Here is a 1,153,433-nt window from a genome sequence, read left to right as displayed (position 1 = left end):
AATTAAAAACAGTTTGCAAAGATAAATATGTTTACATCCATGTTTTATCTAAGGACAGGTTTTAAAAATGGAAGGAGCTGTGGTGAAAGTGCTACAGACACAGACATGAGGCAATAGGTACCCTACTGAAATTAGAAAAATGCAGTCAGAGCTTAGTATCCTCTCTTGACTGACAGAAAAAGGCTAAAGGTCTGTGAGGCTGAAAAGAGAAATTGCAGGTGTCTTTACCACAACAGCAAAAGTTATAGTCACTATATGGTGGAGCCCCTCATATGCTGCAACAGAAGACAACCCCTCCAAGCCCCAAAGAAGCAACTTGACTGTGTAATGCAACAGAAAACAGCGAGTTAGTACCACCCAAATAAAGACATAAATGTTTTGGGACTGTGAAGGAGTGATAATAAAGAAGTAAGATTTAATAGGCTGCCTATTTAACATGTTTTAAAAAGAAATAAAGAAATATTTATTGAAAGGTGTTGCATGCCTTATTTTCAAGTCAGGTTGTATTGTTCCACTTAGAGTTTCTTAATACTCAAAATTCAGTTAAAGATATGCTGTATTTTTTCATGAGCAAAACAGTTCCCTGTTTGTGTTGCAGAGACACCCAATACTGAAAAATGTATCAGAATACTTATTTAAGAAAAAAAAGTTGGCACTGTTGACATATACTATCATGCCTGTGTTAAAGGAAAAGGACGAAAAGGGGGTGGTATGCCATATTTAGATATTACCTCAAACCCTTAAAAAATGTCAATGGGAACCGGCATAAAATTAGGGGACATCCATCCATATATTACAGATTGGCAAGGGGAAAACTTCCATGAGTATATAAACACCAGGAACACCATCTAGGTGATTTTTATAGCATCAGAAAAGTCTGGCAAAAAAGTATATTCATAACACTGAGATTAACTGAAAATCAGCCTGCAGTAGGCCAAGAAAAGGGAAATGAACAGGAAGCCCAAAACCAACTAAACTAATCACAAGACAATGTCCACAATCCAAAAATTAAAAATATTGTATGAACATAAATTGATTCAAAACCAAAAAAAGACCCAAAGGACTGTAAACCTGACAAAAAGGGAAGTACGAAAGGGAACCAAAGAATATTACTGCAAGGAACTAATGACATAAGTTGGCTTTGGCCATTAAACATAGCCCTGAAGTAACTTCAGTCCTAATGAACTGAGGACTGTAAATTAATGTTCTTGTAATGAAAGAATGAAGAGCCAGATGGAAACAATGAGATAAATGTAAATGGTGTAAGGTATTGTTTTCTAAAAGCTGTTTCTGTTCCCTGAAGGAATACAGATAGTTTTTATTTTTTGTATAGAGAAAAAAAATTCTAAACCAACAAAACAGTAAAATTGTAAGAAGGAGCAGAAAACAATATAATGTAATTTTAAACCTATTTTCACACTTTCCAAAACAAATACAGATTAAATGTCAGCAATACAAATCATAATAAAATTTTCCAATAAAACTTTGAAATAGTCTTTAATCTTCTACCACTGTTGAATTTAGAGTAGATTTCCTTAATAATTTCATTTTATTTTGGCAGGTTTTTTATTGTCATACTTAGCCTAAAGAGTTATTAAGCTACAGCTTCTTCCAATTAAAACGAGATAAAAGATATGTTGTTTAAGAAAATAAGTATAGACTTTGTCTTTCAATTGTTACATATTTTTTTGTTTCTTCGTTTTGAACATTTTCATACCTATACAAAAGTCAGGAGAAATACTGGGGATTTTTCTTTACAGTGGGGGAAAAATATCCTATAAATCTACTTTTCTTCATACAAATTCAGAAAGCATGGCTTAAAACATGCATACATAACAAAAAAAAACAATTCAGTCACTATGCAAATGTCTGCAAATAAATCAAATAAATGTGTTTAATTTACTAAGGGGATTTTTTTTCAGTATAGCTCAGTAAAACACTATAAAACACATTTGCCGTACAGGGTTTTTAAATACATTTAAAACTGCTGAATAATGGAACATTATATATGTAAATAACTTGCAAAAGGAGGAAATCAATTACATTTCAATGTTTATTATTCAACAAAAGAGGTGACAAGGACATCTAATTAAATGTATACAGTATGACTCTAAAAGATTCTAAATAGTTGACTAAACTTCCTAATAAGCTGTTTCATGCCTATAATTGGTTTCCGTAGTCATCTACTAATATGAGTCTGCGGTATGCATATTTAATGTAATGAGTTTATCAAATTGATAGAGTTTGCACTCTTACGTTTTCTTTTATTTTTGTTAATAATATCTATTCTCTCATTATGTCATTTGTATTATGTGTAGAATGTTGGTATATATTTTAATACGGTATAGTACAGTACTCATTCAGTTTGCTGAGAAGTGTACTAATTCAGAATAAACTGAACTTTACTGAATTTAATTAATTCTGTAATAGTAATTTGTAATGTTTTCTGTTGTTGCACCCCAGAGCATGTACTGTATTTAAGTTCTGTTTTTTGGACTCTTGCATTAAACGGAGTGGCTAATCTGGTCCTCCAACTTTTCCTGGGGATTCCTCTGCTCATTTGAGCTATGACTTGTGTTTTTTATTTGGTATATTGTTCTTGATTAATTAAAACTTAAAAATATTCAATGTACATAAAACCAAATAAATATAAATATAATATAAAGACTGAAGTGGGCAGTCATCTAATCCAGGGAAGACTAACAGGGCAAGCTCAAGACATCCTGACCTAGTGCCAAAAAAAGAGAGATCAGGTAAATTTAATGGTTGTATACACATCACTTAAATAAAAAAAAAATAAAATAAATAAGCACAAAATAATAAAAGCAATAAAATAAATTAAATAAGCAACATTTTTCCAATGCAGAGAATCAGGATGAATATAATAAATCAAAAAATGTTCAGCAATGTGATTACTGAGAGAAGTAAATATATGTTTCAAGGATGTTTGACGTGCATATCTTATGAGATTATCTGCAAGCACTTTTGCTGCAGTAATGGATCAGCTCATCAATAGTTTCTCATGATAACTGCCTAAAGGGCAGATGTCAAGCTAGTGCCCTAATTGATTTTAGAGGTACTCCTTTCTAAACAAAAACGACTTTTGTTTTAATTATTATGATTTAGATACTTTATAGTTAGATTGAGAAAATTACTTATTGTGGGTTGCCGTATGGAAAGAACTTGATTAATCAGGCACATTAAACAGTAGCAGTAAATACTGTGAACAGAGTAAGAAGCTAAGCAGGTGAACAGTCTTTGTAAAATATTGTAAAATATTAAATGGACAATACAAACACAGAGTTTTTGTGCCATTATACATTATTCTGATGATACAAATTTTCTATATGTATATATAATTTGTATCCTTTCTCCACAATATTTAATAATGTAATTTGTAAAACAATGCTAATGATAATAGATTTGTTTGGAATGAATCTAATACATTATTTTTTGTTAAAAAAGAAAGTGATAATTACATACACAAATCATTACACAAGTATAAAAATGCATGCTTAGTGATTATTACTTATATTTATAAAAAATAAACCTGTTCACAGTATTTCCCATAGTCCAACTCCTTTTATTCTTCCCTTTAAAATTTGTACTTTTCAAATTCACGATATCATAAGCCACATACTATCTAAGTAGCAGTAAATAAGGCAAGACTACACTCAGTACAGTGCTTGTTATTTTTAGTGTACACTGCAACCAAGCTACCAACACAATATAGTAACTCTGAAATGTGTAGAGGCTAGCAAGTGTCATGTTATGTTTGTTGAGTGTGGGAGAAAACTGGAACCAGGAGGAAACCCAAAGAAATGTGAAAAACATAGAAGGCATGTGATGGAATGTCATAATCTCATCCAATTTATTCCTGCCCTTCCAAAATTGATCAGATCAGAATTCCCTAGCCTCAATAAATTACTACCTCTATAAATAAAAGAAGAAAACAGAAAAAGGTTTTGGGTAGCCACACTGTATACTTGAAGATTAGGTCAGTTAAAGAGAGCAAAAATCATCAATCAGTCTTTACAGAGTCCTAACAGAACTGATTCATGGCTAACAGAAAGTGTTTGTTAAAGTTAGATGGAGGAAATTTACATCATCTGGGGCTGGAACAGGAAGTTATGTCATTGGGTCCTGAACCGGAAGTGACGTTCATGGCCCTGGAACCGGAAGTACCATCATCAGGCCCAGAACTAGAAGTGATGTCGACAGTCCCAGGAGTAATTTACCTCGGGTGGTCTACTGGTGAAACAGAGAAAGGGTTAGTGCACACTGCCATCCCCTGGTCTGCCCTGGGATTACCATCATTTAAGCCCTTTAGCTGCATCCCATGCACACGTGGTTGACACCTCCTACTTGAAAATTCTTAAATATTTCCAAGCCAACTGGGGGAATCATACTTTTAGTAAATCTTGGTTATGCCGCTAAGTCTTTACTAAGTGATACACGTTTGGTATTCTAACGGTGGAGGTCACCCAGGATCAATTCCAAAATCATTCAAGTGGTTCCTGTCTTTCTGATGCAGCAGATCTACACTGAGTTCATTATAGTTTGTCTAGCTCCTCAACTTATCATAGAATGAACTAAACTCTACTTTCATGCAATTTCTGAAAGAAGAGAAAGATGCATTAGCATAAATATATTAACTCTGAAAATGAGTTTTATTATAATTTTTATTGTTATATGTAGATAAGTATACAGTACATCAAACTAATCTTAATATTTGAAAAAAATTACAATCACTACTAAAGATAATTCAGAATGAAATGACATTTATTTAATTTTTACCACAATTATTGTCTGATTTTTTCCAACAAACAGAAGTGGCAGATTAGTGGGATGTGTTGATTTCTACCATCTAAATAGTATAACACTAATAACCTCACATAAAAACAAGTAGAAGTGAATTCAGTAATGAAAATAGGGAGCATTTCTTTATAAAAATTATAAAAATATAAAAATACTGGGAATTTGGAAGAAACTGCCACAAAATGTTGTCAAATTACTTTGAGTAGTCTATTAAGGAAACACTGTGAAATAACTAGAGCTTAACTCTTAACATAACTCCTGAAACTGGTGGATTTTAGTGGCACTTTGACATAATGTGAATCAGCCATCTGTCTATGTTTTGCGGCATTATTGTTTATTTTTCTTATTCCTTTACATACCATATGTATTGGCCACAGTTGGAACAGGTTTAGCATAAATCCACATTCGAGTAGTCAGCAAGGTTATTATAGTTAACTAAAACTAAAATCAAAACTGAAACTATTATTAAAAAAACATTTTCGTAAACTGAAATAAAATAATTAACAAAACCGAAATGAAAAACTAAATATAAACGAAACTATTAAAGTAGCTGGAAAGACTAACTGAAATAAAATAATAATTTACTAAAATATTTTTAGTTTTCGTTTTTGAATGAATATTCTTGCCGTTAGTCTTTAACCCTTGTAAGTTTTAACTCTAAAACAGAAAGTCATCCACCACGAACCGCCCGCACTTATTCATCCAGTGAACGGTGGCTGGTGACGGAGGGCAGCTGTTCACACAGCATTTGCGGTGACAGAGCAAGCTTATGAGGGGCCAAACAGGCCAAAAATCATATATTTTTGTACGTAAAGTATTGGTTTACGCATGAACATTATTGGTTTATGGATGATTACTATCGGTTTGCGTGCATACTTAATTGGTTTGCATGCGAACAATACTGGTTTCATTCATATGAACCATATTGGTTCGTGTCCGTATATTATCGGTTTGTGCGTGAACTATATCCGTTTGTATATGCATAGCACTGGTTTGCATATGAACTATATTGAATTGAACTTTATTATACAACCAATAGAGTTCAAGCGTAAAACCGATATGTTACCCACATGAAACCAGTATAACACGTGCATGAAACCAATATAGTGCATACACAAATCCATCGTTAGACCGGCACAGAACGCAAGCCAATATAGTTCATACGCAAACCGATAACATACAACCGAAAACCAATGCAGTTCACTCACAAACCAATAACAAACGTACTGGAACCACTGATATACACACGCAAATCAATATAGTTCATATGCAAACCAGTGCTATGCATATACAAACGGATATAGTTCACGCACAAACCGATAATATACGGACACGAACCAATATAGTTCATATGAATGAAACCAGTATTATACGCACGCAAACCAATTAAGTATGCACGCAAACCGATAGTAAATATTCATAAACCAATAGTGTTGATACGTAAACCAATAGATTACACACAGAAATATATGATTTATGGCCTGTTTGGCCCCTCATACAAGCTGAGTGCGGGTGCATAAAGCGTGTGAAATAGAAAGCGATATGCGTGCCGCCTTTCTTTGTGCTTGTTGTATATCAAGATGTAATTCAAACGGCTGAAATCAGAATGTACTGGTCAACAAAATGTTTACCATATGGACAGAAAAATCACGAGTGAGTAACATTTCAGTTTATTTCTCAGGTGTTTGCTTTTTGTTGAGAGCGATTCACCTGCCTCTTCGCAAAGGAGAAATCGTTTTTACTTTCTCATATACGAAGTATAGAGAAAGTATAGTAATCATGAAAAAATTCGACCTCGATATTTTGATGAATCTTGACGTTATAGACTAACCAGTGTCCAACAATACTATTTTTTGGAATTGTGTGCGTACGCACGTGCGTGTGTGTGTTTGTGTGTGTGTCTGTGTGTGTGTAAACACGATAACTCAAAAATGCAACTAGATAGATGGATGAAATTCGGCATGTGGTTGTTACACCATAGATCTGTATTAACTTTTGGGCCAAATCCATCACCCGGAAGTGGTACTTTACCTGAACACATACTCGATTTTTTTTTTTTAATACAGCTGCAGAGTCCAATTTATTCAATTTTACTTTTATAATAATTGTGCAATATATTATTAATTTGATTTGTTGTTGATGGTTCCTTAATGTACATAATATAAAAATATAATCATTGTCTTGCGGTTTACTCCTCAAATATCCATCCCCATATCTGAGTATACAAGAAAGTCTTGAGGAGACCACTCCCGGTTGTTGAAAATAAAACAGCACTGATCGAGACTGACTAGGTCATCATACAAGATCAGCATATTGTTGCTGATCAATCACTTTTGCTTTAAAAACATCGTTTAACAACAAAGCGATACAAACAAAGGTAGAGAGTCTGACAAGTGATGAAAAACTAAACATACTAATGGGTTTTTGTATTTATTCCATATTTATTAATTTATCTTTTTTAGTTCATATTCACAACTCAAAATACCTGATATTGTGAAAGTAATCCATCAGCAGAATTTTAAAATATTTGTCTCCCTTTTTTCAACGTTTTTCTCCCCCTCTCTCAAAATAGATAGTTGAAATCATCATATTCTTTTTGTTCTTAACATCAGCCTTATCATACATATTGCATACCAGGGATTTTTCCTGCCTTGCATCCAAACCTGCTGTGGTAGACTCCAGGTTTCCTGTGATCCTGCTCTGGATAAACAGGTTTAGATAATGTATATGTTGTTCTTAATCTCAGACGCTGTCTCTGTTGTTTTATGCCTATCCGTACTCCTATTACCTGCTCTTGCTCTGCTCATTATGGGTTTACTGTCCTTTATGGTGGTCTATTCAAGACTCACTGCCCTTAACCTTCACACTATATGCTTGTTGTTCTTTGTTTCCCTCAATACAGCTAGGTGGGGTCAGCACACTCATTCAAGTCTAAGAGCCCTGTTCTTCCTAAGCCCCTGTGATTTTCATGAGAAAATATTTTAAAAAGTATAAAATTGTGTAAAATTGTTCATATTCAGTGTCTAGTTTTGATTATGCTTGTTTTTATCAGACAAAAGCAAGACCAGATAATAAACTATGTGGTGTAGTAAGCTTCCACTAACATTAAACTCATATCCAAATCTGTTAAGTGTACAGTTCTGTCTGATTGTGACACAAAACTAACTCTGTAGGCGCTCCATGTCATAATTACTAAAACTAAAACTGAAACTAATATATATAAAAATAAAATAGAAATGTCTTTGTGAAATAAAAACTAAACTAAAACTAAAAATACACGATGAAGGAAAACTAAAACTAAACTGAATTTCCAAGTAAGGTCAGAAAAAATATAGAAATAAAAACTAATATAAAAAGGCAAAACTATAATAACCTTGGTAGTCAGCAATGAAGACTTATTGCTAACATTTGCACTTTATGATTCTGTCTATTGAACACAGGCATAGGAAGAGAGATGGTGATAAAGTAGCAATGTTGAAGGAGTGTGCAGAGACCTGGAATCGTGCTGTCAACACAAAGAATGACCAACCTTTAATGCATTTTGGCCTCATGTCATTTTCAGGCAAGGTTCCCTGGGAAATAAAAAAAACTGTATTTCTGTATTCCTTCTTTTGATAGAACCTTGATGCACCAAGTAGCATAACTTTGAAAGTAAGGAACAGTGAAGTAAGAGAATAACAATTGTACCATGTGCATGGATGTAAATATTTTGAGCATGGTGATATGTCTGGTTTTGACTAAAAAATGTGTAGTAGAAGTCTTGACTAGAAGATCCTGTAGAACACAATGTGCTGCTTTAAATGTTACCGGGTCTACGTCATTTGTGAACATGAGGATATCAGTTCACCTTATTCCCACTCAAAAAACGCAAGTAAATGCACTGCTTTTACGATTTCCCCTTTCCTGTTTCTTTACCTGTTTCTCTAACCTGAGTTATGAAGAAACTGATTTTTTCAGCAGTTTGCCATATTCCTTTCTGAAACCCCAGTGCTCACTACTTGCATCTGTTAGGGTGTAGAATGGAAGGGTTTTAAAAACCCTCCATTTTGGGTTGGGTTTCTTCTTGATCAGCAAATCAGTGTGTTGTTTGTTTTCAAATACTCTGACCATTGTAAGACTTCTTGAGTATATTTTTATAATATAATTCCCTCCAATTTAATATGTGCTGCCCTTTTTTTTTTTTTTTTACCCAGATTGGATTTAAATACTTAAATAAGTTATTTTATCCAGGTGATTGTGTTTGTTTTGGGTCACTTGAATTCACTTTGAATCTATCGGTTTGAGTCTTCCCTTCTCCAAATCATCCTCTATCTGTTTTAGTCAAGATTCCTTTGGTACCACATGTCAGGGCACAACATCTGGAGCCTTTGGTAATCAAGACACTGTGGATCCATGTTGCAGACATGGATAAATCAATTCAGCCAACTTTTCTGAACCTTCTTCTCTATGGCTGTAGGTTTACTGTATATCCTCACCATCAACCAAATTCATCTTCTCAGGTCAGTAAGTTTATACTTTCCACAAAATGCTATCCGGTTTATATCTCCTCTTTTACTTATTATGTGTTTGTTTTCCTTCTTCTCTTACGAAATGCTAAAAAATATAAAAAAGATGATACATAAACTTTTTTTGTTTTGCTGCTGCTAGATTACGAGCAAAAGTGAAGAGACTGATTTGAGCCTGACAGGGCTGCCAACCAATTATAAGCTTAGTGATCATCTGATTGTAGCATGTTTGTGTTGAAAAAGGGTATAATTTAGTTTCTCTTTTATGAGGTGGCTATGTAAAGCTGAAATTGAAAGTAATGAGTGCCTATCGTAATAGATAAAAGTATGTTATTATTTTAAACTTAAACAATATGACAGCACAACTGTATACTCACTAAAACTATAGACACTTACCAAGGTTCAATATTGATAGTGAGTCATTTTTGTTACTGTTGTTACTGTATACAAATTGTTCAAGCTTTTAATTTATTTTTTATGAGGTTAATGCCTTAGTGTCATATACAAACATGGCTGCCAGTCATATATGGATGTGATCCATTACTATTACTTCAGTTCAGAATGATGGCAGGCCACTGCCAATCCCAGCATCAATTTAAGCAAGGGGCTGGCCCAGAGCCTAAATGGGTGATTTGTGAAAAATCTATAATTCCATAAACTCAGAATTGGCATTGCAAATCTATGGTGTCAGCAGTACTGAAATAGAGGGAGAGTGAGAGAGGTAAACGAATAACACAGGCAGTATGTTGCAAAGGAGAAATACTGTATATATATTAGAAAAGAAAAGTAAAAAATGGAAAATGGAGTGCAATGGAAGGAATTTATTATGTTATAGCCTAAGTTTCATTCCTGGCACAGGTTTTTTTTTTCTTTTTATTAAATCTTTTAGTTTTCTTTTGAGAATTATTTTGTAATGTTTGTTATTCAATACATTGTATATTCATTTTTGTTAATATTATTTTGTTAATTACTTTACATTATTGTGTTATCTTAATCATATACCTGCTTACTGTATGTCTTGTGTTCCTTTTATTTTGTGTATGGAGGCCAGGGTTATGTAGTTAGTATCCACCTCACAGCATCTTGATTGGATTCAGATCTGGGCTTTGACTTGGCCATTTCAAAACCCTCCATTTATTTTTTTTCAGCCATTCCTTGGTGAACTTAATGGTATGTTTAGGGTCATTGTCATTTGGAATGGTCCACTTTTGATTCAGCTGCAATCTTCTGACAGATGGTCTCACATACAATAAAGAAATCATAGTGGATGCTAGGATGTTGAGCCACCCAGGTCCTGATGCAACAAAGTAGCCCTAAAACATAACATTTCTTCCTACATAATTTATAATTGTTATCAGGTTCTTCTGGTAAACTGTTGTGTTTGGTTTTCCTCAAAATGTCTTCTGGTACGGTGGCCAGATAACTCTATCTTTTCCTTGTCTGTCCAGAGCACATCATTCCCGAAGTTCTGGTCTTTGCCCAGGTGTTCATGGACAAACTTTAGTCTTTGTCCTAATGTTGTGTACAACAAAGTTTTGCTCTAGGCACACCTTCCATATAGATCTGATTTGTGCAGCGTCTTTCTAATGATAGACTCATGCACATTGACATCAGCAGTGGAAAGAGCTTCTTGAAATTCTGGTATTCTCAGGGACTTCTCCTCTAGGGCGACCTGACCTAGTAGAATAGTTAATTTTGAATTACTTGAAGGTCTTGTTAAATCCATTTCCAGACTTATAGGCATTTATAAAACTCTTTTTGAAGAGCCCTTTCGATTTGTTAAGCTGATAACATACACTTCAACAACAAAGAGCAAACTGAACGTAATATCTGAGGTTTAAAATAAGACTGTTGCCTCCAAGATCCTTTGTAATGATGTTCCAATCATTTCCATCAGATCTGATGCTTGAGGTAGTGACAAATATTTGGGTTTATTTCTTTTCCACATGTAAAATTTGCAGTTATATTTGTTTAAATCATTCAATGGACTACAAAATGTAAATATGGCATCGTATTTCTTATATGACCTTTACCCACCAGATACTGTTTTAATGAAGATCAAATCATATATTCATATGTTATATAAGAAAACACATTTTGTTTAGGATGTACTTACATTTTCACATGACTGTATAACACATGAACATTTTTCAGGAAGAGGTTTATTGCTTGCATAAAATATACTTTGTACGTTGTTGAACCCTTCAAACTCAGCCCTATTGTTTTGCCTTAATATCATTAATTTCCTCATTGGAATAGTTAAGGTACAGTGTTTTTGATGTTAAAATTCTATATTGCATACCCTTATACCATGTTGTAGTGTTTTTCTTTCTCAGTGATAGCTGAATTAATGCATCACAGCAATAGTTGCCACCAACTACACCCCACATGGATTTCTGATTCAATTGCATACAATTTGATGGGCATACTATTACAGTATGTACTAAATGAGGGGGGTGTTTGAACTTTCAAATGATACTACATTCCACTTTCTATGTTTCCCACTTGCTATATTTCTAATTTTTTTTTTAATCTTACAATTATTAGTGTTGTACTTTCGGTAATTAGTATAATTTCTTTACCAACTACTATATACGCATTCTGTTAGAGTAAGATATGTCATTCAAAATAACTGAGCCTTCAATAACAGATGTGTACGTAGTGGATACGTATTTGAAAATAGTATAAGCAGAGAACGTGAATCCTCTTTTTTGTACTTGCTTCAAATCAGTAAAACTATACATATTTCATATCAATTTTCTTTCTTGGGTGTTTCTGGCAAATTTACTGACAGTTATAGAAGTGTTTGAAAGTTTATCCCAGCACATATGGTAATTAAAATAACCATTCAAACAAATTCTACAACTTATTCTGCTGTAATATGTGTACAACATAACTAATTCTCCAGGTGTAATGATTCTGAAAAGAGAGATGTCTGAAATTTAGCTTGAGGTGCTGAACATGAATATTCATTGAAGAATGATGACATTATAGCCAGTTAAATCAAAAATAGCCAAAAATGACGTGGAGTTTAAAGGATTAATTATAATTATTTCCTAAATGGTTATCATTCTTCAATATTTTGTGCAATATGTTTGCTTGAAAATGAAAACAAAGAATCTTTCAATGATTTCATCCAGAAAACAAAGCTTTGGCAAACCCTTAAATTATGACTATTTCCTTCATTAAGTAGAACAATATGCAGCCTTAGGTAATATACATTTTATTTTTATTTTTCATGGTGTCTGCATTTTCTGCCTTCAAAGACCACCGAAGTTTACCATCAATAAAATATTTGCTCGCTGAATATACCTGCAGAAATAATCACACATTAAACATTTATAGTGTCTTCTGTAAAGCAACACACATAGTGCTTTGCATTAATTAAATGTCTGCAGATAGAAGAGCAGGTTATGTCCCAAAGATTTTTTTTATTGTGAGCCTGAAAGATGGAACTAAACTGACATTGCCCTTCCCCCCTTGGCAACAAGATAGAAACAACCTAAAGTAATGTTTATTTTAAAGATAGCATCTCTAAAAGGCTCCTGTTCGTCTTCTTAGATTTATAAGCTTTTTTGTGTTGTCAGAATCCACTAATTGTGTAGATGTTGCAGTTTTAAAATCAGTGACAGCTCATTTCATATTGTATCCTAGAGATACTGGATATAGTTGTGATTTGCTGTAATGACGAATTTCTTCAAACTGTATTAGTGTCATTTTAAAAGATCATGATTTTTTAATCCTGCATGGTTACACATTGGTTAGAGCCGAGAGTTGGAGTTTGAGTCCTTTTCTGCCTTATAATTATGTGTGTGGAATGTGCATTTTTAATTTACAACTGTTTTTTTCTCTATTACTTTGGTTTCGTCCACGTGTGCCTGTGACAGATAGCGGTCACAACTGATTCCTGTATTGTGCAAGTGCTGCTGAGCTTAGGCTCTGCCTCCCTTTGACCCAGAAATGGAATAATAGATTTGAAAAAATAGATGGATTAGTGTTTTTATATTTATCCATCCATGTTTTTCTAGGCTGCTTACCTACTTCAGAGACATACAGAGTTGAAATTATTCCAGCAGCTGTGAACGGATGACTGGAACCAAGTCTGGATATCATACCAGTCCACTGAAGGGCCCAGTCATGCATACACTGAGATTTCCTCATAGTAAGTGGATCTGAATGTGGGAGGAAAATAAGACTACCTGAATGAAAAACCATATTGACATCCTAGAACATACTGTACAGGTAGTTTCAGGCTGAAATATGAACCATGGGCTTTGGAGCTGTGAACCGGCATCATTAATGACGTTGCCACTATGTTGTCCACATTTTATAATAATTTATTTTATAATAATTATATATGATATTGAAGGTAAACTTTTGTATCTTGGGGATGACTGACGAGGTATGACTTGTGAAATTCTGCAAAACATGCCACACTGTGGTCCTGCTATTTGTCATTGCTATAATTTCAATGCTTTATATGAAGACTTTTGTTATCAAGTTGTTAGGTTTTAAAAAACTGTAATAACATTTTTTTCCAAGTTAACAGTTTATTCTTACTAGAAGACAGCAAACATGCACTGTGCCTTTCATACAGTTTGCATGTTTAATCTAGTAAGCCTTATAAGCCATAAAAAGCATTATTACGCCATGCAGACATCTGTAAAACTATTAACTGTTGTATTATGATACAGATATTGGCTGCTGCTGCTCTTTATGTTAAACAAATGTCCATATGCAGTTTGATTCAATGCTTTGGTATGTTGCCATTGGCAGGAGTTTGATGCAGTTTAACAGTCCAGATTTTTCATTCCATTGTTGTGATGGTGATGCATAGCATATACATATCACGCACATTCCTCATGGTATGAGAAATGGAAAGCTAAACCACAGTACGTTTTAAAGCGTTATCTTGTGGTCAAAAGTCATGAACAAAAAATAGCATACTGAGCACAACACATCATGTTGGCAATACAGCTTTCTTCAATGTCTGCCTGGTTCTGAATGAGATTTGGAATGGTCATATTTCATATATTATTATTATTTCAGGGTTTTAGCTGAAAGACATTTCTCAAATATTTCAAAATTTCCTGCTGAAAGAACTCTAGTATATCATAGCAGTCTCTGCCTACCACTTCTGTTATTTTGTGATTTATAATTGGTAGCATAATTAAATATTCATAATGGCTTTTCAGTTTGTATTACCAGAACTTTCACAGAATTGTGTTTTCCAACATTCTCAAATTTTTCTTATTGTGAAATGATCTATCATTCTATACCTGTCATCACTGCAAAGACAACAGAAAGCAGAGGAAAAGCAATTAGTCAAAAGAATTGCAGTATGAGCATTGTGTACACCCACATGATTAGATTTTAAATTGAGTCCATCTACATGTTTGGTGAGATTAAATTGTGAGAACCAATATAACACTTTGAACTAGAGGTGCTAGAACAGAGATTCCAATCCCAGTCCTGGGCAGACCCCTGTGGCTTCAGTTTTTTGTTCCATCCAGCCAGTTTCATAATCAGTGAGTCATTTTACCTCCAGTTTATCTTATTGTTTAATTTACTGGTCTCTCCTTTTTCTTTCTGTTATTCTTCATTTACAAAAGAGCAGAAGTGTGAGGTTTGCATTCATAACAAATTTAGAAATATTCATATTTCTCTAAATGCTGACTGGCTGCAGCTACTTCAGTGTCAAACTAACTAGCTTGTTCATTCTGAAATAGTAGTTTAAATACTCAGAATGCCTGAAAAAGTGGAATAAAAATCAAAATGATGATGATGAAAATCTTTAAAAACAAGACACAAAACACTAAAATATATTCATGTAATATATATATTGTATATTGTATATATTGTGAAGTATAAAAAGACACAGAGAATCGATTAAGGGTTGTAGACCCTTCGTCGTATGCATACAAAATACACGTTAGACAGAGAAACAGTTTCCAGAGGGAGCTTTTATGGGGTGGAACCAGCAGAAATACAGTCGGAAGGGAAATGAGGGTGACGAAGGGCGTGGTGTGATGAAGGTGACGTCAGTATGGGAAGCCGGAAGGGAGGACATCAACGAGGGACCAGACATGAAGTCATCCCAGGGGATGGCTGCCCCTTACTTGCTCGTGTGTGACAATATATATATATATATATATATATATATATATATATATATATATATATATATATATATATATATATATATATATATATATATATATATATATATATATATATATATATATATATAGTCACACACGTGTACTAATGCTTCTCTCCTTTTTTTACTGAAAAACAGATGAATCCTGATACGTGAAGTCTCTGCTAGAAAATGAGCATGTACAAGGAAGACCTTCCACATTCCAGCCATCTCCACATGACGACTTCAACCCGGTTGCCCTCTGATGACATCATCTCCATCACATTCCGTCCACGTCATCTCACCTCTGCACCAATTTCCGGTCCGTCCGCCATAAAACCAGCCACCTTTCCAGTATCATTGCCGACTATATATGCTAATTCTTACAGTGCTGTGCAGAAAAAGCAAATATTCTGGTTCACCTACAGTATATGGGGACAGTTCCCCAACCTTTAATCTGTCTCTCTGGTCTCTTTTTCACAATATATATATTATATTATATTATTGGAATGTATATATTACATTCCAATAAAATTCAGCAAAATTAGCCTTTCCTCATTCTTTGTCTGTTTGGCCGTTTGTCTACCCCACTTAATTTCTTATTAATTTGAATCTCACACTACTGCTTTTTTAATTGCAGAATAAAAGAAGTAAAAAAGACCAACTAACTAAACATAAAGATCATTTAGATGAAAAATGACTCACTGATTGTGAAACTGGTCAAAACAAAAACTTGCAGTCACTGTTATCCCTAGGACTGGAACTGGAAACCATTATGCTAGAATTTTCATTGTCAAGTGAAAACCACAAAGAGGACTGGCTGCTCTATAATGAGGCACCCTTTTTTCACGGCACCCTCAGCACTCTGTTGCTGGTGTAGGCCTACACTCATTTAGCGGGCAGTTCCGTGGCATCACCTCTCTGTCATATTTGCATAGCTGAGTGTCACTGCTTTCTGCTGTGCGCAGCACTTGGCTTATATAATAAACACTTAAACAGTAAGAGACCATTCATTTTTAATTGAAGTGTGGTAAAAGCTAACTGCAAATGGAACAACTACCTATGAAAATAGCATGAGATGATTCTTTAAAAATGCATAAATGAGATACACACTTTAGCAAGGAAATACAGAATAATTTCTTTCTTATTGATAAACCTGCTCATAAGAAAAACTTTACAAGCCCATCTTTAAAGATTGTTATATACGAACTAGTCATTTAGCCCGTTACAATAACGGGCGCAGAACACTAGTGCATAAACATTAGTAGGAACAGTCTATATTAAATGGCAAGGGACTTTGACCTCATTCTTTTTGTTGGTCGTATTTTTCTTTGTCTTTCAGCCTTTCTTTTGTTGATGTTTACTTGCTGAGCTGACCGTTCTTTGTGGGCTGCCGCCGTGTATTGTGTGTCTTTAATTTTCTGTGACAGTAATACTGTCTTGTACATCCGCTGGCTTGTACGTCCGTAATATATCTTTAATTTTCTCTGGCGGTAATACGGGCGTGCACATCGGTAATATGCCTTTAATTTTCTCTGACAGTAATACTGGCTTGTATGTGGCTGTAATATGCGTCAATGTATTGTGTACCTTTAATTTCCTCTCGCAGTAATACTGGTTTGTATTTCCATAAAACGCCTGTAACTTTCTCTGACAGTAATATCGTGCATCGCACCATGCCCCGCGCATGCGCACTTCACCAGAAGACACACACACACGGCCACCTGGACGCACACAGGGATTTTATTAATGAGGATTATGTAGCAGTGCAATACTGTTCAATCAGTTAAAAATGCACATCTGTTTTGCTGTGGGTAGCATTACCTCCTCATGCATGCAGTGTCCAGCCGATGAATATTGTCTATGTGTAGTTTGCAAATTATCCTTTCGCACTCTGCTTTTGCTGCTACATTCACAGAGATGTGTAAGTTAGTGAGTCCTGTGATAGACTGAGTCACATTCTAGTGCTTTTTCCTGCCCTGTGTCCATGCACCCAGAATAGGCTCCAGCCCCCTGTGCACCTGAATTTAATTAAGTGGGTTTGAGAATTATGTATCTTTGAAGTACTAAATAGCTTGTTTCTTAATCCTCTTTGAATTTTTAATGTTTGGGTGCTTAACTTGGAGTGCATGTCAGTTATTTTTGCAAGAAGACCTACTATACATAAATTACATTACACTTGGAAAGATAATACAGTACTAATTCATGTTCATATAGTTTTCTACACAGTATATACACAAAACAGACAACTAGAGACAAAGCTATTAATTTGTAAAGGTCAAGCATTTCAAAGTACCAATATAAAATAACCCCCCACATGTTAAAGGTTTTGTGACAATAGAGACTTTCTTCATATGCAAAGAGAATATTTATTATAAAACCACATTTTACAAAAAATAAGTTTGAATTGTCTGAAGATGGGGTTTAATAGACTAAAGCAGATTGCCTCCATCTGGTTTCATTCAAATTACCGTCTGTCTTGAGAAGCTTTCTACTCTTTTCCTATGAAAAACATTTTCTTTAAGTGTTACTGCCAACACCAAGCTTCTGAGTAATAATGGTATTATGCGAGTGAAAAATTATATAGATTTAGAATTAGATGTACAATTCCACAGGTCCCCATCCAGGGTTGGTTACTGTTTTTGCATCTGATGTTGCCAGGATAATCCTTGTCTGCTAAGACCATGAAATGGAATGAACAGGTTCAGAAAATAGAATGAATGAATGTTGAGACACTTTGCATTTAGACTATTAATTTTGCCTCTATTGTCCATAAAACATTTGCCATATGTATGAGTGGCTGTAAACTTTTTATCCCATTTCACTTTTGTTGATATTGGCCACGTCTTTAAATTATTAGAGCCTTTTTTAATATACTGTATGTTCAGCTTCTGTCATTACATGGAACCTACTTAGATTTTTAGTGCTGTTTTTGTTGTAAGAAGGTGACTTTAAGATGGTAAAAGAAGCATCCAAAAAGCATCCAAAATAATGATAAAGCAGCCCAGCCCAGAAGAGACTCACCTCAAACCAACATGTCCCAGACAATTACCTACTGACTTTGGCCTGGCTAGGGCCAAAGTGTGGGAAACTGGTTTAACAGTTCAAAATATAAAGAAATGTCACAAAATAGGTCAAAATAGCTTGCAAAAGAAGTGATTACTGTAAACCCCTGGCTTATAGACAGAAGGACTACAGGAAAAAACTGAAAAACACAGCAAAAATGCTCAAAAGAGCAAAAAGGATGTGCCTAAAAAGGTAGTCTGAGTTAAACAAGTCCCAATACATAATCCAATAGCAGAAACAAAATTAATATGAAAAAAGAAACATGGCTGAATCTCTTGCTCTGGCCACAAAGTAAAGGGAAATGGTGTCCCTGTCTCCTTAGGTTGTACCCACAAAGCACATGGAATGGAGGCACATGTTCCTCTAAGGTTTTTAGGGAGTTTTTTTCTTGTTTTTATAGAAAGTCTACGGAGGGGCATTTGATATGTGATTTAGGACTATATCAAAGTGCATTGTTGTTGTTGTATATTTATTATATTTTTCTGCTTTGCTAGATGTGAAACACTTTGAGCTACAATCTCCTTGCATTAAAATGTGCTACATAAATAAATGTTATCCATCCATCCATTTTCTGACCCACTGAATCCGAACACAGGGTCACGGGGGTCTGCTGGAGCCAATCCCAGCCAACACTGGGCACAAGGCAGGAACCAATCCTGGGCAGGGTGCCAACCCACCGCAGGACAGACACAAACACACCCACACACCAAGCACACACTAGGGCCAATTTAGAATCGCCAATCCAACTAATCTGCATGTCTTTGGACTGTGGGAAGAAACTATTTGAAAATTATTCATTATCAAAATGACAGAAAATGCGTTGAATATGAATAATATCACAAACCAAAAAAAAAAAAAACACACACACAAATTCAAGTTGATATATAACACTTTTGTGTGCCTCAGGGGATTATCCGACCTACTGTATACTAATTTTTCCTGCTACTGTAGTATAGGAGGGTGACATAAAACAACTGTGACTGTTTGCAAAAGAAGTTATGTGTGGATTTATTTTCAAGGACAGTGAAGCTTCATTATCCAGTTCTAATGTATTCGTGAAAACAGGTCGTAAAATGAAAAATCATGTATAGAAAACTATTTTGCATTACTCTGTACTGATGCAGATTTATTACACATCCTTCGCATGACTTGTTTTGAAGCACTCACCAACACACGGCCTGACGTTACAATCAGGACAGTGGAAGCGCGTTTCTTTGCATGCTTTTGTTATAATATGTTTTCTGTTGCTTGCACATGAAAGGGTAAAATGTCAATTCCTGACCCACCCCAATCAACATTTCCATTGTGTTAATGTATGCCACAAGAGCATAAGGCTTTGTGACTTGAACATTTCCTCCGAAATGAACATTAACAGTTGCAGGAGTAGTGCTTATAGGGCTAAAGTCTTTCTTGTCCTTTTACTTGATCATATTCATTTCGGCTTTTTTGCTACAAAGCTACTTGCATCAATGGTTAAGCTTTTTGGAAACAACTGACCATGCATATCACAAAAGTTTAGTCATACAGTGTCGCATGCATCAGTTTCAGTATCTGTGTTCAATTCATATCATCATCACTATTGCTTGATTCAACTAATAGTCAAGTTTCAGTTTGTTCTAAAACTGACTTTGCAGCTTCTTGTTTACACATCATTGCTGTAGTTTACGATGGCAAAACCATTGAAATATTCAGGATTTTTTGCAGCATAGTGTTACTTCACCTAGCAGATAGTAGCAAAATACTGTCCTGAGAGTTATTCCAACTTTATACTGTAAAGCAGATCATTACTTGTTGTAACTATCACAATATAGAATTCCCAGCTTGAGTGAGGCACAGGCTTAACATCAAGGAGGTTAAAAGGAGTGTCATTTGCTTTAGTGTCACTCCTGTGGCCTGAAGTTGGATTAATCTTTATGTTAGAAAAGGCAACTACAGGTGTTTGGAGTCAAGAGTGGCATCTGGCTATAAAAAAATCCTGTTCTAATGTCCCCTAAATTTAGGGAGTAATGAGGCAACCTGGGTAAACTTAGAGAGAGAAAGAAATAAAGAAAGGGAAATAGTGAGAGAGAGAAATTTATGAGCTGTGGAACCAAGCAGTAGGTACAGTAAGTACTAGTTCACACAAAGCAAAGGAAGATGGCAGTCATATTACAGAAAGTTTATACACCTTATTTTTTTCTTCTTTAGAAATGTAGACTTAATAAAGGTGCTTGTCATAGTTATGTTCTTAAGGGTATTGATGCATGGACATATTTACTGTAGATAGGAGGAAAGAAGGGATGGAGTCACTGGAAATGTTAATACTGTGTCTGGTCTCTCCTCAATGAAAGCACAAATCATGAAGAACTAAACCTTCTCCAGTTATAAAACATTAAGGATAGAACTGGATTTTATGATCTGAGACAAAATGAGAGTGAGAATAAAATATGATTAAGGGAATAAGGACCACCTTGCTCCACTGGCATGTCTGTCTTGCAAAGAAGAGTTACTCTATTCACTTATAATTGTATTAAAAATATGGAGATCACTGTCTGTCCAATTCATTCCTTGTCTCTGAAAGCTTTCCAAATGATGCTGAAATAACAGCAACCAAAGATTGTTGAACATTTTTAAAATCTAAGTATACAGAAAAAAATGTCATTATGGGGCATAAGCAACTTTCTTTGTCCGATTCCAAAATTGGCACTGCCTCCCACTAAGCAAACTCAAAGGACAGGTAGATGACATATTTACAGGTATGTCCAGAACAAAGTGAAAGCTTAAGGCGCAGGTGCTTTAGCCTTTATAAGCAGGCCAAACTTGAAAATAAACTCACTGTCATATTAAAATATATCTTAGATAAATATTTTTCCTAACTTTTATAAACTTTTAACCAAAGTTCACCTATGAATGACTGCTAAGAGAATCAGTAATGGCAGTTAAATAAACATCTATTGGAAAAGGCATTTTAAGGTTTAGAGATATCATCATAAACTTAGTTTACAAAGAACAATCAGCCATGATCTTCAGAATGTGGACCTAAGCAAACACTAAATGATATTTGCTCAGGTTCTTTTTAACTAAGTGTGCTCAGTGATGCTTATGCTTTGTAGCTCTGCTCAAATCATTTTGCGTTAGAGGGCCTTCAGGAGTTTCAGATCATCTGCAGATGAGATGACACCTCAAGGTCAAGCAATATTTTTCTGAATTGGCTTTTGTTAACATTTGTGTGTCAATTATTTAGATGTGCAATAAGAAACATGCACATACAGTAAGTAGATAATCACCCACTGATATATGAAAATGCTTAATACATAGCACTGAGAGGGAAATTATAGAGAAGAGTTACACATCTTTTTTAAGTTAGTATTGTAATAAGAGTAAGAATTATAGCTGGAAGCTGGTTAGAAACTCCTACTCCTACTTTACGAAAGACTTCTGTCCGTTTCATTGATTCACTTTCTCAGCTCAGTTCATCTAAGTATTACTCTACTGACTTCTTGGGACTTCTCATGCACTACTAATAAAAAGTCACCCTACCTACTTGATTATACAGTAATCCCTCGCTATATCGCGCTTCGCCTTTCGCGGCTTCACTCCATCGCGGATTTTATATGTAAGCATATTTAAATATATATCGCGGATTTTTCGCTGCTTCGCGGGTTTCTGCGGACAATGGGTCTTTTAATTTCTGGTACATGCTTCCTCAGTTGGTTTGCCCAGTTGATTTCATACAAGGGACGCTATTGGCAGATGGCTGAGAAGCTACCACACTTACTTTCTCTCTCTCTCTCTCTCTCTCTCTCTTGCGCTGACGTAGGGGGGTGTGAGCAGGGGGGCTGTGTGCAGCTGCTTCCTGAAGGACATGCTGCACGGTGCTTCGCATACTTAAAAGCTCAAAGGGCACGTATTGATTTTTGACTTTGTTTTTCTGTGGCTCGCTCTCTCTCTCTTCCTGCTCCTGACAGACGGGGTGTGAGCTGCCGCCTTCAACAGCTTTGTACCGGCGGTGCTTCGCATACTTAAAAGCCAAAAAGCCCTATTGATTTTTTTTTTGACTGCTTGCTTTGCACTCCTTTGAAAAGGAAGATATGTTTGCATTCTTTTAATTGTGAGACAGAACTGTCATCTCTGTCTTGTCATGGAGCACAGTTTAAACTTTTGAAAAAGAGACAAATGTTTGTTTGCAGTGTTTGAATAACGTTCCTGTCTCTCTACAACCTCTTGTGTTTCTGCGCAAATCTGTGACCCAAGCATGGCATTCTAAAAATAACCATATAAACATATGGTTTCTACTTCGCGGATTTTCTTATTTCGCGGGTGGCTCTGGAACGTAACCCCCGCGATGGAGGAGGGATTACTGTATTGCAATTTTAAATAATCCTAAAACAGGCTAATAACAGAGAGATTTCTAGAGTGGTACTCCTTATTCAAAAAACACTAAACACTAGAGTCTATTTTTTTGTTTCTGAAATATAAAACTTTCTAAATTCAACATATTATATATGTACTGGATTTAAATTCTGGAACACCTTTCTTTAAATTGCTGAACTTTCTATAAAAAATTAAAGCAAAACAAAACCTTGTGGCTACCTCCTTTATAGAAACTTCTCAGTAGCAAGAGGGCCAATATCTGGGCCTTACTTCTTACTGAGAACTGCCAGGCTGTGCCTAATTGGAACATTTTATGAAAGCTGCTGACACTGATTCATAGTAGTATATTAAAATTGGACGTGTTTGGGTAGTAGATTGTAGCAATTGTTGGCATTAATGCCACATGGATATTGCTTTTTGGGTTCAGATTCCACAGCTGGTCAATGTCTGTTTAGTATTCATATGTTCTATTCATGTCTGAATGGGATGTTCTACTTCAGCCAAGAAGTGCATGTTAAAATATCTGGTAACTCTAAATTGGTCCAGTGTAAATATGAATAGGACTTTAATGAATCCTATGCTTGTCTGATCCTTGTACTTGATGCTGGTGGGATAGGCTCTTCCTCCAAAAACACCAAATTACATTAAGCAAGTTTTAAATTCATATTAAAAATACTGTTTTATTTTGCCTGTTATTTACAGTACTATATATTTTATGGCCACCATGGGACACTCCAGCTCCCCAAACACATGACAGACACAGGCTTGGAAACACATTGCAAGCACACTAAGGCTTTTTATTGTGGGAAACTCTTTCTGCAATTGTTTCCCACACCACAACCAAGTAGAATAAAGATTGCACACAGCAACTCTGTAGTCTCCTCCCAGCAAGCGTTGTCCTTTTCCGCCCACTCTGGTTCCCAGAGTTGTGGCAGGCTGCTCCTTTTATGTTATCCTTGGAAATACTTCCGGTGTCCCAAAGGCATGGACCGGGAGCATTTCCAGGTAAGGCTGAAGCCCCACAAAGTAGGGCTCATTTGTCCCCACAGCACCCACAGAACCCAACAGGGGTGAGGCAAAGAACTCTAGTTCATATGTGGGAATTTGGGATGCTGCCACAACCCACGGGGTCTGTCATCTAGTGATCCAGGGGAAACAAAGCCCTGTGCAGACCCACCCTTCCACATTGGGGCCATTCTATGACAGGCAAGGTTTTTGGCTGTATCTCACTATATATATATAGTAATAAACGAAAGAGAATATCAAAGATTTGTGGCAAAAAGAGATAAAGTTATCACAGCGCCACTCCCTGGACCAGTGCAGAATTACCATCTTCAAAGCCCTTAAATTATCTCCTATGTGCATGCACATGAATACATAAAAACTATATATATATATATATATATATATATATATATATATATATATATATATATATATATATCCATCCATCCATCCATTTTCCAACCCGCTGAATCCGAACACAGGGTCACGGGGGTCTGCTGGAGCCAATCCCAGCCAACACAGGGCACAAGGCAGGGAACCAATCCCGGGCAGGTTGCCAACCCACCGCAATATATATTTATATATATATATATATATATATATATATATATATATATATATATATATATATATACATATATATATATAGTTAAGGTGGTTGAATATATGGCACAGCTTCAACCACCTTAACTAGAGGGAAAACATTCTGTTAGACAGCTTTAATTTTGTTATTAGTGTATATTAGAAGTGACAACAGTATTGTACTGGATACACACTGAAATTTAAAGAAAGCACAAAATGAAAGTGTATAAAATTGTATAAATTAGTAAATACAAGTAATTATGAAAATTAAGCTTTAAGTTTAAGAGATCTTCTAAAAACATTTTTATTTCTAAATCACAGATATGGATAGGTAAGATTTTTAAGTTAGATTTGTTATTAACAGTACAGTAATCCCTCCTCCATCGCGGGGGTTGCGTTCCAGAGCCACCCGCGAAATAAGAAAATCCGCGAAGTAGAAACCATATGTTTATATGGTTATTTCTATATTGTCATGCTTGGGTCACAGATTTGCGCAGAAACACAGGAGGTTGTAGAGAGACAGGAGCGTTATTCAAACACTGCAAACAAACATTTGTCTCTTTTTCAAAAGTTTAAACTGTGCTCCATGACAAGACAGAGATGACAGTTCAGTCTCACAATTAAAAGAATGCAAACATATCTTCCTCTTCAAAGGAGCAAACAAATCAATAGGGCTGTTTGCTTTTAAGTATGCGAAGCACCGCCGGCACAAAGCTGTTGAAGGCGGCAGCTCACACCCCCTCCGTCAGGAGCAGAGAGAGAGAGAGAGAGAGAGAGAGAGAGACAGATAAAAAAATCAATATGTGCCCTTCGTGCTTTTAAGTATGCGACGCACTGTGCTGCATGTCGCTTCACGAAGCAGCTGCACAGAAGGTAGCCATCGTGAAGATAATCTTTCAGCATTTATAGACGAGCGTCCGTATCGTCTAGGTGTGCGAACAGCCCCCCTGCTCAATCCCCCTACGTCAGGATCAGAAAAAGTCAGCGCAAGAGAGAGAGAGAGAGAAAAGTAAGCTGGGTAGCTTCTCAGCCATCTGCCAATAGCGTCCCTTGTATGAAATCAACTGGGCAAACCAACTGAGGAAGCATGTACCAGAAATTAAAAGACCCATTGTCCGCAGAAATCCGCGAACCAGCGAAAAATCCGCGATATATATTTAAATATGCTTACATATAAAATCCGCGATAGAGTGAAGCCGCGAAAGGCGAAGCGCGATATAGCGAGGGATCACTGTATTAGTTTGGTGTGTAAATCTATTCTTGTTTATGTTGTGTTTACAGTTCCCCTGGTTCAATGGGCCATAGAACATATTTAACCATATTAACACTAGAATTACCATAGCCTATGAAAAAACTCGTAGATCCGTCCCACCTTATATCGCTACTCACCTCTCCGTCTCTGTCTTTTGTCCTGTAAATGTGTGGATAAGCAGCAAACAGCAAGCAGCCTGCTATCACATCCCCCCACCCCACACAGTTTTCTCAGCTCAAGTCTGTTTACCTGCGTGTCAGTTGCTTAGAGTTGTATAGAGTGAGAAGTCAAGCAAAATGGCACCTTTTACAAATACTATATCGTTATTTGGAACAGTTGCATTTCATGTGTGTTCCGTGTCTACAACGATCTATGTAAACACATCGTTAAAACAGAAACATTTTTCGTGTTTTAGTAATAATTGACAAAATGTAGACATGAAGTGTATAATGTGTGAAGCCTGAATTCCAAATATCAAAGAAACACTTTCACAAAAGGTACAAATATAACAGAACAAGTGTGCTTCTGTTCAAGAATATAACTGCAGAAAAACAACCCGCGTTATAGTGCAACATTGACACATATTTGCTATGATTGCTTTGGTGGCGCAACGGTATCAGCTGTTGACTGGTAAGCTAAACTTCACGGGTTCGATCTCGGACAAGTCCATTTTGAGACTTTATGGGTTCGATCCTGGACAAGTCCATTTTGAGAAGTGAGCTGCACGTATTCTTACTATTTTAGAACAAAAACATACATTTGATTCCAGTCTGTAACAGCCGGTGTAATTTATGATACTTGTAAAGGTTAGCTTTGTTTTTTTTTTTAAATTCAGTTTTATTCTCTTAGCCGCGTTCATGATCCCAACATCCGACCCACCCCACCTCCCCCCGCATTTGACACTGCTGTTTTCACATAAAGACGCGCTATAACAATAAGTAAATAAATTAAGGTAAATAGGTAAATAACATTCGATCTGGCTCTTACATACAAAGTACAGCGACAGTGTATGTGCCCCAAAAAAAAGTCTAACTGCATTCTCATACCATTGCTTGCGTACTAAAGTATCAGCAGCCACTTTTCGTGGCATTAGGCATATTTTTTGAGCATGCCCTCTGCACTCTACTTGCACTCTACTTGTGACTTTACGCTGTCGGGAGTAAGTAAATAACTCAAGGTAAATAACATTTGATCTGGCTCTTATGTGAGTAACATATAAATGTTAATGTTTTGTGCACATGCACCGTCCTGTAGAGTCGCTTGCATACTGAAGAGTCTATAGCTGCAGGTGGAAGCTGCTCTCGCTGTACTTTGTATGTAAGAGCCAGATCGAATGTTATTTGCCTATTTACCTTTATTTATTTACTTACATCCTACAGCGTAAAGTCACAAGTAGTGTGCAGAGCTTCCCATGTACATATACAAAGTACAGCAATGGCAAAAGTGCATTCTTGCTCCGATGTAGAACAGTCATCATGATCTGAGTTGACCTCTGTTATAGCGCATCTTTATGTTAAAACAGCAGTGTCAAATGTGTGTGGGGACGTGTTGGGATTTTGAACGCGGCTGAGAGAATAAAAGTGAATTAAAAAAAAAAACCAAAGCTAACCTTTACAAGTATCATAAATTATACCGACTGTTACAGACTGGACTCAAATGTATATTTTTGTTCTAAAATAGTAAGAGTACGTGCAACTCACTTCTCAAAACGGACTTGTCCAGGATCGAACCCATAAAGTTTAGCTTACCAGTCAACAGCTGATACTGTTGCGCCACCAAAGTGATCGTAGCAAATGCGTGTCAATGTCGCACTCTAACGCGGGTTGTTTTTCTGCAGTTATATTCTTGAATAGAAGCACACTTGTTCTGTTATATTTGTACCTTTTGTGAAAGTGTTTCTTTGATATTTGGAATTCAGGCTTCACACATTATACACTTCATGTCTACATTTTGTCAATTATTACTAAAACATGAAAAACGTTTGTGTTTTAACAATGTGTTTACATAGATCATTGTAGACATGGAACACACATGAAATGCAAGTGTTCCAAATAACGATATGGTATTTATAAAAGGTGTCATTTTGCTTGACTTCTCACTCTATACAACTCTAAGCAACTGACACGCAGGTAAACAGACTTGAGCTGAGAAAACTGTGTGGGGTGGGGGATATGATAGCAGGCTGCTTGCTGTTTGCTGCTTATGAACACATTTACAGGACAAAAGATGCTGATGGAGAAGTGCGAAGAGATTTAAGGTGGGATGGATCTACGAGTTTTTTTCGTAGGCTTTGGTACTTCTAGTGTTAAGTAAATACCTTTTCATTAAATACTAAACTAGATAATTATTCATTTTACCCTAGAAGCAATGGCATCTGGACCACTGAAGGTAGTTTTGCATTTATATGACAAAAGCCAGTAACTAGATACAATTGTAATGATAGGACAGGATTCTAGTTGTTCTATAAGATTAGATTAGATTGGGGAAATTCAGATTCCTAAATCAACAGATTTTGTGCTTAAGACGTTTACTATTTTAGTATTTAAAATGTGCTTGATGTTTTGCTATGGAAAGTGAAATACAGACCTGCAGGATGTATCCTGTAAAATAACTTAAAGGACCCCGGTAACAGGAACCAAACATAAGGTGCATGTTTAATTAATCAATTAATTAACACGTCAATTTAAAATTTCAACTTACTTCAACTGAGTTTGTATGCTTAAATAAGAAATCCATATGTACAATGTGTGTTTGCTAAAATAAGTAAGATACAGCAGTCAACAGTGCTCACTCCAACAACGTATAGCTCAAAATTAAAAAACTATGTATATAGTCAAAATCTGAATTCTTTGATATTATTTTTTTCTACTATAACCACATTATTTCTGAGGGAGTTCTATGGAATATGTTTAGGGATTAAAAGTGATCCTTCAGTTGAAGTGTGAGAAACTTTTATGGAAAGATAAAGCACATGCTCTTCAGGGGCCTCATGTATAAATGGTGCATAAACAGCTCAGGAATAGGGTGGGGCCATACTCACTCACACACCAGCCTCTGTTCAAGTCACTCTACCTCTTGTGGGAAATACTTAATAGATTTAGATTTTTTTTCTATAATTTGCTTGAACATTCTTGTTGGTTTTGCAATTTCTCTCATCACGCTATGTATCATAGTTTGGTTGCAGCACTGATTTATTCATGAAATTTCCAAGAGACAGGCTGTGGGCCGAGGGGATGGGGTGGCAGGACCTCAGGAGTAGGGAACTTGGCAGGGCTATTCTCACTCACCCACCAGCCTCCGTTCAAGTCTCTCTACCTCTCAGCACATGTTGGAGTGTACTTTGCCTGCGCTTAGTTAGTGATACCTGTTTGTTCAACAGATATTATCATCTAGAGATTGTTAAAGAGTAAGACGTTTTTGAGAGAAAGAGATCTCAGTTATGTGTGTTTTAGAGGGTAGCTGATAATTTGCATAGATATCACGGCCATGTGCTCTTCTTCCCACATGGAGAATTTTCTCCCATCAGAGCTGAACACGATCAGATACAGTGCCAACATTTGCCAATGTTTGATGTTGGAGCGTATCTACCTCCTACTTGGCCAGAGATACCTTGCCAACCTTTTACATTTTTGGCAAAGAAATCACCAGCTGCATTCTCGCCCCGATAGCAAAACCAATAATATTGTATATCAAGAGGCCCTTGGATACAAAAAATATCAATATAAATTCTTCTCAATACAAATTATTACATTTTGATTTTTAAAATTTGTCCCGTTTCACTAGTGTGGGGATGGAGCCACAACAGGCAACAACTAGTACACACACACACACACACACACTATATATATATATATATATATAGTGTGTGTGTGTTCAATTTTGCCATTCAATCAAACACTCAAATCTTTAGGATGTGGGAGGAAAATCTGAGTAACTGAAAAATGCTAACAACATAAAAACTGCAGACAAAGGCTAACCACTTTAATTCTCTGGCACACCATTTCATAAAGTGTTTAGCAAAATTTTTCATTTTTTTACATGTTCAATAGACTTGGTGCTTGATCTGTCTTGTCTGATTGATGTTGCTTTTGCTAAATAATACACCTTTGATTCAATGGCATTTTACTGAAATTGAAAGTTGCGTACGCCCATTTCCACGCACACATCACAATGTATAAAAACTAAACTTAGTGTAAAGCCGCACACATTTTCACTCCAGCTCAGTTCCTGCACCCAGCGTCAAAGCAATGCTATTGTTCCTGTGTGGCTTCCCTTTCTTTCTTAGATCCACATCCCTGAAACGGCCTTATAAAATACACTGAAATTAACTGCATATCGTTTATTAGTTTAAGGCATCTGATTGTAATTAACTATTAACAATATAATGGTCCACAGAATGGCCAAACTATTCCAAATACTATAGCTGCTTTAGTGTTGTTACTCTCACTGCACCACTCGGAGTATTTATCCCACTGCATCTGAGTGTGGAATCACAGCTCTACTGCAGCTGATTGGAAAGAGAATTATCGATATACAGCATCAAGCACACACTGCCTCAGCCATGCGCACAGTCAATTTGAACTGCTCGCGGTTCAGAAACAGTTTCATCCCAAAAACTATAAACACACTTAATTAGTCCATCAAGTACTCCTGGTAGAAATGTTTGTACTTATAAGTACAATTACCTCACTGTAAACTTGAGCTACAGTTATAATATTGCACAACCTGAGCCACTGTATAAAGCATATATTTACATATGAAAGTCATTTTAGATTTCCAAGCGCTATCTTCTTGGAGCTCTTGATATCATTTTTAAGATGAAATGCAGCAAAGATGTTTATTACATTATACAAATAAAATTTTAACATAATTTAAATAGTCTATATTGCTAATAATTAAACATGTGAGGACATGGTGGACAGCGGTAGTGATGAGCTGGCACCCAATTCAGAGATTGTTCCTGCCTCACACTGTATGCTTGTTGGGACTGGCACGACCCTGGATGGATAGTTGGATAGATTAATTAAACATGTACTATGAAGATATTTCAATGTGCCTTAAAAGTTTTGAAGAATCTGTGTTCTCAGCTTACAGATGGCTTTACATCTATCACAGAGCTGATTGTGTGGCGATAAGTTACTTGGAGAGTGAAAAGTGAGGACAGGAATTGGAGGTTAGTATGTTTGAAAGAGACAGTACTGCTGCAATAAATTATTCCATCCAATTTCTGGATGGGGTGCCAGTTCTTCACTATCACTGTGCCACCGTGTTCCCATGTTTAATATATGCTTTAATTCCTATCATCATGAAAATTATATCAAGTGTACATATTAGTATTTAAATTGTTCAGCGAGCTGTGATATCATGAATGTAATGGATTCTGTGTCCTGTCGGAGGAAGAGAAAGCCAGTTTAAAAAGCATGTAGTGATTCACACACATAGAGCACATAGAACAACACATACAAAACAAAGCATTTAACCTGCTACTTTAGTTACAATGGGATTTGAGAAAGTAGTAAATTAAACAATTTTAAGATGAAGTTAATGACGTTCTAGTTTAATGACAGAATAAGCTACGTGATTAAAGTGAAATTTTGAGATTAAAGCTGACACTTCGAGCTCTTTTTTCCCCACTGTGTCCCAATTTTTTTCTTTTCTCTGTACCCTAATATGCTTCTATATGACACTCAGACGGTGGGCTACTACTCGCCTTTTCACGGCAACTTCGATATCTGACAACTTTGACAATTGTGCAACTTTGTGAACTTGAGCTTTCGAGTTTCTCCGACACTCTATGCCTTTCGATCAACTTCCTTTTGTTGTTTATACCACTGTTTAAACCAACAAATAGTACGTTTTTTTCCTTGCCTCCACTTGGTATTCAGTGAAATTCCTCTATTTTCCCTCATGCTTTTGCCATTGTCTTTTCACAGAACGCTGAGCTTAAGGTCTATTTATATTGACTTGCATACTCAGAGATGCGTAATTCTGGGAGGAGATGGGGTAGGACGGCAGACACATGCACTTGCGTTACTTTTCACGCACACCGGGATTTATGTATCAGAAGAATGTGGAAGTTGGCGTACACGCAGATTTATGCATCTGGATTTTTTTGTGGGTACACACATTTCCGCTTTTGTCCATACGCCATGTTTTAGTGTGAATTCTACGCACGGCATTATGCACGAGGCCCCAGGTCAGGTCAGGTTGGGGAGCATGCTCTGGCACAGTGCATTGCCATACCCACCACACAACGAAACAGCTCGGAATCCTGATTGGTAACACCCCAGGCAGACACGCGGTCCTGTCCCACCCCACAGAAATCATCTTTCTGCCGCAGCCAGGTGTTATGTGGGCATCCCCTTGGCCTGGTCCAGCCGGATCACCCTTGTGGAATGACAACACATGGCAGTAGTGCCACAACTGACGCTCCCTCACAATGCAGATAATGTGCATCATTTGAGACACCACAGTACAAAAGTTAAACCAGTGGTACCCAAGAATTCTCTGAAGAGACACAGTAATGAGTGAGTCCAGTTTTCATCTCAGGTCATTGGATAGCGTCCTAATGGTAGGGATATATTCTCCAATAGATGGGGATGATGAGAAAGCTGTTTATTTCAGCTAATTTTCAAGAATGATTTTTCTCTATTAAAAGTAAAAGTAGTAAAACTGCAGCACAAGGCAGATTTAATGCACCCTAACAGAATATACAGTAGCATCAAGTAAAGCAGTACTTACCTTGTAAGTATTTATATCAGGCTTTGGCATATTTTTGTGAATAAAAACTCTACTAGTTCACACTATACAGAATGGCACAATTTAAACATATGCCAAACATACACTGCTTCGCTTTGAAATACAAAACAGTGCCTCACTACACCAATAGGTGTGCGCATATTAAACAATATCTTAAAAGTCTTTTCATGTTATACTTGAACAGAATGTGGTGCCAACATTTAAATTGCATGTATCCATTCATTGCCTTAACTATTAATTCATTATATAATAATGCAAACCACCAAAGACTCTGGCATTGCAATTATGAAACTGCAAATTAAAAATTGCAGTTTCTTATACTGTATTTCTTAATTTTACTCAATTTATTTTTATTTGCTATGGTAAACAAAACCTTCCAAAAAAAAAAAAAAGAAATAATCCTGAAAAATATTCTCATATTTAGAAGATGCCCAAGAATTTGACCATGACCACAATTTCTCTTCAGTTTCTGGTATGCATCTCTTAAAGAATGTCTCTCTATGGTGCATTCCTTTATCTCCTGAAATTCTATATTTAGCTATTCTCTTTTATTATTTGCTATCAAATTTAAATTTAAGTTTTTGATATATATTAAGTCAAAAACTAAAACTCATACTCATTGATCATCTTAGCATGTACTGCATAAGTACCATAATTGAGTCTGCAGTATTCAACTCAGAATAAATGGTTATAATTATAGAATTAATTATATTAATTACTATAGCCACAAGGAAGCAGTACAAATTTCTCTGTATACTATATTGCGCATCTAATATATTAAAATAAAGCAGCAGATGTGTTCTGAGAAAAAAAAAAATTACTTCTCAGGCCCCAATCAACCATGTTGTGAAGATACTGAAGTAGTATGAATTGAACAGTAAAAAATATATATATATATTGTAATGGGCAGCTGGGATTCATACCTGGCTGAGACACCTTTGTAACGGAAGGACCGGGGGAAGGAGCATGCATGGGGCAATACCTCCCCCAGGACAACAGAGGGTAGCCACCCTGGTGTGCTACAGTGCCACAGGTTTGGAGCATGGAAGCTCAACCCTGCTGGGGCCCATGGCTACCACCAGGGGGCGCATGGAGAACAGCTGAGCCCTCCTCTGCAGGGATGCTGCCACACCTGTAAGTGCAGCCAGAAGGAGATCATGGAACACCTGGAGCACTTCCCGGTGTTTTATAAAAGAGTCCAGCTGCCACAACTCGGGGTAGACAGAGTTGGGAGGAGGTGGATGAAGCTTGCTGGGAGAGGAGTGAAGGCGATAGAGGAGGCGAAGAAGAAGAGGGGACTGTGTTTGCTTATTGGTGCTGTATTGACTGTGCTGTGAGCTTGGGGAATTGGGGGTAAGCGTTGCCCAAAAAAGTGTGTGTGCTGGACAGTAATTGTGCCTGCTTGTCTGTGTCGGGTAAGGTGGCTGGTACGCCCCAAGTGGTATATATATACTGTATATATATATATATATATATATATATATATATATATATATATGTATATATATATATATATATATATATATATATATATATATGTATATAAATCATCATGAACTAGTAGGAATCATAATTCATCAGACTTGCTCCTCACCCATGGCAGTTTCACCTGTAACTCAGTATGGTTATCAGCTACCATACATTAATCAATGACAAGGTCAAGACACAATGCACAAACAGGAATTATTGCATTAATAGTAAAAATGACAAATTTTTGTTCTCCATTAAAAAAAAATAGCAGAGTTATTAATGTTTTTGTATCCCATCCTTTTACAATGTTACAAACACACACAATGTCAGCTGTCATGATGACGTAATGATACACTCTTTGAACTCTGAAAGACTATAAAAACTTCCTGGCCATGAAAAAAAAACAATATATTGACAACAGAGAAAAAAGTGTGCTTAATGGGCCACTGCACCTGATAATAAATAATTCACACTGCATGGTGTACCTTGAATAATACTTAACCTATTTCTTACATTTCATACTTGGATTGGAATCTGCAATGTCTTTAAATGTTCCCCATTTTAATGGAATAGTTGATGAATTTGAAGTATAATGTACTCAAAATGTCCTTTTAAAATATTTTTAATGAAAACAATATAGTATACACAGCTAAATAAATGTGTTAAATTAATACTTTGTCAGCATAACTCTGTTTTAATTTTGGTGATTTTGTTGTGTAGTAGCAGAAGTATTTAGTATATTTAACAACAAATTAATATGCTCTCTCTCTCTCTCTCTCTGTATATATATATATATATATATATACAGTAATCCCTCCTCCATCGCGGGGGTTGCGTTCCAGAGCCACCCGCGAAATAGGAAAATCCGCGAAGTAGAAACCATATGTTTATATGGTTATTTTTAGAATGTCATGCTTGGGTCACAGATTTGCGCAGAAACACAGGAGGTTGTAGAGAGACAGGAACGTTACTCAAACATTGCAAACAAACATTTGTCTCTTTTTCAAAAGTTTAAACTGTGCTCCATGACAAGACAGAGATGACAGTTCTGTCTCACAATTAAAAGAATGCAAACATATCTTCCTTTTCAAAGGAGTGCAAAGCAAGCAGTCAAAAAAAAAATCAATACGGCTTTTTGGCTTTTCAGTATGCGAAGCACCGCCGGTACAAAGCTGTTGAAGGCGGCAGCTCACACCCCCTCTGTCAGGAGCAGGAAGAGAGAGAGAGAGAGATAGCGAGAGACAGATAAAAAAAATCAATACGTGCCCTTTGAGCTTTTAAGTATGCGAAGCTCCGTGCAGCCTGTCCTTCAGGAAGCAGCTGCACACAGCCCCCCTGCTCACACCCCCCTACGTCAGCGCAAGAGAGAGAGAAAAAGTAAGCTGGATAGCTTCTCAGCCATCTGCCAATAGCGTCCCTTGTATGAAATCAACTGGGCAAACCAACTGAGGAAGCATGTACCAGAAATTAAAAGACCTATTGTCCGCAGAAACCCGCGAAGCAGCGAAAAATCCGCGATATATATTTAAATATGCTTACATATAAAATCCGCGATGGAGTGAAGCCGCGAAAGGCGAAGCGCGATATAGCGAGGGATCACTGTATATTTATATATATATATATATATATATATATATATATATATGTACATTGTGGGGTACAGCCCGGACACAGATAGGTAGACATGATGTTTTCACCACACACGTTTATTTTACACTATATACAATGATCAAAGTGAGCACAAACCCAGTGCCGCAGCACCAAGTCACCCCTTAAGTCCTGGGGCCTGTAGCAATATAATGGTCCAGGGAATAGCCATAATATTCCAAATACCATAACTGCTTTAGCGTTGTTACGCTCCCTGCATCTTCTTCTTCTTTCAGCTGCTCCCGTTAAGGGTTGCCACAGCGGATCATCTTTTTCCATATTACTCTCACTGCACCACTCGGAGTATTTATATCACTGTATCTGAGTGGGAAATCACAGCAGCAGCTGATCGGAAAGAGAATGATCGGTATACAGTTTGAAGCACACACTACCTCAACCACGGCAAAACGCATCAAAGCCATTCCTGTACGGACCTCGCGTTTCAGAAACAGTTTCATCCCAAGAACTATAAATGCACTCAATCAGTCCATCAAGTGCTCCTTGTAGAACTGTTTGTACTTATAAGTACAATTACCTCACTGTAAACTTGCACTACAGTTATAATATTGCACAACCTGCGCCACTTTATAAAGCGCGTATGATGACGATATAATTTTTAAGATGAAATGCAGCAAAATATGTTGCTTATACTATACAGATAAAACTTTAACTTTATTTAAATAATCTGTATTGTTAATAATTAAACATGTGAGGACACGGTGCCGCAGCGCTAGCTAGTTCACGGATAGCTCCTGCCTTGCGCTGTATTATTGCTGGTGCTGACGGAACACTGGAAGGATAGACAGATAGAGTAATTAAACATGTACTACGAAGATATTTCAATGTTCCTTAAAAGTTTTGAAGAATCGACGTTCTAAGCTTACAGATGGCTTAACGTCTATTACAGAGCTGAATGTGTGGCGATTGGGTATTTGGAGAAAGAAAAGTAAGGACAGGAATTGGAGGTTAGTACTTTTGAAAGAGACAGTACTTCTGTAATAAATTATTTCATCGAAGGTCGCACATGGCGCAGCAAGCCTCTTGCGTGAGATATGAACAATCTCTGTGCCACCGTGTTCCCATGTTTAATAACATGCTTTTATTGCTATCATCATGAAAAAGATATCACGTATACATCTCAGTATTGTAATTATACAGAGAGCTGTAATAAATATCATGAATGCAATGGATTCTGTGTCCTGTCGGAGAAAGAGAAAGAACGGAAGCACGTAGTGATTCATACACATAGAGCACATAGAAGATCAAATACAGAACAAAGCATTTAAAGTGCTACTTGAGAAACTAGTAAAATAAACGATTTTAAGATGAAGTTTATGATGTTCTACTTTAATGACAAAATGATTAAAGTGGAAATTTCGAGATTAAAGTTGACATATCGTGCTTTTTTCCCCACTGTGTGCCTATTTTTTTTCTCTGTAACCTAATAAGCTTTCATATGACACTGAGACGGTCCACTACGAGTCGCCTTTTCAGGGCGACTTTGATATGTGACTTCTTTTTTATTTCGGGCACTGTGTGACTTTGTGAACTTGAGCCTTCGAGTTTCTCCGACACTCTGTCACTCGATCAACTTCATTTTGTTGATTATACCACTGTTTAAACCAACAAATAGTATGTTTTTCCTTTGCCTCCACTTGGTATTTGCTGAAATTCTTATATTTTCCCCCGTGCTTTTCCCATTGTCTTTTCACAGAAGGCTATTTATATCGATTTGCATATTCAAAGAGGCGTAATTCTGGGAGGAGTTGGGGCGGGACAGAATGCGCGTGCACGTGCGTTACTTTTCATGCTGATCAGGATTTATGTAGTGGAAGAACGTGAAAGTTTGCGTGCGCACAAATTCCTGCATCTGGATTTTTCTGTGCGTACGCACATTTCCGCTTTTGTGCTTACGCTATGTTATAGTGTGAGTTCTACGCACGGCGTTATACATGAGGCCCCTGGTCTTTCACAATGCCTTTCACTGTCTCTGGTCTGCCTCCACTCCTCTCCTCCAAGCTCTGTCCTTTTCCACCTAACTCCAGCTCGAATGGAGGGAGGTGGCCCCTTTTATGCACACCCGGATGGGCTCCAGGTGCTTCCCGACACTCCTCCGCCGACACTCCCCTGTGTGGTGGAAGTGCCGGCTGTGCACCCAGAGGGACTCCGGGTGTCCTCAATCCTCTTCCCCCCAGTGGAAGTGCTGAGGTTCAGGGCTCCCAAGGCATCGGGGCGCCCCCTGGCGGTGACCACAGGCCCCTACAGGGTTGGGCTTCCAAGCCCTACAGCCGTGGTCCCCAACACAACCAGGGCGGTCGCCCCCTCGTGGTCTGGAGGAGGCCAAAGCCCTCCTCTGGTCCTCCTGGGCGTCCCGGCTGGGTACCACCCCCAGATTTTATTGTGGGAAACTCTGCTCTATAAGTGTTTCTCACCACCAACACAAGTACTGTTAAGCACAGTAAGCTAAACTAATGATTAAGAAATGGAAAAAGTATGGAAGAGCTGTAATTCTGCCTAGAGTAGCCATCCACAAAAACTAAGTGATCGTGCCAGAAGAAGACTAGTGAGGGAGACCACCAAGAGACCTATAACAACATTGAAGAGTTTTCAAGCTAGTGGGTAAGATTGAAGAGACATTGCATATGATAACTGTTAACTGGTTGATTCACCAGTCATAGCTTCACAGGACAGTGTTAAAGAGAAACCTACTGTTAAAAAACACACTTAACATCTCAACTAGAGTTTGCCAAAAGGCAAACAGGAGACTCAGCTGGAAAAAAGATTCTATGATCTAATGGAACCAAAACTAAATACCAAATGTGAACACTGCACATTATCAAAAATTAATCATCCCTAACATAAAGCATGGTGTTGCTAGTATCATGCTGTGGAAATGCTACTCTGCAGCAGGCAGTGGGGGGCTTGAAATAATGCAGCAAAAATAAAAGGAAATCCTGGAAGAAAACCTGATGTAGTCTGCAAGAAATCTGCCCCTTGGGAAAACATTTTTTTACAACAAGAAAATTATCTCAAGCATGAAGCCAAAGCTAAACAGACATGGCTTAAAAACAGCAATGTTAATATCCAGGGTTGGCCAGGTCTGAGCCCAGATCTCAATTTAACAGAATTTCTGAGTGGACTGGAAAAAGGCTCTTCACTCACAATCCTCCTTCAGCCTAACAGAACATGAATAGACTTGCAAAGAGAGATTGAGAAAACTTTTAGTGCACCAGATGTACAAAGCTGATAGAGACCTGGGAAGACAGACTCAAGGCTGAAATTATTACCAAAGGTGCATCTACTAAATACTGCCTGCATGGGGTTGAATACATATGCAGTCAGTTATTTTGTGTTTTATATTTGTAATTAATGTAGATCACTTTGCAGACATCTGGGGCCTCATGTATAACGCCGTGCGTAGAACTCACACTATAACATGGCGTAAGCACAAAAGCGGGATTGTGCGTACGCACAGAAAAATCCAGATGCAGGAATCTGTGCGCACGCATACTTTCACGTTCTTCCACTACATAAATCCCGATCAGCGTGAAAAGTAACGCACGTGCACGCGCCTTCTGTCCCGCCCCAACTCCTCCCAGAATTACGCCTCTTTGAATATGCAAATCAATATAAATAGCCTTCTGTGAAAAGACAATGGGAAAAGCACAGGGGAAAATATAAGAATTTCAGCGAATACCAAGTGGAGGCAAAGGAAAAACGTACTATTTGTTGGTTTAAACAGTGGTATAATCAACAAAAGAAAGTTGATCCATTGACAGAGTGTCGGAAAAACTCGAAAGATCAAATTCACAAAGTTGCACAGTGCCCAAAATAAAAAAGAAATCACATATCAAAGTCGCTGTGAAAAGGCGAGTCGTAGCCCACCGTCTGAGTGTCATATGAAAGCGTATTAAGGTACAAACAAAAAACATAGGCACACAGTGGGAAAAAAGCACGAAATGTCAACTTTAATCTCGAAATTTCCACTTTAATCACGTAGTTTATTTTGCCATTAAAGTAGAACATCATAAACTTCATCTTAAAATCGTTTATTTTACTAGTTTCTCAAGTAGCATGTTAAATGCTTTTTTCTGTGTTTGATCTTCTATGTGCTCTATGTGTGTGAATCACTACATGCTTCCGTTCTTTCTCTTTCTCCGACAGGACACAGAATGCATTACATTCGAGATATTACAGCTCTCTGAATAATTAAAATACTGAGATGTATACGTGATATCATTTTCATGATGATAGGAATGAAAGCATGTTATTAAACATGGGAACACGGTGGCGCAGTGATTGTTCATATCTCACGCAAGAGGCTTGCTGCACCATGTGCGACCTTCGATGAAATAATTTATTACAGAAGTACTGTCTCTTTCAAACGTACTAACCTCCAATTCCTGTCCATGCTTTTCTTTCTCCAATCGCCACACAATCAGCTCTGTAATAGACGTAAAGCCATTTGTAAGTTTAGAACGCCGATTCTTCAAAACTTTTAAGGAACATTGAAATATCTTCGTAGTACATGTTTAATTATTCTATTCGTCTGTCCTTCCAGTGTCGCGTCAGCACCAGCAAGAATACAGCGCAAGGCAGGAGCTATCCTTGAACTAGCTATATGCTGCGGCACCGTGTCCTCACATGTTTAATTATTAACAATACAGATTATTTAAATGAAGTTAAAGTTTTATGTGTATACTATAAGCAACATATTTTGCTGCATTTCATCTTAAAAATGATATTGTCATCATACGCACTTTATAAAGTAGCGCAGGTTGTGCAATATTATAACTGTAGTGCAAGTTTACAGTGAGGTGATTGTACTTATAAGTACAAACAGTTCTACAAGGAGCACTTGATGGACTGATTGAGTGCATTTATAGTTCTTGGGATGAAACTGTTTCTGAAACGCGAGGTCCGTACAGGAAAGGCTTTGACGCTTTTTGCCGTGGTTGAGGTAGTGTGTACTTGAAACTGTATACCGATAATTCTCTTTCCGATCATCTGCTGCTGTGATTCACACTCAAATACAGTGATATAAATACTCCGAGTGGTGCAGTGAGAGTAATATGGAAAAAGATGATCCGCAGTGGCAACCCTTAACGGGAACAGCAAAAAGAAGAACAAGATGCAGTGAGCGTAACAACGCTAAAGCAGTTATGGTATTTGGAATACTATGGCTATTCCCTGGCCCATTATATTGCAGCAGGTTAATTACAATCAGATGCATTACACTAATAAACAATATGCAGTTAATTTCAGTGTATTTATAAAGCCGCGTCAGGAATGTGGAGCTAAGAAAGAAAGGATGAGCACACAGGAACAGTAGTTTGACCATTCTGTGGACCATTATATTGTTACAGGTTAATTACAATCAGATGCATTAAATTTATGAACGATATGCGGTTAATTTCAGTGTATTTGATAAAGCCGCCGCCGTGGATGTGGATCTAAGAAAGAGTAACCACACAGGAACAGTAGCACTGCTTTGACGCTGGGTGCCGCCAGTCTGCAAAACCGAGCGGAAAAATTGAGTACGCCAAGGTATGAGTTACCGTGGAAATGTGGGTGGCTTTACACCAAGTTTAGGTTTTATACATCGCGATTTGAGCGTGGAAAGGTTCGTACGCAACATTTCTGTGCGTACGCACCGTTTATACATGAGGCCCCTGTTTTCACTTTGACATTAAAAACTCTTTTTCTGTTGATAAGAGTCAAAAAAGGCAAATTAAACCTATAGTGACAATGCTGAAAAATAATAAAATGTGAAAACGTTCACGGGTGGATACTTTCTATACTCAACTTATACAGTAAAACAAATATATTAATTATAAAGATGACTCTACTCAGGATGTCAAAGTTAGAGCTATGTCCATAAGATTGTCGCACTGCACAAGTCAACGTACCACAGACAATTTCCTTCTCTCACCTTCCTCCCATCCTTCCTCCCATCCTTCCTCCCACCCTTTCTTTCTTTCTTTCTTTCTTTCTTTCTTTCTTTCTTTCTTTCTTTCTTTCTTTCTTTCTTTCTTTCTTTCTTTCTTTCTTTCTTTCTTTTTTTTGTTTGGAACACATACAATACAGAATTTGTTAACTGAGCAATTTAATACAGACTTTCCACATTGTTCTAGAAAGTAATATAAAATGATATTTATTTTCAGAATTCAATGACCTTTCCTTATAATATGACACTTAAACTCTGTTCCCTTAAACAGTCTGAAAACATATGACGATTTAAAAGTAAAAAAATCAATTGCATCAGCCAAATTACTCCCACGGCTAGCAGATTTATATCAGATGGCAGATGCCAGCTGGAACATCTGTACTTGAACTGAAAATCAGCTGGTGATTATAAATGAAATGTTAGATAATTAAAAAGTCACCACTTTTGTTAAACTTGCAAAATACAGCTAAAGTTGTACAGCAGCACAAAGTCAGAATTATATTATGATAATAAATCTTATGTTTATAACAGACTCTTAACTTCTGAACACTGTGAATTACTTTCTCATTTTACATTAGCTCACTGTAATCATGAGTACCTATAAAGTGCCATGACTTCTATTTGTTGTCATAAAAAGGTTATATTGAATGAAGTGTGCTTTGGGAGAGAAGTGTATCTTGGCTTGAGGAACACACAGTTTACTACACAACATAATGAATTCTACTGCAATGGTCAAAACTGACTTTGATGGCTAACAGTTGCCCAACTTTATGTTGTTGGTGTAAGTAAGAGTGACAGATGGTGAATTAATTAGACAAAAAAAACATATTTGCAATACTTTATGCATTTAATAATGGATAAAGATTAGAAAGATGAGTCATTCAGTCTAAGACTAGTATTTTAAGATTTAATACCCCAAATTGTCTTATCTTTCATGGTGTCATGCGCTGATAGAATGCTGATTCTGGGAGATTTTAACATTCATGTTCGTTGTCCGACAAAACTGCTGGTTAATGGTTTTTTAAGACTTGTGGATTCTTTTAATTTCACTCAAGTGGTGTCAAGTCCCACACACCAGGGAGGACATACATTGGACTTAGGTCTAACACTTGGCATTTTGCAAATAACCTTGAGATCTCCAATGTCGGTATTTCTGATCATTTTGCAGATGTTTTTGAAATTAAGTTTTTGTGTCCACCCTTCAATTTCACTAAACCACAGCAATTTTCACAGTGTATAAAAGCTGGCACAGTGCGGAAATTCTATGATATTTTTTCTGACAATCATTTACCCTTGGTGTTAGAAGCCCTCTCTGTGTGTCAGGATATTACTGATATAGTTAAGCTTCTCGATCTCACTTGTACGGATACTCTGGTAGTGTAGTGGATCTGGTCGCACCCTTAAAGTTAAGGAGAGCTAAGGAAAAAGCCAGTGTTCAGCCCTGGCTAAATAAGGCCACTCAGACATGAATGCAGGCAGGCTGAACGGAGGTGGAAAAAGGACAAACTGCAGGTCTCTTATGAAATTCGTAGAACTCGCTGGAAGTCCTATCAAGAAGCTGTGAGATCAGCAGCATCACATTTTTTATTGTGTTTAATTGCGAATGCTACCTTGAGACCTAGGGTGCTGTTTAGCACCATTAACACTCTCTTAACCCCACCTGCCAGCAGATTCCCTGACAGTACGCCTGAGACCTGTGAGCTTTTCCTTAATTATTTTATAAATAAAATTCAAGCCATTCATTCCAGCATTATTCTTCCAAGTTTTGACAACTGTGGGAAGACACCAGTCACTCTAAGGCCAATGCACAGCCAGTTTACTTCCTTTCAACCTATTTGTTCTTCTCAGCTAGCTGATATAATCCTGCATATGAAACCTTTCAATTATCCGCTAGATATCTTTCCTGCACGCCTATTTAAAGATACTTTTAGAGTGTTTAGTCCAATTGTGTTGGCTATTATTAACAACTGTCTAAAATCCGGGATAATGCCAGACAACTTTAAATATGCAATTGTTCAGCCTTTGCTGAAGAAGCCCACACTTGATCGTACAGCTTTTTCAAACTATAGGCCTATTTCTAAGCTCCCATTTCTGTCCAAAATTATGGAGAAAGTGGTTTCTTTGCAGTTAATTTCATATCTGGAGGATAACGATGTATGTGATGTGTTTCAGTCAGGTTTTAAAAAACGTCATAGTACTGAATCGGCTCTGCTGAAGGCAACAAATGATATTCTATTAACTTTGGACTCTGGCTCTTTTGCAATCTTGGCCTTGCTGGATCTCAGTGCGGCATTTGGCACAGTGGACCATGGAGTTCTGTTAAAATGGCTTGAGGATGAAGTAGGCATTCAAGGCTGTGCACTGAAATGGTTCGTGTCCTACCTGAAAGGGAGATCTATGTCTGTTAACATAGATGGTAATTTCTCTCAGCCAGCTCCTCTCACACAAGGCGTCCCTCAAGGTTTTATCCTGGCTCCACTTCTATTTCCACTTTATCTGCTCCCCTTGAGGGCCATCTTTTACAAACATGATGTCGCGTATCATTGTTATGCTGATGATATGCAGCTGTACCTCAAAGTTAGTTCTGACATCACTTCATCTGTAAAAAAGCTGTTGATATGCTTTGAGGATATTAAATATTGGATGGCACAAAATTTCTTGCATTTAAACAAAAATAAAACAGAAGTCACTATTTTTGGTCCTACCACATCTGCAGTTGAAATCGGCATGCACTTAAGAACCTTTGGTAGCAATGATTCATAATGATGTCAGAAACCTAGGTATCATCTTTGAGTCATCTCTAAGTTTTGAGAAACAAATCTCCATGGCAGTAAAGTCCAGTTTTTACCAACTGAGGCAAATTTCTAAACTAAAAACCTTTCTATCACAGAAGGATTTGGAAACAGTCATTCATGCCTTTATTACATCTCGACTAGATTATATGTGGATCTGCCAAAATCTGCACTAATGTGCCTTCAGCTGGTTCAGAACGCGGCAGCTAGATTTTTGATTGGGTCAAGAAAAAGGGATCACATTTCCCCCATTTTAGCCTCTCTCCACTGGCTACTGGCGAGGTGTCACATTGATTTTAAAATCTTGTTTTTTGTTTTTAAAGCCTTGCATGGTCTTGCTCCCGAATATATCTGTGACCTTCTTCACCCCTTTGTGCCACCAAGAGCACTGAGGTCATCTGGACGACTGCTCCTTGTAGTGCCAAGATCTCAGATAAAGTCTAGGGGAGACAAAGCTTTTTCAGTTGTTGCTCCTAGGCTTTGGAATGACTTGTCTCTGCATATCAGGTCTTCATCCTCGATCGAGGTTTTTAAAAGTCATCTTAAGTCCTACTTGTTTTCTTCTGTCTTTCATTGTATATGATGGGATTGTGGTGGATGTTACAATTGGTTGTTTTATTAATCTGATTTTGCATGATTGTTTGTATTGTGTCTATTTTAATGCTTTTTTGTACATCACTTTGGCGCAACCTCTATTGTTTTAAATGTGCTTTTATAAATAAATAATCTAAATAATCTAATCTAAATCCATTTTTAGCAGGCATAATGGATACAGGACCTCAATTTAAACATTTTGTACCCAGAAGTAAAACTCAGTACAGCATATGTCACTGGTGACCCCCACACTGAATTTGATGGGAACCAAAGAGGTGACTGTGTGTTTAAGAGCAGGGACAAAAAGAACACCATTTGATCAGTGAAGACAGAGACCAGGTTAGAGAAATAGCATGATTTCAAAAGGGGATGATACTGTGATCATTGTGACTGCTTAAAAGGATTAGCAGCCCAGGGATAGTTTTTGCTACCTGATCCTTTAAACAATATCAGTGCTTAGAGGTCCAGGAAAAGCATCAAAGCCATCAGAAGGCATTCTTTTCCAGGGGTAACTTTTGACTGTTTGTGTATGTTTCCTCCTGTCTTAAGGCCAGTTTATACTTCACTCTCAGAACGTGTATGTGTCACGGCTGCCACACATTCCCAGCGCTCATTTGACGCATCATCTGAGCATGTCCTCAGAAATTAATGCGACACGTATGCAAGTTGTGGTACTAATAAAAAATAGGTGGGAGCAGTGTGATCAAGTCAGAACGTGACTTCAAAATCTCTGTTTACTATCAATATGTGACAGAAAGCAGATTCTACAGGATCGATGTGCATGCTTCAATGTTTGATGAATTGTTTGATGTGGTGAAGCAAAATGCTGACATACAAATGTATTTGTGATGCTTTTATATTCAAGCAACGCATATTCCCCATCGTAATGACACAATACATTTTAAAGGTCTCACTGCACTTACAATTTACAATACAATACAATTTATTTTTTGTATAGCCCAAAATCACACAAGAAGTGCCGCAATGGGCTTTAACAGGCCCTGCGTCTTGACAGCCCCCCAGCCTTAACTCTCTAAGAAGACAAGGAAAAACTCCCCAAAAAAAACCCTTGTAGGGAAAAAATGGAAGAAACCTTGGGAAAGGCAGTTCAAAAAGAGACCCCTTTCCCAGGTAGGTTGGGTGTGCAGTGGGTGTTAAAAAGAGGGGGTCAATACATTACAGTACAATACACAGAACAGAACAAATCCTCAATATAGTATAAAAATAAAAATTTTAGAAGTACGGAGTAGAATTGAACAGTATATATCACATAATATGATTTGGATTTATTTAGAGTCCTGGAGACCTGATTCATCAAGCTGCCTCCCCCATTTGGCCATTCCACAGCTGAAATAGCACTAATCCAATAAAAGGACCCCTCTTTCCCACGATTCCTGTGATCGTCCATCAGGGATGACTTTACCTTTGGCAGGCAAAACAATTTGGCAGGTGGGCCGTGGCACCAAGTGCCACATTTGAGTACCGAGAAGAGAAACAGAATAGGTGAGGGTTAGTATCAAATTAGAACTATCATGTTACTTATGTTTTAGTGCTAATGACTAACAACAGAGATGCAGTCTATACAGTAAATCAGCAGCTCTAGTCAGGATATGATAAACTGAAGTAGTGAGTCTTCAGCCGGGATTTAAAAGCTGAGACCGAAGGGGCATCTCTTATAGTAGCAGGCAGACCATTCCACAGTTTAGGGGCCCTGTAACTAAAAGCTCAACCTCCCACCGTTATTTTATTAATTCTTGGAATCATAAGCAGACCAGCATTTTGAGATCTTAATGTGCGCTCAGGTTTGTAAGTCATGATAAGTTCAGACAAGTAAACCGGACCTTGGCCATTTAATGCTTTATATGTTAAAAGAAGGATTTTGAAATCCGCCCTAAACTTAACCGGGAGCCAGTGTAAGGATTTAAGAACTGGAGTTATGTGTTCACATTTTTTTTGTTCTTGTAATAATTCTTGCAGCAGCATTTTGGATTAACTGGAGGCTGTATAAAGAACAGTTTGAACATCCAGTGAACACCGCATTGCAGTAGTCAATCCTACTAGAGATAAATGCATGAACACTTCACAACAGCATCAGAATGTATGACACTGTATTTGAGCCACAGAGAAAAAAATTAGGGAAACATTGAAAAGGTCTATTTTCAGCTTTAATCTCAAAATGATCATTTTAATCTTGTAGTTAATATTATCTTTAAAGTAGACCTTCATAAATGTTATCTTAAAACCGACCCAATTGTTAATCGCTAAGTGCTTCTGGGAATTCCTCCTGAACTGACAGCAACAGCAAGCAGCAACTGCCACACAAAACATATTAAATGTATAATATTCCAGCTCTCTGCACATTTAGAATCCTTAAATTTATATTACATTTTACAGATAAATTGTTAACTTCACTTAAATAATCCATCCATCCATCCATTTTCCAACCCGCTGAATCCGAACACAGGGTCACGGGGGTCCGCTGGAGCCAATCCCAGCCAACACAGGGCACAAGGCAGGGAACCAATCCTGGGCAGGGTGCCAACCCACCACAGGACACACACAAACACACCCACACACCAAGCACACACTAGGGCCAATTTAGAATCACCAATCCACCTAACCTGCATGTCTTTGGACTGTGGGAGGAAACCGGAGCACCCGGAGGAAACCCACGCAGACACGGGGAGAACATGCAAACTCCACGCAGGGTGGACCCGGGAAGCGAACCTGGGTCTCCTAACTGCGAGGCAGCAGCGCTACCACTGCGCCACCGTGCCACCATCACTTAAATAATGAATACTGTTAATAATTACACATGTGGGGGTGGCAGAGTGGCAGCGCTGCTGCTTCATAGGGAATCACGTTCCTGGCGTTCCCTGCCTGGAGTTTGCATGTTTTCTTGGTGGGTTTCCACAGTGTGCTCTGGTTTCCTTCCAAAGACATGAAGGTTTGGGGATTTGGTGATGCTAAAATGATGGTAATATATGTGTGCATTTGTATTCACCTTGCAATGACCTGTATTTACATTTTTGGCCAAGCGTAATCTCTCAGATTATTTCAGGGTTGTTTACATTCAATTTTCCAATTTGTTATAACACATGAATAGCCTCTATAGTTATTCTTAGTTTTGAGTCATCTAGTGTGCACCAAGATAGCAATTTATTTAAAACCATAATATGATAGTTTACTTTATGAAATGAAAATGTGTAGGCCAGGGCCACAGTGACTGAGGCATTTGGTTCCAACCCAATAGCTTAATTTGAAGTCAATTCTTAATAATAATAGAGCTTGTTGTTTAATTTTATGTTTTCACTCTCTTATGTCAGGTCATTCTTACGTTGTAGGTTTTCCTTTCCAAGTATATTATCAAATTTATTTTGGGCCAAACAGATTGGTAATTTCACAGTCTTACTTTTTTCACATTCATTTCTTTCCAGATGTTTTATGTAAAAAATGCTTAATAATGACAGGTGTTAATGGTACCAAGTCAGATGGAAATGCAAGTCACACGGGATTGACTTTCTGAATTTAAGATAAGACTACTCTAGACCAATGAATGAGGAGGAGAGGCAGACCCTCAGTTCAAGAAGTTCAATCCATTTCCTGTAAGTAATGTGTGCTGATATTTCCAAAAATATTAAGTTATTAATAATTTAGTAAAAAGTGCATGTGTTTTGCACATTTTGAGAATATGAAACTCAAGTAACATGACATTTTTTTTTCCATTAACGTTTGTCGCATCTTTTGCCGCAGTTCAGCATTCGCCACCATTGGCTTGTCTTATATCATACACTTTTTTTTTATCTCTGTTCTGCAAGAAAGATTAAAATTTTTTCTTGCCCATCACTACAAACTACATGGGGTAAGTAACATATGAAAAAAAGATATTTTTGGATGGAGAATTCCTTAAAGGGACATCATTATCGTCCAAACCAATTTCCTAATCAGAAATCAATTCTTGATGTTCATGAAACACAGCATTTAATTAAATTGCTTCTTATTGTTCTCAGTACATACCAGATAATTCCAAAACTGTTCTTTCTCTTTTTTCTAAGAGCACCATCTAATTGTTTTGTGGACCAGAGCAGATCGCAACTTCTCAGGTTTAGCTATTAGCTGACTCATTACTATTACTATTTGGCTGTTGGTTACTTTGTAGCTTTCCAAGTAAACCTTACCTAAAACTATACTTTTACTTGAATTTGACTTATGAAAAAAGACATGGTTGGAAGTGTTGTCAGATGGCAAGAAAAGAATAGGTCCCACCCAAGGAAAAGTGGAGGAAAAAGATTTGAGACCAAATGACCAATCTGTGAAAAACTGGGAAATGGTTGTTAAACCTGTGATGATAATGAGTGAAATGAAAATGTTGAAGGATACTGACACAGGTTAAGTGAAAGAAATATTGTTAAAGAAAGACATTTCATTTCTCCTGAGTAACTTGGATATACAGTACTGTGCAAAAGTTTTAGGCAGGTGTAAAAAAATGCTGTAAACAAAGAATGGTTTCAAAAATGGAAGTGTTAATCATTTATTTTCATCAATCCACAAAATGCAGTGAATGAACAAAAGAGAAATCTAAATCAAATCAACATTTGGTGTGACCACCCTTTGCCTTCAAAACAGCATCACTTCTTCTAGGTACACTTGCACACAGTTTTTGAAGGAACTCGGCTGGTAGGTTGTTCCAAACATCTTGGAGAACTAACCACAGATCTTCTGTGGATGTAGACTTCCTCACATCCTTCTGTCTTTTCATGTAATCCCAGACACACTCGATGATGTTGAGATCAGGGCTCTGTGGGGGCCATACCATCACTTCCAGGACTTCTTGTTCTTCTTTACGCTGAAGATAGTTATTAATGACTTTGGCTGTATGTTTGGGGTTGTTGTCCTGCTGCAGAATAAATTTGGGGCCAATCATATGCCTCCCTGATGGTATTGCATGATGGATAAATATCTGCCTGTATTTCTCAGCATTGAAAACTCCATTAATCCTGACCAAATCTCCAACTCCATTTGCAGAAATGCAGCCCCAAACGTTCAAGGAACCTCCACCATGCTTCACTGTTGCCTGCAGACACTCATTATTGTACCGCTTTCCAGCCCTTCGACGAACAAACTGCCTTCTGCTACAGCCAAATATTTCAAATTTTGACTCATCAGTCCAGAGCACCTGCTGCCATTTTTCTGCACCCCAGTTCCTATGTTTTTGTGCATACTTAAGTCGCTTGGCCTTGTTTCCACGTCGGAGGTATGGCTTTTTGGCTGCAACTCTTGCATGAAGACCACTTCTGGCCAGACTTCTCCGGACAGTAGATGGGTGTACCTGGGTCCCACTGGTTTCTGCCAGTTCTGAGGTGATGGCACTGCTGGACATCTTCCGATTTCGAAAGGTAATAAGCTTGATGTGTCTTTCATATTGCTGCACTAAGTTTCCTTGGCCGACCACTGCGTCTACGATCCTCAACGTTGCCCGTTTCTTTGTGCTTCTTCAAAAGAGCTTGAACAGCACATCTTGAAACCCCAGTCTGCTTTGAAATCTTTGTCTGGGAGAGACCTTGCTGATGCAGTATAACTACCTTGTGTCTTGTTGCTGTGCTAAATCTCGCCATGACATGAAACTGTCTTCCACAACCTCACCTTGGTAGTAGAGTTTGGCTGTTCCTCACCCAGTTTTAAGCCTCCTACACAGCTGTTTCTGTTTCAGTTAATGACTGTGTTTCAACCTACATGTGACATTGATTATCATTAGCACCTGTTTGGTAGAATTGGTTGATCACACACCTGACTATAATCCTACAATATCCCAGACTTTGTGCAAGTGTACCTATAAGAATTGATGCTGGTTTGAAAGCAAAAGGTAGTAACACCAAATATTGATTTGATTTAGATTTTTCTTTTGTTCGCTCACTTTGCATTTTGTAAATTGATAACAATAAACAATCATTATTTATATTTCGGAAAGCATTCTTTGTTTCCAGCATTTTTTCACACCTGCCTAAAACTTTTGCACAGTACTGTACATGAAAAGGAATATGTAAAAAATAACTTCAGCAGTGCACAATGGCATTTAATCATTTTGCGTTGCTTTACTATATACCAGCAACTTAGCTGACGGTATGTCAGAGCTTATATGTTTAGACAACATATTAACATTAATATTTAATGACTTTATCCAATCCCATTTTCTTCCTTCAGTCTTTTCAAGTTTGTCTTACTTTTTGTATACTTTGTATTGAAAACACTTCATCTAACATTCATCACTAAAACAATAAATATGTGTACAGTTTTAAAAGACATTTTTAAAAGCTCAGATGCAATTTAATAAGTTAATTTAAGCAAAGTATGTCCTCCAAGCTAAAACCTTCTGTGTGGCCCTTCTTTCAGACCAACATTCTGTCATCTTTCTTGTGATAAACCATTCTTCAAGCTTCTTTATCATTCAATTCTATGTATACCTTGGATAAAATACAATTAAAGAAAAGTAAATCATCATTAAGTCATATTTAACTGTTTTCTGCAAATGTAAAATAAATTTGACTCTGCTTGACATCATATATTATAGAACAAATGCTTCTTTGGGACCAAAAGAGCCAGTTGTGATGGTACAGGCATGTAGTTAAATGCTCTCTTACATGACTCCCATAGGGGGTTGATTGGCTTGGGAGCATCTTAGAATTCCTCAGGAGGGCCTTAAAAAATTTGCTGTGGACAGGAAAGCTTGTCTATATTATCATGTATTCCTATGACCTTCACTATAATGAATGGAATTAAATTGAAGAGAAATCAAAGAAGTTTTTTCCAGCACCCCCAGAAGGTGCCCTGTTCTCCCCACGTAATAGAAGCAATAAAACACAGGCAGGAGAAAGCGTTAATCAATCTTCTTTATTATCTAAGCCTTGCAAGTGGTTACCCTTACATGAGCACGAACACCTTATTTGCAAACGTTACAAAGGAGGAGTCGGCACTGCGCTCTGTTTATGCACTTCATTGATCAGATCACAATTCCAAGGAATTCATTACATAATCAGAAAACCTTTAACATGATTGGTTACACCCAGTTGTTAACATTACATACAGAACATTGATTACCTTAAATGGTCACAACTAACCTGGTCCACTAGTCTGATTGACAGTCCTGTTAACTTAGGAGTATGTGACGTTTTAGGGGTTTTAAAAGTATACTGCATGCATGGAATGCACATCCACTTCATTCTGAAACCTTTGCATCACCATATATTTTCTTCTTAATTCTGCCATGTCCATCATAACAATAGAGCAACCAGCACACTTTAAAAGATTCTTTTTTTCTTAAACTATAAAGTCTCACAATGGAACTGTAATTATCCCAACTGACTGGAAAATGGGACTTGTCCCTATTTGGAAAGGGAAGAGTGATCGCCTGGATTGCAGCAACTACAAGGGGATAACACTGTTCTCGTGCTGGGTAAGGTTCTTGCTAGGGTCGTCCTCAATAGAATCCGTTATCACTTGCTCAAGTACCAGTGACCGGAGCAGTCGGGTTCTACGCCTAAAAAGTCTACCATCAATCGCATCCTGGCCCTGAGAGTTCTCATGGAGCGAAAACGTGAATATTGGCTTTTGTAGATTTTCGTAAAGTGTTTGACTAAGTTGATAAAGCTGCCCTGTGGGACATCCTGAGACTTTGTGGGATCCCCTCAAGGTTGCTGGATATCATGGCCAGCCTGTACACTGGTACTATGAGTGCTGTGCAGAGTGGAGGTAGAACCTCTGTGTTTTTCCCAGTTGATTCTGGGTCAGAGGTGTGTTCTTGCTCCTACTCTGTTCAATGCTTGCATGGACTGGTTTGTGGGAAAGGTTGGTGGGTTCCAGCAGCTGTGGGGCATCTGTTAGTGAAGAAAGATTCACTGATCTTGACTGCTGACAATGCTGTGATCTTCATGATGTTAATGGAGGCTCTGATCAGGGCTCTCGAGAGACTGAGTGAAGAGTCTGAGTGTTTGGGTTTGCGAGTGTCTTGGGTAAAAACTAAGATCCAGGCCTTTAATGACCTCTTGGGCACAGCCATCAGTAGTGTGTCTGACTGCAGAGAGAATGTCGACCTTATTGAGAGGTATACTTACCTTGACAGTAACATTAATGTCTCTGGTGACTCTTCCTATGAAGTCAGTAGAAGAATTGGGAGAGCATGGGGGGTTGTGAGGTCACTTGATAGGGGTGTGTGTGGCGCTCCCGATATCTATGCAAAAGGACAAAGGTCCAAGTCCTTAGAGTCCTGGTGCTTCCTGTCTAGCTATATGGTTGCGAGACAACGACACCATCCAGTGACCTGAGATAAAGAATGACTCAGGCGCCACCCTGAGTGGCAGCAATTCCAGCAGCTCCGTGAAAGACTTTATCTTTCTACCTTTTCTCTATTTTTCTCTGTTTCACTGATTACTCCTACCACTTTCTTTTATGTGGACTCATTTCCTGGACACTTTTTACTACTTTTTACTACTTGTGAATTTCCCCTTGGGATTAATAAAGCATCTATCTATCTATCTATCTATCTATCTATCTATCTATCTATCTATCTATCTATCTATCTATCTATCTATCTATCTATCTATCTATCTATCTATCTATCTATCTATCTATCTATCTATCTAAAGACTGGACTCCTTTGGTTATGTGTCTCTTTGGAGAATCCTTGAGTGCCACTGGTTTGACTTTGTGTCAAGCAAGTGATTGCTCATGGAGTCCCGAATGAGGCACATTACCTGCATTGTAAGGGAGTGTCAGTTACTACAGTACAGCCATGTGGCGCGATTCCCCGACGGTGATCCGGCTTGCAGGATCCTAATTGTTGAGGATCCAAGTGGCTGGACCAGGGCAAGGGGATGCTCATGTAACACATGGCTGCGGCAGATAGGGGGTCATTTCCGGAGGGTGGGACTTGACTGTGCATCTGCATGGGGGGTTGCCGGCCAGGAACCCGGGCTGTTTCGTCTTGTGGTGGGTGTGGCAATGCGCTGTACCAGTTCATGCTCACCAACCTGACCTGACCTATAAAGTCACTTAAAATGCCTTTTGTTAATCATTCAAACTTTTGTCACAGTAAATATCAAAATAGCACCTTCAGCCTTTAAGCATAAGTTCAGAAGAATAAGATTTTCAACATAAACACAGTAAGAAATGTATCTGGTTTACTTTTAACAGTGCGCATTCCAAACCAGTGTTCAAATTCAACTTCTATAGTTGAAGCTTATTCTGGCATCACATGACATAACAGAGGAACAAATCCAGGATATGGCACCCGTGTGCACATTCTTACACTGATTAATTCAGAGTGGCTAATTGACCAATGAGGAAAACAAGAGAGCCCAAAGGAGGACTGAACAAGATATTGAGAGAAGGTTCAAACTTCACATAAACAGTGACTGTGCTGTGATTTAAAACCAGACACATGGCACTCCTCTTTTCAGGTTGATACACTTGCTCCCTGTAGCAGCACATATTAAGTTCACATCCTTGATGCTTGCCTGTAGGGTTGTTGGTGGGTCAGCGCCCTTGTATATGGAGACACTTGTGAGGTCCTACATTTTGTTCTTGCCTACCCAGTTCTGCTAGTGAACAGTGAACATCCCTTCATGGCATCAAATCTCAATACATACTCTTTTCAAGGAGAGCTCTGGGCTGGTGGAATGAATGTGTTTAAGAACCTTTTGAAATTGATTCTGTGAATATGTGACTAATTGATAATGGCTTTATTAGGTTCTCACAACTAAGGAGAAATTAACTAATTTTGTCCTCTATTTTGTTTGTGACGATAAATTTAGCAAACTTGGCCTATAACACTTGTGCCTAAACCAGTCCCCAGATGCTTACTTGATTATGTTGACCTCTTTTATAAAGCACTTTGGATGAAAGTGTCTACTAAGCAAATAAATGTCAATTCAAACATAATTTTTTTTTTAATTTTAGTGTTGCATATATTTATTATTTCATTAGCGGTTTAGCAAAAGAAATAGCTGTTAAAATTGTGACAAAACAACAACAACAACATTTATTTATATAGCACATTTTCATACAAACAATGTAGCTCAAAGTGCTTTACATGATGAAGAAAGAGAAAAAAGATAAAATAAATAATTAAAATTAGGGAACATTAATTAGCATAGAATAAAAGTAAGGTCCGATGGCCAGGGAGGACAGAAAAAACAAAAAAAAACTCCAGACGGCTGGAGAAAAAAAAAATCTGCAGGGGTTCCAGGCCACGAGACCACCCAGCCCCCTCTAGGCATTCTACCTAACATAAATGACCTCAATCAGTCCTCATTGTATTCAGGGTTCTCATGGAAGAATCTGATGATGATGGTCATGTGAACTTCTGGGCTTTAATCCATCAATGCAGGGACATCACGGTGCTTTGATTAGGTGGTAGTGGCGCAGATCACCACCACAGAAAACCGGAGAAAGAACAGAAGAGAAAGTAGGGGTTAGTACGAATTTTGGAGCCACCATGAATAATAATGATAATTAATTGAATATACAGAGATATCAGGATTTAAATAAGATGAAGCTATGAGAAAGTAATGTGTTTTCAGCAGTGTTTTAATGTGCTCCACAGCATTAGCCTGGCGAATTCCTATTGGCAAGCTATTCCAGATTTTAGGTGCATAACAGCAGAAGGCCGCCTCAACCCTTTTATTAAGTTTAACTCTTGGAATTCTAAGCAGACACTCATTTGAAGATCTAAGGTTATGATTTGGAGTGTAAGACATTCCGAAATATAAGATTGAGCGAGATTATTTAAGGCTTTGTAAACCATAAGCAGTATTTTAAAGTCAATTCTGTTCTATTCTCAGATTTTCTTTTCCGAGTTAAGAATCTAGCAGCTGCATTCTGCACTATTTGCAATCGATTTATGTCTTTTTTTGGTAGTCCTGACAGTGCATTACAGTAATCTAGCCGACTGAAAACAAAAGCGTGAACTAATTTTTCAGAATCTTGCAATGTTATAAGAGGTCTAACTTTTGCTATATTTCTTAAGTGAAAAAATGTTGTCCTAGTAATCTGATTAATATATGATTTAAAATTCAGTTCAGAGTCAATAGTCACCCCTAAATTCTTTACCTTCGTCTTGACTTTTAATCCTAATGCATCGTTTATTTCTAATAACCTCATTATATCCATTATTGCCAATCACTAAAATTTCTGTTTTCTCTTTATTTAGTTTGAGAAAATTACTACTCATCCAATTGGAAACACAACTGAGACATTGTGTCAGTGAATCAAGAGAGTCAGGGTTGTCAGGTGCTATTGATAAATACAGCTGTGTGTCATCGGAGTAGCTGTGGTAGCTCACGTTATGCCCCAAGATAATCTGACCTAACGGAAGCATGTAAATCGAAAAGAGCAGCAGACCCAGGATAGATCCTTGTGGAACACCATATAGCATATCATGTGTCGTTGAAGTACAATTACTACAACTAACAAAGAAAGACAAAATAATACATACATTTCTGTTTATTAATTGACAAAGGCATCTTTGGTCAGTGGCTAGTTGTATACATGCTGTAGCAACCACTTTAAGGTGTTTGACTGTCTTACTTGACTTTTGCAATGAAATTAATGGTAAGCCTTTCAGATTCTCCAAAGTAACGTGTGTTTCTTAGTGTTCACTAAAATCAGTTTGAAAAAGGTTTATGAAATTAGCTCCACAACAAAGAAAGAAGTATTAGTTCTTTCTTTCTCTTGTTCTTTTAGCTTTCTTTTTGAGATTCACTTCAGTTTCACCCTTCAGTTACACCTTTTGTGTAAAATAAGAAATATGGGTAATCCAGTTACATAACCATATAGTCATAACAAAGCAAATTATAAGGAGTATGTTGATACAATTTTCAGTTTAATTTATATTAGTATTTCTATTGCAATTTGTGAATATCTATTTGAAAAAATCAGAAGGACTAGATAAATATTACAGCAAGCATAAAGATTCAAGGAACACTGTCATTGATGATTATTAAAGTGCTGTCTTTACTAGAGCACATGAAGTGGTAGTGCTGCTGCATCACAGTAAGAAGCGCTGGGTTTGCGTCCCATGTCCTCCCTGAGTTTGCATGTTCTCCGTATGTCTATATGGGTTTCGTCCCATATTTCAAAGACATGCAGGTTAGGTGAATTGGTGATCCTAAATTGGCCCAAGTGTGCGCTTGGTGTGTGTGTGTGTGTTTGTGTGCCCTGTGATGGACAGCCCAGGGTTTGTTCCCTGCCTTGCACCCTATGCTAGCTGGTATGGGCTCCAGCAGACCCCTAAGAGCAAGTTCAGGACAAAGCAGGTTTGACAATGACTGACTGACTGATATCTTTACTACTAAACTTGAAGCATAATGTTGTTTATTAGTATATACTATAATGCTCCATTCTAATTAAATATACTGTATGACAGTGAAGAAATAATGGGACAATTAATGTGATATATAGTACATTGCAGAGATGATAGTTTTCTGTTTGATGTTGATTTTAGAGATTGCACTTTGTATAACGTCAGATATACAATAAACTTTTATAATAAGTTGCATATTAAACATACAGGGAAGATCATTTTAAATTTTCATTTTCAAGGTTGGCGCTCCGGTTTCCTCCCACAGTCCAAAGACATGCAGGTTAGGTGGATTGGCAATTCTAAATTGGCCCTAGTGTGTGCTTGGTGTGTGGGTGTGTTTGTGTGTGTCCTGCGGTGGGTTGGCACCCTGCCCGGGATTGGTTCCCTGCCTTGTGCCCTGTGTTGGCTGGGATTGGCTCCAGCAGACCCCCGTGACCCTGTGTTTGGATTCAGCGGGTTGGAAAATGGATGGATGGATGGATTTTCAAGGTTTTCAGTTTAAAATGAATTAAGAAAACCCCTTTTTCATTAGTAAAATAAATATTTTTTCAGAAGAAAAATCTTTGAGGTTACAAATAAAAATATCAGCTCTATTACATATATACATAGTCCCTAAGGGATATCTACACATTGTATTAAAACATTTTTTTTGATCAACCATTATTACAAGAAAAAAACATGCGTGTTTAGAGTGTGGGCTGGATGTAATAAGAAATCTACGGGTTTTTTTTTTTTTTTTTACATTTATTGCTTTACAAACCATATGCTGATTTTTTCTCTTGGGATGCTCTCCTTGTATCTATGCAAATAAACCTTGATATGCTGTAAGAGGCAAGTATTCCATAGGGCTTCACAGAACAAAAGCGGCTTGATTGAGCTGGTTTCAATAAATAAATAAATAGTGGTAGAGTGTAATCTTTAGTTTCTAAAATATTGTAGATACATGAGTAAACATCTATTAGTATACATATATGACCAAAATTGCTTAAACAATGCAAAAAAAATCTCATTACCTTTCATTTACATGGAAACAAAACTAGAGAAAATCAAACACTGAAGTTTATTTTTTCAGGGTATTTTGTATTTGAACTACCTGCATGCAAACATTTGCTACACATGAAAGTGACATAAAATCTATACTGTAATTTTAGTTTAATCAAAGGAGCCACATTTTCAATGTAATGAGTATCAAGACTCAGTCTTGTTTATTGTGTTTGACTATGGTGGCATAGCTTATAGCTTTGCTACCTCACCTTTCCAATAAAGTGGATCTGAATGTCTCTCACGGTGAAATTTGCTTTATTCCCCCAATGTTTGGCTGATTATTCTCAAGATACTCTCCTTCTCTCCCACATCCCAAAGACAGGCTGGTTCTTCTAAGTATAGATTGTAAGATAGACGAATATGAGTGAGTGTGGGTGCGTGCATTAGTGTGTCCTGTTGTTTGCTGCACTCAATACTTTGCAAACTTGTAATGGACTTGTACGTGTCTGATTGCTTTGTATCTATTGTATGAATTATTTCAGAATGTTAAAACTATACCTTTAGTATAATTATTTACAAAATGAAAACAATAGTTGTTTAGAAAACTCTCCTGTGAGGGAAACCAAATAGTTCCAACATGTGGAGGCTTCTCCTTCAAGTGAGATCCCCTCCTTTGGGAACATCTTGGATTTATAGCATCCCAGTCCACAGAGGTGAGACCTCTGGGACACTGTGGGTAGAGTTCAGTTGCCCTTATGGGGCAGTTTCTCAGTGCTGCAAAATCATGGTTAGTGACCGTGTCCCCTCTTGTCCCGGGTGGTAATACACACCTCAGTAGAGTGACAACTCGTAATTATTAATTTCTTTATCTTTCGTCATGTATTGCGCACTTAATCACAGATTAGGGTCAGAGTGACAGTTTCTATTTGCAGTGTCAGAAGCACACATATAATGCAGCAAAATAGAAAATAAAACTGAGTCTAAAATAGTATTTCATCCTACTTTTTAAGTTGTAGGAAGAGTTCTCATTTTGAAAGGGCCATGTGTCAAAAGCATTAATTGATCAACACCTATGGCAAATACAATATTGAATGTGACTATTTCACTGTTTAGTTAAACATCCATTTGGCTGAAAAATACATTCTTCAGTTTGTATGTAGAATTGAGCTGACCTTTAAGTATTTAAAAAGAGTCAGAGAAAGAGAGAATCACAAAGCCCACCTTATGCATGACAAGCTAAATGGAAAAATTACACTGAAAATCTGAACTTAGCCTGGCATCCCGACATCGACATTCATTTTATGCATAAAAGTGTTTAAAGTTATCTCTTCTAAGGCAGCTCTTAGTCTCACTTGGAGTAGATGCATCTCCATATATGATGGACCTTTTCTCAGGCATACTAGCTGTGTTTAGCTGTACTAATTGTGTTGCACAGCTTTGCTCAGGAAATTTCATAAGACGATGGCCCTCAGTTGTAATGCTGTTAATCGGAGGTATCAGAAGTACTTGGTAACTAAGTACTTTACTGTATACAATATTTGTAGGTTTTTTTTTTTTTTAACCAAAGTGAAATATTATTGGCAGGCAGTGTGGTGTAACGAATAAAGCTTTGAACCTTGGACTTCAAACCCTGAGGTGGTGGGTTCAAATCCTGCTACTGATGCTGTGTGGCCATGATGATGCATCACTTCACCTGCCCATACTCCAATAGGAAAATGAAAAGTGTATCTCAAATGTTCTATGTCACCTTGGACAAAGCCATCAGTGAAACAATAAGTAATAATATTATTAGGGCACTGGAGCAGCTTACTCTTGATGAGTAAAATATTCCTGCCATAGATCAATTCCTGCTTTTCCTAGTGACTTGGCTTTTGTTGATGGTCAATGCAAAATACAATTTTGCAGGAAAGTGTATTCCTTTAAGCTGAAATGGGTAGTCAGATAGGAATAATGTGAAATTTTAATACTTATTATTATTATCATCATGTGATTTTCATTTGTTTACATCATTCAGTCAAGTACAGTATTTGTTTTGTATGTGGTGCCTATTTAAGGTCTGTAGATACAAATGTATATACAAAGCAGTTTTTGAAATGGATATACATAAGTGCCAGACCCCATGTGTTACACTGATGTACAGTAAGAGGGTAAATCAAAAAGTAAAGGTGATTTGAAAATTATCAAGTAACCACAATGATTAGAAGCTGACACAATACAACATGTCCATGATGGCTTATGGTGTCAGGCATGGGTGTCTGAGGATCAAATGATGGACTCTGCTGATGCATGTGTAGCCACCCCAGATGAGACTGAGCACTGTCACTAATAGTATCTAACAGTATCATCTCGATTTTTCTCACCACAGTACTGAGAAGAGTTCCAGTGAGGGCAACTGAGACATGCCTACAATGTCCCAAGAAGCCCTGTCCCTTCCAGATGAACCTTCTAAATAGGGGCATCCCCAGAAGGAGCTTTCACAGTTGGGAGTGAAACCTGCTAAAATTCACTGAAGGATGTTGGCTAAGTATGGAATTGAGAATAACACGACTTAACGAAAAATTTATAAATGGATAGAAAGTTTTAAAGTGGGAAGAACAGAGTGAAACCAATGAAACTCGACTTTTAATGACCATCAACATTGTGCACACAAGCTCACATTGACATGATGAATGTCTTCACCGGAGAAGACCGATGGATCACATTGACTGCTGTTGCTGCAAATTTGGATATCAGCAATGGATCTGCACCTACTATAGTGTATAGCAACTTGGGTTACAGTAAAAGATGGATACCCAAACATCTTACTTATCTGCACAAACCAGAATACATCTTGCCTCGGTTGCCTTAGAGAGTTTTTGCTTCTTTGCATACTCCAGAGAAGGACTGTAAAGTTGCAAGGACCAGCTATTTGAATTTGCACAGAAATGAAATGTGAATGTCTGAAGCAAAGTGCAACACATGCCCAATAATTAGATGACAAAAATCAGCATGATATTATTGAAAATCAGATTGATGGAAACGTAAAAGACAGTTTTGCTTTGTCTTTGAACATCCCCTGATTTACTATTGGAGCTATTAATTTCTTTTCCAAACCCAGTTATTCAAAAAAAGGTTTATAAGGGAATAGGCCTATCCTGACAGCATAGGTTCAAGGAGGGAAAGGCCCACTGCTGGGAACAGTCGCTTAAATAAGGTATATGTATAGTCGCCAAGTAACCAAACCTATGAGGAGTTTACAATAAACATATGTGGGCATATAGTCCATTATGAAACGGTTACAAGACAAAATCCACTGCAAGAGAAAATCCATATGATTTGCTATATACCTTTCTTGCAAATAAACCTTTTAGAACTAATGCATGTAAGTGGAAAAAGATTTTCTATACAGATGAAAACAAAGATGGATCTTTTTGATGCAAGTGCAAAACAATAGGTTTGGCTTGGAGAGCAGATGATGAATATCAGCATGCTAAATTATTTTTGCTGCAATGTATGGTGGTAGTAAATTGTTTGGAGAAGTAAAAGAATGAAGGAAATGTGTAAAGAAAATGGGGTTGTGCCGAGGAAAGGCAGATCCTGGTGGAAAACCTATTTTAGTTGAGAATCTTATGTTTACTGTTCTTCCTAGGCCACACTCCCTTACTCTGCTAACAGCATTTCTATCTATTATGACATCAGCCGCAGTCTTTGCACATCAGTCAGTATTTTTATCCAAGCTTTATGTTAAAATGCGCAAGTAATCCATGTTGAAATTATTAACATCTTCTGAACTTGGGACCTTTCAATGGGGAAAAAGAGAATGAAAGATACGGAATGTGGCTTTTGCTAAGCCACTTATTATTAAACCAGTATTTATAATCTACTAGCAAAATACCCGCGCTTCGCAGCGGTGAAGTACTGCTTTAAAATTTTAAATAATAAACTGAGGGAAAATATACCAATAATTATTTGTTAAGGATCTCTTTGTATACCATGTTGTCAGTTCGCCCCTCCGGTTGTAATATGACCAAGCTGTGCGCTGAGCTTACTCTTGAGCATGCAACGTATAGTTGGCCATGTGACAAGCAAATCAAGAACGGCAAGACCGTGTCAGCTGCGGAGCTAAGCTCGGAGCGAAATGAAGTGAATGAAATGAGGTGAATGGGAGGGGAGATGATCACGTGTCTCCCCTACCCCCCCTTAACTCTCCATCACTCCACAAACAAACAAAGACAGTCTCTAGGATCCCAACTCTCCTTTCGCACACCGCATCTACTAAACACTAAGAAACACTAAGTAGAAACACTAAAGGAAAAAATACTATTCAGTAAGTAGCGTGTCTACTAAACAGTAAATCAGTAAAGGAGAAAGGACTAAACACTAAGGGAAAACAATGGCAAGACCGTGCCAGCAGCGGAGCTCAGCAGAGCTCAGCTCAGAGCGAAATGAAGTGAATGAAATGAGGTGAATGGGAGGGGAGATGATCACGTGACTCCAACACCTGCCTTAACTCTCCATCCCTCCACAAACACACAAACAGAGTCTCTCGGATCCCAACTCTCCTTTATATACTGTATACAGTGATCCCTCGCTATATCGCGCTTCGCCTTTCGCGGCTTCACTCTATCGCGGATTTTATATGTAAGCATATTTAAATATATATCGTGGATTTTTTGCTGGTTTGCGGATTTCTGAGGACAATGGGTCTTTTAATTTCTAGTACATGCTTCCTCAGTTGGTTTGCCCAGTTGATTTCATACAAAGGACGCTATTGGCAGATGGCTGAGAAGCTACCCAACGTACTTTTCTCTCTCTCTTGCGCTGACTTTCTCTGATCCTGACATAGGGGGTGTGAGCAGGGGGGCTGTTCGCACACCTAGACGATACGGACGCTCGTCTAAAAATGCTGAAAGATTATCTTCACGTTGTTACCTTCTGTGTGCAGCTGCTTCGTGAAGAGACATGCTGCATGGTGCTTCGCATACTTAAAAGCTCGAAGGGCATGTATTGATTTTTGACTGTTTGTTTTTCTCTGGCTCTCTCTCTCTCTCTCTCTCTCTCTCTCTCTCTCTCTCTCTCTCTCTCTCTCTCTCTGCTCCTGACGGAGGGGGTGTGAGCTGCCGCCTTCAACAGCTTTGTACCGGCGGTGCTTCGCATACTTAAAAGCCAAACAGCCCTATTGATTTGTTTGCTTTCCTCTGTCTTTCTGACAGACTCTGCTCCTGACACGCACTCCTTTGAAGAGGAAGATATGTTTGCATTCTTTTAATTGTGAGACAGAACTGTCATCTCTGTCTTGTCATGGAGCACAGTTTAAACTTTTGAAAAAGAGACAAATGTTTGTTTGCAGTGTTTGAATAACGTTCCTGTCTCTCTACAACCTCCTGTGTTTCTGCACAAATCTGTGACCCAAGCATGACAATATAAAAATAACCATATAAACATATGGTTTCTACTTCGCGGATTTTCTTATTTCGCGGGTGGCTCTGGAACGCAACCCCCGCGATGGAGGAGGGATTACTGTATAGATTAAAGGACAAAGCTGATGAGAAAAATGTCTGAAATTTTACATTTCTAATTTTTGTTAATGTATTTTTTATTGGAATTGCTAGGTAAATTAATGTATAAATGTACAAGAATGAGAAGAATTTTACAAGATATTGTACAGGTGAACACAATAATAAACAAAGTGTACTGCTGTATTTATATGACAGCACCCAACAAAATTTTGAAGTATCATTAGCTCTCTATATATAAAATCCAATGTCTGTCTGTCTGTATGTCTGTCCACTTTCACGAGAGAACTACTTAATGGATTTAGAACATTCTGGTTGATTTTGCGACTTCTCTCATCACGCTAAGAACCATAGTTCAATTGCAGGAGCGATATATTTGCGCTAATCCGAGACAGAAGCTGCGGGCCGAGGGGAGGGGGAAGTGTGACGTCAGGGGTGGGGAGCCAGATGTAAGCCTTCGTTCGAGTCGCTGTACCTATCGCCACATGTTGATGCGTACCTCCCCCCCATTAGCTAGCGTTACCTGTTTGTTCATTGACTTTTAAAGTTTGTCCTTTTTTACTGCTTCGCGGGTAGAGCCGCAGGGGATAGCTAGTGATAAAGAAAATATACTGCTGTATTGAAAAAAAAAACAACCACCAATAAAATTTTGGAGTAAATCAGAAGAATGTTGTGCTGTAGGTGGAAAGAACTTATTTAAGGAATGTTATTAAAAAGAGTTGTGCTGTGCTTTGGTTTCCATAGTTCTCATGGTTACTGAGAAATTGCTAACTGCCATGTGGTTTAAAATTTGTGAGAGCCATTCTTGTGACTTGGGCAGCACGGTGGTGCAGTGGGTAGTTGGCAGCAGTGGAAAATGTTGGTAGATGCAAAGTATGTAACAACAAAATTAAAATTAGTTTAAAATAAATAAAATTGGTGGCATGGTGGTGCAGTGGTAGTGCTGCTGCCTCACAGTTAGGAGACCCGGGTTCGCTTCCCAGGTCCTCCCTGCGTGGAGTTTGCATGTTCTCCCCGTGTCTGCGTGGGTTTCCTCCGGGTACTCCGGTTTCCTCCCACAGTCCAAAGACATGTAGGTTAGGTGCATTGGCGATCCTAAATTGTCCCTAGTGTGTGCTTGGTGTGTGTGTGTGTGTGTGCGCCCTGCAGTGGGCTGGCACCCTGCCCGGGGTTTGTTTCCTGCCTTGCGCCCTCTGTTGGCTGGGATTGGCTCCAGCAGACCTAGGTTAGGATACAGCGGATGGATGGATGGATGGATGGATGGATGGATGGATGGATGGATGGATTCTTGTGACTTTTGTCTAAATTTTGCTTTGCACCTTTTTAGAATTGAATTCTCTCAAGACCCAATAAATACAGATATTACTTTTGTTTTCTAGGCTTGATTTTACTGTCTATTTTGGATGTATTTAGTCTCCACTTTTCATGATTTTCCTAGAAAGACTTGTTTATAAATGATGTCAATCCTCTGACCAAATCACACTGTGATCTATAGTGTGCGCTGGAATGATCCACAGCTATGTGTGAAGTGGATAAGAATTAACACCCCAAAATCTAACATCATGATTTTCTTCAGCTAAAGCAGTGAGCAGCTATCCCAGTTCAAGGAGTTTATGTATGCCTGATCATGAGATTGATCAATGAATGAGTGCAGTGACATCAGTTTTGTGGATGATGGTGATGGTAAAGTGAGAGTTAAGTCTTTGTAAGAAAATTTAGATTTATCAGCCAGTTCATATCACCATTATATGGTCACAAGCTATATAATTGATGAAAAAAAATGAATATAATTGTTCAATATTAGGCACTTGTGCATGATTTATATAATCACTTTGCTGGATTGATAAATGAGGAGACAGTGGAGGTGATTTGGATATGTCCCTTTATGTCACCCAAGGAAGGTTTACAAGGTACAGACCCCTATGAGAAGACCCTGGAGGGCCTGGAAATGTCAAGGAATTCTCCAGGTGTTAGAAGGAGTTGCCAAGGAGAGGGTAACCTGGTTCTAGCAGTTCAGCATGTTGCTACCATGTGCCTCAACAGCATAAGCAGATTGAAATTTAAATAATAATGAATGATAGCGGGTTGGAAAATGGATGGATGGATGGATGAATGATATTAAGGTGATACCTGTGACCAATGACGTGTATTGCACCATAAAGAGTCTACAGCAGTGGTGGTTCCAAACCTTTTCTATGCCCCACATCCCTAGAAAAGTTTTGATTTATGTTCACACCCATCTAAAAAGTAATATTGCATTTGAAGATGAAAAATTCAAATTTCTAATTTTTGATCCACAAAGTGAATCACATTCAGTACTGCACGTGAACAAATTGAACTCAAAAATATAAGGATTTAATTTGCATAAATTTAAAACATAAATTGTTAGTATGTCCTTCTCATCTGTGTGAATGCATCCATTCACATCTGTGAAGAAGTGAGTTGGGCTGTTTAATGCTGAAACACAGCAGAGTAAGATGTATAAAGCTTATTAACCACAATGAAACCAATGCCATTGGAACAACCTGAATAACACATATTTTTGTAAGCATTACATATGTAGCAGAGCAGGTCTTTGGAGCAGTTGTTAGCATTGCTGCCCTATTTATACAGGGATATGATTTAAAATCCTTGTCCATACTATGCAGAGTGTGCGCCTTCTGTCTGCATCCATGCAGATATTAAGTTAATTGGTAAGTAATATTTGATCTTGTATGAATGTGTGCCAAGTTGTGATCTCCTTCCCAGGGTTGATTCCTTCCTTTGGCCCAAAGTTTGCTCTCATAGGCAGCTGTACCACACAATCCAGTAATGCAATAAAAATGCTGGAAAAAAATAAACTAGATTAATCAGGTTTGAAAATGTTATGTTATGATTTGTAAGATTTTGCAGCTTGGTAGGTTTCTATGGTCTAAAATAAAAACCATTATTATTTACGTAGGGCAGCACGGTGGCACAGTGGGTAGCGCTGCTGCCTCCCAGTTAGGAGACCTGGGTTCGCTTCCCGGGTCCTCCCTGCGTGGAGTTTGCATGTTCTCTCCGTGTCTGCGTGGGTTTCCTCTGGGTGCTCCGGTTTCCTCCCACAGTCCAAAGACACGTAGGTTAGGTGAATTGGGGATTCCAAATTATCCCTAGTGTGTGCTTGGTGTGTGTGTGTGTGTGTGTGTGTGCGCCCTGTGGTGGGCTGGCACCCTGCCCGGGGTTTGTTTCCTGCCTTGCGCCCTGTGTTGGCTGGGATTGGCTCCAGCAGACCCCCGTGACCCTGTAGTTAGGATATAGCGGGTTGGAAAATGGATGGATGGATGGATTATTTACATACAATTTTGGTAGTTGACAGAAGTAAAATGTATTACTGATGAAATGACAAATTTTTATTAAACATTTATCTTTAATTATAAGCAATCTATGTTGGTATAAAATCCACACTATTAGTTATACAGTATCTAGCAGTTTTACTGACATGACTACTAAATTAGACGTGGTTATTACAGAGCTAAAAAAGAAACACGTGTTATTGAAATGATATGTTTTGTGACAGTTTAATAAAAGCTGAAGCTGTCATCCTTTTAGCTGCACCAACACATTGAAACAACAAATTGCAATAGTTGCTTTTGTAGAACATAAACCATAAGTAATGTACAGCCATGAGTGAAGAAGATGAGTACAAGTTCCTCTGAGTCACTCAAATACAGAAAACACAAAAGACCCAATGCGTCCATCCATCTCCTAAGAATGATTTTCAGGAGTCACAAATGCAATAGCAAATAATTTATCACCATTCCAGGAAAGCTCACTAGATTACAAGATGTGAAATGATAAAGAATAAATAAGATTTTTTTAAAGGTATTTCCAGCAACTGTGCCCTAATACTTACATATACTAGTATGATTTTTTTCATAAGGCATAAATACATATTAACCCCTTATGATAATTATGCATATATACAGTAAATGCTTCATGAAACAATTTGGTAACTTTCTACAATGCCTCTGTGCATAATTATTAGGACAAAAACTTTACAAAAAACATCCAAAAATATAATAAAATAATTTTAGGCAATATTATGAAAATATCCATTAAAATTGCGTAAAATTGAATTTGCATTAGGTTTAATTCAAGATCAAGTGGTCTAGCAGTAAGAATCAATCAGTTTTATTTTAGTTTCATTCATTTTTATTGAACATTAGATAGATAGATAGATAGATAGATAGATAGATAGATAGATAGATAGATAGATAGATAGATAGATAGATAGATGTCTCCAGGGAGAAATTAGGCTTTTTACAGAAGCTCTTTAAATAAATAAATACATAAATGGAAATAGAAGATAATAAATAGAATAGAATAAATATATACATAGACAATATGGTATGAACACACGCCAGAATGGTTAAAGAGGAAGAACATTTAAAAAGAGAGAAAACTTCTGCCTTGAAAGTCACAGTCACAGTGAGATGCAAATGTATGCCTGTTGGTGTAAAGGATCCCCTGTAGTCACAGGCTTCTGCTGAATAATTTGTTGGCTGAAAGTCCTCAGTGTTAGTATGTTAGAGTGTTAGAGAGAGGATGTGCGGCATTGTTCATAATGGAACTCAGTTTTTCATTAATTCTGTCCTTTGCTACTAACTCCAGGGGTTCCAGAGTGTATCCCATAACTGAGCCTGCTCTTTCTTACATAGTTCCTATGTGTTATGAGACCAGTCCAACCTGTCATTGATGTGGACCCTCAAGTACTTGTATAAGTGCACCACCTCTACAGCCACTTCATGAATAGTGACTGGAAATAGAGGTTCTTTGGTGTAGTGAGTGTCAATAAACAGTTCCTTGTTTTTGTTAATGTTTAGTTTCAGACAATTCTGTCTACACCAAGAAACAAGGTTCTCAACCTGACTCCTATGTTCTGTCTCATCTGCCCCCTATTTATACACCCCATAAGTTGAGAATCATATGTGAGTTTCTGCAAGTGACATGACTTGGTGTTATATTTGTAGTTGGAGGTGTACAGAGTAAAGAGAAAAGGAGACAGGACTGTTCCTTATGGTGCTCCAGTGTTCCTCATATCCATGTCAGAAACACAATCCTTGAGTTTCATTAATTGTGGTCTGTCCGACAGATAGTCCATTTTGCAGGACACCATAGGCTCAAACACCTGCATATCTCTGAGCTTACCCCTTAACGGGAATGGCTGGATGGCATTAAAGGCACTGGAGAAATCAAAAAACATAATCCTCATAGTACTGCCAGCTTTGTCCAGCTGAGAATAAGGCTTGTGCAGTATATAGATAATTGCATCCTCCACTCTAGTCTTTGTCCAATAGGCACACTGCAGGGTGTCCAGGTGATCTACTACAAGAGGACTTGTTTTATCCAGAAGCAGACTCTCAAATGTCTTCATGATTTGAGATGTATGTGCCACTGGTCTGTGATCATTAAGTGAACAGGAGCAAAGCAGGATTTTTTTTCACAGCAGGGATACTCTCTGGAACCTTAGGGACAAACTGAACAGGTGAAACACTACAAAGTTGGTCAGCATAGGCCTAAGAACTTGAGGACTGATTCCATCTGGTCCCACAGCTTTCTTCTGTGTGTAGCTTCCACAGTTGTCTCCTTACTCTATCTTCAATTAGATGGTCTAAGATGAACTTGTCATTAGCCATTCCAGTTGACGGTATTAGAAGTTGTTGTTATAGAAGGGATGGTGTGGGGAGACTGGTCATTGGAAGAACATAACAGCGTGAAGGAAAATCTATTTAAAAAGCAGTTTAGGGTGTTAGCTTTTTCCACATTCCCTTCTAGCGCCTCAGCCATGGATTGCTTGAATGTATTAATTATGTCATTAACCACTATGTATACTCTTAACAAATTATACCTGAATCTCAAATAAATGTACAGTATGCAACAAACCACCATCAAAGAAAAATAATAAAATGTATAATAGGTGTAAGCTGAAAGAACTTATTCAAAGGAATTGTTGAAAAGAGTTGTGTCATGTTCTGCTATGTTTAGTTCTTTTGATTGCTACCCAATTCCTAACTGCCATGAGGTTGGTAACACAAAACAAACACACAGAGAAGCAACACAGTCATCTCTCAAATGTTTTAATTTAAAATATATCTGAAACTTGATTGCAGCTCTTATCTGACACCCATTTGTAAGGAAAGGAACTATTGTTCTACCATGTATTTTACAGATCACAGTACATTCACTGTCCCACACTTAGATAATTTTTCATATTCACAGTTGCTAATTACATTTGAAGTGTTAGAAGCAAAAAACCTTTCTTGCAATGGCACAATAATGTACTAGTCAGAATGAACAATTCAGTTGGATCACTTACTTCATGCACTTAGGGTAGCTATTCTTTTCCAGTTTGATATTAAATTACAGAAAATGGCAAATGCTTTATTCAGAGGCTCCAAAATTTGTACAATGGTTCTTGGTGTATTGATGTCACATTTACTTCCCAATGAATACTCTGCCATGTCCTAGGGAATGCATAACTGATCAATTTTATTTCAACAGCATTTCTTAATACAAACTGCATACCATCTTTCCATATGTTATCATAATGAGGGCAGTGAGGACTAGGGGGCCATCCTGACAGCATCTCTCATAATACAGGATTCAATCCTGTTTGGGGTGCTATAGACCCTCAAGGGGTGCACTCACATACATAAACTGAACAGTTTTAGAGTAGCTGATGAACCCAACACAAATCTTTAGAAAATGAGAGAAAATTTGAAGAACCTTGAGTAACATTTATGCAAGTACTGGAAAAGTATATAACGTGCTATGACAGATTTAAGGGTCCCCGTGACCCCTTGAACCCTCAGACCACACGTCAGACACCAGGTAAAAGTCCAAATATTATATTTATTTAGACAAAATGCGCACAAAGCACCCTCTTCTCCACAATACTCAAATAACTACACAGTAAACAAACAATAAATCAATAACAATAATCCTCCTCACTCCCAGACGTGTTGCCGCCCTTCCACTCAGCTCAGCATCTGGGATTTCCCATCGTCCTTTTATATTCCCTGACCCAGAAGTGGTTCCAACCCTACAGACCATGTGATTCCTTATCACTTCCGGGTCAGATAAAAAGTCCTTTTCTTCATCCCGGAAGCACGTCATTTCCTTTGTCGCCTTACTTATGACGTACTTCCGGGTTATAGGGCACAAACAACTCTCTGGGCCTCCGTGCAGCGTCATCTGTTGGCCCCTGTGGTATCCAGCAGGACTGTGAAGGAAAACTCCATTGTCCATGATTCCCTGCTGGTATTCGGGGCACTTCCATGCCACAGGGAGAGCAACATTTGGCGGCCTGGGGGTGTTGGCCGGGATGACAGGCCGGCCATATCCCACAGTGCACATAAACAATGCATGGGCCCAGACTTGAACTCATGATATTGAAGGTACGGTATTGGAAATATAGTGCTAACTATTAACGCTACCATGCCTCCCATGGCATATCATAACTGGCAAATTTGAATCGCACAGGTCAAAAAGGAAACTAGGATTTTATAATGCCATAACCAGCAATGCCAGATTGTGATGTCCACAACAGAGAGAGGATATAATTGAACTGCTGTCTTTTTATCACAATTGTGTGTGATATAAAATAACTGGTAGGTTTTAAAGTTATAGCTTAGACATTTAAATAGAAAATGAACATCAATGAAGAAAACCAAACTAGAAGAAGACAACAGAATATATAAACTAGACCAGATTTTGCAGTACGTATTACAGTACAACCCCATACCCGCTCATCTTACATTATTTCAATGCATTATGTTCTCATTTCCTTACTGTAATCACACTTGTAACCTCCACTTGCAAAACTAAGCATACAGGAAACCTAATGCTTTTCTTTTGGCTTTCAATACTGACATTCTTTTATTAATTGAGTTATAAATTTTGACATGGAGATGTCATTCAGTATGAGCAAGTATGCTCTTGTTAGCCCTTCACACTTAGCTTATTTTATTGTAGTTAGAAATGCATAGAAACTGAGTTTTCTAATAACTTGGACTACATTGCTATAAATTTAAATTATGCTGTGGCAAATCAATTTCAGGAGTTAATCTGGTCATGCAAATATATTAAATAGCCGAAAAGTCCCAGTATTGTTACTAAAAGCAGCATAATAAATATGGTGAGTGCCTTTAAAATGCTTACTATCTATATTTTGCATTGAAACACAAATATATGCTACCCCTACCATATGTTTTGAGGCTGTGAATAAGAAAACTAGACCACGTCAACAGGAGCTCAAAGTCTGATGTAGTCCTACATGGGATAACCATTAATAAAAATTCAAAAGGTGTGGTCCAGATATGCAGTTTACATTTTTTAATTGGACCTACAGTATGTTTAAAATATGGCCATTGCCAAGTATAAAGGAAAATGAAAAATGGTAATTCAGCTTAATACGTAACAAAAAATTTACTTCTGTATTTTGAGGTGTGGCATTATGTTTGAAGCCAAGAAAAACATCTGATTAGCGCAGCTTACCTGATGCTGAATTTGAAGCTAAACTTACTTTGGAAATTGAACTATTGTTGGAAGATATCATTCGTAATCCTTGCTTGCATCAGTGAAAGCTACATAGTCATAATATGAGCCCTTTGCTTATCTCTGTTTTATTGATAAGCCCCCTATGTCCTAAAGAGGACAGCAGGCTAATGGAGGAGTGGTCCACTAAAAAATGAGGGAGTTATGGAATAAGGCAGACCTGATGTTTTTGATAACCTTTAATTAACTAATTTACTAATTAGTAAATCATTAACTAATTTACTAATTAACTAAATTCAGTATTTTAAGTCTGAATAAAAGAAGACCAAGCAGAGGAGTTTCTAGCAGGAAATAAATTTTTTTGGATAAGGAAAGATTTTATATGTCTTTAGAATATCAACTTGTTTGAATAAAAATCGTACATGCATATGTCAAGCATCCATATCTAAAATGATTTGTGTCTGCCTTAATGCAAGTGGAAGAGTCTCCTAGGCTACTACACCCCAAAGCCTGAGCAAAAGGATTTGATAATGGATAGACACATGTAAGGGATCTAAAAAGTGCAGTGGAGTCACTGGGCAGCACAGAGGCAGCAATGGTTTAATTTAGAAATTTAGTGTTGCTGCCTGTCAGCCAGGCCCGCACCTAGGAAATTCTGGGCCCCAGGCAGCTGACAGAGTTCGGGCCCCTTTCGTGTTTCAAATATGTGCGTATATTTTAAAACGCCACTTAATTTCGAAAACCTGGTTTTTGACGAAGGGTTTTGAAAGTCAATGGTTAACTAGGAATAGTTTATTCTGAAAATCTCATTCTGAATATAAAATATCTCTCCATATTGTGTAAACATCATGGTAATCAGCAGTTACTGGCTGATGAGTTAATCCCTTAATGCTTTGCTGACCATTTTCTAATTTTAATATTTGAAAAATCATCAATGACTTTATCAAAGCTTATGTTATTTGCAAGTTCATGTTCAATGGATAACGTTGCGAGACCATTCAGCCTCTGCTGGGTCATAGTCAACCGCAAATGATTATTTATAATTGCAAGTTTGCTGAATGATCTTTCCCCTTGTGCCACAGAGACAGGGAGACAACAAAATATCCTCAATGCTACGCATAGTTCTGGATATATGCCTTCAAGTCCAAGCTCAAATATCGAGTTTAGTAAATCAAGACAACTGTTACCACAATCTTTGAAAGTCGCATCATACACATTTTTGATGTGAAGCAACTCTCCTTTCAAGTAAGTTTTTGTCCTTTAATTCTTCATCTTTTTTCTTCTGCTCTTTTTTTTCCTTTCGCTTTTGGCACCCAGATTTATGTTGGTAGGGCATACTGTACTTTTTACGATCTGGATCCTATATGTAAAATAACGATAAGCGATGGTGGTATTAGAAATATATTGTAAACAAAACACGCTAGTTCAATTTATATCATGTCCGTGTTACTGGACTGGTGAACTAAACAAAATTAAATTACAATGTATGTATTGTACAATAGCGCGCGTACCTGTCTCTGACTGCTGAGTGAGTCTGAGGACAACCGCTGTTAAGACCAAAAGTCCAAATACAAAATTAATGCAGATAGGCGCTTCTCTTCACTGTTCACATAATAATGAAATAATGCCAAATTATAAGCTTTTGTAAAGTCTAACTCTAAGCGTGCACGGAACAGTAGGCCCTAACTCTTAATACTCACACGACTGCGAGTGTGACTGTCCAGTATTGAATGAATAACTTCCGCGATTCGCAAAGGCAAAAGGTGGAGACTAAACATAAACATTGCCGCACTGCCACCGGCACTCATTCCGACTTGCATATGTTATCTTGATGATGGACACGGGACAGCCTTTATGAGAATTCCGCTGAAGCTCTTGGTCTTGCATTTTCCCACGGTTCGACGGATGACGGAAATGGAGTTCAAACTCAAAGCAGCTAGATCCGAGATCATACCCACCGGCGACCACTGTATGACGTCGATGCGCCCCTTCTTGATAATAAAGGACCTTTCGAGAAAAAAAAAAAACTCGAAAAAGGGCGGGTCCCTATCTATGACAAGTGTCATGGTTGTCCCCCCCTAGGTGCGGACCTGTGTCAGCTCCAGGACACTAGTATGGCAAGCCAAATTAACGTTCAGAGATATCTCAAAATGAATTTCAGATATCTTAAAATGTAATTCACTTTTTAAGCTCTCTGAAACTCATTTCTAGATAACTAAAAATATGTTCATTTACATTTTAACATATCTGCAATACATTTTTGAATATCTCAAATGTATTTCAGGATATCTCAAATACATTTTGATAAATCTCAAATTGACCTTGCATGCATTTTAAGGTATCTGAAATGCATTTTGAGATCTCTTGAAATCACTTCCTGTAAAATTTCTTATTCTTTCATTGGGACTTAAGGTCTGTTTTAAGATATTGAAATGGTTTTGAAACATCTGGGAATGAGCAGGAAGTTATTTTAAGTTATCTGGATACTTATCCCCCTTAGTGGATTACACTTACCTTCAGATTCCAATGATGTGCTGGCGCCCTCTCCAGATGCTGTTCATACCTTGCACATGATGCTTGCTAGGATAGGCTCCAGCTTCACTGAAAACCTGCCCTGGATAAGCAGGTTTAGAAAATGGATGGCTATATTCATACTGACTCACATTTTATATATGCAAAATTGTTTTTAGATATCTCAAATTCATTACATGATATCATAAAATGGGGCTCTACTCCATTTCAGACATCTAAAAATTTATTTCTAAACAAAGATATCTCAAACACATTCGTGCTCCCTTCCCAGGTTAAAAGAACAGATAGTCTTCTTGCATGAGAGAGAGGACAGAAAATGTGCAAGGCCAGGTCAGTGGCCGGTTTTAAATGTTCCCCGCACCAACCATTGGGTGAAAGACACATTACGTGGTGAGCCTGGAAACTTGCAGTCGAAACGACAGTAGACAGCCACCCCTGCCTGTTTTAACAGAGTGTCATGACACAGCACAGCTGGGGGGTTCTTGAGCGCCCATAGGGGGTTGCTAGGGGTGCTGGGATTTCACAATATATTAAAACTACATTTATTTTCAGATATCTGTAACTCATTTTAAGATGTCCTAAATGCAATTCCAGGTATCTTGCAATGTATTTTGAAAAATGTCTAAATAGTAATTCAACTTATCATACACTGATTTCAAACTCTGGTCCTATGGTCTTGATTCCACTATGTCAACATTTGATTTCCAGTATTAATTTCATATTCTAATGACATACAAATTACGTTAAAGGAATTTAAGTGTGACTGTGTGCTGATGCTCCATCCTGGACTATTTCCATCCTTGCGACTAATGCTGTCAAAATAGACTCTTAATGGATTCAAAAATGGATGGATGGATCAAGGTCACTGTGGCCAATACTCATAAATATGAAATGCCTTCATCCCATTTCTCTTTACACAGTTTCATTTCTAAAGTGCATCACTACTGAGGTCTTTTCATTCCAATACCCTTACATTGTAAAAAGAACATGAATCATGCAGATGTTTGTGTTTTTGAACATCCTCAATTTTTCTTGCTGGAGAAAATTAAAAAGCATCAGCTTTGCCATTTATTGTGCTCGACCTCAGCATGTGGCCTCAACTACTTTATCACTTTATGATTTCTGTGCATGTGCAGCATACAATGCGCTGTTTAAGGTTTGAGTCCTGGACTATGAATATACAGAGCACAAATCTGATCTCACTGGTTATAGGCTGGATTACAGCTTTGTTCAGATGCCTTGATTGGCATATTCATATCCTACATATAATGTCCTGAGCACCAAGAGACCTACATCAATCTATATTAATGAAATAACTTGGCAGTTGGGTGCCAATGTGTATTCCAGAATACACTGAGAAGTCACTGACACCACCCTGCCCTAAGCAATGCAAACATGGGAAAGAGAATGTATAAGAAAAAAAAATCTATTATTACTATTAATAATAATAACAGTCCTAACCCTTCACTACTAATCTTAAATTGACAAATGCCTTTAGCCACAAATTTATTCCCCTCATTTTGGATGTTCATCTACTAATTTATTTCAGTTTCCAGCATTGTATAAGTAATATTAAAATAAATAAATAATAATAAACATATCATTTAAAAATCTATAAGTAATTTTTTAAATAAATTACAAAAATACAGCACCATTTCAGCAATTACACTGAGATGTTAGTAATATATCATTGAGGAAGTTAACAATAATCAACTTTAGTATTTTTTTTCTCGTGACTTACCCTAGCAACCTTTTTCAGACTTAATGATGCAAGACGATGATTTTACACAGCCATTTTACATCATGGACACCTTCTTATTCTATGCTACCTATGTGCTCTAGTAAAGTACTAATTTATATTTACTTTAAGCAGAGACTGTGGTGTATATTCAGTTTAAATATATCAGGCCCAGAGAAGAAAAGAATAAGTAAATTAAAAAAAACAAAAAAACATCATATGGATAATGAAGCATAATGTGGTGGACAGTTAAGTGTTTCACTTGTTTTGTATTTTAGAGGATGTGACTCAATCTAGTTCCTGAATTTAGAATTTCAAGAAAATATTAAGCTTTACATTTTTACAAGTAAAATAATGTATGTTAAACTTAGATGATTCCTTTTCCCATAAATTATTTCCTTTGCATTGTAAAGGGACAAAAGGCACAAGATAAAGGGACTGGGGCACCCAAAGGCAAACCCTGTATATTGTAGTACACAAAAGGCATAAAATAAAATACGTGTTAGAGTGCAAAGATGAGACTTTATTAAATTTCAGATAGTCTGTCCAAGATGGCGTAGTTTCCTCTTACGTGGAATTTTGAGAGGAACAGGCAGATCCAGGTGGTCTGACCCTGGAAGTGATGTCATAGTGGGTGAGGTGTCAATCTTCTTTTCTGCAGAAAGGGAAGGAGAAAAGAAAATGTTATTAAACATTGACCCCTCATGTCTCTGTGATAAATTACACTCACCTAAGACTCTAGGTTGTTCCCCAAGCACATGCCTGCGACAGTAAAGCCCAGATCCGTCAAATCAGGCAACCCAAGCCATGAGGTCATGGGCAAGAGACAGTGCATCATCGATGGCGTGGAGAGAATTGTACCGATGTTGGACTTTAAACTGGAAAGTCTGCAGGTCAAGGAACCACCTGGTGAAGTGAGGGTTCAACTCCCTGTGCAGGGCCATCCACTCCATTACAAGAGTGAATTCACGGCCCAGAAGGTAATACATGATTTGGATAATAGCACATTTGATAGCAAGGGTTTCCCGCTCTACTGCTGCATACCTCATGTTCCAACCAATAATTTCTGACTAAACGTACACATGTTTTGGCCCAACATGGCACCCAAACCTGTGTCTGAAGCATTGGTCTGCAAAATAAGAGGCAATGAAAAATCAGGGATTATTAATACAGTTGTTGAAGTAAGGGCCTTTTTTAAGTCACAAAATGTATCATCTGACTTTTCATCCCACACCACCGAAATAGGAGCCCCTTTCCATGTCAAATTCATTAAAAGGGCGGTCCTCTCAGAGAACCAGGATACCCCGCTAAACCTAAGAAAGCCTAAATTTCCTCTTTTTGGATGGGGCTAGTTAAGTATGGCATTAACCTTGGAACATTGGGGATGTACAGTGCCTCTACCCACCAAGTAGCCCAAATATTTTGCCTTGGTTAAATCAAAGAAACTGTTTTTTGCATTAATTATCTGGCCGGTTGTTAGTAACACTACACATACTTGCTGTATATGGTCCTCCCATGTGCTGGAATAAATGACAATGTCATCCAGGTAGGTGGTGTTATAGGCCTGGTGGGGCCGGAGAAGTATGTCCATCAGATGCTGGAACGTTGCAAGTGCCCTGTGGAAACCAAATGGCGGATGCCAATAAAGGAATTTGCCAATATCCTTAAGTCATGTCATAATTGGTAAAGTATTGTGTCCCTCAAAGTTGCTCAAGAAATCTGTCCACTTGTGGCATGGGATAGGCATCAAATCTGGAGACTTCATTTAGATGACAGATGTTGTTGCAAAAGGAACAGCTCACATCCAGCTTTGAGACCAAAACAATGGGGCTAGACCAATGGCTGAAACTCTCCTCAATAACACCCAAATTGAGCATCTGTCTGACCTCAAGTTTGACATCCACTTGTTTGGCTTCCAGGAGGCAATATGGGTGTTCCCTGACAACAACTTCCAGTTCTGTCACAATGTCATGCTCAATGAGGGAGGTTCTTCTGGGTTGCTCATTCACCACTTCTAGGACTAATGAGATAACTGCTTTTTGAGGTCTCATTGTTGCTGGAGTGTCAGATTATTACTGAGATTTTTAGTCACTCAGAATATGGAACCAACTTAGAAAGCATTTTAAGATGGAAAATATTTTATCCGCGGCACCTCTGCAAGAGAACCACCTCTTTCAACCCTCGCAAACATATCCAGTTTTTAATACCTGGAAAAGTTTTGGGATTAAAATGCTCAGAGATCTTTATATAGACAACATATTTGCATCTTTTGAACAATTACGTTCCAAATTCAACCTCCCAGCTACACATTTCTTTCACTATCTTCAAATTAGAAATTTTGTTAAACAGAAACTGCCCGATTTTCCTCACCTCGTACCCTCCACCATGCTGGAAAAAATACTGCTCAATTTCAAGGAATTAAACACTATTTCCGCATTATATAAAATCTTGTTAGAGTCCCTACCTTTCAAAGACCCAAGAGGACATTGGGAAGAAGATCTCTTAATCAATATATCAGAAAAGGAGTGGAAGGTAGCAAAGCAGAGAATTCACTTGAGCTCCATATGCGCAAAGCATAGAATTATTCACCTAAAAATTATATATCGAGTTCATCTGTCTCGCTTAAAACTGTCCAAAATGTTTCCAGGGCAAGATCCAACCTGCGAACGCAGCAACCAAGCTCCTGCCTCACTGGGTCACATGTTTTGGGCCTGCACCAAACTAACATCATTTTGGACCAAAATTTTTAAGTGCCTTTCAGACAGCCTTGGGGTCACAATCCCTCCTAACCCATTAACAGTTGTGTTCGGTGTTCTTCCAGACGGACTTGAAGTGGAGGACAAGCAAACGGTGATTGCATTCAATACACTTTTGGCACGCAGACTTATTTTGTTAAATTGGAAGAATCCTAACTCTCCTCTGATAAGTCAGTGGGAAACCGATGTTTTATATTATTTGAAATTGGAAAAAATCAAATTCTCAGTTAGAGGATCTGTACAGAATTTTTTCAAAACCTGGCAGGATCTAATCAATATTATTTTAGAATAAGAGAAATAACTATTACCGCATTTATTTTCCTTCTCCATTTTTTATTTACCTATATATATTTCTTCCTTTCTTTTGTTTATTGTTGCCTTTTTAAAAAGCCCTAAGCAATTCTCCTTTGGCTAAGCTCTCCTTCTCAGGGGTGGGGTTTGATTTATCTTCAATTTTTTTTTTTTTTGTTATAAATTGATTTATTTGTATGGAATGATTACAATAAAATTAAATAAAAAAAAAAAAAAAAGATTATTACTGAGATTAAGTTGATGGAGTGTGAAGAAGGAGTGACGTTGGGAGGAGTTAGGGTCGGTTTCCCTCTCCCTCCACGGTTTTAATAAGTTCACATGATACACTCGCTCGGCCAGATACCTATTGGGTTGGTTAATCAAATAGTCAACCAAACTCTTCCAACTCCTTACTCTCATAAGGGTCTTGCCAATGGGACAATAATTTGGAGTGAGTAGTGGGAACGAGCACCATAACGTGGTCCTCAGGGTGAAACTCTCAAAGAGTCGCACCCTGGTTGTAATAATGAGCCTGAGCTGATTGAGCATGCTCAATATTCTCCTTTAGAATTGGTCTTATCTTGTCAAATCTATTGCGTAATTGCGTGATATGTTCCAAAACATTTGTGGAAGGATTGGCATCCTCTTCCCAACCTTCTTTTAGAATGTTCAAAAGACTGCTGGGTTGTTGTCCGTATAATGACTGAAATGGGAGAACCCTGTGGAGGCTTGAGGGACCTCCTGGTAGGCAAACAGAATGAGGGGGATTAACCGATCCCAGTTTCTCCAATCCTCGCTGACCACTTTACGCAGCATTTGTTTGAGTGTCTGGTTGAAGCATTCTACTAAACTGTCCATTTGGGTATGGCTCACGGAGGCTTTTACATGCTTAATATGGAGTAATTTGACAACATCCTTAAATGTTTCTGAGGTAAATGGCATTCCCTGGTTCATTAGGACTTCTTTCAGAATGCCAACCCGTACAAAGACCACAACAAGTTTCCATGCAATAAACATTCTGGACATGAAATGCAAAAGTAACAGTCCTCCTTTTTGATTCCTGGCCAATAGAATTGGAATTTAATCTACTCCAAGGTCTTTTCAGTGCCTCAGTGGGCACCTGTGTGCTAGTGGATGTGTGCTAGTTCACAGACTTGTCACCAGAAAGTCCATGGGACTAGCAGCAACATCCATACCACACCCTCATGGTTGGATACCCGATACAGTAAATTTTTTTTAGAACAAAGTGAGGTCCCTGAGGCATGGGATAATTTGTTTATTGGCCATCCATCAGGACAACTGCATTTAATGCAAACTTCAAGAAATCATCATTCCATTCTTCTCATTTGGTATCTGCCTAAATTGAAAATGTAATTGGGTAAGGGGATCACATGCCAGCTCAGTGGAGGAAGACACGCTCCCCTGCGCTGCATCCTCCGCCTGGTTTATGTCATCAGACATTGACAAAGGAACGTCACTCCCTTCCGACTGAGTGACAATGCCAACAGTTGGACGTGACTGTGGAGTGGGAATAACCTGGGACAGATATTCCCCTTCAATGGTAAGGCCCAGTACTTTCTTAGAGGTGGAAAAGATTTGTGGACCCGTACCACAGGGTTTTTCCATGGAGACAGGTCAGACTGGTTGATCCGTACTCCCATTGTCATGGTAATATGTATCAGTGAGCTACAAATAAATAAGTGCTGACACCTTAAGCCCGTTATCAACTACCACCTTATCTCTCAGAAAAGACAGAAGGTCCACAAAACAAGAATACCTGTATCCTTTAGCCCAACTACAGTCCATGGGCTTGCCGAAATGGGCACAGTTAGGAATGGCGTGGGCAAGCTGTCCCCAAGTGTAACAGCAGGGTGGTGTGGGCAGCTACACCTTTAGATTCATCTTAGGGTTGTTTTCATGTTGGGAGGGCTCTGAATCAGCAACTCATCCCTGCTGAGACTTGTTGTAGCTGCTCCCGAACGTTTTCTCCTGGTACAGATGAGACCATGCTCCGACTGATGTTTAAAGAGTATTTATTTGCTCTCTCTCTCTCTCTTTACAGCTTTCAAACACCGTGAAAAACTAAAATAAAATAAAGCTAGTAAATTAAACAATTAATGAATTATACAAGTGTAAGGATAACAAATTAAAACATACAGTGTGCACCTTCTGACCAGAAATTCAGGAGTCTCTATTACATTCTCTCTGATACTTCACTTCTTACTATCTTATTAAAACTAAACAGCTCAGCGTCCATTAAGTGTGTCACTATGTACATTTCTGCTCCACCAATGAACCTTATCATATGACCACTGCACCCTTCCGTTCAGACCAACTTTGCAAACTTATGTACAAATACATTGAGATTATAAAATAAATAAAATTACAATTAGAAAAGCAATTATTATCAACAATAAGATTGCAACACAACTATTATGATATACAATATAATTTACAAAATATATTTTACAAATTCAAACATCAAATTTACATATATATACACACACATATTTTGCGACAGCTATACTTGTGCTGCTCAGTGTGCCTTCCGCCCTCTCAACCTGAGAAACAGTGCAGTGTTGCTCAAGGGCTGAGATCAAGGCATCTATTGATTTATATTATTGTCGAGAATATAAATCAAATATAGCGTGAGATGTTCTGGAGGACTTTCATGAGGAAATGCCAACTCTGCAATGTCTTTTGAGGAGTTAGTCTCTGTTTTAACCATTGACCCACACGGCTCCAGATTTCGTACACCTTAGTGTGGGTAAGTTTTTCCAAGGTCGATGGTTCACTCATGACAAGCCCGTGCTTGTTGGTCCAGAGTGACAGCTTTGAGTTTCTCACAATCACTGGCTACCTCCTCGTCGAGATCATAATAGGCATGCTGTGTCGGTCCCTGCAGGAAAGGTGCTAATATGTGTGCCCAGTCTGTGTGGTCCCAGTGTGGCGGTACGCTCAAAAACTAAAAAATAAGTGTAAGGGTAGAAGTACTTGGGACGGTCCCTCCCCTAAGTTCCGTTGGAGAGCTGTGTGAGCTTGTTCACATACCTCTGCTTCAGCGATTTGGGTCTGTTGCTGCCCCACCAGGTGTTTTAATGTTTGGAGCTCCGCCATCATCCTCTGTATGAACTCTGCAACATCTTGTGCCTTGGATTTTCCTAAAGAAATCCTGCAGACTACGCCACTAAATAGAGAAAAAGGCAGAAGATAAAGGGACTGGGGCACCCAAAGGCAAACCCTGTATATTGTAGTACACAAAAGCCATAAAATAAAATATGCGTTAGAGCGCAAAGATGAGACTTCATTAAATTTCAATTAGCCTTCCCGAAGATGGTGTGGTGTTCTGTTATATGGAATAATTCTGTGAGGATGAGGCTGGTCCGGTTGGTCTGTCTCCAGAACTGATGTCAGAATGGAATATGTGTCAGTCTTCCTTTCTAAAGATGGGGAAGGAGAAGAGAAAATGTTATTAGACAGTGCCCCCTCATGTCTAGGCGATAAGTTACACCTAAGGCTTTATGTTTTTCCCCAAGCACATGCATGTGACATGGTATATAAGCATCATTTACTGAATAACAAAACAGTAAATTATGTAGTAATGAACTAGATTGAAAACCATTTTATGATCTACAATGGAAACACTACAGGAATTCGTATTGATTTTTTTCTGGTGATATAGAACAATCTGTTTGCAAATATGTGTGACAGTCTGGGTGAGAACGAGTGAATCCAATAACAACAACTGCAAATCTATGCAGAATTTCCTCACTGGATTTAAAACAGTATCATTATATTCTGGAATGTGTTAGCCTGTCCGTGCAATATGTGTTTGAGATTTATATGCTTATTTGCTTAAATCAAGTCTGCAAACAGAGAAACTGCATAAAACTGACATATGAAACACTGCCTATACTTATCTTAAGATGCAGAAAAACATTTTGCTTTAAGAATTACAAAATGTTACATTACATATTTTAACTTTTTAATTCTATAATTTGTTCCTTTAATAAATTCTTCTTTTTAAATTTAAATTCTAAGCATTATTTTATAGAAGGTTCCAAATGTGATGACAAAAGTAGTGCAATGGAAGCCTTCTTGGTCCATGGCCCAAAGATCAATACATCAAAAACATCATATGCTTATGTGTAGGATGGTGGATGCAGCTTTGTGAATTTGGAATCTATAATTCATATCCCCTACCTGGTTGTTGTCTAGAGTTTGTTTTTCCTACATTCCCAAAACCTTTCTGTCAACTGGTTATTCCAGTCTAGTGGATTTGCGTGTAAGTTGGCCCTTCAATGGTATAGCACACTCTCCAGAACATTTTCCTATCATGTCCACAGTACTGCATGAATTGCTCTTATGACCTGGAACTCTGAAGACACCTACAATAAATGCTGAATTACACATATACTGCGAGGTTTCTGAACTCTTTAAGGACCACCCCCTAATGGGACGGCACGCCGAAGCACAACTTCCGCGTCTGTGGAGGACTGCTTGTCCGGTGCCAAGGCAACCACAGGTTCACAGAGCAGCAGCAGAGTGTTGCGGAAACAACTACGAGCTGATCAAGATTGCGCTATACGCACCTGTCGCCAATGGGTGATTCAAGGGACATTAAAAATGCAGGGAACAGTATAACTAGCCCTGACTATGCCCATTTGCTGTGTCTGTGTATAGGAGAGTGTTAGCTCCCGCTGCAATAAATAACCCTGCTTTTACTGTTTCAAGTTGAATAAAGCTGGTTTTGCTAAAGTACTGAGACTCAGCCTTGTGTTTTGGGGTGCAAGACAGTGACTCACGCGTCACAATTTTTTTGTCAAAAATATTTTAGGCTAGGTTCCAATATATGCTTACATCTTTTTATTATGTATACATAAGTTGTCAGAACTTTCATCACCTCTTTGCAATCCCTATAAACTAGGTCTTTAATGAAAAACAAAGTTTAATGCATTTCCTTTTAAACTGGGGAAGAGAGAAGGACTTTACAAGTATAAATTCTGGAATCAATTACTCTGCACATATTTCACACACCCACAATCACTTGAATCAAACTGAATTTAGGGTCACCATCCAACCTGACCTACATGTGAGGCAGAGTATGCAGCAGGAAGGTTTATGCCAAAAGCTCTGTATTTGCTCTGTTTCCTTTATTTGACCTTACATTTACTATTGAAAGCATACTCACTCATGTCATGTGTTGATGTAAAAATTACTACATCATAGTGGTGACTGCTCAACAACATGGCAGTGCCCATGGGAAAAACAAAGACATAAAATAATTTTGGCCCTATCTAAAATTGATTCCAACCTTAAAATGAAATCCAGAAATGGATTCAATGCCTTCATGAAAATGTATTTACACATATAGATTTAGCATTAAAGGTTGGAAGACCATGAAAAAGACTAAAAACACAACTCAGTCATAACAATGGCCTGACCGTGATGTTTTCAATCTTGGGTCCTTGGAGGCCAGTATATCCTCTTTATAGCTGTTAATGGAATTTATTATTTATTTACATGATTTATTCTTGTCCTTATTTTTATACAATAATGAAGGCAAATGACCAGAATGTTTAATAGACTTGATGAGATTAACAATCCTCCTAGCATTCATTTTTATTTCCTAACTTATTTCGATTTAAAATTTTCTTTATTAAGTTATAGTGTCAGTTTGTCTGTTCTCTCAGTTACAGTATATGTCCTTAATTCAGAATTCTCAAGAGAAGTTCTAATATTTATGATACACTACCTCATGGAATGAAAAATTCAATGTATTTTTTATTACATGGCACATTTCAAACAATGCTGAATATGCCCAAAAGGGGGTAAACTGCTGTACAAGCAGGAAATCAGCTTATATTACATAACTAATATATATTAGAGGTGCCATCGTGGAGCTGCAATTAGATTAGATTATACTTTATTTTTCCCTAAGGGGAAATAAAACTTTTGCAGAAGCTCACTAAATAAATAAATAAATAAACAGAACTAACAACAAAACACACAAAATCTTCTGGCTTAGATAAAAGAAAGCTGCTGCTATCAGTAATAGGCATGTAAGTGGCAGCAATATGTGTTCAGATTGCATCAGATTGCACCACAGGTTTATATTTAAAGTCATATTTGGAGAGAGCAGGTCCAGCTTGTAGTGTCCACAAATGGAACATGCTTAATAGACACTCAGTTCCTTGTTTGAAGTCATGAGAATTAAGAATGATTCATCATTAACATATCAGTACAGAGTGAATCATTTCACGATGATGTGACTTACTTTGCTGTGACAGTGATATGAATGAATTCAGTCCACATTTCAATGTCTTGATTACACACTTTAGAGTTATATTGCGTTGTTCTCCCTTTTTCTCCATTGTGCATTCACAAAAATCTTCCGTCCCCTTCCATTTTTTTTCCACTGAGTCTGATGAAACCCATCCAGCATTAAAATTGCATCTGAAATAAGAGGTGTAAGATGCTCCTCCACGGTACTGAAAATATCACAGTACAGTGGAACCTCGGTTCACAAATGTCTCAGTACACATACAAATTGGTTTACGACCAAAAAGTTCGCCAAACTTTTGCCTCGGTTCACGACCACACACTCGGTATACGAACAAGCCAGTTTCCCTTTCGGTTTGTACATGTTCAGTCTCTCCCTGTGCATTTCTTGTGCAGCGAGCAAGAGAGAGAGCGAGAGAGCGCGTGACACACACACACATACACACAGGCAGCGCGAGAGAGAGAGCCGCGCACACACACACAGGCAGCACCAGAGAGAGAGAGCCGTGCACACACACAGGCAGCGCTAGAGAGAGAGCTGCGCACACACACACAGGCAGCGCCAGAGAGAGACAGACGCACACACACAGGCAGCGTGAGAGAGAGAGAGCCGCGCACACACACAGGCTTTCACTTCTGTTTACAGCGATCGGTTCATAGCGTGCATTGTTGCAATGTTACTTTTCTAGGTGGTTTATTAAATTACGGATTTTTTCAAATGTTCATTTTTTTTCCCTGTGCTTAAAACTCATTAAAAAAAGTGTTTTTTGCCAGCGGTTGGTAGCGCTATAGTGCGAACTATTGCAGTGTTAGTTTTCTCTGTTGTTCAAGGTTTTCTCAGTGTTATTCAATGTTTTTACATTTAGTTTACTATTACGCTGTGCATTCTATGGTTTAATTAACTATATTTGTGCTTAAAAACTTAAAAAAAAATATTTACATACAGTTCGTATGGTCTGGAATGGATTAATTTTATTTACATACAATCCTATGGGGGAAATTGCTTCGTTCACGACCAAATCGGTTTACGACCAGAGTTTTGGAACGAATTATGGTCGTGAACCGAGGTTCCACTGTACCTGAACTTGCCGTAACTTGCTATGAGATATAACAGTTCAAACAACCGATTCGAAACAATAGAATATTTATTATTATCCAAATTCAGCTAATTAAAGCTCCTGCCTTACACTTTCCAAGTCGTGGCATCTTATCCTGTTATGGGCATTTTCAGCCTTCTGAAATAAGCAAACAAAATGAAGGTAATGGTCAGTGACATAATTCAGAATTCAGTATCTACACTGACAGAGCTCCAGTACTGCCTGCAACTTTCAATAAAGATCACATAACTATAAAGAGTTATACATAATTTATTTTAATTATAGTAAGCTGGAGTTGGACGTTTTTGTTATATGTACACAGTACAACATGATTCTTCCATAGATTAGTGATGGTAATATAATATATAATGTACAGCATTAAGTGGATTTTTATAATAATTTTAACCCAGTTCTATGAATGGGACTTAATAAAATAAAGACTGACTGATAAATAGCCTTTGAGGAGTCAGTCTTGGAAGGTAATATACAAGAGAAGTGTATAAATGTTAAAGTTCTTTTAAAGTGAAGGTCACTTTCATCTGATCTGTACTGTAACTTATTCTATTACTTGTGTAGGAATGCTACAATTATGACAACGCACACGCCGGCATGTCAAGACTCATGACATTTTTAGAGCACAATCCATTTAATTACGGGAGCATGATAAACTGAAAGGCCTAGAAGGAGTTACAGTATCATACATAGTGCAGCAGACGGGCACACTCAGTTGGAGAGCCCATATTTGACACATCTTACCTCTTTAACAAATGATATTTCACACTACAGACATCAAGGTTTTGTGATAGCAGACTCAATGGCCTAGGAGAAGTTTAGTTTTTGACACCATTCCATAAGAACATGAATAATCTATTTCATTTTTTACCTTTCTCTGTAAAATTCCAGAGCAAGGAAGGATGTGAACAAACACATGTCACCTTTCTTCAGGAAATGTAGGTGTTTTGTAGAAGAAATACAAGAAATATGAAAAATAAAAATTAGTATAAATACAACAACATTTTCAAACAAAAAGTGGTGACATCTGGAACTGAGCTCCCAGGTTATCTCAGAAATCAGAATTATGTGGTTTATGCTGTTTATATCTTTAGAATGAAGGATTCATTTCCTTCACATTTACAAATATAAGTTGCTGGCTGAATTTGAAATCTGGATTTTTAAATATTTGGTTATTTTTTGTGAAAAGAAGACTATGTTTAAAAAGCCACCGCTTACCTTTTAGACAAAGGACACATTAAATAATTCTAAAATAACATATAAGAAAACAGAAGAACAATTACGTTTTTTAACAACAACTTGCACTTCTTCAAAGAGCAGAGAAAATGACTGTTAGATCTCTTTAATTTTATTGCAAGCAATACAGAGAATAATGTATGCCTAATAGACTCTTGTAAATTATTCATTTTCTCGAGTAATGAAAATATGCTAATTAAGGACTTGCTATTAAAAAGAATGCATATCACTCTTTGCCCAAAGTAATTAGAATAAGTAATTATTTAAACATTATTTTCTGAAGTTGAATGATTATTGTGAGTTAAATTTTGAATAAAGATAAAAAGGACAAATTATGGTTAATTGATGGAAATCATGATGTCTTATTCATGATGGGGGCTATTGTCTTAGAGTCAGAAAATCACTGGTCTTAAAAATGTTTTAAGAATATGCCAAATACAATGAAGACAGCCAATAGTAAATAAACTGTGCATAGCAAAGATGCCAGAAATATAAAGCCATATCATATCATTCTCAAACCCACTTACTGCAGTTTAGTGTCACGGGGGTCTGAGCATATTCCTACAGCACCGGGTGCAAACATCCCTAGACAGGGCATCAATCCATCTCAAACTTTTAAATTTTAACTTCAGTAAATGCAAGACCTGTAAGTAAGGTCTCCATTTTACTATATACTGTTCAATCAGCATTTATACCTTCCAAGTTTGCAACTTAGAATTTTAACAAATAATCAAAGAGTGAAAATGCAGTTCCATTTTTCTTAAAAGAGGGCAACATTTTATCAGCTGCAGATCAGAGAGGAAGGCAAGCTGGTTAAAACATGAGGCCTCACAAACAGGTTCAGACACATCACACAGAGCACCATTCTCAAAGTTTATCAACAGCTCCCTGTCAGCTTACATCTTTCTTTATGTCTGTTTTCACTCACGGAAAAGAGAGCTCAGTCTTTTTTGGATAAAATGGCACAATTCATCTTGCAGTGCATTAGAGATAAGGCTCAGTGTGAGACATCCCAGCTCTGATTACAAGCAAAGGATTCATGTTCCACATTCTTCTTTTTCCAAAAGCCTTCAATGGTAGTATTAGGCCATTTACACAGCATATAATAAGGGCCATCGCAAAAAAACTTACTTTTAAAGATGGGGTATTTGTATACAAGTGTTTTTGGTGAGGCATGATTTTACTGGAAACAAATTTATGGTAAGGGACAGCCATAATTCTAGACAGTTTATGATTCTGTGGGAAAATTGTATATAAGAAATATAGTAAACATATCTTGTATATACCATATCAAGAGCCTCATCTAAGGTAACAAAATATAATTTTAGTAAATGTCACCAGAAAATTGCCACAGGGAAGTAAGCAATGAATCTCAAATTTAACATGACTATTTACAAACAGACAATAAACGTATAATTTTTTTAAACCACTGTTGTGTCATAGGAATTAATGGTATGTTTAAAAAAAGTGTTTCCTTCAGCAACAAAGTTATGCTTTGTATACTCTCATACTTTTGACAACTACTTCCAAAACTCTTCATTTTGATGAATATCGAAACAGTGAGCTGTTCATAGTATTGTGAAGAGTGACACCAGGCTTGGCACTTTCTGTCTCACAGCTCCAGAGTCCGAGGTTCGGTTTTCTGAATTTGTGTAGCATGTATCTTCTGCTTCTCTCTGTGGGTTTTCTCCAGATATACCAGTTACTTTCTTCCCCTGAATTAGTTTGTCCCTTCAATTGTCTGGCATTATATCCAAGCTGATTCTTGTATTGCCTATTGCTGCCTTGATTTCCATTAAGATAAAAAAAAGCTTCAAACATAGATGCATGTGTTATGAAATAACACTGAAAAGCTCTTAATTTCAATATCTAAAGGTGTTTTATAGAAGATATCCAGCCCTTAAATGCCTTATCTAGGGCTGCTTTCCTGCCCTAAATATTGTGATATACTCCCATGACCATAAATTGGATTATTTTATGTCACAGTTGTATTCAGCGAAGCTATGAATTGACCAATAAGATCTAGTCATTCCTTTTCTAACTTGCTTATCCAGTTTAGGGTTGTGGTGAGATAGCTTCTTCTCTGGTGGAACTTGAGTGCAGGATGGGAACAAACTCTGAACGAAGTGCCAGTCCACTGTAGGGCATATTCATTCACACTTCCCAGTTTAGAGTTGATAGTTAACCTAACACATGTCTTTGGAATGTGGAAGGAAAACCAGAATATCAAATCCAACACTGGTGGTTCAAACACCACACAGTCCATGTCCCATTCCAGAACTGTGAGGTGCAGTGCCACGGTAGTATGAGTGAGGCTTTTTATTTTATAATTATAATACTAAATCACAAAACTCAGTGATAGAAAGGCAACATAGATAGTTTAAAATGAATTTTTTAACTATAAAATATATAATCATCGCTAGTGACATAAAAGTAATGCCAGAAGAAGCATTGGGAGAGGTGTTAAGTTCTTCATGAACATTTTCATTAGAATATGATCGATAACCATACTATAATAGAAGCCCTCAAGATTTTACTTTCTGATTTAAATCAATGTCTTTAATCTACAGCTTTTAAATGTTCCCTATTTTCATTATCCTACTGTAGACATTCAGATGATTAAAAACAAAATTGGATTAAGTTTGAATTTAGACTACATGGTATTTTGCAATGAAGTGAGAATTTAAATGGGACCCATGTCATAACTGATGCAACAGTATCTTTTGTGTTGGTCACACTATATCAAGTTAAGGTGCTACTTAAAATGAAATAAGAGGGTTATTTTCTCTTTTTCAAAATATCAGTATTTTATCTTTGCCTTTTTTTTGTAATACACTACAAATCAAAAAAAAAGAAAAAAAACAATAATTTGAGTGCTGGTTGAATTAAAAATAGCTCAATACTAAACTTAGAAAGGAAAAAAAATCTTTGTCATAATTATGCTTAGATTTTTTTTTTTTTTTTTTTTATTTCGTCTTATACGATTTCTCGTATTAGAAATTTGTTAGTTTTCGCATACCCCTTGGGGTTAGAGCGCAGGGTCAGCCATTGTACAGCGCCCCTGAAGCAATTACAGGTTAAGGGTCTTGCTCAAGGGCCCAGCAGAGTAGGATCTCTTTTGGCAGTGACGGGGATTTGAACCGGCAACCTTCAGGATACCAGCGCAGATCCTTAGCCTCAGAGCCACCACTCCGCCCCATAGATATATATTAGATGTAAATTGACATTAAGTACTCATAGTCAATGTGTTGAAAGCATAATGCATATGTGCAGGTGTAAAACTGACTTTGATTTGAGCAAATCCTTTTGGCCAGATGACTGGGTCAGAGCATTTTTGAAACTGCAGTTCTTGTAGGGTGTTTATTCTCAGTGGTCCAAGGAGGAAAAAACCATGACCTGCTGACAGAGTGTTGGGAGGCCAAGACTCATTGATGGAAGAGGTCAGGGCTACATGGGCACAAATCGTAGAAAATTTTAATGATGGTTATGGGAGTAACGTGTCATGACACTGAAAACACTGAGCCCCTCTATGTATGGGACTGCGTAACTACATGCCAGTCACAGTGCTCTTGCAAACCACTGTCCACCATCAAAAGTGCCTACAAAGGGCAAACTTGACCTAAGATTAATGAAAAATGATCACTTAGTCTGATGAATCCTATTTTCTGTTACATCGTGTGGATGGCCAGGCACTGAGGAAGAGAAAGCACCAGCATGCAGTGTAGGAATACAAGTTGGTGAAGGTACTGTTATGCTGTTGGCAATGCTCTGCTAGGAAACTCTGAATCTAGGCATACATGTGGACATTAATTTGATATGTGCCACCTACCAAAACAGCAGACCAGGTACACCACTTAATGGCAAGGGTGGCATGGGCCCTGCCACACTACATAAATTGTTTAGGATTGGTTTGAGGAACATGATTAAGGGTTCATAGTGTTGCTCCAAACTCCTCAGATCTAAATCCAGTAGAACACCTAGGGGATGAGTTTAAACAACATGAATAATCATTGGTGGCTCCACTTTAGCAGCAAATCCTCTATGTCTTGTTAATTATAAAGTTCTGGTGCCAGATACCGCAGAATATATTCAAAAGTCTTATAGAGTCCACACCTAGGAAGGTTGGAGCTGTTTTGGCAGTACAAGTAGGTTTAATAGTATATTAGGAAAGTGGTCATAAAAATATTTGCTCTCATCAGTCAGTGTAAGTACACCTGTATCTGGAAGGTCAAACTTATGGTGAGTCATTGTCATTGCTTAACCAGCACAAAAAAAACAATAGAACATCCTAAGCAACTCAGTGAAAAGGTTATTGGAAAGTAAACACCATGGGATGGATACAAGAAAATATCCAAATCACTGAATACCCTGTGAAGTTAAGTAAAATCAATAAATAAGAAACTGAAAGTGTATGCCACAGCTGTAAATCTATCTACAGCAGGTCATCCACAAAAACTGAATGTGTAAGATGAAGACTAGTGAGGCAGGCCACCAACAGACATAATAGAACTCTGAAGGATTTTCAGGCTACAGTGACTGGCATTGGAGTGACTGTGTATGCAACAACTTTTGCCTAGGTGCTTCACCAGTCATAGCTTTATCGGAGAGTGGAAGAGAGATAGCCACAAAAAAAAAGGCACATGAAATCTAGGCAAGAGTTTGCCTGGTGACACATGGTAGTCTGAAGTCAGCTGGAAGAAGGTTCTGTGGTCTGATGAGATCAAAATGAAGATCAGATTAAAACACCATGTTTGAACACTGCACATTATCAAAAAGGCAATCCCTGATTTTGAAGTATGGTTGTATTAGCATCATACTCTGTGCATGCTTCTCTGAAGCAGGTCCTAAAAGGCTTGTAAGGGTAGAAGACAAAATGAATGCCACAAAATACAGGGAAATCTTGTAGGAATACGTAATGCAGTCTACAAGAAGCCTGTGCCTTAGGAGAAGATTTGTTTCCCAAGCATGAAGCCAAAGCTAAACAGCAATGGCTTTAAAACAACAACGTAAATGCTCTTTAGTGGCAAAGTCAGAATTCAATTCTCATATTTATCAAGCAACTCAGAGTAGGAAAACAGTCCTAACTGGATCAAAAATCTCAAAATGATGCCAATATGGTTTTAGGAGTAGGAGTGATAGTATTTTATGATTTTTTTTTCAGTCTAGGTAATGATTTCTAACTTCATCAGGATTGCCGGGAGGCACGGTGGCGCAGTGGGTAGCGCTGCTGCCTCGCAGTTGGGAGACCTGGGGACCTGGGTTCGCTTCCCGGGTCCTCCCTGCGTGGAGTTTGCATGTTCTCCCCGTGTCTGCATGGGTTTCCTCCGGGCGCTCCGGTTTCCTCCCACAGTCCAAAGACATGCAGGTTAGGTGGATTGGCGATTCTAAATTGGCCCTAGTGTGTGCTTGGTGTGTGGGTGCGTTTGTGTGTGTCCTGCGGTGGGTTGGCACCCTGCACAGGATTGGTTCCTGCCTTGTGCCCTGTGTTGGCTGGGTTTGGCTCCAGCAGATCCCCGTGACCCTGTGTTCAGATTCAGCGGGTTGGAAAATGGATGGATGGATCAGGATTGCCAGGAGCTTCCAGAAAATGGTGTTCAGGAAGAGACTGGCATGCACATTCTGAGAAAAGCAGAATGTTTTGGAAGCAGTGGACAACAATGTACTTGTAAAAAGATTTCAATTTAATAAAGATGTAATAATATTTTAACAAAGCTTGTGTGTCACATGATCACTCTTATCTACATGAAGAGGCCATGTGCTGTCAGTCAAACTGAAAGTTTTGGTAACATCATCTTTTTATGGCCATGGGAAAAATGCCACTATGTAACAGTGGCAATTTAAGCATATCTCATCCAAACATTTCTCAAATTTTGCACCAATCTTTAAATTCCCTTAAAACATGTGAGGCAATACACAGATTTATACATTTCTCCACCACTCAACATGTTGTAATGTCAAAGCAAGCTGCATTCATGCAAATTTTTGGTTTTCCTGGAGTTGTTGGTGTGATTGATGGCACGCACATATAGATCATGGATGATCATGCATATGAGATATCACAGTATGAACATACAGATGCTCATGGATGCAAAATGTATTATCCTTGAAGTTGTTATGAAGTGGAAACAATTACATGCAGCGTAGCGCAATATCCCACTTTATGTTTTCCTTATTCTTCTTCTTAATTCTTTAAATATTATTATTATTATTATTATTATTATTATCATCATCGCCTGGTGATGCCACTTTAGTATTTGAACATACAAGAATCATGAAGATTTCCAAAGAAAACCAAAAAAACACCTTCATGGGTGTTATTTGGCAGCTCAGGATGGCATGAAATCGTGACATCATTCAGTCTCAAATGCAAAATCCTACTCTTCACTGGACACTTCAAAGCTGCTTCTCATGTCCAACCCTGGGATAGGACAAATTCTTATCCTAGTCAGACTTTTACTGCAATTCCTAGAAGTAATTTTGAGACGCTTGATAAATACAGACACAGATATCAAGTTAACTGAGAATTTGTGGCTGGATTTGCAAAAGGCTGTTCATGTACCATTCCCCATGCAACCTGACAAAACCTGAGCAGTTTTGCAAAGAAGAATAGGAAGAAGCTGTAGTGTCCGGGTGCGCAGTATCGAAAGCTACCTGTCGATACAGGCTTAAGGGGTAATGGCTGCCAAAGCTGCATCTACGTTTTGGTTTGGAAGTGGTAAATACTTATTAAATCAATTATTTTCACTTTTATATTTCTAATTAACTTAGAACACCTTGCAGAGATCTGTTTTCATTTTGAAGATTCTTTTTTTTGTTGATTAATGTAAAAAGGCCAAATTAAATCCACTGTGATTCAATGTTGTATAACAATAAAATGTGAAAACTTCCAAGGGGGAGAATACTTTGTATAGACACTGTATGCATGTGTATGGATGTGTATACAAGTGTGCCCAGCACTGAACATTAATCTAATATGCCACAATCTCAAGTTTTACTGTATTTTAAATTTTTAATCCAGTTACTTCTCCTAAAAACAATGGCATTTAGCTGTAGTCTTGAAATGATATTACAGCATATGGGAAATAGTTCTGTGTTAATGGCTTGTTCAGATGACATGTGGGTAACATTTTCAGGTTTTCCTATTACATCACTCATTATTATTTGTGTCTGCAAACTTTTTTAATTCCGTACTTATTTCTAAAAAGTTGTGTTTCATTAGTGAGGCCCAACTGCTCCAAAAAGTAACATGATTTTGTCTAAATTCCATTATACAAAATACCTCTAAGCTGTAAAATGTAATTCCTTGGATATCTATTGTTTAGACTGAGAGAACAAGCTGGCCAACCTGGGCTTTCTAACAATACACAAAATAAAGTGTCCAGGAAAATGTTCATACTTGTGGCTGTAACTTGTGAAGCGATGAAGCAGGTTTTGTTCTGGGATCAATCTAATTGATCAGGGTCATCTGCTCTGAGACCATGTTCACATTGCTAGGAAAAGTGACAGCCAGGAGATAAAGAGGTGAAAGTACCATAAGAGCCCATAAAAGTGATAGTCTTAGTTAACTTTAAGAGATCATACTGTGCAATAACACTACAACACAATGCACCAACACATCAGCATCTCTAGCAGTAGTAGGGTATGCTAAAATAGCAGATCTTTGTCATCCTTTACAATGTTCTGACTGACACAGCATCTCTCACATTTACTAGCAGATGATTCCAAGGTTTAGGGGCTGTTGTAACAAAAGGATTACAGTAATTTTTATTACCTAACTCAAAGTTAACACGCTACTAAAATCACATAAAACATTTCTTATTTTAAAATATACCAACGTGGAGTTCTTTGTGACTGAATAAAATCAGCTAATACCAACTTCTGTCATGAGGTGTCAAAGTGGATAGGTGCCATGAATTTTCTGTACCAGACATTTTTAACTTTTTAAATAATATTTAATGCACATTATTGAAATAGTGTAAAGAAAAAATATTGAAGATGGAGATTGCTATTTTTCTTCAGCAGTAGAGTTTTAAGTTTAAATCCTGTTTTAAGCACTGGCAAGAATAATGACATATTGTGATATCACCTGTAGGTTACTACAGATCAAACTGGCAGTAACTACTGACTAGAAAGCCCCTCCAATTATTTGTTCAGGTTGTCAGTGGCTGCCAAGGGGCAATGAATCCAGTCATTAAAAGAAATTGCTGAGAACACCACAATGAGGATAACAGAGTACTGACATAAGGCCAAAATAATTATCCCAGCATGCCAAAGGTCAACAGAGAGACCCAATCTAGCACTGAGAGAATCACGTTGTCTCTTGAAGAAGACAACTCAAAAACAATCAAAGTTGCCTGATATGTGAGAGTCAATGTAAATGTACTTCCGAGGTCTTTCAGAGGCTTTCAAATAAGGGCTGCAGTTATTTATGGAGCTGTTAAAGGGTGTACTAACTTATAGGCATCAGGCTTTTGGAGAGCATCCATGGAGAGATCAAACATTAATACAGTGACAACCCCAGGTTTTATCTCATCACAGATCTACATTTTGTTCCATGTTCCATGCAAGATCTCAATGATTATGGAGTTGGAAGGTAGTTTGAGAAAAAGACTTCTGTGGAATGCAGGTTATGTCACTAAATTTTATAACAAGAGAGTAAATTGCAAATTAAGAGTTAGTCCTAGAACACAGTATATTGTGCATGTTGGGAAAAAAAGGAGAGTAAGCTACCTTTTCTGCTTTGATGTAGTTGTTTCCAGTGTTTTGACTGCCAAAAACATGGGATAAACATTTAGAATCTTGGAGGGGACGAGAGAAGAGATGCCAGAAATAGCCAAAAGGTTGTAACTGAGAATCTGTCACATAGTTCGACAAAGCAAAAGTCAAAGACAATGCAAAAAACGTGATCTAAAGTACTAGCAATGAATAATTTTATTTAAGTTTTTCCACAAACTTGGATGGACTGCTGACCCTTTATCCTGCCATGGTGATCCATCAGCACCATGCAACTCCAAGCAACGGCATAAGAACCAATGCTCAAAATGGCGACAGTCAGAAAAATAAAGATGGCCTCAGAATGAGACTTAAGAAATCTGAAATCTGATGCCAAAAATATCTTCTATGACCTGAGATCCCCCCATTCCAATTTAAAATCTATCTAACAGAGCTCTGGGAGATGAGAAAATAATTTAAAATGAACCCTAATCATTAAATCCATGGGGAAGCAAGATATTACGTTGTGTTTTGTTTATATAATGACCTTATGAACCTACAATGCTTTATATATTATCTTTATTCTCACTTCCCTTTATTTTATAAAATGAATATATTTAGAATTTCAACCGTGCTGATTCTGAGTGCCATGCAGATATTCTTATCACACCAGATAAGGATATCTTTATATATCATACGCTACCGTGGCTGTTCATTTGTCTGTCCAGGATTTTAAGTCACCTGTAGCGCGTAAACCGTTTAATCAGTTGACCTGAAATTTGGTACACATATACTACGTGACGCCTACTATCCACATTCGGGGTGATGATTGACGTCCAAGGTTATTCATCTTTTTATTTTTATTTTATTGTATTGTAGAATCAACTCTTGGCAGCGGCCAGCAGGGTGGCCGTGCAGCGCATGCATCACTTCCCCTACCTCTTCATATCTTAAATCATTCTTGAGGCAGATTGAAGACTTAAGTGCCAGCTTAAGTGAAATATTAAAGAAAACTAATTAAGTAATAGAAACACAAACACTGACTTAATCACTTTTAATGTGAATAGATGCCAACGAAAGAAGAGAAGAAGCGGGCCGCTGGGGTGGAGAAAAGAAAAGCTGCTCAGGAAGCAGCAAGTGCATCAACCTCTGAGCAAATGAATGCTAAACGTACAGAGAAAGAGGATGAAAACTATGAATGCTCAAGTCAAGTGTATTCACTGCATATTATAGTGCAGTATGCCGTTACTGGTTTTATTATAATTCTTATTACATATACTATTTTTATTGAAAAATTTCAAAATTTGTGGTTGCAGTGCGCCTTAAAACCTGGAACAAAGAAATACCATGTAAGTGCATTGAGTTCCTACAGCCTATTCTTTTTTTTATTTGGCTTACAACAAAATTTTCCACCTAGAATGTTATGTGTCTGTAAAAGCCTGTCAACTCAGCACAGGCCTATAAATGGAACAATATAAAATCCAAGGTGATGTATAAAATGTAAATGCTGCTACATCAAAATTTCTCAAATTTGCAAAAAGTATAAGTGCTTAGTTTTCAACAGGACAGCCTTTTACTCTACATGTTTGACTACAGCACTTAAACACTGATTCATTTGCTTTTGACTGGGCATCCCCCTTTTAATTTCAGATGGCTAAAAAGGAACACAATAGAAGTGTAAAAAAATATTCAAAACTGGGACTATGCTGCCTGTGATAATACAGATAAAAACATTTTGGTCTTCGGGGTAAAATGATATGTGAATTACTATTAGGTGGAGTGTTTCTCTCACTCAATCAACAAAAAGCCCCAGAATAAACATCTATTCCTACTGATGAATTACAGCACTTCCAAGCTTTTGGCTATGATACTTTAACTGATAAAGCTCACTTAGTCATTATTTTCTTCCCATTAAATTCTCATTTGGAAGGCTTTAGGGGGATAATCGCAGGGTCAAGTATAACGTATAGTAACACATACTGTAGGTTGAGGATATTTTCTGAAAAATATTAAATTGTAACATGCTGTGGTTAAATCGGTGGAGCTATGATGTTGTTTTCAATCAGTTGTTATTATATATTTATAGATCTGAAAGGAGAACCATGTGCACACAAAAAATGTAAATAGCTTAATAGATTTTTTTACTTAAAACTATTTAAAAATGCAAAAATACTAAAACAAAAGAAAAGCCAAGTAAAAGAGGCCAAAATACAATTAGGTGGGAAGGGTCAAGTAATTGTAAAGACCAAAATATCAAAAATACAAAAGGCCAGCATATAAAATAAGCCAAACAATTTTCTTAGTGCAAGCAATACCAAATAGACCAAGCAATACTTAAAGGCCATGCAATAACAAAGTCCAATAAAAGGATCAAACCAATGCCAACAGCAATGCACTATTAAAGGCCATTAATACAAATACAGAACCAACAATACTTGACCTCCGTAGCATTACAATTTTTCTCAAAAAAAAAATGTAAAAATTGCTGCTTTTTTGTCATGAAAGATGACTTTTTTATTAAACATCATTTTTCTACTGTAAAACATGCGAACATTAGACGTACAAACTCAGAAGAGTAAAAACTATAATAATGATACAAATAAAATATGAAATGAATAATAATAATAATTATACCATAATAGTACCATATATACTGTCAAAACGTGCAAAACTCTAAAAAAACAAAATCACAAGTGTAAAAAATATAATAATGATACCAATAATAAAATGAAAAAAAGGTGGTACTGGTTTACTTGAAGCAGGATTAACAGAAACCCAAATGCGAGCGTCACTTTCAGATTCGGCAGAATCGATTTCAGCTTCACTATCTGTTTCAAGATTCACTTCTCAAAATTACTGCATTTATCGCTGTTAAGAACATGCAACACCTGGCCTGCTGAAAAATGTTTCTTACCAGACGCCATTATGCTATTATGGAGACAAGCTGGCATTATTGCCAAGATAATACTTGAACCTGACGCTTTTGTCAGAAACGCTTATATAGCTGTCCGCTCGGCACTAACTCTGTTAGTGCTTTTATACTCCATGTGTTATTTGACAGTAACACTTACATGAAACACATTTATACCTTTACCCCGAGTGAGCCTCAGTAATAATGTTTTTAGCACTATTTTTGCAGCCCAAGTTCTGAAGCTAAGAAGGTTAAATGCATATCAATACTAAAGGTCTAGCAAAAAAGGCAACTGATAGTTTCAAAAGAAGTTCACAAATACTGCCACGCTCAAAAGACAGTTTATCCTAAATTGGACCGTTCAAAAACGGACCACAAGATGACTTTAGGAAAGTACCAAAATAATCATCTAATGTCAGTTCTCAAAGGATATAGTTTCCATAACTAAATAAAAAGCAAGTGTCAAAGTACAAAAAAAAATGTGTAGGATTGTTGCTAGAGGCCAATAATGTAAGAATTCAAACAATAATTGCAAACAAAATGTTCAGGATTTATCAACTATTATGGTGAGAAAAATGTGGAATATAATCGAAAATAACCCAAAAAATAATAACAAAGAGAGCAAATGACACTGAGAGTGCAGTTTTGTATTGCCCTGAATAGCACTGAAAGGCCCCCTTGAGCATTGTGTCATGGTTTTTCTGGTGGTCCGTTCCTGCCTTGAGTTTTGTCCTTAATTGCCTGTTTGTGTTTTTAGGCATTTTGATCATTTTTTGTCTCCTGTTCTTAAGTATCTTTTGACCATGACTTAGTTTTTACACTTTCAAGCTTTTAACTTTTGGATTTTCATGCATTGTTTTCAAATTTAAGTACATGTTAGAGTTTCCTTTTAACACTTTTTGCCTGTTTTTTTGACTATTTGTTATTATCCGATTTTTTGATTTTGCCCTCTGTTTTGATTTTGTCAGCCTATGTATTTTCTTTTGGATTAAAATCTGTTCCACTAAATCCCTATGAATATGTTGTTTTAGAATTGCAGTTTATACTTTAAACCTCCACATATCCCTTCCAGATAACCACAGCAGAGGTATATAGTACAAAATAAAAGATATATTTAATCTGCTTTAAAAAAAGCTGCTTGCACTCCTAATATAAATTACAATATATATTATATTATATTATATTATATTATATTATATTATATTATATTATATTATATTATATTATATACATACATTCAGCCAAAGAGAAGGTATGAAACAATACAATTGTCTTACAGTCCTTCAGTGGAATCTTTGAAGACTGTATGTCCATCTTTGGAGGAGTGTGAGGCCTTTCTCTTAGTGACATACTTGATTAGATGACTTCTATCTTGTGCAGACTCCTGCCATAATGAGGTTCTACAATACTATATATGGATTAGGCTCTGTTCTACTAATTTAGCACATTCATTTGCATTTTCTGTTGATCAGTTCTATATGCGGATTATAGGACCAATACACCAAAATAGCCCATTCTTTAATTATTTGCTTCCTTTGTCTTCCTAAATGGAACAGAGCACCAGCATTAATCACTAAAATTCTTTAAGGTCCCTTTTTGCCATCCTCAGATTGTCGTAGCTACCTGAAAGATGTGTCTGCTTGTCTTCATTTACTAAATATATGCATGTATGCTGAACATAAGTATATTAAATGAAAACAACACTCATAAATTGCAAATCACAATTATTTTTTAACTCTGGTTACAATATATATATATATATATATATATATATATATATTTACTTTTAATGCATGCTTGAATATTGGCTTGCCATGACTTGCTGTTTTATTTTGATGTGTGCAGGCAGCCATGCTTTTCATAGTGATATGAGTTGTAGCAGTCCACCCAGCCTATCTGCTTGTTGGGAGTTAGAGGTTATGCTGTGTGCATTTTGTGCTCCTGTCCTTGAGGATGTCATGTACCAGTGTGCAACTGACAATATTCAGATAGAACAAAGTGTAAACCATTTGACTGTCCAATATTTTTCTTACATTCATTGCCAAAGTAGTTCAGACACATGCAGCAGTCCTTCCTGGCTGCAGTAGCTTGATATTTGACCTAATACATCATCCTGGTTGGACTACATCTGTAGCCTATGAAGGAGAAGAAGTGACTAAAGAAAACTCCCCTGCTTGGTGGATGTTATGATGGGGCTTTTATTAGAGGCAGTATTGTGGTTACCTCCTGCAGTCCACAAGTGACCTGATTTAAAGGTTCTTTAGGGGCATCAGATGCTTTGTTGTCTGGTAGATTTTCTTATTGTAAGACACTGATCTACAAATAAACAGAGCCATTTTCTGTTTGAATGGTCTTTCTGTAGTTTTAAGTATAAGGTCATAGACAGTAGTGTACTTATTTCTGTCAAAGAATTTATGCTCTTCCCTCTACTTTTTTCTTTATGAAAGCTAATATGTGCAAGTAATCTGTTCCATGTATCTTCAGTGCATGAACCACAAATTGTCTACAGCTGTTGTGTTGTCTTTATATTAGCCTTCAGATAAATTTTATTTTGGGTGCTGCTCCATGTATCCTGCTGCTTTGCCCAATTAATTTTTTATATTAAGAGCACAGCTGGTATATTCACTTCTTAATGACATTCTGAATTAGTTTACAACTATAGTTCAGCAATAGTTTAGTGGTTAGACTTGTGGAACCAGTGTCCTGGATTAAAATCCCAAGAATGACTATTGACTGAATCTGCACAATCCCTTCTTGCTTGTGTGGGATATCTTTCAGGGACTTTAACAATCCCAAAGATTTGATGATTAGGTTAAATGAAGACTCTAGATTGACCACAGTTTGAGTGATTGTGGGTGTGTGTGTCTGTGATGGACTGCATTGTGTCCTGGGTTGTTTCCTGTGTTTTTGCCAGTGCTGGTAAGATAGCCTGTCATGACTCTGAATTTTATTAAAAGAGTTTGGTAATATCTGTATGTATGTTATGTTATGTTGTAAAAAAAGAACACTAGATATGACAGAGATTTGGAGTCCCATGTTTATTGTATTACAAGTGCTGAGTGAAATGTAATGGAGAAAATGCTTACGGTACAGAGATCACAATCTTTAAACACAAGGTTGCCACAGAAATTCTCTTATAATATTCTCTTAAAAATGATTGAGGTCACCATTGCAATGAGCAGTCAACTGACATCCTTTATTATATTATTGGATCCAATGGAGCCTAGGTATCAACAGGTGCAGACCAAAGATTAATGAACACAATAAAGCTGCAGCGATCAGCATATAGATAAATGGTATGATCTATACCACACAGATTAAAAGTCTTTAGCAAACCTGATCATTCAATGGGAACTTCTTATATCTGAATTCTTATAGAGAACAAAATAAAAGGAATTATCATTATCTCTGTGAATCCATAGTAAATGTATTGGAAATAAATGGTACAGAATGCACTTCAAAAAATGCATATGCAAAAACTGGACAAAAACTTTAAATGGGAGTTGTTTTGCCAAAACAACAAAAATTGCCAAAGGGATAAACTAAATTTACTAGACAATATTTCTTAAAGTAACATAAATAATCATAAATGCAAATTTATGGATTACTCAATAATTCTTACAATAAGGAAAACTAGATCTTAATTTTATGATTTAAATACTTTTCATTTGGCTTAGATTTCATTTTTTGCAGTGTGTCTTAGTTTTATAGGCAGGCACAGGCAGAAATAATTCACAGACCCATATAGAAAGTTTTCCCTAACAAGGTCCAGTCATTAGATGCAGAAATGAAGGAGTGAGTGAATGTATATGTTCCCGCAGTAGTAAGTGCCTTGATCTAGAGTTTACTCCAAAGCAAAATATGGCGAGGCCTTTAACAGGAAGCTCGGAAGTAGGCCAGAAGCCTACCTAGTTTACACAGCAGAGGAAACCTTAAATCAGCCAGGTCCCAAGGTAACCTGTTGGATTCAACAGGAACAGGCCCAAAATGAGGAGCAGGCAAAACAGCTATAATAATCACAAAAATATCACAAAAGCCTACAAGTGGAAGGGTAACTGTGAACGTTTGGTTTATTATTAAATGGCAAAAAAGAATCTTTATAAATAAAAACATTTATTTTTCAAAAATATTCTTAACAAATAAGACCAAAAAAGTACCAAAAGCACAGACTGACCTAACTTTAACAATGTATCTTGTCTATAAAGACCCATTGCTCAATTTTGCCTTTTTTAAGCCAAACTTTCAAGTATACGGGGTGCCTGACCAAAACCTTTTTGTTGTGTCAAGTCGTATAATTTCAAAACATATAAAAAGCATTTTAAATTAATCAGATAACACGCAAAAGGATGCATAAACAAAAAATACAGAACCTGAACTGGTAGACACATAACAAGTAAGGGGCAGAGGTTAAGGTTACGACTGGGCATAGTTAGTTTTCTTCTTCCATGTCTAGGACTCCCAGTCTTCAGAAAAACAATGAAGCACATGACTTCCTGTGTACCTACAAAAAACACCTCCTGATGCAAGCTTTATTTTGACCCCCATAAGAACAGAAGAATAATTGCAGCTTGGATAATGTATATTAAATAATATTACAGGTGTATAATGTATATGTTTATATATTTACAATATTACTACTTAGACATAAGAGGATTTTGTAAATGAAGGCAACAACCGAAAATCGCTGGAAAAGTTCCATAGTATGAAATAGCCTTCACCTTCCATACACTTGATCTGCTAGAATTCATAGTGAAAACGACATGGATTGGAGTGTAATGGCAGTGAATCATTAATAATAATAATAATAATGCATTTTACTTATACAGTGCCTTTCATTACTAACAATCTCAAGTTAGATTATATTAGATTAATTATAAAAGCACATTTAAAACAACAGTCTTTGTGCCAAAGTGCTGTACAAAGAAGCATTAAAGTAAACATAATGAATACAATTATAACATCCACCACAATCCCATTATGCACAGTGAAAAGCAGAAGAAAACAAGTAGGTCTTAAACCGACTTTTAAAAACCTCGATAGAGGATGAAGACCTGATGTGAAAAGGCAAGTCATTCCAAAGCCTAGGAGCAATAACTGAGAAAGCTCTGTCTCCCCTTGACTTCACCCGAGATCTTGGCACTACAAGGAGAAGATGTCCAGATCACCTCAGTGCTCTTGGCGCCACATAGGGGTGAAGGAGGTCACAGATAAATTTTGGAGCGTGACCATGCAAGGCTTTAAAAACAAACAACAAGATTTTAAAATCAATGCAACACCTCACCGGTAGCCAAGTGACTCGAAACAAATACCCACACCTTCACATTCCCACAAAAATATATAATACCTTTGACATCTCCTGTCTGTCCCCAGATTATCTTCTTTTGAGCTATAGTATGTCAGGCTCATGGTGGACATCCCTACTACCCATAGTACCTCAACTGCCAACTGTGGATCTGGAGATCAGGTAATACTTTTCTCAAATTATTACATTAGTTTTGCTGTTAGAATGTATTGACCTTTTTCTGTGTGATTTTCTATTCATTCTGTTTACATTGTCTTTATTGTAAACTAGTAGTATTGGTTTTTTGGTAAACTTATGAATATGAACCTCATTATTTATAATGAAGTGGCTTATGTATGGTGACTATATGAAAAACAAGGTTTCATTTATCTAGAATTTCAAAATGCTATCATACAATTGGTTGGAAAGAATAACTAATTTAATTTCCCTGTAGTCTATTTATGTTCCCAGTATCCAATTTGGCCAGGATAGACTAAGTACTTATTATTGCTCCTGAGTTATTTTTTGGAAACTGTTTTAAAAATGCATGTTTTTTTGTTTTGTTTTGAAGAAACTATTTAAAATATTTTCTAATATTAAAATGTGTTGATATGATCACATAAAAATCCATATTTGGCTATTTCATAAAGGGGAATGCTTTTTAAAGAAAAAAAAAGAATGCAAGCAGCTGTTAAATGTTACCAAAACTGAAAAACAATGCAATATGTTGAACATAATAGATGTCTTCAATGTACTGTTAACAGGTTTATAAATATTAAAGAAATTGAGAAAATAAGCAGAAAAAGCAAAAAGGTGAATGTCTAGTATATTTAAGTAGTGTATTCAACCAAAATTGTAGCTCTAGCAAAAACAACCTACAAAACATATAAAATAAAGAATCAAGCTGAGGGTGAAGACTGTGAAGTAGGCAATGGAAAAAACAGTGTGTGTATACAGTGGCACACATATGCGACTGGGGATCACCTTCAGGGATTGATAGAGCTAAGCAATACCACACCCCTCTGAAGCAAAATATTGCTATGTGTCCTTTCCCTTCCACCTACAGTTCTGAGAAGCCACCCAGAAAAAGCCCTGGCATCTCCAGTCTGGTTGCCATATGAAGGGATGTGCACAGAAGGAGGCATCTCATTCCAGACCTGAGCCTTGTAGAGGACTGCATTATATATAGAGTTTCTGAATTATATGTTTGTTGCAGTTCTGTATTGGAGGCTGAAGTGCCCTGTTTTCCATTGTTCCCTTGTATACTAGAACCCCTTTTATTTTTGTTTCTATTAAATGGGGTGGACTGGCTGGCACCCCAACTGTTCCCTGTGGACTTCTTGCATTTTTCAGGTGATCACAACAGTGATATTGTGGACAGAAGGAGGAGACTCCCTGCATTGAATCTTCTGGGACAAAAGTGTAAAAACAATAAGGGACTATTTAAGCACTTTTTTTATGAGAGAATGACCAGTGGGGGCTAGGTGGTCATTTGGCCTTGGAACCGATGTAGATTTTTTTTCTCCATTATGTCACCAGCTGGAGTTTTTATTTTTCTGTTGTCTCTGACCATCTGACAATAGTATTTGACATATCATTTTTAATTATTAAATACTTAAAAATGAATTTAGCAATTTCATCTATAATTAAGAACTCAACTTTATCTGTTAATTGTTTATCTGAATTATTCTTAGTTACTATTTTTAGTATTTCACTTTTTCATTTATTTACTTATTTATTTCTAAGGTATTATTTTTTCTTTTTACTTGCAATTCTTCTTTAAAATGTTGTAAGGAACTTTGTACTACATCTTTTATACAAAATGTTGTTTAAGCTCTGCTGCTCCATTCATGCCTTGATCCGAATACTTTGTTCTACTTGATAGACAAGATAAAGTATGCTATGTAAATAGAAAATAAATTTACATAGCCATTGCCAGTGCGTGACTCTTTTGAACTGACGATATCTTGAATAGCCCGTTCCTTTTCTGTAGTTCTTCTTGTTACCTGCATTTAGTTTTATTGAATCAGCCCACAATCTAGACATTATCTTTGACAATAGAATGTCATTTAAAGCATACATTATCTAAAGCACATTTTATCCATCTTAAAAATGCTGGAAAATTGAGGCATTTTCTACTGAGAAATTAATTCATGCATTTATTTGTAGTGGAACTGACTACAGCAATGCAGTGTTCACTGGAAGTTCAAATCATTCTTTATGCAGCTTTCAGTTAATTCAAAATGCCACTGCAAGAATTACTACAAGAAGAAGAAAGTGCAAACACATATCTGAAATTAAGTCCTTGCACTTGTTCCCAATCAAGTTTAGGGCAGATTTTAAAATCCTTCTTTTAACATATAATGGCTAAGGCTCTGCTTTCTTATTTGAATTTATCATTAGTTACAAACCAGAGTTGCACATTAAGATCTCAAGGTGGCATCCTGCTTATGATTCCAAGGATTAACAAAATAACAGTGAGAGGTTCAGCTATTAGATGGAAGGCCCAAAAGATTTGGAATAGTCCATCTGCTACTATAAGAGATTCCCCTTCAGTCTCAGCTTTTAAATCCAGGCTGAAGACTCACTACTTCAGTTTAGTATACCCTGAATAGAGCTGCTAATTAGTTGTGAATGCTCCAATCTATTTTGTTAGTCATTAGTACTAAATACTGTATAAGTAGTAACCAACCCCCCCCTAAACCCCCCCCCTTCTATTTACTCTTATTCTCGGTATCCTCATGTGCTCTACTTCCAAGTTGTTTGCCTGCCTATGGAAAAATAATCTCAGATAAAGGAGCTCAGAAATGAGCAGGTCCTTTCATCAGACTCAGCTGTAGAATGGGCAATAGCGGGGAGGCGGCTTGTTGGCCGAGGTCTCCAGGACTCTGACTTGCCTAACGTCTTTTCTGCAATCTGGCATTGATTCTACAATTAACTGATGACCAGATATTGTTGTTTTTCATTTATGTTAACTAGATTCTACTTTGTTTTTGATGTATTTTATCAAATCTGTATCCTTATATATGACGGTTCTGTATTTAGTGAGTGATTTTGCTTATAGGCACTCAGTGAAGGGCATTGAACAATAACAAAGTACACTGCTCAAAAAAATTAAAGGGAACACTTAAATCACACATTGTATATTGATGAACGAAATATTCAAGTGGAAAATCTTTATTGAGTAATACTGTGTAATTCATTGAGAACAAACGGATGTAACAATGGTCAATGGAAACCAAAATCACCAACTCACTGTGGGCTGGATTCAACATCACATTGAAAATTAAAGTGAAAAATTGAAATCACAGGCATGAATTTCATCACGGCAACTTATAATGTGACTCAGTGGTGTGTATGCCCCCCACATGCCTCTATGCACTCCTAACATTATCTGGGCATATTCCTGATGAGACAGCAGATGGTGCCCTAGGGAATCTCCTCCCATACCTGGATCAAGGCATCAGTGAGCGCCTGGACAGTCTGTGGCGCTACTTGGTGGCTTTGGATGCAGTCCCAGAGGTTTTCAGTTGGATTCAGGTTTGGGGAATGTGTGAGCCAGTCAATGGCATCAATGCTTTCGTCATGCAGGAACTGCCCACACACTCTGGCCACATCATGCACAAGGAGGAACTACACCAGCATAAGCTCTGACAATGGCTCTGAGGATTTCATCCCAGTACCTGACTGCAGTCAGGGTATCATTGCCTAGCATGTGGAGGGCTCTGGGACCCTCAAAGGATATGCCTCCTCAGACCATCACTGACCCACCACCAAACTGGTCATGCTGGTGCTGATGTTGCAGGCTGCATAACATTCACCACGGTGTCACTAGACTCTTTCATGTCTGTCACACATTCTCAGTATGAACCTTCTCTTATCTATGAAGAGAATGGGGTGCCAATGGTGGAGCTGCTAATTGTGGTATTCTCTGGTGAATGCCAGTTGAGCTGCATGGTGATGGGCTGTGAGCACAGGTCCTACAAGAAGACATTGGGCTCTCATATCACCCTCTTGTAGTCTATTTGTGACAGTTTGGTCAGAAACCTGGACACCAGTATCCAGCTGGAGGTCATTTTGTAGGGCTCAGGCAGTGCTCCTCTTGTTCGTCCTCGCACAAAGGAGCAGATACTGGTTCTGCTGTTGAATTTATTTCCTTTTATGGCCCTGTTCAGCTCTCCTCGTGTAATGGCTTGTCTCCTGGTATATCCTCCATGCTCTTGAAAATGTGCTGAGAGAAACAGCAAACCTTCTTGCAACAGCACGTATGAATGTGCCATCCAGGAGGAGATGGACTACCTGTGCAACCTGACTTGGTGTACTACTGTGATGGTTAAGTGATCCCTTTATTTTTGAGAAGTTTTTTTCTTGTCTTCTTAGGAAGTCAAGTCTAGGGGCTGTCAAAAACAAGGTCTGTTAAAGCCCATTGAGGCATTCCTTGTGTGATTTTGGGCTATACAAGAAATAAAGTGTTGTTGTTGTTCTATCGTTTCACCGATTGCAAAATGTACACAATTCACAAATACCAGATATAATTAACAATTTCCTATACAACTAACCATGGATTAAGATTTTAAAAAAAGCCCCTGGACAGGATGCTTTAAAAAACTAGGTCTAATGTGACTTAATGCTCAATAAGATGGCTTCTAACTGACTGCTGAGTCTTACCCCATAAAGCAGCAGGAAAGGACAGAATAATAAATATATCACAATTTAGTTCTCATTTCAGATCAGGATAGCAGACTATAAAAGCTTCCCTATAATATGTGGAGGAGTTTACACATGTTAGTGCTTTAGAGGAGTATTTTTAAAGAAATAGGTATATTTTGATTAAGTAGGGTTATATATCATGTAGATTATTTTATTTTCCTTGGAGTTGCTATAACAGCAAGATACTTCAACATAGTAGTTCATTTTCAAAATTTCACATAGCCCTAAAAGAGCATAAAATAAGATCCCACAATGCACATGAAGGAAATCTATTTAACATATTTGTATTGCAACATGTTTGTGGCCTGCTGGGCAGTGGCTGAACCTTTTGTGGATATGAACCCATGACCTCTCTCTTTTCATGCCAGCCTCAAGCCATTGTAGCCTGCAGAGCTATGCTTATCAGTCAGGCTCTGGTCAGAAGGTGACAGGTATGGCATGCGTCTCAGATAGAGCTGGCTACTTTTTGAATACATACATAAAGTAAACTGGCAATAAATGATTCATATTAAAGTTTAAAAAAATCAAGCAATGTGAAAAAGTATATGTGCAATGGTTGAACTTGATCTTATTTACAATTTTTAATTTGTTAACATGTTAATCAGTCAAAAGTCCAGATTCTGCAGTACAGGTATGGGTTGTTTGGTAATAGTTGCTCTATATCTTGCCAGAAGATATTTCGTAAGGAGTGATGGAGCAACCAACACTCACCGTATACTTTGGGAACATATTTGAAATGATGAAAGATGATAAAACACATTGCAATCAAAAACAAAAATTGAAAGAATGCATTAAGATGAAGTTGAAAAGAAAACTGCTCAATGAAAATGTGTAGAATGTGTGCCTGCTGCACTAGTGTAGCAATGCTACTTTGGAAGCTGTGTGAAGTCTATGTATCCCAGCATAAAGCCACTTCTTTTGTCAGTCAGAGACTTTTAAAAATATAGTCAAACTGCACAGGACAAAGTTGAGAACACTTCCATTCTTCCACCAATATGAATTAATTGGGCTTCACACACTGTCCAATATACTGTCTGCCAAGGTCATTATTACAAAAAGGCAACATCCATTCATTTTCTGCACAGACTTATTGCATTACAGGGTCCTGTCTGGGTTGCCTCAGGCACAAAGCAGAAACCACTCCCGGATGGAATGCCAAAGTATTAAGGGTCTCATTTATAAAATTTTGTGTAGATTTGAATGTGAAAATATGCACACACCATTAAAGAGGAAAAAAATTGATTTATATAACCTAGTATATGTGAACGCACTACAAACTCTGTGCCATCCTGAAACAACCATATATGGACTGTGCTAACCAACCTCATACATAGGAGCAGATTTACCTGTAAGGTGAGGCAATGGTGACAACAGAAAAGAGAGGATAATAGCACAATCTTTGAAGAGTGCAAGACAAGTTCATGCCTTTATTTAAAGCATGGGTGTCATCAACAAGCACAAATGTACTGGTGCCACGAATGTAGTGACTGCTAATTGGCCACACTATGCCTGAAATAAAAAAAAAATGGTGTGATTTCAGGCAAAGAAATAGATCACCAGTACCAGCACTCATCACCAGCAGAGTGTCAATGCAAATGGAGGAGGAAAAAGCACATTTACACTCTCTGATTTCAATTACGAATTATATCTGTAATTAGATTCCTTATTATGCAGGATTATGCCAGAGCAGTCCTGACATTTGCCAATCTTGACTTGGCGTTACAGATGACTTGTATGTTAAGGGAATATAATTTTTTACACTTAACAAAAGCAGCCATATTAGAATATGAGTGTAGTCAGTTGCGTTAATAGCATTAGTGAAGCCGGACACTGCTGCAAGTTGTGTTTTTATGTTGGCATGTACAACCAAACTGTATGGAAACTGTATGTAGTGCCTTGTCAGTGTGGTGTAGCTGGGGCTGTGGCGATGTGCAATTTTAAATAAGTAATGAAACAGTGTGGCTCAAGCCATTGGTTCCAGTTGCCTCATTGACTTTCCATGGGTTGTAATTAGGGTGCCATGCCCAAAGAGGGATAAAAGAGTAGCCTAAGCAAGGAGCTGAGAAAAAGAAGAAAAAGATCAAGAAAGACAAACAAAACTGGAGGAAAGTGAAAGGAATGAAAAATCATGGAGGAGCCAGTGCCAACATGGAGTGGAAGCAGGCGGTTGGGAGGCGGACCTTGAAGGAAGCATATAGCTAATGCTTGAGGGTCATGGGTCACTTTTGTTGAGTAATCTAGAAGAAAAAGTGATCAGGCACTCTGAGTAAGTTCCCAAATAGGATGAAGAATTATTGGTAGGGAAAAGGAGCTAGGTACAGCATGGCACCATGCAGATGTTAAAGGACTGGTGGTTGGGACCCAAGCTTGTGTTTTAAGTGTTAACTATGCTGTTGGTGCATGTTTCCTATTGCTGCTGTGTCCCATCTGTGAGTAAGCAGAGAAGGTGTTAGTTTCAAGAAAGCAGCACTTTGGTTCCTGTTTTACGTTCCATACAATTAAGTCATACTTAACAAGACTAAATTCATTTCCACGCCCATCCAAGACAGGAAGGCCAAAAGCTAGAGTAAAACTTTAAGAGTAGACAAAACGGAAGAGAATAATTTTCCCCAATATAAATGCTTATTCTAAAATGTTATTGATTAGATCCTACCAGGTTTTAAAAAAGTTTTGTACAGATCCTCTAAGAGAGAATTAATTTTTTTCCAATTCTAAATAATATATAACATCTGTTACCCACTGACTTAAAAGGGATGGGCTAGGATTCTTCCAGTTGAGCAAGATAAGTCTATGTGGTGTCACACACATGTGCATGGGAAGCAGCTAAAGGGCACAAAAGAAGGTAATTCCCAGTTGCATCAGGGGGTGGCAGAGTGCACTGATTATTTCTCTTTCTTCCCCACAGACCAAATGTGGGAGATTCTGCCCTGGCCTATGACATCACTTCCAGTCCAAACCCCAGATGACATCACTTCTGGTCCCACCCCGGGTGACATCATTCTCCCCTTTCTGACTTTAAAACCACCTTATCTGTACCATAACCTCAGTTCTGTTTTGGACTCTTGTCTATAAAGACCTTTTCTCAACAAACCTTCAAATTGTCAGCCACTTTCCAATCATACAGGAGGCTGACCCAAAACCTTTTTACGTGTCAAGGCTTGATTACTACCACATTGGTAGTAGTGCAGTAAAGGCAATTACAGTTTTTTTGTCTTTCATTACTGTAAGCCCATTAGAGAGTACACCGAATACAGCTGTTAAGGGATTAGGAGTGATTGTGACACCAAGGCACTCTAATAGGCATTTAAAGATTTTTACCTGAATGATGTTAATTTGGTACACACCCAAAACATGGGCCTAGTGAAGCTGGAGCTTGATTGCAATGTTTGCAGGTTGGATCTTGCCCTGAAAACATTTTTGGACAATTTTAAACAAGATAGATGTGCTTGATAAAAGATTTCAAGTTGAATAATTGTATGCACATATGAAGCTAGAGTAATTTCTGTGCATGGCTGCCTTCCACTCCATTTCTGAAATATTGAGCAAGAGTTCCTTTTCCCACTGTACTCTGGAATCTTTAAAAGGAAGGGACATTCAAATGTTTTTATATTTATAGAAATGCTGTCTGAGTCTTCAAGACTGATCAGTATTTCTTCTGGAATAGAAATAGGTGGGAAGTGAGTAAAATTGGGCTGATTACATTTAGTAAAGTTTATGATTTGGAGATAATGGAAAAATTGTGTTGATGAAAAGCTAAATGTGACGTGTAATTGTTTGTTGGATGCAAACACATCATCTATATACAAATCTCTTAATGATTTAATCCTGTACATTTTTCTAACATTAAAAACTGTGTAAGTTAGAGGGGGTGGAGAATGGTGGTCATTGTATAGAAGTGTTTCCTATATTGGTTCCATATTCTGAGTGAATGCAGCACAATTGGGTTATTAATAAATTGATGATGACTTGTATTTACTGGGGTACAAAGCAAAGAATATAAAGTAGTACTGCAATATTTTATATCTATTGCGGACAAAGCCTGTGTGTGTTCATCTATTTGTGTCAATGTCCAGGTTTTTATAGCTTGTATATTTGCCACCCTGTAACAAAATTGAAAGTTACGTAAAGCTATCCCACCTTTTGCTTTAGGTCATTGTAGGGTTGCCCTTTGGATATGTGGATGTTTTGAAGTCCAAGTAAATGAATGTATGATTGAATCTAATTTCTTAAAAATTATTTGTTAATCTCTATGGGGTTGGTTTGAAATAGAAAAGAAGCTTAGGAAGGATATTCATCTTGACAGTGTTAATTCTCCATGTTAAAGTGAGATGGAGAGTAGACAGTCTGTGCACATCTTGTTTAAGCTTTTCCATGCAGACTGCAAAATTTTGTTGAAATAGAGTTTTATATTTTCTTCTGATGTTTACCCCTAGGTACTGAAACTAAATTGTGATGATAAAAGGGATGGTGTCCAATCTAATGCTGTGTACTAGTGTGTTCGCTGGAAAAATGCACACTTTTATTCAAATTCATTTTGAGGCCAGATATCTTTTGCAATTTTGCTAATGCTTTTAGGACTGCAGGCACAGCATTTTGTGGATCTGATATACAGTATATAGTACTATGTCATCTGCATATAGTGATATTTTCTGTTCAAGTCCTTCTCTGATAATTCCCTTTATCTCAGATACATTTCGAAAGTGAACAGCCAATGGTTCAACAGATATTGCAAATTGCAGTGGTGACAGGGGGCATCCTTGTCTAGTACCAGGTTTTAGTTTGAAGTAGTCTGAAGTAATGTTGTTAATACAAACTGAATCTTCTGGACTAGTATACAGTAGTTTTATCCATGCACATATGTTGAGACCAACCCCAGATTTGTGCAATGTAATGAATAGGTAGTCCCATTCAACCATATTAAATGTTTTTTCTGCATCCAAAAATAAGATCTCCAGAGTGGTAGACTTTATGGGTGAATATATTACATTAAACAGGCATTGAAGATTGGAATCTAAGTGTCTACCTTTATTAAATCTGGTTTGGTCTTGTGATATTACCGAAGGAAGCACTTTCTCAATTCTTCTAGTTAGAACTTTGGAGAGTATCTTAACTTATCTTGGAAAGTATTCAGAAGTGAGATTGGTCTGTATGATGCACATTGTAATAGGTCCTTATTTTTCTTTGGAAAGAAGATAATTAATACTTGGCAAAAAGTTTGAGGTAGAATTTTCTTGTCTGTGGCTTCTATAAATGTTGCTAATAAACAGTGGAGCTAACTTAACTGACTTTTTAAAATAAAATTCAGCAGGGTAGCGATCAAGGCCTGTGGTTCCTGTTTTTAATGGAAGGATACTTGTTATGGTTTTTAACCTTGTTTTAATAGATCTATTTAGCCTTTATGGATTTTATTTTATTATTGAAGATTGCACTGCAGTTTATTTTTGGAGCACTTTTTTGCTTAAAATAAAAGTGCTGCCACATTTGCACCATCTCTTGCCTGTTTTATGTTCTCATTTCATGGCTCATCTTCAGTCATGTTATAGATGTTTCTGGGTTCAGGAACTGACAAGGGTCTTGGAGCAGTCCCAAAACTGTCATAGTCAGTTGTTTATGTCTTCCAGAACAGAGAACATGATACAGGTGAAGTTTGGCTGAGCTATTCCTGATTTGTATCTTTGATATCCCACCTGGATATGATGAGATTTAGGTTTTCGGGAAGTCTGTTTTTCCAATGCCAGGTCCAAATAAGCACGCAGTTCCAAGAGAATCGCCCCTGAAACCTAAATCAACTCATAAGCCAGACATTATTATGGGCAAAAAAAAAAATCCTACCAGACCCTAAAAGCTTGTTCGTTTTGTATTTGACCATTGGCAATAGTCTTCAAGCTGAGCCAGACAAGCCGTGTTGTGTCAAAACATTAGGTTATGAATAGGCTGTACGGCATAATATTTATAGCTTTCTGTATTCAGGGAGTGAAATACACTTGTGTTTTTTTTTTAACGTCGTTATGCAAAAGAATTTGCATTGGTTCCTTGCCCTGAGAAGTAACAACAGGAAACAAAAGTAAACTGAAGAAAGCTCAAGTAAATTCTATAGTGCAAATATGCAGCATTGGCCCTCTTAAAAGACAATTACAATGGACTCTATACATCATATTCTATCTAATCAAATCTAATTTAATCTTAATCACTTTTGACGTTGAATATGTTTGTCACAACAACACAAATTATAATAACAGCTTGATTGAGGGTGTCGTCATTTCTCACTTTCTCTGAAATGTTGCGTCCAGATGAGGCAGAGTTGCCATAAATATATGCAAGTGGTCCCATCAGGTTTTCTTTAATAAAACCTGACCTTTCCGAATAAAGTTGTGTACGCACATTTTGGGCCTCTTTTTGTGTGTACATTGTTTTATAAATCGAACCCGATGAGAGCAAATTCACATTGTAACATTCACTCACTCATTCACACTGTATAGTATAGACTTACTAATTGATCTACAACACTTGTTAGGAAACTGGAATACTCAGAGGGAAAAAAATGAAAGAACATGCCAACTCCAAACAGTGAGTAAGCAGTGGTTTTGAAGCCTGGTCCTTGGATGTCTAAATCTATACTAACTACTGTACCATTGGGCCATGTTGCATTAACATCATATAGCATTATACCTAATCAATGCAATATGTATTTTCAAACAATGACATTCTTAACCAGTCTGTTTTGTCTACATCTTCACAAAGTGGAGAATCATGCAGCCTAACCCTCAAAAATACTATTTACATAATGCCCACATCAGAAAGAGAAGGCAAAAAAATCAAGATGTGACATGTTGGCCTCATCAGTTAAGCGTCAGAGATGTATTCAGCAAATGATGTGATGTTTGCCGAGCAGGTTTTTCAATTGTTATTTTTGAGTTTAATGATATAGTAACATTGTTTATGTTGATGACTAATGTTTACAAACTGTTTTGCTTGGTTTGACAACTTACTAAAATAATTTAATTTCTTTCCTGGCAGTCTTTAAACAGTTGCATTTTCTTTCAGGAAAGCAACACTCAGTACCCGTATATTCTGTAAAACTGTCAAAATTTTCTTTGCTTATCATGCAAAACAATTCAACCAATTTCATCCTTATGGTAGCTAGACGGACTGCAATATAAGCCAAAATTCATACTGCCAAGAAAAGTTTCAGCTTTACTGGAATTTGCAATTGTTAAATTATAGGTGTTGGTGCCAGCGTATTGAAAATCAGTTTCTGCATTTTAACAACACAATGGAATATGAGTGAACTCTGGATCAGCCATTGTGGATTAAAACCAAAATACAGTGTGACATTCAAAACAAACTGAAATTTAAAAAAAGTACTTTTAAAACATATGGTGTAAACGATATTTGCTAGAGTTTTAAGGTGACTTGTAAACTCTGCAGCTGCTCTGAATGTTGATAGAAATTTTATCTTTTGGTTTTCTTCTACCTTATTAAGGATTTTTTTTTTGTACTATAAGGAGGCATCGTGGCACAGTTGTTCATGCTGCTGCCTCACACATTCTGCCTTCCCAGGCTTAAATTCCAGGGATGCAGGGATGTCAAATTCAGATGCTGGATGGCCATTGCAGCTGCAGCTTTTAATTTTAGCCACTTTCCTACTTAGTAACCAATTTCTGCTGCCAATCAAATGTCCTTCTTTTGCCTTTATTTTAATTGACTTGGTTATTAAGAATCAGAACCCATCTTTTTTTTTTCTTTTTTGTTTCACCAGTGATGAGACACAGCATGGTTATGTGAAAGAGTAGTGGAAGCTAGGTTAAGAAGTGAGGTGATGATTAGTGAGCAGCAGTATGGTTTCATGCCAAGAACGAGCACCACAGATGCAATGTTTGCTCTGAGGATGTTGATGGAGAAGTTTAGAGAAGACCAGAAGGAGTTGCATTGCGTCTTTGTGGACCTGGAGAAAGCATATGACAGGGTGCCTCGAGAGGAGCTGTGGTGTTGTATGAGGAAGTCGGGAGTGGCAGAGACGTACGTAAGAGTTGTCAGGATATGTACGAGGGAAGTGTGACAGTGGTGAGGTCTGTTGTAGGAGTGACGGATGCATTCAAGTTGGAGGTGGGATTACATCAGGGATCGGCTCTGAGCCCTTTCTTATTTGCAGTGGTGATGGACAGGTTGACAGACGAGATTAGACAGGAGTCCCCGTGGACTATGATGTTTGCTGATGACATTGTGATCTGTAGGATAGTAGGGAGCAGGTTGAGGAGACCCTGGAGAGGTGGAGATATGCTCTAGAGAGGAGAGGAATGAAGGTCAGTAGGAACAAGACAGAATACATGTGTGTAAATGAGAGGGATGAGTTTAAATACTTGGGATCAACAGTACAGAGTAATGGGGATTGTGGAAGAGAGGTGAAAAGGAGAGTGCAGGCAGGGTGGAATGGGTGGAGAATAGTGTCAGGAGTAATTTGTGACAGACAGATATCAGCAAGAGTGAAAGGGAAGGTCTATAGGACGGTAGTGAGACCAGCTATGTTATATGGGTTGGAGACAGTGGCATTGACCAGAAAGCAGGAGACAGAGCTGGAGGTAGCAGAGTTAAAGATGCTAAAATTCGCACTGGGTGTGACGAGGATGGATAGGATTAGAAATGAGTACATTAGAGGGTCAGCTCAAATTGGACGGTTGGGAGTCAAAGTCAGAGAGGTGAGATCGCGTTGGTTTGGACATGTGCAGAGGAAAGATGCTGGATATATTGGGAGAAGGATGCTAAGAATAGAGCTGCCAGGGAAGAAGAAAAGAGGAAGGCCTAAGCGAAGGTTTATGGATGTGGTGAGAGAGGACATGCAGGTGATGGGTGTAACAGAACAAGATGCAGAGGACAGAAAGATATGGAAGAAGATGATCTGCTGTGGCAACCCCTAATGGGAGCAGCCAAAAGAAGAAGAAGAAGAAGAAGTAGTCAAACAACAGTGAGCAAGACAGTAGATGACAAACTAACTCAGGCGTCTCAAACTCAATTCTTGGAGAACCACCATTTTCATTCTAAGTTCTTTATTTAGAAGCCATTTCTTGATGGTAATGAAACACATTATTTAATAGTATGGGTTCCTAGAGCGCTCATGTTGCCACACCATTACCAGAATTGTTTGTTTTCTGTAAGCAGAAGAATATATCAGCATTTCTCCAGCCTTCACAGTTTTCTTTTCAAATATATTTTATTGAAACAGATATTGTATGATGGGCACACAGGTGCAAAAAGGGTCAAGTTATCTGGGGATCTGTTGGCTTGATTTGAATCTCAGTATTATTTAGATGCGTGACCCAACTAACATTTCTCAATCATAAAAAAGCAAATTATGTAACATTTAAGTAAAAGAAGTAGGTTCTATTAGCAACATTAACTGGTTACAAATTAATAAAATGGCTGGAAAGAAATCCCGCAAAAACTGCAGTCCTCCAGGAGATTGATATCTGTGTTGTAGAATTTGCACCTTCTCCACCATGTCTGCAAAGTTTTCCTTCCATATCTGAAAGATTTGTATCATATAGAATTAAGAACTCTAAATTGGCCCCTTCAGTGTCAGTGCACCCTGCTTGTCTAGGGTGTTTCCTTATCCAATGTTGCAGGATAGGCTTCAGTTTCCAGGACCCTATATTGGATTAAGTGGGTTTAAGAGGGTTATCATCTACACTGGATGCAATTAAAGCAAGAAACCTGAAAACTTTATCAGATGTGTGTACTTCATGATAACACCAAGTTATTTTCTTTGAACCGAAGTCAGCAAATCTACTTTTTAGGTTGTAGCAAAATTAGGGGAACACTCTCCTGCCCAGCAGTAAATCAGTAAATTACTTGGCATTTTTTTCAGACCTATTTTTGAACACCATTCTTTTTTCATGGGGAGAAGTTTAGGGCAGTGGTGGGCCGTCAGGGCCTGCAAGGCCTTCTCTGCTGGCCTAAAAAAATATCTGAATCACAAACTGATGTTAATTATATTTTGTCCATGAATACTTATTAAATAATTCCAAATAGTCTGTCCGCTTCCTTTCATAGCTTTTCCGATGGTTGTGCTGCTTCCAGACATGTATTTTCGTATTAAAGCATTTAACCAATCACATTTCAGCCATCATTTGTTGCCAGGCAGGGTCAAAGTCAGTGAAGTCTGCTCGGAGGCCTTCACAATCTGTTCTGCAGGCCCTCTAACACAAAATAAATGTCGATTAAACTGTTGCTTCAACCAATCAGATTTTGAGTTTGTGTCACTAGGGCCCTCTAGCAGGTGTACGGCAACGTCACCGTATTCAGACCCATTGATTGGATAGGATGGTGTAAGCATGCCATGGATGATTTTGTAGGAAAATCTCCCACTGATCTCCTTGACTTCCTTCATCAGAAAAATCTGAATGAGAGCATGGGGCAGCTGTACACATTGGTATGTTTGGCGGTGACCATTCCCGTGTCCACTGCTTCTGTCGAGCGGACATTTTCAGCCCTAAAGCGAATTAAAACTTATGCCAGAAATACGACACGGCAGGTTCGACTTTCAGCATTAGCTTTGATGGCGATAGAAAGGGACTTCGTGATGGAACTGAAGCGCACGGATAATCTGTACGACAGAGTAATTGAACTGTTTTTGAGGAAAGAGAGGAGAATGGATTTTGTTTACAAATAATCCGAATTTTTGGTGAGTAAAATGTTGCGATTTTCCTAAATAATATTGCAAGTTTATGAGTTATTATTGATGTTTTTTATGTGTGTCGCGGCTGTAGCTGCAGTAGAAAGGAACTTATTCACCTCTGGTTTGTCTATTCAATAAAGGCATTTATTGTGGCTACAGGAGTTATCTATCTGCGATGCAACGGCTCTTTATACAGTATTTCTGCATATTAAGATGTTTTTATAACCATAAATTAGTTTTTGAGGGGCGGGTTGATTCAGACGGAGCACTACTGAAGGCCTAGGTGTGAAATGCACGGTCCGCCACTGGTTTAGGGCATTCTCTTATCCTTACAACCTTTATTAGTGTATTTCATGATCAGAGTCCCTGAGTTACTAATATTTTTAGATGTAAGTTGCTATCAAATCTTAGCGATAGTGTGTACATTGCAATATATTCACATTTCTGAATCACTGTATCTATATATTATGTTTCCAAGTACAATGTTTGGTCTCTTTCAAAGGATAGATGTTTCATACAGTTTCAGATCTTCTCAATGAAACATGCATATTAACACTAGAATTACCAGAGTCTACGAAAAAACTTGTAGATCCGGCCCACCTTAAAACCGTTCTCACCTCTCTTTTGTCTTCTAAATGTGCCGATTAAGAGGAGCAGCGAGCAGCCGCCTATTCCATCCCCCACCGTCGCAGAACGTTCACTAAGTTTTCCCAGCTCATGGCTTGTTTGATTATCTGGGAGTGACTGAACTGCTGGAGTTTTAGAATGAAAATAATAGATCGCTATTTGGAATACATGCATTTCATGCGTGTTCCGTTTCTATAGTAATCTGTGTAAACACATTGCTAAAACAGAAACTTTTTCATATTTTAGTAATAAATGTTACAAAATGTAGGCATAAACTATAGAATCTGTGAAGCCTGAAGTCCAAACATCAAATAAACATTTTCACAAAAGGTTCAAGGATGATACAACAGCTTCCGTGGCTTAACGCTACGGTTTGCTGACTTGGGGCACAACAGCCCTGTTGTGCTACAGAGACGTGAGTTCGATTCTCAGCTTTGAAGGAAGTGGTTTTTTTTTTTTTTTCCTCAAACGGACATTGAATTTATAAATTGGTATGCACTGTAAATCGTTATCTTTAAAATGTCAATCGCGGTTATTTCTGTTGATTAATTCATGCTTTTTTACTTAGAGTCAGAACAGGAGCTTTTTCTGCTTATTCAGCTTCTGATCTGACTCAAACAGCGCCAGTATAACTTCACACCCGATCTGACGCTGTTCGTTTTCAAATAATATTGCATTACTTCGACGATGTTTTCTGATTGGTACTATTCGCGTCATAAAATGATTTCTTCAAAACGTCACATATATTTGTCTTTCTTTTTTTAAAATGTGCGTTGTAGCACGCAGCAACTGGCCACCTGCATGTTCTCGCGCACACTGAATAAGACAGCGCTATATGCAATCATCAGATTCAAATGTTAACAGTTATATTGCACAGAATGGAAATCAGCAGTTCTTAGCATTGCACCACGCAATCTGTCATATCAACCGCCTACTGTAACTTGCTTTCTTTTTTCTTCGGTTATAGTCTTGAATAAAAGTGCACTTGTTTTGTTATACTTTTACATCAACATATGTTCCTGTGTTTGAGCTACATGGGCATGCTCAAAAACTACACGTATAATGCCACGAAAAGTGCATGCAGACACTTCAGTTCGCAAGCATTGGTACGACAATGCAGTCACAAGTACACTGCAGAGCTTTAGCGCGTCTTTATGTGAAAACAGCAGTATCAGATGGGGAGTGTCTGATGATTGCATATAGCGCTGAAGTTACTGCTCTTTACTATGCTTTCCTCTGCATGTCCGGGAGTACAAAAGAAACAGCATACAGCAACACGTGGGGACTGGCAATATTGGGGGAAAAAAACACGTGGTCGTATGTATCGTGATACACTGCAGAACTATAGAGCGTCTTTATGTGAAAACAGCAGTGTCAGGTGGGGGGCGGTAGGGAAGTATCCTGAACGTGACTGAGACAATGAAAAGTGAATTTAAAAAAAAAATAAAGCTAACCTTTACAAATATCATAAATTACACCGGCTGTTACAGACTGAAATCAAATGTATCTTTTTATTCTAAAATAGTGAAAATAAGAACACTTCTCAAAATGGAGTTGTGCAGGATCGAACTCACGACCTTTGGATTCCCAGTTAGCAACTGATACTGTTGCGCCACGGAAGCTGTGATAGCTAGTGTGTGTCAAAGTCGCACACTAAGGCGGCTTTTTTTGGCGGTGGCTTTTTTTTGTACCTTTTGTGAAAGTGTTTCTTTGATATTTGGACTTCAGGCTTCATACATTATATAGTTTATGCCTACATTTTGTCATTTGCTACTAGAATATTGTAAACCGTTTCTGTTTTAACAATGTGTTTACACAGATTACTGTAGAAATGCAACACATATGAAATGCGTGTGTTCCAAATAACAATCTTATTATTTCTACTCTAAAACTCCACTTCACTCCCAGATAATCAATCAAGGCATGAGCTGGGAAAAGCTTGTTTACGTTCTAAGTCGTTGGGGGGATGGAATAGCCGGCTGCTGGCAGCTTGTCTTTATCAGTACATTTAGATGACAAAAGACGCTGGCGGAGAAGTGAGAAAGGTTTTAAGAAGTGATTTAAGGTGGGCCGGATCTACGAGTTTTTTCGTGGGCATATTGAATAATGTCCTAGTGGAATTGTATATCATGTTTTTATTATAGGTTATTATACAGTGTTAATTTATCACCAGGTGCTATATTATTCTTGGTATTTTGGTGCACTTTATTAATCCCTGAGGGAAAATTGTCATTTCGCATGACCTTTGAAGGTCAGAGCACAGGGTCAGCCATTGTACAGCGCCCCTGGATGTTAAGGTAAAAGGACTTGCTCAAGGGCCCAATGGAGTAGGATTCCTTCTGACAGTAACAGGGTTTGAAGGTCCTCACAGGTGGCGCTGTGGTAGTGCTGCTGCTTTGCAGTAAGGACACTGTGGAAGGTTGTGGGTTCGCTTCCTGGTTCCTCCCTGTGTGGATAGTGCTTTGAGTACTGAGAAAAGCGCTATATAAATGTAATGAATTATTATTATTACCTTCCAGATACAAGTGCAGATTCTTAGCATCAGAGCCACCAGTCCACCTTAAGCAAGAGGAAACACATTTTCTTAAAAGACTGATCTTCTATAATTATAGATATTACCCAGGGGAAAATAATATACTGTATAGCAAGTATATTAGACCATATAGATAATTACATAGATAGCTGACATAATATATAATGTAAATATATACAGTATATAGTGAAATTTTTGAGACCCTCAGAACCCCCCAACTGTGCTCTGTGCCTAAACTCTGTTAATGCAGGCAGGGTTTGGTTGTATGCCACCAGTGCAACTGCAAGATTGCAGGCTTACATCTTAACACATCTGTTGCCCGAAGGTTCATGTTGGGAACATTTGAAAGCAGCAACTGACCTGGCCCTTGCACTCACTTTCTGTCTCCTCTCTTGTGCAAGAAGGCTACCTGTTCCTTTGATCTGAGAAGGGAGTGAATGCAGGACAATGTCATCGTCACTGCTTGCATGCTGCGTGTGTTTAAGTGACAGCTCCCATTTGAATAAATACTTTGAGAATGTTCCTGTCTTCACAACAGTAAAGGTGGATCTTCTCTCTTCTGTAAGTCTGTGATCCACATATCACAAGATATAGATGCCACATCATTTGATGGAAATGAAAACAATCAACCTACAGAGGACTGAATTCAAAGACGCCCAGAAAATCAAAGTGAAATATGATGTGGTAGGCTAGTCCATTTTGCCAAAATGTCATTGCAGCAACTCAAAATCGTACTCAGTAATTTGTATGGCCCCCACGTGCTTGTATGCATGCCTGACAACGTTGGGGCATGCTCCTAATGAGACAATGGATGGTGTCCTGGGGGCTCTCCTGCCAGATCTTGACCAGGGCATCACTGAGCTTCTGGAGAGTCTGAGGTGCAATCTGGCGGTGTCGGATGGACCAAAACATAATGTCCCAGAGGTGTTCTATTGGATTTAGGTCAGGTGAGTGTGGGGGCCAGTCAATGGTATCAATTCCTTCATCCTCCATGAACTGCCTGCATACTCTTGTCACATGAGGCCAGGCATTGTCGTGCACCAGGAGGAACCCAGGACCCACTGCACCAGCATAGGGTCTGATAATGGGTCCAAGGATTTCATCCCAATGCCTAATGGCAATCAAGGTGCCGTTGTCTAGCCTGTAGAGGTCTGTGTGTTCTTCCATGGATATGCCTCCCCAGAACATCACTGAACCACCACCAAACCGGTCATGCTGAATGAAGTTACAGGCAGCATAACGTTCTTCATGGCTTCTCTAGACCCTTTCACATAAGTAACATATGCTCAGAGTGAACCTACTCTCATCTGTGAGAAGCACAGGGCACCAGTGGTGGACCTGTGAATTCTGGTATTCTATGGCAAATGCCAATTGAGCTCCATGGTGTCAGGCAGTGTGCACAGGGCCCACTAGAAGACGTCGGGCCCTTAGGTCACCTTCATGAAGTCTGTTTGATTGTTTTGTCAGAGACATTCACACCAGTGGCCTGCTGGAGGTCATTTTGTAGGGCTCTGGCAGTGCTCATCCTGTTCCTCCTTGCCCAAAGGAGCAGATATCAGTCCTGCTGATGGGATAAGAACCTTATACGGCCCTGTCCAGCTCTTCTACAGTAACTGCCTGTCTCCTGGAATCTCCTCCATGCCTTTAAGACTGTGCTGGGAAACACAGCAAACCCTCTGGCAATGGCACATATTGATGTGCCATCCTGGAGAAGTTGGTCTACCTGTGCAACCTCTGTAGGGTCCAGGTATCGCCTCATGCTACCAGTAATGACACTGACCATAGCCAAATGCAAAACTAGTGAAAAAACAGTCAGAAAAGATGAGGAGGGAAAAATATCAGTGGCCTCCACCTGTTAAACCATTCCTGTTTTGGGGGTCGTCTCATTGTTGCCCCTTTAGTGCACCTGTTGTTAATTTCATTAACACCAAAGCAGCTGAAACTGATTAACAACATTCTCTGCTGCTTAACTGACCAGATCAAAACCCAGAAGTTTCATTGACTTGATGCTATAATCTGATTAAAAACTGTTCCTTTATATTTTTGAACAGTATATATATATACTGTATATATATACAGTATATATATATATAAATATATATATACTGTATATATATATATATATATATATATATATATATATATATATATATATACATACAAAACCATTCCTTTTTTTTCTCTCCAGTGCACCTCTTGTTAGTTTCATTACTAAGTTTATTATTAACATTACTTTGCACCACAACAGGTGAAGTTGATTCACAATCGCCTATGCTTCCTAACTGGACAGATAGATATCCCTGAAGCTTAATTGACTTGGTGCTAGACTGTGATGATTAAGTGTTCCCTTAATTTTTGCGATTTATATATATATATATATATATATATATATATATATATATATATATATATATATATATAAAACTGAGGGCACCGTGGCGGATGTTAGCAGATTGCTGGCCAACCACAAGCGTTACCTGGTAGGTAACCACCCATACAATCAGATTGTGACACAGACTACGAATGGCGTGAATATATACTGTATATATATATATATATATATATATATATATATATATATATATATATATACACTAGGGGGCTCCACCCCCTGCTCGCTTCGCTCACCAACCAAAGTTTGGTTAACCGGATATACAATTTAAAGAGATTATTTTCATTTCATTCATTTTTTATTTCTTGATATTTGCCAGTAATAAAACTGTAGTGAATGAGTTATTCACCCTCCCCAGGGGGCGCGCTTGAAGCCAGCTGCCTCTTGTGCCGTACTACGTGATCTGCATGTCACACAGCACGTCTATCATTTAAAAGCCTGTACAGCAGCTGTCCTTTTGTTTCAATTCCTTGTCTTGCAGGACGTTAAAGTGTCTCCAAGAAATTGTTTGTAAGTAGGGCGTGACATGAAAAAATCACCATCTCACGGGTCTTGCTTCCTAAGGTAGTAATGTCTTGTCTTGGGTGACTTCAAAGTGTCTCTCCAAGATGATCACGTCTAGACCCAAAATTTTTTTATATAATAGAATATATATACATACACACACATATATTATACAGTATCTGCCAAATAATACAAAGAGCACACAACATGTTTCGCCCTTATTGGGGCTCGTCAGGTGTACGCACTTTTTCATCCCCTTGTGGATATCGAACCTCAGACGTCAGTGCCTGAGGCAAAGCCTCTGACATTGCACCACACCGGACAGTTCATTTATTTGAGAGGGTGAAGGCTGGAGTACAGTATTACACCCTTAGTTTGAGTCCAAGGTTCAGTCCCTGTAGGGGGAACTGCAGATCTACATGAAGAAATGTTGGGGCACCAACCCAGTTGCCCCCATTTAACTGAAGCAAACAAATAAACAAAAGGTGCACGCAAAGGTGTAAAACAAATGTAAAATCAGGGTCCTTGGTTCAGGAACTTTTCTTTATTGATAAAGCATGTTAAAGTCATGGTGAGAAGGAGTTATGTCATGTGGTGCATTCTCTTAATGCCTTCTCCTTCTGGGATCCGTGGTATATGTAGTGGTGGCACAGGAAGGGATGGAGTCAGTTAGCCTCACTGGGTGTCTTTTCTGCACCACAGAGGGAACAAAAGAGGAAAAGGTTAGCGCCAGCACCACCCCTCAACCTGTGGTGGAATTACATACCTTAGAAGAGCTTGAAGGAAAATCTACTGACCCACCTATGTGAGTATATAAATATTTATATATAAATATATATGTACATGTATAGATGTATATATATGTGTGTGTGTGCATGTGTATATATATATATATATATATATATATATATATATAGATGTACATGTACATTATTCTTCTTTAAAGATTAAACTACCAATTTATTTCCATATTGCAGTGTGAAGAGATTGACTGACATATTTCTGCTTTTCAAGTCATTTTCCCATTTTGTTACGAAAACATATTACAAAATGTCCTTGTCAGGACAGTGTCAGAAGTTATAATCCAAACATCGATTAAAGTGACAGACAATAAAAATATCAGTTTTATAAGAGCCATGTATTAGTGAGCTTAGGAGTGGCTTTGGGGAGTTCATTTTTATTTATATTAACATTACCATTTTAGGCCAGCCACTCAGCATTCTGGCTTAATTGAACTTTTTGATGCTCCCTTTGTAATTAAATACTTCTATCTCCAGAGGTTGACTGGATTTCTGCTTTGGCATATGAATCAAACTAATTTGTAGTATATTTTGTCCCAATTTTTCCAGGGAAAACCAGCCTATCACTCTTTCTACTTTATAGTCTAGTAGTGTGTTTATAACAAGAGGTGTCTAATCCAGTGTTGGACGAGTGGAGAGTGCCAGGGAGTTCAAGTTTTCATTGTAGCTTCCATGACAAGCAGAAGCTACTTAGAAACCCTCTAATCCATTTTCAAAGATTTTGACAGGGTGTGTTTTGAGTTTCTAAGGATAATAATCTAGATTTTCAATTTTTTAGACCAAAGGACTCAGTTTTAGTCTAGTCATTGATTTGCCATAAGGTAGGTCAGTTATGATACAAGAACAGCAGTCTGAAACAAATACTAATTAATCTTTTATCATTCACAATAGCATTTGTTTATTAGAAATCCACTGCTTTACAAGAGCCTTTTAAAAAGAAGTAGTGAAGATAGAAAAACAGGCTAATAATTTAAACAAGTAGATAAATGTGTTCAGATATTTGTTAGAGTAACCAGGTAAAAATGCCAGTAAATGAGGAGTCCATGTAAGCAAAGTGTTCATTTACAGGTGATCATCGGATTCTCTAAGTGACTACAATAACACCTTGCAGCCTGTGTGGTTCTCCAACACTGAATTTGCATGCTTGTGGTCAATGATATGAGACTGGTGTTTTCTTAAGGTACACACAAGAAATCGTCTGAAGACAAATGAGATCTTGATTTCATTACAATTTAAGCAACAAAGTACAAGGAACGAGAATAAATAAACATAAAAAATGTATTAAATTGTATTAAAGACAAGAATATGCATTATGGATTGTACTAAAGAAGAAAAAAATAAAGGATTTTGTCATACGCTGTTTATTTTGCATATAGAGCAGATTCTCTCCAGAATATGCATGTATCCCCATCCCACCCCCACCTCCTTTGTACATGCCTCAGTTGCTTGGTGACTTTAATTGCCGGGGAAGGCCAGCAGCAGACTGGCATTGTGCCCAGGGTCTAACGTTGCTTGGCTAGATTCCAACTCACCTTGGCCTTCCTTAGAATGAGGTCCATTTCATATCTGCAACTCTCTAAATATGCAACTCTCTTCACATTATTGGAGAGCTCAGAGCTTGGAGATTGGAGAGCTTCACATTATTGAAGAGCTAATTTGGTATATTAGTTTATTTAGTATATCTGGATAGTTGGAATCAGTTCTATGGTGTTCAAAATTTTTACTTCAGTCATAAAATATTCTCAGTGGTTTCTTTTTCAAAGTGCAACAATATTCTCTAGTATCATTTTCCCAATAAAATTTTGAATATCAGTAAGTGAGTTAATGAATCTGTTATTGGTTGTAGCACTGTTAACAAAATGTATTAACTGATTAGTGCAAAAAAAGAGCAAACAGAAAATATATAGAATTGGTAAATACAAAAAGAATAATAAAAAAATGGATGCACTTTTTTATAAAATATATCCATCCGTCCATACCTCATGTATCCTGCTTAGAAATGTAGGAAGCTGCTGCCTATGCATGCAGCCTTGAACACTAAGGAGAAATCAGACATGGCGAGGATACTAATCCATCACAGAGTATGCACACACACACACAATCACCCATACTAAGAAAATTTAAAGTTGTCAATTAATCTGATACTAATTTATTTGGAGGTAAAACTAGCCCTTTCAGAAAACTCGAGAACATGCAAACTCCACACAGAATGTGACCAGGCCAAAGATCTGAATAAGCTTAATAAAATTCAGACTCATAGGGGTCCAGAGTATATCCTGGCAGCACTGGGCAACAGGCAGCCAACAGCCGTGAATGGAGCATCAGTCTATCACGCACACACCCATACCCACACTCGGCCTTGCACCGAATTCCCAATTAACTTAATCTATCATATATATATAGGTGGAGGCTTTTAAAAGGGAAGACAGGAAGTGAGGTCAAAGGGGTCAGGCTCATAAGGGTCTTCAACCATAGGCTCGAGATGTGACATCACAGGGGCCGGAGCCAGCAAGGTCTTGTTTCATAGGCTCGGACCCGGAAGTGTCGTTGCCAGGTGGAATCTCCCGTGAATGGTCTGCAGGAAAGGGAGAAAAAGAGTCAGTGCACTCTGCCACATCCCGGTCTGATTCAGAATTGTCCTTACTCAAGCCCTTTAGCTGCCTCCCATGCGCACGTGTGTGACAATGTATATTTATATATATACAGTACTGTGCAAAAGTTTTAGGCAGGTGTGAAAAAATGCTGTAAACAAAGAATGCTTTCCGAAATATAAATAATGATTGTTTATTGTTATCAATTTACAAAATGCAAAGTGAGCGAACAAAAGAAAAATCTAAATCAAATCAATATTTGGTTTTACTACATTTTGCCTTCAAACCAGCATGAATTCTTATAGGTACACTTGCACAAAGTCAGGGATTTTGTAGGATTATAGTCAGGTGTATGATCAACCAATACTACCAAACAGGTGCTAATGATCATCAATGTCACATGTAGGTTGAAACACAGTCATTAACTGAAACAGAAACAGCTGTGTAAGACGCTTAAAACTGGGTGAGGAACAGCCAAACTCTGCTACCAAGGTGAAGACAGTTGTGGAAGACAGTTTCATGTCATGGCAAGAATGAGCACAGCAACAAGACACAAGGTAGTTATACTGCATCAGCAAGGTCTCTCCCAGACAAAGATTTCAAAGCAGACTGGGGTTTCAAGATGTGCTGTTCAAGCTCTTTTGAAGAAGCACAAAGAAACGGGCAACGTTGAGGATCGTAGACGCAGTGGTCGGCCAAGGAAACTTAGTGCAGCAGATGAAAGACACATCAAGCTTATTACCCTTCGAAACTGGAAGATGTCCAGCAGTGTCATCAGCTCAGAACTGGCAGACACCAGTGGGACCCAGGTACACCCATCTACTGTCCGGAGAAGTCTGGCCAGAAGTGGTCTTCATGGAAGAGTTGCAGCCAAAAAGCCATACCTCCGACGTGGAAACAAGGCCAAGCGACCCATGTATGCACGAAAACATAGGAACTGGGGTGCAGAAAAATGGCAACAGGTTCTCTGGACTGATGAGTCAAAATTTGAAATATTTGGCTGTAGCAGAAGGCAGTTTGTTTGTCGAAGGGCTGGAGAGCAGTACAATAATGAGTGTCTGCAGGCAACAGTGAAGCATGGTGGAGGTTCCTTGAATGTTTGGGGCTGAATTTCTGCAAATGGAGTTGGAGATTTGGTCAGGATTAATGGTGTTCTCAATGCTGAGAAATACAAGCAGATACTTATCCATCATGCAATACCATCAGGGCGGCGTATGATTGGCCCCAAATTTATTCTGCAGCAGGACAACGACCCCAAACATACAGCCAAAGTCATTAGAACAAGAAGTCCTGAAAGTGATGGTATGGCCCCCGCAGAGCCCTGATCTCAACATCATCGAGTGTGTCTGGGATTACATGAAGAGACAGAAGGATGTGAGGAAGCCTACATCCACAGAAGATCTGTGGTTAGTTCTCCAAGATGTTTGGAACAATCTACCAGCCAAGTTCCTTCAAAAACTGTGTGCAAGTGTACCTAGAAGAATTGATGCTGTTTTGAAGGCAAAGGGTGGTCACACCAAATATTGATTTCATTTAGATTTCTCTTTTGTTCATTCACTGCATTTTGTTGATTGATGAAAATAAATGATTAACACTTCCATTTTTGAATGCATTCTTTGTTTACAGCATTTTTTCACACCTGCCCAAAACCTTTGCACAGTACTGTATATATGAATGGAAGTGAAGGGCTGTGATACAGTTTGCATATTTGTAGCTAGGGATCCACAAAGGGAGAAAATTAGTCACATATCTTCAAATAGTTTTTTATTCGACAAACTACCAGGTGTCATCATCAGAGGAAAATGATTAGACATACAGGAATCAAAGGCAATATATAGCAGGGTGTTGTTAGAGGAATAAAAAATATTTTAAGATACATGACTCATTTCCTTTCTTTGTGGATCCCAAGCTACATACATATACTGTATATATATTTATATACACAATATACATAACATCTGAAATGGAATTTGAACCCAGAATGCTGGATCTATGAGGCAGCTTCAATTCAAAGTGACTTACAAAAGAGGTCAACATAACTGAGTAAACCTACAGTTTAAGAGCAAGTTTTACAGAACAATGATTCAAAATTATACAAAATTGATGATCACAAGTGAAGAGCTTGAAACAAAACACAAACTAGTTACGATTCCTAGGTTATAGGACATACCACCTAATAATAGTTAGACAGATGTTCACTAAGCAAGAGAGTTTTCAAATGTTTTACAAACTCATTGATCGAGTCAGAATTTCAAATGGAGTTGGGCAGATTACTACACCAGCTAGGAGATACATATTTAAAGAATGTGGGTTGAGATTCAATGCCACTGAGAGGTAGCATCACTAGATGCCGTTCTTCAGCAGAACTGAGTGATCGAGAAGTAGCATAGGACCTTACAATTGTCTCCATATGGATAGGTACATTTTTAGAAGAGGAGTTATCAGGGTCTGTTTAAAAAATACAGGAAAAGTGCCTCTGCCAAGTGAAGTGATGATGATATGTGCAATTGCAGGAATGAATGAGGAGATAACCTGGAGGAGATATGAGGGGATGGGTTAAGTGGACAAGTAGTGGGGTGACTAGGAACAATGCAAATGTCATTGGTGAAGAGAGGAGAGAAAGAGGAAATTGTTAGGGAGTGCTCAGGAGATACTAGATTGGCCACAAGGGGTGATGTGAATTGATTGCTGATGACAGGCACCTTCTCCTAAAAAAGCTATTAGTATCAGAAATGTTGCTAATTCTTTTTTGAAATGAAACTTATCTCAGCATTGGTAGTAACAGAAGAGAAGGATGATAGAAGAGATCAATATCTATCCAGCTTAGCCTGGGTCTTTGACATCTTCCATTTCCTTTCAGCTGTTAAAGTTCTGACCATAGATAGCTTCAGAAAACCATGAGCGGTAAGATCTTTCATGTGCAGGCCTAGAGGAGAGAGGACAGAGAACATCAAGGCCAGAGAACAAGAGGAGTTGAGTAACAGTGTAGCATCATTAGTGTTGAGAGAAGTGGTCAGGAGGCCGGAAAACATAGATGACTATCTATCCAATAATCCATTATCCAACCTGCTATATCCTAACTACCGAGTCATGGGGGTCTGCTGGAGCCAATCCAAGCTGACACAGGGCGCAAGGCAGGAAGCAAATCCAGGGCAGGACACCAGCCCACCTCAGGGCACACACACACACACACACACCAAGCACACAGTAGGGACAATTTAGAATCGCCAATGCACCTAACCTGCATGTCTTTGGACTGTGGGAGGAAACCGGAGCACCCGGAGGAAACCCACCCACACATGGGGAGAACGAACATGCAAACTCCATGCAGGGAGGACCTGGGAAGCGAACCCGGGTCTCCTAACTGCAAGGCAGCAGTGCTACCACTGTGCCATCATGCCGCCCACATAGATGACTAGGAAAGAGAAATAAATGGGTGGGAGAGGAGGTGGAAGGACACAGTGAGAGGACTGGCAGTGGAAAAGCAGAGAAGTAGTAGAGAGAAGTGAACAGAAAAGCAGTTTGATGTATGTAGAAGACTGATATTTGTGTTTGTGGGTATGCATTTCCATGCAAAAACAAGATCCAGTAGTTTGTGAGAAGAGACTATAAGAGAAAAGCAGCGAAAAGAAGTGACCAGGTGGAAGGTTCTGGTCTCCAAGGATTAGAAGTGGACTGCCTTCTTCTGGAATGAAGAAGAGAAGCACATCCAGCTAGTCGAGGAGGTTCTTTGACAGACCTGTAGGGTGGTAAAGAACAAAAATATTTATGGTAATAGGGTGCAAGAGAGTTATTACATGGCACTCAGAAATGGTGTAGTTGCATACAGTATCCAGTGGTATGAATCTCCAGTTCTTGGAGACTAGTGTACGTGTCCTTCCTCCTTTTCCAGTGGAATGACAGTTATGAGACAAGGGAAAGCTGGAGGAAAGTGTTGCTGGTATTGTTTCCTGAATGGATCCATTTCTTAGACTGTGCCACCACTTTGGGTGGAATATGTTGGAATAAAGTGTTCTTTGTTCACTGAAAACTTCTAGTTCCACAGAGTGAAAGCGAAAGGAGTCTCTAAAGGGAAGGCTTGTCAAAGCAGTCATAGATTTGTTGCATTACACCCTCTCCTGTTAGTTCGTTTGGTATTAATCACAAGAATGTTCTGGAAACACATGCTGATGAATAAGAGAGTAAAGAAATACAGTGGAACCTCGAGATACGATCACCTCTGTATACGAGAAATTCAAAATACGAGGAAAGTATGAGCGAAAAATTCAGATCTAAATACGAGCATTGGCTCACGTAACGAGCCACGAGCCAGGCTGTGGGTATAGCTCGTGGCTTAGCGAGGGGGCGTGGTAGCTGTAGCGAGCCGCAGGGCGATCTGCGGTGTCTGCGTTTCTCACCTAAGTGCACAGGTGGGAAACTGCCCACATCCATGATTTGTCCTGTGGCTGATGGGCTGGGCAGGGTTGCCACCCGTCCTTTAAAATACGGAATCGTCCCGTATTTGAGAATGAAATTGCGCGTCCCGTTTTGAATCAATACGTATGCGTCCCTTATTTTTTTGTATTAAAAGTGGTAACCCTAGCAGCTGCCATGTCTTCCCCGCATATATAGAGAAGCGCGAGCCGGTTAAGGGGGAGAAGAAGTAAAAGAAAAGAGAGGAGAGGAGAGAGAACGGAGGTTGCAGGTGGAGGCAGGAATCCGCAGCAGTAGGAAGTCGGTGCGAGAGAGCGAGCGAGTACAGGCTCGCGTGTAGCTGAACAGGCAAGCCAAACAGCTGAAGCAGGACGGTGTAGAGAAGGTCAGCTGCATTAAGTGTCTCGCCTGTTGCAGAGCCCGCATGGGAGAAGCAGGTGAGACACTAACAGAGAAGAAGCACCGGGGATTGTCATCTGTTTTTTGAAGACTGCTTCCTGTTGACGTTTTAACCTTGTGTTAAAAGATTGTTATTCTTATGTACTTTAAACCTCCACTTCACAACTGTTTTAAGGATTATTTATTTAAAGATTTATTGAATGCTCTACTGCACTTTGGACACCTGTTTTGATTCTTTTAATAATCAGTTATATTATTTACCAGTGTTATTTATTAAAGGTAGACTACAGTATATATAATTTATCAGTGTTTGTTAGGAAAATTGATTTTTATGTTAATATATTTGGGATGCGGAACGGATTAACTGGATTTCCATTATTTTCAATGGGGACGTTTGTTCTAGATACGAGAAATTCGCTATACAAGCTCAGTGCTGGAACGAATTAAACTCGTATCTAGAGGTTCCACTGTAGTATATTTGGTTGGATAAGAGTATCCACAGCCCTGATTTGTGTTTTTGCTCAGTGGAATTGTGTAGGTAGATTTGCAGTCTTTATACAAGTAGTTCTTAACAAGAGGAGACAACATTGAAGAGCTCTTAAGTATAGAGCAGCTGATTGAGCACAGTTATGTGTATGGAAGTTATCGGCAAACAAACCAATAGGGCAGTACTCATGATAAAAGCAGAATCTGGTCATCAAAGCAACAAAAGATGCAGATCGAAGAGTAGAGCAACCACAGAAATGTGAACTTAGGTACATACTAGAAGTAAAAACCTTAGCACAATGCAAAAAACACTACAGTATACACAAGTAAATACTCAAAAAGACCCCAAACTGAAAACACAGACACCCAAAACCCAGAAGTTACTTGATTCTAGTGACTGTGCTAACTAAAATAATTAATATAACACATACAAAATATTAATACAAGGCACTATTAAAACCTTTCAGAGTATTATGATGTAGCTGCATTACATTACGCACATTTTTAAAAGTAGACTACTTTAAAACTCTCAGCTTTTAAAGGTTTGTCTAATATATAAGAACAAGGTTTCACACTTTATACAGATACTATTATAAAGGCATTATGAGGTATATCACTGATGATTTTTCATTCTGAGTGATTTGGCTCAGATATTCAGTATACCAGAAATTAAATTAAAAATTATACAAACTGCTAAACCATGCAAATGAAGGCAGATATAGGATACAGATTTGTCTGTTCAAATGGTATGAAAGATGCCATTAACATTTATTATCATGACAAGAGACATGCATACTGCAGTAGTAATAGAGCAATTTAATTACCTAAATATTCTTTAAAACCCCCTACTTTTCTTTATAATAGTTCATTGTGATTTGCAAGTAGCCTCTGAAAGTCATCTTATCTTTTAGAAGTAGCCACAGAGGAAGGTTTGTTGTCCCATTGACCTTCCAATAGCAGAGGGGTAAATAACCTGCCCAGGCATCTGCAAAATGCATACACTCAACAAAGAGAGCATTCTGAAACTGGGAGAAGTTAATGAGTCAGCCATTGTAAAATGACAGACGTTATTAAGATAAGCCAGCAATCAGCCGAGTAGAGTAAATGCCGAGATAAACCTGATTACCCTCATTACCCCATCAATGCTTAGTTCAGGGCATTTCAGACTTCAGTTCATTATAATATTTCTATTTCAAACCTTTACAAGAAGGATTAATCAAATCATAGATTGCCATTCAGTGATACTATAGTAAATTATGTATAATATGTGCATTAGTGTGTTACATAGTTGAGTAATGTGTAACAGCAATAGAACCTAAATAGTAAAGTCCTTCATAATATTCAATAAAAATGTTTAGTGTAGGCTATTTCATATTATATTTATGTAGGCCATATGAATAAATACTGTTTTAATTAAAAAAAATAAATTTGTGAATAAATGAGGCTTCAGCAGATGACACAGTAATTTAAAATTACTGTATAAACCTGATTGCAAAGGTAATGTCATTTGAACAATCCACAGTATATCTATAGACACTATTCTTGGTGACAATACTGTGAAAGAGAACTGAGAGTCAGTGTATGTGCTTTATATGTAACTGTATATATGTAACTTTTCTCACAAGACTCATGATAAACAATGGTTAAAGGAGTAAAAAAAAGTTTGCCATAGGATGATGGTAGTATAGGAATTGTGCACCTCAGTTGTACAACTAAAATAAAGGCCTTTTTCAAGTCATATTAATCCCATAAAAAGTGTGATTTTATTGCACTGACCCTGCTCTGGATAAGCAGGTTTGAAAGAAGGATGGATTAATGGACTGCGGTGGGTTGGCACCCTGCCTGGGATTGGTTCCTGCCTTGTGCCCCTGTGTTGGCTGGGATTGGCTCCAGCAGACCCCCGTGACCCTGTGTTCGGATTCAACGTGTTGGAAAATGGATGGATGGATGGATGGATGAATGGATGGATGCTATGCATCAAAGAGCTTATGAGGAGCTCTCAGTCCATACTTGGTGAAGAGTGCTACAGAAAAATTAAGTCAATGTAATAGGTATCACTGAAAATGTCATAATGCATTTGAAACTCCTCAAATTAATGCACATCCATTCTCAAAAATTTTAAAAAATATGTAATTTAATAGTTAGACTGTATGCCATTTTCTTCACATTATTGGTTGGTACAGAGAGCAGAACAGACCACCAAATGAAATTCCATTGACTCCAGTCATTTAATATATTAGTATATTTTTTTCCACTCGTTCTCGTATTCATTGCCTAAAATTTTATCATTATTATGCAGTTTTTACACTTAATATTTTTATATACTGTACCATGTGGAAATACAGTAGTATTGTCAAAGGTGTCAAATAAAAATGGAAAATTTAGTCTTGAACCTTTGACTTTTCACATAGGCAGAAGGCATAATCATTTTTGCCATATCTAAATATTGTTAAATGTTGCTATATGTCAGTGTTTTCAGGTACTAAGTTGTGTTATTCATGTTTTGCTAGAAAAATAATGAAAAATTCTGACAACAGAATTATTTGCGAAAAAATGATTTGTGACTATTTATGATATAAATAACAAACAAAGACGTTTACCGAATTGAGTTTTACTTTTGATTTTGTTACCAAGCTGTTTAATTTAGTTAAAAAAGCCTTTAGGTGTATTGTTATAAAAATGTCTCACTAATATAATGCACATTACACAGATATATCAGGAATGGCAGTTTGATCAATGTCATCCCTTCAGTTGTAGCTGCAGGTATTAAAATGTATACATCTCTTTCAAACAGAATAAAGCAGGTAATGAAAAGAATTGAATCGGAAAAAGCATCACTTTTATTTTGTAATGTTGTCTCATGTTTTTGGTTGTCCAAATTATTTTTCTTAAGTAAATACACATATTTAAAATGAGCCTCTCTTATGCAAGACTACATTTAAGTGACTATCCATATCACAATCTCAAAATTTTATTGTGTTGTTAATTGCATAGTATAAAGTGGCAACATCTTTTTAATTCCTAACTAATTGGTATGTTTACTTATAAAATGGCTATGTTTAACATTAACACTGCAATATAATTAAAAGCTGTTAACTGTTTTAATTACTTAATAATGTGAATGGTTTGTACAGGTTCAACTTTTAATTTGAATTACTTGTATTAAAAACTTTATGTATTTAAAAACTGAATGGTGTTCAGATATTTTTAACATATGTGTGCTACTTTTTCATGTTTAGTAGGGTTAACTGGATGAAAGTTGCATTTTTTTAATTACCTGGATGGTTTTTTGTAGCCTCAGTCACAAGTGTCATCTTTATTATTGAAATTACCTATAGGCATTGTTATTAGGATATGTATAGTCACCTTTAAAATAACAACACCCACAATACAGTTTAAAACAAAACAATAGTTTAACCCGTAACTACTTTCACCATTTCGTATCTCATACTGTAAGCACTCGTGCGGTGTACTTTATGCACAAAATGGCTATCGTATATACTCACGTATAAAAATCGTTCAAAAATGCGACATTTAATTTTTTTTTTGACATCTTCTTGTTTACTCCAATCTCGCATCAGTTTCTCAGACACATCGAATTTTGTTGCATCAGCGCAGTTACCAATTTCTTTCGCAACTTCAATGATGTTTAATTTAAAACCAGCTTCATATTTCTTTCTGATCGAATGCTCCATCATAGATAAGGGATGCTTTTATGATAAAGGTGTATGAGGGCGTGAGATACAAAAAACACAAATCAGTGCAAAGGTTGCTTCAGAATAGTTTGGGTATTACTGTGTGGTCACATAGGCACAATATAATACTTTTGGGGGATTTCAATGTACTGCACATATGGATAATATCAATAACCCTATTACTAGAGACTTTACATCCTGCCTTGAGAGTTTTGGATTCCAGCAGCATACTGATGTTCCCACTCATTCCAAAGGACATATCATGGACTTGATTTGCTGTTCTGCAGTTACCCCGCTTGATTGTACTGTGGATGAACTCCCTATAACTGATCATTTTCTTATTTCATTCAATGTTAAACTTGCACTTTCCAACACTAAGCTTTCCCATCTCATGTCTTTCCATAATATTAAGAATATTAACTTAGACTCTCTTTCCTCTAGCATTGATTTCCTTATGGACATTCATAATTTATCCACTCCTGAAGAACTGGTCTCACACTATAACACTGGACTTAATGGTATTTTTAACTCTGTCGCTCCATTAAAAACTTGATCTGTTTCTTTCTCCTTTTCTGCTCCCTGGTTCACGCCTGAACTTCGGCTTTTGAAAGTCAAAGACCGGCAACTTGAACGGCTATATAAAAAAAACTGGATTCTTTCTTCACAAAGAGATGTACAAAAACCATATGCTTTATTACAAGGACTGTATTGGCCAAACTAAATCTAACTACAGTATTATACTCACATTATTTCTTCCAGTGAAGGCAACACCAAGTCATTGTTTTCACTACTTAATAATATCACACAACTCCTGGAATCTTTACCTTCTCACCTTTACTCAACTGATTTTTGCAATTCCCTTATGTCCTTTTTTAATGAAAAAATCCAGAAGATTCGTCAGTCTCTCTGTACAGATTCCTCCAGTATTTCATTTGAATTTCACCCACCAACTCATACATTTTCCTTTTTTCAGCTTCCTACTTTCTCAGAAATCTCAAATCTAGTCTGTAAGTCTAAGCCATCCACCTGTCAACCGGACCCCCTCCCTACAGTTCTGGTCAAAGCCTGCCTCCCCTCTCTGGTCCCTGTTATCTATGCTATAATCCACTCTTCTCTCACTACTGGTACTGTTCCTTCATCTTTTAAAACTGCTGCAATAAACCCAATACTGAAAAAACCTGGTGCCGATCCGACTAATTTCAGTAATTTTCGTCCTATGTCTAATCTACCCTTCATTTCCAGAATTCTTGAAAAAATAGTGGCTATTCAACTTCATTCTCATTTATCTCAAGATAATCTGTATGAACAGTTCCAGTCTGGTTTTTGTCCCCTCCACAGTACAGAAACAGCTCTTATAAAAATTACTAATGACCTCCTTATGGCAGCTGATTCTGGTTTAATTACTATTCTCATCCTCCTTGATCTGAGTGCAGCCTTTGACATTATTTGTCACACTACTCTTCTCAATAGATTATCTTCGATTGGCATTACCCACACTCCACTAGATTGGTTCAGATCCTACCTCTCAGGCCGCACTCAGTTTGTTCAGCTTAAAACTTTCACATCCCAACCCACCGCTGTTACTTCAGGTGGGCTCTGTTCTGGGGCCCCTCCTTTTCATTATTTACCTCCTTCCCTTTGGTAATATCTTTCGTAAATATAACATTAGCTTCCATTGTTAAGCTGATGACATCCAGCTCTATCTCACTAGCAAACCTACTGCTTCCTTTCCACCCTCCTCACTTATTGATTGTATAACATAAATCAAATCACGGTTTTCTTCAAATTTTCTTAAATTAAATAGTGACAAAACTGAGGTTCTCCTCATGGGTACAAAATCAACATTATCCAAAACTGATTATTTTTCATTTGTTATTGATAATTCCTCTATCTCCCCTTCCCCACAGATTAAGAGTCTGGGTGTCATCCTTGACAGTACTTTATCCTTTCAGTCCCACATCAATAACATCTCCCGGTCTGCATATTTCCACTTGCGTAACATTAATCGTATTCGCCCCTCCCTCACTCCCCACACCTCTATCTCTATCACTCCCCACACTTCTATCCTTGTTCATAGCCTTATCACTTCTCGTCTGGATTATTGCAATTCCCTTTTCTTTGGTCTTTCTTGCAAATCTCTTTATAAGCTTCAACTGGTCGATAATTCAGCTGCCCGCATCATTACTAGATCCCCCTCTATTCACCATATCACTCCCGTTTTGCAGCAGCTTCATTGGCTTCCAGTTCAGTTCCGAATTCAATTCAAAATTTTCCTTCTAACTTTTAAGGCTATCCACAACCTTGCCCCTCCATATCTGTCTGACCTCCTCCATGTTGCCATTCCCTCCCGTACCCTTAGATCCTCTTCCTCCATCCACTTGACTGTCCCCTTTGTTCGTTTTACCATTATGGGGAGCAGAGCATTCAGTTGCTCTGATCCCCACTTTTGGAACTCACTACAATCTGAGCTTAGAAATATTGAATCATTTTCACTTTTCAAATCTAAACTTAAAAATCATTTGTTTAAGACTGCTTTTTCTCTTTGATTACAATTGCTCTGTCTGATTTTAACTTTTGTATTTTACTTTTGTTTATAATCTGTGTTTTGTCGATTGTTTGGTGTTCTTGAGTGTTTAGAAAGGCACCTACAAATAAATAAAATGTATTATTATTATTATTATTATTATACATAGAAAAAAAAGGCAGTGTGCTCCGTGGTTACTCTCTCAGGTGGGCGTTAGCATATCATAATCTCTTGGACCAATAGAGTGAGTTTTCCGCATTCAACTTATACAACTGACATTATAAAATACCAGAAATTATACGGTAAAATCAACTCCCAACGTATCTGAGGGAGAAATTATCTGCTAGTATATATGGCATTTATATGCACGCTGTGATGTTGTAACATAAAATATTGCCATAATTTTAAATTGTACATGTTTTTAATGTAACTTAATACCATATTATTGAATAGTATGACACAATCTAGGACTATCTGAAAATAAACCTGATCCACTTCTCCAGTGCTCATTTGTCACTGGTCACACTTTCATCCACTGTAGGATTTGCACATGTATCACATTTTATTTCACTTGTTGAATGTACTTTGCAGACAAAGTCATTGCAAGAAGAACATCTCATTGTTGTCATACATACATAAGTACCCACGCGGTGTACCAAATGCACCATATGGGACTTGAGACTGTGCATCCACTCATAAAACCGGCTGGGGGCACACTGAAGGGAAACCATTGCGACGCTGTACTTGTAGTGAATCAATCTGAGAATAGATGACAGATACGGTCAGCAGGTTCAAGTAAAAGGACATTGGACAAAAATAACTGAAATTGGTGTACAAATACACCAGCATGAGTAGTTAGGGGTTAAAACATGTGCTTTTCTGTTCAGTCAATAAAGCAGACTTAAACCATTTTCACTACAGCTTTGAATTGTTCTAATTTTGGGAACTTCCAATGCAGCAGATGTATGTGAAGCTAATAGATATTAAAAAGTGCATATAAGATGTATTCACACCTACAGTTCTTAAATTTTACTCTATTAGAGCTTGGAGTTTTATTGTAGTGAACTGGGTTGTGCTGCCATTAGTTAAATGTTAATCAGAAAGCTCAATTCTAAAGGTCTTTCAAAATTATTCATCCATCCACTTATTTTCTAAACCTGATTAATTTATGTTTAGTGTTGAGGTAGTCCAGAGCTTCAGCAGCACTGTGTACAAGGTAAATATCAATAGTGAGTTATTGAGTCATCCCAAAACACACTCACAAAGAACCATTTACAGTCACACCAGGCAATTTGGAGTTATCATATACCTTATCACAGTTTTGGGATGTGGGTAGACAACTGGAATATCTGGACAGAGGACCATGCAGAAAATGTGCAAACCTGATGCAAGTAATTACCAGTCAGGAGCTGTGAAGCATCAGCGCTAAAAATTAGGCCACTGTGCTGCTCTTTCTAAATTATTTTATGAACGAAATCAGGCATAACAATTGTGCAGTTATGTGCAGTTCAGTTTTTATTTTTGTGCTCCTCTGTGGTAATTTACAGTAGATTGTTTTCATGATGCTATTTTTTATTGTCATGTTTATTTACATTTTGTTTATCATGGACACTGACATTTTGGTAAATTTTCAGGTGATGGCTTTGCTCTTGTTATCGACAAATTTCTGTTGCTACCATGTGATGGTCAAAAGTGGTGCAGTTTGAAGTCATCAGTAGAAAAGGATTTCACACATGCGTACTGTAAAATCAGTGCTGATCTGCTTCAGGTATATGTGATGTCACTACCCAATGAATATTCCAGCATTCCATCATGCATGTGTTTAAAAAAAATGAAAATATTTTTCATTTTAGGAGTACAGTAGCTAAACATAATGAGAATATTATAAGTACTACCACTAGATGTATAACACTGATCGCTGTGTGCTGGCAAGGCAGCTCCACATGGATAATTTGCACACATAATTTGCATAAACAATTAGCCATGTGCTGCAGCTACGATCCAAAACAAGCCTTTAAAGGAGCGCCCCAAGAAAGAATACACATGTGATCCTGTGAAATAATAATAATAACAAAAGATTTATTACTGTTTACAAGGTATTCCTATTTTCTTCATAGAAAAATAGAGTGCAAGGCATTTACACAAAAATCAGAAACAAAGAAGACATTCCAGGTAGAACTCTGTGAACGCAATGTATATATATATATATATATATATATATATATAGGGTAGTTTGTTGCCATTTGCTGTATTTTGTTTGTGGTTATCATTCTGTTTGCGTCTTATGTTGTTGCCTCACAGCTCAGATCACATTTTTGGTAAGCCCTTAGGGACAATTAAAACACCATTGCACCATTATAATCCACTCAGAACTAGTTAAGTTCCTCCATTCTCTTTGACTTCAATGCATTTCGCAAAGTTTGGCAAAGTTCACAAACATTTCTATGATTTCCATGAACCCACGCATAATGAACTCTGCAAAGTTTACTCATCACTAGTCCTGATCAAGGGAACACACTAACAGTTATTGTATGCAAAATCTCTAGCATCTCAGTCATGAAAATATGTGAATAATTTAGGGTTGCCTCGTGCCTCAAAATGTCTTAGCTGACGAGTGTTGTTATATCCCCAATACTCAGTTTTGATGGGTGTCCTGTTTTACACTGAATCACAGTTGTCCCATATTTCTTAACTTCTTTATAATGGATCTACATTGTTTTTCAGGATTTTTACTCTTTACTTATTCATACCTCTCCTCTGACTGATATATTTAAGTAACTTTATGCTCAGCTTAATACTTCACTTTCTTCAATAAGTTTTTATTAGTAGAGGTAGAACTTCATAAAGAGAAATTTTATTTAATCTGATCTCATAAAATGCACAGAGGTCGATATTACTCAACTAATTAACTGATTATTAAATGCAATTTTCTGCAGTAGAGTCAGTTGAATCATTTTATAGAAAACAGGTTTAAGACATCTGAATCAGTCAATTTTCTTCCTTTAATTACTCAATATAGAACAGTTTTACAATTTTGTTTTTTTTCTGACATATACAGGCCCCCAGTCGGCAATGACGGAAAAAATATCCAATTTACCATGTTAAGACTGCGGTACACATCAACAACCTGCCATTACAGGTTTTCCTTCAGTTTAAATCAATAACTGTGTAAACTTTTCAGTACCAATGTGTTCCTACATTAAAAGTATTTTGAGATGAAACATACAAATGCAGCTTGTAAACAGTCTGTCTGTCAGTACAAGTTCGTAGCTTCAGACATAATGTGTTTAGAAGTAAGGTTATGATTGGCCTCAGTAGCAGAGTTGTAATATAATTAAAAATCATATCCTCCCTCCAAGAATGTATTGTAAAAAATATATTACACTTTACTATTGAACAGAAGTTTTTTATTTTAAATCTATGGTGATATTTATGTGTGTATGTTTTTCATATGTTACAATGAACTTATAGTTATATTGTCCTTTATCTAGCTTCTGTGCTAGCTGTTAGTAGAAACAAAGTATAGTGAATCTGTGAAACCTCTATTGTAATTCAGTTAAAAAATTTTAAAAAATCAAAATGGTATTAAAATGTTACATACAGTACATATATACAGAAAGAAAATAAGTACTTATTTATATTTTTACTGTTTAATAGCTTTTCATATCACATATGCTAAATATAAATAATTCTCTGTTGATTCCCTGCTATAAGGTTTATTTCCCACTTTCATGCCATCCAGAAACTCCTTAGTATGAACATATCCAAAGGCTAAAATTGAAATCAAACTGTCAATATCCCAAGTGTGTGTCTTTCCCTCAAGCTCCATAAATTACTGTGTCAGCCACTGAGGAACCTTTCTGCCCTTCATTTTACATAATACAGAATAGCCACTGAGGGAATGAATGAGAATGCAAAGCTTAAGAAAAGCATCAGTACTGCATCTTGCAATGAATTAACCACATTCAATAACTGAGCTGAAGTACAACACTTCATTGTTAATAAGCTTTTAAAACATTCCTAATGAGAAGTTAACAAGGTTTTAGCTTAACATCTTACCATCTCACAAATGCCCAATGTGCTTATTCAACTTGAGTCTAGATACTAATGGAAAAAGTATTCACTAAATGATTGCCTCTGAGCATACCTCAGAGGGATAGTAGCTGTGCTCTGATTTTGTTGTTAAGAAAATGCACCGATTTCTCACTACAGTTAAGCACCTAATACAGTAATTTGTTTAATATATTTTACTATCAGAAGAATAGAAACAAAAAATACAGTTTACCATACCATTCTTGCAGTATTAGCATGTGCACACTCATTACATTGGCTAGTATTGCACAACATATGCTACAGACTATATAGACTATTGAGAATTTATAGAAATCACTTTTTAAGTCAATAAATGGTGCATCTTACTGTTTTGCCTGTGTGACTGCAAATTAACTGAAAATATTTTGACCAGCTTCTTAGTGAGAATGCCCATTTAAATACATAATGTATCACATACATGCTAGGGTCCTGCCTTGAGCCCAGTGGTGTAAGGATATTCATATCCATAAAAATTAGTCCTGGGAACAATTATGAATTATGAAGAAATAGCATGTTAGTATTCTTAGAAGGATGTACAGAAGTGTACATATAAGGAACAGTTGCATTTGTATTTTAAAGGAATACTTATTCCAAAAAAAATGTTTATGTTAATTACCACATTAATTTGTAGTGATGGCAAAGAAAAAAGAATTTAATATTTTTTAATACTGAATGGCAATAACAAAGTTTAATGATACTTTGTTTATAATAATCGTTTAATAATGCAGTGACCAATGCAGGACAGCAGCAAACAATATCAAAAGTTACTCATGTCACATTAATCCACATGTCAAGTCAACTCATCCAGGTGCATGATCACTGTGTCCAAAAAACACATGTATTTTTACTAAACTATTGCTACATAAAACCACTACCGAAAAACCCCGTCATGAACGAAAATGGAATGAGTCTACATGGGAATAAACATTTGAAGCTCAATGGCAAGATGCCTGCAGTTGTCTTCACATTCTAAACACATCCTTTATGGTAAATTAACATGAGCTACTGACACAGTTAATGTGTGTACAGAACATGTTCAATACATGATGAAATATTTATGTCTATTTTGTTTCTTGTCCTTTGCTAATTAAATAACTGCATATATATTTACTCATTACTTCTTTATGCTGTTCAAAATTGATCTGTAAAAAAACAAAATATCTCATCTATAATGCTTTTGTTATCTTTTCTTCACATCTAGAGAACTGAATTTGATGGACTTTTGCAGATGTATAGACATACAGTCTTCAACCTGCTTGATCCAATTCAGGATCATGGTGGGCCCGAGCTTATCCTGACAAAATTGTAACCAACCCTGAACAGGGCAACAGCCCATCACAGAGACCACTCTCACATGGCCATTTTAGAGCTGAAAGTTAACCTAATATAACTTTGAGGATGTTTGAGGGAAACAGGAGTACCTGGAGAATACAATACTTAGGCATGGGGATGTCATTTAAAATGTACACAGGCAGCAACTGGTCATGGGATTGGAACCCATGATATGAGAACTGTAAGGCAGCCCCATTAATCGCTGAGTCATCATACCACATGACTTTTTAAATTTACAGTTAAACCACAGTGAACAGTCCTGTCTCCTTTTCTCTTCACTTTGCGTTACTCAGACTATAAATGTAACTGTGGGTGATATCACATGCAGAAATTTTCAGATGACTCTGCTCTTATAGTGTGTATTGATAAGGGGAATGAGACAGAGCACAGGAGTCAAGTGGAGAACTTTGTTTCTTGGTGCAGTAAGTATTGTCTGCAACTTAACATTAACAAAACCAAGGAACTATCTATCTATAAATATGAAACAAAACATCATAATTTTTAACATAACTTACTGTCTTTTTCATTCGTCAAATGTAGCTATAAGCACAGTAAAAGTGGTAGACCCCTTGCTCTACAGATCCTTCTTTGTGGAATTGCAAAGTGCAGTGTACGTGGTGAGAGTGGAGAATTAAGCAGTCTGTTAGTCTTTCTTTAACTCAAAAAATTTAAAGACAAACTGACTGCCTGCCTTTTGTCCTTTTGCTCACCTTCTGCTTTTACTACCCATGAGAAAGGAGAACTGTCAGGTGGCATTCTGTCAGTTGTACAGCTTTTTCTATTAAGAAATGTACATAATGTACAAGAAATTGAATGAGAAGCTGACAGTCTTCACCTCTCTTTTCCTACCTACCTCCCATATACAAGAAGAGTGGGACTTGGGCAAAATGTCTGACAACACCACTGTTGGTAAAACTTCTAATAAGATCTCATATTAGGATCTTTTAAGGCAAGACACTGAATACTGGACTCGACACATCTGGTTACAAAGATTGCTGAATTTTGAAATATAACTGATAGTAATCCCAGAGGACTTTCTTGACAACATACAAAGCAGTAACAAGAATATACAATTTACTACATAAGATTTTAAAGTAAAAGATGAATTCAGGTGTCCCTTTTTCATTCTCATTTTTCGATACCAAAAATTGTACTTAAGGACTTAAAAGCATTACATAAATATAAGAATTATATCCATCCATCCATTTTCCAACCCGCTGAATCCGAACACAGGGTCACGGGGGTCTGCTGGAGCCAATCCCAGCCAACACAGGGCACAAGGCAGGAAACAATCCTGGGCAGGGTGCCAACCCACCGCAGGACACACACAAACACACCCACACACCAAGCACACACTAGGGCCAATTTAGAATCGCCAATCCACCTAACCTGCATGTCCTTGGACTGTGGGAGGAAACCGGAGCGCCCGGAGGAAACCCATGCAGACACGGGGAGAACATGCAAACTCCACACAGGGTGGACCCGGGAAGCAAACCCAGGTCCCCAGATCTCCCAACTGCGAGGCAGCAGCGCTACCCACTGCGCCACCGTGCCGCCCCTATAAGAATTATAGCCAAATAAAAATATCTTACAGTATCTACCACATTCTAAGTCACCCATATATTATTTTTGTAGGACCAGTAAGTTTTCTTCGTCTAAATACACAGGTTGCTGGATTATATTAAGTTAAAATTGCAGCATGGATATGTCATTTTTCTTTAGTGCACACTTCTTTTAATGAATGACAGCACTAAAAGGCCTGCACTTACACTGTCACTACCAAAGAGCTGCAATTAAATAATCCCTTAAACAGATGACAAGTGACGAAAAGAGAGTCAACAAAGGTCATGAGTATCCAGGAATCCTATTCCAACTAAACTCCACTGTACAATATGATGTGCCAGTACAGTATCTCAGGACAAATACCTTCCCACCAAAGATTTACAGTTCCCCAATACAGATATTATATTTCACTCTTTCTTCCAGTTTCAGGTGTTTTCTTTATCCTTCTTTTTCTTTCTAGGACATCAATTATATTATTTATGCTACAGGTGAGCATCATTATTAATCCAGTTTTTACCATTTGTACTTGTCAGCCCTTATTGTTCAAAAAAAATTATTTTCTTACACTGACTTGGCTGTACTTATAACATTTATCAGAAGGCGCTCAACATTATTTTTTTCTGACATTTTTGCATTTGCTCACATATTCATACTCATTGTTACTATGAGCACTGCAGTTTTTAAATATTTGCACTTTTTATTGCATGCTGCTCAAGTTTTCAGCTAAAATAAAATATTAGATAAAGGGCACCTGAATGAACAGTTTTTCTTTTTCCATATATCTAATGAATAAAGTTACAGTATACAAGACGAACTGATGGAGGTGCAACAAAATCATGAGGTAAAAAAGAGCCCCAACAAATATGCACAGACAAAAATAACAAAATTAGCACAGCTAGTAAAGGGTCACTGTATTGCTCAGTTTAGAGCACCACACAAACATTTATAAATCAAAACATGAAATATAAGGAGAAACACCATACACAAATGGAAAGACCGCACAAAACCATGTATGTTAGAGAAAAAACACTGAAATGATAACACCACATTATGTCTTTTGCAAAAAGTCTAAATGTGGCACTTGTCCTAATGTGAGTATTCACTGTTGCATGTGGTAGTTAAGCTGTAGCTAGACATATCTTTACTTGAAGGCTTCTGGTTACAGAGATTAAGCATTGAAAGTATTGTATTGTTAATATCACCAAGATGTGACAGAGACAGACAGACACCATGCAGTTTGAGCCCTCACACAAATGGGTGTGCGTATTGTTTTACTTCACAATTGAACATGCATATTGTTGAACGCTAGTGTGCTATGCAAACCTTACTTTGCTGTTAATGGATACGAGGAAATGCCACCAAAGCACAAAATTTGCATGTTGAAATTGGGACAAGTCACATTTCTCCTCCCTTCTCCCTTCTTCAGTATGATCACATACTGTACTTCATGGTGCGCTTTGACCACCTTGTTGTCATAATCTCTCTTGCACACAAATCATGAATCATGCTTCCAAGACCACTCCACTGCTAGCAGTCTCTCTTAACTCCTTCCAGATTTGCTGCTGCTCCTGAATCCTCACAGTAGTACTTAGGCTTCTCTGTCCACCTCCTGTTATTCACTGGAGGTGTGTTCAAGTAGTCTGCTCCTCAAACTCACCGCCTGTATGCTGCCAGACATTTATTTTATTACATTACATTTATTCTAGATCTCAATATGAAAAGGTAGTTCTGAGTTGTCACTGGTAGCAATTTTAAAGCAAATTTTTTACCATTACCAAATACCACTGCTAGTGCTGTCTCCTGTGTTATGAGATGTTACAGTAATCCCTGTGTATCCACAATTGCTATCTGCAGATACTGTTCCTGATGGGAATAACTGTAGTTGCCAACAGTCTGGGGACAGACATAAGAGTGAATATTCCCAGAGTGTCCAACCTGCCAAAATTATGCCAATTTGACAGCATTAAATCATCTAGTCATAAAAGATCCCAAACAAACATTTAAAGAACTGCATGTAATTATCCTGCCTTAGCAAAGATAACTGTTCATGACATCATAATCAGAAAGACTTGGCAAAAACTGGAGAGCAACAAGAGGGAAACCATTGGGAATCAAGAAGAATATAGATGCTCAACTCTTATTTGCCAGGAATCATCTTTTGTAATCCCCAAGTCTTTTGGGGGAATTTTCCATGAACCAATGAGACAAAAAAGAACCTTATCGACAACATGGGACCCACTATGTCTGATACAAAGTAAACACAACATTAAGCAGTAAGAATATAATTACAATAATCGAACATCGGCGTGGTGGTAATGTAATGTTGTAGGATGCTTTGCTGCCTTAAGATCTGGATCACTTGCCATAAGTGAAGGAACTATGTATTCTGTATTTCTGTGTTATAAATTTAAAAAGATGAACATCTGTTCATTGTTTTATGAGCTGAAGCTTAAATGTGCAAGGGTCTGACAGCAAGACAAATATTCAAAACACAAAAGCAATTAGACATCAGAATGGAAAAAGAAGCAAAAGTCCAGATCTAAACCCCATAGAAATGCAGTGGTAGAGACTTATATAAGCAGTCCATGCTCACAACCTATCATTACTTCTGAAATAAATCTGACTGATATAAGCTTAAGAAGTAAGCTAAAATTCCTTCATAGCAATATGAAAAACTGCTGTTACATTATAGGAAGAGAATGTTTGCAGCATAAGGTGTCACAATCAGCTATTAACTCTATAGGTGGCATTATTTTTTTCACACAATGTTGGTGATATTAGATAAGTTTGTTCATTCAAAAAATTACATACAAAAGTTTTATTTTTTCACTGGTGTATCTGTGCCCATGATATAACAGCAGATTTTGGATTTCACTTGAGTGTCAAAAATTTGTAATAACTGAGGAAATCAGGAAGAAGACAAATTCTTTTTTAATAGCACCCTGTTTAACAAGTAACTAAATTAATAACATGGCAATTAGCTTTTCGTTATTATATAGTCCTGTGCACTTGGTAAGGACGAGGCTTTAAAATTTGACTACAAACTTAACTCTTTCTTTGAAATGTCGGATTAACTGCAACTGCTTATATATATATATATATATATATATATATATATATATATATATATATATATATATATATATATATATATATATATACACTGCTCAAAAAAATTTGTGGCACTGTGGAGCTTGATTGTCAATTGCCAAAGAATACCAGAATTGGAAGGTCCACCACAATGAAATTTCAGCAAAATGGACTAGCCTGCCAAATCATTTTTTTCACTTTGACTTTTGGGGTGTCTTTGAATTCAGCCCTCTGTAGGTTGATAATTTTCATTTCCATCAAATGATATGGCATCCTTTCGTTCCTAACACATTATCCAGTCCATATCAGTATAGATATCCAGCAGGGTTTTTTTTCCCATTGAGATCTGATGTGTTTTCAAAGTGTTTCTTAATTTTTTTGAGCAGTTTATATATATATATATATATATATAAATACAGTATATTAGGGTTGCCAGATGTCCCTTATATATGGGACATGTCCCATATTTGATAATTTATAATTTTGTCTCCTATCCTGTACTGACCATTCAGGGACACCCAAATGTCCCGTATTTAGTTCATTTTCAAATTTCGTAATAAAAATATATTTTTACTACCTTCTTACGGTACTTAGTTGTAACTTTATAAGTAATTATACTTTCTTTTCTCAGATTCTCTTGATGAAAATAATCCAAATGTAACGAGGAAACTAGTGTTTGCTGCCTGTGTGCAACTTGTTCAGTTGCTATGGCTGGCTGAGGACAGCGACACTTTTACCGTTTTGCTCTTCAGCCACACTGCTGCACAGTTCTGTATCAGCATTGCAACATACAGGGTCAACAAAGTGTGTTGTTACTACTTGCCACGGCCCACTTTTTTTCTAACTGCCTGTATTAAATAATAATAATATTTCTCTGTTATCTGTATTAAATAAATATTTTCAAATGATTTCACTTTTACAGATTTTTTTTTAGCTTGTATTAAATCATTTTCAAATGATTTTACTTTTCTTTTCCTCATAACTCATTAAAATCCTTGCTTTATGTTTTTAACTTATGTCTCTACTTTTATATAATATATTGGTCTGGGTGTGTAGGGGGCATGTATAAATTTATATATATAGTAATACAGAGAGAGATTATAAGAGTGTCCCGTATTTCTAATTTTTTAATCTGGGGCCCTAATATATATATATATATATATATATATATATATATATATATATAGTGTGGCTGGGTGTAGGAATGACTGGTTGTCATATATAGTCACACACGTAAATCTGAAGACCTCCTTGCAGGCTCAGTCGAGTTATGTAATAATCCTGCAAGACAAGAGAAGGTGGTGCCACTAATGCTGCCATCCCCTTCTTTTCCCACAGTTCCTGATGAAGGCATTAAGCCCCACCCCTTGAAGTCCAGCTGCCATAAAATCTCCAGTATCTCAGAAGGAGACGTCATTACTAGCCAGCGCAACCCGCCAGACAGAGCTCCGCTAGAGTGAATGCATTCCAGAAAGCACTATTTTGTTTGTTTTCTGTCTATTTTGCTGTCTCCAGGAAAATGAAAGAGACAATCCGGGTGGTGCTCCAAAATTTCCTTGCTGCATCCTGATCTGTCATTCCCACACCAATCACTATATATATATTATATATACAGTATACTGTGTATATAATGTATATGCTCATGTGTATTTGATTACTTTGCTATAAAACTAATAACAATAATTAGAAGTATTTATGCCTTGTTATGTATTTACTGTTACACCATTAAGCACACTGCATAGTTTCACTTTAGTTAAAGAGGAAATCGCAAAGTAATTACTGTGAAGGTGCACCATACTTAAGACAATTAGCACATGATGCATCTGTAAAGAATTTACAACTTAAATACTGTAAGTAATTAGTAAAAAAATGTGAAATTTAAAAAGTATTATTCAAAGTGCTCCTAATGACAATAATGGGCTCTTTGCTGGTTCTTTAACAACATAATATTTTGTCTTTTGCATAATACAAATGTTGCATGAGCAAAGTCTTGTACTGAGGTTAATATACAGTATTACCAATAACCCACTCTGCATTAACTGTGGAATGTTTGCAATATATTTGAATATTATGTAAGCACCATTATTATATGCGTGCATATGAAGATTTCTATTTCTAGTGAGATGCACTGAGATCTTGAAAAGCCCAGATTACTTGATTTTGTCCTTTAAATATTAAGAATTTTAGCAGCATGCTTAGTATAAATATGTATATTGTAAAGGAAAGCACATTTTTTAAGCTGTGCTATGAGTTGAGTTGCTTTATGATCACCTGCCTCTTCTGCTAATTTTATATTATCACATCAGACCAGTTGCATTGATTTTTTAGAAAAGGGGTGCTAAGGTGGCCTTTACTTGTCATTTTCCTAGTGGTTGCTAGGCAACATTGTGACCCAACATGATGTAGTTGGGTCTTTTTATAACTAGATGCCCCCTAATAAAACATGAACATTCAAACAAAATGTTCAGTCAAACCTTCTCTCATGAATGAAACAGCTTAATTGTTTATTTCATCATGGTGAATCCCTTTTTTCATAAGAGCTGTTGTAGCAAAAAAAAAAACTGCCTTAGGACCATTAGAGACAGATTAAAAATATCTAACAAGAAGAAGACAAGAATAATATAAAGGGAGCCACTGCAACAGTAAGGTTGCACCATTTATTAATGATTTAAAAAAAAATGAATGCTGTGGAGCAGGGTTTCAGTTCCCCACCTCTTCCTGCAACTGACAAATCTGATTTTGGGAAGACTTTTATCTGTGAACTGGTGGGCAAGATCTAGATAATATCATTACGCATCTGAATATAAATAAACAGCCTAGGATCTCCCTGTATAAGATTTTCCCAATTGATTTTTTTCCTACTAGAGCTAGTTTGTGACCACACTAATGACAGTGTTAAAGGTTTATTATGAACAGTCTATTTTTATTGTTATCTGCATCTGTTGTTGAAAGCAGGTGTGACCAAAATTGGCTTCAACCAGCAAATACTTCCTTTCACATGCGTTATCTAACTCCAAGGCAATGAATAGCTCTTCATTAACTTGGCACCCATGAAAAGGATGTGGATCCCTCTCTATTCTTTGTCCCTTTGCTGCCTCACATTAACACATTTGAAAATAATGTTTGAAATACTCTTATTGTACTGATATTTTAAAGTTTACCCCTGTAACAAACTGTACCAGTTATGTGGCCTTTGAATGTCTGGCTAATAAAACTTGAATGCTTTCCTCTGATGCTGAAACTCAAAGTGTTCCAACGTAACTGCTTTATGAACCACATTGTTATAGTACATTAAAATGTAACAGCTGCTTCAAAATAATGAGGGAATGTTTTTAATTTGCTTAGCTGTATAAAGAGAAAATCATGCGTTTTGTTAAACTGGGGTCTAATATTCATATACTTTACAAGAAAATGCTGATTTTACAATGAGTCACCATGGCCTTAGAAGACAATAAGGCATCTCTATTTACTGAATATACAAAGGTTTTAAAATGCAGTTTTCTGGCACTATAATGAAATTAATTGTAAAAGACAGCTAGAATAATAAGAATTAGAATGATTATAATAGCGTAATTAGAAAAATTCTGCTAATGATCAAGTTAATGAGACGTCAGCCATTTGAAACACTTTTAACTGCTATTGACTGCTATTTCCACACCTTCCTTTATGACAATGACCTTTGTAGATACCAGTGATGTTTCTTAATATACAAGGTTATTTTGTTCATAGTTAACACTGCATGGGATAGAGATGAAATGAAAATGCAGAATTATACACCTCCATGTGTGAAGATAATGCGCTTAATTTAAAACAAGCAATGAAAGGACTGTTAAATATTGATATGCTCTATATCTCCAATACCGAGGAGCATAGGGAAAATCAGTGAATGGTCTTATTTTTACACCTCAGCCAAATTGATCCCCATTGTGAATTAACTGACAGCATCTATCGACCGGCTAAATCAGCAGTTGATTTGGAAGAATGGCCAGACTATTGAAAAAGTATAAAGGTAGCCTAGAAAAAAAGGCTTAACAATCAACTTAAGGAATTTACAAACTAGATGTGTTTTGAAACAAATTCTTATACATATTGAAACCAAATAACATTTTCATTTTTCCTCCTTCAGTCTAATGAGATATGTATTGAAATAATATTATCAAAAAAAGCTCTGACACTCAAGGAAAATTAATTACGTTAAACCAACAAACATTTTAGACATTTTAAAGGATTTACTCAGAGCTGCTATACTTATGCAAAAAAAGAAGAAACAAAAAAACACCTTCACAAATTTCCATTCTCCCCTTCACATTCAAGCCAACAACATGCTTTGAATCCAAATTGAAATATACATAATGTTATGTATGTAGATATACATTTTCTCACTTCTGCCTCTCCAAGGACCCAGCTGTGAATAAGATAATCTATTACAATCAAGAAAGCCATCAGCATAAGGAATGGATTAAACTTCTGGAACTCCATCCTTAAAAAAAGAAAGAAATCAGCACAAAAAAAGAGACAGACATCAGTCATTGCCTTCTCGCAGCACCCATTTTACACATTTTCATAACCTTGTGTTTCAAAAGTGTCCAGTAACATACAGTAAGCTTACTTTCTATTAATTTGGTAATACTATTTATACCAAACAGCTATTCTTCATTGAACTCCAATGTACAGATTCTCCGCACTCTCATCCTTTTTTAAAGGATAAGCTTCTAGGAAAGTGTTGCTGTTTATCGTAGTATTTATGGATATAATTGGCAATGCCATTATACTTTAAATGAATACAAAAACAGGTTAATATTAAAGTAAAAATAATAAAAGCTAAAGGTTATTTTGTATTAATACAAGCCCCATCTGAAGATGGCTTGAAACATAATGTGGAATATGTAATTAATTTTACTTAATGTTTTTAGGTAAATTACACTGAGGGTATGTCTAATCTCTGTAATAATGAAAACGTAATTTATGAGTCTAATCAAGAACGTGTTACATTTTAATGAGTGGTCCTCGGCTATGATGCTCTCAATGAATAAAAAGTAAACAATGTTTAAATTTAATGAGGGTTTACGCAAAGTTGTATTATTATCTATATTATTTTAATGACTATCCTTGCTATGTCCAGTTTGGAAATTAATGAGCACCTTGTCTCTAAGATTCAGAAGCTACAATTAAAACGAAGAGGTTAGTGAGCTATAAATGAAAGAGAAAACCCTCAAAACAATGACAGGGTACTTAAAGGGTTGCCATAAAGTATGCAATCAAACTGCAGAATCTAGAAACTTGTTTTGATAGAATTATGGAATTAAGGTATTTTGAAAAAGTTAAGGGCTGGCGTGGTGGCACAGTAGTAGCGCTGCTACCTTGCAGTTAGGAGACCAGGGTTTGCCTGTGTGAAGTTGGCATGTTCTCCCCATGCCTGCATTGGTTTCCTCCAGGTGGTCTGGTTTCCTCCAACAGTCCAAAATATATGCAGGTTAGGTGGATTGGCGGCAGTGAATTGGCCCTAGTGTTTGGTTACACCCCCAGCGACCCAGGTGAAGACTAAGCGGGTTAGAAAATGACAGACTGACTGAATAAGTTAAGAGTCAAACAAATTAAGTACATAAAATCTTTCTAACAATCTATCCTGCACACTCATAATCTATGTGCACTTTATGTGGCCATCAAAATACAACAAAATTATGCATCATATTAAGAAACAAGATAAAGTACACATTTTCGACAACAATTTGAATTAAGCCTCCCTAAAGAGGGATCTAGCAAGGCCACTTTTTTTTTCTTTTTTTTTTTTTATTAATTTTTATTGTAATCATTCCATACAAACAGATCAATTTATAACCAAACAAATTAAAAACAAATCAAACCCCACCCCTGAGAAGGAGAGCTTAGCTAAAGGAGAATTGCTTAGGGCTTTTTAATAAGACAACATTAAGCAAAGGAAAGGGAGAAATAAATATATATGTAAATAAGAGATAGAGAAGGGAGTTAAATGCAGTAATGGTTGTTTCTCTTATTCTAAAATAATATTGATCAGATCCTGCCAGGTTTTGAAAAAATTTTGTACAGATCCTCTAACTGAGAATTAGATTTTTTCCAATTTCAAATAATATAAAACATCGGTTTCCCACTGACTTATCAGAGGAGAGTTAGGATTCTTCCAATTTAACAGAATGAGTCTGCGTGCCAAAAGTGTAGTGAATGCAATCACCGTTTGCTTGTCCTTTTTCCACTTCAAGTCCGTCTGGAAGAACACCGAACACAACTGTTAGTGGGTTAGGAGGGATTGTGACCCCAAGGCTGTCTGAAAGGCACTTAAAAATTTTTGTCCAAAATGATGTTAATTTGGTGCAGACCCAGAACATGTGACCCAGTGAGGCAGGAGCTTGGTTGCAGCATTCACAGGTTGGATCTTGCCCTTGAAACATTTTGGACAGTTTTAAGCGAGACAGATGAACTCGATATATAATTTTTAGGTGAATAATTCTATGCTTTGCGCATATGGAGCTCGAGTGAATTCTCTGCTTTGCTACCTTCCCCTCCTTTTCTGATATATTGATTAAGAGATCTTCTTCCCAATGTCCTCTTGGATCTTTGAAAGGTAGGGACTCTAATAGGATTTTATATAATGCGGAAATGGTGTTTAATTCCTCGGCATTGAGCAGTATTTTTTCCAGCATTGTGGAGGGTGCAAGGTGGGGAAAATCGGGCAATTTCTGTTTAACAAAATTTCTAATTTGAAGATAGTGAAAGAAATGTGTAGCTGGGAGGTTGAATTTTGAACGTAATTGTTAAAAAGATGCAAATATGTTGTCTATATAAAGATCTCTGAGCATTTTAATCCCAAAACTTTTCCAGGTATTAAAAACTGGATATGTTTGCGAGGGTTGAAAGAGGTGGTTTTCTTGCAGAGGTGCCACAGATAAAAAATTTTCCATCTTAAAATGCTTTCTAATTTGGTTCCATATTCTAAGTGAGTAAAGCACAATTGGGTTATTAGTATATTTGCGATAACTTGTATTTATTTGAGAGCAGAGCAGGGAGTATAAAGAAGTACTACAGGAATTTATTTCTATTGCGGACCAAGCCTGTGTATGTTCATTTATTTGTGTCCAGGTTTTTATGGCTTGTATGTTTGCTGCCCAGTAATAAAACTGAAAATTAGGTAAAGCCATGCCACCTTCTGCCTGAGGTCTTTGTAGGGTCGCTCTTCGGATACGTGGGTGTTTTGAGTTCCAAATGAATGAGGTTATTGTTGAATCTAACTGTTTAAAAAATGATTTATTGATATATATTGGAATGTTTTGAAATAAAAAAAGAAGTTTAGGAAGGATATTCATCTTAACAGTGTTAATTCTTCTGGCTAGAGTGAGATGAAGGGTTGACCATCTATCTAGATCTTGCTTAATTTTTTCCATACAGACGGCAAAATTTTGTTGATAAAGAGCTTTATGTTTACTTGTGATAATTACCCCTAGGTATTTAAACTGATCTGCTATGGTAAAAGGTAGGGTGTCCAATCTGATATTATATGCTTGTGAATTCACTGGAAAGAGTATACTTTTATTCAGATTAATTTTAAGACCAGAAATCTTTTGAAATTCTGTTAGTGCTGTTAGAACTGCAGGGACAGTGTTTTCTGGGTCTGATATATATAAAACCATATCATCTGCATATAGAGAAATTTTCTGTTCCAGTCCTTCTCTGACAATCCCCTTTATCTGATAAGAATTTCGGCAGTGAACCGCCAGTGGTTCAATGGTGATTGCAAACAGCAGTGGTGACAAGGGACATCCTTGTCTGGTGCCACATTCTAGCTTAAAGTAGTCTGAGCAAATGTTATTAATACAAACTGAAGCTTCTGGATTGGTATGCAGTAGTTTGATCCATGCACAAATATTCGGGCCAAACCCAAATTTCTCCAATGCAGTGAAAAGGTAGTTCCATTCAATCATATCAAATGCTTTTTCTGCGTCTAATGATAGTAGTATCTCTGGGGTGTTTGATTTTGCTGGTGAATATATAACATTAAACAAGCGTCGGAGATTGGAAGATAGATGTCGGCCTTTAATAAATCCAGTTTGATCCTGTGATATTACGGAGGGCAGCACTTTCTCCATCCTTCTAGCTATGATTTTTGAGAGTATCTTAACATCATTATTCAGGAGTGAAATTGGTCTGTATGATGCACATTGTAACAAGTCCTTATTTTGTTTGGGAAAGACGGTGATTAATGCTTGTCGAAATGTTTGAGGTAGTATTTGGTTGTCTCTAGCTTCTGTAAATGTTGCCAATAAGAGGGGAGCTAGCTGAGTGGAGAATTTCTTATAAAATTCTACGGGGTAACCATCAGGGCCTGCTGATTTCCCACTTTGTAATGACTTTATAGCATCTAGTAATTCTGTTAGCGTTAGAGGTTTATCCAGTTCCTCAGCACTTAAAGCATCTATTTGTGGTGTCTGTAATGTATCCAGAAATGCATTAGATTGTGTGTTGTCTTCTTTGAGCTCAGTAGAATATAAGGATTTATAATAATCTCTAAATGTGTGCATTATATTTTTATGGTCTATAATTTCTTCTCCATTCGTGTTGGTAATTACTGGTATTGCATTACGAACTTCTTGTTTGTGAATTTGTTGAGCTAAAAGCTTATTAGCTTTTTCTCCGTGTTCAAAGTAATGATGTCTAGACTTATAAATAAGTTGTTCAGTTTCTTTAGTTGTTAAGATGTTAAGTTCTGTGTGCAGGGCCTGCCTTTTCTTGTGGAGACCTTTGCTTGGATGCCTGGCTTGTTCTTCATCTATTCTAGTAATTTCGCTTCTTAGCTCTGATATTTTCTTGGTTTCTAATTTAAATCTGTGGGAAACAAATGAAATAATCTGGCCACTTTTTATATACCATACCTGTGCAAAGTAGTTCTCAAGTTACATTTTGATATTTCCTGTATTTTTATTAACATGTCCTGTTGGTGTTTAATAGTTGGTCAGGACTCCAGTTCACATTTCTAGCACAATCTGACATGTTATTTCTCTTATTGACCATTATATAAACCAAAATAAAATAACTTAAACATAAAAAATATGTAGCCCAGTAGTATGGGCATGACCAAAACTTGGATGGCTCAGAGGCCCATCACAGGGTACACTCATGCTCACACTAACCTCTGGCCATTTTAGAATTGCCAATAAACTTAATACACATGTGTTTGGGATGTCAGAGGATTAACGCTAAAGCCATACAGTGATCCCACGCTATATCGCGGTTTAGTTATTTTACCCCTGCTACATCGCGGATTTATTAATACTATTATTATTACTAGGGGGCTCCGCCTCCTGCTCACTTTGCTTGCCCACCCCCGGGTTTGGTTTACCAGATAAACAATTTAAAGAGATTGTTATTTTCATGGGAATTGTTACATATGCATTATTTTCATTTTTTACTTTCAAACTTTTGAAAAAACAATATTCGTCCTTTATTTCCTGCCCCAGGCGTGGTTAAGTCTCTTTCTCGCGGCACTTAGAACGCTGCTCGTGTTGTGAAGGGGGGGTCTGAATGCACGCTAAAGAGATGCGATCGGTTCAGCCGGTGTCTTGCTGCTGGCCAGCTGTGTGTTGTGCTTGTCGCGCTTTGCATCAATCACTTAAAAGCCTGTACAGCAGCTGTCCTTTTGCCACTTCATGTCTCTGCCACTCGCTTTGTGAAAGGGGGGATCTAAACGCACGCTAAGCAGAAGTGGACTTTGCTCAAACTGCCCCACCACCTGGAGGCGCTCTACGCTCCTGCCACTTTGAGTTGTGAAGGGGGGGGGGCTGAATGCAAGCTAAGGAGAAGTGGACTTTGTGCTGGCTTTGTGCTGCTTCTGCCAAGATGTTTGTTCTGCTTGTCGCTCTGCGTGTCAATCATTTAAAAGCCTGTTCAGCAGCTGTCCTTCTGTCTTACTGCTTTGTCTTGCGTGACGTTAAAATGTTTGATAATAGAGAGATGTTACTCATATCCTTACCCCGTCATCCACATATCATATGTGTTTACAAAGTGTGTTTTAATAAGTTTACATGTGTTTAAAGCATGTGGGAGGGGTATTTTAAGGCTTAAACTAAAAAAAAAAATGTTCATTTATATGGTCTTTCTATATCGCAGATTTTCACCTATTGCAGGTGGGTCAGGAACGTAACTTCAGGAATAGGCGGCGGATCACTGTACTCCTATACAAAGGCCCACTCATCTGTAAGAAGCTCATATGGATATATTGGCTAAGGTTCAATCCCAGACTCCTAGATTGTTCAGGCAGCCATTAAGCTACAGTATCATGTCAGGCATCATGATCTGATAATAGAAATAAGGTCTTTGCAAACTTACCTTATTTTTAAAATAGTGTGAAAGTTCAACTGTGGGGTTACTTGATTTTTCTTAGCTTGCCTTAACATATTTTTGAAATTTTGAGATTTGCAGGATGCTGAACAAGAGATATCAAGAACCAGTAACAGTGCAATACACTTGACTTGAGCATTCATAGTTTTCATACTCTTTCTCTGTACGTTTATCGTTCATTTGCTCAGAGGTTGATGTGTTTGCTGCCTCCTGAGCAGCTCTTTTTTTCTCCACCCTAGCGGCCCGCTTCTGCTTTTCTTTCGTCGGCATTTTTTTGCATTATAACTGATTAAGTCAGTTTTTGTGTTTTTCACTTAAGCTGGCACTTAAGTCTTCAATCTGCCTCAAGAATGATTTAAGATATGAAGAAGTAGGGGAAGTGACGACGAAGGTGGTAGGGATGAAAATGGCGCTCATATGCGTGCACTGCACGGCCACACCGCTGGCCGCTGTAGAGAGTTGATTCTACATTAAAATAGAGGAATAACCTTGGTGGTCAATCATCACCCCGAAATCGGATAGCAGACGTCACGTACTATATGTGTACCAAATTTCAGGTCAATAGTTCAAACGGTTTGCAAGCTACAGGTGATTTAAAATCCTGGACAGACAAATGAACAGCCACGGAAGCGTATTATATATAAAGATAATTGAAATATTGACTTCCACTATTAGCTTGACTGCATGCCTACAGATTGAGAATGATGTGGTATTATTAAAAATAAGTAAAGAAAAAAAGTAGATTTACAATGTTTTACCAAAGTTGCTGGTATCATTTAAGGAATAATAGATGTGATTTTAATTATCTTTGAAGTCAAGGACAGGGAGCTTTTCTTAAATAAGATTGTGATAGAAGGATCATGTGATGCCCCATGCCAACCTAACCCTATCAGGAGAGTGGGACTTTGTGGATATTAGGAAGGGAAATAAGGACATGGGAAGAAGGAGGCGTTCAAATGTGGATAAGGTTTAAGGATTGGGAGGTATATGGATTAAAACAGAAAGCGCAGATTAAGCTGTTGAATAGGATGATGAGCGGAAATGGATGGTGGAAACGGGACGATTTGAGTGGAGAGTTGGATGTTTTGGACATGGGACAGGAACAGATTGAGAGACAGATAAATATGCTAATAGGACAATGCTTTGAGCGATGGAGCATGCAATATGAGCAGAGAGTACAGGTTGGAGGAGAGAGGCAGGAGTTAGGACGGAATGGTGAACAAATAATTCCAGTAGCGCTGACATATTCAACGAAGGCTTGTGAAGTGATAGGGATTTTGAGACGGAATTTTGAACAAATGCAATGTGAGGATACGGATTTGGAAAAGTGCAAGATAGTGGCCGCTTTTCGGAAAAAACAAAATTTGAAAGATTACATAGTAAGGGCGTCATGTACGATTAGGAAGCGTAATAAATGCGCGTGGCAAATTCCGTATAAAGCGAAAAAGATTATAGGAAACCCAAGGTCAGGGAAAGAAAGACCTATTTGGCAGGATTTGACCCTAACATCAAAGAATTGTATTTATGCGATACAATGCAAACAATGTAGTCTTTTATATATTGGAGAAACAAAAAATATAGTTAAGGCTAGATTTATTCAACATCTGCATTTAATGAAAAGTCAACAAAAGCAAACAATTTTGTATGCACATTTTGCACAACCGGATCATAGTCCAATTATGTATCCCATTGAACATCAATCATATTGGACTAAAACTTTACGTCTTAAAAAAGAAAATGAATGGATTGAGTTTTTAGAAACAAAATATCCGGGGGGACTAAATGAAAAATAAAATAATATTCGTATGCCATTGGGATAATGAAATAAGTTAAAATTAATCGGTATAATTCATGGGTCAGTGAACCAGTGTCTGTCAGCATGGCTGGCAATCCCCTATCCTAACGTCTAACCCTGGCATGACCATAGACCCTAGGTTTGCAAACTGAAACCGATAAGTGGTAGAGAGAGACTAAGACACAGATACAGAAGTAAAAATAAAAAAATTGTGAATTCATTATTTACTACATCTTTATCAAAAAATATATATATATATTCACAAAATGGAAAACAAAACAAATACTTTCTTCTTCCCTTTCTTGAACCCAACACCAAAAAAAATGAATATCACTATATTTAACAATAACAAGGTCACCAAAACAACACCACTAGCTGTTCTAGGGAGTTTGCTCTGCCTCACATGGCTCTCCCTTTTCACTGCTCCTTCTCTGTCATTCTCACTCGCTCTCCAGCTGGTCGGTAAAAAGAGAATTCAGTAATGAAACATTTAAGTCTCTTTAAACCATTGCTGGGCTATCTTAACCAATCCTCCCCCATTACCACTCTTGTTCCACCAATCACTGAACATGCAGTGATGCTGGTTTTGTGTGGACCTGCCTGCGCATTTAAGTGCCACACTACTTGTGTGCACATCGACACACAAGACTCTTCAAGCCCTTTCATCTGGTAAGCTTCTCAGATAAACCCAGGGCCCTCTATTATGGCATCCCATGGTGCTGACACACTCTTAACACTTTCATTTCACTCTGCAGATGCCTGCAACCACCTGCCACAAAGTGTACTTGCATCATGCAGTTTTTCATATACCCCTCTCATGTCTATTGGATGTGTTAATATTTGATGCCATAGTGCCGACGATTTATCTGCAATTTGCTCCCTTTTCATTCAAGGTTAGTGACACCAGTTCTACTTATTTACATACAGATAATTTAAGGCCATAAACAGCTTGAGCTTCTCTTTCTTGCGGTGAGTCCCATCACAGATCATGGTTACATACAGTATACTTTGGTTTTATGTATTGAGTTGTATTTCAGTAAATGTGTGAGGCAGCCCCAATGCAATATATTTCACAAAGAGAATGCCTAGCACTGAAAAAAAATATTTTTGTTATCTTTTTTTGTCAGTAAATTCACAGAAATATATGGTAGTTATGATATCTTTTCTTACAAATTTTGTTGGTTACATATTAAAATAGTTTATCATTCTGTTTTTAGGAAAAATGGATTTGGAGTTAAAAATGTGATGCAGCAAAGCAAATGATGATTGGATGGAAGGGTAAGGTCAAAATGGCCCTTTCATGACTGTTAAGGTACAGACTATGAATGTTATGCAGAGGTTAAATGCACTTACAAGCCCTTTGGTTCCGAGATGGTCCAGAGATGCATTTAGGTGCTTTCTTTTCACAGCTTCTAATGCAGATATATACTTTATGCAGCATGGTGACCTGGTTTGCCCACAGCACACCAGATGAGTTCTTATTAGTGCATTATATTCTCTAAGCATAACAGCCTCTGATTTATATTTAATAATATCCCATCTTAATCTGATATTTATTTTGGCTTTTTATTGCTTCTGCACATTGACAACACAATGAGAATGTTATGTCAGTATAAATCCCTAAATTCAATTCAAAAGTTGTAAGATAACATGTTTCATCTTTATTTTTTAATTAGTTTCCTTTGCCTGCGTGCAGTGCCTTCCTTATACTGTACTCTTTACATTAAAGTACATTTTCCAAGTATTTGTGCAGTTTTGAAGATAGTTTGTCTTAATCAATTTTTATTGCTGCCTCAGTATCTGGTAACCCTTTAATTTATAAATTTCGCAAGTTTACTAAGCACTTAATTAATTAAACTGATTGTTAATTTTGATGTCTTTAATGTTTTATTAAAACAATATTCATCATTGTATTTGTTAATTTAAGCATATTTGAATATATTGTATGCATTCTGATTTTGTTATTCGCCTTAAGCATCTTCATTAAGATGGAAAAGAATGTTTGTAATCAGTTGCTCTGTTGGTGTTTGGAACCCCAGCATGTCATATTAGTTATAAATTGAAAATCAAGTTGGAAAACAAAATTATTGACTTGTAATTACATTTTTTCTTTAACATTAAATGTGTTTTTGTACTTTTCAATTAACTATTTAATTTATAATTTAATAGAAATGTGAATGTTCAATCCAGATTATTCACATATTATGATGTCCAACATGTTAAATAATGTACATGTACAAAGACTTCATTAATATATCTTTAAATATGTGTTTACAATGAGAAATATGACAACAGTGCATAAATATGCAAACTTTTAGCATCTGTCTGCTACCATGCATAAAAAATGTATTTCATTGTGCCTGATCAATCCAAAATACTATAAGGTACTTTTAAGGGAATGAAAAAGCATAAAAGCCTAACTGTGGTCATGGGTTTTTCTGTATTTTTTTTTTCTGTATTTCTGGGTGCTGTGCAAACAACAGCCTTATTTCAGAAGATCTGTGTGTACTCTCTTGATTTATTTTTAAAACTTATTTTACTAATTAATAGTTTTAATTAATTTCAGGATTAGCCATGATCTGGTATCTTACTTGTCACTGAAACTAGCCACTAGAAATAATATACTGTAAATGGATTTTTATATTTACAACTGATCTGTTGCTGTCATCGCCAACCTGGAGTGCCAGCTCATCTCAACTGACAAGCTGCAAACTTTGGAGAAGTCACAAGGAGAGTGAAGTGAATCTGAAGGATACCTTATGCCTGCATCTCCTAAAAACTTAAGACATACAGATAAACTACAAGTAGGGTTTATTAAATATTCTTGTAATTAGCTGCTAGCACTATATTCCCTAACACTGTTTCACCTAACTGGAATAGCTGTTGTCTGCAGATGGATAGGGCAAAAAGCGAGTGTGAGAATAAAAATAAGACTGGAAGGATTCAGAACTGGCTTGCCATTTACTGTGTATTACAGAGAGGTAGCTTAAACCTAATATGACAGTATTTTAAGGCGGCCAGATTTCATCTGATAGGATCAGACAGAGATGTGGTTTAGTATGGCAAAAAAGTGAATTTGGAATGGTGTAAATGGGAGCATGTTACAATTAAAACTAAAATTTGTAATCCAGATTTTGAAATATTGGCTGTCGGAATTCATCCACATTATCTGCCTAGAGAGATAAATTACATTATCCTTATTAATGTTTATATTGCTCCTTCTGAAAACAGAGTCTGTGCAACAGAAATGATTCACTGTGTTACTAACACTAATTATGAACAATTCTGACTCTGCAGCTAAAATATGTGGTGACTTCAATCATGTGACTTTGGAGCAAACAATGGCAAACTTCTACCAGTATTTGTCATGTTTCACAACAAGCTGGACCTGCTTTATTGAAATGTTAAAGATTCATTTAAATGTAAGCCTGAAGTACCACTGGGCAGATCTGACCACAATCTGATCTGTCCTTCTCCCACCTACTAGCTTGTTATTAGACAGCAACCTGTTGCCACCAGGTTAGTGAGGAAGTGAATAGATTGGGAAAAGATATGCAAATCATCAGGAGGCAATATTAACACACTCAGTCATTGCATCACAGACTTTATTAACTTCTGTGTCTTTACTATTGAACCCTCAAAAACAGTGCACAGCTTTTCATATTACACATCCTGGTTTACTAAGGAACTAAAGTCTTGTGAATGAGGAAAAAAATAAATTTCAGCTTTACTGATAAAGATGTCCTGAACAGTATAGAAAAAAATCTGAACAAAAAGGTTACAGAGCTAAATGAAAAAAAAGTAAGTCATTTAGAATAGCATGAAAGATGATTGGATTGCACTCTGCATTAATACTGGACATAATGAGCTCAGGTAGAAGATGCCTCCCACTGCCACCTTCCTCCAATAATCAGTCCCTTGTATAGATGTTACCACATCAGCTTGTATGCTCTGTGACAAGTCCTCCTCTTAAATAATTGGGTTGGGCCTGTCCATTAATGATATCCTAGTGAAGAGATATCTGACTAGCCTACACAGAGGAAAAGCCTCTGGACCAGATAGAGGTAGTCCTCAAGTACTTAACACCTACACTGACCAAGTTTGTGATGTCCTCTGGTACTTTTTCATTCTGTCACTAAGGCTCCGGAAAGTGCTGCTGATGTGGAAATCATCCTGTATTGTTCCTTTTCCAAAGGCAGCTAATGACTATAGACCAGTGGCTGTAACTTCCCACATCATGACGACCTTTGATAAGGCTGGTCCTGGACTATATGAGTCCTCTTAGGAAAGACCAATTGTACCCATTGTAGCTAGTGTATTGGACAAAGATTGAAGTAGAAGATACAATTATCTGTCTCATCCACAATGACACACCACAAGGAATGAACATTTCCTATTTTCTGTTCACCCTGTACAACTTGGAGTATAAATATAACACCAAATCATATCACTTACAGAAATTCTCTAATGATTCTATGCTGACATGTGTAGTGACAAAGGAATGAGACTGAGTATATGAGTCAGTTGGAAAACTTTGTTTCTTGGTGTAAAGAGAATTGTGTGCAAATTAGAGATGCTTTGATCAGGTTTTTTAAGGCCAATACCTATCACCAATTTCATTTTACTTGATCGGCCGATTTTTTTTACTTTTGTCCCTTTAAAAAACTTTTTACACTAGGCTCCTGCATAACCAGATACATACAAGTGTTCTTTCCTATATTAAAGTGTTAACTTTGGTAATTATTTAATTACACTATAGACCACAATGTTCTTTTTTATTAACAAATAAATTCTGTAGGCTTATTGTTTAGTGACCATAAAAATAATAAAATAGATACAATTTCATTACAATGCATTCTTTATATAACAAAATATTTACCCATATGTTTGGCATAAAAGAAAATAAAATGCTTCTTATAAATACTAGGTGTCATATTGTTTATTTTTTTCTGTAATGTACTTACTGAAATAAAGCTTAGTTAAAAAAGTAGTTTTCACCCTTTCACTTCCAGTTCTGGGCCCATGGATGACATCACTTCCTGTCACTGCCTTTAAAGCCACCATATTTACAGCCTTTAAGTCAGTTCTGTTTTGGACAAAGACCTGTATGAATCACACTACAAATTACCTTTTTGCAGCCAGGGCACAATATATGGGTGGCTGCCCCAAACCTTTTTCAATGTGCTTGGACTATTCTTGTGACAAGAAAGTATATATATATATATATATATATATATATATATATATATATATATATATTTTGGACGCTATGGGTCACTGATACCCAATGAAACCCAACAGACAGACGTCCTGGACACACTTGTAAAAGTACCCAGAAGAATTCTTTAATAATTTCTTCAAATAAAGTGCACAAAGCACCACACTCACCACAATTCTCCAATAATAATATAATAATCAGTAATCACAATACAATAACACAATCCTCCACTCCCAGCAGCTCCTTTACACAGCTTCCCAACTCCGGCTCTCCTTGCTGGGTTTCCCATAGTCCTTTTTATATTCCTTGACCCGGAAGTGTTCCTTCTGTTTTCCGGGTCAAACTCTACATCCTCAGTCCTCAAGTAGCCTGGAAGTACTTCAGGTTTCTGTCCTTGTGATTCCGAAGTACTTCAGGGTTGTAGTAAGAATGGGAGTCCCCAGGTTCTTTGTGAGCTCCCCTTGGCGGCACCCATGGCACCCAACAGGGCTGAGGAAACAGACTCCATGTCCCAGGATGCCATGAGGGAATCCGGGGAACTGTTGCCGTCCATGGGAGCTGCCACCTAGCGTCCCGGGGGAGGCAGTGTCCTGAAAAGGCTGCTCTTCTCCCTTCTTCCCTTTCTACGACGTCCCTGCCGGACTGAACCACTGGCCGTCCATCATAATATATATTCTCACACAATTAATTGATATCGGCATTTAAACACTGCTTAACTGTATACATGAACTTATAGGTTTTAATTTTTGTAAGTCATTAATTGCACTATAGCTGTTTGCTGTAAATATATATAGTTACTACATTTACTGTATACAGGTGTGGCAGCTAGATATTCATAATTCTTGAAGTGTAGTTATAAATATAGATTACCATTTTAATTATATAGTACTTGTTTCTTACCAAAATATATGCTGTATGACACAAAGCAACAAATAAAAAACACAGTACAAATCTTTAGAAAAGCATATTGTTTACTAAGCAGCAATTTCAAATTCATCTTTATCTTTTCTTTTCTTAATTAAAAATATAAGCTACTGCACGTAAAACAAGCTTGCTGTCCAAACTGCTGTCCACTCTAATGTAAAGGACAAAATAAAAAGGTCTGAATTCACTAAAGTAGCTTTTCTTGCCCTTTGTCTAATTGCACATGACAACTTCTCAGATTCCTTTTTCTCAGTTTATTACTACCCTTTCTTTAACGAAAAGACTAATATGCCAATCGCCTTTCACAGGAAAATTAAGTTTAGAGTGGCAAAGTGGCAATTGGCAGAAGAAAAAGAGGTTAGGGTTGTCAAAAGAAAGACACAAGAGACACAAAGTGAGAAGAACAGTGTGTCTATGTACTTGGTTACCTGGCAGGAGGGTAAACCAAGCCACCAAATAAGCAGGAACTCAAGACCAGTTTTAGAAATACAAACAGTGGCATCAGGGGTCCTTGTGTTTTTTCTGACTTCATTTACATGTTTCATTTGTGTTCTCTCTGTCTTAGTGTCTCCTTTGATTATTTGGTTAATAAAGTAAGATTGACCTTAGTATTATTCGAGATATGCATGCTGCCAGCAAGGCCCTTACTATCACAAGGCTCAGGGAAATGTTGTCATTGGCTGGCACAATTTAACTACTAATAGAAATACAGATGCTGAAAGAGACAGAAATGGAGATGCGTTGGTGACACTGGTGGGAGGATAGAATGGGCAGCACAAGGCTTAACTGATAGTATGGGTGTTGCCACTCTAAGAGACGTTGTCATATTCCAGGCATGCAAATTATAATTATGACTTAAACAGGAACACAAATTTATTTCTTATTGTTCCTAAGAAATACTCAGGACCAAATCAGTCAAGTGCCTAAAAAAATTCTCCAGCTCAACACAAAATGAGTTAAATTATGAACACAGCACTTTTTTGTCTATTTGCTTTCTTTGGTTAAATATGAATTGAGAATGATAAATGTTGAAACCAAGAAACTACTTTTTAAAATGATGCATTACAAAACAATGTAACATATAGGATTTTCTTTTCATATATGATAACATCAAGACACAGATTTTAGTCAAACCAATTAATTAGATGGTCTCAGAGCTAAATTAATCAACAAACATGATATCCAATTTGGTTTATAAAGAAGCAAAGAATTTTAATGGACTATAAAAATATGACAGGAATTTGCCTCTATGTTGAGCAAAATTTCAAATCAATTTAGTTTACAATAGACAAAGGTGTTTAATTATTGAAGAGATCCATCCATCCATTCATCAATTATCACCCTTACCAAAATATTTACTACACTTGAAACATCCTGAATATCAACGGCATCTGGGGGGTATTTTTCGTACGTGGATTAGTCGTTTAGCCGGATGTAATTGTTGACGATTTGGCATGATCCTGGAATTGTCGGTTTTTCGAAACTCTTGCTGGAAGTGTTGTCATAGCAAGACATCCTAATCCTCAAACCTGCTCGGAGCAGGTTTGTTCTACGTAAACAAGGATTAGTTTACACACGTAATCAGTGACGGTGCTTGGAAGCCATCCAGTCATGGCTTCGCTGTTCATGAATGAGCGACCAATAGATATTGGTGCGCAAATTATACAAAGAGAATTTCATATAGAGAGGGTTTTGCGCGATCGGCAAGATCCTTTATTGCTCCTGGAGGAAATTCTTTTCGAAAGATATCGCTTTAGCCGAGGGGGAATATTGTACCTCAAAGATTTATTAGCACCTTATATTCGAAGTCAAACTAGGCGAAGTCAGGCTCTCACAACCACACAGACAGTATGCATTGCTTTGAGGTTTTTTACAAGCGGCACTTTTTTATATACTGTAGGCGATGCAGAAAATCTAACTAAAAGTGCAGTTTGCCAGGCAATTCGTAAAGTCTGTTTGGCTCTGAAATATTTCCTTCGGGTTTTCATAGTGTTTCCTGGACACCTGCGTGTGCCGACAATATAAGAGGCGTTTCATGCCATTGCAGGTAGGTAATACACAGGCAAAAACACCCACAATTCCATGAAGAATCTCACAATCAGCCTAACATTCTCATTACCAGGATTTCCAAATTTGATTGGGGCACATGGGACTGATCAGAGTGGAGTTTGATCAAACATTATTTGGAAAATGTACCTCTCCTCCTGATGAATAATCAGACACAGTGTCTTCATCAAATATTTGACCTTCGCCAATATCTCGTTGGTCAGACAAGTTCTAGGGATATGACATTCCCTGCAACTGACCCAACAAAAAAGAGGGCTATATGGAACATACCTGTGTCACACATGGAGGACAAATATATGCAATGACCATCCTTTACCTGAAATGAAGTGACCACTGCATCCTGGCACTGGTTCTGAGGAGGAGCTTCCCCCTGGAATGCCCTCAGAAACAGGGTGATGGGCATTTTGCTGGAGAGCCAACTCTTCTGCAAGAGTTAGGTCTGGACCGTGTGGACCTCCACCTGTTTTTTGCTTGTCTGCCTTCTTATTAGCTTTAAAATTAATGTTTTTAATATTATATATGATTATTTATGTCAACAATTCTTTAAATAGTTATACTGTATACCAATATTTACCAGTTTGAAGTATATTCTTGTACTTCACTTTAACCTGTTCCCATGTTCTCCTTGTGCTCACGTTTGATCTGGAATTATGACATATTAAATAATAATTAATCTGACACATAGGAAATGAAACGCTGCTTTCAGTAAGTACAATGCACACTACTTAGCGTTTAATTTGTCGGCCACTTTTTGCCAGCCGTCTTTTCTGGTCTGGGCTGCTTTTGCAGTGTTACCCCTTGTGCATATTAAATCTTGAAATTCTTCATGTCCTTCGAATAAAAGGTGTGTGAAAAAAAATGCGCCCGTTCTTTCTTCATTTTGTTACAGCCTATCAAAGACTTGCTGATCATGTTTTCTAGACTCAATATATATGGGCTTTTCACTCAGCGCGGGCACGCACATTCATCTCGTATGATTAGATCCAGCTAGACTAATCTAATACACGTCTGCGTTTGAAAAACTGACCTATCCCGGATGAGTGTCACCGGCATTAACTTATCCAAGATGAGGCACCTGATCTCGGATGATTTAAGCGACGTACGGAAATACCCCCCTGATCTCTGTCATAAGTCACATAATGAAAATGCTAAATACATTTTCCTTGTAAGAATCTTCTGTAGGCAGAACAGAAATGCTGATAATTTTGCTTATCTATGTTAGCTATCCACTAATATTTTCCCCTGGTTAATGGCTATATCAATTTGCTGTTGCAATTATATTGTTAAAAGTGTTTAAAACTGCATAAAAAGAAACAGCCTCAGAAGCTATGCAACAATGGCTAATCAATTTCTGGACACGAAAGCATTTCATACTGTGGTAATTATACCAGATATTCAAAATTTAGAATAAATTAACTCCCACAAGGGCACTTATAATGCTAGAACATGTTTCATTCTATATAGAAGCAGTTTTCACATTCCTGGAACAAACTATTCAATCATGTAGTCAAGTGAATACACTTTTTAACCTTTTAAAAATTATTTAAATATAAGGGTAATATAGCTAATACCTAACCATTTTCAGATGGATGAATGGTCTCCTTTTACTTGTAATATTTTAATATTCTTAAGATATTAATTGGAGCCGGTGTTTATTCTTCTCTCCAAAATTTTCTCTGTCTGTCTCTCTCTCTCCTTGTAACAAACCACTCTAAGAAAAACAAAACTGTATTTGTAGTAGGCCAATCTTTATACCAAAGAATCTTACATTTAGGCTGTGTTTGATTCAGTAAAGGTTATACCATGAATAAATAAAAAATTAGTTTGCTGACAGATTTCAACTAAAAATATCAAGTGTGTGTAACCATGTGTGCACTTTCACTATGGTAACAGATTACCCCAATTTTAAACATCCAAATTTGGAGCTGTCAATTATCTTTCCTCTGAACAAATTGAGGATGTTACAAAAGCTTGCTGAAATAGCTAGCTACATCTGAATGTAAAATACAGAGTAGAACTGTGAGCCATAACACTTATGTGTGAGTTGATTTACATTAGGTAAAGTCAATGTTGCAGAACTCAAGTACAGAAAACTGATTTTTTGAGATTTCTCTTATGAAAAGAAACATTTTATATTTAAATTAAAGCCTAAATCTTAGTCTCCTTCAAAATAGTCAATACATATAGTTGAATAAAACAGATCATTATAAATGTACAGAAGATATGAGAAGTGAATTCTGTGAATTAAGAAATAATTCACATGAAGTATTTGATTTTTAATACAGAACTCATGCTTCATATACAGTATGTACTCTTTGTTTAATTGGCATTAGAAATCTATAAGCATATTTGAAAATGGAAAGGTGCATCCTAATGAATGAATATTGAGCGGACAGAGGAGAAATCAAACATGAGAAAGAGTCAGAAAAGATAATATTTTTCAAACTTCATAAACATTTAAGTGTGCATTTGATTGTCCAGTAGCTGTTTTTATCTGTCTTTTAGACAATACTGTAATAAGGTTCTGCATCACTAAACTAAGGTGCAACAATAGGCATAACCAAGGATGGACTAGACTGACTGAGGACACAAACAACAAGTATGGTGCAAAGTGCATTTCTAACAAACAAAGCAAACAGTGTCCAAAATTGTGGCGCAGTTCATAATCTTCAGAATTAGTCCTCTGTCCAGGGATTTCCCCTCTCTCTCTCCTGCCACCCCTGCTCACACTCTGGGTTTTCATAGCAAGGCTGAGACTGTGCCCACCTCAAGTCAGTACCCGCTGGCACCCACCGAGTTGGGCTTCCTCTCAATGCCACCTCCTTTGGTTTCAGCAGAACCCCTGAGCCCAAGTTCTGCTCTCTTCCGCTCAGTTGGGTTGATCCACCCTGTGATGGTCTGTGTTGGCTCCATGCTCCCTGGTTGCTTCTGGGAGCATCTTGAACCAGGAACTGTCAATAATGTACCCAAGGATTAGCCGGGCAAATGAGTCACACACAGTCAGCAATGGGTTGGTGCAAAGTGTTCAGTGCTTTTATTAAAATCAAACAGTGTTCAAAGTTCACTGCATCTTCAAATAAATGATAATTCACAAAAAGAAAGTGTTCAGTGGAAGTTAAAAACAATCAATAAATAATTCTATTAAAAAGGAGGTTAAAGTCTCAGGCATATTAGTCTTTTAAAACTGTCACAAGCCCCAATGCCTCTCCCTAAAATCTGGTGTCTCCTCAGCTTATCTGAACAGGACCTTGCAGCTTGAGGAGACGCCTTCCATTAGGTACAATTGAACTCCTTACCTAAGCCTTCAGCCAGCCCGTCGGCGTCAACAGGGAGACGCTGCACTACTGGGCTGCTCTTAGTCCACTACGTTTCTCTAAGGAGCGCCCCTTCTCCAGCCCCATACTTGAGCACCAGCCTGCTGCTCACTTCCTCGGGGCTCACTCCCAACCACGTGTCTCGCATTACAAACCATCACTGACCATGCTACTTGGTAAATTATTCCTTGTGTCTACGGTTTGTTGCATGAAGAAAAACTTACAAACATTCATGCAAAAACTGCCTTTAACAAGTTTCCAACCATGTCCCCATGTTCTTGTTGAAGAATTTATTTTAATTCCTTTCTTAATCTTCAATACTTTGATCTTGTAACATTTTAATCCCTGTTTGCTAATTGCATGCTCATTACATGGCCTTTCCTAACTGGATACTGCTTATTACAAAGTCTCATTCCCTGACTGATAATAAGAAAATCATATTCTAACATGGCATACACAGAGGAGTTACCTTCCACAGTACTTGTTGTGTTGCCTATTTTTTGCTTTTCAAATTTGTAGTTGCTGTTCTTTATATGTAAATGCAAGCTGCAAATGAATGTCTAACATGGAGGACACTTCTTCATCCTTTCCGCTAATGCATATGTCATATGTTTTCGGTTGTTTCAGTGTGAGTGGAAATACTTTCGTTAATGATGTCAAAATGCTGCATGAATGGAGAATGCTTTTGTTTAAAAATGCTGTTTTTAATGAAAATGTAGTAATATGGGCGCAGACTTACTTCCACAGGTGCCCACACATGCATAGTCATTTATTTGCAGCTAAAATGGAGATGCTACTTAACCTAACATACATTCCTTTAGAGTTTAGGAAGAAAACCTGGGCACCTTTAGAAAAACCCATGTAAACACATGAGAAATGCGTAATCTCGACCGAGACAGTCATTGTGCAAAATAATAAGGGGGCCCCATTAGTACTTCAGTATTGGTTGAATGCTAAAATCTTATTTTCGTACTATGGAATATACAATAAATTAGCTATGGAGAATTCTCTCACAGATCTTAAGGATATTAATTGTTTAATACATGGATAAGCAGTCTGCACACAAAAGCCACACCACCTTCTACTCCTGTCCAGCATCACACAGTAGAGCTACTTGTCATGGCACAAATTTACTTCTGTGCAGGACAGAAGCTAACAACTCACTTGATGTAGCAGTACTGATTTGTCAGCTTCAGCAGAAGTACAACCTTCACTTTAAATTTCTTCATTTAGGATATTTTCATTTTTCTCTTTATTTTTTATTGTAAAAACATTTATAACCAAAGAACTATTTGTTCTTTTCTTTGTTTCAGAGTGGAGTTAGGCTAAGCAAAATGTCACAAGATAAAATGGCTATTTTATCATTCAAATTAAGGTAATTGCAAGCCATGAACCATTTTGTTATGGGGGCACCCTGCCCAGAGAACAGTGCTTCAGGGGTAAAACAGGCTGAAATAAAAGGAATTTACATTCAGAAACCACATCTTTTTTTATTTTTTTGAGGCTTTCAAGAAGTCCAAATGGTTAATTTAGGTCCCAGATCCTCTGTATTACACCTTAAAGATAGCGACTAGGAGTTGAGCTTAGTCTGATGGAACTGTGAGGTCGTATCCTTAAGCACTGTGCCATAGTGCTGCACCATTTTATATTCTGTTACTAGGACTGGTGCTTTATCTAATGGTGATGGCTGAGAGTTGTGTCTCAACTTCTATGCCAGTCATCACCCGAGGGGAGTCTAAATGTTTACTTTGGGTGGTTGCAACATTCAAAAATATCCTATAATTCTTCCTTTTAAATTATTTTATCATATGGATATGCTGGGTCAAGTGTTGATAGGAAATATGAAGCAGGGTTTGGGGGAACTTAGAATGAAAAGATTTTTTTCTTTTGTTTTGCCTTATATCTTAAAGAGTATATGACTTTGCTTAGCTTTCATGCATATGTGAAGCTGTGTCAAACACTTCCGCTGAATTTGATGCTGGGGATGACTGCCCTTTTAAATATGCATGCACCTGAAATTCAGTGGCATCTGGGATAAATCTATATACAGTATTAAAAATTAATTTAACAGCAAGCGTCAAATGCTAAGAAATAATATCTACAGGAGGTGACAAGCTGCTGGCCACAGGAAAATTGCTAGAACATTTATTTGCATACCAGTTGCAAAAAGAATAAAAAATGTGAGAAGGATTCATTGCTACATAAATAAATGTTGTTGTTGTTATTATTAATTTGTTCTAATGATTCGTACAAAGTTTGTCTACATTTATGATGATAAGAGTACAAAGCGAGTCTGGGGGTAGCTACATGTGGTAGGAAAAACTGTTTTGGATTCAGACAAAATGGTGAGCTGTTTGTGGACGTTAATAAGCATAAGGGGTGCACAGGACTGAAAGAAATTTGCTTTAGAATAATGTAGGTTAAGGTCACGCTGTTCATTGAGCTCATTGTAAGATAGAAGGGCCAAAGGTAATCCAGTGTTGGTGAGGAGCAGCCGGTTTTCTTTCAGTGGGCTTTATTATGTAGCCTAGTGCAGGGAGTGATGCCAATATGTCATGTTAAAATCAGAGGAGACACTACAGCTTGAAATAAACCTGGCAGATACTGGAATGGGACCAAGTTATATTTTTTTAGCTCTTGTAACTTTTTTTAAACATCTGAATATGGAGCACAGAATGCTGGAAGCATAAGTATCAAGGCCCAGCTATTGACAAGAGAAATGAAATGACATTTCATACACTATTCCCTTTCTCTGTACTTCCATCTACAGTAAATGAGCATACATTTTGTGTAACTTTCTGCATAATTAAAATGAAATAAGAACCACCAATCAAACTAAAACAACAAAGATATAAAAGTAACACATACATTTTTCACACCAAAGAATAAAGCACAACTGATGTATTCTGATAAGGTCAGTAAACTGCTCTTAGCAAATGTAATAATTTAATATAGGAGTGCATTAAAGAAAACTGTCAATGGGTTCCAAGATAGCAGTGCAAGTGTATTGCCTCTGTCTAAACAAATGACTGCCATAGGGTATAATACATTTCAGTCTGGATTTGTCCTATGGGTCTGGTACTGAAGAGGCCAAGATATGCATTGACACTATGATAAGGACACGACAGCATATGGAATGACCAATTGTTGCCTGTGCACTACAAGACAAAGTTCCCCATAACCTTCCTCTATTCTGATTTGTCTCCATTTTGAATGCAGCCTATGATGGAGGAGTCATCTGAAAATTTCTGTAGATGATTAGTGCAGGTGTTGTGCCGGAAATCTGTTGTGTAGAGGGGTAAACAGGAAGGGAGTCAGGTGCCGCTGTATTACACACCACTAATTCTGACACACAGTCCTTCAGCCTCACAAACTGCTGCCTATCGGCCAGGGAGTCTGTGATCCTGGAGATTGTAGGGGCATCTTTATTAATTTGAACCTGTTGAGCAAAAAGTGCAATTTTCAAAAAAATGAGAACAAAATTAAAATTTGAACACAGACTTGTTATAAACACACATTAATTAACAAAGTGATAATAAAGTAAAATTTTAACAATCCAACAAAATTACATGTGACGAAAAAATCACAAATAAAGCAGCGATTGTTAACTCACCACTGAATCCTATTAAAGCCATTGTTTTTGATTCTGTAGTGAGGGCTAAAGCTTATTAATCAATTATGTTGATTTGTGGTTTCTAGTAATTAAAATTGTTATGTGTTTTAATACATTTTTGTTTATCATGGCGCTGAAGACTGCTCGGACATGCAAGTTAGAATTTCCTTGTACTCTGTACATGTGACGTTGCTACTATATAATAAGCCTTTAATCTCTCAATTGAAGATCACACAGCCAATAGCATGCTGTTAGTGTCTGAGCGTTTGTGGTGCTTCCCAGCGCAGAGCTGAGAGTGTGCATATTCACAAGAAGATTCCTTTACTACTCTCTACTCCCCCATGTGCTTGTAGAAAATAGTGCCAGGTTTCTACACAAACAAAAAAAAAGCAATAAATGTAATGGTTTTGGAGTATCATTGTTAATTATTTAGTACAATATTTAGTTCACCCTATGGTTATTTCTCTGTAAAGTGATACCTTCCTGTTTTCCAAATGACACTTCCTGTGTTCCATCTTCATTTCTTAACCAACAGCTAAACCTAGATGTTGTTCTCGAGACCAGTAAGAATGCATAATATAACATTCTCAAAGTTACTTAATCCAATAAAGAGTAAGGAGTATAAGGCAGAAACCAACTCTGGATTGGGTGCCAGTCTATTGGCCTTCTCATGCACATATCCACACTGATGAACAATTAACTCTCATCTTTAAGTTTACAACCGGAAAATCACCTTACCGCCAAGGAACATACATTCAGACATAGAGAGTATATGCAAATTCCGCACAGACTCCAACCAGGCATGGTATTTAAATTATAGAATGCTGGATCCGTAAGAACAACAGCGCTAAACACAGAGTCACCATGCTGCTCATTATTAACAATTCTGCTAATTTAAATTAAACAAATATAAGACTGAAAGTTTGAAATCTTGGCTAATGCTGCTGTAGTAGAAAACATTTTTCCAATGACTTCATTAATTTACAGAAACTGGCACCAATAAAAACTACCAAAAGGTGGCATATGGAAAAAGGTAATTATACTCAAAATCCACCAGATGGTGCTTTGAGTGCATCAAGTTGAAACCAGATGCTTTCCTAGGCATATTTCTGGCCAGTATCATAGAAAACTAAAAACAATGGTACTAATGTAGCGGAGCATTGCCAATGATAAGATTTTTTCTAAGACTGAAAGTGGTGAGGATTGAATTGACAGCCTGTTGTTTAAAGCATGACCCCTTCACTCACTGATCCACTCTCAGCTTAATGCAAAAGAAGGAGAGGACGATAACACTTCTCTAGGCCTGGTAAAGGAAGATTAGCCTATTAAGTGCAAACTTTGAATCTGAAGATGAACCACCAAAATCAGCGAAGTGTATTGCTTGTTTAGCCACTTGGCCACACAACCTATGGGTTAGTAGTATTGGGACTCTTTGTTTAAATTTCATTACTTTCAAACCCAGCATGTAATATTATATATAATGCCAAAATAAATGTATTTCCATTTTGTGTGTTTGTATTTAGTGCATTAACAAGTTGCTTCACTTTTATTTTCATTACGGTATATTTTGTAATCATTTCATCAAAATGATAATGAGATGTATTCTGTTAGTGTATTGGTACCCGATGATGCGTTTCAGAGTTTCTCAAGATCATCAGCACAGCTCAGGCATAAAGATAAAAACATTAAACCTCACTAGTTTGAAAGATCCTACTCCTTTAATCAAATGCTAGCATCTCTTTTAGATCTGGCATCATTTTGATTCATTTTTTGCAGTTTTAATATTGTTCAGTTCTTTATGCAAGTCTAGTCAAAGCATAATAATCTGCTCTGAACTGAAGTTATTACAAAACACAACAAATCAGAGTCAGGAAGAGTAGTATTAATTCACTGTAGTGTAAGGGAAAAATGTGAAACTTGTAAACAGTTATTTACTTATTACTCTGAATAGTCAGGAACAAGTAGGTATGCTTGTTATGTTTAACTTTATTTTTTATGTTTTCAGAAGAGAAATTTAAATTGTAAATAAACCCACAAACAGATCAAGTCAATCTATACCATTTTAGATGATAAATCTTTCAAAACCTGAATTATTTCATTATTATTACGCGACCAAACAAAGAAAGTACTACATGTTTACTTTTTCTTTATTTTAAATGAATATTCATTATTTCCTCATAGCATAGTGTTATTTGGGACACAAATACAGTAGCTCTTTTACATTGCTTTTTAACTGTAGTAACTGATTTGTTACTGATAGTCATTCCCTTATTTGACTCTTCTCTATGATCGTGACTGTGGCCTTTGCCTTGCCTCAGAGTGAATATGTAGTTATAAATGATCAAACATCTTGCATTCAGCTGTAATTGTCATTGTTTGCTGGTGGAATGATGCATTTCAGAATACAGTCGACCTAGACAAGTGGCATGGGAACATGCTAATGTAATATGATGTTGTTGCATTTGTTTCATCATTATGTTTAGTGTTTCTATTGTGTCTTTTATTTGCAATTATTGCAAATTGTGCTGGACTCCTAAGTGCAAATGAGCTTAAAAAGAATGCACTAAATTGAACTGAATATGTACAATAACCTTTGCTGTTTTTTTCCTTCATTTCATGTTTTACACATGCAACTAGCATTGCTTATTACCGCTGTTTTATGATTTTTATTTAAGAGTACTGTTTGAATTACTTACACAATAATAAATATATAATGTGTGCATTCAATTATAAGAGATAAAGATTGCTTTTAGTAAGATATCCTTTCTAAAGTTATTAATGATATACTTATATACTGATATTTTTCTTCTTCGAAAAAGGTTTTGAACAGAAAGGATCTTATACAGGTTTGCCAAGTTTCATGCTAAATCAGATAACCACCCTTCACAGCTATAAATACCTGAACTAAGCTTCCGTGGAATTTGCCCCAATCCATCCAAAACTGAAAAAAATTACTTTCTTAGTAAGGGAGAATTAAAACCTTGTTTATATTAAAGCTGAACAGTTATAGAAGATATACAGCTCTGTACAGATGAACTTGTGATTAAATATAACTATTTTAAGAAATACTGTGCATAAATCATTTAGGATATTAAATAAAACTATTGAATTCTATATAAACAGACTCAAAAACAGTATGTGTTTATTTATATATCCAGAACTTTTAAGGAAAATATATTTGATTTATGAAAAAGAAAACAGAAGGCAAAATTCCATTAATATTCTCTCAGCTGCTTATTTCATGTTTTGATTATTAAGTTCCCTCCTACTGAACACAAAATTTGCCGCTCCTTTAAAGCACTGTGATTGCCTTGGGCCATACCTACATATCTGATCCACGTATAATGAAGCATGAAGCTGCCAATTGTAAGGAGCATCTGCAGTGTCACAGACTGATAGGCATTTCATTTACTCTGTTCTCATGGGTCCTCACACATCTGAGGACTCATGCAGTATTTATTCAGAGCTCTCACGTTTCTCATCTGTGAAGTTCACACCATATGTACAATCTGCTTCATGGTCTTTAATAGTCAGAAACATGCTAACTAATAGCAATGTGGGCTAAAAAAATGTTTGCTGGTTTAAATATATGGTTGAAACTTGTAGATTTAATTGATAGTGGTATACTGTATATTTAAATATATATGTATATATACACATACATAAAAATACATTTTAAATATATATATATATATATATATATATATATATATATATATATATATATATATATATATATATATATACAGAGAGAGAGAGAGAGCAAGATAGAATTATTTATTTATTTCTGTCCTGAATCCTTACAATGCAGGGCATATAAGCTGTGATAGGCCAGATCCTATTCTGGCAGCCCTGGGTGTAAAGCTGGATGAATCATCCTATCACACAGCTGTATGGAACCTATTTAGAAGTGCCAACTGGCTTAACCTGTATTTTTTTACAAGGAAAAGTTAGTGATTTAGACGGAGAAGACTTACGGTTAATACTTATGTTCTTTTTACTTTGTGGAACTTGGCCCGGACACAGACAGGTAGACATGTTTCAAAGCACCACCACACGTTTATTTACAGTTGCTATTTACAGTTGTGCACACAAACCCCGAAAACTCCCTCAAAGTCCAGGCCTCTTCACTATGCCTCACTCTCTTCAGGCCGCCTCTTCTCCTCTCCACCCAAGCTCTGTCCTGCTCCTCACCCAACTCCAGCCCTCGAATGGAGGGAGGCGGCCTCTTTTATAATCACCCGAATGTGCTCCAGGTGCCTCCCGACAATCCGCGGGCACTCCCCAGTGTGGCGGAAGTGCCGGCTGCACACCCGGAAGCACTCTGGGTGTCCCTGATCCTCGGTGACCACGAGCCCCTACAGGGCTGAGCTTCAAAGCTCTGTACCCGTGGTCCCCATAGCTACCAGAGCAGTCGCCCCCACGTGGTCTGGGGCAGGCATAAGCCCTCCTCCGGTCCTCTGGGGCATCCCGGCCGGGTCGCCCCCCAGCCACCTGTGACAACTTTAACATATGCAATCTGTTTATCATATACAGTGCCTCAAGCATTTTTAAAAATATTACATAGGTTTATAAGAAACATAACTTATGAAAAACCATAGCATATGCTGTAAATATCACAGCAATATATCTAATCATTTTTGACAAGATACATTTTCGCATCACATTAGATAACATATCATGTAATTGACTAATTTTTCATGTACACATCTTTTAGGTATTATAATGTAAGTTAATGATCTCTAATTGTTAAATTTAAGAATAAGAACAACCATTTTCTCAAATTGCATAATTAGTCCTAGTAAAATACACAACAGCATTTCCACATTGGAAAAGAGTGTACAGGGAGAATTGGTTCATGGCCAAATACAGTATGTTTTAATCAAAGATAGATAGATAGATAGATAGATAGATAGATAGATAGATAGATAGATAGATAGATAGATAGATAGATAGAGGGTGGCACCGTGGTCTAGTGGTAGAGCTGCTTCCTCGCAGTAAGGAGACCTGGGTTCGCTTCCCGGGTCCTCCCTGCGTGAAGTTTGCATGTTCTCCCCGTGTCTGCGTGGGTTTCCTCTGGGTGCTCCAGTTTCCTCCCACAGTCCAAAGTGTGTGTGTGTGTGTGTGTGTGTGCCCTGTGGTGGGCTGGCACCCTGCCCAGGGTTTGTTCCTGCCTTGCACCATGTGTTGGGTGGGATTGACTCCAGCAGACCTCTGTGACCCTGTGTTAGGATATAGCAGGTTGGATGATGGATGGATAGATATCTAGATAGATAGATACTATTTTATTAGCCCTAAGAAGAAAATTTTGCTTTAGATTATAATTAGCACACTAAGGCTGACATCGTCAATTTGAAAAATTTATAGTAACTTCTTAGAATTTTTATCTTCATTTGTAAAGCTACAAAATATGAACCTTTAAAAGTGTATCTCAATGATATAATTTAAGTGGGTATAACAGACTTTATAAAAAAAATATTTTAAAAGCAGAGGCTAAAAGACTTCTGGCCTTAAGTATTTTTAAGAAATAAACCTCATGTTCAAATAAATTTATTTGACCCGTATAATTTCACTCAGTGTTACAGTATGTCCCAGTCAGCTAATTGTAACCCAACAAATTAAAAACTCTTTGGAAAACCTATAACAAACACATTTTTCCTTCATGGAATACCAAACCACATACTCATTCTGTGTTTAAAAAATGTCAAACATCCACTCTTTGTAAATGTATTTTGTAAAGAAAATGCAAACTCCACAGCTTTCTGCAAGACGCAATACTGTGATCTTTCTGTTTCAGGTTTAAAACTATTATTCACTATGCAATTCTTCACTCTAAGAAAGAAAAACATTTTGGTTATGCTTTAAAGAAAATATAATAAACACATCTATTATTATTATTATCTTCACATAGGCTGAGCAGAATCTGTTTTAGGGCAATTTGAATAGTTGACCTATTTAAATTTTTTAATTGGACAATTAAAGTGGTCTTAACACTTTACACTTTACATTGCACAAAGAGAAAGGGACTGAGAGACAAATTTGGTGCAACAGAACAGGGCCTGCTGAAGATATATGGTAATTTAGGTGAGCTTGATGGATCTGAAGCTAGTTCAAAAATGAATTTTCTCCTGCATTCAGTATAGCCTGGTGGGCTGATGTTTAAATTATTCTGCCCAGCTCATTGCATGTTCATAAGCATGTTGCTCAAAATGAGGACTGCTTCCTGGTTTGCACTTGAAACCTCAAGGATAGGATCAGCTGACTGAATCACTATAACAGATTAAGGAGCTCTGTACTTGTAAAGCAGTCTGTGCTTGTGTTCACTACAAAAAGATTCTATATAAAGAAATAGATGGCTTTGAGTTTATAATATACAATAAACACCTGATGAAAGGTATGCAGTCACAATGTGTCTTTTACCTGTGTTTCATTTCAGCATGGAAATAACCTTTACCTTTTGTTCCTTTATAGTAAACTTTAACATACATACTCCGTGGACAGAAACAAATGTTTACACACATTTAGGGAAAAGCCAAGCAAAATGACACCTTTTATTGGCTAACTAGAAAGATTACAATATGCAAGCTTTCGAGGCAACTCAGGCCCCTTCTTCAGGCAAGATTACATCTTGCCTGAAGAAGGGGCCTGAGTTGCCTCGAAAGCTTGCATATTGTAATCTTTCTAGTTAGCCAATAAAAGGTGTCATTTTGCTTGGCTTTTCTCTACATTCATAATGGCTAACACGGTACAACACCCTAGTACTACACACATTTAGGTTAATTATTTGTGTCATGTTTTATACATATTAAACAAACTAAACTAACATGTTTAATCCTTACCAAGATGCAGAGTCCATATGTTATACATACTTTTAAAATTATTCTGATGACATTCAGTGCTTTCAAGCAGTTAATTGTCAAAGCAAAAAATCCCCTATTGCATCCATTCCAAACAATCCAGAATATTGTAATTTATTTTATTGACAATAATTAATGGAATTAGTTAATTAACTGAAACCAAATATTAGCCAAAGGGGAGGTAGTGTTTTACATGCATAGTAATATCTTGTGCATGGCTATGGTAAATTAAAGGAAAAAGCAGTGTTCAAGATAAAGTCAAAATTGAATAATAAAACTAGTCTGATTTTTTCTAAAAAAAAAATTAACCTTATTATTTTTTTTTCATATTTTTCTGCTCTGCTTCAGGTATTGTTGAAATGCCCAAAATGACTATTTATAAAGGTATGTATAAATCACATATGCCATTAAGTAAAGTAGGTTCATATATATACTTGTGTACGATAGCCATTTTTGTATCTATTTATGACATGTTAGTTTCATTTGTAGGAAGTGGGAGCAATAAGTGCCATCGAAATTACAGGCACTTAGTACAGCTTCTACACAGTGGAGTGCCAAACAAGTAGAGTGATTAATAATAGCTTTTTCAACTGCTTTGTACATAAGATTGACCTTTATTGAGTTGTTTGCTACAAAACTTTGATTGTGTCTGACCAAAAGCTGAGGCATACAATAAATGCCATATTGCAGAATGTTTCATAGAGCAGGTCAAATTACTCCTGTGGTTCTAATGATATGATACCCATGTTGAATTTATTATATAGAAAAAAGCTTTCATTTTAGGATTTAACATTTAGATTGGCTAACAGTTTTATAGTGAAGGGTCTGAGAAAAAAAAGCGAATTCCTATTAGTCTGTGCTTCATCTGGTTACTTAACATTCAAATGGATGTTAATCTTTCAGACACTATAACAACATTGATATACAGTATATACATATTCACAACATGTCCCTACTGAAAAAAGCTGTAGCAAAAAATATACTCAAAAATTAACCAAATCAGCATTTTTTACAAGTGGAATAATTTTTCACCTAATGTGCTGAGCTCATTTATTTTAAAAGGAGAGAAGCACATGTCTAAGAGGCAGTATAAAAGGTGTGATTCTTTAAAAATCACCAGATAATGTAATTCATGACCTTAACCCTGATGTCACATTTCTCTCCATCCTCTTCCCTCCTATGGCTTACTCTCTCTTTTCATTACCTGCATAAGGTACTAGACTTTGATTTAGAATATCCATTGTTCCAAAAAAGACAATTTTCAAAGCATGAAAAGTATGATGTAACACAGGTGTAGAGAGATATAATTAAACATCAGGGCATGTTCTGTTTTGTGGGAATACTATTCTACACTACTCTAACCAGAAACACCAAGGCAAGGAAAGATTAAAGACACTAATATAACATTTTCAAATAAAAGATACCACAAAACAAACACTGTTACCCCACTTAACCTTTTTAAGCAAGGCTGAGTGTCTTTGAAAAGTAGACATTGTTGGGTGACTTGGCCCGTTTCCCATCACAAAACTACAGCGATCAAATCGACCACTAACTCACCCGCCTCCCTTTTTTGGCTCTTCTCCTGTCCTTTCTCCCTGCCACTTCAGGCTTTGCGACAGTTCACTTTCAGTTTTTAGATTTAAAGATGGTCTAGCAGGGAGTTGCTTTTAAATCCGCAGCAAGAATTATCTCTTCGGTCAAGGGTGATTCTAGATCACTTACAACTGGGAATAGGAATTTGGTTGCTAACAATGAGTGGTTTCTTTGTTTATATTGAGCAGATTTGGGAGATACAGTTAGTGTTTTGCTAGTTCCCCAAAGCAGCGCTTTATCTCTGATGTCTTTGTGGCCCATCTACCCACAATTGCATTTGCTGTACATCCCCAATCACAAATGTAGCTTCTCTGAAAAGGAGCACATTGGGTCTGATCTGGTTTTCCCTTAACTCATTATAATCAGTAGAGATAATCTGAATAAACAAATAGCACACACAAAATTGTACTTTATCTCTCTATATATATATAAAATCCAACATCTGTCTGTCTGTCCACTTTTCACGAGAGAACTACTTAACAGATTTAGATTGGGTTTTTTTCTATAGTTTACTTTAACATTCTGGTTGATTTTGCGACTTCTCTCATTGCGCTAAGTAACGTAGTTCGGTTGCGGCATTGATTTATTCACGCAAATCTGAGAGACAGGCTGCAGGCCAAGGGGATGGGGAGGCAGGACCTCAGTAGGAAGCTGGGCGGGGCCATCCTCAGTTACACACCAGCCTCCATTCGAGTTGCTCTACCTCTCGCAACGTGTTGGGAGCGTACCTTGCCTAGCTAGCGATACCTGTTTGTTCAGCAGACATGATCATCTAGAGCTTGTTAAAGAGTAACGTTTGACGTTTTTGAGAGACAGATCTCAGCTATGTCTGTTTTAGAGGGTAGCTGCTGATTGGCAGAGATATCACGGCCACATGCTCTTCTCCCCACGTGGGGGACGCTCTCCCATCAGAGTTGAACACGATCAGATACAGTGCCAACGTTTGATGTTGGAGTGTACCTTCCTTCCACTTGGCCAGAGATACCTTGGCAACTTTTTACATCTTTGGAAAAGAGATCACAGCTACATTCTCACCCCTGATAGCAAAACCAAAAATATTATATATCAAGAGGCCCTTGGATACGAAACCTATTATTATATACTAGTCATTTAGCCCATTACAATAACGGGCGCTAGAACAGTAGTGCATAAACATTAGTAGGAACAGTCTATATTAAATGGCAAGGGACTTTGACCTCATTCTTTTTGTTGGTCGTAATTTTCTTTCTTTCAGTCTTTCTTTTGTTGATGTTTACTTGCTGAGCTGACTGTTCTTCGTGGGCTGCCGCTGTGTATTGTGTGTTTTTAATTTTCTGTGACAGTAATACTGTATTGTACATCCGCTGGCTTATACATCCGTAATATACCTTTCATTTTCTCTGACAGTAATACAGGCGTGCGCGTCGGTAATATGCCTTTAATCTCCTCTGACAGTAATACTGGCTTGTATGTGGCTGTAATATGAGTCACTGTATTGTGTACCTTTAATTTCCTCTCGTAGTAATACTGGTTTGTATTTCCGTAAAACGCCTCTAACTTTCTCTGACAGTAATATCGTGCATCACACCGTGCCCCGCGCATGCGCACTTCACCATAAGACACACACACACACGGACACCTGGGTGCACAAAGGGATTTTATTAAAGAGGATTCTTCTCAGATTATTATATTATTTTTTTTATTGAGTTTTAAAGTTTGTCCTGTTTCACTACTTCGCGGGCGGAGTTGTGGGGAACGGGTAGTATTTATTAAACATATTATTTAAACATTTAAAGTCACCTGACATTTTGTAGCTAGTGAAATCTCCTTGTCCAGAAATAAACTTAATCAAACACCTGTAGCTGCTGTACCTGTTCTTTCTGAATTTCTGTGAAGTGCTTTGAGCACGGGAAAGGTGCTATATAAATAAAATATATTATTATTATTATCTGCATGTTGGCTGGTGATTTTATCCTCACAGGTGCCGCAGTGGTAGTGCTGCTGCTTTGCAGTAAGGAGACTGTGGAAGATTGTGGGTTCGCTTCCTGGTTCCTCCCTGTGTGGATAGCGCTTTGAGTACTGAGAAAAGCGCTATATAAATGTAATGAATTATTATTATTATTATTGATTTTAACTTTCATTTTCACAACTGTAAATGTAAATTTGCTGCATTTGTACAGCTTTAGTAAATATGCATCAGCATAATGGTTTACCATACACTGCTCCACGTATTGTGGGGTAAGTTTGCTCTTCTGGATTTTCTTAAATAAATATTAAAACATGCAATCTAGCTAGGGTGTATCACCAAACTTCCACTTGCAGTCCCAAACAACAAACATATTATACCATTGTGAAAAATAAAATGTAATAAAGCTCCATTATCTTTCACTTTTAATAGAAGCTGCAAAAGATGAACATCACATTCCTTCATTCTCAGTTTAATTAGATAACAATTTTGTATATTTTAAAGTAAAATTGCAATCATTTTTGTATGGTTCCTCTAAAAAACCAAGAGATTAAGCTAACATTTTCGATATCTTGGTCCAGTAGTATGTGTTATTAAAGCTTATGTTTGTTATCCCAAACACCACAAGAGTAAGCCTAACCTTTGCAAAGGCCAGGTGCTACCTTCACTTGAATTCTAACCTTTGATTGGCAATCTTGCTGTGGTGCAGTTTTTAAAACTAGTATTTAAAATACTACAGAGTTTTGTTTCTGTTGTCAATAAAGATGTATATCAAGCCAATATTTACCCATTTATGTTTTCCACTAAGCACTAATTAACGTTACTTGAATTCTTTCAAGAAAGAATTACAATAGTCTGTAAAAAGTTATATTGTCTACAGCTTGATATTATAACATACAGCTGAACTTTACAAGTGTTCAGTTTTCTGTTTTAATGTTTCTTTTTATAAATAATCCATCTGTCTACATTATGTTTCAAATGACAATTTAAACTACATTCCAATTTTACGCTATTCATATACAATGGATTCAGAAAGTATTCAGACCCCTTTATTTTTCACATACTTTTTTGTGTTGCAGAATTAATTATAAATTGATAAATGTGCCTTTTTTTGCCCATCAATCTACACTCAATAACCCATGACAAAGTTAAAACACACTTTCAGAATGGCTTGCAAAGTCCCCCGGTTCTATAAGTGGCATCACATAGGCTCATTACGTTAAAGAAGGCGATTATTAAATGGAACACTTCCAGATAATGCTGATGGGCCACCTGAAGTGCTCCCAGGTGCAGTATAAAAGGGACAACCACACTTCACTTGGGTAGCCATAGTCGGGAGGAAGAGGACGAAGCTTGCCGGAGAAGGAGTATAGGCAGAAGGAGAGAGAAAACAGAGAGAGAAAACAGAGAGAAAAGAAGACACTTGAGTACTGAGTGCTGTTTTATTCACTGTGATTGTGCTTTATACCGTGTTGTGCAGGTGGGAAGCGAAGGGAAGTGTTTCCCACACCTAAGAATAATAGACTTGTGTCTGTTGTGTCAGGTGTAGGAAGCTGGTGCACCCCCTGGTGGCCACAAAGTAAGTCAAATTCATGTGCTAGAGGGCGATGCAGATTGAAGGTTTATATGCCTTTAAATGGCAAACTAACATCTTTTTATATTTTATAGTATTAATCTGTATCCTAAAAGAGATTCTAAAATGAAACATTACATCCTCAGTTCTTGAATCAGATGTACGATTGCTAATTTTATCATTCAAGTAAGAGTAATGTGAATTTTTTTTTCGGAATACTTTTTATTTTGAAACTTGTTTTTGTGTTTTGGCTTTTACTTTTTTGTGTTTTAACATTTCTTTGTATGACCAAGTCACATGCATCACTGTTGAAGAGTATTATCACACACACAATATTTAAAAGCAAGGCTTTAAGCACAAAAATCTTGCTGTTTTGTTGACACAATCCACAGATAATAGAAAATAAAGACTTTTTGTTATGATTTATTTGCAGGCTAAAGAAAGACAATTTTGTCTTATTTTTAGTGAGAGAGAATTTGTACTCTGGCCTAAGTAAGAGCAGCAGAAACAATCAGCTGTTTTGTGACTGTTTTCTATCTGCCTGCAGCTCCTCAGAGGTGATAACTTTGCAACCTGTAGTGCAACTCCTGTAACTGCTTTGTAAACTATTGTGAATTCTTGGTGCTCACCCAGCAGTCCTTTACCTTGATTTGAGATGTCTTGATTTTGGAAGGTACCCCTGCTTCTTGACCATTAACTCTCCAGACACTGAGTTGCGGTGGCTTTCCTAATTGATGTTTGGTGTGTCTGAAAGGGTTACTTATTATAGTCTCTGTTTAATTTTTGAAAACTTAGCCACTTCTATTATTTAGAGTTTAAGTAAATGAATTTTTAATAACCATTTAACAGGTATTTATTTAAAAATGAATGCATTTATGATTTTGTTTTGTCAAGCTAGATCTTGACCTTCATTGCTTGATTAACATGGAAATTTCAAAATCCAATACCATCCTTGATATCAAACTCGTGACAAGTTCTTTATTGATATTTTCAACAATATTTCTTATTTCTGACCTTTTATTTCTTTATAGGGTATTCATCCTGTTTAGAAAGCTATCCACTCTTATTAGTAATCTGACATGCCAAAATGAAGACTCCTCGGTGTTGCATTTTGGCCAAAATTGAATTCCTAACTTATTTGTATATTCTGAATAAAATCAAAATAGCTGCAATAGAAATTTTTTAATTACTGTCTAAAGCCTGACAGCTAAAACCTCTTTCAATGTAAACATCAACCTTGTTTCTTAAGAATATTTACTTAATAATTTCCAGTTATTGTTAAATTAATGTTAACCACTGAGGCTGACGGCTGGGGGCCATGCCCAGCTGGGACGCCTGGAAGGACCTGGAGAGGGACTATAACTCCGCCCTGGTTTGTATGAGGGCCACGGGAAGGGACCATAAAAGCTCAAAACTATTGGAGCTCGTGGTCACCACAGGGGGGCCCCCTCAGGATTGTGGAACCCTGGACTTCAGCACTTCTGCCACACTCGGAAGTGCCGCCGGAAGATTGTCAAGGAGCACCTGGAACACATCCAGGTGCTTATAAAAGAGGCCGCCTTTCTCCACTCGGGAGCCGGAGTCGGGAGGAGGAAGACGAAGCTTGGGAGGAGAGGAGTAAAGGTGGAAGGAAAAGGAAAGAAGGGACTGAGTTTGGGCGGATTGGAGCACTGTGTTGTGTGCATGACATTTCTGTAAATAAACAGTGTGTGTTTTTGCCCAGGGGCTGTCTTATCGCACCACTTAATGAGTAATAATAACAGACTAGTGAAACAACCTTAAATAAAATGCAAATAAAATCCAAGTTGGAGAACGAGCTATTGATACTACTTATGTTTTCTAAATAGTTACTTCTTTGAGTTCCTCTAGAAGTTATGTATTTTATTACTTCTTGTGGCTCATATACAGCAAACTGATTTTTTCTATTTTGGTTAAAAATACTTTTGTGTTTTCAACATTAAAAGATACAGCTTGACATTGATCACATTGCTAATGGAAACCCAGTGGTGGAGCAGAGTAAAGGGCGCTCCAGGAGTAGATTTGATCACTCCTGCTACACAGCAGAGAGCAGGAGCAATTGGGGCTCCTAGGGATACACGTGGATGCCAGGGTGATATGGATGATGGAGTCGGGCTTAGCGCATCACAGTAGACACTGAGGAATGGCAGTCAGGACGGGAGTCGGAGTACCACTGTCACCTGAGTATCAGCCCTGCTGAGCATGTTCAAAAAGGATGAGTGACAGACAGCACTGGACAGAGGATTTCAAAGGTGATTCTGGAGTTTTGCTTATACCCTTGATTTTACTGGATTATTTATTTGTGGATTTTACATTCCTCACATGCACTGTGTTTTTACTGGAATGTTTATTGACTGAAGAATTAGCACACCACTTTGTTTTGAGACACTTTATTGCTAGTAAAAAGAACTGAGCACCTTTGATGCCACTGCCATTGCTGTGTTATGTTTTCTTGTTTTCTTAGTCCATCTTGGTCTCATGACTATCATTGACACAGGTTCAAGGCAAGTATTCCAGCTGTGAGCAACAATAGGCTAAAGTAGTCCCACTGTTCTGTGGTCTTTGCACTCAGTCACATTCCACTACTCACTCATTCACAACCATTTCAAACTTGTCAGTCAATCTTGGACATCTGGACATCTTTAGGACGTGGGAAGAAGCCAGGAGAAAGCTAATAATGCTTTCAGAATAGTCTATGACTGCCTAGAAACTTGTACTGAAAAAAACTGCATCATAAAATGAAGAATGGATATTAAAACATATTCAAATATTTTTTGCCTACTGTAATAACATACTGTTGATATTTGATATTCTCTTTTTTAAAAATAATTGGAACATATAACTTGTTGGTTAACTTATCAAAATGATCAAATTTTTACCAGTTAAAAAAAAGTTTTGAAATACTTAGCTGCATCTGTAGGAAATACTGGAACCATGTATTTTAATGGTAGTATCATCTGCAGCTAAGATAGAGCTATTCAGCAAGGTTATCATAAACAATTTTGTAAATATATGTTGTTTAAACTTTAATACCACCAATAAACAAACAAGATGTGACTAGGAACAACACTGGATGCTCATAACTAGTGCTGTTTTTATTTGTTAGGTAAACAATATACTTTTTTTCTGATCACCTTAACCCTTAGACTGTGAATACCTTAATCAGGTTTCTCTCTACCTTCAGTAATGTTGTTTTAAAAGACTGTTGTCCTCATGCATATCCAGACCATAATTAGCACTAATTGCCTCTGGGCCCTTTATAAATGGCAATTAACAGACCACATATTGTGGCTTGATTAGGGTATCATGAAAGAACAGTTTATCAAGTCCGCAGAAAACATTTGATTTTCTGTGAATATTTAAATGTATATCCAAATATCAGTAATGACACTCATCTTAGTCTATTTACTAGTGCTTTCTAAATATGATTTTTTAATGTATTTAATAAATAAAAAAGAGTGAGTAGATGATTTATATATATATTTTTATACAGATTATGAGTAGGAAGACACTAGAACACATTGACACCTTACTGTGAAGAGTCAACCAAACTGCACCTCATTTTGGTTCTTTATGTGTCATCTGTAAAGTTAAGAGGATACTCTCTTTTGTTTTTGAAGCTGTTCTCTCCTGTATTGCTAATCTGATTTTACATCCCCATCATAAGGTTTAAAGTGTTATCTTCCAGAAAACTCTAGTCCTTCTTAAATAATTCAGTGTTGTTCTGCATGAAAAACTGTCATAACTCACTTCTTTCATCAATTATAGTTCTAGTCCTTGCACTTCCTTTCCATGAGTCTTGGTAACTATGCTGCCTTTTATTTGCAAATTTAATTTACTTAATTTTGTGCACAGTTACGCTGAAACGGTGTCCTATCCTACCTTAACTATTGAACTGTAAAAATGAAATTAGTTAGATTCATCATAGAAAAAACTTTTCTTCCTCTTCAAAGAAAGCAATCACAGAGTCCAGATGAGAATTCAGAACATTTCTTTATTTGCATAGATTTATGCACAAATGTCTCAGTCCATGGAGTGAGCAAAAAATTTAATAATTCATCTGCGTTGATACTTTTTCTGATTACTATTACCTCATCTAATACATCACGTCATCTGATTCTAAATATGCAGAACATTATTACCTCCTCCAATCAAATAACACCTCCAGTTATTACTGACTCATGTCGATTCTCCCATTATTCTGAACACTGCTTCTTTAAAATGGGTGTTTTGTGCATTGTCTTATTGACATTATCATTGTTTAATATGAGGGGTGTATGCGCTTTCCCATCAGTTTATCATCACTTTCTGGAGGGGTGTTTGTTACTCATTTACCTCATTCTAACCTTGGAAAATTATGTTGGTAACTTCTCTAAGATGAGGCAGAGACCTCTTCATGTCAACTTTAGTTAGATTTAGTTGAATTACATTTAATCTTTTTCCTTGTGTTTAATATTTTTTTCTGTTACGGCTATATATATATATACTGTATATATATACTGTATATGTTCACGAACATCTCGGAACACATACAAATCGGTTTACGACCAAAAAGTTCGCCAAACTTTTGCATCTGTTCACGACCACACACTCGGTATACGAACAAGCCAGTTTCCCTTTCGGTTTGTACGTATTCAGTCTCTCCCTGGGCATTTCCTGTGCAGCGAGCAAGAGCGAGAGAGAGACACATACACACACACACACACAGGCGCGCGAGAGAGAGACACACACACAAGCAGCACGAGAGAGAGACACACACACACACAGGCAGCACGAGAGAGAGAGCTGGATGCATAAGGTAGGAAGGCAGTTAAAGAATGCACTGGGCTTGTTTTTGTTTTCACTTCTGTTTATAGCGATCGGTTTGTAGCGTGCATTGTTGCAATGTTACTTTTCTTGGTGGTTTATTAAATTACAGATTTTTTCAAATGTTCATTTTTTTCCCTGTGCTTAAAACTCATTAAAAAAAAGTGTTTTTAGCCAGCGGTTGGAAGCGCTATAGCGCGAACTATTGCAGTGTTAAGTTTTCTCTGTTGTTCAAGGTTTTCTCAGTGTTATTCAATGTTTTTACATTTAGTTTACTATTACGCTGTGCATTCTATGGTTGAATTAACTATATTTGTGTTTAAAAACTTTAAAAAAATATATACATACAGTTCGTATGGTCTGGAATGGATTAATTGTATTTACATTCAATCCTATGGGGGAAATTACTTCGGTTCACGACCAAATCGGGTTACGACCAGAGTTTTGGAACGAATTATGGTCGTGAACCAAGGTTCCACTGTATATAATTATATATATATATATATATATATATATATATATATATATATATATTTATATATATATTGTACTTGTTATAAATTGTAACTTATTGTTATATATTAACTAAAAATTCCATAGCACTCACTGTGATACATTGAATGACATATGTGGATCCAAATGTGCATCCTAATTTAATAATTTGTATAGCTTTTACTATGACAATGGGTGCTATACAGAAATATTTGCCTGACTGCTTTGCATTTTTGATTTTATTTTAAGCATTTTTAAAATCTGCACTGGAGTATTACTACCTCTTCTATGCCAATAAACACACTAAAGAATGAGTAATTGTTACTGTATCTATAATAATCTTCCTAAAATTTGCCAAGTGAAATAAACATTTATTTTTTTATATTTTCTTTTTATTCATAGGAGTTTCTGTCATTTGTGATATTATTACATTTTGTCTTGTAAATTTCATAACAGTTTTCATTAACTAGACCTTCTAACTTTAATGGCATACAAAGATCCTAACCACATGTAAAGATGAAAACTTACAGGCAACAGATTAAGCAATGAATATAAATTTAAACTCATATTTATGTTTATAGAAAAAATACATTCTCAATGAAGAGATTACATTGCATTTTCAGTGCTGGTTTTGGCACCTTAACTGTTGGGTACTTTTCATTTGATCCATGAGCCTGATGTTAGATTCTGAATATGTCAGCTAGATTTTTTTCCACAAGTTTAATGGAGATGTGTGAAGGACTAACAGTGTTATACTCTGTGAAACCCTTATGTGAACATTAGCATTTAATTAAGTGAGCCTGCAAGTACTTTTTACATTAGTTCCCCAAACTACTAAAAATTGGGAATGAAACTGGAAGCAACAGTTTAAAGCAATTTAGAAAAATACCACTCTTACACCAGATATTTAAAAGAGAATTTTAAAAACTTTGCACATATTTTTACTCTCTTTTGAACAGGAACTTTCATAGGCTGGTTCAACAGGAAGGATAAACCTACAATAATGAAGTACAATTCCCCTCTAGTTTTATTAGCCTTTTTACTGGCTGAACATAAGTAGCCCCAGTAAGACAACCCTGGCCTCTGGCTGGGATATATTCCAAGACCAAAAGGGACTTCTGCCAAAATATTAAGCAAGTTTTAACTCCCTACCAATCAAATAAAATATTTAACTAAACCATTTCACATTCACAACAAGCATAAAAATGTCAAGTGACTTAAAAATCTAAAAGGCAAAAAAAAAGTGAGAATTTTATATGTCAGAGTATTTGATCATACAACCATAGTCTTTGAGTTTATTTATTACTTGATGGTTACTTAATACTTAAAGGACTTAATTTTCGTGTGGTGGACTTGAAGTTGGTTCTGTGCATGAGAGAGAAGAAAACTTTAAACAGCAATAATTTGAAAATCAGAGTTGTAATCTGTAGTTACTTATTTCCTCTCTTTGCACCTCCATCTACATAATGTAATGTAACATAACATATTATCCTTCGGTACATTTTCTAAACCCACTTATCCAGGTCAGGGTCATGGAGAAGATGGAGCCTGTTCAAGCAACATATGGTGCAAGGCAAGAACAATCCCTACCCTTTTCTAACCCAAGTTTAATTAAAATCAGGGTTGCAGAGGACCATAGCATATTCCAGTGGAAATACTTAGAAGATAAGAAACACTTTGTCACAGTGTCAGTCCATCAGAGGGCCCACTCAAATATGCATCCAAATTCACATTCACATGGGACCAATTTGTAATCACCATTCATAGCCTGAATAAAACTTTTAACCTCTTTATTGTCCATAGACAATGCCCTGTTTTTCAATAAAATCTCCTGTTGGTTGACTTACTCAGTTCACTAAGTTACCAATTTTCCAGGGAATATGTTTTTACTGTATATTACACTCTCATAATCCAATGCATTGAAATCACATCTATTGCAAATATTCAAAATTTCATACAGGGCTTATAAAAAAAACCAACAATGCACCTTATTGATTTAAAATGAAAAATTTAAAAAAATCAAAAACAAAAACCACATTTTAAAAATAAATACAGAAAATATAACAATAATCAGTAATGGTGTACTGCACAATAATGTGCAGAGAATACACTTGACTTATAGTTTTCATACTCTTTCTCTGTATGTTTAACATTCCTTTGCTCAGAGGTTGATGCGCTTGCTGCTCTTCTTTTCTCCACCGTAGAAATTCTTCTCTCCTTTTGTCAGCATCTTTTCATATTAAAACTGATTAAGTCAGTGTTTGTGTTGCAATTACTTAGTACTTTTTCTTTAATTTTTCACTTAAACTGGCACTCAAGTCTTCAATCTGCCTCAAGTATGATTTAAGATATGAAGAGGTAGCGGAAGTGACGGTGAAGGTGGTAGGGATGCTGCTGAGAGTTGATTCTACAATAAAATAAAAATAAAAAGAGGAATAACCTTGGAGGTAAATCATCACCCCAAAAGTGGAAAGTAAACCTCACGTGGTATATGTGTACCAAATTTCAGGTCAATAGGTGAAACGGTTTGCGAGCTACAGGTGATTTAAAATCCTGGACAGCCACAGTAGCGTATTATATATAAAGATTACAAACACACAATGTCCAAGTTAAGACAAGAATCAAACAAACCAGAACAACACATTGATGTCAGCATGTGCTCAGTGCTCTGTACATTCCCTCTGGTAGCCAAGGTGTCCCTGCTGTCTTCCACTCCCTTGTAGATGTCCCTCAATAAAATGAAGCAGGGTCCCACCTGTTACAGGACACAAGGTTTTGCTGCCAGCTATTGGTTTCAGAGATTTCTTCAAGCTTTCTGCCAGCAACTGATGACTTGTGTTTTATTTTTATTTTTTTTATTACCCAGTTCAAATCATTATCAGCTTTCTGCCACAATCATGCTTGGCTTAACTCTTTCGGCTCCTTATCAGCTGGGTTATTTACTGTATATAATAAAAAATAGCATCATGTGATTTTCATCTAAAAGTAACTAAAGTTCGGGACAAAACATAACCCTATAGTGTTCCACTGTAAAAATGTTGAATCTGTGCAAAATTTGACAGAGATAATAGGTTCAATAGTGTGGATTTGCATACTGGACAAATATGCATTCAGCTTTATATATCTGATATTTTTAGCTATTGCGGAAAAAAAATTGTTAAAATCTTTGGTTCAGTTCTAGTCCACATTTTGGAGAAGCTGTCATCTTGTCTCTTTTTATCAAAACTAGTTCATCAGTATACTGCTTTATCTTAAGAAAAAAAAAGGTTGCAATAATTAAATTTAATTCACTATACACCCAGGACGATGAAATAGCGTTCTCATGAGTGTAATTACATAAAAACAAACATTGACATTTTAGAAATGTTGCTTTTATTCCAAAATATGTAAAGAAATGTGCTATATGCAATTATTAATCTAAGGCACCACAATAAAAAAGACAGAAAATGGCATTTTTTTCATCATCTCCAGTCAAACGTATTCTGTAGGGAAGGTGTAGTTTTCAAATTTTCAGGTTTACCAAATTATGTTATTTAAATATATAAAAGTATATTACTACAGAAAACTTGAAAGTTTGTCAGCTTTTTCACAATGATTTAAACAATTACTCTGAATGCTGTTGTAGCAGTTATGATAAAGCCAGGCTTCAGTTCTTCTGGATTGATTGCTGTAGTCTAAGAAGACAGGATTTCAGGGCACCTTACATTTAGAATTTGGCAGGTGTCATAACTGAGAGATTTCTTACTTCCCACATATTAGGGAACTATTGACCCACTCTTCATCAAGATTTGCTATTGCAAAATTGCTTTCACAAGCTTGGTAACACATGAGGGGGCACCACTGCGACAGAAAATAGTCTGATTTATAATATGAACTGTATTTTGTCATACTTTATATAATCATTCATTGCTAAGGGCAGGGTTACCTCATCATGTGCAGAAGTTTGACAGTACCGATATTCACATTATATTAACTTTACATTTTGCTATGCAGCACACTAATGCTCAGTTTACAGTAAGCTGTGACATTTGTAAAAGAAATGGTATTAATAAAGTACAAGCTAATATATTAAATAATCTCACATGAAAACTAGGTTTAGTTTTATCCAAAATAACAAATATTCAATGAGAAAACCAAATATATATCCATATGAGTCCAGAACACAGTGGTTCTTACTGTTGACATACATGTAACCAGAATTACAGATAAAGGTCATTTCGTGATTGGCAAACGTAATAGTTTATAAATAATTTCACATGTACATAAAACATGCACCTTTGAAATCATCACTAAATTTGCCACTATAACAATGTCATTTCAAAGCAACAGAAAAATACAGGGGCACCATGAAGGCGCAGTGGTAGCGCTGCTGCCTCGCATTAAGGAGACCCAGGTTCGCTTCCCAGGACCTCCCTGCATGGAGTTTGCATGTTCTCCCCGTGTCTGCGAGGGTTTCCTCCGGGTACTCCGGTTTCCTCCCACAGACCAGAGACATGCAGGTTAGGTGCATTGGTGATTCTAAATTGTCCCTAGTGTGTGCTTGGTGTGTGGGTGTGTGTGCCCTGTGGTGGGCTGGCGTCCTGCCCGGGGTTTGTTCCTGCCTTGCATCCTGTTTTGGCTGGGATTGGCTCCAGCAGACCCCCGTGACCCTGTGTTAGGTTATAGCAGGTTGGACAATGACTGACTGACAGAAAAATATAACTTCAAAATAGTAGATTGTTTATATGTATTGATTCAGTGTTTTGCTTAAGTTTAAAGTCTCTGTGTTGATAAGGTCACAGTACATTTACTGCCCAAATGACAATTAAAAATTGCAAAAGAATGACTGTATATGTGAATTTTACTGTTGTGATATTTAATGCTATTAATCTGATCTCTTAGAGGCACATTGGTGCAGTGGATAGCACTGCTGCCTCACAGCGCAAGTCACATTTTGGCTACCGTAAGCAGTCCAGCATAGTTGCCAGACATTTCCCGAGCCCTCAGGGACACCTATAAGACCACTGCACCATTATAACTCTCTCAATACTAGTTCAGTACAGCCTTCCACATTGACTTTAATGTGTTTTCTGAGTTCAGGTAAGTTCCCAAACATTTATGCAATTTCATAACTCGAGACAAAGTGAATTCAGTGGGGTTTACTCATCACTACTCATTAGTTTGCATTCATTTTGCTTCATTGAATATCATTTATCTTACTCCTTAGCTACAACTTCTGAAGAAAAATTACTTTTCCCCTTACAAGAATTGTTCTACTCACATGTATTGAAGATGACATGTTAAGCAAATTACACCTTTTGAATCCAGTACAGAAAATCTAATACCAAGTACTGTGGTATGGATGCCATATTGTCATATAAGGAGTGTCACTCTATACTGTTGAAGGGGTTTGTGGGTTTGTCTTGTAGAAAGGCAGCCAGCAGTTTAGAGAAAACTTCACCCTGCACAAGTAAAGTGTAATTGATATCAAGATAAAGCTGGCACAAAAAATAAAATTGAAAAATTAGCAGCAGCAAGGAATCAAAGTAAAAGCATAAAGGAGCAAAATGTTAAAAATCAGACATCAAATAACAAACCATCAAAATTAATTAACTGTGACTAAGTGAATAAATATGTAACTGGTATAAAATGTAGTCCAAAGCATTAGAATGGAGAAATATTACTATTTTTAACAAGTATATTTTAATAATGTGTAAGTGATTACATTTTTATATGCATTAAAGCAGAATATAAAAATAAATATAGTCTATCACAGGAACTACAGTATTTATTTTACAGGGTTATAAAATGCTGATTATAATGAACCCTTAGCTAGTTTATCATGGAAATACTGAAGTAAAGAAATAAATACACATTGATGTAGGCATCCCAGGACAGCATTAGCACAATGACTATACTATCAATTAATTGAGAGCAATGCCTTTACAAGTCTGTCAACAGCTGTTCAATATTTGGAGCTAAGCTGGCATATTCCCCAGAATTTCACTAAATAACACAACCACATTTGAACATTAAACTATCTTTTCAATTTCTATTTTTACATGCATAAAAAACTATGACTGCATGATTATTGCTTTCAGAGCACAAGAGGACATTTCAATCAAAGCAAAAGAGAAAATGCTACTTCTGAGAAAAAAAAATTGTTTAAGTAGTTATATTCATTAAAGAGCAAAGTTTATTTTCAAAAATGTGTGCCTGCTTTTTTATTTGTATTATATTCCTGGTTTTGTAGTACATCTTGTGGTGTAGTTTGGACACATTGTCTGTAATGAACCTTGGGTCTCAGGGTGTTTCAGGTCTTTGCTCATCATTCACCACCACCTAGGTAACTAAGCAGGGTTATGGTCAAGGCCTGCTTGTGTCCAAGTAGCATACTATACCAATATTCAGTCTTTCTGATCTTAAACAACCCAGAAGGCATTTCAGCGGCTTCAAGAATGTTCTTGATGGTCCTTCGATTGTATAGTTCAAGTGAGCAAAGGAGTTTCAAGCAAAGCCCTTGCAGAATACTTCCATAGACTGACACCTGTCCTCCTGTCCCTTGCTCTGATACTCTGCCTCCATCCATTCACACTTGGTCTGCCTTCTTTCATGTGCTTCTTCAGTCCCCAGGGGACTGTGAGACCCAGCATAACCACCTGCTCAGTTGATTGACACGCAATGACCAAATCTGGCCTATGTGTGGTTGCCAAGGTGGTGTCAGAAAATTTCAATTGTCTATCTAGGTCAGGGGTCTCCAGCTTTGGTCCTGAAGTGCTACTGTGGCTGCAGGTTTTCATTCTAACCCTTTTTGTAATTAGTGACCAGTTTTTGCTGCTCCTCAACTCTGTTGTCTTAATTTTAATTGACTTACTATTCAAGACTCAGGCCCCTTAATTATTCTTTTGTTTCCATTAAGTAGAAGCCAAACAATAATAAGGCACAAAACCAGCTAACACGACCAGCAACCTGTGTCCACTGCACAACATATGGAAAAAAGGAAAGATCTGCTCAGGTTGAAAAAACATTTTCACAGTGTCCTTTGAAAAAAGAAAATCAGCAGTTTTAGAAATGTCTGCAGGATGCAGGGAATGTCAACGGGTTTAATTAACAACAAGAATTGGTTTCTAATTAAGAAACTGATTGGAGTGAAATTAACTTCTTATTAAGGTATGAATGAATGTTTGTAAAATATTACATATACCGAATGTATGTAGAATCATCTCCTCAAAACAAAAAAATGGTTGAGCTGGTAAGTTAAATATAAATATGGATTGACATTTACAGTATATCTCTTTAACACCCTTCGGCATTCACCAGCAAATATTTTGTTGTAGTGTTTGGGATGTATGGTGGAACTGTGTGGACATTAAGATTAATTTCCACTGTAAAACACATTACACATTTTTTCTCACTTTAGATTACATTTGGACATCCCATTATATTTTTTTAAAAAGGTGTAGTGGATTTTCTTCCAATGCATGTTTTAGGCTTAGAATCAGTTTCTACACTTCTTTAATATAGTGTGAGGAATTCTATCACACTTCAGAGCCTACACTATGTCAAAGATGTTGGCATCAATGAATCTGCCTGAATTTACCTTTTTAAGCTGCTTTCTCAACAAATGTTATTTCCAAGCCAGTTATTTTAGAAAATCCTGCATTGGTTAAACTTCACTGGACTATTTGTTTTCCCCATTAATGACCTCACTCTCCAAGGAAAGAAAGGCAAAATAAAAGAACACAAATGAGGGCAAATAAATAGTTGTTTAACATTAACAGTCATCACTTAAACAGATATGTGTATTTCAATCACTAGACCAGAATTTATTACTCCTCCTGCTGGACATTACCTTTTAAAATGTGCAACAGGGATGTACGACGCCTTCACTTTTGATGCTCATTTTAATGTATTCATATTAAGATGAAACAGTGGTTATAATGAAGAACACAGTATGCTATCACTGACTCTGACACACATATGTTCGGTTTTGTTTTCTGGTTTTAAAATTAAGAATTTGAGAATGAAATACATAAACTTTGCAGCAGAATGAGCAATATCACAAAAAATTAACTGTCAATAGGCACTTCTGTAAGCAACTGCTGGATTTTCAAATAACTAAAGACAGCATTGTGAGAATTTAAATATTAATGAAAAATATTAAAAGTACTCCACACTGACCGCAAACTCCATTCAAATGTGAATGAATTATATGTACTCTAGTTTCCTGGAGGACTTTTACACAACCATCTGGCTTTGGCATTAAAATATACATTCACTTATCCTTTCATCTTTTTGTACTGCATGGAACTTATAAAATACACTTTGATACAAATATTATTACAGGCATTATTAAAGCCAGTAGGTGACATCTTACAATAAAGAATAATGGCAGACTGATAATAAAAGAGGAAGTTATTCAGAATAAGCTTAATTGTATAGAGTCACTATTAAAATAACTGGATCCGAACAATAAGTACAATATATAAATGAAGATGAAAAGCTTATGTATTCCCTCTTTAATCATTTCTTAAAAACTTGCCCACAAACATTTTTGGCTAATTAGGATACAAATGGAAGTATAAAAAAATCAGGATTTGGTGGTCCTAATTACAGAACATATTTTCAGAGGTTGCACTATTTTGTGATATTTTTTGTTGTTGCTTGGTTTATTATTTTCATAATATTTTCAACATATTCAACACTTATTTGTAGATTTGTGTTGCCATGTCACTGTTGCCACACATGCACAACAATGATCATCATCTTATAAATGGAGGCAGAAAGCACTACACTGCAGTAATGAGTTGAGAAAATACCTGGCCCAACTTGTCCCAAATGAAAGTTACTTGTTACCTGTTTAGTCGGGCTAACAGTGTCAATATTTAGTTTCTCTGGCACTGCAAATATGTAAAAGCAGTTGTGGCTCAGACTTTTCAGGTGGTCCATTGTGATGCAGGATAAGCAGACTTGTATTAAGGATTAAGCTTCATAAAAAAAGTATGTTTTTCTTCTTCTCATACTATTGTGCAGAGCTTTGTAACCATTTTGTTTGTATGAAATTCATTTTTATTGGCTGTCTATTTTACATTTTAGTTACTTGCTTTCTGACGCAAGACAGAGACAAAGCAGCTGTCACTTACATGAAGGTTGGCAGCTGCAGTACAGACAGTATAGAAACACATTAGCAGGCTGAATAAATAAGAGACAGCCTAACTGGAAGAGTAGCTTAACATGAACCGAACTCAGCTTCCATTCTGCAAAAGATGGCTGGCTTAACAAGAATGGAAACCTGCTATTCAGGGCAATGCAGAGACTTTCACAGAATAAGAGTGTTGTGAGTTATTACTGAAAATGGGGACACAACCAAAAAAGACCTAGCCTATACAACACTTTTAATTATTAAATACTTTTTGATTTTGTAATCACCAAAGGGTAAAAAATTAAAAGTTTAAATACACAGTTATAAATTTAAAAAAAATTGAAAAGAAACAAAAACAATAAACAAGTTACCTATATAAGCCAAAATCCAAGATTCAAAATCCAACACCTATAAAGAAGTAAGTAACAAAAAAAGGTCTAAAGGTCAGAAAAACAAGAACAAAGCACAGATGTGCTGAACAACGTGTTATAAAACCAATGCCACAGCAAAGAAGCTGGAACAACACTATTTAAATTCCCACAAACCACACACCCCGGCATGAGTGCAGTACCTGAGGGGCTGTCCCCGAGTTAGTGGTTATGCCTCCTCATTTTTAAGATCATAATTACACAATTAATAGAAAAACAAAAAAGCCAACAATAATGAACATTTTTTAAAGATAAATTATTATTATTGATACAATTAATAGAGAACAGATTAGAAAAAAAGAGGAGAATAAAAGAAAGGTAATTATGACATTATGCAGCCAATGCTAACCAAGAAATGGATGGCTTTACAGGAATCTGATTTAGAAATTAACAAGAAACTATAAACAAACGAAGAAATTGTACGAAAAAATGACCCTGAAGCATAATGAGCTAAAATATGGTACAGTGGAACCTCGGGTCATGACCGTAATTCGTTCCAAAACTCTGGTCGTAACCCGATTTGGTTGTGACCTGAAGTAATTTCCCCCATAGGACTGTATGTAAATACAATTAATCTGTTCCAGACCGTACGAACTGTATGTAAATATTTTTTTTAAAGATTTTTAAGCACAAATATAGTTAATTATACCACAGAATACACAGCGTAATAGTAAACTAAATGTAAAAACATTGAATAACACTGAGAAAACCTTGAACAACAAAGAAAACTAACATCGCAAGGGTTCACGCTATAGCTCTACGAACCGCTCGCTAAAAACACACTTTTTAATGAGTTTTAAGCACAGGGAAAAAAATGAACATTTGAAAAATCCGTAATTTAATAAACAACCAAGAAAAGTAACATTGCAACAATGCACACTACGAACTGATTGCTGTAAACAGAAGTAAAGTGGAGATTAAAATCCAATAGAAAAAAGTCTTCATTAAATACAACGAGGTTAAAACAATTCTCGAATCAGTCTCTTTAAAAACAAGCCCGGTGCATTCTTTAACTGCCTTCTCGGTCTTATATGGCCAGCCCTCTCTCTCTCACTCACGCGCTGTCTTGCTCTCTCTCTCTCTCGCCTGCTGCACAGGGAGAGACTGAACACGTGTAGAAATCATCGGCGCGCACAAACCAAAAGGGAAACCGGCTTGTTCATATACCGAGTGTGTGGTTGTGAACAGATGAAAAATTTGGCGAACTTTTTGGTCATAACCTGATTTGTATGTGTTCAGAGACATTCGTGAACTGAGGTTCCACTGTATAAACCATAAACTGCAAGAGTACGTGTAAGGTGTGACAAGGAGACAAAGAAAATGGATCTGGCTGCTAGGAAACATAAAGGCCCTAGCATTATTATGGAAGAATGAGTAAAAGGAAAGTCCTTATAATTGCTTTGTTCACTTGGACCTACACAGAAAAAAGTGGCCAAATGTAAGTGCCTGCTCATACCAGCTGGCTCCTAATGAGCACAAAAACACCGTGACAATATGGTCATTCTGGGACAAAAAGAAAATGTGAAAAAAGTTGAAGAACCATTTCTGCGCTAGACTAATACCAATTTGTTTTGATGCAGTCACCAAATTCATGCACTATAATGGATTACTCTAGCCATTGTATGTTAAAAAATCCTTTCTATAGTGGTAATTCATAAGACACCTCTGAATGTGAAAGGCACATATGGAACTGAAGGTGTGTAAATGTAAAGGACTGAGACAAGGAAATGCCAGTAGAACTGCCAAGGCAAATTACTTATGCTGAATGGACAGAAATGCAAAGATCTACAACTGAAGGCATTGTTCCTGCACCTTAACAGGGGTTCTTAAGTTCAGTTCTAGAGGCCCCCGTAACTACAAGTTTTCAATACTACCAATTTCTTCTATTAATTGGAATCTTATGTTAATTAGCCAAGCTGTCACCTCCTAGTTTATGTTTTTTGTAATAAGCCAAGAAATTCCAAATTATGCTCAGTTTTTACCGGAAGAAGTATGGATTTATCTGTATAAGATTTTTTTTAGCATTTTGTTCCTTTTCATTTTCTGGATATTTATGCCATTATTTTCTAACAAGCACACAAGTGGGTAATACTAAAATAGCTTCCCTTTAGCAGTCAGTGTTGCTTACTCTGGCATCTGCTATGCTTGACATAAATTGTCAGTATTCAGATACAATTAAGAGAGCAACCGCTACAGAATAAAGTGACTTAAAAAGAAAATGGCAGAGTTAAGTATTTAAAGATATGAAAAAGAATACAAATATTTCTTATACTGTAAATATGTAAGCCTAACACTAATGCATGTTTCTGAATGCAAAATAAATGAATAACTAACAAGAATAGCTAATTGAACAATGACACCCATTAAAAGTAACAATGACTCATTAATCATGAAACTGGTAGGAACAAACATGTATAGCCACAGGTCCTACCCCAGGCTGAACTTTAGAACCACTGCTTAATAGGGCTAGATGTCTGAACATTTGAAAGAGAACTTAATTTTAATAGCCAGATGCTTTATACATATAAACTAAGGGCCCTGTGCTGGGCTTATTGATGTTAAAAAGATAACATTCTGTAGCAGGCATAATTTTATTAGTCACAGTTTGATAAAACTTTAATAATCTAATATGTGATATATGCAAGAAAACATGAAATGATAGGAATACATTAGCTTTTCACTACCCCCTACCCACCATTTGGCCCCTAGCCTTCCTGGCAAATTACATTTTGGCACTCTAGCATATAAACTTTGGGCACCTCTAGCCTAAACCATCAATCTGCTTTCCCATTCTTCCCCCCAGGATGGCGTTAAATAACAAAACATAAAAAAGTGACTTATTGAGTCAAACATATAATCAACGCTGGGAGCTAGGGGCTTTGCTTTTGGTGTTTTTTCTTTAGAAGTTAGTGTGAAATTGGCATCTGAGTAAATTTTGTTGTACCCTACCCTTCTGAAATTCAGGTATCAAATTTTAATTCTAACGCCATGACCTTCTCAAAGTTAATTGTACTGTCATTTATTAATACAAGTTGAAGTCCAAAGGAATAGATGTATTAACTATTTGTAAGCTACAGAAATTTTAAAGTTACTTGTACAAGGGCAGAGTAAGAATACTCAAGTACATAGTAGGATTTGGTTAGCAGAAGTTATTTTATCTATCAAAATGAAATGCAAAGTTGAAACAAAGAAACAAAATATAAACACCAGACTTCTGTTTTTGAAGACCTTGCTTGTTTGCTTGAATGCCATCTCTTTCAAAATTCTGCTTGTTGTAGCCAATGTCCAGACATCTGGTACACACAGCCTTCTTTTACAGCATTTTTAGAGCAGTGCTTTGCTACCAGAAATGTGCTGTGTGCAGGATTTAGGCAAAAGATCAACAAACTACAGCTTAGGGCCTAACAGTCTTAAGGTCTTTTAAAATTTCAGAATTTATTTCATTTGTTATTTTTATAATGCAGATAAGGCAACACTTTCCCCAGCTCTGCACAGTTTTACTATACATATTGGTGGCGTTTTTACCTTGTTTACTTGTTGCAGAGCCTTATTCTTTGTTAATTATTGCTAAATAGGCCTCTATAGCTTCCAACTGCTTATAGCCTCATCATGTCTAAATCCTGTGATGGTCGTATATAACATTACAAAATGGAAGTTCTGGCTATTCAAAACAAGCAATAAAAAATAATAGCAATAAAACGTATAAGAACAAAATGAAAATGTCAATATTTAAATGCCCATGCTATGATATAATAATAAATAACAACCATAGACATTAAAAGCACAACTCAACCACACATTCAAGAAAAACTGTCCACATCATGGCTTACCATCTAATCCTTAATAGCATCTACTTATACAGTTATCTTTTAAATAAGTATCTAAGCCATAAAAGATGACTTTTAGTATACAGTCTTATTGTGGGTGCATTCCTTTTACACATTTATCACTTATGTTCATTAAGCCATTATAATGATGGAGCGAATATTCAGGATACTTTTAACATGTTTATAATGGAGTTGCTATCATCAGTTATGTACAGCAACAAAAATTGTGAGTCAACTGTAAGAAACAGGATACAGATAACTAGGAAACTAAGGAAATGAAGGGGATATGTCCAAGCAAAGCACAGCTACAGCTGACCTCCTCAGCCCAGAATTTCTCTGGGTCACACTTAGTCTGTGGATAACAATGTACATGATATTATAGCAAGACTGGCTTCACAAAGGCACATCAGAAACTACTGTGTTTTCTGTTCCTTGAAAACATGACAATCTGCTTAGATGCAAGGATGCTGCATAACAGTTACATGTTTTTTTGTCTAGAACAATAGAACATTAGAAAGATTTAGACAAGAACAGGCCATTCACCCAAACAAAGCTCAGCAGTTCTATCCACTTAATCCCTCCAAAATAACATCAGGTCTGCTGTATGGACTGGACTGAGTCATTGGGTAAAAGCAAAGGAGTTGACATGGGCTTTATGGTAAACAACACATGGTGTGCTGATACTGAAATTACGTCACAAAACTACTCACCTAATCTGAAGCAATTAATAATGAAGTGATATCCATTTTATTCTTAGAGGGAACTCTCCAGTGTTTTTCTATCTACATTTTTCCACAAACTAACGCTAGCATTCTGATGAGAGATCTATACAACACTATTATGGAATAATAGTGAACAGTCACATTTTGAGGAATCATTTAATGTGGCTGGTGCTTCAAAGTAAATTTAAGGTATATTTACCCACATATCACCAGTATGTCATCTGTACCACCAAAGGTGCTAACACTGTGTTATGTTCCAATAAAAATTTCACCAACATCACCTTGGACAGTCAGATCAGTTGTATATTCTTGCTATCTGTTTGCAAGGTGAGACTGAAGCAGGAGAAGCCAGTGAAAAAAGTGGTTATTATTGTACGAAAGAGGTAGAGAAAAAAGTACAGTACTGTTTGTTTCAGTAAACTGGGATTTGTTTTCAGATTGCTCATCAGATCCAGAGGAGTATGCAGTCATTAACAATGTGTAGACAACTGTGTCCCACTGAAAAAAATGTGTATATTGCCTAATAAGAAATTGTAGATCAACAGTGCAATCCAAATATACTTAAGTCTTACAGAAATACATTTCAGTTCAGCAGTTTCAGTTATGGTGGCCCCCGCTTCTTGGGATTTCATCCACAGAAAGCAAGGAACACAGGCAAACATAAATATACAATATATTATGTAATAAAAAAGCAAAACATTATAAACAAAAATTAAAAATACATTGAAAAATAATAATACAAAAATAAAAATAACCATAAAAAGAAAAATAAACATTAGCAAGCAAACAATCCCTGGCTAAAAAATAAGTGGCTGCATAATATCCTGCTCAGGTCAGTAAGAACCATAAAGTACTGCAGAGGGTGGTAAAGTCAGTTTAAAATATTACACCAGCCACATTCTCTTCAGAATGTATCACACACTGCCTTTGAAAGACACGTTGTATTATTAAAGACTGCAGCCAACCTGCATAGTACATTTTCTACCTCCTCTGATCTGACTGTTCAGGAACACATCAGTAGATTTAGGCACAGTTTTTATCCACAGGACATAAGGTTATTCAAGCGCCACTTGTATTGACATGATTGTTTTGTGGTTATACTGTATGTACAGTATTGTATGTATTATATGTATTTCTTACATTTAATGCATGATGCTTTTTATTATCTTTTTCTGTCTGCTGCTTCTTTGTAAAATGTGCATGAATGTGAAAAATTTAAACATGAACTTTAATTTGAAGGCTGTAAAAAAGCCAGTCATATCTTGCAGTTAATTTGGTGCAATGATGATAACTTTTTAGATTACAGTAACCAAGTTAAATACTCTGTCTACCAACAATAGCACAATAAGGCAGCATGTACTGTGTCAACTGGGAAGGAAATAAGTTGCAAATTAAATTAATTAATTAAATTAAAACAGAGAGATACATACATTATTAATAATGGTACTGTATCAATTCGGTGAGGCTAGCGCTTGATGCTGAATCAAACTGATCAGGGTATCCAAATATCATCTTGTCTATATGCTACTTATAATGATGTCAGCCTTTTGGTCATAGTATAACAGGAATAAAAACAAAAATAATCAGAAAGTCCAACCAAGAAACAATGTGTGGTTTTATAAGCATTTCCTAACAAAGCACTATTAAGAATACTGTGTCACAATTTACCTGACATAAAAAATAATATATGTATTTTCTAGAGCCACAAAAATATATCCTTGAGTGAATAACAACAAAGAGATTGAAAAAGTAGAACAATAAATAAGGGTGGTAGTGCTGCTTCCTCACAACAAGAAGGCCAGGGTTCACATCCCAGGCCTTCCCTGCATGGAGTTTGAATGTTCTAACCAAATCCGCTTGGATTTCGTTCCACATTCCAAAAGCATACAGGTTAGGTGGATGGTTGATGATAAATCTGCCCTATAATACATGTGTGATGATAAATCTGACCTATAATACATATGTGTGTGTTCATCCTACAACAGACTGGTATCCTGTCCAAAAATTGTTCCTGCCTTACATATTATGCTTGCTGGGATTGGCTTCAGCTCCCCTGTGACCCCCTCAGGATGACGAGCATTAGAAAATAAATAGATAGATGGATGGATGGATAAAACAGTAAATAATGTTAAAGTCCCTGATACTAAAATGCAATAATAGCTGTTGTGGAGTTCTAAGACAGGCCAAAAAGGTTTGAGGCCTGCAAAATAAGCTCCAAAATCAGTTCAGGACCTTCACTGGCCAGCCCAGAATGCTTACTGCAAGTCAACCAAGCCCTAGAGTTGCTACCTCCAGGATTCAGCCTACACAGTTCCAAAAAAGGCAAGTCTTGTTTTAAAACCTTAAACAAATACATTCATGGTTCCCACTAAACACTAACAATATAACAGAAATTTAAACACAACAAAAGTTACAATAAAACAGAAAATAAACTTTAGCCAGCAAATAAACCTTGGCTGTGACACAGCAGTAATGGAGCTTAAAACGAAGGTTTTATGGTTGGGCTTCCGGGGGAAACACTTTGCTTACTTTGCTAACTTGATTTTTGTATTTAGCATGGGTGCCTAACCAAAACTAACTAGCTCCTAAGAGAAAAGAGTGAAAAAAAACTGGAAACTGAGAATAGTAAAAATGAAAATCAGAATTTAATGAAACAAGCAGGATCAGAAAAACATTACCAACATAATAAAAAGAAAAATAATCTGACAAATGTGAAAGTACAGATGGAAAAAGTAGTTCTAAATCTGAGCAAACTAAATGTCAAAATCAAAGAGTCTGGCACAGCTGACATATCTCCTTCAGACTTGTTTTCTTGGGGGTATCACAGTCACCAAAATGCTTTTAACCATTTGACACATCAGACATATTGTAATCGCCTTATGGATTGATAACAGTGATGCATGTGTACATTTGTTGGACAATACGCATGATAACACAACATATACCTGAAACACACTCTTATGATGTTATCAGTATGTGACAATATGAACATTAAAATACAAACAAACAAAAAAGACTGTCAAAATGGAATACATTACAGAAAAATTTTCCCAGAACCCCCCAGATACTGACTAAAAGGAACTAATAAATCCAGTCAGTGTTCAGCTTACATTTCATACAAAACAAATACATATCTCAACAGTTTAAAATAATCTCTAATCAATATCTGCACTGCATTTCTAAATATGTTTAAGTTTTGTGTTAAAAAAATGTGTTTATATTTGAACACGGGAGAAAGACTTTCTGAGACTCTTCAGTATGCGAGCGACTCTCCAAGCTAGTGTTTAGATGTGGACGGTGTATGTGCCCAAAAAAAGAAGTCTGACTGCATCCATTGCTCACGTACAGAAGTGTCAGCAGGCATTTTTCATGGCATTACATGTATAATTTGTGAGCATGCCCTTGTCGATCAAACAGAGGAAGCTCTGAAGTCTACTTGTGACTTTACGCTGTAGGAAGAAAAGTAAATATATTGAGGTAAATAACATTCAATCTGGCTTTTATATAAGTAACATATAAATGTTTCTTATGTAAAGACTATCACAAAACATAATCACAAACAGAAGTTTGCACGATACATTGGTGAACTCTATAAGCCGTTCTGTTTCTTTGAAGGACAGGTGTGGGGCAGACTGACTGGCAGAATGACACCGGACCTCATCCTGCATCGAAATAGTGCCATCTTTCGCCTTTATGCTTGGTGCAGCTGCGTTGTTCTTATATGTGAGTGGACCTTTCTTGGTCTCCTTCTCTGATCCAAGTTCACGTCTGTTATAGCTCATCTTTATTTGAAAACAGCAGCGTCAGATCAGGGCGAACGTGAATGCGACTGAAAAATAAAACTGAATAAAAAAAACGGTAACCTTTACAAGTACCATACATGTGCCAAGATATGCAGCTGGTTACAGACTCAAATCAAATGTATGTTTTTATTGTACAATAGTAACAATAAGAGCAGCTCACTACTCAAAATGATTATTTTGAGACATGTGAACACTCGAACCCAAGACCTTTTGAATAGGAGTCAGCAGCTCTTACCACTGTACTACCAAAGAAGTCACGACAACAAGCCACAGTAAAATGATTTCTTTTTCTTAGGTTATAGTCTAGAATAAAAGCGCACTTGTTCTGTTATACTTGTATCTTTTGTGAAAGTGCTTATTTGATATTTGGACTTCAGTCTTCACACATTATACACTTCATGTAAAAATTTTTTCGCTAGTACTAAAACATAGAAAAAGTTTGTCTTTTAGGTATGTGTTCAACATTTCTGTCATCCTACACTTACATAGACAGTAGATCTTTGTAGACACGGAACACACATGAAATGAAATGACTTCCAATACAACTCGGAGTCCTGCCACGTGCAAAGGTTCGCTGATGACACTGCTATCGTGGGCTGCATCAGGAATGGGCTGGAGGAGGAGTATAGGGACCTAATCAATGACTTTGTTAAATGGTGCGACTCAAACCACCTACAACTGAACACCAGCAAAACCAAGGAGCTGGTGGTGGATTTTAGGAGGCCCAGACCCCTCATGGACCCCGTGATCATCAGAGGTGACTGTGTACAGATGGTGCAGACCTATAAATATCTGGGAGTGCAGTTGGATGATAAATTAGACTGGACTGCCAATACTGATGCTTTGTGCAAGAAAGGACAGAGCCGACTATACTTGCTTAGAAGGCTGGCGTCCTTCAACATCTGCAATAAGATGCTGCAGATGTTCTATCAGACAGTTGTGGCGAGCGCCCTCTTCTACGCGGTGGTGTGCTGGGGAGGCAGTATTAAGAAGAAAGACGCCTCACACCTGGACAAACTGGTGAGGAAGGCAGGCTCTATTGTTGGCATGGAGCTGGACAGTTTAACATCTGTGGCAGAGCGAAGGGCACTCAACAGGCTCCTATCAATTATGGAGAATCCACTGCATCCACTAAATAGTATCATCTCCAGACAGAGGAGCAGCTTCAGCGACAGACTGCTGTCACTGTCCTGCTCCACTGACAGATTGAGAAGATCATTCCTCTCCCAAACTATGTGACTCTTCAATTCCACCCAGGGGGGTAAACGTTAACATTTAACATTATACAAAGTTATCATCTGTTTTTCACCTGCATTATTATTATTATCAATCTTTAATTTAATATTATTTATTGTATCAGTATGCTGCTGCTGGATAATGTGAATTTCCCATTGGGATTAATAAAGTATCTATCTATCTATCTATCTATCTATCTATCTATCTATCTATCTATCTATCTATCTATCTATCTATCTATCTATCTATCTATCTATCTATCTATCTATCTGATATATTGTTTAGCTTATACAGCTCTAGGTACCTGACTCCTTGATAAACAAGACGTCAGTTGGGAGAGGTTTTTGCTGTTTCTGCTGCGGTGGGGGGGATGGTCTAGCAGGCTGCTTGCTGCTTGGGCTTATCAACACATTTACAAGACAAAAGACGCTGACGGAGAGGTACGAGCTGATTTAAGGTGGGCCAGATTTACGAGTTTTTTCGTAAGCTTTGGTAATTCTAGTGTTAATGGACTGATTTGTATAAAGAACAGAAGTTTTCACATATGTCTAGACTTTGTGTTAAAAGTTTCTGGTGTTTGTATTGCTCTCTCTCTCTCTGTTAAAAAGTTTATTTCTGTTTTCCATTTAACGGCCTATCATATATTTTCAGATGATTACGGCCAGTCTTGCATGGTGCCAAGAGAAAAAAAAATATAAGCAAGGCTTTTCAAAAGATTTGCTACTTCATGTGGTATTTGATTAAAATATGTTCCTGGTATCTATATCTCTAAAATCTGTTGGGCTGTTGGTACAGACAAGACTGGGCAATATTTGTGGCTGTATGTATATTATTTTCATTATTATTGGTTTTCCTTAATTCTTGAAACGAATTAGCAGAAATAATAATTGCTGCTTCCAGAGCTTCTACATGTTATTTAAATCTGAGTTATGTTTTTGCCTAAGTATTTGAATCATGTTATTTTCACATTAGCATTTGCCAATACTAGTATGGCAGGATTTTGCTACTTTTTACTTTTGTCAGAGTTAAAACATTTTAAAACCAATAAGAGGATAATTATGTTTATGGTTTGCTTTATGAAAAAGTTTGGATTTCATTTGCTCACATCTTTTTTCCATACTATTTATAGTTGTATCCTAACAACAGTACTATCTAAGGTCTTTAGTTTAAGCCATCAGTACCTGCCAAGCCCCACCAAAAACCACCATCATATGCACTGTCATTCTCTAAAGATAGATTTAATATGTGGAAGTTTGGATGCTGAAATTCTACTGTGGCTCAAACTGCTTAGTCTGCACTGCTGGGTAATTTGCAAATAAAACTCTTAGTTCATTTACTAGGAAGAGGACATATTCATTGCATACTGTACAGTACATACACAGAGAATGTGTGTGTGCACATAAGATATGTCTGGCTTAAGTGGCTAATATGCCACCAGCTGTATATCTTGGCACAATATGTTTTGTATGAATTTTTCCACTTTTTAACTGAGCTGCTGAATTATGCTATTGTTTTAGACAATTACAAATTACATTAATTTAGACGACAGCCCCTACCAGAAAAAGCAGTTGAGAAGATGAGTTGATACTAATTTAGACAAATTAGTTTAAAACTGAAAATATATAAATATAAGTTACAGCCAAATCATTCATATATAGCAGTGTTTCTCAACCACTGGATTGCAACAAACCTTTGGCAGTGGGCTGCCACCAGTGGGTTGTGAGTTGCTGTTGTTCATTGCTTATTGTTTAGTGACAAATTGCCATTCTGTCAATTGAACTCGATCCCCACCTTCCCTCTAATGATCACAAAGGTGGACCCATCCCGTTCTAACAATCACATTTGATCTGCCACCAATCTGATATTGCTTGATTTACAAAGGGAGTACTCACAACTCTAAGAAATGTGAGAAAAAATTATATATGTTACACGAATCAAGACCCAAAAATTCCTGAAATTGTTGACAAAAAAATGTACTATTAAACTTACAACTATACCTTTTAACTCACTATCAAAATATTCCTGTGAGATGCAATATATTTGTCTGAGTGCTTCTTCCGTTCCATGTCCACAGCCTCCTGTAGTTTTTTTCCTAGATTTTCAACATGCTGGCAAATCATCTCCCTTTTAGTCTTAATTTTAATTTTGGGAACAAAACAAAAGTCACAGTGAGTAAGACCTGATGAATACAGGAGATGTGAAGCAACAACCAAATTGCTTTTGGTCAAAAGTTCTTTGAGCGTTGTGCAGGCGCCCTGTCATGTTGCACAATGCCGTTTTGCATGCATATTTTTTTCATGATGCTTTCCTTCTGATGCCTTCACAGTCAGGTATACGCACTTTTGCATCCTCTTACATACATGGCGTATGTTTGCATTTCAGATCTAAGAATTTAATACTCCGATCTTCAACCTGCCAAATAAGCAAACCAGCCACTGTGGCACAATGTCAAAGGGTTCGGCTTAGGCATTGACATCCAAAGTTTGAACCCCGTAAGGGGATGCAAAAGTGTATATACCTGACGAGCCTCAATAAGGGCGAAACATGTGTTGTGTACTTTTTGTATTATTTGGCAGAAACTGTATAATATATATTTATAGGTCTGAATCACAGTCTGATCACCCTGTCAAATAAGCGAACCAGACGTTGTAGCACAGCGTCAGAGGCTTCGCCGTAAGGGGTAACAAAGGTGCATATTCCTGATGAGGTCCCAATTAGGGTGAAATACATGTTGCGTACTTTTTGTATTATTTGGCAGGTACTGTATTACATATATATTATTATAATATACATACATATATATATATATATATATATATATATATATATAGTAAATCTCAAGGAATTTATCCCTTAATGATTATGATCTCAAGAAAGAAAGGGAAAGAGATCTTTCAATTAATGTCATAAGAAAAAAAATGGAATTCATCCACTCATAAAATAAATTCAAGTTCAATTTGTGCCAAGCATGGCAGAATTCAAGTAAAATATTTAATAAATAACAAATCTTATTTGAAATTGTTTAAAATGCACCCAGGGCAAAATCAAACTTGTGACCAATGTCTCCAAGTGCCCAAATTGCTAGGCAGCATGTTTTGAGAATGTCCTACACTCAAGCCATTTATGACAAAAAGCCTTTAAAGCACTGGTATAATATGAGATGTGGGTAAAACTGTGCTATGAAAAATCAGATGTAATTTCCTATACCACACCACTTGCACAGCAAATTATTTTGCTCAAGAAGAATCCCAATTCACTTTCTATAACTCAGTGGGAAAGCAATGTTCTATATTATCTCAAATTGAAAAAAAAATTATCTTTATAAGAATCTCTTCAAAACCTTTTTCAGAACTTTGCAACTTATTATTATAATTCTAAAGTAAATATGCTTGGCCAGTGCTTAACTCTTTTATTTGACATGTTGTTTTATCTTATTCAAAGAATTATTTTTGATGGGTCTATGTGTTTGCATTGATCTCTTTGATGGGTGAGGGTTGGATTCTGAGGTTTTTGAAGCATTTGTCTGATTGAGTTATGTTTTTTTTTTTCAAATAAAATACAAATAGATGACCAGCATCCTGACAGCTTGGGGTATTATTTCACAACACTAAATCGTACATGTTGAACAACTAAACTGTTCTCTGCTATTGCACAATACACTTTGTATAGGACAGATTATACAGTTGTAATTATCTTAGAAAGTGACATTTAATGTTTCAGTGTGCAATACATATACATACTACATATGTGCTGTATCATAGTGTAGGATTCAGTAAAAAGCACTGGTGTGTAAATATAATAGAATACTTGAAGCAGAGTCTAATGAATTAAAACCTCATTTTATGAGGGAGGCCTGAGAAAGTATACAGTAAGTAAGACAGTATACAGTAGATCATTGGAAACAATTAAGATAATAAAAGACATGAAACTAATTACTATTATTACTTTGTTGCTCATGAAGGAGAACAGGGCAGTTGCTAAGCCAATATTTCTAAAATAGGTTCAAAGTAATGAGAACAATACAATTAATGCCTTTGAAAACTATCTTAACTGAAATAGGCTGTTGGCTGGCAGGAGCCAAAAATTTGGGTGGAAGGTAGATTCACAGTCTGATTTTTGCTATATGACCAAGACAAGGCCTTCAGCTTTTTCTCAGATTTCCTGCCCCAACAATAAAAAAAAAACCCAAAGAGTAAGTGAATTGTGAGGGATGGCCGGCCTGTTACCCAGGCCAATTCCCCCAAGCCGCCAGATGGAGCTGTCCCTGTGGCATGGAAGTGCCCCGAATACCAGCAGGGAATCATGGACGATAGAGATTTCCTTTACAGCCCTGCTGGATACCACAGAGGCCAACAGATGACACTGCAGGGAGCCCCAGACAGTTGTTTGTGCCCTATAACCCGGAAGTACGTCGTAAGCAAGGCAACAAAGGAAATGACGTGCTTCCTGGATGAAGAAAAGGATTTTTATCTGACCCGGAAGTGATAGGAATCACATGGACTGTAGGGTTGGAACCACTTCCGGGTCAGGGAATATAAAAGGGTGGCAACGTGTCTGGTAGTGTGGAGGATTAATTTGATTATTGTTTATTAATTATACGAGTATTGTGGAGTGTGGGTGCTTTGTGCACTTCATTATTATAATAAATAGTCATCTTTGGACTTTTACCTGGTGTCTGACGTGTGGTCTGAGGGTTAAAGGGGTCACAGAGACCTTAAACTGTCACAGCATATGGGATTTAACCTTTCATTGATTTCACACAGAACATAAGACATTTTTTAAGTAAGAGAAGACTATTTAGTCTATCAAGCTTATTTAGTTAGTGAATAGCTATGGTGGCCCAATATCGTATCCAGAAATTGTCAATTTTTTGCTTCAACCACATAAAACATCTGATGTTTAAAATAAAAACACTTCATGGGTTCTGTCTTAAATGCACTCATGTTTAAATACCAACTGTGTTCTCACATATGTGATTGACTAACAAAAAGAGTTCTACAGGTTCAGTTTCATTCATATCTTTGGGAGGAAACTGGAGCACCCAGGAGAAAACCAAGCAGACACGGGGAGAACATGCAAACTCCATGCAGGGAGGTCCCAGGAAGCGAACCCGGGTCTCCTTACTGCAAAGCAGCAGCACTACCACTGTGCCACCGTGCCACCCAACACTGTAAACACAAAAAAGACAAGTACAAGCAACATGATTGAAACTCTCAGTTAGGGAAAAGTATGAGTCAAAACAAGTAGTTCAAAAACCAAACTAGTAGCAAGGACCAGGAGACAAGAGAGAAAATAAAGTCTAAATCAAAACCAGCATCAAAAGCCAGAAAGCATAAATAAAAATGAATTCCAAAGCTCAACACGTAATCCAGATTCAAAATCAATATAAACACTGAAAAAATCATGACTCTTAATAGTTTTCAATTAACTAATGCACAAGAATTTATTTTTTATTATCCAGAAGCTTGGACACTGAACATTGAGTGCCACCATCTTATATAGGCAATGGTCAATAACAAAGTATACCATGTGACAGGTAATAGTCATGCAAAACATGGCCATGCAAAAACACACAAAATGGTGGCACTTGTGAAAATAAATGAAAACATTAAATGGAAAAGCAAAAACATTATGAAAACAGCAGTAACAAATATTAATTAAATTGTGCATGGTAAAAAAATAAATAAGGACAGTGGGACACAAGGTTTCTGTTTTTAATTTGCAAAAATAGAAATTGATGCCTGGCTGTTATTTTTGGTGCTTATCCCATTTGACATTTATGATCATAGATTGCATAGTATTAATGGATCTAATTTAATAAAGTATTGCTTATTTATTATATAACCATCTTATGTATTATGTCTACTTTGTTGAAGTTTAACAGAATACATAATTTCAGAGTGTTAAATGTTTTTTCAGATTATTTTGCATGATATCTGGTCTTTTTTACTAAAATAAATCTTTCATTAAACTACCTTTTTCATTACATTCTGGTCAAGGAAAACATCTTATAATATTCCATAAATACTGCATATTGCTTACATTTCATTTTTCAGTAATCTGGTCCCAATGGTTATGATTATTTCTGTTTGAGTGACATGATTTAAGTAATGATTAATTCCATTTCTCTTGTTGTCAATAAATTGAATTGTTTTGGAAATCCTATCATTCTTTGTGCATCTCAACAAGTGGATAATTTTGCCTATCCATCTTCAATTCATGGAGGGTGATTAATAAATGTGATTGAGAAGCTGAGATGACAGTAGTTGAGGATGGTCAAAAGTAAGGGTGAAAGTTTTGACAGAAAGTAGCAAATTATCAATAAAGGAGTGATCATTTAATTGCTAACTATAACAAACTGCAGAGGAAAAATACTGGAGGAAAAAAAATCTGTGGGTCCAATTGTTTACGCTTCTAAAAAAAATGTAAAATTGTCATGGTTGTTTTAAAAAATTAGTGGGAGATTTGGTGACCTAAAGCAGTGTTTAATACACAGATGAAATCTCCAATAATTTTACAATTACACAAATAATGGAACAGATGATTAAGGGATTCATAAGCCTTTGTAATTTTTTGGAAATCTGAATATTGTGATATTTTTTCAAGAAATAAACTGTTGGATTTTGATGTTCAACTGGTTGAATGATATCTATCTCATAATTCTAGTCATTCAGCTTGAGCTGCTGTTTCATTTTTGAAGCAGATTACTGATAGAATGCCATGATTCAAGTTTAAGTAAAGGAAGTACTTCTAAGTCAGCAGAAAATATCACTGGGACCTTTCTACCCTCCCTTAGAGACATCTTAGTTAAGTACTGACTGCAAAGCCTACATCATACCATCCAAACCGGTGGGTTTCGCCAAGGTTCTATAATAGCTTCTACTCCTTGGCTGTCTGGACTCTGAACTTTGTCCTCCCTCCCTCCCCTCAGATATGCTCCCCTTTTATTTATGTATATATGCAGTTACTACTGTTGTTTTTATTATTTATTTATTTCTGTCTATTTTAATGTATTATTATCTGTTTATTACTTATTATAATACAGTATTAATGCAGTTCTTTACTTGTCTTGCACTTATCCTATGTTCATGTACATGTTGCATTGAGGTCCTGGAGAAAGTTAATTTGTACCACTGTATGCTGCAATACTATGTATAGGTTGGTGTGACAATAAAGCCACTTGGCATATTGAAGGAGATTACATGTAAGGTGGATAGAGTTTGATGTTACTTCTGAGTTGTGTAATTGATTGTGGCAGAATTTCTAATAGATGGGGACAAACCCTGTGTTGAAATGCGCACTGGGGTAAAAGGCTATTTTTCCAATTCTTTTTTAGTTTGCGTTATCCCATGTGTCACTATCGTGTGTGTGTTTGAGAGTATAATAATTATATAATTTTGGGAGAAACTCTGTGTTTTGAAAATGCTCTGGGTGTGGAAAGATGCCAGCTGGGTTTGTTCCTTTATTAACAGTGTTAATTTTAAATTCAAGCCAAGAAACCATTTTAGATGCGTTATCATCAAAAGTTTTATGTAGGGCTTACATTAATGAGACTCCCTTTAATCCATTCTGCCATGAATGTGATATATATGTTTAACATGAATCGAGAAGTCTTTACTGTTTTGATATATAGTGTTCTGCTCCGTTTGCTAAATTGCACACCACCAGTTGATTGTTATTTTTTAGGGGTTTTATTTTCTGTGCTACAGCATAGTTTTCTGCAGCTGTGTTGGCTTAAAGTATAGTTTGTGAAACCATAACTTAAATAGACAGTATATAATAGGCTTATTAAGTGATTGGTACTTGCAGATTTCTAAATATCTGAGTAAAAAATTTAATTTCACTGTTTAAAATAATATGTCTGAAGTACTTAATTAAAAAAAAAACTAATGTTCATCTTGTTAATGGTTTGAGTAATACAGTGCTCATAAATGCACTTGATTTGTTATAAAGTAGAAAAGTGAATTAAGATAAAAGTTTAGTGATTGTTCCTTTTTTGTACAACATACACAGACATTTATGTGAAATGTATCCTATGAAAAATCCATTGGTGAATGTAATAATATTTCCTGTCTATAAACATACATTGTAAATAAACACTTGAAAATTGTTGAAAAGGTCAATATGATATGGCTCAGAGCTGTAATTCACAAGTCCATTGATTAAATTAGTGCATATTAATTTTCACCTTGACTTCAGCTAAGTGAATCTATCAATGTAGCAAAATGTGAAAGGCAATGATATGCCATTCCATTACATAACATAACACTGTCTCTAGTCATCTGAAAAGCATGTCATTGGTCTGTTGGAAAAAACAAAAATAATTCAGGAAACCCACATGAACAGCAGAACATGCACCCGCAACTAGAGTTAAACTAAAGAGCATGTGCATGCAGTGAATGCTACCCAATGCACCAACATGATGATTAATTATGCATTACTAGTAGTGTTGATTTTCAGTAATAATAGTAAATAATTCTAAAGAATAAATGATCATACAGAAATAATCCGTGGCATCTATCCATTAAGGGGTGGCATGGTGGCGCAGTGGGTAGCGCTGCTGCCTCGCAGTTGGGAGATCTGGGGACCTGGGTTCGCTTCCCGGGTCCTCCCTGCGTGGAGTTTGCATGTTCTCCCCGTGTCTGCGTGGGTTTCCTCCGGGCGCTCCGGTTTCCTCCCACAGTCCAAAGACATGCTGGTTAGGTGGATTGGCGATTCTAATTTGGCCCTAGTGTATGCATGGTGTGTGGGTGTGTTTGTGTGTGTCCTGCGGTGGGTTGGCACCCTGCCCGGGATTGGTTCCTGCCTTGTGCCCTGTGTTGGCTGGGATTGGCTCCAGCAGACCCACGTGACCCTGTGTTCGGATTCAGCGGGTTGGAAAATGGATGGATGGATGGATCTATCCATTAAAGGGAAATTGGGCATTGCCCCATCATCCTCAGGCAGAGGTGCTGTTACAAAAAAAACCAAAAATGGCCTTGATGGCCTTGGAAATAAATGCAAATTATAGTTCAAGGGTACAAAATTATAAGTTCCCTCAAAATGACATTTTGTCTTGGTGACCCCAAGCATTTATAGATTGATCCTATAATTGAACCCTAGTTGAGGTGATAGGTCTCTTTCTCTTAGTGTATCAATACTTCTTCACACACACATTACCAGAAATTCCCAGGTTAACCATTCCAGGAATTTACTGCTACTCTCTCTTTAGTTATGCTAGGGCCACTCGCCATTTCCTCCAAGATGAATGCACTCACACATGAAATTCTCATTCCACTAAGGGGACCGTGACTCTAAAAGATGTGGAAACGACCAATAAAATTGAAAAATACAGTATATTTAAGACATAATACTATGAATGGGACACTGAAATAAAGCATAGCCAAATATGAAGTAACAAGGATCCAAGCACATATGCTAGCGCACTTTACAGTTCTGCACATATATACTCTTTTCCCTACAGCTTCACTGTTGCCAAAAAACACACTGCTAAGTTTGCAGGTGGGAAACACTAGCTGTAATGCATGGGGCCAGTGTCTCTGGTAGCTGGGCTAAATGGATTACTTGTTGGTGGTGATGGAGAGCAGATCCTTTATTTCAAAATCTGTCCAATTACCACCTTTTAGAAAAATTACCCTAAAAAAGTAATAAACTTCCACAAACTTCTTACTGGTTTGAGTCTGTTATGATACATTTACGCTTATAAACATCATCATGCAAATATGAGCACACTGTAACTTTTTCTGTGTTTTACCCGGTAATTTTGCTGATTTATTCACATATACACAAGGCTAATGAAATTCCAAGAAATTATACTGTCTTAGCCTTTGAAATTTCCACATCAACTTTTCAGAGTTTCTTGACCTACGGTAGTTTTGTTCACCCATATACTCAACCCAGAAATGTAATGGTGTGGTATAGCGGATCTGTGACTCAACAAAAAAAAGTCTGTTTTAATAAAACAATCAGTTTGCTGGCTTTTTCTCCATTAGCGCACTCATGCACCTGGGGGAGTTGGTGGAGTAATTGAGGCGAGTCACACCTACACATGAAGATATGTTTTTTCTTAAATTCTTCATCGACTTCCTGTGGTCCACGATTGAGATCCTGTGCCCATGGAGCCTTAAAAATGAGCCAGTGCAAAAGAAGGGAGGAGAGAAGAGACAGAGCAAAAGAGAGTGGACGTTAAAGGATGGAAAGAAAGGCAGGAGTGATGGTGAGCCGGTGCTTAGAGAGAAGCAGGGCGGATGGGAATGGTGCACCAGGAAGTAGCGTGTGGCCAGCGCTTAGGAGGGGGCACGAAGTTCACTCCTGTTTAACAACCAGGGAGCAGTAGTGATCGTTACGCTCCGGAGTGTCCTCTCGCTGGGTGGAGCCATCGATCGGCAGCTGTGGGAGGATGGTGTGCTTTCGGCAGGTGAAACTTGGAAAGGCAGTGGTGGGCGTGGATGTCGATCAGGCGGCGGGGACACAGGTCAGATTTGAAGGATGTCTGCGACTTTTGGTGGATGTCTTTCTGTGCTGCAAGGTCCAAGTAGGATAAGCCGTAGAGATGTCGGTTTTTAATGGGAAGCACCAGGTGTAGCTGCGTTTTCCCAAAGTTTCTAAAATTCTGCAGCTCAAACTCAAAAAATGGGATTCAGCAAAGGCCTGACGAGCGGAAATGATTCCACAGACAAAATATCTTCGTTTTTAAAAGTTTAGTTAAGTTTCAAAATAAAACAGTTCACACAAAAAAAAGAAAAATTAAAATAGCAAAAAAAGGAAAAAATTATAACAAGAAAAATGTAGTTCTGAGCTTAATCTTGTTACAACTTAAATCGTTATTAATTTCTTATAATTTCTGAACCATTTCAAAACGGTCAGAAAACTGTATGCTTATCCCATTTCTAAACTTAAAATGGGTTTATCAAGTCCCTCTTTACTGGGACCTGTTCTAAACACAACTGAGTTTATTATCACACTGTTTCTCAGTTATAGCAAGAAGATTCTATCTCTTACTACCTTATAGGGGGAAAAAGGGGAGATTTGTTAATTGTTTTTGCAAAAGCTATTCTAACGGGAAACTGTTGACGTTTTAATACGAATGGCATATCAAGATCTCCTTTGTTGTGTAATGTTATCCGCGGTAGATGTACTACATTACCTTTCTTGGATACATCCTTCTTCCTACAGTAATTCATGCGTTGGAAGACCGGATGGTGTTAACGGTTGTAGATATTCTTCAGGATATTGTAAGTTGATGTTTTCATGTTCCGCAACTGTTTCAGCATTGTCTTTTGATATGTATTTAACCAATTTGCCGTGTAATCGATTGACAATTTTGACGCTAATTCATTTGACTTAATTTCTTGGTGCTAGGATTGCCAGTGTACTCATTTTTTCCGTTGATAACCCTTTGTGATGAAATTCTTCAATAAGATTTGGAATAATACATCTTCTTTAATTGGGAACTTAAAATGAGGAAAACTTTAAAATTTATAAGAGCCGAGAGAGCAGGAACTGTGTCTGTCAAACACATTCACGTGAATGAGAGGACTGTGTGCGTGTTTGAATATGGTTGAGAGGAGGGTGTGACTTGTCTTGTTTCATCTCAGGATTTTTTTATATAATAGAGAGATTTATCGAATGACAATTTGGAGCATTGCACTTTGGACCCTATATGGATCTTTTTTTTTTTAATAAAAGCACTTCACTTTTCACCATCCCATTGCTTGGTGTATTTTGTCTTCATCTGCTATGCTCATCTCGGTTACGGTAATGATGGTGTTGGGTTCAAGAGGCTCCCATTATAGAAAAGGAAGTAAGGAGCTGACCCGCACTGTCACAAATGGTTAATTCCTGACATAACCCAAGAATTTAATGGTTCATTTCTGGCATAACTTGCTTGTAAGTTATGGGGTTACTAAGTCTGGAGTTGGATGTTGAATTTTTCAAAGGTTAAGTTCTATTTAAAAAGGCATGTCATGAGAATAAGAAAAAACAAGATGGATGTGAGAAGGAGTGTGGTTTTGTCATAGGGAAAGTTGGATTGCCATCTTAGTAAGACAATAGGTAAATTCTGTGTAATTCCTACTGCAGTTACTAGGTTATATTTATCATGCTTTCTTTGCAAATGTATGTTCTTCCTGTTATTATTTACTCCTTTTTTAATAATCCTCAAGTAAATGAACATGTATATCTGGATTCTGTTTATTAACTACAGTGTATCTCTGCAGTTAATACAGTTATAACTCTTCAGGTTTTTGGTAAACAGATAATGAGTATATTTTTGCATTATTGTCCCCTTGAACCCTCAGATCAGACGTCAGACACCAGATAAAAGTCCAAATAATGGTTTATTATAATAATAATTGTGCACAAAGCACCCTCCACTCCACAATACTCCAATAAATCACCAATAATCAATCAATAAACCAATCCTCCTCTCCCAGACGCGTTGCCACCCTTCCACCCAGCTCAACTCCACGTCTGTGATTTCCCATAGTCCTTTTATAGTCCTTGACCCGGAAGTGTTTCGCCCTCTCTGTCCACGTGACTAGGAACACTTCCGGGTCATAAAAAAACTCTTCTTTACCCTGGAGGCACGTCATTTCTTCCTGTCATGTGATCATGACGCACCTAAGGGCACGTAAGAGTCCAACAGCCTCCCTACAGCGACTCCTGGTAGCTCCCATGGTATCCAGCAGGGCTGTGCATATAAACTACAAAGTCCATGAGGCCCTGCTGGAATTCGGGGAACTTCCATGCTGTCGGGAGAGCTCCACCTGGCGGCCTGGGGGTGAGGGCCGGCATATTTAGCCGGCCATCCACCACAGTTCCCCACCCTTAGCGAAGCCAACTGGGGTGGATCGTCCAGCCCCGCGAGGGACGTCCTCCTCAAGGAGGACACGTCAGTCGGGCCTCGGCCGTGTTGTCTAGATCCCCCAGAGAACCTAGGGGGAACGGTGTATCGGCTGTTCCTCCGCTCTCCTGTCCTCTGAGGACAACTTCGCCAAACGTGGCCCGGCCGATGACAGTCGTAACAGATCCGTCTTCATCCCGGTTGTCTTTCTCCACGAGACCGGAAACACCTCGGGAATTTTGTCAGTTCCATCTCCGCCCCCTTCTCCGCCAAGGAAGGTTTTACGGCCGCCCCGCTGCTCTCTGCCCGTTTCTCCATCTTGTCGGGAGACCCGTGTTTTATTTTGGGGATCTCCTGTTTGCTCTGGGGCTTGCGCACAGCTTGGGTCTCTCTATTGGAAAAAAAGAGCCCCTTTGCTGTCTGCACACCCTTTGATTTAATTTGTACCGGCTTCAATGTCTTCAGGATCAGATTGTTCCCGGAGACAGCACCATCCAGCTGTTCCGGTTCGACCGACCCTTCCCCTAAGCCAACGGTTATCGTTTCCACCTCTCTTGTGGGGCTCGCAGTGGTTTGGCACCCGCTACTTATCAAATGCGGGCCCATTTCACACTGCGTCCCTATTTCATTATATACGGTACTGGCATTTCCTACCTGTACTGCCAAATTATATAACACGGGACGCTCACGACCCAGCCGCCGCAGGTATTCCTCCACCTTCTTTATCAGGGCTTCGGCCGACGCTCCCAAGTCTCCGACGATCCTCTTGATCTCAGTCAGCACCTGAAAAATACTTTGTATGGGCTCGATCAGTTTTTTGAGCTCCTGCACGTCTAGAAAGTTATTTAATTTGGCTGGAGGCAAGGTTATTTCCTCATTCTCCTTACCTGCCGGCCGGGAGCCAATGAGCACGTCCGCTGTCGGCATGTGCTCTGACGGGCTTCGCGGAGGCTTCTGGGAACTGGAGTCTTTAGAGGGACGGGTGGCCGCTCGTGACCAACTGAGATCTGCCTTTTCTAATTTAACGGCAGACCCTTCAGTCACGTCCCACTCCTCTTTACCTTGTTTTAACTCCGGCGCTGCTTCGTTCACCTCCCCCTTCCCCTCCAGGGAGTCTGGTTCCATCTGGGAACACACGACCTCACTAACGGACTGCCGTTGACCTTCCTCCCGACATCCTTCGGGCGAAAGCATGAAGCACGTGTCTGCCAATGAGCAGGTGTCTTCCTGGTCAGGTGACTCGTTGTTTTGGTGACGATATACCCAGCCTGCACCAAGATAGTCCACATGATCATCGTCGGCGAATAGACTTCTCCCTTTCAGACTCCTAGATAGGCGCGCCATCTCTCTGTCGCGGCCATCTTGCCTGAGTAGGAGATATGTGTCCGTCTTATAGTCCGTTTCATGTCGCTCAGCCTCTGCAAAATAAGAACATACAGCTCCTGGCGCATCGGGCGTTGTCCCGGCACATACCTTGGAACGTAGACGATCCAGTCTCAGTTCATTTGGGTAGTCCTCTGGAGTCTCAATCCAACAGCGTTCCAGCTGTTGCCCTGCTCGGGCTTGCTCGGCTTTAATCAGCTCTCGGTCTTCTGCACTCCCAGTCAGGTAGGTCCACACCTTCTCTGCCTCTGTAAGGTCCTACACCCAGTTGGTATTGCCCTTTTTTCCGGACTTCTTTCCCATCTCGAACCGATGTTGAATGATGCTTTCTATTAAGCAGCGCAGCCCACAGATTATGGTGGTTTTTCTTGAGTGTCCTGACGCTGTCTTCTTGGGGTTCTCAGTCCACAGAAATTTTTTAAATTTCAGGTCCTCTGCCAAAACTGAACGGCCAGAGAATCCTGCCAAAACTACGCCACTGTGAAAGATTAGAGGCACTGTCGTCCCCTTGAACTCTCAGATCAGACGTCAGACACCAGATAAAAGTCCAAATAATGGTTTATTATAATAATAATTGTGCACAAAGCACCCACCACTCCACAATACTCCAATAAATCACCAATAATCAATCAATAAACCAATGCTCCTCTCCCAGACGCGTTGCCACCCTTCCACCCAGCTCAGCTCTACGTCTGTGATTTCCCATAGTCCTTTTATAGTCCTTGACCCGGAAGTGTTTCGCCCTCTCTGTCCACGTGACTAGGAACACTTCCAGGTCATAAAAAACTCTTCTTTACCCCGGAGGCACGTCGTTTCTTTCTGTCATGTGATCATGACGCACCTCCGGGTTATAGGGCACGTAAGAGTCCGACAGCCTCCCTACAGCGACTCCTGGTGGCCCCCATGGTATCCAGCAGGGCTGTGCATATAAACTACAAAGTCCATGAGGCCCTGCTGGAATTCGGGGAACGTCCATGCTGTCGGGAGAGCTCCACCTGGCGGCCTGGGGGTGGGGGCCGGAATATTTAGCCGGCCATCCACCACACTGTGTATGATTGTTTTCAGTACTCTAACATGGGGGCTAGCCAGTTTATTATGATTGAGACACAAGTTTAGAGTGTCACAAGAAGAAAAGACCATTTGATGCTGGCTATTCTCCCTCACATTTATTATTCTCCTTTAATTTTAAAAATGGTTGGCTCAGTCAAGACAAGGACTACCAGATTTTATAAGTTCACATACAGTTGCCCTTTTAATATTCACAAATTTAATGTTTGTGGTTTCAGTTTTTCACAAGTTGACAATGAACAATTAAATGGGAATATTTTTGAAGCTTGCCAAAAGTCTGCTGAAACTCACAGACTATGCATAAGCCAAAAATATATAAATTATACTGAAAATGAATTATATCACATTATATCCTATATATAAATATGTATTATTTAATATTTTCTAGATAAGTGTATACTACATTATTAATACTAAAAGTTATTTTAGTAAAAAAAAGAACTGTGAGATCTACACTAGCTAAATTCCACCTTCACTGCCCCTTAGTTATTCAGCAGATTTAGACATCTCCTCCCAGCAAGGTTAACGCTTCATGCTCTTTCCCTCTTGCCTCTGCCTGAAACCAGCATAGAACTCTAGCCATCCTTCTCAACTCTCACCTTTGTCAAGCTAACTTCTCGATTTATTTTCTTCTGAATTATTTTTCTCTTTAATAATAATAATAGAGTCTTAGAAAAAAAAACAGCAGGGTATATGTAAAATTGGATATGTTTTCCTGAATAGAATAATGAAACAGATAACAAAACATTAAATAGAATAAAGAACAATAAACCAGAGTAAAATACTAAATTCAATACTAAAAGAAAAACTTAACAAACAACCTAATTTGTGTATAACATACACTGCACACACAAAGTATCCTGATCACCTGGACAGAGACGTAAACTGAAAGAAAGGGCAGAATGTTAAGTTAAATTAAAAGCCTTCCTAAATAGATGAATTTTAAGTTGTTATTTAAAAGAATGAATGGAGTCAGCTGATCTAATTAATTTTGGGATGTCATTCCAAAGTCTGGGTGCTATGGAGCTGAAGGGCCTGTCACCCATAGAGTGCAGGTTAGTGTGAGGCGCAACAAGATTACCAGAATCAGAGGACATGAGTAGGCGAACAGGAGCATAATAATTTAGAAGGTCACTGATGTAGTCCGGTGCAAGGCGATTTAAAGCTTTGTAGGTTATTAATAGAATTTTATATTCAATCCTGTAAGACACAGGTAGCCAGTGAAGGCGAAGCAGGATGGGTGTGATGTGCTCGCTGTTGCTGTTTAGAGTAAGGACTCTTGCAGCAGAGTTTTGAATCAACTGAAGCTGTGATATAAGATAACAAGGGACACCTGCCAGCAGCGAGTTACAATAATCGATGCGGGATGTGATAAAAGCATGTATATGTTTCTCAGCATTAGAAAAGTAGAGGAATGAGCGAACAAGAGATATGTTACAGAGGTAAAAGTAAGAAAGTTTCTTAATGTAGTTTATGTGGGCGGAATGAAAAAGGGAGGAATCAAAAATGACACCAAGATTCCTTGCATCAGAAGAAGGTCTGATGAGAGCGGCGTCAAGAGTGACTGAAAAGGAGCTCATTTTCTTAAGTAGCACTTTAGTGCCAATTTGCTGGAGTTCAGTTTTATTGCAATTTAATTTTAAAGAGTTCAGCTCCATCCAGGTTTTAATTTCACTGAGGCAAGTTATGAGCTGAGATACAGTAACTCTGATTAAGTTGCACTTTTGACATTGAAATAGAATTGAGTGTCATCTGCATAAAAATAATAACCCAGTCCATAGCCACAAATAATATGGCCAAGGGGAAGCTTATCAATACAGAAGAGAAGAGGGCTGAGGACAGAGCCCTGAGGAACTCCTTGTGTGACTGGCGCTGAGCTGGATCTGCTGTTGCCAAGACTAACAAACTCTTGCCTATCAGTCAGATAGGACTTAAACCACTGGAGAGCAGTGCCAGAGATACCCAGCATGTTCTCCATTCTGAACAGTAGAATGTCATGTCTGACAGTGTCAAATGCTGCACTGAGGTCTAACAGAATTAATATGCTGGTTTGTCCAGAGTCTGCTGCCATAAGCAAATCATTGGTTACCCGAAGATGAGAAGTTTCACAGCTGTACTGAACCATGAAACCAGACTGAAAGGGTTCCATCAAATTATTATTAAGTCATTGGTGAGCTGGGAGGCTACAACATGCTCAAGAAGTTTTGACAGAAAAGGTAAGTGGGAAATAGGCCGAAAATTATTAAGATAATCACCATCAAGACCAGGCTTTTTTAACATGGGTGTTACAGAAGCGATTTTAAAAGTGGCTGGCACAAACCCAGTGTTGAGGGATGTATTGATTATTGTCGTAACAGTCGGGATTATGGCATGAAGGCAGGATTTAAGAAGTGTGGTGGGGATGGGGTCCAGTTTACAAGTAGTTGGCCTCATCTCACAAAGCAGGTTGTTAACAAATGCCGATGTGAATGGTGAAAATTTAGAAAAAGAGCTGGATGAAGTGGGAAGACAGGGAAGGATATAAATGGATGATGGATTTATGTTAATTGAATTATTTAGATCTTTAATTTTATTGCGGAAAAAGTGAAGGAATTTTTCACAGACTTCAGTAGAGGAGGTAAATGGGCCAGATGCAGGTTGAAGTCATTTATTAACTACAGAGAACAAAACCCTTTGGTTTTCATGGCCACTTTCTATTATTCTGCCATAATGGGTGTTCTTGGCTGCTGTTAGTGCATCCCTGTAAGCCCTTTGATGGTCAGAGAAAGCCTGGATGTGAACAGTGAGGCCAGTCTTACGTGACATTCTCTCAAGGCGTCGGCCAGTTGCTTTCATAGATCGTAGCTCTGAATTATACCATAGAGCTGAATGCTTAAAGGAAACCTCCTTATGTTTTAAAGGAGCTGTTTTAGCTAGTGCTGAATGAAGGGCTGAGTTATAGTGGTCAACATGACTATCTAGTGTTGATGGAATAGGTGAAGACAGAAAAAGATCAGAAATGGATCCAGCAAGAACAGAGGGGCAGATATTTTTAACGTTTCGGAAAGAAATTTGACGTTTACAGGTAAGAGGAGGGAGAGGTGATGAGACAGTATTAAGCACTTCTTTATGGTCAGAGAGTCCCAAATCACTGCTATAAGTGTTGCTGACAGATAATCCAGATGTGCAGATTAGGTCCAGTATATGACCACCAGAGTGGATGGGAAAATCAACATGCTGCACCAAGTCAAAACAGTCCAGTAAGGATAGGAATTCATTTCTTAGTTTACATGTAGTAATGTCAATATCTTTTTATATCTTCCCCTCTCTACTGTATCTGTGTGGACAACACCTGCTGATACTGTGCACTCCCCAGGCCACTAAGTAGCAATCAATTCATTAAGGTGAGTGTATGTAAGTGCTGGCACCAGTTAACCAGTGGGGTTAAAAAAAAACAAAAAAAAACTAAAAGCAATTAACAAAGTAAACCATAAAAATATCCTGCTGAGACACAACCCTGCCACAGTTAGGAGTATTATTCATAAATTCTCACATTTGTCTTCCATCCCAACCTTTACAAATGTGAAGGGGTTATCTGTATCCACAAGCTGTGAGATGAATGAACTTAACAACTCACCCATAGGGGTAGTTTCCAATAGCTTTATGAATATTGAGCTATTTTGGCATGAGTTTCACTAAATCAAATTCCATGTAACTGACATTGTTATAGCAATAATGCCTTATTTTTATACTTTTACTTGTAGCAATGGCAACAATACAAATGAGGCTCTCACAAGTTGTGTAAGACTTGTTATACCTAGCTATTAAGTACACCATATTCCTTTCTTTAGATTTCCTGCTAGCTATGTAACTCACTTTTCTTAGGATGAAAAAAAAATTGTTGTTTTTTAGAATGTGTGCAATGCCTTGTTTCTATATGTCTCTTGAGTTTTACATTGGTGAAGAAATCGTAGCATAACATGCATTAGATAAGGGCTTACCTTCAATCAACAATCATGAAAATTAATACTGCTTTTTATTTTTCTTTTCTGATAATTGCCTGCACTTTACATTCATTATCATTTTCTTAAACATACTATTCCAATAGATCTATTAGATTTGCCACTAAAAATGACATGTAATCTTTTTCTTGATTTTCTTTTTATTGTTTGTTTAACATGAGCCATTATTCCATTCTGATTGCACAATACATATAAAAGGAATGTTGCAAAAATGAGTTCATTTGAAAAAAATAAATATCTATGATGTAACTGTTATGCACAGCATGCTGTTACATCCCACTACATCATTCACTTTTACAGAAATGTCTAGTTCAAGTGACCTCCAGAATTTCCCTCATGCCCTCCACTTTGAGAACCACTGTTTTAAAGTATACATTGTAAAAAAATGGTTCCACAATTTACAGTTTACTCCTCTTACTTGCTTAATCTGTTTCAGTCCAGACTACCTAATTGGATCCATGCACTTCTGTTATCAATGCAAATGCCCACCCTTGTATTACTGCTTTGTCTAGAGGATAAAAAAATCTGTTTTGTAGGAAATCCTTTGAAGCTACTGGTATTTGGATCCATGTTTCCTAAATGCAAAAGTGTATTAAGGTCAGAAACCATATCCATTAAAATAAATATTAGAATGCCAGGCTTTGCTCTGATCTGACTTTCACATTTACTGCATCATAGATACACCTGCTAGTACTTTTGTCAATGCATTTTGCCTTTATATGGTATTAAGCTATATATACAGTATATAAATATATATAATTGTGATACAAAAACAGTTCCACAACTAAGAAAAAGAGTTGGGGACCGTCCCTGTATAATGTCCAATGGACAATAAATGCAAAAAGGAAATATTTGTGATCAAAACTAATACAGTAGTTGATAATGGTAGATGACAAAAGATGGCGTTTTATACAATTGAAAAATGGCTGACGGAAATGAGTTGGCAGGAGATGACGTCCTAGCTGTCAGACAGAGGTGACATCATCATTGGGAGTCAGAAGTGAGATGAAGCCAGAAGTGACGTCATCGAGGTTGAGCCAGGAGTGACGTGATGTTGAAGGCACCGGAAGTGACATCATTATCGGGAGTCAGAAGCGGAAGTGATGATTGGAAGCCATTTTATAAGTATGGAACATAAATTATATTTCTTCTTTTTGTCTGGCGAAAGAAAGAGAGGCGTTGTACCGTATGTCAACCCCTTGTCTCACGATATTTCACTCTCCTCAGGGTTTGTTGACTACCTCCTAAGTGCACGTGTGTGACAACGTATATACTGTATATGCATAGGTCTGATCACGATATGATATTTGGGTGGTTACCTACCAGGTGACACTTGTGGTTGGTCAGCCAGCCAGCAGACATCTGCCCCATCCTCTCAGTTGCGAGAAGCAGATCATAGACATGTTATATAGTACCTGCCAAATAATACAAAGTGTACATGACACATGTGTCACCCTATTTTGAGTTCATCGGGTGTATGCACTTTTGCTTCCCCTTGCAGAGATCAAACCTTGGACATCAGCGAATGAGACGAAGCCTCCGACGTTGCGCCACGGCAGCTAGTTTACTTATTTGACAGGGTGTAGATCGGAGAATTACGTGCATAGGTCTGATCACAATCTGATATTTAGGTGGGTACCTACCAGGTAAGACTTGTGGTTGGTTGGCCAGCAGGCAGACATCTGTCACGTCCTCTCAGTTGCGAGAAGCAGATCATAGACATGTTATATAGTACCTGACAAATAATATAAAGAATATACAACATATGTTTTGTCTTATTTGGCCCTGTATATACTGTAGATGTACAGTATAAACATTTACAGAAATACCCTAGTTAAGTTATTAAAAAATGCAAGGTTTTAATGTTCTGTAATACTAGTCCACACTACAATATACACACTTGTATTTATTTTATTTGTATTTTACCCTTGTATTTTTTTTATTTGTATTTTAAATGTGCATGTATACAGTAATCCCTCCTCCATCGCGGGGGTTGCATTCCAGAGCCACCCGCGAAATAAGAAAATCCGCGAAGTAGAAACCATATGTTTATATGGTTATTTTTATATTGTCATGCTTGGGTCACAGATTTGCACAGAAACACAGGAGGTTGTAGAGAGACAGGAACGTTATTCAAACACTGCAAACAAACATTTGTCTCTTTTTCAAAAGTTTAAACTGTGCTCCATGACAAGACAGAGATGACAGTTCCGTCTCACAATTAAAAGAATGCAAACATATCTTCCTCTTCAAAGGAGTGCGCGTCAGGAGCAGTGACTGTCAGAGAGATAGAGAAAAGCAAACAAATCAATAGGGCTGTTTGGCTTTTAAGTATGCGAAGCACCGCGGCACAAAGCTGTTGAAGGCGGCAGCTCACACCCCCTCTGTCAGGAGCAGAGAAAGAGAGAGAGAGATAGAGAGAGACAGAGTTTGTTTTTCAATCAAAAATCAATACGTGAACTTCGAGCTTTTAAGTATGCGAAGCACTGTGCAGCATGTCGCTTCAGGAAGCAGCTGCACAGAAGGTAGCAACGTGAAGATAATCTTTCAGCATTTTTAGACAAGCGTCCGTATCGTCTAGGTGTGCAAACAGCCCCCCTGCTCAATCCCCCTACGTCAGGATCAGAGAAAGTCAGCGCAAGAGAGAGAGAAAAGTAAGTTGGGTAGCTTCTCAGCCATCTGTCAATAGTGTCCCTTGTATGAAATCAACTGGGCAAACCAACTGAGGAAGCATGTACCAGAAATTAAAAGACCCATTGTCCGCAGAAATCCGTGAACCACCAAAAAATCCGTGATATATATTTAAATATGCTTACATATAAAATCCGCGATGGAGTGAAGCCGCGAAAGGTGAAGCGCGATATAGCGAGGGATTACTGTAAATGTATGTTACAGATATTTCTATTTGTCTTGTTCTAATGTTGCTTATTTTGTGTCCACTGGGTGATCATAAAGTTGATCTAAACATAGTGCACCATCACAGAGAACTTGTCAAGATTGTTTATAATAGAGAGGGATCCCTATGTTGGATCTCCACCACCTCTGGCATTTAAACATGTAATTAACCTCAAACATTATGAGAGGTTTAATGAGAAGGCTATGTCTAGAGTTGAAGTATGCTGTCTGGGCATATGATAAATTCAAATTAATGGCACTATAGCCTTGTTATTCAAAATATATACATTTCTGCTGAACACATATATGTTTCTGTCACAAGAAGTCACAAGAATGCACGGTAAGTTGTAATTAAATACATTTATTTTCATTATTTCTAAAATTTCCTGTTATGGGTCATCACAAACGTATTACAGGAATTAAATAGAGGGCCTAATGCGTTAGTAAATATGAGACATTATAACAATGATTTTGTTGTTTTAGATCAAGTCTGATGCCAAAGTAATTTTTAATGAGTGTAATCATCATCTTATGGTTGTCTATGTGCTGCATGCACATTCTCCATATGCCCAAATGGATTTTTTTCTCTAGTAACTCTTTTTTTCCCCACATAACAAGCACTGTGTGTTAGGTTAATTGATAACTCTAAATGGGTCTGGGGCTGGTGTGAACATGACTATGCCCTGTGATGGACTGACATATTCCCCAGGGTTAGTTTTTGCCTACTGTCTTGTGCTGCTCAGTAGGCTAAACATCTGTCATTCTATAACAGGGTTATGCAGGTTTGAAAATGTGTCAATAGATGGAGGGATTGGTAGTTGCTTGGCGATGTTCCTATTACACACATCACATTAAATGATGAGTCGGTCCATCCCACCATTTTCTTTGATGAATGTTGGAGGTGAGGGCACTGCTCATTTTTGCCTTTTTTTCCTCTCCTCTCTTATTCTCTGTACTTACTCTCCAACTCATCCCTAAACACACAACAAATGAGGAACAAACCTTAAAATTCATCCTGTTTGTTAACATGAATTTGTTTTGATGCACAAATTTAAGATATGTTGGATATTTGTTTTTAATTTCTTTGAAAGAAAATGTAGTTGTCCCCCACATTTAACACAACATAATATGCCAAACTGATTTTAGATTACACTGGGTTGTTGTAATAACATATCAGATGTAAACTAGGGTAGAAGGTTATATGAAAGCTAGGAAGATTTTAAGTATAATCTGCTTGAATGTTAAATAAATATGAAATTAATATGAATAAATAGAGAACACATACTAATTAAAAGGTAAGATCAGAAATTAATTATGATGTTATACTGTTAGAAGGGTCTATGTGCATTAATAAGTTTGTTACACCAAAAATGCTGAAGTTAAAGCAGTCAATAAATTAAATGCATTTAGACAACAGCATTTGAAAAGCTTGTGCAAAATATTTCAATAAGCTTCCAGGAAGGGGAACATTGTTCAGACAGTTTATATTATTAAAAATTAACTACCACAAATATTGGTCAAGTGTGCTGAAGTCTGATAAAATGACCAGTAAGAGTTCATTTGAATATCCTATGAACACTCATATTTACATTTTTTTCTTTTCCATTTCAATAATAAATTTTAACAATGCTCATTCACTGCTGCTTCTCTCATGCTGTTATTATCACAGCCATACCACCTACAAGATAATGATATGAAAGCTCAATATTTACAATATTATTGTAAACACTTTAGGTACTGCAAAAATGCATGTACAGTATAACTTATCTACTCTTATATCACAAGACCTTAAAAATGGCTTCTGTTGGTCTTCATAACATTTATAAAACACCAGTAGATAAGTGTTTATTCATCTATGTACAGTGTGATATACTAGTAAAATGACTTCTGAACATGAAGGATTCACAGATCTTATACTGAAGTATGCAATATCAAGAAAAATATGTCTCATTTAAACCACTTGTAACTGTTCCAATCTGAAGTTATTTTAGTAGGCCGCATTGCACTAAAATCATGATTGTGAAGAAATAATTTTGACTTTAACAATAGGAGGGAGAGGGGATCTCTTATGATTTGATCACTTTAAAGATATATTTCTCTTTAGATACATTTTTCTTCTGGTTTGTGAAGTTGGTTTTGTGAAGTTTTGAAACATGCGAGGCCTTATTGTATGGACATGGTGGTTGGTCGCTAGTAGTGTGGCCTCAGAAATTGTGTAATGGCTCATCATTCATTCAATGGTATAAAAGTCAGCACCACACTAAGTGCCACATTTAACCATTGTGGATATTGCTAAAAGAAACTTCATGTCTCAAAGTAATTATTACAAAACTAGCCGACGCCCGCCGTAGCATATGGCAGTGTAAGAATAGGAACGGAAAACGGTGAGAAAGGAATTCAGAAATCAAGTAGAAATAAATACTTCTTGAAAGACGCAGTATGCATGTAAAATTTCCGACCAAGTAGGATTACATGTGAAAGTGATAAAATAAGGGAAAGGGAAATAAAAGAAAGGGAATAAAAGTGGGTAGACCACAGGATCGCAATTCATATTGAGCGTGGAAATCTGTTTACAGGAGTTGTGTATGGGGTAGAGGCAAATGTCCCTTTTGGCAGGCGTTTCACCATCTTCTCCGACGAAAATCGCTGCAATGTCGGGGCATTGTATCAGTAGCTTGCGCTGTGTCAAAAACATACAGCTGTCCATATCCTGGAGAGGTAGACGTGTTAGCATATAGTGGAGAGATTCGGTGATAAATTTGCCCATGCATTTTAAAATAGTATGGTCCGTGGCCCGGAGGTTGAGTTATCTATGCACCCATGGAAGCAAACGCTAGAGAAGAGTTGTATTCTCAAATGTGTTGACGATAATTTTTAGCTTCTGATGTTTGCTGTGTAAGAAGCTGTTGTAAAGACACAGGTGGCTTCCGCAAAGGTGGTAAAGCTACTTTACCGTTGTGGCAGCACCTCGAGTACTTGTTGGATGTATTACGCTCAGCAGGCCAGTATAGTGCATGACATGGAAGACGACGAATAGGAATTGAGAAATGCTGTGTCTGCTGTGTGTGGGCGGGACCGGTTTTGAAGTGGAAGCAGGACGAAGCAGAAGAGAAATATATATAAGAGATTCTTGATTTCTGATATTCTGCTTAGTTTTTGACATTTTTGTTTCTGATTAGCATTTTGGTTTAGTTGTTATTGCCTTTTCGCTTTTGAGTATCAACCCTTGCTTTCCGTTTTCACCATCTTTCTCTCTTGGCTCTTTTTAATTTTAACCTTAAATTTACCCTTATTTATGGCAGAACCCTAACAGGAATGACACATGTTGCTGTGACAGTAAAAGTACTATAATACTGGAAGCTGGTAGTACGTCCTTAATTCTGAGAAAACAACCCATAAATCGTTACTCTAGGAACACAGAGGTAAAATAATAGGCAATGGGTATATTTGAATAATGTAACAGAAGTCCTTCATTTTGGTAGGCAGCATCAAAGGGCTTATGTGCAGTTTGTTTGGTCTGCTTCTATAAGTTATGCTGGACAGGCTGCCTTGAGGTTGCCAAGCCCTTTGATCTGAGTCTCAGGACTGTAGAAACTCCTGGGACCAGTAAAGGGAAAGCCCCCCACCCCTTGTTCTAGGCAGCATTCCTGACATCTCCAAGTAGTTATGAACTTTCCAAGTAGCTCATGTAAAAACCTCATTGAGCTTGACGTCAGGAGGACAGTAGACATGGAGAGGATCAGAAATTTAGTGAAGAAAGTCTGATTGGCAAGTTGGTGGAAAGCTGAGTAGAGTACTGATGTGGGGAACTCACCAGCTAACCCATAACATATTGGGTGAGACAAAGAAGCACTAGGATTTGCTATTTTCCTTTTCCTTATTTTGTACATTTGCAATATTTGCCTTGCATTTTAATTGCTGCATTTGCTCATTAACAAGCAGCTAAACAATAATAAGATTATGTCTCAATAAAATATCTGAAAACAAGAAAGCGAAGGTCTGAGAAATAATGATCTGAATTCAGAAAGTCAGTTTTGGAAGTGACTGGTATAGCAGAATAAGAACACTCATAAGTCAATAAATTAAACAATGAGATTGATTAGCAGTTAATTATGTGTGCAGTCTCCAGACACAAATCAATACATGATAACACTTTTGGCTTGAAAAATTAACATACCTGTATTTAGCAAGTTTAAAGATAGTTTGTTTTCACACTTGGACACATGAACCTTTAACCTCCATTGTAAAATCTAAGACTAGGCTATGTACTTTTTAAATTTATTAAAATATTTCACTTTAGAATACAATTTTGTGTGGCAAATTAATATATGCCTTGATTGAGAAAAATACCTAAAGTATCTTTAAGCAGTAACACTGTATGTATGTAGAAATATTGTTGTGCTGCGCAGCTGATTCTTGATGGCGACCCAATGGAATCTTACTCTTTATATTGCTCTCTTAGGAAGCTCCTTAGAAGGAAGGCCCACTGTTGATGCCCACTGGGCAGAATTACCCATTTTATAGGGTCCTTTAAGGTTGGCTCCAATGCTGCACATTTGAATGATGGAATGCCTGCTCATACTGTTGGTGAGTCATCAGTGATGCCATCCCCAGGTTAATGCAACTTGTCAGTGTGGTTACAACTGATATATAGCTATAGATATACTATAGATAGATAGATAGATAGATAGATATACTGTGTAAATATTTTGTGTTTGTTTGTGTATTTTGGTATTATATCATTGCCACTGCTGTAGGAGATACAGTATGCAAACAAGTAAGGATTTCATTGTACAATGTACCCAATGTACACCTGACAATAAACTTAAATTTGAACTTGAAATCACATTACTATATTATATACTATAGACCTTTTGGAAAAGACCTTGAATTAGATGACACTAATCCTAATGAACTACATAGTGGATCCTGTTGCTGGCTAAAATATAAAAATATAAGAACAGTATCAATTATAGTTTAATATAAATTCAATTGTTTTTTTGAAACACAATATAGTCAGGCTATTATTTCTATGTTTAATTAAACCTATTTAAATGTAAGTTTAATTTAATCTTAAATCAAAAGCATTTTCTGTGAAGTGAGAGTCAAATGATGTATTACAAGCTTTACTTCATGATGTAATTTTGTAGAATGGCAGAACTGCAGTGTGCAATTTAGCTACAATCAGATTTAAGACATATAAGATAGCTTATATATGCTAATATATTTAAAAGCAATTTTGAACAACCTTTTCTTGACTTTAATGTAGAAAGCCCTAAACCATACTTTAACAGGAAAGATAATAAAGTGTGTTACAGGGAACAAATGGTTTCTTTGAGGTTCCAAAGAGTCTACACATTTCTGTTGTGATTTATTAAATGATATGCATCTCAATAAATTAGACTGTGCATCTTACAAGTCTGTAATGTAACATACCAAGTGTGCTTGAAAACGTTTCAAGATTTGTCAGAACTTTATTACTACTAATATATTAAAATCCCAAAAAAGAGCTGAGTTACAGTAATATATTTTAAATAAAAAACAGATCATGTCTTCACTTTTAGTAAAATATTTCTGATCTTAACATCAATTCAATAATTCATCCAGACCAAGAAATGGAGGGTTATCCTCTCCTTGAAGTTTTTTTTTTGTAAAAATGGCTAATTGTAAAAGAAATAGCATTGAAATAACCATAAAAACCAATTAAAAACTAGCATGATTTTTGTAATAGTACAAATTGTTCATATATAATTATCAGAAATTAGTTTATACCTCAAATTACATAGTCAGGGTTGACTTTCTTGGTGATTGAAATATGAAGTTAAGTTAGCCTGCTTGGCAAGTGAGAATGACAGCCAGTGTTTGAAGCCATGCTATAAGAAGAACAGGTGTCCAAGGTAAGTGGCACTCAGTTTATTCTGTGTTGCAGTCTAAAAGATAAAATGAAATAAGCCATTGCAGAGGACTTTTGTCAACATTTAGAAACGGCCTTCTACTCCCTGAAGTCAACTTTTGCTGACTCCCACCTTGAAAGAGTTAAGGTCTTGTGTGACTACTGGTCACATAATATGTCACTTCCTCACTCCTTCACAATATTTATTTCCTTTCTCTCCTGCCATCTGGTAAGCTGTGGCATTGAGATCACAACATTTTAGATATTGTTTAGCTAAGGTAGAAAGTCCTATAAATTTTTTTTTAAATGTTTGTGTGTGTGGCTTGCACCTCCAATTGCTTCCTCTTTTCCATGCGTCTCTGTTTTAAAGTTGTTGATTTTTTATAAATGTCTAATGGAACGATTAACACATTGTTTATCTATAGCATGATTTCTCACAAATAAGCTTTATATCACATTGTTTTCTTTTGTTGTGCAAGTTGTCTTAACATTTTATATTACTTTGTTTTGGGCAATGTAAAGTTCTCAAAATGAAAAAAATCCTGGAACTACTAAAAATGTAAAAAATGGAATAGGAGGTGTGCCATCCAATAGGTGATAGGGGAAGCTACTCACAAAGGAGAAAGTAAAGGTGAACATAAACTACGGGGTCAGAAAGTAACCTTGATGCTTACGGAGGTCTTCAGTGACACTACAATAGATAAGGTTAGATTTGTGAATATGCCAAAGGAATGCTTACCTCTGGTAATATTATCAGGTATCAATGTGAAATCTCACCAAAGTCTTGGAGACTCAGAAAATAAGTAGATGGGAAGGAGGTCAAAATAAGTGAAGACTGGCCGAGCTAACGGAAGAAAGGCATACAATTCATCGAGCTACAAGTTCAAGTGAAATTCAGTGTGTAGCTACCAAGGATTCTGAGAAACTGGCATACAGAAGGCAGTTATGTTTCAGAACAAATTGACAACTGTAAGAAACAAAGCTGGACATTGAGCCACACGACTGTTGGCGCGCACACACACGCATACACATACACACACGTAAACTCACACTAAAGTCAAGTTAAAGTCACTTGTTAACCTAACCTGCACTTCTTTGGGACGTGGGAAGGAAGCAGGATAACCTAGGGCAAAACCCAACGCAGATGTAATGAAAATGTGCCATCTCCACACAGAGGATGACTTTAGGTGCGTTATGATCTGTGCTTTTCAAAATTATATTCAGCAAATTATAGAAGAATTTCTGGTTAATTATACTACTCATAAAGTTTTGATGTCCACAGATTCCAAATCTCACAGCTGTTATTGTATTTTTTGCACGTTAACAAAATTTAAAGTTTATTTGCATTTTACCATGACATCATTTTAATCTTTCTCTTGGGTGCCACCATTTTATAAATCCTGTTGCCATGATGCATCCCCTGTTTGCTGGGGGCATGTTCACAAAGTCATGACCCTGAACTCGTTAGGCCAGCGATTAAGGCCCTGATTGAGTGCCTATGTTTTGTTTTATTTTTACTAATAAGTCTTGAATCACTGTATGAAACACTGTTCATTTATTTTTCCCTGTTAAGGAATTGTTACTCTTGCCTTTTTGACTTGAATTTTTATCGCATTTTGGTTTTCATGTAAGAAACTTTTTTGTCATCCCAGTTTATGATCTCCTGCTCACAGTTCCGACTTCTGATTCTTTGATTATGTTCCAGTTTGTTTGAAAGACAGGATTGACTTTCATTTATGACCTTCACTTAAATTTTGAATTCGCGTTTCACCCCATCCTTACATAAAAAATGTTACAATGTGGGGTACAAATGAATTATGCTGAATCTTTGTGGTAGCATTGCTAATCATTCTGCCACCTCACTACACTGTCAGAGTGACTGCAGCAGCTCAGTGTTTTGAAACAGCTGCTGTTCACCTTATTTAAGGTCACTTGTGTTACAGTGTTAGAATTAATTTCAACATATGTGGAATTACATTTTTCTAATTAGTAAATAAGTTGTTTAGAGTGGATAAATTGTGCTAGCTCCCCTGAAATCTACTTTTGCTGACTGTCTGCAAAAAAGGCTTTATACAAAATATTCTGTGCATATGTAAAATCAAATAATGCTTGAATATTAAATTCTTCATGAATGCTACTGGCCACGCGTTTTCAGAATGCTGAGTTAGTCTTAATATGACTTTCATGTAAACATGATGAATGAATGAATACTTCCCAGCTCCTCAAGGCAATGATCATCATGCATTTCAAACAGTTGCACAGAGTTATGTAATCTGGTTATAAAAGAAAGTACCCTTGAAGGTCACAGAACTTAAAATAATCTAACATTTTTTAAAAAACATAATCATGTTGATGTCATATAAATTAATAACATACTGCATTAACCAGAAAAGAAATACTGCATATTTTTAAACAAGGTTGGAAAATTTTGAATATTTTAATGTGTAGCTCCTGGTTGGTGGAATAAGCTACCCACCTCCATGTTAACTGCTCAATTCCATGATGTATTTAAGAAATGTTTGAGGATTCTTTTGTTTGGTGAATTTCTTTCTGATTTCAGCTGTTAGGTTTTGTAATCTAGGAATTATAACTAGCTTGTAAATTGTTTTGAGCCCTTCACTTGTAATGATGTAACCTTGTCCTCTAACACTTGTTCTCAAACAGTTCCCCAGACTAATGTTTACTCGATTCTGTTGACCTCCTTTATAAGTTGTTTTGGATAAAAGCTAAGGAAATAAATGTAAAAGCAAATTTTTAAATGTTATTCTGATGACATAATATGTTGTGCTTGTTCACTTACATAACTGTGTATGTAACAATCAAGAGGCTGAGCTCCAACTTGCTTACTAGAACCTCTTCAGAATTTTGTTTTTTTCGATACATACAAAAAATACATTCACCAAAGATTGTTTACTCAAATTACATATACTGCAAAATACCAACATTCATAATATTAGATAGATAGATATATAGATAGATACTTTATTAATCCCAAGGGGAAATTCAGACTACTAAAAAGTCAAAATTAAAATTACACTGTTAATTAAAACATAATTGTAAAAGTATAACTATATTTGTATATATAGGGATATTATAATTAATGATGTAGTTTACAAAATTAGAAATCTATGGGATTTTTAAATACTTCAATGTTATAGTTCCAATTGAAAAAAAAATGGAATGATTGTTTTAATGAAAGCTCGTATAAATAAGTTGCTATATGCATAATCGCCAATAAACACACAAAAGTCAAATACTGCAATAACTGAGAGGCCTCCTTCACTCTGTAATGTGATGATAAACTTCTGCTGCAAAAAATGTTTTAAAATGGCGACAGGGATATGCTATAAGTATTCACTTAATTTACCATATTGCTTTGCTTTGGGTGGAGTGGTGGCTCTGAGGCTAAGGATCTGCGCTGGTATCCAGAAGGTTGCCAGTTCGAATCCCTGTCACTGCCAAAAGAGATCCTACTCTGCTGGGCCCTTGAGCAAGGCCCTTAACCTGCAATTGTTCCAGGGGCGCTGTACAATGGCTGACCCTGTGCTCTGACCCCAAGGGGTATGCGAAAACTAACAAATTCCTAATACAAGAAATTGTATAAGGCGAAATAAAGAACAAAAAAAAATTGTGCTGCAAATAAAAACCCTTGTGGTAAACATTGAGGCTAAAGCCTTTTAATAGGACAGAAGTAAGAGATCTGTTAACTGTGGAAGGAGAGATGGGATGGAAGGAGGAAAAAAACACACACAACCCTTGCTGCTGCATAGATAATTTATTTTGAATTTTTCTTTTTATATGCGTAGGTACATCAGTTCTACATATCAAAATACTAAGTATATTTTTAATTTCCTAGCCTGCACTCATTTGGATTTGCAAGAGTCTCTCTAAAAATCACTACCAACAATAAGACTGTTAGGCATATTCAGATTACAGGTGAAGAATTACCTCATTTCTGTTGCTTTCAAAAACTGACATTTATATCCCTAATCTGACACTTCATTTTATGGTGTTGCATTGCCATTGCCTAAATTGCATTTTGCCTTTTTGATTAACAGTTCTGCTAGTTTCATTGTAGGTTTGATTTTTTATTTCTTTCTCACTAATTTCACTCAGTTGTTTCTTTATACTTAAAGTGTGTATTATTAATTGATGAATAAAGCCCCTTTGCATAATACTCACTATGAAGAAAGGTTAGCTGTTAATCATCTTAAATTATTACCAAGTTCAATTCAATTACTCCTAATGGGCAGGCATATTCTGCTTTCGCTAGTGAGAGGTGTTTTGGAGATCTTGCAGTTATGGCACTCCTGTAAAAAAAATTTGCCAGACACCTAGTCAAACTAAAAGTTTAATTTCTAGCTTGCTACACATTAATATTGACATGATTTATTTTGTCTATTGGGCTAAACTGTACCTAACACTGGCTGGCCCAATGTTACAATTTAATAAATTGTCTTTGTCCTTTTCTTCTCCTTCTCTGTTTTCTCCTGTTCCGCCAAAACCATGATAACATGTTCTGCTCAGGACTCAATGCATTCTCTCCATAATTTGCACATGGAGCAGGTATGAAATTTTTTATGTAAGCTTGCTAATGGTGAGAGGCTTTCTCTTAGGCTGCTTTTGTTTCCCAAAAGATATAATGACTTAGAGATAATATAGCTACACTGATAACATCATTTCCTCTGCCAGAAGGAATTCTGAAGCATTATCAAAAGAAGGGAGTTACTATACGGTAACTGAACTTTCTAATCCAGTGAAACTCAGATTAATATCAAAGTTGTCTGCATACAGTCAAAGCAGACTAATAGGAGTCAGAAAGTACTAATTAGAAGAATCACAGATTAATACTTCTGTTTTATACAATGTAAACTGATCAACCAGAAACCTGAAAAAGATCTTGTTTTGCATGTAATTTGTCTTCATTGGTATATTACAGAATAAAACCTATTTTTTGTTCTTGTTAAAGCTAATAATAATAATATTGCAACATTTAGAACAGCTTTTTGGTTACATGATTTTAACTGTCTTAACCATTATATATATCTTCTGCTTTAGCTGACCTTTAATGTACAGTAGCGTAAAAACAATACATACTATACATAACAGTATCAGACCTAATCAGATATTTCAGATTTGCAAAACATCAATAAAATTCCAATTTTAATAAATTGCTCCAATAATTAATACATTGGTATTAAAGGAAATTTGTGAATAGAAGCATAAAGTTACTTAAAATGATTTGTTATCTAATATTTAAATGATGTAGAAATGAATGTGAAGGAAAGCTGAGCATTCCAGTGATTCCATAGCAGAGCTGGAATGTAGGAGATTCCAGCCACAAATGTCGCTTCATCTGATTCACTGTGTGTGACCTTGAACAGATCTGTAAAATCTCTTGGTGTTTTGCCATTTAACATGAAACATGAAAAACAGTGGTATCCCATATTATACTGTAAGTCAGTGGTTCCGAAACTTTTTCGATTCTCTGCGCCCTTGCTGAATCCAGGTTTTCCCAATGCGACCCCCTTACGTCAAATTCTAACAAGTATACTTTGCAGAATAGCCAATATTTTTTTTTAAAATAAAGAGTTAGGTAAAAATAAATAAAAACATATTTAAGATCACAAAAAAATGTGATTGAACAAATACAACTAATCATAATTAGTGGGATGGGTGAGCCTGTTGATCACCGCACATTTTCTCAAATCTTGGAATCAAACTGGACACAGTCACCCTCATTTCCTTCTCCCCATTGATTTTCGTGCAATACTTAGTTTTTATCACAGCGACCACCGAAAACCCAGCTTTGCACAAATAAGAAGTCACAAATGGAATTAAAATTCTCTCAGCTTTACAACTCAGAAGGGGATATTCATCTTTTACGGATATCCAAAATTCATTTAATTAATAATAATAATAATAATAATAATACATTTTATTTATATAGCACCTTTCCCATGCTCAAGGCACTTACAGAATATAATAAAGAACGGCAGAATATACAGTATATAGCATTGTACAAACCAGATAAATAAATAAAGAAGATTAAGACAGTAAATTCTGAAAAAAACAGACAACATAATTGATGGTCTAGCCCACACATACAGGTTACATTGGCATCTTGACAGAGATGTAAACTGAGAGAAAGGTAATAAAGTCAAATAGAGCTAAAAGCCTTCCTGAACAGATGAGTTTTGAGTTGTTTTTTAAAGGAATTCATGGAGTCAGCTGACCTGATTAATTTTGGTAGGTCATTCCAGAGTCTGGGCGCTATACAGCTGAAGGCCCTGTCACCCATGGAGTGTAGATTAGTGAGGGGCACAACAAGATTACCAGAATCAGAGGACCTTAGTGGGCGGGCAGGCACATAGTGATGGAGGAGGTCACTGATGTAGTTTGGTGCAAGGTTATTTAAAGCTTTGTAGGTTATTAGTAGGATTTTATATTCGATTCTGTAGGACACAGGGAGCCAGTGAAGACGGAGCAGGATGGGTGTGATGTGCTCGCTGCTGCTGGTTCGAGTAAGGACTCTTGCAGCTGAGTTTTGAATAAGCTGGAGCTGTGATATAAGATTAGAAGGGGCACCTGCCAGTAGGGAATTACAATAATCGATGCGGGATGTGATAAAAGCATGGACAAGTTTCTCAGCATTAGAGAAGGAGAGGAAGGAGCGAACACGGGATATGTTACGGAGGTGAAAGTAAGAAAGTTTCTTAATGTGATTTATGTGGGTGGAATAAGTGAGGGAGGAATCAAAAATGACACCAAGATTTTTTACAGTAGAGGCAGGTCTGATGAGATCACTGCCAAGATGGACTGGGAAGGAGCTCATTTTATTAAGTTGCATTTTAGTCCCAATTTGCAGGAGTTCAGTTTTATTGCAATTTAATTTTAAAGAGTTCTGCTCCATCCAGGTTTTAATTTCACTAAGGCAGGTTGTGAGCTGAGAAAGCTCTGATGAAGTTCCACTTTTAACATTGAAGTAGAGCTGGGTATCATCTGCATAAAAATGATAACCCAATCCATAACTACGGATAATATGGCCAAGGGGAAGCATATAAATACAGAAAAGCAGAGGACCAAGGACAGAGCCCTGAGGGACTCCTTGTGTGACTGGCACGGAGTTGGATCTGCTGTTGCCAAGACTAACAAACTCTTGCCTATCACTCAGATAGGACTTGAACCACTGGAGGGCAGTGCCAGAGATACCCAGCATGTTCTCCATTCTGGACAGTAGGATGTCATGTCTGACTGTGTCAAATGCTGCACTGAGGTCTAACAGAATTAATATGCTAGTTTGTCCAGAGTCTGCTGCCATAAGCAAATCATTGGTTACCCGTAGCAGAGCAGTTTCACAGCTGTGCCGCGCCCTGAATCCAGACTGAAAGGGTTCCATCAAAATATTAGAGGTTAGGTAATTGGTGAGTTGGGAAGCTACAACACGCTCAAGAACTTTTGACAGGAAAGGTAAGTGGGAAATAGGCCGGAAATTGTTAAGATTGTCAGCATCAAGGCCAGACTTTTTTAACATTGGGGTTACAGAAGCAATTTTAAAAGTGAGTGGCACAGAGCCAGTGTCAAGGGATGAGTTTATTATTGTTGTAACAGTCGGGATTATGGCACGAAGGCAGGATTTAAGTAGTGTGGTGGGGATGGGGTCCAGTACACAAGTAGTCGGCCTCATCTTACAAAGCAGGTTATTAACAAACGCAGAGGTGACTGGTGAGAATTCCATGCTGCTAAATTTTGTTTTCAACGTATTGTTGAAAGACAGCTCAATAACATTTTCTTCTTCTGCAGCAGTACATTCAGATGGAGCACTGGCATTAAATTGATCTTGAATACATGCAAATTTATCAATATTATCATTTTGAAAATATTTCTTAAACCAGGTGACAAGCTGTGACAAGTCTTGAGCCTTCAAAAATGGATTTCATACCTTGAGAGAAATCAACTCCATTGGAGGTCAAAAACTGTTGCAACAAGGGGAAACATTCTTTGCCTCCGTCTTTATTCATTTGTCTTTTCCATAGTTTTAGTTTTTTTTTATAAAAGCTGACATTTTCTCAATCGATTTTTAAAGGTGCATGTTGCTTCCCTGCAGGGAGAGATTCAGAGCATTCAGCTTTTCAAAAATATCACCTAAGTATGTTAGTTTTACCAAAAAATCTTCATTCACAAAATTTTCAGTATACTTGTGGTCTTTCTCTTTAAGAAAAATATAAATTTCCTGTCGCAGTTCAAACATACGAGACAAAACATTACCATGAGAGAGACATCGCGAAGTGCTGTAGTACAACAAAGATGTGTGCTCGGATCCCATATTTTCACTATTCACATAGTTTTTTGAAAAACCTTGTCTTCAACGGCCAAGTTTTTATAAATTTTACTACATTCACAATATATTCTAAGACCTGGTTCAATGGGTCAAAAGTGCATCAGGGTCTTTGCTTCGAATAAGTGCATGCAATCCTCCATAACAGCTGGACATAGAACAAGCACCATCAGTACAGACACCAACGCACTTAGCCCACTCCAAATTATTTTCGGATATAAAAGTATCAAGGATCTCAAACAAGTCTTGAGCCTTAGAACCATCAGTGATACTTTTACAATATTATTACCATAGCAAATCAAGTAAGCATCATTATTATTATCTGTGGCTTCATCCAGCTGCAACCCAAATTCCTTCCCTTTTAATTTTTTAATTAATTGATCATTGAGGTCCTCCACTATGTGCTGTATTCTGCGACTGATGGTGTTGCCCAGAGGGGACTGGGCGGTCTCGTGGCCTGGAACCCCTTCAGATTTTATTTTTTTCTCCAGCCTTCTGGAGTTTTTTTTGTTTTTTTCTGTCCACCCTGGCCATTGGACCTTACTCCTTTTCTATGTTAACTAATGTTGTCTAATTTTAATTTTGTATTTTGTCTGTTATTTTTCTTTTCTTCATTATGTAAAGCACTTTGAGCTACTTTTTGTATGAAAATGTGCTATATAAATAAATGTTGTTGTTGTTGTTGTTGTTATTGGACAAAGGCACTTTTGAAAGCAGCTTCCCAGCAGACTGACCAATCATAATGTTCACCATTATGCAGCCAGTAGAATGAGTTCTTCTGCGATGGTATAAGGCTTCTTACATTTTACGATTCTATGTGCCAACTTGTAAGATGCTAGCAAAGCATTTCTTGGTATTGATGCCTGCTTATAAAAACTACCTTTTTGTTGATTTAACTCTTTTAACTTTCTGATCAAGTAGTCACGAGATTTACATAACCATGCTGGGATGATTGTTTTCTAAATGGCATTTCAACTTACTTGGCAGCATGCACTCTGGTGCCAAAACATTCATACACAGAACACACTGCAGCTTCTCTTCACCATTGACTTCTGTCAATGTAAAACCAAAGTCCAAATAACTGTCATCATATTTTCGATATTTGAGCTTCTTCACATTCTTGCCACTGGTTGACGGTGTGCCCTCTTTATTTTTACTCTTGCAATGCTTATTACTATTTAGTGAAAACCGATCCATTTTTAAAAATACATACGAGAAGAAATACTTCAAAAACTTCACTTGGCTTTATCACAACAATATTCAGTTGATACAATCTCCGAAAACTAATTCTGTACTAAGACTGCGCGAAACCGACAGCTATTTATATATGAACACAAAGTACTAAGAAAGTTAGACATATTACATAAAAAAGTTAAAAAACGGAATTATTATAGAGCGCCATCCCGTAACCATTTGTAGAGGCTTCCACAAACAGTTATTACTAAGAAAGTTACTGGTTTGCACCAGGGCCTCATGCATAACACCATGCATAGAATTCACACTAAAACATGTCATTCGGACAAAAGCGGAAATGTTCGTACGCACAAAAAAATCCAGATGCATAAATCTGTGCATTCACCAACTTCCACGTTCTTCCGCTACATAAATCCTGGTCAGCGTGAAAAGTAACAAACGTGCACGCACCTGCTGCCACTCCCCAATTCCTCCCAGAATTACATCTCTTTGAATATGTAAATCAATATAAATAGTCCTTAAGCTCAGCATTCTGTGAAAAGGCAATGGCAAAAACACAGGGGAAAATAGAAGATTTTCAGCGAATACCAAGTGGAGGCAAGGAAAAACGTACTATTTGTTGGTTTAAACAGTGGTATAAACAACAAAAGAAAGTTGATCGAGTGACTGAGTGTGTCGGAGAAACTCGAAAGATCAAGTTCACAAAGTTGCACAGTTCCCGAAATAAAAAAAGAAGTTGTCAGATATCAAAGTTGCCGTGAAAAGGCGAGTCGTAGCCCACTGTCTGAGTGTCATATGAAAGCTTATTAGAGTACAGAGAAAAGAAAAAAAAATAGGGACACAGTGGTAAAAAATCTCGAAATGTCAACTTTAATCTCGAAATTTCCACTTTAATCACGTAGTTTATTTTGCCATTAAAGTAGAACATCATAAACTTCATCTTAAAATCATTTAATTTACTACTTTCTCAAATCCCATCGTAACTAAAGTAGCACGTGAAATGCTTTGTTTTGTATGTGTTCTTCTATGCGCTCTATATGTGTGAATCACTACGTGCTTCTTAAACGGGCTTTCTCTTCCTCCAACAGGACACAGAATCTATTATATTTGTGATATGACCATTCTCTGAATAATTTAAATACTGAGATGTATACTTGATATCATTTCAGTATTCATATCATATCAATTAATGCATGTATTAAACATGGGAACATGGTGGCACAGTGATAGTGACGAACTGGCGCCCCATCCAGAGATTGTTCCTGCCTCACGCAAGATGCTTGCTGCGCCGTGCGCGACCTTCGATTAAATAATTTATTGCAGCAGTACTGTCTCTTTCAAATGTACTAACCTCCAATTCCTGTCCTTTCTTTTTTTCTCCAAGTACTCAATCGCCACACAATCAGCTCTGTAATAGACGTTAAGCCATCGGTAAGCTTAGAACTCTGATTCTTCAAAACTTTTAAGGAACATTGAAATATCTTCATAGTACATGTTTAATTATTCTATCCATCTATCCTTCCAGTGTTGCGCCAGCCTCAGCAAGAATACAGCGCGAGGCAGGAACAATCCCTGAACAGGGCGCCAGCTCCTTGCTAGCACTCCGAAACCGTGTCCTCACATGTTTAATTATTAAAAATATAGATTATTTAAAAGATGTTAACATTTCATCTGTATAATGTAATAAACATATTTTGCTGCATTTCATCTTAAAAATGATATCGTCATCATATGTAAATATGTGCTTTATAAAGTGGCTCAGGTTGTGCAATATTATAACTGTATCATTGTTTACAGTGAGGTAATTGTACTTATAAGTACAAACAGTTCTTCAAGGAGCACTTGATGGACTGATTGATTGTGTTTATAGGTCTTGGGATGAAACTGTTTCTGAACCGCGAGGTTCGTACAGGAAAGGCTCTGACATGTTTGCCGCGTGAGAGCAGTTCAATAGACAGCATGGCTGAAGCAGCGTGTGCTTGATGCTGTATACCGATAATTCTCTTTCCGATCAGCTGCTATAGAGCTGTGATTCCACACTCAGATACAGTGATATAAATACTCCGAATGGTGCAGTGAGAGTAATATGGAAAAAGATGATCCACTGTGGCAACCCCTAACAGGAGCAGCAGAAAGAGGAAGAAGAAGGTGCAATGAGAGCAACAACACTAAAGCAGCTATGTTATTTGGAATAGTTTGGCCATTCCGTGGAGCATTATTTTGTTACAGGTTAATTACAATCAGATGCCTTAAACTAATAAACAATATGCGGTTAATTTCAGTGTATTTGATAAAGCCGTGTCAGGGATGTGGATCTAAAAAAGAAAGGGCCACCACACTGGAACAAAAGCACTGCTTTGATGCTTGGTGCCGCCAATTTGCAAAACCGAGCGGAGAACTTGCATATGGCAAGCATTTAGCTTGCGTGAAAATGTGGTGGCTTTACGCCAAGTTTAGTTTTTATACATTGCGATATGAGCATGGAAACGGGCTTAATCAACATTTTTGTGCATACACACCATTTATACATGAGGCCCCAGGTCCGTGAGATGTTAACATTGAAATGAAAATGGAAATAAAATTATGAAAATTTTGTTATATTACGCGGTGGCCCTGTGAGGCACACTTTGGGAACCACTGCTGTAAGTGATTAGAAGCTTAGGTCTATATTGTAATATGTGTGATGAAAATTTGCATGCTATTTACAATGAAAGGAGATGTTGAAATGCAAAGAGTGAAATTAGACTGTGTGAAGGAAACCAGGGTGTCAACGGCCCAAACCCCCAATACGAACAAATTAAGAGTCCCAGGTTCAAATAAAGGATGGTTTTTATTCACCATAATACCTTCACTGTAACACAAGCACAGATTTTCTCTCTCCGCAATTCACCTCTCACCACCGCACTACCCTCCTCCAGTTGAAGTGTTGCTCTCCGTTCTCCCAGCTCCGACTTGGCTGGAAAAGGGAGTGTGGTCCCTTATACTACTGACCCAGGAGTACTGCTGGTGCCAGGGTGACTGCCCGATTGAAGTATTTCCGGGTCATGTCCATTATAATAGGGAGCTTGTCTCCCTGCAGCACCCTCTTGCAGCACCCAGTGACTTCAGCATGGCTGCTCTGTCAGACTACATTTCCCGACATGCCCTGCTGGCTTCCCACTGGGCCCTGATATCCAGGGCCAAATCTCCCAGTGACATCTTCTCTTTTTAGTGGGCTGTCTGTCCATCCCTTTTGGTCCTTCCTTCCAGGTCTGACCCTCCCCGGCCAGGATGCCTATCTGCCTGTTAGGAGCCTCCTGTCCAGGTAAGGAACCATCCACTCTTCTGACCAGGATGCCCATACAGCCCATGTGGCATCTACAACTATAAATACTGGAATAGCTCTCTATTATAATACAAAAAATCCTGGGATGAGACAAGACTTTTTAGCCTGGGACGAGATGTAACTTTTTCACAGAGATACTTTCACATCCCGCGAGATGAGACTTTGTGCCAAGAAATTTAACCACGTCCGGGGCCGGAAATAAAAGACAAACAGTAGATGACAAAGTAGAACATTGTAAAGAATTCAAAAATGTTGGTGCAATACACATGCAGAGCAGGTTAGAGATAATGAAAGTACTAAAATTAGAAAGTCTCAAAATCATGATAGTAAAGTTCGCATGAGTGCAAAAAATGGAAATTATTCCTCGGTGAAATAAAGAAACAGCCAAAAAAGATTGAATATATTGTTCGGATTTAAACTTTAAGTCAGAGACATGTAGATCATCTAATTCATGTTGCCATCAGGGAAAAGCAGTGTTTCTTCCAAATGAAGAGGCATATCCACGAGAATTAAAAGATTTGTTGTTTGGTGAAAGTGAAATCCACATACACGAGCGGCAAATACGCAAAGTGGCTGGTGCGTAGCGCAGTGCCGGGGGTGGTTGGCGAGCGAAAAGAGTAGTATATATAGTTACAGTAGATAGGCAGATAGTCATACATGTAGGAATGGTAAGTCTTTACCTATACTTTTCTAAGGTTAACAAAGGAATGTATTAAGGTGGTGGAATGTTTATATAGTTTGCGTTTTCTTTTCCGAATGGAGAAACATGAACCAGAACAAGAATAGTATCACTTCTTTCTCACCACCAGCTCTGCCTGTTTGGCCCAGTCACAATAAAGGATGGAGAACAAAGGTTACTGTCACTTGACCGGAAGAGCTTGAGACAGTTGGAAATCTTTGGCTATCCTTAATTGCCCCAGGGATGGCCCTAATTTGTTGTTTTTGTTTTCGTTTACCATCTTTTCATTTTCATATATGCGCATGATTGTACAGTGTGAGTAGGTATACAGCTGTGGGGAACAGCCCGGACACAGACAGGTAGACAAGATGGATTCACCACACACACGTTTATTATACATTATTTACAAGTTCTTAAGTGCACAATACCCAGTGCCGCAGCACCAATCACCCCTTAAGTCCTGGCCACACAACACAATGCCTTCTCAGTCTCTGGTCCGCCTCCACTCCTCTCCACCAAGCTTCGTCCTCTTCCACCCAACTCTTGCCAATGACTGGAGGGAGGCGGCCCCTTTTATACACCCCGGATGGACTCCAGGTGCTTCCCGAGGAGCCTCCGTTGACACACCCCTGTGTGGCGGAAGCTCTGGTTGTGTACCCGGAAGTCCTCCGGGTGTCCCCAATTCTCTTCCCCCCAGCACTTCTGGGTGTGGTGGAAGTGCTGAGGCCCAGGGCTCCCAAGGCATGGGGTGCCCCCTGGCGGTGACCACGGGCCCCTACAAAGTTGAGCTTCCAAGCTCTGTACCCGTGGCCCCCAAAGCAACCAGGGCGGTCGCCCCCTCGTGTTCTGGAGGAGGCACAAGCCCTCCTCCGGTCCTCCTGGGCATCCCAGCTTGGCATGAACCCCACCTGGGTGTCACATTGCCCCATCACCCGCGAAGACCCGTTGGTCTGAGCGACACAATCCATGAGGACGGTTCAACTTCGAAGTGGGTCCTACTTTTTGTCCAGGGTCCAATCCGGCACACTGGAACTCTCTTCTTCGGCACCCTCTCCGAGGTCTTCGAGCCCCTCTGTTCTGCGCCACTCACGCCTTCGTAGCCTCCACCGGTTGTGGGGCTGCCCCATCGCCAGCGAAGTGTCGTCCTGCCAGACGGTCCGTCCGATGAGGGCCGGTTTTCCATGAAGCAGGTCCTACTGCTCATCCCGGGTCCAGTCCTGTAACACACAGAAACAAGGGGGCACAGCCGCTGCCTGGACACCCTTCCCTGGCATCCCTCTGTGCCACGCACTGGCAACGCTTCCCCCTCTGACGGGGACCTCCGGAACTTGCCTGTTCGGCACTCCCTCCGTGAGTTCCGTGTCCCTCCAGGTGATGATACTGATGGGACCGCCTGCATTCCTTTTTTCTCCGCTGACTTTGGGGAGTGGCCCTTCTCTGGACGTGCGCACCCAGCTGCACGCCCCTTCCTATCGGAGGAATCGGCATTCACCCCTTGATTCCTCCTATCACTCTTGGACGCCACGACGGTTTCAGTCTGCACATGGCAAACACACAGACCCGTTCCTGTCTGCGTTCACCAAGACCGACGGGAGACTGTCACAGGCTCGGGGCTTCGGGCTCTAGGACCCAGGGCACTCGTCAGCCCCTGTCCTGTCTGCCCTCTCGCTGTTACTTCCCTCACCTCGCGAACAGCATGCACCGCCACGTCCGCTGTTGGAGACCCACCGACATGGTTCCGATCACGCATGTCACGGGTCCCTGCGGTGGGATCTCCCTTTTCCTTTACGGGGACGGTCTCACTTACCTTCCCTGCCGCGTCCCTCCGGCTGAAGACTCCAGATCCGTGCCAATCCGCCCACTGTCGCAGCATCTTCACGGACGCAGCCGCTTTCACCTCCAGCTCCTTCAATCCTCTACGGAGGACGTGTACCACCTGGAATAGCGACTCAGCGGGCTGGAGGCACTCCTCCAACTCACGCAGAGCCGCTAGCAAGCACAGATCGTCAGTCGGCGGTTGCCTTACCTTTTCGTCAGGCATATCCACCGGCTGCTCTCTGAGGGGCCTTCCCACAGGCCCCGTCGGGTCCTTCCTCGGCCTGGGATGGACATTCCTTGGGCCCGCCTCCATCCAATCATCGGCGGACATGCAAGACACACCGCCCAATCCTGAGCCTGTCCCGGGGAGGGACTTCCGGTCCGCGGCCATTTTGGCTCTGTTTCTTTTCCTCCTGGTGTGGCAACGTGCCTCCAAGAAGCCGAGCAGCTGCTGCGGCTTGTTGAGCTGCAGCGACTCCTTCCTCGTGACATCGCGTGCTGCCACCTCTGCGCCGACGACAGCCTGAGGATCGGCATGCCGTTGCCACTGACGCAGACCCGGGCAGTCCCTGTCTGCAACACAGAAGGTAAGTTTGCCCCTGCAGGGCCGATCGCCGTTGGGCAGGGCACTTACCTCCCGGTTCTCGTCTCTCTGTGGCGCCGTCCTCACCGTGCTGCCGTTCCAGACGTCCTCAGCGACAGTGTGCCTGCTGCGCTCCGGTAACGTCGTTGATCGTCTCCCCGCACCAGGGGAATATGGCCGTTTGGTGGACCGGTGGCGGTCCAGGACGTGATTCGCTCACGCGGGGTTGTGCCTGTGTGTGGGCGCGTGTGTGGGCTAACCTGCTGCTCCGGACTGCCCACAAAATTATTTTTTTGGGGTCCCTGCCTTGTAGCAGGCAGAGAGTCCCATCTGGGATGCCATTGTGGGGAACAGCCCGGACACAGACAGGTAGACAAGATGGATTCACCACACACACGTTTATTATACATTATTTACAAGTTCTTAAGTGCACAATACCCAGTGCCGCAGCACCAATCACCCCTTAAGTCCTGGCCACACAACACAATGCCTTCTCAGTTTCTGGTCTGCCTCCACTCCTCTCCACCAAGCTTCGTCCTCTTCCACCCAACTCTTGCCAATGACTGGAGGGAGGCGGCCCCTTTTATACACCCTGGATGGACTCCAGGTGCTTCCCGAGGAGCCTCCGTTGACACACCCCTGTGTGGCGGAAGCTCTGGTTGTGTACCCGGAAGTCCTCCGGCTGTCCCCAATCCTCTTCCCCCCAGAACTTCCGGGTGTGGCGGAAGTGCTAAGGTCCAGGTCTCCCAAGGCATCGGGGGGCCCCCTGGCGGTGACCACAGGCCCCTACAGGGTTGAGCTTCCAAACTCTGTACCCATGGCCCCCAAAGCAACCAGGGCGGTCGCCCCCTCGTGTTCTGGAGGAGGCACAAGCCCTCCTCCGGTCCTCCTGGGCATCCCGGCCGGGCATGAACCCCAGCCGGGTGCCACAACAGCATATAGGTTTAAAGGGTCATTATGGTTATATTTGCAGAGTGCGTCAAAATTTTCACTCGCATGTGATAATCAACATGCAACATGTTACCATTCTTCAGTACGATGATTAGTGAGTATAACAACTTTACCTGGAAAGTTTTGTCTTCCTTACCTGATAAATCTCACAACACATTTGTCATTAATGTGCACACAATTTCGAAATCTCTTGCAATCCTGGGCCCCTGATTTTTTTTCAACCAAATATTATGTTATTCCAAAAAAAAGGGTTTTATCTTGAGTTTTACAAAGGGATTTAGCAAACTAAATTTGGATAAATTTAAAAAAGATACACAGTATCAGATGAGTGGCACAGCGTTTGATGAAAGAAGTGTGATTGTGAATACTTTTCCTCCTTGTTCACAATCATTATCATCAGAGCTAGAGCTGGGGAGGTTGTCCAGGATCGACTGTGCTCCACCTTTGATGCTGCCTCTGTGATCGTCAAAGTGGTGTGGGTGGGGTTTCATCCTTTAACAGTTGTGGCCCACAAGTTGGGAAATGATGTCAGCAAGTTTCCCAGAGAGAAATATCTTAGCACTTAAGAATATCCAACAAGACTGGACTGCATGTGACATTCCAAACCTTCTGTGATATTTCGTGCATTGTTTTTCAGGAGACAACTTATGCAGCATATATGCATAGATTATTATGTATAGTAAATGCATATTAGCTGTCTGCTTCATTGCTTTCAGGGGAAATCTACTGTATAAAATCACTCATCACAGCAACTGAGCAAGCAGTCCTTTCCAGAACAGCAAGCTAAAACTCATAGAAAAGAAACTATTTGTAATCTGCTAATTTTGTGGTGTCGTGCCACTTTGGCAAATTATGCTGTGATGTTTAGGTGAGCTCAGCCCTGACTATTTTGGTTGTGGGAGTTACACATATCACAAAAAAAGATATATTGACAAGGCTTAGATCAAGTCAACACAATTCCGTATGCCAGACTGTTTTCTCTAGATTTTAATATTTAAATGGAATTTCCCATTCCTTAAAGCAGAAGGGACAATAGCAGAATTGACCTAGCTGGCTTTAGTGTGTGTTCTAAAAAAAGGTATATGATTGAAACTATCTAAAGACATTTATTAAGATTTACCAAAGACTATATCAATATCAGACTACTAGTACTTGTCATCTAATTCAGAGTTACAAAAGTTATTTTGCATTCAAATGTAAATTGATTCAGTCTCTTTTTATCCATCAACTCTACTACTTTAAAAAACATAGTGTCCTTGTGCTCTTTATCATTTATTTCAATCTTAGATATGCAGTGAGGAAAGCACATCCATTTATTGTGCCCTCAACATTGTGATGCTAATTTGTGATTGTATTTTCTTTTCTAATATAAACCTATACTATATTTGTTTTGTGATTTATTTTGTTTTCCAATATGGTCTATGGTTTTAGCACAAGCTTGGTAGGATTTATTGTATCATTAAGCTTCTCTAGGCTTATTAAATGGGAGAACCTTTTATAAGATAGCCTGTCCTTGGCCACGGTATAGACATATTTGAAACTGCCATTTCTTCAATTAATATTGTTGGGAGAAAATCATTTTGCCTCATCTGTATTATTTCAGTGTCTTTCTCTGTGCCAAGCAATTCTAGTACTTACTTTCCACAACGGTTTTGGTGTATGGCTGATTTCTTTGACTTTAATCTGCTCCTCAGATAAATGCACAACATTTTCATAGAGTAAAAGGATCTTTGTCTCGCCACATATTATGCATTCTAAATTTCCATTTTTTGATGAAGAGACATGGGTTACACTCCTCTCACCCACTGCTAGCTGGTGATAGGAGTCAACAGATCAGGCTGGGGTCACATAAGCATAAGCCCTGCCAAACAGAATCAAGAGGTTAAATGCCATCTGGACAAATAGCGTTAGCAGTATTTGTTTGTGTAATGTTAAAAGGGCTAGACAGAATAGTCAATTTAGTTTTTTTGTAAAACCAAATTAGCAAGGAACAACTCCTTGCTTTGTTTTAGTCATTCTTGTCACATGAGATTTTAAATATGACATCATCATCACATTAAAAAAGATAACACAAAATGCTACTTCTACTGTGGACCAAAAAAAAAAAAAAACTTAATGAAGAATGAGTCATTTGTTAATATTCTATTTATATATAAAAAGCACATTTCATTTTGTGATAGGGCATTCACCACCTCCTTCATCTTGACAGCCAATGCATTTGAACAGTACCTGAAATAGAAATGTAGCCTATACTCTTAAATTTATTTTTATTTTATTTAAGGTTTATTTTTAATTATTATAAATTATATAACTATATAAAATTTTAATTTCATGCAAGCTTATGTTTCATTCAAGAAGGCTGAGCTTGCATTTAACCCCTCTATTTCAGAATATTTTTAAATATACAGTGATTAGTTCTCAACATTGCCCAAGTGTACAGTGGTGCTGTCACATGGATCTAAAGAACTTTTACTGTCTGTGTGGATTTTGCATGTTGATTATTTTTCAGTTTTCACACCCCCTAGACAAATCTGTTACGTTAACTGGTGTTTCTAAACAGGACATTTGTGAGTGTGGATCTGTGTGAATAACATCTATGATTTACTACTAGCCTATCATAGACTGGAGTCTGCCTTTCACACTAAACTGGGCTAGATAATGTATGTGTGATGAAGCGAGGCACAATTTTGTCACCCTAACCCAGAAACAAAGCCTGGCATAGTCACAAAATATGGAAACAATGGTTTATTAGCCAATATGAGGCAAGATAAGAATGAACAAATATATCAACCAATCAAGCAAACAGGGCTGGATTTATATGAAAAGAGGCCCTAGGCTATTCCACTTATGTGGCCCTTTCACCTTCCATTTTTAAGTTTGTAAATTACATGAGAGATAATAAAATTTTGCTAACAATTTGAATGTAGGCCCCTCTTGATCTTGAGGCCCTAGGCTGAAGCCTAGTTAGCCTATAGGAAAATCCGGCCCTGCAAGCAAAGACAACACAAACAACTCTCAAGCAAACTCAAACTGCCCTACATGTCCTCTTTATATAGGTTCATGTGGTTTATCACCCACCATCCAAACCCACTTTGACTCCTTTACCAGGGTTTTCCAATCCCAGCCAGCACAGGGCGCAAGGCAGGAACAAATCCCGGGCAGGGTGCCAGCCCACCGCAGGACACACACACACACACACACACACTAGGGACAATTTAGGATCGCCAATGAACCTAAACTGCATGTCTTTGGATTGTGGGAGGAAACCCATGCAAACTCCACGCAGGGAGGACCCGAGAAGCAAACCCAGGTCTCCTTACTGCGAGGCAGCAGCGCTACCACTGCGCCACCGTGCTGCCTTCTTTAAACTGTTCACCATCCAAACAGACAAGAGGAACACCCTTCTGCAGCCTGTTATGGAGGAGGTACTTTGGGTTGTCTCAGTGTTTTGAATTGGAGTCTCAGTTTGGGTATGTTTTGGTCATCTTCCCATATCCAAGATGCATGGATGTTAATTTAATTATCAACTGTATGAATGAGTGTGGGGGAGCACCTAAATGTTCTAAGGGTTGGCTCCTGCATTGTGGGTGATGCTGTAAGAATAGGCTCCAGTTTCCAACAACCCTTAACCAGATTAAGCAAGTTTAATGGATAGATCGATGGATATGAATATGTGTTGCCTTTATATAGTATATATTTAAATATATATATGAATTTTATATATATATATATATATATATATATATATATATATATATAGTATATACTGTATATATATTAACAAATGTCAAAGCAATTTATCATGTGAATGAATGCATTTTGTAACTGATAAAAAATTAAAAACTTGAATCAAATTCAAGTATTTACATACATATTATAAAACTTGTCTTTACTTTTCATCCTTGTACTGAAAAGAATGCCTTCCCAGCATGGTACTTTTTATTTTTAATTGGGTTTAGCTCAAAATGGTGCTCCAGTGAGCCACACACAAATATTAATCCATGATACACCATGCGGTCAGTGTGCATCTGTTTGCTGTGATAAAAAGATTTCCAAATGGACAGAAAGTCTTTTATTGCACCTTTTTTTTATTTTCCTCCTTTTCTCTTTTTGGTAATTGCAGTCTTTTATTGGGAAGGCAGATTCTCCCAAAATGAAGAGTTAAGAATTAATTAAAGAATTAAGAATAATTTTAATTGTCTGCTCACTCAGACAGTACTTCTGCTTATGATAAGTACAATTACACAGCGAGTTTGATGCGAGGTGATAGACAAAACAGCAGGAGCTCATGAATATGGATGGCATGTCTTAGAAAATAAATTAACAGAGGCCATCCACTCCGTTGACCCACTTAGGCTGTCAATTACGAGTTTGACAGCGCTGTTCTGAAAGAACCAAACTCATATTAGAGAATTTTTCGATTAACTAATTTACCCATGCATTTAAGATTATTTTAAGCACTACAAGGCAGTCACATAATTAATCACCAAATCACCAGTGCTGACATTAAAGTACAAGCAATACATTATTGCTTATTATACCACTAAAGCTTCTAGTCCATAGGAGACAATGCGATGATAGGAATAATTGAGCATAATGAATGGAATAGCCTTGTAGGCAGACTTGCTATCCTTAATGGATCTGACTTCTTGTTCATTTTTAATAGATTTAGCTTTCTGGTTTTTTTTGTATATTCTGACCTTTTGTTGCAAAATACAGATGGTTGTCTACATTTGGAAAGAATTTTACATTCTTCACCCTATTTTTGTTCATAAAAGGCTATTCAGTACAAATGAATTATTCCACAGACTGCAATGTGAAATGACAACAATTTTGTGAACAGTTTTAAGGAAAAGAAATAGTCAAGCAAGGTCTGTCTTTGCAGATTAATGGATGTTGCTCCTATTTATTTATTTATTCTTCTACAATTCATATTATGCTGTTTTGGGTGTTTTGTCTTTTTTAAATGTATGCCAAGTGCTATGTTTATTTTCACTGACAGGTTTCACTAGTATGAATTGTAGATCCCAGATAGGAGAATTAGTCCTATAAAAACCTTAAAAGAGGGGTATTACCAAACTTTGCACTGTGACATTTCTATACTTCAGCACTGATGATTGTGTAGACTGAACTAATTTGCCATGTGCAGATGTTCTTCAACAAAGTCAGACAAAATGTAATATATACTTGCTTATTGTGCAACAGCTGGATGATTTATGTTCTCCACCAGCTTATTCAATTAAGATGCCTCACACTGTTCTTCTTATTACATTTAAATATTAAAGAGGTGATGAAGTGGAATTTGCATGAATACATAAGACATTGCATTACAAGTGAAGAAAAGGAGAGAAAATGCAGAAAGAAAGGACCAGATTAAAGAAATACATAAATCAGAAGGATTATGCTTTTTAACTAGTACAGAATTTCTTTTGATTTTAAAGCATTGCAAAATGTTAACCTTGAAAAAAAACACTGTTTTGACAGAGAGTTATGTGTTCATACCCTATACACAATAAAAAGGTGCTAAACTGAATATAGATTCCAACATCTCAGCTAAAAGCTGTAGCACTATGTGTCTTTGCTTGGTGATATATTTGCACATCTGCAAAAACTTAAATTAAGTATTAAAGATTATAAGTGCAAAAGAAAAAGCATAAAAGAACGAAGTGCAAAAACTGAAATAGAGTTTTAAAAAAATGAATATCCACCAGATTAAATTAGAAAAATAATGAAGCACACAGTGCTTTATTTAACTATAGCCAGCTCATATTTTAAATAAGTAGTTGCCATCCAGTGACTTAAATGTAATCAATTTAATAAATATGGATTCACAAGCTTCGTACAGATGGTAACTTACAGATTGTACCACTAAATCTCACAGGCAGCTTTTGGAAAACCGCAGATTCTTATGGAAATTGTTTTTGAGTTATGTGTGAACAGCAGCAGGTCGTGAAACACAGTGCAAGAAGATAAGGGCGAAAGAGGAGGGGTAGTAGTGCTCCCAGCAGAATTTGCCAAAATTTATCATACTGAAGTCAAAATCCAACCACTTTAAATTGCACCTTAAACATTTGGTGACTGCTTCTTTCACATGCAAATGCCTGAATTGTTGCACGGATACTGGAGCAGACTCCATAATTCAGCTGTCTGCTGCTTTATCACTGCTCTCAGTGGGTCTCTAATGAATATTTCGCTGTGCGTGTGTTTGTGCCTGATAATCAAGCTAAGAAATGGAGTACTAATCAGGACCCCTGATGCACAGAGTGGTGCCTGGCCCAGCTTGGTACAAGTCCAAGTAATTTAAAAATGAAAAGATATGCTTCTAAGGCAGGATTTCATAAACAAAGAGGATAAATATACAGAAATCTTAAAACAGGACCCTTCTCCTGTAGGCAAGATGGGACTTGCACAAATTTGGCTCTTTTTCTTTTTTTTAGATAAGCACTCGTTTAATTTATGCCCGTACACTCATTATTAATAGCAATTCTAGCATTATATTATTGCAAAGATATAATTTTTTCTCTTTTTGCAGGATTGGAACTTTGGATTCATTTTCAGTTTTTAACTGTAAAAAAGAAAAAAAATCTTTCCTAGAGGTCAAAGAAAAAATGATATCTGTAATATCTTAGGTAAAATAGTAATAGCACTGATACATTTAAAGAGAGAAGGAATTCGGTCTATGTGCCTGTCTGATGTTTTAAATATCATCTAAGATGATTTTTACGTAAAATATTTATATACAAATGGGATATGCTCCAGATTCCCAGCAACATTGCCCTGGATAAGTGGGTTAGGAAAATGGATGAATGAATGGATAGATGGATTTTTTAAAAAGTTTTTCGTTGTCCCATTTTTCTTGTCCTGTGAGGATAATTATGTGTTAATATGCTGTAAAATAATATAAATTCTGTGTAACAAACTGAGAAATATGATTTTAAATAATGCTATAGTTGAGAATTTCATCTCTTCACTAAATCACAGATGTTCTCCTTATTGCTTCTTTTCATTGAACCAAGCTTATTTATTTAGCACCTTTCATGTGAGGAACTTCCACAAAGCACTTTATGTAGATACATGTTATTTAATAGAAGTGTTTTAAATGCCAAGCATTAAACTGTAAACTGAATACAATATGTAAGAAATAGTCAATCTAACATTTAAGTGAAGAGCATTTATGTAACTGTCAAAAATCAGTTAATACCACATTTTAGGTAAAGCGCAAAGAAAGCTCGCAGTTTTACACCAGTTTCACTAAAACCAATAAACAAAATATATCTTGAAATATATTAACCATGAGGTATATTGCAAACTGCAACACTAAAATTAGCATTTTTTAACCATGACAGTGGCCTTGTATGCTTAACCAGGGAATATACCGTAAATGACTATAATATAGTCTAAGTATTTACTTAGAAAGAAAGAAAGAAAGAAAGAAAGAAAGAAAGAAAGAAAGAAAGATAGATTAATTTCCTTTGAGCATTTGAAAATGTGTTCTACTGGAAAGGTGTGGGTGTTGGAGGAAAAGGAAAGCTGGTGTGCTGTTTTGTCAGGGAAAAAAATCCTCAGTTCTCTCTCCAGAAAATGGGAGACTGAAAAAGCATTGTATTTGTGCCTTAAATTCTTAACGAAGAACAGGCAGTATCAAGGGACAGAAAACAGTACAGCTGTGCCAGCCCCACCCCCACCCCCTTCCCAGTGTGAGAGACATTCAGTGTGGGATTAGGGTTATAAACAGGGGGAAAGGCTTGTTTCATGCAAGGATTATCATGCTCTTATTTGGATGGTCTAGTTATTCATCATCTGCTTAGACATAGCATTTCCATAACGGAAACTACAGACTTAACCTGAATATTCCAAATATAGTTTATACTGTCTATGTGCTTTTACAGTATTATTATTATTAACAGAAATTTTATCATTTTACTTTTATTGGTGTGATGTAATTGTAATGTGGTTTATCTATAGTTTTGTTTTAAATTTTATTATACATGAATTCTCCAAACTTGATTTGTTGCCTTTTAAATTCTGTCCTTTTGAACCTTAAATCAAAAGAAGGTTAGTAGGCAAATGAGGTGACTATTGTGTGTGCCTAGTCAATAATGCTTTTCCTTCCTGAATAGACTGCAATTCATTAAAAACTCTACCACCAGAGTATTACCAGACAGAAAGATGACTCAGCACCTCTTTTCCTGTATTGAGTCTTCAGTGTCTGGCTCCCAGGATTGTTAGCTGAGGTTTAGATTTAGCTATGTATACATTTTACTGATGTATAATGTCTGATTTGCAATGATGTGTCTGTTTTTCTCAGAAATGTAAAACAGAAACAAATAGTAATTATATTATTATTCTTTATTTAGCAGACTCCTTTTTCTAAGACATCTTACAAAAGCATGCCATAATCCACACCATTTGAGCGATTACAAAGTACAAAGTTAACATGTAATAGAACAAACAAGAATTACAGCTCCACAGTTAGTTCTCATGCTAGACAAAAATATATATATATAAATATAGGTACTTTTTTAATTCGATTCAGCTTCAATTTTGTATTGTTCTAAGAGAGCTGTATAGCTTATTTTAAAGAAAGGCCACCACACCAAATTAAACAAAGAGAAATTAATAATGTCTGCGGTGGGCTGGCGCCCTGCCCAGGATTTGTTCCTGCCTTGCGCCCTGTGTTGGCTGGGATTGGCTCCAGCAGACCCCCATGACCCTGTGTTAGGATTCAGAGGGTTGGATAATGGATGGATGGATGAAAATTAATAATGTAATCATCAGACCATTTTAAAATATTCCTAATGCTGTACACGTAATTATATGATATAATGGCTTGTTTTATTATTTCTCTATTTTTCAATGGATTTTTCTTTTATATTTAACTGCCTAAATAATTTAAGCACATTAAGTTTATAAATACACTTCAGGTGGTGGCAAGCTACAATATCCGTCTTGGTAATTTAATCAATCAGTCAAACGTGTGAAAATGGATATTTTTGGTATAGGCTATATTCTTCATAATTGTTTAGGTAGTTGTTAATGCATGTGTACTGCACATATCCATCCATCCATACATTTTATGTATCTCTCTACCTAGTTCAGGTTTGCACAAACCTGTGCCTATCCAGCAATAAACCCTGTATAGGGTAGCAGTCCATCAAAGGGTATACTTATGTACATATTCGCATTCATTCACACCTGAACTGTCCAGAATTGCCAATCATCCTGACATCTTTGGACTAAAACCTGGAGTGCCTGGAGAAAAAAACCAATGCAGACATGGCATGAATATACATACTCCACACAGGTCAGGATCGAAACTCTGAATTCTGAAATTGTGCTGCAACATGTCACCCTATAAATAATTGATAGCACACTTCATTACTGTATATTCTGTTATTAGTCCATAGTGTTCATACTCAGCATATGAACAATAGTGAGAAAAAAAACCAAAACAGGTAAAACATTTGTGAAAAAAAAAATTGTAGAAAACTTCTGGTTGTATGTCAAAGCTGTCACTTGCAGGGAGGAACACAGAAAGATTTACAGTTGAAAAATGTGCTCTTACAGTGTGTTATGTCAGACTTCAATATGGAATGACACACTCTTCGTTTGCAATCAAAGAAGGGCAATGAGTAGTGATCCAGTTTTTACGTGCTGAAGGTATACGAGGGGCTGAAATCTTTCATCAGAATCATGGTACGGACTTGCTCAATGTTATCTTTGGTCATGGACGTAGACACTCCTACTTCATGGTTTTCATTTGTTCATCCATTTTTGAACTTGTAAATACATTTGTAAACACTGTCTCCATATTGGGCAGAAAGTCTTTTATGGAAGGCTTGCTGCTCTTCTTTGGTGCAAGTGCGGAGCTAGGCAGCCATGTTTATTTCTAGAAAGCAAAAGAAACTTGTTTCCACATGTAGTTGGGGACAGATTTACAACCAATCTTAAGAAAAATACCACAGAAGTGTGGACATTTATTAACTATCCTTTGTAAATTATTGGATTTATTACACTTTAAAAACTACTTCAGCAGAACCCAACAAGTAAAGACTTGTCAGTTCACCGGTAACACTGACATTGTCAGGAAAACTAGAACAGGTAAGCATAAGTATTGCTGCTGTTTCAGTATGGATGTAGAGTCCTGAGTTCAAATCAGGTGCCCGATCATCTGCATCCCCAAATATGTGCTGACTAGGGTAATTGGTGACTCTGCAGGTCCCCTCAGCACACAGACCCAGATTGGGGCCAATTTAATGGACCAGTACTCTGTCCAGGACTGTTTTCTGCCTTGTGTCCAGTGCTTTCAGGAAATGCTCTTGCCCCCATGTGATACTGAGTCGGATTAAGTGGGTTTGAAAATGACTGAATGATTAGATTAGGTAAGGCTTTGTTAAAAATACCTAGTATTATCCCAGGCAAACAGTTTACCTGCCTATAGTATTTACCTACCTAAAATTTATGCTTACGAAGATCCACTTGATAAACCTTTTTAGTGGTCACCATCCACCACTTGATTCCACTATTTATTTTATAGTATAAAGACTTCGTTTTAAATTAGCTGATGAACCAACCAGAGTTACATTTTATACAGTAATAGAGGATATATTTTAATTTACATATAAGACTTTTTGGAGCACTTTATGAAACTTTAAAGGCTAAGCAACATAAGTGCTTTCACTGATTGCTAATTATCTGAGATGTTCTATTAATCAGTTAACTTCATATTATCTGACTTTAGCTTCATAAATGTTCATACTTCCTTTTTATTATTGTAGACATCCCACATTAATCCAAAAAATGTTGAAGCTATTATACTACATGTGTAAGGCCACTGCTATTTGCAATATGAGTAATGCTAAATGTTTTATTTGAAGGCCACTATTAAATAGGAAGACGGTGCTTACTGTTTTTCCTTTTCATACAACACATTTATATTCTTCAATCACACTCCAGTTTATGAACTTGAACTCTCTATAATTTTCACTGAGATGTAACATATTTTTAAACTAAAAAGTACACATTATTAAAAAAAACAGAGAAAGGAAAAAAACAAAAGAAGTCCTTGAAATATAGTAGAGACATTAATGGTGATACCACAATATAGCTGTAAGTACACTGAGAATACTAGTGGTTGTAAAAGTAAAAAATATATATTATTTAAAATTTACATAAGTACAGAATGGCAGGTTCATTGAGTGAGAAATTACCTAAACAAAATAAATATGCCTCACTATGATTCCAGATCTTTACTTGTGAAATGTGTGTAGACATAAGTGGAATCTCCTGGAATTCTAGATTGCAGATTAAGGATGCATAATTTGATTTGGCCAATCCCGACACTTTCTACATTTGTGATGAACATGTCTGTTTTTCAAAAAAAAAAAAAAAAAAAAAGGCAAGACAGTAATGCTAATAAATGCTAAATATCACACGGAAAGTTTGAATTCATTATTGACTGAGTGAAAAAGCATGGAATCCAATTAAACACAAGAATGAGAACATTGAGAGATTATTTAGAATGGCAGCATGGCTTTAGTGCAAGTGTATATGGATATAACATGTAGGACTATTTATTTCCCCAACACACTAGATGGCAGCATCCCTGGGTTAGAATACCCAAATGGGCATGCTGGGAGCAGTAGTCCCATGAGGCAACCCTGTTGTTCCCTGGCTGCCTCCAGCGGGTGATGCAGGGATTAGCAATCCCTACTTTGTGAGACTTTCACATGACCCAGAAGTGCTTCCTGCAGACCATGTCCTAGCACTGGAAGTACTGCCGGGTCTTAGATAAAAGGAGTCAGACTGCCTATCCCAGGTGTTTTGGAGTCGGTTAGAAGAGGTACAAAGCTCACCTGGGAAGAGTAGGGGAAGAAAATGAGAGAAGAAGATAATCGTGTTTTTGTGCTATTATTGTTATTACAAAGATGCCAATTTGAGGTAATTTATTGTAATTAAAACATTGTATTTGTACCCGGGAATTGTACCTGTGCAGTTGTGTGTGGGGTTTGGGGTCCTGCAATGCCTCTTACAGGCTACAACATACACATTGCCAGTGAACTCTTTACACCACTCTGAAGCTGTTTTCAGTAAATAGCACTATACAAAAATAAGATGAATTGAATTGAATACAGTATGTCAAATAGAGAGGTGTAATCTAACCTGTTGAAAAACTATACTAGAGTATGAGCTGGATGAATCATGTGGGTATGTTGTTTGGTACATTTCATATCAGGTTCTAGAATATTTTTCATCCAAATAAAGCGTGAATGCAATCCTTAATCCAGAAATATCCACCAAGAGAGCACAGCAAACACTTAAATCTGCAAAATATTTTGTGTCTACTAAAGGTAAAGGCAAGATTAGAGATTTTCAAAATACAGTATGATAAAATGAAATGTTTTTAGGCTTAATCCACACTAACACACAAATAATTACAAAAATACTGCTTTCATTTTAAAAGTTTTCTATCCACACTAGAATTTTCAGGTTTTTTTCTAAAAGGTTGTCATACAGCAAAACATAGAATTTTTCTGATGCTTGTTTGCAGAATAAACACAAAGTAAATCTAAATGCCAAAGCGCAAGGAAAGCAGAAAGCACTTGCGGAAAACACCAACTGTTTTTACAGGTTACAAAGAAGTGTAAATAAGTATAAAATGGTGAAAGCCAAGGAAAACGTAGACTGGGGTTCCAACCAAAATAAATGTGATGAAATATCTACTGTATGTGAGAAGTTTGGAAAAGACTATCCCTACAGTAGAGATATCAAAAGGAATTTTCACACAGGAGCATCAATAGGGTGGTTGTATACCACTTAAAACCGTCAAAAGCAGACTTTGTTCATGTCTGTCCAGAGCAAGTTTACAAACCAACATAGTAGATATATAGATATATATATATATTGTGGAAAATCAGCCCTTACACAGACAGGCACAGTGACACACAATTCCCAAGCACACACGTTTATTTTTCTTTAATTTTCCTACTTATGTGGAGAGAGACATTTGACATCTGCACATGTAAAATGTACGACACAGACAGTAAGATGTGTACTGTGACCTAAAATGGAAAAATTAAATATCTCTTTATGTTGCTGTCTTATTTCTTGTAAAGGCTGGACAACCTTCAAGTTGTCTACGGATAATTCATCAGTGAACGCAAGGTACATTTGCATAATTAATCTATCCATCCATTTTCTTAACCAACTTTTCTAAGGCAGGATTGCAGGGCAGCTGGAGCCAATGCCAACAGTCATCAAGGGCAAGATAAGAACAATCCCTAGACAGGGTGCCAGTCCATCACAGGGCATAATTAATTCGTCCATCCATTTTCCAAACCCGTTTCATCCTGAGTAGGGTTGCATAACTAATATAAAACAAAATTTAGCAAAATATGTAATGACGTTGGCATTATGTATCAACAACCAAACAATTAAAACACTATTTAAAGTTGACAATTTCAATAAAAATCTTGTGGCCAAGGGAGAATCACATATTGGGAGAAGTGCCAATCCCAAAAGAGCACAGGGGTTGACTTACTCCTCTGTAACATACTCATGTTATACAGGTGTTTTCATGAGTACATATGGTAATTATATGTATAAAGCTGTGGAAGGTTACCCTTTTCATTTCAGCTTTGGACATAAAAAACATTAAAGTATTAAAATATGAAAGATACCCTATAGCAATGAAAAAATTGTCACCTTAAATTTTGATTATAAAAATCTAATTTAAATCCAATTTTGCACAAGAAGCAATATAGTTACCAGTTACTTGACTAAATTAGTTTTTTTAGAGTTCCTCTTGCATTAATATGGATATAAGGATATCACAATAATTCTTGAGTCCATAATATTCTAATACATATGCGGATTAGGATAAATTATTTTCTTTTTTATAGGAAACAAAATTACATTTCAAAATAAATTACCTCAAATCTACAGAAAGTAATTTTCAGAATTGTGCTTAAAACTGTAAAGTCATGGATCATTTATAAATTAGAATTTTGTCTTTCTAAGGGTGAAAAATGACGGATTTACTCTAGAAGGACCACTAAATGCTACCTGAAAAAGCCTAGCTGTGCTTGTATTTCAGCTCAAATATACAAATAAAACATGTTGCTTTCAGTCTTATTAGTTTCAACGAAAACAACATGCTCTTATTATGATTATAGCTGAACATACAACATCTATATAACGAAAATATAGAATTTTCACAATTAAAACCTACTCTGACTGACAGAACATTTAACTGATTTCATCAGTAAATAATTCTGTCCATTTGAAAATACAGTACAGTATTACCTCTCTTCATGGTGCTGACCCATTGTTTTTAAAATGAAATCAAACACTGTTTGAGCTGTCAAATATGATCGATTGAGGTGGCACTCAATTTAGAAACTGCCTCCACTGACCTCTCCAATAAAGTTACCAGGCAAACAAATACAAGTATATTTCAAAAATATCTGAAATTTCCTCTAAGAAGACCGTCCCGACACCAACACTAGCTACTACTGCTGCATGGCTGGTTGTCAGTAGTATATACAGTAAGTAGCTCACAGGTGTGAGGCTTTGAAGCCACAATAACTGCACACTTCTCTTTTTTGAAAGGGGGAGTGTCAACCTTTTGCAGAGGCAGTGCCCAGCATTCTGGTGACTTACACAAGCAAGTTGCTAAGTGCCACACTTGCATTGACCATGTTCATAATGGAGGGAAATCAATAGAGCACTAGGGAAATCCCTGCCTAGCTACAAACCTATAAGCCCCTGGGCAGCTGGATCCATTGCATCAGTTAAAAAAAAAAAAAAAAAAAAAAAAAAAAAAAGACAAATGGCAGTGTACCATGGAGTCTGCATCTTGGAACATTATGAATGTGCCGCATTCAAACCTAGGAAAGCATTGATTGGCTGCCAGTGGTAAATCATCACAGGAGCTGTGAATAATCAACACCCAGGGGAGTGAGACAGTAAGCTGTTTACCACAGAGCCATTGGAAGCAACATAAGCATTGTAATACCTCATGCCAGACAGTGCCTGGAGAGCTGATTTCTTAAAGAAAAAAAAAGGCTGTGGTTTGATGCAGTTTAAGCCAGAATCTACCTTGCCCTGTCTGTAACATACATTTTCAGAATTAAGTTTCCAAAAGAGGCAACGCATTTTCTTTTACTGCTTAGCAGACTGCGTTTTTAATCAGCCAGCTAATAACAGGATTATAATTTATTTTAAAGTACCTCATACAGAACTGAATATGAGGCATATTATTGTAAAGATCTTAACATAGTTAGTTCAAATAAAATGAATTTTCTGCCCAAACCTTTTAAGATAAATGAATATGAAAGCTGAAACATTTGCTTATTCTGACCTTACAAAACCTGTTGTGCTCTGGAGGTGTATTTTACTGTCTCTGATGAACTACGTTCTGACACATCTATAAAGTGGCATGACATATCAAAGAGGCAACTACTGGTGCTGTTTTTCATTTATCAGAGATCTATATTCAAATATTGGTTTCAGTTTAGTAAAACTGAAGTCAAATACTTTTGCCACCGAGCTTTCTTAATCTGTTGCTTATAAAACATGTTTTAGGCAGGGCATTATTCATATATGCAAATTTGAACAGACGCCACACACAGTGAAAATGGAAACCACTCCTTTTTCTTATACACAAGGGCCATGCTATTCCCTTAAGAGAGCAGATTGGCTTGGTTTTTAGCTGTATTGTGTGTGCCAAAAAGCATTTTGATCTTCATAATAATGAAATTTAAACTGCAGAAAGACTTTGCTAAACACAATAAATGGCTAACTAGCATCATTTAAATAAAAGCCCTTGGCTTTGGCTTCTTTAGTGTTATGTGTTAAGAAAGAAAATGCAAAACCCATACCGAAAGTATCTTCTTAAGCAAGCTACCTCACTGTTCTATTTCTATGGCCAAAATAAAAAAACACACACCCTCAGTGTGGCAAGAAGAGTACAACACCTTCACCAACCACCAGTGTAATTTCAATAGTAATTACAATATGAACATGTCCAGAATGGTGATTTTGCCAGTCCAATAGATATCAAGTTTTGTATTCAATATATTTCCAAAAAAAATTCTAATTGCCCCCCCATTAATGTAAATGGAAGGCTTCTATAGTTATACATCAACAGTGTAAATAGTATAGTATTTCAAGGTAATTTTCTACACCATTTTATACAAATAGGTACTAGGAATATAAATTATACACACATTAGCTGCTATAATGAGTGTTCAATCACATCACTGTGCGAAATTGCATAAAATACAAAACAAGGGTTTTTATTCTACAATAAATGTTTGCCTTTATTTTACTGTAATTAAGTTCCATTTCAACATGAGTCTCGCAAGATATGTTTCGTTTTTAACGATGTAATATATACACACATATTATTTGCATTTTTTATGCTGATTGTATCTGTTTATTTATTTTAAAACAAGTTGTACCTGTTTAATACTTCAAAAATTAGGCAAGTCACTATTTTATACTGTTTCTGAAGGGTTATTTTTGACATAATGCCTAAAGCAGAATAAACAAAAGCCTAGTAAAAAAATTGTTTTATGTTCTTGAACAAAACTAAGAATAGGCAATCCTCTGTAAGCAGCTTTTTACACTCCTCCTCCAAGAAGAAAAACTGTGAGTGACTTTCCAGCTGAAACATCTTATAACATAATACAATTGATAGTGGGCTTGAATCTCAGCCCAGGCACTGTTGGTGTGAAGTCTGCATGCTCTTTCCGTATCTGCAAGGGTTTGCCACTGGATGCTCCTCCAGTTTCCCACTTATTGAAGTATGTGTTTTGGATCAATTGCTGGTTCTGGATTGGGTGAATGTGGGTGCCATCTGTGATTGACTGGCACCAATCCACGGTTGCCATACAACTTGCATTGGACCCTGATCCCTATGTCTCAAAAACTGAGGTGGATTTAACAAGTGGATGTATTTATTTTAAAATCCTGAATGAATTACTACACTTATGAAATGGGTTATGGGCCACCAACGGCTTGTAGTCTTGATGCAGTATAGAATTTTAAACAAATATTTTTAATCAATACATGATCATTTGTACAATTTAATACAAGCATACGCTTAAATGAAGTTGTAACAGTCGAGTATTAAAAGCATAAGGAAAAGGACTGAAGGTAACTAAAGGGTTAACAAAATGCATCTAGAGGAGCCACCAAGATAGTTGCTAAGGTTGAAAGGAAGTAGATGTGTGATGAATACCCCCCTTAAAAAGTGAGAACAAACTAGTGAGAAAGCCCAAACACCCCTATTATGGAGTGGTGGTAAGATCAATGGGAAAACCCATAGGATACCCCTGTTAACGAAGCAATGTTCAAAATAATGGAAGAATGGACATGTATACAAAGTTACTTGTGGCTGTAGTCGAATGTCAAAGATAATAGAAAATTGCATATTAAGAGTCAGGTGATGTGTTTTATTAGATAAGGTAATGGTAATAGGAAAGTGTAATAAAGAATCACTCTGCAGTTTCATATGGTGTCCTCAAATGATTTATTTGAAAATAGACAAAAGTTTTTTTCCACCACAGCAGTTCAGTGATTTTCACCTCTTATATAAGTTTCGGCCTGCATTTTAACTTTCCCAAAAGTTGCACTTTTTAGTCAGTGCATTGAATTTTTACTCAATGTATTCTTGTCACACAATGGATAAGACAACTAATATTGTTGTAATGTACTTAAAAGGATATTTAAACCTCTATGCATTACAAGGAACCATATTGAACAATTATTATAAAAGTAAAGCTGAATAAATTGGACTCTGCAGCTGCATGAATAAAAGGTAGAGTACCACTACCAGTTAATGGAAATAGGCCAAAAATTGATAGAAATCTACGTTTTGTACTTAATACTTGTATGCAAAATTTGGTTGACCTAAGTGAAAGCATACTCAAGTTATCGTGTTTACATACACACACACACACACAAAGACATAATTCCAAAAATGGTATTTTCAGACTCATGGAGGTCTAAAACCTTGAGATTCATCAAAATCTCGAAAAGGAATTTTTGGAGGATTCCAATACTTTCACTATACTTCATATACAAGAAAGTCAGGGAGGTCTAAAACGTCAAGATTCATCAAAATCTCGACATCGAATCTTTGGATGATTACAATACTTTCCCTATACGAGAAAGTAAAAAGAAATTGTCTCTAGCTGCACTTGAGATGTTACTGAATATTCATTTGAAATCCCACCTATGATGTCGAGTACACAAGCATACGCATCATTTTTATCATTATCTGGGTTTACCAAGTTGGTCAGCTGCATCCCAAATTTTGTTCCTCCACTGTCTGTGGTTCTGATATCTTCTTGGGTGTGATCAATTCTCCTTATATCATTTTCCACCATGCCCAACCACATCTTCATCAGCCCCATTCCCACCACCTCCACTCTACTACAGTGTATCTCTTAACCAATTTGTCCTCTACCTTTCGCTCAGCATGCCCAAACCACCTTAGGCTGTTGCTCTTTAGCACATACCTAGCCTTTCTCTTAACTCTGCAGTCAGCCTTCCCTTAGTCCATGACACCTCATAAATCCACCTGATTACTACACATGCACAATGGGACAATACTACAAGAAAAATAATTAGACATTCACTATTTATGCAAGACAGCAGCACAATGTACAAAATTAAAAAGATATTTCTTCAGGAGCAGCACTTTTGTGCACAGCATGACATCATTGTCATTCAAAAGCTACATGCATACAGCACTTTACCACATAGGAATACAAAAAGGAACAAATGAAAAGCTTGTGTTATCTTTTATTCGGTGAGGAGGGAGTTCCAAAATCTCTGGCATGATGATCTACAAGTAACACTTAAGTATGTAGGAACCCTCTGAAATCAGCATACTATAGTTCTCCCTTGATTCTACTGGCTTTCCTCCAGGTGTCCCAGTTTTCATTTTTTTTTGGGTGTTACATTATTTGGTGACCATTACTGGGCCAGTGTATGCATTTGTGAATGATTGGTTCTATCCCCTATGACCCTGAACTGTGAAAAGCAGGTAGATCTTTTACACTTGAGTCTGAAGAACATTAAAAATTGCAATAGTATAATTTCAGCTTTATTTCTCCAAATTTTCCTTAATGTAAAGCTAAACCATATATTTTTAATTTAGCTATCTTTTGTAATTTCATTTGCAGTCTTTTGGTGTATCCCCTAAGTTGTAGTACATAAAAATGTTGTTTGTTGCTTAGAAATAGTGTTGGCTATGAATGATGCTAAAAAATAAAGATTCATTGATAGTCTGGTTTAATTCCCTTGTGATTGATTCTTCTTTTTTATTTAAATTCCAGTGAAAGCTGATTCCATGGATACAATATACTGTATTATCGGAATAGCAAATAAGCCTAGGCTGCTTTCAGATTTCTTTTTGTTTAGCAAAGGCTCTTTAGCCTTCAGGTATTATTAAAACATTTTAAAGCATTTCCAAAATTATAGTCAGCTTTCCAATATGAAAAGTTACAAATATATAAGTTTGGTGTATTACTGGTACTCATGTTGGAAATTTTCACTTCATTTGCTGTTATTTCAAGAGCTTGTTGCACCTACTTGTGAGAATTTCAAATAAGGCTTCTGCCAGGATTTTACCCATGTACAATCTGTGATGTTATCGGAACTATTCCCTTGTGACCTGATTGTTCAGGAGATAATCCATCCATTTTCTAACCCGCTGAATCCGAACACAGGGTCACGGGGGTCTGCTGGAGCCAATCCCAGCCAACACAGGGCACAAGGCAGGAAACAATCCTGGGCAGGGTGCCAACCCACCGCAGGGAGATAATCCTAAATTTAAAATATTCACTGCTGCGGAGGACTGAATTAGTTATGAAAAAGTAATTCAACACACACAGCTTTTTTTTTTTCTAGTCACTCATTTCAGTATTTTCAGAGGTTGTCACCAATATGATGGGATGAATGCTATGGCATTAGAGGGCATGTCTGAACTAGCCGGATGGTCATTATTACTTTATTTCATTTTGAGACAGAGCAATGTGCAGTTTATACTCATTTCAACAGGAATAAACTACTACTTTTTCAGCCAGTAAAATAATGGATTTTTCCCTTACTAAAGGTGCTGAAATATTTAAATATACAATCTAGGGCTCAGCAGAAAACTTGTCTGGACTATTCAAGTTTATTCTATTTGGATGCATGACACTGTGCAATAATCCATATAATTCTGCTTTCATTTGTTGAGCATATGGAAAAACAGGAATGGTCACATAAGTACTTAGACAGCTGAAGTGATAGAAATGCGCTTCTTTCTTATTCAGGATGGATTAGCCTGGTGGGGTCCATCATGCAGGTGCTGATCTGCATCTAATCAGACAGAACAATGCATGATTACACCCTATCTTATCCCACCCCCAACAAAATAGCAAAAAAAGTTTAAAATGCAGTATACTCTTACTGTAGTGTTCCACTGTTCTTTCTGCATTTACACTTCTCTATGCTTTTAATGTGACAAGAGTCCAAAACAAATGCTTTTAACATTTATGTTAACAACCCAAGCCTTCTGTCAGGCTGTAAAATGCAAAGACGCCTATTTCCTCAGCAGGACCACCACTCACAGCTTCAATTCAGACCATATCCACAGCAAGCAGCTCTGAACTGCCCTGCCAGCTATAAACACCCAGCAATTAGCCATTTAACACTCCCTGCTGACCCCTAAATGCATTCAAAAATGTTTTCTTCTATTACATCTCTGTACACATGTCACACATCTATTACCTGCTTTTGAATTCCATGTAGATACCCTCATGCAAGTTGTTTTCTGAGCAGCTGTCCCATAAGTGTGAAAGTATTGTCCTCTATAAGTGATCATTCTTTATTGTAACACAATGAGTGTGTGAGTGCTTGTGATAGTGGTTTGTTCTTAATATGAAGCTTGATTTTCAAATGATTGCATGTTCCCAAAGTAAATAAATAACATGAATATAATGAAAATTTGAACTAAAATAATCAATGTGGTGATTTCACTACATTTTTACAAACTAAACACAACAAGCGATTTTGCTTATTGTTAGCTGTAATCTGTTCTTGCTCATGAGTTGATTAATTACAAATAAAAGTCTTTGTACAAATATAATACAGCAGTAGTATAACCGCTTAATAGCTTACAAAGAAGAAACATTCATTAGTCCACTGGAGTCCGTCTATTATCTAAAAAGTAACTTCCCCCATAACTTCCCTGTTTACTTCTGAAATCATAAATTTGTTTTTTCTTTTGCTTGTGTGCTTAATTTAATGTACTATAGATAATATTCTCAAACTCGCTTAAACTAGTTCCAATCTCTGAGGGGTTGCAGCCTGTCCCAGTGGTAAGAAACTCTAGATGGGCCACTAGCCAATGAAGGCTGAACTCCTGCATGCACCTGTGTTCACATGGGCCAATTTGGAATTGCAGATCAACCTAACATACATGTATTTGGAACATGGTAGGACAACTGTGGTAACCAGAGAAAGGCATTTGCAGACATTGGGGGGGGGGGGGGCACAATTTCCCCATGGACAATGGCAAGGCACAACATTCAGACCCAAAATGATGGATCCATGTTGCAGCTGCACAAACCACTGTGCCACCATGCAGCTCTACAGGTACACTGCATATTTTTTGGAAGTTAATTTTCTTAGCAATTTGACACAATTGAAGCATTTGTGGAGAAAATCTATCAAGAAGAGATAAGGGTAGGTTCCTTTCAGCATTTAGTGATTTTTTTATGTTTTTATGTGTATTGTCAATATGATAACCATGCACTGTGTGTGTTGTTAATAGTGTGGCCATATAGAAACTAAAAATTTGTGTATCTAATTTTTATTTTAATATTTTAACATCAACATTAGGGAAATCTTTTGTGTCTTAATTAAAATTAAGCAAAATGGTCAAAGCATTTTTAAACGTCTTTCATCTTTTTCTTTTTGGTAGAGTCGTCAACTGTCAGAAAATGTGTTGCACTTAAAAGAGGGTTAAATGTGAATATACAGTGTGACGGGTGGCCACAGCCATTACCTGGCAGGGACATGAACTGCATGGAAGGCCATGGGGAAAGAGCATCAGTAAGGCAATACCTTCTCCGGGACACTAACTGTATGAAAGGACCAGGGGAGAGAGCATTGGCAAGGCAGTACCTCTGCTGGGATGCCAACTGTATGGAAGGACCAGGGGAGAAAGCAATATCTTCCCCGGGACACTAGAGGGTAGCCTCTACTGGGTGGCTGTGGTCCCAATGCTTGGAGTTGGAGTTTGGCACAGCCCTGTTGGGTTCCATGGGGGCCACCAGGAGGAGCTGCAGAGCCCTTCACTGGCCTCTCACCACACCTGGGAGTGATTCCAGGTCTGAATAATGAGCCACCTGGAACACTCCCGGGTCCATGATAAAATGAGCCGCCTCACTCCATTTAGGGAGCCAGATTTGGGAGGAGGTGGATGAAGCTTGCTGGGAGAGGAGTGGAGGTAGTGAAAAGAGAAAGAAAGAGAAGTAAAGGACTGGGCTTTGCTGTGCTTTCTGTACTGTGCAGTGGAGAGCAGAGAAGAGCGCTCCCCAGCTGTAAATAAACATGTGTGCTGGACTGGAACTTGTGTCTGCCTGTCTGTGTCGGGTTAGGGCGGCTGTATGTGCCCTTGAACACCTTGGACTATACAGTGCCAATGACATCTCTGGACACTTGTAGGAAGTACACATACCAAGGTTGGAGAATGCTGTTATCAGGTTACGAAGGTCAGATATCTATGGACATTTGGAGTCACTCTGCACCCATTTCGACAAGAACAAAGGGATAACTCGGTTATGTCTGTGGTACTAAAAGCCCATGTCATCTCCTAAGTGTATAAGAATTTTTCTTACCATATTGCTTGGGTTTGCCTAGGTGTTAATTTTATGCAGTGTTATATTCGATTTGCTTACACTCCACCAATTAATAGTAGCACTTAATAAATGCATAATATGTGTGCTGTTTACAATATGGAAAATAGGCTTAAATTAATACCTTTGTAATTGCATAATAAATTGATTTAACTAGTATTGTAGCTTAAAAAGACACTGACGTGCTAAATGTTATTTTATATGCCCCATACATTTCTACATTTAAATCAAACTATTATTAAATTGATTTCAATTATTACATTTATTTCCAAATTGATTTCTCAACTCATGTTTGTTCAGAATGAGAGCACATTAATCAGAATCAATTATGAATTTTTATGAAAAATTCCATTAATTTTATTATTTTATAGTGCCGTTCATCGAGTACAGGCTTTACGTGTTTATACACTTCAATAACCGAAGCAGTTAAACTACACATCACTGACTTACATATTTACATACATGCATAAACATTAGTTGCAGAGAAGAGGACAAGTTATGCAAGAGTTGTGTGACCACCACAGGTGGTTTAATAACACTCTAGCTGGGCCAGACATGATTCTCAAATTGGAATACATATCTGGGGACAACTTGTTAAAAAGTTTGTAGTGAACAGTGGTGAAATTCAAAGGCAACGACCACATTACTTCTCACAAAAACAATTTCTTCCAGTTCCTCTAGTCCATGATGTATAAATCTCCAGAGTTTCTGGGAGAGAGCAAAAGAAATTTAACAAAACACTTGACGCTGAAAGAAAGCAAAATAGTAAACCTGCTGTTCTCAGTTCAGGAACTCTGCAGCACAAGGTATCAGAAGTTTAATGATTAGTTTGTACATTGTAATGAGTGCTGTGACAGAAGATACAGACACACACTGCAGCAGCTCCATGTGTTTGGGAAGTGCTTCCATTTGTTACAATATCTTTCTGCCATTTTGACTATTGCATCTCTATAAGGTATAACAACAGAAAAGAGTGTAGATAAACACTGTAGTCTATGTATATACTATGTATTAAAGCACCGTGGCATTCGGCCATGGCATATTTGCACTTCCAAGTGACAGAAATGTTAAGTTACTTTAATCATTCATTTAGATGTGTATTCAGAAGGTTGAAGTTTTGCAGCTGTGTTTGTAGTTCTACAGGTGTCATTGGGCATGTTTTCTGATTTGAGTGTTTTGAGCCCAGAAATCTGAATCTCCTGTAGTTTTTCGTTATCAGCTCTCTTAACGGCATGTCTTTTCACGTTTTCTTTATGGGTTGTGATACATTATTTACTTAAAATGCATACAGTATCTTGCAATTCATATTTTCTCAAACATAGCTAGCAATTCTGTCAACCTTTAATCGCCTCTTATACTGTCGTCATAACTGAACAAGACACAGCACACACAACACCTGAGACATGTCATTTACTAGTTCTTTGATGCCTTTGAATGCCAATGTGTAATCTGATGTCCCTTGCAACACCTTATGTTTATTTGTAATACATGCAATGTGTTCTCTGCACACACAAGAAACATTTATATGTTTCAATGTTTTTTTAGGAGACTTTTTCATCTCAGAATCAGAAGCTTGCTCTCTTTCAGACCAGGACAATGACAGCACCTATGATCTTTGCAGTTCAAAATCCCTTTCCTACTTTGAGTACCATCTTCATGGGGCACTGGATTGATTTAGAATTGCACAACTTAATGAGACATTTGTTTGTCCCCACCCAGTTTTAAGCAAAATTCATTCATGGTTTTGCCCAGAAATATATATTATACATTTGGCTCGGTGAGGCTAGACTGATAGTAAATATTTTTCTGGGATATTTTTACTTTTCCTGGTAGGCATATGATGCTGATGGACAAAAGTATTTGCAAAGGGACATGCCTTGTTTTTTAAATAGCTAACTTTTCAAAACAATTGAACTTTTACAAAGTAATAGTGCTAGTTGTAGACGTTCATATATCTTTGAATGAAATTATAAGGATTAGTTCACTGTTGTCAAGGTCTTGCATTACTTGTGGACACTGTGAGCCTTGCATTATACAGGACTGCTCATAACATTGACAGTAGTTATAGGCCTTAGCCATTGTAGCTTGGATGTTTCCAAGTAGCTTGGATAACCCATCAACTTGGATGTTTCACTCAGTTGATATACTCACATATACCGATGACCTCCAGTAAACTTTGGGATAGCCACATGTGTGAAATGGACTGCTATTTATTCCACAATCATTATCATTGCTTTAAATGGATCAGGAGAGTGAATACAAGTTGCACGTTGATTAGACTACACAAACAAGAAATTCATTGTACTAAGTATACAAGGCTCTATAAATCTATAAACGTATTTTTTTTTTCTTTTGCAAATCAATGCAGTTTTTTTATGGAGTAAACTATCACTGTAGATAGTGTGACTCCCTCTCAGGTCCCGACTCCTTGATTCAAATGCTGGCTTGAGTCTTGCCTATTGTAAGTACGCACATTCCCCCAATGTCTGTGTTTGCTCTCCTTTAATATCCCAAAAATGTGAAGGTTATTTAATCGATAACTAAAATTTGCCCAGGTAAATGAGTATGGGTCTGTATAGGTTGCTTCCTGCCTTGTGCTTGGTGAGTCTGAATTAAGATGAAGCACCTAATTAAATAAACGGATTAGAAAGAGAATAGGTTCACATTTATATAAAGCTAACAAGAATCTTTAAATGTATTTTGTTAACATAAAATAATTACAATACTCCCATATTATTTTTGGCAAGCAGCAAATTTGTGATAAAAAGTGATGCACTTCACAGTTAAGCATTTATCTGACATCAACCACTAACGTTTAATAACTTATAATGCATTTCCGGTCAGTAAATGTAAAAAATAACCCAGATGGATATTTCTCATCATATACATTGGAAAGTAGGACTGCCCAAAAAGAATTGAAAAATAATTATAAAAATGTATAGAACTTAAAATGGAAAATGGGGCATTAAATTAAGTTCATACGATGTTCAAAAAACATGAATGTGGGGAAGTTTACTATTTATAGTATTTTTAACATTTTCCTTATATTCATCCATAAACCAGAACAATGAATAAGTGAAATAGGTTGCTACTACAATTTTAGTAAGCAGATGCAAAAATATTTTAATAAACAAGCTGCATATAATTGCTTGACAGTTATTATTCTAAGTGCTGCCAAAATTTTATTTTGTTCTATTTAATTGCTTTGGGTAGGTGCCAAAAAAGGGTGCCATGGTTTTTGGTGAGACATGCGGCATGTGTCATGTTTTAAACTGCCCACAGTGCCATGTAGTGCCAGGTGTGTATAGCATTTTAAGGATGAGCAGAATGTCAAGTACTAAACAGGGAACTAATTCATGCAGGAAGAGCAGGGAATAAACAGAAAACAACATTGGTGGCTCATGGAATAATCAGATAAAAGAGTATTTTTGTTTAGTATGGTATGCTGGATTTCTGAATTTCTATCAAATCAATAAATTGGCTTTCTTTTAACCAAATCATTTTTAGAATTCATTAGGTTTGGACTATTTGTGTGTGTGTTTTTTTTTACCTGCAAGCAATGTAATTCCTCATGGATATATTGGTAAACAAGAAGTCATCTCAGCTGGTAGCCTGCAGAGACCTATTCTTACTGCTTAGAATTTTGCTCCTGGAGATGTTGGATCTGAATTGGCTAAAAAAAGAAAATAAAATAGCCCCATGTTCCCCACACAGCTCATAAGACTGGTTCAAGTTACAAACACTGCTACATCATTTGCCAGCATTTGCTTTTATTCTGGCTTCAAACTGAAAACCACAGAGTGGCTTATCCTCTCGTTACACATTCCCCTTGGATTAATCTGCTATAGAGTCTGTTGGTGTCTTTTGTGCTGACAGAAGTATTTGGTTGCATTGCCTTTAAAAAGCCTCAGTAAATAATCTAAAAGTAAAATAGGCAACAGAAATGGCATTATTTTTTAATATTTAAGTTAAACTACACACCTTTCATAACTACTAAAGCAACATGCTTTAATTTAGTGCAAGTTGAAAAGAAAACTGCAAATTAACACCAAAAAGTTATTTGACCTGTGGCATCCAAAATATACAGTAAACTGATTTAGACAGCTAACAATGGAAAGCAGGTTGTGTGAAATGTTTGAAGTGTCGTATACAGGTCAGTTCACTATTTGAGTCAGTTACTGTATCTTTAATATTTTATAAAAAGAGCTTTTTAAAGTCTCTTCTTGATTCCTGTCTCTCTAGCATATTTATTTTACTGTAGATCATCTTGTCATCTTCTGCCTATAATGCTTTGTCAGCATCATACTACTTTCTCTCCTTGTGTCATATTTTTCTTTTTGTCCCACTGTGCACATTGTCCATTATTTTCCTTTCCACTTTACCCTTCACACTTAATGCTTATGAGGGCTAACACACTCTTTTTAGCAATAAATGTACAAATTTGCTTTTTACACTCCACTCATTCTTACGCAAGACATTTAAGCCTGGCCAACAGTTGTTGTACTACCAATCAATAATGATACATCCCACTCATTTTTGTAGTCTTACAAACGTAACATTTTCTTAAAGTGTAAATATGGATAATTGCATTTTCTCAAAATCAGCATTGTTTTATATCAAAGACAAAGGTACTATATGTTTTAGCACAGCTAAGTGACATTGTGTGCATGAATGAAACTGGTGATGGACTAGTAGCCTACACGTGGTTGTCTCCTGCTTTGTACCCAGTACTCCTTGGGTAGGATTATGCACCATCCAACTTATTGGAAAAAGTGAGTTCAAAAGTAGATGGATGTGTGGTTTTAATGCACTGGCACCGCCACCTGAACCCGACACAAACAAGCATGGGACACATGTTCAAGGCACACATATTTTAATTTTTTCTTTTTCCTTGTGGGAAACGCCTTCCCCGTTTCCCACAGGCACAACACAGTCCAAAGCACAAAACACAATACTTTCTTTTCTGTCTCTTTTTGTCTTTCTCTGGCTCCCCGAGTAGTGACTTCAGGCTCCTTTTATACTGAACCCAGAAGTGCTCCAGGTGCCTGATGACTCATTTCCAGCACTACTTCCAGGTGTGGCAGAAAAATTGCCCATAAGGGCTCAGCAGCTCCTACTGCAGCACCCCCTGGAGGCGCCTGCGGATTCCAACAGGGCTACACTAAACTCCAACTCCCATGAAGCCTTGCAGAAGTCTGAGGCACTGCTGCAACCCAGTGGGGTTGCCATCTAGCATCCCAAGAGAGGTAATGCTCTGACCTCGCTTGCTACCCCTTGCGTCCTTCCATCGTGGAGGTGTCCCAAGGGCCCAAGCTGCACGCTACATAAGACATATGCATTATGAAACATAAAACAAAATGGGAGTTAGTATAGTGCGGGCCCTTGGCTGTTCTCATCCAGGCAGTTTACACAAATAACAAAAACACAATGTAAAATTAACTTTAAGCACATTTAGGGGAATATTATGCTAAAGCCTAACTGTGTTATAATTTGTACATAGTAATAATATTTTTTTGAATATTTTTTAAATTTTAAGGGACTCATGTGGAGACTAAAGAATTTGATCCTTTTAGTAAAGGAAGATATCCTTGGTTAGGGTTATTCAAAAATGAACAGAAAAAGTACATTTAACAAGGGCACTAACAGGAATACTATTTTGGTGTTTTGAATTATTAATGCATGGAACAAAATTATAAGTAACATGAAGCATACTTTCAGTATTTAAAGATTAGTAGATTTCAACCTTAACAACCTTAGTTTGGCAGCAAATTGGTGAGCTATGAGGGGTTCAATACTTAATTCTTGGAATTTTGTTTTCATAGACTCTAATAACACGGAAAAAGTGTGCCCTTTATAACTTCGCATTTTTACGGCAAACAAAAAGCAAGTTCACTTTAAAATAATTCCAAAACCTTTAGAATAAAGGATAATGATGCCTTCTGACTTAATTACTAGAAAATGTCATGCTTAATTATATCAGTGTTGGCTATTAAATTTGCAGTGAAATGATTTCCATTTCTTTGGCTCAGTATTAATAGCTTTTCAGGCTTCTAGTTTGAATAAGGACCATTTACAAATTCTCAGTAAAGAACATCTCTTTGCATTCAAACATACTGCATCTCAGCTGATTTCTTTTCAGCTGCCATGTGTTGTTTTTAAACACTATGTGGCCATACAGCATCAATACAAAAAAGAGAGTATTCAGTGATATTTTCTACATTGGGAAAGGTCCTTTGGTTAAATAGAAATGAACAAGGAACATGGAAATCTACTTGACATTTTGTATATTATAAAGAAAAAAGTGTAGTAAATGAAGAAAGTATTCCTAGAAAATATGCTGCATAAAAAAAATCTAATTTATAATGAATTAATCTCATCTAGCCAATAGAAAATCATCCAGTGTTTTTGTATGAAGTATAAAAACATAATTAAGGTTGCTTTGAACTACAATTCCCAATAAATGTTATAAAGTTTACATAAATGTATTAAAAAATAAACCTGATCTATTTTAATTTAAATTAAACAATGGAAAATCATGCTTTAATTACACATTTTATAGTTTTGAACCATTGAAAATGACAAACATTTTAATTAATTTAGTCGCCAATCTTAAAACATGTCTAAAATCACAATAACAATCCGGAAGTGCATACATTTATAAAGGATACTGTAAAGTTTCAGATTTCAGACAGGCTGCTTTCTTCATTTTTTAACCTTGGCCTGTATATGTCCTTAAGAATTACACAAAACCATTATGGCACCCATACTAAGGTAGAATTGTGTGAACTACAATCAAAGGGGTCATCATTTGGACTATAGATAAAATGTAGGTCATATTCCAAATAGGTAATGATGTCTGGTGCACAGCAGATGAATCAATCTCCAGGAGTTCTTTGAAACTGGATTTGGGACTTTTGAACTTTTCTGTCTGTTCCAGAGAAGGAGGAGTCTTTGAAATCTTAAAGACAATCTGCTCACATATCCCACCCACCCCTACTTTTTTCTTTCCTATGTCCAATATCTTTACCATGAATTAAATATTCTGTACATTATTGTACTGCCAACAAATCGAAGTTAGACAAAAAAATATTTTCCCCATAGTTTGTTATCTCGTGTGCAATCTAAAGTGATACTTTTTATATGTGAAAAGGGCATTGTTGAAATCCTAAAGTTGTGCATGTCAGAAATGATTTCCGTATAACATATAACAACATTGCTGTCAAACAACTAACATAATAGTCCCATTACTTGTAATGAAGTTTGCTGCATCTTAACAGTTGAAAACACCACATTGGGAAGGACTGCCAGTAGTAAAGTTGGAGCAGACCATTATTTGCTGATTACACTTTTTCAGACTAACACACTTGTAACTTCAACAGATAATCAGCTCCTTTTATCTAACTTCTAATTTGGAGCATAGATGTTGCATGGAGTAATGCAGAAATCCTTTACAGCTGGCCATACATAAAAAGCAAATATGTGAAATTACAGTATATTAAAGCTGAGTTTTCTATGGAACATATTTGACTGATATTAAAAAATCTGAAATACTCAGATTAATATAAATTTGACATATAATTCTAAAAGATGTAACACTAATATTACCTCTTACATGTACAGACTGATATACTTTACAGATCCATACACCTACATATAATTCAGAAGTAGACAAATCACCTCCTTGTCAGTTTAAGATTAAGATCTTTAACACTATCACTTCCTAGCCTATAGTTAGATTCAAATCTTGGACATGGTCCTCGTGGACATTTCATGCTCTGCTTTTGTCTATGTTTTGTTTTTTTGGTACACAAGCAAGTAAGAATAATTGGCAAATGTCATTTGATTCATATGAGTGAACAGAGTTGATTAGGTGAGCCATCTCTGTACTGGACTGGTGTCCTGTTCAGGCAGGGTTAGGACCTGTTTGTGAATGGTACTACAAGATTCCACCCTGAAGAGTGTGGATTAAGTAGATTCAATGAAAGTTTGATGAATGGATGATAGCTTATTTTGCAGTAAATTACAGCTAACCGGCTCCCTGAAACCCTAGCCAGATTGTTATATTGGAAGTGGCTGACAGGAAGCAACACTTTGTACTGATCTCAGCTGGTATAGCATAACCCATGACCACAGACTAGTGTTTTTAGGTTTGCAGTGTAAAATGTAATAGATCTCAAATGTCACTTCTCTTCTGTTTGGCAAGAAGTGATAAAAGTTCACTAGCAACTGGACATATGGTCTGGGAGTAAGAGGGATTTTAATCTTTTTAGATGATAGTATAGGGTTACATGACTCTCCAGGAAGCAATGTGGTAGAGTTGGGATAGAGAAGTGTAGGTGGTTGAGTGGATAATAATGTTTTATACATACAATTATATATTTTTTCACATTTCCAGATTTTTTTGTAGCATATTGTTATTATTTTGTACTTCTATATATTCAATGAGGTCAGTACTTCTCACACAAATAAAGGAACCATAGAACTAGAAGGAAGTCCAACATGCATGTTAAACCAACAATGATAACAAAAAGAAGTGGATCACATCATGGGGCAGTAGCCACTAACAATAACTCTAAACTTCAAAATCAAAACCAGTTATCAATTTTATTGATACAACCATTGCAAGCTACACAATATTTTACAGAAACAGAGCTAAGAAATGTTCACCTTTAGCTACAGGTATCAAGTTTTTCTTGTCCAAGTACTGCATCTCTCACTTGAAGCAATCTTTTGCAAGGTGTATACATGGCTAAAGCAAGCTGTTAGGAGAGCAGCACATTAACATAGAACAAGCATATTATCCTCAGTCAGCAAGCTCCACAATCACATACCATCTGACTGGCTGCTTTTTTATCCTTTATTGAACATTAATTATGTTATTGATGATTAAACCCAATGTACCAATACAGTGTAATGTGTACATAAGTTATTTTATTGAGAAATTATTCACAGAGATCTATTGTATTAGAAAACCATATACTAAATGTAACATGTGGTCACCTCTGTTAACCCTACACAAATAAAAAGGAAAAATATTTAAAAATAGGATAGCTGCATGTAGATATTATGGCGTAAATCATTGTACTAAAATTACAAATTCTGGCATGAGCGTCAGTAGGCTTTGCATCCTAGGAACCAAGTTACCCAAACTATAACATTTCTATCACATTTCAGTAATTATTTGCTGCTCTGCTGTTGATCTTTCTGATTAAAAAATAGGTCATTATGTTAGCAACTGATGAGAAGAAATCATAGTTAATTCTAAAATAATGGTATTTGAGGGTTCCTCTAGAGTGCCTCTTTCTCTTGCACGATTTGGCTCAAAAACCTAATCAGGATATTGTCATCTTATAACAGGCTTAAGTTTCGAGTTTGGTATTTTTCTGTCCAGCCGTTAAAGCTCTAGATCGGCCCCGAGAAACTGTGCCACACAGACAGGCAAACACCCATTATCAAGACATCGATGTTTTCAGTATCAAGGACCCCTAAAAGGTTGAAATTAGTCGAAAATCGATGATCAACATTTTTGATGCCTCTAAAGCTTTCACTCCTCCCCCAAAGATGATAGGTTATGGTAGGGGAGGGTGCAAAGCAAAACAATCAATTGTTGTTGAAAATGCAGTCAAATCATGAATAAGTGAAAATAATGTACATTTTTTATAATAGCAATAATTGCCCATTTTGGAGCGGAGCTCTTCAAAATCAAACAAAAAGTCTATACCAGATTATGTGACTTGGCCCCATGTGATATATTTCTAAAGTTAAAAACTCATTGTTGCCTCAATTTGTGCTAACACCCCTTGTTATTTAGTAGATAAAAAGGGTCCATTTAGATCTGTTTGCTAATTAACCTAACCTTATGTCTTTGCACTGTGCAAAAAATCCAGAGCAAATCCATAGACTTATACACAGAACTTGTGAAAATGGTACCAGGCACTGGGAATGAAAATAAGGTCCAAATTATACAAGGCTGTAATTATACCTGCTCCCTTGTCATATAAATGCTTAATGCAAAAATTATGTATTAATATTTGAAAATCATAAAAATGACAAAACCCTTATCTTGGCAGGCATGAAATGAAAACTGAGTGAGAATGCAATACTAGTCTGCCACTTGACAATTATAGATCTTGTTGTAGTACATATGAATGCATAATGTTTGAATTTAAACTCTGCTTTGCCCAGACTAATATCTCAAATAACTTACAAATGATGGCTTAAAAAGAAATTAAGAACTTAATTCACATACATAAACACGTTACGGCAGCACAGTGAACTGAATGTTTAATTTTTTTTTGTTAAGTTGATAACTGAGCAAAAAAAAAGCAAAGGAAAATAAAATGGAGTGATCTGTTTTAGGTGAATTACCAATAGGATAACTGATGAGTGTGATCAAAAATAAAGAGGCCTGTCCCTTCAGTAAGAAAATGAGGTCTTAAAGTGAGTAGACAAAGCCTAGCTGTGTTAACAAATTTACATTCAAATGTCGAATGCAGAGCTACCAGTCAAGCTGTCACACTTGATGATATGATTTATTGTACCCTTGTGAGAATCAAAGCAAGCATATATGCACCTGCTCTCCATTCAAAGAAGTATATTTTAACAAGCATTGCTTTTTCTTACCAACAGATTAAAATATAATAAAAATTAATTCATTGCATTATTCTTTTAATTGCTGTTTATTGGAATCCCAATGCATCTCGTTTTAATCCTCTGTTTTAGTCACATTAACTACTGCAAACATTATGAAATATCTGCCAGCTTAGAGGAAAACCTTACCTCAGAGGCATAAATCAAAGATATTGTTATAAATGCAGAGAGGCTGAATGACAAATATGCGGCTATCAGACGGGGGGGAAAAAAGCCTAAGGATTGGCCCATATCCCAACACCACAGCCTACTGAAGCTAAGCCATCTGCCGCAGCTGCTGCTAGCTTTAACTGCCACTCTAATTGACAATGAACCCAAAGCCCTGTGATAATTGTGGCTGCTTGGTGACTTCAGCAGGTAATGCTTTCCTTTCAGGATTTATCAAGCTCCATCTGTGATTGTTGGTATCTGACAGACACCCTTTTCTCTGCATGCCAAGGCCTCCACTAGCCAAGCAAATATTAGGCTTTGTGAGGGATCCTTATTTTAAAGCTGCTCTGTGACCCTGAGGGTAACCACACCCACGAAAGAGGGGACTCCATGGCAAGAAATGTTTGTTCAATCATTAACTAAACTAAAAGACTTCATGTGGGCTCCTCCTCCTCCTCCCCCAACAAACTGAAAAGAAACGGGGTCGTGTGTCAAACGTGACATAAATAGGGGGAAAAAAAAGCCTCAGCTTTCTCTGAGGTCTCTCTATTTCTCTTTCTCTTATTTCTTTATAAAAGTGATATCTCGCTGCAGCACTGCTTAAACACACCAAGGACAAATTCACAAAACCTATATTCTTGCAAAGTTGCATTTGACGATTGATTTCCTTGTACATCTTGTCTGTCTTTGGGTCAGTAAACGGTCATGTGTCTGCTCTTCCATTTACAATGCTGTTTTCTCCTAACTTTTGTTTGGTTCATACAATTTGTGTGATTTACATTTGCTTGGAAAATGTCTGATTCATGCACTTTTGCTGCAAACCCCTGCATTACTAAAAGTGAAGGATACTCTTTTATCACATTTTCTTGAATATTTGCCAGGCATGTAAGGCTAGATTTAAGAGTGGGGGATGAAGGCTGGCTTCAGTTAACATGAACAGCGATAAAAGCCTTCTCTATGGCTTATAGAGATTTTTAGCAAAATGTGCTTCATTTTTAACTTTTTTTTGCATCTCAGTTAACATGCAGATAAAGATTATTCCTCACATACATTAGTTATTTTCTTGTCATCTACAGTATGCATACAAAGTACAGTATAATGTAATTAGTTCATACTACACAGTATATAGATGTATAAGTTAGGTAATATGTGTTAGCATAGTTTAGTTTAAGCCTTTTTTTTACTTTTTGAACTCTTCTCTAGTTCAGCCCGATATGATCTTAAACTTTACTGAAACCTTCACTTCAACATATTCATTCCTTAATATGCAATAAAACATTTTAAAATCTCACTTTAAAAAAATATGACAGCATAAAGAATTGTCCACTTTTACAATGCTCTCCCTTAATTTGAACAGATTGATTAGTTGTAGATATGATCACGTAAATTACTTTTTTATAAATATGTTTTTAAAGAAGGCACTTATTCTGCTGACTCTTCTTCAATTGATTTTTTTGAATCTACCATTTTTATGATGTTACTTTCCAGACTAGTGATGTTCGCCACGTGAACTTGGACATTAATAAACATGAATGTGCACATAGATATTTAGAAAGCAGCCTGTAAAGTTGCACTCAGAACTTCATTGCAAGTCTTTCAAAAGGTAAGAGTATCTTCAAGGTGGAATTAACAACCCTAATAAAGCATTGCAGCTATAGACTAGCTGTTTTTATAACAGAATGTTCATATACATTTCTTTTAGTCAGAAGAAAGCTTTGCCAACATTAAGGATTGACAGTATTGTGGCACATAGGCCCTCACCTTTAAAATCACTAAGATCTATGTCGGTAAAATTTTTTGTCTTATTGTATAGTCAGGTGTGGACTGATCTGGTCTAGAGATGGGCTTCATTTCTGACATTTATTAAATAGGAAAAGCTGTCTGAGTTTTAATGGGCTGAGGTGATTAAGACAGCCTGTTTCTTTTCATGTGCATTTCAGTCATAAATAGAATTTATTGACATTGCATTAGGGGTTGAAGAAACAGCTGGATTGTTGGGGCGGGGGGGAAGGGGGGGTTGAGAGCTTTGCAAGTTTCTTCTTTATTACAGACAACTTTAACCTTTTCTTATAAAAACATAGGAAGTTAATTATACATTCTGTGCTGATCTCCACTGAAATGTGCTATATAGAAAATAAATTGAGCTGAACTGACTGGAGAACAGCACATCAGATAGCTCTTTAGCTCTTAGATTTAATTTATAAGTGAAATTGAATTGAGGGTTCTCTTGGTTTATTAATAAATAATCGAGATCTCCAGTTTCTTACCACATGCCAAGGTATATTATGGTCAATGAAGACTCTAAAGGCTCTGTGCAAGTGTGAGTGTGAGCATGAGTGTGCCCAGTAATGGACTTACATCCTTACTGGGGCAGCTTGCTTCCAAGATAACTATAGCACCCCAAAAACACAATCCTGTAAAGGATTATGCATGTTGGAAAATGTTAAGAAGCCTCGATTTTAAACACTTACTTAACAGCTGGATAGCATATAGCTATTTATATTATGGTCCTTAAAATGTAAAACAGGTTTGAAAAAATATTAGTAACTTCTTTCTGAAATAATGGCAATGTTAGTTTCACAGAACCAATAATGTAAATACAGTTGCTGTCAGTGTTATTAATAGACACTTTATCAATAAAGCAGTCAGTAAAGATACACTGCATCTTAAAAAGCAGGTCATCATGCTGGTGCCTCATATTTATACAAAACGGAGTATCCATATCCACATATTCATTGTGGTTTCCGCCCACATACCAGGCTATAGGTGAACTAGTGGCTAAAACTAGTCCTCTGTATGTGTGGATGTGCACTATAATTTCTGGTATTTTATAATGTTGTATAAGTCAAGTCCGGAAAACTCACGCTGTTGGTCCAAGAGATTATGATAATGCTAACAACCACCTGAGAGAGTAACCACAGAGCACACTGCCTTTTTTTCTATGTATTGTGCCTATGTGACCACACAGTAATACCCAAACTATTCTGAAGCAACGTTTGCACTGATTTGTGTTTTTTTGTATCTCACACCCTCATACACCTTCATCGTTAAGAGCATCCCTTATCTACGATGGAGCATTCGATCAGAAGAAAATATGAAGCTGGCGAAAGAAATTGGTAACTGTGCTGCTTCAACAAAATTTGCTGTGTCTGAGAAACTGGTGCGAGATTGGAGGAAGCATGAAGATGTAAAAAAAATAATGATTATCATATTTTGAATGGGCGTATTATGATAGATTATTCCGGTTTCAAGACTCAATAGAGTACAAGAATACAAGAGTATATACAGTAAGTGAATTTGGAAAGTGGACTGAAGGCAAATCAATACAATCTATACAAGTATATAATTCAAAACAAGTGTATTGTAAAGGAATTCAAAAAGTGAGTAATAGATATTCAGAAAAGCTTGTAATAGTAAACACAGTACCTAGGAGTTGATTTATAATGAAACTTGATAAACACAACTGCACTATTAACTTAAGTAACATAAGATAATATTCTCCATCCATCCATCCTCTTCCACTTATCCGAGATTGGGTCGCGGGGGCAGCAGCTTGAGCAGAGATGCCCAGATTTCCCTCTCCCCGGCCACTTCTTCTAGCTCTTCCGGGAGAATCCCGAGGCGTTCCCAGGCCAGCCGGGAGACATAGTCCCTTCAGCGTGTCCTGGGTCTTTCCCGGGGCCTCCTCCCGGTTGGATGTGCCCGGAACACCTCACCAGGGAGGTGTCCAGGAGGCATCCTGATCAGATGCCTGAGCCACCTCATCTGACTCCTCTCGATGTGGAGGAGCAGCGGCTCTACTCTGAGCCCCTCCCGGATGACTGAGCTTCTCACCCAATCTTTAAGGGAGAGCCCAGACACCCTGCGGATGAAACTCATTTCAGCCGCTTGTTTTCACGATCTCATTCTTTCGGCCACTACCCATAGCTCATGACCATAGGTGAGGGTAGGAACATAGATCGACTGGTAAATTGAGAGCTTTGCCTTACGGCTCAGCTCCTTTTTCACCACGACAGACCGATGCAGAGCCCGCATCACTGCGGACACCGCACGAATCCGCCTGTCGATCTCACGCTCCATTCTTCCCTCACTTGTGAAAAAGACCCCGAGATACTTGAACTCCTCCACTTGAGGCAGGATCTCGCTCCCAACCCTGAGAGGGTGCTCCACCATGGTTTCGGATTTGAAGGTGCTGATTCCCATCCCAGCCGCTTCACACTCAGCTGCGAACCGATCCAGAGTGAGCTGAATATCACGGCCTGATGAAGCAAACAGGACAACATCATCTGCAAAAAGCAGTGACCCAATCCTGAGTCCACCAAACCGGACCCCCTCAACACCCTGGCTGTGCCTAGAAATTCTGTCCATAAAAGTTATGAACAGAATCGGTGACAAAGGGCAGCCCTGGCGGAGTCCAACTCTCACTGGAAACAGGTTCGACTTACTGCAATGCGGACCAAGCTCTTACACCGATTGTACAGGGACTGAATAGCCCTTATCAGGGGGTCCGGTACCCCGTACTCCCGGAGCACCCCTCACAGGATTCCCCGAGAGACACGGTTGAACGCCTTTTCCAAGTCCACAAAACACATGAAAACTGGTTGGGCGAACTCCCATGCACCCTCCAGGACTCTGCTAAGGGTGTAGAGCTGGTCCACTGTTCCGCGACCAGGATGAAAACCACACTGTTCCTCCTGAATCCGAGGTTCGACTATCTGACGGACCCTCCTCTCCAGAACCCCCTAATAGACTTTTCCAGGGAGGCTGAGGAGTGTGATCCCTCTGTAGTTGGAACACACCCTCCGGTCCCCCTTCTTAAAGAGGGGGACCACCACCCCGGTCTGCCAAACGAGAGGCACTGTCCCTGATGTCCATGCGATGTTGCAGAGATGTCTCAACCAAGACAGCCCTACAACATCCTGAGCCTTGAGGAACTCTGGGCGTATCTCATCCACCCCCGGGGTCCTGCCACCAAGGAGTTTTTTGACCACCTCGGTGACCTCAGTCCCAGAGATGGGGGAAGCCCACTTCCGAGTCTCCAGGCTCTGCTTCCTCACTGGAAGGTATGTTAGTGGGATTGAGGAGGTCTTCGAAGTACTCCCCCCACCGACCCACATTGTCCCGAGTCGAGGTCAGCAGCGCACCATCCCCACCATATTCAGTGTTTACACTGCACTGCATCCCCCTCCTTAGATGCCGGATGGTGGACCAGAATGTCTTCAAAGCTGTCCGAAAGTCGTTCTCCATGGCCTCCCCAAACTCCTCCCATGCCCGAGTTTTTGCCTCAGCAACCACCGTAGCTGCATTCTGCTTGGTCTGCCGATACCTATTAGCTGCCTCCAGAGTCCCACAGGACAAAAGGGTCCTGTAGGACTCCTTCTTCAGCTTGACAGCATCCCTCACCGCCGGTGTCCACCAACGGGTTCAGGGATGGCCGCCATGACAGGCACCGACCACCTTACGGCTCTGGTCAGCCGCCTCAACAATAGAGGCACGGAACATGGCCCATTCGGTTCAATGTCCCCCACCTCCCTCGGGACGTGGTCGAAGTTCTGCCGGAGGTGGGAGTTGAAGCTACTTCTGACAGGGGACTCTGCCAGACGTTCCCAGCAGACCCTCACAACACGTTTGGGCCTACCAGGCCTGACCGGCATCCTCCCCCACCATCGAAGCCCACTCACCACCAGGTGGCGATCAGTTGACAGCTCTACCCCTCTCTTCACCCGAGTGTCATAGACTTGTGGCCACAGGTCCGACGACACGACCACAAAGTCGATCATCGAACTGAGGCCTAGGGTGTCCTGGTGCCAAATGCACATATGAACACCCCTATGCTTGAACATGGTGTTTGTTGTGGACAATCCGTGACGAGCACAGAAGTCCAATAACAAAACACCGCTCGGGTTCAGATCGGGGAGGACATTCCTCCCAATCACGCCCTTCCAGGTCTCACTGTTATTGCCCACATGAGCATTGAAGTCTCCCAGCAGTACGAGGGAGTCTCCAGAAGGTATGCCCTCTACCACCCCCTCCAGGGACACCAAAAAGGCTGGGTACTCCAAACTGCTGTTAACAACAGTTAGGACCCATCCCCCCACCCGAAGACGGAGGGAGGCTACCCTCTCGTCCAACGGGGTAAACCCCAATGTACAGGCTCTAAGTCGGGGAGCAATAAGTATGCCCACACCCGCTTGGCGCCTCTCACCGGGGGCAACTCCAGAGTGGTAGAGAGTCCAGCCCCTCTCAAGGAGATTGGTTCCAGAGTCCAAGCTGTGCGTCGAGGTGAGCCCGACTATATCTAGCCGGAACCTCTTGACCTCGCGCATTAGCTCAGGCTCCTTCCCCTTCAGAGAGGTGACATTCCATGTCCCAAGAGCAAGCTTCTGTAGCCGAGGATTGGACTGCCAAGGTCCCCGCCTTCGGCCACCACCCAACTCACACTGCACCCGACCTCCTTGGCCCCTCTCATAGGTGGTGAGCCCATGGGAAGGATAATATTCTCAGACTTGCTTAATTAAATACAGGGTTCTAGGGTGCTGGAGCCTATCCCGCCAGCATTGGTTGTAGGAAAGGAGTCAGCCCTGCAGTGGATGCCAGTCCAGCATAGGGCCCATGGGATCACCCATTAACAAAGGACCAGTTTTGAATTGGATTAGCCTAACGTGTGTCTTTGGGATGGGGAGGAAATAAACATAAATGTGCAGAACAAAACAAATATAGATACAGAAGAAGCAGGCAGACTCCACACAGACAGGACACTCTGGATCTTCTTGACCATATACAGGAAAAAGTGCATTTAGAAATTAATAGGATAGATATGCTAAAAACAGGAATGACTAGAGAGTATACATTATTTACAGTGTAGCAGTACATTCACGTCTCAGAAAATATAAATGTACAGTGCATCCAGAAAGTACAGCGCATCACTTTTTCCACATTTCGTTATGTTACAGCCTTATTCCAAAATGGATTAAATTCATTTTTTTCCTCAGAATTCTACACACAACACCCCATAATGACAACGTGAAAAAAGTTTACTTGAGGTTTTTGCAAATTTATTAAAAATAAAAAAACTGAGAAATCCCATGTACATAAGTATTCACAGCCTTTGCTCAATACTTTGTCGATGCACCTTTGGCAGCAATTACAGCCTCAAGTCTTTTTGAATATGATGCCACAAGCTTGGCACAACTATCCTTGGCCAGTTTCGCCCATTTCTCTTTGCAGCACCTCTCAAGCTCCATCAGGTTGGATGGGAAGCGTCAGTGCACAGCCATTTTAAGATCTCTCCAGAGATGTTCAATCGGATTCAAGTCTGGGCTCTGGCTGGGCCACTCAAGGACATTCACAGAGTTGTCCTGAAGCCACTCCTTTGATATCTTGGCTGTGTGCTTAGGGTCGTTGTCCTTCTGAAAGATGAACCGTCACCCCAGTCTGAGGTCAAGAGCGCTCTGGAGCAGGTTTTCATCCAGGATGTCTCTGTACATTGCTGCAGTCATCTTTCCCTTTATCCTGACTAGTCTCCCAGTCCCTGCCGCTGAAAAACATCCCCACAGCATGATGCTGCCACCACCATGCTTCACTGTAGAGATGGTGACAGGTTTCCTCCAAACGTGACACCTGGTATGCACACCAAAGAGTTCAATCTTTGTCTCATCAGACCAGAGAATTTTCTTTCTCATGGTCTGAGTGTCCTTCAGGTGCCTTTTGGCAAACTCCAGGCGGGCTGCCATGTGCCTTTTACTAAGGAGTGGCTTCCGTCTGGCCACTCTACCATACAGGCCTGATTGGTGCATTGCTGCAGAGATGGTTGTCCTACTGGAAGGTTCTCCTCTCTCCAAAGAGGACCTCTGGAGCTCTGACAGAGTGACCATCGGGTTCTTGGTCACCTCCCTGATTACGGCCCTTCTCCCCGAATCGCTCAGTTTAGATGGCCAGCCAGCTCTAGGAAGAGTCCTGGTGGTTTCGAACTTCTTCCAGTTACGGATGATGGAGGCCACTGTGCTCATTGGGACCTTCAAAACAGCAGAAATTTTTATGTAACCTTCCCCAGATTTGTGCCTCGAGACAATCCTGTCTCGGATGTCTACAGACAATTCCTTTGACTTCATGCTTGGTTTGTGCTCTGACATGAACTGTCAACTGTGGGACCTTATATAGACAGGTGTGTGCCTTTCCAAATCATGTCCAATCAACTGAATTTACCACAGGTGGACTCCAATTAAGCTGCAGAAACATCTCAAGGATGATCAGGGGAAACAGGATGCACCTGAGCTCAATTTCGAGCTTCATGGCAAAGGCTGTGAATACTTATATACATGTGCTTTCTCAGTTTTTTTATTTTTAATAAATTTGGAGTAAGGCGGCCCCTTTATAATGCACCTGGATGTGCTCCAGGTGCTCCCTGATGACCTTCCTGCAGCACTTCCTGGTGTGGCAGAAGTGCTGCATAGGCACCCATAAGCTCTCCGGGTGTACCTGGTTCCTGTTTCGGCAGCACTTCCTGGTGTGGTGGAAGTGCTGCAGTCCATGGCTCTGGAACCATCCAGGCGCCCCGTGATGGTGGCCATGGGTCCCCACAAGGTTGAGCTTCCCAGCTCCATGGTTCCCATGTAATCCCGCAGGGCTGCCATCTTGCATCCCAGGGTAGGAATTGCCCATTGCAGGGTAGGAATTCCCCTGCTTCTCTAGGTCTCCCGGTGAGGAAAGGTCCCCAGGCATCTATCACACATGTTACATTGGTTCTATCGGATGAACCAATACTCTGTGCTGTAGGGCTCTGCTACAGTGTATGGCTAGGGTCTCATATACTTAACTGGGGTCTTTGACCCTTCTAGGTACTATGTGTAGCCTGGTGATTCTAGTAACAACAGTTAAAGCTGGCACTATGTGTTATGACTTTGATTTTTCTTGTAGTACCTGTTGTAGGTTCAATCAATCAATGTTACTTATGTGAAAAACAGATACTTTTTAATGGTTTTGATAAAGTAGACAAGGGTTAAAATAAAGGATGTTGACACCAGCACATTATGGCAAAGGATTTGATGCCAGTGGTGAATGGAATAAACTAGTCTCTAATTTATTTTAAAATCTTTGTTTTGTTAAAATTCCTTTAAAGTAAAATTTTGTTCTCAGGTCTTCCACAGATAAGAGTCCATGCACGCACTCATCAACATAGGACCGATTTTGAATTGGATTAGCCTAACATGCGCGTCTTTGGGATGGTGAGGAATAAGAATAAATACACAGAATAAAACAAATGTAGACATGGAAGTAACAGGCAGACTCCACACAGATAAAAAATACGCTTCAAAATAAAACCTAGGATACTACATCCACAAGGAAGCGTTTGGTAGGCTTTCAAGCATGTTTTGATTGCTAACGCCGACCCATGTTTTCAAAATGAACTTCTTCTTTTATCCCAATATATGAAAGATGAAAGTTGTAGTTCTGTAATAAACAGTAATGTGATTGTAACCTTCATTATTGTACTGTAGAGTCCACCCAGCATGTCCTTGATATTTAATTACAAGCAAGCAAGTTCTTTCTGAAAACCATAACTAATATATTTTATGAAACACAGTTATTTGAATGCAATCTTTGTAGATGTGTACCACAAGTAAACTTTTTCCTGTGTTCCTTTACATCTTTTCCCAATTTCTGACATCTTATACATTATACATTTAATGACCATTTAATATTAGAGTTTTGAAATTCTGGAGGAATTAGCCAGCTTTCAAAAATATGGTTTGCTATTTCTTTTAATGTTTCACATATGGCTGTCAAATTTAAAATATACCAAATTTATGATTAAAGCTTACAATAAGTTTATTGCAAAAAATATCCTTCTCAATCCTTCTCAGGCAAGGCAAGTCCCATTTTACTTTAAATATTTATTAATGTGCACTCAAGAATATGTCAAAAAAGTTATTGCATACATATTTGCATAAAGACATATGCTTAAATGGCAATCTGAATATATCAGAACAGAAAAAAAAAATGTAAATTTGCTATTTAAAAATAGGTGAATGTAGGACAAAAACAAATAGTATCCATCTGTCAAACATACAAAAATGGGATTGTGAATTAAATGCTAATGTTTTTATATGGTTACCATTTTAAAATCAGCGATACTACAAGAAAAAATAATTTATGTTAAAAGCAAATAACAAACAAGCAAATAAAAAAAATATCTGACTGCTGACAGTTATATCATTACAGTGATAACCAGACTATAATGAATATACATTTTGAAACTGTTCATCCCTAAAATTAAACTCAGACTGGTTCTTAAATGTGACTAGTACTTCATTTTCTGCATCCATAGGCCAACAGCAAGAATAGATTTGTGCATTACTATTGCTTGGACCCACTGCTAAAACCACTTCTAATGTAATGGGTGATTGACATTCATAAAAGCAGACTTGAAGCTAAGAAATCTATGTGCAGAAGCATCTTATATATAAATATAAATATATATATATATATATATTCTGCGGTGGGTTGGCGCCCTGCCCGGGATTGGTTCCTGCCTTGTGCCCTGTGTTGGCTGGGATTGGCTCCAGCAGACCCCCGTGACCCTGTGTTCGGATTCAGCGGGTTGGAGAATGGATGGATGGATGGATATATATATTTATTTTCATTTGCAACATTTTACAACAAATGTATTCACAACAATTATTGACAAGGGCATGTAAGTAACAGATAAAGGTCAACAATTTTCAAATGATTTGTTTTAAGGGGTCATTTAAAACAAAATATATTACAGTTGTTTAAAATAAGAAAAAACAATATAATGTAGCAGGCCTCCAGCTACAGCACTCCTTCCAGAAAGACCTCAGCAGCTTTCTGGGGACATTGTGATAATTGATACAATAAGAAGAATGCTGAAGAAGGGAGGAAGGAATGAGGATATGATATCGTGAGGAGATGGTCAAGTACTTTAGCAGAGTAGAGGAGGGCAAAGGACATTTTCATATGTTAAAGTCAATAGAATGAGATTCAGAAATCAGTGACTTGTCTGGTTTCAAAGTGTATATTTTTATTATTTTAGCAGCATTCCCCATAGCCCTAACAGGGGAGACGCCTACTTAGCAATAACAACTAAGAATTCCTGTAAAATTCAGGTGGTGCCACCACAACCAAATACTTTTTCATGTATGATAAATTGCCCTCGTTGAACCAGAGCTCTAGAGCAGCAAATGAGCTTATTACAATTCAAAGTCAAAACAATACAACCTGAAACTGCTTTTACACTTTGCTGAAATATGAGATACCAAACAGTAATGAGCAGGGTTGCCAGGTGCTGGAAATATTTCCAGCCCAATGACAGCTGAAAACTGTGACGGTGTGGGTCAGCTCCACACTACCGGATCCCATCGGGAGCCTCTGAACCCGACAACCGCCAACAGTCATGACTGGGGTGAGCGGAGCAAATGAGGACACCACACTCAAGGCAAGGGGATGGCGTAAAAGTGCTCTAGTGACTTTTTTAAAATAAACAAAGTGTTCAAAAATTGTTCAGTGCAAAGTTCAATAAATAAATAAATAATCCATAAAAGTGAAAGTGGAGGTTAAAATCAGCTGAACAATCTGAATAAATAAGATCATTAAAATAAGTTTAAAACAGAGGCAGAAAACTGTTTTTAAAAATCAAATCTGTGGTGACGTCTCCTCTGCTCATCCAATATGATGCCTCGCAGCGGACACAGCTGACCTTTCACGGGTCTGGGTCCTGGACATTCAATGGCTGCAGCAAGGCTCCTGCTCAGGACCTGGGGGTCAGGTCCCCAAAGGCCATGGCGAACACACAGACCAAACCTCTGACTCCCCTGCCTTCCTGGACTTCGTTCTAACTTTCCGTTCATCCTCCTCCTTTCTTGTGCTAACTCTCCTTATTTATCTTCAAGGGGTTCACGGCAGATAGCTGATGAGGCAATTGGGACAGACCGCACCCCCAAATGCAGGTGAGCCTCCCACAGCTGCGTGAGCAAGTACCCACAGAGAATGAGCTGGCTGTTTCACTATTTATTTATTAAAAACTTGAAATCCAGCTGCAAACCTACCTTTACTACTAAAACCCAGCTATTGACCCTGAGGACCAGCCCAATGAATTAGGCTGTTCATGACCCAGGAGGAAGGGAGGGGTTTTGTGGCTGTTGATGTCTGGATTGGGTTCTCCTTTAAGTTCTGCCAGTGTTGACGTCTTTCCCACTTGGTGTTTAGCCACTATTTAAGCTGGTTATGGTGGGGTGTCCCACCTAGGAGTTTTAAAATAGCTCAAAACTTGCACATTGCCAAATCAAAATTTGTGCCCTCAAAAATATCTCAATTTGGTATGAAAAAATGTGCATCTAGCAAACCTAGTAATGAGGAATATTAGGAATTTAGCCATGGTGATGCCCAGGTACGTACAGCTGCCTTAACCCCGACACAGACAGGCAGGACACAGGTTTAGTCCACACAGCACAAGGTTTTATTTACTCAGTTCAGCACTCCACAGCACAAGATAAAGCACAGTGCACTAATCAGGCTTTGTCCTCTTCCTCCCGACTCTGGCCATTGGATGCTGGTGACTGGTACCTAGAATAACTTCCAACAGAATTTCTGGGTGTGACAGCAGTGCTGCCAAATAGGGTCCCAAAAATGCCCATACGCCTCTTAGTTTTCACTGCCAAGGAGGCTTCCCTCTGTCGGTCATTCCATAATCAGGGTGTCCCTTCCACCACACAATATAATTAAGAACCAAGATTGCTAGATGAAATAATTACTAGATAATCAAATTAACTACTCCATACAGACTCCATACAGGTCTGCTGTCATTTTTAAATATTTTATGTTGGTGCATAACTGATGAAGTTACAACTCATGGAACAGAACAATCCTAATGGCAGAAAAAGAATGTCTGACAACAGCAGACTGTTAAAACTTTGCTTTATACAGCCAAAAATAGCTCTCATTACAATGGAAAGCAATACACAGACATTATATTTATAAATTTACATTTCAGTAGGTTGTCCCAGTACCATGGGCTCTAGGCTAGATTAAGAATGAATCTGAGTTTACCAGTTTTATTTGCAGACATCGGTTTGAGGATAAGCAAAGCTAATATTAAACATACTATTGGATGAATTTTGTGGCTTACAGGCAATCACCTCAGGCAACACTTTGGTCAGGGTGGTATATTCATACAAGTGTATTTTTTTAACATTATGAAATAATAATAAAACAAAATAATGAAAGTCAGGTATGAACTGTAAGAATTAGACACATATCAAATGCCTGACTTGCTATATATACCTCAAGTGTGAACCATAAGAGTTCCAATACATACTATACATATTAAGCAGCCATTTTATATACTTTCTTTAAGAATTGTAATAAATATTATAATTTTAACAGTTTTAAATATTTCAGAACTGTAATTAGCACCACTTCACCAAACTGCAGGCTTCTGTACATCAAAACAGTGCATGTGCAGGTCAGCACCTGATATTACTGTTCATTTCCCTGATCTTTCATATGCCATATTGTGTATACTGTACAGTATATTGACTGTCATTTTGTATAACTTGTTAAATTTCTGAATTTTATTCAGGTGTCAGACACAAGTGCAATGTCTGTTAAATGTTTTGTAAGTTTGCAACATGCCAGTTTAGCTAGAAAGGGCAGGCACCTTTTAGCTTGCAGGACAGTTTAAAACAGCAAAGGAACTTAGAGAAGTGTGCAGGATAAGTGCAATCGCAAAACTCAATAAAAATATAAAATAGAATGTGAAGAAGAATTTAAACATTTTCTATCATTTTTTAAATCTATTTTATGTGTTTTAATGATTTTAACTTACTTTGTTTCATATTTGTTTCCAAAAATAATGTCATTTATTTCATATTTTGGCAATTGTTCCAAAGATGCATGGTATTGAGGGAATATTTTATTATAATACCTGAACCTCAGTATGTACTGTATGTGGATTAAGTGTAGTGTATCAATTCATGCCTAGTAAGGATATATGGTGGTGTGGTGAACAGCAAAAATGTGCCTTGTTTCCCAAGTCAGCTCTGGCCACATGTATAAAACTTGTGTGAAACTGGAGGTTTAAAGTTGTGTTTAATGTTGGTCAAGGACAAAATGTTCCTATAAAAATATGTAGTTAGCTTATTTAAACTCTACCAATAACCAGTCAATTGTCAACTTATTTTCTCATTACATGAAATTCTGTGAGCTAATTGAGTTGCTTCTCATACAATCTCCACTAGAAATGGTTGTTTGAGCCTTGAGCACTAACTGATATTCTTAGTTGTCTTCACTGAGACAGTAGACTGTAGCATCCTTTTGTAAAGGTGCAATGAAAGAAATCAAAAATTGAACCCTAACCTTTTTGAGAGAGTATACTAAAAGCACAATCTTTGATATAAGGCATATTATCATAATGAAACAGACTCAAAGCTCTAAGGGAAGTTAAGAACAATATTAAAAACAGAGAAAGAAGAAAATGTAAAAGGTAAACGTGGGTTAAGTAATTACAATTTATTTAAATTCCATTTTCATCAGTTAAATGGCTGCTGAAAAGACCATAATTGAGTTCAAAATAGCACAGAGTATTATAATGTGGATATGCAATTATCAATGTAAAATAATAAAACAGTTTTTAGGCTCTTTTGGATAGCATCAAAATAAATACTTTCAATGAGAATTATTTGAGCAAACTGGACAGACACTATAGCATTAGTTTAAAGGTGTGAGTGTTTAATAAACAGGTTAATTCTGTGTCCCTCTTTTCTTTTTTGTTTCTCCTGTTTCTCCTTTTGTTTTTCTGTTTTTGTGTCTCCTAAGCTGCCCCCAGGAACTATCAAGGAATACACCAGCCTTAAATCAGCTAGTCCTTGTTGGTGTCCCTCTGCTATCAATATAGGATCATTTCTCCAATGTCCGTGTAAACCATGTATGACTGCAGTTTTCATTTCTTTTTGCAAGTGTATAGTTGATAAACGTCTGCTGATAAAAGTTTTGCTGTAGTGAGACATTCATTTACACCTCATTAAAAAATGCACTTAGAGTAAAACACCTTATCTGTATTTCTGTTGTAGCAATACAAGTGAATAAGTTACAACTGATTAAAAAAAATAGATTAAAATAACATTCCGACCCGAGCACCATCCCATAAAATTGGCAAGTGACAGGTAAAAGTTCCAATAAGAGCCATTTTAAGACAAGGGTGCCAGAAAGTGGCCTCAGAGGTATCAAACACGTGGGATTCTGCTGCCAGCACAGTGGACTCGTATCCAAGCATTTAGGTACATTTGACCCAGGGGTCAGTAGTAACCAATTGGAGCAAATGGCTCCAGAATTTTGCAGGGCATTTCTGACATTAGAAGTCAGTTCCATGGATGTTTACATTTTTATCTCTTCTACAGCTGCAATGATTCCAGAGGCAAGAGCTGAATTTGGTTCAAAATGTCAGCTTCAGAGAAGAGTAGAACATGTGGTGAAAAGGATAATGCATTAAGGTAGTCTGGAAGATTAAATGATAAAATGAACTTGGCTCGTTAAGAACTATCTATCCTATCGTGCATCCAGACTCAGTAAAGTTGGAAGACTTTATTTTGTATTCATTTCATACTTTGTTTTCTGCAAAGTGTCACTATGTGTCGCTGCACTACATAATTTTAACTGTTCAATTTGTCACATAATCGAGTGTTAAACCAGCTGAATGTTTTATATTTACAGCCACTAAGTTTTATGCTAATGAAAGACTTAATTCTCTGGACAGAATAGGATAGTAAATGAGCTGCAACATTTTTATGCAACACTGGGTCTTGCAACATTCAATTATCAGATTTGACAACGAAAGCTAAAGATCATGCATTACAAGGGACAAAATGATGAATGATAAAATCAAATTAAAACAAGAACAAGTTAAAGCATTTTTGGGAAATTGAGTAGAAATTTTAGCATGATCAAATAGTGCTAAGTTAAAGAAGAGGAATATCTATTTCAACCTTGTTATACATGAATTTAGAACAAAAGTTTTATTTGATCATTTATTTTAATGCTATTTTCAGGAATAGGAGGATAAACTATTTGATGAACAGCATGTCCAAACTCTGGAATGTTTCCAGCTATCAAGGCCTTCTGTGTAAAGTTTGCAAGTTCTTCTTATATCAGTGTGGGTTTTCTGAACTAACATTTGTGTCTTGTCATTTTACAGATTTTCAGCCATATACCTATCGTAGTGAGTCTGGTTGTGTGCATACACAACTTTCTAGATTCTGACTTTGCTACTAGAATAGACTAAGGCTACCCACATTTCTGCAGTAATTAGAGTTACTTCAGAAAACGGATAAATGCAAGGATGAAGTACAAAATTGGCTCAGACACAGGAAGTGGAGACTGACGTTAAGAGTGGTTTTCCACAGGGGTCTAGGGCTGCTGCTATTTTTAATATATATAAATGATTTAGATAGGATTATAAGTAACAAGCTGCTTGAGTTTGATACCAAGCTAGATGGACTTGCAGATAATCTAGAATCTGTTGAATCAATACAGAGGAACTTGGGCAGCATACAGGCTTGAGCAGATTTGTGGCAGATGAAATTTAATGTAAATACATGTAAAGTATTATAATTAGAGAGTACAAATGTTAGGATTGAATACAAAATGGGAGGTCTGAAAAGCAAAAGTACACCTTATGAGGAGGATTTAGGAGGTGTAGTGCCAGGCAGTGTTCAGAAGCCATTAAGAAGGCTAACAGAATATTAGATTATATAGAGTACATTGTAGAGTGCAAATCCAAGGAGGTTATGCTGAAGCTTTATAACGCATTTGCTAGGCCTGCCTTGGAGTACTGTGTGCAGCTTTGATCGGCAGGTTACAAAAAGGACATAGCAACTCTAGAAAAAGTCCAGAGAAGAGCAGCTAGGCTGATTCCAGGGCTACAGGGGAAATTATGAGGAAAGATTAAAAAAGCTGAGTCTTTTCAGTTACGCAAAAGAATATTAAGAGGTGACACGAATCAAGTGTTTAAAATTATGAAGGGAATTAGCACAGTGGATTGAGACTGTTATTTTAAAATGAGTTTATCAAGAACACAGGAACACAGTTGGAAGCTTGTTAAGGGTAAATTTCGCACAAACATTAGGAAGTTTTTTTTTTTACACAGAGAACACATAGACACTTAGAATAAGTTACCAAGTAGTGTGATAGACTGTAAGACTTTAGGGACTTTTAAAATTAGACCTGATGCTATTTTAGAACAATTAAGTGGATAGGACTGGCGAGATTTATTGGGCTGAATGGCCTGTTCCCATGTAGATTGTTCTAATGCCCTAATGTTATAATAAAGATAGACATGAAAAAAACCCACATCAGAGCACAAAGCACTAAGGATCTTAAGGTGCATTGACGCCTTAAGACTGTGGCTTGCTGTCCTCTTTGTAATGCAAACAACCAAGAAACTAAAGAGACTATATTTGCTACTGCTAACTGCTACTGATGTCCTATAAATTGTGCTTGTTAGGATTTGCTGCCAAAAAGCAAGTGATCTTTGCGGAGAAGCTGATAAAGCCTTTCACTTCCAGGATGCCACTAGCAGGTTTAAGGCCATACTCAGAAAAAAATATGAAGTGCACCGGCTGGAAAGTCAGTGTGCTTTTAGGAGGTTTGCAGCAAGAAAGAAAGAAAAAATCACCTAACAAACAATAGCTGAAGAAAGAGGGTGGTGATATCCCTATCTGAAGATGGCATTGCACCAAAATGATAGAGATGGCCAAGGTCAAAATGATAAACTTCAGTCAAATGGTAGATGGAGTAGGCCACAAAAATCTCTTGTGAGTAGGGGAGCACTGAAAGCCACCAACTGCAGTGCCAGGTTAATGGTATTAAGAAGATATATTATTACAAACCCTGAAATTTCCTTATGAATGGACTTTAGAGGAGTTAAGGATACTCAGTAACCAAGTGATTATTTTAATGGTGGAATAATTTTGCTTGGCTAAGTTTGAGACAGGTGTAATGTAACTTGAGATTTTCTTTTTCCTACAGTGTTAAGCAATAGTCTAAGGTGTCAAATAAAGCCTTTCGGCTTCTCCATCTCTGCATCAATTTCTGGACTGCTATAGTTTTTCATTTTTTATTTTTCTTTTTTTTTTGTGTGATTAGGTCAGAGAGGACTGCTTTCCTGGTTGGAAGCAGACTGCTTGTTAGTGGAGTGCTTCAAGTGCTGAGCTGTAAAAGTGACACAAGTGCAGCAGTAGCTTGACAGCAAATAAATGCCAGTTTGTCATTCTTTGTCTACAGTACAAAAATGTAAGGTGTACTAATTTAAGAATAATATTCGCACTATACTGTAAGTACACCAGGTAAATTTCAATATTTTTAAGTAAAAAATGCATGTATGAGAAACATACTAATAGTTATTCATTACAGTTGGATGCAAGGAATTTCTAATATTAAAATATACTGTGGGCACTTTAAAAAATATCATAGTTCTCTTAGTTTGTTACTTTTAATAACATAACATATTTTGTTCTTAATAACTAGTTGATTGATCGAATAAATGAGAAGCATCTGCTTAAAATCCCCAAGGGCCCAAGGTTGTCAACTTGTGGAGCTTGGCAAACACAAAGATCTTCTGTTATTTGCCTCAAAAAGTCACATTTTGAGAGAGCAGAGAATGGTGTCAACATGGGCTTTCAATGATTTTAGTTACTGCACAGTTTCAAAACAAACAAGCAGTGCAATCATATCATTTACAGTAATAGTGTCATAGAGAAAAATTTGTTCTCACCTGAAAATAAAACACCTCTTACCACAAGACAACCTTGATTTATACATTTTTTATTACGATCTGACTCCTAAGACACAACTCCCTCATCCTGTTGGTTTGCTTTTTTCACCAATATTTGTTTATACTCATTAGGCATTATAACTTTCTATCCATCTCTTGCCGCTATTATCTTGATTCGTAGGACACACTTTCCACTTGGCCCAGGAAGTGGCCATCACCCAATCACCTTTCCATATTCACTTAATTAGTTTTCATATTCCTAGCCATGCGCTGATAAATATTGGTGGCTGTCTAGTTATTTAGAACAATAAAAAAATACAGGCATGAACCATTAATAATGAACTCTTACATGACCTAAATCTTGCTATTACATGTTTTATTTTAATTTGATTGAGATTACATTGGTACATAGTTTACACAGCCATTTATAGATAATTGAAATCTAAATGGTAAGTACAACAACAACATTTATTTATATAGCACATTTTCATACAAAAAGTAGCTCAAAGTGCTTTGTAGTCAAAGTAGTGATGAGCAAAACAGATAAGTCTCAATTCTCGTATAGTTTTGTAAAACTCTGATGCTAAAATTGTTTTTTTCAGACAATTTCGTAATTGTGAAATGCAAAACTCACCAAACATTTTTTTTGGAGTTTTTAGTTTTTTTTTTCTTATTGGTAAACAAGGAAAACTAGTCTCCAAAGCCTCATTCACACTTCTGGGTTTGCCTGTGTTTATTTCTGCAGCTGCATAAAGCAAGTAATCTGTACCACACTGGTAAAATCAAGTCCATTTGTTCTTCTTGTTCCTAACTGTGGAGGGGTGCATTGCAATTTTTAAAAAGGGGACATGCTATTTTCTACACAAAGATATACTAAAATGCACTATCCATCCATCCATCCATTTTCCAACCCACTGAATCCGAACACAGGGTCACGGGGCTCTGCTGGAGCCAATCCCAGCCAACACAGGGCACAAGGCAGGAACCAATCCCGGGCAGGGTGCCAACCCACCGCAGTAAAATGCACTATCATGCACATTACTATGTTTTCTCTACATTAAATATCAGTACAAAGAAAGTAGTAGTCTCCTCCCCTCCTTCAGTATATGCGCACTTCTAGTGTTTTTTGTTTAATCATCACCAGAGATTTATCCATCCATCCATCCATTTTCCAACCCGCTGAATCCGAACACAGGGTCACGGGGGTCTGCTGGAGCCAATCCCAGCCAACACAGGGCACAAGGCAGGAACCAATCCTGGGCAGGGTGTCAACCCACCGCAGGACACACACAAACACACCCACACACCAAGCACACACTAGGGCCAATTTAGAATCGCCAATCCACCTAACTTGCATGTCTTTGGACTGTGGGAGGAAACCGGAGCACCCGGAGGAAACCCACGCAGACACGGGGAGAACATGCAAACTCCACGCAGGGAGGACCCGGGAAGCGAACCCAGGTCCCCAGGTCTCCCAACTGCGAGGCAGCAGCGCTACCCACTGTGCCACCGTGCCGCCCCCAGAGATTTACAGTATTTAAATACTAAATGAATGGGCAAATGCATGAAGAATAAATGCTGCATTCCATTTACCTCAGAAGTCAGATGTCGGAACTGGAAAAGATGTTACACCTGATTTGATTGCATTCCAGTAAAATACCTGTAAAATTAATATGGGCTTGTCCATTAACACAAGAATTCCTGAAGCCTACGAAAAAAGTTGTACTCCCGGTCCACCTTATATCCCTTCACACCTCTACCATCAGCGTCTTTTGTTTGCGTCGATCAGCGCACAGCTTGCTGTCCCATCCATAGATCTGAGCATGCATCAGCCACAGCACTGCTCTTGTGAAAAGAATGGAGATAAATGCCATCAACTCAAAGAGGGAGAGGCAAGTTTGTTGTACCATGTGAGCGTCACTGAGAGAATAAAACTGAATAATAAAAAAGCAAGCACTAACTTTTACAAGAAGCCAAAATTTACACCAGGTAAATTCAAATCTAAATTTATGTTTTTAAAAAAAATGTAGAAAAGACTCAAATCAAATGTATGTTTTTTATTATATTGTAGAAATAATAATAATAATAGCAGATCACTACTCAAAACATGGAGTGTCGCAGTCTCAAACCTGGGACCTTTGGGATATAAGGCAGCAGTTCTTACTTCTACACCATTCAAGAATACATGTAACCTCCCTGTCGATTGACATTTGAGCTTGAGTTTTTAACTCATTGACAGCCACATGTAAATCAAATGCTTTTTTTTTTCTTTGGTTATATTCTTGAATAAAAACGCACGTGTTTATTCGATATTTGGACTAAAGTCTTCACAAATGATACACTTCTCATCATTATTAGTATGACATGGAAAAAATTTCTGCTTTAGGTATGTGTTCAGCATTTCTTGCATTTCCTTTCATTTTACACTTACCCAGATCTTTGTAGACACCTCACACACAGATAAGGAACCTTGGCTTGAGCTGGGAGAACTTTTTGCCCGTGAGCTGAGCTCTGTTAAGGCGGGGGATGGGACAGCAGGCTGCTTGCTGCTTGTGCTGATCGACACATTTACAAAACAAAAGGCGCTGATGTAGAGGTGAGAAGAGATTCAAGGTTGGCTGTGATTACAAGTTTTTTTGTAGGCTTCAGGAATTCTAGTATTAAAACCTTTGTAGTGCTTGCTCCATCAGAATAAATAGCAGTTGATAACAACGCATTACACAGTATGTTGCATATCCAAATACTGTAGCAACATTTTCACAGATAGAAATTGGACAGTACTCTGTGTACAATGGATTTAATGGGACACAGACAGAAGTGCCAATAAACAGTATAACCCTACACCTTTCACTAAATCTTGCAGTTTACATTGCCATTTTGGACTAACGTCATGATCTGAAGTCAGAGAAACTCGGACTTGATAGACCAGCCCCAACTTTCCATGTTGGAAATCTGACTTAAAGGGGTGTTCCCCCTGAAAGCTGAAAATACTGACAAAGAACTTGGAAATTCCAACTTCACACTTGAAATGGAATGTAGCATAATTCATGAAAACACTTCCAGACAGGAACTAAATGCCTTTCTCCTTATGTGAATGGCAAAAATTTCATTGGAAGTGAATTTCACAAATTATTATTTGCAGTTGCAAATTTGTGATATTTCCAGTGAAAAGTCTTCCAGGGCCCCATCCCTCCCTCTTGATTTTAATGTCCTCACAAAATGAAACTGGTCACAAGCCCATAGCCTCTGAGTCATTAAGGATGAGCTTATCTAGTTGAGTTAAAGGGAAATAAAGCCAAGCAAGCCCGTGAACTTCTAATTCCTAAACTGAAACTGAGGGTTTCATGTTATTCACTACCATGTATTACAAGTGAACCAAAATGGAAAACAAAGCAGGTGATAAAGAACTCTTCCTTAATTCCAGACAGAGAGCTGATAATAAAACTTAGTAAAAAAGTAATTCTACTTTTTATAAAAGGAAACAGAAATGCATTTCTTCAATAAGAGCAAGGCATATATTTTTGTTTTATAAATAAACTAGCCAACCCGCGGCATAACATACGCCGCATAATTATTTATTGATGGGTCAACACTTCCTGAAAGACACAGTTGTCCAAATGTGGTGGGTTTGAGGATATGACTGTGAGTGAATGAAAAGATGGAACTCTGGAGAGAGCAACATACAATTGTCTGTGACTGAAAACTGGTTTTGGCAGATTCAGGCATATCTTTTTGAAAGTTTGGCCCTGTGCCTTATTAATTGTCATTGCAAAGGCCAATCTAACAGGAAATTGTCTGCGTGTAAAAGTAAAAGGCAAATTTGAATCTGATGGGGTCAGGGATATCTGGGGAATAAGGACAGTTTGTGAGGTAGGAGCTGTGATAGTGTTACACTCCAGTACATTGCGGTGAATGCTGGTAACAGTCAGTCTAGTGCCATTACAGAAACTTCTTGATGGCATGAGATTTCTGAGAAGCATGACGACTGAACCTAATTTAATTTTGAGTTTATGCGGAGGCATGCCAGTGGGAGTAAGACTGTTAAGAAATTCCTTGGGGAATGAAACTTGATCTGTGGGATCGTCTGTGACGATGGAGTCAACGCTGGTGAAAGTTACTTCGTCGGTAGGGATAAGTGTCAGTACTTGTTCATTAAGGTGTAGCGAGTCTTCGTTGGTGACGCTTAATATAGCTCGTGTACTGTGTTGTTCCGGAGTCACAGTTGAGAAGTCGATGTCGCCATATAGTTGTTGAACGGGATCAGAAATAAAAGGAAAACAATGTGAAGGTAATGGACGTGGGAGGAGGGTTAGAGTTGGCGGGCGGGGCTCTGTCGTGCGTATCCCATGACGCGGGAGGAGGGTTAGAGTTGGCGGGCTGGGCTCTGTTTTGCGTGCGTGCGTATCCCATGGTCGGGCAACTTGGTGGATTATATATAGAAAAGCAGCCAGAACTGAAAAGAACAATGAAAAGTCAACGTGGCTCAGAGGTGCATGTGGACTGTAGCAGAGATGAAAGTGACTGGGGCGGTGTTTGGTGAGGTGTTGCGTGCTGGCACATGAGCAGGCAGTGTGCATGCCTCAAGAGTGAGGGTGGACTCGAGAGGAGAGTTAGAGTTGGCGGGCGGGGCACTGTCGTGCGTATTCCATGACGCAGGAGGAGAGTTAGAGTTGGCGGGCGGGGCTCTGTCGTGCGTATCCCATGGTCTTAGAGTTGGTGGGCATGGCTCTGTGAGTTGGCATGCGTGGCTCTGTCGTGCGTATCCCATGGTCTCTGTCTTGCGTGCCATGGTCGGCTGCTTAATATATAGATAATTACAGGAAAGCTGCTCTTGGTGGAAATGTGTTGTAGTTGTTAATACTATCGCCACAGTGCTTGGCATCAAGGTCCCATCTCAGTCAATAGTTCAGTGATTCTGGCATGTTCTCCCCATGTTTGTGTGCTTGCCATCCTAATGACTTTCCTGTTGGGTTATTTGATGAGGCCATACAGTAATTGAGTATGTGTGTTTTCTTTAAAATAAAATTGTTACCTATAAAATAGACTGGTTTTCTAAGCAAAGTACAGTACCTTACTGTGTTGTGCCTGTTGTTAACAGGACACTTTGGATCTTCTTGACCCTATACAGGAAAAAGTGAATTGCGAAAATGGGTGGATGGACACACTAAGAACAGGAATGACTAGAGAAAGCATACTAGAGAAAGTATACATTATTTACAGTGTGTCAGTACATTCACTTTTCAGCAAATTTAGATGATGACATGCTCCTTTAACCATTGAGTAAACGTGACATGTTACAGTACATCGGTTCTATTGGATGAACGAATACTCTATGCTGTAGGACTCTGCTACCGTGTATGGCTGGGGTCTCATATACTGTACTGTTTGTAGCCTGGTGAAAAGTTAAAGCTGGGACTATGTGTTGTGACTCTGATTTTTCTTGTAGTAACTCTTGTAGATTTAATCATTATATGGTTTATGGTGTTACTCAGGTGAAAAATAGACTTTTTAATGGTTTTGACAAAGCAGACAAGGTTTAAAATACCCACAGATAAGATTACATTCCCAGTCACCATGTATAATATCACAAATAATGCACAGATGTGTGTTTAGACTGATACCTTAGCTACCTTTTATTTATTAATGCACTATAAACCGTATATTAAATTGATTTCTATTATTTGTAAAAATGATGAAATCCAAAAATCCATACATGTGTCCTTTTGCATGTTTTATTATATAGAGTATCTACAAAAACAAACAATAAATTAAGAAAATACACCACTTTAAAGAAATGTAAATGGGTAAATTACTGGGATCTCGGATCATTTATGACACATGTGAATAATTCAATAAAAACTGTATGTCACCTTTTAACTGTTACATTTCACATATTTAATTTTGTTTGAAGAAAGCAAAAGTTGCAATCCATAAGCAATAAAAGGGTTTATATAAAGTTGACAAGGAAAAGCTGCTCATTTAAAAATAATTTAAAAATTTAAAGACTTTATAATTATTTATTATTGTTATCCTCACTGCTATAGAAATAAAATGCACTTATACCCAAATGAAAATCAGAAAATCTAACACATATGGCTAAAACGTCAATAACTGATGTACTTCAAACAGTATGAAAGAAGGCATCATTGTGGGTGGAAGAATGAAAGAGAAAGTATGCTGTAAGCTTGTAATTAATCACAGCAAGGAGAAGCAAAAGAAGTAGGAAACAAAAAAATGATAAATCACATTTCTCCACTTTAATATTTTTCATCATTTTTTATATATATTATTAAACAGACTTTAATAATACTTTGATTAAACTTCAATTTTATTCAAGGTTTATTTATTCTTTGAAAAAAATATAAATAAAACATAGGAATGAGAACAGACTATTACTTTGCTATCAATATGTATGACTTGATATATGTATATACTGTATATATATATATATATATATATATATATATATATATATATATATATATTATTCAGGTCCTGTATAGGATGGAATGAAGTCAGTTTATATAGTCTTTTATGGACGCTGAGGAATAAGCTCTGATTACGTCAGACTAAAGGTTGGAAAAAGTTCTAGGGATCGTATATGAAATGTGGCCACCCATGGTAAAGGAACCCTTGGCAGAGATGCTCCAAGAAGAGAGCACAGTAATTGCCAGTTGATATCCTTGGGACTGCCATAGTGCAGTAAAGGGCAGTAGGAACCCCATGGGTTTGTTTAATGAAATTCCTTTCTAGAAACAAGTATGCAGAAGTTGTACTGTATTTGTGAGCAGCCTGTTTTTGATAAATATATTATTTTCTAGTAATACACTATAATAAGAATAGTTGGAGTACAAGATGTTAGAGTATACAATGGAGCATATTTTCTGATGGGTATTGTATTGTTTGGTTACATCATTATATTGTCCTTCACTGCTTGTACATATATGGTGAAATAATGTGCTCGCTGGAAGGAAGAGAAACAAAGAAAAACTGAAATAAAAAAGAAGAATGGTATTGAGCTTAAAGACCATATTACAATGTGTAAAATACAATATATTCAAAAATGCAATCAGTACAACATCTCAAAAGAAAAGAAAATTAAAATTCATGAAATCATAATCATTACTTAAAGCCACCATTACCAATTGTGGGGAAAGGGAATTCAGAAGTAAACATAGCCTATGGTCTTCAATGTACAAATGGGGAATCTGTGCAAAATATGGCAGAGACAGGTTCAGTCATGTGGAATTTCAAACCAATAAACATGCGTTCTGCTTTACATATTAGAAAAAAAGTGTGTAATTCTAAACGTGGAATTTTGATCTTCAGCTACTGTGAGATATCGAAATGAGAACAGTAATGTGTTTATATCTTGTTGGTACTTTATGGTGTTAAATTATTTTGAGCCTACAAGGTGTATTTTCAAAAGGGCAATTTTTGATAAATTTGCCAGTGTATTTATAAAGTACATTTTATTAACCTTCATATTAAGGAAAGCTAGAGTTCAAAGTACAGTGAATATTGTGGGCTAAACACATTCCTTCATTCACAATATTTTCTAACCTAGTTAATAGCAAGTATTTCTGCAGCTTGGTGAATGTTTTTGCTCATTATAATTGCCTGTTTTATTCCAGGTTCTTCCATGCTTATGTTTCTGAGTTTCTGAAAGTCGGGAGCATTAAAACGTCGAAGTGATAAAGCTGTTCCTCCTTCTGTGCATGCCTGTGTATCTCTGTGTAATTTACATCTTTACATCATCTTCCTCTTTAACTTTGTAAGCACCTTGGTGACCATCTTAACTGTTTAGATTGGGAGCAGGGATTATGAGAACTGGAACTCTCGGTATGCAGCAGTCCAACCATACAGCTATTCCTCCTTCAACTGAACAGCTTTCAAGTGTAATGTGTGAAAGAAAACATTTTGTCTTGCAGAATAAATACAGCATAAACAACATTCCTCTTGCTTGCTTTTTGCCATTAATAATTAAATATAAATTATTAAGTGAGTAGTAAACAGAAATGATACCATTCCCATAATACTGTGCATTTGAATTGAAGACAGGACTCTCAACCAATGAATGAGGGGGGAGGCAGCTCTTCAAGTCAAATGCACAGAATTATGGGAATGATATCTTCCCCCATTTACTATGAATGTCACCTTTCTAGGAAGTAACAATTAATAATATAAGTGGAAAATGGATATTTTGCATGTTTTGATGCTACAAATACATGTCAGACATGTGTATTATGAAACACATTTTTTTTTCTTTTATCCCATGGACATTTTCATATCATTTGCCATTGCCATTTCCCAGAATTAGTCATCGACTGGCACTGTATTCAAGATGTACTTTCTCTACTAAAACATGAGATTAATATTTTTTCTCTGCCACAACTAATAACATTTTAAAAAATATTGTTTTTGGGTTCCTTTAATGAGTTGCCAGTAAAGTATATCAAGGAAAAAAGATCAGGAAATCTGTGAAGTTGTTGCTGCAGCTACACCAGCGAGTGCAAAGAGTGTATGTTACTGTTGCAATACGGTACAGTAATATATATGTTTTTTACATATTTCTTTCATGTTTTATAAATATAACTGTACTGTATAGTTTAGAATTTGTTAAATAATTGACTGTATGTCATTGGTATGGCTTGTGGTCAACAGTACAGTATTAGAAGGTAAAGAGTTGAGCCAAAAATTATGCACCTGTAAACCCTGTGAACCTCAAGGGATAACTGTATTTTGAATTATTCTACTTTGGAAGATTTTGAGCGCTAGACATGTTTTCAGTTTTAAATTCATTTAAATATAAAGAATTATTTTTGGATTATTTTTGGTTTGATGCGCCCCTGTAACTTATTGTGATTTTATGCCATTTTTGAGAACTTAGCCCTAGTGTTAGATCTGAATCACAATACTTGCCATTTAGTAGGCCTCTTTGATTAATGTTTTATCAATAAAAATAGTGTCTTTGCCTGTATTGTCCATAGTGAATTAAGAGTGTCCATTCACTCCCATTAATATAAGGAGAGAAAACTAAATTCAAATACTGACTAATTCTGTTTCTAGTCCCAAAATATTTGAGGAAGGCTTCCACAGGTTAGTCCTCATTTGCAGTGGTTTCGATCCCAGTAGCTAGTTTGAGCTCCTGTGATTCCATTTGCCAGTTCTGCTTTCACATTGGCAGCAGCCTGGTGAGGATTCCTGTCTACTATTTCTAGAACTAATTGACTTCACGCAGTCCCCTCTGCACACAGTGTTCAGCCTTATAGTGACCTTTGTGCTTCAGTTCCAAGAGCATGCTCCAAATTTTCTGTGGCTGTTTAGCCTCATGTGGGACCTCATTTGCACTATCTTTTGCTATTGGCTAGACTTTATGCTCCTAAATTCTTCCAGGTATATAACTTGTGGCCACTAAAACTGCTCAGAATACTATTACACAAGGCTCTAAGGGTATGGTATACAGTAAATTCAGCCATGCTGGGTACATTTATTTAATGTGTTACAGGCCCAGGCTTAAGGATTTTACGTCATAGAGACCTAAACAGATTGTTTAATTTATTGGGTCCACATATCCACTACATTAGTCTTCATTCGATTGTATCAGTACTAGTGCTTTTTGTGAGGTGTACATAAGGCAAATTCAAAAGTATAACAAAGACAGTGAAATGCTTGCCTGGCTGGAAAGTATTACTGGAAGTAAACAATCTTGTAATAGACTGAGGTTGAAGTCTAATGAACTTAGAACAGATTAGAAATAGATAACACTAAAAAAGAGTGATATTGATACAGTAAAACCAGAGAAATGTGGATAATGGGTGAGTGCTCTTTTCTTTTCAGCCAAGTCAGAAGTTTTGTTTTGTTTTAGTTTTCTTTCTCTTTAGTTGTTTACGATGTGTTTATGAGAGGGAATTGTTCTATGTCATAATACTCATATTATAATATTTATATATTTATTTATTGAGCTAATGTAAAAAGCCAAATGTCCCCAGCCCTGGGAACAAGTTTATATATTTATTTATTTAAAGAGATTTTGTAAAAAGCTAAATTTCCCCCTGGGAACAAATATCTATCTATCTATCTCATTTTTGAGCCTTTTTTTCCTTTGCTTGTTCTTGTTTGTATTCATGAATTTTGGTAGTTTAGTTATTGTACATTGATAATTTCAAGTCTACTGCAAGTGATGCTCTGCCATTTATACAACATCAGGAGGACCACTGTGACAAATAAATTATTGTCTGTATGTACTTTTTTTTTTAATGAAAACTCTTATTACAAATAAAACAAAAAACAACAAAACAGCACAAATCCTTGTTCCATTTTGTTTACAACCCAGATTTTTGACTACTTTTGATTGCGATCTAAAAAAAATAATTTTAGGGCTCTCTTAGTTCTGTTTTTCCTGTACACTGCCCACTCCGTCTGCACAGTTGTCTCATAGTAAGCAGAAAGTCTCATTTTCCTCTTGGTTGTCCTGTTTCTGAACAAAATCCCATTTTACCCTGAATCACTGCTGTCAACTTTCTGTACAACCAGATGCCTATCACTGAATGGTGTTATTATTGGTGAGCAGCAGTAGCTGCCCTGTTCTTGTTCCAAGTGGCTGGTGTCCTAGAGTCTAGCGGTCTGCCTAATGTCATTTGATAACTAGCAAGCAGGTTGAGTTTAAAGGTAGATGTCCAGTCAGCCAGCTCACAAACCACACATTGTCTTGTATGTGATATAAAGGCCAATAAAAAGGAACAAATAAAAATAAATCAAAATTCAAAATTAAAAAGCAAAATTCTAATGCTACTAATGTGGTTGAAATATGTCTCTGGAACTTATTCCTACTCTGTATCATCCTGGTGGTGTCCTTGCTCCTAGCACCCTGTCAAAACCCTCAAAAATATTTGACTGTCAGCTTTCTTTGATAAAAGCTAAAAATGTTTATGTCACAGTAGAACATGCACGTCACTACTAAGATACAGTCGTATGCTCTTCTCTATGCAACATCTAGAGCTACTATGTCATTTCAAGTACTTGAGTGTTCAGTGGCAGATTAGCCCTTTTCACAGAATTCAAAAGTGATGCATCAGCAGGGAAAACTACCTCGGGTTAGTTAGCCAGCAATGGACAGTGCTTATGCTAGCTCTCTACTTTACAGATGTCAGTATATTGTAATACAGAATAAACAAGGTATGTTAGCTGCGGTCTTTTTAAATAACCATATTTGATCTATGTTTACCTGGTGACCATTTGTTGTTTCCCAAAGTTTTTTTCATGTTTCTTTCATGTGAGTTATTATGTGCCAGCCATGAAATGTGCAGACATACAACATTTAAACCTATCCTTCATATTGTCAGTCAGGAAAAAATATTTTAATCATATATTGGTAAATTGTAAATATTAACCAGGAGCTGGTGCCACTGCATAGTTGTGTTTTACTGAGAAGGGACCTGTTGTGCTCTTTTCCATCAGCGCAGACATTCACACGTTAACTCCAAAATAAGCATTTGCCCTTTCAAAAGCCGATTCCTATGACAGTATGACACCAAACTTGTTCCAGCTAAAAAAGTCACAGCATCAATCATAAGGCAGTACATAAACTTTATGTACTCATCAGATTTAAAGTGCTGGCTACAAATATAAAGGCTGCCATGGCATATAAAATTTTGTCCTTTATCTCTTTGATTGCTTTGATCCATTTTATTATCTATGTTTCTTCAGTGGGAAACTCAGAATATGATGTTTTTGTTTTGAATCTGAACACAGAAGGACAGTACAGAAGCTTTTCTTTTGTGATACAGCCCCAGTTTATGATAACCGGAAGAGAGTTTACCTGTCAATGATGCCTCATGGAAGAAAAATTATGTGTAAAAAGGACTAATTATCTGAGAATGATGTCCCCTTGTGTAAATCAAAATTTGCTTTACAATTTGATTTTTATTTCTGTTTTCATGTATTGGATAAATGACTTTAGGTCCCTAAACCCTATTTGGAACCAACTTCCTGAACTTTTGTTGCCCATTTACAGTTTCAATTATTTTGTCCACATGAAGTGCTTTGCATTTATCTGCGTTCAAATGCATTTCCAAGTATTTGCCAGTTTTGTTGTAGTTGTTAAGGTCTTTTGAAAAGTTTTGGTGCCTCCTCGGTAACTGTTATCACCATAATTTTAAATTCATTATAAATATCACTATCTACCTTATCTATGTATTTACAACTAATCATAAAGTATAATTTTATGTGGGGTTCATTTCAGCAGCTTTGACTATAAGGTATAAAGCAGTCCTGAATATAACATCTTCCCATTGCAGAGTACATTTATTCATAAACCAATGCTCATCAGTATAGAATGACCAGTTAACTTAACATGCATATCTCTATGATTGGAACAAAACTTTAGTAACCCCAAAAAATGGACACAGAAAAATATACAGATTCCCTACAGGTGGGGACCAGGTATGGAAATAAATCCAGATTACTATGTATACCAAGTAGCAGCATTTACAACTTTGCCACCATGCTATACTGTCACAAACTCAGCTATTTTTAATATTTTTGAAACATGAGGCATCAAATATTAAATAATGTAATAGAAATTAACCATTTTGTCCTTAATATGCATTGCAGATTACATAAGATTAATGAACTTGTTTTTTAAATTAGCAGTATTGAATAGTTTCCCATATTATACTGTATGTCCATATGTGTAGGTTGTTAAGGCGATAAACATGAGAAATCACTATCAGATTTGTACAGTGCATATTATATTTTTCATGTTCTTTCAGTTAAACAAGTGTTTCATCACAGATTATATCTTATTCATGCACTTGGGAACAGACTTATATTCTGAAGAGAATATTTTGCTGTATATAAAGTGCCTTTCTATTTATTTTCACCTATTAAACATAAGTGGCAGAAAAGAATGCATATATCCACACATTCTCTACCTAATGAATAACAAAATCAGCATATTTTCTTTGTTTATTGTGTTTATTTGACACTGCTTAGACATGGAATTACCATTATGCTGCTTGGCAAAATTTTACAAGTGACTTATAGTCAAGTAAATCCATCCATCCATAAGTTTTTCTAACTTACTTTGATGTAATCCAATTCTGGGTCATGAGAGGCTGAAGAATATTGCAACTCTAGGTGCAAGTGGAAATCAAATCTTTAAAGTCGCTGGTCCATTGCCGGGCATACTGTCCAACTAATTTCATCTACACACATCTTTGGGATATGGAGCATTGGAGAAATCTCCACACAGACATGGTGATAATAAGCAAACTCCACACGAACTATATATATTAAAGAAACAGCATCTTGTAAAAAAGCAACACTAAACATCATCCCACCATGCTGCCAAAGATGGACTGAACATATCAGAGAGCTGTATACAGATGTCAATATATCAGAAGTAGAAACAGCAAATCAGAAGATGAAAAACAACAAAGCCTGAGGAATTGATGAGATACCTGCAGAGCTAATTAAGGCAGGAGGACCTCAAATGGTGGAAAAAATATGGAGTTAAATGTGGGAGGTGACTAAATGGCCAAAAGAATGGTGTACTTACTGTATATCCTGGTGGCATTACCATAAAATGAAGATCTGATGAACTGCACAAATTACAAATGATAGAGCTGATTTCACTTCGGTGAAAAGTAGTCCTGAACTGTTTTCCATGAGAGATTAAGAGTTTCCAAGGAAAAAAACCTGTGTAAGTTACAATGAGACTTCAAAAAAGATAGAAGTACCATCCAGAAAATTCTGACTCTTCAATTAACTGCTGAAGAAATGCAAAGCAAATCAAGAAAAACATTAACAGTTTCATTGACTTTAAAAAGGAATTTGATTCTGTATGGCATGAAGGACTATGGTGCTCAATGGAAAGCATCGGGACCTTTGGAAAAGATGATTAGAGCAATAAAAGGTTTGTATGAAATGTCATACTGTCAAGACCAAGAAGGGACTAAGTGAATGGATAAGAAGGAAAATAGGCAGCAGAAAAGATTATCCTATGGCCCTAATAATATTTATAACAATTCTGAAATAAAATCATGGAAAGGTAATACAAAAACATGAAGGTGTGATCATACAGGGAACCATCATTAAAAATGTATGATTTACAGATGGCAGAAAAGAAGGACCAACTGCAAACTCAGTAACAGAAGTATATAAAGCTGGTGAAAAATTGGGAATATGTATCAACAGAAACAAGACAAAAGTGATGGTGATGGGCAACAACAATGCAGCACAAGCATACGTAAACAGTAAACAGAATGTGCAGGCTAGGAATCGGGTGTAGGTGTGAGCAAGCACTCTTCACTCCAGGGTTGATTGGGCTACTTGGATGATCGCACATACACGTGCGAATGTGAGCATCAGTCAAGTGCTTCGTTCACACCTCAGAGGTGGCGACACATCACACCCACACCAATTAGGCAAGATTAAAAGGAGCCTGCACAGGAGAAAGGGGAGGAAAACAGAAGAGTAACAAAAGACTGGAAAGAAAGAACGGAGGTTAAAGGAGATGAAAGAACAAGAAGAGAGACACTAAAGTGAGAGAACTGGCTGAAGCAGAACAGATGCAGGTGGTCGGGTATGAGCCTAAGGGCTGCAGGAGCCTGAGGCTGAGGAAGGGATGCTTCTACTGAGTGTCTGTCTGTGAGTAGGAGTGACCTGATGTGCAGCGTCTCCCACAGACACCGAGGGACTGGTGGCGGGAGATGTTTGCGGCCCAGCGTAGCACCCCAGGAATGCTGAAGGCCTGGCAATGGGGACCAGAGGCAGAAGTTGAAGGCTGACTGCACCTTTCAGTTGGACATCTCCTCGGTTGCCAGATCCAATGTGGGGTAAACAGAGTAGACAATAGCTTTTAGAACACAGAATCAGGGCTCATATTTTAGAACAGTCTGGAATTTAAACCTTGTTTTTAATGGATTATTTATTGTGGATTTTTTAACCTCTGCATTTTCATATGGATTTTTGATTGGATGCACTACACTATTTATTTGAACACTGTTTGTTTTGGGTTTGATTTTAAATAAAAGCACTTGAACACTTTTGCACCTAACCCTTGGCTGGATGTGTTTGTCATCTGCCCAGCTCATCTCGGTCTGTGACTATCGATGGTTCCAGGTTCAAGAGGATCACAGTGACAAAAAGGGAGCCGACCCTGAACATCACACTTCCTGGCAACTGAAACACAAAATGGCAATGCACATTCCAAAAAGCAAAATACTAAATGATAACCAATCAAATGTTACATACTAAATAAATAAAGTGTCATCAAATCAAAAATAATAAACTCCACAACATAAAGAATAAAGATTATGTAATAAATTAAACAACCATTAGAATATGTATTTAAAGAAGGAAAACAATTGCACACAAACTGAAGTCAACCTCCAGATTCATGACAATTGGGTGGGAAATTTATATAAATCCCAGCAGGTTTAACTAAAATACCATTGGTTTAAGAATGCTTTTTTCAGGATAGATGTTTTTGGACCACATGTTGCTTTCTTTGTTTTTGTCCCTCTGTTGCTGCTTTTAAAGCAAAAAGAAGCTCAATAGCATGTGGTTCTTTTTGTTCCTTTTGAGTCAAGATACAGTAAATGATTTACATTTGGTTAATATTTAGCATAATATGAGGTATTTTCTTTTTGCCAGAGAATATTCTCTTCAAAAAGGAAGGGGATGAAGAAATCTTGCTATCCTGGTTGTCCTAAGCCTGTTCCCTGGTGGAAATTAATTGAGGCGACAGATTTTTTTGTGAGTTCATTTACAGTGGTCCATACTCCTCCTGAGCCTGCCTTTAAAAGGAATAGTAATACCAGTTTTAAGATTATCAAATTCATTGTTGAGAAATTAAATGGGATTATCATGTAAACAATCAATTCATAAAGCAGAACTATTTTCTACTGAAGAAAAGTCGTTTCTGCAGGATTTCTAAGTGAGGAATTATTATTTTTATTATTGTTATTATTGTGGTCAGTACAGTATGTGCACAGTACTATCCTGTATGTGTTGCTTCTATGCTACACTCAGAAAAACTTAAAATATGACATCAGTGCAGAATGGCACCTTTTAGTTCTGGGGATTTATTTTAACATTTTACCCCTTTTGTCCTCCATTCTCCCTATAAAAGTGAGCATAAGTATTGATACAATTAAGCACCATGGCATTCTTCTTTGGCAGGTGTTTAATGTTCCACTGAATGTGTATTGTGGGATTTAACTTTTTCTTCTTTGGTTTTAGCCTTGGGATTCAGAGAAATAAATCTACTCAGATATTAAATGAATGTTGTCCCATATATGCACTTATGGGACACATTTGGGGTACTCACAACGAATTGACAGAGTATACTGCTACTAATACCTTCTTCCTTTCCATCTGCAATACTGAAGGATGATACCCAGAAGACGCTTGACTACACTTCCTTTCCAGATCCAACTAGAAGTGGCCATATATTTTTGGACCTGTGACTGAGGGAGATGGAGCTTTTGCTCAGCACCACCAGGGACTATATTCCTGAACCACAGCTATGCTGCTTGTTTTGTTTAGTAGTATATGCCTTTTCTGCCTATTAAATGGGGTCTACCGAGGTGCTACCCCAATATTCATATGAATAAAAATAAAGGAATTTCAATGGTGAAATAAAATAATAATTCAGCCTGAACCAATACACAAAAACAAGACATAGTAAATGAAAAATCTGAAATATCTTGAAAAGAAAAAAATCCACTGGTGTCCCTAGCAAAAAAAATGGCAAAATGGGCCAAGGCAAATAGCTGCATTTGAATATATAAAAAATAATTACAGCTTTGTTTGAACACTCTAAAAACTTGTCATGCAAAATGTCAATGGCCACCAAAGTTCAAATAAAACAGATAGCAAATACTTAAACAAAACACCTCAATGTGTAAATCTGTCATTACCATCAAAAACTGCATGGTCAGATTTAAACTTGTTAAAAATCTAGAAATGGACCAGCATAATTTTAAAATCAAGTATTAACAGAAATAAGAGAGACAGAGAGAGGTATATCTCCATCAAAATAATGGTCAGTGCTGTTGGTTTTATCAGTGAAACATGGAGGAGGTGGTGTCATACCTTAAACATGCAGGGCCACCTTTGAAACTGACACATTTATTGATTTTTAACAATTTAACGAATGCGTATGGTAACAGGATGATTTCAAAAATATACAGAAAATATCTTACCTGATGATATATTATATATCATAAAATGCCTCATTGCCTGGCACTTCATCAAGAAGGAAAAAAAATAACTAAAATACCCATTCAAAATAACCAAAGTGATTATTATTCATAGAGTGAAAAGTTACAGTTTTGATTTAAATCTGGTATAAAAGTTGATATTGACACCTCTAACACCCTAAGAAAACAAAAAGCTTTGGAAAATGGCTTAGTTCTTGGCAAAATATCCCAAAACAACAAATCCAAGAGCATAGGCTGATATACGTTTTTTTTTTAATTATTATTTATATTTTTATCAAATTGTTTTTTACAGGAAAACACTATTTTGACACTAGACAAGTACCTATGGCAGACTCCGTATAACCTGCCCCATTGGTATTCTAATGATGTTTAAATATTTTTTTGTTAATAATACAGATAAGGTGACCTTACATTTATTTTTGGTTTACTTGTAAGGGGTGGTGGGAAAATGTTCTTTATTTTTATTGGGAGCAGCAGATGGTTGTCTATTTGAAAAGTTCTAGAAGATTAAGGAGTCAGAGCAAGTGCATAAATAATTAAAAGGACTATAATTATGCTGCTTTTGGTAATCTTGGTAACACAGACAAAAGATGTCACTATTTCCTCTAACTGTGGTAAAATTACCAGTAAGGGAAAGAATATTCAGTATATTACATTAATTCTGTTAACTTGCATAACCAAATGTAAAGTTCTATGCAGACTCAGCCAGCAGAATGGCAGGCAAAGATCTGGATGAGGTGCCAGGCCATCATGGGGTAAATGCAAGCAGAGACCCACAATCACTCACATGGGGCTGGTTTAGAATTGCTAGGTAATGAAGTTTGCACATCATCTGACAGGATGTGTAACGCAGTGTTTTTCAACCTGTTTGGTGTTGTGACCCACTTTTTCCAATTTAAGTGTATTTGCAACCCTCCAAGGTATAAATCTGGGGGGTGTTGAATACAATCTTCAGAGTACATTCGATTGTCTGAATGGAGACTCGCCGCTACTCACAGCGTAACCCCCTTCACGACCCACTAACATTATAAAAAATAGCAACTTGTGTGCCACCAGTGAAATGCTAAAAGAATAAAGAACACAGGAGTATCCAGATGTTATCCATTTAGACACAGGAAGCTCATTTTTAATGAAAAATGGTAAATATCATGCTATTATAAATATTTAAATTGTCTGTTTTAAATAATATCAGCTTTGAATTTGAACTCTATTTTTGATGCATCATAGTTCTCTGTGTTTCTCCTCAAATATACCTTTATTTATTATAAGCTTGCTACCAACATATTGATCTACCTCCCCTATGCGATATAAGAATTGTGCATAACACATCAGAGTTTAGTAAAACCAAAAAAAAAATCCCAATGTATCATGTCATAGTATGAAAATGACTATGTAATTTTAATTTTATTTTATACATTTTTGAATGAAAGTCAACTGCTATTGTATTAGTTCCCAGAGTACAATTTAAACTGATGTGTTTCTTACAACATTTCCTGTGCAACAAAGGCACAGTTTCAAAATCTTTTTCATAATTTATTGAACTACTAAAAAACTAGACACAATTATATTTTTGATAGACACTGTTACACAAAATCTGTTCCATATTTAAAACAGAGTAACATTCACTGTAAAAAGCTTTAGGCTGAAATAAATGCAACAGACACAGTATATACTATAAAACCGAAAGGGCTAACCTTTCATTATATTTTTAAAAAATTGCTTTTTTTAAATATTTGTAGTCAGCTGAACCTAACTTAAAGGATAATAACATTACGAAAATAAGCACTTACGCTTCTGCTTATTATTCACCTCAGCATGTTTCAGGCATTGGTCTAAATAATGCTACAAGAATTAAATATTAAGTGAAGCTCTTTTTCTGCACTTTGAATGACAGCAGTTGGGTGATGCTTAAAGGCATTCAGTTCTGTAATTACTGGAGCAGGTCACTTACAAAAGAGGAAGGACTATTCAGCCATTTGTTTTGTCAATACCAAGCTGGACATCTGTTGTTAACCTGGCAGCAGACCTGAAAAGGACTACATACAGATGCAGAGTTGAGACTTTTGTTTCTATGGAAATTCTTAATTCCACCTTGGCTTATCATGTGTAGCTAATTGTTTAGAGCCTGTAAGGAGCTGGCCTTTGGATGTTTTACATTCAACAGCAAAGACAAAATGTGCACTATTAATTAGATCCTATTAAATTAATCCATTCAGAGCATTCCAGATTTACAGTGCATGCAAATGTGCCAGGAATTTAGGCTTTTCCTTTTTTCAAACTCAAAGCACACATTTATTTTAAAAGTTAGAATTTCCTTGTATATTAAAAATCTGTGTTTCTCACTTCTGTAAATTCTGTCATTTTTACAATTTCACAGGAACAGTTTTTTTTATACAGTCTTATGTTTTTTTTTTTTTATTAGGACAGTCCTTTTGAGCAACTGTATCAGCTACACTTTGAGGAGCTTCCAACATAACACTACAACAGTCAAGTATAATAAAAACTCATTTCCTCCTGTAGAGGTAGCAGCAAACAGTATAATACCTTACATGCACTTGCACACTAGCAATATCTACTGCTGTACTGTTATTGTTGTGTGAGTGTTTTTAGATCCTTCATATTAGTACTTTACATTCTTGGCTACTTAGTGAGTTTCTTATAACCTTAATGTTTTACATCTTAGAAATGCATACTGTACTTACACGGAAATGTATTCTTAGTGTTCTTCACCACCACTCAATAGTGAAAAATGTTACATACTGCATATGGTCCCAATAGACTTTGATTTGACATGTTTTATGTAAGTCATCAGCTAGTTAAATGTGACTGTTCTACTTTGATTGTGTATTTTTTCATACAGTTCCAATGACTCTAAAATGACAGTGTTTTTTTTTTTTTTTTGTTCGTTATTTCACCTTATACAATTTCTTGTATTAGGAATTTGTTAGTTTTCGCATACCCCTTGGGGTCAGAGCGCAGGGTCAGGCATTGTACAGCGCCCCTGGAGCAATTACAGGTTAAGGGTCTTGCTCAAGGGCCCAGCAGAGTAGGATCTCTTTTTGGCAGTGACGGGGATTTGAACCGGCAACCTTCGGGATACCAGCGCAGATCCTTAGCCTCAGAGCCACCACTCCACCAGTGATTGTAGGTGTGTGTACAAGTGTACCCTACATCAGATTCTCCTTCTGGGTTTGGTTCCTACATTAAGCTTAATGTTACAGGGATAGTTCATTGATGCTTTGTATATTTTCATGTTTATGTAAATTATAAGTTATTAATGGATGCAAAGAGTTAACCACTTTCTATAATAAAATGGATAGGAAGCATACAATGTGCAATGTGTGTGGATCTAAATTTGTTCTAACGCTGATCATATTAGAGGTAGGTAGAGAGGTTCAGATGTACACACTCAATCTGTCCAGTCAGGTACATGAAACATAGTATAAGTCACTCATATACAATATAACAAAACAAGTGGTGTAAGGCAGTACAAATACAGTGCAAGAAACCTACATCACTAGGCAACATACTGATGGATATATAATCAACTTCAAGCACTGAGAACACAGGCCTATGCCGGTGTGGTTCCCTATTTACCCGACGAGGTAAGAAGGTCGTATCATGGCAGCAGAGCCAGCGCTAAGCTAAAAGCCAAGAGGCTAGTGAGAAAGTGGCGATACAAGCCTTTGGTGCCTTCTGTGATCCTGGGAAATGTGAACTCGCTACCAAATAAGAGCGACGAACTGGCTGCGCTGGTGAAAAATGTCAGGACCTACAGAGAATGCAGTTTGTTGTGTTTTTGTGAAACGTGGCTCAACTAACATCCCAGATGCTAACATGGAGCTACCCGGGTTTAGCACAGTTAGAGCGGACAGAGACGCAAATACCTGCAGGAAGCGGGAAGGAGGAGGACTCGCTCTCTATGTGAATACAAGGTGGTGCAACTCTGGACATGTAAACATCAAAATCTCCACTTGCTGCAGGGACATCGAACTGTTGGCCGTAAGTCTGCGTCCCTATTACTTGCCCAGAGAGTTTGGACACGTCATTGTTTACATCCATCCTCTGGCGGACGTGGAGATAGCAGGTGACATCATCCATTCCGCTGTTGCTAAACTACAAACGCAGCACCCCGAGGCTCTTGTGCTAACCGCTGGAGACTTTAACCATGTGACGCTGGACAAAACATTACCTGCCTTCTCCCAGTATGTGGATTGTAACATCTGAGGAAATAGGACTATTGACCTACTGTATGCAAATGTTAAAGACGCATACAGCGCCACCCCGCTGCCTGCGCTTGGGAAAGCAGATCATAACCTGGTTCTATTTCAGCCTCACTACAAACCAAGAGTGAGGGAGCTACCTACAACCACACGCTCATTCAGGAAGTGGTCCCCTGAGGCAGAGAAGGCTCTGAGAGACTGCTTTGGAACTACGGACTGGGATATCCTGCAAGGATCATATAATGAGAACATTGAGGAGGTTGTTGCCTGCACTACTGACTACATCAACTTCTGTATGGACATTGTAGTTCCAGTAAGAACAGTACGCTGCTAGCCATGGATTACAAGTGACATCAAGGGCCTTTTGAACCAGAAGAAAAGGGCTTTTAAAGGCGGTGATCAGCATGAGCTCAAGAGCGTGCAGAAGGAACTCTGAGTCCAGCTCTGGGCGGCGAAGGAGCAGTACAGGAGAAAGCTGGAGTAGAAGTTGCAGAATAACAGCATGAAGGAAGTGTGGGATGGGATGAAGATCATCACTGGCTGCAGCTTGAAGCGGGGTGCCACAATCGAGAGAGACATGGAGAGAGCAAACCAGATGAACAACTTCTTTAATAACAGGTTTGACCACCCTAACCCACTCTCACCTCAGAGTACTGCACCCTCCATCCATCCTTCTGCTGATACCAGCATGGGAGAGAGTTTCCCCCCACCCACAATTACAGCAGCCCAGGTAAGCAGAGTGCTGAGGAGACTTCGTGCCAGCAAAGCAGTGGGTCCAGATGGAGTATCGCCATGACTGCTGAAGGCCTGTGCGTTGGAGCTGGGGAGTCCTCTACAGCACATCTTCAACCTGAGCCTGGAACAGGGGAGAGTCCCGAGGCTTTGGAAAACATCTTGCATCACCCCAGTCCCAAAGGTATCACTTCGTAGTGAGCTGAATGACTTCTGGCCTGTCACTCTGACGTCACATGTGATGAAGACCATGGAGCGACTGCTGCTTCACCACCTGAGGCCACAGGTCTGCCACGCCCTTGACCCTCTGCAGTTCGCATACCAAGAGAAGGTGGAAGCGGAGGATGCCATCATCTATATGCTACACTGATCCCTCTCCCACTTGGACAGAGGCAGTGGTGCTGTAAGAATTATGTTTTTAGACTTCTCTAGTGCCTTCAACACCATCCAACCTCTGCTGACAGAGATGGGAGTAGATTCATACCTGGTGGCATGGATCGTGGACTATCTTACAGACAGACCTCAGTATGTGCGTCTTGGGAACTGCAGATCTGACATTGTGGTCATTGTGTACTTTCTCCGGTCCTGTTCAGCCTATATACATCGGACTTACAATACAACAACGAATCCTGCCATGTGCAAAAGTTCGCTGATGACACTGTTATCGTGGGCTGCATCAGGAGTGGGCAGGAGGAGGAGTATAGGACCCTAATCAAGGACTTTGTTAAATGGTGCGACTCAAACCACCTACAACTGAACACCAGCAAAACCAAGGAGCTGGTGGTGGATTTTAGGAGGACCAGGCCCCTCATGGACCCCATGATCATCAGAGGTGACTGCATGCAGAGGGTGCAGACCTATAAATACCTGGGAGTGCAGCTGGATGATCAATTGGACTGGACTGGACATCAATACTGATGCTCTCTGCAAGAGTGGACAGAGCCAACTATACTTCCTTTGAAGGCTGGCATCTTTCAACATCTGCAATAAGATGCTGCAGATGTTCTATCAGACGGTTGTGGCAAGCGCCCTCTTCTATGCGGTGGTGTGCTGGGGCAGTTTGACATCCGTGGCAGAGCGACGGCTCCTGTCAATCATGGAGAATCCACTACATCCACTAAACAGTATCATCTCCAGACAGAGGAGCAGCTTCAGTGACACATTGTAAACGTTAACATTATACAAAGTTATTGTCTGTTATACCTGCATTTTTATCACTCTTTAATTTAATATTGTTTTTTTACAGTATGCTGCTGCTGGAGTATGTGAATTTCCCCTTGGGATTAAGTATCTATATATCTATTTACTGTATGCCATTGTACAGTTTTCTTTTTTACAGCTTTACTTTTACTTATTCTAGCTATGATGCACATTATTGAGAAGACATACTGCAGAGATATAAAAACTGTTCATGAACTGAGAGGTGTTAGCTTTGATAATAGCATACCTATGGCCTGAGCAGGGCCATGCAGAATCGCATCAGTCCTATTTTCAGTGTTTGGTGCAAATGGACTCTCTTCTGGTAAGAACAGAGCTGGTGATATTCTGTGCCTGCTTCACCACTTTTGTAGTGATCTCTTTTCCTGAGCTGTGGTGTTCCTAAACCGGATTGTGATCCATTCTATCAGTACACTCTCAACTGTGCTGCAGTAGATGCTCACCAGTATTTCCACATACCACACTTCCTCAACCATCTGATATTCCCAATATTTTGTTACTTATCAATATCGGCCTGATTAAGCCAAAGCCCATATATGTTCAAAGGTTTGTGCATGCTAATTGTACATTCTTAAAAAGCAACCTGAATGAGTAACATTCCTGTGTTTTGAGAGAACAAACTTTCAGTTGTTTTCCTGACACATTTGGAAATAGCTTAGCTCAGCTGCAGATATGCACATTTAAATGGAGCTTGCTATCTGCTGCTGTTTAATTGATGGGCACTTGGAAAACAGGCTCTTTCACTGGTAAGGAATCTTTCTTTACATTTTTCAATTAAGGATATATAATCTGTTACTAAAGTAAATCTAAGTAAATCTATAAAGCGATCAATCGCGCAGTCGTCCTTTATGGATGTGAATGCTGGCCATCAAATGTGAAACACAAGCAGCTCATCCACGCCATGGAAATGAAGATGCTTCAATGGTCGCTAGGGCTCACCAGACTTGACTGCATCATGAATAAGGACATCTAATGGATAATGAGCATTGCACCCATCGCTGGGAAGGTGCACAAGGCCAGGCTCTGATAGTATAGGGTACACTATGGGGTACAATATGGACAGTGAGACATGTAACAAGCTACAGGTAACAGCTATATAGGTGGTGCTCCACCACTAAGAAAAGAACCTAAGAGGTAACTTTGACTTTTTGTGTTTGAGGTGATCTGATAACATGATAAAACAGGTTGTAAAAGAAACCCTTGATCTTCTGTAATACAAACTTCAGTCCATTTGGTGTTCTACTTTTCACCTTATACAATTTATTGTATTAGGAATTTGTTAGTTTTCACATACCCCTTGAGCTCTGAGCATAGGGTCAGCCATTGTACAGCACCCCAGAGCAATTGCAAGTTAAGGAGCTTGCCCAAGGGCCCAGCAGAGTAGGATTTCTTTTGGCAATAACGGGGATATGAACTGGCTAACTTCCAGATACCACCGCAGATCCTTAGCTTCAGATCCACTGCTGCTATAGCACAAACTGTTATGATTCTACTTTTTTTTCAATACTTTATGGACTTACTGTATACAGTGGAACCTTGGTTCGCGAACGTCTCGGTACACGTACAAATCAGTTTACGACCAAATAGTGTGCCAAACTTTTGCCTCAGTTCACGACCACACACTCTGTGTACGAACAAGCCAGGTTCCCTTTCGGTTTGTACATGTTCAGTCTCTCCCTGTGCATTTCCTGTGCAGCAAGCAAGAGAGAGAGAGAGCGAGAGAGCGTGACACACACACACACACAGGCAGCGCGAGAGAGAGAGACAGATGCTAGAGAGACACACAGGCGCTCCAGGCTCACAAAAGAGAGACACACACACACACACAGGCAGCGCCAGAGAGAGAGACAGAGAGAGAGAGAGCCACTCACACACAGGCAGCGCGAGAGAGAGAGCCGCGCACACACACAGGCAGCGCGAGAGAGAGAGAGCCGCGCACACACACAGGCAGCGCGAGAGAGAGACAGACGCGCACACACACACAGGAGCATGCGGGAGAGAGGCGTGCACACACACACAGGAGCGTGCTAGAGAGACACACAGGTGCTCCAGGCTCGCAAAAGAGAGACACACGCACAGGCACACGAGAGAGAGAGAGCGAGCGAGCGAGGGAGGGAGGGATGCATAAGGTAGAAAAGGCTTGTTTTTGTTTTCAGTTCTGTTTACAGTGAATGGTTCGTAGCCTGCATTGTTGCAATGTTACTTTTCTTGGCGGTTTATTAAATTACGGATTTTTCAAATGTTCATTTTTTTCCCCTGTGCTTAATACTCATTAAAAAAGTGTTTTTAGCGAGTGGTTCCTAGCACTATAGCGCGAACTCTTGCAGTGTCAGTTTTCTCTGTTGTTCAAGGTTCTCAGTATTATTCAATGTTTTTACATTTAGTTTACTATTACGTTGTGCATTCTATGGTATAATTAACTATATTTGTGCTTAAAAATTAAAATATATATATTTACATACAGTTCGTACGGTCTGGAACGGATTAATTGTATTTACATACAATCCTATGGGGGAAATTGCTTCGGTTCACGACCAAATCGGTTTACGACCTGAGTTTTGGAACGAATTATGGTCGTGAACTGATGTTCCACTGTATATCATATATTTCATGTCCTTTGTCATTTTTTGGGTGGTTTTGGAATACAGAGAATTTTTACTTAAGGTTTATCGTGTTTTAATGATTTTATTTTGTTTCTTGTGGGTGCTGCCATTTTGGACTTAGCCTGTGTACAGTTGCTAGCCACGTTGCTAAGCAGAACATCTGAATGTCACAACCTGTGATGTCACTGAATAGAGGATATAAAGGTCAGGGATCATGCACTTCCAATTTATCTAAGATTTGTCAGAAACCTTAAAATTTTGAGAGTGTCTCTATTAGTTATAGTTTTTGTGCCTTCCGGTTTTGTGCAATGGTATTTTGACTATGTCTTTGTTTACTGATTTGACTGTGACAACAGTCAGGAAAAATTCAGACTTGCATTTCATCCCCCAATCTTTATTTAAAAAAATATCTGTCTTTTTCCTCTTAAGACTTTACACATCCAGTTAACCTTTATTTGAACTTGAAATAAATTTTGTTTTTCTCACCAAGTTCTGTACTTGTAACATAACAATGCTGAAAGCTACATACTTATTAGATAAAAAATATTTTAAAAATGATTCTGAATTTTAATGTTACTGTTAAATTTTACCATTGTGTTTAATATCCATTATTGATAGTCTGTGAAAAAGTGTATTGTTTATTCCTTAATGGTTAAAATTCAATGGTGTACTTTAGTGAAAAATTGTGGTTTTTGTCTTTTATGTCAGATTTATACTCATATCTACCTTTGCTTTCATAAATCATCCAGATGACTTAACACTAATTTTCTGGTTCTGCTTTATCATCTGATTTCTCTTAACTAATTCTTTTTGATCCTCTTTTGATTTATGTTGGATTTAATGTTTTACGTGTTCAATAAGGCTTTGTGTGCTGCATGTATTTACAGGTATATCTGATAACTTGCTTTTTACTTTATAACACGCAACTGAGACTTTTTTCTACTTTTTGCATAACACAATGTAAGAATTTAGACTTCAAATCCCTTGGGCTTATCTTCCACCCTGTTTAATTCTCTTTCCAGGACGTTATCACCCTCCCTTGCTATACTCTTACTGTAAAATGATGCAAAACTGTCCCTCCGCATACAAAATCTATCACTGACTTACAAAGAAAAGCTTAAGAATGCTTAAAGGTAAAAACACAACCAAAACACTTTGTATAATTTGAAACGAGACATGCAAATGTGCAGCAGCACCAGGAAATTAGGAAGATTACAAGCAATGCAAAAACCGAACACGTGTAGTATCTGTCAGGGGTTAGACAGATAGGGAAAACAAGAAACTATTAAACAGCAAGCACAGCTAATAATAACACATGAAAGTTGACAGCTCTTTCCAGTGATAAAGAAAAAGTCCAGTGTTCCTGTCACAGAGCTACACCAGTTTGACGTCTTATTTTGACAGTGGAAATATACTCCTGGCCCCGTGTTCCTATTGCTAACTTGTGTAATGCATTTTTTAGATCAAAAAGAGCTAGACTCTATTTTATCAGCATCGGGCGCTAAGCAGGAACTTATCCAGTGCAGGGTGGCAGGCGACCACTCAGAATGCTCATGAACTCATCCAAACTGACTTATACTGCGCCAATTTGGAATCACATACCAATATTACACACACTTCTCTTAGAAGTGGCAAGAAACTTACACACAGTGAAAACCAACATGCCAAAGGAGGAAATCAGCACAGGTAGTGAACAGGTTAGTATTTGAAGCCTGGAACTCTAGAATTGTAAGATGACAGTACTAATCACTGTGCCACTATAGCACCTATTTTATTTTACTATTTCAAACATATTTTTTCAGTGTTTATGACTGAAACTTCTCCCTATGGTTGAAATTAAGAAGATCAAAACTTTACATTGTCAGAAGAATGAGTCAGAGACATCACAAAGGTTTGGGGCAACCACCCATATAATATGCTCGGCTGCAAAATTGCTTGTTTTCTGTACAAGAAGTGAATGGTTCAGAGTTCAGAACAGAACTGACTTTACTGAGGCAAGATGGTAGTTTTAAAGGCCTGGAAAGGAAGTGACGTCATCGTAGCAGGAACTGGGAGTGGCGTCCTCCTGGTCGGAAGTGACGTCATCCTTGGGGCCAGCAAGAGGCGAGATTTCCCAGGAAAGGTCTGCAAGGGACTGAGAGAGATAGTCAGTACACTCCGCCGCCCCCTGGCCTGGCGTAGAACTACAAGTGACTAGGCCCTTCAGCTGGTCCCCATGCGCACGTGTGTGACAACATGTATGTGATTTACAAAAGCTTATTTTTTAGGCATTTAGATTTTTTTTCTTTAATTTTTATTTAAATAAGCTAGCTCAGTAATAGGGTCATCTGGTTCTATTATTGTGAAAGTCATCAAGCAGGTAGGATTTTAGGAATTTAATTCTTTAAGTGTTTGGAGAATATTTGCTGGTCCTTCAAAAAAAAAAATAAATAGAATAAAATTGATTGAAACATTGTGTTTTGCTGGCATGTTGAGAACTATGTTAGACTTGAAAAAACAAGCAGTGTAATGCAAAATTATGCAATAACTTTATTTTTTTTTATTAAACACATATATAAGCAACTAACATTTACCGTAGAAAGTTGTGGGTTCTGTTTATTTCATAGAACACACCCCTATTGTTTTTTTAGCCCCCAAAGGTTTGTGTGTATTATTCAAACACAACCTCACTACTTAAAGTATGGCATTCATTCTCTAAATGCTTGAAGGCAATGATTTCTAAAACCCCTGCCTATTTGAAGGCTGTCAAATTATGAGGATCGCCTGAAGGAACACTGTTTTAAACCTATGCCAGCTCCCAGACAAGTTAAATTTAAGCACTGTTCTCAGTCCTGTTCTTTGAATTTTAACATATATGTGACTCCAACATTACATATATGCCTGGTAGAAATTAACAGAAGAGGGTAAAATCACAGCCCAAACAAAAGTTAACACTGACTGCCACGTATGGTTCTCATTTATACCAGTGAAGTATCCACTTGCCTTGCTGCTATCATCATTGTGTTCAATCATAATTAGTTCCATCTTATCTCTTTGGCTCGACTTTTTTATATATATTTATCCATTATTCTGCGGAGATGATTTGTTCTCATATACCACAGAGATTTGTGTCTTATCAGGAAAGTAACCAAGGCCTAGAATTGTTCCACAGGTTTGAGTTTAATATACTGGGTTTCAAAGCAAAATACTTTTGTAAAGTCTAGTCACTTCAACATAGCAGCCAAATGTTTTTCTTTTTTAACCATGGAGTTACTGTTGTGTACATTTATTTCTAGAATTTTCCTTTATTTTTTATAATAACAATAATTCTTTACATTTGTATTGCGTTTTTCTCACTACTCAAAGTGCTACCACACAGGGAGGACTCAAGACATGAACCCATGATCTCTTATTCTACCACTACCACTGTGCCACTTGTGTGGTTTTGCCACATTATTCAGATTTATTAATATTTTTATTATTATTTTGGCACTATAGATTTGTTGCTATTTTAAAGTTCTTGTTTTTCACAGCCACTGTGATTTTTAAACTTTTGGATACTGCAGGTTGCTATGTCTGTGAGACACAAACTACATGGTGCAGTCATGTTATAAAAGATGGCTGCATCTATTAATCCAGACTTTAAGAAATAAAGGAATGACGTGGCAAGAGAGAAAGAGCAAACAAACTATTTAGAAACTGATTTTAATTTTGTTTTGTTGTTGTTCTTCTTATTATTGTTATCTTTGAGCTTTGAATTTTGGTGAAAAACCTAACATCTAGTGTATCAAGCTTTGTGATAACCTCAATTATTTTACTGAGCAAGGGCATACTTAGGGGAGAGTGAGGAAAACACAGAAAAGCTATTATGTAGTGTGAAAGCTGTTATATAAGTACTACACATCAAAAAGCAAATAGTGCAAGAGTATACAATTTTTATGGATACCGACAAAAAACATTGAAACAGCATCTGATGTTATAGACAGATGGAGAATATGTAATGTCACTGCTTAAAATTATACTTAATAGTCTTCAGCACACAGTATGCCATGTTAAATATTAAAAATAAAGGATGCTAATTGATCAACTTTGTATTGTGAGAGCTTGAGAAAACAGAGGGCGTGAAAATATTTAATAACTTGTTTCTGGCATCTAATTATTTTCAGAATATCTGGTATTTTTAGCTATTAAGGTAAAATTAGCTAAAAAAAAACTTGGATTCATAAGATAGCACTACATGATAAATAGTGTTGACCTCTTGTCAACATGTAATTTTAATTCTGACCATCATATGCAAGTAACGGAAGTTGTTACTAACAAAAAATGCACAAAATGGCAGTGCCAATGATCAAAAGAAAGAGCCAAAATGGCATCACAGAAGTGCAATAAAAATAAGAATAAAATTTAACTTAATTTTTAAGTCATTCAAAATGACTTGAACATCTTAGAACATGCTCAGAACTGTAGTACCATCTTTCATAACCTTACAATCCTAAAAATAAACAGTAAACCAGTAAAGCACAAAAGTCTTTATTCAAAGAGACAGGAAGTTGGTTTTTTTTGCGCAGATAAACTACAAAGACTTAAAAGAAAAAAAAAACAGATTGAATCAGTGACAGACTGACAATTAGGTACAGGAAAAACATTGTAAAAGGCCCCTGAAATTCATTTTCCTGGTGATTCTACTCAGTACAAAGTACCAGGTCCCTAATATTTAAAAGCAAAACAAAAACCATACTTCATTTTCAAATAGACATATTTTTAAAACCAAAATAATGGTGTTCTTTTTTCTCTTTTTGCCTCCAAAAAACATAAAATCAAATTTCCTTGTAATTTTTCAGATTTCCTTGTAATTTTTTAGAGGAGTTGCACTACTCCTGTGTTCTGGTACAGAGCACCAACAACAGTGGTGTGCTTGCCTTGAGAATTTACAACAGCTAAGCTCACAACATAATCAATGTCGGTGGCATGGCACCACATACTTTTAGTATATATTAGGAATGTCATCAGTGCTTAATGATTACAAACACAAAAACTGCTAAGAGCACAAAATAACAATAAAAAAAAAATGGCAAAAAAAAATCAACACATTTAACCTAAAAGACCTGAAACCCAGACATCTGAATGAATTCCAGTCTGTTATATGGTACATTCAATCATTCATCGACAAACACTAACATATATATCTTTAAGATCATTTTTAAAAAACTCAAGAGAACAAAGGAAGACTGTACAGACTGTAAAGACAATGATCTATGTGGAAACTGAACCCCAGTTCCTTTAGTGATGAAGTATGAGCAGTACCTTCTATGCCTCTGTGATATCCTTAGTCAAAATGTATATTAAAACCCTAAAATTAAAAAGACAAAATTATTGGCTCATTAAACTGATTACTTACATATGCTGCATTTGTGCTTAATGGAAAATATATAAGAAAAGAGAAAACAGATTTTCAAATGGCAAAAGAAAATAACCATTAACTTCAAGATTTGGTGTTGTGCCATGATAATGACTCTTAAGCAGCTGTTTGAAATAAAACTGCTTAGTGGAGTTAAACTTCCATTTAAAAGATTTAATAGAATTGAACTGACATTCAGAATCCAGAATTGAATACTACTGCTTTTTGTTTTTCTCTTTATTTTTTTTTTTGTTAGCCCACTTTTTTGTTTTCATTGTTTATGGTTTTAGGTATAAAGACTTAACAATTCCTATAGATAGTGAGATATTAACAAAGTGTTTTTACCTAGTAATGACATTACTCTCTTGTTTTTGAGACTATCAATCTCTCATACTTCTCTGAGTTTCAAGACACTTACGTTGGCATAACCAATCTGATGCATGGACATGTTACCTTTTTAAAATAAAGGATACACCAAAACAAGGCAAGCTTACTAGTTTTTATGAACTTATTAGGCACTAAGTACCAAAAGTCTGAGGTTGTTTTCCTTTTTTGCTCTTCTAAAGATTTTACTTTATTTATGTATTTTGCATACTTTTTGAGCACTATTTATTTGTGCTTTATTATTTATTTTTACATTACTGTGGTGTTATTCCTTGCTCACTATGATTTTGTATATATAGGTAGAGACTCAATTTTGACCTTTTCTATTCTAGTGCTGGGGTCATTATGATTTTGCAAAATTTGGTGGCACTTACTACCATTACAGATTTTAAAAATCTTTCTCTTCACATTAGTTTTGATTCTTACTGTTTGTTTTAATTATATTTGGAGTGTGTGGTGATGCATACTGATAATGCCGTCAATGCATATTTTGTGATTGTGCAATACCATGCTACATACTCTACTGTATGAAGTAATGCAGGTCATGTTATCAATGCCAGGCTGAGGCTCTAGTTCAGCTGGCCATAATGATTTTTTTTTTTTGTATTTCAATGGAGCCTCTTCTGTATTTGGGTTTCCTAAGGGTTGCCCATCTTCTGCAATGACAATTGAGCTTCTTCCACCCCAACTTTGGCATATGAATATGTGGCACATGTGAAAACATCCCCTCCAGAGTTCCAATTTTTTTCTTGTCTTAGCAGTCTTTTGTTCCTCTGTCAGCCAGCACCTAGTACATTCTCTGTTTCTATGAGAAAAAGATAAAGTCAACAATCACAATCACTAGTTGGTAGTGTAGCACATAATATATTTTGTGTTTCTATGAGAAATTATAACGTTAACATATAGGACTGGTTGGCAGTCTACTTTATTAGTTTCTTGTCAGCACAGCTGACTAACTCCACACCAGTTATCCACACCTGCCTTATCTTGTTAGTCTGTGTAGTTGCTGCTGCCTGCGTGTGTGCTTGCTCTGGCATCAACTGTAGATTGGTTTATGCAGCTCACTGATGCTAGGATTAGAGTTGTCTTGAGCAACTTTTTTGCTTTGTGACTCCTACTTTTCCTTATTTGTTTTTATGCATTTATGATCATTTATTGTATTTGTTTACATTTTGCTCCCTGGGACTTGTAAAAGATGTTCTTCTGCTGTATGCATCTGAATTTCCCCATGGGGTTAATAAAGTTTATCTAATCAAATCTAATATAATCTAAAATAACGTTAGATGTGCTTACAATATAGTGCACCATTGTTTTGACAAGCATGTTGATGTTTTGCTTGATCACAGTGATCATGAATGTGAAGGGAATTCTTGTTTACTGTCTGAATATTATTTCTCAAAAGAAAGCTTTGAAAATAAACCTAATACTATATAAAAACTCATGAATATCTAAAGAACAAATTCAGGAGTAGAATTTGCTTGTGAGGTTTTATTTGGTCCTTTTGTTTTGAAATTACTTTTTTTTTTTCAAATATGCACTAACGCCTCATCTCCTTCCTCTACAGATCACCAGAGGACAAGAAGACCTAAGTCCTAACCAGCTTCCTCATTCCTCTCTAGACCACACCCTCCTCCTGACCTCACTTCCACCTCTTCCCTCCTGGACCTGCCTCTTCCTCTCCACCACCTATAAAAACCCGACTTCTATCCTTCTGTTTCAGTCCCATTTTGGACACAGACTTGTGTGAATACTTGCTGGCATTATATTATATTATATTATATTATATTATATTATATTATATTATATTATATTATATTATATTATATTATATTTGGTGGAATCCCCAAATCTTTTCCTGTATTTGTGTTCTTGTATTTACAACAGCTATAATCCAATTAAAAATCAAATCAATTTCAGTGCTTCTCCTTTCACCGGTTCTGTGTAAATTCAGTTATGTTACCAAAAAGGCCATACCCATACCATACCATATTTATTTGTTAAGCGCTTAAAAACACAGCATTACAACTGACCAAAGCGCTGTATAGTTAAGACAAGTGAGACTAAGAGCAAAAAGTTAAAAACAAACATTAAGAGCGAATTAGAACAGAGAATACTAAAAACAGGTCGGGGGACCCAATAAAATAAAGAAATAGCGAAAAGTAAGTGGAAAATGAAACAGATTAAGAATTAAAAGCCAATGTGAAGAAGTGCGTTTTTAGGCGTGATTTGAAAGTGGCGACTGAAGCGGCTTGCCTAACCACTAAGGGTAGGGAGTTCCAGAGCCTGGGTGCAACGACAGAAAAAGCAATACAATACACATAATACAATACACATTAATATCTTATACATGAACAGATATATTAACTTAATAAAGAGTAGTTTGTTTATTTTAATACAACATTAATACATTCTTGCTAAAACCCTAAACAATCTTTCTACCAGTTCTCACAGAGAAAATGTTATCTTTTCTAATTTTAATAACAAACAAAATAACAAAAATAAAAACAATTAATGTAATTTTCCCCACTGAGATATGATTGGTAGAGAGGGGTTCTAGAAATTCAGTGAGATAAGAGATAGGGTACGTTGTTTTGTGTAAAATAACTCAACTGAGTCCCAATCTAGTGTTACTCCAAGAAATGCCATCTGCCTATGAAAGTCAGTCAGTCAGTCATTGTCCAACCTGCTATATCCTAACACAGGGTCACGGAGGTCTGCTGGAGCCAATCCCAGCCAGCACAGGGCGCAAGGCAGGAACAAACCCTGGGCAGGGCGCCAGCCCACCGCAGCTGTCTATGAAAGTTTTCTCCCCAATATGTTTTGAGTGAAGGGCACTCCCAAAGCATTTGACATATTAAGGCATCTAATTGATACCATTTATATATTCTTTGTTTGCCTTTTTATGGATACTCTAATAAAAATATGAGGACATACAAAGGTTATTCATTTTTATTAACAGTATTTTGTAAACAAAAGAACAATTCCAAGCAGTTGTTCAATGCATGAAAATTTGTTTATTTACTGAATGTATACACACTTCTTCATCCATATGCATACAACTATATGTGGGATAAAGTGAGTTTCAGCTATTAAAATAAAATTACTTTATACATTTAAAATTGCTTAACAAAAACATAAAATGCTGAGATTTTAATGAAAATATTGGAAGCATGATAGATCCCAACACTGGTTGGGACTGCTGAATAAAGAAGAAGTCTTATATCAGCCCATATCAAGAGTGGTGTTAAGCAGGAAATGAACTGCCTTTTATAAAATGTGGCCTTTTACCCAAAAGTTTGTTAATGATAATTAAGCATAAGTGACACAATACATAAACAGCAAGTAATAGTGCATGATGGATGTTAAATAACAGGAAGCAGCAAGGTTTAGATAGTCTTTGTAATGAAACTCAGTTTCTGGGATATGAAGAGAGAACAAGTTGTTTAAATTAAAATGACTGCTAAGTAATTTCTGAGACACAGAGAAAGGTAAAATAGACCTCATGGAGGAAATATAGCTGTCTGCTTGAAACATTGACTTTCAAAAAATGACATATCTTTATGTTCCTTTGACTTCAACAAGGTTGTGTCTAGATAGAAAGAATTATATGCTGCAGACTCAAAGAAGGTAGGAAAGGGGATTTATTTCATATGTAATAACATGTACTTTATTTACTTTTACATTAGTATAATGCTTTTAGATCTGATCAATTTATTTTTTTATTTAAATTAATATCACATTGTATCTCGATATTACATCCTACAATAAAAGACTGCATATTTTAGTATTTACATTAAAGCAATAAATAAATTAAATTAAAAAAATATACTAGACTTCTGACATTAGATGCTTTGGTGTCATGTTTTAAATAAAGAAAGAAATTAGCTACTAAAGCTATTTAGATATGACATTTCAATATTTTTTACACAAAACCAATACTATAAAACTCTGCAAATGATGTCAATGTAAACTGAATTATTACTTTTTATGGAAGTTAAAATGTTAACATGAATTTTAATTTAGAACTCTGTAAGTGTCTTTGACTTTTGTATTTTTGATATATTGTCATGTACCTTTCTTTTTGTACAAATCTTGATAAAATGTGTTATAAATGCACATTCCTATAAAAATGTTAAGGTATATTTTAAAAGTGATCCCTGTACACACTTTCTGAATTCTGTGCAAAAACAGATTCCACCTGTGGCAAGTGCCTTCCTTAGCTACAAGACTTGGCTTTCCCCTTGACAATATTATACTGTCGTAGAACTTCACAATTACATTATATCCTCTTCATCTTGCTGTTCACTTAGCTCCACATGGAACATCTACCAGTGATTATCAATATTTGCCTTTGTTACACTGATAGATCTCCAGATATTTTTATTCAAAAATTCTGCACCACCCTCTTTTCTACAACAAAATTGGAAAAAATACAAAAAATGCAATACACCAAATATGAATCAGCCCTGCTATTCTACAAAATAATTGCAGTGCTTCTCAGGCACAGCACTTTTTTCAGCTTTAAAAACAATCTTGGATCTTACAGTTTTTCTCTCTGCTCAAAGTTTTCTAATCTATTGTAGGGTATAAAAAGTGGGAAGTGATAATCTCGTAATAATAAAATAGTAATTTGGTGAGAATATTTTTCTTGGTGTGTGAGATTATGACAGTGTGCAGTGCTTTTCTCATAGTATATTATTAAAGACGTCTGACTGTGGAAGTTGTAAGTCCTGCACCTTATACTTAAGATGACAAGTGTCAGAATACATGCTTTGCATTTTAGATTTTCAATTGAAGTAATTTAATGTTTACGCTAACTTTCAGTTCATTTCTATGTGTCATCAAAATAAACATTAGAAGGTGAGACTTTGCATTAAGATGGATCATTTAAGGTCTTCACTGATTTTACTTCTATTAGTAAGTCTAATACTGTATTACATAATTTTACTGAACAAAATCCTACATGCAATTTATACGACCTCTTCCTTGCAAATACATTTAATACAAAAAAATATAATGTTATAAACCAGTATAATTGAGTTTAATGCATAATATACTGAAAGTGAACCAGAGGTCCCAGAAGAATACTTAGAACATAATAAAATAAATTTGAAAAACAAGAGAAGACCATTAAGTCCATCAAGCTCGTTTGTTAATCTGATAGCTAAACTGTCCCAACTTGACATCTTTAGAAAGAATGTTGCCTGTTTCAAGTGTAGTACTGTTTGGTGTAACATCTAAAGAACTCAACCCTAAAACACAACATTGCTGCTTCAACTCCCACTTCCAAAATAGTATTTTGATACCGAAGATTTTCAAAGCATCCATCTATCCATTTTCCAACCCGCTGAATCCGAACACAGGGTCACGGGGGTCTGCTGGAGCCAATCCCAGCTAACACAGGGCACAAGGCAGGAACCAATCCCGGGCAGGGTGCCAACCCACCGCAGGACACACACCCACACACCAGGGCCAATTTAGAATCACCAGTCCACCTAACCTGCATGTCTTTGGACTGTGGGAGGAAACCCACGTAGACACGGGGAGAACATGCAAACTCCACGCAGGGAGGACCCGGGAAGCGAACCCGGGTCTCCTAACTGCGAGGCAGCAGCGCTACCACTGTGCCACCGTGCCGCCCATTTTCAAAGCACTGACATGTAAAATAATTTAAGAGCAGGACTAAAAATAAATAGTCTTAAGCAAAAATAATCATACAGAAAGTTAATTTATTACAATAAATTAATAAACAACATTTATTTATTTATATAGCACATTCTCATACACATGATGTAGCTCAAAGTGCTTTACAGGATGAAGAAAGAGAAGAAAAAGACAAAATATAAGAATGATATTAGGCAATACTAAGTAACATAGAAAACGTAAGGTCCGATGGCCAGGGAGGACAGAAAAAAAGAAAAAAAAAACCTCCAGACGGCTGGAGGTAAAAAAAAAAACAAAATCTGCAGGGGTTCCAATGCCACGAGAACCACCCAGTCCCCCCTAGGCATTCTATCTACCATAAATGATCACAATCTCAAAATTAAGAATAATTTATTGTTATAAGTTAAAGACGGACACCTGTGCCCTTAAATTCTGGTAATGGTAGTGCAGCAGAACTGACACAACTCAGACTTATTTATTTAGCATTCCACTTGTGTAATTGCAAATATGTCACATAAGATTCTAATATAAAAAATAAATTGTATTTGTGTCAAATGTACTGTTTATATAAGTAAATGATTTTTTTTACATTTTTTAGATTGATCCAGTTATATTTTATTATATTTAATCATATGTTAATCACATAGAAATTTTAATTAATGATAATTACTAATATAATCTACTGTCTATTTAATATGATGAGTGTTACATACAGAGCTCATTCCAAAAACACAAAAAGATACTCCTTCTAGTGATATACTTACTGTAAGTGAGTAACTGCTGTTTAAAAACAAAGTCATGTATGCTTTCAAATACATACTGTATTCCTAACATTTTTCCTTAACTCAGCCTGCATATTTTCATTGTCCCATGACCATAATTGTTTTAGTTTTCAAGTAAAACCAAACCTAATTTGTGTGCTAAGAAGCAGAAATTCTTACAAAGCAGAACGGATAAACAGGATGGGAATGTTATCTTATTTTTTCAGAAAGCATACGTCATGAAATTGAAGAATGGATAATTCAGAAATTTAATTTGTACTGTTATTAGAGGTAAGATTGGTGCGATAAGTGTAATTGTAACTAGGATTCTTTTAGTGCCCTAAATTTAACAAAAGTGAAACTTTAAGTTAAAGATAAAGAAATAAATCATAATAGACACTTTTAAACAGAACATAATACTTTGACTCCAGTGTTTAAACAGTACAATGATTAGGAATATTATAGGGTGTGGGAAACTGGAGCTCCACTAATAGATATTTAATGTTTCTGTTCTAATGTTTATCACATTCACTTATCAGTCACATAAGAGTCTATCCTAGCTCCAAACAGCAAAAAAGCAGTCTAGATGTCTTTTCAGTTTGCCAAAAGCACAACTACACATTCTATCTATCTCACACCACAGCCATTGTAATACAATAGACAAATTAACATGTTCTCACAGAATGTCTAAGTATGAAGAAATTAAATTTATATACAAATTATTTAGAGAAAAACTGTTTTGGACAATGATAAGGCGTATATGCCAGAAGGATCCTGTAGGATATGTAATATGTATTTTCCAGATCATTCAGGCGGAAGGAAGCCTTTATTGTCATTGTATCAGTACAATGAAATTGTAAAAGCTACATCTGTAAATGGTGCAAGTACAACAAACAATGACAAGCAAATAATATAAAAAGCACACACCCTGTGACAAATAGATACATAAATAAATAAGGGGTGGAAGTTATTATTCACTAATCATCATACATACAGGGGAAAAAAATTCTAACAGTTCTTTCAGTTTTTAGAATTTTTATATTCTGATGGCCCATGGATAAAAACTATCTGCAAATCTTTTTGTTCTACTTTTAATGGTCTTGTACTGCCTGCCGGAGGGCAGTAGTAGTACCAGAAGCATGTAATTACTTATTTAGCTTTTACTACACAGTTTTAAGTGATGTAAACATTTCTGGTAGTATATTTGTACATTTTTTTGAGTGTGAGAAGGTACACATAACTATGTCAATTTATAAAATACCAGTAACGGCACACTGCACAAATATACTTCCCTTGAGCATTCATAGTTTTCATCCTCTTTCTCTGTACGTTTAGCATTTGTTTGCTCAGAGGTTGATGCGCTTGCTGCTTCCTGAGCAGCTCTTCTTTTCTCCATCCTAGTGGCCCTCTTCTTCTCTTCTTTTCGCGTTAACACTGATTAAGTCAGTGTTTGTGTTGCAATTACTTAGTACGTTTTCTTTAATTTTTCACTTAAGCTGGCTGTTAAGTCTTCAATCTGCCTCAAGAATGATTTAAGATATGAAGAGGTAGAGGAAGTGACGGCGAAGGTGGTAGGGATGAGAATGACGCCCATACACATGCACCGCATGGCCGCCCTCCTGGCCGCGGCCGAGAGTTGATTCTAAAATAAAAATAGGAATAACCTTGGAGGTCAATCATCACCCCAAAAGCATATAGCAGATGTCACGTAGTATATGTGTACGAAATTTCAGGTCAATTGTCATTGTCATCCTTTGTGTTTCAGCATATTAAAACAAGTATTGTATTGTCCCAAGCGTCAAAATGCACCATAATTGTGATGAATGTGTGAACGTGAAGTCAGCAAGGCATGCAGGACTTACTGCAGTACATGTTTTTCTTTTGACCCAGAGAAATCCAAGCCCTGCTTTGCCCCAAAGAAGAGTATGAAACTAACTCTATCCCTAATGGTATTGCCCCAGCATTCTTTAATGAAACTAGGGGACCAACAAACAGTCAGCTCAAACAGCTCAGTCTAAATATGCTTTCAGATCGTCGTAAGAACTACCATAAAAATATTCCTGAAGCTCTATGAAAGGACTTGAGGTAATATGCGCTCAGGTAGTTGGCAGTACCTCAGGCCAGGCACTTAGCTGTCCAAGCTGGGGTTTACATTCCCCATGTGAGTCACTGCAAGACACCAAGGATTTGTTCATGAGTTTTGTTATACTTCACAGGTGCATGCAGTGGAAATATTTTCCTAGTCCCCAGTAACATTAGTAAACAATATGCATTATAACAATGTTTAAACATCAAAATTACTTTCTTTAATATAGATTTTTTTTTCCCATGCTAATATTTTTACATCCACTTTTTGGTTTTCTTATTTCTTATAACCTCATACATTCAATGACATTAATGATTTATTATTATTTAGAGTCAGGTATTTGCTGCCAGCATTCTGGAGAGATTAAAAATAAATGATGAAATGAAAGCAAACTGAGTGTAATGAAAAATGTCAATAACACTAGAACATAATAAGGAAAAAATAAAGCATATGAAAAATGCACACTTCTTAAAGACCTTTTATTATGCTAAATGCTGGTTAATGTAATGATACAAAGCATAGTAAATTACTGAATTGGATTACTGGAAACAATACATTAAACACTGCTGACTTTATTTGAAACTCCCAAACAACAATTAAAAGGTCATGTCATTGATGGTTTTTACATGAATACCACCTACCTGCATTTGGAAGAAACAATCAAAGCTATGTATGCACTAAAAGGCTAAAATTGAGAGTCTTAATTTATTATGCTAATTTTGCTTTTTCACCCTTTATTCTTTGAAGCCAAATGCTCTAAAGGCATATAAAGAATATCTACAAATCTTTTCTGAGGGCCCTAGTGAACAAAAGAATTTTTGGAGTTTGGGTCTAAAGCAGCGTTATGAATATATACTAGCATTTTAAATACTTGAATAGCAATTAAATATCATTGTTTAACAGTTACTTTAATTTTCACATCAATGTGAGAAATAGCAAGCATAAATAGGAGGGTTGTCTATAGCAAACCAGTAGTAAGCTGACACATGTTAGTGAGCAGTTTGCAATATTTGGAATTGTCCTGAATGCATATACTAGGGATATTTAAAAAATAGACAGTGATGGAAATAATGATATCTAAACATCCTGTGTTGTAAATATTTGTCAAAATGAAAAACAATAAAGAAGAGACAGCATATTCAACAAAAGGATCTTTATTAATAAAGAAAAACTTGTAGGTTTTTAATCTGATGCGAGTTGCCTACTGTACTACCATGACAGGACTCGCATAATACATTTTTTTCTACTAACAAATGTCATTAAATTCTTGCTAAATCACAAGCTTGAAATGACCTTGATGTATTGTGTTTTCTTAATTCAAAGTAGATTTTCCAGCTTACCAGATCAAAATGGTTCATTCTGGGGTTAAATTGTTTTTTTTTCATGACAATATTTAACTGATTAAAACAACCTGACCAATAGATTCTGATATAAAGTTATGATGTCCATGCACACATATTTGTATTCTCTGTTTACACTGGGCAGCCTTGTGTGTATAAACTAAGCATAATGGCAAGGCATCTGACAGTGCTGGTTAAAATCAGTGCACATACTTTACTGCAACCATTTAGCAACAAGAAATGGTTTGTATATAATTTTTTATATTACAAAATCACACTCAGTCCAAAAAATCTGTAAGCTTTATTTTCTTATGATTCACAGTTGGTGCTGAGCCAGACAATTATATTTGTGATACAGGCAAGCACCATAAGCAATGAATCTGACCAGAGAAAGTGTGTGGCCCTCCGGAAGTGTATATATTGAATTGCTTCCATGTACAAGATTGTTTTCATAGTTCCATAGTTCTATACTTTGTTTTCTGATGTCATGTTTCGAAAAAATAAGAATGTCCGTGATTTCAAGTGAGATTGACTATATTTTTAAAGGATACTGATTAATGGTTGAAAACTAGTGTTACTTGAAGTGCCCCAGTAAGGTATTTTTAAAATGTATGAACACTGAGTCACATAATGTGTGCTCACAAAACCAGGACAGCAGATACCGTATGAGCTCTACCAGGAAGTTAGAGTTAACTCTATGTTAACTCTCTCTGACACACTAACACTGAGCACTTTCAGCTAATGAATTATTCAGCAGAAGTGTGTCAAGAAACGCTACTGGAGCTCCTTTACAGTATACCAACAGCAATATATCTGCATAAGGTCTCACTGTGACTGTGATTGGCAAGTCAGAAGTTTTTTTTCTTTTTAAATTTTTCTTCCTTTTCAGTCATTCTGATCTGTATTCAGACCATAGTGTGTATGCATATATTTTTATTTATCAATCTATTTATGCATTTATTTATTTAAAGAGCCTCTGTAAAAAGCCAAATTTCCCAATGGGGATCTGTCTGTCTGTCTGTCTAAGAGAATAAAGGACAAGAGGGGATGAAAGGAATACACAGTGCTTGATGATTGACTGATGGAAAGCTAAATGCACTAAGTAACATTTAGAGTACTACTGGGGGGAGATGCATAGTCTTCAAGTTGACTAAACAATATCCAAATATTAAATTCTTATTGTCCATACCTTGTTCTGTGGAACTACTGTATATAAAAAGTTCTTTGTATTTCAAACACCACCCCATCCAACCCAACAATGCGCCATTCGCGACCAGTAATGTGAGGAAATTACAGCAGGGTGATTCCAAAGGCCCCAAAAATGGGAGTAACGTATGACAAAGCCAAAACAGCACTCAAAACTGGTTACAAAAACCTAACAGCTATCAGTTAGCATTTCACTGCTAGTGGATATGTACATTTATAAAACATGGAATTTGTGGTTGACATTGTTCAGAGTCGTTACCATATGGAAAGAAACTCCATTGAGGGTAGGTGGTATATAACATTATAGATAACAATTTTAATAACTTTCTGTTTCAGCCCGGAACAGTACAGTGAGTCTGTGTTGGAAGGTAATAAGTCAAATATTTTAAAAGCAATGTGCAACACTCTTTCTTACTGCTACCCATCCTCAGCAGAGATACATTATGAATTAGCTATTTTTCGATTTTCATTTTATATAAGACTTCAGAAACTTTTCTGTTAGTAACTGACAGAAGGCAGAAAGCAACCCTGATAGGGTCACTGAATCACAGCATGCTCACTATAGATTGATGTTATAAAAATTCTCCCTTTGCAGATTAAGGCAATATTAAATAGGGATATAATTTATGTCCCATCTTGGCAGATGTACACACTGCCGATTACACTCGTTCCTCTTTGCAAGCTCGCTCAAGCTGGATGCTGTTTGCTGAGAAACAGTAATTTACAAATTGCCACATCTTTGTCAGTTTGAATCCAGACTTTGACTAGGATGCTCCAGAACTTTGGGCGGAGTGGTGGCTCTGAGGCTAAGAATCTGTGCTCGTATCCCAAAGGTTCCCGGTTCGAATCCCCATCACTGCCAAAAGAGATCCTACTCTGCTGGGCCCTTGAGCAAGACCCTTAACCTGTAATTGCTCCAGGGGCGCTGTACAATGGCTGACCCTGTGCTCTGACCCCAAGGGGTATGCGAAAACTAACAAATTCCTAACACAAGAAATTGTATAAGGTGAAATAAAGAACAAAAAAAAAACTTTTATTTTTATGTTTTAAGATGGCATGTTTGGCAGAATCCCGAATCCCAGATCTCTTGCAAACTTACAACTTTCCTCCAAGATTGTTTTGTATGTTGCAGCCACCGTCTACCTTTTTATTCTTCAGTGCTACATGTAATGAAACCATAACACAATGCTGTCTCAGTCACAACACTTGAATTGGCAAACAGTACTTGAAACCTGATGTTAGCTTTTTCAGCACTGCTTTTCTGTTTGCAGCTCTTCTGTGAAAACTCATTTTGTGAAGCACTTTTTTCAATTACTGGGTTCAGGTAACAAAAGCTTATCATGGTAGCACCTGGGGCAATGTAGGAATGCAATCTGACATCTGGAGAATATACAAAGTCTACATCATTAAGAGCCTTGTTGAAAAACTGAACCCAAGAGCAAGACTCCAGTTACATATTTCAGTACAACAAAATGTGGAAAACCGATATACCCACTGTAGCTTAAAATAACTACATGGGAATTGCTGTCTTTTTACTTTTACACACTCAACCAACCATGCACGCCTTTAAAATGACAGAAAACCTGGAGAAAAATCCATGAAGACATCAGTGGATTGTGCAAACTACATACAGACAACTGGTTCAACGATTCAAACCCAGGATGCTGGATCCGTGATTCATATTTTTGATATTTTACATGCAACACCCCTTGAAATGCCAACCCCAAACAGGTTCTTTAGCATGGAACCCTTTGAAGCCTTTTCAAATTAAGCAGATGTTTGTCTTTGAATGGTCTCCATAGTCAGACCAGTAAACAAATATTTTAGAGATGTCAGTATGTCACATCTTTTATTTCTAATAAGCTCCAAACCTCGTTTTCTCTTGCTTTGTACTTTTAGTCATAATTATATAATTAAAATGTACTTTTGAAACTGTACTACAATTAACATTAGTTGTTCACTTTCTGTACATTATCAGTCTCAAGCAGGTTTGTTTACTCCGCAGCTGTTGGGATTTGTACATTCACTTATTTGGTAATTGCTGTTTTAATTATCTTTTCTCTGAACTCCTTTGGTGTTTAATGTGTAGCTCAGTCACTCACTTGCACTGCATATATGTTAATTAATTTGTAAGCATTATATTGCATTATTAAAGTTAAAAAAATGCATGGCATACAAAATCATTGCATTTGAATTGTTCAGACAGCCCAAAATATTGCATTAGTGATTCCGTAGGAGCTGCATATTTGAAAATATTAAAATAAACGCACAGTAAACAAACGTACTACACCATCTTATTTCTGATTAACTTGTATAAGGGGAATTAGATACATTATTAATATGATGCCGGCATATTCATTTAATCTTGCATAAATCATTTTGGTCCATGTAACATTATTTATTTATTTTCTTAATTCCCCTTTACTTTTAAATAAATTTGTTTAGGAAAACACATAGTAACATGTACTTTTTTTCTTGAGTGTTAAGGAAATGAGAATGTAATTGGAGTCATGAACATTTGTTCCAGCATTGAAAAATCACAGTTAGCCGCAGCTAAATAATTCAGCAAATACAAATGTCTGAATGGTTAATATCCAAAACAGTAATATCTCTGACATCACATATGGTTACATTAGTTACCTTTTACAGAGAGAATAATGAATGGCTCTTAGGTTTGCATAATTCCTTTAATAAACAATTTAGATTAATCATTATCTTACAGATTGTGTTTTCAACACCCACTGCATTAATGAGTTACTTACTTTTAAAATTACTTTGTAATTTCTACTGCTGCCAAATCTTAACATAAGAGTAACAATAATTAATTGAAAAACAATCAGCAATTTTAATGTGGAACTGTTCAGTATTAAAATGTAAATTAAAATTTAAAACATAAATTTAATGCATCAAGTTACCTGTCTGATATACAGTAACTGTATTTGCTGTAATTTCCACTGTTTTCAGTTCTCTTACAAAATTGTAACCCAGAAATCAAGATCACATTTTGAATTAATGTCTAAGTATGTAGTGGGTTCTTATTATTTTCTGTCAAATGAAACACTTTTCTGTGTTATAGCTCAATGTCACCGCTTAAGCCGATGTCACATTATTCGACTTCTAGTTGTGAAGCATGTCAGATTCACCAAGCGTAGTTGCTGATTGAATTGCTGACTGAAAATCGCTGGTTATGTCTACTTTACTGAGCGAGTGCCAATCTTTTTAATTCACAGTCGTGCTCCTGATAGCCAGAAGCACTCCACCTGATGGAGTCTGTGCTATACGCCGTGTTAACAGCTACGGTGAATTCATCCTCAGTCTGGGTCCTCTTTTTTTCATGGTATGTAAAACATGAGACATCAGCCAATAAGCTTCTCTTCTGTTTTTGAGTTCCAAAGCCCCTGCATTCCTTATTCCTCATTGCTGCATTGTATGAATTGTAATTCTAAATGAGCATTCATTGGTTGTCAGCTCTCATGTACACAAAGCCCGCCTCTACAACTAAACCTATTTGATTTTATTGGAGTAAGTCATAGGCTAGATAGTTGATGGGCATGTCACATTGCATGACCAATTTTACATGAGCATGTCTCTAGCTCGTTTAAGATGATGTAAATGTATGCTATGACTTAAAATTATTGGAAAAGTTGCGTAATGTGACATAGCTTTTAGGAAAAAATAAATAAATATTCAGAAGACTTAAAAATGTGCCACCTGTTATGTATAGAGTTTGATTTAATTTTGTAAGGGTTTTCTTGAGCTGTAAAAATCACGTACGTGATATTTATGGGGATTTCATACTCAGGAATTTAGTTCGATGGTCATTTTCTTGATTATAGCCCTTGTTTCCAAGTTGAATTTAATTAACCATCTGTTCAGTCGCCATTTTGTTTTGACAATGGGTTCCTCCATTTTGTGGATTCAGTTACTCTGATGCAGGTCCTAGTGGTTAGAGGCATGAGCTCTAGGGTCACAACATCAAGGGCTAATTAATGAAAAGTTTAAAGGTCATCTCAAATATCCTTTTGCATCCAAGATTGGACAAAACTTAGTAACTTGCCACTCTTTTATATTTAATTAGTGGTTTTAGAAACTAGCTCTGCTTTTTGGCATCATTTTTGATTTTTTTTGTCAGAAGTCTTTCATTTCCAGTCTTGACCTTTGCTATGCCCTTGACTTTGTTCTTTCTCCTGATTCTCATTCTAAATGTTTTTAAGCGTCTGCTTTTTTTGCAGTCAGTACACCACCAATACAATCAGCAAAGAAAGAGGCCCACTATACAAGAAAACATGTGTTTAATATCTCTTGCAGGTGATGAAAGGAGCTAATTATGAATTGAATGAAGTTTATTTACTAGATTCTGAATTTTGTATCCTTAAGAATTAGTGCATATGCAGTTATGGCATATACAGTAATCCCTCGCTATATCGCGCTTCAACCTTCGCGGCTTCACTCTATATAAGTATATTTAAATATATATCGCGGATTTTTTGCTGGTTCGCAGATTTCTGCGGACAATGGGTCTTTTAATTTCTGGTACATGCTTCCTCAGTTGGTTTGCCCAGTTGATTTCATACAAGGGACGCTATTGGCAGATGGCTGAGAAGCTACCCAATCAGAGCATGTATTACGTATTAAATAAAACTCCTCAAATATATTGTGAGCACAGGGGCTGTTCGCATCCCTAGAAGATATGGCCGCTCCTCAAAAAACACTGAAAGATTACCTTCACATTGCTCTCTTCCTTGCTGGGCTTAAATGTGGCTGTTTTGTCAAGCGATATGCTTCCTGCATGGTGCTTCGCATACTTAAAAGCTCGAACGGCACGTATTGATTTGTAATTGTTTGTTTTTCTCTGGCTCTCTCTCACTCTCTCTGACATTCTGTGCTCCTGACGGAGGGGGTGTGAGCAGGGGGGCTGTTCGCACCACTAGACGATACAGACGCTCCTCTAAAAAAATGCTGAAAGGCTACCTTTACATTGCTCCCTTCCTAGCAGCTGCATTGTCCGGCGGTGCTTCGCATACTTAAAAGCTCGAAGGGCACGTATTGATTTCTGATTGTTTGCTTTTTTCTCTCTATCTCTCTGACATTATCTGCTCCTGACGCGCACTCCTTTGAAGAGGAAGATATGTTTGCATTCTTTTAATTGTGAGACAGAACTGTCATCTCTGTCTTGTCATGGAGCACAGTTTAAACTTTTGAAAAAGAGACAAATGTTTGTTTGCAGTGTTTGAATAATGTTCCTGTCTCTCTACAACCTCCTGTGTTTCTGTGCAAATCTGTGACCCAAGCATGACAATATAAAAATAACCATATAAACATATGGTGTCTACTTCGCGGATTTTCATGTTTCGCGGGGGGGTCTGGAACACAACCCCCGCAATAGAGGAGGGATTACTGTATTGTTTTTTTCTTTTTCTTAGTGTTTTCTTAGTTATTTTTATCACTGTGACAGTGACTTCATCACATTGGTGTTTCTTTTTATTTGCAATCAACACCATTTTATGTGGGCATGTGTCGGGTGCAACCATTTGTTTACCATTAAAGTTACTGTTGCCAGCCATGAAATTTGCATCATTGCATCACATTTTCATATATACGATTGCTGCGCCCAGCTCTCAGTGTTCTAGTTTTTACCAGAATTCATATGTATCAACTTTTCTACCATAGTTAAGAGTAAGAAAATCAAGTTACAATAAAAATTGTTGGAACATTACTTTGATTTTGGCTTCGAAATTCAGCTTTCTTTGATTCTCACTGTAGCTGCATCCTTTCCACGTTCCCAAAATCAAGCAGCTACTAAATTGGCAAGGTAGGATCCAGCGTAGGTCAGACGTGAAACAGAAGAAAATCCACAATCCAATCAATTTTTTTTCAAAAAACTTTAGTGAAAATGCAAAAAAAGTTTACAAAAATTAAGGAAATGTTTATCACAAATGCAAAATAAAAGGTATAAAAAAGGAAAAATTGTTTCTCTCTGCTTTTTCATTTTAGACTTCAGTTACATTGTATATTTAAAGTTATGTTACTTTTCTGTGCTGAATCTACATACACTTCAGAACAATCTGAAAATGTCTGCCCTGCATGCCTTCCCAAGGCAGAACATAGATTAAACTAGTCTGTACTCAGAATAACAAAAAATGATTTGGAAAATTACATTTTCAAGTTACTTTTGTAGGGGTTATAATAGAACCTTTCATCATCTATCTTAGAATATATAGCAAAACCTCTGAACATAACTATGTAAATACTTATGTCACTTTAACCTAACCTAACCTAAATAACTAAAAAATGCCTCTTACATGCTCATTTATGTAATAAATTGTTGTGATTTCCTTCAAATCAGTTATTTTCTGTTATAAAATTCTGTATATGCATTACCACTTGTTTAATATTGTGTGTTTTTTTTTTGTATGGTTGGTGACCTTTTTTGGCTGTCTTGTTTATAGTTACTATGGCCATTGCTGGTCACACGATGTGAAAATCACATGACATGTTGTCACTTCCAGTGGGGCCTCCAGTGCCAAATGCCGCAACATCAAATCTCCACAAAGCCAGTCTCAAAAATATATAATCATTTTTTAAACCAAAAAAAAAACAAAAAATTTCTTCATTTTTAGGTTAAACAAAACAGTGAGAAGCTGCTGTGTTGCTTCATGTGATGCTACAGGCAGCGGATGTGTTGAGGGGTGGGCACTGTGATACTTGAAATGTGCAAAGTTTAGCAGGTAGACAATGAAAAGGTGCATCATGATCAAAAACAGCAAGCAACTGAGACAACAAACCATTGCCAAATTACAGTAATCCCTCCTCGATCGCGGGGGTTACGTTCCAGAACCCCCCGCAAAAGGTGAAAATCCACGAAGTAGAAACCACCTGTTTATATGGTTATTTTTATATTGTCACGCTTGGGTCACAGAATTGCACAGAAACACAGGAGGTTGTAGAGAGACAGGAACTTTATTCAAACACTGCAAACAAACATTTGTCTCTTTTTCAAAAAGTTTAAACTGTGCTCCATGACAAGACAGAGATGACAGTTCCGTCTCACAATTAAAGAATGCAAACATATCTTCCTCTTCAAAGGAGTGCGTGTCAGGAGCAGAGAATGTCAGAGAGAGAGAGAGAAAAAAGCAAATAATCAAAAATCAATAGGGCTGTTTGGCTTTTAAGTATGCGAAGCACCAACGGACAAAGCAGCTGCAAGGATGTACAATGTAAAGGTAGTCTTTCAGCATTTTTTAGAGGAGTGTCCGTATCCTCTAGGCCAGTGTGCGAACAGCCCCTCTGCTCACACCCCCTCCGTCAGGAGCAGAGAATGTCAGAGAGAGAGAAAAACAAACAATCAAAAATCAATACGTGCCCTTCGAGCTCTTAAGTATGCGAAGCACCGTGCGGGAAGCATGTCGCTTGACAAAGCAGCTGCACAGAAGGGAGCAACGTGAAGGTAATCTTTCAGCATTTTTAGACGAGCGTCCGTATCGCCTAGGGGTGTGAACAGTCCCCTGCTCACACCCCCTCCGTCAGGAGCAGAGAATGTCAGAGCGAGAGAGAGAGAGAAAAGCGAACAATTAAAAATCAATACGTGCTGTTTGATCTTTTAAGTATGCGAAGCACCGTGCGGGAAGCATATCGCTTGACAAATCAGCCATATGTAAGCCAGCAAGGAAGAGAGCAATGTGAAGGTAATCTTTCAGCGTTTTTTGAGGAACGGCCGTATCCTCTAGGGGTGCGAACAGCCCCCGTGCTCACAATATATTTGAGGAGTTTTATTTAATACGTAATACGTATTAAATACGTATTATACGCTCTGGTTGGGTAGCTGCTCAGCCATCTGCCAATAGCATCTCTTGTATGAAATCAACTGGGCAAACCAACTGAGGAAGCATGTACCAGAAATTAAAAGACCCATTGTCCGCAGAAATCCGCGAACCAGCAAAAAATCCATGATATATATTTAAATATGCTTACATATAAAATCCGCGATAGAGTGAAGCCGCGAAAGTCGAAGCGCGATATAGCAAGGGATTACTGTATACCTAAGATAGCATCTATTCTTAAATTATCAGTGAAAGAGGGAATTGGGAAGAATGATAGCATTAAGTGTCATAAAAAGAAATTACTGTGCATCAGCCAAATCGAGCATTGTAGGAAGCTCAACACAAAAAAGCTTCTTCTCCTTGTTCTCATGCCCACCTCTTACCCAGATGATCATGAGCCTATTAATAAAGATGTGTAGAGAAACCTGACAGCCCCAGACCAGGTAGAAATAACAACATGCAATATTTTAACTGAAAGAAATCAATAATAAATTTGGGTTCTCAAAATGTTTCATATATTATCTCTACAGCAATTTTCCTCTGAATTGGAAGAACTGACCAGGCACAGCATGGATTTATTTTAATTTGATACCTGAAAAAACATTTGTTTAAATAATTACTAACTTCAGCGGAGAAGCAGGTGAGTTTGAAATACAATCGAACACCCATGTAGCGTTTTTCTAAGGACTGACAAAAAAAAGGTGTTAAATGCAGGAAATTATTAATAATTTATCACAATCCCATTAATACAGAACTGGATTCATAGTGTTTTTTTTATATGATTGATGGAATTAATATCATCATTTTTGTTGCTTCAGATTGTTATTTCTTTTCATGAATGACACCATGTTGTTGGTAGTTGCTGTATCATTGTTAAAACACTGTATGCAACCAATTGTGTTTGTTTTTTGAAACCAAAAAAAAAAACTCCATTCAAAATTCCATTCACACTGCAGCTCCATTCCTGTTTTTTCATTTAATATATCTCATATTTTGGAGAAGTGTGATTAGGAAAAAAAATGGATTAAAAATTTTACGGAAGGGGTTTCCATGAAGGGATGCACGGTGGCTCAATGGGTAGAGCTGCTGCCTCGCAGTTAGGAGACCCAGGTTTGATTCCCGGGTCCTCCCTGCGTGGAGTTTGCATGTTCTCCCCGTGTCTGCGCGGGTTTCCTCCCACAGTCCAAAGATATGCAGGTTAGGTGAATTGGCGATTCTAAATTGTCCCTAGTTTGTGCTGTGCGTGTGTCCTGTGGTGGGCTGGCGCCCTGCCCGGGGTTTGTTTCCTGCCTTGCGCCCTGTGTTGGCTGGGATTGGCTCCAGCAGACCCCCGTGACCCTGTAGTTAGGATATAGCGGGTTGGATAATGGATGGATGGATGGTTTCCATGAATGAGGGTGAGGGTGTCATGAATATTACACTATAGATTATTGAATAATTATTCATTATTCTTTTTTGCCTTTTTACAGTGTATCTAAGATTAGTTATAAATAAGGAACCATATAATTTATGCATGTCTTAAATGGCTTGTCAACATAGGCATGATATGGATGCAGGCTGTACTGCAGGCCTTTATATACATATGTATTTTTAGTTTTAGATCAATGCCTTTTATGCCTGTTCTGTTAATTCACCATGTATTTATAATAATTTGCTTCTAATCATTGAGTACTTGAAAATAATGCTGGAATTAGTTTCTTTTTGTAATATTAAACAGCATAAAATGACACAGGAAGAGCGAATTATTAACATATGTTTGGTGAGCCACTTTGTTCTAGATTGCAAGCAAGTCCAAATTAAATTTATGGGAAATATGGAATTCATATTATTTGCACAGTAACAAAATTCAAATAAATAAATAAATAAACAACATTTATTTTAAATGATAAATACACTAATTGTATTCACTCTTTTTTGTATTAGTGTTTGATTTTGTTCTCATGTAAACATGACCTACAGTATGTAGATTTCAAAGAGATCCTTCTGAATACAAAATTCATAAACATATAAATTCATTCAATGTATAATATAGTAAGACTCATATTGCAGTGGCACAGTGACATAGTGGTTAGAGCTTCTGCCTCACAGATACAGCAACGCTCACACCATTCACAGCTTCTGTGGAATTTGCTCTTTGGCCCTTTGTCTATGTAGGATTTTTCTCCAAAATCCCCAAAATACGGACACGTGTTTAATAGGAGAATCCAGTTTGGCCCCATATACATATTAGTATGGGTGTTTGATAGACTTGGAACCCCATTGAGAGTTAGTTTCTGTCTTGTAACCAGTGCTTACAGGATAGGCTCTGGCTCTCATTTTCATGATCCTGTACAAGAATGTTATGTTACAATCAGTGTTTCTTTCTTCTACTGTTAACATCAATGACTTTATGTTCCCATTAGCTTTTTCCATTCAGTTTTCCATCATATATCCATCCATCCATTATCCAACCCGCTATATCCTAACTACAGGGTCATGGGGGTCTGCTGGAGCCAATCCCAGCCAACACAGGGCGCAAGGCAGGGAAACAAACACTGGGCAGAGCGCCAGCCCACCTCAGGACACACACACACACACACACACCAAACACACATTAGGGACAATTTAGAATTGGCAATGCACCTAACCTGCATGTCTTTGGACTGTGGGAGGAAACCGGGGAGAACATGCAAACTCCACACAGGGAGGACCCAGGAAGCAAACCACCGTGCCGCCCTTTCCATCATATATTTTAAATAAAACATATTTAAAATCAGAACGGCTAATATCAGTTCAAGGTGAATAAAGCAAATTCTGGAATGATATGAAAATGCTGAAATTAGGGATCTTGTATATCTGATATGCAAACAATAGAAGAATATCAAGAAAAAAAACTATTCTCTGAATTAAAAAGCAGAATTCTGTTCTATTCTGTTCAATAAGCTTGCGATCAAAGGGAATTGTACAATTGCTTTTTGAATCGTATTTTGTGGTCTCTAGGCCAACTATTGGATTTTTCTTTAATAATAGCAGATGTTTTAGGGTTCTCTTTTCAACAGTTCTTTGCTGTCTCCAAGGCCACAACCTGTTTTGATTTTATCTCCACAAACTCCCTTTAATGCCTGTCTAATTCCCAATCCCAGCCTGTCTAGCAATAAATTAAATTTGATTGAATTATCACATGTGAAAAGAGGAACCTCCACAGCTAGCAACCATACTAAAATGGCCACACCATTATGACAGTCAGTATGACAAATATTGTGCACTGTAGCTGTTGGTTTTAGAATGATTTCTAAATTAGCCAAATTTAAGTCATGCCCACCTACGACCATGTTAAAATCAAACGGCATCAGGTCCAGCAAGACTATTTGGTCTGAATACAGCTGATTCTCTTTACCTGCAGTCACTATAGGTTTCCTGCATTATTCCTTCCTATCATAATGTCATTCATTAATTTTCCAGACAGTTGCATTGGATTGTGGGAGTGCCACAATATGCCAGAACAGAGTAGATGGGAAGGCAGGAGCCAGTCCTACATGGCATACAAGACCAGTGCATAGCAAACTCCCTCATATGTGGCCAGTTCCTCTCCCATTAGGTACATGTACTCTTTTCTTATGGTAAATTTTATTACACACTTTCCTTTTAATAGTGTGCATTGTATTTTTTTACCATTATTATATCCTTAGATTAAATCAAACTTTATTTTCTCTGAATATTTCACATGCGATATTATTGGTAAGCATTGATTGAAACATTTTCCTCTTTTTCACAGTCAACTTAATAAAGCTGATGCAAATCAATTTCTTCAGTAATAAAGCTTAATTCCATGACAATGGCTACAAAGGAGAAACTTAATTTTTGTGTTGTTTTGATTTTTATAAATTTCTATTCTATGCAGATGTAAAATGCTTTCATAATGTTTGGATTTTTACTTTATTTACAAAAAGAAAAAAGGGTGCAAGTGTATTTAGAGTAAAACCAAATGGTGAGTTAGTAAACGTTTAGTTTATGTGACCAGAGCTTCCTATCTACATGTTTAATTATCTGTATTTACTCTAAGCCTGCTTCACTACTCAGAAAAGAGACAACCACAAGTGTCAGGCAGAGGAGGAGAGTAATATGTTCCAGCTGTTCTTTATTAAACCCACTTAATTCAGGTCATAGTCATAGAGCTGTAGCCTTCCTTGCCAGCATTATGCAGGTGCCAATGCACAACTGAACACACACAACCACACTAATGCTTACACTGGGCAAATATAGTTGCCCCGGTAAACCTGATGTACATGTCTTTTGATTTGGGGGGATATTGTAAATACTTTGGAATCTGCATTCATTACAATACAATTTAGTTGTTTAAGTCACTGGATAATGTGGTGAAGGCAAAGACCTCAAGGCAAAAAGGTAACAAAAACCAATTAGTGATTACTAAAATGGAATGAACCTCCACCTTCATCATACGTAGGCACAGAAAAACAGCATCCCACATTGAGAACACACTATTAAGGGAATGAAAAGGACAAACAGAATATTAAAATGGCCAAATTCAATAGTAAATGAAAACATCTAAAAATTCTTAGGAAGCCCTAATGTAATATTTGTTGAGGTTGAGCTTGGGAGCATGCACTGATACAGACACCACCTCAAGATCCCAAATTAGGATCGGAGTGCAGCCATGCAAGCAATGGATGACACCTCAGCACAATGCTAGTTTAAATGGAATGGAACAATGTCAGGTTTTTTACAGTGGAAGGAGTGACAGTCCTGTCACCAACCACCAAGTTCTCCCTGCAAATTGGAGGACCTGCATAAAAACTGTAGTAGGGAAAATACTTGTAGTGTTACATGAAGCCTGTGACTCCTCCAGTGACTGTTGATGTTACTGCCACTGACCAAAAAATACATTTTGATTACTGTGATATTTAGCAATCTCAGGAGTCTATGACTTCACCCTCTACTCCACCAATGAAAATGAATCTGCACTACCATGTTCTTGTAACCCAAAACCTGATAAAACTGTAAGCAGAATGTACTACAAGCTTTTTATCTGGCATATCTTTTAACCTCTTCTCACAGTAGCTTTAGAATGCAGGTCCTTGTATCTTGAGACTTTTTTGTTTAAGAAGCAGGTACATGCTGACCAACAGTATGTCACAACAATATTATATGTGTTTTAGTCTTTACTAATTTGCCTGAAATCATTAAAGAAAATCATAAAGCTACATCAGAACCATATAAAGTTACGCACCAGTTAGAATCCATTGCTCTAAGTGTGCAGCAATTTCCTTCTTATCAATCAGTGTCAGAGACTTGACCAAAATATCTGGACATATTTAAAAAGAAATCCTTACACTAAGAAGTAAACAATGTAAGCCTGACTACCAGCACTACTGCAAATCTGAACCATATCAATGGATCCTCCTGAAACAGAACCAGTATGGCTGTTACAAATCACAGTTCCATTATTAGTTTTGCTGAAATGATGACTAAATTAATTGACTGGAGCCATATAGCAAAGGTTTATCTTTGTTTGAAGCAGAATTACCTCATTAGTCTCTGTGCTTCCATGGAAAAGTTAATCTACCACACTGTCCACTGTTATTGGCCCTACTATGAAAATTAAAGAGTTATAAATCCCAACATGAAATTGTACAAAAATGCTTGACAGCATGAGAAAGAGTTCTTATCCACTATAATAATGTTTCAATTGCATCCATAGAGTTTTGCTAATTATAAGGTGTGGGTTTTGCAAATTATTTTACTTTTGAAAGTCTGAATTTTAGAGTTTACAGTTGCATGCAGTGTGAGACTAGGCACACCATGTTAAGTTAATTTTGTGTTTTTCTCTTTTGGGTGTGGTGTGATGGTGTGGGTCCTGCTTTATGCTCCTTCTTCTCATTTGGGGAGCCTCTTGAACCCTACATCATCGATAGTCATGACCGGGATTAGCTGTACAAATGAGGACATCACATGAATCAAGAGAAAGGTGCAAAAGAGTTCAGTGCTTTTATTAAAAAACAATAAACAAAAAGGTGTTCAAAAGTGCAGTGCTCCAAAATTCAATAGTTTAATAAGTAAAATATCCATTGTAGCAGTAGAGGTTGTTATCAACCTCTTGAACCCTCAGGTACCACGCCAGACACCAAGTGAAAGTACAAGTACTATTCTTTTTATTATAAATACGTGCACTAAGCACCCTCCACTCCACACTACTCATACAAATACCAATTCTCTCTCTACACAATACACTCTATCCTCCTCTCCCAGACACTTAGCCACCCTTCCTCCCAGCTCAGCTCAGTGTCTGGGCTTTCCCACAGTCCTTTTATATCCCCTGACCCGGAAGTGGTTCCAGTCCAACAATCCACAAGTCCTCATTACTTCCGGGTCAGATTAAAAGTCTTTTTCTTCAACCCGGAAGCACGTCGTTCCTTCTGGTCATGTGATCATGACGCACTTCCGGGTTATAGGGCACGTAGCAGTCTGGAAGCCTTCCTACAGCGGCTCCCAGTGGTCCCCATGGTATCCAGCAGGGCTGTGTATACAAACTACAAGGTCCATAAGGCCCTGCTGGAATTCGGGGAACCTCATGCTGTTGGGAGGGCTCCACCTGGCGGTCTGGAGGTGTGGGCCGGAATATTTAGCCGGCCATCCATCACACCATGAAAACAAAGGTGAGGTGGAGGTTAAAACCAGAAAAAATACATCCATTAAAACAAGGTTAAAACCCGGTGCTTGATCTTTTAATTGGCGGCTCCTCTGCTTATCCCGTGTAGGCCTTGCAACAAAGGAATTACCCAAACACTATACGCAGCTAACCTTCCTCTGGTCCAGGTCCCTGCCCGTCCCATGGCTACAGAAAGGCTCCCTCTACAGACCTCGGCTTGGGCTCCCAACGGCCATGGTGTTCACACTGGGGCTCTCCTATCAAGCCTCCTCGACCTCCGCTGCCTTCCCAGTCTTCCATGGTGTGACTCCTGGTCACTCCCACTCCTCATTGTAGCTCAGCCGGAGTGACCCATTCCAACCACCCCCTGAATGTCAGCCTCACACTCTTCTTCGGGGCTCACTTTCCAGCTGCCTGCTTTCTCACCCTCGAGCCTGTTTTCCTCAGCTTGCTCACTACCGCACCGGCTCCTTCCACTTCCTGCCTTCTTCTTTCTTTAACCTCTGTTTATTCTCTCATTTTCCTTTCTCAATCCCCTCTCCTCGCACTCACGCTTCCACTTTTAAAATGGGGACATGGCACAGCTGTGACAATTAGCAGCTCCCAGTGCCAATTACAGTCATGGACGATCCCACACCTGTGTTCTTAGTGTAGGGCCATCCGCTCCTGCATTGCGCCCAGGAACTGCTCTCGACACTCTACTGTACTATGCCCCCTCCTACCAAAAGTGCGGTGATTATTTATTTAAAAAGATGCCGATCAGCCGCGGACCTCACTTTACCACACCACACGGGGGTTCTCCTAAAAAAGTTGCATGCTCAATTCAAACTCATGTCAGCAAGGTTCTCATACAGCAATGAAATACACTACTGTGTTTTATTCTCTTATGACTGCCTACCATGATGGGCAACCAGAAAAAGTGAAGCTGGATTTCACTAATCTTTAAACTTACAGTATCTCAAAAAACAGGGTAAACAAATGATAGGTCGCATAAGAAAGTGTGAGCAGGAACACCTTCAATGCTGGACGAATTCATGTTAGTTGCTTGCTTCTGTCCTGAACAGCGTCAAGTATGCAATGAAATGTGGCTGTGACTCTTTTGCGGTAAATTCTACAATCATTTTCCTTATCCTCATAAAAAAAAAGAAGCTATGTTATTGAGTGTCTTGATTTTATTTGAAAAATGCCCCAGTCAAGGGTATCTGAAAAGCAGTTCTGGGAAACAGGAAGGTATGAAGGAATGAGCTTTATTGACTCTTGCGCTTTTGACAGTTTCCTTGATATGTACATGATGGAACACTATTACTACTGAGCCTTGTAAAAAGGAAAGTAAAAAAAAAAACACCTTTAGTTTGTAGGTCCTTCATTGGAAACTCATTTGGAAGGAAACTATGAAAACTGACGCTACCAAAGGTAATCATTCTACTGGGAAATTAATTTTCATGATATAATATTTCGTAGTGGAGCAGTTTGTTTGGTATCCCATAAAAAGGTCTCAGGACATATGTATGTCTCAGGCTGTCTTGCAAAAATCTCTACTAACTCCCTGAGTTGTCACTGTGCAGCCGTTTCTTTCTTTATAGTAGAATCTCTCATTTCTTCTTTTATATTTAAGGTACAAAAGTACAGTTAGAAAGCATCTGAAAAAATAGTATGAGAGTCTTACATTGATATATTTTAAAGTAGACAGGATAAACTAGACAGATTCATTTATTATAAAACTCTGAGTAATAATACCACATAACATTGCAACAAATTTGCAGATCAAATATTCCATAGAGAGGGGCTATACTTTTTGTGGCAAATTTTTCAATTGTTTTTTATTACCATAGAAGTCTGTCTGTATCCCCTTTACATAGACATAAAGTCTTTCCAACTACGTATATCTCATGTCAGGTAATTTTAATACTGGAGCAGAACTAACATTGGTGTTGGCTCTTCAAAGTGCCATAGTGGGCAAAACATTAAAAAGGGAAAGGTGTACTGAATACCAATGTCCTAAAAGGGCAGTAGACTGGGGCAGCAGCAGAAATAAGAATGTTGTGGTTTGCAGTGTTACCCAGGATGCTAGAGTACAACCACGTATCTGTTCTTGGGTTGCCTGACATTCCGAGGGTAGAGACAGGCTCGGGAGACTCCCTTCAAACAACCAGGTATTAGCACAGTTTCCTGGGTCGTACAGTTTTAGCCATATGCTCAGTACTTTTTTATTTTTTTTACATTATTGCAATGAAAATTCTGGTGGGGCAATACCAGAATTATTCTATGTACGTGCAGACTTCTCTAACATAAACATTAATTTACTGAACTAATATTATCTGTACTCCTGCATCGCACTCGGGAACTGCTCTGCACTCTACCACTCCCCCTCCTACTAAGATGTGAGTGCGGCGATTATTCATTTAAAAAGATGACAATCCGCCATGGACCTCACTTTACCACACCACATGGGGGCTCTCCTAAAAAAGTTCTGTGCTCAATTCAAATTCATGTCAGCAGGGTTCTCATACAGCAACAACTACTGTAAAGTTTTTATTCTCTTATGACTGCTGTGGAAGATGACCCAGACACAGACAGGCAGACAGCGATGGTTCACCTAACACACTTTTATTTACAAAGTCCATTATATACAAAGTGACACACAGCCCAATTCTCCCCCAATGTCCAGGCCTCTTTCACCAAATGCCTCACTTTCTTCATGCCGCCTCCTTGCCTCTCCAAGACCTTGTCTATCTCCTCACCCGACTCCAGCCCCCGAACGGAGGGAGGCGGCCTCTTTTAAAATCACCCGGATGTGCTCCAGGTGCATTCGTTTGCTCAGAGGTTGACGTGCTTGCTGCTTCCTGAGCAGCTCTTCTTTACTCCACCCTAGCAGCCCGCTGCTTCTCTTTCGTTGGCATCTTTTTGCATTAAAACTGATTAAGTTAGTTTTTGTGTTGCAATTACTTAGTAAGTTTTCTTTAACCTTTCACTTAATCTAGCACTTAAGTCTTCAATCTGCCTCAAAGAATGATTAGAGAAGGTGGTAGGGAATGAGAACAGCGCAGTGCCGAGAGTTGACTCTACAATAAAATAAAATAAAGATAAAAAGAGTAATAAAATCATCACCCCGAAAGCAAATAGTAGACGTCACGTAGTATATGTGTACCAAATTTCAAGTCAATAGGTGAAATGGTTTGTGAGCTACAGGTGATTTAAAATCCTGGATAGACACGCGAACAGCCACGGTAGCGTATTATAGAAGAAGTTTTTTTCCCTTGCACTCAGTGAGCGAAGCCACTGGGTAATCAGCTAGTATACAGTATATATAAAATATGCACTACATATAAAGACTTATAAGTAATTGTGCATCATTATTGAAATATTTAGTTTTTCCTTTTGTATTTCTTTAAGTACTGACAAGAGGAGTTGCACTCATATAGTAGCTGGCTGCATCTTACTTTCAACACATTAAGCAAAAATGTCTTTAGTGTAAAAGTGGAATAGCTCAATAAATTTGACATAGACAAATTTGAAAAGTCATTGTTGACTGCAAATAAATATTTAATGGCTTGATTTGATGAAAAAAACAACACTTTTTCACTTTCTGTTACTATGGAACATATAGGCATCTATCACTCATAGTATATTCAGACTAGAAAACTGCTGCGTTTTATCGGCCTAGTCTGTGATGTCCCAGATTACACAGAATTAGATGATAACCTTGAGAAGGCTTGGTATTTTTGAGTTCTCTAAGGAGGAACAGGAGGATGATCCAGACATTAATGTAATTCCCAACATTATGGCCAAACAGCAAAAAAGACCTTTCTAAGTTTTTGAAGCTCGATTTCAAAGTGCATCACAAGTGGCTTTCAGACAGTGTCTCTTTGCAGTTATTAAAGAAAAGGATTCATCTTTACCTTACTTGATCATTGAAACACAGGTGTTGGTCGATGCCTCTGAGGAACCTCCAATGTTCATTTTCACAGCTGCAGAAGCTGCTGAGCCTGGAACTCAAACTGCAGTAGTCTATATATTAATGTCCCACATGGAGTACCGTTTTCTTAGCCAGCATTTACTGTATATGTACAGCCTTTTTATTTTCTTTGTTTTAAATTGTTTTGTGACAATACTCACTTCAATTAGAAATAAAGCTTGGTTGAAACCCAAGAGGCTCATACAGTTTATCATCCACACATAGATAGTCAGTTTCTTTTTAGTTGCCAAGACTCATTTTTTTTTTCTATTATGCTTCTTTTTTATTTGTGATTAGGGGCCAAAAGCATGGCAGAATGGGGTTTTGGCCTCCAAAAATAACCATAAGCAGGACAGGACCTTCTTTGGCCAGTCAAGATGAGATTCATCCCAGACCAATCTGCCCCATTAAACTACCTCTAGGATCCAACCTGGCTATACTCAAATTGGGACAAACTGGTTTAACAGTTCAAAATAAAGAAATGTCTCAAAATGAATCAAAATGCCATACAAGAGAAGAGATGACCACAAACACCTGGCTCATAGACCAAAGGGCAATGGAGAATATTTTTAAAAGAAGAACATTTATTATCAAAATAGTAAAATAGTAAAATGCTTAAAAGGGCAAGAAGGTGTTGCCTACAAGAAATGGCAACACGTTCCAACACACCATCCACAAGCAAAATCCAATAAAAGAAGTGAAAAAGTCCATACATTTGAAATTAGAAATACAGTAATCCCTCACCTATCGCGGGGGTTACGTTCCAGAGCCCCCCCGCGACAGGTGAAATCCGCGAAGTAGCGACCTATATTTATTTTATTATTTATACATATTTTAAGGCTTTATAAACCCTTCCCACACTCTTATAAACCTTTCTCACTCTCTTGTTAACCTTTCCCACGCTCTTATAAACACTTCCTATGATCTTAAACACTTTCTACATTCTTAAACACCTCAGACCAACACTGCACACTGCACGCAGCGATCAGACGTCAATGTGTCTGCACTCGCTTTGTGAAGGGGGGCAGCTGAACTCACGCTGAGCAGAAATGGACTTTGTGCTGCTTCTGCCAAAATGCCTGCTTGTCGCTCTGCTCGAGGAGTGTGTGTGTGTGGGTGTGTGAGAGCTGAACGCACCTTCGCTCAAACCCCCCCCTCCCCGGAAGCGCAATAGGCTCCTGCCACTTCGCATTGTCAAGGGGGTGGGGAGCTGAATGAACGCTAAGGAGAAGTGGACTTTGTGCTGGGTTTGTGCTGCTTGTCGCTCTGCGTGTCAATAATTTAAAAGCCTGTACAATCAGGCTTTTAGGTGTACATCACCAATTTTCCTGTCTCACTGTCTTGTCTTGCGTGAAGTTAAAATGTTTTATAATAGTGAGATGTTACTCATATCCTTAGCCCGACATCCACATATCATATGTGTTAACAAAGTGTGTTTTATAAGTTTACATGTGTTTAAAGCATGTGGGATGGGTATTTTAAGGCTTAAACTAAAAAAATGTTTATTTATATGGTCTTTCTATATCACGGATTTTCTCCTGTTGCTGATGGGTCTGGAACATAACTTCCGCGATAGGCGCGCAATCACTTGTATTTAAAAATCCGCGAAGTCGTGAATCCGCGAAAAGTGAACCGCGAAGTAGCGAGGGATTACTGTATATCAATACTCTGATAAAGGCCCCTAACAATCACAATGAACCACTAGCTTAAAAACCAGATAAAAGTAGAGGGAAGACCCAGCAGTTGTTGATGTCAGAGTGGCCCCACCCCCCTGGGACTCCACCCACAAAATACAAATCATAATTACAAAAAATAACAGAAAATGTATGAAAATGAAATAATAATTTAAAAATATCTGTTCTGGAGTGAAAACCCAAATAACTTCATGCTGGATCACAGAACACTCACAGCAGAAGCAAAACTTTGTGTCATATCGGCCATTTAAAACATATTCAATAGTGAGTAAAACTATGCTTTTCATTGAGTACCAATATTACGACTGTCACAGCTCAGTTTCAAGAAAATAATTCTAGTATAGTTGGTCTTTTCCTTAGCACCACTTAGTCATAATAACGAATGCATTGACTTTAAAGGGTCAGCCAAGATTGCACAATAGAAATAAAATAAATCATTTCCTGTGTGGCACTGCCTAGACTGGCAATTTTCCATTTTCTAATACTGTATCATATTACATTGCTTAAAAAATGTATTTAGTAGCAAAAAGTCACATAACAAAAGTAATGGATTTGATGCTGCATAATTTAAAAAATACCAACAAGTAAACAGATGCTAGGCTCTTCTTAATATCCGTTTACATATAGTAGCAAAATATGATGATCTGCTTGGCAACCCCTAATGGGAGCAGCCAAAAGAAAAAGATATAGTAGCAAAATAACATTTGTCATATATGGTTCCTGCTTTGAACCACTGTGCTGCAGGAATAGATGCCTGCTCCGCATGACCGTAAATTTGGAAGAAGTGGATATGAAAATAGATGGATAAATGAATATGTAATTCCACTACAAGTTGTTAGAGCCATATTAACAATATTTTCCCTTGCTCTAAATGAAGAAACAAGATTCTGATTGATGTTTCTGAAATTATAATAATGCTTCCAGCAGTTTCCTGTTTTCTTAAGCTATAACAAGAACTATTTTAAGGAGCACATACAATAGTATTATTATCTTAACCACATAACTATTATCTGATTTTCTTGTTTAGAGGAGTGTATAATTGTAGGTATACATTTACCTACAATTCATTATTGATGTAAACGTGGAGCAGGAATAATGTATTGACAAAAGGTCAACTTCAAACCCCATTACAGAGTAACATGTTTTAGACATCCCTAAGTAGAAGTTGACCCTATTAAATATGATTTGTGTGCGTTTGTATGTAAGTTGTAACTTTGAACTTGACTAAGCAGGTTCAGATATGCACATGTGTTAAGTCAATTACTTACATGCACAAAATGAGCCAGAAGCAGGGAGTAAACTGACTGAAATATTGTTTAATACTCACTAGCTTAACTACTATATCACACTAGCTGGGAAATAGCTAGAGGAGTGGAGGAGACAGCAGGGAGGTGTTTTTGCCCCTTTCCCCTCCCTATTTGAGAATTACATTATTACAGAATTCAGTTTTGAAGTTTAAAAAAGGCACATGTTGGTCATGTTGATCGTCTGGCGAAGAAAGCAACCACTCAAATAATGCAAAAAACAGTGCAATACATAGAGATGAAAACTATATTAACGAGAGAGAGATGAACATATAGCAAGTTGTGAAAAAGACATCAACAGTTGCCTATCACAATTTACCAGTGATAACTTAGCACTCTCATTCAAGATTAACACTCAAGAAAGTAACTCAGCAGATCCATACAGGTGTACAATCAGTTCCTGGTGGCATAACAGCTCTTACTGATCCTATGATAAAACTTTGGAATTTGCTTTTGTTGTGCCCTGGTGTGCATTAAGATGGTGGAGGGATACTCGAGGGGGCCGACTAATGAGCTTGTCCCCACAGTTTAAATGCCAATTTCAAAAAAAGGTGACATATTGTGAACACATTAGACTTTATACTTCTTGCTGACTGCTTTTTATAGATGTTCAAAAATATATTAATTTTTACTAGGAAGCATAGTAATTCTGCTAAGTATTCTTGCCACTGATAATGCATTTAACGATGACTAGAGATCATTACATGAAGATAAAGCTTCCCTGGAAGCAGAACATTTGCATACAGATTGATGTTAGTGACAGAAAACTCTCTAATGTAGATCACTGAGCATAAGAAAAGTTGTCATCTCTGTCAATGTACATTGGCCTACTTTGGAACAAACAACAACACTAACAAAATTGGGCTGTTTCCCTATAGAAGGAAATCTAGCATCAGTCGGATACTTGGCTGCTTCTGCCAGTCACTCAGATATCTGGTGAGAAGAGTCCATTATTTATTTATTAATATGGAATGCAATGAACATTTACTGTTCTGAACATAACATTAAAAACATCCATTAAAAAGCAAAGAACAAAGTTTAGTGACTGGAAGCAATTCAATATGACAACATACAAGAATGATTTCTGGTCCTTTAATTTATTGTTTCAATCCTGTGCAGTGTCTGATCACACACGAATGACTTGCAGCCAACTCTGCACATTTCAACAGTATTGTGCTATGGCAACCACTCTTGGAGACTTGAATATACTGCTGTCAAATTCTATTGTATGAAATCACATTTCCTGTTTTTTTTTCTCCTTTACAATGGAGAAATTTAATTTAATAAGTCTAATATTAATTACAACCTTGTAATATTTGAATTCAAAGGCACATAACAAGAAGAAAAACAAATGTGGATCTACATTCACTCACTCTGGCTACAATATCATATCCCCATTTGCAACTGCAAGTAATATGACCAGTGCATAAAAACTAATTACTACTACATTTCATTTAGATGGTTATACAAGTTTTCCCTATTGTCATTGCCTAATGACTGATTATGAGCAATGGATCCAAGACATCACAGAAGGACAAAGGAAATACACAGTGCAATAATCTTCATCATTGCCTGAACAACCCTGCATTTGCTTTACTAGTAATTCTTTAATGTTTGTTAATATAATATAATATAATGTAACCAGTAATGGCGCACTTGACTTGAACATTCATAGTTTTCCTACTTTTTCTCTGTACGTTTAGCATTCGCTTGCTCAGAGGTTGATGTGCTTGCTGCTTTCTAAGCAGCTCTTCTTTTCTCCACCCTAGCGGCCTGCTTCTTCTCTTCTTTCATCTGCATCTTTTTTGCGTTAAACTGATTAAGTCAGTGTTTGTGTTGCAATTAGTACATTTTCTTTAATTTTTCACTTAAGCTGGCACTTAAGTCTTCAATCTGCCTCAAGAATGATTTAAGATATGAAGATGTAGGGGAAGTGATGGCGAAGGTGGTAGGAAATGAGAACAGCGCCCATACACATGCACCTCATGGCTGCCCTGCTGGCCGCTGCCAAGGGCTGATTCTACAATAAAATAAAATAAAAATAAAAAGAGGAATTACCCTGGAGGTCAATCATCACCTTGAAAGCGGATGGTAGACATCATGTAGTATATGTGTACAAAATTTCAGGTCAATAGTTCAAACGGTTTGTGAGCTCCAGGTGATTTAAAATCCTGGACAGACAAACGAACAGCCACGGTAGAGCATTATATATAAAGATAATATAATATAAATTAATATAACCAGTAATGGAGCACTTCATGATAATGTGCAGTGAAAACATTTGACATGAGCATTCATAGTTTTCATCCTCTTTCTCTGTACGTTTAGCATTCATTTGCTCAGAGGTTGATGCGCTTGCTGCTTCCTGAGCAGCTCTTCTTTTCTCCACCCTAGCGGCCCTCTTCTTCTCTTCTTTCGTCGGCATCTTTTTGCGTTAAAACTGATTAAGTCAGTGTTTGTGTTGCAATTACTTAGTATGTTTTCTTTAATTTTTCACTTAAGCTGGCACATAAGTCTTCAATCTGCCTCAAGAATGATTTAAGATATGAAAAGGTAGGGGAAGTGACGGCGAAAGTGGTAGGGAATGAGAACGCCGCCCGTACACATGCGCCTCACGGCCGCTCTGCTGGCTGCTGCCGAGAGTTGATTCTACAATAAAATAAAAAATAAAAAGAGGAATAACCTTGGAGGGTCAATCATCACCCCAAAATCGGATAGTAGACGTCATGGCATCCTTTTCAGCAGCTCCGTGTACAACTTTATATTTCTAACTTTTTTCTCTTTTTTTATTATTTTTTATTGATCACTCCTATCACTTTCTTTTATGTGGATTTGTTCCCTGGACACTTTTACTTTTATGACGTGGACACCTGCATTTTTATTACTCTTTAATTTAATATTGTTTTTGTATCAGTATGCTGCTGCTGGAGTATGTGAATTTCCCCTTGGGATTAATAAAGTATCTATCTATCTATCTATCTATCTATCTATCTATCTATCTATCTATCTATCTATCTATCTATCTATCTATCTATGTAGTATATGTGTACAAAGGTTAAGGTCAATAGTTCAAACAGTTTGTTAGCTACAGGTGATTTAAAATCCTAGACAGACAAACAGCCACGGTAGCGTATTATATATAAAGAAATAATATATTGTACCCGTGACACTGTAAAAGAAGCAATGTATCTGAAAATGGGTAGATGGACAGTTGTTTATTTAATATTTACATTTTTTTAATAAACTGTTTTTAAGACTTTTGCTTATGGGGTCATTATTGTCACCTATACAGAGTATAGTGAAACTGCTGTGCTAATTAACTTGTAACATGTCTCAACTGTTTTTGTAGTTTAGGATACATGTATATGGATATATGTATATGTAGAACTTTATGAGGTAACAACAAAATTGTAGTATTGAGTGTATATAATATGCATTAAGTTTGTAAAAAATACCAAGTTAGTTGCATTTCTCTACTTTTACGGCTTGTGTTAATTCTGAGTTCAGTTGTTTGCCATTTACTATGACTACCATCCTGAAGCTAAAATTACTTTGCTACTAGTATAATTTGCAAAAGGTGACGGTTTGTGCATATTCTAATACAAGGATGCAACTGGATTCACCTTTCGTTTGTAACATAATTCTGTTTGTCTGTTAATAGAAAAATATGTGCGCTGTCATTTATAGAAAAACAACCTAAAAATATAGTAGGTCAGACTTAGTTCCCATGGGGTCATTTTAAGGAACACAGTTCAGCATCAAACATTCTGAGCGCTGTAAAATGTAGATTAGAATGACATCTTGTATAACTTAACATTGAGATACTGCATATATCAACATGGATTTATTTTTAAGATAATGAAATAAGAGTGTCAGGTAGTGCTTACCACTCTATATGAAAATTACATTCAATTCAATCTATATTTTTATAACTGTCTTCACTGAGTGCAGACTACAGCTATAATGCAAATATAATTCTTTCATTCCAATGCAGTTTATTTTTATATGTCATATTAAATAACTTGAAGCAAGTCAGACCTGTGGATAACAAGTTCCTTTTCATATGAAAGATTAACCTATGTTAATAAAAATTAGCAACTTGTAGCTTAAGACTTCTGGATTCAAATCCTAGCCTGGCATTGTCTGTGTGAAGCCTGTATGTTCTCCATGTGTCTCTGTTGCTTTCACATCCAAAAGATGTTTGAATTACACTTAATTGCTGACTCTGTACTGGCCCCATATTAGTGTGTGTATGAATGTTTCTTCCTTGCACTTGATGGTGCTGGGTTTGGCTCAAGCCCTCACGGGTTTAAACAAGGGATGGATGATATGGCAGCAAATAATACATTAAATTAAAATTTAGTGTTCATGCATTTTTATTGTATAAACACAAGAAAAAGACATTAATAAAAAAAGTAAATTTGCATTTAAAGTAAAACTGCAGAAATTCATCAAATATTCTTGAAAACACTGATCAACTGTGGGATTTGCTAATAAGAATTTTGATTAGTAATAATACAATAAAAGCTTCACTTCCACTGCTACAGATATGAATAGCTTGGAGTCACAGTGTCAAAAGGAGATTTTAATTATTCATATTTCTGATCTTACAGAAACATTCTAAAACTAGAAATGATAACATCTTCATTTTAACTGTCCACAATACTAATTATTTTTAGCTTATTGAGATCACAATATAAACAAAGAATTAACTTTGGCCTGACAGTTAAAGAAATACAATTTAAAAGTAAGCCAATTATAGAGATTTCTATTAAAGAAATATTAAACTTTTCAAGTCAAACTTTCTCTGTAAAATGTATGATTTTATACCTTTTATGGATGATCCTTTCCAGCTTTCCACACTTACCAGTAGTAACAGTCTCTTCCCAATTATTTCACTTGGTCCTCAATTGTGGTTCTCTGCACTTTAATACAGATTGCAAGATGACTGACAAAACAAGCACGATGGGGGAGTTGAGAGTTCCCAAACTGTAAAAATGGAAACTTTTTTACATTTTGATAACTTACCAGCCAGTCCGTTGATTTTATTCCCACAGCAAGGATTTTGTGGCGCCTTTTCCTTTTAGCTTTATCTACACTGAATGCTTTAAAGACAATATATGATTCACAGCTTTCTACAGATATGCTGTCAGTGTGGTGTTAAGGAGGGTTTCATTGTCTTTCTGTCAGTCTAAAATTTATTAGAACAATTAATTGCATTTCCCCATACACAGCTTAACACTATGTAGCAATAGGTGAAATTTTCTTGCAGTATCTACATAAAAGTAAGAAACAAAAATAATGTCTGCATTACACCAAATGCTACGGCATGCTTCTTTCTGATACAGCAATATATCACTTTCGTTTGTTGGTAAGGAAACAAAGTCATTACAATAAAATTAAAAGAGAACTATAGCAATAAAATTACGTTCGGTCCCTCCAGATTTGCAAATTTGATATTTCCAGTTTCAGTTGTGAGTTGCTCATGAACATTTTATATTTTTAGGGCTTGCCAAAAGATCACAGAAACTCAGAAGTCATATAAGCCAAAAATATGTAAACAATATTAAAATTATTTATGTCTCATTAAATCATATTATATATATCTATATATATATATATATATACATATATATATATATATATATATATATATATATATATATATAATATAACATTAGTGTTATTTAATTGTTGTTAGTAAAAGTGCATTCTATGTCATTAATATTAAATTATTTTTGGCACAAAAAAAAAATAACTGAGATCTGCACTAGCTTCCTTAGTTATTCTGCAAATCTGGAAATCTCCTCTCCTGGTTCACAGTCAGCCGTCTGCCTCCTCTATCAGAAACCCACATACACCTCTAGCCACCCTTTTGTTCTCAAGCTCACACTAACTTGCTTACTCGCTTACTTCTCGCCTGCCTCCCAATTTCTTTTTCTCCATTCTTATTTGTCCTGAGTCCTGGGTATGACGTTAAACTGCATCCAGCCCTGGAAGTAGTCCTCCAACTTGCAGGGAAATCATGGGGGTTGGTGGCAGGATCAACACTCCAGACACTGTAAAAAAATCCTCACACAGCTCCGAGACGACAGAAAAGACTCCTTTTTGCTCTCCGCGGGAGTAGCTCTGTTCTCGCATCATGAAAGGGATGGGGAAAGCCCTCAGGAGCCCCATCCTCGAAAGAGTCGAAACTGTTGGAGAGCCAATGGGGTCAGGTCTGTTGGGGATCGGGACTGGTGTGGTGCTGAGGCATCACCCACTGCAAGGTAGCACTCGGGTCCCAATTTGAGGTGGCGCATGGAACGTCTTGTCTCTCCGGCAAGATGATCATCTTCCTCTGCTGTCGGAGGAGCTGCGTAAACTCCGCATTTCAGTGGCGGCACTCTCCGAGGTGCGCAGACTGGGGACTGGCCAGATCTCTGTGGGTGGATACACCTTTTATTGGTCTGATCACTCTAATGGCTGTCATACTCGGGGAGTAGCTGTTGCTGTAGCGGATTGGCTTCTTCCGATGGTGTCCAATGTCACTCCTTTCAATGAGCGTATTATGAAACTCAGATTACGGCATTCCCTGGGTGCCTTGTCTGTTGTCTCGGTGTATGCTCTGACCACGGTGAGTGACGTCTCAGCAAGGGAGACAGTTTATTCGCAGCTTCGCTCGGTGGTTGATGGGTGCCCACGAGGTGACATTCCTCTGGTCATGGGTGACTTCAATGCAGGAGGATTGTCTCGGTCCCCATGGGTCTGGTGACCGTGGTGAAAGTGGCTCCATGTTCCTTGACTTTGCAAAAGGTCAGGGGCTGCAAATCGCTGGATCTTGGTTCCAGCACCCAGAACCGCATCGTTGGACTTGGTGCTCCAATACTGGTGGTGCAGGGAAGGAGATCGATCACATCCTCGTGGGCAGACGCTGGAGGCTCTTGCAAAACTGCAGGTTCTACAGAAGTGCCCAGTTTGTGAATTCTGACCACAGACTTGTTGTTGCTACTCTTAGAATTCACCTTAGGTCTAGTAGGTTACCACCTAATAGGGAAATTAGTCTGGCTTTGGCCAGACTCCAAGACCAGGCTGTTTCTAATGAGTTTGCACGCAGTTTGTGTGAGGAACTTGCAGATTTGGGTGCGACTGCTGATCCTAATGTGATGTGGGATACCTTCCATGACAAGCCCTTGAAGGTTGCTGAGGGTTTTGTTGGTGTTACTGGTGTTCCCAGAAGGAGGTGTTTCATCTGGCAGGGCACCCTGGATATCATTGAGAGGAGTCGCAGCGTACGGCTCAATGGCAGCTCTGGTCTGTACCGGGAACTGAGAAGGACGGCTTTGAGGGCAGATAAAGAGGCATTTGTTAGAGGAATCTGTAAGCAAGTGACACATCATCTGTGGTCTAGCGACCCACGTCCTGGTTACAGAGGAATCAAAGCATTACGCACATCCGAATCTGTTCCTCAGTGAGTCGCAGTCAGGGCGGCTGATGGAACGGTCCTTATGGATGACACTGCAGTTGTCACTGGGCTGGCTACTGTGAGCAGCTGTTCAAAGCTGATCCTCCAGCTAGGATGTTGGATATCTCTGGGTCCACGGTTCTTGAGGCTGATCCTCCAATTAGCTGTGAACTACCCAATCTCACTGAGATTGCACAGGTGGTGAACCAGCTGAGGGGAGGAAGGGCTGAAGGGATCTGTGGTATCCGGGGTGAACTTCTCCAGGCTGGTGGTAAGGCTGTCCTCCTGGCATTGCAAGCAATCTTTGCTTCCATTTGGGAGACTGGCATCATCCCAACTGACTGGAAAACGGGACTTGTCGTCCCTATCTGGAAAGGGAAGGGTGATCGCCTGGATTGCGGCAACTACAGGGGGATAACACTGCTCTCTGTGCCGGGTAATGTCCTTGCTAGGGTCATCCTCAATAGGATCCGTGATTACTTGCTCACCTATCAGCGACCAGAACAGTTTGGTTTTATGCCTAAGAAGTCTACTATCAACCGCATCCTGGCACTGAGGGTTCTCATGGAGCGCAAATGAGAATGTTGGCGGAGTTTCTTTGCAGCTTTTGTTGTTTTTCGTAAAGCGTTCGACTCCCTGTGGGACATCCTAAGGGTTCGCGGGATTCCCTTGAGGTTACTGGATATCATGGCCGGCCTATACACTGGTATTATGAGTGCTGCGCAGAGTGGAGGCAGAACCTCTGTGTTTTTCCCAGTTGATTCTGGGATTCGTCTGGGGTGTTTTCTTGCTCCTACTCTGTTCAATGCTTGTATGGACTAGGTGTTGGGCAAGGTTGTGGGGTCCAGTGTGTCTGTCTGCGGAAAGAATGTTGACCCTTGTTGAGAGATTTACTTACCTTGGCAGTGACATTCATGTCTCTGGTGACTCTTCCTGTGAACTCAGTAGATGGATTGGGAGAGCATGGGGGGGGTCAAGAGATTACTGGAAAGGGGTGTGTGGCACACCCAATATCTATGCAAAAGGACAAAGGTCCAAGTCTTTAGAGTCCTGATGCTTTCTGTCTTGCTATATGGTTGCGAGACATGGACGCTATCCAGTGACCTGAGATGAAGACTGGACTCCTTTTGTACTGTGTCTCTCCGGAAATTCTTTAGGTACCATTGGTTTGACTTTGTGTCGAATTAGTAGTTGCTCATGGAGTCCTGAATGAGGCACATTACCTGAATTGTGAGGGAGTGAAAGTTACGGTACTACGTCCATGTGGCGTGTTTCCCTAAGGGTGATCCAGCTCATAAGATCCTCATTGTTAGGGACCCGAGTGGCTGGATCAGGCTAAGGGGTCACCCACGTAACACCTGGCTGTGGCAGATAGAGGGTCATTTCCGGAGGTTGGGACTGGACCAGAGGCAAGAGGCGTTGCCAACCGGGATCCTGAGTATTTTTGTTGTGTAGTGGGTGCGGCAACGCACTGTACCAGTGCATGCTCCCCAACTTGACTTGACATTCTTATCTGACCCTCTCCTTTTTATCCATGCAACCAACCCCGAGTTGATGCCATGTAACTTTCCACTCATTAAAGTATGTGCATGTCAACGCTGGTTAACCAGAGGGGTAAGTAAAAAAAAAAAAAAAAAGTAATTAAATTGAAAAAAAAACCATCCAGCTATGAAACTCCCCCAAATTATTATTTGTAAATTTTCACAATCACATGGTCCTTCCATCCCTAACCCTTGTGAATGTGAAGGGTGACCTGCAAAATAATAAAAATGAAACAGGCCACATGTCATTAAGGTGGTAGGAAAAAAAATCTTGTTGCGGAAGTATTCTGCATATGATGAAATATCATGGGATATCCAGCAAGGAATATTTGGTTTCAAGTGGAAAATATGAAGAAATCAAAAATGCAATTGACAGCTCAAAGCCTTTTTTATTTTTTGCCAAATTTAGGGCACCACTGTCCTTCATTTTTGATAAACTATAATATAAGTGCAGTGAGAGAACAAGACAACATTACACAAAAGACAATTGAAGTAATTAGAGCCAAAATGTTCAGAACATTACCACCATTTACAAATTAACACAGATTTGAAGTATCTAGAATGCATGAAAGGCCATTCCTTTAGAGAAAATAAATCCATGGTAATCTGTGAGCATGGAGCTATATGCAGGGTTTTCTCTTGAAATCATTTCAACACTCAGGTACACTATGTCTATACTACTGTCTCAAGAGGTTGCTTCAGAAGAGCAGGATAGGCACCAAGTCAGCCAGGAAAGTCAGAAAAGACTGTAAGTACTGAAAACAAGCACTTTAATTGATGAATTGTTTTATGAAAATATTTACTATTTGAATTTATCAAATATTTGCAACCTCCATTGTATATAATGCTTTGGTGGCAAGCACAATGCTTTGCTCAAATCTGTGACAGAGATATTTTGTATATAGCAAAGTCAAGCATGTGATTTGATTAGTGAATTTCCAATTCCAATTCTTCAACCGTTAAATTTCAGGTTTAAACTAAAAATGATTATTTTGCAATTAAAGCAAGCAAACAATATCATACAGATTCCACTTTTACACTGTGCATCTATTTCATAAACAATACATTTATGTGAAATCATTAAATGTCAGGCCTTTGCATTTATCACCAAAGCCATTAGTAATTGCTGAACGGTTTAGATTCCACAAGAGAAATCAAGAGGAAGGGGAATCAGTGACGATGTTTGTGGCAGCACTAAGGAAATTATCTGAACATTGTGAATTCAACGAGGTGCTCAATGACACAATCTGTGATAGGCTGGTATGTGGACTAAAAAGTGAAGCAATACAAAAATGGCCTCTGACAAAAAGTGGCCTAACCTTTGCAAAGGCAATTGAAATAAGTGTGTCAATGGAAATAGCAGCTAAAGAGGCTCAGCAGTTAAGCATAACAGAGCAAATTCATAAATTAAATATAAACAGCAAGAATTCTGGTACAGGGCCTGGCTATCGATGTGGAATACAAGGTCATTTAGCTTCAGATTGCAGGTTTAAAGACCAAGACTGCAGGAATTGTGGAAAAAAGGTCACATCGTGAGAGTATACAAGAAAGCGACAGAGAGAAATTATAGACATGACAGTAAAAAGTGCTGTTAAAACAATTGAAAAACTGGAGGAATTCTTCTGTCATTATGGCTTCCCACAGCAACTTGTGAGTGATAACGGTCCTCAGTTTGTGTCACAGGAATTTGTCACTTTTCTACAAGTCAATGGAGTTCTTCACATTTGCTCTGCACCACACCTTCCTTCCACAAATGGGTTAGCAGAAAGGTTCATTCAGACAATGAAGCATTCACTGAAGGCTCTCTTCATACACATTTGAACTAGTTCTTACTGTCTTACCAGATCTGAGCACAGCACAACTAAAGCTTCACTTGCCATCCTAATGATGAAAAGACAACTTCATACAATTTTTGATTTGCTAAAGCCACCAGAAACAAAACAAGTAGTATGTCATCATCAACAAAAATAAGTTGAACATTGAGACGAGAAAGCAAAAGACAGAGTGTTTCATCCTGATGACACTGTATTGGCCTGAGTTTTTAACAACAAATCCAAATGGGTTCCTGCCACCGTAATCTGTGAGAGTGGATCTGTTTTTTACAATGACCCCACTGCTGATGGTACTGTTTGGCGAAGACATGTGTATCAACTGTTGCAGGCATCATCAGCATCCGCTGAGCCACCAGATGGGGATTGTCCTGAATTGAATTCTGACAGTACTGAAAATCGCAGTCCTGTTACCGTGGAAGAAGTACGTCCTATGGAGGTATCCAAAACTCCATCATCCCCACCTGTGAATGAGGAGGAGTCAGCTAGAAAATCTACGAAATCTCCCTAAACTATTTCACTTTCATCAGATGCTCACAATGAACATAGACATAGACAACCTCTTAAACGTCTAGATTTATATGACTCACCCTCAAGAATGGGACAGTAACTTACCCTCTCACTTAACAAAAAAAAGTGTTAGCTTGAATTTATTATTCTTGTGCTAAACAAAATGTGCACATTTCTTTTAAGCTTGGAGGAGTATGTTATGTATCTTGCCTTTGTTAAATAGCAATGTTAATACCCCAATTTACATAATTGTGTGCTTTGCCTTGTGGGAAAAAGGAAGTGTTGGTATCTCACATCCATTATTGAGTAAAAGTACATATTGAGTTAACCTAATTTGTTGGAATTGGAAGGAACACAACAGTTAGCGCCACTGACCCCTCTCAACCCGGGGTGGTAGTACAATCCTCAGATGAGTCCAGAGAATGATCCATAGACTCATATGCATGACAATTTTTAATAGCTTCTGTGCACCATGTGGAAGTCCACTGTGACTCCTAAGTCCTTCTCATAAGCAGTGGTGTGGTAGAGAGTAGCTCTTTAAGGACTTTTAAAACTCGATCTGATGTTATTTTGAAGGAATTAAGTGGATAGCATTGGTAAGCTTTATTTGATTTATTCTCGTCAAAAGTTTTCTAATGTTCACTCTACCACCAGATATCAAAGAATTGACCAAGGTCATGAATATTTTTTATTTGGAAAGTCACCAAATCAACCAGTGCTAAAGTTTCCAATTTCTGCTACAGTTGACAAGGCACACAGCTTTGTGAGTCATTGGTAAAACAGATTCATTATACTCGGGTCCCACCATGCATTATAAGATGAGATTTTTTTGCAATATATGCAAGAATTTTGTGGATGACCTAATTGCGGACAGATTCGCTCACAGCTTCAAGGACTAGAAGTATACAAATCATTTATTTGCCAATGAAGTAATTTTCCCTAATTTCCAATTTGTTATGGGGCTGTGCTTGTGTAAGCAAGGATTTATTACTGCATTATTGTGACTCTATAAGATAAACAGTTCATTATGTAAACCTCTGACTGAGGCCACAGAAGGAGCAGTAAACTATGTAACAAGCTGGACCTCAATTTGAATCTTATAGTTGATCATTTTCAGATTCAGTTTATTAAAAGGCCAACTTTCCCTTGATTTATTTTAAGTGTCGAGTTTTTTGGTTAAACAATCAAATATGTTTTCTTAACCTTATTTGGAATCTGATGCCAAAATTTAAAAAGTTGTGCTGTTGTCCATGTAAAACAGCCAAAACTCCACTAAAAAGGCAGACATTTAGAGCAGAGGATATTTTTACTCGTAGAGAGGTTACCCAATGAAAAGTGAATGTAGAAAACAAATAAGTTGTATATGTTACTGGCCAAACCCGATTTTAGGGCAAACTAGTTTAGACTAGGCCAAGCCAGTTTATCCGAAGCATGATAGGATGAATCAGTTTTGCCTACTCTGAACTAAATCATCCTGAATTCAATGCTGAGCTCCCAGGACAAACTGAATTGTACTAGTCTAAACTAGTTTGGACTGCAGTCACACTTTCCTCTACAGGATAAGCTAGTTTGGCCTAGTCAAAACTTACATTTCGTGCAGTCCCACTTTAATCTATAGGATATATAGGAGGCAGCTTAAGGGCTTTGGTGATTGTAATTACTAGGTGAACCAGGGGGCGGCATTGTGTTCTAATGCCTTCTCTCTTCCCCCCCGTTGCGGAATGGAAGATTGACGTCCATTCCACCACTGAGATCGCTTCCATTGTCTGCCCTTCTGGAACTGCTCCCTTCCTGCCTGGAACCCATATGACCGAACACTCAGCCATTTTGAATCAGTTCTATTTTGAGCTCTGGTCTGAAAAGACCCATCCGCAACTCGTTGTGTGTATTTTTGTGCTAACAACTTTTCAGTTATACGGGGTCACCAGGGTGGTGTCCCAACTCTTTGATGTTGTTTTGTCCTCTCTTTACAAGGGCTTACCTAATATATTACTGGGTGGGAGTGCAATTCTACTTTAATGTATTGTTTTTATAGATCTGTGTTTACTGTTTATAATGTTGTTGTGGTGTCATTTATTGTATATTGTGTTGTTTTTAATTCTGTAAACCTTGTTAGGTGTATGAATGCAACGCCAAAGGAATTTCCAAGCAACTGTGTTGCTTAGCAATAAAGTTCAAAGTTCAGTTCAGTTAAAACAAGGGGCCTAAACTTCCTTCAGCATCTCCCACCTTTCATAACCCTATACCCAAGGTGCTAGATTACCCATGGGCCAGCTGGTCATTTACTTAGAAGCATAAACTATTCACTTCCTGGTCCAGTCTTTTTTGGCTCTTAATCTACCACACAGAAGGTCTAGTGACTTTTTGCCAGTTGTTCCATGACCTTCACCACCCAAGCATCTATTTCCCTACAAGCAGAGGTTAAGACATGCCAAATCCTTGCTGTTTTACTTTCTTTCTAGCATTTTAATGCATTTGGTCTCATGTAGTCCCAGGCCAGTGCACCATTTTCTCACGTTGGTACCCCTGTGACACCCCCTACTATTACCAGATCAGCATGGAGGTTTCTGCTGTTGCCTGTGTTGATCTCTTTCCTGTGAATTTTAACTTAACAATGAATCATCTTGGTGGTGTTCCTGACCCTGGCAAACTCCTGCTAGCTAAACTTCCCTACATACCATACCATGCAAACTAAACTTTTCATACTTTTCTAAAATTCAAGGTATGTGGGTCAGAGCATCCCCTGGAAGATTTGGGTTCAAGGCAGGAATCAGCCTTGGACAGTGCATAAATCCAATTTAGGGCCATTATGCAACATACACATACATAAAGCATAAGCACTACACAAATACTGACCATTAGTTAAGAGTACAGTAATCCCTTGCTATATCGTGCTTCGACTTTCGCGGCTTCACTCTATCGCGGATTTTATATGTAAGCATATTTAAATATATATCGCGGATTTTTTGCTGGTTCGCGGATTTCTGAGGACAATGGGTCTTTTAATTTCTGGTACATGCTTCCTCAGTTGGTTTGCCCAGTTGATTTCATACAAGGGACACTATTGGCAGATGGCTGAGAAGCTACCCAACCAGAGCGCGTATTACCTATTAAATAAAACTCCTCAAATATATTGTGAGCACGGGGGCTGTTCACACCCCTAGAAGATACGGCCGCTCCTCAAAAAACACTGAAAGATTACCTTCACATTGCTCTCTTCCTTGCTGGGCTTGTGGCTGCTTTGTCAAGCGATATGCTTCCTGCACTGTGCTTTGCATACTGAAAAGATCAAACAGCACATATTGATTTTTGATTGTTTGCCTTTCTCTCTCTCTCTCTTGCTCTGACATTCTCTGCTCCTGACGGAGGGGGTGTGAGCAGGGGGGCTGTTCACACCCCTAGACAATACGGACGCTCATCTAAAAATGCTGAAAGATTATCTTCACGTTGCTCCCTTTCTTCGCAGCTGGTTTGTCAAGCGATGTGCTTCCTGCATGGTGCTTCGCATACTTAAAAGCTCGAACGGCACGTATTGATTTTTAATTGTTTGTTTTTCTCTGTCTCTCTCACTCTCTCTGACATTCTCTGCTCCTGACGGAGGGGGTGTGAGCAGGGGGGCTGTTCACACCACTAGACGATACGGACGCTCCTCTAAAAAAATGTTGAAAGACTACCTTTACATTGCTCCCTTCCTAGCAGCTGCGTTGTCCGGCGGTGCTTCGCATACTTAAAAGCCCAAACAGCCCTATTGATTTCTGATTGTTTGCTTTTATCTCTCTCTCTCTGACATTCTCTGCTCCTGACGCGCACTCCTTTGAAGAGGAAGATATGTTTGCATTCTTTTAATTGTGAGACGGAACTGTCATCTCTGTCTTGTTATGGAGCACAGTTTAAACTTTTGAAAAAGAGACAAATGTTTGTTTGCAGTGTTTGAATAAAGTTCCTGTCTCTCTACAACCTCCTGTGTTTCTGTGCAAATCTGTGACCCAAGCATGACAATATAAAAATAACCATATAAACATAACTTCGCAGATTTTCACCTTTCGCGGGGGTTTCTGGAATGCAACCCCCGCGATCGAGGAGAGATTACTGTAATGTAAACTTTACATTGTGGGTCATACACATTTTATCAAAGAAGGCCTTGTGTGATGGCTAGAAGAAGGAGATGGTGAAGAAAGATTAAAAGATCACTGCGACAAGGGACATATGGGTAAAAATTCCAGGTTTAAAATGCATTTCTAACTAAAATAGAAAACTACTAATGTTAAATCATTACAAGTTTATTGGATGCTTTCATCAGTACCTTGCTGTTTTTTTCAAATGACAATATTTTCAAGGAGGATAATGGAAACTGTATATAATTACATGATTACTCAAAAAGTGTTCAGTGATGATTTATTTGTTTATTTTCTTGATGATGTAAACTTTGTTTTTTTTTCCTTATTTGGATCAAGAAACATAATAGTATCATTTTCCCAAAAGAAAAAATACTATTCAGAAGCTGTTTCTGGTCTAAAGAAATTCCTTCCTTTTTTTTTCGGCAGATGCAATAATTTGTTGTTGCTGTGTTTTGTTATTCATATAATCTTCAGAATTGCATGTTTTTAATGTAACTATAATTGGGCTGAAAACATTATAGAAAGCCTTTCCCACTATATTTGCAGAAACATAAATAAGATACTCGAGTTATTAGTTTTCTTATGTAGGGTAAATGCATTAATTGCATTTGGCTATTTTAGAATTTAGAAGCAGATCAAAAGCATATGTTTTAATCCCTGATTAACCCTACATACCAAGAACATTAAAGCAATTAGAACAAACTGCTTTGTGTTTAGAATTCTTGTCAAATACAGTCTCAGATAGTCCATTTTTTTTCTGTTGCTAATCTTTATACTCTGTGTTGCAGTGCTTTCCAAAAACATATGCAATATGAAAGATCAATGCCATATGTGGAAATGTTTAGATAAATGGGATTTGTTTTGTAACTGAACAAATCCTATAGTGTGTCGTTATCGAGGATTTTAGAAAAAATAAGCTATAACATAAAGAAACAAGAATAATTATGTGCCTTTGTTATTTCCTTGCAAGTAATTATATTTATAATTTCCACAAAGATCATTACATTAATAGTAAGACTGAGATGATGGTAGGAGGAAAATAACTGCCAGTGAACGTTCCGTTTTACTGAATGATTTCATTATAATTTAACATTGCTGATTCACACATTTTCTGTTGTATAGTATTCAGAACACATTGTGGATGGCACTAGCTTTACAAATATAAATAGCTGCCTGCAATATTACATAGAATTTCTCTTCACAATTCACTTTTACTGTAACTGGACACTACAAAGAATGCTTATTCCGAGATTAATCACAGTGACACATCAACGAGAGGAAGAGGCACAAAGATTTATAACTTTACATTTTCCTCTAATATCCCTTTCAGTTAATGATACATTTTTTACAGCTATGATGGATTGCTGTAGACTGCATTTGCACATCTAATACAGAGTGACGGAGTTGTGCCTTTTTCAGATAATCATCTTCTGGATTGTTGTTTTGTTAGATGGTAAAGTTGACTGCAGGTTCATTCAGGGAGATGTTTTGTAGCTTCAACTCTGACATACTAAGGATTGTTGGGCTAAAATCATATAAAAGTATGGAATTACCAAGCTTGGTAAACAGGACATATAACATTTAAAATGCAAAGCTATATTGTATATAGTGACCAATAAATTCAGAGCATTTACAGTATAGGTTTCAGTTTGCAATTACAAATGTCCAAAAAAAACAAATATTGGAGCTGCTGCAAATCAACAGCCTCCTGGTTAAATTACTGAATTAAAGGAATTCATGTTAATATGACTACAATATTTATTCATTGTATAAGTAACAACTAAAACAATTAAAGCTATATATTAAAGTGGGTCTTGCTACATTACAGTTGAATGTTACTGCAATTTCAGACATGAGTATTTTAGGTAAAACCCCATTTGCTGACTACTTTATGCAATTGGGACACCTCTGCCAGTTTTTGGCTCTGAATAGCCCTGCTTGTTATTTTCTTTCACTGCAATTCAGAATATCTCTTATAAAGAAAATAGTTGACTGTCATGAATATACAATATATAGTGCTATTTCAATGAGAGCTGATTCAGTAATGTTCTTGCCAGTTTAGCTGTATAGCCACAAGAAGCTACTTACACCAGTGTAGACAGACTGGAGTCATGGCTAGGCCTCAGATTAATGTGTTCAGAGAAAAGGGACAGAAACAGTACTATGATGAAAAATGGATTATTTCTGTTATTTTTCATTCAGGGTTCCTCTGCTGGCTGCTTTTATGTCTGTTGTGATTTCTTTGATTAAGTTGCATTTGTTGGTTATTTAGTTTGTGTTTATCTGTGTATTTTGCCCTATGGACCATGTTTTTATGGAGAGTTCCCCAAGAGGCGAGGGCACCTGCACGTCACCATCAAGGGCCTGCCCTCAAACCTATAAATGTGAGAGCAACCCACATTCCCTTGCACCTCATTTTGTTGATTACTGTGCTTTTTATGACCCTATGTTCTGTTTTTGACTTTACCTTTGATTTTATATAAAGACTTAGTTTGCTTTGAATTGCCTATAAAGTTGCAAGCAATACCATTTACTTTTTTGTGCTCCATGAAGCTTATTTTTCTTCAAGAGCATATTTTGTGAGATTAAATCCTTCATGTATAAAGATTCTTTGCTGCGCTTTTGGTTTCTAGCTGGGGTTTGTCAGTAATCCCCCATGGAAATTCTTGAGTCATTGTTTGGGATTTTTGTGCTTTGGGACTCTCAAGTTCACTACAATTCTCGAGTTGTGCATGGGAGATTAATACAGAAGCTTACAAGAAGGTATGAAGCTGGCATCACATTACATGACTTCTAGTGCGAGGGGATGTCAAACTTGATAACAGCAGTTGCTGATCTCAGCACCTGTGGTTGTCAAATCACACAACTAGATATCACAGGGGATGACAAGTTGGAAGACTTCCTGAATATTTGTTTTCACATTATTAAAGTATTGCAAGATCATTGCATACTACAGTCAATAATGTGCTGCTTGAAATTTGCTGTATGGTACAGTGACCTCAGCCACAATCTCTTGCCATTTTTTATTTTTTCTATGATGTCTCAGAATTGTGGACACAAGGCGTCAGACAGACGAGCCTCTCTTCTGTTTGCAAGTCCACTGTCTCTTGGGATGTCAGACTACATGTAGGGAGATGAAGGAAGTGTGCTACGACTGCTTCTGACTCTGTAACTTTTATGTAAAGAAAGTCTGTGACAGAAAATCACTCAAAAAAGTGTGTAATGTGACAGAGCCTCAAGTATTTTTCTGTACGACAAAGGTAGGACACCTAAAGCAGAAGGTCCACAGATACACTTTAAATGAAAATTGAAGCAAGAATGATTTACAAAGCTCAAATACTCATTTTCTTATGTATCAGTAGTTGCACATAAAGACTCAGGACTCTGTAGTTTTATTTGAAAAGGCAGATCTAGAAATCAACAGATAGATGAGTTTAAAAATATATTTATATTATACAGACCAATCCTGGGACTGTAGCTATTGCACCTTGATATAAATTGATATTTATTAAATTCTTAATGTTTCGTGTGATGACTTTTTTAGAATATTTTAGGTTGCAAAGATGAGGTTCAAGGGATGATTCATCTTTGGCCAAGGTTGCCTGCTAGATCACTTTGTCAGCCTTGACTCTCATTTGAATTGCAAAAGCCTGTGTGTTAATTTGTATAATGCACTTTTTTATGTTTCATGTTTTATTGTTGATAATGCAATTGAAATATTACAATTATTGTTTTATATGTCTGCAGCTCATGATGAATTGGTATCCCATTAGTTGGTATCAGCCTAGTGTCCACTGTTGCCAGAATAGGTCTTATCATCTTACAACTCTGTAATAGAATATGAATATCCCACAAGTGAGTGGATATTCACAATATTTATTTAGAGAGAGGCTGTTCAAACTTTAAAGCACTTTTATTTTTGGTATGTGGACTTTAGGAAGGACACTCTTTTTATAATTGCTTTTGGACTGCTCTGATAGTTTTACAAGTTTAAATGAAAGCATATTTTTAAAGCATCATTTATAAAAAATTCCATCCTGTCCAGCTTGTGCCTTATACCAGATGCTATCTGAACTGGCCTCGACCCCTTGCAACTTTAAATATGGATTAAGCTGGTTTAATGAATGGACTGAAGCATCATAGAAAATGAACTGATAGGTCTTTATGATGAGACTCAGTGGCAGTCAATGTCATCTATATACTGTAGATTGAGGCTTATGTCCTAACTGTAATTCTGACTGTATGCAGGCGCACCTTTTTAAAATAAATGTGATATTTCTTTAATATATTTATAGATTAAGTGCTGCCATTTTGGCAGTATTTATTAATATTTGTCTACCAAACTGCATATAACCGCTTTAAGGGGTAGAAGCCATAAAGAAATTAAGGTCTTAACAATATAGTTTTTGACCCAAGCAACAATGGAAGTAACAACATTCATATAAAGGTCTGTGCGTTTGGACTTTTTTTACTTACAAATGTGCTACTTACAATTATATGTAATTGCTTTTCCATCACATTTTGAATAAGCGGCCCTCGAAATCTTTCTTCATAAAATTACATAAGATAATTAACCTCATTGTCAATTAAGGTAATGAAGATGGTAATTAAAGACCAATGTGTAAATCTGCGGTCTACAGAACAGCTAAAAGTTCAGCAGGAACAATGTTAAAAGAGATGTTAACAGCTTGTGAACAGCTGAAGTGACTATCGGACTTATGCTATTAAAGTGCCATAATAGGAGATGACATTTTCACATTTTTATGCAACTTTGGCTTATGGTCCCTGAAGAAGCCTTGAGGCAAAGTGCGAGCCGTAACCTCTATTTCCTATTTATTCAATTCAGTGGCTTAAAGTAGGGTGGTTAAATGATATCTAGAATATTTCAAATAACTATACTGTACAAAAATTATAATTCCATATTGTTAAATTCTCAATTTATATTGTAATATTAAACAATTTGCATGCTTTGATTTTATATCATGCAATGTAATAGCACATCAATTCATTTGGTTAGAAATATTCAAATTCAATATTAGCAGTCTGTGCTGTTGCTAATCACAGGCAAATACATTTTTTTAATGATAAGAATGCTGTATATGTTACTGCAAAAGAAAATCCGTACATAATTGATAGAAAAGTAATACTAAATAAAACTCTGCCTACCATAAAAAGTTCTCTAATTGCCATCAACACTGGTAATATTTATTTATAGTATGACAAATAATGCAACCACATTACCATTTAGTCACTACTGCATTACATGTATAAATTGATCTGGTATATCCCAAAACTTACCTGAAGTAATGGAACTGTCATTTTCAGAGTACATGTTTCTTTACACACTAGCTCTGAAGTACATATGCTGTCCTCATGAAATGCTCCAGGGCTCCATCAGACGAATCTTTTTCAACACATTTTAATACAAAGCAAGGCCTTGCTAGATGTGTTTGATAGAATCCTGAAGGAACATGATTGTTTTTTAACGTTATTTTGCATTATATTCTGTTTGCCACACTCATTTTGCTGTCTGTTTAGCTAAAAGACCATCATGTTCGGATTTAAACTCTCCAATGCCACTTATGAATACAATTGGTTTATATTTCCTGCATTATAGTTTATCAAATTTAAGTTTTATATTGGCAATAACAGTGAGGAAAAAGCTCAGTTTAAATGGTTTAATGACACTTATTCAGCTATCAAAATGTCGAGGTTGCTGCCTGTATAAGAACCATTTTTAATTGTAAATCAAAAGGACTCTTTGTATTCACACTGCAGTTTTTTTTCAGTCTTGTTTTATTCTCCTTAGAATTAAGGCAGGAGTGGAAGCACCTGCTACACAAAGATAAGCCATAACATTATTTTCTATGTTTCTTTAATGAGTAGAATACAAGCAAAATATAAATTGTTACTTCAGTTTTGTTGTGTAATAGTTTTGCATGTAATTTAGTTGCAGTTTTGTTAAACATATATAAACATGTTTTTGCATGGGAGATGTGATGCATTATTACATTCATATATATCTTTTTTTCACAGAAAAACACCTTTGACGAGCCTGAGTTCATAATTGTTACATGATAAAAGACTATATATCGTTTAAATAAAGAAAACAGTGCTAATATTATCCACGGTAATTTGTACTTTGTTGGTGCTCATTTTCTTGCCTAATTCTACTGTTTAGGTAACAGACATAAAACCAGATGGAAGGGCTCTGATTCTGTCTAACCTGTGCATCTTTTATTTATTAAATAGCACAATTCAATATTTCAGCATTGAGTGTTTATTTCTTATACAAACATTACATCTTACAGTAAGAGGTCTCATTTGTGATGCCTGAAATATTCATTCCATTTCCATTCCTTCTGCTAAAATCCATAAAATTTGATACTTTGTTAGCCTATTTTGCTCTAGAATATTGTCCCACATCCCAAAAATCTTTTTCCAGGACGAGTCATCCAGGTAATTGATATTTACTTCCGAAGATGCTCAGCTCCCTGGTCGTTTGTTGAGCATGATAATGAGCTCCTTTGAGTTGGTTTACAAGCCCCACTTGCTCCTTTCGTTTCACGTAACAACAATTTTATATGAAATCGTTCTATATCTTTTGGTGATACAATATTTAATTTAGCAAAACTTTTGCAATTCATTTTTCCTGGATGCCACACTCTTTTTTGTTTCTGCCATGTGTAATGTTGAGGAATTTGCGCATACGTATATGCTTTTGCATTTACGTCTGTTTTATTAAGTTCAAAATAAGCCAATAATTTTGTATTTCTATTTTTCATTACCCTTAAAGCTTCTGCTTCTTCGCCATCTTTAAATTGAATCATATTCTGATCTGGTAAATGAATTGGTAATAATTCAACAGAATGACTTTGACTGTGCATTGCACTGATGTACTAAGTATCTAAATATACTCGTTATACTTCGTCCTGAGCCTGTTCTTTCGATAAAGTTACGCATACTCTATTGTGCTCTTTATTACTGTAGGCTACTTGTAGATGTAATTAATACTCATAACCAACAGACAATATTTGACAATTATTATGACAATCAAATCGTTTGAGCAAATATGGGTTATGTAGTACAATCATTGAATTATCGAGCATCCCAATTTTACCATCTTTCTTTCCATGATAAGTGTGTTGTTCGTGACGATTATCTCTTCGGCGATAATCAGGAAAGCCAGCCTTAGTCATATCTGTTGTTTGAATGAATGCTTTTGGACATTTCTTTAAACACTTTTTTTCTTTTGAGTCCCAACATACTGAATCTTTTAAATGAGGTCCATGAGACATGTGTTTAATGACTTTGTATCATAATTCAGGATAGGTTACTCTGTTTAGAATTTCAGCACAGACAAAGCGATCTACATCATCAGCAGTTAATAAATTATTTTGCAAAGTAACCAATAAATGCATGTGGGCCAAACCCCGTTTTTTGAATTCAATCGTGTAACTGTATGCTCTGATTTGACCGAGCACTGTTTCGTGTTCATTCAATAAAAATAAGACTTTCTGATAAAACAATATACTTACGAAACTGGGAATATCCAGAGCCGATGTAGCCGGTTGCATTGTTCAAAAGAATCTGCGGATTTCTGGCTATTGTGGATTGCACGTCATTATAATAAATAAATCTGGCCGACCGATAGTTCGGGATATTGCCATTGCATCATGATATAACTGTTGCAATGCTCTTGGACTACCTTGATATAATGATGGTAATATTATTGCTTTACCTATTTTGAATTTGTCTGAACTAATGATATTTGAATTTTGTACGTAATCAATGACACCTTGCATATGTTCCATTCTAAGTTTTGCTTCATTAGATTTAATAAAGAAGAGACGATTAGCTTCGACTTTTACATACGCATTTATAATGTAACTGAGCGCTTAGATGACCATGTTCTTGTTTGAAAATGGTTGTAAGTAGGGTGTGCCAACAACTGAGAGGTTAGATGATCGTGAAAATGGTTGTAAGTAGGGCGTGCCAAGAACTCAAAGGTTAGATGACCGTGATCTTGTTTGAAAATGTTTGTAAGTACACTGTGAATTGCTTCCAAAGGATGTCAGTATGACATAACTTGACGGTGTCTCAGGACGTGAAAGTGTCACTCTGAAGTGTCTCTCTGACTGTCTCTCTTCTAATCTGTCTCCCTTCAAAAGATCATGTCTCGTTGCAAGTTTTTTTTTATAATAGATATATATATATCAATACACCTCATAGGTGCACACCCATCAGAGACATTTTACAAGTGATGTGACCTACTGTTATTTGCATTTTTGGGTACAAATTTATGCTTTTTTTTAATATGTTACATACTTTGGCAATTGGTTGCTATTAACTACATTAGGAAAGTAGTTATTGATTCATATGGCTGATTATTAACTTTTTAATATTACCTTTATTTTCCATTTGAACCTGTTTGAGCTTTGACCTCTTTTCAGTGCACAGTAATCACACTATGAAAGAGTTCTTCTTACAGAATAACTGTATTGTAAGAGCAGTAAACTGCTGTTATTTCAAATAAATACACTCCTACACTGACCTCAGAATCCATAAAAACACTCACTGAGATTTCCCAATACTTAGAACACTGCAAGTTTAGGTACACTTAATTATCCCTGAGAGAAATTTGTTTGCAGCAGGAAAGGACCAAAACAGAAGACATTGTTACAGTGATCCAATAGATAAACAAAGACACAACATTTGACAACCAATGTTATTGCATAAACACACATTCAAGATTAATACAGTACAAAGAAGAATAATTGCTTTCAATAGTACACAAAATAATAAAGCACAATTTAATATGTAGCAGCATCCTATCACATCCCTATCCCTAACACATTCATAATCTTGAAATGCCAAAAGATGGTCTTAGGCCACCTGGGTTGCATATTCTGACACTGGCAAACGAGTGATCAGTTTTGATAACTTCCCATTCGATTAAAAAAAAATTAGACAATGCAGTACACATAAACACCTCATCGCATAACATTAATGTTTTGAATGATAAACTAAACCACTTTAACCAGAAGTATGCATGCAGTTCTGTACTGAATGTGTGCCTTTGCACAGCTATAAGGGATTAGAGTATAATTCTGCCTTGGTCACTATCTTTGTTCTTTGTTGTCTGTGCATGTTTCCCCTGATTTACAAGTTAGGATATTTAATGGCTTTAACTGGCCCAGTGCAGTACAGTGATACAAACACTGCTGCCTGAAACCTCTAGAATCTTGAGTATAAGTCTGTAGGATTGGAGACATGCATGTTGAGTTCATTTTTGATGCTAAGTTGTTCCAGTATATATATGTGTGTGTGTGTGTGTGTGTGTGTGTATGTGTGTCCTTGTTTAGATTGGAGTACCATCCAGACAAAATTCCTTCCTTGAGCGTTATATTGACAGATGGGTTGCAGCCCCCTATGACCCTGCATTGGAATAAGCTGCTTTGGCAAATGAAGGAATGAATTAATTGGTGATGGGTTGGAGTTCTATACATTGTGAGTTTTTTGCCATTTTCCAAAATGGCATCATACTTGCCTATATATTTCTGCTGCAGAATACAGAAGCTAGAAAAACTAAAGTATGTCTTATATAATTAAAACACTGGCCTTTTTCTCATCTCTTTTACCCCAGGGTATTTTAAACAAACCTTACTCACAGAAACTGACCCATTCTTACAAACAACCCATAATAAATGGTCTTTCTCCACAAAGCAATATCCCTCCCAGCTGTCCACTGTGCCATGAAGAAGCATTTATTTACTACTTTGTCTTTAGTCAATGTGATTACTTATATCTATTTCACATTTTTGTATTGTAAGCCTGCAGGGGTTTATCAGCTTTCAGATGAGTGCACAATATACTTATCACTGCTTTTTGGTTGTAAATATTAATGCTTTTTTAATTGTACTTTGAAATTTTCAAGTTAAATGTGCAACACGACTACTCTTATACCCTCTACCAAGAACTCCATGTAAAATACATAAGACTTCCTGAAGAAAAAAAAAATGAATTACAGCAGCTGTGATTTTGATTGACAAGAAAGATTTTTGAGGGATGCTGAAAATGGAGAAATAAGTGGTGGGCCAGTTGCCCTAAAGATAAATTGATGCAGAGAAATTTGTCTCCTGGTCTAGTCATTGATCAAATGTCCTGTATGCTAAACATTGCAGAAGCTGATTGTCTCTGGGCGGACTGACTGGGACAGTTTGTCATTGGCTAATGTTCGAGCTGCTCTTTGTATTCCTGACAAAGGGACTGCTTGACTTGTTTGTTTTCTATATTGATATCTACAATTGTGTTATTCATTTTCCTACTGTCATGATTAGTTTGGTCTTCCATTGACTTAGTTTTCTCCTTATGGCAGAACAAAGTCACTTCTATAAAATTATGTGCATTTCCCTCTGAAGAAGAATCTATATATACTGTACATCTATTCAGTTTTGCAACCCACTTTATTTATTATGTTTTCACAGCACTGGAATCAGGGCATAGAACCAAACACAAGTGGGATGCCAATCCATTAGGAATCACACTGCCAACACCCTTACTCACATTATGCATGGGTTTTGTATGTGGTAGAATACTAGGACAGCCATTAAAAGCCAAGAAAGACCTGGAGAAATTGGTCTTGCTTCACACCAACAGTGTCCAAACCAGAATTTGAACCCAGGTATTTGAGCCGTGAGTTAGCAAAAAAAAAATACACTAGTTAGTTAAAAAATCTGAGATTTCAAATATTCCCTTACTCAATGAATATTGTAGATTCAAATATGCCATGTATCTGTGAAAAGACTAATTTGTTTTTGTGGCTCACTGTCACGTCTGCCGTGAAAACTCTGTAACCATTTTTAGAACCGCCTAAATACTCAGAGCAGGTAATTGCGTTTTCATTTAAAACTTTTTTTAGCCACATTAAATGTAGTTTAGATTATTTTTTAATTGTACATTGTTTGTTATTTTGTAAGCTTCAAATAATTTCCTGAATTAGATTTTTTGCTACATAAGATTTTAATTAGGTGATTATACCAATAAATTAAAAAGCACTGGGGGAGCAGATGTAAGTTTATATATGACTCATTTTTGCAGTCCTGTTGCCCACTGTAAGACATTTAAGGAATAAATACACTATAAAGTGATTAAATAGCCTTTTGTTCATGTATGAGAACACTCCTTTCAGGGGTGCTTAGAGCCAAGCATGCAGTGATGGTGTTAAATGGACTTGTAGTTTTGTTAATTGCCTATAAATATGTTCTCCATGGGGGATAGAAAGTATAGTATTAAAAACTAATTTTATTTTTAAGGTCAAAGCAATGGAGAGCTGAAACCTGCTATATACCCTTGTATAATATTTATAAATTCACATGCTATATGTTGGCTGAGTTGTCCTCAGCACTTATTTCTTTTACTGATTCTTTGCTCACAGTCACAGGTTCACAGCCACTTGTACTGTATAGTAGATTGTAATGCTCAGAAGCCATCCTATAATACAATGAAGATGCTACTTAATAACCTGTGTATACTATATTATATAAATATGCCATCTCAAATACATGGGCCGTCATCACTTTCTCATTTGGTTCCTACCTTCAGCACAGTCCTGCTGAGACAGGCTCAAGAAACTCCAAATGTCCCAGATTAGATTAAAGAGGTATGATGAATGTTTTCCTTTACATGTTGAAGTAGCTATTTACTAGTTTTTCTCTATATTTTGGTTAACAGATATAAAAATGTACAGTGTCTGACTATTTGTGAGCTATTATATAGAAACAGCATAAGTGTAAATTTCCTTATGATTTTTGAAATTGAAACAGTATTCTAAATGATTTAGTATGTTATAGAAGAGGGTGAAAGTGTTTACTCAGCAGTGAAAGAGACAAGCTTGCTTTTTAAATTTATAGTATGACTATTTTGTGGTCTTAAAGGTTAATAAACAGTGTATGACTGATTTACCATTACTATTCTAATAACGTCGCAACATTCGAAATTTAGGTTAGTGGAAAACACTGATGAAGTCGCTTTACTCTTATGTATACTCTTGTATTAGAGTTTCTTAAATGTTAATTATGAAAGAGGCGGTCATTCACTTTCTAACCTGCTTAGACCTGAACAGGGTAATCCAAGTAGCACAAGGCACAAAGCAGAAACAAACCCTGGACAGGGAACCAGTCCATTACATGGCACACATCCCCACCCCAACCACACACTGTGGGCAATTTAGTATCTTCAATCCACCTCACATGCATGTCTTTGGAGGAAACCGGAGCATCTGGAGGAAACCCATGCAGAAACATGGAGAACATGCAAACTCCACATAGGGAGGATCCAGGACACGAAATTTGGTCTCCTTACTGCAAGGCAACAGTGCTACCATTGCACCGCCCTATTATGAACCAGTTCTGCTTAATATTTTAAGTTGCCATGAAGTAACTACAACATACATAGTATTATTTCTATGTAAAACTGTAGGTTTTGTAATAGAAATAGCTATCTCAAACATTTTCATATAACATCAGTGGCAAAAAAACTATAATTAGTCAGTAAGCTAATTTATCAGTAAGTAGCATAAATGAGTGCTTTGATCATATAATTCCATATGTATAGTAAAAGGGTTGTAATATGACATATCAGCTGGATATAAATATAACATAAAAAGTAAGAATGTGGCAAACTGGTATTTTCATGTGTATGGCACTTATTATTCTAGATTGTCGTAATATATTGAAACATTTTCTAGAGCAAAGACATCATCTTTTATATTTTTTTTCTTTATGCCATGTTTTTAAACAAGAACAATGCATCGCTTATTTGCACATGAAAATCAATCTTGGCACCCTATTGATAACAAAAATACACAAAAAATGTAATAATTTGAAGCAATTTGCAGCATTGGGGTACAATGAGTGAAAATTAAGAGTGATGGACAGAGAAGGGCCCTAATCTTGAAGATGTAAGAGCTTTTGCTCTCTGTCAGGGCTTTTACTGCGAAATACACACAATTCAAGCTATAGTAAATCTCAGCGCATACTGCTGCCCTTGATTTTCTTACAATGGGGAATTATATGAAGTGCTGTCTCCCAACCAGCCATTGATAGTCTAAACTGTGCAATTTGAAGGTTTAAATTTGGACTTTTACATCCAGTGGCAAACACTACCTGAAATCAGTCAGTCTTTCACTCTGAATAGGACCTATTATTGCATCCGTACCTCATGAAGCTGATTATTGTAAATGAAATGGGACTGACAGATACAGAGCCAGCTGCCTCATTCAAACAAGCTAAATAGATCTCGTCTGAAGCAAGTAAAGCTATTAATATAAAATGTGGCGATTCAATAGTGAGGTTCTCTGAATAGCAAATAGCAATTTTACTGAAATTTCTCAAAATAAAGGTACAGTACCCAGACATGGCTTGACAGATACCACCAAAAAGCAGACCAGCTTTGTCATTAATTTTCTTGAGTTTCCTGAATAATAATACGATCTGCTTTTATTTAATAAACATGATTTGCCACATTCGTACATGTTCTTCAAAAAGCATCCTTAGTCATGTAAAAAGGAAAAAATGTATACTTTGGTAAAGATTTCATGAGGTTTTATTTTTTATTTCATGACAGAATGGGATTTTCTTATGTTATAGCCAGCCATAATCCATCTTCTCTTTTTCATATTAAGAAAAACATTGCCATATTTTTCCATTTTTGTTAAGATCCAAATTCAACTAATGGTAGGATTTCTGTCTGCTTGGAGTTGTAAATTTCTTACTTTTCTGAGAATCTGTTTTTTGGTTATCATGTTTGTTTAAGTCTGTTAAAGATATCATCCTATTACACAGGTGTATGTATTCCCTGAATGGGGCAGTAGTTAATTGGAATTGCACTTTTTTGATGTCATTGATAGAATAGCAATGCAAAAGTAAAAATAATAATAATAATAATAAATGGGTGTTGTATTTACTTTAGTTAGAATAAGCTAAAGTGTTTACTATACAAAAGCAATATACATACAATGGATGCATCCACAAAACAATAAATTTTAACTGTTGAAAGATTTTTTTTTTACATCAGGAGATTGGAGAGCTGACTTCAGTGTTCTTTCAAATTCTGGATGAGCAGGTATATCAACTGGGAGTTGTGCCATTTTAAGCATAACAGCGTCCTGACCTGTTAATTGTATATGTGTGGAACTGAATGTTCTCTCCATATCTGCATAAGTTTATCCCCAGGTATTCTGGTTTTACTCCCACATCACCAAAGACATGGATGTTTTTTATGATAATATGGCACCATATGAGTACACACAAATAGGCACTAGACTTGTGCTCTGCCCTGATTGTTTTGTTCCTTGTAATTCTAAACTGGATTAAGCAAATTTGAGAATATTATTGTAAATTAGAGAACATCTAACAAAAGCAGAGGTTAATTCAGGTGAGAGTTTTTCAATAAGTTCAGCTTTCAGTTTGTTATTTTCACTATAGATTGTCCTGCTACCAGTTAATGTAAAACAATTAGTTACAGTGTGATGTGTTTCTAGCAGTTACAGCAACTTCCCTACCTCAATAAGACTATAAAAGGCCCCTATTATCACAACATTCATCACTTACAGTGGGAGAACTACATGTAATTTTTCAGTTTTTTGTTAATTTATTTTTTGTTTTGTTCTTTAGGCACTTTATTATAGCATAAAAATCAGACTCCTAATTACTATGGGTTGGATATTATAAAAACATAGAAAGAGTGATTGTGCAATATTTACCAATTTATAAATTTATTCAATGGACTAAAATGGGACTGAGATATAATAATGCTGAAATGATGAAAAACAGAAATTTTAAATTAACAGATCTTCTTCAAAGACATAGATTCAATCCAATTAAAATAGCCAGTATATGTTGTGTTTTTGTAGGTTCTTTCGATCGTTGCTTTAGAGAAATAATATTTTTCTTGTCAACATGTAAACTGCAGGAGCAGCTTTTTAGCTGTGGGCAGGTAACACAGATAAGGACAAAGATGAAACACAGCTGCTAACCACTTCTATGTTGTTTCCCCTAGAGTGGAGGAAGACAATGCGGGCTAACAATGATGTCACTTCCACCCCTCAGATGAAAGCTTTACCCCTTGTGCCCTGCACCACCAGAAGTTACTATTCATTTTGGACCCTGATCCTACAGAAGACAGACTCACGATATATGGCAACAGAATGCCAAGTTATTGAAGGACTGGCGTTTCAACCACATTTTTGTTATATCTTCATGCAGAGGAACTTTTTTTTTCTAATTATTAAATGGTGTTTCAGCCTTGGCATCCCAATACCCTGACACTTTCTCTGATTTCATTATTAGAGCTTTACTATACAAATGTTCTTATTTTCACATTTTCTTAGTTTCAAAGCACAGGAAAAAGCTGAGGTATAATCTACAACATTCTAAATACAAAATATTAGTCAGGACTGGTTGGGGAGTATGCACTGGTAGAGCACATTGCCATATCCACCACACAACTAAACAGCTTGTGATCCTGGCTGGCAACCCCACAGGCAGACACGTGGTCTAGTCCCACCCTCTGGAAATGACTATCTATCTGCTGCAACCAGGTGTTACGTGAGCGTCCCCTTGGCCTGGTCCAGCCACTCGGGTCCTCAACAATTAGGATCCTGCGAGCTGGATCACCCTCAGGGAATAGCATAACAAAGCTGTAGTGCTGTCACTGACGCTCACTCACACTGCAGGTAATGTGCCTCATTCGGGACTCCGTGAATCAACCATTCATTCAACACAAAGTCAAACCAAATTCAACTTTATGCAGGTTTAGGGTGAAGCACAAAATAAAAAGAAAAAAATCCGAAAACCATAGAATTGGCATGGCATGCAGTTGTACACAGTTTGTATATTGTAATAAAGAACTTTTGTTCTCTCCCTCATGACTGTGGTGCGTGATGGCACCACTAAGTGGAAGATATGCTTCTTCCTCACTCTCACTCTCTCAAACTCACCTTGGCATCAGTGGTATGTAAACACCATGGCATGTGTGCCACTCATATTCTTGCTGTGTCACTCCCAGGGCAGTGCAAAAAGAAGCAAGATGCTCTACTCATTTATTCCAGTGTTATCTCCCCTACTGAAGAATGAGAAAAAGAAAGATATGTGCATCCTGTATTACAGATTTGTCTCACTCACTATATCAGATGGTGGTGCAAGAAAGTGTGAGACATATGCTTCACATGATCTTCTTATGTATTACTCATCTTGGTGGTATGGCAGAGGGAAATGTGTCCCTTCCATACTCCCACATTCTCTCACTCATCTTACCATATGGAGGTGTGAGAAAGACAGAAATGTGCTCCTCCTGAAATCTCACTTCATCTCATCCTCAGCAATATGAGGAGAGAAATGCACTCCTCTTTTACAGTCCCTGTGTACTCAGTCATGCGTAAATAGTATCTTCTCATGTGCTGATCTTGCTTGGCTAAGAAACTGCTCTTATTGATGTTCATTTGCATTTGAAAGTATTGATATATACACATCTATGCATAATACTTGGTATTGGCAAAACCTTCTTTGCTATATTTTAAGGGCAAATCACAACCCTGTGACGTTTGGCCAGGTGCAGTATCTTGGAACATATCCCTCACTCATCTAAAGGTTCTAATGTTACTGAAGAAAACATGACTTATCAGTATGGTGCTTAAATGTCCTTGTTGACTTGCACTTGCTTTAAATGGGAAAGGCCTAAGTTCCGGACAACTCTGTGCTGGATAAAAAGGATACAGGAAATGGGTATCGTATGATTTTGCAAATTTAAGGCCCTACTATTTGACCCAGTTAAATCTCAGACTTGAATCCTGTTGGTCTGTAGAAAAACCCAAAAACTGTTGTTCACTAAATCTCTTCATCCAGCTAGGAAGAGCTTCAGTAAATCAGGAAGCTGTGATGGGTAGAATTTGCTTCTTGTCGCTCAGTTGAGCCTCTCATCTGATGAACAGCAGAAGATGATCTTGTAGATTCTAGGTACACAATTAAGGGAAAGTAACATCCACTCCTACACAACAAATCAGTGTTCATGCATCCTCAATACTCAATGAATAATTTAAAATTTTGGTTAAAAATTTGTTTTTGGTTTTCATCTCGATGTGCTTTTGGTTTTGAATTTGTATCTGCATCTTAGGAAACACCATGGTTTGTCTCTCATGAGCAATTTTGCTAGTAGTTAGGAATCACATGGCAAAACATCAAAGTACATTTCCTTTTAAATTTCCACATTACTAGACTGTGACAGGCAGACTGTACAGGTAACACCTACAGGGTGCCACGTTCATGCTGAAGCATATAGTTAATGTGATATAAATCTTAATGAATTTAGTGTAAACAGTATAACAAATTGCCTTTTTATTTAAGGCAATTTTTTATCAAGTAACTGTATCTGTGAAAGACACAAAGAAGGAAACAAATTAATGCCACCTGATAAAAGCTCATAATCTAATTGTTCTATTAAACTTCTATTTATTTTTCAGAGTGGAATTAACTTTCAGCTATTCTGATCACCCACAAGCTTGGCATGAATCCAGTGTCTATGTGGGTACTTAACTTCCTTTGATATGTCTATGCTACGTGATGCACAATGAAATAAACCAATTTATTGGGTCACCAAATTAGGCACTTTTTCTTCTGTTTCATTTTTCAATATGCTGTAAAGACTAGTAAAGCTCTTACACATTCTTTTTGGACTATTGGGACTACAATACATAAAGATAACATGTCCTTTCATCAGCCATGCCTAAAAGAAATCCAACTTGTTCCATGAAGTTAGCATTCACTGTAATGTTCTTGAGTTGGTAAGAATTCATAGTTTTATTTATTATTAATTAAAACAGTTCATTCTGGATGCCCGTTATAAAACACTATACCTTTATGACACAACCCCGGAACTGCTTTATTGTATATTGCTACCATGCTGCAGATTAACTGTACATTTTGCAAGAAAATAGTGGTAATAAAGTAGGCTCAGCTAAAATGAGCAACAATCTAATGTATCTTTTCTTTGCTTATGTAAAAATAAAATTTAATGACTATGCTAAGCAACATTTAAAAATTTCTGACACTACTATTTCACTTTTGTTGTTGTTGTGTTCAATATGCAAATGATGCTGCCTGATTTGCCTTCAACAAGGTAAATTGCAAAAAAAGAAATCTCGTGGATATATGGAGCTTTTATGCTTCACAATTAAGGAACATTTCTGCAGTGTGTCAGAGATTCAAAAAGATGGCTTAAAATGTATTGTTATAAAATGACAGTGTATTTTACTTTATTTTATTTGTTTCTAACTATGTCAGGCTTTTCAGTTTTAACCATTATGTGCTTTTAATGTCCTGTTACTTTTTGGTCTTTTTATTTATTAAGTATTTCAATGATTCAAGGTACTGGATAGTAAGGCAGTATATTTTAAGAGTGATACGGATACTATCAAGTAGTAGTAAATCTAAGTCTTGCCTGTGAGTTTTTGATATTTACTTTGTTTCTAAACAAATCTGCAAAACTGCTGCTAATAATGGGTGCAGGAAATATATTTCACTATTTTAATTTCTTATCAGTCAAATTAGCTATTGTTCTAAAAGGAAACAGAAGGTTCTTTCTGTTTTCCTCTTTTGCAATAGAATTGTAACAGGTAATGTAGTGAGCTTTCCTCATTTTTAATGCTGCTATTCCAGTGTATAAACCGCTTATGACAAAATGTGACAAATTGATGAAATTGTGACAAATATGAAAATGTTATTTGCTGATGATAAACATGCATAGCATTATTATGACCTTATTTCACATGTATTAAAAACAAAAAAGAATGGATGTAATAGTTTTTAGAAAGGCATTCCAAGGAGACTGCATCTACCAGTGGTTTCATCTTCTGTAGCACATGGAGTTCAACATCAGGGAATCTGAGGATTATATTAGTATGTGGTATACTAGAGAACTGTCTGAAACTATCTTACTGAGACCGTTTGCACTCTAACTGACATTTGAGGGTAGATTCCAGCCATAAGAGGGTTAGGGAGGGATGTGTTGATCAGTTATAGAAGAACAAGCAGCCGGGGTCCACTGAAATCAACATATAAACAGATAGAAGTGCAGAATGTCTTTTTGGTTTCTGTTGAGCTAAACAGTGATACTGATACCTTTAGGTTTCTAGGCAGACTGTAGGTTCCCTAGTGGACTATCACTTAAAAAAAAAAGAAATAAAGCATAATAGGGGGCTCATTTAGTAATAGTAAGCAGGTTAACAGAAGCAAAAACCCTACCTTGCACAGCGTGTCACCTACTCAGTGTACAAGCTGACCTGAGTAGATTTATGGATAATCTGCTGGATGGAGCTGGGGTGAATAAAGCTGTCACTCCCCAGGCTTTACACATAAAACGACTAGCTTAAGCCTAACCGTGCTAACCTTGGTTTACACTTGCCAGTTTCGTTTAATAAAAACGAAATTGTTCATGGATTCAAAGATGTTAGCAGTTTTCTTTTGTTAAGATTGACTTTTTATTTTAAAAGAACGTTGTCAACACTTTTTATTTTCTCGGATACCCCAGCATTTTGTTTTAAGAGAGGTTTCTTTTGGAACCTGTTGATGAACATGATTTGTCCACCATAACAGTGAAAACTGCAAATGTAATGATAAAAAGGAAGACTAGCATTTGTCCACCTCAGTGTGGATGATAAACAAACATGGTAGCTCCATGCAACATTTTTATAAGAAACATGACTGGGCTGCAAGGCCACCTGCCCTTTGGACACAACACAAGACTCTAAACCCAGGCCTGTATCTAGGAGTGGATTCCTGTATCCATGTTTCATGAGAGGTTCTCTTTGATTTATTTGAGACTATAAAGAAAGCCATTTTTGTTTGTTCTTTGTCTTTTAGACCATTTTGTCAAGTTTATTCCTATCAGAAAAGTATTTCTTGAAACAGCATATTTTAATGGATCGATGAGGTAACCCCATTATGCCAAGGCCACAGTCCTGGAAGACTTTAAATGCCTACAAAGGCCTGTTAGGCTTACTCTCTGTGAAAGAGCGACAAGCTCAGCATTATGGGAAGAGCACAAAATAGAACTGTGGCTTCTCCATGTCTATACAGTACCGGCAAATTCAGGTGGTTCGAGCTTTAGTTTAAAAAGACCCTACAGCATGCGACTGACATTAGAGAAGTATATGGAACAGCCAGATGGGACGACACCTAAAAGCAGACCTATGACACGCTAGAAGGATTAAATGTTTCACATGGCCTGTGAGCACTTGGGCCACCCCAGTACATATTAGAAGAAGTAGCTGAGGATAGGGTAGGGTAGAGCTGTTACTCACTTCAGGATAGACAGTAACAATGGCCATACAATTTCTGTATGATTATGTTTAATTAATGCCAATAAGTCTTAACTTTTTTAATTGAGGTCAGAGCTACATTTATTAATTACTGTATAATGAATAAAGTCAAATGGAAATCTATGAGGCCAGGTATCGGGAATTAACTCTATTTAGGTGTCAGTCCTTTACAGGGTGTTTCAGAACAGGAATAATCTGGAATAGACCCGATACCCAGAAAAAACACCAGGGTAGTCCACATAAGTGTAAGGAAGTGTATTTATTAAATAGAATTAAAATATGCAATTCTCAAGAGTTTCTCTAGGACCCTAAGTAGAATTTTACTTCTGACAACTAGTGGAGTGGGGTATTATTGCTCCTGTAGAGTTCAACAACAGGCCAAATTCTATTGCTGTGGCAAACCGGCCAGGTAAGGCCTTCCCCAGTCCGAGATGTTTACTGGCCTTTCCATCATTCTCTCCATTCTCCTGCTTTCCCTTACAAGGGTATTAAACAAATTGTCTATTTAATTAAAAAACAAATATCTGCAAAGAAGTAATGGGCCGCAACAAAATATAATAAAAAGTACATTTCATGTTTTTTTAACTTAATTATTTGTTCAAAATTAATTTAATTACAATATATTTGTTAAACAAGGAGTAAAACATTGCCTTGTTCTTTAGGATTAGTAACGTGAATAGTTTTTTGGTTTCTTCCTCTTGTGAGAACCACATCTGCTGCCATGACTGCATGACTGCCATGTCAGGATTGGTAAAGCTCTCTCATTCTCTGAGCATTTTGAAAGCAACACTCTTTCCTTCTACTGTTTGATTTGTTCTTTATACCTTGTGTTTTTCTCTTATTATCTGAGCTTTGGACTTCCAAGATGATAGGCTGGAACATCTGCCTTGGCTCTAATCCTCTGGTACCATTATGTATTCCTTTGATGTCAGTATTACAGCTTTGAAGCTTTTATGTCATAAAATTTGTGAAAATCTTCCATCTCAAATAAGTAATACACAGATGGAACTGCACTGTTGAGATTTCTAATTAAGGTTGATATTACTTTATTTATTCATAACAAATTATGTATAGAGTAATGACTTTTATTAAAATAATAAAACAAACAATTAAGAAATTTAAGTTTTTTTTAAATTAATATCTCTCTGCCTTATAAACTATTTCAATCCTGAGATACAAATACTTTTTTATTATTTTGATGAGTGTGAATTCTTGTGGTTCTCCAGTACCTTTTCATGTTTTTATTTACAGATTTGTTAGATATTGTACATTGAACATTAAAAAGTAATGTTTTCAAGATTGTTTCATTACCTGGAATTTCTTGTTTCTCTTTGTGTACTGTAAAACATAACTGTGGTTTCAGATACATGACCATCATGTTTGTATTATTTAAAATGATATCTTCATTCAAAGCATTTGTTAAAGAAATCCTTCACTTAAAATGATATTTTTTATATGTTACTCACCCCAAGTAGTTTGTAGTGATGGCCAGGAAAAATGTTTAATGTCACATTATTATGCAAAACGGAGAAAAAAAAATCTGACTGAATAAAAGCCAACAGTGACTGATACTATACAATAGCAAATGTCCATGGAAAAAAGCAAAAAAAAAAAAATCACATTCTCGTGTCGCATAATCCAAATGTCAGTTATCCAGTTGTTTGCTCAAAATGTGCAAAACAGATGCTTTTTTGTTAAAACATTGTTAAAATATACTTCAAAAACAGCAGCACACATCATAAACAGGAATCTAAAGGCTCAGGTGACTGACGTTTCAAACTGAAGACTCTTGATCAACAATTGAGGCAGAGAGGTGGATCTTCAATTCAAAAAGTAAATACAAGGCATTCTAAGAATATAAGAATTATTTTTTTGTTACAGAAAGGAATGTTCTGTGCACATATTTCAATATTACTGTAGATCAATCTTAGATCTCAACAGACAGACTATAGAAATACATATACTGTATGTTGAATGAAAACATTCTGAATGTACAAGACAATAGTTTAGGCACTTTTCTTAGAACCAAGGCATGTGTTTTTTTTCCTATTTTTGTTGTTTCAGGTGTATCTTTGATTTCCAAATACAAAAGATCTGATATGGCTACCATTTATACTACTCAGATTAAATAATATGAACACATCTTAATTATTCAGCAGAGGCTTAATTTAACAGCATGAATCCATAAAAAAATGGATCAAAATAATTTTTTGCCCTTTTTGTTAAGTAGATTAAAAAAAAATAACTAAAAAGCAGATGTTATGAATATCCATCTTGATAAACGTTTAAGTTGTAAGTCTGTACAGTATATCCGTGTGTCCATCCTGTTGTTATGTCCCTGTCATTCCAAATGTAGTGCATCAGAAACATTTGTAATAATAAAATGCATTGTATTTGCCATTCCAACAGTTGGCACATCACAGACATTAACACTGCCTTTACGAATAGCATACCAAGTGGCATATAAAGGAGGCATAGTGTATGCATTGCAATTGTCATTTAAACAGATGGTACATCACAAAACATTTGTAGTAATGCATTTTATTACTACAAAAGTTTGTGATGGGCCATCGGTTGGAATGACATGCACTTTAATACTACATGCATTACAAAATGCATTCCAGTAGATGGTGCACTTCAAACAGTGATGTCTGCATTATTACTTAGCTTGCAACCCATCTTAGACAGCACAGCTAGTATAAAAAACAAAATGGCACACATTATAATTTTGACACAAAACGTTTGTGACCCTATCATGAAGTGTATGACCCCAGTAAGGAGTACAAAGCTGGGGCAAACTAAATGAAACATCATTTCACTTCAAGATGCATACAGTCGTATTACCAAATGCCCAGTTATGAGTTGCCAACCTCACATGCCCATCTTTGAACTCCTGAGAAAAACCCCATGTAGGGGAAACATACAAACTGCATATAGGCCATAATTTGTGAGAGAACTGAGAAATACTTCACTGCAACAGACTTCATGATACCCAAATGATAATTTAATTTATGAAATTGTTTTTGTGAAATAATGCAATCTACTGCCATAGAATTGCATATCTAAATGCTTACATTTTACATATTTAGCTCTTGTTACATGAGTGTGATATTTAAGGGAAAAAAAGGCCTGACAAAAACATAACTTCACCATGAAGGAATATTACTTGCAAGAACTTGGAACTAGAAACAAATACATTTTAATTAGCGTGTCTAAGTGAAAAAAAAAATCTACTCAGAGATCTTTCTTTAATTCTTGCTTCTTTTTTCCCTTTTTTCTTTTTTGTTTTTGAGACATCAGGTTCATGTAGCATGTGGCCATTTAGCTGCGGGCACAAAGGCCTGGCACAAAATGCATGTACATTGAGCAGTTTGATACATTTACAAAGCAGTGCAGTACAGCCACTGTCACCTGGGTCAACAGATGCACATTGTGTTCTGTGAAGCCCTGTAACAAGGCATTTGGGTAACATGGAGTGTGGTCAAATGAAGCACTCATTGAATGCAAAGCTTCAGCTGTCAACTGGGAAACTCTTCCAGTAACTGTTAGAGTACCCTGGAAAGCAGCCAACTGCTTAATTTCTGAACAACTAGACCTCAGCCATTCTGCATTTGATTTTTTTTACTACAATCATTCTGTCGTCATGACTTAAAACAAACTCAGGAAATATTCCTTGGGGCATTTTTAGAATCTCAAGGGTAACTTTGGACGCAAAAAGTTGTATTGTAGAGGTTATTGATGTAATTGAAAAGAAACCCTCCCAAAAAAGAATAATTTATTTAAATTGCTGTAGGTTTGATACTAAAGTATGAAAGAAATGGGTATCTGCTGATATTTTATATATGATGCATCACTGATCAAATGATCAACCTAATTGACAGGCTCTTCAGTTTAGTGGCTATCATAATTAGTCAAATTTTTTCTCCATACATAAGCTCAGAGCTCTGCATAAATAGTAGAAACCAAAATTCTCTAAACTAAACTGTGAGTTAGTAATATTCCTTCATTTATGTACTCTATACTCCTGAACAAATCTGACATGTTAAAGTCCGCACAAAAAAAGTGCAAAGCTGATTTTTTTGAAGAGTGAAATGAGCTTGGACATTTGAGGTGCAGATTGTTTTACTGAAATATATCATTTAAAGATTTTTAACTCTGTCATCTATTAACTACAAAAACCTAATGCCCTTTTTAAACTGACGAATGAAGAATGAAGACATGAACAATTGGCTAATTTGTGAGTGCTGCTGCCATAGAAGAGGTTGCCTTGCTCACTGAATAGTGGTGGAGGCCAACTTCAGAATACAGTGAATGATTTAAAGCCTGTGTATATGTTGTTCTAAAATAAGGCACAGCTGGTCATTTGAAAATATGCTTGTGCATTCCACTTTTCCTTCAGTTGACATAATCTGTTTCCAAGCAGTAACTTTAATATGTCTTGTTACTTAGTGATTAGAGTGCCAGCCTTTGTCTGCTTTTTTACTTTGGATGCCAGTAGCTTATTTTTCCCCTCAGAAAAATCTCTTTTGTTAGTTCTTTTTTTTTTAATGGTACTTTTCCATGTCCCTGATGCATTATCTACAAGGCTTTAAAGGCACAGTTTTTCTATCTGTATAAAAACAAAGATGGAATTTAGCAGGATATTTTCTCGCTATTCTACAATGAGAGCAGCTTGTTATTTTTTTTTCAATGTTGTGATTTTTTTTTTGTCTGATATAAAACTGTTTTTTTTCCCTTTAGTTTGTGAAGAATTAACTACTACAAAAAAAAATTAAAATTGATTTAATCTATGAAAAGAGTTTTGTTACACTCAAATTATAAAAGCATCACCAAAAAGTGTCATTCATAAGGTCAGTGCTATTTCAGCTGTGTTTAAATCATGTTGTTTATACCAGTCATTCTCAGACCCACTTAATATAATTCAGGGTCTCAAGGAGCCAGCGACAATACCAGCATCTTCAGGGACAAGGAAGTCTTGGATGGGATTCCAGCCTATGACAGGGGTCTATCAACTTGCACGCCACGAGACATGCAAGTAAGAATTTCACTGTACTTTGTACACATGACAATAATATTACAACGATTACTATTATAAGCACACTCTCACAAGGCTGGTTTAGATTTATTAATTAACTGAACATGCATATTTCTGATATGAAATGAAGAATAAAGTACCCAGTGAAAAACCCACACAAATACGGGGAGATTGTTCAAACTCAACACACAATACAGTTTTTGTATTTTGAGTGTACTGTACTTTTTATTCTATATTTTTCGTTCCCTATCTTTTCTGATAGTGTCAAAATCATGCACAAGTTTTCATGCTGTAGTGGTGTATTTACTTTTTATTAATTCTTACACTGCTGGGATTTGTAGAGATGTAAGGTAAGGCCGTGTTATTGGGTCAACAGTATGAATCTCTGCAGAAAAGGACATGGCATAGTAAGGAACTATATAATAAACATTGCCGTTCACATTTTCTCTCTACTGTTAAATTCACATATTAGTATTTAATGTATTACTAGGAAAAGGTTCAGGACAGAAGCACATGTAGTTTCTTGCTCTGTGGTCCTCAAAGTGTAGTCTGTATTTCTGATTTTTTTATACTGTCTAACACCAATATTAATAATATTAATATTATTAAAATTCAAGTGGGTCTTCAATTATGATTAATCCTTGAAGGTTATACTCACTAATGAATGACAAACAACATGTGCGACACAATACTGTGAAATGGGAAAGGCAGGAAAGCATTATTTAAATTGGTGGGTTCCATGGTTCAAAAATATGCTTAAAATGCTGTGATGCTACTCTCACTCTAGGAGTTTATTTAATTTAGAGGTGCTGATGAGCACCACCACATATCCAAGTGTAAAAATATATATAACCCACACTGTACTGAAAATTGTCAAGAGGAAATCTCCCCTGCCTGTCCGGAAACATGCATCCTTTGAGGAGCAGTACTGATTGTAATTGTGCATTGCTGCAGATGCCCCTCTGCAGGGGGTTTCACTGGCTGTCACCAGAAATGGGCTACAAGAGCTAAAAAGGTTAACAAAAAGCTGTTCTGCAGTGTATACATTTATCCACCAAATTCATAGTTGTAGGATGCTGGAGTTTCAGCCAGTAAGTATGAGTGTAAGACGAAAAACCTGCCATGGATGGCAGCTATGATTCTTACTATACTGTATGTTCTGGCTCCTCTGTGACTTTACCGCTGTAAGGGGGATTACAGTTGACTGACATAATGTGAGAATGACGTTACACAGATAATAATATTATATAGTAAAGTATGTATTTTATGAATTGGTGTTATATGCAGTATTTTACTGACAAAACCGCTGGATTTGTCCATTCTTTTGCTTGTTCAGTGTATTCATATTATGATGAAGTCACCCTTTATGATTTTAAGTAATTGCGGCTGCCTATTTACAGGTTCTAATTAACAAACATAAAAAAACTGCCAATTTATAATATAATTTGAGATTTTCCATGCTGTACATCCTGTTTTTATTTTTGTCTTATAAAGCCAAGGCATATTGCGTATTGAACACATGGCAAAAATCAATTCAGAATGCAGTGTCAATACATTTCACTCTCACACCCACGCTCACTCACTAGAGCCACCAATTAATGTATAAAGCACATCTTTAGGATGTTTGAAGTGAAATCCACAAAGACTGAGAAACCATGAAAAATCCAAACAGACACCAGTCAGACCAGCTGATCACTTTGAGGCTGTGCTTAAAACTGCTTGATTAAACAGTATGTAAATAAAATAATACCGACCCGTAGGTGATCAGAATCTAACTTCCTCTAAAACCTGCTTTAAACATCTGGGGACTTTGTTGTGACACACAACAAGGCCGATACTAAAACCTACTCTCATGTCAGTTTTCTTATGTTGTTGTCTATCAAGGGTTATCTTTTGCAAAATGTGAATATTTAGGAAAACAAATAGAAAAATGCAAAACATGCCAAAACAAAAACAAAACAATTTTCCCACTTCTAGTTGTTTAGTAACATGTACAGTGAAATGAACTTTTACCATCACACAGTGATGCATGTTGGTTCCACAAAAATGATTATGCAAATATAATATCCAGCTTAAAAATCACCCACATCAGTTATCAACATTTCTCCTTTTCTGAAGTTAGATGACTGGGAAATGGCACAATTTTCAGACATCTCCATTAAAACGTTTCTTAAGACTGAGCTGTACTGTACTATTCAGGCCATACAATTTATGATCAGACTGTCTAATGTTTGGCAATTGACATTTCAGATAAGTGCTACACCACCATGATTTTTTATCATTGCGTTTATCCAAAATTATATAACTTTGATCAAATTATCTATACTGCTTACACATAAGTATATGACTGGTTGCAAGTTCTTGGATTGGTTATAGTAAATGTACTACCAAGAAATCTGTGACACATAATCAGGTATATAACAGACTTTCCAAAAACTCATGTTGCATAAAGGGTGTGCATGTTATTTCTTCGAAGGGGGTGTGTTCCCATCTATATGAACAGCTCAAACGTTCATTCTAAACATGTTATATTTCCCCCTTTTGAAACCCCATTCCAACTTCACCTGTACTAGCAGGTAACTTACAGGTCACGGAAACAACAACAAAGTTCTCCCATTAGGTACAGCTTTAATCACTTTCTTATATCTTATAGCAGATTCCTATTATAAATAGATAGAAATAACTATCAATAATACCTTGCCTTTTACGTTATACAAATAAAACGAGGGAAAACATGCGACTTTGCAAAAATAAGCTGTGGTTCTATAGTATCTTTAACAAAGGAAAAGGCATACATCATGCTTTAATAAAGAGCTTGAATGTCCATTAAACAAAGATAAAATCCAGTACAACAGCAGTTAATATTTTGATCTCAGTCATGTAATATTTTAACATTACAGCATATTGTAGAGAGTTCCTACAGCAAAAGGCTAGCACAATCATCTGAATACAATTAACATACCTTAAACGTTCAAGCAAATTATATAACACATATTAGAAATAGCTGTCTGTAAAGTCAAAAAGTTATTTTTTGAAAAATGTATAATATACTTGAAATTTGTTTTGAAGCAAACAAGAAAAGTGACTGCAATATCAGAAAATACTGCAATTCTTTTGGTGACCTTAAAATGTTACACTGTTACTATTGACTATGGAAGCTAGTGAACATGTTCCTCATCTTAAAAAAATGCTTTTCATTGTAGAAAAATATACCACCACAGCAATCAATATTTGATGTTGGGCATAGACACAGAATTCAGGAGAAAACAGCTCTCTCTCTCGCCCTCCCTTTCAGGTCTGGAGGAGATGAAAAATAGATCACATTAATCCAGGACAGTGATTTACTACAATTATGTCATCTGTCAGAAGGCTCTGTTTGTGCTTCGCTGGGGTGGAAGTTGGAAACAGGGAGCAGGGGACTTATTTCAGGCCCTTCCTTTAAGAAAGATTTTAACACTAAACCCTGCAGGCAACAAATAAAAGAAGAAGTGCCAGGCAGTGTAAATTCAGTCAGTGCCTGAATGTATCCATCCACATTCTCCGTCTCTGCTCATTGCTCCATGACAACAAGGTGAGACGGCAGAGGTTACCCTGAACAGCTGCTTCCTGAGCTCGAAATTCCAGGCATTGAGGACCATCTGTCTATACATTCACTGATGTATATGGGGGCAATCTATCAGGCCGCAGCAGTGCAGCTGCCGCTCCGTCAGGCCTGCTGCCTTTTCGAGACGCTGAACAATGAGGGCTAGTTCTTCACTTTGTGTCACACAGAATGGCTGATTTGATTAAGTCCCGGGCTCTCATTATGCTAGGTAGGGGTGTAGAATTTCAATGATAATCCATAATGCATGACCAGTTTTGTTGCCTTGGCAACATAAATTCAAGGTTACTGGCTCAGACGCATAATTGGGTGTGCGCTGAGCACTGAAGAGGTGCTGTTAAAATTCTCCTCATGAAAGTGGAGCATCAATCATGCTGTCGCAGATTGCAAAGTACTTATAATCAGATAAAATGCCTCAGAGAGAAAATGTTAAGGCAAACTAGGTCTTCCTACAACGAAAGAGTGTGGTGCTCATCCTCTTTGACTTGAACTTGCTGGCTACAGTATAACAAGGGGTTAAAGAAGTTGCCACCTTTCTACTAAATCATTTATGTATCAATTGATGGAAAATGGAAGATGTTAAGTTTTGGTTTTGTAGTAATCTGTAAATATTCCTTGAGAAGTGGAGGAGTGTCCAGCATGGAAGTACCATCATGTCAAAGTAAACACCATCATGAAAAAAAACATTGTTTGCATTTCCAGATTTCTTTTTATCAACAACATACATATACAATTATTTCATTCCATTATTTTAGGTCCAATGGTAGTTTTTTCATTTTGTCTGAATAGAACTTGAAGGTTGGCATGAAATAAAGACAGTCCTTTGGAATAACGGAAATAGTGAGAAATCTTGGTTTTTACACATACAGTAACCCTGTAGGTAAATAAGAATTTTTTTTCACCTTGGGCATATGTATCATTCTCTCACACCCTTCTATGCTTTGACAAGGAGAAAGAAAATGACAGACAGTATCCTCAACATGCAAAGTGACTAAGTCCCACCTTTCAGAATCCACAGCAAACTCATCAAGACAGCCTGTATAATGGCATTCTATTCTTTCACTGAGTGTGGAGTATGGTAGCAGATATCAAAACAGGTTGTCTTATCAAAATGTCAGAAATAAATTAATCCAATCCAAATTAAATATGAAAATCAATCTAATATAAAATAAAATATAGGATTAATTCAGGTATCACAAATTCACACTCCTTTACTCCCGGTGCGCAATACAAAAATGAAATTTTGCGTGCTGAAAATGTTTCATTTAAATCTACAAATATCAATATTCCTAAGATAGTTACTATTTTAAGCAACATAAAATATCTCAATGAGAAAGAGCTGAAATGAGAAGTGCTGTTCCACCTTCTGGTTTGTGGCAGTAATGCATGGATTCAAAAAAGTAAGGAAGTGCGTATTAATAGGCCGTTGGCTGGCGTTAACTAGTCTATCGACATGCTCATTTATGGTGGATATACCATTCACAAATCTTGTAAGCACAAATTTTCTGAGATTTATGACCCATTAAGATGGCATTCATGTCTCTTAGCTACAGTGTGTTTGAGACATTAAGAAGTCAGGTGGAAGATTATAAAACCCTATATCTAGGCAATGTTAATCAGCTAATGTATGTTTTTAATTGTGTTTGCCCTCCTGTGTGATCTACATTTCCTCTTCCATCTTGAAGTAGGTTTTTTTTAAAATGTTTTTTGTCTTTTGAAGGAGCCGACCTTTACAGACAGTATCACCATAATTGGCTTTCACTGCAGCGTTATTTAAAGTGATCTACGTTCGGATGAACCTTTATACACATAAATAACGTTAATAGTAATTTTTATGTCCCATCCAGTTATCAGATTTAAAAAAAAATGAAAACTGGACAGAGTTTAATTTTTCTCAGGCATATTGTGAAAATATCCACATATTGTTACAGACATTTAGTTATTTTTGAGTACACTGATGTTTGTAAGTGTGCAAGGTATAGCATTTTGTAAAATGTGCCTCAAAAAATCAAACACACATACAGTATATATTTTTTTGCCCATTTTGTGTTGTCAAATTTATTTACTTCAGAAATCCTGTAAAGCATAAGGACTTTATTTTTTTATCTGTTATTTTAATCATAGTGCACAGAAAATGAATGTGATTTTTTGTTTCACACTAAGCAGGTCTGCTAGAGAACCACTGTCTTTAAGAATTGCTGTTTTCGATTATACTTTATATTTAATCTAGGCTTACCATCTAGAGTTATGAATATCTAACTTATATATTCATATAATTAGGAGAGGCAGAAACATATTATACTTTTTCTCATTATGGAAAAGAACACTTATTGCATCTCACATGTAAATGAAAAATTAAGACAACATTGGTGCCTATGGAAACACCAGATTTTTGTTGCTTCTTGTTACTTGCACTCCGTAATTTTAATTAAACTCTTAAAAAATAATTTTGCCATTTAAAAGTGAATGAAGTGATGTGCTTTACATGAATCTATTATTCGTTTTTGCCCTAGATCATGCCTCAATGCCTTTATTTTATAATTTGTGATTATCTTAAAAATGAAGAAATTAAAAAATAATAATCTTACTGGTCTTAGGAAAAAAAAATAAAATGTTATCCACCACGCACACGATAAATTAAATCACAGGGAAGATAAATGTTTAATAGAGACGGATTTCACTGTGTGTTAGTATGCAAGCTTACCTTTAATTAAGGTGCCTAGGTCAAATATTTGCATGTCATAGAATGGAGGAAGTGTCCTTTATGTGTTTTTCTAGGCAATGTGAATCTGCTATTGAGCTCTTATAATGAAATTCATTGAACATGTATTTAATGTTGAAAATGTACACTCTTGACCTTTCCTATATTTACATATGGATAGTTAAAATGTCACACAGGGCGCGTAAGAATCACTGAAGAAGCTCAGTTAGAAGTGATAAATAGATCTATGAGAGTTAATTACAATATCCTATGTACATCTGTAATGGTAGGCAGTTTTAACCTAAAGTTTAATGCTGAAAACTGATAAAATAATTGCTAAACACTAAGATCTGACCTTTAATTTTTGAGACAATGAAAGCACATAGAGGACAACAATTAAACCTCACATATACAGTATTTTCACGGGCTGGTGCCCTGTCCAGGGATTGTCCCTGCCCTGCACCCAATTGTTTGTTGGGATAGTGTCCAGCTTCCCCATGACCCTTCCCCTGGTTTAGAAGATGGATGGATGGAAACACAGTAGTTTAATTCAAACATAATATATTGTTTCTGGCATGCATTTCGCCTGGTGCTAGTTCTGTGTCAACACTGAAATACAAAATAACATCCTTTTGATATCTGCACTGTTACTGCTTGAGCATATTTATATTTTTCTCTATATCTACAGAACCACTGGAATTTTAGCACAGACCTTCTAAAATGCTGAATAAATTCATGCACAGTGTGTGACTGATGAATCCCATCACAATAGAGCTGCCTGTGTGCCTACAACTGGCAAATAAATGCATAAAATGAGGACCTCTTCATTGTTCCACCTTCAAGGTCAAGGTTGGAAGGTCACTTGAGACTTATTTAAATTGGCCTGGTCTTTCAATAATGGATTACTGACTCTGTGATGGCTCTACGCTTAATGTCACTTTATCAAAAAGAAATAACATTATGACACGAAGGATTTGTGGTGACAACAAAACATAGATATATATTTTTTGCCAATTGACATAATACTGGAATGTGAACAATATGTTCTGCTACAGATAAAAAAGAAGAAAAAATATTTGCTGTCTAAATGTATGTGATTGTAATTGTGTCTATCTGTGTGTGAATTTGACAGGTTTCTTTCAGCTTTTTTATACCATACATAGAGAGAGGGAGATAAACTGCTCAGAATTTGTAAGGGCAATAATAATTGTAGATATTTCTATATTGATATTAAATTAGTTTAGGAATTTAAGTGATATATTAAGAGAGATGACTGGCAGAAAAGTGTAATGTAGAAAACAGAGAAATATTATCACCACTCAGTAAACACATTTCTTTTGACAACTATGGGTAAAAACAAGCCTTTATTAAATTTATTTAAAAATAGTGTACTTCAAATGTTTTTGGGAAGTCTCTTAATAAAGTATCTATGTGTGTGCATAAGTGTGTGGAACACTATCCACTTTTGGGTTCTTGACTTACACCTAATACAGGCAAGATAGACTTTGGCTATTTCTGCGACTCTGAATTGGAATAAGTAAGTTCATTAAAATGGCTGAATGAATTACAGGAATACAAGATTGCAAGCAACTTTTAAAGGGACAACAGGGCATGATTCATTACTTACTACCATTCATTTCATAGTCGTTGTGGAAAAATCAGCCCTAGACACTGTGGCAGGCAGCCGAGGTCCATGCCCAGCTGGGACGCCCCTGCACACTATATTCAGGGGGAGCAACCTTGGACAATGCAATACCAAACCCTGGACGCTAGATGGCCGCCCCCCTGGGTTGGAGCGGTGCCTCGGTTTCTCGCATGGCTCTATGGGAATTGGATTTGGGTGCAGCCCTGTTGGGTCCCACAGGCACTACCAGGGGGTGCTGTATTTGGGACTCCTGGGCCTGTGTGGGCAGCATATTCGTCACACCCGTCAGCGATCAAGCACCTGGAGCACTTCTGGGTGGACTATAAAAGGAGCCAGCGACCACCACTCAGCGGCCAGAGTCGGGTGGAGGAGGACAAGGTTGCCTGGGAGGAGTGGTGGTAGGAGAGAAGAGTGTTTTGCTTTACTTGTGTGTTGTGATTGGGACTGTGTATTGCCTGTGGGGTTCACGGAAAAGATGTGCCCCACAGGTGAAGAAAAATAAATATTTGTTTTATTATATACGTGCCTCCCGTGTCAATCTGTGTTGGGTCGGGCGCAATATAGCGCCATTCTTACAACACACACAGGCACAGAGACACAAGTGCAGAATACACCCTTTTATTTTCTTTTAGCACACAATGCCTTCAATTATCACTTCCACTCTGTTTCTTTTTCTTCTTTTCTTTCTTCTTTCTCTCTCTCTTCTTTACTGCCTACACTCCTCCACACAAGCTCTGTCCTCCACCTCCCGACTCTGGCTCCTGGAGTGAGGTGGCGGAAATGCTGTAAGGGTGCCCGGAAGTACTCCACATGTTCCTGGATCCTGTTCCAGCAGCACTCCCGAGTGTGGCGGAAATGCTTTAAGGGTCCCCGGAAGTACTCCACATGTTCCCAGATCCTCCGGGTGTGGCAGAAGTGCTGCACTCCATGGCTCCGGGACTGTCCAGGTGCCCCGATGCAATCCAGGGAGGCTGCCCTCTCACCTCCCGGGGTAGGTATTGTTGTGGAGGCTTCCCGGCCGGGCAAGGGTCCCAGCCATCCACCACAACGTACATTTAAAATACATATGGTGTATGTAAATCATACACTTGGATTAACTGATCTTTACTTAGCTGCTTCACATTTAAAATTATTTGTGTTGTGATGAATGAAGTTGTGAAATTGTACACTATTAGTTATGATAGTGTTTTTTAGATTTCATAGTAAAGACACAATATAGGAAAATTGTGCAAAAACATCAGACAAACCATGTAATTAAACAAGTACCAGTAACACATTGGCTTTAATTAAGAAATATGTTAGAGTGGAGACCTGCCACTATTGCAGTTCCTAGGATCAAATTCCAGAACCAGTGGCAAAAGAGCAAGAAGCGACATGATAACTGGCACTTTGGAAATTCAGTCAGTGATGGTCGTATTTATGCATGTAAACAAACTAAAGTTGCTGGTTCACTGGACATCCACTCTCAGAACTGTCTTCAGGCTTCTGATGCAAATTAGGCTAATCACATGATATGACAGACAGTCTAATTAAGATTCTCTATGATGGGGATATTCATATTTGTAGTTAGTCTCAGCAGTTGTAAAGGAGGAAAAAAGACCAGCAACAAATTGAAACATGCCAAGTTCTTGGTGCAAACGACTAATTATTTCTATCTGGTGACTTATACATAACGCAACATTCATGTGTACTAACAATACAAAATCTATGCAGGACATTCAATAGAAAGAAAATAAAGAAGGGGGTTATTCTGAGGCATAAAACATCCCACTGTCAACTAATAAATGACTGCAAAAACAGAGCATTTTCCATTGCTTATAAGTAATAGTGAGGCAGTAGTTCTTGCCATGCACTACTATGCCATTGTTCAATGGTTTGTGATATATTAATTATTGACATTCAATTCTGCATGATAATATAAACTATTATTCCCTTTTTGTCAGTATATTTTGTCAGTTCCAAATTGCCCCTATGTGTTTCTGTGCATTGACTGGCACACTCTCTAGGGCTGTTTCCTGCCTTGTGCCAAAATGCTGACAGGTTTTGGCCCCTGCAGCCCTGGATTGTGGGGTAGGAAATTTTATATGGTTTTTGCAAGTCTTTTGATAATATATTCAGTCAGGGAGTAGCAAACAAAATACCATAAAAATAACTCTCAACATCTTCCTCATTTAGGCTCCATTTTAAATAGCTTTAATCACACCTCAGTGAATGAACGTTTTAAACTTTAGAATGTAAACGTTGAAAGAAACAGTACTTCAGGTAAAGGTTCACTTTAAAGTATTTACTACATGTTATGCTTTATGTATGAAAACTAAAACAAAGTGCAAAGTTCCTGTTGCTTTTATAGAGGAGCATAATGTTGATTCTTTGTAATATTTATTTTCCTGAAAGCTGCATTCGATTTGAAAGAAGCTTAATATGTCTCCTTTTGGTAGACAGTGTTGTAAACTGTGTTTTAAGATTTATCAGATAAAGAAGACAGTAGTTTCAAGGGAAGGTTGTTTTATTCACTAATCATGTTCTGTACCTGTGACAATAATATCAATAAACCTACTGTATAATACTATGGATGCATAATCAATTGTCTATAGTCAGATGAGTAATTTTCAATGTAAGAATGCTGAGGAAGCTCATGCCATTACAATGTCACCACGTTCACATTCTGTCTATTCATCTATTTTCTAACTTGCTTATTCTTTTAATTATTGCAGAGCCAGCAAAAGACAGAAACTTACAATGTACAAAGAATGATTTTAATCCTTTTTTTACTGCTCCTCGGCTGACTTCACATTTAAAAGCTTATCCTTGTTAGATTTTCTGCCATGTGCACAAAATTTGCCCTATCAAAGTTAAACTTAACAGTTTTTGTTTTTGAATATGGGTTGGACAATGTCTGACTGCCTGACTCTCCTAAATACTATGAGTTCTATCCTGATTATTACAAAATTCTCAATCTAGACAGGCTTCTCTTCTTGTTGGTGTTTGAAAATGCTGTGTTGAAAAACAGTCACTGGTTATGTCTATTAAATCCTGTTCTTGTGTTCCTCGGTTTCTAAGGTTATTCCACTTAGTATCTGGGTAATTGTAAAAATGGTAACCTGACACTGAATTTTGATAAAACAAAGGAAATCACTGTTGACTTCAGGAAGAACCACACCATCCATCTTCCCCTATCTATCAACAGTTCTGCTGTGGAGTCAGTCTGGACCTAGTCTCACAAGGCCAAATGTATAATATAAATATCTGAAGACAACCATGAGTGAATTTTGTTTAAAAATGGATGGGAACAGTTAAACAGCATACAGAGTGTCATATTCTGCACCAATCTAACTACTCATGAAGGTGGCACTCAAAGTAGGACTGGTGATTTTGAATTGCAAAGAGCAATGGTGCTCTCATTAACCTGATCAGACAGAGAGCAATCTGCTGATCTTAATATTCTGTCTACTGCCTACTTCTTCTTTCTGTTTATCTTCTTCCGTTTCTACGTGGTCCTGCACCTCTACCTCAGTCAAGCCCCTTTCCTTCAAATCTTCCTTTTTCATCCCCCTCCACTTAGGCCTCCCTGACTTTCTCTTCCCCTGAACATCCATTTCCATCACTCTCCTGTACTTTCTTAGATATCTTTCCTACTTTTGTTGTACCACTGATTGTCTCATTTCTTACTCTGTCCTTCTTTGCGACTCTATGCATCCATCTCAACGTTCTCTTGGTCTTTTATCCCATGACTCAACACACCCATAAGTAATTATTTAAAGAATATTCCTGATTCAGTCCTGTGTAACTGTGATCTTTCTCCATATATAATTCCCACAATCTTTAATATCACCCTTCTCCTCATAAATGGGTACAATGTCATTGTTCACACACTCCTCTGGTATACTAACCTGTTTACAGATCTTCCACATTAGATCCCACAACACATCTACTCCCTCTTCTCCTAGACTGTTCCCCTCTAGACTCCTTCCTGCTAGTATTACATCCTGTTCTGTTGCCATTCTTTTCAGTGCCTCCTATATTTCCTCCTTCCTTATTCTTGGTGAAAAGAAATAAGACCCCTATTAAAGATATAAATGTATGTTGTGTGTGCAGACAGTATATTGCACATGTTTAAAACAAAATATATTCTGTTGCAAGTGAAAAATCTTTTTGTAAAATCAGGTTATACATTGGCATTGAAAGATATCAATGGGCTAGTGGTAAAACTGAATGATACACTGCAGTAGGTGCTGTATGTGCTCTCTGTTGTTCGCAGTTATGACAATAGTCTAGGAGTTGATGTAAGGTTAAAAGACTTGGCAGTCAAATTTATGAAAATATGAAGTTGTGTTACACCATGTCAAAAAGACTACAGTTAGAGTTGCTGAAAACAAAGAGCCACAGGAGATGCAGATTTCAGTATTCAACATATCTGAATCAACAAACACCAGAAGAAGCACAAGGCTGCACAGCATCCACCTTCAGATTACGTAGTATAGGTACATAGTATAGAGTACATAGTAAAGGAATAACTAAAGGAAATTAGAATTACTGTCTAAGTGGAAATGCAAACACGCTATGCCAGGATACAGCCATAGCATTTTAGATGTATTACATCCATAGAGTGCAATGCTTATCTAAATTTGACTTGCTTTTGTTATGCCATATAGTGATACAATTGTCAAAATGACATAAAGACATCATAACAGACAAAGGAACTTGTCGAACGCATGGAGCCAAATAGCTGCAGTAGTCTACATGTGTGTGTGTCTATTTGCCCTTCTTCCCTCAGGCAAGCAGTACTGAAGTATACGGTGCACAACTGCCAGATTTCATAAATGTTTTGTATGGCAAGTCATTAGACTCTTAAATAATGAATGGATTGTTAATATAGTGTTGATCCATTAATAGAGTGCATATATAATTTATCTGTGCACTATTTATTTCTGTTTTTGGCTGTTAAGTTAAATTTATATGGGGTATTATGTTGTATTGTAGGGTAGGGATATCGCAAGTATGTATTCATGTTGGTGATTCTCTTGTCTATTTTCATGATTATTCTTGTTTATATTTGTGGGCTGTCATTCATATAGTTGGGCCAGGTGACACAATTTCGTTCTGCTGTGCATTGTGGTGTATTGTTTTGAATGACACATATAGTTAGCCATGAAGTTTCCCATGACTTAAAAATCCCCCTCTAAACTTGCTTTTTTAATTTTACTAAAACACATATCACAACTATTGTTTGCACTGATATGTGATCCATAATACACTCCTATTAACAGTCCTCTATCCCTGATATGTTTTGGTTGAATCCAGATATCTTCACTGAGATCTGATGCACCATGCATTTGAAGTAGACGTGCACTCAAATTCTCTTTTACATACAGTAAAAAACATCTACTTAACCTTTGCTATTTTGCCTGTCTTTACTAAATAATTTGCATTCATTTATGATATACAGTAATCCCTCGCTATATCGCGCTTCGACTTTCGCAACTTCAGTCTATCGCGGATTTTATATGTAAGCATATTTAAATATATATCGCAGATTTTTCGCTGGTTCGTGGGTTTCAGTGGACAATGGGTCTTTTAATTTCTGGTACATGCTTCCTCAGTTGGTTTGCCCAGTTGATTTCATACAAGGGACGCTATTGGCAGATGGCTGAGAAGCTACCCAATCAGAGCACATATTACGTATTAAATAAAACTCCTCAAATATATTGTGAGCAGGGGGGCTGTTCGCACCCTTAGAGGATATGGGCGCTCATCAAAAAATGCTGAAAGACTACCTTCACATTGCTCCCTTCCTTGCTGGGCTTACTTGTGGCTGCTTTGTTGCGCAATATGCTTCCTGCACGGTGCTTCACATACTTAAAAGCTCAAACAGCACCTATTGATTTTTGATTGTTTGCTTTTCTCTCGCTCTCTCTCTTGCTCTTACATTTTCTGCTCCTGACGGAGGGGATGTGAGCAGGGGGGCTGATCGCACCCCTAGAGGATACAGATGCTTGTCTAAAAAATGCTGAAAGACTACCTTCACATTGCTCCCTTCCTTGCTGGGATTACTTGAGGCTGCGTTGTCAAGTGATATGCTTCCCGCACGGTGCTTTGCATACTTAAAAGCTCGAACAGCACCAATCGGATTTTGATTGTTTGCTTTTCTCTCTCTCTCTCTCTCTCTCTCTCTCTCTCTCTCTAACATTCATACTTAAAAGCCCAAACAACACCTATTGATTTTTGATTGTTTACTTTTCTCTCTCTCTCTCTCTCTCTCTCTCTCTCTCTCTCTCTGACATTCATACTTAAAAGCCCAAACAGCACCTATTGATTTTTGATTGTTTACTTCTCTCTCTCTCTCTGACATTCTCTACTCCTGACGCGCAGTCCTTTGAAGAGGAAGATATGTTTGTATTCTTTTAATTGTGAGACGGAACTGTCATCTCTGTCTTGTCATGGAGCATGTTTAAACTTTTGAAAAAGAGACAAATGTTTGTTTGCAGTGTTTGAATGAAGTTCCTTTCTCTCTACAACCTCCTGTGTTTCTGTGCAAATCTGTGACCCAAGCGTGACAATATAAAAATAACCATATAAACATATGGTTTTTACTTTGTGGATTTTCACTTTTCGCGGGGGGGTTCTGGAACACAACCCCCGCGATGGAGGAGGGATCATTGTACTCATCCCCATCCCACAGACACTGTCATTGCTATAAGTTAATTTTTTTTGCAGCTACGTATGAATATTTACAGTTTTATTCTTGATGATATTGTGCTATAGCCAGGGTTTCATCCCTTGATCTTCTGTCTTTTCGCTTTACTTGTTTATTGTAGTGTTCTTTGTGTATTCATTTGTACCTTATGTTTCCAAAAATGTATTGCTCTTATTTTTTTCTATTTTATTATTCTTTAATAAGTATATTTTTGATTTTTTCTTTCAATATTTATTATGTATTTTCATTAGTTCATGTTTGCTATTCTCCTTTTTCCTTTGTGTGCAAAGTCCCAGACCAAAATATACTGGGATAAAAATCAGTACTAGTACTGCAGCTTTAGTTCTACTACTGCTGTTTAGATCTGTTTGTTTTGTTCTTAGCCTTGGGGTTCCTGTCCTTTTTTCTGACATTACATTTCAAGACATATAAGCCTTAACCCCCATTCTGGCCCATGTAGGTGTCAAGCCTGCTTCTGAAGTTTAAGGTAAGGCTCCCTTTGTGGATAGGCTTTACTAGGGCCTTTTTAGGGTGAAGCTCTTTTTGAGCTAGCAACTCATATATAACTAACATTAAGGCAGTTTTTAATGTATCACTCATGATTTCTGTGTTTGTTACTGCACAATTGAGGAAGATTTTTTTTCAAAGTGAAACTACTTCCACATAATAGAATGTTGGTCTCTAGGATTTTATTGCTAAAATTGTACATACAGAAGGTGTAGAGAATGACATTTTTTTTGTTCAGTAGAAATACAACTATTATTTATTATCACAGACAAATAATATTAATGTAGTGTGAATTTGTAAACTTGTACCTTAATTATATTTGCTGGCTTGGTAAAAAAAAATTATAAAGAACAAAATTGTTTACTCTTGAAGTCTGCTTATTCCTGCTGCCACCCAGGTCTAGGAAACCTGGTTTAATTTCCTGCCCTGTCATTGTTTTTTACTGCAAAAACAAATTATGAAAAGCTTAACAGTATGAATTAGAAGGATTAATTTTAAGTTAATTAATTCTTATCTCCAGGATATTTCTGTCCACTTACCATAAACTTTGGGGGGCATTACATCTCTGTTTACAAAAGGGAGTCTCATGTGCAATTTGTAAAACTTTGTGTAGACAGCAAAATGTACAGGTGTAAAAAATGCTTTCAAGAAATTATGTTGTTTTGAATTTATTCCTTCCTGCGTGTTGTTGCTTCTGAATACTGAGCAAAACTAGGACATCTTACCCCAGGACAGCTCATTTAATGCACAAAAACATTAATGCATGATTTTAAATTTCATCCAGGTGTGTAAAGAATGAGTGCTTGTCAGATGTTTTTGTAAATTCATCAAATGAGAAATCTATTCTTGTTATTCTTTAGTTACTTTATGTACCATCACACAGTGTGTAACTTTTCTCCCATTTTAACTTGCAAGCCAAAATAATATTCTTATTCAAATCTAGACTTTGATTCATTTATCACAGTTTGGAATAGTCTCCCTATCTTTAATTTTTTAATTGTCTTTGGTGGACTTTTATTTCTAAGGCACAATGGAAAGAACAAGATTTAGAAAGTAAGGTGCAAGACTCTCGACATGCAACACTTAACATTACCATTTTAAAGATTTCCTTACTCTTAAAAGATTTTTACATTATTTATTACACACTTAAACAATAGACACTTCCAGTACAGAATGTGTAATATGTTCTGTTGTTTGTCTTTTAAAACTGAAGATTATTATTGCAGGAATAATAGCATTTGTTGACCCTGCTTTCAAAGAAGCATTACTTTTATCTTTTCTAGATTTTTACTTGTGCCATAGATTAATCAAACAGATATCAAAGGTTTCACTTGTTCAGAATTAGGAATGGGCTATGTAACAAATATGACACTGAAACAAATAATTACAAAAAATGAGGTATTTGCTCTCTCTGTTGGTATGTATATCCACTAGCTGGAACAGAGCACACGCTTCAATAAATAACATTCAACTGCTTTCTGAAATTCAAGTATACAAAACTCACATATACAGTCATATGAAAAAGTTTGGGAACCCCTCTTAATTCTTTGAATTTTTATTTATCATTGGCTGATCTTTCAAAGTAGCAACTTCCTTTTAATATATGACATGCCTTATGGAAACAGTAGTATTTCAGCAGTGACATTAAGTTTATCGGATTAACAGAAAATATGCAGTATGCTTCATAACAAAATTAGACAGGTTCATAAATTTGGGCACCCCAACAGAGATATTACATCAATACTTAGTTGAGCCTCCTTTTGCAAATATAACAGCCTCTAGATGCCTCCTATGAGTGATGAGTGTCTGGATTCTGGATGGAGGTATTTTTGACCATTCTTCCATACAAAATCTCTCCAGTTCAGTTAAATTTGATGGCTGTCGAGCATGGACAGCCTGCTTCAAATCATCCCATAGATTTTCAATGATATTCAAGTCAGGGGACTGTGATGGCCATTCCAGAACACTGTACTTCTCCCTCCGCATGAATGTCTTTATAGATTTCGAATTGTGTTTTGGGTCAGTGTCTTGTTGGAATATCCAACCCCTGCGTAACTTCAACTTTGTGACTGATGGTTGAACATTATCCTGAAGAATTTGTTGATATTGGGTTGAATTCATCCGACCCTCGACTTTAACAAGGGCCCCTGTCCCTGAACTAGCCACACAGCCCCACAGCATGATGGAACCTCCACTAAATTTGACAGTAGGTAGCAGATGTTTTTCTTGGAATGCGGTGTTCTTCTTCCGCCATGCAAAGCGCTTTTTGTTATGACCAAATAACTCAATTTTTGTCTCATCAGTCCAAAGCACTTCATTCCAAAATGAATCTGGCTTGTCTTAATGAGCATTTGCATACAACAAGCGACCCTGTTTGTGGTGTGAGTGCAGAAAGGGCTTCTTTCTCATCACCCTGCCATACAGATGTTCTTTCTGCAAATTGCGCTGAATTGTGGAACGATGTACAGATACACCATCTGCAGCACGATGTTCTTGCAGGTCTTTGGAGGTGATCTGTCGGTTGTCTGTAACCATTCTCACAATCCTGTGCATATGCTGCTCCTGTATTTTTCTTGGCCTGCTAAACCTAAGTTTAACTGCAACTGTGCCTTTGGCCTTCCATTTCCTGATTACATTCCTTACAGTTGAAACTGACAGTTTAAACCTCTGAGATAGCTTTTTGTAGCCTTCCCCTAAACCATCATACTGAACAATCTTTGTTTTCAGATCTTTTGAGAGTTGCTTTGAGGATCCCATGCTGTCACTCTTCAGAGGTGAGTCAAAGGGAAACACAACTTGCAATTGACCACCCTAAATACCTTTTCTCATGATTGGACACAACTGTCTATGAAGTTCAAGGCTTAACGAGCTAATCCAACCAATTTGGTGTTGCAAGTAATCAGTATTGAGCAGTTACGTGCATTCAAATCAGCAAAATTACAAGGGGAACCACATTTTTGCACAGCCAATTTTTCACATTTGATTTAATTTCATACAACTAAATACGGCTTCACTAAAAATCTTTGTTTGGACAAACCCCCGCGTACTGCCCCCAAGCCCATCCCCCCGTACTCAGATGTTCCTAGGAAATGAAAGACATACTGTAGCACTGTAGCATTGCAGGCTGAGAGGGGTTCCCAAACTATGAAGAAAGCCTTCTAATACCCTTTCCTGCCTTGAAGAAAATAGTGACGCTCAATTTTTATATATTTATGATGACTGAGTCTGGGGCAGTTTTCATATTGCTGATGTTTACATGTTTAGTGCTCGGTGTTGTGTATATTGAGCACAACCAAAACAAAAGATCGTAATGAGAAAAAGTAAACCGCCTTTGTAAATGCAAATTATGAAAGGAAAATATCTTACTAGGATTTCTTTTGATGAGTAATGCTGATATTGGACTACTTTTGTATATTTTCATGTGTTTTAGTGTTGTTGGAGCAAAAATGGGGCCATGGAATGCTTACATTTTTTAATTTAAATTAATGGTAATTATGTGTTCATGTTGCAAATATCCACCTTCTGGAGGGATTTTCAGGATCAAATTGGATTTGCAATGTGGCAAAAGTCTGTATAGCTTTTTATATAGTGGGGGTTTTTAGAAGGATGTATATTCACTCAATCATTCAATCATGTTTTTCACCTTACGTTGTCCAATGCAGGGTAATTTCTGTTGGTTTAAATATTTATATGCAACTTTTTCAATACGCAGATACCTTAGTATGTAACAGAGAGTCTGACACAAACATGTATATAATCTGCCTATTTCCTATGGAGGAAATTGGCATCGACAAAGTCTCACCTCCCAGTTCACCTCTTTCAGTTCATCCAAGATAAAAGTGCACAACAAATGAAAACGATTGCCATTTAGAGACCAACTCACTCTCCACAGTTCCTGCCTCCTTATCCATTATAAAAGTGACAGCAACTTCTTTAAACTGGGTAGTCAGTGGCTCTCTAGTCCTTTTCACAACTTGGTGTCTTTTTATTCGTACAGTACAGTGTTCAAATATTATTACTACTGCTGCCTCAGAGATTGACGGTCTCTTCCCATATTCATAAAGGTTTTGTCAGTGGTCTACCCCAGTAAGAGTTAATGTCAAATTGTTAGAGAGAAAATAGACCAAAAAATGAAACAGAATCAAATGAACAAATTTTGTAACCAGTAAATCAAACAATCAAAGAGATATGGCCAGAACAAAAACCCAATTCGCAGAGGTTTAGAATAATTAGTCTAAAGCAAGGAACTCAAACAACAAAGCGAGTGCAAGAGAATCTTTTTAGAAATTCACAATCTTTAATTGCAGCATCATTTGAATTCTTCTTTTGGCCTTTGGCCACTGATTCCTTGTGAGTACTTTTGTATGTGCTTTGAGAATTCATTTACTGAAACTTCTGAAAAAGCAAGCATTGTAGTCATATAATCAGTTTGTCTCAATATTCATAACTCATAATGTCAGCAAAAACTGCTCTTTTCTAGCTTTAGTTAACACAAATAGCACCTGGTGCACACAGAATGATTTACCTGTGCGCTGAATAACTTAAATGGCAGAATAATACATCCTACTTTACTAATGATAAAAAAATTATGTCATATTAGTGAAACAGATTGTGATGTAGTGTCATTTTTTATCCTTTAAGAACTTCATCGTACATATTTAAAAGGAAATCCTATGTTAATATATAAACATAAATGAAAATTTCCTGTAACTGAAATTATGGGACACTTAAGGCACATATTTTTATAAAGTATAATACAGTTACAGGTCCAATTGGAGGTTGTTCAATGTATTATTCTGCACAAGATCAGTGGAATCTTCATGGTTTTTTTAAGCCTTTTTGTTACAAAAAACATCTATTCTGTTCTTGTGAAACTGAAAGAAGAATTTAAGGAAATACTATTACTGTTGATGATATTCTTGGCTTCTTAAACTGTGCTTGAAGCTGTAACATAATATCTTCAAAGAAGCTTACCATTGGCTTTCCTATTTTTGTAACTTTATAGTGATGGATAAAGGAACATTATATGCAATTAGTCTTAAAAGGTACCATAATAGAGGTAGCAGTGGAAGTATATAACAAAGGTTCAATCCAGCAATTTAGTGCATCACACAAAGGAGAGTAACGGAAATTAGAAAAATGATAAAAGTGAAAAGGTGAAAATTCAGCACTGAGTATATCTAAGGGTTTTAGAAACTCCCTTTGGCTATAAAGTTTTATTTAAAAATAAATTAGCAAAATAATATTATAGTAATTAAAATTGGTACTTTAAAAATTCTTATATCAATTTAAAAGAGGAAGTGGGCCATCATGTATTACATGCATAAACATTTCTTTAATTTACACTTGTGTACATTTAATTTTTTTTTTTTGGTATTTGGCAGACAGTATAATTCCTCAAGAGGAAACTGTCTTTTTGTATGACCTTTGGAGGTCATAGCACAGGGTCAGCCATTGTACTGTGCCCCTGGAGCACCTTTCAGGTTAAGGGCCCTGCTCAAGGGCCCAACGTATACTGTAGGATCTCTTCTGGCAGTAACGAGATAATATACAATAATAAATGGAAAAGTATTTCATATATGAAAGAAGTTTACAAATAGTTAAAAAATGTAACATTTCAGAACACAGTCAGAATTAGAAACATGGGATAAACTTATCCTGAAAAACATATCGATCTACCACTGGCATGCAGAAGGAGTAATTATAAGCAGTGTTAATTTTGTTGATAAAAACTAAGATGAACAATACTCGTCAACAACATTTTTTCTTAAAAATGTGCTTTTAATGACAAAAACTAAGACAAATGTTTTTAAAATTATATTTGATAAAAAATAAACAAAATGAATACTTTACAAACAGACAACTTGACAATGAGCAATTTGAAGCTTTTTCCTCATTTCTGTCAAGGATGACATGATCTGCCAATAAATAACAAGTATGAATGCAGTGGTGAAATTTAAAAATATATTAAAAAAACCTATACGCTTCTAATTGGATAACACTAGTTTTGGCACCATCTGGAAATCAGAAGTATGTGATGTATGACATCACAAGATCAATGGCATAAATGTTTACTTACTGGTTGCTGAAGTTTGTGGATACAACAAAGAAAAGACTAGTGTTCTCATTTGTGTTTGTCTGATTTTTGCCATCAAATTCTTTCATTAACTGACCATGACTTTCATCTTGCATTTTGGTTGGCTCTGGTTTTGGGACCCATTTTTTTTATTTTGGTGTCTGATTCCTCCTCCGTGTTCCTTAAATTGCCATTCTGGTTTTGTCTTACCCATATCAACCTTTACCTGTTAATTAAATGATGATCCACTCCATTCTTATACAAATACTGCCACTGCTCAGCAGAGTCAGTACTATATACCATTTCTGCAATATACGCACTACACCTTTGTTTTTTTTTCCCTTGTTGCTTGCCTGACTAAACAAACAATCTGCTATTATTTATATAGCATCTTTTATTTTCAAAAAAGGGAACTAAGCCTTACCATTTTAATAAAAGTAGTTCCGCCTGTATGCTTTTTGCTGTTAGTTCTGGCCAGAGCTTGCTTTATTCCTGCTGTAAGGGACCTTCTAAGGCCCTATGGCTATATGATTGGCCTTGAATAGGTTATTAAATGAATTGCTGCCTTGCTTTCATTGTAGGTACATAGTTATATATATATACAGGGAAATAAAGGTATCCATTTTAATTTCTGTTTCATAGACCATAGTCCCTCAAAAAATAGCTCCTTATGAAACAATAATTTTGAGTAATCCAAAAAATCTAAAATGAATAGGTCAAGGTAAAAGTTATACCTACATATTCGATTCAATTAAAGGTGGGCAGAAGCAATCTTGTTATACCTCAACATTTTGTCCTTTGGCTCTCATTACCAAAATAGACTGTAGAGTGCAGGAATCATATACTATTTCCCTTGATTTACAGTGGCAAATTCTGTTAAACCGTGTAAGACAACAGAGAAAAAGCACATTATTGAGCTTGTAGCTCGCTTGGAACTCTTGTACGAGTGGCAGGCTGTTATTGAGTAGAAAAGACACAAAGGTGTTCAATAAACATCCATTTTGTAACACTTAAAAGGAAGAACGTGACTTTACTGAAATATGGGAGCAAGGCTTCACAAATACATGAATATAGCACACTTAATTTCAATCCTGGCATTTCATTGTACAAATCAAATATCTACAGCAGAATAACCGCTGAAGAGATTACCAACTTTATTATCGTGTGTAGTGGTTAAAGGAGTTAAAAACTATTAATAATGAAATCTATACTAAGCTACTCACTCACCAACTTTAACCAATGTTTCTCACAGCATAAGCAAAGACCTTATGGTCATCTTATAGGTGTGACTATTGTGTCACTCCTCAGTTTTGGTTCTCAATAGCACTGATCAATGTGGCCATTAATTTTCTGATTTGCTTTTTTCTCTTGATAAAGTCATTGTTTTTTGTTTGCACAGTATTTAGTTTGAAATAGTAACATTTCCGTTAAATATATTCCAGCTTTGATTTAAATGAAACCTGGATAGAAAGTCATTTTTCCTCTTAAACTTGTGCAGGTTCTTTATTTTGATGTGCTAACTAAACTAAAGATAAAACACTCAAGCAGAAGTTTTCCTAGACTTCGATATTAAACATTTATGTCTGCAGAAATTATATATAGACAACTAAATTTTAAGTCTGAATATGTGTTCTGTGAAAGGATGCCTGGCATGCAAGATGTAAACCAGGCCTTCTCATCACAGAGATAACAAAGGACAAGGACATTTATGACAGAAAACACTCAAAATAAGCACCACACTGGCAAGGAAAAAAGCAGATTTGCATACAAGTGTGAGGGGACAATGACTTCTGGGTCAAAACTCTCTGTGTAAGATAGAGAGTGGCACTATGGGAGAATGCTTTGGAGATTAGAGGTATCTGACCTTCTACTTTGAGGCAAAGAAAAGAAATCAAGATATAGTCTGGAAAAAGACAAATACATCTCCTGACTTCAAAGTGTGAGGTCTGGGTAAGCTGGTAGAAGGCTGTTCTTTTACAGATCATGCCAGGCCACTGGAGAGTTACCAACAGCCCTGATTGGTAAAATTGGAATTAAGTTGCTCTTCTATGGTAATTGGAGACTTCCTGGAAGCTCTGAAATTTTAAGTGCTTCAAAGACTCAGAGATACAGTTACACATAGACTAGAGTTCGAATCATTAATGAGCAGTCACCTTTCAAGTTTTCAGCAGCCCCAGGATAGGAGCAGCATCACATGGACACAAAGGGAAGTGCCATACTTTCAACTAAACTGGTGCCACTGAACACTTGCAGCTATTTAATTTACACAATATGAACAATTCAAACCAACTCCAATCTGTAGGAAGGAATAAAAAACTGCAGCATTCATAGATATGGAACAGACTTACAAAGTAATTTCTCAAATTCATGTATCAGTGCTTACTGGTAATTTTATTTTTGTTTTTTGACTGAATTGTTTCATTTACAAAGTGAATTCAGCTTCATTTTACAACAGTTGTTGATACTCCATGTATAGAACGTTTACCCAGCATTAGCCTTATCTTTGCTGTAGCGATTCTGACCTGTAAGGAAATAGGCAGGTGAGAATCTGCAGGGGGGACATCACCATGGGTGCTGAGGGTGAGTAAAAACAAGAGTAGGTTAGACTGGAGAAGGTTAAGAAAATGGACGGCATGTTGAGGAGGCACCACAAAGATGGCAATTTCCCAGATCAGGAGGTTCAAGTATTTCACTGGGCATCTCTCAAGGTTCAACAGTTGGAGTTACTTTGGGTCTCCATCACAAAAAAAGCTACATTAACATGTATTTGCTTTGCAAATGCTTTTATCCAAAGTGACTTACAAAAGAGGTCAACATAATTGAGTAAACATCACTCTGGGCAATGGTTTCAGAGCCAGTGTTACAGGACAAGGTTATAAAATTGATCACCAAAAGTGAAAAGCTAAGAGCAAAATACAAGCTAGTTACAATTCCTAGATTACAAAACCTAACAGCTAATATCATTTAGAGTGAAATTAATCAAACAAAAGATTCTTCAAATGCTTTTTAAAGGCATTGAGGGAGTCAGAATTGTAAACAATGGTGGCAGCTCATTTCAATAGGCAGGAACTACACATGAAAAGAGTGTGGACATTTGATACCAAGCTGAGGTATATATATATAAAGTCCAACATCTATCTGTCTGTCTGTATGTAAGTCTGTCCTCTTTTCACAAGACAACTACTTAACGGATTTAGATAAGGTTTTTTGCTACAATTTGCGTGAACATTCCAGTTGATTTTGCGACTTCTCTCCTCGCGCTAATTATCATTGTTTGCTTGTGGTAACGATTTATTCACACGAATCCGAGAGAGAGTCTCTCGGCCGAGGGGGGGGGGGCAGGACCTCAGGCGTGGGGAGGCGGGCGGAGCCCTCCTCACTCACACGCTAGCCTCCGTTCGAGTCACTCTACCTCTCGCCACGTGTTGGAGTGTACCTTGTCTCCGCTTAGCTAGCAAAACTTTTTTGTTCAACATACATTATTATTACAGATTGTTAAGGAGTAACGTTTTATGTTTTTGAGAGAGAGATCAGAGCTACGTGTGTTTTAGAGGGTAGCTGCTGATTGCCAGACATATCACGGCCATGTGCTTTACTTCCTGTTTGGGGGACACTCCTGTCAGAGCTGAGCATGATCAGATACAGTGCCAGCGTTTGATGTTGGAGCATACCTTCCTTCTGCTTGGCCAGAATTATGTTTTTTTAATTGATTTTTAAAGTTTGTGCCACTGCATTTTGGATCATCTGCAGCAGCTAATAAATGATCCTTCCAAGAGCCATTAACCATTGTTTGTGTTGGTGTGTCAGTCCTTCCTCCACTACTCTTACGGATGTTTGAATACATTGAGTCTTTTAAAGAAAGTCAGTGTTGAAGGAATTCAGAGATACATCCATATTACTTTTTGTTTGATAAGAGGTTATTAATAGCATAGTGAAATATGAATGAAATATGAAAATCTGATTTTATAATACCAAATTTTATACACATTTTATAAACTAGTACAGATTATTAATTGTGACTTCATTGTTTATTGGTATTGAAAGTGAAATAATAGTTTTACTTGGGCATTTTGCCATGGTTCTGTTTCAACAGAAATATCACCAACCCCCAACCACTAACATCCTTCCAAATTTGAATGTTACTTCTCAGCTAACCAGTAATTGATTAGAGACAACAAGTGTGAATTTTCATGAGAAAAATATATGAATTTAAATGATTGGGTTGGCTCATAGGAAATAATATTAACACCAGGATAAATATGGTACAAGATATGCTTGACAATTCCTTATTTTGCATATACAGTATTTAGATCTTGAAGATTTGAGTTAATTTAAGGTGTGCAGCATTGAAATGAGAAGGAGATTGTATGAAACTGGCCAGGAATGAATGAGAAGGTGTACCTGTTAAAGTGTGCAGGGCCTTTGTACAAGAGGAGGTCGGTGGAATGGAAGTATGTTTGGCCCATCCTGGTCAAGATCAAAGAGCCTTTACTCCATGAGAACTTTGCTTAAGGTTAAATCTGTTCAGTGAACCCTGATCTAGAGGGAGATCTAGCCTGGGGCAGACCCATCCTTACCATAAAAGTAAATCCATGGGTTGACCTGGAATGAAATTAAGAATATAATTGGGAATAAAAGTACTATGACCACTTGATAATGCATGAAATAAGGCAAGGGTTAAGACATACAGTAGTTTAGAGGGATAGTCTTTGATGGTGCTTAGGGGTGGGCTAGTAGGCAAGTCACCCCACTGGGAAGACAGGGCAACTCCCTGTCAAAGTAGGCACAGTAAAGCAGCAGGGTTATTGTTTGGGTTATTTTCCTTTGTACCTTGTATTATCACTTGTATAAACCTCTCCTGTGTATTATAAGGCAAATGAAACACAGCCTTTTGACATACTTTTTGTCCTGGAATTAATTTAAGTGTGAATTGATGCCTGGAAAACATTTTCTTTTCATAGTTTTTAACAATTTCCAAAGAGCCCAATAAAAGTAACTTGTCTAATGTTCAAATATATTCATCGAAATTTCTTCACCTAGCCACACTTCAGGTTGTTGCAAGTAGGGTGCTGTAGCCTAGAGTTAATCGAGATAGGACAACAAAAAGCTCTAACCCTGAAGACACATACAAACTAATATAATTTATAAATGGCAGTCACCACATGTAAGAGTGTAATTTTAATATGTGTTGTTCACTAACTATTATATCTAAATTAGTTTTCCTTCAATACATTTTCATAGACAACTGTATTCTTCCTATAATTTGATCATTAAAACTGTTTTTTTTAATTGTGGCTTCACAATTGCACTATAAAGCATTGGTCTGTCTCCACTAATACTTTCAGTTGTTCATTACCTTCTCATTTCTTTAGCATTTCTCCAAACTGTCTACATGTTAATAAAGTGCATATTGGGGGAAAAAAAATCTCACAATTTAATTTTAAAATAGTGGTTCAGCAAGTTATTTTAAGAGAGATTTCTATGTTATTGTACAATGAATTGCCTCTGCCAATTTGGCAGCAACATGTATTCAAGATATAGTATGGTAAGGTGGAATAGCAATTACTGCAGGAATGGAGACTGTCCAGACATGCCAGCCAGATGGTCCTGGCAACCTGAAGCATGCAGGTGTAACAGTAATTATATTATTAGTGTCTGGGGTTACTGTAGCTCGGCATGTACCAGGCGGCCAACTGTTCTCTTGATCCCCTAGTAGTATGTAACTGAGATGGACCAGCAGCGAGTGCATAAAATAAATAAACGTTCAATAAACAATACGTAAAAGGAAATGTCACAAATAGTTAAAATCAGTTAAAAATCCTTAGCAGCATCTCTGTAAGTGTCTCTTCATTTATCCAGAGCACCAATTAAGCATACCCACAGTCACTGCAAAATCACAGATCAGGACAGCCACCATAACTTGTAACATATTTTATGTTTCATATAATGCAACACAATATAAATAAATAGAATGCAGATATGATCTGCCTTGTTAGTTGAAAAGTTTTTATCAGTATCACTTCATTTTCAAAACAAACTACACACGAGCAGCTATAATGAGTATGAGAGACATACAACGATACAAGCACATGATGTACAAGAACACACACGATTCAAACACTCGGATTCAGCTGACAGTTACAAATTTTATTCATAATGGTGGTATGCCAGACTGTCTACAAAAATTTAGTGAATCTCTTTAACTATATATACAATTTTTGATCAATCAGAGGAAATGCAGGATTCAGGACAGTCCTGCTCAGATTGTGACATCTGGCAACCGTGTACTATGGTCACCTCCCTCACAGACAGATACTTTTCTCATCTGATTTCTCTTCCTCTTTCCCCAAGACTTTTCCTTTACTGTTACTGTGGAACTGCTGGCCATCTTTAAGTACTTTTAAATCTTTCATTACTGCTTGTGCTATGCATCTTTATTTTGATTTCTTAGCTGGGATCCTGAGTTGGTTTGTCATGTGGTGGGTGCGGCAATGCACTGTATCAGCGCATGCTCCTAACCTCTCTCTCTCTCTCTCTCTCTCTCTCTTAGCTGTAACTGAAATATCTAATTTCACAAGTGAAAGTTAATAATAAACCCTTGGAGTTTTTAAGCACAAGGTTGGTTGGTTTGGTTTAGACAGCTGCTGGCTGGCATAGCACAATTTCTTATTGTCGGGTCAGCATGAACAACTTTTTACTGTATTTTAGGACAGTTACATGCTGACACACGTATATATAGAAATACAAAATAGCTGTGTTTAATGTAAATAGGTGCTTATCCATATCCCAAATGTATATTTCAATTAACAAAAAATTATTTAAAATACTTTTTATGGAGGCAGGAAGTGATGCAGAGGTATATGTACTTCATATCTTTCACATAGGCAGGATGTGCTGAAAATTTCTTTAATTCGTTTATATATATCCTTGAACAATGAAGTAATTGTTTTAAGATGTTACATAATTTATCTGTATATCAGTTTAAGATTTTTGTAAATCTCATGTCATTTTCTAACCTGCTTAATCAAGACCAAGGTCACCTTGGGTTGGCTGGAGCCTATCCCAGCTAGCATAGGGTGCAAGGCAGGAACAAATCCTTGACAGGGTGCCAGTACATCACAATGTAAGCACATATACACATCCCCACACCCCAAACACACAATAGGCCCAATTCAGTGTTGGATATTCACCTAACCTGTATGCCTTTGGACACTGGGTGGAAACCCAAACAGACATGGTTAGAAAATGCAAACTCCATGCAGGGAGGACCTGGGACAAAAACCCTGGTCTCCTTACTGCAAGGAAGCAGCACTACCACTATGCCTCCGTTTTTGAGAACCTCCTAATATATTTTGCATTTATTCTGCAGTTATTCAATTTTTTATTTATTTTAATGTCATGATGCCATTTTGTTATTATTATTATTATTTTACTTCATGGGTACCTCAGTAGTTCCAAGGAAGCATTAATATTGTTTATAGTAATGATGTCCATTGCTGGTCACATCATCGCTATAAAAGATGGTGGCGCATACGATGTGGTGTCCAAGCTATCTTGATATGGTGTCCAAGATTTTCTAGATATGACTTGTGAGTGTGGTGGGGTAAAGGATAAACACGTTTCGAATTTCTATTTTTTACTTTTTATTTTTGTTTGTTTTTTCATTGCTTGACTACTGTCTGTTTACTTATTCTTTCTTCTTGACCCTAAAACAGATGACTTTTTTACATAATATTTTTACCTAAAATGTTTTTAACATATTCTAATGATTTTAAGATTTGTATTTTTTTAACTTAACTGTATCAGTGCATAAATAGACATATGTTTAATTTAAGAACTTCATTGCAAAATGCCATATTTCAATTTTTAGAATTACAAGATTGACAATCAAAAGTCTCACAACATACTAAAATCATGTAGTCATGTGAAAATATAAATACACCCAATAGAATTTTTTGTTAATTTCGATTATGAGAATGAATACACTACGTCATTTTTATGTAACATTTGTTTAAGTATATCACCTTTACCTGTAGATGCTACTTGCATGAAGATGTAACATTTGCCTGACAGAGTTATACGAAGCTATAAACAACCTGCAGGCTGCTCACCCTGACGGGGCTTTTATCATCTTTGGCGAATTCAACCACATAAACCTTAAGGTTACTTATTCCTATGTTCTACCAACACATGAACTTTGCAACCAGGGGTTAAAATTGTTTAGACCATGTTTACACAAGCATTAAAGGCGCTTACCGAGCCAAGCCCCGTCCCCACATTGGCAAGTCCAACCACATCTCCTTAAAAATTATGCTAGCCTACAGTTCTCTGCTTAAATGCTCTAAACCAGGGGTCCCCAACCCCCGGTCCGCGACCCACTACCGGTCCGCAGCCATCTGACAGCCGGGCCGCGAGAGAACTGCCGGCAACGGCGACTCACTCAGACTTTTCAGAACGCTTGGGGGGCGGGGCTTTGCAGCGGTGCAGAGAGAGGAGAGAGACCGAGGTGAGAGACTATTACAACAAAGTATTTTTATGGTCCCGACAGTTTCCCCATATGACATGAGTCTATAGAAATCACGTTACTACGAAGTACATTCAACAGATGCTTTCATTACAACGAAGTGACCTTGAAATGCTTGAACGAATCATCCACAGAGCAGTTAGATCTGTGGTCGCAGCTCAGTTGTGCATGTTTGCACAACGATCCCCAAACAGAAACATTGTAAAAAAATCTCTATCTTCAAACTTTCCTCGTACTGTTTTTTTTTTTTTTGCTGTTTTTGTTGTCTGTGGTTTTCATTGATTCCTTTTGCACAAGCTAATCCATTGCAATTTAACTCATTGTCACCCTCCTATAGAAACGGCAGACACGAAAAAAAGATTGCAGTGTTAATGTTTGTGATGTGCAATCTGCTGGATTGGCAAATGTAAAGCATATGTCTTTGTTATATGCAAAAAAAGAAGAAAAATCTCAGATTGCAAATGTATGCGAACTGCTTAATAACTTTAATAATAATAGAAATGTTATGTAAATTGTGTATAAAACTGCCCCCCCACCCCCCGACCGGTCCGTGGAAAAATTTGCATCTAATAAAGTGGTCCTTGCTGTCAAAAAGGTTGGGGACCACTGCTCTATTGGGATTAATAAAGTATCTATCTATCTATCTATCTATCTATCTATCTATCTATCTATCTATCTATCTATCTATCTATCTATCTATCTATCTATCTATCTATCTATCTATCTATCTATCTATCTAAACCATTTCAGAGAGACATTAGGGTGTGGCCTGAGGTGGTTGTCTCAGCACTTCAGGAGTGTTTTGAGTGCACGGACTGGTCAGTGTTTAAAGAGGCCTCTACTCACAAGGGCTGCATTGAAGTGGAGGAATACATAACAGTTGTAACTAGCTAATTAGCAAATGCACTGCGGATATTACTGTCTCCAAGAGAGTAACCATAATAACCAACAAGGAATCCTGAATGTTTGCAGATGTCTGGTGGATGCTGAAAGCCTGGGATGCTGTCTTCAGGTCTGGAGGCAAGGCTACCCTCAAAACTGCACAAGCTAATCTGGCTAAGGCAATCAAAAAAGCAAAGTATGGATATGCTCAAAAAATCCAGGGGCATTTTCAGTACAGTAGTGATGCTTGGAGCATGTGGAAGGGTATTCAAATCATCACAGACTACAAACCGGCACCTTCTCAGTGACAGTGATGCCTCCCTTGGTGACACTTTGAATGCTTTCTGTGCATGGTTCAATGCACTAAACCCCTCTCCCAAATGAGCAGGTAATCTGTCTGACCACAGCTGCAATGAGACAAGCTCTAATCAGAGTAAACCCACATAAAGTTTCTAGTCCTGACAGCATACCTGGACGGGTGCTCAAGGAGTGTGCAGGCGTCCTCATGGTTGTGTTAAACATCTCCCTGAGACAGTCAATTGTTCCCATATGATTTAAAACCACCACAATCATCCCAGTTTCAAAGAAATCATCTGTGACCTGCCTGAATGACTATCATCCTGTGGCACTTACAGTACATCGGGCATCATGAAGTGCTTTGAGAGTTTTCTCATAAGCCACATCAAAGCCGCCCTCCTTCAGTTTGCTTACCACCCCAACCGATCTATCGATGACACCATATCCATGGCACTTCATCTGTCACTGACTCACCTAGACAAGAGAGACTCTCATGTAAGAATGTTGTTCATCGACTTCAGCTCAGCTTTCAACGTTATCATTCCACAGAGACTGTGCACTAAGATGAGCAAGCTGGGCCTCAACACCCCCCTTGTAAACTGAGTTTTAGACTTCCTAATGGAAAGGCCTCAGTCATTCCGCATTGGCACCAACACCTTCAGGACTATTACACTGAGCACAGGAGCACCACAGGCATGCATCCTTAGCCCTTTGCTTTTTATTGCTGACATATGACTGCTCAGTACAGTTCAATTCAAACCAAAACTTCAAGTTTGCAGAAGACTTGACAGTGGTGGGCTTCTTTAAGAACAATGATGTCTCAGCATACACAGAGGAGGTGGTGAGAGCAGCTTTCTGGCGTAAGTGTAACAATCTCTCTTTTAATGTTGAAAAGACAAAAGAGATGATAATAGACTTCAGGAAATCCAGCACTGCTCACCCACCTCTCACCATTGATGGCAGTTGTTGAGAGGGTCAAAAACACAAAGTTCTAGGGAGTCCACATCACGGATGACCTTACTTGGTCCCACAACAATGTCTCCATAGCCAAGAAAGCTAAGCAGCACCTGTACTTTTTGCGAAGACTAAAAAGAGCAAACCTCTCCCCACCAATCCTCACCACATTCTATAGGAGCACCAGTGAAAGTCTGCTCTCTAGCTGCATCACTGTCTGGTATGGGAACTGTAATGTTTCAAACTGCAACACACTACAGCGGATAGTGAAAGCAGCTGAGAAAGTTATCGGTGCACTTCTACCTCCCATTAAAGGACATTGACCAAAACAGCTGCTATACCGGAGACCAGTAACATTGTGAAAGACCATTCCCACCCGTTAAATGGACTCTTCTCTCTTCGACCATCTGGCAAGTGGTATCAAAGTTTCCGCTCTGTTTCTGTAAGAATGAATAACAGTTTCATACCACAGACAATCAGAATTCTAAACTCAGAAAAGTGTTTAGTTTCTGTCTAAACAGTGTCATTCCAATGTACAGTACTACCTCATTGTATGCTTTATAAGCTTATCATATTGCAGTTGGTCATTTTCAACAGCTCCTGTACTTTATATTTTATTTACTGTTTACTGTTAATACAGGCACATTTTACTTATCACACACTCAATGCAGTTCAATGTTGCAAATCGCCTCTTTTCAATATATTACTTATTGAACAATATTACTTTATTCTGTAAGGTTTAAATTCCTTTCACACTATACTGTTATGTAGTTGTATTGTCTATTTGTCTATTTATTTTCTTTTATTATACACTGTATTGTTTCTGCCTCACCTTGCACCTTCTTATATGCTGCACTGGGGCTCATGGAGATACATTGTCTATTCTCACTATGTGCCTGTACAGAACATTCTAAGTATGTACAGTTGTGTCCTAAACAGTCCCTCATAGTTTTTCCTGATCTTTTTGTGTAACTTTAGGTTGATTTTGGTCTTGTATGTGCCACCTGTTTGTTTTTTGCTTTCTATTTACGTAGTTACAGGTGTTCAAATACTGTATGTTATCTTATTTAATTATGTTTTAATTTAGTGGTATTTATTTTATTTCTTACATTTATTACCAGTGTTTATTGCATATGTAGATATTAAGGACTTTTTTGAAAAATGTAAATGTATGTTCTGGGTTTTGTTGAAGTCAAATTTTTTCCAAAAAAATTTAAATTTTTGGGTTTGTTTAAATTAAATATGTCACTGCAGTATATTGGAATAAAGTTAAACAAATTCATGTTGCTACTATTTTCCATCGCCTTTACTAAGAACATAAAAAATAACTTTCCTTACTTTGGGTAAAATGTATATATACAGTAGAATCTTGCTTTAAAATGTTCAATATTAGTTAAATATTTTAACACATCTTGTTAACATTTTGAGATAGCTCTAATGATAATTTGCTTTATCATAAAGAGGGTGCTGGGTATTTCTAGTAGGATTGACTACTGCAATGCTGTGTTCACTGGATACTCAAACTGTTCTTTATACAGCCTCCAGTTAATCCAAAATACTGCTGCAAGAATAATTAGATAGATAGATAGATAGATAGATAGATAGATAGATAGATAGATAGATAGATAGATAGATAGATAGATAGATAGATAGATAGATAGATAGATAGATAGATAGATAGATAGATAGATACTTTATTAATCCCAATGGGAAATTCACAATTTAATTACAAGAACAAGAAAGTACGAAACATAACTCCATGTCTTAAATCCTTACACTGGCTCCTGGTTAAGTTTAGGGCAAATTTCAAAATCCTCCTTTTAACATATAAAGCATTAAATGGCCAAGGTCTGGCTTACTTATCTGAACTTATCATGACTTCCAAACCGGAGTGCACATTAAGATCTCAAGATGCCGGTCTGCTTATGATTCCAAGGATTAATAAAATAACAGTGAGAGGTCGAGCTTTTAGTTACAGGGCCCCTAAACTGTGGAATGGTCTGCCTGCTACTATAAGAGATGCCCCTTCGGTCTCTGCTTTTAAATCCTGGCTGAAGACTCACTACTTCAGTTTAGCATATCCTGACTAGAGCTGCTGATTAACTGTACAGACTGCATCTCTGTTGTTAGTCATTAGCACTAAAACATAAGTAACATGATAGATAAATAATTTGTTACTAACCCCCACCTATTGTGTTTCTCTTCTCGGCACTCAAATGTGGCACTTGCTGCCACGGCCCACCTGCCAAGTTGTTTTGCCTGCCTAAGGTAAAGTCATCCCTGATGGAGGATCGCATGAATTGTGGGGTAGAGGGATCCTTTCATCAGATTGGCTGGCCAAGTGCTGTTTCAGCTGTGGAATGGTAGCTTGATGGCTGAGGTCTCCAGGACTCTAAACTAATCCAAATCATATTATGGGATATAATCTACTGTTAAATTCTGCTCTGTACTTGTAAATATTTTATTTTTATACTGAATTGAGGATTTGTTCTGCTCTGTGTACTGTATTGTATTGGCCCCCTTGTTTTTGACACCCACTGCACACCCAACCTACCTAGAAAGGGGTCTCTTTTTGAACTGCCTTTCCCAAGGTTTTTTCCATTTTTTTCCCTACAAGGGTTTTTTTGGGAGTTTTCCTTTGTCTTCTTAGAGAGTCGAGGCTGGAGAGCTGTCAAGAGGCAGGGCCTGTTAAAGCCCATTGTGGCACTTCTTGTGTGATTTTGGGCTATACAAATATAAATTGTATTGTATTATATTTCACACTACCTTGCTAAAGTGCCTAGAAGTGCTGAAAAAACTCCTTGCAATATGTTTAATTACAACGTCTATTTGTTTAAGGAACTTATAGCATTTATAGTTGTATTGATGGAGCAACTTACATAATTATATATTGCTTGCTTGAAAATGTAATTTTGTGGAACTGGCCTTGCATTTCCAGCTATTGTTATAAAATAGTTAATCTCTAAATTTGTTTCTGACTGGTTTAACTTTGGCTATAATTCTTCATAAATATCTCCATCAAGTCAAGAATGGCTTTGTGAGAACAGATTGTGTAGTGTTAATCAGGTGATATCTGTGCCACTAACTTAAAATCTTCTCTTTGCTATGTTTTGACAATGACTTTCAATAAAATGAGTGATGTCAAGTGCAGTAGTGAGCCAACAGTGTTCTGGTTTTTATGGCCAAGGTGAATTTAGTTTAAAACATATGAATGATTTTAAACTTAATTACATAAACATACTCTAAAACACGTATATCAGAAATGTAATATTACCAAACAAGGTGCCTCACAATACACTTCATCATTATTAAGTGAGTGCAGTACAGCAGTGCAGCACAGCCCATCCCTCATTCACCACACCTTTCAAAACCTATCAATCATTGACTGTCTGGTAATAAGCAAAATCAATCTTGATCCTTGAAAACTACAATGTTTGAAACGTGCACCATACATCACTGGACCTGATACCCAGCAGGCTTTTAAAATAGTCAGCTATGCCTGGCAAAATGCAAGGATTATTAGACAGCACCACACCATATGTTTTGATTTCTGGAGTGCCCCTAATATAAAAGAAGCATAACTGAACTGGAACTCTAACCTGGTGAACAGATATGACATTAATAATAAAACATGAGAATAAAGCCTTACAGTGAAATAAAAAGGCAGCCCAAGTTACAGTAGCACATGGTCTAACTATATACTTTTCAGAGCAGCTCTCTTTGTCATGACAATGTAAAAATGTACATGTATAATATAGTAAATCTCCAAGAAAAGGGCTAAAACCTTATACTGTATATTTTTGTGCATTGGATGTGTCTCATAATATGCACGATTTCAATTCACACAGACATTAACCTATGGAATTCTTTAAAAACAACAAATAGCTAAAGCAATCTCAAATTTTAATAATATTTCACATAAATATATATGTTCTCTTTAAAGTAAGATCGTCATTTCAATGCTGCAAAGGTTATAGACATCCTTAAACATTTATTATTTTATATAAGCACAAATTGCAAAGTTTTGTTTGCTGTTTGTAATATTGGATTTGTTCTTCACGTTTTTTAATGAATCAAGTTAAAAAAAATATTTTAAATAGGTAATGTATGTGAATAATGGACTCATTCACTCATCTGTCCTTTTTCCTTAACATACTTTTGCTTTTAGATGCTGACTTGTGGGGGGCACAGTCTGTCCTAGTAACACTGGCACAAGGTAATGAGAAGTCAAGCAAAATGACACCTTTTACTGGCTAACTAAAAAGATTACAACATGCAAGTTTTCGAGGCAACTTGCCTGAAGAAGGGGCCTGAGTTGCCTCGAAAGCTTGCATATTGTAATCTTTTTAGTTAGCCAATAAAAGGTGTCATTTTGCTACATTCACAATGGATACAACTCTGGATTGGGCATCAGCCCCTCTTAAGACACACTCCTATACACTTACATGGTGAGTTCTTATCAGACCAACTTAGACATAACAATTAAACATGTCTCAGATGCACCTAGACAAAACCTACACTATACAATGTAAAATACAATCCTGGACCACTTGATCTGGTGGACTGCATCACCAATCACCATGCCACTCACCCATGTTGTTAAGGTATATAGAAGCCTTATTATTAGATGCACCTCTCTGCCCAGAAGATGGCATAAAATGTGCAGACAGTTCTATTTAAAGCTGATATACATATACCAAATAACAAGCTGGCTCCTCATTTTCCCACTGACGATTCTGAATTAATCAAGGCTTAAACTCAACAATGTTTACTCATGCCCTTGAAGATTATGTTGGACCATTCAAAGGTTAAAACAAGTGACTGCCTGATGACTTTTCTTGGAAAATATTACATGGAAGTAATCTAAAAATAATATTTGCTGTTCATGGCACCAGAGAGTGGCAAAGTATCGGTTAAAAGGGATTTTCACTGTACACATGACAATAAATCTAGGCATGAACTTGAAAGTTGACCGACGACATGTCTGTTTTGACAGTTTGTAAAAAACAAGTGGCAAAGATTAATTAAGGTATATCTATTAAAGCTGTCTATTAATTAAAGATAAAGCTAAGCTCATAACATAATACACTTCACACACTTGTATTTGCCATTCTTCTCAAGGTATATCAGATCGGAATGGGGACTATCAGGTAAACAGCTATTCTCAGGTCTCTCCAGAAATGTTTGATTGGGTTCAAGTCCAGTCTCTGGTTGGGCCACTCAAGCACATTATCTATAAGCCACTCTTGTGTTGTGTTTGCTTTGTGCTTAGAGTCATTGTCCTGTTGGAATGTGAACATTTGGCCCAGTCTGAGGTCCAGAGTGCTCTGGAGAAGGTCCTAATTAACATATTTTTTTCTCTGTTCAACTTCTTCTTGATCCTGATGAGTCTCCCTCTCCCAGCCACTGAAATAAAGCCACATGACATAATGTTGCCACCACAATGCTTCACGGTTAGAACTGTATTGCATAGCCTTGTTTCTTCCAGATATGACACTTCACATTGAGGCCAGATACTTGAATCTCTTCTCTTCATCAGACAAAAGAGTCATGTTTCTCACTGAATAAAGTTTTTAGGTGCATTTTTTCAAACTCCAAGTGGGATTTTATGTGTCTTTGACTGAGAAGAGGCTTCTCTCTGGCAACTCTCCATTCAGTCCAGATTGATGGAGTGTTTCAGTGATGGTTGTCCTTTTGGAAGTTTCTCCCATCTCCACATAGGTTCTCTGGCTCTCAGCCAGAATGACCATTAGGTTCTTGGTTACCTCTCTTACTAAGGGCCTTCTCTTAGTTGTTAAAAACTCCAATTTAAAAATGATCGAGGCCACTGTACTCTTGGTAGCCATTCAATACTGCAGAAATATTTTGTAGCTTTACTCAGATCTGCCTGAATACAAACCTGTCTCTGAGCTCTATGGGCAATTCCTTTGATCTCATGGTTTGTTTTTTTTTTACTCTGAGACAACCGTAGGTCTTTCTACAGGTAGGTTTATGCCTTTCTCAATCATATGCAACCAACTGAATTGACCTCAAGTGGACTCCAAAGAAGTTGTGGAAACATCTCAACAATGCACCAGACCCAAATTTCAAGTGTCAAAGCAAAGGGTCTCAATACTTGTGTTCTCAAACTTTTGACCGGTTGTATATAAGTGTGAGTGTGTGTGTGTGTGTATATATATATATATATTTATTTTGTGGCAGATGGCTGGGCCCCTTACCCAGCCTATGTGATGGAAGGACCAGGGGAAAGGACATGTTCATGGAAATATCTCCCCCAGAACATGAGAGGGCAACCCCCCTGGATTGCATCGGGGCCACGGGCTGGGGACTTGCAAGCTTAACCCTGCTGGGACCCGTGGCTGCCACCAGGGGGCGCCTGGACTCTAGCACATTTGCCACACCCCGAAATGATGCCAGAAGAGGATCCAGGTGCACCTGTAGCATTTCCGGGTGCCCATGCAGCACTTCCGCCACACCCGGGAGTACTGCCGGAAGAGGATCACTGAGCACCTTTTGCACTTCCGGGTGCACTATAAAGGAGGCCGCCTCACTCCGTTTGAGGAGCCAGAGTCGCAAGGTGAAGAACAAAGCTTGCATGGAGAGGAGTGGCGGTGGCAGAGAAGACAGAGAGAGAGAGAGAGAGAGAGAGAGAGAGAGAGAAAGAAAGAAAGAAAGAAAGAAAGAAAGAAAGAAAGAAAGAAAGAAAGAAAGAAAGAAAGAAAGAAAAGGGTTTGAGCAGTATTGTGGGATTTTGTTGTACTTGTGGGGAGCGGGGAAGACGTTTCCCTCCAGGGGAAAGAAATAAACAGTGTGCTGCTTTTGCACTTGTGTGTCTCTGTGCCTGTCTGTGTTTATATATATATATATATATATATATATATATATATATATATATATATATATATATGTGGTGGGTTGGCACCCTGCCCGGGATTGGTTCCTGCCTTGTGCCCCAGCAGACCCCCGTGACCCTGTGTTTGGATTCAGCGGGTTGGAAAATGGATGGATGGATATATATATATATATATATATATATATATATATATATATATATATATATATATATATAAAGTATTTGGCTACTTATGCTGAAATGTTTAGGTGTACATTACTATATAGAGTTATACTGATAAAGGAAAGCTCAGACATATCCCCTACTAGCTAACATGTAAAAGGAACACTATTTCTTATTTTCTTGTCATTCTGAGTAGAGATTCAAATTATTCCTTGTTCTTTTTTGCAGTTGGCAAGGCATGGAGTGCAAATATTTTCACATCATAACTTGTACCCTATAACATGTACCAGATAACTATTACTAGAAAATAGCATAAATAAGTACAGAACATCATTCTAGGTTAAGATAAGAAACCTTAATATTGTAACGTTGATATTGTGATTCTGCGGTGGGTTGGCACCCTGCCCAGGATTGTTTCCTGCCTTGTGCCCTGTGTTGGCTGGGATTGGCTCCAGCAGACCCCCGTGACCCTGTGTTCGGATTCAGCGGGTTGGAAAATGGATGGATGGATGGCTGATATTGTGATTTGTTTTTGTTTGAAGTTTTAAAAACAAACTTTTTTGGCTTGTGGATTTTTTTTGTAAGCTGCTCTACTTTTGAATCTTGACTATGAAGCTGCTAAATATATATAACTATTGTATACCAGTATGTATTGTAAGTGAAATTAGTTTGTATTATATAGTGGACGTAAAAATTGCTGCCATACTCCATGACATTTACTAGTACTGAGATATTTTCTTATAGCTGATATCTGTAGGACATACTACAAGCCATGCAATTAATTAACTTATGTCAAATCTCCATTAAATGAAAACAATCAATTTCTTTACCCATTAATGAGTCATTGGTAGGAGCTGATTTTTTTACTACATGCAAAAGACAAAATGTCCAAAGCAGATTTTGAGCATGTAATTAAAATGACTGTGCAAAAACAAACTTGATTTTTTGTTTCCACATCAATAGGATTCAAAAATTACATTTTAAAATGCAAAATTTCAATGGCTATATGTTGTCTCTCTCCTCTCGGCCATTATGTTTTTTTGTGGCACAGATTCATATTCTGCCATGTATTTGTATTCTGGACTTTGTGTCAAGGTAACATGAATTATAGTGTATTATTTTCATTGCCATGTTGTTTCTTCTTGGGCGCTGCCCTCTTGTGCTGCTGTCTTCAAGTCACAATGATTGTTGCTGCTGAGCGTCGTCCTGGAGGTTGCGCAGTTAATATTGTCAGGGCGCCATTATTAAGTCTTTGTGTGTGTGTGTGTGTGTATTGTAGTGCTATGTAGACTTCCTGATTCCAGAATTTTTTACTTCTGTTTCTGTTTAACATCAAATCATACAGACCTACTGTAAAACAACTGCTTAAGCTAATATTTGATTTTCAGCATTTTAAATTCTGAGATGTAATGAAGATAAATTTAGGAAGTTTTCAAAGGCAGCATGGCTGCGCTCCAAGTTATATACAGCTTTCTAGTTTCTAGTTAAAGTATATTCGCTGACTGCATACAGCAGTTTATGAAGTATCTCCTGCACGCACATACTTGTATAGTGCATGTTTAAGTGTACATTGTGTGTTTTTTGGTTAAAGTCTCTTATTAGTGATGTTTACCTCTGATGATTTTCAGCTTATTTAGCACAGTATCACTGTATTACACACTTTGACTATGAACGCTTGTGCTACTGTACAGTAAAGTTAAATAATGAGTGAGGAGGTTAAAGACTGGAAATACAATGGCTATGGATGTACATCATAGTAAATATTCTAATTTATTTTTTGTAAGACAAACACGCTTTGGCATCGTTTGTACTAATGATGAGCTGAAAGAGTAATTCAGTTGAAAGAAAGGAATCTTTTGCTTATAATAGTGCAAAACTGCTATAAAAGAAACATCAGTATTCAGAAAAGAAAATGGATAGTTTTTTGCTATTAAAAATACAGTTTGACCGTTGTACCCTACAGTGACCCTAATTCTTAAAAGAACAGATTTTAGGATTTATTTTAAATCCTAAAAGCTGCTTTTGTGTAGCATTCATTTGATATCTGTCTTACATTGTATGCCATTTTCAGCAAATTTTCCTTAAGTGAAAAGCCATGAGATACCTGCAGTTTTGAGTAACATAGGAAAGCCGTAGTTAATGTAATAAAAATGTTCCCATATCTGGACTTTTGCCTTCAAGATACAATACAACAACAACCTACATGGCTAACAGGCTGCTCTCAGCCAAATTCAAATATCCAAAAGCAAGTGGTGCTCATAAAGACACATTCTTTAAAATAAAGGAAATTCATACTGCCGGTGTCCACAACCATGCCTTAAGCTTAGTGAAGGAACACCTCACCGTTTAAATCTTGTTAGTGTCTACTTCACTAAAGCTACTGTGAGCTCAATGGCATATGCATTTGACTTAGACGTAGAAAGGTTTGGGGTAGTGATGCAATGAGTTTCTGACAGTGTCAGGCATTGTTGAAACTTCAAATAGTGAGTGGTGTAGTCATACTGTAATAGGTTCCAAAAAATAGACAGCTAAAGTTTGGGTTTAACTTTTCCAAAGTAAATGACATCTCAACTTTTGACTCTCATCCAGTGGCTTAAGTAGATGAACTTGTGGAATGTCTAAGACCTGCAAAATAATACTTAACAATCTTAGGTTTCTGTTAGTGGTATTGGCAGGTACCATTAGATGAACTGTTGAGGCCTCTTATTGTCTTAAAAGGACTAGGTAGTGTCATTTTATTGCAATGCCTTTTGTATTAGCCCTGGTAGGAATCACCTGATTAACCGGAAGGATACTTTTAAGTGGATTAAAGCAACTGGCTTAGTGACTAACCTTGAGAAAAGTGTACTTGGGCAAAACAAGGGTCATCAAACTGGGAAAGGCAAACAGAGTGAATGGAAGTGATCAGGCAAGGAACCACTTACCAAGCTAGAAGTCAAAGCTAAGAAACTAGAATGGCTTTCATCTGATCAAAAATTATAAGCCAAGAACCAAAGTAAGAAGCAGAAGCCAAAGCGTCCAGAATCAGGAAATCCACATAGAATTACCATACACACACTCGCAAACAAAGGCTTAATAATGGCACTCTGACAACATTAACTGTGCAATCTCCAGGACCACGCTCAGCAGCAACAGTCATTGCGTCTTGATGATAGCGGCACAAAAGGGCAGCACCCAAGAAGAAACAATATGGCAATGAAAACAATCTTCTTATATAATACGCTACCGTGGCTGTTCGTTTGTCTGTCCAGGATTTTAAATCACCTCTAGCTGAACTATTGAACCTGAAATTTGGTACATATATACTACGTGACATCTACTATCTGCTTTCAGGGTGATGATTGACCTACAAGGTTATTTCTCTTTTTATTTTTATTCTTTTATTGTAGAATCAACTCTGGGCAGCGGCCAGCGTGGCGGGCATACGGGTGCCATTTTCACCTTCGCCGTCACTTCCCCTACCTCTTCATATCTTAAATCATTCTTGAGGCAGATTGAAGATTTAAGTGGCAGCTGAAGTGAAAAATTAAAGAAAACATACTAAGTAACTGCAACACAAACAATGACTTAATCAGTTTTAATGTGAAAAGATACCAACGAAAGAAGAGAAGAAGCAGGCCATTAGGGTGGAGAAAAGAAGAGCTGCTCAGGAAGCAGCAAGCGCATCACCCTCTGAGTAAACGAATGCTAAACGTACAGAGAAAGAGTAGGAAAACTATGAATGCTCAAGTCAAGTGTATTCACTGCACGCTATTGTGCAGTGCGTCGTTACTGGTTTACTATAATTCATATTACCTTGACACAAAATCCAGAATACAAATACATGGCAGAATATTCTGTTCTGTGTATTGAATTGTATTGACCCCCTTCCTTTTGACACCCACTGCAAGCCCAACCTACCTGGAAAGGGGTCTCTTTTTGAACTGCCTTTCCCAAGGTTTCCTCCATTTTTTTCCCTACAACGTTTTTTTTTGGGAGTTTTTCCTTGTCTTCTTAGAGACGCTTTAGGAAACATCTTGCATCACCCCAGTCCCAAAGGTATCACGTCCTAGTGAGCTGAATGACTTCCGGCCTGTTGCTCTGACATCACATGTGATGAAGACCATGGAGAGTCTGCTGCTTCACCACCTGAGGCCACAGGATCAACACGCCCTCGACCCTCTGCAGTTTGCATATCAGGAGAAGGTGGGAGTGGAGGATGCCATCATCTATATGCTACATCGATCCCTCTCCCACTTGGACAGAGGCAGTGGTGCTGTAAGAATTATGTTTCTAGACTTCTCTAGTGCCTTCAACACAATCCAACCTCTGCTCCTTAGGGACAAGCTGACAGAGATGGGAGTAGATTCATACCTGGTGGCATGGATCGTGGACTATCTTAAAGACAGACCTCAGTATGTGTGTCTTGGGAACTGCACGTCTGACATTGTGGTCAGCAACACAGGAGCGCCACAAGGGACTGTACTTTCTCCGGTCCTGTTCAGCCTATATACATCGGACTTCCAATACAACTCGGAGTCCTGCCATGTGCAAAAGTTCTCTGATGACATTGCTATCGTGGGCTGCATCAGGAGTGGGCAGGAGGAGGAGTATAGGGACCTAATCAATGACTTTGTTAAATGGTGCGACTCAAACCACCTACACCTGAACACCAGCAAAACCGAGGAGCTGGTGGTGGATTTTAGGAGGCCTAGACCCCTCATGGACCCCGTGATCATCAGAGGTGACTGTGTGCAGATGGTGCAGACCTATAAATACCTGGGAGTGCAGCTGGATGATAAATTAGACTGGACTGCCAATACTGATGCTCTGTGTAAGAAAGGACAGAGCCGGTTTTACTTCCTTAGAAGGCTGGCGTCCTTCAACATCTGCAATAAGATGCTGCAGATGTTCTATCAGACGGTTGTGGCGAGCGCCCTCTTCTACGTGGTGGTGTGCTGGGGAGGCAGCATTAAGAAGAAAGATGCCTCATGCCTGGACAAACTGGCGAGAAAGGCAGGCTCTATTGTTGGTATGGAGCTGGACAGTTTGACATCTGTGGCAGAATGACGGGCGCTCAGCAGGCTCCTATCAATTATGGAAAATCCACTGCATCCACTAAACAGTGTCATCTTCAGACAGAAGAGCAGCTTCAGCGACAGACTGCTGTCACTGTCCTGCTCCACTGACAGACTGAGAAGATCGTTCCTCCCCCAAACTATGCGACTCTTCAATTCCACCCGGGGGTGTAAACATTAACATTATACAAAGTTATTGTCTGTTTTTACCTGCATTATTATCAATCTTTAATTTAATATTGTTTTTTTGTATCAGTAAGGTGCTGCTGGAGTATGTGAATTTCCCCTTGGGATTAATAAAGTATCTATCTATCTATCTATCTATCTATCTATCTATCTATCTATCTATCTATCTATCTATCTATCTATCTATCTATCTAGAGAGTCAAGGCTGAGGGGCTGTCAAGAGGCAGGGCCTGTTAAAGCCCATTGCGGCACTTCTTGTGTGATTTTGTGCTATACAAAAATAAATTGTATTGTATTGTATTGTAATATGAATCTGTGCCACAAAAAAACATAATGGTACTTGAACATTGAGAGGAGAGGGACAACAGCATAAAAAAATCTTTAAACTACCTGAGTCATGACTGAGGTACACAAGCTGGGATATACCATTGGTGAGGGTATGATCAAATCCGGTAGAAAAAGTAGCTGCTATTCAGGATTAGTCTCACCCAATCGATAAAAAGAAGCCTTTAGGCCATTCTTTGCATCAACTGGGAAGGATTGACACACTAAACCCAGTGTTATCACCAAGGAAAACACACACAGAATGAAATCCATGAGCCTGCAGAATCAACCGTGCTTGACAGCCTACTGTATCATAATACCCAATTTCCATTTCCCTAGATAAGTCCTCTTTTCACAAATGATCTGAAGTCAAAGAATCCAGAGGAGCCAGTGGAATTGTTTCAAATGTACCCTTAAGGCCCTCCTAACCAAAGGCTATATTAATATACTGTAACTAATTCAAAGCACCTAACCATGAAACATTCCCACTGGCCTGGCATGATCTTTTTAAGTCAAAGTTCATTTAAAGGTTTACCACTTCTGATTTTTATTGACTGCCAGCAATGATAAAAATAAAAAATGTCAGTTCTTCATATACAATAACAGTTTATCATATAGGTTAAAAATCATGAAGTATACTTCTGTCACCTCCCTGCAGATAATTAATATTTGTGATATGGGTGGGAGTTTAGAGTCATTAGTACCATATGAGGATAACATCCATCGCGCCTAAAAAAACATAATATTCTCAAAACTGCTTAATCCAATTCAGAGTTTGTGTGAAGCACACCCAGTAGTATCAGATATGAATCACCCATTGACAGGGAGCCACTCCACCACAGGGAACACTCATATAGACACCAACATGAACATTCATATGGGAGCCAATTTAGAAACACCAATTAACCTAAGATGCACATCTTTTGGATATGGGAAGAAAACTGGTGTATCCAAGGTGTGGGATCTGAACTCAGACTGGTAAGTGCTAATCAGTTGGGGGAGGCAGCTTGATGGCTGAGGTCTCTAGGATTCTAAACAAATCCAAGTCATATTATGTGATATCATCTACAGTTAAATTCTGCTCTGTACTTGTAATATTTTTATTTTACTGTTATATTGTATTGAGGATTACTTGTGTTTTGTTCTGTGTATTGTATTGTATTGACCCCCTTCTCTTTGACACCCACTGCATGCCCAACCTACCTGGAAAGAGGTCTGTCTTTGAACTGCCTTTCCCAAGGTTTCTTCCATTTTTTGGTGGGGGGGGGGGGGGGTGGAGGTTTTCCTTGTCTTCTCAGAGAGTCAAGGTTGGGGGGCAGTCAGATGGCAGGGCCTATTAAAGCCCATTGCAACACTTCTTGTGTTATTTTGGGCTATACAAAAATTGTATTGTATTGTATAATCACTGCATGATAGTGGTACCTGTTAAGATGAACAAATAGTCTGAATTGATGAATGAAGTATAGATGCATTTTATCTCATTCTAATTTACATTTGCATTGAGTAGACCTCATTTACAGCACTAAGCCATGAATTTCTGAATCCAAAGCCTTGCCCTGGGTGTTGCAAGGAAGGAATTCCATTTTCCTAATAAGCTTTCAGTGATGGAAACTAGTTCATCTACATCGACCATTATCACCTCACTAACATCACATTTAGCACCAAACCATTTGCCTTGTTTCTTAATAAATCCACATGCAGCTCCAAATAACTATTTTTGGCTTAACCATACTAGGTCTAGTGCAAGGCTCCAAAGCTCCTGCTAATGAACATTACCCCTATGGCTGGCTCCTAAGTATGAACATATTCAGATCCGGTATACTCTTAACATTATTTGAACAGGAGTATAATGTATAATCACTAAAGAATTCTGTACTCGAATAAGATTAAGAGTCAGTGTCTGTGTGGGGCTGTTGCAAATTTGGTTTTATAGATTTTTTGTATTTTATACATAAACTCATGCCAATTTATTTCCTTAATGTTTTTGTTATTTATGTAAAGCTTTTCAGCTATTGTGAGGGCAATGAAAACTACTGTACAGAATAAAAGCATTTTTTTCATATCTACAAATGGGCTTGGAAAAGATACAGGCACCCGAAGATAATGAAGATAATTATCCCTATAATGCAGAACAACTACCTGGAATTTTTATTAGTATATGATTATGAACAATGAGTTTGTCATGTAGATTGATGAGAATATAAGTTATGACCTGGCGTGCGGTGTTATAAGTACTTCACTTAATCACTGGGTTTTGTTCACTGTGCATTACTTAAGTGGGTTATATTCATCAAATCACAGCAGTTGATTTGCTAGTAAAATGAAGACATTGTCCCATGGCAATTCATTCATTTAATACAAAAACATTTTTTTCTCTCATAACAAATTTTCTTTCCTTTCTATTCTTTACTGCCCTTCCCCACCAAAAAGTAATTCAATACATAAATCATAATTGGTTTTGCGGAATTATTAATGTTAATGAATATAAACAAATAAACAACACTTCTTTGAATTTAACAAAACAAGCAGTATTGCATTTTAGAGAATAAGGAAGTGTGATGCCGTGGCTGTGGCTCAGGACCTGAAAGCTCAACTTAACAAATGCAAATCTCACCATAAGTGTATCTGTCTGATTTTATTATAATTTTGTATTATTTAATGGATTCAAGTAAATACAAATTATATGTGTACATCAAAAACCTTTTAACTTCAGTTCTCCAAGTAATTGTACGTATATCACACACTAGTTAATAAATGGAAAAAAAAAATGTATTTCTACTCTGTTGGTTTAGTGGTTAGCACTGCCCCACATCCCTGGCACATGGTTCAAAGTCACGGTATGGAGTGCGCATGTTTTCCTTCTGTCTGACTGAATATCTCAAAAACTTTAAAGTAGGCTACTATGGCTGAGTGGCAGAATGTGTAAATCAGCCAGTTAATGAACTGAACAGTTGATGAACTGGTGTCCCATCCAAGGTTGCTTCCTAGGCTCCAGACACCACTGCCTTGAACTGAATTATGCAGGTTGATAAACCAATGGATGTATAAATAAGTTTAGAAAGAAAATGTCTTGAAAAGTTAAATGTAGAATACTGAAAATGCACTCTGATGTTTGAAAACAAATTTGTGTAAATAACAATGTAGCAAATAAAATCTTTCTCAAGGATCTCTACATCTTAAGGCAGTGTCACATTAGATAGCTTTTGCAGCAATTTTCAGTCGTAGCCTTCATTTGCATAATATAATGCAAGATGGAGGCAGTCGGTGGCACACTCCAGTGACCGCCACTCGTGTATTGTGACATACTCACTCAAGCTAGTCCGCGACTTGTTAGTTGAAGGGGTGTGCTCTGTGTGCATTAGCCGAAAAACAATGAATGCTAATCCGTAATAACAGTCCATATAATGCAGCAATGCGGAATCTCACGAACATAAGAGTCACCTATCTTTCTGGTGTCTGGTATTTTGTGTACCACAACAGGATAGAAAAAAGAAAAGAGGGCAGAAATATTGGCTAAACTCGAAGTACCTGTTAACCCTTCACTGGATCCTTCAGGAAGTACACTATTGGCTGTCAAAAAAAGAGGTCAACACAACTGTGCTGGAAGGTCGGCACATAGTCAGTAAATTGGACATCCCCAATGATTTTCAGTCATGCAAAATGACAAGATCCAGAAATGATATCGGTAATTGCAGTCTGAAATATCCTATGACTAGAAGTCACACAGTGCAACATTGGCTATATAAATATCAAACATCATTAAAATTATATTTTAAATTCTGAGTAGGATGGATTACAGGCAGATGTTGGTGAGTTTGTTTGTGTAAGATAGCATCCCTGGTAAGTTGCGTAAACAATCAACTTTTAGTAATGTCCATCCATCCATTTTCCAACCCGCTGAATCCAAACACAGGGTCACGGGGGTCTGCTGGAGCCAATCCCAGCCAACACAGGGTGCAAGGCAGGAACCAATCCCAGGCACGGCGCCAACCCACCGCAGGACACACACACACACACCTACGCACCAAGCACACACTAGGGCCAATTTAGAATCACCAATCCACCTAACCTGCATGTCTTTGGACTGTGGGAGGAAACCCACGCAGACACGGGGAGAACATATAAACACCATGAACATATAAACTCCACTGCACCACCGTGCCACCCCTTTTAATAATGTCTTTAACAAAATTCAGCATGCTGGGATCAAGTTGGTCATTGACTGATCATGATCGCTGTTGTAACACATCTCACATTAGCAGCTTTAGTATAGCTAATTAATTAAGGGAACACAAGAGTAATCATACAAATTATAATTGATTTTTATAAATGCACAGTAAATTAAAAGTTTGGTATGCCATTCTTCTACAAATCTAATAATTCAATTATTCATAAAAAGTTAAGTCCCTATAGCTAATAATATACTAAAGTAAAATCATTATGTAGTGACACCATGCTGAATTCATTGTAAACTGCTAGAGAAAAGCCAAGCAAAATGACACCTTTTATTGGCTAACTAAAAAGATTACAATATGCAAACTTTCGAGGCAACTCAGGCCCCTTCTTCAGGCAAGATTACATCTTGTGGACATCTTCTTGTGCATCAACCACATATAATAATAATGCACATTAATCAGCATTGACGTAAGAAGAACACAGGCAATTTAAAAAGTTTTTATAATAATGTTATAAAATCTGTAAACCAAAGTAGCAAAAGATACCATACCTGCATACTGTACAAACTAATCCTATTAACTCTATTCTGTTTGACTTCTTTTTCACAAAATGCTTTTACCTTTAATGGAAAGCTTATTATTATATTTATAGAATAACTTCTTACAGAGAAGCTGCTGAAGTATCATGTTCTGTTAGCTTTGTGTTAAAACATTACTTATTAATTTAAATATTGTTCTGCCATATAATTCTATCAAATGCTGTATTCATACCTTTTTGTAATATTGGTATGGTATATCAGTATCTAGATATGTGGGTGATTTAGAGATGCTAAATGGCCTGACAGGATGTCTTTGGGATGTTGAAACAAATGGAATTCCACTGGAAAAAGCACCACGGATCATCAGAGATTATGTTAGCTCCTCAGAGATGGCACAACATTAAACTAAACCCACGCCACCTACTGTGTTCATATCTAACCATTAATTCTTTCAATCTGAATTCTTCATTATATAGTCACAAGGGGCTTGTGCCTCTGCCAGCATAAATGAGCCAAAAATGGGATGCCAGTTCATTAGTGGGCACACTTACTTAGAATGGGCCAATTGAAATCTGACAGTCAATCTAACACCCACATTAAAGGGGCAGAGGAGGAAACAGCATTATCCTGAGAAAGCCCTGCAAAATAAGGATAGGGAGAACATGCAAGTTCTGCACAGCCTGGCTGGGATCTGAACTATGTTTCTAGAAAATGAGGGATAGCAGGACTAGTTATTGTGCCACCATGCCTTCCACTGCATCACAGTACATAATAATGCAGAAATCTTCCTAACTAGTAAAGAACATTCACAACATGCTGCAAATAATATATAAGCAATGCAGTATAAACCCTCCATCTTCTTAATTCAAAGCCTAATTATTAATCCTAGCTGATGTTATAAACCAAGTCTAGTGTGAAACATTAATGAGAATACTTTTGTTGACTAATAAATTGTCTTTGTATATTAAAGTTGTTTTATGATGTCAACTAATGGAAAAGAACGATGATAAATAAAATCTGATAGCCTAATTTTCCTGAACTATAAATGTCAGCAACAAATAAATTAACTCTTGTAAGCATTATGGGCACTGTATTATTGGAAGTAAAAAAAAAAGCGCAATAGAGATGTCAGAAATACAGTAGAAAAATACTTTTGTAACAAGGGTAGAACCATAATGAGGAATAAACTGACTGTCAGAAGATAAGATTGAGAATCTATAGGGTGCAGCATCATGCAGCCTCCCAGACTACATTTCCAGCTGTTTAAATGTAAATTACTTTATGATTTGCCTGTATTGAAAAGAAGAAAATATATATTCCTGTATTTTGTGTGGTAGAGCTCAATACATTTTTTTTTCTTTGCTATTGCTCACTGGATAAATACCATTACATACACTTAATTCACCTGTTTCTTGGTAAATTGCTGCATATTATTTGTTTCCTTCACTTTTTTTAGAAGGAATTTCAGTACATTTAAAATAAAGCAGTATATTAAATTTAAATCCAAGTTACTTCAGAGGCAATATCTTCCTTTTTATCTCATAAACATTAATGGTACAAGAAATATAGGAAGTCAAAATTCACTTTCCAGGAAAGCAAGCGAGGAATATATTTACTCAGGTATTATTAAATTTTTCCATGGGTCAGTATGCTCCTGTGCCCATTTTATTTACATCATTTGTGTGTTTTATGCAATAAACTCTATGGCTTTATTCTTTTCCCTTAAGCATCATCTCAACAATAAAAACAGCACACAAACCAAAACTATTGTGTTAATTTATTTGTAAGGGATAAAGTTCTATTTATCAAGTCCATTATAATATACTTTCAAGCTTTGTATACCATTTTATATTGAAAAAACTGAAGGAATATAAACCAGTAAAAGATAAAAACAAAATCCTCAACATCCAGCTACCACCTGCCATAATAAAAAGATAAGTAGTATAAAGTGAAAGCAATGCTTATCTTCTAAGTGCCATTATCAAAATGTTAAAGACATACTGTGACAGGAAGGCAACCGTCATGTCACTGTGGTTCTTGCATTAAGTGGTGCCATAGCCATTATTTTAACTGATCAAGTAAGATCATATCTTATAACAGAACCAGCCCTGGCAGAGCTTTATTTCTACTCAGCAACAGATGCAAGCTATTGTATGAGATTGCTCAAAGGAGCATATACTGTGCTTTCTAATGCACATTGAAGTCAAAGTACAGGCTACTATTTTTTAATTTCTGTTAGGAAGGTGAATTAAGAGTTTGTTTAATCTCACAATAAAATGTACACCTCAACTTTTATTTTATACAGTTGTGTTAATAGTAATCATTATCACAAAGCATTTTGCAGATTAAATAAGATTTCAGTACAGTATCAAACAGTCAGATTCACCAGTACAACACAATTCAGATAAGAAATACAAGAGAAAAATTGTAAGCAACATTGACACATACAGTACTTGGAAGAGCTTGAAAAGGACCTGGAACAAAAAAATAGAGAATAATGAACTAAAAAATCAATTGATTTAAATGTTATATCAGATGGTGCTCTGAAAGGAAGACCAAGGAAAGATTTACTGTATATACACAAAGCTAAAAAAAAACTATGCTGTGGCAAGACAATGGACAGCAAGAAGTCACCATGGGTAGTCAGCGTTGGCAGGTTTACTTGAACATTGGTGTTGTTGGGTTTTTATTTTAATAGCAGTTTTACTGATAATTCATTAGAAAAAAGCTACTGTAGTTTAGCCAGTTGAGATCTAATGTGATACCAGTGTCTCAACATTTTGCATTTTTTGTAGTCTTTTTATAATCAGAAAGATGTTTGTTGCCTAGAAAAACTAAAAATGTATGAATGTTGAGAATTGTAACCAATGTAGGTGTGAGCAGTGGCACAGCATGATGATTGTTTTGAAATATGGTGTAACTGCAGTGATTTCCATTTGAAACTAGGAGTGTAATTTGACAAAATAAATCAGCCAAGAAGTGTAAGCAGAAAGAAGTAATCAAACTAGAAGCAACTAGCAAAAGACCTTATGTTGTCATAACTGTTAACATCTTTATATATAATACGCTACGGATGTTCGTTTGTCTGTCCACTTTCAGGGTGATGATTGACCTCCAAGGTTATTAATCTTTTTATTTTTATTTTATTTTATTGTAGAATCAACTCTTGGCAGCAGCCAGCAGGGCGGCCGTGCAGCACATGTGTACGGGCGCCATTCTCATCCCCACAACCTCCGCTGTCACTTATCCTACCTCTTCATATCTTAAATCATTCTTGAGGCAGATTGAAGACTTAAGGACCAGCTTAAGTGAAAAATTAAGGAAAACGTACTAAGTAATTGCAACACAAACACTGACTTAACCAGTTTTAACATGAAAAGATGTCGACGAATGAAGAGAAGAAGCGGGCCACTAGGATGGAGAAAAGAAGAGCTGCTCAGAAAGCAGCAAGCGCATCAACGTCTGACCAAACAAATGCTAAACGTACAGAGAAAGAGTATGACCATTATGAATGCTCAAGGCAAGTGTATTCACTGCATGTTATCGTGCAGTGCGCCATTACTGGTCTTTTATTATTACACATGTTTTTATGTCGTTTTTTGTTTCTGTGGTGGCATTGCTATTGCTCACCCCATTTACTGTCTCTGTGCCATGCTGCAACAGTTCTTTACTGCTGTGAAACAAAAGACCAAAAAGTAGTAGGGTATTTGGTCACAGTTTAATATTTTTGCAATTAAGTTATGTACAAATTATGTAAAGCTAAACCATATTGAAAAGATTAAAGTTTATTGTTCCTGCAAAAAAGAAACAAAAATTGAAGACGATCAGCACCCTGTTTGTTCTGACTGACAGTCGATGATCTCATTCTGCCATGATAGACTGAGCCTCAGCACCCTCCATTATCTTTCTTCAGTACTCTTCATCCTGAGCATATATATGAGTTATTGCTTTCTTTCAAATTAAAAATAGTTTAAAAACAATTTAACACAAGTCCAACTAGAAAAAAGTATGGCAATTGTCACTTTTATTAAACAAATTTCCTTTAAGTATCTTGAAATTACAGCTGAAATACTGAGAGATATAATCAGTATAGATAGTCTAATGAAAACAATCAGGCATTTTGTTTCCATACCTCTTTGGACATGTTTTTGTTATGTTTAGTATGCCCATGAGTGTTCCCTATGGATTCTGAATTCCATACACAGCTGTTGTCTATCTGGAGTTTGCACATTCCACCTGTGTCAGTGTAGTTTTTCTCTATGTTCTCTTTTTTTCCTCTCACATTACAAAGAAAATATGTGTCTTAATTGCCTGGTAACTGTAAACTGTCCCCATGTGACTGTAAGCATGGATGTGTGTGTGACTGAGCCCCACTATGATGTGGCATGCCTGCCTCCTACCCAGTGCTTCTGGTAAAGGCTATGGCCCATGGGGACCCAGAAGTGGGTTAAGCAGGTCTGAGCAGGTTATCCACTGTTATCTTATAAATATCATGTGAATGATCCATTTTAGACATGAGCCCAAGAGGTAATTAGCTGAATAAAGTGAATCTGTTACTATTTTAAATTTTATCATTTGCTTTGCACTGCTTAGAAGAGATGTAAACCTTGGAGCTATGCCGATAAATAAAGTACTACCTCTTGCTCCATATAAAGTTACTAAGCACTTACTTGTCTTTAACAGGTAAATTTAATGCTAGTTAGCCCACTGCATGCTTATATTTTCATAAGCATTCAGTTCCTTGTTGTTGTGCTCTTAATAGCAACTGTAAACTGTTGCTATGCCACTTCCTTAGTTCCACCTGACCACCCATTGGTTGTGAGCCTTCAGCATATTCATGATTACTTCAAGATTAAAAAGGCATTTTTTTTGTTTATACCTGCATTGCACTTCTTCATCTTTCACAATATATTGTCATTTTAGTGATATACAGTATATATTGCACATACAGAATGTTCATTTTGTTTAGTCTGAGCAGTTTTTAAGAAGTTCATTGACAAAGAAATTTATGGACTAAGAAATCCAAAAATGTTCCTTCCAGGACAGATTTTGATACCTATTCTCACCAATAATTACATATATCTGCCCACATTAAGTCATGCCCTAGAGCTGCTGTATTAACGAAAAAAGAAGTAGGAAACTAAGAAGCTAGAAAGAAAGAGCAGCTAAGACACTGTGGATAGATAGATAGATAGATAGATAGATAGATAGATAGATAGATAGATAGATAGATAGATAGATAGATAGATAGATAGATAGATAGATAGATAGATAGATAGAATGTGAAAGAAATACTTTAAGAGAAGATGATTCATATACTTTATTTGAAGAGAAAAGCCAAGGCGCAACAGACTATGCAAGTACTGCATGCATGGGATGGGTAAGGCAAAACGTATTTGAGGAAAGGGATACTTGATTATTCCATCAAATCAAAATTTTTTTTTTGTAAATTGGATATTCATTTTCCATCTAGCCTCATTTTGTAAACAGATGTCTTCAAGTACTGTATTTTGTAAATTTTGCCCTGGATCTTAACTACATATGTCAACATTACCAGTCTTACAAGATGAGTACCATGTGTTGTAAATTTAATTTCTGATAGTAAGTAGTTCTGACTGCAAATGGCCTTCAGCCATTTATACAAAACTGACATATTTTGAACACTTGATGAAACGTGATGTGTTGGGAGGAGCGCACATTAATCATTTACTGTTGCTCTTCTGTGCTAAACACAGCTTTTAGACGGAAAAACAGGTTTGTAACTACAAACTGTTGAAAGTCTAGAGGCATGTGTAGTAGGTGGTGCTGGTGTTTATTGATTGGTTTTGGCTGAAGCTTCCTGGTATACTGCAATGTTTCCTCTGCTTTGTTTGGGAAATATGTGGGCTAAAAACAGTCTCTACTCAGTGAGACTGTCCAGGAATACTCCAGCAAAGATAGCTCCTGCAGTATTCCATGTGATATACAGTAGAGCTCCAGTTTATTTCTGTGATGACTTGTGTTTCTAAAAATAGGTGAGCAAGAAAAGATAGTTGCACAACAGTTGTGGCAGACAGATAAAGTAAAATAACATAACATAACCAACCATGGGACTCACTCGTACACATACCCACGCTTAGAATTGCAGGTTGTCAAAGCAAAATCTTCAGCTTTTATTTAAAAGGGAACAGAAAGTGCTCAGTTTTCTGTAAAACCACATATTGAAAAAATAAAAATGTGAAGACTACGAAAAAAAAAGATTTATATAATTTTCTTGAGGGGAATGAGTGAATTAAAGACTAAAAGCTGGGATGGTTACCATTACATGTGGACTGAAATGGTTTGAAATATCTACAGAGAAACAGCTGGTTGCTATACATCAAACTGCGTACTTCTGGCTTCCACTGGAGCCTCTACTGAGCCTGAGCTCATGTTTACAGTCCTTCATCCTTGACACTGGAAACTGCTTTTGGAAATGATTAAATAAATCAGATAAAAAAAAATAACAAAAAAAGCACTGTGTAAGGGAATTACAATTTCTCCAAATTTTGAGCTGGCAGCTTAAAAACTGATTGAACATACATTAGTTATTAAGCGTATAATAACTTAATAAATCAAGGTTTTTGTTGTACTAGCTAGAGTACCTGGCATTGCCATGGTATGTTTTTATAATGGGTTACTGTAAATTAAGAAAGCAAATGTGTTATTTAAATGTTGACAATTTTGTCATTGCTGGCTAAAATACTAATGTCCCCTACATCATTTACACTACATTTCTGATAAATATCAATTAGTCTGCTTCCATGAGTTAAAAACTGTAACTCCTTGCTGGGTTGGAACCATGAATGCTATTTCTATAGTTTATGGTTTATTGTGTTTCATGAATAGATGTTTAATCACACTTTAATAAACCAGATGGAGTGCTGAATAACTGAATCCTATGATCATGTAAAGCATCTACAGTAGGGGGGTGGGGGTCATGAGGAAATTAGAGTTCACAGGCATTGGTTAAGGTCTCTGTATTATTATAGAAGACAGCACCAGTCATGGTTTTCAATAATGTTATAAAGATGATTAAAAGATGATTCATTCAATGCTGATTTAAATTTGTCAAACAAGACACTGTATTGGCATCAAAGCCAACAATTATAATTGCCTCATCATAAAATGGACTTTAACAAATTCCTACCATCAAAAAATAGTAAAAGTTATTAATGCTATCCTTGGTCATTCTACGAGGTGAGACACAAAAATAACCGGATTGGTAAAAAAAAAAATTTATTGCTGAATCACAGCATTCTAAACATTGTCACCTTCTATATACTCCCCCTCCTGATCTCTGCACTGCTCCATACGTATCTTCCATTGATTGATACAATGCTGGTCTTCTTGCTTGAGGCTCTTCAACAGGCTTGCCGTTTCTGTCTTCACTTCATCCATTGAATAAAAATGTGTTTCCTTCAGGTCACTTGATTTTTGGGAACAAGTAAAAATCACAGGAAGCTAAATCAGGCGAATGGGGAGAATGATAGAGGACAGAAATGTTTTTGTCAGTCAAAAACTGCTTTACAGATAAAGCAGTACGATCATTTCAAACCATTTCAATGTTTTCATCTGTCCGGGGCGAGCGTGGGTGACCTGGGCATTGAACATCTTCCACATTTTCTTGTCCTTCCTTGAAATGTTTGTGCCATTCAAAAACTTGTGTGCGAGACACCATATCACTGTACACTATTTTTATCATTTCATAAGTTTCTGTGGCCGTTTTGTTCGATTTTGTGAGAAATTTAATGTTGATTCACTGTTCGATTTTTTCACCCGACATTATGGCGGCAACTCCTGTAGTGATTGTTGTGCAAATACTGACTGGGCTATTCACAGGATATACCTAGCCGGTTTGAGAGGGTGTGTAGTAGGGGATACAGTTCTATGATTCACATTCTTCTGACCTCCAGAAGGTTTTCTAGGAAAGCCCCAAGCCCAGTCTGGTTATTTTTGTGTCTCATCTCTTATCTTTCTACAGTATTCTGAAAGGTGACTTTCAATGTGCTAAAAAAAAAATTTATTTTTCCAAAATGTAAGTATATCTTTGATCAAAAAATATAGTGTCAGCAGTTCATTACAGAGTAATTGTTTCATGTACACAGTGCATTGAAACTCCTATGTGCACATTTTAACCAGCGCAGAGCAGGCTGCCACTGTCCTTGTCCAGAAGTCTAAATTTTGCTCCACTGTTTATGTATAATGTCCATTCATCCATTTTCTAAGTCTGCCTATAATATAACAATATGAAATAATAGGTAGTGATGAGCAAAATAGGTGAGTTTCCTTTTGCGTACATTTTCATGAAATTCACGTGCAATTTTGCAACCACTAAAAAGGGTGTTTTAGAGTTTTGGAGTGTTTCAAGAAAGGAGAATTGCTCCTTATGTGTTTGTAAACACCACGGACCCTATTTGGATGCATCATTTTTAGAAAAGGATCCAGAGGAAAACAAAAAACTGTTTTTTGGAAATAAGACATTGCTAAACACAACCCTAGAACACAAAAAAGGTACTCTTAGACAAAAGCTGTAATCTAGTGACACAATGAAATTGTTATCCAGATTAAACGCTGTACTTGATGAGATCCTGTTCTGGCCGGTACAAAATTCTGCGCACGCTGATAACAGTATCCTGCCATCAGACATAGTGCACTGTTGAGAACTGTACTCCTTGTGTTAACACTAATTTTAGGAGTCCCTTCATTACAACCACTCTCTCCGATACACCATATAGCCTGTATTTGGGCCAAGCACACTGACAAAATTTCATGAAAATCAGTTCAGGTGTTTTTGAATGATTGATGAACTAACAGACATAATAGCTTACAATTTTATTTATATAGATAAGACACCACAACAAGGTACAAAGAAAACAGAAGTATTATTATTGTTAACTCATTTACCTATCATAAAAAAGAAATGCACTTCTAAATACCTTTTCAAAGGAGTCGAGAAAAGGGTCTTAAGTTGTACATTTTCAATGGATGCTATTAAGGGCAGTACAGATTAAAAAGGCCAGGTTTTAGTGCTGGTCAGATAGTGGTAGCCTTGAGGATAAGGATTTGGTTTCAACACTGTCCGCTAAAGCCAAAACAGATATGGCCCGGTACAGAATATTGAAGTTTGAAGTGGAAGACATTTCCGGGTAATCAGTATTTAAAAAATGGAGTGTGATCCAGGTCAAATGACACATAGGTATGGATGTTCCTATCAGGAATCTGGATGTTTCTTCCTGGTGCTGGGTCATTCAGTCAATTAAACAGGCAGGTTATGGATTTTGATTTCATAAAAATGAATAATACTTATTAATAACAAGAGGAGGATGTGCTCCTCTCATCCTCTGGCAGTAATATTACAATAAAGCTAGCTGATTTAATTGTAATGTAAAATTTAAATGAATTTTTATTCAGGAATTAATATGTTTAAGTAATCAAAGTGGTATGTCTTCCTGTGTGTAATTTTTTGTTTTTATCTTTTAATTTTTGGGAATGATCACTTTTCATTTCTGTCTTGGGATAGCTGGCACTGCTGTAATTGTTAAATAGCAGAAGTACCAAGTGAATTTGAAAATGCAGTATTTCTCTTAGCCTTGAGGAAAGAATTAGCTAAAGATTTTGTAGCTAAAATATATTTATCAAGTTAAACATAGTTATCATGTTATTTTTTTATAAACTATCCTATCTGCCTTTACAATATATATATATATTTTTTTACTTTGAATCAACCAATATATAATTGTTTGAGAGAAAATCATGAATTCCTTAAGTCTGTTCACAAAATTTTTCATGTTGGGCCCTTATGCTTACTGTAGAATTCACCATAATTGGGAAATGCACACTTATAAATTTAAATGGAGTCGGTTGGTGAGATAGGTATCCAGCTAATAAAAACATTTTGTCCAGACTCTAGATAGTAAGGTGCATTGGTGCTAATAGGAGCGTCTTGCATAGATATTTAAATTCATCTTACTGTCTGCATCACTGAATCAATCAAAATTTACTTTTATGCAGTAGCGTAAGATAAGAAAGTAGTTTTAATATACAATATTTCAATTCCTATATAAATCACAAAGCATACATTATCTGCAGTGGGTTGACGCCCAGCCCGGGATTGGTCCCTGCCTTGCACCCACTGTTGGCTGGGATTGGCTCCAGCAGACTCCCGTAACCCTGTGTTCAGATTCAGCAGGTTGGAAAATGGATGGATGGAAAGCATACATTATATATGATACTTTGAGTATAGCATGCAAATTTTCTGCCATATAATCAGAATGTAAATCAAAGCTCAACACTTAATTGGCAATTGACTTTCGATTGACAAGTCTACCAATACGTCTTGTATATCCAACACACTTCTTTTGATAGTGCAGTACGTATTACTGTGTTACACATTTTGAGATAAAGTATGAGTAACAATAAATACAATACATAACTCAGATTGAATAAACGGCTTGCAGACACATTCTCGTGTTTAATTTATTTTTAGAAATTATCTGTCTAGAAACTTCACAAATTCCTGTATACTGTGGCAGTTTGTGACCAAGGTGGCTTTTTGTTTTACATCACAATAAGAGATGAATGTGCCAAATGTGAAAAGTATGAAATAAGACACTAAACTATTAGAAAGGCCCTCACTGAACACCTTCAGTGAAAATTACAATTTCAAAAACAATATATTTTAAAAGTTAAAGTAATAATATTTGGTTGGATTATTGTCTTTCCCTATGACAATGAACTACTAAAAGCAGTTTTTCAAACTTCTTTATACTTCTAATTTGCACAAAATATGTCTGTAAATACACAGAGTAAATATAAGCACAAGCATGTTTAAATAAACAACATTTAGAAATGTCATATTATCTAGAGTTAAGGGATAATTTCCCTACCTGTTCCTGATTCAGGCTAGCCCAGGTAGTTACTCCTTCCTGTTCCTTCAGGTGCCCTCATTACACCCAGCCGCTCCTTTATAGTGCCTTTTGGTAACGAAGGGTTTCATGAAGGAGCAGGGCCTTTCCTTCAGCAGGGTAAACCACAAAAAACATCTGTCATTTCATCAAAAGCAACCGTTTACAGCTTTGCTTGGCATACTACCTATTAGTGTGGTGTATTTCCTCACCCTGAAGTAATGGGACCTGGGACATACAGTCCCTTCCTTCCCGTGTACTGTATAAAGAATTCCTCATGTTATGATCATGATATAACTGCTGCTGAGTACATGTCTTTCTCCAGAGGTGGAACAAGAACCACAGCAACAAAGTTAGTCTCAAAGTTAGTATTGTTAACCACATTTGTTCCACACTAATAATGCTTTCTGCCCTCCCAAATTTAAAACACATCCATTCCTGCTCATATTCAAGCTGCCCCAGCTTTATGCATCCTCATACTGGTCAAATGGTCGAGTGTTTTAAAGACTGTAAAAAATCTTACAGTGCAAAATTGGCTTGGTTGCTACCCCAGACTCCCTCCTCCTTTCACAGATGAGCTAAGCCCTTCACCGTGTTTGTGACAGGTGCCTACCGTGCTGAGACCTTCTTTATCCTCATGAGCATTACAGCATGAAAAAAAGGACAAATCCTTCAATTATCTTTAAGATTAAAAGATGGTAAAATAATATAAGGCAATTAAGATTTAGCTGTCAGATTTACAATAGTGTGCCCAGAAAAATGTCCCAATAGAACACATGGGTTTCATTACCATTTTTATTCTGTTCAGACTAACAAAAATAAATAGCTATTAGGTTCAGACTCATAAAACAAGCCCCGCTGCCTTTTTGCTAAATGGAGGTTGAAGCAGTAGCCTTGTTTGTCACTATTTTGCATACCTTTTCTCTTTTAAGAAACTGTATAATGTTACTTTATCTCCTCTTGCCATGTTGCTTGCATTCGTTACAGCAGTTACAGCCCAAATGAATCCAAGCTATGCCATCTTTAGTTCTATAATTTAGATCATTCTTATCTGTATTATTACCATACATTGTAATGCAAGAGGCAACTCCAAAGCAGCCTTTTTAATGCAGCCATTACCGAGACAGCTAGATAGCTGTTGTTAGTGGGAGAAAAAGGCCAGTGTGGATGGGTCATCCAAGTATTTTACAAATGAATGCTCAATAGCCAGGAGCTCCCAAGGACTAATTCACACTTTCCCCCTGACATCATTTACTTCACTCAGTATTGGGTGTAGAGTGCAAGCTGCTACCCCTGCTGATAATTACAGCTATTACGACCACTGCTCGTGCAATTCAGGGTCCTTTTGTTTTGGGTTTTATCTCTTCAGGCCTCAAGAGTTTTCTATTCATGGCTGCATTAGAAAGACACAATGATTTTTTTTTCCTTTTGGCTTGGCAATTATTAGCTATATCCTATCTACGGGGAACTGAAAAAAATCTACTTGAAATAAAAAGCCTGTTTTTTTTCATCTGCAGTCAGAAACACTAAAAATACTAATAGATTAGTATTTTTTTTTTCAAAGATGGAAAATGGCATGGGTGTTATTAAAAGATTTATGAGGGTAGAAGCATCTTATCAGTCTCTGTGGCAATTCTATAATAAACATAATTATATGCAGTTGTTATTAGCAAGATAGCTTTAGTTTGCCTCTAATTTGCCAGCATAATCATGGGCTTATTTTCATTAAATAATAACTACAATTAATCAAGTTTATGTTTTATTAAATTCAGGAAAACATTTTTAAATTCTAATGTTTATGGAATGTTTTATGTTCTATTTTTGTAGAGGTACTGATAAACTTTCAGTAGAAGGGAAATTGTTTTCCTAGTGCTATTTTTTAGATGAAAAGTCTACCAATAATAAAGTGTTATCTACATTTTAAATGTTAAGATTTATGACATATATTATTGTTGAGTCGTAAATTATGTACATTATGTTTTGAAATGAATGAATGTAGCTTATTAGAATAGAATTATTATTTTCATCATCATACATTTTTGCATGGCAGTAGTGAGGCCTAAATTACATATTCAGTGTACAGAGGAGTTCAAATCCAGTTGCTGCCTGTGTTGAGTTTACAAATTCTCCCTGTGTTGTTTATGGATTTCCTTCTACTTCCCCAATGACATGTAATGTGAATTAAGGAAGTATTCAGAACCCTTCACTTCCTGCATATTTTATTGCATTTAGGTTTAATTTTAAATGGACAAACTTGCCATCTTTGCCCATTAATCTACACTTAATAACCCATTATTATAGAGTCAAAACATGTTTGCAGAATGGTTCAAATTTATTAAAAATCAAAAAGTGATGTCTCTCATTTGTATATGCATTTAGACCCTTAATTCAGTTCTTTGTAAAATCCTTTTTGGCAGCAGGTAGAGCTTTGAGTCTTCTTGGGTAAGTCTCTGCAAGCTTAGCACACAAACAGTTGTATAGTTTATCCCATTCTTCCTGGCCAATCCTCTCAAACTCTGTTAGATTGAATGGAAACAGACCATAAACTGCCATCTTCAGGTCTTTTTCTGAAATATTCTATGGAGTTTAATTCTAGGCTTTGGCTGCACCATTCAAGGACAATCAGAGGCTTGTACTGAAGCCAATTTAGTGGTGTCTTGGTTGTATGCTTTGGGTCATTGTTGTGCTGAAAGGTGAACCATCACCCCAATGTGAGATCAAGTGCACTCTGGTGCAGGTTTTCTTTAACACTAGAATTACCAGAGCCTAGGAGAAAACTCATAAATCCGGCCCACCTTAAATCCGTTCGCACTTTTCCGTCTGCGTCTTTTGTCCTGTAAATGTGCCGATTATGTTAAGCAGCAAGAAGCCAGCTATTCCACCCCCCCACCGTCACAGAAAGTTCACAAAGTTCTCCCAGCTCATGCCTTGTTTGATTTTCTGGGAGTGAACTGCTGGAGTTTTAGAGTGGAAATAATAGATCATAATTTGGAACACATGCATTTCATGTGTGTTCTGTTTCTACAGTAATCTGTGTAAACACATTTTTAAAACAGAAACTTTTTCATATTTTAGTAGTAAATGACAAAATGTAGGCATAAACTATACAATATGTGAAGCCTGAAGTCCAAAGATCAAATAAACACTTTCACAAGAGTTTCAAGGACAATACAACAGCTTCTGTGGTGTAGCGGAAAGATTTGAGGACATAATCAAGAGTTCCCAATTTGATCCTGACTGTCTCCTGTATTTACTGTTTTCAGTAGTGAGCTGCTCTTATTGTTAATATTATACAGTACACACATACATTTGGTTTGCGTCTGTAACAGACGGTTTGCATTTGTAGGACTTGTGAAAGTTACCTTTTTTTTTCACTTTTATTCTCTCAGTCACGATCACAATACATACTAAGGGGAGCTGACGCTGTTAGTTTTTATTTGAAACTGGGAGTAACTGTAGATGTGAGTGGTGTTTTGAGGCAATGGAACTAGACATTCTCTGATCTGGATGGATAAAAGCTGACACACAAACACTGGGGAATCTGCCTTCTTCGTATGTCACTGTCACTTTATTTTTTTTTATTCAGTTTTATTCATTGTTCCTGCTGCACTGAATATGCTCATGCCTCGTGCACGATGTCGATGCAGCACGGAGAAAAAAAAAAAAAAAGAAAGAGACAAATATATGGGACATTGGGTATAAATTTATGGTACTTGTAAAAGTTAGCTTTTTTCAGTTTTATTCTCTCAATCACGATCACAATCTAACCCCCCCCCCCGCCTCTCCTGATCTGACTCTAAGTAACAGCGCCAGCGTAAATTCACACCTGATCTGACGCTGTTTGTTTTCTGATGGAGAGGTGCGAACAGATTTAAGGTGGGCCGGGTTTACAAGTTTTCTCGTAGGCTCTGGTAATTCTAGTATTAAGGACCCCTCTGTATTTGGCTGCATTCATCCTTCCTATAATTCTGATCTGTCTCCCTGTCCCTGCCTCTGAAAAATCACCCTAATAGCATGATATTGTTACCATCTTGCTTCACTTTACATATGATAGTAGGCAGGTGTTGAGAACTTCCTGATCTTCGCCAGACATAGTGCTTGGAGTTCTGCCCAAAGAGTTCAATTTTTGTAATTTCAGACTAAAGTCCTTTAAATGCATTTGGAAATTTCCAAGGTGGGCTGGCATTTGCCAGATCTAGCCAATCTACCATAAATTCCTGATTGACTGACTCCTACTTGAGGTTGCCCCATTTCAGTAGAGGACTTTGGGAGGTCTGTTAGAGAGACCATTGGGTTCTTAGTCAAATCCTCGAACAAAGTCCTTCTTGACTATTTACTCTGTTTGGGTGGATATCTAATTCTAGCTCTCTAGAGTACAGTTTTTTCCAAACATCTTCCATTTCACAATTACTGAGGCCACTGTGGTCCTGGGAATACTCAAAGCTTTAAAAATGTTTTTTACCTTTGCCCCGATCTATGCCTCACTACAATTATATTGTGATGGTCTAGAGAGGGTTCCTTGGACTTCATGTCTTGTTTATTGTCCTGATATGCTGTGTGAGTTGTGTAGCCTGGCATACACAGATGTCTGCCATTTAAAACAATGTCCAGTCAATTCAATTTACCACACGTGAACTCCAATCAAGGTCCTAGGCACATCTCAAAATGAATTCTGGCAAACAGGTATAACATAGTAAAAGTTCTGCATACTTATATAAGGAATATGGAAGATTTCAGTTTTTGATTTTTAATAATTTGCAACCCTTTCTGACAAAATGTTTTCACTTTGTCATTATGGGTTAGCTTGATTGAGTGTAGTTGATGGGCAATGATGGCAAATGTATCCATTTAAAATTAAACTTAAAATACAATGCTTATAAAGTTTGAAGAAAGTGAAGGGGTCTGAATACTTTCTGAATCCACTGTATGTTAGGTTAAATGCCTGTTCCAGTTTGCCCTTCTGTCAGTGTGTGTGTGTGTGTGTGTGTGTGCGTGAGCAAGTGTTTCCTGTGATGAACAGGTTGAGTCCCTACTCCTGATGCTATCAAAATATGCTCTGAGATACTGAATTACGTTAGATAGGCTTAATACATTTTCTGATATTTTGTATTCATTATGGGACTATGGGGAACTGGAGATTGCCTAAGAAGGCCCCGGTGATGTACAGGATGCACCCACATTCTAAAACACCTGAATAATTTAGAGGCATGAGTTAAGATAACATTCACATCTTTTACTTATGACTAGTTCAGGAAGCAGACCTAATTTCCCTGGATATATGAAGCAGCAGCATTAATCACTTTGTCCTTGTGTCACCTAATGATCACAGTGTCAGTAATAGGAGCAGCTGCAAATATTGCTACTTTATACAGCTTGGTGCCATTTTTACATTAAGAGCTTTGAATGCTGGCTGGGATGCCCTTCCCATGTTTAGATGTGTTTCTCAGAGGATAACAGTTTTCCTTTGCAGTCTAAAGTTGATTAGATACATTAAAGTGAAAGGGAGAGAATGTGTGTGTGTGTGCGTGTGTGTGTGTGTGTGCGCTCAGTTAGGCACAGCCATCTCATCCAGAAAAGATTCCCAGCATAGCCAGAATACATTATGATATATAGCAGAATAATAGCAGGTATGAAAATGGATGAATGAACGCACATGTCTAGCAAGTGTCTAGTAAGTATATACATGCATCAGTTTCCTAATAATGCACTGTTATCCTATAATATTAATATCTAGGCTCTATAGCAATTTTTAGCACGATGAAATTTCTAATTTTATCTTTATTTTTCAATCCAGATTTAACTGACCTTTTTATTCACCAGACACGCTAACACAGACTTAATGTACATTGTTTCAGATCACTGTATAGATAGGCCTAGTTGTTCAAAAGAACAGCTTCAATAAAAATGTGTAATTTCCATAAGTATTCTGTCATTTTTGCTTTAAGAGGTTTAAAAAGGCTTTACATAATAATCTGTGCAGTATTATGTTTCATATTATCTTAATTAGACCTTTGGGGATGTAAATGTAATTTTTTAGTAGAAGTAGTTACTTTAGAAAAAATGGCAAAATGCCCATAATACATATAAGTGACTATAACAGAAAAGACACCATTATCAGACACAATAAAAAGTAATATGCGGCATGAAATAATAACAATCTAAAATTTAGCATTTATGAAAAAGTTAAGTATGTCAATTGATAAGACTAAACAGAAAGTTGTGTGCCAATACAATAACCAAGTAAAAAATAGCTACTAAACTATTAGAACATTAGAACAATCTAGGTGAGAACAGGCCATTCAGTCCAACAAAGATCTCCAGTGCATTCCACTTAATCTTGCCAAAATAACATCATGTTTGGTTTTGAAAGTCCCTAAAGTCCTACTGTCTACCATACTGGTTGGTCACTAACTTTATGGCTATGTCTATGTCTGTGGTTCCCTGTGTGATGAAAAACTTCCTAATGTCACCCTTAACAAGCTTCCAACTGTGTCCCTATGTTCTTGATGAACTAATTTTAAAGTAACAGTCTCAATCCACTGTACAAATTCCCTTCACAATTTGAAACATTTCAGTCACGTCTCTTCTTAGACTCCTTTTGTTTAAACTGAAAACGCTTAGCTCTTTCAAGCTTTCATCATAACTAATTCCCTGTAACCTTGGAATTAGCCTAGTCGCTCTTCTCTGGACTTTTTCCAGCGCATCTATGTCCTTTTTGCAGCCTGATCAGCAAAAATGCATGCAGCACTCCAGATGAGGTCTGTCCAGTGCATTATAAAACTTAAGCATAACCTCCTTAGACTTGTACTCCACACACCGTGCTATATAACCTAACATTCTGTTAGCCTTCTTAATGGCTTCTGAACACTGTCTGGCAATTTATAGTGTCTAGTCCACTACAATTCCTATATCCTTTTTATAAGATGTACTTTCAATTTTCAGACCTCTCCTTATGTGTTCACACCATCTGCAAACGTGTAGATAATTCATTGCAATGCCAGTCTGTGAAATATGCCACTGAAGAAAAACAAAATCACCTGTTTAGGATTCCACTCTGTCTATTTATTGAACCTGCTTTTACCAATTTAATGCTGCTGAGTGGTTGGAGTCTACCCTAGTATCTCTGGATGCAAGGCAGGACTCAGATGAGCCAGTCCATCGCAGGGGACACTCAGACAAACTCACTCGTATAGGGCCTCTTAAAAGTGACCAGTTTACCTAAATCAAGTCTTTGAGTTGTAAGAGGAAAACTGGACGAGTGAAAGCAAACATTGAGAAATGTGTAAACTCCACATAGACATTTGAATCATGCATTCTGGAGGTGTGATATACCAATGCGGATTACTGTACCACCATATTCAGACATAGTGGAATAGTGGCTAAGACACTGTGAATATGTGACCCTGAACAATTCATTTAATATGCCTGTACTCCTACTGCAAAAAAACACGTTTGTAAGCAAATATGCTAAAAACTGAACCTGTAAATTGCCTTTGGGATCACAGGAAGCCAGCGTTTACCTCAGTAGCATCAGGTATAAGGCACAAACCAATCTTGAACCGGTCACCAGTACATTGCACATCTAAGCCACACACCCATGATCAGAGCCATCTGCCCATCTATATATCCTAACACAGGGTCACAGGGGTCTGCTGGAGCCAATCCCAGCCAGCACAGGGCGCAAGGCAGGAATAAATCCCTGGGCAGGGAGCCAGCCCACCACAGGGCACACACACACACACACACCAAGCACACACTACGGACAATTTTAGGACCACCAATGCACATCTTTGGACTGTGGGAGGAAACCAGAGCACCCGAAGGAAACCCACCCAGACACGGGGAGAACATGCAAACTCCACGCAGGGAGAACCCGGGAAGCAAACCCAGGTATCCTTACTGTGAGGCAGCAGCACTAGTACTGCGCCACTCAATATTTATTGTTCATTATTTAATTAGATACTGGGTAAAAATGTGTAAAACCAATGTCTGAGAACTAAATGTATAAGGTAGGTTGAGATGGTAACCTATAAAGTAACCCACTAGAACAGAAACATTTTTATAAAAGGTCAATTTGTTTTCAGTTGATGTACCTGGATACAGTCCTTATATGTTCCACATATAGTTCTTTTCCGTTACAAGTTAATGTGTTTACATTCTTAGTGTATTTCAATTTTTAGGCTATAATGCTAAAGGAATTTTGCAAATGAATTACATTTTGGTATTATTTAAGTAGCATCTACAACATTAGTCATTTAACGTTTCTGTGATGTTGAAATGTTTTATTATAACAGGCTTAGCACAAACCTATCACAGTATGAGTGTTTATTTAAAAATGATTCATGATGAATTCAGACAGTTGATAGAGAGGTGAACAGAAATGAAATGGAGTTCTACACTTAGCCTTTTTGGTAGCCCAGAGTGAGAGTTATGCCAAGCAACTGTAGCACTTTATGGCAGTGAATGCTGAATGCACAGATCCCAGTACCCCATAGAACCTTTCCTTAGATTACTACCTTTCTTTGACAGCATCAGCATGCTAACACTAAGTGTCCGTCACACATATGCGCTCATTCTTTACCACAGCAGCTGGCTGAAAGCAATTGCTTCTCGGATAGCTAGAACAATTGAATTGCTTGAAAAACACTTCAAAACTCCCATCTGTTACTCTGAAAACAAAACTCTGTAAATGCACAGTTCCTCATAAGTCAATACAAAACCTTAGTTAATGGAGAAGTGGCTGAGTCAGACTTTATGCTGATGAAATTAAAAAGGACTCACTATGCAATACTTTCAAAATTTTAAACAGTGTTCTAATGTGAACATATTGCACTGTTCATATAGTAAGCACATTTGCATTTCCATTGAAGTACCTTTCAAGGGCTTTATTTCATAAGCTACAAAAGAGATGACTAGAGAACCTAAAGCTGTAGTCACTATGAGATACCCAGCAAACACTTGAAAAGCAAAAAAGAAAATGCTGTTTACAAAGAAGTCTGAGATATCTGACACAAAAACGTGCTAATGGTGTTTTTCTGAATTGCCATTTGAGAAAATATTTGTATAATTTTGTGTATAGGTGTTGCATTATACATAGCAATAGTTTTCTTGCTGTTGCATTGACAGGTATTGTCACACTTCAGCACCAAAACTGACACACATTTCTAAGAATTAAACAATTCTTACAATTTTGTTTCACTTATTAATTGATTGTATGCCCACAGTTTTATCATTCTGCTAAACAATAAATTTACATGTGAAAAGTTTCAGAAAAAAAGCAATGTACTTGATAAACTGTGCTAAAGGATCACAAACTTTGCAAGTTAGGTGAATAGGAATTGATGAGCGATGTTGTAGTGAATGGCCTGTTCTTGTCAATACGGTTCTTATTTTCTTCTTCTGTAAATACAGTGAAATGTAGAAGAAAGTAAACCTGAACAGTCTGAAAAGAACAGTGATGAAAGCAGGCCTAATATTATCTGTAAACCCATGCCAAACTTTTGGATTGGATGCGTTGAACTCTTTTTCTACCAGTAAACTAGTATTCTCAATAAGAACAGTGAGTTGATTTGAGACTGGCCATTTTCAGGACAAATTTAAAAAAAAATGTCAATGGTTGACATGAGGTGGAGTTCATCATTATCATTTTGAATGTTATGCTTGATCAGTCAGCAACGATTGTGACAGGATTGTCTATTAATATCATTTAGTCGTATCTGTACGTCATCGGTAAAGGCCATGTCTTATTACATGGCTTTCCCAGTGATTTTCAGTCACACACTTCATTAACATAATCTTAGTAGTGATGACCAAACTCCATGGTGTTTGCTTTGCCTTGAGTTTGGAGAAATCATGGAAGTGTTTGCGAACATTGCCAAACTCTGCAAAATGCAATAAAGTCAATGGAGAAGGACTAACTAAACTAGATTTGACTGGATTATAATGTTGCAATCATCTTTAAAGTGTCCCTGAGGGCTAGGGAAATGTTTTCCAACCATACTTGACTGATTATTGTGGCAAAAAGGCAACCTGAGCTCTGCAGGAGCAGTGCCAACCACAGCATACCATGCCTCTGTGAGATCAAAGAAGAAAGAATGCAATCATATATTTTGTCAAAACAATGTGGAAATGCCAAAATCGTTGTCAAAAGTCAGAGAAAATATGTAGGTGTTTTAAAGGCAGAAAATTCAAAGTGGTGTATCATGATTGAAGCCGCTGGCTTGTTCTATCTTTTGAAGCTGTGCTGAAGGCTCTCCAAACTGTTTGTTCTGGTGCTTTACATTTCCTCTTCTATCAAAAACATAGAAACATGTTGTAAATATTAATAAATCTTTCATTATCATTATTATATTTCATAGAGTCTCCTGTAATCGGGGGGGTCAGGATCCTTCTCTCCAAACTCTGTAATGCAAATGATCAGCATTATATATCCGGGGGGCAGTCCCATCCAATGTTGGCTGTTACAGCTCCAGGGGAAGTCACACTGGCCTCTCAAAGCATTATGGGACGCTGGGGAAGAAAGTTTCCCTAAACCAGCCGAATTATCATCTCGGAAGTACAATGCATATATGAGGACATCATCTATCCATCCATTTTCCAACCCACTGAATCCGAACACAGAGGTCACGGGGGTCTGCTGGAGCCAATCCCAGCCAACACAGGGCACAAGGAAGGAACCAATCCCAGGCAGGGTGCCAACCCACCGCAGAGGACATCATCTAATGTCTAAGTTCTACTGTTTTATATACCACAATAAAATGGACAAAAGAAGAAAAGGAGACATAGATTGTGGCTGAACTCATCATATCTGTAACACATTCATAAGTCACCGGTATCATCATGCAGCATGTTATTGGCTGTCAGAAAAATGGGTGAGCTATCAATGGGAAATTGTGCTGTTAAGTTATCACAGAGTCATATAATTTGGCATGCCCTCTGAGTTTCTAGTTGTCTAAACTGACATGGTCTGGCGATGAGATCATAAAATTCAGTTGCCAGTTTTTGATACCCCCTCCAACTAGAGGTCATGTAATGTGATATCAACATAAGAGAATGTACATTAATGATATTCATTAACGACTCATTAAGGTGTACCTAGTATCCTTATCCTACTGGGCAATTTGGTAGCTTTGGTAGCTTTATCATCAGTAATTTTACAAGTGCTAGGTATTATAACAGTTAAAACAGTGGGTTAACAGTTTTACATGAAATCTGTATTTCTTTGAGCATCACTTAACATCAGTATAAATAGCAAGGGAATACTTTTTTATTTTACTCATTAACTAACTGTACACTACAAACCATTAAAAATGTAATATTAATTACTCTGATTTACCTAAGGAAATTGAGTCATTCTTGTGCAACGGACTAAACAGCATGTTCAAATCTAACTGTTCGGCAAATGGTTTCTGGTGATTAATCTACTGAACTTGTTGGTAGGTTAAGTAGGTACCTACTGGTCAACTTCTACTGTATATGACTGATAAGAACCAAATGCACATTCTATTTCTGATTCCTGCACATACAGACTGGCAGGTTATGTGTCCACGGATGGTTCCTGACTTGTACCAAGATAGACTTTAGCCCTCATATGACCCTGTAATGATAATAAATGAATACACTTAAAGTACACACTCTGAGTGAATTTGTAGCAGTTCAATGCACCATTTTATTATGATGAAGCACATGTAACAAAACACAGATGGATAGTTTCCAACAGCACAGTGTTAACGATTGCTTACATCCTATACTTTGATCAAACACAAAGTAAATTAGTAAATAAAAATAGGATGCTGCATATGGCATCACTCACAGTTTAACTATTGATAAGACCAATTTTTCAGCCTCATCTAAATGCAAATAAAGATAACTTGGTCCAAAATGACAAAGTGAATTAACTTCCCAGTTTTCTAAATGTTGTATTTAAGTTTCCCTGCTAAAATAGGAAATTAAAAATGGACTGCATATTCTATGTGACTGTAAAACCTGATTATCAAAACAAGAAATGTTCAAGCATGGTGAATTCTCATTGACATAATAAACATTGTGATATGGTTGGCAAACATGGCCAGCTTAATAGCATCAGAGGGCACCTTTAAGAGACACTAAGCAAGTATGCTAATAAATTTGAAAAACACTTTGGTTCTTTAGTTAAGATTTAAAACCTTGGCTGAGTAACCTTACAAGTGAATTTATTAATCAGTCAGAAAAACAAGGTGCAGCCGAAAATGCCTTGCTGACTACTTGAGAGCTTCATAATTCAAAGCCATTATGTCAAAAGAAATTACACATCTCCCATCATCTACATTATTCTGAAAATTTAATGAGAAGGGAATACTTAAAGGCTAGGTGCAAAAGTCTCAGCTTGTGTCTGCATAGCAAACCATTACTGGAGATGCTGAACAAAATGTGATTTGTAACTTAAGAAAACAATGAAAATAATTTTTTCAAAGTAATTTCATCATTTAAAAACATAACATATCAACAATAAGTTAAGCCCACTTTCAGTTCACAATTTGTGTAAAATCGTTATCTAGCTTTATACTGATTTTCCATTACAAGAAAAGTATAGGTTTGAAACTATTCTTGATGTTCACAAACACTTTTAAAATAGTAATTTTACCCATTAAATGCAATGCCATGTTACTGACAACCTGCTGAAATCTTGGCCCAGCAGCCCTTGTTATAATTTCACACCATTCAAGCTGATTATGAGCCACTTTGCTGTACCTGGTTTCTAAATTACATATATTATCTTCTACAGCAGACTTGATTTAGCCTGGGACAAAGTGTAAAATAGTCAGTATGAATCAATCAAATGCAAAAACATTGCTTATAAGCAGAAAACCAATTGCAGATTTTAGGAACAAAAGCAACCAGATTTTGAATATACTGTAACCCACAGCTATCTGGAGTTTTAATGTCACAAAGGATTTTTTTGACTTTAGCATTCATAGTGAAAATTAGCCCTTATTGATTAAAAATTAACATGATTGGAAAATGGCTAAAGGGACAGCATTATGTATAATTTTTCTGACCCAGATGTCCTAGGGAATTTAACTGGCATTATTGGACATCATTGATTCATCATTTAAGATAAGGCAAAAGAGTGCATATCCAAAGAAAAATAACACTTCAAAGAACCATTGGCTTATAAATTTGGCTTTTACATATACAAAAGGGTTAGATTAAAGAACTTTAGGATTACCTACAATTAGGGTTATATCCAATTATCTATTTATTTGGTAAATATGCTTATATATGATTGGGGCTGCAGGGGGCTGAAGCCTATGCCTGCAGATGCAAAGCAGGAACAAATCCTGCATTGCTCCAGTCCATTACAGAAAAGAAGTTACATTGATAATGAAAAGAAAGCTTCTAGGAAATGTGGACTGGGTCATCTGAACTGATAACTACATATTTGCAACATTTCTAAAATCTGAAGAACACATATATCTGAAGCATAGTGGTTAGCACTGCTGTCTCACAGTTCCAAATTGCAGCCTGGGCTAAGTCTGGGGGTTTCTATATACCCTATATATCCATGTCGATTTTCTCTGATTATTTTTTTTCCTTCTACGTCCCAAATATTTTGAACTGATGTTGATTGGTGAGTTTATTTGGCCTAGGTGAGTTAGTGTGAACTACAAAGGAATGGCGTTCTGTTCATGACTGGTTTCTGACATGTAAAGAATCCAGCCATGCTGTACTGAAATAAGCAGGAATTATAGCAAGTAATTTTGTTGTTTTATCTTATAACCCATGTGTTCTGATAAATTTAGAGATATATAGTATAGATGAAAACATTCTGAATATATATTTGAGCCTTTACTCCAATTCAGGGTCATGGCACACCAAAGCTTTTCCTTGAGTCTTTGTAGTTTATTGTAGATTCAAAAATATCCGATAAGTAAATATCCTACATGATATGCCAAACTTTTACAGAGAAATACAAAATACACATCTAGGAAGCCAGCTAGTGTAGTATGTCTTTTGTTCATGTGTTTTTTATTAATAGAAATTAATTGACTAAAAATATTTTTTTCATTTCGTGACACTCAATTCTGTTGCCATGATAACAAGTTTCAAATGGAAGCAATACACAGTTAATAAAAATCTTGCTGCTATTGCAAGACACAAGGAGGTAAAATACAAATTTGATCCATCACCTCTCTATGTTCAGAACGCACTTTATACTGTTTCAGAGCTTGTTTCGGCAGTACTAGGCATTAGTCCTGGACAAGATGCAATTCCATCTCAGGGCCCTCATTTTGGTTCAGTTGAGAATAGACAGCATAACATACACATTGTTAAAATGTTCAAGGAAACTGGATTACTCAGAGAAATTCTCCATAAACAAGCTCAACAGCTGTAAACTCAGAAACATGAACAAGCAAGAGATCAAACTTTGGCCCCTGAAAATGTGAGAAAGCAGTGCTAATCACTGTCAGCCCATATAAATTCCACTATAACGCATTTAGACTACAGTTTAAGATATGTATCAGAATATACCAGCAGAATTGGATTTGATTGAGGAATGTTCCAAATTATGTTGGTAATTGTTTTAGAATTGAAAGAAATTTCTAACAGGAAGGTGTTTAAATTTCAATGATAAAGTATTTCAGCATACACTGAAAAAATTTTGATTTTGTTAGCCTTATCTACTCTAGGGGCGGCACTGTGGCGCAGTGGGTAGCGCTGCTGCCTCGCAGTTGGGAGACCTGGGGACCTGGGTTCGCATCCCGGATCCTCCCTGCGTGAAGTTTGCATGTTCTCCCCGTGTCTGCGTGGGTTTCCTCCCACAGTCCAAAGACATGCAGGTTAGGTGGATTGGCAATTCTACATTGGCCCTAGTGTGTGCTTGGTGTTGTGTGTGTCCTGCGGTGGGTTGGCACCCTGCCCAGGATTGGTTCCTGCCTTGTGCCCTGTGTTGGCTGGGATTGGCTCCAGCAGACCCCCGTGACCTGTTGGAAAATGGATGGATATCTACTCTATATATATATAAAATCCAACACCTACAAGTGCAACGATGACGTTTTTAATGTCACGTTGTTCGTCATGCTTTAAATCTGGCTTATTTTAAAATCTACATATATATGTTTGGTATAATTCTTTTCAGAATTTATCGAACTTTAAAGTGATGTTGTTAGATTTTCAGATTCTTATTCCGTTTTTAAATTATAAACTAAAAAATATCAAGAACTCATGTCTTGCGAGACGGGACTTTGTGCCAAAAGATTTAACCACGCCCGTGGCCGGAAATAAAACACAAAGAGTAGAACAGCTGCTGTAGAGGTTTGTAAATGTTCGAAGCGGCGTACGAGATGCAAATCACGTGGCACGGCAGCAGCAGCAATCTAGCAGCTGATTGAGCAAAGAGGAGGTAAAAAAACTGTATTTGTTTCCCATTGTATCACCGTTTAAGAGGGGGTTTCAGAGGAGTGACCGCGTCTCCTTGGGGTGCGTTCGGCCCCCCTCTTCACAACACGAGTGGCAGAGATGCAAAGTGGCTGGTGAGTGAAGCGAGCAGGGGGGAGCCCCCTAGTATGGACAATAAATGTTTAATGCAAGCGGTCACCCACTGTGCCACCACCAAAATGCAAAACAATTTTCAACACAATTTATTGTAATGAATCTAATACCAGTGCCACCCTTCATCATGATCATAGACTTTGCTCCATAACCTATAATGTCCATTCCACCCATATTCTAAAGTCCCCTAATCCAGTCTATCCCAGCTGCACTAGGTATAAATCAGAGACCAGCCCTGGACAGGATGGCAGCCCATCACAGGGTGCTGTTACTTACATACCTACACGCCCCACTCACACACTCACTATAATCACAAAATAACCTAACACACACATCTTTGAAAAATGGGTGACAAACTATGGTAGGCAAAGAAAAATACAGAGACACGAGGAAAAAATATAAAATCCACACACACAGACACCAGTACACAAGATTCTGATCAAGTCTACAGGATTTGTAAGGCACGAAAAATATCAGCCATATTACTAATAGCCTGTAACATTTTCTTTCAAAACATAAAGAATACAGAGAAAACTAGAAGCTCTACTTGCACAATGGACAAATTTAGATCTGATAAGTCTTTAATAACTCCTGGTGATTGTGTTTCACTATGTTATATTTTGTTTATTTTCTATGTGATAGATATTTTAAATTTTTCCTATTTGCTTTGTCTGTTCCAGGGCAAGTTCCTACCTTTTATCCTCTTCTGCAGGCATGAATAGAAGAACACTTTTTCCATTTGTCATGCAACAATTATTTATTCTAAAAGCATGTGTGTTGTTTTCTGATATTTTCCAAAACCTACCAAAAGCATTATCAGTCATTACTATAGTACTAGGGTGTTGTACCGTGTTAGTCATTATGGATGTAGTGAGAAGTTAAGCAAAATGACACCTTTTATTTGCTAACTGGAAAGATTACAATATGCAAGCTTTCAAAGCAACTCAGGCCCCTTCTTATTTGATTACATCTTGCCATTATGTTTGTAAGGTACATAGCTGAGAATGAAAGTTGAGTAATGTACTTGCAGTTCTTAACTTCATCTTCTATGAATTGTATTATAAATTTGAGTAGATAAACAGTTTACATGCGATAATCTGTTTGTGGGAACTAGTTTTAAAAAAGGACGTGTTATATCAATACACCCACACTGAAGAAAGAATATAGTTTCCTCCCAGTCTAAGAAAATATTCATTTAGCCTAGCAAGGTAATTAGCACATTTTCAACTCCAAAGGAAGGCTGAGAGTTTTAGGGTCACAGGTTCGTGCCTTGGAAGAGGGGATGACCCTCTGGTGGGAGAGGCTCACACTTGGTATCAGAAGTGGATTGCCCTGCTTTTCTTCCTGTGACAGAATCCTCCATATTCTTAAAAAAAAGTCTTATTATCTGTTTAGCTGCTTATAATCCCACTAAATCAGGTCAGAGTTGAGAGCAGAAGGTAGAAGATAGGACATCAGCAACACACAAACTGGAAAATGACGGTTTCAGTGCTCATTCTTGGAGCACATCTTTGGACTTTGGGAAGAAGCTGGAATGCACAGAGAAAACACACATTAACTGATTACTTCCCCTGTACATATCATCATGTTAGCTTTTTCATAAAAATGTCAGAAATCTAAATTGTAGTAGTGGTGTTACTCTTATGATGTAGATTCAAAACAATGGAAAAAGAAAAAGATTTTTTATAACTTACAAATTGAAAACGGTGTCAAATTGAGGTACAAAAGCTGTGTAATTCTAATGTAGATGCATTAAGTGATCAGTGACATATTATTGCTATACTAATAAACTTAAAGAAAATGAACTCAGGAATGAAATAGACAAAATCAGTTTGTACTGTCTGAAATATTTGCAAAGCCTTAAAGGAATGCAATTTTAAATGATATTCATAATATTGCCCATGGAGCATCACCATCAGGACAGTTGCTGCATAACTCTGTGACATCCACAGCACTCCATTAAGCACAGCAACCTTCATGTATTCTGTTTTCTTTATTAGTCTTCTTTACTTTATACACAGTTTTCAATATGGGTGAGAAATGAATAGCTGAAACAGTAAAAAACATTTTTATCCAAATGTGATGTATTTTGTTGGCTATTTTTGTTAAATGTACCCATTTATTTACTTTTGGAAATGATCCTGAGAAACATGTAAATACCAGTTAGGTCCATAAATAATTGGACAGAGACAACTTTTTTTCTAATTTTGTACATTAATCTGTACATTACCACAATGAATTTTAAATGAAACAACTCACGATTCTAAATTGGCCCTAGTGTGTGCTTGGTGTGTGGGTGTGTTTGTGTGTGTCCTGCGGTGGGTTGGCACCCTGCCCAGGATTGTTTCCTGCCTTGTGCCCTGTGTTGGCTGGGATTGGCTCCAGCAGACCCCCGTGACCCTGTGTTCGGATTCAGCGGGTTGGAAAATGGATGGATGGATGGATGGATGAAACAACTCAGATGCAGTTGAAGTGCAGACTTTCAGCTTTAATTCAATGGGGTGAACAAAACGATTGCATAAAAATGTGAGGCAACTAAAGCATTTTTTTAACACAATCCCTTCATTTCAGGGGCTCAGAAGTAATTGGACAATTGACTCAAAGGCTATTTCATGGGCAGGTGTGGGTAATTCCGTCGTTATGTAATTATCAATCCTGGAGTTGATTTGAGGTGTGGTGCTTGCATGTGGAAGATTTTGCTGTGAACAGACAACATGCGGTCAAAGGAGCTCTCCATGCAGGTGAAAGAAGCCATCCTTAAGCTGTGAAAACAGAAAAAAACCCATCCGAGAAATTGCTATAATATTACGAGTGGCAAAATCTACAGTTTGGTACATCGTGAGAAAGAAAGCAAGCACTGGTGAACTCAGCAACGCAAAAAGACCTGGACGTCCACGGAAGACAACAGTGGTGGATGATCACAGAATCATTTCCATGGTGAAGAGAAGCCCCTTCACAACAGCCAACCAAGTGAACAACACTGTCCAGGGGGGTAGGCATATCAATATCCAAGTCTACCATAAAGAGAAGACTGCATGAAAGTAAATACAGAGGGTGCACTGCAAGGTGCAAGCCACTCATAAGCCTCAAGAATAGAAAGGCTAGATTGGACTTTGCTAAAGAACATCTAAAAAAGCCAGCACAGTTCTGGAAAAACATTCTTTGGACAGATGAAACCAAGATCAACCTCTATCAGAATGATGGCAAGATAAAAGTATGGAGAAGGCGTGGAACAGCTCATTATCCAAAGCATACCACATCATCTGTAAAACACGGTGGAGGCAGTGTGATGGCTTGGGCATGCATGGCTGCCAGTGGCACTAGGACACTAGTGTTTATTGATGATGTGACACAGGACAGAAGTAGCAGAATGAATTCTGAGGTGTTCAGAGACATACTGTCTGCTCAAATCCAGCTAAATGCAGTCAAATTGATTGGGCGGTGTTTCATGATACAGATGGACAATGACCCAAAACATACAGCCAAAGCAACCCAGGAGTTTATTAAAGAAAAGAAGTGGAAAATTCTTGAATGGCCAAGTCAGTCACCTGATCTTAACCCAATTGAGCATGCATTTCCCTTGTTGAAGACTAAATTTCGGACAGAAAGGTCCACAAACAAACAGCAACTGAAAGCCGCTGCAGTAAAGGCCTGGCAGAGCATTAAAAAGGAGGAAACCCAGCATCTGGTGATGTCCATGAGTTCAAGACTTCAGGCTGTCATTGTCAGCAAAGGGTTTTCAACCAAGTATTAGAAATGAACATTTTATTTCCAGTTATTTAATTTGTCTAATTACTTTTGAGCCCCTGAAATGAAGGGATTGTGTTAAAAAAATGCTTTAGTTGCCTCACATTTTTATGCAATTGTTTTGTTCACCCCACTGAATTAAAGCTGAAAGTCTGCACTTCAACTGCATCTGAGTTGTTTCATTTTAATTCATTGTGGTAATGTACAGAACCAAAATTAGAAAAAAGTTGTCTCTGTCCAAATATTTATGGACCTAACTGTAGCTCAAATTTTGAAAAAATGACATATCTTAATTTTTCTACATAAAGAATCTTCTGTCAACATTTTGAATTTATTGTATTGAGTCCACAGAAATAATGCAAAATGTAAAACATGCATTGTTCTCCACCCAGAAGTTTGACAGTAATCTTTAATACAATGATAATCAAATAACTAACATATAGTTTTTGCCCAAAGCCATCGTTTTCCTTCCTGTCCAAGGTATGCATTGGCCCTCTCACCAGGGGCCTCATGTATAAACGGTGCGTACGTACAAAAATGTTGCGTAAGAACGTTTCCACATTCAAATCGCGATGTATAAAACCTAAACTTGGCGAAAAGCCACGCACATTTCCACAGTAGCTCATACCCTGGCGTATGCAAGTTCTCCACTCTTTTTTGCAGACTGGTGGCACCCAGTGTCAAAGCAGTGCTACTGTTCCAGTGTGGTTACCCTTTCTTTTTTTAGATCCACATCCCTGACGCAGCTTTATAAATACACTGAAATTAACCGGATATTGTTTATTAGTTTAATGCATCTGATTGTAATTAACTTGTAACAATATAATGGTCCACAGAATGGTCAAACTATTCTAAATACCATAGCTGCTTTAGCGTTGTTACTCTCACTGCACCTTCTTCTTCTTCTTTCAGCTGCTCCCGTTAGGTGTTGCCACAGCAGGTCATCTTTTTCCATATTACTCTCACTGCACCACTCGCAGTATTTATATCACTGTATCTGAGTGGGGAATCACAGCTGTACAGCAGCTGATCAGAAAGAGGATTATCGGTATACAGCATCAAGCACATGCTGCCTCAGCCATGCTGTCTATTGAACTGCTCTCATATGGCAAACGCTTCAGAGCCTTTCCTGTACTGAACTCGCGTTTCAGAAAAAGTTTCATCCCAAGAACTATAAACGCACTCAATCAGTCCATCAAGTGCTCCTTGTAGAACTGTTTGTACTTATAAGTACAATTATCTCACTGCAAAGTTACTGTTATAATACTGTTATAATATTGCACAACCCCAGCCACTTTATAAAGTGATACATATGATGACGAAAACATTTTTAAGATGAAATGCAACAAAATATGTTTATTATATTATACAGATAAAACTTTAACTTCATTTAAATAATCTATATTGTTAATAATTAAACATGTGAGGACACGGTGCCGCAGTGCTAGCAAGGCGCTGGCGCTCCGTTCACAGATTGTTCCTGCCTCGCGCTATATTCTTGCTGGTGCTGGAAGGATAGATGGATAGAATAATTAAACACATACTACGAAGATATTTCAATGTTCCTTAAAAGTTTTGAAGAATCCGCGTTCTAAGCTTAATGATGGCTTAACGTCTATTACAGAGCTGATTGTGTGGCAATTGGGTATTTGGAGAAAGAAAAGTAAGGACAGGAATTGGGAGTTAGTATGTTTGAAAGGGACAGTACTGCTACAATAAAGTATTTCATTAAAGGTTGTGCATGGCGCAGCAAGCATCTTGTGTGAGACATGAACAAGCACTGCACCACCATGTTCCCATGTTTAATAACATGCTTTAACTCCTATCATCATGAAAATGATATCATGTATACATCTCAGTATTTTAATTATTCAGAGAGCTATAATATTCCGAATTTAATGGATTCCGTGTCCTGTCAGAGGAAGAGAAAGCCTGGAAGCATGTAGTGATTCTCACACATAGAGCACATAGAAGATCAAATACAAAACAAAGCATTTAACATACTACTTTAGTTACGATGGGATTGGAGAAACCAAATATTAAACAATTTTAAGATGAAGTTTATGATGTTCTGCTTTAATGACAAAATAAACTACGTGATTAAAGTGGAAATTTAAAGATTAAACTTGACATTTTGTGCTTTTTTCCCCACTGTGTGCCTATTTTTTTTTTCTCTATACCCTAATAAGCTTTCATATGACACTCAGACGGTGGGCTACGACTTGCCTTTTCACGGTGGCTTTGATATCTGACAACTTTTTTATTTCGGGCACTGTGCGACTTTGTGAACTTGAACTTGCGAGTGTCTCCGACACGCTATGTCACTCGATCAACTTCCTTTTGTTGTTTATACCTCTGTTTAAACCAACAAATAATAAATTTTTCCTTGCCTCCACTTGGTATTCGCTGAAATCCTTCTATTTTCCCTCGTGCTTTTGCCATTGTCTTTTCACAGAAGGCTGATCTTAAGGGCTATTTATATTGATTTGCATATTCAAAGAGGCATAATTCTGAGAGGAGTTGGGGCGTGGCAGCAGGTGCGTGCACGTGCGTTACTTTGCACGCTGACCAGGATTTATGGAGCAGAAGAATATAGAAGTTGGCGTTCCCACAGATTTATGCATCTGGATTTTTTTGCGCTTTTGTGCTTACATCATGTTAAGTTCTTCCGCGGATAAGTCAGGACTTTATTTTACCGTATAATTTCTGCTATTTTATAATGTCGGATGTATAAGTGCCCACCCCAGCTCCCCCGTGGTCACGCCTCTGGCATGAGGCCCCAGGAATGGAATAAATTCCTAAAAGTCATCCATAGTAGTAGCCAGTCCCGAAATATAAATGAACAATGCCAGCTGTGTACTAACTCTGGTGCAGCTGCACAATTCATTTTTTAGGATTTCTACAGCAGTCTGTACACAATGTATAGTCTAAAATAAATGCAAACTTTTTGCCAAATTAGACTTATTTTCCATAAAGTGTTTATAATTGTTTTCTGCTTGAAATTACATAACATGATAATCAAAGCTGTAAGTACAAAAGAAAGCAAAAACCCAATTGGAAAACCAGCAAAACGTTTAATGAAAATGCAATATTGTATGTAGTCAATAACTTGTACTATTTTATTAAAATTATCTATTATTTTCTGTGCAAATGCTACAGATACTGTCTTGCAAATCATACAAAAAAGACCAAAACTAAACCAAATAAACACATGATACCAAAATGAAAATTAGCCAGTTTAAAGCACTACAGTGATCCCTCGCTATATCGCGCTTCGCCTTTCGCGGCTTCACTCTATCGCGGATTTTATATGTAAGCATATTTAAATATATATCGCGGATTTTTTGCTGGTTCGCGGATTTCTGAGGACAATGGGTCTTTTAATTTCTGGTACATGCTTCCTCAGTTGGTTTGCCCAGTTGATTTCATACAAGGGACGCTATTGGCAGATGGCTGAGAAGCTACCCAACTTACTTTCTCTCTCTCTCTCTTGCGCTGACTTTCTCTGATCCTGACGTAGGGGGTGTGAGCAGGGGGGCTGTTCGCACACCTAGATGATACGGACGCTCGTCTAAAAATGCTGAAAGATTATCTTCACGTTGCTACCTTCTGTGTGCAGCTGCTTCGTGAAGCGACATGCTGCACGGTGCTTCGCATACTTAAAAGCTCAAAGGGCACGTATTGATTTTTGACTTTGTTTTTCTCTCTCTCTCTCTCTCTCTCCCTGCTCCTGACGTAGGGGGTGTGAGCTGCCGCCTTCAACAGCTTTTGTACCGGCGGTGCTTCGCATACTTAAAAGCCAAACAGCCCTATTGATTTGTTTGCTTTCCTCTCTGTTTCCTTGAAGAGGAAGATATGTTTTGCATTCTTTTAATTGTGAGACAGAACTGTCATCTCTGTCTTGTCATGGAGCACAGTTTAAACTTTTGAAAAAGAGACAAATGTTTGTCTGCAGTGTTTGAATAACGTTCCTGTCTCTCTACAACCTCCTGTGTTTCTGCGCAAATCTGTGACCCAAGCATGACAATATAAAAATAACCCATATAAACATATGGTTTCTACTTCGCCGGATTTTCTTATTTCGCGGGTGGCTCTGGAACGCAACCCCCGCGATGGAGGAGGGATTACTGTATATACAAAAACACTTGTGTGGCAAATTGTCCTGTGTGCATACTGTGCAGTGGTTTAACAAAATTTTTCTGCTTAAATATTCTTATCTCTGAGTTAGATCAGGCCAGAGGTTTTCCTTAACTTCGCAGCCTATGTTGCCTCTTACCAGGGAAGATCTCGTGTGTTTTATTGTGCCGTGGTTGGACCTCTTCAGGTCTGGCATCTCAAGCCACTTCTGTGTCCTGGTTAAATTTTACTTACTAATAAGGATTCTACTGTGTACCTGGCATTGCTCTACTATGAAAAATTCCCATATGGGGTTAGGAATGGGCACTTTTTGAGAAGGTTAGTTTTAACAGAAATAAGCCATGGGACAAAAACAGCATGGTAGAAACTGAGATTACCTGACATTACAATCAAAATGCACTGCTGTGCTTTACCCTGGTGTTGAAATAGTGTCTTCTGGAGACTGTTATGAAATATTACTAGAAGAGCAGACTTATAGGGGGATGCTCCATGTGAGGTGATTATTACATACACTGTCATATTTGCCCCAATAACCCATAGTCTTCCTTTTCTATCCTGTTTTTAGACTGAATCCAGCCTCATGAAAGTAGATGTATTCTCTTAGTAATAAATCAGATCAAAATATTATCTAAAATATAATGGGTTCATTTCGAAAACATGTTTAAACCCATACCAATAATGTGTTTAATGATTATGTAAATTGCACATAATTAACAATTTTGATTTTCATTTGTCTTAATAAAACATTTATTCAAGTGATATTATGTATACTGATTTGCTAGTTGGGGTAGTTAAGAAGGTGTCTTGTATTTTATCTGCTGCTGGCTCAGTCTATTAAATACTTATTTCTAGAGAACACACAGTATGCAAGATCATTTCTGCTTCCACATCTAAGAATTCTGGCATTTGTTTCAGCTCATTTATTTATATTAAATCTAAGATGTACTTATATATCAACTTTTATCATTTTAAAGAAATGTTCATCTTTGTTTGCTTTTATGTCCTGTTTTAGAATTACTTAGAAATATGCTGCAGATTGCTATCTCTTCATCATCATTCTAGATTGACTGTTTTGCTAATTTTTTGAGATACAAATGTTCTAAAATCTTATTTCTACACTGAATTCTTTGAATGTTAATGGATTGAACTAAACCTGGATCAATTTTTGATTATTGCTGCCCTAAGTATTCCCCCACTGTTCTCTCCATCTTGATTCCTATAGATATACCCATATATACTCGCAGATAAGTTCTTCCGAGGATAAGTCAGCGACTTTATTTTACCGTATAATTTCTGCTATTTTATATTGTCGGATGTATAAGTCGAATGCAGAAGAGAGTCACTATTGGGTCCAAGAGATTAAGATATGCTAATGCCCACCTGAGTAACCACGGGGCACACTGCATTTTTTTTTACTATGTATTGTGCCTACATGACCACACGGTAATACCCAAACTATTCCGAAGCCATGTTTGCAATAATTTGTATTTTTTGTATCTCACACCCTCACCCTTTATCGTAAGGGCATCCCTTATCTACAATGGAGCATTTGATCAGAAGAAAATATGAGGCTGGTTTTAAATTAAACATCGTACAAGTAGTGAAAGAAATTGGTATCTGCGTTGCTGCAACAAAATTCAATGCGATGTGCGATTGGAGGAGGCAAGAAGATGTAAAAAAAAATAAATAAGTGTCACATTTTTGAACGGGTGTATAAGTCAGGGGTTGATTTTATGATCGATTTTTTAGGGTTTCAAGACCCGACTTATATGTGAGTATACACAGTATATTTTCCTGTATGCTACACACATATAATCTGAATAGAGTTGTCTACCATGACAATATGCTTATAAGAAGTTCTAGAAGAACATAGCTGTGCTTCCTGATCACCCACGTGGTACTGTCGTGACTATTGTAGGCTACTCTAGGTCATAGAATTAACACTAGCCTCTGTGCTGTCTAGGCACATTTCTGCAGCACATAATGGGGATTTACTTTCAGAAATCAATACACTAGAAATACTTCCCACAACACTCCATTTTTGTTAACTGAAGACTATCAGCATACTGATGGTATATTGTTCAGTATGACAATATAATATGGTTATTGATGTTTATTTACTGTACTGGTGACACCAATAATCCATTAATTATACAGGACTAACAGCAGTGCCCATACCCAGGATCTGAATATAAGACATTTTTTGTCAGAGTTTCAGTTTATCATTGCAGCCCTTGTTAGAAAACTAATTAATAACTATAAGATATCTTCCTGCCCCTTAGATGTCGTGCCCAGTTCAATTCTCAGTAAGATTGCACTCTTTCATATCTTTGCCAATATCCTTTTCAAGTTCCCATCCTCTGGAGCTGCTTCAGCTGATTTCAATACTGCATCCATCATGCTTATTTTAAAAGAAACTGACCTTGATCATCATTCATTGAGTAAATGCAGGCATACACCCAGTTTATGTACTAACTCTAAAGCACTCGGATATGTCCTTGTGTACCACATACAGGCTTACATGCCTACTTCTTTTTTATGTGAGTCTCTTCAGTCAGGTTTTCATGTAAAAAACAATTGCAAGGCAGCTTTGGTCAAGGTTGTGAATGACTTGCTTATATTCTATGATTCACTTTTTGAAGGCAAACCTGGCCTACTTGAACCTGGTGCAGCCTTTGATAAAGTTATTTGTAGCTGCTGAAACATATAAGGTGTCATCAGGCACGGGTAAGATGCGTGTCAAAAGAATTCTCAGAGTCCAAGAGTTCGTTTTAAAGGTATTTAGTGAATGGTAAAAGCGAATAGTCCACACAAGAATAAAAGAAAAAATAGTTACACACGTAGAATAAAAGGCAAAAAAAAAGGAAAAAAGTGTCTTCTTTAAACTTAGCTTTTCTTGAAAGACTTTAGTTATTTCTATACTTAAAGGTTCTTAATTTCTTCTGTACGCCTTGGCGTACGGTGCGGTACTTAAGTAAACAAGTTTTCTTTACTTGTTATTTCTCACATTCAAAGAGCCCGTAGGCCATCGAGCACTGTTACGTGTGGTCACGTTTCTTCTTCTCTACTTAAAGGTTAATTTCTTTTTCTCTACTTAAAGGTTCTTAGCTTCTTCTTCTGTACGCTTTATGTACGGCACAACACATAAATTAAGTGCTGTTAAGTCCATATTTGCTTCACACACTCAAAAGGCTCGTAAGCCGGTTGGCACAGTGCAAGTGCCCAGGCACGGTGACGTGCAATCACGGTTAAAAACCGTATGCCTCTACACCTTATACAAGGCAAGGCTATCACTAGCTGACTGACTAATAATGTTTACTCCAAGCTGTTAGAAATGGTAAGAATATACCACTGCGAATCTATTTACGGGGGTTATAGAAACTTCCCGTTATTTATGCATTGTCATCTAAGAAATATTCATGAATCTTATAGAACAAGGAAAATGACTCTTACATTATTCATTCATAGTTGTTGAAGTGTTTGCAGCCATCTATTCATTAATGTTGTTTTTACTTGGACTCAACATTTTTATCATTGCTTGATCACGGTCTTGACTTTGACTGTCTTGCACATTTCCTCAACCTGAGTTCTTCACTACAATGTGTAAAACAGGAAGCAGACACATAAAAAGGTTTGGGGCACATCTGTGATACCATATAATGAAAATAAATAAGAAAAGAATGATCTTTTGACAAGGACATTGATGGTGTCATTTTAGATGAGAGTCCGATATAGAATTGACTCAAAGATGGCTGATCTACTGGTCATATAGGTTCCAAGCAGGGAGGGGAGGGTCCAGGATTGTGAACAATGGAAATGATGTCAGAGGTGGAACAGCCATCAATCTTCCATTCTGCAGAGGGTGGAAAAAACAAGGCATTAGCAGACACTACACAAACCTCTGGTTCAGTGAGTAACTCCCATCATCAGAGCCCTACAGTTTCCTCCCAAGTGGATACACATGACAAATGTCATTGGGGCCAAAACCCATCCTTGCAGGGATTAGCTATGAGTTCTCTTTGGACACAACTGTTACACACATTTACATTCACTCATACAACGTCAATTTAGAATAACCAAATAACTAAACACTAATGTGTTTGGGATGTAAGAATACTGAAATACCCACAGAAAAATTCAAGTGAGCATATGGAAAATATTCCACATAGTTACTTATTTTCCCTGAAGCTGTGAGGCAGCAATACTAGAATTGTGCTTCAATGCCACTCTGTTCTACTTGTTCCAAAACCAAAAGGGTGAACACTTTTCCTGCCTCATCTGGTGAGGCTAAGCAGCAAAACACACAAGTCCTCACAAGACAGACAAATGCTTCTGAGAAGGCAACCTTAACGAAAGCAACTACAATGTCTGCTAACTTTGTTACACAGCTTCCATCTCCTAAAGTATCCATAAAGCTTAACTCAGTTAAAAGTTATGACTGAAAACAAAGTGAAACTGTGACAGACATTTCTGGACCTCCAGGCTCTAACAAAAAATGAATAAATAAATTTTTAAGAGATGCCTTATTTTTGGTTGAAGAGGGCTCTTCTTACTGGGATAATCTAAACTACTTAAATCAGCTGCCCAAAGAGAACACTCTGTGTGGTGAAGAGTCATTGTCAATTGTGATGTGTTAGCATCAGTTGAGGTTTTTCTAGCATTATAATCCCTATTTTGAGTTTGAAATAAAGAGTGTAGAAGTCTTTTATGCATCATAGCTCCCAGTGTAGCAACAATACATTATGCCATTTTACAGTGAAAAAAGGTTTGTACACATATGAAAAATATCACAGGAAATAATAACGCTCTCCAGTTTGCACTTTCAACCATACTCTTCTAGGCTTCAAAACACTGAACAATTTACAAAGGTGAAAACTGTTTAGGAAATGAAAAGATTGTTGACATTTCTTACAGAGCCATGGCAAAGCTATTTAAATCTTTAATAGGAACTCAAAATATACAATACTCTTTAAATGATCTATTCTTCTGAGCCGCCACAGTGCCTTTTAGATCCATATTGCTATTCCCAGTGTATATTGGCAATGATGAAAACCTGCTAGACAAAATACTCCAGAAAAAAATATTGTCAAACCGTATCATGGCTGGGCTCCACCAAAAAACAATGGTTTGTTTTTTTTCCGATTTAGCAGTACAGTATTTATCTGGCTAATAACAAAAATGTTGCAGGAATATATTGTTTTGAACATTAAATCTTTTATATATGAATTAAATATTTATAAGAATATAACAATAATGTATATGCTTCAGAGTTTTTTTAATAATTAAACATATGAGTAAGAAAGGAAAATGAATTTAAATAATATTTATGCAAAAATTCAAAATGAATGCAATTGCAATTTATTCATCTAATTAGTATTTTCAATTATCTTCATAATAGTATGTATACAACTTAAAAAAAATCAAAACACAATCAAAACATTAATTAGCAAAATAAACAAGACAATAATGGTGTCCTGGTGCAAAACTAATTATTTTTATCATACTGTACTTTACATAGACATGATAATTAACAGACCAAAATTATGATATAGCTGTTCGTGTAAAACGGATTGCTGGAACTGAAGTGCTACAGTATGTAAAGATCTACACTGCTGCCTCATTTTGTGGTTTTCATAAATGGAAGATAGCCAGACTAACATGGGTGGCACGCAATTCTGCCTTTAGCTACCAGGTGCTCTTAGGAAACCACAGAAACTGGCATTGACAACAAGACAACAAGAAAGTGTTTTTCTTATATTTTTCATGCTTAAACCAAGTTCAATGCATAGGTAACCTGAAGTGAGATTCAGTTAAAAATCATTCTGTTTTAATATTCTATTTATACTGTGCATATTTTGAATGTGCAGCAAATAATTTGTTGTGCACAATAAAACTAACTAGTTAAATTAGTTTCATTATTGCGTATATTTGTGGCAAACATGAATTTCCTTGTAGCCTAAACACATGCACTAAGATAAAAGACAATTGTGCTTAAAAGGAACGGATGTTCATCTACCCAACAAAAGACTCAATAGTTTTAACAGCAAGCTGCCTGGGCATGCCACATTTCAAAGGTATTTTCTCAAATTCAAGATCACATAATCAATGCAAATAAGAAAAGGTATCTAAATCAGTCCAGGAGGTGAGAGTAGAAATGTCAACCCACTGGACAGGTCATTGAGGTAACTTCACGCCCTTCATTCCTCCTTTTTTCCATCTCCAGTTCTAACATGCTGCTAAAAACATCAGGGCTACAGTGTCCCCTCCCCCACCATACCCTCAAAATTTTATCCAGAGTCCTTGGGTTCTTGCATCTGCCAACATGGAATATTCAAGTGACAAGGAGGCTCATGTATAATGCCATGCGTAGAATTCACTAAAACATGGCATACAGACAAAAACAGAAATGTGCATACGCACAAAAAAATCCAGATAAATAAAACTGTGCAAACTCCACGCACTTCCCCTTTATAAATCCCTTTGAACGTGAAATTTAACACACGTACACACGCCTACAGCACCATTCCAACTCCTCCCAGACTTTTGCATATTTTAATATGAAAATCAATACAAATATCACCTTCCATTCTGTGTTTGTTAAAAGACAATGGCAAAATCACAAGGAAATAAGAAGAATTTCAGCAAATGCCCAGTGGAGGCAAGGAAAAATGTACTATTTGTTGGCCTAAGCAGTAGTATAAGCAAGAAAAGGAAGTTATGGAGTGATACAGTGTGCCGGAGACACCTGAAAGGTCAAGTTCAGAAAGTAGCACAGTTCTGGAAATAAAAAAGAAGCAGTCAGATAACACAGCCCACTGTCTGTTTATTCTGTTTCAGACAATATTACAAACACTGAATCCTGTGCCAGTGACGCAACTCCATAGGTGATGGTGCTGCTGTGCCCAGCACATATTCAGATGCTGGCTGCGCACACACCTCTGCCTTGGGAATCACTGAATGACCATCTGGCTGTGTGCTGATGGACGCTCTTCTGGTGTCACAAAATGCAATAGTGGATGCTTTAAGAGATGTGGCCAATGAACTTAGGAATATAAAAGGCTGTATATTGATCACAATTTAATGAATTGGTTAAAAAAAAATGCTGCATCTGATTACCTGTTTTTACTTTCTGTTAATTATATTCAAACAAAGTTGTAACCCTGTTTGATTTGGCTGATCATTTGGTGGGTCAGGGTCAGGTTCATCATACCACATCTCTTCAGGTAAGGGCAAGCCATGATTGTGTGGTACATTATGCAGGATGCTACATGCCTGCAGAATGCGACAAACTTTCTGTGCACTATAGAGCAGCACATTAATGGATTGGAAATGCATTCTATTTTCATAAGCAAATTCATTCTCTGAAGACGCCTTTATAGTGTAGTGTCAGCGCTAAGCAACACAATGGATCAATTCTCTTCTCTTTACTTGGTTATTTGAGGTGACTCGCTATCTTTAAAAGAACTGCTTGCCTTTTGCCTCACTAGTTGGAAGAAGCAGCCACGACGGTATGGATCTGCCATGTTTATAGGTTCGCCAGCTATATATGATGTAATGCCAGCTCATTCTTTTGGTGATTCATTCCTGGCTGTTGTAATTTGTCCAGCGCCGTTGCAATAGCAATGTGCGTGTAGCTAATTACATTTGGAAAACTCGATGTTGCTGCGAATTTCACTTTGATGTTTCGCAGTTCAACCACAGTGTAAGGAAATCTTAAATATCTGGATGACAGGTGGATAATACGATTCTATACTGCTGGCATGGCGTGACTCAGTGATATTTGTGAAATACCCAATTGGTAAGCAAGTTCATATTAAAAAGCTGCTGCGGTTAAAAACTTGAGAGTGGACAGAACTTGCAAATGGGTGGGAAGAGTACAATTCATCAATGTCTGCCTTTGTAAAGCTAGCAGCAATTCAACACACAGCTCCAAGAGGATAGCTCTTGGACATTGAAATCAACTTAGAAGCCAGTCATCATTATCTATAAATACTCACTCTCTTCTAATTTTTCCATTTGCGATGTCTTCTAACAATGCTAAAGCAGCTATGGTAGTTGGAATAGTTTGGCCATTCCATGCACCATTATATTGTTACAAAATGATCACAATCAAGTGAGTTAAATTTGTAAACGATATGCAATTAATTTTGTTGTTTTTGATAAATCCCACGTCATTGATGCGAATATGAAAAAGAAAGGAAACGACACAGAAACAGTAGCACTGTTTTGATGCTGGGTGCAAAAACGTGTATACGTGTACGTGGCTTTACACCAAGTTTGGTTTTTATACATCTTAAAGTGGGCATGCGCAACATTATGCACCATTTATACATGAGCCCAAGGTGATTAACCCTTAAACCGCCGCGACCAGATATAGTCAGTTCCCAGTGCAATTTGCCAGCATGCCAGAGCTGAGTATATTTGGCGACATACATTCGTTGAACGCCGCAACCGGCTATAGTTGGTTCCCAGTGCAATTTGCCAGCACGCTGGAGCCAAGTATCTTTGGCGACGTACATTCATTGAATAATAGTATTACCTAGAGTGGAGTACAGTTGAGGCAAACAGAAAGAAGTGAAGAATCCATAGTCCTGGGCTTTTGCAAAAAGCAGTGACTGTGCCCTTGGTCATGCCTGGTTCCTCTGAAATGATTTAACAGACTCATCCACTGCACTGTTCAGTGGTGCTTATGCTGAATGATGGCTGAGCTCATGATTTCCGCTACTATCTCAACAATTCATCACAGTGCCACCGAAAGCGCCCTTTTCCCAGGTCTTTGGGGCAACTGCTAAGAATATGCTCCAGTGTCCCTCACTTGTAATATAAGAAGCACACTAGTGTCTCAGCTTTGTCTCACCTGTAGAGGTTAGATGGACAGGGAAGCACGTCGTACAGTGACTGGACCAGGAATTTTATGGGATGCAATCGGGTATGGCTATCCGCAGATATTTGGCGATCGAATGCCTGATCCCGTCTTGTCCATTCTCACCACTTTGCTGGCATGCAACTCTTCAGCCACAGATTTCACCTGTTGCTGAACCAACCTCTGCTTTATCCTACCTTGAGCCCTTTCGTATCAAACAGAGGAAAAGGTACCCAAACCTAGCTCGTCCAGTTGCCACTTGCTCCGCCAGCTCCTTGTCACACAGCTGTGATTCAGCCTGCTCTACAACCACTTTCTATTTGTCCTCACCTCAACCCCAGCTTGAGAGACTTTAGGGTCACTAGATATTGTATATATATATTACAGCACCTCCCTTGCATGGGTAATCATGAACTTCTCAGTCATGCTAATGATCAGGAAATTCTCTTGAAAGGTTCTCTACTTTGTTTCTGGACCATGAGCTGTAGTTTAAGCTGTAACTTCACTCATTTTGTAATCCAGTTTTTGAATTCCTAAACTCCTTGCCCATGTTCATGTTGTAGACTCCTGTGTGAATCCAAGTTAATGTTTTATTGTTTGGCCGCCAGGTTTATTAACATTGTATCCAGAAAATATAACAGAATTATAATCATCCTGGGCGGCACGGTGGTGCAGTGGTAGCGCTGCTGCCTCGCAGTTAGGAGACCCGGGTTCGCTTCCCGGGTCCTCCCTGCGTGGAGTTTGCATGTTCTCCCCCGTGTCTGCGTGGGTTTCCTCCGGGCACTCCGGTTTCCTCCCACAGTCAAAGACATGCAGGTTAGGTGGATTGGTGATTCTAAATTGGCCCTAGTGTGTGCTTGGTGTGTGGGTGTGTTTATGTGTGTCCTGCGGTGGGTTGGCACCCTGCCCAGGATTGGTTCCCTGCCTTGTGCCCTGTGTTGGCTGGGATTGGCTCCAGCAGACCCCCGTGACCCTGTGTTCGGATTCAGCGGGTTGGAAAAATGGATGGATGGATGGATAATCATCCTGTTTGTCAATCAAAAAAAAATCCAGTGGTCACAATAAAGTTTAGTTTTACTTGCAGAATTGTTAAAGGTGAAACAATTTTACTCCCCAGATATTTGTACTACATGGGTTTGCTGCCAGTATATTATGGCAGATAAATGTGGCCAGCACTACAGAGTATTCAGTCTTCCTTCCCACACAGGTGTTAACAGACTAATCACTACAAGCTGCAAACTAAAAATACTGGCAATGAAACCAGTATGCCAGTACATGAAAAAACATGATAAAAAGGGATCAACTCTAAGGCGCCTAGGATTTACATTATTTTGGTTTCAATTGTATATCCTCTCTCCAGTTTAAAAAACTCAGCATACAATGTATAGAAGAACCTTCTAGAATGCTGAAGGATGAAGCAGATTTATAAATGCTAGTCACTAGTCATGTGAGCTCCCTTTACTGATTGCTCCCTGGCAGAGGCCAAAAGAAAGTGTCAATATATTCATTCTATATATCCTGTATTTATCTGTTGGCCCTTTCTTACCTTGTGTATAGCCATACATGCCCTTTTTTATTTATTTTACATTTTTATTTTTTAGCTTGACCCTTCGTTGGGCCCATACTCCCTCTAGGGTTGTTTTCCAACTTACACTCAGTCCTGCCAGGTTAGACCCAGGCCCATATGACCCTGAATTGAATAAGTTGGTTTGACAGTATTATGTTATTCTCTAGCTAGAAAGTTCTATTTTTTGTGCCCTTTGCCTTGTTTTGTAATGATGGTCTTTTTGTCTTGCTCCCTTATCCTTGCTTTTGCTAGATCTGTGCTTTTGTTCACATTTGATTAGATTTTGCTGGTCTCCCTTTGTCCTGTTATGACATGATCTTTGCTTTCTGCCCATGTCTTTGTGTCCTCTGTTTATCTGCCTCACTAAACTGAAGTTTAATTTTAATTCTGTTCTCTTCTTCTCCATCTTGCCACTTTTAACATTCAGTGGGACGTACATTAAGGGATAGTGTTACAGTTATGAAAGTTATAGTTGTGTGAAAGCAATTAAATAAATAAAACAATAATTAGGCGTTTACCTTCTAAAAGTGTGTGCTAATTCATAAGCTGGATTATGATATAATAGAGAATACATAACTTGACTCCGTTACAAAAATTAAAACACATCATAAAAATACCCTCTTATTTATTTCCATTTAATAAATTCCACAGTACACCCTGAACACAGACTGAGAAAACTGCGTATCAGCCAGGCTGAGCTGTGAGCACTTAAAGTAGAAGAGTACAAATTACATTTGTACTAGAAGAGCTTTCAGTTGTGTAATGTGTTGAGATTTTATTTGAGATACCAGAATCCTGCTTTTTTATTGAAAACATAGTAAATTTAGTTTACACTAATTTCAGAACTGGATATTAAAAAAACACAATTCACTGTGGAATTTTATTACTAATCTGGAAAATTTTTCTAACGTTGGGATTTAACCTAATAAAGAGTTGTGAACTTTTTCTTATTCCATTTTTTTCCTGTTCAGCTGTATCTGTTTCTTTTAATGGAGAATGAAAAAGCTCACATTTCAGATCCCCTTGCTTAGAGAACATAGAGGTATGAATGTCAGTTAATTTTCTTCTATTGCAATGCTGCAGGAAAGAACTGCTTCTCAGGGGATACTGTTCTCAACTCTTGTCATTTCTACATAAAACTTGTAAAATGCCAGCTGCAGACATAACCTAAACAAAGATCTTCTTGTTTCCATTGAATGGTGAACAGTATTTGAGATCTGTTCCTTCAATAATATTTTAGTTTTATTAATACATTTTTAGTTTCAATACCACAGATCTAAATGTACTTTATTTATGATTCAGACATAACTAAACATTTAAGTAAATAACTTCTCTAATATTGCTAAGTAAAAAGCTTTTATTGCAGTACCACTTTCTAAAAAATTATATGTGCATTTAAAGTCAAAATATAAATTTTTACAAATCCCTTGATTTCAGAGATTATATAAAAGACACATACTGTGTCTTATACTTTTTTCCAGTCTTAAAATATCATTAAAAGTAATTGGCAGTAAGAAGAAGGTCTCATTTGAAGATACATCTTATGGTGAGCTTGAATCGATAATTCTGTATGGGTCCAATGCTGTTGGTTTTTCAAATCTGGAACCTTCATTCAGGTAATCAGGCCTCACCTTTTTCTCTAAGTAGCAGTAACTCATTAACAGTTGACATCCCTTAACCCTTAGGCTACGTCAACACTACTGTGTTTTTGTTTAAAAAGGCAGTCATCAGTCTTTGTTTTCACCTTTCCTGCACACTACCCCTGCATTTTTAACCCCAGAAAACTGAGGATTTTGAAAATTCTCACTCTCTATAAATACCTGCTCAGTGCTTCAATGTGAATGGGTGAAATTTATAATTTTAAAAATGCATATTCTTGTCCGTGCTTATTACATAGACTTTCCCTGATTGGATCCTGCTCATTAAAACATATCAGTCCATGATTGGTGACCCATATTCCATTTTCCAATGTAGTGCACAAAAGCCCTATTCAAATGGAATTAATTTTACACCAAGGAGTGGGGTAAAGTAATTATTACTGGGGAACCTCTGTCATTTTAGTCCTGTCCTGTTAAACTAGGCCCATGCAAATCGACATGTCAGTAAAACTTTGTGACTTGAGCATTTTGAGTGGAACTAAAATCACAAAGTTCCCCCAGTAATAATTACTTTACCCCATGGGCTACAGAGGAGTTACTTTCCATGGTGCTTGTTGTGTTGCTTAAATGTATGCATCTAAATAATGTTTTATACAGTTTCAATGCTGTATACATGTACAAAAGGCAAGTAATTTACCTGTCACTACAGTATTGCGATTAATCCCATGGTCAGTGGCATTACTATTCCTTCAGGGATGTTTCTGCCTATGCGCACATGCCCCGTGCAGATGAATATCTATGTCATATGTTTTCGGTGGTTTTAGTGTGTACAGAGATACTTATGTAAATGATGTGAAAACGCTTGTGTGGGCAGAGATTATGTTGTTTTCAAAACACTGTTTTTAAAAGAAAATGTAGTAGAGCAAATGTATATTAGACATATTAAAGTTATTTTCAACTATTCATAAGTTTAAGTATTTGTAATCTTTTTATTAACCCCACTTCTACTGACAAGAATTGAGATCTGGTATGCTAAAGCCCTGCATGTTCTTCATTTGAGTAGTGAGAAAAGAGCTATATAAATGCATAGAATTATTATTATTATTATTATTATTATTATATTAGTAGCAGCTCATCTTCTTAGGCATACAAATAACTTCCCAATACTGACTATGGCACTGACTTACCATACTTGGCCCTCTTCTTTTCTTTGGCATCCTTTAATTGTCTTACCCAGTCGATATTATGATCCAACAATACAAATTGGGTCATTATTTCTGACACCAGAAAAATATCTTGTTTGAATGTTCTCTTTGTCATGGTATATGAGAATCTGTACTAAACCCTTAGGACAATTTATAGCTACCAGTCCCCTGGTGATAAGCAGAGCTGTTGCTGTCTGGCATGTGGCAGTGGCTGCGTTTTGGCTCTCACAGATGTTACCATGTGCCTTACTGGGTGGAGGTCCTTACAGTCATACCTACCACTATAGACTGTATCATTTGCAACTTTTAGCCCCAGGTGACAGCAACATATATCATGAACTACTCCCAAAAGACAATCCGAAATAATTTTTACATTTTTTTGATTATTATTTTTTGTTTAGGTTCCAGAGATAAATGCAATATTTGTTAATGACTGTAACTAGGTTTCAGACAGATCATGCACAAATTACTTAATGTCAAATGGGCTCACAGACCTTATATACTGTATATGCAGTTTCCTTAATGGCTTTAATTGCCCAAACTGATATTGCTACCGGGATGCACAAGATTACCAGGTCACCACTTTGACAACAACGGTGATGGGATGTACATAATAATAATGAGTTAAATGTGTAGTGAGCAATACACATACTGTATTAGAGTGTAAAGAAAAAATAAATTCTTGAATAAAAATAAATAATAAATGCTTTACATTCCTTCATATGTGTTTCTTGTTGGCATACACAGTCGTGACACTTACACGTATACCACTCTCTGCCTGTAGCTACAGTATAGGCAGCTATCACAAGTTAATTTTTGTGACTATAAGTAAGCTAGAGCCTGAAAAAAATGTTCAAAGTTGAGACAAGATACACCGCATGTCACCTCTTCATTCAACAATGGTTGAATGAACTCATTTTCCTCCTATAAAAATCATCTCTGAAATCTTTATGATGGGAGGCCCTAAATGGACCCTATTAAGAACTTTGTCATTGGCCTGCAGGTACATGTTGCTTGCCATAGCAGTAACCCTGGAACCAGAACAAATATCACAAAAGAGAGGGAACCTTTTAAAATACATAAAGTCTCCATTAAATGTTAGAAAAAGGATCTCTAAAATGCATTTAAGTATGATTGAGCAAAATATGATGTAAGCTGAAATAGTGAATAAGGCGAAGGCCTTGGTTTCACAGATGTTTGTTGAGGTGACAGAGAATGACTTTTAAGCAGTCATACATTCTGGCAAAACATTTGACAACTCAGGGATGGTAAGTATGATATTGTCCATAATGACATCAGAAAGTTTAGGGAAATGGTGACCACGACTGGGGATATAGCCAAGAGAGTGAAGAAGCAATTTCACAAACTTTTAACCCTGGCTTACTCATCCTCCTTAAAGGAAATAATGGCAGAAACCACAACAGGGTATGAAAAGCTCTTTAAAATGAGGGTTTCAAGTGTAGGTATAATTCAGCCTAAAATGCTGAAGGCACTGGATATTTTTAGAGTGTATGTTATGAATGGCAGGTTAATGCAGTACCTCTGAAAAAGTTTTACTACTTTAAATTTAGGGGTGTTCTGAAAAGAAAACTGTGGACAATATAGTGTATAATAGTGCAAAATTCATATTTAAAAGTAGAAACAAATTATTTGATTGAGTTGATATATTTGGGAGGTTTGGGAATCCATGGATGTTTTTGTGAAAGTAGAGTAGAAGCTGAGATTTTGATTTTGAGGTCAGTCTGTTTTCTATAATGTACCAGTAGTTGTGTGCTTTTGGTAAAGAATGAGTGAGCGAGTGTCTAAAATGGGGTTCCTCCAAAAGGGCACACTTTCTGTGCTATGTTTAGGAGTACAACAGTCTTGGACGGTTTCCAAGATGATGTACTTTAGAAGTGGTTTAAACAGCTAAGTAGAATTCTTCCTGGTCATTTTCTACAAGAGCTTTAAGGAATGTGGCCTGGTGAGATGGGACAAACATTTTGGCTTTCCTAAGAGAGTTGTTTAATGGGAACTGAAGAACGCTCCCAAAGAAAGCAAAGTCTGGTCTACCTGGCTTACTCTGTTAATACATTAATTCTCACTATTGAGGTGCGAAAGCAGTGTATCTCGCTCCATATACAGTTTTATGAAATTGTCCCTAAAATTACTTTCACATGCAATTTTGTAATTCTAAAATCACTAAAATTAGGATTTTGTGGGGTTTTAAACACCAAAGGATTTTAGCAGTGGACAAATGCCTCCAAAGTGCTTGTAGATTGTCCCTCTCAAGCTGTTCCCACCTTTGTACAAAAGTAGTAAAGAAATGAAGTGAGGTGAAATATACTAGTAACATCCATCCATCCATCCATCCTCTTCTGCTTATCCGAGATCGGTCGTGGGGGCAGCAGCTTGAGCAGAGATGCCCAGACTTTCCTCTCCCTGGCCACTTCTTCTAGCACTTCTGGGAGAAACCCAAGGTGTTCCCAGGCCAGCCGAGAGACATAGTCCCTCCTGTGTGTCCTGGGTCTTCCCCGGGGCCTCCTCTTGGTTAGACATGCCCGGAACACCTCACCAGGGAGGCATCCTGATCAGATGCCCGAGCCACCTCATCTGACTCCTCTCGATGTGGATGAGCTCTACTCTGAACCCCTCCCGGATGACTGAGCTTCTCACCCTATCTTTAAGGGAAAGCCCAAACACCCTACGGAGGAAACTCATTTCAGCCACTTGTATTCGTGATCTCGTAACTGGTAACATGTATTATTTTATTTTTTTTAATTGTAGAATGAACTTGAAAATGGAATTTTGACCAAGCATTGTGCAGTTTAAGAAAACATTGTTACTGCAAAGATCATAAACTTACAACACAGATAGAAACAACACAAGTTCATAATATTTTCAATCTGGTAGCAGCATATACATTTATACCATGCTCATATTTGGTGTACATCTTGTCCAAGTATGCCATGATGGGCTTCTGCAACCTGTGAAGTTGAATTGAATTTAGTGGATAGGAGAATGTTATGTAATGCCAAGGGGTCTACTAGTATTTAGGATTGAATGCAATTTTAAAAGTTCTTAGTCACGTTGATTAATTGAAATAAAATAAAATAAATAAAAATTGTTCAGTGTTTATATGAATGCAGATTCATTATAATTCTGTATCTAAGGATCTGATGTGATCCCTGCCACTCAAAAATAACAAAATGGATAAAAAGCAAAAGACCACTACTAAAAGATTTGATCCTACTACAGGTCTGCTTCCAAAGAGCAAGGCTCTCCACCAGAGGCAGCCTAGTCCCAAAATCAAAATGCAGGCTTGTGCACTGCACGTAACTACACATTGGGCTAAGGCTTTAAAATTTAAAAGATGCCCTTTAGAAGGAGGCAAATGACAAACAGAACAAAGCTACTTTATATCTAAAAAAAATGCTTTTAAAAATTAAAAAAAAAACACAAGGAGCTTAGACAGGAACAAAAGCTGCAAATATAGATTTGCCTAAAAGGTAGCTTTGTGTTTTATAGAGATGGGCAGTCCTCCAGGTGGTCTTCTTGAGCTCCATATAAGGGAGAACAGGAAAGATAACAATAAACAATATATATATATATATATATATATATATATATATATATATTCTCAACATAACATAAAATAGCAACAAAAAAAAATTACAAAAAGACAAAACACAACCAAAACCAGAATTGATAACACAATATACAAAGTTACATCTGAAAAATTAATAAATAAAAAATAACATAACATAACAATTTTGATTTTAACATGTTTAGATAATGTCAAGACTTTTATTATGTGCTTTTGCCACCACAATGTAGAAAACAATTCTAAAAGTAAATTGAAGCCATTTGGTCTGTGTTCTTTTAGATGTTTGAGTTTAAGAATTTTGAGACTTGTTAAAAATCGATAAGACAGAAAATGAATGAATACAAAAGAGTGACATATTTAACAATGTATAGATGAAATAAAACAAATGTAATTATTGCTTGCAAGGAAATCAAAAAATGAATAAAATTATGGTATTTGTATCATATAATATGTTTTAATCATGTGAAACTGAAATTTTGGTTAGGAAATAGCTTTTAATATTTATTATTAAAAATAATAGATAAATATTGCCTAGCAGTTGAAGTCCCCATACAAAATAAGCTGAATTATCCATCCATCCATCCATTTTCCAACCCGCTGAATCCGAACACAGGGTCACGGGGGTCTGCTGGAGCCAATCCCAGCCAACACAGGGCACAAGGCAGGAACCAATCCCGGGCAGGGTGCCAACCCACCACAGTAAGCTGAATTATTTCTTATTATATTCCATGAAACACAAAAACCATCTATGAAAAGACGTTAACACTGCTTATGGATTAGACATTAATGTTAGTGTGGATAAAGTTTGCATCACATTCATTCCCTTGTGAAAGAGATAGTCATCATAACTTTGTTACAGTCCAGTTGGGTGAGCAGAAAAAGAAACAAAATAATAATTTGACATTAAACCCAGTGGATAAGTGATAGTCTAATTTTTAGTCACTGAAATACCTAAAAAAGTAAGTAAATGCTACACAAAACTGATGCCTGGAAACAAAGCAAGGATCATTAACCAGAAATACAAAGACGATGTTTATACTGTATGCTGATCAAAACCAGTAATTCTGAGAAGAAATAGTCCACCACTGCAAAATACAATATTGAAGAACTTTAACAGGCAGAATTTACTACGAGAAATGAAACAAGCAGATTGGAAGAAACAGCACATCTAACTGTAAGGTAGAAACAGAGAAGCTGCCAGCTGATTGAGTGTTGTCCAGCTATGCAGACCAAAAATGAGTACAGCAAGATAAACAAACACAAATCAGAACAATGTAAAGCACAAAAAGTGAAAGGACCACCTGGTCTTGCTCTTTCTCAGAGCTGGATGGCTGTTTTTACGATGCTTCCAACAGCATGGATGGTTCCTGTATCAGAACACAAGATCAAACCCCAGAAAAAAATGGAAAACATCATGAATGTCCAGAACAAAAAAAAAAGAAGAAGAAAATAACCAGGAGATGAAACAAGCAGGGGAAGAGGCAAACATCAAGTTTCCTGAACTGAAAAGAAACAAGCAATTTAACAGGCATTTAAAATATCCAAATACTTGAACACCTACAATGACATAACACCATGTTGTAGAACACCAACACTGTGACATCACACATCTTGAGTCAACTGACCAGTATTTGCCATGGCAACTGTAAACAAAATACTGGCATCCATGAGAAAATATTATTACATTGAATAAATATATTAATAACATTTAATTCCAAATTAGCTTCAGAGGATGAAGAAAAATCTGTTATGTTTAAACTTTGGTTTATGTTTATTTTGTTTAGTTGAATTCCACAGTCCAGAGACATGCAGGATAGGTGTATTGGCAATCCTAAATTGTCCCTAGTGTGTGCTTGGTGTGTGGGTGTATGCCCTGTGGTGAGCTGGTGCCCTGCCCGGGATTTGTTCCTGCCTTGCACCCTGTGTTGGCTGGGATTGGCTCCAGCAGACCCTCATTACCCTGTGTTAGGATATAGCGGATTGGAAGATGACTGACTGAATTTGAATGATTATTTTTAAGTATTTTTGTGATTACTGCTTTTTATGGTTCTGTAATAATGTGCTTAAATGTGTTCTTTGTGTTTGAGGCCCTAGATATGGTGCCACCCTGAGGTCACTGCTGCTGGGTCCTTCCTCTGGCTTGACAAGTAGCCCAGAGGAATGATTCAGCAGTGGGGGACTGAAGTTGTTTGGAGTTAATTGTTTAATATGTGGTTTTAGTGGTTTTTGTCTGAATATTGCTTGCGGATTATGTTTTGCAACTTTTTTGCATTTGACTACTTTTTTTCCCTCTTTTGAGCATTTTTATTATATTTTTCCTTTTTCAAATAAATATTTTCTTAATAAAGATTCTGCATTTCAAATTGTCGCTTCAAGCAGGAAGTTTCATGGTTTCTCCCCATTATAAGGAATGTTGATATTTCTTGAAGAACTTTTGCTATTTTGGGGCCTGAACCCAGTGCATAGTTGTCAGGGGGCAAGCTGGTCTGAAGTGAGCCTCTTCTGGGCTGGCCAGTGAAAATCCTGGCCTGCTTTTGTGGTCTTCGTGTGAGACTCCATCTCACAACAAAATCATAGTCAAAAGAATAGGTAGGGTCTTAACACCAAAAAATGAAAACCAAAATTGAAATTGAAAAAGTTAGGATGTTTTGAACTAGCCGGCTTATATAGTGTGCATCATCGCATTTGGGCGAGAAGTGATGACACAATATGTCACGTGACCCTCATGAACACAGTGGCTGTAAACAAAATGAACTGCAACTATTGTCCTCTCCCCTCAAAAACAGAGCACTTTATTTTAGTGCCCTGCTTGTTATGCTTAAGTATTAATATATTTATTTGTGAATATTTATGCTAAGATATATATGCAGTAAAGCTAGTGACGAGCAAAAGAGTGAAGTTTCTTTTATCATACAGTTTCGTGTAGTGCTCCAAAAATTCATTTTGCACGACATTTTTAAACACCAAACTTACTAATATGACTGTCAGGATGGTTTTTATGTTTCATAAGGTAAAAGAAAGCAATCATCCTCTTTTAGGATTACAGTAATCCCTCCTCCATCGCGGGGGTTACGTTCCAGAGCCACCCGCGAAATAAGAAAATCCGCGAAGTAGAAACCATATGTTTATATGGTTATTTTTATATGGTCATGCTTGGGTCACAGATTTGCGCAGAAACACAGGAGGTTGTAGAGAGACAGGAACGTTATTCAAACACTGCAAACAAACATTTGTCTCTTTTTCAAAAGTTTAAACTGTGCTCCATGACAAGACAGAGATGACAGTTCTGTCTCACAATTAAAAGAATGCAAACATATCTTCCTCTTCAAAGGAGTGCGTGTCAGGAGCAGAGACTGTCAGAAAGAGAGAGCAAAGCAAACAAATCAATAGGGCTGTTTGGCTTTTAAGTATGCGAAGCACCGCGGCACAAAGCTGTTGAAGGCGGCAGCTCACACCCCCTCGTCAGGAGCAGACAAAGAGAGAGAGAGAGAGATAGAGAGAGACAGAGTTTGTTTTTCAATCAAAAATCAATACGTGCCCTTCGAGCTTTTAAGTATGCGAAGCACCGTGCAGCATGTCGTTTCAGGAAGCAGCTGCACAAAAGATAGCAACGTGAAGATAATCTTTCAGCATTTTTAGACGAGCGTCCCGTATCGTCTAGGTGTGCGAACAGCCCCCCCTGCTCAATCCCCCTACGTCAGGATCAGAGAAAGTCAGCGCAAGAGAGAGAGAAAAGTAAGCTGGGTAGCTTCTCAGCCATCTGCCAATAGCGTCCCTTGTATGAAATCAACTGGGCAAACCAACTGAGGAAGCATGTACCAGAAATTAAAAGACCCATTGCCCGCAGAAATCCGCGAACCAGCAAAAAATCCGCGATATATATTTAAATATGCTTACATATAAAATCCGTGATGGAGTGAAGCCGCGAAAGGCGAAGCGCGATATAAAGAGGGATTACTGTATTCTTCACCCAGACCAGATTTTCTATGGCCCCTTTCCATGTAGTTCCACACACTCTTGTTTGCCTCAGGCACTGCCTTACCAGACACTCATGCCACTGGTTTTGCCTCACATCGCTCGTTTCGAGTGAGAGGTAACATGATCAGATGGCTAAAGATGAGATAAAAAATATATATGGTAATACTTAGAAACTTTTACGGCATAGTGTGAACGACAATCTGAATGTGCTACAGAGATACTCCCATTAAAGAGGATGATAGACCTTGCTGAGGAAAAAGACAGTTCAAAGAAAATTCAAGATTACATACAGTATTTTATAAACTTTCCCAAAATTCATTATACTTTTTTGTATATTTATTTTTTTATATAAAAAGTGTGATTTATAGTTGAAACCACACAAGACATTTACGTACAGTATGTTCAAAATAAATATAATACAGCATACGTTGTTTTGTCAGAATATTTTAGTTATTATTTACAAACCATTAGTTATTATTTAAAAACCGTTTCCTAAATCGATTATTTTGAGATACAGTAGCAATATTCATCCATACAATAATTTAATCAGGGGCCAATTTACACTTTTTAGTACGTAAGAACATTAGACCAATCTAGTTCTAGAGAACAGGCCATTCAGCCGAGTCCTAGCCACTTAATTCTTCCAAAATAACATCAAGTCTAGTTTTGAAAGTCCCTGAAGTACTGCAGTCTACCACACTACTTGGCAACTTATTCCATGTGTCTATAGTTCTCTGTCTGAAGAATAACTTCCGAATGTTTGTGTGAAATTTACCCTTAACAATGTCCTCGTGTTCTTGATGAACTCATTTTACAATAAGAATCTTACTAACTAAGTTTAATAATTTTGAGCTTGATTTAACATAAAAGATCTGATGTTGTTCCATGCTGTTGTTGTCTGGCAGCCCAAACACCACTGCACCATCAGCCTTTCATTTGTCTGCTTGCTCTTTAACATAAACATAATGAGTAAAAATAAAGCAGATTTGTAACAGTCCCCAGGCCCCTTGAAAAATACATTTTGTTATCCTAGAAAATAACTATCCAAATCTTGCAGTAAAATACTGCATTTCATTATGGAATTATGCAAAACTAAGTTGCAGTTTATTTTTTCCTTTTCTTCAAAGCGTTTGTTACCGATTGTTTTCACATAAAATGCTGAACTTATTTTGGATTAAGTAAAAATGTTCACAAATATTTGGAATGTCATTGTTTCTCAAATATTGAAAACTTATTATGTCTATTCTGCTCTGTTCTCACAAGACATAAATGTTCTGCACAAACTCACTCTGATTGATTTTGAACTTTAGTAGACATAAAGCCAATAGTCCAGTCATTGTTGATTTTATATCATTACAGGGCATGGATATTAACTTAGGGAATTTATGTATAGAAATAATTAGGTGATTAGCAGATAATAAAGTATTCATATTTTCATTCCAAATTATCTGCCTAAAGTTCTGCCAAAGTTTCTTTCTTTGTTTTATGTTTTACATTTCCAGCAGCTTATATTTTCAATCTGTTTTTTTTTGTTTAAATCGGGTGTCTGCCACTGAGACTTCACCTAGTTGAACGGTTTAGTATGCTTGTTATTTTGTAACCTCAAATCTAAAAAAGTACATACTGTGCAGTATAGCAATTTATCAGGAATTTTTCTAGTATCAATCCAAATTTCAAAGAAAAAACCTGCAAAAAAGGTTGGATGGCAAATTGATGCTATGTGTAATATGGTAGGAGAAAGTCGAAAAATATTACCTACACTACATACACATAACATGTTTTTCTTCAAATTTGCTTTTCTTAAAGTACTGTGAATTGTATTATAATTCTTGTGAAGCACTTTGTGCTGCATTATATATTATTATTGTTGTTATTGTTATTATTATGACACAAGAAAAGCACAGTTATAAAAAATCAGAAGTACTGTTATTTTCAAAATGACTACACCGTATGTTGCCTTATGCCATTAAGCAAAATACTTACTGAGTGAATTCCATTGAAAATAGTACCCAAGTATATAATACCTAAATAAAGTACATAATAAAGTATAATAGGAGGGCTGTTAAATTAGCTCTGTGTTTAAAGTAAATTCCTGATACGGACTTCTCAGTTTCCTTTGAAGCTAATGGTGTTTTCCTCAATTGGCATCCTGCCGTTTTTGCATGGCGATTTGATCTTGCCTTTGTAAAGAATGACTCACCCTGAAGTAATTCATTCCAATCAGGCTGGCAATATGGTTGAGTTGACACGTTTCCAAGAGACCTAGATTGCTGGGTCAAGAAAGCAGGTGTGTTAGTGTAATGCAGCAAACCAGCTTGTAAGAAGGTGTGCAAAATTATATTAAGATATTTCTTAACTGAAATGACACATTTTATTTAAACATGGAGTTAATAAGAGTACATGAAATTCATTGTATCACAGATCAAGAAAATTAAAGTATCTGGATAAAATGCTATGCACGTCAATGTTGCTTTACATTGTATGGATTTAAATTCCCATCTCTACTATCACTTTATCAGACAACACAGTAAAGGTATTGGTGTCTATGGATTTAAACCTGTATTGTTGTCTGAGTCCTACTGCTGAATTATGATTTTTTAATTAAAGGGATAGACGGATAACTGTAACGTATTACGTGAAACACGCATCAATGAAATTAGCTTACTTGTAATGAGTGCAAGATGTCAAAATCACTGATAATAGGACTGAATCTAACAATAATACTGCATTCACAGTAACTACTGTATATACTGTATTAGTTACCTGTTTATGAAAGAGGTTCCCCAACTCAACAAACCCACAAATTTATGACATATCTATAAGAAAATAATTGATACAGCTAGGTTAAACTTTGACAAATGCTGGAAGATCTGGAATTGCCCTTTTTCTACAAGGGCTTTAGGCAAGTCAGCTTGCTTGCTTATACATACTGTAATTTTTACCTCTCACTTAAGCAGGCCAGAGTTCCACACTGCTTTAAGATGGCCAATACAATACCTATGCTAAAATGGTGTGTTGCCCTATTGACTAGCAATTAGCTGTCTTGACCTTTGTCATAATAAAGGTATTTGATTTATACTATAGCCTAATTTACTTATAGGGTACACTTGGACCCATACTAATATGCCTAAGGAACAAATGGATCTGTGAAGAAAGCAGTGTTCGTGGGCCTTTCATGTACAACTATCTAAAATCTGAGATTGTATTCTGTGATTCTCTTTACTGACTATTACTCTACTAGATACATTTTCATCCCGCCGTAAGGTTTTAAATAAATGTATCTCTTTCTGACAGGAACAGGTAAGAATGCAATTTGCAAGCGACTCACTCTATGTGCAGATACTCTGCAATGTCCTGTCATATGACTGCTTCTCTACATGAATCTTTCCACACAAAAGTCAGGATTTATAAAATAAAACTGAACAGGAGAACCTGCTTATACTTACAGCATCGCTGAACCATCTTCCTACAGCATTTCAGAGAAAGTGGGAAACAACAACACCCTTTACCAAGGAGAGAAATGAAGCCAAACTAGCAAAATGACATAATACATGCATAATAATTGATATCACTGAGCTATTGTGCATTGATGAATGAATATGATGCATCGACTATTTTAGCTCCCTTTTAAGAGGGCCAATGCTGTGTTTTTGCACTGAACACCTTTTGTTTTTTCTTCAGTTTAGACTGCGTGTTGTCACTACTCAGGACTAGAAACAAAGTAAAAACCATAGGTGTGATTCACTCACTGCATAAAGAAAGCTCTAAATATCATACCCTACAGCCTACATGGCTTGTTTGGTACTGCTTGAAACAATTCAAATGGTGAAATACAAAAAGAACAAGCTTTTAGGATTATTTTTGCCCGAAGTAGGCTTCTAAGAGCCATTCAGTTTTCTTAATGTAATCAAAGCAATTGACAGCAATCACAGCAATAAGGGAAACTAGTGAGACCGATGCTGCTTTTGTTAACTGTAAAGCAGAGACACTGTATTAAAACACAGTATGATTCCCTGTACCTATATGTCCCCAGCATACCTTTGAACTCAGGGCATCTAGGAGATAGTGAAGTGGTGAAACGATCTGTGGTGATAAGGAATGAGACACACTTCCTTTAAAATTGAAAAATCAAATATTGCTCCTTTATATACAGTGAAATGTAACAAAAATAAGTATTCAGAAGCAAACATTTAAAACAAAGTTAGTGTAGTGTCATCACAAAATATTATCAGTCCTGATTGCACAAAGAGAGAATAAAAACAAAGAAGAAACGCAAAACAAATCTTCAAAAAAGGAATTCTTCTTTCTTCCAATCTTCAAAAGTAATCAAGAAATAAAGAATTCTCTGACCATGTCTACCTTGCAAATGTGAGCACTCTACCTAATCAGGCCCTCCTCTTTACTGCTCTTCCAGGAAGATCTACTTTTACAATCAAACACAACAGACTTTCTCCCATTAACTCTCAACCTCCTGGGTTTTGTTCAGTCTCAGGACTGCTGCACCCAACTCCTCTCAAAGCTATATCAGTCCTTTCCAATGGGGCACCACGTTGTGACGCTGGCCGCACACCACACTCCCAAACTCTCAAAAATTCCTGAATTACACGAGTCCCTTCACTTGCATATGTGCTCTCTGCCAGCAGATGGAAAAGTTAGTGTTCTCACTGTCTCATTAATTGGGCCTTTCTTCATGGTCTGTGATTGCACCCAACTCAAGTTGTTCTTCCACCGAGGCATTGCTCACACTGGTACTTCTCACCTTGTCTACTTGAGGCACATATGAAACATGTGGCAATCCACAATTCTGTGTTTATCTCATGCACAAGCACCCATGAAGCTGCACCTCACTGGAGATCTCTCTGTATTTTCTTCACTGCCAAAGTTAACCACAACTTTAATAACGTTTTAAACTAACAGAGATGGTTGAAAATGGTTATTTTTTTATACACAACTTAATCTTGGGGATGCACTCCATAACAGTTGCCTGCAATGCCAAAATGAAACTGACAAACGCTGTGGCTCAGTGGCCTGGGTCAACTTATGAATCATTTATTTCGAGGCAAAGTATCGTTGGAACACGACTTGCTTACAGTGCTGCGGTACATGATGGCTGACTTGTTGGTGAGGTGACGGGCTGAGCCTGCAGTATTTATTATGGACTGTACTATTTATTGTAACAGCAATCACGTCATAACATGTGCAAGGTGATAGTGACTACCAACTCAGACACTGATGTCTTATATGTCTTTCCTCGACACAGCGCTTTAATGCCATGGGGAGCGCACTGTAGAACTCTTCTGATTCAGGCAAGATGCAGGTGGCAGTAACTGAATGTCTCACGTGGGAGGCTTCTCTGCTAGACAATGAAGGTCTGTAGGATCGTGATTGCGTATGTATGAGGTTGATTAGCATAGTTCATATATGGCTGTTTCAGGGTGGCAGCTGGGTAGGGTTTGAGGCACTTTCACATCCGAACCTTTACAATATGATTGTGATTGTGCATTTTATAAATCAAAAACTTTTCTTGGCATATGCATTTTCATATTTTTTGTGGCACGCATATTTTCACGGTCAAATTCACTCACATTTTTATAAAAGATACCTCAGAACGATCTAGCCAATCATCACTGAACTTGTTTAATCGAGTATGTCAACAGCATAAGACAGGAACCAATGCTGGATTAGACAAATGTCCATCGAAGGGCTCAAACCAAGTCAGTTTAGAGTTGCCAAATAACATTTGGGATGTGGAAGATAAACACCTGCAGACATGGGGAGAATGTCTCTCTTCCACAAAGAATTCCTACACCAGGACTGGAACACAATACTCTGGAGCGGTGACACATTAGAAGTAGACATTGTGCTACCAGCTGGGCTGTTTTGCTCTGTATAACCACCTAGTTGTAATAAGACATGAAATGTAATAATATTGTTTATAACTAGTGTCTTATACTTCACACATCTGTGTTGCAAATTTGATAAATACGTGTGGGTGCTTGGTTCAGTTGTTTGGAGGTTATCTTTATGTTGTTTAATTGTTAAATTTTATTGTATGAGCTTCACTTAGTCAAGTACCTTGCAACTGGTGTTGTGTCAATAACCTAAAATAATCACATTCATAATCATAATCTAAAGTAAAATTGCTGAGTATTTCATTATAGCAGATTACATCAGTAAAAATACAAGAACTTTGCTTTTAGGAGGCTTTTAGTAGAGCGGATCTTACAAATCCTGATGTAGCCTGTAATCCAGATATTATATCAGTACAAATGTCTTAATTGTAACAGTAACTCATTTCAATTTCATCCCACCATTCAAAGACACAATATTAGGCTTTTATAATAGATTAAATGTGTGTCTATGTGTGAGCATGGCTGGTCAAGCAGGTAATGCAGCTAGTTGAACCTTACAGTATAATTTTTTGTGTGTTGTTCAAAGAACTATGACAAGGACAAATTAGTTGAATCAACCACAGCTTGGAAGCCACCTAATTCTTGCTTCACATGACTGTAGGAAGATTCACTTGTCTCATTAAGTAAAGGTATCCTGCTGAGAAGATACAGAATGTAGTAAGGAAATGCAGGAATGAGGGCCTGGTATTCACTTAATGAATGTATATCTTTGCAAGCATTAGCAGGGGCACACTGCAATATTCAAAGGAAAACCAATTCATTTTTGTTTCATGTAGGAAATTCATCAAGGCCATTTAGATAGTAAAGGGTGACCTCTGTCATCTTGTAAAGGCCAGAGACATTCTGCGTTTTCATTCATCTTTCTGTTTGAAGCAAACCACTCTGGACTTGTAAGGCAAATTATATCAAGTTGTTCTATTATTAGGAAGTTAAACATCCAGAATTAATACATTTTTAAACCATTAATAAAATATATCTTCTGTGGTAAAAGTATAATTTGTTTACTCTCTCAAATGAGAGCAATATTATATATTTATATTTTGTATTTTGAAAAAAAAAAACCATAGAGGTGCAAATAAATTATTGGTAATGGATGTCTGTGGCGATAGTGAATACAGAATAATATGTATGTAAACGTCTTGCTTGTTTTACTGAAAAAAAGTGTTTTTCACAAAGTAAAAAGCCAAATATATTAACTGTTAGTCGAACCAAAACTGAACAGATTTGTTTACATAGAGCAGCTATACATTTTCAAAGTTTCTGGCTGAAATTATTTTTGCTGTCAAAATAAACTTTCATAAAATACATACGCTTCTGAGAAAAGTATGTTCATAGATAAAATAGAAATATTGCACTCATAAACTGAACAGTAAATATCTAATTACATATTATATTAACATTATATTTGGATTCATACATCTTTTCTTGTTTTGATTGCAGGGAGGCAAGAAACATACAGTACTTAACTTACATTTCATTTTGGATTTGAGCCATGTCCCTGGAGCTCCGAGACATAAACACAAACCCTATGCCACTGTGCTACCCTGCATTCAGTTTTTTTGAGTCTATGAATGTAATTAAGCCCTTCTTGCTTGTTTCATACTTGGTTATACCAGTCAAAGAGTTATGTTACAGTATGTGTCCAGAAACACATTTTGAAGGGCAGGCAAATAGATACAAAAGAGAAACACCTCTATGACAAAATAACAAACAATTTATCCTTATCTTTCTTTTCTCATCATATGTTTTGCATGCTGAACACTTCAGTATTTTAGTGCTAGGTAATACCTGTAATCTACAATAATATAAAATTAAGATTTCGATAATATTTGTACTTTTGCAAAAAATGATTCAGAGTAAGTATAACAGAAATTATCCTTTCAGTTTAGATTTCTCTGCTTTTCCCATATCCGTTTTTAAATTACCTATGTTAAAGAAATGCTCTAACCCAAAATTTTAATTTTTATCTTTTACTTACCACATGTTGTTTGGAGTCATGGCTGAGAAAAAAATGTAATCTCATGTTCTAACGGACCATAGGGATAACAATGTTTCTGATGCAATAAGCCTTTATAATGACCAACACAGAATAAATAGCAAACAATATCAAAACATCCCGGAAAAAAAAAATCTCAATTTCCTTTTGTCGAATTATCTATATGTCAGATATCCAGCAGTATTCTCAGAATGTTTCAGACACGTGTATTTTGGCTGCAATATTGTTAAATAAGCCAAATGAGCTCTTAACTGGCACAACCAGTACCAAATACTGGCCTGTGCTGCATTTTATGTTGCCTTCTCTGGAGGTGTTTTTGATGGTGTTGGACAAAACATGACCACAGGTATTAAATAGTGAAGAGACTGATGTGGCAAGAAACTGTTGCTAAGTTCAGTCTAGTATTGTAAAGATTTTGTAACTTACTATAGTATCTTGGCAACACATTAAACTTTATACTATCAAAGTGAATAATAGACAGAAAGATAGATAGATAGATAGATAGATAGATAGATAGATAGATAGATAGATAGATAGATAGATAGATAGATAGATAGATAGATAGATAGATAGATAGATAGATAGATAGATAGATAGATAGATACTTTATTAATCCCAATGGGAAATTCACATAAGCACTCTTACAATCATTTATTTATAAAAGGTTTATATACCTGATCTTATTAGCACGTATGCTATATGCTTTGATTCACACAAAAATTTTTGATGAAATCAATTGCTTCTAGAAGACAAAACATTAGGGTGTCCCATGGTTGATTACAAAAGCTCTAAAAGCAATTATAATGCAAATCTAAGTGAATAAAATCATAATACCCTCTGTCTGTATTTTGAATTTTTTGGATTTGTTTGATGTTATTTAACCGTTTTGCACATTATGGGTCTTGTTTCCACCCTCAGATCACATTGTGTCTGTTTTTTTGCCAATCATGTAAAAATGGCTGAAACAATTTTCACAAAAGTGTACGGTACATGTAGGTGCGGTGGGCTGGTGGCCTGCCCGGGGTTTGTTTCCTGCCTTGCACCCTGTGTTGGCTGGGATTGGCTCCAGCAGACCCCCGTGACCCTGTAGTTAGGATATAGCGGGTTGGATGATGGATGGATAGATATACAGTACATGTAGGTTGGCCTTGGTCAAACCTAATATACAGGTAATATGATACTGTATTTAAAAAAATGTCCTCATGGAGAGGGTTGTAATGGGGGGCAACCCACAAACTGTGAATTACTCTAAATGGCTGAATTAATCTATATGAAATTTTGTAAGCTAAACCAACTTAAAATCCAGGCTACATGGCTATTCATACATTTCATTAGAAAGGGTGGTTGTAACCTGGCATCATTCTAAAATAGCTGAGTAAAACATCATGAAATTACTGTTGATATAACCTAAAATCTAGACTTTAAGGTCTTTCTAAAGTTACACAGAGAAACAATGTTGAAATGTGAGGGGGCACAAAACTTAAACTGTGCTATCACAAAAAACATTTCAGCCGACGGTAATGAATTTGGTATATTATTTAGGTTTGGTCCTACCTTCCTCAAAGGCTGCATTTCATGTGACTGATTCAGTGGAAAAAAGATGGTGGGGGGTCAGGAGTGGAGTGATGAGGGGACCAACACATTTAAAAATGGCTATGTCACAAACTTTTGCAATAAAATTATTGTTTATACAATCTAAAATAAAGTAGTATCAAGAATTACATGCATTTCTCCAAAACCACTGAGATGATTTCATGAAATTTTGCATATATATTACAGTTTACCCAGCTTTACATATACTGTTTAAGGAGTTACCTATATATAAGTTTCATTTGAATTAAGTTTCAATAGAGGGAACAACACAAACTTTAGCTGTTTTCCCTAGGTTACCTGCTGTATCAATGATTTAATTATTAAACAATCCATTCAGTGTATTACTGTCGAATTAAACCTCTATTCATGAAACCCAAGTAAACCAGTGAATACAAAGAAATATCACTTATGGTTGCAACCAGGCAAGGAGTTACTGCAACTATGGATCATACTCAGAAAGAACAAACTCTTATCTCATTAGAGCAGAAAAAATGATAGTAGAGGGTAGTGTAGATGACAAATCGGCATTTCAGGTACCAATGACAAAATGGTCAATTTTCAATAAACACATAAATATTTGCTTTCTTACCTTAACCCATCATAAAAGTACACCTGGGCAATGTCAGGAACTTTGGCTAGCTAGTCTGGCATGAAATTATTAAAAAGCACCTGTACGAGAAAGGAAATAATGAAATCATCCAAGGTACTGATGAAAACATGGCACCACAATGAATCTAAGTAGACTATAAAAACTTCCTAAAAAGGGAACATGGTGTCTCTCAAGCTGAGTTATAAAAAAAAACAAACTTGCATAATACAGTGAATGGAGACTTCCTTAGGCAAAATGTATTGTGAAAAAAAAAATAGTGTGGCGATTCTAAAACCAAGGAGAAGATCACATGACCCGATAAGACTATGATTAACTGCACATTTGTAATACCACACTTTTTCCTTAGAGCACTGTTCCTACCATAATGTATAGTTAGTGGCAGCATCATATTATGCAGATTTTCTCTGGAAAAAAGCCTAGGAAAGTTAAGAAGAAAGAAAACAAAATGGACACAAACAAAAAGCAGAAAAGGACAGAGGTTGTGGTACAAAATCAACTGGAGTATGGAAGAGACTTGGCAGGAGATTCAGAAAGACAATGGCCCAAGAAGCAAAGCCAATAAATAGTCAACTGGCTGGAGTGACCCTTTCAAACCTCTTACTTCAGCTGAATCAAGAGTATGTGACGAATTGAACAGTGCTTTTCACAAAGGACTTTCATCCATCTTGACAAATGTAAAGCAATTGTGTTAAAAGAATTTCCCAAAACTGTAGTATGCAGATGTGCAAAGCCAGCAGACATTGATCCTAAAACACTCATGACTGTCATTTCTGGCTCTAACATGTACTGAGTAAAGGTAGGGAGGGGTTCTGCATTTGTTTTGTTCTTTAACATTCTTCCTTTGACAGTCTTTTGATATGGAAATATATTCACATATATGCTTTGCGCTGTTTTTTTGAGTACAATGATTTAGAAGCACATACTTTATATAGAAAATATGTGTGTGTGTGTTTGTTGGGGTTATGATCTGTGCTTGAAATGCATGATGTGGTGTGCTTAATAATCCATGTCCCTTTCAAAATCTCTGCCTTCAATCCCTTTATAACTATGATGTAACCTCCTCCATTAAGTAACTCTGGTTTTAAAACATCTGCGGAATTATAATTTCATTTTAACATTAATGAGCTTTTTGTGTTGATCAGCTGCAAACAATCCAAATTAAATTTATTAGGATTTCATATTGGAACACAGTAAAATGTGGAAATGTCTAAGAGCAGTGAATGTTTTTAATAAGCAAAGTACAGTGCCTGTTGGTGTGTTCAGTTTTAAAACATTTAGCAATGTATAAAAAAATGAGAATTACACAAATACCATCCTTAGTCTTTTCAGTCTGAACTAAGGAAAAAATCCAAGTGAAACGCAGATAAATAGAAAGTTATCTAAATTGTGAACTACATTGTGAACTACATCATTAAAGGGGGCAGCGGTATGAAAATTGAATACTGCAGCTGTAGCACAGATGAAGCACAAATGGGATCCATTTTTGACCTTTCCCTAAATCAGGAATGTGACTCACATATCAAAGTAATTATTCTGCTCTGTATTTTCTGAAAGTCATTTGAAGACTTTTTCCACCTTATCATTCACAATTTGGCATGCATGATACAAACAATCAAAATGGCTTTTCCTGCATGCATCTGTAGCTGTTCTTGTAAAAGAGACTTACTTATAGTTTCTGTTTGGTCACCTTTGCCTCATTATCTTCCCGAGCTGTGTTTGCCCCCACTTGACTGAACCATTGATAGTGCCCCAGCCAGCTGCTAGCATCCATATTGCAAAACATGTAAGTTCCATTAGGACTGGCTGTACACATTCTTAACCCTGAAAACTCCTACTGAGAAATGATTTTGTATTGAACTGAAGCTACCTTAGAGACATAATAAACCACATAAATATTGTAACACTGAACATAGGGTTTACTAACGTGTGTTTTTAAACAATGCTGTTAGTTATATGTATGAATGTTCTAAAAAGAATGGATTTTCCACAAATAACATGATTCAATTTGTTATGCTCAAAATCAATATCTGTTTTTGGCACAGTCACAGTGCTTAGGTAACTTTATTACATCCTCTTCAAAAAAATGTGTGGTTGTTCATTGATGAATTTAGTTGAGGTACTATTTCTTTCTGTTCTTTTTTGGACAGCTCCTCTCATTGGTCAAACATAATTAAGTTTTTTGGTTCCCTGATATTTTCAACACTGCAAATTTATGAGGATGTCCATTGCCAAGGAGGTAACAGACAATGTTTTAACTGACCTTGCTGTCATATTGAAGAAAATGTTGATATTCAAGAAGCTGAAAAATTAACCATATGTGTTGATGGTTTACTTTTCTTCAAACAAATTTCATCACTATAGCATGTTATGTAAATACACAATATCAGAAGCATCCATCCATCCATCCATTTTCCAACCCGCTGAATCCGAACACAGGGTCACGGGGGTCTGCTGGAGCCAATCCCAGCCAACACAGGGCACAAGGCAGTAACCAATCCTGGCAGGGTGCCAACCCACTGCAGGACACACACAAACACACCCACACACCAAGCACACACTAGGGCCAATTTAGAATCGCCAATCCACCTAACCTGCATGTCTTTGGACTGTGGGAGGAAACCAGAGCACCTGGAGGAAACCCACGCAGACACGGGGAGAACATGCAAACTCCATGCAGGGAGGACCCGGGAAGCGAACCCAGGTGCCCAGGTCTCCCAACTGCGAGGCAGCAGCGCTACCCACTGCGCCACCGTGCCGCCCATATCAGAAGCATTTGAATTTTCATTTGTTATAAGACTAAACATAATGTATTTGCAAACAGCTATACAAGCCACGCATTCACTCATCGTGATTTTTCCTTATACAAATGCCGTACTCAGGCAGCAAAATGCTATTGCAGGTACTGTACATTTTCCATGATCTTTCTGCCATTTAACTTGTTTTAAGCAGAGGTCTATGGCAGTATTTCTTAACAGGGTTGGTCTCGGCAAGGTCACAGGAGAACGTTTTACACTTTAAAATGCTGTTAAGCTGCTGTTAAAATTCTTCCTGTGATTGGCTGTAAAAGTTTAAACGCCATTGACTTTGAAAGTAACAATCACCAAACTCTTCCTACCTCCACCAAATTATGCTCTGTTGGATATCTTTGTTTTAAACTGCGGATGACCATCACAGGGGATGAAAAGACATGCGCACATCTAAGTTAAAGCAGCAAGAAGGGAATTCAGTATGCAGAATTTCTGCTGTGAAGAGACTCCCTAGCCACTGGGGAATGCGTGTGCAAACTGTCATACCACTGGTGCTGGACTCCAGGCAGACAGTGAACTTCACTGACTTTAATGAGCTAGAATAAAAAGTTAAAAATTACAGAAAGCCACCCAAACAGTGAAGACAAGTGCAGCAAACTTTCCAGATATGTAAGTTTATCAGAGGAAGCAGATCTAAAGTATTACAGTGGTGAAAATGGAAATCTCAAAACTATGTCACTAGATTTACACTAAATGTGGTACAAATGATAATACTGTTACAAACAAATGAATAATTACATACTGTACATAAGGCTACTAGTTAGACTTTAAAATTTTATTACAAAAAAGTTTCCAACTGGTGTGTCCACTATTACATGAATGACATGCTTCAAGGAAATAAGGCATTGAGTCAGTCATAGCCTCTACACTTTACTGTGGGATGGCTGTTCAAGTGTGTTGTGCGCTTATTTGGTTTGCTTAGCCATATACACACCTAAATACACACCAGCATTTGCATGCACACGCATGCTTATGCCAGTGGCCACCTTATTAGATACTACATCTCAATAAAGCAAATCACCTGCACTTGCCCAAAGGTAATCCAATGGCTCATATTCAGTATATACAACATACAGTCCTGGTCAGTACATTTAATTGAGGCTTGACAAAGTATTAAAAGGACCAAGAGGTGTAATCAAAGGGATTTTGACCATGGTAGGATTTGTCATGGAAGACATGGCGGGTCCAGCATTTCATAAATGGATGCTGTTATGGGATTTCCATCACTTAAGAAAATGATCTAATAAACTTAAATCATTCAGTGGGTGCTGTTTTGGGTGGCAACAACACTTTACAAATGAGACAGATTAGAGTAGAATGTTCAGATTCATTTAAGCTGGCAAACAGTAATTGAGAAAATTAGGAGCACCTGTGCTCGTCCTTATCCATGAAGATATTTAACCAGCCAATCATGTGGCAACAGTGCAGTGCATAAAATCATGCAAATACAGGCTAGGAGCTTCAGTTAGTTTCCACGTGAAACACCAAAATGGTGTGAAAAAATGTGATCTCAGTGATTTGGACAATAGCATGATTGCTGGTACTAGTTGGGCTGATCCGAGTATTTCTAGAACTGCTGATCCTCCTGAGTTTTTCACCCACAACAATCTGTAGAGTTTACTCAGAATGGTGCAATAAACAAAAAAACATCAATTGGTCTTCACACTCTTCACTATCCATCCTGTCCAGGCCTTGCAAAATATCCTGGACAAGGTAGAACATAGCATAATGGAGAATATCAGTAGAAATGCAGCATTTGAAAGATATTTAGAAAGTCCTGAAAAAAAATACTTCTATGAGGCCCTTTATTCCTATGTCTTCCAGAAGTACAATATTCTTCATTAGGGGAAGTCTTCATTAGATCCAATGCCAACAAGAGATTCTTGGGGTTACTGTGCGAACTCATCTTTTACAGCCCTAAATTTAAATTCTATAGAAGGAAAATATTGAATATTGCCTGTAACACACACTCTAGAACTTATTCTCTTCTTAAATCTTACATGAATTAAGCTTGTGCCTGGCAATGAAATATAAAAAAGAAGAAAACAAAGAAAAAGAATGTAACCCTAAAAGCAATTCCGTGATAAGAAGACAAAAGGAGTTACAGCACAGATACCCACACATGAATTTGCGTTCTGGAAAATATGCCCTTAATATAAAAAAATCACTGGGTCTATTCAATTTAGTGCTATATGAAAACCTGGAGAAAAAGGAAAAATTTGAACATTGTGCAGAAATCACTCCCGTTAGGGGTTGCCACAGCAGATCATCTTCTTTCATTTCTTCCTGTCCTCTGCATCTTGCTGTGTCACACCCATCACCTGCATGTCCTCTCTCAGCACATCCATAAACCTTCTCTTAGGCGTTCCTCTTTTCCTCTTGCCTGGCACCTCTATATAAGAAACAATATAATAATAATTCTTAAATATTTTTTTCACTAAATGCTAATGTGATACACATGAGGAACAGAGCAGCAGTTACATTTCAGCAATCCCTTTACTCTTCCATACAACACCAGCAGCATTCCAAACAAAAATATCATGGTTTTCTATTAACAAAGCTCATATCAACCCCTTAAATTAATTAGTAAAATGGTGTTAGTAAGCTATATGGTTACTGCACCATTTTGCATCTGAGGTACATTGGATTCAGGAAGTACTCAGACCCCTTCACTTTCTGCACACTTCGTTTTTGTATTGATTTCATTTTAAATGGATAAATTTGCCTTTTTGCCTATATCTACCTATACTCATAATGACAAAGTGAAAATATGTTTTCAAAAAGGTTTATAAAAATCAAAAACTTTTAATTTTTTTATCAATATAAAATTGATTTAAATACCTCCACCCTTTATTCTGCCCTTTCTTTAGGCCATAGACCATGTCCTTTCCTCAACCCCTTTTTTGGTTCTGTCATTTTCTAGTTTTGCATGATGACAACAGTTTTGCACTCTCGATAGATTCAGGTCTAGAACTTAATTTGGGTTACTTTATCCTAATTTCTCCATTGGCCAGCAATTCAAACCTTGTGTCTTAAAAAAAAAAACAGACTCACAGGAAACAGCAACAGACACAAGCTAAGACCCAGCTCTAGATGCCTCTTGTAACAGGGCACATTATGGCATTCCTAACGCATATTCCATTCATTCTATTCATCTGTATTTCTAAACTACCTTTATAAGTTAGCTCCTCATTAAAAGATGAAGACACATATGAAAATTTACGGTATAGTTGACAATCAGCCTGACAACTTAAAACCGTGGAATGTAACCTACAAAAAACAGTATGACTTTGTTTTTATTTTCAAATATATTTTAAAAGAAAAGTGCAAGATATTCAGGGCATAACTGCACTGCAAGTATAAGTTTGTAATCCTGTTACAATGTACTAAGGCACAAATTTTATATTCCAAGTGTTATAAAAAATAACTGTCTCATGAAATTTAAGAATACAGAGTATATTAATACCATGGGAGAAGATAGGACCATACTTCCGTACTGTACCTTTACTGCTCCTTGTACTGTTGTATGCATCCATTACCTTTAGTACTTTGACTCTGCACACCAGGATGTGGGTAGTTTATCTAATTTTTCCTGTCAGATTCTCTCAGGCACCTTTAGATTGGATGGGAATTGTCTGTAAACTGCCATCTTTAGGTATCTCCACACATTTTATGGTGTTAAAGTATGAGTTTTGGATGGGCCACTCAAGCCAACCTTGTCTTGACTGTATGCTTCTGGTCATTGTTGTACTGAAAAGCGAACTGTTGCCCCATTTCAAGGTCACTTGCACTCTGGAGCAGGCTTTCTTCAAAGATCTCTCTGTATTTGACTGCATTCATCCTTACCTCAATTTTGACCAGTCTGTCTGTCCCCGGTATGGATAAGCACCCCTATAGCATGATTTTATCACCACCATCCTTCACTGTAGGTATGGTATTAGACAGGTGAAGAATAGCGCCAGGTCTTCCCCAGACATAGTGCTTTGTGTTCTCCACAAAGAGTTCAATTTTTGTCTCATCACATCGGAAGTGTCCGCGTATATCAAGTGCTGACACAGTGACTAGTCTCTAAGAAATCATCAAGGATTATACTGTATATTTTAAAAGGCCTATTAAACATGTTTTCCATATGCATTTTTAAAAGAAATGTTGAACTACTGTTACTTGAAATGTTGGAGAATAAATGAAAAGTGTAAACTGGGGCACGGATATATAAGCAATTTAGACATCTGTCTTTGGAGACTATAAGTGGTTTTTCATTACATTTTAGGGGCACTTTCTATTTCATATTTGAAATGAATGGCTGCCATATTTTAAACACTCATTTATTGTTTTATTTATTTTATTTCGGCACTTGGAAAACATTTAAGGCTGTCTTAAATGATATACAGTCTAATACTACAATATGTTTTCAAATCTTATTTCTATGAATGGATTATCTGTGGCATATTAACATGTAATGTTTACAAAGTATTTTTTTCTTTTAGAAAACAATTTTGTTAAACATTTCCATCAATTTATATAATTTGGTAATATGGCTATGTACTGCGGTTTTCAAGAATTACTGCTATTTATTAAGTGTTTTTGACTAAAGGGTGTTTATGAAGTACACACGGCCTTACTTCAAAAGGCAATATGTTTACTAAGTTTTAAAATACAGAGCTGAATAATAACATTTTTAAATATCAGTCTGGAAACGCCTACAGTATAGGCAAGCCTTTGATGGAACACATCTGTCTACATCTTAAAATATGTCTGAGCACCCACATTCAATTCACTAATTTTCCTTTTTTCAGGCTGGTTCAGCTAGTGGCTTGTCAGATCGTCTTAAGAGTTTTTCATTCCCATTTGGTTTTTATTTAAATGACTCCATACCAATAAAGAACTCAGTCAATTAAAATAGCCCAGCCATTTCACAGGCAAGAAATAGGCCAATTAAACAAGCTTTGGGTTGCACAAGGGTTACTGCTAAAATTCAAAGTTAACAGTGACTTCAGTAATGATATATTAATGCTTTTGAAAAAGAAGAAAAAATGTGTTGCAGGTGTTGAACAGTAAAGAATTATTGCATGTCATCTCTGGTGTTTAGCTCACTTGTTTATGTTATAATTTACATTTTGATCAGGAATTTAAATGAATTTCATTCAGTAAAATAACTGAAAATTTTACCTCACCTTCTCCAGAATGTTTCCTCACTTCATTTTCCATCCATTGTCTTTGTAATTATTGTGGTGGGACAGATCATGAAATCTCTGTAGCAACATAATACAAGAATTTTTGGGGTGCTTCCAGGTATTTCCAGTTCAGTCAACAGATTGTACCTCTCCATTTAGTTGTGCTTGGTACTCATCAAAACATCATGCTCAGACCAAATCAACCCGTCCTATATTTCTTAATTTTTTTTTGTCCTTTCAAAGAAAGTCAGCCCAGAAACTCTTCCCAGCAAAGATTTTTCAGTTTATGCTTGTGATAGAATTGTTTCAGTCATTACCAAGAACCTGTGGCCATAAATGTAGATTGACTGGTAAATTGAAACATTTGTTCTGCTTACCAATAGTACTAGGGTGTTGTACCATGTTAGCCATTATGAATGTAGAGAAAAGCCAAGCAAAATGACACCTTTTATTGGCTAACTAAAAAGATTACAATATGCAAGCTTTCGAGGCAACTCAGGCCCCTTCTGAGTTGCCTCGAAAGCTTGCATATTGTAATCTTTTTAGTTAGCCAATAAAAGGTGTCATTTTGCTTGGCTTTTTTCTGCTTACCAACACAGTCAGATACAATGTTGACCAATACTGCTGCCACTGCACTGATTTAATCATCACAAACAATGAGAATTGTTCCTTCCATTTGAATGATTATCTGTATAAAATGTGCTTGAGCCAAATATACCTTGTTATAACAATGCTGTGTTCTGCTCATTGGCTGCACGTTTAACCCTGCCTTGTGCCAAATAAATAACCATAACTATATAAGATCCATGCACTATTGCCAAACCTCATTCTGTCTGGTATAGACTGCTACCAACTGGACATGAAAACAGTTACTTCATCTATAAAATTATAAGAAAGTGGAGTGATTGGAAATGTATTGGATTCTGCCTTTTTACTCTATATACAGCTACAGTTTATCGTACCATGATTGTTGTATCTTCAGTTGTATCCCTCTAGCTACATTTATTGTCAGGCCAAAAGGTTTAAATGACTTTCTTTGTATCATGTTTCTACAGTACTGCATAATCAGGGTGACCTTGGTGTGCAACACCCAACTGTCCTTAGCTGTATTGTTTATATTACATTCCTGTTCCACCTGGCTACATGACTAAAGGATTTCTTTCACATATAAGAAAAACCCACAGATATGAGGATGAGGTTTCTGACATATCTAATATTTAAATGCTGTGCATGTCCTTGTCAGTCACAATCAGACACATTTTATCTGAGTTGTTCAGAACATGGATATTCCATTTACCTCATGCCTAACATTTGAAGCACAAATTTTGTTTCATTTTGATATAATTATGTTTCCATTTTATGTTCTTGCACTGCCTTTCTTAGATTTGTGACCCAATAGTAGCTGATCAAATTTAGTTTATAAAATTCAACTGTATCTATTCGGTTTATACTAAATGTCTCTATATAAATAGTCTATCAAAGGTGCTGGAGGAAAATGGATTCCAGAATGCATTTATTTTGGTAAAGATTTCACTAGGGAAAAACTTTATAAATGTGCCATATTGATGGAAGACGGAACACTCCATTAACATAGCTAGGCATACAGGGACTCATGGAATAAAAGTCTCACAACAAACAGTCAAGGAAATCTAAGTATAATCACAAAAGACATTTCAGTTTTCCCTTTTTAAACAAGAGAGGTGGTGGACCTTCATGTTTATCTTTAGGACATAGGCAAATTCAAAATGTCACTGAAAATATTATTACAAGGGGAGTCGCCAGTATTTATTCATGCAATGTATGCTATGGTAACCTACCTTAGATCTGAGTGCCGCATTTGACACCATTGATCATAATATTCTGAGAAATCGCCTTAGTCAATGGGTGGGCCTCTCTGGCAGCGTCTTAAATTGGTTTGAATCCTACCTGGCAGGGAGAAAATTCTTTGTTAGTTGTGGTAATTACAACTCAAAGACACGTGATATCCTATATGGTGTTCCACAAGGCTCTATCCTGGGTCTGCTGCTCTTCTCAATCTACATACTTCAATTAAGTCAGATTATCTCAGGGCACAACGTGAGCTACCACAGCTATGCTGATGACACACAGCTGTATTTATCAATTGCACCTGATGACCCAGATTCCCTTGATTCACTAACACAATGTCTAACTTGTATCTCAGAATGGATGAATAGTAACTTTCTCAAATTAAATAAAGAGAAAACTGAAATCTTAGTGATTGGCAATAATGGATACAATGAGGCTATTAGAAATAAACTGGATGCATTAGGATTAAAAGTCAAAATGGAGGTAAAAAGCTTAGGGGTAACTGTTGACTGTAATCTAAATTTTAAATCGCATATTAATCAGATCACTAGGACAGCATTTTTTCACTTAAGAAACATAGCAAAAGTTAGACCTCTTATATCATTGAAAGATGCTGAGAAATTAGTTCACACGCTTGTTTTCAGTCGACTAGATTAGATAGATAGATAGATAGATAGATAGATAGATAGATAGATAGATAGATAGATAGATAGATAGATAGATAGATAGATAGATAGATAGATAGATAGATAGATACTTTATTAATCCCAAGGGGAAATTCACAATTATAATAATACATATAATAATATAATTATATATTATAATAATAATTATATTATTAATTATAATAATACAGGTTACTGTAACGCACTCCTCTCAGGACTACCCATAAAAGACATAAATCGTTTGCAACTAGTGCAGAATGCAGCTGCTAGAATCCTAACCAGAAAAAGAAAATCCGAGCACATCTCTCCAGTTTTGATTTTACTACACTGGTTACCTGTGTCATTCAGGATTGACTTTAAAATTCTGCTTATGGTTTATAAAGCCTTAAATAATCTCGCCCCATCTTATATATCAGAATGTCTGACGTCTTATATTCCAAATCGCAACCTCAGATCCTCAACTGAGTGTCCCCTTAGAATTCCCAGAGCAAAACTTAAAAGAAGTGGTGAGGCGGCCTTCTGCTGTTATGCACCTAAAATCTGGAATAGCCTGCCAGTAGGAATTCGCCAGGCTAATACAGTGGAGCACTTTAAAAAACTGCTGAAAACACATTACTTTAACATGGCCTTCTCATAACTTCACTGTAATTTAAATCCTGATACTCTGTATACCCAATTCATTATAAAAACTATTCATGGTGGCTCTAAAATCTGTACTAACCCCTACTCTCTCTTCTGTTTCCTTTTCCGGTGTCCTTTTGGTGGTGGCTTGCGCCACCACCATCTACTCAAAGCACCATGATGTTCCAACAGTGATGGATGGATTAAATGCCAGAAGTCTGTATGACCATCAGCATCAAGTGACTCCGTAAGAACCCTAACTACAAAGAGGACTATTTCATTTATGTTAGGTAGAATGCCCAGAGGGGACTGGGTGGTCTTGTGGCCTGGAACCCCTACAGATTTTATTTTTTTCTCCAGCTTTCTGGAGTTTTTTTTTTTTTTTCTGTCCACCCTGGCCATCGGACCTTACTCCTTTTCTATGTTAACTAATGTTGTCTTATTTTAATTTCTTATTTTGTCTTTTATTTTTCTTTTCTTCATTATGTAAAGCACTTTGAGCTACTTTTTGTATGAAAATGTGCTATATAAATAAATGTTGTTGTATTTGCTCTGGGCATCAAATTATTTGTTTAGAAAAAGAACTTGGTCAAGATTCTATTTTGACCCAGAGACAGGCCTGACAATCAGTTAGTCTATTCGTCTATTCATACATCTGTTATTTAATTCTCCTTGTCCAAGAAAGAGCCATTGGGAGCATGTGCCTTCCATGGCAGCTCTGTAAATTAGGTTGGAGTGAACCCTTGGAAAGAACAGTGATAAATGCACTCACAGAAATACAAGTGGCAGTTTATAAATAGTAGTTGACGTAAAATTGTTAAATCTAGGACTTTGGCAGAAGATCGGATATTTAGAGAGAATACACGCAGACACAAACGTAGTGGCCAAAAGGAATTAAAACACCATGCAACCCATGTGTTGTATATAATAATTTAAACACCAAAATTAATTATGGTGCAAGTTACAAAGAGTTTAGGTCAAAAGAGGGTATTAAATGGGTCCACACAGCCCAATGCTAAAATAAAATTTATTTTATCTGAAATAATTTACATAAAAAGGTTTATATTAAAATGTAAGTAAGAAGTTAGTTAAACCTGCAGTCAACACCAGAGGAGATGCTATAGATGAAAGGCTCTAGACATTCATCACATCTAAGGAAACATGTGACAAAGTTAAAAGTACATAAATACGAGGTCTGACTCATAGAAAGTTAACAGTATTTGGCATAATTATATAGTTGGAGGTCAGGGCTACAAAGTATACCTTATGAGGAATTTATGAAAATCCCATTGAACTTGTTACTGTCCATAATCAGATAGTGTATAGAAGTATTTCAAAAACCTAAAAGGATGCTGGTTTGTACAATATGGTATTGGCTATAAGTCACTAAATGTTGTGTCTAATGTATATAATGCCCTTACGAACAGTTCAGTGCCCAAATTAGAAGAAAGACAAGATTAGTTTTTGACAAAATCCAGAGGAGCCCTAATACAAATATTCCTGGAATGAGGAGCATGAGCTGTGAGGAAAGACAAAGACAGCTGAATGTTTTCATCTTAAGCTAATGAAGTGTTAGGGGTGACATGTGTTTAAAATTTGATGGCAGTAAGTAAGATGAAGGTCCACTGTTATGAAAATGGGGTCACAGATGGAAGTTGGTTAAGTGTAAGTTTCATAGAAATGCCATCAGATATTCCTTGAAACTGATGACTTCAGAATAATGAAAAAGGTTATATAAGTGAAAGCAACACCTTGGAGACTTTGAGATCTCAAGTCCACAATATCATAGAAACAGTAGGTGAACAGGAATTGTTGAGTTGTGTTGTGTTATTCTGCTTCCATCAAAACTGTTCTTATTCAGTTCACTTTTATAAAACACTTGTCGCATTTGCAAGTTTCACAGCACCTTACATATTTTAAATATAGTTAAAACTTTAAATATCATTAAGTAAAAAAGTGCCATACTATTTCCATAAAATATGTATACACTTCATGCTATTCTTTTATTTAAATAACACAATTGTTAATACTGTAAGAAAATTGCAGTGCAAAAGCATATTAAGCAAAGTCAGCTGACAAACAATAACATGAAGCAAAGCAACAGTCTTTCTTAGGTTATATATAAATTAAACCACTGTTACCATGGTTATTCAAAAGCCTAGATGACCCAAGCCAACTGGTCTCCCAACTCACCCACTGTAATTCTAAAACATTCTATGGTACAGGTTAGGATCCATGATTTTGAGGAATAAAGGTTTGAAACTAGTCCATCAATACTGCTTCTCCTTTGACTCCTAATGCATTTGATATATTAGCGACAGGTAAGACTAATGCACCGGTGTGGTGTTGGAGTAATGAGGGCTACAAGAAACTCTTGTCTGAGACTAATTTTTGTGTTACTTTAATGGTCTTTCTTTATTCATACCATTCTTAATATAGACGTTTGTTGGGTGGAACAGTACTTCAAATTTATTGACTAATATAGAATCTTATGAGGGGTAGTAATGGATGAACCCTGAAGAGTTTGCTTCACTGTGAGTTTGGCAAAATTACTGAAATATTTGGGAACTTTGCTGAACTCCACAAAATACATGTCAATGGGGAAGGAGGAACTAAACTAGTTTTGAGTGGATTTTAATGGTGCAATGTGGTTTTAATTGTCCCTGAGGGCTAGGGACACATCCGTCAACTATGACAGACTGATTATTGTAGTCAAAAATGTGATTTGAGTGAGCTTTGAGTCAGCAGTGCTAACCAATACACTACCCTGCTGCAAATAACAAAAGTAGCAGATGGAACGATAGCCAAAAACAAGAAACACAACAACTGACAAAAAAGCAGTAAGTAAAAATATGTATCTATGTGCACACATTACCTGTGCTGTGAAGCAACGGCATGAGACAGGCTTGTTCCATTGTTTGAAGCTGCGTCTCTGTGCACAACGGGAATATCTTTTTTGTTTCCAATCTATGAGCAGATGTTTTGCACTTTTTTCCACTTTAATAAAAAGGATTAGTGCTTGTGTTTCTGTCATTTCAACAGATATTGCATCACAAACACTTGTAGTAATAAAATGCATTACAAAATATATTACAATAGATGGTGCACTGCAAATGTTAATGCTGAGGTCTACATTGATTAGATTTCAACCTGTCTTAGACAGATAGCACAGGTAGTCATCCATGATGATGATTGAAGCACCTTGTAATTAGTAATAAATCTTTCGTTATTGTATTATTTCACAGGGTCACATGTGTTTACTGTCTTGGAGAGGAGAAGGGTTCCTTTAAGGTTTGTTTTTAGATGTAGCTCCAGTACATAGCTAATTATGTATGTAAATTAGCTATGCAGAGCTGAAATGCCAACACACAGGGATCATTGTTATACTGTATATCCAATAGCAATGCTCATAATATTCTTATGATGGCTAGCTAATGTTCCTCTCAAAATTAATTTACTTTTTTTTTTTTTTTTTTTTTTTTTAACGCATGCAGGTTGGAAGGTTGGAGTACTGATCACATCGAGACATCACGCTTGTCTGAAGCATCTTGACAAGAATCTTATAGTATGCATGCAAGAAAGTTCTGTGCATGGCTACTACAATTCTGTGATGTCATGCTGGCCACTCAAAGCATCATGGGATGATGGGAAAATAACATGTTTATCTAAGCCAGCTATAAAGCAAATTTACAGGAAAATATTTAGTGAACAAGGTCACTGGTCAATACAACATATTTGCTGCAAAATTTGCTGGCGAATTTCACCGAACAGCACTGATGATGGACATGTAAGATTTGCTCTTTGAAAATATGTTTGTATTTCCATAGATCTGTGGTCATGTCACAAAAGATTAGTATGGATTTAGATTACAATATACCAAGTGTAGTTTATTTTTAATAAATAATCCAACAGACAACAAGCAATTATTAAACTGACTCAGCTGAAGGCATGTGGTTCTAACAGACCTGAGACTGACTGTTTACTTCTTCAACATTTACACATCACAAATCATTTGCTTTTACTGGTCATTACCAACACTTTTCATTTTTTTATTTTTATCCCGTTAGTTGCTGCAATGTGTCCTAGCGAGGAGAGTGTGTTGAGCAGATGGAAAGAGTACTTTGAGAGGCTGATGATGAAGAGAACGAGAGAGAAAAAAGGTTGGATGATGTGGAGATAGTGAATCAGGAAGTGCAACGGTTTAGCAAGGAAGTAAGGACAGCTATGAAGAGGATAAAGAATGGGAAGGCCGTTGGTCCAGATGACATACCTGTGGAAGCATGGAGGTGTTTAGGAGAGATGGCAGTGGAGTTTTTAACCAGATTGTTTAATGGAATCTTGAAAAGTGAGAGGATGCCTGAGGAGTGCAGAAGTGTACTGGTGCCGATATTTAAGAATAAGGGGGATGTGCAGGACTGTAGTAACTACAGGTGGATAAAATTGATGAGCCACAACATGAAGTTATGGGAAAGAGTAGTGGAAGCTAGGTTAAGAACTGAGGTGATGATTAGTGAGCAGCAGTATGGTTTCATGCCAAGAAAGAGCACTACAGATGCAATGTTTGCTCTGAGGATGTTGATGGAGAAGTATAGAGAAGGCCAGAAGGAGTTGCATTGCATCTTTCTGGACCTGGAGAAAGCATATGACAGGGTGCCTTGAGAGGAGTTGTGGTATTGTATGAGGAAGTCGGGAGTGGCAGAGAAGTATGTAAGAGTTGTACAGGATATGTACGAGGGAAGTGTGACAGTGGTAAGGTGTGCGGTAGGAGTGACGGATGCATTCAAGGTGGAGGTGAGATTACTTCAGGGATCGGCTCTGAGCCCTTTCTTATTTGCAATGGTAATGGACAGGTTGACAGACAAGATTAGACAGGAGTCCCTGTGGACTATGACATTGTGAGATGTACCGATAGTAGGGAGCAGGTTGAGGAGACCCTGTAGAGGTGGAGATATGCTCTAGAGAGGAGAGGAATGAAGGTCAGTAGGAACAAGACAGAATACATGTGTGTAAATGAGAGGGAGGTCAGTGGAATGGTGAGGATGCATGGAGTAGAGTTGACAAAGGTGGATGAGTTTAAATACTTGGGATCAACAGTACAGAGTAATGGGGATTGTGGAAGAGAGATTAAAAAGAGAGTGCAGGCAGGGTGGAAAGGGTGGAGAAGAGTGTCAGGAGTAATGTGACAGACGGATATCAGCAAGAGTGAAAGGGAAAGTCTACAGGATGGTAGTGAGACCAGCTATGTTATATGGGTTGGAGACGGTGGCACTGACCAGAAAGAAGGAGACAGAGCTGGAGGTAGCAGAGTTAAAGATGCTAAGATTTGCATTGGGTGTGATGAGGATGGATAGGATTAGAAATAAGTACATTAGAGGGTCAGCTCAAGTTGGACTGTTGGGAGACAAAGTCAGAGAGGTGAGATTGCATTGGTTTGGACATGTGCAGAGGAGAGATGCTGAGTATATTGGGAGAAAGATACTAAGGATAGAGCTGCAGGGAAGAAGAAAAGAGGAAGGCCTAAGAGAAGGTTTATGAATGTGGTGAGGAAGGAAATGCAGGTGATGGGTGTAACAGAACAAGATGCAGAAGACAGGAAGATATAGAAGAAGATGATCTGTTGTGGCAACCCCTAATGGAAGCAGCCGAAAGAAGAAGAAGTTGCTGCATTGAGTCCTAATGTACAATTGAAGCACACATATCATTAACAGTATTTGTACAACTTTAGAACAATTTGTCCATTCCATTCACCTAGATTCTCCAAATAACATCAAGTTGTGACTTGAAGGTCCTTAAAATCAGCCCTTAACAAGTTTTTACCTACGTCCCCATGTTCTTGTTGTAGAATGAATTTTAAAATAACGGCTGGGATCCACTGTGCTAAATCCCCACATAACTATAAGCGCTAATCATGTCACTTCTTAATCTTTGTTTGCCTAAACTGAAAAGGCTCAACTCCTTCAGCCTCTTCTCATAGCTTATACAGTACGTCTCAGTCCTGAAATCAGCCCAGTCTCTCCTCTGGACTTTCTTTAGTGCTGCAACAGTTACAGTACATCTGCCATGTACCACAATTGGCTTTTCCAAAAGTACCGTAAACCAATGCAAAGTTTTGACAAGAATTATTTACACCTTTGTTAAATATGGCCTGGCGAAGCTGGAAGTCCAAGATATCCACTTTAGGACTTAATATTTGTATAAGTGCAGTTTCACTGAAGATTTAATTTTATTTTAAAAAGATGTTTACTTAATACACCTTTTTTTGTCAATGTTATTAAATTTTGAGTTTGTTTTGGTAGTGTTAGTTAACATACCTTTTTAAAAAATGTATATGCCAAAGAGATTTAGAGATGAATATTGACTAGAGATGAAACTTGGAAACAGATTGCTCAATAATTGTGTTTTTTACTATAAAGGTGAGCCACCCTAATCCAAGTCAAACTGGAGGAACGGAATTGGAATGTGAGTAAAGAAAGAAGCAATGACTGTAAAAGAAGACCTTCAAAATCTTGAGAGCAGCAAGTGCGTGTTGAATGAGGCAGGGGGTTAATGACATATAATGGAAAAATAGACGAGAACACAGCAAGAGAGTGGGTGGAGTAGGAGGAAAGTCAAGGTGGGAAATAGGATATATGGGAATATGTTTAAAGAGCCTGTATTTGAAATAAAGAACTGGAAAAGAAGATAACATTTTTCCCTCTTGGTAGTTAAATGGTAAAAGGATTTTTACATGTAACATATGTAAGATATGTACTGTTGTGTGAGGAAGATAAAACAAATTCCTTAGTTCTGCTTTGCTTGGATAATATGAAACAGTTGTAACGATTAGCTGCTTGTACCAGACATTGCCTCCCTTCTTGATTTTGCTGCATGTTACAGTATAATACTTGAGGTATAATTGTATTTAACCAGTATTTAAGTTAAAGTATATGCCTAATTTGTAACATTTCCTACCCTTGCCCCTGACTTTAATAATATTTACAGTATAACAGGCAAATAATGTCTGGATTTGAATCTAAGAACTTACGATAACAAATCTACAAGGACTAATTTGGTCTTCTATCACCAGTCAGGGATTACAGAAATTTCTTCAGTGTAGCCAGGACAACATTTCATGTGAAGGTTTGTACACAAGGTTGATTATGGTAGTAACAGTTATTTTATATTTACCTTCTTTGCATTAATACTTTCCTTTAAAAAGTCACTACTTCACATTTGAAACAAAGCCTTAATCCACAACATTGTTACAGGTCACATCATTAATGAGTGTAATGCTGTTCAGCACACTAAACAAAATCCACTGCAACAAACATTTGGTTTTAGCTTCCAAAGGAAGCATGTTGTTAATGATGTTATCAAGCTGTAAATGAAATGTTTGCGTTAATGCATTGGTTTAGTGTATAAAATGTTCTTCCATCTGGTAGATATTAGACTCTAATGAATCTAAAGAAGAATAACAATAATTCACAGTTCATTAACGCTAAGATGATCATTTCACAAAGTTTCCCATGGAAGATTAAAGTACTAACTAAACTTAGAATAAAAGGCAGGATCACAAATTCTAAACTGGTTGCATAAAGGAAAATGGAACACTTGTAATCACTGATGTTTAAAATAGTATTACAATTCAAAAAATACAGTTACATATATTGTAGGCATTTAATCTATTGGATGTGTGAAGATTTTAACAAAGTATTACCAATTAATTAAATAAAATGACATATACAAATAATATTTTGTTAGTGTTATCTTCAGATAGAGCTAAATTAGATGGTGCATGCATATTGTAGTAAATTCTATGTAAATGAAAGCAAAGAACAGCACACTGGGTATTAAACCATTTTTTTTAACATTTAAAGTGCTTTACAAGAAGTTAAGGAAAAAATACAATTAAAAAGAAAAAAAAATAAAATACAAACATAAAAAGTATAAAGAATAAAAATAAGTTGAGACTTACACAATACACATAAACAAATAAGTAAAAGAATTGTGAATTAAATGACTACAAACTATACTCATTTTCAAGGCTCTAATGTTTATAATGGTAAGTCCAACATTGTGGTCAGATGACTATACAGGTGAGGAAAATAAAAATTCAGCCAGCAAGATGCTGGAGAAAGTTAACTTCCAGGCATTCCAAAATCAAAAGACCATTCACCCTCCACGCCTATTGCAGCACCAGCTTAATCCAATTCTAGGCAGTCATGGAGTTGCAACATCTGATAAACAACAAGAACCAATCCTCTATGGGACACCAGTCCATTGAAGAACTGTTAACGCATTAAAACATATAAGGAAAGCCATGGAAGGTAATGTTTAAAAAAGGTTAAAAGTAGTTAAATTTTATAAACTGCTCAAAATATTAAGTAACACTAAGTCAATAGAGCTTCAGTGATATCAATCTGTCCAGTTAGGAAGCGTAAGTGATTGTGAATCAACTTCACCTGCTTTGGCTCAAATGAAAACGACAAGAGGTGCACTGGAGAGGCAACAGCAAGACAGCCTCCAAAAAAGGGAATGACTATTTTTTCCTCTAGTTTTGCAATTTTCTAGTGTCCTTGTAACTACTAGTAGAATAAGGCGGTATCTGCAGCCGATTCAGGTTACATAGGTAGTCCAGCTCCTCCAAGATGGCACATCCATATGCCATTCCAAGAAGGTTTGCTGTATCTACCAGCACAGTTTCAAAAGCATGGAGGAGACACCAGGAGACGGGACATTACACAAGGAGAGCTGGACAGTGCCATAGAAGGGCATCAACCCAGCAGCAGAACCTGTACCTGCTCCTTTGTGTGAGAAGGAACAGGAGAAGCTCTGCCAGAGCCCTACAAAATGACTTCCAGCTGGCTATGGGTATGCATGTTTTTGTCCAAACTGTTAGAAACAGACACATGAGATGGGCATGAGGGCCTTACATCCTCTAGTGGAACCTGTACTCACAGCCCATCATCGTGCATCTCGATTGGCATTCGCCAGAGAATACCACAATTAGCTGGTCCGTCTCTGATACCTTGTTCTCTTCACAGATGAGAGAAGGTTCACACTGAGCACTTGTGACAGATGTAAAAGAATCTGGGAATGCTGTGGTGAACGATATGCAGCCTGCAACATCATCCAGCATAACCGGTTTGGCGGTTGGTCAGTCATGGTCTGGAGAGGTATATATGCTAGGCAATGGTACCCTGACTGCTGTTAGGTACTGGGATGAAATCCTCAGAGCCACTGTCAGACCTTAAGCGGGCTTAAAGAGGGCCCTGGGTTCCTCCTGGTGCAGGACAATATTCGGGCCTCATGTGGCCAGATTGTGTAGACAGTTCCTGGATGACAAAAGCATTGATGCAATTGACTGGCCTGCACATTCACCAAACCTAAATCCAGTTGAGAACCACCACCAATTGAGAAGCCACAAAGTAGTGCCACAGATTGTCCAGGAGCTCACTGATGCCCTGATCCAGGTCTGGTAGGAGATCACCCAGGATTCCATCCGCTTTCTCATCCAGAGCATGCCCAGACATTGCCAGAAGTGCATACAAGTACATGGGGAACATACACACAACTGAGTCGCATTCTGAGTTTCTGTGATGAAAGTCACGCAAGTTGGATTGGATTGATTTCAATTTTCGGCTTTGATTTTTGTAGCAATGTTGAATCCAGCCCTCAATGAGTTGGTTTGGTTTCCATTGACTGTTGTTACACAATTTTGTTCTAAACAAATTACGCAGTATTACTCAGTGAAGATTTTCCACTAGAATATTTCCAATGTATGATTTAAGTGTTCGCTTATTTTTTTGAGCAGTGTATTTAGTACATGCATAGATAACAAGGATGCCAAACAAGGGCAATTCATCTGCATTGTTCTTTAAACTTACATTTTCACTTTTAGTGTTTTATAATGTCATGATAGTGCAAATAAGGCAGTAAAGCATAAGCTGAGAACTAATGTAAGATGACATTATCCACCATCTATCTGCTATTGAAACAGGTACACACCATCGTATCAGTATGCTCTCCCATGATGTACATTCAGGACTGAATAAAATATGAACGAGATATTGAGGTTTTAGGTTGGAATTTCTTATTACTGAATACTCTTCAAAGACCTTTTCCCAAAAAGATACATATCTAGTTGATTGCTTAGACCTCCGGTCCTCAAATAAAAAGGGTTTTGAGAGGGTTGAAGTTCACCAATAAAAAGGTCAAGTTGATTATGAATTCTGAACATGTCATGAATGGCAAAGGGAAGGAACTACTGATACTGCATGAGTTCCTCCAGTCCTGAAATAAATTGAAATGGAAAAAATAGTCAGAGGTGGTGTAATGTGGAAATCCTAAGAAAAAGAAATACTTATTTGATAAAATGAATTGAACATGGAAAACACAAAGATGAACAAATACAAGAATGTGATGAAAAATTCAAGCAAAAGCATGAAGTGAGTGTTAAAACAGCATTGGTCTTGCTTGCTGAGGAAGTACTTTGTGAGCTGTGGAAGATGAATGGTGTTTGTCTGGAATGTGAATTTTTGTTGTTGGTCTACTTGCAATGCATGTGTAAAGGCTTCAGAGTAAGGTCTGGTAGGGAGAATGAAGTCTTATATTTGGCAAAGCAAAGCAGGAGAAATGTTTGTATTTTCAGGCTTTGGATGTGTTTGTTTAAGTGATTCATCTGAACATGTATGTAGAGTAAATGCTAAGTTATCGAAGCAGTCAGGAGTCAGCGTGCAATATCAGATTTTTTTTTGGCCCTCAACTTGTTTGATCATGAATGCACCTAATGGAGGTAAAACATGTGGAGCTGGTGATAGTGTGTATGTGTTCTAAATTGTTTATACTTGCAGTTCCCATTTAAGTTCAGGCTGAGCTGTCAAATTGGCATGTGTGGTAGTTTTTTACCGTGCCATTATGGATGACGCTGAAGCAAGCTAGAAGATCATGTTGTTTTTCGTGGTCAAATGATGTGTATGACTTTTTCTAGGAAGTAGAGTGAAAGTTTACAGAGGTTGCTGTCAGTGTTTGTAGCAACCGTTTTCTCTTTACTGAAGTGGACAACATTGTGTTATTGCCATGTGAAATGTGCTGCACTGTCAGTGGTGGATTCAGGTGTAGTTCATCTTGAACTTGAGCCGTGTCGCCATGCATTTGTAAGCATAAGTTTAATATGTCACTGTGCTCTGTGCAGATATCTCTATATATAATTCACTAAGCCGACAGGGCATGCAAGACAACAATGGGATACTCACGACATAGCCACGCCCGCCAACTCACAGAGACCCGCCCACCAACACTAAGACCATGGGTTACGACGACAACTCACAGAGCCACGCCCACCAACTCTAAGAATTCACTAAGTCCATGGCAAGCAAGATGCACGCAAGACAGAGCCATGCCTGCCAACTCACCACCCACCAACAATTCGAGCAAAAGCATTTGCTAAGAATGTTTTCATTAATCAAGAACGAAATCAATCATTAATCAAGAACAAAAGTTGGAGGTTCAAAGACGATCACATACCGTCGTAGTACCAGCCATAAACGATGACGACTGGCGATCCGGTGGCGTTATTCCCATGACCCGCCAGGCAGCCGACCTGAGTTCCGGGGGGAGTATGGTTGCAAAGCTGAAACTTAAAGGAATTGACGTAAGGGCATCACCAGGTGTGGAGCCTTTCGCTTCATTTGACTCAACACAGGAAACCTCACCCAGCCCAGACACGGAGAGGATTGACAGATTGATAGCTCTTTCTCCATTCTGTGGGTGGTGGTGCATGTCCGTTCTTAGTTGGTGGAGCGATTTGTCTGGTTAATTCCGATAACGAACGAAACTCCCTCCTGCTAAATAGTTACGCGACTCACAAGCGGTCTTTGTCCAACTTCTTAGAGGGACAAGTGGCGAGGAATTCCCAGTAAGTGCGGGTCATACGCTTGCACTGATTAAGTCCCTGCCCTTTGTACACACCCCCCGTCACTAATACCATGGTTGGGTGACTTGGTGGATTATATATAGAAAAGCAGCCGGAACCGCAAAGTACAATGAAACGTCAACGTGGCTCAGAGGTGCATGTGGACTGTACACAGACGAAAGTGACTCAGGTTAGGAGTTGGGGGCGGGCACATGAGCGACACCTCCCGTCGCTACTACCATGGTCGGGTGACTTGGTAGATTATACATAGAAAAGCAGCCGGAACCGCAAAGAACAATGAAACGTCAACGTGGCTCAGGGGTGCATGTGTACTGTAGCAGAGACGAAAGCGACTGAGGCGGTGTTTGGAAAATGAAACATCAACATGACTCACAGGTGTATGTGGACTGTACACAGATGACAGCAACTCAGGTGAGGAGTTGGGGTCGGGCACATGAGCAGGCAGTGCGTACTGAACGATCACTAAGAGATGACTAAGAAATCAGCAGACTAGAATGGCGGGGGGGCCGGGGTGGAGGGGGAGGAATGGGCATCCTTACCCTTTCCCCCTGTTCCGCCCTCCGCGCCCGAGCGCCGTCCAGCCCCGTACCTCGCTCTGGGAGGTGGAGGCGCGATGGAGGTCCTCCAGTTTTCATTCAAGGACAATTGTATGTTGCCCTCTCCAGAGTTCCATCTTTTCATTCACCTACAATCGTATCCTCAAACCCACCCCATTTGGACAACTGTGTCTTTCAGGAAGTGTTCACCCATCAATACATAATTATGCGGCGTATGCTACGCCACAGCTTGGCTAGTATCTTATAAATCTGCTTTTTTCTGCTCACATGCACAGCTGACACATACCAGATTAAGCACAGGGGTTCACCACATACAGTAGAACTGCTAGGCAAGCAGTATGACATAAGACAGATTAGAACAACGGGAAAGCGTGCAGTCAGACTATGAGATGCTGTGTGCTATTTCTGTCTGTTAAGTCAGCATGGAACCATATCCTTGTTTAAGCACCATTGCTTTGTTTGGAATTACATGTTTGCCTAAGGTGGGCCTGCACATGGAGAAAACAGTATAAAGCTTGGAACATTGCCAAGCTCACCTTTGAAGCCAACGGATAGATGGAAGATACTGTCAACTGTTCCTGAAAAATGCCTTCCACTGCACTGATGACATTGACAGACTCCACACCTCAGACCTCCACTTCCAGGCTGGATTTTGTCATTGGCGTCCTTCATCTGATATGCAGCATAAGCCGACATTAAACAAAGCTAAGTTATTTCTCCTGCATGCCATATCACCAGGGAGGGGTACTGCCTTTTATGTTATATCTATATAGATTTGGTTTAAGTAACACGCCGCAATAACGAAAGAACTCATTCCCAGGGAGCTAGCGCCCCCTGCTGGACACAACATTTCCTGAAGCAGCTTGTGCAATGTCTTGCACAGAGTTCTTTACATGCATTCGTAATTTGGATATTTAATTCTTTACTGGTGGTCCTAGCCCTCTAAGAGCCACTCTCAGAAAGTTTAAAAATGACACATTACAAACATAAGCATGTGGGTTATCATTTTAGACTATTACAGGGTCAGTGATTACAAATATGTTGTTATTTTTGATCCTTTACTAAAGATTTATCACTTGTTGGACCTCTATCAGGAGGTGAAAAAAGACAAATTTCTATCACGACTGAGAATATTTAGACAAAACATTTAAACTGAAGCACAGATCTTAATATTTTAAATATTTCATGAAACTGTTCTTGTTTATTATGTACTTCAGCATTATGAAGTAAACAGTTTCATTTCTTATGAGCACCCTGAATTAGGGTGGCTTATGCTAATGCAATGTCTTACGTAATACCTTAGAGACTGTTGATCCATGAGATAGTCACTGACTCCTGAGACCCTTAGTGACTGTACTTTGTCAAACACTAATTCCAATGATTTGGTAAATTCAATTAATATTTTCAGTGTTATGTTAGCTGTAGAGTTAAGTATTCACTTAGTCACTCATTCTCCACCTACTTACTCTGGTGAGGGTCATCATGATCCCAAAGATGTGCACGTAATGTCATTTGGTGACTGACTTGGTCTGCTGTCAGCAACCTTGGATGTGTGCAGGAGTAAGCCATTTGATGGAAAGTGTTGTACTCAAACAGGTTCTGCTTTGAAACCATTGCTATTAGGGTAAGATCCAGCCATCAGTGACCTAGAAATGGAATAAATGGGATCAGAAAATGGGTGAATTCTGTGAGTAGCTTTTTTAAATTTCTTCTTTATACAATACATTTATCCATCTAAAAATTCATAGTGTTCTGTCAGTGTTTTTAGTAACACACTTTAATAAGCAAACATTTTTGAAATCTTTGATTCTGTTTTTGAAACCTCAATTGAGAAAAATATTCTTCCAATGTTTTAACAGGACCTGGATGTGATTTTGTAGCCAGAGTGCACTCATGCTAGCATTCAATACCAGCATTATAAATGTAATGGCCAAGCCGGGAAGAGTAAAGAGGTCCTTTGTGCTTACTAGCTTTGTGAATTTCCCCTTGGGATTCTATCTATCTATCTATCTATCTATCTATCTATCTATCTATCTATCTATCTATCTATCTATCTATCTATCTATCTATCTATCTATCTATCTATCTATCTATCTATCTATCTATCTATCTATCTATCTATCTATCTAGCTGTATATGTCATTTTGAAAGGTTTCATTTAGTTGCCAAAACAAATATGCTATGAGCAGGGAAATATATATATAAATATCCATCCATCCATCATCCAACCCGCTGAATCCAAACACAGGGGTCTGCTGGAGCCAATCCCAACCAACACAGGGCACAAGGCAGGGAACCAATCCTGGGCAGGGTGCCAACCCACCGCAGGACACACACAAACACACCCACACACCAAGCACACACTAGGGCCAATTTAGAATCGCCAATCCACCTAACCTGCATGTCTTTGGACTGTGGGAGGAAACCGGAGCGCCCGGAGGAAACCCACGCAGACACGGGGAGAACATGCAAACTCCACGCAGGGAGGACCCGGGAAGCGAACCCAGGTGCCCAGGTCTCCCAACTGCGAGGCAGCAGTGCTACCCACTGCGCTACCGTGCCATCCTATATATAAATATGTATTATATAATTTCGAAACCTAAAAAGTGATCAGAAGCCCAAAAGTAGTTACAAATACACACTGTCATGTACATGCTGTCAAAAAACAAACCCACCAGCAAAATATAAAAAAGTCAAATAACACTGCACAACAATTTTTTTGAAAAGTCTTGCTCCCTGACAAGTTTTTACTGATTTTGACAGGTACCTACTGGGTTTGCACAAATATAGTTTTGGTTTTACTGCATCACGTAGGAACTCTGAGAAATAGACATTTATATGCTTACTGACAATAATGTATTTAGTCACGTTTATGTTTCGCATAAGCTATTAAATTCAACAGAATTAAAAGTGTTTTGCTCCTGATTTTCTTTTGTATTCAATATCTGGTGCATCACATTGCAATGTCCAACAGTGGTCAGCAAGCAATGACAGATTCCAGTTGCCCTGGTATCATTTCTCCATTGTAGCAATGTCCTGGTGAAACCTTTCACTGTGTTCGTCACTGACAGCACCAAGATTTGCAGGGAAGAAGTCCAAGTGTGAGGGGAGTAAATGAATCTTGAGTGACATGTTGCACTTCATTGTCTTGTATGCTTTGAGAAGTTTGTCTACCAGCTGAATGTAATTGCCCAGAAAATTGTCAACAACGTCTTTGAAGGCTTTCCAGGCAATTTGTTCTGGCCCAACTAACAGATCTTCAAACCAGTTGTCACTCATAACATGTCTGATTTGGGGGCCAACAAAAATGACCTGTTTGATGTTGGCGTCAGTTATTCTTGGGAACATCTGTCTTAAATAACGAAAACCTTCGCCTTCCTTGTTCAGTGCTTTCACAAAATTCTTCATGAGTCCCAGTTTTATGTGAAGAGGAAGCAAAAATATCTTTGCCGGGTCGACAAGCGATTCATGTGCCATATTCTGTCCTGGAACTAACTTTTTATGGAGTGACCAGTTCTGTCGAGAATAGTGCGACTCTTTGGCACGGCTGTCCCATTCACAGATGAAACAACAGTACTTTGTATAGCCGAGCTGAAGTCCTAGTAACAGAGCAGCGACTTTAAGATCTCCACAGATATTCCAGTTATACCTGCTATACTGGACGTGCTTCAGCAATAGTTCCATATTCTCATACGTTTCTTTCATGTGTGCTGCATAGCTAACAGGTACTGAAGGATAAACGTTGCCATTGTGTAGCAGAACAGCTTTCAGGCTTAACATTGACGAATCAATGAAGAGACGCCACTCTTCTGGGTTGTGATCACAACCCAAGGCCGAGAACAATCCTTCAATGTCACAACAGAAACAGAAACTGTCAACTTGTGCAAAAAATTTGGTTATATCATGATGTCGGCCTCGAAACACAGACATTTTCATACCTGGTGACAGCAAACCCCATTCCTGCAGTCTCAAACCCAGCAGCTCAGCTTTTGCTTTTGACAGACCCAAATCTCTGACCAAATCGTTCAATTTGGACTGTGTTATCAGATGTGGATCGCCTGATGAGCATGGTTCGAAATCAGAACCCTGCATTGCTGTTTCTTCATCTGGTTCATCTAAGGTCCAATCCTCTGGTGGTTTCAGAATTGGAAGACTGTCGTCATGTGGCACGGGTCTCATTGCTGAAGGCAAATTAGGATATTTAATTGACTTCTTGTTTTTGGCAGAGAAACCAGACACATTAGTCAAACAGAAGTAACAGTCCGTCATATGGTCTTTCTGTTCTCGCCTTATCATCGGATGGGTAAATTTTGATGTGATATTTGTGATCAGCACCCAAAAATCTATAAGAAACACCCAACAGTGTTCAAGAAGCAAAAACTTTGTTGTGCAGTGTAATCAGATATACTGTAGGAAACAAAAAAAAAAAAAACACATAAAGCTTTCACAATGGTGATAACTCATAAAGCTTGATCAGCTCCCTTTTAAAGCTTATCCTTCCCCAACCTGTGACATAAAAGCATTTCTGCATTGCAGCATTAAAAGAGGAGAACTGATGGATGAGGCCAACCCAGTTTGTACTTTCATCACTTATGCTATCACCTTGCGCAACCAGCTGAACTCTGTCTGCAAGATTACTCAACTAATTTTTCTGTTCAAATCCTTGTGTTAGTGTGTTTATTTAAGTTTTGTTACTCATTGAAAAGTTTCTGTTCCCTTCCATTAAATTACAGTAACATGATGTACAATTAGGACTAGTTTGTTATTGTCACAATCAACACTTTTCTCCCATAACGTTCCTTACTCGTATTGAAAACTTGATGTGCACTGCAATCTGTATTGCATTAGTTTTACAGAGAGCACTTAGCACATCCACCATTTTCTGTAAGTATCATGTCTCAGATCTTGAGTACTCCAGCATGTGCTGTATGTTGCAGCTATAAAATCTCCATTAACCATCAATGTATAACAATATAAAAACTTCATTTTATTTTTATACGCACTGTTAGAGACATATGAACTGTAAAGATTAAAATTTCTAATTTTGCATGGTTGATTAATTTACTAACCTAATTTATATAACATACTGCAAATATATCTACAGATTTATTATGCAACATCAGTTCCTCCCTTCCTTATTTTAAATGGTTGTACAAATATAATGTGAACTGTAGGATATTAGATCATGCACTCTGTGAAAAGGCACAGTGAGGAAATTTCAGTGGTCAAACTGATCATATCTCACTTATTACTTTAGCAGAATTCAATGTTGCCATGAATTATTTATTTTAATCACTAAAATTGTTTTTGTTTAACCTTTTATTTAACTTAACATGTGGTTATGTATGTAAACTTTGTATAGTTTAGTAATTTCTGTTATTGTACTATAATTGTAAATACACCTATGTGCTCTGAGAACGAATAGAGTGATCACAAGGAAAAACATAGTTAAAAATACAGATTGGTCGGCAAACACTATCACAAAATAAGTGCACCAGTGAAATATTCAGTGTATTCAGTGGAGAGAGATGTAGATGAATACTAAATTGATTGGAGTAAAATGCACTACACCAACACACAAGACTTTTTTGTTTGTCTTTTTATATTTTGCATTAAAGTGCTTAAGAAACGACTAACAGCATCTTTTACCATGTAAATAATGTCAAGGCAAAACCCTTTTTCATTATTTATTTTTGTCATGAAATGACACCAAATTAAACTGAAATAGTATTCAATTTTTTGATCTTTGACCTGTTAAATATTCATATGACACTCTCCACAGTTAGAAAGCAAAAAAAGTGTCTTGTAATGCAGCTACTAATAAAAATAGGGTTTGTTCATATGGCGAGGGTCTTTATTTTATTTATGTAAGCCCAGGCAATTATACCTTTATTATGCTTGTACATGAAGAGAGAGGGGACTTGATTTATTTTTTCCTGACTGGAAGTACAGACCCTTGTAATGAAGAGGTACAAAGACATTATGACTTAGAGGCTGTTAGCATTTCATTGTGATCGAAAGAGATACCAGTTCTGAAGATTTATTGGAAAGCATTGAAGGCAGCGTGGGATTCAAAGTTCTAATTGCAGTGTTTTTTGTAGTTGGATTAAAATTGGATGATTCTTTGAATATTTCTTAAGGATGCAATCTTTTTATTCTTCATTCAGTGCCCATTACTGTGTATTCTAAATCTTCAGATTAATTGCAAATTTATTTTAAAGCTCACCGTTCAACAATTTATAATTTAAAAATAAGATGCAGTCAGCCTTTCGTTATGCATGGGATGAGGAACGGTCAGGAAGTGCTCTTGAAGGACTAAAATGCTGCACATCTGGTATGATATTTGAAATTACAACATATAAAGTCACTATTCCCAAGTATGGTAGTAGGAAGATTGTTTTGGAAGTAAATAAGTACAAAATATAAAGCTCATGAATCTGTGTATAATCTGATTCACATAACATTACCTAATTTAATTGTTTTAATACAGTGGTGTCTTTTTATGCAGCAGATCTAGTGAAATATTCTCAGCATAACTGACTAGCATTTACAGATTTCTAAAATTATATCTGAGGATTCCATCCTATGCAGCAGCACTGCATTAAACATCAGAAGCTGCTCAATCCAAACTATCCCACATCAACAGAGGTTTATATTACCCACCTACTGTGCCAAGAGATAAAAAAGACAGATGTAAAAAATGGAAAGTTCCTTTCATTTCTTTTCTACATTTTCATAAGAAGAAAATGATTGAATTATTATTTGATGTTAAAGTTTGAAGCAAGACAAACTACCTAGTTTTCTCTTAGAGATGAATGTCAAATCTTTTTACTTTCTACTATAAACAGATTGAAATAAACAATGTCACATGCAGCATAGCTGCTGGGTCATTCGGGCTAATGGATGACATGTCAAAAACTGATCTGCTATAGTACAATCTGGCACATAACTTAAGGGTAACCTTTATTCACTGATTTTTACAGTAGCATTTCAAACTGAAATATATTGAAAATGCCCTATTATTTTAATGGATAGATGAAAATGAATATGTTTTAAGTAAATTTCATTGTTATATGAAAATGAATAAAAACATTTAGGCAGTGTGACTGAGCTATTAAGGAACACAAGACTGTAGGTTAAATCTGCAACAAAGATTGACTATGCAGTCCCGGGAATATCAATACATTTGTCTGAGCCAGTGTTATAGGAAAAAAATATAATAATTGACCTCTACATGTAAAATGCTTTCTTCTGGCATTCACATTGAAAGGTACCATGTTAAATATATATTTTTTTACAGCCAGATGGGGAAACATGAGTTCTTCTTTATAAGGACAAAGTAATCTCAGATACTCTGTTCTTTTTTTTTTCCAAAATCAGCACAGAACTAGGGATTTTACTTTTTCTGAATTACTACGTGTTTAAGAATATTCAATACCATTACATTATTTTGCCACTGTAAAAGCCTGTGATGTTCTGGGATTATCTCCTGGAGTGGTTTCTGCTTTCTGCACAATGCTGCCAGTATACAGTCTAGAAGCCCGTGACCCTTATTAGAATTAAAAAATTTGAGAATGTATGATTTTCTATTAATATCTAGAAATTATATCTGTTGTTCCATCTTTTTTGAACTCATCTTTTTAGTACAAAAGGAAGGCAGAGTTTATTACCCATGCATCAGGAACAAGGCAGGAACTGACACTGGACAGAATGCTGGCCCAGACAAGGAGGACACGCACACACATCCATATTTAATTATACTGGACCAGTTCATAGTAACTATCTTATGTAACAATGTTGGGAATTGTGAGGAAACCCACCAGTAAAAACCAGTGGCAGATGTTTAGGTTTTATAGCCAGTGATTAGGTTCTGAACATAACTCAGGTTACTGGAGCTATGAAGCATGAGTGTTAACCATTCAGCTAGTATGCCAGCTACCTATGACACCCTTTCAACCAGCACAGTTTTTTGTTAGGAAGAATTTTCTGTTTATAATTTGCATTAAATTTTCATTTAAACAAGGACCATTTAATTCTCGTCCAAAATATTAGTAATCATGTTAGGTAATTTTGTATTCATGCAGGTCAGAATTTATAGTAATGATAGGCATGTTTTCTAAATTTTACACTGATAGATCATTTGAGTTGTGTGTTATGGTGGTACAGTTGCCTCACATACCCAGTGTCCTTAGTTTGAAAAATTGCTTTTATCATGCCTGATGCCTAATCCCAATGGTACACACGTGAGAAATGCTTCTGACAAAAAGATTTGTGGCAACCAATCATTTTTTGAAGTTGCATAGCCAAGTCCACATGTATCAGTCAAAGAAGCGTGTGCTCTTTCACATCCAGTCATTACCTTCTGAGTTCAATTAGCAGTTTGAAAATTCATGTCACCCTACTATACAGTATATATCAGTAAACAATATTTTAAAAATTAGTGGAACTGAAATGCGCACTATGAGCTCTCTTAATAGTATCAAAAATAAAACACAGTAGGATATTTAATTGATATTCTCAATGCTGTAAATAGTACATCTGAGTTTGTGTGTTTATATTTTAATTTTTTATTGGCAGTATAATAGACAGCCACATTTTGAGAAATCAGAAAAATAATTTAAGTTTTAGGATTTTAACACAAACTTCACTACCAGACAGACAACATGCAGTCAACGTGAGATGTCATACTATCCCTTTTTTTCATTTTGTAAGTTATTTTTGAATGTGCAATGTCAAACCATTTTGAAACTGATTTATATAGAATATTAAGTGTTTTACTTTTTTTTTTAATAAAATGCAGTAATTCTACGTGTTACTCTATGAGGAAAGGGTTAGTTCTGGTTGTAGTCCTTTAAAAGATGTGGTTGTTCTGAAGTTCAGGCCTTCATGGAATTTTTTTCCCATTTAGTATGCTGTGAGAAGCCTTGATCAGAGGTAAGATAGTTCAAATACAAATATACAGCAGTGAAATATGTAAAACATTGTGGATCTAAAATAAATACAGATAAAGGGCTGGTTACATGATCTTAAATGTTTAAAGTTTCACTCATGCTTTTCTCACTAGCTTCTTACCACACTCTTTTGTCCATTTCTCAAAGGCTTGTGAGATGATCAGAGAGAAGAGAGAACCTCACAATAGTGATATAGAACCAACTTTCACTTTAAGAGTAAATCCTGTTCTACAAGCAAAGATTCAAGTCTTGTTGATTAGAGATTTAATCCTAATATACCTGTTGACATTAAGAGTAATCATACTGCACTTGGAAACTCACAAATTGTACACTGTATATTGTCAGTGTTAAATCAGATGTTGTAGCATTAAAGTAACACTGGAAAGTGAATTTATTAAAAAAGATAATCCATAGATACAATACACATAAAGTGTTCATTTAACACTAGTGATATTATTGTGTACTGTATCACAACCTCATTTGATTATCTGTGGGCCTTATTATATACTGTTGTACAAAGAGGGATTTGTTTGATGCAGGTTAGAGGCACAAAGGCAGAAAATCTACTCACTAGTTTATCATTGCTGCCGCAAGACTGACAAATTCCTTATTTAATTTTTTTGTCTCCTATGTTCTCTAGTAGCTCCTGCATCACAATACAAAAATGTAATTCTTTATTAACGTAAAATGACTGTAAAGGCACTGCACACACTGGTAATGGAATGACTTACTGAGGAAGTACTCATTAGTAGTGCATCTTCCATAAAGTTGTAAAATTAACTATTACCATGTTAGAGTAACCAGGACTTGCAATCCTGGCTTCAGGGCTCTCTACTGTCTTGTTTGCTATTAAGTGGAAGGTTGGAGTGTATATGTCCCTTTTTAAACAATACAGTACTTTTTACTATTTATGACTTAATCTGTACTTTCAGCATTTTGCCGTCTTTTATTCTCTGTTATGGTGTGCCTTTATCTCTGTTATAGAATATGTTAGTGTCTTAAGAAGTAAAATGGAAATTTTCTGTCTGTCAGCATGATGAGAACAATACAGACACAGTTATTGAAAAGCTTGTGGTGAGAAGTTACACCAATTCTCATGCATGTCACTCTTTTACAAGAAAACCAGTGAGAGTCTCACAAGTTTTTCCTAGCTGGTGAAACTTCTTTCAAGATACCAGCTCAAGCTGATAAATATTTTTTCTCAATATTCAGTTCAATGTTATCAGTTCTATAGGCAAATGTTTTATTCAACAATACAATTTAAGAAGTTGGCCTAAATGGTGATATAGAACAGAACCATATGTGAATGTATCCTGTACTGTAGATGTGATACAATTCTATTACATGGCAATGTGCCATGTCTGCTGCTTCAAAAATAGAAATCCCCATTAAAAACACAACAATATAATATTTGAAAAAGAAAATAAATTGAATAACTCCCAGATTCCAGACAAAAAAAGATGTCAAGCACATTCCTATGTAATTATAATAACAACTAGCTGTGTAAGCCCGTGCTGTAAAAAATCCAGGGTCCTAGAAACTATTGACATCATCAGAAAAAAAATTTGAAATGTAGAGATGTCAGTTAAATGAAAGGAACTACTCTGGGCAGCTCTCTCCTAGGAGGATTTGTTTTGCCGACATGCTCGCATCGCTTGCGCATTAGCGGCGGGAGGAAAAGTAAAAGGGATACCGTTTGCCAGTGTTAGCAGATAAGCGACTTTGTCTTTCTTCTGAGGTTTCGTTTTACTGACATGCTGGCCTTGCTTGTGTTATTAGCGGCTAAGTGAGTTTTCTGTTTCCTCGGAGATGGAGCCCTTACCCTGACTCCACCTCCACCTCTCACCTCTCACCGGACAGACACGCACATTTCCACGCGTAGACGTTTATATATAAAATAGTTTTACTTTGTATTAAGCAATATTATGTTTCATTATTGTAAGTTTGATTGGTGGCACAGGGAGAAGAAGTTAACACTGGTGATTTTTTTAGTGTAGTTGTTGAAGTTTAGCTGAGATGTCTTTAACTGGGTGAAACAGCCTATTGATTCTGTTGTAGTTTTAATTACATTTTTTTCTCCATCTCTGTTAAGATAGTTGGAGCTTCTGCCATCAAACTTATTAATTTAAGCTCATAAAAAGTTATTAAATAAAACATTGTTTTGCTAAATATATCTGTTCTGATTATTTGTGAATACATTTCCAGTTTTACCCTAAGCCATGAACAACTGGCACAATTCAGTACATTCAGATCAGGTTTGCTGAACTTGAGGTAAAGGTAGCTGCCAGTTGGTGGACTGGTATCTCTGTAATGAGACAATCTGCATACCAAGTCAGACATGAGAGGAGACTGCATTCTGGAGAGGTCAAGACATGTGGGCCAATACAGGATATAAGTGCAAGATGAAGAGGTATAGACTTCTCCATGTATTTGGCAGGTGGAAAAAAAACTTCTTGAAATACAGTTTTTTATATTTAACACTTTGGTTAATTTGCTAATCCTTCCACACAAAAAAAAAACATATATGTTGAAATAGAAGACACATAGACAAAACAGAATGAAACTTTGACAGACTTTCAAAGCAGATGAAACTTATTCAAACTCAAGACAAAGGTAACATACAGTATAAACAAAAAAATAAATTCTTGTCCAACTTTGAAAATGGGAAAACAGGCATCATTCTTTTCTATGGCTGATTTCTTGACTATTCAGCTGTGTCCAGGTAATTGGTTTGGAGGAAATACATTCAAAGAATGGACGGCTTGATAAATTCCAGGAGACAGCAGTCACGTGTTGAACATTGTGATTGACCAGAAAGAGAGCTCCAGCAGTGTGGATGTGTTTTTTTCAGATGCCATTTAATATTATTTTATGAAAGTCCATATATGGGGGTGCTGTTTTAATGAACATCTTTAACTTTTTTTTTTCAATAGAAAAACATATTATTATATCACTATAGCATTTTTGAAAAGAAGTGTGTCTGCTTTAAAAATGTTTTGACACTTTTACTTGGAAATGAATGGACTGTTTATTATGAAGTGTAATATAATGCATGCAATTACATCTTTGACATCATGTAAAGCACTGTGAGCTACATTGTGTTTTTAAAGTTCAAAGCCAATACCAACCATGACCAAATTACTGATCAGAAGTTCACAAAATTTGGGAATAGGACAGTAAAACAAACATTTTTGTGAATTTTCAGTTTACTCCAAAGCCTCTTTTGAGCTTTTACAGTTTACATTTTGAAACACATTAGTGGTATCACATCATGCATATGGTTTGGTAAATTCAAAGTGTATACTGTATTTATGTTTTGAGAAAGCCATGTCCTGGCCACAATTGATTTTCATATCATTCAGATACGTGATTGCTATAAATGTACAGTACATTGTTGTCCTTGCTTCTCTTTGTAACTAAGTAATTCTGGAAAATCTGAGTGAAGAATTGTTATTACAAAAATTATTCAAAAAATCTCATACCTGGCCTTTCACTTTGGTTTTCTTTTTTTGAAAAAAAAAAAGCTTTGTCTTAGAGTTCAAAGACCAGGGGCCTCATGTATAACACCGTGCGTAGAATTCACACTAAAATATGGTGTACAGACAAAACTGGAAATGTGCGTACACACAATAAAATCTAGATGCATAAAACTGTGCGTACACCAAGTTCCTTGCACTTCCCCTTTAAAAATCCCAATGAAAGTGAAATTTAATGCACATGCATATGCCAACAGCCCCACCCCGACTCTTCCCAGAAATATGCACATTTGAATATGCAAATCAATATAAATACCCCCCTTCTGTTCAGTGTTTTGTTAAAAGACAATGGCAAAAGCACATGGAAAAAATAAGAATTTCAATGAATGCAAAGTGGAGACAAGGAAAAACATACTATTTTGGGGCTTAAGCAGTGATATAAGTTATGGAGTAATACAGCGTGGCAGAAAGTAGCACAGTGCTCGAAATAAAATAAAAGTGTCAGATATAAAAATGTCGACATGAAAAAGTGAGTTGCAGCCCACCATTTGTTTTTTCTGTTTCAGACAATATTACAAAAGCTGACCCCGTGCCAAGTACACAACTCCCGGCAGTGATGGTGCTGCTGTGCCCAGCACATCTTTGGGCTCTGGCTGCACACACACCTCTGCCTTGGAAACGGCTGGCTGTGTGCTGACGGACGCTGTTCTGCAGCCACAAAATACAATAGTGGATGCTGTAAGAAACGTGGCCAATAAATTAAGGAATATAAGGGCTGTACTATGTGATATTGACCACAAATTATATGAATAGTAAAAAAAATAAATGCATCTGATTACCTGTTTTTACATTCTGCTAACTACATTCAAATGAAGTGTAACACTGACCAATTTGGCTGACCGTTTGCTGGGTCAGGTTCATCATACCGCATTTCTTCAGGTACGAACAAGCCGTGATTGTGTGCCACATTATGCAGCACCCTAGATGCTTGCACAATGCAATACACTTTCTGTGGACAATAGACAGCACATTAACAGAGTGGAAATGCTTTCTATTTAAATAAACAAATTCATTGTCTGAAGGCACCTTTATAGTGTAGAGTTGGAACCAAGTGCCACAAGGAGTTTCTCTGCTCTTTACACAGCTCTTTCAGGTGCCTTGCTGTCCTTAAAATGACTTCTTGTCTTTTGCCACACTTGGTGGAAAAAGCACCTGCAACTGTGTGGAGTTTCTGTTTTTATAGGCTCTCCTGCTATAGATGATGTAATGCCAGCTAATTCCTTTTACATCCCTGGCTGATGTAACTTGGCCAGCGCCATTACAATAGCAATTTACATTTGCTCTTTCCCGATTACATTTGGAAAACCAGACATTGCTGCAAATTGCACTTTGATGTTTCCCAGTTCAGCTACAGTGTAAGGAAAGTGTATATATCTGGATGGCAAGCAGATAGTACCATCCTATACAGCTGGCATGGTGCGACTTAGTGATGTTTGTGAAGTACCTGATTGGTCAGCAAGTTCACGCTGAAAAGCTCCTTTGGCTAAAAACCCGAGAGTGGACAGAACTTGCATTGGAGCAGGTAGAGCACAATTCCTCAAAGTCTGCCTTTGTAAAGCTGGCACCAGTTCAGCACACAGCTCCAAGAGGATACCTTGTGGAAATCGAAATCAGTTTAGAAGCCAGTCGTCATCATCATCATCATCATCTATAAATATACATTCTCTTTTGATTCTTCCATTTGCAATGTCTTCTAACAATGCTAAAGCAGCTATGATAGTTGGAATAGTTTGGCCATTCCATGCACCATTATATTGTTACAGAATGATTACAATCAAGTGAATTAAACTTGTAAATGGTATGCATTTAATTTTGGTGTATTTGAAAAGTAATGCGTCATTGATGTAAACCTAAAAAAGAAAGGGACACCACACAGAAACAGTAGCACTGCTCTGCCGCTGGATGCCCGCCCGTTTGCAAACTGAGCAGAAAATTGCATATGCATGGTGTGAGGCTGTTGTGAAAATGTATATGGCTTTACGCCAAGTTTACTTTTTATACATTTTGAAGTGAGCATGGAAAAGGGTGTACACATCATTTTTGTGCGCAAGGCACCATTTATACATGAGGCCCCAGATGATTAATCATTTTTATATAATGCTCATCTTTAAGTAAAATGCTTATTTTAGTTAAGATAAAATACTTTTGTTTGTATGTATAAATACAAGCTAAATGTACATTATCAGCCATTTAAAACATAAATCACAGTGACTATTTGATTATTTATTACTGCTTTATACAGCAACTTATGGAGATGAACTGTGACTTTGATACCTCTGGTGGAAAAGGTAGAAAGAAGAATGCATCACATCTAAACTCATTCCCTTTAGGAAGTAAAAGCAGCTAAGAAATGATGGGCAGCCTGTTTTCTGCACATGTTATTTGATATGTGGGTAAACTCCTGGCTGGAGCTGTGGTGGATTGTCATATTGTTGACAGCATAATAAATGTAAATGTTATAAGCAAGGTTGAGTTGGCCAGTTCCAAATCAAAAGAGCAAATGAAACACAGAGGTAGAAATGTGCAAAATTAGATTTTGATATCAGATAGTGTTGCTCAGGTTTATAGGATATTGGGGTACATTTTGCAACAGTCAAAGTCATAAAATATAATATGAAAGATATCAACTTACGAGAAATGTACTAAATACTGTCTTAAATGTAGAAAGTATTAAATTATGTAGCTTCACATAAATGTGATATTAAAACAGCTGTGGAATCTTGGCCAATCCTAGAAACTAATATCTGTACATGAATACACATTACTTATTAACACTTTGCAAAAGGTCAGGTAGCCAAATTTTAATGTAATTTGTTGTAGGGTGAGTCAAAAATTATCCGCACTCCGGCTGTAGAATTTATTTTAATCAACTTTCAGAAAACACAATTACATCATTTTTCAGCATAATCTCTCTCTGCTTTTCAATACACTTTGTCCATCTGTCAACAAGCGTTTATATTCCTTCATTAAAAAATGTTTCAGGATGAGCTGCAAGGCACAAATGCACCGCTGTCTTCACCTCTTCATCAGACGTGAATCTTCGTCCTCGTAGGGATTCTTTCGAAACCCAAGACTGTTGTGGATTATTACATAGACAGAGCCATGGCTGATTTGCAAATGATTTGCCACATCATCCACTGTCACACGTCTATTCAACAGAATCATTTCAAGTGCACTCTCAATGTTGTCATCAGCCGTGGACGTGCGTCCAGCTCTTTCTTCATGTCTGACACTTGTGTGACCTTCTTTGAATTTCTCTATCCATTCATAAACACTTCTCTGTGACAAAACACTTTCTCCATACTGTGCACAAAGTCTTTGATAAATATCGGCACCAGGCAAACCCTCAGAACACGAAACGAATCATGTCAAGTTGTGCTTGTTTTGTGCAAATCACAAGTGGGGCAGCCATTGTTTCTTACATGTTCACACCTGCACAACAGTGACTGGGGAGACAGGGACCTCGTACAGACAGCACTGATAATACAGTGTGACCAACAGAAGTTTTAATGTAACCAGAGTGCAGATAATTTTTGACTCACTCTTGTATATCCACCAAAAAGTACATATAAGCAGATTTACAATAATTTGAAAAAGCAAGTTTAGATGCAGAAACAATTATTAATATAAGCTTTGAGGGAGACAGCTGTTAGGACATGTATAGAGTTTATGGAGGAGCGGTTTGATACTCTTGAAATTTTCAGGTAAAGTACACTGAACTAGAGTATTCATGCATGGATATTTACACTATCTCCACTGAATCCTTAGCAGTATCTCTTGATAATTAACTTTTATTTCATTTAAATAACAGCATTATTTTTATTTCACATAGTCCACTGCAGTCAAAATTCAACAACAAATGCAAACATACCATTCAATGTATTTTCTCCTTTTTAAATCAGAATTAATTTTTTTAAAAAAAGGAAAAACATTACAAATGTATAGATTATATCTGAAAGTACTATTCTGATTTTTGCCTAGAACATCTCAGATGATGAGAGTTGATTAAAATAAAATACATTTGTCCTTTTTGCTTTTAAAATAGACATGGATCAGTATTATGCCGAAGGAAATTTAAGGACATATCCCATAGAAAAAAAAGTCTGTATGATCAAAAAAATGTGATGAAATGAAGTATACAGAACAATGCATGGTGAGCCTGGAAAGCGAGATTAGAGTAGAGCAGAGCCAAGTAACTTATTCATATCTGCCCTATTGTGTTCAAAATTCACTGTAACCTCCATAGCAAGCAATCTAAGAGGTAGCACCCTTTAAGTAACAATATGTCTGCTCTTTGATTACTTTAAAAATATCTACTTGCCATCATCCATTATACCCTACTTGCTGTTAAACTGATTAGTTGTTTTTTTTTTTTTAAGAAAATCCACTCTTTTTAGATGCAACAAGGCCTCCCAAAGGTATTACCCAAGATTTATTTTGCTCTGCAACTTTTCTAAGCATATATACTAATAGTCATAATAATAAACTAAATTTTCAGATTATGAATTCAAATAAAAGATTCTGAGAAACAGCAAAATCACACTTCCTTGAGCTAAGGTCACTGAATGCCTAACTGCATGTATTCTTATCTTCAAAGGTTCCATATGCAAGCAAAATTGAGCAAACTAAACTAGATATCAAATTCCTTTTAGAAAGGAAATCAAAGAGTTCTTATAATTAAAAAATTTCCATCACTGTTGTTTTACATTTATAGACATATGTAATTTGTGAACACTAATGAGCAATTTCAGCCAGTGCCTTCCATTTGTATCAAATGCCGTTTCCTTCCATTGAAGGAATTATTTCATTCACATGATTTAACTGTTAGACAAGACACATGTTCACATTTTGAAAAGTGTGTGCACACATTTGATGTAAATATAAAAGAAAAATATCCATACCTCATTTCAGGGATTGATTTCACATGTCTATTATGAGGAGGTACCTGGCTAAAAAGAGCTAGCTGGGGAAAAGGTACCACCAGGTTAGCACAGGGCCAGTTAGGTTCAGCAAACACCCTCCAAGAATAAGAGAGTCATAATGGAATGAGAGTAGGTCTTGCCAGGTATATGCCAGTGTAGCCAAATATTGGGCATTGAGTGTAGTGTGACTATGGTATAACCTGAAGGAGGGGGGAAGAGAAGGGGTGGGGGGGCAGCAACATATCATCATAATGGACAGCGCTGTTATGATAAATTCTCTTAAATAAAGAATTCGGTGATGGCAGGGGAGTTTTAAAATCTTTCATAGTCCAAACTGAAAGCCATTGCAGGGACACAAACTATATGGTTGTGCTTTCTAGTCCTCATCCAGGAATTGATTCTTGCAGAAGTATTTTGAATTAACAGAAAGCTAGGAAAAACACAATGTTGGTCCTTAGATTTAAATGTATACATCTTGTTGTAGTTGCAGAAAAGATGAATAATCCATGTGAGAATCCAATATGCAAACAAGAAAATGCAGAAGAAAATGACAGAAGGTCATTACAACTGTGTAAATAAGATCATAAATGAGTTAAATTGTACGGCTTTGAACTAGGTTTCGCTGTGGATGTTATTTTTCCTAGAGTGAAGCTGATACAATAAAATAAACTATCCATCCATCCATCCATTTTCCAACCCGCTGAATCCGAACACAGGGTCACGGGGGTCTGCTGGAGCCAATCCCAGCCAACACAGGGCACAAGGCAGGAAACAATCCTGGGCAGGGTGCCAACCCACCGCAGGACACACACAAACACACCCACACACCAAGCACACACTAGGGCCAATTTAGAATCGCCAATCCACCTAACCTGCATGTCTTTGGACTGTGGGAGGAAACCGGAGCGCCCGGAGGAAACCCACGCAGACACGGGGAGAACATGCAAACTCCACGCAGGGAGGACCCGGGAAGCGAACCTGAGTCCCCAGGTCTCCCAACTGCGAGGCAGCAGCGCTACCCACTGCGCCACCGTGCCGCCCAAAATAAACTAGCTCATTTATAATAATACAAATATAATTGAGCTACCCTTTTATTTAAGCAGGAGAACAAAACGATAATGGGTGCTTGAGTGTTTTCTACTTTTTATTTACTTATTTCTCTGTGTTTCTTTTACATCCTTTTAAATATGTAACATATAATTTTTGTTTCCATTGTGCTGCTTTCAGTTATCATGCTTCTTCCATTTTCAACTGCAAATAAATTGCACAGTTAACACAGAATACCAAGAGAGAAAACACAAGCAAGAAAACAACTGTAACAGACAAGAAACAAGTGAAGGAGAAGCCATGATGCATTCCAAAGTACAAAATACTGTTGGGAAAAACTTGAAAAGATTACAAGGCAGTAGCACTCTGAGGGGAGATGTTACACTCTTGTCATAAGTTATTCACTTATACTTCTGTTTCTAAAGCAGAGAAATCATGCTAACTGGATTTGCTTACAACTGTGCTGAAAAATGATTTTTATTATTTATTCAACTAGATATTCCCCAATAGTACTCTTAAGTGCTCATTAGTGATTTGACTTCATTTATTTGCAATATGTCTTTCAGTAAGTTTGTCCTTGTAATGTGCCGGTAAGGGGGGATTTGGAACAATTATTATCAAAGTGTCACCTTTCATTCCCTTTGTCTGTTGAGTGAAGTTTTTTTGCAAATTGGATGTTGCAAATGTATTAATTGTATATCTGAGAAATGTTCATCGAGGTAGATGAAAGTGTTTTTAATTATGACTTTCTTCTTTTTTAATATTTTAAATTTTAAATATGGCCATATTTATGTAGAATGCTTGACTGGCATGTAATACATGCTGGTCATCCTTTACTTCGGTTTAAAATTTAAGCAAAGGAAAAGTACAAAAATTTCACTTATCTGTAATATCTGAGAAAGTTCTGAAATAAATCGGTAAACATGGATAGTTTGTCTTAATAAAAATTATTCAAAAAACAAAAGAGTTATTAATGTATATTATTGGTTTGAATAATAATGATTATAAGCATTTCCATTTAATGTTGCTATTCATATTTAAACATCAAATTCCAAAGAGTTCTATGATACAGTGCCTGTGTTATAGAACTAATAAGCAACATGTGCAAGTACTGTATAAAAAAATTGCAGCCCTATTAAAAGGCAAGATGAGTAAACATACAAGGTTCTACGGATAATTTCAGTGTTACTAATTAAATGACCTTTTCTAGCAGCATTCTGAATTCATACATAAAGGTTTTCTTAAACCCACTTGAGCCAGTTCAAGGTCTCAGAGGGCCACAACCCAACCCAGCAGCACTGGAAGCAGGGCAGAAGACAACCCTGTACAATGCAACAGTTTATCACAGGACTCTCACATTCACACACATACACACATAAAAACACACTCTCCTCCAAGCTAGGGCCAATTTAAAGTCACCATTTCACTTGCAGTAAGTACTTGGAGAAACCCCATACTGACGCAAACAGTACATGCAACTTCATACACTCCACAACCAACCTCAGGATCTGCAAGATTGCAGCACTAACCATAGCACTCCCTTGCTAACTTTATCAATTCTTTTCATTTCGATTCATTCTCATAGAGTGCATAGAAGCTGAGAGGGCTGCAAGCTGTTACAAAACATAGTATGATTTAACAAAATTGAAAACAATGCAAAACAAACCACTGAACACAAAAAAGTACCCTGCCATATCTACACAAAATTATTTTTAAAAATTTCAATTGATTCTATTACATTTTTTGATTCTTGTCCCGAATAAATATTAATTGCTAAAAGTAATGTTATGAATAGAATAAGCAACGAAGTGTTCTTTCATGAGAAAATAGTAGTGGAAGTCAAATTGATCAGAAAATGAAAAGGAAACAAGCTCAAGGTCAGAATGGACAGTGGTCAAAAGTCAGAGGGTCAAACCAAATTAAATTCTATTAGGTTCACATTAAGTTCAAAGTCTTATTAATTCTATACACACACCAACTAGCATGACAAAAGTTTAGTAGCATGATTAGTGTGACTTGAAAACCGTGCACTGCCATCTTAAATACTTTTCTAGTGATTATGTCTTACCACACTGCTTCTGGGGATCATGTGGTAGCATCAGGAATGTGTCACTAATAACAGGAGAGCATCCTAACCTGAAAATCCAAACAAAGTGGTTGTGAAACAGTAGATAAATATGATGACAAATAATAGCATAATGAAAAAGATCGAAATTACCACAAATGAGTTCTTCAAAATGATTTCAGGCTTAAGTAAAATCTCTGCCACTGTCACAAGAAAGTTCACCATGCATACATACACAGAAAGGGGAGATGTGACTGAAACATAATGGAGGTTACTGTTGTCGTCTTTATAACAGCGTATTACTGCAACTCAGGAATGCTGGACAGGAATCTGTCAGATGCAGCAGGGTGAAAGAGAAGTCCTGAAGAACTGGAACAAAAGCAGGAGGTCAGAAGGCAGCAGAGAGACCAGAGGCCACAGTGGAGCTGTGTGAACCTGCTTATGTTAAACATGGGCAGGCTGTGCAGTAGCAGACATGGGTGCCTGGCCCTTTAAAAGCAGGTCAGAGCTCTGTGGTGAAATAGCATCAGCAAGTAATTCAAAAGAAATTCTAACATGCAGTTTAAAAGATCACTTCTTGCCAAGTGTTAACCGAGTCTAGTATCAGACAGTGAGTTAGGACACATGCTAAATTAGTGGTCACAAAGATCTGCAAGAGTGTAAAACAGACAAAGATAAAATGCAGAATGAGAATGAGAACTTCATGTGAGAATGGTATGTCAAAAGTAGGCTTACCCAGGCCCCTCATTACATGCTCTTTTTGCTCCTAACCCTGCTCATCTAGTTTTGTTACTTGACTGCATGAATTGCGCCACAGTCCCGTGGAATAGGAGGGTTAACACATAATGAGAATGGCTGTAACACTGTGCTTAATGGCCTTTTTTTGAAACTTTTTCTTTCCTAGTTTAGCTGTCTTTTGGATTTATGCCTCTGTTGCCTCCTAGTCTGTAATTGACCTTCTGTTCATTCGTGACATTGTAAGTATTGTTATTTTGCTGATTTCTGGCTTCTGACCTCTCTTCCATCATGGTTGCTCTCCCAGAGCTTACTCCTAGTGGCCACCTGAATTTAATGGTCACTTCTGTACATGACTCATGTGCCCAGCCAGGCTTACAGGAGGGGTTAGACCACCCACTAAGCAAAGTTCAGTAGAGGTTAATTTTGCAGTGTTGTGATGTGCAAGCTGCCCACCTTCAAAGCATAGCTAGCCTGCAAAAGCTTGAAATTGGGAGTTACAGTTATGTCAGTGAAGGGCAAAACTTTTATTAAACAGTTTCTGTGGATTTGTTTGTTAAGTTTGTGTTTTTGCATCATTTCACCATTTACTTGATTACCAAATTAATCATTTTTATTTATTTATTTAGCTAGTTTTTTGATGTTTTATCCAAACTGGAATAAAATCTACCATATTATGGACTTGGAATACATTTCTAAAGAATACGGTTATTCTGGTCAGGGTCACACATTGCAAGTATATTAGTCTAGAATATGGCAAGATCTTACACTTGCTTTCTGTATCACACATGTGGACAAGTGCTGTGGACAAGTGCTGTGTTCACTGACTATCCTTTATTTCAGTTTAGAACTTCAACAAAGATTATTCAATAATTTCTTTCCTTTAGTGAAAAATAAGAATAAATTTGGAGATTTGTTTTTGCTTGACTTCCAAAATTAAATACATATCCTGCTTCCTAACCATTTGTAACATTATCCAGTATATTTACATGTGCCTTATTACTTAATCTCATGAATGTAAGTTGTTCTGGGCTTCTGTAGTTTGTTGTATTACCCCATCTGGATATAATTTGGTTGGTTTATATTAAAAAATTCAGATAATAACTTTGAAATATTTAATTAACATCACAAGTAAATATATCTGAAGAAGCAGCTGTTTCATTGCTACAGGATTATCTATCCTGATGGATGCTAATTTTCAATTATAATAGAGACACACACAGACATTTCCTCTTCACGTAAAAGAATTTTACTTCTCTAAGCAACTTCCACAAGTAAATGAGTGATAGGTTGACGCAATGACTTGTACACTAAGTCTGCATTTAGAAGCATGAAATTCATTTTAATGCAGTTCATTTTCAGGTTGGAATAAAAAGTCTAAAGAACTATAAATAAAATGGGTTGATATGGAACAGTGATCATAAGAATATAAGACTCCTCAAGCTTCATTTCAAAAGCTGTTTGCCATTCATGGAGGAATAATCTGAATCTATATGTTTGCCTGATGTGTACATCAAACGTTTCTGTATCTTTTTAATCCAAAATGTTGCGAGACAGAGTTTCACACATAGCAGAAAAGGTTGGGATGCCTCATAAAAAAACATAAAAGCAGGTCGGAACCTAAACTAGCCATCTCAGAAAAGGCTCAACCCAATTCAACTAGTCCCATGACTACTACATGCTGACCCCAATATTAAGAGCTGATTTTGAAAGTTCAGAAAGACTTTAAAATTCCCAAAATATACAAAAATGCCTTACCAGAGAGAGAAAATGTCAAATACTGCTTAGTTGAAACAAGTCTGACAAATAATCTTTATATTGAAGAGATTTTTTTACAAAAGTTAGTACAATTAACAAAATACCGTATATACTCGCAGATAAGTTGGGACTTGATTTTACAGTATAATTTCTGGTATTTTATAATGTCAGTTGTATAAGCCGAATGCAGAAAACTCACACTATTGGTACAAGGAATTATGATATGCTAATGCACACCTGAGAGAGTAACCACGGAGCACATTGCCTTTTTTTTCTATGTGGGTGTGGCAATGTGCTGTATCAGCGTGCGCTCCTAACCTCTCTCTCTCTCTCTATTGTACCTATGTGACCACACGGTAATACCTGAACTACTCTGAAGCAACGTTTGCACTGATTTGTGTTTTTTGTATCTCACACCCTCATACACCTTTTTCGTAAGAGCATTCCTTATCTACGATGGAGCATTCGATCAGAAGAAAATATGAAGCTGGTTTTAAATTAAACATCCTTGAAGTAGCGAAAGTAATTGGCAACAAAATTCGATTCGTCTCAGAAACTAATGAGAGACTGGAGGAGGCAAGAAGATGTAAAAAAAAAATTAAGTGTCGCATTTTTGAACAGGCTTATAAATTGGGGTCTGATTTTATGATTGATTTTTCAGGTTTCAAGACCTGACTTATACGTGAGAATATATGGTATTCAAAAGAGCAAAAAGGGGCAAGCAAAGATTTGCCTAAAAGCCAATCCCAAGTAAACAAGTCCCAAAACACAATCACAAGAAAAAGAGCAAAATAGTCAGAAAAATTGACAATTCAAATGCAAAAAGCAATACTTTAAAGACTCCAAACACCTTTAATGCACCAGTACTAGATTTCTCTGGCTCTCAGCTTTTTAAAGCTAGAGCGTTCTCTTGGGGCTTCACACACAAACAACACTGAACATAAGAACATATAAAGGAACAGTACATGAATGATTTTAAATACAACAAAACAATAATTAAACATAAAATACACAAGAACTCAACATGACACATCACAAAGATATTGGTTTGGCTCCAAAGAGACAGCTTTTAGCTGCTTTAATCGATCAGCAGCGAACCTAGCCACATGACAAATCAGCTTCAAATGCCTTATTTAATTGTATACATGAAAATATTCTGCATAACATACTTTTCTGCATAGCACATTTTTGTTCCAAACATATATAATTAATTGGTTTATAACTTTTTACTACTTATTTAACTAACCAAACTGAAAAGCAAGTTATGATCATCTTTTTAATTCAAAATGTTGTAAGATGGAGTTTCACAAACGGCAAAAAGGGTGTGACGCCTCCTAAAAGACCCAGAAGCACAGGCTGGGACCTAAACTAGCCAGCTCAGCAGAGGCTCAGCTCAGTCCAGCTAGTCCCTCAACTACTGCATGCTGGCTACAATATTGGGAGCTGACTTTGAAAAGAAAGAAAGACTATAAAAGTCTCAAAACATAAAAAACTGACTTACTAGAGAGAGAGAGAAAAGGAAAGCATTTAAAAATAAAGAAAAATATAACAAAATGTTCAAAAGAACAAAAAAATGCAAAAAAAGTTACTGCCGAATTAGTTTCTGTTTCTTCTCTAAATCCCTTTCTAATTCCAACACCCTGCCAATAATTATAATGAGCAATAAAATGGAAATTGTACATAAAAATCCCTTCTCTTAAGTATTATATTCCTGGCCATTTTTTATGTGACTGTCAGTTTTTCTAGCATGCTGTGAGGCATTTTCTTTGGACGGTTACCTACAAAACAAGTTGCTGACCCCAGCCATCAAGATGTAAGGCAGCATTGGACAAACAGACCCAATTGGTCATGCTCTATAAATTCTCTCCCACATCCTCTTCCAGCAGTAGAGAAATTCTGAAAAATCAAAAAAAAAAAAAAATCACCTTGAACAACTGGCAAATCTTCCCCTTAGGAAGCAAAAGGATATTCAATGTCAGCAGCTGGAAGCATTTAGAATTGCTGTGTACAAGAATAAAGTACCAGCACGAGGTAACATTACAAACTGCTAGCTTGAAAAGAGATGAGCACTAATAAACTAAAGGTCACTTTTATAGGTGTAAATCGGCACGGAGATGGTTCTGAACCAGAATACTAAACAAGTATACTGAAGACTACACTACCACCATACGTGATTCATTATTATTTTGAGTTTAAACTAGAATCTAGAAAAAAGAATAACTTTCCATACTATATAAAAATTAGCTGCTACAAAACAATGATGCTTACAATTATAAGTAGATATTTAGTGTACAGTATGTACAGTATACTATATATAGACTGTTTTTATACTAAATATTTTTATTAGTATAACACAAAATTTTCATTTTTATTTTATTCACCTTAATAGTTTTAAGGAATATTTATACAGGGATACATAATCACTTAATCTATAATTAAAAATTGCAGATACATTCTCTTATCAATTTTTCGATGAAAAAACCATTAATGTGTTGTAACTAGAACTAGGCAAAGTAACATATTGTACAATATAATGTTTTTAAGGAGAAATTAGCATATTTTCTGTTTAAAATATTAATAATTATAATTGTAAGAGCATCAAAGCTGTTGCCAGTTAATTGTGTATTGACTGCTTCATTTTGTGTATGTGTTTGAATAGCTCTTTTATTTCTCTGGAGAGGTTCGATGTCATAGTTTCCTATTCCACTTGTGATAATCTCAACATTTTCCCATTTGTAATGCCCAGTGGAGCATGTGAATACAGATGTGAAATAAAACTAAGGTCTCTTGCATTTGTTGAAGTCATCACCAACCACCTTTCAGTGAAGGACTGAAGTGTAATTAATCTGGTATCCTGACTGAATCTTTTAAAATCATGGACAAAAGACCTGGCTTTTGTGAATGAAGGGCAGCAGTGTCTGACAACATCCTACTAAACATATTTTTTAATCAAAAGCCAGTACAGCTTCAAAGGTATATTCTTTTTCTATGTATGTCTGTAACACAAAATAATATTGTAGATCAGGTTGAGTCACGACATTATGTACAGATAAAAAAGTAGTTGGTAAATGCCACCATATGGATTTTTTCTTACTTAAAGAAGTGTGTATTTTTAAGAAAGATCATTCAGTCATTTAAAAAGTAATGGCTGAAAATTATGATACTTCATAGTGTATACATACTTAAAACATGTGTACATTTTTAATGTGACATGTTAGTAATGTGCAGCCATTGCCCAAATTATTAAAACAACGTCAAGTGGTCCAATACTACATTTTTTCTTTTAACTTCTTCAGAAGAATATACATATAGAATCAAAGGAAGCAGAAACAAGGCAAGTTGAAAATTAATTAAATAAAATCCGTGGCACTATGTATATCTGGTTCCTTATCTATCAATAAGGAGAGAATATCCCCAGAAGTATACTAAAACTTTTAATTTTCTTTCTCACCTCCATTCCTTTGCCCATACTTCCCATTGAAGATTTATTATCTCTGGAACAATAATAAAAAAATCAGCAATTTTCCTTACATGGAGGGACATGTCCTGTGATAACTAATGTGGGGAATACATGCCAAAAGGTCAACTAGTTCTTAATTTGTTAAAAGAATCTGGTAATTGCTAGTTCCAGTTGTTATTCTAATCCTAATACATTTTATTTATATAGTTGTATGTTCAATGTTTGTTCTGGTCCTTTCTGATTTGCAAGCCAGTAAGAACCTCACCCATGGGTCTTGGCTGTTTGATCTATTAATATGGAGCAGGTAGCGGAGTTTCTCCTTTTGCAGTTTGGACTTACAAAAGTGATCGCAACTTCCTAATAGCTTTCGAGCTTACTAGACTTGAAAATCACATTATTTTTATAACACCACTTCAGTACACCCTAAACAGTAGCTGAATAATCAATCATAAGAACAAATATTGTAACTTTATAAAGATTGAGTAAAAATAAATAATACAAATATTGTTTACATTGTATATAATTGTACATATGCATATGTTGTATGCTATGTATACTTTCTATTTATTTATTTATTTAATTCATTCATTAATCTTTATTTTTTCCATTTGATGTTTGTCAGCTGTTCTGAGGAGACATTTCATTGTACTATGAACACATGACAATAAACCTGACCTGACCTGACCTGTGCTGTCACACATATTGTCCTTTTCTCAACTAACTTTGCACATACAGCCTCTACAATACCCACCTACCATTATTTGCATCCTAAAACAATGTGATCTTTCACTGATAATAGTACTTTGTTCAAAGATCTTTAATTGTACTAAATGCAGATATTCACTCATCCATAAATACATTTTCTAAATACACTTTTGTCATTAGAGACCTTGAACAGTATTACTCATGTGGTAGGAACCCACCCTGAACACATTTATGCACACACTTAGTTGCCAATAAACCTAATATCATTGAAATGTGTAAAAAAGTGGAGTATCCAGGGAAGAATCAGGTGGATATGAGTGGAATGTACACACACACACACATATATATCTGTTTATTCATTTATTTAAAGAGCCCCCTGGGGACAAATTAAGTTTGTTCTATCTATCTATCTATCTATCTATCTATCTATCTATCTATCTATCTATCTATCTATCTATCTATCTATCTATCTATCTATCTATCTATCTATCTATCTATCTATCTATCTATCTATCTATCTATCTATCTATCTATCTATCTATCTATTGTACTGTTGTAGTGCTTTATAAATAAACTAGCTGTGCAAGCCTGTGCTGTAAAAAGCCCAGGGTCTTAGAAACTATTGAAATTGTCAAAAAAAAATTGAAATGTAAAGATGTCAGGTAATTGAAAGGAACTACTCTGGGCATCTCTCTTCTAGAAGGCTTCGTTTTGCCGACACGCTTGCCTCGCTTGTGTATTAATGGTGGGAGGAAAACTAAAAGGGATATCGTTTTGCCGATGTCAGCGGCTAAGCAATTTTGTCTTTCTTCTGAGGTTTCGTTTTACTGATGTGCTGACCTCGTTTGTGTTATTAGCGGCTAAGCGAGTTTTCTGTTTTCTCGGAGGCGGCACCATTACCCCGACTCCACCTCTCACTTCTGGGCTGGACAGACACACACACTTCCATGCGTAGACATTTATATATGAGATACAAAGTATTGGTTTTTGGAGACCTTCCCAAGTCTAAAATTGTAAAGGACTACTTTTTAAATCATTATTCAAAACCTTTGTGCTTTCAGCGCTTACAGAGTATTCCATTTCATGTTACCACTTTGCAATCATCTGACATGTAACTAAATACAATAGCATACATATAAAATAATTTTCACATTAAGAATCTATGTCTAAATGAAAAAATAAGCAGAATAAACTATAATCTTGCACTGCTGGTACCTTATATATTGACAATATCTCTCTTAGATGATGATGCTATTAAGAGTTTATATTAGGATGACGCTCACAAGTATCTGTTGATCAGTATTTTCTCATTTTATATTAACCTTATTATCTGGTAGCTCTTTTTTTGCATGTGTAATTTAATTACATCATTTGAGTCTAATAGATATATTGATTAACACTGTGGCCCTCCGTTACTCTCACGTGCTATCAGTATCTGAGGTTATTCAAGTGAATTTTCCATGTTGTTTTGAACATTTTTATGCTTGCTTTGTTCACTTTCCTGTTTGCTTTATGTGTTAATGATGCATGCATCATGGTTACAGTTGCTGTTGTTATGCATGTTGTGCAGGGAGGTCACTGGCATCGTTTTGTATAAGAATAAACTGTGTTTTTAATCTGTGTTGATCAGTGTAGGGAAAATTCTGTTAGAACAAAATAAGTATGTTACATAAAAAGAAAATACCAATGATCATTTTTTGTCTTTTTATTTAAATTATTTCTTTTGGTAATTTGACCCAACTCGTTTGGATGAATCAATTCCTTTTGTGACTATTGCTTAATTGTTGAATGTACCGTTTGTTATAACAATACTTAACTGCATTTTAATTTATCATTATCCTGGCAATGCCATTTTGTGGTGTTTTTGTATGGTGACCACCATTTTTTGTAACTGATTTTACATAATTGGGGTCATACTGTTTAAATTTACTTTTTGTTTCATCCAGTCCCACCTATGAAAGATGGTGTCACACAGCTTCTATCATTCAAGTATTAGATTCACTTAAAAAAATTGTCCTTTGTAGTGCTAGTTACTGGAAATTAATCAATGCACCTTTAGTATATTTGGGTGTTTTTCTTTTTTGACTTGTGTCTTTGATTTGGTCTTTTGGGTTCTCTCTACTGTTTCCTTTTTAACTTTTTGACCCCAACCTGTCCTGAGACTAATTTGTGCTTGCTTCTTAATTAATCTCCTTGTTGCCTAATTATTAAACTGCCTTGATGAATTTTCTCTATCATTTCAAGCTATAACAATGACCGATGTGGCTTTATATCCATCTCTGAGTGTCACAAAATAGCAGGGAATAATGAAAATATTTGTAGGTTCAATACAGAAGGTGAACAAGGATCAGCATCATAACAAAATGAGCAAAACAATTTATATATATATATATATATATATATATATATATATATATATATATATATATATATATATATATATATATATACTGTATATATATATATATATATATATATATATATATATATATAGTATATTCATTGCATTTGTAGTCTGAGTCTCGACGACCTGAATTGTGTGGGTGGTTACCTACCAGGTAACGCTTGTGGTTGGTCTGCCACGGTACCCTCTTTCAGTTGCGAGAAGCAGATCATGGAATGTTGCATACTTTACTGTCAAATAAAGCAAAGAGTACGCGACACGTGTTTCGCTCTCATTTGGGCTCATCAGGCGTACACACTCTACTGCTCCCCCCTTGGGGAATCAAACCTCGGATGTCAGAGACGAAGCCCTTTCACGCTGCGCCATGGCGTGTGGTTCGTTTATTTGACAGCCTGTAGGTCCGGAGTAATTACATTCATTGCATTCGTAGTCTGAGTCTCGATGACCTGAATTGTGTCGGTGGTTACCTACCAGGTAACGCTTGTGGTTGGTCTGCCATTCTGTAAACATCCGCCACGGTGCCCTCTTTCAGTTGCAACAAGCAGATCATGAAATGTTGCATAGTTTACTGTCAAATAAAGCAAAGAGTATGCAACATGTGTTTCGCCCTCATTTGGGCTCATCAGGCGTACACACTCGAGGTTTGATTCCCCGAGAGGGGAGCAGTAGAGCCTGATGAACCCAAATGAGAGCGAAACATGTGTTGCGTACTCTTCGCTTTGTTTGACAGTAAACTATGCAATATATGTATATATGGCATTTCTAAACCAATAACTCACTTTTGCAACATAAAGACTTTTTTAACATCATTCTTTATTTGTAAAAACAGTAGTACATCTTTAAGTAAGATAGCCACTGTTACATCACAACGTAGCATCAAGGAATCATTAATCAAGGATGAAAGACAGAAAAATGTAAATAAATAAATATTTAAAAAGACAACAAAATGTTACACTTTTCATTCAGATCCTGACAATTTCCTTGGATAGATGGCTGCTATTTGCTTTGGTTCTTCCTATAAGTGTCATTTGTCCCTTTTTGTAGTTTTTCATAAACACATTGTGCTTGAATGTGTGGCTGCAATTGTCACATAATATCCCTTTTTAGGTAGTTGACTTTGGTTCAGCTTCGGCTGCAGCTTTAATATAAAGACATATTTCTCTCATTTCCCTTGCTTTAAAGGTTTATGCAATGATCCAGCAGACTAAAACAGTTTTTATTTTATTTTTATTTTTACCTGCTTCAGCTGAATTGTGGCAATATTCCCCAGATATCCATGAACCTATAGCCATACCTTAGGAGATAAATGTATTTTTGTGTACTATTTTCTCAGATTATTTAAATAAGAAGGACATGTTCTGGAAGTTTCATTATTCCCCCTTACTTCTTGTCATAAATTAAACCTTGGGGCCTTGCTGATACAGTATTTGACCTAGGAGGTAAACATGTGACAACTCACTTAAATTTGACTCTTACTGTGCAAGAAATGTAGAATATAATGTATCTTTCAACCAACTGTTGATTTTATGGTTTCTGAAATATTCAGACAAATTGAAGTTCCTGTTCGCTTAATGTCTCTGCAGAAGATTACTATGCTACTCAGATAAAATCATGGAATCTTAGTACTTTTCAGTTGCTATAGATATTCTAAACAAGTGTTTAACCTTTTTCGTACTATGACATATCTTTGCGTGCCAAACCCTGGGTCTCCATAGGAATGTTTTACTTTATGATGTTTTACTGTGGCTTTGATTACGGTAGTTATGCTGGTCAGTTATGGAGCAAAAGGAAAACATACTGTTATGTACTGGATCTTAATAGCCTTTTATAAGTGACTCTGGCCTTCCTGAAATAACATTCCTACCCACAACTCCCACCAAGACAATACACCAATGCTTCATATTAGGATTTGACAAAAGTAATAACAACCATCAAATTGTATAAGGATTTGCACATTGCACGCAACAAATCATTAAATGTAAAACTGTTGGTAAATAAAGATAACTATATAAAAGTAGCAATTTACAAATATATATTAGACAAGAAAGGCTTAGCAGCAGTGGAGAAAAATGAGACAAAAACTCTTAATATTGCACAAATCCTGATGAAAAGCCATAAGCACTCACAGTTTTAAGTAAAGCAAATGTCCAAAAGACAAAAGCCATGATTTCTGAAGTGACAGAGCAGGTCCAGCTCTGTGCGTAGTCTAAATGAACATATTTTACCATCTTTTATGAGGTCTTTGATTATTTCCCTTGATTATTTGTAATTCTTCATTTGTTCATTTTCCTACTTAAATTCTCTAAATTTTGCATCTATTTAATACAGGTCTGATTTATAATTTATACCTATGGGAATATGGCATGCTATAGTATATAGATTTTTATTTTCACACATGTGTGTATATAAATATCATATATTTTCTGTGACTGTTTCCTTTTCTTATGCTCTCTGAGTCTGTCTTCTGACATGAGAGTTATGTTTTTTGTTTTTCAGACATCCCTTGCTACAATAATTCTGTCATATACGCTCATAGTCTGGTGTTTTTCTTCTACACACTGTATAGGTGAACCTTGATTTCTCTTGTTATATTCCACCCTCTTGCATCTGCTTAGACTTAAAAATATACTACATTTTACAAATACATTCCCAAACAACAAGGTCAGAATATGAAATAGCAAACTTTAACTGAACTACCTTTATAACAGTGATTGCATTGCACAATGATCTACCCTAATGTACTAAAAGTGTTAGACAGCCATTTAAGACTAACATGCTGAGTTTGAAAATAAAATGACAGATTCATGGCAAAATGCAGAGCTGTGTAGCATTGCTTGGCAACTGCTTGCTGTTTGTTTGCCTTTTTGACTGAAGAGATTTGGAATTGTTAGTCACAGAGATAATGTGACTCATACGCAGTATCACATGTCTTGAGTGCCACACATCTCCTTGCAAGACTGTCTGCAGCTTGAAATTTTGCTGGTTGGGATGGCTGGAGCTGATTGCAATCCATGTCTTCTGATGCCGTTGTGCCTTACAAAGACAGCCTGTGTAACATTCTTATGGTAATATCATGCTAAACGACTGGAGAAAACTGCAGGACAAGATAAGGTGTCAGAGTGAAAGGAATTAGCATGGAGACTTACTGAAAACATCTTGCAAAAGAAATAAACACAATATATGTAAAAAGAAGACACATGGACATCACTGGAGCTGCCTCATTGCTGACGGTATGAAGTAGCAGCAGTCTCATATGTGTATCATGATCAAACTAAATGAAAAAAAATTTTTTGGTTGGTTTAAAAAGAAAGGGGAAGAATGGAAAAATAGCTGTGGTAGGTACCGTCTTCCACATGCTGGGTACAAGTATGCTCGTGGCAGACCAAAACAATAGCCTCAGTGATGGAATAAACGAAAAGGTGCATAACGTGCAAAGCAGCTTGTCTGTGAATGATACAACACTGAAAGCAATGCCGAAGCAGAGACTGAGTATGATGCAAAGCTCACAGATTTGACAGAAACCATGCATAGAGGATGACCTTAGAAGTTACTTTCAGAGAAAGAGCAGAATTGGAGAAGTGAAAAGATGGCTTGTCACAAATGAACAACATCATTTTCAAAGGTGAGGTTATCATTGTTCATACATTTCTGAGCAGAGATGTTGTCAAATATTTTATCATCCTCTTTGAAACTACTACATCAGGTATTTTGAAATTGAACAGATTTCAGTTGTGACAGATAAATTTAAAGGCATTTTTACCAGACATGGCATAAATGCAACCAACAACTCAGAAAACAGCCCCCAAACTACATTACAAAATATTGAGACTACCTCTTATAACTGTAAATTTACCAACACTGCAAATGTTTGACAAATTATCTGGCAAGACTTGAACTCAAAACAAATAACCATTATATTCTAGAATTAAGATCTTTCCAAAATACATGCATTACTTCCTTAAAGTGACATAGAATGTGGAAGATAGGTACTGAAGTGGATTAAAGTTCTCTGGGCATCACAACAGTCTACCCAACATTTTTTAAAGAAAATATATTGTTACGCTGAAATTTTAAATAACTTGACCAGGGTCACACAATGAGTTAGAGGTGGCACTAAACATGCAGCTTTGTCATTCAACGTCTTGTTCTGTGTCCATTAAACCACACTGCCTGCCAGAGTAGATCAAAAGGATCCTTACTAAGATAATTTCAAGTCCCTAACATGTTGATGACCCATGTCTTATCTTACATTTTCAAATGTATCATCAAGCAGGTTTTATTCACCAAGTACAAAAAGAGAAACATAACTGACAAAACAGTGACTGTAGAATCAAAAGATTTACTATATCAGGCCAATCAAAGAACTTGGTAGCAGAATTTAGCAGCATTAACACATTTGATCATATGCTGGCATCCATCCAGCAAGCAACTATTGTATCATGCACAAACTGCCGTAGGACAGGTAGTGTACATCATAGAAAATATAACTTCTTGCTCAGTACAAAAAGAAGATTTCTGATGTGAGCTCTGATTGTATCCAAAGAGACACACTCAATCCAGGGCCTTAACCTATAATCACAAACCACAAGAATGCTCCGCTGTACCAAGTGGGTTATATATGAGCCCAGTCAAGAGATCCTATTATTTCATCACTTGGAAACTTGTAGACATGCATCTTATTTCTCATAAATTACCAGCTTGCCTTTCCTGTTCTTTTCCTATTTGTATTATTACATTTTCTTTGATTGGAATCATACCATGTGCTTTCCCTCTTTATGAACCCAACCCCCTCCACCTCCTCTTGTGGCAATTGCTTAGCCCAGGATAATCCAGATGACATTTCAACAGTACAATCAGTGCATTAATTATTCCTAATTATACTTCCTTCTCTGGTTTATTCCTTCCCCCACTTTATATCTCTGAAACTATGAAATAAATAAAAAAATAATGATTACAGAGACAATCTTTGGGCTCTGCAGCCTTTATCCGTGGAACACAGTATGTCCAAAATTTGGCCTCGCTAAGCTTTTTTCTATTTTTTACTGTATGGAGGTAATCTTTAAATATTTCTTCTTTTTGTAAATGTATTGCTGATATAGCTCTTCAGTTTGTAACCACATTTACAGTACAAGTACAATGCACTAAAAGTAAATTACTAAACCATACCATATTTACAGTGCATTCATAAAGACACATATTAAGTTAAACACACAGTAAAAGAGAAGCAATCACAAAATTTAACAAAAACAAATCACAATAATATACAGATGCTTAAATTAAGATAAGCATCTGATATAATTAAGATATTGAAAGTTAACAACAGAGGAGTGAAAAACAAAAATTACACTCCTGGAGAAAAGAGAAAAAAAAAACATAGTCGGTTATAAAGGACAAAAGTAAAATTCTGATTAATTAATTAATTAATTAATTCTGATTAATCATTAAGCCAACTGGCTGTCACCTCCACTTGCTATTCAACAGTAAGTGTGCTGGACAATAATACGTTTGTAATAAGAAGAAAAGAATCTTATAAGAGAAAGCAAAGAATCTAGTAATAACAAGAGGAAGACGGGGCCATTTTATAGTGGGTCCCAGTTTCTCTGGTGTCGTCTTCCATTAGTAGACAATGTAGACAATGACAATGTAGCAGTAGGATACCAAAAAGAGAAACAGAATGGATGAGGGTCAGTAATGGTTCATAATACTTGTCAAGCTTTCCTTTTGATTATCATGATGTAAACACATCAAAACTCTAATGGTTAAATGCTAAGAGCTAAGTGCTGTATGTCATTACAAAAATGTAATGAATGAAAACTACTGCTTTTTAGAATCGTTTTTATATTAAATATTTCATATAACCTTTTTTCAGTAAGGAGTATTCCTTTAAAATACTGTGTTTCTTTACCTATTATGCTGTAAATGCAATAATAAAATTACAGTGCTGTTGTTCATGCTTCTGTAAATTGTTCTCCCTTTTAATCCACATGAGCATTGTTATAAGTCATTAAACTGCTCGTAGTGAACCTTCTAAGCCTTTATTAAGCTAAGCAGTCACTCATTCATAAAGGACTGATAAAAATGATAATGTTCAGTCTGTTCTTCATAACAAACAGATGGTCTTTCAATTCAAAAGCCCCATCAGTCCTCAGTAAGTCACCTCTCAATCCTTCCCACACCATCATATTCATTATTTATTTGATTTTGATATTATTCTGTTCTCATTTTTTTACACAAAACATAAATATTTAGTAATTGCATTAATGCAGAGCTCTGCATTTGTCAAAGTCAGACCCACAATAATTTAACAGGTCAATGAGCTCTCTCAATTTTATTTATTACCTTGCCTTAAGATCAGCTACCAAAACAACACTAGAATCATTTTCTCAACAAGTTTAGCATACTTGCAGTTCTCATTATAGGGATATTTTATTATCAAGATGTACATCAATGTATCCAGTGTAGCCTGGTGTTTCTGAACATCTGTCAGCGCCATAAGTTTTAGTTATCACATCTGTCTCAATTATGAGTATCTTCATTACCCAAAAAATGTAGGTTTTATTCGTTCAACAGAGATTTCCCATTAATTTGCCTTTTCCTGACATCATTGAAGAATGTTTCCTTATTCAAACTTTTGTCAGCAGATTACAAATGTCTGATCTATTCATTAACATAAAAAATGCCACAGATTCCTGGTTGAGATCCTGTTCATTTTCTTGCCATACGAGGTGTAATGACATACATTTTCAGTCTGTTGGCCCTTTGTTTCATAACCCCTCTTCTAATAACATATGTTAATTAAAATAAACCATTTACATACCTGACAGTCTTACAGCACTCCTGGCAGTAAAATCTCCAGAGAAAAATTCTTCAAGACCTTGACATAACCGCAGCGGTGGCACCAGTTTAGTTTAATGTGTGTCAAACGTGGATTACTTCTCCTGTTTTCCTTTACGATTTGTAATTTTTGCCAAGAAACAGTGTGTGCCATTATAATGAAAATTAGTGGAGGAACCTTTTGGTATTTTTGTGTTTTTTATTCTTTTAGGAGTCATTTCACAGTTATACATGCTCTACAGAGCACAAAAATCTATTTTTATTTGTTTTTTTCTAATTTCTGATAAACAACTACTTGTCAAATAATGAGAAAGTGTATTATTCATATCACTTTTCTATCATTTTTGACTGAGAAATACTGAATTGAGGAGGCTCCATAGAGACTTAATTCAGATCTTAAGAATTCTTACAAAACTGACCCAGCAGAATTCTTTTAAAAATATTAAATATTTAATCATGTTTTTCAGGAAACCAGTATAAATTTACGGGAAGTGTATTGTATATAGTGACTGTGCTGGAAAACAAAAAAATTGAGAGAACCTAAATGATTTATTTTAATAATTAAGGCCAAAAGACTATGAGAGAGGAGAATAATCGAATATCAGGCAGAGGTCAGAGCAGTGGAGACTTTTGAAGCAAAATGGTAAAAAAAATACTGATATAATGAAGTAAAATCAAATAAAGAATCGTTTCCCTAACTAAACTTAATCACCTTGAAATCATGCTTTATATAGTAATTATCCAAACTATGATGCGTTTTGTGGTGAGCCACCATCCATCCATCCATTATCTAACCCGCTGAATCCGAACACAGGGTCACAGGGGTCTGCTGGAGCCAATCCCAGCCAACACAGGGCACAAGGCAGGAACCAATCCCGGGCAGGGTGCCAACCCACCGCAGGTGGTGAGCCACCATCTTTTATAATGTCTGCTTTACCAAAAGAAAACATTGCTGTCACAATAATAAAACTGAGAATAAATGATAACTAATAAATAATAAACAGAAACACAACCCATAAAAGCAAAAAGACCAAACATGATCACACTTTGGCAATTTAAACAGACTTCCAAGCAGTGAAGCTGAAGCATAAACATTAGCAACTTTTAAAATGTATATGAATGAAATTATGGGACAATTTAGCAATTACGGTAGTTAATTAAACAAGCCTGATAGACTAAATGGCTTTCTCTTTTCTGTAAACTTTTAAAAATGTTTTTTGTTACAAATATTTAGTCAACCAGCTAGTTCTCTTTGTATATTTAGAAGCAGGAGGTGGCTGCATATATCATCTATCTACATCCATCTTAATGACCATTTTAATTATCTCTATCATTTGATAATTAAAATTACAGTTGCAATGAACACCAGTCACCAACAAACAAAACCTGTTTATGGAGAGTATCAGAATAGTTGTTGGTAATTTCACACAGACGTTTCTTAGTTTCTGACCCTTAATTCTGTATGCTGTTTCAGTCAGACAGGCAATTCTTTATTGTTTCTGAAAGTACACAATAAAAATACACAAACCTTCAACAGTCCTAATCACTAGTAAAACTTTTAACACCCATTCATATTTTACCTCACATTTTACATTTGGTTTACCTCACATTTACATTTTCACATTTTACATTTGGTTATTTTTTTTCAATTTCTATTGTTAATCTACACGCAGTTGTTTCAGAATAAATATTTTATCTCTGGTGGCTTCAGTAAACAATTCTGACTGCAGTCTATGGCAATACATGCCTAATTATGTAAGCAGAGCAGTTTATGCATGTTAATTAGTGGAGTGTATCGTGGGATTAGGTGAGATACCAATCATAATTAATGAAAAAGTGGTGTGGTGACTGGCAGTCAGGGATCTTTTGTCAAGAGGGAGTGGTATGAGCATCATAAACCTCTATTTTGTGTACTCTTTCTTTGCACTACCCTCACTTTTATACAATACCAACACAGTTACTCCATTCTGTTTGCTTTTACAACTTAATAATACTCTTATTTCGTTTCAATAGCAATGCATATAGTTGTCAGGTTCAGTTAGGCTACTTTGATATTTTTTTTTTCAAATTGTGTTTTCCATGATAAAAAATAATAAACTAATTCCATTCCATTTCCTCTTTTGAACACTCTGCACCCCTTTAATTATAATTAAGGGCTTTTGACAGGAAAACACAGATTGGGGACTATTCTGTCAGTTCCATTCAGTTTCATTTATTCTTGCTAAACACAATTCTGTTGAGCTTACCATGTTATACAACAATTACAAAAAAAGTGCAACATAAAGATAATAAATGTGTATATTGTAACACAAGAACTTGAAAAATTAACACAGAAAGCTGTTGAAAGATTTGAGGAACCAGGGCCTGTTTAATGTTGATGTTGTTGGCTTCACTTAGGCATGTCAGTATTTTAATAGTTTGGCACAGTAAGAGCACCACTCTTTCTTCTCCTATCATTAGTCAAATGATATTCAGTGTTGTGTTACCGTTGCTGGCTTTGTATAATAATTTCTAATATAACATTGTGGATTTTCTGTGGATACTCCTGTTTCTTAAGTGATACATTTCAGTTGTTTATGTGTGTTTGATTGTGCCCTGTGACAGACAGACTCATCCAGGGTTGTTTCCTAGCCTGCTTAAAGTATCAATATTTCATTCCCCAATTATAAATTGGATTAAGGAAGTTTAAAATGCATTACTGTATAAGTGATGTGGATTTTCTATGGCTATTCCATTTTCTTCACACATTGAAATGATGTGTAATTTAAAAAACTTTCAGTTTTGAATTGCGTAGGTATATGCATGTGTTACACAAGGATTGCCAGCTGAAATAGAGATGAGTTTTTTTTTTTGTGGTAAATTGTTGCATTGTTTATTTACAAAACAAAGCACTTAAGGAATGATAGAGAAAAAGTTAAACCTGACATCAGTATTCAACAACAGTCCCCTCAAAATAGTATACAGTACCTGTATGCTTTTAAGACAAATATTCCAACTTCTAGTTTGAGCTTAACAAATCATGGTTAACTTACGTGAGCCTTTATTAATACTGTTACTGTTATTACAGCCCTTAACTATTAAATAATTACTTAAAATTTTACAATATCACATTGCATAACTTCGCGTGATATCAGATTCCTAGTAGTCTAAATGGTAACAATATCAGCAGACATACTTGAGCGTCTGCGGTGGGTTGGCACCCTGCCCGGGATTGGTTCCTGCCTTGTGCCCTGTGTTGGCTGGGATTGGCTCCAGCAGACCCCCGTGACCCTGTGTTCGGATTCAGCGGGTTGGAAAATAGATGGATGGATACTTGAGCGTTATACAACAACATTATGAGAATGCTTTATTCTTTTACTTTGAAAATGTGAAAGAAAGCATGATACACAGGTTAAAAAACAAACATTTTGTTGTTTCATAATCAATTATTTTAACAAAGCTTTAAAATACAACTATTCATCCCTTTTTATGTAGTCTTCTTTTGCTATTAAAGCAACCCACTAATGAACATGCTATTATAGACTAATAAATACATATGCCTTCAGACATCCCATGATAACTACCATTAAACATACAAAATTTTGAATAAACTGTTACCTTCTTTAAGGCATGTATAGGTTTAAATTCAAATATCAGTACTGAATTCAATGAATGAACTACCAGCGGTAAGCTAGTTTAATTTAGGGGCTTCTATGATAATGTGGGGTGTCCTGCAATGGACTGACATTCCGCCCAGGGCTAATGAAATGCCTTGTGTCAGTACAGATCAAAAAAAAAAATATTGAGCCTGAACTTCTCACATATGGTAAAGGGATTAGAAGGGACACTGAAAGAGCCAGATACTCTTCTAAGTAGCTTTTCTTAAATTTTTCCCAGGATAGAGGAATTTGTACTGAGCTCTGAAGAGTTTTGATCAGTTAACCAGAAGCTTCTTCTTGCAAAAGTCTAATATATATATATCTGAGCAGGAGACCAGTGATTTAGTTTGATGAACCTTAAGAGGCTTGAGTGGCAGAGCAAAATGAGGAAAGAGATAAATATTTGGTAAGTTGCTAACAAACAGGGCTTGAAAGGTCCAAGACCTCGTATTTTTTTTCCTCAGGTTTATCTGTGTCACTTTGCTCTGGCAATTACTCTGTTAAAAGCTACAATCTGTAATGAGTGTCTTTCGTAAAGCAAACAGAACTGTAGCCTATAGTGAGGGAAAGAGAGATTACCTGGGTTATTTAAATGAATCTAAAAATCTACGAGACAAAAGCTTCTAACAGTCAACTGATAATGGCATCAGCAATTTACTTTATATACTACATGTGCCAACCTTTCTTCAGTGTTTTAATGATATATTTTATTTTGATTAATGTTTATAGGTGATGAGTATTAAAATAAAACAATTCTTTCTCTTCAACTTGTTCACTTCTGTGTGGGGTCAATGTGCCTAATCAACCTTCTCCAAGCCACTTGGTCCTGCACCTTCTTGCAACTAAAGCCCTTTTTCCTTCAGATATTTTTTTTTACTTTATCCATCAACCTCTGCTTTGGCATTCCTCATTTTCTCTTCCCCTGTACTTCCATTCCCATCACTCTTTTGCCCACATGTTCACTTTCTGTCCTCATCACATATCTCCATACCACTTCAATCTCCTTTCCTGTACTTTCTTAGACATCTCTCCCACTTATTGCTTCATTTCCTATTCTGTCCTTTTTTATAACTGCACACATCCATCTCAACATTGTCATTTCTGCCACATGTAACTTCTTCTCCTGCACTCCCTTTACTGCCCATGTCTCAGCTACATACATCATTGCTGGTCATACCACTTCTATAAAAACCTTACCTTTAACCTTCACCTTAATTCTTCAATCACACAATACTCCTGATACCTTCTTCCAATTGTTCCATCCACACTGCACTCTGTGGTTTATCTCTGCATCTAGTTTTCCAGCTTGGGCTACCACTAATACTAGATGTTTAAAGGTATCCACTGTTTTCAACAGCTCTCCCTACAGTCCTCACTTCCTCCTACATACCCTGGATAATCCTCACATACTTCTCTGGTACCATTGGTACCATTTCTTCTTTGCCTTATTTTTAGCCTTTATGATCTCGTGCATCACTCTGTTTCTCCTTCATGTCTCTTTGTCCCCAGGTGGGCTCCTTCTTGTTGTCCTGACCAACACCTCTTCACCCACTCTTAATAAAACTTTTCTATTCTGCTCATTGACATAAAAGACTGATAGTCTTAGTTAAGGGGCAGTTGCAACTGTTTGGACAGATCTGGATTTAACAATTTGAGGGTTTCTGCAGTTACTGTGTACTGAACAACCAATTTATTATTTTTTCCATTGAGATATTTAGGGCTAAAGTTCCTTTTCTATTCATTTCACAAAATGCATGCAATAAAAAGAGACCCAGTCATTCATACAATTAACAGCCATAAAGCATAAAACTTGCATCTAAACACTAGCTGTTGTATTTTTCCAAACCTCACACTCCATCCTTCATATGATGATATCAAATGCACTGAGCTCTGTGTCTGGGTTTTGGGAGTAATTGTCATGTCTCTGTAGTTTCTTTATATCTTAATGAGCTGTGTTGGCAACTTCCTTTCCCTCGAGGATTAATATATCATCATATTGTTATCTGTTTATAGTACTCTTCTGAATAATTCATGAAAGGGTTACTGCAATCTAGAACAAATGTGGTTTTCTTAAAATGGGGAAACATATTTTACCCAAATTTGCACACTCCTTTAGACTGCTGCAACATTTCAGATGTTTTGTAGAAAGCAAATGAAAGAAACTAAGAAAACAGCACATTCCAGAGACATATGAGACACCCACCGGATACTTTTCATGCAAATGTTTAATGACTTCTGTAACAGGCTTCTAAGTTGGGCTGTGAAACCATGATATTGTGTTTCACTTTACTTAATAACTTGGGAGTCTGTATAATATTACTTCCTATTTTAACATATGCTTTAATTTTTTTTTTCCTATTCATCAATGTCATGGTTTTTGTAATATCGCTTCACCACAAATGACTTTTTGTGGTAAACCTGAATTAGCATGTTTTATTATAATTTTAAATCTAATAGTGACTTTCAGCTTTATATAACAAAACATTTAGCTGGGATTTTTGGTACTCAAAAATATTTAAATCTACCTATGCTATAACTAAAATAGCAAACCATTCTTACTCTATAGTTACTGCAATTGACAAAATTAATATTAGATTCACCTTCAAGGGTTCTTTGATTTTATAGAATCCAAATAATTTTGCAGATTTGCATATATCAAATATGGATGCAACATGCTGGCTTCTGAAGTATCTTAACCTTCTGACGTATCCTAAGAAACAATCATAAACATAACAAGAAAACACATCTTCAAAATGCAAAGTATATGTAAAAATTTAAATTTTCATTTTTGAATTATACAAAACAGCTAGGAAAATTCACTTCAGTGACACATTTAGGTTTTTATTTATATTTAAAAGAATGAAAAACATCTATGAAAATGAATACATGTGAAGTATGTTTTTGATTGTAACCCAGTGCACAGCTGATGGAATAAACAATCTATATATATAAAAGACCAAGTCGCCCGACCATGGGGTACGCATGCACGACAGAGCCCCGCCCGCCAACTCTAACCCTCCTCCTGCGTCATGGGATACGCACGACAGATCCCTGCCCGCCAACTCTAACCCTCCTCCTGCGTCCACCCTCGCTCTTGGGGCATGAGCAGGCAGTGCTCATGGGGTACGCACGACAGAGCCCCGCCCACCAACTGTAACCCTCCTCCCGCGTCCACCATCGCTCTCGAGGCATGCACACTGCCTGCTCATGTGCCCACCCCCAACTCCTCACCAAGCACTTCCTGAGTCGCTTTGCTCTGTGCTACAGTCCACATGCACCTCTGAGCCACGTTGACTGTTCATTTTCCTAACATGGCCACTGCTTCACATGTATTTCATGGAAACAACTCTTCTTTCAAGGTTATACAAATTCCTGCATCAAGTAACTGGTTCTTTCTATCAGTCGGATATTTCTGGAAAAATGTCATCGACGAAACTGTTGCTCTCGAACTTCGCAACATGGCGGTAACCTTTGTTTGCCAACATTGCGATAACTTCGGCGACGTGCTGTCCGTTGTCCTTAGTCAAGGAAGCATAGTCATACAGTCTGCTCAACAATACACTGACTACATGAATACTTCCAGAATTTATGGTGGCGAGGCAGAAATTGTGGCAATGTCCCAAATACTTCCAGCTACTATCCCATTCACTTCCGAGAATGTCCTTCATTCCCCGAAGAATTTCTTAGCAGTCTTACTCCCACTGGCATGCCTCCGCATAAACTCAAAATTAAAATTGGTTCATTCGTCATGCTTCTCAGAAACCTCATGCCAGCAAGAAGTCTCTGTAATGGCACTAGACTGACTGTTACCAGCATTCACCGCAATGTACTGGAGTGTAAAACTATCGCAGCTCCTACCTCACAAACTGTCCTTATTCCCTGGATTTCCCTGACCCCATCAGATTCAAATTTGCCTTTTACTTTTACATGCAGACAATTTCCTGTTAGATTAGCCTTTGCAATGACAATTAATAAGGCACAAGGCCAAACTTTCAAAAAGATATGCCTGTATCTGCCAAAACCAGTTTTCAGTCATGGACAATTGTATGTTGCTCTCTCCAGAGTTCCATCTTTTCATTCACTCACAGTCGTATCCTCAAACCCACCCCATTTGGACAACTGTGTCTTTCAGGAAGTGTTCACCCATCAATAAATAATTATGCGGCGTATACTACGCCGTGGGTCGGCTAGTTTTATATAAAGCATTCTTTTTTGTTTCTCACTAGTCATACTTAAAGAAAAAAAGAGCTTAGAAATTATCCAGAAATGCATATCAGAGCACAACAGTCTCTCCTCCCAAAAATCTAGACATGTCTTTCTTCAATAAGGTAATTTCTTTTAGGTAATCATGACAAATAATCTTTCATTTGGGTTGAGTTACTTCTTTGGATCATTAGCAGATGCTTTATCCAAAATGACTCACAAATAAGGTCAACATAATCGAGTAAACATTAGTTTGGGGTTTGGTTCAAAACAAGTGTAGCAAGACTAGGTTGCAAAATTGAGGAAAAACAAACGAGAGGTGCTATAAATCTTTTAAGTAAGTAACAAATAAACCAATCAAAAACAAAGCACTAGTTACCTCCACCTTAACACAAAAGAACCTGCCATCAAGAACCATTAGCAATTAGGAAAATGCCTCACGGAAACGTTTTCTCTCTATTAGACAATAATGACTCCATATACTTAATGCAAAATGTGTTTTGATTAGAATTTTCTCCATCCTGTTTTTGTTTTTTGCATATTTTATATAGTCAGTTGCATAGTTTACACATTCATTCAGAGAAAATATAATGTCACCATTTAAAAAAAAACTGTGCATATTTTAACATTTGGGTAAACCTGGAGTACCCACTTAGACTGGACTCAGGGTGGGCACAAGATTCTGAAAATGTAAGACAGTAGTTGCAAACCCCAACTTTAATATCTTATACAAGTTAAGCAAACCAGTTTTATTAAGGGATGTTTCCAAGTATTCCATTGACCTAGATTACATTAGAGGGTCCGCTTAGGTTGGATGGTTGGGAGACAAAGTCAGAGAGGCAAGATTGCTTTGGTTTGGACATGTGTAGAGGAGAGATGCTGGGTATATTAGGAAAAGTATGTTAACTATAGAGCTGCCAAGAAAGAGGAAAAGAGGAAGGCCTAAGAGGAGGTTTATGGATGTGGTGAGAGAGGACATGCAGGTGACGGGTGTGACAGAGCAAGATGTTGAGGACAAGAAGACATGGAAGAAGATGATCCGCTGTGGCAACCCCTAATGAGAGCAGCCAAAAGAAGAAGACTATACACTAGTCAGTTTTCTTTGTTTGGTGGTTAAGACTGGTCCTTGGCTTTGTTTTGTATGTACAGTATGTATGTGTGTTGGTGTTTATGTTAGTTATGACATACAGTAATTAGCTCCTATCACAAGTATCCACTGTGATTTCATGATGTCAGTGCCTAACAGATGTATGCAAATGCACTATAAGCATCAAGTTTTAAATGTTGAGGAGGAAGCATAGCACTCTAGCTCCAGGCGTTCTTGTCAAATTGACCCATCTAGGGGTACTTTTGCTTTGACTGCATCCCTTTTTTTGTTTTTTTATGCCCTGGAGGTTGTAGATTATCTCTGAAAAATTCAATTCTAGTTTATTATGCCAAGAGGGAAATATTGTTTGTCAGGTTTTACAAAGACATTAAGAACATATTAACAAAGATCTCAGTCATCTTACATAAATTTTGAACAGATAAAAAAATACAGCAGTTAAAACACTGTAATACTTACAGTATATACTGTACATGATCCGTCCATCCATCCATTATCCAACTCGATATATCCTAAGTACAGTGTCACGGGGGTCTGCTGGAGCCAATCCCAGCCAACACAGGGTGCAAGGCAGGAAACAAATCCCAGGCAGGGCGCCAGCCCACCACAGTATATACATGATACATATAAAAAATTAAACCAGTGCTAAAACCTGAGTAATAATTGATGGAAATGATAAATTAATTGCCTTGACGTAAGCCTGTGGATGTTTAATAAAGAAAAAGTTGAGAAAAAAACTATTATTTAAAAACTCTAAGTATAAGTAATGTTAAGTGCAAAAGAACTGGGCACACTCTTTCAGTATCAATAACAATCCTGGGCATTCATGCAGTACTGCACTGCCTATGTATTCTCTAAGTAAACTTTGTTTTTGGCCTTCACTTATTATGAACCAAAACATGTTATCCAAAGTAGAAGTGCAATTGAAGGTAAACCCAAAAGGTTTGCTCCCCCCAAATTCCATACTTTTTGCATGTGTCCCCGATGAAAGTAGTTGTTACAACTGGACTTAGATTAGAGTTCCATGGCACAGCAATCTCCAGGTAGCCAAGGCATGGATTTTCTTTTGGGAACAGCTATAATGTATAAAATAGTGATTAAATCATAATATCTAAATAGATGGTTCAACACTTCATTTTATCTGTTGTCCTAAATAGGAATGCTTTTGCTTACTTTTGTTTCTTTAGTTATTGGGGACTCAGTATGAGACAAATGGTAGATCATCACAAAGCAGATCATGATGCATGTGGCTTTGGACCACAGCACAAAGAGATGATTAGAGGAAGTTATTTGAGTGGGTTGGTGTAAGGAGGATAAGAGTTACCATATTTAATCTTTTACTCTCTGAAGCAGCTGTTTTAATAAAGCATCACTCTCTTACTAAGAAACCTAATTATTCACTTAAGACTGGATTTCAAAGGCTGTCTTTATCATATATTTACATAACTTTTTACCTCTAGTAATAAATCAGAGCCTGCTTGTGTTTTGTTAAAAGGTTAGTTGTATATTTGCAAGTGGAAATATCAGAGTGGAGAACCTTAAAAGTCTGAAGACCAGATGAAATGATGGCTTTGAAATGAATGTAATAGCAAACAGTGGAAAGAAATGTGATACTGAAGTCAGCAGGCTATTTGTGGAAACACAAGTATTGAGAACACATAAGTCGTTTTTGTCAAATTTTGAGCAAGGCACCACTGTAGCTAAAGTACATAAAATAATTTATTGGAAAATCAGGGTTTTCAGAACATTTTTTACTGCAATTATTGTTACCCTTGTAAATGTACTATTTTTCACACATTAAAGCTGGGAGAAAATATGAAAATGGTTAAAGAAAATCAATTTACACAGTAATGTGAGTAAATGGGGAGATCTGAAAGATATTAATCATGAAAAATTATTACTAAAAAATCTATTAGTGTTCTAAAAACAAAAGGTATGTGTTTCTCCATATGACATAGAGAATGTTAATAATCTTTAACTGAATATAGATATCAGAATACAAAGAAAGAAAAATGTGTATGTTCATATTGAATAATTTTAAAGAACATTTACATTTACTAAATGTAGGATATGCAGTAAGAGAACACCTCTTATTTCATGAAATATCCATCCATCCATTTTCCAACCAGCTGAATCCGAACACGGGGGTCTGCTGGAGCCAATCCCAGCCAACACAGGGCACAAGGCAGGAAACAATCCTGGGCAGGGTGCCAACCCACCGCAGGACACACACAAACACACACACACTAGGGCCAATTTAGAATTGCCAATCCACCTAACCTGCATGTCTTTGGAATGTGGGAGGAAACCGGAGCGCCCGGAGGAAACCCACGCAGACACGGGGAGAACATGCAAACTCCACGCAGGGAGGACCTGGGAATCGAACCCAGGTCCCCAGATCTCCCAACTGCGAGGCAGCAGCGCTACCCACTATGCCAAGGTGCCGCCCTTCATGAAATATGCAAACAATAATATTTAAAGCATGTATGCAGATACCAACATATCATGTCTGGATGGTTGCTCATAAGGAGAAAGTACAAGATTAATTAAATTTAAATGACTTTGAATGTAGCTCAAACAAGCTGCCTTTAACAGAAAACTTACTGGGGTTATTATACACAGCAAGTGGTTGCAGTAAGAACTAGTCACCACCTGAAAATATGAAACCAATGGCAGTCTTGTGATAAGAAACAAATGATTGATTAATTTTTCCAGTGGTGGTTGACAAAACTATGCAAAAAGACAGACAAATGCAGTCATGGTGCTGATGAAGGCATATCGAGATCCAAGACTCCTTACACTGTGTCATGAATGGCCAAAGGAAGCTGATGATCTACCTTAGATCCACTATCTCATTAGGAACTTACTACAAGACAGTGTACCTTAAAATCCAATTACTGTGTGATGCTTGTAGTGATAGAAAAATGGGTCACATCAATGTAACTCATTTATGCATCTTTTCAGACTTCTTAGAGAAAGTGGAGGTCAACTGACCATGTAGGGACACTGGGAGATTTCAAATCCATCACAGTAAAAAATAAGCCTTCTGTACCATTGAAGCAGAACAATCAGGTTTTGAAAATGCAAGAATGGTGGCTGAGGTGAAGGTCTATGTGTTACAGTAATTTGATGAGGCTATTGAAAACGATCTGGGAAATCATTTTGCTCAGGAACTGTGTGGTAGTGGTCCCACTAAAAAAAAGTGGACTCAATGGTGTGTTTTATGCTAGGGGATTGGATTAGAGACTCTGCCTAATAATTCAGCCCCTCATCCAGGATGAGGAATGCAGTTCCCATCGTGGGTATGGAAAAGTGGACTAACTATCTCTGCCCCCAGCAACACTATGTGATTACACTAAGATTATGTAAATGAGGGTTATGACTGAAAATCTATGAATGTGGTCATGAAGTGTGATGACAGACTAGATAAGGCAGAATATGACAGCTGTATTTTTTCTAGCTAGTATTCTATTGGCTGTTTTTCTTTAAACATGTTAACAAGTTTAATGTTATGAAAATGTAAATGCATGGTGGTGACATAGCACCAGTCAGACTGTAGAAAATCCGACGCCATGGCATAACAGGCTCACAACAGGTTATGTGAAAATTTACAGACAGCGAGAGCATTTTCTTGTAGCTGAGAGTGTGTGAATCCCATTAAGCTAACAGTCTGAAAGTTTTGTGCTTGATTGATATCCACACCACCATATACCATAGGAAACAACTTTTATGCTCCCATTACCTGTGGTTTATAACACGTTAAAATTTTTACATTTTTAGCAACAAGAGCATGATGAAACTTAAGCCTAGGGGGAACACCAATTATAGGATGAATGAAAACACAATGCAAGCAAAACCAATTTTTGTTGATGCAGCCTAAAATTGTAAACTGGAAAGTACGAAGAAAGTATAGACACCAGGACTAATTTACTGTACATTGAAAGCTTTTGAAGAACATGCACATTTCAAAGAGGAAGCATCACAATCTGCATTCTTACTACAGCTTTGCTATCCGTCATTTTTTTTTTTACAGTTCGTGGCCAGTCCTTACATATATGCTTTGAATATATAACTGGCATATAATCAGTCGAAGAAAACAGACAACGTATAGGAGCATAGTCATTGGTAATTATAAGCAGAACATTAAAAAGCCAATGACAGATTTCAGCAAGTAATTTCTGAACAAGAAAATTGAATGTCAAAGATGAAGGACAGCTTTTGAATGTAGCACACAAAATGTTGGTCTTCAATGTGGATTTTAATTTTGAAAACCAACATAGTCTCAATGAACACATATGGGGAAATCATTCTTTATAGTGGATGCAGCAGTATAATAGGCTAAAAAATAAGAAGAGCACTCACATGTAAAATGGTAAGAATGAAGACAAGTTTTTTCGAGTATACGACTCCAGGTCTTAAAAAGACAGCCTGCAACAACTGAGGATGATTCAGACACTAATTGGATAATGAAAAAATCCAAGAAGATGTGAGGTTACGCTCTTATGCTGTTTCCTTAGTTAACCCTGTATATGGATATTCATTACATTTAAGTAACTGAGGCAAGAGATGCAGTATTGTAACTAAGAAGGTATGCTGAAAGAATAATAATTAAATCACTAACATCAGATCTTTTGGCTTTTCTAGTAGTCTGAGTAGATACCTACATGCCTATTCATATGATTGATAAGGACAGATGCTCTGCATGCTGTCATTGATAACAAAGTGAGTGGATGAAAAGATCTGTATACATTAGCATTTGAGCTGTGTTTTTGACCTAGTCATGGTGAGGAATAAGTTGATTTTAGAAAATGATGAAAACACCTGTATAAAACCAAATTTTCTAAGTATACAGTAGAAGTTGCTCTTGAGATTTCACAAATTGAGGTTTGATTAATAAGCATCTGAGTATTATAAAAAGTTTCCCAAAGTTTATACACTGTTTTAATTGAGTCAGAAATAATTGGTCTGTGTTGCATCCAGGTATAATATTTAGATAGGGATTAGTTAATTCTAGTAATTCTGCAGAGGCATCCTTACTACTAAAAGCTCATTAAGTGAGGAGATGAGGCCTGATCTATGGTACTAGAGAGCATCTGCAAACATCTGTCTAATCGATTATGGCTTTGCTATTATATATGAACTAAGGAAAGATTGACTAGTCTTGCATTGTTCTAAAGCTCTTTACTTATAATGAACAATTTTGTTACCTTGTCCGGTAGCACTTCTTTCAAAGCATTCCCTCAGACTGATATTTACTCAATTATGTAGACCTCTTTTGTAAGTTATTTGGATAGCAGTATTTGTTAAGTGAATAAATGTAAATGGAGAAACACAGAGAAAGATAAGAGGTGGAATAGGGAGTGTGTTGTGTGGAACTTTTTACGTGGGCATCTGGGTGGGCAACCTCATTAGGTACATAGCTTTGCAAGCCTCTGCTGATAGGTCAAGTTTGGCAGCATGCATTGTTGTTTTCTATTTGCTTTGAAACTTTGTATTTCTTCTTTGGTTAATCCATCCCTTGTAGTTATTTTATAATTAAGCATAATTTTTCTACCTTTTTACTTCTCAGGCATCATTCTGGGTATGGAGAGCTGAGAGCTGTTTTATTGTCTTCTTACAGAGTCAAGGCTGGGGGCTATCAAATAACAGGGCCCGTTAAAGCCCATTGAGGCACTCCTTGTTTGATATTGGGATATACAAGTGTGGTATAGTGGTTTCGCGGCTTAAACCGAACAGCCAGTTTTTAAATAAATAATCGCCACACTCGTAGCTTAAGGAGGGGGCGTGGTAGTGCAGCCGAAGCGGTTCCCGGGTGTGGGCATTTCCACACTGAAATACACAGGTGCGGGATCGCCATGTCCTTAATTGAAGCCTGTGCCACGGGAAGAAAAAGAAAGAAGAGAGAGAGAGATGGATGGACAGACGGACGGACAGATGGATGGAGGTTAAGAAGGAGAGACGAAGGCAGGAAGCTGTAAGAGCCAGTGCGGGAGCGAGAGAGCAGGCTCGCTGATAAATGCAGGCAGCTGAGAGGAGAGCCCCTCAGGAGGATTGTTAGGCAAACACTTGGTGGGGGCAGTATGAAGCGGTCACTCCAGCTGAGCGATCTCAGGAGCTGGAGTGTCCCAGAAGGTGGTTGGCTCACCACGTAAGGCAGCGGGAGTCAGGGAGGCTTGGGAGAGTGAGCTCCAGTATGAGTGCCTTCATCACAGCAGAACCCGAGTCTTGGTCCAGCGGAAGTTGTTCTTAGCCAGGGGACGGAAGGGCACCAGACCAGGTGAAGGTCAGCTGCAGCTGCAGGTAGGGCGACTCCCCTGTTGCAAAGTCCGTTGGGAGAAGCAGGGGAGCCTCTAAGTAGAAGAAAGAAGGTTTTTAAAAAGGATTGTTTCCAGCCTGTTGTTTTTAACCTCGTTTAATGGATTTATTTATTTTATATTTTTAACCTCCACTTATCATTTTTATGGATTATTTATTTATTGAACTTTGAAGCACCACATTTTGGACACTGTTTTGGTTTTGTTTGCTTTGTTTTAATAAAAGCACTTGTTCACTTTTTGCACAATCCCTTTGCTCAGTTTGATTTGTCCCCATCTGCCAGTTCATCTGCTTACGTTACAGATAATGTTTTGTTCGAGAGGCTCCCGAAGAGAGAAGAGGGAGCATGAAGCTGGACCTGCACCGTCACAAAAAGAAATAAATTCTTGTTGGTCTTCAAAAGGAATGCATCTTACATTACAACATATATATGAATAGTATTTGATGTTTTGCTGTGTTGATGTTTTTATCATTGTATTTAAGTAGAGTCTGCATAGCCTGCTAATTTTACCAAACCAAGAAAAATAAAATGATTTTCTGAAGCTGCCCATCTCTAAGCTGATGTGCTGATTTATATTAAGCAGAGTAATCAATAATATGTTGCTGGTGACTGTTTTGATATTTTACATATACTAATTATTACAAAAATACTTGATCAAATCTTTGTTGGGCATTCAGGTGAAACAAGTTTACACTCATTAACATCAAATGATAGAATTTCTAATGTTAAGGAGTGTCAACACTTAATGTGTTAAAAATGAGTTAAAAGATTTAAATAGCAGGCACAAGCACTTTTAAAAGAAATAAACAAAAACAGAAAAAAATCTCTAGCAGCAGACAGCAGGACAGATTATGCCATGGATAATCTTCAGTTTCAACCTTAACACTTCCTGTATTGTTATTTAAATTTCCTTGCTGTTCTTCAAATCACTCCTGTGGGAGTCCTAGATTTTGAAAGTCTAAAACTAGATAATGACAGGAAAATGTTAGAGTGAAGTTCACTATATTTCTTCAAGATGTCAACATAAAGAAAGATCCTAGGCTTTTCAAGTGGGAGACAATATTTTCAATCAGTGTCTCATGTATTTCCTGCTTATATCCTCTACTTGCAAACACGGATTTGAATCTAATTAGAAACTTCCTTTCGTACCAAACTTAGCAGAATACATAACCTCCTCAACAAGAGTAGGCATTTGTCTTTAAGCTTCCTTAGTTTATTAAATAGGGTAAAAGGAATGTTACTGATTTAATTATGTCAGTGAGGATAAATGCTGGATAAACTAAGCCATTTTCAGATTTTGAATTGCTTCTGTTTTACAAACAAGAACTGGCAAACCATTATCATTAAAAAAAGCCATCAAAGAGAGAACCCTTCTGGAATCTATGAAACGTGTCTGTAATTCAGGGCTAAAATATCTATATTTCTTTAATTGGGATAAGAAATTTGAAAGACGTTTGCTTTATAGAGATCAAAAAATAACTATAACTGCCTAGTGATTATATAAAGTTGGATGTAGACCCCACATTACAGTATCAGAGATGGACATGGGTATGTACAAATGATCACTTTATCATTTCACAATAAACTGGGTGTATGACAGCATATAGGTTAATTCTATAAGCATTCCTTACTTCTTTTTAGTTCTCGGCAGACTAATGAAACTTAATTTATCTTTATCTGGTTGGGACTAATTCCTTTTCTGGAAAATAAAGTCACAACAGGAAAATGAGAGTTTACTTACTGTTGAACTCTCTGGACATTCCAAGGCACTATTCAGAAGTTGGATGGGCTAAACTGGAGTTCTTCTTTATCAGGCAAGAAGTCCTCCTAGATAAGAAGCTGCCAGAAGCAATGAAAATACTGATATTACCTTCAAGGTTTGTCAGAGTTTTTCCATGTTAGTTGAAGATGGCTTGCTGAAAGAAGCTAAAGTATCTGTAGATGCTGAGATGTAACTGGGATATTTGCTGTGTAATAGAAAGTTTTGTAATTGATTGAGGACACTGCTACTGTAAAGGGATAATGCAAGTAAACAGTATAAGTCGCTACCATCACCTGTACTAGGCCCACAACATGGACATGAGGAGCAAGCTTACCTTAAAGTCACCTTCGAAGATGTTTATAGACATCACAAACATAAAAAAAACATTTGTAGTCCGGTATTTGCCCATAGCAGCAGTTTTCACCTAATGCTGAGACATCCATCTTGAAGTGCACCAAAATTTTCAACTCTCATGCCAAGCAGAACGACTGGACATAATTAATAATATACTGTACATATGGCTTAAGAGATTTGTTGATGCTTTAAACATAAAATGTCTGATTTTCCTTGTAGTGGATCATGCCATAATATTTTCTTGTCAATTGCCTCAAATCCAGCATCATGACAATACAGTATCTCCATAAAGACTTACAGTCTGCATTCAAAGCGAGATGGCTAATGGCATCCTCATGTAAAGAACTATGGCATGACTCTGAATGTGGTGGCACATAAATGAGTGGCACTCCCCTTGAAAGGAGTGACTAAGGAGCCGGCTCTAAAAAAGAAATCTGATAATACGGTAATACTAATAATTGTTTACATTTACTGTATATAGCACTTTTCTCACTATTCAAAACACTTTAAATAGAAAGTGGGGAGCCACTTCAGCCACCACCGATCTACGACCACCTGAATGCTGCAATAATAGCCATTTTGCACCATTACACTCACTACAAATTAGCTATTAGTTGATTAAGGGGTGAGAAAGATAGCCAGTTAGATGCAGGGGATGATTAGGGGACCAAAATAACTAGGCCATGAAGGACAATTTAGCCTAGACATCAGGATACACCCTGCTCTTTACCAAAGATGCAAAGGGATCTTTAATGACCACAGGGAATCAGGATGTCATTTATATGTCACATCAGCAACATGGCACCATTTATATAGCACAGTGTTCCCATCAATGCACTGGGACTTTGAGATCCACACACAGACCATAGGGTAAGTACCCCTTGATGGCCTCTCCCAACACCTCTTCCAGCACCAACCAAAATCTGAAAGAAGAAAATATAAAGAAGAAAAAGAAGGCTGTGTGGATTTTCTCCAAGTAGGAGAGGTAGACAAATGCCAAACCAATATGTGAACAGTAGTACAGGGTTTATTATGTAGAGACACATAAACAGCTTTCACCATGGGTAAAACTAAACTCGTAGCTGGAACACCAGCTAAAGTCAAGTACCTGAAATTCTTCAAACATTGGGCTGCATTTCGTGTTAAAAAAGACAACATGAGCCTTGTATGTACATCAGTAACAAATCATACATGCTGTGGAGATGTCCAGAGCTTCTAGAATTATTAGAGAACAATTTGCAATAGCCTCGACTTGTTCTGCAATTTCACCTGTTTACTGTATCAACTCATCTGCAAAGTGGCTGTTCTGCGTGTGGCTGGTCAGAAGTACAAAGTGGAGTGTCTTTCACCTATAGATTGCATATTGACTATGTATGATGTGATTCAACTTTTTTAAATATTTATTAAAGCGTTCTTTATAATTAATTCTATATTCCACAGTACCAGAGTAAGACTTTAGTGTTTACCTAAAAATGTAGAAAGGGGTATTTCACACTCTGATTTGATATACACAGCATAGACTTTAAGAATAGTCCCAAGGTGTACATACCACAATATTCGACCTGGTCCAACATCCCCACAAATTATTACAGTCAGTTGATTTTTCTGGAAGATGCAAAGTTATATTGAGAAAATAAATATAAAGAAAGTGGCTAGACCATCCTTCATAATATATGCTTACTGTATATAATGCAAAGAGGCATAAACTTGTACATACACTAGTTGTTTTTCAGATGAATTAGAGCAATAATACAGAGGTAACAACATAGTAATTCACATCATACCAATTGAAGCAAAAATAAGATGAAAAATATTGGGGTGCAAATTTCATGGTCCAGCCTTTGCTAGCTCAGTTGTACCTATATTGCAAGTTGTGGTATTATAGTTCTTCAAGAAAATATAATGCATGAGCAAGTAAAAGGATTAAAATGTTCACTACAAATTTTACATTTAGAAAATTTCCTATCATATACAAAAACAATCAGTTTATAGCAATCAGAATTCACATAATTCAGTATATCAGAGTATACACAAAAGTGAATCACACTGATATCTACTTATCTTTGCTTCTCCTGGTTTGTTCATCTTACTGCTGCACATGTAATAAAATTTTCCTTACTCAAAAAACTTTTTAACACTTAAGCAGCTGATTAGCCCAAGGCTGACGATCATCCTTCTGCTGCTCTAAGCAAAACACAAGGGTGCAACCTGCTTTGAATTTGCAACATCACAAACATAAAAAAACATTTGTAGTCCGGTATTTGCCCATGCACATACAGAGTAAATAATATAATATTATGGCACTTTCATTTTCAACACTTGTCAATTGGGGTATATTGTATAAGTATACTTAATAATAATAATAATAATAATAATAATAATACATTTTATTTATATAGCACCTTTCCCATGCTCAAGGCACTTACTTGTCAATTGGGGCAGCAGATCCCTCTATGCTCATTATTGACTGCAGCAAAGAAATGTTTGTAGTGCAATATGTGACTTGATCATGCCAGATTATCATCCTTGGGAACTGAGTCTGAGGCAATGTATTTTAAGAATGAGCCTTTATTTTTTGAAACTCCTGCTTTTTTATAACTCATCATTTTAACATGCTGTACTCTGCTGTTGATTGAAATTGTCTCATGCTGCTAATAAGAACTTGTACCAGTGCTAGAGTACACACACCAAATGGGACTGACACATTCCTCAATATGGTACGATGATGTGCTGTGCCGTCAAGTTTCTAATAGGTTGCAAAATTGTTTAAAGTGGTACACTTAGGTGCCCTTGCTCAAGTGTCACTCTAGGCAATCGCCTTGCTCACCTGTATGGACAGGCCAGCCTTACTGTATGTCCACTACTTCAATCATGTTCAGGCTACGGATACCAGTAAAAATATATAATACAAAATGTAGAAATTAGCTGGATCAAACTTCAATGCCACAAAAATTCTAAGCACATAAACATTTAAACCTAAATCGAATAAAGATGTGCTTTGCACAGCACTAACAATGTAAAAGTACTTGTAGTTGAACCAGCCTGGATTTATTAGGCAAACACCTATAATAAAATGGATTTTTTTTTTGTTCTTTATTTCACCTTATACAATTTCTTGTATTAGGAATTTGTTAGTTTTCGCATACTCCTTGGTGTCAGACATTGCGCCCCTGGAACAATTGCAGGTTAAGGGTCTTGCTCAAGGGCCCAGCAGACTAGGATCTCTTTTGGCAGTGACAGGGATTTGAACCGGCAACCTTCTGGATACCAGCATAGATCCTTAGCCTCAGAGCCACCACTCCACCCAGTGAATTTATACTGTATATGTATTGATTATTTTGCAACCCTGTACCAAAAATTTAAACATACCAAACTTGCTGTTATAGCTAGTTTTTCAATGACCTTCCATCAATGTGGGGCCCAGGTACTGTATATATAGTCCAGGCACTGATGAACTATTCCTGGTTCCTGAGTCATTATTGTTCAATAGAAAATAAAGGCTGAAAGACTATACATACAATATACAGTAGAGAAGAAAAGAAGGTTCTAGAATAGTAGCACCAATTTTGGAGTAAAACGTTCTACTGAACGCTAAATAATAGATAGGGACAATAGGGACTAGAGTCTCCTGGAATAGAAAATGAAACAGAGTTACCCAGGTGGATTAGAAAGACAAAGGGAAGAAAGCAAAAAAAGTTTTTGGCCATGCCCCTTGAATGTACAGTAACTTCTTTTTCTTGAAATAAAATGCTGCTTGATGCTATAAGTTTTTTTGTGGGCCTATTAGTAATGTTGCAAATATTATAAAAATATCAAGAGAATAGAAAGCAATCAGATGATGTTCTTCGACTTGCAAATTATTAAACACTAAGTGATCTGGCCCATGATACAGGTGCAGATAGCCCACAGGCTACTAAATATTTCATATTCTAGTCGTCTTGAAGTGCTCTTAGATAGATGATGATGCAGACGGCTGGTGTATGCCTAGCAAGTTATTAAGTGGTGTCATTCAAAAAGTACCATACCATATCATTCTGAAAGCCGCCTAATCTTGACCAGGGTCACAGGAGGCTGGAGCCCCTAGGGCACAAGGCAGGAACAACATCTGGATAGGATGCCATGAGGAGAACATGCACACTCCACACAGGAATGACCCAGAATATAAATCCCGGTCAACTTTCTGTGAGGCAGCGGCTTTACCACTGTGCCACCATGCCAGCCCATCCAAAAAGTAATTAAATTAACAAACCATTTACTAAGTGAACAGGGACAGTCTGTAGAGGAGTGTGTGTGTTTTTTGTTGCTTGTTTGGTCGTTTTGAAAGAAAATGATTTACGCATGTTAATATCAACAGAGGATTTCATTGGGCATAGAACCCAAAACAGTAATTTTCTGTGTCATACTGGCTCTGTGCAAATTAAAGTAAAGTGTGCCACTTACAAAGGTGAAAGGAGGAGCTTAAAATGAGAAAAGTTTTCCAGAAGTCAAATCAAGTCATTTATTTTTATAAATTATTTTAAAAATAACAGGAGTTGACCCAAAGTGCTTTCCAGTTAGAAAGAATTAAATAATAAATACTACATATATAGCAAAAAAGTATAAATAAAATCACATAGTAGAATATAAAATATTTAAATAAAAAAACTGAAAACAAACATACAAGAATTAAGAGAAGAAAAAAAATTACACTAAATACAATAAATTTGCAAAAACCTCAAGTAAACTTTTTTCATGTTGTCATTATGGGATGTGGTGTGTAGAATTCTGAGGAAAAAAATGAATTTAATCCATTTTGGAATAAGGCTGTAACATAACAAAATGTGGAAAAAGTGATGCGCTGTGAATACTTTCCGGATACACTGTAAAATACAATAAACAAAAGATTAAGAAGAAGAGGGTAAGAGTTATTGAAATGAGATTAAAAGTAACATATTAGTGGACTAACAAAAACCGTAGAAGAACCTCAAACTGAAATGAAAGCAGGAGAAAAAAGATGGGTCTTTAATTTAGATTTTAACTCATCAACAGGGCTTAATGTTGAGCAGAAGACTATTCCAAAGTCTGGGGGCAACTACAGAGAAAGCCCAGTCGCCTTTAGTTTTGAATGAAGAACTGAGAGGAGCTGTTGTAAGGTGAGGATGACCTAAGTGACCGGGGGGCTGAATATGGAAATAGCTGACATGAGTGTTTAATCCATTAAATGCTTTAAAAACATATAACAAAAGTTTAAGATAAGCTCCGTATCTCACAGGTAACCAGTACAAATGAGCTAGAGCAGGAGCAATATGCTGTCTTTTCTTTGTTCCAGTTAAGAGTGTAGCAGCCGCATTCTGAATCATTTGAAGCCTAGAAAGTGTGGAACGGGACAGCCCTATTGACAGGGAATTACCGTAATCAAGCCAAGAGGTGATAAAAGCATGGATAACTATTTCCAGGTCCTTATGACATAAAATCGACTTTAATTTAGCTATAGTTCTGAGATGACAAAAGCTGCTCTTTATAACACTGCTTACTTGTTTATTAAAATTCAATGAAACATCCAAAAACACACCAAGGTTTTTAACCTCATTATGCAAATTTACAGATAGTGGACCAAGCGCACTGCTAAGGCTAGTGACAGAGTTTGGGGGGCTAAATATAATTACTTGAGTTTTGTTTTCATTTAGTTGAAGGAAGTTCCTTTCCATCCAGCATTTAATATCATCAGAGCAATTATAAAGATTCTTCAGAGAGCAGGTGCTATCAGTTGTAATTGGTAGGTTAAAAACTGAGTGTTATCTGCATAACAATAATACAAAAAATTGTACTTTACAAAAATACAGCCAAGGGGTAGCATGTATAGTGAGAATAAAATAGGCCCTAAAATCGAACCTTAGTGAATGCCACATTTAATGGGAGTGGAAGATGAGGAACAGATAGCTATTCTGACAAGAAGCTTCTTTATCTCAGGTAGGAGGTAAACCATTTTAACAAACCAACTTCCACCTGCAAGCATTTCAAAAGAATATCATGGTCGATTGTGTCAAAAGCTGTGCTAAGATCAGTAAGCAGTACTAAAACTGCACAAGAACCAGAATCAACAGTTAGAAGAATAACATTCTGTACCTTCAGCAGGGTCAATTCTTTGCTATGCAGAGCTCAAAAGCTAGACTGGAATTTGTAAAAGATGTTAAAGTTGTTCAAGTAGGAGGAGATCTTGGGAGAATACAACTTTTTACACATATCCTGAAAATAAATGGTAGCTTAGATATTGGCCTGTAGTTTTTATGGTCATTGGGGTCTAAACAAGGTTTCTTTAATAGAGGTTGCACAATTGCATGTTTAAAACTGGAAGATATGATTCCACTGGTTAATGAGTTATTTAACTATAGCCAAAATAAGGGGGCAAATTGTAATAAAAACTTCCTTAAAAAGATGTGAAGGTTTAATGTCTAACGGGCTGTAAGTGGCATTCATTTTTTATACCACCTCAGAGAGCTGGGCAAACGACACTGGCTGAAATTGCTGGAGGTAGCTGATTGGATGACGTGTCACTAAGGGATCTGTGTCTGGAGGTTTTGCATTGTTGACTTTGTCAATGGAGAAATTCAAAAACTTCTCACAGTTTTCAGTACTAGAAGCAAAGGTAACAGCAGCAGTAGCAGTAGAAGGATTTAAGATGGAGTTAATTGTGTTGAATAGTATTTTAGGTCTGTGAGCATTTTTATTGTTTAATTCAGTGTAATATTGTGCCTTAGCTGGTAAAGTTTTTAACAATCTCTAAAAATTTCATATGAGGCCTGAAGTTTGTCCCTTTTCCATTTATACTCTGCTTTTCTGCAATCTCAGATAAGAGAACGGGTGAAGTCTTTCAGCCATTGGGCGCCAACGTTCTTTACCTTGGGTTTTTTTAGTTTTAAAGGAGCTATACAATCCAAAGTGTGGGAGTAAGATGAGTTGAAAAGAGAGACTAATTTTTCATTATCAGTGCATGAGTGAAGGGTATCTGAGATATGAGGCAAGTCAGTGAGCATAAATGTATTAGTAAAATGAGTGGCTGTGGTAGAGTTTATTGATCAAACGGGGACATAGGCATGGGACTGGGAGAAGCTGGGAAGTGGACAAGATAATGTTGATTCAAAGATAGCTGTAAAATGGTCAGATACACCAGAATCAATAACTTCAAGTTTAGAGAAAGAGAAAGCAGACGATAACACAAGATCTACTGTATGATCCTTCTGATTTGCTGACTCCAATACTGATTGGTTAAGATTAAAAGAATCCACAAGGCATAAAAACTCATTCACCATTGGGTTTGATGGACAACAAATATGGATGTTAAAATCCCCTACAATAAACAGTATATCAGAGCAAGAACCCATAAATGACAGAAGATCCGAAAACTCTTGAATGCAATTATTGTTGTTTTTAGGTGATCTGTACACCAGTGCACAAAGGACAAGGGGCAGTGTCATTAATCATCATGAGTTGCACCTCAAAAGATAAATAAACACCAACAGACAAAAATCTACATTTAAAAATGGTGGCTAAGCCACCGCCACGACCAGTAGAAGAATGTAAGAAGCTGCAACAGAGAGGACAGAAATCATCAAGTAAGGTGAGGTCACCAACATTAAATCAGATCTCAGTTACAAATAAAAAATCTCAATGATGAGATGTAAAATGGCCATTTAAAATGATCGTCTTGCTTGATAGGGATTGAGTATTTATTAGGGCAAATGGGACTGGTGGAGACTCTTTTATTTTCTGTGCAATCTACATTTTAGTTCAGAATTTTAACATACAGAGATTTGTAGCATTTACTCCACCACTTGAAACATAAGATAATTTGGGAAATCTTTTACTGATGAAAACAGGGAGGGAATAATGTAGTGAGAGGGACCCGTTAAAGGTATGTAGAATGTTATTGAACATGTGCCTGACCTACTGGGATGAATCCCGTCATTTTTAAAAAACATGCTGCATGCTCAAAAAAGGTTAAAATTGTTGCTAAAACAAAACTGTATCATTTTTCCTTGCATCAGGAGCCATTTGTGCAAACTAAGAAGCCTACTAAAACAACTGTACCCACAACACAGCATGGGAATAAGACATGAAATAAAAATGTTTTTATCAATCATTTTCAAAACTTTTGGATTGACCAAAACGGTGAACTCATTCCATCCATCCATCCATTTTCCAACCCGCTGAATCCGAACACAGGGTCACGGGGGTCTGCTGGAGCCAATCCCAGCCAACACAGGGCACAAGGCAGGAAACAATCCCGGGCAGGGTGCCAACCCACCGCAGGACACACACAAACACACCCACACACCAAGCACACACTAGGGCCAATTTAGAATCGCCAGTCCACCTAACCTGCATGTCTTTGGACTGTGGGAGGAAACCGGAGCGCCCGGAGGAAACCCACGCAGACACGGGGAGAACATGCAAACTCCACGCAGGGAGGACCCGGGAATCGAACCCAGGTCCCCAGATCTCCCAACTGCGAGGCAGCAGCGCTACCCACTGCGCCACCGTGCCGCCCCTGAACTCATTCCCATTTTGTTATAGTGCTGTTACTATCCATTCATTTTAGCATTTTTAAGCATCTGTTTTGAGACAGAAGTGTAGACTTTGACACATATGAAGCTCAGGTTGCCATCCTTTGTGTTAAATTTGAAATTTGTTCTTAGGACTTTAGATGCCATGAGACAGAGTTTGCTGGGTTTTTTTTCATCTCCTTTTGCTGTTAATGTGGCAAAAGTATTTCAGCTGCAAGTAATTGAACTCCAGTGCAATAATGAAGTTAAAAACAAGATTACCAAAGTTTATTTGCTTGCTTTCAACAGACTGCACATTACCCGGGATTTGTTTCCAAGGCTTTGCAAGCCTACTGAGCTCATGGCATCATTATGTGGCATTAATTTCATTTGCCAGCAAATCTTTTAACAAGTGAAAATCTCTAAAAGCAAGTATAGGAACATAATAACACATACAAATCTTTGCAATAAATTAATTGTTGTGATGTCCAGCATAACAGCTGATATTAACCGCTTGTGTAAATTCAAGCAGTCTCTTTTTGGCATTTGAGCATTACTCTTGATAGCCTTTGGTAAAAAGTTTTATAATTAGACCATATCTTAGTGGAGCTATTTCTAATGTTTGTCATTAATACATTTGACATCTGCCTGGGATCACAGGCATATCTTGTTATACTATCCACTGCATGAGTCATTTTTGACAATTCAGTCAGCCACCATAAAAGTTTATCCTCTCCTTGTTTAAACTAATAAGTATAGAAGAGGGTGGAAAATCCAATCAATGAGGGCCATATTACTACCTTTGCTCATACAGTGCTACCAACTTGCCCCATCTTTACCAGTAGTCAGATTTTTTTTATTATATATCAATAGCCATCCATCCATCCATTATCCAACCCGCTGAATCCGAACACAGGATCACGGGGGTCTGCTGGAGCTAATCCCAGCCAACACAGGGCACAAGGCAGGAACCAATCCCTGGCAGGTTGCCAACCCACCGCAGGACACACACAAACACACCAAGCACACACTAGGGCCAATTTAGAATCGTCAATCCACCTAACCTGCATGTCTTTGGACTGTGGGAGGAAACCGGAGCGCCCGGAGGAAACCCACGCAGACATGGGGAGAACATGCAAACTCCACGCAGGGAGGACCCGGGAAGTGAACCCAGGTCCCCAGGTCTCCCAACTGCGAGGCAGAAGCGCTACCCACTGCACCACCGTGCTGCCCTATATCAATATTATATATATTAATATCCATCCATCCATTTTCCAACCCACTGAATCTGAACACAGGGTCACGGGGGTCTGCTGGAGCCAATCCCAGCCAACACAGGGCACAAGGCAGGAACCAATCCTGGGCAGGGTGCCAACCCACCGCAGGACACACACAAACACACACACACCAAGCACACACTAGGGCCAATTTAGAATTGCCAATCCACCTAACTTGCATGTCTTTGGACTGTGGGAGGAAACCGGAGCGCCCGAAGGAAACCCACGCAAACATGGGGAGAACATGCAAACTCCACGCAGGGAGGACCTGGGAAGCGAACCCGGGTCTCCTAACTGCGAGGCAGCAGTGCTACCACTGCGCCACCATGCCGCCCTATATATTAATATATATATATTATATATCAATCCATTGATTGGGATTGGGTTACTTTAATTGAATCACTTTTTAAGATTCTAAAAACTAACTTGCTTATTTTTTTCTAAACCAGCTGGCTGTTAACAAAAAATACTGAGCTGCCTGAGGTCATGGATGATATTCTTAAAAAAAAGAAAATAAACAAAATCTAAATTGTGTGATGAACCACAGTGAGTGCACTACTAAGCACTAAACCAGTGGTCTCAAACTCTGTATCTTGAGGGTACAATGGCTTCAGGTTACCACTGCAACACATTTTATAAATAGAAGCCAATTTTTTCTGTTAATAGTATATGTTACATTTTTTAATTATATGGTTATTCCATAAGAAGCACTAATTGTCTGCTAATTAAGAAAGTGGTTGGAATAAAAATCTGTAGCCACTGTGGCTCTTGAGGAAATTATCTGGCTTAAGTAAAAATACCAAAAAACCACATACATTACTCTCATTTTAATACATCAGAAATTACTGTACAAGCTCATTGTTTTATTATAGAAACACACAGGAATTAACGGAGTATGTTATCTCTTTTGATTATGAAGACACTCCCATTTTAATCTACCCACTTATCGTTTAATTTGAAATCAAAAACTGAAAAAAATCATGATGATTAATAGTTTTTTGTTAATTAAAATAAATCATTACAACAAAATAACACCACACACATAAAAAGTCAATTGCATATGAAAAGAAAAAAATACTCTTAATGTTACAATACATTGATACAGGGATGTTCATTGTTTAATACATTGGTATACAGTGACATGACTCAGGGAAAGATCGATTGGTGAGTGTCTGCTGTCACAACTAAATGATAAGTTTAAGTATGGAAAGGTAACATCATTAATCATTCTACATTTTACACAAAACTGTTGACAAGTAGAGGTCATAATGGTACTGTAATGCAACCACAAGTTTTAAGTAAAGCTTATTTATATATAAAGAGAAGGTTGAATAAAATGTTAAACTAATGTTGCCAAAAAATGTGAAATAAATGGTAATATAAACCAAGCAAAGAAAACTGACAGATATGGAATGTCTACAATTATAAAATACCAGTAACGGCACACTGCACAATAATGTGCAGTGAATACACTTGACTTTCATACTCTTTCTCCACACATGTAGCATTTGCTTGCTCAGAGTTTGATGTGCTTGCTACTTGCTGAGCAGCTCATCTTTTCTGCACCCTAGCAGTCCGCTTCTTCTCTTCTTTTGTTGACATCTTTTCATGTTAAAATTGATTAAGTCAGTGTTTGTGTTGCAATTACTTAGTATGTTTTCTTTAATATTGCACTTAACCTGGCACTTAAGTCTTCAATCTGCCTCAAGAATGATTTAAGATATGAAGAGGTAGGGGAAGTGACGGCAAAGGTGGTAGGGATGAGAGCATTGGAGGTCAATCTTCACCCCAAAAGCGGACAGTAGAGGTCACTTGGTATATGTGTACCAAATTTCAGGTCAATAGGTCAAACAGTTTGCGAGTTACAGGTGATTTAAAATCCTGGACAGACAAACGGACAGCCATGGTAGCGTATTATATAAGAAGAAAAGCTAGTTCAAAATATGCTGTGGTATAATGGTATTACTTAAAAATGCTCCTTACAATTTCAAAATTTGGAATGCAAGAAACATTAAATTAAAATATTAAATTATTTCGAACCTATTGTTGAAGATAGAGGCAGCACAAGGTATAAAATATCAAAAAAAGAAATGAACAGTGTCTCATGCTTGTTTGGGTCTTCCTACATAGGTCGTGTACTTTATGTGTTAGGTTGGGTGGCTTGCCTAATTTTTCCTATTTCTGTCAATCTCTGGCCCAACTTCCTCCACCAGTTGAGCACTTGCCATCTACAATCCCTCTAAATGAAAACTTACTTGAAAGTTTGCAAGGAAGGAATTTTTAAACTCAAGCCATGAACAACTTCCGGGCTGTACTCCTCAGTTACTTCTGTGGTCAGCCCTGTCCAACAAGAACTCAACCTGATGGTCAACCTTGCAAAGCATCATGGGGCACTGGGAAAAATGTTTGCTTCAGCTGGCTGCACAGCAAATGTTCAGGTCATCGATGAACACAGCAAAAAGGGCTTGTTCCAATTTGATTTTTTTAAATACTTTGCTCTTTTGTTTTACAAATTTTAGTGCACCAACTTAATTCTACTGTGATTGTAATATCAATCTCCCAAGAAGGAGTAAGATGTAAGTATATGTGTGACACACTCCATAAATAGGTTGGAAGTTTAAAATGAAGTATCTGTTTTCCATCACTTCATTTCTAGAATTTCTTCCCTCAAAGTGTCTGCTTGCAATTTGTGTTTGATTAACTGAAAATGAAATTACATCTTTTTTGTGATTATTCATTTACTCATAACCAAAATACAGCCAATAAAAAGAAAGAACAAGGAACAAAAAGGACCCACAGAGTCACTCCCATCCTGCCAACCTGAAATTCTCCACTTAAGCCAAACATCTGCATAGTGTAGGTCTATGTTTTCCTTCACCTCCGTCATGCACAATCTTACTTCTCAGGTTAACCATGGTCACTAGATGGTCCATACCAACTCAACCCTCTTCCAAATCAGAATTTTACATTATGTAAAGTTAAAAATCTGGAATAGTTTATAGTGACTTACAGCCCAGGGTGGAGTGCTAGAGTAAAGTAAATATTGTTTAGAAGTCTTGCTTTGCTATTAGTCACTTTTCATTTTGTACACACTATTTTATTCTCCACAAACAAGAACTATCACAACAACTGGTAAATAATATTTTGTGTTCAGAATTAAATGATTGATAATGACATTCAAATGAGCTGGTATTTTGGGAAATTACTTAACAAAATAGATTTTTTCATAAATTAACAAAGTTAGGGAGAAGAATTAGATATTTGCCACAAGAAAGAGTCTTCATTCTGATCAGAAATGTTGGTAGACAGCACAGTCCCTACTGATAAACAATAATAAAGGCTGAGAGGCCAAGACGATAATATGGGATTGGTTAATTGTGTTCCAAAAACATGAGGATGTAGTTGGAAATGTCATTGAAGTGAAGAACGGAAAGGCCATTTTTGGAGTAGTGAGAAATGCCTGGTATTATAAATTTAGAAAGCAACAATGTCAAATTAGAATATAGAAGGGGAAGAATATTAAGTGGTGAAAGAGGCAGATAGTGAGAATTTGTGTGAACTATTAAGTGTACAAATTCAAAATTCAGTTGAGGATGTGTATTCGTGCTAGCAATCATAATCTTAAAGTTTTTGTTAAGTGATTCCCTGTTTTCATCATAAATATCAGATGCCATTTTACATCATTCACAAGTTATTATTTTCACATTGTGGATAAGGATTTTTTATCAATAAAGAGTTAAAATTCTTTGTTCAGTGTGAATGTTCATTTTTACTGCGTAAAGGATTAGCTTGAGTGTAATCAGTTCCCACATCTGGACAAGCAACATGTACAGTCAACAGTTTAGGACAAGAATGAATGGAATGCAGCTACAACAAGAAGAGAAACAAAAAAGAAGAAAAAGAATCCGCGCAGTTTCATAGAGTCTGACGTCAAGCATACAATGATCCTGGCAGAAAGCAATATATGAGAAGATTGTGCTCAACTATATTTGACCTTTGCAGATAATCACTAACAGCCACTGCCATATCTAAATACGTAATTGCTTTTTTAGACTGAAAGTCAAAAAACAAAAGGGTCTTTGGTTTTAGGGTAGATCATAAAGTTGTTTGTCCACACAAAATAAGCATCCATCCTTTGTAGTCTGTATTTTTTATTACATAATCATGTTGATGCTTCATTCTTAAATTAACATCCATCTATCCATTACTTTTCTAACCTACTTGTGCAGTTCAGGGTGCTGGGTTCTTTAATTAACTTCTGTCTTGTAACTCATTACTGCAGTTATTCATTTTTCTATATCCAATGTATACCTCCTTGAATACCTGACATGAATCTGAGAAATTGCATACAATTTCAAATTAATTTTTTTCTTAATATTATAATTTTATCCAATTTTCAATTAAGCACCATGCATTATTATTTTGTCTCATAAACATATATACTGTATTGTTGCTAAATATTTGATATATCTTAAGAGCCTGATTAGTTTGATGTTCTTCCAATTCTAGATTGTACCTACTGTTCCTGAGGTGTTGGTTGCTTCCAAGACACTTGGCAATCAGAGGAAAAGAGAAGAAAAAAGAAGCAAGAACAATCAATTAATTCTCATTCATGCATTGAATATTCTGTACAGCTCAAATGAACTAGAATGGACATGACTTTATATGACATAAGGAAGTAAAACTTTCCAGTCATGCAACCCACTAAGTTTCCTAAGGAATACCTGTACAGTTTGCTGTGTCATAAAATTGCACCTCACCTTTAATGATTTCCAAGCAATCTGATAGAGTTTAAGCAAAGAAGAAAGGGAAAAAATGTCAATGTCCAGACGTGCAAAGCTGATAGAGACCTGTGCAGACAGACTCAAGGCTGGAATTGTACACAAATGTGCATCTATTAAATGGTTACTTGAAGAGGACGAATACTTACATGATCAAATATTTTGTGCTTTATATTTGTAATTAATTTACATTAGATCACTTTGTAGAGATCTGTTTCCATGTTAACTTTAAAGAGACTTTTTCTGTTGGTCAGTGTCAAAAAAGCTAAATTAAATCCACCGTGAATCAATTTTTACAGCATATAACAATAAAATGTAAAAAATTCCAGCGAGGTAAATGCTTTTTCTAGGCACTGCACATATAATGATAAATAGGAATAGGAAACATGCCTATAAACATTTTTTCCATACAATATCATAATGCTTTTTTCTACCCAGAGATATTGTATCTTCTAGTTGCTCCATGGCATGTTGTGAGTCTGTTTTCTTCTTCCTTTATGAGTTAAGTGACATGAAACTGAATGATTTGTGAATGTAATATGTGTTACACATATTATTAGGATTGTTAGTATTGAGAGTCATGTTATATACTAGTAATATCAGAAGAAGTACAGTTCCTAAAACGATTATATATTGGAACTGGGAATATCTGTATTTAACTTTTAGTGCATAGACATTGCCAGAATATTGTAATTTGTGTCGGAGAAGTGAACAAATTAGAATTTTGTCTTTTAAAAAACCTTAGTCTATACACACAAAAAGCCCAGTTAAGAAATTAATTATTGTAGGCTACAGCGTATGAAATATGAGAATATAAACTAGAAATGTCTAAAATAATGAGGGTGATAAGTAAGTGGATTCTAGGTGTTACTTTAAAATGCAATATATTAGTAAGAACAAGGTCTTCATAGTGGGAATAGTTAAGAGTACATTTTGCAAAAATTGTAGAAAATTTTTTTTTTTTTTTTGCAGTAAACAGAGCATATATGGAATAAGTTATATCCTTTGAAATATATTCTTTGCTGTAATTAAATTGTTCTAATGTTCTTAGCGAAATTGCTTGTATGAAGTATCAGTATTTCTAGTTGCCTTATATGCTTGGCCATCCACATTTGCTGTGTTTTACATCTAATTGTGAATTTCCCCTTGGGATTAATAAAATATCTATCTATCTATCTATCTATCTATCTATCTATCTATCTATCTATCTATCTATCTATCTATCTATCTATCTATCTATCTATCTATCTATCTATCTATCTATCTATCTATCTATCTATCTATCTATCTATCTATCTATCTATTTTCATGCAGCATTAACTTGGAATCTTCAAAAAGAATATACTGTAAATTCTGTATTTAGGATGTGGGACAAAAATGTACAATAGTGCCTGAAGAAAAACCCATTTAGAAAAGTAAAGTAGAGAATGTGCAAACTCCAAAAAGATGGTGAACAAGCACCTCATAGACTATATCATTGTCTGTTGGCATGATCCTCAGGTCATCCAGATCATATGAATGATGTGAGAAGCAGAATACTTGACAGACCATAGATTTGTCTGGTCCCTGTTCCATGCTGTATTCAGACCACCTACTTGAAAACAACCCCTCAAGACATATCTTAATGTCATATCCCTTGTGACCATTTACCCCAGAGATCTATTAACAACTCAGATTCTGATTGCAACCACGTATAATGACATTATGGTAACCAATCCTGATGTTGATAAACTCTGAACAACTTTGCTCACAGCCTTCTAGTCCCTATCCAAGAAAGCTCTTGGAATTCTCAAGAAGAGAACCCCAGGCTAGTTTGATGAGGCCACAGATGAATGAGATTCCCCCCTCTTGGAGATCAAGAAACCAACATTTCAAGTTCACTGTGCAAATCTGTCATCAGTTTCCCTAATGCAGAAGTGGAAAAAAAGATTGATTGCACAACATAGGCTACACAAAATCAAGAATGACTGATAGATCAACAAGGCTCCTGGGATCCCACCCTATGCAGATAAGAACAAGACCTATAATTTCTACAATGCCATCACATGAATTTGTGGTCCTTCTTGCTGCAATGTGGCTTTAGTCTGGTTTGCAATGTTGGACACCAGAAAGACATCAGTTTCACTTTCATTAGCAAATTCATTAGCTATTTAATGAGGTCAACTGTAATATACTTTGAGAAGTGCTCTGTAAGTTCATATGTCCAATGAGATTCCTCACCATGGTCCATCTCTTACATGATGAAATAAAAGTGAAGATCCTTATTGGTGGTTAATTTCTGCTCCTTTCAAAGTCTCATTGGTGATAAGTAAGGCTGCATCCTGGATCCAGTGCTTTTCAACATCTACCTCTCTTCTCTGGTTGGAACATAGATCATACGTATATTACTGACTGGATGGCAATATTTTCAACCACCGAAGATTGACAGCCCACTCGAAAATTGCAATAATCATGTATGAGCCCCAGTATTTTTTTTTGTTCTTTATTTCGCCTTATACAATTTCATGTATTAGGAATTTGTTCGTTTTCACATACCCCTTGGGGTCAGTCATTGTACAGCGCCGCTGGAGCAATTACAGGTTAATTGTCTTGCTCAAGGGCCCAGCAGAGTAGGATCTCTTTTGGCAGTGACAGGGATTCGAACTGGCAACCTTCTGGATACCAGCACAGATCCTTAGCCTCAGAGCCACCACTCCGCCCCATAGTATGCTGATGTTGCTGGTGTGGCTCGTCACCCAGACAGCCTTCAGAGGATCATTCCATCCTTACACTTGGTATATGGCTAGATGAATCAGAAAATCAGCACCTCCAAGGCACTGACCCAGCAGACTGCCTTCCAGCCCATAGTTCCTCTAATGGACATCAGGACTGACAGCACAACATGGAGGAACAAACAATCTTGGAAGTATAATCTCTTATGATATCTCCATTGCCATTGACATGCCTCCTTTGGTTTTGGCCACCTCCACAAAGATGTCTTATCAAACCAGAATCCCTGCACGGCCGCCAAAGTCATGGTCTGTCACATGGTGTGCATGTCAATGCTTCTGTTTGGATGTGAGTTCTTGACTCTCTATGCAAATCTGAATCCTAGGAGCATCCCACATTTGCTGCCTCCAGAAGATTCTGGGCATAGATTCTGGAATGTTGCTCATCAACCAGCATTAAGGAATGTTATCCGCATGGTTGGTCCTGAATGGTGAACTCACTAAAGGATCCCGTCCTCAGCACAGTCCGAAGAAAAGCTGCAAGGACCATTTGAAGTGTTCTCTCAAGGCCTGTTCCATTCCACATGGGTGGATCAAGACAATAGCTGGTGGTTGCACACTTCTGAGACAGATTGTCATCAAAGGAGTCTGTCAGTTTGAAGAAAAATGGACCCATCAACAAGAGGAAAAGAGAGCAGCAAGACATTTCTATCAAAATCAACTTACTGTGCCTGGGTGTCATTTCCCCTGCTCGCTCTGCCCCCAGATTTGCCTCTCACAAATTGGGCTACTCTCCTGCCAGCACATACACAGAAGGAGGAGTTACAGAGGTGGACGGACAGCATCATCATCAGACTGATGGACAGCCATAATAATGACAAGTGTCCTTTTTTCTGGAAGTAGTTTGTATGCTTGCACTCATAAAAGCCTATGCTTTATAAAAACTAATCTAATTATAAAATAAACTAGTTTTATAAAAACTAATCTTTATGCCTACATTCCTTAAGAATAATGTAATTACAAATATTTTAATCATATTCAAATTGCTACACCTTGTTCTATACTATTAACTACATTATAAGTATATTTTTCTCCTTATGTGTCTTCTTTAATCCAAAGTTTGGCAACCATGGCTTTCCAAGTCCCCTTTTTTCAGTCTTTCTTTTTAATTTTGTGAATTTTTAAATAGCTTTTAAATTATATTTAGAAAGACTAGGCTGTATTTTGAATTAGATGATATAGAGGATTTGCCAGAGATTACCACATTTATATTCTACACTAGGCTGTCAAATTTAAACCTAGTTTCTTTGACATCTATATATCTATATTCACATTGTGCTCTTAAAGACCTTAGATTACCTAGGGGATATGGTGAAGGTCATCAAGAAGCAAATCCATATAAGATATTGGGCAAAAATTGAAAAGTTAAAAAGAACTTTGACATGTAAAGGTGTGCATTAGCAATGTATGTGGGCACAATAATAAAATGTCTTTAAATCTCTTCCTTGGAACAGGAAAAAAATGCTATTGTAGTTATTCCGAAGTTACAAGTTAAAAGACATAAATAACAAAACCAAAGATTTGGCTAGTAGCCAATTTCATGAATGCTAAAGCAAAACAGAATATTTTCTTCATTCTGTGACAAAAGAATAGGTGATAAGTTGACTTTGAGTACTTATTTATGCACCTGGGCAGATTATTTTTTTTGTTACAAAAAAGTTAAAAAAATACTGCAATCACTACATACTCATGTACGAACAAAACTAGCCTTATACAAATTAGTAATATACTATATATATATATATATATATATATATATATATATATATATATATATATATATATATATATATATATATATATATATATGCAATACATTTTTCTCAGTCTCTGGAAGCGTTCCATGTACTCACCTCTTTTGTTGCCATGTTTAGAGCCTCCTTTGTATTTCCCTGCATTTCTAAGACAGTAGCAAAACTTCCATTCAGTCTCAGTTTTAATTTTGCGAACAAAAAAAGTCACAGGGAGCAAGATCTGGTGAATGCAGGGTGTGTAAGGGCAACATCCTCATTGTCCCTGATCACAAACTCTTTCTCTGACAACACATTATGTGCAGTGTACTGTCATGGTGCTAAATGCAGTTATGTGTGTGCCACGGCTCGGAACGTTTTTTTTTTCCTGATACTTTCATGTAGATGCCTCAACAGTTCGATGTAATGTTACTGATTAACAGTCTATCCACAGCGAACACACTCTTTATGAAAAAGTCCATTGATGTTGAAAAATGCAGTCCTCATTGTCTTCTGAAAATGTGCCCTGGTGGTGGGGAGTTAAAAATTTCCAAAGTCACGATTGTACAGAAATGCACACTTGATCAGCTTACCAAGATGCCACTTGGCAGACTGATTATTTATCATAGGCACACATTATATCCCAGCATAGTCGATCATTTTTTGGGTCCTCCCTTGTATACTGTATATTTACTTATTTAACTATTGTCTACCTTTCCTCTGAATGGAAATGCCATCAGCCTAATTGTTAGCACTGCCATATTGTAAATGTTACTATAATAAAGTCAAAAAAATGTTACAACAGCAAAAACAGTATATAGTGTAGAAGTAATTTCTTCTGTATCTACAGTACCATACGACAAAGTGGAAATCGATCCTTGGGACAAAGTGAGGCCTGCTGTTGTAGGTGCCTTCAGGTGTGTTAGTACAATCTTGGCATACTTTTTTGAAAAGAAGGGTGAGGGGGGTTTGTGGAGCAAGACAGACAGAGTTTATTAAATCAATTGATCTAAAAGAATGAAATCACCATCATGTTAACAGTGATGCTTTCACTACAATAGTGTTTGGAGCTCATAGTTTGAGCCATTTGTTATTAATTATTTGTTGTGTAATTTTGATAATCAGTTTCTGTCTGTCTTTTGTTATTAAGAAAATTGAATTGTAAAGTTTCAATCCCCATTTTGGGATTGTCACAAGCTTTGCTATCTTGAGGGGTATTTAATTGCATGCCAGTATAGTTTCGAAATTTGTGGCACATGATGTCACTAGTGCAATTGGATAAAAGGTCATCTCTCACATCTTATGTCTATCTGAGATTTCAGATATATTCCTTAAATAAGACAAACTTCTTTTTTTGTTCTTTCATATTTTTTTTCTGGCATTTTTACATTCTTTCAGCAATTATTTCAATTTTGGTTTTTGACTTATGTATTGGGTTTTGTTTAATCACTTTTTTGACCAGAGCTATGTTTTCCACTTATGTCTGAAATTCTCATCCTGAAAAACAGTAGCATATTTTTCCATCTTTGTAGTACATTATTGTTAATTACAAGATCTTTTTAAAAGGTTAAAAAGGTCTGACATGATTTTGACATAATGTCCATCTTTACAACTTTTAATTTGAACACCTCAAATATTAATAACGATGTGTAAACTTTTTAATGCTCAAAATACTTATCATAAGTAAATAATGGACAGAATAGGGCAGGCAGTGCAGTATAGTGGTTAAGACTTAGGACTTTGGATCTCAAATGTTATAAGTCACCTTGGATAAAGATGTCAGCCAAATAAATAAATTCTTAAAAAAATGAATATCGACAAAGGACTGGGGCACTATGAGCAACCAAGTTTAATGTTGATGTGTTCTGACAAATTATTCATTATGCTGTGCAACATGGAGTGCCTTTAAAATAATAACTTCTCCCCAGATGGAGAGTCTTTTATATGGGAGAGACTATAAAAGTTGAGAAGGAAGGCAGGGCTTGTGCTGACATTAAGGGTTCTCTGGTTGGTTGGCTTCTTCCAGGCTGAGGGTAGAAGAGGAAAGCAGTTAAGATTCTGGGCACTCTTTAAACCCATCTTGAGCATGTGGCAGAAAGTATATATATATATAAATATATATATATATATATATATATATATATATACATACATACAATATAGCTTCTCTTTATTCCGGTATTGGAGGAGGAAGGTGACTCAATTACTGGCAGGAAGAATTAATCTTCTCTTTGTAGAACTACTGAGGTAAAGGAGTAAACACAAGACGTCAGTAGAAATTATATGGAACTATGCCAATGCCTACATACTGTAAACCTGGCCTTTAAGCAGTAATGGAAGGCTCAGGTGTACAGGAAGACACAAGATGGCTTGAGGAAGTTCTAACCTAGTGCATCCTTCATGCTAGATGTGATTTTTAAGGTTCAGCCAATGTTTAAAATTGGCTCCAGAGCAGAGTTCAGTTTAGTGCAGAGTTGGGAGGACAGTTGACAAATACTCAACTGTCAGAAAGAAGAGCAGCAAAGGTCTGAAGAGAGAGAAAAGGAAAAAAAATGACAAGAAAAAGAGTGTGCTGTGTTGGTACTGTGATAGACAAATAGGCAAGGTACCTTACCAGACCGACAGGGGTCCAACACACGTTAACTCAGTAGGTAGGTATGGTTGTTTTCCTAATGATTATTTGTGCTTTGAATTACTCTTTTTTGTGCAATAAAAGATGCCTTAGTTTTGTATCATTTCCTACCTTGAGGGCCTCTCCTATTACTAAATACTGTATGTGTATAAACAGTATGCATATATGTATATGTTCATATGTACTGTTTATGTATATGTTGTTAATGCCACACAGGCTAGACAGGCATCCCAGCCAGAAGAGGGGATGGTTCCTTACCCGGACGGGAGGCTCCTAGCAAACAGACAGGCATCCCAGCTGGGGAGGAGAAGGGGATCAGACCTGGAAGAGAGAGCCAGAAAGGATGGCCGGACAAAGAGAAGAAGTCACTGGGGGTTTTTATTCCCCCCAGCACGCTAGAAGGCAGCTGCCTTGGATATCGGTGCCCAGTGGGAAGCCAGCAGGGGATGTAAAAGGGACTGTACTCCCTTACTCAGGTGAGTCGGAGCTGGGAGGAAGAAAAGCAACACTCAACTGGAGGAGGGCAGTGCGGTGGTAAGAATTGGAAGGAGAGAGAATTTTGTCTATTGGAGAGAGAAACCTGTCCTTTTGTGATACTTTGTGATACTGTAGAAGGAATAGGGTGAAATATACTATCCTTTATTTGCACCTGGGACTCCTGTTGTGTTCGTGTTGGGGGTTTGGGCCGTTGACTCCCTGGCTTTCTTCACAATATATATATATATATATATATTGTGAAGGCATTCACATATTATGGGCGGCACGGTGGTGCAGTGGGTAGCTGCTGCCTCGCAGTTAGGAGACCCGGGTTCGCTTCCCGGGTCCTCCCTGCGTGGAGTTTGCATGTTCTTCCTGTGTCTGCATGGGTTTCCTCCGGGTACTCCGGTTTCCTCCCACAGTCCAAAGACATGCAGGCTAGGTGCATTGGTGATTCTAAATTGTCCCTAGTGTGTGTGCTTGCTGTGTGGGTGTGTGTGTGCCCTGTGGTGGGCTGGTACCCTTCCCAGGGTTTGTTTCCTGCCTTGCGCCCTGTGTTGGCTGGGATTGGCTCCAGCAGACCCCCGTGACCCCGTAGTTAGGATATAGCAGGTTGAATAATGGATGGATGGATATATAATGTTTTTAATCTATTCGGTATATACTGTATATATAGTTTTGTATTTATTGCTGCATGTTTTGTGCATTATTTTAACTGTGTTATATATTTGAATGTGTGCTGCGCTGCTTTCCAGAATAGAAATGTACTGTGTCAAAATAAATTGAGTTGATCTAGTAATGTGTTATTTTAATACTTTTTTTATGTCCATAAGGCAAGAGAAAGGCACCTAACCAAGGTGATTGTGGTCCTTGCAATCTTGTGGTAGTGTGCTATATAAATATTGTTTATTTGGGTAAGGTTTTTTTCCAGTAATGGCATAATGGCATGCTTTCATCACTCTCTGTAATGTCTTCTGGATTTAAACCAGATTTGCAGTGTTATCTTTGCTGCTAGCCCTTCAAAGGGACAAATACTGTAATTTGAATGTTATATGTTTTTACTTTAATTAACATGCCATTGTGATAAACCAAAATGTGACATTTGAAGGTAGCTCCAGATGAATAATATTCACATTGATGTGCAGAGTTTTTACTATATATAGTATACTGAATACCACATGTTTTAAAAAGAGTTTCAATCATTACATTGCATAAAAGCATTAAAAGGGTGATGAAATTTGATGCAAGGCTTACTTGGCACAGTGGATTTAAAAGTAATTCTCAGTGTGTTAAATAAGACTAATGCCTAGCATGAAACAGTAAAATATTTTATCTGTAACTTTTACCTTAAACATTTATTATTTATTACTGCTGGGAGGCATTTTTAAGAACTTTATTTTGGCCTGCAGGTATTCTCGGTTGTAGCATCTGAAATCAAACAAGTCAGAAAAAATCAGATCAGTAGGGAATTTAAAAATATATGCAGAAAGTAGGAAGAACTCTGCACTGTTGAGGTAAGTCATCTCACTTTGGCTGAATACATGTAGAGCTTGCTGGTTGTGGTAGAGCATTACTAGAAGGGTAGCATCCTAGTGTACAAATAATTGAGGAATGTGTTGGCCTTTTGAGAAGTGTTATTAAAATAACAGTAAAATTTAGCACTTTGAATTTCCTAACAGGTCATTTACAAACACTACATTTTGATTGAAGAAGATGTGGCTCCAAAAGCGTATTCATGAAGACAGAGCCAGAGGCCATTCACCCTAAACAGAAGCTTTGTGTGCAGCAAAGACAGACAGCATCTTGATGTCAGGTTTTACTGTGTGCAGTTAGTTAGTCACTACTTACTGATAACAAACCTGTGAAGTCTAAAAAAATGAGGACCTTAAAAGTAGAAAAGAAACTTCTTATGTATGCAGAATTATTACATAATGAATGTGGAATTTCAAAGATGTTTTAATTAACTCATCTTCTGGATCTTATTATTTAAATAAAGACTCACAAGGAGTCAAAATCCACCCTGATGGTATCACAACAAGGCAGGAGCAAATTTTAGAACATGACACCAGTTTTTTGAAAGGTCACACTCGTTCACATGCTCTCATAGTCAAATTATTCCCATCAATCAACATAATGTGCACAAACTGAGATGTGTAGAAAAGCCACAAGAAAACGGGAAGAGTATGTAAACTTCACAAAAACAGCCATCAGGCTGGTTTTAAATCTGAGCTTCATGGAGCTGTGAAGCAGCAATATAAATTACTGTGATGCCTTATTTTGCAAATACCCATTTATTAAGGATATTGTATAGGACTACTTCAACCATTAACAATAAAAATGTTATTTTTTTTTCAGTGTGACACTTAATTTATTCCACTCCGCTCCCTGCCTCGGAGGCCTCTTGACAGATAAGATCATTGTGTTCAGAGAGTTCTCCTCAGCTTCTCAATATGAAACATGCCTAGAAGATGACACCAGTCCTTATGTTCATTGTTGTTTGTAGAATGTGATACATGGTTCATAAAGATATTTTCTCAGAAAGAAGACACAATGAAATGTAGTAATCTTGAAAGGAAAAAAAACAAATGTATCTACAGATCAGGAACAGGGTGATATGTACGGTACTGATTAGCTTCATATTTATTAGGCAGAAGAATAAAATGTAGAGGATGCATGTGCTCTGTGAGTTAATTCTAATGGCTTATGTCAAGGGAAACTCCAAGGCTGGAAAAAGAAAAAGAAGGCATTCACAAGAATCCTAATGTAACAAGTAATTTATATCCTTTAGCTGTCTGCTTCACTGACAGTAATGATTAGAAACCAGGATACTTTGACATCAAATTTTTACACATGTAAAATGTATTATAATGTCATCTATATTTTTCCCTCATAATATACTTTATTGTGTAGTAGAAAACGCATTATTTTACTGTTCATATTGCAAACCATATTATGGTTTGACCATTTGTTTTGTTAATTATCTTGGTCAAGGCTGCACAGTTAATAATCAAAGTCCACAAATGTAGAGTAATCCTTCATACAAAAACAAGAAAGTATAGCTAATAATAAAACAATTATACAGTAAATCTTAATTAGCAACTTAATATTACACAAAAGTAATGTTTTATAATTTCAACAGCAGGAATACATAAGCAGTGTAATGCTTTAAATAAAACATTATACAGTAATAAGTAATCGACATATAATTTAAATGCAAAGAGCAGGGCTGCAGGCTGCATTCCTTATTGCAAGCTGAAATCGTAGATTTAATCATGTTATGGCTACAGTGCCAAGTCATGTAAAAAGAACTTTCTAGACAATGTGTGAACCACTAATTACAGGCTCCAAAAAGTAAAGAAACCAAAGGTTAGGAAATGTAATGCCAAACACTGGCGCAGATCCAGAAGTTCTCTACCTGAGGCAGTGAACATGGTAATTAACTAAGGTAATGTCAACACTTTGGCAAAAGATTTTAATAATGGTGTCTTTTTATCTTAATGTTTGATGCTATCTCTCTGTTTTTTCCTTCCTTTGTTTTACATTTGCTCATAATTGATCATATCCTCTGCTCACCTTTTAACTAACATGCCCTTAGGTTGGGTAACCTGCATGCTTGAAGAAGTGCTTATGTTTCATGTAGCTGCAAGCAGTAAGTGCTGTATGGTGTTCCACATCTTAAGGAATAGGCCTTTATCTTTATTCTGACAAGATTTAAAACATTATTTGTTTAAATAAAAAAGCATTTGATCATACTTTCTATTATGAGTAATGTTAAGTTTCTCAGAACTGTGATCAAGTAGTACAAATTTGACAAATGCTGCATTTGCATTTTCTGTATTGACTTGTATCTTTCTAAATTAGACTGTTTAGCTGTCGTCAATGCATGATTTTCTAGAATAACTTAATTAGAGTACTTTCAGAGTAAGATCTATTATGAAATGCTTTACATACCAAATAAAAACATTTAAAAATATATTGATCATTTACAATAAACCACATTTAAAATCAGCAATGTGTTAACCAAAGTGCTGAACATACAAAACATAAAAGGCAAGGGAAAGGATAACAAGATTACAAGCCATATAACAATTAGCACAGATGCATTAAGACAAAAAAGCAAATAAAACCAAGTAAAACAACATGAATCTAGCTGCACTTGAAAGCAATTGAAAAAAAGTGTGTCTACATTTTAAAAAAGTAACAGAAGGAGCAGCTGTATTATTGAGGGGTAAGCTATTCCATAATCTTGGGGCAGGTACTGCGAAGGCACGATCCCCCATACATTTAAAGCAGGATCAATGCACATCTAATAACTGCTGATGTGAACATCTTAATGACTTGGCAGCGGAGTGTGGGCAGTGAAAGTCAACAATATAAGGTGAGGTGAAGCCATTAAAAGCTTTCAAAATGAAAAGTAGTAGCTTAAAATCAATCCTAAAATGAACTGGGAGCCAATGAAGGGAAGCTAAAACTGGAGTTACATGACCTCTTTTCTTAGTGCCACAACATCCTGTACCAGTGCAGACTGACTGACTCATATACAAAGAATTACAGTCATCTAAATGGGAGATATAAATGCATGGATCATTTTATGCAAATCAGAAAATAGTAAGATTTGCTTTGCCTTTGCAATCATTCTGATCTGGAGAAAGCTGCCCTCGACAGCCAAGTTTACTTTTTCTTTGATTTGCATGTTGGGCTTCATGGACTTCATGGACCAGAGTTCCAGGAAGCAGGTGCAGCCCAAATCACTTATACTGGGGTACTGGATGATGCCAAGGTGATTGTTGCACTTATAAATACATACCGTATATACTTGCATATAAGTTCTCCCGCAGATAAGTCGGGACTTGATTTTACAGTATAATTTCTGGTATTTTATAATATCGGTCGTATAAGTCGAATGCGGAAAGCTCACGCTATTGGTACAAGGGATTATGATATGCTAACACCCACCTGAGAGAGTAACCATGGAGCACACTGCCTTTTTTTTCTATATGGGTGCAGCAATGCACTGTATTAGCGCGTACTCCTAACCTCTCTCTCTCTCTATTGTGAGCGAACTTTTCCGAAGCAATGTTTGCACTATTTGTGTTTTTTGAATCTCACACCCACATACACCTTTATCGCAAGAGCATCCCTTATCTACGATGGAGCGTTCGATTAGAAGAAAATATGAAGCTGGTTTTAAATTAAAGGTCGTTGAAGTAGCGAAAGAAATTGGTAGCTGCACTGCTGCAACAAATTTCGATACATCTAAGAAACTGATGCGAGATTGGAGGAAGCAAGAAGATGTAAAACAAGAAAAAAATTAAGTGATGCATTTTTGAACGGGAGTATAAGTCAGGGTCTGATTTTATGATCGATTTTTCGGGTTTCAAGACCCGACTTATACGTGAGCATATATGGTAGTTGTGTACTGTTAATTTCCAGTTCACTCTTTATAAGTCACAGAAGAAAATTAATTTCAATTCTATTCACCCATTTAACCAAGCTTGCAAATTCTTACATTTTTGTTTTGAAGACTATAGATTTAATATAGCCATAAGGTCTGACTAAGAAAGACAGTCTAACAAATTTGTAAAATATAAGGAAAATGTAATTGAGATGTGACAATTTAATTCCCAGAACGGCCGTGTAGTGTCACCCATGGGCCTTGAATTTTGACAGATGAACAGAGACACCGGTGGATTGAAGTTGAGACTGATGTTTCTGCAAATTAATACATGTTTAATGGGGTTATTACAAGTGATGAAACATAGTATTCCAGCATGACCCAGAAACAAAATGGAAAAACATGCATTGGAAAACATGAGTGCCTGAAACAAATGCACAAGAATAGTCCTGAACAGTGAGCATAATGTGCTTGCTCTTTTCGATCATAGCGAGATCAATGAACAGAGACGGGGTGTTAAATAGATGGGCAAGATGGGATAATAAGAAGGTCCACCTTTGCCAGGTTGACCTGGAGATGGTGTTCCGTCATACAGCAGGCAATGTCAGTGAGACATACAGAGATTCTAGCTGATACCGTGTGGTGCACTGGAGAGAACAACAGGTACAGCTTTATATCATCAGCATAGCAGTGATAAGAAAAACTGTGGGACTCAATGTTATGACCTAAGGAGGAAGTGTATAGAGAAAAAAATCAAAAAAGGCTAAAGATAATTCAATGATGAGGTATCATACATTAAACATATCATAAAGACACAGCAGATCTCTTTAAAGGATTAGTTTGTATTAGTTACTCTATGAGTTGAAGTATTGTGGTTGAGAGTTTCAATTGTATACTTGCATTTTTGAACTGCAAGAAGAACCAAGCAGATCAAGTTTTGTAATTTGCTTGTGAAATAAGAAGAAATATGCTTTTATTAATTTAACCAAAAAAATTCAGTAAAAATGACTAGGGTGTTTGTCTTAGTCTTCTAAGTAACATTTTTTTTAAGTTATAATTTGCAAAACAAAAAAGGAACTGTTAAAAAGACAGTCTTAATCTTTAAATGAGATAACATAAATGTCCCTTAAGGGCAAGGGTCTTCAGAAGAGTTGTCAATCTGAAATGGCACATTATTGTTCTAAAAGCCTTGAGGCATTATAGAACAGTGAAGCATTAACACGCTGCAATGCAAAGCTTTATATATATTTTTTAAATGTAAATGCTTCAAAGCAGAAGAAAAACAAGAGTTTGATTACAGGAAAGTGAGTAGCATGGTAGCAGTTGAGCTAGTGGATGGATTATGTGGTCATAGCATTGAATTTCTGTTAAGAATTTCACAGCTGCATTTGAAGTTATTATTTATATGTGGGGTAAGGCATTGTGTTGAGGATTGGGGTAATCCAGCTATCAAACAGTAAGGTGTTAAAGTGCCTCACCAAAAACATAACCTTCGAAGAAGGGAAAAAAAAAGTCATAGTAACCTTTGCAGGCTTAATTACAGAAGTATAATGGAAGAAGATGCTGAAATATTAATAACAAAATGAAGCACTCAGATTCTTTAGACAAAATACATCCAGCTGTAATTTATTTATCTAATACCTAACCTAGTCCATCCAATGTAGTGCGGCCGAAAAAACAATTGATACATGGTAGGAATTTTCTCTAGCTGCAATATATAGGCACACACAAACACTCAAACTGGGGCCAACTAGAGACCAGTATCCATGAACTGAGAGTGGAAAATAAATTCCCTGAGAGAAAGCTTAACGAATATGCAAAGAACATGTAAAACATGCAAAGACATGTTGATCAACAAAAAATACTCATAATGACAAAGTAAAACAGGTCTCAAGAAATTGGTCTAAATTTATTATAAATATAAAAAACAAAATAATAGATTAATTAAGTATTCACCCCCCTCAAGTATGTATTTAGTAGATATACTTGATATTGCCATTTTTCCCCATTTGTCTTTACAAAACTACTTAAGCTTTGTCAGGTTGCTTACGGAGTGAGAATGTATAGCCTTTGTTAAATCCAGCAGGCAAATTTCAAATGGATTGAGATCTGGACTCTGACTTGGCCACTCCAGGAAGTTAAAATTGTTGTTTTTAAGTCATTCCTGTGTAGCTTTGGCTTTATGCTTAGGGTCATTGTCTTGGTGGAAAACAAATATTCTCCTAAGGCATAAATTTCTTGCAGACTGCATCAAGGATTTTCCTATATTTTACTGCATTCATTTTACCCTCTAACTTCACAAGCCTTCCCAGAACCTGCATCAGAGAAGATTCCCCACAGTTTGAGGTTGCCACCACCATGCTGGGGATGGTGTGTTTTAGGTAATGTGCAGTGTTTGGCTTACACTAAATATGGCATTCTGTCTGATGGCCAAAAAGCTCAACTTTATTCTCATCAGACAATAAAACCTTCTTTCAACTGACTTCTGAGTCTCCCATGTGCCTATGGCAAACTTCAAGCCAAGATGTAATGAGCGGTTTTTTTTATCAGTAGCTTTCTCTCTGCCACTCTCCCATAAAACTGTGACTGGTGAAGCACCTGCCTACAACTTATGCAATTATTTCACAGTTGAATATCATGGTGTCTTCCTTCTCTAGTCTTCCTCTTGCACAATCTCTCAGTTTTGTGGATGACCTGCACTAGGCAGATTTACAACTGTGGCATATACTTTCCATTTCTTAATGACTGACTTAACGGGACTATTCAGTGACTTGGATATTTTCTTGTATGCATTCACTGACTTGTGATTTCCAGCACTTTTTCATGGAGTTGCTCAGAATGTTCCTTTTGTCTTCTTGTATAGGTTAGTCTACAATAGTGATTCACCACAAGTTAGACCATACGGATAAAGGTGCATGTATACCTCAATCAATTGAGACCCCTTATTACAAAAGAGGTGACCTCCATTTAACTAAATATGTAACTTCTAAAACCAATTGGCTGTATCAATGATGATTTAGGTGTGCCATACTATTTACGTAATCTATTAGTTTGTGTTTATATTTGTATTTAATGTAGACCACCTTTCAAAGGTTTGTTTTCACTTTGAAATTGAAGACTCTTTTTCTGTTGAGAATTAAATGTCAGAAATTAAATCCATTGTGATTTGGTGTTATTGACTATATACTAAAACACAAAAGTTTGTGTGTCCAGTTCCTCTACGCGATCTGATTAGTCAGTTTGGCTTTGGTGTGATGATGAAAGAAGAAGTGCGGGTGTGAGACATACTAGGAGGAGAAACGGCCTGGGAGGCATACAGAGAGCCATATTCAAAGGCAGCAATTATAAAAGTAGACAGGATGTGTGAAAGCCACCCTGAAAATGAGGACAGTTTAATAACCAGTCTTTATGGGAACACATTCAAGAGAAGGAGAACCGGTGAAGTAATATTCACACACACATGAATAGCTGAACATACAACATAGCTGGAAGTGCATGTAGGGCAAGAGATATCAAATATTTTTGTAGGTAATTCTGTTAATTGTCTTCCAGTGGCTAGTATAACTAAAATGCGATAAATAAAATACTAAAACTGGGGTGAATACTTTTTATAGGCATTCTATCTATCTATCTATCTATCTATCTATCTATCTATCTATCTATCTATCTATCTATCTATCTATCTATCTATCTATCTATCTATCTATCTATCTATCTATCTATCTATCTACATTATATGGACAAATGTATTGGGATACCTGACTTTAATGACATTCCTTTCAAATACATAGACTTTAATATGGAGTTGGTCCCCCCTTTGCAGCTATAACAGCTTCCACTCTTCTTGGAAGACTTTCCATAAAATTTTGGATTGTTTCTGTGCAAATTTGTACCCATTCATTCTGTAGAGCATTTATGAGGTCGGGCACTGATGTTGAATGAGAAGGTCTGGCTCACAATCTCCGTTCATCCATAAAGGTGTTTGATTGGGTTGAGGTCAGGGCTGTATGTGGGCCAGTCAAGTTCTTCCATACTGAACTCATCTAACCATGTCTTTATGGACCTTGCTTTGTGCACTAAAGCACAGTTAAGCTGGAATAGAAAAGGGCCTTCCCCAAACTGTTTCCACAAAGGTGGAAGCATATCATTATCTAAAATGTGTTCATATGCTGAAGCATTAAGATTGCCATTCACTGAAAGTAAGAGGCCTAGCCCAAACCCTGAAAAACAGCCCCACATCATTATCCCTCCTCCACCAAACTTCACAGTTAGCACAATGCAGTCAGGCAGGCAATGTTCTCCCGGCATCCACTAAATTCAGACTCACCCATTTTGCTTTCAAACACAAAAGTGTGATTTGTCACTCCATGGAACATGTTTCCACTGCTTCACAGTCCAGTGGCAATGTGTTTTACACCACTTCATCCAACTCTTGGCATTGGACTTGGTGATGCTAGGCTTTGGAAACCAGTTCCATGAAGATCCTGCCACACAGTTAATGCCAGTGGAGGTTTGGAACTCTTCAACTATGGAACCGGCAAAGCATTGGCGACTTTTATGCACCATGCACCTTTACAGTCGGTGACCCCACTCTATGACTTTATGCAGTCTTCTGCTTCGTAGGTGAGTTGCTGTTGTTCATAAACGCTTCCACTTTCCAATAATACCACTTACTGTTGACTGTGGAATATAGGGGCAGGGGTAAAATTCCACAGACCGTTTTATTGCAAAGGTTGGCATCCTGTTGCACAATCATGCTTGAATCACTGAGCCCTTCAGAACATTCATTTTGTTTCACAAATGTTTGTAAATGGAGACTGCATGGCTAGGTGCTTGATTTTATACACCTGTGGCAACAGGTCTGATTGAAAAACCTGAATTCAATTATCTATCTATCTATCTATCTATCTATCTATCTATCTATCTATCTATCTATCTATCTATCTATCTATCTATCTATCTATCTATCTATCTATCTATCTATCTATCTATCTATCTATCTATCTATCTATCTATCTATCTATCTATCTATCTATCTATCTATCTATCTATCTATTGAAATGTTGCATTTCAGAAATTCATGCATCATGAAGAAAGATGACTCCTCTTGGTAACAACTAATTTTAAAAAAGAAGAAGTCTTAAATCAAATGGGTTGTTTTAAAGATATTAACTTCCATCATAAGACAAACATAAACATAGCCAAGCACATACTCATACCCAGGTAATTCACAGATGCCAATCAACTTGACAACTTTTCTGAGAAAAGGTGGCCAAGTGAAAAGGACGTGCATATGGAGACTTCACCTACAAGACATGCCAACCCTAAGTGAAGTCAAAGTGATGTTTGCAAGTAATACAGACCAGAAGTAATAATAATTCAATAAAAATATAACTGATTTCTTCAAGTGGATCATACACCTGAGTCTCTTGATTCATCTTTTCAGAATGATGCAGCTCCCTTAGCCCCTTCAAGGGTTTCCCTTTGGAGTTGCAGTACAAATACACACCTGAGCCCACTAATTATATCTAATAACCATGATGCACCACAGTGCAAAAATAAGCCAAATATAAATAATATTTAGAAAGGTTAATTTGAACCTTATTCAAGTTAAAAATCAATTGGTTATTCAATGGCATTTTGGCAAACATTCAATAGAAACTACATGCAACTTTGCATATTCTGTGAACTTTTGCCCCTATTTAAGTTTTTCTTACCCGAAATCCATGATTTGAGTGACAGGTAAAAAACTGACTATGCAAAGATGAAAGAACTGAGATGGTTTAGCAGGTAACATGAGACTCCAGTAATCCACTCAAACAGCCACTCCCATAATGAAAGACACACCCTCGATTCCTAAAGACAGCTTCACTACCATAAGAGATCTGGATGCTCTTTGACATTGAGAAGAGACTTGTTAAATAGTTTCATTGAGACGGTGTACTGAAGTGCAGCATGATGGCGCATTGTTTTGTGCTGCTTCCGCTAAGCTTCAGCGGCCCTGTTGAATTTCTGGTTTTGTCACTGACTAGGAGGACTTGTTCCATGTCCATGAGGAGTTTCTACTTGTACTCCAGTCTTCTCACACTCCCTAAATACACGTAACAGTTTTCTCTAACGTCCCCAGGTATGACAGAGCAGGATTGTATGTGAGTGTAATCCATCACAGCCTAGCATTCTCCCAAAAACTACTTTCTTCCTTTCCAATGTCATTGACCCAGTCATAACTTAAGCACCTTCAAAAAAAAACTGAAGGATTACTTAAAGAAAGCTATATATTCTTAAAAGAATCCATCATTCCAACTTTTAACCAAATCTGTGATGCAAATAATATATCTAAATTTAGCAATATTAACCCACACTTCAGTTAAACAGCTGTTTGTAATATGAGTAAATTAATTTGCTTGGATAGAAATAGTTAACACTGTCTGATAATCATTTTGTTCCTTTTTAAATCTGCTTGTTATAATGTAAGCCTTTTAAATGTATTTTATTTTGCAAGCAACACTAGTTGTTGTGCCCTAACAAGGAAAACTGGCAGAAATCCAAGTTGAAAAATTCACTTGGGGGTTGATTATATGGGGCCACTTCCAAAAGCACCTCTAGTATGAACAAAATAAATATTTCTTTCCATCAGATTGTTAACACATTATCAACAACAGCATTATAAAAGCCTTGAGAGTGTAAGCTGGCTGAGCTATAAAAGGCACGGAAGTTCACATTCTTCTTAATATGTTGCATACTCCAGTAAGCTTTACTTCTCAGCTCCAGCATGAAAGCAGTTACATTACAAAAGGCTGTTTTTAACATCAGAGAACAGTTACGTGACAGGATGAAGAAACGCTGTAACAAAACAACGTAAATCACAGAGTTCACTGTTGGGAGAGCTGATCTATCATAATATTAAGAAAAATGTCCATTAAAATAAAAAGTGTGGTTCAGCTGATTTTCATGTATGGAAACATACAGCTGTATAGCTTACAAAGTTGGACACACTGGGCTGGTCAGATTCCTGTCTGTGTTGACCCCATGGGTGCTTCATTTTCACAGCAGTCAGTGCTTGATGTAAAAAAAACAAGCAAAAACAGACAACACTGCAAATGAAGTTAGCAATGCATTGCAAATATATTTTACAAATGATGACTTCCTAATAAAATAGTGGGCAACGCTAGCTACGTGTTGCTATTCTCAGTGGTTTACACAGCAGAGCATTATCTCGCTCGCAGATCCAGAAAGTGACAAGACATCCATGTAGTTAACTCCAAGTTTATTAGTGTACACTGGGTGTATATGTTTTATTATCTCCTTTTACAGAGCAAGCTAATATCCTGAAATGTTCAAGGCAAGCACAGCTGTGCTGAATTGAACAACTAAACAGATGACATACAGCAGACAGAATCAGTTTCCATCCATTATTTACCACTCATTTTCACCCCACTTAATTCAAAGGCATGCCATTTTCTGGACAATGTGGGGGTAAGGTTAGGACCAGCTGTGAATGAGGTGTCAGCCCATCACTGAGCACACCCACGCATACATCTTCAGTCATCCCAATCCAATTTACACTCTTCAAAAACTGCAAAATCCACACAAGGAGAACTTGCAAAATTCTTATAAGAAGAAAATAACAAGGCCATGATTTGATCCTGTAGCTGTGAAGCTGCAGCAGTAGCTTCTTCATCATTTTTCCCCTTTGTTGGTTGCATAAAATTCTCCAATTTTCCTAATCCAATTCAAGAACACAGGGCATAGTTGCATCAGGTGCAAGGCAGGAATCCACTCTGGACTGAGCAAGGGCCCACACTTATACACCTTGCCCATTAACCTAACACAGATATGTTTGGGGATGTGAGGGAAAAATTTCAGTACACAGAGAAAAGCACACACGGACATGGGGAGAACATACAGACTCTACACAGACAACAACATGGTGCAGGATTCAAACCAAGAATACTGTAATGGATACATCAGAAAGCAGCGTTAACCACTTTAAAATCATGATACTCTACATTATACGTCTGAATATTGTCAGCAATTAGGCTTTTGCTTCACAGGTTAGTGTGCACATTCTCTCTTAATTGGTATTTTCAGCCATAGTTAAATTGTAGCTCCATTCACATTTTCTAATACAATTGCTACATGAATATTTTTATGATAGTTCTTTCAAGATGAGGCCTCTTCAATCAAAACAATGGAATAGGGTTTAGCTTAATTTAGGTTTAGGTAGCTTAGGTTATTCAGAATACTAATATGGTGTCATTGACTGTGGGTTTGAGTGTGATGATGTCACCACACCCAGTGGTGGCTCATGCCTTGCATCTAATGCTGGCAGGAAAGACTTCAACAACTAAGCAGTAACTATATTGAACTAATCAGATATAAGTAGTAGATACATATACAGTATATATTTTCTCCTTACTCAGAATAACACCAAGAGTACAAAAAATGTTGTAAATACACAAGGGGTGATAAACAAGAAGATCACAAGGTACCCAAAAATGATAAACATGAAAGAACTACAAGAAAAACTTCTAACCCTTGAGGCATTACTAAATAGGTCTGAATCTCCGCGTGTTGGTTGGGGTTGTCTCTGAAACTTTACACATTTTCACGTGTACAACAGAAAAAAGTCTGAATTAGCATAAGCTGCCCTAATTCAAGGTCATTGTCCAACCCGCTATATCCTAACACAGGGTCATGGGGGTCTGCTGGAACCAATCCCAGCCAACACAGGGTGCAAGGCAGGAACAAATCCCCGGGCAGGGCGCCAGCCCACCGCAGGGCACACGCACCCGGAGGAAACCCACACAGGCACGGGGAGAACATGCAAACTCCACGCAGGGAGGACCCGGGAAGTGAACCCAGGTCTCCTTACTGCGAGGCAGCAGCCGTCCTCCCTCCTAATTCAAGGTGTTTATAGGAAATGTAATGATTAACTCCCAGAGTTAGAAGTACATAATAAACAAGAATAGCTGCATCAACTCTAACTCTAACCCTATGTGCTTCAATTTAAACGTTTAAAAGACTAAATGTTTTTGATTGCAATAGAAAGTTGTAATTTTTCACCCCCTGATAGAGGTCCATAGAGCACTAGATCTCCAGTAAAGGATTAAAAATCAATAATAACATCATTTTCGCTGAAAACAATTATTGGTTTACTCTTTAGCCTAAGCGCGTAATTTCCTGCACAATACGTGGTCCAAAAATGGCCTAAGAATTAGGGTTTTTTTGGGTCTGGGGGCCAAAATTAGAAGGGGAAACCCACAAAGCTTGCCGTCTTGCTTGAGTAGACATGACAATACATCAAACAGTACATCGTATGTGAGGCACCTGACAATAAAAATGGTTGAAGTAATTTCAAAGCATTCCTAACACAAAACTTTGTCGCTGATGCTGGCCTCTTTTTTCCACCATTTTGCCCCAAACTCTCCCAACTCCATATTCAATCAGACCTGTCGCCTGTGTCAGGAATGGGCTGAGGCTCAGGCTCTTAGTCTTTCCTTTTATCTAGCCTTTGCCTTTAACTGGTGGCACATTACATGACTTTTAATCAGAGGGGCTGTTGGACTTAACAATTACAGTTGCTGAAGCTCTTCACCATTTGTATTTCTGTTTTTATGATTAGGAACTACGGGGGATAAAAAAATTACACGACTGGCGGCATTCAGACAGCCAATAACATGCTGCACTTTCATAATCGTGCCTATATGAAGGCTTTCCAGGCATGACAGTTTTAGTTGAAATCTCTGCCCCTGTATTTTCATTTTTTCAATTCTGTCAAGGTACAACAAACACAAGACCTGTCTGCTGTTTTCATGGTCCATAACACCTACAAACATCCTTCTTTCCCTGGACCACAATGTACAGTATGTATTGTACTTCTAGGTGAGTTCTTATTGGTTTGTTGGTTCATGAACACACACACACACACACACACACAAACACACACACAAGCCCACCCCATGACTTAACAGAAAATGAAACCATTTCAATTTATCAGAGCAAGTTGCAGACCAGTTTGACTGAGTCACTGGCGATGTCAAACTACAAGACTGTTGCTCAGTTTGTGATTCAAAGTTGCAGGTAAAATTGTGTAGCGTCTGTCATGTTTGTTATGTAAAAGTAATATGACTGAAAAATGGCATTCTGAAAAAATAGCTTGCTCACTAGCTTTTCCACAAGCCACTATCTGTTGTTTTTTAATTTTAATCTTTTTTTGTATTTTGAATTTTTTTTTACCTTTTACCTGCTATATGAGGATGTTATATGTGACTATCCTCATAAAATATCTGATCATTCTTTTGGATTAACAGATGCTATCATTTAAATGGCCTTAATTGCCAAACTTGGCTTGTCCTGATCTGACCATGGTAGTACCTAATGCAAATAGCTTGGCTTTTCCTGAAGAAAATTCAGTGCTGAGGCACTGTGCTGTCACATGCTTCTGATTCTGTGGTTGTGGTGAACCGATGCATGTCTGACAGCATGAGGTGACATTAAATCTTTTAACAGGTCAACTCCAGCCAACCCCAAGAATTATGTCAACTCCTGGTATTCCACCACTCTTAAGTTAAAGAACTGAGCCTCTTAAGCAAACAAACTCCATATTCCGTTAAAGGTATAACATAGTTTGTATATGTTGAGATCTGCATTCTGCCCCTTAGTGGTTAGGCAGGAATGTACTGGTGTTCTACAAGATCTCCATAACTTTGTGCCTTAATGAGCAAACTGGCTGCTGTTTCCTCAACCTTGCCAACCCCACCTGGCCCCTGTTTCTCTCCGTCCATCTCTCTCACCCTCTATTTGTTTCTCTAGGCCAAGGGTCATTCACTTTTTGTATGGGTCACCTACCCTCTAGCACTCTAGTATCTTAGGCGAACATCACATGTTTATCTCCTCTATGTAGGTGTTTAAATAAAATAAATGTACATAATTTGAGAGCCACCAAGAGGTTGTTATCCATAGTATATATGATGTAGCCTGCAAATAATTAAAATAAAACTCTGAACATTGGTTTTATAGAAAAGTATCAAATTACTGGTTCTACAAATTGTGCAGCATGGTGAAGAAACAGCCAAAGCATAGCATGTCTCTTGGATGAAAACTGTTATTATGGAACATGAGGTTACTGTGGGCAGCCTGACCAGGGCACGCTGAAGACCACACTGTTATATTTAGAATCCAATGGTGCAGATTTTTATTTTCTTTTTTCCCAAGTTGGTGCATTTGTGAATTTCTATTTTAGTGGCAGAACTGATTCATAAGAGTGAGAAGGCCAAGATAAGAAGTAAAGCTCAGTTTGCACTTCAAAACTAAATGGTTATCCAATTTCAGCCTTAATGTCATCTTAACGTGCTCACTGCAGGGATGGATGAGTTTACTCAGAGCCCCTTGAACCTTGACACTAGGTCATGCATTAAGGCCATTTGCTTTTTCTGTTGTCTGGTAAACACAAATTTCCCTCTCTTAGAGAGAAAATCTTGCTGAAAGAATCTCAAGTAATAATTATACATTATACATACATAGATGGATATATATAAATATATGTGTGGGTGTGTGTGTGTGTAAAACACTGGATGCGTTTTCTGCTTTTTAAGAAAAACAAAATAGAGAAACATATCAAGTTACCACTTTAAGCTTAAATAAACAATTTTAAAAAGTTTCTCTGTCAACAAGATTGGGCTTGTTTTTATGTAGGCTGAGTTCACTGAAAAACACTGAATATCTCTGTCATACAACTAGATTTCAGACAAATACAGGTTTATACTTTCATGTTAAACAGTTTATTATTGCTATTACTAAAAAATAAATTCATGTCGAAAGGACCTTCCCTCACATGCCTTCTGAGACACTAATGGGAAAAAGGACATTTATGAGGCACAGAGCCTGTAAAAGACCTGAGATGGGAAATATGACTGAGGCACTAGTGCAAGAATAATGCTCCCTCAAATTGCTGTGAATAGATCATAGAATTTGTCTCATCTTATACATACTGAGAGACTGGCATAAATCACTTTATGTTCTTCCTTTCTTTCCAATCACAACATGGGTACCCATTTAGACATCAGTAGAAACACTGACACCACAAGAGATTTCAGATGTTTTTAGCCCAGTAAATTAGGGTCAAGTCTCCATAACTGGTGGAGATATAAATGTGAGTTGCCATTGACTGATTTACCCATCAACAGATTACAAAATCATTATCTTAGAGTAAAAAAGAATTTTATGGGAACAAAAAGTGCCCTTTGTGGTGTGCAAGTGGATAAATCACACAATTTTAAAGATTAATTAGTAGAACATACACTATTCTAGAGTAGATTGTACACTTTTGCACTTTATGTACTGTCAAACATGTGCGATTAGGAGGCAGTCACAGAGCCTAAAGGTGAGTGAACTATCGCGAGATATGAGTTGGTCACGTGGTACTTACCTGGATCTCTTCTTTCCACAGAAAACCAGAAGAAAAATAATTGCCTCCACTTCCGGGTATAAAAATGGCCGCAACAATGTCACTTCCGGCCATCCTCAATGACATCACTTCCGGCTCTTCTAGATCACATTACTTCCGGCTCACCTCGATGACGTTTCTTCCGGTTCCTGTTCCTAACGCCAACCATTTCCTGTTCCCATAATCCTTTTTGTATAAATCCACCATTTTCCCAAAGTAAAACTGTCAAATGTTCTTGCAATTTAAAGACTTTGATCTCTTTTTTTTATATATTGTCTTAGGGCAATATACGGAGATGGTCCCCAAACCTTTTTCTTGGCTCACAAGTTGTTTTTCACAGGTTAAAAGCCCACAGTACGTTATGTTTAAAACTTTTGGAGCTTGAGGGGGTTATTTATTTTTATTTATATGCACGCCAAAAGAAAAGCTTCAGAAGTAGATTGCCATCAGATTAGATGATTGCATGGTAGTCAGGAAGGAACTCCGTCCTATGATGGGTTTGGTGCAAGACTGAACATCGCCTCCCATCAGCAGCAGGATTTATAGCTAGAGGACCGGAAGGGCTGGAGTCAGTTGCCCTCATTGGGTGTCTTCTCTGTGCTGTGGTCAGAACAAGCAAGAAGAGAGAATATGTTAACATCAGTGCCCCTTCTACAACCTAGCGTGATATTACATACCTCTGATGAGCCCAGAGAGTGATCCACAGATGTGCATGCGTGACATGCCATAATCAATTCATCCCCAAATAATTTTTGTATTTGTTTCTAAATGAAATCTCATTCTCTATAGGTTTAGCATATAAAACCAAAGCCTGCTTTAAAGCTGTCGAAAGTGGAGGACCAGTTGCAATATTTGCAGTTACACGTACCTCTATAGGATTTGCATTTAGATAGATAGATAGATAGATAGATAGATAGATAGATAGATAGATAGATAGATAGATAGATAGATAGATAGATAGATAGATAGATAGATAGATAGATAGATAGATAGATAGATAGATAGATAGATACTTTATTAATCCCAAGGTGAAATTCACATTCTTCAGCAGCAGCATACTGATACAATAAATAATATTAAATTAAAGAATGATAATAATGCAGGTGAAAAACAGACAATAACTATGTGTGATGTTGAATGTTAACGTTTACCCCCCCGGGTGGAATTAAAGAGTCGCATAGTTTGGGGGAGAAACGATCTCCTCAATCTGTCAGTGGAGCAGTACAGTGACAGCAGTCTGTCGCTGAAGCTGCTCTTCTGTCTGGAGATGATACTATTAAGTGGATGCAGTGGATTCTCCATAATTGATAGGAGCCTGCTGATTTGTTAAGAACTTACAATTTAAAATTGAGATACTACTTGTACTTACTCCTGGGGCCTCAGTGTGAGAGAACGGCCATAAAAGACTGTCTTCACACTTAATGGATGGGCCATCAGACAAATGATGAAATATTTGTAAATGTTAGGAATTTTCCTAACCTGCTAGCCATTTAAACACATTCAGTCATGCAGTAATAAAAATTCAGTACTATATGCTTATTTATCTTACACTTCCTGTATTAATATGTGCTGATCTGAAAACAAAAGATAGCTCTAATAATGCCGCAATACATGCAAAATGTCAAATTAACAATTTGAATGGTGAGACATGGCAAGTGTACATTATAGGTCATGGAGAGGAATTCCATTCCTGGCTCAGTCACTATTGGTAAGGAATTCCCACCTTTTCTTATTTTTGCATGGTTTCTCTGGATAGTCCTGTTTTCCTCCCACCTCCTAAAGACTTATGTGTGTGTGCGTGTGTGTGTGTGTGTGCGTGGGTGTGTGCGTGTGTGTGCGTGCGTGTGTGTGTGTGTGTATGTTAATTTGATTGATGATTCTAAATTGCCTGATATGACTCACTGTGGGTGTGTGTGCGTGTGAGAAATTGGTCTACAATGGCCTGATGCTTCATCCTGCCTTCTGCCTTGTACCCTATGCTGCTTTGAGAATGGGGAGATGCATAATTAGAAAAAAAAATCATTACTTTTAAAAAAAATATCATTGGCAAAGTAAATTACTTATTTGTTACACATTATCCAAATATTTATTTTGCAAATTAGGTAAATGCCAGGCCACAGCATCAAATCTTTAGAGACTGATCATATATTTTATTTTGTAATTCAGTCAAGAAGCCTTGAACAACATAACCCTTTTTTGTTTCTGTTCAAATTATTTCTACACCCATCTGCACATTTTGTCCTGTATACCTACATGCTGAAGATTAATAATTAGACGCTTGGGAGGTATCTTCTCAGAGGCTTTTTTAAAGTCTGTATCAACAATATCTCAAGGCCTACATTTATCAAATGTTTTGGAAGCTCTATTTTACAATCCATCAGATTCGTAAAGTAGTTTCTTGCCTGTCTAAACTAATTATCACTTTACCTTAAGACACCACTGCTGGTTGTTTATTTTCTTTAAGTATTTTTTACTTTTCTTTTTGTTTCAGTCTTTGAACAAGATTCATGACATTTTTTTATATTTAAATATTCTCAAACTACAGGCATAAAACTGACACAGTAAGGAAAACATTAAATTCTTTAGTCACTAAAGTACTTTCTATGTTTACTTCTTACTATTTAATTATTAAATTAAGAAAATAACTTTTTTGTATTACAATTAATATTTATACAGTTTCATTATCTGTTTTCATTTTTGCTTTACTTGTTCTCCTGATGGCATGGTATTTGGTTATTTGCAGTTGATACTTGCATTACATCGCTGCCATTATTAGATGAACATTAGCTTAGAGGTTCATCAATGTACTTTGATGATCAAAAAATTAATTTGCAAATGTACACTAACTTGATGGATACAAACTATACAAATCTGATAATTTAAAAAATGACTAGGCCACGTCCTTCTTGTGTTACCATCTTTAATACTGTAACAATAATGTGATGAGAGCACATTGAAATGCTAGGAAACACGGCACTGTAGCCATAAACAACATGGCCATTGCCATAAAACAGCAAGTAAAAATGATGACATCATGAAAATAATTTCATACAGTATTCCTATAAGAATAAGAAATCTATATATCTCTCTCTATATAAAATCCAATGCTGCTCTAAGTATCATAGTTTGCTTGTGGTGCTGATTTATTTGCGAGAATCCAAGTGACACGCAGCAGGGCAAGGGGAGGGGGTGGGGCCCACCAGCCTCGGGGGGCTCTGCTTAGCTAGCGAACGAGAGAACTACTTAATGGATTTAGATCGGGTTTTTGTCAGGAATTTGCTTGAACATTCTGGTTGATTTTGCGACTTCTTTCATCGCGTAAAGAATCATAGTTCACTTGCAGGAGCAAAATATTTGTGCTAATCTGAGACAGAGGCTACAGGCCAAATGGAGGGGGAAGCATGACGTCAGGAGTGGGGCAACGGGCAGGGCCCTCCTCACTCAACGTGCCAGCCTCCGTTCGAATCGCTCTATCTCTCGCCACATTTTGGAGTGTACCTTGCCTCCACTTAGCTAGTGATACCTGTTTGTTTATTGATTTTTAAAGTTTGTCCTGTTTCACTACTACACGGACGAAGCCGCGGGGGACGGCTAGTTGTACGTAAAATGATAAGGGTCATGTTTATCTGTCACGTCATTAGTTGCAAACCACTTGAGTTAGAATCTTAGTCTTAATCAATGGCTTATGAAGTAATACACGTTGGTGAAGCAAAAAATGTCACCAGCAGCAACCTAAACAAAGTTATCGGGGTTTGCGTCTTTCCTATAGCAAACTGCATAGGCAAACTGTAGTTTTGTAGGAAGATGACTTGGCAAAAAGCAAAAGAAGAATGGCAACATCTTCAGAGCATGAATCAAATTGCAGAAGTTGATTACATAATAAGAAAAAGAAGAATGACAGCTCTGGCATCTGCTAAGCATCAAGCACGTTCTGTTATTTGTGAACTACCCGAGCTAGAATCTTGATCTTACCAGGAGGTCCACATGCTTCTAATATGTAATAAATTAGACAAAACATGTCTAGAATGAATCTGAGCATTAAGAACCCTTGATTTAGAACATTTAGTTGGTGCACTTCAACCCTTCATGCTGTTCTGACTCAATGTAATACAGTACTTACCTCAGTCAATTTAATACAGCTGTATTAGAAGCAATAATTCTTAATGGATCATGTTCCATAATGGAAGACTTATCTGAAGCTTTCAACTTATCCAGGGAGTCATCAGGGGCCATATAGTCTCACTGAAGCAAGACATATAATATTTATCTCTGGAGACAATCATGAGTGAAGTTTTCTTAAAACTGGGTGGGAACAATTAGATGGCTCACTGAGTGTCACCTTTCTGAACCAATTCAACGCCTCATGAAGGCAGTACTCAAACTGGGGACAATGACTTTGAACTCCAAAGAGTAGCGGTGCTCCCATTAATCTGGTCCAACAGAGAGCAAGCTCATAATTACGATGAACTCTCTGCAGTTTAAAAGTCTCCTAAAAAAACTTTTAGACATATAAATGTGTGTCCCGTGTGCCGAAAACACATCACACATTTTAAAAATAAACATAACCTGATGCAAGGGAAAAACCTTTCTGAAGCATCAGATTATAAATTGGTATTCAATGGTATCAATGAACAAATGGTAAATGTGAACAATATGTTGTTGCAGGTGCTGTGCATGTTCTCTGTTGTTCAGCGTTATGATGATAGAGTAGGAGTCAATGTAAGCTTCAAAGAACTAGTAGCTATATTCGTGAAAATGTAAACTGCAAAATATGCGTTTGAAGCAAACGATGTGTCACACTCCGTAAAAAGGGCTGCCATTAAGAGAGCTGATAACGGAGACCCACAACAAATCTGCCTAATGACACCATGTTAAGATGAGGCTGCACAACATCCACCTTCTGAATGCATGTAGAATTTTAACATTACTGTCCAAATGCAAATGTGCCATGACAAAATAACCGCAGCAATTTAACACATATATATATCCATGTATCACAATGCTTATCTAAACGTATTTGCTGATGTTATGTTATATAGTGATGCAATAGCTAAAATGGCAGAGACATATCATGGCAGACAGAGACACTTCACAAACGTGTTAAGCCCAGTAGCTACAGTGTGTGTGTCTGTCTGTCTCCACTGTTGCAGCGCTCATTACAATGTGCAAATATATTATTAAGCTTCAGTTACTTTGTGCTTCTGAGCTTCTGAATGAATGACAGCAATTTTAGCTTTATATTTTCTCTCAGCATCAAGGTTTTTGTTCATTATCTTCTGCTCTCTCAATGAAAGGTTGGCGGTGTTTTAAAACGTACAAACTGGAGGAATTTGGGGTGGGTGTTTTATTGAAGAAGTCCTGTGGGTATAAGTTTAACAGCGCTGAATTTTGCTGCTATTCACTGCACACTTCTTAATGGGTTGTCTCCTGATGTGTATTCTCGCTTGAGAATCATGTCTGGTCCCATGATGCTAAGGCCTGTATAAAAAACATTAACTTGGATTCCTCTGTTTAGGATTCAATGAAAAATTCGCTGTTAGAAGAAACAATGATAAATGATAAAAAAACATGTTATAATCAGATTTCCCTGAATTCATATTTACAATGTACTGTATATGTTTATTTAGGGTTTTTAGAAGCTGAGGAGTCTGAATTTAACATTAGGTTTTTGGTTTAATGACAAATTGAAAAAGTTAAATGATTTTTGTTTTATTCTGTGATGTTAAAATGAAGCTGGCTGACCAGGACGACAGGCTGATAAAAAAATAATGATAACAGTATTAAATCATCCTGAAGGTGTTGAGAAAAGTGGTTTTGATCTCTGTTTTTGTGTTTTTTACTGTTGTCTCTGGATACATTTCATTGTTTTTTTTTGCCTGCAAAAGTTGGTATTTCTTCTGGTATCACAGGTCATAAATGCTATATGTTAAACTTGAAGTAATTCATGTTATTCAATTCTCACTGCAATTTGTGTGTAAGTCATTAAAGTTTTCATTTGAAACTTTAATAGTAGGATTTGCATCTCACTTTCTGTAGGTCATTGTAGAAATAAAGAAATTAGAGAGCTGGATTTAAAACAACAAAAACTTGTGGCATGCAAGACCCATCGTCTTTGTAATGATTACCAGATTGCTACCTCTTCTTTCTTTTTTTGTTTAAGGTTTTGTTCTGTTATCAATTTAATTTTAATTTTAATCCAAATTATCTCTCCACCCCCCTTATGCATTTCCCACCCTCTCTCAACCCTAATGCTAAACTGTTTTCTGCTATGGGCTCTTTAGTATGTAAATCATATTCTCAATCACTTCTGCTCCAAGAACCTGGAGTTACGAGCTCTTTTGTTTTTTGTTATGCCATTTCTGAAAAAAATTAACTCCGTCTCAAAAATCCCAATCACCAGTTTATTCAATTCCATTTAGTTCCTGAACTGAAACTATCCACTTGTAGACAATATACTGTATCATGTCAGTTGTAACTGGCCACTACTGTTTTTTGAACTTTCCTGAAGCACTTGGAACCTCCTTAAATATGTTTTGCTTTGGCCCTGCTCCGCCATGTGTCGCTTTTTCTCTTCAGTTCTGAATTTTTCCATTCTACTTTTTCCAGTGCTTTTATTTTACTAAATACATTTATGCTTTCTCATCTTCCCTTGACATAAGTCTTTTACGTTAGGTACAACTATAACCAGAGTTTTTTTTTTGTTGGTCAGTGAAAATTTCCTCAACTGGTTAACTCTCACTATTGGTTGACTTCTTTTCTGTAACCCGGTTGGCTTAGAATATTCCGGAACATGAATTAATCAAGCTGTGGCTGAAACTCTCAACATTTGGGAAAGTGTTGCTAGAATTTAATAAAGCCACGATAGTTAACTTACATTGAGATACAAACTTTGCATTTGGATAGAGGTTAACCAGAGGTCTACTCTACTCTTTCTTTTTTCTTTTCTTCTTTTTGTATGCTCTATTTATTTTTCGCTCACAGACCACATTAATGATTTTTGTTTTTGTCAATTTCCTTTTTTTACCCAGTATTTCATCCATGATGTTCTCTTGTTTACTTTATACACAACTCTTTGAGAGGCATATTAGTGAGTTACTTTTATTAGTTTTGGATGCTGATTTTGGAGTTGGCGATGTTGGCCGGTGGTGGGTTTAGGTATGGGCCACATAGGGAGCATCTTGCTGGAGGTAGTACAGGGTGTCCACATTGAAAAATTCAGAATGATGTTTACAATCTGCACTGGTCAATCCTTTGGGGCGGCATTTTTGAAGGCTAAGAGGGACATGCTTCAGACACAGAGAAGACTCAAAAGTTATTGAAGTCTAGTAATACTGTTTGGACTCCATTTATGAAAGGTATAAGGGCTGCGTGCTCCATAAATTCTGTGGTACGTACACGGAGTAGTGGCAGTTATATAACTGAAGGGACCCCCCAGTCATTGGAAATCCAATTTGGATTACTCGCTATGGGCACCAAAGGGTGCTGCCCCGAGGCACTGCTGTTAGTATTTTATTTTTTTGCTCTCTGTTTGCTTTCTTACTGCATATCTTGATCGAATATGATAACAGCTACTACTATCATTTTTACCTTTACATAGAACAGACTGATCACAAAACAAATTCCATAAAGCACAATAATATGAATTTAAAACCATCCATCCATCCATTGTCTCCCGCTTATCCGAGATCGGGTCGCGGGGGCAGCAGCTTGAGCAGAGATGCCCAGACTTCCCTCTCCCCAGCCACTTTTTCTAGCTCTTCCGGGAGAATCCCAAGGTGTTCCCAGGCCAGTCGAGAGACATAGTCCCTCCAGCGTGTCCTGGGTCTTCCCCGGGGCCTCCTCCCGGTCGGACGTGCCCGGAACACCTCACCAGGGAGGCGTCCAGGAGGCATCCTGATCAGATGCCCGAGCCACCTCATCTGACTCCTCTCGATGCGGAGCAGCAGCGGCTCTACTCTGAGCCCCTCCCGGATGACTGAGCTTCTCACCCTATCTTTAAGGGAAAGCCCAGACACCCTGCGGAGGAAACTCATTTCAGCCGCTTGTATTCGCGATCTCGTTCTTTCGGTCACTACCCATAGTTCATGACCATAGGTGAGGGTAGGAACATAGATCGACTGGTAAATTGAGAGCTTCGCCTTGCGGCTCAGCTCCCTTTTCACCACGACAGACCGATGCAACGCCCGCATTACTGCGGATGCCGCACCGATCCGCCTGTCGATCTCACGCTCCATTCTTCCCTCACTCGTGAACAAGACCCCGAGATACTTGAACTCCTCCACTTGGGGCAGGATCTCGCCACCAACCCTGAGAGGGCACTCCACCCTTTTCCGGCTGAGGACCATGGTCTCGGATTTGGAGGTGCTGATTCTCATCCCAGCCGCTTCACACTCGGCTGCGAACCGATCTAGAGAGAGCTGAAGATCACGGCCTGATGAAGCAAACAGGACAACATCATCTGCAAAAAGCAGTGACCCAATCCTGAGCCCACCAAACCGGACCCCCTCAACGCCCTGGCTGCGCCTAGAAATTCTGTCCATAAAAGTTATGAACAGAATTGGTGACAAAGGGCACCCCTGGCGGAGTCCAACTCTCACTGGAAACGGGTTCGACTTACTGCCGGCAATGCGGACCAAGCTCTGGCACCAATCGTACAGGGACCGAACAGCCCTTATCAGGGGGGCCGGTACCCCATACTTTCAGAGTACCCCCCACAGGATTCCCCGAGGGACACGGTCGAATGCCTTTTCCAAGTCCACAAAACACATGTAGACTGGTTGGGCAAACTCCCATGCACCCTCCAGGACCCTGCTAAGGGTATAGAGCTGGTCCACTGTTCCGCGACCAGGACGAAAACCTGTTCCTCCTGAATCCGAGGCTTGACTATCCGACGGACCCTCCTCTCCAGGACCCCTGAATAGACTTTTCCAGGGAGGCTGAGGAGTGTGATCCTTCTGTAGTTGGAACACACCCTCCGATCCCCCTTCTTAAAGAGGGGGACCACCACCCCAGTCTGCCAATCCAGAGGCACTGTCCCTGATGTCCATGCGATGTTGCAGAGGCTGTCAACCAAGACAGTCCTACAACATCCAGAGCCTTGAGGAACTCTGGGCGTATCTCATCCACCCCCGGGGCCCTGCCACCAAGGAGTTTTTTGACCACCTCGGTGACCTCAGTCCCAGAGATGGGGGAGCCCACTTCTGAGTCCCCAGGCTCTGCTTCCTCATTAGAAGGCATGTTAATGGGATTGAGGAGGTCTTCGAAGTACTCCCCCCACCGACCCACAACGTCCCGAGTTGAGGTCAGCAGCGCACCATCCCCACCATATACAGTGTTGACACTGCACTGCTTCCCCTTCCTGAGACGCCGGATGGTGGACCAGAATCTCCTCGAAGCCGTCCGAAAGTCATTCTCCATGGCCTCCCCAAACTCCTCCCACGCCCGAGTTTTTGCCTCAGCAACCACCAAAGCCGCATTCCGCTTGGCCTGCCGGTACCTATCAGCTGCCTCCAGGGTCCCACAGGACAAAAGGGTCCTGTAGGAATCCTTCTTCAGCTTGACGGCATACTTCACCGCCGGTGTCCACCAACGGGTTCGGGGATTGCCGCCACGACAGGCACCGACCACCTTATGGCCACAGCTCCGGTCAGCTGCCTCAACAATAGAGGCACGGAACATGGCCCATTCGGACTCAATGTCCCCCACCTCCCTCGGGATGTGGTCGAAGTTCTGCCGGAGGTGGGAGTTGAAGCTACTTCTGACAGGGAGCTCTGCCAGACGTTCCCAGCAGACCCTCACAACACGTTTGGGCCTACCACACCTGACCGGCATCCTCCCCCACCATCGAAGCCAACTCACCACCAGGTGGTGATCAGTTGACAGCTCCGCCCCTCTCTTCACCCGAGTGTCCAAGACATGTGGCCGCAAGTCCGACGACACGACCACAAAGTCGATCATCGAACTGAGGCCTAGGGTGTCCTGGTGCCAAGTGCACATATGAACACCCCTATGCTTGAACATGGTGTTCGTTATGGACAATCCGTGACGAGCACAGAAGTCGATTAACAAAACACCGCTCGGGTTCAGATCGGGGGGGCCATTCCTCCCAATCACGCCCTTCCAGGTCTCACTGTCATTGCCCACGTGAGCATTGAAGTCTCCCAGCAGAACGAGGGAGTCCCCAGAAGGTATGCCCTCTAGCACCCCCTCCAGGGACTCCAAAAAGGGTGGGTACTCCGAACTGCTGTTTGGTGCATACGCACAAACAACAGTTAGGACCCGTCCCCCCACCCGAAGGCGAAGGGAGGCTACCCTCTCATCCACCGGGGTAAACCCCAATGTACAGGCTCCAAGTCGGGGGGCAATAAGTATACCCACACCCGCTCGGCGCCTCTCACCTGGGGCAACTCCAGAGTGGTAGAGAGTCCAGCCCCTCTCAAGGAGATTGGTTCCAGAGTCCAAGCTGTGCATCGAGGTGAGTCCGACTATTTTTAGCCGGAACCTCTCAACTTCGCGCACTAGCTCAGGCTCCTTCCCCTTCAGAGAGGTGAAATTCCACATCTCAAGAGCCAGTTACTGTAGCCGAGGATCGGACCGCCAAGGTCCCCGCCTTCGGCCACCACCCAACTCACACTGCACCCGACCTCCTTGGCCCCTCCCATAGGTGGTGAGCCCATGGGAAGGGGGACCCACGTTGCCTCTTCGGGCTGTGCCCGGCCGAGCCCCATGGGTGCAGGCCCGGCCACCAGGCGCTCGCCATCGAGCCCCACCTCCAGGCCTGGCTCCAGAGTGGGGCCCCGGTGACCCGCGTCCGGGCAAGGGAAAACGCCGTCCAAAATTGTTTTTCATCATAGGAGGTTTGTTTAACCGCTCTTTGTCTCATCCCTCACCTAGGACCAGTTTGCCTTGGGTGGCCCTACCAGGGGCATAAAGCCCCGGACAACAGAGCTCCTAGGATCATTGGGACACGCAAATCCCTCCACCACGATAAGGTGGCGGTTAATTAAATACAAAGAACTGAATACAAAATTCAAGCATGCCTTCTATTGTCTCTCTTTAGCTCGACAATTTGAAACTTATAATTCCAAAACCAGAAAAAGAAAAAAGAAATTAGATGTCTATTAAAGTATAATACAAGTGTGAATGCATTCCTGCCCTAAGGATAAGACAATAATCAGCTGCCTTTATTCTTACACTGTTTATACTGTACATGTACTGCACCTGGTCATATTATACTGTACTGTCTTTTTGTACAGACATTTAAGTGCAGACATTTAAGTGATGTCTGAAGATCTTTTTTTCCTTAGTTCTACCCTGCACACATTTACACTGCTTCATTTTTGTCTTCTTGGCAAACTCTTATTAAAACTTTTATTTCTTACTTTGCACATGTGCCCCCACTGTATTGCACTAAACAGGTTTGTCTGTGCTCATTTAATTCAGTTACCTGGCTTCATTCCTATTTAAACAATGCATTTAATCTTTTGATAAATGTTCAATTCCATATACCCTCATAACTGATTTCAAATCATAAAATAGTTTTTTTATTAGAGATATGATTTGTGCAGAGACAACATTCTCCAAAATGTTTAAATCAAAGTTACTTTAATTATCACATGCTTGCAGAGTAATGTTGAGGGAAGACAATATCCAATTGTTATTTGACAAGGGAGAGATTAATTAAAGAAAAGCTGCTGCATCATGCATTGGCATTCATTCAGAGGTTTATCACAGGGAATCACAATGCCATTTACAGGTCGGAAAGATCTATTTTAGCCATTCAGTAAATTACTTATTTTAATTGATTTCAGTTTTGACATCAACTGTTGTGTTGAAAATTGTTGGATTGAAGTAAAAAGTAAAAAAAAACACTATTGCTGCGTCCATGTCACTTATTTGAAATTTTCCATCTCGCAGTGGGACGGTACTCAAACAGAATATGTTTTTCCACATGTGTGTGTTTTTCACATGATGAATGTGTGAATGCCCTCTGCCTTTTTTTAACTAAAAGATGTATTTTAGGCCTGTCAACACACAGAATTATAATTTAGGATAATCATTAGAAGGTCAGCTGAAGTTGGATGGTTGGGAGACAAAGTCAGAGAGGCGAGATTGCGTTGGTTTGGACATGAGCAGAGGAGAGATGCTGGGTATATTGGGAAAAGGATGCTAAGGATTGAGCTGCCAGGAAAGAGGAAGGCCTAAGAGAAGGTTTATGGATGTGGTGAGAGAGGACATGCAGGTGATGGGTGTAACAGAACAAGATGCAGAGGACAGAAAGATATAGAAGAAGATGATCCGCTGTGGCATCCCCTGACGGGAGCAGCTGAAAGAAGAAGAAGATATGTGGTAGTTTTCTCAAGTAACTATTGGATTACAAATTTGTATTAACAGTTACTCAAAACTTAATGGAATAAAAAAAATAGGCTGTGACAATGTGTTTATCAGAATCAGAATTAATTTTCTGAAGAATGAAGAGAGCACAGTATTTATTTGTTTGTTTTTTAAAGATAATTAGGTAAAATAAAATACTGGAATGCTTAAAAAGGAGGCTTCAAGACAGACTGCCCTAGAATTTCAGTCAATTTTTCAGCATTTCCAGTTAAAGAATGGCCTTAACTCATTCAATACTTTGCATCAGGATCAATACTAACTTAATAAAACAGGTAACCTATTACACATTTCAAGCATGAATTGTTAAGCAATTAGCACAAAAGCCCAAAACCATTAAAATGTGCCTAGAGTGCTACTCATAAATGAAGGCTAGACTGCCAGGGGAATAAACCTCCCTAGCATAAAATGTATGATGGAATACATGATCAGCCCAGGTGGCAGTGAAAATTATACTCAGACAACATAAGCAAACCACAGTGGAGGGGGCAAGACCGAGTTAAAAAATGTTTACACGATCTATTGTACAATTTGCTTAGCGCTGTTAGGTGGGGGTAAAATTCTACAATATTTTTAGAAACCTAATATGCTATCTAAACAAAATTTCTGATTAGTCATAGTCAAGCTTTTCAAGGGGTCCTTAGAGGTTATAGCTATCCAAACTCAGACAAACATTCTTCTGTCCAGAATAAAGAGTGTATGTTAGTGTTTAGTAATACAGCACTTTGCCAAATGGTTCAAAAAAGTAAAAGAAAACATTAATTTATTTAATTTATTAGAGATTTCTTTTTTTAGGGCAAAAAAAGCACCATATATTTTAAAATACAATCTTCACAAAGCATTTTCTCAAATCAAGTTACCATAGAAAGTACTATTTTATGTTATTAAATCTTTTAACACCATCTATTTTCTTCATGTTCTCATGTAGCTACTTATTAAAATATAGAAATTAAAAGAGGCCAATGCTTGGATCTTACCCGTAATTTAACAATTCCAGCACAAATATCTTTAGTGATTAAGTCAATGAGCAATACATTATCTTTTCTCCAGAGCAAAAAGCTTTTACCTAAAAGATTCTAGTGTGTTTGTGGTGAATCCCATAATTTTAAAACATTTTGCATTCATAGATTCTATACATTCTTTATGCTTAAATGTGCTTATGTGATTATCGCGTTATTTTTGTTAAAGTTCCAAGTAATTTAAAAGAAATATCAAGACTTCCATTTTTATAAATTGTGCTTCCATTTCACTGTTCAGAGGATTCCCACAGAACTGGCCACAAAGTTCCAATCCAACTCTGGGATGTCATTCCAAAGTAGGACACTCTCATGTGCCAATCTAAACTGGGGCAACTGAGTAGCCTGGCAAGTGTCCTTTGGAGACCGATTTAACATAAAAATAATTTTTTAATAATTTAAATATAATAAACTGAGGTTTAGCAATACTTTGAACAGTTTATTTTGATTACACTCTTTGAGAATCTAACTGATTCTTTATCCCCTTTTTGTCCTCTTTTGGTTTAAGCTAAATAAGTGGGAACTACCAGAGGTCAGCCGCGAACCAGCAGCACTTGGATTACAAAAGACCTCAGAAGCAGCTCCTTACAGCAATAGCTAATGGGAGAACTTCCGTACGCTTGCACGCAAGTATTGCCTGGCAGCACTGTCTGTCTTTCAGTTATCCCCCCACCTTTCTGCACAACACTTCCACTGCGACAAGTTACAAAAATTATGAATTGATTAATTTTAGCCCCTCTAAATGTATTCGGAAAAACAATTTATTTTCATTGAGCTGGGTCAGTCACAAGAACAGCTGTATCACTTAAAGGGGAAAAGTTGTTTGATTCTTGGGAATTTGAGTTCTAATACCAGCTCAATACTAGGCCAGTGATTGTACTGGTCCACTCTTTTCTGGCAGTTCAGACAAAAATGGCTACATCATTTCATACCATTTCACATCATTTTAAAGTTTTTCAGTTTTAAAACTTTCAAACATGTACAGTCTAACTGTTAGGAGTTTGCCAAAACTGCACAACTCTTTGGCTTAGAGTAAGCAGTGAGTTAGAAGACCTTACTTTTCACTATACTGTAGGTTCTATTTAATCTCTTAACTAATAAAACTCTTTCTGTCACTTTTTCACATTCTTCTTTTTTCTTTTCTTACTTAATCTCAAAATCTTTCTCATTGTAATGTTCTTTCAGCCATCTTTGAATTCTGGGCTGGTAAATGGACACTAGCAAGGGACTTTCTTATCATATTGACATTTATGACTTTTCTCATTTGCTTGTTCCTGGATTAATTTAAGATTAATAAGCATTAGTTTTTAATAAAAATAAATAGTCGGTGCACAGAATGACCACTTTGTTAGGTGCACTGCCGGTATTGAAGGCTGGTTGTTCATTTTAATGCAGAACTCCTAAATTCTTCAGGATATGCACTGCTTGACCTGTTTAAAGGGTGGCACAAGTATTCTGGCCTTTCTAGACTTTACACCTTACTTATTGAAAATTTGCTGCTTCAAATACCTGGCTCCATCCTATCCCACCGATAGTCAGTTGAATTGACTGGAAAGGCCACTGTGTTAAGTTAAATTCACCATAATGTTCCTGAAGCTATTACAAGACTTTTCTTAGCCAAATGTTGTGGACCTGTTCAAAAATCCCCAATCACTAATGAAAACAATTCATCTATATACATAAAAGCCAAATGCCACTAAGTCACTCATCACGAAATCTCCTGAACCATGAGGACTTGGGACTTGAAATTTGGAATGTAAGTTACCCTTGGCACATAGGTGTTCGCTAAGAACCGGTTTAAAAATTTTGTGGTCCAAGCGCATTCTGTCTGTATGTCTGTCCACTTTATGTCAGGCCGCTTTTCATGAGAGAATTACTTAATGGATTTAGATCTGGTTGTTTTATATAATTTGCTTGAACTTTCTGGTTGATTCTGAAACTTCTCTCATTGCACTAAGTACCATAGTTCACTTGCGGTACTGATGTATTTATGCAAATCCAACAGAGTGGCTGTGGGTTGAGAGCAGGGGCAGGGCCTTCCTCATTCACTCACCAGCCTCTGTTTCAGTTGGTCTACGTCTCGCCATGTGTTGGAGTGCACCTTGCCTCCGCTTAGCTAGCAATGTTTGTTTAACAGACATTGTCATCTACAGATTGTTAAGGAGTAACATTTGACGTTTTTGAGAGAGAGATCAGAGCTCCATGTGTTTTAGAGGGTAGCTGCTGATTGCCAGAGATATCATGGCCATGTACTTTTCTCCCCACGTGGGGAACGCTTTCCCATCAGAGCTGAACATGATCAGATACAATGGCAACGTCTATTGATTTTTAAGTTTGTCCTGTTTCGTTACTATGTGGGCAAAGTCACGGGGTACAGCTAGTTGACAAATATATCTGATCAACAATGATGTTCTAATATCTGTGCCATTCAGATGAATTGCATAACATGGGAATGGGAGGCAGTAACATGTACTCAAGGATAGGAGTAGTGCCTAACAAGGAAGGAAGAGATGATGTATATTATTACAGTAATAATATACATCATCTCTTCCTTCCTTCCTTTACTCTAGTGAAGATGGAAAGGAACAAGAAGGTGGATATACTGTATGCCTTGTATGGTTACAAAGAATGACCCGGCAGGGCTAAGATGAGTGAGATATAATGTTTGTGAAAGATGGTAGATGACAAATCAGTTGCCTGGAACACTTTAGTTTCCTTATAAAAAATCAATGATGTTGCAAAGTCCTAGTAATACAGATCCCCAGGCCAACAGAGGACAGTTCATGGCCCTCTTAAGCTATACAGTGCCCTTATGGGGGCAATGAATAACTTACCAAACTATATATTACACAATAGTAATTGGGGAGAATTCATCTATCAAGGATTTTTTAACTAGTTGGGTATATTGATATAGAAGAGCTAACTATGGCTTAAATACCTTTTCTCTTCAAAACTTTTACTATATTGCATAGCGGTAAATTGAAAATGAGCAGATAAATATCACAATAAAGCCAGCATTAGTTTAATAATTATGTAAATGTCAGAAAATTACATAATTATTGTTAGAACCATGCATGTATCCATTTTCTGAATCTCTTTTATTTTGAACTTATACTGGCCACTTCAGGTTCTAGGCACAAAACAGTCTGAATGTGACTCCCATCAGCTGCAGAGCTCACTCAAGCACACTGTAAAAATCCAGAGAAAAATATTATATTTAGGTACAATTTGAATGTTATCATTGAAAAATCCTTGCAAAGATTAAACTTAACAGTATTATTCCCATCACAACTGAGTATGTGAGTGTAGTAAAGAAATAATTGGTAAACAAGTACCTGGCTTAAACTCTGCAAATGTAGAGTGGAAATTAGATGGACCGCAATGCCTTGTCATTAACATCTTAAAACATTCCTCACTTATAACTTTAGCTTTGTGACAGCTGCGTGGAGTTTAACTATTACTGTTGACCCAAATGTGTCTTTTAAAATGTATATTGCCTCACATAGAAAGAAGAACATTTGGCTGTGCACAAAGGTGATTTGTTTTTATTCAGGATATAGGGTAACTAATTAATTCTTGCATGTCTGATGTAGCAGAACTGACTACTATAATGCTTTATTTTCAAAATATTTTCTCTCTCTCTCTCTCATCCTCGCATTACATATGAAAAGATCATAAGAAGTAGTAGGAAATAAAATTTCATAACCCCTGTCCTTGTGTTTCATTATTGGCTTGAGGAATGGTTTAGAACTTAGTTTAAAGCCCTCTTTGGGAGCTGTAAATCTAGTTCCATGGCACTTTTTTATACTTACTAAGATTTATAGAAAAAAAATGCCTGTGATTGACTAATGTCTTGACCAGTGTTGGTTCCTGCCTTGCACCACAGTTTGTCAGGATTGTTTCTAGCCTCCTTTGACCCAGTAGTGGATACTGCAGTTTCAGAAAATGAAAACATTGCTCGAAGGATCAAATAATGCAAAATATTCTGTGGTCACAGGGCATCCTCTAATTCAAAGGTTAAATCAAAAAACAATTAAAGGTGGGGCAGCGGAGAGATCCTGCAACTAATATAAAAGATGCTCCATTGGTCACAACAATTTAATGTGGGCTAAAGATCTTTTAATTTATTACTCCCACTAGAACTGCTGATGCAGCTGTTCATTCTACTTTATTATTTTTGAATGTGGCTGCCAGAAATACTGACCATTTACAGCCTGTTACCATTTTGTTCTTTCCTCGGTCTCTTGGGCACCACCCCAGCCTTCAGCCAAGGCAACCTCCACAAGTCACCAAACACAATTATCTAGCAGCTACGCGTTTCCTTAATGTATAATGCTAGATTCCCAGGACAGGGTTGGGTCGGCAGCCAGCCATAAACTTCTTTACTTTTTACTTTCTCTGGTGGGTCTCTGATCCCCAGAAATTTACATTTTTCAAAATTAACATCTCCCTTTCATTTTCTTGTGGCATTTAACATTGACCACAAGTTTGTAATATATTAATTTATATGTTTTTGAACTTTGATCATCTGTAAGATTTTCAAAAGTAGTCGGCTATGACCTTGTAAAAATAAATGAAATTGGAATTTGTACAGTTTTCTTTTCTGAAATTCTGTTATGGTATGCATACTCTGTTATAGTATGCATTACTTAAATGTTTGTTTACATTTACGTCACTTGAAAAGAGGTCATTTTGTCTGATAGTATCTCTCACTACAATCCCAAAACTAGTTTTTTACCACATACAAAAATAATTTATTTTCACACAAGCTGAAGGTGAATGAAGATAGGAAAACAATAGCAAACCTGCAGCTAACACTGCTTAGGAAGTTTCGTATACACAGGCCTGCATTGCCCTGTGGCTCTAGCATTATTCTTTGAAGGCATCTGTGCTGATGCTCTGCCCTGTGTAAATGGGTTCTTGTTTGGCATCATGCTCTGCTGCTTAAACAAGGGGGCCTGAAGTCACACACTAAAGCGTCTCATTGTTTGCTGTCCTTTCCACCTCTCACAGGTGGTCCATTCAAGAAGGAGGGACATAGTAGTTAAAAAAAAAGGCATAGGTGCTGAATGCACCAGAACATTAGGAGTTCCTGCAGCCCCTTGCGTCAAAAGTAAAATTTTATTTTACAAGCTATGCGCATCACAAGAGATTTTCTAACAAAACAAACAATGCATGATACAAGCGAGAACATGTTAGAAAAGAATTTTGGATCCTCTAAAAAATTAACAGCCAGCTCTGTAACTAATGAGGCATCTAGCTGGTGAGAACCACTCGCTAGTCTATCTGTAGCCACAGCTCTCTGCAGGAGGAGTGCAGACAGAGGAGCAAATAGGAAAACAATCTTCAGGATTTGATTCTTTAAAAGGTGTAAGCCGTTAAACTTTCTGACTTTCTTATAACAAATCCCTAAGATATTTACTATCTATTTCCATTCCTTATTCTATGTTATTGGTATATCCTCCCTATCTGTCTGGCTCCAGCCATCATAGTAGTCAGTAGTATTAAGATCACTTGTATTATTGCTATTCACTTTGGCAAATATTGCTGTTAATCACTGAAGAAGAAAATTTCTGTAAGAAGGACACTTGCTGAACTCCTTAAAACATATTATCAAACTTCCAATTGCAGCAATCATTTAATTACCCATATTACCCAGCTATCAGTGAAAGAATAAGTATTGCCACTTCTCATCAGTCTAATATATATAGACCAATATCTACCTACAGAGTAAACACATAGGTGTAGTATATTTATTGTCAGTGATATAACTGGTGATAACAATTCTACAGCTGATTATCAGTGAAATAGGAGTCTGTAGCAATATACAATAACAGCACTAAAATTCTGATTATTGCTGCTAAACTGACATCAACAATTTTCCATGTGAGCTGTGGTCATTGACATCAACACCGACCATACCACAACTCAAGTAAAGACAGACAATAAGAGAGAACTCTTTATTCCTTTTAGATTATCATCAACTGCAGGTAACTGCTAAAAGACGTGTGCTGCATTAGACTGCTAAAAATGAAACACTAATTGCTGTCATTTACAAAAGGGCATGGATTCACATTTGTGCATTCAATGAATAGCACTTTAATAAGTGCAAATTGTGGCAATCAAACCTCTTCATGTTATTTCTCATTAAATCTCTGATAATAAACCTACTAAAGCTACCTACCTAAGTCCATTTATAGAGGACTATGGAACATTGATAATGTTTTTTCAATGCATTGATAACTAACAGACTAGGTCAAAGCTAAAATTGATGTATGCTAACACATACCTAAGGATTCTTTTTCATTTTAAAGTATTCAAAAGCAGGGAGCATAGTAGTTAGAGCTGCTGCCTCATGCAAGCAGTGTTGTGGATTTGAAACCCTGTCCTAGTTGTTTGTGTGGAGTTTGCACATTCTCACATATTACAAAAATAAAATTGCAGATTCTAAAGCATATGGTTATGTATTTAATGTCATTTTTAACTATTATATAATAGTAATAGTAACAATTATTATTACATTGTATTTGTAACTTGCCTTTCTATAACTCAAAGGCATCTGAACAATAATCTGGAAAATATGATTGTATGCATGTATACTTTTGAAATAATGTTTTTGCATTTTTTTTATTTTGTCTGCTGAACCTCCAGGATTAATACAGTGTTCCAAATACCAAAAAATAAATAAATAAACAAAACATTAATATTCTATCACGTTATGTATATATATACAGTATGTACTGTACTGTATGTCAAATAAGACATAATGTGACTTCTGAATGGTGATTAATATCCAGTTTAATAAATGTATTTAATACTTTCTCACTTTTGGAAGACCTCAAAACCGTTTACCACTTGACTGCAAGTATAATTCACAGAGAACGGAGGGACACCTAACACTTAAAATTAGAAGCAGATATTGCATTTTTAATTATATAGCTCCAAAAATGAGAGAGAGAGAAGAAAATAACTTTATTCTTGACTTCTCATTTCTTTCATGTAAAGAAACGCACCTTTATTTAAAAAAAACAAACACCAGGTCACCCGTTCTTTTGCCTTACCTGTTCAGAGCTGCAGGAAGACCAAGTCTATTATAAGCAGAAATGGATGAATGCCCAATTACATGTATTGCAACTATAATACAAAACTAAAATATAAAACTTTATTAAATTACTTTAGGCTCATATTTGAGAAAATGCAATACTGAAAAAATAAATGTAAATGACGTACAGCTAAAATGTCTACAAAACATAGGCCAGACATCGCAGAATTTAATTTCTAGTTACCTAGAATATTGGACTTGAGTTTGCTTTATACTTCTGTTTCCCTTCACCTGCTTTAAAGTTAAATCTCTAAAAAGAACTACTGCCTTGTAACATATTCATCCTGTTATTCACCTCATAGCCCTTGAATTTCAGGAATATTAACCTTGTTGACCTGACAAGCCACTATTATGTTCTGGCCTGATGTCGGCGTGTAAGGCCACAGGTGAGTGCATTTACTGTACAGCCACTGGTGAAACAAAATGTCTGAAATATTGGACTTTGGAAAAAAGGAAAATTGTGAGTGGCAGTTAAAATTAAATTATGTCACTCAATATAAAGCCAGCCACTAAAATGTTTTGGATTAAGTGCATAAGAATGTGCCATCATATGGTATAAATTCAACAGTTTGACAGAGGATGAATATAATTGATCATTAAAATTACTCTTGATACTTCTAGTATCATCATAAAATGCTTCATTTGGCACCACTGCTGTTCTTGTTTGGTTTACTTAATTCAGTCTGTTACTCTACACAAAATCATGTCACTCTCAGAGCCTGGAACTGTTTTTGTTTTTTTGGGTGGCAGGCTGTTCTCAGTGCAACTTTTCATGCACGCATACAGTGCATCCAGAAAGTATTCACAGCACATCACTTTTTCCACCTTCTGTTATGTTACAGCCTTATTCCAAAATGGATTCAATTCATTTTATTCCTCAGAATTCTACACACAACACCCCATAATGACAACGTGAAAAAAGTTTACTTGAGGTTTTTGCAAATTTATTAAAAATAAAAAAATTGAGAAATCACATGTACATAAGTATTCACAGCCTTTGCTCAATACTTTGTCGATGCACCTTTGGCAGCAATTACAGCCTCAAGTCTTGTTGAATATGATGCCACAAGCTTGGCACACCTATCCTTGGCCAGTTTCGCCCATTCCTCTTTGCAGCACCTCTCAAGCTCCATCAGGTTGGATGGGAAGCGTCGGTGCACAGCCATTTTAAGATCTCTCCAGAGATGTTCAATCGAATTCAAGTCTGGGCTCTGGCTGGGCCACTCAAGGACATTCACAGAGTTGTCCTGAAGCCACTCCTTTGATATCTTGGCTGTGTGCTTAGGGTTGTTGTCCTGCTGAAAGATGAACCGCCGCCCCAGTCTGAGGTCAAGAGCGCTCTGGAACAGGTTTTCATCCAGGATGTCTCTGTACGTTGCTGCAGTCATCTTTCCCTTTATCCTGACTAGTCTCCCAGTCCCAGCCGCTGAAAAACATCCCCACAGCATGATGCTGCCACCACCATGCTTCACTGTAGGGATGCTGCCAGGTTTCCTCCAAACATGACGCCTGGCATTCACACCAAAGAGTTCAATCTTTGTCTCATCAGACCAGAGGATTTTCTTTCTCATGGTCTGAGAGTCCTTCAGGTGCCTTTTGGCAAACTCCAGGTGGGCTGCCATGTGCCTTTTACTAAGGAGTGGCTTTCGTCTGGCCACTCTACCATACAGGCCTGATTGGTGGATTGCTGCAGAGATGGATGTCCTTCTGGAAGGTTCTCCTCTCTCCACAGAGGACCTCTGGAGCTCTGACAGAGTGACCATCGGGTTCTTGGTCACCTCCCTGACTAAGGCCCTTCTCCCCTGATCGCTCAGTTTAGATGGCTGGCCAGCTGTAGGAAGAGTCCTGGTGGTTTGAAACTTCTTCCACTTACGGATGATGGAGGCTACTGTGCTCATTGGGACCTTCAAAGCAGCAGACATTTTTCTGTAACCTTCCCCAGATTTGTGCCTCGAGACAATCCTGTCTCGGAGGTCTACAGACAATTCCTTTGACTTCATGCTTGGTTTGTGCTCTGACATGAACTGTCAACTGTGGGACCTTATATAGACAGGTGTGTGCCTTTCCAAGTCATGTCCAGTCAACTGAATTTACCACAGGTGGACTCCAATGAAGCTGAAGAAACATCTCAAGGATGATCAGGGGAAACAGGATGCACCTGAGCTCAGTTTTGAGCTTCATGGCAAAGGCTGTGAATACTTATGTACATGTGCTTTCTCCATTTTTTTATTTTTAATAAATTTGCAAAAATCTCAAGTAAACTTTTTTCACATTGTCATTATGGGGTGTTGTGTGTAGAATTCTGAGGAAAAAAATGAATTTAATCCATTGTGGAATAAGGCTGAAACATAACAAAAAGTGGAAAAAGTGACGCGCTGTGAATACTTTCCGGATGCACTGTACATCCATAGAATTGCTGTTCCTGATACACTCAAGCCACAAAGTCTTAAAATCCAACTAACATTATATATCCAATGCCAAGAAAATCTTTTGCATTGCCAGTATCCCCCAGAACTGCACAGACATAAATAAGCTAGTACCAGACTTTCCACTGTGGTGAAGTGGAGAAAGTTAGAACCAAACAAGTCCATTGCAGATCACACTCATGCACATACCCACACTTACTCATACAGGACCAGATTACAGTTGCCAATTAGCTTAAAAGGAATGCCTTAATAGTATTTTCTGTAAATATCCAAATTCACATTAAACATTCAAATTATACTGTACCTGGTGCAATGAGACTTTGCATGATTCCCAAGTAAATCAGTTATGCTAATACACAGTTACAGTAAATAACATAATGACCATTACTGGGGGAGCACCTGTATCAGCAATTCACATTTGAATATTTTAGACTCAGATGAGGAGGTTCATCTTATGCACCAATAGCATGGAAGGGATACAAATTAGAGTAGCAGCTACAGGAGGTGGAGCCATTGAGACTCAAGTCATCCAATCAGGCAACAGCAAAAAACATCAGACTGCTCCATACAAATTCTGGTGCCAAAACGTTTGGGAGGGGTTTGGTGCCACTCCCAGAAAGCGTAAAACGAGACAGGGTCATTTGCTGGTGCTTAAGTGTGTGTGTGTGTGTGTGTGTGTGTGTGTGTGTGTGTGTGTGTGTGTGTGTGTGTGTGTGCGTGTGTGCGTGTGTGTGTGTGTGTGTAGGTGTGCTTGGAAGTATGAGCACGTGCGGATGGTTATGGTTGTCAAAGATGTAGGAGCATCTTTGAAAGACAATCTTGATTCAGAGGTGGTTGAATCCACAGTAGGTGCCAACAAGCTGTGAAAGGGCAGCAGTAGTGGTAAAGCACAGCACTGAAGAGACAGTCATGCAGGACAGTAGCAGGAAAACTGTTATCAGCAAGCTAAGTGAGTATCGGTGAGAGCTGTAACATTGGTCGGTTATGCATAGTGACTGGTAGTACCAATGGAAACCTAAAGGAGCTATTATAGGCTAGGAATGCAGATTGTCACATTCTGGGGCTAGAATGGAGCAGCATAATTTGGGGTCAGTAACACTGGAGTGGGTTAAAATGGTGATAGAGTTCTCTGAGGCCACAACACCAGTGCTTAGAGAACAGAATGTCTCCTATGGCCATAACAGCAAAAGAATGTATAGAACTCAACTGTATGTATTTCAAGCTCAAGAGGGTGTTAAACCTCATTATTGGTGTCGGTGCATGTGTTTGTGTTCCTTTCCTTTACTTGCTCCCAAGGGGTGGCTACAATAATAAACCTGGATATCTTGTAATGTTGATTGGTTCTAAAACAAAACAACAATCTACTGTTAACCCTTAAAGTTACTGTATATTCTCATTATCTATCTAGTTTTATCAATAGTTTATTTCTTTTTATAGAGTCAAGGAACACCAGAGGGTATCTCTGAAAAACTTGAATCCATTATAAGCCACACTCGGGTACACACAGAAATGAATTTAGATTAACCAATTTACCTTATGTGCATACCTTTGGGAGTGGAAGGAGAACAGAATACATATGCAAAAGATACACAGAGAATTTACAGATTTTGCGTATAGAACAGCCTGGTTGGAAGAACAGGATCCTGAAGCACAGAGGCAACTGTCCTGTTCTGGTAATGATAAAAAATAAATATGTCAATAAATAAATAAACAAATCATCAAATGAAACTGTGGCTTAATATATACCATATGAAGCTTCATCTATGAACACATCAAATTATTCTATAAAAATACAGCAGTGTTAAATATGAAAAAATTACTCTGTTAACAAATTGACTATAGTAATGTAGGGGTAAATGAATTCTTCTTGATTTATAATAAAGAAGAAATATATGCAATTATAGTATCAGACAATTTCATTAGTTGCACAACTCAAAACCAATTTATAGTATAACATGTAAAATATACTATCACATTTCAGTATAACCCTTATGGAAATAAAACAAAAAGTAGTAGCAATATATTTTCAAAAGCTGACTGTCCTCTTTTAAAATGCCTGTTTAAAAAATGCAGCAAAGCAATTTAAAATGAAAGCAAGTACGATTACTTGCCAATGTATATCAGAGCAATTTTCTGTGTAAAATGTTACTTGTCGGAAGATAAAATACTTCTATTCCATCTCTAATGCATTTAGTGGAATATTATTATACAGCTTTTTGAAGAAATATGCTATGTACTGAGCATGAACATTTGGGAGATTTGGGTCTTCATTTTCTTCTTTTGTGAAAAGGTCAGCTCCGTCAGTGGTGCTGAGATTGCATGTTCTTCTCGCACTGCTGGAATTTCCATCTTCAGGGGCCTTAGGCTCAGTGAACTTAAGAACTTGTTGAATGGCTCTGGTGAAATAATGATACACTGGGGAATATTTAATAGGATATTGTTAACATCATATACAGTACAAATGCTGACAATAAAAGAAAATCTCTTTGGTATGCAGCAAATGAAGCCTAATGCCACACACAAGAAACAGGATTTATCATTTACTTAAGCCTTTTCTCTGTGCACCCTTAGTTATACTAGATTAGAGAACTGTGAATATTATCTATGCAGTAAGTGGCAAGAAAAATTGTGCTGTGAGGTTATTTAGAGCAACATGCTTATTTTTAGCATCAGTTAAATACAATATTATTTAGACAGGGTTTTTGTATACAGCACTTCTAATTACCTTACATTAATATGCTATATTATACGTTCTACATTTGAATAAGTACATTTGGAAATTAAATGAATGAATGAAATCATATACTTTATTAAAAATCCTACATTACTGGTTATAAATCCTTCTCTTGAAAAACTTTACAGGCAGCTAACAGAGATCTAAGGTCTAAAAAGACAAGTTTGCATGCAGATGGCATTCCTTAGTTGTAAAAAGGGACCAAAGGTGAGCTATGTAATATACTGTTTTACAATGAGAAAATGGATTATATCCACACTGTTCTCCCAACAAAAAAAAATATACAATTGTGTGCTTGAATGATTGCTGGCCTATTGCACTCTACCTGATCGTTATGAAGTGCTTCAAGCAGTTGGTCATGGCATATATCAAGTGTAACATACCTGACACTGTGGACCTGCAGCTGTTTGCCTGCTGTGCAAAAAGAAATATGGAGGAAACAATTTCCATGTCCATCCACATAGCATTATTAAACCGTGACAAAGTAATACAAGACAAAAAGAACTGTGTTTTGGATTGCAGCAGTGTCTCACTTGTGCTTTTGTTTGTCTGTGTGCTTGTAATTTTCACTCGACTTTCTTTCCTTTAACCTGTTTTTTATTATGTTTGTAATTTTATGTCTAGTCCCCAACCCTAAATTGTCTGCAGGGCTGACTAGTGACATGTTGCATGTTGATTGGCATATGCAAGTAAAAATGTCACTGTTCTCTGTACAGGAGACAGTAATGACCCATATGTATTGTATAAACTCTGTGAACAGTATAATCTGTAACTGGGATTCTCTGGCATGTGCAGACATTAGTGTTGCAGTTCCCTGAGAGGACTATTTAAGGCCCTCAGTGGCTTTTCGTTTTTGTTAATTAGTTTATTATATGAGTAGTTTCTGTTATTTTCCCATACATTATTATAATATTAGGCTATTAATTAGTTCTTTTAGATGTCTTCTTTTGATTATTCATAATTATTAATTGTTCAAGTAAAATTTTTGGATACATTATTTAGTTTTAGCTAGTTCATTGATAAAATTAATTACATTTAGTATTAAATTTGAAGAAGGATGTTTGTCGTTTTGGCCTTCACTTTTGGGTAGATCATAATAGCTGTTCATTGACACTAGTCTGCCATTCAGCGCCATCGTCCCTCTATAGATGAGGGTACCTGGACTAAGCATCACCTTATGTAGCTGGATTCAGGACCTTAGGTTGTCAGATCAATTGTAAATATCGTACAGAGAACAGTAGGTCAGAGTAAAGAGTTCTGCCATTGTTTACTTACCTTCAACAGACTGTAACTGCTAATGTGTAGTGTAACAGAGTACCATAGTGGTGTAGATTATTCAGCTCTAGCTTTATTTGTTCATTGTTTTTATTAGTTCACTTTTTAATCTTTGTGTCATGACACAACTGTAATTTAAAAGAGCTTTTACAAATATTTTGTTTTAGTATTTTTTTTTTCTTCTGTTATTTTTAAGTATTGTTCAATAGCCTTAGTTGAGATCAGTTCTGTCAGTGTTGATGGACCCAGAGTTCTTTAATTCATAAAAAGAATAAATCAGTACAACTCAACTTCAATTGATATCATACTCATTAAGCACAAGTGTATTGCTTCAGGTAGAAGCTTTGGAGCAGATTTCTAGAGAGCTGGATGGATCAGGAGATGATACATAGCCAGTAAACTAGCGAAGGATTAATACCAAAAATCAGATCTTTTCACCTGGACCAATGCATGAAACAAACGCCAAAGACAAAAAACAAAAATTCTTGCTTTATTAACAGACAAACTTGTGAGAAAAGTTAAAGTTTACCAATTACTCATGTGTATATATCGTTTCGTTGATGATGTAACATTTCACCTAGCATGTGTAGTCACCCAACAGCAACCATGTGACAAAATGTCAACATGCAAAAGAAAACAAAATGCCATTGTGATAAAAAAAAAAAACAAACTGTAAATAAACAAGTCTAAACACACACAGTAAGTACTAAGGAAAAGTCAAAGTGAATTCTTCATATTAAAAAAACATCACCGAGCATCACAATATTAAAGAAAACAGAAACAAACCTAACTACAATGATCATCATAGTATCCTTTACTAGGCCAAATTCCTTCTTTTTTATTTGGTTTAGGTAGGTATGTTATCATTGTAACAGACGTCCAATGAAATGGTTACTTGTATTCTGTAAATTCTAAAATATGCTGAAAGATAAATAGTCAAAATAAAAAATAAAAATCAGAATAACTGTGCTTTAGTAGACCTATAATAATAACTACAATAAAAGTTAAGCAATTGTCATGAGGTCTGGTGGTGTAACTCTTTATACTCTTAAAGATTTACCAGAAGGAGCCATACAGAGTATGCAGTAGTAGATTATGATTAGTTCACATACTTTTTGTTAGGTGTGTTTTGCTGATGCTCTTTCTTTTTTCCAGAGATCCAAGATTGCTGCCATGCCATGACATCAGGAGGGTGCAGTAAGATGATCCCAGTAAAATTTTTATCTTCAGTTTGAAATAGGTCTTGAACAGGGCAGGCCAGCTCTTCTAATCTTTGGAAATTGACAGATTCTATTTTACTAATTTAGCTTCTGGAAATGTTGAAGCTCCTTTTCCATGTGTGCATGTTAAATCCACTCATTATTTTTTTTACATTTTGAGCCCCTTTTGTTTGTAAGGTATCACCCATCTTTTATGGTGGGATCCATGTTGGGAAGCCATTTTTAGTTTCCACTTTTTTAGGTTAGAGTTAGAACCTGTTGGAGGTTTATACTGTATGCCTCATGAATGTTGCCTCTCGATCAGTGCTAAAAAGGTGGCAACTTGGCAGCACATTTTGTAGTAATTCACAGTTTTCTTTTTTTCTTGTGATTGCTGCTCATGACACTATTGAGATGTTCTGGTTTAGTGCATATTCTATTAATAGTCTGAACTGTCGATCTCAGCTTCTGTCATGAATTGAATTTATAACTTGAGTAATTACATTACCATTTCATGTCTCTGTTCCATCTCTGCAAAAAGCAGTAATTCCTTAAAAAAACATGGATACTATAGTGTATTCTTAGTCTGAGAACAGAGATGTGTTAAGTCAATACTCTTTTACATTAAAATATTTAAATAATATCACAGAAATATTGTATTTATATGAGTCACTTTCAGCATTTAGCAACCACTACTAATAAGAATAAGGTTCCACAAAAAAAGAAGAGGCTAAGACTTTACTTATATTAATATATAAATGTATATGAAAACAGGTTAAAAATGCCCATTGAAACAAAACCATGAAACACTGTGTAAAAAGTGGTTTCCGATACATTGAAAGAAAATGTTCTTGCTTCGTTTTCATTTGTTGTGTTTTTTTGTGCTTCATATTTATTAGTGAGTAATATTACAAATAATCTGACTATACACTATACGTGTCTTTCCAAACTATTACATAGTACAAAAACACAAAAGTGACAGTTTTTTGCTTTATTGCATATATTAATTTAATTATTAATGCAAATAACAGTCTTAAAATAAACAAAAATGTGCAGACATGTTTTAATTACGTAGTATAACATATCCTAACCCACTTAACCCAATTCATAGTAATACAGGCCAGAGCCTACCCTGACAGGACTGGTCATAAAACAGGAAACAGGTCTGACAGGGCAGAAATCCATCACAATGCTCACTCATTCGTATACCCACACAAAGATCATTTTGAAGTCACCAGGATGTCTGACATATGCATCTTTGGGGATGTGGGTGGGAAAACCAGGGTGCCCTGAGGAAAACCCATACACACACAATGAGAATGTGAAAGGTCCACGTGTGCTACAGCTAGGTATGGAATTTGGACTATGAACACTGCATCTACAGTATGTAGAAGTAGCAATAACCACTATGTCACCATGCTGCTACATTTCATTTACACAGGATAAATCAGCTACAATGGGCCCGAAATGTTTTTCTCTGTTGTACCAATTTCTGCTTTCGTAGGCTCAATGCAAGCCTCAATGCAATTTGTGAATTTCACCTTGGGATTAATAAAGTATCTATCTATCTATCTATCTATCTATCTATCTATCTATCTATCTATCTATCTATCTATCTATCTATCTATCTATCTATCTATCTATCTATCTATCTATCTATCTATCTATCTATCTATCTATCTATCTATCTATCTATCTATCTATCTATCTATCTATCTATCTATCTATCTATCTATCTATCTATCTCACACTGAGAAGCATCAGTTATTTGAAATTAAAGTAAGAATAAAGCAGAAGTACCAGCACTCCACGGTATTGCTTGAGCAGGTTATGATAACATATTTCTAAATATAATAACAGAACACCCTGTAATTTACTGAAGGCTCACACTAATGCATTTCAGTTTGGTGACATAAAGTGCTGATTAAGGCAATTAAAGTTGCTGAAAGTCAATACCAGAATAAGCAGCAAAATGAATACAGCAACATTATGTTGCATGTTAGATATGGTAGGGCATACAGTTACATACGGAGTTCTAACTAAAGTCACATCCAATCACAACTACCCATTCTCTCCTTAATGACCAGCATTGATTGCAACAAAGTAACCTCAATACAATTCTTTTTCTGTTTTTGTTGGTAATATAAAGAGGATTTTCAAATGAGTTAAAGTCCATTAACCATCTGAACCAGATGAAGTTTCAGAGTATTTTTTTTAAAAAACTTGTACAGGGTAGGCTCCAGTGAGCCAATAGCTAGTGTTTTCAATGACATATTTTATGTCCCACTCAGAGAACCTGGGGTTCTCACCTGCTTCACAAGTACAAGAAAATAAGCTTTCTGAAGGATTACCAACCATTGATACTCTCTGACTTTAAATGCTTTAAGAGGATTGTGCTGGCACACTTTAAATATAATATTCCAGATAGTCTGCCTACAGTCTGCTTATTGTTACAACCAGTCCATGAAGAATGCCATATCCCTTTGCATTTCCCCTTCTTCATCATTATATATGCTGAAGTTATCACAGTCGTATAGACCTGATCATAAAAAAAAACAATAGAAATCCTTTGTAGAGAAAAAGTTTGTCTTCTGATACATTGATGACAGAAGACCAATGATCTGGTCATACACTTGAGGAAGCAGGAGGCTTACCACACTCCCGTCTATTTTGGCAAGAGAAGGTTTTAAATTTTTGAGAGTCACTGTTACAGATAGCTTAATATAGGCACAGCACATCTTGACATTTCTGAGGAATTCTTTTGCTTCCTCAGAAAAATGTAATGTATATATTGTGAACAAAATAGAGAAGAACAATTATAAAGGTTTATATTGTGCACCAAGTAGTCATAAATGATTGAGTCACCATTGACTAAACAAGAGGATTAACATTCTGGTTATATAGGAAGGAGACAGGAAGAGGTGGGATCACGGTCTTGCAGGAGGGTGTGGTATAGGTGGAGCTTAGGCAGGTTTTCCTTCTGATGGTCTGCAGAAGAGAGAGAGAAGGTATTAGTACTGATTATCAACCCAAGTCTCTGTGCCTTACCCCCAGTTATGCCCTTATATCAGTATTAATATATATATGAGATATAATCTAATATCCCTCCAAAATTTGAAACCAAGGTTATGATGCAAAAAGAGGGAAACTGATTTGTTCAGGCTGTGTTGACAATCTGAAATGCTCTGTCTTAGGCATCAAATACAATAAATACTGTATATAGTGGTGTGTCTTTAAGACAAAAGAGATAAGAGATGTCCCCTTGTGTGACACACTTTGTTCTACCAGTGCAAAATGTGTATTTATTGCATTCAACTATTTTAACTGCAAGATTAACAGAGGATACCCACAAGTATTCAGATTTTCAAATCTGTGCTCATAGTGTATTGGGGTACACTCCTAATAAATATACCTCTGGTGGAGCCCTTCCTCTCACAAGTTGGTGACCCACCATAATATATTAATTGTTCTAGTATAATAACTTACTTGATCTTAAGCTTTTATCATTCATCAAAGGAAAGATTTCCAAAAAACGAAGTCCATAATTATTTATAGTAACTAAAATGAGCAAGCTAAGTAGACATCTGAACATCACATAAAATGAGATTTAACCATGGTTTTAAAAGTGTAAATGTAACCGACTGCAATCCACCATTCCCTGCGTTGTGTAAATGATTGTCGCGTAGGCATGTTAGGTTATAACACAAGCTTTTATTTTCCTCTTCCAGAAAATCCCTACAGCGTCCACCACGCTTCTGGCGTTAGAGCCAAAAATGTGGTGCATGCAGGTTGTGAGGTGTAACGCTAATTAACGCTCGTACTACAACAGATTATATTGTTGGTATACTATTAACTATTTACAGGGATCAACTCTTTTGGGAAAGTTCATAACAAAAAAAAAAGTAAAATAAAATTATAATATAACATTTTACACTTTGCTACATATACATATAATATAAAAATTTTAAAAAGATGCTGTTTAAAAGAGAGTACAATATCAATTATTATAATAAAATCCTCACAAAATTATTTCATGATTGTACCTCAGAAATTAAATTATTTGCTGTATATTTTGAAACTTTAAAGAACCATTAACAGATGCATATTTATGTCTAACAGATTTTATACTTAATAATTAGAGTCTTGCCTCCCAGGTTCACATCAAACACATTGTGTTAAAGCAGCAGTGCTAAAATCAACACCCATTCTTCAAACACTTAGTTTTCAGTGACATTCTATCTATTGTAAATTGCAAATCTGTCAAATGCCAGTAGTACAGACATATCTATAAATATAATTTTGAAATTTGCATGTGAGAAGGAAAGAGGTACCTTTACTGCTTTACTAACATCTCAAAACAGATAATGTCCCGAAGAAATAATTTTAGCCTTGTGAGATAAGGCACATTTGCTGAAGCAGTAACTTATACCTGACTGAAGATTATAAAACCTTTTTACAATTAGACCTATGAATAGAGACAAATTGCTTAGTAGTTGATGCAATGACTTACTAAATTTACATATAAATTGACATTTTTGCTTTTCCATTCAGGGTGTTAGGATGTTTTGAAGCCATTTACTGTGCATTCACAACTGACATCATACCTCCCTGACCAAATGTTGTAAACTCACTACTTTTTGAAATAAACAAATAAATACATATGTTAATAAAATATTAAAATATGATGTCTTCAAGCTTTCTTAATCAACTTATTAAACATGCCACTTTTTTTTTCAAATTGTGAATGTGTTTTAGTTTTAAGTGATAGCATTTATATTAGTAATTACATCTCCATTTGAGGTCAAGCATATTAATTTCTTGGCAAATTAAATCACTTGTAGGCCCCAAGGGTTCAATTAAAGTAACAAAAGATAACAAAGAAGAATTGGTTTATTTTCAAACTTTTTGTTTATTAACACAAGATTTCTTGGGGTTATTCTTTGCTGAATCGCGTCTGTATATTATACCCAGACTATTTATTCAGCAGAGGCCTCAACAGGCAAAAAGTACCGTAATGCTGACTGCCATATTCAGGCTCTATTGTTCTTGTCACGTTCAAAAAAATGTAAGGCTCTGAGGTATTAACTAAAAACATTTGACACTGACCAGTTGAGGGTAGGGAAGAAAGTAACAAGGAAATTGGTTTAAAATGGTATTTATGCACAATACCTCAATCAGACACTGTTTAGTAAAGAGATTATTACATAGTGAGGCCGTTACAAGGACCTGGAAGTGCCAGTGCATTCTGCAACATTGTAAAGATGTGTTGTAGTTTCACTTGTGTCTTAGCAGTGCACTGTAGCCCAATTCAGAATCTGTTCTTGCTTGGTCCTGCCATCCAGTGCTGCCTGGATCATGCCCAACTCCTTGCAACCCAGCAATGGACTAAGAAGGTACAAATAATGGATGAATATATCAAAATTTTAAACTGGATAGCACATTCCAGTGACAGCTTTTCAGGGGGTTTTTTCCCCTTTTTTAACAGTTATAGCACAAGCAGGTTAAGTGACTTGGCCATGGTCACATGCTTGTTAAAACCATGACAGTCTTTTATTTTAAAGGTGAATGTCATGGTCACTATGACACAATGGTCACTTATAACTATAAGTTGTTACTGAAAATGGATGGATAAAATGAACGTATAACAAAAACCTCTTAACACCAGTTCATTATCCATTCAAATAGTAAAAGTTTAACAGAAGCCTATTAAGTTGTGCTTGGAGCAACAGTAAAACCTTCAATAAAAGCCGAGATAAAAGCCACGAGTCAATATCAACCAGTGCTTTCTCCTTGTATAACTTTATGCTGAACCAACCTAAAAGTGCCTTTAATCTCTCAGAGGCATTTTACAGCATCTTTTTGATATTCATCTCCTACCTGCCTTTTTTATAAGCTTTTGTGCTCATCTTGTGCTAGTGAAGAGACTGAATGGACCAACTCCTTCAGTGTTTAGGCCTATGTAGTTTTGGTACAAATAACTTACAAATGAGAATGGAAGAAAGAAATCTTTAGGAAAATATTAATTGTGAGAAGATTTCACCAGCAGGCACAAATATCCAACCTCCATCAACATTCTGCTCAAAAATGTGAGTTTAGGCATCAATTACTACAATCCTGGCAATAACTACAAAACAGTTAAAAATGATGCTTTACATTATTGCAAGAAATTAGAAGTCAAAGATACTCACAAAGATGCCTCTGTCAGACAAGCAAATAACAAGCATACAAACTAGATCAGGTAAATGCTGAACACTGTAAGAAAATGAAAATGAAAAAATGCGTTGGAAATGGTTTTAAAAAATTAATTAGGCATATGCAGCCTTTCTGTGTCATGGTCAGGTGTTCCAAATATACCAAAAGGGTGAGAGGGCCTTCAAATAAGTCACTAGAGCAGTCCAGGATCTCATCCCAAACTACCTAACCCCCAACTACTAGCTGCAGGCACCAGCCCAAGCAGGTCTTAAAGTAAGGAAACTGACTTTTAAAGTTACAGAGATATTTTAAAGTCCCAAAATATCACAAATACATAAGAAGAGGAGAAATCCATAATGATACCAGATTGAAGAGACAAACCAGAGTAATGAATCATTGTAAAAAGTGTATACTAAGCAAAATAGAATTTAAGAGCAAAAAATGCCATTAAGAGTGAAAAAGATACATCTAAAAAGACAGAAGCAAATAAATTTAATAACTAGGAAAATAAACACCAGTAATCAATACTTAATATATGCTCCGATCCTAACTTAGTATTCCTCTGCTGGATTCTCTTTCTGCCTGACTTATAAATCTAGAAGGAAGATTAACTGTTCCAGCTGTAACATCAGGGTAAACTTGTCTCCTCAGGTTCCACCTGCAAAATACATAGCATGGCTGCAAATTTATAGACATACTGTAGTAAATAGTACTAAAATAATATAAACATAATTAGTAGAAAAACTTTAAAAAATGACAAATAATAATTCAACACAATTTTTACAATTTTATTACAATTAAAAAAGAAAATAAACATAAGCCAGGGAATAAAACCTGGCTATAACATAGCATACTGAACCCTATAAACCTACCCCTTGCCAAAGCCTTTTGTAAGAAAATACAATCTTCTTCTTCCTTCGGCTGCTCCCGTTAGGGGTTGCCACAGCAGATCATCTTCTTCCATATCTTTCTGTCCTCTGCATCTTGCTCTGTTACACCCATCACCTGCATGTCCTCTCTCACCACATCCATAAACCTTCGCTTAGGCCTTCCTCTTTTCCTCTTCCCTGGCAGCTCTATTCTTAGCATCCTTCTCCCAATATACCCAACAACTCTCCTCTGCACATGTCTAAACCAGCGCAATCTCGCTTCTCTGACTTTGCCTCCCAACCGTCCAACTTGAGCTGACCCTCTAGTATACTCGTTTCTAATCCTATCCATCCTCGTCACACCCAATGCAAATCTTAGCATCTTTAATTCTGCTACCTCCAGCTCTGTCTCCTGCTTTCTGGTCAATGCCACCGTCTCCAACCCATATAACATAGTTGAAAATACAATATGACACTAGAAATAGGATACAGTTACAGCTGTGTGCATTTCATGTTGGCTGACACTCCTAAAAAAACAGCTGGAGGGAGCCCATGGAAAGATAGAATGTTGAAATGAAATTCTCTAATGATATTCTGGGTAAGAAGGATGCATTCTTGCAATTGTGCAAAATCTTCCATCCATCCATTTGTGAATTTCAGTTTTCATTGGAAAACTTCAGCTATTTTATACTCCTAAGACAATCCTTTTTAAATTGCACCAGTCATGATGCTTGCACGGCATGATGGTGCAGTGGTAGCACTGCTGCCTCGCAGTTAGGAGACCCGGGTTCACTCCCTGCATGGAGTTTGCTTGTTCTCTCCATGTCTTCGTGGGTGTACTCCGGTTTCCTCCCACAGTCCAAAGCCATGCAAGTTACAGTAGGTGCATTGGTGATTCTAAATTGTGCTTGGTGTATGTGTGTGCGTGGGCTAGCGCCCTGCCTGGGGTTTGTTTACTGCCTTGTGCCCTGTGTTGGCTGGGATTGGCTCCAGGAGACCCCTGTGACCCTGTAGTTAGGATATAGTGGGTTGAAGGATGGATGGATGATGCTTGCAGTTTTACAAATTTTTCCTGCAAATAATGCATTTTTCTTTGGGACTTTGTCAGTTTCAACTGAACTTTTGAAATATGTAGAATTCAGCTTTAACTTTGTTCTCTACTAGCGTTTTGATTTCCGAGTTATTTTATTTAATTTTTATGATTTGTAAATACCACAGCACCATGTTTTTTCGGATGTCTGTTGTCAGGATGAAACAACTTGTCATTAGGTGGTGCATTCTTAGAAGATGGAATTTAAGCAGGTGCCTTGTTTTTCTATCTGCCTTAGGTTGTGGATTCAGTCTAAAACCTTTGAATTACTTTAATGTTGCTCTTTCTGGTCATAACTAATTTTTGGCTAGGTTTTCTAAGACTTTGATTTTGGTTTGTAAATTGAGTTTTGTCAAACGATAGTTTGCCCTGGTTTTCACCCGTGCTTTTCCCTTGGTTTAGGTTGAATGCCTTTCTTTTCAGGGAAAACTTGCTCATCTTTGCATCCATACTGTACACATATTCAGATATAGGAGACTGGGCAAAGCTACTCAACCTAAAAATACCCAGAATAAGTAGTGTCTACTCATTATATTAATCTTACTTAACCCTGTCTGCCATTGGGATTAATAAAGTATCTATCTATCTATCTATCTATCTATCTATCTATCTATCTATCTATCTATCTATCTATCTATCTATCTATCTATCTATAATCAACATACTCAAAAAAAAAAAAACACGGTCAATCTGAGATTTAAAGGTTCTCAGTAAAAAACAGTAATAAATATGAATGTTCATTTTGAGTATTTTTAATATTTAGCTGCTAGTAGAAATGTCTACCAGTGTCTTTCAGTTTTTGGTAATTCAGTATATTGTGAGACTTCTGAATTCTTTTGAGACCCTCCTCAATGAGGGTTGCTTGTCAATCGCAGAGGCAACCACAGATTCACTGCCTCACAGACACAGCTACAAGCTGACCGCTGCCAGTCGCAAAGTGCCAGTCTCCCGATGGGTGATATAGGGAATGTTATAATTTGGCCACTGACCTGGCTCCGACCCTGCCTGTTTGCTGTGTCTGTGCATAGTAGAATGGTAGATCCTGCTACAATAAATAACTTTACTGTTCCTGTTTCGAATTGAGTAAAGCTGGTTTTGCTAAAGTACTGAGACTCAGCCTCATCTTTGGGGTGCCAAGACACCAACTCACATGTCACAATATAATGTGTAAAAAGTGTCATTAAACTGCCTACTTAGGTAGTTGTAAGATGTTATTCACCCACAGTCATGTCTGTTGTGACTGAATTAGGGTGTAAGATGAAAGAAAAGAAGTGTGAAAAATTTGTGACGCATGCAGTTAGGCTGTAATGTGTATACTTATGTGTCCTCTTCTACCTTTAATTAAAGCTTATCTTTATCTTGAGTTCATGCTATCAATTCATCACGCTATTATTAAATAGAATTACTTGCGATTTACACATGAATCTCTTAGTAACAAACAACTTAGTTGTGCTATTTTGACATGCTTCATGAAGAAATTGACAAGTTAGTCCAACCACAAAGATAATCACCCTCTCCAACCATGGATAAAGTCTATGTCCAATCATATTGAGTGCTGTGCTGTTGTGCAAGAGGAAATCCTGAGGTATAGTCATATAGTTGTTTTAAATTATATATTTCAATTATGGTTATATTGCACTGCGGTGGACTGGCGCCCTGCCCGGGGTTTGTTTCCTGCCTTGCGCCCTTTGTTGGCTGGGATTGGCTCCAGCAGACCCCCGTGGCCCTGCAGTTAGGATAAGGCCCTTAACCTGCAATTGCTGAGCGCTTTGAGTAGTGAGAAAAGCGCTATATAAATGCAAAGAATTATTAATTATTATTATTATTATTATAGCGCGTTGGATAATGGATGGATGGATTATGGTTATATGCCATTATGTTATCTAAACCACAACTTCACCTTTGTTCCTTATATATATGCTTTCACAATTAAAAAGTGGATCTCAGTTCTTCACCACATCTGTGGAATGCATAGGTGGAAGATGTGCAGGAGAGAAAATGCCCACATGCTGACTTCACCCCTGAGCAACAGAGAAGAAAGAAATGGCTGCAGGAAGATACTCCAGCCTTTAGATGCCCCTCAACTCCTGTCAATGATTAACAAGGACTCCTGACCAATCAATGAGGGGGAGATGAGTCTTCAAATTCTTGTTTTCAATTAATCATGTTCCAGATGTTATTCACAAAATCATTTTCAGAAAGTGGTTTATTTTAATAAAGTTTTAGGAAAAATACATACTGTATGTATAGGATGTTATTGGCATACGTCTGAATGACTTGACATGTAGATTATGCAACACATCTAACGTGAGATTCTTTTCATGAACATTTTTTAATACTGCTTCCATTTGCCCATTATTGGTCCCCAAATGATGCCTTTTCTGTCAGAAAATTTTCTATCTCTGTTCTCCATGAAGACATGAGATTACAGATTTTTCTCAGCCATCACTATAAACTACATGGGGTCTGTAATATACATAAAAATGTTATTTTTGGGTGGAGTATTCCTTTAAAGGGTTTGTGTTTAGACGCTGCTTACTATTGATTGCCTTCTAAACACAGCAGCAACATCTCTCGGTTTATGCTAACTACCTTCAGCTATCTTATGCTAGACTAGCTGATTAAACCTGGGGTTGCAATTGTCAAATAGATCAATCATATGACAAAACAATAAAGCAGCTACATCAGATAGTGAAGAACCTCTGATCTGAGTCATGTGAAACCCATGTGCATCTTCAAATAATTTACAAGAAGGAAGTATGAAAGTACAGAATTAAGGAATAAGTTGGGGAAGGCACACGTTTATAAAGGTATAGCAGAAATAAACTGGAATATACAAAGAATTTGAGGAGTTGAGGATTTGGAAATCTTTTAGGGGTGTTGTGACCTGGTGAAATTGATTGGCTACATCAGACAGTAATGGACTGGAAAATCTGTTTGGTCAGTGTAATAATTTATCTGCTTGTTTAACATTCATTTTCTATTTTTTATTTAATTTTAGTTGTTCCTCCACCACTCTTGGAAACAAGTTTAGATGACCCTGTGTGATACCAAGGGGCATGGCTATATGTAACTGTGACGTCATGATGGCCATCTTATCTAAGACTGCAGTGTACTCCTAATGCTCTTAAACATTGGCATCATTTGCTGCTGAGTTTGCTAAGCCCCCTTTAGTTTAGTCACTTCTTTCTTGTTCTTCCATTTATAGAATCTTGCTACTTTCTGATTTTTCTCCAATTTAATCTTTCTCTCAGTCACATTTTATAGGTCTTGTTCACTATCTACTTTTATTGAAATATATTTACAGTTCTGACAGCTAGGAACAGTAGACTAACATGTTTATGTCCTTCTTGCACTTATTCTTGTTGTTTTATTGCTTTTATAAAATGTTTATTTTCCCTATCAATTCATTTTGTATAAAGAGTGAGCCTGCTGAAGTTCTCACATGAGTGTTGTTGGTTTATTGTTTGGGCTATTTCCAAAAAAAAAAAAAAAAACATCCAGAACACCATTAAAAAGCCAACAGATACTGAAAAGACTTGTAGCCAACTTAAAAAGTCAGACACATTTGGGAGTGCAGTGGGGCCCACTCCTCCTCTGGGATTGTGTGTGGACACCTAATGAGCCGAAGATAAATAACCAGCCTCCTTGTCAGTGCTAAATTTAGAAGAGGGCAACATGTTCCCATTTCTTTTGTCCTGGGACCATAGGTTGCATTCTGTTTTCAAGGAGTTGCTCTACCATCCTGTTCACCCTTGCATGCCCCTTTCTCACCTTCAGAAGAGTGTCAAATATCTTTGGCATTTGCTGAGAGTGATCTACAAGCTTAGTAAATCTCATTAAAAACAGTGCATTTTATTGCTTTTTTATGTTAATATGAAGAGATTTGCTTCCTTTCAATTAAGTATGCATTAAAGATTTCATTTCAATTGCTAGTGAAAACATCTTTGAACTTTTGAGTATCTTTGAGTATCTTTGAACTTTGCATAACAGAAAATATATGCAAATTTGTTTCAGTTCCATTTTACCTAGCTAGTTGCTTTTTTTGTTGTTTACGTAGAAGATTTAACTGGAAAACCTACAGAGGGACCTGGTTATTTGTTAACACTGCAAGCCTGTTTAAAAATGCACTTTACATACTATCCCTGAAGCGTTTCAAGTCCCTCCAGAGAGAAACTTTTATTCAAGCCCTGCTTATAATCATCTTCAAAATATTTTCCACATAGACGCCTCTGTTGCAGAAACAGGTAAATGCTTCTATATGACAAGCTGGGGAAATTAGAAAGGTTGAAAAAGCACTGTGACAGTTAACAGTGTGTGATAGGACACAGAAAAAAAATGTAGTCCTTTCACCCTCTCCCTAATGTTGTGTATTTTTTTATTTAAATACATAAGCTAAACATTCTATAAATATTTCTAAACTTACATTTAGTAAGGTCACTAAATCAATTTTAAAAGGTCAAAAGTTTGAGAATCAATTGCTAACATTGGGGAAAGTTATGATTCCTTATTCATTCAGTACTGTACCTGCTGAGCAAATTGATGTCTGGTAATGCAACAAAAGGGAAATAATATTTCTGCTGATCAATCTACATAGTACCAAAATGTGCTTATTGATGGCAATTTATGAAACCATGCTTGACTTTCTGATAGGAGATGCTACAGTTTAGTAACAAACTTTATTCTATTGAAGACGATGCAAAGAATATAATCTACTAAGTGCAATTTATATAGTTTTTAAATATTACATTGTAGAATTTACTTTTATTTTTTATTGCCAAGTGCATCTTATATTTATTTGATTTTTTTAAACTTTTCTTTTATTTAGATTTTTAAAATGTACTTTATTCTATTAGTGTTTTTCTATACAATTGTTGTATTTATTGTGTATTTTTATTTAATGTTTTTAGAAAATTTTAAATAAAGGGTTTGTGTTTAATAAATCCTCTCTGTTGATGTTTATTAATTTACACTGTGCACTAAAATAATACATTTTACCTTTTTTGAGACTCGGGAGAAGGTGATTTGGAACGCTCCGTGGAGTTTTTCATCTTGGGCCCACAAAGTCCCTAGAATTTCCTCTGGTTCATGGGATATATAAGTAGAAGGGGAACATCAGGCAACAAAGAAAACCAAAACCCTGCAGTCTCACTGGGCCTTACCACACAAGTTATTCATTAGAAAATTAGAACAATTGTGACGAGAACAGGTCATTCAGCCCAACAAGCATGCCCATCTGATTCACCTAGATTGTCCAAAATAATATCAAGTCAAGATTTGAAAGTGCCAAAGTTACTACTGTTCAACACCCTATTATTTATTCCATCTTTCTGTGGTTCTTTGCATATAGAAGAACTTTCTAACACTAATACAAATCTGCATTTAACAAGTTTCCAACCATGTCCTTGTGTTCTTGTTGAAGAATCTCTCTCTATATATAAAATAGTAAGAGTTGCAAACCACTGGGCCTTGCAACTTGATCTTGGTCTCAGTTGAGAGTTTATGTAGTGACATGCGTAACACAACTTACATTGATTGTGTGGGGTATCTCAGTTATGAAATTCATCTTTAGGTCCTTCTCACGGCGGGCAGAGGTGCGGCGGCAAGCCTTGCCTGACAGGAAACAAATGGCAGCATGGGCACAGACACAGCAAGTGATGGTGCAGACATGTGTCCTAGCAAAAACTGCTACACAAACACACAGCAAAGACAGTTGATTGTGTTGCACATGGCGACAGATCACCAACTGTCATATATCCTGATTTCAAAACAATGTGCACATATCATATCACACACAAAACAAGCATCATAAATCTAAGTCATTTTTTCCAGTCACATCAGACAGTAATATATGACCAAAGAATTGGAGGCGCAGACTTTAGTTGACACCTTTTTTCCAGAAAAGCATGTCTGTCAGAAACAGATTGACATCAGCTCACAGTGAAGGACATTGCAGTAACATCAACTGAGTGACCTGGGGCATTGTGTTTTGAGGAAGGCACAACTTTGAGGACCACAGGTCCAAGTGTTCCTAATTTTTTAGAAAGTAAGAGCCTGAATCCATTATACTAATTCCTTTTATAATTTGAAACACTTCAGTCACGTCACTTCTCAGTCTCCATTTGCTTAAACTGACATTCAGCTCCTTCAGTCTCTCCTTATATCTCAGTCTCTGCCTACTCAGCAGGCTGACTGGGCTACTTTCTCACTACCCACAATACCATGCTTCAAGTACGAAATAATTATCCTGGTCACTTCCCAAATTCCCTCCTCGGAGCATATCTTACATCTGCTTAGCTAGCAAATGAGAGAATTACTTAACAGATTTAGATCAGGTTATTTTCTACAATTTACTTGAACATTCTGGTTGATTCTGTGACTTCTCTCATCGCACTAAGAATCATAGTTCATTTGCAGGAGTGATATATATTTGCGCTAATCCGAGACAGAGGCTGCAGGCCGAGGGGAGGGGAAAGTATACCTATTGTCATGTTCAACAAACCAGTTTGAGATGATCTGAGCCTTGTGACATGGCACATTATCCTGCTGGAAGTAGCCATCAGAAGATGAGTACACTGTGGTCATAAAGGGATGGACATGGTCAGCAACAATACTCAGGTAGGCTATGGCATTTAAACAATGCTCACTTAGTACTAAGGAGTCCAAAGTGCACCAAGAAAATATCCCCTACACCATTACACCACCACCACCAGCATGAACCATTAATGCAAGGCAGGATGGACCCATGCTTTCATGTTGTTGACACCAAATTCAAGGCAGGATGTTATCCATGCTTTCATGTTGTTGACAACAAATTCTTACCCTACCATCGGAATGTCACAGCAGAAATCAAGACTCATTGGAGCAGGCAACGTTTATCCAATCTTCTATTGTCCAATTTCAGTGAGCCAGTGCGAATTTTAATCTCAGCTGCCTGTTCGTGGCTCACAGGAGTGTCACTCGGTGTGGTCTCTTACTGATGTAGCTCATCTGCTTCAAGGCTCAACATGTTGTATGTTCAGAGATGCCCTTCTGCATACCCCGGTTGTAATGAGTGTTTTTTTGAGTTAGTGTTGCCTTTCTATCATCTCAAACCAGTCCGGCCATTCTCCTTTGACCTCTGGCATCAACAAAGCATTTTTGCTCAGAGAACTGCCACTCACTGGATATTTTCCCTTCTTTGGATCATTTTCTGTAAACCCTAGAGATGGTTGTATGTGAAAATCCCAGTAGATGAGCAGTTTCGGAAATACTAAGATGAGCCCGTCTGGCACCAACAACCATGCCACTTTCAAAGTCACTTAAATCACCTTTCTTCCCCATTCTGATGATTGGTTTGAACTTCAGCAGGTTGTCTTGACAATGTGTACTGGCCTAAATGCATTAAGTTGCTGCCATGTGTACGGCTATTTAGATATTTGTGTTAAGAATCAGTTGAACATGTGTACCTAATAAAGTGAGTATATACAGTATATATATATACTGTACATACAGTATAGGCCTATATATATATATATATATATATATATATATATATATATATATATATATATATATATATATATATATATATACTGTTTATATAATATACATTTTTAATGTGTTTAACTTTTAAAAATTATTTTCAAATGGGGTCATTTTTAATAAATATTATTCAATAATTTTCAATAATTGTATAAACATGACACTTTTCAATTAACTATCAGAAGATTTAATCAAGAAAATCATAGCTTTTTCTTCTTTTAGCAAATGCACACATATGTCACTGTCAGTCTACAGGTCCATTAATTTTGTTTTTCAGCCAGTCTCTGAGGCAGTCATATTTTTCATATTCCCTGAGGACAACACTCTACATTTCTTATTTAAGATATCACCTGAAAGTGAAAATAATCTTTTGCAAGATACTATTGCAGCAGCTGTTGCAAGGTAAAATTTGTACCAGATGTGCAAAGCTTTCATGAGTACCTTGTTCTGTAGCCCACCACTAGAGACTACATGCTTCCAACGGGGAGGATAGGATCCATTTTAACTGATTTAAAGAAGTGCACACAAACATTCATTTTCAATTTCCAAATTTACAGCCACAAACAGCAATGTTTTCCCTTGTATCTGACATAACCTCAGATATGCGGCAAAGTTCAGGAAAAAAACATTGAACATGAATTCTCCCCGAAAAACTTAGTTGTATGAATGTAGATTTCAAACAGATCATCTAGTTTGATGTTTGATGCATTACCATTGTTGTTAGCTATTCCGATGTAACATTCAAGCAATAGTCAGCACAGATGTCTGTAGGCAAATTCTGACTTATTTTAAAGAGCCTGCTTAAATACAATTAAATTAGTTAAAATGAGCCTCGGATGATGGTAGATTAATTGTTGTCAGGCAATCACAAGGTGGCATGGAAGAAAAGAGTGATGCATGACAGTGCCCATATCTTAATGTGTGACCTAGGAACATCTGGTTGATGTCAAAGAAGCAAATGACATGAATCATCTCCAACAAAGATAGAAACAGGGGAATTGAATGTAACAAAAAAATGAACTAGATTGATAGATTAATTTATGCCAATTTACAGACAAATTAAAGTAATTGTTTGAAGTATTACCAAGCAATGAATATGAACTCTCAAGTGTAGGCTGAAGGTGCTTGTTTAAAAGATTTAAATAGTAACTACACTGTAATGTAATATAACTCAAGAAGGGCAGTATCATCACTCGCAGACTGAAAAATTGATGCAGTCCCTGGAATCCAAAGAAGAACTGAGGAGCTGGTGTAATATAATATTGAAAGTAAGAATAACAATGAACAATAGGTGCAAGTGGCAAATCGTAATCTGAATGTACTCAAATAAGGATCCCAAAAAACTACAGGCCTACACAAGTAGCACATACAAAATGAAAACATGTTGTCGCAAAAACCAGACATAAGAGTCATAAAAAGGTTTGGGACAGTCACCCGTATATTGGTATACTGGCTGCAAAGTTGCAAAATGTATAACAGCACTGATGTGCACAAAACCGAGTCTAAAACAGAACTGAGGGAATAGGGAAAATGTGGAGGCTTTTAAAGGGGAAGACAGGAAGTGAAGTCAGATGGGCCGTGCTCATAAGGGTCTTCAGCCATAGGCTCGAGCCCGGACGTGACATCACAGGGGTCGGAGCTGACAAGGTCTTCCTCCATAGCTCGGACCTGGAAGTGATGTCAACAGGGCCAGGTGGAATCTCCCATGGATGGTCTGCAGGAAAGAGAGAAAAAGAATCAGTGCACTCTACCACATCCTGGACTGACTCGGAATTGCCCGTTACTCAAGCCCTTTAGCTGCCTCCCATGTGCACGTGTGTGACAATGTTTAATCCATTTGAGGATCATAGAGCCTTCCTGGCAGCATCACTTGCAAGGAAGGGTTCATAGATGAGTGGGGTGCAAATTCATTATGGGACATACATTTACACTATCTAGTATGGGCCAGCTTAGAGTTTTTAATGAGCATAACATGCATACCTTTCAGGTATGGAAAAAACAACATTCAGATTCTATAAACAAAGTGAATAGACTGGCATGTAAACTCAGGACACTTGCACTGTGAAGCAGCACCACTAAGTTCTAAAGTAGCTGCAGTTCTCAGGAACTTCAAAAAGGTCTTTGGAGGTATGGTCTGACACTGGGGAAATATTAATGTCAAAAGATGGACAGACAAATGAACTTACTATCAATCTTTCAACACCTAAGGCTTAGTAATGCTCTTAGTATTCTATAAAAAATTAATTCAGGACTAACAGCCCCATAAAATGGCAATATTTATGACAAAAAAGAAAAACATAAACCATCATCTCTAAGGCCATTACCATGTATAATGTTAAATAGTCTATAGTGAACAGTCCATAATCCATCACCATCGTCAGTCAATCCATTTGAGGTTACATGAGCCACAGCCTCTCACAGAATCATGAGGCAAGAAACTGTCCTTGATGGAGTTCTAGACCACTGCAGGGGAAACTCAGGCATACATTCATTATTACTCATGTCTGGCCAGTTATTTCACCAGTTAAATTAACATGCACATCTTTGGGATGTGTGAGAAAATAGGGAGTACCTGAAAAAAGGCACAACAAGTATTGGTTTAAGTTATATAATAACTGATCTTTATACCTGTGAGAGAACCAGCAGCCATAGCTACCGATTTCAAAATTACATTACTTTCTAGACTGAATAAATGATATTCTCTTTACACCATTATGTTTTACAGTATGAACAATGATTTGTGTCAACTTACTGTACTGTGAAGTATGCTAAAGAAAATAAACTTAAACTGAATTATTTGTGTAGTTTTTCTCTGTGAAGAGTTACAACTGGTAATAAGCTCTGGTGCCCCTGGATAAAGCATAATTTGCTGCTTACAATGCATCATACAAAGTTACTTTGAGATATGTGGAATGCATTTTATGATATTGGTAATTCACTATGAAATATCTGAGTATTTTCCATTTCATTCAAAGGTATATGCAATTATTTTATAGGCTTGTCAACTAAAGACACAAACTCCAATCTTAAAAGAGTTTTTTTTTTTAAAGTAAATACAGGAAATTTAGAATTGTACAGTTTTTTATTTTAATACATAATGGCTAGAAGTCGCCATGGAACTAAATTGCACGGTCAAAAAAACAAGTAAGAAGGGTAGAATGCAAAGAGATGACTTTTTTAAGAGGTGCACACTAGGAGTCCATGGAAGAAAAAGATTTACTGAACCCTAATCAAGGGAATCAAGAGTTTTTCTTTTCCTGCAGTCTCGACAATTAGCATTCTATCTCTTTGCTGTCTTAGCAGTGCCTGTCTGAAGGTGCACCTATTAAATGACATAGCGAAAAGCTCCCTATCCCTGAATCTGTAAGACCAACTTCCTCTAACACGACAACATGTTATTACTATTATTAATATTAGTATATTTGACTGACATCTTTACCCAAAATATGTTACAATCATTTAAATTAACTTCTACAATTGAAGTAGAGAAAGACTAACTGACTTGCTCAGGGTCTTATACTTCATTCTTGCAAACTATATTATTTATATACTATATTATTTTCATATTGAACAAATATTTAAATAACACTGCTAAAGAGTGAAATGAATGAAAGTGAAATCACTTTAAGAACACTGTATTCTTGTTCCTGGAACATTGCTTCCTAGTGACAATTTCTGGCTATCATATATAAGAAATAGTGAGTATGTTGTGCTTATTAACTCTTTGAGGGCTGAATATTTTTTCCAGAAAATGATGCTTTCACACAGAAATCAACATAAAACGTCTGTTGCTGCATGCCGTGGCTGCCAGTTTGCCAAGAATGAGCGGCAGGCTTGCTGCCAGGCTGTCTTCATTTGGCTGGGACAGCAGCAGGGGCGGTCACGGTCGCAGTGCATTACAATCTGGATTTTACCTCTTGTCATTGTCTGTGAAGATTCTCAGTCATCCAGGTGAAATTATTTGGTAGTTGAGTCATGGCAACTGGAATTCTTTCTTGTTAGGTAGATACGTTTCACTGTTCTTCGTCAGACTGATGAAGCTGCTTGGATGAGCAATGAAACGTATCTACCTAACAAGAAAGAAGTCCAGATGCCATGACTCAGCTACCAGATACCTCTTGTCATTGTTAAGTGGCAGTCCTCCCTGGCGGACATTGTCAGTGCCATGACTAGCAGGGGACCAATCAGCTGAAGCTGGAACCTAACATTTGTTTTCAATCACTTGTATCAAAATCTGAGTCCGACAAGTCATAGTCCAGTTCAGAGATGATAGGCAAGACATTGTCCACGGAGTATTTTGCTTTTTGCATTCGCTTTGATCTCTTACCAGTTGTCAGTGCCATTTTTGCCGTTGTATGCGCCTTGCTACTCACGTGAGCGCAGGGAATCTCTGTCAAACCAATGAATCTAACTTTCCTTCTAGCAACAAGAGTCTAACGTAACGGTTGGTTTTGTCACAGTTTACAGTTGATTACCATCGTCAACTCCTCCTTTTGACAAAAGTCGACATCAGCCCTGAAAGAGTTAAAATTCAAATGGGTACTTTTCAGTTCTTGAAAACACTGATGTGGACATAGGGATGCTGATGCACCTATAAATGATTGTGGCACATTTACAGAAACTAGTTCAAATGACTACTAGGAAAAATATCTGTAAATTTTACTATAGATTTCTAACTGCCTTATGCAGCAGTTGGTGGCAAAAGAAACCTAAAAGACAGAGATGCCAGTATTTAAAAAGAAATGCTAAGCAGATGCTAAGATAAGTGGTCAGGAAGATACTGATATATATACAGTATCTATGTATATATACATTCACTAAGCAAATTCTTACAAACGCCTTTACACCTGCTTATCCATGCAATTACCTAATCAGCCAATCATGTGGCAGCAGTGTAATGCATAAAATCATGCAGATACAGGTCAGGAGCTTCAGTCAATATTCACGTCAAACACCAGAATGGGGAAAAAGTGTGATCTCACTGATTTCAACTGTGGCATGATTTTTGGTGCTAGACGGGCTGGTTTGAGTATTTCTGTGCTAATTTCCTGGGATTTTCATGCAGAGCAGTCTCTAGAGTTTACTCAGAATAGTGTGAATGGCAAAAAAAACACCCAGTCAATGGCAATTTCTTTGCATGGAAGCACTTTGTTGATGAGAGAGATCAGAGGAAAATCCCAGAGTTCAAGCTGAAAGGCTATGGTAACTCAGATAACCCCCTGTACAATTATTGTGGCGAGCAGAAAACCATCTCAGAACACACAACACATTGAACCTTGAGGCACATTATCTACAATAGCAGAAGATCATGTTGGATCCTGTTCCAGTCAGCCAAGAACATAAAACTGAGTCTGCAGTGGGTGCAGAATCACCAAAACTGGACAGATGAAGACAGGAAAAATATAGCTTGGTCTGTTGAATCACAATTTCTGCTGAGGCACATATACTGTATGATACGGTTAGAATTTGGCACCAACAGCATGAATCCATGCGCCCAACCTGCCATGTCAGGCAGTGTAATAATTAATATAAATTATATTTAATGAAGCTATATAATGAGGGTAAAATGGAGACTGGATGCCAACAACAAGATGGAAGTAGACAACTCTCTTAATTGCACAAAATAGCTGGGTTTGTATTTAATTAGATTGGGTAAGAGATTTGTTTTTGACTATATTGCAGAAACAGCAAGTCCTTACTAGAGTTCGATGTTGTGTCAAGAGAGGAGCGTATTGACTATAGAGAAGAGTCTTTTACCTACATGTGGTAAATTCACCTAGTGAATCCAATGTTGCCTCTGCTATTGAAGGAAGCATATGGGATGGACAGGCATCCCGGCAGGAAGTCAGAAAGATCCCTCATCTGGACAGGAGGCTCCAAGAATACAGAGAGGCATCCTGTCCAAGAGAAGGAAGAAGGCTGCCCTAGGGGATGGATGGACATTCCATGGTTCCAGTACCTGGAATGGACAGGGAAAAACTGTCGCAGAGGGATATCTAGTTCTCCCAGGTGCTAGATGGCAGCAGCCCTGCATGGCAGCGCCCATTTGGGAACCAGCAAGGAATGTTGGGAGATGTAGTCTGACAACACAGCCCTGCTGGGGACCATGGGTGCCACAAAGGGGCACTGTAGGGAGATGTGCTCTCCAATTTATGTGACCTCTGTATGACCCAGAAGGACTTCCATCGGGCAGTGGCCCTGGCACCGAAAGTTCTTCCAGGTCCATAATAAAAGGGACTGCACTCCCTCATCCAGGCGAGTCAGAGCTGGGAGGTTGTGTAGCAACACTCGACTGGAGGAGGGCACTGTGGTGGTGAGAAGAATTAAGGAGAGAGAGAGAGAGAGAGAGAGAGATTATTTTTACTTGTGCTTGTGTTACATTTGAGGAATTGTTGTAATAAACACACCATTATTTGAACTTGAGACACTTTCTGTGTTTGGGGTGTGGGGCTTGCTGAGGTTCCCGGTTCCATCTTGTCTTTAGTGCTTTTTCCTGCACTGCTTTCTATAGGTGGCTTACCATTTTATCCTTATTTGTCTCATTATAGACTTGTCTCTGCTGTGTGTTGAACTTTCAGATACCTCTAGGCCTCAGCTTGACTTTGCCTGATGTGTGCTATAGCCGCTTTTCTTAAAAAGGTACTGTTCTTGATCCAGCACCTAAAGAAAAATTAAAATTGGTTCATAAAGTTTAAATAATTCTCTTTGTTTCTTGTTTCAAGAATAAATAAGAAATAAAACTGTCTAAAATCTCTGCAAATTCCCTTGTATGGCATAGATGGTGTGCATGTAAAGATCCAAAGAATAAGAAGAAAACCCACTCTGGCAAAGCTGCAAAAGACCCTGACAGGAATGAACTGAGGACCTCACAGAACAATACAATCACTGCTGGGGGAAAGACGAGAGGGGGATGAAGAGTGGGGGGTTGGAAGAGAATCATGAATTTGTACTGCTTACACCGGGGAGATGTTATAAATACCTAATAAATAAAAATACAACTTGAACCAGAACAAAATAAAGTAATTGTAAACACATTAGCTGAAACTGGTAATTGAATAAATTGTATTAATTAGAAATGACAAGCATGAAAACAACTACTGCACTCATCAGACAAATTCTAAGGTATTCAAATTGGTTCTGCAAAAAATTGCTCCAGTATCTGATTGCGGGTTACATATTATAGGAGGAGACACTACGAATATTGTGTTTCAGACTAATTTCACAGACAGAAAAAGAGCAGATAAATACTCAAGTTGTTTTTATGTAAATAAAAACTGATAAAATAATTTTGTAGTAGGAACCCATTTAAGATATACAGTATTACATTACTATTTATAACTATTTGTATATTTAATCCATCCTTTATCTTAATCCAGGGCAGGTCATGGGGAAAATGGAGCCTATCCAAGCAGTCATTGGGTGCAGTATTCTCTGGGCAAGGCAAAAATCCATCACCGGGTGAACACCCATAGAACAATTTAGAAATGCCAGTCCACATAGCCTGCATGTCTTTGGAAGGAAACTGCAGCACCCAGTGGACACCCACATTGACACAGGGAGAACATGAAAACTCCATGCTGAGAGCCTGCAGGGCCCAAACCCAGTGCTACCACTGTAAATTTCAATGCCTGCTTAAATGGAAGGAAGGCTTTCTTTAGAGATTGAGAAAAAAGCATAAATAACATAACATATTTCTCCACTTAATTAAAATCAGGGTTATGGGTGACAGGGTATATATCCTGGCAGCATCAGGCACAAGGCAAGAGCCATCCCTGGGCAGAGTGCCAGTCCACTGCAGGTTCCACTCATACACAGGGCGAATTTAGAGACACCAATGAACTTAACATACGTTTTTGAGGATGTGGGAGGAAAACCAAAGCACCTGAAGAAAAACCCATGTTAGAGAATGTGCTAACTCTACAAAGGTAATGACCAAACAAGGGATTAGAAGCCAGAACACAGACTTAATGAGGCAGTAATACTAACAAATGTGCTACCATACCAGCATTCTCTCATTCTCAGAGCTACAGACAAATACATAAAGCAGTGCATTTAAAAGTAGCAAGTTGAAGACTTACAGGTGTATTCCCAATATGGAAATGTATTAGAAATATTAAATGAATTGGAAATGATGACCTATTTTTAGAATAATTGGCCTCATCTTGTCCAGACATTTCCTAAGTTCCTCTTATAAGTTTATGTACCTCGTCACAAAGCACATTAAGACAATGAGCTATTCTGCAATCCTTTATGGTTCTATCTCTATACTCTTCTGTATAATTGCTTCCTATTTGTGCCGGAAATGTAATGCTTTACGCTTTGTCCCATCTCTGCTGCCTCTTTTTCCCTTTAGTTTTAAAGTCTCCTCTCCTTTCCTTTTCTTAATTTGCATTATCTGACCTTCCTTTCTGCTAGAGAACCATTACTTGCAGTTTCAAAATCATTCAGCTGTATCAAGAGGTGGCCGTTTAAATACTCTAGAGGTTCCAGTTCCAGGTCAGATTAAGTTTCTCATTTGCATTATAGAAAGGTGCAAATTGTTTTTCATTGTAGTGAAAATTAGTTTAAAATCAACTATCCATTCATCTATCCTTTTTTCCAGCTCACTTAGTTAGACCAAACTCACAGTCACAGACACTCAGAGACTATAGTGGCAGAACCAGATGCAAAGCAGAGTCTCCAGATTGTGTGCCAGTCCATTGCAGAGTCCACTCACATACATGCACTGCGTTCTTGTTCATACTTGACAGTTTAGAGTCACCAAATAAATAAATGCTAATATTTTTCAGACTTAAACCTCCTGTTTTATCTTATCCCGAACATGCTGTGTTGGATTGAGAGTTGGGACTACATTGGCAATGGGAGTAATGTCACTGTAATATTTTGTTACCAGTTTGTGATAATGTGTGCTTTGATACATGATGCATTGTTTTGCTGTATATATCTATGTAAAGAAGGGAATACTGTGGCAAAAAAGGGGAGGACAAAGACAGCAAAAATGTTTAGTTATGCTGTGCCTTTCAAATGAAACTCATTTCAAGGCCTAGTGTGTGCCAGAAAAACATTCCCTATGCCATCACACTACCACAACCACCAACCTGTACCTTTGAAATCCACAGATTGATTCAGTTTACACCAAATTCCGATCTGCCATTTGCATGTTGCAGCATAAATTGAGATTCATCAAAACGGGCAGCATCTTCTCCATCTTCATTTGTCTACTTTTGGTTATCTTATGCTCACTATAGTCTCATGTTCCAGTTCATAGATGACATGGGTGGAACCTAATATGGTCTTCTGCAGCTGTAGATAGATAGATAGATAGATAGATAGATAGATAGATAGATAGATAGATAGATAGATAGATAGATAGATAGATAGATAGATAGATAGATAGATACTTAGCCCATGTACTTCAAAATCTGACATATTCAGAGATGACCTTCTGCATACCACTGCTGTTATTTGAGCATCGGTGTCCTTTCTGTTAGCTTAAAGAAGTCTAGCCATTCTTTGGTGACTCCTCTAATTAACATGGTGTTTTTACCCACAGAACTGTTTCTCGCTGGCTGTTTTTTTGATTTGTTTTTTTTTATCACACCACTACTTGTAAACTTTACAGACTAAAATGTATGTAAATTCAAGGAAGCTGATGCTCCCAAGAAACCAAAATATCTAGCAGCAACAATTGTACCATGCTGTTTAGATCATGTGCCTGTCCCATTGCAATATTTGGTTGGGCAACATTTGAACTTCATTTTCTCATGACCATTCCTACATGCAATATACAGTACACTGAGTTGCAACCACACGGTTAATTGATTGTCTGCAGTAAAACACAGAGGTACCTAATAAAGTATACACTGAGTGTTTATGAACCAATGTAAAAGATATATATTCTGTGTATATACAGTAGTTCTGTCAAAACCAGATTGAAATAAACAATTTTAAAGCTCTAGCAGTAGTCCGCACAACAAGCTCTACCTACTTATTGTAACAGATGTCCAACAAGAATTCACCTACCCTGACTACAGTATATGTAATCCCTGAGGCCTAAGACTTTTATGAGGCATGTATCTTCTGCTGGTTGATTCATTTGACTTATTTTGGCTACATGTATAATGATGAAGACTTTTTTTGTTTATTTATTTTTAAATTAAATATTTATTTGCTTCAAATTTTCATAATGTCTTGTAATTTTCATTTGTAGCATGGTACTTCCTGCTAACATTTAGCTGCTTATTCAATTCAGAGTCTATGGGCAAACAACCATGGGTGAAGTGCCATTCCTTCACAAGGCACACATATGCACATACCTACATTCACTTACAGAGTGCCAGTTTAGGATCACTACAGATAATAAAATCTGAAAAAAAATATGAGGTCTCTGACATTGCTCTGTGTTCAATCATGGCCTTAGCAACCGTGGTATTTTGTTTTACTTTGTCTTTAGTAGGGTCACTGAAGGCAGTGAAGGGGAACTACCACAGAATCCAGGAATTTGGGTTGACCCTCTGCTCCTTAATCTTGACCTCTAGAAGAAGATATAAAAGCCCACTCAACTTTGGACAGTGGTCTTTTATACGTGCACAATAAAGGTATACTGGTCTTCTTGCAGATAGACAGAGCTTGCATGTGCTGGTAAGAAACAGAATATTAAGCTTTTAGACAGTTCTTCATGGCCTGAGGTTAATAGGGAAAGGGTTTAAGAGAAAATGCATGTCCTGGGTTTAAGCTATTGTACCTACTTTAAATATAAGAGTGTGGGAAGAATGAAAGCAAAATGGTAAATTTACCTTGAATCAAAAATAGTTTTGTGTAAAGTTCCAAGCAGCATGATATTGCCTCCTTGATGGTTTAAAAAGTTTATATCTGGCTGTTATTACGTGTTTTTCACTCATTCAGTGTCATAATAACTTCAAATATGACAGTGCATTGCAACATAAAAGAAACAGCAATCCAAGCAGTAAAAATAATTTCTTTATTTTAACACCATATTACTTACATATATAATGTCTTGATATAATGAATGTCAACTCAAGGCCCTTCACATTTATAGTTCCATGATACAATTATGAGGAGGAGGCAAGCTAAAGTTGGAAAATGGACTTTATTAGAAAACTGAATGAATCTTAACAAAACTGATAACGTCATTTCTCAATGTAGTCTCCACCCTTCTCAATGCACTTGTGCCACCCGCCTGGAATTGCCTGGATTCCAGCAGAATAAAAGGTTTTGTTTTATCCTTGCAACCACTCGTGTACCCAAGTTATTGTCAAACACTACATGCCGAGGGGTACTACAGTCACTAGTGCAAGTTACTGTGATTTGCTGGACACCAATGTGAAGCCTTCTATTCGATTCAAACGGCGGGAACTTCTGTCTCAAGGAGTCCCTTTGCTGCAAGACAATGCCTGCCTACACACTGCTAAGAACACCAAGACTTGTCTGGAGAAAGTGAAGTTTGAGGTATTGCCCACATCCTCCTTATTCACCAGATTTGGCACTGTGTGATTTCCACCTCTTTGGACCTCTAAAAAAACATCTAGGTGATCGTCGATTCAAGACAGATGACGACATGAAGAAAGTGGTGCATGATTGGTTACGAGGACAAGACAAAACCTTTTATTCTGCAGGAATCCAGGCACTTTCAGGTAGGTCACACAAGTACATTGAGAAGGTTGGAGACTACATTAAGAAATGACATTATCAGTGTTGTTAAAGTTCATTCCATTTTCTACTAAATCCAATTTTCTAACTTTAGCTTGACTCCCCCTTGTATTTAGCTCTAAACTCATGTCAGACAGATGGTTTAGACAGTTCACCTGATACATAGAAATACTGAAGACTGTAACACATACCTGTATACTAGGGAGGCACAAACCTCTAATATATTCTGTATTTGCAAATTTATAGGATGACTATAATATAATGTTCAGTTTTACTATAAGTAGCTAATCTCATAAACTGGCAAGATGTATAGTATCTTTGAGATCTCAATGCTGCATCCTTCTTGATTGCTAAAGACAGTCAAATGTTTTCTATAATCATTGTAACTAGGGGAGTTGCCTAGCTGAAATGCTCCAGGCATATAAATTTGCATCTCACTCTCCACAAAATTCAGTTGTGGTATACTTTTATTTATCCTGTAAACAGTAAATGTATACATTTGCATCTTAACTGGAATTATTCAAAGTTTTTTTGTAACAATACATAGTGTAATAAGGTCATAAAAAGATACTTGTTAATAGATTAGAGAATAGCTACTAACATGGATGTTCTGCAAAGGTATCTTTCATTGTGTAAATAGGGCCTACGGTGATGGGCTCGCACCACTAACCAGGGTTTCTGTCTGCCTTGTGTTCACAGTTGCCGGGAAAGACTCCAGCCCTGCACAACCCTGAAATGGATTATATGATAAGAGATGAGGGTGCTCTTGTGGTGTCTTTTCTCAACTAGAATAATATCAAGGAGCACACAAATAAACTATAATAGTGCATTTATTCTTACTAACAAATAACAATAATCCAAATAAATAAAATTAATAAACATACAAATAAATAATAATTAATTTGGTGAATGAGGAGGACACACGGCAACACTAATAGGCAAAGAATTACGTTTTTTTGTCCAAATGATCCTTCCTTTAGGAACTGGACCATTGTATACCACATGGAGTGGTTGCCTACATGTCTGCCTGCTAAACAACACAACATACTCCTTTTCTTAGCAACCTTCTCTATTTGATCTCTCGCTTTGTCATGATCCAGGTATGATGCCCCTACCAGTTAGCCTCTTCCTTAATGATCATTCAGAGTCTACACTCAAATGTCTTGGCACTATGTAGCTTATACTCCCTCTGAAAGTCACTTTTTGACTTCCATCGAACATCCCCATTCCCCTAACTATAAAAGAAATCCATAGTTTTTTTTAGAAAGGTATATTGGCTTCCTCACAGTTTTTCTTAATCTTGAATCTACAGTATATTAGGCACCTTTTACCTATATTCCGAGATAGTAATACTGCAATACCATCTGTCAGCCAGGAAGTCTTGTAGCCTTTTGGTAGCCTTCCATTTCCTTTCACTCTCTCTTGATAAGAGGGTCAGACACCCCTGGTAGCTGCTGGATCCCATACCTTCTAGTGTCCTGAGGGGGTATTAAACATTTAATTTCAGGTTACAACCCACCCCCATACATCACTTTCCCACACCCATGCCCACACAATCTCTCTCTCTCTCACTCTTGTCCTGGTGCCCTTGTCTGTTGAACTTCTAGGGCTGCATGTCTGACGAAGTTGACCAAATCCTAGTAGAAAAAGGATGGTACAGGGTGTGGAGAAAGTCCTTTATAAGTAAAACTGCAAACCCCAATGACACATAAACTGGCCAGGGCAGCCAAACATAGCAAATTGGCCATGAAAGGGGGCTCTGCCCTACAGTATGCCATTTTGGTGGTGCCTTTGCTTGTAGCAATCCCTTAACTAGACACGCCATTAAAGAGTATTACAAACATTCACACAGTTTCCTTCTTACTTATTTTGGTGTTATTTTACTTCACTGCATAGTGAATACCATATACTGTGTGCTTTTGCTGTTCTTTATTTCACTTGAGTAAGCAGGGGGAAATAAAAACTCCAAAATATTTCTGACATTCTGTACAAGTCTGTACAAAATTTATCACGTTATTGAAAGCCTATGCAGGACACAAAGTGTTAGGAGAATACCAGATCAAATGGAATAAACCTTGCTAGTGTCTGATAAGGTGTACTACTACTGGTGGTGTTAGTACACATCTCTCGAGTTGTGCCTTTTAGAATATTGTGTTATAGACAAACCAACAAACCTTTACTTTTCTATGAGTCTGCTTTTGAAACAAAATTTCCAGAGAATTGCTGCTCACCTTAAGGATTTTACACCTGGCACTCTGTAAAATAAAAAGAATATTTGATTCTTTTCTACTTTTCCTGATACAGGAAACAGATAACATTACATCTACTTTTAGTTAAAATTATAGTCACATGGGTGTGATTATCACATTTAGTTTTTTGATGATAAATACAATCAAACTGACAATGTCTATTAATAAAACACATTTACATATATTATTAGTATAGTATTTTGATGGTTTTGCTATATGTAAATCAGTATTAGTATAACATATGTTAAGAGGCAAAGGCAAATATCAAAACAGTTAAATAAGACTCAAAAGTGGCACTCTGATGCTCAAAAAATATATTTACATTTTTATGACAGGTTAAAAAGAATAACAAAAAAGGAAAGTGTAACTGACAATATTCATTTGAAAGGCATAGTATTTTTTTTTAATAGTGACCAAAGTGATAGCACACAGTAACAGCTTTTTGATCTACTACTGTTTATTCTGTAAAATTTGTAAAATTTCTCTAAATGAGAAGAAACATCTTCACATTTTTATCTTAATATGTACAGTATTTAGAAAATCTGAAGCCTACATGACAAAAAGGGTGCGATTCAGAAACCAATGTGAATTTGTCACCAGTTCATCAGGAAGAACACAAACACAGTAGCAGACATACAAACAATTTACTGTCAAGTGTTAAATCAGCTAACAACATGTTTATGGGATGTGCAAGGAGGATATTTACACAAACATGAGTAAAACAAGCAAACGCCATACACAAGGCATCCCTGTGCAGAATGTGACCTCTGTTTGGTAACTGTGAAGCACCAGTATTATGTTCTGTTTACTTGAGAGATACAAATAATTTGACATTCTTAAACCTGCATAATCCAATTTAGGGTAATAAGGGAGCAAAACCTAACCTAGCTGCATTTGATGTAGTGCAATTTACACAAATATATAACATAACATTTTCTAACTTACTTGATGTAATTTAAAGAGGCAATTATATTATATAATATGTATAGTATGTACAAAAAGGCAAGAGGCACTGGTGAGCACTGCTGCCTCAAATATGCTGCATCCTGGGTTTTAATCCTAAACCCACTGGTTGTCTGTGTGGCATTTGCATGTTCTCCCCATGTTTAAAGACATTTTCTTCAGATACTTCAGTTTTATTCCTATAACTCCAAAGACATGTATATTAAGTTACCTAGTAATTTTAAATTAACCTTGTGGTTGGGTCCGCAATGGACTGCTACGGTATACCATCCAGGACTTGTGCCCAATACTACTGGGGAAGGCTCTGTTTCTCCTTGACCCTTAATTAGATTAACAATTTTAGAGAATGTTATTTTATGTTATAATTTATAAAGCTGCAGAGTATGTTCATTTTTAAAATCAGAATATCATATACTGTGTATTTAAAATGTGTATGTATAATTTTATTTGTACAAATAAGATCTTACCTGTAAATAAAAACAATTAAAAAATCATTGCTTGTCATCATATTCAAATCCAAAATAAATATGATATAGACTAAGACAAAATACGAGCTGCAAAGCAGATATTCCATTTCTAGTGGTTTAGTAACTTTGTATTCTTTTACATTTTTTACAGCTAATTTTATGAGTCCTGATCATCATGACATTGGTCTGATGATCTACAGAGGAGGGATATAGCTATAATTCCCTTCTGAAATGACTTATGAGTCTTAATTGGGTGATAGTTGTGCTGGGTTTGTGTGAGTAGGTGGGGAAAATGTGTGTGCGCGAGTGTATGTCAGTGTGTGCATGAGAGGAGTGGGGGGTTGGGTAGTACTCAAATGAAGGTTAGTGATTGCCCTCTAGGGGACAACACACTAGAAAGTCTTCATACATAAGACTAACCTACAGCTGTCTGGTTGAAGCTCTTTAAGGTTAACTACAGACAGCACGGCTTTTTGCCTTGCAGCACGCAATATTAAATACATATTTAAATCATTATATGCAGAGCTGTGTAAATATACATGTGTATAGATTAGATTAGATAGATAGATAGATAGATAGATAGATAGATAGATAGATAGATAGATAGATAGATAGATAGATACTGTCTTTCTGTCTAACTATCTATATATTTGTGTGTGAGTGTATGTGTGAGAGATGATACTTTAAAAAATAGGACTTCAAACGATTGGCTAAACTGAGCATCGTTACTGTCTATGTCTCTCTTAAGAAGAAATGCTGCTTTTTTGCTGCTATATTTTTAAGTGTGACATTATTTACCGAGAAGCTTATTAAACAACCAGTTTTTTGTGATCCAAACTATGATTTATTGTGGTGTGAGAGGACGCAACATAAGAGGGATGTTTACAAACCGGCAGTCTGAATGAAGTCATTCTTAAATCTGGAGGAGAGGTGAGCAAAGCAGCCCCCACCACAGCATTCATACAGCCACATGTGCAAACACGATGAATATATTAAACAGTAAACCTATATTTGGGATATGCAGCCATGGCATTAGACAAAAATTGAAAGCTTTAAAAAAATTAACACGGACGCATAATCACTGCGATGATCTCAGTCGCTAACCCTAATCTGCCAATTTGTCTTCTCACATCCTACACCATACTTGATGTCTGTCAGACGGTGTACGTGACTGCTTTCATCAGTATGGGAAACGGAGATTTGTTTTAAAGATGCACGTCGTCTTCACAGGCGAGGTGTCAGTATCTGGAGGCGTGTCGTTTGATTAGCCGGTAGAGCCCAAGGCTGCATTACAGAAAAGGCGATGGGCGACCGGCAAAAAGGAAGAAAGTGTAGATAATGCCCGATCGCATATGTGAGTTACCCGTTAATTTTAAATATTCCTTTTTCCCTGGTAAATAAATTCCATCTGTGTGTACGGTTTCCTTATATCGCCGACAATACTGAAGCGCCACCTTCAGTTTGTTCTTCACCGGCACCTGATTATAGTAATTCACCAAGCATGGTTTGCATTTGCCACCGGGAATCTATACAGACAGTATGTATATACGTGTGTGTGTTTTCCACGAAGACTTATTAATTATTTTTGCTTGTTTGAAGCAGAACGTTTTAGGGTGGCTTCTACATTTTCATCTTCGCTTTCTGTAAAGGCACCGCTTAATTCCACACATACGCCTGGTTAAAAATGCAGGTTTCAATAAACCAGCTCCTGTTTCTCATGCAAAGCAAGGGGTGCGCCACGCCTACAAATCTCGCGTCCACTCAGAGGCTGTGGGCGTGAATTCAAAGCGTCTGGGGGGCGTGCAGCCGGCAGTTGGGCGGGATTGAAAGGAAGCCATTGGGTAATTGTGGGTGACGTAACCAATAAGAAAACGCTAATAACTAGTTAAGAAGGGGGCCAAGCAACTTTGCCAAGCGTGTGCAGAGAAAGAAAGACACTGTGGATGTGTTAGTAAATCAAGCTTCAGTTACAACAGTGACCTGAAAAAAAATCATCTGTAATTAAATATATGCATATAATTTAAACGTTTCTGGAGCACCGTAAACTAAGAAACGGGGGGAAAATGGTGCAGCAAACGGAGCACGGAGAAACAGAAAGCAGCATGTCCAGAGAGGCTACTGATACTGAAGAGAATGAATTTATAGCTTGCAGCCCTCTTCCTCTTAACCCCGACTGGTGCAAAACGGCCACCGGCCACATCAAGCGACCCATGAACGCTTTTATGGTGTGGTCGAAGATCGAGAGGAGAAAGATTATGGAGCAGTCGCCGGACATGCACAATGCCGAGATATCTAAACGACTGGGAAAGCGGTGGAAAATGTTAAAGGACAGCGAAAAAATTCCTTTTATCAGGGAAGCCGAAAGACTTCGCCTCAAGCACATGGCTGATTACCCCCGATTACAAGTACAGACCGAAGAAAAAGCCAAAGCTCGACAGTTCCTCCTCAAAGCCAAATGCACATTCACCGGAGAAAAGCAGCAGCAAAATTTTCTAAAACCTCCGGCAAAAAATGCAGCAAACTAAAGCCCAGCAAACCGGGTGTCAAATCGCAAGAGTATGGGGACGAGTATGTATTTGGGAACCTAAAAGGCAACAAGGACTGTTAAAAATATTCTCACCGACGAAGATGACGATGAGGATTACGATGACGACCTACAGATGCGCTTAAAACAAGAGGATGAGGAGCAGATGAGGGTTTACGGCGCAGCGAAAGTGCCGGCTAGTCCCACTCTCAGCTCGTCCGCCGAGTCGGAAGGCGCCAGCATGTACGAAGACGTGAGGAATGCTGCCCAGAACAGACTCTTTTACAATTTCAAAAACATCACCAAGCAGAGTGTTGCTTACCCGGCGTCTGTCTCGCCGGCATCCTCGCGATCTGTCTCCACGTCGTCTACTTCCAGCGAGGAGCCGGATGATTTGCTTTTTGACTTCAGCTTGAATTTCGCTCAGAGCTCCCAGGGATCGGAGCTGGGCAACACCAATTCAGGAAACCTGTGTCTGTCTCTGGTGGATAAGGATTTGGACTCGTTCAGTGAGGGGCAGTTTGGGCTCTCATTTTGAGTTTCCAGATTACTGTACCCCGGAGCTCAGCGAGATGATCGCGGGTGACTGGCTGGAGGCGAACTTTTCAGACTTGGTGTTCACGTACTAAGATGCGGGGGGAGGACCAGCAAGCGCAAAAAACACATGCAAGGAAAGTAATGACAAGGGGCAGGGGAAAATAAAAGTCGCGTCCAAGATTTTTTTTTCCATCCCCGCCTCTTTCCATGGTTTATCGCTTCTTTCAGACTGGAGGCGAAAATGAGACATGGAGAAGTTTTAAAGATGTGTATGAAGACGATTCGCTTACAGACGAAAAAAAAACCATCTGCAAAAAGCATTAACTACACGAGACTCTGGATTTTCTGCAGGTCTATAATATGAACTTTTTTTTTCTTCAGTTAAGCACCGGGACCACTAACAAGGGGAGATCTATGAACATTTCTATGCATCTTACCCGATAAAGTTGCAGGGAGCAGTAAAACCCAGACTGTGGACTTTGATTTGTAACAAATTGCAAACGATATGTGAACTTACGTTGTTCTGGATATGTTACTTAGGTACACTTGTTTTGTGATTTCTACATGCCGAAAACGTTTGTCTTTTTTTCCTTAAATTTGTAACTGGCTCCATTATACCTCCTGGTTTGGTTAAACAGCCCAGACCTCTGGCCAGCAGGTATGGGATAGGGAGTGGGCCGGGGGGGGGGGGGATAAGGAGGGGGGTTAAGACCGAAAAAACAATTTTGATACATAACAGACCTCATCTTTTTAGAAAATAAAAGATATTTTCAGGCATATTTTTGTACAGTTAAAAGGGAATGTTCTTACTGTGCTATGCCAGTGAGAGGTTCAGGCACTTCTTCCCTTTTTCATATATTTAGCATGCAAGCATATTGGTACGTCCTGGTTTAAGGATTAAAAGAAAAAAAAACCTTGCATCTAAATGCCTTGTGATTTTAAACTAGGTTTTGTACAGTTGTAGATCAGATTGTTGAATATTTGTAGGAGGAACATTCGATTTGGGGGGAGTATAGACCTCAGAGCTGTTCTTAGTTTCCAGACTGTATGTACTGTAATATAGTAAAGTTAGGAGTTTATGTATATCATACTCGTGATATGTGGAAGGGATCCCAAATCGCAGGTGTGAAACTGGATTTTTTTTTTTAATAAGGCACATAATGAGTTTTTTTTATTTCTTTTTTTGTGCAATATATAGCCTAAAATACAGACCATCTGCATTTTTTTCTTTTGTAGCAAATGATGGCAAACCAGATTTGTGCACTGTCAATATCATTACCTGTCTCGATGCTGGTCTGTATCTTGACGAAAAATAATAAATCAGCTGGAACTGATATAAAATATGGCCATGTGTTATGAATTACCAAATATGGACCTTGAACAATTATTTGATTTGCAGTATTTTATTTTTCACTTTGGATACCTCTATACCAAAATCACATCCGTAGGGTACAATGTGATAACTTTTTACATTTTCTAAAGTATTTATGCCAAAATGGCTTTTTTTTTAATGTTCTCCTTTATTTATATTTCTTTGGTCTGAGGGACAAAATTTATCATTGTTTGATTCAGTGCAGCGTTTTTGTCATCTATAGAACGTCATCCGATTATCGGTGTTTTATGAAAAAATGGAATGTTTTATGTATATATGTGTCTTGCACTTAATAAGCTGAACAGCTTTTCAGTTTCTAAGCCGAAACAATATGAAACACTGTAAAGATGATATTTAAGGCACCGCATAGATTTGGAATCGATGAGCGTACTTTGTCCGTTTGCAGCTGGATACTTTATACAGGGGATTATTCATAATTTATAGCAAATTGTGCAATTGCTTTGACCCATCTTTTAATAAATAATTGCTTACTAGATTCACCTGTTATTTTTTTTCCATTTTTGTGTACACTTTGGGGGTTAGGGATTTTTATTTTTCCTTTTCAGAGAGCTGTGTGATGTGATTTATTTATTCTGTTTTTAAAGCGCTGTATTTTATTCTCACACCTTAACGTCTCTCATCTGGACACTGGTGCACTTTCTTTTTCGAGTCTAATACATGACTGGCCGAAAAAATTAAGGCGATTAATGTGGTGGTCCGCGTGCAATTATTGGGGATTTTTTTTTTTTTTTTTTGATAAATTAGAGTAGAAAGCACATGTGCAGCTGCTCAATAGCGGCGAAATGAAATCCGGAGAGAGAGGCGGAGACAGGGCTGAGGGAAAGCGTGTCAGTTGGTTGATGCATTTCTTGCTTTTAATTTACACGCGGGGTGGGGGATTCGTTCGGCCTCTTTGGGGGAGGGGACAATATTTTATTCAACAAAAGCCTCCGTAAAGCGCATTTTTCAAATTTCCTTCTGCACACCAACATTTGCTTTGCCTTTCCTCCCAGTATATGTTAAAAAAATTCTTTCTTTTTAAGAATATGGGTGGAAAATATGGTATTTTTTTTTCTTTTACACAATTGTGCATTTTCTCATGGATTTTTTTTTTTTTTTTTTTTTTTTTAATTTCGTTTGCTTGACTACTTTTTTTTGTTTTTACTAATCTGTTTGATTTGATCCCAGAAAAAACGTAATCTGGATATTCCTACTGATACTATTGCACTTTTTTTTGTTTTTGTTTAACCCACCACTTTAAGAAGCCTATACATGTAATATTTTTTAACAACTTTGGTTAATGCCTGAACATTTTCATACTATGTTGCTGCTCATACAGTAAAAATTCTGACATGCAGTGTTTAATAACTTGTCCCCTACACACCTATACCTAGATCTTAAAGTCAGCATTTAAAATCGATCACAAATCCGTTTGTACACTAGGAACTGCACAATTAATTTCTTTTTGCACATTTATCTTTCTGTAATGTCTTTAACTCTGTCACTTTTTATGTTCACCCCTTCACTCATTTGCTTATAGTGTTCAATATACTTTTTCACCAAGGTTGCAGTGGTCACTTAAGTGAATCTTTTTTTTTTTTTTTTCCCCATCTGATACTACAAAAGTTCATTCAAAGAGAGCAGTGAAGAAGATGCACTGGTCCCTGGGTGCTTTGCTGAAATCCCTGAAATATATCCCCTCCAGCCACAGACTGCAGAGATGACAAAATTTCAAAGCAAAAAGATCAGTCCTCCCGATCTATGTAGGATTTTAAAGCATAATTCAGGATAGGTAACAGTGCTTTAATTTACAGATCCTTAGCAAGGATTGCATTTATTTTTTGTTGTTGCAGGTAACAGCAGGTTCTGCAGAGTTATAAAATATTATCTGATCATTTGTAATGAGTGACTTATCTGTTACCATCAATGTGTGAAATGAAAGTAACAGACATTTCGTGCTTTGCCTAAAAATGTCACACATTCTATAGATTTCCTAGGCACTCTGTACAATAGCTGCTTTTCACACATTGCTGCTAACATATCATAAGTCAATTTTTAATAACTTTTTATATTGCATCATTCAGTATTTTTTCTAGAGATTTTTAGTATCTTTGCTTTTGGGATTCATATGATAACAAGTAGTTACACTCCTTTACCATTAGCTTTTTATTTATTTATTTATTTATTAAAGCTATAACACTTGTATGTCATCTTACCATGGCTGAACTAAAATTATTGATCAAGTTCAGACCAAACAAAGTGATGAGTTGTTAAAGCTTGCACCTCTTTAAAATCTATAGAAGTAAAATATAGGCAACTCTCTGCTCTTTTTGCTTAAAGTATATTCAAGGACATGCTCAGGTGAGTGCTGTTCTGAGATTCATTTCTAGTCCAATTCAATTGGCCATATATTTGGTCTTCATTCACTCTCTTTGTGCCGTATGGTGTAACTTACTTGTCCCACGTCAGTTTGGATACTGCTATGTGGCTACTGTATGTCAGTAAGGCTAAACATTTTTTTTTTTTTTTTTATAAACAAAGTGCTATAATTTATTCTCTGCATAGCAGCTTTTAACATTTTAAGGAAAAATGAAATGGGTAAGTACTGTTTTCTGTAAATGTATGAAAATTTAGCACTCGATTGAAAGAGTTAGTGTAATATTTTACATTGTGGGAATGGGAGTGAAACATTTTATTACATTGGTTTGTAGGCAGGCTTATTAATTGGGATACAACTATAAAAACTAAAGATACTTTTATATTTCAGTTATTCAGCTTACACTCCATTTTCACAATTTTTTGGAGTGATAGTAATGGTAAATAGATCAATTGAGAGGGGAAAAATATGTTGATGAAAATGTTTAAATTGAACCTGAAATTAAAAAAAAAAAAAATCCTGTAATGTTCTTATTCTGTTTCTTTTATTATATAAGCATTCAGTATCATTCCAGTATATATGTGGCACAAATATTAATAAGCAAATAGATAAAATATTTTAAAAGCCATTGATGCCCAACACCAACAAGCACATTCTATTTTATGCAACACTTCAAAAGTGTTCATCATATGCATGCAAAAAAGAAAGTGGTTTTAACACTGTTACCTATAAAACTGCAAGTACTGAATCTAAGTTAAGTTGTCAATGTGTAGAGGTGGGAGTTGTTGCTGACTTCAAGTGCTACAGCAGAAAGCCACTCTGTGTTCTGCAGACCTTATTATCTTGGCTGTCAGGCAGTATTGTTCAATTGAAGGAACCCATTTTATTAAATATTAGGTTAAAAAATGATACAGTACAGCATAAATATACCACTTTTAGAGGCAACACTTTTTTTTGATATTTGTTTGATCAACGACATCCAAGAATTATCCTTCCATATGGTAAACTCCGTGCAAAGTGAAACTTTAAAATTGGTTATGTAATATTTGTGTAATCTTCACAGTTCTAAAAATCAACATTAATAGATATTTATGTCACTTAAAGTTATGATATGAAACTTGGAGTATTTTATCTAGCCCCCAGGAAATGAGAAGAGCTACAGATGTGGCAGCATTTTTTCATTCATCTTTTCTCAACAAGTTTCTTTCTGGAATAAATAAATAAAAAATTCCAATTTGACCGAAGTGTTACAGCATTATTTTAATTTTAAATGTCCCAGGTGTATTTGTTCTGAACGTCCTCGATTAATGTTTTCTTAGAGTGACTATTCAAAGCACAGCTAGCACAGGGCAGAAGGTCAGTGATGGATGTTTGGATGTCTCATTCTTCAGGTGCAGTGAAGGTTTCTAACCAGAGCCATTTGTACTCCTTTCTGGAGGTGCTGGAACTAATAGGAGTGCACAGAAAGTACTTGTAGTCCCTCTGTTTGATGGAGAACTTCAACTACCATTAGAGAATTAGGGACTGAAAATGTCATCCATAACCAAAGAAAACCAATTTCATTGCCGAAACGGCAGACGTTGAGAGGTCCTCCTTACCATGCTGGCCAGGATAAACTGATAATAAAATTAACGTTCATTATTTACAAGGAGTGTACAGGAGAGTGAATGAAAAATAAGCTGAGTTTTATTTTTCATACAATTTGAGTATGCTCAAGTCTTAATCCGAGTTTCAATGAATATATTATCCATCCATTAATTTATTTCCTTTTCCTGACTTTACTAGTAAAAGATACAGGATGCTGTGTGGATTCTTTGTTTTTGTTGTATTGATTACTGCTTACCTTTTGGTTTTAAATTTATGAGCAGTGATGGGGTTGTGAAATTAACAAAAGCGTATTCGTGAGGATTTTAAAAAGTTGTGGTACAGAACCGTATATTGTGGACCTTTCATGTGATGTAAAACAAAAAAGAATATTAAGGATAGGTGCCAAGTAAGTTAAGTAAGCTAGCTGATTCTTATCTAATTTGCAACCATTTGTGTAACCAGTCTGGAAAAATGTGGTCTTTTACTGAACACTTGGCAGTGATGAATTCTAATCTGATCCAAGTCTTCCCTGCAGGAAAAAAAAAGTACAGCTTGCAAAAGAAAAAACAAAAAAAATATGAGGCAGTTTTTTTTTTTTTTCTCTCCACACATTTCTTGAAAAACTTAAATGACCTAGTGCAGTCATTTTGGCCAAAAGGTATTGAAATAGCTGACACTTGTAGTATTGAATAAGTACTTTATGTTCATCAGATAGAAAGGCCTTATGGATTACTGTGAGTCTGTAAAATAGAAACCTACTTACAGTATATCTCAATGTGTACAGAACAGAAACAGAAGAACACTTGTGTTGGAAATTAAGAAGCTCGACGTCTTTACTCTATTAAGTTTCCTTTTGCGGAATATGTATTTAGTTACAGCGTTATCTTCAGCACTTCCACTATCTCCCACTGTTTCCAGAAGCTTTTAAAAGAAATCTTTAGGGTAAGCAAGTATGTGATAAATGCTAGGATTGTTATGGTCTGCTGGTTGTGGCAGTAGATCCATTGTATGCCCGAAGACTGCAGTTAAACCACTGTGCTAAGAACCTGTTCAGACCACCTACAACAATTCCATTGTCAACAGTCTTTTATTGTTTTCGCACCCTTCCCAACATTTAAATGTGAATAGACTGGCACCCACTAATGCTCTTGTGTCACAATATGCTTATTTTACCAAAACCTCTGGTTAAAATTGCCTTCGTCATCTATTCAAGAAAGACTGCATAGCATGGCTCATTTAAATGCTAACAGTGTTGCAGTTTTATTTTTTCTCACCACAAAATAGTTAATGGTGATACTTTGAATTATGAATAAAAAGCAACTGGTTTTATTAGTCCCTAACAACAAAAGTTGATGTGGCTTTGCTAGTCTTGCTTGTTTTTGGTGCAAGTTCAACCCAAAGTATGTAGCAGGACATTAAAGTTCTTTTGGGTGCTCATACAGTGCCTTGTCACATCTGTCCTAACATTTCTTATCATGCATAACTATTAAAAAATCGTATATTGTTCATAGTTAAATTTGTGTGTGTGTTCATAAAGTCTCCATGTGTGCTGCCATATAATGAATAATTCTTCTTGCATGACAAAGCCTGAAATGGTAGTTTTGTACAGTAAAACTTTAAAGAAGACAAGTAATATTTTTCTACAAATAATCTGGATTCCGAGGGTGACTAATTTACAATCTTCTTCACAATAATTCTGGGTACCTCATATTCGTCTCTCTTTCAAGTGCAGTCTCTCATAGATAATATCTGTCTATACTATACAGACAGTATATACATAGTGTAATAAAGTCACCCCTTCCAGGTTGGGCTTTGATGTTTTGTAATCCTCTAATGAAAAAAGAAGGTTCAGAAGAAGGAAGGGTGAGGTATACGTTGGAATTCAAGCTTTAGTGAACTATTATAATCTCTCTATAACCATTGATTTATTTTCTTATAGTATACTACCTTTATTAGTAGAAGCTAAAAGTCACTGGGAAAAGGGCCTATTTTGGCAACATGCAACGAGACAAGAAGCACGAATATAACAAAATTATAACATTCTCAAGCCTGTTTAATCACATTTAGGAGTGTGAGGGTTTGAGCCTATTCAGGGAGCAATTCAGGGATCAACTCTGCACAGAGCACCAGGTAATTACAAAGCACACACACACACACCAACATTCACTCACACTGTTTCCAGTTTACAGTCAATCTAACACACATCTTTTGACATGGAGAGAACAGATGTGATTCAAACTTAGGACACTGGATCTGTAAGGCAGTGGCGCTATCCACTGTACCATAATTCCATCCTTTATTATAAATTATAATATTTCTTAAATTATTTTTTTTTCAAATGATGGTTATGGGGGACATAGCCAGCTCTGGAAGCACTTGAAGGAAGACTGGAATCAGCCCTGGGCATTTCACCAGTCCATCTCAAAGTCCACTCGTGCACTAACCTGCATTCACACTTACACTGGGAGAATTTTAAATTGGAGAGTAACCTAATACAAATGTCTTTATCAATTTAGAAGTAAACCAGAAGAAACCCCAAGGAAACATCGATTGGGCATAGGTTTTAAACCCAGGATGCTGGATACGTGAGGCAGCAATCGTAACCACTGTTTCTCCATAGCATTTTAAATTATAGCATAGCATTCTGAAACACACTTTATCTGAATAAGGACCATGGAGGCTGGGGCCTATCCCATCAGCACTGAGTGCAAGGCTGGAACAAACACCGGCCTGGATGCCCAGTTATGCAGAGAATCTTTTTGGAATTACTAAGCAACTTTGGAAAGTGAGGGAGGAAATGCAGATTATCTGGAGCGAAACCTGCACAGACTTGAAAAAATAAATACCCTGCATAGATAATGACCAGCCATAGAATTTCAAGCTCTGAAGATAGGACCTTGAGGCATTACCATTAGCTGCTGGAAGACTGTGCTGCCCCTCATTATTATATTATATTATATTATATTATATTATATTATATTATATTATATTATATTATATTATATTATATTATATTATGTTATATTATATTATATCCATGTAGGAGAAAGTAGGGTGAAATGACACCTTTTATTGGCTATAGTTAACCAATAAAAGGTGTCATTTCACCCTACTTTCTCCTGTATCAGTCTATGGCAAACACGGTACAACACTCTACTGCTATGATTATATCCATGTGTGTATAGTAAATGTACAGTCTAAATAGGTCTAGTGTCATTATGTGTGCACTGCAAAAACTGAAATATAACTAAATGAATACCTTTTATATCAAGTAATTAAATGTTGTTTTCCTTATTGTAAGATTTATTGACTTGTCAGGACATATATGTTTAAGACTATCTACCTTACTTTAACAAATCTTGTTAAGTTAATTTTGCTTACACCATTGGTAGATTTATTTTTTTTTGCTAAATAAAAGCGAAATGACACCTATTTCAAGTTTTTTTGTCGTAGTTTTCGCATTGACATTTTTTGTGGTATGGGTAACTTCCTTCAATGGACTGGCACAACAGGATAGGCACTGACGCCCTGTGATTCTATAATTAAATGTTGCAGATTTGACATAAATGGCTTTTATTATAATATATACAGTTAAAAAACATCCATACATCCATCTGTTATTAGCACTTAATTCAATTCCATTTTTATGTGGAGCTATTGCTTATCACAGCAGGAATGAATGAGCTCATATACAGTATGGGAAGGGGGCGCCTGTTTGTTCTTCAGTACATTCATGCACACACCCACTCTTACTTATACTAGGCCACACGAGGCTTTCTAATAATCTTATATCCATTTCTTTGGGGCAAGGCAGGGAAAGCAGAAATCTTCAAAGCTTTGTCGTTTCCACAGTTGAAAAGATGTTTAAAGTGCAGCAGCTTTACACTGAGCTCTGTTAACACACATTTGCAACTAGACTACTGGTTTCCAATGGTCTAGTTTCAAATGGCTGCAGGCTTGGCTGCAGTTTTTTGTTTCAACCAGTTTCACAACCAGAGAGTCATTTTAGCTCTAATTGATGAAATGCTTTGATTCACTGCTTCTTTATTTTTCTTCTTCTTGCCTTCTGCATTTAGAAATGAGCTGTAGTATTTGCATTCGTAAGAAGTTTGTAGTACTAGGGTGATGTACCATGTTAGCCATTATGAATGTAGTGAGAAGTCAAGTAAAATGACACATTTTATTGGCTAACTAAAAAGATTACAATATGCAAGCTTTCGAGGCAACTTGCCTGAAGAAGGGGCCTGAGTTGCCTCGAAAGCTTGCATATTATAGTCTTTTTTAGTTAGCCAATATAAGGTGTCATTTTACTTGACTTCTCACTATAAGAAGTTTGGAAATATATACAGTATATATTTTAATTGTAGATTTAAGTTAACTTTGTTTTGTCATTTTCTTTTTATTTCACCTTTCTTTGTTGAGTTTTACCCCTAATGACAATTACCAATGGAAATGGTGACAAGTTACACTGAGTGCTGAAAGAATTGACACCAGACTGTGTTTGCTAAATTTTATTGGAATGCAGGAAGCATGCATGTATGTTACATAGAGGTAATTTAGTGTTTTGCTCATGATTTTGAAGATTTTCAACATTATGAATTTCATTTTATTTTTCCAGGTGTTCTTGTTATTTAGGGTCTTATTTAATAGTGATTAGACCAGGGGTGGCAAACTCCAGGCCTGGAGTGCCACAGTGGCTACAGGTTTTCATTCTAACCCTTTTCCTAATCAGTGACCAGTTTTCACTGCTAATTAACTTTTTCTCCATCACTTTAATAGCCTTGTTAGAAGAGTTCAGCCCTCTGAATTGATTCCTTTCTTCATTAAATGACAGCCAAGCAGAAATGAGATGTGAAACGAGCTAACAGATGACCAGCTAAACTGGGGCTTCAAATTCCAACCAATTTCACTCCAATCACTTTCTTAATGAGAAGCCAATTCTTGCTGTTAATTAAACCTGTTATTTAATTCCATGGCTTGTTGCTGCTCTCATTCTGCCACAGCACACATTTTGAAAACTGTTGTTTTTCTGTTCTTTCTAAGAGCACCGTAAAAATGTTTTGGTGACCTGAGAGATCAACCTTACCAAGACCATCACCTCTCTTTAATTTCAGATATTGTGTGATGGGCACAGGGGAGCTGGTCATGTGGTGGCTTGTTTTGTGTCTCATTATTGTTTGGCTGCTAATTAAAGAAAAAGAAACAACTATATTCATTAGTGTCCGAGGTTTGTGAGAAACATAATTAACAAGGTTTATTTGATAAACTGTTCAGTTTCAAAAAGTAGTTAAACATTTTAATGGTGAAAAATGAAAAAAATAAACACATTTGGGGAATATTACATTATTACAATCAGATCAAAAAAAGAAAAAACGACTTTCCTGGCTGTCCTTTTGTTTATTGTGTATTTATTTATTTTTATAATTGTTATCTTCAAATTCTATCACAGTTATGAAAACTTTGAAGGCATTCATGTGAAATTTCCCACTGAGAAAATTTTATTTCCTGTATCTCCCATAGCATGCAAATGCAGTATGTTTTGTAACAGCAGCAGATCCCCGAAAAGATACAATAGTGTTAACAGTTTATTTTGGATCCGTACAAAATTATTGTAAGTATTGTTGTAAGATAAAGGCCACAATCGTTTGAGTTGCCTTGAAATGATGCTGTAGTCTGAGGCTGGCATATATTATTGTTTAGACTTTGAGTTTTGTAGCTGGCTTTTTTTTTACATTACACTATGGTATTGGAAAGGAAAACCGTATCATCTGTTTCCCTTTTGTATTGAAAGCGATAAAAATAAAACAGGTTTTATTTATTTGTGTTAAGTACTGGAAAATATTTTAATATAATTTAATAATAATTAAATAATCACTTGAATCACACCATTAAAGTACTTAATATGAACAGGTTCATTATTTGTAAGACACTGCTTTTGGCAAAATTATGTTTAACAGGCTATCTTCTCTTTTTATGAGGGCCATCACCATGTTTTGTAGCTTTAAGTTGCTTTAAAGCCTGAAACATGGTTCATAAAACAATGGAGTTTGTTTTCCTGTATAGAAGCCATCAGGAAATGCACTGTGCACAGAAGACTTGCTCACCATGTTGTGCTCACGCTTATACTGCAGACTGACTTGAGAAGCTGTGTTGGTTATTTGTCAAACGCATGACTGAAAGGGGAGACCAGTTTGGAGAGCAGTTCCTCTTAAAGCTAGGAGAAAATTCCATATTAATGTTGTATTGACAATTCTGGTGTTATCTAATCCAGCTGTGTCATCTACAAAACATAACAAGTATAATATAACTGGTTTTGCTAAGTAATGGTTTAGCATGTAACACAGTGTTTTTCTTTCTTGTTTTTTTTAGCTGTTAATACATTTAGGTTACATATTTCCAAAATGTTATTTAGTACATTTTGTAGCCTAATGTTTAATAAAATTTGACTTACTTTGACTGCATAAGTCTGTTAGAGAAATTTTTTAATTTCTATATTTAATGGCTGAGGTCAGCACAAATGATTTTCTTGCATGACTTATCTCTTGCTAGTACAGAGCAGTAGATGTAGTAATTGTCCAGGAAAATCACAATTTATACAGCCGTGGATGCTGTGATAGATTACAGTTAGAGGCTGGTTCAAAACCTGAAAAATTTTCTTCATGCCCAAAGTATGAAGAAAATTATCTAAGAAAAGGGATATACATTTTAAGGTAATTCCCAGAGTTTATGACACTTTTCCCTTGGGGATTAACACAGTGCACCAAATAAAGTTTACCTTAATGGCAATCCATTATGCAATTTTATTGAATTAACCATGTAACCAATTTCATAATTATTTTATTTTTAGTGCACAATTTTGTAGCATTGATGCTTACATTCAAAAAAAGATTTATTCAGAAGGAAAAATCACAAGAAGAATGAATGTTTTTTTATTTGTAACTTCAGCTAGACCAGCCCAACTTTGTCTCCATGTCAAGTATGCTTTAGCCCTAACTACCTCACATCCTACACCCATTCACACATTCACAGGAAGAAACACATTAAGACATTGTTAGCAGTTTTTGGTTGATACCTTATACCTCACGTAATGTGGCATTTTAAAGGAAGCTAAACAACAGGAGACTGATGAGGCATGCTGATTGGAAGCTCATCGGTGTACTCGGGTAACAAGAGGAGAGTTTGTTGGAGGGCTAGAATAGTATGGAGGTGAGAATAAGAAGAAAAACTCAAGATTTTGCAGTAGACAGAGCAAGAGGGAGAATTGACTCACACCACAATCCACAAGAAATTATCATATTAGCCAAGCAATAAATCGTGATAAAGATACCTGTATTTTGTGTGAAAATCAGCTTACTCCATCCATCCATCCATTTTCCAACCCGCTGAATCTGAATACAGGGTCACGGGGGTCTGCTGGAGCCAATCCCAGCCAACACAGGGCACAAGGCAGGAACCAATCCTGGGCAAGGTGCCAACCCACCGCAGATCAGCTTACTCATTACTTGTAATACAAATGTTTATAGAATTCATGAAGTTTCTCTAAGATTCAACAATATGAATAAATGTTATCCATCATTCCATTTGTCTTTCTATTTTGTTAGCCTATTACTTCTATTACAGAATCACAGCAGCATTGGGTGCAAAGCAAGAACTGACCCGGAATGGAAGAGCAGCCCATCAAAGGGCAAATTCACCTACCTGTTTACACCCAAGTTCATTTAGTCATGACCAGTTTGACTTGTTGGCCTAACATACCCGTTGAAAATAGCAAAAGAAAAGCAGAAAAAGTGACAGGGTTATAACTGTTCTATTTAAGTACAGTATCCAAAATGTTCTGGTTTTGGAATTTACATATTCTTAACTGACAGGAAATTTTTTGCTGTTTGTAGACATACAAAAAAATGAAACAGTTTTCACTAATGGATCGATATCTTTGCCCTGAGTCCCAAAAAAATCCAAGCGTTAATTTATAATGAAAAACTTGGAGAAACCCAGAATAATATTTTCCATTTAATAACTAGAAAAGGCATTCTTCATGCTAATCTGTAACAGTTGCAGAAAAGTGCAGATGGTAGCAGATGCTGGGGACAAGTCAGCGGCATCTTGGTTTAAATCCAGTCTGCTTAGAATTTCAAGAGCTAAACTTAAAAGAAGTGGTGAGGCAGCCTTCTGCTGTTATGTACCTAAAATCTGGAATTAGTGTTGTCTTATTTTAATTCTTACTTACTTTTTTTCTCTTTTCTTCATCATGTAAAGCACTTTGAGCTACATTATTTGTATGAAAATGTGCTATATAAATAAGTGTTGTTGTATATATATATATATATATATATATATATATATATATATATATATATATATTTTGTATAAATATATATATATATATTTAGTTATTTTTTGATCATGTGACTAGATTCCAATAAATGCCAAGTTGCCTCATTTAATCTATAATAATAAAAGGCAAAGTCCTCACTGACTGACTGACTCACTCACTCACTGACTGACTCATCACTAATTCTCCAACTTCCCGTGTAGGTGGAAGGCTGAAATTTGGCAGGCTCATTCCTTACAGCTTACTTACAAAAGTTAGGCAGGTTTCATTTCGAAATTCAAAGCGTAATGGTCATAACTGGAACATATTTTTTGTCCATACACTGTAATGGAGGAGGCGGAGTCACGTATCGCGTCATCACGCCTCCTACGTAATCACGTGAACTAAAAACAAGGAAGACATTTACAGCACGAGTCACACGCGGGAACGAAGGTAAATGACGTTAATTTTTGACTGTCTTTTAATACTGTGTAAGCATACATATTAACACATGTGCAATTAAACGTGTGCATTTACGGGGTGATTTCTCAGGCTTAAAAGCTCACCTTTTATCAAACGCGGGAACAAAGGTAACTGACGTTGTTCACTGTCTTTTAATACTGTGCAACCATACATATTAACACATGTCCAATTAAACGTGTGCATTTACGCGGTGATTTCTCAGGCTTAAAAGCTCGCCTTTTACTAAAAAGGTAAATGCAAAACTATTTTCAATCAGTTTATTGAAACGCTCCCGTTAAGGATTGCAATAACATTCGCGAGATAAAACAACGAAGTAGGGGGAAATGGAGGAACAGCCGCAAACAGCGAAGACCAAAAAATTTATTAAACAATTGAGAACGGAGCGAGTTAAGCGTACAAGCATGTTCATAAGGGAAACAAAGCACGGTGTAAAACGTAAGTTTAAATTAACTTTATAGAAACGCTACCGCTGCGGATTGCAATAACATATTTGCGAGATAAAAGTTTAATGAGAAGACACGAGGTATAAACGAACCACACGCCGTGGCGCAACGTTAGGGGCAACAGTTTCAACCATTCTATGATCTGCTTCTCGCAACTGAAAGACGGCACATGGCGGATGTTAGCCGACTTGCTGACCGCAACGTTAGGGGCTTCAACTATGGCGCTGACGCCACATCTCAGTGCCAACACTTTGCAGACTGTACTTAAAAGACACGCCCTCCTCACTGGACAGTTAAAAACACCAATCAAACTAACGATGACATCAAGTATTACCCAATCAAAAGTAGGAAAGGAGGCATCTTCATAAAATGCGTGTGGGATGATTTGCATGAGACGCTGCTTTAAAAAAAAAATGATAAAAAAAATACGGGATAAATCCCGTCCAGTATTGATTCAAAACGGGACGCGCAATTTCATTCTCAAACGCGGCACGATTCCGTATTTTAAAGGACGGGTGGCAACCCTACAGTGCCAGGTAACCACCCATACAATCACATTGTGATTCAGACTAGGAATGCAATGAATGTAATTACCCCGATCTACATACAAGGCGAAAGTCTTGCAACATTCAAAGATGATGGTTTGGGATAAGTACACCATACAACATAAAAGAGCTTATGAAGCCTTGAACCGAAAAAAGCAAGATCTCAGAGATCGTAAAAAAAAAAATAGGAGGTAATGTCGTTTTACTCGCTGTAGATTTTAGTCAAACATTACCAGTTATTCCACGAGGGAGACCAGCAGATCAACTCAACGTGTGTTTAAAATCCATGCTTCTCCCACGCTCGGTTATATGTCGCGTGTTCTCGGGTAGGTGCACCAAAAAATGTATACATTTAAGCATGTAATGGGCAAACAAAAAATGAGGTATACCCGAAGGCACTGCAGTAGTACTTAATGTAACTTTACTTCTTAAATGTTAATGTTTTACTGTTTAATAATTTATACGCTTCTTATATGTTGTTCAAATTCTTTTATCAAAATACCACTGACAGCGCAATGCACGATAACATGGAGTGAATACACCATACGCATCCGCCCACGGCTGCCCTGCTGTGCGCAGATAGGAGTTGATTCTACAATAAAATAAAATAAACATAAAAAGAGTAAAACAATCATCACCCATAAAGCGGATAGTAGACGTGACGTACTATATGTGTACCACATTTCAAGTGTATAGGTGAAACGGTTTGCGAGCTACAGGTCATTTAAAATCCTGGACAGACACACAAATTGCCACGGTACCAAATTACACAAGAAGATTTTACTGTTTAATAATTTATATTTATATGAAATGTGCTTCTTATATATTACTTCATATTCTCATATGATAATGATGTTAATGTTTATATTGATTTCTGTGTTATTAAAACTGCATGTATGTGTGTATATGTATATATATATATATATATACTAGCAAAATACCCGCGCTTCGCAGCGGAGAAGTACTGTGTTAAAGAGGTTATGAAAAAAAAAGGAAACATTTTAAAAATAACATAACATGATTGTCAATGAAAGCCCGTTTCAGTCAGTAAGTCTTATGTGTGTGTTTATGTATGTGTGTGTATATATGTAGATGTGTATATGTAGATATGTATATATATGTATATGTATATAAATGTTTATGTGTGTGTGTATATTATATATATAATATATATATATATATATATATATATATATATATATATATATATATATATATATATATATATATAAAAGACAGCAACAGTTATAACAATGACAACACAATTACATTGACAATCATGTTACGTTATTTTTAAAATGTTTCCTTTTTTTTTCATAACCTCTTTAACACACTACTTCTCCGCTGCGAAGCGCGGGTATTTTGCTAGTTAATGGAATAACTTTAAACAGAACCAGCAAACAATGGTGCTCACAAGGCTGATCCAGAATTAGACACCACCTTCTGTGAGCACCTTGAATATATACTGTAGTCCTTTGAACAGAAAGGCCACAGTCAATTGCCCTCACTGGGAATCTTTTCCTGGCCGTTGGAACAGAAGGAGATGATACCATTATTGACAGTGCCCCCTGTCATCCTGGGGTGGGACTGCTTACCCAAGATAAGTCAGGAAGTGATTCTCATATGCATGAGTTGGAAGAAGAAAGAAGTATGAGGCTACAGCATGAAGCTGAAAGAAAGCGACTCCATCGGCAAAGTGAAACCGCCAAGGAAAGACAAATGAGACAGAAACTTGCTTAGCCGCTGATTGACAAGGGCGATAAGCACATCCACAAAACGAAACTGCCGACTGCAATTTTTTTCTGATGATTTCGAAAGCTTCTAGGAGCCTGGGCTTTTTACAACACTTGCTTACATCTAGTATATATATATATATATATATATATATATATATATATATATATATATATATATATATATATATATATATATATACTAGTCATTTAGCCCATTACAATGACGGGCACTAGAACAGTAGTGCATAAACATTAGTAGGAACAGTCTATATTAAATGGCAAGAGACTTTGACCTCATTCTTTTTGTTGGTCGTATTTTTCTTTCTATCAGCCTTTCTTTTGTTGATGTTTACTTGCTGAGCTGACAGTTCTTCGTGGGCTGCCACCATGTATTGTGTGTCTTTAATTTTTTGTGACAGTAATACTGTCTTGTACGGCTCTATTCAATAAGGGCGCGCACAAAAAGGCAAGCTTCAAAAGGGCGACCTCAATTGAGCGCGGCGAATAAAGGCATTCGTAGATAATTTAGTTCAAATGGCTCTGGAATGTGTAAAGAGCAACAAAGGTGCAGATCTTTATTTACACGCGCCTTTATTCGCTGCGCCCAATTGAGGTCGCCCTTTTGAGGCTCGCCTTTTTGTGCGCGCCCTTATTGAAGGATACCGTCTTGTACGTCCGCTGGCTTGTACGTCCGTAATATACCTTTAATTTTCTCTGGCGGTAATACAGGCGTGCACGTCGGTAATATGCCTTTAATCTCCTCTGACAGTAATACTGGCTTGTATGTGGCTGTAATATGCATCACTGTATTGTGTACCTTTAATTTCCTCTCGCAGTAATACTGGTTTGTATTTCCGTAAAATGCCTGTAACTTTCTCTGACAGTAATATCGCACCGTGCCCCGCGCATGCGCACTTCATCAGAAGACACCCACACACGGACACCTGGACGCACATAGGGATTTTATATATATAGATAAATATATATATATTATAAACAAAACTAAAATACAAAAATGACAATCAGACAGAGCAATTGTAATCAAAGAGAAAAAGCAGTCTTAAACAAATGAGTTTTAAGTTTAGATTTGAAAAGTGAAAATGATTCAATATTTCTAAGCTCGGATAGTAGTGAGTTCCAGAGCTGGGGAGCAGAGCAACTGAATGCTCTGCTCCCCATAGTGGTAAGACGAATGAAGGGGACAGTCAAGTGGATGGAGGAAGAGGATCTAAGGGTACGGGAGGGAATGGCAACATGGAATAGCCTGTCAATAGGAATTCGCCAAGCTAATACAGTGGAGCATTTTAAAAAACTGCTAAAAACACATTATTTTAACATGGCTTTCTCATAACTTCACTTTAATTTAATCCTTATACTCTGTATATCCAATTCATTATAATAACTATTCATGGTGGCTCTAAAATCCATACTAACCCCTACTTCCTCTTCTGTTTCTTTTTCCGGTTTCTTTGTGGTGGTGGCTTGCACCACCACCATCTACTCAAAGCACCGTGATGTTCCAACATTGATGGATTAAAAGCCAGAAGTCTGCATGACCATCATCATCAAGTCCTTCTGTGAGAACCTTAAATACAAAGAGGACTATTTCATTTTTGTTAGGTAGAATGCCCAGAGGGAACTGGGCAATCTCGTGGCCTGGAACCCCTGCAGATTTTATTTTTTTCTCCAGCCGTCTGGAGTTTTTTTTGTTTTTTCTGTCCTCCCTGGCCATCAGACCTTACTCTTATTCTGTGTTAACTAATGTTGTCTTATTTTAATTTCTTAGTTTGTCTTTTATTTTTCTTTTCTTCATTATGTAAAGCAGTTTGAGCTACTTTTTTGTATGAAAATGTGCTATATAAATAAATGTTGTTGTTGTTGTTGTTGTTGTTGGAGGAGGTCAGACAGATATGGAGGGGCAAGGTTGTGGAGAGCCTTAAAAGTTAACAGAAGAATTTTGAATTGAATGCAGAACTTAACTGGAAGCCAATGAAGCTGCTGCAAAACGGGAGTGATATGGTGAATAGAGGGGTTTCTAGTAATGATGCGGGCAACTGAATTCTGGACCAGTTGAAGCTTATAAAGAGATTTTCAAGAAAGACCAAAGAAAAAGGAATTGCAATAATCCAGACGATAAGTGACAAGGCTATGAACAAGGATAGCAGTGGTGTGGGGAGTGAGGGAGGGGCGAATATGATTAATGTTACACAAGTGGAAATATGCAGACCGGGAGATGATATTGATGTGGGACTGAAAGGATAAAGATCTGTCAAGGATGACACCCAGACTCTTAATCTGTGGGGAAAGGGAGACAGAGGAATTATCAATAACAAATGAAAAATTATCAGTTTTGATAATGTTGATTTTGTACCAATGAGGAGAACCTCAGTTTTGTCACTATTTAATTTAAGAAAATTTGAAGAAAACCAGGATTTGATTTCTGCTATGTAATCAATAAGGAGGGTGGAAAGGAAGCAGTAGGTTTGCTAGTGAGATAGAGCTGGGTGTCATCAGCATAACAGTGGAAGCTAATGTTATATTTACAAAAGATAATACCAAGGGGAAGGAGGTAAATAATGAAAAGGTGGGGCCCCAGAACAGAGCCCACCTTAAGTAACAGCGGTGGGTTGGGATGTGAAAGTTTTAAGATGAACAAACTGAGTGCGGCCTCAGAGGTAGGATCTGGAGTGGAGTGTGGGTAATGCCAATCAAAGATAATCTATTGACAAGAGTAGTGTGACAAATAATGTCAAAGGCTGCACTCAGATCAAGGAGGATGAGAATAGTAATTAAACCAGAATCAGCTGCCATAAGGAGGTCATTAGTAATTTTTATAAGTGCTGTTTCTGTACTGTGGAGGGGACGAAAACCAGACTGAAACTGTTCATACAGATTATTTTGAGATAAATGAGAATGAAGTTGAATAGCCACTATTTTTCAAGAATTTTGGAAATGAAGGGTAGATTAGAAATAGGACGAAAATTACTGAAATTAGTTGGATCGGCACCAGGTTTTTTCAGTATTGGGTTTATTGCAGCAGTTTTAAAAGATGAAGGAACAGTACCAGTAGTGAGAGAAGAGTGGATTATAGCAGAAATAAGAGGGACCAAAGAGGTCAGGCAGGCTTAGACCAGAACTGTAGGGAGGGGGTCCAGTTGACATGTGGATGGTTTAGACTTACAGACAAGATCTGAGATTTCTGAGAAGGTAGGAAGCTGAAAAGAGGAAATTTAGTGAGTTGGTGGGTGAAATTCAAATGAAGTACTGGAGGAATCCGTACAGAAAGACTGATGAATCTTCTGGATTTTTTCATTAACAAAGGACATACGGGAATTGCAAAAATTAGTTGAGTATAGGTGAAAAGGTAAAGAATCTGGAGGTTGTGTGATATTATTAAGTAATGAAAACAATGACTTGGTGTTGCCTTTATTGGAAGAAATAATGTGAGTATAATAGTTAGATTTAGTATGGGCAATACAGTCCTTGTAATAAAGTATATGGTTTTTGTACATCTCTTTGTGAACAAAGACTCCAGTTTTTATATGTACAGTTAGGTCCATAAATATTTGGACAGAGACAACTTTTTTTCTAATTTTGGTTCTGTACATTACCACAATGAATTTTAAATGAAACAATTCAGATGCAGTTGATGTGCAGACTTTCAGCTTTAATTCAGTGGGGTGAACAAAACGATTGCATAAAAATGTGAGGCAACTAAAGCATTTTTTAGCACAATTCCTTCATTTCAGGGGCTCAAAAGTAATTGGACAAATTAAATAACTGGAAATAAAATGTTCATTTCTAATACTTGGTTGAAAACCCTTTGTTGGCAATGACAGCCTGAAGTCTTGAACTCATGGACATCACCAGATGCTGGGTTTCCTCCTTTTTAATGCTCTGCCAGGCCTTTACTGCAGCGGCTTTCAGTTGCTGTTTGTTTGTCTGCCTTTCTGTCTGAAGTTTAGTCTTCAACAAGTGAAATGCATGCTCAATTGGGTTAAGATCAGGTGACTGACTTGGCCATTCAAGAATTTTCCACTTCTTTGCTTTAATAAACTCCTGGGTTTTTTTGGCTGTATGTTTTGGGTCATTGTCCATCTGTATCATGAAATGTCGCCCAATCAGTTTGACTGCATTTAGCTGGATTTGAGCAGACAGTATGTCTCTGAACACCTCAGAATTTATTCGGCTGCTTCTGTCCTGTGTCACATCATCAATAAACACTAGTGTCCCAGTGCCACTGGCAGCCATGCACGCCCAAGCCATTACACTGCCTCCACCGTGTTTTACAGATGATGTGGTATGCTTTGGATAATGAGCTGTTCCATGCCTTCTCCATACTTTTTTCTTGCCATCATTCTGGTAGAGGTTGATCTTGGTTTCATCTGTCCAAAGAATGTTTTTCTAGAACTGTGCTGGCTTTTTTAGATGTTCTTTAGCAAAGTCCAATCCAGCCTTTCTATTCTTGAGGCTTATGAGTGGCTTGCACTTTGCAGTGCACCCTCTGTATTTACTTTCATGCAGTCTTCTCTTTATGGTAGACTTGGATATCAATACGCCTACCCCCTGGAGAGTGTTGTTCACTTGGTTGGCTGTTGTGAAGGGGTTTCTCTTCACCATGGAAATGATTCTGCGATCATCCACCACTGTTGTCTTCCATGGACGTCCAGGTCTTTTTGCATTGCTGAGTTCACCAGTGTTTGCTTTCTTTCTCAGGATAGATAGATAGATAGATAGATAGATAGATAGATAGATAGATAGATAGATAGATAGATAGATAGATAGATAGATAGATAGATAGATAGATAGATAGATAGATAGATAGATAGATAGATAGATAGATAGATAGATAGATAGATAGATAGATACTTTATTAATCCCAAGGGGAAATTCACATACTCCAGCACCAGTATACTAACAAAGAAAATATTAAATTAAAGAGTGATAACAATGCAGGTATACAGACAGACAATAACTTTGAATAATGCTAACGTTTACCCCCCCACTAGGGTGGTATTGAAGAGATGCATAGTGTGGGGTAGGAACGATCTCATCACTCTGTCAGTGGAGCAGGACAGTGACAGCAGTCTGTCGCTGAAGCTGCTCCTCTGTCTGGAGATGATGCTATTCAGTGGATGCAGTGGATTCTCCATGATTGACAGGAGCCTGCTCAGTGCCCATCGCTCTGCCACAGATGTCAAACTGTTCAGCTCTATGCCTATAATAGAGCCTGCCTTCCTCACCAGTTTGTCCAGGCGTGAGGCATCCCTCTTCTTTATGCTGCCTCCCCAGCACACCACCACATAGAAGAGGGCGCTCGCTACAACCGTCTGATAGAACATCTGTAGCATCTTATTGCAGATGTTGAAGGACGCCAGCCTTCTAAGGATGTATCAAACTGTAGATTTTGCCACTTGTAATATTGTAGCAATTTCTGGGATGGTTTTTTTCTGTTTTCGCTGCTTAAGGATGGCTTCTTTCACCTGCATGGAGAGCTCCTTTGACCGCATATTGTCTGTTCACAGCAAAATCTTCCACATGCAAGCACCACACCTCAAATCAACTCCAGGCCTTTTATCTGCTTAATTGATAATGACATAATGACGGATTTGCACACACCTGCCCATGAAATAGCCTTTGAGTCAATTGTCCAATTACTTTTGAGCCCCTGAAATGAAGGGATTGTGTTAAAAAATGCTTTAGTTGCCTCACATTTTTATGCAATCGTTTTGTTCACCCCACTGAATTAAAGCTGAAAGTCTGCACTTCAACTGCATCTGAGTTATTTCATTTAAAATTCATTGTGGTAATTTACAGAACCAAAATTAGAAAAAAGTTGTCTCTGTCCAAATATTTATGGACCTAACTGTATATATATATATATATATATATATATATATATATATATAAAACCCCTGTGACAGCTGACAACCAGGGAATGCTCATCCATACATGCAATGTAAATAATGCAGTGACAAGTAGAGTGTGGTCTGTGACTTATTTGTGTTTTGGGACTGTGTTGGGCCTGTGGGACACGGGGAAGGCGTGCCCCACGGCTGAAGAAAAATAAAAGATTTCTGTTCCTTTGACACGTGCCTCTGTGTAAATTTGTACCGGGTTGGGCACTATAAAGCCCAATACCACTATATATATATATATATATATATATATATATATATATATATATATATATATATATATATATATATAAAACCCCTGTGACAGCTGACAACCAATGAATGCTCATCCATACATGCAATGTAAATAATGCAGTGACAAGTAATAAGGAATAGGGGTGTTTTAGACCTTGCAAACAGAGGAGAGTGTTGTCTGTTTGATGTCTAGTGTTTTGTATACCAAGACAGAATGGTAAAGTGAAAAAAGGGCAGAGACTGTCACTGAACTTGCTGCACCTGCAGATTCTTCATACAGCACTATTTCTGTGATTGTGCGGGTAGGCACCATGCTCCCTGTCACATTCGGGAATTTCTTGAACCCGCAACTGTTGACAGTCATAACTGAGATGAACCGGTCAAATGAGGACATATACATCTAGCTAAGGGGTTGGTGCAAAAGTAAACTAGTGCCTTTATTCAAACATTCCCTAAACAGTGTCCAAATAGTGAAGGGCATCAAATCTGTTACATACTAAATAATTCATAAAAAGGTGAAACGGGACGTTAAAACAACCCAAATAAATTTCCATATAAACGAGTTTAAAAATCCTATGGCAGAAGGCAATTCTTGAAAGCTCTGTCCTAGGTGCAGCTTTTCTAAAACTGACATCTCCTCTGCTTAAACCGCACGGGGCTTTGCAGCGGAGGAAATGCCCAACCGACAGGTACAGCCAACCTTCTTTATCCTGCTGCCTCTCCCCAGACATATGCGAGGTCAATCCAGCCACACTAAACTGCTCAGGTGGAGTGGCCCTCTTTAGTCCCTGAGCATTGGCCTCATGCTCCTCTAGTGGCTCTCCTCCCAACTGCCTGCGTTTTGTCTTCTGCATTGGCTCTCTCCCATTCTTGTCTTTCTTTCTATTTCTTAACCTCCATCTCTGTTTTCTATCTGTTCTCTTTTTGTATCTTCCTTTTTTGCCGGGCAGGCTCCTCTTATATTTGGCTTTACAAATTGGCTCGGTGTAATGCACTGCTCCCTCTGAGGCAATAATGAGGCACCTGCCTGATGCTCTCATTTGCATGTGCACATGCAATTAGCCAGGCACCCCAACTGTTCCTGGAGTGAAGTGCTTCATGCACACCCACGCCCAATTGATGCCTGCTCTTTATGGGGCACGATTATTTATTTAAAATTTTCTCAACACCACTGACCACTTTTCACAGGCAGCAGGTTATTAGCTGTAAGACAAAGGGGAGAACATGCAATTCTTTGGAAGTATGAAACTTTGCTGGAAAGTTGTTGAGCATTGGGATGATTTGACATCCCCAGCAATTTCTAGTCATATAAATTTACAACCTTAGTTTATGAGATAAGCAACTGTATCTGTGTAGGTTTTTCTACCTGATGAGTACTTTTAGTTTTTTCTGCTGCTTAGTAAAGTTATTCTGGTTTGGTTAGTTGGAGACTCTAAGCAGGCCTGCTTTTTGAGTGTCTGCTCTGCAATGGAGAGACACCCCATCCAGGTTTGGTTCCCACCTTGTCAGGATACTTGTCCATACTGTATGTTTAATATAATATTATTGTTCATTTAGAAGATTACTGAAGGAGGATTTATAGTTTATAAATTAGATCAGAATGAAATTAAGTATACATTTAAATATACATAAAAGATGGTGGTTTGTGGACCAGTCGTATCTGTCTGAAATGTAAATATAACTCTCATTTCTTAATAATTAGAAGTACCCACCAAAAGAAAATGAAATCTTTGAAGTATGTTGTATATATTGCCTTCTATTTTTCAACACTTAAAAAAGAACAAAATAGTCAGTGCTATTTTCTTCTGGGTTTGTCTTACTTCTAGAATTACCTAACCTATCCTGATTGGTTGCACTGCCTAAGTTACATCATCACTTTTGCCAGCTTAAAAGTCTAACATCCAGTAAATAATTGACTAATAAAACCCTCAGGGACACACTCTCGCAAAAAAATGGACCCAAGGCACTTCATGAGTTATTTTAATGCTACTATATAATTCACAGTTTCTTTAGAAAAGGTCAGTTGAATGTCTAACAATGCAGGGAATCATAGCTAACTCACTGAGTTGATGTAAAAGTGAAATGTGATATAAGCTTTTAGATTTGAATGATGAAAAACAAGAAATAATTAGTATTTGGAAATGATAAAATAATATTGAGTATAATAAGAATTTTTCTAAGGTTAAGTCTTCAAATTCTGTGAAAATAGGTTTTGAATCCTTTGCTAAGGATATAAAAATAATTAAAATAACTGAATAAATAATGCAGATGTACAAAATCATTAGAAAGAGAACATGAGGATCATGAAATGAATCCCATAATTAAAAATGAAATATCATCTAGACATGCAGTCTAACCAGAATGCAAAACCAATAAAAGCCTGAGACTCATGAAATGAATGTTGTAGGTGCCACTGATACATCCGTATATGCCATTAATTTGTGGGAGTCCAAAAACAGGACTGGTGAACTTGCAACCAAAATAATGGTCAGCATTCATGTAAAATGAAATTAATAAAAGTAAGTAGTCAATTGATATAAAAGGCTGCTTCTGTCACTCATCCATTCAAACACCAAAGCAGCTTAACTATTTGGTGATCATTCTGAAAGTCCAAATGCTAATTAATTTTCTTAATTACAGAAGGCACTCTGTAGAGCACAGATAATGGATGGGTTTGAAATTGTTTTGTTCTGATTGTGGTTGTTTACCCAACTATATAGATTATTGATTAGCAAAGCAAATAAAGTAAAAAAGAATCAAAATGTGTAAGGTTGATCAAAACGTCCCAAGAGACTGAAAAATTCACATCAGCAAAGGTCATGATTGGCTATTTAGTCTTCTTTTTATTTTCTTTTGTAATATCTTTATCGTGTTTTTGAAAAGCAGTAGAATGAAATAAACCAATATACTGTATATAATGTATCCCATATATTTAATTTTTTCTAGATATAACTTGTTTTTGTTTCTCTTAAATGTTTCTCTTACCTATGAATCATGCCCATTTTCTAAATCAGGATGCACAGAATCGAAGACAAGGTGTTGCAAAAGGAAAACTTTATCCGAGAATGAATGACATATTTTGCAGAACAGCCTGTTGTGAGCTGTAAATAGTATCCGTTTTACTTTCAGTTTCCTATATAGTAATGTACAGTATATATCCCAACTGTTACCTGTGGGTTAGGCACAGGATTATACCAGTTTAGTACTATATATTTGGTTGACTCCTTTATTCAAGGCGACTTACAACATTTTTTCAGCTATAATTGGTTACATTTCTTTTATTTGCCCAAGTGCAGCACAGGCAGGTGAAGAAACTTACTTGTGGTCATAGTTTCAGCAGTGAGATTTGAACCCTTAACTTCATGTCCATAGCCTTAAGTGCTATATCACACTGCCTGCCTAATTTAATAAAACCAAGCAACCATTTAATATCTATCTAACTACATTAGACTGATAATTGCAGAAGGTGATTTCATCAGGGTTAATTCCAAAGAATGAGAAAAGTTGACGAGAGTCTTCTGCTGCAAGCAATATATCTAAAATCATACTAAAAACGTCCAAGCTAGTGACTTAGACACCACCTTCTGTGAGAAGCTTGAAAATATACTGTAGTCCTCTGAACAGAAAGGCCGGAGCCCCCCCACCTCGCCGCCCACAACTACGTAATTTTTGCTATATATTGCCTTTGATTCTTGTAAGTCTAAGCAATATCCTCTGATGAAGGCCCCTGGTAGAAGCTGAAAGCTCAGGAATAAAAACTACTTTATGATACATGATTCATTTTCTCCCTTTGTGGATCTCCAGCTGCTAATATATATATATATATATATATATATATATATATATATATATATATATATATATATATATATATTGTGGTGGGCCGCTGGGTCCCCTGCCCGCCCGGGACGCCCCTCCTGCTTATGTTCTGGGGAGCAGCCATGGACTCCTCAGTACCTCCTCCGTGATGCTTGGTGGCAGCCTCCCTAGTTGACGATGATGCCTCAGTTTCCCGCAGGGTTTCATGGGAGATGGAGTTCTCTCCAACCCTGTGGGGACCTGGGATGGCCGCTAGTGGGCGTGGCAGAGATCGTTAAGCCCAGCTGGTCTAATCATCGGCCCCACCCGGGAGTGCGTTTGGGAACAGTGAGCAAGCACCAGGAGCACTTCCAGGAGGGCCATAAAAGGAGTCAGCAACCACCACTCAGGGCCAGAATCGGGAGGAAGAGGACGAGGTTACCTGGAAGGAGTGTTGGTGGTGCCAGAGGAAGAGTGTGGTCTGTGACTTATTTGTGTTTTGGGACTGTGTTGGGCCTGTGGGACACGGGGAAGGCGTGCCCCACGGCTGAAGAAAAATAAAAGATTTCCGTTCCTTTGACACGTGTCTCTATGTAAATCTGTGCCGGGTCAGGCACTATACAGCCCAATACCACTATATATATATATAAATATTTATATATGGGCGGCACGGTGGCGCAGTGGGTAGCGCTGTTGCCTCGCAGTTGGGAGATCTGGGGACCTGGGTTCGCTTCCCGGGTCCTCCCTACGTGGAGTTTGCATGTTTTCCCAGTGTCTGCGCGGGTTTCCTCCGGCCGCTCCGGTTTCCTCCCACAGTCCAAAGACATGCAGGTTAGGTGGATTGGCGATTCTAAATTGGCCCTAGTGTGTGCCCTGACAAGTTGCATGGGGATTGCAAGTGAACTGCCTTTTGCAAGTCTATGCATCAATTATTAATAAGATTGAAAGCTGGACTCTGTCCTAGCTATCCAAACATCCATGGCTTGAGGTCATTGTCTTGTTGGAAAACAAATCTTCACCCAAGATAAAGATGCAAGGAAGTATCTCCACAACATGATGTTGCTATTACCACGCTTCACAGTAGGGATGGTGTGTTTTATAAAATGTACAGTGTTCAAATGTAGAATTTACTGCGATACCAAAAAGCTTAATTTTGGTGTCATCAGACCACACAACCTTCTTCCAGCTGACTTCAGAGTCTCTTGTCTGCCTTCTGTGTGTTTTTTAATGGTGTCCACTCTGTCGTAATGCAACAGTTACTGTCTTCACAGTCTCGCAAGCGTCAGTCACTATAGCTTATAACTCCTTCGGAGTTAGCATAGGTCTCTTGGGGCTCTCCTCACTAGTCTTTTTGTAAAGTCACTCAGTTTTTGTGGATGGCCTACTCTAGGCCGATTTACAGCTGTGCCAACCCAACTAAATGAGACATTTACCATATATACAACACATAAAATTCCTTTTTTAAAATGTGTACTCCTTAATGTAAGAAACAGTAGAAATAAAAGACGTCAACTCAATTCAAAACCTTTGACTATGAACCTAAAATTGCAGGAATTACTAAATTATGAGTAAATAGAAGTCATGGAGAGGCATATTATAACTTTGGCAATGCATCCTTCAGGAAAGACAAAATATGAAATGAGGTGGAGCACACTTTATGTCAGAATAATGTTCAGTCTAAAAAGAAACACAGAAGACAGAAATGTTTCAGAATCAATATGTGATAAGTGAGTAAGGAAGGAAAAAAAACAGGATTGAGTGCACGGAATTTGCTGCAGACCACCACACTAACTGTAACATACCGTATTATTTAATCATAGGTGTGAAAGAAGACACAGCTTTCATGGGCATTTCAACTTCTTGAACAATGATTGACAAAAGATGGTTTCCTCACCCAGTTTGTCTAAAGCCCAACACAGGATAAGACTTGTATATATTTCTTCTAACAATAAATAAAGAATAAAAGGAACAGAAATGAATTATCTTTTGAGCAATGGTGATCGCAACATTGACAAGTCTGAAATTGTCTTTGAAAACTTGCAAATAAACAGCAGAGCAAAACTTATAATTTTGGCAAAGCAGACTTTTCAGGATGATGAAATATCTTGAAAATGCTGAGTGGGAAAATAAAAAGTTTGTAACTATACATAAAAATGGTGTCACTTCAGTAATGTTCTGATACTACTCCATAATAAATACATTATAGCAATGAAAGACGTTTATTTTTATAAAGCTTTACTAAACATATTTGAGCAACTGTTTTTCAAATGGGAACATCTGATATCTGGAACGATGCAAACATGACTCCAAATTACCAGAAGGGAGTTCAGATGGATCCCATTAATTATAGACCAGTAAGACCTACTTCTGTTTCGTGCAAAATTAGAAATGCATTAGGTGTTTACTTGTATAGTAATGATAAAGGCCAGCATTTGTATAAGGGAAGAAGATCCTGCTATGCAAGTTGGCTAAATGTTTTGAACAAGCAACTGAATCATTAGATGAAATCAAAGCAAAAAGAATAAATGACTTTGAATTAAAGAATTACACTATAATTAGAGGGTTTTATTAAGTTGGATTTAAATGTTGGGTAATCTACTGAAGAAGAAAGATTATGAAAGTAGAAAGATTATGAGGTTATTCACTGTATTATAAACATAGACCCTGACTTAACAAGTAAGCTTGTGAAATTTACAGGTGACACTAAAATGACAGGGATAGCAAACACTGAAGAGACCACAAAAATTGGAAGTTCAATACAAGAAGACCTGGACAGTCTTAGTAACATAGCAAACATTTGAAAAATGCTCTTAAATATAGACAAGTGTGAAGTTCTACACACAGGGTAAATTGTCTCATTAAATTGTGAAAACTGGAAAATGTGAAATCAAGGGAGATGTTACACTCAGACACTGTGATATACCACTTAGACCACAGAAACAGTATTGCCTGCAGTTCTGATCACTGTTCTGTAAAAAAAAAAGACCTGGTAGCTTTCAAAGCTCAATAAAATAAAGCAGTCAAGTTTGTTTCTAAACTAAAGGGATTGCCCTTTTCCCACAGGCCTTGAACAGAGGAGCCCATGAGGGGACATAATTCATGTCATCAAAATTTGGACGGCATAAATGAAATTAATCCATCAGAATTTCTTTAGTTAAATTGTGAATCACATACTTGAGAATACATATAAAAGGATGAGCGCATTTAAGACAGAAGCTAGGAACACCTCTTCACACAAGTGGTCAGTGGAATCTGGAACAATCTATAGAGTTATGTAGTTGAGGTGGAAAAATTGCCAACCTTTAAAGGGGGCAATGGTTAGCTAACCAGAAACACTTAATGGACTGAAATTGCTCCTCATATTTGTTAAACGTCTTATGTCCCAAAAACCCTGGATGGGACAGTCCATTGCCTGACACTGTATGTTACATTAATTCACCCACACCAGACCAAGCAAGAGTGTCTACTTAACCTAACACAAACTTATCTGGGATGTTGAAGGGAAAATGGAGGGAAAAAAGCTTGCAGATACAAATTGGATGTGAACCCAGCTTGCTGAAATTGCACCAGTCCTCTCCATAAAGGAATTAAAGAAAATTACTATAAGAAACAGGTGAAAGACTGACTAGTGAATGTCAGATGAAAGGGCATCAGGACTGTTGTAGATAGATAGATAGATAGATAGATAGATAGATAGATAGATAGATAGATAGATAGATAGATAGATAGATAGATAGATAGATAGATAGATAGATAGATAGATAGATAGATAGATAGATAGATAGATAGATAGATAGATAGATAGATCAAACTAACTACAGTATTGAAGGCAGGGGCAATTACTGGGCAATAAGCAGCAGAATCAGTCCAGGATAGACACAGGGAAAGAGAGAGAAAGCTGCAATTTGGGTAGAAATGTGGTCCAGCATGTCCTATGTTTTGAATTTGTTAGAAAGCAAGGACAAGGTTGAGTGGCAGCTAGTAGCAATACCTCCTGGCCAGCAGAGACTTTACCCTTTATGGGCAGGAAAGGCTCATTGGGGTGTAGAGATACCAGCTGCTTCTAGAGGGAATTTTAGCATGTCCATGTAGCAAAAGCAGAACAGTGATTCTAGGGTTTGACGAGAAGCAGTCCCAGTGGAGGGTTTAAGTCTGAAAGGTATAGTGAGTGTCTGGAAGTAGTCACTGTCAAGATAGAGAAATCAAGAAAGACGGTAGGTCTAGAAGTGTTTACTTGGTACTTTGGTGGTAGGTAAAAACCACCCCTCCATATTTTTGATTGGTCAGTTTTTCACTTTGCTTTCTGCATTATACGTTTTGTGTACTGCTTCCTTTCTGATTTGTGTTAATAAACAAATCTCCTTGGAATTACTCATGGTGTGAAAGATCACCCATAAGATCACCACCTTACTTTATGCTAAGATGGTTACTTAACACAAGATGTAGACTATACAAGACAAAGGCTGAATAAACTTCTCCTTCAGACCATATGAAAGCAAATCTGAAATAAAAAAAAAATATGAGTGTACACTCACTTGAATCCGGTGTATGTGTATTTATTTTCTTGCCATTCTTGGATACTTTCTTTTTTATTATATGTTCACTTTTGGGTATGAGTCTCTGAAACATTCAGTACAGGAAGAAAAGAGATAATTAGTTTTGATTAGCTACACTTGGGTGCTTAAGCTGTATGAATTAACCTTTACTTTTTTGGAGTTTCTTTTAGCGAAACTTATATAAAGTAAAAAATGTTCGACAAAAATATTTATACCATTGTTCAAAGAAAAAAAATTATCAATATACAAATCACTCAAGGTCCCCTTACCGTGTATTAAATATTTTATTTTTAGGAATGATGGTACAGTGATTCCTCGCTATATCGCGCTTCGCCTTTCGCGGCTTCACTCTATCACGGATTTTATATGTAAGCATATTTAAATATATATCGTGGATTTTTTGCTGGTTCGCAGATTTCTGCGGACAATGGGTCTTTTAATTTCTGGTACATGCCTCCTCAGTTGGTTTGCCCAGTTGATTTCATACAAGGGACGCTATTGGCAGATGGCTGAGAAGAAACCCAACTTACTTTTCTCTCTCTCTCTCTCTCTTGCGCTGACTTTCTCTGATCCTGACGTAGGGGGATTGAGCAGGGGGGCTGTTCGCACACCTAGACGATACTGACGCTCGTCTAAAAATGCTGAAAGATTATCTTCACGTTGCTACCTTCTGTGTAGCTGCTTCCTGAAGCGACATGCTGCACAGTGCTTCGCATACTTAAAAGCTCGAAGGGCACATATTGATTTTTGCTTGTTTGTTTTTCTCTGTCTCTCTCTCTCTCTTTGTCTGCTCCTGACGGAGGGGGTGTGAGTTGCCGCCTTCAACAGCTTTGTGCCGCACTGCTTCGCATACTTAAAAGCCAAACAGCCCTACTGATTTGTTTGCTTTCCTCTATCTCTCTGACATTCTGTGCTCCTGATGCGCACTCCTTTGAAGAGGAAGATATGTTTGCATTCTTTTAATTGTGAGACTGGAACTGTCATCTCTGTCTTGTCATGGAGCACAGTTTAAACTTTTGAAAAAGAGACAAATGTTTGTTTGCAGTGTTTGAATAATGTTCCTGTCTCTCTACAACCTCCTGTGTTTCTGCGCAAATCTGTGACCCAAGCGTGACAATATAAAAATAACCATATAAACATATGGTTTCTACTTTGCGGATTTTCTTATTTCGCGGGTGGCTCTGGAACGCAACCCCCGCAATGGAGGAGGGATTACTGTAATATATAATATTTCTTATAAAGGTGCTGTTGACAGTAGTGTCTCAGCATTTAAGTATCTCCTACACTGGTACCAAATATTCAATGGAATAGTGAAGATTCTCCTGATTTGTACTTTGAGGATGGTAAGTAATCATAACTGGTAAGCAGAAAAAAAACATACCAACTGTATTTTAGCCATATGATGTCCTCACCATGGGTGACCAATCAGATACATTTCTGTCTAATTGCAGCCATAATCTCTTTGTATGTTGTGATAACAGCAGATCTTGAGCCAAAAGAGGAGAAGAACCAGCGGGCCCCCGTTTTATTAAGAGAGACAATGAGAGAAAATTGTCCAAAATAAATTACACACAAGGGTGCTAAAATAAGAAAAGAAAGTTGTGCTTGTTAGTGTTCCGTCTCACTCACTTGTTGTCATCAAACTGACTGCCTCATTCCAGTCCCAGTTGATTTTGTAGCACTGAATCCCAGAAGGGATGGGTCCTAATGACGTGGGCCTGGAAATGGTGTCACTCGCCTTCAGTTCCCCTGAACTGCAGATGGACAGTGAGATTGTGTTAACAAGAGCACCCCTTCTCAGCCCAGGGTGGTAATGCCTACCTGTGTAGAGCCTTGAGCATACCTCCTAATCACACGTGCCTGACAATGTATATTCATAACCCAAATGTAGAAATTAAAATTGGGCAACACCATCTCTTCCTCGACTTTAGATCTCGGAAGAATTAACTTTTATCGGTGGTTTGGACATTTGAAGGAGTATGCTGAAAAACTGAAGAAAAGTATTTTATATCTACAGAAGTATTCTTTTCCAAAAGCAGGTATGGTTAAAGTGAAACATAAAGTTTATTATAAGGAAAGTCATTTTTGAGCACTCAACACCCAAGATACAGGACTGTGAAAGGACTTGTACTGTATAATGCTAAAGATACAACTATAAACAGCTACATTATTAATTCACAGATGTAATGACATTTATTCTTTTTCTTCATGTGTCACAATAGGTATACCCCAGATCAATTTATAGTTTATTAATACTATTTGACAAATTTGGCAGCATACAAAATGTGTTAGGTAAAAATGTTTCTCAGAATAAAGCCTTTATAATGTGTCAGATCATTTTAAAAAATCAGTTTATTGTGCACAACTGATTTAATGGTGTAGCAGTAGTACTGTTGCCACATAACTTTTGGGCCTCATACTTCATTATAAGATGTATATTTTTCCCTTGTTTACATGGATTTTCTGCAGGACTGTCTAGTTGATTAATTTCTCTTCTGGGAATAGATCAGTGTTTTAGTTTGTTCTGTAATAGAATGGTGTTCCTTCAGAAACAGTTCCTGGCTTGCACATCTTGTTTCTGCAGACTTCGTGTGACCATGAACTATTTAAGAATGTAAAAAGGAATGGGAAGAATAATGTAGAAATGTGTTCATATTCAGGGTTATCTACAATATTGCTGCTCCTCATATTACTTATTTAAAGGCACTAGAAGGTAAAGCAATCTTTTAGTTAGAGGTTGGCAAATACCCAAATTAGCTGGAGTAACTTGCTAATGATTAAAGATATTGACTTTGTGTAAAATGAAGTAAAGGAGACTTCTAGCTTACTCCATAATATGTCTTATGCGTCCCCAATTTTAAATAAATGCAATTCATTTTTGGAAAAAAAGGGCCAGGATCTAATGGTGTTGTCAAGTAAAAGCATGTCATGTAATGTTGGTGGCATTTGAATCCATGTTTCTGTTAATAACCACAGTTTCAGTTTTACAGACATTGCTTTATGCATATATTAAAAGCCAAGAAATGTGTCAACCTCTGGCTAACGATGCAATATAATATTAAGGAAGGTTTGCAAAAATATAAAAACAATGGTCTCCTGAAATAGGCATGCATATTAATGTAACGACTTTGAGGAGAATTAACTATTATAAAATGCGCAAAGGTTCCACATGCTGGATAAGGGCAGTAACAAATGAATATAGTTTTCTAAAACTTGTATTTTTGCATCACAGATAAGGCTAAAGTCAAATCCCTTGCCTCTGGCTGCCAACATGCTCATTTTGCCATTTAAACTGTACTTGGTGTTATCTGAATTGCTGTCTTATTTGAGCATCTGCTGCTTAGAACTCAAGGGAAGCCTTGAAAGAAAATATGCAAACAGCAAAAAGTTGCCTGAAACAAATTGCTACTCAACACTTTTTAGTGTTTTCAACAAATCAGCAAGGGCCTGAAGTAATTTTCGTGTTTAAATTCTGTACATGTTACATTTTATTCATGCTAAACATCTAATCAATTCCATGGTGTATTAACAAACTTGAAGAGGCTGTTTTAAAAAGCACTTTTATATTACAGCAATTCCAAGATTACTGCCTATACAGTATATGTACTGCATATATACATTTATCCTGCCCAGTTCCTTGGCTCCACTAAGAACACAAAAAAATTAGCAGATGACAAAGTATAGACAGTTCAGTTCAGTACACTGTATGTTTATACCACAAAAACACTTTACCATCCATTCATCCACATATTTTTAAGACTTTGTTGCTCTTACACAGTGTTAGGCATTCAAAGTCTGTCCTCATAGCACCAGGCCCAAACCACTTTCAGATGGGTCACCAGTCCTTCATAAACTCATACATTGCAAATTTCAAATGCAAATTAATGCCAGAGTATAGGAAAAACTACACGGTCACATTCAGACTCAATACAGCCAGGGATTGGGCCAGATTTTGAACCCAGATCTGTACAAATTAGGCAAAATAAAGAAAGTGATAAAAATATATATATAATGTCATAGGAATACTAAATACTACAAGTAGATTAAATTATCAAAGTTACTTGTTCCTCATAAGGGTTATAGGTTTAGTAAATACCACTGAAAAATCTAAAACAACATAATTTTTAATGAAATGCAGTAGTGCCAGCTAGTTTTGATATTTTGACATCAGACTATAGGAGCACAGGACACGAAAATCTGTTATTTTCCAAGCTTGGACCCGCAAGACTTTATAATAACAGCGATGGCAAAGTGGACATTGACAGGAGACTTTTGCCATTTGAACTGGAATGCTTATTTATATGGCCTTAAGAGAATTTGAGGAATGATTACCAATTTCCTTTTACCGCATTACTTTAAAATTATTTCCATAACCACATTTTGGTGAAGTGTTTTAATCTAAAGTTATTTCTCATTATATGATTTTGGAGCTCTTAAATTGCATCAAAGCTCCCCCAAACAGTAGTGTTTGTTAATTTCCAACTCCTAAAAAATTGTTTAATTTTAAATATACCCAATGTCTCTTTCATTAATCAAGTGCTTGCCATTTTTTCATGAACTAATGGCAACCATACTGTTTCTCTTTTTAAATTATGAGTATCTTAGCATAAAGTCCCCAAAACTATAACAAAAACTTCAACACACAAGAGGAAAGGTCTGTTAACCTTTGGCTTGTGTAACACAGGGAAAACAATGAATCTTTATAAAGAATATTTGTTACAAAAATGCTGTGAAAACAACAAAGCACAGATGAGCACAAAAGGCAAAGAAGGAGTTACCTGAAGTACATAATCCAGAAGCAAACAAGTCCCAATAGAAAATCCAAAAGAGTGGACAAAAACAGAATAAAAAGGACACAAAAGCACAGTAATAAACAAAAGAACTCACTAACATCATGAACCGCAAGGGACTGCTTATTTTCTTAGCTTGATTGAAATGGACAGGTGGTGCCACCCACAAAATACAAGGAACATAACAGAACAAGCACAGACACATACAAATTAATATAATGCACAATATTAATTTAAAAATACAGAATAATATAAATAATTAGCATAATTAACAATATTAACACAAACAAAAGAATCAAAAATAAAAAAAGACAAAAAGTTTGAACACCAGCCAGAGGAAGCTCAAATATAACAGTTTCATAATGGCATAAAAATTTTTGGTTGCCTTATTTCTAAATTGGGTTAACCTGCAAATGCTCCCCAAATTGCAGAAATATGTATCAGTCCATTTTTGCATCAAAAATTAACAAGATAGACAGAAATACAGACATCATTTTAAGATAACAAATTATTCATATTTATTAGGAATATTTTATAAGACATGTAAGGCCATGTAGCAAAGCATTAGAAAAAAACAAAAACTCTGGTGTTAGGCATACTGGAAAAAGATAAGTTCTGGTTGTTCATAGTGGAAAATAAAAATTGGCAGGCCTCAGCTCATTTGTTGTTCATAATTATACAGAGTGGATCTATTCAGTCAGTTGTCCAAGACTAATATAAGGACATTTGCAAAGTATCCCTGGAAAATTAATTTAACAGGATTGTCAGTCTGCAAGATCTTCACTTCTCTAATCAGTTATCAATTTGTGTGTTTTGGCGTAGAGAAGTCAAAATATTCAATATTAAAATTTTGTCAGGACAACCAACAGACTGAGTATAGTCTATATACTTATGTATTAGTGACATAGGTTCCAGTGTAGTTAGTAAACATGTGAAATTTGCAGAGTATACTAAAATTGGAGGAAAATTATACTAAAATTGGAGGAATAGCAGACACTAAGAATGCAGCAAAAATGAGACTTGGACAACCTTTAGAACTGAGCTAACACTTTTAAATGCAGTTTGATGTTGAAAAGTGTACTAAACATGGGCAAAAGCAGTATCAGTTATAAATACAAGATGAGAGACACTGTCTCCCACAGGAAGCAACCTCTGAAAAGGATTTAGGGGTTTATATTGACACAACATTTTCATCATCTGAGAAATTTGCAAAAGCTATTAAAAAGGCAAATAAAATGTAACGTTATTTCATAAAGGCTGTTGAATATAAATCAAGGGATGTTATGCTAAGACTATATAATGCACTATTGGGACTGCATCTGGAATATTGTGTGCAGTTCTGGCCACCACGCTACAAGAAAGAGATAGATAGATAGATAGATAGATAGATAGATAGATAGATAGATAGATAGATAGATAGATAGATAGATAGATAGATAGATAGATAGATAGATAGATAGATAGATAGATAGATAGATAGATAGATAGATACGTTATTAATCCCAAGGGGAAATTCACATACTCCAGCAGCAGTATAGCATCACTTGAAGTCGTACAGAAGAGAGCAACCAAGTGCATCCAACACGTCCTACTCTGACAGACTCAACAGAATTAGTTTAGTCTCGAGTTGAGGAGACTGTGCGGTGACAATAACCCACGTCTTCAAAATTCTCAATTCTCAAAGGCGTTGATTAAATAGATCCAGCAAAACACTTTCAATATAAGGTTGAATCATGTACACAAGGACACCAGTGCAAATGAAGAAGAAGAAGAACATTTATGACTGAAGCCATGAAGCACTTCTTTATGCAAAGAATTGTGGGAACATTCTACATACACATGTAGTTGAAGCAAAAACCTTGACAACCTTTAAGAAGTATCTGGATAAGATATTGGGACCAGGCCCGGTCTTAGGTATTATGGGGCCCTAGGCAAAAGGGGGGTCCAGGGGCCCCCCTGGAAGCTCTGTGAAATGCGTGAAAATTAGACCAACGACGCCGGAGCCCTAGGCGGTCGCCTACTTCGCCTATGCCTAAGGCCGGGCCTGTTGGGACAGCTTAGCTATAAGCTAAACAAACAAGCTTGATGGACTGAATTGTCTCATCTCGTTTGTCATATTTCTTATATGCAAGTCTGTTTAATCAATTCATTTTATTTATACACATTTTCTAATTCAAGCTTTCAAGAAGTCACTGCACCTAGTAGCAAACACAAAAGACAAATACCATTTCATATAGGATACCAGTTGATTGCTGTGCAGAAAAAATATTACCAGACATTCAAACAAAGCATTGTTTTCCACCTTTCAATATAGCAGTACGGTGGGAGGAAACATGAGGAAAGCCAGAAAACCACCTACAGAAAGCACAAGCTCCTCATTGTTGACAACCAAACTTGGAAACGGAACTGTGACACAAGAGGTGTGAGGCCACAATGCTACCCACTTCATCAATGTGCCACCTCTCATTCATTTATCTTTAGAACATTATGAAATCATAACTGTAGAGCTAGTTTGATTACACCAGCTACCTCTGTGCTCCAGAACATTCTACTAAATGCATCCATGAAAGAGGAAATGATGGAGTGCATCTGATCTACTGTGAAGGCAAACTTGGGGCATAAGTTCTGAATGTTAATGGGCCGTTTTTCAGTCTTTTTAATGAAACAAAAAAAACAAAGCTTGAGTCTTTTACACCTACCTAACTTTTCTTTTTTTACCAAAAACAATAACAGGTGACTGTTTTAATAGGCTGAAAAAATTGACAATCAAGTGCTCAAATTTAAAACTCCACTGATGGTTTCAGTCAAAGACAATACATTACCAGTGTCAACAATTCAAACATTAAAACTGCAAACTATTTTATGTGAATCCAGATATCAAAAGTGGCTTGTAATCTAATTTTAGTGAGGTTCTTTGTAAAGGGTAAAGAAATCCAGTTTGAAACAACTGCAGCAGCAGTGGTGCATGACTTCAAAGTTGCAGAAGAAAGAAGAAGAAGAAGAAGAAGAAGAAGAAGAAGAAGAAGAAGAAGAAGAAGAAGAAGAAGAAGAAGAAAAAAATTTCTAGAGGTATATTACATTTCAGAGGACAGCTGTAAACCTGCAAGCATACTGCCAGTAAGGATGTGGATATGTTTGTAATGAATGTGCCCCTATTGCTGGCTCTTTATACCTTGTGTTTCGTTTGTAAAAGCAGTATGTCACCTGTGATTAGGAATGTGCTAATTAAATGAAATGTGTTAAGCGGTCTGGACAAAAGGCTTTAAAGAGATGGGCTGCAACATGATAATGGGTGACAAGCAGATGGGCAATAACAAAAAAAAAAGACCTGGCATGGTCAGTAAAAAGAAGCGACAAGCATGGACCAGTATGCTTATATTTCATATTGAACACTGGATGAAGCTTGTTTATACACATTTGTATCCACTGCAGCAAGTCTCATTATTCACAAAGTTGTCTTTGCTATATTGGCTGCCTGCAGGCTTACTGCACTGAAAAAGATCTCTTTATTTTCTGTTTGCTATTTTTCATCTTATTTCATATTCCACCCAAAGAATAATACATAAGAGTACATGAATGCAATGCTCACCTGTGTTATGGTATGGCTAAGGACACTGATGTTTTTTCTTTTTTTTAGGGTAATATCCAACCGGAGTTTTTTTTTTTTTTTCATCACCTTGCTTCCACAGCCCAATACTCCACCCCTTATGTAATATTTAATTCTGACATTGTTACCTGGGGCCATGTTGACTGGGACTACAAGCTGAAAAGATTTATCCTCATATATTTATATGTAAATACATTGATGTTTTGTGACAGTCTAGCAATAACAAGTAGCACTGAGAAAAAATGAGAATTAACCCTAAAAAATGAGAATTTGCACTTTTGACATTTTAGACCTATCTTTTCCATTACAAAGTCATTGGGAAGTTGAGTTACTTTTGGTAGCATTAGGTACAAAGCAAGAACAAACACCAAACATTCATTGCAGGACACATAGACATACATATAGAAGAAGCAATCGTTTGGTCATTACTGAGTTACTGATTCAAATGTATAGGAGAGAAAACTAGGATAGGAAGTCCACATTTTTACTTCATCTAGTAAGTGAATATATACATTCAAACTACTGTCCACATTTAAACACTTTATTAAAATACAAATAAAGAGAGTTCTGTGCAGTTTGTTGTATAATAAAGAGAAATTATAGGAGTTTATTCGACCATTAGCCATATGAAGAACATCAAGATGGAATTCAATTTCCATCTATCCACTCCCTGTCTCCATGAACTTTTCATCCCACTTGTGAATAAATTAACATAAAAAGGCAGATCTTTTCAAGACATAGCCCTGACATTTTTCTGAGCATGCTTACTTGATTTTGATTAAATAAACCAGGATACACCCGGTGTCTGTCCTTGAGGAGAAGCCATTTTTAATTAGCATTTAATATACCACTCATTTAACCAAAACAGAGAAAAGGGTCAATCAACTAAAAAAAAAAAAAAATATATATATAGATATACAGTATATATATATATATATATATATATATATATATATATATATATATTCAGTATATATACACAGTATATACAGTATATATATATATATAAAGTTTTATGTAAAATGTATAAATCACATAAAGAACGGCACTCAGACTTCACTTTGCATATATTGGATTTGACCTCATATATTCAAAATTTCAAGTCTGACATTATAATTTTAGGGCACCAATTCCATTTAGTGAATATTAAATCTCATTCAAAGGATTCGTCATTCAGATTTTTAGTTAATTGACCTCTCAGGACAAATGAAAGCATTCTTTAGGTGTGTATTACTCTAACCTATGTACAGATCCCTACATGGCTATGCTAGGCACTACACTTTGGTCTTTCCATACACTCCTTTAAAGTATCTCCTTTCTACTTCAGTCTGATTTCTAACTATCTCTCTGACCAGATAAGCTACACTTTTATGCTTTTAATATTTCTGGAATTATGTTAACAAGACTATCCAAAATTGTTCTTGATCTACCGATATCAGGTACCACTTTTTTCACAGAACATCTTTGGAATGTTTAGAGTTTTAACTACTCTTCCACTCATGCATACATACAGGGAGCAGTCTAGCATCTTTAATTAAATTATGCAGTGTGACTTTGAGATATGAGAAGAAAACCAGGGTGCCACAAAGAAAAACCCATACTATGGGGAAAATTAACAAACCCTACACAGCCAGTGACCTAGCAAGAGTTACATATCTGACTTTTACATTTTAATTTCTTGCACAATATCTTGTATTGTGCTGTTGGACATGTAGTTCTTGTAAGTTTAATTTTCTCATATCTTTCATTTTATTTTGTAATTGTTGAGTGACCACATGACTTAATCCTCCTTATGGCTTTCAAGCAAAGTAAAACTCTACACCTAGTCATTTGGGCTTTATATGCTTACAATAATGTTGTAGTGCTCAATAGGGTTAGGAAGGTAGTTCTTTACAGGACCCAAAAATAAACACGTAAACACCCTAAGAAACACATATTAAATTCTAACTAAGCCTGGCAGGAAACCAATGTTAAAACCACAAGTACAGGCATATAGCTCAGCATACGAATGCCCAACCCCCCCTGGTGCCTTCGGCACCCAACCCCCAGTTGTGGCCAGAATATTAGTAAAATCTGTAAATGTACAAAAGAAAAATGATGATTTATTGGAGTCAATATCATGAAATTCTATAAATATGTAAAAGAAAATGTATTATTATTTAACGGAGTAAAAATCATGAAATAAGAATAAAATATATACTCTCTTACTGATTGGAGCATTCCCATTAAACTGAGGTCCATTATGCTTGATGAGTATTTATAAGAGACTAAATAAACAATCCATTTGTTTTAACTGACATTCTTATAGATAAAAAAACTTTTTTTAAAAAACAGGAAAAATCACGTGAAAACTAAAGTGGTATGCAATGGGTCATCATAACTCGACCTTTAGCTAACTAAATCAACTAAACACAAACATTGGTGTTATGAATAGATCATTTTTTTTAATAGTTTGCTCCTGTGAAAGAAAGTTTACTCGATTAAAAATAAAAAACACGACTTTCTTGATATCAAAAACCATGACTTTCTTGATATTTTAGTTTATAATTTAAAAACGGAATAAGAATCTGAATATCTAACAACATCACCTTAAAGGTCAATAAATTCTGAAAAGAATGATACCAAACATATATATGTAGGTTTTAAAATAAGCCCAATTTAAAGCGTGACAAAAAACATCACATAAAATCGTTGCACTTTTAGGCTTAGGATTTTATATACAGTATAGAGAGTAAATATAGGAGCCAACTGCTTAGCTGCATCCTGGAAAAAAAAGTTATTTAGAAGGCAAGTGGCACAAAATGTCTATATTTCATATAGCCAGTTTCACACATGAATATTTTACCACTTTCACACAACCTGGAATTTAGACTACTATTTTCAAGCTAAATACTGTATAAAATTATTACATAAATTGTTCTTATTGTTTTTTTTGATTACACTAAAAAGTAGTTTGTATCAGTATTACAACTGAAACATATTATATAAAATAACATTTACAGTTTGTACCCTAAATTGTAGAGTAGTGTGTTTATTTTTAAATCATCATATACAGTATTTTTGTGAAGGAAAAAATCTGAAACAAAAAGTATTTTTGGAATTAAATGCTTTTTTATTTTATAGTATCTTTTCTGATAAACACTAATGGATGAAGTTCTACATTTTCAGCATACAGTATATATATTTTACATAACAATAATTTTAACACAGGAAAACTGAAACTGCCCAGTTAGTTTCTGGATTTCAACTTGCAAACATGTGCTTTGCAATCTAACGCCTCAACCACAAGGACACCATATCTGCTCTGTGATGGAAGGCAAGCTATTTGTTTAAACATTCACAGCTTACAACTGTGGCATACATACAGTATACATGTATAACATTCAATCTTTTTTTTTTCTCTCCAGCACTTAAAGTTAAAAAAATGTTGTCAGCCACTTTCATTTCTATGAATCAAAAGTAAGTCATTGTCGTCTGTTACTTTTCCTGTAGATTGGCCACAGTCTTCACCCTGGGGTGCCACTTGCATTTCAGTTATATATGAAAACACTAGGACTCCAGCCCCAGCTGTGCAACTTGTTTTTCTCCTGCAATATACTGATAGCCCCGAGAGACAGTCGGAGGCATCCACTTTTCGGGTGCATATCTGAGTGGAAATAATTATTTTAATTATAAAAAACAAGGCTTGATATTTTATCTTTCCTTATCTCCTTCTCATTAGTCTTTTGCATTAACTTTAATGAAATGGTAATAGCAGCATTCAAGTAGTATACTCTACTAAGCAATTAAGGTAGAGAAAGTGTAATCTCTAGCAAAGTAGACTAACTATTCAAGCAGTAATGGACTTGTGGAATTCATTCAAAGTCAATTCCCAAGCAGAGGTACAATTTGTGTAATTGACTAGTCACAAGGATATTTACTAAATGAGTAGTGTTTATTTTGCCTTCTTAAAAACTTTTTCAATTAAAAAAATGGCAAACTGTACAGAGATGGGAAAATGCTACCAAAAATTCTTACCTAAAAATCAGAATTAAGCTTTAGGTTGGAGCTTGACTTCTTATTTGCAGTAAATCCATTTGCATGTATCCCTTCTCTTAATCTGTGTAATATTGCATTTCTTTATTCTGTTTCGCGAGATAATCATGGCATTGGAGAGTGCCAGTATTTTGCTTGTTGATTACCACTTGCAAGTAAGAATTACATTTTGTACAGAAAACAATATTCTATAAACACAGAAACCTATACTTTATTGGTACAATTTAAAGCATAAATACTAAATGTCACAGAAAAAAAGGAACAAACATGTATAAAAGAAAAACTGTGTTACTTCACTTAGTTTTCCATCCACGTTTTCTGGTGAGGGTTGAAAACAAAGCTACCCTGTGTTCAGCAATTTATTTCTGCTCTTCCTAAGGAATTATCAGAAATTCTAAAGATATTCAGAACATATAACCTCAACCAGAGCCCACTTCTGGTGCGAGGTGTGAGAGTGGTGCTTGCGAATGAAGCTGAACAAGCTGCATGCAGCTGCTCTTTGACTTCCCAACCTACGAGGTGAAAGGTGATACTGATCAGGTGACACTCAAGAGTGAAAAACTGTATTCACACAAAATGTGCATCTAAGAAGCATGTAACATTCAATTAAGAGATGTTCATGTGTCACAATGTTCTACACCCACCTATTTAATTTGTGAGCTACTCTGCTGAACATATTCAACTTGGTAAAGTTTTTCTTTATTCAGTTACTACCAATTAAGAGCTGTTATATTTTGTGGTCACTATTATATTTTAAATGAGTGTCTTTCATATTGTATTCTACATGGTAATTGAATATGTTAGCCTTTCTCTCACGATTATAGATTTTGCCACTCAAGCAGCCTATAGCCGGCATAGCTCTCAGAAATCATTCACATGTGTGAGTGCTCATAAGGAACCCACACTGCTGTAGTTCAGCATTTCTCACTTGTAAGGTTGTGATTTTTCTTTCAGTTTGCTGACGCCAAAGATTTTCACTTCTTATGTCTCTGATGTGACTTTATCAGGTTGCATTGTACATATGCTATTACCAGCAGAGATGACAGTAACTTGTGCGTGTCATCATAGACCACCTAAGCTGCACAGTGTGAGATCCGGGCATATGCTGGAATATACAATATTGTAACTTGTTCTGTCTTGTACAGAACCACATGTTTCTAATCTGGATCACAGTTTACATTTTCATTAAAACTCATTATCCTGGATACAGCACAAAATAATGGTGCACTGAAAGATGATTTTGTGATAAAATGTGACAAAATTGATAACAATATGCCTGGCTTAAGAGATGAAATTAAGTCTGTAAAATTCCTATAAGTTTAAAACTATTAATTATATAGCATTAGCAATGTGACACTTACAGTACTCTTGCTCTCACTAATTCCACATTTAAATGCAGCCATTAAAATCTTCCAAAGATTTTACAGCTAAATTGAGTTGGCATGTATGTATTATGCACATAAAACAGAACACAGTATGTTTAAAAAAGTTAACCAAGGATGATTTGCAGGTTGAGTGCAACATGACAAGTGTTTTCAGATTTTAGGGATTTTCCAAATTTATTTTCATTATTTTTTAATTTGGTGATTTCAAACAATTTTTCTCTACTTAGTAATACTACATCAGGAGGATAATTCCACTGATGTTCATAATATCTTAAATTATGACCATACAATAGTGTCTTAAATTTCAACTGTGAGTTGAGGTGAGGGAGGAGTTGCCCTACATTTGAGTTAGTCAAGATCGAGTTGAATTAGAATTTATCTACCAGAGCATTTTACAAACTAATGTTTAGAAATTCAGAGCTTGGGCTCCACTTAGTTAAATGAGCGATCAGTGATAGCTTTTAAAGTGAGGCTTTAGAAATAGGAAAGACAATTTTGAAGGACGTCACATATCTTTTTAAATAAACATCTTGCCTGAAGAAGGGGCCTGAGTTGCCTCGAAAGCTTGCATATTGTAATCTTTTTAGTTAGCCAATAAAAGGTGTCATTTTGCTTGGCTTTTCTCTACATTCATAATGGCTAACACGGTACAACACCCTAGTACTATAAATAAACTCATTAATCCTTAATTGTAATCATCCCCTCAGATTTTCTCTCTAGTAGAGATCTGTAGAGCAAGCACCATAGACTGGTTTTCTGTGTGGCACACTTTTTACAAATCCACAAATGGATATGAGCAGGAACTTACAAGATTTAATTAGATGAGACCTGAATACCTGGAAGTTGTTCTTTTTCTTGAACTATCCTCCTTAACTGTTATATTTACATGTTCTCCCTTTGTCCCTCTGTTCTCATAATTTTCTAAATATTCTTCAAAAGCATACTTTTGAGTAAATGTCACTAATGAAGAACCTGAGACTACGTGTGCAGGTGTTTTTGTTTATCCATTAAGAACACCAAACTGTTTTCAATATGAGTTGATGCTTTGTGTCTGTTTTTCCTGATTTAAGGTCCTTATTTTTCACAAGTGCTATTATAATGATATATTTTCCCTTGTTTGATTATTTACATTATAGTGTTTATTTCACATTGAATGTTGGCTTATATAAGTAAATAGAAAAGACACAGAGGTAAGAGAATTAATCAAGTTTTGTATTTGTTTAAGTTTGTTTGGTATGCGATACATTTAGCTGCATAAAATCTTTTGCCATGTTGAACTGCCTAAATATTTTGGTTGATAATCAGGCCTCATTTTTGCCTTATTTAGAGTTGTCCAATTTTAACTCAAATGAAACTAGACCATATCATAAGAGTGACAGTGTCAATATAAACTGCAAAGAAGGCTTTGGAAAAATGTGTGATGTAGTTAGTCTGCAAGGCTTGCAAAGTAATTTTTTAATTTTTGAGACACCACCAAAATGTCCACATGAACAAACTTGGATAGCCATCAATCCTTTGTTGTAATCTTCAGAGCAGCCTAGAAAAATATGTAGGGATATGCAGGCCTGTCTTGCCCAGGTTCACTTCAGTATTACATCATTACACCATTACAAAGACTTAAAGCAAAAGTGGAATCCAAGGCAGAAAAGCAAATTAGAACCATACCACATCATACCATTGTCTAAACCTTCTTAATCCTGAGCCTCTTTTCAATAATAATAAGATAGCAGGTAACAACTGAAGTTTGCCAAAATGTTCCTGTGTGATACTCAGGAGTTCTGCAACAGCATTCTGTGGATGAATCAGAAGAAAATTTCAAGAAATTATAAATCTACATTCCTGTAAGTAAGAGCCTTATGTCATGGTGGTAGTCATGTTGAGGTTTGGAATGCTTTTCTGCCTCAGGATCCGAACTTGCCATCACTGAATAATTCTAAATTCTACTCTGGATCATTGGATTTTTCTGGAGAATGCCAGACTATCCTTCCCTGTTTTAAAGGGAAAGCAGTAGCATCATTCAGTAAATTAAAGATCTGAAACACACAAGTAAATCTGCATCAAAGATACCGGAAAAGAAGGTGTTCACAGTTTTAAAATTGTTTTCTCAAATCCAGACCTAAATCCCATTAGATTATTGCAGCATGATCTAAAATTGGCAGTTATGGTAGGAAAATGCTAAATTACCACTGAGAAAAGAGTGCAGCTTCAGGTATTCAATGTTCGGGTAAGAACCCTGTTAGAATATTAGAACATAATTGTAGCTCCCCAAGCTGAGCAGGGGTGAAGGAATTGAGTTGTTCAGGTTAATAGAATTTTTTTCTTGGAATATAATGTTAACAATACTGTATTGATAGTATTTCTGACTGAACTGTGTTTTATTGTTTATACTTAATTTACTTAAAGATCCTGCATCCTGTCTCTAATTTGGAGTCTACTCATTCTCCATGATTAAACTATGATTAGAGTTTTTCTCCATGGATCCTGGTTTTCCCTCTCATCCTTAAAGACATGCATTTTAGATTTATTGACAACCACAGATTGCCTGTATGAGTGTTTGTATGACTGTGAATGTGCCCTGTGATGGATGCCATCTCTAGGACTGCTTCCAGACCTCTATGACTCTGAATTGGAATGAGTGTGTTTTTTAAAAGGTTATGTTATGTAACAGAATTGTGACAAAATTCCTCCACAGTGCTATATGTGCCTATTCAATCAATAACAAGAAACGTTTGTTAGTCATTACTGCTACTCTTTTTTCTTAGTAGACTGTGTTCCTTTAATGTGGCTAGTGAAATCCTTCACATATTCTACAACTGTGTAATGGCCAGTGTGATTCTCTACGCTCTGGGTTGCTGGGTTGGTTTGGGAAGTGGGAGGAAATTTTAAGGACCCAAAGAGAAATCCACATAGACATGAGAAAGCCATGCAATTTCCTTACAGGTAGTGACAGGTCCAGGACTTGTACATAGGCCTCCACTGTGCAACCCAAATTTGTCACCTCTTTACAATCTGTGTAACTTTTTTACCAGTAGGATGAGGACACAAAGATCATACTATTAGGTAGGCAGATGTACAACATATTTATTAAGACATTGGGCTATCTGTCCACCACAGTTTGGTTTTCCCTGTCATTTTTCTGAGAAAACATTTATTTTTATAGCACATTTTCATACAAACAATATAACTCAAAGTACTTTACAAGATGTCAAATAAAAAGTAACAAGAAAAGAAAAACAAATAAGATAAGGCAATAATATTAAAGAAAAACAACAAGTGAATCTGAACAATCTTAAAAACAGATATATATTAAGTAGAAGAGTAGGATCCTTATATACTCATATATATGAGTTTGTTGGTAAGGTCAAATGGCCAGGAGGACAGGAAAACCAAAAAACTCTAGTTAGGCTTAGAGAAAAAAAACAAAATCTGCAAGGGTTCGAATGCCAAAAAAACAGTAAATCCCCCACTGTGCATTCTACCTATCATAAATGTTCTTAATTCATTCCTCTTCGTTTTTAGGCTTCTTGAGATAGGATTTGATGAAGTTCGTCTCATGTAATTCGGGGTGACCGCTTTCACTCCATTATCACAGGCAGCAACAAGGATTGTTTAAAAGAGTTTAAAAAGTTTTCATTGTTGTGAGCTTGTGTTTCTATTTGTATCCTGTCCATCCAGAGCAGGGTGCAAGATACAATGTTTGCTTTGTAGTCGCCAATGGGGTACATCATACAGATGTGAGTAATAACATTTAAACTTTTCGTCCAGTTAGTTTTACATATTTTCAGACTCCTTAGCCTGAGTTTTAAATCTCAAAGAGTTTGAAAACCCCACAAAAGTGATATTTTATTCCTCCCACCTAAAATGTAATTGAATTTAAATAACAGTGTTACTGCAACTATTCTCATAAGGATTAAAAAAAAATTAAACATACACATTCACATTTTAGACTCTTCTTCAGGTTTAAAAATAATGTCAAGGAACCTCCAGGATCTACATGATTTACTTTTGCTGCAGTCTCACTACTTTTCCATGTGGTTTTCTTCCACTCTCTCAACACACTGAGTGATCTTTTTCTCTGTGTCCTTTTCAGTCCTCCAGGTCAAAATGTGCCATGCAGATGATTTTATTCAGCTATTGACATCGTCTTTGGGGACTGGTTTGAAATTCTTGTGGTGACCCCTTTCGCGCTGGGCAGATATAGGTCTGTTGGGGAAAGTGTACAGTCTCAGTAGAAACATCCATAGAAGAGAGAGCCCAACAATTTGCAGTGAGAAATTACCTCTGCTTGCCAGTGTGGGAAGATGGTGCCATAGATATGGAATGGCACAAAGCACGCTAGGAAGTTAAAGAGCCTCCTCCAGGACACTAGAGGACAGGCAACAAGTCAATATTTGTAGATGCCACATGGGCTGGATGGGCATTCCGGCTGAGAAAGAAACAGGAAGCAGACCTTGAAGGAACAGATGGATGGACAGCCCCTGTAAAAGAAGAGATATCACTGGGGAGTGTTTATTCCCCCAGCACGCTAGATGGCAGCAGTCCTGGAGATCCACGCCCAGTGGGAAGCCAGCAGGGCATGCCAGGAAATGTAGTCCTGCTGGCGTCACTGGGTGCCTCGATAAGGCGCTGCAGGGAAACATGCTCCCTACTGTGATAATGTACTTCTGTGTGATCCGGAAGTGCCTCGATTGGGCAATTGCCCTGGCACCGGATTTACTCCTGGGTCTGTAATAAAAGGGACTGCACTCCCTTATTCAGACGAGCTGGAGCTGGGTGGTAGAGAAGGCAACACTTGACTGGAGGAGGGCAAGTATGGTGGTGAGAGAGTTATTGGGAGGAGAAGGAAAACTTGTGGGTTGTGCTTTTTTGTACTGTGTTGAAGGTATTTGTGGTTAATAAATAACCATTATTTGAACCCAGGACTGTGATTCTGTGTTCATGTAAGGGTTTGGGCTGGCTGACACCCAGGGGTCCATCACAATTAGATGGTCAGAGAGAGAGAAAGGAAAGAGACACCGTGGGAATTTTCTATTTGCAAAGGCAGTCGATAAGAATGATAATATGGGTAAAAACCTATATAAAGTAAAAAAAAAAAAAGAACATCTTATAGTAATTTATTGATTAATATTATATAAAAGAAAATTGATATTGCAAAACAAAAATTTCCAGCAGTTTATTCCATTCTGTTGAATGTTCATGACTTGTGCTTTAAATTAGCAGTAACATTTGTGGCTCACATGTATGCAGAGCCACTGGAGTGCCTTTCAAATATAAGGGAAGAATGAAAGAATAAGATTCAAAAAACTCAATTTAATAACTTTAATTGTTAGTCCATACTGGTTTGGATACAACAGTACAGTTGACATAAGTGAATTATCTGTTCAATTTATTTAATTTATTTGGCTGTGAGCATTTTTTGTTTACGTGAACGTCTTTGTAACATTTCAGGAGATTGCTTTATTACAGTGACAGCAGTTGTCCACGAATCATAGTCAATCTTTTCTTTTTACATGACCAAAACACATCATTTAGATTGCTGGACTCCAACTTTGACAAATGAAACAGGCAGAATTACTGAGTGAATCAAATGAACAAATTATGCTGACAAAGCATTTTGAGTCAGGGAATGCAATATAAAAGTGCTGAGCATAAAGGTGTGACTGGTTTTGTAGTAATGGCTTTGGTAAATAATTTCTTTATTCATGGATGGAAAAAATATTTATTATTATTATTATTATTATTATTATTATTATTATTATTATTATTATTATTAATAGTAATAACAATAATAATAATAAGAGTAGTAGTAGTGTACTGCACAATTCCAAGGATGTGGTTCACATATAAAAAATATAAAAGCAAACAAAAATTAACCAGAGAACAAAAACAATAAAATAAATTACTATGAACCATGTGGGCATGTATTTTTTTTGAACAGGTAAAGAATATTCAGTAATTTATCCTCAGAAAGGTTTTAAATAAATTATTTATACAGTACTGTAACAGAGATTGAGAAAGCTATATTGTCCACTAAACATCACTGAACCTAAGAAGACACAAAATGACCCATCTGAGAAATACTGAGTTAGAAATGGGAAAAGGAAAAACTTTACAATTCAAAACTTTACACCTCAGAAGAGACAAGCAAATTAGCACTCATTGACTTGCTGAATATAGCTCTTCTACGCCAGCATGTGTCAGTTCTGCTCTTAAAAGTTGCAGTGGCTACAGAGTTTCTCTTTTATATAGCACTTTTCTCACTACTCAATGCTGCTCTCCATGCAGGGAAGACCCAGAAGCAAACCCACAGTCTCCTTACTGCGAAGCAGCAGCGTTACCACTGCGCCACATTTTGTTTTTTGGGGAAAATATGTTGTTTCAGGAGCTAAAAAGTAATATAAGTAATTTTTTTTCTATTTATTGCTCAATATTTTCAACACATAGCCATGTGAATAGTATACCACACAATTGATTGCCTTGTTATTTCTGAGGTGATAAATGACAAGAGGATAAAACACAGAAAATAATTAAAAAATGTATGAGTCTTACAAAATAAATTTAAAAAAAATAAAGCATAAGTATAAAAAACTGAAAATACTAACTTAAGATAAAGTAGTGGCATCAATCAGTTATGTTTGGGGCAGATTTCAAAATCCTCTTTTTAACATATAAAGCCTTCAATGGTCAAGGCCCTGCTTACTTATCTGAACTTATAATTACAAAACAGAGAGCACATTAAGATCTCAAGACAGCACGCCTGCTTAGAATTACCAAAATAACAGATTTTAGTTGCAGGGCCCTGAAGCTGCGGAAGTCTGCCTGCTAATATAAGTGATTTTCCTTCGTTGTCGCATTTTAAATCCAGACTGAAGACTCACTACTTCAGTTTAGCATACCCTGACTAGAGCTGGTGATTTACTGTGCATTATGCATTCTCTGTTGTTAATCATTAGTACTAAAATATAAGTAATACTCTTTTTATAAACTGTTACTAATCCTACCCTATTCTGTTTCAATTTTGATAACTTTATGTGGCAATTGGTGCCACTACTCTGCTGCTAAGTTGTTTGCCTGCCATGGAAGTCATTTCAGGTAAATGAGCACACTGGAATCATTGGGTAGAAGGGTCCTTTCATCAGACTGGCTTGCCCAGCACTGACTCAGTTATAGAATGACCAATAGGGAGGATGTGGCATGTTGGCCAAGGTCTCTAGAACTCTGACTGTGTCTGGCTTATCTGACATCTTTTCTATAATCTGGCAGTGGTTCTACAATTAAACTGATGGACAGATATTATTGGTTATTAATTTATGTTAATTAGTTTGTACTTTGTTTTTCATTTATTTGAACAAATCTGTATCCTTATATGTGATAAATCTGTATTTAGTGAGTGGTATAATCTATTCTTGTATTTTGCCTTGAGATCTGTCATGGTCCTCTGTGCCTGCACTTGGCAAGAAGTGCTATGCAAGAACAAAGTAGTTGGTACTATTATGTCTGAGGTGGCAATGATAGATTGGGTATCTAACTCTGTGAAGAGGATTATGTGTGTTCAGTTTCGAAGGGAGTCTGTCTCTGAATTGCCTTTCCCGAGATTTCTTCCATTGTTTTTTCCCTACATTTTTTTGGGAAGTTTTTCCTTGTCTTCTTAGGAGCTGTCAGAAAACAGGTTCTGTTAAAGCCCATTGAAGCATTCCTTGTGTAACTTTAGGCTATACAAGAAATAAATTGTTGTTGTTAAATTTCGAAGAGAAGTAAAAATCTCAGAATTATTCATTTTTGAGATTTCAAACCATCAGCTACTGTGAAACATTTGAGTAAGTGAGACATCCTGGAAGGACTGAGATGAAGAAAAGAAAATGGTTGGAGTGAAAATATTCAGAATCTGTAGCTTTCCTGGACCAGGACTGGACACCCCTGTTTTAAACCTTCTAGTAGGCTCAGTAGGTACTGATGAATATCAAGAAAGTCTATTCAACAGAATGATTAATAAATGATTGGGAGAAAAAGAATTCTGTAATGTAAGCAAAATTTCTTTGGTAACTGGTGCCATTTTAAACTCTACTATGTGAAAAAATACACCATCAACACATAGTCAGGTTACAATGACCTTTACTTCATCATTTCAAAAACAACACCATTTCTGTAAAGCCTCAGATACCCACAATTGCCCTTGCTCAGTTTATTATCATCTAAATAACAAATGTAAAGAATACAAAAGGAAAAAAATAATATGCAACGTGATCATTACAGAAATTAAAAAATATATATTAATAAACAATAATACTACCCTTTTTGTAGACTCACAGTTAAATTTGCCATATCTTATCAACAGAGAAGAGATTCGTTTCCTGGGGAAGCAATTTGCAAGCTGTGTAGCAAAGACAAATGTCTCTCCAGCAAGGGCACTGAACATTATTCTCCTTATTTTCCTTTGACCTTCAACTAAGAAGGGAAAATATCTCATTTTGTCCCAGTTACTGAAATTTCACTACCACAAGTTTCTTTGCTATGTTCTTCTCCCCCAGTGTAGGCTACACACCATAGTATTTTGTATTGTTTTGGTCTGAATAACATCAAGTCTACTCTGTGTAGCTATCCACTCAAACCCTGGTTGACTAGTTTCAGATTCAGACACTGTGTAAGATATGTAACGGACTAGTGTTGAGTACTGCATTTAGTTTTAGTCTCCAAAAAGAAAGTTCAGAGAAAACCGACTAAGCTGATTCCGGGACAAAGATGTATGAGCTATGAGGAGAGATTGAAGGAGTTGTACCTTTTCAGTTTAAGCTAAAAGAGGTTAGGAGGGAACATGATTGAATTGCTTAAAATTGTAGAAGGATTTAAAACAGTAGATCTCTACTATCACTTCAAAATGAATTCTGCAATGAGAACATAGTGACACAATTGAAATCTTGTTACAAGCAGATTTTCCACAAATGTTAGAAAGTTTTTCTTCATGCAAGTAGTGTGGTAGAGAGTAGAACATTAGGGTTCTTTAGATCTCAACTTGATGTTAATTTGAGCAATCTAGGTGAATAAAATGGTTGAGTATGTTGGGCTGCATCTCCTGTTCTCATCACAATTTTTGTAACGTTCTAATATATGAAAAAGTTATGTGAATAGGAGGCATATTCTTAATATATCCCTTACTGGTGGTGCTTCAGTGTAGTTCTATTGTCAACAGAAATTTTTGTACTGGTCAGTATTGTCTTTTCTTCAAGTAAAAATGATGCAAAATGATCAGATATGACCCCTGTAAAGAAAAAATAAGTGAAGATGTTTGAGTGTGAAGAAACCTCTGTTTACTAACTGAAAATAACAGCAAAACAATCATGCACAAAATTAACCTGATATTGTCAGATGCAGCAGAGTTCCTTCTCAGTGGAAGGTGGACCTTTGAGTGACAACCTACTTTTGGTTGCTGCTGTCATTTTATTCTGTCTGACTGAAAGGGGGCGGAGTTAGCATTAATTAGAGAGTGATATTATTGAAGCACCAGTGGTTTGATCTTCCATGCCAGGAAGGGAAAAGTGGATTATATTAGTGACTCCTGCAAAGCATCCACCAAGCCCAAATTTGTGAAACCCCCAGATTTCTGACTATCCCATATACTTGAACAGTTTAAAAAATCCAACTGCCTTATTGATTTTTTTTTCAGTGCCTTTGAAAATGGGATCTGTCAGATCTTTATTAGATTTTATTCATTAAGCCTAATGATCTTTCTTCATATTGAGTAATTACTTGTTTCAATTAATTAAAACATTGAATAAGTGATTGCTAATTAATCATATATTTCGAAATTTTATTAGTAAGTGTAAACTCTGCAGATAGTGACTGACTATCAGTATTTATTTCAGAGACTAATTATTATTTTTGCTAAATCTGTATGCAATTTTAAGTTTTATCTTGATTCACATTAATCATTTAATGCTCACATTTTAGTATTATCAAATTTCTGCTATTTCCATATGCCGACTATAGAAATTATTAGTTCATACATTTATTTAAAGTAGAATTGACTACTGCAATACTTTATTGCCAGGCTTTTTAAATCATTTTATCTTTCAGGCTGCAGATAATTCAGACTGCTAAATCATTAGTAAAACCATGAAATAAAGTAAACATAAATCCTGATTTTGCCTCTCTACATTGGCTTCCAGTTTCATTTAGAACTGTTTTCAAAATAAACTTTTTAAATCATAAAGCTTTGCATCTTTCATTTAGCAGAACGTATTAATATATACTTTGTGAAGCAAGCGTAGTATGTTCATAGATAAATAGATCTGTCATAGGAAGTAAAGCGTTAAGACACAGGACCCCTTTTTAAAACATAAAGCTTTGCATCTTTCACTTAGCAGAATGTATTAATATATACAATGTGAAGCAAGCATAGTATGTTCATAGATAAATAGATCTGTCATAGGAAGTAAAGCGTTAATACACAGGACCCCTAAGTTTGGGAAGACCTGCCTGCATGGGTAAGGGATGCAACCTTGGTCTGAACATGTAAATCCAGAATAAACAGTGCCTATTATAATATAGTTTACTCACCCTAGAGCTGATTTTAATTTAATTTTAGTTCATAATACTGCGAGGTGGCACAATGGCACAGTGGGTAACGCTGCTGCCTCGCAGTAAGGAGACCTGGGTTCACTTCCCGGGTCCTCCCTGCGTGGAGTTTGCATGTTCTCCCCATGTCTGCTTGGGTTTCCTCCGGGTGCTCCGGTTTCCTCCCACAGTCCAAAGACATGCAGGTTAGGTGCATTGGCGATCCTAAATTGCCCCTAATGTGTGCTTGGTGAGTGTGCATGTGTGCCCTGCGGTGGGCTGGCGCCCTGCCCGGGGTTTGTTTCCTGCCTTGCGCCCTGTGTTGGCTGGGATTGGCTCCAGCAGACCCCCGTGACCCTGTAGTTAGGATATAGCAGGTTGGATAATGGATGGATGGATGGATCATAATACTGCAATAACATTAGTACTTATTTATCTTAATCTGAATCATGTCAGTAGATACTAAAATCTGTTACCTTTTATTTCCTGTTCCTTTTTTCAGAGTATCAATTGAGTAATTGTGGCCACTGTCATCTTGTCTAAGCTGCTTCTCCTCAGCATGGAAGGAGACTTCAGAATATCTGGGAACCCTTTGCATCAACAGTGATAGATACAGCAACAGACTATCATATTTTACTACAATTATGGACTGTAGCATGTGCTGTATAATACTGTAGGTTGTTTAAGAAAAGGAGAGAAAGGTGTGTGCATGTTGGCTGCCTAGATTGTTTTTTTCTTTTGAATGGGAGCATAGCCACATATTCCAGAAAGAATTTCAATTTTACAAATTCAGCCTGGAAGACGTTTTAGAGATATTTCATAACTGGGGATAAAGCTATTGTTTTTGGACTGTGACCCAGAGCATAGTGATTCTCTAACACCAAAGAAATTCAAGGTCCAAAGCAATGCCTCAGTGATCATGTGTGCAAATTTTTACAGTGTTGAGGGAGTAGTTCTTATAGATTGCATGCCTAAAAGTTCCACATTCTTAGCCATTAGTATGCAGAATTCCATGGGTGTTTGTGTTAGTCAGTGAGGGAAAATTGGCTAAGAAAGCTGTCATCCATCTTCTGCTTTATGAAAAAGCTCCTGCTCCTGGTAGCAAAGGCTGTTCTGTGAAACTCTGAATTTGGAAAGATGTCATGCACACCCTGTTCCCTGGACATGGCCTTTGTGAGTATCACCCATTTACCCAATTAGATAGATCTATGTCTGTGGTGCATGCTTTTCCAGTGATGAAGATGTGAAGGCAAATGATGAAGAGTGTTTGCACAAACAAGAAAGGCAAAATGTTTTATTTGATTATTCCTTGTGGTTAAAGAAATAATAATAAGAGAAAAAATATGTCTCTAAATCTGTGAGGTGGTCGTGGAGCCCTCTCAGTTGCACTATGATATGTGTATACTTTTGCAGATAAAACCATATAAATCTTTTTATTATATTTATTAATAGCATAACCATAACTGATTTGGGGTAAATGGCATCTGTAGTAGGTACCTGCCCTGCTCGCCAGTTATAAAAGCTGTGTATTATGTATGTTTCAAACCTGCATGTGAACATTTACAGTATTCCAAGAAAAGACTTCCACATTCTTTTTAATATACTTGGGATGGCTTAAATATATCAGGTAAGTTCTCAAGTAAGTACATTTAAAAATTGAATTGTGAGTTTAATTACAAACATTTCAAAAGAGATCCGTACTTATCTACAAAGAGAGGAATGCTTTTAAGGGATACTTTTAAGTCTACATTCATCAGTCCATTGAAAAGGCAAACAAACTCAGAAATGCTGTTTGCTTTTTACATGCTTTTACCCAGTATTCTCTAAAAAAAGAAGAAAATCTTGATTGTTGTAACATTTAAAAATGTTATCGAAATCATTTCAACCCTACTATGTAAACATTTAGAAATAATGTGTTGTTGTCAGTGGTATATTTTATGTAGGCATTTTCATTTTCTAAATGTCTTTATAAATTATCTTATTACCAGAGACACTACCATAATGATATCCTTTACCGACTGACCTCACATACATAACGGTTAGCAATGTAACTAAATCGTTTGCTGTTGACAGAAATCAGTTTTCCTCTGGATGCTGATGACATTGAAAGTGCTGCAAGAAGATACACTGTTGGCGCCACTTGATAAGCTCCAGTACTGTCTTAGGAGAATCTGATTTGAAAGCAATATTTTTATATTCTTTTTGTTTTTTGTAATTTTTATTCTAAGGTGGCTTGCATGAAATAATGAACTGAAATGTGAAAAGCAGTCATATATAGTATTTTTGGAATGACTAGTCTGATCCAATTTTTTGTACATGGTGCTTCCCTCAAAGAGAGTGGATTTACAGGTGTAAAACAGAAACAAAAAATAGTACCGGTACATCATGCTCTTTAAGTTCATACATATAAAAATATGTACGTACACAGAATATGATAATTTAATAAATGTAAAAATGCTTAGAAAAATAAAACAAACAGAAAAAGAGATATAATAGTTTGCATTGTGAGAGAAGTACTGTACACCAAAAATTCTAGCTGACATGGACAAAATAAACCAACAGGCCCTTTAAATAAGCTACATCTGGCTGACCACATCCCTGCCACAGGCATTCTGCAATAGTCTGTATAACAATCTATTATTAATAATCAGTTTACTCCAATAAAAGTGTGCATGTTTTATTATGTGTGATGTTGTTCTCATTATTAATTGCACACGTTTACTCTTGAAAATAGAGATCATAAACTTGCTGTTTCCTGAAAATGGAGTGGTGCCTTATCCAGAGTTTGTTCCTCCTCTGTCTCTCATTGTGTAGGGATAGGCACTGGCTCCCTATGACAATATTTATAACTGGATAAGAGGCTTTAAAATGGTTAGGTGGACATATGATTTGGTGGACAGGCAGCATGAAATCATATTTTGTCTCTCTACTGCAAACTGAGCAGATAGTGGGGCTGAGTGAAAGTTAATTAGACTTAACATAAGTAGTAATAAGGTATGAATACTACATTAAGTGATTTTTCTTTTACTTTTTGTATAAAAAATCTATGTTTGATCTTTGGATAAGTAGAGTAAAATATTTTTTTTTTCCTGGCAACTTTTTTATGCAGCTAAGGGACTTCTAGCATTGCACCTTGAGACTTCAAAAAGTCTTAACTTTGCTTTGGTGCTTTACCATCTTTGATTGCATTTTATAATCTTCAGAATTACACACCACATATTTTCCTTTTTCAGATTTAATTGAACAAGTACATTTTTAAGTGGTAAGAAATCATTTTTTTATATAGATAATTAGATGCCAGCACAAATCTACATACGTTTGATCAAATATAGATAAATCATGCTGTGTTGTTCAAAATTACATTTAAATTGATTTTTAAAAAATATATTTTCCATAGTCCCCCCTGTTCCAGTCTTAGTTATCTGTGTCTAATCTGATTTTGTTATTTTAATATAATTAAAGTATACTAGGTATTCTGCATGTAATTACAAAATAATATATTTGTTTCAAATATTATGAACTGTAAGCTGCAACTTCATTTTTGCAAATCCATTTACATGCGTGAGCACTTTTCCCTGGTACTGTAATAACGTTATATTTTATTATAAATTGAATTGATAATGATGAGTGTAAAAAAACACCATATTAATAATTTAGAACTTATTTTCACTGAATATTTTTCAAACTTATTATTCAAAAAGAAACATTTTTTCTCTTCTTCTTATTTGTTTTCTATTTTGGAAGCAACTCATCCAAACATAAGAATCTAAAATTGATCCCTCTACACTCTGCAAAATGAATATTGATTAATAAAATAGATTAACAGTAAGTAGGCAGTGACTGCACATACATTTATGATCCAGACTGTATTAATCTCAAAATCTAATTTCAGACATTGAATTCCTGTTGACACAGCCATGATTGTATCATTTTCTCCCGTCTTCCAAATCTAACGTGAGGCTTAAGGATTGGATTTTAGTTTTACATGTCAGCAGCATATTTGCATGCTTGTGTACACTTTATTTTAGAAACATTTATAATGGCTCATGCAAAATAAATGTAACATTATTTTGCTGTGTTCTCATGGGTTTTTTTTTATTTTTTAGAAAACAATTAACTTTCTTATATTAGCAGATGTTACAATAGAAAGCAGCACATTTGGTGGAAAAAGGTATGAAAGATCACATGAGTAAGCTGAAAAGGAATGCTAGGCACCTCTCAGGTAGTACATACTAGTGGTATTTTAATGATCATATGTTTGAGGTTGGATGCTGTCTTGTGCCCACCACTGCTCAGTCAGGATGCTGTCCTCCACATGTATGTAAATGGATTAGGGGAGTTTGAAAATGGATGAAAGAATGGATATGTTTGAGGTTTGTGTGTACTTGCTCACAAATGTAGCCTGTCAAAAATACTTGACTCACACATTTTGTTGCACTAGAAAATACTGAAGGCATGGCTTAGCAATTATTTTTTCTTGAACTGAACCGTTGTATTACTTGACAATAGATACAATTGTATAATAAGTATTCCATGATGATGATACTCATAAACTTTGGGGCTTTCCATTTTCATTTTTTGCGCTTCGTGTGTTTTCAATTGTGAATCCAGTTTTATGAGATTCCCTGCAATCTGTAGTAAAATTATTTGCTGTGTCTATGAAGTATTCTCAGACTAACACAAATTATTGGAAAACCAGTAAAGTGCAGTGAATACACTTCACTTGAGCATTCATAGTTTTCATACTCTTTCTTTGTACATTTAGCATTCGCTTGCTCAGAGGTTGATGCGCTTGCTGATTCCTGAGCAGCTCTTCTTTTCTCCACCCTAGCAGGCCACTTCTTCTCTTCTTTCATCGGCATCTTTTCGCGTTAAAACTGATTAAGTCAGTGTTTGTGTTGCAATTACTTAATACATTTTCTTTAATTTTTCACTTAAACTGGCACTTAAGTCTTCACTCTGCCTCAAGAATGATTTAATATATGAAGGGGTAGAGGAAGTGACGGCGAAGGTTGTAGGGATGAGAACGACGCCCAAACGCATGTACCTCACGGCCTGCCCTGCTGGCCGCTGCTGAGAGTTGATTCTACAATAAAATAAAATAAAAATAAAAAGAGGAATAACCTTGGAGGTCAATCATCACCCCGAAAGTGGACAGTACATTCATGTAGTATATGTGTACCAAATTTCAGGTCAATAGGTCAAACAGTTTGTGAGCTACAGGTGATTTAAAATCCTGTACAGACAAACGAACAGCCATATATAAGATATATTATCTTACAAAGTCATTACAGAATTGTTTTGTTGACACAAATCTTCAGATTTTTTGCATCGTTCTAACAGGGTCTGTGCACAGTCTAAAGGAAAAAGTCTTTTGGAAACAAGAGGATTGGCAAATAGACACCAAGAAGATACCCAAGAAAAGTTTAGGAAGTAGGAATTAACTCATAATTGGCCATGAGGCATTGACGGATAGACCTGAGCAGATCGACCACCCAACCAGTTTGTTATTGTCAGTGTTTATCAGTCTCACAGGAGTCAGCCAATAGGTATCTATTGAACAGTTTATTACTAGTGATTAAATGAGTGATGATAGCAATGTTTGTATGTATTAACATCAAGAGCTTCAATTGATTACATGGACAAGTGTTAATACATTTTATTTTTTAAAGTTTTATACAAATACATGTTATAGCTGTTCCCATTCTCATTATGTAGATAATTAAGCTTAAAGTTCATATGGATCCATAAATTTTTATTTTTTTTTCACATTACAAATTGCACTCTAAAATAATCAAAATTACAGTACTCATACAATACCATAAAGGGAAAAAACTATATACCTTTTGTTTTGATAGCACCATTCTGAAGCGAATGTCTTTTCAAGATGCTGTACAAGCACAGATCTACACTGTTTGCCAACTTTATCAGATGAAGTGAATGTACTTAAGAGAGAACTGGTTTTCTGACAGTATAGCTTGCATTTATCAGGGCATGGGCACGATATGATTTTAAAAATGTGACTTTTTTGTGCTGATCATTGTCAATATCCCAAAGCTCTTCTAATTAACTGTTCGTGAGTCTTTTTAACTAAGTAAAATGGGACATACTTTTCTCTTTGCGTTATACCAGCTAGTTGGTTTAGATTTCTTCCAGTTGAGATAAGGTGATGAGCTAGAAGTTCATTGTAAGTTATCACAATATCATTAAGCAATAATGTTGCGTGGTGGTTTGCTCCAGCCAGAGCTGGCTGTTAGAGGTCTGTCTGATAAATGAGGTATAGTGTGTTTCGAATAAAGCAGGGGAAAGTGCCTGACAATATCTCACTAATTATATTTTGCACATATAGAGGAGGAGTGTAATTTATCTAGAGTTTATCTGAAAATCATTATCTAGATCTCAAGTCTGAAAAGCTCACTTTGCTGCCTGATTGAATCAATAGCCTGAGGCTAGAGACGCCAATGCATAAACTTGAATTCACTGTCATGGTCACAGAAGAATTCCAGAACTTTATTAGTCTTCAGGCACTGAGCACTATCCTGCTGAAAAAAACCATTCACAGATGAATACACTGCTGCAATGAAAGTATACTCCTGTTCAGCAATGTGGTTTAGATATCCAAATGCATTCAAAAGTTGTATCTATTGTATGTTAGTGATTCTCAGACTCAGAGTTCTGGAGAGCCCCTGTAGCTGATATTTTTTGTTCTAACTAGTTTCACAATCAGTGAGTTATTTTATCTCTAATTGGTCTCATTTAATTAGCTGACCTTTTTCCTCTCTTTATATACTCTGCATTCTGATAGGCACAACAGCTTGAGTTTTACAATTATAAGATATTTAGGAATATTTCTGTTTTTGATATAGCTTTAAATGCTTAACTATCTTTTGATGCTCTTGTATTAATTTGCCTTTTTATATAGTTTTCTCATTTAGTTGCATCCTAATAATGACAATTAACAACAAGCAGGGCAGACAGCCAGGCCAACAACACTGAATGCTGAAATGAAACCATTTCTGCGTCAGACCCACTAACATGATCATTTGTAATTAATGGATTAAATAGAAAGAACACCTGGAAAAGCATGATGATGATGATGATGATGAAAATCTGAAAATCCAATTTAAAATAAACAACACTAAGTTATCCCCATGCAACATACATAAATGCTTGGTACATTCTAATAAAAATTTACCAAACTTAGTTTTATAATGTCTACATTGACCTCAAAACACAGAGACTAAGAAATAACAGCTTGCTTAATTAGGTTAGAAGTCCAATTAAAAAAAGTAGTTGGTTGGAACAAAAACCAGCAGCCACAGTGGGTCTCCAGGACTAAGCTTGAAACTCACTGAACTATTTGTATCAAAGAATTTAAAGTGTACAATGGATGCTCATCCCATTAATTACTTTGAATACAACAGGCAGGATAGATTTTTTGAATTTTTTATTTGAAAGAATTGGCCAGAGCAGGGATTTGTGAGACCAGTGTGCATATCTAACAAGTGCCTTAGAGAAAAAAAATGATCCTAACTGGTTCAAAAATCTCAGACTGAATCAAATTTAGTCCTACTCTTACGAGTACAAATTAAAGCATTTAATCAGTTTTCCTAAATTAGGAAGCTATTCCTAACGTCACTAGAATTTAGTAGAGCTCAGAGCTGTCCTAACTAGCTAGGAGCTACCAGAAGATGGTGTTCAGGAAGAGATTAGTGTGCACATCATGTGAAAGACAGAATGTTTTGAAAATGCTGGACAAAAGTGAAATATATCAATTTGACAGAGATGGAATCATTTTTGTAACGTTCTGTTATTCTCGTACATTAAACAATTGATCCATCCACACAAAGAAGCTATATACTGTCTGTTAAAGTGTTGATAAGTGTTGGCCACAAGGAAGAGGCAGCTTTGCAATTGCGATGATTTGGGTATGTAACTACTAAGCATTTCTCAGGTAATATTAACACAAGGTACATTCATGTAGATTGGCACACACATAAAGATCATTGCTCCAAGTATGGATGAGCACACATATATGGCAATATTACGGTATCAATACACAGGTGGTAATGGATGCAAACTGTACTGTAGTAGCCAAGCATATTACCCTGAAAACAGGAAGTAGCTGGATGGGTGATTGATAGTAAAATATCACGCAGGTGTGTTAAGTTATGCATTCCATGAAACCCTAGAACATTTGTTTTACACCATTCAAGCCAAGAAGGTTCAATAAGGCAAGTGGAGACTGTCAGGGGTCAACATCCCTAAACAAAGCCTCTCAGAATATGAGAGGGGATGACAGAGAGGGGTGTCACATGCCACAGTGGATGACAATTGGGAACAATGGAAGAGTGAACATGACTTCGGAAACCACAGGAATAGCTATGGCTAGTTTAGGTTTAACTGTTACCTTATGTGACATTTCCTGTGGCCATAATAGCAGGAAGGTAGCTCTTTTGAAAGTACGGCTGTGGAGCATTCATTGTTAAATAAAGTGACTGTTATCAGGCTTAACTCTGTGTGTGTGTCTTTATATCTCGATGTTTGATGCAATTATTATTATGTTTTAAAGTGGCAACAATTACATGCAACTAAGCCTTATTATGTTTTCCTCATCCATCCATCCATCCTCTTCCGCTTATCCGAGGTTGGGTCGCAGGGGCAGCAGCTTGAGCAGAGATACACAGACTTCCCTCTCCCCGGCCACTTCTTCTAGCTCTTCCGGGAGAATCCCGAGGCGTTCCCAGGCCAGCCGGGAGACATAGTCCCTCCAGCATGTCCTGGGTCTTCCCCGGGGCCTCCTCCCAGTTGGACGTGCCCGAGCCACCTCATCTGACTCCTCTTGATGAGGAGGAGCAGTGGCTCTACTCTGAGCCCCTCCCAGATGACTGAGCTTCTCACCCTATCTTTAAGGGATAGCCCAGACACCCTGTGGAGGAAACTCATTTCAGCCGCTTGTATTCACGATCTTGTTCTTTCGGTCTCTACCCATAGCTCATGACCATAGGTGAGGGTAGGAACATAGATCGACTGGTAAATTGAGAGCTTTGCCTTACGGCTCAGCTCCTTTTTCACTACTGCGGACGCCGCACCAATCCGCCTGTCGATCTCACGCTCCATTCTTCCCTCACTTGTAAACAAGACCCCGAGATACTTGAACTCCACTTGAGGCAGGATCTCGCTCCCAACCCTGAGAGGGCACTCCACCCTTTTCCGGCTGAGGACCATGGTCTCGGATTTGGAGGTGCTGATTCCCATCCCAGCCGCTTCACACTCAGCTGCGAACCGATCCAGAGAGGGCTGAAGATCACGGCCTGATGAAGCAAACAGGACAACATCATCTGCAAAAAGCAGTGACACAATCCTGAGTCCACCAAACCGGACCCCCTCAACAACCTGGCTGCGCCTAGAAATTCTGTCCATAAAAGTTATGAACAGAATCGGTGACAAAGGGCAGCCCTGGCGGAGTCCAACTCTCACTGGAAACGGGTTCGACTTACTGCCGGCAATGCGGACCAAGCTCTGACACCGGTTGTACAGGGACCAAACAGCCCTTATCAGGGGGTCCGGTACCCCATACTCCCGGAGCACCCCCAACAGGATTCCCCGAGGGACATGGTCAAACGCCTTTTCCAAGTCCACAAAACACATGTAGACTGGTTGGGCGAACTCCCATGCACCCTCCAGGACTCTGCTAAGGGTGTAGAGCTGGTCCACTGTTCCGCGACCAGGATGAAAACCACACTGTTCCTCCTGAATCCGAGGTTCAACTATCCAACGGACCCTTCTCTCCAGAACCCCCGAATAGACTTTTCCAGGGAGGCTGAGGAGTGTGATCCCTCTGTAGTTGGAACACACCCTCCGGTCCCCCTTCTTAAAGAGGGGGACCACCACCCTGTCTGCCAATCCAGAGGCACTGTCCCTGATGTCCATGCGATGTTGCAGAGACGTGTCAACCAAGACAGCCTTACAACATCCAGAGCCTTGAGGAACTCCGGGCGTATCTCATCCACCCCCGGGGCCCTGCCACCAAGGAGTTTTTTGACCACCTCGGTGACCTCAGTCCCAGAGATGGGGGAGCCCACCTCCGAGTCCCCAGGCTCTGCTTCCTCATTGGAAGGCATGTTTGTGGGATTGAGGAGGTCTTCGAAGTACTCCCTCCACCGACCCACAACGTCCCGAGTCGAGGTCAGCAGCACACCATACCCACCATATACAGTGTTGACACTGCACTGCTTCCCCCTCCTGAGATGCCGGACGGTGGACCAGAATCTCCTCAAAGCCGTCCGAAAGTCGTTCTCCATGGCCTCCTCAAACACCTTCCATGCCCGAGTTTTTGCCTCAGCAACCACCGAAGCCGCATTCCGCTTGGCCTGCCGGTACCTATTAGCTGCCTCCAGAGTCCCACAGGACAAAAGGGACCGGTAGGACTCCTTCTTCAGCTTGACAGCATCCCTCACCGCCGGTGTCCACCAACGGGTTCAGGGATTGCCGCCACGACATCTTATCTTATTATTATTATTATTATTATTATTATTATTATTATTATTATTATTATTATTAATTAATTGATTAATAATTATTATCTTTTTAGTGAAGCTTCAGCATTAGTCATAGAAAACTGCAAAATGTCAATAAGTGTTAATTTGTGGGAAGGGGTATTGTAAAATCATAACATCATTCATTCTGAGATGTGGCCTAATACTCCTCACTGGGACTGGGAGTAGGATGCTGTGTAACTTCTTCTTATGGCCTACTCTGAGGCAGGACCAATTCGTATTCTAGCCAGACTTTTAGTGCATTTCCCAGGATCAATTCTGAGACCCTCGATAAATACTAGCCAAGATCATGAGTTTTTCCTGTCCTCAACTGTCCATGCCATTGCAATGCATGCCATTGCTCACTAAAAATGTACCTTCTTGTTTGTTACAGACAGGGCTGTTTTTCACTTACACCATGAACTGCATTGCGATATAGCTCTTTCTGTACCATCAGTGAGTTTACTGATTGTAACTCACATTTTGCTCAACACTAATTATGTCAGCATCTATTAGTCCTTTTCATCAAGGCCGTGTTTCTGAACACATGGTTTACATTACGTGGATGTTTTATGGCTGGTGGACATTCTAGACCCAAGTCACTGTCATGTATAAAAAGACCAAACAGGCCTGCTGTTCCTGACACATTTAAGCAAGCACATCTGGTTTTACTATAATGCCAAGTTCAAAACCACTTTAATCTTTAGCCTTTTGCATTCTCCCTTTCAATCACCAAACACACAATTTATATTCGTTAACGCCTACCTGCTTTGAAAGCAATTATCTGGACAAATACTATTGTCACTGTTTAAATAGTCATTTATATTAGAAGTGTATGCTAGCCTAAGACAGTGGGAGCTTAGTCTATAGTGAAATTCCTTGCAAACATTTTGTAACAATAATTAAAATCAAAGTACTTTTGTTTCATCTTTAATGAACACATACTACATTCACTCTGTATGCACTAGAAGCATTGTGATCATCCTTTAAATTTATTTTAATGAACCTCCTAAGCCTACTATAAGTAAGGATACATGAACATTAGTTGTATAATGTCACATTTTAATTATCATATGGTTAAGAATATGGCTCCAATTTAGCTTCTTCATTCTTTTCTTATATGTTATTTACTGCAGTTCCAGAATCAGCCTATTGGCTTTTCTCTGACCTTTCTGTAAAGTTGGTACATATTTGTGTAGCAGGGCTACTTAAATTGCCTATAATTCCCATCAGCCCTGGCAGTATTATCCCATTGGGCAGATTCAAAGGATGCAAGGGTTGCTGGTAAGAAAGATAATTAAGTGATCTCTTTAAAAAGGAGCCAAAAAGATGCCAAGGAGGTTGCGATCATCTGGCTGTATTTGTTTATACACATCACACACTACAACCACAGTGGATTACAGATTCTTTCTGGATGTATGCACAGTCCTGTGCCTGCTTGTCCAAGTAGTTTTTGTCTTTGTTGGATACGTCTTCGCCTGGTGTATCCCAATCATGCCAAATCTTGCTACAAATCATGCTACAAATGGAAACTGGTAGGACAAAATTTTACATTTCATTCAGAGGACTGTACTGGACTGTGCTTGGACTTTATCTTTAGCTTTAATTGTTTACTGAATAGTGTATGTTGTTTCATTCAGTTTCATGGATGTAGTGTATGTAAATAATTACCATTGGCAGGGAATTGTGGAGGACTTTTGCATATGCAATGTTTGTTTCTTGGCTTTTTATTTGTTAAATATATACTTTATTATCTTTATTATCCATCCACCCATCCATTTTCCAACCCGCTGAATCCGAACACAGGGTCACGGGGGTCTGCTGGAGCCAATCCCAGCCAACACAGGGCACAAGGCAGGAAACAATCCTGGGCAGGGTGCCGACCCACCGCAGTATCTTTATTATATTTTTATTATTTATTGACTTATTGAACCACTTATCAGCATCTCTGTGTGTGAATATGTGCATGCTGGATTAAGGCTGGATGTGTTCTCAGGGTCCCCGTAATGAAATATAGAAATCACTGTCTTCGGACAGTGTGAATCTTCGTGACTGCTGCATTTGTATTGTGGATCTCAAAACTGCGAAACTCAGCACCCTGTCATTGATTCCTCTAAGAATTCTAAATGCTTTGTTTTTTTATTTCTTTTCAGCTTTTTCATATTGTGGCGGATGACCCGAACTCTTGCCCGGCCAAGACGCCCCTGCGCTATATGTTCAGGGGGAGAAACCAGGATATGTGAAATACCTCCCCCTGGACGCTAGATGGCAGCCCCCCTGGGTTGGAGCGGTACCTCAGCTTCCCACAGGGCTCCATGGGAGATGGAGTTCTTCACAGCCCTGTTGGGATCTGGGGTGGCTGCCGGGGGCGCTGCATGGGTCCCTGAGCCTGGCTGGATGAGTCTTCATCCCACCCGGAAGTGCAACCGGAAACAGGTGATCAAGCACCTGGAGCACTTCCGGGTGGGCCATAAAAGGGGCCAGCAACCACCATTCAAGGGCCAGAGTCGGGAGGAGGAGGATGAAGCTTGACAGGAGGAGTGGTGGTGCCAGAAAGGAGTGTGTTTTTGTTTGTGCTTGTTGGGACTGTGTTGTTCCTGTGGAGTTCACAGGGAAGACGTGCCCCAAAGGTGAAGAAACAATAAAAGTCTTTGTTTTATTTTTACACGTGCCTCCGTGTCAGTCTGTGTCGGGTCGGGTGCAATATAGCATCTTACGTTACAATATACATTATATTACCATATACAGTAACTGCCATACCAGGACCTTTCTGGCCCCCTGTATTTATCAAATGTCTGGCTCAAAAATAGTGATGCAAATCTGGTCCTATGCTTAGGAGTAGGAGTAAAAGCATTTGATCAGTTTTCCTAATTTAGGAAACTATTTCAAACTTCACCAAGATTTATCAGAGCTTGTGAGCTGTCCTAATATGCTAGGCTGCCAGTGGATGGAATTCAAGGAGAGATTGGGAAAGGTGGAATGTTTTAGAAAAATTGGACAACAATGAACTTGTAAATGGATATCGATTTGACAGAGATGGGATAATATTCATAACAAATCCTGTAAATTATGTGATTGCTTCATCCATGAGGAGAAGCCATGCGTTGTTTGCTAAAATGAAAGTATTTGTAAAATTATGTGTAAAAGGCAGCTTGGTGAGAGCAATGTCACAACCAACCCTTTCTTAAATTTTGCATGAAACTTTGAAAGCCTTCACAACTCATGAGGTAATTTGCAGATTCATATATTTCCTTAGCCCACATGAGGTAATATTAAATCAAGCTGCATTCGTGCTCATGAAGATCATTGCCCCAAGTGTGGATAAGCACGCATATATAGATCACAAATGACATTACTGTATCAAGTCACAGATGGTCATGGGTGTAAACTATATTGTATAGCCCTGTAAATAAGAAGGGCAACATGGGTGAATAACAACAAAATGTCGCACATTTACACTGAGCTTTGTATTCCAAGAATCCCTGGACATTAGGGTTATAGTTTACACGCCTGGGGAAGTTCAAGAAAGCAAGTGCAGACTCACTGAAGATAAAGAGGATCACTGAGAGAGGCAAGGCACAACACCACTGTACACTGGAAGTGAGAACACAACTTGTAGCCGTGGCTAGTGTCAGTATAATTGTTAATTTATGAGGTGGTTCCCATTAATTCATTATTAAATAAACACGGCTGCTTTTGTACTTTACTTTCATTTGGTGTGTATGTCTCAGTTTTTCAATCTCAGTGCGTGTTACAATATTATTATGATGTTGTAGTGAAGAGGCATCAATTACAGTATGTGCAGCTTAGCATAATATCCCAATTTATTTCTTCAATTGTTATGATTATAATGATTATTTGTAGCCTTAGTATCAGAAAACTACAAAATGTTGCCATGATTTCCAAGGAAACTGCAAAACATTAGACTACTGTAAAACTGTGATGTCATTCATTCTCAGACGCAAATTCCTAACTGAAAATAAGAGAAGGTTGCTTCATAAATACTTATAATGTCCTACTCTACGGTTGGATTAATTCTTATACTAGTCCGACTTTTACTGAAATCCTAGGTGTAATTCTGAGACACTTGATGACTATGGGCCTCGATGAAGGCCATACAATCATTGAAAACAAACAGATCAGAGCAACAAGGATGATGACCAAGAAGACCAGATGTGTTTGGAAATCTCCAAAAAAATGGTAATTACAACCAAGAGTACAAAATGCACATTTTGCAAAATGGCTGACAGGAAGTCAGTCAACTATACAGAACATTAAACAAGAATTTACAGTCAAAAGGCAAACCTTTTCTAAAACATTTAGGCATGCTAAAGTTCATAATTCAAAATAAACCATAGAGTTTTTTTTTCTTTTTTGTCTTTCAGAATATCCAAAAATATGGACAATGGTAATAGCACAGAAATGCTGATGTCATATATCATGAGGGTGCAGAGTATATGACTTATTAATCAGGATTGTAACTAAAGACAACAGGTATGTAAACAATGCAGAAAATGGTGTTGCCTGTGGACAAAAAAAAATTATAAAATTATATCATGAAAGTAACATTTTTAATCAACTTTTAGAAAATATTACAATACTAATAATAAAAACAACAGAAAATAATATTTTAGGATCTCAAATGAATTATAACAATCCTGTTTTTTAAAAGTACTGATTTTTTTATTCTAATTTTTATATTTGCTCTTTTATGCAGCAATCCAACCATCCATTTTCTGTAGACACACACAAGCCAGTTCAGTGATGTTGAGGGCAAGTGTCATATTAACAGTGTAAATAGAAACCAACCTAAGATGGGTAGAGAGTTAATTCCAGAACAATATATAACACTTGCAAAGCATTTTTTAAATATATATTATGATATATATCTCTTTGAATAAAGACTACAGTATTTAAAGTCTACCTAATTTATTTCCCACCATTAGTCAAAGAACAGGGAACAATACTCCTCCTCTTTAATTTTTTATGGTTATTTTATTTATTTATTTTTTATCCACTCATTTGTCAGGGAGGCATTTTGAACAGCCTTGTGACAAGCATGCCTGTCTAGTAATATCAAATTAAGCTATAGGAAGTTCTGATGTGGCCAACTGTTTATGCCTATACAGGACCACAAGTGTTATAAGGTAAACCCATGAAGAAAGACAATATTTCAGCCCTAATTTATGTATTATGCTGTAACTAGGCTGCAAACACGGATTTCCTAAACAGACTGTACAAATATGGACTGCCAGTTGTTTACATGCACAAAATAATGTTGGCTTCTGAATACACTTATCACCAGTCCTAACAAACTGTCATGGCCTTCACATATTTTTTATGACATGCAAGAAATGTAATGAAATAATCTGAAGTGAAAATTAGAGTGGCACAATGGCAAAGTCATTAGATCTTCTGCCCGACAGCTCATGGCTTACTTTTGATTTCCAGTCTGTTTACAGTCTGTGTGAATCTGAACATTTGCACGTTTCCATGTAGATTTTATTTATTTGTTTATTTATTTGTGTTGTTTTTTGAAATCATGTTTCCTTCCGTATGCAGGATAGATGCAAATAAGTCCATTTATGGTTGTGTGTATGTTCTTAGATGCCTACTTTGGAGTGGCTTCCTGCCTTGAAAATAGGCAATGGCACCAGTTCAAAAAGTGGATGGACTGATTGAGTAGTACAACTGTCTGGAATAAAGAGGTTGGCTGCAATTAAAAATTTCTAAGATCACAATGAATATTCCTGCAATACAGGGTAGTCTGGAGGTTGAGTCTTGTCTAATCAACAACAAATGCACATTGCGAAAGATGCAAATATCTCGTAAGACACACAAATACAGTCACATGCATGCACTCAGAATAGGATAATTTTGTAGTAAGTATACTGTCCAACAGATTATGGATGAAACTCAGATACAGGAAGGATTCTACAAATACCTCACAAAAAAGTCAAGAAGAGGCTGAAGTAATCAGACAGAAGTCCAAGTATCCCAAGGTGCTAGCTTTACCATGATCTGATGAAACATCAATTTAAAATACCCTAACCTTTGTAACCTCTTCTAAAATACTTTAAAAAGTGGAATTCTTAGCATCAATGGTAGTAATCTCTTGTAACTCTTCTTGTTTTCTTAACAGGGTCAACAAGTTTATCATTATAAGGCTACTTTTGCAGTACATTGTGGCAGCTGTCATGCGAATATGCATGGTATTTCAGTAGCCATAGCATTATGGAAACAGTTGTCATGCCAGAATAAACTGGTGATGCATTTTACTTAGTTTTGACATTGTAGAACAACTATACTCCTAGATTATGATAGATCTGACACATTTTGCTCCTTTTTCCTGAGCTACTATTTTAGAGAAATTAAAGGACCCAAGAGACCTTTATTATACCTTCAACAGCTTAATGAATGATCAGCAAATGATGATTTATAACAATATCGCAAGCATTTGGAAATGTATTGATCCAGGAGCCACAGTTTGTTTTTTGAAAAAAAAAAATATTATCTGTCTAATGCCTCTCAGAATTAGTCTTTCTTTAGTTGTATTTTGCCAGTATTTGACACATTTTATCTCTGCCATATAAAAGAGAAATGTGCTTGCACACCCATTTGCTTAGAGTTTAAGATATGCACTGCTTATTATGCTGTGTTTCAATCAGCTTTAGTGTTCTTATATTTCACCAGCGTAAAGTGGTATGACATTTTCCTCAGTAGCTTTTTGAATGGCCTAATCAATAACTAGATGTTTACTATTAAGTGTGATGGGAAGAGGTCGAGTGGGAAGCAAAGCAAGGTCACATGCTGTCTGCTTTTTTTTTCTACTGTACTGTACTCTTCCTTCCATTAAATAGAAGAAAGCTTGTGAGATCAACTGCGTGGAATGTCTGTGCATGCAGAGCAACCCATCAGTGCAGATTTTAAATGAAATTAGCAGTAAGTAAAACAGATATTTCTTGGTGTATATTAAAAATATCCCAAATAAAATGTCACAGGAAAGGATTCCAGTAGTTGTAATCAAATAACAACCCATTGTGTTAAGCAAATACAAAAATCCATGCTTCAAAACGATTATTTAGAGTTACTGTATAAAGAGAGTTTAAAATTATTTAAAAACACACATATAAAAGAAGAAATAGCATATGTTCTATTTGCCATGCTCAATACTCTATCTAGGAAAAGCTATGGTTCAAGAGCAAGAACAGTAATATCTTCTGATGGTTATCTTCAAACACCATTATATGAAATGGAACTTTACAAAGAATTGATCATGCAGAAAATGTAGAAATGTGTGTTTTTTTATTTACACACATATCATTAAGAGATTGTTCTCCCTTTTGTTATGAATTTAAAACCACAACAGAGTCTGATTTGAAGTGACTTAACAAATAACTCCATTTTTCATCAGTAAACATACATTTGGTGATGCCATTGAGTACAGACTCACTTAAGACTGTGGATGATTCAACATAGCAAGTGTCTGTGTCTGAAAAGGTACATTATAATTTACCCTTAAATGTAAATATCATGAAGAAAATATTTTGAAGCAGTAGAAGCTAAAGCCATATCAAATGTAGTGTGACTGTCATTTCTTAATAGAACTTCAAGTCATGAGGACCAGCCTGCAGTGATGTGTGTTAGGGGTCCGTGACTGTGTGTGAAGTTTTAGTTAAAAACAATCTGCTTGGGCTTGCGGGTAGACAGGTGTGTGCAGAAGTGTAGCAACCCCAGGGTGTTGATGAGGAAATTGGCTGATTGCAAATTCATGTGAAGACATGGTCAGTTCAGTTTATTATTAAAGCACCTACACCCACATTAGTATAAAGGAGCCTGGGGAGAAAACAAGTGAAGGAGGACAAAAAAGGTAAGGGTCTGGATGTTAATAATAAAGGTAAAGAAAAGAAGAGCGACAGCACTGTGAGCCGGTGCTGCTGTGAGGAGACAAGCGCTTGGGTGCAATGTCCTGTAGGCAGAAGTGGCAAACCATAGGTGTGGTTGCTCCTGCTGATTACCCTGGGAGCTGAAGCAACCAACCACTCCTGCCCCTGAGGGACAATGATGTGAGAAGTGCACGGGTCTTGCAGATTTCCTGTGGATGCTGAGGGATGGCAGTGGGAACACAAGCCAGATAATGGTTAACTGTACTTGCCAGAAGACATCTCCCCTAGCTGAGCAGACCATAGAGGGTGAGCAGAGGAGATGATGTTTTTGGATGGATGCACTGGGGTTTGCAATTATTTTCAAAGACTGATCCTGATTGTATTTTAAACTTTGATTTTAACCTGTTTCTTGGATTATGTATTTATTGAATTTTAACCCCCACAAGGGTTAAATACTTGAATAATGTATTTATATATTAAAAAAGATTGTGCAGTTTATTGTATGCACATTACCTAGTTTGGAATAAAATGGCATAATACACTTCACAGCAACTGTTGTTGTTCTTTGTCCTCATTGGCCGTAGTCCATCTAGGTCTGTGACTTTCGATGTCAGGGGTCAAGAAGAGCAATGGCAGCTGCAGGCAACCCAGGCATCACAAAACTATATTTTGGAAAAATAGTGTAAAGTTACATTTTAAAGTAAAATGTATTCCATATACAATTAATATATATAATATACACATATAGCTATATGTATTTTTACAGCAACATTTTTGTATTCATTCACATTCAGTAAGACAGAACTGGAGTTCTTGCACAGATTTGCAAATATAAAACAGTAACAGAATACACAACATAAAACTGTTAATGAAAACTTACATATACAGTATAACTATTGGATATCTATGTAAATTTAACTAAATAAATGCATTTACATTTTAATTACTTGTTTTTAAATCCCCATAATTGAAAATTAAGGAACCGTAAATGAATCAGAGAGAACATAAAGGTAGGAAATGACAGGTAGGCAACATACAAAAAATAAACTTTGGGAAACCATGATCTTTTGGATTTTGGAACGTAAAAGTCCTTCTGACCGAACCCAGCAGGTCACCCAGACTTTTCTACGGCACTGTACCCTATGTTCCGGTACATGCCAGTGTCTGTCACTATGAGTTGTGTTGCAATTTGATGCCTGTTTGCTTGCCCCCAAGGAGTTTAATGCATCAACGTATTGGCAGCAGCAAACACTGTCTGAAGTGGATTTAATTCTCCAGTATTACCTCTTAACATGTTTATAGTGGACTGGAATATTAAAAATACATCATATAAGAAAAAAGATAATTGTCAGTTTATAAACTGGTAAGATTCATTTGATATATTTGGAGTTTCATTCTTCAAAGGTGACTTAAAGCTAATAGAATACATGTGAATGGTGTACATTTTATGGATGCATAACACTAAGTATAGGCTCGGGGCACTTACACAATTTATTATATATAATAAGACAATAGCAAAATATTAAGCCATATACCGTATGTACACGTAAACACATTTCAACAACTAAATGTAACAAAACCACACAGTACTGATGTAACGTGTGAGACATAGCTAGTTGGCAACTAAGGACAAGAGAAAAAATATAGCTGTTTACTGAAAGTCTGGAACAACTAAATGCAAATTTGGGAGGCAGGGTCCTTTCTCTTTATAACAAGCTTGGTTTTGATAACATAATCCTACTCTTGGCATTCTAAATTTTCATTAGTACATGCTGTAATCCAAAAATATATAAATTATAATCTGGTTTATAAATTAAAAACAAATTCCAAGTTTTCCCTTTATCTCAAATATCTCATTCCATGGCTTCATCAATGCACCCCAGCAAGATACAAAAAGAGAAAAAGAACTGAAAACAGTAGGGAACAGTTCGAAATGATGGCTAAGTGCTTATTTTTGATCAAATGACTAACAAACATAGTTGGAAATACAAGTCAAGAGAGGTTATGCCTAAATAATACAAAGCACTAGTAATGCCTCACCTGGAGTACTATGTACAGTTTTGCTCTCCATATTACAAAACCGATGTAGCAGAGGTAGAGAAAGTCCAGAGGAGAGCCAACTAGTCTAATCCTGGGTCTGACAGGTATGAGCTATGAAGAAATGTTGAAGGAGTTGAACCTTTTCTGTTTAAGCAAACAGAGATTAAAGAGGTGACAGGACTGACATGTTTAAAATTATGAAGGGAATTAGCACAATGGATCCCAGCTGTTACTTAAAATAAATTCTTTAACAAGAACACAAGAATATGGTTGGAACTTGTTAAGGGCTGATTATGCACACATTAGAAAGTTTTTCTTCATACAAAGAACCATAGATATGTTGGAATAGCTTAACCAGTAGTGCAGTGAAGAGTGGGACTTTAGTAACCTTCAAATATCGACTTGATGTTATTTTAGACAATCTAGGTGAATAGGATGGACAAGCTTGTTGGGCTGAATGACCTGTTCTCATTACAATTCTTCTAATGTTTTAATGCAATATAAACAGCATAATCAGCAGCTTAACTATGGATATGCTAGCCTAATGTAGTGAGTATTAACTTTAATTCTATTGTAGATTTTAAATATTGAGACTGATGAGTGTCCCTTCCACTATTAGGTAGCTGATTTTGAACCCTGACCTCACATAGTAATTCACCCTGCAATATTTAGAAGGCCAGCACCTTGCAGACTAAGCTCAAGCCTTTTAAAGTTGTATGTGTTAGAACTGATATTTCAAAATCAATCTTAGCATAACAGGAAGCCAAGAAAGAGAATTAAGAATAGTGAATGAACTTACTTGTTCTAATAATGGTTAATGCAGCAGCATTATGAATTAGCTGAGATCTACATCTTGCCTGAAGAAGATGCCTGAGTTGCTTCAAAAGCTTGCATATTGTAATCTTTTTAGTTAGCCTATGAAGGTGTCATTTTGCTTAACTTTTCATTACATCCATAATGGCTAAAACAATACAACACCCTAGTACTACTGAGACGTACAAAACAAACAATTTGAATATCCTGTGAATAACACATTGCAGCATTTCATTCTGGTTGAAATAAACACACACATTGACTCTCTGCCTTTTAAATGTTAAGAAATCAATGCAGTTTTAATGTAACTTCATATTATGTTACTTGCAATGAAAACACAACAAATCACCCACAAATGAAAATCCTTTTAAACAGGTATTAGAAATGTGTTTTTAAGGGGGAAAACACCTAAGTATGTCATTAGATATTGTTATGATTAAATTTTAAAACTGTTTAAATTCAATAGTATGCTAAAAAACAAAAAGATATTAAAAGTGTTTTGGCTGTTGTCAACCACCTGGCTTAGCCTTGAAATTTATTTTTAAAACTTACAAACTGAACACATTTTCACAATTTCTCCCATAGCTGTCATATTGGCACAAGCTATGACAGGCACTATATAATAATTATTTGCTTTATCATTGTGCTTACATTTTGTTATCATTTTAGTTGTCACCTTTATCAACCATCTTATTCATATACAGCATGGTTATAAATATTTTCAAAAGAAACAACATTTGTACTTTGTAAGTAAACTGACATTTTTAATTCCACCTCTTATTAAAACTGCTAAAGCTGTCAACTGCGCTCGTGTGATTTACTACCACACTACTGGTCTTTGTTTTCAGTGTTCATTTTCCATTGTAGCATTAGCTAAACACTGGGCAGATTTTGTAAGTACTTCAACAAGAGAATAATTCTGATTAGCATTGTTTCCAACAGTTACTGGAAGTAGGAAACACCAGAACTAACCAGCACAGTATACTGTACTATGCTATTTGAATTTCATGATATAATGAATAACTTTCCACTTTCCTGAGTTATGAAATACTCATACAGGTCATCTTATTAGTGCAAAATACGAACAAACAAAATCTGAATTGGAGTAAACTGGACTGAAAACATTCAGATGGATGGATGGATGGATGGATGAACAATGGGTATTTGGTGCTTTCTACATCACATAAATTTCCTGATAAGCTGATATATTTTTTCAAAATCTGTGTTTGCTTTTTTCTTTATAATTTTAAATTATTGCTGTGTATGATACAGGTAGTTAGAACTGTTTGCCCCTTTTAATCAGCTCATTCATTTTCTATGGTAAAAGACAGTCTTTTTGAATATTTGTACAAAGTGAAAATCTGCACTCAAGACATAATCTGTAATAATTGTTTTAATTGTTATTTTATGTTGAAAGGAAAGTTAGAGAAAAAATGTTATTAATTGATAACTCATACTACAGTATAGAATAGGCTGTGCGTCCTTCCTGGATATTCATGCTTTTTCCTTTATTTAATTCTAAGTTCCCAATCATTTAAAAGTGTTACATTATAACATCATTTTCTGGCTCTAATAGGCTCCCTTTTTAACAGAAGATTAATTTACATATTCTAGACACTTTATTTTATATGTTCTACTATTACTACCTACTAATACTTTTATTAACAGTTATCTTCTCCTTCCTCTTCATCTTTTCTCACTTCTATGTGGGGTCAATGTGTCTGTTCAACCCTCTACACACAGCTCAGCCCTGTACCTTCTCCCCAGTCAAACTCTTTTCCTTTAAATCTTCTTTCATTCTGTCCATTCACCACTACTTCATCCTCACCTGTGCTCTTTTCCTCTGTATTTCCATCACTCATTTGCCCCAATATTCATTGTATTTCCTCATCTCATGTCCATACCACATCAACCTGCTTTCCTTTACTTTCTTTGATTCCTCTCCCACTTTTGTTGTACCTCTGAATGTTTTGTTTATTTGTCTAATTATTTCTTATTCTGTTCTTCTTTGTAATTCCACACATCCATCTCAACATTCTCATTTCTGCCATATCGAACTTCTTCCCTTGTGCTCTCTTTACTGCCCATGCCTCATCTTCATACATCATTGCTGTTCTAACCCCTGTTTTAAAAAAAACTTACCTTTACCCTTCACCTTAATTCTTCAATTACACAATACTCCCGATACCTTCTTCCAATTGTTCCATCCACAATACATGCTGGGGTTATTTCTTCATCCATTCACCATCTTGGGCTACCACTACACAAAAACTAACAATTACTAATTACTGTTTTGCTCAAAACATTAATAGCATGTTAGGCAGCTTTTCTTTCCTACTTTCAACAGATAGTGTGAATCTTGTTATGTGTGATGAAATAAATACTTTTCTATGTAATTTAAGATCTGTTTTTGCTAATGTGTACTCTAACCACTGTATTTGTGATGTGATGATATTTATTCTTTAAATATATGTGATACAGAAAAATACATTTACATGGTACAGAGTATAGAGTATACATTTTGTTTTGAAAAATAATTGCCACAAGGATAACATTATTTATTGCCACTCATAAAACTTCTGTCCTTATAAATTACTGCAAACAATACAACTAGGCTAGTCTATGTTCATTTTTATAATTAACAAATTGTCTATCAAAAAATGTTAACGTCATACATATAGTCAGATATATATTTGAACAGCAAAAAAGTCCTTTAAATGGTTTTGTTTGAAACTGTATATCTATCATCATTTCTTTTTATGTTATACTTTGTCCTTCATTTTCACATTTCTATTCCACGGAATCCCAGCTTCCCAAGTATATGGCACTTACACTTTATCTACCTCAGATAAAAGTCTCTCTTATTGGATCTAATTAAGATAAGCATTTCTTCTCTGAGATAAAGACACTGAAGCCAAAATGCCTTGTCTATGGTTCAATTATAGTGTTTTTTATATTCTGTTAAGGTTTTTTTTTGTGTTGTTTGTATTACAAACTATTAGTTTTAACTTTTTTATATTTGGTCTAACACATTATACAGTTTACCTCTTTTTTCATTTTTAACAACTCATCACTCAATTAAGTTGAAGGTAACCGTATTGAAATGTAGTTTTGAGTACAAATGAGAACTGAATGAGAACTCCACCCAGAAAACTTGTAATTCTTCAGCGAACATCCTTTAACTAAATTGAAAAAAGTTCAAGAGGTCATGATTCGTTAAAAATACTGCAGTACACACAAACACAGTTTTTTTAGGTTCATCACCTTCCTGATCCCTAATAGAATTCAATGCCCGTGTCTAAGTAAATACGATGATTCCTTGATGAGCTCGGAAGGATGTGTATTTTTGCTTTTTTAAAATGCATCTCTTATGACTTTTAACCTTAACAGAAATGTTCCTCTGTTGTTGTCTGACTCATGTTTGGATTGATGAGATACGCTGGACATGAATAGTCACAGTTAAAATGTTAAAACGTTAAAAATTGAAAATAAAATTGAAATTAAATACATTAAAAAGGTTTCAGCACAAAATGCTACCATACATGAGTTTTAGCCAATTTGTGGAAATAAATACCTTTTTTGCTGAGGCCAGAGACAATGCAGAATACTGGCAATCAATGCTTTACAAGTTTATTAAATCTAAATCGAAAAATTCCATTTTTAAAAGTAAATCTAAAAATGTAATTTTTCATGAAAAGGTTACTTTCAAAGTTATTTGGCAGAATGCAATATGTCTGCATATGTAATAGGCAAAATTTAATTTAAAAATAAATGTAATAATTTAAAAGACTACAACTTATGCCTTTAAAAGAAAAACATGACATTACTGGAAGAGAAAAACAAATAGGGCACACTAGCAGGAGCAAAAATGCCTTAGAAACAGACAGCAAAGTAGGACTAGACAACATGAAGCAGCTCCTTGAAAAGATCAGGAAAAGCTGGCAGATCACCTACTGCTGCCTACTTCTCTTAAACCTCTAACACTGTTGACATAGTGAACACACACATTATGCAGCAGGAGTGACCTTCGAAGGTGACTGAAACAAACATAGGGGTCAGCAGACAAATGAAACTGAAAGACAGTGATTAACAACAAATAATTTTAAAAAGCAAACAAAGCACTCAGTTAATGATGCCAACATGTTAACCTTACACTGTTCTGTTGGAAGGTGATGATTACTTTAGCTGAAAGGATATAGCAGTTTATACCAAAAAAGGAATGGAGTTTATCACCTTTGGAAATGTTTTAATAGAGATGACAGTAAGACGTGCCCTGTTTTTTTCTGCATTTGATAATTAACCAAAAACTATTTACATTTTTCTAAAAAATTCAAATATGGCATTTGGAACATTTTGTAATGAAGGTTTCCTTTTTAGCCAGGTGGCAAACAGTGGCCTCAAGCTGTTGCCTCCTTCCAGTCACTACTAAACAGCCACTTCCTTAACTGTACCCTTTTATTTTTTAAGATCTAGAAGTCAACACACCACTGAAAACCAACATTACAGGCAGTCCCCGGGTTACATACGAGATAGGGACTGTAGGTTTGTACTTAAGTTGAATTTGTATGTAAGTCAGAACAGGTACATTACTTTAATAAATGTTATTGTTGACCGACTATAACCAAGTGGTCTGCCAGTGAATGATGGAGTTTCACCTCTCTCTGACCTTTTTATTATTTCTACTTTATTTTCAATGGTGATGGTTTTTCTCTTCTTTACTGTAGCACCAGCACTTGCATCAGATTTGTGTTTCAGAGACATTCTTGAAGGGTGAAGACAAAAGGTTAAGATGAGCTCTTCTGTACAGCACTGTACATGCTGTCACAGCAGATTAGGCACCAGTCATCAACACGTCTGATGTATAGGGTGGTCCAGATCTAATTATGCAATTTTCATTACACTATAACTTATTCAGTTTATTACATAGAAAATCACCTGAAAAATCCTGGACCATCGAGAAGTGTGCAAACTGACGACATGAAGAATCGTCTTCACGCTGAACTGGAATCGTCCCCGCATAAATCAAAGTCATCCAGACGATCTGGATCTGCAGAATTAGATCTGGACCATCCTGTACTGACAAAAGACAACTTCCTGCTATGTGCATAACAGTACAAGCAGGCTTGCTATTGACAATGAATGGGTTCATCACCAGCCCACATCACAGTCACCTCCACTACAGTATGCTGCCTGCAGTGTCCGCCGCACCACTGCCCCCATTCAACACGCAGCCATCCGAGGCACACTACAATGCTACCCCCTGCTTCCCCGTTCACCCTCAATAGCCTCCGTTCAGCCACAACAGGGTCACCACTTGCAGCATTACCAGCCGCCCACCTAGAACGAACAGGGCAGCCATGTGTGGTGGGCGGGCAGTGAAACCGCTTGCCGCCGGGAGCCACCCGACGGACACTACACTGTGCGAGCAGTGAAATCGACCACCTCCAGCCTCCGTCCAGCGGTAGTTACTGAGGCGCATGCGTCGCAGCTGTGGCCCCGTTCATATGTCGTAGGTCAGATGTCCGTAACCTGGGGACTATCTGTATTGTGGTATACAGATAGGGTGACCAACACTTTATCAGTCAATTTCAGGATATCGACCATAAAAATTGGGGCATGACTAAACAAAATCAGAATTTTTTCATTGGTACATCACAGTACACAATAACTTGTAATATAAACATATGTCCAGTACTCACATTTGAAGTGAAGACAGGACTCTTGACCTGTAAGTGAGGGGGAGAGGCAGATCTTCAATTCAGACACATTGCATTAAGGAAATGTGTCTTTTCTGTTTATCTTGTTCCCCAGAATTAATTATTAATGTTTTAAAAAAATGCATGCATTTTGCACATTTTGAGCATACAAATGCATAACAGAAATGTTGATTATGTGACATGAGTTGCATGTGATTTTTTTGTTTCCATGGACTTTTTTTCATATTACTTGCATTGGATAGAACTGGTGACCATTACGTTCCATTATATCATAAACTGTTTTCTGTCTTTCTGCATGAAAACATGACATTAAAATTAAGCTATTATTAAGCTTTGGGCAAAAATAAACCAAAAACCTCACAACTGTTGGATTTAAAGAAAGGACACTAGGTAGGTTTAGGACTTCTCAGTTTTTTTATTCAGTTTTGATTTTTGCTTTGTTATACCATTTTGATGTTCTGTTTTCTCCTTCTTATTTTTATATACATCCTATTCTTGATTACTGAATATTCTTCTAAAAGTTTTTTCATTCCCTGGTTAATTTGACCTGTTGTTCTAAGTCTTAGGACTTGCCAATTTTCACACAGGCCTCAATACACCCCTCTTAGTTTACTTTGTGCTTTTTCTGACACTTCTCTGATAACAAGTAGGTAACATTTTCACTTCATGCTGCTTGCACCCCACTTTAATTTACAGCTGGTCGTACTTTCTGCATGGAAATTGCATCTTCACATGCTAATGAAAATTTCTTCTGGAGACTGCTTAACTCCAACAAGCCAAAGACAAAATCTTGAGTTAATCCGTATTCGTAAAAGGTCTTATTCTTAATGGGAGAAAGAATTTTTTGTTTATATTTTTGCAAACAAGATATGTTCAAATAACATTTTAATGTGTATTGAAGAAAATGATTTAAGAAAATTGACATACTCCAAGATTTAATTTAAATGATCAGATTTAGATAATCATACTTGTTTTATACACCATAGTATTTTTTTCTGGATATAGGAGGGTGTAATATATATTTTCAGTTAAATGAGAAGTATTATATGAGCAATATCTACTAAAATGTATAGTCAATTATTTTATATTACATGAAAGTATAAATACTAGGTTTTTTTCATAATTTATGAAATAAATAAAATAAGGTAAGATACATCTCTCAAAATAATAATGATAAAAAAATGCTTTTTGGCTTAATTATGCCAGTCCTGTCAGTCATTATAATATATAACGATATTTTATATTTTAAATATACAGAGAAAAATCAAAGAATAAAAAACACAGGTTCTCTGAAACCACCATGACCTAGACAAGATGACAATAATGTACTAACAACATTAAATTATTTAAGAGGTGCAAGGCAGAATTCAGAGTTGTGTGAACTTGGGTTCCTAATAAATATGTCTCAGTTAACACCTATACCTCATTTGTATATAGACCTGTGTAGAAAAAGTGCTTAAATAATGAGACAGACAAGCTGATATGTATAAAATAATTAATATTCCCCAGGTTATAGCCCACCTTCCAGGATTTCAAAAATACCTTATCCGAGAGCTCACTTTACTTTATAAATTAGCAGCTGGATGGATAGTCAAGTTTTTAATTGCAGTCAGTTAGTCAAAGAAAGAGCAAGTAACACTTTAGTAACTTCTGAAAATATTTAAAACACTGAAACATTATAAAGTAACCGATCAGTCTTCATTTTAAATAGGACACGCCATAATAGCAAAACAAAAATGAAGGAGAGAAACTTTAGTATATGCTATTGTGTTAACAGAAAATGTAAACTGAAGAACATTTTATCCAGCACCCTTTGTCTCATTTTAGTAATCAAATTGTCTCTTATTATCAACTATTTCTCAGATTGCTAAATTCTTTATGTATGAATTTTTTATTTATTCATCATTATTGTATTGACCTGCTTTCAGTCTTTCTTTGGTCTGCCATCTGTGCTGACCTTAAACCCAATACATCACCTTTGAGCCACTGAATCTAGAGAGATAATACCATAGCAGAAATTAACAGGCTAATCTGTAGGAACGGAATAACATCCCATAACTGAAGATCCAGAGGCTCATTGGATTTATGTGCTAGAAGTGTCAAACAGTGGTGGCTACATGAAGTAGTCACAGAAAATCCTAAAACACCGCAATGTCTATTATTCTTATCATATTCTTATTCAGTCCAACAGCCTCAGTGAACTAAGTATTCTTCTTTATGTGTCTCTTCCTGTGGTGCAGAGCAAAGCTGGAAGGACCAGTTAATTTGGAACCATCTTCAGTTCCTCAGAAGAAAGAGAAGCACATACATATTTATATATACAACTAGCTGTGTAAGCTCATGCTGTAAAAAGAAATCATCAGAAAAGAAATTGAAATGTAGAGATGTCAGGTAATTGAAAGGAACTACTCTGGGCATCTCTCCTAGGAGGATTCGCTTTGCCAATGTGCTTGCATCGCTTGTGCATTAGTGGAGGAAGGAAAAGTCAAAGGGATACCGTTTTGCTGATGTCAGCAGCTAAGCGACTTTGTCTTTCTTCTGAGATTTCGTTTTGCTAACGTGCTCGCCTCGCTTGTGTTATTAGCAGTTAAGCAAGTTTTCTGTTTCTTCGGAGGCGAGGCCCTTACCCCGACTCCACCTCTCACCTCCAGGCCCGACAGACACACACACTTCCACACGTAGATGTTTATGTATAAGATGTATATATATATATATATATATATATATATATATATATATATATATATATATGTACTCAACAAGCAGGTATTGGGCCAGATGCAGACTCTATAAACTTTCACCTAAATCAAATATGTCATGACTATAGATTCTACAATCTTCAAGGCATTTCTTTTTGGCCTACAGAGCCCAACTTCATGTACCAAACACCATTCTTCTACTTATTTTTTATATACAGTATACACAATTAATTAGTACATTGTATCAGTTTTTTCTATACATTCTGAATATCCTTGCAGCTAGAGTTTTTTATAACACACAAAATATTATTCAAAAGGCAGTGTGGCAAGCTATGAAATGTATTGAGAAAAACAAAGCACAGGCATTAATTCTCCATAGAAACCAAATGAACTCATTGAAAATTTAACATCATAATCAGATTACAAAAAATATATTGTGACTGATGAGATTAGTGTAGGTTACAATTAAAATAAGAAGCTATCTAACAAACAAAATTCTCAGCATATGCTGTATAGTATTTAAAACTTGATACAGTAACTCTGTATGCATTAAGATTACTGACAAGCAAACCCTGCTGAATTTGCTTGTCCTCAAGTTCAGTTAAATGTTTAGGAACTTCAGTGAGCTCCGAGAAGTGCAATGAAGTCAATAGGGAAGGAGAATCTTCCCTATTGGAGTGGATTATGATGGTGTAGTGGTCTTTAAGTGTCCCTAACAGCTAGGGAGATGTCTGCCAACTATGGTGGACCAATTGCTGTGGCCAAAAATATGACCTGAACTGTGAGGCAGCAGTGTTAGCCACTGCACCACCATGCCATCCAGAGATACAAATTAATAAAATTAACTAATGAACAGAAAAATGTCTTACGGACAGGAATCATAGATTCATGTAGAGTTCACTAAGGCTTGCACCACAAAGATTTGATAGCAGGTACTCACCTCCCTTGAACCAAAAAGTACAGTTTGATTTTTGATTCCCTGATGCTTTTGCTCTCACTACCACTGCTACCAAATAAGCACAACACTGTCTGGGGGTAGGCTCAAAAATTACGTATAGGTCACATACCTAAAATGTTCATTCAAAAAAGATATTACCATTAAGACACGAATATACAGAGATAATTCCAGTTTCCTTCTGTGTACACATTTTGTGTTTAAATGTCCACAATTCTTTAGCCCACTACTATGATAAGAGTTATATACTTGGGAGGCTGTTCCTATCCAACATTAGTTGGCACAATTCTGTGATGTAACACTGGCCCCACAAAGCAAAATGAGCACTGGAAACGTTAATCTTAACCTGGCTACATGGAACATTTTGAGAAAACTATTTGGCGATTACAGCATATTCACTGTGAAAAATGCTTTGTCGAATTTCACAATTGAACACTAATTAAGGCATTTATAGCTTTATAAATAAGTATGTTTAATAGAGCACAGAGGGCACTATTATAAACTGTTCAACACAAAATATTTTTATTTTTATAAAATATATAGCGGGTTGGATAATGGATGGATGGATATTCATTTAAGTAGCTTCTTGTTGATCATACAGAGTATTTTCAGAAAAATGCATATTATCCATTATCCCTTTTCTGTGCCCACCTTATCCAGTTCAGAGTACTGGTGACTAGAGAAAGCATACAAAAATATCAGAAGCAAGGCAGGACCCAACTCTGAGCACAACATAGGATACACTAACTCAGTCGGGCCAATTTAGAGTCACCAATAATCCTAACATCTATGTCTTTGGGATGTGGGAAGAGAAACCAGGTTCTGAACTCAATTTTATGAAAGTAAAAGGCAGCAATGTAAGATATTGCACCACCTAGATATGAATTAGTGCATTTCAAACAGTTGTGTAGATTGTCACGTTAACAGCAGCTGGAAACCTAAACTTGTAAATGTTATGGGCAAAGTCAAAAACACAACACTAATAATTTCTAATTTCCACCCACAATCCAAGAACATGCTATCAAATACTTCCCATGGGCTCACCACCTATGGGAGGGGCCAAGGAGGTCGGGTGCAGTGTGAGTTGGGTGGTGGCCGAAGGCGGGGACCTTGGCGGTCCGATCCTCGGCTACAGAAACTGGCTCTTGGGACGTGGAATGTCACCTCTCTGAAGGGGAAGGAGCCTGAGCTAGTGCGCGAAGTTGAGAGGTTCCGGCTAGATATAGTTGGACTCACCTCGACGCACAGCTTGGATTCTGGAACCAATCTCCTTGAGAGGGGCTGGACTCTCTACCACTCTGGAGTTGCCCCCGGTGAGAGGCGCCGAGCAGGTGTGGGTATACTTATTGCCCCCCAACTTGGAGCCTGTACATTGGGGTTTACCCCGGTGGATGAGAGGGTAGCCTCCCTTCGCCTTCGGGTGGGGGGACGGGTCCTAACTGTTGTTTGTGCGTATGCACCGAACAGCAGTTCGGAGTACCCACCCTTTTTGGAGTCCCTGGAGGGGGTGCTAGAGGGCATACCTTCTGGGGACTCCCTCGTTCTGCTGGGAGACTTCAATGCTCACGTGGGCAATGACAGTGAGACCTGGAAGGGCGTGATTGGGAGGAATGGCCCCCCTGATCTGAACCCGAGCGGTGTTTCGTTATTGGACTTCTGTGCTCGTCACGGATTGTCCATAACGAACACCATGTTCAAGTATAGGGGTGTTCATATGTGCACTTGGCACCAGGACACCCTAGGCCTCAGTTCGATGATCGACTTTGTGGTCGTATCGTCGGACTTGCGGCCACATGTCTTGGACACTCGGGTGAAGAGAGGGGCGGAGCTGTCAACTGATCACCACCTGGTGGTGAGTTGGCTTCGATGGTGGGGGAGGATGCCGGTCAGGCGTGGTAGGCCCAAACGTGTTGTGAGGGTCTGCTGGGAACGTCTGGCAGAGCCCCCTGTCAGAAGTAGCTTCAACTCCCACCTCCGGCAGAACTTCGACCACATCCCGAGGGAGGTGGGGGACATTGAGTCCGAATGGGCCATGTTCCGTGCCTCTATTGTTGAGGCAGCTGACCGGAGCTGTGGCCGTAAGGTGGTCGGTGCCTGTCGTGGCGGCAATCCCCGAACCCGTTGGTGGACACCGGCGGTGAAGGATGCCGTCAAGCTGAAGAAGGAGTCCTACGGGACCCTTTTGTCCTGTGGGACCCCGGAGGCAGCTGATAGGTACCGGCAGGCCAAGCGGAATGCGGCTTTGGCGGTTGCTGAGGCAAAAACTCGGGCGTGGGAGGAGTTTGGGGAGGCCATGGAGAATGACTTTCGGACGGCTTCGAGGAGATTCTGGTCCACCATCCGGCGTCTCAGGAAGGGGAAGCAGTGCAGTGTCAACACTGTATATGGTGGGGATGGTGCGCTGCTGACCTCGACTCGGGATGTTGTGGGTCGGTGGGGGGAATACTTCGAAGACCTCCTCAATCCCATTAACATGCCTTCCAATGAGGAAGCAGAGCCTGGGGACTCAGAGGTGGGCTCCCCCATCTCTGGGACTGAGGTCACCGAGGTGGTCAAAAAACTCCTTGGTGGTAGGGCCCCGGGGGTGGATGAGATACGCCCGGAGTTCCTCAAGGCTCTGGATGTTGTAGGACTGTCTTGGCTGACACGCCTCTGCAACATCGCATGGACATCAGGGACAGTGCCTCTGGATTGGCAGACCGGGGTGGTGGTCCCCCTCTTTAAGAAGGGGGATCGGAGGGTGTGTTCCAACTACAGAGGGATCACACTCCTCAGCCTCCCTGGAAAAGTCTATTCAGGGGTCCTGGAGAGGAGGGTCCGTCGGATAGTCGAGCCTCAGATTCAGGAGGAACAGTGTGGTTTTCGTCCTGGTCGCGGAACAGTGGACCAGCTCTATACCCTTAGCAGGGTCCTGGAGGGTGCATGGGAGTTTGCCCAACCAGTCTACATGTGTTTTGTGGACTTAGAAAAGGCATTCGACCGTGTCCCTCGGGGAATCCTGTGGGGGGTACTCCGAGAGTATGGGGTACCGGCCCCCCTGATAAGGGCTGTTCAGTCCCTGTACAATCGTTGCCAGAGCTTGGTCCGCATTGCCGGCAGTAAGTTGAACCCGTTTCCAGTGAGAGTTGGACTCCGCCAGGGCTGCCCTTTGTCACCGATTCTGTTCATATCTTTTATGGACAGAATTTCTAGGCGCAGCCAGGGTGTTGAGAGGGTCCAGTTTGGTGGGCTCAGGATTGTGTCACTGCTTTTTGCAGATGATGTTGTCCTGTTTGCTTCATCAGGCCGTGATCTTCAGCTCTCTCTGGATCGGTTCGCAGCCGAGTGTGAAGCGGCTGGGATGAGAATCAGCACCTCCAAATCCGAGACCATGGTCCTCAGCCGGAAAAGGGTGGAGTGCCCTCTCAGGGTTGGTAGCGAGATCCTGCCCCAAGTGGAGGAGTTCAAGTATCTCGGGGTCTTGTTCACGAGTGAGGGAAGAATGGAGCGTGAGATCGACAGGCGGATCGGTGCGGCATCCGCAGTAATGCGGGCATTGCATCGGTCTGTCGTGGTGAAAAAGGAGATGAGCCGCAAGGCGAAGCTCTCAATTTACCAGTCGATCTATGTTCCTACCCTCACCTATGGTCATGAGCTATGGGTAGTGACCGAAAGAACGAGATCGCGAATACAAGCGGCTGAAATGAGTTTCCTCCGCAGGGTGTCTGGGCTTTCCCTTAAAGATAGGGTGAGAAGCTCAGTCATCCGGGAGGGGCTCAGAGTAGAGCCGCTGCTCCTCCGCATCGAGAGGAGTCAGATGAGGTGGCTCGGGCATCTGATCAGGATGCCTCCTGGACGCCTCCCTGGTGAGGTGTTCTGGGCACGTCCAACCGGGAGGAGGCCCCGGGGAAGACCCAGGACACGCTGGAGGGACTATGTCTCTCGACTGGCCTGGGAACGCCTTGGGATTCTCCCGGAAGAGCTAGAAGAAGTGGCCGGGGAGAGGGAAGTCTGGGCATCTCTGCTCAAGCTGCTGCCCCCGCGACCCGACCTCGGATAAGCGGGAGACAATGGATGGATGGATGGATGGATGGATGCTATCAAATAAAAAATGTAACAGGTTGCAATGCTGACTATTTCAAGTTGTTGTAATATGATATTCATTAGATAAGTTGCAAGGATTTTAAGTTGTTTTTCACTGTTTGATCATTAATGATGTATTTTTCAAGGATAGAAAAGACACTGCTAGTTTTTCTCCACATAGTAAAAAATGTAACATCTGAAAGAGATTGTTAAAAATATTATTTACTAATATCCTTTGGTGATATATTGTCCCAGATTTCTGCCAAATTTTTTTGTGTGTAAATATAATAGTTTAAGCTTGATTTAAGTTTCTCTCTGGTTCTGCTGATCTTTGGAAAAATGGTTGGTGGTGGTGTTGGGAGGAGGACTGTTGGGGTTTTCTTTTTGGCCACACTCCACTCCTACATTTTAAATCTGCCATGAGTGACTCAGTCAAGTTGAATAAGTTTCACAGTATCCAAGCCAAACAGAAACGAGCTAAGTGCTGTAAAACACAAATAGTGAACATCCATCTGTTAATTTTCTAAGTTCTACTAATCTAATTGTGGGATTTCAGAGAACAGGGGCTTATACTGGCAGCATCGGGCACAAGGCAACAACCAGCTGTGGACTAGGTACATAATGAAAATAAAACAATAAAGTTTGAACATTTAATGTACTTAGCATCAGGAATTTAGATGCCAAAGGTTAACATCTGCAAGGAAGGTTAGGTGAAAGGAAGCTGTAAATGTTGCCTATTATCAGATAACAACATCTTTCTGGTATCCTCATTTATTGGGCAAGAGTAGTGGAAAAACAACTTTCCAAAAGGTTTTCACACATTATTGTTTTCCTGTGTTTGATAATGGTTCATTGACCCTTGTTTACATAAGTCTACAGTTTAATGAAAGACACTGTCTAAGCATTTGGGTGACCACCCAAGAAAAAGTAATGGTGTGATACAATGATGGTAGTTCATTTTGATTTTGGAAATATATTTTAAATGTCCTTCAGATATTAAGTGGAAAACCTCCACCTTCTATATTGAACCCTAAAGATGTCTACTATAGCACCGTGTCATCCTTGAATTAAAGTATGACCAAAGCCCCTCCTGGTCATATCAGTGCAACATTGGCTATGACTCAGGACTGCTGACTACAGTTCTAAAGTAGAGTTAGGTGTGACATTTCACACTAGAGTTTATGATACAGGTTGACCCTATTTTCAGTGTGTTAACAACATTCTGTGTACTGTAGACTCCAAAAGACATATCACAACTCTCCTGACATAATGCACATTAGTCTGATTTTCTTTGCAAGGAATTAGCATTTTCTTCTACTTAACAAATATCTCTGATAACTACTCTATGTTAAGGAACGCAAACCATTAAAATGAAGATTGCAGGTAAAAAATGAACTATGGTTTATTAATAGATCCTGTTGATCAGATTTAAAAGCATTTTTTATAGCTCTACAGCTCTGCCAGAGAAGAGTATTACCTGCATTAAGTATAACGCAACATCAGTTATTGAATTAATGTATCCTAGAGAAGGGAATTCAATTAGCAACAAAACAGAATGCTCACCATACACTGAGTAAGCTTTCAGAATTTCCATTTGTTAGAGGATGTACCTATTTCAGTCTTAAATCTTCACTATACAATATGTTCGATGTCATTTTTTAATTTATGGTAACCCGTGATAAATCTGTCATTAATTCAGACTGAAATTATTATATTAAAGTTACAGGGCTAGCCAATGGATTGAAAAACCAAAGATCTAAAGTGCTCAGACTAATAATTGGTAATTTTGTGTGATTTTTTTGTTAGTACCTTCACTAGACTTGGACTTGCAGATCAGGTTGTTTGAAGGGAATGTATGGTGGGCATCTTCTACACCACACCATAGGTCCTACTTGTCTTGATGAGCTACTTCATTAATTCCATGTGGCTTGCAGAACAATATTTTCTGTAATATAATGTATATTGATTAAATATTACCTGCCACATGTGACTGATGTGCATAGATGTCAATCACAAGCTATAAACAGTCAACATTTTTAAAATGAGAAATATAGAAGTTACTAAATTGGCCATTTTGAATGTCAGGTTATCCCTAACTTTCAAATGCCTTGTTATGTCTTCTGACTCTGAGAATCTCTCACACTCTCAGTACATTTTCTGAATTAACATCTATAAAAATGCATCTTTGCAAGAGCAAACTTGGAAAAAAGAACAGCACATAATAGCACATAGTACAATTCAACACGTACGTTTTACTGCATCTTTTCTTAAACTTAGAAATTCATTGTCACCTGCCTAGCATCTCTAGAATTCCAGCAGAGGCATATTATTGCACAAGTTGAAATGGCTTTGTATTTCATTCACTACATGCAGGATGTTCCTTGGTGTACTCTACATTTAAGGCTTTTATATCTGAACAGCTATAAAAGACAAAAAATAACATCTTATTATATTTTTCACTGAATTGATTTACCTTTAAATGCTTTAAGGTTTGAAAGAATGGAAGTAAGAGATGGTTTGTGCACTTTCCATTTGATTCTTAAAATGTTTTGCAGTATATTATTCCTCTAATCATACTGTCAAATTATCATATTAAATGTCTTCTTCTTAGTTTGTGTGCTTCAAAATAAAAGTTTATTCTTCCAGTTTTAAACATGTTTTCCAACAGACTTATCTATATGAAGATACTCATAAAAAATATGAGGATCCTTTACTTCTAAATTTAACCGGTGCACCTTACATTTCAGGAACATCATGTAACCCAATGTCAGCAAACAGATTGCATTCATTATTAAGGAAACCAATGGTAAATTTAAAGGGCTTTCTTTGTTCTAAGAAACAAACAAAAACATATCTTAAAAGGCTCAAGAAGTTTGGAACAACAGCAACAACAGTAGTTTATTTTTTGTATACCCCAAAATGACACAAGGAGTACAACAGTGGGCTTTAACAGACCCTGTTTTTGACAGCACCCCAGCCTTTACTCCCTAAGAAGACAAGAAAAAACTGTCAAACAACCCTTGTAGGTTAAAAAAATGGAATAAATATTGGGAAAGACAATTCAAAGAGAGCCCTTTCCAGTGCAATGGGTGTCAAAAATGGGGTAAATACAATACAATAAAAAAACACACAAGTAATCCTCATCACAGATCTAGACTGTCAATTAATCATTGCTACCTCAGGAATACAATACAATAGTACAATAATAATCGCACAGCCTATAAAGCATTAATGCAAAAATAGATTTTATCACATATGAGGATTCAGATTTGTTCAGAGTCCTGGAGACCTTGGCCAACAAGCTGCCTCCCCACTACTAGCCATTCCACAGCTGAGTCAGTACTGGGCTGGACAATCTGATGAAAGGACCCTTCTGATTCCAGTGCTCCTTTATTAGAGATAACGTTTCCATAGACAGGCAAACAACTTGGCAGTAGAGCAGTAGCACCAAGTGCCACATGTGAGTACCGAGAAGAGAAATAGAGTAGGTGAGTGTTAGTAACAAATTATGAATGCCATATTACTTATGTGTTAGTATTAATGCCTAACAACAGAGATGCAGTATGCATAGTTAATCAGCAGCTCTAGTCAGGGTATGCAAAGTTGAAGTAGTGAGTCTTCAGTTGGGATTTTAAAGCTGAGACTGAAGGAGCACCTCTTATAGTAGCAGGCAGACCACTCACACAGCTTTGGGGCCCTGTAACTAAAAGCTTGTCCTCCCTCTGTTATTTTATTAATCCTTGGAATCATAGGCAGACTGGCTTCTTGAGATTTTAATGTGTGTTCTGGTTTGTAAATAATGATAAGTTGGGATAAGTAAGCCAGACTTTCACCATTTAAGGCCTTATATGTTAATAGGAGGATTTTGAAATCTGCCCTAAACTTACCCGGGAGCAAGTGTAAGAATTTAAGAACTGGAGTTAAGTGTTCATATTTTCTTGTTCTTGTAAAAATTCTTGCAGCAGCATTTTGAAATAACTGAAAACTGTATAAAGAACAATTTGAACATCCAGTGACCACCGCATTGCAGGAGCCAATCCTACTACAAATAAATACCTGAATTAATTTCTCAGTATTCCACATATTTAGAAAATGCCTTAATTACCCAACATTATTAAGATGGAAAAAAACAAGTTTTGGACAATTTTGTAATGTGCACGTTAAATGTCATGCTGGAGACATTAATAATGCCTAGATTGTTGGCTGATTCAGTAAAACTAATGATGATTCCAAGTGAGTTAAATAATGACAAAATATTGTGGTGATCAGCATTTTATATTTTTTAACACTCTCTGTTCACACAGTTTGAAAGACCTGCAGCTTTGTTGTTCTCCATCTAGGCTCCAGTTTTTGACACTCTAAGTTAAGAGCTCAAGTGCTCTTATTAAACCAGGTTGAGTTTCTATGTTTGGTCACTTTTGTTTTAAGGGGGGCCACTGCGACCAGAGCATCTCTTGGAGTATTATAATTTGATGTTAAGTCAGGTCAGGTTGGGGAGCATACACTGGTACGGAAAGTTGCCACACCCACCACAAGGCAAAACAGCTTGGGATGCCAGTTGGCAAACCCCCTGGCAGAAACGCGGTCCAGTGCCACCATCCCACCCTTCGGAAATGACCATCTGTCTGTCACAGCCAGGCATTACATGGGCGTCCCCTTGGCTTGGTCCAACAATGATGATTCTGCTAGCTGAATCACTCTCAGGGAAGCTAGCTACATTGTCAATTGAAGTTTTGTCCATTTTTCTACTTTCTGAATTAGTTTTTCTTTACAGCTTGACAGGATACTGGAGCTAATCACAGCAGAATCAGACAGAAGGCAGGAATCAACCTTGGATTGGTCACCCTTTGTATTTTCAAGCATGCATCTATGCAGTTTAAAAAATACCCAAACAGACACAGGGAGAATCTTTAAACAGAGCGAACAGACTGGGATTTGGACATATTTACCAGTAATTGCAAGACTGCAGAACTGACTACTGCAACATCCCAGAAATAATAGTTAAATTTAACTTGTATAATGCCATTTCCTGTGCACAGGTGCTTTGCTGTGTGGGAAATTAACTCTAGTCTCAGTAGCAGGGAGGCAATTTTTCCACTTATCTGCTTAAAAATAATAATCAATTCAAATGTTTTGAAAACTCTATCTAATTTTCATGTGTTAATATAGTAATTGTTTACTTATTTACCTTATTTTGCATTTTTAAACTAATTGTGAAGTTATATTTTACCATATTGTATAATGTAGAATGACTATTAAATGTGTCTACTCTGCAAAATGTTTATTTAAGAGGTGTATAGAATTAGAAAACATATGCATATTAATACAACCATCTGATTAAGCTCATGCATGGGAACAAGACAACAATGTGTTATTTCACAGGAGAATGAAGTTACTAAACTTAATTGCTAACTTGCATATTTTTATATTTAATTAATGAGACTCTTTGTAGGAACAATCACTCTTAATACTACTATGACTTTTAAATATATTGCCTAATATAACATTAGAGTCATCTTAGCTATTCCAAAATCCCAATTCTTATAAAGGCTGTTTTGCAACATACTTCACTAGTTTGTGTGATTTAAAATAAAACAGCAGAAATGTTTTTCAGAATTCTGAACTCTACACTTAGTTTAGTACAAATGTCACCCCAGGCTAAGTCAATTGAATTGTTTCTTGCCATGAGGTGACTCATCTCCAAAAGTTATTGTGATTGTATTTCTCTTTAAACTATTTGCAGTTAGTGATTTTTTTTTTTGTGAGAACCTAGTACAATTCTTATCATTATTTGTTGGTTTATTTTTTCTCTATATACTACAAGAAAGTATTCTCACCATTCAGTTTTTAAAAAACTATTAGTTGGTCAAATTATTACATTATTTTATAAAATATTACATTATTTTGCAAATGCATTATTTACTTGCAGTCAAAAGTATTACAGTGCACTTATCTCTTCTGAGGATAAATAGATAGAAATTCAGCAAGCATGAAAATTAGTCTATATATACTTTAACATTTTTGTAACAATTCAATGCAAAAACAGTTTACACAAAAATAAATAGAAAATGTGATAATACAAAAGAAAAGTTTTTTTATAAGATGTTTCTGTTCAAGGCTTGAATATCTTATGTTTTTTTGAGTTTCTCTTCTAAATTTTCTATATAACATACAGTCATATGTTCATATGTCTAACTTGCAGACGTGATACATGTACGTTCAGAAAACTGTATGCCATCGTTACCCCAGTGAAAAAAGGCAAACTTTTTCTAGCTAACCAAAGACTGACTAAAATTCTATTACTGGAGTTCAGATAAAGCTGAGCAATAAGGAAGTTCCATTACAAGTTAGTTTTAGGGGTTGAACAGAATCATCCATTATCTATGTAGTTATGAGAAACTCACAGCCTAAACAAATAAAGCAATAAGTCATGTGCATTTTAACATTAAGCATTCTAAGATTGGCTGTTAAAATGAGTATACATGACTGTGGTCAGTAATACCCATGCACATCTTCTAAACTTGATTCCTGTTCTAAGCCCCATGTACACATAAGCTCTGCATATTTTCTGAAAGGTTTTAGAGATCTAAATTTGCTTGTGTGCAATTACTTCTTCCCTATTGAAACACAGAGAAATAATTTCAGTATGTGTGTAGTAGTAAGGTGCACATAATCCACAGCCAAAATGCTCTTACCATCTAAATCATACATGTACTCTATAGACATGGCAATAGACCCTGTAAACCTATAAATCAGTACATGTGCTTTTTGCAGTAGTTTTACGAGTGGCAGAATGCTGAATCTGCACAGTCATTTTTTGGATTGAAGCAGCGCTATCATGCACAGAACAGTATGTGATGCAAAATGTGCTTGCACAAATGTATTGTATTTATAACATTAACAATATATTTAATAAACACCTATTTTACACAAATGCTTTGTAATGCTCCATGTCTACAGCTTATGGTCACCTTCCATTTTTCAGAACCTCTAGTATTTCGTAACCAAGGATGAAATAGGGCAAGTGAGGACACAACAACAAGTCTGAAGTGCAAAGTACACTGTGCATATTTATTAAAAGCAAAAACCTACAGTGTGAAAATTGTGATGCATTAAAAATTCCTTGATAAATAATAGTTCATAAATAATCAATGAAATATTGCAGTGAGGAAAGCAAAACCACTCCAAAACAAGACCCAGTAAATAAATAAAATCCAAGGGTTAAAATCAGTCTTAGTCTTACACTACCAGACTCATTCTCCAGTGTCTTCTTCTCTATGCGTCCCCTGCTCTCCTCAAAGGCACAGCCCACAGGCCAGAGACATAGGTGAACCTGGACCCTTCTTACTGTCTGTCCAGGCCACCTCCATTAGTACCCACTGGGTTCCCACAAGCCTGGCCCTCTCTTTCTACTACATCCTTCAGTAACTGTTCAGAAAACTCGCTGAATCCTTGAACACCCCTACTCCCTCTCACTCACCCCTGGAATGACATTCCACTCTCAGGTTCCTTTTCCTTTTCACACTGGATTACCTTGCCGATTCTTTCCCGTTTCATGTTTTTCCTCCCTCTCAGTGACCTATGCAAACCTTTATTTATATGTTACTGGTGTAGGTACTTCCTCAAACAATCCATGGGGCCGCTAATAAGGGAAGGCTACACTGATCTCTCTTGTGAATGTGAATGGCAATTCCTCCATTAAGCACTCCGTGGCCGTGCATCTTTTCCTACTGTCACAATTCTGAGCTGCACTATTTTATAGAAAGACTTGCATTTACCTTATCTACCATGGACCCCTGATATGCTGTGCCTCATGCATTACATATTGCTTCGCAAGCAGTTAAAACAAAATAGAACCAATATGAAGTCAAATTTAATTATATAACAAAATAAGAACATATCGTTTTAACACATATACAAATAAGCTTTAACAAAATCATGGAAAAGCCAAAAAATAAAATTAGGCTTTATTGGTAGGTTATGGAAACAAATTTCTATCTTCTTTTCATTTATTCACACAAGTCAACTTGTGGATTTAACAGTTCTTTAAAAGGAAACAATGATCATACAATTTTCTTGTTAAAATACAATTTGAGGTGTGGAAAATGGATGGATGGGTGAATAGATAGGTAACTGACAACAACAATCCCTGAAATACTAAGGAGCTAAAAGGTCTCCTAAATGAGGATAAGAAAGCATTCAAATCCAGTGACAAAGAGGCTCTCAAGGATGCACAGTGAGTGCTAAAGAAAAAGATGAGTGAAGGAAAGGAAAACAAACTCACTCTGAATAATGTGAAGGATGTCTGGAAATGACTGCACAAAATTGCTGGATTCAGATAATCCAGGGCTCAGGTGCTTGAAGGGGATGTGGACAATACTAATGTCCTGAATTAATTTGTAATAAGTTTTCACTCCCACTGACACTTTCTTCCAACGACCATAACAAATCCCAACTAAATCAGAAACTCCTGCCTGTTCAACTGGAATGGCCAGTGATGAGTCCACGTCTGGCCATCAGTATGAGCTATCTATGACTGAAGAGCAAGTGAGAGACACCTGAGCTGTGGGACCAGATGGAGTCAGTTCTAAAGTTCTTAAGGCCTGTACTGACCAACTTTATGGTATCCTCTGTCACCTGTTCAGTTTGTCCCTAAGGCTCCAGAATATACCACTACTGTGGAAATCATTCTTCATTGTTCGTGTTCATATTCTAAAGGAGGCAGGCAACTCTTTGCCTAATGACTACAGACCAGTGGCACTTATGTCTCAAATCATGAAGACCTTTGAGAGGCTGGTTCTGGACTATGTAACTCCTCTTGAGAAAGTCCCCCTGGACCCACTGCAGTTTGCCTCTTGGACAAATATTGGTGTGGAGGATGCAAATATCTGTCTGCTCCAAAAGGTTTATTCTCAAATGTACAAAGCTGGCAGCACTGTCAGGATGATGTTTTTTTAAATTCTCCAGTGCCTTCAGTACCATTCAACCATCCCTGTTAAGAGGTAAGCTAAGACAAATGAAGGTGGATGAGCCTATGGTGTCCTGAATAATGGACTATCTGTCAGGCAGATCGCAGTTTGTGAGGCTCAAGGACTGTATTTCTGACACAAATGTGAGTAACACTGGAGCACCACAAGGAAGAGTCCGGTTTCATTTTCTCTTTACTATGAACACCTTAGGCTATAAATATAACACCAGGTCAATTCACTTGCCGAAGTTCTGAGATGATTCTTGACTTGTGGGATGGGTCTCCAAACTATCCCCGTGGGCCAAAAACAGCCCTAAACTGTCACTTTGCCGGCCCTTTAAACAATAACCGCGATGTGTGTGGTCCAATTCCCAAACATATACCATGCTACCCAAAGTAAATGCAATTTGTGCACCTGAAGCCACCATAGAAACATTTTAAAAAATGCCCACATAACCTCCCATGATCGTTTCACCCTAACTCATTAGATGAATCCCAATCTAGCTGCGTTAAACAATGTCAAAGAAAAGAAAAATCGATTCTGAGTGCAGGATATTCAATCAGCATTGGACTATTTTTTGTTTAGTGCAAGGACAAAGCCATTTGTCTCATATGTCAAGAGCCTTTAGCTGTCTTCAAAGAATACAACTTGCGTCGGCACTATGAATCTCAACATAAAGAAAAATACGATTGTCTGATTGGGCACGTGAGGGCAGAAAATATCTTAAAATCAAAAAAATGAAATGACAATTCAGCAGAATGCATTTTTAAAACAAAAACAGATAAATATGTACTTTAACTGTTCGTGCCAGTTTTCAAGTAGCCAACCTAATAGCTACCAGAGGTAGACCATTCACCGACAGAGAGTTTGTGAGAAAATATCTGCTTCTGTTACTAAGGGGATGCTTTCCACACCAACAATTACATGTAGGATGGAAGAATGGGTGACAATTTGCTTATGCATTTGCAAAGGAAATCTAAAGATATGTGCTATTTTTCACTTTCACTTTATGAAAGCAATGATATTTACGATAGCTTTGGATTTTCATTTAGGAAACTAATGAGTCATTCGAAATCTCAGAAGAGCTTGCTGTACTGCAGAGAATCTACGGTATGACAATGGCAGAGGACATCTACAAAAAAGTCCATCAAACTCTGGACTCAACTGGTCTAACTTAATCAGCGTCAAAACTGACAGTGCCTTGAGCATGTACTCCATGTAATCCAGCTTTTCTCTCACATCCCAAAGACAGCTTATTCATTCATGCTAGGGTTGTGGAGCCCAGTGCTTATTGTGATAGCACTGGGTGAGAAGAGGGCCTGGACTTTTTCCCTTTTTGGTGTTTTCCAGTGTCATATCTCATAATTTCTTTGACTACCATCTATAATAGCATATTAATATAATCAAATTCCAATTTGTGAGTGCTCCACTAGATATACCTATTTGTCATTCCAAATTGTCATCTTTTAATCCTCTTCTCAGTTCTATCCCAGAAGAAGAAATAGTGAAACATCAAGTTAAGTATGTCTTAATAGTCAGTCTGATGACTCTGATGAGTCAAACAAGACAGCTATTGTCAAGTAATAGTCAGGTATCAAAATGAAAGAATGTGTCACCACTTAAATAAATATACGGTGTGTACATTCAATAAAGATGGTGTTGCAACCTCAGCATTGCTTTTGTTTTTTTTTTTTAACATTAGGCCCAGTTTTAACCATCTAAAATATATGTGTCTAACCTGCTGTCCCTGAGGCAAAGTCTATGATCAGGAAGCCTTGTTAATGTTTATTGAGAAGCCAAGTATCCTTGTGGTTTTGTATAACTTGAATTCTTTATGGCCTCAGTGTCATTAAATAAAGGGCTCATTGTGGATACTGACAGGCAGAGACGCATACAAGCCAAAATAAATAATTGGTGAAGATGGATGGTACTTTCAGCTTTTGGGCATCAATGTAAATATCTAAATGGATCAGGTTAGATTTGCTTTAAATTTTCAGTTGTTACCCATGCCTGTTGTTGTTGGGGGGCTAACTTAATACACTAAAATGACTGTACACATGGGACAATGTTCCCATATACTCTACCACCTACAGCACATTTCTTGCTGTACCCGGCTCTGTTGCCCCACTAGACAAATTGTTTTGCTAGATGGCTCAGTAAACTGGGGTGTAATTTCCCCCAGTTTTTGTGAATACAGCAACAGTTTTCATGGGTGGAAATGGTTGCCTGTTTTAGGATAGTATGGAAAGAGGTACTGAAAGACTGTTGGACAACTTAGATTTTATGGATAACTGAAACAAGCCATTTGTGTTTTATTTATGTTGAGAAATGTATGTTGTGGAAACTATTACATCCCTTATTATGCTTGCTTACTTTGCTGATGACAGGAGCAAAGAAGTATTTAGTTGTCCTTGTAACATAAAACGATAAAACAACAAATTAAACTAAATACCAATAATTTAATAACACCTCAGTGTAGTAAACACTAAAATATTTTCTACTTTGAAATGTTTAATCACTGAGAGAAAGAATTAGTAAAAATATATATAACATTTGCAAGAAATAGCTGGCAGGAAAAAGAAGAAAGTGTGAAAAACTTTTTTTAATTAATTTTGGAGACAAAGTAAAAAAAAAAATTTATTGTAATGTAGAGGTAATAGATATTGTGCTGAGGAGAAACAGAGTAAGATGGTTGAGGCATGTGGAGCAAAACGTTTCGAATAATTGTGTGCATCAAGATGGAGGTGGTAAGGGTGAGGCCCAGAGGGAGGCTAAAGAAGACATTGCTGGAAATGGTGTTACGATGACAAGAAAAGAATGGGTCTGACTTTAAAGTTTACTATGGAGAATGAAGTAAAAATATCAGACCCTGAAAATGGCTGTTAAACCAGTGAATTTATATACTGCCATGCACTTAACTCTATGGGTGTATTTTGGCTGCTGTTTTGAGTTAAACAACCAGGAGACCAAGAAACAGTCACTGTCACCTTTTCCTTCTTACTGTATGTTTTAGACACAATGAGGCATTCACTGAGAATCTCTGATGTCACATCTGCCTCACACCCAAAAGTCCTGCTCTTTCTGTCTGACCAGTCATATATATCCACAGCCAACTTGAAGAATGCATTCTTTCTCAGACCTGTGTCTACAGGCGGTACATTCGTGTCCTCCAGAAGCACTATGTAAAGCAGACTTGCTAACCACTGGTCGCTATGATCATTTACATTTTTTTCATTTTATATGTTTTCAAAACTTTCCTTCATTAAGCAGAGTTTCTGTCCCAGACTCCCAATGCTTTACATGCCTGTTTGTGCATGGGTTTCTGTTTGGTGTTGTTCCGTTCAAGTCATTGTTTGTTTCAGACTGAAATAAGTAACACAAAATTGTTTAGTGTACAATAATAGTACTAATAATACTAAATGACTAATTTAGGATTTAAACATGTTTTATCAGGCTGAAATTAAAGCTATTTTAACATGCTACTTAAAACACCCCATCAATTATTCTACTTCAGAAGACAATACTACTGTATTGTGCTCTTGAATAGCCCTGGGGCTAGACCAGGTGATATGTCACACAATGAACATTATGTTTGTCTCTGAAAAGCAGACATATTTTAAGTGGAGGGCTTGCCCTTAGGTGTGTGTTGTGGCTACATAGTATGTTTGGCTGAAAAGTAAAATTAAGCAAGAGAAAATCAAAAAGCAAGATGTTCAACATGGCATGTATGGGTCATTAACTGATGTCTCAAGACTATAAATTCTTCAACCAAGCATATGGATATTTTTCACTCATCACAACCTCTTTTCACTTCCAGCATACCCTAATTATCAGCTTAATAGAAGGTAGAGAGCCAGTTGCCAAAGAAAGCTAATTATCTCCAGTTAAAAGTGTAGTCAAAAAGAAAAGAGATTATCTTGTTAACCTTCTTACTATTCAAAACTTTTTTCAAAGCCTGCTTTGAACTGCTCTTAAAAGCATTTTAACAGGTTTACTAGTGCATAGTGAAAAGCCCATCAATCTTTAGTATAGTCTTCTAAACTCAGAGCAGTAACAGCAATTGAAGACATGTGATATTAAGGTGCTTCTCCTAGACAGGCATTTGATGACATATGAATACTACTTGTGTACTTTACAAGATATATAGCAAATTTATCACAATGATCTAATGTTCCAGTTAATTTTGTGCACATACAAACAATTAAACTATGCATTTTGTCTATTTACATTTTCTTTTGGCAGATAAATTACAGTTCCAAAATATTTTATTTTCTAAAAAATGGTTCACAAATATACCTACCATAAGGTTCAAGTAGTGAAGCAGCTTCAAATATTTAGGATATTTAAGAATAAGAGGGATGTGCAGGACTGTAGTAACTACAGGGAAGTAAAATTAGTGAGCCACAGCATGAAGTTATGGGAAAGAGTAGTGGAAGCTAGGTTAAGAAGTGAGGTGATGATTAGTGAGCAGCAGTATGGTTTCATGCCAAGAAAGAGCACCACAGACGCGATGTTTGCTCTGAGGATGTTGATGGAGAAGTATAGAGAAGGCCAGAAGGAGTTGCATTGCGTCTTTGTGGACCTGGAGAAAGCACATGACAGGGTGCCTCGAGAGGTAGCTGTGGTATTGTATGAGGCAGTCAAGAGTGGCAGAGAAGTATGTAAGAGTTGTACAGGATATGTACGAGGGAAGTGTGTCAGTGGTGAGGTCTGCGGTAGGAATGACAGATGCATTCAAGGTGGAGGTGGGATTACATCAGGGATCGGCTCTGAGACCTTTCTTATTTGCAATGATGATGGACAGGTTAACAGATGAGATTAGACAAGAGTCCTCATGGACTATGATGTTTGCTGATGACATTGTGATCTGTAGTGAGAGTAGGGAGCAGGTTGAGGAGACACTGGAGAGGTGGAGATATGCTCTGGAGAGGAGAGGAATGAAAGCCAGTAGGAACAAGACAGAATACATGTCTGTAAACGAGAGGGAGGTCAGTGGAATGGTGATGATGTAAGGAGTAGAGTTAGCAAAGGTGGATGAGTTTAAATACTTGGGATCAACAGTACAGATTAATGGGGATTGTGGAAGAGAGGTGAAAAAGAGAGTGCAGGCAGGATGGAATGGGAGGAGAAGAGTGTCAGGAGTCATTTTTGACAGACGGGTATCAGTAAGAGTGAAAGGATAGGTCTACAGGACGGTAGTAAGACCAGCTATGTTATATGGGTTGGAGACGGTGGCACTGACCAAAAAATAGGAGACAGAGCTGGAGGTAGCGGAGTTAAAGATGTTAAGATTTTCATTGGGTGTGACGAGGATGAATAGGATTAGAAATGAGTACATTAGAGGGTCAGCTCAAGTTGGACGTTTGGGAGACAAAGTCAGATAGGCGAGATTGCGTTGGTTTGGACATGTGCAGAGGAGAGATGCTGGGTATATTAGGCGAAGGATGTTAAGGATAGAGCTGCCAGGATAAAGAAAATGAAGAAGGCATAAGAGAAGATTTATGGATGTGGTGAGAGAGGACATGCAGGTGGTGGGTGTAACAGAGAAAGATGCAGAGGACAGAAGGATATGGAACAAGATGATCCGCTTTGGCAACCCCTAAGAGGAGCAGCCAAAAGAAGAAGAAGAAGTGAAGCAGCTTCAAAAGACTGGGCTCATGTTCCTATGAGGTTGCTGTCTTTGTAGAGTTTATATATTTTTTTGCTTCCATGTAGGAATATTTCCTTCATGCCAAAGATGGACAAGTTCAGTTACTTAGTAATTACTAGTTTTCCAGTCAAGGTATGCTTATATTCTGTATACAGAAAGTGTAGCTGTGATAGGCGGGAATTCTTTGAGAAGTTGATTCTTGTCATGCATCCACTGATCCTAGAATAGGCTTCAGCTTTGACTCCGGCTCTAACTCCCTGTGATCTTGAATTTAGATTAAACAGGTTAGAAAATAAATTGATAAATGGATGACTAAACTTCACCTTGGCTCCCCACAATCCTGAGTGTGAATAAACAGATGAATGACTTTTTTTCAGCAGATTGGACACAATCTGACACTTTTTGGAAGAAATAAAACTTGGAACACAGCATCTTTATATCATAAAGCCTATTTTATTAAAGATCTGTTTGTCATTTTACCTTGATGTTTATAGAAAATAAAAATCAATAAATGAAATAGTGATGGAGTATCAACTTTTTCCATTTTTACTTCCTTAAATTTAACAAGAGTTTTTTTTTTGTGTGCAAAACAGTAGACAATTTTATTACTTGTTCATCTTGAAATAAAATGTAAAATAATAAGATTACTTCATCTTGCAGTATCAAAATCACAAAAGCATGACTTCAGCAATATTTCCAGTGGCTCTGTTAGCTGACATAAAAATGTTATCTGATGTAGTAAAAATAACAATAATTTATTATCTGCTAACCTCCTTCTCCATAAATGTGTTCTAATAGGCTGTAATATTACTTAAATAATATGATGTGAGTTATGAAAGTTAGTATGCAGCATGTGTACAAGCTAACATCCAATAAAGCTGCTTTCAGTGCAGTTTTCTACAACTGAATGGGGCTGTTTTTGTTATTTAAAGGAAAGTTGTGTTTATGTAAGGAAGTCTCCAGTGACTAGTTAACTAACTGTCTAGCCAAGCCAGAAGCTAATGTCACTCAGGTCTAAACACTCTTTCCTGACAAAAGTAAAAAGGCAGGGTGTCATTGTGTAAATCAACATTTTCCTGGTATCCTGATTTTTTTTTTATATCTTCCACCATTATAATTGCGCAAGTACCAACCCAAAGAAAGATGACAGGTAATGAAATACAAAAATGAAATTGTGTGCAAAGAAATACTTTTATCATGGAATGAAACAAATAAAATAAATCAAATAATAGAAAATACATGTGCAAATGATTACCCTTAATGTTCCCAAATAAGCTTTAGGTACTATCTAGAGTAGATTTTAATGCCTGAATTTGTAAGGCAGCAGCACTAACCACTGCACCACCTAGGTGATAAACTTTTAATATTTTTATGCAAAATATTTTTTTATGCAAAACAAAAAGAGCTTACAGTAAAGCACACTGATATATTGATATTGATGTTGCTCGGAGTAAAATATGAGAAAAGTATTATATTCCTGACTTCTTTCTTGGCAGTGACTCTGAAAGATAGTAAAAGGAGGATAGTTTATTATCCATCCATCCATTTTCCAACCTGCTGAATCCGAACACAGGGTCACAGGGGTCTGCTGGAGCCAATCCCAGCCAACACAGGGCACAAGGCAGGAACCAATCCCGGGCAGGGTGCCAACCCACCACAGATAGTTTATTATTATTATATTTTTATTATTATTATAGTTTATTATGCTGTTACATAATATGGACATCTCAAAGGTGGGAGACCATTTGGGTTCAATAATATGTCCCAAAACCTTTCCACATAGACAACAAAGCATGCTTAGTTTATCTAAATTTTTGTCTGAAGTTCTTACCAAGTACAAATTTGTGTTTACCCAGTTTATCAGACACATTAGCCAAACATAATTAAATAAATTGGTAGATATACATTAATAATATAAAAAAAAATACAAAATTATTAAAACACTTAATCTAACTTTGTGTCACAGCCAGCCTACCATTGGAAGCATCAGACACAAGACAGGAATCATCCATCCATAGTTAGGGTGCCAGACCACTACAGTGCCCATTCGTGCTCACAGAAACATAGGGACATTTTAAAGTTGCCAGTTAACCTAACATGTGTGTCTTTGAGGAAAGCAGTAGTATCGTGTGCAGGTACAATCAGCACTGCCATTTCACATTGATGCTCCATTGGCCATTAGTGAAATCACCTAAATCCACGAGCAATAAAGGGGTTTGAGTAGGTCAAAAAGGAACAGAAAGATGGGTTGAGAAGACGAAAAGTAAAGAGAAAGGAAGTAAAATTGTTGAAAAGGGAGAGGACAGAATCGGGTGGGAGCCAGTGTGAAAGGAAGATGAAACCCCACAGAGCAGTACAGTGAGAGTCACTGCAGGAGAAGGTTGGGCCTCTCCTGTTGAAAATGAAAGCAGGAGGGATTGTGTGCTCCAGAGAAGAAGAGGGAGTCGGGCTCAGCGGCAGAAGGTGGCTGGGATGGGAGTCATGTGACTGTGTTCTTGGTGTCTCCATCCTGCTGGGAGATGAGTGAGCAAGAACGAGATAAAATACTGATTATGACCAAAGATTTTATCCTTGGTTTTATTGGATTATTTATTGCTTCAATGTGTTTGGATTTTAACCTCCTTACAGAACACTGTTTTTATGGATTATTTATTTATTGAGGACTTTCAACTGCTCTACACTTTGTTTAGGTCACTGTCTTTGATTATTAATAAATGAACTCTGCACTGTCCACTGGCATATTGTTGTTTGTGTCCTCATTGTCCTAGTCCATCTCAGTTCATGACTATCGATGTCCTGAGAAACGGAAAAATCCCAGGCTGTAGGCACCCGGGGCATCATGCCTATTTCTTCTCACATTCTGGACATTTGTGAACAACTGCACAATAGTAATGTTTTTTGGGTTGGTGTGCCCTGTAAAATGTGCAGTATAAAATATAATAAGGTTATAATAGTTAAATGCCATGACAAGCCATAAAGATATGTATGGGTCCTCTATATATACTATTCGGAATATATGAGGTTCTCCAAAAGTACTGTATGTTGCCTCAGGAATTCAACCAATGTTAAAACATTAAAATTTAAATGGCATTTTAACATACATTTTATGAATATATTATCTGATGCTACCGGGGCTGTTAGTTTCAAATTTATGTTTAACGCCAGTAGAGGTACTTGATGTTGCATGGTATTAAAGTAGATAAAAGATTTCTGAAAGCTCAGATATTAGTGGGGTGCATGATATACTGAAAAATTGCTGAAAGTTTCACAATAAATGTCCTCAGTTTGATCTTTCCTTATTATGAAAGGGATCAATTTCTTTATTCTCATTGCTGAAGTCTTGCCAAAAATTTGATGTTGTTAAAGAAATTTGGAATGCAGAGGCACACTTTTAGTGGTGTGTGTGTTTTTGGGAAAGTAACATACATATGACATACATATGACAACCATATTTCAGTTTCATAGTATTAGCTGCAATTATTTTTTGGTGCCCAAAGAAGTGCATGTTAGATTTATTAGCAACATTTCCTTGTGTTCTATGTGGACCGATCAGGACTTTTTTTTTGCATTGTGTCCATTGCATTATATCCTTTGCTCTGGCAATTAAATCTTTACAAAAATCATATTAAATTTGAAGATTTTCACATAGGGTGGCGTAGTGGTAGCACTGCTGCCTCACAGTTAGGAGACCCGGGTTCACTTCCCGGGTCCTTCCTGCGTGGAGTTTGCATGCTCTTCCTGTGTCTGCGTGGGTTCCCTCCAGGTGCTCCAGTTTCCTCCCACAGTCCAAAGACATGCAGGTTAGGTAGATTGTCGATTCTAAATTGGCCCTAGTGTGTGCTTAGTGTGTGTGTCCTGTGGTGGGTGGGTGCCCTGCCCGGGATTGGTTCCTGTCTTGCGCCCTGTGTTGGCTGGGATTGACTCCAGCAGACCCCCCGTGACCCTGTATTCGGATTCAGCGGGTTGGAAAATGGATGGATGGATGGATTTTCACATATATTTAGTATGATTTTTATTATATGAAATACTAATCTTGGGTCCCAGCAATTATAAGTATTTATAGTTTCTCAATCCTAAGAGTCATATTAATAACACAATTTGCTTATTTCTTTGTTTGCATCTGTGCACATGTAACAATAAAAACAAATGTTTCACCCATTACATGCAGGAAACTCTCAGTCTTGTTGAGTTACTGTTTCTTTATGTCACTGAATAAGCAAAGAACATCATTTCACAGAGAAGATACCATAAATTGAGTCTGGTGTAATCAAACTAAATAATTACAAAAGTACATTATTTGAAAGATAAAATCACATCCACTTAATAAGCATGAATAATTGACAGCAGTATTATGTTTGGTTTATCTTGTGGCAAAAAGCATTATTAGAGCTAGCACTGAAAAGTAAATCTGAAGCATATATAAATGTATCATTAAAACTTGTTTAATGCATAATGTCATTGAAAATATTTACCATATATAATGATTTATAAACCAGCTTTCTTTTACCTTATAAGCTATGTTGTATAAATCTTATGATTTGTCCTTATACTAGGCCAGCCTGTCATCGTTACATGATGTCATGGGATAAAAATATTTTAAAATATAAAAAAAGACAGGCTGTATATGTTGAAATCAAGGCTTTTGCACACTACCTGAAAGCACTGTCATTAGTGCAAAATACTATAGACTAGAGGGGAAAAAAAATCCCAGAACAAAGAATCAAATTGCAAACCCACGATTCCTGATTTAACCTGTTATTATTTTTGACACAAGCCATTTACAACAGCAATGAAGGTGGCAACAAAAATGTAATATTGATTGGAAGCCCTGGAGGCTTTTCTTTTTCAACTTTCAGCTCTGCTTTTGTGTGTCTTGCAAGATTAGAATTATTATGCAGACTGCATTAGTAAAGGTGCAAAGGTATTTCTTTTCTCAGAGAAATATTTTATGGTGTGAATTGTCACACATATCAATAAGTTTATATGATATGGTACAGTAAGAAGGTTGCTGTGTTTATTACTTTCAATTTTTAAATTGAATACACTGTCAGATACTAATAATTAAATTACAAGTTTTTTTTTTCTTTTTATCAACTATCTGTATACTTTTTCAATGCCTTTCTCATAAATTTATTTTTGAAAAGTGTATTGCTGATTTAAGTACTGAACATATTTACTAATTAAAATAAAACACAAACTAATATTCAATAAAAGATATACTCAGTGACATACTCATTATACTCGTTAGCACAATTAGTCTGCTCCTCCAAACACCCAATCATGTGGCTGCAACTCAATATATATAGCGTATATTGATGATCATGAGGTTAATTGTTGTTCAGGCAAATGTTAGTACCGGAAAGACTTAGTGATTATAAGTGATTTTAACCCTGGGAGGATTGCTGTTACTCCCCTGGGAATTTTACGCATGACATTCTCTAGAGTTTACAGAAAATGGTGCTATAAACAAAAAACATCCACTGAGTGGCAGTTCTGCAGGTAAAAACACCTTGCAAAGGAAAAATGAAAAGGTCAGAGGAAATTGGCTAGACTCATTCAAGATAATATAATGGCTGCAAATACTCAAATGACAGCTTGTTACAACAGTGGTGTTCAGAGAGGCATCAAAGCAGCAGAAGAATGTGGCAGGTTCCACTCTTGTCAGTTAAGAACAGGAAGATAAAACTACAAGTAGGTGCATGATCATCAAAACTGGATCAATAAAAACTGGAAAAAATATTACCTGATTTGACATTTCTTGATTTGTACAGCATCATGTAGGTGGCAGTCGAAATTTGATGCGAACATCCTGAACCAATGCCTTGAATCAAACATATAGGCTAGTGGTGGTAATGTAAAAAGCGTGCAGAGTGTTTTTTGATACTAACTAACCCTCTTAATACCAACTCGGCACCATTTGAGTACCTACGCTTTGCTGCTGACTATGCGGATAATATGCCATCACAAACTAAGCATCATCTCCAGTTTGCTTCCCAAACATCATAGTGACTTCTCTATACTCTATACAGTGACAAGCAGATCTAAATCCAATACCTTAGGGTTAAGGAGGAATGGGACGTTTGTAATATTAAATCCCCTGGTAATGTTTCCATCATTTTATTAAGGCATTTAGGCTGTTCTGGAGACAAAAGGGGGACCTATCAACTACTAAATAGGTTCCCTAATAAAATATCCCTTGAGAAAAAGACAAAACACACAAAAGCATCACATATTCAATAAATATTTGACTTTTAAGGCATTGGATATGGACAATTTTTCAACTATACTAACACTTATATTCTGTATACAATATATCACTACAAAACAGTAACTGTTACGGCAGGCTTCTAAACTTCTTGTTACAGATTTTGTTTTTAATTTATAAGCATCATACATCAATAGTTTATGAATATAAAGGACACAATGCTATTAGATTACTGAGAGACTGAAAGAAAATTAAATCATGCAGTTGGGAATAATGTGAGTTAAACAAAAAAGTCAAGAGGAGACATTTGTTATGCAGAGATAATTCTAATCCTCGAGTGAGTTATGATCAGATTTCAACCAAGATGCAATACAAAGTAGTACTTCATGTTTTTTATCCTTTGCACATTTTTCTGTTAAAATGTAATTACATCCAAATGATATTACAGTCTGACAGCTGAATAAAAATCAAATTAATGCTTTATGTGCCATATACTGTACATACAGTATATATATATATATATATATACTTGCTCCAAAACTCGAACGTTTGGGCTCTAGCCGGGTGATTGGGGTCAAATTTCCACTGCTGCCATTCCCTCGCCAGCTGGCCGGAGGTTACGCCGTAGCACCTGAATATTTCGGCCTTCATGAAGGTCATATTGGGCAGCTTCCTCCTTGGGAAGATCATGATAGGCCCACTGTGCCAGGCCCTTCAAATATGGTTCCAAGATGGATACCCACTCCGTCCTTGATCACTGATTCAGAGTTGCCGTCCACTCTAAGATGGACTAGTACAACTCGATGTCATCTGTCTCAGAGAGCTCTAGAGATGATAGGAGGTGGTGGAGGCCGTGCAGGCTCAGGCTTTACCGCTTCCACCGCCTCCAGCCGTCTCTTTGTTTCAGCGAGCTCCGTCTTCGTGACCGCCTGATCCATTTTGACGGCCTGGAGCTCAAACGCCAATGTGGTTAGGACTACATTAAGGTCCTGCCCTTCTGACATTCTTCGGGCTTTATCCTGCTGACTACACCACTGTAATAATGAGAAAACACAAGCATAAAGGTTTGGGGTGTTTAGCCCCATATACTGCAACAAAAAGGTCAGAATAATTCAACAAAATCATCAGACAAATAGGGATGGGTAGACGGACAACTTATAGTGTCGGACCAGAAATTAAACTGTGGAATGCTGGGAAAATTGTGGTGGCAGATTGGAGGTTGATGTCATCAAACAGGGACCAGAGGGTAGAAAGGGACCCGGAAGTGTTACAGCTCTTTTAGTCATCTGGGTGATATTATGGCAGTGGCACTTCGTTCTTTCTAGGGAAATAAGAAGAGAGAGGTTAGTATGCTGCCGTTGCCCCCCAGTAGTACTTGTCACGGTGCGTGTCGGGTCCTTAAGCTGCTCCCCATGCGCTCGTGCATGACAATATATCTCGAGCAGCGTTATACGTCTTGCGAGAAAGAGATGTAACCATGCACGGGGCCAGAAATAAAGGACAAGTATTGTTTTTACAAAAGTTTTTAACGTAAAAGTGAAAATAATGCATATGTAACAATTCCCATGAATATTACAATCTAATTAAATTGTAAATCCATAGCACGCACAGATCATGTGCTCTCATCACATATAAAGTGTATAAGGACAATATGTTCTAGATGAAACAACACAAAGAAGAAAGAGCAGCGCGGAGAAAAGAGACCCAAAAGCGTTGGAGAGAAAAAAAGGCAGATAAGAGATTATGAAAGCAGTGGGAGATTATGAATTTGAAAGGCTCAAACAAACGATGGCGCGATACACATGCAGAGAAAGGTACAGAATATGAAAGCAGTACAATTCGAAAGTATTGTTGCGTCCCAGCCAGGTTGAAGCCTTTTTTGTTTTAAATGACTGTTAGGTCCGATTGAGGGGGGTGGAGTACAGCACGGAAGACTGATAGCGGGGTACTGATTGATGCGGTAAGGTGGAGGCGAGACCCGGAGGAGGAGGAGTTGGAGAGGGTGCAAGACAGTTGTGTTTGGGGTTACGAAGTCGGTAATTGTTCAAGTAAAACTTTTGTGACACTTTATTACGTCAGTCGCTACAGTATCAAAAAAAAGTTAGTAAAGATTGCATTAGTGCAAACAAAAGGTAATTAATCATCAGAGCCCAATGTAATTGAAAAAAGAGCAGGACAAATCGAGGTCAGAAATAAAAGGCGAAGAGAAGAAAACAAAGTCTTTTCGCCCTTTGCATCATTCAATGCACAAAACATGGATTTACACAATAATGGACCATACGCTATGAGAATCTGTGGTCCCACAACAGTTAAAGCAACGACAAGTTTAATTTCAAAGAATACACAATTCGGTCAGGTGTTTATTTATGATGATGGAGAAGCGATGCAAATTTTAACAGGCGACAAGAAAGGTAATGTATATATTCCGCGAATAACATTAGACACCAAAGGAGATTGTGATATGCCATTCATATTAAAATGTTTACAGTTTTCCGTGAGAATAGCTTTTGCTATGACAATTAACAAATCACAGGGACAACCATTAGAAAAAGTCGGATTATTTATTAGAGAAACAGAAACAATATTCACTCACGGGCGGTTATACGTTGCGTTGTCACAATGTGTCTCCAAAAACGGATTCAAAATTCTATGCGATCTTGAAGAAAAGGTAATTCCAAATATTGTTTTTAATAAACCTTTAAAGTAAAAGTGCAACTAATGAAATTGAAACAATTCCAAAGAAAAAAAAAGCTTTTAAAATTGTATATCCGATTAACCAAACGGTGGCGCAGTAGGTAGCGCTGCTGCCTCACAGTTAGGAGACCTGAGTTCGCTTCCCGGGTCCTCCCTGTGTGGAGTTTTTATGTTCTCCCCGTGTCTGCGTGGCTTTCCTCTGGGTGCTCTGGGTTCTTCCCACAGTCCAACGGCATGCAGGTTGGGTGGATTGGCGATTCTAAATTGTCCCTAGTGTGTGCTTGGTGTGTGTGTGTGCACGCCCTGCGGTGGGCTGGCGCCCTGCCCAGGGTTTGTTTCCTACCTTGCGCCCTGTGTTGGCTGAGATTGGCTCCAGCAGACCCCCGGGACCCTGTAGTTAGGATATAGCAGGTTGGATAATGGATGGATCAACCAAACACAGGGGTTGGCGAGCGAAACGAGCATGGGGCAGAGCCCCCTAGTATATATATATATATATATATATATATATATATATCTACGGTATAAAGGCTCCAGGACTCCAGTTCCCAGCAAGCCCTCTGGGTGACCTAAATGGGTATTGGGTAAGATAATATTCACCATACAACATCTCCCTCGATCCTTCCATTACGCTGGCCTCCCTACTCAACCCCTGGTTAGGGTGCCAACCCATTTGTGCTATCCATTACTATATATCGTATATTGTCATAGAAGAAACAGGTTGACTGGCATCCAAGTGGTTTCTTACTTGGCTGGGAAGCCATGATAAAGGAAGAATGTGGATAAATGGGCATTCTGACCGGGTTGGGTAGTGGTACCTTTCTCAGTCAGGAGACCATTATGAGGGAAGAACAGAGAGTGACTGCCTCCTGGCTATATGTGTTCCCCGAGTACACCAGTTGGCAGTATCCCTCTAGTATGGCTCCCATTTGCACACCTGCAGGGCTGCATAGGAGTTGTAGTTTTGCTGAAAAACCCTGTATGGGTTTCCTAGTGCCACTAGGGGGAGCTGCTGAGTGCAGGCTCCCCTGTTACAGAGAGGTTCCACCTGTCCCAGAAGTGCTTCCAGGTGGCAATCCTATTGCATCAGAATTACTCTTTCACACTCCATCACAGGGTGTTTGGGATGTAAGTGCACCCCCTACAGGTCACTATATATTATAGTGTAATGCATCTTTAAATTGTGTCTCTATTTATGCTACTAGTTAATAGTTTTTTCAGCTCCAAAGTGCAGACACAGGCCCTACTGTCTTCTTTTGCTACAGAATACTACAGTAAGATTTTGTAGGTTGTTTGTACACCATTTTTCATTGGTTATTCTTAAAAGCCTACTGTAGTCTTCCATTTACTAGTTAAATGTAGCTGGTAGGCCTAATACATGCTACTGGCAATATTCACTTACAAAGTTTAAGTTGGTACTCCTATGCCCTAAAGAAAAAAAGATGGCAGAGGACACTTGCTTGCTGCTAAGGGCCACTTATAGTCAACAGTGATATACATCTAGTGTAGGTCTGTTTTGTTTCTCTTTTACTGTTTGCTGGTGATGATACTTTAGTTTGTGCACCATTAAGCTTGATTGAAGTTTTAAATTGAGACCTACACAAGAATGATCCATCTCCTCTTCAGTTGCAATGACATTTTGAAGTGCAATGTTCCACAATTAGCATTATTTTGTTTTTGCTAGTCAGAACATTTAGGTAGTTTAAAGGTTAAAAATCCATGAAGACATAACAAGACAGCTTGCTGTAGCTGAAACTGGGGCAAGGATTCAACTAAGACAGTGGAAAGGCTCACACAGCAATCCTCATTATTTCTGAATGCCTTAGCTGTCAAGGTAAATTCTCATTGGCATATGTTCCAAATTAGGGTCCCCCATACAACTGATCTTAACAGAAGTTTCTTCAAAACTAGGCTGCTGACTCATTCCTTCCCACTTGTAAAGATTTGTATGCAGTCTGGAAGAGACTATATTCATGTCAATTAATCCATCCATCCATATGTTTCCTAGATCATGGTTGGATAGACCTGGAGTTTACCTCTGTAGCATCACTCACCAGGAAAAAAAAACTTCAAACATTTTGCTACTCCATAGTGGGTACCCACACTTAACCATACTAGTCCTGACAAATTTTCTTAACAGACGTTAATTGGGAAAACCTCTCAAATGATGAATGGCATAATTACTGTACAAAAAGAAAAGTTTGTGGAGAATAGACCATTTTTATCTTGTGTCCATCTGTTTTTAAACCAAGTTATCTAGATCATGGTGATACGGGCACAGTTCCTATCCTAGTAGCATGCATGTTAAGGTCAGTCAGTCAGTCATTGTCCAATCTGCTATATCCTAACACAGGGTCATGGGGTCTGCTGGAGCCAATCCCAGCCAGCACAGGGCACAAGGCAGGAACAAATCCTGAGTAGGGTACCAGCCCACCGCAGGCATTTTAAGGTACAAACCCTAAATGAAGGAGACATCTCAGTGCACATTCATTCATAATGAGATGGAATATTAGAGGAAACATTGAGTAACTCAAAGAAAGCCACACATGCCTGGGAAGAAACTGAACGCTCTATGCAAGCAGTGCTCAGTCCTTGGAATTCAAATCCAGGAATCTGGGTGTATGAGGCTAGCTACTGTACCACCATGCCATTTTGCCATTTCATGTTTAGTCAATATGTTCTAAAACATACAAAGGATATTTTGTCTTAACTTAGCATAAATGTCTACCATCTTCACCCAGGATGCAGCATCTTTTTGAAACTAAATATGGAATGTTACTGACGTCCATTTCAGATACAGTCTCACTCTCAGTCAGTTGCATCATGATGGGCCACCCCCAGTTTCTTTCTCTTAGCAATACAGTCAGGTGTGGCACACTGTAATTCTCTTCTGCCAAACCTACACAAGATGTAAATGTGGAGGGTTTTTTTAGCGTCTGTAACCCCAGTCCACATGCTGACAAACTCTGCTGTTTTCTGTAGATTTTGTGATCAAAGCTAGTTTAGTTTGCTCTTAGGCTGAAATTTTTGCAAAGTCAATAACGGTCAGTGTCTTGAAATATAATTTCTGACTTGCAAAAAGTAACGTCTGCTTATTTAATTACATTCATAATACATTATGAATTTTATATAAATATTTTTTTTTATTTCAAAGCTGCCAAAATGTCTCCATCCGTCCATTTTCCAACCCGCTGAATCCGAACACAGGGTCACGGGGGTCTGCTGGAGCCAATCCCAGCCAACACAGGAACCAATCCCGGGCAGGGTGCCAACCCACCGCAGGACACACACAAACACACCCACACTAGGGCCAATTTAGAATCGCCAATCCACCTAACCTGCATGTCTTTGGACTGTGGGAGGAAACCCACGCAGACACAGGGAGAACGTGCAAACTCCACGCAGGGAGGACGCGGGAAGCGAACCCAGGTCCCCCAACTGTGAGGCAGCAGGACTACCCACTGCGCCACCGTGCCGCCCGCCAAAATGTTTCGCTTTGCAAAAATATCAGTCCACACAATTGATTTAATTCTGGTTGTAGAATCTAAATAACCTTTTAAATGTTTTCCTCATTGTAAGTATAGACTTTTTAGTGAATATATAATAATTTTTACTATCTAATAAAATAATATCCATACTGTAAATAAAGCTATAAATATGAATTATTAAACATAAGGATAAGGATTGAATGTAACTAAAGGGTTAATTAAATGTAGCTTAAAGCTTAGGCAAGTGAAGTTTTTGCTTCATCTTAGAGAAGCCACCAATGTAACTACCAAGGTTAAAATAGGGTAAATAAGTCACTAACATCCCTCTGGAAAGTGAGGATAAATTGATGGGAAAGCCCAAACACCCCTCAAATGAAGCAGTGATAAGATCAATGGGGGAATCAGCAGAACACACCTATTAAGGAGGCAGCATTCAAAATAATGGAAGAATCCACATATATCCAATATATATGTGGCTGTAGATGATTGGTAAAGGTGATAAAGTTCTGCATATTAACAGTCAGATAACATGATGAGGAAATGGTAGTAGAAAAGTACAAGAGGATGAATTGTTTAACTGATTGTTCTCTCCATGGACTGAGAACATTTGTGCACTAAACCATGCAAATAAAGAAAAGTTTCTACATTTTTATCTATGCTCCATGACTGCCTTCTTGAAGATAAAGGAAAGATCTTTTCCACAACAAAAGCAGTAAATATTTTTGGTAGGATGTGAAGTGAAAGATACCCAGTTGAATAATGAGAAGAAAAGAAAATTGATACATTCATTCTGTGAACCTCAATTTCTATTACAGGAATTTGAAACCTATGCAGGCTGCAGTGAGCCAAAGCAGGAGCAACCCTGGATAAGACACCAATCCTTCGATGGGCACAGTCATTTTTACATACCAGTGCAATTGAAAGTCATCACATAACCTATGCTTGGATGAAATAAGAGTAAACTCTACATGAATATTAGGAGTCAAACTTGAGACAGACAAAGATCTGCCTTGGTATTGAACCCAGGACTTTACAGATGTAAAATTCTGGTGTAAACTACTACTTCAGCATCCTTTATGTGAAATTAATATAACAAACAAAACATATAGCATTAGGTATAATCACAGAATTTCACAACTTCGGAATAATTAAATATTACAGAAGTCTTAGTGTTATTTAATGAAAACAAATGGGTATAAAAAAATCCACTTGATTTTCAGTATGCCATCAGATGGAAATATAAACTTAAATAAACAAACTCTGTGGAGTTTTGCAAAGCAGTAAAAGTTAATATCTTATATGGTTAATGGAAAACAATTATCGAAACAGTTCTATGTATATTCCAAATGAACATAATTTAGAATTTTGACTCTTTAGTTTAACATAAATATGATTTATTGTTTTTTTCATTAGTGCCTTTTTTATCTACTGTGAATGAAAATGAAACATCTGTGTAGTGTGCTTTATGTAGGAGTTTCTTTCTCATAACTATTTCAACTGTTCATTATCACATAAAACGTATTTTTCAAAAACTAATTAAACACTGACTACAGAAAAAGATCCAATTTTCACAGTTTTAAGGTGCTTAAACTTGAATTAGTCTAACAAGAAAATTCAATAGCAGTCTATACTGAAACAGGGTTTCAATATATGTATATGTGTAGGGTGTAACCAAGTGACATACCACCAGGAATCACCAGATGAGAGTTGGGGCACGAATCGTGAGAACCCCTTTTAGTACAGAATTAAAAAAAAAAAAAATAGGTGCACTGTGGCACAAATAAAAAGTTAGCTTCAATAGCCCAAAGCAGTGATTACAGTTTCATATTAGTGATTATAGGAGTTCCACCATACTCAGGTGCAAGGACCAAATGAGACAACACCTTCCCAGGGCCATCCTGTTATGTATAATTCTAGGACCATAAGGCCAGGGCTTATCTTGGACCTTCTGGGCAGGGCTAGACATCTTCACTGAGTGGCTTCTTGAAGCTACAAGTGATAAAGACAAGGCTGTGAGCATCCCTCTTTCATCCCAAGGTAGTATCACTTACCTATTTCAAGCCATGAAGGTGATCCCCAAGCGCGTATGTGTGTGAGAAGCGAAACCTAGAACTGGAAGTAGTTACAAATGAACTTGCAAAGTCAATTAAGAGTCTGTTGATTGCCAATTTGCAGTATTTGTCAGCAGTAAAAGAGGTCTTACAATCAGCCCTTTGATGTGTGAGTTTCAAATGCAACATGAGGCAACTAAAAGAGTTCCATAAAATGGAACAAATATTCAAATCCTGAATGGCAGGGGCATTTGTCACAAATATTGTGAAATTAATTTATGTGTTGTTGCACACGTGTTCATAAGAAGCAGTCAAGGGGCTTAATCGAACATACTGGACCGGATAAGGGATTGGCAAAATGTACCAATGACTTTTCCCCTCTCCCTAAAGAACAAAACCTGCCTAATCTGTTCTCCATTTCCTCCACTGGCAGTACTTCTGGTCACACTTCAGATCCTGACATCACTTCCTGCTTCCTTCCTCCCTGCTATAAAAACTTCTAAATTTTCAGACTCGGCAGACCCATCCTGGATTCACTCCTTTGTGATTACTGTGTTTCATTAATGTTTCTTTTGATTCTGACTCAACCTTTTTTCAAGTATATGGGAAGGATCTCCAAACCTTTCTCTTGTCTTTGTCTGTTTTTTTACAGTGTCAAGGGGAACGTTTTCAAAAGCAATGATAGCATATGCCAAACATTTACAGACTTTAATGGCAAAGAGTAACTGACAGGAATAGTAACATTTAGGATAGCTGCTCAATGCAACAAATTTACCACAGAATCTAATCAGCATCTCTGTGGCCCATCATCAACAAAAAAGGTATGTTGTGATCTTAAGAAAGCTGGAATTTATGACATGACTAACCTTTGGAAACCAAAGCTGTATATGCTAGTGTAAGGAACAAATTACCTGGATTCCTGATAAATGAAGAGAAGTAATATGGCTTGATGGAGTCATCTTTCATCCTGTTTCCTAGGTCTGAATGGGTTTAGGTTTGGAGAAAGCCAAAGGATGCTTTCAACCCACAATGTCTGTTGCCAACTGCTCAGTGTGGTGGGGGATTTACAATGGTATACAAAGCACTCTCTTAGGATTCATCGAGTCCAATGATTTTTCTGCATGGTCATATAATGGCAAAGGAATATAAGGTGATTTTTCAGGATCAAGTGCAACCAATGGTGAAAAATGTTCCCACACGATGTTCCCCAATTCCAGCATGATAATGCTCTTATATACACTGCTAAACTAATTCTTGAGAATTGTCAATTACCATCCATCCATCCATCCTCTTCCGCTTATCCGAGGTCGGGTTGTGGGGGCAGCAGCTTGAGCAGAGATGCACAGACTTCCCTCTCCCCGGCCACTTCTTCTAGCTCTTCCGGGAGAATCCCAAGGCGTTCCCAGGCCAGCCGAGAGACATAGTCCCTCCAGCGTGTCCTGGGTCTTCCCTGGGGCCTCCTCCCGGTTAGACGTGCCCGGAACACCTCACCAGGGAGGCATCCAGGAGGCATCCTGATCAGATGCCCAAGCCACCTCATCTGACTCCTCTCAATGCGGAGGAGCAGCGGCTCTACTCTGAGCTCCTCCCGGATGACTGAGCTTCTCACCCTATCTTTAAGGGAAAGCCCAGACATCCTGCGGAGGAAACTCATTTTAGCTGCTTGTATTCGTGATCTCGTTCTTTCGGTCACTACCCATAGCTCATGACCATAGGTGAGGGTAGGAACATAGATCAACTGGTAAATTGAGAGCTTCGCCTTGCAGCTCAGCTCCTTTTTCACCACGACAGACCGATGCAGAGCCCGCATGACTGCGGATGCCGCACCGATCTGCCTGTTGATCTCACGCTCCATTTTTCCCTCACTCGTGAACAAGACCCCAAGATAGTTGAACTCCTCCACTTGGGGCAGGATCTCGCTACCAACCCTGAGAGGGCACTCCACCCTTTTCCGGCTGAGGACCATGGTCTCGGATTTGGAGGTGCTGATTCCCATCCCAGCCGCTTCACACTCGGCTGCAAACCGATCCAGAGAGAGCTGAAGAGTTTGAATTCTTGAGAATTGTCAATTACATCATTCATTAATTTAAAATCCTTTCATTGCTTCCCTTCTCACCATATTTAAATATTATTGAACTTTTGTTGGATGTTCTGAAGTTATGTGTGTGAAGTAAATTTTCACCTCCTTCATCCCTCAAAGAGGCTATTCTTCTTAATGAATGGTGCAGTATCTCATTGCACACAATTCTGAAGGTGTATGACAGCATTCCAAGTGTTCTGAAGGCATGGTGGGGGGTGGGGGGGTCAATCTCCTTATTAGATCCTTATTATTAATATATTATTAAGTAGTTCTGTTATTATATTCAACCCCAGTAAGTTAAAATGTCATATTCTCTAGACTTAAGAAACACAGTGCAAAATCTTAGTGGGAAATTTGTAATTGGTCTAAAGTTTCACATAGGATAATCTGTTACTGCTACACAAGCATCTGTCAGTCCAAAGATAAACAAACAAGGAGAAGCTCTCCAGGAGTAAGAAAACAAATTGTGATTTTGCAAACAGTTAGGTGCCGAAGTATAAACCTTCAGGCTACAGGAGCCATACTTATTGTGTTGTTATTGAATGCCTGCTTGACAGCTTTTGTAACCTACAGCTATAGTTTGGACAGAAGCTCTCAAATCAAGTACTGCCACTACTCTATTTAGTTGAACTTAATGTGAAGTGTACTGAATATTCTTTAAATGCACAAAGTTTGGAGCTAAACATACTACTTTTACATAATTATGCTACTGCTGTAATTTACTGAACTGTATGATAAATGTTAATTTATTGTTATATTTCATTAGAGCAGAGAAAAATATATTTTTAATTTTCCATAGTGTAGTGTCTTTAGAATGTAGCATTATGATCTAGGCAATGTGCTTTGAACTTAATCTTCTGACAACTGTTTTTGTGACTAACAATAAGTATTTTTTTTTTTTTTTTTACAAAATATGTACAGTATATTAGGCAGTAAAATGGTGTAGTGGCTTGCGATATTCTATCACAGCTTCAGAGTCCTGAGTTCAGATACCAGTCTAGGCATTAAATGCATAGAGTTAGTACTTTCTTCATATGTCTGCATGAAGTTTTGTCTCTAGGTAATAAGGATTTCCTCCAACATCCCAGTGATGTGTGAAGGATTGTTAGTGATTGTAAATTGATCCTGTGTGAGTGAATATGAGTTTTGTGTGAGTAAGCCTCATATTGTACTGATGCCACAAACCAGATTTTGTTTCTTGCCTTGCAGACTATGTGGCCATCCCTATGTGAACCCCATCTAAAGTAAATGCATTAACAATGGATATATTTCATATTAAGATTACTAAGAAGTACTTATTATTTGCAACCACAAAACCTGAAACAGAAAGGTCCAAACTCCTTTCCACTGTTCTTGAAAAAACATTTAGTAGTACATGTGAAGGAGATGAAAAGTGTGTTTGAAACAAGTCATTCAGACAAGGCAACTTCTATCCTCTGTTTGTGTAAATGTTTCTCATCACTTGTGAAAATGGGGCAAAGGTGCTAACAAGCCTGTGTGCAAACAGTCTTTGCAGCAAGGCCACATGGTATTCCTAATTAGGGGGATTTGGAAAGGGGACAAAACTGATATCCTTTATGAAGAATACTGCATATACCAGAGAATAATTCAACAGAAGTGTGTTTAGAAACACTATTGGAGTTCCTTCACACTAATGACAATATGTTTTTATAATGCTTCACTATCTATCTATCTATCTATCTATCTATCTATCTATCTATCTATCTATCTATCTATCTATCTATCTATCTATCTATCTATCTATCTATCTATCTATCTATCTATCTATCTATCTATCTATCTATCTATCTATCTATCTATCTATCTATCTATCTATCTCATTTTTTCCCATACATGTTTGCAAGGAGTGAGAATCTATCTAGGCAGCATTGCTGACAAGGTAGGAGCCATCCTTGATCAGGACAGCAGGACAATGAAAGACACACACCAACATTCACACAAGACCAATTAAAATAGCATGTAGAATTTTGGAGAGCACACAAATTACTAGGAGAAAAAGAAGACCAAGGTCCTTTAAATTGTCACAGACAATGATGATGTACTCATAAAAGAGTAATGCCTGTTATATAGTGTGAGATATGGCTGGCCATTCATCCCAGCCAACACCTCCAGGCCACCAGATGGAGCCCTCCTTGCAGCATGGAGATGCCCCGAATGCCAGCAGGGAATTATGGACAGTGGACTTTTAATGCACAGCTCTGCTGGATACCATGGGGGCCACCAGGAGTCGCTGCAGGGAGGCCCAGGGACTATTATGTGCCCTATAACCCGGAAGTGCGTCTTAGTCACAAAGACAGAGGGAATGACATACTTCCGGGATGAAAAGAAGAGCTTTTGATCTGACCCGGAAGTGCTAGGAAGTCACATGGACTGAGGGTTCAGCAGCACTTCAGGGTCACAGACTATATTAAGGACTGTGGGAGATCCCAGAGCTGAGCTGAGCTGGGTGCAAGGGTGGCAATGTGTCTGGGAGTGTGGAGGATTGTTTATTGTAGTGATTTATTATTGTTTATGAGTATTGTGGAGAGGAGGGTGCTTTGTGCACGTATTTGTCCAAATAAATATTACTATTGGACATTTACCTGGTGTCTGGCGTCTGATCTGAGGGTTCAAGGGAGCGATAGCGCCCCCTATCTGTCACAATAGCTACTGTTTGAAAACTTGTGTCACCCATGCATTTAGCGGGCACCTTCTAGACTCTACTGAGGCAACCAATTACACTCAGGGAATTGTGACATGTCACTAATTACATCTTCCAGAAGCCCCACCCCTCCTTGGATGAGGGTTATATATTCAGTCACCAGAAGCAGGCGTTCATTAAAGAACATGCTTGAGAGAAAGATGGAACTCTCTACTCCATCTTATTTAAGAAACCAAGAGAACGTGGGTGTAGACATTAATTTTTATCCAATCATTCTTAATTTTTTTGCCGATATTAAATTTTTTTACAAGGCTGAAACCCCAACTCTTGAACTTGTGTCCATGCTATTGTGTACTCTTTTTTATTTACTCTTTTCTCACCTTTTTATATGCAATGAGAGGCCAGTTTATTAAGTCCACCCACCTATCAGATAAATTATGACTCAATTGCTCTCAAAGCAGTCTGAATTCAATTCAACGTGCAGAACAAGGAGGCTCTTCCTAGTCAATTTATATATTTTTTATGTTTATTGCACGTTAAGAAAGCCTCTGAATTTACTGCTGTGTTCCTCAAACATTTCTAAAGTATTCCAACATTTTCAGCCTGAATCATTATTCTGCTGAAAACACTAATTGGGTTCAAAACTGCTCCGATATCCTGTATCATTCAAATATTGTTCTCTCACAAATTTGTTGCAAAACCAGTGTTTGCTACAAAAACAAACCTAGCTCTTTTATATTATCGTCACTTTTTGGCAGGAATCATACATGGACTCATGGGGTGTTCTCCACTTTCCGACCTTATGAGCAGCATGATTGGTATGATTAGCAAGCAGAAAAACCTATGATTCATCCATCAATATTTTCCTAATCTTCTACTGTCCTTAATTAATGTTGCTTAGTCTATTGCAACTGTATACTTTTCCTGTTTGCTGATAGGGGTGAACCTTGCTTAAGAACATAGAATGATTTATACATTATGATAGACCTCTTTCAATAGAACTGTTACATTATCTGATATTTCACTGACTACAGTATAAAGCCTTCGTTCTTCTGCATGTTAGAATGTCTCAAGTGCCTTTTCCAGTGGTATGTTTAAACCCACAGGACCACCACTGGCTGGATGCCTTTTGGGTTGTGTAAACATCAGTAGCGTTTATAATTCTGACATACTATGCTGGCACTACTGTGATGAATTCAAATCCATTTAAAGCTTTAGTCTTGACTCATCTCCATTTGCATTTTATACATGTTATTTTTTGCAGTCTGCCTACCTGGTTTATATAGTTTGTCACACACGTACACCTTGGGGACAGGTTAAAGGCTCTGGTAGTGCTAATTCCTCGCCGATCTTCAGGGTGGCACTGTTTATTAACTGTTCTTCTCTTCCTCTCTCAGCAGACCATATAATTGACAGTCATACCACCTCTGACGTCAATTCCAGTGTCCATTCACCTGGACCAGCCTCTTCCTTGCTGACCTGTATTTAACCAGAAGTGTCACCATCATGGGCAGTCACATGATCAATATGTATATTTATTTGTTGAAAAGCATTTCATTGTTTTGTATTTACAATAAACAGGGTTGTGTGGTCACCCCAAGCCTTTATCTGTCTTTGTCCTCTTTTACAAGTGATATCTACATGTATGATGCTGTCACTGATTGATATATGCATAATAAAGTGGACACTCAGCGTATACTAGATTATTCATAAATTATGCTTTCACTTCATTGCTGTATTTATGAGTTCCTATGAGAAAATATCTTTAACAAGTAATTATTTTGTGTATTCTGTTGTTTTTTTATTCTCCTGTTATATCTCAAATATTAACTGTAATTTTCTTTAAATATTACCATTTTTTCCCAGGCTTCTGCATAAGTCTTATGAGCTGTCTGCTCAATTATCTATATGCAGACTGGATAATGACTCATAAAATATATTTAATACATTAGATTATTAACTAATGTATAATTTAAACACATATTTTCAGGATAGAGTTCTGTAGTCATTTTTTCATATGATGTGCAATATTTTTTTTGCATAATGGATATATAATATGGCTTATATGCAGAAGGACTCATGCTTAATATCTTTCTGAGAGATGCTTCATAAAGAACAGATTACACTGTAGAAACACTAAATCTGCTTGATGATTTACTGCATTACATTTGATAAACAAAAGTTGCTTTGTTTATTTCATCGAAACTGATCCAGTTTTATCATTTTTTGAAAAATGTCTATGAAATATTTCATCTGTGTAGACTAGCCTTATTTGGTCAGAATATAATTAGTCAACTCCTGAAATATGCAATAGTCTATTCTAATGAATTGCATTATATCAGGTACCTTGTACAACACTTTAATTAAGTCAGTATTAATTACACATGCGATGGTGTTGTTTCAGTCAGAAAAAGACAACAAAGCAGTCTGAACAATATACAGATGAAGTACATCATTTTTACACACAAAAAAACATTGTGGAATTCCACATATCTTCTTTATGCTAGATTTGTATTTGAATTACAAGGCACCCCCTTTATTTAGCAGTAAAGCACAGAATTCCCGGAGACAGCTTACAACAGGCCTTTTATACCTCAGCTCATCTGACAATAAATAATTACTCTATAGTAACTTTGAAGATTGCAATGTTCAAAAAGTTCAAAAGATATCCCATATAGAGAATACCTCTGACAACACAATATCTTCTTTGTACATACTGAGCCGTTATTCTTTAATTACTTATTTTCATAAAGGGTGCCCCATCTTCATCCTCTGAGAATGGTTTTTCCCTCTAAAATAGTATCCAGCTGGACGTTGAATATGGCAAAGTTAGCATGGAGTGAAAGATTCTATGAAATTTTGAAGTATTGAAGTATAACTGATTGTTACTATACCAACAGTAGAATGAAAAGTACTTTTAGTTGCTATTCCCACTAGTGCAGAAGCAAGCAGGAACAATACACTATATGGGAAAGACAATGCAGATGTAAATTACTAAACAAAACAAAGACATTTAAAAAGAAAAATCCGCTCCTTCTTCTTCTTTGCCTATGACTTTTCCCTTCTCTGGGACTGCCACAGTGACAGTGTATTCCATTTCCTTCTTTTTACAACTGTTTCTTTTATCACCATCTCTTCTACATAACTTTCATAACCACATTCTTCTATCTGATGGTCTTCTTCTTTCACCTAGTACCTTCATCTTTAAAACTCCACTTAGCACACTATAAATATGCAATCATTCAAAATTATAAAAAAATAAATATCAGATATAAACACGAAATATGTACAAAAGAAAGAATAATCAAGAAATACAATTAAATAACAGTCAGAAAAGTTAAGTCAGAAGTAAATGTGACAGTGGCTGTGATAGAATTTTGAAATTTCAGAATTTCTATTTTTTTAAAAAAACTTCATAGGCATTTTGTTAAAAATAAATTAAAAAAAAGAATGTGCCACAAACAAAAAACAGCATTTAAAACTGTAGTGGTATCATTATACCTGTTTTCTGGGCCATTCAACTATTATTTTATTTGGAAAGCTTTTATGACTGTATAGTATATAGTTTAATGGAATGACAGGACATGTCTGGGAGGACTGCTACGTATGTGTTTTAAGATGCTTAGCCTTACATATAAGTCTTTTAAAGAGTTCACATTGTGGTCTCTTACTTAATGTTAACAAGATATACCTGATTTTGTAAAATACAGTGTGAAAGTATATCTGACTTGGGTTAGCATCTGCTTTATTAGTAGCTGGAGCATGGACATGAAATGAGCTTGTTAAACTGTAACCAATTTGTGTTTAGTTTTTTAAAACATTAAAATTACATAAAGCTATCTTATTGGGAAAACATATTCAATAACAATAGTTAGCTTACATTTTAAACAAGTAACACCTTATTACACAGATTGTGTGTAGTGATTTTCTACTCTGTGGTGTGCTGGGGTGGTAATGTCACTTCAAGAAAAGCCCACCAAACCAACAAACTAATTAAAAGGGTAAGCTCAGTTACAGGATGCACTCTGGACCCCCTGGAGGTACTAGCAAGAGAGAGAATTAAAACAAAACCTAGTGCTATCATGAACTATTCTGCACATCCTTTCTCTGACACACTAGCACTGAGGACTTTCAGCCAATGAATTATTCAGTAGAAGTGTGTCAAGAAAAGCTACCAGGGTCCCTTTATACCAACAGCAATATGTGACTGTGACAGCCAAGTCAGGTTTTCTTACTTTTTAGTCACTCTGGTGTGTGGTGTGTGTTCAGACCATAATATATATATATATATATATATATATATATATATATATATATACATATATATATATATATATATATATATATATATATATATATATATATATATATATATATATATATATATACAGTGGAACCTCGGTTTGCGAGCATAATTCGTTCCGGAAACGTGCTCGTAGTCCAAAGCACTCGTATATCAAAGCGAATTTCCCCATAAGAAATAATGGAAACTCAGATGATTTCTTCCACAACCCAAAACTATTCATATAAAAATGATTAATACAAAATATAAAGTAAAAATACATAAAACAAATTAACTTGCACTTTACCTTTGAAAAGAATCATGGCTGGTATGAGTGAGTTTCTAAACTCTTGTGGGATTGCACCCAACGGGATGACACTCTGAAGAGCATCCCAAAGCAATCACAGTCTCCCAGCGCTGTAGCAGTTCTCCGTAAAAGCAAATCCGAAAAGATTGCGGACATGCTATAAGCGCCTGCCGTCAATGGGTGATACAAGGAACAAGGAACATTATAAATGTGCAGGGCCCTGCCTGACTGCTGTGTCTGTGTATAAATAACCGCGCTGTTGCTGTTTCAAGCTGAATAAAGCTTGTGTTGCTAAAGTACTGAGACTCAGCTTCTTGTTTTAGGGTGCAAGACGGGGACTCGCACATCACAGCACACACGCGCGTGCACGAGCACACATACACATACACACACGAGCGTGCGCGTGCACACACACACACACGCGCGCGCACACAGTCACAATGCTAATGCTGTAGTAAACACTATACACTCGTACGGATGTTGACTATATGAGTGAGGCACGCCGACTCAGACGGAGAATAGGAGATGATTGCCCACAATCCCGCAGTGAGAGAGAGAGAAGAACCATCAGCTCAGTTGTGATCACATGACGCTCAGCAGACAAACTACTCGTACTGCAAGACCACGCAAGTTTATCAAGTGAAAATTTATTAAAAATTTTTGCTCGACAGTAAAACTATTTCAACCATTTTATGATCTGCTTCTCGCAACTGAAAGAGGGCACCGTGGCGGATGTTAGCCGATTTGCTGACCAACCACAAGTGTTACCTGGTAGGTAACCACCCATACAATCAGATTGTGATTCAGACTACGAATGCTATATATATATATATATATATATAGTAAATGAATTAGTCTCAACACACAAAAAAGATTTGGGGCAGCCATCCGTATATTGTCCCTGGCTTCAAAAAGGAAACAAAATTGACAAGAAGTGTTCTTGTTGAGTGCCAGACTGTTTTATTAGTGGAAAAGATGGCGAATTTAAAGGCCAAAACTGGATGTGATGTCATTTAAGGCCAGAACCGGAAGTGACGATGATGCTGTTAAATCAGGTAGATTTTCTCGAATCTGGCCTGAAGAGACAACAGAAGTAGGTTTAGCGCATTCTGCCACCCCCTGGCCTGCCAGGTAATTACCTCCACTCTGTCCACTCAGCTTCCTCCTAATTGCACGTGTGTGAAAATAGATAGATAGATAGATAGATAGATAGATAGATAGATAGATAGATAGATAGATAGATAGATAGATAGATAGATAGATAGATAGATAGATAGATAGATAGATAGATAGATAGATAGATAGATAGATAGATAGATAGATAGATAGATAGATAGATAGATAGATAGATAGATAGATGTGCTTATAAGAGTTTCTGTAAAAGCCAAATTTCCCCCTCTGGACAAACAAAGGTCTATCTATCTGTCTAAAACACAATTGAAATACACTCCGTATTAAATCTAAATCACGCATTTACTCCATTACTGATACCCGACTCCAAAGCAGCAAAACTCCACATTAATTTTGAAGTTACTAATACATAGCAATTCTACCACATTAGAAAATTTAGAATAGCATCTTTAAAGAATGCATAAAATTTGAAAAAACAGATTTGTCAGGGTATGCACTGCATGGTCCTTATCTAAAGTCTGTCTTCTCAGTGGGTGGCACAGTGCTAAAGAGCTTAGCACACAGTTAGGAGACTGGTTTGAATCCTGGCACAGTCATGGTTTGTGTGGAGTTTACACATTTCCCCCTGCCTTAATGAGTTTCTCTCTAGGTATTTTGGTTTTCCTCCCTCATGTCAAACACGGGCAGATTAGACTAAGTTGCAAATGTAAGTTGATAAGTGGGAGTGTTTGTGTGTGTATGTGTCTTGGGAGGAAATGGCAGTCCTGTCTATTATTGGTTCCTGTCTTCTTTCCAATGCTTCTTGGATAGGTTTCATTTCTCTATGACACTGAATTGGATTAGGCAGTTTTAGGAAATGGATAGACAGATGTCTTCACCCTCAAAATAAAATTCCAGTTCCACCCTTTAGTCCAATAAGTTACCATCTATGTAACAGGTAAATTTCAGAAATTTCAAAAAATAGCTTTTGTAGCTTTAGGTTATTATAATAAACATTCCTTAGGTTCAGAAACATTACATGAAATAAATTAAATATTAGTTAATAGTTACAACCTAACTAAAGAATTTCTGAATTTTTATTAACTTTTATTTTTATGTGAAACATTACCCAGCTGGCTAATAGACTGATGGACAAGGGCACCACCAAGGTTGCAGAGTTAAGGAGTATGGAGAGTGACCACAACATTAGTGAGTGGAAATACTTACTCATTGCCATTGCTGATGATTCTTTTTCTTAGATGGCACATTTCATTTAGGTCTTGCCCTTTGCTTGCTTGGTTGTGAACTTGTCCCTGGTGATCCTGCAGCCAAATTCACTCTCATATTTCATTTCAACTAATTCAAGTATCAAAAGGAACTGCCAGCAGCTTCTTTTGTGCTAAATGTGCTGTAGGTATAGTACTTTTGTGCTGTTCATGAAAAGGAGTAAATTACTGAACCATCCAAATTCTTCAAAAAAATGTCTCAAAATACAATACCTTGGAAGTGTTTATTTTTGAGGAGATGGTTTAAGGATTACATTTCATGTCTCACTTAAATCTTCCTATCTGCAGTCAAGGTTTGGATCAGGACTGTTTGGAATGTGGCTTCAAAAGCAATCAGTTTAAAATGAGTGAATCACAGAGACCAAAATCTCTGCGCAAGCCACAAGTTCCCCTCCTGCTGTTTTTTTGTTGTCTTCTGCAGTTGTAGCTGAAACACTCTATTCAGAATAAAAGACTTGCGAATTCTACAAATGCTTATGTTTGTCTAAAAAGCTGAGCTATAAACATTTACCACTGCTGAGTTCTTCAAAAGGGTTTCTACAGCTGTAAGCAACACCAGTCCCTGGAGACATGAAGAGATTCTTTGTGTTTGCTAAAGAGGGACAGTCACTTAAATTCCAATGTGATTATTAGAGTCTTTCATGATTTTTTTTTCTTTACAGTTGCACCATTGCAAGTATTGCTTAGGGGTAGGGGTGCCTTTTATTGCATTGTCTTCAATAGTCTGCTAACAGTCAAATATTAGTCTGAGCTCCACTGAACAGAGCAGACTAGGAAAGAGAAGATGACACTAGAATGGAATTTAATCTTTTAGAAACTAAACAAAAAGGGCAAAAAAGAAAGTAAGTCAGAAAATATTATTTTTTATTTATAGGAAAGTGATATTTTGGAAATTAAAAAACAAAATCACTTTTGGTGTTTCTGATCACACTTTAACGAATAAAACTAAGACAATGTCCATTCAGTTTGTCTTTAGTACAGGCAATGACTAAGCCAAACTGTGCTTCACAATATAATACAGTATGTATGATAATAAACAATAGTCTGTGCCAAAAACAATGTTAGTTTATAGCACAAAAAATTAAAAGAAGATAAATATGAAGTTCAGGGATACTAATATTAACATTAGGCATACAACATTTTGCTTACACTGTCGAATGTGAGACCCTAAGCCTAACCCTAACTTGACAAGAGTTCTGAAGAAATGTTGAGGCACCAACTGGGCTGCCCCTTTTAATGTACAGAATAAAAATTGATTCAAACAACAGAAATCATCGAAACAACTGAAAAACATGCAATCGCATTGAAAACGCAGCCTGGAAACGGTTCTCTTGAAATGTAAGCTCAGGGTTTGGGGAGCTCCACATTGGTCATTGCTCTGGTCTAAAAACTGAAGTCTTTTTTTTTTTTGGGACGGCCACATTTTTTTATATGCTTAGGCTGGAAGTGGTGGGTCTTCCCTGCCTTAATTGCCCCTACTCTGTCTTAATTGCCTCCCTCTGCACTGTGATGGGAACAAAAAGTAGACAAGGCCATTAGCAACAGTGCCCCCTCTTATCCTGGTGAGGTATAGCATATCTCAGATGAGCCTGGAATGTGATCCTCTAACACACAGGCGTGACAACATTTATTAAATTTGATAACAGTTACAGTAAGTCTTGCTGGTAGTTTTCAAATGGCCATTATTAGTATTTACAAGACTATGTCTTTTAGAGAATTAGAAGGTGAAAACAGATTGCACTGTTCCAGGGCTGGGCAGGTAAAAACCGACCCATGGCATGAGTGCATATGGTTTGCAGTTACTTGTAGAAATCTATAATATCTTGGCCCTCATGAGGTGCTCTTAAAAGGATGATCCGACAATTAGTTGGTGTATGCACAGTTGCCATGTGGTGTCATCCAAAACTAATTAAACAAAATATACTTTTACCGTAGAAACAGGGACAGTCTGTATCACACCCACATAGAGTGATATTTTATCAGTGGTCTATGCACAAATCAGTATAAAGAGCACAGTTTACAAATGTGAAAGGAGGGGATTAAAAGGCAAAATTTTTTTGGCTTGACCAAAACGGATTATTCGTGTACTTCAACCCATATGTTTGGCAAGATGAGAAGTCAAGTGCATAACAGCATCCTGCCGCTTTCCTTGAACAGTTTGTCGTTTTTTATTCTTCAAATGCTATATTGCTTTTTGGTTCCCAGGTGAGCTCAGTTCAGTTTTGGCATAGAGCTGTTAATTTAGATTTTTGGCCATTATAGTCAACTGAAGCAAGAAGCAAGTCCAAAAGAAATGTTGGGAAGTCAACTGGGTTGCCTTGTTTAATTCAAATTTGTTGGCCAAAAAAAAGCAGGCACATGATGGTGTAGAAAAACAAAATAAAGAAGCTACCACCAAATCCATAGCCAGCAGATTGAAACACTGTGATCAGTATTGGTTTCTGCTCACATAAATATCTGCTTTCGGCATTTCCTCCAGTCATTTTGTCTAGGGCATGTGAAAGATAGAGACTTGTACAGTTAAAGGTTTGGCGTCCAGACTAGCCAGTCAACAATATGGCTTCCTCACACATTAAATGGTTGCTTACCATGGTAAGGATCTGTTCTTTCAGGTCAGAGGTCAAGCAATGAATGCTCACTTCTGGTCTGAATTCTTTTTACAAATAGAAGAACCAGAAGGGAAAGGGCTTCCAGTGTCTACATGGAAGTGATGTAAAGGTTAGGAAAGGAAAGGAAGTTAATGACTTGAATGACACCATCATTAATCCCACCATTTCTTTCTTGAACTAAACCTTCAGTGCACCCCCTTGGCTTCTGAAAAAAATTACACATTTGATCATATCCATAATTGGTAAGGGGCTTGATCTGCAATAGACACTTTGCTGGAAAAATTGCCCTTATACAAAGAATAAAGAGAGGTCCTGCAGCTAATTACTCCCTCATTTGAACCCGCTACAACAGTATATACAAAAGCCACTTGTAAATCTTATTTCACATAAATGTGTAATTAGACAAATAACATTTGTAAAGGTAAAAATTTCAGGGAAAATATTATCTATTCCCATATGACAGACTAGCATTCTAGAGGCTCTTGCCCCTCTAACTTTAAGAAGAGATTCCTATGTTAAGTGTATTAAATTCAAATATAAAATTACAGTAAAAATACAGTAAACAACTTGGGGCATCAGCTATATCCATGTTTAGCAAGTTAGTTAAGTGTTCAGTCGCTTACTATTGGGCAGAAATATTAATAGTGAAATATCCATCCATCAATCCATTATCCAACCCGCTGAATCCGAACACAGGGTCACGGGGGTCTGCTGGAGCCAATCCCAGCCAACACAGGGCACAAGGCAGGAACCAATCCCGGGCAGGGTGCCAACCCACCGCAGGACACACACAAACACACCAAGCACACACTAGGGCCAATTTAGAGTCGCCAATCCACCTAACCTGCATGTCTTTGGACGGAAACCCACGCAGACACGGGGAGAACATGCAAACTCCACGCAGGGAGGACCCGGGAAGCGAACCCAGGTCCCCAGGTCTCCCAACTGCGAGGCAGTAGCGCTACCCACTGCGCCACCGTGCCGCCATAGTGAAATATACTGATTTGTATTCCTATAAGTAAATTTAAGTGATTTTGTAAAACCACTCAGTACAGAAGTGGGTATCAGATAAGTTCATGGCCTACCCCAGCAGAAATTGGTATAATAAAAAAACACTTAGATAATGGCACGGATGAACAAAATCACACACTCAGTCATTCTGAATGATTTATTGTAAGGAACAAACCAATATTCTTGCAAATATATTCACTATAAATCTTCATCATTCTGACAAATAAAATTAGCCTTGCCTTACAAGCATACCAAATCCGTGAATTTGGCTCTATATATTGAATACCACAGAAGGGTGGTGCAGGGGTTCAAGATGAAGCATCACAGCTCTGGAGATCAACGTTCATTTTCTCAGACTGCCAATGTGTTTGAATGATTTTTTACATTCTCATTGTGTTTGGTCAATTTCCTACCATTTTCCTTCATTCCTTTCTAGTAACCCATTATGATGGGCGGGTTAACTGGATCCTTAAAAATTGGTCCCATAAGAGCTAGTGAGTGTTTATGTGAATAAGCGTGCCCTGTCATGGGCTGGCACATCATCTAAGATTGTTTGATGCCTTCCACTCAGTGATATTGAGGTGCAATGGCCCTGTGATAGAATTAGTGAGTACAGAATGTGAAGACTCCTATACTTGTTATGGAAGAAGGAAAACAATGACCAGACTTTAATTCAGATATTCTACTAAATTTTGTCCTATTCTTTGTTTTTTGGAATTTTGGATGTGAGAGTTAGGGGGGGCGGCATGGTGGCGCAGTGGGTAGCGCTGCTGCCTCGCAGTTGGGAGACCTGGGGACCTGGGTTCGCTTCCCGGGCCCTCCCTGCGTGGAGTTTGCATGTTCTCCCCGTGTCTGCGTGGGTTTCCTCCGGGCGCTCCGGTTTCCTCCCACAGTCCAAAGACATGCAGGTTAGGTGGATTGGCGATTCTAAATTGGCCCTAGTGTGTGCTTGGTGTGTGGGTGTGTTTGTGTGTGTCCTGCGGTGGGTTGGCACCCTGCCCAGGATTGGTTCCTGCCTTGTGCCCTGTGTTGGCTGGGATTGGCTCCAGCAGACCCCCATGGCCCTGTGTTCAGATTCAGCGGGTTAGAAAATGGATGGATGGATGGATGGAGAGTTAGGGGTATTTTACTTTTGAAATATTATGAGAAGTAATCTTCTCATTGAAAAAAGAGGTACGTTTTAAATGTGTTATCTTTGTCTGTTTGAGTCAGACTCCAGATATGGTCCAGTGTTTGACCTCACCTTGTAGCAATGAGTTATAACATTAGGATGTCTATGAACATTGACTTGCTAGAGACAAGAAAATATGACAGATGCAATACATTGTTTTCCAAATAAATTGGTTTATTTTTGGATTAAAGCCTCATCTTTGGAAAAAGTTTGTCTACTCCCTAATTAATTTTCAAAATTCTGATTGTATAAGTAAAGCTTTGTAGCCATAACATTGTCAGCTTTTTAATGAGAAAAGTGCAGTGAAATCAAAAACTTACCCAAGAGGTAAAGTGTTAAACAGGAAGAAATAATGTCTGTGCACTTAAGCAAAGTCTTGATAGTGCTTCCCAGGGATATATATCAGTGTTTACATTTATAATGTTTGACTAAACTGTATGATGGAATGTTAAATATGATAATAAATTGTCCCTTTTTCAACCATTAGCTGTCAGCAGTGCTGTTCTGACATCAGACTACATTATATAATGACCATCATCAAAGGGAGCTAAACCAATGCCGCTAATTAAGATGATGTCAGTCTTCAACAATAAAAATGTTATTTCTCATGGTAGACCCAAGTTTGAATTATGGTTAGAAATTTACAGACATATCTATCACTACTGCTGTTTAATTTGTTTAATTTCAGCATGCAAATAATATAAATCAGAACTCTCATAGGCCTGAACCCTAATTTGGTATTATTTCTTTTGGGTCAAATTTGTGTGTGTCCTCTTTAAGAACAGAACATTTTAATTTCTATCATTTTATAGAGATGGTATAGTATCCCAACTCCATTTATAGCAGCATCAAGTATAATGAAAGATAAATCAAATTAAATAAATCCTCAGTTTTCATATTTTAATGGACCACTAGAATTTACTATGGCAAACAGCCTCAGTGATTGACAGGTAATTCTTTGCAAGCTCTTGAAATTGTAAAGTACATAAAATGAATTACATGAAGTGAGTTTATACTGAACAATCTTATGCAAAGTCCTTTACTAAACATTTAAACTCTATTTCAACAACAGTTTTCTACCTACTTTAATTGTATGTGTCACTTACATCTGATTATATTTTCTTCATTGCTTAATTGCTTTGTATTCAGTGTGTTTTCTCATATGTTTAATAATGTATTTAACATATTCTAATTTAAACTAAAATATTTGTATAGGTTAATGGTGCATTGCCATGTTATGCTTTGGACACAACTCTTAGGTTAGTGCAGACCTTTGGGGCACACACTGAAATTTAATAGGATATAATTTTGACGTATTCTAAAAATCATCCTAAGATTTTTTTATAATATCATCCTACTATTTAGAATTCAAACCAAATTTCATAGTCTAATCAATAAATGAAATCAATTTGGTAGAAAATGAGTACACCACAATACTATCAATGAGGCAAAGACTGATTCCATAATCCACTCACTACTATATCATAGGTGTACTTTTTACATTTTGTTATCAGTTCAGGTTACTTTTTAGACAATTGCAAAACTAAAATAGTTTATAATTATTACATTTCTAAAAATGCCCAAGACTTTAGTTAAAGGGGTTTTAATACTTTAATAAGGTATTAATTTTGGTACATTAGTTCATAACAACATTTCTTTTCACATTGATTATTGTAGGTAATAAATTGTGGTTAGCACTCCTACTTTACACTTCCAAACACTAATCTTAGTCTTTTAGTTTTGCTGCTGTCTGTGTAGAGCTGACATTTTCTCATTGTTTCTCTATGAGGTTTCTCTGTGTACATTATTTCCCTCCTACATCTCAAAGACATTCATGTTATGTTAATTGGCAGCTTTGGAAATGGGCCAGTGCGGGTGGATCTGAAGGTTTTAGCAGTAAGTAACTGATGCTTTTTCCAGGTTGGTTTTTTGCCTTATGCCTGATGTAGCTAACATAGGTCCTGGATCTCACAATCCACTATTTGAATAAATGAAATTGAATGTGGATTGGTAGATGGTTGCATGAGATAAGATTATTAATAGATTGAGGGATTACTTATGATTTACATTCTTGTGCTCCATGGTGTTATGTAGAAGAGTATCAGTATTAAGTGTCACTTCATTTGACTGAATTTGTTAGACTCTGTTTAAAATGGGTATATGACTCTTGTTTTCGTTCCTATTCATGACTTCTATGGACAGCATTTCAGCACAGTCAAGGCATTTGCAGCATCTACTCTGGGGACCTCGAGAGCTTATATTGTCATCAATACTGTTTATTCTATACTAAAATGGGCTCCCAGCAGAAAAGTAAGATCATATAAGTCAGCAACACATACTTTGGGCAGTAAACCTTGTCCATCTCTAAGCTGTAAAAATGTTTAAGCGAGTTTAAGAAAACTGCATCAAAAACAGTATCACAAGAGTTACAGCTGGACAATAAAAGCTCATCGAGGGAAATGAACATATGCTCTGGAAAACACAAAATTCATGATCCGTTCGTCTCTTACCATGGAGATGCACTTGACAGATTACTTTACTTCAGATAGCATACGAAAATGGCAGGTGCAACCCAGACCAAAAACATTTGCTTAACATGAAGAACATTCTCTTGCCTTTTGTCCTTGTCCATTGCTTTAAGCTACTCAGTGGCAGAACACTTTTCTTTACCATGAAACAACTGACATGAAACAGAGAAAAATCCTAGTAACTACATGCCTTATGCTAGTAAAATTGCTTACAGTTCTAAGAAACAATCTATTAATCTGACACTGAGCACTCATAGGTGAGGCAGTGTCGAACAAAATATATTTTGGCAGCTTGTTGAATGTTGAAGAATTTCACTGTTCCCTGGACACAAGACAATACCACTATTGCTACTCAATCTTCCATTACCTAGAGACTGCCTGCCTTCTGATTAACCAATCAGTGTCTAAAGATAACTCAGCAAATACCCAATGGAAGCAGCAATAGGATGCTGATCTTCCACTAAAATTCCACCATAACAAACAACTAAATCACTTATGTCCTTAGCTTTACCTATCCAGGACACGAATGGTGCTTTTTAAGTTGCTTCCACACAGCCAGTAGACAATATGGTGGCAATCAGAACAGACAGGAATATAAAGACAGCCAAATGATGTCTTATACTATCTCCAAATGCTTGAATGATGATGGTCTTGATGTGCTACAGTTCACCTTATAGGGCCTGAAAGAGCAGCTACACACAATCAAGAGCATACAGTAAAGCATGAAAGACTGCACAAAAGTAAAATAATAGTACATGCCTGAAATGATTTAAGTTAGTTAAAGGAAAGTACTGTAAGTACTGTATATACAACTATTACACAATTCATCTTCTTAAGGAGAACTTGTATTCGTGTGAGAAAAATATAAATGATTATGCCAAGCCTTAAGGGGGTTTAAATAGACTTTTCACTCAGACCCGATACAACAGCTTAATATTTGGAAGAGTACACACTGGCTGATAGGTAGAGTTGAGATAAGCTTAAGGTGTGACAATGGTTTCTAGCAAATATTTTACAGTAGCATCAAGAATATTCAGTAGACACTCAAAAGGAAACAGAACAACTAGTTTTCTCCCTCAGGGGGAACCTCTGCTTTTTTTTTTTTTGCACTGTAAGACCCAATACTCCCACCTTACTTGTATTAAGCACACTTTCATATATGAACAATTCAACTTTTTATGTGATCTCTGGAAGTCTGTGCAGGATGTCATGGCTACCACACTAGAATTCAGAACAATTACAGAAGGCAGAAAGTAATGTAACTTTTCAGATTCCTCTTCTTTTAGGTATTTTTGTGTTGTATTATGCCGTGTGAAATGCCTGTGTTCCCACACATGCAGACAAATAAAAGTGGAAAAACTCTGCTGGGCCGGAGGAGTTCATCAGCAGAAGCCCCTTTGCACCCTGAAGAGCTCAGTAGGTTTGAAATTAGTTTTGATATCATTATGTAGTTGTGTGAGGGGCTGGTGTGTTTCTCAAAGGTTAAGCCAGAGATGGGAAGATTTACACTAAGCATGACAGCACAGGTTTTACTGGCAAGGCTAATTTTTGTGTTACTGCGGTCTCAGAGAGGAGGAAGTCATAAGAATTTCAAATGAAATTAAGCAGCTAGCAGGCTTGTTCATGTCAGAGAGGTTATTGGCCCTCTGATTTCACAGCTGCATAGCTTTTGCAGCATCTCCGTTAGAGCTGTCTGACATTGCTTGTCAATCATGTTTTCACACATGCAAATAAACTTAACTGCATATAACTTCCCAGTCATTGTTTACCTTTACAGTAAACATAGCTCCATATTGCTTTAAATGTATGCTACCTTAAAATGATGCATATTCTTGGAGCAGCAGCACATTGCTCAGTGTCATAGAGGGAGCCAGCCGTGGAATTTCAACATGAGTTTTATGTGGTTTCAAGTCTGATGTGACTCTGCTATGTTATCTGGCAATGTAACAGAGCATCATTTGTTGGAGGAGACTGGCTTCAGCCAAGCATTTAAAACATAATTCAAACAGTCACCTTGAGATGTAACAAATGAATAAATCACTTTTTCCATCACAGACAGATTATGCTTTTATCTTGTGAAAGGGGCAAAATATAATTCATGTTTTCCTTTCTTTCCAAAGAAAAGTCAAATTGGTCAATTTCCACTGAAGAGCTTCACACAGCTTTGGACACCCTTGGGAAGTAAAAGAAAGGAAACATAATTTTGAGGAATCCAAAGATGGGCATTGGTGCATAGTAACTATTTATTCTACTCTAATGGCTTGGATTGCTAGGTGCAGGTTTTCCATTGCTCTTATATTTTTTTTTATTTACTCTGCCAAGTTTCAAGATCTGTCTTGACTGTAGACACATGTTTTGTGAAAGTGGAGGTGAAGAGTTACATGGTTTGTTCAGCACATTATTTAATACATTTCACAATGCATTGAGAAACTTTGAAACATATTTTTAAAAAATTTTCCAAATTGCCTAACTTTTCAATCGGATAGTGCCCTTTTGAAACTGAATAATAGTTTGAAGGAAACCGTTGTAGACCAGCAATTTTGGAAAATGTCAAAACCCATTTCAACAGCATTTCCTTCTGAGGTATAGTTCCAGATGATCCAAAATGTTACAAGCATATGGAATGCATTAAGTTTTGCTATGTTTTTGAGGCTTGTGGAGGAAAGTACATGAGCCATATTCTGTTATGTGCATCCAGTATTGTGTATAAAGTGTGCTGGCTGTGGAATACAAAATACAGTTAAATTTAGCAAACTTGTGCTATGACAAATAATCAAGCATTCCCAAATATTTCATAGATTTATTTTATAGTTGCTTGCTAATCGAGCTCTTAAAATGGATATTTATATTTTAACTAAAATGTTTAGCCTAATAAAGATTTTAGACTTCTGTAAGCATACTTTATTTTGCTTACTTTGTAAGCTTACTTTATATAAACTGTTACATTTCTTCTTCAAAAGGTATGCCCATCTTTCGTTCAGTGCATTATACAATGTAGTCAGCCACTTCTTAAAAAAACATAGAAATTGGGGTTAACAAATATAAAATTATGTAATGTTGAAGACAAATGATACATTACTGTATTTCCATTTTGGATGTATTTTGTTTTGCATTGGAAATACAGCCTACATGAAATTTGACATTCAGGCATGGAGGAACAAACAAACCCAAAAAATAGTTGCATTTTTTAGAGTCAAAATCATACTTCTACATATTTACATCACATTTCAAGTCAAATATCATAAGTTGTTTGTAATACAAAGTTAAAAAAAATAAGTAAATCTAACTTCCTACAACATATTTAAAACATTGAAATTATGAAAAAATACACAGGAATATTAATGCTATTTAACTGATTGTAATTGTGACAAAATAAGCACTAATTTTTCGAACAAGTTAGAAAATATAGCCATGGTTGTAACATTTGGGTACATTCAGGGATACAGTGAACTATTTTAAAGTTGTAGAGTTGCTAATTTTTTATTCACTTCATCAAAGGTTAATTTTTCTTTATTAACTACTAGCTGTGTAAGTCTGTGCTGCAAAAAGCCCAGGGTCTTATAAACTATTAAAATCGTCAGAAAAATAATTGAAATTGTAGAGATGTCAGGTAATTGAAAGGAACTACTCTGGGCATCTCTCTCCTAGGATTCATTTTGCCGACGTGCATGCATCACTTGTGTATTAGCGGCGGGAAGGAAAAGTAAAAGGGATACTGTTTTGCCGATGTTAGTAGCTAAGTGACTTTGTGTTTCTTCTGAGGTTCGTTTTGCTGACGTGCTGGCCTCGCTTGTATTATTAGTGGCTAAGCAAGTTTTCTCACTGTTTCCTTGGAGGCAGAGCCCTTACCCCGACTCCACCTCTAACTTCTGGGCTGGACAGACACACACATTTCCACGCGTAGACATTTATATGTAAGATTATGTCACATGGGCATGTGTGACTAGTGACAGACATTTGCTCAGACTGCCATGTTGCTTTTACTGACTACCGAGGATCTGTTTGCTCACAGAAGGAACTATCAGACGTGTAAAAGACAAAAACTCTGTATTCACAAAGTTAAATTTGAAACAGTAAACAAATCTGCAAATAAAGGCATACTGAATGCTACTTTGTTGTTTTAAAGATAGGCAACATGCAAAAGAGAGGTACTTAATGTATGAATGTATTTATTTATTGTATTTGTTCATTATTAACATTTACATGTGATATGGCCTTACAAAATCATTTGAAGGATAAACACCTTTTATTTCAGATTTATTTTATTAACACATTGCATCTGTTAGGTTGGGCCTGCTATTAAGTTCACACATGAAATACAGTTGTGTAGTAAAAGTGTATTGAATCAGCATCATATTGTGTCCAACCTTTCTGGACTCAGCTTTCATATGTGTTTTAAATGGTGCCTCACTATTACATAAGTTATGCTTTTAACTAATTTTTGTGAATAAATAGCTAGAAGGAGAAATTAAGCTTTTTTAGGAAAACAAATTAATATTCTGTTATTTTTACACTGCCAAAGTAAATGTTCCAGCTTAAATAAAAATGAATAATTTGAATACAATTATACACTTATTTACTTAATGAGTTGAATGTGTCATCTTATCTTAGTCAATGTTTACTATTTTAAATAAAAATGTCTGTAGACTGCGGCAGGTCCTTTTCCATTCAGGCCATACATGGTTTTCTTATTTTAGCCCAATGGTGGTCCTGCCCTTCCCATTTGTATTTTTTGTATTAAGTATATTCAGTCTTTTCCATCTATTAATCAAATCAGTTTCCCCCCTCAGAGGATGTGTTGGCAGGCTAGGATCTTACATGAGATGCCAGAAGGCAATTAAACATTTAACTTATTAACCTAAAAGCATGTATTTGAATTAACAACAATATTATTCCGTTAAAAGATTAAATTCCAATTACCCAGCAGGTCTTGACAACTTGAAAATAGGAAGAATGCTATTTATATAATTCAAAATAGCCTTTTTCATTAGTGGAAATTAACTCAGTTAAATGACTATAAACATATTTGGTAAGAAAAGTATCGTTTGATTACTTGTTTGTCAAAATGGCTCAAAGAGTAAATAAAGACATTGAGCAGGCTCCTGTCAATAATGGAGAATCCACTGCATCCACTAAACAGTGTCATCTCCAGACAGAGGAGCAGCTTCAGCGACAGACTGCTGTCACTGTCCTGCTCCACTGACAGACTGAGAAGATCGTTCCTCCCCCAAACTATGCGACTCTTCAATTCCACCTTGGGGGGAGGTAAACGTTAAAATTATACAATGTTATTGTCTGTCTGTATACCTGCATTGTTATTGGCATTGTTATCACTCTTTAATTTAATATTGGTCTTTATCAGTATGCTGCTGCTGGAGTATGTGAATTTCCCCTTGGGATTAATAAAGTATCTATCTATCTATCTATCTATCTATCTATCTATCTATCTATCTATCTATCTATCTATCTATCTATCTATCTATCTATCTATCTATCTATCTATCTATCTATCTATCTATCTATCTATCTATCTATCTATCTATCTATCTATCTATCTATCTATCTATCTATCTCATATGAACAAACTGAAGTTACTAAGTGACAACTGACTTTTGTTAGAGAGAGATGTAGGAATGAAGGTGGTGTAAGAACAGTATTTTCAAGATGTAATCTTTTTCGGTAAAATAAATACAAATGACTTATTATCTTCCTAGGGCAATTTGAAATTGCTCTTTGTCATAAAAATATGACATGTAATAATGATGTCTATTAGCAGTGTGAAGAATGGTTTTAAATTAAAACAGAACACCAGCAGAACCTTCTTTTGAAGTTTAAGTATAAATATAAACCTTACTAAAATGAAGCAAATGATAACACATCAAACAATGATTGAATTACTTTTTTTCTAAAATTTTTGATCATCTGACATTAGGCAAGTACCAATCCTACAATGCAGCAATATCTGAAATAAAATTCTCGTAATTTGTTGGCAACCTCTAGTATGACAAGCATTTTTACTGTATTTGGTTTAACTGTATGCCCTGCAAAAGAAATGCTTTGCCATTTCAGACAAGTGTGCAGGATTTCACTTGCTCTCAAGTACATGGATCCGTTTTCTCTCAACTGGAACTAATGGATTTACTATGGTGTATCAAGCCAGTGGTTAGCTTTCTTTTTTTTGTTTTTTTTTAACGTGCACGTAGCCATAAATCTTCAGTTTTATAACAAGTGAGAATTTACTGTAGCATAAGTAAAAGTATATCAAATGAGGCTATGTATTGGTTGATTTGTATTGAGTTGTTTAGAGCGTATACAAGGGACATTCAAATTATTCACACTTTCTTTAAATGTATTTATTAAGAATTTTTAAAAAAATGTAATCACTTTTCTACATTGTCACCTTCCTTTGCGATGCAATTTTCCCAGCGTCATACCAACTTTTTTGATAATAATAATAATAATTAATTCATTACATTTATATAGCGCTTTTCTCAGTACTCAGGCACTATCCACACAGGGAGGAATCGGAAAGCGAACCCACAATCTTCCATAGTCTCCTTACTGCAAAGGAGCAGCACTACCACTGCGCCACCTGTGAGGACCACCATTGATCACAATATTCTTATAAATCGCCTTAGTCAGTGGGTGAGCATCTCTGGTAATGTCTTAAATTGATATGAGTCTTATTTAACAGGTAGAAAATTCTTTGTTAGTTGTGGTAATTATACGTCAAAGACACATGATATTCTATATGGTGTTCCACAAGGATCTATTCTGGGTCCACTGCTCTTTTCAATCTACATGCTTCCATTAGGTCTGATTATCTCAAAGCATAACGTGAGCTACCACAGCTTACTGACGACACACAACTGTATTTATCAATAGCGCCTGATGACCCCAACTCTCTTGGTTCACTGACCCAATTACTACTCCTCCCGCCTTCACTGTTTCCAACAAATATATGAAAGTTTGAAAACTTCCCTCATACTTTGACACATCAACATTGTTACACATTAAAATGCTTTTATCCTGAAAGATGTATAAAAACCCTTACTGAATTGCTGCTTAACTGATAACCTTGCACAGTGATTGGTAAAAAAAAGATCACTTACGGTTGATTAAAATCATGATGATTATTAATAATGTATTGGAAACTGCATGGTGGTAGCATTTTAAGTCCACTATGAAATCTTGTTAACTAATAACTGCAATTGCTGCAAGACATGATGTGTATGTTGATTTATGATAATTTAAACATTTTATACATGATTTGCTTCATAACTTGATGTGCAATTCACACTTAAGTATTAAAACCGCACACTTGAATCATACTCGACTATACTAGAATTTCACTAATATGTCAGAATTTTATGTGGAAGCCACCAAAGTATATAATATAGTATTTATTTTGATTTTCAGAAGGCATTTCATAATGTACCTCATTAAAGTTTAGCAATCAAACTAAAAGACAGGTGCAAAATTGGCTCCAACACAAGAAGCAAAAAGGTTATGGTGAACTGAACCTTTTCAGAAGTAGGTGATTTTAAAAGTGTTGTCCCTCAGGAATAACTGTTGGCGTGGCGCTCTTTACAGTAAACATAAACAAACTGGAAAAAAATATCATCGAAAGCCAGTTAAGTCTGCAGATGATACCAAACAAGGCAGAAGGGCAGATAATGTACAGCCAGTTAAATTGTTATAGAGGGATTTGGATAGCATATACAGTATGTTTGGGCAGATTTGTGGCAGATGAAATTTAATGTAAATAAATATAAAGTATTACATGCAGGAACTACAAATGTTAGATTTAAATACACAATGAGAAGTCTGAAACTTATAATTACACTTTATGAGAAGGGCCTAGGAGTCATAGTGGACTCATCATTAAATATTGTACACATGCAATCATGAATGGTAAAAGGATGTTAATGTATATATTACAATGCGTGGAATACAAGTAAAGAGAGGTTAGGCTTAAATTGTATAACTAACTAGTGAGGCCTCACCTGCTGTACTGTGTTCAGTTTTGGTCTCTATATTACAAAAAGTGGCATAGCAGTGATGGAGAAAGTTCAGAGAAGAGCAACTAGGCTGAATCTGGGACTAAGAGGTATGAGCTGTGAGGAGAGATTAAAGTTGCAAACAGAGATTAAAACGGGAGATGACCAAACTATTTATAATTATTAGTACAGTAGATCTCAGGTGTAAATGTTAAATAATTTGTGCAACAAAAAAAAACACAGATAAGGTTGGAAACTTGTCAAGGGCAATTTTGCATAAATGTTAGAAAGCTTTTCTTCACACAAAGAACCACTGATATATGGAATAAATTATCAAGTAGTGTTGTGAAGAGCAGGCCTTTACATCTCAAAATTATATTATTCTGGACAATCTAGGTGTATAGGATGGACAAGATTGTTGGGTTTGTTGGCCTGTTTTTGTCACAATTTTTCCAATGTTGTGTTGTTCTAATGTTTAATATAACTGCACAAGGAAAATGTTGCAACAAACGGGTGTAGACAGTAGTTAAAACTGTGTGCTGTGTTTTATGTTGCTCAGAGCAAAATGCCATGTGGTAAAAGGAGTTAGGGGTCCATGGCACTGCAGGTTTTTAACATAAAACCTACACTGCCATAGACTCCATGGTGTGTGCATGAAATGCAATGGCAATGTCATGCAGTCCTGGGGTGTTTGATGGAAAGATTGACTGGTTGTGCATTCATGTGTAAACACAATCACTTCTGCTGGTTTCCTCACTAACGCTCTATGGGTCGTAATCCAAACACCTTCACCCACAAAGTATAAACAGCCTGTAAAGGATTATGAGGGGAGACAAAAATCAAGAAAAAAGGTTTGAGAAGAAAGAGAGCATAAGCCTGTGCAGAGGACGGGAGGAATGGCGGTCAGGAGTTGGCCCTGTGAGAAGTGAGTGGACAGTGGTCCAGGGGCAGGTGGCTCCTGCTCAGTGTTTAGGGAGCCAGTCGAACAGCTTCAAGAGTCATTCTATAGGTATCGAAAGATGGTAGTGGGACAATGGATCCATGGTGACTGACTGAGGTGGCTGGGACCAAAGCCGTTTTAAAGGATGACTGCAAATGCTTAGGGTCTCGGCTGTCATGGAGCAAACCCATTGGGACAGCGAGGGTGATAATAAAAAATGACACTGAGGCTCATGTGAAAGAGAAGCCCCCAATTTTACTTATTGTGGAATCTATTTATCTGTTTATTGAGCACTGATTTTAACTCTCACAGAGCACTTGTTTTTATCAGAATACTTATTGGATTAGTTATTGTTTAAAGAAGAAACTGCACTGCACTTTTGTTTTGGACACTTTGTAATTTGGAAAATAAAAAGTACAATGCACTTATGCACCATCCTCTCTTGTTGTGTGTAGTAATTGCACTAGTCTATCTCAGTACATGACTGTGAATGTTGAGTGCTAGAAAAGACGATGCCAGCTGCAAGCAACCTGGCATTACAAGCCACTCTAAATTTTAAAATAGAAGTAAACACAAGCAAAGGACTGTACACAATTAAGAAAAAAATCATTGTTTGTTGCCTCCTCCACTGCAGCTTTTTTCCTGGACCTCCTCACAGCATATGCAGTTACTTCCAATTGTCGTTGACAAGTTTATTTTTAAATCATCTTTCTACAGAGCATATTTGCAGATCATTTGTGGAGACACTTTTCTAGGTAGAGGCTGTGCAGTCAGCAGCACATCAGATGAAAATTCAATAAATTATTACAGATAAAGACACAATATCACAGGATAAATTATGTTCACATGCTAATAGGTGCATATTTCATGTGAGTAGTCAATTCAAAGTTAACCATAAAAACAAATCAATATAGAAATAATATATTACCCACTAAATTCTTATTATATTAAATCATAAACAATTCCCATAATCATTTACATAATAGCAGCAGCACATCCATAAAGTGCCATCCATAGTTAAAACAAAAAGACTGCAATGCTGTCACTCGATGGATATACAGGTAGATTAAAGAACAAAGAGCTGATGAAATGTTTAGCTTATTCAGATCTTTTTTCCAAAAGAAAAATCCCTAAATATATATTTAGTGCTATACATATATAAGGCCCAGGGTTTTAGGCATATTTTAACATGCAGACAATGGCTAAAATTAAGCCAGTATTATTGAATGTACCACTTGTCAAAAATTTTAAAAAGAATACCATTTATTACAATTTTTGTTGCATGTTTGAGATGTGAAAAAATAAAATAAATTGTGATCAGTTAACAGAGTATGAAACAAAAAAGGCTGCTGCTTTTAAAATCTGTACAAAAGTGAAACAAGCCTATTAATAAAAATAAGCATCTTTTAAAACACTGAATACGACTGAACATCAACTGTTTGAATACTTAAAATATTGCATTGGTTTTTGAGTACGGTATTGTAATGATATATTTCTGCTCACTTAAAAATTACAAGATTGTACATTATTTCTTTAAATATTAAGTCCTTACACTCCATATCCAATGTGTTATATTCCAATTCAATCTACAATCTCTAAGAGGTGGAGGATGTGGAGGTGAGGCTGGAAATAAGAAATGAGAGAGGCTGAGTTTTCAAAATATTTGCAGCAAAATCAATGTTGGCAGGTCTGTGGTTTTCTCACCCAATTGGACTATTTTTGATTATTGCCCGTCATAAAAAATGGGCTTTCACCGGTTGCATTTTTTTAGCTACTTTTTTAAAAACAATATGGTATTTTGGTCTATTTTTCATTCCCCATGCAACAAATTTGTACCATGTTTTTCATTCATCTGGCACCCCATCCCCTGCTTATTCACACTTGCATATGTTGTGTGATGGTACAAACCCATTCTATCACTCTGAAATATCTCATATGGGACCATATTGTACCACTCACCGCCCAAACCTTGTTCACTCAGGCTTTGGTATTTAGTTAACCCCCTAGCTCTGACAACATCACCCCACTTCTTGTGTGTCATTTAGTCTACCTGAGGTATTGGGCCATTTTTTGAGCAAATTTGCTATCTTTAAGCAGTCATTGGGCTATAAATTGTTTAAGAACCTGACAACCCTGAAGTAATGAAAGACGCATGGAAGAGTCTGGTCAAAAAAAGCAGGTAATGTTCTAGAACAATGAATATAATGAACACTAAACTAAATACAAAGCCAAAAGCCCATGGTCAAAAACATGGGAAAGTAGAGACTACTAAAAGTGAACGTTAAAAAATGTAATAACTTACCCCAGAAATACAGAGATCTCCTTAAATGAAATAGAAGAGCAGCTTGCAACCTCAAAACTGGTTTCAGCTTACAGCTAAGTAACTGCAATCATTCAAAAATTGCAACTGGATGGTGAGATTGAGGACACTGGCAAAAGCAAGGCATAACAGTGCCTTCTCCTGAAAGCATGGCTACCGAAACTCCTGCCTTAGAACAGTTTGTAAAAGGATTGCAGATGTGACAGAGTTTACAAAACTCGAACAAATGTCACATGAGAGAATTCTCATAAAAGCCATCTTCTGCATCCGATTCTGATGGGATTGGCTCTTCATTCCAGTTCCTAAATTACAGTATGTAGGTTCAAGAATGATATGCTACATTATGTACAGAACATGAGTGGTTTGGTAATTGTTTTCCTCTTTTAATAAAAAGGAAATGGGATTATTATAAATTAAAGTAAAGCTGCCATAGACCCAGACTAGAGAATTTTACAGCTTTCACCAACAAAATATAGCAGGTGCTCTGACATTTTCATTAATCTTTTTTATTTAATTTTTTTTTTAGTTTGTTTTTTAGTGCTCACTTTCCCAGGGTTTGTTTATGTGTATGTGTTTGCAACACTGCACATCAATAATGTCACTGGGCACACTGCAGATGGCATGACTACTATGCCATAAGCAAAAGTATTATATTGTAGTGGAAATCCTGGTCAGGAGCAGATGTGTAAGCAGCTTAGGATGGAACGGGGCAAAGGCAGAGCAGTACAAAAACATGGTACAGCATATGCTAGTGATCACAACACAAGTTTTTTATACTATGTAGCAGCTTGTACAGTGCCTGGGGGAAATATGGTTTGTGAGCTTGTGGGATGCTCCAGAAAGATTACAGGTAGAGGCATCCATCAGTAAAGAAAAGAAAAGGATGTGTTTTATGCTGTGTTCCACCAGGGTGTCAAGGGGAACCTGGCACTGGAAGTGATTACTGTTTGGTATTACCTTAATGCATGAATTAGGTACAGTATTCTGAACTGAATCAGCCTCATACACGTGGCTTCTCAGACTATTCCAACATCTCTATTTTTATTCCTAACAACAACCCATAATAATCAAACTGCAGCATTACTTAAAGTAATATACACCTTCGTAGTAGATGTCCCTTACCTCCGTTACAAAGCTTAAACATCCATCACATTCAATTTGCCCCAACTTACTACTAATTTACCCATTCCCCAACTCAAATGCATACCTTTCTTTGAATCAAAAGTTTATCTAATTTTGTAAACAACTTCAATATTTAATTAACCTGGACACTACATAACAAAGCTAATTAACCACTTTCTTATTTAGATGAACTTATCATTCAATCACATAGTCTTTCAGTTAAGCATTACATAAAGTAACATACACTTTCATAGTATATGTTACCTGACCCTTTAATGAACAAACAGAATGGCTTAATAAGGCCTTCAGAGATACCAGGACCACAAGAAAAAGCTAATAGCTTTCTATCCCTAAAGCAAATGGAAGACATTTTTGGGGTAATGTCGAAAGTGGCCACTTTTGAGGAAAAACATTTATTTATCAGTCAGACAGCGTTGAATTTACAATTAATTCCTAATACTTTAACAGCTTTATTTAGTGTAAGATTATGTGCTGAAAAAAGTCTGCAGTGATATATTATACTGGTTGTGAAGTGACTTATCTTACTCAACTTGAAGAATCCTAGTCTACCTTCCATAAATACATGGCAAATGTGATTTTGTATATTATCTAAAACAACAACAAATATCAGATTTTCCTATGAGGAAAGCGTCTTCATTAATTTTGTTGTAAATTAAATATGCTGGACCTCTGCTTAACTCTTCTTTATTTTTTTTTTCTTTTGATGTTTCAGTGTACATGTGGCACTGCTTCATAATGAGCTCTTTGTTTATATAGCTCTATGAACTGGGCAGGGGAGGGATGTTGAGTGTTGAGTATGACTTAATGTAATTTGAAAAATAATGTTTGGAATGTTCTTCTGATTTTTTTGACCGAACCATGTTTTACCTATTGTAATGTGATCCTGTAATGATATTCACAGACTCCTCATAGCTAAAGACTAGTTGAATGTAGACCTGGCAAGTATTCAACTGGTGGGAGGAATAGCAAACTGAGACATTCAGAGAAAAAGAATGATGAACATGTGCTTTGGTATTTGAGGCATCGCTCCGAGAACACTGACAAGTAGACAAGTTAAACCAAGAGCAGTCAGGGACACAGAGCATGTTCTAGAAAGGCCCAAGGAAGCATTAGCAGTTTTTGTCCTTCTTAATGCTTGCCTGATTTCCCACCTTTCTGAATTCCTTAAAGTTGTTTTGTTATAAGTAAATCTGTTTTGATTTAATACTCTCGCCTCTTTGGTATTTTGTGACTGCACAGAGCTGTTTTGTTTATATGAATATAGAAAGTACAACTAGCTGTGAGATAACTGTTTGTTACATGATGAAACTCTGCCAGTCTGTTACATATTATTTTGGAAAAAAATAAGAAAAAGTGCATTACAAACAAAAAAAAATTAAACAAAAGGACCAGCCATTGGAATAATTTTGGTTCTTTCTCATTTTCTGGAAAACTCAACAGGCTGTACTTACATTGTTTTGAGAATAAAATCAAAAATTATTTTTAACAGGGAGATATACGAGGGGGGACCCAAAAATAACCGGAAATATTTTTAAAACGTGTTTAATTTAATTTTCTGTACAAACTACAATTAGTCTCCTTCAAAGTACTCTCCATTGGCGGAAATACACTTATCTAACCGTTTGTTCCATTGTTCGAAACATTTTTTAAATTCGTCTGAAGTAATGCCCATTAATGCTCTGGTCGTTTCTTGTTTTACCTCTTCGACGTCAGCAAAACGCCTTCCTTTCAAATCTTTTTTCATCCGAGGGAACAAAAAGAAATCACACGGAGCTAAATCCGGTGAGTAGGGTGGGTGGTTTAGGGTTGTCATACCGTTTCTTGCCAAAAATTGACAAATGCTGAGAGCAGTGTGAGATGGAGCATTGTCATGATGAAAGAACCAATCGCCCGACTCCTACAAATCAGGGCGTTTTCTTCTCACACGGTTGCGCAACCTACTTTTACAAAAAAATTCACTGAACACAAGCACAACCTTCCAGACTGATGGCACTTGGCAGACTGACTTGTGAGGAGTGTAACTAGATCGCCCTAGCGGCCCAACCACGTACTACAAGTACCAACCTAACAACAACAAAATTCCGGTTATTTTTGGGTCCCCCCTCGTACAGTACAGCAAAATATTACTGTTAATATCATGTTCTGTATGAATTATCAACACAGTTTTGCTATTGACACTATGCTACTTATATCAATATGAATATCAGAATGACAAAGCTATAGTGACAGTGAAACAGGAGGTCAATTGTTAGCGAAAGTATCTCTGAACGCTAGAAATTTCAGACAAAATGAAAGCCTCTACATCAGGGTTGGGCAAAGTCAATCCTGGAGGGCTGAAGTGGTTGCAGGTTTTTGTTCCAACCCAGTTGCTTAATTAGAAAACAATCCTTGCTAGTAATTTAATTTCATGGCTTGTTAGTGCTTTAACACTGCCATGTCAAGTCATTCTCATATCCTAGATTTTGTTTTCCTTTCTAAGGATATCATCCAAATGACTTGAAGTCTAAAACAGATGTTTAATTCTCAGTCCTTCACCTTTTTCTCTTCACTTTACTTCGAAGTATTTAATTAAACCAAATAGTGCTCAATAAATCCACATATTTGTAAATGGAAACAAGCTAGGGGCGGCACGGTGGCGCAGTGGTAGCGCTGCTGCTTCGCAGTAAGGAGACCTAGGTTTGCTTCCCGGATCCTCCCTGTGTGGAGTTTGCATGTTCTCCCCGTGTCTTTGTGGGTTTCCTCTGGGCGATCCAGTTTCCTCCCACAGTCCAAAGACATGCAGGTTAGGTGTATTGGCGTATCCTAAATTGTCCCTAATATGTGCTTGGTGTGTGGGTGTGGGTGTGTGTGTGTGCCCTGCGGTGGGATGACACCCTGTGTTGGCTGGGATTGGCTCCAGCAGACCCCCATGACCCTGTGGTTAGGATATAGTGGGTTGGATTATGGATGGATGGAAACAAGCTAAATGATTATGTTTGTCATTTGCATCTTATTGCTAATAAAGAAAATTAAAAACCAAGAATACAACTGTTTAAAACTAAAATAATCAATAAGGGTTCAAAATCTTAACAAGTGAGACAACTAAAATGAAGCAGAAGTGTTACTTGAGCAATAAGTGCTTCTTATTAAGCAATTGGGTTGGAACCAAAACCTGTAGCCACTGCATGCAGCCCTCCAGGAACGACTTTGCCCACCCCCTGCTCTACATTGTGCAGAGTGAAAAATTAGCAAAAAAAAACCATTTTCAATGCATCAGCTTGTGTGTAGCAAGCTTTTTCCATTGCATTGTTTCTTCAGTTAAATACTAAAATGATCAGTTTTACTCAAAGGTACAAGTACAAAGCAGCATCACAGTCCTTGCAGATGATAAGAAGACAAAGGCATGATTTACAATAAATTGATCAGATTTCAAAATCAGTCATCATAGTGATGGTAGCATATCAAATAAAAGAAGATTTATTCCTCAAAATACATGTAATTGTTATTTTAGGATTATTATTCACCATTATCAAATGAACAACAATACCTTATAACATAAGGAAAAATTGAAAATATTATATAACATTAACAAATGTCAGTAATAATATCACATGCAATTATACAGCATAGATTTGTAATTAATATAGTTGTGACCTACAATATAAAAATTATAAGAAAAAAACTGAAGTCTTGTCATCAAATTGTTAACATTGCTGCCTGCTTTTTGAGGAAAGTTTAGTCCTACTGTTTATCCATCTGCCACTACCACCACATTGACTATTGAAGACATTAGTTAGGCGAATTATGTAGCTATTGTCTCTTGGCAATAAAGTCAGTCAGTCATTGTCCAACCCGCTATATCCTAACACAGGGTCATGGGTGTCTGTTGGAGCCAATCCCAGCCAGCACAGGGCGCCCACCATGGCAATAATGTCTTATGGCTTAATCACAACCAGTGCCTGGTCATGATAAGTCTTGCAGTAGTTCCTGCAGGGTAAGGTTTGAGAGGTCCACACAGTCAGACTCAGCACAAGAGTAAAATATAAATATTGGCAGAGTCACAATAGTACTTTCTTGCCACTAAAGTTTCAACTGTAATATAAATTGACCAAAACATAAACAGGCTTTTATGTAATGCTAACCTATCGAGAGAAAGTAAAACTGAATTCCTAAGAAAGCCTGAAAGGGATTGTATCACTCTTATAGTTCTAAGAAATCAGTGCAAGAACCTACCTCTTTAATCGAACCCCTAATACAATGAGTCTTTGCAGAGTGATGCATATTTAAAACATGGTGTCTCACTGATGTGAAGTTCTGTTTCTGTTGTTGAGAGTGGGATTTAGGCAATGTTATTATAAGAGTTATAAACACTAGAGACATTTAAGATTAAAAAATACCAGATAGGAATTTTAACAGAGAAATTCGAAAGTAGGAAAAAGAAGAGAATCTGTTAACTATCTCTGAATCTCATGTTAAATAACTACTCATTGCTAGATTGCTTTTCAAATACTGATGGTAGGCTCTACTAGATTGTGCTAATCTCCTTCCTTTGTGTTTCTTACCCTACATGAAATCCACCTCTAACCTGATGTCTTCTTTTTAACATTTTGTATAAATCAGGTTTAACTCAAATCTCCAGTCATCCAACCATTTTCCAAAGAAAACCAACAATGTCAACAGTGAAACCAATTTGCAAGCATTTACCCATATAGTTTAGCCACTGGACCTCTGTAACTAACCAAACCTTTCCCGTCCATAATAAAACAACATAACAATATGAAAACGGTACTTTAGAATTCTGTGATAGTGTAGAACAGTTTCAATAGGCCAAAAAGCCCAATCCAACAGCTAGACAACCCTCCACCCTCTTAACTAAGTGGGTGCTGCACCAAAACAAGTTGATACCAACTGGCCACATCTGTTTCTTCTTCTTTCTGTTTGTTTTTTTTAATGTATATTTTATTTCCACATTTAGAAAAATTATATGGTAATGTGCACTTATTAATTAATTAATTAATTAATTAATTAATTAATTAATTTTTTTATTTATTTATGTTATACAGTATTTGATTATACCTCCTTTTACTATTGTCTGTTTCACTTATATATTTAAATCTTGTACACACTCTTCAGGACAGAATGCCATGTAAAAGTAAATGCAATTTAAAATGGAATTGAATTTAAGCCCCCTGCTAATTATTTAATTACCTTGCCAACACTTCCACTTCACCTTTAGGTTTCCCTGACATATTGAAATTAAACATTAAAGGAAATGAAAGTTCAAGCGTGACAAGCCCACTCCACATTTTCTTGTATTTCATCTTTTTCTCATGGGAGCAGTCTTTCAAATCAAATTTAAATACTGTCTGCTGGTTGATCTAGAAGTCCAACTAATCCCAATCCTGTGGGCATTATTTGGAATGGTTTTCTGAATTTGTTCATTTAACCTGCAAACTTTGCACGCAGTGCTTAATAGTAATGGTTTCCAGACACTCATTTTATATAGATGGGCAAGCTTCATGCCCTTGTTAAACTGTTTTATTCACAACTATATAGAGAACTTCAGGGAATTAAGTATGCTCTTAATATCACAGTGACTACCAAAGAATGTGTAGGCCACGGATTTGACATAGTTAGGTGTAATTGGTAGTGTGGTGTACTAATATTTTGTGTTTATAGCTGGCTTTATTCTTATCTGTTGCTCAGTTTCCACCCTAGAGCACAGTATATCCAGGTGTTGCTGAAGCTTCCGTTTTATGGATGACGAAAATACCAGGTTATCTGCTGACTAAAGACTTTTGACCTTATTGTCTACTATCCAAGTCCAGTGTCCTCTGAAGAGCAACTGATTCATGTATTCATATATTAAGTAGAGTGGAGATAAATGGGCAGCCTTCTCTTACTTGTCAACCTTAAAAGAAGGGCTTTGTCTTCTTATTTATCTTTCTGCTGACTGTGCTGTCTGTATACACTGATTTAATAATGTTGTATGCTGCTACAGATCTTTGTCCTGCCTCTGTTTGAAGGCCAGGAGGCACCTTCTCATAATATTACATAGCAGCTTCCCGAAGCGGATGTGTGGGCAAATCCCGGTTAAGGTGTTTTAGTTTAGTCAGGCATTTATTTTTGTAAATTAGGGTAATGAATTATTTCCTCCATGTGTGTGGGAAATAGACAGATCTCTGTATTACACTGAATGGCTTTGCAAGGACCTGCACGACTGTTTTAATGTATTTCAATATCTAATTCTGGATGATATCTTGGCTGTTTGTTCTCCTGAATTTGAGGTTTCGCAGTTTGTCTCTGATCTCCTGCAGAGAAACAGCAGTAGTGACTGGGTTTTTTTCTTCCTTTTTTTTGTTTGGTTCTTTTTTTATCTTCTTTAAAATTTGAGATTTAGGAAAATTTCATTTTGCTCTAGATTTAGATCTTTGTCTGGGATTGGTATTTCTAATTTTAAATAAAGATTTTCATTTGGCGTTATATTTTTTCTACTGTTTTCTTCCAACTATAAGAAATCTTTTGGGTGATGACTCCTGGTTATCACTCTTAGTATCTCAAAATATTCTCTATACTGAACATATAAATGACATGAAAGGTTTATAGAATGATGTTTTAAGGGAGTATCTCCTCATCTACATAAATTTAGTAGAGCTTTGAAATTTAACTAATTTATAGATAAATTCTTTAAAACATTTATATATATTATAAGCTCAAAAGCCCAAGCGCTTAATCCTAAAAAATTTTTTTGACCTCATTTAAGTAAGAAAAGCTTCCTTTTACCTGATCATTTGGCTTTCTGTGCTTTTGTAACTAGAACCCTCTATTTGTTTATTTTCATGTTTTACCTCTGATCATTGCAGTGGATGCTGCATATAAAGTTACTGTACATTAATATGTGACTTTTTAACACTCGATATTTAAGTGTGACCCAAATGTGAAATTTTCTAATGACTGAAGAAGTGAGAAGTCCACCTTAGTCAGAAGTAAAGAAAAACATACTGAAAGTGAAGCTATAAAGTTAACAGATAAATATTCTTGTTTAAAAGTCAGAAGCAAATAGCAGCAATATTCATTTGGATATGCACCTGCTTACACAATTACACAGATTTTTAATAATGACTTCTGTAATGTTCTCCTTTGAGCTGGCATTAACTGCCTTACTAGATGTTAACATCCATCCATCCATTCTCCAACCCGCTGAATCCGAACACAGGGTCACGGGGGTCTGCTGAAGCCAATACCAGCCAACACAGGGCACAAGGCAGGAACCAATCCCAGGCAGGGTGCCAACCCACCGCAGACTAGATGTTAACAGTAACTAAAAAAAAAGTAGCTGTGATACACTATGATAAAATATACTTCTGTGAAAGAAGCTTAGTACTTCAGTATTGATTTGCACAATGTAAGGATTATTTAAAGCTGTCATGGCAGGCAAAGCAGTACTTAAAACTGTCCCAAAGCAGTCTCTTCAAATAGTCCAACCGAAAGCAACACACGAAATATACTCAACCATTAGCTAATTACCAACTATGCAAACAAAATACTTTTCATAATTGTTTTATTGCTGCACCATTATAGCATACTGTTTTTTTATATCATCAAAAGTGAAGACAACAACAAATCTTTTCCCACTTCTATGTGAGGTCAGTGTGCTTGATCAACCTTCTCTAAATAGTCTGGTCCTGCACCTCTTCCCTTTTACTTTAAATCTTCTTTTACTTTATCTGTCCACCTTTAATTTGGCCTCCCTCTCATTCTCTTCCCCTGTACTTCCATTTACATCAGTATTTTGTCCACATACTCACTGTCTCTCCTGTCATATGTCCATACCAATTCACTCTTCTTTACTGTACTTTCTTACATAGCTCTCCCACATTTATTGTACCTCTGATTCTTATTTGTTATCCTGTTTTTTTTTTGTTGTAACTCCACACATCCATCTCAACATTCTGCTATATGTAGCTTCTTCTCCTGTGCTCCCTTTACTGCCCATGTCTCAGCTCCATACATCATTGCTGTTAAAAACCTTAAATTTAACTTCACCTTAATCTTATATATAAATGTCTACGCATGGAAGTGTGTCTGTCCAGCCCGGAAGTGAGAGGTGAAGTCAGGGTAAGGGCTCCACCTCTGAGGATAAGCAAGTGAGGCCAGCACATCGACAAAGCGAACTAGCGGCTAATACAGGAAGGCGAGCACATCAACAAACGGTATCCCTTTTACTTTTCCTCCCATCGCTAATACACAAGCAAGGCGAGCACACCGGCAAAATGAAACCTCTGAAGAAACTTTCAATTACCTGACATCTCGACATTTCAGTTTTTTTTCTGACGATTTCAATAGTTTCCAGGACCCTGTGCTTTTTACAGCACGGGCTTACACAGCTAGTTATTTGATATTACAAACAGCACTAAACATATTAACAGATTGTTTTCAACAGAAAACTACTAATGACAAGCACAGCACAATTAAATGATGACATCTTAAATCTCCTTCCTATTTGTCCTCACTGTATACTGCTTTGGAGATATTTTTTTTCTTATTTATTATGTAACATGATGAATATGAAATCATTTTCAATAATATTTATTCATTTGTTTTCCAGTATCAGTTAATCTAACTTCCACAAATTTAGGATACAAGACAGTATGGTATTCGAGAGAGTGGAGATTTGGCTTCCAGAATGGGGTTTGGAGTTTTCAATGTTGGCACTGTATTCTTGACGGATTTCTTCCTGAAATTACTTCTTTCCCAAATCCAAAGACATACAGTTAGCACAGCTTCTTAAACTTCTTCAAGTAATTTGTGGGTGCTATTTTTTGATGTTGACCCCAGAGCTTGAAATGGGCCAGTACTCAGCGGTACTGGAACGTCACAATTTTTTGCTGTTCAGTACCAACACTCTTTCTAGCATACCAGCTCTCGTTATGTTTTTCCATTATGCTCCATTGACCTCTAGCCCCCTGAAAACTCCAAGGGGACACCATCAACCACCCCCACCCATCATAAAAAATCCTGTAAAACCACTTTCCGTTGTCCTCACTCTTCACATTACTACATCAGTGTAACACATAGGATACTGATACTTATGTATATCCACTTCAAACACTGGTTGATCCGGCAATTCAATTTAGTCCCACAGTTTCTCTCTTAAGTCAATTGGTGCAAGTAAAGGATATAGATCCTGATGGGTTTTTAATTAAATAGTTATATAAAAAAAACAAAGACAGTTTTATAACTGGATGAAGTGAAACCAAGCATTAATCAATTTTCTAAACCCACTTACTCTTAAGCAAAGGAAGCAAGGCATGAATTAATCATCAAATAATACCAGTTTGTCCAACAACACACTTATGAAAAAGTCCACTCTCAGTCATTATCCAGGGAAAACTACTAGGACACTAGGAGAACACACAAAGTCCTGAAAGGCAGGGATGGGGCACAGCTTAAACCATGCAATCTTTAGTAGAAATGAATTATATGTTGCAGTAATATAGTAGAAAAATCTAATGTAGGTTACATACTCTACCTTCATGCATTTTAAACTGGGTGTTTTAACTATATTAGCATTTTATTTGAAACATAACATTTTTTAATACTATATATAGAAACTAAATTAAAAAAAAAGTTAAAAAAGTTCTGGCGTGTTTGAAAACAACACCTCAGCATAAACATGTTTCTTTTAATATTAAAGTCAGTCATTTTCTAATCTGCTTAGTAAAGAGTTTTATTTTTTGTGGGAAAGTACACCTGTGCATGTCGTAACTAATACTGAATTCTGTTTTAATTACAATGTATCATGTCTAGGAATTTATTAGAATTTCAGACATGTACACATAATTGACTTTGTATATAAGTAAGAATGCAAACTTGATATGCAGCTGTGTTGGAGCATAAAGAAATTAGAATATGAGCTCTTTACCTCGGTTGTTGAAAGTTTTGACACTTCTTAAGGGTTCACAGGTGATCATGAAGGGAGCTGTGTGAGTACATAAACTTTAATGTTAATTATTGTGAACCTCAGTGCAATTATGCCATGGCAACAGTATATCAAGTGTCATAGAATTAGCTGCCAGCTGGGGCCTAAGGGCAACAGAATAGTCCAGAAAAGGCACTGCAGAAAGAAATGATGAATTGACAAGAGGAAAGTGTCTCCAGAAGTCAGTATGGGTCACTGGTTACTGTGAGGATTGTCAATTCTTTTGTATATAATTGGTATTTTGGAGATCATGAATACCTCAAGGTTAAAGTAAGTGTTCTAGAGATCTGCCAAGAAGCTGGCACTTGTCTGTGCTTCTTTACGGCCACAAAACAGGCACCTGTGCAAATATACTAGGATCATGCTGGTGGAAGGATAAGGCAGTCAGCAGAAATGACTTCCTGGGAGGCTTACTATTAAATTGAGCTGGAGATATTCCTACTAGGAGGCAGCACTAAATGGTGGCTTTGGGGCTTTCATAGTAATTCATGGCCTGAATTCTTGAAACAGTCAGGCAGGAAGGAGCTCATCACATGACCCCATGGGGAGAAACAAAGCTTGTCACTTTGGCACTCTTAAGTTGGTTTTAGCTGTTAGGGCAGTGAGGGTAGTAATTCAACGGAAGAAAGTAACATAGTCAGAATGGTGCTTTTTTGTACATAGGTGCGAGCAATTATTTTCAAGTTTTGATTTTGGGTAGATAAACCAGTAAATAATTAGTCCCAGTGAGGAAATAGGGTTCAGTTTTTCAGTTTTTTTCTGGCAACTACTCATCCTTGTTTATTCCTCCTTTATTTGTGTGCTGTAAGCCTAATACAGATGATCTCATGCAATTTATTGGGTTCTACCTGTTTTCAATGTATTTAGGAGCTCGAAAGATGGCATGTCTAACATTCAAGCCTGGTCCAAAGGGAACCAGAGCATATCCCAATTGTCATAGTATCATGATGGGTAACCTATATAAAATTGATTTATTTACAATAAATTATGCAGCAATGTATTACAAATTCAGTACCCATGTACTTGGACCAATGTTACTTGGACCAATGTATAGCAAATTCTCATCAGTACAATTACTTCTTGGGGATACATTCTTATTTTAGAGATTTGAACCTGCTTCATTCCTGTGCCTACAACAAATTTCACCTCTTCAATCTTATAACTTGTAACAAGCACGAAGATGAGAAATTTTGACTCCATGGAAAACTTTACTGTAAGACCCATTTTACTTAGCTGTACTTTATTTATTAACTTATTTATGACATCCACCCTGCTGTCCAACCTCCAAGCTCCTAAATATATTTCCCTTTACTTAGGCCACATGGAATGCCTTTAAAACAACATCCACGGAGTACTCCATTTGTGTTTTTTATAGATGTTAACTTTTTTTTTAACTTGTTATTTGTCTCTCACACACGGACACATACTTTGTGCTGCCTCAGTCTCACAGTCTCCTTCCCAAACTGACATGGTACTGCACAGTACTCTCTTTTAAATACACTTTGAACTTAGCCTGGGCACCCATTTCAGGCAAAGGTAGTTTAATGATTCCATATACCAGAGGCTGCTTCTCCTGTTTTGATATTGTCAAATGAAACAAAATTACAATAAGGTCCTGGAGACAATAAATCAGGGGTGAGCATACAACAAGTTCCAAAGCAATAAAACAACCACAGCACTCCAAAGACCATCAATCTATGTAATCGTTGTAAAACCAGGTTAACTCAATAAGGGTCATGAGGGCTGGGATCTAAGCCAGCACCAATTTGTGCAAGGCAGGAACCAACGTGGGATGGTGTACAACTTCATATCAGAGCCCACTTAATCACCCCCATACTTAAAATTAAGGTTTGAAAAGAATGCATAGGCTGTTGAGCCTTCATCAGATGTATTTTACTTAAGACCTAACCCAGTAAAGGCTCAATAGCTGAAACATTGAATATGTAAAATATGTATTCCTTTCATCATAACACTAACCATTTTCCTCATTTTTTCCAATTACTCTAAGTTGTCTTTACTAAATAATGACTCATAATTTTGACTGAATTCATGTAATTTAATTTTTTCACTAACTGTATTTATAAATAGTATGAATGTGCAGAATTATGCATTCTATTGTAATTTGTTATGACATCTCTTTTATAATTTTGCATATGTTGTGTTCTCCCATTACAGGATAACTGGTGAGTAGGCATCATCCTGATTAAGTATGAGAAGTTTCATTTGTTACACATCTGAAGTTTAAATGAAGAGTCCTTTCATTAAATGCCTTAAAAATGTCTGTGTATAAATATCCGCGCTGTTGCTGTTTCAAGCTGAATAAAGCTTATATTGCTAAAGTACTGAGACTCAGCTTCGTGTTTTAGGGTGCAAGACAGGGACTTACACGTCACAGCACACAAGTGCACGCGCGCGAGCACACATACACACACGAGCGCGCGCGTGCACACACACAAGTGCGCGCACACAGTCACAATGCAAATGCTGTAGTAAACACTATACGCTCGTATGGATGTTGACTATATGAGTGAGGCACGCCGACTCAGACGGAGAATAGGAGACGATTGCCCACAATCCCGCAGTGAGAGAGAGAGAAGAACCATCAGCTCAGTTGTGATCACATGATGCTCAGCAGACGAAGCGTATACAGTACATACTACTCGTACTGCAAGACCTCGCTCGTTTATCAAGTGAAAATTTATTAAAAATTTTTGCTCGTCTTGCAAACACTCGTAAACCAAGTTACTCGCAAACCGAGGTTCCACTATAAATACAAAGGGACATAAATGGTCATAGTGAAAAATTCAAGCATTAAGTTCTAAAACCACACAACTTAAATACAAGCTAAAATTTCTTGAAAATATACTAGATCACACAAAAAACAAAATACATTTAAAAACAAACGCTAATAGCCAAGACAAGACTGAAAGACTCAGTGTGATTATAATGAAGGATGATATCTAAACAGACAGAAACTTTTCAAGTAAGTTAAAATATGCAAAATGAGAGTGTTTACTGTTTATGTTGGAACATAGGCAATGAATAGGATCAGTTTTAAAAAATAAGGTTGAACTGAATGAGGGCTAATCAAAAGAGAAGTCAGAATACACACAAGAGTCTGTAAACAGGTAATCAAAAAGTTCAATCATGAACAAAATCATGAGTTGCTAATCATGAACCATTGTCAAAAATGTATTAAGACAAAGTTCAAAGCCAGACTAAAATTCACGAAGTGATATGTTTTGGACTAGTTATTTTATTCAAAACCTTAAATATATTGAGCTGCGAGCCACCATCTTAAATAGGAAACAGTCTGTGACACAAGGAGCAATGATGGCTTCTGCTCATGTTGTAACAATAGTTGTTGCTACCATAAACTAAATGAGCTTTGCAAATAAAAAAAAAATATATAAAAGAGAATACTGCAATGAATAAAATAATGCCAAAAATGTATATCATCAAAACATTGTAGAAATATAAAAAAATAATAATAAATCTATAAAATGAAAATGTAGATGTCCTAGACAGGGCTTAGAAAAGATGTAAATGTAAATATGAAATGATATTTTAATTATTAAGCATATTTGGGTATAGGTTTGATTTTTAATAGTGCTGACACACTCAGCAATTTAGAAACTGTGCCACTTATTAAAGATCTATTTATAATGATAATAAAGGGTGCTGTACTAATAGTGATTGAGTTTTCACTAATTTTGCTGTGACTGGTTTTAAAAGCCAGAATTTATTTTGGAAGTTCATGATGTCCTATTTTGTTTTGTCATTAAGTTAAAATGACTAAGGTGGCTATTCTGACAAAATAAAAATGAAAATAAATTGCAGGTACACTAGGGAGTTTTGTTTTTAACCAGGAGATAAATCGTTAGTTAAAACTTGCAGGTTCAAAGAATCATCAAAATCAGTGAAAATCTTTCTTTTTCTTTTGTAAAGAGGATGACATAGCTCAATGTAATCTCCGATGCCTCAACCCCTAGAAATTGCACCAGTAAATAGCAGTTTAAGCAAAAAGTAAAATGGAGTTGCAGGGATGTTCAAAATACAGCAAATAACAAAAATAGCAAAGTTTATAATGATATTACAAAATATAACTTCCACAGTGGATCATCTTTTTCCAGATCTTCCTGTCCTCTGAATCTTGCTCTGTCACACCCATCACCTGTACGTCCTCTCTCGCCACATCCATAAACCTTCTCTTAGGCCTTCCTCTTTTCCTCTTGCCTGGCAGCTCTATCCTTAACAAACTTCTCACAATATACCCAGCATCTCTCCTCTGCACATGTCCAAACCAATGCAATCTCACCTCCCTGACTTTGTCTCCCAACCATCCAACCTGAGCCAACCCTCTAATGTACTCGTTCCTAATCCTATCCATCCTCGTGACATCTACCATCTCCCGCTCTGTCTCCTGTTTTTTGATCAGTGCCATCGTCTCCAACCTCCGACCTTCCCTTTCACTTTTGCTAATACCCGTCTGTTACAAATTACTCCTGACACTCTTCTCCACCCATTCCACCCTGCCTGCACTCTCTTTTTCACCTCTCTTCCAATAACCCCCATTACTCTTTACTGTTGATCCCAAGTATTTAAACTCATCCACCTTCGCCAACTCTACTCCCTGCATCCTCACCATTCCACTGTCCTCCCTCTCATTTAACTATATATGTTAATTTCCTGAAATATAAATAAAAAATAATTCAGTAATAGAAAAATATATAATTAATAGAAAAAAAAACATCAACAAAGGTTCATACACCCTAACAACGGTCTGCAAAAACACACAAGATTGACACCTCAATAGGTTTGTGAGATGATTATAAAATCTAGAATCTTAGAAATCATAAAATCCTTGCTGCCAATGTTACTAGATATTTTTCTGAGGAGTTCAGATCTCCCATTGATCAAATTAGCAATTGCTTTACACAGTACACAAGAATTATTATTTTGGTGTGCAGAAATGGACAGAAACACAGTGTTTTTTTACACCGTCTAACACTGTGAATCACATGATAGGTGGCAATTGGTGTTGCCAAATTATACTTACAGACATAACTCTATAACTTGCCCACCTAAAAAGAAGCAGGTCTCCTCCATATCCAAGAAAATAACATTTTACAGTTGTTAACATTTTCTAAATTGTAGCTATAGTGAATTAAGTGTGTTGCTCAAGCTCACATGCTGGGTATATCCGGGATTGAACTGATAAGTTTGTTCTTTGCAGGTAGTGAGGTGTAGTGGCTAAAGCATTGGTTTTTAACTGTCAAGGTTATTGTTTTAATTTCCGTCACTGGCTAACTGCAAAACCTGGAGCAAATCATTTGATCTGTCTGTCCTAAATCTGTAAAAAAATATACGTTATCATTTGTAGAAAATCTCTGTACTTGGTGTTTCACCATATGAAATTGATATACTGTATATATATAGCCGACTATACTTCCTTAGAAGGCTGGCGTCATTCAACATCTGCAATAAGATGCTACAGATGTTCTATCAGTCGGTTGTGGCGAGCGCCCTCTTCTATGCGGTGGTGTGCTGGGGAGGCAGCATAATGAAGTGGGACGCCTCACGCCTGGACAAACTGGTGAGGAAGGCAGGCTTTATTGTAGGCATGGAGCTGGACAGTTTGACATCTGTGGCAGAGCGAAGGACTCTGAGCAGGCTCCTGTCAATCATGGAGAATCCACTGCATCCACTAAACAGTATCATCTCCAGAAAGAGGAGCAGCTTCAGCGACAGACTGCTGTTACTGTCCTGCTCCACTGACAGACTGAGGAGATCGTTCCTCCCCCACACTATGCGACTCTTCAATTCCACCCGGGGGGGGGTAAACGTTAACATTATTCAAAGTTATTGTCTGTCTGTATACCTGCATTGTTATCACTCTTTAATTTAATATTTTCTTTATCAGTATGCTGCTGCTGGAGTATGTGAATTTCCCCTTGGGATTAATAAAGTATCTATCTATCTATCTATCTATCTATCTATCTATCTATCTATCTATCTATCTATCTATCTATCTATCTATCTATCTATCTATCTATCTATCTATCTATCTATCTATCTATCTATCTATCTATCTATCTATCTATCTATCTATCTATCTATCTATCTATTTGTTTATCTGTTTTATGTCCAGTGCCTTAAACACTATCTCACACCATTTGTTAAGTAACTCCTTGTACTTCTATTACTACGACATAAGGTTTCATATTTCAAGAGTATCCTGGGGTGAGTAAACTACTGGTGACCTCATAATAGATACAATGTGGGTACTTCTCCAAATTCACAGCACCATCCAATTTTAAGTACAGTTGACCATATACAGTATACAAGGTTAGAATGTTCTTCTCCATACTGCTTAATGAGTGTTGTTGCCAACTTACCTCTATAGATGAAAGTTTAAATGTGGCCCCTTATTAGCTGACCACTAACACATTGTTACCAGCTTAGGTCATCGTTTGCACTTTTTGGGGGGTGGGGAGTGTTGAAAAATTTGTTAAATAACAGTGCCAACTCCAAAAGTAAGTTATAAACAAAATGAATGGAACAACATCAGTACATGTTTAAACAATATTCTCTGAAATTACAAAGGCTTTCCTTCTACTAATTATTTCAAGTGTCATGCTAAAGTGTCTAACTTCTGTTCTCGATACTTATTGCTTTTCAATTGCCAAGGCCCCTAAAGCAGGTCATAAATGATCATTTGTCTTATTTTAGCAATTAGCGTAATGTCACAGAGGTTATGGCAGCTGGTAACAGATATCATTGGAATTACTGGATAGAAGATGAGCAGCTGTAGCTTCTTCTTGGTCATATTTTTTAAAATTATTTTCCAGAGAACCAAAGACCCACCCTAAATGTTTGGATATCATATTTAATTATGAGCAAGCAGCTCTTCTGTTGCTTTGAGCTGCTTCCATAAGATCTTTTTCTCATTTAAAAGATTCATCTATTGGTTAAACACAGTTAATGCTGTTTTGTCACTTCAGTCATTTACTAATATTATTTTTCCTGTTTTACAATGTAACTGCCATGTAATGGCCTTATGAGTGGTGTGGACATGTGCATAATTGGCATGGTCAGTGGTTGGTGTGTGATGTCATGTCATGTGGCCTGACCACAAGCTTGCGCTGACTATTTTGACCAACTATGAAAGCAGTTCTAGAAGTATGATAAGATTCTCAGCACTGCTTATCTTGTTAGAATAACTATACCTTATTATTTTTCACATTAGTTGCTGCTGTTTTGCTTGTAACACCTCCACATTATCTTCCTTACATTTTAAGTGCCTCTCTGTTTGCTTTGTTATTTATATCCTTTTCTTTATGTACACTTTTATGTTTATATGCCCTCAGCAGGAGGGAGTCTGGGCTGATTGGTTAGAATCAGTGCAGAAATGCAAGTTGTTACTTTCTTGTCCTTTAAGCATATTTTTCTGGCATGTTAATACGCAGTTTCTTTCGTTTTGATCTCTGCCTGAATACAAGTGACTCAGCAATACATTTTGCCATAGAAATTTTTTTTTCCTCAAATGTCCGATGTTCTTCACATAAGTGACCTTTCACACCAGCAAATACATTACAGGAGTCATCCATCCATCCATTATCCAACCTGCTATATCACAACAAAGGGCACAAAGCAGGAAACAAACCCAGGGCAGGGCGCCAGCCCACCGCAGGGCACACACACCCACACACACACACCAAACACACATTAGGGACAATTTAGAATCGCCAATGCACCTAACTTCCATGTCTTTGGACTGTGGGAGGAAACCGGAGGTAACCCACGCAGACACGTGGAGAACATGCAAACTCCACGCAGGGAGGACACAGGAAGCGAACCCGGGTCTCCTAACTGCAAGGCAGCAGCGCTACCCACTGCGCCACCGTGCCGCCCTACAGTAATCATCTTAAGTTATTTTGCAACTGCAAACATCTGACACAACTGAAGGAGTTCTTTCTACTTTGGCTTAGTAGTCTATAACTTGGCATTCTGATTTGCTTTAGAATTTTCATACTGGATGCAAAGTGCGATATCATTATTATTATTATTATTAACTCCAGAAAAAACACAACTAAACACTGTAGAGTACTGAACATATTAAGTTTTCTATATGACTTCTGAAAAATGCAAAGTTCTGTAAGTGGCCATTACTCTTAATTTTATAATAGCTTGTATTAACTTTTTGCAATCTTTTGTGTTCCCTAAGCTCCCAAGGTACACACCCACACTCTCTTTCCAACGCACAGTTTTTCAAGACCTTTGTCTTAATGAATAGCATTTCCATTTATTATACTTATAACAATTCTCAGTGGTTTGTGTACTTGCAGGGGGCTCACTGAGGTAAATATGTCCAGTATAACAGTGCCTTCCAGTTGTTAATTTTCTGAGCCTGCATATTTTAACAGAAGCTCACAGAAATGTGGAGAATAATTTGTGAAGAATCAGACTCAGACAACAGCCACCTTTGGAAGTAGCATCACTTCTTTTGCTGGTAAAGTTTTGTCATGCTGAACCTATATTATTATTCTCAATTATTCTCAACATAAGAATGGAACAAAGGAATGTTATAATCTACAATTTATTGTAAATGGTAACTGTAGCCAAAAGTAGTCTAATAATATTTTATAATAATAGAAATGTAAAAGGGAGTCTGCTTACTTATTAATATATTTTCATTTGTTCAATTTGTATCACTTAATGGGTATAATATCCCATTGATTTACAAAAATCAAGTGACTAAAGAATGACGCCTACTGTATAGTTCTATAGTTTGAAGCAATGAAGTCAAAGAAACAGTCAAACCAATACACAACAGCAGTTAGCCAATAAAGAATCATGTTTGCTACGTAAAATAGTTCTTGTTGTTGAGTTAAAAAAAAGAAACCTTCATTAATTAGCATTTGAAATAAAATAAAACAGAAGACATTAGTAGCTAAATAAAGTAAGTAGTTCAAATAAGTGTGATTAAATATTTGGCTGAACACCACTTTATTATATCCTACTTGTAAATGGAAAAATAAAATAGGCAAAGCTTTGTTAATGCTTAAGCAAAAACTTAATCAGAAAATCAAGGTTAGAAAAATTGCCAGAAACTTTAAAGGGTTATAAAGGTGGACTGATTTGAAATTTAGATATTTAAACAAAAATCTGCAGGGAAAAATATTTATTTGAGTACTACATTAAATGAAATATAAATATCAAACACATAAAAACATCAGGGATTCAAACATGAATCTGTATTGTAACCATTATGTGCAACTTTTAATTCTAAATGTGTTTTTTAAAAAATTATAATATTTTTTCTGTAACTGTAGCTTTAGGAGGTAGAATAGTTTTTAAACAAATGAAATCGCTCTCCCTAAAATGACTTTTAACATCAAAAGAAAAAAGTATGTACTGTTAGTCATTCTAAAAATAATTATAAAATAAAGGCATCCTTCACACTTGCAAGTGACATTTACGTCAAATGAAATTCAAGACTCCTTCTAAGCTAATGAAATGTGGAGACGGTGACCCTTGGATAGTTCTGCCTTGACAACTACATTTAGATTTGGTTATTTTTCATAAACCCATTGCAAACATTAAGTTCTCCCTCCAAATTTTTAATTCTTCAAACTATTTCCAGCCACTAGCAGTGGCTAGTGAGAAATGAGAGGCACTTTGGATAATATTTAAATAAAGACAAATTCACAATGAATGAATGGTCACAATCGTTGTTTCACTAAGCATTTATGTCATACTAAAAATGTTATACAGTGTATAGTACTACTTTAGAAATATCTTACACCACCCAATAAAATTATTTTTAAAGCCATTTATGTGAGCAGTAAGTATTTCTTGTGGAAATGCTGTGCAACATTAGAAAAAAGCACACATAAACATTGATGCAATTATTTTTTTTTTTTATATACAAAAATAAGTCAGCATTTTGTGTGGCCTCCCATAGAATGAAAAACTAAAGCAAATCACGTTGAAACACATTTTATTCTATTTTGTTAACATGGTGAAAAATTGCGTTTTGCCAAAAAATACTGTTTGATTAACCAGAGTCCATTTGTATTTCTCACCAGTTGTCATTGTTTCCATTACTGTTGACCACATTTTTGGCTGAAATGCACACCCAGGATGTAACAGAGCCACCATTCTGCTTCACAGAAGGTTGCAGACAGGCATCAATGCACATCTCACCAACTAGTCTGCAAATAAAATCTTAAATGTAGAGTCTTTACTCCACAAGACTTTCTGCCGCTGGTTGTCTTTCATATTCTGCAGTCTGTTCTGCTTTCTACCTTTCCTCAACAGTGGTCTCTTAGCTATAACACACCCTAAAGAACCTACAGAATTGTTTACTTTTGTTCCAGATAACTCTGCCAGATGTTCAGCAAGAACTCCACTGGATGTCCTTCTGTCCCCTGAGAATGTGGGTTTTAAGTACTGTTCATCAGACACAGGCAGGTTGTTGAGTCTTCAATTGCATTTTGTCTTGAACTAGTTCACTTTCTTTACATTTCTTTACAGTTTGAACACCATGTCTTTAGTACTAGGGTGTTGTACCGTGTTAGCCACGGTTCGGTTCAGTACTTTACGCAGCAAACATGATTCTTTATTGGCTCACTGCTATTTACAAACTCCACATGTCAAATTTATGTTCAGTACCTGTACTACAAGGGTGTTGAACTGCGTTAGTCATTATGAATGTAGTGAGAAGTCAAGCAAAATGATAGCTTTTATTGGCTAAATAGAAAGATTACAATATGCAAACTTTCGAGGCAACTCAGGCCTTTTGCCAGAAAAAAGGGCCTGAGTAGCCTAGAAAGCTTGCATATTGTAATCTTTTTAGTTAGCCAATAAAAGGTGTCATTGTTCATTCCCTACTAAGCAATTGTTTTCATCTCAGGGCTTTTCTTTACAATTTCTAATACTGGGACCTAAAAAATCCATACAATGCTATTTTTTCATTTTGATTTCAAGTTATAATCACAGTCTAGCATTAAATACAAGCAGTAATTTCATCAGAAATTCATAATATTAATTAATTCTTTAGTTTTTTCATTCATTCATTCAGTTTTGAAGCCCGTGAAACCACCTAGAGTATTCCAATCAAGCAATGGGCTGGGGTGGACTTTTGTTTTACATAAACAAAAAGAAAAAAGAAAAAATCTGAATTTCACCTCACGTAGAAGACAAAATTAAATTATTTTAAAATGCCGATGTTGGATGTAATGAATAAACCATCGGTTATTTTTAATGAATGCCAAAAACGATGTTTCTTCCATGGAACTCAACATAACTACAATATATTGACCAAACTTTTAGTCAGTTATTTGAGAGAAAATGCACAAAGCTAAAAAAAAAAAAAACAACACTTTCCTGAGGTACATACAATCTGTCTTTACCAATTTTGAAAGTGAAGATGACTTCATTTGCTACTAATTTGATGTTTCTCAATCTTGTATATCTTAAATTTACAAGTTATGGTGATCTTCATAATTATTTTCATCATTTTGTAGTGTTTACTTTTCAAAACACTGTTCACTCTGATATTACTTTCTGTAAAGGTCAGAAGTTCAGCATTTACAATAATTTGTTGTAACATGAACTTGCCATTTAAAAATAGGCTAGATCAGTGCTATAGTGCACCCCAAACCCAGAAAACAACCAGAGAGATCCAGATAAGACTATTTCTTTAGCTAGGAAGTGACCAGGGGTATGTGAAACATGCAGAAGTCAAAATAATAATAACAAGAAGTAAGAAATATCAAAAGACTAGAGCCTCTCTGTGCCTACCTAATCTAATAGATGGTACCCTTCTTAGCCTGTGGGTTGGCTGATTGACTTCCTCTATGAATAACCATACAACTCCTGATTACTTCCGTCTCTTTCCTGCATAAAAACTCTGGCCATTCTTCTTCCCGCCAGGGATCCATCACTACTCCCTGAACTCCATGCACAGTGGATCTATGGCCAGTGAATCTGGAACTGCCTGCAAGGTCTCTTTCGGTCTCCTCTTGAGTATTTCCAGACAAACATAGCCCATAAAACCCCTGCTGTCTTCTGCCCAGAGCCCCCATTGGTGACCCAGTCATCCCTGCCAAATTGCTGACTCACTTTTGCTAAGAGGGCCATATACTCAACTCTGCATGGACACTCAGTAGCAGCCTCTTGCTGCTGTGTTACAAGGGTAGGAAAGTATAAACTTTTATTTGAAATGTTCAGCTGGCCTTCCATTATATAATTTTCCCTGGACTCTCTTGACTTAGTCCCTTTCTGGCATTGCTGTTGGGATAGGATAAGACTGGCCTCCCTTCCGAGATGTTATCCAGCACCTGTCTTCAAAATCCCTGACCATGACCACCTTTATACCGCTCATATCTGTTGACATGAGAATCAGAGACAAAGTCTCATACCCATGTATCTAGCCAAGCATTTTGAACACAATTTAAACCTACTAAAAGATCTGATCTTGGACTGCTATATATGTCTGCATACTGAAAGATCAGTGTTAAAATATTCAAATTTCAGTTTGATCCTTTTAACAGCATACAGCTCTTTATTTTCCTTATGTTCCAATACATTGAGAAAAATTGTGTCTGATTAAAGAAGCACATTTTAATATATCTGAGGCTGTTGATCTTTTTGCCTACCAAATTAGGATACTTAGCACTCTTGAACTGAGCTGATGCAGACTTGTGTTGAACATGGATCTCCACTTGGAGCTGTAGCTGTGTACAGTAGCTCCATAAATTAAACCACACTTCCACTCTGTATTAATTTCCAAAATTAAAATTTTAATTGTCTTGCCTGTTCAGTCATTCTGCATAACTAAGGGCAATAACTATTTCTTTACACTGATCTACAAGTAAGGGGTATTTTATATAACATCTTAGACTATATAATTTCTCTTTTTACTGAATTCTTCTACTATTCTATGTCCCAAGTAGAATGTCTAAATTTGCATGTTAAGTTTATAATTAATCCTTTAGTTTTATATCATTAGTAGCAGTTGGTACACTTTACCGGCACAAGCCCTGTTGTGGCATTCATTCATCTGAAATGCTCAGCTGGATCAGTAGCTATGACGAAAACATAAACATGCATTGAAAATGTTAAGGGCACAGCTGACACAAGCATACTGCAACACTCCCAGACAGGGTGTAGCAGAATTCCACGTAGCTGAAAGACTCCAATAAGTTTACAATATCATTTTACTAAGCCTGCGGTGGGTTGGCACCCTGCCCGGGATTGGTTCCTGCCTTGTGCCCTGTGTTGACTGGGATTGACTCCAGCAGACCCCCGTGACCCTGTGTTCGGATTCAGCGGGTTGGAAAATGGATGGATGGATGGATTTTACTAAGCTGAAACTCTTAATAGGACTGGACACAAGTAGCCACAGAGCTGCTGTGTGGTTTCCTTATCGTAACTGCAACTGTCATAAAAGTCTAATTGTAAAAAGACATATTTTAATCATCTCCTGAAATTCTCTTCAAATGTAAAGGTGTTTTCATTACTTATTATAAAAGTCAAGGAGAGAGCAGTGAAGATTTGCTGTTATTGTCACATTCACATCAACAAATACAGTACATCGTATGTTTCAACCAATCTTAATAAAGCTCACTACAGATATAATACTTTGATGCAGTCAATTTCGTCCCACTTTTTCATTTTCTTTCAAATCAGACTTAATCAAATCCCAATACACAATTATGATGATCAAATTGGGCAAAGTTCTGTGAAAAAAATATTTACTTAAAGTGTATACTTTGGTCTGCAGAGAATAAAAAACAGGTCAACTACAAACCTTCAAGGGATACAAATGAGACACAATGATTATCAGGTAAATCTTCATACATCTTTTTGAGCAATACAGCATCTAATTATACGGATTCAACGGTAGGAGCATGACCTTATAGAACTGGAATCATGCTTAGAATAATTTAGCATAAAAACAGGTTTTCAAACCTTAAGGGTATTTCATTTTAAAAACAACATACACTCTGGATACAATGTTGCCATCGATGAGCTGCTGTTTCATGCATTCCCTAAATATTAAACTAAAGAAATTATGCTATAAAAATGTGTGTATATATAAATATATATATATATATATATATATATATATATATATATATATATATATATATATATATATATACAATATTAGCGCAAGTATGATGATATGTAAATCAAGAAGCTAAATGTAATTTATGATTTCAGCTTAATAATGATCTGTGTTTTTGTTTTATTCAAAAGTGCCTTTGCATTAGGTGGCATAAAATATATGAGGTTTCTTGAAGGTTAGCATCCCTGTCTAGTTATTAATAATGCATGCATTATTGAATCTGAATTCAGTACATCCTAATTCCTCATAAAGAAATTCAAAAAAATCAGATCTTAGTCGCTGTAATGCATAACCTTTAAAACCTCTCATTTTTGTATACTGCATATTTCTATATATATATAATCATTTTAAAATGGTTTATATACACATTGGTTAATTTACATTTACATATATGTATATATAAAGTACTATATATATGTATAAATATTATCAACACCCTCAAACCCCAATTCATCAACTCCCACCGCCAACATCCATCTATCCTCCCCTCCTTATTTGCTATATATTTGCATTTGGTTCCTGTAAGTCAAATCATTTTCCTCTGATGATGATTCCTGGTAGGAACTGAAAGCTTAGGAATAAAAAATTATTTTACAATATATGATTCATTTGCTCCCTTTGTACATTTCCAGCTACAAATATGCCAACATTATCAATATCAAGGACCCATCCATCCATCCATTTTCCAACCCGCTGAATCCGAACACAGGGTCACGGGGGTCTGCTGGAGCCAATCCCAGCCAACACAGGGCACAAGGCAGGAAACAATCCTGGGCAGGGTGCCAACCCACCGCAGATCAAGGACCTTATATATATATATATATATATATATATATATATATATATATATATATATATATATATATATATATATATATATATATATATATAAATCAGAAATAACTCATTGATTAAATTCTTCCAAATAATAGTGTTAAAATCACTTGCCTAAGCATATTAAATTATTTAAGTTAATTTACTGAACAGTTTTATGTAACAGAAACACCACCCAGTGACCATCAAACACCCATCCACTAAGGAAGTTGCTATAATATTTTAGAAAAACAATATATATGGCTTGGACCTGCTATGTTGCAAGACAACATATCAAAAGCACTATCAATTACACAAACAACTAAATATTAATAAAACAGAAATAAGAAATCATTGGTCAGCTAACAATCAGCAACGTTGTAGCTCAGGTTGTGCTTATCTGAGTGATGCACACAAGTCAACTCTCCAGCTTTTACCTGAAGAGAAGTCATTATTCAGATTGAAAATGTGAATAGATTAGACTATTAAATATCAAAGAATAAACTGAAAAAAACTTCTACATGCAGCATGAATCTGATAGGGTTATTTATTTAGTTGTTTTAAATTGCACATTGTATCATTTATAAATTATAAAATAAGTCTAACTGTCTTAGCCATTAACTAGATGGATGAAAATACTGCATCAGCACTGATTATTGCCTAGTTTTGTTGGTTCCATTATAATTTAGGCTAATGTACATTGTAATGTAGGCTACAGTAGGTAATGTACAAACCTATGATATCTGCGCTGGGGGAAGTTTGAGGAGGAATAAGGAACTGAGCGATTCCTCTCTGTGTCATCTGCACTTTAGCTGTCCTGACATGGATAGCACCTGCACCGTGCCGTTTCAGGTCAGATATCTCTCCATGAGTGACCAAAAAAGCTCCATGATAAACATATTCATCACCAGGGACAGGGCTGATGCACAGACATTCTGTCTACCTCTCAGGCCTTCGACATCCTCTTACGTTTCACTGGTGGACTTGCATTAGCAGACATGAATATATGTAACGTCTTTTTTTAGCCATTCTGCTTTGCTGTGAGATGTAACTTTTTTTACCGTCAATATGTGAATGTAGCATAATGGCAAAGAATTAATCATCCATTCTGCAATATTAACGCAACACGTAAAACTTAATTTTAGCTTAATAACTTAATTTTAATTGTCATCATGCTATTCTCTGCACCTTGAATAGCTACTATATATATTGTATGAAGCAATATGAAACTCTGTGTATGTGTACTTTGTATATATAATCCTTTATTTGATTTCTGTCTGCGATTCTGACCATTTATTCTTGTTGCTCAACTTTTTGACTCTCCTGACGCTCCTACATCCTTGATTTCACTCATAGCATATCATCTTTGCAGTTCAACACAGCCAAAACTCCCTACTTGCATTTTCAATTTAGCCTTTTTTAGTTCACTTGATATACTGACAAAAATAAAAATTGCATCTTATTAGTCAGGCAATCAGCTTATCTCTACATGTTCTTCTTTGGTTTTCTTGGGTCTTTTTGAGTCTATAAACTCATTAGAATACTGTGACTCCTTAGGGACACTTGAAACAAACGCAAATACAAAATAATCTTTATGTGCAACATTCAGGAGCATGCAAATACTGTGATGCTTCCTTTATACAGTACATTCACCTTTCAAAGTCATTGCAAGCCTAGTTCTCTTTTTCCTCTTACCGAGGTGCTGCCTTGTTCTATATGCTTAAAAATATTCAGCATAACCATTTTGATCTTTTGTGGTTACTCTGTCTTTTGTTTAGTATTGACCGCTTGTCAACATTACTTGTAAATACGAGTATTTCAAGATGACACATAGTGTCCTGTTGTAGAAGCTAATTTATTTAAGAACGAATGAGACAATTTATGTTATGAAATAATTAGCTTATAATTATGCATCAGTTATATTGTGCTTGCTTTTTATCTAAGAACTCAAATAATATTCAAAACTAAATAGGAAGTAATGAGGCCACAGAACATATTTCACATGCCTTAAAATACAGAATTCTAATGTGTCTTAGAAAAATAAATGTATAATTAGCATCTTACATGAATTATCCTTTTGCCATTTATTGTGTAAGGAAATGTATAAGGAATTTGGAAAATTTCCCCAGATTCCAGATAATAATAATTTAAATGGGTGGATATAGTTGCTTTAATAGTTTATTTCTTCTATTCTACAGCTACAAAAACTTGCTACTTTCTTTGCAGCTGTTCTGACATGTTGCTAGTTTTCTTTGTCTGTGTGATAGTGAACTGTAAAATTACTGCTGCAAATGTCGTTATGTATGTGAATAACCCATGCTGTGAACATAGTAGGTTAGTTCTGTCACTGTACTTGAACATATGATCTTGAACCCATGAGCAACATGACCTGTCAAACTAAAAGTGCATTCCCATAACCTGCGGGAAGCTAGAGTTACTCATGTTTAGTGCAGGGTCATGACATCAGAGGCCTAGCAACTGAAAAATTGTAATTTCTTCACCTTTTTATGCCACATGATGACTAGTTAGAATTATAATGACATTATCCAATTGAGGCAATATTAGTAATTCAGATAGTTTACCAGTAACAGTGTTAGACAATTGCACAAAATAAAATAGTCTTTTACACAGATATTTATGACAAAACACATTTCATCTTTACTTTACATTTTTTTTTCATGTTTTATTGTTTCAGTTTAGACTGATGTTAGTATTTTGATTGCTCTATTCGGTTGTCCATCTATCTATCTATCTATCTATCTATCTATCTATCTATCTATCTATCTATCTATCTATCTATCTATCTATCTATCTATCTATCTATCTATCTATCTATCTATCTATCTATCTATCTACTGTATTTGTGACTATTTATTATTTGTTGTTTGCCTGTTTTTATTAATTAAGAGGAAAGCAAGATCACAAAAGAGTAAAGGTTTCATATATTTAGACTATTGAATGTATATATGCAGACTAAGCATTTAATATTGAGTTTTTCCACATAGACGTTATTTCTTTCAGAAATGTTACACTGAGGAGATCACATTTCCAGACCTGACAACCAGCAACAGAATCAGGTAAAATTATTCATTTACTCAATGAATAAAGGAGAAATCCATTAGGAATTATCTACGGATATCTTTTCAGAATGTAATCCTTTTAGAATTATTTTAAGATATTTTTTTTCAATTCGTTGGCTCCAACTATAATGAAGCCGATACGACAAAAATGAGTGAAAAGATTTATATTAAATTCATTGGCCTTTCCTGTTTGAAGTTACAATGGTGTAATAATTTGTATCAAAATAATCTTGCAGTTGTTCAAGGACACGATTTTAGCACTGCTTTTGAGTTTCATGCAAACTGAGTGATTGTCCTTGTAGGGTTTGCACATTCTAATTTTATCTACATGGCTTTTGTTCTGGCAACTACTGTTCCGGAGCTCCAGGCAACTGTATTTGAACCCTGGGTCTGATCATTGTCTGGATTGCACAATCACACAGTGTCTATGTAGGTTTTGAGAGATTTGCAAATGTAATTTGTTTGTGTGTATGGGTGTGTGTTTGTGTGCGTGTGTGCAAGTGTGGGTGTGTGTGTGCGTTTGTGTGTGTTTGTACATAATTCTGAAGAAACAGAAGCATTGGGAATGGAGGTAGCAGCTTCATCCTATAAAAGGTTTTATGCTATAAAAACCCGATCTTCAACTATTTCAATAGATCAAAAGAAACATCCATGAATGATGCATGAACATACAAATAGCCAAACCCACAACACAGGTATCTTGTAGACAACTCTTCTTTCGAGTAAGACAATTACAAGGACCAGTTTTTAATGTCAGAACTTTATGTGAGACAGGGAAACCATTAGAGGCTGTTATTGATAAATACAAGTCGGAGACGCTAGGGATGAGAGAAGTACACTGGACAACATCTAGTCATATAAGTTTGGTATCTGAATATCTCCAGCTATATCCTGACCTATGAAATTAAGATGATATACATATGGTGTAGAACTTATGGTAACCAAAAAACACTTGTAAATGCCAATTGGAATGGGAGCCAGTGTGTCAAGAAGACTGCACAACATGCATATCTGAAGTCTGATATATTCGTGCCCAGAATAACAAATAAAACAATATGTATTTATTATTGCATTCAGTAATATATTCCAAATACTGTACAGATCTAGAAGGCATATCCCTGGACAAGACATGGAAACAAATTACTACTGCATTCACCTTGACATCAAACATGGCAGTTTGCAAGAATTACTTCAGTAGCCGCACAACTTTGAAGAGCATAGAAATGTGAAATAGAGATTTACAACTAGGACCCAGAAACATCCATTTTAAAAGGAATATAAAAGAAAGTATATACGTTTTAAGGAAAACTAACAAATTGATAAAAGTGAATGAGTGGGAAATGTATTAATTAAGGAAGCAATAGGATATTCTAAACAGTGTACAGTAATCCCTCGCTGTATCGCGCTTCGCCTTTCGCAGCTTCACTCTATCGCGGATTTTATATGTAAGCATATTTAAATATATATCGCGGATTTTTTGCTGGTTCGCGGATTTCTGCGGACAATGGGTCTTTTAATTTCTTGTACATGCATCTCTGTCTTGTCATGGAGCACAGTTTAAACTTTTGAAAAAGAGACAAATGTTTGTTTGCAGTGTTTGAATAACGTTCCTGTCTCTCTACAACCTCCTGTGTTTCTGCGCAAATCTGTGACCCAAGCATGACAATATAAAAATAACCGTATACAGTAATCCCTCGCTACTTCGCGGTTCACTTTTCGCGGATTCACGACTTCGCGGGTTTTTAAATACAAGTGATTGCCCGCCTATCGCGGAAGTTATGTTCCAGACCCATCAGCAACAGGAGAAAATCCGCGATATAGAAAGACCATATAAATAAACATTTTTGTAGTTTAAGCCTTAAAATACCCATCCCACATGCTTTAAACACATGTAAACTTATAAAACACACTTTGTTAACACATATGATATGTGGATGTCGGGCTAAGGATATGAGTAACATCTCACTATTATAAAACATTTTAACTTCACGCAAGACAAGACAGTGAGACAGGAAAATTGGTGATGTACAGGCTTAAAATTATTGACACGCAGAGCGACAAGCAGCACAAAGCCAGCACAAAGTCCACTTCTCCTTAGCGTTCATTCAGCTCCCCACCCCCTTGACAATGCGAAGTGGCAGGAGCGTACTGCGCTTCCGGGGAGGGGGGGGTTTGAGCGAAGGTGCGTTCAGCTCTCACATACCCACACACACACACACACACACACACACACACACACACACTTCTCCTTCCGAACGCGCAGAGCGACAAGCAGGCATTTTGGCAGAAGCAGCAGAAAGTCCATTTCTGCTCAGCATGAGTTCAGCTGCCCCCCTTCACAAAGCGAGTGCAGACACATTGACGTCTGATCGCTGCGTGCAGTGTGCAGTGTTGGTCTGAGGTGTTTAAGAATGTAGAAAGTGTTTAAGAGCATAGGAAGTGTTTATAAGAGCGTGGGAAAGGTTAACAAGAGAGTGAGAAAGGTTTATAAGAGTGTGGGAAGGGTTTGTAAAGCCTTAAAATATGTATAAATAATAAAATAAATATAGGTCGCTACTTCGCGGATTTTCACCTATCGCGGGGGGCTCTGGAACGTAACCCCCGCGATAGGTGAGGGATTACTGTAAACATATGGTTTCTACTTTGCGGATTTTCTTATTTCGCAGGTGGCTCTGGAACGCAACCCCCGCGATGGAGGAGGGATTACTGTATATACAATAAACAGTCTCATCTTAGAACATCTCTATATATATAAAATCCAACTTTTGTCTGTGTGTGTGTATGTTTGTCTGCTTTTCATGTGAGAACTACTTAACAGATTTAGATTGGGTTTTTTTTCTATAATTTGCTTGAACATTCCGGTTGATTTTGCGACCTCTCTCATTGCACTAAGTATCATAGTTTGCTTGCGGTACCGACTTATTTGCGCAAATCCGAGAGAGACGCAGCCGGCCAAGGTGGGGGGGCCGAGGTTTTGGGGGCGGGCCCTCCTCACTCATGAGCCGGCCTCGGGGTGTATCTTACATCCACTTAGCTAGCGAACAAGAGAACTATTTAACGGAAGTAGATTGTTTTTTTCCTAGAATTTGCTTGAATATTCCAGTTGATTTTGTGACTTTTCTCATCGCGCTACGAATCATAGTTCACTTGCAGGAGCAAAATATTTGCGCTAATCCGAGACAGAGGCTGCTGGCCAAGGGGAGAGGGAAGTGTGATGTCAGGAGTTAGCTAGCAATACCTTTTTGTTTGTTGAATTTTAAAGTTTGTCCTGTTTCACTACTACATGGGCGGAGCTGCGGGGGACGGCTAGTTATACTGTATATAAGACTGTGAACACTAAAACTAATAAAATGAAAAATATATTATTATAATGCAAACAATTAACAATTAATCAGATGTCATGATCCCCCCTATTACAGTAAGTATGGATTGAAGAGAAAGTTCCACATGAGTGGAAGATATCATCAAACAAGTCAAAAAATGAAATCTAGATGACTGCCAAATCTGACGAGGAATAAACACTTTTTACTCTTCACCAGGATACTCTAGATACTAGACAAAATTAAAACTCCACTTGGTGCCAAACTAAGGAAAAATAAGTTGGCTTCCAGACTTAGGGGTAGGGTCCTGTATGGACCAGATTGCAATCCTCCACATTATGATTGAAACATTATGCTACCTTTATAGATTTGAAATAGCAATTAAAAGGTGGATAGGACAGCCTTGTGGAGATTTTTAGACACATTGGCAACTAACAGAAGACTACCTGCTTGGTCAAGAGCATGTAAGAAAGAACAACATCTAGAGTCATTCACAACTTTGATCTGTCACTGCCTGTTATAGTTAATACAGGGGGCAGACAAAGTTGCTGTTGGTTCCGTGAGATACTGCTATTGGTGATATGCTGGGTAAAGAAGACAGTTACACACCAGTCAAGATTAATTCCATAGACCCTCACCCAGAAAACTGAGGATGTGGACATTAATCATGAAATCTGCCTGCTGTCACAATCTCACCATTCCCAAGTTGAAGAAGCTCCACAAAGTTGCAAGTTTAACAGGTCTAGACATTAATGGCACAAAAATAATAGCATGATAATGAGCACCAAACATAATGAACCAAATACTGTCAAAGAACAGTTCTTGGATGAGGCCAACCACTTCACATAACTTGTCAGTATTGTCTGGAGGTTCAGATGAAGATATTAAAGCCAGGATCATTAATACATGCAATGTTTTCACTGCTGTATGTGAAAACAATTTGGGCATGTGACAACCTTACAAGATACACTTACATGTTAAGTCTGTATTACTATATGGATTGTAAACATGGCATCTTACCACAGACCTCACCCACAAACTGCAAATCTTCATCAGTAGTAGTCATTGACAAATGTTGTGAATCTCTAGCTAAATGCTTTGGAGAAGAAACATCAGGACTCAGTTATAAATACTATAACCTTCATAAAAGGATATGGATTGTACACTCCTTGTGTAGGAGAATGAATACAGTCCCATGCTACATGTTAGACTGGAACCCTCATGGAAGACATAAAAAGGAAGAGCAGCTATGAAATAGCACATTAAATTTAGAAAGTTTTCTGAATGTTTTGAGGAGAATCACAAAAAATTATAAAATATAACAACAATGAATTGGATCAAGAGGGTATGAATATGGTTAGTATTCTGGAAGGCGCACCTGAGCTGGCATCCCTGCCAGGATGTGATTCTCCCAGTACATTACCTGCCTGGGAGGCCAGGAGAAAGAAAAGGCAGGTGACTTCCTGTCATACACATGAAATTGGCAGGAGAAGCCAACAAATTGTATAGTGTGACAGCATCCCAGCAAGGGCGGATAAAGAACCCTTACCCAGCCAGGAAAACAACAAAATGGAGCAATTGGGGAGGACTCTGTACCCTAGATGGCAGCACCCCTGGGCCTCTGTACTGAAATGAACACCCCACAGGGCATGCTGGGAATTAAAGTGCTATGATGCAGCCCACTTGGGTTCCATGGGTGCCAGCAGTGGGTGCCACGGGGATTTATGCTCCATACTTTCAGACAGTTCCACTTCATCCAAAAGTACTTCCAACAGGATATGCCCTAGCACCAGAAGTTCTCCCATGTCCTGGCTGAAAGAAGCCACTCTGCCTCACCCAGGTGACTTAGAGTCTGGTGTGGAGGATTGACAAAACTCAACTGGGAGGAGTGGAGGAGAAGTAAGAAAGAAAGAGAGAAAATAATTGGAATTGTGATTGGGTTTATTAAAGAAGCCTTTTGTAAGGTAATTTATCATAATAAACCTCACATTTGCACCTGGGATTTGTGTCTGGGGTTTTTACTAGTCATAATGGATAGAGGGATATTTTGGCAGAGGTTAGCTAGTAACGAGAAAAGCCTAGCTAGACAGAAATGGTAATTTCCAGGTCATGTTTGTAATTATATTACATAAGTGTTCTAGGAATATATTCATATAATGTAATACTGAATCATATGCATTAAGACAAAACACATTCATTAAAAAAAGGCTTTTTTTTTATAAATTTAAATCCATAATTTGAGTGTGCTTTGGAAATGCGATCTTCAAACACATTGCTTTTTATTTATTTATTTTTTTTGCTAACAACTGGGTTGTATGTCTGAAGACATAGTTTGGGCTTGTCGTTCACCACCACTCGCCTGTACACACATGAATATGTTTCTCTTCTAAGCTTGTATGTTTACAGACTATGAGAGGAAGGAAATTGAAATCCCAAAAGAAAACTTATACACGTTACTTCCAAGTATATTCCTACATGTATCGCTTAGTAGATAAGTTGTGCACTTATCAAGGGTTTATTTGTACCCACTCCCACACTGTGGCTTTGTCCCGTTAGATCTGAGCTCCATGTGTGGTCTTGTGTGAAAGTATCTTAAACTCCTGATTTTAATCTTGTAATATGACTCATTGCCAGCTCTAGCCACTTCAGTCGAGCTGTTAAAAAGACTGAGAAATATGACACTTGTGCAGACGTATACTGTCATAAGATAAGTTCTTATAACTTTTGCTAGGAACACGAACACATGCATATGTCCTGGAAAAGGCCTCGTAATTTATGTGTAAAATGGGTTTAAGTTGTACCATAGAGTTGAAAGAGGCACAAGATAGATATGTTATCAAAACAGTGATGTGAACTGCCACAGTAACAGACACTGTGAAATAAATAAGTACAAATAATGTGTAATGTTTTATTATTAAATATATGACTGCATCTTCATATGCATCTACTACTTTAAAATTTATTTTATTCTTGTCCAATTTTGTTACTTGATTTGAGCAGAGTTAATATTTCCTGCACGTGTCTATACAATAACATAATATACAGTGATATACAATATAATAATATACAGTAACTTATACTGTTGCTCATCAATCAGGCATTTCTTTCCAAAGTTGACAGCACTGTGAGGAGATGCTGTAGGCTGTGCCCTCATTAAACATTAATTGAGAAAAGTGGGTTCAAATAATGAATGAATGTGAGAGGCGAGCAGAATAAACCAGTACTCCGGACAGTATAGCAGGTGGCTTTGTGTAAATGCAGCAACTAGAATCCATGCAGGATCAGATCTCAGGGAATAAGTGAAGAGAAGGTTTTTTTTTTATTGTGCCACCAGATTTCTTTCAGTAGATGACTATATGAAAAAATGAAACGCTTTGATTCTCTGCTGGGAATAGAAAGTGCTGAAATGCTGGCACCTTTAATTGTTATGTTTGGAAACTGAGGAAGTCCAAAGTTTGTGATTACCAAATATTTATAATATCTTTCAAAGAAGTATATTTATTATAGTTAGGGTCCCAAAGAATGTTTAGAGAAAAGCTTATTTGAACTTTGGTTTAAATAATGGGTAAGACATGAGAGTACTGCTGCTTCATTTTCATGTTTTCTTTACCTCCACATTTAAAAGCACCAAGATTGTCCAAATTTACTGTTTATGTCAGCTCTGCCCTAAGGCTTAAATACAAAGTTAGTTAATACAGTTTGTGTCTCGCAAATTAATCTCACACTTTTCGTGCTACTTTTCGTCTTCTTTTTGTGCTACAAATGTGACCATTTCCAAACTGAGATTTTGTAATTTCTAAGAAATTTCATGAAAAACAATTTGAATGTAGTTAGGATTTGATCTCTGTAAAGCGGTGCTTTCACATGGCCAATTTATTGTTGTGTTATGTTATGATAAAAAAAATCAGAAATAGACACCTTTTCATTACTGTATCACTTTGGAGTGATATTTCAAACAAAATTCAATAAATAAATAAATATATTATGAAATGTGAAGATATATACTCTAAAATAAAGAGAAGAAGGCTGATAAAGTGATGGCGTCCCTTGTTTGATACCCTAGATATCCAAAGGACAAGAAAAGAAATAATCATCAAAAAGATGCCACACACTGGTGATAAAGATGCCAGTTTCAAGTCAGAGCTTCTTCCTCTGTCCAGAGTGAACACTAACCTACTTGCCCTGCAGTGTTCTAGGTTTGCCCTTTGCTGTGTGTGTGTGTGTACACTTTCCAGCTCAGAGATGTTTTCTGATAGTGTCCATGGTTCTCTGCATTAAAAAGAAGACAATTTTTTTTTGTGCAATCATGTATTTTCACTTCTACTTCAAGCTTCTGCCTGTAAGCCAGCAACAAGGTACAAAACATCCAGTAGAGTTTACTTCCTTAAAGGTAAGCGCAGTAATTAGGAATACATTAAGCACAAGACCCTAAACTGTTCAGAAGGGAGCTAAGTGGCTCCTCGATCTTCACCTAACAACTGCCTAATAAATTTGAAAAGGCCACGAAGGAAGCCTTATATGTATTTCTTTTAATTCATAAAAACACAGCCAATAGTATGATGCCCCTGCTTCAAAGAAGACCAAAGCTCTGGTACTAAAAGAATAAGTATGTAGAAAATCATTTTTGTAATTGTTTGCAAATCCACCAGAATTTTCATATCAAAAAGCCACTGTTCCTTTGTCAGTGGTAGAAGCAAGAATAGACATATTATTTTTTTCTGTTTTCACTTCTTTAAGAAATGAATAGTGGCATTGTCTCTACTCTGCTCTTGCCTCTACTCTTGTTTAGTGGTCATATTCTGAAAGAGGACACTGTGCCACCTCAGTCAATTTTGCTTTTAAAATCACTGGGCACACATATACTCACTTATACATTAACAATTTAGATATGCCTGTCAACCTTATATGCACATCTCTGATATATGTGAGGAAACAGAAATAGAGGAAGAAAATGTGCAAACTCCAGTCTGGACAGTCTGGTAAGGAACTGAATCTGCATCATATATCAAGGTGCAGTTAAATGTATAAAAAAAGGTCTGAATTAATTTCATGACCTTTCTGAAGTCACAGTTTATATGTGTTTGTTACTTTTGTGGTGATTTTTGTACAAAAAAAAAATATGTGAAGTGCATTAACAATGTTTGGGAATGAGTAATATGGCACAATTCTAAAATGTTCTTTCAACATTTGCTTTAAAACATAAATTATCATCATTATTAGTCATTTACGAACACTTATTCATTGTTTTTAATCTCAAGGGCCATTAAAGGTTTGCAAATGGATTTTGTTTTTTGTTTAGCTTATAATTATGCCTTTTATCAAGACTCCCACTGACTCAGTTTTAATTTCATTTCCTTCTTTCACCTAGAAGCTAAATGCAGCAACATATCTGAACATAAGAAATCAACTCATTTTATACAATATATGTAAACAAAAATAGTTAAGAATGCCATTTATTCTATTTAGAGAGTATATATATTATAGAAAGCAAAAATACTTAAAATGAGTATATTAAAAACACTGTTAAAAAGTCCTTAAGTTGAACCTGTGCAGATGCCTTTCATACAGCTTATATCTTTTACCATACTAAGTATCAACTCCTATAAATGGTTTATTACAAGCCAGCTAGACAACAAGATGAGTATCGATTAAATAAAACTAAATTCAATATTCTCACTGAGCCATAAAACATGTCCAGAAAAATATCTGGCTGCAACAGCCACAAGAGTATTAATAATTACCCAGTGCTCTCTAAAAGGAAATAGAAATTTCCCCAGAGCGTTATTTAAAAATTTGGGAAATATCAAGTTTTGCAATACTTCAATGAGCAAACTCATACAAAATCAGGATTAAGAAAAGGGAAGAGGTAAGAGTTAGGGAATTTAAGGAATCAATGGAAAAAGGGAGCTTATTTTTGTTAGTAATCTATAATGTATAATTGCTAGCCAGAATCATGTCCTATAAGCATCTCCTTTTCTCTGAAAAGATACATTCTCACTACTTATGTCTTCACTTTCGGTTTCATTCTGCTTATGTTGTTGGGGGTCTCTGCAGCAAAATGCTAAACTGAATACACTAAACCACACTTTCCTTACCAACATCTTCCAAATCCTTCTGAAGAATTCAGTGAAAGACACTCTAAGACCAGCTGAGAGATATAGTTCCCCAAGCATGTCCTGGGTTTTCCCGCTAGGTCTTCTTTTAGAGGGCTGTGACTGGTATATCTCCAATGGGAGAGGCGTAGAGGGCATTCCAACTACAGGCCCAAACCACCTTAACAGATTCCTTGTGATCTGTAGAAGCAGCAGTTCAGGTCTTAGGTTAACCTATGCTGTTGAACACCTCACCCCATTATGGAGTGAGTCCAACAACCTTGCACAGATTCCTATATTTTAGCTGCTTACATTATATGTGCAATTTTGTTTAATTGGCCAAGAGCTTATGCCCTTATGATAATTTAGACTAAATGGTAGATCAAAAATTTCATTAAAGGTTTTTGCTCATCATCCACCGCTATAGTCCAGTACACTGCAAAAAATACACATGCAAAAACTAGACAATAAACTTTAAATGGAAGTTGTTTTGCTTTTATTTAGCAAAAAAATCTGCCAATGGGGTGAGCAAAATTTAATTGAAAAGATTATTTAAAGTAAGCTAAATAATCATAAATACAAATTTTTTGATAAGTCAATAATTCTTACAAAGAGGAAAACAAGATTTAATGTCATGATATAAATATTTTTCACTTGCTTAGATTTCATTTTCTGCAGTGTATACTACAGTATCAGCAATCATCGGCCATCTCATGTTCACCTATACCCTCATCTAGAACCGAGAGGTTATGGAAGAATTAATGGAACAAGCCACACATGCGATGCTGTCATTAGTTACAAGCATATGTAATAACAAGCTCTGATCACTTATGAGAGGTTTAGATTTCGAAAATTAAAGTATGCAGTGTGTGACATTTGAAATTTGAGTTAAATTGATGTGTGGATTAAATATTCCTTTTCTATAAGTATTATTAGCCAGCTGATGTCTAATCCATATGTACTCTCACAACAGCAGATATCTTTAATCTAAAAAAGTAAACTTCTGTCATACCTGATTTGGAAAATATATTGTTATAGAGTTTGTGTGGACCAAAATATTCAGATTTATTTTGACATTCCCCAATTCGTGAGGCAATGAGATAACAGTGTTTGAATTTTTTAGTATTTATTTTAAGATGTTGTCCCCAGCCTTGCCATACATTCAAGCTCCAAATTATATATTTTGCATAAATTCAAACTATTATAATTTCAACCTTTCTCATTTGTATTCCATATTAAACCACACTATTGTTAATACATTAAAAATATTTCATTTAAAAACATTTGTACAAATGAAAAATTAAAAGGCGCACCCATGAGTGCAAAACCTATACATACACCTTGTTAAAATTCCCCAAATACAGTATTTTCTGGAGTGACAAAAAAAACAACACAACAAAAACAACAACATTTATTTATATATCACATTTTCATATGAATGATGTAGCTTAATGTACTTAACAAGATGAACAAAGAAAATGAAAAATATTAAATTAAGATTAGGCAATACTAAGTAACAAAGAATAAAATAAAGTCCAATGGCCAGGAAGACAGAAAAAACAAACAAAAATAACTCCAGAAGGCTTGTTAAAAAAAACAAAATCTGCAGGGGTTTCGAGGCCATAAGACCACCCAGCCCCCACTAGGCATTCTACCTAACATAAATTATTTAAATCAGTCCTCATGGTTTTCCAGCTTCACATGGAAGAATTAGATGATGATGGTCATGTGGACCTGTGGCCTTCAATCCATCAATGTAGGAACTGCATGGTGCCTTGATCAGGTTGTGGTGGCGCACCACCACAGAAAACCGGAAAAAGAACAGCAGAGAAAGTAGGGGTTAGTATGGATTGCTGAGCCATGATAAAAATGATAATTAAATGCATATACAGTATATCAGGATTACACTAAAATTAAGCTATAAGAAAGCCATATTAAAATAATGGATTTTAGCAGTTTTTTAAAATGATCCACCATATTAGCCTGGCGAATTTCCATTGGTAAGCTATTCCAGATTATATAAGAATTATAAGCAGACACTCATCTGAAGATCTAAGGTTACGATTTGGAGTGTAAGGTCAGAGGCATTCCGAAATATAGGATGGAGTGAGATTATTTAAGGCTTTGTAAATCATAAGCAGTATTTTAAAGTCAATTCTAAATGGCACAGGTAACCAGTGTAGTGACATCAAACCTGAAGAGATGTGCTCGGATTTTTCCTAGTTGAGATTCTAGCAGCTGCATTCTGCACTAGTTGCAATCAACTGATGTCTTTTTTTTGGTAGTCCTGAGAGGAGTGTGTTACAGTAATCTAGTCAACTAAAAACAAAAAAAATGTGAACTAATTTTTCAGCATCTTGCAGAGTTATAATGGATCTAATTTTTGCTATATTTCTTAAGTGAAAAAATGCTGTCCTAGTGATCTGATTAATGTTGTGATTTAAAATTTAGGTCACAGTCAATAATTACCCCCAAATTCTTTACCTCTGTGTTGACTTTTAAGCCTTATGGATCAAATTTATTTCTAATATCCTCATTATATCAATTTTTGCCAGTCACTAAGATTTCTGTTTTCTCCTTATTTAGTTTAAGAAAATTACTACTCATTCACTCAGAAACACAAGTAAGACATTGGGTCAGTGAACCAAGAGAGTTGGGGTCATCAGGCGCTATTGATAAATACAGTTGTGTGTCATCAGTAAGCTGTGGTAGCTCATGTTATGCTTTGAGATAATCAGACTTAATGGAAGCATGTAGATTGAAAAGAGCAGTGGACCCAGTATAGATCCTTGTGGAACACCGTATAGAATATCATGTGTCTTTGACGTATAATTATCACAACTAACAAAGAATTTTCTACCTGTTAAATAAGACTCATACCAATTTAAGACATTACCAGAGATGCCCACCCACTGACTAAGGCGATTTATAAGAATATTGTGATCAATGGCAATCCTCACAGGTGGCGCAGTGGTAGTGCTGCTGCTTTGCAGTAAGGAGACTGTGGAAGATTGTGGGTTTGGTTCCTCCCTGTGTGGATAGCGCTTTGAGTACTGAGAAAAGCGCTATATAAATGTAATGAATTATTATTATTACTATTATTAATGGTATCAAACGCGGCATTCAGATCTAAGAGGATGAGAACAGATAAATGACCTCTGTCTGCATTTACCCGCAAGTCATTTACTATTTTAACAAGTGCAGTTTCTGTACTTTGATTTGTTCTAAAACCTGACTGAAACTTGTGAAGAACAGAATGTTTGCCTGGGCCTAGGGAGGTGATCTAGCTTTAAACCCATGCCTGCATAGCTGAAAGAGGCTGATTCCTTCATCGTTGTCGTCATTGCTCTGATGAGACATTGGGGTAAAACTCACTTGGCCCTGAAAGTGAGTGGCAAGGTGTGGAGTCGAGGTTGCTGAATCACGATGAGCTGTGACAATTTTAGATATCGGGGTGGACTCTTTCAGCAGGCGAGCCTTCAGTTCCCTCAGGTGCCTCCATCTGGACAGGAGTTTTTGAATCTGGTTCTCAAGGGCCTGAAGTTCTTTGACATCACACTCCATCTCACCATCGGTAGATGTCCACTTCCACTTCCGCTTCGTGTCCTAGGAAAGAAAGAGAGAGAAAGTTAGCCAACCTTCACCTTAGCCAACCTTCTCCACTCCTTTAAAAACTTGTAGTTTTACTTAAAAAAGTTCAGAACTTAAGAATTTGAGAAAAAAAATGGTGGTACTTCGTTTAAATGTCTAGGGTTGGTACACCAATGCAAAGCTTGAGAATCACTACTGTAAGCAAGACACATATGTGTTGTAAAATGTTAAACGGTTTGATTAAACATACAGTAAATATAAAAAGTAACATTCAAAGAACTATAAAAAGGGTTAACCAATTTTCAGGCTGGTGTTCCTGTTAATCATCTGTAAGAAACATGTATATTGACCACATATGCTATAATGGCCAGCTTATATCATTCACAATGGTGTGCCCAGGCAGGTGACCATTGGTAAGGAACAAACTGTAGGATTATCCCTTGGTCTAGTATTAGAACAGACTTGTACTATAAACCAACCATCCATTAATCTTGAAAACACCAGACACAAAGCAGAACCTTTACTGGATGACTGGTCAGATTCACACAGTGCACACAAATAAACTACACACATAATCATACTATGATCATTTGGACACACAAATTAACACAAACATCCTCATCTGTGAGCTTTGCAGAGAATATAGAAAAACTGAATAAATCTCACATAGACAAAGGGAGAACTTGCAAAGCTCCATGCCAATGAAATCTGAATCCTAGTTCCTGTAGCACTAACCAGGATGCCATTCCCTTCACATTTCCATTTACTTTAAAGTGGCAATAGTAATATTATGCCATAATAAAATATCACTTTCTCAAATTTGCCTAATATTATTCAGTGTCACAAGGAGCCAAAGCTGATCCCGCCAGCACTGGGCACCAAGCAGGATACAATACAATTGTTCCACACAGATACGTGGCTGTGAGAAAGACATGTGGGGAGGACAACTCTACACTAAAGTAAGCCAAATTATTTGAACCTGGGATGCTGAATCCATGATGCAGCAACACTTACTAGATAGATAGATAGATAGATAGATAGATAGATAGATAGATAGATAGATAGATAGATAGATAGATAGATAGATAGATAGATAGATAGATAGATAGATAGATAGATAGATAGATAGATAGATAGATAGATAGATAGATAGATAGATAGATAGATAGATACTTTATTAATCCCAAGGGGAAATTCACAATACTATTGCAGAATCACATACTGTATTTATTTCTTTCTCGTTACTAAGATTTCTTTAAGCTACATAGACATTCCTCCTTTCACCCACTGCAGCATGAATTACTCCTTTGCTTTGCAAGTCACCTTGCGACCATAAATACAATGTTATATTGAAAGCTGAGCAGCTAAAACATTTTTCATGTTTTATTTTTATTTATCTGAATGAAATTAACTTTCATAAATTGCCTTATTTTTGCAGAGGCACGTCAATATTGCCATTCCTTTTATTCCATCAATAAAATGGCATGCATTGCAAGTACCATGTTGCTTAGCATAAATATGCATAAAAGCACCAGAATCTGTACATGGTACAAGAATGACATTTAGAATCTAGCATGCATATAATAAAAATACAGGTTTGAAAAATTAGACATTTGTATTATTGACCTCTTCTAATGAGCATGTAACAGCCCTTCTTACAACACAAAGATCAATTGATTATTAAAAACAAAACAAAAAAATTGACATAAGCACAGAGACAGAAATCATTCCCCATAAGATTCAAGTGACATTGCTCTTGAATTTGTGACCTTTTTGATCTCCAGCCAAGAATCTCAGTAATTCTAGTTGCGTGGGAGACTTTGGTGTATTTTTGGTCCTGAATTTCTTCTAATTGCACTGCCCTCTGCAGGCCTGCTAACCGCAAAGGATGATGTAAGCAGGTTCTACCAGTATTTATCTGTATTTAAAGCATTATACCTTAGCAGCAGCAAGGCCACTTTCTAAATGTTTAACCTTCTGTGTGCTTAAATACTGCAGAGATTAATAATATGACAGCCTTTTGTAAATTTTATAAAATCTCAGTGGTTAACCTGATTTAGATGTAAAGCCATGTAACATGTAGGATCTTCTTTAAATACTTACAATTTAAATTATGATTAGTGACTTTTTTATTATCCACTTTCTGAAGGTGTTGGAATTGATCATATGAATTAGTACCATGCACTTATTACTTTTAGGGATTAATACTGAATTTTTTAATTTTTTTTTTTGTCTAGTTAAATCAATGTGGACTTAAAGCTGAAGTAATATTAATGGAAAAACACTGCAGGGGGGCCACATACTTGGAAAAGCTTTTACACTAGTCATTGACTACCTAAGGTGTTAGGCAGATCTTTCCCAAGTCCTGAAGGACTTATCGTTTACATCCTATATTTGTAATTCTGCAATAATTTTCCTCTGCCTATCTAAAATTAAAATCTGAAGATGACAAGCAGTCTGGATTGAAAGGTCATTGTGCTTTGAGTATTATGAACAACAGATTCACATTATTTCTGATGTCATTTTATTATTTATTGCTCCTGCACTTTATTATGCTTTCTCATATATATAAAAACATAACATGTCAATTTCAAAGATATATTTGCGAACTAAGTGTACCGTGCTTTACTGTTTTCTTTACTTTTTTTCCATCTGTAAATTCTATTTACAGTATAAGTACATCTGTTTGTGAAGATTTATGCACAATTTAAAAATCCAGACAGTAAATTGTACCATGGTGCTTAAATTCAATATTAAGATGTACTGTCCATTAGAGTGCTTAAAACTGAATTTACTGTATGTATTATTTTTTATTGTATGAAGGTGGAGAGTTAATGCATATAATAGCAGAATCAAGCATACAGTGAAAACCTACCTTGGCAGCTTTAAGTTACAACTTAGAGTTCAGTATTGAACTGAAGGCACAGACCCACACTCATTCACCCATCTTTGTGTTCATAACAACTCTTTAAAATCACGTCTGCACCTCCTGACTCACTGGTACGAGAAAACCACCACATATGATAACACCATTCAACTCACCTTGATGTCTAGTTATGCAAGACATCAACTTTTTGGAGTTTCCCTATCTAGAACCGAAAAACACCAATTTTTAGGTTGTTTTCGGACCCTATTTTGTACAGGAAATTACACCCTTGTGATAAAGAGTAAACCAATAGGTGTCTTCAGCAAACATTATTAGAATAACTTGAAGTTGTGTATGCCACATCATCTGATACCAAGGGTTCACCCCCTAATGGGATATGAGGAGTCAAAGTTACTCCTTCCTACAAAAGTTTGAAAAAATGATGATTGGTAATATAAGCATGTGGAGTGTCGTTTTATGCTATTTTGATATCTGATTCTTTACTGCTGGTCATAGCCCTTTAAGAGACACTCCCAGGAGGTTAAGAATGACAAATTTGAATTATAAGCATGGGGTATCATTTCAGACTATTTCATATGTCAATGATTATAACTATTACTGTATATACCCATGGATAAGTTCTCCGTGAATAAGTTGAGCCTTGATTTTATCATATAATTTCTGGTATTTTATAATATCGGTTGTATAAGTCAAATGCAGACAACTCACTCTATTGGTCCAAGAGAGTATGATATGCTAATGCCCACCTGAGAGAGTAACCATGGAGTACACTGCCTTTTTTTTCAATATGGGTGCGGCAATGCGCTGTATCAGCATGTGCTCCTAGCCTCTCTCTCTCTCTCTCTCTACTGTACCTAATTGACAACACGGTAATACCCGAACTATTCCGAAGCAATGTTTGCACTGATTTGTGTTTTTTGTATCTCACACCCTCATACACCTTTATCATAAGAGCATCACTTATCTACGATGGAGCGTTCGATCAGAAGAAAATATGAAGCTGGTTTAAAATTAAACCTTGTTGAAGTAGCGAAAGAAATTGGTAACTGCGTTGCTGCAACAAAATTCAATGTGTCTGAGAAACTGATGCAAGATTGGAGGAGGAAAAAAGATGTAAAAAAAAAATTTAAGTGTTGCATTTTTGAATAGGCATATAAGTCGGAGTCTGATTTTATGATCGATTTTTTGGGTTTCAAGACCCGATTTATACCTGAGTATATACGGTATGTTATTTTTGATCCTAGCAGGGATTTATCCACCTATGGACCTATCAGAGGGTTAAAAATGACAAATTACTATTACAATCAAGAATACTTAAGATTTAAAATATTTAAACTAAAGGACACATTTTAATATTCCAAATATATGATGACACTATCCATCCATCCATTTTCCAACCCGCTGAATCCAAACACAGGGTCACGGGGGTCTGCTGGAGCCAATCCCAGGGCACAAGGCAGGAACCAATCCCGGGCAGGGTGCCAACCCACCACAGGACACACACAAACACACCAACTAATCCACCTAACCAGCATGTCTTTGGACTGTGGGAGGAAACCGGAGCGCCCGGAGGAAACCCACGCAGACACAGGGAGAACATGCAAACTCCACGCAGGGAGGACCCGGGAAGCAAACCCAGGTCCCCAGGTCTCCCAACTGCGAGGCAGCAGCGCTACCCACTGCGCCACCATGCCACCCCATGATGACACTATTCTTGTTTATTATGTACTTCTACCTTATGAAGTAAATCATTACATTTCTTTTGAACACCCTGAATTAATGTGGCGTACACTAATTCAGACTTTTTTCAACCTGCTTTGTCTATGACAAGGGATCCAGATTGCATCCTAGCAGCAATATGTACAGTATAAGGCTGGAAGCAACTCTGAAAAAGACAACCCCCTGTCATGTCTTACACTAATACACATAATCACACTAACTTGTTAACTCATTAATTTTCCAAAGTAATGGTAATGGGTGGTCAAAGTCTATTTCAGTAGCAGTGGGTGCAAGGCAGCAATCATCATGATCCATCACAGGAGCAGTAACACACACATACACATACACACACACACACACACACACACAAACTAATACCAGACTCACTTATAACAAATATTTACATTTAACATGCATGTCTTAGAGATATTGAAGAAAACCGAAATACTCAGTGAAGCCCCTTAGAGTTAATGTTCAATTACATCTAGGTTTCAGGGGCTGTGAGGCAGTAAAGTTATTCCACAGTCAATAAAATTGCACACATTTTAACAAAATGCAAGCCACTTTTCAAAGCTTTAACATTAAGTGATATTTTGGACTGTTGTGCAGTGCAGCTCATAGCTGTACTTTAATAAACTTATAAAGTGTATGGATAGGGTACATCATTTAATACTCCATATCCACAAATTGCTGCCTCTGATGTTTATTAATAATAATGATTATTATTCATGCAGTAGTCAATGCTATTTTTTTCCCCATTGTATAATCCACCCCCTCACAGGATCTCTTAAACATTATCATGAACACCAGCTGCTCACTGAGAAGGCCGAAAGAAGCAGCTGCAAGTTTACACACAGCATTGGCCTGTCAGAGCCTGCCCTTGTCGAACAGCATGAGATGGCACAGTCAATGCACAGCAGCTCAAAACCAGGCATGGCTCCCCCCCAAAACAAAATCCTCATTCAAATGAAAGGTGGTGGTTCAGAGAGTCAATAATATGGATACATTAATAGTTTCATTATTTCTACAGTTTGTTAGCAATAAGGGCGTAACTCCAAATGCAATTCGTTTATAGATGACTCATTTATTCAAAGTATTTTTACTTTTTGGTTTTGTTTTAAACAGGACACAGTTGTTTGTGATAGAGGAGTTTTTAGCCACAGCAATTCAATCTGTTAGTCAGGTGTCTCATTCTGGAGTAATGGCTTGCTTCCATACATAATTATTATTATTTTCATAATCATTACACCATGGACACTGTACTGCAGTTATAAATTATTAAATTATTTATATTTTAGAATATTATCAATCAGCAGATTCAGATACACGAGTTGTGTTTAGTTGATGCCATTTGTAATATAAGGTGTTGATTCTTGCCTTAAACCTGATGCTGCCAGAATAAGACAACCCTGTAATGGACAAATTAGGCCCAGAAAATGGATGGATGAATGGAAGTACCAAGAAAGAAAATGACTTTGAAAATTTCATCATTTATTATCAATTTTAACAGTAAAAATAATATTGATTTGGGCTGTAACTCACCTTGACCCTCTATAGGACAAAGCAGTTTGACATAATGAATGGATTACATTGATCTGGTGCATAACGATCTGCCGTTTCAGGGAACTGCTAAGATTTACTTGTGATCAGTCTGTTCTGAATGCCTCTCTACAAGCATGCTTAATTTAATTCTATCACAGTATATTTAATGATTTGTTGACTACAGCGTCAGAGAAAGAGCAGCACTGAGGTTATACTTTCTTCATTAACTTTATCCAGGTAACAGTGATATCAAAGTTTAATGTGATGATTTATAGATGAATAGAGTAACACTGCTTCCTTTGAGAGCTTGCTGCTTGACCACCGGATTCTATCCCAGGCAGGGGTCTCTCCTTTGTAGAGTTTACATATTCTTCCATTTTTCTCCAGGGTATCCGGTTTCCTTCCACAGTCAAAAGACCTGCTGTTGGGTCACTCTCCAGATTGCCACATTGTGAGAGCAGGCAGGTGCCTGTGTTTTTGTGAGCCTTGTGATGGACTGACATCCTAATCTGAGTGACTTCCTGCCTTTCATTCATCATTTTTGTCTACCTACTGAAGAGAAATGGATTTGAAAATGAATAGATTTTTCATGAGCACATTTTCTTTAAGCAACAAATGTAAATGAAATGAAAATTACATCCTGATTGGTAATTGTAGGTAATCTGAAAGATATAAAGAACACCAACAAACAGCAACATACTTTATCTTTAGCCAAGTCAGAGGTTTTCCTTTTTTTTAGTCATTCTGGTGTGTATTTGTGAGGGGTATTGTAATAATAAATTTTATTTATTTATTTAAACCCAATTATCTATCTATCTATCTATCTATCTATCTATCTATCTATCTATCTATCTATCTATCTATCTATCTATCTATCTATCTATCTATCTATCTATGTAATGTGCTTATGTAAAAAGCAAAATTTCCCACAGGTCAAATCAAATTCTATCTATCTATCTATCTATCTATCTATCTATCTATCTATCTATCTATCTATCTATCTATCTATCTATCTATCTATCTATCTATCTATCTATCTATCTATCTATCTATCTATCCATCCATTTTCCAACCCACTGAATCCGAACACAGGGTCACGGGGGTCTGCAGGAGCCAATCCCAGCCAACACAGGGCACAAGGCAGGAACCAATCCTGGGCAGGGTGCCAACCCACCGCAGGACACACACAAACACACCCAACACACCAAGCACACACTAGGGCCAATTTAGAATCGCCAATCCACCTAACCTGCATGTCTTTGGACTGTGGGAGGAAACCGGAGCGCCCGAAGGAAACCCACGCAGACACGGGGAGAACATGCAAACTCCACGCAGGGAGGACCCGGGAAGCGAACCCAGGTCCCCAGATCACCCAACTGCGAGGCAGCAGCGCCACCGTGCCGCCCCTATCTATCTATCTATCTATCTATCTATCTATCTATCTATCTATCTATCTATCTATCTATCTATCTATCTATCTATCTATCTATCTATCTATCTATCTATCTATCTATGATTTTTAAATGATTCTAATTAGCTGTACACAAAGATGATTAGGAATGGAGATAATTCAATTTTTTTTGTTTTTATTTAGTTTTCACTTTGGCTGCTAGTGGGTGGGTCATTATAGAGAATAAATGTAACACATACACAGAGGAAAACGTTGTCAGAGTGGGCCCCAGTTACTGAGCGGGTGAGTATTAATTGATACTGTCTAAGCATAGCTTTTACAGATATGGTACAAGTCAAAGTTGCTGCTGTACCCTCAACAGTACACTTCCTGCTCATAAGCCTTTGACTGTTCAAAAAAATTTGGTATGTGCTCATTTTAACTAGAGCTGCATTTGCCATCCATCCATTTTCAAGACTTCCTGACTCAGATGTTCTGGTCTCAGAAAGCCTATTGCTGCATTGATGGTAGCAGGTTGTGAGCCCATCACAGGGCAGGCTGATGCATAAACTTAAGCCAGTTTGGATTCACCAGATAAACTTATACACATGTTTTTTGGGATATATAAGCAAAACTGAAGAGAATGCTGAAAAAAATAGGCAAACACAGGGAGATAAAGATAGTGACCTGGGGCTGTGAAGGCACCATGTCACCTTAGGTTATATCGTTAAAAATGGTTTCTCTAACAACCTAAAAGATAAGACCCAGAATTTCAATTGAGCATAAACATTTTTGAGCCAACAGATAAATGTTTTGAACATATTTCTTGTGAACTTTTACAGGAATGATCAAATATTAAGAGGAGTCATATGCTTATTTGTGATATGTATGTACTTTAGTAATTAAATATAAGGGTTTCTTTTTATACTGATTGAGAAGCCCTGCTGATATGAATCAGCTTTTTTAAAGCTGATCTCCAACATCCTTGGGTAAACACCTCATCTCTCATTCTTTACTTCCTCTTGCATGGGTCACAGGGGGAACACTTAATTGGGAACATGCTCCTTTACCTTCTGTGACAGAGTGGTGTTATAAATAAAGCAGTATCTGTTTTAGATTTTTTTTTCCAAAAAATGCTTCAGAGATTCAGTGTATTCTGGAGTTTTGCTGCTATGACTTCTTTGTTTGAATCTGATACAAAATTGTAATGCCGTCCCTAGACATTTTCACATCTGGCAAAGAGTGAAAAGTAGAGAAAAAACAAAGATTTAGGGTCAGAGTACTGGGTCAGACTGCCTCCCGTTACTAATTACTTTGTATTTTACATTTTTATACCTTAAATGTCTTCTTTGTTTAGCTGCAAATGTCTTGGGGAGAACTTAGAGAATGTCTGTCACATTTACAAACCTTTTCATATCTGTATATCAGGCTTAGCTGTTCAGATTAATCCTGAGTCTTTAGGGCCTCCCTGCTTTTATATACAAGGTCAGTCTGGGTCATGCTTTTTTTTTTAAACTTAGTGGCTAGAATTTCTTTTCCATTCTTTGCTTAACATATTCTGCTGTGGGTTTTATACTAGAAAGCAACTGAACTCTCTCACAGAGATTTTCCATTCCAGGTCCTAAATATTAAAGATTTCATTGCTTCGAAATATTGATTGGGCAAATTGAGAACACCAGAAACTTTTATTTAACTGCAGAGCTAAATCATTGATTCATGTTGCCAACATTACTCAGTTTCACTCTAGGCTGGTTAATTTAAAGCTCTGTTGATTCTTTTCAGTTCTGTAATAACTGAAACCATTAATTTTTTGAAAGAACCTAAAAAAACCCTTACAGATTATTGCAGTTGGGGCATTGTGTTTGCTTGAGAGATTTTTGGTTCAATCCTCTAGTGAGTAGTAGCTTTAGCTTGATTTAATTCTAAAAAGATCGTATAATGACAGGCTGACCATCTGCCTACAGAACAGATGAATCTTCATGTTAGTCAAAATAAGAAAAGCAATGCACATTTTCTTAGTTTTTCAGTTTTACTAATCACTTACTACTGCTGAAGTATGATCTGTATTCCAGAAGAAAGTATTCATGTCATATTTTTGTTTGCAATTTAATGTTTTTATAAAAAAATAAAGCATTTTTAATTTTCATCAGGAAAATTCACAGCATGTATTCTAGTACATTATAGTGAATAAAGACTGAGCCAAGTTTAGTGCTTGCTACAAAATTAATAATCACTCTCTTTTATTTTTATACTTATCACAGTAAACAATACTTATTCACAAATTAACTGAACACCCACCTCTGAGTAGAAATTTAAACTGTTTGCTGTAACCAATTTATATATGTCTGCCTGCCTGAATAAACAGCTCATAGTCCAGTTATTTTTGTTATTTATGCAACATCTAGAGTTATGATCATTTTTCCTTAATGCCACATTGATGGCTAAAATTAATTTTAATAAAGCATGACCTCTATATATTTTAATAAAAAAATCAACCAGTTCTCAAGCTTGGTCTCATATTTATATCAAATACATCTTATCACAACTCACTGCTCTCTTTGATGAGTATGAACAATTTGTCCGATGCAAGTCATGAGGTTATGGTTATACATTTTAATAACACATTTTATCACATTTGTTTCTTTGATTTAAAGATTCCATTTCAGAGATGGTAAAATGCATTGATTTAATAGTAATACCATCCATTATCCAACCCGTTATATCCTAACTACAGGGTCACGGGGGTCTGCTGGAGCTAAACCGAGCCAACACAGGGTGCAAGGCAGGAAACAAACCCTGGGCAGGGCGCCAGCCCACTGCAGGCCACACACACCAAGGACAATTTAGAATCGCCAATGCACCTAACCTGCATGTCTTTGGACTGTGGGAGGAAAAAGGAGTACCCAGAGTAAACCCACGCAGACACAGGGAGAACATGCAAACTCCACACTGGGAGGACCCGGGAAGCGAACCCGGGTCTCCTAACTGCAAGGCAGCAGCACTACCACTGCACCACCTAATAGTAATACCATGAGAAGTAAATATGACAAGTAAAGAAGATGTATGTATAAGCTGTTCTGAGACATCCTGGTAGATGCTTACCAATCTGTCAATATATTCACTTTCCAAAAACCACAGGATCGTGGGGAATCAGAACTTGTTCCCAGCAGCGCCAGGCATAAGGTAGGAAACAACAGTCGAGGTAGTGTTGCCATTACCAACACTCTTACCTAGGCAAGTGAATAAACAAACTTACGGCATGTCTTTAGACAATAGGAGTAAACTCAATCTTGTTCACAAGTGACAGAAAAGGGAACGTGAGATTAATAAGTGGTTTGGACCGGCAGCAGCTGTTCTGAAGGTACTGTACCAGTCTTTGGGGGTGAAGTGGGAGCTGAGTCTAAAGACAAAGCTCTTGTTTTTACCAGTCACTCTACATCTCTGCTCTTACCTATTGTCATGAGCTGTGGTTGATGACCAAAAGAATGAACACAAGCGGCAGAACGAAGGTTTCTTTGCAAGGAGGTTGGGCTGACACTCCATAAAAGGATGATATGCTCAGTGATTTAGGATTGGCTACTCCTCCAGATTGAGAAGTGCTAGTTGAGATGGTATGGTAGGGTATGTTTTTAAGAATGTCATCAGGTGGCTCCTCCTAGAGCTGCTCTGGGCACATCCCAAGTGATGGATACATTGCAGCAGACCCAGGACACGCTGGAGGGATTATATCACTCAGCTGGCTTGGTAACGCCTGGAAATTCCCCAGGAAGAACTGGAATCTGTATAGCCAGGGACAGGGAAATATGGCTTGACCTGCTTGATCTGCTGCCACCGCAAATCTCAACAGGAAAAGCAGATAAGAAGATGACATGAGATGAGTAAACTAGAACAAACAAAGCAAATATTGCTGAATACTGGGAAGGCAGTCAATAACTGTCTATTTTATTGTTTCATTCTCCAAAAATATTTTAGCTAGCAGGGATCATTTTACAGAGGCTTATGAAGTAATAGTCAATGTTTTGGATGCCATGTACACATGAGGTCAAAATTTATACTTTGACATTCACATAAACTTTGTGACTGCTTTTTATTTACCATGTACCAGATAAAGAAGGCACTTATACAGTACATTGCCAGGTGCCTTTACTGGTCCCAGGTCCCAAGCTGCAGTTTATATCAGACCATTCCATAACCAACTGTTACATCATAAGGGAGCTGGTGTAGTATAATGACTTTCCACTCCTGTGTGTAACCACAAATATTATTGTGCAGGACATCATGTGATAGACACAGATATCACCATGCATATAAGTGAGTGAGGTCTGTTTATTTAAGTATTTTCATGGCTTCTTTTTGCTATGGACTCACACACACAATGAGCCACCTTAGTGTGCAGATTTGCACCATCTGCTGGTGGCCATCCATAAACCCACAATGTCTGGATTATATCAGCTAAAGGAGGAACTCCCAGAGTGTTCTGCTGATGCTGAACACTGTGAGCAGCGCACTTCCTGGTGAAATCAGCTGAGCTCTACCTCTCACTAAGGCCCCATCATCCTGTGCAGCTCCACTGCACTACACGGCTGAATAAAACATTGGTAACATTACTACTGAGGAAAGCCCACAACTTGTGCCCATTCACCATCACCAAATTAAAAAAAATGATTGGAGAAATAAGTAAACACTGACAGAAAGCAATACTGTTTCTAGTACTAATACTAGTCCATCACATATGTAACAAGAAGAAGCAGAGGCAATGTTTCTTTCTTGGTCCACACTATTTTGGTGTCCCTTTTTGTTGTTTTTTTTTTTTTGAGGTCTAGGTAAAAGATCCTTTCTTCCCTCATCTTTATGGTTTCCTTGTGTTGATCAAGAACTTCAGTATTATGCCAGGGCTGTCACTGCTCTAGCCTGCCAAAAGAATCTAGGAGGCAATCAACCAAATAGCTGGTGGTTATTATTTCAACCAAATGCTTACTGCAGTTTTCATTTGAACTTAATTATCTTGCCATTTGTCCCCAAAAATCAAATACTTGTCCCCATACTGGGTGTGCAGTATTAAACTTTCCTTCCCTGTACTTTTGTGGCTTGTATCCTAGGGTGATGTCGGAGTGGGCCAAACTGTCTTGTTTTAAGACATCAGAGTTAGCAACTACTTACACTTCCAATCATAATATACCTTTACCTATTAAGAAAAGTGTAAGAATGTTAACCCATTCTTCAATAGGCTAACGGTGTCATGTAATTTTTTACTTTAATCCTCTGTGTCATTTTTGTTTATAAGAGATGTTAATACCTGAGAAGGGCCCAGCAATCTTTCAGTCATGGTTGGTTTAGCTGTTGGTCTGAATGCATCTAGTAATTTTTACCTTTGTCTTTTGAAAACATTTTCTGGTTCATTTCCTTTGTAATTTGTCTTCCCCGTGTCCCCCAGCCACAACACAGTCCCAAAGCACCAACACACAAAAGTAATGCACTCTTCCTCTGCACCACCACTCCTCCCAAGCAACCTTGTCCTCCTCCACCCAACTCTGGCCACTGAGTGGTGGTTGCTGGCTCCTTTTATTGGGCACCCGGAAGTGCTCCACGTGCTTGATTGTCGACATCTGGCTGCACTTCCAGGTGTGGTGAAACCAGTGCCCAGAAGGGTCCAGCAGCTCCTGCTGCAGCACCCCCTGGTGGCGCCTGCAGAACCCAAAAGGGCTGCAGAACACTCCAACCCCCATGAAACCCTGGGGGAGTCCGAGACACCGCTGCAACCCAGGGAGGCTGCCATCTAGCATCCAGGGGTAGATACTGTGTTTCCCATGCTTGCTCCCCTGGAACATATGCTGCAGGGGTGTCCCGGCCGGGCATAGGCCCCAGTCATCCGTCACACTGTTCAGATAGCAACTGTATAGATTCCAACACGGTTGCGAGGTAAGTTGGTTCCAGCATGTTCCTCACATATCGTGCATACTCCACCACTATAAAATAAATGGAGAAAGTCATTAAAAGAGTTGGATTTCCTGTTTAAAGTCTGAAGTGAGAAGTCAAGAAAAATGACATCTTTTATTAGCTAACTTAAAAAGATTACAATATGCAGGCTTTTGAGGCAATTCAGGCTCCTTCTTCAGGCAAGAATTTTAAGTAGATGACAGGATTTTACGTAGTAGAGGCATTGCATTTTAGAACACAGCTGTCATTAGAGATTGAAGTGCTTATCTTGACTACATTTAGTCATCTGACAGCTACTTCCTGTGTTGATCCCCGTTTATCCCATCCAGACAGGAATAGGAGGAGGAGCTAGGTGGCAGCAGAAATGACACTAGTTGGTATCAGGTGCAATTTCGGCTTTTCTGGCAACGGAAATAGAAATTAGTGTAAAACACGGTGTAACGCCTTCCGCAGTCCCCTTGGTGTTCCAGAAACAAGATCCCCATTAAGCTTTCATGATAACAAAAAAATGTATATAGAACAACTGCATGTGCTGTCTATTGGCTTATCAGATCTTAAATCAGTCTCAGCACAAATATTTATTGTGTATTTAGCACATTGCTAGCACAGAGTTATGATGTCAGCATGTTTCACATGTAGATATCATACACAATAATAAATAATAACTAGCATTAAAATTTACTATACATTTTACAAACACTTTCAATCTGAGTTAGATTTGTAAACCAATGTCTTTTTTCCTGTCTTTTATAAAAAAAAACTATTCAAACAACAATTCACAAAGTAATTTGGTGTTTCCATTTACCAGTCTACTCCACTGCCACCCATACACAAATAATCAAATTTAAAGCTAACTCACATGGGATCACTCAGTTCCAAAATGAGAACCAACATGGCTGTGGTTATGCAAACAGAAGTTGACTAAATCCTTCATTTCAAATCAAATTACTGAAAAGCAGCAGAGCATATACACCATCATATTTTCATATGATAGTGCCCATGTGCCAACTTTAATTTTCTAAGCGCTAGGCAATTCAAGATGAAATAAATAGAAAAGACATTCAAACATTATTGAAATAAAAAAGTATTATTAAAATTAATGATAAAATGCAAATATGATCTACAAAAAAGGTATATTAATCAACTATGGTTAAAATCAAAATTGGCTTTTCCTTATCTTATTATATTGATTCAGTCAGATATAAATATACAAAACCACAATAACAAGAAAAGCTTTAGGCAGCAGATTTTATAAAGAAAAGGTTAAAAAAATGAACTCACCAGCAGTCCAAGGGTCTTTTTCTGGCATCTACCCTGACAGATAAGTACCCTTGCTCTGCTGCCAAAAGATGCTATACCATGACTCAAAATACTTACGACAATAATGACTGCGAGCTGATCAATGCCTGTTGACTAGACTAATATCAATGACTCTCTGTTCAGTCCTAATGCATTCATTTTTTCTGCGCTAGAGCAACTACATTTTAAGGAAGCTTTAACTGAAAAAATGAATAACAAACCATTAACATTCAGGATGGGCAGCCGGAGATGATCAAGTGGCAGCACAAACTACCATGTAGGAGAGCTATGTAGAATGGCAGAATAGCAAGCTGCACATAATCTTGTCCATCCCCTCCGTATACTGTACTTGTACATGCTCACCTCCCCACCTATGACGATAGCTCCTGCTAAGTAGTTAATTTCACAGTGGAAGATCACATATATTCATAGATTTTAAATGAGTAGTTATGATAAAAATAGGGCAAAATAAGAATTGACTACATGATTAAAAATGTAGATATTTTAATAATCTGAAGTGGTATTGTACTACATTTGGTTAGATTTAAATAAATGCAATTAGGAGCAAAATTTGATTACTATGTACTATGTTCTTTCCCATAGTACTAGTGGGTTACTATCAAAAAGATTCCTAATATTTTTTTTACTATCTATACTCTCTATTTTGGCATTATCCACTATCTCTTATATTTATTACAAAAAATCTAGTGATTATTATTTTTTTTTTTGAGAATTTGGTACTTGAACAAGCCATACTTTCATCTGCTGCCTTTACTGTCAAATCAACACACCCCCTTGAAATATCAAACACTTTTCAGGAATGAACCTGAAACGGAGGTCCTTAGAGACCTCTACAGAACATAGAAGGTAGTTTCTGTCGTACAGAATGCTCTTTAAGAAAAGCAGCCTGGCATAAAGCAGTTTTTCTTCATTTTGTTTGTTCAGTGCATTACACTTTACCACCCTGCCTACTAAAGAGACATTGCTATTAAACCACAGTACAGATAAAAGAGCAGTCTCTGAATCATATCAGTGCTTACAAGGAACGAAAAAAACAATGCTGGGGGAAGATCTTACATTCACATTCAAAGAGTAAAGGTTGAAAGCTTCTCTCTAGAAAAAAAACTCACTCTTTTTCATGGATGAACACAGATTAAAATCATCCATCCAACTGATTACTCCCAGCTTTAAAGTCAACTCCGAGTTAGATTACATTCAACGTATAGTATGAGAAATGCAGCCACACACGGTTCTGCCTTTGCTCCATGTTTCAGCTTTTCTCTTGATTCTGACTCACTGGGATTTCTATTTTTTTGTTTCCTGTGGGATGCCCTTGGAGTCTTAATATTCTTTCATCCACTTGATTATCCTGGGTGGACCCAAATGATCAATCTAAGTGTAGTTGCAGGATTAGCATGTCATTTGTCTCATGTTGATAAACCATGTGCTTCACTTTATTTTCCAGTGGCTTAGAGACATACTATATTATTTGAAATTAGGAAAAATATAATTTACTGAATTTGGTTGGACACAACTATCCTATAGAATATACTATGCATTTTGGATAAAGCACTTCTTTCCAAATTTTTAACAACATCTGAGATTTTAGATCATTTTCATCTACTTTCTACTTCATTACCTCTTACTTCTCATTTATTTGGAAGAACGTGGAGGAAGAGGGTGATTACTGGGTAAGAGAAATATCTAAAAGTAAAATAGTGGAATTAAAATTGCATAAGTTATAAAGGCTCACTGTACTGTATTGTGCTTCTTCTCAAAGATTAAATAAATGGATAAGAAAAAGAAAGAAAATTTCATAAAAACTTTTTTTTTTTACTTAAAAATGATCCTTTCCATAGTATGAAAAATGCAGCCATTTTTTGCATTAGCCTTCTTCATATCATTGTTGTCTTTGCCTCCATCTGTAGCCCCAGTACTGGAAGGGCTTCGCTATTGTGATACTTGACTCAAAGTAGAGAGTGCAGCTGCTGTTAAGTAGAACAACATGGTGGTTAATTGACTGTTTTCAAGTTTGCACATTTCCAGATGCAAGAGCGTTATGAAATCAAAATGCTGGTGTTCAGCTGAGAAAACTTTGTTATAAAAGGAGGCAGTGGCTAAGGCAGAGAGAAACTGACAATGAAAGTACAGAAGAAAAGAGAAGAGGCTTTGAAAGGGACTATAGGCACCCACATAGGAGCCAGTAAGGGCGTGCAAGTTCTTTTAGTGAGTATTGTCAACAACAAAATGGGTGTTAAAAGAGAACAACTGAAGTAAATAACAGCTTTTGTGTTGCTGTTTTACCTTTAAAATAAAATAAAAAAAACAGTGCCCTATAATTAGAATATGTAATTCATAGACACTCTCACCTGCTTATCAAGCTGCAGAGGGCAGGTTGCTTCATTACACTTATTACCTACATCACTTGAGTATGAACCTAGACATGATCTATCACAATCATGAGAACAAGGCAAGGAAAACTCTGACATGTGCTTTTGTTAGTATTTTAAAAGTTACATGTTAATACTGTCTGGGAGTACAAGTGCTGTGTAATGGCATATATTAAAAGCATGATCATGCTTGTAGTTATTTTTTTAATACAGATGAACTACATTAAAGAGATACATTATTTTTTTCTAATGCATAGTCAAGATCTTTTAAGCCATTAGCAATAATAGATTTGTTCATTTCTAAAATATCACAAAAGCAAAACATTCTGGCAGGAAATCTAATTAAATAAAATTCTTACTTGTGTTGTATACTGTACCATTCTGAAGTTTTCTAAAACAGTAATTGTTAAAATGAAATAAAACGTCAAAGCAAAATATCTGTTTCAATTGCCTAAGGACATATGTGTATGCTCCTGAATATATTATTACTTTTTGAAGGATTTAAAATTAAAAATAAAGACAATATGTTTAAATTTCTATTCACTTTTGAAGTTAGAAGAAAAATTCTAACTGCTGTTTGCTATAATTAGGAATATTAAAATCAAAATGCAGGCATCCAATGTATTTTGAATTGATGATTACCTGTAGCAGATGCTACATAAAAACAGATGATTTAACTTACAAACATGTTGCAGCGAGACATAAATGCCTGTTGCAGTAGCAGATATACACTGATAAAGAGAATCTAGATGATTATATAAACTTCTATTTGGTTTTATAATGTTTTTCTGTTTTAGTCAAAACACTGATTGGTACAAAATGTAGTTATTCCTTGAAAACTCTGTATAAATACCATTTTGAGAGTTTTTTTTTATCATCTTTACTACACCAAACCCTATCACAATATGTTGGTTCAGTATTATTGTTCTGATTTATCAAAATACACAGTGCAAAGCATAGTAATTTACCCGTACTGTATGTAAAGTTCACACATATTATAAACATGTATCCTATTAGATGTACTGTTTACACAATCCAATGCTTTGAAGGCTAGTTTTTTGAGTATTTAACTCATTTATTTATTATTAATGCTTAAGCTCATTACTGGATTCAGATATTTTCGAATACACCTAATTTATCTGCCCCTGTAGTTACACCAGATTTTTGTATTTTGATCTGTGGTGCAATAGTACTGTTAGGTATAATTTCTGACTCAGTCACTATACGTAGGGGAGTTTACATGATCTCTCACTGTTCACATAGCTTTTACTGTTAACCGACACACCCAAAAGGAATTAATTTGAATTGTTGACTCTGAATAGGCCTGTGTGATGGGCTGGTGTAGAATACACAGCTGGTTCCTACCTTCTTCCCGACATTCCATTTTCCTGGGACCTTGTAATGAGTAAAGCAGGTCCAAAAGTTAAATAGGTGAATGTATAGATGTGTTTCTTTCCTAATAGGTTATTCTTTCATAATAGAACATACTCACTGACGATAAAAAATACATATTTCTTAAACTTTTTCTACTTTATATGGTGTTCATTTATTAGGATTTTTTGCCTTTGATCAAAAAAAAGAACCAAATAATCTATCCATCCATCCATTATCCAACCTGCTATATCCTAACTACAGGGTCACGGGGGTCTGCTGGAGCCAATCCCAGCCAACACAGGGCGCAAGACAGGAAACAAACCCCGAGCAGGGTGCCAGCCCACCGCAGGAACCAAATAATGTCAAGGGAACAAGAGCCTTTTAGATAAATTAAAAATAACTGGTTTCACCCTCGTGAACCAATATTTGCTATGCTAAAATCACCTTATTTTGAAATGGCAACCAAGGCCAGCATGTGGGGTGAGGCAATGAGGCACTTTCCTTTGGTAAGGGTGACATTCCCAATGAACTGTATTTTTTTCTACATTACAAAATTATAGTTCACAAAAATGAGAATTAAGAATGAACTGTAAGATTTATGCACAGTGCTTTATTTATATACTAGAATATTTTCATTTTGAAATTGACAGATTTCACTTCTTGTAATTTGCACCACACCACCCTGCTGCACATGTTCGAAGCTACATGATTCATAATATTGTCATTCATTTTCTCATATTGTATTATGTATTCATTTATTTTGATTTTGTACATTTTTTTTTAATTTCTGGAATGTTATTAATGTGTCAGGTCACATGTACAATGTCTGTTAAGGGTCTTCTAAGTTTATACCAGGTATGTTTAATTATAAGGAGCAACATGCCTCTGTAGGGAAGATTTCAAAAATGGAATTAAGACAAGTATGCAAGAAGAGAGAAAAGAAAGCTGAGTTTCATTTCTTATTTACTTTCATAATTGCAAAACTCAAAAAAAAAATTGCCATAAAAAAGAAGAGGTAAATAATTAATATGTTTTTATTGTTTTTAATGCCTATTTTGTGTCTTTCATTGCTTTACAGCTAACCTTTTTAATTTTTACCTAACTTATATTTATTATTTATTTATGTATTTTTTATCCATTGCTCCGAGGATGTACTGTATCATGTAAGCATTGTATGGTGAAGCCTGCATTGCAGTATATATTGTGTATGGATTAATTGTATTATCTAATACCTAATTAGGATGTATACGGAGAGGGGGGACAGTAAAATGTGTCCTTGCTCCGGTAGTATATATTTGAAGTGCCTGCTGTGATTACAACCTCAAGTAATTCTGGATAAGGTTCTGCCTGCTTTTCATGCATGGACGCTTGACCAGTCATCTTTGCAATAGTGGAAAGATGCTCTAATTTTGATGGGAACCATTGGTGAACAACAGTTTTCAATGTTCTACCTACTGCACGTTTAATTAGACGAAGCATAAGACTTAACTCGACTACTCCAGAATGTAGATTTTGTGGCATTTAAACTATTCATTTGGGTTTGGCTGTATATTTTGCATGTTTGCCCTGTTGCAATATGCATCTTCTCTTAGATCCTATGGTTGGCCATTAAACAGTCATTGCTTTTATTTATCTATTTCATCTTGTATAATCACACATCTTTCAGGTTTTGACAAAGAGGAGCTTTCTGGGAGCCTCACTGTAAGTATTATATTCTGATGTAGTGTATGATTTTGAATGTTCATCAAATATGCCAGTTTTGATGTACAGTGGAACCTCGGTTCACTAACGTCTCGGAAAACGTACAAATTGGTTTACGACCAAAAAGTTCACCAAACTTTTGCATCTGTTCACGACCACACACTCAGTATACGAACAAGCCAGTTTCCCTTCTGGTTTGTAAGTGTTCAGTCTCTCCCTGTGCATTTCCTTTGCAGCAAGCAAGAGAGAGAGAGCGCGACACACACACGAGAAAGAGAGACACACACACAGGCGCGCAAGAGAGAGACACATACACAGGCGCGAGAGAGAGAGAGAGACACACACACACAGGCACGCGAGAGAGAGAGACACACACACACAGGCGCGTGAGAGAGAGACACACACACAGGCGAGTGAGAGAGAGACACAGACACACAGATGTTTGAGAGAGAGACACACACACACAGACGCGCGAGAGAGAGAGACACACACACAGGCGCTTGAGAGAGACACACACACACACACAGGTGCGCAAGAGAGAGACACACACACAGGCGCGCGAGAGAGAGACACACGCACAGGCGCGTGAGAGAAAGACACACACACAGGCGCGCGAGAGAGAGACACACACACACAGGCAGTGTGAGAGATAGAGAGAGGGCTGGACACATAAGGTAGAGAAGGCAGTTAAAGAATGCATTGGTTTTCTCAGTGTTATTCAATGCTTTTACATTTAGTTTACTATTATGCTGTGCATTCTATGGTTTAATTAACTATATTTGTGCTTAAAAACTTAAAAGAATATATATTTGCATACAGTTTGTATAGTCTGGAAAGGATTAATTGTATTTACATACAATCCTATGGGGGAAATTACATTGGTTCACGACCAAATCGGGTTATGACCAGAGTTTTGGAACGAATTATGGTCGTGAACCGACGTTCCACTGTAATCAGATCTGGCACCACATTTTTGTAATATTTCTGCTTGATAAACATGTTCGTTTAATTATGAGTTCACAAAGAATATTTAAGAAATATTTTACAGTTATAAGTTAGTAAAATTTATTGGAATTAAAGAGATTATCTGTTTCTAGATGTTTAATGGTTAATATTTATGGAAGTCTAAATGAAAGTTAATGGAGTATTAAGCTGGAATAAGGCCCTATGATTTAGAACATGAAAATGGAGAATGAGACTGAAATATTTTTGTAAATTTATTAAATCATTGATCTATTCAGGTTCAAACCTCCTTATCCCAATTCAAAGTCAAAGGGCATTAGAGCAAAAAGCAGCCCTGAACAGTCTTGTCCTTTAACGTCTCCTTTGAACATAACTACAGTAACCCTGGAGAAAACCACATAGGCACAGAATATAAACCCAGTCTCCAGAAATCTGAGGAAGTAGTGTACCACTTTACTGTCCCACAAGATGTATTTATATTTTCTGAGAGAAAATGTATTCTAAAACACAAATTGCTAATTAAAGGGTTAGACGCAAGATATACTAATCCCACCTATGATGAGTCATATCTAGGCATTCATGTTCATCGTTAAAATGGGAGTGATAATATTCATGATATATGTCACTGCATATCAACATATTTAGGAGAAAAAAAAATTATGCCACTGTTGCTTTGAGTAGTAATCAAAAACTTTACTTAACCCATTAATCAGAAGCTGAAGTATTCAAGCATGATGATTACTCATATTTATACCGCACACCATACCATTTGTGAACTGCAGCAATAAATCATCAACAGACTGTAATATACTGAGACACCATATGCATTACTAACTAAAGCCACTAAATGATTTCCCTGCAACTCTGCGTTTTGTGTTTTGATGTGATTAGATAATTACTTGCACAAGTCATTTAAGGTTTCCTTTTTAATTCCATTAAGTTTTTTTACTCCTGTACCTTTACAGTACATTTTTAGTTGTTGCTCATTGTCCGCAGTTTATTCATGGTGCTTATTCTGCAAGTCAAGATTTATATTCTGCATTACAAAAGTCCTTTGCTTTGACAAGCAAAAGGTTTTGACCTATTTTGCACTGGCTGAGACCATTAATTACACTCTGCGTATAAAGTAGAAGTTCCAGAATAAGTTAACACTTCATTTTGGCTGAGACCATTCATTACACTCTGCTTATAAAGTAGAAATTCCAGAATAAGTTAACACTTCATTTTAAGAGCTACTCAATTAGTGAATTGTAGTAGGATGATAGCATATCTGCGAGCTGATGTAAGCAAAGTAAAGAATAAAAGAACACCTTGAATAGAAAATTGAAATATTGTTTATCAAATGTTCTGAGGATTGGAGGAAGTGGGATTTGTACCAAATTGTTGTAAAATTTTATAAGACTCAGTCAGGCAAAATAAAATCCATTGTAATCAATTTGACAAGGGTGGGGTAGTACTGAAGTTGTTAACCTGTGGGATTTGGTTCTGATCATTTTTGTATGGAGTTTACATAATCTCCGCATATGGCTGTCTGTACTTCTAAGCTTAGTGTTAATTCTAAGATGGCCCAGTGTAAGAATGAGTATGGATTCGTGTGAATGACAGAAACATGCAATGGCAAAGTTGTCCAGGGTTGACTTCTGCCTGTTTGCAATAATGTCAGGATAGATTTAAACCCTTATGACTCTAAATTATACTGAGTTTGAAAATGTTATGTTATTTTATGTTATGTTATTAGACTGGACAGTAAATGATGGGTTAACATATTTAGATGAAATTGCCTTATTTTACATAAAGTGCCTGTATGCTTAACAAAATAGCTCTACCTTGCTATTTCAAAATATGACACTAATAATGCAATTAGTAATAATTCAGTACACACATTGAAAAAAAAAGTGCATTTTACATATTAGTGAATTCCTAAATTATTTATGCCTCAAACAAGAATGGTATCTTATTCAATCACTCTTCAAACATGCTAATTCCCATTCTTTTCTATGGATGGACTGAGCTTTCCTTAACATCACTGGGCACAAAGTAAAAATTAAGCCTGGATGGGACAGCAGTCAGTCACAGCTATATTCACAAACACCCTCAGTTAATTACATTAGCCAATATAGAGTCACCTATCAAACATTATCAAAAAAGGAATATATTTTCTAATAAGAAATATAATATTCACTCTAACACCATCCTCAAGTTTGCTGACAATACCACTGTAATAGGTCTGGTCAGCGAGGATGATGAAACGGCCTACAGGGAGGAGGTCAGACTCCTGGCAAAATGGTGTCAGGACAACAACCTCACCCTCTACGTTAGCAAAACTAAGGAGATGATTGTGGATTTCCGCAAACAGGCAACAGAGCACAGCCCCATCTACATCGGAGGTGAGGCTGTGGAGCAGGTCAGCAGCTTTAGGTTCCTCGGAGTCACCCTCACTGATGACCTTAAATGGGCAAGTCACACTGTGGCAGTAGTCAAGAAAGCCCAACAATGCCTCTACTTCCTCAGGAGACTGAGTAAGGCCCGGATGTCCCCCACAACCCTGTGCAGATTCTACAGGTGTACTGTGGAATCCATCATGACAGGATGTATCACATCCTGGTACAGTAACTGCTCAGTTCAGGACCGCAGAGCTCTGCAGCGTGTGGTGAATACAGCACAGCAGATCACGGGCACACAGCTCCCTGCGATCCATGACATCCACACTACACACTGTCTCAGGAAAGTGAACCGTATCAGGTGGGACCCCAGCCACCCTGCACTGTCACTTTTCAGCCTCCTCCCATCTGGGAAGTGACTAAAATCCATTCGGACACGCACCTCCAGATTCAGGAACAGTTTCTACCCAACTGCAACCAGACTCATGAACAATCAGTAACCTTGTGTCACCTCCACTGCTACCCGCACATATACTTCTGCCACTGTTTCTATTTATTCCTAGGATTCTGGTTTTATTTATTTACTTATTTATATTCACTTATTTACTGTGGTTTTTTTTTTTGTCTATGTTTACTGTCTGCAGGGGCACATGCAAGCAAGCATTTCATTGTACATGGTTCACATGACAATAAAGAATTGAATTGAATTGAAAATCTGTTCATTGCTGCAAAGAGATGTGTGTATCATATAAATATGTGAAAAAACCTGAATAAGTATTAATACAATTGGAAAAGCTCACACTATGAATATTCATTTTAATTAAAATGTTTCTTTTTAAGGCAAGCTATTTTTTTAAGAAGAGCAAGTGTGGTTGATTTTATATCTTTTTGACATAATGTCATCCTCTCACAGGTAGTGATAAGTGAAACCGACAATTTTCTTTTTTGCATACAGTTTTGCAAAACTGCCTGTAAAATTCACTTTGCAGGTGATTTCACAATTTTAACACACAAAGCTCACTAAAATGAGATTTTGGAATTTTTAAGGTTTTTGGGGTGGATGGCAAGAAAATATTGGTCTGTAAAAGTTTTGTAGCCAAAACCACTGTCTTTTTCCTCAGTTTAGTGTGCTGCTGGCCTGCATATTCACTCCACTGGTCCTTTCTTGCACTGTTTATTTGGGGTCAGGGTAATTCCATCTGTGCTCACTTTTTCCAACTATGTAAGCCAATACACACTAGGATCCTCCCAAAGCCTTTCACATAACCAAAACAATAGGTTTTAGCAGAAGGGTTTGCAGGAATATGTTTTCTAGGCACCCCCTTCCACCACCAGCTCTTTCCATTCACTACACCATGCTAAGTTGTGCCATGCTTTTGCACATGAGAAAGGTTGCAGGTGAGCTAAAAATACATGTATTATGGTGAGTATTTCAAATTAAAATTCTGGAAGAATACATTATGTTTGACAGATTTTTTGTGCAGTGAAACATTAAGTTTTGCTACAAATGTAATTTCTCAACAATTATTTTGCTTATCATTACTCATAGATTAAAATGTCTCTCTCAGCAGAGTTTTAAAAATATTAATTAGAATTCTGTGTTAGAACATTAGAACAATCTAGACGAGAACAAGCCATTTAGCCCAAAAAAGTTTGCCGTTCCTGTCCACGTAATTCTTCTAAAATAACATCAAGTCTAGTTTTGAAAGTCCCTAAAGTTCTACTGTCTACCACACTACTTGGTAGCTTATACCATGTATCTGTGGTCCTCTACATTAAATTTCATCTGCCATAAATTTCATCTGTATGCTGTCCAAGTCCCTCTGTAATGATTCAATAGATTCTAAATTATCTGCCAATCCACCTAGCTTGGTATTATCTGCAACCTTAACCAGCCTGTTACTTATATTCCTATCCAAATCATTTATATCTTAAAAATAGTAGAGGCCCTAACTTTAACCCTGAGGGGCACCACTCTTAACATCAGCCAATTATGATAGGGTTCCTTGCACCATCACCCTCTGCTTCCTGTCTCTGAGCCAGTTCTGGCCCCATCTACACACCACACCCTGAACTCCTTCTTCTTTTAGTTTGATGCCCATCCTCTCATGTGGCACCTTATGAAATATTTTCTGAAAGTCAAGATAAATAATATCATATGCTCTACTTTGATCATATCCTTTTGTTACTTCCTCATAGAATTCCAACATGTTGGTAAAACATGACCTCGCTCTTCTGAATCCATGCTGACTATTCCGTAAAACTCCTGTTCTTGCCATGTGTTGCACAATGTTATCCTTAACAATCCCTTCCATTAATTTACCTGTGATGCACATTAAGCTCATTGGCCTATAGTTGCTTGGATCTGTCCTGTCACCCTTTTTATATAATGGGACGATATTTGCCATTTTCCAGTCCCTCAGAATTCCCCCAGTGTGGACTGACTTCCTAAAATATGTGTCAAGGGTTTATATAGGTACTGACTAACCTCCTTAAAAACTCAAGGGTAAATATTATCTGGTCTTGGTGATTTGTTTGATTTTAACCTATTTAATCTGAGCAGTACTTCTCACTTTAAAATTTCCAAATCACTCTTAGCCTTCTTAGTAGTTCATTTTACCTGTGGGAGGTTATCTACTTCCTGACATTTTAAGATGTCAGAAAAATGTGAGTTCAGAGCATCCACTATTTCACTTTCTCAATTTTTTAATTCCCCTTTAATATTCCTGATGCATTTCACTTGATCCTTGACTGTTCCTTTTATTGCTAAAATACTGCAAGAATCTCTTTTGGATGTCTTTTGCCTTATCTGCCATATTCCTCTCTAACTGTCTTTTAGCGTCCCTAATATTCTTCTTAATGGTTACCCTCATGTTCTCATATGCCCTATGATTCACATTGGAGTTATTAGTCTTATATGCCTTATACAGCTGTTTTTTTTTCATTTGCAGTTTCATTTTCAACTCGTTAATAACCCAGTGCATTTTTTTAAGTTCCTACTAATTCTAATTTATATATTTACCTGTCCTGCAATATATTATTATGGGTGGAGTGGTGGCTCTGAGGCTAGGGATCTGTTTGAATTCCATAAACACCAGAAGAGACCCTGTTGGGCCCCTGAGCAAGGTTCTTAACCTGCAATTGCTCCATCCTGGGTATGACTTTAATATGCATACAGCCCTGCAAACAGGTCCTCCAACTTGCAGGGAAAGCTTGGGAATTGGTGGCAGGATTGGCACTCCAGCCACTGTAAAAAACCTCACACTGTTCAGTGTGGTGCTAAGGTGTCACCCATTGCATGGCTGCACTTATCTCAATCCAGGTGGTTTGCGTTGTGGTGGGTGCGGCAACATGTAATCAGTGCATGCTCCCAACCTCTCTCTCTCTCTTTCTCGCATTATATGTAAAGTGTTTTTAAACCTGTTCCACTGCTCCTCAACTGTCTCCACACTTAAAAGCTTATCCTGGTCTATCCTTAGATTTTCCCACATCTGTTCAAACTTTGCCCAACCAAAGTTAAACTTAGTTTTAATCTTAACGTCTGCACTCCTCCAAAACACTGAGAACTGTACAGTATTATATTATGGACACTTGACCCTACTGGTTAAATTACCTCTACACCCTAAATTCTATCCTGATTATTATGAAATACTAAATCGAGACAGGCTTCCCACCGCATTGGTACTTAACATACTGTTAAAAAACAGTCACTGATTACTTCTAAAAACTCCTGCTCTTGTGCTTCACTATTTGAATGGTTATTCCAGTTAATATTCAGGTAGTTAAAGCCCCTGCGTCTGTAATATCCCCTTGTTAACTTGCATTTTAATATTACCTAAAGTTGAAATTATTGCATTGAAATTATTGACTGCATTGGGCGGTCAATAATACACTCCTAAAATAATGCCCTAATGCTTTCCAGATGAGGCCACATGTCCTGACTAAGATGGGGCTCCTCCTCTAACTGAAGGGGACTTGCATTTAAATTCTGTTTGACATAAACGGCAACCCCACCTCCTTTCCTGTTTTGTCTATCCCTCCTAAAAAACGTGTACCCCTTTGTCTTATACTCATCCCAATCTTTGTTATTTATTCAGGTTTCCATTACTGCTTTATGATAATTATACATGCAACTTCAACTCACTTTTTGATCCTTCTAACATTAAGGGAACCTATTTTTAATGTGTTATTCAATTTACTTTTGCATTTAAGCATTGGGTTAGAATTTATATTAATATGCATTTTCATTTTTACACATTTGTTTCCTCCTTCATGTACTATGTACAGTTCTAAACCAGGCCCATTCTAAATTCCCTGCCTCCTATAGCCTAGTTTAAACAATCCTCAAATAACCTACTCAAACGCCTCCCCAACACATTGGTGTAACCTGTGGTTCAGATGTAACCTTTCATGGCAGAATAGATATCCATAAACCTATACCCTTCTACCTTACACCAAGATTTGTATTGTGATGGATCTTATTTAATCTGGTTTTCTCTGTCAGAAAGAACAAATCAAAGTTATTGTTTCTTTGACATCATGAACCAGAAAATGCTTGAAATGGCAGAGTTTTGCTTTGTGATGAACAAAAACACGATACAGTGAACTTTACCAAAACCTAATCGTCTTATATAATACGCTACCATGGCCTGCCCGTTTATCTGTCCAGGATTTTAAATCACCTGGAGCTCGCAAACCGTTTGAACTATTGACCTGAAATTTGGTACACATATATTACGTGATGTCTACTATCTGCTTTACGGGTGATAATTGGCCTCCAAGGTTATTCCTCGTTTTATTTTTATTTTATTTTATTGTAGAATCAATTCTGAGCAGCGGTCAGCAGGGCGGCCATGCGGTGCATGCGTATGGGCTCTGTTCTCATCCCTACCACCTTCGCCGTCACTTCCTAAAACCTCTTCATATCTTAAATCATTCTTGAGGCAGATTGAAGACTTAAGTGCAAGCTTAAGTGAAAAATTAAGGAAAATGTACTAAGTAATTGCAACACTGAGTTAATCAGTTTTAATGTGAAAAGATGCCAACGAAAGAAGAGAAGAAGCGGGCCACTAGGGTGGAGAAAAGAAGAGCTGCTCAGGAAGCAGCAAGTGCATCAACCTCTGAGCAAACGAATGCTGAACGTACAGAGAAAGAGGATGAAAACTATGAATGCTCAAGTCAAGTGTATTCACTGCACTGTTATTGTGCAGTACGCCGTTACTGGTATTAGATAGATAGATAGATAGATAGATAGATAGATAGATAGATAGATAGATAGATAGATAGATAGATAGATAGATAGATAGATAGATAGATAGATAGATAGATAGATAGATAGATAGATAGATAGATAGATAGATAGATAGATAGATAGATACTTTATTAATCCCAATGGGAAATTCACATAATTCAGATAAGGTATGGTATTAGATATGGTTCTAGCCTGAACAAACTATATAATATGTACATATTTATTTATTTAACAAAAGTATTAATACCCAAAGCTCCTTATGGAAAAAGTGGACTCAGTAAGTGGCTAAACATCTCTAAGCAGAAAACCACAACCAGGCGTTTCCTGTAATTATGAAGAAGAAACTCCAATTTCATCCTACTTTTTCTTGTAGGATTATTATCGACTATGGTGCATCTGTGGTTTTTTGAGTATGAGCTGTTTGTTTTGAGCTCTATGAAATCTCAATGGGATTACTCTGTCAAGGCCATTCCTAAGCTCTGTATTTGTTTTACACAGTCTTGTATGTTTATGATCCTTTTTGTGCTGCATGACAGAATGTTTTTCATGTTTGTTATACAACTAAGTTTCTGAACATCCAGAATTATTATAGCATTCTTTTATGATGGTTTGCATTGTTTCCATAAGTTATTTATCATTGTGACAGTAACATCATCTCTCTGCTCAACTCTCTACTACTAGTGATTTTCATTATTATGTATTCTCCTGTCATGGCCATATTGTTTAGGTCAATAGTTCCCATTGCCAGTTTTGCAATGGCCAAGGTTTGGATTAAAAAAACAACAAATAAATTATTGCTTGCTCAGTATTAGAACAACAGTAAGATAATATACAGGCTCATACTCTTTTTTTGAATCCTTTGATAATAAATTTTGCCTCACATTTTAAACCTTTGATGAATCATTTTCTTGTCATGTATTCCTGGCTTTTGACTCTTCCTTGTTTTGTCTTCCTTTGGCTTTTCCTCAAGGTTTACCATCATTTCCTTGTCCCAAACCAAATAATTTCTCCATATGAATGATCACTTTCACTAAAAGTTTAATAATCTTCAGTTTACAGTTGGATTCCTTGACATTCTCCCAAATGAAAGAACATTTCATTTTTGTGTCACCTTTGGATAGAACGTTGTCCTAGGATACTTGGCAATCATCCGCAAAGATTCAAAACCTTCATATTGGTTTCTGCTGTACTACTTTGTCATGGAAGCCAATTACCTCAGTATCTTTCTTATACTGAGGTTATTAACAGTAACCTTAGCTTGTAACGGTTGTTATGGATATTTTATTTTTAAATATCATTGTTCATTTGATGTATATTCAGACCATTAAGGTTTCTGCCTCTACATTTCTCTGTTGGAAAAATATTGTTCTGAGTAGATTGTTGAGGTGATGGAAATAACTTTATAACCTATTTATACTGATACAAATCAACATTGTTTAAAGAGGCTTTCAGGCATTTCTTTTAAATTATGATAAGATGCCCCTCTACAGGTTTACTCTGATAGTAATGGTCAAGATTAGTCAGATTAAACTGGTTAGAGCCAGTCTAATCATTCCTGATTGTTATACAGAATATTTAAACAGCTGATCCTATAATGAAAGTTACTGGGTAGAGACATAACTTTTTTCTCACTTGAAGGTGACAAGTTTTATTATTTTGCACATGAAAAAAATTAAAATATCAAACATTTTCTTTCCAAACTTTACTCTATATACTTGTACTTCTACAGCCCACTAAATGATCTGACCAAATTCACTTTAAAAAGTATGCAATGATGAAGAAAGAAGCAGAGCAGTAATACTCTTTGCATGACTCTGTAAGGTTCTCCTCTTAAACCTGGAAACAATAATGCAGTGTGTTAATTCCATTGAAATTGTTTCTTTTTTATATTGGAGATTTGGTCTATTTACGTAAATTGTTTTTTCATGGATTAAGTGATATATACAGCATGTTCGAGATATTTTTCATGGCAAAAACATTTTCTATCACAAGGGTATAAACTTATTAGAGCATTACTGTAGATGATTAGGCAAGGGCAGCTGAGAAAACCGCAGCCATTGACAGTCTACAGAAAAAGTGTGAAAGCTTGTTATGACATTTCACATTTGGCAGGGGATTTGTATATTATAATTGTTGATTCCATCAATTCCACTTTTAAGAGGATCGCTGAGATTACTGCTGTGCCCCTGAATAGGGACTAGGGATCATAAAGCTCTTAACATGTCACTCAGATGTGTGTTTAGTGGCCTTGTGAGTCCTTCTGCACTGAACTCTGCTGTAGGACATTTTAAGCCTGTTGATACATTAAACCTGATCCTTTTACATAAATTAAAAACAAATCTATCTGATTCATTGCATTCATATATTTTTAATAACATAACCAATTTACATTGTATGCATATTCATAACAATGACTCCTCTATAAAATATTAAAATGAAATGTTTATTTTCAAAATACTGCCTATAGAACAGGTTGGCATAAAAAGTTTCTGAACATGCTGATTTAAAAAATGCATAGTGCATATGCCACACAACTCTATACATACTAGCCATACTAAGGTTATTTTTAAAATATGAAATTGCTCTGACAAATCTTAATGGTAGTTAGAAGAGCAATAATATAATATAGTCATTTGTAAATTAAATGTTTTTGTCAGATCACCCTTTTATGATTTAAAGAAGCTGATCAGAGACATGCAATAATGTTTTGTATGAAGAAAGCAGAAAGCTTTCTGTATCATATAACTTGGAATGAAATGCATCTGCTTCCATCAGGCCATTGATCAAATCTGCCTTTTTTTACTTAGCATGCATGGTTAAACAGTGTTAAATAAATACAAATGTTGCATACACATAGAAGTAACACAGCTCCCTATAATCAGACGGAGTGCTGCAGCTAAGTAACATGTCAAAATGTCTAAACGTAAATAGCAAAGGCAGAAAGCTTTGCTTGCCAAAGTGCATATGTCATTGAACTACTCGGATTGAGAGGGGAAGATTGTTCTGACATTTCACATTGCGTTCTGTTGAAAGAAAACTTGCATAACATTAAGCCTGTCTTTGTTTTCTAGGGTTCTTTTATGAAGACAATCTTGACTGTTTCTTTCATTCTGTTCTTTTTCTAGCAGCTGGGTGAAACCAGGCCTTCTCAACTGTTTGTATAAATTGTTTCGGCTTCTTTTCTATTATTTTAAAAATGCTTTAATATAAGAGATCTTAATTCAGCAATAATCTTTAAATGTGAAAGTAAACATACATGGCGGACAGGGAAAAAGAAAGAGAAGAGAGATTGAGATATCAACTGTCAACATACAGCACCTTCTATGCAGAAGAGAAACATTATAGTGTACAGTGCATATTTCATACTCTTAATTGCAAATCTTATTTTGACTGGCAGCCTTCTTGCTTCAAGTTCATTGACTTTTGCTTAGAACAACTTGACCCAGTTGTTTTTTGTCTTTAATATATTTATATATCATGACTTACCAGTATTATCAATAGTAGAAGCTTTAGGATCCTCCATCCAACTAACCATCCATCCATATGTGTAAGATCTTTAACACAAGTTCAGAAGAAACCAAGTCATAGATTTTCTCACTTGTTTATCATGATCAGGGTCTTGAAGGGAGATGCATAAAATGAAAAGCAACCCTGGATTGGCTGCCAGTCCATCACAGGATATACAGTACACACACTCATACTCAATTATATGGAACTAATTTATAGTTGCCAATTAATCTACCCTGTGTCTACCCTATTACCCTATCCTATAAGTCATTAGGGTGATGAAGGAAAACCAGTGTAGCTGGAGAAAAAAAACAATGACCTCTTGTTTAATCAACCTACTAAAATGTGTGGGTTTGGCTGGTCAGCTTCTATTTAATATGTGATTTAAATGTATCAAAAAAGAAGAGTAGAATTGTTAGCAATACAAATCTTTATTCCACTACAGATATCAAACATAAAGGAGATACATCTGAAACTCCTAACAGACTTTTCAAAGTATGATGTAGTCACCCAGATGAACATACTTTGGAGGGTAATCCCCTTTACACTATTACACCTCATTAAAGAAAAATCCTGATGGACCAGATGTGTTTATTCAGTGGACGGGATGTTTCAGAAGAGAAGTCAGACAAAGCCATAAAGATCATTTGTTGATGTTTTAGGGAAACAGCAAAATGTAAAGTTATAAAGAAAACCAGAAGATTCAAATCAAAACTGCTTTTTTCTCATGGGCTTTTCATTTAGTATTCCACAATATTTGGACACTAATTTAACTGCAGGGCCATCTTATATAACACTGCTATCCAGCAAAATCAGAGCCTTGGTTCCCTGAAAGACAAGAGTAAAACCTACCTCTGTCTTTGTATGAATGTCCTTTATAGAGAAACAAACCCCTTTATCACATTTTGACGTGTTGATCTTTCACAGGCTCTGTAAGAGATTAACTCCTTTGGCTGTTGCCATCACTGCTCTATCCTCCAGTGCTAATGCATGGTTTTTGAAAAGGGCAGATTAAGATACTTTTGCATTTGAGCTATTTAGAGATAACTAAGGATCCTCCACTTTCAATAAGTATGCTGTGATGGCTCAAGAGTAATCAAACAATCAGAACACAAACTTCTTCAGTTTGTTTTTTTTAATATTATGAAATTGTATTAAAACATGATCTTTAATGAAGTGCAGTCATACTATTGTTCTATCCCAGTTTCCACTGCAATCTCTTACTACATTTACCTCATAATTTATCAGTCATTTTACCAGACTTTGCAGTTACATCTTTGGCTATATATGGATTTCCTTCATTGACTGGTGCCAGCTGTTAATAGGACTCCTAGTTTCTGTAACTCTATTATAGTTATCTTTGGTTGCTTATGTGGAAGGGCCATGCTCCAGATATCAGTAGTTGATCTCTTTAAATCATGAAGACTCCAGTAGAATTTTAATTTTCTGCAGGGCATGATCTTTTGCTAAGTACTTCTAGGGTTTCTCAAGAAAGACAAACCAGCCAGTATGCTCTATATTTACAGTATCCTTTCACGTTCCCATATACTGTATATGTTGTCACACACGTGCGATTGGGAGGCAGCTAGAGGGCCTGAATAATTGCAATACCACATCAGTCCGGGGGTGGCGAGCTGCACTAATTCTCTTTCTCAATCCTCTGCAAACCATCCACGGGAAATCCAGCTAGGTTTTGGTACCATTGAAGATGTCACTTCTGGTTTTGGTGCTATTGATGATGTCACTTCCGGTCTCAGCCCCAGTGACGTTACTTCCTGTACTGGCCTTTAAAGCCACCATCTTGCCTCCATACCATCAGCTCTGTTCTGACTCTAACCTGTGAACATATCTCATACCCTTACCATTTTGCAGCCAAGGCACATTATATGGGTGGCTGCCCCAAACCTTTGTGATGTCTCTTTGCCTCTTTTTGTGACAATGTCTATAATAATGAGACAGAAGAAACTGGATAAAGGGTTAGGGACCTCTGTAGTCCTCCGTTTGATGTCAAAATGAAAAAATATATCTGGCAAAAGTAACAGATTATGCAAGTATAAAACTAATCAGGTTAAAGACTAAATAACTAAGAATTTGGAAAAGGGTGTAATTGTAAATGCCGACTTCCATTCTCTTTGACTTTTTAAAAATGATGCAAAGCAGAAAGGGCAGGACTTCAAAGAGTGGAACGGAAGTGATATTATTGTTCTTCTGGAGGTTCTTCTTCCACTTTACTTTACTTTGCTTTCCCCATTCACTATTTCCATTATTCTGACATCATTAGAGCTCTGAAGATGTTTCCCAGCACACTTGTCTGACAATGACAATGTATGCTGTGACCGGAAGCAAGGAGGCAGGAAAAACAGTATGAAAATTTGAGGTACCACCGCAGTAACCCTGTTTACTTTAGAACTCAAAGAGGGAAAAACTATAACCGAAATAAACCCAACAGAATAACAAATGAGTATTAAAAAAACTGAAAAAGCAACAACTTATTTTCATGCAAAATCAAGTAATGCTCATCTGAGTTCCTCTCTCTTCTGTGATCCTCTCAAGAATGACTCCACCTTCCCTGGGTTCTACTTTTAGTGCCATCAGGATTGGAATGGGTGGGACTTCCATCTGACCTTACTGATATGCTGGGTTGCCATAATTGGACATGTTTTCTGGACTGTGGAAAAGGGAGAGGAGACCTCTAGTGGCAGCACCCCCTCTCATCCAGGAGTGGTACTGCTTACCTTGGCTGAGCTTGTTGGGGAGCCCTTTAGCAGGGATGCATGACAATACACTATTTGACCATTTTTCTGGGTCATTTCAAAAATTGCCATCTGGCCTTTTTCATTAAAGCTGCAACATAAATAGAGCTCTACCACTGGCAGCTGTGTGTATTACAATGTTACATCCAAAATACTAAAATAGGGTCACATTTTACATTCCTGTCTAACTTTCTTTTGATATCCCTTGATATGTTTTTTATTTTATCATGACCTTTCACTTAACTACTCTGTGATGTTCCTTGTTCAAACTTCAGAATAGCTTTAGTTACCAATGTACCCCTATTTCACCATCATTCCTGTCACTCAGCACTCAAGGGAGGTACCCTTTGCACTCACAAACAATGCTTCCCCTCTGCCTCTGCTTTACCTTCATTTCCCTCAGCTCCATATGCGAGGGAACCTGACATCACAATTTGTACTGAACGTTTGAAGGTACATATTGCACTGTATTTTTGTATAGTTACTGAAAGGTGTTTTTTTGTTGTTCTGTTATTTTATCTAAGATATATTATGTTTTATAAATACAAATTTCTACTATCTTGTACTGTCCATTTGACATTTTTGTCTCTCTCTTCCTCTCTCTGTTTCTGTCTGCCTATGTGTCATTTTTTTCTACACATGCACCACCTTTCCTCCCACACCTTAAAACACTTTAACTATGCACCAGTTAGTGTTTGTGGTGTTTTCTGCATCCAGTGTTGCTGGCACAGGTTTGTGCCTCTGTTTTGAATCAAGCAAATTCAGAAAATGGATAGATGTTAAGTGTATTTGAAAATGTGCTCTGTACTTGTTAGGCAGTATAACCATATCTATCTATCTATCTATCTATCTATCTATCTATCTATCTACAGTATATATATATATATATATATATATATATATATATATATATATATATATACGGTATATATATATGTACAGTATATATATATATATATATATATAATGTATATGTATTGTGGATGCCCAGTACACTTGCTCGGCGGGTACGCCTATATATTAAGAGAACCAGCACTGGGCATTATCTACCCTGGAGCACTAGATGGTAGCCCCCCTGGGTTGCTACAGCACTGCAAATTCCCACAGAGTTCCATGGGAGTTGGAGTTTGGTACAACCCTGTTGGGTTCCGTGGGTACCGCCAGGTAGTGCTGCAGGGGCTACCAAATCCCACCTCGTTGAGCTTCTACCTCTTCCGGACAATGCTAACAGGCTACTGGAAGTGCTCCGGGGTGCGTCATAACAGGAGCATGGATGCAGACAGAGAGAAAGAGAAAATAAGAACAGAGACACAGAAGAAAAAGATAAAGTGTCTTGGGTTGCTTTATTATTGTATTGTGCTTTATACTGGGCTTAATGTATGGGAAACTATTGGGAAAAGTTTCCCACAGCTGAATAAAAGCTGTGTGTTGCTGAATTTGTGTCAGCATCTGCTTGTGTCGGATTGGGGGGAACTGGTGTGCCCCCTGCAGGCCACTTATATACAGTATATATATATATATATAAAATGAAGTATCATGTAACTTGATCATGTAACTTCAGTTCGTAAATCACCTTACAGATTTTCAATTAAGTTTACAGCTGATTTTTTAAATTCCTCTTCTTATGTATATATTTGTCAATGGTTTAGCCCATCTAAGATGTGATCAGATCTAAGTAATCAACATAGACCTCAGCATTAAATTTGCATTGCCCTATCTATTGGAATGTTTTTTTGCAGTGCATGCAGTTATAAAATGTATTGCATTAGCCATTCCAACAGATAATCAGAAGGGTGAATAAGACATCACTTATCTAAGTTTCAAAAGCTTTTTCATAAGGTACCACATGAGGGGCTAATGATTACAGAAGTGTAAGATCAGGGTGCTGTGCATAGATGTGTCCACAATTGTCTCAAACACTGAAAGTAAAGAGTTATGCGGCTGTGAAAGTTTTCCCAAAATAGATGTTGCTAGAAATGGTTTATTTCTTGGATTAGTGCTGGGGCCACTATTTTTAGTGGATAATAATGATCTTAATATGAACATAACTAACAGGCTGATTAAGTCTGAAGATAACACAAAAGTAAGTTAGATGGCAGTTGCCTTATAGTCAATAAGAATGACTTCAAATGGACCTGAAATTAATTCAGATTTGGGAAGATATGTGTCAGATGAAATTTAATGCAAATAAATGTAAAGTTTTAAATGTTGGAAGAAAAAATATAACAATTATACATCATAAGGGACCTGAAACTTTAAAATACACCATATGAGAAAAACATAAGATTGATAGTGGAATTGCCAGTGTTCACTTCCAGGGAGTGTACAGAAACAATTAAGAAGGCTAATGGGTTGTTGGGTAACACAGCCCAGCATACCTAGAACATATCAAGAGAGGTCATGATTAAGTTATTATTAAGTTATACATCACACTTGTGAGATCTCATCTAGAATACTATGTGCAGTGTTCATCTCCATGTCACAAATAAGATAAAGAAGTGCTAGATAAAATCCAGAGAAGGTAACCAGTACGGTAGATGCCAGATGGTTTCTTTAAAATAAATGTTTCACACCAAACTCGGAGCACAGATGCAGGCTGCTTAAAGGTACATTTTAGAATGTTTTTTCTTTACACAGAGAGCAACAGAATTGTGGCATGTGATCAAGCAGTGTGTTACTAACACTAATACTGGGGATCTTCAGTTCTTGACTTGGTAATATTTTAAAAAAGCTAGGTGCAACTGCATGTAAATATATTACACTGAACTGAACTGTACATTCTCATCAAAATAGTTCTTATATTTAAAAAAAAATCTGGGTAAACTTTAAACTTTGGATCAAAATTAATCACTGTTGAAACATGTAAGAGTACCACCCATAAAACAATCTCTTACCTCTAATCCTTGCTGCTTTCATGTAGTCAAAACGGTATTTCCTATTTGTTTTGTTTATTAGCATAAGCAAAATGATAGCTCTTGGAATCTTTAATTAATTCATTAATTTTCTGGCACTGCTTATTTCAAAGGAGTTGTTTGAGATGTCAAAGCATGTCTTACTGGCACTCACACTTGCAAGCACATGCATAGTGGGTTGAATTTAAAGTTTGCTAGATTGATATAAATGTTACTTCAGTCTCTGGTCTTGTGGTGTTTGGGCTACTGCAAAATGCTAAAAGCTGGAGTACCCACGTACTATCAAGCAACTGCAGATGATACCAGAATGCAGCGGCCTATCTTATGTTTACCCAGCCAAGACGGGCACATATCACTCCTCTCTTCAGGTCACTACATTGGCTCCCTGTAGCAGCACGCATTAAGTTCAAATCCCTGATACTTGCCTACAGAGTAGTCAGTGGGTCATCGCCTGTGTATATGGAGATACTGGTGAGGTGCTATGCTCTTTCTCGCCCACTCATGTCTGCCAGGGAACAGCGTCTGGTGATGTCTTCTCTGTATGGTATCAAGTTTCAATCCAGTCTCTTTTAATGTGTAGTTCCTAGTTGGTGGAGCAGGCTACTCACCTCCATTCATACTGCTGACTCCCTCAATTTATTTAAGAAGCAATTGAATCTTTGTGATACAGGAGGTGGTTTTCTGCACACTTTGATTTCCTTCAAAAACAGATGAACTACGTGTTTAAAATTATGTATGACATCTCTGTTTGCTCCAGTGTATCTCTGTGTGTATAGTGACAGACTGCAAGATTTCAAAGGCTTACTTTCCACCTAACTCATGATTGCCAGGATAACCTTTAGCTCCAAACTCAAAGTATATAATCAGATGACAAAAAAGATGGAATAATCGCTATTATAATCTTCTTCTTCTTCTTTTGGCTGCTCCCGTTAGGGATTGGCATAGCAGATCATCTTGTTCCATATCTTCCTATCCTCTACATCTTGCTCTGTCAAACCCATCACTTGCATGTCCTCTCTCACCACATTCATAAACCTGCTCTTAGGCCTTCCTCTTTTCCTCTTGCCTGGCACTTCTATATTTAACATCCTTTTCCCAATATATTCAGCATCTCTCCTCTGCACATGTCCAAACCAACGCAAACTTGCCTCTCTGACTTTGTCTCCCAACCTTCCAACCTGAGCTGACCCCCTAATTTACTTATTTTTAATCCTGTCCTTCCTCGTCAAACCCAATGTAAATCTTAGCATCTTTAACTCTGCCATCTCCATCTCTTGCTTTCTGGTCAGTGCCACCGTCTCCAACCCATATCACAACATATCTCCACCTCTCCAGTGTCTCCTCAACCTGCTCCCTACTCTCGCTACAGATCACAATGTCATCAGCAAACATCATAGTCCAAGGGGATTCCTGTCTAATCTCATCTGTCAACCTGTCCATCACCACTGCAAATAAGAAAGGACTGAGATCCGATCTCTGATGTAATCCCACCTCCACGTTGAATGCATCCGTCACTCATACCGCAGACCTCACTACTGTCACACTTCCCTCGTACATATCCTGTACAACTCTTACATCCTTCTGTGCCACTCATGACTTCTTCATACAATACCACAACTTCTCTTGAGGCACCCTCTTTATGCTTTCTCCAGGTCCACAAAAGATGCAATGCAACTCCTTCTGGCCTTCTCCATACTTCTCTATCAACACCCTCAGAGCAAACATTGCATCTGTTGTGCTCTTTCTTGTCATAAAACCATACTGCTGTCACTATTCATCATCTCCCTTCTTAACCTAGCTTCCACTACTCTTTCTCATAACTTCATGCTGTGGCTCATCAATTTTATCCCTCTGTAGTTTTGTTTACAGACTCTTTATTTGATAAAATGCAATCAAAGATCATCCCATGGGTCTGAAATTATTTAGAACATGTAACTGTATGGAGGCAAAGGTTAATGTAAATGTGTTGTGCTCTTCCAAAAATGATGCACATTTACTTCAGTTTGGCAATGTTCAATTGTAAGATAAATATAACATTATTTACTTTTTATTCTTGTACTATAGTTTTAATCATATCTGAGTAAGTCGATATTTTTATGATCTCTTTATTGGGTTTTCATAAAGCTTTACAATACAGTGATGCAGTTTTATACAGTTATACAGTATTTCACTTATCCAGTAGAAGCCCACTGCTTCACACACACATTCACACACATGCCTTTTCCTCTAATTAATCAATAGTCAGGAAAAGTGGGATGAATAAAGAATTTAAAGATCTAATATGGTTATGAGAATTGAAACAAAAGAAGTCTACCCAAAAAGGGTTGGTGCACTCCCAACTCATCACAAAGGTATTTTTTGTCATTTGTGGCTTAGAACTCATCTGGACACATATTTGTTGTTGTCCATTTTTGCAAATGTCTCTACAGAATAGCTGAGTTTATAAATTTATTTTTTTCCAATTTTATATAATACTGTATAGCATATCTTACATTTTTGAAGAAAAATTTAGAGCTATAATAATGGGAATATCTGCGGTGGATTGGCACCCTGCCCAGGATTGGTTCCTGCCTTGTGCCCTGTGTCGGCTGGGATTGGCTCCAGCAGACCCCCGTGACCCTGTGTTTGGATTCAGCGGGTTGGAAAATGGATGGATGGATAATGGGAATATGCATTGTGTTTTACTCTGATTTTCCTTCCACAACCCAATGTCGTGTGTTAGGTTAACTTGCCACTCTAAATTGACCACGTATGTTTGAGTGTGCCCTGCAATGCAATCTGCAGTTAGTTTTGGCTTTGTGTCTGCTGCTGCTGCCAGGATACTGAATGGAAAAAATTCCATTATCATATTGTAAGCATTAGTGCCATTTATAGGAGTGTTTCAAAGCCATTTACTGTATTATGAAATTAATTAGTTTAGGTATATATTATCCACTTTAGTGGTCATCCCAACCAAACATTTTATAAACCACCTTCTCCTATAAAAATAAATAATGCACCAAAAAATTATTCTGCTTAATAATATGGCCCTAAAGCAGCATAAAGATGCTGATGCTTAGCAGAAAATACTGTGCAGACTTGGGGGAAACAGAGCAGAAGACAGGATGTGGGGAGCAGCTATCATCAGGAAAGAAAACAGACTGCATTTGCTAGAAAGTTACTATGAAAAAAAAAACACTTATATACTGTAATATATTCTTGTCCAACACAGTTCTTGTATTATTTTAAGAGGCTGTCAACTTGTAGGATGAATAACTAATATGTATATAGGTTTCGTGGTTGGAAATTAACTAAGAATAAAATGACTAATTTATGTGGGCATATGTGGGTATCAGCTGCGCTCAGGATGGTAACCAAGCTTTGTGGATATGCTATTAAATAATCCATCAATCTTTTTATTTAAAACACTACCCTTCGTTGTGAGAGTTATCACTTTTCTATACACAAAACATTTAAGACCAGCATCATAATATAGCTCTGTTTTTAGCAAAAAAAAAATCACAAATTAACCGAAGACCACAAGGGAGGTTTATTTGGAATCACTCTTTGGGAGTGATGATTAATACATTTAATCTGGTAATGTGTCATGTGTTAAAATACTGAGAAGCAATTTCCAATATTTCTAATTTATATTCACAGTTTAGTCATTAGTTTAAAAGAAAATAACAAAACAATTTTTAGTCTTTGACTTTTGAGTTAGTGTGAGTGCATGAGTGTTGTCTGTGGAGGAAACACTGGTATCCTAACCTTTATTCCAGATTCCAAATTTTCCAAATGGTAATAAAAGTGGGGTTTGAACTGTAACTGTAAACCTCATTTAAACTCATTAGTTTCTTTTGCTTAAGTACATTTGAAATGCAAACACACTGATTATTTTCAGCATCTTATTAGAACTGCACATTAATGGGTGAAGCTGTTTGGGCCATATGGCCTTGAATTGGTTTAAGTATTTGTGAACTTAAGAAAATAACTATGCCCACCCGTTTAACACTATGACACCATGAACACCACTAGTAATATTACAGAATATACTATATAGAATGAACAACTACTGGAGCTTTGTGGTTTCCATATTACTAAATTCATAAGTAATGCAGATGAATCTGGTATTTAATTTAAAACAATAATTGTTCCCAATACTTTGTAACACAATGTTTTTGACTTAGTTGTCATTAACATTCCAAAAATTAAATGACGCTTAAACAATTTCAGAATTATCACAATATGTTAGCCATATTAATCTTTGCCTTTAGAAGTAATACGGATTCTCTGTAAACATTAAAATTATGGTAATGATTGCTTCATATGCTTCCTGGAAATGGATTTTACAAATGAATAGGGTGCTTGAAAGCCATTCCCTACATAAATCTGAGATAGAATAATCCTATACTTAAAACCAATATACTGTATATGTTTTCAGAAGTACCCAAATGTACAAATAATGCCTTAACCAAGCATTTGTATAATAGTACAACATTCCTGTACTTTTACTGTTGCTTACTGCAAGGTGATATTGTTGATTTCAGCTTTCAATCTACAAAATTATATTACATATTGTTTATCACTTTACATTAACTTATTATTTCTCTTAATTTTATTTCAAATAAAATACTTGTATTCTAATGTAAAAAAGTTTTCTATATGCAGAAATATCTTTTGATAATTAGTGAACATCATGTGAACAAAATACCTAGAGTGCCTTTAAACTTTCATGGAATAACATTCAAAATTCATGGGCAAGAAGGTTTGTCACAAGGAAGAAGAATAAACAACGACCAAGAAAACATAGGTGGTTATCTAGAAAAAATGGCATGCAGTTGGGAAAGTGTGTCTTTTGCTTGTAATTGCTAATGTATTTAATTTTATCTTAAATTATAATTACTGGTTTGATTATGATGCTAAAAAAATGTTTTTTGGGGGGACAGGTGTGTTTACTCATAGGGCAGCATTGGGGAAACCTCATAAAAGGTCTATCCATCCATCTGTTTTCCCATCCTCAAATCCAGTTCAGCCCTGCAGTTGTCTGCTTTGGTATCTTTTGGCCAAGGTGGGCACCAAGTCTACATGAAGCATGAAATCTGTTGTGTGGTACCCTCCCACATACAGTATACCCACACTCAATTTGACATTACCAATTTGAAGTTGTTAAGTATGTAAAGCATGCTAGTGCCACATAGTTACCAGGCTGGTATCTGAACATTAGAACATTAGACCAATCTAGACGAGAACAGGCCATTCAACCCAACAAAGCTTGCCAGTCCTTTCCACTCAATTCTTCCAAAATAAGTTTTGAAAGTCCCTAAAGTCTTATTGTCTACCACACCACTTGGTAAATTATTTCATGTTTCTATGGTTCTACGTGTAAAGAAAGACTTCCTAATGCAGTGGTTCTCAATCTGTGGGGTGGGCCCCCCTAGGGGGGCGCGAAGTAACAAAAAGGGAGGCGCGAAGATGTGAAAAAAAGAAAACAAGAATTGAAAATATGAAAAATACATCTGTTGAAACCAAAACAAATTAACTTAAACTACATTCTGATACTAGAAAAATAAATATAGAGTTAGATAAATGTCGATAAACGTTAAGTAGGTATAATAAAATATGCATCTATGATATACGAGGGCAATCCCAAAAGTAAGGTCTCCTATTTATTTAGAAATACAAACAACCGTTTATTTTCTATAATGTTTACATCATTTTAAAGGTTAAAGACTTATTTGTTTTTCTACATAATCACCATTTTGGTCGATGCGTTTTTATAGACGCTGTGGTAGTTTTAGAATGCCCATGTCATACCAGCTCGCCGCCATGTCCTTCAGGAAGCGTTGAACCTCATCTTTCACCTCTTCGTCGGAGCAGAATTGCCTTTCGGACAAATGTTCTTTCAACTTAGGGAACTGGTGGTAGTCACTGGGTGCCAAGTCCGGACTATAGGGTGGGTGGGTGATGAAGTTCCAACCGCCGATCTTTACGCATGTTTTCCTCAACCTTCGTGACTGTCTTGTCGGAAATTGACGGTCTCCTGCGCGAACTTCGCACTTGGCGGTAGCGTTCAACAGGAGCTCCATTTTCAAGGGCTGCCAAGCCAAGATTGAGCATCCCAGCGAAGCCGCACATGCTTGTTTGGGAGTGGAGGAAGCACCAATCACAACAGTGTGGCCAACAGCCGTACAAACAATTTCTCTACGCACCCATCGCTTTGGAGACCTTACTTTTGGGATTGCCCTCGTATCATTAATTAAATAAGAAAAAATTGGTATTAGTGGGCTCCTTTCAAAAAAACCTTAGGGGGGGCGCGATTAAAACTGTTATGAAAACTTGGGTCGCAAATATGTAAAGGTTGAGAAACGCCGTCCTAATGTTTGTGCAGAATGTCCCCTTAACAAGTTTCCAACTGTAAACAGCCTCATTTCAATCATGTCTCCTCTTGATCTCCTTTTGCTTAAACTGAAAAGGCTCAGCTAGGACTCTGAACCCAGGTCTCTGGTGGTGTGAGGCAACAGTGCCACAAATGACACACCTGTACCATCATAAAGAACTAGGCGACTATGTAATGGTTATGCCTTTTATTTTTCACACACCTGTAATGGACTACCACCCCATCAAATGTTTTTCCTGCCTTGTGACTGATGCTGCAGGGATCAGCTATGACTGCAGGTTTCGGGAAATGGGTGTGCATGGCTCATTCACATACTGTATACATGCAGGAAGAGTGAAAGAAAGAGATAGAAAGAGAAAACATACATATGAAATGAACCAAATAAAACAACCCCTATTAGTAATTTTAACTAAAGTTAAACAGGGAACAGTATCCTTGATTGTGTATGGATGAATGGACCACTTTACTGCTTCTATTCAGCAAATCATGGCTATATTTGTACTCATGAGCAAAACGCAATGAAATGTCCAGAGAGCTTAATTGACAACATTTCTTTTAGACAGTCTGGGTAACTCTGATTATCATTGATTGAAAGAGCAGTCCAGAATAATGAATTCTACTGCAAACTAGAGCCATAATACCCCCAGACAGTCCATAATCTTTAAATGCCCATGTTTAAAGAATAAACTCGTGGGCCTTCAAGCCATGTTGGTATCGAGCCAGACTTCAGAAATTCTGCCTAAAAAATCATAACGTTTTCCACATAAGTGCTTAGGTCAGATGTCTGAACTTCAGACACATGCACAACAAGGTTGACTGGTCCTTGAATATAAATATATACTGTGCATTGAAATCAAAAGCAAAGAACCCTACAGATATTAACGGATACCATCACAGCAGAAATATTAATGACCAAGGGCTTTTTCAGAAAACTTTGGAGATAATTTGAGACCAAAAAGTAGAGTGTTGTTGTTCTTCTTCTACAAGCTTGCCTCTCTCTTTTTAGCATTGAATTTGTACCATCTAATTTTTCTTGATGCTATTAATGACTCATTCTTTTGAAGGTGTGTACTGTATTTCTTGATTTAAATAAATTCGTAGTTATATAATTTCTCCGTTGTAGATATGCTATATGTTAATAAATCCCAAGATCTCTTACCTTTCAAATCAATCAGCACAATGTACACTAGAATAGCCATTTAATTAAAATATAAATGGCTGCCAAATGGGACATGGAAAGCAGCCAAGCATGTAATAGAACTGATCAGAATTTATATTTTGTGATTTAAATCTTCAAATAAAGAAAATGCACGTAGAAGGAAAATTTTATTTGTAACCTTAAATTGCACTGCTTTATAAGTTCGCTCATAGAAAACAAAAGCCAACACATACACATTTTTTGTGACCTGTAACCATAGCAAGCTTCTCACAAAAGCTATGTTTAGATTGAAATTACAAAAAAGTAAATTGTCCAACTTGGATATTATCACATGTGTGATCAAAACATAACACTAACCGATTTTAAAGAGGATGCAGGCAGCGGATTTAAAGGGCGCCCGCCAACTCACATGCATTTCCTTTTTACCTATGTTCAGGAAGGTGATTATCAAGAAGAAAAACAGTTGTGCTGCTCATGTCCTGCCACCTACATCACCTCCCACAAGGCTTCTTCCAGGGGCATAGCCAAAAACTGACTTGTGGGCAGGCCTGTGCAAAAATGGGTGAACCAGGCTCTAACTGACTGTATTGATCAAATAGGGGAACATTTCCATTAATTTACAATATAGTTTACATGCAGTATAATTAAACAGCTGAATCAGCAAAAATGTCCGAATTTCATTTATGAAATGGGGGAAATCATGACAAGAGTGGAGTATTGGCATGAACAGATTTAAATGTAAGGTTTAGAAAGAATGATACTATCAGTATATTTTCAGATATATAAACAGTTTTGTGACAACACATTTTATAAACTTACTTTGTGAGACAAGTGATGTTTTCTGTTGTGAGATGTATGTCTGTATGAGAAGTAATTATTTGGAAAATGCCACTTACTGAGTAATAATATTTAATTGACAAGTACAATTAATTGAAATTTCAACTAATTTCAACTGCTGATATTTTAATTTTCCAAATCTGTCTCTCCTTCTTTAAAGCTACCTTTGGTGAAATCGAATTTGTCAATTCAATTCAATCAGAATTCCTGTCTATGTTCTCTTGTTTTCAAGCTGCCTCATATACCTGTAAGTATTTGGACTTCTTTTTTGCTTATGCCGGTGTACTAGTGCAGAATTACCCATTGAGCTTGTCTGATCATAACTGAAGTAATTACACCTAAATAGAGATAGCATCCTACTTGTTCCTATATCATTCAAATATGTTTTCACTATGTTCATCACACTTTAGTTGTTAAAGTAATGATCATTACTATGTCTTCAAAAACCCAAAACATGATATGGTTTTACTGTTTGCTGATTCATTTTCAGTGTTTTTGGCAGTTACATTTTGCTGTTTTATTAGCCCTGCTAATTTTGCCTTCTCTGCAATTCTGCTTTTTTCTTAGCACATTACATGTTGTGTCATTAGGTTTGCCCCATGCTTCAGAGTATTATGAGCTGAAGCACATGAACGCCTGGCCAATATGGAACTTTTGAAGCACTAATCAAAGAAATGTTATTTTTGGATTGAATGTAGAACAGCTAATGTTGTCATTATTGTTGGATAGCCATGAGTACAGAGGTACCCACACAGTTTGAAACTTGTCTCGATTTTCGTTTGCTTCAACTTTAGCTGTTATTGACTGTGCAGAGTTTCTGTCAGACATACTGGTTTTCTTCCCACACCCCAAAGAAATGATCCTTATTTTCTCAGATGACTCTAAACTGGTCATATATAAGTAATTGTAGATGTGTGTGAGTGTGGGTTAGTTCCTGTCTCAAACACAGTAAAACTGGGATTGGCACCTGCTCACTTTACCCCTGAGTTGCATAAGCTGGCAGCAAAATTGAAGAATGGTTGGATGAACAACTGATGTCATGTCCATTACATTTACAGCATGAATGCCAAGCCTTAGTTCATTTACCAGGGCTGTGTATGGGGCTACATTAAAAAGCAATACATTTCATTATCTCCCTTATTCAAATGCATGGCACTACAAGTAAAAACAATTGCAATTTACTGCTGACTGGTCACACCATTACACTCACAAAGCATGAATAAACTGTGTATTTTTATTTTTCAACTATTTCCATATTGGGATAAAGTAGCAATAATGAAAACTTACTTCTACCTTAAATGAGCTGAACAATTTTCCTGCTTTAGATTAGTCCATGAGGGATTTTAAAATAATTTGCACATTTCCTGCAATTCCAGGCCTTTTTCGTTCTCTTTTCCCTTCTCTCTTTCTCACGCTCACATGCTTGGGTTAAATAACAAATACCTGAGGTACCTAATGTTTCTGTGCTTTATGCTTTTGAATCACACTACTTCATTTAAACTAAAATATACAGTACCTGGAAGGATAAAGGCATGTAAAGCATAGATCCATTTTACCTTAGACTGATTGGGTAGGCCTAGAATCAATCAGAGTGGACCTGGGTCCTTCACGGTCCAGCCATGGCTGAATCCCTGCCTCTTCCATAGCCCAAGATATATTTAAAACCACAGACCACAACATAATGTCAGTTAAGAATAATAATGGCATGTTTTCAGATGCAGTTTCTTCTATGGGCTGGAGGAGGAGTATAGGGACCTAATCAATGACTTTGTTAAATGGTGCGACTCAAACCACCTACAACTGAACACCAGCAAAACCAAGGAGCTGGTGGTGGATTTTAGGAGGCCCAGACCCCTCATAGACCCCGTGATCATCAGAGGTGACTGTGTGCAGATGGTGCAGACCTATAAATATCTGGGAGTGCAGCTGGATGATAAATTAGACTGGACTGCCAATACTGATGCGCTGTGCAAGAAAGGACAGAGCCGACTATACTTCCTTAGAAGGCTGGCATCCTTCAACATCTGCAATAAGATGCTGCAGATGTTCTATCAGACAGTTGTGGCGAGTGCCCTCTTCTACGCGGTGGTGTGCTGGGGAGGCAGCATTAAGAGGAAAGATGCCTCACGCCTGGACAAACTGGTGAGGAAGGCAGGCTCTATTGTTGGCATGGAGCTGGACAGTTTAACATCTGTGGCAGAGCGAAGGGCGCTCAGCAGGCTCCTATCAATTATGGAGAATCCACTGCATCCACTAAATAGTATCATCTCCAGACAGAAGAGCAGCTTCAGCGACAGACTGCTGTCACTGTCCTGCTCCACTGACAGATTGAAGAGATCGTTCCTCCCCCAAACTATGCGACTCTTCAATTCCACCCAGGGGGGTAAACGTTAACATTTAACATTATACAAAGTTATTGTCTGTTTTTCACCTGCATTATTATCATTCTTTAATTTAATATTATTTATTGTATCAGTATGCTGCTGCTGGAGAATGTGAATTTCCCATTGGGATTAATAAAGTATCTATCTATCTATCTATCAGCCATAATGGCAGTACAGACTTCCAATGCTTATGTTTCCTGTGTAAGTGGGTAAAGAGGCATCAATACCTCTCTTGTAGAGGTGTGTCATCAACAATAAATCCATTGTCACTCTTTGTGAAAACGTCAAAACAATTGTTTGTTGCAGTACAAACAAAATAGCATGGAGGAGGGCACAACGGTTCAGAGTGTGTGTCAGTTGACTTACATAAACAGCATTACTCGGTGTGCATAGTGTGCATTCACTATTTATAGTTGTTGAGGACTGGTGTCTGGTACATATATCCATTGAGTTACCAAAACGGCACCCCTCAGTGTCCGTTTTGGGTTGGGGGTGGGGGGGGTATTCTGATTCTGAAATATTCACTACTTAAGTTACAAAAACAGCACAATGGAGTGCAGTGTGAGCATTTTAACTTTCATAAATGTCACTTCTCTGGTGATGGCACCACAGGAATAGATTGACTGCCCCTGGTTTGTTGGTAATGCATTGTCAAACCACTAAATATGGCCACAAATGTGTTTACTATTTGCAATGGCAGAGCAAGAGTTTTAAATGAGCAGCGGGAGTGGATGAACGATCGTTCCACTGGTCTGGGGCCCTGTAACTAAAAGCTTGACATCACATCGTTATTTTATTAATCCTTGGAATTTTTAGTATGCCAGCATCTTAAAATATTAATGCACACTATAATTTGTAAGTAATAGTAAGTTCAAATATTTAGCCATTTAAAGCTTTATAAGTAAAAAGAAGGATTTTGAAATCAGCTTGTGTCAATCCAGGTTAGTTCCACACTACCTTGTTGCATCTGGGAACCTCTTCAACCTGTAACCATGGATAGTAATGTACCGAGATGAGCCAGGCAAATAAGGACACACACACATTCAGTGAAGGGTTGGTGCATAAAGTGTCAGTTCTTTTATTTTAAATCAAAACAAGAATTAAAATGTAATTAGAGTGGAGTGATTCAAATTGTCTCAATAAATAGATAAATAATCTATAAAATCTGTGCACAACATGGAGGGTAAAATATACAAATAAATAATCCATTAAAACGAGGTTAAAATCCAAGGGCCAACACATTCTTTTTAAAACCATGAACCATGGTGCTACTTTCTAAAATTTGATGATTCCCCAGCTTACCATTTTCAGATTCTGCAGCATGAGGAGATATCAACTAGCAGGCGCTGACAACCCTTTGATCCCACTTGGTCCCTTGTTGACAGTCCATCAGCGTATACAGGGTGCTTCACCAAACTATTTCTCCCTCCAACTTCCACTGCCATTCTCCGGCCTTGCAGGGGAGTCCTACTGGAGTGGTTTGGTCACTCCTGTCCCTAGGCTGCTCAGCAGGAGCAACCCTCAGCCCCCTCATGAGCATGGGCCACATGCTCAGTTTTGCATCCGCCTGCTTTCCCTCTCTCAGACTGGCTCCTTTCCATTCCTGCCCTTCTCTCCATTCGTTTCTCCTCCATGTCTTCATTTCTCTATCTTTCTTTTTTGTCCCCCGTTTGTCATGCAGGCTCCTTTTTATCTTGCCTTATTGGGTGCAGGTGTGGTGCTTTCCCCAACCCGAGGTGTGAAGAAGACATCTGACTGATCCAGTTGCAATTGTACCTCAGTGAACCCTGGATTTTAAGCACACTTGTACACACCAACACCCGATTGGAGTCTGCACTTCCCAGGACTCGATTATTTATTTAAAAATTGCACTGCACAACAGCATTCTCATCATAAAGCCCTAAGTTAACAGGACGCTAATACAAAGACTTAAGAACAAGAGCTATATGTTCATATTTTCTAGTTCTTATAATAATTCTTGTGGCAGCATTTTGGAATTAACTGAAATCTGCATAAAAAATGATTCAAACTGCCTGTGAATAATATATTCCAGTAGTCAATCCTAGCAGAAATAAATGCAAATTGATTTCTCAGTATCCTCCATTTTTTTTCCAACATGTTTGAGAAAGTTACATAATATGTATTTTAAAAGAGATGCCAGTGTTAAAGTTAACAGCTAAGTTGTGTGCTGATCCAGTATAACTAATTGTTAGTTCAATAGAATGTTATTGCATTCTGCATCATTCCCCCCCAATAGCTAAGATTTCTAGTTTTGCTGTATTCAGAGTCAAATAATTCTTATCCATCCACTCTTTTAACTCAAAGACACAACTAATTAAGGACATCATCAATGAAATGTCATTTGGTCAGAAAGAAAGGTATAGTTTAGTATCGTCTTCATATTAAATACTTTGTAATGGAAGTTATCTAAAGTGAAAACAATAGAGTTTTGAGTACTGAGCCCTGTGGGCCACTGTACTTAACTTCTGAGTATAATGACAGAGTGCTATTACCACATCTCTGCACATGCTGAAATTAATTTGATAAATATGTACTAAACAATACACGGACAGTTCCTAAGAGCCCAAAGTAATTTTCCAGCATATGTAACAGAGCAGAACAGTCAGTTGTATCAAGTGCTGCACTTAAATATGATATCCATCCATTATCCAACCCGCTATATCCTAACTTCAGGGTCACGGGGGTCTGCTGGAGCCAGTCCCAGCCAACACAAGGCGCAAGGCAGGAAACAAACCCCGGGCAGGGCGCCAGCCCACCGCAGGGCACACACACACACACACCAAGCACAATTTAGAATCACCAATGCACCTAACCTGTATGTCTTTGGACTGTGGGAGGAAACCGGAGTACCCGGAGGAAACACACACAGACACGGGGAGAACATACAAACTCCACACACGGAGGACCCAGGAAGCGAACCAAGGTCTCCTAACTGCAAGGCAGCAGCGCTACCGTTGCGCCACTGTGCCACCCATGACAGCATATGTACTTTGCAATTCCCTTCATTAGAAGATATTATAATGTTGTTTACAACACAGGTTAGCACAGTTTCTGTACTATAACTGATGTTGAGGCCTGCATGGAATTTTTCAAATAAATTGTGATGTGTAAGATGAGACTGAAGCTGCATGGGAACTACTTTTTCAAGTATTTTAGAAAGAAAGGGTATATTTGAAATAGGTCTATAATTTTAAGGCATATGTGGGTCTAGTTGCAATTTTTTGAAACAACAGGGGGAAATCTAAACCTGTGTACTCAGGGTTAGCATTTGTAGTGCACCGTCTATTGGAATGTATTTTAAATGCATACAATAATAAAATGCGCTGCCTTTTTCATTTCAACAGATGGCATATCACAAACATTTGTAGTAATACATCCATTTCATTTTCAATTTCAACAGCTGCCGTAATATAAACATTAGCACTGCTGTTATGAATTCCATATCAAATGGCATATAACAGAGACATAGCCCTGGGATAATCATACAGATACACAGACACCCAGACACTCATACACATTTTTCATTTTTTGTGGATAATTCTAACCCACAGTTAGAGGTTTGCCAGAAACCTCTCTTGATTATTCTCTGCTTTGATAGTAAAAAGCTTTGAAAAAATGTCAGTTTTTGCATGATACTGTAACATAAAATAATATGAGAAGTACAGTCATTCAACTCATTTGAGAAGTTCAACCTTAAGGGATGCTTGTAGAATTTATTTATTTTTTTTATTTTCCCTGTTGTTAAACTAATATTTTTGAAATGAAAGATATGTATTCTGAGCAGCTTAAGAACAAGACCTAAGGATTTTTGATCAATGTTTTTATTTAATATACTAAATTGATTTAACCTAAAGCATGTTAAATGCAAATGATATGGCTACAATATAGTATTTTCCATGCAGTCATTAATTTATTTTTCTTTTAAAGCAAGAGTTTCAGAAGCAAATCTTTATGTTTTAAGACATAAGACAACCTGGAAGAAATTGGCGCAAAGTAGGATCCACCCAAGCTGACTTGCCAGTCCAAGACAGTGTTTACTTACACATACCCACAACCAGACTCACTCCTGCCAGTTTAGAGTTAGCTGCAAACCTATGGTTACATCTGTGGGATATAATACCTGAGGGAGAGAATAAAGCCATGGTGACATGGAGAGAATATAAAGATTTTACACAAATAATGAACCGTTGTCACAGGAGATAAGGTGATGGTAAAAATAACAGAGATACCGTAATTATGCTGCTTCCATATTGCATTTCTGTTAGCAAAATTAAAACATGGTGGACTTTCTAAAGTTTCAAATAGGTTAAATATATTAAGATTAAGCATGCTTCCGACTTTAAATATGGAACAGAATTATGTATAAAAAAATAAATGTCACCTGTAAAAAGCAAACATTTTTAAAAAGACAGAATTTAGGAACATTGGGGGTAATTGTAGAAGTTATTTGAAGCAAAATGTGTGCAGTTCTCTGGATTATATTTGACATGCTCACACACAAGAACAAAGCAGTGGGTTATGTGACTGAGGAGCTGACAAATGATGAAGAGTAGGGGTTGAAGGAGGGAGGGTAGTCAAATTAATTTGTCTATTTCCTGTTTTCCTGCTCACTGCCTGACAAGATCTGTCTGCAAACTTGTATGTTCAGCAGTGTGTCCAGAAACTATTTATTGCAAGGTCAGTTAATCACAAGCCCAGACACTATTTAGCAGCCTAAAGCTAAGGGTGATGAAATCAGATCTCCAGGAATGATATGGTTAATTATGTTGTAGAGGTTACAGTTTAGGAAAAAAGAAGGATTATTTTGTTGGACAATACGTTAAAATGGTTCACACTATATAAGAAGAGGTATTTCACTTAAACATGTTAAAGAGGATACACTAATGTCCTTCAAAATTCCAACATTGCTCGCATTGTATTCTGTTTTATTATCCACATGTTACCATTATACATATTACTGTGTAACATACAACATAAAACATATAACTGTAGCACTGAATTTTTATATAATCTTTTCTTGGTTGGAATTAATTTCTGTTCAAGATTATTAGTTTTACCATTTTGATATTATTACAATAAATAATTCAGATATATGTAGTCTCCTAATTACTCCTCTTATTTTCTTTCAATATTATTGTTGTTGGTTTCACTATGGTGCATATTGATTTAGTGTTTTGAATTAACCACTAATTCTGGCTCATTAGTGATTAAGGAAAATCATTCAGATTTCTAGCTACAGAAATTAACAGCACAATTATTAAAAAAATAAAATATAAAATAATGCAAAGCTGGGAATAAAAAAGCACAAGAGAGTACAATCTTTGAGTGCAATGGACCATACCATTTATTATGAGTTGTTTTTTTCCGATGCAAGTTGTAAAATGATGTAATAGTCTTAAGAAAGGCTCACATAATCTTTTTTTTATTATTTTATTAATTTTGTTGTTGGTATAATCCAACATGACTTTTATTACTTATTCTCTTTTATAAATTGGGAGCACTGGCCAGTTAAGCAACCTTCTAAGGTTCACACAATTTCTCAATGGTAGAGAATGAAGCAACTTTGTTGGGCAAAACTCTTACCTTATAGACTAACTCTGATGTGGTCAGAACTTATTAATACTGCATATACACATATTTTCTTTCTGAACTATAACAATGAAAATGTTACAACACCTTTTAGTACATCTTACTTAAAAAGTGACATACAAATTTAAAACTTCTTCTTCCTTTGGCTGCTCCCATTTAGGGGTCACCACAGCGGATGATCGGTGTTATCTCTCCTCTGCACATGGCCAAACCATCTAAATCTAACCCTCTTACTGTATCACCAAACTGTCATACTTATATTGTCCCTCTAATATACTCATTCCTAATCCTGTCTACCCTCGTTACTCATAGTGATGACTGCAGCATTTTCAACTCCACCACTTCCAGCTCTGCCTCCTGTCTTTTTGTCAGTACAACCGTCTACAAACCATACAACATAGCTGGTCTCACTACCACTTTATAGACCTTCCCTTTTACTCTTGCAGATACTCTTCTATCACAAATCATTCCTGTCACTCTTCTCCACCCTGTCCAGCCTGCCTGCACTCACTTCTTCGCCTCTCTGCTGCACTGTCCATTGCTTTGGACAGTTGAACCCAAGTATTTAAATTCATCTACCTTCCCCACCTTTTCTCCTTGCATTTGCACCCTTCCACCACCTTCCCCCTCATTCATGCACATATGCTCTGTCTAACTCTTACTTGATCTCATTCTTCTTCACTGCAGTGCATACCTCCATCTTTCCAGGTTCACCTCAACCTGCTGTCTACTTCACTACAGATCACAATGTCATTACCGAACATCATAGTCCACAAAAACTCCTGTCTGATATCATCTGTCAATCAGTCCATCACCACTGCAAACAGGAAAGGGCTCAGAGTTGATCCTTGATATACTTTCACTCTCACTTTAAACCAGGCTGTCATTCCTACTGCACACCTCACAGCAGTTATACTGTCCTTATACATCCTGGACTATCCTCACATACTTTTCTGCTACTCCCAACTTCCTCAAACAGTACCATAACACCTCTCTTAGCACCCTGTCATATGCTTTCTTTAAATCCACAAAGACGCAATGCAGTTCCTTCTGACCTTCTCTGTACTTCTCCATCAACACTCTTAAAGTAAACATTGCATCTTTAGTACTCTTTCCTGGAATGAAACTATATTGCTACTCACAGATTGCCACCTCTCCTCTCAACCTAGCATCCATCACTCTTTCCCATATCTGCATGGTGTAGCTGAACAACTTTATACCCCTATAGTTACTGTAGCTCTGCACATCTCTCTTATCACCGAAAATTGGTACTGATAAACTTCTTCTCCACTCCTCAGGCATCTTCTCGATTTTCAAGATTTCGCTAAACAATCTAGTTACAAACTCTACTGCCATCTCACCAAAACATCTCCATGCCTCCACTGGTATATCATCCAGGCCAACTGCTTTTCCACTTTTCATCTTCTTCCTATAGCTTCCCACACTTCAGCCTTGCTGATCCCTGATAATTCCTGATTTACTATTTCCAATTCATCAAACCTACACTCTCTTATTTTCTATATTCATAAATTCTTTAAAGTAGTCCTTCACATTGTCAACACACTCTCCCCACTTGTAAGCATATTTCCATCTGCATCATTACCACTTCAGCTGTGGTGTTCCAATCATCTATCCTGTCTTCACCACTATCCAACACTTGTCTCACTGCCTCTCTGAATTTCACACAATAGTCTTCCTTTTTCAGCTTCTACCACCTTATCCTTGGTTCCATTCTCACTATCTTCCTCTTTGTCACCTCAAAATACATCCTACATACCACCAATTGATGCTGTCTAGAACACTTCTTTCATATTGCATCTCCTATACTGGACAAAGTCCACATGTGTGCACCTTCCTCCAGTTTTAAACATCACCCTGTGTTCCTCCTTCTTCTTAAAATATGTATTCACCACCTCCATTTCCATCCTTTTTCCAAAGACAACTATATTCTGCCCTTCAACATTTCAATCCTTAATACCATACCTGCCCATCACTTCTCAACACCACTGTTCTCTTCACCAATGTGCCCATTAAGGTCTGCTCCAATCACCACTCTTTCTTCTTTGGGTATACCTGTATACCACCATTTCATCTAACTCACTCTAGATTTCTCCTTCATCTCACATACCACTTGCAAAGCATATGTGTTGATGAAATTTAACATTACCCCTTTGATTTCCAATTTTATGCTCACCACTCTGTCAGACATTCTCTTCACCTCCAAAACACTCCAAATATCCTCTTCCTTCACAATTACCCCTACCCTGTTTCACTTCCTGTTCACATCATGGTAAAACAATTTGTACCCACCTCCGATTCTTCTGGCCTTACTCCCTTTCAGCTTGGTCTCCTGTATACAAAGTACATCTGTCTTTCTATCATGCCAGCCAGCTCTCTCCTTTTACCAGTTATAGTGCCAACATTCAAACTTCCAACTCTGAACTCCACAGTATTTTCCCTTCCTCCTCTCTCATTGTCTTTGGACCTGCTTTCCCCCTCTTGTTCTCCTTCACCTTCTTCACCCAGCAGTAGGCACAGTTTCTGCCGATAACCTGCTGGATAGCAGCATTGGTGAGAGCTGTTACTAACCCTGGCTTCAACCAATCTGGTATGGACATTCTGTTTATCGTCTGCATGTTTGATTTGGCACAGGGTTTTATGCTAGATGCCCCTCCTGATGCAACCCTCCCCAATTTACTTGCTTGGGACTGGCACTAAGACTGGCATGTGAGCTCCCGGTGGCTGGGTTGTCATAAATATTTAAAGCAGATTTAAATTATAAATGGCCAAAATGTAACCATTCAACAAAAAACTATACATAAAGTGTAATAATAAACAGGGAGGATAATCCTACAGAAAGTCTGAAGTATAATAAAATATTCCCATAAATTAGAAATAATAAAATACATATTAATAATATGATATTTTATTTACGCAGCATCTTTCTAGAACATAACATTTTGACACATGCTGACATTCCTAACCAGATAGATGGCAGCACAGAGTTCAACTGTGTTACTGAGAATTCACACCCAGTGCTATTTTGTTCTCTGTGTTTTACATATTCTCCCCATTCCTGCAAGGATTTTCTTTGACATTTCTAAAGACATGCCTAAGATTAAATTCAGTTTATTTTTGTATAGTCCTCTTCACTGAGTGTGTTAAGTTCACAGGTACTTGCAAATACAAACTTTACAAATTACTGATTACATAATGAGTGCACATAAGTATACATGTTTGGACAGTATGGGACACAATGTGGTTAAAAAATGATCAGTTAATAAAAAAAATCAGAATTTAATAAACCAGTTATAATGTGATAAAGATACTACATAAGGAACAGCAAGGGCATTTTTCAAAAACATTTTTTATAGTTCACCCAACCTCTATTGCACAGTTTTCTTAACTATAAATACAAACATTTTTTAAAATTATAACTTGAGTACACAGGCTTCTAATTTTATACTTGAACGCAAGGCTTCCAACATGTTAAACATATTCATAAAAATATAACAGACCAGGTAAACAACCCTTAATTATAGGTAACACTGTTCATAGGGTCAACAAAGCCATAGTGTTCAGGAATTAACTTCTGACAATGAATATTCATATCATTCCCCATAAGGCCAACGCATTTTGGGACTCCACCCCTTCATCAGGGTCAGTCAAACTGGAAACTAAAAATAAATAATTTTCAAAATATCTCAAGACACTGCATAAATACATACTCAGAAAGGGGCATTCACAAAAAGCCTATCAGAAATCAACAGTTCCCCAGTTAAAAGTGTGCATGGTAGAACTTGTATGTGTGTATATCAGTGACCATGGGACCTTCTTTCTGACAGCATTGCGATGTTCCTTTATTCTTTTTGTGAGAATTTTAGAGTTCTGCCGAACACACGTTTAACTGGAACACTGCGCAAGCAAAATTCAGGGCTAATAATAAGATTGACGGAGAGCTGGCTGAATCATGGCTATCAAATGAAAATGTCAGTAACAGACACTTGGACTTGAACCCAGCATATCTAGGCTTAAGAAGAGGAAAACTGAAATAATAAAAAAGATTTTATGACCAACACCCTCTGAACCCCACTTTAATAATCCCCCCCTTGCTATATATTGCCTTTGATTCTAGTATGTCTAATCATTTTCCTCTGATGATGACACCTGGTAGGTTGTCGAAAAAATAGGGAGAAAAAACTATTTTAAGATACGTGACTCATTTTCTCCATTTGTGGATTTCTAGCTGCTAATATATATATATGTATGTATATATAGATATATATATTTAGTATGTAGTTGTACATTACGAATACAAGCATGAAACAGTCAGTACCCATTAGTAAAGTAAATATGTTCATGGTAGGTTACAGGTGTTGAGATTTGGATGTTGAGTGAGTGAGCGAGACTAATTTTAATAGTAATGATGCTCAGTTAAGTGTCATGGAACAAACTATTTTTTTTTTTCATTATTATGTATATTATTTTATCCTCACATAACCTTTATCTGTGTACATTACACATACTCAAAAACATTAACACCATACTTTTTTTTTTAAGTTGTTCAGGTCAAGCTTGATATGTTCTATGCTATTTGAAAAAAATAACAAAATGTATAGTTTAAAATGTATTTAATTTTTTTAATTTTTATTTTAATATCCAGCTTTTCCCTATCACCAATACATTAAAGTAGAAAGGTTGCCTAGGAAACCAAAAACAGTTTTTTGCTTTGATCGACTAATGTCCTTGAACAGATAATATCTAGACCCCAGCTGTAAATGACTTCTGCCTGATTAATATTCAGTAGGAAGCAGATTTTGTTACATTTAGATTAAAATATTCAAATATGTCTTCTTGAAAATGCAAGATCCTCAGCTAAAAGTAACATGAAAAATGTAAACTGTAAACTTAAGACATGATAACATTTTAAAATTAAATGACATACCAAAGATAGAACAAAATGCAAATGATTTTTTGTTGTTGTTGTACCTTGAAATAGCCCAAAGAAATCTGATAGATAGATAGATAGATAGATAGATAGATAGATAGATAGATAGATAGATAGATAGATAGATAGATAGATAGATAGATAGATAGATAGATAGATAGATAGATAATATTGTCATTAGTTATTTATGCCTAATATGAAGCTCCAGTGTGTATCATGATAATTAAAAATGATTAAACCTGATTGCCCCTGACTGCTCCTTGTGATTGCCCTATCCCTCCAATCATTTAAGAACCAGTCTGCCTTCCCTCCCTTTGTGAGTATAAGTGTGAGAATCTTTTCTCTATCTCATAAGAGCCTATTTTCTGATTCTACACTAGGCTGCACATGATAATTAAACCTTGGGGCCTGGAGATGTTGGGCTGAAGCTTAAAGTAATTCAGCACTGAGGCCTCTTTCCCTCCACTGTATCCCACCTCTGGCTGTGGGAATTGTCTTTAGTTACACATGGCTTCCCAGGTAAACAAGCCAGAATAGGGTGTTAAAAAATGGAGACGGAAATGAAATCATCACCTAGTTCCACTTGTAATGTGCAATTTTCCTTAATGAGTTGATCACAGCATTGCGGCACCTGGAGAATTTAAAGTAAAGAGATTGGGTGCCACTAAGATATTTTCAGAGTGAATGTTTACTTTGGTCTACACGACGCTTTAAGGTCAGATTGGTTCTAGTTCTAAGAAGGCATTATAATAGTCTGCCATCTGCAACCTTTTTCTCCCAAGTTGTTTGCAGTTTAAATCCAGATCAAAAGTTAAAACAGGTCAGCTGTGAAAGACTTACTTTATCAGAGGGCGCGAGGCTGTCAAGAAAGTGGAGCTCAGAGTGCTGATGCTGCTGGTAGACTGTTTTTTTAAAGAACTACTTTCTTCGGCTCTTTTGAACATTTTCAGCAAATGTAACTTTATTTTCTTTTTCTTTGTTGAAAAAATATATAAATGTTAACTACAAAATGATGCACGTCAGTAAAACTCTTAAAAACATTAGTTAAAATATGAACAGGATGTCAATGAAATGTTTTATGGTGTTCAGGTTTACAGGTGTGATCACTGATGTCAGCTTAACAAGTCAGTTTATCAAACAGACTCATGTTCCTATTCTAATTTTCTTTAAATGTTGAGATGTTTTTAATTCTTCAAATGATTGACTACTGCAACTCTTTTTAATAACACATAGATGAATAGGTTGTTTCTTCTTCATATGATCTTTCTCTCTCTCTCTCTCTCTCTTTCTCTCTCTCTCTCTCTCTCTCTCTCTCTCTTTCTCTCTCTCCCTCTCAGTGGACTGTGGTATCATTTACAGCTGAAAATGTTGTACTCCTCCCCAACAATGCAATTGCACACACAACCTCAAGGCCTCAGCATAACATACTCGAGCAACATTGAACTGGTACACTGCAATAGTGCTCAAATGGAACCAATGTGGATTTACCACCTTACATCATACCTTATAGTCATCTTCATTCTTCCAGCTGCTGGTACCAAAGGTCTTCATTTAACCTGACATTAAATGTGTCTGTTTAATGGTGGTATTGTACCAAAACATGACGAAAATGGTTTAAATTGAATTATCTTCTAAGTTCAACACAATTCACTCAGTGGAAACAGGCAGTCGCTTCAAAAAAGTTTGCTTACATCTGGGCTCAAACTAGACATGTTGATTTACTGTAGGTGCTTACCTGGAGATTTCATTAGTTCTTCTAGTTCAGGATTGTTGTAATACATTTTCAGAGCATAACTAATCAATTTTTGATGTGTTTTATAATGATGTGACACACAAAGAAAGTGCAACGCAAACAACGAAAGGCCTAAACATTTCAAAACTAACATTGTTTAAATGAAGAAAAGAAACATCTTGATTGCAATGTGTTTATGTATTCTTTGAGAGAGAAAGAATATATTTTGTACTGTATTTTTAATTGACTTAAATGAAATGTCATTTCTATTCACATCTAAAATGTTTATACATTACCTTATTAATTTTTTCTCATATTTGTGCTTTTACATGAGTGACTTCTGCAGCCTCAGCCTTCTTAACCAATTGGCATCTCTCCAGCATACCTTAAGAACCACAAGTATGCAGTACTTGGAAAAGACCTGCACCTTTAACTGGCAGTCCATTCTGGTTTGGTTTCTTAGTTGCACTCAGGTACTGCTGGGATATGCTCCAGCTGCTACCCTGAGCCAGATGAAGTGTGTTCACTTACAAATGAGCTTATTAATACATTTTTTAAGCTCTAGTGGATTTTTATTATTATTTTTTTTACTTTTGATGTTTTGTTAATTTTGTTTTTTTATTAATTGCTTAAAGCGGAACATCACAGACACTATATTTCAAAACAACGTCAAAAAACTTATGTAATTCTATTTATGTTCAATCTTGGAATTAGCAAAAAATCTGAGATATTCCTAATATCATTAGTAGTAAATGAATCAACAATAAAAAAAATTGTATTCTTTTAGTTTAAAATTCAAAACTGAATCAGAAGGTTCAAAAATTCACTTGTGGAGAGTAGTTTCAGCAATTGCATTCGCATTCACTCATTCTCCTTCTCCTCTAATGAATTGAATAATGAAAGCTTATATTTAACAAAATGCAGTTACTGAAGACTTGAACTTTAATAAAATTGCAGGGACAGCCAGAGCAAAAGCTGCAACTGCACAGAAAAAAACAAGACACATCAAAGCTTATTACGGATAAAGTCATGTTCACTGCAGAATCTGGAAGGGATCAGATTTCTGTGCAAAGGGAGGGTATGAAGGGTAAGCTCTGCCACTGAAACAAAGGAAGCTTTATACACACTCTTTTTGCCTGTTTCAGTTTTTGTAGTGTAGACTGGAACCTTTTAAAATGGCTCAAACTGCATCTCCTAAAGTCCATTGGGCTGACTGACACAGCTGCAAAAAGGATAATTCCTTAATCTGTTAAATCATCCATTAATGGTATAAAGATTCCAAAAGCAAACTGTCAGTCAACGTAAAATGTGCATATTCTGTATATATTGTGGAACAGAGTGACTTGCAGAGTCCCAAAAATAACAGAGGTGCCAATTCGGCCACCCCGTTTAATTGCGAGACAACACAAAAGTAATAAACTTTTGAAAGAATAAGCAGGCGCTAGTGGCCCAGTAACACAAATGAACTAAATAGCCTATCCGGCTCTAATTCAGTAGGGCTGACTCAGGAGCTCTGTCCTGTAAAAGGCTTGGGTCACACATGTGACACCTCCTATGCCTATGTGCTTCAGAGAGTAAGAGGGAGGGCTTTTTGGAGTGACAAGGGGTAGGCCATTGGGCCTCCTAGGATGTCTTCTCTGAGCTGCAAAGGGAAGAGATAAGACAGGTAGCGACAGCGCCCCCTTTCATCCCAGGATGGTACCACATACCTGATCAGAGCCGGCAAGGTGATCCTCACGTGCACATGCATGACAATATATATAGGGGTGTTTACTTGTCACACAGCATGTCTATTATTAACAATTGTTTAGCATTTGAATGCCACAGTGTACCTAACCATTGTTGCTGATCATGTGTATCTCTTTATGGTCACAGTCTATATAGCCTTTTGAAATGTATACTTTCTGCAGAAAAATGTGCTATGTCACCTGATATTCACTATCTTAAACTAATATCACAAACATGCAGCAACATGGTGTCAGGGGAGTTGAAGCGCAAACACAAATCATGCCAACACAATACGATAAAAAATTAGTTGTGGGATAACAATGACCTTAATTGTATCACCATTCACAAAAACACAATAATTTTGTTTTAAAAAACAGCCATCAATATGCTCAGACTTCTTTTTTCATAAAACATTACCAATTGCCTATAATTTACCCATTTTGCTCATGTCTAAGAACAATAGAAGAGAAGTTAAAGCTTTTGAGTCGCAAGTACCAGGGTCTATTTCTCCATTAAGGAATTGACTTAAATTTACTTAAGTTTTAATGACCTGTAAAGTAATCACAACTAGATAGAGAACCTTCAGGATGGAGCTGAATAGGACATTCACAACATGAATGCATAGCCAAAATATCTGCAGAAACAGTGTGAGACAGTAAAGGGAGTGCTATCATATATATGTGTATATATTTGGTAATAGATATATATATATATACACTCAACAGCCTCTTTATTAGGTACACCTCACTAGTACCAGGTTGGCCCCTCTTTTGCCTTCAGAACTGCTGTAATTCCTCATGGCATAGATTCAGCATGGTGCTAGAAACATGGATTTTGGTCCATATTGACATAATCACGCAGTTGCAGCAGATTTGTCGACTGCACATCCATGATGTGAATCTCCTGTTCTACCACATCCCAGAGGTGTTCATTTGGATTGGCATTTGGTGACTGTGGAGGCCATTTGAGAACAGTGAACTCATTGTCATGTTCAAGAAACCAGTTTGAGATGATTTGAGCTTTGTGACATAGTGCATTATCCAGCTGGAAGTAGCCCTCATAAAGGGATGGACATGATCATCAACAATATTCAGGTAGGCTGTGACATTTAAATAATTGGTACTAAGGGGCCCAAAGTATGCCAAGAAAATATCCCCTTACCATTACACCACCACCTGAAGCCTGAACTGTTGATACATGGCAGGATAGAGCCATGCTTTCATGTTTTTGATACCAAATACTGACTCTACCATCTGAATGTCGCAGTAAAAATTGAGACTCATCAGACCAGTCATCGTTTTTCCAGTCTTCTGTGGTCCCATTATGGTGAGCCTGTGCACATTATAGCCTCAGTTGCCTGTTCCAGGAGTGGCACCCATCGTGATCTCCTGCTGCTGTAGCACATCTGCTTTAAGGTTTTGTGTGTTCAGAGATGCTCTTCTACATATCTCAGCTGAAATGAGTGGTTATGTGATTTACTTTTGCCATTCTATCAGCTCAAACAAGCAGTTGAACAGGTGACTGGTAAGTGTGTGTATATATTGTGATGGACGACCGGCTATGGACTCCGGTCGCCACCCCCAGGCCGCTAGGAGGAGCCCTCCGGACAGCATATTGGTGCCCCGAGTTCCAGCAGGGCCTCATGGACTTTGTAGTTTCTATACACAGCCCTGCTGGATACCTTGGGGGCCGCCAGGAGTCGCTGTAAGGGGGCTAGTGGACTCTTGTATGCCCTATAACCCGGGAGTGCATGTCAGTCACGTGACTCGAGGAAGTGGCGTGCTCCCGGGATGAAGAAAAGGACTGTTTGCCCTGACCCGGAAGAAAAACGGACTTGTGGGTTTGGCTTGGAACCATTTCCGGGTCAGGGGCTATAAAAGGACTCTGGGTAAGCCCAGACATTTGAGCTGAGCTGGGAGGAAGGTGGGCTAAGTGTCTGAGAGTGGAGGATTGTATTGGAGAAGTCTTTATTGTGTTTATGAGTGTGTGGAGGAGAGTGCTTGGTGCACTACTGTATTATAATAAAAAGAATTATTATTATACTTTCACCTGGTCATCAGAGTGGTACCTGAGGGTTCGAGAGGTGGCTCAACGCTACATCTGCTACAATATATATATATACTGTATATAGGTATCAGACTATAGTGATATTGTCTTACACTAATTCTACAGCTATGAATGTGATGAAACCCCAAAAATTATATTTTCAATTGAATTTCAATTAATTTTTAACTAGATGCTATGTGCTTATATTTTTGTTAGTTACAAACAAAGCAAAATAGTTTTGACATGATGAGTACATTCTAGCTGTTGAATGTAACCTGCATCACAAACAGCTACATAATAACCTCTGTCACAGGTAGGCAAACAGATCGGCAACTGGCCATTTAGCTCAGCGACAGAACCTAATGCTTGTAACTCCATCATCCAAACTCTCCTGTTAGATAGTATAGCCACTAGGACAGAGAAGTGACACCCTGAGCAATTCCTTAGCAGGGGTAGCGTGTATCCTAAAAATCATCAGTTAGTTGTGGATTATTCATGTCATCAGTATGCCTTTTCCAACTCAGAGAATGCAGGATGTTTAAGCATAAGGTCGACATATTCCATATACCTGTAGTTTAAATTCTTAGTTTAAACAATCTGTTTTGTGATTTAAATACAGTAGTATTGCCTCACTGTCACTTTATTAACAGGTTTGAAACATTTCTCTTTAAAATAAATGATAAAGCATGACTTTTTGATGATTTCCCTTTATGGCACATTTTCAGTGCCTGTTTTGACTTACATACAAAATTGGGCTAAAACATGTTAAAGAATGGAACTACAAATAGAAACATGGTGTTTCATCCTTGCTCTGTCAATTTCTCTTATTGTTTCATGGCCACTCCATTCTCCATTTACAGAAAAGAAGGGCAGCGAACAGTAGTCCATTTTTATTGTGTACAGAGAAAGCTGTAGAGCCACTCCAAACAAAATTCTTACAAAAGTGCAGAAAATTATATATATGTGACGGATGGCCGGGGCCCAAGCCTGGCCGGGATTGCCCCTTCACCACATCTGCCAGGGGGACAAGGGTGGGAAGCCCAGCATCTCCCCCTGGACGCTAGATGGCAGCCTCCCTGGGTTGCAGCGGTGCCTCGGACTCCCCCAGAGCTTCATGCGGTTTGGAGTTTTGTGCAGCTCTGTGGGGTTCCGCAGGTGCTGCCAGGGGGTGCTGCAGCAGGAACTGCTGGCCCCTTTTGGGCACTGGTTTCGCCAATCAACCACCTGGAGCACTTCTGGGTACCCAATAAAATGGAGCGAGCGACCGCCACTCAGCTGACAGAGTCGGGTGGAGGTGTACAAAGCTGTCTGCAGAGGAGGAGTGGAGGTGGAAGAGAGGAGAATGAGAGTGCTTGGTGTTACTGTACTGTGCTTTGGGACTGTGTTGGGGCTGGAGGGATTGCGGGAAGACGTGCCCTCCAACTGAAGAAAAATAAACAGTTTATTTCATTTTACCCATGCCTCCCATAAGAATCTGTTGGGTCGGGCGCAATATGGCGCCTTCTTACAATATATATTATATATATAGTCAAGCCAACTTGGACACAGACAGGCAGGAGGCAGGTTTTGCCACAGTACACCCGGTTATTTACATAATACAATGCCCAAATTACCAGTCCTGCAACACATCACACCATGATTCCTCCTTGCCGCCAGTCCTTCTGCCTTCACTCCTCCTCAGGCTTTTCTCTTCCTCCCGACTCTGGCCAACGTATGGAGTGAGGCGGCTCCTTTTTGTAGGGCATCCGGAAGGACTCCAGGTACCCAGCGAGCTTCTTCTGGCGGAAGCGTGACCAAATAAGGGCCTGGAAAGGTCCATGCACCACCTGGCAGTGGCCACGTGTGCCAACAGGATTGAGCTCCCATACTCATAACCCACTGGAAACCAAGGGGGCTGCCTTCTATCGGCTCGGGGGAGAAACTATCCCAATAATACACTCTCCCCCAATCCTTCCACACTTGGGCATCCTGGCAGGGTAAGGATTCCGGTCACCCGCCAGAATATACATACACACACACACACACACACACACACATTTTTATATATATATATATATATATATATAAACTAATATAAAACACTAAGTTCTGTATACCTAGTCCCTCACATAAAAGCACTCAATTTCAAAATCTTTGAGAAATTCAGGATGGTAAAAACTGAATGAGATTTAAACCATTTGCATAAAATATAATAAGCTTCAAGCTTATCATAATTTCATATAATGTAAGTGTGTTGTTACTATATTTTTCTTATACAGTGTAACTGTGACCACTTTAACATATTCTAGATTATACCAAAAGAAATATATTCACATATTACATTCATGCAGCAACATGGTGTCATGGGCATTGAAGTGCAAGCATACATCATGCTAACACAATATGATAAAATGAAATATGGTACAACGATGACTTTAATTGGACCTCCTATGGAAAGATTATGTCATTTACAAAAGCAAAATACTTGTGTTTTAGAAAACAACCATCAGTATCCTCTGATTGTTCTCTTTATAAAATATCAACAATTGCCTATAATTTACGCATTTTGCTCATCTGTTAGTGTAATAGAGGAGAACATGGTACTTATAAGTTCCAAGTACCAAGGTCTATTTCTCCCTTGAGCAACATCAGTATAGATTTTGCTCATTCTTCCTGCTTTCTCATGAACTTTCTCTAAATACGTCAATGCCATCCCAAACACACGTTTTACGCTTACTGGCAGCTTTGAATTGATATGCTGTTAGAGAGTGTGGGTGATATTCAGTTTGAATTTGACCATGTCCTTTAGATCATAGGCTCACATAATTCTGTAAACAAAAGCAAAATTAGTGTTACCTGCTAGTCGACATGAATTTTCAGTCGGTTCATCTGGATATTCTCTTTGCCCTTAAAGTTGGCCCTCTTTGACACAGCCAGTTTTCCCTGGCCGATCAGCTATGATGGTGATTGATTACTCTCACCTTGGCCTGTGAGGAATTACGCATAGTGGCACATAAGGCCAGAGGTACAAGAATCTCATTACATAGAGTACATGTTTGTCAGCTTATTTTTAATTCAACCAAACATGTTACACAGTCAAACTCTCACATGAATTTATCTTTTTTTTATTATTACACTTTTAAAAAAGAAAAGGTTTTAGGATATGTGACCCTTACTTACTCAATTCATTCCAAATTTTACACTTATTTAAAAAATAGGAACACACAGAAAAACTGTAAGAAAAAAAAAAATCAGGTGAGGAGATACATTTTCAGTTAAAAGAGTCTTACAAACATTTCAATTCTAGAAAGATTTATTGCATTACAATACATTTTGTCTAAGAAAATCATTATCAAACTGTGAATTATGTTATATAACATTTAAATATATATTTAGTACACAGATATTAGAACAAGCAGTTCCTATTGCCAGAACATGTACAGTATATCATGAATAAAATGCAGCATAAACTGAAGGATATTTTAGAATCCTTTTATAGATTGCTATTTTAATAATATAAAGCTTTCATTGTTGTTCTTGGAATGATTTCTGAAGTCAGGCTCACCTTCATTCATGCAACAATGAAACATTTTTACTTATAGAATACAGTAGTTGCATAATTTGTCCATTTGTCTACTTTCTGCTATCACTGTAGCAACCTTGGATGTTTAGTAAAATGCTACTTAAAACAAAAAGGGTTATAACAGAAAAAACAGGAAGAAATGAGGCCCTACACGAAGAAATAAAGTTATGATTCTCTGATGTCATGTGAAACCTGACATTTTTAATGGCATACCATAAAAATAAAAATGGTCTGAATTAGTTTTTTATTTAATGCAGAGTTTGAACTCCATGTTTAGAGCGTGCATGTTCTCCTCATATTTTTCAGGTACTCGTCTTATCTTCTTACATCCCAAACAATTGTGTGTTAATTGGCAACTCCGGACTGACCCAGGGTCATAGAGTGTGGGTATGTGTTTGCATTAGTGTGTTCTCTGTCTAAGGCTGGCTTTGTCTGACACCACCTGCTCCAGCAAAAGCTGTACCTACATTTTAGATGCTGAGCTAGAATAAGTGAACTTGATAATGAAAGTTGAATGAATGATGTATCAATTTCCCATTGAATATACAGTGTAAAAGGAGACCAAAAAAGCCAATGTACTAATAATAAATATTTACAAGTACAAAAAGCCATTGGGCCCAAATGTGCTGGCCTAATTTGCATGCAAACTATCAGAAAAGATCAAAACAACCATGTATGCACATGCTTACTTTCTGTTATCTGTTCTGTCCCTTGGCGTTTATGACCACTAGATTAATGCATGGAATTAATAAGGGCAATGGTGTAATCCAGGCAACATTCTGAAACAGCACACTACCAGAAGATCAGATGTAATTTATTGGGAACCATCCCTTTTAACAGCTAGTTGTATTTGCTGTTTTTTTAGGGACAACATCATGTCACTCTTTACTAGACATTTCATGGCAGACCTATCTGGTGCCCTTCCATACTGAGCTGTCATACCTATGTAACCTCAACAGATGTAGCTGGCCATCCAGATTTCTTTTTAATAGAAAATGCATGCCACCTTCAGTATGGTGTCCACTCTATATAGACCATTTCCTTGCTGAAGCAACATTGCCTAATGCTTGGTTTGATGTGCCACAAGACACCACTCAGACAGAACAAAAAGCCGCTTTTGTCATTGGCCTTAGTTTAACATGATACAAACGGCTTTCATTTTCAGACACTTTTTGAACCCATAAATAATTTCATTGCACGGACATAAAGATAACTTCTTCTTCACAGGTTATACAAGTTACAGTGCATCCAGAAAGTATTCACAGCGCATCACTTTTTCCACATTTTGTTATGTCACAGCCTTATTCCAAAATGGATTAAATTCATTTTTTTTCCTCAGAATTCTACACACAACACCCCATAATGACAACGTTAAAAAAGTTTATTTGAGGTTTTTGCAAATTTATTAAAAATAACAAAATTGAGAAAGCACATGTACATAAGTATTCATAGCCTTTGCCATGAAGCTCGAAATTGAGCTCAGGTGCATCCTGTTTCCCCTGATCATCCTTGAGATGTTTCTGCAGCTTAATTGGAGTCCACCTGTGGTAAATTCAGTTGACTGGACATGATTTAGAAAGGCACACACCTGTCTATATAAAGTCCCACAGTTGACAGTTCATGTCAGAGCACAAACCAAGCGTGAAGTCAAAGGAATTGTCTGTAGACCTCCGAGACAGGATTGTCTCGAGGCACATATCTGGGGAAGGTTACAGAAAAATTTCTGCTGCTTTGAAGGTCCCAATGAGCACAGTGGCCTCCATCATCCGTAAGAGGAAGAAGTTCGAAACCACCAGGACTCTTCCTAGAGCTGGCCGGCCATCTAAACTCAGCGATTGGGGGAGAAGGACCTTAGTCAGGGAGGTGATCAAGAACCTGATGGTCACTCTGTCAGAGCTCCATAGGTCCTCTGTGGAGAGAGGAGAAACTTCCAGAAGGACAACCGTCTCTGCAGCAATCCACCAATTAAGCCTGTACGGTAGAGTGGCCAGACAGAAGCCACTCCTTAGTAAAAGGCACATGGCAGCCCGCCTGGAGTTTGCCAAAAGGCACCTGAAGGACTCTCAGACCATGAGAAAGAAAATTCTCTGGTCTGATGAGACAAAGATTGAACTCTTTGGTGTGAATGCCAGGCGTCACGCTTGGAGGAAACCTGGCACCATCTCTACAGTGAAGCATGGTGGTGGCAGCATCATGCTGTGGGGATGTTTTTCAGCGGCAGGAACTGGTAGACTAGTCAGGATAAAAGGAAAGATGACTGTAGCAATGTACAGAGACATCCTGGATGAAAACCTGCTCCAGAGCGCTCTTGACCTCAGAGTGGGGCGACAGTTCATCTTTCAGCAGGACAACGACCCTAAGAACACAGCCAAGATATCAAAGGAGTGGCTTCAGGACAACTCTGTGAATGTCCTTGAGTGGCCCAGCCAGATCCCAGACTTGAATCTGATTGAACATCTCTGGAGAGATCTTAAAATGGCTGTGCTCCGACGCTTCCCATCCAACCTGATGGAGCTTGAGAAGTGCTGCAAAGAGGAATGGGCGAAACTGCCCAAGGATAGGTGTGCCAAGCTTGTGGCATCATATTCAAAAAGACTTGAGGCTGTAATTGCTGCCAAAGGTGCATCGACAAAGTATTGAGCAAAGGCTGTGAATACTTATGTACATGTGATTTCTCAGTTTTTTTATTTTTAATAAATTTGCAAAAACCTCAAGTAAACTTTTTTCACGTTGTCATTATGGGGTGTTGTGTGTAGAATTCTGAGGAAAAAAATGAATTTAATCCATTTTGGAATAAGGCTGTAACATAACAAAATGTGGAAAAAGTGATGCGCTGTGAATACTTTCTGGATGCACTGTAGGTGCTCTGCAATTGTTAATATGGTGCTATGCAAGCAACTGAGAGTCTTGTCCAAAGATACAGTAGTTCTCAGCTTCTTTGTTGTAGAAAACAGCAGGTTAAGACAAAGTAAGTATACATTTTACACTTAGGACTATGTCTAAATATTCAGTCTCAGAAAATATTCCAGCACACTATTGTGTTTAATGCCTATCCAATTCTAAAGAAAGTGTAGGAATTTCCAGTGCAATCATCAAAATTAACATCTGCCAAAAGTCACCTGGCCCCTTAGGTTTTAATTTGGCTTTGCAATATTGCATAAATCTTCAGATTGTCATGTTATCCATCAAAAAGCATCTGGGTTTGTGCTCAGTTGAGCCTGGTCATCAGTTCCAAATTTAGGGAACTGGAAAGGTATAATATATTAGCACAAACCAGACCCCTAGAAGCCTTAGCCATTTCATAATGGAAATAATGAAAATAATGGATGAAAACCCAGTCTGAAAATAATGAATAATATTATATTTTATTAATTTACTACTAACTACTTAAAGAATTTCCAACATTCACCACTGCATTCCATATTTTATAATGCTTGATACCTTTTGTGGAGTAGCATCTGCAGCTGTTCATATTGCTCCATCATCTGACTGAATCCATTTCTCTTCTTTTTACTTTCCATTTTCCCTATAGAACTACCTTTGTCATTTTCCAAGCTGAACCCCTTAAGACAGGTCCCACTTATGCCAGTTCCCTTCTCATCAGGTTTTTTAGTAATTCTGGATAATATCCTCTATTTCTTGACGTGTATTTGCTTTTACATCTTTCTGTCATTCTAGTTTGCATTTTCCATTCTTCTACTGTATATCGCCACCATTTCAAAAGTGATTGGTCATTTTTTCTTTGTCGTTTTTTCATTGTTTACCTTTCCCCTGCATATTTAAACTGTGCTCCGCATCAAATCTTTCATTATCTTCTGCATCATTTTTTAGTTCAGTCAAGGTTATTGTAGCCCACTCATATTGTATGTTTTTTTTAATTTGCTGAGTGGACATTAAGTATATATTTGATTTTGTGTAAATGTATTCATGTTTAATTAAGGGCCCTTTCCACTTAAAATAAACAGTGGCAAGGCTACCATGACAATCAACTAAAGGACCATCTACTGCCTGTTTATTCGAGTCAGAGTCCAGCCCTAATATATATATATATATATATATATATATATATATATATATATATATATATATATATAGAGTGATGCATCAGTCACTGTCTTGCACCCCAAAACATGAGGCTGAGTCTTAATACTTTAGTAAGACCAGCTTTTATTCAGGTTGAAACAGAAACAGCAGGGTTATTTATGAGCAGACACAGCAAACGGGCATAGTCAGGGCCAGGTCAGTGGGCAAGTTATACTGTTCCCAGCATTTATAGTGTTCCTTGCATCACCCTTCGGCGGCATGAGCTTATAGTGTCATCTCGATTGGCTTGTAGTTGTTTCCGTGGCACTATGCTGCTGCGCTGTAAACCCGTGGTTGCCTCAGCAATGGACAGGGAAAGCACTGATCTGGTTAAGGATATTTCGAGGTACACACACTTTTTATTCCGTTTTGTCATACACTTTACCTGCCGAACTTTAACATGGGCTTGGACCTGTTCCTGAATATTACTGACACACTATTACAGAGCGTTTGCATTTAACATTCCCCTTCATATATATCTTTAGCAGATATTTAGCACCACATTATATGTAATCTCTCACTATCCACTCATAATTTGTGTGTTTGTCATTTTACAATGCCTCATGAATGCTTCGGATTGTGTGTTTTTGCCTTATGCAGCATGACCGGGAAATGCAAATGAGCAGAGAGTTAGGAGATGGGACATGCAAACGACAAGGAGTGAAACTAAGAGTGAGTGAATTACCAGTTGATCCAACAAACCAAACTTCTTCCAGTGTGAACTTTGAAATAAATGTTTTACCAGTACGATAAAAATTACTGGGAAACACAAAATGTACAAATCTGTTCATGCAAAAGGAAATGTAATTTTTTGTCAGTGCATTTGTGCCTTAATGGTAATGTCTTTTTGTTTGGAATTGTATGTGAACTGTATACAATACTGGAGCCTGCCCCTTTAAGAATAATACCCAGAGTGCTATGTGGTTCAACAAGATTGGTGAGTCGATGCAAGCAATAAGTTAGATAAACTAGGTGCTTGGTGGCACAGCATGAGCAAGAGAGGTGAATACCTGTTTTTGAATCTATTCGAGTAGCTGAACATTAATAAGTATTTTGATGGATAGGAAATGTGCCTGCTCGTTCATTTTCAAAATGTATTAAAGATTGAATAGATCAGGTAGGGGTTGAATTGTTCGACTTGATTGTATGGAATGCTTTTTTTTCTTTGTGGTATAATTTTGACTTGATTGTGTGACGTGTTATTTTCCTCCAATAAAATATTTTAAAAAAAGCAGAAACATGCCAGTGTGCAGATTTATCCAGTAGTACATCCATTCATCCATCCATTTTCCAACCCGCTGAATCCGAACACAGAGTCACAGGGGTCTGCTGGAGCCAATCCCAGCCAACACAGGGCACAAGGCAGGAACCAATCCCGGGCAGGGTGCCAAGCCACCGCAGTCCAGTAGTACATTTGTTGTTTATTTAAAAATATGTTTCAATCTGAAAAGATTATATCTGATATCTACAAAAACTGTCTGAATTTTTAATTATATGATTTAATACAAACATTTGTTACTTATGAAAAGTTAACAGTTTTATTTAAAAGCTGATGTTGATAAATATGTTAATAAATATTTGACCTGAAAAATTGATAAATATATATTAATGTCATTACCACATAAACATATGTGTTCTGTTTTATGCATAAGCCTTACATTTAGTGTCCTTTCAAGGAAACACGTGCAGTTCTTATTGGGGTGGGGGGGCATTTGGGCATTTAGCTTGTTGACAGCTAGAGCTGGGGCCCTCAGTAAAAAAAGTTTGAAATCTACTTATCTAAATGGCCAGCTCCCATATAGAAGCAATCATACTATGATGATCACTCATAATAAGTGAGTTACAACCAAAGTCAGACAAGAGTTAACTCCAGAATGAGAAAGCCCCTCTGCACAGATGTTGACATAATCACAAATTGTCCTCAATAAAATCACTCCATTGTGTGAGCTAAGCTGCCACAAACGGTAGAAGATGACATAGCAGCTGGAGATTCCCTTCCTTTGCCCTAATAATGTCTTACAAAACATTTCACAATATAATACAGAACAATTCACTATTACATAATTTTACTTCTGAAATATGAATCCCAAGATATTGTTCTACATTACAAACTTTTTGAACTTTAAATCTCACCATGTGAAACAACATTTCAACAGCTATGCAAGAAATAAATTCGTTCGCAGCAACTGTCCACAGTAGGAGTATCATTTATCAGACTCAATAAAGATATCAACAGGTTTGTTTTGACACATTAAGGTATTGTAGCTGATGTCATGAATCCACCTAAGATACTACATGTGGAACTATTCGCAATAACACGGCATACTACGATCATCTGATTGAAATTAACAGTAATTGGCTTTTCTATTTTGCTCAAGAGCACAACAGTAATTCACTATCCCTCTACCAGAGGCACGTCATTCACACAGTCCTCTTGTTTAAAAAGCCTTAAAGCAGTTTGTAGATATCACAATCATTGCCTTTTGTCATGCATGACCGTCAGAGGATCACCTTACAGGCTCTGTTGAGGTATGTAATAACCTGCCAGAGCGAGAGAGGGAACTTTTGCTAACATTGTTGTCTCTTTCTATCCCCTCAGCACTGAGAAACCGCCCAGTGAGGGCACCTGACTCCTCCCCTTCCGGTACCCCGTCCATAAGAAACTTGGATTCCTTGAAGGAGGTATCATTTTTGCAAGGGTAAACTACCAGAGAGAGCCTCCAATCAAAGTCACCCCAACAGAAGAGATATTTGTTTTGTTATCGCTTTGGCCCAAAATATAGGGCAACTATGCCAAGACAGTTTTTTTTATTTTTTGTTCATATTAAATGGGACTTTCTCTTTGTTGCCCCAGATTGTTATCCTGTAGTCTGCTGTTACTGCACCTGGCCACACCATATACAGACACAGATATTATTTTAAAAGCTCTCAAAGACAAGACTATGTACAAAGATGAAAGAAAAAAGTGATTCTATAGTGCATTAATGCTTCCATGTGTCTCAGGGTGCTGTTGGAGTCACTTTCTAAGGATAAACGAAATTATGGAAAAATAACACAGTGAGATTCTATTTTACTTTTCTCATTTTTAACTTTCTCTTCTCAGATGAACAGTGCTATCTGCAATTAAGTCTTAAACTTAGTGGTAAACTGAATGTGATTAATGTTTAATACCTTCGAAGAGATTGTATATTTATGAAAAGGCCCATTTAAAGGAAACAGTACAGTTCTAAATGTTATTTAATTTAATTTTGGAAAACCTTCTTTTTTTTGACAAACAATACCAGAATACAAGCTGGGACTTAGCCACTCTAAACTTGAAAGTGAACTGAGATTATATCCTGTACACAGCTTGTTTGTAAGTCTCAAACTACAACTCTGAACTAAATGCTGAATTCACACTTTGAAGTTTGAAGTATCCTTTTTTATGTGATCTAAGTTTTTATTCAAAAGTTTAGTTTCTATTAACACAACTGAAGGATGTTTTTTGCGACTGCTACTTGTTTGACTCTGTCTTTATGATTTTTAACTTAGTCAATTACTAATAGCCATAATAGATTCACTCCTTTTCTTCTTTTCTGACATTTGGCTGATTGATCACATAAGAAGAATTGCCTAATTGAATCATGGTGTATGTGCAGCTGGGTCGTTGAAAATAATTACATAGTATAATTACACAGTGGTGCATGAAGTGGCTGTATTTGGAAGAATAATTATATGGCTGGCCTTCAATGAGTATCATTCTTGTGAAATAAATGACCGGCCATTCCTGTTTTGTTTATGCTGTTGCCATTTGATTGCTGCTTTTTCTGTTATAATTTTTTTTTATTGTTTAAGCACAACTGCTCATAATATTTAATATGCATTATTAATACTGTCATTTTTGGAGAGTAAATACAATTTAAAATGAATATCATTTATTATCGTACATATTAGCTTTTGTTTGCTTCCATAAATTATTTTTACTTGTTCTCCAAGAAAAAAAAAAAAACCAAAACAACACAAAGTGGTGGCAGGGACAAAGTGGTTGCTGCTGCACAGCTTCATCAATTAGGTTTTAGTTTGTGGCATGGTCACTGTCTCTGTGGAGTTTACACATTCCCTTTATGTCAGCCTTATTTTTTTCTGGATACTTCAGCTTCCTCAAGCATCCCAGAGATATAAATGGATGGATGATTGGCCACGTATGTGTGTTTTTGCTGTGTGATGGATTGTTGTTTTTCTAAATGGCTGGTTCCTGCCTTGAACCAATTGCTGTTAAGATAGGCTCTAGCTCTTCATATCCAAGTTATATGCAACATCAGAATAATCAGTAGATAGAAGAATATTGTGACAGTATTTTTAACAAATGACAAAGAAAGTGTGTTGATTATTAACGCTTACTAAGTCCCATTCCAGGCAGGCAGTGTGATGTTGTGTCAAAAATGGTTCAACAGAAATCACAAGGCTGTTCAGTTCCTTCCAATGACTCGTTGTGTTGCTAATGACCATATTATAAATATATATGTATAAATATTGGCATTATGGCTCCTTGAGATGGTGTCAACCCCAGTCTAATAACCCTCAGTTCAGGTATTTACTAGCTGAAATAACCAGTGTTGCCCGGGAGGAAAATAAAGTGTTTTTTGCTTGTCTTGTATGTACAGTATGTTATCATCCAGTTGATGCTCGGAGCCGGATAACTCTAATTTCCAAAGCAACAGGGGCGTGGTGGTGGTGCTCAAACATAAAGAATGCAGGCAGTCACCTCCAGTTTGCCCTCTGGTGGTCATTCCGAGTGTCAACTTGATGATAACATGCATACAAGACCACAAGATCACCCCCCATCCTACCCAGAAGGTGGTGGGTTAGGGTTGATTTCAGCCTACAGTATTTTTAGTCGCCCAATGAGGAACATGTGTACCAGGTTTCATGAAAATCGCTCCAGCCGTTCGGAAGTGATGCTGGAACATACATACATATATACACACACACATACATTGACTTTTATATATATATATGGCCACGAGCTTTGGGTAGTGACCAAAAGAGCAAGATCGCGGATACAAGCAGCCAAAATGAGTTTTCTCCGCAGGGTGGCTGGACTTTCCCTTAGAGATAGGGTGAGGAGTTCAGTTATCCGGAAGAGACTCGGAGTAGAGTCACTGCTCCTCCGCATTGAGAGGAGTCAGTTGAGGTGGTTTGGGCATCTGGTTAGGATGCCCCATGGACGCCTCCCTGGGGGGGGTGTTCCGGGCATGTCCCACTGGGAGAAGGCCACGGGGCAGACTCAGGACACACTGGAGGGATTATATCTCCCGGCTGGCCTTGGAACGCCTCAAGGTCCTCCCAGAGGAGCTGGAGGATGTGGCTGGGGAGAGGGAGGTCTGGGCTTCCCTGCTTAGGCTGCTGCTCCCACAACCTGACCTTGGATAAGCTGTGAATAATGGATGGATGGATGGATATATGTTTATATATACAGTATATATATATATATATATATATATATATATATATATATATATATATATATATAGATGAATATACAAGGTATTTATGTTAAACATATATTTCAAAATCATTTGACATGTTTCTGCTAGAATATTGCAAGACCAGAGAAGCAACATAAAAAATAAGCTTGTTAGGCATTTTTGATCTCAATGAAAACTTAAAATGATTCATTTCACCTAATCTGCACAATATTCACCTTTGGCAGAAATCTGCTTTGCCATATTCGCTCACAGTCTTTTTCACATTATTTATTACAAGCTTGTTACGTTCACTACCTTAACTCATTTTCATGACTGATATTTGTGGTGTACATACTTCCCACATACAATTTAAATGCTGGATCTGAAATGCAGAATTAGTAAGAAATGTTCATTTTAAAATTAAAATCTTAGCCAAAAATGAAGCCTATGATAAAATATTGTCCTGGAAATGAAATACACACATTCTGTATATCACTCATCCATCTGCCTAGTGAGACATATACTAGTCAAGACAGTCAGAGCACAGTCTGACACCAATGGTAGCAAGCCATGAATCTGCTCTGGTGGAATGACAATCTAAAAAACAAAAACATGCCATATCCCATATATGCACTTTGGGTAAAAATGACACAGTTAATTTACAGTTTCTTTGAGGCCTCTTTTTACTTAATTCTGTCATTTGACTTTATTCTATCTACAGTAACCATGTTTACATTTAGTGAGCATAGCTAATGAATTATTTTTAAGATTTTTTTATCTGTGAATAAATCATCTTGATCTCAGTGCCAATGATTTATTTATTTATTTACTACCTTATTCATAAATACATGGTCCATGTGAAACCTCTGTTTTGAAAATGAACTCCCAATAGTGGCTTAGCATTTTACATTGATTAGCCCTCTTGAGTACATACATCATTTGTATATACTTCCCAGTCAGTCCACTGTTTTTTCACCATATAGTTTCAGAAATACAAACATGTATTCATAATTCATCCTGTACATATTTTATGGATATATTTATTTATATGTGTGTATATATATATATATATATATATATATTATATATATATATATATATATAAATATATAATCTTGCATTTCAAACTGATGTGTCCTTGATGAATTTTGTCTTTGCCTGCTTTTTTATTCATTTACTGTTTTCATGGGAAGATTTCCTTGAGCTTTTATAAAATTGTTATAAATAATAAAGTATTGTATTATTACAAGGTAAAAGCAGAATAGTGCTACCATATAAGGAGGCTAACACAGTAAACATCTGAGATGTGTAAAAGCAAGGGTGCAGATTTTTTATGGAAAGTTAATAAGTTAAAATGACAGTAGCCTGGAAGAAGAATGGATCAAGTTGAATCTAGGGAAATTCTAAATGGAATCCCATGAGAAAAGAAAGTGCCATTAAGAAGGCCTTACAGACAATGTAGGGATGAAACAGTAATAAAAAGTTCACAGGTGCAGAATGGATACAAAGAGCAGCAGATCCTATGGGAATCCTATATCCAGTTTTTTTACTGACAAGAGCTGATGATGATCATAACAAGTTATAGTAATGTGTGTACACGTAATATTGACAAAAGCAAAGGGTAAATAATAGCTTCATATTCTGGACATCTGAGTATATTGAGTAGTTCTCAGAATGCGTTAAAAAAAAGCTTTATGCTATTACAGTATTGTAAAATGTTAAGAACCAATAATCACAGAACCCATATTTAGAAGAGCCTTACCCCAGACAAGACTATACCAAGAACTGTATAGGATTTTAAAGTGAATTTGACAAAACAAAAGAATATACAAGGTAATATTTACAAAAGCATTCATCTAATACTTATAAATTACCTAAAAATAACAGGGTTTCAAATAGCTGCCTAAAATGATTTGCAAGGAAAATGTTGCAATTTATTTGTGGAAAAAGACTTCACAAAAATATCCTGCATATTGCCAGCTATAATCAGAGAAAAACAATGACATAAAATGTTTAGTATGTAGCATTTGACATTGTGAAGATGTCCATTGGTGTTCTTCTGGCATTTTCTCATTGCTCTGGCATTGGCCTTTGGAATAAAACAAAAAAAGTAAGAAGTGCGGTGTCAGGTGGGGTAAAAAGTACAAAAAGCTCAGGTATATTATGTTAACTTTGAGTAAACACCTGCCTGGAAAACAGGTATAAAAATGAGCCAAGAAATACGGTGCACAGACATCTCTAGAATGAACACAGTATAGATTGTCTGGGTCATAGTCCTTCCACTGAGCTACGTATTTTACCCCAAATTTCCAAAAATCCAAAATAGACTGGATCTCATATTCAGCTGACAGCAGTAGGGGTACATGTGATTATAATAGGGACTTTGATGAACAGATTTTAATTGAGAGACATGCGAGATACGCTGAATTTTGTGGTTTACATATGGGCCAATGAAACATGATATCAGTTTACAGGATGGAACTTTCAGGTGTGATGGACGACCAGCTATGGACTCCGGTCGCCACCCCCAGGCCGCTAGGAGGAGCCCTCCGGACAGCATATTCGTGCCCCGAGTTCCAGCAGGGCCTCATGGACTTTGTAGTGTTGTGACACAGCCCTGCTGGATACCTTGGGGGCCACCAGGAGTCGCTGTAGGGGGGCTAGTGGGCTCTTGCATGCCCTATAACCCGGGAGTGCATGTCAGTCACGTGACTCGAGGAAGTGACGTGCTCCCGGGATGAAGAAGAGGACTGTTTGCCCTGACCCGGAAGGAAATGGACTTGTGGGTTTGGTTTGGAACCACTTCCGGGTCGGGAGCTATAAAAGGACTATGGGTAAGCCCAGACATTGAGCTGAGCTGGGAGGTAGGAGGGCGAAGTGTCTGGGAGTGGAGGATTGGTTATTGTAAGAGAGTGTATTGGTTATATGAATAGTGTGGTGGAAGGAGTGCTTTGTGCACCGTATAATAATAAAAATAGTAGTTGTTATACTTTCACCTGGTCTCAAGAGTGGTACCTGAGGGTTCGAGAGGTGGACAAGCGCTATATCTGCTACACTGGCGTAGTCGGCAGGATACTCTGGCCGTCTGGAGGCAGAGGATCTGCATTAAAATTAAATTTGTTGAGGCAGAGAGCCCTAAGAAGGTCCCTCTAGTAACCGCGGAGGTGAAAACTCCACCCGCGACCAAGAGCGCTGCAGCTGTAAGCCAATCTCTACAGCAGACAGTTATGGGGAAGAAAACTGGGAAGAAGGCTGGAATTGCCCAGAAGACTTCTGTCCCAGATCCAGTGGAGATGCTGTGGACTTACCTGACGGGCAGTGAGGATGATCGGGAGCAGCTCAATGCAGAGCAAACCCGAGCGGGACGACAGCCGGAACGTTGCAGGATTGCAACTCCCGAAGATTATTACAGGGAGTTGGAGCGTGACCGCATACGTTCCGAGGTAAGTGCTGGGGAAGCACGCGAACCGCCGGGTGCTTGTTTTTCTCTGTTTGCAGAGGCTTGTCTGCACGAAGCGGACAAAGAGCACGCCTGCCTCACACCTAGACAAGATGGCCGCGAAAGAAATAAAGCAAGCCAGTCTAGGCGTCCGCGGAAAGGGAGTCCATTGGCTGAGGATGTCCACGTGACCTCGCGCTTCGGCGACCAGGAAGAAGAGCAGTTGGGAGCCGTCGGCGAGGCGAATACTTCCCCGACGCGTCTGTGCTCCCTGAAGGGGATGGGGGCGGCGAGCGAAGCAGCGCCAATTTCACATGAAGGTAGAGAGGGGCGGGAAGTGACTGTAGTGCCTGCCGGCAAAGTTAAAAAGGCAGACCGCAGCCAGCCGCGGGAGGCTACCCGTTCCTCTAAAGACTCCAAATCCCAGGAGCCCTTGCGAAGCCCAGCAGAGCATGTGCCAGGAGTGGACGTGCTCATTGGTTCCCGGTCGGCAGGTAAACAACATAAGGGAATGTACATACCTACGGCCGAATTAACTGAATATATGACTGTACGGGATCTCGAAGAGGTACTCGACCCCGTAATGAGTTTCTTTAAGGGGATCGAGGACCTGAGGAGACGGTTGGAGGAGCTGGGAGCCACGGTCGAAGCGCCGCTGAGGAGACTGTATGAATGCCTTCTGCGGTTAGGCCGTGAAGCCTCGGCCTCGAGTGATTCGGCGGTGCAGGTGAGTGAAATCTGCGCCGTATATAATAAGGGGACGCAGTGTGAACCGGCACCGTGTTTAATAAGTAGCGGCTGCCAAAGCACTGTGATCCCGACATTGGAATGTGGTACGATGACGGAGTGGTTGGGCAGCGATTCGATAGAACCGGGGCGGCGGTATCAGACGTCGCTCCGGGATAACGCGGACTGTACGAGCCCGACCCGCGTGAAGAGGGGGTTGTTGCTTGTTACTGAAGGGGCGGGGGAAGTACCGATCACCCCGGTACAGCTGAATAGTGCTGTTATCCGGAGCGATACGGTACTAATGACGCCGCCTCCAAGTTTGCATAGGGCAACGGGTGTGCAAGCAGCAAAGAGGCTCTCTTTTTCCCATAGAGAGCCTCATGCTGTGCACAAGCCCCAGAGAAAGCAGGAGATCCCCGAATTAAAACGAGGGTCTCCTGACAAAGTAAAGAAAAGGGCGGAGAGCAGCAAAGCGGCCGTTAAACCCTCCTTGGCGGAGGACAGGGTGGAGCTGACAGAATTCCCGAGGTGTTTCTGGTCTCAGGAAGAGAAGCCAACAGGAGGACGTCGGCGGTGCTACAACTGCCGGCAACCGGGCCACGTGTGGCGTAGTTGTCCCCGGAGGACAGGGGAGCGGTGGGATAACAGATACACCGTTCCCCCAAGGTTCGCTGGGGGATCTAGACAGCGGAACCACGGCCCGGATCTCGCGTCCTCCTGGAGGAGGACGTCCCTCACGGGAATCAACGCTCTGCCCCACTGGTCGTCGCTAAGGGGGAGGGACTGTGATGGACGACCAGCTATGGACTCCGGTCGCCACCCCCAGGCCGCTAGGAGGAGCCCTCCGGACAGCATATTCGTGCCCCGAGTTCCAGCAGGGCCTCATGGACTTTGTGGTGTTGTGACACAGCCCTGCTGGATACCTTGGGGGCCGCCAGGAGTCGCTGTAGGGGGGCTAGTGGGCTCTTGCATGCCCTATAACCCGGGAGTGCATGTCAGTCACGTGACTCGAGGAAGTGACGTGCTCCCGGGATGAAGAAGAGGACTGTTTGCCCTGACCCGGAAGGAAATGGACTTGTGGGTTTGGTTTGGAACCACTTCCGGGTCAGGAGCTATAAAAGGACTATGGGTAAGCCCAGACATTGAGCTGAGCTGGGAGGTAGGAGGGCGAAGTGTCTGGGAGTGGAGGATTGGTTATTGTAAGAGAGTGTATTGGTTATATGAATAGTGTGGTGGAAGGAGTGCTTTGTGCACCGTATAATAATAAAAATAGTAGTTGTTATACTTTCACCTGGTCTCAAGAGTGGTACCTGAGGGTTCGAGAGGTGGACAAGCGCTATATCTGCTACACAGGCAAACATGTCACCCTCTGCCTGACTGAAAAAACTCTAGAGTCAGTCAGAATTTACAGTCAGTAAACCATTTAGCATAGGATAGGCACAGAGGGTAAAATACAATGAAAAATCAAAGGTGATAATAACCATGCAAGCATTTTAAAGGTAAAATTGTTATTGCCAAATTACATATTAAAAATTGCAGGAAAATGTATCTAATTGGATTAAATTCAATTAGACTGGCATGAATCAACAGTAGAACGTAAAAATGTTTTCATATCATGATTAGCACATTCTGTCTGGACATTATCTTTGGGATGATGCCCATAAGTTAAATTGCTTGCAAAACCCATGCAAAAAAGTCTCTAATACCTCTAAAAAAACTGGGGACATTGATTATTTCACAAAGTGGGGAAACTATACAGAATGACCACATTTTGTATTTGTCAATTACTTGGTAGCAGATACATTTTTTCAGGGGGATAAAACAGTAATCAGTAACTACCAAAATGGTAGTAAACTGAGGATAGAAGATCAGCGTTGAAGTCCATGGAGAGTGCCTCCCATGAATGACTGGGTGCAGGAATAGGTTGGAGTAATCCAACTGGTAACCCAAACAATGTTTTCTCCCTATAGCAATCCTCAAATACCAACACATAATCTCATATTTTTGATCAACCCCTCCCAGCAAAAAGACTTTTAGTAATTCTAATATTTATGAAATCCAAACATATCATAGAATGGCTCCTCATTCCTATCTTGTGCCTGATTCTGCTTGATTCTGCCCACAACCCAGTATGTAAGTATTTAGTGAAAAAAAGTTTAAGTAATTAATTAAAGTAGTTAATTGAATTGTGTTTGTCAGGTCTTTTGGCCCAAAATTTGGTAGTGTAAAACTTTATCTTCTCATCTGGAATTAATCCATAGATAAATGTGTTAGTGACATGGTGTTGAACTTAGGGCTGCCTGCAGATTTTAGAGTAAGTGATATGCTGGCAGGCACGGCTTTGCACATTTTGCCAGACCCTGTGAGCAGAACCTACTTGCTTGTCTGTCTCCTGTGCTTGCCAGAGATATGAACAACATGAGAATATGATAAAAGTTGCAAGTTGGCACTGATGTCATTAAATATTAATCACATTTTACTGTAAGAGATGCCTCTGGATATTATTTTCACATGGTACCACAGAAAAATTTAATGAAGGAATCTTAATTTAGACCTTTTAAAAATCACTGAACTCATTTACTTTACTGAATTAGAATGTGAAATGAACTATAAAGTTAAAAGGTTCTGAAATTTAATAAAATTAAGCGTAAAGAAAAAAAACAATATTTACTAAATTTCATTGTATGCTTGTGTGTAGTATACACTGCATGATGTTTTTTTTCTGTGACATAATAAAGTGATCTTTGATCTTCATGAATGATTGGCTTTTTGGCTCCACCATCTGTACTTGAAGGTGTACAAAGCACCATCTCATCATTGTAAGTTTCAGTAAGACTCCTTGCATGCCTCAGGGTTGCCAGATATAATATTTAGTGACTTATTTATAGCCTACGTAAAATGAATAAACAAGAGGAAGAAAATAAAGGGTTGGGTACCCCATTAATGCAAAATAAACACATGGAGAAATGAAAAGTTCCAGTGATAATTGGGGATGATGAGCAACCCTCCGTGCCTCCACTCAGGCTAATTGTTAAATCTCATCTCAGCAAAGCTTCCTGCTCTTTAGTGTGGGATTTGATCTGAACGCTGCCTTCTGAGAGTCCAATTCTTTAAATATCCTCCAGGCATGACGTCAGAGTGTTGTGTCATCTGGGCTGCAGGCGAAATAAGAGCGTCTGTTAGCAAACTACAATACATTTGCCCTGACGTTGGTCTTACCTCAGTAACACTATGGAAATGCTATCCTGATTTGCTTACACATCTGTTTTCTTCAATTCCCTCCACATCAGCTCCCTTCAGTTTTATATCAGTAAAACAAGAAGAAGTGGTTGTAATTTTAGCACTTAGAAGGCACTATTTTCATGTCCTAAAGAGTTATGGGCAAGATTGTTTTGTAGATGTCAAGGTTTGTAACACCCAGATCATATCATCAAAACTACACAGGGTGAGTTTCTAGTCATGTTTTGAAAATATACAATGCTGAAGGTTAGTGTACAGTTTTGAAAAGCGGAACATTTTTCATCTTGCAACACTGTGTATAGCTAGGGTCTAAACTGAAAGTTTACAACCCAAGCTCTAGCCTTTCAGATATGTTTCATTATTAGAAGTACGATGTCCATGATAGACAAATGAAAGCAAAGCTGTAATGCACTGCTAATATCCGTTTCTTTATGTTTTCTTTATTACTTCTTATTCAAATATTAGGACTCCAAAAATACTCAGATTACAAACCCTTTAATAATAAGAAAATATGTATTATTAAAAGCACAACGGATAGTAGGGGATACAAATGGGCCTTCCCTGAAATGCAAAGAAGATCCAAGAAAGCCAAAGATATAAAAATAAGAGAATGAATCATACAGCAGAAAGGTAAAATAACAAAGACCTACTGCTACCAGGGGCAACCTTTGTGCACTAAACCTTAATTGGTGTCACTACATTACCACACCATCACTCCCTGTTCACCTTCCAGTAAAACGCACAGTTTTTGATACCATTTGCCGGTGGGGTGGGGGTTGGTTAATCTCTAAACACAAACTACTTTCAGAAATCATCTGAGCATTGATTCAAGGCTGTAAAAGCCCTGGGGCTGTACACATAGAGTCACCTCTTGAGGACCACATGCTTTTACCTTTTCTTTACTGCCACAAAACAGTCATGCTGATGAACCCCAGACTGCTGTGATTCACACACACAAAAATGGGAAAAAGGTGTGAGGCCTCCAAAACAGAGCCAAAAAGTACATCAGACTCATCACTAACCTGTCCAGATAAGATTCACTCCCAGGAAGCGCCTGACTGCCTTCTTCAACAGCTGGCTTTGGCCTACAGCTAATAGGCTCCAAAAGTTACAAACTATATAAGTAATGTTCACAAAATTTATTCTCAACCCCACCACAGGATGGAGGAACATAAATCTCCACTGGGAAGGAAAGGGCAAACAAAAAATCTTTATAGATAATAGATTTATTACAAAAAAAAAGGCAAAATACAGAATTAAAGGCTCAAAAGAGCAAAACAAGGCAAAAAGGAGTTGCCTAAAAAATCAGTCCACAGTAAGCAAGTCCTAATGCATTAAATGAAAGATGAAATCCATAAAGAGCAAAAATGTCAAAAAGGCAGAAATTCCAAAGAGCAACAATAAACCAATGAGGACAACTCATGACCACCGCATGCACATAGAGTGCACTGCATTATCAATCAGCCTTTATATAGCTGGTGTTGTATTTCTTATTTGATTACATTTACTTTTTTTTACACTGATGCTGCAAGTAACTGTGAAATGCATATAATGTGATTCATTCCTTTCTATCGGTTACAACGCTGCTTCAGGGCACCATGCTTCCTGATTGGTTAAGATCCTTGTGATTTTGGATCAAACCGAGGGTCAAGGCAATTACCTCCAGGTTAAATATGGCCTCGTTAGCAATGTTCAGTATCCCTCATTGGGTCAATCTCAAACCTTTCTTGATAATTAGGCAGTTATGTGGCCATCAGTGTTTTTGCTTTTTTTTCCCTCTCTTTTCGTTGATCTGCATCTCATTATTATCTCCGATTATTTTAAGCAAACAATGAGACGTGTCCTTTTCAGACCTAGGGATCATGTGCAGCCCCGAAATGGTGAACAAGGTGAATGAATCCACTCATCAATGTTTGGAACAGGTGACTCTTAAAGAACATGTAAAAGGGTTAGCCACTTCAATGCAGCATGCTTTAAATGATACAGCTGAAATCAAGGAATCAGTCAAAGGGATAACCTCAAGGACGAAGGTGAAGGAGCCTGTAATGCATCACCCTAAGTGTTTTTTTTTTGAGGATCTTAAAAAGATGCTTCATTAGCCAGTATTGTTGCTCTATTGTGAAATATCAGTGTAGGGGCTGTGCTATCACAACACTTTCCATATATGGATAAACATCCTTGCACTTTCATTTCTAAAAAAAAAAATATCAGTTGCTGAGCAGAGCTATGATGTTGTGACAGAGAACTTTTAGCCATTAAACTGACATTGGCTTGAGAGTGCTGGACATGAGTTTGTGATATTCACTGACTGACCACAAGTATTTAATTTATTTACTATCAACTAAACATCTGAATTTGAGGTCCTTATTTTTCAGTCATTTCAACTTTGTTATTACATATCCAACCGGCGATCACATTTCTAAAGCTGATGCCCCTGCTTGGGTGTTCAAACTTAATTACAGTAGATTCCATCTGAGCCTGAAACGATAAGTGCAATAATGGTGGATATTCCAGAATATCTGCAAGTGATTTTAAGGAATGTCTGCTCCTCTGTCAGATCACAGATCCTTTTTATCTGATTGTGGACCTCAATTTGTTTCCAATGTTTTGGGACCAATTTTGTTCCAGGGTCGGGATATTAGTTAAAGTAACATCAAGCTATTAATCTGAATGTAATGGTCTAGTTGAAAAGGTGAATCAAGACTTGGAAAAGTTTCTTTGCTGCTCTAATAGTACTAGGGTGCTGTACCGTGTTAGCCATTATGGATGTAGCAAGAAGTCAAGTAAAATGACACCTTTTATTGGCAAACTAAAAAAGATTACAATATGCAAGCTTTCAAGGCAACTCATCCCAAACTTACGGAGTTGATATTTTACCTTTGGCCAATTTTGCACACAATGTGCTATTTTTAATGCCTCTATTCAAATGTCACCTTTTCAGTGTTAGTTTGGGCTTAAACCACCTATACTGAGGTGCAGTGATGCACTGTCTCACTTTCCCCTCTTTATCTCAGTGTTTGACTTCTTTACGTAATCATTATCTCCTCATTAGAGAGCATTTTTCTTGTTCTATTGTCAAGTTCAAAGCCATAGTTGATAGGAGACATAGAGCATCTCTTTCATTCAGAGTGGGTCAGACAGTGTTGTTATCCTCCAAGTTTTTTCATTTGAAAGTCCCCTGTGAGAAGCTTGGTCACAGGTTTATTGGGCATTTTAAGATCCTGAAGAGAGCAATACCTGTGTCTTATAAATTGGCTTTGCCGGCCCATATGCGGACATATTCTACTTTTCATATCTCCCACTTGAAACCCTGTTGATCTTCGTGGTTTTCTGGTATTGTTGCTCTTGTAGTATTGTAGTGGTCAAATATAGGAAGGAGTTTATTGTATGTAAAATTTTATATTCACAAAGAAAGGGCACCACTATTTAGTTGTTGGTGAATGGTCCTGATGAACGGTCGTATGTTTTGGCCCACAATGTTCATGCTCCTCAGTTGGTGCAACAATTTCATGCTTGCTTCCTTCAAAACTTTTTTATCATGCCCAGAAAGCATGTCTTTGATAGGGGTTTTTGATTATTTTAATCTTTTTTGAGCGGACACGTCACCTCTGTTGTCATGACACATGATCCATTCCTGTCTATTGGTTCTGGGCACAGCTTCAGGGCATTGCACTTCCATTTGGTTAAGATTCTCACGATTGTACGTCAGCCTGGGTGTCACTCCAGTTATATCTGAGTTATATATGACCCAGTCACCGATGTTAGGTATCATACATTGGATAAATTTCAAACCTTTCTTGTGAAATAATTAGCAGACGAAAATTGTGCAGTTGGGTGATGTTTGTTATTTTTGGTTGGATATTTTTTGGATCTTAAACCACAAAACACAGGGAACATAAAGACATTTAAGTATTATGAAATATAACAAACACAATAATACACTAAACATTTTGACTAAATGACAAACGGACAGAACAATATTAATAGAAATAATCATACTAAATAATTCAAACAGAAAAATGAGCAAAAAAGACAAAAAACATAAGCCAATGAGGGAACCCTGGCCAAAACATAACACAACCATTCTCCCTTCTCCTTTATTACTGAGAAGCCTACATAAGCTGTACAGGACAGGAGCTTCACCATCTCTCAATTAATTTGGGGAACTTTTAATATCTTAATAAGAGTATACCATCAACTTTACCTAATTATTTCATGCTCTTCATTTAACCTGTGTATTAAGCATAGTATTTTAGTTGTGAAATAGAATGTTATAATAACACTGCAATTAACCAATAGCACAATCAGGAATGCTCAAAATTTAGATCTAATGTTAATGAGTTGCTTTACTATATGCTAAAGCTTAAATTACTTTATGTAACTGTCTGTATTCAAAGTTGTAAAGGTTTTCTGTGAACATCCTATGTTTATAGTGATAAAAACACAAATTAAATATAACCAAATATTGTTTATTAATGACATATTTGACCACCACTCAATGATTGTAAAGAAACAAGTTACACTATTAAATGAATTGCCCACTTTAACCTTTATCATGTATAACATTAAATAACAATTTAATAACAATACCAAACATAAGAATAAATTAAGTGTGCTAGTTAATGTTGACAAATATATAAAAAAAACTATGGTTGGTAGCCAGATGGACACTGGGATTCCAGGCAGGAAAGCATTGAACAGAACAGCAGCAGAGCTCAGCATGGCCCCAGAAAGAGAATGGGCATTTAGGTCCAAGTAGGAGGGAGGAAGGTATGCTTCCTGGCCAATAGACTGGCAATGTAAATTATCCCTGGATGTGAGAAATGGTGCTTGGGATTTATATGAAACTGACTCATTTCCTTCAGACCATTACATAATAACACAAACTACTAGAATATAAGAGCTCTTTTAAGTAAGACAACCCAGAGATTGTGTAAGCAGTCTAACCTTTTAAAGAATGCAGAAGACTCGTTTTGGTGGGTAGAGTTGTCTTTGTTGCGGTCTTTGACAATGCCCCTTCCTTTAACCCTTTTTTTGAGTTTTGCTCTGGCTATTTTTGACCAAACCTTTGCATGAGCTCTTGACTAGGATTACTTTACACAGTTTTGGCTTGTGAAGCTTCTTACATCTGAGCCTAACTGGGGGCTTTTCTCTGGAGTTATTGCCTTCTAGCCTCACACATTTGCAGGTGCGCTTCAATCTTGTAATTAAAGTTCACTTAAATAAAGGATGAGAATTTAACTATAAAATGCTTCTTGCTGCTACTCAAGAATTGTAAATGTACTGATTAGTGTTTAGAGTTTATGCTTTTTACTTTCATTAAATGTAAGATTAATTTCTGTACAGTTTCTGGGTTTTCTTTGAGTTTGACTTATTTTGTTTTTATCATTGGTAGTTTAGTTTAAACTCATCTTCCTACTCCATTGTAGGAATAAATGAATTGAAGGTTTCAGTAAATAATTCTATATGGGTTTCCTGCATAATTATCTATTAACGTGAATTAATTTCAATTCTAAATTTCAAAGATGTTACTGCTTTATTATTGCTCACTATTTAGTAGATTTAAATTGTAGTTAAATTAGCAGTTCTTGTAGTTTTAGCCATTTCATTTTGTTACTTTGTGCTGACTTCTAAAGAAATACATATATAAAATATGCATATGATTGATGTTTTTTATAAGGAAAATTTAAATTATCCACACATATGGACTGGACCATGGTTTCACACAACATGGACCCATTACAGAATTTGTCAGAAGGCACTGTAGCCTGGTTGCCCCAAGTCTTTATAGACCTGCCCCTAAGCCTAGAAGAAGTAACATGCCCAGCCGAAAGTAATCTCAGAAGGGTGCTTAAAGCCAAATTCAGTTAGAGGTCAACTGAGACAAGATTCAGTAGGGGCTTCATGAATAAATGGTGGGTATACACGAAAATGTTGCGTACACCCATTTCCATGCTCACTTCGAGATGTATAAAAACTAAACTTGGCGTACAGCCATGCATATTTTCATAGCAGCCTCACTGCGTACACACTTTTCTGCTCAGTTTTGCAAACTGGTGGCACCCAGCGTCAAAGCAATGCTACTGCGTCTGTGTCTTTAACCCTTTTCATATTCACATCCATTATCAAATATGCCGAAAATAACTGCATACCGTTTACAATTTTAATTCACTTCATTGTAATCATGACGTAACAATATAATGGTGCACTGAATGGCCAAACTATTTCAACTACCATAGTTGCTTTAGCGTTGTTAGAAGACATTGCAAATGGAAGAATTAGAGGAGAGTGCATATTTAAATATGATGATGACTGGCTTCTAAATCGATTTAAATTTCTAAAAGCTATCCTCTTGGAGCTGTATGCTGAACTGTAGCTGGCTTTACAAAGGCAGACTTTGTGGAATTGTGCTGTACCTGCTCCTTTGCAAGTTCTGTCCACTGTCAGGATTTTATCCACAAGAAGTTTTCAACGTGAATTTACTGACCAATCTGGTATTTGTCAAACATCACTGAGTCGCGCCATGCCAGCTGTATAGAATGTTATTATCTGCTTGTCATCCAGCTATATAAGATTTCCTTACACTGTGGATAGCGAGTCACCTCAAAGAGCTGTGTAAATTGCAGAGAACCGATGCATTATGGCACTTGGTGCCGACGCTACACTATAAAGGTGCCTTCAGAGAATGAATTTGCTTATGTACATACAAAGTATTTCTACTCTATTAATGTGCTGCTCTATAGTGCACAGAAAGTGTGCTGCATTGTGCAAGCATGTAGCATGCTGCATAATGTGGCACACAATTGTGGCTCACTCGTACCTGAAGTGATGCCGTATGATGACTAAATGATCAGGTAAATCGACACAGCGTACAACTTTATTTGAATGTAGTTAGCAGAATGTAAAAACAGGTAATCAGATGCAGCATTTATTTTTTAACCAATTAATTTAATTTGTGGTCAATATCACATAGTACAGCCCTTATATCCCTTAGTTCATTGTTCACATCTTTTACAGCATCCACTGTTGCATTTTGTGACTCCAGAACAGCGTCCATCGGCACACAGTCTGATGATCGCCCAGCATTTTCTAAGGCAAAGGTGTGTACACAGCCAGCATCTTAAGATGTGCCGGGCACTGCAGCACCAGGAGTTGTGTCCTCAGCATGGGAATTTTGTAATATTGTCTGAAATGGAATAAGCAAATGGTGGACTGTGACTCGCTTTTCATGTCTACTTTGAAATCTGGCCATTTCTTTTCTATTTTGGACACTATGCAACTTTCTGATCTTGAATTGCCAAGTGTCTCTGCCATGCTGTATCACTTCATCAACTTTCTTTTGTTGCTTATACCACTACTTAAGCCAGCAAACAGTACATTTTACCTTGCCTCCACTTCACATTCGATGTAATTCTTCTTTTTTCCCATGTGTTTTTGCCATTATCTTTTAACAAAACACTGAACAGAAGGGGCTGTTTATATTGATTTGCATATTCAAATATGCAAAATTCTGGGAGGAGTCGGGGTGGGGCTGTAAGCACGTGCACGTGTTAAATTTCATGTTTGTTGGGATTTATAAAGGGGAAGTGCATGGAACATGGTGTAAGCACAGTTTTAGTAATATGGATTTTTTCATGTGTACACTATGCTTTAGTGTGAATTCAATGCACAGCGTTATACATGATGCCCTAGGTGAGGTGGGAAAAGGTCACTTGAAGGAGGAAGGCAGGCAAGGACAAAGGGTGATGGGAGTGATTAAAAGATAAGTTTGGTATTGTTCAAGTCAAAGTTATTTTTCTATAGTTATGGTATATATTAGTTTGCAACATATCATTTTAAAAATGCCTTGTAGCTTACAATGGTTTTGATGGGTACAAGGTAAATGAAAAAGTCTTAAAACTTACCAAATATATGCAGCAAAGCTTTAAAAGAAATTTGCCTTCCTCGTTTACTGAGAATCCTTGTGATAACGAAAGAGAACTAGAAATAATTATGTTATCATGAAATCTTGGAATTATTTTTACTGAAGTAGAATATGTTTCCTGTTTGCTTGTCTGGTCACAGCTACCGTTGTAGGGTGAGTTTTGACAACTCTAACAAGACCCCATCTCCAAGGTATATTCAGCTTATAGTCGTACTTTTGCTTCTGTAATTCAGTTTTTTCAACAGTTATGTTCTCCAATGGCTTGTAATAACAGATAGATGTGCACACACATCATATGATTATTTTTCCTAAATGGTACTTACTTTTCACTCATATAATTTCTGTGTTGCTATTTTACATAGTCAAGTGGCGGTGTAGTGAAAAGAGCACATAAGAGTTTCATTGTACTTTGTACAAATACCAATAAATCTAAAATTAACTTTTAATTTAAAACCAGCTTCATATTTTCTTCTGATTTAATGCTCCATTATGGATAAGGGTAACGATAAAGGTGTATGAGGGTGTGAGATAAAAAAAAAAAAAAAACACAAAACAGTGCAAACGTCACTTCAGAATAGTTCGGGTGTTACCGTGTGTCCAGATAGGCACAATACATAGAAAAAAAAAGGCAGTTTGCTCCGTTGTTACTCTCTCAGGTGGGCATTGACATGTCATAATCTCTTAGAACAATAGCTTGAGTTTTACACATTCGACCGATGTTATAAAATACCAGAAATTATACGGTAAAATCAAGCCCTGACTTATCCGCAGGAGAACTTAAATGTGAGTATATATGGTAATATGTTTTACCAATAATTTTGTAAAATGCTTTAAAGCAAGGGTGCTGAAAAAAATTAACACAATTAATTTTGGTGGCTATCCTAACCATCCATCATCATTTCTAAATAACTATTTCCTTACTATGCATAATGACAAAGCATTTAGACCCCAGTTATTACAAAGCTGCCAAATTATGGGCTGCAACCTACCGGGGAATTTCCCACAAGAAATGGTATAAATGGCCCCTTCCTGGCAGAGATACATGGAATAAGAACAAGAGGCAAAGACCGTGGGTTCCTGGTGAAAGGAAGTGTGTCCCATAGAAAGTGAAGAGTGAAGAAAAAGGTAGGAGGAAGCATTGGGGTGTCAGCATATCTCAGGTTTTATTATTATACGGAGGCTGAGATGCCTCTTTCTAACCTTTGACACATGGCTTAATAGGTCTAAATGTGAGCACTTAATTTGTTGCTTTACAGGCAGTAGAGTCATTAGACCTTTCTACTGATCATCACTGTAGACCGAAGCAACACAAGCATACAACAAACAAGCATGAAGGTTTAAATACAGTGCAAAAAGTGATATGAAGCCAAACCACTTTGAAAAAAAATGCATAGTTTTGGCAGCAAAAATGAAAAAAATTAAAGAGCCAATTGTCTATCACTTGGTTTGCCAGTATTTTTGCATGATCAACTTTATGATGCCCTTGAAAGATCCAAAAAAAAACAATTAAACAGTACCTGAAGGCAGCTTACTGACTAATGGTAAATATATTACTGTAATGACTAGGTAAAATTTCAAAATCGTTTTGACACCCTATTGTGCCCTGTCATTTAAGTTTCAGTTACCTAGTAAAAAGCTTCAGTATCACATCTTGTGCTTAAATGTATTGGTGTTTGTGATCTGTGGAGTAAAAGAAGTTAGCTGCTTTCTGCATGTCAGGGGAGGACACATCTTTTAAAAGAGAACCTCAGTTGGTTAATCATCTGTACCATGGGATGCCAGGGGCATACCATGGCAGGTGAGGGAAAAAGAAACAGAGAAAGAGAGGAAGCAAAAAATAAAATAAAATAAAACAAAAATGAGGGCAAATTAAGAAAAACAAGAGAAAGAAAAAAAAGTTGGAATCCAAAGGGAAGCAAGAAAAACAGTACGTATTTTTTTATTTTAACAGCAGGCTATGGGAAAGATTTAGTTTTAATTTCGTTCTTGCCAAGTTTGAATAAAATAGGGGAACCATGGCTGTCATGTTCCAGTTGTAAAACACTGTGTCTTTTCTTCTTAGTCACTGCAATATGATATTTCAGTTCTTTCATAATGATTTAATAATACAACCGATACAGGCAGCATTAAAAAAATCAGATTCTGCTGCAAAGCTAACAGCCCTTTAACATGATCTTCTTTAAGGTTCTTAAGTGAGAGTCTGGATATTCCTGGATGCATTTTAATAGACGGACATGAAAATTAGAAAGACTGGTTGCTGTGCATGTCTTAAGCCTCATAAATGTCTTGAATTGCATAAATGATCAATTAGGAGGGAATCGCTGGCTTCATTCTGTGGATTTCTTGGACACTCATTAACAGTCAATGAAAACCAAAATTACTGCAATGCTGCACAACACGTCTTGCAAACAGTAGGGCAGAGGAAGGTGAAAATGCAATTAAACTTGTTAAGGGAACCAAGGGGTTGCAAACACCACAGCCTATAATTACTGTTAGTAATGGGCGCCACAGTGGTCAATGTGTGTGACTTCAAGGAATCTACAGACCAGGAGGTGGTTGGTACGCCAGATGAGCTGTGCAAGGTTGCAAAAATGCCAGATATCACTCGAATGCAATTAATTCTGACTAAAGAAAGAGAAGAAATTAAATTTGTCTGGTGATCAAAAGCAGGTGCTCTTGCTACTCTGAAGTGGTGGCATTAACTAACCATGTGTCAGTTGTCTACCCACTGGTCTTAAAAAGATAAATAAAATTATACAATCTTTTTTTCCTCTTTTTCATCCTTTGCCATTAGACCATGGCAATGCTGTTATAGGAAGTGTGCTTTTTAATCATTTTGAGCCTTAACAGAAAACAGCAAATGACTAGCAAAAGCAAATTCTGTAATAAAGCGGCATGCCAAGTAACCACAACAGCTGGAATATGATGTGGCAACACATCTGTGTGTTTTTTGTCCTTTTTATTTGCTAGAACAACTGTATAAGATGCCTGGCAAGACTGATCCCACATGACTGACATATGCTTGCGGTTCTATTTTGTGGATGGTTCTTTGTGTTTCAGCTGCCATGATCTCACCAGCTTGGTGTTTGAAATCAGAATGTTGCTGACTTCTCCAGCTTTAGCGAGGGAGATTTTTCACCTCTGTGCTACAACTGTGTACGCTTAAGTGGTTAGTTTAAAATGCCCTACCTGTACAGAATGGCTTTATCAATGAAATAAACACTTGGAAACAAAAAAAAAAAACATAACATATTTTTGCAGACATTTAAATCATTACTATTAAATTTATCTGAATTAATGCCTCTCCCTGTATTCAAAATTTTTAAAAAAAATTACTATATGCTTGATATATTTTGAAATAAATCAAAAAGGTAATAACATATTATGTTTAACTAACAAAATAATGGGTAACAATTTAATATAAAAATGACAATTAAAGAAAAAGTGAAATCATTTATAAAGTGCAATACACATACACATTATTCAGTCGTGATTATCTTTTTTTATTTTTATTATCAGCCATGATGCACATGTCTCTGAAAGTCATTAGTATTTTACAGCACCATTACCCAATCAGTTTGCCATTGTCAGAATGTGTGCTACATAAAATCGCTTTTAGAAATAACAAAAATCTATTCAGAATCTATCTCCTCACGGCACACAGAAAGCCCAGGCCTTCAGCTGAGGCTAGATGAAAAGCAAAAAAAAATGAAGAGGAAGGGGCTCATTTCATTTAATTGAATTGTAAATGTGACTGGGGAGTATTGTTGCTTCTTGCTGGGACAGACAGCAGATGGGAAGCAGGGTCCTACCCTGCAGGGCAGGGGGAGGGGTGGAGCTTAATGGAAAAGGCCGTGTGCATGAAAATAACCTGACTCTCTATCCCTGCTGTGATGCTCCCAGGCTCAAGAAAATCTGGAGGCACATGTGAGGCCTTGGCTTACTCTGGGGAAAGCCGATAGTGCATCTTTAAATCAATAGTGTGCCCTGCTGCAAACACTCATTTATTGTCTTGTGTCTTGGTGTTTGTATGTGCATATTAAAAATGGCAGAAAGATTTTTAAAAAGCACTTTCTTAATGATGACAGCTCTGAGGTGCTCTTTTCGCAATGTAAAGTGTGTTGTGTTTCTATTTAACACAATGGTTTCTATTTAAAAATATTCAGATCTGCCTACATCCTTGCATTACAATGCATAATTGCATCTATATTTTAGAAAACTTTAACTTACATAATTCTATCACACTGATTTTCATGATATTCACAAATATGATGATTATACTGTACATAAAATTCAATTTGTAATCGGTCATGGGGTTTGTGCATGAGTATGATATATTATTGTCATCCGATGCAGCACTGGTTCCTGTCTTGAACCCTTTGCCGAGAGACAGATTCCATCATTTTATAATGAAAAAGCTGGTTCAAAAAACAGATGAACTGAATTATTTATGCCCTTAAATTTGGACCACTAGACCAAGACATTCTATACAAAAAAAATGTTATAATACTTGTATAAATAATACTGCATATTCTGCAACCAGTAAATTACAATGTTTTATACATGTGGTGTAGATGGTGAGCAGACTTGCCTCCTTTCGGTGTGTTTTTTCTCTGGATGCTTCTCTTTTCTCCCAAATCCAAAGCTCATTTTAGGCTAACTGGAAACTCTAAATTGGCCCCATTGACTCCTGGTCTGTGTGTTGTTTAATTCACTGTAGACCGAAAATAGATGAACTGATGGTTTCAGAAAACGTATATATACACATTATAGGTACACTGCAAAAAATGAAATCTTAACAAGCCAGACAACCTTGAAAAGAAATAATAGATCTTGTTTTTTTATTTTAAGAATAACTGACTTGAGTAGATTTGTATGTGTAAGATATATAATCTAATTTTTAGAAAATTTAACAAGTTAACAAGTTAAACTTTCTCACTATATTGGCAGATAATTTTGCTTGATTCTAATACCTTTTTCTTGTTTTTTATTTATTTTTTCTCATTTTTTCACACTGATTTTCTGCAGTATACACACACTTTTATCATATAAATATATACTGTATATATGTAAGGCACATAAATACAGTAAATCCTAAGTAAAATAACATAACCATATATATATTTTTTTCACATTTTGTTATGTTGCAGCCTTATGTTAAAACTGTTTAAATTCATGTTTTCCGACATCAAGGAACACTCGATATCCCAGAATTTAAAATTGAAAACGTATTTATTAAAAATGAAATTCACTTTCAGCATCCACTCTGTTTATATGCATGTTATTTTATTAACGAGGATTTACTTTATATTATGTGCCTTAACTTTACTGTGAGATAAAAGATCATTTAACAGATTTAGAAACCCTCACTTTGAATAAATGTAGCTAGCATTGTAGTGCAGATAAAAGGGCCGTCAAGTATGTTTACATTTACTGTTTAAACAAAGACAAAGACTGTCAAAGAAAGAAGAAAATAAAACACTAAGATGTCTTGTGTAAATACTCACAGTAATGAAACAGTTTAATGTTATTAGTTGCCGTGATTAACAATCGTTACATTTCTGATATCCTGCAAAGATTTGCATTTCTTTCCACACCTATAAGGAAGCCCCTGTCTGCTTAGATGGTATCAAAGATTGACCAGGAAATAGATACAGTTCAAGACAGGATGCTTTTGCTCATTATATTCACACACACTACCCATTATCATTTAATCATTTGTTAGAAAAGAGGATAAAGTGACCTGTCAGCTATTACACCCAAGAGAAAAAAAATTCACTAAACAATTTCATCAAAATAGATCATAGCTGCATGCATATTGCATAGTTACATTCAAAAACATCACACAGAAAGGAATGGGATTATATAAGAGAAAAACTGACATGGCATTTGCAAAGGACTTTTGTTCTCTTTGTGAAGTGAGGATAAAATGTTAATTGACAGTGTAAACAGCAGTTAACTAAATTAAGAATTTTAAATAACATTGTAAATTTTGTGACCTATCTTGGCCTAAAAAATTATTTTCACATAGAAGTATACAGTTAACTTTTATGATGTGGTCACCGTCAATTTAAAAAAAAAATAAGAAAGTGATACTAACAACTATTCTACAAAACCAAATTAATGAAGCGCTGCAACTTGTAGTGTGTTCTGTTATTTACTGGCTTTATGTGTATTTCCTTATCACAACAAAGATGCCAAAGTACTCCACAAACCATTAGAAATGACATATGAGGATAAACTAGATCATTTTTTTATAAGCTTAGAACATAGTCAAAACAAAATAATAATATTTTCATCAAAATGCATCACTGCACATCTCTAACAAATAGCACTGAATGATACTTATTACTGGATACCAAAATGTGTAAGTGGTTTGATCGTTTTTGCCCATTGTCTCCATAAGTTCTTTCTAATGTTTTAATGTTAAGCATTCAGACTGTTTATTCATTTTTTTATAATCCTGACTTTTAAAGTGACATTTTTTGCCCCTCTTTTTCATTTTTTATACATGTCCTCCTATAGTCATTTTGTGTGTATTCTTAGAATTTATAAAAAACATTAAGATTTTGTTTATAAGTTAAACATGATGAAAAGTGTGCTAGGTAGATGTAATCACTCTTAGCTGGAAGGTCAAGGGTCAAACGCTTAGCCAACTGTTATTTAGCCTAGAAATGAGATGAATGTATTTGAATATATTTTTTATGTTTTCATTGTTTAGGTCATGCATTGCTTCATTAAGGTAGATGAAGTCACTAAGCTGGCAAGTATTTGTACTCTGAGCAAGGCAAGTCCAGTTTTATTTTATTTTGGGACAGGATAAACTAGATTGATCTAATTAGTTCTGCTCTGTTATTTACCCCTATTTCATTAAAGATATTTTTACACCTGCGCTGAAGGATAATGCCATTGAAATGTCCTCCAGTGCCTCACCACACTAAAAGCAGCAGGGATTAGCATTTTAGTGAACCCAGACAGGAGATAAAATTACAGCAGTATTAACCTATTAACCCATTGCAAATGAAAAACTGGTTTAGATCAAACAAGTGAAAATATTGCCATGCTAATAACTGGCATCTAGTTTGTTCCAGTGTGAAAGACCAGAAAATTAAATCGCAAAATGTTCGACAATATCAGCTCACAGTTTTAATGTGAATAGGTGAGTGAGAAAGCCTTGTAAGGAAAGGATAAAAGAATGAAAAGCTATCAATGGTAGAAAAGACAAACGACAGATGATTTGGCCTTGGATTTAATCCAGCCTATACCTATTGCCCATTTTTCATTTGCACCCAGCCTGTCTAAGTTTTCCTGTAGCAGCTCAGATAAAGCTCTGTTCTGGTAATAAATAGCAGGAGCAGTGGAAAAGAATGGTAACCTTTGATCCTGGGCCTCACACATGATTGAATCTCATTCAGAAATGCCAGTGAAGTGGTCCCCAAGCTTCACAATTTCACCAGTGGCCAGGGATACAGGAAAACTGCAGGTTTATTAACTTTCAGATCTTGTTAGACCATCATAGCTCAGTAGATGGTTTCTGTCAATAGTTTTATGGAAGACCTCAATAGGACACCAGGTGCATGGCAAGGAGATAGGGCTGTTCAATCTGGGCGAGTCAGACAGCAGCATGGAATTGTGACAGGGAAGCTTAGAGATGAAGGATAAAGAGTGCACATTAATGTGAGTGTGTGTGTGCATGATATACGGTGTATTTTTCTTGCTAATTTATCCCCTAGAAAGAAGGGCATTGCTTTAATTTGCTTAAAGTTCACCTCCATAAATATTTACTTTCTAGTTCAATCAGCTCATTCATTCATAATTGCATGCTTTTTCTTGCAATCAATACAGGCTATTATTTATGGGACAAATTAATCTGTTTTCTTTTCATATAGAAATTATTCAGATTTAAAAAAAAAGTTTAATGCTTAACCTTCTCTTAAATAAAAGCTTAAAAATTGTGCAGTGGAGTAGACTGATTTTTTGTCTTCAGTTATGATAAAGGTTCCAACTTTTATTTTAGACTGTAATACCTTGCGCAAGTTAAATATGTAAGTACTTAGAACATAATGGATATTCCTGAAAGTAAAGTATACCTGCAAGCAATGTTATCAGACATTTCTCATTCTTTAATTTAAATATAATACTTTGAGTTTGGCAATGCCACATATAGAATGCAGCATCCCTAGAAATATAATTCTTATTTCTATGAATAAATGGTATAGTAAAAACCAATTGGTCCTAGACATGTTGCAATTTTTTTCCCCCATTTAATCTGAAATATTAGTTGAAAAAGATTAATGAAATGATTTTTCATGCACAGAAAATAGGAAAGCCTACAGCTTGCTGTGTAGTGGGAAATAATGTTTGAGAGCCTAAGGCTAAAAGATCAACCCTTCCCCAATCTCTAATAAAGAAGATTTCCCAACACATCTTTCTGATGGTTAATAATAAAAAAAAATCTTTACTCTTCTTTCTTTAGCCCAGTGGTTCTCAGACTCAATCCTGGGGACCCCCTGTGGCTGCAGGTTTTTGTTCCAACCAGATTCACAATCAGTGTGTCCTTTTACCTCTAATTGATCTCATTTAATTAGCTGGTCTTTTTTCCCCTCTCTCTTTGTTCTCTTACTCTGTATCCAGGAAAGCTCAACAGTGTGATTTTTACATTTATAAGACATTTAAGAATATTTCAATATTTTATATCTTTGTTGTTCTCTTATTCATTGTCCTTTTTTGTGTAGTTTGCACCCTAATTGTATCCTAATAATGACAATTAATGATCAGAGCAGACATCCTGGCAATCGACACTGAAATGAAATTTCTTTAGCATCAGACCCATTAAGGTGCTCATTAGTAAACAATGGATTAAATAAGAACAATAATAGGAAAAGCAGAATAAATCATAATGATGATGAAAATCTTAAAAAATCCAGATAAAACACCAAGTTATTCCCATGTATTATACATAAATCCATTCATTATCCAACCCGCTATATCCTAACTACAGGGTCACGGGGGTCTGCAGGAGCAAAACCCAGGGCACAAGGCAGGAAACAAACCCTGGGCAGGGCTCCAGCCCACCGCAGAGCACACACACGGGACAATTTAGGATCGCCAATGCACCTAACCTGCATGTCTTTGGACTGTGGGAGGAAACCGGAGCACCTGGAGGAAACCCCACACAGACACAGGGAGAACATGCAAATTCCACCCAGAAGCGAACCCGGGTCTCCTAACTGCAAGGCAGCAGGACTACCACTGCACCACCCCATCATACATAAATGCTTGGTATATTATCATAACAATTTACTATACTTAGTTTTGTAATTTTTACACTGACCTCAAAACACAGAAACTGAGAATAACTTCTTGCTTAATTAGGCCTGGAGTCCAATTAAAAACAAAGTTGGTTGGAACAAAAACCTGCAGCTACATGGAGTCTCCAGGACTGAATCTGAGAACCACCGCTTTATTCTACTGCTGTATACATGTAGTCATTTTCTAGTGTACTGTAATATTAAACAGGTTAAAACATAAATAAAATATTAAAAGTAAATAAATATGGATATATGAAAATAATATTTAAAATTAGGTAAATATATACTCAACTTTGTGAAGTGTGTTTGTATTTCTCATTTTCTATGGTCTATGGTTATAGAAAGTAAATACTTGATTCATCAATGTGGTTCAACGACTAATGGATCGGCTTGCCACATAATGTTCTTCTTTTGCGCCCTGCTGTTTTGATGATCAGTGTAAGATAAGGTTTAAACTAGCTGTTTGGAAAAAAGTTCCTTATGTTACGATCAGGTCAACTCACTAGTTTTAGCTCACTTTCCTTGAGAATACTAGGTTGTTGTTGAAGCAGATTTGCTTAACGGTAATTCCATTATTCTTTCACCAGTATGTTTACATTCATTTGCTTTTAAGCAGTCATCTGAGTCATGCCTTTAATGTGGTATTAAGGAGAAATACATAGCCACTCAAACAATAAGCAAAATGATTTGAATTTTTGTTATGTTTTCCAAACTGAGCATAAAATTCACACATTTGCAAGACACTACCCACTCTGAATTAATCCTACACTTACAAAACATAAAAGTGAAAATGATATTATTATTAAAGGATATAAAATACAGGGAGAAAAGAAATGTAAACAGAATATTTGATGTTATTTAAAAGATCAGCTGGGTGTCATCTATTTTTCATTGTTTGAACTTCCTTGTTCAACCTTGTTCATCTATTAAAGATGTAGGAGTAAAATCTGCGAACCAGGAAGGGCAGAAACAAAAATGGGGCATTATCTCTTAGATATGACAGTAAATGAAATTTGGATGTCACCAGAATGTCTATTCATTGTATTTTGAGTTTGTGGTAATGTCTAATATTAAAGATGGTGTTGCCTCCATTTAATAATATGCAAGGTTTTCTTTAATACTTATCTAAAAAAATGATCAGCTGTCCCTGTGAGGGGATTTAAGATTATTTGGGGAGATTACTTTCTTCACCTTGTACATCAAATATAGTTATAGTATAATATTATACATTAGCATTAACACAATGGGTAATAACATAGTGGAAAGAAGGAGATGTTCAACAGCCTAGTCAGTTCATTATCTTAAGAAAATGAACTCTGAAAAGTGATTATTTGCGAACATATATAGTGTCAAATAAACACAAAAAACTTCTGATGAGATGGGGCATGGTGCTACAGTTGTTAACACTACTGAGTCATGGCTTCAGACACTGTCATTTGAGGCCCATTTGGAGTCCTAGGTAGGGTTGATGATTGTCAGCCCTCATTGCCCATAGCGGGTAGTTAGTATCATTAGACTTCAATGACATTAGCGAGGTATCTCCTCAATGCCTGGAGTGCTTGCCTCTTCAAATGCACAAAAGGTACACCCTTGCATATACTGCAGACTTTAAGGAACATGTGCCCTTTGGTGTATGGAGCATGCCCATTGTTACTTTCATCAACAGTAAACAGAGGCCAGCATGTAATGGCGCCCACTCAGTATCATAAGAGTTCAATGACCGGAGAGGAAGAGTCACGTTTACCTTCATTAATGGTGACCACTCATTAACATCATAGTTTGACAACCAGATGGGGAGGATGAGGGCTGAGACAGCCTGGGTTGGCTCCACTCTCCCTGGTTGCTTCTGGGATCCTCTTCAACTTATAACTGTTGATAGTGATGTACCAAGATGAGCTGGGTAAATGGGGACACACACATTCAGCAAGGTGTTAGTGCAAAAGTGTTCAGTGCTTATTAAAATCCAACAGAAAAGTGTTCAAAAAGTGCAGTGCTCCATTCATTAAATAAATAATCCATAAAATCGTGATATTCATGATTTAAAATCAAATAAATAATCCCAGGATGTAACCAGAATAAAACACAGTCATTGGGTCCCTGATGTTCCTCCTCTATTCTGTGCTGAGCTCAGCGCAACCTCCTCTCTGTCTCCCCAGCTTACCTATAACTCACTCAGCCAGGAGAGACTCCAGCAGCTGCAGTCCTCAAATCCAACCCCCGTCTTGGCTGCCTCTGTAAACATCTGTCAGACTGCTCGTGGTCAGTTGTCCTACTGTCTTCCTTCTTGCCCCAACATCCCAAAGACCCCAGATAAGGACTCCACAGACATCACGTCCCACTCCACTAAAGCATCAACGGAGACGACCTACCCCTCAGCACCGATCCTTTGGCCCTTCTGCTGGGCTAATGATGACATTGCTTCTCACTTGACTGCTGTCTGGTTCAATGGCACATTCTGCTTTCCACCTGATACTACTCTCATGGTTCTCTGTTGAACTTTTGTTTCTCTTGCTCTGCCATGCAGAATCTTTCTATCCTGCCTGATTGGATGCAGCTGTGGCCCACTTTGAGGTGTGAATGAGGCACCTGACTGATCCACTTGATTTGCACAAGAGTGCACAATCAGCCAAGCTCCCCAATTAACCCAAAAACGACACGTTCTCACCCACACCTGCACCCAATTTGAATCTGAACACTTCAGGACTCTTATTTATTTAAAAATGGACTTTGACATGGATCTTGTTCCCTCCCTGCTGGAGCATGTATGCCTTCAAAGACACAAACTATGACCCTTTGTGTACATACCATGTATATTATTAGCATTCTTCTACAAACTTTGGCACCCTTTGATGTCCATAGTGTGCACCTTCACTTTCCTAAATGGCGCCGCTTAGGTGATGGCCTAATAGATTGACCATCTCTGGAGACCATCTCTGTCTGTGTAGAGTTTGTACATTGTCTCCATATCCCTGTGGGTTTTCCTCCAGGTGTTCTCATTTTCCTCCCACATCTCCAAAGACATGAGTGTTAGGTTGATTGGTAATTGTAAATTGGGCTTTTGTGAGAGGATACATGTAAGTGGGCTCTATGACAGATCAGTGTCGCATCCAGGTTTGACACCTGCCTTGTGCTGTGTGTGCTGCACCCTGAATTGCATTAGGTGGCCTAAGAATGTTTTGTTATTTTTGGGGGTATTTTACCTAGAAGCAAATGCATATCTCTCTGCATTTATTTTGGATATTATTTTTTGATTCTTTGTTTAAAGTGAGAAATACGTTTTTTTCTGCATCTAGTGTATGACTGTATATGTATGTGTACTTTTCTACTTTTATTTTTCTATCAGTATGCTGCTGCTGAAGAATGTGAATTTCCCATTGGGATTAATAAAGTATCTATCTATCTATCTATCTATCTATCTATCTATCTATCTATCTATCTATCTATCTATCTATCTATCTATCTATCTATCTATCTATCTAATTTAAAAATGAGTAGACATGTCCTTAGATTAATTAATCTTTTCCCCTATAGACTTCTGCATGATGGCATTATTTGCAGACCAAATAAAATCTGCAAAGTGTTCATTTTAGGACTTTGGTATTTTAGTATGTAAAAACTTTTAAGGTTATTTATGTTTTAAAACCTGATTGTTAAATATTAATCTCAAAGTTAGTTGTTTGTTTCTATCAACAATTACCTTCCAGAATTACAATTTAAGAACCTGTTGTTTCATTTACAGTATCATGGCAAGCTGGATCTACTGTATATCACCAGGATTTGGTGGAAGACTAGAGCCAACATGAATGGGACACTGATATTGGGGCGATTTTGGATTGCCAGTGCACTTAAAAAGCACATCTTCTGAATGTAGGAGAAAATATAATCAAGAAACTGTGTAAACTCCAAACAGATTTAGACTCATATGCTTTAGCTATGGGGCATCAGTGCTAAACACTGAACCACTATACACTCCTATAAAGGCAAAAGACAGATAATATTTATAAAAAAGAAGATCACAAACATGTCTAAGGAGGTCACATGTTCAAATCCAACCCAACAATGTATTAATATTAAAAAAAACTATTTATTTCCTTTCCAATATGGCTTATATTTCAAACAATATATTATAATGTGGTCACCTATTTGTTAAACCTTCTTATCCAGTTCAGTATTGTGAGCAGCCAACATCTGTAAGACTCTATATGTAACAAACAATGAAAGTAATTATTTTATTAAATTTTTTGCAAAAAGCTTATTTAAGAAAGAAATACTCAATATTTACAGATAAAACATGCAGTTTTAAGTGGTAGTGACCCACAAAAATCTGCCAATAACCAATTTGTTCTTCTGAGATATTAGCAATTGCACATATTATACTGTATATGACAGTCCACATGGAGTACTTTGAAAATATGTTTGTCTGGAAATGAAAGACATCGACTACTGAATGTCAGTTTTTGAGACTTTAGATTTCACTCATTTGGCCAACTGCCCTTTGGCAGCTCTGTCAGTTTTCACAGTGAGTAACAATAGATTCTGTTATTTCACAAAACAAAACACCAAAGGGTAAGATTATATTTTTACTAAACACAATGCCAAAAAGACAGCTTCTTAATTCTGCCAAGAACTTGAATTATTGCTAAATGTTGCAGAGCTAATTTAGAAGAACATTTTAAGTAGTACTGACAAGCTCATTTGCCACTGTGTTGTACAAGTTTACAGGCAACTGTTCAAAAGCTGTCATTAAGAAATGGAAAAATAAAAAGACTGCATAGAAAAAAAAACAACTGCTTTCCAGGTTAGGCAGATCTGGGTTCAGGTATAGCCCATAAAATGAGTTGCTTTGTAAAATAAGATTATTTAGTTAAATTACTAAACTTAGCTGGCGGAGTGGTGGCTCTGAGGCTAAGGATCTGTGCTGGTATCCCGAAGGTTGCTGGTTTGAATCCCCATCACTGCCAAAAGAGATCCTACTCTGCTGGGCCCTTTAGCAGGGCCCTTAACCTTCAATTGCTTCAGGGGTGCTGTACAATCTCTAACCTCAAGGGGTATGTGAAAACTAACAAATTCCTAATACAAGAAACTGTATAAGGCGAAATAAAGAACAAAAAAAACTTACATTTTACAATAAGTCATGATTGCTGCTGTGTTTTCAGTTCCATCTGGTGCTTGTTGAGAGTCTCTTCAGATGATGCGTTACATACAGTTAAATAAAATATAATTTGCTACATTCATGCAAATAAATAAATGATCACTTGTTTATATAATTTAGATCCTGATGGTTAGAAAAAAGGGGCCTGGGGTCATACATTGTGCATTGAGCATCAACAGAGAAATTTGAAAGAAAGAAAACTTGTTAAGCGTCATGCAGGGTGCATGTTTTATACATATTTTCATGTTCTACTGTATAGTCTAGCTTAATCCTGGTGGAAGGTATGCTGGTCCTGTATAAATAGCAAAGAACACAAGGTGGGATCTTGTCAATATATTAAAGGTTACCTTTGAAAAATGTGAATTAATCAATATTTAAAGTAAACGGAACACTTTACAGTAAGCCATATCACAAAGCATTTTCATAGCCATTAGATATTTACTATTAGCAGGTTGAGAGCACTGTTTTCTTCCTTTAGTCAAGGTAGAGTTTTCTGATATATGCAATTTTAAACGTATATTTCATTACTGTAATAATTTAAGTAATGGATTGATTTTAAACACTTATTGTAATATGCCTAATCTCTTTACTCCCTGTTTGTTATGTTTTAATGTTTATTTAAATTCTGATTCTCTATTATGTTTTTTTTCAGACTTTCTCTTTAACACTGCTGCTATTCATAACAATCTTTAGAATACTTTACTAAGTTTGTCATTCTGTATCCAGGCACATGTGCAGCTATGTGGAAAATTCTCTGTGGGATCACTGGATCAAATTTTAAGGATTTGCCACAAAACACCTGCACATCACGCAGTCACCTGATTTAAGGATTTTGTTTCCTGCCGCATTTATGGTTAATTTTTTAATGAATTACTGTGAGATGCAATCAGCCATAGTTAATAAAGGCCCTGTTTCAGTTGCTAGTCAGCCCTGACCAAAGAGTAATTCCACTCCTGGCCAAAACAAGCAGATGCTCGTGAGCTTCCATTACCAGACCTTTTTTTTTTCTCTTTTTTGCTGAAAGCAGATGTGAACACGCAGTCACAAAGCAGGCAAGTGTTGACACTTGCCAGCAAACAGTCAGCAAAAGAGAACAAAACATTACTTAGTGCTCTAAGAATGCACCAACACACCAATTGGTGCAGAGTTCACATATCGACAGATCGTTTTGCAGAAAGATCAGACAATCAATGATCATCGACTCATTAGCACAATAAACTGCCAACTCCTTGCATCCTATTAACCCTGTACACTCACAGCAAGTTGGAAGGAAACCGGTTGTAGTTCTACATTGGATAATTAAGTGTTCAGAATAAATAGATGGTTATTAAAAATGTATTGGCATCATAACTAGGTTTGCAAATGTGTTGGATAATTCAGGAAAGATGAAAGATTAAGATATTAAAATAATTAATATTAAATGTTCCTTTATCACAACACAAATATCTTAAATAAAAGAAGGTAGCATCTAATAAAAAAATTAACAATGAAAGAGTAATCTCATTCCTATTTTCAGAGCATGCAAGCGAATTACTGTATTAATTTTCCACAGGTAAGCTATAATTGTTTAAAACATAACATACAGTGCTATTTTCATACAACTGACGTTTAAGACATGTTTAAGAAACAAAATTTAGTTGCTAAGTATGTGGAAATGTTTAGACAAATAAAGGATAAAGCTAATTTCATATTTCCTCTGGTGCCCCAGATATTTAACAACCACTGCTAGTCATTAAGGAAGGCAATTTTTGAAATTTCTCCAAACATTTTTTTGGTGACAAACTTTTTAAGAAGTTTAACAAGAAAACATTTAGGTTTCACTTAAATAAATATAAAGCAGCTTAAGCTGTCCATAGTAGAACAGAAATGTACCAATGCTTTATTTAAAAACACAAGTTTCCCTGTCAAATGAACGTATGCCATAATGGTGGTAAAATGGCATTAATTTCAAAAATACTGCATCCATCCTTCTAAGCTAACCATGTATCTTCAGAACATGTTAGAAAGTTAAAACCATACTATTTAAGTTTTATAGTCTAAGTTTTCTTCAAACCTTTTCCCAGTATCTAATTTTTATATTTGTCAGAGGCTTTTTAACAAAGTGACTCTTCTTATTTCAAGTAAATGACACAGAATAAAGCATACTCCACTTATTTAAAATGAATCTTTTTGAATTCTTTGAATCTGGTTAAAAATGAAATTGATAAATGTGCATGAATCCACTTATGTGAAATGCAGTATATACTGAAATGTCAATTTCTAAAGTGGTATTTTGAACCCTGTCCAGAGAGTGTTCCTGCCTTGCACCCTATGCTTGCTGAGATAGCTCCAGCCATCCCCCTGCAACCCTTCTCAAAATTAAGCCGGCCTTAAAAATGGTATGTTATGGTGTTTCGTAAAGTGAAGTTGGCAAAATATTGGCTATGTGACACTGCGTAATGAAACTTTTTATTAACCCTGAAACTCTTTTAGACTCGTATTTGATTTTTTCAGTTTCACCACTCAAGTGATGCTCGTTTACCTCAAGAACTTTTTGTGGAAGTAAGAAGAGCCAATTCTGATGTTCAGCATTCCATTTACTTCAAGTCACTCTACACGCAGCATACACACTAGTGTACAATCCTCCCCGTGGACTATGAAATGCAAACCTTTTAGCCACTCAAGCTAGAAGATAACCCATTAGTTCATATGGCTATTCTGGGAACTTGATGAACAGAAGTGTCATATTAAGCAAATGATTAGCTTTACTCAGTAAATACATTTAGGAGTGCCATCTTTAAAATAAAATGTTAATCCTTGTATATTTACATGGTCAGTAGTTGGCTTCGTTTTGTACTTCACGTCAATATCTGATTGATCATGCCTGTGATGAGCAATAAAAATTACAGAATTATTAGTAAACCATAAGTTCCTGTAGTTTGTGCTTTAAGTGGTTTTGCAGATATATACTGTATGCATTATTGCAATAATTGCATGTAGATTTAGTTGTGTTTATCCACATATACAGCTATATTGAATTTGGGGTAGAAAAAGAATTTAAGTTAACGGCAGACACTACGAAATGATGAAACATATTTGTTAAGACAAGGGCCCTTTCTCGATAACAAATAGTTAGAGTTTCACTTGTGATATTCTCACAAATTTCTCCAATCAATGAGGAAAGAATGTCTGCCATCCATGAAGGAAAACCACACCCCACCAAACCTTCCCTTGAAGAGGCATGGTCACCTATGGAGCAAAAAAAAAAAAAAAAAGAAAAAAATCTTGTGCATAGTTTCCGAGAAAGTTTCACATGCTTAGAAGATCTTTTTGGGTGGGCACGCAATAGTGTTTCCAGGATACTTGTGTCTCTTTAGGGGCTTTACTTTAAGGGATCTGTATATTTCCAGTAGACCTGTCCTGCTTCCACAGCTGTAACTGTTTCATTGTGTCAGAAAGTTGACATGGGCATGGAATTCATAGACCTATATTTTAAGCTGGGTCTTTCCCATAAAGGCATCAAGACGCTCAGTGTCTTCTTCTAGAATATTTCTTGACCTCAAAAGATCTATAAAATCATCTTCCTCTATCGCAGGGGTCGCCAACTCCAGTCCTGGAGGACCACTGTGGCTGCAGGATTTCATTCTAACCCTTTTCTTAATGAGTGTCCTAATTAACTTCTTTTGAACAAAATTTTAATTGACTTGCTCTTGAAGACTCAGACCCCTTAACTGTTTCTTTTTCCTTAATTAGCAGCCAAACAATAATAATTTACAAAATGAGCCAAAACAACTGGTGCCCATTATACAGTACTGTATCTGAAAATAAAGAAAGATGAAGGTTTCAGGAATTTCGATCTGCTCATGTCCCCAAAACATTTTAACAGTCTTCTTAGAATGAGAAAAATCAACGATTTTGGAAATGTCTGCTAATGCACCACGAGAGCAGTAACAAAGCCACGAAATTAAAGAATGGGTTTAATTAAAGACAAGAATCGGCACCTCATTAAGAGGTTGATTGGAGTTTGAGGCCCTGACTTAGTTGGTCTTCTGTTGGCTCACTCACTTCACATTTCATTTCTGTTTGGGTGCCATTTAAGGAAAGAAATGAAGCAATTCAGAGGAACGATGAAAAATTCAGGGGAACAATTCAATTAAAATGAACCCACAAGAAGTTATTTAGCAGCACAACCAGGGCACTCATTAAAAAAAAAGGGTTAGAATGAAAACCCGCAGCCGTGGTGGTCCTCCAGGACTGGAGTTGGCAGCCTCTGCTCATTCATGTAGCAGGAACCTGTATCACAGCTTCTGCCTTCTGGGATTGACTTAATGTGACCATAAATCAAATACATTTCTTTTCTTTCTTTCCTTCATGTGTGCATGCAAAAATATCTCACAAGCACACAATAGTTTCTACATGGAAGACTTTCTCATTCACACGCAATAATATCATGTGAACATGCAAAGCTTTCTTGTGAGCATGCAAAAAACATGTCGTGAGCCCTATATATTTTCCCCTTAACACCCAAAACTTTCTTGTGTGTACAAGAAAAGGTCTTGTGAGCATGAGAAATAAGATGAAATTAGCAGTTTTAAAAAAAAATAACTGAATGTGAAGAAACACAAATTAAATAATATCAATGTAAAAAAATATTGCAGTAAATGAAGTACACTTGAAATGTACAAGAAAACTTAAAAGCCCGATCCCTGGATGCAAATCTGAAGACAAAAGTAAAAAACTGCAGTGTCGAAACTGTTGACATGTGCAACACATTGCAACACATTCGCCTCTGTGCTGTGCCTTTTGACTGTTCTGAGGAATACTTCACTGTGGTATCGATTCAACCTTTCAAAAGGTTCTCACCAACACACTGATTCTCATGCACATTCATGAGGGTCACCCATTTCATGAAATCCAGTGAGATTCTTGCAAGCCCTTCTCACCATTGAAAGGCATTTGATAAAGGTCCTTTTTAACTGTAACATCCAGAAAAAGGAAGACTACAGGGAAACAAAGGTAAAACTGATGGCGAGTTAACATATTTTATGTAAAGAAGATCTTCCTTGAATTTTCTGTTAACAGAAAGAAGCAGAGTGTATAAAGCAAATGCATAATATATTGAATCAATTCTTGTAAAGAAAGTTTGAATAAAAAAAGGATCCAATACAACCTATTGCTGTCTATCACAATTGTTTAACATTAAACAGCTGCCCTACTGAAATTAGCATTGCCATCTTCCCTTTGGATATTTTCTGCTACATGGACACAGTTGAAGAGATACAAACTCACCTACTGAAAAGAAGCTTGATCATTTTCTGGGCAAGGTTATACTGTATATGCTTAAATCAATGTCAACCCTTCCATTTCCAAAGCACCCTCTCTATTCTTTTGCCTCAACTTCTTCTCTCTACTCCTCACTTATTCAGATTAGTTAGTTCTGAATACCAAATTTAGGTTACTTCTGGCCAAACTCAGGGATAACAATGTTATGCCAACTCTGTATGATGTTGTCCTTTGTTCATGCAGTAGGTTAGACAACTGCCTCATCTGCTGCCGTCCAGTATCCTAGGGGGATATAGTTACTCTCCACCTCACTCGGTGTAATACTGGATCCCCTACCTTCTGCCTTTTCAGAGTACACAAGCCACATGATGATATCCTCTTACGTAGCCGAGGGTTAGCATTCCCGCCAAATACTTCTTCACTGGTGCTCTAGTGATCTAGGAGAATGTGTTTCCCATCAAAACAATTTGGTGGCTTTACTGTTCCTTCCAGGGATTGAACTGAACTCTCAGGTAAAAGAAAACTAGTAGGCATGTGTTTTATGGTGAATATCAACTCATGCTTGAATGTTAACACTGACTATAAAAAGTGGTCACCTGAATAGTTACGGATTAAGTGTTGTCCATTTTATCTTCCAAGGGCGTTCTACAGTCTTGTTCTATTAGCTGTTTATATTACTGTAGTCTATGCAACATTTTTATAGAATACAAACATTTTGCTCCTGATGGATTATATAATGTGGTGGTGACTTCCATAAACCAAATTTAAGGAATGTTTACCCTAAATATCAACAGTATGTCACATGTCTCAAAAAGATGCTATTCTGGAATACTGCTACATCCCAACTAAAGACATTTACCTCCTGCTATTGTGCCCCCACCTCAGATGGTCTGACCACCTGTTAACAGCATACAAGCAGAGACAGTGACGTGAGGATCCAGAAAGAAAATTGGTACAATGCCGGATTAAAGAAGCACAGGATGAACGACAGGACTGCTTTGATTGTCTAAATTTGATCATATTTGGAAACTCCTCATCTTATTTGGATTAGGATGAAGACATTGTAATGGGATTCATCAAAACTTGTGAATAACTGTGTGCCTATAAAAACAATCTGTATATTTTCTAATAAGTACCCATGGATAACTAGTGAAATCAGGAATTTACTGAGGGCATACAACAATGTGGTAGCGCTGCTGCCTCGCAGTTAGGAGACCTGGGTTCGCTTCCTGGGACCTCCCTGCGTGGAGTTTGCATGTTCTCCCCGTGTCTGTGTGGGTTTCCTCCAGGTGCTCTGGTTTCCTCCCACAGTCCAAAGACATGCAGGTTAGGTGCATTGGCGATCCTAAATTGTCCTTAGTGTGTGTGTGCGCCCTGCAGGGGCTGGTGCCCTGCCCGGAGTTTGTTTTTTGCCTTGCGCCCTGTATTGGCTATGATTGGCTCCAGCAGACCCCCGTGACCCTTTGTTAGGATATAGCGGGTTGGATAATGGATGAATGGCATACAACAATGCATTTTGTAACAGTGACATGGCAACACACTAGAAATGCAGATACAAAATCAAAAAAGCAATCAAACTGGCAAAATGTCAGCATGGAGGCAAATTAGAATCAGATTTTAGCTGTTTTAAGAATCTGTGCAATAACTTGGATGGAATTAAGAATGTTTATTGACTACAAAATAAAAAATAATCATTTTCATTTTCCCAAACAAACTTAATACTTTTTATGCTCATTTTGATTGTGATAACAGCAGCCCACCATTTGGTTGCTTGCAACACCACATGATTTATCCTTCTTTGTTTCTGCACATGACATAAGGAGAATTTTTAAATGAGTTAATGTCCACAAGGAGACCAGTCCAGATGGAATTTTAAAGCCTGTTTTAAACTTCTGCCGCAATCAATTTAGCTGATGTCTTCCGTGGCATCTTTAATATTTCATTGACAGAATCTGTGGTCCCCTCCTGCTTCAAAAGGACAGCAATTATCCCTGTGCCTAAGAAAACAAAAGCAGATATTCTGAATGACTACAGACCAGTGGCACTCACTCCAGTCGTGAAGTGTTTGGGAGACTGATGCTGAGACACATAAGAAAGAATATTCCAAAGAGTCCTGATAAAGTCCTATTTGCATATCATCACAACCACTCAACAGTAGATGGAATGTCCCTTCAATTCATACCATCTTACCAAATTTGGAAAATAAAAACCACTATGTTGGAGTCCTAAATAAGCTCCGGTGAACAGGTTCATAAATGCACAAAACAGACAGAATTACCATTGTAACATTAAGCCTGTTTTAATTAATGGATGTTTTGCTATATTAGTTTTATATATTCTATCTAATTTATATATACAGATATGCGCACACTTATATATATATATACAAGCTGTGTAAGCCTGTGCTGTAAAAAGCCCGGTTTCCTAGAAACTATTTAAATCGTCAGAAAAAAAATTGAAATGCAGAGTCGGCAGTTTCATTTTTATGGCTGTGCTCTCCCCCCTTTTCTATCAGAGGCTAAGCAAGTTTCTATTTCATTTGTCTTTCCTCGGTGGTTTCACTTTGGCAACGGAGTGACTTTCTTTCAGTTTCATGCTGTAGCTTCATACTTCTTTCTTCTTCCGACTCGTTAACTTGGGACCGCCTTGCCGGCCCTTTGAGCTTCTGCGACGGACAGACAGACATACACACACTTCAACGTGTAGACATTTAAATATAAGATATCTTAATACATAATTCGCCTGCCTCCTCACTCACTCACTCATGTCCGTCCGAAGCCAAATGCGCAGTAGCCTTCTGCGCATGTCTGAAGCTGAATGTGCAGTCGCCTTCTGCGCAGCTGCCCGAAAAACCTTATGAGACCGACATCCAACCCTGACATCGCGGCAGGTGGCGGATTTACGGCCGCAAAAATTCAAAGAGAAAGGCGACTTTGATTAAAGCTCTAGAGGCCTGAAAGGCGATTTTGACTACAGCTCGAGGCCTAATTACGCATTCTGATTCAATTACGCATTCATTCAATACACCTATATCAGGTTTGTGGTGCTTAAACTTATTACTATTTCATATTGTACTGGAACATTCATCATTCAATATTATACTATAGGCCTGGAAAATTCATCAACTAACAGTACAAGCCTGTACAGTAATGAGTAAAGCGGACTACAATCATTACAAAACAACTTCTTCGTTACTTATCATTTGTTCTTCATACACTGCTGACACAAACTCGTGCCCGTTTGATCTTACGTTGTCGAAACGGGCTCTTTGTCTAGTATATATGTACATATACACACAATTTACAAAGAATATATAGAATATGTATTTACAGGAATTACATAATATACATATATTTATGTTGCATGCTATGTATACTTTTTAAGTATTTATTTAATTAACTTACTTGTGTTTTTGAGGAGATATCTTAGTAAAGAATTTCATTGTACTACGCATACGTGACAATAAGCTTGACCTTTCTAAAGCACTCTACATGATTTACGGGGAACAGTGTACCTTTTGGTGATAGCCATGGTTCTTTAAGTTTCTTGTATTCCAGGATGTTAAATTTTTTGATGTAATGATATTCATTGTGTTTTTCCTTTGTGAATATTTTTTTCTTTTTCTCCACATATTTTTTATATAACTTTAAAAATCTGTAGGCTATTGTTGTGAGCTTTATTAACAGTTTTATCTGTTTTGAAGGATTTATTTTGGTCTGATTTCTTATATTTCATTGTTTTCCTATGCCACTTTGTTTTTTCATGGGTGCATTATTTTGTAGCTTGTTTGTTAAGATGCAATCGTCTGCTGTTTGGAGGACATGTCCAGATATTTGCAATTGCTGATGTCATCACCGTGATCATTTAAAAGGAAATAAGGCACTGTAACTTATATCTAAGATTCTGGAATTTTTCTGAAATATTTTAACATGTTCTCTCACTTTTGTTTTTATGGTTTAGACCCTTTTTAATGTGTAGTTTTGACTTTGAGTTTTGGTTTTGTTTTGGCTCTGAAAAATGGGTGCTGGATTTTCCAGCAAAGTTTTTCTGAGTAAAATTCTTCCCCTCACTCAATGTCATTTTTGCATTAATGGACTGTCGTTTCTATCTTGTGGTGGAACAGTCTGGCATATTGGCATGTACAGTTATAGTACTTCCTTCTGGATGTATTTATATTGTTTTTAACAAGAGTTTCAAATATGGTGTCAAAGTTGAATAAAGATCCTTGTGCCAGTAAAGGTGACAAAAGTGTAATACTGTCATAGAGAAAGACATTTAGTTTTATAAAAATGCTGGAAAGATGCATACATAATTGAATTTTACAACAGAATTTTGATGATCTGTGATTTAAGGAAACCCAAAGATTAGGCATAGAATGTTATTACTGTCTGTCATACCAAAGTACAGTAAATAGTGAAAAGTTTTCTGAAGGGAAGCCAATTACTGGACCGATGCTCAATGAAAAAGCAAAACATTAGCACAGTGAAATGACTTTAGCATATGATCTCTCAGATGCTAGATGAGTACAGAAAAGTATCTAGAAGGAATAAGCAAAAATCACACTGTACAGAGGTACCTAAGCAGTATCTTAAGCTTGATCAATGGAATACCTTAGTGTATTTGAGTTTAAGAGAGCACAGAGTAATACTAGATTTTAGGTATGTTCATTGTAAATTGTTGTGGCCATATATTCTTTTTGTATGAGACTTTAAGCTTGACTGGGAGGTGTGATATATGGCCGGCAGTTTATCCTGGGCCAATACCCCCACGCCGCCAGATGGAGTCCTCCCTGCAACATGAAGGTGGCCCGAATTCCAGCAGGGCATCATGGACAATGGAGTTCGGCTTCACAGTCCTGCTGGATACCGTGGGGGCCGCTGCAGGAAGGCAAGAATGTTTTAATTATAGCCCGGAAGTACTCCCTAATCACGGGGATGAAAGGAATGAAGTACTTCCTGGCTGAAGAAAAGAAGAAGTTTTCATCTGACTCGGAAGTGCTATGAAATCACATGGACTGAGGGACAGAAGCACTTCCGGGTCAAGGAATATAAAAGGACTGTGAGAAACCCCAGCAGAGAGAGCCGGAGTTGGGAGGGAGTGTGACAGAGCTGCTGGGTGGAGTGGAGGATTTGTGATTGTTTATTAATTTATTATTGAGTATTTTGTGTATTGTGGAGGTGGAGGTGCTTTGTGCACATTATTGGAAGAATTAAAATTACTTCTGATATTTTACCTGGTGTCAAAACGTGTTGTCTGAGGGTTCAGGGGTCGACAGGGACCCATAATCCCACAGAGGCTTTAGCTGAATAGACCCTGCATTCAGCAGTGACCATGAAAATAAAGGTTGACAGAGTGAGATTGTTAACATGTTCTAATACAAAAGTTATTGTAATGGATGTACACTTATCTGTTTTACATCATTAAACACTGGAATTACAAACATCTTTTTATTTACCGTATATAAAGCTGATAAAAGAGTCCCATGACAGTTCTGCACAGCTGATGTGGGTAGACTGTTGGAAGCCCATACTATACTGTATTTGCACACATGCAGACAATAAAAACTATTAAGACATTTCCTTAAATTTATATGAGGATCTGTAGAATATTTTCTCTTAGATATTATACCAGGTACAAAAAAGATTCAGTCCATTTATGTCCACAGAGTATACAGTATGATATGTATAATTATTATAATTATCCATAACCTTTCATTCCTTTTTTTGTACTTGTAAAGGAAAACATTTCTACAAAGGCTCCAATTTTGTAGGCGCTCTTTTGTTTGCATTTTTTTCCCCTGGCCTTTTGAAAATGGAATGAAACTTTGATGTTTTGATATGCTCTCCATCTAAAGTAAAATAAAATGTATGGTCACACTACATATGTTAATACCAGTTTTCTCCTATCTTTTTGCAGGTATTTCTAAACCGATCTAGAAAGGAGGTTCAAGGAATTGATTGCCAACATGTTTTGTTTTTATACCACATTTAAGCATAAAAATTTGAAATTCTTCATCTCAGCAACATATTTAATGGCATGCTGTTTCTGCAATGTGCCAACAAAAAAGTATTTACTGATAACAAATGACTTTCTCTCGCTGTCATGTTTCCCTGGCCAAAGCAAATACAGCACTGTATAAAATTGTGTATGACTAGCCCTTTGTGGCACAGCTAGGGCTTTGGAGTGCAAAACCATTCAATAAGTAAGGCTATAAATGTATGGAGACAAACACCTAGGTTTAATTCTCTGTGTGTGTAGTCAAGGGTATAATTATGTATAGAAAACAACATGCAGCATAAGTTTGTTGTAGTGATTGTGATCACTGATGTTGGTAGCAGTGTTTCTTGCCTGCAGTGAGTTAATCCTCAAGTGCCATTCTTTTATGTTTGTCACAGGAATTGTGATAATTGTGAAAATTCAGGCTTTAACAGATGTAAAATTTTTCCGGCTGTCTTACGTGTTATTCTGTTTTATTCTAAGGAAGGTAATACAAATATATTGCTCTCTGTTGAAATCTGGGTTTTTTTTACTGCTGTGGGAGATGTTTTTTCAGTTTGTTGGTTTTATAGTTTGGTATACTGTGTCTTTCCGGGCAGATGTTCTGATAAATAGTTTTGATTGAAATATTGATTAAAGCAATCCTAAAAAAACCCTATAGTTGATGAATCAATTAATTTTCCTTTATTTATATCACTTTAACTCTGTGGTTTAGGATCTGGCTGGATTCATGTATAAACCTATTGTAACGGGCAGCCAGGTCCCATGCCCGGCCAGGATGCCCCTGCTGCATATGTTCCTGGGGAGCAGCTATGGGCTCCTCAGTACCTCCCCCGGGACGCTTGGTGGCAGCCTCCCTCGGTGACGATGGTGCCTCAGTTTCCCGCAGGGCTCCATGGGAAATGGAGTTCTCCACAACCCTGTGGGGATCTGGGGTGGCCGTCAGGGGGTGCTGCATGGATCCTGGAGCCAACCTGGACACCTCTACAGCCCCGCCCGGAAGTGCTCCAGGTGCGTGATCACCTGTTGCTAATTGCACTTCTGGGCGGGGCTGTGGAGGTGTCCAGGTAATAGTCCTGAACAGAAAACCACTTCATCACCTGGCAGTCTTACTCAGACTAGCATTCTAACCCTATACAATTTGGGGATATCAGGGAACACCAAAACACCAAGAGAAAACCTATCCTGATGGTCAGAGAGTGCAAACTCCACAAAGGCAACAATTGAACAATATTTAACATCCACTCTTAGGAAATACGTGGCATCATGATAACACTTGTGCTGCTATACTGCCAACATTTAAATGATTTACTGTAGCTACTTCAAATTTTTAAACACCAGCAGTATGGAGTAGTGGTTAAGGCTTTGGACTTTAAACCCTGAGGTTGTGGGTTTTAATCCCTCTACTGATGCTGTGTAACTGTGAGCAAGTCACTTCACCTGCCTGTGTTCCAGTTGGGGAAACAAAAGAAATGTAACCCGTTATATCTCAATTATATTAAGTCGCCTTGGTTAAAGCTGTTGACTAAATAAGTAAATGTAGGGTTTTGGATTTCATAATCAATAATAAATACACAATTTGTAAGTAATTTACAACAGGTCGCACATTTAGTTAATATATCTGCTTATGCTTTGTTCAAGTTTTACATTACCAGCTTTGTGCAGACAGACTCCTTTTCTATATATTATGACAATAAATTGTCTATTAGCACTTCCACTTTCAAGTGAGAATTAATACAACACACTCTCCGAACTAACAAGAAAAAGACCACTGAGAGCAATGTACTCAATCATATAGTATGAACATGGAGACAATGAATAAGCCAAGTGCATTGTTCACCTTGTAAAGCAATAATGCGCTTTAAAAATGTATCATGCAGTGTTTCCCCAGAATATTTTCATATGGAGACCTTGTTTAGTTCATAGGTCCTGTGATAGACTGGTTTTCTACCTTGTGCCCACTGCTGCTGGAGTGTGCTTTTCACCTCATGACATTAACTGGATTAGGTAGGTTTAAGAATGGTTGTGCTACATTACTAGAAAGAAGTATACACTTACAACCACTACAACATTTATTTTTATAGCACATTTTCATACACAGGATATAGCTCAAAGTGCTTTACAAGATGTCAAAAAATATATGCAAGAAAGGAAAAACAATTTAAAAGTACATAAGAATAATAGTGAATAAATAACATAATAAAAATAAATCAATACACACCAGCATAAACTAGAATAATTGAAAAGTTGAGTATAAAATTGTTTTTGTAAGTCTCTGAGTCAAATGATAAGGTCAAAAACCTGGGGAGGACAGAAAAAAAAAACTAAAAGAAAACTCCTGATAAGCTAGAGAAAAAAAAACAAAATCTTCAGGGTTCCAGACTACTTAACATAAATGTTTTTCAGTAGTTCCTTATCATTTTTTTAGGTTTTGTCCTACAGGATTCACCGCAGTTGGTCTTTTGCAAAAGTTGGGGTATCACCTTTCATTCAAACATCACAGATGAGTGCACAGTGTTTTGATCAGGTGGGGGTGGTACAAAACACCACAACAGGAAAAAAAATAAAAAAAGAAAGCAGAGAAAAGTAGAGAATAATGATTGCAAGTTCATTGAAGAATGTATGTATAATATATTAGGAGCAGAACTAAAATATAGCTACGCTAAAGATAACTTAAAAAGTAGATATTGACTAGCTAAGAACTTTAAATTTTATTATTATTTTTATTTACAATGAAATAAAATGCAGAGAACTTCAGTGGTAAGTATTTATGGGCTTAATTTTACATGATTTCCCACTGCCTGGTATCTCCTTATTTACTCACACTTACTTTAAAATCATGTCTCCCAGGTTTCCAAGTAGTTTCTACATGTTCTACTACTGCAAGCACAAGAACTGAACAAAAATTAAACAATGCTTCTACTGTAAAAAGTGAATTCTGTACATATCAATAGTATAAAGAACAACCGTAGCATGTATCCAAGTATCTGTGTGATTTCTTTATGTGATTTGATTGAGAGTTCATATATACTATGTGTTTTTTATAGTAAATTTTTTTTTTTGAACATTAATCTTCAGAATAACAGAAGAATAACAAACAGATTCCCCAGAAATCATGATGACATTTGAACCCTCATCCCTGGAGATGAAAATCTGAAGGATGTTCATATGTGCTGTTGCTTTTGTTTTCATTATTTAGACTTTATCTGCTGCACCAAACTGGTGCACTTCAGGCCACTGGAAAGATTTACATAGAATACATTACATGTGTTATATAGAAACAATAGGCTGCAACCACACTTCACGCAGTGAATGGTGCTATAGAAACATTAATGGAAATATTTTCTCATGAGGTGTGTATCTTGTATTAAACTAACTTAGTTATTGGCTAGAGGGCAGTGATAGTGAGAATGATGTCCAAGTGGCTGCAGTAGTCTTCCAGTTAGAAAGGAAAAGGCTTCAACTGGCTATGGATTTTATATGTAAGCATATTTAAATATATATCGCGGATTTTTAGCTGCTTCGCGGGTTTCTGTGGACAATGGGTCTTTTAATAATAGATATATATATAGATATATGAGCAGGGGGGCTGTTCGCACACCTAGACGATACGGACGCCTAAAAATGCTGAAAGATTATCTTCACGTTGCTATCTTTTGTGCAGCTGCAGCTGCTTCCTGAAACGACAAGCGCATACTTAAAAGCACGAAGGGCACGTATTGATTTTTTTATATCTCTCTCTCTCTCTCTCTCTCCCTGCTCCTGACGGAGAGAGAGAGAGATATATAGATATATAGATAGATAAATATATATATAGATAGAGAGATATATATATAGTATATATATATATATATATATATATATATATATGCTTTTAGGCATCCCGACCAGGTAATGACCCTGACAATCTGTCACTATATATTTATATATATATATATATATATATATATATATATATATATATATATATATATACACATATATATACACATATACACACATATATACACATTATCTTGAAACGTGAAAAATCGATCATAAAATCAGACCCCAATTTATACGCCCATTTAAAAATACGAGACTTAATTTTTAAAAATTATTTTTATATCTTCTTGCTTCCTCCAATCTCACACAAGTTTCTCAGACACATCGAATTTTATTGCAGCAGTGCAGTTACCAATTTCTTTCGCCACTTCAAAGACTGTTAATTTAAAAGCAGCTTCATATTTTCTTCTGATCAAACGCTCCATTGTAGATAAGGGATGCTCTTACGATAAAGGTGTATGAAGGTGTGAGATACAAAAAACACAAAACAATACAAACGTCGCTTCAGAATAGTTCGGTTATTACAGTGTGGTCACGTAGGCAAAATAAATAGAAAAAAAGGCAGTGTACTCCAAGGTTACTCTCTCAGGTGGACGTTAGCATATCATAATCTATTGGACCAATAGCATGACTTTTCCGCATTCGACTTATAGAAACGACATTGTAAAATAAAATTATTTGGAAAAATCAAGCCCCAACTTTATATATATTATATATATATATATATATATATATATATTATATATACATACATATATACACACACACATTGCTTTTAGTTTTCCCCCTTAAAACCCCTAAGCAATCCTAACTGTCCACATTATTTCTTTAATTAACAGCTAATGTCTTGTGAAATTATGTCTCCCCTACATGCCCTCTTGATCTTTTATGCGTTTAACAGTATGTCTTCACATCAGCTATATTACATTTTAAAATAAAATCTTATTAAAATGGTAAAGATAACAAAAATGTTATTAACTGTGGGGAAAAAAATTGCTGGAAAATGGATAAATGAACAGACTTCAAATGCACTGTATATGCATTGATTGAAAATGATATGAACAACTAGAGTCGTATGTGTTAATTTTTTATATTATATTTTACTTACTCCACTTTCCAAATAATATTCCATTAATTAAAGACCGCAAAGTGTCATCGTTGTACATATTCTACCAACATTAGAAAGGGTTTTCGCCAGACACTTCACTTCCCATTTGCAAATTGCATAGACCTGGATGTTCGGTAAATTGGTGGATCTAGACTGGCCTTGTATGAGTGTGAGTAAGTGCATGCATAAATCATTCAGTCCAGTGAGAGCACCTGAAACTGCAAGAACATGCTCTAGCAGTCATGTAATAGATAAAGTGGACTCTTGAAAACAGGCAGTAGAATGGAAAATGCTGACAAAATCAAAACATTCCTAATGACACCATAGATACATGATCACATATATGCAAGGACAGCTAGCAGTAAAGGCAATTGTATCCAGATCTCGTTATTGTTGTATTGTATAGAGTTAGAATTAACAATACAAAAAAGTTTGCTAATCAAAATACCAAAACATGTCAATATGGATCCCCTGGGAATGGAGGAGAGTAAGTGGAGGAAGCCCAGGCACAATAACCTCTCAGTACAGGAATATTAAATGCTAGGAATATTGGGAAAATGGAAAGTATGTCACAGGGTGTTTTCTAGGAGCAGAAGAATAGAATGAAACTTAAAACACCAGTGTTACCATTCTGACCTACTGCAACTACTTTAGGCTAGTGCTTAAATGAAGGAGGCTGAAGCTAAATGTGGCAAAAATGATAGGATGTCAGATTTTGACAGTCCAGGATGATTTTGGAGTAGAATCCCTGTTAAGTATAAAAAAATAATTACGATTGTTTGGGATGATCTTTTGGCAGAGTGCCTTCTACTAGGAGATCAAAGGCAGACACCTAACATACTGGAGGGATTATTTCTTCAATGACCAGGGCTTTCCTGGGTATTCCACAACAGAAGACAATGGGAGGCAAAAAAGCCTGGTTTGCCTTGACCAGCACCTTCAGTAAGACAAGATGTATGGACAATAAACAAGAGATGAGATAAGGTGCTTGCCATTAGGATGGATGTCCTCTGTCACAATAACACTAATGCAGCCTTCAATTCTCTCTCTAATTTGTTATCACTATTGCCATATTCATTATGTTCAAAGTATTAACAAGGAGACGTCCAAAACCCACTGCAGCAAAATGCCAATATATGATGGACTAAATTGGTGTGTAGAAAATGCTACTATTAATCCATTTTTAAAATACTTGCCTTTTAATATGTTAAGATGGCATGTTATAATTTTTTGCCTGCAGACAGGATGACCTGAAATGATTTGTAATTTAAACAGTTTCTGAGAGTAATTAATTACAGTTAGCGTTATTTTAGATAGCATAACATTCTCAAGTGCTCCATTCAATTCAGGGTCGCAGGAGAGACATATTTTATTCGTAACACTGAATGAAACAAAAGAAAGATAACATGTACCATTTGCCATATTACTGCAGAGCCCATTCATGCACATGGGACCAATTTATAATCACCAATCAACTAAATTTATACATCCATGTGATGTATAAGAGGAAATGGGAGGCCTGGAGAAAAATCCACATAAACCAAAATCAAAAGTGCAATCTCCATACAGTCAAAAAGAAGGTGAAAGATTAGAACCCTTAATGCGTATCACTGTTACCATGTTATACAAGTGGAAGTTTTGCTAAATAATGTTTGTTTTGGGAATAACTATTCCTAAATATTTTATTAATGGTGTCAAAAGCGGTGTGCTTGTTCTTTTTAAGCCATGAGCAAGAACAATATGATTAAATGATGGTTGGTAAATTGTGCAAAACCTAGGGACAGAACACTTTCACTTCACAGGAGTCCTCCCAAATTCCTTATATTTCTTTAAATCTCTATATTGTTTGTCAGCTTTAAATGCATTTGTATTCATTTTGATTTTTTTTCTTATTTGCAGAGTGTATATGTTAATGATTGTGGCACATTTTTCTTACGGTAATGGTTGATGTATGCTTTTCTTCTTTAATATTTTTCTTGCATTAGATTACATCACTGCAGAGTCCACACTGTATGGTTATTATATTCTTCATTATAAGACACTTTAATAGCACAAATGTTTTATTGTCCATATTTTGTAGCTTTCTGTATATTTTACTTACTTAAGCCTTGATATTGTATTTAGGTCTGTTAAACTACAAGTAATAATTAAATTTGTAGAACAAATAGGAAAGCAGTTGTATAATAACAATTCATAAGGATAAAAAAATAAAACATTCAGAAATACGCTAAATGATTTTATTTAATCAATAAATTATCTCTTTATTATGTTGTTTAAAGTAAAATGACAAGCTGAAAAATATTGAGTTGTTACATAACAGGAGTGAAAAGTAGCAATTCATTCAAAGCCACAACATAGAATCTAAACCCAAGTTTGATATCATAAACCTGAACACCCTATACATAACAAACTGAAGAAAGAGAAGTTTCGGTATATGCAGTCTTTGCATATGTCAAAAAAAAAAACAAAAACCAATATAGTCAAATAGGTTATTACATTAGTGAAGAATAGAACTTTCATTTTAATGTCTGAACATTTTATGCTACCTTTTCTGACGCTCTGTATACATTTCTTTAGCTCTCTGATGAGAACAAAGGTGCAGTGATAATTATAAATGTTTTAGTCTTGAATGTTTTGAAAAGAGTCGAGAGCAGTGACTATGAAGTTCAGTCCTTGGGCAAAAGTTGGCTGCCAGTTTTCATTCAAACCAAGTTCTCCTTTAAAATTCACTCCTACTTTAATTAAGCAAGCAGTTATTTTGCAGTTTCTTCGAATTAACAATCCAAAAACATTATAAAAATTAGTTTGCCAAGCTTTCATTTGAATGTATCAAGCACATATTTAAGTTACACCTAGGAATAACTGTGCTTTTTTATCATGACTTTAAGATTTTCATCATCATTCTGATTTCCATTTTACTTTCCAAGAGTTCTGCTTAATTAAGCTGCTCTTTATAATATGCATGCTAGTGGGTATGACACTAAAGTAGCTGCATACTCTCAGCTTTCAGTGGCATTTATCTGGAAAGGTATTTCACAAATTAAGCTAAGCCAGCAAGCTGTGCTTAATACAACTAGCATGGCTTATTCCAGCCATTTTTCTTTCCACCAAATAGGATTAGGACATGTTAGGTTAGTAATTGAGGCAACTAAGTCTTCTCTTAGTCTGCTTTGTACCAGGATAAAGATGAAGTTTAGCATTGCTTTTAGGCTTGGGAATTCAAGAAACTCCAGTATACAGTAATGTGAAAAAATCATAAACAGTTATTCTAGTTTTTAGCATATCTAATGTTGCTACATTCTTAGTTACACTGTCATTAAAATTAAATGGTAAATCATGAGAAGCTAACAATCTTTTTTGTCAATGGGAAGCAAAAGAAAAGGTATACATATAATAGTGAAACACAGGCTTTAAAGGTTTGTTTCATGAAGCTAAAATTGTTGGTGATGGAAACTATCAATTCAAGTCAGTAAACTTGTAACAGTAAGTAGCACCAAGCTGTACAGGCTAAAGTAATTCCAAGAAAAAATGAGAGCTATTAAAAAGGTGTTTTGCAACTGAGTATTTGCCAATAAAGCAGAAACTTCCATTAAAAAAATTTGGCAGTTGTAGTCTGCAACTCATAGTAATAAATTGCATACAGATGCTTAGTTAAATTCAATACATTGGACATTTACACCATCAGTACTAAGATTGTTTAAAGACAGAACTGACCCTTTGGAATTTTCTGACAACGATTTCTATGAAAGATACAGGTTTGTAAAAATCAATGTTATATGCAGTGTGTTGAAGCCGTACAATACATTGCCAAGTCAATTCACAACAGCAAATGCCCGACCATTGCACAGTTTGCATCAGTTTATATTCTGTATCTTTTAGATTACATTAGATTAGATTAGATAAACATTTTAATCCCATGGCAAAATTTGAATGCATACATCAGCAGAAACATAAAAAACAAGAATATAGATTCACAGGAGAAATAATACAACCGATCAATCAATCAGTCAACACATAAGTAAGTAAATAAAAATAAATAAACATACACTGTGCAGATATCTCAAAGTGAACTTAATGAGTACATTGGGAAGAAGTATTGAATTGCCTAATAGCAGTGGGCAGAAAATACCCCCAGAGGCGCTTTTTAGCACACCATGGTGGAAAGAGCCTGTAGCTAAAAGTCCTTCAAGACAGTGTCTCCTGGAAGGGATGCAGGGGATTTTCCATGATGACATCCAGTTTTGCCACCATCCTCTTTTCCACAACACCTTCCAGTGTGTCCAGGGTATGTCCTGCAATGGAGCAGGCTTTCCTGATATGCTTGTTATGAGCTCCAGTTGCTTCCCCAGGAGACTGCAGCATAGAACAAAACACTGGCTACTACAGACAGATAGAAATTGTACATACAGTACATCAAAAGATCTGCATCTCCTTAGGAAGTACAGTCTGCTCAAGCTCTACTTGTACTGTGCCACTGTGTTGACAGACCAGTCCAGTTTGTTCTTTTTGTGAACCAGGTCCAGTTAGTTCTGCACCACTTCCACATCCTCCCCTTGAATGGTGACTGGTCTCAGAGGCTCCTTGGCATGGCAGAAGTCCACCACCAGCTCTTTTGTCTTTCTGTACAATGTCAAAGCAGAGAATCTTGGAAAAGTGTCTTTGAGTCTGCAAGTTCTCATGGTATCCATTTTGCTAAATTAGTTCCTTTAATATTTAATATATTAATATTATTAAGTGATACTATGTAAAGTGCATTTATTCTTAACAAAACTTTTATCAGTGATACAACTATTAAAGGTACAATAGACTACACTCATGTGCAAATAACCAAACTGCCAGACCCATTAAAAGCTGACTGTGTAAACCACAATCACAGCACTAATGTCCAGGTACAGTAAATTCTTTGTACTGTAAATGATGTGTATGTTGGTCAGTCATCCTGATCTAGTGCAAACTCCTCAGCAAAAGTGATGTTTAAAGTTGGGGGTTTCACCCCTGTTGCAGAAGTTGCACTTTTCATTTGGTTGCTAAAAGCACAATATACTGTATGCTTGCATGTAAACATACGTTCAGGTAATTCTGAAGTATGCGTTTGTATTTAATTTTTCACTTGCAGTCAAGTGAGCTTCACACTTTATAATCTGCTACTGAATGAGTAATTGCTTTACATGCCTGACATTCACAAGTATGACATTCACAACCTGATAAATTTACAATTAAAAAACTTTTTAATTTAAATAATGCTAATTATATTTAATGTAATGCACAGATTCAGAATCGTAATGCACTTAGGCATTTAATTGTCTGCTATAGATTGCCATGCAACCTTTCCCACTTTGTCTAAAAGCAGATGCATTTCCTTTTTGTGTTATTACAGACTTGTACTGTTTGTATGACTCAAGTGTTATTTCTTATTCAGCTACTGAAAAGACTAACACTCATTCTATGAAATCTTCTTTTTTACATGAATTAAATAAAACTCTAAATAACAGTAGCAGGGCGCCCTTGACTTTTCCACACTGTACCATAATACACCATACATCACATCTGCTTCAAACTGGAAGTCACAGGAATTCAGCCTGTAGATGTTTCACTCACCTTTGTGTTTTTCAGCCATGATAGATGTCCACGATGATCAGTTGGGGCTGTTTAAATGTTATAAGTGTGCACCTTTCCATGCATTGCACAATCCCATTTTCTAAGCCTCTGCCTCATAAGTATGTTTCATGGAGCAACCCTCCTACCTCCCTTTTCAAATCCATTAATTTTTAATTGTCAGTATTAGTTCAATCGAAAATGGTAAATTCAGAGGGAAATGCAAAATAAGAGAAGTGAATAAGACCACCTAATTAAACAATGAGATCAATTAGAGGTATAAAAATCAATTAGAGGTAATAAAAGCCTGTAGCCAAAGAGTGCACCAAAGACTTGCCCTAAACTAAAACTACGATTCACAACAAATTAGTCCTTTAACGAAACATAAGAAAGTACTAATGAAATGTTTTTATTAATATTTCAAGCTATAGAATAGTTTTACGTATGATTAAATCAGCAAGAAGAAAAGAGAGTGAATTTTTCATTGGGCTGTGTGTGATTGGTGCTCAGTGTGATTAATAAATGTGTAAACTCCTGTGAATGCTATAAAGCATGAAGCTAAGCATTTACAGTTTACTGAACTGTGGCAAGAGATGGATCATAAATTGCCTAAGCTGTAATACATTTCAAAATAGTTCTTTTCCTCCTCTCTCGAGCGGTGTATTATCAATGATTCTAATCTCTTTTTCAAGCAAATGATAAAAAAGACAAAGACCGCATTAAAATGATGATGAGGTTAATGCTTCTGGAATGACATTTTTTAGGCTGGCAGAAGTGTCATTCCAAATGATAAGGTTAACAAGCCCCAAAAGGCATACTGTTCCATTACATTGATAAGATATTTGACAATTAAGTTAGTGTAACTAAAATGGTGTAATACGGATATTAAAAGATGGGATAAAATGTAACAGCTATTATACAATTGTGACAATAATAACTAGTCAAATGCAGAATGCCTCGTTTGATTGCCACCAAAATTATCTTTTTTATTAGAACTGCTTTACATGCTGCTTGTATTTATTTATTATTAACTTGGTGTGCCTGACTTACAGATACACAAGAAAATGAACTTGAAGTTGAAATGCATTGCCAAAACACTGGAAAAATTAAAAACAATTATGTCAAGATAGGGCGGCAGGGTGGTGCAGTGGTAACACTGCTGCCTCGCAGTAAGGAGACCTGGGTTCGCTTCCCGGGTCCACCCTGCATGGAGTTTGCATGATCTCCCCGTGTCTGTGTTTCGGTTTCCTCCCACAGTCCAAAGACATGCAGGTTAAGTACATTGGCGATCCTAAATTGTGCTTGGTGTGTGTGTGTGAGTGGGTGTGTGTGTGTGTGCGTGCCCTGCGGTGGGCTGGTACCCTGCCCATGGTTTGTTTCCTGCCTTGTGCCCTGTGTTGGCTGGGATTGGCTTCAGCAGACCCCCATGACCCTGTAGTTAGGGTATAGCGGGTTGGGTAATGTCAAGATATGTTAGCTGCTTAATAAGGTACGTTGAAATGAAAATTGAAAAAATGCAACATTAACCATTTTATCTCAAAAAAATTACTTTTTTCTTTTCAATCTTACCAGTTTATACAGTTATATATATATATTTCATAATAACAATAATTTATTCTGTAGAAGTACATACTGTTGTATATTTTTAAACAATTTTCTTGATTCCTTCCAGAAATGTGTTAGTTACCTATGGCTAAGGCATTTAAATTAAACCACAAAGTTGCTAGTTAAATCCCTTAGTGAGTCACTTAACTAGCCTATAAATGATATGTGCAAGCAATTATAATATACGTTACTGTAGTTCTTATTACACAGTAGCTTTGTGGGCTTTAATTATTGAAAGACGTTACATAAAATAAAGTTACATAATTGTTTTATCTGTCCAGCAGAGCTATAGGAAATTACTATAAGAAAGTCTGTTGAGGTAGTTTTGGGAAATTAATGCTTTTAGTAAATAAAAAGAAAAGAATTTCCAGGAGCAAATGTATAATTCATTAATTGCATTTAAAATATTAACAGTGTGACAAATGTATTAAAGATGCTTGAGTAAAATTGAAAGTATCAACAGAATTTACTAGAAGTTTTAAAGGTTTATAATAAAGTTTAAATATGAATTAAGCAAGAGAAAACTTGCTCACACTAAAAGAGAAAATTACTATGATTTTATAAAATAGTATAAGAACACTATGGATTTAGTATTTAAGGCAGTTAGTACATGGCAGATCCTGAAATGCACAGTTACTGAGATGTTCATCCATCTATGCCATCCAAAGTGTAACAAACTAGCTGCACTGGACACTCAGGAGGGACCTCATAGAAACAGTTTCCTTGAAAATTTAAAATTATCTGAATATTGCAGGAATGCTGGTTTTTTTATGCACAGAAACATACTGCACTTGGGACCATCCTCTCAGCTTTCAGCTGACCAGTATCGTGGGTGTTTTAACGGACAGCTGGGATTTATACCTGGCTAGGATGCCCTCTGTAACGGAAGGACTGGCAATACCTCCCCCCGGAACAACAGAAGGCAGCACCCCTGGCTTGCTACAGGGCCACGGGCTTAGAGCATGAAAGCTCAACAATGTTGGGGCCCATGGCCACTGCCAGGGCGCAAATGGAGAATTGGTGAATCCTCCTCTTCAGGGCTGCCTCTGCAACACGGAAGTGCAACCCGAAGGAGATTGTGGAACACCTGGAGCACTTCTGCGTGCTCTATAAAAGGGGTAGCCTCACTCCTTTGAGCATAGTGGAGGGCGAAGCTTGAGGGAGGAGTGAAGACAGAAGAGACTATGTGTTTGGGGTTTACCTGTGCTTATTTGTATTGTGCTTCCCCACTGAAGTAAAGCCTGTGTTGTGCAGGGACTTGCTGGGTAACTCTGTCTGTTGTGTTGGGTGGGGTATTTAGGGAGCTATGCACCCCCTGGTTACCACAGTGGATACCGACAGTTTAAAAATCAAATGGTCTTGAAACAAAGTTATTTAAAAGCTGTATTTGTTTTTTATTTTGCCTTATACAGTTTCTTGTATTAGGAATTTGTTAGTTTTCGCATACCCCTTGGGGTCAGAGCGCAGGGTCTGCCATTGTACAGCACCACTGGAGCAATTACAGGTTAAGGGTCTTGCTTAAGGGCCCAGCAGAGTAGGATCTCTTTTGGCAGTGACAGGGATTCAAAGCGTCAACCTTCTGGATACCAGCGCAGATCCTTAGCCTAAGAGCCACCACTCCGCCCCAAACAAATATATAAAACAAATTTTCTTGGTTATTCAAAACAAAGTTTTTTTTTAGTTCTTAGAACTCAAAGTTCTTGACTTAGTCAATGCAGTAACATTGTTAAAAAAACCTTAGTTTAGTGCCTTTTGGGGTAACTTTCATACTAAAGCATACAAGTTTCATATGCCTATCTCTTAATTCACCAAACGTGATTATTATGATTCAGTGTTACAGAGAACCGAAACTAACCCTGGAAAATCTTTTCCACAAAATGAAAATCAAAATATATTCATCCATTATCTAAACCAAATTCATAAAACTGTAGGTTTGTAAGGAGTTCTTATAGAAAGGGTGTTTAAACATTGGGGGAACACTCATATATACACACTGTACTGGAGACATTGTGCAGAACAGGCAAGGCTGACAGAGACAGAACTCAGCTAACATCACCAGAACCCGCTCTACTCACAGTGCTTAGAAAAGCTGACTAAAAGAGTTCTCCTATTAGCTCACGTTGCAAGAAGATAGCTTCTGAGCACATACTGTGTTTTAATGGGTAAATTGTCTTCTGTGGATTGCTCATACCTAATTCAATACGTCCATGTGGTACTTAGTGGTTAATGAAATAGGATTAATTAGAAAAATGCTTACTACTGAAACTTATCATGTATTCCTGAGAGAAAATGTGAAATTTATCAAAAGAAATTACAATATTGGTGGCCCTTTTAGACTATGATATCAATGAAACTGTTTTTAAAAACATTGAAGAACTGGTGCGTCGGACTAGGCTACATGCCAGTTCGGGTGAGTTACCTGCCCTGGGCAGCCATCCTTTGACATTTCAGCTGAGTGAATAGAATACTTTCTTATATGTGGTTTAAAAATGCTAACTAATATTTTGAACTGAGTATTTCACCCTTGTTTACGAGTCTAAAGTCAGGTACATATTTGCAGCTACTTTTTCAAACAACTTTACAACTCTGATCAGTGGCAAACATGATACTTTCATATTTACCACATACCTGGGACTCATACTCCTTGCAAATTTCAGATGGCCGTGTATCATCTTATATCCCATGTTTGGGTGGTGACTTTGAATGTTACAGATAATGGCATCTAACACATCATTTGAGATGTAGGAATAGACATCTGAAACAGTCAGCCAATTGTTTTCTAGCCCACTTAGTCCTGAAAAGGGTCACAGAGATGCTGGAGCCTATGTCAGCTAGCACACAGCGCAAGGCAGGATCAAACCCTGGACAGGGTGCTAGTCCATTGCAGGGTAAACACACACACCAACCACACATTAGAGCCAATTTAGCATTGCCAATCCACCTGACTTGCATGTCTTTGGACTGTTGGAAGAAATCTGAGCACCCACAGGAAACTCAGACACAGATCGAACATGCAAACTCCACATAGGGAGGATGCGAGATGCAAACACAGGTCTCTGTACTAAAAGACAACAGCGCTACTACTGCGCCACTGTACCAGCCAGATCTAAAACACTGCAAAGAAAAAATAAAGATGAGGCTGAAGTTATTTGGCTGCTACTCACACAATTACACAGCTCTAATCTGTGAGAGTTACTAGACAATTTAAAGTGTTCAAACACTTTGGGTCACATAACTTTTACCATTTTTGTAATAAGAGACATCCCTTGTTTAAACTGAATTTTGCTGAGCCCAATATAGGTAACCTATAGTCAATTTACCTGGCAAACCTTGCATACATTGCTTAAATCACATTGGACCATCTAAATTGTGACAGTTTTCTGGGAAGAAACACATTTCAGTTAAATTGCAGTTGGGTTAGGGTTAAATCAGGGTGCTCATTATCATAAAACTGCTAAATGTTTGATGGCCAAATGAGATTAAAACCCTTTACAGTGCCTGCTAAATATCACAGATCAGTGTGGTAGATAAGAGAGTATCATGTTTGCCACTGATCAGAGCTGTAAAGTTGTTTGAAAAAGTAGCTGCACCTGATTTTAGACTTGTAAAACAAGGGTGAAATATTCAGTTCAAAATATTAGTTGGCACTACTTTGGGGATTCTGGGTTCACGTCCTGGGTCTTCCCTGTGTGGTAATGCTTTGAGCAGTGAGAAAAAGCACAAAATAAATTTCATGTATTATTATTATTATTATATGTCAAAGTGTCCAAAATGATACACGTGCAGTGCACAGTATCTCACACTGGCTCATTCTCCTTGTGGTTGTCTTCTCTGATACACCATATAGATCTGCAGTCTGTTGTACTTTTAAACCACATAAAAGAAAGTGTTTTATAGACTCAGTTGGCATGTCGAAGGATGGGTGTCCAAGACAGTTAAAGTCAACTGAACTGGCATGTAGCCTTCTTCATTGCACCAGTTCTTTGAGGTTTTCAAAAATAGTTTCATTGATATCGTAGTCTAAAAGGGCCTTCTACATTGTAATTTCTTCTGATAAATCTTCAGTTTTCTCTCTGAAATACGTGATAACTTTGGTAGAATCCATTTAATTGACAATAGTAAGCACTTCTGCTCTCTTATTTACTACCATCTCACATACTGGCATATTTAATTAGGCATGAACAATCTGCTGAAGACGATTCACCAATCAAAACACAGTATGTGCTAGAGCCCACCCTCTCAACTTTGACGAGTGAAAGTGACAATTTTATTTCAAGCTGTATTTTATGATGCGTTTGGAGGTATATTATGGACAAAATTATATAAATTAATGAGAAACAAAAAACATTTCATCACACTTTTATTTATTTATGCTTACAGTTGTGACAGATTAAAGGGTCCCCGTGTCCCCTTGAACCCTCAGACCAGACGTCAGACACCAGATAAAAGTCAAAATGAATATTTATTATAATAATAAGTGCACAAAGCACCCTCCACTCCACTATACTCCAATAAATCACCAATAATAACCAATAATCAATCAATACAATCCTCCACTCCCAGACGCGTTGCCACCCTTCCACCCAGCTCAGCTCACTTGTCTGGGGTTTCCCAGAGTCCTTTATAGTCCCTGACCCGGAAGTGGTTCCATCCCAACAATCCATAAGTCCTCATCACTTCCGGGTCAGATTAAAAGTCCTTTTCTTGAACCTGGAAGCACGTCGTTCCTTCCGGTCATGTGATCATGACGCACTTCCGGGTTATAGGGCACGTAGCATTCTGTAAGTCTTCCTACAGCGGCTCCTGGTCGTCCCCATGGTATCCAGCAGGGTTGTTTATAACAACTACAATGTCCATAATTCCTTGCTGGCATTTGGGGACTTTCCATGCTGCTGGGAGAGCTCCATCTGGCGGCCTGGAGGTGTGGACCGGAATATTTAGCTGGCCATCCCTCACACAGTACATTTCACAACACGTTTATTTATTTATGCTCACATTTCATGGCACATTTTTTTATTTTTGCTCACATTTCACAGTACCTTTATTTATCCATCCATCCATTATCCAATCCGCTGAATCCGAACACAGGGTCACGTGGGTCTGCTGGAGCCAATCCCAGCCAACACAGGGCACAAGGCAGGAACCAATCCCGGCCAGGGTGCCAACCCACTGCAGGATACACACAAACACACCCACACACCAAGCACACACTAGGGCCAATTTAGAATCGCCAATCCACCTAACCGGCATGTCTTTGGACTGTGGGAGGAAACCGGAGCGCCCGGAGGAAACCCATGCAGACACAGGGAGAACATGCAAACTCCACGCAGGGAGGACCCGGGAAGTGAACCCAGGTCCCCAGGTCTCCCAACTGCGAGGCAGCAGCGCTACCCACTGCGCCACCGTGCCACTTTTATTTATTTGCTCTTTTATTTATATAATTATGTCCGAAATATTCCTCCATATGAAAGAGCTCGGCTGATGTCACTGGAAAGCGATCCACACACAATGTTCAGAAATGGTCGCCACACAGCTGACTAAAGGAGTTCTCCTGCAAGAAGTCAGAGTTTGAGCCAGACATTTTAGGTTCACAAATGACCACTGACAGAGAAAGAGAAAACTTGCTCAAACTAAAACATAAAATTACTATGATTTTGTAAAATAGTATAAGAACACTATGGATTTAGGATATAAGGCAGTTAGTACATGGCAGATCCTAAAATGCACAGTTACTGAGATGTTCATCCATCCATGCCATCCAAAGTGTAACATAAACTAGATGCACTGGACACTCAGGAGGGACCTCCTAGAAACAGTTTCCTTGAAAATGTAACATTAAAACAGAAAACTGAAGACAGTGCAAATCTTCGAATTGGGATGCTTTGTGGTGCAAGTCCACAGCAATTCACACTCCTACAAGCAAAAACACGGTCAATTTAAAATCACTATTTAAAAGATGGATTTGCATTATTGAAATCAAAATTACTTTTTCACAATTGTGGCATGCATTCATTCGCCTCAAAAACATGTGTAGACGAATTTGTTGTTTTTAAAAAAAAAAAGTCTCCCTGAGTGTCTTAAGCACTGTACATCAATCACTAGCAGTACATCAGAACAGACTTCGAGGATTTTAATTTTCTTGAGTACGATTCACACCTTAAAAGTGACAATTTTTTTTCCTGGTGGGGGTATTTTTACTGGTAGGTAGCTTAATGAGTACTGAAGATCTTATTTTAATAATGATTCAAACACTCAAGCTATAATTTTTTGCAGGTAAAATTATCTAGACAGGTATGTTCAATGTTGAAAATTACAAAACTTTCATATTTCACTGCTGAACCTTATGTGTATGAGCTAGAGAACACTGCTGAGAAGCAAAGAAGGAAGAGAAAAAAAGAGACAATATTGGAACTATAAATAGTTGAAAACCTAGAACTTCTAGCTACGGCAAAGCTCAGAACAACTGATGATGTGTAAAATAATATCCAAGAGGGATTAATGCCTTTCCTGATAATGGGTGGGTTTTGCTTCTACTAGCACTAGGACAAGTTACTGATTTGGCTGATTTACAAACCATCATGTTTTAGGGACATTTTATTTTCTGACATTAAACTGGAAGAAGCGATAGAAGCAGAAGAATCAGATTGACAGCTTTCATTGGAGTAAATTTGTTTATTGATTTGGTTAGCTGCATTACATTGCTTAGTGCTATGCTTTATAGCTCCAACCTAAATGCTAAAATGCAGGGACCGATTTAAGTGTGTGCTGGAAAAAGATTTAGATATGACATAGTCACTTATACATTTCCTCTTCTGTCCTCAGCCTTTATGATCAAGACACAAAAGAACATCAATGACTGTGTCTAGCTTTGAACCAATATAAAACTCTTCCAGTCCCATGGCCTAAAAGCTGCTCAAAGGCAGCAATGGAGTCAGCCACAGATCAGCCATGGAAAAAAGTATATTAGTGTTGAAACCTGTAATTTTTTTTATTTTCCAATCTTAGCCATTCCAATGCCTAGTAATTGAGACTACCACTTAGTATGGTAGCATCTCTCTCATCATCATCATCTCATCATCAAAAAACTGTTTTCCTGGTTAGAATCACAGTAGCAGCAAGTCAAGCAGGTCAGCTCTTATTTCCCAATCCCCTGCAATAGATTCCAGCTCTTCTTGTGGATTTCCCAGGCATTACCCAGCCAGCCAGGAGAAATAATTCCTTCAGGATATCCTGGGTCTGTAACAAGGTCTCCACCCAGTGGGATGTTCTTGCAACATGTGCAGACCACCTCAACTGGCTCCTCTCAATCCAGACAAGCAGCAACTCTATTTGGAGGCTCTCTCAAATTACTGAGCTTTTCACCCTAACACAGCATGCTAGCCCAGAAGCCAAGTGACATACTCTTATTTCTGCCACTTATATTCATGATCTCATTCTTTCAGTCATTAACTACAGCTTATGACCATAGGTGACAAGTAATTGTCACACTCTCCTTTCTTCTGTCACCTGTGAAACAGAACCTGAAATACTTTAACTCCTTCATTAAGGTCAGATGTACCCTCTCAAAAAGATGACACCAAACCACTCTTTTCATGTGCCATGACCTCAGACTTGGAGGTTCTGATCCTCATCCCAGTGCTCAGTGCCAATGACTTTGCATGTTTAGCAGTTTATATTGAACAAGCTAGTTTGAAAAAATACATATCAGAATAAAAAATGGAACACTCTGGCAATCACTTCTCACAAACCAAGCAAAAAGAAAAATAAGTAACCAAATCATCAAGAAGAGAGAATTGACAAGGGCCAAAAATTCCAAAAGTTAATGATCCTATTACATAGTTAATAGAAGAACAGAATGAGAAACAGCAAAACCTTACAATTGTGAACAAAAGAACAGAGATGCCTAAGTAAAGTAATGCCACAGTAAAGTGGTTGTGGCAGACAGTGTTTTAAAATAGCTGCAGTCCTGATGATTACAGCACGTATTAGCTGTTACTTAGAGGCTCCACTCCGTGATCAAGAAACACAACAAAGGGTCAAGGAGGAAAGAAAAAACACAAATAAAACATAATGGGTAACAAGTGCAATGAAGCGGGGAAAAATAACAAAGAAAATAAAGAGATGGAAGGCACTTCAGCAATGTTAATAGTTTCTGCAGTCTCTGTGGATCCAATAGGTAGGCTGGCACACAGGTGAGTGTGAAAAAGAAAGTGAAAGTCTAAAATGGCAAAAGACAATGCTTTTAATACAGATCATCTGCTACTAATAGTCATTGGCTTACCAGCAATTCTGCTCACCCCGTCAAATACAAACAGGGACTCGACACTTTTTGCATCCCTTCCTTTCTTTTTCTAAAGATCTCTTTGTTCACACCATTGAGGTCAGTGGATGAGGTCACCATTCTTGAATTGAAAGACCATCTATGTTACCATCATGTAAGAGTCAATCACTAATTTAAAATGACTCCTTTCAACATGACCTTAAAAAAGCCTAGAGTATCCTCTAACTAAATTACATTCTTGCATCACTGGAGACCAGGAGCAGATTCTCCACCAAATGGTGTATAAGGACAACATACAGAAGAGTACAGTAGGAAGGAGAGGATGAGGAGAAGTAAATCAGATACTGCACAGAAACAGAACTGAAACATCAGCTAAGCATAGAACCAATGACATTAGTGCACATTGTGGTATTTTATTGTGTGGACCTAAAGAACCATTTTTATAAAGGAATCTTTCTTTATTTAAATGAACAAATATATGCATTTCTTAAAGCTTCTTAAAATACTTTTTTATTTCAAAGGGGAAATTCACATACTCCAGCAGCAGCATACTGATAAAAACAATATTAATTAAAGAGTGATAAAAACACAGTGCAAGTTAAAAAGTGCAAGGTGGAGAGTGCGAGGCAGGTATAACAGTCCATAACATTGTATAATGTTATCGTTTACCCCCCTCGGTGGAATTGAAGAGTCGCATAGTGTGTATTTTGTACTTATTTAGTGTGTAATTAAGTACCCTTTTTAATTGTTCTACCTCAAAGGAAATATTTACAAAATTATTTCTATTTCTCTGTTTTTAAAATACATTTCCTAAGTGCAAACTGAATTAATATTAACAAGGAAATAACTGCCTGTCTGTGTTCTTAAAAGTAATAGGTATTGTCTATCAAAAACACATATATACATGAAATATAATTCACCTTTACAATCAAACTATTCTTTTCTTTTTTATTGTTTACCTAAAATTTGTATATGCAATATATGAAAGCTAGCTTCAGAAGACATGTTCTTTCTAGTATTCATATGGTTTAAGGTATAAATATTAAATGGTAATTTAACTTCCTGCAGCCTACTGAAAATGAATAGAAAATTAATATGAGATCTTGTCATTTCAATGCTGAGCTTGCAGAATGACCTCAGGATGATTTAGAGCAATTGTGTAAGTGCATTTCAGCAAATAGGAGCACAGCAGAAATCCTAAGGCAATTTGGAATCATATTTCAGACTATTTCTGCTTGAAGGCACAGGACTACAAGTATGAAATCTGAAATCTGAGTGCCACAACTGTCATCTGTTACTGGTACAAATTCAAAAGTGTCTACAACCTTATCATTCAATGAAAAGAATCCCCACCTATAGTACTATGTGTGAAATTCACTTTATTTTATTGCTTAAAATTTGGGATATGCATACATTTGGGGTCAGAGAATTAAATTTCTCTAAATCGATATAGTGTTTGTACAGTAAAATATACAGAAATATGTTTCCTTTATCAGGAACACTTAGAGAAATACTGTAGGTACTGTGTATCCTTTCAGGGCATTAAACTATTAGTGTAAATAAATTGTGTTGACATGGATTCCCAAAGTTATCACATTTCAATAGCTTCTACTATGCTACTGGCAGTTTAGCCCATTTCGATGTTAGTAAATAGGACAGAGTTAAAAATAAATTGCATTAAATATACTATACAGCCTTCCTCATGTATCATCTGCATTTTCTGGTTTAACAGGTAAAGGTTATAGGTTGGTATTTCATTTCAGTGACGCTGAATGCATTGCTAAAGTACTGCAACAATGAAGTGGGGATGGATAATGAATGATGAGTTCTGTTTTTAACTAAATGTACACACTCAAAATCAGTGAACTACAATTTTAAAAATACAGCAGTATACTAAAATGTGATCCATACTGTTTTAATTGTAATGTAGCTCAATTACTTCAACTAAATAATGGCATTTGGGATTAGAAATTACAAAAGGTAAAAGCCACTGTACAAATGCACTCAAAACCTGGATGTGATTTTGGCTAAGCGTATGTACTTATCGGAAACATGTTAATAATGCCTACATTCTATGCATTTGCTTATCCTACCAAGGTGGTCTGTACCAACCCATCGCAGATTTTTTATTATTCATTTTTCTTTAATTTAAATATTTCTCTAATTATTTGATAGTGAAATCCATAATTGGGTAGGGACTTTTAGCAAAGTATATGGACCAAAGTGCCAACTCACTGTAAGTTACGTTATCTTGCAAACTGGTCAAGTGTGGGCATTAACATGGTAATCACTATTTACGTAGTTGCAGTAAACGCACCATATTAAATATACTTGGTGACTTCTTTCAGCATCTTTGTTAACAGCACACCATAAAACACGGTTACTTTCTGATGCCATCTACTGACCTTTCTGGATAATACTGGTCTGTAGGGAGGCCCACTAAATTAACAAGGTAATTACAAAGCCATGCTCAGTTATTGGAGGCACTCTTGACCTGCTGGAGGTTGTAATGCCATTTTGAACAACACTGCACAACCTCTCTTTGACACACTAGCACTGAGTACTTTCAGACAAGAAATTATTTAGCAGAAGTGTGTCAAGAAATGCTACTGGGGTTCTTTTATACCAACAGCAATATGCCTGTATTATGCCTCACTGTGTCTGTCACTGCTCTTTTACCTTTAGCCAAACCAGAAGTTTTTCTATTATTTAGTTTTCTTTCCTTTTAGTCATTCTAGTGTAAGTCGGTTGTTATAATGTAATATCAATATAATTATTTATTATGTTAGAGCCAAAGTTTCCTCTGTCTGTTTATTTATCTATATATTCTATAGACAATTACTTTTGTTACTCTTCTTTAATGTTTTTCTATTTGTTCTGTTTCAGACACCACACAAATAAAGATTCAACTTTTTAAGGACTTTAAATTTAATCTTTCATTTGAATATGTTAAGCAGTTTAAAAACTTATACTAAATGAAGTGTGTTCTGCTCATCCATCTTCTCGAGGATTAGGATCTGTTACCACATACGCACCAGGTTGATGTGCTCAGTGTTCAGGTTCTTCTGAGATTTAAAAATATTTTTCTGTGCTTCCTAAAATTTTTCCAAGGTTTGTTTCTTTGTAATTCACTTTTGTTTTGAGATTTCTATATCTTTCATCTATTTTGTCTCATTCTTTAAATCATACTTTATGAGTGTTGCACTCGTTTTTTAAGGATGGTCTGTTATTTTTTGGTTTATGCTCTAACAAATCCAGTTTTCTGAATTCCTTGAACCAGTCTGGACTGTTTTTGTTTTTATTAATTTTGCATTTCTTCTTAAGAAATTTTATCATTATGTTCATGATGTAATGGTGACACCGGTTTTTGCTTGTTATTTGTAAGCATGCATCACCATTTTGGACGTAATTTTCATAGTTACAGCAATACTGTTTAAAGCAATGGCATTATTGCCAGACATGTGGGCTATCGAGATAATATCATCACATAAATTTTATTTAAGATGACAGCATGGTAATTTGGGCATACAGTCTTGGGATAAAAACTTAAATGATTGTAAGTGTCTAATAATTTAGGGAAAAAAATAACTAGCATCTAGGATATTTTGTTCTGCTCAATCAACTTCAATACAAATTATGAAAAGTTCTACATGTGAGGCAAAAATTCAAGTCTTTCTTCAGTTGTGACCTTTCGCCTGTCCAATGAATTCTCCTTAGGCTTTTTCTTCTGGGTATTCTATATTTTCCAGTCAAAAAAACTAAAATAAATCATCTGTACTCCATCTTGTCCACAATAGACATTGCATTCATCTGTGAGGCATCAAGTGCCATCATATTTAAAGATGAGGTCTGCTGGGCTTTATTGTCTTCAGTTTAACTCTTTACAAATAAAATAAATCAAAATCTCTTAAAAAAGTTTTTAAAAAGCACAAAAAGTCAAGTTTCTGATTTTTGCTACATACTGCATAACCATCTTCAACTTGTGAATAATTCCAAATACAAAAACTTTGCCCATCGATTGCCAAGTGCCCATTTATGTTTCTGAATTCACTTTTGTGAATGCAGGGCAGGACTGAGCTTTACATGGGTTGCAAACCAATCAGTGTGCAAGCCAACTCACACGGTACCAACTGAGATGCTAATTAATCTAATTAGCTAATTATCTGTGAATGTGAGATGTTATGGACAGACTCTTGAATGGCATGAGATGCAACCACAGTGTAGAGTAGAATCACTGGAAAAGCAGCCACAGAAATCATTTAGAAAAAGACACAGAGGAAATGGTAAAAAGAAAGATGTTATACTTTAAATATCTTCAGCCTGGTTGTGCGTTTAATCATTTATTAATTTCCCAAAAGCATTCCATGAACTGCAGTAGTGGATATTAAAAAAAAAAAAATGGACAACTGCAGTATTGGCTAGAAAAGTTATTCACAATTTTGAGAAACTAATAAATTTATGATTACCAATATCATTTGAATGCATAGTGCACTTCACAAACCTTGATGGAAATATGTCTAAAAGGGGGCTGGTGCAAATCTTAATGTGAAATAATACTAAAATATAAGACTGGCAATGAAGCATTAATGAAGCTCTTTTGCAAAATATATTATTTATAAAATAAAACTATATATTATAGTATTTTGTATATCTTACTGCAGGAAAATAAAACAGTAAACATTTAAATACAAATCTGAGATCTTTTTATAAGGTAATCAACTAAGAATTTGTAATGAAATAAACAAGTGAGAACGAAGGATATGTTGAACCTAGGAAAATATATGTAATGTAATATAGGAAAAAGAATAATGCATAAGAAAAAGAAAACAATACTATAATTTTATATTTTTTATATAATGGGGTGGGCAAATTATAGCCCAGGGGTGGGCAGATTCAGTCCTGGAGGGCCGCAGTGGTTGCATGTTTTTGTTCCAACCCAGTTGCTTAATTAAAAACCAATCCTTGTCAATTATTTAATTGCATGGCTTGCTAGTGCTTTAACTCTGCCATGTCAGGTCATTCTCATATCCTAGATTTATTTTCCTTTCTAAGGATATCCTCCAAATGATTTCAAGTCTAAAACAGATGAGTAATTCTCAGTGCTTCACATTTTTCTCTTCACTTTCCTTCCAAGTATTTAATTAAACCAAATAGTGCATGATAAAGACACACGGATGTAAATGAAAACAAGCTAAATGGAGAAATGCTGGTCTCTTTTGTCATTTGCATGGTATTGCTAATTAGGAGCAATTAAAAACCAAGAATACAGCTGTTTAAGACTAAAATAAGCAGTAAGGGTTCAAAATCTTAACGAGCGAGACAACTAAAGTGAAGCTGAAGTGTTAACTTGAGCAATAAGGGCTTCTTATTAAGCAATTGGGTTGGAGCAAAAACCTGCAGCCACTGCGGCCCTCCAGGACTGAATCTGCCCACCCCTGTTATAGCCCATGGGCTGAATTTGGCTCCTGGCTTGGGTGGAAATGCCCTGCAGGCTTCTCACACAAGTACCTCTATATTCTGGCCCTCAGGAGGTTCTCTTAATTAGATGATGATGATGATTCAGTTGGATAGTGTAAGCATAGGAAGTCGCCAATTGGTGTCATCCAAAAGGTAAAGAAACCAAGCTTTTAACATAGGAATAGAGACGGTCTGTAGAGGGGTAGGTGTGCATATTTTTAGCTGTTTGCTTAATTTTGCCTTAATATATTCATTTTTAAAGAATAAGAGATTATGTGTGGTGATTTCATTGGCAACAGCCCCCCACAAGCAGAACTTCAGATATTACTTCGGCTCTGTACACAAATCAGTGTAAAGAGTGCCCTTTACAAATGAGAAAGAAGGGGGTTAAAAGCAGATTGACCAACATGGACTACTCCTGGACTTCCCAGACCTACAGCTCAATTTTCCATCCTTTTGGACTTTGGGCACTGCAGGAAAAATTTTACAATTTTTTCATCTTCTGATGTTAAAGTGGACCATGTGACAGTAAGGCTTGCAGCTAAAAGTAATTGAACTTCTTATAAATATCAACTTAACAAAGTTTCTTTGTTGAAAATATATACACACACACGCACACAATATGGTTGACCCACAATGACTTAAAAGAAAAAAAGGAAATATAAAAAGAAAGAAAACTTCTAACTTGGCAGTCACAGTCGCAGTGAGGCATTATTCAGGCATACTGCTGTTGGTACAAAGGAGCTCCATTAGCCTTTCTTGACACATTTCTACTGAATAATTTTTTATCATTTTTGAATCACGGCTAAAAAGAATGCTAATTTTTGACAAAAATAAAAAAATTCTGAAAACAGAAACAACAGCAGATAGTTGTGGGGGGCTGGCATCTATCCCAGCAAGCACAGGGTGCAAGGCAGGAATAACCCCTGGACCAGGCGCCATTCCATCACAGTTGAACACACTCATACACACACACCCATTAGGGCCAATTTAGCCCTGACAATCCACTTAATCTGCATATCTTTGGACTGTGGGAGAAAAACAAGGCAATAAGGAGGAGAACATGCAAATTCCACATAGGGAGGACCCAAGACACAAACTCTGCTCTCTGTACTGCAAGGCAGCAGAACTTCCACTGTGCCGCACACCAAATAACTTCTTTGCAAATTCTGAATTCTAAATTGAAATTATACTTGGGTCTATTTTTTCCCCAAAAGAAGGTAAACTTTCTGTTTTGCAAATGTGTTTATTCAGAGCAAGCTGCTATTTGCAAGAGCTTCAAGGGCTTTTTGATATACAGTATTTCTAAAGTGAAAGGTTAAGTGACTTTCTCAGGGACAAATACTGCACATTGGTAAGAAAAACTGATCTAGCAACCTTATAATTCATAGTCTAACATTTTTTTCACTAGTTCATACTGCCTACTTTTTCACATACCTCATTTAAAATGAACATAACATTAAATTTCAAATTAAAAATCATGTTAACAACATTAAGCCAGATGTTACTTGTGTCTAATGTATTGTTTCCTTATATAATGTGTACCTTATTGCTAATTAACAAAGTTCTTCTTTGCAGTGTAATAAGAAACACATTTAGAAAAAGGCATACAGTGCCTTTGCATTAGGCTGATTGAGATAATGTGCTATGGATCATCCTGTGAATATTAAGTTTATCCTCTTAATAACTTTGCCTTCAAGCTGGAACATTTATGGATCACATATGAGCCTTTTGCCCACTAAATTATCTGTATATTCTTTTGTCACTGTATTTTTACATTGACATTTATTAAGGCAGGGCGGCACGGTGGCGCAGTGGTAGCGCTGCTGCCTCGCAGTTAGGAGACCCAGGTTCGCTTCCCGGGTCCACCCTGCGTGGAGTTTGCATGTTCTCCCCGTGTCTGCGTGGGTTTCCTCCGGGCGCTCCGGTTTCCTCCCACAGTCCAAAGACATGCAGGTTAGGTGGATTGGCAATCCTAAATTGGCCCTAGTGCGTGCTTGGTGTGTGGGTGTGTTTGTGTGTGTCCTGCGGTGGGTTGGCACCCTGCCCGGGATTGGTTCCCTGCCTTGTGCCCTGTGTTGGCTGGGATTGGCTCCAGCGGACCCCCGTGACCCTGTGTTCGGATTCAGCGGGTTGGAAAATGGATGGATGGATTTATTAAGGCAATTTCCTTATTGCAACCAGATGGATTATTGCTATGTTAAAAGCACCACAAAGTGATTTAGCTGCAACATTCATGATGATCTTCATAGCACTGACCATTTAGGTTTTCTCAATATAAAGGGCCTTTTATTGGAAATGGCCCCAGGAGCTCTGTCAAGTGTCTTTTTTCACATTTGTCAATTTTATGTTTTTCGCACGCTTAAATAGAAATATAGAATGCTCTTAGTATGTTTCAATGTTTTTAAAACTATGTATACAAATAACACATTTCTGTATTCTTGTTCTTCAATCTACCATGAATAACTTAGAAATATTGAGATAGACAAGGAAATGATGCTTTCTTTACCTCTTTTTCATTATCTAATATATGGGTATACAAATATAGCACTGATGAGTTTCAGTCCATTGTTTACATAAATAAATATTCTTTGGTTTAAAAAAATGCTAATGGACTATACTGTGCCTAAAAAGTCTGTCCTTTCAGTGGTATTCTCTGTAGCAAAATGGTCTATAGGTTCAAATTACAAAACAAAAATTTAGGAACATAATCACACACACATAGTATATACAAATGGTGTATTCTGATTCCAATATTTGTAACATATATTACTATAGATTAGTACACATATGACTATAACTCATATATGTGACATTAGAACAAAAAGAAATTGTCTTGTTTTACTTTTTTCCCCTTTGTATTTCGATTTTTCTTTTATTTCCTCTGTATTGATTTTCAATAAATGGTTGTATCTTTTATGTTATTATTAATTCTTTGATTGAGCAGAATGCTATTGTATTGTTCTGCTTTTTGAAAATGAATCAAAATTACTGGACAAAAAAGAACAAAAAGAAATTCACGGTGGATGAATACTTTAAAAATGTTGCTTATGCTCATAAATTAGAATTCTTAATCTAGGCTCTTATATTTGGAACAACTAAAACACATTTTCATCAAACAATAAGGACTGAGAATGTTAGAAAATTGAAGTGCTTTTATATAGCCAGCAATTAATATTATTCCAAATTAATAAATAAAAGCAACAAAATATCTTAAAAATAATCAAGAATAATAAGTAATATGCATTGAGAATTGCAAAGTAAATTTCTACGTTGGCTTCCAGTTTGAAAAATCCTAGAAAATCCTTCTTCTAAAATATAAAGTTATCAATGTCTTTGGCTTCTTTTACCTAAAAATAATAGTTTATCTCTGCCTCCAGTGCACATTGAACTCAGAAGACACTGACATTTCAAGGATAAACAAAACACTGTCTGAGGTAGATCCTTTACCTTACAGGTACTCCAGATTTCAAAATGATTTCTAATGTAAAGAATGCCCTGTTGCTTTTAGTAATTCCCCACATGGAATACTTGCTGCTTAGGCATAGCAAACCTTTACAGAAAATGTCTGTTCTCTTGATCATACTATAAAACTATTTATTACTTTTTTGTTCAATGAAAATTTAGGTAATCACCATGACTGGCTTCAACTAACTCCCATCATCTACAGTATTTCTTCTCTTTATCCAATTGTTGCACCTTTCATCATTGCTACCTTGCAGTCCCTGATACTAGGCTACTACTTACTATTACTACTACATTTATTTATATAGGGCCTTTCCCATGCTCAAGGCACTTAACAGAGACTCAGAATGAACAGCAGGGCATATGTAAAATTGAATATAACTATTTCTGCATAGAACACTGAAACAGATAAATAAAAGATATACAAAGGATTAAATAGAATAAAAGACGATAATGCAAAGTAAAATATTAAATTCACTACTAGAAGAAGAGCTTAAACAAATAACATAATTTGTGATATAAAGCACACACAAATTATCCTGAGCATTTCTTCCATGAGGTCATTCCAAAGTCTGGGTGCTATACAGTTGATGGCTTTGTCACCCACAGAGTGTCGGTTAGTGAGGGGCACAAGAGAATTGCCAGAATCAGAGGAGCTTAGTGAGTGAAAACGAGCACAGTGATGGAGAAAGTCACTGATGTAGTCTGGTATAAAGCCATTTAAAGCTTTGCAGGTTATTAATAGAATTAAATATTTGATCCTGTAAGACACAGGGAGCCAGTGAAGGTGAAGCAGAATATTATGTGATCGCTGTTGCTGGTCCATATAAGGACTCTATAGAAAGATTAGAAGCCGCACCTGCGAGTAAAGAGTTACAGTAATCGATGCAGAATGTGCTAAAAGCATGGACAAGTTTCTCAGCATTAAAAAAGGAGAGGAATGAGCAAACATGGGATATGTTACCGAGCTGGAAGTAAGAACGTTTCTTAATGTGGTTTATGTGGGTAGAATAAGGAAGGGAAGAATCAAAAATGACACCAATATTCCGTGCATCAGAAGAAGATCTAATGAGGTTACCATCAACAGTGACTGAGAAGGAGCTCAATTTCTTAAGTTGGTCTTTGGTGCCAATTTGCAGGAGTTCAGTTTTGTTGTAATTTAATTTTAAAGAGTTCTGCTCCATTCAGGTTTTAATTTCACTGAGGTAAATTGTGAGCTGAGAATGCTCTGATAAAGTTTCACTTTTAATATTGAAAAAAATTGCCATAAAGATACACCTCCTAACCAAACAATGAGTGTGCAAAATATATGAGGACAGTGGGGAGACACATCATCACACTATTATATGCTTATAAAACAGATCAGAATGCACTGTATCACTTATTATTAGAACTCTGGGATGAGGAAAAGCACCAGTTTGTCCAATTCAGCCATTGTTTTACATTTCTTATTGTAAAGAACCATGATACCTTCCACCACCACCACCACCATCTCCACAGTTTATTCTTTTATAAATCTGTTGATACCTGGAGTTTTTATAAACCCCTACTTGACTGTCAACTGGTCATGCCCTTACTTATTTTTCTACATTTTGCTTCTATTTATTAAATTAACCTTTTCCTAAAATTCACCTGTGGGAGCAATCAAAGAGAAATATATCTTTTTCAATGCAGTGTATTTATTTTCCTTATTTAAATAAATTTCTGTATTGTTTTTTGACATTTGTAAATTGTTGTTCTTAATCAAACTGAATAGTGTGAAGGATTGGTCCAGTTGGTTAAGGAAAAATCAAATGGGGATTATTAAGAAGGAATTTTCAGTTTAGATTTATTTACATGGACTTCACATCACAGTATGAAAACTACCAGAGAATTCAAAGCAGTACACAGAGCAGCTGAACATAAATACAGTAGAGCAAAAGGAGATCATGCTACTTTATCCACCAGTGTACAGAACACTTTACAATGGAACTAAAATAAAAGAGATAAAAAATATTAAATAAATTCTGTAATAAATATTTAGAAAAACTAAATATGAATTTAAAAGCAAGACTCAAATAATTCTCTGTTGAAGATGAAAGACTCTAAAGTAGTCAGCTTTAGCAAATTAAAGTACAGAGTGGTCAGAGTCAAACAGCTTTTTGAAAATGAGTAATAGGAAAGGCGATGTTCATTCTCAAGAAGAACTTTATCGCCAAGAACCTCACTAACAGGCTTAGAGAGATATTGTAGTTCCATTAACTAGCATCAATGGAGGTAATCATTCACAGACATTTGTGGAGTGAAGCTTTGCGAATATAAGGAGATTGCCAGGACAATTGCCTTGCTTGTTTTAGACGTTTTTACCTGGAAGATCACTAATAACATGTATTGCTGTGTTTTGGAATTGACTGGGCTATAAGATAGCTGAAACTTAAAAAAAGAACTTGATTCAAAGTGGAAGACAGTTTAGCCTGCTGGGCGGGTAATATTGCTATTGAGGCTGCTGTAAGTTTAGACTGTAGACTTACAATAGCATTTTAAATCTGCTGTAGTCCGTTAAAATTTTGCACACAACCTTAGTGAAAGAAAAATTGTAGTGATCAAACTGAGAGGCAATGAGGTTATGACGGCGTACTTTCATTTCTGGTTTGAAGGCCTAGAATCACTACAGTTTTGACAGATGTATGTTTTGAATACATGAGATTGAAACTTTAGGCTACTATTAAATATGAACATTAGGCTAGTAAGAGTGGATGAGGCATACTATTCTTGGGTAGTATGAGAAACTGACTTTAGCACCATTTCAGAAATGAATACAATCAACACTTTCATCCTAATCTAATTTTCAGCAGACTAATAACAGTGTTTAAGCTTTTTAATATTATTAAAAGTCCAGCCATTTAGCTGATAACATTTTACACATATACTTAAGATTATTCTTTCCGAGTTAGTTCATATTACCATCAAATTTGATCAGTAGGGCCAATATTCATACCTTCTTTCTGCAAGTGGTTAAAGCCAGTAGCTAATTACATGATTTCCATTCAGAGGTCATGTCAAGCTTGAAGACTGCAGTTGCTATTGGTGTGGCTATCAAAGTATGTCAGATTATAACATTACAAATTGCAGGGTGTGACAAATTACATGACTATACGATGACTTTCCAGCACAGTTTCACATTTCCAAAGTATTGTGAATTCACCCCCTTCTCTTTGTCTGATAGCTGATAATGTGCTGTCCAACAGAGCTGGTGGTGTATGAATCATTTCCTGGTACAATGAGTTCATCCTCAATCTGTGTCCTTTTTTTTCTATTTCCCATTCTGTTGTGGACAACAAATTGCGAGACATCTGACAAACACCCACATTTCTTGTTCCTTGTAGCTGCATTATATGCATTGTTCTTTCAGCTGAGCACTCATTGGTTCTCAACTCCGCACACAAAGCGTGTGCCAATGACATGAGACAAAATCAAACCTGTTTATTAGGGCGAGTAGCAGACTGGTTTGATCGAGTCAATGGAAATGCCACACTACAGAACTGTTGGTCACGAGAGCATGTTGTTCCTGAATCACTAGAATTAAGTAAATGAAGTCTATGATTGAAAATCACTGGAAAAATCATGTAATATGACAGAAACTTTTGGTGTAAAGAGGTTCCTAAAAAATTAAAGGATTTCATGTGAGAATCTTAAAGTTGATGTTAGTGCAGTATGCAATATAATATTTGTGAAGACATCAGGGTTCATTATTTTAAAAATAACACAGTAACTTACCTTTGTTTAAGGGATTTTTTTAATGATAGAAGAGGTACATAAGAGTTTGAAAAATTCAACACCATTGTTCTATTCCGATAAGGCATAAGTTCTTAAGAAGTTAGTTTTGGGAAAAGATTTTAAAAGGTGCCTAGTCACAGTATACATATTCTCTCACACAGATATAAAAAATCACAACACTCCCCCACCACCTTTGCTGCACAATAATTATACTCTTAGATTTCACATATTGGTGAATTCTCTTGAAAAATTCTACTTTCCAGGAAAAATAATTAAAGTAGGAAATCCACCCACTTTAATTGGCATGTTAAAATTTAAAAGACAGTTGATATGCGATGCAATGCATTGAATGCAAAGAAATGAAACAATATGCAAAGCTTACGTTTGGACCACAAATTGATGCATGTTTTAGTCTACTTGTTAGCACTGTTAAAGATTTCAGCATTTTATCATTTTCAGCACAAATGGAAAACAATACTTTAATCAGTCCTAAAAAGTAAATTTTATTTGAATATAATTTGATTTGCATTTTCTCAGTAACATTGAAAATGGCATTTAGAGTAGTAAAACTGTTATTGCTCTTTACTGTACTTGACTTTTTCAAGATTTATTATACAAAAAGAACATTGTTTCACATTAATATAGTATACTAGATATACAGTATCTACCAAGGCATCACATGCAACTGATTATTGTGAAGGAAGCTGAAGAAACATCATTAAAATTGGGCGCATTGCCGACAGACACAGAACAAGTTCAGCACACACTTTTTTTATTATTTTCCTTGTAGGAAACACCTTCCCCAGTTTCCCACCTGCAAAGCACAGTTCCAAAGCCGCAAAAACAAACACAAAACACACTTCTCTTCTTTCTTTTCTCTTTCTTTCTCTTCCTTTCTCAGTCCGCTTCCACTCCACCTGGCAAGCTTTGTCCTTCACCTCCCGACTCCCGACTCTGGCTCCCAGAGCAGTGGCAGATGGCTCCTTTTATAGAGCACCCAGACGTTCTCCATGTGTTCCATGACCTTCTTCCGGCAGCACTTTGGATGTGCCAGAAGTTCTGCAACCAAGGGCTCAGCAGTACCTGTAGTATCCTATATTGGCACCCAGAGAACCCAACAGGGCTGTGCCAAATTCCAACTCTCGTATAGCTCTGTAAGAGTGTGAGGCACCACTACAACCCCGGGTATGGCTGCCATCTACCACTCCGGGGGAGGTAATGTCCTGAATATGCTCTCCCCCCAAGTCCATCCACTGTAGAGGTGTCCCAGCCTGGTAAGGGTCCTGACCGTCCGCCATAAATTGGAGACTCTGTAGCAGCCCACAACAACACTGGCCCACATGTTGATTTACGTAAACAATACAATACTAAATATTCTTGGTATGTTTAAAACAAAAATATTTTGGCTTACAGGTATTGTCTCATATTCTTCATAATGTATAACAGAAACTACTATAATATTAGAAGAAAATAAACCAGATATGTATTTATTGAAAGAAGGACAAACCTCTTACCAAACACCAAATACAATACTTGGTAAAGAAAAGTTAGAAAATGTACTGGTGTAACAGTTAGGTGCATTCAAGGGTTGTGCAACCACTGTAGCTCTCAATGGATTGAGCTTAGCAGGTAGGTTCTAGAACCTTCTGAATCCATTTCAGGGCTGTGGTGTTCCAGAGGCTATTCCACTGGGACTGGGTAAAAAGCTGAAAACATGTCTGGGCAGGACTCAAGTCTATCACAGGGACATCTCTTACTCACAAACACCCCTAAATTCATATACAGTAACAATTTGAAAATGCAGATTAACATAATCTAAATAAATGAAAAGAGCTTTTGTAATTAATTCTTTTTGTGCTTCTGCATTTCTGGCTGTAGTAATTTTCATGAAATGGGACTTGCAAAGCTACTCAGTTATGACAAATGTTAAGGAACAACAGAAGTGAAAGACGTTATTACAGCAAGTGAACATTATGGATATCAGGGGAATGTGGCACTCTGATGGTAAGTTATAGGATGTCCCAAACCAGGACACTTGTGTAACATGTACTGTATGCCGATGCATAAAGCCAATCCATGTAATGCCTGCTTTATCTCATCATCATCATCAGACTGGGATCAGGGCACAGGGAATAAAATAACCTTTTCACAAATAAACACGTAGGATTGCACATACAATTGCTGGAAATACTGTATAAACAAATATATGCTGGTGTTCTGTTCTTGTCTGCTTCTTGTTCCTCATTGTGATGCTGATTAAATATAACACAAGTTGTTAATCAAGCTGGGTTTAGTCTTTGAGTTTCATGCATGCTGACGTAAATACTTGTATACTGTGATGATGTTTGTTTCGGCGACGCAATGTATGTGGCACATAAAGACTTTATTAGAATGGCAGCCTGTTAAAACAAAGCCATTTTGATATTCTACAGGTATTTATCAGGACGCACAACCTGTAACTGGTACTGTCCATGTCACCTGGATGTGTGGTCACTCTGGTAGATTATAGTGTCAGTGAAAATGTCATGCCACAGAATACTTCATTGATACTTGTATATAGATTATGTTTTGTTTTCCTGGCTTGTATTTTATAGTTTTATAGTTAGGAATATCATTTAAGTTACATTGGTTTTCAACCTCTTTGACAAGTGGGCTGTTTTTAGTTAGAGAATCTCTTCATGGAACAGGGGGTTCTCCATGTAGATTCAAATGGCTCAATTGATTAATGTTCAGTTAAAGAGCAGGGGTCCCCCGTGGGGATTTCAGCAGCTTCATTCAATTAATAATAGATGGAAGAGCTGGTTGCGTCCAGTTTTAGTAGCACTGGAGTTCATAGCCTGCTTTGTGTGGAAAGGTAGTAGGTTATAACTGGGTTAGTATACTTGCAATGCCTGCCTTTTCACGGACTGGCATAAAATGTCTACAGACAGGTGCCAATCCATGGCAAGCACTGGCTTAAAGCATTAGGAAAAGTGAAATGCTGGTGCACTGGTCCTCTTTCGTTAGCATTCAAAGCCACTGAGAAGACTTCACAAACCAGAAACAACATGCTGATGGAATGGTTTCCGTGTGCACCTAACTGAACTTGCAGATGCTGGATTGACCACCCCTCAGCTGCCCATGCAAACAGCCAGTTACAGAGAGTAACTTTCTACCCATGTATACAGTCTACTGGTCTACAAGTTGGTGTAACCACTGTCAAGGTAAAATTGAAACAATAAACTAATATGTAGTTAAAGTCACAAAGAATGTTTCTCTCTGTTAAGTTGGTCAATATTGTAGATTCGTCATTGCTTTTCAATGGGTGATTTTGAAATCTTAAAACTCTGTACAGGGTAATCTCCATCCATCCATCCATCCATTATCCAAACCGCTATATCCTACTGTAACTACAGGGTCACGGGAGTCTGCTGGAGCCAATCCCAGCCAACACAGGGCACAAGGCAGGAAACAAATCCCGGGCAGGGCGCCATCCCACCGCAGACAGAGCAATCTGTTTAAGATATTTCAACGAAAATGGAACTGTATTGACAAATTTCCTTGAAGAATAAATATGCAACATTTCAACCAAATTTGTCCACTGGAGGCTGAGTTGTTTCATGAGGACTGAAATTTACCTGTGTGATGCAGTACTAGGGTGTTGTACCATGTTAGCTATTATGGATGTAGTGAGAAGTTAAACAAATTGACACCTAGTATTGGCTAACTAGAAAGATTACAATATGCAAGTTTTCAAGACAACTCAGTACATCTTGCCTGAAAAATGTGTCCGAGTTGCTTCAGAAGGCTGTGTGATGCTAAATCCATTTTTTCTGTTTTATTTCTTTGTATGGTCATATGCTGTTGTCATTTTCTACTATTTAATATGGCATTGTATCTAGATTGTACCATGAAACATTAAACTTCAATAGCTTTGAGGTGCTGATCTTGATGACTGACTAAAGAATAAACACATACTTGTACTAAATGGGAAGGATCACAATTATAGCATTCCTGTATAAACAGGAATCCTACTATGACACTATGTTAAATTCTGCATTGAGTTCAGTTGAATACAAATATATTTTTTGTGCAGTCTTCAGAATTCTGGAGAGGAATGTTAGGCACAGAATATTGTTTACGGCTGGCCCTCTAATACTCTGTCTCTTATTAAAAGAGTTTATGTGCCTTCTTTACTCTTGTCAATGCTATCTTCTTTTATCAGTAAAGAATGAGGTTTGTTTTATGAATACCTTGAAACAACCTTCACCTTTGCCTTTCCTATTGAATCAAAAGCTGTTCTGAGTACTGAGTTTGGAAACAAGAGAGGCCACTGGATTTTGTCACCTGGATGGACCAAAATTCAGAGAAGTGGGAGAAGCTGAAACAGGCAAGCAGCTCTTTGTTTTCATCAAAGAACATTCTTGTTGGTGTGGGTAAATGGATTACCTGTCCTGGATGTATTCAGGAAACTCAAGATAGTGGACAGGGCCCCCCAGTCGTGCGGCACCATTTGATTTTATTTCTTTTCAGCTGGTTTTTCTCTGTTTGTTCACACAGCCTCTAAAATGTCTGTAAATTGTTTGTTTCAACATTAATGGTGTTTGGCTCTGATCTTAGTGGCACTTATTGGAAAAGGTGGTCAGTCGCATCCCCCCCCCCCCCCCCCCCCGTATATTTTAGAAAATTAGAAAAACCTGTAAAAAGCCAAAGAAAGACCTCATTCATTGTTTACCTAATTATTTAACTAGGTTACCTATGGGGTGAAAGGTCAAGTCTGTCAAAGCAGAATTGCAGCCTTAGCATACTCAATCCACTGACACCTCTACAAACACTTTGAAGGGTCATAACCTTTTCCAAAGCAGAGTACCTTTAAAAGAAAAAATATGTTTTGATCTTGAAGGAAGTTTACTAGGCTTCATTAACTTCAGAAATAAGGACTAATAGACTTTACATTGTAAAGATAATAAAACATTTTATAATATCAATGATTTGCATCACAGACAATTGAATTTAAAATTATAAGTAACCAAGAAACTGTTAATAACATTAAACTGAAATCATTCTAAACATTTAACTTTAGTAATAAAACATAATGCAAGATCCACATATTGCTATATTGCTTTCAATTAGTTAAATGTTTAAGCATTTTATTATCAAAACATAAGCAAATAAATTAGATGTCATATTACCTTTGAAAATTAGTGCAGCAACACTTTTCTTTTACTTAAAAGAAAGAAAGACAGCTTCAAATTACAATGGTGTTACTACATTAAGATTTTTAATACTAAATAAAGGACAAATTTACACATTGTTATGCAGCACAAAGACTTCCAGTTGGTCTATGCTTATTTTATTTTATTGCTCCACAAGTCTGAATTGGATTTTGAGGGATGGAAAATGGATGATGAACGGAGAGAGGCATGGATTGTTAAATGCTAATAGTCAAAATTATGAAAACCAAAAGAATTAACTAGATTTTGATTGTAATTTAAAAACAGTACAATATTAATTTCTTTGCGTTTGTGTAATATTTTGACACCATTTTTCATGCAAAAATGTCCTCTCAGTTAATGAGTTAGTTTTACAACAAACATACATTTTTAACTTTGTTTAACAGATTTTTATAGCTATATTTTCATCAATTTCATAACAAGATATTCTTGTAAATTTAGCAAAATTTTTTATCAATAAATATTTAAAAGTACAGAGCAAACATATTATCAGTACTGAGGTCTCTAAAAATCTGTATTTCAAGCACCCATGAATTAAACACCATAAAAATAAATGATGTCTGGAATATATCATTACTGTACTCGGGAGTGTGATCGTCTAGGTTCACCCCACAATCCCTAGGAGCTTGAACCTGAAAACGTCAATAGTCAATACTGAGGATGAGCCAGGCAAAGGGGGACACACAGAATAAAGTATACAAAGTGCAATGCTTTTCCAATAATTAAATAAATAATCCATAAAACCAGTGTCTGCCTGTGAGTTAAACTCCAAGAATGAATCAAATGATAAAACCAGGATAAAACCATGAAATCATCAGGTACTTTATGTTCTATGTCTCTCCCCCTCTGAGCCCAGTGTGTCCTCTTTCATTGTCTCCCAAGTTCACCACTATAGTCTTGCAACTGGAGGAGACATCAACAGCCGCATTCCCCATTTCCACCTCTCTGCCCAACTGCTTCTGTTATTGTCTGCCAAAATGATCCAAGATGATTGTCCCTTCATCTTCTACTGTGCTCTTCTAGCATCTTCCGGATACCTAGGTGAGCACCACCATCACCGTACCCCACTCTTCTATAATTATTCAGTGGGGAATGCGGATATCTCACCTCTCTACGGGGGCTACCGACTACTTTGCCTCTTCTACCTCACACTCTCTTAGGATACTGCCCTTTCATTCATAGTTCTCTCTCCCCTATTTTCTGCTCAAGTTTCCTTATGCACTTTAAAGGGATGCAGGTCTGCTTGTGCTGATTATAGCCTCCAGAGCACTAATGGGGAATTCATCAGAACTGCAGATGGCTGGATGTGAATGCATACTTAGCTGATCACCCCAATTCATCCCTTGGAGTCTTTACCACACACACCTATACCTCATTTTTATTTATTTAAAATGACAATTGCCGTGAACCTCACTATACCACAGGGAGGAACTGATGGTAGCCTCTCAAATTGTGAGTGTATCCTACATTGCTACTGTATTTTAAGACAATTTTATACCAGTGGACTACTGGGTGATAATTAGTAAGTGTAGCAGAACAAAGTAAGACAAAGTGAAGAGTTTTACATAGCTAGCCAAATAAGTATAGTTTCATTACTTTCTGCTTCCTTCTGTAATCATAAAGTACATACTGTATGTTCATAATGCATTAATAAAACTGGAAATTAGGCACCCTCTGCATTAGGCCTGTCTTTTTTATATGTGACCTTTTTGCATTCCAAATTAAAAACATTACAATTGCATCTAAACTTTTATAAATTGGTTTCTAATTAAATATAAGATCCAACATGTTTCGATATTTGATCCATTCATTCATCTTTCATTTTCCCTGCTTATCAAGAGCAGGGTCCCAGAGAAGCTGAAGTCTATCCCATCAAACACTGAGAGCAAGGCAGGAAAAATCTCTATACTGGGCATCAGTCTATTGCATGACAAACACACATACAAGCACATACTAGGGCACATTTAGCATCACCAATTAAAAAAGTGAAATTATCAAGACAGTTGAAGCTAGTAAAAGTAAGTAAAATATTCAGCCTTTATAAGCTTATGAGAATTTATTGGACATTAGCTTGAGCACTATGGTTATGAATTCTTTATCTTCTATATCTGGTACATGTATATTACGCAGAACACAGAATTTGACTTCCTCCAGTTCCTGTAGTTTCCCTTTCACTATAACAAAGTGCCTTTCAGGGTCTGATATTGTCTTAGTAGCTACAATAGTGAGTACTTTGTGAGTCAAAATTACAATAATCCTTACTATTAATTAGTAAGGTAATCCTTACTATTTACATGGCTCTCCTGATAAAATACTATATCTGATTTTAAAGGGCTGAGATTTAAGATCACTCTTCTTCTTTGGAGTTTGTAATTCAGACCTTTAACATTCCAGTTTACAAAATGTAATGAGTGATCGATATTATACAGTTTTTGTACTTTCCAAATAGAAAGCACAAATTTTATCTTCCTAAATTGTAAAACTTTCAATAGTACTAAGTTGTTGTACCATGTTAGCCATTATGAATGTAGTGAGACGTCAAGCAAAATGACACCTTTTATTGGCTAATTACAAAGATTACAATATGCAAGCTTTCGAGGCAACTCGGGCCCCTTCTTCAGGCAAGATTAAATTCCATTTTATTGGATGACATTGACATTTTTGCAGTTTCTGCAACCATGAATGCCTCCAATAATGTCTCTGAATGACAGTATAGATGTAGAAATGTAGCTTGCCGACTCTCTCCTTTCCTTCCTCATTCCCTTTGAAAAGTTACACTTCAAAACACTTTGTTCCTGTAGCTCACTTCTTTTATGTGTGAACATTAGATACTTGTTAAAGAAACTTCCTAACTTTCCTTATCTTCCATCAATGTTTATGGTGGAAGTTATCCTATTTAGTGATGAAGACAGCGATAAGTAGTGTTTCCAAACTATGAACTTATCTCAAAGAGTGCAACCCTAGATAATCTAAGGCAGTGTGGGAGTGGCACCTTTCAATTAGCATCTCAGAAAATGACTGGAATTCAGCCATGGACAAGATATACCTAGTCAAATTGTATAAAAGAGTGCCATCATCCAGTTAAAAAACTGAAACTGCATCAGCTTTGACTAATTTCTTTCAAACTATATCAACAACAAGGCCTGAATTGTGAACAGTTATCTTTTAGTACTATTCCTCACTAAGCCATAATGCACTTAACACAAACCATATAATATTTGTCAGTTAGGAATATAGCATAAGTAACACCAGATAGGATAGCATAACACTCTTGAAAAACCTATTATAATACCGTACTCTACAGTGCCCACTTGTCCTTTTATCTCACTCAAATGGAAGAAACCTCTCCTACCCTCAAGAACTCAGTGGGATGAGAAAAAAGTAATTTTACTTAACATTAGAAAAGAAATTTATTCCAAAGCCTTTTCAGAATTTGGCAAGAATTCATTAATTCTCTACCTCCATAAGTAAGCTGGGCCTCTGTTAATCCTTTTGCCATTTCATCATATATGAGGGACTATTACAAATTCATTTTTTTGTCACAGCTCTGCAGATTTGGTAAGTAAGGGGTGCTGATATTGATTTCATTTGCTAGGGAGCATAAATCTATGGAAAATAGTATTGATCATGTCCTTGATTGTTTTATGTCTCACTTATTGTACTGTAATAACTATGAAAAAAAAAAGGACGGAGCAAGGCTTGGAGAGTTTTTTTTTTTAATTCCATTTTTAAGTCTTTGTTTTATTATCTTTTATACCAGTTGGGGTAAGACAAGGATACTGGCAACCACAGCAAGGAACCAAATTGCTTTTGCATGCTGCCATCTCCTTTTGTAACACACACAAAAGAGAGGGACAGGAGAGAGAAGGAGAGAGAGAGAGAAGTTGGAAAGAAAAACAGCATGCGACAGGGATAAATTGTCTCTCCAAGTTGCAGGCCCACAGATGTTGCTTGTCAGGACTGACTTAGAATGAGTATTTATGATAATACCACATTTCTTCAAACAAAATCTGACTGCACTGGCAGTTGGTGGCTATTTTAATCTTCAGTATTGACTGACATCAGAAGAAATCTGAATGATGACTTCATTGTACAGCCCAGACTTCTGGGTGTAGTCAGCACAAAGCCTCATGCTACAGTGTAAAAACTGCAAAAGCAATCTAGTGTCTTGTATTAAATGTATAGTGTATCTCCGTCGGTGTCACATGTGCTGGGTGACAGTTTTGTCAGATTATCTAATGGAGCACCTGGATCAAATTGAATTGTTCTTTCTAACCTTGTCTCTTTTCCTGCTGGTCTCATTTTGAATAAAATGACCAAGATTTTTTCTTTTTTCTGTTGTGTATTACAGGGAAGCTGGTTGTTGTGTCAGCTATGGATTTTTCACTTCTTCATGTTTAGCTTATGAATTTTAATGATGGTTCTTTAATCCAGCAAGTGCTGGTAAAATACACTTTAATAGCCTAGATATTTTAAGCAGCTGTTTTCAACTAAAACAAATGTGATATATCTAAATGTTATTTTGGCTTATGATATCAAAAATAACAGTGCATATTATTGTGAAATTCAATAATGTTTTATATGCTACATGAATTGAAACAGATTTTTATGTTTTAGAATTAAGTGTCTGCTGTTTTCCAAAGAATGCAAGCAGATATTTTTACTGGCATGTAAATACATTTTGTGCAGGTATGTACAGTTGAATTATTAAAAATAAGTATGTCATTAATGCACAATGCTTGTTTCCATGATTCCTATCTTATGCATGCACTGACTCTATGTCACTTTTAAATCCAAATGTTGGCAAGGGAGTGTACTGTAAAAATATGAATGGGTAATTGAATTAATAAATATATAAATATATACTTTCAGGTGTCCCAGCAATCATCTTATGGGAGGCAGGAACAATCCCTGGTCGGGGCACCAGCTCATCGCTACCACTGCACCACCATGTCCCAACATATTTAATACATGCATTAATGCATTTCATCATGTGGAAAAAGTGATGCGATGTGAATACTTTCCGGATGCACTGTACATCTTAGTATTCTAAAATGTTCACAGAGCTGTCATCTCATGAATGTGATCTATTCTGTGTGGCAACTACTGACTGCGTGCTCCAGTCAGCGTAAAAGATAGCCCATTTAAGAAGCACATAGTGATTAATGACTGGGTCAGGTAACACAGGAATACAAAGTATTTAACATGCTACTTTAGTTACCATGGGGTTTGAGAAACTCTAGTAAATTAAACATCGATTTTAGGATTTTTTTTAAAGACCTTCTAATTTAATAACAAAATAAACTACAGGGTTAAAGTTACAATTTCAATATTAAAGTTGACATTTAGAGATTACATTTCGACTTTAATCTTAACATAGACCTTTTTATCTTCACTGTGTCCCTATTTTTTTTTTCTTCTCTGTGGCCATGATATGCTTCTGTATGACACTCAGACACTTGCTCTTTCACGTCAACTTTGACATCTGACCACTTCTTTTTTATTTTGGGCACTGTGCGACTTTCTGAACTTGAACTTCTGCGTGCCACTCCATCAATTTCGTTTTGTTGCTCATATCACTGCCTAAGCCACCAAATAGTATGTTTTTCCTTGCCTCCACTTCACTGAGTGGGACCTCCACTTCGCCTTTGGTAAAATTCTTTGTTTCTACATGTGCTTTTATCATTGTCTTTTAACAAAACACTGAATGGAAGGGGCCATTTATATTGATTTGCATATTTAAATACGTGAATTTCTGAGAGGAGTTGGGGTGGAGCTGTAGGCGTGTGCATGTGTGAAATTCACATTGACTGGGATTTATAAAGGGGAAGTGCATGCGATTTTGCTTATGCACTGTTTGCATTTGAATTTCTTTGTGGATACACTCATTTCTGTTTTCATCCGTACACCATGTTTTAGCGTGAATTCTATGTACAAACTTGTACATGAGGCCCATGGTGTGTTGAAAGTATTTTAATGGAAAGACTCATCCAGCAGAATTCAGAGTCAGGAGGATAGGAATGGCAAGAGCTCTCCTGTAGTTAGTAGGAGGAAGACCATGTGTTTGATGATGATTTTGGAAAAAATAAGTCTTCTAGAGCATAGATGTGTTTGTTATAATTTTCTGGGCGTGGAGTGGTATGAGTGGTGAATAAGTGCTTCATTTTGTTTTTCTTTTCCTTTTCTGATTTTTCAGTGGCATAAGAGGAAAGAACTGTATTTTTGTAAATATTTGTTTTTATTGATTTTCATCAGGACTGGGATTTTATTTAATGACACCACATGATTTAGATTTTTGTTTTTTCACCATTTATGTTTGTAGCACCTGTTAATAAAGGGCACTTGTCTTTCTTCACTTTTGTAACTTTGTGCCTGTGTTTCTCTGATTTCACCATTGATCCACTCAGTACATGAACTGGAAAAGCTCAAAGTGTAGCTTGGTACCAATTCCCACTACATGACGTCCTACAGGCAATAATTTGTTGATGTAAATTGATGGAAATATGCAAAGTGTGCGGTTAATACTGTTGTGCATTTGTGATGCTGTATAACGTACTTGAATAAAACGCCAAGACGATCATACCAATTTTGCCAGGACAAATTGTGGTATTATTAGGACTTGTGCTTTCCTATAAATTGGGGCTAGTCAATATTACTTATATGTAAGAATTAAAGACTTTTGTAAATTATGTTTTAAAAGTGAAAAACAAACCATTTACAATGAAATATTAAAAAGCCGGTAATTTAGATTGTTTCACATCAGTTTTTTAAAACATGGTCTCCATGCCCACAGGCTTTGTTATAGTGTCTAAATATTCACAATCACTGAATGATTGTTCAATTGTGAAAAACATTCAATATGTCAGGTAATGCATGTAAGTGGTGTGTTTTGAGACAAATTATATTTTTAGTTATGCCACATGCAGCTTGAAACTAAGTTGACAGCTGCTATTCTTAAAGGCTTGCACTGTGTTTCTATCTGTCATGAAGAAGCAGTGACTGATAGGGAATTAGGAGTGACTGATGGTATTAAGGGTGAGTAATTAGATGGTATTAAGGTAATTCAGAGATTAATACCAATTTTGCTTTACCGTATCTATTTAATCTCATCTAAACCAGAAATTGTCTATTAGAACTCTTGAAGTTCAAATATTCAGGCAAACACTCAACTATACTAGATTTTTACCCTACTTCTAACATGGAGCGGTTTCCTTTTATGGCATTTACCAGTTGTCAACTTGATGGAAGTAGTAGTTCATTATAGTAAAAATACAGCTGTGTTATATTTGTTTAGACAATGTGCATAACTTATGTTTTATAAGCCACAAAGATATTTGCAGTTTGAACTGATTTGTTTATTTGGATGTCTGTTACACACATTATTTTCTAAAGAAGCAAAAGAACAAAGAACATAGTAACAAAAGAAAACAATTGCCCACTAAGTATCATCAAAAGCAGTATGAATCAGTATATAGCTTTGAGACTAGTTTATTCATTTAAATTACTTTTGGAATGGAAATGGGAAAGCAATGAACATCCTAATAGTTGTGGAGTTTTGCACCTCGGACACAGACAGACTCAGAATGTTCCCAAAACACACACGTTTTATTTTCGTTTCCTGCAATACACAATGCGACTATAAATCTTCTCCATAACTCAGTCCTTATCTTTTTGTCTTTTTTTTTCTTCACCACCTCCACTCCTCTCCTGCAAGCTCTGTCCTCTTCCACCTGACTCCGGTAGTGAGGTGGCCCCTTTTATACCCTACCCAGAAGTACTCCAGGTGTTCCTCAGTTAAGTTCCGACAGCACTTCTGGGTGTGGTGGAAGTGCTGCGTTTTAAATCCGGCTGCTCTTCTGGCAGCACTTCCGGTTGCTGCAGGCTACGGCTCCAGAATTATCCCAGAGCCCCACGGTGGTGGCCACATAACCCAACAGGCTTGAGCTTTTTAACCCAGGGTGGCTGTCCTTTCATGTCCCAAGGAATGACTTGCCCTTTTCTTGGTCCTCTGCTCGCCCAGGCTTCCCAACAGGACAGTATCCCCGGCTGTCCATCACATAGTATAAAGAGGATTCCACAGACCTCATAAAGCGGATAGAATTTTCTTCAACCTAAAAGTAAGAGGAGTGAGTCAGTATAGCAGTTGTTACTATACTATACTTTGACATTTTCAAACTATAAATTATTCTCTGTTAATGCAATGTTATTGTAAATGATCATATGCTTAATTATAGAAAGAAAAACAAAACATTTTAAAAATTTTTGACTCCGAAATTTTGAAATGGCTTGAAGTTATTACTATAATTGAATTCTTAAATGAATACTGCTTGTGGTTGCTAGGGATCACCTCAGACCCCAAACTCAGACCACAACATTTTTTCCTGAAAAATAAAACAGCCTTTTGGAAACCCCTTTTCCAATGCAGATTTTCTTTAATATCAACACAAAGCTTCCTGTAATCTTTCTCTATCTTTTCGTCCACCACCTCCACTACAGGTCGTACTAACCTGCACTGGATGGCAGTAGTTAGTAAATTGGAATCAAGACAGATCGTGGTTGAGTTTAAACTATCCAAGATTGTAACCGAGAGGTAAAGGAACAAGTAAACAAAGAACAGGACATACTGTATATCAGAGATCGAAGTAAAGAACCAGAGTAAGAGGATCAATAACCAGAATTTCATGTAATCAGAGCTAAATTGTAATCTGAAAATTGTAGTTTAGACAAACAGAATTCTTAACCAGAGAACCCTTTTTAACATATAATAATAAAGTGAGGTTTTTTGATTAAGTTCACAAACATGGAAAACCAGCAAGTGCACAACTCTGAGCTGCAGTTGACCTAACCTACCAATGGCTTATGGAAAGAATAGACACAATGCATCTCAAAATGGTGGTACACATACACAAACAAAATAACAGCAGGAGAGTATACTTTATTTCATTGTTTAAAAACTCGCAGAAACAATGAATAAACATAACCAGCAGACTCCTTGGCTTTTAAAACCCCAATACATTTTTAAAATCAATAAAAAATCAAAACAAGAGTCAAATCATGACTCTGACGAATCCAGGAGTGCATCCAGCATATTAGTGCTCTTGCCAGGACACACTTTTAGGTCTGGTGGAGACTACATGTGACAAGGGAGTCGCCACCCAGCAGCTCCCACTAGTGACACACCAGGACCACAACAGAGTTGCTCTTTGAAACTATAATTTCAATGTAGCCCTATTAATGTTAAAACAGTTGCACCCACCAAGGAACACTGTCATCCAGTATATTGGGGAAACATATGCTCCTGGGAGGCAGGCTGCTGCTATTTTAGTCCTTTCATTCCTCTGGTTTCATGATTGGGAAACCTAGGCCATGTTGCCAGCCCAGGTATATCTTCCTTTACAAGCTATATAATATTTTTACAGTGGATACATATTTAGCATTGCTAACAAACTGGGAGAAAAAAAAGATATGTTAAGACAAGTTTAATAACCTCTAAAATAAAAATAAATAAATGTTTTAACAATCTGAACCAATTGGGGAACCTATTCTACGGCAGTATGTGTAACACCTTCAATTGTTTATCAAGCTAGTCAGTGCATAATGTTCATTTTCTGTATATAGCTGTATAAACTGCAAATAAAAACTCTGTTAAGGCTCTACACAGTCTCCTGGAACTCTTTAGCGGAGTTAAAATCTCAGCAGCCTATGCTGTTTCAGCATTGTTAGTAACTTGCTACTTTCCCCCTGATGAAACTGATAACAACCAAAGAAATAATGCAAAACGTAGAAGCTTAAAAAGAGAGAAAGCTAAGAGATTCAAAACTGTGAATACACAATCAGTTTGGGACTATCACGTGGTAAAGGTGTTTTTAAAATGTGAGATATTGTACTTTTTCTCTTGATGTGGAGAAGAAGCTTTTTTGACTTAACAATCCTTAGGTCTGTATTGTCTATATGCTCGTTTGACAGGTTTACCCATGGCAGACAGAGCTAAGGGGATGGTTGAGATACAAAACAATTCAAATATTCAACAAAAAAAGCATTTTCAACAGTGGCCTACATCCCACAGGCAAAGGGTGAGCAGCTGTCCCAGGGTGGAAGAGTTTGAGTACCTCAGGGTCTTGTTTACAAGTGAAGGTAGAACAAACATTTATCAGACTGTGGTAATGAGTTAAGTTCTCAGACAAAGCTTTTGATTTGACGGTTGCTAACATTCCCAACAACACTAAAGAATAAGATCTGAGTAAAGAATGAGATTACAGGTAAAAGTGGACAAATCAGGTTCTTGTGAATAGTTGCTCATTTCACTCTCAATATTATGGACAGTATATGTGAGGACCTAGAATGTAATCATTGAGGTGGTTTTAGCATAAGAGTTTGTTAGTCTTGGCAACAGCAGATCCAGCTCAGCGCCAGTCACACAAGGAGTCCCTCAGGGCTCTGTCCTCGGTCCTCTGCTTTTCTGTATTTATATGCTTCCCCTTGGCCATATTATCCGTAGTTATGGATTGGGTTATCATTTTTATGCAGATGATACTCAGCTCTACTTCAATGTTAAAAGTGGAACTTCATCAGAGCTTTCTCAGCTCACAACCTGCCTTAGTGAAATTAAAACCTGGATGGAGCAGAACTCTTTAAAATTAAATTGCAATAAAACTGAACTCCTGCAAATTGGGACTAAAATGCAACTTAATAAAATGAGCTCCTTCCCAGTCCATCTTGGCAGTGATCTCATCAGACCTGCCTCTACTGTAAAAAATCTTGGTGTCATTTTTGATTCCTCCCTCACTTATTCCGCCCACATAAATCACATTAACAAACTTTCTTACTTTCACCTCCGTAACATATCCCGTGTTCGCTCCTTCCTCTCCTTCTCTAATGCTGAGAAACTTGTCCATGCTTTTATCACATCCCGCATCGATTATTGTAATTCCCTACTGGCAGGTGCCCCTTCTAATCTTATATCACAGCTCCAGCTTATTCAAAACTTAGCTGCAAGAGTCCTTACTCGAACCAGCAGCAGCGAGCACATCACACCCATCCTGCTCCGTCTTCACTGGCTCCCTGTGTCCTACAGAATCGAATATAAAATCCTACTAATAACCTACAAAGCTTTAAATAACCTCGCACCAAACTACATCAGCACCTTCTCCATCACTATGTGCCTGCCCGCCCACTAAGGTCCTCTGATTCTGGTAATCTTGTTGTGTGCCCCTCACTAATCTACACTCCATGGGTGACAGGGCCTTCACCTGTATAGCGCCCAGACTCTGGAATGACCTACCAAAATTAATCAGGTCAGCTGACTCCATGAGTTCTTTTAAAAAACAACTCAAAACTCATCTGTTCAGGAAGGCTTTTAGCTCTACTTGACTTTATTACCTTTCTCTCAGTTTACTTCTCTGTCAAGATGCTAATGTAACCTGTATGTGTGTGCTATGCCATCAATTATATTGTCTGTTTTTTTTTCAGAATTTACTGTCTTAATCTTCTTTGTTTATTTATATGGTTTGTACAATGCTATATACTGTATATTCTGCCGTTCTTTATTTATTCTGTAAGTGCCTTGAGCATGGGAAAGGCGCTATATAAATAAAATGTATTATTATTATTTTTATTATTATTATTATATATATATATATATATATATATAGGATATATTTGGGCACTTCCCTCAAAGGTTGTAACAGGCTCAGCATACTTGGGGAATTTGTAGCAAAGCTAACAGAACCTACTGGAGAGATCATATCCCTTGGTTAACTTAGGAATGTCTGGGTATTCCTCAAGTGCAGCCAGAGACTGCTGCTGATGATAGAGAGAATCAAACTTTGTATGTCGCCACCTCAAAAAGCAGATCGAGAATCAAGAAAAATAAATGAGATATACTGTATATGGAACCTTTATTCATTCATGCATGACATACTCACTTCCTTAATCAGCATTTAAAGTTTCAAGAGTTTTATTTGTTTTTTCAAGCCATGTCTTGATGCTTCTTGGCAGCCTCTACATTCCTAATTCATAAGCAAATTTAAGGCCCTAACCTTTAAGCTGCTTGATTAACCATGACATTAATATGTGCTATAATATTGGGACTGGCCTTCTTTCACTCTTTCAATATACGTGAGCTCCTCATGAACAAACTGCTTGGAATCAATTTGTGCTTCCTGGTGGTAATGCTCTCTCAGTATTGCTATGCTCAATAATCTCAAGAAGATCTGTATTCTTCAGTACATTTTACTAACACTGGGATCCTCACGGGCTCTTCCTCTTCCTTTTAAGGTTTTCTATCCTTTTGCCACCTCTCTCTCTCATACAAACATAAAGGAAGTATGGAAGTACAGTTTGTGTTTCTCAAAAATCACATTTACCTACAAAACATCTTAGCTAGTTTTTTTCAAGATCTCATTAGGGACATTGATATTGCACAAATGCAGTAACTCCTTACTGTTTAGTTTTGCTAAAATCCACAATCTGTTACTCTTCTATTTCTGTTTTTTTTTTTTTTTTTTTATATAAAGTAGGTGAAATGCTATATAACCAAATATTCATATTGCAAGACTTCTGATTAGTAAAGAAAAGCCAAGCAAAATGACACCTTTTATTGGCTAACTAAAAAGATTACAATATGCAAGCTTTCGAGGCCCGAGTTGCCTCGAAAGTTGCATATTGTAATCTTTTTAGTTAGCCAATAAAAGGTGTCATTTTGCTTGGCTTTTCTCTACATTCATAATGGCTAACACGGTACAACACCCTAGTAGTACTGATTAGTAAAGAATTCCTAAGCAGAGACCTCTGTGCAATTCTGCTTTTCCTCAATCCACTAAAATGTTATTCTATTTACCTACCTCATCTTTGTGTTACTGTTATTTCTTGTTTGTTGAGAGTAGAGATGACTGCAGAGGCTAGAATACACATTTTCATCAAGTAGATACTGCATATGTGGTGTGTTAATAGTTCAATAAATTATATGTTAAGTTTTTGTTAATATACAGATTCCCTTTTATAAACTTTAACTACCCCCTTAGGGACTAGTTGCAATAAAGCTCTGCTACCATCATTGCCTTAATGACAGCTCTGTGTACCATAGAGACTTGGTTGAGGCTCTAGGAGTGGTTTAGCACTTAGTTGTTCTATATTTAAATTTAGCAAAACAAATTTGATCTCACTGCAGAATAAATGTAATTTTAATACTTTGTATCTGGCTCAGTTTCAATTCCATACAGTTTAAAAAAGATCCTTATTAGCATGCTTAAAACACAAAATAAAGTTTAGAAAATATATGTTAGATAAATGGCAACAATCATTTCATGGAAGTTTTGTTTTTATTTTTTTTTTTTTATAAAGCGGACTTTAAATTGTTTCCTATAATTTAATTTTTCACTGGGGAAGGGTATTCCTTTTTGTCTTAAAAACATTAGGCTTTGCATTTAAAATTTGTGTTGTGCGCTGTAACCCAGTAAGAAGTGCAGAAAATTGTTGAATAGTACAAGAAAAATGTGATTACTGTGCTGGGTTTTGACCTAATCAGATGATGCCATTCTTTTGTATTTTCTATTTCAGGAATTATACAGCAGTGCTCCAGTTTACTATGTGTTGTAGTAGTAGACATTATTTAGTTGTGAGGGAGCACATCACTGGGTTAGAAAATCTCATCATTTGTGAAGCATTTAGAAATTGGTCTAGCCTATTGTAACTATCCAATGGATCAGGCTGTTACGGATGTGCTTCAGTTCTCGAGAAAGTATTTCTAAATGTTTTCACTTCAGTTATATGCAATGTCCCAAAAGTGCTTTTTTGGATTGAGATCTATGAATTGTCCAGGTCATTGGAATAAGCTGAAGCTACTGTAATATTTGTGGAACCATCTTAAGATGATACATGATAATGCTTTGTGACATGGTGCATTATCCTGATGGAAGTACAGTATCCATTTGAAAGGGGTAGACTGTGACAAAAAAAGGTATAAACATAGTCAGCAACAATGCCTAGGCACTTAAATGATGCACATTTGGAATTAAGAGCCCTAATGTATTCCAGGAAAACTTTCCCAATTCCATTACACAACCAGCAATAGTGTGCACTTTTAGCCCATGGCAGAATGACTCCATGGGTTCGCAGTATTTATACCTGATTCTGATACTGCCATCTACAAGTCACAACAAAAATTAAGATTTGTCAGACCAAGCAACATTTTTCCAGTATTCATTAAATCAAGTTTTGGTGACCTCTCAGCCATTGCTGACACATGCTCCTGTTCTTAGATGACGGGGTAGGACATAGCATGCTCTTCTGCTGGTGTAGGCCTTCCGTTTCAAGGTATGGCATACTATAGGTTCAGAGGTGCCCTTCAGCACCACTGCTGTAAAGATTTGTTACTTAATATTTATATATCAGTTAGCTTGAATGAGTCTGGCCATTTTCCTCTGATATGTATCATTAACAAGATGTTTTCACCCATAGAACTACCACTCAGTAAATGGTTTTCTTTTGTTTATCACAGTGGTCTCTGTAAATTCTAAAAACAAGTGTATATAAATCCCAACAGGGCTGTTCCTAAAATGCTGCAAAACCATGTCAGATAGCAATAATCATAACGTAGTCAAAGTTCCTTAGATCATGTCTTGCTGATTCTAATGTTCTCAGCCTTGTCTTCTTTATGAGACAGGGCACAATATTGTGCCCATCTTATGAAACTTGTATGTGCTGTCATTTAACAGTTTAGATGAATACCATCAGTCCTCTCCCAAGCTCCCTTAATAATCGTATGTACAGGGTCTAAGGACTAAGCTTCTCTTAGGTTACTTTCCCCACAGCATTGAGCAGTGTTGTATGCTTGGAACCATGCCACATCTCGCTGTGAATTGAGGTAATGCCCAGAACTACTGCCTTGTCCAAGCATCCTGCACTGAGTATACTGGCTAACATCAGCCGTTTACTCACAATGGTATAATCCCAGAACTACTGGGTATGGATGTTCCTAGGTCTATAGCTCTGATCCTTTTACAAGATGAGTCTACAATGTCTCCCTCTATCTTCCTGCATCAAATATCTAGTAAATGGTTGTCTTCGAAAGGATATTTTAAACTAGGATGAATTCCAAATCATTTTGGATCATGTACTCTTGGACATTCTAATTTTACTGTACTTGTCTGCAAGTGTTGTGCATTTACACAATTCTGCTTAACAACTTTAGTATGTGTCAAGTCGTGCTTGATTTGACTTTGGGCATATATTGAATGTGCAAATTTTGGATTATGTTGATTAATAAAAAAAAAAAAAAATGTGAAAATTTAAAGTAGCAAATTGAACCAAGAGCTGGGAGTCATTTTCAGTCTAGTCACCACAGGGCCAAACACGATATTCAAATGAAAACATGTCTGGGGACAACTCACTAAAATGTTTGTTGTGAATAGTGGCAAAATCCGCCACTAAAAAGGCTCTGCCCACAGGGTTTCTTCCTTCCTGTGTACTTTAAACATTGAGGCTTGTAGTGTCCCATTTCTACTAATTTCTTAAATATAATATGTAAAATAACTATGTAAAGACAGTGAGAGAGAGAATAAGAAACTGAACAAAAGTATTAACACTTGAAAAAATAGCTTAATAACTTACTGTATATACTGTGAGGTTTCTGAACTCTTTTGGGACCCCCCCCCCCCCCCCAATGGGACGACACACAGAAGCGTGATTGCTGTGTCTGTGGAGTGCTGCTTGTCCATCATCGAGGCAACCGCAGGTTCACAGCGCAGCAGCATAGTGCTACAAAAACAAATACGGGCCGAACGCAGTCGCACTATAAATGCCTGTTGCCAATGGGCGATGCAAGGAACATTATAAATGCAGGGAACAGTATAACTTGGACCAACCATGCCCATTTGCTGTGTCTATATATAGGAGAGTGGTAGCTTCCGCTGCAATAAATAACCCTGCTGTTCCTGTTTCAAGTTGAATAAAGATGGTTTTGCTAAAGTCCTGAGACTCTGCCTCGTATTTTGGAGTGCAAGACAGTGACTCACATGTCACAATATCTTGCTGTAATTTTGACTATTGCGTAATTACATAGCATAAGAAAAGCATATACTGTTTAGAAAAACAGTCATATTTATTTACTACATTTTCACAAGCTGCAAGCATATTCACGTACAGGATATCCAACTACACAGTAATGTTAACTTCAGTTATTTGTTTAGATGTGCAGTGAGATGTTGGGTGCTGTGCAGCATCATGTGTGGTACCGCTAGAGTGATGTCAGCGTCACTAGGCCTTTTTACTTTTTCAGATGCAGGAAAATTCAAAATTACATCCCCTGTGGCTCTTCTTTAAGAACTCACTTAATGGTAGTTCTTTACATCTCCTTTTAACTGGGAGTGACAGCACACTCTTTAGTACAAATACATATTTTACAGTCCATCTTTTCATTGACAAACCTGCCATTTCTTTTAGTCACACATTGACTGCGTCAGTATTGTCATAAATGAGACCGACAGATAGAGCCAGCGGCAATTCAATTGGACTGCTAGCCCAGAAATGTCTTTCAATGACAAAGAATAATCTGGTTTAAAGAAAGGTTTGTTCCTTGGGAACAGGGTATGTTTATTTTTAACATGGCACACATTTATATGTTTAATAGAGGTCTTTTTAGGAGATTTTACAGCTTAAGAAGTTTATCTATCTTGACTACAGGCTTGCTGTCTGTCAGATCAGGTTAACAAGCACACAACTACTCTTAACTGTTTAAATCATTGGCCCTGCTTGCACCTCTGCCTTCATGAAATTTCAAACTGAATTGTTCCCACCCACTTTTAAGCCAAATTCACTCATTGTTGTCTCCAGACATATGTTTTATATTGACACCCCAATCATCAAATTACAGTATTTATTATACCACTTAGACTGTCAACATTTGTTAATTATTAAATCCAGCTCAAGGCATCCAGAAAAATATTCTTGCCTTGATTCATGGCTTTCTATTAACTTGATAAACATAATGAAAATCAATAAAGTACTTTGCCAAAATATGTAATTAACAAAGCAAGGGGAAATTAAGCAAATTGAGCACCAAAGTAATTAAGTTAAACTAATTAGACAATTATTGCTTTAAATATGGATTCAAAACTTAAAGAAACCAAAAGACAAAGGTTTAACTTTTAACAATGAAGACTACTGCCAAAAATAGAAAAGCCAGTAAGCCTCCATCACAAATTTTGCCAAAAACAGGCAAACCCACTAAACTAGAAAGCTCACAAAGCAAAGCACGCAAACACCAAATAAAGACATAATGAGCTAACTTTAGATGCAGAGCTTAGTTTAAAGCAAAGAGAAGTACTTTAGCCAGGCTAGGAGGCCATGTTACAACCATCAAAATGAATAATAATCAATAACACAAAAGGAGACACACAAAAAACCAAAACCCACAAAAGTGCCACCTTTTATTACCCCCACAGCCACACCCACTATGTGACTGCACTCTAATTAGTGTTAAACAATTTCACCAGTGGGTGAGTGAGACCAGGTGGGTGCAGCACCTTATCACAGCCCCATTAGACATTAATGATTTAATTAACTAAACAAGAGAAAGATTAAGAGAAGGCATTTATTTTATTAAAGGATAAGATCATCCTCATGAGAATGTGCACATGAAAAACAATTCTCAGTTTTAAGGGATGTTGACTTTTGAAACCATTAAATTGACATGGCATTTTGTATTGTGCACAGTTTGTCAAAAAGCTACCACAACCCATAGGCACATCTTACTTATATTCTGGACAATCTTACCCTGCTAGTGAGCTTTTCTACAGTCTCCTATTGATGCTCATGCCTCAAATAAAAAAAAAGAATGAGTATACCCTGTGTATACAACATGACCCATAGACACTTGTATGTAATTTTTACATTCTAATATTTCTCATTGCAATTTGTAGGTGGGCAACTAGACAAACAAGTCAGTTGACATCTACAATAAAGGATCGGGTACTGGAATTGTCTTCAGTAGGCTGCCCAGATTGTCATGGTTCTAAAATGGGGCTTGACTCATTAATCTAGTGAGTGTGCAATATGCAAATACAACTGAAGACTTGGGGAAGGGATTCCACCATGAAGTATTGAGCTGTGGGACCCATTCATTTTGGCTACCTAAAAATGTGACATTGCGTTCAATTCCAGTATGCTAGGCAAAAAACAGGAATGCAACTTATTTCTAAAAGGGGATTGTCCAGGTAAAACCTTGGTGTCTGTTTAACCAAATTGGGATGATTAGTTTGAATTCAGGACTGTCCCGGTCAAACTGGGATTTTCCATTCACCCTAGTCTTCAGGCTCTCTTTGTATACATCAAAAGCCCATGCAGCAGAATTTTCTGAAAGATCATAAGTTCATAATGACACCCATACTGTATATCTCAATTTTTAGTTCAAACTAAAACAAAAGCTGTCACCTAAAAACAAACATGTAGGCTTTACTTTTATAGAATACTTATGGTACTAAATTGAAAGTGTAAATCTTATACATAGTAAATAGAGAAATAAACCACTGTTTATTTGGTGAAAAAAGACTTCATGTAAATAAATGCATATACTCTCAGAGGTCCTGTTCTGTACATTAAGCTTACTGCTAAATTTCCACCTTGATGAAAATAAAGTATTATCTATCTATCTATCTATCTATCTATCTATCTATCTATCTATCTATCTATCTATCTATCACTGAAGGGATGGCAACAGATTAGGAACAACTGCCATAGAAGCTTGTGTACCTTTTTTAACAATTTTCCAGCACAAAGAAATACAGTATCTGTCCATCCTTCAGCTTGTTGAAAGAAATTTAGATGTTTTCTTATGGTGTAATGTCATTCCAACATTTTTTAAGGAATTTATTATTTGAAAGCAAGACTCTTAACTATCAAATGGGACAATTTGGGTCTTGAAGTCAAAAAATCTCTCTCGTGAGTCTTTAAGTTTCTTATGTTCGCACTGATAATTCCAGAAGTAACTATTTAAAAAACATTTATCAGAAAAGCATTCAGTTCACACATTTTCTGTAAACAAACAGATAACAGAGATGTGGATCATGCGACACGACTTACATGCAGTTTTTTTTCTGAATGTTTTTCACATCATTTGCAGTTATACAGCACTGCTCACTATTGACTTCTGTTCTGTCATGCACTTCTTTTTCTACATTCTGCATGAACACTTGTGATTAAAACTATTTCTTGGCCACCACTACAAAGTCTTCTTCTTCTTTCGGCTGCTCCCATTAGGGGTTGCCACAGCGGATCATCTTCTTCCATATCTTTCTGTCCTCTGCATCTTGTTCTGTTACACCCATCACCTGCATGTCCTCTCTCACCACATCCATAAACCTTCGCTTAGGCCTTCCTCTTTTCCTCTTCCCTGGCAGCTCTATCCTTAGCATCCTTCTCCCAATATACCCAGCATCTCTCCTCTGCACATATCCAAACCAACGCAATCTCGCCTCTCTGATTTTGTCTCCCAACCGTCCAACTTGAGCTGACCCTCTAATGTCCTCATTTCTAATCCTATCCATCCTCGTCACACCCAGTGCAAATCTTGCATCTTTAACTCTGCTACCTCCAGCTCTGTCTCCTGCTTTCTGGTCAGTGCCACCGTCTCCAACCCATATAACATAGCTGATCTCACTACTGTCCTGTAGACCTTCCCTTTCACTCTTGCTGATAACTGTCTGTCATAAATTACTCCTGACACTCTTCTCCACCCATTCCACCCTGCCTGCACTCTCTTTTTCACCTCTCTTCCACAATCCCCATTACTCTGTACTGTTGATCCCAAGTATTTAAACTCATCTACCATTGCCAACTCTCCTCCCTGCATCCTCACCATTCCATTGACCTCCCTCTCATTTACACACATGTATCTGGTCTTGTTCCTACTGACCTTCATTCCTCACCATTCCTCACCGCGGACCTCACCATTGTCACACTTCCCTCGTACATATCCTGTATAACTCTTACGTACTTCTCTACCACTCCCAACTTCCTCATACAATACCACAGCTCCTCTCGTGGCACCCTGTCATATGCTTTCTCCAGTTCCACAAAGACGCAATGCAACTCCTTCTGGCCTTCTCTAAACTTCTCCATCAACATCCTCAGAGCAAACATCATATCTGTGGTGCTCTTTCTTGGCATGAAACCATACTGCTACTCACTAATCATCACCACACTTCTTAACCTAGCTTCCACTACTCTTTCCCATAACTTCATGCTGTGGCTCATCAATTTTATTCCCCTATAGTTACTGCAGTCCTGCACATCCCCCTTATTCTTAAATATCGGCACCAGTACACTTCTTCTCCACTCCTCAGGCATCCTCTCACTTTCCAAGACTCCATTAAACAATCTGGTTAAAAACTCCACTGCCATCTCTCCTAAACACCTCCATGCTTCCATAGGTATGTCATCTGGACCAATGGCCTTGCCATTTTTTATCCTCTTCATAGCTGTCCTTACTTCCGCCTTGCTAATCCATTGCACTTCCTGATTCACTATCTCCACATCATCCAACCTCTTCTCTCTCTCATTCTCTTCATTCATCAGCCTCTCAAAGTACTCTTTCCATCTGCTCAACACATTCTCCTCGCATGTGAGTATGTTTCCATATTTATCCTTTATCACCCTAACCTGCTGCACATCTTTCCCAGCTCGATCCCTCTGTCTAGCCAATCGGTACAGGTCCTTTTCTCCCTCCTTAGTGTCCAACCTTTCATACAACTCAACATACACCTTTTCTTTAGCCTTCGCCACCTCTCTCTTCACCTTGTGCCTTATCTCCTTGTAATCTTGTCTACTTTCTGCATCTCTCTCACTACCCCACTTCTTCTTTGCCATCCTCTTCCTCTGTATACTCTCCTGTATTTCCTCATTCCACCACCAGGTTTCCTTTTCCTCCTTCCTCTTTCCAGATGTCATGCCAAGTACTCTTCTTGCTGTCACCCTTACTACATCTGCTGTAGTTTCCCAGCTGTCTGCTAATTCTTCACTGCCACCCAGTGCCTGTCTCACCTCCTCCCTAAACTTAACCTTGCAGTCTTCCTTTTTCAACTTCCACCATTTGATCCTTGGCTCTGCCCACATTCTCTTCCTCTTCTTGATCTGCAATGTCATCGTACAGACCACCATCCTATGCTGCTTAACTACACTTTCCCCTGCCACCACTTTGCAGTCTTCAATCTCCTTCAGATCAACTCGTCTGCATAGGATGTAATCTACCTGTGTGCACCTTCCTCCACTCTTGTACATAGCCCTATGTTCCTCCCTCTTCTTAAAATACATATTCACCACAGCCATGTCCATCCTTTTGGTGAAATCCACTATCCTCTGACCTTCTTCATTCCTCTCCTTGACACCATACCTACCCATCACCTCCTCATCTCCTCTGACCCCTTCACCAACATGTCCATTGAAATCCGCTCCAATCACCACTTTCTGTCCCTTGGGTACACTGTTCATCACTTCATCCAACTCGATCCAAAAATCTTCTTTCTCAGCCACTGCATACCCAACTTGTGGTGCATATGCACTAACAACATTCATCACCACACCTCTAATTTCCAGCTTCATAATCATTACTCTGTCTGACACTCTTTTCACCTCCAAAACACTCTTGATATACTGATCCTTCAGAATAACTCCTACCCCATTTCTCCTCCCATCCATACCATGATAGAACAATTTGAATCCACCTCCAATCCACCTGGTCTTACTCCCCTTCCATTTAGTCTCTTGCACGCACAATAAATCAACCCTTCCTCTCTCCATCATATCTGCTAACTCTCTCCCCTTACCAGTCATACTGCCAACATTCAAAGTTCCTAACCTCAGTTCCACTCTTTACTTTCCTCCTCTCCTCCTGTCTCCAATGGCCTGAAGAAGTTATGTTATTGATCTGTCAGGTCTGTTGTTCCAATTTTAATTTATTCTTTAACTGTTAAAGGAATACAACACTCAAAAATGATATTTTTATATGTTATTTATGCCATTTACTTTGTAGTGGTGATGGATTTTGGCCACCACTACAAAGTAAATGGCATAAATAACATATAAAAATATCATTTTTGAGTGTTGTATAAATTAAAATAGTGTTTAATAAATTAAAAGTGGAACAACAGTCCTGACAGATCAGTAACATAACTTCAGTAACATAACTTCTTCAGGCCATCGGAGAACACAGAAACATTCCCGTTGTATGCTGTATGTGTTTGGCCCGAGTGCTTTTGCATTCCTAAATCACCTTTGCAGCTCCACACACCTCAGACTAAATGCCCAAGGTGTATTTTTCCCTCTTGTCTGTTTGTTTCTGATGGCACTCTTTTCAGGACTTTGTCTGTCTGATTGACTCAAACTTCATTTGAGCATACTATACAATACCATACATACCATACATTTGGTTTTACCACATAATTTCTTGGATTAAAAACAATAAATAAACAGCAGTAAATAATTCACAAGTTTTTACTTTTGAGTCTGTAGAAACCTGTTGTAGCAAAATTAAAAATAACCTATAAAAATCTTTTTAAAGTATGTTGTATAAGTTATTACTATGTTTTGACTGAAGCTGTAAATTTTTTTAAAATGCTTGTTTTCTGTTATTCTTTTTACCTAGGAAACTATGAACACTGGTCCACCTTTGGGAAAAAAACTGTTTCATTAAAACCTTTTGCCACAATATGAATAGATTCAGTCAATAAATAAAAATACTGAAATTCTTACAAGTCCTGCCAAAAATAAATCCTAAATATTTTAGTAGACTACACACAGGGCAACATAAAGTCCAAAAACAGTATGCCTCAGTTTACTCTGTGCCTGACTCGACTGGTGAGTGGCCTGAAGTCTTAGGAGTTATAGACCAATTCCATTTAGCTTAAAGGTGCAAAAACACAACATTTTAATTGAAGAGGAAAGCTTTTTTTCCTCTTTACTAAATGACACACCAGGTATGTATTCAAACAAAAATACAGCATTCAACTGAAAACAGTGACCAAGATACCTCGTATAAATTCAGCTTCTGTGGAACAATGAGCAATAGAAAGTAAACCACTCAGCCATGGAATGAATCATACAATAGGCTCAAACAAGCCAGACAAATTATCCTACATCTGCTGTCAGAGAAGCTTTTTAAAATCCTCCTTTTGTCCAAATCATTGGTAAAGGAAAATTGAATTTCCATAGGTTCTATGTGTTTCTATAATTTGTGCAAGAGAGTCTGAGGCATCAATTTTCAAGCAAGAATTTCAATGGTAAAACAACTCACAGAAAGAGATTTTTTAATTCTTTTAATTTAACACAAAATAATTGCTTTTCTTAGTTTAATGTGTGCTGCAAAAACAAATGTGCATATCAACAAATATTATTGTGATGGCAAAACAGTCTTAACATATGGGCTCATTTTAACACATACTAGTATTTGTGTTGATGCATCAAAACATTTTACTATCTATTACTTGGATTTTTAACAATTTCTAGTCTTCCTGCAAAACAAATGTGCTAAAAATCACATCTTTTTGATTTACTGTGCTATTATCAGTTTATTGTATGTCGATATTGATTTTTAAATATTGTTTTTTGAAGAAACAAACACTTACCTTTCACATTTTCTGTTGCTGTCCTGCTTTTACATACATAGCAGGCTAACTGAACCGGTGTCTTATACCATTGGACTTTAAGACAGGAAATAAGCAGCAGATCAAATAAACGGTGAGGTGAGGCATAGATCTGGGCAAGGGTATAAAACCATTTCTAATGCTTTGAGTGCTTCCGGGAATACAGTGGCCTCAATAAATGTGAAATGGAAGAAGTCTGGAATTCAATGACTGAGTTGGCCATCCAGTCAAATTCAGTTACTATGCAATAACAGCCTTAATCAGGGAGAGCCCAATGGACATTGTTATCAGAGCTACAGAAGTCCTCTACTGAGATGGGAGAACCTTTTGAAAGAATGACCATCTCAGCAGTACTCTGTAAATCAAACATTTATAGTAGAGTGGATAGATACTCTTGAGTAAAAGGCATATGAATTTGAATTGTGAAGTTCCCCTTGGGGATTGATAAAGTATCTATCTATCTATCTATCTATCTATCTATCTATCTATCTATCTATCTATCTATCTATCTATCTATCTATCTATCTATCTATCTATCTATCTATAAGACTCTTTATTCTAATGAGATGAAAATTTAATTCTTTAGGCAGAACTTCAAGCACTATGTCTGGTGAAAACCAGGCAATGCTCTTTGCCTGTCTAATACAATTCCTGCTTTGAAGCATGGTGGTAGCAGCAATCCTTTGGGGCTGTTTCTAAGTAGCCCAGACAGAGAGTCTAGTCAGAATTGAGGGAAGTATGAATGCAACCAAGTGCACAGAGGTCCTTCTTCAGAAAATCTTCTCCAAAGTGGGGCTGTGGTTCATCTTTCAGCACTGTAATGACCCAAAGTAAACAGCCAAAATAATACTGTAGTAGCTTTGAGACAAGTCTCTGACTGTCCTTAAGTGGACCCCTAAAGAACATCTGTGGAGAGACCTGAAATGGCAGTTGATAGACGCTTCCCATCCAATTTAATGGATCTGCCAGGGAGAATGGGAGAAACTTCCGAGATCCAGGGATATAAAGCTTGTAGAGACATACCAAAGAAGAGTAAAAGCTGGAACTGCTGCCAAAAGAGTTTCTACACAGTACTGAATTAAGAGTCTGAATACTTATATGAATGAAAGATTTCAGTTTTTGATTTTTAAAAAATTTGCAAAGCTTTCTGAAAGCATGTTTTCATTTTGTTATTATGGGTCATTTTTGTGTATATCGATGGACAAAATTGGCAAATTTATCAAAATAAAAATATACCTACAACACAATAAAGTGTGCAGAAAGTAAAGGAGTACCTTCTGAATCCACTGTACATGCCCAAACCATCTTAAGTGACTCCTCTTAACCAGTAGTAATACATAAATACAATTCAAATGTACTTTTACTAGAGTGCATTTAGACTGATTCAGACTCTACATACGCAAGGAGAATACAAGCAAAAAAAACAAAACAAAAAAAAAACGAAGGGGAGAAAATACAACATAACAGTTAGTAAACATTTAGAAAAATACAGTAAGTTGGCAATCAGAGAAAACAGTTGTAACGTTTACAGTTATTGAACAAAATCTGACATCTTAAAAAACACTAGTTAAGGACTATGTTGATAAAGGTTTGACATTTGTTAACTGATGACTGCTAAGTGAATTAATTTTTTTTTCCATTTTCAACTCTTGCAGCATATCTGTTCCCATTGCAGTGCATAAAGTGGGCTGGGATTCCTCAAAATGAGTAAAATGAGCCAGTAGTTAGTAGTGGGAAGATTATTGCACATGATTGCTTAAAAACCAGTGGTGTTTTATCCAGCATTTCTCCATAAAATGGCTATTAGGGGATAAACATCTATGCTCTCCCCAATGTGTTAGATAATTAAACATAAATATTAGTCCAGCAGACTGTAAACTGAAGATATATGCTCATGGGAAAATATAACTAAGGTTTGAACTAATGAAATTATTTATGTGAAAATATGTGGTATGTTCAAGTTTAATGCAAAATGCTGGAGCCATAGAAAAAGATTTGGTGTGAAAGAAGTTTTGACTGTTGAAATGGGTGTCGAGAAAGAGAGGATGGATATTTTGTATTCTTTGTTTAATGGACAGATATTAAAAAAGTCGAAGGATTACCAGCACACAATCTTGTGAACATTATAATGAACCCTTATATCAAAAAGGGTGAGATTACCTCTAATGCTCAAATTCAAAGTGATATTAGAATTCCACAGAGGATCTGCATAAGTGGTATAAAACCTTGAAAGTATTATAATGGTTCTGACAAGTTGGTGGAGAATGGCAAAATTGAGCTGACCCTCTAAAAGAGCAATGTAAAAGAGTAAGAATCCATTGGCATTTGGAGCCAGAGAGCACTGGCACAGCACTACATTGGTGTCAAAAGCGGGACAACTTAGCAGAACACAAAGTGTCATGAAGACCGTAAATGCACTTGCTGGGCTGTTCTGAGGAGTTGCTAGATAGGTCCAAAGTTGAGGTCAGGGATCTGAAATGCCAGCTTCAGAATCAGTACAGGAGGAAAGACAAATGAGAGACTGCTTCACCACTGCTTCTCCATTGCCTAAGGTTAAATGGCCTGGGTGTGCAGCCTCCAGAAGAGCTTCAAGTTAATGGAGCTGAGGAAAAGTGTGGCAGATCGAGTTCCTACTGGCCTAAGGTAAGTTTGAGGTAGGGCCAGAAATGAGACTGCATAGGGAAATGATTAGGCAGATTATAGAGGAGGGAGCACCTCAAAGCTGTGGCCTGGATCTGTAATTCCATTACAGCATCAGTTCAGTGAAGGAAGACAGCCAAAAAAACATTTTATTCTGCATCTCCATACAAGGTCACCTGACCACACAACACTCAAGACCACTACTGATTTGCCCTCTTCACCAGCCACATGACCACTGAGGAAAAGAAGACCACCCTGCATTTTGCACTCCTTTCCAAAGACTTGCAAATGGTCAGTGAATCAACCTTGGGATAAGTCAACAACACATAATTCAAATGAGCAGCTTCAGAGCCAGCTGATGTTTTGCATATGTCCAAGAGGTAGACCTATTTTGTTCTATTTTATTTATGGTGTATTGTGAGGCATGGTTACTACTGTGCCCTTACAGTTGAAGAGACCTGGACTCAGAACAGCTTTGTGGAGTGTGCACATACTCCCTTTTTACTACATGGGTTTAATATTAGGTTAATTTGTAGACCTAAACTGCCTGTTGTGTGTGGGAGAGCCCAGTCATAGACTTGCACATTTTAAAGCGTTGGTTTGCACTGTGATGCATATCTGTTCTTGAAGTTTGGAATCATTTAGTATAATGTTTGCACATTTATTGTGCAGATTTTATGGTGTTAATTGTTTTCATCTTCCTTCTGGTGACATCATTTCACTATCATTTTGAAATTACTGTTGGTTGCAGGTGCCACCATGTTGAATACATCTTTGCATGGCCATGGTCACCTTGATTATTGGTGCTTTGCTTATTGCCCATCAAGTAATGCAGAGATAATGTGATGAACCTTGTTGTCAAGTTCCACCTATATAAGATGGCGGTACATAGCAACATGCATCCAAGTGTGGATCGAAGATAAAAGAAGAAATGTCAATTACTGGTGGGAGTTAGATTTCAGAAAAACAAGCTTGAAATAGGAATTTTGCCATGTTATTCTTGTTAACAATTTTGCTTTGGTGAACTGATTGTGGTGCACTGTCTTCATGAATCTTTTGGTTCTAAACTTGATGAGAAATTCAACTTTGATTCTGTCATAACCTCCTGACACTGTCAATCTCCTGGTTTTTTACCATGCTTTTAAAAATGACAATGAACACTAATTACCAACATAGTGTTCAATTACTTTTAACCTACATCTAATGGGGCAAGGACAGGAATTGACTCGGCACCCATGCACAAACTTAGAACAAACTTAGAGTCATAACCAAATAAATCAGTTGGTGAGAGAACTGAGATATTGACCAGTAAAAAAAATACTTTGAAATGAAAAATTATATTTACAAGAAAAAAACAAATCTTTCCTACTTTTTCTTCCAATAAACACAAAGATCAAGGAAAAGAAAAAGGCTCCTAAGAAAAAAAAAACACTACAGTATGTATAAAAACAATTATTGTTATTCAATTCTAGGACTTTAATCCTTCTACATTGTACTTCGTTAACTCTATCAATAGCTCAAAAGGTTTAAAGCTAATCAACGACCCAGTCAACATATGGACCTCTAGCATCAGCCGCCTGGTTTTATATAGTCAAGGGATTATCGCAACCAAGCCCTGCTGACGCCATCACATCCTGTATAAACCAGAAACACTCTTTGACACTTGCTACGAACCATGTTCCCTCCATCAGGATCAATACACTTGAATGAATTCACTGTCATGAGTACCTCTCGCTCTCTACAATACGTAAGTACTTTTGTATAGGGGCTCCCTCTTCACTTTGCTAATCTGCTTCTCCTACGTCACAGTTCCAGACTAACAGCGGTATGGCAATGGATTTTCCCTCGGGGTATGAGTGATGTTATAAATCTCCAAGGACCTGCGCATACCTTGAATGCCACTCCACCAAAAGAGTGTTGTTGTGCATCATCTTTTCTTACAGGAGCCTCTCTTCACTCCCTCATAAGGCAATGCTAAGTGCCTTATAACCATTTATAAAAGAAAACATAACTATAGGTTGTGACGATGAGTCCTTGCTCCATGCTTCCATCTCTCCTTTGCGAGCCTCTTGAACCCGACACCATTGGTAATGTAACCAGATGAGATGGACAATGAGGACACCAATCGAAGAAAGGGGAAGGTGGAAAGTGCAAACCGTGCTTTTATTTAAAACAAAACATGTCCATATAAAGTGCAGTTCTCCAAAAGTCAATAAATAAATAATCCATTAAAAACAGGGTGAAAATGTGGAGATTAAAATCTTAATAAATAACTCCATTTAAAACCAAGGTTAAAATACTGGCTGGAAGCAGTCCCTTCTTTAAAAACACAGTGCCTTCTTCATTTAACTGGTCTCTCCCCTTCTTCTCCCATACGGGCCTTGCAACAGGGGAGTCGCCCTACCTGCAGGTGCAGCCGACTTTCCTTTTGGTCCGGTAGCCTTCCAACCCCTGGCTCCATATGGCTAATCCGCCAACCAAGAATCAGGCTCCCCAACAACCAGGGCACTCATGTTGAGACACTCCCTCCCAAGTCTCCAGGTCTCCCGCTGCCTTTCGCGGTAAGCCATAAACGACCCTGGTCACTCCTGCTCCTCTGAGAAAATCAGCAGGAGTGACCCAATCCATCCGCCCCCAAGTGCCGGCCAAACACCCCCCTAGGGCTCACTTCCCAGCTACCTGCAACCACCAGAGAGCCTGTTGTTCCTACTTGCCCAAACTGGCTCTCAGCCTCCAGCTTCCTCTTCTTCCACCTCTAACCTCCGTTCTCTTTTCCAGTCTATTTTCCTACTATTTATAATGGGGACGTGGCACAGGTGCGGCAATTAGCAAATCCTGGCATCAATTACGGACATGGATGATTCCTAACTGAAGTGCACAGGTATGGGAACGCCCTAGCCCATATTGCCCCCGGGAACCACTCCGGCCACACTACAACGCCCCCTCTTTAAGTCATGAGTGTGGCGATTATTTAAAACTGGCCTTTCCTTCTAAACTGCGGTCTTGCTATATTACATAGGTATATGCTCTTTGTGATCCAGACCTGGATAGTTAAATAAGAAAATGGAAGGATTGTGCCAGTGGCGTAGCTAGGGGGGGGGGCAAGGGGGGACATCTGTCCCCGGGCACAGCATTCAGGGGGCGCCGAATTGATGTTCCCCATTGCATTTTGGCAAACAGGAAGGGGCGCGAAATCTTCAGTTGTCCCCAGGCGCTGAAAACCTTAGCTACGCCTCTGGATTGTGCATGGTATTTCTTCCAAGAATTATAACAATAATATCTTTCTCAGCTGGTTTCAGTTCACTAAATTTCATATTATTTTGTAAACAAGCATTTATGAGAATGTTTTAAACATTACAAACACAACTAAAAGTCTGAAAGAAAACACTGTATTTTCTTCAAGACATCGCCTAACTGGATTGAAATTGCAGAACTATTTTTAATATACTGTACTCCTTTGCTGTTACACAGAAGTTATAGTTTTTATATCTTATCGCCAAACAAAATCTTATATAAGAGCCTAATTCTAAAGTTATTGTATGAATATTGTGTGCTGCTGTTGCAGTATAAAAGGAGTTTTCTTTACAGTAATATTTTCTTTAATATCAGAAAAACAACTGATGAAGTTATATTCAAAATCAATGAGTGTAGGATTTCTAAACAAACTACAGCTTGGTATTATTTAATTTTAGTGCAGTGCACTGTGTAGGCCTATGTCAAAGCAGAAGATACAGCCTTATGGAGGAAGTTAGATATGTACAGTGCATATGTTAAATGTTTTGCAGTTAGCATATTAATAAGATGAAGTATTTTTTTAGAATGTTTTACATCTTATAAAATCCTCACCTTTTCAATATGTCATATACCGTTATAGGATTCAGAAATTTCAAGTAGCATTTAGACCAGAAATGAACAGCTGAAATATATGGTAAACATATACACTAATTTAATGTCATGCAATCAGCTGAAAATAACATATTGCCTAATACCAATGGTTATACTGTAAGAAATGAAATCAGAAAGGTAAATTGTACTGTGTGAGAGGATACATTAACTTTAAAACAAATTTAGAAAAGGGCAATCAGACCTACAGGTCAAAGTATCTATAAGCAACATTTATTTTTATAGCACAGTTTCATACAAAGGGTGTAGCTCAGGTTGCTTTACAAAAAGACCTAGAATTAGTTACATGCAAAGGAAAAAAAAATAACAATAATGAATAAATAGTATACAAAAGATAAACAAACAATGCACACTTATCTATACGGTATGTGCAGTACCAGTTATGAAGACATCAAGTCAGCTATTGAAGCACAGTGCATAAACAAAACAAAATGTTTCATCTGAGTGGCATGAAAAAGATGTATACTTCACTCACCAAGTGTATAGTTATGTAGTTTTTACCAGTATGCTTTTCACAACTTTCTTAAATACCCTACAAATACACAAGCCCATTGCCATGAATTTATGTTTTGGCTTCTCTGGAAACTGCACATTCCACATTTAGAACTATTTAAATTGTATTTATTGTTGTCTATTCATTGAAATGTAACAACAATGGCATTGCCATATTGCCATTTTGGTCTTCATTTTGGTTGCAGGCACCAGCATTTTATAACATGTTAGTAGCAATGCTCATTGCTAATCTCATGGCTGAGTATTATTATTGTAGTGCTGGATCAAAGACAAACAAAAAGGACTAATTTTATTAGAGCAGTTGAGGGAAAGTAACTCAAGCTAGTATGGGACCTTTTTGGATGGACATCTCTTTTGTTTTCTAATTTTGTATCTACCTCGCGTTTTGGTGCCTCAGTTTCTCTGAACTCCTACTTAACCCTTCATAACAACTTTTCCTTTGTCTTTGGAGCCTACCATTTTCCAGTATTACCAACTATTCTAAATAAAGGTTCTTTTCTTTTAGAAGACATAGTGCTTTTGTGCAGGCCTATCACTTATCAAAAGCTCTAATGCAATTCAGTCATATACTGTAACGGCCAACAATTTATTTTCCCAAGACTACTTTCTCCAATATAGAGAGCACTGTGTATGAGACAGGAACAACCCTGAATGGGTTCCCAGTACTTTTAAGTATATAATCAGAAAATACACTAGGCCAGTTTCAACTCACCAAATCAGTCTAAAATGCACTTATTTGTGGAACATGGAAAGGAAGAGCAGTAGAAACATAGGGATAATGTGTAAAGTACATTTAAACAGAGACCAGGCCAATATGCCAACATAAGATTCTGGAGTGAGGCAGCAGTGCTACCGATACACAGTCATGACTAAAAATATTTTTTTTCTGCCATACACAGTTCATTTACATTAAAGCTTGTAGGTATTAGAGATAAAAAAAGTATTGAGCAAGCTATGTATCATATCATTCCATTTCTGGACAATCTTATTCCAATTTAGGTTTGAAACAAGCTGGGGCCTATCTTGGCTGAGCCAGCCTTTTATGTGTGTTGTAGGGAAGCACACATACCAAGTAGGGAATATTCATGCACACATTTATAAAAGGCAGGTTAAGTCTAATTACCTCCTTGAAATGTAGTAGTAGTAGCAGTACAAATTCCTATTTGAATATCCAACCAATATATAACATTTCACTACTATTTATCACCACTACAGTGGTGCAGTGGTAGCGGCACTAACTCACAACAAAGTTGCCGAGGCCCATGTCCCTGTGTGGAGTTTACATATTCTCTACATGCCTCTGTGGGTTTCCTTCAGGTGCTTTTCTTTCTTCCCACAGTCCAAACACATGCATGTTAGGTTGATTGCTGATGCTAAATTGGCTTTAGTGTTTGGGTATGTGTGTGTGTTCACCTTGTGACAGGCAGGTGCCCTGTCCAGTAGTTGTTCCTGTCTTGTGACCTACTATTTCTGGGATAGACTCCAGCTTCTTTGCAACCTTGCTCAGGATAAAGGTTTTAAGGATAGATGGATGGATAGATAAACAAGAATACATGAAAATACATACTGTAACTTAACTTTGTGACAGGAAATTAAGTTCTTGATGAAAGACACACAAACAGAGAAAGAATATGCAATCTCCACACAAATGGTAGACAGAATGGTACTTCAACTCATTTGAGTGTGGTTCAGGCAGCAGAACTGTTATACCAGATTGCTAAATAAATGAAATCAACTTTCCTTGAGTAAAAATAGACTATGACTTATAACTCATTATTTACACTATACTGAAAAGTGAGGCTTCATCTACTTCCTAAACCTACTTAATCCATCATAGAACTGCAGGGAGCCAACTTGAAGCATAATGGAGGAATATACCTTGAATGAAACACCAGTAGATAGATAGATAGATAGATAGATAGATAGATAGATAGATAGATAGATAGATAGATAGATAGATAGATAGATAGATAGATAGATAGATACTTTATTAATCCCAATGGGAAATTCACAATCATTATTATAATGAATCAAAAATTCACAGTCCATCACAGGGAAGACTCATGCCTTCATTCATACTACAATGCACTAAACACACATTTGAAATGTGGACAAAACTAGATGACCAACAAAAAATTCACACACAAATATGAGAAGGTGCAAACTCCACACAGACAATAGTGTCCAGGCTCACACTCAGATCCAGGTTGCTGGAGCTTTGATGCAGCAATGCCAACCCTACTTTTTCATGCTTTTTTCATATCAGTTAAATGCCATGCCATCAGTGGAAACTTGAGATGTTTAGATTTTTATGCAATGTTTAAACTAAATGCATCAAAGTGTATGTAAAAAGGAAGAAGACAAAGAAAGAAGAGATTTGGTTCTGTCAAGATGCCCCATTAATGGCCTGGATTGAGAAAAAAAGTGTCAGTAATAAAAAAAATACAGATTTTTGCTCCAGTAAGAAGGATATGTGTTAGAGTCAGAGCTCTGTCTTCTTCTAAAACAGGTCCAGCAATGAATCATGATTTCTGGTGGTGCAGATCATTAAGTACTGGGGCTTATGGTATTTTTCACAGGAAATGATGTCACTTATCTTCTGGGTGATTCTTGTCCATTCTAGGCAAAATAGAAAACATGTTAATGATGGTGTTTCATTCTTTTTATTCCACTGGACCCAAACCAGTGAGACACTCACCAGGATTGCATGAAATATGAAGGAAACAAGTGTAGAGCTCTTTTCTGGAGTAACTAAGCAGCTTAAATTGTCAGGATGTTCTAGAAAAGATTGAGTGGAAAGATTTTTCATTTTGTTTCTCTTATGTTTAAGGCCACTGAGAGTACTACACTATCACAGATCCACATTTTATTTTTCATTCAAAACTGGATCATCTTCTTCTTCTTTCGGCTGCTCCTGTTAGGGGTCGCCACAGCTGATCATCTTCTTCCGTATCTTTCTGTCCTCTGCATCTTGTTCTGTTACACCCATCACCTGCATATCCTCTTTCACCACATCCATAAACCTCCTCTTGGGCCTTCCTCTTTTTCTCTTGCCTGGCAGCTCTATCCTTAGCATCCTTCTCCCAATATACTCAGCATCTCTCCTATGCACATGTCCAAACCAACGCAATCTCGCCTCTCTGACTTTGTCTCCCAACCGTCCAACTTGAGCTGACCCTCTAATGTCCTCATTTCTAATCCTATCCATCCTCGTCACACCCAATGCAAATCTTGCATCTTTAACTCTGCCACCTCCAGCTCTGTCTCCTGCTTTCTGGTCAGTGCCACCGTCTCCAACCCATATAACATAGCTGGTCTCACTACCGTCCTGTAGACCTTCCCTTTCACTCTTGCTGATATCCGTCTGTCACAAATCACTTCTGACACTCTTCTCCACCCATTCCACCCTGCCTGTACTCTGTTTTTCACCTCTCTTCCACAATCCCCATTACTCTGTACTGTTGATCCCAAGTATTTAAACTCATCCACCTTCGCCAACTCTGCTCCCTGCATCCTCACCATTCCACTGACCTTACTCTCATTCACACACATGTATTCTGTCTTGTTCCTTTAATGCTGCATTACTCTATCTAACAGATTATAAAAGAAAAGTGTCTTATAAGAAATACTGCATTATAGATATTATTATAAAATTCTCACATGTAACGATGTCCTAAAACTACTACTACTTTGATGGATTTTTAACACTTTGTTGCATGCACATGGCATAACCACATTAAAATTGATTTATCATTAATTTTTTTATATACATGATTTGGTCATTTTAAATGTGATATCAAACCATTTTGATATTCATTCATACAAGTAGACTACAACATTCTCCCTCTGGTATGTTTTTAACACACTACTGCTGACATTTTTATTGTTAATACATTCACTTATTTTTGTACTCTCACACTTAGCCTTTATGTTTGCCCCTCAGCTGAATATACAGATAAACTGTTACTACTGAACACAGAAACATACTAGACAAGCAAATTCATATACTTAATGGAAGAGCAAACAAACAGCAAAAAAGTAGTTGAGTATGGACAAAAAGCTGAAGACAATCATTAAAGCAAAAATAATAGAAAGAGTTCTATGCAAGTATCTCATGAAACAAGCAACAAAGCTATAAGAGGCTCAAGAAGCCGAAATGATGATTTACTGTTGGTGAATGTGAAGACATTGCTTTTAAACTGGTACTTATTACTGAAACATACCTCAGAACAGAGTATTTGTCATTGCCATACAACAGAAACTGGGGTATATGGGTATGGCTGTGGTCAGCTGAAAAGCATGACAGTTAGCTGTGAAAATGGTAAAGATTTAAAATGTATTCAAAGAACTGAATTATCCACACTGCTTGGTAAATATTCCATTTCCCTGTATGAAAAAAGATTTTCAAATCTTTCTGCCAAATTTATTCTTAACCATCTTCCATCTGTGTCCCCACATTATTGTCAAAAAACTAATCTTAAACCAGCAGCAGGCGTCTACAATATCCTTGTGTCATGAAGTTAAGTACCTCTGTCACGTCATCTCGTAATCTCAGTTTTTCTTATGCTGAAATGTTCAGTTCCTCATAACCTCATACACTGCTTTCCAGGAATCAGTCTATGAGTGCTGCTCTGACTTTCTCAAGTATTTTTATGCTGTATGTGTAACTTGCATCCCATTATTGTATATAGAATTCCAGATGTGTCCTCACAGGTGTTTTATGGAAACCAAGTGTAACCTTCATTGACTTGAACTCTACACCAAACACCCTATTAACCTTCTTAAAAGGATCTGTGTACTACCTGTTTTTTTTCTTCTTGTCTGTAAAATGTTACATTTATTTATATTTAAATTCATTTGCCACATATCTGCACAAATCTGAATTGCATCTATAATATTTTCTCTGAATCTAGGAGTATCAGATAATAAGAAAATTGTTATTTATATAATGCAAAAACACTGGGTAGTCAGGATGTGCAAAAAAAATTTATAATTTCTCAGACGTGTAAGAAACAGACTAATCAACATTCTCTCACCTCTTCAAATCTCTACTTAGAGTACTGGCAACTTTTCTTAGTGCTCAAAGTTTTACTGCGACCAATCTTTTCGATCAAATGCTTGTGTATTGCCATAACCAGAGTACCGCCAGTAATTTGTTTCCACTTCAAGCACTGTTTTAAAAAGGTAAAGCAGACCTCAGTATGTTCAGCCACTGTCATCTCTTTTAAAACCTAGCCTAGACAGTGTGAGCCATATGGGTCTTAAAATATATTTGGAAATTGTGGGCTCCCAAGCCCTGTAAAAACCCAAACTGCTACTGAAAGATATGGAGATGTAAACTCAGTTTATCGAAGAAAATTGCAAATAGCACTGGACAAAATAAAGCAGTATGTAAAAAAAACATAGATACAGTGATCCCTCACTATATCGCGCTTCGTCTTTCACGGCTTCACTCCATCGCGGATTTTAAATGTAAGCATATGTGAATATATATCGCGGATTTTTCACTGCTTCGCGGATGTCTGTGGTCTACAGTACGTGTGCTTCCTCAGTTGATTTGCCCATTTGAATTGAAACAAGGGACGCATTTGAATTGAAACAAGGGATGCTATTGGTGGATGGCTGAGAAGCTACCCAATCAGAGCATGCGGTTAAGTTCCTGTGTGCTGCTGATTGGCTCAGCGACGGAGTGCTGCATTAACCAGGAAGTACTAATCTCACTCATTCAGAATTAACGTGCACAAGCGCCAACAGAAGATGCAAATGATTGCAGAAAAGGTAAAAGTTTTGGATATGTTGAAGGAAGGAAACAGCTACACCGCTGCAGGACACCATTACAGCATAAATGAGTCCACGATTCTTTTTATTTAAAAAGGAGGAAAAGCATATAAGATCTACGGCCGCAGTGTCTTTTAACCAGGGCGCAAAATGAGTTGCAAGTGGACGTTGTAAGGCAGTAGTCTGGATGGAACCTGCTTTAGGGATTTGGATTGAAGAGTGATGGAAGAAGAACAACGGCGGTGCTAAACAGTCGCCTGAAGAGGCTCCTTTAGAAGAGCTGTAACGCTATCCTTTGTTGTGCAGTAAAATTAAACTCATCGGTATCGGGCAAGTCGTCGTGTCATTGTTGGTGAGTAACCATAATTAATTATTTACGTACAGTACTTATTACATGTACATAGTTTAGTGTCACTGTACACACATTTTATTGTATACAATTTTTCTTGCATTGTACGTATTTATTGATGGTGGCCTGTCTGTCGTAATGGCTGTAACATATGTGATATCGGAGACGCTCGATATCTTTAAAATAATATTTAGGTTTTACTGTATATAAACAGTGTGTTTACATACATAATTTCAATGAATCTTACCTAATATCTAAGAGAATACAAAGGGTTTATGCTGTATAATTGTGTGGGAAATGTTTATAAGAGTGTGGGTGAGTTTATAAGGGCTTAAAATATATAAAAATAACCATATGAACATATGGTTTTTACTTCGCGGATTTTCTTATTTCGCAGGTGGCTCTGGAACGCAACCCCTGCGATGGAGGAGGGATTACTGTACACCACATTTTTCTCTTAAAGACAGTAATATCAGATTCAGCTCTTTTTCCATCAGCACTCTCACTGAGCACAGCAATCTTTTGCTGAACAATAATGTACACAATTCACTTCCACTTCCAGTGCTGTGAAATTGTTAGGTATTGCGACACTGACCAAACACAGCCACCTACTGACTAGGACAATATTGATGCACTGATCAGATGAGAATTGTGTTTCATTCATGGAGAGTGTGCTTGCTTTGCATTGTGGGCTGTGCACAAGCTTAACCCAGTAAGTGTAAACAAGGTTGGACCAAAGTTGTAAGGAAGTCCAACTCTCGATGAAAAGTTGTATTCTAAAAGCCAAATTAACCATCAAAATTGGGATCTGCATTTGCATCCCTTCTTGTTTTTTCTAGTAATTGATTTTGTCAGGTGAAAGGCTACAGATGGAACTGAACTGTATAAAAGAAGGGAGCAAGAACATGCAAGACTGACCAATCTGGAGTTTTCTGATAGTTTTTCCCTGCTGCCTGAATCAAAGGAATGTTTACAAGAATTTATCACCAGATGCAATAAAGCAGCTGAAAGCATTGGACTGAAATTAGTGCAGTGAAAATGAAGGTTATGTAAATTAGTGTTGATAAAACAGCAATAAACGTCAAAGTCGGCAGAAAACCTCTTGTATCAGACAGCCTTGATGTCACAATCACTCCTATTCCATTAACAGCTGTGTTAGGTGTACTCTCAGACCACCTTAACACGAGAATTACCAGAGCCTACAAAAAAACTCATAGATCCGGCCCACCTTAAATCGCTTCATAAATCCGTTCTCACCTCTCCACCAGCGTCTTTTGTCCTCTAAATGTGCTGATAAAAGACAAGCTGCCAGCAGCCGGCTATTCCATCCCCCGACCGACTTAGAACGTGCGCAAACTTTTCCCAGCTCATGCCTTGATTGATTATCTGGGAGTGAAGTGGAGTTTTGGAGTGGAAATAATAGATTGTTATTTGAAACACATGCATTTCATGTGTGTTCCGTTTCTACAGTAATCTGTGTAAACACATTGTTAAAACAGAAACTTTTTCATATTTTAGTAATAAATGTTACAAAATGTAGTAGGCATAAACTATAGAATGTGTAAAGCCTGAGTTCCAAAGATCAAATAAACACTTTCACATAAGCTTCAAGGCTGATGTGGCGTAGTGCGCTAAGATTTGCCTCTTAGAGCACAGCAAGTTTGCCGTGCCTCATAGACCTGAGTTTGATTCCCCACTGGGGATAAAGTGTTGCTTTTTTTTTTTTTTTTTTTTTTAACCTGAAACGGTCATAAAATTTATAAATTGGTATTCACTGTCAGTTAATGAGATCGTTATATTTTCATGTGGGATGCTCCTTTTAAAATATTTTTTTTAACAATTGAGACTGCAATTAACATGAACAACTGTCCTTATAACTTATTTTTAAGATCCATAACACACAGACAGACAGACCACTGCGTAATAGAGAGACAGACAGGCAGAGAAGTCACTGGATATATAAATAAACAGGGAAGGCACATGTACTGAAAGAAAAAAAAAGATCAACATGTGCGTTGTTCCTGCTGCACTGAATAAGCTCACACGCTCTAACATCACCCCTCCCCACAATCTGACTCTCTAAGTAACAGCACAAGTACAGACACTGCCTGTCTGTCTCTCTATTACGCCGTGCTCTGTCTGTCTGTGTGTTATGGATCTTAAAAATAACAGTTATAGGGACAGTTGTTCATGTTAATTGCAGTCTCAATTGTTAAAAAAATATTTTAAAAGGAGCATCCCACATGAAAATATAACGATCTCATTAACTGACAGTGCATACCGATTTATACATTTTATGGCCGTTTGAGGTTAAAAAAGAAAAAAAAAAGCAACACTTTATCCCCAGCGGGGAATCGACCTCAGGTCTATGAAGCATGACAAACTTGCTGCACTCGAAGAAGCAAATCTTAGCGCACTACACCAGAGAAACTGTCACATCAGCCTTGAAGCTTTTGTGAAAGTGTTTATTTGATCTTTGGAACTCAGGCTTTACACATTCTATAGTTTATGCCTACTACATTTTGCAACATGTATTACTAAAATATGAAAACGTTTCTGTTTTAACAATGTGTTTACACAGATTACTGTGGAAACGGAACACACATGAAATGCGTGTGTTCCAAATAACGATCTATTATTTCCACTCTAAAACTCCACTTCACTCCCAGATAATCAATCAAGGCATGAGCTGGGAAAAGTTTGCGCACGTTCTAAGTCAGTGGGGGGGATGGAATAGCCGGCTGCTGGCAGCTTGTCTTTTATCAGCACATTTAGAGGACAAAGGATGCTGGCGGAGAGGTGTGAACGGATTTAAGACGCGATTTAAGGTGGGCCAGATCTACGAGTTTTTCGTAGGCTCTGGTAATTCTAGTATTAAAGTGAAGAAGGACAAATGAAATGCAACTGCCTTTATTACACTACTAGCCCGTAGACTTACGTGCTCAAATGGAAGAATCCCACCCCACCACTCTTAAGTCAGTAGGTAACCGATGTTCTGTACTACTTGAAATTGGAAAAAAATGAAATTCTCACTTAGAGGATCTGTAGAAAACTTTTTTATAATATGGCAGGATCTAGTCAATAACATTTTAGAATAAGCATCCATTTCAGGGGGTCAAATTATATATACTGTGGTGGGCCAGGGACGCCCCTTCTGTACTTGGTCTGGGGGAACATCCATGGGCTGTACCTCCCCTGGAACGCTTGGTGGCAGCTCCCCTGGGTGACAGTGGTGCCTCAGATACCCGCAGCACTCCCTGGGAGATGGAGAGTTCTCCACAGCCCTGCTCGGATCCGGGGTGGCCACCAGGGGATGCTGCAGGTGTTCCTGAGCCTGTCTGGGCACTTCTTCAGCCACACCCGGAAGTGCAACCAGAAACGGGTGATCAAGCACCTGGAGCACTTCCGGACGGACTATAAAAGGAGCCAACAGCCAATACTCAGGGAGCCAGAGTCGTGAGGAGGGAGACAAAGCTGCCAGGGAGGAGTGAATGATTTAAAAGAGAAGATCTGTGCTTGTGCTTTTGTGTGTTTGTGGGACTGTGTTGTGCCTGAGGGACAAGGGGAAGACATGGCCCCCAGGAGAAGAAAAATATAAAGTTTATTTATTTTATGTGTGCATCCGGTGTCAGTCTGTTTCGGGTTGGTGCTTATATAGTGCCTTTATCACAATATATATGTACTGTATATAAAGACATGGCAAAGAATTTTCCAAGAATTAAAATGAGCCAATTTAATAGAGAAGGACTGATTGACAGCTCTTTTAAACAAATGTTTTTTTTTACATTTAATAATAGTTTTATTCCCTACATATTCTACGATTAATACACTTGTACCCAACATACCAGGTGGTCTTCTTTTTTCCTTATTCCACAGTTACTGGACTGTTTTTTTTTAATGAGGTTGGAGTTCTTTCTGCAAGGTCTGCCTGTGATACCATTGACACCTATCCCTGTTGGGACACCTTGTAGTTCATGACTGAGATGGACCAGTAGCAACTGAGAAGGTAGACACAAATTCCAAATGCAATATTAGTTATAATGTTTATGAAAAACAAAGAATGAAAGTGTCACAGTACATTAAGGGATAGATAGATAGATAGATAGATAGATAGATAGATAGATAGATAGATAGATAGATAGATAGATAGATAGATAGATAGATAGATAGATAGATAGATAGATAGATAGATAGATAGATAGATAGATAGATAGATAGATGCAGGTATAGCAGGCAGTAACTTTGTATAATGTTAACGTTTACCCCACCCGAGTGGAACTGAAGAGTCGCATAGTTTGGGGGAGGAACGATCTCCTCAGTCTGTCAGTGGAGCAGGACAGTGACAGTAGTCTGTCGCTGAAGCTGCTCCTCTGTCTGGAGAGGATACTGTCTAGTGGATGCAGTGGATTCTCCATGATTGACAGGAGCCTGCTCAGCGCCCGTTGCTCTGCCACGGATGTCAAACTGCCCAGTTCCATGCCTACAAAAGAGCCTGCCTTCCTCACCTGTTTGTCCAGGTGTAAAGCGTCCCTCTTCTTTATGCTGCCTACCCAGCACACCACCGCATAGAAAAGAGGGTGCTCGCCACAACCGTCTGATAGAACATCTGCAGCATCTTATTGCAGATATTGAAAGACGCCAGCCTTCTAAGGAAGTATAGTCGGCTCTGTCCTCTCTTGCACAGATCATCAGTATTGGCAGTCCAGTCCAATTTATCATCCAGCTGCACTCCCAGGTATTTATAGGTCTGCACCCTCTGCACACAGTCACCTCTGATGATCACGGGGTCCATGAGGGGCCTGGTCCTCCTAAAATCCACCACCAGCTCCTTGGTTTTGCTGGTGTTCAGTTGTAGGTGGTTTGAGTCGCACCATTTAACAAAGTCCTTGATTAGGTTCCTATATTCCTCCTCCTGCCCACTCCTGATGCAGCCCACGATAGCAGTGTCATCAGCGAACTTTTACACGTGGCAGAACTCCGAGTTGATATTGGAAGTCCGATGTATATAGGCTGAACAGGACGGGAGAAAGTACAGTCCCGTGCGGCGCTCCTGTGTTGCTGACCACAATGTCAGACCTGCAGTTCCTGAGACGCACATACTGAGGTCTGTCTGTAAGATAGTCCACGATCTATGCCACCAGGTATGAATCTACTCCCATCTCCTATGAATTTGTGGCTATAAAACAATGTCTCCTTGATGTACTACCTTTTATTCACAGAAAACAACAGCAAATCCCACTTGTGAAATCCTCAGCATCTCATACTGCCACCTTCATCAGTACTCACTGATGCTTCACTCAATAGAGTGAGATTATGGCATCATCTCGCCCAATGAAACCCTCTATTATCTCCTTCAGCTCGGCCCTCTCCATTTCAATGCTGTGTCATTCTGAAATCTGTCCCACACACTGTTACCTCCTCATGCAGCAACTCTTCTACATTCTCCTCTGCTCGAACTCAAAATAATTTGGCAGATTTGAAATCTGGCACCCCACAGAACTCCCCACAGCACCGGTCCTGCTCCCTCATGCAGCTAAGCAGAGTCAATACCGTCCATCCCGTCACTCTCGAAAGGTACACCCCATACTATTCTTCTCTATTTGTTTCTCTTTTGCTGGTTTCCTTCCTCTCTATCAGTCACCCTGTCCACTGTGCCAACACCAGGTGTCACTAGTTAATTACCACCACTTCCACTGTAATGAATTCAAGCGATTGCATGCACTCATGTTCAAGCCACTTGTCAATGCTGGTTAAGCCACTTGGAAGTGCACTAAAAACCACTAAAATCAATAAACAGCTTAACTCATTTTAAAACACTTTGTGACATATTTGTCGCACTTCTCAGTCACTCTGCTTTTCTGGACTTTATTATTCATCATATCACAAACACCTTTTATCAGACCAGTTAACTACTCTGTCTTAGTGTCTTGTGGTAATTGCCACTTTAATACAAAGCCAGATACAACATGGTCCTGTCCAAGATGCAGTGGAGCTATAACAACTGTAAGCTGAGTGTGTGAGTACACACTTATATTTAGAATGCACCATATTTAGGTGCATTAGAAGAGATATGCAATGTGTGGCAATGCAATGTTTTCGTTTTCACTTTGGAACACTACATTTTCTTTTCCCAGAATGGAATGATTTTGCTGTTTTCCTTACAGTTAAGAGCTAAACAGATCAACTCTCTAGCTTGTTATTTGTAATGAGGTACCATCACAAATGCCACATACTATTACTGGTGTATGCAGCTAGCAGAAAAGCAGAAGAGCCTGTTATTCTAAACACTTTTGTAGAGCAGGCAAAAACAAAGAGTAGCTGAACAAGAGGATGAAACTCAATGAGTATCTACTTACAGTATCAGCCTTTGATTAGCGTAAAAAAAGTGCCCTGCACTTAGATATAAAAACACCATTATCTTCTTTAAAGAAAGAGTGGTAATGCTTCACCTGTGATCATATTCTTTTTTGTTTTAATGTAACACACAGATTAAAACTGTGTACAGTTTTAGTTATTTTGCATGCTTTCAATTACATTTAGGAAAGTCATTCTTAGAAATAAAGACTTTATATTTTCTTATGTAGACATAAGTTTACTTTTGCTTTGATTTTAACTGACTCCGATCAAAGGAATCAAAAATATTGCCCTAACATGTTCTGCTAATGCTGGGCTTTCATCTGTTTACTTTGAGGAAGGTGTTTAAGCAATTAAACTAAATATTAAAGTCTTTGTTAAGCTTTTTTGCTGCGATCTTTGAGTAGGCCACTGTAATTCGCATATAAAAACAAAAATCTGTATTTTAAAATGAAGAAATTATATTCTCACTTTAGTCTACCTGATTTACAGTAAGATAGGTTTTCTTATTATCGTCTAATGCATGTGCCGCCTCCACTTCTATATAAAGAATAAAGTGAAAAAGCAGCACTCTGTTTAAATGTCAAAGCCCAGCTATTACATCTTTTGACTACATGCAATTTACAAAATAAAATAGAAAGAAAATTATATGGCTTTGCAGCAGGGTAAAATACTGCTGAAATAACACTGGTAACATTTTCAACTGCAGTTTATATTACATAATATACAGGAACACCTTGGCCCACCTCCAAATTTATACTATAGGTCAGACAGCAAATGAAAGTTCTTTTTTATGGCACATAGAAAGATGAATAAGCAAGCTTTAAAATACAGGCAAAAGTACATCAATAAAATTTGATACTATAATGTGCTTATGTTCCTTCTAGTATTATTGAGGTAGATTCCCTTATTGTCCAAAACTAAGCAACGATATTCCAATTACATCTAGTTATCACTCCTGTCTAACAGCTGTTTTTCTCCATGTATGAAAACTTGCTTCATCCTTTTAATTTTAAATATGGTATTATCTGTCTGAAGTCACCATAAACTTTGCTTGTAATTTCTTGGTATCCTCCATGAAACCTCTAGTGATTTCTATCAGTGCTGCACACCCATGTTTTTCTTTCACAGCTATGTTTTTCTTTGGTTTTTTTTTTAATGGCCATTGAGTTCTTGCTCTACATTCCTACTATATATTCCTAAATGATCTGGCTAATGTCTGTGATAATGGTATCTTTAATCTCCCAATTGATTGAAGATTTCTATTAGGATAGCTTAATCTCAGAGTCCTTAGGAGCATTCACAGAGTAGAAACTGGCTAAACTAAGTCTTTTTAGGAACCCCTGAAGCACTACAGACTCCTTTACTATATCAAAAACACGCAAAACATATTTGCCTGAAAAGGCAATCCAAGGGGTACATGTTCAAAAACACAACCCAGTAATCAGATCCTATGGAACAACAAAATCAGCAAAACCAGAAAATATTAAAAAAATAGTAATACTCTTACAAGAAGTCCTTCACAATCGTAATGATATTCTACCTGAAATGCCTCTTCTCAGGCCTTAAATAGCCAAAGGGAGGGCTCAGGAGTGGTGACATGAGGATGGCAATACCTCCTGGGGATTCACCCACAATGTACATGAAATTGAGTCACACTTAAACTTACAGGACAGAATATACAGATATGAAAAATAATAATTAAAAAATGACAACAAAACATAATACACATGAACTCAGAACATTGAATAACAGTGTTATACAGAAAAGCAGACACATTTAAGTTTAGGGTTTCTTCTTTAATATTCTTTTTCTTGATCACCTGCTTCCTGCTTCTTGATTTTCTGCAGATATTAAAATACTTGCATTTTGGGAATTTTACAGAATTCATTGTGATTAAAATGCAGTATTTGCAGTGCCCACTATTTGATAAGTTGCATTAACATTTGGCGTGGTCTATCTTGACGCACTGGTGGGCTTGACAGACCCAAGCCTTTTCTGTTCTTTCCATGTACTTGGAAGTCCAGTAACATGAACACGCATAAGCAAAATTAAAAAGTAAAATTAAAGTAAATGACTAAAAGTAAAATGACTAACACATTAAGAAAGTATCAAACATGAAACTACTGTATTTAGTTAGAGTTTTATTTAGCAGAGTATAATCATGATGTAAAATTAACAGAAACCTGGCTAAATAAAAAAGAAGGGAAGAGTATAACATAGAGGAATGCACCATTTTTAGGAAGGATAGACAGAACAGAAAAGGAGGTGAGGTTGCTGTTTATGTCAAACAGAATTTAAATGCAAGTCCTCTTCAATAGGAAGATGAGCTCCATCTTAGTGTGGACATCTGGTTACATCTGCAAAGCATTAGGGAAAGAGGCCTTATTTAGGAGTGTTATAAACCGCCCAATGTAGACAGTAATTTCAATGCATATATTTTTAGTAATATTAAAAAGGCAAATTTACAGGAGGATATTATAGTCATAGGGGAATTTAACTACCCAAATATTAATTGCGATAACCTTGCAAAAAGTGTAGCACAGGAGCAGGAGTTTTTAGAAGTATTCTTTGACTGTTTTTTAACACAGTATGTTAAAGTAATAACACGGGGGGAAGCCTGTCTACTAAAGATTTAATATTTTGTAATAATCAGGATAGAATTGAGGGTGTAGAGGGGACTGAAACACTAGGGTCAAGTGACCATAATATAATGCAATTCTTAGTATTTCAGAAGAGTATGGATGCAAAGACTAAAACTGTTTAAATTTGGTAGGGAAAATTTTGAGCAGATGTGGCAAAGTCTTTATTGAAGAGTTTTGTGTCACAGAAACAACAACCACCAAAACCCTTCCCTCCCTGGAGATTGCTATAATATTTGGGAACACCTATATACTGTATATGTTTTGAACTGCTATGTTGCAGGACAACATACCAAATGCATTAACAGTTACACAAAACAATTAAATATTAAGAAACAGAAACATAAAATCGTGGTTCAGCTTTTGTGCACAAGCAGCACTGTTAGAGCTCAGGTTGTGCTTAACTGTGTGATACTGTCAACTCCGCAGCTGTTACCTGAAAAGGTGAAGTCATTAATTAGACTAAAATGTGAATAGATAAGCCTTTTAAATAGCAAACAATAAACTGAAAAAACTTCTAAATATGTATCTATTTATTTAGGTGTTTTAAATTGCATACTGTCATTTATGAATTATAAATTATGTCTAACTACCTTAACTTTCAGCCAAAATTAATATAAATATTGGCATGATCAATATGTACTGATTATGGCCTAGTTTTACTGGTTCAAATATTATATAGAGTAATGTATTTTATAATATAGGCTACAGTAGGTAACATACAATTAGTTAAATAACAACATACCATGTTTGTGTTGCAGGCAGTTTGAGTGAGATATAAGGAATTGAGTGACACTCTGTGTCATCTTTGCGTTAGCTGCTTGGACATGGGTACCTCCCGCGCCATGCTGTTTCAAGTCAGATATTCCATGGATGACCAAAAAAGTTCCATGACAAACGTATTCATCGCCAGGGACAGGGCTGGCCTACTGACATTCTGCCTCGCACTCATACCTATACCTTGACAGCCTGTTATGTTTCAAGAGCGAACTTGCATTACTAAACATCACTGTGTGTATCATCTTCTTCTGGACGTTCTGCTATACTGCACACGCAGCACACAGTGAGTGTCCATTTGCACCATTAGCGTGACATGAAAATGAAACCCATTCACTCCGCTTATAAAGTTTGTTTGTTCTCTCATGTTATTCTCTAGTATATATATATATATATATATGTATATATATGAAATGATCTGTAAAAAATTAGGGTCAAATGGTGTTACTTAATGATTCTATACAGTACGTTGTATTTTATGTTCCAATATGGGATGGACTTGCATTAAAGTGCACAAGTGATGCTTCTACAGGTGTGTGTGGATGAAGACCATTATCAAACAATAACACAGGAAATGATCAAGAACTATTAATAGACTTGGATTCACTTGGCACTGTTTCATTTTGTTTGAGGTGCAATCAAACTGACTGGATGAAATAAATGTATTTAGGAGTTGTGTTAAAAAATTTAATTGCATAAATTTTTAACTCATTGTTCGCACATGTTAATGGCAATTAATCATCAGCTCTAGTATTTATTGCTAGTGCAAAAGGTACAGTTTTGAATGGTTTCCTTCAAAAATCAAAAGTTTGACATGGAAAATGTCATATAGGGTAATCAATTCATATGTTATGCAAAATATTAAAATGCAGTTGACAAGTTATGCAGTCAACAATCAAAAAGTACCGTAGCTTTGCGCAACTTGTTATATTTAATGTTCATTCCTCCTCGGTTTTTATTTTAGCCTCCTTTTTATTATAACCCTGCTTGCCAGTTACTTCCGCCTAAACGAAATATTCTTTTTATTTCTGAAAAGTCTATATAGTATAATATACTATATTGTTATAGACACTCTTCATGCATAAGCACATGACGTAAGTACAAGCGTGAACACCCTTATTTTGTCTTATAGCTCTCCACTCCATCTTGTGGATGAAAAAAAAATTGCAATGCAGGCTAAGAAAAGTAATGCAGCCCTCATGGCACACTGGTTGACTGTACCTCATAGCACAAAATCTCATGGCCCTGTTCAAATGTTTTCACACCCTTAGTTCTTAATACTATGTATTGCCCCCTTTATCATCAATGATGGCATACAGTCTTTTGTGAAAGCTGTGGATGAGATCCTTGATTTTTCTCAGGTGGTAGGTGAAAAGCTTCCAAGTCCTGTAAATTCTTGGGTTGTCTTGCATGAATTGCACATTTGAGATCTCCTCAAAGTGGCTCAATGAAATTGAAGTAAAGCAGACTGTGACAGCCATTCCAGCACCTTCACTTTTTTCTGCTGTAGCCATCGAAGGATCAGCTTGGCCTTGTGTTTTGGATCATTGCCATGTTGGAAGATCCCAGTGTGTCCTATGTGCAGCTTCTGGATTGATAAATGCAAGTTGTCCTACAATATTTTCTGGTAACATACTGCATTCACCTTGCCATCAATTTTCACTATGTCACCTGTGCCTCTGTGGCTCACACACCCCCAGAACGTCAGAGATCCACCTCCATGCCTCACATTAGGGATGGTGTACTTTTCGTCATTGGCCTTGTTGCATCCTTTCCAAACATAGCATTTATGGTTGTGACTATAGAGTTCAATTTTGGTCTCATCACACCAAAGGACATTGTTCCATAAGTTTTGAGGTTTGTCTAGATTGGGTTTGGCATATTGTAAGTGGGATGTTTTGTGGCTTTGGCAGAGTAAAGGCTTTTTTTCTTGCAACTCAAGCTGTCCAGCCCATTTTTGTTCAAATACCTCCTTATTGTCCATCTTGAAACAGCAATACCACTTGTTTGCAGAGAAGCCTATATCTTAGCTGAAGCTGCTTGTCGGTTTTTCTTGCCATCTCGACAAATGATCCTGGCAGTTTTGGCTGAAATCTTGGTTGGTCTATCTGACCATGGTCTGGTAACAACAGAAACCCTAACCCTTTTTTTTAGTATTTGAACACTACTGACAGGCATTTTCAGATCTCTGTATATCTTTTTATATCCTTTTACTGATTTATAGAAATCAACAACCTTTTCTCCCAGACCCTTTGACTGTTCTTTGCTTTCTCTGTGGCTTGGTATCCAGCAAAGGCAGTGCAGTGCTGCATGAATTTAAATTGACTATTTATACACAGACACTGATTATAATCAAAGAGGTTACAGGTTTCGACTCTTTCTCACTTAATTATCCTTAATTTAAACCTGTGTGTGTCAATTTGTGTACAGTATATATTATCAGCCCCAACATTCAATGGTATGTAAACTTTTGATCAGGCCCATTTGGATTATTTCAGTTATTATTATGTTTTAAAAAGGGCACATACAATTTTGTGATAATAAACTGCCTTGCCTGAGCACACTCTCTATTTAAAAGAAAAGCTTTCTGCATTATTACTTATATTTTCCAAACAATAGCCAATATTTCACACATTCTGCCAGGGTGTGTAAACTTATAAGCATGACTATATAAAAAATATACAAGTGTGAATTCTATTTGTGACCATCTGCAATACCTTCACATTCATGTTTATAGTTAATGATATTAACAGTGATATTCCTTCTACTTATATTATGTTAATGTAAGATAATTTCAACACGTTTAATTAATACTGTTTGGTTCACTTCTAGAGTCTTAGAGGCCCTGCAAGATGGCTGTCACTGCATTACAGACCACATTAACTTTTGTGTACAGTTCCTACAAAGACAGTAATTTGTTTCTTCCATAACACACCATGGATTACCAACTACTGGAAAGAGTACAGTCTTTAGGTTCAGTAATAAGGAAGAAATCAAGCAGCTGCAGACTTAACTAAAAGAAGCAGCTCTAAGAGGGGAAAAATCACTAACAGTACTCAAACCTTCCATTTAATAAAATGTTTTGCCTTATTCATTAAAACCACATCCAAGTTGTGTACCAAATAAAGATAAAAAAAACTGCACCAGTACTCCCTGTGACTCTCCAAACTTTATTTATCTCTTGTGATCTCTCTTTACCATAAAAGATGGCTTGACCACTGCACTTTTACTCCACTACCGTACTGCTAAATGTTAAATACATTGAGTTCAAAATTGAAAAATGTAATGCATAACTGATGTTTCTGAATATATTACTGTTACTTACTTTGAAGTGTAACATGTTTGTTAGAAACAAAAGTCTTCAATTAAAATTTTAAAAAATCACAACTTAAGATGCAATCGATTATATAATAAAACGCTAAGGTCTGTATGTGAGTTCTGTCCTTTAGAACAATCTAATTGGTCAATTTGGCTTTGGTGTGATTGGTCAGTTTGGCTTTGGCAATGTGATTGAAAGAGAAAGTACACATGTGAGACACATAAGGAGAAGTAAAGGCTTAGGAGGCATGATGAGAGTCGCCATTAAAGGCAGTGAGTATAAAAGGAAACAGGAAGCAAGCTAGGCGCCTTGAAATGGCAGTCTTAGAAGAAGGCTTTATGAAAGTGTGCTTGACAGGGGAGCAAAGGTTAAGAGAGGTTCAGACACGTGAGATTACCGAGGAAAGGTACAGAAGGTACGCATTGGGCAAGCGATAGCAAATATTTTAAAATTGTATTCTATTACCTGTCTTGAACAGGTAATGTAGCCAGTAATAAAATAATATTGTTCAGTGAGACAAAATTGTTATATCATAATTTTCATCCTTGTATTTTTTTTCAGGATGGTTTACAGTTTATAGATAAGTACAAGTATGTCATTATACACTCTGTTAGCCATAAAGTGCTATTTTCTTATGATGTCTGTAGAGGCTTTATTATTATATTTTTTTTGTTAGTTTTATTTTTTCATATTTCCAATTCCAGATTAAAGTTCGTTAAACAAAATATATACTGTATTATAAGCAACTGCATATGTTTAACTCTCATTTGTTTTCAATAATCATAATATTTAAAAAAAAAACACATTATAAAAGCATATTGTTTATTAGGCTTGATGTTTTGATTCTGAAACTTAATGTTAGATTTTTTTTTTCAGAAGTATTGCTGAATTTACAATAAGAAAACCATGTTATTTACTTGAAACCACTGTCAGTACTTTCAAATTATTCTTTTAGATAACATTAGCTACTGGAAAGTAAAAACTAAAGTCATTTTAAACTTTAAATTAGTCTGGAGAACTTTTGCGAAATAAATTCTTTCCAAATAATAATTTATTGGCTACATGTTTTTTCAATAATTAACGTGAGTGAGTCAAAGCTAATCAGGTAAGACCCTTAATTCAGAAGGGGTCTTACAGTATGTCTGTCATTGCTTATTGTTAACAGACTGCTAATAGCTGTAGTTAAATGCATTTCTGTTCAACTTGCTGTGAAATATTTTTTATAAATATTTTGGTAACTTCTCTGCACAGTTCATTTACTGGCCAAGTATTAATTTGATTAGGTTTTAACTGGGTCAGTACATGTTTTCATAACAAAAGCAAAATTTAAGATGAACTACACTAGCTTGTTCTGAAGAATATGTTTAATATAACATTTTCAAACCTGTTTCATCCAGTCCAGGTTTGTGGAAACTTTAGCCAATCCGGTTCATTATAACACACACACCCACACAAAACTAATTAGCATTCTCCAACCACACAGACCTTTGGGGGCGTTTGACAAAAACCCGAGTACCCAGAAGAAAACCGATACAGGCATATGAAGAATGTTCAGACTCCACAAAGACAAAGACTGGGCATTGAATTTGAATCTAGAATTATGAATCCTTGAGGTAGCAGTAGTCACCACTGTGCGGCCTTAGGAAATATATAATAATTTATATCCCACACAATAAAACTGTACTCACTTCATTAAAGCTGGCCTACTTGTTCTCTGGTCGTGTTGGAGACAGAAAGAGAGAGAGAAAGGGAGAGAACTACATTCCTTATTATCAATGTATTTTCATTAAACCTTCAAGCAATTGGTTAAAACAAAAAAAAGTTTTCTTCTACTGTCACATAGTGTTTAGGTGCAAAAAAAAAATTGTAATGTATGATTTTGCATATCTTTCAAACTGTGGTGTGGAGCAAGATACAGTATATTCCAAGCAAGTTTAGGTTCACTTACACCTTACAATTAGCAACAGAGCGACAACCTTGCTTCTAGTCTCAATGTGCTATTGAATTCTGTTAATACAGCAACCAAATTGCTGACTATGGAAGGTCTTCAAAGAAATCTGACAGTCTACAATCAATCATATTGGCTTTGATCTCAGTCGATGAAAGGGAGGGGAGAGTATGAAATCAAAGAAGCTACATGTTAAATTGGGAACTAACTAAAGGTTGTTTGGATGGTGGGCTGTTATAAGATTAAAAAAAAAAAAAAAGCTTTTGGGATTTTGTGGCCTAGTGCTAAGCAACAGGCCACCCCCTCCTTCAGCAAACATAAGACCTCCTAATGAAGGAATGACCTCATCTAGAAGTCAGTGGTTTATTTTTACTTTGCATTTGGCAGTTGCTCTTGTTAATGATAAAGCAGCCTCCGTGTATTTCAAAGACTTTAGTTGTTTGCTTTTTTTTCCCATCTGTACCTCATATTCCTCTGTGCATATTGTTTAAACTATAATTATTTTTTGTTTTAGATTTTACTGCTTTTTTATGTCTAATTGCATATCAATAACTGCTTTTAAACTTTTATTTTGTTACAATACAAAACAGTATATTATACCTTTTTTAAACTATATTCTTAATTGCCTAGTTTAATATTTTGACATTCAGTAATTTAGTCTTTACTTTAACCAGAAATTAATAAGAATACTAAAATACAACTAATAAATAATAATAAAAAAACTCCATGTATGTAAAAGGAGAATTAAAGGAAAACATAATTATAAGAGTAGCATGATGCACAGTAGAGAAAACTGGTATAGTTTCATTGTTAAGTGCATACTGTCAAACATAAGGGGTGAGGATTTGGGAGCTACACAGACACTTACACGCCTAAAACAGAGGGCTTTAACTGGAAAAATAATCTTAACCTCCCAACAAGACCTGCCTTTCCCATCCTTCCTCAATAATTACCTAGTCATTCCAAGTAGAATATGAGGCACTATACCTGTGCTCCTGTTCTCCTTAAATAGATTACATTTGCCTTAACAATGGCAATTAAATGAGATTACAGCTGGTTACCCAACACTTTCTATGACTTTCTGGGCCTTTATCTTAATAGTACATCTCAATGTCCTTGCATGATTTTTTCTTGGATATTTGGATTCCTCAAACAGTCAAAAGAATGTAGCTAAGCTGACTGATAAGCAGAAAATGTCTAGTTTTAGGAAATATGATTATATGTGTGAAAGTGTTGGCATCAGATCCTGGGGCCTCATTTATAAAGTTTGCATAAGCACAAAAAGTGTCTTGAAATGTTTGTACACAACTTCCCACACAAATGTTGGGATTTATAAATGAAAACTTGATGGGGTAATATGTGTATATTTAAAGCAACTCTGACCCATGCATATGCAACATTTTGGAGAAATGCAGCCAAATCAGATAAAAGATTACTCACATGCATAATAATTCATATCACTGAGATGTCATCATAATGTGAGTTGACGTGACAATTATATTGAAGTTCAGATGGGATGAATATGATGCACAAACTGTATTTTTGTTCTCTTTAAAGAGGACCAATGCTGCATGTTGACATTGAAACACTTCTCTTTTTTTTCATCAGTTTAGACTACCTGTTGTCACTTCTTGGGAAACTGGCCAACAGGTCAGGAATATCTCCGCCAAGCTTCACTCCTTCATGACCAGCAAGGCACTACGTCCAGTTTCAACATGGTTTGGTTTCATATACAGTAATCCCTCGCTATATCGCGCTTCGTCTTTCGCGGCTTCACTGTATCACGGATTTTATATGTAAGCATATTTAAATATATATCGCAGATTTTTTGCTGGTTCGCGGATTTCTGCGGACAATGGGTCTTTTAATTTCTGGTACATGCTTCCTCAGTTGGTTTGCCCAGTTGATTTCATACAAGGGACGCTATTGGCAGATGGCTGAGAAGCTACCCAATCAGAGCATGTATTACGTATTAAATAAAACTCCTCAAATATATTGTGAGCACAGGGGCTGTTCGCACCCCTAGAAGATATGGCCACTCCTCAAAAAACACTGAAAGATTACCTTCACATTGCTCTCTTCCTTGCTGGGCTTAAATGTGGCTGTTTTGTCAAGCGATATGCTTCCTGCATTGTGCTTCGCATACTTAAAAGCTCGAACTGCACGTATTGATTTTTAATTGTTTGTTTTTCTCTGTCTCTCTCTCTCTCTGACATTCTGTGCTCCTTACGGGAGGAGGTGTGAGCAGTGAGGGGACTGTTCGCACCACTAGACAATACGGACGTTCCTCTAAAAAAATGCTGAAAGGCTACCTTAACATTGCTCCCTTCCTAGAAGCTGCGTTGTCCGGCGGTGCTTCGCATACTTAAAAGCCAAACAGCCCTATTGATTTCTGATTGTTTGCTCTTTTCTGTCTATCTCTCTGACATTATCTGCTCCTGACGGGCACTCCTTTGAAGAGGAAGATATGTTTGCATTCTTTTAATTGTGAGACGGAACTGTCATCTCTGTCTTGTTATGGAGCACAGTTTAAACTTTTGAAAAAGAGACAAATGTTTGTTTGCAGTGTTTGAATAAAGTTCCTGTCTCTCTACAACCTCCTGTGTTTCTGTGCAAATCTGTGACCCAAGCATGACAATATAAAAATAACCATATAAACATATGGTTTCTAATTCGCGGATTTTCACCTTTCGCGTTGGGGGGGGGGGGGGGTTGGGGGGGTCTGGAACGCAACCCCCGCGATAGAGGAGGGATTACTGTATACATATAACATAACACATTGTTACCAACATAAAATGTCAGTTTGCAGCAGTGTCCATTTTCCTGATGTAATCAGAACACTTTAATGCACTCATGTTGCATTATGGGCTCCTAGTGAGAATGAAGCTGATTCTGTTAAATATAAGCAGTTACATTCTATTAACCCTTTTGGCCCTGACATCCTATTATTAGTACATAAATATGCAGCTATTTTTGTAAAGCACAGGTACGTTTGCAGCCGTTGGAACCAGGAATGCTACTATTAGCACAGACTGGAAGCATAATGGACACTTCTGAACTGTGCGCACCATATACTGTAGTAAGTAGCTCCACTTTCAATTTTATTTCCTCAAGAAGATTGAAGTATTTGGCAAATATTGTATAATAATAGTGATAATTGTTTTGTTTTTTTAATTTTTGAACTTCCTAGACACCCCAAAGGTAGAATATCTCACAAAATAATTTTTCCCACAAAAACATAAAATCCAGGGTCGAAACAGTTAAAATGCAGGACATCTGTGATGTCAAGATAAGAAGGGCAATTGTCAGGACTGCTATGACATAATGCCTCATAAAATGTATCAACAACTGCAGATGCCATTCGCAGATTTGATTTTTTTTTCATCCTCCTGTTACACACATATTTGTGATCCACTTTGTTGCCAGATATCAGAATTTTTTAAAATTTCAGGCATGGTGGCTGGAGCACTTGGCATTTACAGCAGCAGTAACATGTTGTCATTCAATATATTTGTGCTTATTGCTGATACCCGCACTTAGGCCACCTATTTAGAATTATACTACTTCATGTGGCTGTAGTACCAACCAATGAAGGTCTGCAGCATCATGATTGCATATGTATGAGGTTGATTTGCATGGTACATATATGATGTTTTCAGGGTGGAACCGAGCAGGGTTCGAGGCACATTCACAAAATGCACATTTACAAGGTGATTGTGATTTATAAAGGCTATATTGTGTAGAAAATGTGCGTACTACAGGTTTTTTAAATCTGATTTTTGTTTTTTTTGGTGTATGCATTTTTCTGTTTTTTGGCATACGAGTATTTTAATGCTCAAAATCATGGAAAGTTTTGTATATGAAACCCCAGGGCTAGCTCATGTTGGGAAATCAACAAGAAGGTTATTGAAAAAAAGGAGGCTTTTATTTATCATATAAGTGTCATTTGAGGTGTAATTTAAGTGTAATTTTGGCATACACATAAAAAAGCATCATCTTGTATTTTTTGGCATACACATAAAAAAGCATCACCATGTATTCATTTCACAATAGCTAATAATTTAGAATAGAATAATAAAAGCAACAAATCTGTAAAGAACTTCCAGTCCCCATCTACATTTGCTTCCTATCTTGTGCCTGATGCAGCTAGAAAAGGCTGTTCTTATATCAGGCTGTATAAGGATAAAGCAGACTGAGAAAATGAATCAATCTATTGATAAAAATCTAAAATAATGAATATAAATGAATATAAATATTTGGCATGGTATATTTCAGATATAAATTTTTTCTCACATTAAAGGATAAGTTCAATATTTTTCAAGTCAATGTTATTTTTTCACAATCAAAGCATTCATTAATTTGGGAAATTGTGCTCTAAAGTGAATCACTGTTTAGTGATTTAAAAAATCTAGTGTATTTGTTTGCAGTTTAAAACAGGGTCCAAAGGGCCTTAGTCCAGGAATAAAACAAAAGCCTTAAAACTCGCAAAATGCTTGCACATTGAGGTAGCAGAAGTTTCAGTGTCCTTCTGTATCACTGGGGTATGTTTATTGCAACAAAAAAATATTGACACTATTCATGAAATGAAAAACAAATAAGATTATGCAATAATATTAAAGAATAAGTAACAAAGAAAAAAGTAAGGTCATATGGCCGAGATGACAGAAAAAAACCCCAAAAATTTGCAGTTAGTCTGGAGAAAAAACAAAATGTGTGGGGGTTCCAAGGCCAAAAAGACCAACAAGCCCCGGCTAGGCATTTTGCCTAACATAAATGTTCTTAACACTAGAATCCCTGAAGCCTATGAAAAAACTTATAATCCTGGGCCACATTAAATTCCTTCACACCTCCTCATCAGCATCTTTTGTTTTGCAAATGTGTCAATCAGCACAAGCAGTAAGCAGCCTGCTATCCCACCTCCACCTTGACAGAGCTAAAGTCAGTTGCAAAATTTTCAAGTGTGTTTATCTGGGTGTGAGGTGCCTGGAGTTGTATAGGGTAAATAATATATCGTTATTTGGAATACATACATTTAATGTGTATTCCGTGTCTACAACGATCTGTGTAAGTGTAGGATGACAGGAAATGCGAGGCAAGAAATGCTGAACACATACTTAAAACAGAAACTTTTTCCATGTTATACTAATAATGACGTGAAAGTGTATAATGTGTGAAGACTTTAGTCCAAATATCAAATAAACGTGTGCTTTTATTCAAGAATATAACCAAGGGATTAAGTTTATTTCAAATTTATTTCTAATACACTATATATATTTTTGCGAATCACTAAGACTTCTGTTTTCTCCTTATTTTGTTTGAGAAAGTTACTGCTCATCCAATCTGAAATACTGATAAGTCATAGGATCAGAGAATCAATAGCGTTAAGATCATCAGGAACTATAGATAAATAATGCTAAAAAAATAAAATAAGCATATAAAAATATATGTGCATCATGGTTATGAAAATACAATTGAAAAATACCAAACTTTAAAGCAGTGTTTTTTAAACTGGGTTTCATTGAATTTTACGGATCTGCAAAAATTTACAGGAGTTCCATAAATCATAATGCCTTGTATCAGCGATTAGCCTGTGTAAGAGCCATTTGTCAGTTAGTCAGGTTTTGTTAAATTGCTAGAAGTATTTTCTTAGTTATGCTAAAATCTATTTCTATATATTAACACATAATAACCGCAACAGGTTAAATTATAGATGGAATATTTGAACTTATTTCTTATCCCTCTGACTTCAGACTAGTTCCAATTTATGATGTGCCTCACAGTTTGTAAGGCATAGATAGAGGGAAAACAGTTACAAACCATATGTACCGAATGTACTAAGTGAAGCTTATGTGAGTTTGCCATTGAGAAATAACACAGTCTTTAAGTATAGAAAGTAATTGAAGTTCAACACAAGAAAGCTACAATTGTAATAAAATAGAGATGATGTGTTTTTTTCATTTTTTTCCCTTTATTCTGTGTGTGTAATAACTTTTTTCTGAATTTCTGTGATTTGTTCCATTTTAAATTTTCACTAAACCTTTTTAAAACAAACTTTATTGGACTGAGAAATGACTTTTGCTATGTGTTGAGTCATGTTGTATCCTACCTTACCAAGTTAGTAGCTGCTCGATTTTGGGAATCTAGAAAAGATGCAACTACAGACAGAATTTAACACTATATTGAGTGCATCTCTTGCTAGATCAAATTAGAAAGCAGAAGTTCCGCTGTCCGTCATGATAGTTACTTAGCATTTCTGTAGTTTGATGCATTAATCACCAGTTGTGTGCATTAACTAAACTTAACATATTCATTTTCTTTTTATTTTGTTATCAATACAAGTAAACGAGTCAATGGATTTTTTTTTTTTTTTTTACTATTGTACGTTGGTGTTTGCTAGTTTTCATGAGACCTGATTTTTAAAAAGACTTTGTTATGATCTTTGAGCAGGAATAATTACAAAGAACTGCAACCTTGAGCAATTCTTAAATGAGTGGAACATGAAGTTATTCTACAGATGGAGTATACTTAAGCTTTTGAAAAATCACTTCAGGAAACACATAAAAAATAATGAATGGGTATAATAAAATAGAAGACCCAAAGAAGAAAATTAAACTTTGTATACAAAGAACTGAAAACAATTTCTTTGAAACTTTACTGATTAAAAGAAATAAGAAATGACAGAAATTACAATTTTAACCAACTAAAATTTATTGTGATCAATCATTTACAAATATCACTAGTTAAATTTGAACAATTTTTTTCCTAAAAGTCAAGATTCAAGAGACTTTTTTGTGAGCTGTGGATCCATTTAATGAGTAAGTAAAGAACGATTTATCTATGAATGAAGAAGAAACATTGACTAAGATTTCCTTATATGTTATATTAAAATATTTCAAGAGTAGTTAATTTGTTCATAAATTTAAGGTAAAAATCATAATGAATATGGTTGTTTAAATAAATAAGCATTTAGGATTCTACTCCAGTTTGCTTCAACATGCTTATGTGAAAGTAGATTTTGAATGTCACTGCAAGTGAAGCAAAATACTAAAATAGGCTAAGTACGACACTTAACATTAAGGCTATTTTTAAAAAACATTACACCGGCTATTGATGATTTGTATCATAAAATGGTAGCACATCCTTTACATTTATATTTATCATGCCTGAAACATAAAATAGTTTTTATTATAATACCTTTTTGCATATATGTTTACTGTATATGCACATACATATAAATATTTTCTTGATTAAAATATTTTTCACAGATGTCTGAATATTTTGTAAGTTCCTCCTTATTTTTTAATTTTCACTGGGGTTCTGCAGATCAATTTGTTTTAAAAATAGGACTAACCAGTCCCAAAAAGTTTACACTGCTTTAAAGAGTAATCAGTCCATCAAAGCCAATTTGGTAAGCTAACAGCCAAGTTGTTTGAGTATCTTAAGCCAGAGAGTCTGCTTCTTCTACATAACTATTTGCTTTTTCCAGATTTCCAGTTTGTATGAAGAAGTGTTAACCTGGCTTCTATTTTAAATGTACTTCCTCTTAATTTCAATTGGTGTCATTACGTTCGTGAATTACTGTTTAATTTACCTTAAGAGTCCTGGATTAGGTCTTCATGTAGCTACCATTGCCTAATAGTAAATAATTTTCATTCTCTTACCCTGTCAGAGTGGTCAAGCCCTTTATTCCCAGGATGTGTTTGGCTCTTGCCTATACATCTTTCAGCCTTGCCAGGTCTTTTTTATAGTTTGTGACCAGAACTACACACAATATTTTATAATTCCCCTATCATTCTGAATTTGATTAAACTGTTTTCAGAATACTAAAGTGATGAAAACTGTCATTAGAGTCTAAGCCTAAGCCGAGGTGTACTCTCACTTATTAAAGTACCTAAAATAAAGAAAATACATTAGAGTTTAAAATTAAGCATTGAATAATATAGAGACTCGCATAGCTTATTATGCATTTGAAATGTAATTTGTGAGTATACTGTATCTGCCAAATTAAATGAACATATACTTGAACCATGATTTTCCAAAATTGGAGTTTTTAAATATTTTTGTACTGTACTACAAGGAATACAGGTGAAGTGGGCTAGGAAAGCATTCCTGTCATTAAAAAGTCCCCTACCTGTCTTTTCACCTCTTCTAAGAAATAATTACATACCAAAACACTGGCAAAATAAATATATGCAGTTATCTTAACTAGCCTTAAAAGTAGCACAATGCCCAACAATACCAAAAAAAAAGATATTATCAAGCTTTATTCCAGAAATACAGCTAATTGTTATCAGTGGGCACTGGGAAGTTAGATTTAATTTTGATTTATTTTTTACCACAGTAAGAACTTTGAAATTCACATTTACTATTAAAATATAATTTACTTTTTTACTAATATGCAGTTATTTCATGTGGTGTGGTGTAGTGGTTAAGGCTTTGGACTTCTGGATCTGAAACCCTGAGGCTGTGGGTTCAAATGCCACTACTGACACCTTGTGACCATAAACATGTCACTTTACCTGCCTGTACTCCAAGTGGAAAAAACAAAAGAAAACCAAGTAACCAATTGTATTTCAAATGTTGCAAGCTGCCTTGGATATAGGGGTCAGGCAAATAAGTAAATGCAGCATATTCTGTCTTGTTCTTTTAAATTATTTAAATATTTTATTAAAGGTTTATTCTAGCTTGTATACTTGAACAAAATGTTATTATTTATTATGTAAATATGGTAAATACTACTATTAATGTTAAATATACTAAATGCTAGTTTATGTTCTGCTTCTGGTAAGATGTCTAAATCATGGTTAAAGGCTGACAGGTGTCTCTTTCTTTTGAAATTGCACAAGAGAATAATGTTTTGTAAAAGATGATCTATTAATTATTTCTTTTCATACCATATCATATAGTAAACTGGAGTTTGAACAGCATCTGAAAGTCAGAAGTCATGGTGGTACAGTGTTTTCATGTCAGGATCATTGGATGTGTGGTATTTCAGACAGCAGGCCAGGGATGGATTCGGCTTAGGACTACCAGGTTTGGCAATAAAACAAATTTAGTATGGGGGCACAGGTGGTATGGGCCAATATGCGATTCCAAATAAAACACACAGTATTTTAGATTTACACAAGATATGCCTGAGAATCTATGTACACTAGAGTAGAAAAATGAAAAAAGTCAAGAAGAGGCCGTATCTAACAAACACATATAAAGTTGCATCTGCAAGCGTCTGGGCTCATGCATAGAGGAAACTCGACACACAGCACTTATTATACACTTTAGTGCAATGGAAGATCATAAAACAAAACAAACAGTTTAAATAAAAAAAACATAGATTTTAAATCTTAGCCAACCATCAAGAAATAGAAAGAGTTTCTGAGGGTCACCAACTTGCGTGATAAGCGTCTAACAGCACAATAGCTTCAAGAACAGCTTAACAGTGGTCAGAAAAAGCAAGTCTCAGTTTCTACTATGAAGGGGAGACATTGTGCTGCTGGTTTCACAGAGTGAGTGGCAGTAAGCCATTCCTTACAGGACAAAATAGGAAGCCATTCCTTAAAGGACAAAATAGGGCCTTGAAATACCGTGGACTACTGCAGACTGAATAAAGTCTCCACTTTATAGTAAAAACTGAGACTTGCTTTTTTCGACCACTGTTAAGCTGTGCTTGGAACTGTTGTGCTGTGAGACACCTTTCAGAAACCCTCAGAAACTTGTCTTTCGATTGTGTTGTGATTTTGGGTCTGCCAGACCTCTACCATTCAGAGTTTCCAATTGCTTTTGGATTGTGTAGGACACCACTGTATTCACTGACACTATGATTTTTTTTTTTGCAATTTCTCTAGATGAAAGGCCTATACTTTTAATGGCAATAATGCTCTGCTTCATTTCATTTGTTAAATGCCATTTTCTTGCCATTATCAATGGAATATTGTCCAAGTAGTACTTCTGAGGGTGTAGTAACACAGTCTGTTCCAACTCTGCTTTAAGATAGACAGAGGGCTTTTAAGTAATCAGCAGAAGCTGGGACACCTGTGCAAACTGTAGTTCAACTTGCAAGGTTTAATTTACATTAATAGCTGCAGAAATCTATAGATAACAACCTATTTGTTGTTCCCTGAAGAAGACTCATTTGTAATATTTTATGTAAGTTTTTGCCAACCTAAACTTTAAATTTAAACCTTTTCACCATTTAACCTCATTCATTGCATTTCAACTGATTAAATTTGAAGAAAAACTGGAAAAACTGAGGTGTTCTAAAACTTTTGACTGATAGTGTAAGTTTAATATCTCTCTATTATATAAAAAAATCCTTCAACAAGACAACACTTTTTGGAGACAAGACTTTTTTTCAAGTCCCGCGAGACAAGACTTTTGCCTTGAGATTTTTTCAAGTCACACCCTCCTCCCAAACATTTTCAAACAAGACCATGGTCCTATCAACTCTCATTTATGTGAATACTTTTGTCAGACACACTTCCTGCGCTCTCAGCTCTTATACATTTTAACGTTTTCCTCACTGTAAGTTCCCAATTAAAGAAGATGTGTTATTTCCAAATCTTATTGAATTTCCTCACAAAGGGTTATCAACAGAAAAAATGAGTACACGGGCAATCCTAGCACAGAGAAACAAGGAAGTCAAGCGAATTAACGCCAAAAATGTCGATCAGTTACACAGCAAATTGGTTAAATGCGTATCAATAGACTATGCTGAAGCAGTTGGTGGTGATAGTGCAGAAGATGAAAACACCAACTTACAGTATCCCATAGAATATCTACAACTGTTAACACTGTCCGGTCTTGCAACACACAAATTACTTTAGAAAGAAGGTTGTATCCAAGAAAAGTAATGTAGTACATCTTCTGCAGATAACATTAGACACCAAAGGAGATCTTGATATGCCATTTGTGTTAAAACGTTAACAGTTTCCCGTTAGAATAGCTTTTGCAAAGACAATTAACAAATCTCAGAGCCAAACAATCGAAAAAGTTGTTTTATTTAATAGAGAGAAAGAAACAAAATTCAATCATGGGCAGTTATACGTTGCATTGATGCATATGTAAGAATTCCCATGAAAATAAAAATCTATTTAAATTGTACATCCGCATCCCTATATGCGAGCAGCAGAACCGCAAAGAGGCTAGAGTGTAGCGCAGGCCCGGGGGTTGGTGAGCGAAGTGAGCAGGGGGCAAAGCCCCTTAGTATCCTTATAAATACTGTATATAAGGATATATATATATAAAGATATTCAAACAATTGCAATAAGAACCTGAATAGTGTAAGTAAAAAATGAAGTGGAAGCTGTCTGCATTTGGTGATCTGTGCTTAAAAGCCACATCCTTTAAGGGATAGAAGGAAATCCAGTGAGATGCTTCTTCAGTATCTACCCTACGCATCAAATGCCAAAGTGTACACTTTAACTGTAACTCTTAAAACAAATGGTCTCAAACGGAGTTGTTTAAGGACAACAGGTAGAAGGGATTGTAGTACCAAAAGACCGTAAATGAACCACTGACAGAAAATATGGAACAGAGAGTCAAAATGTGAAATTTTTGTTTCAGAAAGGCATCCTATGTTAGAAGAATAGTTGTCAAGAAGTACTTCGATGTCTGTCTCCAGCCTTCGTAATTGGACAAATTAAATAACTGGAAATAAAATGTTCATTTCTAATACTTGGTTGAAAACCCTTTGCTGGCAATGACAGCCTGAAGTCTTGAACTCATGGACATCACCAGTTGCTGGGTTTCCTCCTTTTTAATTCTCTGCCAGGCCTTTACTGCAGCGGCTTTCAGTTGCTGTTTGTTTGTGGTCCTTTCTGTCCGAAGTTTAGTCTTCAACAAGTGAAATGCATGCTCAATTGGGTTAAGATCAGGTGACTGACTTGGCCATTCAAGAATTTTCCACTTATTTACTTTAATAAACTCCTGGGTTGCTTTGGCTGTATGTTTTGGGTCATTGCCCATCTGTATCATGAAACGCCACCCAATCAATTTCACTGCATTTAGCTGGATTTGAGCAGACAGTATGTCTCTGAACACCTCAGAATTAATTCGGCTGCTTCTGTCCTGTGTCACATCATTAATAAACACTAGTGTCCCAGTGCCACTGGCAGCCATGCACGCCCAAGCCATCACACTGCCTCCACCATGTTTTACAGATGATGTGGTATGCTTTGGATAATGAGCTGTTCCACGCCTTCTCCATACTTTTTTCTTGCCATCATTCTGGTAGAGGTTGATCTTGGTTTCATCTGTCCAAAGAATGTTTTTCCAGAACTGTGCTGGCTTTTTTAGATGTTCTTTAGCAAAGTCCAATCTAGCCTTTCTATTCTTGAGGCTTATGAGTGGCTTGCACCTTGCAGTGCACCCTCTGTATTTACTTTCATGCAGTCTTCTCTTTATGGTAGACTTGGAAATCGATGCACCTACCCCCTGGAGAGTGTTGTTCACTTGGTTGGCTGTTGTGAAGGGGTTTCTCTTCACCATGGAAATGAGTCTGCGATCATCCACCACTGTTGTCTTCCGTGGACGTCCAGGTCTTTTTGTGTTGCTGAGTTCACCAGTGCTTGCTTTCTTTATCAGGATGTACCAAACTGTAGATTTTGCCACTCATAATAGCAATTTCACGATGGGTTTTTTCTGTTTTCGCAGCTTAAGGATGGCTTCTTTCACCTGCATGGAGAGCTCCTTTGACAGCATGTTGTCTGTTCACAGCAAAATCTTTCACATGCAAGCACCACACCTCAAATCAACTCCAGGCCCTTTATCTGCTTAATTGATAATGACATAACGACGGACTTGCCCACACCTGCCCATGAAATAGCCTTTGAGTCAATTGTCCAATTACTTTTTAGCCCCTGAAATGAAGGGATTGTGTTAAAAAATGCTTTAGTTGCCTCACATTTTTATGCAATCGTTTTGTTCACCCCACTGAGTTAAAGCTGAAAGTCTGCACTTCAACTGCATCTGAGTTGTTTCATTTAAAATTCATTGTGGTAATGTACAGAATCAAAATTAGAAAAAAGTTGTCTCTGTCCAAATATTTATGGTCCTAACTGTACTTTCTCATGACATTGTAATCATTTAAACTGCAATTCAGGAAATCATTCAGATATATGTTCTGATATATTTTTTATGTTTCTTACATATTGTTGAAAGTAGGAAAACTCATTTATTCTGTCTTTAAAACATTTTTTAGATTATGAAAATTTTATATTTTGGAAGTGCAATTTTGGAGCTTTATTTTCACATATATTTGAATTGTATTTATTTGTTTGAGAAAGCTTTATATATAATTTTTTTTCTGTTTAAAGTTTTAAATGCGTTACCTCACCATCCTGAAAGCTGCTATGGACAGATAATGGCTTCTATAGTCTGGTTGCTAGTGTTCCCTCCTGATACAAACTGATAAATAGTAGTGAGTCTCATGCAGGTTGCTTTTCCCCAAAAATCAGTAAACAACTGCTCTTAGATCAGGGGTGTCGAAAATTTTTGCAAAGAGGGCCAGATTTGGTGAGGTGAAAATGTGTGGGGGCCAACCATTCTGCCTGACATTCTTTGAACCATTAACATTAAATGCAAATGAACTATTTTATGAAATTTTTATTGCAAATAGCATACTTTTCTTTTCTTCACACACAGTCACTTTGCCTTTCATATTTGAAGACCACATAAAATGAAGAAAAAGTCTGTCTGGAATAAAAAAACTTTTGGGAAGATTAAACATATCTAGGTTCATTTGAAACATTACATATTATTCACTATTAAATGCTCACTGTAAACTTCTAAATTCAAAACATGTGAACAGGAAAATAACACTACAAGTTATCTTATTCAGAAGTACAAAACATTGAGGGCCATATGAATTCGTGTATCACTCGTTCTTTCGTTTTTCAATTGACCATCAAAAATCAAAAAACGAAAATATGTTATTTGGTTTTGAATCGGATATCAAAAACAAAAAGGCTGTGTTTTTCATTATTTAAATTTTAGACTCGGATCAAAAATACGAAATGGAAAAACGGGCTGTTGGACCGAATTGGACCAAAAGAGCAAATGATACACGGATTGAAAAGACTCAGTGCATATTCAAAACTGTGGTTTTGATCATCACAAAAAAAATCAATTAACTGAGATTTTAGAATTTATTCACCTCAGAAGACTAAACAAATAACTTGCCTGCACTAATGTGAAGGGTGATACTGAGATCTTGACTGCAACAAATCGGCCAGATCTGGCTCAGAAACAGTGGTTTTGATGCGCAAGATGTCACACAGGTGAGAGTCACTTAGTCTTGTCCTCAAACGGTTCTTGTTAATGTTCATAACTGAGAATGTCTTCTCGCACAAGTATATCAAGCCAAACAAGCTCAGCATTTTCTTAGCAAATGTTCGAATCACTTGGAATCTGCCTTTATCCAGCTGGCGGTAAAAGTTGACAAGAGGGAGCTGTTGGTGCAGACTGCAACACTCGGCGTCACACTGCAGTTCAGTGAGCTCCATGCAGGTGGTCTGTAGTGTCATCAGGGTCCACGGAGAAAGGAGAGGAAAAAAGTGTGATCTCCTTTTCAATAGCTGCAAAATCCCGAAAGCGCCGTTGAAACTCCTCAGCCAGAGATGAGATGTCTGTTGCATATCTCCTCATTTGCGCACTGATATTGTTCTGTGGAAAACTGGTCAATATTTCCTGCAGTGATGGGAATGTGTGGTATTGGGCTGCGTTTGTGACAGGTGCCTTTGGAAAAGTAGCAGCTTGGTCCCAAAGGTTTTGATGTGCGAATATAGTTGGCTTACCGCTGCATTTTGCCCCTGAAGGCTCGTGTTCAGCGCGTTCAGATGTCGTGTTATGTCAACTAAAAATCCAAAATCAGCTAGCCAAACAGGATCAGATAGTTCTGGCATCGGTTGTGCCTTTTTTGGCAAGAATTGTCCGATCTCCTCCCTAAGAGAGTAGAAGCGCTGCAGTGCAGACCCCCGAATGAGCCGTCTTACGTCGTTGTGATACACAACATCTCCGTATTCAGCCTGGATGTCGAGTAGAAACTGTTGAAACTGGCGGTGGCACAGGGCTTTGGAGCAAAGTGACTTTATTCCATGGTAGTTTCATGTCATCTATGACAGAACAAGCAGAAACAAATAAATCTGTTCCTCTTGTTTGGTCCTTAAAGCTCTGGAGGTCAAGTAGCTCTTCACACGTTCATTTCATTGTCCACTCCTCTCAAAAAAATCAGTAACTGAGCGGTGTCAGATGCATCCGTGCTTTCGTCGCAGGCTAACGAAAAAAGTCAAACTTCACTCCTTTTGCCTCTAACTGTCTCTTAATATCAGATGAAACGTCTTCAATTCTCCGTACCACAGTGTTACGAGCCAGGCAAACATTGGCAAACTTGCTTCTTCTCAGGACAAATTTTCTCCACCGTTTTCATCACGCAGTCTTTAATAAATTCACCCTCAGTAAAAGGTTTGCAGTGCTTGGCAATCAGCATTGCCACCTCGTAGCTCGCCTTTGTGGCATTTTCATTTGACTCACGGGCTTTTGTGAAAAAGCGTTGCTGTGCCGTTAAAACAGCTTCCAGTTGCTCAATTTTTCGCTGCGTTTGTTCCCAGTTAGCTTGTCGTAGTTAGCATGTTTTGTCCGGTAGTGCCTCTTGATGTTGAATTCCTTGAAAACAGCCACAGTCTCTTGGCAAATTAGGCAGACACAGTTGTTTCGTATTTCAGTGAAAAAATACTCCAATATACACTTGTCCTGGAAGCGGCGGCCCTTGCTTTCAACTTTCCTTTTTTAAGTTACAGTCGCCATTTTAGAAATGGGCTGGAAAGGATCACACAAGGGTCACGCAGTGAGAGTGCGGCCACAGGTCTACTGCCATCTTCTGGTGAAATATAAAATAGCTTTTTTGTACGCATGTATTTTATACTGTGGTCAACAGTGCTGGCGGGCCGCATATTATTGATTTTATGACAGAGGTTGCGGGCCAGTGGAAATTTGAACATGGGCCGCAATTGGCTCCTGGGCCGGACTTTGGACATGTCTGTCTTAGTCTCATTTTCAGTATTGTAGTATTGACTCTTGCTGTTTCATTTTGATTCAATCTTTGTCTTGGCATCTTGGCTCTGACTATATGGTAGATTCTTGGTGAACAGATCCTTGTGATTCTTTCTTGGCAATATTCATGGTTAAGCCGTCAAGTTTAGAAAAATCTTGTCATGCAGAAAAGTATTCTTTTATTTTTCAGTTTTATCCTTAGAGTTATTTTTGTAAGAAACTTACATCTCCTGGTTAACTGCTTTCAACATCTGAGCCATACTTTCAATTACACAGAGCTAGAAGTCAAACCAGGGCAGTCAGTTTGGAAAAAGAATTGGCAGTGGGTGTCTGCTCTGTGAATCTGTCGGGAAGTTTTGTGTTTTCACTATTGGCATAACACACATTCAGCTTTTAATTGATCTTTGAAATTTCTATTTATGTACATAAACTTTCAGGATTACTTACAGTACACCTGAGGAATTTTACAGTTTACCCAAGTATTTTCTATATTGCTACCATAAACAGATTTATTTTTGAATCATTGGTGGTATCTATTTCTGCCTTTCACAACATTTTCAGGGCTCCAAGATGGTCCTCATGTTGTTGAGATAATGACAGAATGGTCATGTGCTGAAGTAGGCATGGTCAAGTGCTGGATAGGTGCCATCACAGGATACAGTCAGGATACACCATTTTGAGATACTTTAGAAGATGACCTGGAGCATAATCAGAGTCATCAGTTCTTCTGATCTTCATGGTAAATGATTGTGTTCTCTTTTATATTTAATTACTTAATTGTGTTGAAGCACCTTTTCTGTCTGTGCCTGCGCTTTTTCAAAAATAAAATAAAAAAATTGCTTAATAATTTTTTATACATTCTCTATTGTCATTATGATTACTACTTTTTGTTCTGATTTGTATGGGATTTGTACTGTACAGTAATCCCTCCTCAATCGCGGGGGTTGCGTTCCAGAACCCCCCGTGAAAGGTGAAAATCCGCGAAGTAAAAACCATATGTTCATATGGTTATTTTTATATATTTTAAGCCCTTATAAACTCACCCACACTCTTATAAACATTTCCTGCACAATTATACAGCATAAACCCTTTGTATTCTCTTAGATATTAGGTAAGATTCATTGAAATTATGTATGTAAACACACTGTTTATATACAGTAAAACCTAAATATTATTTTAAAGATATCGACCGTCTCCGATATCACATATGTTACAGCCATTACGACAGCCAGGCCTCCAGCAATAAAAACGTACAATGCAAGAAAAATTGTATACAGTAAAATGTGTGTACAGTGATACTAAACTATGTACATGTAATAAGTACTGTACGTAGAAAATTAATGATGTTACTCACCAACAATGACACAACGACTTGTCCGATAACGATGAGTTTAATTTTACTGCACAACAAAGGAGAGCATTACAGCTCTTCTAAAGGAGCCTCTTCAGGCGACTGTGTAGCACCGCAGTTATTCTTCTTCTGGCAGTCTTCAATCCAGATCCCTAAAGCAGATTCCATCCGGACTACCGCCTTATTACATCCACTTACAAATCGTTTTGCGCCCTGGTTAAAGGACACTGCGGCCATAGATCTTATATTCTTTTCCTCCTTTTTAGATAAAAAAGAATCGTGGACTCATTGATTCCGTAATGGCGTCCTGCAGCGGTGTAGCTGTTCCCTTCCTTCAACATATCCAAAACTTTTACCTTTTTGGAAATCGTTAGCATCTTCCGTTGGCGCTTGGGCACGGCCCCTGAAGCAGTAGCAGGAGCACATTGATGCTGAATGAGCGAGACGAGACTTCTTGGTTAACACAGCGGAATTGAATTCTGTACTCCGTCGCTGAGCCAATCAGCACACAGGAACTTAACAGTGTGCTCTGATTGGGTAGCTTCTCAGCCATCCGCCAATAGCGTCCCTTGTATGAAATCAACTGGGCAAACCAACTGAGGAAGCATGTATCGGAAGTAAAAAGACCCATTGTCCGCAGAATCCCGCGAAGCAGCGAAAAATCCATGTTATATATTTAGATATGCTTACATATAAAATCTGCGATAGAGTGAAGCCGCAAAAGTCGAAGCGCGATATAGCAAGGAATTACTGTATGTGTATTTCTTTAGACTTTGCACTCAATGATCTTACCTAATGTGTAGCATGGAACAGTTTTATCAAGTTTATAAATCACATTGCAATAAATAATTAAATTCAATAAAAATACAATCAGTATAAAATTGCAAACATTTATGTTTAAAATTAAATTTCAGTTAGGTCAAGCTGAACAATTAATGGATGTGAAGGGAATGGAAGTGAGATGAAAAATAACCATCTATTAACATTCTGTTTCATGTTTTCAATCTGTAGAGCAGGGAATCAGGCAGTGTTGCTCCGTAGAAAGTCCATGAAGTGATATTAGAAACAGGTATATGAATGGTGAACAACACACAAAACGGAGGAAAAGATAATAAACTCGGGCATTTAATGTTAACCAGTGTAAAGATTTTTTAACTAATTATAGTTAATGTGATCAAGTTTGATGAAGTCATTTTGAACCTATTTAATAAGGATATGCACAGGCAACTTTTGTAAAGACAGTCTGTTTAACTCAGAGAGAGACTAAGAGGTGAAAGTGCAGTCTTCATTCCACTGGAATCTTCTGTTAGTCTAATCACCCAGCTGAGACTTTGGGAACTGGAGAGAAAGTTAAAGGGCTACTGCTGCTTGGTGCTCCTGGGTACCACTATCTTCCTTGGCTGTTGCTCTAAATTCTTTTCGGAAGTATGCTTAAACATTTAAACGTTTCTCTAAGGTGATATTAAGATAATGTAACACCTTGTTCATAAGTTATCTGAGCTCATAAGAAATCAACAACAACTGTAATGTAATTAAAAAGTGTAAGCATCATCATATAGTATTTATAACATAGTATTTTAGGTATTTAAGTAATACTGACTCCTGTCTGTCATTGCTTTCTGACCATGGTATATGCACTAGGGAATGCTAATAGCAGTTTGCGTGTAAAGTTTGACAGTCATATTCATAAGGCTGTGTGTTGTGATCAGGTGAACGGACCAAGGATGCCAAAAGAAAGGCTGGGTTGCACACCAAGCAACCCCATTTAATTGAGAAAGAAAAAAATAGTGCACTCAGCATCCATTTACAAAGGCTTTCACAGCCAAAAGGTATAAAACTTCAGCAGGATCTCTGTCACCCTTGAGGTTCAGGTTCAAAATGAATGCTTCCTTGTCCAACTGCCTGTTTTTATGGCATCCCGGGCAGAAGGGGCAAAGCTTTCTATAGGCATCGTGGGCAACCCTAGCTGCCATCCTTGGACGTCTTCTAATGAACTGTAGTGGAGAGAGAAGAAATTGTTAGCACCCAAGGTGATATTGCTTATCTTCTTGTAGCCTGGAAGGTGGTCCCTGAATGCACATGCATATAGACGGCTGTCTAATATGGCAGCATACCTCCATGCTGAGGAAAAGGCAGGAAGTGACTTGTAGTGTGTTTAAGTTATCTCTGCATTATCTCTACACAGATTTAAAAAGAACATTTAGAGTAAACCCACAATAACACAACTGGCTAGTCTCTTGATATTAAAATAATTGGCATAGGCATGATTGTGGCCATGCTACAACAATATCATATTGGAGAAGTTAATCAAATTTTAATATTTAAGGTGCTTTGAGACAATCGATGAAAATGTATAATTCAGAGTTCACAGAACAGATTTAATGCAAGTTGTCATGATGAGTAATAGTCTGTGATATGGAGTACCATGTCATCAACATAAAGAAATACATAATTGTCAAGTCCTTACTTTGTAATTCCTCATAACGCAACTGCAGAAGGCATTTTTTTGATTAAGTAGAAATGCTACGGCTCAACAGACCATGCTTAGAAAACATCATTGGCATTAGCCTCACTTTTATTATTTTAATTGTGTTACTCTTTAATTTTTAATACATATATGTAGTAAAGTTCCTTAAATATGTCTAAAGGGTGAATCTATTCTTTGTCTCACCCCCGAGGATTTACCATTTCCTCAATGTTTCTTTCATTGTTTGCAGTTTTGCTGTCTCATATCATAACAATCGGCACAGAGTATGTGTAATGTTATAACCCTTAGTAGGCTGATTTATGTAATAAAGAAAACCACAGGGTTGAAACAGTGTAATAACCAAATAATTCTGTACACAAAACTCCAGCCTTTTCCCCTAGAGCAGAGTGTCTAACTCTAAATCTCCTGTTAAACCAGCATCTTAATTAATCTTTCCACTTCTGAACTGACTTTGTCTAGAGCTGTGGGGATTGCCAGGCTATCCATCTCCCTTCCCAGGCATCGGGGTTGAGAAACCTTGAGGCAGGAGTTATCATATAGCCTTTATGCAATCGTGCATAGAGGTAAGATTAACCTCAGAGTTCCAGACCTCTGGGTTTAGCACCTGACTAGAAGCCGCTGAGATCCTGTAGTTCTCAGGCTTAACCCTTCCTTACGATTCAATGAAAACCCTACCCAGAACCTTTGAGAGAAGAATAACTAGAGACTAATTAATGTTACAAGGTTTTCTCTCATTTACAACTATACTTAAAATCAAAGTCTGAAGAAGCTGTTTAATTTTTTTTTGCCAAAATATTTGGCCTTAAAAGAGCATGCTTTCAAAACTGAGCCATAATTCATGAAAACATACCTCAGCCTTTCTTTGCCTTAATTTAATTTATATTATATTAATATATGTTTATATGTATATAATATTTGATCAGGCTCAGCGAGTGTTTGCTTAATTTTTTACTTTTTCAACTGAAATTCCATAAGCTCATATGCTTTTTTTTTTTTCTTTTTTTTTTAGATCTTGAGTATCGCCAATTCATTTCTGAGATGATTTTTTTATCAGGGGCAAAGTGGCTTAACGTCTTAACACCTGCACTGAGAGCTAGTAAGGGTCAACTCTTAATGGGATGACCAAACAATTATAGGGGAAACTCATGTGTACCACCTCACTCCATCACGTAATGCACAATAAGACTAATTTACCTAACATATACATCTTTAATATTAGAGAAGAAACTACAGAACGCTCCAAAAAGAATGCAAATATGGTGAAAATGTGCAAATTCCACACAGATAGGAACTTTGATGAGAATAACACCCAAATTCAAAAATATTGTGCCACACCAGCATGGCCTTTAATTTAAAAATCAAAGAAAAACCTCCCTGGAGCAGGCTTTCACGCAGATATCATTTTGGAATTGAATTTAAATTTAAGGGATTTTTTTCGTAAACTGCGTAATCACTGTACCTTAATAATTTTTGATGCTTTCATGTAGTCACTGAGTGCTTGTATTTATATTGAAGTAATTTTATTAATGATGTGCTCCAAATTTTCTCCTTCATGCACCATTTTGGTGAGCTTCAGAAGTGTATGGGGTAATTAAGATTAGTCCCAAAGGGCAAAATTTAATAAAGACATCAAAGTTTGAGACAATATTAACAATTTGTAGACATCAATATTGAAATATCCCTTGGGTTTGGTGAGCATTAATACACGCACAACAGATTGTAGTTATAACTATTTCAGAGTCTAGATTGTCTTATGAATCATGAAATGATTCAAAGCCTGTCTGTGAGTGCTCAAATGGCACTTAAAGAGTAAACTAAATTAGTTCAAGACTGATTTTTTAATAATTAGAGCTCAAGGGTGAATTGTACCACATTATCTCATTCATGCCAGCTAACATAGAATACTAATGTAATTTTTCCTAATAATAAGAATACTCTTTATAAGTGTTTTATTATTGTTTATGATACTGTGAGTCATAATAATCTAGTCAGTACTAATCTTCTTCTTCTGGCTGCTCCTGTTAGGGGTCGCCACAGCAGATCATCTTCTTCCATATCTTTCTGTCCTCTACATCTTGTTCTGTTACACCCATCACTTGCATGTCCTCTCTCACCACATCCATAAACCTTGTCTTAGGCCTTCCTCTTTTCCTCTTCCCTGGCAGCATCTTTCCCCCAATATACTCAGCAACTCTCGTCTGCACATGTTCAAACCAGCGCAATCTTGCCTCTCTGACTTTGTCTCCCAACATCTGGTTAGTACTAATATTACAGTTATGTCTAAGCTTTTTAATTTGATCAGAGTTGGGGTAGTTACTCAAAAAAATAATTCATTACAAATTACTGTGTACTTCTCCCAAATTATAACAGAATTCCTTTACTAATTATTTCATGGGAAAATTAATCACATTACTAATTAGTTTACTTTTATGTTACTCTCAATCGAAACAAGCACTGTATGAACCAATTGGAAAGCGAAAGGGCCCAAATGCCATTTTCAAATATTATATTTATATCTCTCTATTATATAAAAAAATCTTTAGTCGAGACGTGATTTTCTTGGAGAAACTTTAACGTCCCGCAAGACAAGGAGGACAGCTGCTGTACAGAGTTTTAAACGGTCGAAGCACTGCACGACATCCAGATCACGCAGCACGGCACAAGCAGCAGCAGCAGCAAGCCAGCTGATCAAGCATAGAGGAGGTAAAAAAAAAAAAAACTATTTGTTTTCCATTGTATCACCGTTTAAGAGGGGGTTTCGGAGGAGTGACCGCATCTCCTTAGTGTGCTTTCAGCCCCCCCTCTTCACAACATGAGAGGCAGAGACGTGAAGTGGCTGGCGTGTAGCGTGCCCCTAGGTGGGTGAGCGAAGTATATATATATATATAATATTAGGCCTGTGAAAGTTAACGCATTGAGTTTTGCAATTAATGTGGCTTGTTTAACACGTTAAAAAATTGTCACATCCAGGGCTGGACACGAGGCAAACGCCTCAGGCAGTACTCTGGTCAGGGAGGCATTTTCGTGTACACTTTTTTTTTTTTTTTTTAACATTACGAAACAAAAATAGGAAGGCATTCAACTTCAGGTTGTAATTGCTTAAGTAGTATTTTGTTAAAAGTTCAGATTTAATGTCATTGTTTAAATTTAAACTATGCCGTGTGGCGGATGGCTGGAACGCCTCTACGTTGGGAGCACTGGGGGAGCAAGTGTGGCCAGAGCATTACCTCCCCTGGAACATTAGATGGCAGCCCCCCTGGGTTGCAGCGGTGCCTCGGACTCCTGCAGGGCCTCATGGGAACTGGGGTTTGGTACAGGCCTGTTGGGATCTGCAGGCACCACTAGGGGGTGCTACAATTGCTGCTGAAACCCTGAAGAGCAACTCTTCCATCACTCACGGAATTGTTGCTGGAAACACATCATCAGACACCTGGAGCACATCTGGGTGCCCTATATAAGGGACCAGCAGACACTACTCTGGGAGCCAGAGTTGGGAGGAGGGAGACAAAGCTTGCCGAGGAGGAGTGTAGGAGAAAGAGAGAAGAAGAAAAAGTACTGAGTATTACGCTTTGTGCTTGAGACTTTGTTGTGCCTGTGGGAAATGAGGAAGGCGTTTCCCACGAGGTGAAGAAAAATAAAACATTTGTGTTTTATCAATGTGCCTCCTACATCTGTCTGTGTCGGGTTAAGAGCTGGTATAGCGCCATCTACTGTCACAGCCATTTTTTTTTTTTTAATTCTGCTGTGTTGATTCTCATTAAATTTGAGATTTGGTGTGTATTTACTTCATGATTTATGTATTAATTTTATAATGATATATTTTAATGTTGGTTGCAATTAATCCCGAGTAATTACATATATTTATACAATTAATTAGTTATTTTTTTTAATCAATTCCCAATCAATACATAGTATATAAAAACAAGAAAACGAGAACAGTATCTCGTTGAAGATAATGCAAAATAAATACATGCACTTTCAAAATATCTTTAATACAAGGTTTCCCTTTTTGTACTTTTACTACATTTGACACAACATTGCCATAGAATAGTATCGTAGTGTATGTTAGGACATTTTGCTCAGCATTATAAATTTCCATTCTTCACTCCATAACCTAATGAATTTAAGTATTGCATAAACAAAATGCCTTTAAATACACTGCATATCAAAGACATCACCGACTCTATCATGCAGCCTGTCAAGAAAGCATATGCGATTCTATTACATAAACATTCCTGTCTGCAAGTTCACACATAAAACAGCAAAAGGAGATGAGACGCATTGTCAGAGCCGTCTGCTAATGGTGTATGATTTACGTCAACTGAAACCAAGGATCATGCTAAACAGGCAGACCACCCAAATAGCTTTTATAGATCCCAAAAACAAACAATCAACTAGCTTTCAGCATTATTGCTTCTCGCTGATAAATGCGCAAGGAATGTCTACACTGTGGCTCTGCAACAATGGTTCAGAAGCAGGAAATTCTCGAATTTCACCCAAACACAATCTGCAAGAGCCCAGCCAAAATGCAAATTTTAACTTGTGTAATAAGGGAACTCACCTGTTTCTTCAAAGTATTTTAATAAATAAGATGGAACAAAATTATTTTTACAATAATACAATAATAGTATAATTTTGCAATTATCCAATAATAGAAAGCAGTGTACATAACTCTGAAGAGTGTTTCATTGTCACATTTCCATGTACAGTATTGTATAACAGGGCATGATTGCATAAGTTCCTTTACTTCAAGTTTCCTAAATATTTTCCCTCAAATCCTCAGGCATACAGTTGTTTTTGTCTGATATCAAATTAAATATATGAAAAAATTCCTTCTTTATATTATGAGCTTAGGTGGCCTGTGCTGCAAAAGACTGCCATAAGTCTGAAAATAGCTTGTAATTGTACTTTGTATTGAAATGTGCTCGCACCATTTTTTGATTACTTACGTTACTATATTTCATTTATCTGGCACTTATTTTTTTTACAGCTGGAGAACAGACAGATTAGGTAACTTGCTCCAGGTCAGCAAGTAAGTCAGGAGACTGAACCTTTAATCTGATGTACAGTGCAGTGGCTTTGTAATTTTATATTTGAAGTTAGTTGATTTGATCATTCAGGGATTGGGATGTTTGCTCAATGCAGTGAAGGAGTGACTTCTGGATTTGCTTTCAGTTTAGCTTTTAATTGCTGTATTGCATCATTAAAATAATAAAAGACTGCTGACAGAGCAGAATGGTGCCTCACAGCTCTAGGGCCTTAAGTTGAATTTTCGTCAAGCTCACTGTTTGTTTAGATTTTCCAGGTTCCTGTGTCCACATGGGTGTTTCCAGTGCTTCCTCCCACACACCAAGGATGTGCATTTTAGATTGATGGCAGCTCTAAATTAGCTCTGCATGGGCGATTGTGGGTTTGTTTATGTGTGAATATGCTCTGTAATGGGCTGTCATCCATTTCAGGGTGGGTGTCTGCCAGGGTTGAACTGCAGATTCTTGTAATCCTGAAATTTCTGCGTTAGCATCTGTATGTAAGGCTCTTAATGCTAATGTATATAAATAAACTGCCCCCCCACAGACCAGGCCAGGATTTGAACTCAGTAATTGATATCCATCAATGTTAAACACTGTGCCATCATGTCTTGGTAAGGGCTGGTCTACAAATGTATCATTATGTATTCCTAAAAACTGCAGGAATAAGGTAACATATTATATAACACCTTTCTATAATGAGCATCATTCCAAGATGCTTTACAAGTATAGTCTGCAATTAAATATTTTCATCTATTTTACAATAACATCATAGTTCAGAGTGCAGAGTCACAGGTTTGGTAGATCCCTAAAGAATTTTGCTTTACAGTCCAATGTTTAGTCACTGCACTGCCTAAAAAAAACAAACCAAACAGCTTTAGATTCTGTCAGATGCATGCTTGTCTCTCTCCATTCAGGACTGCTGCTTCCTCCTTTGCTCCCAATGCTTCCAAGGTTATAAATTGAACTAGACAGACTCGAAAATAAGTGGGCACAGGGATGGATGATTGATGCTTTACATAAATATACACCATTTTGAAAAGTGGCTAAGGTTTTGTTATGTTAAGAGGATTTCCATAATCTCGTTATATATTATAGTCACTGAATAATAAACAAAGTTACAATGCTGTTTTTTCACTTTTGTAAACTCTTGCTCACATATAATGTGCATGAGCTTTGTTATCAGTTGTTGAACTGCAGATAACAAATCTCCTAAAAGTACTAAAAGGCTCAGTAGGCACTTACTGGCCCATTGTATGAGTCTGATAACAACTGATAACATTCATTGAATGGAATGATAATAAACAGATCAACTGTCTCTTGAATAGTTCTGATACGTGATAGTTTTTGTGCTATCGCAGGGCTTTATATACTGTACTGAACATCGGTGATTCATTTTATATTAATTCATGACAATGTTATAGTTTATCTATCCAGAGGGCCGGATAATACATTGACAATACAGAATTCATTATAAGAAGCAAGCCAGAACTGGACACATGCACGTACCAGCATTCATTTATACCTCGTCAGTTTACAGTCAACAATTTACCTAACGGGCATAATTGCGAGATTGTGGAAAACCTGAGTGCCCAGAAGAAACAGTGCGGAAATGAAGAATACGCAACCTCCATACAGGCACTGACCAAGGTCAGGATTTGAATCTAGTTTGCTAAAACAACAGCACTTAATCATGGTGCTGCCATGATACCCTCCATATTAATACAAGGTTTCAGATTAAACAAGAACAACATGCCATACTATACCATTTTAAAAGCCTGCTTAATCATGAGCAGGGTTGAAACGGGCTGAAGTTTATCCCAGGAAGCAAAAGGGGAAAGGCAGGAAAAATCTCCTGGATGATGCACAAGTCCATCGCATGATGAACACACACACACACACACATTACACACACACACACACACTAGGGCCAATTTTGCGGCTTCAATTAGCCTAACCAGCATGTCTTTGGACTGTGAAAGGAAACTAGAGCACTTGGATGGAACCCACACAAACACAGGAAGAACCACGCGGGGGGATCCAGAACATGAACCCCGGCCTCATTACTGCGAGGCAGTAGCTCTGCCACTGCACCAAAATGCCACCACAAGAACAAATTTCTAAAGACCCTACACATGGCATAATTCCAGATCTAGATCAAATATCATTCAGAGGAACTTTACAAAACATTGCTTTTTCCAGAAGATACTGATATACAGTGTGAACTTTGTATCTTAGAAGACAAGTATTAGTCAACTTAGTTAAACTTACAGCATCTTGTTTTCATTATTATGTACTTTCCAGAAACAAATTATTAAGCTGACATGTGTCAAAAAAAATTCACTGGCAATCCTTTATATTAACAGAATACACACTTATAATTCCCCATTGTGACTACTCTCTTACGAATAGCCAAGTCAGAATATTTCAGCTTTTTTGTAATTCTTGCGTGTATTTATTGTTGTTTGGGATAATATTTCTATGTTTCTTGAGATTCCATTAAAACCTAAAGTTCTCCCTTGAGACAAATAAAGATCTATCTATCTATCTATCTATCTATCTATCTATCTATCTATCTATCTATCTATCTATCTATCTATCTATCTATCTATCTATCTAATCAGCATATTGTATTAGTGTGAACATTTATTTTATATACAATACTTCAGAGGTAAAAATACAAAAAGGCAGAGATGTGATAAGTAAATACAATTGTTAACTACTAAGTGGTACTGCAGGCCTTCTTACATACATTACTGTATACACTCGCAGATAAGTTCTCCCGCAGATAAGTCGGGACTTGATTTTACCGTATAATTTCTGGTATTTTATAATGTCAGTTGTATAAGTCGAATGCAGAAAACTCACGCTATTGGTCCAAAAGATTATGATATGCTAACTCCCACCTGAGAGAGTAACCACAGAGCACACTGCCTTTTTTTCTATGTATTTTGTCTACGTGACCACACGATAATACCTGTATCTCACACCCTCATACACCTTTATCATAAGAGCATCCCTTGTCTACGATGGAGCGTTCGATCAGAAGAAAATATGAAGCTGGTTTTAAAGTAAATGTCATTGAAGTAGCAAAAGAAATTGGTAACTGCACTGCTGCAACAAAATTCGACGTGTCTGAGAAACTAATGCGAGATTGGAGGAGGCAAGAAGATGTAAAAAAAAAAAATCAGTGTTGCATTTTTGAACGGGCGTATAAGTCGAGGTCTGATTTTTTGATCGATTTTTCTGGTTTCAAGACCCAAGTTATATGTGAGTATATACAGTATATAAAAACAATAAACCATTATAATAATAATGTGCTAGTTAAAAGAGTTGTAAGCAATTTGTTTTTTAATTGAGGTTTCCTTGAGTGAAAGCATAAAAAGAATGTGCTGATTGGAATAAAGCAATAGTGCTCCCCTTTTTGAAGTTTTAGCACCTACCCATTAAAAAAATTGTTTCTAAATATTGCTGCTTTAAGCGTTCAGTAGTTTCTAATCTATGTTAATGCAAGAAATATTATACCGAATAAGCTGACACAAAAAATGAACGATTCATCTTTAAGCTCACTCCAATCACAGGGACAATACGATTTCCTAACAGACTGGAAATACCAAAAAGCAACAATAATATAGCTGGTTTATAGCAAAAAAATGTGTGACATGACTAAATATAAAGTGTAAATACTTCTTCTCTTAAAAAATTGAAAAATTGACTTACCAGATTGTCCTGGAACCATTATTTTAGTGTACTTGTAATTACATTTTCTACATATTTTCTAACTGCTAGTAGCTTTTCTAATGCTCCTGATAGAATGAACAACTCCATACAACAAGAAGAAAGTCTGAAAGAAACACTCAGATTATATAGGCTATATTATTAAAAAACTGTTAATTAAGAACTCACTAATAGCAACAAAAATCAAATGGGATGCAACTACTAAACAAAAACTGTTAGTATGGGGATTGTCAGTAAGTCATTATCCAACCTGCTATATCCCAACACAGGGTCACGGGGGTCTGCTGGAGCCAATCCCAGCCAACACAGGGCCCAAGGCAGGAACAAATCCTCAGGCAGGGCGCCAGCCCACCGCAGCGCACACACCAAGCACACACTAGGGACAATTTAGAATTGCCAATGCACCTAACCTGCATGTCTTTGGACTGTGGGAGGAAACCAGAGCACCTGGAGGAAACCCACGCAGACACTGGGAGAAACTCCACGTAGGGAGGACCCGGGAAGTGAACCCAGGTCTCCTTACTGCAAGGCAGCAGTGCTACCACTGCGCCACCCATGGGGATCGTTCATTTTATTATTTGTCAGTATCCATTGACTTTTTCTTTTGTGTAATGTACAAACAATTTATGCTGCTGTACTTCGAGCAATAATAATTTGCTCTGGTTACTTGATCACTTAACACTGTATACAACATATTTGGAATTATTTGACTTTTCTTTAAATGCACCTTGGGGCTGTCACAATAAATAATTTCATTGTGTTACACAATAACAATAAAGTGCTTGAACGTAAACTTGAGCTTGAATGTACAAATGTCTGTTTGTTTGATTGCATCTGTTCATGAAGGAGCAAACCTTACAACATCTTAAGTGGAAATAATGTCAGAAAAAAACAAATAATCCCAATTTTGCAATTTGGGGAGGCAGTCTATTCAGTAAGAAAAGTTTTAAATAAAGTTGTGTGGAGAAACAAAATTATTAAGGAAGGGAAACTGTTTAGCACATTTAAGCCAAAGCAAAGACATTCCATCAGAAGACATCAGGATTTTAGATTTTTTCCTTTGGAAGCGCATTCATAAGGGCCGGTAAATCCTTACATTTAGAGAAAACTGTTTTGCATCCTTTATTATCTGGATGATACTATTTCTCATAATATTATCAAGTTATCAGTAAATTGGAATACCTTTTTGGACTTTTTAAATAATGACTTTCCATTTCATTAAAGGATTACTGTGTTCAGATATTGTCTATTGTATTTTGTGTGTTCTATATTTGTAAATGTATTGGGGAGAGAGTTGCAATGAGGGGTGTTTTGTACACTATATGTCACATGAGTTTCTCCTTTTTCATTCAAATACACTGATCCAACTTTTTTTATTAATATGTGGCATGTTCTGTAGTGAGGGATTGGTAGGGAGATAGTGCTGGCCACAAGTTCTCTTAATTTTTTTATTTTGTTTTTGGAATCATGCCATTCAGGGATTGGTATAAAGCAGTTACTTAGATACTTTAAGCAATGACTGGGAGTAATGCACTATTACCAGCTAGTGAGCATCATAATCACAGCGAATCTAACTGGTCATTTCTTATGTCTGTTTTGAACTAATGATAGGGTGATTAAAAATTGTGCATCGATGCATTTACAATTTATTAATTATTATTATATACCTGCTAAGGAATGGGTACCAGAGGCAAGGGTACAGCAATGGGAAAACTCCATGGAGAAGGGCTAGAAATAGGCTACAATTCTGGTAGCCTTGTAATTAGTTATTTTCAAGCTAGTGCCAGGTTGACTTCTTAAGGACATGCAAATGGAGGACTGGCATAAGGTCATTCCATTCCTGCTAAGCTTATAGTAATCACCACCCCTTCTCTAATTTAGAAAAGAATTTCCATAGTACTACTGGAAGAGAATGAACAGCTAGCAAAGTACCTAAAAAACCCAGCTCTCCACGATCTACTGATACAGGGACCTTGGCTGCCACTAGTGGGAACTCCAGCATGGAGTACCTACAACAGAAGTAATTTCTCTGCTCCTGGAAGTGATTCCAGGATATTTTAACTCAGTTGGTCTAACAACAGTTTGACCAAATCAGCATACAATGTGTTATCTTTGATTACTGTGTGTTTTAAAACATATACTAGAACAAGAAATTTAAGATGGTTTCTGAATATAGACAATAGTGAGTAATTTGTTCATGCATTTATTTCTATTAGAATTGACTACTAGCTGTTCAAACCATTCTATATACAGCCTTCAGTTAATTCAAAATGCACCTGCATGAGTCACTGCATAAGCTAGTCTTATATATAAACATCTACGCGTGGAAGTGTGTGTGTCGGTCCGGCCCGGAAGTGAGAGGTGGAGTCTGGGTAAGGGCTCTACCTCTGAGGAAACAGAAAACTCGCTTAGCCACTAATAACACAAGTGAGGCAAGCGGTCAGCAAAACGAAACATCAGAAGAAAGACAAAGTCAATTAGCCGCTAACATCAGCAAAACGGTAGCCTTTTTTGCTTTTCCTCCCGCCGCTAATGCACAAGCAAGGCGAGCATGTTGGTAAAACGAATCCTCCTAGGAGACAAACGCCCAGAGTAGTTCCTTTCAATTACCTGACATCTCTACATTTAATTTTTTTTTTTCTGATGATTTCAATAGTTTCTAGGACCCTGGGCTTTTTACAGCACAGGCTTACACAGCCAGTAAGTAAATAATTCCTTTTCTAAAGTTGGTACACTGGCTTCCAATTAAGTTTCAGGCTGATTTAAAAATTATTCTTTACATTTAAAGCTTTCCATGGCCAAGGCCCTGTTTAAGTATCTGAACTTGTCATTACATACAAGATCTCAAGATGCCAGTCTACTAAAGTTTCCAGGGATTAGCAAAATAACAGTAGGAAGTTGAGCTTTCAGCTACAGGGCTCCTAAACTGTGGAAGAATCTGTCTGCTTGTATCAGAGATATGTCTTCAATCTCAACTGTTAAATCCAGGAAAAAGAATCACTACTTTACTCTAGCACACCCTGATTAAAGGTGCCAAGTAACCAAGTATTGCATCACTGTTTGTTAGTCATTTATATAAAAATATAAGCACTACAAGAATTATAATGTGTCACTAACTCTCTGATAGTCTGTTCCTTGGTGCCACTGCTGTACTTCCAAGCTGATTTTCTCCCTGAATGGGAAAGACACCTGAGATACTGGAAGACTTGGTATGCAAGGGTGGAAAGATTCGGTCATCCTATTAGAGCCTAAGTCTATACTCTACAAAGCCAATGAGGGGGTGACCAGCCAGTTGACCTCAGTCTCCAGGACTGTGACTGTGTCAGACATATCATTTCACTTTGCTTTATAACTGAATGTGAACCCCCAGTGGGTTATTTTCTCCAGATATACTGCTGACTGGAGTTTTTGTTTTCCTTTCCGCCATTGTCAACCTTCCATTGTTCCACAATAATGTTAGTGTACAGATTCTGTTAGGCTCCATTTATGTCAATCACTTTGAAACTGCTCTGTTTTACTTTATATTTATGTGTATTCATTAAGTAACACTGCACAACAATTTTTTTGAAAAGTCTTGCTTCCTGAAAAGTTTTTGCTGATTATGACAGGTACCTACTGGGTATGCACAAATATAGTTTTGGTTTTGTATTCAAATGGTTTTTTGTATTCAATGTCTGGTGCATCATGTTGCAGTGTCCAACAGTAGTCAGCAAGAATTGAGGGATTCCAGTTGCCCTGGTATCATTTCTCCATTGTAGCAATGTTCTGGTGAAACCTTTCACTGTGTTCGTCACTGACAGCACCGAGATTTGCGGGGAAGAAGTCCAAATGTGAGTGGAGGAAATGAATCTTGAGTGACATTTTGCAGTTCATTGTCTTGTATGCTTTGAGAAGTTTGTCTACCAGCTGAATGTAGTTTGGGGCTCTGTAATTGCCCAGAAAATTGTCAACAACATCTTTGAAGGCTTTTCAGGCAATTTTTTCTGGCACAGCTAACAGATCTTCAAACCGCTTGTCACTCATGACATGTCTGATCTGGGGGCTAACAAAAATGCCATCTTTGATCTTGGCGTCAGTTATTCTTGGGAACATCTGTATTAAATAACGAAAACCTTTGCCTTCCTTGTTCAGTGCTTTCACGAAATTCTTCATGAGTCCCAGTTTTATATGAAGAGAAGGCAAAAATATCTTTGTCGGGTCGACAAGCGATTTATGTGCCACATTTTTCTGTCCTGGAACTAACTTTTTACGGAGTGGCCAGTTCTGTCGAGAATAGTGCGACTCTTTGGCACAACTGTCCCATTCACAGAGGAAACAACAGTACTTTGTATAGCCGAGCTGCAGTCCTAGTAACAGAGCAATGACTTTAAGATCTCCACAGATATTCAAGTTGTACCTGCTATATTGGACATGCTTCAGCAACAGTTCCATATTCTCCTACGTTTCTTTCATGTGTGCTGCATAGCCAACAGCTACTGAAGGATAAACATTGCCATTGTGTAGCAGAACAGCTTTCAGGCTTAACATTGCCGAATCAATGAAGAGACGCCACTCTTCCGAGTTGTGATCACAACCCAAGGCCGAGAACAATCCTTCAATGTCACAACAGAAACAGAGACTGTCGACTTGTGCAAAAAATTTGGTTATAGCATGTCGGGTTTGAAACACAGAAATTTTCGTACCTGGTGACAGCAAACACCATTCCTGCAGTCTCGAACCCAGCAGCTCGGCTTTTGCTTTTGACAGACCCAAATCTCTGACCAAATCATTCAATTAGGACTTTGTTATCAGATGTGGATAGCCTGATGAGCACAGTTCAAAATCCTGGTCAATGTCACTGAAAGTACCCTGATTCGTCTAAGGTCCAATCCTCTGGTGGTTTCGGAATTGGAAGACTGTCGTCATGTGGCATGGGTGTCATTGCTGAAGGCAGATTAGGATATTCAATTGACTTCTTGTTTTTGGCAGAGAAACCAGACACATTAGTCAAACAGAAGTAACAGTCCATCACATGGTCTTTCTGTTCTCGCCATATCATCGGAACAGCAAACGGCATTGTCTTTCGAGTGCCTCTGAGCCAGGCTCTCAGACTGACAGCACATGTCGCACAGCAAATGTGAAGCGGCCATTCCTTGTCTTGATCACCAAATTTGCAGCCGAAATACAGATAAGCTTACTTCACAAGAGCAGTCATCCAACGTCTCTGAGGCGCAAGTGTATATATGCCACAGATATAGCAGAAAGAATCGCGTCTGTTACGACATTGACGAGACATATCGCCCGACAACAAAATGTCTATAGCATCAAGCTTACTTATTGTTATATTGCTACAGATACTATATTTTACTATACTGATACTATACATACACACTGACTATCTATATTAACCAAATGAGCAGGATCGGTGTATGCAAGTCACCTTTATAGCATGCTGAAACAACGTCAAGCTTGTTCAGACCTGCCCAGGATGTCAACTTTCACAGAACAGCTTCCAATCTGGCCTGATTCCAAGCCCGGACATGCCCAGGCTGCACAAACCGTTGTTGATAAGTCACTTACGGCAGCGAAAATGTTTGGATACAAATATAAGAAAAAATCATGACAAAACTGAAACGGCATGTGATGGGTGAATTTTGATGTGATATTTGTGATCTTCACCCAAAAATCTATAAGAAACACCCAACAGTGTTCAGGAAGCAAAAACTTTGTTGTGCAGTGTAATTAGTAATTTGTGAAGTTTATAATTGTATCTTACTTTGAACTTGTTACAGTAGTCTAAGCCTGCACTCCATGAAGAATGCTATACAAATATAAACTGAATGGAACCAGGAGTAACCCTGGGGGAAAGTTCAAATTTGCCTCAGGTCAGTTATAAAGGTTAGCTTAGAGGTCAAGGGTATGCAACAGGAAGAAAGAGAGAAAGAAAGGATGTGCTTTTACTGTGGGTCATTAAGATAATGAAGAAGTTACCCCACTTCATAAGCATAAGTCCAGGTGGGTAGCAAATTTGTCAACTAATTTGTAGTCTGTTAATCCCTCCCTTTTCAATTATTCTATAGCACACTTTTGACATCCTTGCTCAATTCTATTTAAAAGCACTGAATAATTAACAGGGTTTCCAAAATATCCATCACTATGAAAATCACAGCCTTGCCTCTAATAAATTGTTGCCACTGTTGGTAAAAATGTTGAAGGCCAGCATATCCGGTTACCCCTCATTCAGCATTTCAAAATTTCTGCAGGAGATGGTGAGTGTTGATGATGCCTTTATTTTTTCCTCAATTGGCAGCACTCTCAGCTTACAACATCCTTCTATCTGCCTGCATGTTCATTAAACGTGTTATTAGGTAGTTTGGCTGTTCTCTCTTCCATGGCCGCTCACAATGCTGTATACATTCTCTACAGGAATGCTCTTGTATGTTCATGGGATTACTGTCACAGTCACAAACATATCCCTGTTCTGTTCTGCTTGCAAGGAGATTAGAGAAAAAATGCAGCTAATCTAAAAGTACTCATTTGTTAGTTAATTGCTAGAAATCTCTGCTGACAAAAGCTCAGCAGGAATAAAAGCCAAAATAGAATGAGACAAATGTATATATATATATATATATAATTTTTTTTTTTTCCTGGGGAAAAAGAAGTGCTTTTACCATAAAAATGTGTTCTTGGATTTACTTTAATTGTTCTATTAGTAGAACATCCCGAGGCATAACCTTTACGTGGTCTAACTTCTCATTGATAAGGCACATGAGCAACCATGGCTGTTTAGGATTTGATAAAGGCAAACTTTGACAAATGCCCTTTGAAAAGATTGACAGAGGCATAAGAAAACACCTGGGCAGCTGCAGAGAAAAGAGGGAAATTAAATGGCTGTAAGAGGTCAGTCAATGTATAGTGCAATTTATAGGCTAAATAGTAAGGGCAGAGTGTTATAAAGACTTACAAAAGACTATATGTAGCAAAGGGGTCAAAAGTTCTTGGTCAAAAAAAAAAATATGTACATTGTTCCCAATTATTGTAATTATTACTAATTGAAGTGGAGCCATGGCATTGGGTTGTTTTTAATGGATGAAATCTAAATATTATTTCATGGCATCTTGTTTATTATAGATTAATCAAAGAAGAAAGTCTATGAAATCCTCATGGATTTTGGGGAAGTAATTGGGTACAATAGTAAAATAGGAAAATTATAGGGTCCCCATTTAACCTGACTGATGAACCTGCTGATTATTTTGTGCAAAAAGTCAATTAAGCTTAAAGATTAACAACTCAACATCTGCTGTGAGCAGGCAATATACCTCAAAAGCCAGCACTGCAGGATGCTTCACAAATTGGTGGATGAATCATTACTTAAGGACAAATACAGACAGTTAGAGAAAAAAAAAATAACACAGCCAGATTAAATAAAAGCAAAACACTCTGGAACTGCTTGGGATGAACATTCTGTTCTGAAATTGTCACGACATCTTCCTTCAGATCTCTCCTCCGAAAGCCAATGTGTTTGTGACAACAGGTTGCTTCACAAAAAAAAAACAACAAAAAAAAATGTTTTCATATTTTAATACAAACATTTTCTTCATGCTGCATATAGTACAGTATGTCTCTGTATTATTGTGTTTATTTCTTCTTGATATGCAGACATGATTACTTTCTGATATACTAATATATACTGTATACACAGGGTATGCTATCTGGACAGACTATATACCCGATAAAACACAGATTATGACATTGTCAAAGCAAATTCATTTTTGTATGGGATTTCATATTGCTTGGACCTTTGAGTTCATCTAATTTTTTTCAATATGGCTTACCCAATTGGGAGGGCAGAGTGGGGGCTCTCAGGCTAGGGATCTGGCCAGCAAGTGGAAGGTTGCTGGTTCGAATCCCGTAAATACCAGAAGTGATTCTACTCCGTTGGGCCCTTGAGCAAGACCCTTAACCTGCAATTGCTTTGTTCTGGGTATGATGGTAATCTGCATCCAGCATTGCAAACAGGTCCTCCAAGCTACAGTGAAAACTTGGGGGTTGGTGGCAGAATAGGCACTCCATAAAAAACCTCACACTGTTCCAGTGTGGTGCTGGGGAAAGCAGGATTTTAGAAATGTCTGCAAACTTATTAAAAACAGAAAAGTGAAACATCCCATTGACACAAAATTTTGAAATCCTTTGCTTAGTACTTACTTGGAGCACCTTTGACAGCGATTCTGGCCTGGAGTCTAATAGGGCAGTGGTTCTCAAATTCAGCTCTGAGGGTCTTGTGTGGCTACAAGTTTTTGCTCCAGCCAGTTTCTCAATTAGTCAACCATTCGTACTTTTAATTAGTCTCATTGTTTAATTACCCATTTGTCTTTTATTTTGCATTAAGAAAAGTGCAGCAGGGTCAGGTTTACACTTAAAGGAAATAAAGATATATTTATATTTTTTCTGTATCTTTCATTGCTTAATTTGTTTAAGGAAATAAATACATATTTGTATTTTTTCTGTATCTTTCATTGCTTAGTTTGTTTAATTTTCTTAATTGCACCTGAACAGAGACAATTAAAGTTGAGCACAGCAGACATCAGCACAAATTACACTGAAAGGACCAACTACTTCAGTATTACCCACTTGTGTGCTTATTAGTAAATGACTGTCTAAATAGCCAGAACATTCAAAAGATTAAGAACATATTTAAAAAGAAAAAGAATGCATGTTTACTCATTTGATACACATCCCTGCTTCATTATGTAAAAATAAAGCATAGTCAGTCTGTAATTGCAAAAAACAGAAACTGGAAAATAACAGCTTGCTTAATTAAAACAGGTGTCCACTTAGGAAAAGCAATAGGTTTAGAGAAAAACCTGCAGCCATAGGGGCCCCCAGAACTCATCTTGAGAACTATAGCCATAGGTATGCAAACCTGGGTTAGATAATTTTTTTGACATTCTTGTCTGCAGATCCTCTCAAGATCTGTCAGGTTGGATGGATTCAGTCATTGGACAGCTATTGTCAGGTCAATTCAGTGATGTTGGATTGGACTGAAGTTGCTGGGCCACTCAAGGACACTGCTAGAGGTGTCCCTATGCCTTTCTTGTGTTGTATTTGATTTGTATTTATGGTCATTGACCTATTAGAAGGTAAATGTTCAGAGCACTCTGGAGCAAGTATTTGTTAAGGATGTCTCAGCACTTGGCTCAGTTCAGCATTACCTTGACCCTGACTCGTCTCCCAAGTTCTGCTGCAGAAAAACAACCTCACAGCATGGTGTTTCCGCCACCCTGATTCAGCACTGGAAAGGTATTGTGAAGGTGATGAGTGATGCCTGGTTTCCTCCAGACATCAAACCTACTGTACAATTGAGGTCAAACAGTTCAATCTTGGTTTCATCAGACCAGAAAATCTTATTTTTCACAGTCTAAGAGTCCTTTGGGTGCCTTTTTACAAACTTAAAGTGGGCTTTCATGTACCTTTAAGTGAGAAGATGTTACTTTTTACACGGATCTAAAGACTGCTGCAGTGATGATTGTCTATTTGAAAGGTTCTCCCAAGTCCACATAGGTTCTGTGGAGCTCAGCCAGAATGACCAACAGGTTCTTGGTCAACTCTCTTACCAAGGCCTTTGTTTCCCCAATTACTCAATTATGCTGGACCATCAACTCTAGGGGTCATGGTTCATCAATAAAATATGAATTAAGAACTTAAGAAGAGGTCACTTTTTTCTTGGGGACTATCAATCCTGCAAAAGTGTATTTGTAGCCATTCCCCAGATCTGTGCCTTAATTCAGATATTAAGCTCTATAGACCATTCCTTTGACCTCATGACCTTTATAGTTTTTGCTTTTTTGTTTGTCAGTTGTGGGATCTTACATGTATATAGACATGCACGTGCCTTTGCTGGTTACGTCTAATGAATTAAATTTACCACAGATGAACTCCAGACAAAGTGAAGAAACATTTCAACAGAGGCCAAAAGAATGGGATGCACGGGCAGCAGATTTGAAATGTTGTATTCAATGGTCTGAATACAACCAGCACATTTCTGTTTTCTAAGAATTAAGACTGTTTACACACAGTCCTGAGCATCCATCCAACCAGCCATCTTTTTAAACAAAGAGAAACAATAAAATTGACCTCATCTTCAGTATCAAACTCAATCAGTGCAGACTGCTCTTCAGAGTTTACATTGGGTTAATAAGCAAGTTTGCTATGGAATTTTGTCTTGTGTTACAGGATATATCACCTTCTCTTCTTTACCAATCTCATGTTACAGACAAACAATTAGAAACAATGATAGGACCTGATCTCATGCAAGGAGGCATTCACAAGTAGGCCTTCATTGCAATATTCTGTCACTGTCTTTGCTGTTAAGGGAAAGATTTCTGCGAACATATTCACTGCCAGATAATCATAACTGATTGCACATTTTTCTTAACTAGTACATATCAAAAACAATGAAAATAAAACAAAAAGAAAGGGCAAGGAGGCAAGAGGCAGCAGACACTTTTATTCTAATGCCTGAGAATGGGAATGTTTCAAGACACGTACAGTATAATAGTGTGTAACAAAAGAACAGACCTCTGTTGAGGTGTCTGTGATGCTGCAAGCAATCAGTAAACTAATAATTGAACTAAACGTATGATAATTCTCTACATGGTCATTCTGGATGAGGATATCAGCAGTGATCTATCCATCCTTATTCTGAGCCCAGTTTGTTTGTTATACAGCTGCAGGAAGCTGCAGTGTGTCTTATGAGCATTGGGTTCAAGTTAAGAACCAAATGTGATGGGCCATCACACTAATGCACCAAGTTATAATCATAGTATAAAATGACTTGTGTCGGCCCACAGTAAGTCAAAGAAAATAACTAAAAAATGAATGGCTCAAAGGAAAAATCCGGGAATGGAAAACTCACAAAATCAGCAACGAACAATTGTTAGGGCAAGTAAACATTAGTCAATTTGTTTTTCTCACTCCCTTATGTATTATGTATCTCAATTTTTGTATATTATTCATATTACATATAAGTGAAACTGTGCGTAGTATGAGCCTGGAGGGTATACAGTCCAAAATGGAAAATTTCACTGACTTTTACAAACCAAAATAGAATCAATGGATACTACTAGCCTGTTAAGAACCTAACTAATGAAACTCTAAATTTTCTGTTTCTTGTTGGTGAACTATCAATCTCTGTAACTGCTATCAGTATACATTTTTACAGGGGAGTAGTACTATGACTTATAATGCATTTTACATTTTTTCTGGTTTATTTTAGTAATTCCATTACCTCAGTCACTGAAGAAATAACTCTGCCCTGTAGCTTGCCAATGTATTCACATTATTAATTGAACACATACTTTCCACACGCCACAGTTCACTGCTTCAGTGCAGTGGAAGGGGGTCAGCAGATGAGCAAATCAAATCACAGCAGGATATTCAGAGTCCAGCTGGTTCATCCGTGCTGGCTGCAAAAATCTAAAACTAGTGAAAGTGGCAGTAGCTACCCCATCTGGCCAGAATCATGATTTATAGCTAAGACCCTCTATTGATGACAACAGAAACACTGAACCAGCCCTGCACCCCAGGTGTCTGGATTGCTTATGACCAGTAGTAGTCAATGGACCATGAAAAAGGGAGACAGCAAAAGGATTTCAGGGTGCAGATAATTTGGTATACTGCAATGACTCTGTCAATGCAAAGTAACAAATTATGACTAATAAAGAGAACCTTTAGAAGGCATCAAATTAAAGACATTGTCATTGGGTTCAAGAATCTTAAAAGAAATTGATTACCCATTGAAATAAAAATTTGACAAATCCTTTCATATAGAGGTACTAACAATAACTGATGAG

At 37.2% G+C, this 1,153,433-nt stretch overlaps 1 protein-coding gene across 1 annotated transcript; it reads left to right on the top strand.

Annotated features, from left to right (window-relative positions):
• Positions 1–710,491: 710,491 nt before the first annotated feature.
• Positions 710,492–713,748, top strand: LOC114648090 (transcription factor Sox-11-like). Its single transcript, XM_028796907.2, is given in 5 exon segments — positions 710,492–711,212; positions 711,214–711,303; positions 711,305–711,420; positions 711,422–711,866; positions 711,868–713,748. Coding segments are annotated over 5 exon segments (1,086 nt in total). The 5' UTR covers positions 710,492–710,882; the 3' UTR covers positions 711,973–713,748.
• Positions 713,749–1,153,433: the final 439,685 nt, after the last annotated feature.

The sequence above is a fragment of the Erpetoichthys calabaricus genome, chromosome 3 (genome assembly GCF_900747795.2).
Source record: "Erpetoichthys calabaricus chromosome 3, fErpCal1.3, whole genome shotgun sequence".
NCBI lineage: Eukaryota > Metazoa > Chordata > Cladistia > Polypteriformes > Polypteridae > Erpetoichthys > Erpetoichthys calabaricus.
This window is presented reverse-complemented; position numbering and strand designations above follow the sequence as displayed.